This window comes from Panthera onca, chromosome C2, assembly GCF_046562875.1.
Source record: "Panthera onca isolate mPanOnc1 chromosome C2, mPanOnc1 haplotype 2, whole genome shotgun sequence".
Classification (NCBI taxonomy): domain Eukaryota; kingdom Metazoa; phylum Chordata; class Mammalia; order Carnivora; family Felidae; genus Panthera; species Panthera onca.
The window spans coordinates 40,532,229-41,495,366 of record NC_138347.1 but is presented as its reverse complement, the minus strand read 5'-3'; the positions used below and the strand labels follow the sequence as shown (position 1 = coordinate 41,495,366).

Here is a 963,138-nt window from a genome sequence, read left to right as displayed (position 1 = left end):
CTTTATCTTTCAATGTTGATAAATTCACTTATTAGTTCTAGCAGTGCTATATATTCCTTAAGATTTTCTATGAAACAATCTGAGCATGTCTGAACAGAGACAGTTTACCTTTTTCTCTTTAATCTTTATGTATTTATTTTTATTTTATTACAATGACTGGGACCTTCATAACAATGTTGAAAAAAAAGTGATGAGAGCATCCATTCTTGTCTTCCTTATCTTGTAGGGGAAGCATTTAGTATATCACTATATTGGTCAGAATAGTTCAGAGAAACGTAACTAATAGAGTGTGAATGTGTACACACACACACACACACACACATACACACACCAGAAATATATATATATATATATATATATATATATATATATATATATGGAACTTGCTGTGGAACAAGAAGAGCCAATGTTGCAGATAAGGTCTGAATCTGAAGGCAGTCTACTGGAGAATTGTCTCTTAATTAGAGGAGGCTGGTCTTTTTTGTTCTATTCAGGCCTTCAACTGTTTGGATGAGGCCCATCGTGTCATGGAGAGCAAAGTGTTTTACTCAAAATCCACGAATTTAAATGTTCATCTCATCCAAAAACATCTACCTAAACACCCAGAATAATATTTGACCAAATGTCTGGGTATCCTGTGGCTCAGCCAAGTTGACACATAAATTAGCCATCATAATCACATTAATTATGATGTTGGCTGAAGACTTTTTGGGAAGAGCTTTTTCATGAATGAATGCTGAATGTTGTCAAATCCTTTTTCTGCTTCCTTTCAAAGATTCATATGGTCTTCATCCTTCATTCTGATATGATGAATTACAGTGACTGTTTTTGAATGTTAAATTTGTATTCCTAGGATATACCCTACATAGTTTGAGTCCATTATCTTTTAACATATATTGTATTCAATTGCTAATATTTTGTTAATTATTTTTCCATGTATGTTCACAAAAGATATGAATCTGTAATTTTTAGACTTTGGCATTAGGACAATGCTAGCCTGATAAAATGAGTCAGAAATTCTTTCCTCCTCTTTTTGACAGTGTTTATGTGCAATTTTTTGAATGTTTAATAGAAATTGCCAATAAAATCATCTGGGCCTAGAGATATCTTCTCAGGAAAGCTTCAAAGAATAAATTCTATTTCTGTAATTTACTTAGGTTTTATTTAATTTATCTCAACAATGTTTTTATTTTTTATTTTTTTCTTACTTTGAAAAATTTTTTTAGAGAGTGAGAGAGAGAATAAATGGGGAAGAGGGGCAGAGAGAAAGAGAGAGATAATCTTAAGCAGGCTTCAGGCTCATTGCAGATAGTCCAATGTGGGGCTCAGTCCCATGACCTTGGGATCATGACCTGAGCTGAAATCAAGCCACTGAGCCACCCAATCACCCCTCAACAATGTTTTTAAATGTTCGTTGTATTTGTCTTATACATCTTTTGTTAATTATTTTATTAATTGTCAATTCAGATTTCCTAATTCATTTTGTGGTTATATCTCTTCAAGTAATTTGTCATTTTATTTAAGTTTTTTTTAGTTTCTTAGATTACGTTTATATATACAAATTATATATTTTATATGTATATATTAGTTTATACATTATTACCCTTCAAACCTATATTAATTTTCCCTGAATTCTTTCTTTTCATCCTTGGAAGAATTGTCACTATCCAACTTACATGCTTATCTGGGAAATGCCTAATGGCTGTTATTGGACATAGAAATCTCAGAAAGTTTTTCCTAGTGATACTTAACAATATTTTTATCATTCTTTTATATCCATTTCTAAGATTCTATAACTATTTGGAATCATAGAATCACAGAGGTACAGACAATTTAATCTATCTTATAGATAAGATCATCACAAGACATAGATAATTTAATATAAACTTGCTCTTTTGTTTTTCTAACCATGATAAAATTCTGTTTTTACCAAACATATTGTTCTGCTTAATTAATATGCCAATTCAATAGGCTTAAAAATATATTTGTCCATGATTGCTTAAAAGTAAATGACAGAGGTAGGGATAGGCAAAGGGTACATTACAATTCATAGCAAAAGCATAGTTTAATTAATTTTAATATAAATGATAAACTAACACTAAAATATAAGAATTCCTTTGCATGTGTCTACTTCCAGTTTTTGTTAAAGTAAAATACACAAGAATGACAATAGCTATAATTATTTTTAGTCTGTCACTGTACACTATGTTGTGGTTGAAGAAAGTTTAACCATTTTGTTTCAAATCTGTCCAACTAAAACATTATATTGGATTGTATACTTGAGTGTTTCTCAAAGTTTCATTTCTAAGAGGATAATATCAAACGTTTTTGAGAGAATATTACCCACATACACCTATATGTATATATGCAAAGACATTCATGTATATTTAGGAAAGATTTCAAGTAAAGTTTCTATAAACATCCTACACTTTGCAAAATAAATAAATTCCTCAGGTGGATATTCTGCCATTTGCAGAATCACATCAACACTGATGCTACTATGATAATTTTAAACATACAAAGCAAGCTCCCAGCTACAGATATTTTAATTTTCCTTCTCCTTGTCAAAACCAGCAAACACATGAAATCACTGATGGTTGTATCCCACTCTTCAAAAAAGTGTTTGTGCAGGAGACACTGAGATCCCTGAGGATTGTTCTACTGTCCCAAGAAAAATGTCTATAGCAAGAGTGATGACTCCTGACAACCTCAAAGAATCTAATCCTAGTATATAACAAGATAGGGGTTTCTATTTCCAATTCATCAGGGTGTTTGCTTATAGTCAAGCGAACAAAGTGGGAACTTAACTCCATCTGTAACTCATTAGGTCCCGTGGGATCCAAAGTAGATTTTTTGTGTGTGTCTTGAATCTAGAAATCTGTTAAAAGGGTTGCATCAGTTCCTGCCCTGTCATTTAATCAAGAATTTTATATGAATTTTCTCTTAGAACCCTTATTTTGAGATTCTGACACTTATTTTTAAAAATACCTGTATTGAGACATAAAATTCCCATATTATAAAATTTACCAATTTAAAGCATGTAATTCAATTTTTGTACACTCATAGAATTGTGTAACCATTACCACAATCTAAATTTAGGACATTTTGATCACCACAAAAGAAAACCCATACCTATTAGCAATCACTCCTTAATTAACACTACTCCTCCCTCCCCTCCCCTCTCCCAATGCCCAGCTCTAGGCAACCACTAATCTACTTTTCTGCCTCGATAGATGTGCCTATTCTGGAAATGGCATAAAATAAAATTATACAATGGATGGTCTTTGATGAGTGGCTTCTTTCACTTAGCATAATAATTTCAATGTTCATCTATGTTGTAGTGTGAATTAGTACTTCATTCCTTTTTTTAATTCGTAAAATGATATTCCATTGTATGGATATATCACATTTTATTTGTCCAGTCTTCTGTTGGTAAGCATTGGGTTTTATTCCACCTTTTGGCTATCATGAATAATGCTGCTAGAAGCATGCATAAGTTTTTGGTGACCGTTTGTTCTTATTTTCCTTGGGCACATACCTAGGAGAGAAATTGCTGAGTCATGCAGTAACTCTAAGCTTAACTTTCTGAGGAATTGAAAACTGTTTGCCAAAGAGGCTACACCTTTTTACATTCTCATCAGCAATTAACAAGAGGTCCAATTTTTCTACATCCTCCCTAGGACTTGTTATTATCTGTCTTTTTTAATTATAGCCATCCTAGTGGGTGTGAAGCGGTTTCTCACTGTGGTTTTAATTTACATTTATCTAATGGTTAATGATGTTGAGCATCATTTTATGTGCTCATCAGCCTTTTGTATATCTTCTTTGATGAAATATCTATTCAAATCTCTTGTCAATATTTTAATTATTTTCCTTTTTATTGTTAAGTTGTAATTGTTCTTTATGTATTTGGAATACCAGTCCCTTAGCAATAGCAATATTTTCTTCCATTCTGAGAGCTTTTTAGTTTCTTGATGTTTCTTAAAATTTTTGTTGCTTGTCTATTTGACATGATTCTCATATATAAGAAGTTCTAGAAACTATTGCCTAATTCAAGGACGTAAAGGTTTACTCTTGTGTTTTACTGAAGTCTTGTAGTTTTAGCCCTTATATTTAGGTTTATGATTATTTTATAATTAATTTTTTTGTGTATGGTGTAAGAAAGGGATCTAACTTCAGTTTTTTGCCTATGGATGTTCAGTTGTCCTAACATTATTTTAAAAAGACTGTTTTTCCACCCAGTGTATTGTCTTAGCACTCATTTTGGTATCATTTTGCTTCTTCTTCTTTTAAAATCATTTGATACCAGTCAAGGGGTTGGCTACCATGACATCTCCTCTATTATCTTTCTTTCCCTCAGGTCAAAGCCAAAAATAACTTTAGTCTCTTACAGAAAACCAGGTCTTCAAGGTCATAGAAGGCACAGCATCTACCATAGTTAAATATTTCCTGTAAATAAAAATTACTTCTTAGAAGGTTAAAACAGACAAACAAACAAATATCCTGTAAGTCCAACTCAATTTTCTGGTTTTTACAAAGTTAACAAATTTGCAATTTTAATTTAGTTCTAAACTGCACACAGTACACATCACGGTACTTTAGATTACATTCTTCTTGAAACACTACTCAAGTGACTTTCTACTTGTGCTCTCTTCACCTTCTACCCCTCAGATCTCTGCAAAAATCAAGTTAGTATTATATCACTGAAATGCTTTTTGCCTATGGGAGGTTTGGGCTGGATAGAGAGATAGATTCCCTAGAAGAAAATTATAGTATTTAGAAAACTTTGTAAACTTCATGGGCCGTTAGCTAGAAGGTAAGTAATCCACGTGAAAGGATCATATTCTTTAAAGGCTTTTTTGCCTTCACACTACAATGCTCTACAAAGAGCTTTTTAAATTCCAATAAGAAATGCACATGTACCAAATGAAACTAAACACTACCTGTATGCTAGCAAATGTCCTATAATCTGGCAACAGAAATGATCAAAACGGTGGTCAGTCTTCCTTTCTTTCTTACTATTATATCCAAAAAAGAGTCCATTTTATTTTAAATAGATCTTCATCATAGAAATACAGTTGCCATGTTAGTTGAAATGGTCTGTCCCTAAAAGCCTGCCATTTATCACCTAAGGAATGTTAGAAGATTTACAGTAAAGTCAGCCTTTTAAGTATGAAAGATGTGTGATATCGATTGTGGTGGGAACAGCAAAAAGTCTGCATTTTAAGCAACTTTGTCTGCCTTGAACATCAGCAGATGCCATTGATGAATTCCAAATAGAAACATTTGGGATTCTATTTGAGATTTATCCTCCTTTATGCTTTTTTTCTCAACCAGCATTATCCATTCACTCAGGAGCACTTATGTTCCTGGAACAAGAACAACAAAAAGAAATAGCTATTGAAATGCAACAGGGCAGGATAGTTCTATCCAGGGAAAAGAAATCTTTCACATAAATGTATTTCATTTATAAGGTATATTCTGAAAGACTTATAAAGTCTGCTTTAATACTATCAAGGAATATTTTGATGTAAAAAAATCCACTTACATTTAAATAAAACTAGTGTCCAAATATTGATCTTGATGACAATATTATCCACTATTTGCAACAAAATTTATGATATAGTTCTCCATGATGATTATAAAATATATGATCCAAATACAGAATTTAGTGCTATTTCTAACTTAGTGTAACCAAGAACACATATGGCACAACATTTATTTATTTTAGCTTTACTAAGTTTAACAGATGCATAATACAAAACAGGACACAAGTTCATGAAAACTCACAACTACAAATACTTGGGTAAGATAATGTAACATCCCCAAATGTAACATCTTAGACACTATCAGCATCAATATATAAATGTGAAAGTCTGTATTATTATCCCATGTTCTGCTTGATATATTGGTTTAAAAACAAAACTCGAGTAGCAGTTATAATGATAATCTTTCACAGAAACGATGATAATGTTTCAAAATTTTTTTAAAACTCATGCCCTTAAATAAAGAATTTATGTGGAAAAAAATTGTAATAATACTATAACAAAAAGAAAAAAAAAAAACAAAGGGTGCTGAGCTTGGGTGGCTCAGTCAGTTAAGGACCCAACTTCGGCTGAGATCATGATCTTACAATTTGTGGGTTTGAGCCCTGTGTCGGGCTCTGTGCTGACAGGTCAGAGCCTGCAGCCTGCTTCGGATTCTGTGTCTCCCTCTCTCTCTACCTCTCCCCTGCTCATGCTCTATCTCTCTCTCTCTCCCTCAGAAATAAAATATACATTAAAAAAAGAAAAAAAAAACAAATAGAACAGTTAAATAAATGCCGTATGATAGAATATTATGCAGCTATAAAAAACTACTCTTTCCAAGAGTGTTGAATTACCTGACAAAATGCTAATGACAGAAAATATGAAAAATAATCAGACTGTAGAAAGGTGTACATTATTAGTTGGAACATTTAAAAATTGTACATATATATAGAGAAATAGTTTAGAAAGAAAACACCATTACAAATTATCAAACAATAATACTGGGTAGTAAAATCAGGGATAATTTTGATATTCTTCGTTGTATTCTCCCTTTTCTTTAATATGCATATACTACTTTGTAGATATTAAAAAAAACATTGTTGACATTTGCTTTCTAATGCCAGAACAGTTAAAAAACTGACAACATCTAGTAAAGTAGCAGGATCATCAGAGGGGGATAAATATTCTGTGGTCTCTTCCATCAAAGCTTAAACAACAGCTATCGTTCCAAACAGATGATGATGGCTGCTGCCAAGAATCAACTGGAAAATTCAGTTTCAAGATAGAAAGATACTAAATTCTTGCAAGTCAACTAGATGAATCTAAAAAAACCAAAACCAGTTAACTTGACCTACTATACTAAAGACATACACACACATATACACACACATACACACACATATTTACCAATATGCATGCATGCATTTGCATATTTACACATATATACATATCCAAAAATATATACAATGTATAGCTATATACATACATGTATACATACATACATATATGCATATAAGATATATGCAAAAATCAAGTTATATATATCATACGCATATATTTATTTCAATGAGTAAAATATACTGACATCCTATACTAGCCTATCTCAAAAAATAATAGACTATATCGGAAGAACTTAGTAGAATAAAAATTTTAAAGTAGAAGGAAAGGGAAGAATTCTACCCTGGACTGACCTCCAGGAAATCTACATGTCTTCTATTTTCACTCCAAGCAGCATGGCTAAACTTCTCTTCCTCTGGCTCTCCTCAAGCTTCTCCCTTCCCTCTAGCCTGTCTAAGAATTCTTGAATTCTTCTTCACAGTTTAAGAAACAGCGATTCCAATTTCCTTTCTCAGATTTTATTTTCATTACTATCCATCCTTTCCTTTCCCTTAAATTTCAGATGTAGGAATGCTCCCTTCCTTTCTGAGATGTATCCCTGACGTGTTGCCTTGATACAATCCTCTTCTGCACACCCCCTTACAGATTATTACTCCATTGCTTGTTTCTACCCTATGCCCTTTCAAGGTCTCATCCATTTCTTCCTCCAGATTGATACAAATAGTCCCCTACACAAATAGTCTCAAGATTGCCTCCTGCTGAGGGGCGCCTGGGTGGCTCAGTCGGTTGAGCGTCCGACTTCGGCTCAGGTCACGATCTCACGGTCGTGAGTTCGAGCCCCGCGTCGGGCTCTGGGCTGATGATGGCCCAGAGCCTGGAGCCTGCTTCGGATTCTGTGTCTCCCTCTCTCTCTGACCCTCCCCCGTTCATGCTCTGCCTCTCTCTGTCTCAAAAATAAATAAACGTTAAAAAAAAAATTAAAAAAAAAAAGATTGCCTCCTGCTGAAGAAATCCTTTACTTAACCCAATTCCTCCTTCTAAGTAGAGCCCTACACTGTCACACTTTTATTCATGCACTTAACCAATATGTACTGAACACCTAATTTGTGCCAAGTGCTATGCTAGGTACTAAGAATATAGCACTGGACAAAACAGAGGAAGTTCCTGCTGTACTGTAGCTTATATTCTGGGGGTGATGGGAGGGAGGACATTTTTTAATATGTCAGGTTGTAATACGTACCCAAAAGAAAGAACAGGGTGGGATAGTAAGTCATGGAAGAGAGAGTAGGATCTTTTAAATCAGGTGGCCACGGAAAGTCTACTTGTGAAGGTGATGTTTATAAGAAAGATCATGAAGAAAGTGGGGAAGATGAGTTCAGAAAATTAGCAGAAGATCAAATGAGGTAGAGGCATCTAGTCTATGTTACGAACTTGGTATTTCATTTGGAGTGAAATGGAAGTAACTGGAGGGCTTAGAGTAGTGGAGAAATGTGATAACTTCTCTTTCTGCCAAACTTCTTGAATTCATAATCCACTTTCATCATCCTTAATTTATCTCATGTTTTCACTGCATGTGGCTTCTACTGTCACTATTCAACTAAGACTAAACTAAAACATGGCCAATAATTTTCTAATTGTCATTTGCCTAGAGTTTCATAAACTTATCTTGCACATGACATGGCTGCAGGTTTTGACCTAATTTTCATCCATTTTCCAAACATATACAATCTCTCTTGGCTTGCCTTTTCTGTTTTTTTTTTTTTTTTTCATTCTTCTGTAGTGTGTGTGTGTGTGTGTGTGTGTGTGTGTGTGGTCTTTTTATGTGAGGACCACTAGATAATTTAGAAAAACCTCCATGTAAAATTCCTACAAGCACCTTTAATTCATATTTTTCAAGGTGAACCCATTTCTTCATTACAACTTCCTTCTTTCAAGTGACCCTCAATTCATGGTACCACCAGTTACCTCTTCTGTATGAAGACTCTGACTGCCATATCTGATTTGTTTACTTCTTCTCAACAATTACATTCAACTGGTCACCACTACTATGGGCTCTACTATACTGACTTTTTACATTTTTTGAAATATTTTCCATTTCTAATGTGTTTCTTATATTTTTGGAGAAAATTCATGTCTGTGTTCCTACATCCAGAAACTTAACATGGTATCCATAGTTCTCAACAAGGCCCAGCTCCATTTTCCAAAGCTTCTGCACTCTGACATGTGCTGATCTATGGTCATGAGGCACTTTCACACTGCTCTATCTTTGTTCTTTTTGTCTCCTTACCCTGGTGAGCATTCCCCATTTTCTCTGCCTTTTTCTAATGGATGGTAGTCATCTGTTATAATTTACTTATGCTGTCATTTGTGTAGACTTTTTTGGTTTGTTTGTTTTTCAGTTAGAATTTACTAGTGCATTTTCTGTGACCCAAGTTTATTTTATTTCTAAAAGCATCCCACCAATTTGTTGTACCACCAATATTAAATCTATTTATCATCTATGTATTATCTATCTATCTATCTATCATCTATCATCTATCATCTATCATCTATCATCTATCTATGTATATCAGTCTCCATCATTACAATATAAGTTTGTACATGGGAATGATTCAAAACCTATTTTCTAAATTTAACTGAAATAGGTATACTTTCCCAACAAATGCAGTTATATAGGAACTTTTTATTTTTTTTTGAGCTTGTTTTTTTTTCATTTATTTTGAGAGAGGGTGGGAGAGGTAGAGGGCAGTGCAGAGCCCGATGCAGGGCTCAATCTCATGAACCACAAGATCATGAACTGAGCCAAAATCACCTGTCAGATCCTCACCTGACTGAGCCACTCAGGTGCCCCAAGACATTTTTAAATAATAGTCCTGTCAACAATAAAAATAAGAAATTTATACTGACTACTGAGATAAATATTACAACAGTTCACTAATATTTCTTATTTTCATCTTCCAAGCACATGTAGGATTGAAACTTACCCAACCTCTTCATGATAGTTGAAGCTACATGATGAACTTTAACTCACATATGTAAATATGGTGATGTATTCCCAGGGAGTAAACACTTAAAAACTGGTTCATAGTTCCTTCTCTTCTCTTTTTCCTCTCTTGATGACTTATCACATTCCAGTTTGTAGATCCCTTATCTGCCTGGCTCCCATGATGGACACGGACCATGAGCAGGAAATAAACTTTTTAGTTTAAGCAACCGAGATATTAGTGGTTTTGATTAATACAGAATAGGCAAGCTTATACAAAATAATGTAGCATATTTATTATACCTCTATTAACCACCTACTATGTGCCACTGAGTCTGCTGTGATACAGCTTCGTGTAAGTTATGTCATTTAATCCCCAAAACAGGATATACTATTTATCTACAATAAGCAATGAAGACAAAGAGTCCCAGAAAAGTGTGGCAATTTATTCATGTCTATACAGCTAGTCTTAGGTTGGAAAGCTAAAGTCTGTCTATATTATAGTCAGTTCTAAGCATTGGCTAATTTGGCCTGGCAAGGAAGTGTCACGAGGTTGCAAATCAGCTAAACGTATGAATTTCTTGTAAGAATGAGCATGAGAAATAGAAAATCATCCCAAGCAAATTAAAGAAGCAATTAGATTGAATGAGGCACTACCACAAAGGAATAAAACTAGGACTTCTTAATGCCATTAGGATATCTATATTGTGTCTGCAATGCTCCTGTAGCATTTTTTTCTTGTTGGAACAAGAAGGAATTTCAGAAGTTGTCCAGAAAAAGTTTGATATTTTATAGACTCAGATGGTTTGGGGACAGAATGTAGGTAAAAAAGTGAGGTTTCCTGATTTCCTACTATGTGTCCACTCTATACCAATATATATACATATAATAACAAAAATATAAACTATAAATACTTGTAAAAATAGTTTGTAAGGTATTTCCATTGTTACTGCAGCAGTGGGAAGATCTGTGATAAAAGCAGGTGAGAACAGGAGAAACATTCTCTCTGGAGAGCGCTGGTCTAGTCCCAGAGCAGCGAAGTTTTCTCAACAGTGAGCAGAGAAAGGTGAGAATGAAGGTTACAAACAATGAGACATATAACTGTTTTGAAAAACTGTTATTTGCTCCATGATGATAAATATAAGAAGATAATTAAGTGTAAAGAATTCCTCAATGAGCAAATATTTAGCAAGCATTTACTCTGTGCACTCCTCCAGGTGCTGCAAAGTGATGATCAGGAGATTAGATTTCAACTCTCATGGAGCTCTGATTCTAGTGGGAGAAAAAGACGTCACAAGGAAATAAAGAAAATCAAGTCAATAATGTTTTGTAGTATTTGAAGTGCCATGGAGACAAAACGGTATTTTCTAAGAGAGTGGCTGGTGGACTGTTTTGATGAATGAACCTGCCTTAAGAAGTTAAAATTAACCAGGGCGCCTGGGATGGCTCAGATGGTTAAGCATCAGACTTCGGTTCAGGTTATGATCTCACGGTTTGTAAGTTTGGGCCCCACGTCGGGCTCTGTGCTGACAGCTCAGAGCCTGGACCCTGCTTCGGATTCTGTATCTCCCTCTCTCTCTGGCCCTCCCCAACTCATGCTCTGTCTCTCTGTCTCTCTCTTAAAAATGAATAAACATTAAAAAATTTAAAAAAAAAATGAAGTTAAAATTAACCTGAGACCTGAAGGGCTAGGAGGATGTAGACACCTTGAAACCTGGGGGAAGGGTCTCTCAGGTGTAGGTAAAGGTGTGATGCGAATATTATAAGAGGACAAACTCAGACTATGAGAAGCACTAAAGAAGGCCAACATGGCTAAAGAAAGTGGACCTTTGGGAGAGTTGCAAGAGGTAAGATCAGGATGGTATACAAGGTTGTGGCCTCACAAGGAGGGATTCCTAGGGTTTTAATAATGGATTAACATGGGGGTGCCTGGGTGACTGAGTCGGTTGAGCGTCTGACTCTAGGTTTTGGGTCAGGTCAAGATCTTGCAGATTCATGAGTTGGAGCACCACATCAGACTGTGTTGATTGTGTGGACCCTGCTTGGGATCCTCTCTCTACCCCCACCTCTCTCTCTGCCCCTCCCCCACTCACTCTGTCTCCCTCAAAATAAATAAATAAACTTAAAAAAAAACAATGGATTAACATGATCTGATGGGAATTTTTAAAACAGCTTTACCAAGATATAATTTACATACTGGACAGTTCCCCCATTTAAAATGTATACTTCAATGGTTTCCAATATATTTACTGACTTTTGAAACCATCACTCTAATCTAATTTTAGAACATTTTCATCATGCCCAAAAGAAACCTAATACTCATCAGCACTTTTTGCCTCTTCCCACTTAACACCCACCCATCCTCTTCCACCAGCCCGCGCGCGCGCGCGCACACACACACACACACACACACACACACACACACACCACAACTTGCCTTATGCAGCCGTTACTCTATATTCTGTCTTTATAGCTCTGCTTATTCTGGACATTCCGTAGAAATGAGGTCATACAATATGTGGTCTTTCATGGCTGGATTCTTTCATTTAGCATAAAATGTTCAAGTTTCATCCGTATTATATTATGTCTCAGTACTCTGTTCATTTTTATTGCTGAATAATATCCCATTGTGTATGTATGGATATATCATATTATGTTTATCCATCCCTTAGTCATGAACATTTGTTTTTTTTTTCCATTTTTGCCTATTATAAATAATGCTACTGTAAATAGTCATGTACAAGTTTTTGTGTGGATTTTTTTTTTTTCATTTCTCTTGGGTAGATATCTAGAAGTGGAATTGCTGAGTTCCAGAGTAACTCAATTCATAGCATTCTGAGAAAATTATTTGGGCAACTAGGGCTTCAAGATAGGATACAATAAGTGCAAGACAAGTCCTTCACTCATACACAGGGCACCAGGAGTGTTTCTTCACCTCTTTCTCTTCACAGGTGGTCTCATTCTGCAGGATCTCTACACATGGTGGAGGCATCTCAAAGCTTTGTAGTTTCTGGTAGTTAAATATCTTACATGGCTTCTGGCTTCAAGAGGCAGGCCAATTTTGAAAGATACAATCTATCATAGTGGGACAATTAGGAGATGTTGCAGAAATTCAAGGTAAATATAATAGTGATTTACACTAGAGTGTTAGCTGTGGGAATGCAGAGAAGTAGACAGACACAGAATGTTTCAGAGATAGGACTTGCATATGAAATGAATAGAGTCAGGAGAAAAGGAGAAAAGCATGATTGATACACCCCATGACTGATGATACACCCTGCATGATTGATGTTGTGGTGATCAAAGTTTGATGTTTTTCATATTTATTATAATGTGTCTTTCACATATCCAAGGGAAACCTCATAGAGACATTTGAACACAAGTCTGAGGAAAATAACCACAGAAGATGTAAGTTCAGTAGATGTGCCTGCCTCGTCCTGTTTGTTCTCAGGGACACCCGTCATCTCTCCTTTATTCCACTCTGCATCCCAAGTGGGCTAATCACTGCTGGCTGTGTCCAACACTGGGTTTGGCTGATCCAGACACTGACAAGAAACAGGAAGGTGAGAGAGTGTTGAGAAGCAAGGGTGTTTCTTTCCCCCTCGTTTTGCCTTGAAGAACGTCTCTAACAGTGGCTGAATATCCCTTAGAGCTCATGCTTCGACCCCACAGGCTGGTGTGATTCCAGTTTCCATCTGGTGAGTCCCCCTGTCTGATACCCGGTAATTCTTTCTCTATTCTCTGATCCTCTAATCTAAGAGTGTAGCTGTTGGTAACATGCTGGTTACCCCATTGATCCTTCTTTTTCTTTTCAGCTCTTTTATCACCTATGTACCAACTGACTTTATTAAAGTCCTTTCTAAAAATCCTTACAGTGGTTTCTGTTTTCTGGATTAGACTCTCACTGGTAGTAGTTATCAGCATATAGATGATCCTGAAAGCCATGGGAAAGAATAAGATTAACAGCTGTGCTGTTCACAAGAAAATAGCTCAAATAGGGCATGAGTTTTGTCTGTTTTATTCAGCTGACGTATTTTCAGGGCATAGAACACTATCCAGAATATATGAAGACTCAATAAAATGTTGGATAAACAAATCCATTAATTAAAGGAACCATTATTAACATTCAAGTATATTTTAATTAGTTTTTTAACCCAAACTTGCTTCACTTCAAAAAAAGGTTTTGAAAATACATTAAATGTGTTATTTCCCTTCTGTACTTTGATCGATATCACCTTGTTTCTTACTAATCTTAAGGTGGTAGATTAGGTGAAGGATGATTAAGGTGACTGCAAAAGGTATGTAGAACAAGAATTAAATTGTATTCAGCAGTGGCATCCAAAATACGATTTTGCAAATTCAGGCTTTGAGAAAACAGGAATTTTAAACTTTCTTTGACAGATTAAGAAACAAATCTGGAGGAATCAGATTAAAGGGCTTCTTCGACAGCGTAAAGAGGAAACCATTTCCTCTATGATTGCTTGGTCATGAGCCTTTGTGCCTGTGGTTGATAATTGCATATGATGTGAAAGAAAGATCCCTCTGGGTAAGTTTGACCAGGTGGGTCTCTGTAGCCGCTCAAAGAAAAGACCAGGAGGACCCAGAGGATGCTACATTCAAGGGCCACTGCTGCCTTGTTGCTTACCACCTTCTCCTTTCCCAAGCACACCCACATCATGTTGAGTGTAGGACAGGAAAGAGAATAAAATCTGAAAGAGCGTTTATCTGAAGAAAGTTAGCAAAATCAACCCTATAGAAAAGGAACTTTGACTAAATTCAGTTTTTATTTTTTTATTTTTTTAATGTTTGTTCATTTTTGAGAGGCAGAGAGAGACAGAGCATGAGCGGGGAAGGGGCGGAGAGAGAGGGAGACACAGAATCCCAAGCAGGCTCCAGGCTCCGAGGTGTCAGCACAGAGCCCTACGCGGGGCTCAAACTCAGGAACCGTGAGATCATGACCTGCACCGAAGTCGGACTCTCAACCAACTAAGCCACCCAGGCGCCCCAACTAAGTTTGGTTTTAAACCAAAGATACTTAAACTAGCAAATATTTTTGATTGCTAAGTCACCTCTCTTGTTTAGTGGAGTCTGGCTTTATGAAAAATGAGAGCGAATAAGCTACTTTTTTTTTTTTCACCTACATGTTAACAGGAATAAATCTGATACCTTGCTGCATTTTGGATATAGACTATTTCATATTGTATTAATCCTACTCTATTGTTCCTATTTTTTTATGTTTATCTATTTATTTTAAGAGAAAGAGAGTGAGCAGGGGAGTGGCAGAGAGAGAAAGACAGAGAATCCCAAGCAGGCCCCATGCTGTCAGCACAGAGCCCAATACAGGTCCCAGACTCACAAACTATGAGATCATGACTGAGCCCAAATCAAGAATCCAACACTTAAACACCAAGGCACCCCATACTCTTTAATGCTATATCACACTTACCCTACGTTGTCTCTATGACAAAGTGAATGACTATTCTCCTACAAAGATTATTTTACTTTTTAAAATTATTATTTTTTTAATTTTAGAGAGAGTGAGAGAGAGCATCTGGGGGGGGGGGGAGAGGGGCAGAGGGAGAAAGAGAGAATCTGAAGCAGATTCCATGCTGAGCATGAAGCCCAAAGTGGGGCTTGATCACCCAACCCCCTCAGATCATGACCTGAGCTGAAATCAAGAGTTGCACACTAGACCGAATGAGCCACCCAAGTGCCACCAAAGATTATTGTAAAGGGAAGCTTGTGAACATTATCCGGCAACTAGCATCCTCCCCAAAATATGCATATTTAGAGTTCAAAATAATTGAACTCTGGGACAGAATATTGGCAAGGCAATGTTGACATTTTGATGTGCAAAATGATTTAAAAATGATATAATTTCACCTATAAACGTGTCTTTGGATAGTTATACTCAGTATAAACTTTTCTCAAGTTCTTACTTTTATTCAAAATGAAAATAATTGTTATTGCTGATATCACAGTCATGGCAGAGAGAATAAAACATTATAAATCCCTTTATAAGGATACAGCTAGGGGGCTTCTGGGTGGCTCATTCAGGTAAGCCTTGGGCTCTTGATTTCACTCAGGTGATGATCTTACAGTTTGTGAGTTTGAGCCCCGCATTGGGCTCCCCACTGACTGAGAAACTTGTTTGGGATTCTCTTTATCCCTCTCTCTCTGCCCCTCTTCTCTCTCTCTCTCTCTCTCTCTCTCTGGCTCTGTTCTCTCTCTCTCTTTCTCTCAAAACCAATAAAAACTTTAAAAAATATGTTTAAAGAATTTGGCTATGTATTTCAATAAAAATTTCATTTAATTAACAACAAGCTATTGTAAGGTAAAATTTAACTTTGTTAAGATCTGGAGACATCTTTAGCATGAAAGACCTGTAATATTCAAGTCACACGCTAGTACATTTTGAGACATTAATGGAAATTTAGAAACACAGGATCTAGCTATTCCGGAGCTGAAAGAAGTGTTCGTGCAGGGGTAAACTTCCACACTTGTACTTGATAATGCTGTTCTTCCTTCTTATCCAGAGAAATAATACGGCCTTTACCTTTTTCCCTGATCAAAATACACCCTTGTTTCATGATACAGTGCAATCATAGTTGTGTTGCAGGAAAAACCTAATTATATCAAGTTTTCTTAAGAACCTTTTGCTTAAATCATAGGACACATGAATATGTCCTATTAAAAGTTTATTCTCAAAACTCATGGTTTTCTACAGCCTATTGTCATACTTGAAACATTATATTTTTAAATGTTTATCTATTTAGAAAGAGAGAGAGAGAGCACAAGCAGGGGAGGGGCAGAGAGAGAGAGGGAGAGAGAAGCCCAAGCAGGCTTGAGCTCATGAACTCACGAATGGTGAGATCACGATCTGAGCAGAAATCCAGAGCTGGATGCTTAACCAACTGAGCCACCCAGGCCCCTCTGAAACATTATTTTTTGTATAAAGAGAAGGGTTGCACAGATTCTAAGAGCCATTTGAAAGAGAGAATGTACAATCTGGCTTAAGATATTATTTTCAGAGCAATTCCTACCTTATAAATGCACATTGAAAAGGAAAGAGTTAAATGGATTGTGTATTGCAGGGGCTTTAATTGTAGATTTTTCCCACAACAAGTGGGTACAAAGAGCCTCTTAAGTGTTTAGGCTTTGAATAAAATAACAGAATTCCATTAACATGTTTCTTTTGTTAGCAAGTTTTCACTTAAGAGGAGTTTTCATTGAATCGCCATAAATTAGTGCATCACAGACTTTAGTTTAATACCTCTCTATACTTACTATGGCTAATCATGTGTTTCACAGATTTTTATTCACTTTGCTATTCTCTTCAAATATTAATTTAAATAGTATTTACTATTCTGATGGATGCTAATTTTTTTTTCTATTTTCTTCTTATATACAGCTGCTCAGCAAACCAGAATCATAATGAAAATAAAAAGAGTAAAATAAGAAATTTATCACATACTAAGTTCAGGTAACCCTGTGGGCACAGAACATCGTACACCAAATATGTCTGTATTGTAGTATTGAGGCAGTTTGAGTACGCAACTAAAAGTATTTCTAAAGCTCTTCATGCCATTGTACCTAAAAATTAAAATCAATTCTAATAGAAGGAGTGTTTGAATAAAAAGTAAGTTTAGCTACAGTGTTCATTTGTGCCACTATATTTGGAGAGATCACTATTAATGTTGAAAGGATATAAGCCATGTGTCTGTAGTTTAATATATTTTTGTTTATTTTTAATCAAAGGAAAAATAGGAAAAAATAATGAATGGTAACATGCACATATTCTAAAAAGGCCAATTTTTATAGATGAATTCAAGGCTCTCAACTGTGAATGCGGCCTCAACACCAGAAAAGACTTAATTTCAATCACTATCAATTATATAAGACAAAAAAAATTGTATTATCGATGTAATCTATTTTGGTTAATCAGAGTGGGATTCCTTTCAGAGAGTAAACTTTATGAAAACAACATGTCACTATTAGCAGAGGGGGGAAGTTATTAATATTCTGACAAACATTTTCTAATTTTTATATAGACTTTTCTTTTTTGAAAGCTTTTATAAAATTATACAGTTCATATTTTAAGCACATATTTTTTATTATTACCCAGGTAACATGCTCGTGTTAGAAAAAGTTTAAACTATTGAAAATATGTACTTTTCCTCCAAAAGAGGAGTTTGGGTTGCGGAAAATTTGTGAGAATAATCTGGAAAGTAATTGGTCTTGGATTAATTCCAAGTGGTAAAACATAGAACAGATTGACTCTTCATTCATTATGGAAAACATCAAACCTTTTTTAAACTAAATATGGACGGTAAAGAACGTATGTACATATCATATGGTACCCTTAGATTTTTTTGCAGAGGGATATTTTATTATTTTATGTCTGAAGATTTAAAAAACTGGGAAACAAACTGTTTCTTTTTATTTTTCACAAACTTGTGCAAAGTTCATACCTTTAATTCCTTATTCACACATTGTCGGAGCAGTTGACCCCTGAGTTTGGTAGATTAATGGCACAGCACCAAGTGGATATCGGACAAAGGTGGCACTTCTAAGCTGCAGCACCAAACTGCAAATTGGAAATACACCCCGGTTATACTATCAACAAAGGAGACCCTTGATGTGTGATTCCACTCATCATTCCTCTTAAGCCATTATCAGACAGCTGAGATCAGACAACAATAAAAAAACATGTGCTCGATTGTTAGCATGTCAGACGTACATTATTAAAAACAGTAGGGACATGGGGAGAGATGAGAGGAAAGGCATTGGCTTCTTTGTTCCACGCATGAGGGTTTGTTTGAGAAGAAAAGAATTCTAAGAAGCACTGCCCTGTAACTCCCTATCGGGAAGCCCTTGCTTTCCCCTCTGATCATTTGATGATGATGTTTATGTCTTTCTTTCTTATTATTATTTTGTAATGAAAAGGATTAAGAGCTTGTTTTAATTGCACACCTATTCTTATCAATTTCAACTGAAAACCCATTTGTATCTGATTGAATTTCTGATCTTGAAAGATCTGCATGCAAATTACCTGGTTTGGGTAAGACCTTTGTCCAATCCACCCCCTCTGAAGTATATTAGAGGATAAGCAGAGTTAGGAATCCTTGGGTCATTCAGATCTTGCAACTAAAAGTCAAAATCACTGATGGTCAATTTTATTACATATCATATTAAAAGTGGTTTAACTAAAGTAAGGGCTTAAAGTTCAGAAGAAATAAGTGAGAATCAGCCATTATTTTATAGTTCCACGTGAGACATTTCCTACAGAGAATTTAGAATTTTCCCACCTAAAAATCTACCACCATAGTATCAAAGACAACCAAGTTATAGCCACAAAATAGAATTTATAAAATAAATTTATAAAACATAATAGAATTTATTAAAGAAGATTTTCTTCACAGTCTGCCTGTAACTGCAGGGAAAAATCAAAATTATATATATATATATTATAATTAATATACAGATCTGCTTTTTTTTCCCATTTCTCCAAATTTATTGTTTTGGGCTATGCTTTACTTTAGTATTCTTTCTTCTTTCTTCCTTTCTTCCTTTCTTTCTTTCTTTCTTTCCTTTTTAAGTAGACTTCATGCCCAGTGCAGAGCCCAAAGCGGGGTTCACAATCACAACCCTGAGATCAAGACTTGAGCTGAAATCACCAGACTGAGTCACCCAGGCATCCCTTAAGTACTCTTAATCCTTCTTTGAAGTAATATATTCTTCACAATGACAATGTAAATCTATTCAATAATGCATATAATAGTTATTTTAAATTTATACAAATACTTGTCTCATCCTTTTTTGAAGAAACAAATTCATAGTTTCATTATCTTTCTTTTTTTAAATTTTTTAATGTTTACTTATTTTTGAGAGAGAGAGAGAAAGACAGAGCATGAGTGGGGGAGGGGGAGAGAGAGAGGGAGATGCAGAATCTGAAGCAAGCTCCAGGCTCTGAGCTGTCAGCACAGAGCCCGAAGTGGGGCTCGAACTCACAGACTGCGAGATCATGACCTGAGCTGAAGTCAGACGCTTAACTGACTGAGCCACCCAGGCGCCCCTAGTTTCATTTTCTTTTATTAAGAGTTATCATACTACTCAACCACTGTTAAAAAAAAAATAGTGGTCTGTGAAAACCAGAGATCATTACCTTTAACTTATTTCTTTTGCTTCTACTTGCCCAAAAAATGAATAATTGAGGCTTGAATATCACAATACTTGTATTAAAATTTATAAAATTGTTACACTTCAGAGTTCTTATAACTTTACCGGAATGCAATTTATTTACATAATAAAAGCTTAAAATAAACATTTCTGCGTCATATTCAAATAGATGTACAAACTAACAAGAATAAAAATTATGAATTTTTATAATGATTTTCTTCATTTAAAAGGGAAATATAGGGGCCCCTGGGTGGCTTGGTCAGTTGAGCATCTGACTCTTGATCTTGGATCAGGTAATGATCTCACCGTTTGTGAGTCCGAGCCTTGCATCAGGCTCTGTGGTGACAGCACAGAGCCTGTTTGCGATTCTGTCTCTACCTCTCTCTGCCCCTCTACCACTTGCTTCTCTCTGTCTCTCTGTCTCTCTGTCTCTCTGTCTCTCAAAACAGATAAATAAACTTAAAAAAAGCAAAATATAACTTCTTTAAAATATTTCTAGCCAAATTTCAAGAATAACGACCAACTGGAAACTCTAACTTTTCTCATTAACTACAATCTCAAATATTTATCTGAAAAGACTAGATTCAGAATACATGGATTGAAATTTTGATAAATCCTAAATATTATTCCCATATTTCCAAAGTCATTTTCATAATAAAAATTTCTTTTCCAAAATCTAAAAATTAATCAGGTGAATTGTGTCTACAGTCACTTAAATATCATAATATCAACTGTATTCTAGTGTGCATTGGGAATAAATATAAATGTGTGCAGATATTTATATATAAATGTGGAAATATTTGCTTTTGTTATACATATGTTGGGGGATAAGGGACAAATACAAATATTTCCACGTTTTTTCAGCATCTATTGTAAAGACATACTGAAATATGAACATATTATTTACTTTTTGAGTAGCAATGACTTTTTATATGTTGTTGACTTGGAAATCTTTCTCTCGGTATGAAAACCATTTATAGTTGTTGAAAGGACATTAATTGTTTTCAAAAAGTCAGTAACATTTTCACCAATCATAATAATTACAAATATTTTTCATCTAGAAACATTATCTAATGAAGGATATGTTCCTGAACATGTTCTGTTTGTCTTTCAATATTTTTTATGTAACCAAGTGATTGCTACGTATAAATATAGAACATTTGCAATTATTCAAATAAATACCTCAGAAATTTAAAGTGTACTTGGTAAAAGATAAACAGGAAGAGCACATGATCTCATCTTTTAAAATACTTTCATATCATTAAGAAATTGTAAGATAACCTTTGAAAGGTGGAAAAATAAATGGCACTTGCTTTCCTGATTTAAGATTATTGATAGATTGACATGTGGGTCACGCATCCTCTCCCTGTTACTGACAGGTAGGTACTTTGAAAACTCATTTGGGAATCACCACTGAGCAATGTATCCAGCTGCAAGTAACTGAACATGTATGTAAAGTATCTTCAATCATAAAGACATTCATCATTTTCCTAACCAGGAGTCTAAGAAATAAGTAGTTCAAAACCTTTATATTATCATCAAAACTCTTTCTTCATTCTGTGCTTTGCAGAGCTTTTTTCCTTATACATTTTTGCCTCATGGTCAAAAGATGGCTGCTTCAACTCTAGGTGTATGATATCCATGTTTAAGGCAAAAGGCATGAGAAAGAGGCAATGGTAACTCTTGAGAAAATCTCAGAGTGATTTTCTTGTATCTCAGTGTAGCCACTCCTGGCTACAAAGAAGCCTAGAAAAGTAAATATCTGGCAGAAAAGAAATACACATGTTTGGACATGTTGTTTCCCCACACAAAATTATGACTCAGTTCATAAAAATAAATAAATAAACAGTAAATAGGGAAAAGACTATTGTTACCGAGCATTATTTTTATTTAATTTTAAAATATCTTTTCATTTTATTAGATTGAGAAGCTAGAATGTAAGATGTTTAAATATTTTTCTGTGATCTTTTTATCCTATCAATAGTAATCTCTATCGTCTCTACTGACAGAGAAAAACAGGCTACTGAAGAGTACTTTGGGACAAAATTAAATTTTAAAAAGGTAAGTTGCAAGATACTATATCAATGAAAAGTTAATTATTATCTTTTACATACAGTAGCTATTTCAGACAGAGAAAAGTTATTCTAATAACTAGCTAATATCCAAGATGCCTTTAAGTTTTTAATAGCACCTTCTCTTTGTACCTTACATTGTGTTGTACAGAATAAGCAATTAAAGAATACAGTCTGGCATTCCTTAAATCAGTCAAGTTCTGCTTCTTTTTGAAATGAACAATTTATAATCTCCCATTATAATTAAAGTGCATTTTAAATTAATAAGCTAACTTTTTAGTATTTCTTCTGCTATTGATTTTTTTTTCTTCAGGAAACTAATCTCAATAAGGTTTCTATTTAAGATCTCAGAAAATTGTAGCATAAACTTTTCCAAATGCTGCTTTTTTAACTCAAGCAGGAAGGATTACTTCTAAAACATTCTTCGCGTGTCCCACCCTTTTAAACTTCCACTATCATGAGAAAGAAAATAATTGGGAATGAATGAGACGAAGAGGAAAAGAGGATCATGGGAAAGATCTCTATGTTTAATTCAGGGAAAACTCCCTAATGACATCTCATCAGTTAGTTTAAAACTATCTGCAGAAAAGAAAATATCCATTTGGATTTTTGATTTAAGGAATGGCAGGTATAGGACGCATTCTAAGAGGCCACTTGCACTAGTCTTTCTCTATTCAGGAACATAAATAAGCCAACTTAGACCAAGCAGTTCCAATTGGAAAATCTTACTGTAATATGGTTATAAAGCGCCTTTAAATCATAAACACAGTCATACACACAACAAAAACAAAATTACGATGGTTGTTGGTCTGCAGTATTGGGAATTTGTTTCTTATTTCAAAGTAAATAATCCATCTTCAACCATTTCCTCTCATTCTGCCCTTAACGGAGATAAAGAACACCTGGACAAGTGCTCTGTGTAATTACCCTTGATATTGCTCAAAGAGCTGTAGTACCTTTTACTCATGTCTTCCAAAGCAAAAGTAACTTCTTTTTTTCTATTACCATTCTGCATACATCCTAATTCCTAAGGCTTTACTATTTATTTTCAACTTTGGAGTTACTCAACTCTATCCTGTTGAGTAATGACTCTCAGAACCCAAGAGAATAGCCAAGAAAATACCCAGAGGAAAATAAAATCCCGTCAAATGTTTCTGAGCCTTTTAAAATGTAGAAAGAGAAAAGGAAGTTCTTGACATGTCTCAGACAATTGGAAGCCTTAATCAAAACCATTCTTTTCGTCTCCTCCCTTATATTAGTAATTTTAAAAGAAATATGCTTTCCCATGCTTTCTTTGAATTATCCATCCTCCAAAGAAACAATAGCATGTTTAAAATAAAACAAAACAAAATACAAAACCTAATCAGATTATTTTATTATCTTGTGGTATTAAATACGTGTATGTTCTGCATGCAAGTGTGTATGTGTGCGTGTGCACACATGTGCACACACACACATTTTCTTTCCCCCCTCCTCCCTTCTTATACACAAGAATTCAAACACACAGACCTTTTACTGGGAGTTCCTAAGTCACGATACACTCTTCCAAGATCTTGAGCTTGCTTTATTCAGTATAGTTTTCCTTGTTTCTTCTCATAATAATATTTATTTTACTTTTTCCTTTCCCTTTGTTTCTCTCCAAGATTTCTATTTTGACAAACATTCTTTAGGTTGTTGTAGGAAATATGTTCTATTTTTAGGTAAAAGCCAAAAAAATGACTATTTCTCCTTACTTTTCTGCTTTCTTTAGATAGTGAGAAAAAACTCAAGCAGAACACAAAGAATGAACTGGGGTAGAAAAACCACATACTTAAAATGGTACCTGAGGAGCATTTACATGGGTCTTGTTTCCTATCACAACTAGCTGTTTATAATTTATTTTACAAAAATACCTAAATCATGATTTTATATAGAAAATTATTTGCACACTTTAAAAATGAGATTATTTCCAGGGTTGTCCATTATCCTTAGATTAATTTTTTTTTCCTCAAAGTGTATTATAAAGGTCAACCGAGTTAAAATAGTGAGGTAGGTAGGTACTATTTAATATGCAGATTCTGGGACACATGCCAAATTCACTCAGTCAGAATATTTGTGCCAGGGCCCAGGGACGCCAATGTTCCAAGATCAACATTTGACTTTAAACTCAAGTTAATATGAAAACCACCAATGTAGAAGGGTAGACCCAAGAAAAAATACTCCCTACAGTCCTCATTCTAACTCCAGACCCAATGCCAAAATTTTTAAAGCAGATGCAGTCAATTTAAAATGAACATCAAGAGAAAATTTTAATAAACAGTAAAAATGAATGTAAATTGTAAAAGAGGAGCCATCCCTCTCCTTTAGCTTGTTGGGAAGTCATCAGGGACTTTTTAGCATAGGTGAGGAATGTGATCTCTTTATCCCACAGACAGTTCTTCAAATCCATATTGCATTACCACTTGCCATGTAGCGAAATGGTACCCTTAAAACATTAAACCGGGCGAGTGGGGAGGCCCCAGTAAATTACATTCTAGAGGTGGATCTGACGGGGTAGAATTTAGTATGGACACATCCTAAATTTTCGCAATCTTCATCCTGCAACTCATACAAAGTTTTGTCAATTTGCTAGCCAATTTCTAGCATTTGCTAAGATCTAGCAATACCCATGGATTTTGTCTGCTACATGTTAGTTTACTTCCTTCCTCACACCAAAGTACCCAAATAATGACACTACTTTATATTTATGTCATGCTTCATACCATTTTACAAAATGCTACAATATTCTTTGATCACTTATGCGATTCAGAAAAATATTGTGAGAAATAGTGGGTGAATTTTCAGTTTTTTAACTGAAGGATAAACTGAAGATCAAAAAGGTAAATAACCTGGGTGCCTGGGTGGCTCAGTCAACCGGTTAGGCCTCCCCCTTGACTCAGGTTATGATCTCGCAGTTCATGAGTTCAAGACCCGTATCTGGCTCTGCACTGACAGTGCAGAGCCTGCTTGGGATTTTCTCTCTCCCTCTCTCTGCCCCTTCCCTGCTGGCCCTCTCTCTCTCAAAACATAAATAAACTAAAAAACAAAAGAAAAAAAAAAACCCATAACCTATGAAGGTGTCTTGTGTAGTCCAGACTTCAGATTAATGCTCAGGGCTTTTGGTTCTAACCGGGATGCTTTCTCTATCACTCTATATAGAGAACATACTATAGATTAACCTGATATTTGCCTATAGTTTACATATTTTTACACAAAAGAGACATCATTTTGTTCTTTTACTTCACTTCTTTCGCTAAAATATGAGCTCCAAGGTAACAGATTTCCCCCCTGCTTTATTAGTCTCTGTTTACTAACTAGACTAGTGAATGGCAAATAGCGGATGTACAATAAATAAAGTTGGGATATTGGTGACTTCCCCAAATAATCGTCTGTATCTTTAATTTGTCTTAATCTAAGAAACTTTGATATTTTTTCCTAAAACATACCTAAATTAATTTGAAGACAACTGGAATAGCTCCATTTGTTTTGTTTTGTTTTTGAGAGATGGAGGGGGAGGGGCATAAGTAGGCTCCCACACAACCAGCACGGGGCTCAATTGCAGGACCATGAGATCACGACCTGAGCCGAAATCAAGAGTCAGGTGCTTCACTGACTAAGCCACCCAGGTGCCCCAGAAAACTTCCTAATGTAAGTTCATAAAATACTATTTATTTAGAGGTTTCAGTTCAATTGTTTTTTTTTTTTTAATTTTTTTAACGTTTACTTATTTTTGAGACAGAGAGAGACAGAGCATGAGCGGGAGAGGGTCTGAGAGAGAGGGAGACACAGAATCTGAAACAGGCTCCAGGCTCTGAGCTGTCAACCCAGAGCCCGACGCGGGGCTCACGGACTGCGAGATCGTGACCTGAGCCGAAGTCGGATGCCCAACTGACTGAGCCACCTAGGCGCCCTTCAGTTCAATTGTTTTTTTGCTGTTTTTCTCCTCAGCTTCAACATGAGTTGTCTATGGAAAATGAAACAGATCATCTTCTAGGTATGTCGCAAGCACTAACATTCTAAATCTTTGTGATTTAAGGATTAACGGGTGTCATAAAATTAAGATATAAAAGATGACTTTCAACAGAATTTCCAAATACCACAGTTACAGAAGCCAGAGAAATGCATGCCTTAGTGCAGAACATCTAATGTAAGGTTGATATGCAAGGGAAATGGTTTCGTTTATTGGAAGATATTTTATTTTTCTCATGCCAAAGTAAAGCCCAATGATCTCTAATGACTCTCCATGTTTTCCTGTTATTGTTGTTGTTTTTGGTCTCTTGCATTTCATACTATGTTTGCAAACAATTACATCAGCCCATGGGGAAATAGTTTAGAGACCTAACGGCCTTCTCTGAGCCAAAACCATTTGTGCACAGAACAAGTAAACAACAATCAAATGAATATCAACATGTAGGAATATCGTATATATGGCAGATAAATCTAAAATCACTAGTCCACACTGCCACCCCGGTCAATACATATCTCAAGCATATACATCAAACATGCTATCTATCGTGCACATGCATTGCATTAGCAATTTTTATTTCCACTTTTACTGTGAAAAGTATATATTTCTGTGACTAGAAACTCCTGCTTGAGGAACACAATGGTTTCCAAGTCAATGAAAATGTGCTTTGGAATTATCAATCCACCAAGTAAGGGGAATAACTTACCTCTTGTTTGACCTTTATCAGTTCAGGTGAATTGATATATTAAAACTGTATATGGGGGGGGGGGGGAGACATAGTAGTGAAAAAAGTACATCCGTGAAACACTGTGGTCAGTTAACAACAGCATTTCTAAGATGTTCATTTGACACGGTGTGTACATTGTGTTTACGTATGTGTGGTATGGTCTTTCAAGAAATGGTTTGCTTTTTCTACCAAAGCGCCAGTCTCCATTTACATAACACAGAGCAAATAAACTTCAAGCTTAAATACATTGAGGAACAGTGTCATTAAAGCCAAAAAGAAGGTTTCTAAAGATTCACTTACAGGTTTCTGTTCGTAAATTGTAACAGAACACCTTTTTAAATAAGATTTTCAGAAAACGACAAAGGCTCAATCCACTGTCGAGTATTTCCTATGCTTCCTTGACTCCATGCTTCAGTTAGAGCTGAATGTGTGTATGTGAAAAAAGTCTTCAGCTTACCCCAAGCATGTAAAGACCTTTAGCTGCGAAACAAGAGCTTTCAACCACGATGCATTTCTCTGGATAAAGGATGGAAACTCATATACCTACAGGAACCAGGCATTTTTCATAAATATATGAGGTAATATAGGATAGCATGAAGAATGGGGTTTTGTGCTAGGCTGTTTATATCTATGCATCTATATATCTCTATACCGAGTCCATATCTATATCTACACCTACATCTATATCTACAACTACGTGTATATCTATACCTATACAAACATTTATAGCTATATGTCTACTTATTTGTCTATCTATCATCTATCTATCTATCTATCTATCTATCATCAAGACTCTTCAGCCTGTGGATCAGACACAAGCCACTCAGACCTAGAGTCACTATTTTGCTGTAGAGTTGGCTAGAGAATTATTCTCTACTTCTTGGGGGGTACTTTTTCCGATGTGACACAGTATACCAGGAAAGATGTAAATCAGGCTTTTAAAACACTTGAAGTAGACTCAGTTCCACTGTATTGAAGAACACTGAAGCAAAACTTACACTGATTTTTATTGTTGCTAATTCTCTTACTGGATTACTAAATAAGTGTCGTGCAATTTATTTGATATTAGTAATGTGTCAATCTACATTACACAGTACTGTAAATTAAATAATTTTGCTGACAACACAGAGAGCAAAGAGTAGTATAAGCAACACTTGATTGAACAACTTCAAGATAATCAACCATTTTAGCTAAGTTTTCTGTTAAATGATTGTTTCTTCTAAATAGAACAGCACTGTTGAACGAGGAATTGGAGGCCATGTGCTCCCAAGGGGAGGTGCTTTGGGGAAATATGGCATGTTTCCTAAGGAGGAACCAATTTATATTAGTCACTGGGCCCAGCCAGTGGTTTACAGAGGTACAGTAGCACATATATTTCAGGCAGTAAAATTTGACATTTTAAAGAGGAAAGATGCTTTTACAGAAATCCCTAAAATAATGTGAAAGAAATAGTATTGCGGGACAAAGAGAGTGTTGATGGAGTATTTTGACTGAAGTTCCTTCAAAGTATAAGAGGAAGCTGCCATATTGTAGATAAAGAAGAGAAGATTACAGTGTGTCTGACCATGACAGAACAGTGCATTTGGACGGAAAGGTCTTCAGTGTTTAAAATGGATGTGTGCCACTGACGAAGTTGATGGATTCTCTTCTGATTTCCCTCAATGTGATCTTAAGCCAAAGTTTTCAAGCGAGCACCAGGAAATTAGTTTGGGGAACAAGCGAGGCACAATATTAATCTTTTTTCAAATTTTCTCTTCCGGCGGTGAAAATTAAATATTTTTCCTATAGAGTTTGAACGCCTGATTTAAAAAATCAATTATTCACCACATGTTTTATTTGTAGAGTTATTTAAACAACAGAATAGTTAAAGTCAAAGTAAGTTTGTTCTGATAATCTATCCAACCTAATTCAGATGACAGATATAACCACTGGAAACTTGCAACCGTGTTATGCAGGCAGAGAAGAATTCAGTGCGAAATGGACTCCATCAAAGGGATTTAGACCCTAAAATGCCTAAGGACTTGCTTTTAGTACACCCAGAGAATGACATACTATGAGACAGTACCTTGGATATTTTTATCATATGTGGTATTTTAAAATTCTTGGCTTTTGGGGAGACAAAATGATGGAATTTGAGAATTTCAAGTATATAAACATTCCATTCCAGTGTCCCCAGTATTTTCACAATTTATTTTTTTCTTTCAATAGTCTAATCTACACAGCTAGAAATGATCCATGGTTTATTCATGTATATGATAAAGTCATATATTTCCCTACCCAAAATTATTCATTGTTATTGGTAGAATATAGGGTAATGCATTTGAACACTATAAAGTACTATATAAATAAAGATGTGGTAAATTTCAGGGGAACCAAGGAAAGGGGAAATAAATTCCAGAGTGAATTCATAAAGATGATATATGATTTGAATTAATACCTTTTATAAAGAATTTGAATACATTTTTAAAATCCTGTGCGTCTATATTCAGACAATATATTCTCTCTTCTGATCCACTGATTTTTTCAATAAGAAGGCATTTCCCCTCAGGGGACAATATAGACATTTATCCTCTGAATAAAACTATTAGGAATTAATATAATACAGAGGGAGAGACCAGCCACTTGTGGAAACCTTCCAGAAATTAGCCTAGCATTTAAAGTGATTGATAAATATTTCTGCAAAAACCTCATGTGAAACATTCCGATATATGAGCAACTAAAGTGAGATCATTTCATCATCTATAAAGTGAGTGAGGCGGTGGGATTAGAAGGGTGATCCCTAAGAATTATATTACACTTAGGCCAAGTACAAAGAGAAAGGTAGACGCAAGACAGGGTTCAGAAATGATCTTCAGGAGGCCGAGGCACATCAGAGGTAAACGCTAAAGGGCAATCTGGTTGCAGTGTGCCTACTTTTCAACCCAATTTGTATCGCGTCAGCTGTGTGGCGAAGAGTGTGTGCACCGGGGCTTAACAGGAACTGCATGAAGTGAACAGGCCAGCATGAAGCAAGACAAACGAGCGATGACTGAGTGGTCCCAAAGAGGAAGGAGCAAGATTACTAGAGCTACAAAGCAAGTTATGTAATTGTTGGCACACACATTGTTTGTGACTTGTGTAAGAGTGCATGGAAGTGGGGAAGCCCTGGATTTATCCAACAGGGCATACTTTGTGGCTTCTGGGTTGGGGTTTGGCTGAGAGAAGTGTTACAGGCGCCTGTGGTACAGGGTTACACATACTTATCCTTTTTCATTTCCAATTATAACAAAGTATACTAGAATAACAGGAGGTATTGAACCATGTGCTCTGTGTCTGATACGTTTTAGCTATTAAATTCTGTAACTATTTTTCCTCCAATTTAAACTTTTGTAAGCTACTTAACCTTGTTTTGCGACTACATTAACTCTTTCAATCCACCATGGCATGTGCAAATACTTTATAGAAAGATAATGCATTATTTCTTGCTTATAAATGTGTGCGGATTTTCTTTAAAAATAAACCACAGATCCATCTCTGAAAACTTCTTTGAAAATTTGTTGACACTCTTTAGGAAGCCACAGTCAGATTTTGATGTGGTGACCAGATTTCAGGGTTTTTGTTTTTTTTGTTTGTTTTGTTTTGTTTTGTTTTGTTTTTGAGAGAGAGAAAGAGACAGGGCACAAGTGGGGGAGAGGCAAAGAGAGAGGGAGATACAGAATCCAAAGCAGGCTCCAGGCTCTGAGCTGTCAGCACAGAGCCCAACACGGGGCTCGAACTCACAAACCATGAGATCATGACTTGAGCTGGTCAGACACTTAACTGACTGAGCCATGCAGGCGTCCCCAGATTTCAGTTCTGATAAGAATGTGACAACTTGTAAACATTATGACTATCTCCCAATTGCAAAACTCTTTGTAAATACCTTAATCATAGCCAAAGAAGCCCAGTGAATTGATTTTATATGTGTGTTCTACTGGATACTGCCACCTTCCAAGCATCTGTGATAATAATATGAACCTAAGGTTTATAACTACTTGTATTGGATGATAATATGTGCCAGGCTCCCTCCGTGTACTTAATGTTCATTACTTCATTCAATCATCTGAATATTTTGCATGAGGACAGTAACATTATAAATCCCATTTTATAGAAATGGAAACTGAGTCTTTAAGATGTTATGTAACTTGTCCAAGCCCACATAGCTAAGAAGTTTCACCTGTGGGACTGAAGACTTAAGAGTTTGATTTCAGAGACTGATATTTTGGCTTCTGCAAATGCCGTATTTCCATGGATTCTCTTGTTCACTGAGCTCTACTGCTGAAATAGAAAAAAAAAATGTTTAAAGCAGTCAAATGTTTGACTGCAATGATGTATATGGTATCTCAACAGAGGGCTTTACCTGATACAGTAGAATCTTCTGAATAGCAGAGAAGGGGCTGCTAACTTTAGTTAAGCTATTCTGAGGCAGTGGCCCTGCCACCTTAGTTAGATATTTGAGGAGGGGAGTGAAGTAGGAAGAATAGCGAATGAAAACCCTGAGAGAGTAGCTTATATTATTGGAGCAGCATAGAGTAGAAGGGCAATTAACATTTGTTAAATACACATTAAATGGCTTCAAGACCCCTCATAATCGGGTGATCACTGTTTTGCTAACCTCACTTTAACAATTTCTTACCTGGGGGCCCCTGCATGCCTCAGTTGGTTAAGCGTCCGACTTCGGTTCAGGTCATGACCTCACGGTTCGTGAGTTTGAGCCCTGCTTTTGGCTCTGTGCTGACAGTATGGAGCCTGCTTGGGATTCTCTCTCCCCTCCTGCTCTGTCCCTCCCCCACCTGCCCTCTTTGTCTCTCAAAATAAAAAAATAAATAAGTAAACGTAAACAAAAAGAACTTCTTACCTTCACTCATGCTTCATACAGCCCTACTTGCCATCACTGGACACACCATGATGCTTCCACGTCTCAGTGCCTTTCATCGGTAGTGTCCCCTCTATTTGTGACCCATCTTCTCTTCCACTGTAAAGTTCATCCTTTGTTACGATAGCTCAAATGGCATTTTCTTGTGAGAATTGAGAAATTTCCCCGAATCTCAATTGCTGGTTTTTACATGATTCTGTTATTCTTTTTTTATACTTCTTTTCTTGGGATTACTATATTGCAATCTCTCCACTGACCACTAGTGCCCTCAAGTTAGGGAAAGTCTTACAGCACCTAGCACTTGGTGTTCCGATGTGAGCTAGGCCAGAGTATAATGACATGCCCTGTGTTAGAAGTGAAAATGACATCCCAGGCCTCTCTTCAGTTTACTGGTCAATGGCCATACAAGAAGTAAGAGAATATAAACCAGGACGCTGTTGGGAGAGGAGATTTGCCATGGGCTGCCTGTCCAGTGGGTCCTTACTGGGTATACCAAGAGTATAAGACTATGACCTCTCTTTGCTAGGGCCATTTTTCAAGAATGCATTTGCAGTGAGGGAGAAGGAATAAAAACAGGTGCGCCTGCCACTCATGATAAAATAATGAAGTCCCCAAGTTTACTAACCTCAATCATGACACAATCTATTATATACCTAGCATTCATACGGGTGCCTCTGCATCACCTTTCTGTAGCCTGGGGGAGGGGGTGGTAAAGAGAACTGACATGAACGCGAAGCCCACGTCGCATGTTGCACTATGAGCAATGATGTTCTTTGTCTCTGACCTAGGAGTCTCATGTCTTGTGTCAATAACCATGACACAGAAATAGTTTAACTTGTTAGATCACAAGCAAGTAAAATCCAAGAATTTTCATAGCTCTTGATAGATGCAAGTTACTGTACATAATGCTTTGATTCTTTCCTAATTCCTCGACAAAATAAACCTAACTTATCTTAATTTGGCTTCCCCTGCAAGCAGACCCTAAATCAAAGATGTGAGTGCCAATAGCTTATTTGCAATGAGCAGAAAAGACTGTTAAGTGAATAAGAAATGAGACAAAGAAGAGATACTCAACAGAAGGTAGTTGTATAAAGCCAGTGGTCACTGTGGATGATGGTGCCTAATCCCCCACTGGAAAAACTCTGGAAGTCAATGTAAATCACATGCTTCAGGGTTTTCCCATCTAGGATACAGGATGATGGCTATTTATATACCATTTCCCAACAGTCCCTGCTTGGGAGCTACTCTGAAGGGGGCATTAAGTACTTAGCCCTTCCATGATGTCAGGAATGTGGGTAGAGTGGTCTCTGAATTTGGAGAAAGGCATCAGGCACAGAAAAATGCAGATACTGGAGTTGGAATCAACTTGCGTCCACTGAAACGGTACGGCTAAAGGGATGTGGTTGGGGCAGCAAAATGTGAATCAAGTGCTAAAAATAGCCCTCATGGCATGAAGAAACCGCAAGTCAGAGAAGCTCCTGGTCATGAGTTTTTGGCCATCAGGTAAAAGGACAGGCATGGCAGCACATGTTCTGTCTACTCACAAACAGCATTTGCTGCTTTGTTTCATATATGTATTCTGAATTCTTTGCATTTTTCTTACTGTCCTCTTATCCTTACATAATATCCTAATAATGAGGTCTACTGTGTCATTGTGACCCACAACAATATGCTCAATACATGTTTATTGAAAGAAAAAATAGAGTGGTGAATGTGTACATGGTAAGCATCCTGAAATGCAGAGCTAGAAAGACCGTTGATTTGCAAAGATTAAATAGAAAGGTTCAAATATACTTTTTATGGTGTAAAGGTACATAATAGAGAGAACAACCTTGCATAATCCAATTTAATATGCAGTTAAATTAGCTGGTTTGGCTAATACCTTTCCCCACGATGAAAAATGCTGGCAAGCTGAAATGGATGCTGGGAAACTCCTGCGGCATCACGTTATTCCCCAAGGAGGACAACTCACTTGTGAATAATCGGGAATTGGCTGTACAGGAAAACCTTACTGCTTCCAGGGTTTCCATTCAGAAATAAACAGAAGTTACTGAGTGTCTGAAGGAAAAGAGGTAAAACTAGCATGAACAATACCTACCATATGCCAAGAACCATGCCACACAACTCACATGAATTTGCACATTGACCTCTTCCCCTCAACAGTTCCTTGAGGTTTCTATTTTACATGATGGAGAAAACTGGGAAGTTTAAGTATACCTACTCAAAGCATAGAGTAAATAGTAGCAGATTAGTGGTGTAAATTCAGGACTGTCTGACTGTAACATTCATACTGTCTTGACGGTAACGTCTGTCCTATTTTTACGGCACCCTTGATTCCCTGTGAATCCCCATGTGATGCTGAATAGAGGTGAAAATGTAGTAATATTCCAAATCATATCTTTTCTTCTAATATGTGTATAGCACACACACATACACATATATACATGTGCAATAAAATATCAGCCTCCATTTTTTTTGATGCTTGACTGCTGACAACTTTCAAGCCTCAGCATTTCCTTTTCTGCTGATTCACATATGGGCAAACTGTAAGCGAGCCTAAGTGCTCCCCTCTTTGGTATAGGTAGAAAGTTCAAACCTTGCAAATTCCAGCCTTCATGGAACGACTCTCATTCTGGCCCCACTCCAAACTCCCTTAAAAATCTCTAAGCTAGTCTCTCCTCTTCCCACTCCCCTGACCTGTTTGGACTTGTTAGGTCCAATCCTGCTCTCTCTGGAAAGTTCTATTGTATAGCAACAAATCTTTTCAAACCCTCTTGGTACACGAGTGGCATCCTCAGTCTTGACATCCCAACCAAATACTGGGGAGAAGGCCCATTTCTTTATTATGAGTGATGATAACATTTGGCATAGGAAACAGAGTGGCTAGATAACGGCCACCACCACCAGGGAGCCTTCTTCTCTTACATTGTCTTTATAACCAGATGTGCTTGCTGACAATCTTGTGCTTTGACTGTGTTGCTTTGTGCTGCAATTGCTCAGTCCTACTGAGACACAGATTTAACCAACCTTAGTTTCAGGTTTCAGTAATCAGTATTTAGGGACAGAAGTATGTGACTGGGACCCTCTTCATACAATAAAAAAAAAAAAAGAGGGCTGATTGGCTTTTGTGCCTCTACAACATAGGTCCCGAAATAACTTAAATAATCTGCTGAAATGCACCAACTGGCAAACCTTCATGACCATAATCAATACTGGGATTCAAATTACAATTCAACCTGGAATCCCACTACATTTAATCGTGGTGGTCTCCATAACCTTAAAGAACTTCCTGAATATAAAATAGAGGCCAAAAAGACATGTCTTAACCATTGCCAAAATTCCCCCATAGCCATAGTGACCATTGCCCCAAAATAGCCCATAGAGGGTATAAAGGATCTTTCTCGATGAATAATAAATTAAAATTATTTTTTGAAATTTATATATGGCCTAAAAAAATTGGACTCCATGGTCTTTTTCCTCCCTAGTTAAAATAGTTAATACAGACCAATGAAATTAAAACAGGGCCTTCAAAGACTGAAAACCATAATGGAAGACCTGTTAGGGAAGAGATGATTATTACCACTCCTTCTCCATTTAACAGCCCAATTTGACCTATTCTTAAACTTGGAAAGAATGAATGGCACCTAATGGTGCGTTCCCCCAATCTTAATGTCCCGGTCCCACATACTAAGAGGACCCATACCCAATATTATAAAATATTATTAAAATTAATGTCTCCATCCAAGCAGCATCTGGTAAATACTTAGTCATAGATTTGGCTAATATTTTCTGGTCAGCACCTATTGCAACAGCCCCTCAACTGCAGTTGGCCTTTACCTCTGAAGAAACCAATACACCTTTTTCTGGCTGCATACAGAGTACTGCAATAGCCTCATCATTACACACAATCCTTGCAGGCAAGTTCTTAAGCACATCCAACTCTCTCCAGGAGCACAGATATGATATTATTTTGATGACATCGCCTTCCAAGGAGGTTTGCTTGACATACTCATTCAGGCCATACACATACTTGACAAAAGAGCTCACAAGAAAAGAGCTTTTTGTGGGCTACTGTATCACAAATAGTATAAGGCCCCACAACCTCAGTTAAATTCCTGAAAATGATTGGGTAAACTAAGACCACTCTGGCACCATTGAGAAGCAATTGTTGGTGTACTCATCACCCATAATTTAAAACAAGCGTAACATCCTTTAGGCCTTTTTGGGTTCTGAAGGCAACATATTCTTAAGTTACAATTTTACTTAAGCCCCTTATACTATTACTTGGAAATTAGCCCACTTTGGATGGGGCATCCAAGTGGCCATAAGTTTCCCATGGACTTCTGGTATAAGAAATTGCCCCTTGACTCCACAGTTCACATAATTAGGGTGGCTAATGCTGGCTACATACTGGTTGTCCCCCAAACAGAGGTTCTCACAGGCCCTAAGCCCACAACTCTCCATACCCAACTGCCCTTATGTCTTGGGTTATATAAGCAGCACTCCACATGTTCAGCACAACCATGGAGACCTCCTTCCAGAGAACAGAGTCAAATGTGGGTGCTAGCATATCTCATCAATAGGAAGAGTGCCCCCTCCATCCTCAATGTGTTGCCAAGTTCCATGGTTCTAGAGGAGGACTCCTCTGTTTTGAATGCCATGATCACCTGGGTAATCCCTTGGGTACATGTATGTAAAGGTAGTTCACGTAGTTTTTGGACAACAGCACCACTGTTATATATGATGGAGCTCACTGACAGAGTGTACTTTTTTCCTTCCTTTACCAGGATGTCCCTGATCAAAGATTAGCATAATTGGCTGTATGTTAGGCAGCCATCTTAGCATTGGATACCTTGGCTGACAATTGGCCCCATCTGCTATTTATATGCTCTTGGTCATTGCCAATGGTTTGACCATTTGGTCTGGCAATGGCAACAATAACAATTGTTTAGTCAAAGTTGCCTCCTTTGATGTAAAGAAATCTGGTGATCTTGCTTCACGGATATGCAAAACTTAGATCAAGATCACACAAGCTCCTGCACATGCTAAAGCTGTAATACAAGACACCAGCAAAATACTCCTTACCCCTTTCAGAGCTCCAGACTCTATTACTGATAGTGACCAAGGCACTTATTTCACTTCCAAAAGCTGCAGAATCCTGGAACATTCACTTCCCTTGCGAGTCTTATCCTAAAAGAGCCTCAGACCTTGTAGAGCATGGTGATGGTTTATTTAAACAAATTCAAACTCCGTTAACTGAAATATTGTACCCTTCAACCATCAGTCAAATATCAGAGGTGAATTCTAATAAAGACAGGTGCAGTTTTCAATGTTTGTTTGACTGCTGACAGATTTCAATCCCCACCGCTCTCTTTCTCTCTCTGTTCTATATCTGGGCAAGCTGATTTAAAGCCACTTTCTTTGGTGTTTGTGGGAATTCCAAACCACAAAAGCCACATTTCATGTGAAAGAATGCTCACCCTACCCCCACCTCTCTTATCGACCATAAAACCCTGAAGACAATCTCTGTTCTATGCTTTTTCAAGCTATTCTTGGACCTGCTAGGGAGCTCATTCTGTTTTGCCCCAAGAAAGATTCATTATGGCGGTAATGAACCTTTTCAGACTCTCCTGGTGAATTTGTGGCATCGTCAATCTTGATATCTAAACCAAACTTTGAGTTTGGGGGGATTTATTTCACCTCTTTGGCGTGACCACAGCAAAATGCATTTCAGGTATCTTAGTGTAGGAAACCTGTAGAATAGTGACTCTTGGCATTATGATGTAGTTGAATTGTATTATCATTACTAAAGAACTTTAAATCTTTTCTGAAAGTGTACCTTTCCATATAGAGTATTGAAACTGTAAAATTCTAACTAAAACGCTTAGAGTAAACTTTTCTTGCAACTAATATATGATCTCTCTGATATGTCTGGCTAAGTCTTATAAAAAAAGAAAAACAAAGTTTTTCTTTTTTTTTTCAATTATTTTCTGTATGTATTATACAAAATTTAAGTCCCCAAACACTTAAAAAAATGTCCATCTGAGTCAAAACAGCAATGTTCTAAATGGTTCTGCATTTAGTTTAAAACCGAAATCTTCAATGGTTTATTTTGCCAAGGTTAAATTGCAAATCCATGCTATATTTAGTATGCATTTCATGGAAAATTTATTTTCCAGGACTTTTACCTCCTGAGTATTTACATTTAACTAACTTGAATATACTTTAGAAAAGTTATCCAGTACTCAAAAAAATTAAATTTTCTCTTCATTTTTTTGGTTAACCTTTGTAGATTTTGTTGAGCAACGAACCCTATTCTATTGACATTGTGAACAGTGTGACATTTGTGAAGAGCTCTGAGACATCACCATTTTGGCCAAGGAGTGTCAGATATGCTAAGATACCCATAGGGGTGATATTCGGGTTGTGAGTATTAAAGGTTAATAGAATCTGGAGCTATCTAATAGGAGCTATGTTTAGACACAATTGCCCTAAGTCAGAGTAGCCTATGTTTTTTGTTTTTTGTTTTTGTTTTTGTTTTAAATACAATTTGAGAGGGGTTGGGATTGTTTTTCAGAAAAGAGTTTCAAACATCAAAAAGAAACTTGAAGTTAAGGAGAAATTACAATGGGAGGAAGAGGAGTAGGGTTAGCAGGTGAGATCATCCTTGGATTCTATGTCCAGGGAAACTCTTACAGACCACTAGCCCTGCACCAGCCAAGTGTATGCTGATGGTTTTCTTTCAGACAGTGCCTCGGGGTTGTTTTGTTGTGTCACGCTTGGGACCCACGAAGCCCACTTTGTGTGGCCATTGAGGACAGGCAGAGTGAGAAGAAACCCTTCAAGATAAATCGATCTCCTTGGTTTCCTGAGACCGACTTTTGGGTTTAGATTCCCTTTGGTTTGGGGTAAAAAGAAGTTCGTACCATAGCAGGTTGTCTGCTTTTCTAAAATCATTATTGATTTTCTCTTTTTGCATCTCCTGACTTCCCTCAACAGAGTTGGGCACTTTCTACGAACCTCAATTTCGGAAACGTGCGCATACACACATGCATACGCACATTCAGACACGCTCCATTAGAATAATTTCCAGAAACATCTATTGCTTCCATTGAGTCATAACCCTTTTGAGGTTAGGAAATAGATTATATTCATCTTGGGATTCTTTACCTCTGGCATATAATTTGATGTATGAGGGTCTCAATGTGGTGTTATTTTATTCAAAAGGCAAGCAGATTTATATGAGACGATTCAACAGTTGTTACTAAGACCTCACTTATAACCCATTCCAGAACTTCTGCCTCTGAGGGTAGCACTGTCTCACTGGAACTGAACACTCATAGCTTTCATTTGTCACATTTGACTTCATATGATGCTATAGCATACTTAATCACTGAACAATGAGCTCCTCTTATTCTGGAAAAGATTACATAGATTTCCTGCTTGTGTCTCGTACAGTGTATTATACAGAGATACATTCAATAAGTGTTTCACTAGGTATGTCTTTAGAATGTATTTTTTTTTTTTAATTTTTTTTTTTCAACGTTTTTTTTTTTATTTATTTTTGGGACAGAGAGAGACAGCATGAACGGGGAAGGGGCAGAGAGAGAGGGAGACACAGAATCGGAAACAGGCTCCAGGCTCCGAGCCATCAGCCCAGAGCCTGACGCGGGGCTCGAACTCACGGACCGCGAGATCGTGACCTGGCTGAAGTCGGACGCTTAACCGACTGAGCCACCCAGGCGCCCCTAGAATGTATTTTTAATGCTATGAACTTCCCAGTGACTATCTGAGATAAAATTACTAAACACTGTTCACTCGAGGGATGCAATATTCTCTTGCACATAATAGACATTCCACAAGTATTTGCTGAATAACAGAATAAATAAATTTGTTGATCTAACAGAGCATTAGGGTGCTTATAGTTTAAAGTACAGCATGTTGACCATGAAAGCATATGTTAATTACACAGCTCACACCCTATAAGCTTTCTCCTTGTATAGTCAGGAAGGGTCAGTTCTAGGCACACTCCCTGACTTTAAACTGGTCTTGTCAAGAGTCACACACTAACTCCCCAAACTCCAGGAAAATAGAGAAAGCTTTCTCAGGGATTGCCTTAGACGCCTTCTTCCCTGTTCACAAGGAGGCGGAAGGAAGCTGCTCCCCGCTGTGTGCACCCCCGTCACTCTTGAGAAGAATCCTCTTACCTGTTCAACTTCATTCTGGATGTGAAGCAGCTCTAGTATAGTTGTTACAGTGCCTTGCAAAGGTGGGCTTGCACCTCATTCTACACTACTTTTCATAATTGTGGCATTTTGGGAAGCCTGTGAAACTGGAAATTGAAGAAAACATGAACCATAGCGAACACCGTTTAACCCCCTTGTATAAGGCTCTATGGCACTTAATGGCTCTTCTCTTGGCCTAGTTTACATAGGCCCATGAGCTACTAATGTCTTTATTTCTACCTTCTCATAAACTCTGATATGAATCTTACCACTAATCAAAGAAGGCCTGCCTTTGAAATGTGACAGGTGACTACAGGACAGACAAATGTCTTGTACACGTAGTATTTAGTACTGAAGTCAGTCTGGCAGAGAGTTTCTCCTTTCCTCCCAGACCAAAGTGTTTCCTCATGGAGGTTAAAAATCCCTCTCATTATACATTTGAAGATAAAGATTTAATAACTGTAATATATAAACCAAAGGACAGGCAGATGGGAAGTCTTATTGCACTGGGTGGTCTGAGATCTTATTTATTTATTTTTTTTAAACAGGAACGTGTGTCAACACAATCTCCCATTCAAGCTTATAAGGAAGGAATTTAGGACACATGGAATAGCAAAGAAAATGATATAAAAGGAAATATAAACTGAGATGGTTTCCAGAAACGTGTGAACAGCCAAGAAAGGACACAACCGCAGCAGGAAAAAAAAACAAAAAACAAAAAACAAAAAAAACCCTAATGTAATAGTTAAAACCCAATGTAAACCACAATAAATACACTGCTATCCAGATTTCAGTTAAGCAACACTGCCCTTTGATATTTATATAAAATTAGCTCAAGCCTTTATCCCAAATCCTGTGGGAAGTCCTGTCCCAGGACATCCAGAGATTAAAATTCCCGTGGTCATTTTTGACAGACGTTTTTACATCTGTGAAACTCAGCTTCTCCCACAAGACTTTGTTTTTGAAGCAATATTTATTAAAAATTTAAGAAAATCAAGAGAGTTTTATCTCAGCAAGACATACCACTTAAAATCGATCTTAGATATTCCCACTATAGCCAATGGCTCTTCAATGATCACTTTCTGTACCTGCTTCAGCCTATAAGTTCTCTTTTTCCTTTAAAGCTTAAAAATGACTCCCACCTCCAAGATGTCCACATTTTAATCCCTGGAACCTGGGAATGGTACCTTACATATGGTCAAAAAAGGACAGATGTGATTAAGTTAAGGGTCTCGAAGAAAGGAGAGTATTCTGTCTGGTGAGTCACATGTACCCTTGAAAGAGGGAGGCAGAGAGATTCTACAGACACACAGAGGAGGAGATGCGTGGATGGAGTAGAGAGAGATTTGAAGATGCTGAACTCAAAGATGGCAGTGATGCGGCCACAAACCAAGGGATGCTGGAAGCCATCAGAAGCTGGAAGAGGCAAGGCATGGATTCACCTCTATGGCAAGGAGTACAGCACTGCCCACGCTGTGATTTCAGCACAGTGACAACCAATTTTGGATTTCTGGCTTCTAGAATTGTGAGGGACTCAGTTTCTGTTGCTTTAGGACACGAAATTTGTTGCAGCTGCTACAGGAAATGCCAACTGCTCACACTTCTCTTCCCTCTGTCACACTTCTGTTCTTCTCTGCTCTTTTACTTGTAGTGTCTTTACCCCCACAGAGTGGTCATCTGTGCCCTGGAAAACCCTGGTTTTCATGATATCCACCTTGGCCAAACTAGCAATGCAGAACTGACCAAACGCAACAAGCAGGGGGCAACGCAGGATGGTCTGCCCACTGACAGTTGTATAAGGGGCGCCTGAGTGGCTCAGTCAGTTGAGCATCCGACTTCAGCTCAGATCATGATCTCACAGCTCATGGGTTCAAGCCCCACGTCAGGCTCTGTGCTGACAGCTCGGAGCCTGGAGCCTGCTTCAGATTCTGTGTGTGTGTGTGTCTCTCTGCCCCTTCCCCACTCATGCTCTCTCTCTCTGTCTCTCAAGAAATAAATGTTAACGAAATTTTTAAATGTGGCCAGTGCTTCCAGCAACCATTTTCTGGATCTTCAGCTAGCTTACACTCCTAAATTAGAGTTTTCCTGCATAATCAGCCTCACCCTCACCTTGAATCATGGTAAAGTGGTAGTGGAGGGAGCCTGAGGAAAATGCAGTTTCATTTTAGCTACAGCATATATAGGGATTGGAATCGGGGTAACGACTCCCCACAAACATGTAAATAAACTTTGAAAAACACTTCGAAGGAATGGGCGAGACAACTATACATAAGACATTGAAAGCAAAAGTCAGAAGCAGAGGAGACAAACATTCGTTTAACAGAGACACAAAGCTGATTCTGTGAACTTCACAATCCCTCCATCAGAGGAGAGATCAGATGAAAACTACACTAATGCCATATCAGAGCTTGAGATTCGGTATAATGTCCAGTAATTGGTTGAATTCTTTGTACATTTTGGTAATATTTAACATACAGGGGCATTTCTCAGAGCTTGATTATCAGAGGCATCAGAGACACTTGGTCCACATTCAGAGAGATTCCTGGCCATCACTTCAACCTGAGTCAGACTCTGACAGAGAGAACTGACAATTTGTATTTTTAACATACTAAATTTGAGAAATGCTAATCTTCAGAGGGTTGCTGAAATATTCCCATTTTGTTCCATATCTCAGTTTAATTTTCCGAATGTCTACCCCAGGGTAGACCTAATTGAAACGGACTGATGTTTCTCTCTCTGTGGAACATATACCCAGTTAAAGATAGATATCTCTGATTCCTATCTGGATTCCTACCCATATAGTAGAGAAAAAGAAGTTTGAGATTATTTTTAAGCCATCATAAGAGACAACAAAAATCATTTTTCTAGAGCTGAAAGGTCTAAGCTGCTGAGTGTACAAGTAGGATCAGATCTACAAGAATTGAGAAGGTATAGATTCCAGAAGGCTTCTGCTCTTGATTTGTTTTTTTCCTTTCAAAAGGCTCAGACTGAAGGCCATTGCTTTTAGCTCCCTGGATGATTCTGAAACTCCCGAGGTCTAAAGTAAAACAGGTAACTAGATTTGGAACCTCACAGGGGCAAAGGAGCACAGCCTTTTACTTCTGAGTTGGTAGATTATTTTGCAGGCCAAAACTGCAGAACATAACCCAATATTTCCAACTCAAGAATTTAAAAAAAGGTATTTTGTATCATTCGCCATAATTATTTTTCTCTGACTCAAGTAAGTTTAAAAAGACAAATTGTCAGGGGCACCCGGGTGACTCAGTCTGACTCCTGACTCTTGGTTTCAGCTCAGGTCATGATCTCAGTGTTTCCTGGGTTGAAGCCCCTTGTAGGGCTCTGCAATGACAGAGAGTGCAGAACCTGCTTGGGATTCTCTCTCTCCCTCTCTCTCTGCCCCTCCCCCACTCGCACTGTCTCTGTCTCTCTCAAAATAGATAAACTTAAAAAAAAAGACAAATTGTCAGTTCATTTCATTTTCCCAAATAGAGTATTTGCTTTAAAGATAATCTGTTAAATGCTGGTAAAAACAAAAGTACCAAGGGTTTATTGTCAGGCTCATCATATTAAAACAGATTTGTTTTTATTTTTAAGTCCAAAAATTATTACGTGGCATATGTACTTGGAATTTTAATGTGTTTACTACTTTTCACAGTTATCTGAAACCAATGCACAAGCAAATAATATTTATTATCTGGTAAATGCTACTTCTGTAACTGTGGGTATTTTATAAACTGCTCTATTTGCAGGAGAATGGACTTTCACATCACCAGGAATCATCATGAAAATTACCTTTTTCATCGCTACTCCCATGAGGTAAGAAATATTTTAAGTTGAGGGGATTCATTAACTTTCACAATATAAACAAACTGTCTTTTTCCCTCCGTGGTAGGAGGACACCAATACTTTGTAAAAGCTTGAACGCTTCCTTACCTAAGAGAACGAACTCTTATTTCACTGGGGTTTTTATTACACTGGAGAATAAATCATGCACCAATGGCATGTTTTTATGGCAACCTTCTTGTCAGAGAAGGCTTGTTTCGCTTATCATGAGATGTTCAGGAAATTAACACTCCGCCGCTCTGAAAAGATCCTCAGACAGCCCAGATTGAAGAACAGATTGCTTCTGCAATTCCTTCATTCATTTGTCACACCTTAATAATTATGCACAATAAGTACCAAAATGCCTCCTATTGTGCACTGCTTATGATCACAGCACCACAGAAGAAGCCGATGCGAACACAATGGATCAGGAGTATTAACTAGATCCCATCTTTTATCAGGTCCCGTGTGTGAGTAGATGAATTGAAACGAAAGAGCGGCACTTGAAAGGAGTACTTGAAAAAAACGTTCCCAACTTGATTATTGGAAAGAAGAAAACTGTGATGCATCATAACTGGAGACATTTATATACATTTCCGTAGTATAAATATAAACAAATGACCTGCAATAATATCTAAGTTGAAGGCACCGAAAATGCGTTTTCCTCCTTTACCTTAAAAATCATAACAAAGCATTTAAAAAAAAAAAATTTACTGGCACCAAAATAAAAAAAAAATAAGGAAAAATTAAGAATCAAAGGTAGTAAGTTGATACTTCAGTAAGAGTTTCCTGTGAATAAATTCGTGTGAACCCATCAAGAAACAATAAGATAAATTAATTCGTTTAAAAATATCAGAATTTTTTCATACAATGTATGTTTAATTTTAGAAAAGCAAAGTAAATAATCTTGGATTTTATTAATAATTATTCGGATAACATTTATTTATCAGAGTGTCCCATGGCATTTATATGCCCACTTTGTAGCCATTTCTTGCTGGCTATACCGTGGGTTCCAGCAGGAAATACTGATTCAAATGGTGTGTATGATACTGGATTTCTCACCATCATAGTAGGAACGCAAAACTGCACACTGCTGAGATCATTATGCAGAGTATTTGGTATGCCAAGTCTCCCTTTTAAAAAACTAAAATCATTTTGAGTTTGACAATGTATTCGTTTAGCACTTTTTTTTTTTTTTTTTTTTTTTTTGCTTCAAATGAATTCATTGCCTCATAAAAGTGCTGGATTGACAGACTTTTGGAGAGGAGGCTTTTGTTTATCCCTCAAATGAGGACAGCATGGGCAGCAGCAGGGGAAGCTTCCACTTTTAGGCAGGTGGAACTCTCAAAAAAGAAAATTCACACTCCTGTCAATACCATTTAAAGTTCTCACTTACACCAGGTTTCACATGAGATAAAGCATTTTGTGGTTGTGACTCACACTGCACTCCCCTTCCCATGCTTAACGGAAGTTTTCCAGCCAATTCTGGAATTAATATAAATCTGCCCATGTCACTGGCTCAGGGTGAGTGCCTGCGAAACTAATACCACCGTTTCTAAACTCCAAGAACCCATCAGTTTTTTTTTGTTTTTTGTTTTTTTTTTTATTTGTGACATTCATCCTTGGTCTGACTAAAAGTGGATTAAAATAAACTGGACCGAGAAGGTGGTCAATAGGAATCTGGCTTATTTCACATGTATGGAAATAATAAATATTTGTGTAATTCAATGACAGTATTCAGCTTTAAACTTAAAGACTCTTTTCAGTTGAATTTCCCCTGTTTGAGGCGGGGAACACTTCCTTCAAACATTAGTTTTGACCTTGCTAGGGCAAAACCACAGGGCTACATCTCCCTGGGACTCAGATGTTGAGAGTTTTTTTAAATCAAAATACTAATCAGTGCTAAGTGTTTTGTCATAGCATCTGCCTATGAATTATTCCTGGTAAAAATGCTGGAGTATATTAATTGAATGATTCTTTGGTAACAGATTTTGGGGTATTTCAGATGCTTAAGCTCTGAAAATATGCCATGTCACCATCAGGGCTCCTGGGTGGCTGGGTGCATTGTCATTAAGCAGTAATATTTTAAAAGGAATCCTTTTTTTCTGAGCAGTAGATCTCAAGAGTGGGCTTAAAATATTCAGTTAACCACGCTCTAGGAAGAAGTGCCATCGTCCAGGCTTTGTTGTTTCATTTACAGAGCACAGGCAAAGTAGACATAGCATATTTTGGGGAGGCCTTAAAACTTTGGGAATGCTGAATGAACATTGGCTTCAGTTGAAAGTCACCAGCTGCATTAGCCCCAACGAAGAGTCAGCCTGTCTTTTGAAGCTTAAAGCCAGGCATTGACTTCTCTCTAGCTATGAAAGTCCTACGTGGTATCTTCTTTCAGTAGAAGGCAGTGTCATCTGCACTGAAAATCTGTTGTTTAGTGTAACCACCTTCATTAATTATCTTAGCTAGATCTTCTGGAAAGTTTGCTGCAGCTAGTAGGTCAGCATTTTCTGCTCCACCTTGTACCTTTGTTATGGAGATGTCTTATTTCCTTAAACCTCATGAACCAACCTCTGCTGGCTTTAAACTTTTCTTCTGCAGCCTCCTTGCCTCTCTCAGCCTTCCCAGAATTACAGAGAGTTAGGGCCTTGCTCTGGATTAGGCTTTAGCTTAAGGGAATGTTGTGGCTGGTTTGATTTTCAATCCAGACCACTAAAACTTTCTCCATCTCAGCAATAAGGCTGTTTCACTTTCTTATCATTTGTGTGTGTTCACTGGAGTAGCACTTTTAATTTCCTTCAAAACCTTTTTCTTTTGAATTCACAACTTCACTAAATGTTTGGCACAAAAGGCCTAGTTTTTGGCCTATTGCAGCTTTCAACATGCCTTCCTCACTAGGCTTAACCATCTCTAGCTTTGGATTTAAAAGCAAGAGATGTGAGATTCTTCCTTTTACTTCAACACTCAGAGGTCATCGTTAAGTCACCTAATTTTCATAGAGTTGTGACCCAAGGAATAGGGAGGCCTGGGGAGAGGGGAAGAGATAAGGGAATAGCCAGTTAGTAGAACAGTCAGAACATACTCAGCATCTATCAGTTAAGTTCGCTGTCTTATATGGACTCAGTTCGGGGTGACCCAAAACAATTACAATGGTAACATCAGAGATCACTAATCACAGATCACCATAACAGATATAATAATAATACAGAAACTTGAAATATTGCTAGAATTACCAGAATGTGATACAGAGTGAGCAAATGTGTTGGGAAAAAAATGGCTCCAGTAGACTTGTTTGGTTAAGGGTTGCCACAAACCTTTAATTTGTAAAAAAACATGAAACCAGCAAAGTACAATAAAGCAAAGTGCAATTAAACAATGAAAGCCTGTACTCTTCAGAATTTGAGAGTAATCAGCCATAACCTCTCTAATTATATAAGTCATAGATATTGATTTGGATGGCCTAATTTATTATTATTGAGCCATTCTTTCTTCCATCATTGATATGTATTGCCTACTCAAATACTGTAGACTTACAGGTAAATGAGGCCCTTTTTTTTGACTCTAACCATTATAATAACCATGCACACTGAGTCTGCAACAAGAAGTATTCACTAAATGAAGAACCTTGGTCTTGAAAGTTGACTTGTTATTCTATATGCATAAAAATGTAAGAAGCATTACTTTGGTTTATTTAAGTGGCCCATCAAGACCATGATTATTTATGAAAATGGTACCAAGACATATTTTATAAAAAAAAAAATTCTTTGTTTCCTAAGGGTGACGGGTGCCTGCCATTTTTTTTTTTTTAATGTTTATTCAGTTTTGGGAGAGAGGGAGACAGAGAGACAGAGTGCGAGCAGGGGAGGGGCAGAGAGAGAGGGAAACACAGAATCCAAAGCAGGATCCAGGCTTGGAGCTTTCAGCACAGAACGAGATGCAGGTCTGGAATCTATGAACCACAAGATCATGACCTGAGCCAAAGTTGGACACTTAACTGACTGAGCCACCCAGACGCCCCCCATTTTTAATTTTCAGTCACAACACCAAGTATTATATCTATGCCTGAGGAATTCTTCCTTAAGGAGACGTCACTTATCTCCCATTTGAGATACTGAAAGTGACTTGTGTGCACTCTCCAATCCTCACTTGGAGCTACAGCACTGGCAGACTTTCTCACTTACACTCAGGCTCTGTCAATATGAAGCTGCCACAACTTTGGAAGTTAGTGGGACATAGAAGCAGGAACCAGAGTAAGCTTTTTTTTTTCCGGCGAGACTAGTGTCAGAAGTGGCACGTATGGCAAGGGTTCAGAATCAGCACCATCAGTGGTTATAGTATTGCTATTCAGTGGCCAACAGAGGTGGAAAGAGTGGTCCGTGCTGTGGTGTCTGTGCCTAGAGACAGCAGCATGATGAAACGTATTTTTACATTTTACATGGTGAAATGCATATGGACTGATTTAAAGGGCTTCACTGTTGTAAGTAGCACTTCTTTCTTAAAGAAAAAAAAGAAACACATCTTTTACTATGTGAAAGATTCTCTGTCACCAAAAAGAATAATTAGCAAAGGGAAAGGGTGATCTATAGGAGAGAAAATATATGTAAATCACATATCTACTAAGGGGTTAATATCAAGAATATATAAGGAACTTCTATAACCACCAACAACAAAAGAGATAAGCCAATTTTTTCACAGGGCAAATAACTTGAATAGACAGTTCTCTGAAGAAGACATACAAATGGCCAAGAAGCATGTGAAAAAATGCTCCCCATCACTAATCATTAGGGAAAGGCGACGCGAACCCACAGCGAGATACCACCTCATGCTCATTGGGATGGCCACTTCCAAAAGAACATAAAACAAGTCCTGGCAAAGATGTGGAGAAACTGGACTACTTGGGCTCTGTAAAGTGGTGCAGTTGCTATGGAAAAAAGTATGCACGTTTTTTTCTTTTAATCAAAAATAGAATTACCATATGATCTAGCAACCCCCCTTCTAGGTATGTATCCAAAATAATTCAAAGAAGGATCTTGAAGAGATTCTCGTATAACCCTGTTCATTGGAGCATTTTCCTCAATAGCTAAGGGGTGGAAGTAACCCACATATCCATCAATGATGAAAAGATAATGAAAACATAACATATTCATACAACAGATACTATTCAGCCTTTAAAAAAAGGAGATTCTGTGGCATACTACAATGTGAATAAATCTCAAGGACATTATGCAAAGTAAAATAAGCCAGTCACAAAAGGACAATATGTCTAATGAGTATAAAGTTTCAGCTCTGCAGGATGAAAAGAATTTCAGGTCTGTTACACACAATGTGAGTATACTTAGTGATACGGAACTGTGCACTTAAAAATTCTTAAAATGGCCAATTTAAGGTTAGGGGTTTGTAGTCAAAATTTAAATTTAAATTTAAATAATTTTTAAAAGTTTGTACATTCCAGGATTCATCCTCAGATGTAGATCTTGACCCTGCATCTCATCTAGTTTATCTGGTCAACTCTGATTATGACTGGTTGTCCGCCCTTGAAACTCCTCTCTTCCTAGATGTGGCCACTTCATAAACACTAACATGCTCATTCTTTTCTAGATCTTGAAAAATCAAATTTTTGCAGGAAAACTTCTGTAATAATTTCCACTACTTATTCCTCTTGAATATTAAAATTTTTAGAAGGCTAGCCTCTGAATTTTGTCTGCTCCTAGACTCCTGGGCACAACTCTACTCACATGACGATACATGTTATCTCTTTCTTCAGTGTTATCTCTTTATTTCAGTGATATCCATATGCTGTCTGAATTTTTCCCCACCTAAATTCCTACTAAGTGTGGCTGCATTTCCTGTGTACAGTTCTGAATGTCTTTCTTGAGATATAATTCATAAATTATTCAATTCGCCTGCTTAAATTATATAATCTAATGGCTTGCTTTCAGTTTACTCATAGAGGTGTGTCGCCATTGTCACAATTTAATTTTGGAACGTTGTCATTTTCCTGCAAAGAAATCTGGTGCATATTAGCAGTTACCCCCAACCCGGGCCCTACCGCTCACACCCCCGCCGCAGGTACCACCAACACCACTAACTGACTCTCCATCTCCACAGGTTTGCCTATTCTAGACATTTCATGTAAATAGCATCATATTTAGGATTGTTTGTGACAGACTTATTTTAGTTAGCAAAACATGCGTAAGTTTCGTGGACGTGTTTTAGCTAAGAGTGGAATTGCTGAGTCATGTGATGACTCCATGTTTAACATTTCAGAAACTCTCACATTGTTTTTCAACACAGCTGCACCACTTTACATTCTCACCAGCGATGTATGAGGGTTCCAGTTTCTCCACTTCCTTGCCAACACTGATGATTTATATATTTTCTTTGGAGAAATGTCTACTCAGATTCTTTGCCCATTTTTAAATTTATCTTTTTTAAGTTGTAAGAGTCGTTGTATATTCTGGACACAAAGCCCCTTTACCAGCTTTATGATTCGCAAATATATTTCCCATTCTGTGGACTTGTGGGAGAAAAGTTTTTAATTTTGATGAAGTCCATTATTTATTCTTTTCTTTCATTGTTTGTGCTTTTGTTAGCTTATCTAAAATGGCTTTCCCTAATCCAAGGTAACGAAGACTTACTCTGTATTTTGTTTTAAGACTTATAGTTCTAGCTAATATATTTTGGTCTTGAATTAATTCTTTCTTATGGTATAAGGAAGGAATTCAACTGCATTCTTTTGCATGTGGACATCCAGCTTTCACTGCACAATTATTTGAAAAGATTATTCTTTCTCCATTGAATTTTCTTAGCAAGTCTATCAACAATCAGTTAACCATAAATGTAAAGGGTTGTTTTGGAATTCCCAATACTATTCCATTTATCTTTGAGTCTATCTTAAGGCCAGTATCAATCTGTTTTGTTCACAGTAGCTTTGAAGTAAGTTTAGAAATCAGAAACTGTGAGTCCTCCAAACTTGTTATTTTTTTATTTTTTTCAAGATTATATTGACTGTCTTGTGTCTCTTGAATTTCCATAGGTGTTTTAGGATGAACTTGTCAACTTCCCTTTTAAAAATGTAGTTGGAATTTTGACCAGCTTGCTTTGAATCTAGATCAGTTTGGGAGCATTGAAATTTTAACTATAAGTGTTCCAATCTATGAATGTGGAAAGACATTACAAAGGAAGGTCTTCGTAGTTATTAGGTCTTCTTTAGCATCTTTGAAATGTTTTGTATTTTCCTGAGTGCCAGTATTAGATTTATTTTGTTAAAATAATTCCTTTTTATTTTATTCTTTTTTAACACGATTGTAAGTAGAATTGTTTTTAAAATTTTATTTGATGATTGTTTATTTCTTGTCTATAGAAATGCAATTGACTTTTGAATATTGATATTGAATCCTGCAACTTTGCCAAAGTAGTCTATTATTTGTAATATTTTTTTGTCAGATTCCTTCAGATTTTCTACATACAAGATTATATCATTTTCAAAAAGAGGTATTTTAAAATTTCTTCTTTCCAAAATTCTTCTTTCCTCTATGTATGTCTTTCTTTTTTCTTCTATGCATTTAGTGCCTGACTGTCCTTTCCATTGAAAAGCAGTGCTCAGAGTGGACTTACTTGTCTCGTTCCTTGTCTTAGAGGGAAATCTTTCAGTCTCTCCCTACTAATATGATGTTACCTGGGCGTTTTTTATAGATTCTCTTTCTCAGATTGATTAATTTCCCTTTTATTTCTAGTTTTTCAGGTAATTTTATCATGAAAGAGTGCTGGATTTTAAAAATAATTTGTGTCAATTGAGATGATTGCTTTTTTTTATCCTTTAGTTTATTAATTGGTTAATTGCATTTAGTGACTATTGTAAGTCTAAAGCAATCTTGCATTTTTGGATAAATCCCATCTGGTCCTGGGATTTATAATTTATGTATAATTATTTATATGTTCCCAGATATGGTTTATTGGTATTTTGTTGAAGATTTTTGCATCTATAGTCATAAGAGATATTGCCTTGTTCTTTTTTTTAACTTTATTTATGTATTTTTGAGAGAGAAAGGGAGAGAGAGAGAGAAAGAATGAGTGGGGGAGGGACAGAAAGAGAGGGAAAGAGAGAGTTCTGTACTTTTCTATTTTCTTTTTTGTGATGATTTTGTTTGGCATTGGTTTCAGGGTGATACTGACCTCATAGTATGAATTGGGAAAGAAAAATAATATGCAATTATACTGTATTTTGTGATTGCCTACATAATTATCTTTACCAGGACTCTCTTTTTAAGTGTGTGTGGTTTCAAATTACTACTGATGTTACTTGTTTTTAGCCTAAAATACTTCATTGGTATTTCTTGTGTGGGGTGTCTGCTAGTAAGAAATTTTTATTTGTTAAATTATTTTTAATGTGCTTTAATTATTTTAGGGAAAGAGAGAGTGAGCAGGGGAGAGGAGCAGAGGGAAAGAGAGAGAATCTTAAGGGGACTCCACACTCAGCAGGGATCCCGATGCAGGGCTTGATCTCGTGACCCTGGGATCATGACCTGAGCTGAAATCAAGAGTCAGATGCTCAACTGACTGAGCCACCCAGGCATCTCAGAAATTCTCATTTAAAAAAACAACAACTGGAAACGTATTTTCTCCTCCATTTTTAAGTGATTTTTTTGGGGAAAGTTTTCTGATTATAAGATTCTAAGTTGACAATTTTATTTTTTTCTTTCAGGGATTTAAATATGTCAAACCACTGTCTACTAACATCCATTGATTCTGATGAGAAGTCAAATTTATTCTTATTGAAGCTCCCTTTATGACAAGTTAGTTCTGTTTGCTACTTTAAGGATTTTTGTCTTTGTCCTTGACTTTCATCACTTTGATCATGATGTGTCTGGTGTTGATCTATTCATGCTTACCCTACTAGATTTCATTAAGCTTCTTGGATGTGTACAAGCTGTATTTGATGAAATCTGGGGAGTTTTTTAGCCATTATTTTTTACAGTATTTTTTGTCTTATTCTTTCTTCATTTTCATGTCCTTCCATTATGTGTTTGCTGCTTCACTTAATGGTATCCCACGTTTCTCTAAAGCTATGTTTATTTTTGTTTATTCTTCTTTCTCTCTGTTCTTCACATTACGTTATAATTCTCAATCCATATTCATATTTACTAGTTTTTATTTCTACCAGTTCAAAACTCCTGCTGATCCTCTTTATTTCTTCATTTTGGTTACAGAAGTTTTAAACCCCAGAATTTTATTTGAGTCTTTTTTTAACATGATTTCCATCTCTTTATTGATATTCACTATTGGATGAGATATTGTTATCATGCCTTCTTTAATTCATTAATCATGGTTATTTGTATTTCTTTGAAAATACTTCTAAGAGCTGCTTTGAAGTTTTTGTCTTCTATGTGCATCACTTGTGCATTCTCAGAGAAATCTTTATTGCCTTTTTTTTAAAATTTTGTACATACCACACTTTTCTGTTTCTTTGCATGACTCAACTTCTTTGTTGAACATTTTAGATAATATATTGTAGCACTACTAGATCCTGACCTCTCATCTCCCATGGTTGTTGTTTACTTGTTTGTTTGTTTAATAAGTTGGCTGGACTAGTTCCATAAAATCTATTTCTCTTTCAGTGTGCAGCCTCTGATGTTGCTCTTCAGAGGGTAGAGTCTTTTTTTTTCCCAGAGGGTAGAGTCTTAAGTCTCCCCCTTACCTACACAGAAATGACTGTGGTTTTACTTGGACTCTTTGACTGTCTCTTTACCTGATTTCTCTACTGAGCTTTGGATGGTCTGTCTCTAGTGGTATCATATTCAGTTAACCTCCAGTAATTGCAAGCTGATTATTGTTTTCCACCACTCTCTGGGGCATAGATGTTCCCACAGTCTTATGCAAATAAAGCGTGGCCACCCCATTTGCAGGGGTACATTCAAAACTTCTTTCAGGTCAGTCTTTGAAACTCACTTTAACCCCAGAATGTCTCCTTTATTTAATTATTTCCATGGCTCTTTCTGTTAAACTTCTATCTGGTCTACTTGTTGCTACTGTGAAGTTCATTACTATCATGGCAATCTCCCCTTAGTTGCTCGGCACCAAGATCTTAATTGGTTTTGACTCTGCCCATGGGCGTGAATGTTCCTCCTGTATTTCAAATAAAAGCAATCCCTTTATGGAGAGCCATAGCACCTTGTATTCTTGTAGACTGTATCTCCCCCTGTGCAGAAGCTCTGTGCCACTGTTCCAGAGCTGAAGGCAGGGACAGTGGTCTGCTTCTTTGGGAGTGAAACTCTACCTTAGGACTGGGCACTGAGGTGATGACAGTGCATGGTAAACTTGTCATCTTGTTTGCTTCTACTGGCACATAACTTCCACCCTCTGAGCAAGCTGAAGTTGGGAGGGAAATGGGTCCCAATATTCTTGGCCAGACACCTCTGAGTTAGAGTTTCCATTACACAGCAGGAGCTGGATAGAGATAGGGGACTCCAGACCTGTTGGCTATGTTTTCCTGGAATATAACTTCTGCCACATGGAGGTGGAGGAAAGACATAAATAATGGGCACAGCCTGTCTTAAGGAGACATCATCACCTTAGACTGGGAGCTGGCAGAAGAGTGAGTTTCATCTCCTCCGTGGCACCTGCCTAGAGTAGAGCTTTTGCCACACTGAGCTAAGGGAGGAAGAGGAGCAGGGTGTGGATGCAATGGTTCAGACTAAGATTGCACAGATATTCTTGAATAAATATTTCTCCATTTGCTGCTTGCAAATTCCTGAAGTACAATTTCCAGAGATGTAAAAGATTTTTTTTATTACTTTCATGAACTATGGTTGTTTTGCTGGGAAGAAGTTCCAAAGAGACCTTCACAGCACCATTTCACAAGTGTTTCTTGCCTTTTGTACATTTTTACAGCCTGGTAAGTTTGTCTAAAAGTATTTATGTTTGTCAGTTCCACCACTTGCACCTTTGTTTGGGGAAGGCAGATCCTACATTTATGAACTTTTCACACAGTTCTTAGTGGTTGTTTGTTAAATAAGCATGTCATACCCTCCACATCCAATAGTCTGGCTAACCTTCCTTCCATTCAATACATGATATTTTTCTCCAACCATCATCTTTCCTGCCTATAAACTGTGTCTACTTTGCGCATTTCTTTCTTATCTCTTCTACCATATTTCAAAATCCACGTTGCTTCATGAATCAAGGCAATTCTTAAAATCACTCTGTCTCCTCAATTTGTTCTGTTGCCCTACCTTGTATTATCTACAAGTTGTTTCATTATGTGGATGTATAGTGACGTGAACTTCCAAATTATAGGTCTAAGTCACATCATTGTATAAGGACAGGAATAGACTTATTGGATGTTTCCAACAGTATTCCCAATGATAAATATAGCTATCTTTTATTGAGCACATACTATGTGTTAAGCACTCTGCTAAATTTTTCACACCCATTTTTTTCCACTTAATTCACAAAAATCTTTGCCAGTGAGATATTGGAAACACAGTTTTACAAATAAGAAAAAAGAAGGTAAGTAACTTTCCCAGTATCACACAGCTAGATTATATATTCCCAAACAAGAACTTTTATTTCAAAACCCATGAGATTTTGTTCCACATTTAGTTGACACGTTTAGTGTCAGCAGCATATTAATCTATTTTTAGGGGCCAGGTAACAACAAAGCTGATGCAATATTAAGCTAGGCAACTCAAGCTTTTGCCAATGTCCTGATTAAGTGACTTAGCCTGAATGCTTAACTTTCTGTGAGCTCACAGAAGTAAATGTAAAATTGTTTACTTGGAAAAAATCAAAATTAACAGATAATAGGTCTTTCTTTATTCATGGTATTCTGCACTAAATATGGTAAAAGGTAAAGTTGCCTTTTTTTTCTATTTTTCCCCCAAATCTGCCATGTTCATGGTCTCAACTGATATTTTCTCTTTCATTATGTACACAGGGACCATTCTACATGGTTTACAGTAAAGAAACATTTTGATCTGAAATGCCAAACCCAACATCATATTTCTTGCTTCTAATATCATTAGACAGTCATATTTTATGGCTGTGACAGCAAGGCTATGACAGATGACACTTTGAGAGTGTTGGAGGAGAAAGCTCATATAGCACTTAATCAAATGGTTGCAATGTCTAAAAGGATTAAAGTCAAGCAGGCTATGACTCATAAAATTATGTTTCCTATTATTATCTTAAAACTGACAATGAAATACTGTCTATCTTAAGTGTGCATATATTTCCTATTCTGTTTTGAAAAAATAATTCCACAGGACAAAACCAACGTATTTTCCCAAAGAGCTTTACATATCTAATTTTTCAAAATATATGTGTGTGAACTTTTGTACTTTTTGTACTTTATGAACACTTTAAATAATGACATTGGTGAAATAGATAACACCGTTTCCTAACTAATAAGTATTAGACTGTTGCATGACTTTACAAACACCACAAACACAAGAATTAGAACAAGAAAAAAATTTTTGTTAGTGTTAAGATTCAAAGATATTTATGAATAAATGTTGAGTGTTGTCTTTTTCAAAGCAGATATGAGCCGTTACAGTCCTAATTCATTGCCTATGGTAAGAAGAGTATTACCTCTTTTTTGTCATTAAAAAATATGATGTGACTTACAATAGCAAACTTAGTGGAAGGAGTATATGACAACTGAAAAGTCTTCCAACAATGGAGCTTAAAGTGTATTTTCCTTTCAAAATAAAATTTCCAAAACTCTGGGATGCCAGGGTGGCTCAGTCAGTTAAGCGTCTGACTATTGATTTCATCTCAGGTCATGATCTTGCTGTACACGAGATCGACCCCCATGTTGGGCTCTGCGTTGTCAGCTTGGGATTTTCTCTCTCTCCCTCTCTCCCTCTCCCCTCCCCTAATTGCACTCCTTCTTTCAAAATAAATAAAATAAACATTTAAATAATTTCCCAGACCTTACATGGCTACTCTATCGGTGTTTTCTCCCCAAATGTTTTCCCAAAATATATGTTACCAGATTTTGGCTTCGTGTAACCCTGAATTTTCCGGTATAAAACTAGATGCATAAAAAATAAATAAATAAACTACAGGCATGATTGAGTATGGTAGCTCCAAAATCTCTCTTTTATTGTCCCTTTGTCTTTTACAATCCTCATAGTTTGTTGCAATGAAGACCCATATATCACCTCTGATGAATTTATCCAGCAATTTCATCTATTAGAAACAAGTTACTGAAACAAACAAAAAATCATTTATAAACAGTGAAAATATATGTCAGAAACCTTGCATAACGATTCATACAACTGTTGAGACATCTTGGGTCTTATGATTTCTCATATTTCCGATGAGATTACATGGGCTCCAGGTTAGCGCATTCATGAAGGATGTGTGATTTTCAGGAAGAGCTTCTGACTTTGCGTAAAAATGTTGGAATTTTGTACAACCATCACTAAAATTTCAGTGTATCTTGCTAGCCTTTGACCCTGTATATATTCAACTATTTCATATATTTTCTCTTCACGGTATTTTTGGGGAGCTGATAGTGTATATATCAAAAAAGACAAGAAGTCTTAAGTTGGTCCAAAATCTGGTTTAAACTCAAATGTTTATAGGTCTCAAATAAATGTCAAGGAGTACAAAAAAAGAAGCCTATTTCCAGCTCCATATCACTTGGCTTTGAAAAAGAAGGTAACACCTGCATTGTTACATGAAAATTTATAATTTTTAGTATTGGTTCAAAAATTTAAAACTCTGTGATTAGAAAACATACACACACATCATCATCATCATCATCATCATCATCATCCAGGTCCTACCCAGACCTGCTCTCAAGTCTATAGAACTTTAGTTACTTGATCAATCCTCAAACATTTCCATCTATATACTGGGAAACTTAATTTTCAAGAGTGAACGTCTGCATTTTGACATCTATATTTCATTACACCACCATTGACTATCCTTGATTTAGCTGTCCTTCATACATTCTTATTCAAAGCAAACAATGACAATTAGAATGCTTGATTGGAAAGACAGAGGAAATATTTATTAAAGTGGGGAAAACTTGGTGAGCACAGTTGTAGTTTAAAAAATGGTATACAAAGCCAAAATGCTCATATTTTGTGATAAGACATGACCTTTTCCAAAACATATTTATATTCTTCAAATCCACATTAATCCTTGGCTCTAGGGATCACAAGAAATGTTTAATTTATCTTAGCTGTGATCCTAGCCGTCATGGACTCTCAAAGGCTTTATTCCAGTGATAGTGAAACATGCAAATTGCTCAGCTACTGGGAATACTCTTATATACTAGACAGAATCTATGCATACAGCTTGAAATGACATGGGATATAAGTAGAATAAATTTAATATAAAACTCTGATATTTTACAAGCCTGTGGCTACTAGCGAGTCTTATGGCATTTTTCCTTACTAAATAGTATATATATTTTTAAATGTATACATGATTAAAATCCAAAAACTCATTGTACTCCATAACTGAAAATAATTTTAAGTATCATCTAGTTTATCCTATCTGAAGTCCCCCCAAACTGAGCATATTATGATAAGCTATCAGCAAAATAAACTAGAATTCCAACCCACATATTTTGATTTTAAGTCTACGCTCTTTTATTAATATGGCCCACCGATAATATAAAATTTAAAATCATTGATTTTAGTATAAGACAGACTCACAGAAGGCAGAATTTCAGTTACTCTCCAGGAGTAACATTTTGCTTTCTTATTAACACCATGCTAGATTTTTGTTCCTTTTGATGGTCTATAAATGTCCATTTCAATGCCTTTTTTCATTTCTTAAAATGACTTTATTTCTGTATATAAAGGTTCTACTGCAGAAAGTCTATTAAAGGTAGATGTAGAAACAACAAAAGTTGAGCTTTTTAGTAATATACTATTTTTGTATAAGTGGTCAAATCACCCACACAATTGAAAAGCAATCCACAAAAGCATGAGTCCTTCCCTATGCTTGGTAAGTAAGCACCGGTTTAGAAGGAAAATTTCTTACAAAAATCTCACTTTGAAATTAATTCCAAAAAGGTTTTTTAGAATATGACACTCCTTTTTTTCAGTTGCCTGTTTACTCAATATGTAAACCTATTTTGTGAAGATAACTTCTCTTGATTAAGGTTATCCATATCTGACAGAGTCCATTACAGACTTTGTCCGGAAATCGTGAGTTAATTTAAAGCAAAAAAGGAGAAATCACATTAAGTTTAAAAGGGAACGGTCAAGCTTATAAGGTAACGAGCATGATATTTAAACAAACATGAGAAATTATGGAATTAAATATAATCTACGTGATCTCCACTTTAAAAAGATGTAAATCCTTGCCGTTTCTCCTGAACACAGCACCTGTCCAGCTGGTTTCCCTGCCTCTGATCTTGCTCTTCTCCAGCAATTTTCTTCACTCTGCCCCCAGAACAATCTTCTTAAAAGGCGCATCTGAAGGTGTTCCCTCTCTACTTGAAACTCTTGAATGGCTCTCTATTAGCTAGAGGATAATCTTCAAGTTTATGTTGAGGACCTGAAGTACCCCCTGGGGTCTGACAGCTGCAGCTCTCTTGCACACTCCGATTCCAAAATCTCAGACCCCCCACTTTTGATGTCTAAGGCCTTGCAGGTTCTGCTTTCTGGAGAATTCTGGTCTCTCTTCATCTTACTGTTCCTTGTCTTTCATTACTTCTGAGGAGCCCCTGCTTCCTGAAATCTCATCGATCCCCTTAGTCTAGGTTACATGGACCTTCCTTATTTTCCCAAAGCCCTTCATGGTATACTGTTCAGGCACCCATTTCTCTATTTAGGTAGAATCTAACATCCTCTTAGGTAGCAAGATTCACATCTTGCAATATGTGACATGTGACAATTATCCAATAATTAAGTTTAGGGCAGATGCATGTAGGAATGGATATATGAACCTGAAAATCATCCCCCTTAAAAGAGTCACATGAGAGACTGTGCACGAAATCTCAGTGGTGTTTCCACTGGAGGCCAAGGAAGACGTGCGCTGAAAGAATGCAGAGGTCGGGGCCACCGGGCAGAATGACTGTGCTCTGATGTTGCCTTTGCTGTCTTCTTCTGCCCTCAGCTTTTTGACCAAACCTCAGCCCGCAAGCCTGGACATCCTGCGGATCGCTTTTCATGACCACTCCTTGCAACCGTCCCATCCCATTCTTCAACTAATACTTTGGAAATGTTTTTGAGCAACAAAACCAATCAGTTCCACTCTGCCAATGCTTTATCCAATGCAGATTTTAGTTTTTAATCCCTGTTCTCTTTTACAACCCACTTGTGTCACTCTCTAACTTGATCATGGGATAGTTAATTATATCTTCCACTTTATTCTTCAGTGACTCAGATTACTCCAGCCTTATTTAAACCAAATTAGATGATGGTCTGAGTAATATCAACCCTGAAGCCAGATGTTGCCTTTCCCTTGCTTATATCAAGTAAGTGGCTCATATGTGCCAAAGGAAAAATCTGTGTCCAAACATTCTCCAACAAGAACACTCAAAGCCTGAAAGGTCTCACATTTTTGAGAGCTCTCTACGTTATAAGGCAGAATGCCTTTCTTCTGATCCCTGAAGAGGCAATTTACTAATCTACAGGTATTCACCAATGCATTAACAGATAAATTCCATGGAGGCAATATGGATAGCAAAACACTGAGCAATTTACTATGAAGAAATAGTATCATTCAAGGAAGAGCAAACAGGATTTTAATGTCCTAAGGAAAAACTAAGGATGATACATCCAGTGAGAGGTAGATACAGTATGATCATAGGTAATTTGAAAACAAAAAGTTCAAAACCAAACTGTGCTTACAGTGCTTTCTTATTTCTCCCCTTTTCTTCTAGCAGCCTCATGGGTATCTGCTCCCTATACCAGATTCAAATTTTATAAAATGCTTTAGTGGTTATAAGAGTAACTCAAGTAACCACACTCCATTGCTATCAACCAGAAAATACTTAGGATCCTCCATCAAAGGGAAAACAAATGCCTACTCAAAAATTATACCAGAAATACTAATTATAGCATACTTCCAGAATTCTCTAGATATTTATACGTTTATATATCTGATTTGGGGCAAGTCTATATGTGCTAGTTATTATAATGAACACTTGACAGGAAAAATATCAAAGGAGAATTTCTGGGTAACTTACAAGCAATAAGGCTATAGTACACTTGTCTTGTTTACATAAAAGCCTTGAGACACTATGTCAATATCAACAAGTGCAGTCACTGAAATATCCAATATTATCACAACTTTATGGCACCTACTTAAATGTGTGATTCTACACTTTACTTTTTTATCTGAGTTTATAGGTGCTCCAACTGGAACCTATTAATGTGAAATAATCAATAATGTGATCAGAAGGCAAGGGATAATTAGAAATATATATTTTTAAGTTTAACTATTTTGAAAAAGAGAGAGATCATGCGAGTGAAGAGCAGAGAGAAAAGGAGAGGGAGAGAACCCTGATGCGGACTCGAACCCATGAACTGCGAGACACGACCTGAGCTGAAATCAAGAGCCTGACGTTAAACCAACTGAGCCACCCAGCCACCCAGAAACTGACCTTGTATTGCTTCCTCTTCAATATTTTTACTCCCATATCTTACTTTGAAAAATAAAAGTTTCAAAACCAAACTATATCTACTAATAGTTACCTTGTTCCTTCCAGGACATTTCCAGCGACTTACTGGCTCTCCATTATATTTTTTAAATCTAGATATGTGTCTGATCATCGACTTGAAATTGAATTTTGCATCATAAGTTAGAACAGTTCTAGAACATTCCTAAATAAATCACCACTAAGTAAAATTAATATTGTTAAAAAATTGAAAGTGTTACTTATAATTTAAAGAAATATTAAGCTATATTTAACTATTGCATATTATATTTTGTTGCACTTATTACATTATGCATTATATTAAAATAACAGAATATTATTAAAGTATTCTATGTTTTATAAATGTAGATTTTATGTTCTAGGACTTTTTTCCCAGGGTTTGAAAAAAATCTCTAAATTATTGTATCTTGTCAGCAATATTTTGAAGTGAAACAATGAAAAAAACTACACAAAAATGAATATAGAAGAAGCAAGAATATCATCTGACATAAATTCTTTTCAGTGTTGGAAGGAGAATTTATTTTGAATTTTTGTCGTGACACCAAAAATGCAGGCAGATCCCTTCAATCCTACAATTTAGGAAAGTCTTATTGGAATGAGTGCTGTTTGGTTATGCTGTTCATTCCTTCAGTGCTGGAATCTGAAGCCAGTGGTTTAATTGTGTCGATGACTAACTTCCATTGTGCAAAGAACTTAATTACATACTGTGGTTCAGTTTCTATTTTGCCAGGCAGTCGTTCATCCATAAAAGAATGCTGTAGAAAGTAAGTGGTAAAATGCAAAAGAAATTGAAAGCACATGATTGTAGTCAAGAAGCAAATAAGTAGTCTTCAAAGAAAAGCCAGCACACTTTAACGGGGAACTGGATTGTACTCCTGAAATGAAGAAAAAGTTGGCAGCCAAAGAGAACTATTTTGTAATGTCACATATTGTTCAACATTGTAAAATTATTTGAACCTACTTTGCACTTTCATTTACTGGTCAGCTAGTGAAATTCATCAAATGAAACTAAACTATTTTTTAAAGCCATACCATTTTTAGAAGAATAATATTTCCCTTCAGCAATATAGCAATTATTCTCCATCTTCTCTCTTGTAAGATGATTCTTTTGATTTTAAATTTCTGATAGTGGCTCCTTTGAAATTAACAGTACAGCTTTGCAGTAGCCTTCGGGGCATTGAGTCAGGCAGGGTGGAGAGATCAGGAGAGTTGCTACAATTCATATTGCTTTACTGCTGCTTTGGGTCTAGTTTATTGTATCAAGATACAATCTTGAACGTATTAGAGGTTTTGTCTATGACAGTATTGGCTTCAAATCATTAACCTTGAAAGAAATTTCTAAGTAAAAATGTTTACTTAAAGCCGAATATTTTAATCTGAGCATGATCTACTTTTCCTAGTTAAAGTAGACCTCCTGAGGGCAGGAGATACAATGTATCCTCCAATCGATAATTACTTTGTGTTTCTCATTATTTTTTGTTCTAGTAAAGAGACTACAGCTTAGCATAATTGCATTTCAGGTGTTTTATTTCAGTATTTGATATTTGCCATTGAAATTTGTGTTCATTTATAGTTTGGGGGATTTAAAAAAATCATTTAGTTCATTTTTACACAAAGTCCTCTGCCTTCAGTTTAAAACACATTGAACTTTAGAAAATAGACAGGCTTAATAATAAATTCCCAGGAATTGTCACTTGGTCTGAGTGGGAGGAGGACATCATTAAAGGTACAAATTTGGCATGACATTGGAATTGTGCATAAAGCACTGACAGTAGAGCATAAAAGGTAAAGGCATTGGCTTTGCAGTCAAACAGGCTTGAGTCTGAATTCTGACTCTGCCATGAGCTTGCTGTGTGACTTTGAATAATGCAATGCCTCTAAACTTTTATTTCCAAATGTGCAAATTTAGGATTACCAGGATACGTTGTTCAGGGCTAATGTGGGATTGATGTGAGATGAGGTTTACAAATGTTCGACACATAGGAAAAACTCAATAAGCATGGGCTAACTTGGTTCCAGCAATGGGCCTGAGTAAGAAGGGGTCAATTCTAGAAGCTTCCTCTTGCTGCAGTGTTACCAGTGACCCTCCTCATGAAGGTTCTTGGGAAGGAAAACCTTGCTAAGGACTATGGAAACATGGCAACAGCACCCTGCATTCAGACAACTTCCAGCATCAAGGAACTTCCTACATCTGAACTCACTTCTTCTGTTATTAAGGATCCACACATTTACCTGTGGAGTACAAGATTTTTGTGAGAACATAGCCTTGATATATAATCTCGAGGATCAATTTTACTATATGTTTTCTCCATAATATTAAGAAAGCTTTATAAGTGAGCAAAATATGGCTTGTTCTTTTGGTAGATTTTCCCTGGAGGTGAAATGGCAGGGGAAGATAATATTTAAAAACTAGTGAACTAAAGGTCATGTAGAAGAGACTAACATGCATAAATTGGAGTGTTAGAATACTGCAGCCAAGTACTTACTGTGACATCATAGGACTGAAACCCACAAGTTAGGAAGAAATCAGAAAAATGGAAAATGACACAAAAAAGCATTTTGCTGACTATCTAAATAATGAAAATTAAAAAATTATAATTATTTTGCTTAGAGATGAGAAAAAAGTTTTAATCTAATACGGAGGCGAAGGATTCTAAAATGTATTTATTAGTATTTGGTCAAATGGTGCAAAAATAATGGTGTATTGGAATTTGAGAAATTTAGATCATTAATGAGGAATCCCCTTCTTAAAAATAAAGAAGATCTACAGCCAAGAAAGTTCCCTAAGGATGATTAAAAGAATTATCCTAAACAGTTTTAAAAATCACAGAATATAAAATGTAAGAGTCTGGGGACAGGAAAAGTAATTTCAACTAAACCCTTGATTTTATCTATGAAATATTATATTTTAAGAAATTAACACATCTCTCCACTATACCTAAATTATAATCCAGCCTAGAGATAAATAGATGAATTTCATATTTACCAGATATAAAAAAAAAACAAACAGATCCAAATTTCACAATAAGCTTAAGGATATTTAAAAGAACACACTGATTTATTTAAAAATCTATCTTAGACATACATATGACAGGGTAACCTTATAAAATGGCTCATTATATATTGATTTAACCTCTAGAAGATTTTATTGAAGAATGTGAAACTTGCCTCTGAAATAAAAAAGAACAGAAGTGGACCAGGTTTGTTTGCTCTAATACAGACCTAAATTGCTATGAAAGACGCAGATCAGAAGGAAACTCTCCAGGGAAAATTTGCTGAAGTCATCATCGAATCATGTAATCAGTATAAGTAGGTCATGACAATACTCAAGATACTTGCCCTCTAGAAAGTTTGACCTAGAAGAATCTCTTTCTTTCTTTCTTTTCTTTTTTTTTTTTCCTTGGGTGATAATTACTTAGAGCTGGAAACATACTATCACTGATCGTATTAAAAGGAATTTTGGGAATGAATGAATAAATTAATGTTGTAGACCTAATATCACCAGATGAAAGCCTTCAAGATACACGAGTGTGATTTGTTTAACTCACTATGAATAATTCCAGTTGAGATCTTAGTTTTGCCCTTAAAGATTTTGTAGCATTGACAGCAAATGAATATAAAATAAGCTTGATAATAACAAAAAATTTCAGGTATTTTTATCTACTGTGCTCCAAAAATCCTCTTTATGTTCCTATTTAATCAATCTTAAACTGTCAAAAAAAACCACAATAAGTCATTGAAGAAGTGCTTTAAGTGCTTATAGCATAGGAAAAAATTGGTCTCCCTTTCTCCCCAAGAATGCATTATTAAAAAATCTGTAAGATGTGTTTTAAATGTACACCCACACAGCCAGACAACCACTGCCACCACAAAGAAGGAAAATGGTCCAAAAGTGACTTGAACAGAGATCTTTGTACATCCTGCAGAAAGCGAAGGCCTTTCAACATATTTGTGGCTTCATTGCAGGAAACAGACTCTTATTTGTTGATGAAGCTATTATGCAGTTATGAAGCATTGCTCTTTCACCAAGGCTATGCAATATTTTTTAACTGTTAGTTAAAATATAGGAAATTTAAATTCTTCATAAAAAAAAAAAAAAAAACCCGGAAAACCAAAGAATGAGATCAATCTCCTACCCAGTTAGGTAGCAAAAGTTGCCACCTCCAAGATCAGAGGACACAATATGTTTTCATTTAGCAATTTCCTCATCCTAAAACTTGGCTGTGAAAAGCCAAGTCCCTTTAAACTGATGGAATTTGGCATAGAAACCAATAAATTGTTTATATTTAAATATGTATACATATCTACTAATTTAAATACTTCACTTGCTTCTGTAGAAGAGGAATGCCAAAATTCCAAGTTTTCTTGCAATCATATTTCCTCTATTCTAACTTAACTTCTAGATTCCAAAAAATATGATTATGATCTGGAAGATGATTATGTTTTTACATAATGCCAAATAGACTAGAGAGGAATATTTTTATCAGCTTTCTATTAAAAGATTTGATATGTTACATGAAAACATGATTTTCAAATAAAAAGAAATATAAGCTAGCGTGAATATAGGCTACTCTAAGTTATAGGCTATAACTTTATAATATGGTATATTAATTAAAATATTGGCACACTAATTTTCACTATAATAATAAATATGTATTTCTATGATCAGCATTGGTAAATGCGTGCATGTATGTATACTTTTCTTACACTCCAAACTATTGTCTGTCTGTCCTTGATTGCCTGTACCACACTTTGGTGATCACTGATCCAGAATTTAGTAAGACCAATGAAACTGATATAAAGATAATCATGAGAAAAAGTAACTACCAAACATAAACAGACACTATAATTTTACGTTCTAATCATTGTCTCTCTCTATAGAACAACGTGTCTATATTATGGCTCAGAATCATTAGTGCCTTCCTCTGCACTAGAGATCACAGTCTTTGGAAACCAAAGAATCTCTATTATACTAGGTCCACTACATGATTCCTATATGTTTTCAGGTGTGAAAAATTTTTCCTTAAACTGTTGTTAAATAAAACATTCAGGTTTTTACTTTCTGTGACAAGTACCTGAAGATAATACAATTACCATCAGGATTTTTGTGTGTTCAATGTCCACACTTGTCAGTAGCTAATTTAAAGCTGAAGTTCAAAGACAGCATTCATGTAACCATACATTCTTTCAGAAACAATCTTAATTAAAATATCATTGAGAGAGGAAGACGAAAGACATCTGAAATCCAAGCTAATGGAATCCTTTTATAAAGTGACAGCGTAACATAAAGCTCTATGAAATTTGAAACATAGAAATATTTGTCACCTATGCAATAAATGAGGAAGAACAAAGAAAGTCACTATCAGAATACATAGGTTTAAAAAGTTGTAATTGATCATTTCAAAAAGACTTAATTGCTAGCCATTCTTCACTGATCCCATATTTTATTGGCTTGAAGAAATGGCATCATAAATATTGTGGCCACCATATTTTTGGTTATCCGACAGAGTTCAGATGGAATGAAAAGTCCACTGTCTTGTAAGATGATTTGTCAACACTCAAATGTTTCAGACTATTCAAGAGTTTATACACTCAATACAATTACTTTTTCACCTTATATCAACTCATTTCATAACTCACATCATGTCACTCACATGCGTGATGATTTTCAAACACTCAGATCTCATTTAGTAAGCTACACAAAGTAGACTAATGGCTCCCCAAATCTGTGATAATATTAATTAACCTCTTGTAATTGTGGTGTTAAGTTTAGGGGATATTTTTACAGATGCTGAATAAAATGTTGGCAATAAGAAGAAGAAGAAACAATTTCCCCCATTTTCAGAGTGCATTATCTCAGGTGACAAACAAGATACATTATGGGGAATTACATATTAGTATAATGAATTACTCCTTCTCATGATGAGATGAGGGTTGTACACAGGCCAACAGCTCAGAATTCAAGTAGAAGGACAATCCACTTTAGCATTCAATGAAGAAGCTTGTTATTAAATATGATAACAAAACTTACATGCATGGAGGGTAACTTAACTAGATTCTCATCATTAAGATTTTTTTCAGCTTTTAAAACTTTGCCCAGAAACTTTTCAGTCAAATGGGGATCAATTCCTTATGAACTTTCTGTGTGTGGGCTGTAATTAGAGAGAGTGTGACCCAAGGAAAGGCTCTCAATAAGTGATCTTTCTCCAGAAACGGCTGGAGATAAATTCTGATTTTTAAAAAACGTCAGAAACATCACATTGTCCTTTCATTTATTCAACAATCCTTACAAAAATTATTGCTCTCATCTTTAACAGATGAAGAAGATATGCCGGAGGAAGACCACAGCCTAAGTCCGGTTCATTTATTATTCAACTTGTTTCAGCTTGTAACTGTGTATCATTCGTGCTGTTCTTTGACAATTATCTCCATCTTCAGTGACTGGTATAATATCTGGCACAGTGTAAGCACACAGAAAAAATATTTACCACTTGAATGAATGAATACTTACTTAAAAACATATTCTGGTTTGATTTAAATGTAAGGCTGGGCAGAATTAGCTGCTTATTATTTTATGTTCCCATAATGATTCATGTTTTATACTATTATAGAATTTACCACGGTAGCTTTTATTCATTTGTCTTATGTGTGCATCTCACAAACCGTGATTTCCTTAAGAGTAGGGGTCTTGAATTACTTGAGCCTCATGTTCACAAACCTTGCATTATTTCTGGAACCTAGTAGCCACTCAATAAAAATTTGTTTAACTGAATTATACAGAAATCATAGGAGTCTTCATCCATCACCCGGCATGGCTTAAGACGGACCTAGGAGTCAGGAGTGACCACATCGGTCAGAGATAAGAAAGGATATCATTCAGAATGGCCCACTGGCATGATGGTGCAATAGGTGGCTATCTGTGAAGGACTTCTGACCCATAGCACAAAATGAGTGCAGGAGATGGGCAAACATCTTCGGATTTAAGCTGTGAACACTATACAGGGTGCCTCCCACCAACCCTGCCACACTCGGGTGCTTCAGAGCAGAGGGGGCACTACTGTGGAGATCAGAACATAGATAAGCAAGAGCCAATGGAAGGGCAAGAGCTGACACATAGGTCTATGCGTGGTTTAAGTCCAAGTGCCAGGGCTGTAGGCAGCTTGGAGGTCTGACCTTGGTAGTGTGTCCAATGCCAAGAGGCATCTTAAGTCAGAGTGCCAGCTCTCTGGTAGCAGCCCAATCTGAAGTGATTGCATGGAAGAAATACTGGGACCATAAGACAACCCCATAGGTACAAGCCCTTGAACTCCTTGGGGTATGTGTGGAACCCATGACCGACCGTGGTAGGGACTAAAGAGGATCCTGAAAGGGAGAGAGTGGGACCAGAGCCCATGTGGGTCCCAGTGCTGTGCCCTACTGCTAGCCCAGATGATCTCAGGCACCGCAGGGGAGTTTGGAAAGTTTGAGAAAGACACTCCAAGGCTTGGGAGGCCCTTGGGTGAGTCTGCACTTGGGACCCCGCTTGACTGGATCTAAATGTGTTATTCTGAATCTAAATCTCCTGAGGTGCTTGTTAAAAATGCATAGTTCTTAGTCTATCTCAAACATACTGTATCAAAACCTCCTTGGACAGACATGAAAATCTACATTTAACAAGCTTCCTGGTATTTCTAAGGGACATCAATGTTCAAGGGCCACTGGTCCCAGATATCTGGTTTGTTAGTATGCACATTGATAGCCAGACTCATTTATGACTCAAAATCTTTGAATAATGACTGCTGACCAACCAGACCAGTTGGGCCATTTTCTGTTCCCCAAACATTCCATGTGCTTCATTATAGTCACACATTTTTTCACTCTCTTCCCACTGAATGGATTACTTATTTAATTTTATATGATTGTTGTATTCCTGCTCGTGCTTGATGGCATATCCTTTGTAATGTCTGTTTATGTTTGCCTATGTGTCTTTTGTATATTGTCTTGTAATTTATCGCTTTTGTGTCTATCTTTCCTTTCAGTTGTGAACCTTGAATGCAGGGAAGACATGATTTATTTTGTAGCTCAATCACGTTGTCACTTTGTCAGTGCTCAACTAATGTACTTAATAAAATCCCAAATATAATGTCAAGGCATTATATTATAAAGGCTTAGTTTTGCATTGTTCTTTCAGATCAAGTCTTACAGAAAGAGCTCGGTACTACGTTAGCAGAGTCATTTACTTCCAAGCCCATTCCTAGAACAGTTTAGACAGACAGAGAATCTGCAGGCTAACCATTAAAATTAACATAATGGGTCCAGTTTTAGAGTCAGAGACTATTGACTTTGCAGAGCGATTTAGTTTAAGAAAAAAAAGCAGATCTGCATGTCCCATTAGTGTTACTAAATAAACTGTGTTCTGATAGTAGGGATTGATCTAAGACAGGAGAAAGTGGCTAATGTACAGCTAGTCCCAGTCTGGAGTGAAGAAATAGGCGTCTTTTGGTTCTGAATGCATTTTTCGGATGCATTTATCATACCATATAAATAAAGAGCAAAGCATGGAACTGACACTGTAGTTTCTATTTTCACAACTTGGGGATAAGAAAAGTCAGTTCACATGGGAGAAACCCGGAGCTAAAACACAGATCAAACATCACTTACAAAGTTGGCCAGAATTTTCTAAATCGCACAAAGGGAAAACCGGCTGTTTGGAGTATGATAATTGGTCATAGAAAATTATTTTGAAAACCCTAAATCCCTAAAGAATTGAGAATGTGATGAAAAGCTGCACTGAAAGAACACTGGAAGTGGTTGGCATGCGTTTAAGGAGTGAGAAAACTAAGCCTGATTGGAATACGGGTTTGTATATCATGTAGTTTACAGTCAGGCATGAATTGAGTCAAATGGGTGAGTAGTCATTGACATGTATTCTTGTGATTAGAACTGTATTTTTAAATTGAAAGAAAAAAATCCCTTCAAGACTGCCTCAACTGTATCCATTTATCAGAAGCAGAACATTAAAGCTTCAGAAAAACAAGATTTCTTTTTCTTTGACCCATGAAGGTTATTAGAGTCCTGGACAAATTCAAAAGTAAAATGGAAATTTTTTTAATTCTGTACTTAGAAGGGCAATTCTGAATTAGAAGCTCACGTGTATTTTTGTCTTGAGTTTATTATCCTTTTCAGTAAAGAATTTCACCCATAGCTTCTGAAAATTGAGCAGCTGCTTTCGCTTGATTGATGGGTATGTTTTATGAAAACAACGAAGTGCAAATGAGCTAGCTTACTGCACTTGGTCCTGTTTCATTCACTGTCTTACGCAAAGGCTCCATCTGCAACTTTGTCAGTCACTGAAACTGCAACCCTAACTTCAATTTGGAGATATTACACATTTCTAAAAGAACATCCTTTCACCTGAATCTTTCTCCTATTGAATATATATTCACGATGTCTTGTGTTTACAAAAGAAAAGCCCTACTAGTCAGAAATGGCCCCTTCCTTTGAAATATTAACAGCTGGTAGAGAGAGCCTCCTACCACTGAAGTGTATTCTGTAATTCATCCATTTATTTAATAAATCATCACAAGCCCCTGTTCCTCTCTCTGCACGAGATACGGGGACACACGGAGAGTTGTTCCTGCCCTCAAGGTGCTATGAATAGTCTACTTGGGAGATAGACAATAAAGAGTAAACAGATTAATATGTTGTCACTTAGAATATTTTTAACTAAGAAAAAAAAATCAAGGAGGTTACAGAACTGGTGAATGATCAGGTAGAAGAGAAGTCTTTTTTATAAGTTGGTCAGGAAAGGGCTCTCTGGAGAGATGATCTTTAAGCAAAGATTCATAAAAGGAAGAGTGACCCGGTCCAGACCTAAGGGTAGGATGTTCTAGGCAGAAGAAAAACAAGATTAATAGCCCAGGAGTAACCACACAACACTGTTTTTTGTTTGTTTCTTTGCTTCTTTGTTTTCAAGAAATCTAAAATCACCAGTGTGGCTGGAATGGGATGAACACAGGAAACCTGACTTCTTAGCCAGTTAGGCAAGGGGTGAATTTGCAACATTCATGATACATTTATCGTTGTTAAAATCTGTAAAATCTTTTTAAAATAAATGGAAATAAGATGTATTAAGGGTATTAACTGAGATAATATATGTACATAGAACCTGAACGTATTACATAAATGTTGGTGTTATTCATTTATTATACAAGTTCCCCTTATCTTTGTCACTTGTCTTTTGATTTTTTTTTACTATAGATGAGGTATCTGATGTTATTATACAATAATCACATATGCAACTCTGATGTCTGATTCCAGTATTAAGTTACATATAACTCCTGAGGCAACCTCAATGTAAAACCTTGAGAAAATGTTGTGTTTATATTAATATGTTAATGATATTTGAAGTATAGAGGGATGTAGGGCATATTTTATACAAAAATATCATATAAACAGTGTAACAGTACCTCAAGCTTATGTGAAACATCAACATAAGTATCCCAAGGACATTAATGTAAAACTTTTGATCACACCTTAGAACATAAGGAGGTAAAAGTGATATTTGTTTTCCTCTGGTACTTCTTTTTTTTTTTCAATTTTTTATTGTGATGAGAGTCTCATTACATAAAATTTATCATATTAAGTATTTTCAATCTACTATTCAGTGTTATTAAGTACTTTTATATTATTGTGAAACTGCCACCACCATCCATCTCCAGAACTCTTGCAATCTGGTAAACTGAAACTCTATCCCCAGTAAACAGTAACTCCCCAAATCCTCCTTTCCCCAGTCCCTGACAGCCACCATTCTTCTTTCTGCCTCTATGATTTTGACCAGTCTAAATACTTCTTACAAGTGGAACCATACAGTATTTGTCTTCTTGTGACTGGTTTATTTCACTTAGCATAATGCCCTCAAGGTTCATTCATGTTGAAAGCATAGGTAAGAATTTCCTCCCTTTTTAAGGACCGAATGATATTCCATTGTCCATTCATCTGCTGATGTACACAGTGTTGCTTCCACATTTTAGCTATTGTAAATAAGGCCGCCATGAACACGGTGGTACAAATATCTCCTCAAGACCCCACTTTAAGTCCTTGTGGTTATATACCCAGAATTAGAATTACTGTATCATATGGTAGTTTTATTTTTAACTTTTTGAGGACTCACTATACTGTTTTCCACAGTGGTTGCACCGTGTTACACACCAATGGTGCACAAGGATTCCATCCTTGCCAACACTTATAATTTTCTGTTTTTGAAGAGTAAGCTATCCTAACAGGTATGGAATGATATCTCTATTAATAGTGTCTTCTGATGCATAATTTTTTTTCAATGTTTGTGAAATCCAAACTGTCTGTTTATTCTTGTGATACCTGTGTTTTCTGGGTCATATCTAAGAAATCATTACCAGATCCAATGTTGTAAAGGTTTTTCACTATATTTTCTTCTAAGAGTTTTAGAGTTTTAGGTCTTACAGTTAGGTCTTTGATCCATTTTAAGTTAATTTCTGTATATGGTGTTAGGTCTAATGTCATTCTTTTATATGTGGATATCTAGTTTCCTTAACACCAATTGTTGAAGAGAAACCCCTTTCCTCAGTGATTAGTTTGGGCCCTTATCAAAAATCATTTGACCCTATATGCAAGGGTTTATTTATGGGCTATTCTATTCTATTCTATTCATTTATCTATTCCATTCCATTCCATTCCATCCCATCCCATCCCATCACATTTTTCAATATGTCTGCATTTGTTCCAGTACCACACTGTCTTGATTACTGTAGCTTTGTAGTAAATTTTGACATAAGGAAGTATGATGCCTCCTTCTCTGTTTTTCCTTTTCAAAATTGTTCCTTAGTTTGTTGGGTATTTTTATCATGAAAGAGTTTTGAATTTTGTCAAGTACTAAAAGTGCTGACATGATTCATTAGAGGTCTTCTCCCTTCACTGTGTTAATGTGATGTATTGCATTGATCAATGTTTGTACATTTAACCATCCTTGCATTCCAGCAATAAATTCCACTTGGATGCAGTATATTATCTTTCAATATGCTGATGAATTCCATTTGCTAGTGTTCCATTGAGCATTTTTACATCAATGTTCATAAGGGTATTGGTCTGTAAGTTTCTTATAGTGTCTCTGACTTTGATATTAAAATGGTGCATGCCTCATAGAATGAGTTAAGATATATTTCCTGCTCTTCAATTATTTTTGGAAGAGTTTAAGAATTGGTGTCAGTCCTTTTTAAAATGTTTAGTACAACTCACCAGTGAAGCCATCAGATCTAGGGCTCTATTGCTTGATGGGATATTATTGATTACTGATTCAATTTCTTTACCAATGGTAGGTCTGTTCAGATTTTCTGTTTCTTCATGGTTTACTTCTAGTAAGTATTTCGTTTTCAGGCATTTTTGCATTTCAACTAAATTATCGATTTGTTGGTATAGAATTATTCATAGTACTATCTTATTCTTGTTATTTCTATAGAATTGGTAATAATGCCACAAATTTCATTTCTTGCTTTACAAATTTGAGTCTTATGAATTTTGTTGATATTTTAGGAATCAACTTTTGGTTTCATTGATTTTCTCTATTGTTTTTTTGTTCTTTATTTCATTTATCTTTCTGTAATCTTTATTATTTTCTTCCTTCTGTCAAATTTGGGCTTAGTTTTTCTGTCTTTTTTAGATCCTTACACTTAAAGACAAGTTGCTGACTTGAGATCTTTCTTCTTTTTTAATGTAAGCATTTAAAACTATAATTTTCCCCTGCAAATTCCACTGTATTCTGTGAGTTTTAGTATGTTTTATTTTTGTTTTTATTTGCCCTGACGTATTTCCTGCCTTCTCTCACGGTTTCTTCTTTGATCCATTGGTTGTTCAAGAGTGTTTTGTTTAATTTCCCCAAATGTATGTACTCTCCAGTTTTCTTTCTGTTACTAATTTCTAACTTCATCCCCTTGTGGTCAGCTAGGATACTTTGTATGACAATTATCTTTTTAAATCTACTGAGACTTAAGTTGTGGCCAAGAATATGATTTATCCCAGAGAATGTCCCATGTACACTGCAGAAGAATGTAATTCTGTTGGTGTTGGGTAGTGTGTTCTGGATATATCTGCTAGATCTACTTGGTTTATTGTGTTGTTCAAGTCCTCTACTTTGTTACTTATCCCTAGTGGTATTCTCCCCATTATTGACAGTCAGGTATTGAACTCTTCAATTCTTCTTGTAAAATAGTCTATTCTTCAAATCTGTTTATTTTGCTCCATGTATGATGATGGCATGCTGTTAGAAGTGTGGATGTTTATAATTGTTACAATCAACCTTTCATTAATATTTATTAATATCTTTCTCTGTCTTTTTCACCTTTTTTGATTTAAAGTCTATTTTTCTATGATATTAGTATAGCTACCTCTGCTCTTTTTTGGTTACTATTTGCATGAAACATTTTTTTTTTCTTTAACTTTCAACTCATTTGGTTTTTGGATCTAAAGTGAGTCTCATGTAACTAATATGCAGCTGAATGTATTTTAAAATCCATTCTGCCAATTTCTGCCTTTTAATTTGAGACTTTAATTTTTATTTCCATTTAAAGTAATTACTGATAAGGAAGAACTTTAGTCATTTTGCTATTTTTTTTCCATATGCTATATGCTTTCCACTTGAGATTTTCTCATGTCCTCCATAAACATCTTGTGTGTTTAATTTTTTTTATCATGAAATGTTTCCTTCTCTTCTCATTTTATTTTTTAAAATATCCTGTAGTTATTTTATTTGTGGTTATCATGGAGGTTACATTTAAGATCTTAAAGTTATGACACACTAATTTTAATTTATACCATCTTAATTTTAATAACATACAAAAACTCCTTTATAGCTCCATCACTACCTTTTTCAATAATTGGTGTCACAAAATTACATTTTTATGAATTATGTGTCCAAAAACATAAGATAATAAAATTTTAATACATTAGTGTCTTAAATTATGTAAAAAAACAAAATGTGGAGTTACTAACCAAAGTTAAAAAAAAATACTGAGTTTTGTATGCTCATGTATTTACCTTGTCAGTGTTCTTTATTTATGCATTCAGCTTTAAGGTATTGTCTAAAGTTCATTCATTTCAAATTGCAAGACTCCCTTTAGCAGTTCTTATAGGGTAGATCTAGTGATAATTAACTCCTCAGCTCTTGTGTATCTAAGAATGTCTTAATTTCTCCCTCAACTTTGGAGGACAGTTTTGCTAGATGTAGGTTTTTTGATTGATTGTTTTTTTTTTCCTTTTAGCACATGAATATATTGACCCACTGGCTTCTGGCCTTCAAAGTTCCTTAAGGGAAATCTGTAAAAATCTTTTTAATTTTTTTAACGTTTATTCATTTTTTAAGAGACAGAGACAGAGCATGAGTGGGGAAGGGGCAGAGAAAGAGGGAGACACAGAATCTGAAGCAGGCTCCAGGCGCTGAGCTGTCAGCACAGAGCCCCATGCGGGGCTCAAACTCACAACTGCAAGATCATGACCTGGGCGGAAGTCAGATGCTCAACTGACTGAGCCACCCAGGTGCCCCCGCTAAAAATCTTATCACAGATCTCTTGCTTGTGGAGTCACTTCTCTCTTGCTGCTTTCAAGATTCTCTACCTCTGGCTTTTTGCTTTTTGATTATAGCATGTCAGTGTGGGTCTCATGAGTTCATTCTAGTTGAAGTTTGCCAATCTTCTTGCATATTTATATTCATGTTTTTCATCAAATTTGGGGGAGTTTCAGTCATTACTTCTTCACATATTGTCTCTGCCTCTTTCTCTCACTCTTCTCTTTCTGAGACTCTCACATTGTGCATGTTGGTGTACTTAATGGTGTCTTACAGGCCCCTTAGGTTCTCTTCATTTTTCTTCAATCTTTTTTGTTTTTGTTCCTCAGACTTAATAATTTAAGTTGTTCTATATTCAAATTTGCTAACTGTTTCTTCTGTCTGCTCAAATCTGTCTCTGTGTCCCTCTAGTGAATGTTTTATTTCAGTTATTGTACTTTGGTGCTTCAGAATTTCTTCTTTTTTAAAAGGTTTTCTGTATCTGTATTGATGTTACAATTTTATTTATACATACTTTTTCTGGCTTTTCCCATGTATTTCTTTAGCTTGTTGGACATTTTTAGGACAGTTGTTTTTACAGTCTTTGTCTAGTAGGTATGTGTCAGTTCTCTTTAAGGGGTAGTTTCTCTTGATTTTTCTCCTTTGAATTGGCCATACATTCTTGTTTCATTGTATGTCTTGTAATTTTTTGTTGTTCTTGAATACTGGACATTTAAATTTAATAATGTGGTAATGGTGGAAGTGAAATTCTTCCAGGTTTTACCGTCTTTCATTTGTTTTGTTTTGTTTATTGCTGTAAGCTGTTTCTGTGCTGAAAATCAATCTGAAGTGTAAGTTTAAGGTCTTTCCAGGTCTTTCCTGGGCCTGTGATTTTCCCTGAGTATATGTGGCAACTTTTTAATTTTTCTCATATATGAACTTGCCTTTTAATATCCTGGTATTGAGTGTTAGACTCCCCGAAGTGGAAATAACAAAAATGTGAAACATTTTAGTTCTTTGAATTCCCAGGAAGTTACTTCTGCTGGGGCGGGGGGAAGGGGACCTACAACAAGATAAGGAGGTGCAGTGGTTTCATGCTTCTGCGTCTGCACCTCTGTGATCAGAAGCAGCAATTGGCAATCAGAATACAGATATCTGATGTTTGGAGAGCAGAGTCCTTATTGCCCATCCAGGCTTCCACAAGCTTCATGAAAACTGCTGAAGGAAAATGTGCCCATAGCTGGAGGGTGTGGAGTAGGGAACCATTACCTAACTAAAAGCTAAAATTGACCAAAATTAATTACAGTTTCACATTTAAACCTTCCCTGGAATTTATAAGCCTTTAATAGACTCCTGAGTTCCAAAACAGTTATATCAGACAAACCCTGTGTAATTATTGTCTGGGTAGGGATACTGATTCCTAGTGAGTGCTTCTTACTCTAAAATCTTTCCAGAACTCCATTTCTCTGGTACTTAACTTGTTTTTGGATTTATTTCCCTAACCCCATAAAACCTGTGAAGAATATCATATTAAGGAGACTGTTCCTTTCAGAACATCAAAAACAAACAATCAAAAAACAAAACAAAACAAAACAAAACAAAACAAAACAAACAAACAAAAACCAACAATAGAAATCATTCTCAATTGTTGTGTCCCACTTACTAGAACATGGCAAATTGCAAGGCTCTTTTCAGTTCACAGACCATGCAGTTTGGGCTCAGTTTTAACTCTGCAAAGACTTCAATGCATATTTGCTTCCCCTAGAAGTTGTGTTGAAAAGACTAAGAAAAGTACAACCCAATGCTTTATTATAGGCTCTGTAATGATTTAATAAGTGAAAAATGAATCAGAAACATATGCAGTGCATTTCATTAAAACTCCCACAGGATTGAAATTTCAGGGAGGAAAGGTTTTGGCAAAATTCATTTGCATTTTTTTCTGAATATAATTATTTAAAACTTTGAGAGTTACAAGGCAAACCAAAGTTAGTTTCACACACACTTAGAAATTACTATGGGCATATTTTTAAGAACTTCTTCATGAAGCTGTGGCACAGGTATATCCTTCTCCCCATCTGGTATTTACCACCTTAGAAGTCTTTGCTTCAGTCACTTACTGTTACTGTAGCATCCGTCTGATTCTAAAAAGCTTCTTATTCTGATCTTTGTAATGGATAAACTCCTGAAGGTAGAAATTATAAGTTCTGCAAAATTTTAAAGTTAAGCATATAGTGCCAAGCTCTCAGGATAACTACTAACCATGAATCAATGGTGATGACAAATCACTTTTATTAAATTCATCCTGGGAATCCACTGCCTTAAAATGAAGCAAATAATCCCTTCCAAAATATTTTATAGACTGTGTTCATACACCAAAGGGAAATGGAGATTTTGGGCAATTATCTGGATGAGTTTGGTTTAAAATTTCTCTTGCTTGAATCACGACGGATAACTGAGCCAAAGTGTATTTCAAATTTCACTTATTCTAGAAACAAAGTAAGTGAGTAAGCCTTTCTTGACTAGATGTTGGCAAATAGTTTTACTCTAGCCCATAGAAGAAAGTGGAGGTTTGAAGAAAAGGAAACGCACATCCTACTTTGCTTTCAAATGCAACTTGGATAAATGCAACATGTTATGTAGCCCAGTTCTGTCTTAAACCACCTGCATTCTCAGTATACTGCTAATGCTAATGCTATTGCCCCTGAGTGTCACAATATTTTGTTAACAAAATTTGCATTGGTATTTCTAGCAGTAAGGTAGAAAACTTCCTCAAAACTATTTGGAAAATATACTTAAGTGTTAAAGAATAAAAAGAGAATGAGAGGTTCCTAATTTATTTTGCTTATTTATTTTTGGGAGAGAGAAAGAGAAAGAACATGAGAAGGGGAGGGACAGAGAGAGAGAGAGAGAGAGAGAGAGAGAGAGAGAATTCCAAGCAGGCTCTGGGTCATCAGCGCAGAGCCTGATGTGGGCTCAACCCACAAACGTGAGATCATGACCTGAGTTGAAACCAAGAGTTGGTTGCTTAACTCACTGAACCACCCAGGATCCCTTAGAGTTTCCTAATTTTTCAATGAATAAATTTGCCCTAAGTATGTTTATAAATGTGTTAGTTTTTAATTGATAAGACATATCTCAAAGTTATTTTTAAAACGTCAGGCTTTGTTGATGCTAACTTTATGAGAAATGCAGGGCCTGGATGAAGAATATTTGAAGAAGACTGAGACCCAGATCTTACTATTGGAGAAGACATAAAGCATGAAAGAAGCAGACTTATAAGCATGAAATAAGTCTGTAAGAGCATAAATGTGGCTCTTACAGACTTGCAAAGCAGAACAGGTCTACAGAAAGAAAAAGGAACGAAGTCAAGTAGAGAAATGGAGAAGAGTAGCAAAGAAAAGTAAGTAAGTCTGTGCACGTAAGGATGTATAAAAAGAAGTTCCAAGACCCTGAGTGTTATCCATCATGTGAAGCAACCAATTTAGCAGAGTCATCTGCAGCTTTAACCCAGGAGTTGTATTTGGAGCTCTGCCAAGGATAACAGCTAAGAAAGATTGCCTAACCTGCTTTGGCTGGGGCTGAAGCAGGCGAAAGCTGTAAAGTCACCCTCTGTTAAATTAGAAGTCTCGACTCTAATGAAGGTAACTTCATATACTTGGGTTTCTGAAAAGTTTGTATTCTATGAATCTTCATAATTTACGTATTTACTCCATGCCAAATGAATAGTTGGCCAAATGTATAATATTCCTTGGGGAGCAGCTTTGGGGAAATGGTTAAGGAGGCAGAGTCACAGAGACATTGGAAAGACTGGCTCTGGCCCTGATCTCTGCCCGAATCAAGAAGCCAACTATAATTGATATATAAGTACCAGTAATAAAACAGCACTTCTCTATCTCATCACAACCAGTAAAGTGTTGGATGCAAAACCATAGCCAGGTTGTTTTCTTCTTTCATTCATTTATTTCCTCATATTCACTTGTTCATTTACTTATTCCATAAATACATGTTGAGTATTTACCATGCGGTAGCCACGTGTTAGCTAATAGCCCCTGAAAATGGAGTGGTGAACAAAACATGGAACATGTTCCCTGATGTCCTAGACATTAAATTTCAAAGAAAGAGAGTGAGAAATAACAAAGAAGTAGATTATTGTTTTAACTGTGATAAGTGCTTTGTTGGGTGAGGGGTGGGGAAGAAGGAAGGAGCGACACTAATAGGAAGGGCCAGTTTTAAGCAGCATGGTCATGGGAATGACACGTTCAGTTTGGAATATCTGACACTTGTAGTCTGTAAGGAGCAATAAAGCTCAGAAGGCATGCTGGGTTTTAGAAATGCACAGTTTGGGTCACAAACAGTGTTATATCTTCTGTGATACATTTTCTTTGAAAATACTTCAGCGTAAATCATCAGATATAATCCTAACTCCACTTAAATCCAACTGTGCCTACTTCACATCCTTAACCAAGCAGCTGAATGTGTTGGGGGAAAAATACCACTAAGATGATCACCTTGAAATTATGAACAAGAATTGCAAATCGTCCCCTAATGTTGCACAGCAATAAAACTTCATTTCCCAAACTTTCCATTTTCCTATGACCTTAGAAGATTCCATATCCCTCTTCTTTCCTCAACCTCAAATGCTTCTTCCCTATCTTCATTCTCTAGTGATGACCTCATTTCTTTCAACATTGAGAAAACTAAAAGAATCAGAACAGAACTTCCCAAAGCTCCAAAAACATTAACTCAGAGTCTGTTTCTCCAAGGTGTGTTAGAAATAATTGTTCACTGGTGGAAATGACAGTATTCTAGACAGGTATTTGGAGAAGTGGCTGGGCCTTACTCTGCATGAATGGCCTACATTTTTTTTTCATGCAGGTGCCAAGGTCTAGATCTCTCTTGTTCTTCCAAATCATTTGATTCCTGGCAGATTCTCTCACCTAACCAAATAACAAGGCTGGCTCTCCAAACCCTCAGAATAGAGTGATCCATTTTGGAACTCTGGAGGGCAGCGAGAGGATGTTTTCCCATGCTACAAGCAGAGACTGAGTCACTTTATGTACCCAAGTGCTGATAGATTGAGTCCAACCCTTGCTTTCATTGTCTAATACCACCTGGTGGCCAGATTGTGGAAGAAGAACCATAAAGCCACAACTTGTTCAAACTTCCAGAGGCTATTTGTTCAAAGTATCAAATAATTGCTGTAATGCCAAATAGGCTGACAATAATTTACAAAAGTAGATTTTTTTTTTTTAAATCATAGCTACTCATATGGAGCAAGTGCATGGAGGGATTGGAGGCTCCTAGGCAACAAACAAACAAACAATGATTTTAATATTGGGGGGCTGCCGAAGGAACTGGATCTCTGAAAACAGCGCCCTACTTAACTCTAGTGTGAAGATCATGGAAAGGAACCCAAAGAGCTGCTACAAAGGCACCTGGAGGCAACAGTATCTGGTGCCAGAGTCAGCTTTTTGGTTTTTTTTTTTATTTTATTTTAAATTTTTTAACGTTTATTTTTGAGACAGAGAGAGACAGAGCATGAACGGGGGAGGGTCAGAGAGAGAGGGAGACACAGAATCCAAAAGAGGCTCCAGGCTCTGAGCGGTCAGCACAGAGCCCGACGCGGGGCTCGAACTCACGGACCACGAGATCATGACCTGAGCCGAAGTCGGACGCTCAACCGACTGAGCCACCCAGGCGCCCCCAGAGTCAGCTTTTTAGAGAAGATATGTGGAAAGTTTCCTCTGTGTATCAGGTGGGTCACAAAATACTGTGTTCTTTTAGTTTCCAACAAAACTTCTAGTGATATAGCTCGTACTATATTGTCCCATGCCCCCCCCCTGCACCCCCAACACACTTTAAAACAAATGGAATTGTATTATTAGCTGGTCTGGTGTTTTCCTCATAATATGCACAGATAGTTCTTAGTTAACAGACTATTTTCCCATAAGGCTGCTGCTCACATCTGCATGAGAATATTTCTCAACCAGCACAAACACTGAAGGGGTGATTTGTGTCCTCAAACCACATAGCTGGCAATTTAGTTATTTTTCTTTCTGTTTAAGCTTTTGATTCTTGAAGAAGTCCGGCCCACCCTGAATCTGGAATTCTAGCTCTAACAACATGCTTAGTAGACAGGTCTGAGCTGGCTGATGTTTTAGGCTGGACAAGCTTTCAGGGCATCTCGTTATATTAAGGGACAGAGTGAGGATGAGATGGGGCACTGGGCAGATCCAGCAGAGATCAAGGGGTGTTCCCCTGTTGAGGGTATTATTGGGTCAAAGGTATCCCTATGTGAACAGGAATTATATGCCTTTTGAAGACAAAAAAAGCTTCGATTCCCATAAGACAATTCCTCTGGGCAATACAGGCAAATGAAAATTTTTGTACAACTGTCAATTTAACCTTTGTCTATTATCTTTTCTATGGAAAAGCACATTCTATGTAACACGTCTTCCGTGACATTTGTAGGTCAGGTTTTTTTCTATGTTTGCACAGCTAATCCACCTGCATTTATCTGGCAGTTCTGGTGTTTGTTTAATCATGATACTCCAACAAGGAAAACTAAAAACTGGTGGAGAAAATTGCAAAGTGACAGAGAATGAGGGTAAAGAGATGCTTGGATTGACCTGTAATAACCCATGAAGGAGCATTTAACATGGCACTGTCATTGATTTCCCAAGAATGCCAGGGACTCTTTCTTTCTCGACACTGACAAACTGGGGAGCTCGGGGTTCATGGGAGTGAGTTACTACTTGCATACTAAGTTTATTGCCTGTCTCTGGTGCAGCTTTTATCAAAGATGTTAGACCGAAAGAATGCTCTGTCTCTGTCTCTCTCTCATTGTGTTTATCTCTATTGTATTCCCACATGCGCTATTAGTAGAGAAAATATAATTATTTATCACTGTAATTTTGCTTCCAGCAAGTTCTAATTATAGCACTTCAGCAGAGTGAATACTGACAGGATTTTGTTGTTGAACAGTCCAAGGAAGGGGCTGAGTTATTCTTATTTTATCAACTATTGTATAAAAGTTCAGAAGAGGGAGGACTGAAATTTCTCCCAGGAAGTACGAGCAATTAGTTGAAACAAGGTCATATGAGTCACTTTTCTTGTTTTTCTATTGTGCGTAGAATAAATTGCATCCATTGCTTCATTCCAGGCTTTGGTATGATTATGACTTTTTAATAAATTCATAAATTCTGGATGTTATTGTTTGCTTATCCTTTGAAATGAAAGGTTAAAACAATTTAGTTTAAAACACAGAAATTTTTATTTTGTGGATTAAATGTCTTGGAAAGAAAATCAACTTGACATTTTGCTGATGATGTTTAATTGTCCTCTCCCTGTTGCTATCTTTAATTTATAAAATCATTGTGTATGCTGCAGTAATCTCTGCTAAAGGATAGAGAAGGTGGCAGAACATTCCATTCTTTCTTGAGAGTATTCTACCAAATCACTTACCATATATGAGAGGGACTGATATGAAAAGATCTTAAATACAAAAATAATAAGTGAGAAGTGAATTGAACCTGTATTTAGAATAGTGAATGTAAAACCTCACCTAACTGAGCAAACCAGAGTTTTCAATGAGAAATGTCACTTAAAATGGGTACTGTGGGGTTTTATATATGTGTTTATATTTCTCTTTCTAAGTGTTTATTGAATTCTAACTTTTAATGCACTAATAGATAACTTTGTCTATTTTTGTTTTGTTTTGTTTTGTTTGTTTTTTGGACAAGAGAGAAATGATAAAGTTATTTTGGGTTTCAGTTGAATGCATTTCCCTCCTAGAATGGAGTGGCCAAGTTTGGGCTCTGTAGAGAAGAAATTATAGATAGCCAAGGTGTGTGAGAATTAAGGTTTTGATAAGTAAAAATTTATCAATAGCCTTTTAGTAGAGAATTTGAGATATACAACCATCACGAATTTCAGTTACCTGCTCTCACTAAGGGTTTTATCTGGGAACCAGAATTAATTACCCACTGAATTTACTGAGATTTGTTTTTAATGTAAAGGAGTACATTTTCTTTGGTTATATTTGATTTTATTGCAAACTGTTAGATCAAGATACAGCTTTATTCATGCCTCTGTTTTCCTGATATTAGTCAACTTTTCCTAGCTCTGTGAAATTCAGCAATTGATGCTTTTACCACAAACTCCAGATTATCATACTCCAAACTAAATTCTCATTAAGTTACATTTTCTTTTATTATTTCACATAAAAATCGAAGATTGCACGTTGCTAAATTTTTTCAAACTTTACTCATGAAACCAGTTCCTATCATTTGTATATAAATTTTAAGAATATTTTTGGTTCATTCAATGTGCAATATTTTTTAAATGTCAGGAAATTATATAAAAATACAAAAGCACATAAATTATTTATTATATATATTATTTGTTAATTGTTAATTTCTATAAAAGCATTTAGAATACATGAAGAAGATAAAGAAGTCACGTTTTATTTGTGATACACTGTTAGGAATCTGGGAAGCCCTCATGAACAAAGGGACATTTCAATTATGCCTCGAAGCATGAGTAGAATTTCAGGACATTAAAAGAGATGGAGGTTCTAGGGAATGAAGAGCAGTTAGGTGGAAACGTATTCCATTCAGAGTGAAAAGTGTGAGAAACAGTGTGATACTGGAGAGATGAAGCCACGTGTACCCAATGGGAGCAGTCTAGTTTGGCTAGAGCCTTCCATATGTGCATCGGCTAGCCAAAGAGAACTTCAAAAGATGCCAGAAGATCATGAAAGGCAAACTATCAGGTTTGTAATCGATTTAGGAGGTCGTGGGAGAGATCCAAATGTTCCCAATAGGGGTGGTGTGAGCAGAGGCATGCTATCAGAGCACATCCCAGAAGATTTATGAAGAGAGCATTAGAGGGCAAGTCTTTGCATTTGAGAACAAAGTGTTCTTCCTCTTGCTCAAAGTGGCCACAACGTCTATATATCACTGTTCCTCCAAAGGCACAGTCACCATTAGTCAAGAGCATGAAACAGTATCTCTTTCATATACTTCTACTTCTGTTCATTGTGGCCCTGTTGTTTTTACTCAGAAATTCTTCTTCCTTCCTTCCATTCCCAGCAACAAACTTCCAAGTTCTTCATGTGACACCCATACTTCCAGATTCTTCGTCCTCCTACTCCTCAGTTCATTCCCATTTAGAAATCTCATTGCTGTGGCACAGTAACCTTATTCCAAAGAAGGATTGAAAGGTTCATTTCATTGTCCTAGATATGCTCCATGGGACAAAGGTGATAGAAACAAAAATCTTACGTATTAGGCTAATTTAATCTAATCTGGGAGTAAAGGCACATGGAGAAATAAACTGGAACTAAGACATAATACGATAGTTACCATACGATGTTTGCATGTGTGCATGTGTGTGAGTGGGTATGTCATCTTACATGGAAATTCAGAGATAAAAGAATCCTTTTTGTGAGGATCATGAGGGAAATTATTCTCTACATTTGACCTGGAATATGAAGGATGGATAGAATTCTAACAAACAGATGACAATTAGTGAGGCAGGTTGTTTCGAGTGGGGGTGTGTATTTTATACAGAAAGTTTGGCTTAAACTAAGGAAGGTAAGGACATTCAAGCCATGTTTAGAGGGGGAAATCAGCTTAATTTGGCTGAAATACAAGGTATGCATATAGGAATATCTGGAAATAAGGGTTATGAGTTTTGGAGCCAGATGGTGAAAGGGAAAAGACACTCAGATATATCAATGGAATTTGAGGAGCCTTTAAAGATATTTGAACACAGAATTCCAAGTTCACTCTTGAACTTTATAATATTACTAATATTAATATAAGATGAATTGCAGAGGACCAACGATATTTAGGTAAAAAGACTTGAGAATCCGAAATCGTTGGCAATAGGAATACAAAAAATGTTAATGCAAGAGATATAAAGCTTCCAACACAACACTATGAATTTATGTGCTGTTACATAGAAAATGTATTTCATAGCTATCAAAGTACATTTTGCATACTTCAAAAGATTGCTGATAATTAACAGATACAAAAATAACATACTTTCACAACTACTTGAAAACCAATGTACTGGGCATTTTAAATGCCCAGTTAATTTTTGCTATACTTCGAAGGGATATTTGCTTTTTAAGTGACAAAGAATTCGTATTTATAGGGTACCACCAGACATTTTGCTTTCACATATATTATTGCATTTGATTCTTAAAATATCTTGGTGAGAAACCTATTAATCTAATTGCTAGATGTGAAAACAGAAACTCCAGGAAATGAAATGAATAGCCAAGGTAACACAGCTATTAGGTGGCCTGGATGGGATTTAAAACCATATAAAATGCCTCTCCCAGGAGGTTGGTGACAGTATTACTTAATGGAGAGAAAAAAGTATCTAAGTATGGAAATATTTGTCCTCAGAAAAAATATAGTATAAAATGTGAGGTCCCTTGGAATTGGTTTCTGTGTTTCTATTAAATCAATGGTCAAATGTAAATATTGGAAATTGAATAAATTCAAATCCAGTTCAATGTTTCTATCATATAATAACAAAAAGTCTTTGGGGTTATAGCTATCTCCCATTTTTTTTCATAAAATTTCCCTTTACCTGTGGTATAACTTTTGCCTCCCCTCTGGGACTCTCCCAGAATTTCTGAGTGCCTCTTGGCCCTGTTCCTGTATAACTGGACAAAAATCTTGGCCTTGTTTTGATAACATGAATCCCAGAAAACATGTTTTACCGTTGTCAGGGTACCACAAAACCCTTCTGTGGCACCCTATTGACAATTTCTGTTCTTTTTTTTTAATATATGAAATGTATTGTCAAATTGGTTTCCATACAACACCCAGCGCTCATCCCAAAAGATGCCCTCTTCAATACCCATCGAGAATTTCTGTTCTAATTTCAAAACTTTCATGATAAGATGATGACTCCATCTCCCATCATAGTCAATGCAAGGATTTCTTACAATAACATGAAATAAAACAATAGAATCTCCCATGTCAGCATTTGTGCTGTTTGCAAGAAAGGGGAGAACATACCTGGTAGTGTGGATTGAAATAGCTAAAGGCAGCACATAAATGCAAACCCAGTTTCTAAGGTAAGCGATGAACTACTTGATCCTTTCCAGGCATATGGCAGACATTCAGCTTTCTTCACCTCATATAATAAGAGTTAAATAGCTACAATAGTTGGCTGCTTCCAGAAGATGATACAAAAAAAAAAAAAAGGAAAGCATAAGCTAACCTTTTAACAGGATGCTTTTCAACTAATCATTTCAGTATGCTCTTTGCAGGGAGAGCTAATATTGTTAACACTAAACTAAAAAAGAACTTGACGATTTACTGCTCACAATTAAAAGATTTATCAAATTATCGAGCTTTCAAGCATAATTCCAGTTTGGAGGAAAGCACAAAGAGTGTCAATATCCCAGAGGAATGCAGAGCAACTGCCTGAGGCAGGTCACTAACAGTGTGTGCTTCCATTTAGAGTGAATCACAGAACCGGTGTGTGCACCTATGGTTTGCACACACTGGGTTCTAACAAGGAGACTGGGCAAGGGTGGGGAGCCTGTGGTTGAGAAAGTGATACCTCCCAGTAGACAGACTCCAAATTATTATGCATTTTTGAATAGCTGTGAAAAATTGATTTTTATTTTTTAAAGAGATTTGCTTTAGGGATTTCATTGTTACTCAATCTGACAGTACCTCCTGAGGTTTGAGGATGGTGGTAACTTGGAAAAAGCAAGAATGTGTGTGACCTGGGAGGGTGGGGGGAGGAGGGAGGCGGCGTTTTCTTGCAATGGAATAAGCCTACAAGTCAAAACTAAATTCAAAATTTACCCAGAACCTTTACAAAAAAGAGCTAGTCAAGAGCAGACGTTGGCACCATCACAGACTGTAAAACCTTAATCAGTGTGACTTAAAGAAATTTTGAGGAGACTTATGCCAATCTAGAGCTAACGCCAAGACCTACATCAGGAATGTCTGTATCTCGCTGGCATCCCTCTGTGGAAAAGTGGCAGCTCATCCATTTTACCTCTTGTCTTATCCTATGGGGAAAATGTAAGAAAAATGATGGGATGACTAGACAGATTCATTCTATGCTCCAAACATGTAATAGTATAGCTGCACCAAAGCATAATTGAGGGCTGGCGGATAAGATTTTATGGATTAATACATAATCCATTTTCTACTTGAAACTGAAAACTTTTTCCTCTCAAAGCCACATAATTTGATTCCTTGAAAATATCTATGGGAATACGTTCTAGGCCATATAGCTAGCCATCTATATACACGCAAAATAAAAAGTAACAACCACAATATACAAAGACCAGAAAAGAATCAGCTGGCAGCTGTTGGGTAATACAGCTTCATCGTCACTTTTGAATCGCACTGAGCATCATGAAACGTTTGTGGTTTGGTTCTTGAATTCCATAAAACTCCCTCCTGATACAACGCAATGGCCAGTTGTTATCGTCACCTAGATGCTACCATTCTGAAGATGACTAACGAGATGAAGTTGAAACTTTCTCAGAATTATTTGTGCTGAAACCGGTAATTTTCCAAATAACACCTAGTCATACTCCAGAATTATCATCTCTTGAAGTAAGGACACCACGATAGGTACAAATGATAGCTAACTAATTATGTCAATTAGACCATATTATCAATCAAGGCCAACCTTCTAAACCCAATTAATATATGTGCAGCTTACTCTACACAGCGATTTTAATTTGTATTTTGATTGTATTGGCTGTTTCTAAAACCTACTGCAAATGTTAATTGGCTTAGACTAAGTAAGAACTATTTTGAATAACCTGTATTACAGAGAAAAAAGTAAGCCAAATATTTCCCAATGATCCTGGATAATTGCTATTATTTTGGTAGTAGTTGTACTTTTAAAAACATACAGTGCAAATGAGCAGGTTGATTGTCACCATGTTTTCAAATGACAATTTTTACCCACAGTTGGAAAAATATTTATGAATGATATAATGTTACATATTAGTTCATTAACATACATTATTTGATTTGATATCATTGGCTTAAGAGTTAAAAATAAAACAAAAATAAAAACACCATACAAAAATAAAGCCAAAATTTAAACAGACTTAGTTTTGTGTTTTAGACAATTCAAAACCTAAACAGGCTCAGTTTGGTTAATTTGGAACAGGTTTGGATCCATGTGAGAAACGTTTTAAAATGGAAAAAATAAACATGGAAATGATAGCCTTTTAAAAATTAAATTATTAGTCTTTAATTGTATCTTTAACTGTTTTGCAGTTTAAGGAATCTTAGCCAGCAGTCTAGCTTACGAAGTTTGGGTGTTTTTTCTTACCATTATTGCTTTATTTTCTCTTTCATTTCTCTCAAAAATGATCTTCAGTGGAATTAATGAAGGAGGGGAAACACTATTTTTTAGATCTAATGTGTCTATGAAAGAAAAGGCTTCCAAGAATGTTTATACTGATGAAGTTAAAGGTTTTTTTTTTTTTAATTTTTAAATGTTTATTTATTTTTGAGAGAGAGAGAAAGGCAGAGGATCTGAAGCAGGCTCCGTGCTGACATCAGACAGCAGGATGCAGGGCTCAAACTCACAAACCATGAGATCATGGCCTGAGCTAAAGTCAGACACTTAACCAACTGAAGTACCCAGGCACTCCAAAGTGAAATCTTTTAATGGAACCCTCTGTGAGTTACTATGTTGGGCATATGAGAATCAAAATTAATATTGAAACTGGTTCAAACTGGACTTAGTGTGGGTGATGTCTCTTAAAATTTTCTACTTTACATTAAGAAGGAATACAGACTACTCACTGGTATTACACTATTTATAGTGACATAGGAGGTTACAGTGCCTAATGTATAATGCTTATTATTTAGGGTATAAAAATAATGCTCAGAGAGCTCTGAATAGTTCTAGTCTCATCAAAGTTACTTTCTAAATAAATTTTTTGAATGTGCAGACATATGTACAGTCAGATTTGTCAATTACTTGTGTCATGCTTAATTATATAGTTATAATTTAATAGAATGAAATTTTTGGACAAAACATTGGCCTCCGTGATGTGACCTTTATTATTTGGGAAACACAAAGACAATTAAAAAGTCTAGGATAAAAAAAAAAGTCTAGGATAATAAAAACTAAAAAAAAAAAAGTAGGCTAAACAAAGACTATGGAAAGAAGATTGAGTGAAAATATAAAGCAAACTAAAATGTGGCATGACTCTAAGAGTAGAGTAAGAACAGAAAATCCATTTGACTTTAAAACTAGGAATGTACTTTTACTGGCTCAAGTGGCATGGCATTATCATTACAGCACATTATTTGACATGGCAGTAAACACTTAAATAAACATAATAATATTGTATGTGCATGTTAAATTATAGCTCTAAGAGTAAACATGTTGCTTGTTGCTTAACAGGTATTATTAGTACTCAGATAGATATTTATATTTCTATATATATTTCTATTAATTTATATCAATCAACTGAGAAACAGTTATATGTATACAGTTAAAAGTAATCAATAGATATATTAAAATAATACACTTTATTGTATAAATTAAGTATTAAATTAGATAACAAAATTGTGGAGTAAGAAGGACACAGTGGAAGTGAGTGAAATGTCCCAATTTTATATCAAATAATCAAATGGTATTGTGTTTAGGAAGTTTTCAAATCTGTACAAAATGTACAAAACTGTATTTAATTTTTTTCCTTCATCTTGTTTCTCATTCTCTTACTTAAAAGTTTTCCCCTTTAAAATAGTTGTTTTGTGTTCAACTAAAAGTTGCTTAAATTGGACAAAATTCAAAAATTTAGTATGAATCCTTGGAAAAGTTTTTCTTTTTAAATTAAGATGTGTTATGTTAATGCACCTTAATTTATTGAGTTATATTGCTTGTTTCATTTTTGCCTTTATTTTATTTGTTTTTAATTTTTTTTTAACGTTTATTTATTTTTGAGCCAGAGAGACAGAGCATGAACAGGGGAGGGGCAGAGAGAGAGGGAGACACAGAATCGGAAACAGGCTCCAGGCTCTGAGCTGTCAGCACAGAGCCGACGCGGGGCTCGAACTCACGGACCGTGAGATCATGACCTGAGCTGAAGTCGGACGCTTAACCGACCAAGCCACCCAGGCGCCCCCATTTTTGCCTTTATTTTATTCAATGTTATGTTTTCAAAAATATATCCATGCTGCTGTGAGTATATTTATTAACTTTTCTCAAAGTTGACTTTTGTTAACGTTTGTAAGCCTTACTTAGATAAATATTGAAATTAAATAAATCAATGAAATTCAAAAAGAAATCTTTTGCTTTGTGCGTGGAGAAAGATGCACCTTTAGGCAGTACTGATTTAATGTTTCAACCAACAGCTTACCCATTAGCCAAAGTTGTTAGCTGGATGAGATACTTTTAGAATTGGAATAGCCATAGTACAGTATCTGCTAAGTATTAGGCTGTGTCATGTTTCTATCATTTACACAAATAAGATTTTATTAAAATAAAATTAAAGAGGGGCACTGGGTGGCTCAGTTGGTTAAGCATCCGACTTTGGCTCAGGTCATGATCCCATGACTTATGAGTTCAAACCCCCCTTCGGGCTCTGTGCTCACAGCTCAGAGCCTGGAGCCTGCTTCGGATACTGTGTCTCCCTCTCTCTCTGCCCCTCCCCTGCTCGCTCTCTCTTTCTCTCTCTCTCTCAAATATAAATAAACATTTAAAAAATTAAATTAAAGAGAGATATTTACATTCTTTAATTTTAAATAAAGTTGATTTTATACAGTATTTATGCCTGAAAACAGTGACCCCATATCTCGGACTTTGATAAGCTTTAATTATACAAAATAGTTCATGGTTATAACATTTGCTACAGTGGGATTCTACTTGTAATAACAACTACACTCTTATAAATTTTACATTATATAGTTTCATGAACTAAACACAAATTTTTTTTTTCTAAGTACAACTACAGATACAGAGTATACTAATAAAATCTCTGTCCATGGCTTATTCTTAAAGATTTTCTACATCTTTTGTATTGTTTTCCAGGGTACCCATAGGAACATTCCTGGGTGGCTGAGCCAACCCTACTTAATTCCAAGCCAAGGAAGATGACATCTTGGTGGTTATGAGATGATTTATCAGAGTTTCAGTGTTTCCTTCTTCACCTCCTCCCTAACTTGGGGGGCAGTGGGGCTATAAGAAAGTTGTCTGGAAATGATGAGCTGATTTAATTTTGGAAAGCTTTTCTTCCCACCCATTCTGTTTGTGTAGGACATGGTACAAAACTTGTTGATGTTAGCTATTCATTCAGTGTGGGTTTCAGCCATGTTTATCTTCCAAAGACCTCACAGCAACAACTAATGTCTCCTGACCACAAGATTTGATTATTGTAATTCCCAGTCTTTAGATCCTCCCACTTAAACCATCTCCCTCTTTGAAGTATCTTTAAGGTTTATTGCATGCCAATTGCTCAATAATTAGCCCTAGGGATTTAGTAAAACGTTTTAAACACTGGAGCTGACTTACATAAAAATGTTAAGCACTTATACTGAGTAATAACGTGCTATATAAAATAGACAATGCCTTTGGTAACAATTCCTTACGATTGAAATTATGGATTTGTGGGTGGGAAAAGATGCCAAAAAGTCATTTTGACAAGCATTCTGGCTTCAGCTGAGCCATCCCAGACAGATGTGATTAATTGCATTGAAAGATAGCTTTGCTTTTATAACTGGTAAGCCAAAGGCTTTATCATTCTAAGCATCCAAAATTTGAACAAATTTGTTTTTAATTCCCAATTATGGTGACTGACATCCCAGTAGCTTGACTAAAAGAAACCTTCACCCTCCAAAACACACCAAAGAGATGACTCACATATTTTAACAAATCAATCTATCTGTTAATGTCTCAAGCAGGGTGTACCATGTTCTTCCTTGCTAGATAGCTTTCCATAGAAGATGTCTTCTGACTTTGAAGCTGCCTGAAGGAGCTTCTCTGTTGCTGATGGTTTTGTGCCCTGGATGGGTTTGCCGAATCTATCTTCAGATATGGTCTACTGATGCATTCAGAATTTCCAGTTTCTGAGAAGCTAGAATAGGGTTGGTTTTCTAGGGGCATTAATTTTAGGCTTTAAAAATCTCTCAAGAAAATCATCCATATCTGTTGACTATTGCTATGTAACAAGTCACTCTAAAACCTCATGGTTTAAGATAATAAGTGTTTTTGATGCTCAGGAGTCTGTGGGTCAGCTAAGAAGTTATTTTGGTGTCATCTGGACTCACTCATATATCATGGCTACACACAGCTGAAGGAGGGAGTAGGTGGCTTTGCTGAACTGGTCTGGTCCATTACATATGTTTGGGGCCCTGCTGCTATAGAGTGTTCCAGGATGGCCGTGATTAAGATAAGTGGGCTCTGTACCACATGGTGTTTCATTATCTAGCAGCTAGTCCAGACTCATTCTCATGGGGGTATCTAAAGAAGAAACACAAAAGGTAAGGAAGGTGCACCATGACTCCTGCAGCATTCTATTGGCCAAAGCAAATCACAAGGCCAGCTCAGAGTAGGCTCAAGAAGGGACTGTAAATTTACAAAACCAATAGCTGGGCTACAAGGCCATTAATTGAGGCCAACAATGTGTTTAATTAATCTATCACACCATGACATCACCTTTACCTTTTACTCTAGCACACTGGTCTTCTGGATCCTCTGAAACAATAATAAAATAACACTTCACACATATGTATTAATGCTATTAAAAATAACAATATTATTGACCCCCAATTTCTTTACAAAAGCAAGGCCTGAGACCCTGAACCAATAAGTTTGGGTCGAGATTATTTACATTCATCCATAGTATTTGCAAGTTCATACAAATAAGTTGATTACATCGGATGCTGGAGCAGTTCTTTGATGTCTTTCCATCTAGGGGAAAGGATGTGAACATTGAAGTTCAATATAACTGTGTTTGAACCCTGGATACGGCATTCACTAATATGTTGCATTTGTATGAATTATTTAACCTCTCTGAGCTTTAATGGTAAAAATGAGACTTGCTGTGCTATATTTAAAAGTATAAAAAGGCTACCTACGTTTCTATTTGTAATACAACAGGCAATTTCCCCATGTTGCCCTTCTTCCCTTCCACTTCCCCTAAGGTAGTCAGCATACATTCTTGCCTCCATCATATATATTCAGTAGTGTTGACTGTAGAATATTCTTGTTTACATCCTCCACTGCCCCTACCAATTTATGTCTTCCAGTGTATCTCTACAGGGGTGTTATTAGTATTTTGAGTAGAATATTTTTTCATAGTGCAACATTTCCCTAACATCTAAGGAATACCCAGCATGGCTAGATATCTCATCCATTCATGCCAGCACTCAAAGTACGTGTTCTTTCTAAAATATCCCCCACATTTCCAAACATCCCTTTACTCCTAGTTGAGAATAATACTCTTCACAATCTAACTTCCACACTACTGATCCACTAAAACTGTTGTAAAAATTACCCCAACTTATTAGAATTTTTTTTTTACTCGACTACATTATACTTCAGTTCAAATTCTCAGGAATGGGAGATAGAAAAAAAAAAAAAAAAAAAAGGAAGAGAGAAATATAAAGCCTATCTACCCTAAGATCTATCTACAAGGGCGGGAGGTGAAAAAGAGATTTAAACGTTCAAAGCCTGAGGCAATTTGGGAAGGGGAACTGACCTTCATGGGAGACCCAGGGAACACATGCATTAGGTATTCAGAGATTGTAAAAAAAGACAAAGCCATTAAAAGGTATAAAAAATAAACATTGATTAAATTAAAATTGCACCTAATGGTGGCACTTTCTGTTTTACACCAAATAAATCAGTAGTCATTCTAGAAGACCAGCTGGTTGCCAAGGCAATTTCTATACTTTTGATCACCAGTATTGATTATTGGGTACTTTCATTGGTAATTGGGGTAAAGCCTCCCCTCTCTATCCCTCAGAAGCCCCACGTTCTCCCCAAGTCTACCTTCTCTTTAGTACCAGATATCCTTCCCAGCAAAAAAAAAAGAAAAAAGAAAGAGTTTGTATTTTAGCCAAGGGGAAAACTAAATCTTTTGAGAACAGAATTGATTGCACAGGACTCAGAAGAAGGCAAAATAGCTTGAATAAATGTAGAACTAGTCATAATTTAAGGGAAAAAAATCAGTTTGTATGGTGATTTTTGATACATAGCAGGAACTGAAAGCTACCATTAGAAATATTTTTTAAACATAAGATAGTCTAACATAATTTAACAAAAACGTCATTTTTATAAAATATTTAATAAATATATTTTAATATTTTATGAGGTGCATTTAATAACTCAAAAACTTTCACACTTGCATTACAACTTAACATTAAGAGACGGGTAACTTGAACAGCAGAAAGTCTTTGCTTAAATATCACTTCAGTGAAATATACTTTAAATACACGATTTACAGTTGTACCCTACCTGCACTCCTGATCTCCACTGACCGGCCTGACATGTGTCTTTCTCTTTATTTTTCCCCCATAAGATTTGTCAACTTTTAAGAGACTATCATTTACTTTATTTATTGTTTACTGTTTGTCTCCCTTTATACTGTTTGCACTCCTAATACTGTTTGTCTATTACATATATCGTTTACTGTTCAAATTCCTTAAGGGCAGTGATCTTTGCTAAATACAGACTTCTGCCCATTTCATTCACTGCTACATTCCCATCACCTAGAACACCTGTTAAATGCATAACAGAATGAAGACAGGGGAATATAGAAAGAACAGTGCCTGGAATCTGTAAAAGCTGAGCAAATATCTTTTGAATTTTTCTTTTTTGTCCTGGTTTAAATTAAAAACAAAAAATGAGATTAATTTGTTCCTTTTTAACACTATGGTGTCAATGATCTCCTTTCTCTCTCTTTTCTTTATCTCCCTAAGTAGAATCTTCCTAATCCCTTTTGCCACTTCTTACTAACATAAACATCTGTCAGAAATGTCAGTGATCTTCACTTGAGGGATATTTTCCTGGTCTGACTAGATTATTTGCCTCAGGTATATAGGCTTTGTCTTATTGGTGGTCCAAATTCCACTAAAGACCATCTACCTGTCTTGAGTTTCATTCTCATAAGAAACAAGATATGAATTATTTAATTCAGCAAACTCCCCAGTTACTGTCAGTTGCCTCCCCAACTCCCTTTTTATCTTGGTGGTGAAATCCCCATTGTGACCCTGGGAGATGACACCACCCTGAGGTCCAAAGGTAATTACTGATCTGCCTAAGCCGATCATGGTGGCCTTATTCTCCTTGTCAGTAACTGGTTTAATCTTAGTGATGTGATACAGTACTGGCCAATGAAATATGTGAAGGTGTCTCTGGATTGTCCTGCAAAAGGTTTAATTTTTTTTTTCCTTTTACTGGGTAAGAAAATGATCCCATGTAATGACCGAAATTGCAGCAACCATCTTTCCATTATGACAGGAGCTAAGCTGACATACTGAGAATGACAAGGTGCTTCATCATGTCTTTAGACTATTCAATCAAGCAGCCATGAAGCTGCCTCAGCCGACGACTTTGTTAGAAAAGATAACATGTACTTTTTGTTGCTGAGTCAGAATTCTTTGTGACTTACAGTTTAAAACTTCTTAATGAACAATTACCAATATTATGATACTGTACTTTTCAAAATTTTTCAAAAGCACACAATCTGGAAGGCTCTCTGGTTTTATGGGATTAGTTTGACTCTGGGCCACAAAATTAAACACTCTCTGTCTGTATTGCTGCAGGGATGTAGACAAGTTTTAAGAAAGGATAAAGTTCTGGACCAGACATATAAGATTATAAAATAAGCAATAAAATGCTTTAAGATGCTCAACAGCGGCTTTTAAATAAATGTTGCCATAGCGTTCATCTAAGGCCATTATGTAACTTATTGGATAATTATCCTTCCATGTTACTTAATTAAATGCACTTTCATGAACTAGATCATCTCCCTTTCAGGGGCTCCCAACTCAGGATAAACAGTGATATATATCTGACTTCGTGTAGGAAGCCAGAACAAAATACTTCCCAAACACTTAAACCCAAGAGGAGAGATCTCGGCAGAAAGGAGGATATGATAGGTAGACGGAGAGTCCAGCAAAGAGAATAAAACAAACCTATCGTAGAGAGAAGAAAGAGAACTGAGCCCCATTTGCAATTTTCAAACTAGGGATAGTCCCTTAACGTGTGCATTACTTGTGCTGAGCAGGGAAGGTGGATACAAAGGGAGGGTATGTAATTTAGAGTCCTTGCAGTTCTACAGCACTGACTTTTCTGTGTAAGAGGAATACTAGTTGAAACACAAGCAAGGAGATCATATATTGTTTCTACATACTGCTGTGCTAGTGAATTCATCCCTGATCTGAATGGTAAGAGCACATTCATGGGGAATGAATAATAGTGTGACATAGCTAATTAACGCCAGTTCAATCCAGGACTCTTAGGCAATCGTGCCAAACTGTACAGTGCAATGGGGTGTTTTTTATGTGACGGTGGGGTGTGGGGGATTGATCTGCGGATGTAAAGATGGCGTCAAACCACGGGGCCAGCACTAACTGCTCAGCATTATTGTCGTCGCTGAATTACAGCTTTTTGATCTGGCAAAACTGCCACAAGACTTAACATTTCTGAAATACTACCATAAAATGGAATTCTGAAATAACTAGCTCATCAATCACCGGCATTCCATGCTGCTTCCCAGAATTTGAAGCACATATGCAAGTATTTTGAATCTCCTTTGCAGAAAAAAAAAAAAAACCCTTTTTAAATGCCTCATTTTATACAATCACACACACCAGGTCTAAAAAGGCCAGGTATGAACGTCCTATTTTTAAGGCACTAATATGATAATTGAGTGACATAATTATGAATATGAAGGAGACAAAAGAGGGCTTTCTTTTAGAGTAGTTGTTTAGGTAACATACAGGCATGGCATCTTAGTTATAGATTTATTAACGATTTCTGAATAGCAGATTTTATTTCTAACCTGCCAATTTCAAGCTAAACCAATTTAATATATGTTTCACAGATTCCTGAGAGGTATATGCTCTGCCATTTGCAAATAGTTATATTTCTTTTTAATTTAACCATATTAATTACAGCTATTCAAATCCTCATTTATTTTTGTGTTTGTCCCGAGAACTGATAGAAATGCATAGATACATCTACTCTTATATATCTGACAAATTTTCCTCATAGTTCCAAAATTTAATGTTCATTTATTTTTAAGAGAGAGAGATGGAGCACGAGCCGGGGAGGGGCAGAGAGAGAGGAAGACACAGAATCTGAAACAGGCTCCAGGCTCGAAGCTGTCAGCACAGAGCTCCGTGCGGGGCTCGAACTCACAGACTGTGAAATCATGACCTGGGCTGAAGTTGGATGCGTAACCGACAGAGCCACTCAGCCACCCCCATATTTCCAAAATTAAAAACAAATAAAAAACTTGATACTATATATTTGGGAACATATTCATGACAGCGTTATATATCTTTTTATTAAAGGTATATCTATCTTTATATTATATAGAGGGAAGTTCAACAGATGTGATAAGGCAATGAGTAACATGCAAAGCCAGAAGTCATGAAGTTCCCAGAACATGTTAAAGTAGGTCATTATAATTTCATAGGTATTTAATAACAGTGATGTGTTCTTTTTGGACATTATCTCTCATCGAATCACTCCTTTTTGGTCCAATTAATACATTTTTTTGAATACCGCTTTTTCATCTTAACTTTATCACCTGATTTATCTTCGTATGCATTATATTTATTTGCTGTAAATCTTGCCTGATCATTTACTTTGTTCCTTTTGAGTCGCTTTACTTTAAACATGTCACTTATATACAGCTTACTTTAGGTTTATTTAAGGAAAAACAGACAAAAATAAACTTTTCCTTTTAACTGGTAAGGCTACCCCACTTCTATATATCTATTTTGTTTAGTTACATTAGTTGGTTGCCACATCAAAACTTCGTTGTTTTGACTAGTATCTTAGTTGTATAAATTATACACAGATTTGCTTACAGGTAATATGGCTCCCACATCCCAGACGATCCGACTATGTCTTTTTGGCTTTTTTACACATTAATGGTGACTTGCCTAGGAATGGAACTTCAATTCATTGTGCTTTCCTTAGAAACATCATAGACTTGAATTTAATCCACAATGATTGCCTTAAAGAAGTCTAAGGCTCCCCTGATTTTTTTTTTTTTCCTTTATAGGTGAGTTGTTTCTTTTGCCCAAATGCCTTTGGCATTACTTTTTTTATCCCCATAATTCAATAATTTCAACAGGATATGTTTTGGTTTTGAATGTGCTCCATTAACTTTTCTGGGAACAAAGTGAACCTTGTCAATGTGTAAATTTAGCTATTTCCTCATTTCAGGAAAGTATTTATCTTTAATTTTTCCCCTATTCTATTTGTTCTGCTTTCTGCACCAGGGAGGCTCCAATTTTCCATATGTTTCTGTTCTTGAAACATAGCATTTATCTACAACCTTTTTCCCTGCTTTGTCTTTCCTTTCTTCACTCTCATGTAATAATTTCCACTCAGATACCCTATTGTTAGAAATCCCTACTTCCGGTCTCTAAAGTGTCCATTATTATGGCAATGGCACCATCTGCTCACTTTTTCTAACTACTACTAGGTCTCCTTCAACCTCACCTTTTTACTGATTGTCTCATCACTAATCTCTTTTGTTCATAGATCCAATGCTCGACTTGACTTTGTACTTGATACAATTGTTTTCTTCATGCCCCCCCGCCCCCCCCCCCCCCATTTCTGTTCACTCATTGTGTTCTTTTATCTTTTACTTGCTGCATTCCTTTCTTTGGTTCATTTCTCTGTAGGATGACTATTTGAAACCCATGTGAATTCTCTTTTTGCATTTCCTTCAAACTGGGGACAGTTTTATCTAAAACCAGTTTTTAGAAATAGAGCGAGCAGATTCTTTGGGTGCCCCTCTCTATTTACATGGATGACCAGATATGGATAGTTTGCATTATTTTTTTTTTCTACATTTCAGGCACCTGAATGGAGTATGGTATGAACTTGGAACTGTCTTTAAGAGACTTCTTCAATACTTTCTAGGTCTTTTTGCTATCAGAGAACAAACTCCTCATTCAGCTCAAACATAACCCATAAGAAGGCCTTAGGGTGTCACTGTATACACCCAATGCAGGAAGAACCATACCAGCCTGGTAAAAGTCTTCTGGTTTCAGGTTCTTTGATTTAGCATGACTGGGGTCTTTCTTCCTTTTTTGCTCCTCCTTTTCTTTGGTTCTTCTCTCTGCCCTAGTCAACCAAAATTTTCTGCCAAAAAAAAAAAAAAAAAAAAAAAAAAAAAAAAAAAGCCCTCATTAAAATGAAGACAGTTTAGGTAGTACAGACTTTAACACTTCATGAACTAGGCAATTCTTTGATCTGGAAATGGCTCCTTCAAGAAGGGTTAAATAAAGTTTGTTTTGAAATGTCAGTTGTTGTCATACTGACCTTGGCTTGGTAGGCTGACACCACTGACCCTGGGAAACCACCTCAGCAAAAGAAAACTTAACTCTTAGACTCCATGTTCTTATAAACGGTCTATCTGCTGAGAAACCAGACCATCTAGGTAACCAATCTGTGGTCATCAAAGAACATAGTGATCCTCCTATTCCAATGATACCTCGGATAAGGCCAGATACACAACCCAACCAACTAGAAATTTTTATTCCTTCTCTTCCTTGTTTCCTATTCTTTATCCTATAAAGGCATCCTGCCTTCTCTCCTCATCACCCACCTTTCAGTTCTTTTGATGGTGGGGAATGCCTGCTTCACCAAGTGTTAAATAAAGTCTGTCTGTATCACCTAAACAATCTTCTTTAGTCATTTCAACACCCTAGATTATCTTTGAGATCCTCACTACTTTTTCTGTCCAGAAGAGAAAATCAACAATCATAAAAATAGAGTGAACCTAAGCTTATCCTCTAATACTTGGGGAATATCAGCAAGATAGTTCATAATTATGTTACTTTTGAGAGAAAGAAGTCTGCAAGTGTCTGTCTGGTAGGGAGTATTTGTAGCATATAACAGCATGATTAAGAATGATATTTCCTCCTTGTCCTACTCAGTTCAAATCCTAGGTGAATTCCTTGCTGTTTGTGGGAAAATGAGAAGCTATTCAACCATTTACTTTACTTTCATGGGGAAAAATCTGAGAAATCATGTACCCTACTTTCTAGGGTTTTCATTAGGCCAAGCTTTTTAGAAAAACTTACTTTGTTAGGCCCATAAAGTGATTGGTACTTGTTAAGCATTTTGGTGTAATAACTCACAAAAGGTAGAATTTTCTTTGCAATATCTGTTTATATATTTAATAGAGAGCTAGAGAATTATTCTACCAGGTGACATTCTTAAAATACTCTTTATATCCACATGCATATTCAATGATAGACCATATTATAAAGGCTAGAAATGACATACTATTTAACTTGAAAAGACATAAGAGCACGTGAAATAGTGAAACATTTCAGAAAAGAGTAGTGGAATCTCGCTGCATACAATCTGTAGTGATTGGATTTCTTTGGGTTATTCTTATCCAAGCTGAGAATACCCAGGTGCATCTAATAGAAATGTTCATTTTTCTGCTTATTATTCAGCACCTGCTAAGTTGTATCTATTTTTTTGAATAGCATAAAATGAATTAAAATAAACATGAATACAATGTTATTCTACCATATAATTCCACTTTCAGTGTATTTGAAATGACTATGTATCATTTGTGTTTCTTTTGTTTATGGATGATTGTTGTAATGACACCATTGTTTAAGATGTGGTTTTCATAAATTGTTCCTTGGATACATGATTACTATTTTCCAACAGCAGTTTTTCATGGTGATAAACTATAACATACATATTTCCCTGTGCCAGAATTGATTTGTACAAATGGGTTTGGTCTAAAGACCCAATCAGCTTTGTGAATATTTCACTTTGTAACTGTTCAATGGGCAATCTATTTAGCTGAACTGCCACAATCAAGCATGTTAAAAAGACTTTCACTTTAGTAAATGAAATGGGAAAAAAAATGTTACAATCTTTTAACAAGGATGTCAATCCTTTTATAATTCTCTTAGGAAACGTGGTCTTTCTGGGGTAAGTTTACCACCATCTCATCTGTTTGTCAGTGATCATGGTTGGAATGACAATTATATGGCAAAATATTTTAACATTCTTGTACTTTTTAAACATGGTGTGGACAATTTATAATTATGCAGAATGCACTGTTCTTACATGTAGAAAAACAGAACATGAACTTCAATGTAATTTTATTAATCAATAACTGAATCATGGGTAAAAACCTGCCATTATGCCTTTCACTTTTTATTCTCCCTTGAGATTCCCACAAACTTCTAATATGTTTTTCTTGATTTGATTCTCTAATGCCATCTTGCCACATTAGACTGGTTTAAATGATAAAAGAAAAATAACTATTTATTTTGAACTGTGTTTATAAAAAATGAAGCACTTTTCTGAAATGTTAATTATCAAACTGAGAAAGTTATTATTATATATTTCCTATCCAGAACATTTTAAAGTGCCTTCCAGAGGATAGAATAATAGTTTGAGAATAATAAATACTTTTATCCTTTAAAAAATCCAAATAAATTATTTGAATAGCTGCCGATTTAGTTAAACCAAATGGTCAGCTTAATTTTTTTAAGAACCTATCTTGGAAACTATATAATTCATATGTAGAAGCCAAAAGTTATAAAAATAACATATTAGCATAAATTAGAATATAGATATATGTTATAAATTAGAATATAAGCACATATGTTTATATTAGAATATGTTATAATTAGAATATATTTAGAATATAATTAGAATATAATATATTTAGAATATAATTAGAATATATAATTAGAATATATTACATATATATTATATTATAATTAGAATATATCTAATATATAATTAGAATATGTTATAAATTAGACTATAAACACATCTATTAGTTGGTAAGTCAGTTTGGGGTTTAAATTAAGTATCATGGAGACTATAGACAGAATAATTTGTTTCTATCACCATAAACCTGCAGCCTGTATGTCATTAAACACAAGCCCACTTACAACTCACTCCCACACATATATAAACGTTTAAATGCAAATTTAGAAGCATGAAAACATACAGGAGAAAGACACACCATATATGTTTCTTTATTTTTTATTAGTTAATGGCATATTATGGTTAAAAATATTGTTTTAAGCTTTCTGGTGTAATGTACTTTAAAAATACTTACTGTTGCTGTCTTTTTAATAGAATGACTCAAATAAAAGGAAAGAGAGAAAGAAACATCTGGGACACGTTTGAGATTTTTGTCTTACATTTCTGAGATGCTGATTGGAATACCACCAACTTCAAAGGAAATCTTAGGCTCGGTCCAAATAGCTGAAAGAGAAAATAGAAACTGACCTCTTCCTAAAATGCCTCTCACGTAATCACTTACATTCTTGCAGATTGCTGTCAAAATTTTGTAGAACACAGGATAAAAAACAAATAAGTAAGAACTACTTTAATTCACTTTATGAATATGGACATATATAAAATTTTCTAAAGCTTGCCAAAGCTAAAAAAAAACCAAACAAACAACTCCCCCTTTTTATGCCTCTTCCCTTTTCTACACTGTTTTAGGTTTATTTGGACTACTATTTGGCATTTTAATTAAGACTATTTTAGTTCATTGTTTCTGCATTAATCTTTCCCATGCAGATGGTGAACAACTTGAGGATAGGGACTCTACCTAACTCATATTTGAATCATCGCACAGGGAGCTTTGCAAGTATTACAGACGATGTCTGTTGAGAAAAAAAAAAAGGTGCAAAAAAATTTTTTTTTAATTTTGCCTTTTCATGTTGTATCCTCTTTAGTCTTAGCTGATTATGGATAGTCCTGGATAGGAGTTGCCTCCATTTGTAAAATAGTTTGAGCGAGTAGACAAGTCTCAGTGGTGTTTCTAGGCAGAGCTTAGTCGCCTTCTGCTTTCATCCTAGAAAATAGGAAAAAATGATTCCTAACTTACAGTCTCCTGGGCAGTTGTTCTCTTGACTTTTAGCTGATCCTAAGACCCATGTTAGTTTTGGTTGACATAAGTGATTCTCTTTATCAGCCCTGGTTTACATTTAAGCATTCAAACTTCACTATACATTTTAGTGATATGTTGAAAAACTTTGCTTGGGATTTTAATAATGTTTGTTGCTCAGCAAGAGGTAAGATTGCATTGTCCCAAAAGTGCTTTTTAAAACCACGTAGGTAGTTTACATTCAAGTTAAAGATAATTAAACTTTGTATAAAGTACACATCTCTACATCTCAGAGAGCATTCATGTTCAGTATTTGATCTGAGTATTCAGTTGCTACTGCTAATGTGAATTTCTAAGCTAAAAATAACTGCCACTCTCCTAGACTGCTCACGGTGCCATTGAAAACTCAGGACTGCTGTTGAGTTACTCTGATGATTCCTCACAATGGGAATCTGCTATGGGTCTCATTCACTTCTACTGGAAAATTGCATGTTTGCGGTTTTCTTGGACGTGTCCCCAAATGTTTTAATTAACATTGCTCACCAGATAACAAGTACCAATTCACTTTAACTCTCACAACGGAGAATCGTGTGTTCTACAAGATTTTTATTTTGAAGACTTCATGAAGCCTGGTCTCGTTCCAGTACATTTTTGTCAATTGCATTTCAGGCATGACTTTTGTATAAAATCCCTTCCTATCTACTTGGTATGTGACAGCAACCTTGGGACAGTGTTATGTTTCCCAGCTGGAGTTCCCCTTCTAATTTCTTTCAGTTTCAGGGAGATGCCACTGCATTTTCACATTTCATTTGGGGTTTGAACATGCAGCAGGAGCCAAAATCTAGCAAACCTGCCTTGGGACCTCAGGCGAGTTAGCCGCCATGAGAGAATGGTGCTACAGAGTCTTAGAGCCAAATGTTCTTTCGTGGCAATACAGACGTACATGTGGCAGTTTGTATAAAATCTGAATTCAAAGATCTGGAAGATCCTCTCAATGGATTTTTTTTTTTTTTAAAGGATGATGGATGTTCTGGAAGAAATACCAATTTTCATCTTTGAATTTAACTCTTGTGTTATTCTGCACCAGGATATCAAAGTTTGGACCACATTTTTTTTTCTATTTTTTTTTTTTAACCATTCTAATCCTATTGTCATCTTGGTCCCCTTCTTATCACTTCTTGCTGACGTTTCCAGGTTCCCCATTTTCCTTCAGCCAAAGCTGCAAGAAGTAGCTTAATCAGCTAATAGCAAATCCATTCTCACGTACATTATTAATGAATTTTTACTGAATTAAACATTTTGAAAAACCTAGGGAGCTAAAAACAATGCCTTCCACATACCTCAATGGTAACATTTATTGGTCTTTCTTTTTTTCTTTTCTTTTTTTTTAACAGATTGTAAGATTTTGGGGAGCAGAGCACATTGTTCCATTCATTTTTGGAACTCCCAGGCTCACTGCTTGGCAACAAAACACAGTTTAAAATATTTATTAATTGAATCAGTAGTTTCTTACCTGTGGTGATTTTGCCCCTGAGGGGATATTTCATGGCATTTTTGGTCATCACAACTGAGGAAGGTTGCTAAGAGAGCATCTGGTGGATAAAAACCAGTGATGCTGCTAAATATTCTAAAATGCACAGGACAACCTTCCTGCAACAATAAATTACTTGGGCCACATGTCATTAGTGCTTAGACTGAGGAAGTATCATTTAAATTTTGTGTTCCTTTCTCCAAAAATTCAAGGAATTCAAGTTTTATTCATTGATAGTTACCAATTTTCATTAATTACCATCATCAGTTCAATGAGAATATCCAAAACAGCATAAGGTGAGATTTGTGATATCATTGTGATATAAAAAGTTTTTAAATGTTAAATTTATTTATTTTGAGATAGAGAGAGAGAGAGATTGGGTGGGGAGAGTGTGAACAGGGGAGGAGCAGAGAGAAAGGGAGAGACAGAATCCTAAGCAGGTTCTGCACTGTCAGCAAAGAGCCCAACGCGGGGCTTGAACCCAAGAAATGTGAGATGATGACCTGAGCCAAAACTAAGAGTTGGATGCTTAACCAACTGAGCCACTCAGGTGCCCCTGGGGGCGGGGGGAAAAATTATCTTCTAGGCTGGAATTTTTAAATAATTTTTAATTTCCAGAGAGAGTGGATTCTTGTTTAAGCAGTTGAGAACCAATAGAAAATGTCATCCTGAACTTGTCTGCAGTCTAGGGCGTTGTCTATGTGTGGCTAGTTCAGAATACAGATGATGTTAATAATGCTTTGTAGCAACTTGGCCTCAATTTGTTCGACAGCCACAGAAATGTCTGTTCCTAATCTTGACCAGGCTTGAGTGTCATTGATCACAAGAGGCAGGGATCAAAAGAAGGTGAATAGATTCTTTTAAAACTGTCATCACTATTGTATCTACAGTTTCAATGGCAACTTCTTTTGCCATCAGGTCAGTGTCAGTGTCTTTATTCTGGAAGGACAGCTCATAAATTAAGCAGTTGACCTTTATGTCAGTCAATCAACATTGGGCCATCCAGGGCTGCCAAAACCATTAGCTTTGAGCAATGGCCATTTCACCAAAGTACAAAATGCAGTATTTATAAACCTTATGTTGTTGTCTTTGCCAAAATCTCAATGACATTGTCCATTTCTCAGTTTCCTCCCATCCATTAAAAGGTAGGAAATGATAATCAATAGCCTAGAACATTATCTGTAAAAAAAAAAATTCAATAACTCAGGAGTTAAAAAGCATACAAAATAAAAATTCTGAGCAATATGCTCATCTTACAACTTTCTTCATTTAGAGAACTAAAAAAGACTAGAACTGCAAAGCATTTAGTGATATTTTATCTCATTTGCTTATTACATCGATGAAGAAACAAGACCCTGAGAAACCAAGCAACTTCTACCAGATCATACAAATAGTGGACCATCTTGAGTAGCTTCTCACAATCCAGTTAAGGGTCTCTGCATTCTCTAATAAGGCCCAAGCAACTGAGAACCCAATATTTTATTTATAACTAAAATATGTAGGAAATGTTGCCTCGTTTAAGATTTTCTTTCCAAACTTGACAAACAGGAAGTTACCAGAACCTCAAATGATATGAGTATTGCTATAAATAAAAATCCTATGCATATTTTTGAAATAACACAATTACTGCATGCCTATAGAACACTTGGAGTACCTTAGAGACACAAAGATAAATCAGGCACAGACATAGCCCTAAGGGAGTTTACAGACCACTGATAATATTAGGAAAGATGTTTGTGTAAGTCAGGGTCCCAATAAGAAGGATGGACTCAAGATGGAATGACTTGAGAGAAATGATTTGCAGCTGGACCTATGACTAAGGCGGGGACAGTTGAGAAGGAAATACAAGGAGAGGGCAAGAAACAGCAGCATAGGAGCAGGTGCCAACACTGTTTGGAATGTGTGTGTGGTGGGGAGGTCACTTCAACCAAGAAAGAGAAAGCATCACTAGAGTTGGTTGCCTTGCAAAGATCAGTGATTTGCTTTTAAAGGAGGACCTAAGAGAATTAATAGAATGTATTGTTTGCTCTCTTTTCTACTTCTACCTGAGTTCTCCTTTGGCTAACTACAACCAGGAACCAAATGACTTCACATGGACAGAAAGAGAATATTTGGCATGGATTTCTTATTTTTAATAGACCGTTGAGGATTTTCCGAGGTTTTCTTGCCTTAAAACTGAGTAACAACATAATCTACCAGTTTGGTTAACATCGTGGTAACACCACCCAGATTTTCTTGCAAGAATGAATAATTCATTCTGTACCTCCTATCTATAGACCTCAGCTCTCAACCTCCTCTGAGGATTGCTATAACTGAAGACAACCATCTTGCCCAAATGTATGCTGCCTATGCAGGGTGCTACATATTGATCAATGATAGATGATGATCAATGATTGATAAAGACCTGATTCATTTTCCCCAAATTTAGGATAATTCTGAAAAGCCACGCCAGTTTAGTTTTCCACGTATGGTCAACTGAAGTATCTACTAAAATTATATCAGATCTCAACTTTTTGCTCTTACTAACTCTGCTTTCTTTGCTTCTCTTCCCTCAGAGTTAATCTCAAGAGCAGTTGCTAGAAAATCTCCTGTGTGGGGATTTCCATCTCAGAATCTGCTTCCTGGAGAGCCCAAACAGAGATAGCGCTGGTAGTCATCTGAGGAAACAGACCAGAGATGAGCTTTTGAAACCAGATTGCCTGCTTCTTGTCTGGCAATGACCCCAAATGGTTTGGTGGCCACCACCATGGAGACTGCATTCCATTTCTTCTCCTTCTACGGAGTCTGCTTCATTTATTTCCAAAGGAGTTATTAGAAAGAGTTCTTTCTAATAAAACTCTTACATTCTGATCTCTATCTCAGCATCTTTTTTCATGAAACAACTCATGAGATGTACAGAGGAGATGGTAGTAGGTGGAGGACAGACAGTCCCTGGCACAAAGTAACATTGCAATTGTTACAACTTTCACCCATGGTGGTGTACTGGTAGAAAGGATGACACTAGCTGGTTGCACATGTTAGATATGTGAGAGATAAAAAGGTGGCTGTAAAGTACTTGTAACTGGGTGGGGTGCTAAGCGTTATTACCTTAGTAAGAGAAATGGAAAGGTTCAGAGTAGTAATTAATTGACATTTGAAAGCCAAGTGTGAAAACTAGAACATTTTTTTTAACAGATAAAAAGGCTTTCACTTCTTGCAGCTGTCATCAGAGAAAGCTGGAGATTAGCTCCAGAACTTATTCAAAGGAATAACAGAGCTCCAAAGGCAGTTTAACTCTCAACCTAATCAGATCAGTTATGCTAAATCCAAGGTCCTGATTAGGAAAGGAGTCCATCTTGACACATGGGAGGGGGACATCTGGGTGGATTTGACCCATAAACTTGGAGTCCCCCAAATCCCCAGAACCCTTAAAACTGAAGCAATGGCTCACTTCCTAATTTAGGGCCATCAGCCCCTTCCTTGTTTTAAGACAGTGGGGAGTTTTCCCTCGTACACATTAACATGCACCCCATCCTCAGGATCTGTCCCCAGTCCTCCTCTTAGCCACAGGGGTTGAGTCAGGAAATAACACAACTGGAGACCTGTAGGGCCTGATAAGGAAGGAAAGGGATAATACCCCAAGGGAACTATAGGGCTTACTCAACATGAATGTGCATGGGATGGTAATCTAAGAGTGCACAGTCAAGGTGCAGGGTCAGGGGAAAAAAGGAGGCAAGAGAGAGAGTCACCATATTGTCAGAGTTCATTGAATCTGATCACCAGGAGTATACAGTGGATCTGCTGTTATGTTGTGGGAAGGAATCAACTTAATATCCAGGTGTTATACTTGGATTTTCTTGATACCACCTTGATCAATTGTCAAATGCAATGCAACCATCTCTGCTACAGAAGGACATGAGGACTAAAGGCTCCACGCTTCTCAGGGGTGAGGCTATGCATCATGTCCCTGAGACTAGCAAACATGTTGCTCGATGTTGAAGCGAATGTATGATGGATATTAGAGGGGGAAAGAAAAAGTGACATTTGTGGTTCCGATACCAAAGGAAACAGCAGTATTTATAGTTTTTCTCACCAATCCTCTTCATCTTTCTCCAGGGAGAGAGGTTCACCAGAGCCCTGAACGAATGGCTCCCTGAATTTATATATAAAATAGTTCCTAGTGATGTGAGGAACATGCACCTCCCAGGTTCCTCTTCATGATGAACCTGCTGTAACTGCCAATATATTACTAGTTGTCACCCATAAGCCATGTTTTGTCGTTGCCTCAGCTGAAGTCAGGTGTATTGCCCAAAGTTGTGCCTTCTTTCTGAGGTAGCCCACATCCTATGACCACTCGGGGCTGTAAAGATACAACTCTCTCCCTAGTTCAGCATCTGTACGAAGGGTTATCCCAGCTTCAGATGGTTTGGTGGCCACCTCCATGGAGACTGTATTAAACCTCTTCTCCCTCCATTGTCCACTTCATTTTTCCCAAAGGAGTGGAGCCCAAGAGTGCTCCCTAGTAAAACCTCTGCTCTCTAATCTCCATCTCAGAATCTTTCCATGCAACAGCTTGTGGGATATTTGTGCCATTAGGTGGAAATGTCAGAGATACGGTAAATATTATTAAAACGTATATCGAGTAGCTTTTACAAAGCTGTTCTACCAATGATTGCTATTCTGCATTGTTTTCAGGCACTGTATGATTTTCACTTTTCATTTTCTCATAACAAATACTTCATACTTAATTCTATTTTATTTTGCAGTTTTTTTGTGGTTCACTTAATGGAATATATTTGCATTCATAACTTTCATGTTGTGAAATAGAATTTTTTATTCATATTGCCTAACAATGACAAATGTTATTTTATTTTAAATAAAATGATATTTTATTTTAAATTAAATTAAATTTTATTTTTAATAAAATTATATTTTAAATAATTTTAAATATATTTTAAATAATTTTAAATATTTTATTTAAAAATATCATACCTGAATTTCAAACGGATGAACCAGAGTTTAACAGAAATGCTGTGGTAGACCTGAACAGGAAATAATAAAAGAAGTTAACTGAGTCCCAGTTGGACTCTTATTTAATGCTTATTTGGTGGGGGGCCTGGGTGGCTCAGTTGGTTAAGTGTCCAACTTCAGCTCAGGTCAGATCTCATAGTTCGTGTTCAAGCCCGGCACCGCATCAGGCTCTGTGCCTAGAGCCTGGAGCCTGCTCCGGATTCTGTGTCCTTCTTTCGCTCTGCCCCTCCCCTGCTCATGCTCTGTCTGTCTCTCCCTCTCTCTCAAGAATAAATAAACATTAAAAAAATGCTTATTTGGACAGGAGTAAACTAAGTTAGTGAAGAGTTAGACAAATATTTACCATGTACTTCTTCATAAGTCTGTCTGAACTCTTTGCTTTATTCCATTGCACACTATTTTCTCACTAATTTTTATTTTATATTCTCATATATTCCACCTCTGTCTCTCTCTCTTTTACTCTATTTGCATTTGATATTCTGGTCATTTTCAAAGTGAGTTTATCATGTTTGTTATCAGTATATTACACATAAGTGCAATAGCTTTGTTAGTAAAGTGTTTCGAGACTAAAAACTTGATCAGCTCTAGCCATTAACTAACTGTGATCATCTAAAATGATTGCCCTTCTAGACACAGTTCTTCTGCCCAATTTCTTAAAATTTGGCACACTTATTTCATGAAAACATATAAGTAAGTTTTTATGAGACCATATGCCCCAGGACAGCAGCTTTTTATAACCTAAGGGTCATAATGAAAATATTCACTTTATTGTTTACAAAGCATTTTTACAAATAGCAAATCACACAGTTAAAACTGGTGACATATCTTAATAAACAACTACTATATTTTGAACATTCTTATACTAAAAATGTTATTCTAGTTTACCTTTAAAAACATATGAGACTAACAACATTTCCTGTAATTTTCTACATTAGGTGGTTATTTTTATTTGCAAGTTTCTTTTATCTTTTGTAGTTTTTTTTTTTAATTGAAATCTGGATCGTCAAAGTTGTTTTTCATATAATTTTCCTTTTCTATTAATTTTCTGTTTGAAATTTTGTTGACTTCTTGCTTATTTATTATTATTATTATTTTTACCTTACATTGGACTAAATTTGCTTTCCCTTTTCTGATGTCCTAAAGTGGAAACCTAGGTGATTGATTTTAGATATTTCTTCCTGTCTAATATATGCACTCAGTGCTATACATTTCTCTCCAATTACTGATCCTACAAGTTTTAAGTTGTATTTTCTTTTTTCTTTTATTTATTTATTTTGAGAGAGAGTGCAAAGCAGGGTAGGGGCAGGGAGAAGAGGAGCAAGAGAATCCAAAGCAGGCTCCCTGCTGTCAGCACAGAGCCCAACATAGGGCTCCATCTCACGAACTGCGAGGTAATGACATGAACTGAAATCAAAAGTCAGATGCTTAGCTGAGCCACCCATGTGCTCCTTTAAGCTATATTTTCATTTTAATTTAATTAGAGATATTTTAAGATTTCTCTTGAAAGTTTTTGACCCCATGTTATGTAAAACATGTTGTTTGTAAGTATTTTGGATTTTTTTCAACTACCTTTCTATTATTGATTTCTAGTTTCATTACGGCCTGTGACCACAGTTTGTATGATTTCTGTTCTTTTATATTTGTTCAGATGTGATATATGGCCCAGGATATGGTCTATCGCAATGAATATTCTATATGACCTTGAGAAGAATGTGTATTCTGCTGTTATTGGATAAAATGTTCTAAAAATGTCAAGTAGATCCAGGTGATTCATGGTAGTGTTGAGTTCAACTGTGTCTTCACTGATTATTTGCCTGCTGGATCTGCCCATGACAGTACATGAGGAACATGTGACACAGAGAGAATAAGTAACTTGCTCATGATCCCTAGTTACAAGTTTCTATTTTAAAATGGGGGATCGAGGGGCACCTGGGTGGTTCAGTGGATTAGGCGTCGAACTCTTGATTCTAGCTCAGATCATGCTCTCATGAGTCATGAAATCGAGCCCCACATGGAGCTCTGTGCTGACAGTGTAGATCCAGCTTGGGATTCTCTCTCTCCCCCTTCCCCACTCTCTCTCTCTCTCTCTCTCAAAATAAAAATATATTAGAATTTTTTAAAAATAGGGAAAGGAGAAGTGATTTATTAACCTAATGATACTTGTTTACATGCTCAAGAATGAATAAAATTTTGATTTATAAGAGCACGGGATTGAATGGTGTACTCCTCAAAATATGTCCACTTGGAACCTCAGAATTTGACCTAATTTAACCTTTGTGTATGCAGTTACAGGATTAATCAAGAGATCGTTTTGAATTAAGATAGATCCATAAGCCCAATGACTGTAGTTTTTATAAGAGAAACTAAAGAGAGATTTGAAATACAGAGACACAGAGGTGGAGGACAAGTGAAGACATCTGGGAGCAGAGATTAGAGTGATGCATCCACCAGCCAGGAAACACCAATGATTGCCCACAGTCACCAGACAGGCATGGAGCTGATTCTCCCCGAGAGCCTGCAGAACCTTGGTTTTGGACTTTTGGCCTCCAGAAATGCAAAAGAATACATTTCAGTTGTTCTAAGCCACCTAGTGTGTGGAAATTTGTTAGGGTGGCCCTGGGAAACAAAAACAAGCCTGAAGTATTTCACAAGTTGCATTGCCCAATGGAAGCTAAATTCACTCAACATTTCCTATTAAAATGGTGACCTGAAAAACCACAGAGAAAAACAAAACAAACTAAAATGGATATATATATATGTGAAATAAAACATAACCAAGATAATTAATCACTGATTTTTTAAAAGTTGTCCATCTCATCTCATCTCATTATCTTATCTTATCTTCTATTTTATCTTATCTTAGGCTTTAGAAAGCAACTAGATTTCAATTACAATAACAGAAATAACTTTATAGCATTATTAATATTTATAATCTATAATTATCCCATTTATGTTGGTTTATAGCTGTGATACAGCTATCTGTGAAAACAAGAGCTCTTTTATGCTACCCCAGCAATAGGCACAGGAAAGCAATCTATGCATTAAAATATATTATAGGTTACCAGGTAATCCTTTATACACGGTTATCATGGTTATTTTATCATCACCTCACCACTGCAATTCATGTATTTTTTGCAATTAAAATAACTTAGCAATTTTTATCTTGTGCTACTTTTTGTGGTAATACCATTACTTCTAATAAAACTTTCCTCAACCTTATGGATTTAGGAAAGAAACATAAACTAAGAGCAGCTGAGTATTTGGTAAAGTACCTTCTATGGCTGTGTGAGGAGAATGTAACACTGATTGTTAATATTCATGAAAAATGAATCATTTGTTTGCCTTCATTTCATGCACAGAATTCACCATGACATCAGTGGGAGCTTTTTACAACGATAAATCTGTGCCAAATAATAAATTACATTCTCCTGTATTAAATTAAATTGTGCACATTGAAGAGGTTTAATTTTACATTTTCATGACAAATGGAAATTTGGACACTAAAAAACAGAAAGTTCAACTACAAAGAAGGAACCTCTGCTGTGACTTTCCTAGGATTCCCTTCCTCTTTTCTCACTTTGTCAGGTAGCAACTTGTTCAAACTTTTAACATCAGGTGTTGCTCTCAGAGTGCCATTTTATGCTTTCTAAAAAGAGTTTTATCTTGGCAATGGGTATTTATATTATTTTTGGTACCTGAATATATACATAGTGTTTCCCACATTCAAAAGATCTGTTAGAAAAATGATCACATAAAACAAATGAAATTAAACATTCTTCCCACAACATGTGAACGTAACTCAGAATTTCAGAACTATTAGATTTTCTAGTGAATGCTATGCTGTTATCTAAACTGAGTTAATATAGCTGTTTCTTAGGTTCTAGAATACTAATTCATGTTCCTACCCACAGAAGTCTTGTAAGCTCAATAGTTCCTAAAAGGGTCAGAGAAAACATTTGGATATTTGTTTATCACCTTCATAAGACATCAGCTAAAGGCACAAAACAGTGTGTATCTATTCTTCTCTTATCAGTATGAGATTCTCCAAATAATCTCCCCAGCACAGGAAGCATCATGAAAATAGCATGGTCTTATTTCACTCCCACTAAGAATGGAAAACGTCAGGTGTTCCGCACATCCTATGCCGAGCCACTGCTGTAGGCATCATAGTGATTGATTTCATCCTGCAGTCTTCAGTTTACAGGAAATCCATATAAATCAACCAGAATATGGAAATTCATACCTCTCTGGAGTAACAGATTAACTGATTCTAAATTGGAAGAAAAAAGAAAGGTCAATAAGAAAGCATCAATGAGGAACACAGGAAAAATATGCCAGATATTGAGTACTTTGGAGGGCTACACTGTGGGTTTGTTTGTTTGTTTGTTTTTTTATGACTCAAAGAAGTGCATTTGGGAGCTTGTAGCCACAAATCTGAATATTTAGGATCCCATTAGTTTATTGCTGTGGGGCAGTCTTTAACTTTTTTTGATTTAGATATGAAGAAAAAAAAGAGGGACACTCTCCCTCAGAAATCTTTGTATTCAGACAGTTTTTCATATAACTTTAGAGAGAATTCTTCTCCCGAAACTGTAGTCACTGCAATATTAGAATGGCTTCCCATCAGAGAGAGAACTTACAGAGGGGGTCCGAGAAGTCAGACGGAAGCCAACCAGAAACATCTAGAACAGAGTTCTTATTTGCACTTCCGTGAGGTCAAAGCTTTTCACTCTTTTAAGATATTCCCTAAAAATGTCTCCAAATGATCCCTTTTACCCTAAGGTCAACCTGAGAATCTGGAGTAATGCCTCATGACAACTGTGACTCCAACAAGAATCAGAAACATATAATACTCTTGAAATAATCCCCTCTTTGATCTCTGGAGTTGGAGTTAGTGCAACCAGAGATGAAAGGTAGAAAAGAATATATGCATGAAAACCAATTTATAATTTTGCAATATACAAAAAAGCAGTCACTTTGTTGGCAAACCAGCATGGACGCTGGCAAAGTAGCCTTGGTTTGTTTAAAGTAAGTCATCCGAAGGAATAGGAGGAACTTTCAGGAAGCTGTTTTCTTAACTAGATACCACTGAAACTACAGATCATACTTTGTGAAAAGGAAACCAGTTGTAAGCTACATCACTGACCAGTGTATATATGTCAGAATTGATCATAGATCCTACTGGGTGATGATACCGGATTAACGGATTTTCTAGGGCTAAAAAGTAGCAACATCAGCTCTGGCTTATTTTGGGGTTGGGGTTAAAGGTAGGCTCTCCAGTGGAGGACAGACAAAAGAGATGAAGAAGATGCCACTGTCAACGAGTCCAAACGAGACCTGATAAAATTTCTGATGAAGAAAAAAAAAAAGTAATTAATAGGCCAATATACTTGGTATAAGGTATGCATATACTTCACCTTTCTCCACAAACCATATCTTTGTGCATCTCTTCTTTAATTAAAGGATGCCCTAGATGTTCATTTATCTCCTAACTTTTTTTTTTATTCTAATGATAGGGGCCTCCCTGTAAGTGAGAGTGCTGGAAAGTTCATGAATAAGAGGTAGAGTTAATACATGGTGGGGCTTGACGATATATAAGGCCCTAGTCTAGGTACTTTATAAATAAAATAATGTCTTTGCCTCTCACAAAACCTTGCAAGATTAAGTTATTATTACTTTCTTTTTTGAGATGAGTGAACTAAGGGACACAGAGTTTAAATATCTTTACAAAAATCACAGAGCTATGAAGTGTTAGAGGGAGGGTTGGAACTCAAGTCAGTTTGAGTTCAAAGTCATATGAAGTCCATTCTATTTAGCCACTTCTCCTAGCATGGTTATGCATAAACAGTTTGAGGAATCTCAGAATATTAGGGTTTTAGTCATAAAGCTACAATATAAAGCTGTTTGACATCAAGACAAAGTAAAGTTGAAGAGCAAGTTTCACAATGATGAATTTCCAAGTCCAAAAAATTGTTCGGGTAATAACATCAGCCAATGGCCTCAAACTAGTTTGAAGTGATGACTATAAAATATTTGCTTTTAAACAGTTTGTTTCTTATATTTCTTCTTAAAGATAGGGGGCCCTCCTGGAAGAATGCTTGTTTGGGCACCTGCGTTGTGAGTGAACAAAGAACTCTTATCTCAATGGCTTTCAGAACAAATTATTTTATCTGAAGTTAAAAAGAACAGCCAAGAGTATTAATAAAAAATGTTGAGAACGAGAAAATGAATATCTGTGTCTATTCATTCTGAGAATGAAAAGATTGAAAATAATGTGAAGCCTTGAAGCTCAACATTCACTGTTTGGAAAAGATATATATATTTTTCCCTAGAGCAGTAGCCCAAGATTATTGAACATGACATCAACACTGGTAGTATGCTTTGCTGAAAGAAATGAACCATCATGGCCCATCAAGGGGGCAATGGTGGATTTAATGGGGCCATTTGAGCAGAGAACTCTCAGTCTTATGACTGTTCCTATCACTTTCTGCAGAGGCTTTCCCTTTATATTCAGGCTGTTAAGTAAAGTAGAAGAATTCAAAGGGAAAAGAAGCCACCTGGAGGAACCTAGAAAATCTTAATAAATTGTTCAATAGCCTGTTTAACACACACACACACACACACACACACACACACACACACACACAGCTCTTTAGTAGAGATATGTTTTCAACTTTGCGCAACACCTGTCTAACATGGTTTAAATAATGTTGGGAGAAAAGAAGATCCACTGATGGTAAAGACAGAAAGGGCATCCCAGGTTCACATTTGTATTACTGACTTCTTTCCATCCAGGCCAAGATATAAACCAAGGTGCTGAGAACGGTGTTGATCATGACAAGATTAGTGACCAGTGCTTTTCTTCTCCTCTGACAGCTTGTGGATGCAGGATGGATTTACAAGTCCCTGGAGGACAGCAAGGCATAAACAACACTTGGCATCCATGCCATGAAGTGCTGACATCACCAGAGCAAATCAACTGAGTGAGCCAGAAAATTAGAATCCAAAACTTGATTTTAAAGCACGTGAGGAAATATGACAGATCTCAGAAGTGCTGCTGAAAGATGGTCCCTTATCCATTGTATTTTGTATTATTACTGAGTATATTCAAAGGGAGATAATATTGTAAACACATCCTTCACATTTGGGAAACTGAGGGTTTGTATATTGGCCTTGAAGTTGTAGATTAAGTGGCAACCAATAATAATAATAACTACATTATTATTAACCAATTATCATAATAACAACCTGCAATCACATAAAGGCAAAAGCCAATTCTTCTAATTTCAAGATAACAGGCATATTTTTATGGTGGAATCCTGCCATATCGGGCTTGGTGGCATCAGGCTGATGAGTAAACTGTGTTTGAGCTGTCAGATGCTACACCGTCACTGTCAGCCCCACTCTTGACACATCAGTTATGTCTGTATTTTGAGAAAGAGCAAAAGACCGATGCTTCCCAAATCTATTTTCTGGCCCATATTTTTATTTTGTTATCAGCGATTTCATGTGTCAATATCTAGGAGAGCTATTGCTTTGTGTTGAGGGAAGGAAAAGAATTCTGAGATATAATCAGTTTATTTCAACATTCATTCTGTTTTTATCTGGTGATCATTACAATCTCTAAGAGGTTTTTTTTTTTCCCCAAAGAATAGGTGATTCAATTCATAAAGTTAATTTATGGTGCCATTTTCACCATTATTGCTGTGCATTTTAGTATTTCAGGCTCAGCAAGTTTTTTTTTTTTTTTTTAGTGTGTTCATGTAGATACTCCATAGAAGCAGCATATTTCTATAACACCTATATTTTATATTTGATTTTTTTGTAGCCAATATCAAATACCTGCAAAATTAGTAAAATCTGTATTTGTACATAAATATAATATCTTCCTCCAGAGAAGCTTTTTTTAAAATAAAATCAAATCAACTAAAATATGTAAAATAGTTATAAATACACTTAGTATTTAGTTTCTGAGTAATATTAATAATAATGTTGTAACCAATAACAATTAACAATTTACTGAGAGCCTACTATGTGTCAGACATGGGATCAGGCAAATTATATGCATAACATGGAGGTGTTTTCCCCTACACTCTTTTCCCTCTGAGTTGGTCTCTCAATCCCTGGGACTTCTGGAGTAGTGTCATGTTATAAGGAAGGAGTGGAACTGAGAAGGTCTGGTCAGTGCCTATGAACATCAATATCCCTGGGATACACAGATTTATTCTATCATCCAGGAAGGCCAACCCCTTATACTGGCATCTGCTGGCATTTCTGTTCTCATCAGATAGCCAGTCAAAGATACTCAAATATATTCAAACAATATTCTTTATCAAATACCTAGATCCCACTTGCAAAATTTGTTCATACCAACGAAAGTTCATTAACTTCCTGCCTAGGGTTGGGTAGGGGAAATCTCATGTCCGTCCACAAGGTATGGTGAGAAAAATTCAGATGCCCTCCTAGTTAATTCAGGAATCATGGAATGGTTGCCTAAGACCTCCCAGCCCTTGGTCACCAATACAGCTATTATTCCGTTACTGCTCCTCTGTCTAGGCGATGTGGAAACTTCAGCCAGGCTGCTCTGCTCTCAGGTACCAAAGGGTCAAGTTTAATAGAAGTCTCCACATGCTTGAATTGCCCAAAACGTATGTAGGGTTCTCTAGGCAATTGAGGGATGTGGTTGGACCAGAGAACTTTGGCATCTAACTGTCTTGCTTTTCCTTGCTCTAGAAACACAGGATGTTGGTATTTCTTCTGAGATGCAAAATACATGCATACATAGATAAGTGCATACACATGTAAATGTGTAAATAAATTTTAAAAAGTGCTTTTCAAATATTCTTTGAAGTGTTATACTTTGACCCAGTCTATCAGATTTCTCTGGCTGTCATCAAAATGTCCCCTTGTGACTATAGTAAACAGATTAGCTCTCCAGGGCTGCAAGGAGTCAGTAAAAATGGGAGAGGATGAGCAGTGTCGTGGGGTGGAAAGCATGTTGATTATTATTTCGCAACATTGCCTTATCACAAAAGACTGAGAAACAGGGAAAGAAGAAATATTTAAATGGAAATTGTCTTTTAGGGTATGTTTCTTGTGCTACATCCTCCAAACTGGGTACTATAATAAAGTCTATCAAAGCACTTTACTTGTCATGTCATCCAACACCCAAAACTTTTTGGATAAGGAGGAAAAAGCCCAGAGATATTCAGTAACTTTTCAAAGGTCACACACCTCTTCCTGTGAAAGCTCAGTTTAGAAGGTAGCTCTCCATTTCCCAGTCTAACGCTTTGTCAAGCTTTTACCAGTGCACAGTTTGAGGTATTCCTGTGTGTTCCTGGACAAATCCTGGCCAGATTTTCCCAGCTCTGCCTGCAGTTACTTTGTAGTTTATTCTCTGCACCTACTTAAGAAATATAACTCGGTGGTAATGTCTACACAGGCAAGTGTTCCCTTTTTCTCTCATGGAATTAAACCCTGAGGGATTGAAACCTTCTTTCTTATGCACTGGTAATAGTAATAAATACTAGGTAGAAGCGTTCAAGAAGGGAAAATGACCCCCTAAGTCTTTTAGAGGTTGATTTAATGTAGCAAATACAGTATGTTTCATCATAATGGTGGTTGAATTGACTATTAAAAGATTTTATAGAGGTATAAAAATTGTGATATGATGTAATAGCCTTTGAAACAATCACATAATTTCAAGCTGTTAATAAAAACATTATATTCATTCTATGAAAGCAATCATTAACATCTGAAATATGAAAGTAAAATATTTAATATTTAAGGCCCTAGATCCAACAGGCTTACAGAAGTTTTCACTTCTACAACGAAGAATTAGAGAATTGAAGATTATTCATCCTCAGAAGAATGTGGTATAATGAAATGAGCATTTTCAATATATCCAGATAAAATGAAGAAATCCAGAATGTTGAATTCAAAAAGATTTTTAAGTTCCCTTTAAAAATTATAACAGAGGCATCTGGGTGGCGTCTGACTTTAGTTTAGGGCATGATCTCACAGTTCATGAGTTCGAGCCCCACATTGAGCCCTGCATGGGGTCCCATGGTGACAGAGCAGAGCCTACTTGGGATTCTCTCTCTCTCTCTCTCTGTCTCTCTCTCTCTTTCTCTCTCAAAATAAATAAATAAACACTTAAAAAAACTATAGCAGGTAACATATTATTTGCTACATCAAAAATGTTTGAAAATTTCTAATCATAGATTTTAGAAAGTTTCTTTTCTGGGGTGGTGGTGTGGTACTCTATGTAATATCTAAGAAAAATATTAGCATTATTTATTTTGACAATAAGTTCTTAAACACTTACATCTTCTTTGTGATGATATCATAACATACTAATTCTATGCATGGTATAAAGGAGACTCCTAGATGTCAGTATGGTTTAAAGTTTTTGTTTCTTGATATATTTTCCCCTTTGGATACAATTCTTATTGATATTGAAGAGCTTCAAATAAAAATTCATTGAGTGAGGTTCTTTGGCTGTCTATGGGAACCTGTTATAAAACCATTGATCTTTTCTTTTGCAATGCACAGCCCTATTTGATTCATTGTTTTTTAAATATCTAGGGAGGGAGTATTGTAGCACACAGAGTGCAGAAGTGTACATGAAAGGTTAGCAATTTGCTTTTACAAGGCATGGCCTGCTTAATCTGTTACACTAAAGCCTTTCATTGCCTCACACTGTAAGATAAGAAACTTAAAGCCACACTCTAATAATACGATGTCATTGAAAATTCTAAAGGAAAACCCAAGTTGGAATTATGGAAATAAAATTGGATAATATCTGCAGTCAATAAAACCTGATAGTTTGAGCCACTAGATTTGTGTCTTACATGTATCTTGTTTCCTACCTGAAGAATAGGGAAGGCCTTTTTGTATTCAGGTCAGGTAAATACGAAGTTATATACATTCATGGGTACAAAAGTAATTATCACGGGTTGCACTGGCAGTATCCTTTGCCACTAGGAGCTGTTGTCATAAGTCATTTATATTTGGACCACAATTAAAATAGTTTCATGCCAGCCTTTTTGTGATCTAAAAACATTGACCCAGTGAGTCATTTTAGAAGTAATATTATTTATAAGCATCCTATTTTGCATACTATTTCCAATGGCGTATGGCAAGTGATGATTTAAAGCAGTGTAGGATTTTATTATTACAATTACCTTTTAATAGTAAACTTTGGCTCATAGGAGTAATGCAGAACAGCTACTGCTTAGCATTATTGCATTTTAGAACTGTAAATGACCCTACTGAATGACAAGAGCTGCCTACAGATTGCCTATACTCATACAGCTTCAGAGTGCAGCCTTGGGATTAATTCCAGGTTTCCTATGTGGCGAAAACCTTTGCTGTAGGTATATCTGTGCACACGTGTGCGTGTGTGTGTGTGTGTGTGTGTGTGCACGTGCATCTGAAAGGAGAAAGAGAGAAGCAAAAATAAAACAAACAAACATAATGAGAAAGAGGAATGAGGAATGAGGAGAGATATACATTTTGGGTTTACTTACTGCAAATACCTTGCTCTCCACAGAGCAATTTAGCCTACCAGGCACAGTACACTACCTTCTTTCAGGAAACGCTGCTGGTTCATTATCAGAAGCCCCGTCTCTTACAGATGTCTTTCAGGGAATTCAGATACATGTATTTCCATCTGTCCTATTTACCCAAGCTCCTTTATGAGTAAAGGCATTTACTTATTTCCAAATGACCAGTTGGGGTCACGGGTGCAATGAATACACATTACAGAGGTAATAGTGATAGAATGGTAAGATAGGGTTTGGCACATAGTTAGGGCTTGACAAAAGTTAATTACTATTATTCACCCTTCTGACTTCCTATCATGTTCAAGAAAAAGCATTATTTTATAATAATAACAACAACCACAGCAACCATACCATTCACCATCAGTATTTATTTAGCCTGACACTATATTACAAATATATGTGTATAAATGATATAGATACAAATATGTATATAACTAACAAGAAGAACAAGGCAGGGACTATTGCTGGTAAGGAAGCACAGAGATTAGATATTTTGCCTAAAGCCAAATAAGTTATGGGAATGTTCATCTAAATGTCAAACCCTGCCCCCTTTTTTTTTTTGCTTCTGTGTCTTTAACCCATATTCAATTAATTTTGATGCACTATAATTTATTTTAATTTTATAGGGATGCTCCTATCAATCTCTGCCTGAGAGTTCTTTCATTTCTATTCTCAGTCCTGCCTACATCCCTCCAGTGAATTATTTCCACACCCTCATATTTCTATAGGGACTAACTAACTAGTTCTGTTACTCCAATAATCTCTCTCACCATTTATGGATTTCCTTTCCTAAACTCACTCCTGTTAACTGACCTCTTTAAACCAACCAAAAGGAGTAGAACTTGTAATTTACATAATTCACATGCTTGCTGGTGCACTGAAAACCCAATAGGCATAGCCTTCTAGAGTCTCATTTAGGAAATATACATCAATGTTCTTAACTTGTTTCTGTATGTCAAAGAGAAATTCAACATCTGGGAATCTACCATGATGAAATTTTCCTAAATACACAGTAAAGCTTTTTGCATGACTATGATTATCACATTATCAATGGGACTCAAGTGACTGTTTTTGAAGGTCCTCAGGACTTGAATGTGTCTTTAACATAATGTCCCCCACTACATGCACTATGAGGAACTCAATCTGCTCCCTAGTATTGATGATACTGAGAAAGCTTCTGTTTCTTTTGAGCACAGATTGTTCCAATGACCTGTTTCTTTTGCATTCTTACTTTCCACTCTGCATCTTTTCTCATAAAACTTTTTTTTTATCCTGTTCCACTTTTCCTCATTTTGAACCCAATCCCATTTCTTCTTAAAATACCACTTCTTTAAAGTTTATCACTAAATCCTAAAGAACTATTGTTGGGATAAGCCTTTTAAACTAATACTTAGATACAGTGAAGGGGAATATACACTAAAGTCAGTATGGTATTCAATAATTGTGAAATTAAATTTTTTTTTTTCAACATTTTTTTATTTATTTTTGGGACAGAGAGAGACAGAGCATGAACGGGGTCGGGGCAGAGAGAGAGGGAGACACAGAATCAGAAACAGGCTCCAGGCTCCGAGCCATCAGCCCAGAGCCTGACGCGGGGCTCGAACTCACGGACCGCGAGATCGTGACCTGGCTGAAGTCGGACGCTTAACCGACTGCGCCACCCAGGCGCCCCAATAATTGTGAAATTAGACACGACTGAACAAAAAATGTTAGGCTTTTTCCACCATCTGGGGTCTCCTTATAGCCCCTGGATCCTTGTTATAATTTTGAAATTTCCTTTCAAATAATTTCTTCTTTTTTCCCGACTTTCTCCCCTATTCCAAAAGTTCCTGAAAATCATCAAATTCTTTCCACATATTTAAGCAAAGCATTGTCGTGATTCTAATTCCACTAAATCTGGACTCGCAACCAGCAATCTACATTTTTACTAAGGTGACAATAAGGTAAGTATTCCTGGCTTAAGCCTGCTCTCCTGGTGTCACAGTGTCCTATTCCTCTCTCAGAAGGGCCCGGGTTTGGAAATGCATTGTATGGCCATCCTACATTGACAAATATCCTTGCTTATTCTGAACTAGTTGGTCCATGAACCATGGTCTAATGCTTGCCCTCCCCAAGGAAGAAGAAGGGATCATAGCCTTTCCTCCTCAAATGAGGCAGTGTGTGGCTATGGTACAAAATAGTAAAGCAGATGGCAAAAAGGAAAATATGTGTCAAGTTGAAAGATGCAAAAATGTCCTCTTTCTCACGAGCGTTTTTCTTATTTCCATGCATTTCACTCTTTTCTTTCTTCTGTAAGCCCTTATGTCTACAAAGGGCTTTACAGATTGGGAGCCATTACTATTATCTTAGGCCATGAGATCAGATGGCAGCTGACAACACGTAAACCTCAGTCAGGTGAAGTTGTAAAGTTCATTGTCTGCAGGTATGTGAAACATAGGTGTCCACAGATAATTTCTGTGTCATGAGTGGACACTTAAATCTCAAATTACTTCTAAATATGTGTTGTCTGCATAATATAACACATGTGTTAACTCATGTGTTAGCAAGGAACCTCTGTCTATTACCACCTTTCTCCTCCATTTTGTTAATTGATTGCAAAAACTGAAAATTCAGAAACTAAAAATAATTTGAAAGTTTCTAAGATTAATGCCCCTTCAAGGGTTTCAAGCAAAAGACTTATACAGATACGGGAAGTGTAAGACACTTTTTTTTTTTTTAATCAAATGTCTTGCTATGGATTTTCATATCAATTGAATGATGTAGTTAATATATTTCCAGTAAATTTAACTTGACCTACTCAAGTGGTAATGAACCTTGGGGGATAATGCTGGTATTGGTAAGATTGTCTCAGCGATGAGTGGAGTGAGAAAAAAAAAAAAAAAAACGTTATTATTAACTGTTGTTTTCCTGAGTCTATATAGCATCTGAACATTATCTAAAAAAAAAAAAAAAAAAAAAATTGCTTCTGTGATTTGTCTCAATAATAAACTCCAATAAATATCTCTTCATTTATAAGCTTAGATAAAATTTTAACTGTGAAGAATGAGGACAGTGTTGATTGGAAAAGTATTTCATGGCACTCCTAAATACCAATTCACCATACATGATTTCGCAAGCATAGGGCGTGATATAGTTACAGAACATGTAGTTGCATAAATACTGAATACCCAGGAGGGAATGTCACAATTTACTGCCTTGCTTTTCCTTTAGAGTTCATTTCAGTGCTTGGAGTGACACTGATTTGCTGCCTTGTGCCTGCTCTGTATCTATCTTAGCTGCTGATCTATGGGTTAATAACACCCAGGGGAAATCTGGCCCACTGCTGAATGTATTTAGTTCTTTATATTCTTACATTCACTGAAAATCATTATTGGCATTTTCAATTTATTTATTATGCAAACCTTTAATGTCAACCCACAAGTTTAGGTAGGACATCTTATGTAAATCATCTCTACAGCCGTCCCTTATAGCATATGACCACAAAAGGACATATTATTTGTACACAACAGAGCAGAGATATTTACCATATTGATAGTTTCTATAATGGCTATGACATAAATATCCATACCCTGTTGTATTTAAGTAAGAAATAAATATTCCCCCAGAAGTCATGCTAGGACTGATTTTGTCATGGATTTGTGAGACAGTGAAGTGTTACGAAAGAGGTTAGATTTTGAACCAAATCCTGAATTCTCTGTTTAGCTGTATAATTTTCTCAAGGTGTAAATGTTTTCTGGTCTCTAAAATGAAGAGTATTACACCTGCTACAAGATATTGGAGCAATTCTCTACTCCATCAAAAAACACAAGGAGTCTGAATATTCTGGAAGTAGATCTAGCTTCTCAGATGTCAACAGAGTCTAGCGAGAATAGCAGGAATTAATTAGGTTTAGGACTGTGCTTCACCACTGGCCATCAGCAGAGATCAAAACGGAACCCCACATGATTTAGACTGTCCCTTCTTAGCTACCCAACTACTGTTTGCAGCAATTAAAAAGATTCCTATACGTGTAATCCCCCGTTCAACCCTTTAATATTCATTATATACCTTAAATTCATCAGAACTTATGTTTTTGTGCCTTTTATCCCCATTTGTACCAATTACCAAATGAGATTCTAGATTCCCAAATAACCCCTTACCTCCATATTACACCCTCCGTATAATTAGACACACCTGTTCTATTATTCCTATCTCCTGAAAATCTTCTACTGTATCCTCTGGGACTCTTAGTCCCTCATCAGCAAAAACCCTTCTATCACTCAATATCTTCTCTGAAAGTTCCCTTTACCTCCACTCTCTAACTGAAATGTGGACAATGATTTTCTTGCCTTTTTTACAAAGATGGTTGTGTTGTTTTGTACCACAGCTCTCACAACTCTGGGATTGGAGTCAAATTGACTCCACTTCTCTGTTCCTTAAAATCGTACCTTGAATGTCATCTCATTACCTGGTATCTCTCACAGCCTCACATCTCTGCAGTCATCTACCAACTCCCCTTTTCTCCCCATCATCTCTTGATTATATCCTCTCCTCAAGCTTTCACTGTTCTTAATTATTGATGATTCCAATAAACGGATCAATCATCTTTGTGATCTATTATGCTTTTCAACTCCTTGAATTTTATTATTCCAATAATACTGTCTTTCAACTTATTTCATCTCGTACAGTCACACTGGTCATTTTCTTGTCACTGACAGTAACTGCTAATTGGAATAGATCTCTCAGGATTGAGAAGGTTGGGTGCAGTAACAGATGATCCCTAAAGTTCATGCTAGTAAAACAATAAATGTTTATTTATTGCTCATGCAAATCCTGTTGTGTTTCCAGGCAACTCTCCAAGGCACTCCTCTACATGTGCTTGCTCCATGTTGTGCTTCTGTTAACTTGTGCATCCACGATTGCTACATCATGGGAGACAGATGCTCACACTGAAAATTAAACCTTTCCCGTCTGTATCGTGTGCCCATCCAGGATCACAGTGTCATGTATCCAACTCTGTAACCATCCCCTCCAATGTTCACAGCTTACTCCTTTTAAGATCCAAACCTCACCATTCCTTCAAATACAGTGAGACTAAAATTCACTGATGTCACAACATTGTCACTGTATCTCTCCCTTTCAAGATACCCCTTCTTCCGCACTCAAACCCAGCTTAAATTCCATGGGAAATCGTTAACACTTCCCTCTATCGAGCACTTCCCTCATACCCTTTTCTTTATTTTATTTTATTTTTTTAACGTTTATTTATTTTTTTAACGTTTATTTATTTTTGAGACAGAGAGAGACAGAGCATGAACAGGGGAGGGTCAGAGTGAGAGGGAGACACAGAATCCGAAGCAGGCTCCAGGCTCTGAGCCATCAGTCCAGAGCCCAACGCGGGGCTCGAACTCACGGACCGCAAGATCGTGACCTGACCTGAAATCGGATGCTTAATCGACTGAGCCACCCAGGCGCCCCACCTCATCCCCTTTTCTACTGCTTCCAATATTCACAGTTGTTTGTACTTTCAGTCCCGCTGAACTATGTCTCTTTATGTACTTCGTGCTTTTTTCTGGGTGTAGAGAATACAAACAGCCATTCAGATCGGCTTAACTTTGAGTTTATCCCCAGAAAAATCAAGCGGATTTACGATGCTGCCTGGCGGTAAAACTGCGTTTCCTTAACCGGTGAACTCTTCTGTTTATCTAAAATACTATTTGTTTTTACTCCTTTTCTCTTTGTGCCTCAAGACAGGAAACATTATGCCCCACCCTCATCCTCATGTAATAACTGCTCTTATTTCACGGAGGGAGGTGGCAGGGTCAAAAGAGAACTTCCTCAAGGTCACACCATGTCACCTGTCCACCTACCATCATCAGTATCCGTTTTCCTGCCTTCTAATCTGTTTCTCAAGATGACAATTTTCTGCCTGCATCTGATACAAAGCTCTATTCCTGTGCACTAGACTCTCTTACCTACTGGAGGACCGTTTTTTTCAGGTCCCCTCCCTTTGTCCTATACCTTCAAATTGAGTTTTCCACGGCATCTTCCCATCAGTGTACAAAATTTACCGGACTTCCTCTCTAACTGCAAACCTTGTTGGCTCAACATCCGGTACACTATTATTGTATTTTTTAATGTATTTTTAAAGTGTATTTATTTATTTTGAGAGGCAGAGAGAGAAAGACAGAGATTCCCAAGCAGGCTCCGCCCTGTCAGTGCAGAGTCGGAGGCAGAGCTCCAACTTAGGAAGCGTGACATTGTGATTTGAGCCGAAATCGAGTCGGACGCTTAACCGACTGAGCCACCCGGGTTCCCCTCGAATACAATTTTCAAACACCTTTATTTTTAGCACCTTATCTTAACATACACAATTTGCTTCTTCAGTCCTTGTAATTTTCTGCTAACGTTGCGTCCCGTCCTCCGGTAGGATCTGTCAGAATACTCACAAATCTCACCACGTTCACTACGACCCACATATCCAAGCCACAATCACTTTGTGCCTGGAAATGTTCTTTTGCCTCTACGAAACAGCACAGTAGGATGTTCATTGGGCTTGTTCTTGGTATGTTTGCCTTTCTTAGTTTATTTATGACAGAATCGACATCACGTTCTTTTTAAAATTTAAGTACAGTTAGGTTACTCTTTGGCACAAATCCTCCCTATGTGAAAACAATCTAAACTTTTCACCATGGCCTTGAATTTCCTACTTCATCCAGTTTCCACCTGCCACTCTACCTTACCTCATCCTGCTCTGCTCCTCTGTCCCCCATTCCTGTCGACACTGCCCTACAGCTGCTACTTGAACATGTCAGACATGTGCTGTGCCTCAATTATTTGCCTAATTTCCTCTTTCTGCCTGATATCCCTTTGGGAATGCTTTTGGCTCCCTTCCTCATCTGCCTCAAGTCTTTGCTCAACCGTTACCCTCACAGTAAGACCCATCTGACCACACTGTTCTGCCTCCCGTTGCCACTAGCAGCCCTCTTGCCCTGCTCTCGATTCTATAATACTCATAATCTTCTCATTACATAATTTACTTACCTATCTTGTGTACACTTACCTTCCGCTAAACCTGATGTAAGTGCCACGAAGGCTGAAAGTTTTGTCTCTTTTGTTTATTGGAGTATCATCTTTACGGTATTGCATTAACTCATGAAGGAGATATCGAAGAGACAATCGTGTGAAGGAAGCCTGCTACCCATGTCAGAATCTCCCCTCACATCTTACAGACAATACATAAAAAACTCCTCTAGATTCTTCTTCCTTAAGATAATTTTGTTCTCAGTACTTTACCTTAACATACACAATTTTCTTCTTGAAGTCTTGTGGTTGTCTCCTAGCATGTTTCTACTCCTCCCAGATCTCCTTTCAATCCCTTTTTGTCATGGCTACAGAGTGGTCTCCTAAAGATATTTTATTAGATTGTTCCTCCACTTAAAAGCAATTATCGCCTGTTATTATTGTCCAGTGGGTGGAGTTTAAATCCCCCAGCACAGCAGAGGAGGCTCGTACACTCTCTCCTCTGCGACCACTTCAGCTTCATCTCCTCCCAGGCTCCAGTCTTCACAACGATCCCCTACTGTATTCGCTGGAAACTCCATCTGCATTTCCTGTGCACTGACCTGCACCTTCTGTGGTGGCAGAGACCATTTTGAAGTAGAAGTGATTGCCTTGGTTCATGTGAACTGCAGTAACAGAACACTACAGACTGGGTGGCTTACACACCATAGACATTCACTTCTCATTGTTCTCGAGGCTGGAAGTCCAAGATCAGGAAGCCATCATGGTGGGATGAGGGCCCTCTACCAGGTCAAAAGCTTCTAGTTGTATGCTCACACGGCAAAAGGAGCTAGGAAGCTTTGTGGGCTTCCTTTTATAAGAGCGCTAATTTCATTCATGAGGGTGCCACTCACATGACCTACTCACCTCCCTAATCACCTCCCTCGCCACTTATTATGATCACCTTTGGGAGTTAGGATTTCAGATACGAACACAAACATTTAGACTACAGAAGTAGTCAATAAATATCTGTTGGAAAACAAAGAATGAATGTACTACTTTTCTGCATGTGTCCTGTCCCCTTATGATTTAGCATGTTCTTTTCTCTTTGCCTGGGATTCCATCCTCTGCTTTCTTCATCTGGATAGTGACTTGTGCCTTTCAAATTTCAGCTCATACGCCAAACTCCCTCCAAGGGTTTTCCAATCCTAAAGCTGCTGCCTACTCCCCCTATGTCTTTCCATGTCATCTACTATGTCCTTCTATGTACTAACGGTAAATATTCTCATTTATATAATAATTCCTATCATAATCTCTGTGTTATTAATAATTGGTTGCCATCTGTGTTCTCCATTGAGCGCAGAGTTCCTTGAAGGTACCAATCGTGTTCTTTTTTTTTTTTTTTACTTTTTCTTTTTCTTTTTCTTTTTTCAGGTTATTCCATCCAGCACAGTGGAGCACAGTGCTTGGTACATCATATAATCAGTTCATGCTTTTAGGATGAATGAAATAAAATCAAATTATATGTCACATGCAAACAATGCAATAGTGATGAAGAGTGTTGGTTCTATTCTTGAACCCAACCACCTGTAGAAACTGTGGACAAGAGATAGCAATGACTTTCCCAAGTCACAAGATAAGTCAGCAGCACAGAAGAAAATTGGTCCCAGATTATTTGACTCCAAGGCCAGTGATGGCAAGTGGGATGTTTCCCTGTCTCTTGCACACCAAGAGGGTCACTGCATAGCTAGCATGTTAAGGAGCATGCCATACAGTAAAAGTCAAATAAAGACTATCCTCTGCATAGGTGAAGATTGGTACACAGCCTCTTCTAGCCTCAGCACATCCAGCCAATTGCAACAGGTAGAAATATGGTTTTTGTGTGTTTCTGTTAAAAAAATGTTGCTTAGTTACCTTACATGGCAATCAATTAGAATATAACTAATTGACTAACTACAAATATATATATATATATATATATATATATAACTACAAATATAACTAACTACAAAGATATATGAACATGGTATATTAAACTGATTTCACTAGAGAACATACCCATTCCGTCTCATTTATCTAAATGTTTGCAAGAATATGCAGAAAGCATGAAGACAACATTAAGAATTTAATTCTTTTCTAATTCAGAACCCTTTATAGTCCTCAGAATAAAAGCCTCAGAACAGTGTTCCGCAGAGAAATGCTTAGGGCTCTTACAGACTTAGACACAGCACTGGAAATTGACAGGTCAGAAAGTCCACCATAAACATGATACAAGGAATCACCCCCAAAACCAAGAATGAGGAGGAATCAGTCTAATATAGAATCTAGTAATTATGAGTAAAAGTCAAAGATAGGGAGTGGTTTGGATAAAGGGCTGAAGAACGGAAATGTATTTTCAAGAGGAAACTGACACTTTCAAGTCATTCTTTGATTTACATAACAGGGGCACCTGTTGGGTGGCTCAGTCAGCTTAAGCATCTGACTGGACTTCACCTCATGTCATGATCTCACAGTTCCTGATTTTGAGGCTCTGCACTACCAGCACAGAGCCTGCTTGGGATTCTCTCTCTCTCTCTCTCTCTCTCTCTCTCTCTCTCTCCCCCCTCCCCCAATATTTCCTCCACCCAACCCTTCCCCTCCCCCGCCCCCGCTCTCTCTCAAAAAAAATAAAGTTAAAAAACATTTACATGACAGTATGTAAAAGGAATATTGGTGCCAGGGGAAGTGTCCAATACAATTTATTTCCTAAATTAATTTACAGTCTAGTTAGATTTGATTGAACAACTGGCATTTTAACAGATCACGAAAGTTAATTGGAAGTGAACATGAAATGATGGAAAGAAGCGCATCATGAGCTAAATGAACAGTTTTAAAAGAATGAGACAGCAGAAATGCATGGCTTATGTAAGCAATGTCAGGTGGTTCATTGTAATAATCCAAGGATGTGTGAAAGGGAATAGACAGGTGAAATCCGTTTTGAAGACAGCTTGTGTTAACTGACACATCTCTCTTCACATTTACTAATTTTTTTTCTATAAACCCAACAAGGTATGGGAGCTCAAGTGCTTTCTGTCTCACTAACAAGGAATTGGGGCTACAGAAACTATCCTCAGGCTTTTGAGCCTATTAACCAACATGTAGTGGGCTGAATGGTCACTCCTCCCAGAAAAGATATATCCATGTCCTAATCCCCAAAACCTTTGAATATTACCTTATAAGGAGAAGAGTAAATACTACCTTGTATAGCAAAATAGGTGATTAAGTTAATGATTTTGAGATTATCTTGGATATTATCCTTGTCGGCAGTAAGACTAATTACAAGTGTCCTTAGAAGGAGTAGGCAGTAGGAAATGAGACAAACACATAGAGGAGGGTACAGACACACAGAGGAGAAGGTGATAGGAAACAGAGTAGAAAGACGTGCATCCGTAAACCAAGGGATGTTGACATCCACAAGAAACTGGAAGAGGTAAGGGACAAAATCTTCCCCAGAGCCTCCAGGGAGAGATCTGCAGCCCTGCTGACATTTTAATTTAAGATATCTACCTTGCAGAAGTGTAAGGAAAAAAGTTCTGTTGTTTTAAGCCACCAAATATGTGGCAACTTGCTACAGAAATCTTAGGAAACTAACATATAAGAGGAATGCCCATTTTTTTCTTCCCTCAGGTGAGAAGTTTTAGAGCACAAGAAAATATGCCATTTTGCTAAATTCTAACTGCATGTTATTGTGACATAGCATTAATATTTATCAGGATATCTACTGAGCAAGAATATTACAATTTCAAAGGTAAATGAAAATGACTACTTTGACTGCAAGGGCTAATAGTCTATGATCTTACCATTTAGACATCATCCATAATCTTAAATTATTAAAAATGTCTACCTACTTCTGGTCATGTGCATTTTCCTTACAAGTTTTGTCTCTGTTGTAGCCACAGTGTAGAATTAGACTGCAACTTCTTCATAGTGTAGTTTAGATATTCAGACTGTGGTTGCTACATACACACCAAGAATGTATGAACAAGTTCATTACTTCCATAACAAGGCTTTGTAGGGAAGACAGGGCAGGCCCCCAAGCTGATCCAAAATTGCCTGAGAGATCAAACAGAGGGTACTGGTTTCAGGGTTTTTATGGGTTCATGATGAGGATTCTGTGTGGGGCAGGGATTTGTGTTATTTAAATCTGTCGTCATCAAAAGAGGAAACCAGGATTTCTCATCAGTTTTTCTGGATGCAGAGCAGCAGATCTCGAGGAAGGAGTAAGGCTTAAAAATTGTCGGCCATCAAATATTTAAAAAAATGGAGTCAGGTTATAAGAAGGAGTGAGACTTAAAAATTGCCAGCCATCAAATATTTAAAAAAATGGAGTCAGATGACAAGTGTCCATAAAATTAATTATTACATGTAGTAAATATTGTTTGTTACTTTTTTTTGTATTCCTTTTTCCATAGTGGTTGACTGTTTTTCCTGCTCCACCTTATCCTCCTCAGTATATTTTCTATTTTCCTGTGACTATGGATTAAGCCACAACAACTGGCATTTAATTAAGTAACCAAAGTAAGGAGATCTGGATTTCGTTTATAAATGATGAGCACTGCTTCCCCTAGAATCCAGTAGTCTTTGACTTTCTCATGTTTGCACATGAATGTTAATACTCAGACTCATGCGTTCATCAAAAACTCAAGTAATCTGGTAATCTGTAATTATCTAGAAGACTAAGCCTTTCTGTCCTATCTAGAAAGTAGGTATTGCAAGGTGGCATAAATATGTACCTGATCAAGTGAGAGGTCTCTGGGGTGTAGGATTCCAATTTTATATAATGATGTTCAGTCACTATCTGATGCCACCTTATATTTTATCAGCCTCAAAAGATACCCAAGGCACTTCGCTATCTGCTCTAATAGCTGTCCCATCAGACAAGTGATTGTATCTCATTGGGAAAGTAAGAATGAAGGAACTGACTCAGTATTCCTCAAAGATGCTGAACTTGTCTGATTTAAAATAAAATACATGGTTAGGCTATCTTCCTCTCGATAATGATGCTGTAGTAGAACTTTTCAAGAGAAAGGAGTTAAATAGATTGCTCATGGAGTAGTTCTATAATTACATGATATGCATATCAAAATGGTTTTATACATTGCACTTCATATCACCATTCTGCATTTTATTAACCTAAAAGCAAATAACTGACATTTTAATGTCCAACATCATGGTCAAATGACATTTATAACAATACACAGTAAATCTATAAAACTCTTTGCTACACTAACATAATTAAATTGGAAGGTAACAGCAACAATGTACAGGACGCCTATTAATTTCATCCATTTACAGGCAAGCACACAGTCCAGTTTTAGAACTGAAACCGAAAAAATAAATGAAATATATAGGTAAGCAAACATAGTTCATTTTACATGTTTTTATCCTTTAAAACATTTACTTTAATAGTAAAAAAGTCATATTTAAACACTATTCACTATTCGGAAAAAGAGGGAAGGACATCAATAACACATTTTTTAAATTCTGTATCTTAGTAAAATGTTAATCTGCCCTTTTTTTGGTCATTTTGTAATCTTTATATAGGTGAAAACTTCATTTTGCTTTTTCTTTTAATCTTTTATATTTTTTGTTGTTTTATTTTGTAACATTCATATTCTCAAGTTAGTGATTCTTAATGCTTACCCTTAGATATGTCTTTTTTCCCCCAGGAAGAATGTTATGAAAGATAAATAACAGGAATCCACAGTCAACATTCAGAGAGCTTAATAATTACACATGACTGAGAGAAAAGCCATAGAAATTTCATAAGTAAAACTGAAGATGCTGGTCATTGAATGCATAGGCATTAATAGAGAAAAAATATGACAATTCACTGTAGGTGCAACCACTTAGAAAGTCATACATAATTTGGGAGAGTCTGTGGTATAGATAGAGTATCCTCATTCTCTTACTTCTTCTCGATTGTATCTGAAATGATCACGTAAAATAAGTATTGTACTCTTTGACTCTATTTTGTTTAAGTCAGATACTTTATGTAAGAAGGAAAAATATAGTTAATAATATATTAAACATTCTAGACTTACATACTCATAAAATTTTAGAAACAGAAAGGAAATGGCATTTATGTAGTTTAGGAGAACAATTCACAAGAAGGTATAGTGACTTAGTGAATGGCACATATTGATTAGGTGACACAGCCAGCGTTTAAAATCTTGTGCTTTAACTTTATTGATTCTTCAATAATTTAAAGCTATCTATTTAAACATGCTTAAATTCTGTGCTATTACATTTCACTTATCAAAAAATAAATCAAGGCCAAAATAATATTTATACATAAACTAACATCTGAAGAAGATGACTAAAATATACTCGAAGATAAAATGCCTTATTGGAGATTAATATACAATATAGACAATTATATACAGAAATTAGTTCAAAGGGCTAAATATTATTCAAATTATTTCATTTGACTTTTTCTACATATGTGCTATATATCCATTTTCTTCCTGATCTTGTCTAAATCAAGCAGGAATATGGTTTACAAAGTGGATTAAAAAGGGGTGCTTGAGTGGCTCAGTTGATTAAACATCCAACTTCGGCTCAGGGCAATCCCACAGTTCGTGGGTTTGAGCCCTACACGGGGCTCTGTGCTGACAGCTCAGAGCCAGGAGCCTGCTTCTGATTGTGTCTTCCTCTCTCTCTGCCCCTCCCCACTCGTGCTCTGTCTCTCTGTCTCTTCAAGGGTGAATAAATGTTAAAAAATTAAAAAAAAAAAAGAAAAAGGATTAAAAAAATAAAGGATGGGAAAAAGGAAGGAACGAAAGAAGAAAGCAAGAAAAGGAGGGGAGTGAGGGAGGAAGAGGGATGGGAAAATATATGAAAATCTTTGACCCTTATCTCCAGAAAACGCTCACGTGATGCAGGCACATCATACATACACATTTGAATAAAATTAAGGCAGTTCATATAAACCCATAAATCACAGATTAAGAGATTCCTTTATCATACTCTTTGCTCAAAAACTCCCAATGATTCAAACTTCTAGCAACTATATGATAATTTAGAGTGCATGAGACATTTCTCATATTTAAGTCTGAATTCCTCATTTCAACATTCAAGATTCTGTGCATTTATTCTGAGTTTTTTCTGCCTAGTCCTATGTATGATTGCATGAGCTTTTATATTAATTAAAAAGTGGGATTCTGAAAAGTGTTCCTCTTTTTCACTTTTTACTATTACTCATTATATTACTATTTTTAAAATTTTTTTAACATTTATTTATTTTTGAGAGACAGAGTTCAAGCAGGGGAAGGGCAAAGGGAGAGGAAGACACAGAATCTAAAGCAGGTTCCCTGCTCCAAGCTGTCAGTAAAGAGCCTGACTGGGGTCTTAAACTCATGAACCGTGAGATAATGACCTGAGCCAAAGTCAGATGCTTAACCGACTGAGCCACCCTGGCACCTCTATATTACTATTTTTTTAAGTTTATTTATTTTGAGAAAGACGGTGACAGCGTGAGTGGGGAAGGGACAGAGAGAAGGAGACAGAAAATCCCAAGCAAGCTTTGCGCTGCCAGCGCAGAACCTGACACGGGGCTTGAACCCATGAAACTGCAAGATCATGACTTGAGTCCAAACCCAGAATTGGACGCTTAACAGGTTGAGCCACCCAGGCGCCCCTATATTACTATTTTTAACCTCAACATTTCTTAGTGTTTAGAGGACCTGACACACAGTAGTTACCCAGCAAAGATTTGCTGGATAATCAGATAAATGGATAAATGTATAAATAATAAAGCTATATCAGGGACTACTTTAAATTGCATTTCAAAATCTATTTCAAGTTATTTTGGGTTAGAATATTTGAACTTTAGTTTAAACTCTGCAATCTTCAACTATATTACCAAATGATTCACTTAACTTCTCTGGGCTTCTGTTTTCCCTGTAAACTGGAGATATATGTAGTGGATTATTTTAATAATTAAACAAGACAGATAAGGGGCACCTGGGTGGCTCAGTCGGTTAAGTGGCCGCCTTCGGCTCAGGTCATGATCTCCCGGTCTGTGAGTTCGAGCCCCGCGTCGGGCTCTGTGCTGACAGCTCAGAGCCTGGAGCCTGTTTCAGATTCTGTGTCTCCCTCTCTCTGACCCTCCCCCGTTCATGCTCTGTCTCTCTCTGTCTCAAAAATAAATAAAAGTTAAAAAAATAAAATAAACAAGACAGATAAATATTAAAAGATACATTTCAAATTGCAAATTTCTAATTGACAGTGTTAATCATGTCTGTATCCTTTACTACAGAGGTCACAGTGTTAATCATGTCTGTATCCCTTACTGCAGAGGTCATAATAGACAACCTGTGTGCCAGACACGATAGGTTTGTGGGGTTTTTTGGTTTTGTTTTGTTTTGCACCCTCATCTTCAATAGCTCAATAAATTGAGCAGGCATTTAAGTATTGAAATATTTTACAAAAAAAAATCCCTATTCTAGTTCCCTTTAAAAAAAAAAAAGACTAATGTTTGAAAACATTTCAGGAAGGAAGTTGGAAAACATATTCCTTACTCCACTGTAGTCCTCACAGTATGTTGCATATTTTGAATTTGCAAACTTTAGCACATTTGCTGGTAGGAACTCAAAACTACCATGGAAACCTTGTCTCTCTCAATCTCTTAGCTAAACCCTCAAAATCTGGTCTAATTCACTCATATGCACACCAGCACGACCCCGGTAGATTTTTGGGTTTGCAACCTCTCTATTCTATAGAATTTTCCTCTAATAGGTGCCAAACTACATGTTTGTTCGATATAAATCTGTTATGTTTGAAGGCCTTAGGAAGACATCGTCCTTCCCATAAAATTCAGTACAAGCTGGGAAACCTGCTAGCTCTAGGTTCGTTCTGTTAATTTAACATTTGGATTCCCATTGTATTGCAAATATCCCTGGGAAAAACAGTGTTGAGTCTTCAATAACTCGTTAGTGATGCTAATAATAAGTATTGGGTTTCACATTCATTGTAGCATTTTATAGACAAAATTATTCTGTGTAATACCTAAGCTATTGCTTTTGAATTGGCTGACTTCTGTCACATTTGAATCTAGGAGATCAATTATCACCAAAACATGATCTCCTTTCTTGTTCATGTCAGATTTTTACAGTGTAGGTATCATTCTCAGCCATACAGTTTTCCTGTGGATTCCAGGAAGCATCACACTTTTAACTTCCAATGGGAGGAACTGCCATTTTTCTGGTATCTCATAAGGATTCCAGTTGTTATAAGGAGTAAAAAGTCCAATGCATGGAAAACCCTTAGAGCAGAGCCTGGCATATTGTTTCTTACTATAATGACTCTGGCAAAAATTCTGGCCCTCAGTGGTCCTGGGTTAGCTGGGATTATATGTATTATATGTATACATCTATGTACCTATGTTTCTATTGGTCAGATTTCATGTCAATTGCTAAGGAGTGGAATCCAACACTCCAAGACCTTGTGAGATAGGAGAAAGAGAGGATTGGAAATCAGAGTTATATTATTTATTATTTTTTATAGTTATATTATTTAAAAAGAGGAGGAAAGTAAGTTATGCAGAGAAAAAAGTAAGTGTGTGTGCGTGTGTGTGTATGTGCGTGTATATATATATATATATATATATATATATATAATCTCCAACATGGAGAGAATGACCGCAGCCATTTGTGCAATTCTAAAAAACAGGTCCCAAATACAAGAGAAACTTATTCTCTTTATGAAACATTGACATAAATAGTAATGTGCATAGAAATGTACCAGTTTTTGAGCAACACTGCACTTCCGTTTCTGCTATTCCACTTTAAGAAGACTACATTACATTTTCAGGTAATGAGATTTCAGGGGATTCCATTATCTTTTGGCAGCCAAAATGAAATACACATTTCATCACCATGTTAAATCTGGACGAAGATAATGGCTGGATCCTGACCTTTTGTGCTTGATGTGGAGATATGCAACGTCCTTTACACATATGGATGAGTATTTGGGGAATATAGTATATGTAATGGTAGCAAGAGTCAGAACACACACTTTATAGATCTGTTAGGTGCAGAGTTACCTTATGATTCAATAGTGATTTATGAAACAGAAGCAAAAATTTCCCTAATATCCTTCACAGGCATAACTGTCTTATTCTTCTCCAGTTACTGGAAAAAGTTACTTTTATTTCTATAAAGCAAATAAATGGCAGCAGTGTGATCATATTGATTCTGAATCCAACATTAGTGTGGCCAGAAAAAGAAATATAAGTGTATCTTGTAACTATTTGGAGTGTGGTTTAAACTGTTAAGTGACTTTCTGTGTGTCATCATGGGAAATGACTGGCTATTTATGGATCTTGAAAAATATCAACAGAGTTTTACTTGAATTGACTTTTACATTGTAATGCTTATATTTATATCTCACTTTTTTATTGTTCAAGGCTGATACCAAATTTGAGCTTAGCTGTTTCCATTTTATTAAAATAAAAATACCACTAAGTACAACACTTGATAAAACATGCATTTAATGGGCTGAGAAGATAGTCAACATTGATGTTAAGATGTAAGTTGTAAAAAATTAAAGGCTTTTGTGAAAACTGAAATAGCATGCTGTCATAACTACTGATTATTATTTCAAGCAGCATTAAGAAAACAAAAGATTTATTGTTTTATCCTTTCCTATAAACACAAATTGCAGTGAAGGTATACTTACATTTTAAGGAAATGGATTGTTACAAATTCCCTTTGATTAGGAGTTATTTTATTAAAAATACGATTCCCCTTTTCCCCTGTCTGAATTATTTTCAAGTATGCAACTTACTACTCTAAACACACATTAATCCTCCCCAAAGGTAAGTCACAACTAACTTTTAAATCATTGAAATAAAATAAAATTTTCACCATTAACCCCCATCAAGTCTAGCATATGGACACTCAGCATAAAACATTTTTATTAACAATTTGCAAAGCCCTTATATCTGCTGGTTTTTGGCTGAATAACGGCTTTTATGTCTATAGTTCCTATAGATTATAAAACACTTTTGTATGTGTTATTTTCCCCAGCACCTGTGTCACTTCTGTGAAATTAAGTAAGTAGTTGAGGGGGTACATTGCAGGCTCATATTCCACATTACAGATTTCTGCCAGTCACGCACTCACGGTTAAAAGAATCCATGTGTCTGCCTAAACATCTACCACAGAGTGACAGAAGATGGGACTCGAGCCTTGATTAATATACCCATAAGATACCCTATTATATCAGTCATTTAACTTAGTCTTCAGTGTTTCATATTGAAACCTTACACTTTGTTTCCCACTTAGGGTGACTGAGTGAAGACAGTAAAATTTATGTAGAAATTATTCATGAGAGAACATTGCTTTTCAAGACTTACTCATATGTCTGTTACACATTAATTGATGTGACTGCAATCTTCATATCACTCTACTAAGTGACTAGTGCTGTTTATGAGTAAACTATCATCTTCACATACTTACTGTAAATATTTTCAAAGATTTTGATTCTTTGATTCTTCTTGGATGCTTAAGGAAATTTGTGTCCATTTTCTTTCAGGCACAGAGGATAAAGAGCTTCCTTATATCTGGCATCACAAACATTATCAGTTTTCTCTTTTCTCTCTCAATAGGATAAAAGCTATCTATAGATAAATATAGAGTAATAATGTATATGTCTTATCTGAGCTTCCATATTAAAATGATCAAATAGAGAAAAGAGAAAATCTTGCAAACTAATCTCATCTGCCATTAATAAACCCCATCTGCCATTTTATGGCACATATACAAACTGCTATAGGAAGATGCCAAGACAATTTAGAATTTCCTTCTACAAGAGCCTGAGCCAGAACTAATTTCATTCAAAGGATAAATGAGCAAAGTATTCCTTTGCCAACTGACAAAACGTAATGATTCATGATTAATGGAGCCTTGTTTTTTTTTCTTCGAAGACCTCTTCTTTCAGCATGGCGATACTGTAATCAGTGCAGGAGAACCTGAAACTTTAAATGTGAGGGCAGCAAATCTGATCTATATTTTATGGTTAGGACTGGCTCATTATTAGCAATGAGAATGATTGATGATAGAAAATGTTGTCTTTTGAACCTTATAGGGCATATGCTAAAAATATTCTAAAACATTCATCCGCCCTATATGAGACAATATTAACTTTCTTAGGAAACAAGTTTTTGCTGTTAAAATGTTTCTTCTCTGATGATCAAATCTAATTACTTACGATACCATTAAGAGTTGTTGACTCAATCACTTATGATTTGTTTTTTTAATTATAAAATTGGAATCACTCTGAAAGAATTAGCGGTCTTCCTAGTGTTAGCAGTAGAATAAAACAGTAGCTTATATATTGTTAAATAATTTAAAACAAAAGCACTCCTGATAGAAAACAATAAAGTGTACTATTTTTACCCCTAATAATGAAGGTAGACTAAATGATTGAGAAAAAAGAAATTAATCAGCACTCAGTGCTTTAACATTTCTTTACTCATTTCCTCATTGTCCATGATATTAGCGCCCATAATGTGTGAGACTGTTTCTCAAAACTATACCAGAGTAACAAGGTAATTCTCATTGGTAATCTATCCGGATTTCTCCTTTGACCCTGGGCAGCTATTTAATGACACAGTATACTACTGTCAGATGATAGCCAGCATAATTTATAAATATCTTTCTGCTAAGTAATAGGGAGATTTTGTAAACATGAGATCAATAAAAATGTGAAAATGTGTTGATCACATTGCGAAAGGGTGTGAAAAGATGATTAGCAGCTTGAATAAAGTTATATTAATAAGCAGTATATACAATCTGATTAAAGCCAATAAAATGGCCATATTTAAAAATCTCTCATGAAGCAAAAATTACAAGATACATGCAAGAATTTTATTGGTCAATAAAACTCTTGCCTAAATTATTTTTATGGTTATAAAATGTATATTGATATGCATTTGTCTATTATGTACTTAATTATCATATTAAAAATCAAATAAAACTAAAATATATTGCATTTTAGAATAGACCATATGAAATTTAGTATTTCCAATGTTTTTCACTACAAAAATGACAAGGTTATTCAAAATATAGAAGGAACGGTACTATTTCCAGTTGTCTCTTCCAGTTCTGTTAAGGGAAAAGGGAGAAGACTCAAGTTATCAAATATATGTAAAGTTTTTGGAATAGTAACTGGCAAGAACTCTACACTCAGTATGTCAGTCCTTATGATTTTGTTACCATCATCATCATCATCATCATCATCATCAGTATCAAAGAGTTAACAGGAACAAGTGGCAGGATTTGCAATATAAACAGCAATGGAATGGATGGAAAATCTCACAGAGTTTTCAGGGGCAATAAAGAAATGGATATCCACACCTACCATATCTAGAGAGAAACACTGGGAGGAAGGCTAATTTACTTCTCAGTGATACAGGACAATAGTGTCTTCTTTTGAGGTTTTTGCATCCATAAAATGAGATCACGGATACAAAGCTACCAGGACAGTGCCCGGAACATAGGAAACTCTAAGAAAGAAAGATGACCTGTTCTTTCATTTTGTTTATTTTTAATTTTTTTCATGTTTATTTATTGAGAGAGAGAGAGAAAAAAAAGCACAAGTCGGTGGGGGGGGGCAGAGAGAGAGGGGAGAAAGGATCTCAAACAAGCTCTCTGCACTGTCAGCACGGACCTGCAATGGGGTTCAACCTCACCAACTGTGAGATCATAACCAGAGATGAAATCAAGAGCCAGATGTTCAATGACTGAACCACCCAGAAGCCCCTATTCTTTCATCTTTAATTATATTCATTAAAAGTTTCTTTTTCTCGGGACAGAGACATGTTAATAAGCTACATGCTAACTTTAAAATTTAGTGTGTATTGAAAATTGAAGACAGTCTCATTAAAAAAAAACATAGACAAATTCATATTAAAATTCCTATTGAATTTGTAAGTTAAAATGGACACTACGGGGAAGTCAACAGGCTAATTCAAATACAAATAGTTCTCTTGTCTCAATAGTTACTATGTTTTAATTTGAGACAGAAAGTGGATAGTCTCTGGACACTTTCAGAATGGTGATATAACTCAAAAAATTAAACGCTAATGTTAAATCGTGTTAAATCCTAATGTTCCCTAAAAGGTTATCATTTTTGTGGGTTTTTAAATGTTTTTTTATTAATGTTTAAAACGAGAAGTTATTATTTTGCAATATGGCAGTGTCTTTAAAGTGCTTCATGGAGCAAAGCATGTGAATATAAAGAACACTTTGTGCCTGTGTGGATGTTCGAATAAAACAGTAAAGGATATTTCCTTTCCCTTTCTCTTTTTATTCTTTCACTTCCATTCCTTAACATACACAAAAGGAATTTAATTTTGGATTAGAGTTCCCAAACTTATTGTCATTCATCCAACACATTACATATATAAGCTGTTATTAGGAACTCTAAATTTGTTGTTGGGTTAAATGACTTAATTATTCTATTTCAATTTTTTTACTTTTCCAACTACTTACCTAAGGTAATGACTATGATGACAGGGAACGTGGTCATTGTGAATATAACAGAAAGAGGAAAGAAGGAATAACTTTAATCTGATCATGACATTTTAAATATAAAGATTCTCAAGACCTATGCAATTCCATTTAATTCATGATGCAAATGAGTAAAGTCAGTGCTTCAGTACTGAGTGTATGTGTTGAGTGAGAATCTTTTGAGAAACGTTATGTGTCATATTAACTCACAAAATTTCAGAGAGCTAGCTCTGTTTTTCCAACTGTGAGTAGGATAAACATTGACTTTGGTGCCCAGTAAACAAAATTTCCCCTTTCTGGGTGGGCTGTGCTATTTTATTTTTCCACATTTTTTTTTGTTTTAAGTTTTTTCACAGTAAACATAAATTGAACATGCTGGTGTAATATTGTGGATTCAATTTAATATTGACTCATATTTTTCATTGCTTTCCATATTTGTACTGGTGAATAGATTGCCCTAATTCCTTCACAAAAGTAACTAAAGTCAAAAAAGACCAATCTGATACCATTCATGCCCAAAATGTTTCCTCTGAAGATGCCATGTCCTTTGACCAGCTGGAGAGGTGGATAGCTGATTTGTGTAGAGATACACTATACTGTGATAGATGAGAAAAAAACATCCAATAGGTAACCTCAGAATTTCAGGCAAACTAATTATTAACAAAGTATTCTCCTTAAAACCTTTTCACCTCAGAAAATGCTTCCAAAATCTATTCCTAAATACAGCCTCCCCAGGGACACTTCTTTCCCACACACTTCAAAAATACACAAAACTTTCCTTTATAACAGATTCGTGGATTGGGCCTAATGCATTCTGAAAAAGAAGGATGGAGATTAAGAAGAAAAGAATCACTGCAAAGAGCATGTGGGCGTCTCCCCATTTAGCAAAACCCACAAGGCCCTGACACCTATCTTCTTGCTTTTTTTTCCAACCTATATTCTTTTTTCTTTTTCCTTGTGATTTCCATCAGAAACCCCTCCTCTCTTCAGAGGATGTCTCTTTTGTTCACATGCGTGGTTGATCACATAACCGAGATTTAGACTGAAGCTAAGTGACAGTGCAACCAAGTCTGGGTTTTCAGTCTTCCATTTTCTACCCTCTGTTACCAGGTCTTTGATATGTTGGGGACCTGGTCAGAGAAATGAGTTACTTTTCAATATTTATTTTATTTTATTCTACAGCCTGTCAGACCAGAGGGAAAAATTTAAGCATGGGGGAGAAATAACAAATTGTGAATATAAAATAAAACAGCAGTAAATGAAGAAAAATTTCATTTGTATAAAACTTCATAAAGATTTTATGTTACTTCTTCATCCTTCGGCAGCTGCTGAGCTAAGTACTCATTTGTTCTGAATGTATTACATGCCAAGATACTTATGCTAACTCTAAAATATACAAATTAAGCCTCTTTGCAGAACTAACAGTACTCAAGGAGCACCTGATGGAACCATTATAATTTAATAAGCAATATGCTCGTTATCATTAATACACAAGGCTTTTGTTTGTTTCTTTCAACAAAATTCCTTCATTAAAAGCACGTAAATGAATTTAGATTCTGTGAAAAAATGCTCTCTGTGCCACCCTGGAGGGAGAAAGTGACTTTATTTTTATCACTAAAAAGCTTGAATTGACAGACCATTCACAAAACAGATGATCAAAGAATGATATAAATCATGTGAACATTTGCTTTTCTTCGCTCACTTATTTATTCTTTCAGTAGTTATTAGCAGACTATCCACTGAATGGCAGAAATTGTGTTAAGGTAATTGTATGAGGTACAGAGTTCTTTATCCTTTTAAAAGTACTTCCTTGGACAGTCTATCATTTGATGCTAACTACTTTCTAGCAGTGGGACACAATCCGCATTTACTTTTTCAGTGCGTTTGGGGGACACAAGTGTCTATGTAGGGGTTCAGACGGCTGATAGCTAAGATTGGGCCAGAAGCTAGAGCTTTTTGCCTTGGGGTAGTGTCAGTTTTTATTTACTTGGTAACCTTGAGGCGTTATGAACTTGGCCTGGTTACTTAGGTGTTTAAAGCCATGAAAAAAAAAAGTATTTTGTTAAAAAAAAAATAGAAGATTTGTTAAAGGGCAGACCTATGAATAAATTACCAAAAAGCATTCAAGTATCCTGTTTTTCCAGCTCTTGGCTGTTATTAATCACAATTTTAATATATATTATAATTTGTGTCTCCTCCTATACCCAGAATATAAGTTCCAGGATGTGAAGGTTATTTGTATATTGTTCAATGATGTATCCCAATTTCTTAGAACAACATCTGGGACTTAGCACTGAATAAATACCTACAGAATAAAAATTAAATGCAATCCGTTTGTGAGATTTGGTGCCTGTAGTAGGACATGTTGGGTGTTAACAGTTTTATTCTCTCAAAGGATCCCAAATAAGAACCCAGACCACCATTTTTTTCTTTTCAAACCAGTTAACAGTAGTTTAAAAAATACCATTATGCCTTACAATGCCAATTTAATAAAATCAAACTGGTTCATCACTAACTCATAACTATTTCCTTTAATAATAGAACAGAGAAAGAAAGCATGACTCATTCAAAAAAGAAAGAAAGTCCAACTCATATACTAGGACAATTTCAAAGCCTTATTTAAAGCTATGTTGTTAAAGCCCTCCCAACCTGTTCTTTTGCTGTTTATACAAAAAAACACTAACTCTGGGCTGCCTCTATAATCTTTTGCCCGTTCTCTGGTTCTCTGGGATGGCTGATTAATAGAGAAATGGATACAGATCAAGTCAGGAAGGTAGAAGCAAAGAATGAAAAGAAATCTACAATTTTATTATTTGCCTTTGAAAAAGGTTTATACCAAACTCTAGAAAAAGAGGCTATGGAGATCAATGGGATTTTTACACTGACATTGTGTATGTGTATGTGTATATAGACATTCTTTATATATTTGACCTATCCTTTTTGGAATGATGTCTATGCCTTAAGCTATCAAAGGGGGGTATTTTTGTTTGCTTTGTTTCCTAAAAAACGTACATTCCATCTGGTAAACAAAAAGTGAAAATTCAAAGCAAATGTAACTAGGAGAAGGGCTTAGCCAGGAAACTTTTAAAACACACAGACAAGGCTATCACTTACTTCTCACTCTCTTCTCCAAACTCCTTTCTCATGACCATTTATTTTCCCTTGCATAATGCTTCATACAGCATGGTAGGGTATGTTCTTGTGGAGTACCCCCCCTTCAACCCCTAGGCTTAGAAACTTAGCTTACTCTTCAAACAAGGGCATCTACATTTGAAAAAAAAAGGTTTCTAGATTGCTCCTTCTTGGAAATATACAAGAGAGACATGTTTCATCCCTGTTTTGTGTGTGTGTTTAAGTAAATCCACCATATCTATAAAACATCCTTGCTAATACATTTCAGAAGAATTAATGATACTCTAGTATCTTTTCCCAAATGTTATTGATGTAATGCTGTGAGGAATCCGTTAATCAAGTTTTCAAAGCAAACACAAAAATAAAGGAAATGATATTTTTACATGGAAATTACTTTTCAAGTAATTCTTTGTGAGTGTACAAGATAATCATAAGGATCCTTATCTCCAGAGCATTAGGATATAAGATGTTCCATTATTTATTTTATTTTTCATGTTTATTTGTGTTTGTTAATTTTTTCTTTACTTTTGGTAACGTATAATGATAGTGGGCCCTGTTTTTGCAGGACTTTTTCATTTGCAGTATTCATATCTTTGAACACTTTATACTGTGGCAGTGGTTTTGAGTGTGCACACTGGCATTTTCAAGTCATGACTTGATGAACAGAGGGCACTTGATAACTTTCTCATCTAAAGGATACCTCAACTTCAGAACTTGAATGGAAATATGTACTCACTGTATGGCTAAAACAATTAACCTGTGTCTTTAAATATGGGGGGGGGGAGACAATTATCTAGGGGACCAAAAAGGTGCAATATCTGTGAAGGAGATTTAAATAGATGCTTCGCACCTCACATTCAAACAACCAAACAACCATCTCAGAAAATTTTAAGGTTGGTGTTTAGTCAAGTGGAAAAAACCAGAGTACTTAGAGATGCATGCCCACACTTCAAATCCTAAATTCAATGTATTAATTTAGGTTTGTCCTTTCTTCTTTCCTTCCTTTTTTTCCCTCCTCCCTCCCTCCATCTCCATTACTGTCACATTTCCATCTACCTACAGACGTTGATTGAGCTAGATATTCTTCTACTCTAGCAGCTGAAGAATATGCAACTGAATAAGTCAACCATACTCACTGCTGTAATGAAGTGTGGTAATTTTTTCGGCCAAATGTGAGAGGAAATGTGTACTTGATGTAGTTATTTTTCATGATAAAATAAGCATGATGTTTGAAAGGACCTAGCTAAATATTTACCATCTAGAATAAGATCTGAAGGAGTAGTAGTTCCTTCTTAATAAATTGGTTTTCTATTTTCCATTTGATCTGCTGTGGAAGTGACTAATATCCCCATTCCTACTTTACTTTCAAGTCCTGGAGACTAGATGGACCCTTGACTACTCTCTGCTCTAGCCCAATGGGCCAGCTGAAACAAGGCTCTTTATAATCCTCAGTCCTTAGGTCTGCTGAGAATGGCTGACTTACTATATGAATGAAATATGACTGGATCCCCTTCCTGTTCAGTTCTCAGGCTCCACAATGCTCAGCAGGCAGTAGTCAATTTAGCAAGGTCTTATCCATCACAACTGAAAAGATACCAGGCATTGACTTGATGAATGGAAGATAAATCATGAGAGGGTTATCCATTCAGGCAAAGCTGAATGACACTGACAGAGCCCTGCGTGAGAGCTCATTTTGTGTGTGCCCGTATAATATCTCATTTGTCGTGAGCTTCACTTGCCCATGATATCGGTGGCTTCCCCTGTATGAAGCCTTCTCTCTTTATTCCCTTCAACAAGTCATCCAGTTGGTAAAAGGAAAGAAAAAAGAAACACCAAGGAGACAAAATGCTATTATGATCTGAAAATTCAAGTTCAAAACTGTGTGTTGTCTTTGTCCTTAGCTACAACAAAACTAAATGCACAAATTTTTCTTGTTATTGTGTGGAAGCAGATGAAATAGCTCCAATAGGTGGGACTTAATGTTAAGGGGGCCTTAAGACATTACTCCGTATTTAGTCTTAAAATTCTCACTAAAATACATTTGATCACCATGCTATTCTGCCTGGAATGTAAGAAAGAATCTCTTCTATTTTTTGGAGCTCTCTGAAACCTAAGACTAATATTGGGAAATAAAATATCTTGAGCATTTCATTAAATGGTACCACAATCCTCATGTAAAATGTTAAAATGAAATGAGAACATTTATTGTGTTTCTCTCACATTTTCATAGCGGTCTGTTACATAGTGACAACTGGTGGAAGATTCCATAATAATGTGAAAGTCATGTGAAAAATTAAGTTAGTTTTGCATAGCGCCGCATTACCTGATACAAAAATATTTTCACATCATAATGTAGGAATCTGTAGAGACCACACAAAAGACACCTCAGGTATTGAAGCCAAACACGATGTTAGTGTTTTATTTTGCACTATGGATAATATTCAAAGGGCTTGACATGGTTCAAAATGGTGAATTATTAATGACTCTTCCACACTTGATAATGCAAATGGGAAACCTAAGCCATACGATTGTCGCCAGTTTTACCAAGATGGGGGTAAATCAGCAAAATACTCTTTGAAGTGTCAAAGAATAAGAGAAACTAAGTGGCCCATTATTGCTGCCTTTATATTGAACACGTGTTACAGTGCCAGAAACACTAAAAAAAATGTAAGAGTATACCATTCTAGCATAAGTTTGGATGGGATTAAGTTTTGAGATGAACTTTAAGGTTTCTGTAGTATTCATCAGAAAGAAAGAAAATTTTTAAGAGTAAAAAAAAATCAAATTTGCAACTTGACACTACTTTTTTTATAACTCACTTTTATCTTCAAAATAAGACACTCAGCTGCTATCAAGTTATGTTTACTAAATTCATAGTTAACTCTAAGAAACTTTTAATGCATACTCCAGTTTACAAATCGTAGCAAATATGATAAAAGCCACTTTATTTGTGTGTTTGTTTATAACTGCCACTTTAAATGATCATTCTGTGAATTTGGAAAAGAAAGGGAAGATTAAAAAATTCTGTAACTTCATTCTAAAAGGCATCAACAATTGCTTAATTTCAGTATAGAAAAAATGAAGGAAATTCCATTAAGAATGGCCTTATATCAATTCTGAGGAATTTTATTTATATGCTAATATCTTGAATAAAAGAACTAAAAAGTGGTAGTCTTTCATTTGGATGAAATAACAAGAAAGAACATGAAATAAAGTATCCATTAAAAAATAAACCTTTATTTCTTTCTGTTCCGAGATGCCTGAGGTATTTTCTCTATGGAAAGTTTGAGGATAATCAATCTATCCATCTCATACCAAGCTGCATTCTGTAGTGTCAGAAATTAGAGATTTTATGAATTTCATTATAAAGTTATATGTTATATTGATCTAAAATACTATTGTAATAAATGTCGTACCCTGTAACATATCAAAATAGAAGCACTATTTCTTTATGGAAGGACCATATGAAGATAATGTGTTTTCAAAGTCATATTCCAAAGGCTGGTGTATGGCACACCACATTTATTTATTTATTTATCCAGTATTTATCCACATTTATATTTTTAGTGCAGGCATAATTAAAATCTAGGGATTTTATCTGAGGAATATTTTCCATTTTCTGATTTTTAAAATATTAACTTGGAAATACATCCCCCGATGTAATAAATTGCATCCATTATTGAAAACGACCAGTTGATTTAAAGGATATATTGATTTTTGCCACTAAAAGGCAATATAACTATTTTTAATTTAAGAAAAGGAAAACAATTTTTCACCAGATAACTGTTGACAGTATATCTTTTTTTACTGTTAAGTTAAAAACACTTGGTATCTCTCTATTCTCATGTATCAATGTATTCAATGTTAATTTCATGTTAGTATGGGAAGGGAATGTACTATGTATTCTTGGGAATGACAAGACACGGTTTGACTATGCAAGTATTATAATAAGGTACTGTCCCGTTTAGCATTAGGGACAAAGAAGTTTCAAAGGCGCTGCTTGTAGGTGAGGTCTGCGCAGATGTCATAGTAAAAGTCACACTTCAAAGTTAGTAAATAGAGATGCAGAGAGGTAGAGGAAGCAGGTTCCAGTAGAACCAAATGGTCTAAATAGTGGAACATAGTCATGGTATGGCAAAACCATGGAATAGCAGCTCTCTTTTGTAAGGGTATCCGTATGTGCAGAATAATAGAGTGAGGATACGTTTGGAAAGGATGCTTGGTATAGATTTGGAGAGTTTGGACTACTTGCTGGAGAAATGCAAACCCTTTTCAGAAGGCAGTAGGGAGACGGGAAAGTTTCTGAGCACAAGTGAGACACAATTGAATCTGAACATTAGGATAATTAATGTGACAGCTCTATACAGAGTGAGCTGTTCAGGTAAACAGTGGAGAAAGGGGGGAGGGATTTAGAGGCTGCTGCAATGTCAGAGAAAAGGGAATGAGCTGGAACTGAAGCAGCAGACATGAGAGATACAAGAGGGAGGATCTACAGGGATTAACATTTTGTAGTGGAGAGAGGAAGGGAAATGCATGTGTCAAAGGGAACAGCACTTTCGAAACTGGATGAAATGATAGCACATAGTATATGGAATTAATTGAGAATTCCATTTAAGCATCAGTGTGACCGAAGATCTCAACAAGCTCCCATTTTCAGTGACCAGTCTCATCTGGTGATCCTTTCCAGTTTTCAAATTGTCTGTAAAAAATTATTTTAAAAATAGATATTGTATGAGACATGTTTATTATTATGTATTATCTTGGACACATACTTTTGCAAAGTATTTGAAATCAGTTTCCACATTCTCCTTTACGAACTAATACTTCCCTTAATTTTCTCCACCCTGTGCAGTAAAACCTTAGATTGTGAGTAACCTGTTATGTGAGCGTTCCACCAGATGACCAAACATTTCTAATAAATGTTAACTTGATAAACAAGCAATGTCTTGTAATACAAGTAGTATGAAATGCTGAATGTCACAGGATCACAACTGAGACAATGGTTCTTGAAATTCCCTCTGACAGATGAGTGCTTTGGATTATAAGCGTGTTTGCAACCAAGGTTTTACTCTACCTAAAACATATAATATATGGCTTAACGACTACGATGATCCATCAAGTTTGTTTGCATGGCTTTTTCAAACTCATTAGTATTATCATTAACTCTTGTCATTTTTTTCTCCATAGAAATGTATTAATAGAGCTTTGAAAAGCTCATTGTCTCATAAAGTCTGTTTCAACTACAGGTTTCCCTGTGATGAAACAAAACACCTCAGAATAGGTTTTAGGTAAAGCTTAGATGGAATTAGGAAGAAGACGAAATGCATCACTGGCAAAGCTTGGAATTTTTCTGGAAGTGAATACAGGGTTATGAAAATCATGAATTTCAGTGTTCATATTAGGGAGGCATGAGTTTCCTTTCTCTCCCTCCCCTTTTGTTTCTGCCATCCTGCCCTCTCTCCTCCCCTCTCCTCACTTGGGCTTCTCCAATTCTCTCAGCCTCTCTACCCACTTCCTTCTTACCCTCTCTCTCTGTGACCTTTTTTCGCCCTGGTCTGCATTACTTCATTCCTTTCCTTTATATTTTTATTTTTATTTTTTGCCTTGAAGTATCACTAAAAACATATACTTCCTCTTATTGCAACATCAATATCCTATGCAGTTCACATTAGGACAGCAATTGTACAAATTCATTATAGTGTTCATTATCACTCGGAAACTTTTTTTATTTTAAATGTACACATTTTGCTTCAAGGGGAAGATAATATCTTAAAACACATATACACAGAGGCATACGTGAAAACTTCTTTATGAAAAAACTTACATTGTTTAAAAAAGAAACTGAGGAAAGGCTATATTCTTTATTCATTTATTTAGTTTCTTTAAAATTCCCAGTGATGTCTTTTTTTTTTTTTTCACTGATTGTTGGGTTACACAGAAAAGAGAATTATTTATTATAGTATATTATCAAATGATTATCATTTGGTAAAGTTTGAAAATTAAATTGATTTTTTTTTTAAATCACAGATTACTTAGGGAACCTGGGTGCCTCAGTCAGTTAAGCTTCCAACTCTTGATTTCAGTCCAGGTCATGATCTCACAGTTAATGAGTTCAAGCCCTGCACTGGGCTCCCTGTGCTGACAGTGCAAAGCTTGTTTGGGATTCTCTCTCTCCCTCTCACTCTTCTCCTCCCCTGCTCATCCTTTCTCCCTCTCTCTCTCTCTCTCTCTCTCTCTCTCTCTCTCAATAAATAAATAAATAAACATTAAATTTTCTTAAGAAAATAAAATAAAATCACAGATTATCATCTTTTGTGAAATGTACTTCATTGATTATAAGCAACGTTCTTCTGAACAATTCTATTTCCCTTTAAAAGACTTCAAATCACATTTGGTCTAGATCAAAAGTGCACAGCCTTTATAAGTAGTAGGCTATTATGTATATACTATATTTAGTAAACGATGAAATAATTTCATTAGATTTATTACCATCTTACTAGAAAAGTGTAGGAGATAAGCCATATGCAGTTATTTAAAAATAAATTTATATTATAATAACATAGCTTAAGCAAATATCTTAATAAACAAATAATAAAATCTTTACAATTTTGCAACAGCACAGGCATATTAAAATAAATAATTCTATATAGCAATTAATTGAATATAAGAATAGCATAAGTTTAGTTAGTAACTTGTGGTAATAGTCTTTTAAATATCTTGAGTTAGTGTCATAAATTTAATGTGCAAAATTTTAGTAATCTTCACCTTTAACTTTTTATCATTTACTTTTCATCTAAGGAAATATTAAAAATTCACTCTGTTCCTTTGGTATAAATTGTCAAAATCTTTTTTCACTATCCTGATCACTGAGTGAATAGTTTAACTGCAACACATGGCAGTAATCCTACAAATATAAACAATCAACACTTTGCTGAATGAAGGACATTGGAGGTTTAAAGGCAACGTGATCATAAAACACAATAGAGCCTTAAACCTAAATATGTATTTTTAAAAATGAATAATTAGATGAATGTGTGACTTCTTGGCTCTATTATGTTGCACAACATTTAAAAAATGTGTTTTAAGCTACTTGTAAAAACAGTCATATTGTAAAAATTCAGATTAAATATCTGTACTAATTCTTAAGTGATACAGTGTGCATCCCTTAATATTGCCACATTCCCAATGTAATTAGGCTATAGAAAAACAAATTATTGGAAATATTCAACTGGTATGTTCAAGCAATGAACTAATGGATTATTAAGAAGTCAAAACTACATTGAAAAGTTTAAAATTCAGTTGTAATTGAACGCTTTCAGGTCCACAGTAGCATATGATTTTGTTTCACTGAATTAAGTGAGCTTACCCTTAAAATTTCTGTAGTTTGCTAGATACCCAAGGTGCCATTTATATCATAGAGTCAATGGTAATATTTTTAAAAATCTGTGACAACTTGAGTGTGGAAAGAGTATGAATATGCCAGATAATTCTAATGAAATTTAAGTCAAAATGCTCAATTAAATATTTATCTTTCATGTGATTATTGCTACATATAAGAAGCATCCCTCTTTAACAAATGCTTGTGTCCTAAATAAGGAAGAATATGATCTTTTCCTGTATGTAGTAAATACAGGAGCAAATAAAATACATTTCTGAGACATCTTTTATTTTCATACTCATTTTTACATATGAAATTTGAGTTTACTCTCAAGGCACAATATTTCACTAATATAATAATTAATAGATGCTATCACTTCATGTGATCATTTCTCATGCTAATTAAAACAATTTTAAGGTTGATGGAGAAGTTGACATTACTATGTCAGAGAACACAAAATTAAATTTAAAATCAAGATCATGAATAAGTCATGAACATGTTCGAACAAGATTCTATTGCCTCGTTTCAGATTATGACTGTTTCCTTTTATTTCTTTCGTGATCTCTCAAAGAAATGTTTTGCCATGTTATCTGCTGGACATCAAGTATGAAAGGTTTTCCCAGTGGTCCCTAACATGAAGTAGAAGATTAAGTACCCACAATATTTTGTTTGGAACCAGGAGTGCATGTTTAGGAAACCAATGATGTTCATGATTACAGCTGCTTGGGATTAGGGCACCATACTGAATTAAATCCAAGAAGCATTTTAAATATTGCAGCACCATTTTTCTGTTTTACTGAATAATTGGTAACACTAGATTACAAGATTTGCAGGCTCCTGAGCTGCTATATTTTCATAGGGAAAAGGTTCCCTTTCATTGAAGCTAATAAGCTTGGCCTATATCAGCTTTTCTCACATCAGCCCAAGTGTCACATTTGGGCTAGGGGAAGCTTGTTAGCAGTAATTACCAGCAGTAGGTTCTATTATTTGCCAAAGTAATTTTCACCGCTAAGTACCACCAAAACTGCCTCGAGCCTTTCATTTTTTTTCCCTTCCTCTTGCCTTCCTTTGCTTTCTTTTAAGTTAGTGCATTTTCCCATGATACTGCTCTCTGTGGTGTGGGACAAGGCAGAGGCAAGGCGCTGGGTATCAGTGCGCTCTTGAGACGAGGGGTCAGGCCTCGCGAAAGCCTTTCACAAACAGAGCCTGAACTCTATTAGAGATGCAAATCCACTCTCTGAGTAAGGATTGTTTCAGCCACATAATGGAGGCCAAGAAATTCCACTGCAGCTCCCCTTTCAGCATGGGCCCTTTGTCTGCGTCTTAGCAAATTTCAGCAGCCTGTTTAAACTCCAGCTATTGTCCCCTAGGCTTCATTGATTTCTCTGCCTGCCACCAACTCACAATGGGCTGATATGAACATCTTTGTTACTGCTTTTGTACTGTATATCAGAGTAATGTTTCAGCAGATTGAGGCCTAGGAGGAAGAATTAAACCTGTACTACACAGGGCATGATGAATTGCAGGATTTACATATCATTTTGAGACTTTGGGGGGCGGGGGGCGAGAGGGAAAGGTCGTTGCTGAATGCTGTTGTGTCTCAAAGGATGTTGTCCAAAGACAGAGTGACAGAAAAGGAAGTGATTTAGATAGTCCCTGACAGCTTAATACACAGAATACGGACAAATTGTGGAAATTCACAGGCATTCTATCCTTTTCCTACAGAGACTATATTTGATTATGAATCTCAGTGTAGTTCACATGAAGGAACTTTATATGATAGTTCTATAAAGTTATCTGTTTCAGAACTTAGATGGTAGAAATACTGATATTTTAGATCCCATTAGTCTTGGTTGACATAAAAACTTCCATGATTTTGAGACTTGCTCTCATGTTGGAAGCAAATTTTTCATTGTTAACAGCAACGATGCTTTCCAAAACGTTATTATCGCTTCATATATACAATCAAGCTATCTGTACCTATTTTTAAGGTTTTTCTGTGTATAGGTTTTTTAAGGACATATTCAAGAGATCTATAAACTCTGAAATAATTGTCCTTCCAATATTGAAAGAAATTATAAAGAAATATTCAGTTATACATACTTCCACTTGGCCAATTTCAACTTGCTATTGAGAGGTCAATTGAATGTGGAATTGACAAAGGAATATACCCTATTGGCTTCTGTGAACTTTACAACCCAGCTCCAGCTCAAAACCGGAAGTATTTGATTGCTTTTTTGTTGTTGTTACTATTTTGTTATAAAACATTAGCCTTCTTAATGATCTTACAAACTTGGGTGAATGATGCTATAGAAATGTATAGATGGGTAGATAATGGTGCTTAAAATACTGTAATTATAGTGGGTTATCATCTAAGAGTTGTCATTTGTATGGTTGGCATAATTTATGGGTACATTATTTTTTTTTCCTTTCTTTTTTTTAACCAGTATCTTTGGGCTGTATTATGGTATGTGACTAGAATCAAAATGGATGGGTAGAAATGAATCCGAATAGACTCATTCTATATGCTTCACATTTTCGAGAGGTAGACAGGACAGAAGAATTTTTTCATTTCTCGGTTAAAAGAGAAGAATCATTTATTTGATGAGTTCTAGTAAACATACTTAAAGGCAAAGTGTTATAACTTCTATTCATATGCATATTAAGACCATCTTATCCCATTTGGATATCTACTTATAAAAGAATAGGAGATTAAGAAAAATGTTTTTTTTAATTGCTTATGTTTTATATTCCCAAATTACTGAATTGTTTATAAATCCCAGAATATACAATGCAGTTTCATATTTCTGTACTATTTCATCTGTTATTCTTTCTTTTCCTTTAATTTCTTTTAATGTTTATTTTTGAGAGAGAGAGAGAGAGACAGAGCACGAGCAAGACAGAGAGAGAGAGGGAGACACAGAATCAGAAACAGGCTCCAGGCTCTGAGCTGTCAGCACAGAGCCTGTTGCGGGGCTCGAACTCACAAACCTTGAGATCATGATCTGAGCCAACGCCAGATGCTCGACTGAGCCACCCAAGCACCCCTTCTGATATTCTTTCTACTTGGAGTGCACTACCACCACATATATAAATGCTCTAGTGAGCGCTCACCTATTTTGTACCTAGATCTATTTTGATATACCTTTTACATTATTTGAACACACGCCTTTCTCCCTGTTAGGTGGGGGGCTCACTTAAGAGAAGCCTAATGTGTTATTGAGCTTTCTCTATCACCCAACGACATGGCACAGTGTCTTCACAAATTGTAGTTGAACCAAAACTAATTGAATCATAAAGTACTGGCCTCTTTTTCCCATTTCTATGCCTTCATACTTTTTGTATTGATTCCTGGTTTATTTTTCCTTTGCAATGTAGTATTTTAAATATTTCTATCAATGCCCTGCCAAAGTGATATTGTCTGAATAAATTTTAACAGGGTTCAGCCAGGCTCTTTTTATCATTCGTGTTTCCAATTTTCTCAATTTGTGTTTTCTTATGATATGGTATATTGACTGCACCCAGAGCCTATAAAAGCAGTTGTCTTAACTTCCTCACGTTCATACCTTTAACCATGTCATTGATTGAGCAGCAAGATGTGTGTCCTTTTGGTAATCAGCATTATATACCAATTAGCACAGTTTAAAAAGATATAGAACATCTAATCATATTTTTGTCACTGCTTGGCTTGTTTCATGAGTTTTTTAAAGTATACCAAATCATTTGTAACATCAGATGTACAAGACTCACAAATTTTATTATCTCACATGCCATCTACAGCTAGTCCTTGAAAGGAACACAGATACAGGCCTTATATATTACACAAAAGTTAACTCAAAATGGATTATAGGTGTCAATGTAAAATGCATAGCTTTAAAACATCTAGAAGAAAACATGTGAGAAAATCTACACGAAACTGGGCTTGGAGATTAGTTTTTAGATATGATACCAAAAGGATGATCCTTGTAAAAAAAAAATTAGATAAGTTGGATTTTATCAGAACTAAAACTTCCACTAAGAAAAGATACTGATGAAAAAATGAAAAGGCAAGCCACAGACTAGGAGAAAATATTTAGAAAAAAAAAATCTGAAACAGGATTTATATGCAAAATAGACCAAAATCCCATAAAACTGAACAACAGGGAAATAAACAAAGTAAAAAATGGGCAAAAGTTCTGGACATGTATCTCACCATGGAAGATATATACATGGCATAATAGAAGATATATATATATATATATACATATATATATATATATATATAGATATAGATATAGATATATATATATGATGCCTGACATTACTTGTCCTTAGGAAAAGGCAAATGAAAAGAACAACAAGATTACACTATAGACCTATTCAAATATTTAACACCCCCCCAAAAAAAACCCTGACAATATTTTGCTGGCAAAGGTTCAGAGCAATAGGAACTCCCATTTATTGCTGGTGGAAATGGCAAATGATAGTCACTGTGGAAGACATTGAGGTAGTTTCTTATAAGCTAAACATACTCTCACCATGCAATCCAGAAATTGTGCTACTAAGTATTTACCCACCTGATTTGAAAACTATGTACACACACACACACACACACATACACACACACCCCAGTGGAACATAAAATTTATAAAAGATTTATTTATAATAGTCCAAAAATGGAAGCAGCAAAGATATCCTTCAATAGTGCGTGGATAAATAAATTGTGGTGCATCCACGTAATGGGATGTTCTTCAGTAGTAAAAGGAATAAGCTATCAAGTCATGAAAAAATATATATATACATATATATATATGGATGAATCTTAAGATTCATCCTTGCTAAGTGAAGGAAGCTACTTTGAAAAGACTGCATGCTCTATGATTCAAATTACATGGCATTCTGGAAAAAGCAAAACTCTACAGAAGTTCAAAAGATCAGGGTTGCCTGAGTGGCTCAGTCAGTTAAGCACTTGACTTTGGCTCTGGTCGTCACCTCATCATTGTTCTTGAGTTCAAGTCCCTCATCGGTGTCTGCATCGACAGTGCAGACACTGCTTGGGATTCTCTCTCTCTCTCTCTCTCTCTCTCTCTTGCTGCCCCTCTGCATCCTCTCTCTTCTCAAATAAAAATTAAAAAATAAATAAATTTGAAAAAAAAAAAGAAGTTCAAAAGATCAGTGGTTTCCAGTAGTTTAGGGAGTGGGAAGAATTGAATAGATGAAGCACAGGAAATTTGTAGGGTAGTGAGATTATTCTGTATGATATAACACGATATAAACATGACAATGCATTTGTCCAAACCCACAGAACTTTACAGTACAAATCTTGAATCTTAATGTATGCAGGGTTTTTTTTTTTTTTTTAATCATGGGGAAGTTGAGGGATTCCAGGACAGAAATCAGATAGAGACAAGAAATAGAACTGTACTAAAAATGTATGTAAGTAACCTCACTGTGTTAGTGGGGGAAAGGGTGCTGACCTAAGTAACACTGGAAATGAATGGAGAGTATAATACTAAAGGCAAAAGTAGATGTACATAAGAACTATGCCTTAGTTGATAAAACTGTTTTCCATGGAGGACAGGTTAATAATTCTGACACCACTATACATACTATACATGTGCATTAAACAATTAAGTAAAACAAAAGAAAACAAAACAAACAATTAAGTAAATGTGTAACAAATGACAATGGCAGGGTTTCTTACAGTCAGAGCAAAAGGTTTTACTTTAAGTTTAAACGGGGTAACTGCAATCATTAGATTCCCAGATCTTTTGTCTCCTAGAAAAGAAACACCTTGGTCCTTGACCTATGTTTTAATAGCTCCAATTTAACCTTATTTTCCTGTATTTTCTCTAGAATTAAAAGTTTCTTGGTAATCAGATCACCAATTTCAAAGTACCTGTAACTAAGGATCTCGAGGAGAGATCTGGCACCTTAAAGAAAGCAATCCAACTCCGAAACAGCAGTTCTATTTGTTCCTGAAAATGAAAGTTCATAGAAGAAAATAGGAAAATGTTGCATTTCAAAAATATTTTCTTACATGCTTGCAATGACCTTGGCATTAGTTCAGTTATAGCTCAAAAATACTATGGATGGTACACTGTATTGAAGGTTTAGCCTAGCTACCCCGTGGTACTGATACCTTGCCTTCCATTTTGTTCAGCCAATCAGCCTACAGAGACCTTGAACGGACACTAGCACCTCCCATGATAACAGCCTGCAGAGTCACAAGCAAATGTTAAGTTTCTGTTATGAGCCACCAACAGCCTTTGTGATCAACACTCTCCCCTGCCTTTCAGAGCCTTCCCCTCATATGCTCCTTAGATAAGAGTCCTATGGGGCTTATTAAAACTCTGCTCTTTAGGTTTGAATTGACCAATCTGGCTTTAGTTCAGGAAACCCAAAATACTCTTCTTACAGACCCTAATAAAGGCATTTGTCTCAAGTCTTGCCTCTCTATCTGCACTCTGCCTTGACCTCCCTATGTGACCCCTCAAGACATGCCATATACTTCCTCTAAGGCTTGTAATAAGCTTCTCTATTTCAATGTCTCTTATGGCTCACAACCTGGCCACCCCGGTTCCACTTAACAAGTGTTAATTGACAGATTCATAATATATCAAAAATATATTATAGCTATATTATGTTATAGATATAATCAAGTACAAGATAGAAATACATGTCATTATAATTACTCCTGCTATGGTTTTTTAAATCATGTTAACCTTTTTTAAAAATCCTATAAATGCTTAACAATAGGAATTACTTCTTATACAGGTATTTACTCTTCCATCCTGCACCCCACCTCACAGCCCCTGCCCACAGCACACATTACTATGTGAAGCATATTTTTAAAAAATATTTTTAATGTATACACGATTATTTTCATTTCATCAAGAGAGGTAAGTCGTGCACATTTGGAAGAGCCCATTAGTAGAGAAGGAAGTTACTGATCACCTTTTGCTTTAGAGAGTTTTAAGGTATTTGAGCAACCTGTAGAACTTAATTCTACAGGCACTGCTAATATTTGCATTACTTGACATCTTAATGGAAATCTCTTCACTCTTTGTCTTTTGAGTTCATTCTCCTCATTGTTAGCATTTCTTAATGCTTCCTTTTTAGCAGTATTTTATGCGGTTGTCTTGGCACCTGATCAGAAGAGGAAGGCATAAAATTCATACAATTCTCTAACCTTGTTCTCATTCCAGAGACAGATCTCTCCTTAAGGACCAATTTCTGAGAAGTCAGACACCTGGTTTCTTGAAGAGAACCCTAGAGGACAGCTCCTAATCATCTTTCAGTGTTCACATACAAATGGAATATGATTTTAAACTTTTAAAAATATATTAGTATTCATTCTCATAGTTGAATCTTTATATAATATTCTGAAGAAAACTAGACTCTTTGAGGAGAATATGCAGTAGAATCCTGAAACTGTAAAATACTGCCTCTCTAATGAAAGAATTTCAATGTCCTTCCTACTTTGGGACCAAATAGGCCATGTATTACCTAGGTTCATACAAAATAGTTTTGTAAAATACAGCAATACCACATAATCATAATCCCATAGCATTTATAGAGTGGCTTCTATAGGTGAGGTACTATGGATACCACATTGAATATCAGAAATTAATATAATTAGTAAAAATATCTAGAAAGTTATTTCATCTTGTGTTAATGACAATATCTATAAAAATAATTTTGGAGTCTCTTTTTCTGGTTGAAAATAAATTGCACTTTGAGACCGGTTAAAATGAGAAGCCTGTTTTTTTTTTTTTTTTGCTTTTGATGCGAAAGAAATGAAGGGTCAACCATACCTTCCACAGCCTCTCAGCAAATAATTATCATGCATTTGAATATTTCCCTTCTCTTCTGACCAACAATCATACTTAGACTGCCATATCCTTCTTAGCAGAATCCTAAATCCTGACATTCTTCCATTTACTATAAATCGTCTTCTTGTTTATAATGGTCTCCAACTTCCCTAGTAACCCTTACAGGTGATGTATTAGCATGAATGTGTCTCCTAAGTTGGATTACTCAGTTTCATATAAAAAGAAATTCAGTCCTATGCATTGACAGAGCTTTACCCATTTGTCTTTCTGTGTGAGGTTGTAAAAATAGGGAAGGGTCTGAGGAAATTTAATTCTTAGGCTTTGGTCTCCACAGCTGGATACATCATTGAGCTCTCCAGGGTTATCAGGCATCTCTGCTCTGTGGCAGAAAACTCAAAAGCCAACTTTAAGGAAAATAATCTTGCTTTCCTTTTGATGTGACTACATTTTCTGCTCTGCTGTCCAATGGACAAATGTATTTCCTATGATGCTTGCCACAGTGAATTATTTAGGTGAAAGTTTCTAAATTTCTTTGAGCTCTTCAGAATAAACGGCACTGAATAAGGACACTGTGGTAGTAATTAGCCCCATCTTCATCATCTAGTAATTATACAAATGATAATAAGGAGCCAAACCTCTTAAATGCAAGGCATTTAAGTTCGCCCAAATTCTTTGTAAATATATTCAAGCACTATAGCAGTTTTCCTTGGAAAGACTCAGTTTCAATTACAGGAATGAATATATTTATTCATCGGTTCACATAAAACTACCAGATAGGTTAACCAGTAAATGACATTTCCTTTCTTGGAATATGTAATCAGCTTCTCACGAAAAGACCTGTGCAGCCCTTCATGATGGATTTCCTTGTCATTTTGTAGCTGTATCATCGTCTTTTCGTGAATTTGATATATCTACATTACACGACTATTGAAGACGCATGCTTTGCTGTGGCGACTGGCACGTACTTGATCTCATCATTTTACATCCACAGAACTCTAACTTTGAAAATTCCCAAGTTAAGATAAGTTTATGCCCTACTAAGCATATATCTACAGGGAAATAATAAGAATTTTTCTTGAGATACAGACAACAATTAATTATCAGGCTTTCTCTTAGAACAGATTTTAGGAAAACTCCACATTTAGTGTCACAAACTTAGTAATGTATTTGAGGCTGTACCAATAAAATCCTCTTCTTTCATGTCTTCTATTTGGTAACTAATATGAAAATACACCATAAATATTATATATTTATAATTATCAAATTTTATGTGGATTATCTTCTCCAGCACATTTATTATTTGATTTTACCCATGCCAAAATAATGCATTGATGTAATCTGTTCATAATCAAATACTAAAGTAACTGAAATAATCACTTGATAAAGTGCTCTGCTTTTTTTTAAAAATTTTTAATGTTTATTTATTTTTGAAAGAGAGAGAGAGTGTGTGACTGGGCAAGGTGCAGAGAAAGAGGGAGACACAGAATCCGAATCAGGCTCCAGGCTCCAAGCTGTCAGCACAAAGCCCGATGCTGGGCTTGAACTCATGAACCGCGAGATCATGACCTGAGCCAAAGTCAAACGCCAAACTGAGCCACCCAGGCGCCCCAAAAGTACTCTGCTTTTTACACTCTACTTAGACAACAGCCTCAGATCTTAAGTCCTAACTATATAAAGCTACTTTCTCTTGCCGAAAATTTGCTCTCTAGTTTCCTATTCAATCCCTTGTTACTTAATATGGATGTTTTCCTGTCTTTTAAACTCCTTGTCACAGAGCAGTGCTGTTTTCTCATTTTGTCTCTAAACTCTTTCCTGTGTATTTTATGAAGTTTGCAATTAGATTTAGATGAGAAGTTTCTCATTTTGGAGGGGATGGAAGAGTGAAATGATGGGTCAAGGAAAAATTATTTTATCATTTTATTATATAGTAATTTTATTATTTCCCTTAGTATGTCTTAAAAGTCACTTATAATCATAAATTTAGTCCTGCAAATGCAGACATAATCTACTCACACTTCATGATGTCCAAAACTTAATATTTTAAAAGCAGTTCCAGAAAATTACACAGCTATATATTGGTTTTTATGCAAAGTGTAATATGTTTTCGGAGTAGCAAAGATTTTAATCAGTGGGTTTAAAAAATAAAAAGCAGGCACAACTATTCTGTAATGAGATAAGAATATTTTAATACCAGCCATACATACATTAATATTTCATCAATAATTAAAACATCAAAGGCCTTAGAAACAAGTGCAACAGCTTAAATAGAAATCCTTGTAACAGATGCTTCTTTTTACAGGGTACAATATCGGGTGCCTCAGTAATTAAGAGAAGCTATTGTTTGAGCTGAGAGGTGATCCTGACTGTGGCCCTGACACATTGCTGTGACATGCTAGTATGGGGACCACTTGGGTTTGCAGAGGGAAACAATGCTAAGAGCACAGGAGATATCTCAGATAGCGTCTTGCCCAACCTTCTTACTTTATGGATGAGGAAGCCAAGGATTCTGAAGGCTAAGTCTCTTATTAGACATGTTCTTTATCAATGACAAAGACTATATGACTAAGAGGGTCGTGGGGTAGAGAGAAACTATCTTCTATTGACCACCTACATTTGTTGGGCGTTGTGCCAAGTACTACATGTGCTTTATTTCATGTAACTTTACAACTCAATGAGGTAGGGCTTTTCTTCTGATTTTACAGAATAGGAAAACCTGTAAACATGGTCAGCTGTATAATTTGTGGGCCCTTACACAAAATAAAAATTGTAGGTCCATTGTTCCAAAGGGAAGAAGTTTTCTTTTCTCTTGCAGTTTCTCTGTTGACGTGCCATGGTGTTTTTTTTTAATTTGCTGTTTAGTGTCACATTCCTTAGGGTTTCCTTTGTTTGATTGTTTAATGTCTGACTTACCTCTCTAGAATAAATTCCAAGAGATCAATCATAGGTCAAGTAAAATTTTTATTTTTATAAACATTCCTGGGACAGATTCAGAGCAAATCAATTTAAGTGAGGTTCCAGGTCCTGATATATTTTCACTTGACTTAAGCACTGCCTCCCTGGCAGCTAATGCCAGTACTTATCTCGTAAGACAAGTTTCTCAAATGTGTTATATCATAAGATTCATTTGATTCATTTGTAAAACCCATTCTTATTTTCCACTTCCCAGATCCATGAGATTTTAATAAATTTGGTCAACCAGAGGGTCATTTTCAAACAGAAATCATATCAGAACACTCTCTGAATAAGCCACTCTGATGACTTCCTATTCGACACAAAACAAAATGTAAATCCCTTGCTCTGGCCTACAAACCCCATATGTCAGTTCTTTTTAACTTTCTCTCCCACCACCTGCTCCCCTGCTTGTATGCTCCATCTACAGGACTTTTAAATGTCCTGTTCTTTATAAATGCCAAGCTTGTTTCTGCCTTTGTATTTGCAAATCTGTGTGGCTGGAAATATCTTTCCTCTGATCCCTTCATGGAACCCACTTTCTAATCAGTTAGGTCCCCTTCCATTATTATCTCTTATAGAAACCCTCCCTGAACACACAAATTGAAACCATCCCTTTCCTGGACATCTTTGTCATACCACTCTCTTTCATTTTGTCCTGATAACATGTTAACATATAACCATCTGAATATATCTTGCTTGTTTATTGCTTACTTAATATCTTACTCTAGAATATAAGCTCTAGGATATCACGGAGCTTTGATTAACCTCTGTCGATCAATAAATACAAATGCGGACTTTACCCCATTCCTGGCTTCCATGCCACCCTTTACACTCACTCACCTTAATATTTCTGGGTTTATATAGAGAACAAACAGAGGGCTGTTGGAGGGGAGATTAGTGAGGAATGGGCTAGATGGGTGAGAGGTGTTAAGAAGGGCACTTGTGACGAGCACTGGGTGTTGTATGAAAGTGATGAATCATTAAATTCTACACCTGAAACCAATATTACACTATATATATATATATATAAACTAACTGTAATTTAAATAAAAATTTCAAACAATAAAGATACTTCTGAGTTTAAAAGAAAGAAAGAAAGAAAGAAAGATCATCACATTTTCTGATCAACATCTCATCCCCACATGGTTCTGATTAGAATGTTTAAATACTGAATGGTCAGGGCGCCTGTGTGGCTCAGTCAGTTGAGTGTCCAATTTTGGCTCAGGTCATGATCTCACAGTTGGTGAGTTCGAGCCTCGCATGGAGCTCTGTGCTGACGGCTCAGAGCCTGGATCCTGCTTCAGATTCTCTGTCTCCCTCTCTCTCTGCCCCTCCCCTGCTCCCATTCAGTCTCTCTCTCTCTCTCAAAAATGAATAAACATTAAAAAAATTTTAAATATTGAATGGTCTAAACTATTGATCAATTTTGCTCCTAACCGTATCACACTCACGGTAAAATATTCAGTGTTCTTTATTATCATGATCAATTTCAAAGAGCCAGGATTAAAGAGTAAAGATGGAGTGAAGATCAGATATTCGATCAGATTATCCACTGCATAAATTGCTTGCTAATAACTGCCCACGTAGCTTGCTGGTACTTAGGAGGTGGTTGGATTCATTTCGCTATTGTCTAATTTATATCTTTTACATATTAAATATCAGAAGTTTCAAAATTATGTAGATAGACATAGAGAGAGATGAGATATAGAGACAGAGATAGAGATAGAGATAAAACACCCTATATAAACTATGCTTCATACAGAGAGAGAAAGATTCTCAAAATCTAAGTGTGTTCCTGGCATTGTCATTTGAGAAGCTCAACTCTGCAATATATGTAAAAATTTCTAAAACTTGGGGTGTGTCATCCGTGCATAATGTTCATGTTATCATTTATTTCTTTGAGGTGCTAACTTGTAATATTTTAAAATTTGGGCAAACTGCATTTAAAAACTGAGTTGACTGACCTTCTATATTATATAATTAATACAGGTTTATCTGAAGCAGTTAACAGTGAAGCCAAAAAAGGAAGAAATTTTAAATGCCTCATGTTCTCACCCAATAAATATAACCACCACCAACATTTTCATGTATAATATATACACACAAAGATAAAGTAAATGCCCATGCTGGGGAAGTTTTATAACTTTCAGCTTTCACTTAATATACAGTTTTTTTTAAATATATAGATTTTCTCTCCATGTAAGTAATTCTATTTTATACTAATATTTGCATAGAAACCTACCATATTATAATGTAATTATAAGAAGTGTGCTTCCAATTGATTTCTTTACTTCAATTTATTTGACTCAGAATGAATATTTATTACTCCCTTGGGTCCTCTTTATTAGTCTACCTGGACTGTCATATAATAAAATACCATAGACCAAGTAACTTAAGCAAAGAAATTGATCTTCTCGCAGTTCTGGTAGCTGGAAGTCTGAGATCAGCATGGTTGGGGTCTGCTGAGACTCTTCCTAACTTGCAGGTGGCTGTCTTCTCATTATGTTTTTACATGGCAGATAGAGAGAGAGAGACAGAGACAGAGACAGAGACAGAGGAAGAGGGAGGTAGATAGAGAAGGAGAGAGAAAGAGCATGAACATAAACTGTCTGGTGTCTCATTTAAAAGTACACTAATCCTATCGGACCAGAGCCACAGCCTTATGACCTCATTTAATCTTATTTACCTATAAAGGTCATATCTGCAAATCAATATAATCACATTTGGAGTTAAGGCTTCAACATATGAATCTGGGGAGTTAATTCAGTCATTAACATTTTCATAACAAACAAAATTAAACTAATGCCTCTCTGTACTGGTTTTGAAATCTCATAAAGTGAGATTTACATTTTTTCTAATAGTTTGAAGAGCATGGGAGAGTAGATTAATAAGACTTCTCTAATACGAAGCAAGTAATATTTATAGGAGGTTTTGTGGGGAAAACAGAGGTGCAGGGAGTCATAGAGGTTTGCCAAACTCACAAACTATTAGCGAGGAAACACAGAAAACCAAGGTCTGTACAATGATATCTAGTTTTCCCACTTGTAGAGTGGATCCACAACAACAAATGCATGAGATGAGGTCAAATAAATAAAATACTATTACATGCCTTTATGGAGCAGTAAATTGGTTTGAAATACAATTGTCTATTGGCACCAGGGTATCTCATCATTTCCAGAGGTTATTATTCAAATATTCAAGGGCCTTTTTTTGTTACTGCACTGTCCAATGTATTCAGTTGAACTTGATAATTATTTCAAACCTTACTGCCATAAACCGTTCTTTGAGCATCTGTATGTTGTGCCTGACTTAAATTGATACAGAGACTGACTCTTTCTCAAAACAATTAGCCAGGACAAAGTACTGTGCTAGTTTCAGAAAATAAACTGCAAACTCTGTCCTGTATCCTCTTGTATCCATATCTCCCTAAGCTAGAGGTCAGCATGGGCTAAGATTCAAATCACCACTCTCATCATTCTTGGCAAATGTCGGACTATTGAATTGAAGAAAGTTTCTGGACACATCATCTGAGTACCAAATATCAGTGTCAAGGTTTTACTTAATGTTGCAAGTGTGCTTGTACTAAAGTGTGGTCTAATATGTGGCTTATGTGCTTCATGGTTTTCTTAAAAAAAAAAAAAAGAGAGAGAGAGGCTTCTGTTTCTATTGGTCTGCAGTGATATTCTTGATGCTATAATTCTCAAATGACACACAAAATGGAATATGTGATTTCTTCCCAGAAAATAAATCTTCAAAACAATTAAATGAAACTTCTGAAAGGCTCTACATTTAGTAAGCTCAGATATGATGGTGGTTGATTATTGGCTCTGCCCTAAAGAAGATGAGCTTATTTTGAAGGAAGACATAATCCTCTTAATATGGTTGCTAGTTGGAATTCTAAGTATATTTAAATGATATGATTTTAAACTAGATAGCAACTGAGAATTTTAATGGATTTTGTTCTACTATCTTCCTCCTAAAGAATAAGACTCAGTTGAAAAAAAAAAGTAAACTCTTTCTAAGCGTGAATATTAAAAGAAATAGAAATGAATACAATCTTACAGTTCTTTGAGGATTGCATTCCTTGTAATTGTATATTTTCTCATAAAAATGTTACTATAATTTTATTTATATTTCTTAAGTAAAGAGCCTAATTATACTAATGAACATTCATAACAAGCAGTACTAAGTTGGTATAGCAGCATTTATACACATATTTAAAATGATTAAAGGATGAGCTTTTCTATTATTCATTTGTCTTGCTGTAATAAAAATGCTTGGCTGTAATTCTTCCATATAAATCACTGAGTGTAAAATACAGTAGGAGAACACAAATAAAACCAATACAAACTCCCTATCTGTGGATAATCTAGGACAGTGGGAGACCTGTAACATGCTTGTAAACTATACTAAATGGAAAGCAATGCCTATCACAGGAAGTTTAAGAATTAAGGGAAGTGGTGATGGGGAAAAAGGAGAGAGAACATCTAGCTTGAAAATAGGACAGTCTATAGAGTGAGTGGCATTCATATTTGGTCTTAAAAATGGAGAAAATGTGGACATTCAGAAATTATGGAAGATATAGGACATAAATGTGAAGAATGGAAGTGGAAAAATGATAATTATTTTCTCTGCTTGAAGTATAACTATAAAGTTTCATAGTTCCACATTCTTGAATTTAGCATATAGATACAGAGAAATAAAGTGAACTATGTGGATAGAAAGTATAATCCTTGGCCTGGGTTAAAGAGGAACTTGAATCCAAATATTGGTTGTTCTGGGATTTGTGATCAGAGAAACAGCATGATCTCATGTGCGTGTTAGGAAAATTAAACAGTAAACACAGTGCTGATCTTATTTATTTTTTAAAAATTTTTAATGTTTATTTATTTTTGAGACAGAGAGAGAGAGAGAAAGAGAGAGAGAGAGTGTGAGTGAGGGAGAGGCAGAGAGAGAGAGAAGGAGACACAGAATCCGAAGCAGGCTCCACGCTCTGAGCGGTCAGCACAGAGCCTGACACAAAGCTCGAACCCACGAACTGTAAGATCATGACCTGAGCCGAAGTCGGATGCTCAACTGACTGAGCCACCCAGATGCCCCAATGCTGCACTTATTTGATAAAAAGAGGCAGAGCAGACAACGTGGAAAAATATGGAGTCATCCAGGGGAAGATAATGGCAATGTGACCTCTTGTGGAAGCAATAAAACTCAGATGGGATGTATGGCTCTAACAGATAGCTCACTGCCAAACATCATGGTACCTACCCATCCACTGGATATGAGGGATAATAACAAAAAAAGCTAAGGTTAATGTCAAGGTTCAAGAAGGATTCTAATCTCTTTCACAATGAGTAAATAAAGAAGAACAAACTTGGGAGAAGGATGATAGATCCTTTTTAGAGAATAACACCTGATATGCCTTTGTTCTACCAAACAGCAGCCACCATATATGAATAGGATTGAACAATATTATATTGATGAATGTCATCTTTTTAAAAAGACGTGAAAGAACAAAAGGATAACTATATTCACAGCTGTTAATGATACATGGGGAAATTATATTATAAGCAGTCTTCACTTTCAGTTAACTGTGTTAACTGAAATTTTGTATGGATAGGAACAGTGTCTTTGCTTTGCCTGGCTACCATATATGTGAGTTGCTCTTAACACAGCTCTGTGCAAAGCCATGACTATCTATTTATGGGTGAATTACACACAGTTGTTACAGACATTTATTTGCTTATTCTGACCAAGTATATATATACTGCCCTGCTATCAATTAATACCATAACTTGCCAAAGGGCAATTAACTAGTGAACACAAAGTATGTATTGCTTTGTCCAAATCAAGTGGGAAAGAAATGAAGACGAGATAAGGTTAAGCTTATTTAATGCTTTTTGTTTCTTTTCTGAATTTCCACACATTTGTAATTTTTAATTACTATTTATTGGGTGTTTACTATGTGTCACAGAACCTCATATATATTCTGTGTCATGTGTTTTTCGAAGCAATTTTGTATAGAAGATATTGCAATCTCTATCTTACAAACATAAATGCTGTGGTTCAGAGAGCTGCGGTTAAGTATCACACAGCTATACAGTAGAGGGGCATGACTGGATTTACACGGGTATTCACTTATAACCCACAATTAAATATCAATTGCCTTGAATTGCTTCTTGTTCCTAGAGGGACAAAGTTAGTTCACTGCTGAGGGGAAAAACTGATCTATCTTGGAGACAAACCAGCTACCATCTAATTGGGCATCCAGTTTTACTGTTTTTCTCCTAATGTACTAGCAATGTCCAGATTTTGCCACAGAAAACAATATTTAGTAGGCTGACTTCAAAGAACTGTCAAGGTGGCATTGTATTACTTCCGTGAATTTATCAGATGCAGGATCTGCCTTTAAGCCTTGGATGCTCTGAAGCTGGATTTTGTTAATATAATGTGACCTGGCTTAATACCTCTCTTAGGAATGACAGAGGGGCACACATTAACTGAGCCCTAGAGATTTTTACATGAAGTCAGGATTTCAACTCACTAATTCATAATGAGAAATTATTACATGACCTTACTTTTCTGGTAGACAAGACAATTGTGGGGAAAAAAATCAGTCATAAGAAGTTCAATTTTATGTGCATGGAATCAGAGTTAAGGGATTTTGATTATTCAAAGATTTTATAATTGACTACATAACTTTGTCTATCTAATTCACAAAAAAGGAAGGTTCTGCCAAGGGAACTCAATTTTAAAGACCCAGTGTCCTCCCTATACGTGTCCAACTGGAAACTTCTATTTCTGTGATTTTTTTCCCCCCTTGTCTCTGTTTTCATGACTGACCAATCTCCCTTTAAATATTACCTTTATCTGTTAGTCCCTTCAATCATTTCTCTTTTTTTAATGTTTATTTATTTTTGAGAAAAAGAGACAGAGTGTGAGTGGGGGGAAGGAGCAGAGAGAGAGAGGGAGACACAGAATGTACAGCAGGCTTCAGGCTCTGAGCTGTCAGCACAGAGCCCAGACGCAAGGCTCAAACTCGGGACCAGCAAGATCGTGACCTAGGCTGAAGTCCGACGCTTAACCAACGAGCTACCCAGGCACGCCTTCAATCATTTCTTAATGGCATTTTGATGGATATTATGTGTTGATTCTACAGGGTAATTTTCAGATTTCAACTCTTCAGTATGTTATAAAATCGCCAGCACACTGATTTAACTCATACTTAAACTTGCAACTTTCTATTACTTGCATTAAATTTTATACTATAATACTTTTTTATTAAGAAAAGGGAAGACATTAAGAGACACTGTGTCTCTCTCTCTCTCAAAAATAAATAAAACATTAAAAAAAACTTTTTAAAAAGAGGAAAGGGTAAAAGCTCTATTGGTATGTCTCAAAAGACTTTCAAACTCAAGTACAAAAAAAAAAAAAAAGTTACTTTCTGACCCACCTGCTCAAGACTTCCAGTGTGTACTTCATCAGCGAATGAACCAGTTGCACATACCGTAAAACTGGGACAAGTCCTCTTTGACAATTTCTCTTCTTTCATCAGGAAACCAACCCCCCTTCACTTATCCGACAAATATATCTTAAATGGCCATACCGTTTCAGTTGCTAGAAAAACAGCCAAAACGCAAGGATGCCCCTTGCAATCATTAAGTTTAGCTTGTAGAGGGGGAAGAGTGTAGACAGACCGTAAAGAATTACATAAATTAAAAATGTAATATGTCAGCATTTGGTAGATGCTAGATCCCCAAATAAAACTATGAGAGAACAGAATGATGTGTGAGAAGAGGTGCTTTCACAGGATGGTCAGGGAAGACAGCTGTGGTAAATTGGCCTTTAAACCTTTCTAAACTCTTATGAAGTGATATTGACTTTTTCAATCTGATAGTATCCGTCTTCTAACTTCCATGCGTACTGTCAGTGTGGCACCGCCTCCATGAAACCCCACCCACTTGATTACACAAACCCCACCCACCTGATACATAAACCCCACCCACTTGATACATAAACCCCACCCACTTGATACATCTACTCTGCTGAGTGTGTTTGACCAAAGTGCGTGGTTGACAGCTGACAGCAGCCCCAGCTGCGCGCTCTGAAATCATCACCCGCTATGATTAGGCCCCACTTTCCGGAGAATGCCCCCAGCCAGCAACTGAGCATGGCAGGAGTGCCAAGGTAGGCCCATTCCCAGGAGACTCAGGACTCGGCTGAGAGAAGACTTTAGCCTAAGAGCGTCCCATCAGTGGTGTGAACCGTGGGCTAAACTTCCCCACTCAAATGTCCTCTTGCACTCCCTCCCTCACAAAGGAGGGTGGTCTCATGACTCCCACTACCTCTCCCAGCTCTCTTCCCATTTTCTTGTACATCTGATCTCTGCTTCTCGTAGGGCCTGGACTCTGAGGGCCGTGTCCCAGCCATGGCTCCACCTGCATCTCAGACTTCTCTCCCTCCCCCTCTCGGTGCTCCCACTAACCTGTCCTGCTCTGTTGGAGGTGCCCCGCTTTCTTCCATTGGACACAAGCCTCTATACAGTCTGTTCCTTTGGCCAGGAATGCCGACGCCCCATTTCTCCCACCAGTTTTGAGCAGGTAACTTTTATCTATCCCATGTGTTTTCTTGCCAACCTTAAGCTGACCACCCTTCTCCTTCATCTAAATCAGATTCCTTTATCTTATCCTTTCAACTTCCCTGAAGAACATTTACACATTCATTAGCTTGATTGCCTTCAGAGACTGTCTCAGCTTGCAATTATGCTTTTATTAACATGATTATTTGATTAATGCCCGCTTCCCCTACTGGGTTATAAGTTCATTGTTTTATCACTATTGCATCCCAGCATTTAGCTTGGCATATAACCTAAAGTAGGCATATACTAAAGAATCCATTAAATCAAAGAATGAATAGACAATCTTTCTTCCTAGGAAGTCTGATCCAACGGCCTATCTTCTTAAAGCTTGATTTTTCTCAATTCTAAGTAATTGGAAACATTCTATATTAAAATAAACATCTACATCATGGAGAATATAAAAATACAAAATTGATGTAAATTTTAAAATGGTATCTCAAACTGCAAAGACATAAAATTGGTTTACTATGTATTGAGTACTTTGTTGTAGGCACTGCTGGGGACTCCATAAGCATGAACTTACTTAATTCTCAGAAGAGCACCCAAAGGAGTGTAGTTTTCCTATGATTTCCCGCTTCTTGATGCGGATTCTGAGGCTGAGAGATGCTGAGCACCGACATTTACCAGTGGTTACCATGCAACAGATCCAGGTTCGATGGAGGGAAAGCATCCGACTCCAGAGCACCTTCTCCTCCTTGCTAGATGTGGACACTTTGAAAGAAATTTTGTGTCTTCCAGTTATGCTCCCAGACTTTTAGGGGAAATAAAATAACCTTCTGCTTCAGGAAGAACTTTGAAAAGCACAGTATGCTTTAAAATGCTTGTGAACTCTGGCAACATGGCATGAGGTGTTCCACACTGCTTCTCTGTAAAAATCAGCTTAGATGCAGTCGTCCTGCAAGCCTCGCCTGAACCTGTGTGTGGCTGAGACCCCACTCTCTGCTTTGCACAGCATGCTGGGCATAAGTCTATATTCGCTTGTGACACATTTATCATTTATTAGTATTTTCTCTTCCCTGGTCTGTTTTTCCTTAGACTGTAAATTCCCAAGGGAAGTAGCATTGTCTTAATGAGGGCAAATATTTATTAGGGCTTTTGTAGGACTAAATACCATATTAAATACTTTAATAAACCATATTACACCCAAGACAGCTAGTGAGTTTGATTTCAAATTTGTTCAGTTTGAAGTTCATTCCCTCATCCATTCAATAACGTAGACCAGATTTGGGATTTTCAAAAATAATGACATAAACAGATAGTCTCTCACTTTCCCTTTTTCTCTCTCTCTCCTCTTTCTGCCTCCAACCTTCCCTTTCCTTCTTACTCCCTACTGTATTGGGTGGGGGGTTGGGGGAGGAAGGAGAGAGCGGTATTTTTAATTAAAATTTTTCTTTCTCAGATAGCCTTGCAATTTTCTACCAAGAGAATTAATCTGAAAATTTTCTAGCACAGGAGATCTACAGAAAAAAAAAAAATGCTCATATGTAGAAAGAAAAGTAACAGGAGATACTAACCTGAAGGATGGAATATATTGTTAGAATTTTTAAAAAGTACAGGTTGATCAGAAAAATATAAGGGCATTTGAAATTATGAAGCACTGGTAAGATTGCCTCTTCATGAATGAAAAACCTAGAAAACCACTGGTTTACTTTTGTTTTTACTTTTAAGACCAACTTTAGATTAGAAATTTGTTTTAAATGCTTGTTGAAATGCGTGGCTTCTCATAGCGTGTCACTGTTTTCAACACTCTTAGAATGTTTCTGATTTTCATTATATTTATCCTATCTTATACCAAAGTAAATATTACATGGACATGAAGACCACAGGAAAGTTTAGGGTGATGTCCTGTTTTTTCCTCCTAGAAACAAATGTAATTTTGATGTAGTAGTAGAAAAAAAAAAAAAACAAAACAGGCACTTAAATGTTCTTATGCTAACATATCATGTTCTTTATATCATTGTGACTGGAGGAATCAATAGTTTATTGCAGGAAGAATTTCTCATCAATATCATTTACAATATCATTTACATGTCATTTACATGACATGTAAAGCATGGAGATGTTTCCTGTGTCTTTCATTTATTGGTGAGCTGATTTCAAAATGAACAATTTCAGTAAGAGATAGATTTTTCCTCATAAATTTTATATTACTTTTTTCTTTGTGCTGAACAGCCTCCAGTATTTGCCAAGTAAATGGAAACTTACAAAAAAAAAAGAAAAAAGCTAGTTGCTTTTCAGTTTAAATAAGCATTGCCTTATTATGCATCTAATTATGAGGTGTATGTGTGTACATCTCTCTGAAAACTAACGTCTGGTGAAGCTGCTCTAGATGGCTGAAATAAAAAAGAACAAAAATGTTTCTGTGAGGGAACTTGTATCAAAAAGATTAGGATATAATTCAGTCAGAATAAGAACACACAGCACACTGGACTGGCTTGTCATGTCACATAGTAATGGCATTTGAACACCTATGTAGCGGTCTGGGTATAAACCCCCACAGAGATAGGAATTGTGAACCTCTAGGACCTGTTTCACAGGATGAGAGATGCTGAATTGGACTATTCCACATTTTAAAAGTATATGTCTAGGATGATGCATTTCTAGTAAAATTAACGGGTACAAAGAAACAGGAAGCGGTGACTTATTTGAGAGGCAAAGCTACTACAAGGTAGTAATGTTGCCTTTAGTGTATTTATTTTATTTTATTTTATTTTATTTTATTTTATTTTATTTATTTTATTTTATTTTATTTTATTTTATTTTATTTTATTTTATTTTATTTTTATACTTTGTTTTTTTTTTCTTGAAAGTAAATGCATTTTTTAAATGCCAGTAATATGAGTCTCAGAGGAGCGTCTATATACATGTGGAATCAGGAGCAATAGATGATCCTGGAGTATTTAGGGTGCTTACCTGCAATGCCATGACTTTGAAAACTTTAGGAGGTAGGCAGCATTTCTAACTAACTTGTGTGGAAAACTTTCCAGAGAATTAGCAACAAGGAAAATCCTTATCTTTCGTGGAGGTCAGATGATCCCAGCTACTAAGGTTAAGGAGACACAATATGAAAAACAGGAATAGATGTGTCAAGTAAACACCACAAGGAAATATAGATATTTTTTATGTATCAAGTGTGTATTCAAATGCCAAGAAACTTCATCGTTCCTCCTGTTGAACTGTCAAATCATTCTAGAAAGAGAGCTTCCAAAGACAAAATGTCAAGAGATGATGGTATAATACTAGCAATGGTATTCATCCAGAAAAAAACCACATATGTTGTCAGTACCTTCTGGGTGCTTCTATAAGCAAGTCAAAAATTTACTTCCAATATTGTCATGAAAATTAGACAGCATAACCTCTCCTTTCACTCTCTATGACTGGCAAATAAATATTTATAGCTCTATAGTGATGTATCATAGATAATAGGAGTTTTTCATTATAAATGACCTTAGGAATGACTGGATCCTTCCTTGTGAGTTGGGAAAAAGTGAAAGTCAGACAGATCAAGTGACTCACTCAAGGTCACCACACAGATTTTTAGAGATGGGAGCAAAAATAAATTGTATTTTTTTCTCCTTCAAGTTCAGTGCTTCTTTTTGTACTGTAAGATGCAAAGTTAATTTTCCAAATGGAAAAGTGATTTTGGTCATGTAAATGTAAAGAATGCTGAGATGAACACAAAACTACCTACTTATTTAAATTGTTTACAATTCTAAAAACAAATGAAATAGATAAATTTAGGAGAATTATATATAATTAATTTAATTACATTATATATACTTCTCTCAAATTATAGATAATATATAATCTATGGACAGATTATATCATCTATATCTATATCTATATCTATATCTATATCTATATATAGAGAGAGACGTATAATCATTACATATATGTAATGTAGCCTGTTCCACTGATGTGCAGATAAAAAGCTATCCTTTGTTTTTATTTAAAGAATGCACAGAGAAGTATAGGGGTAGAACTTTGGTTAGGCAGGTGCACCAGCCACCAATGTGGCAGTTTGAAACTAGTCATTATTTGGAATCCTAAAAGACTATTTCAAGGTCAAAATTGGGTACTCTAAGCTATATTTATTTCTGCCTATGATAATTACAGTAGACTAGACAACGTCAGGGTCTTTAATTCCTCAAATACATATGAAATATCTACAGTATTTCTCATTTTTATTCTAAGATATATGCTCAAATTTCTCTTTCATTTATTTGGTTTCTGATTGGGTCCATACAGTAGTGAGTTAATGTTTTGTTCTTTCTTATGTTCTCATGACCAATGTTAAACATACTTTAAGAAAAACATGCGAACCAGGATATTGATATCAGGTGAGAAAAATATGCTATTATTTATAGAGGAGCAGAAAATAGATAAATTAATAATATAGTTTTTCTCTCAAAAGATTCTATATTTCTCTCTGAAGGATGGTACTCTTGGGGTCAAGGTCATGGGCAAAGCACTATGGGAGAAATTCCTTTGCAGCTGCTTGTTCTGGGCAGGCATGTGGAAAATAAGCAGATGACTTCAATTTGCAGTGTCATTACTCACCCCATTCCTGACATTGTCCTAGCACAGACATACATACCATGAACAGCACAAGAGCTATATTCCCACATGCCTGAACTACAATATGTCAAAATAGATTTGGAGAAGAAGGTGTTTGCTGATAGATGGCATATATTCATTTTAAGTAAAGATGGGTAGGTCTTCACCTCAGTTTTCCTAAGGTAGCTGATCTCTGCCTGGCTGCTTCTTTCTCTTCTTCTTTTTAAAAGATACACCCTCCAAACTGTATGATGTTAGCTGATATTAAAAATGGGACTTGGACAATTATATTGATCATATTGGCCATCTGGCAGTGAAAAGTCATTATAATTTGTAGTAGATTTTTGAGAAAATTTGTCTACACGTGAAAAGACAAGGCATTGGAAATTTAGGGTAATTCTCCATGAAAATATAGCAGGAAAGATTTAGACCTGAGATGTCAAGGTTTTGTTTTTGTTTTTGTTTTTGTTTTCATATAACTCTGGTTATAGAGTGCAAACAATTCTATGACCCTCTACTTTTTCCTCTGGTTATAAAAAGATTATTTTTTGGCACCTTTAAATGTTTCTTTATTTACTTTGAGAGAGAGAGTTGCGCACTCGAATCTGCATGCATACAGGGGAGGGGCAGAGAGAAAGAGAATCTTAAGCAGACTCTGTGCTATCAGCACAGAGCCCCAGGTGAAGTTCGATCTCGTGACCACGAAATTAGGACCTGAGCTGATATAAAGAGCCAGATGTTTAACCTACTGAGCTACCCTGGTGCCCCGAAAAGGTTTCTTGCTCTATAGAATGGTCTTCAACTCTCAGTTCAGACCATGGTCCTCTAGATGCCTTCATTATAACCTGCACCAGTTTTTTTTATTAATATAAATTAAAAGTTGTCCATGATCACACAACATAGTCAAGATAATATTTTTACGAGAGTAGTTTTTCTGCTACATATTTATGGAGTTTTACAGAACTATTTAGTTCCTTTTAAACAAACTTTATTAATGCAACTTTTATAATAAAAGTCACTCCTTTGAGTATATAACTTTAAGAGATTTGACAAATATATATGCCCATATTACCACCAGAATTAAGATGCAGATTATTGTTTATTTCACAATTGTTTACAATAGGGAAATCTACTTATTATTAATGACTAAAATACATTCATATCTGGGGATGTTTAAAAACATCAGTCAAAGCATCAGGATTTCTTCACCTAGGGCCTATGTATCCAGAAATGTATCCATGGGAGGAATTAAGAATATCTGAAGACTCCCTGAAATGATATGCAAAAATATGTGAATGTGTAAATGTGTACTTTTCAGGCAAACGTGTTCATACATTCCATCACAATCTCAATGACGGCTCTGACCCTCTAAAATGCACACTTTGCTGAAATTGGCTGAAGGCCATCATGAAAATAAATAATTCTTGACTTTTAAAATTTCTCTTTCATCCTCTGGCTATGGCAGTATCTCTTTCCTTGGAACTTCTTTTCTTTCTTTTTTTTTAAATGTTCATTTATTTTTGAGAGAGAGGGTGCAAGCAGGGGAGGGGCAAAGAGCGAGCAGGACAGAGGATCTGAAGCAGGCTCTGCACTGACAGCAGAAAGCCCGATGCTGGCTCAAACTCAGGAACCGTGAGATCGTGACCTAAGGCAAAGTCAGAAGCTCAACCAGTTCAATCACCCAGGTAGCCCTGGAATTTATTTTTAGTATTACTCATATGATAATCATTTACCCATGAAACGCATATTAAATTTCTATTATATGCAAAACACAAGGGGCTAAGGTCTGAAAATAAGAATATAAGCAAGAAATATCTGCATCTGTAAAAAATCTCATGGTCTAGTAAACCTTATAACATCTTCGCTATTGTATTATGACAAATTTATTAACTGGAGGAACTTTGCATGTATGTTGTAGTCACAACAGAAAGGAAAGCTAATTGAAATCAAGGACTAAAGCAGACATTTATTTTATACTTGGTTATAACAGAGAAATCTATTTTACTCTAAGGACTAGGATGTATATTCATATCTCTCTGAAGATTCCTCCATGTCTAAAACACTTCATTGCATAGTGATTGCTGAATTAAAGTAAGTATAGATTAATTCCTGACACTTGACATTCGGTGTTCATTGTGGATCAAAATTTTTGAAGTATGAAATAAGTATAATTTGATAATAGGAGTTGCATTGCCTCAAAGGGGACAGTATCTTTGGTCTGGTGATACTTGTGTGGTAATCTACAAATGTCCAATAAATGAATTAAAGAAGAGGGGGAAAACTGAGGAAGAATGGCCTTCCACCTAAGAAATTTTGTCTTGTGGCTTTACATTTTTTTCTTTTAAGTGTTTTTCCTTAATAGTAAACCAATTTTAAAGGACCTTGTGCAGCTTTAACCAATGATCTTATAAAAAGAAAGAAGAGGTTGTATATTTATAAAGATATGCTTTCCCTCTGATCTTCCATAAAAGCGTGGGCATTGAATCCACAGAGAGATGCATATATATAATCGCAGGCCTATATAAAAATACCTTGTTTTGTCCTCAACTTTATGTAACTTGCTGTCTACTTCTGGAGTCATTTGGCCCTGACAGAAGACTCAGCTCTGCTTATAGTCTAAGTCCAAGTAGGACTTTAATTAGAAGAAATTTCAAACTCTATTCCCCCCAAAATGGAATCAACATCCCATCACTTACTATAAGATATATTCAGGCTCTTAACCCAATTACATAACTTAACCATGGCTACCTTTTAAAAAATCTGATCTCACTTGCAGTTACAAATTCCAAAACATTTCATTTTGAGACACTATATTCCATTTCGGGGTTCAAAATGGAGGTGACTTCAATTTTTAAAAAATAATTGGTGGTATCCATAAATGAAGGGGATGCCTAGTAACTCAGTGTAGTTCAGTCTCTGCTAGAAAGGGAAATCTAGGGAAAAAGATCAGCTGTTCAAGGTTTGGCCTGAGTGACTTTCAATGAGTTTAAGGCAAAGAGAAGTTGTGTCTACACAAAAAACGGATACAAATTTTTCCTAGGGTGGAAATCAACTAAGGTGGTCATTAAGATTCTGAAAATACAAAAAAAAAAATAAATAAATAAATAAATAAATAAAAAAAAGATTCTGAAAATACTTTTAGATATTTATCTTAAACTTTTTACATATCTGGAAAACAACACATATTTTTTCCTTTCATATGAGTAACAATAATATAGAGCAGTACCACAGTGCTTTTAGAAAAATGAATTATGAGGAAAATACCCCAGTTTTTAAGTTGTTGAATTAGCAACCAGAAACAGAAAAATTACATATGCAACATATTGTATTCATCCCAAAACACTGAGATCAATGGGGATGACTATGCTAAAAAATATTGGCTTGCATAAGTCTGGTTTTTTTAATCTGCTGAAGAGAAGCTCTCTTCTCTTTGAGAAAGATCTTGCCCTTAAAATTATTTTCAGACACTCTTCCGACTCTTTCTTTTTTCAAGACAAGAAAGATTCTGATACCAGTCATTCAGAGCAGTTGTTTAATTGATGCAATTGCATTTAGAATGATTTTCTGTCTTATGCTGCTTCATTAAAGTTTTCATTTTAAACCAATAATTATTGTTTTTATTTCTGTAACAGAAAAGTTTCAGACACAGCAGGCAGGATAATACAAAAATATGAAGAAGAAAATTAAGCAAAAAAGAAGGCATTTTGACAAATGCTTAAAGACAAAACACTCTTTCTCACTACTATGTGTTTCTGTATCATTCTCCACATTGCTCTGTATAGAGCAGATACAGAAAACATAGCACTGGTTTGGTCTGGCTTAGCCCACATTAAAAGATAGAAAGTCTCAATCTACTGATTCCATTATTCTGGACCTAGTGAATCAGAATTTTCAGATATGAAACCGGGCACATGTATTTTTATAGAGATCTACTGATAGCCCTAATTTATTCTTCTGAGTAAGAAATACAGAGTGCTTTGTGGACTACATAATATTCAGTTAATCTGTATTGGGGATGAAAGTAGGACATATAACATAATTTGCTAAATTAATGCTGGAAAGTTCAGTTATTTTCAATTCTGAGTACATTGTAGAAACTTTTTTTTTTTTTTTTTCAGGTAGGCTTCACGCTGAGCATGGAGCCCAGTGTAGGACTTGAGCTCACAATCCTGAGATCAAAACCTGAGCTGAGATAAAGAATCAAATGCTTAACTGACTTAGCCACCTAGGCACCTTTGGCTACATAGTAGAATCTTTTTAGGTGCTTTTAAAATATTTTAGTAATTAGATACTAAGATTCAGTGTTTTATAAAAGCCCCCAAGTGGTTCTAAAGTAAAACTGAGATTGAGAGCTACTGACATAGACAAACTATTCACCATGTAATGGAGAACATAGCACTTTTGATTTGTCTTCATTCTTCTTATACACTTCTGGTTGTTCATGAGTGTAAAATTTATTTCTGTACTCCTATTTAAAGTAAATGGATGATGTGTATAATATTTAGTCATCTTTACTTCACCACAGAGATTAATAGGAGCTTATTATTATTAATATATTACAACAATTTTTAGGAATTTAAAGATGTCTTTAGTATATACTATTCATCAAATTACTTGGATTTTATATCTCATTTTTAGTAATTAGATAGTGATGATAATGCTAGCCACTACTAAGAATAGGCCAAAGATATATAAAGGTTCGAACACAATAGAATTTTATTTCTTCTGTTAAAATACTTGGTGAGTTTACAAGTCAGCCAGATTATGCCATGTATGCATTGATCCAGGAAGTCAGGAAGATAAAGACTCTATTGTTTTCAACATGTGATTTCTAAGATGGTTTTGGATGTTTCAACTCTCTATAATAGAAAAGTGCTTAGGTAGACTTTATGTCTCAGGCTTGGTAAAGGTATATGTTAACTTCATTTACATTTCATTAACTAGAATCAGTGACCATGTCTAGCTAAAATGGAGGCCTAGGACTTCCTGGGTGGCTCATTCAATTAAGCATCCTACTCTTGATTTCAGCTGAGGTCATGATCTCACACTTCATGAGACTGAGCCCCATGTCAGGCTCGCTCTCTCTCTCTCTCTCTCAAAATAAATAAACATCTAAAAAAAAATAAAGTGCAGGTCAAGATCTATAATCTTTCTGCACAACAAAGAATAATATGAAATAACTAACATTTTCTGCCATAGTCTACACTTGTGCCTTCTGAAAAATTATTTGCATCTTATTTCTCATAAAAATAATATATCCTCGTCTGTCCCTATGGTAGATAACCCACAGCCCCATCCAGATGCTGTGTTCAACTCAGTGCACAGGATCTCTGTTCAGCCTTTTCCATAAAGTCCAGAAGTGCTTCACCAGGGGCTAAAAGACAAGCTCTTTTCCTACCCTCGGTGACACATCTAATAAACATAGATGGAATAGGGGCAATGGAAGCACAATAAAAACTTTCCATTCAGAAAGGGAAGAAGGGAAGACACACAACAGTCATTGGTCAATAGCAAGGATGAGTTAATAAATGTATGTGTGTGTGTGTGTGTGTGTGTACGTGTGTGTGTGTGTACACATGCTACAGGACCTTTAATTGCTATTCTCCCTGCAGCATTGCACCCATCCTTGTTCAACTCATGGATGAGTTCAATTCATGGATGTGATCCCACAATTTGGTCTGATTCGAGACCCTGAAACTGGGCACAGGCCATGACCTCAGGAAATATTATAAATAACAAAAACCGTAAGTCTGACCCAGAGAAGTGACTTGGTAGTTGTTGGGTGGTAGTGTAATGTTTTATAGTATAACCTCTATGTATTACATTTTAATCCACAAGAGAAGAAAATCGTACTATGTGGTAAAAAACTCATTATATAGCTCATTTGTATCTATACATTTATAATGCCTTGCCTATTTATTTTCTAAAGCTTCTGCGATGACCAGATTATGTGTATCTCTGATAGCATTTTCATTGACAGCCAAAAATTATGTTCTCACATCCAACTCATGTTCAGAACAAGGAATCTTAAAATAATACCAAAACATGAGCCAAAAGTGTGTTCTTATTTCAAATACCACTCCACTTGATGGATGACAGCTATAATAGAGCTCCTTAGTGTTAACTGAATATCTCATATCTGATTCTGAGTTCTACAGAAATTTCCCAAAATCTTTCAGAGATATTATTTTGATTTCCTTATATTAAGAACTAATAATGCTTGATGGTCTTGCACATAATTGGTATAAAATTTAAACTAAAATTTGTATTCAAAGACATAAATGAGTTTAGGTAACAAAAAGAGTTGCCCTTTCCCCAAACATTAAAAATAAGAATTTACATTCCCTTATTTAGACAAAATATTCCCCTAATAAATTTGTGGTCTCTATATTAACACCTCTAATTAACACCTCTAATTAACACCTATATTTTACTTTAATTTGAACTTCAATAACTTAATAGAAATTAGTACAAGAGCATTTTTGAAATTCATATAATATGTTAGAGTTACTATATTTCAAAATAATTGTTTACTTTGAGGGTTTGTTTAAAAAGAAAGAAATATGGGGGCGCCTCAGTGGCTCAGTCGGTTAAATGGCCAACTTGGGCTCAGATCATGATCTCAGTGGTTCATGAGTTCAAGCCCCATGTCAGGCTCTGTGCTGCTAGCTTGGAACCTGGAGCCTGCTTCAAATTCTGCATCTCCCTCTCTCTCGGCCCCTCCCCGACTCACACTCTGTCTCTCTCAAAAATAAATAAACGTTAAAAAAAAATTTTTTTTTTAAAAGAAACAAAATGAAGCTTCAAAAATAGAACTATCTCCTAACTGGTCTTATTTACTCTGTATGTATTATGATTTATTTTATCTAGGATTCCTTCTGATTCTCTGGTCAACCATGTTTACAATGTTATTTCATCTTCATATACTGAGTAATAAAAGTTGAATGTGGCTTGATTAGACTGAACTCTGAATAGACAGAATTCACAGTATTATATAACTTGCTCAGTAATCAACTTGAAACATGTCGACACAGTAAAATCAATTCTGGTAACATTCTAATATTTCAGATAACCAAATTGGGTAACCTCAACAAAATTATATTACCTTTAAAGAGTATTCAGTGAATGCTGGCATAGATGACAAAATTTGTACAGAGTTATTCAAAATCCTATAATAAAAAATGGGAAATCTGAATTTTAATAAAATAGTGACAAAATATAGTAAGTTTCTATATGAGAAACACATTTTCTTTTGCACTTAGTGTTTTCCATTGATTTTTAAAAAATATACTAAGTATCTCATATTCCAAGCATTCTTCTAAATTCTAGAATGTTACAGTGGACAAAAATGAATGGCTCTGCTTTGAAGTTTGAGTTATGTAGGTCAGATAGGTAATAAACAAACAGAAATACAGTGTAATTGCAAAGTATGCGACATAGTATGAAATAAGTTAAAATTAATATGCTGTTACTGAAATTTAACTGAGATCTTAAGAATGAGGAATAATAATGATAAGGCTATGGACATTTCAAATAGTGGGAATATACAAAGGTAAAACGCTTTCTGGAAGAAAAGGGTTTGGTGATATCAAAAAGCTTAAGCAAACTATTGTCACTGGCTGAGGAGAAAGAAATGATGGAGCCACATGAAGGTAGAGAGATATGCAGATGTCAGACAATACCAGGGTCCTATAAGTCATTGTAATAATTTGCAATCCTGTCCTAAGTGTAATAGGTGGTTATTAAAGCTTTTTCTTTCTTTACCTATTTAAGAAGGCAAATCACATGACTTGATTTCTGTGATTTAAAGATCATGGTGGGAAGGGAGCACCTGGGTGGCTCAGTCAGTTAAGCATTGGGCTCTTGGTTTCGGCTCTGGTCATGATTTCACGGTTTGTGAGTTCGAGCCCTACATGGGGCTCTGTGCTGACAGTGAGAGTCTGCTTAATTCTCTCTCTCCCTTTCTCTCTGCCCTTCCTCTGCTCACTCTCTTTGTCTCTCTCTCTCAATAAATAAATAAATAAATAAACTTAAAGAAAAATTTTTCAAAGATCATTGTGGGGATGCCTGTGTGGCTCAGTCAGTTAAGCATCTGACTTCAACTCAGGTCATGATCTTGCAGTTCGTGGGTTTGAGCCTCACATTGGGTTGTGTGCTGACAGCTCAGAACCTGGAGCCTGCTTCAGATTATGTGTCCCCCTCTTTCTCTGCCCCTAGTCTGCTCACCCTTTGTGTCTCTCCCTCCCAAAAATAAATAAACATTAAAAAAATTAAAAAAATTAAAATCATTGTGGTATTTGAAAGACTGGAGGAATGATGGCTAGAAGAAGAGAGAAAGCCAATTCATAGGCAGACAATAGTTAACGAGTTCAGCAGACAAAAATATAGTGTCATAGTCTAAGGTGGTGAAATAAAGAGACATAGTAGTAGACAGGGTATTAATATACTTTTCAGATAACAATGATGGCACTTTGCAATGCGTTGCATAAGGGTAGGCAAAGGGAGGTAAAAAAGCAAAACCCCAAACATCTGAGTTGAGCAACGGGGTCAATGTTATCTACTAAAATGTGAAAAACAGTGGTGGGATGGTTATGATGCAGTGGTTGACTAGGTCATGTTAATTTTGTGATGCATGTGAGAAGTCCATGTGAGGAAATGTGTAAAATACCAGTGTGGATTTCAAGGAAGACATTAAGATTCCTCAACATAAAAATATTAATTAGAGCTATGTAATCTGGGTGAGAAAAGAAAGGACCTGAGGGCTAAATTCTAAAAATTGTGACATGTGGAGTACCTCCTTAGTGGAAAACCTAGTGATGATGCCTCCAAATGAGTACCGACAGTGACACAGGGAAACCAGGAAAGTGTGACATCGTGAAAGCAAAGAAATACATTTTACAGAGGGACTTTTAAAAACTATATTCAGTGTTAAAAGGGAATTGAGGAATATAAGGCTGAAAGGTTTGCATCATATTTAAACAATATGAAGTCCTTGGTGATCTTCACAGGATGTTTCCTGAGAGCAAGTGTGATTAGAAGTTAGACGGTTGTGAATAGAAAATTGCACTGAAGTTGAGAAGTGGATACAGAGAAAGTTTATCTTTGACAAGAACTTGAGTTTGGGAAACAGCTGGAAGAAGATTTGGTGTCAAGAGAGATTTTAGGTTTGCTTGAATTGTTTTAAAGATGATTCTAGATCATGCTGAATGCTTGTGGGAATGATCTCAGAGAAGAAAGTTAAGATTTACAAGAGTGTGACAAAAAGTATAGCAAAGACTTATCAAGAACAGTGAAGGGCTGAGATTTCTATCTTGGTTGCAAGCCAATGTTATAACCCACCACCATTTTACTAATGCTGGAGAAGAGATAGACTACTGGGCCAGAAAACACACACACGTACACACACCCTACAGAAAACCTTTATGACTCATGGAACAGCTACCTTAAGTTTCAGGCTTCTGCCAACTTTTTCTTGCCTCCCGAGTTTTATGAGGGTAAAGCAAACTGGCCCAGACTGATGCTGAAGGCAAAGGTGTTCTTTACAACCGAGAAAAACTTAGGCTTGGAAATCTAAATCCTTTACATAATAGATAGAAAACAAGTCTTCCCAATCTTTGCAGTGGTGGAAAACATTGTCTTTATTTTACAGGATGGCAAACACATCTGCCCTCTGCCCAAGAAGGAAACGCTATTTTATCCTCAAAGGATGTTCACTATACAAATGATCTTGAAAAGATAGCCCAGAACAAATAATGCCAATGTCTCTATTTGCATTGTGCAGAAACATGAGAAACCCCTGGTGAATTATCTTCCAACTGGGTTCTAAGATGGCAAGAAGGCATTTGAGGGATTATGTTTTGCAAGAAGAAAATATATTTATTCTATTTCAACAAAAGTAATAAAGAGAAGATCTGGGTAAATGGAAGTAATTTTATGGATTGATTGTTTGAATGTAAGTGTCCTGTTTTCTCAGTGAAATATAGGCTAAGGCATAGCCAAGATTGAAGTGTGGAGCCTTAAACAGCGGAAACATATGAGTTCACATTGTAGAAAGTAAGAAAGTAAATTAGTAGGCAAAAGACATGCTGGAAGGATCATTGCTTTATGAGTCATGAATTCATAGCGATAAAGTCCACCTGGTTATATGATTTTCTTCAGAAATCTGCTGTACCCCAAAGTAGTTATTTCTCAGGTTGGAGAAATAGAAATCAAGGAGTCAGAAAAATGTAAAATATTGTAGGGGAACAATTACATTGATAAATTATAGCATCTAATCTGGAAAAGGAGAAAGGTGTTGAGAGGAGGTGACAAATGGGTTGAAAGGATGTGAAAAGGTCAATGAATGGAGTCTTAATAAGTTTCAAGAACCATTTTTCTGGAATACTGTAGCAAACAAATCTTAGAGAGCTTTCAGCAGAGAGTGGAATGTTTGAATTAATTATTTCAGGGGTAGTGGAGTGTCTAGTAATGTAAAGTGTGATTGAGGAAGTGGGTGAATTAGAAAGAGTGAAGTAAGCCATCATTAGAATAAGAGGGTCAAGTAACAGAAAGGCAAAGATAACAGATGGATTTTCATGATAGTTGTTGAAATTATCTAGAATGTTGGAAGAGGTAGGTATGGACAAGGAGTATGATCAAAGAGTCAAAGCCTTCACTGGTTTTAGTAGGATGAAGAAGACATTGATATATGAGATAAATGAAGAGAAGAGAGGGTGATATGGCATCATGGTATGAGTTCAATGGACCAGGGGGGTATTAAAAAAAGAACACAATAAGTTCTTTATTCCATTTTTACTATTAGTTAGTAATATATTATAATATCACAGATTAATATTTAAACTGTTTAATATATTTAAATATAATCTGTACATAAAATCATTTTATTTTTATAGTAAAATATTTATAAGAGTTCCTCATTTCCATTCATAATATTTTAATTACTCTATAAATGTTTTTACTTTAAACAGGGATTTGCTATTTCTAGGTATCTAGAAAATGGCAACAAACAAGTCAGAGTAAAAATATCTTCAATGTACTTATTTTAAAATGCGAGTGACTACAGTCATCCTATCAGTAGTTAATTTTGCAATAAGAACACATTCTGACTACTGTCTTTAATTCTTGTTGCTGTATTTATAGGAAGGACACGACTAAGATTGAAAAGGTCAAGCAAAATGACAGTAACTAATTCAGAAGTGAGATGTCAAGAATTGAAGTTATAAAGCAGGGATTAACCTATAAGCAATTCAAGTGCATTTATATATAGAGAAACACACACACACACACACACACACAGAGGCACACACAAAAGCTAGTTAAAACAGTATTTGAAAATAAATTGACAAGGTCAACAAAAGCAGCAAATTATGGGAGCTGAAAAGTGAACTTCCATAAAAAAGGGAAATTGAAGATAAACTGTGAAGTCTAGGAAGTACCCATCTATTTTAGAAATAAAACAGTTATACTACACGTACTACTCTTGAGCTGTAGTTATACTTAAGGGAAACACACACTTATATTATTGATACAAATTAAGAAACGAATCATGCAGCTAATTTTTTATTTTGTTATTCTGTGTTTATGATAATTATTGTTTTGATTTCTGGATTGTGTGGCAGTTTGGGATTTAAAAAAGAGATCTTTCTAAATTGAAAAGCGTTATTAAGAATGGATCTAGACACAGACCTTATACCTTTCACAAAAATTAACTCAAAATGGACCACCGACCTAAATTTAAAATGCAAAACTATAAAACACCTAGGAAATAGCACAGGAGAAAAATCTAGATGACCTTGGGTTTGGTGATGACATTTTTAGATACAAGTCCAAAGTAATGATTAATGGAAGCAAGTACAGGAAGCTGGACTTCATTAATTAAAACCTTCTGGTTCTATAAAAGACGACATTATCAACATAACAAAAAGACAAGCCACAGACTTGGAAAATATTTACAAAAGACATATCTGATAAAAGACTGTTATCCAAAATATACAAAGAACTCTTAAAATCAATAGTAAGAAAACAAAATAACCCTCTTAAAAAATGGGCCACTATTTGAGAACTCTCTGTGCCTCTGCTCAATGTTGCTGTGAACCTGAAACTGCTTTAAAAAATAAGGTCTATTTTAAAAAATACAAAGGATCTGAATAGGTATTTTTCCAAAGAAGATATGCTAATGGTCACTAAGCACATGAAAAAATGCCCTATATCTTTTTCATAGGCAGTAGGGCAACGCAAATAAAAATCACAGTGAGATCCCACTTCACCCACTTAGTATGGCTGTAATCAGAAAGATTCTAGCAAGTATTGATGAGTTGTGGAGAAATGGAACCCTCATACACTGCCAGTGAGCATGTGAAATGGTTCGGTCGCTTTGGAAAACTTTTAGGCAGTTCCTCAAAATATTAAACAGAGTTTCCACGTAACTCAGCAATTTCACCCCTAGGTAAATGCCTCCAAATAATAAAAATATGTCTATGCAAAAAATTCATACATGAGTGCTCACAATATCATTATTAATGATAGCCAAAGAATGTAAACAAACCAAATATCCATCAAATTATAAGTGAATAAACAAAATACGGTATATCCATATACTGGAGCATTATTTGTACATAAAAAAAATGGAGTACTGATGCATGCGGTAACACGAATGGATTTTGAAAATATTATGCTAAGTGAAACAAGGCAGTCATGACAGACTACATATTGTATGATTCCATTTATATGAAATGTCCAAAATAAGCAAATCTATAAGGGGAGAAAGTAGATTAGTGGTTGCCGTGGGCTAGAGTTAGGAATTGGAATGCCTACTTATAGATACAGGATTGGTTTTTGTTTTTGTCTTGTTTTTTGGCTCTTTCTTTCTTTCTTTTTCTTGAGCAATGAAAATATTCTGAATTAGATTGTGGTAATCATTGCACAACTCTGTGAACATATTAAAAACCGTTTAACTTTAAATGAGTGATTTCATGGTATGCAAATTATATCTCAATAAAGGTGTTCATTTTTAAGAAAATGGTCTAAAGGCCTTAACAGATATCTCATCAAGAAGACATACAACTTGGCAAATAAGCATATGAAAAGATGCTCCGCGTTAAATATCATCAGGGAAATACAAATTAAGACAATGGGATACCACTATGCACCTATTAGAATGGCCAAGATCTAACACACTGTCAACACCAAATGCTGGTAAAGATGTGGAGCAGGAGCTCTCATTTATTGCTAGTGGAAGACCATTTGGCAGTTTCTTACAAAATGAAATAAACTTTTACTATGTAATCCAGCAATTGTTCTCTTCAGTATTTAACCAAAGAACTGAAAACGTATGTTCACACACACACACACACAAAACAACAACAACAAAAAAAAAACCTGCATACCCATGTTTACAGCAGTTTTATTCATAATTGCCAAAACTTGGAAGTAACCAAGATGATCTTCAGTAGGTGAATGGATAAATTCTGGTACACCCAGATATTGGAATATTATTCAGCACTAAAAAGAAATGAGCTAGCAAACCATGACAAGACAGGGAGAAACTCCAATATATATTACTAAGTGAAAGAAACAATCCGAAAAGGTTACATGATGTATGATTCCAACTATATGACATTATGGGAAAGCAAAAACTATGGAGACAGTAAAAAGATCAGTGGTTGTCAGGGGCCGGGGGAGAGGAAGGGATGGATAGGTGGAGCCCAGAGGATTTTTAGGGTAGTAAAACACCACCATATGATATTACAGTGGTGGATACACGTCATTTTACATATGTCCAAACCTACGAAATGTATACCAAGAGTGAATTTTTTTGGTGATAACAATGAACTTTGGGTGATAAGGATGTGCCAATGTAGATCCCTCAATTGTAACAAAATTATACACTGGTGGAAGATGTTGATAATGGAGGAAGCTGTGGATTGTGGTAGGCAAGGTATATATGGGAAATCTCTGTACCTTATCCTCAATTTTACCGTAAACCTGAAACTTATCTTAAAAAAAAAAAAAAGTTTCAGCGCACACCACACACACACACACAATCAGAGTAACTGCCACAGTTCTGTGCAAATGTCTCAGCATTGTGCTGAATGCCAAGCCATGGAGAGATCTTTCTAAATTTGAGGTATAGGGATTAGTGATGAAAAACCTGATGTCTGAGGCTCTTGGTTCTTTGGCTCTGAAATACAGGTTCTTGCTTGGGTCATGAGAATCTTGGGTGAGATTGAGATAGTCTGGGCTTAGGATCTAGCCTTGCTAGGTCTTGGTTATCTCCTTTCAAGTCTTTCCAACTTGCTGGGATTTCCAAAGCAGACCTTTCACCTTCAAGTTTTTCACTCCTTTCCTAGCACACCCAGTACATTGCTGTTGCAATGTCACCCTCCCAGTCTGAGCTGTCCAGCACAAAGTCTTCAGTGAGCTCAAACATTTCTAAATGACAAATGAATCTGATTTTAACAGTCATTTTTTATTTCTTCTTCTAAACTTCCTAAGGAAAGAAATGAATTTGTCTCCTTATCTGTTTGAGTTTCTTTTCTTAGCAGGTCTTTGATAAAGCAACCACAACAACAGAACTCAAGATACTTAATGAAGATGTCATTTATCTTGACAATTATTCAAAGAGGTAAAGAATTCTGAATGTTTGAACATTTATGTTCTATCACTGCTATTGACTATCACTGCTAATTGAACCTGAGTAAATTAAACCCTATACTTTTCCAAGTCCCTTTGGGGTGGTCTCATACTAACTCTCAAAAAAAAAAAAAAAAAAAGGTGGGGAATGGCTGTATTTTGCAGCTTAAAGGGATTGCTGAGATTCAGTTTCCGAAGTTTGAAACTGGGTCTTCTACTTCTGCTAAAGTAGTTCTTTATACTAACTCCCACTGCCTTTGAGTCACAAATAGAATCCACTTTTTAGAAAGAAACCAAAGAAGTGTTTAAGTACTTCTTTGCTGTTCCCCTTAGGTGTTTGTTAAGCAACCCAATCCGTCTTTCAGCATATCAAGAATTCAGATTTAAATCAGTTAATTCCAAAATCTCTCCAATCAGTCAACAAGCTTGTATTAGGAGAAGTCTTTCTTCTCATTAAGAATTTCAGATTCTGGGTGGGAAACATTTCCACTGTGATCTCTATTTTACAGCTATGAAAGAAGGTCAATTCCCACACTATCTCGTATGGAAGATAAGTGGACACTCCTTGTATTGTAAGCAACATCTGGAAATCATTGTATGACTATTATTAGCTAATCATTTGAAGATCTCTGGTAGGAAAAAGGGAGAATGCTTTCTATTATCAAACTAAGCACACTGTCCAAACCTATGGGACCAATGGATGAAATTCTTAATAATGAGAAACAGGTTGTGTTATTACTAAAGGGTTATATAAGTATTCAGCTGAGCATACTTATAAATAAGGAAGCAGGTCCTCTTTCTTGCTCTTTCTCTCTCTGCTTTGCTTTTTGTCTCAGGTCGACTTACCTAAAGTGAATATAAGTATTAATAATAATTAAGGGTACTCAAAATTTGCATGTTACAATATCTTTTATTCATGCGTTCAGTACAGTGTTCCATAAAGACTGTGCTGATGTTAAGGTTGAATTCAATTATCAGAATAGCAACGCTTAGAAATTCAATTGGTAACGGTAAGCATAAAAACAATATGTTTGAGAGTTTTCTTCAACCATAAATTCTAGAGGATAACTGTGTATTTATTTACACACTCTATTTAGTCTATTAAATCTCTTGATTTTATTCATGTTTACAGTTACTAAGACACTGCCAGAAATACATGATTATTGAGGTTTTGTAGTTTTGCCAGTGACTCGTAAATCGTAACCATCAATCTTTTGACAATGAGTGCCTTCATTTCTTCACATTTAATGTTGTGTTAAACTTTAAAACTTAATATTGGAGTTGTAACTATAGGATCTAAGTATGTCAAAGAAAAACTGTATAAGTAAAGTAAGTAAATGTGATAAGTGGAAAAATGCTTTTGATTTCTAAGTGATGTTTTTAGTAAAACAATGAAATCCTCAATTCCGGACATTGTGAGCATTTTAAATCATTGACATCAGACCAAAGTCTACTCTATTTTATAGATTTTAAAATAAAAACATTTCATCATAGTAGTTTATATCTGGTAGAATAGTTTTTGGGTTCTTTAACATATACTATCCACACTGATACACATTTCTAATATATCTAGAACATATATGACCACTAGAAAATGACAAATAAATAAAAAATCAGCCAAGAATTTATTAAACTATGATGTAAAGAGTAAAATGTTCAGCATAATAATTATGTTTATGGTCTTCAAAAAATTATTTTGGGGCCAAATAAATTTTACAAAGCCTAATTATTATAATTATAATTTATTTGATGTTACCAGAAATACATTCAGTGTCAAGAGTATCAGAGTAATTGGTTTGGGAGATGTGTTTCTGCTGAGCAATGATTTACAGGGCAACCAATGAGGGAGGAGATTCTCCTGCCTACTGTTTCTATAACTAATGGAAGATACATATGCATGTAATATATAAACACGCATATATGAATGTATGTATATGCATGTGTGCATATATGTGTGTGTGCATGTGTGTACACATGTACACATACAAACACAAACTTCTCACCTTTAGCAATGCAGGTGGAAATGAAAAGGGTTTGTCTTCCCTCATTGAATCATCAAACTTTACGTTCAGTTATGTTCTTTTCCCTTTAAATCCATCTTTGACATAATTTTGCCTTCTTCAAATGTCAGGATAAGTGAACAAATTTCAACGCACCCCAGTTTCTTTCTGAAGCACTGTCCTGAATGTAATATTCTCTTAGATGCTGGAGTGCTTTGCTTTAGCCAAAGGTTTTCCTTGCTCTCCTTCAACTATGTTAAGCGTAATTAAAGTTGTAGAACTCCTCACTCTGTAAGTGTGCAATTCCATTATTATATAATTAGCTGACTGTCAGTGTTCTTCTATTTCTTTGAAAGTAAATGATATAATAATATCCAGGGACTTTGCTTCAACTATCCATATGACCAGGTGGTTTTCAGCTCTTTATATCCAGAACCTCAGTCTTGAGTTCCTGTCTCTTATTTCTAATAACTTTTAGAATTTATTTAACTGGTTATCATAGGCACTTGAAACTCAAATCTTCACAGTCTGCCTCCTTTTACGTTCCTGGACCCAATTCCAATGTGGGGGCAGAGGGTTCCCCTATAGCACCAAGCAATTATTTGACATCAGCTCAGTGTCTGAGAATTTAACTCAATTCTGACACACTATCTACCCAGAGATAGCATCAGATTCCATAGGTTAAGAGTTCAGTCCTATAGGACTCCTTCTTGCCCCATTTCAGATATCAGTTACAAGCCCAGGTTGTTACCTGTGCTTCTGACTGTCTACAGATTGGAGATACCAAAGACCCCCTCCAAATGAAGATGCCAGTCACCAAGTCTAGGTTGTTACCTCTTCTTTTGACTGATGGGCTATAAATTAGAGGTTCCCAGGATCTCTTCCTTCAGTTCGATGAATTCGCTGGAGCAGCTTAGACCTCAGAAAAACATTTCACTTACTACATCACATGTTTATTACAAAAGGAAATAAATCAGGAACAAGATGGAAAAGATGCATAGGGCAAGATCTGGGGAAAGGGCATGGAGCTTGATGCCCTCTCCAGGAACGCCATCCTCGCTACGTCTCCAGGTGTTCACAACACAGAAGTTCTCTGAACCCCATCCTTTTGGGTTTTTAAGCAGATTTCACTATATAGGCATGATTGATTAAATCACTGGCCATTGGTAATTGAATACCATCTCCAACCCGCCTCCCTTCCCAAGAGGGCAGGGGATGGGACTGAAAGTCTTAATCCTGTAATCACAAGGTTGGTTCTCCTAGCAAGCAGTCACCACCCTTAGGTTACCCGAAGGCTTTCCAAAGGCACAATTAACATAACAAAAGTCACCTTTGTTGCTTCCATCATTTAGGAAAGTCCAAGTGTTTGGGAAGTTCTGTGCCAGAAATGGGACAAAGACTTAATATATACTTCTTAATATAATCACAATATTACACTGCCCATGCCTCTTTCCCTTCCTTTTATTTTTTTTAAATTATTTCTAAATCAGTAAACAAAGCCACTTACCACCCAGTTGCCCAAATAGGAAGGGTAAGGTTTATCCTTTACTTGTTTTTGTCCTTCATTGTTCACATATCTTCAGTTTTTCAATGTCTTTTAATTTAGATTGGAATAGCATTTTAAAAACCCATCCATTCTTTTCCATTCCCATTATCACTATCACTGGATGAAGTATAGAAATAACCTTATAGTTTTCTCTTTGACAGTGGTTTCTCTTTCTACACTATGATCAGAATGGTATTTTTAAAATATAAAACTGTTCATTGACATTCTTAAAATATTTCATTTTTTTCTTTGTATATAGGACACATTCCAGATTTCTTAACATATGAAGTGGTTCTGAGTGTTCTAAATCCTGAATTAAGCATTCAAATACGTGATTTATAAAATTCCCTATAATAACTTTATCTTTTATTGGAAGCACTATCACTTTCTGACTTAGTTTGGTGACTACTTAAACTCAGGTAAACTTAGCCACCTTAAGATTTAAACTTGGTCAACCAATTATTTACACTGTGAATTTTGGATACATATTTCTGGAAAAAAAAAATTTGCAGCACAAAAAAAGCTACCTTTAATATAAATTGACTTTTCATTTGCAATAGACATGCAAATGGAATTTCTTTGAGATATTATAATTCAGATTATGGTTTCTATTGTTTCTATAAGAAAGTTGAAAACTCTTCTGATAGCAGATGTATTAACTGTGTGTGGAAATAAATACATGTATAAAATGTTTGTGAGTCTACTTTTATTAAGTAAATTTGTAGCCAGTATATAAAGTTCCATCTTTACTTTAGAACAAATATTTGCTTTAATATTCACACAGTAAATATTTATCTGTGTCTGTTTTAATTGTAAATAAGTAGATGGCATATTTTATAAAGTTGAAATAAACTTGTACTTAGAGAAAGATCAGTTCCAACTGGGATGATCAGTGAAAATTTTACTGGAAATGCATTTGAGCTGGTCTTGGGAATCTAAGTGGGAATTGGACAAATAGGTACGGGGAAAAGGCATTTTGTATTTTTGTGAACATGGAAAAAAAGACAAGTTATGAAACATCTAGAGTGAAGGTCAGTTTGTTAATGAGTTTTAAAAATGGTTGGCAAGAGAAAAGAAAGAATAAGTATAGACCGGTAAGTATAGACTGATAAGTATAGACTCTTTAACTTGCTACTGAGAAAACTTCAAAACGTGGCTGCCTTCTATCTTTCACTCTTCTAGATACTGTATGAACCTATCCAGAGCCCTACTGCCTCTGAACTTTTGTGATTTCATTTCTTTCAATGCTTTCTCTCTTGTTTGACTTTTAATACCAACTGTACTACAAGCCCTGTATTCCTTTATCATTAAGTAAACACTGAGTTTTGAGGCAGTCTCTGTTCTGGACAGGGGCATAATAAGTTAAGAAGAGGTAAGTGCTAGGCAGACTCCTTGGAATCTATTATGTACTCAAAAACATATTATAAGGATGATAATGAGAGAGTTATAGTCTCAAGGAATTTGTCTCATATGGAAAAAACAATAAGGAAATACGTGAAATTGCTATGTAAGTTGATATTGTTATTATTACAAATAATGCATCTTCTATGACATCTTCTTGGTATCCACAAGCAGATGTGATGCACGTAGTAGCATCCGTATCCCTTTACACCATAAATTTTACCAGTGGTAGACCTGGTCAAGCCCTTGCCATATCCCCATCTATCGGACAGCATATGCTCATTTATCTTTATATCCTCTGTGAATTAAGGAACACCTGTACACATAATAAATATATTTAGTAATACGTTAACTTGAAAAAATCTGGGGGATGTGCTCAACAACATCAAATAAATGTTAAGGGTTATGGAGACTGAGAACGTAGGCAAGACCATTGGTATTAGAATGGCCATTGGTGACCTTAGAGATACCAGTTTCAAAAAAATCGTGGGCACCAATATCGGATCAAAAAGAGCTAAAGACACAGCAGAACCCATTCTGCTATAACCCAAGTCTTTCACTCCTAAACATCACCATGTTATGTACAGCAGAGCAGTCAATTCTATAGCACTTAAAGAGAAAATGGGGTTAGGATTGTAGCACTCAAAAACTCTGGCAGTGACACATTAAAGCAACAAAATGAAATAGAAAACTTCGGGAAACGAATAAAAACTATAGCACAGTTTTAAACCTATTAAATGGTCTAGAAATATATAAAATATAATGTATAAATATAACAATAAATGTATAAAACAGTTAAGAAACATGTGTAATAATAAATATGGCACTTAACCTTGAAAAAATCCTGGGATTTACCGATGGAAATGGACATGGAAAAGGTTGTAACAGTCTGAGAGTTATGGTGAAGTGATAGAAGGAAGGTTATCTGAAATCAGACAGAAAGTCCTAACATCATATGGGGCTGGGTGTGTGCTCATAACACATACAACTAACACACACAAGGGACAGCAGTCCCCGCAGAAGTTTGAGGTCCTGGCGGCTGTGCGTGTTGTGTATTGTTATGTGGCTAGTCTCAGGTAGGTGCAATTTTCCACATTCATCTGGTGCTTCTCACGGATGAAATCATGTGTAAGTAAACACAAAATCTGCATTTTGTTTAAATTGTTCCTTAATATATCGCTCTCATTGGAAAACATTCTCATTTTCAAAACAGAAAAGAACAGAAGTGACTGTAGGTGGTGAGAAAGTGTGATGACTTTGGCAGTACAAGAAAAGAACGAGAGCGAATGTTGCAAACGTGTCAAGAGAAGGAGAAAGTATTTACAACCAGATGAGACCACATTAAGAACTATACGATTGATAAAGTGTTAAAATAACCTATCCAGGAGAATTTGTGTTCTATCAAAAATCAAAACTTAGATTGTAGAAACCAGGTTCTAGGGATTGCATGCAAAACAGAGGGAAGAATATGCTCAGAGACTATATCAGGATTCTTTCTGAGGGGCCCTGCAGGGCCATTCTAACTTGGCACGCTCTATACCAACAGGTAAAACCATTCCTATAATAGAAAGGTGCTTATATTAAAAATATTAGAACTTTTCCAAAACTTTCTTTTAATTCTCTTTATGAGACTGATGATTCCTTCTTCTTTCCCTTCCCCTTCCCCTAGCCCTTCCCTTCCCCCTCCGCTCCTTCTCCTCCTTCTCCTTCTTTTTCTTCCTCCTTCAACTTCTCCTTCTCCTTTTTTTCTCAGGCTGTGTCAAAGGTGCTAAAATATTGACAAGTTTAGAATGTCTTATTTGGCAGGAAAAACTATATTCAGTTTTCCTCTGTCTGCTTCCAGATCCGTTTGGGCAGGAAAATAATGTGTTACCTTTCCCACATCTAGGGCTCTGTTGATTTCTATTTTAACAAGGATAAAATATTTAACCTAAATGGAATTCCAGACATTGCTTTTTGAAAGAATCAGAAACCACTGAGTCTTCTGGAATAAAGAGTTCCCTTCTTACCAAAGCCAATGTAGGAACATCCCTTTTTAGGTCCCCATAGGAGCTCATTTATCTGTAACTAAATAGCATAGAAGAGAGAAGGAGAGTGTGATGGACAAATGTTTTTTTTGACAAATTTGACTGAATCATTTCTCAAGAACATATTCGAGTTTTAAAGAAGACAAAGATCTCTAGCTAATGGGTCATTTGTTCCTCTTGCTAAAATATCTCACTTAACAGAAGTTACTTGGACATAGCTACATCATAGTATTCTCAGAGCAAAGAAATATTTTTATGTAGGAAAAGTATGAAAGTCAGCAGATTTAATTCAAGTAAATAAAGAAAGACACAGGGATCAAATAAATTTTGATTTCTTATAACAAGAGACTCCCAAACATGCATATGTATCCTCAGGTTCCATACAAATTGCATATTTCTGTTGTACATAAATTCCAACACCATATCCCCAGTGCCTTCATAATCAAATAGGCAAATTCTCCAACTCAGTCTTATTTTCCATATTTTGCTTGAGAGATTTTTCCAGGAAAGCTAGTGAAATTCACCTCTAGTTAGGTTTTTAATGTGTCACTAAGAGGCCCTAAATAATTAATTCACTAACTCATCCATCCACTCATTCATTCCTGAAAGCTGTGGGCCTTGTTCCTTTCAAAGCAATAATCAGACATTTATTCTCTGTTCTAATATCTTATTCACTTGAATGTATTAATTGCCAGAATTGGTTTGGAAATATATATACATATATATATATATATATATATATATGTATATATATTCCAGAAGATCTAGTGGCATGTATATATTATGTATATATAGAGAATTTTAGTATATTACACACATAGAATTTCTTAAAAATCCTATCCCTAGTAAAATATGAAAAAGAGGTCACAAAAATCCAGTGACTATAATGCATAGGTATACAAAGGCAAATTTCTGCTCTTATAAAATTTTGCAAGGCTTTAGGCAGGCACATTTACATATCTAAATCCCTTGGCAATATAATTCAACCACCACTAGAGTTATTAGAAATGAACTAGGGCATATGCTTATCAGAATATGTTAAATTCTTTTTTACTGATAGTCTGTTTCAGCAAAAGCTTAATTTCAGATTACTGTAAATGGCACATGGAATGTATCTGGTGATGTATTACAGTAATGACAGAATAAGAGAAATATGCAAAGAAACATTTCTCACAAACTGAAAGACACTATGGGCGATAGGTCTTCTTTTCAACTGAAATGTATTTTTACTAAAACCGCAAGTTTGTTTTCATTAGTTCTTTAAAATCTGATGCTATTTTACAGAAAAAAAACAAAAACAAAAACAAAAACAAAAACAAAAACAAAAACAAAAACAAAACTAAAATTTCCGGTGCTGAGTAACTGGGACTAATGAAAGTAATGACATCATTTTCAAATGATTTTTTAAATATAGAGTTGGACTTGCAATTTATTATAAATCTCTAAAAGAGAGAAGGGAACTCATCCTAGATATCAGAGGTACAGCACAAAAATGTTGTGGATACTTTCAATCTGAGAAATGGTGCATAACATTCAACACTCTGTTCCATATAGTGAAAGTTAGCGAATCAGATTATGAAAATAGCTGCTGATGGTTACCTCAAAATGGCTGTTTCTTTTCTCTCAAACAGTTAAGATCAACTCCGTGTCACATAATAACCCTCTCTTAGAAATCTTTTCTCTAATACTCCTATATGAATAGGAAACATTAGGTCAAGTTATGTCATTTTCTATATTACATTTATACTGGATTTCTAATGAATCCAGTTTTGTTCTGTGGTATACTAAGCATTTTTATGAACTCCCAAGTAGGAATGAAAAAAGCTGGAGTTCTTCGAGCCTGGAAAAATGTTTGAATTGAGTGGAACCTGAAACATAATCTGCAAACCACGGTTCCTCTTCATTTTATGTATATTTCAAGGGAAATTTAATTCAGATGTTTCTGATTAATGCGCACTTAGCTCATCAGACTTGTTGTGCAAGAGTTATTTGATTTCCAGGAAGCCTTTTTCTTTGCAAGGCATTTCCCTCTGTACAAGGAAGTCTAGTTTTGCCTGCATTAGATGGTATGCAAAACTGGAAACACTTCTGGTGCTTTTTTTTTTAATGTGTCTGAGTTCATACTTTTACTTGACGAGAACTTTTAAAGCAACCATGTCCCTTGTCTTTTTATAAAAGCAGAAAAGGAAAATAACTGATATACTAGAAGTGACTTAATCAAACTCCCCAAATTAGAAAAATAATTTGTGAATTTATTTTACACTGAACCATACAATCTTTGACTGCAAAATGGCTAACATATGTTAGAAGCAGTAATGGAAAGAAATTGAACCAAAAGTCAAGGGATCTGGTTTCTAACCTCAATTCTGCCACACACTTTCTAGGTGATTTTAGAAAAACCATATTGTTTTTCTTTATCTTTATCTGTAAAATGAGGGGGTTGAATATGATGATTTCCCTGGAAGCAATTCTTAAAGTTCTGTCTAATTTCTGAATTCAGTATACATGTTATCAAAGGTAGCATATATTATATAATATAATATATATTATATTATATTATATAATATAGATATATAACATATATATTATATATATATATATTATATATATATATATAACATATATATTATATATATATAATATATATTATATATATATATTATATATTATATATTATATATATATGAGATAGATTATGTCTTTAAAAATCACCACAAAAACTTCCTTACCCCAATAAATTATCTTAATTCACTTATATAAGTTTATGGCAAAATATATCTTGGTCAAAATTTAACAGACTAAAGTCTTACAAAAACCTTTTCTATGATTTTTCTGTTATTGACTTTTATGTAAAAGAAGCAAAAGATATGACAGGGACTGAATTATTGGTTGTTATGAATATTCTTTGCAGATTAAATTATGGTGTCTACATGTGTAGGTATACAGCTATTACATCAATGTTTTTTACATGAGAAGTAATATAGTAGTGATATTCCTAAAACAATGAAAATTTGAGATCATTTTTTTTCACTAGGATAGTGTTTTATATTCCAATAACAATCAGTCCCCACATCTCAGTAGTTTAAAACCATAGGTATTTCACAATTACATTACATGTCCTTTGTGAGTTATCTGGGGCTGTGTTCCATGTCCTCACTCAGGGATCCAAGTGGATGGATGCTTCATTTCACAATTATGACATGAGTGAGAAGGGCATGAGAAGTCACTAATCGTTCTGCTGTATATTAGTGACCAATACAAGTTACCTAGCTACATTCGAATTTCAAACAGGTGAGAAAGCACAAGTCTAGCATGTAACTACAGAGCAAATGAGAAATCAATGGTAGACAATCTCAATGACTTCCAGTTACACACAGAGAAACATGTAACTTTTAGTCTAGCAAGCTAATTAAGAGAAGAAAGTTGATTGACTAATCTTAGATTTTTGAACTCAAGATTTTTGTTTATTTAAAATAATTTTTAAAAACCATGTAATTAGATACTCAACCCTTACTTATTTAAAATGTTGATTTTAATTAGTACATTTGAGAATATAAAATTTGGGGGCGACTGGGTGCCTCAGTCAGGTAGGCATCCAATTCTTGATTTTGGTTCAGGTCATGATCTTATGGTCATGAGTTTGAGTCCCTCATCGGACTCTATGCTGGGAATGGAGTTGGCTTGGGATTCTCTTTCTTTCTCTCTCTCTGTCCCTCCTTCCTGGCTCTCTCTCTCTCTCTCTCTCTCTCTCTCTCTGTCTCTCTCAGAATAGTAAATACATATTTTTAAAAGAATATAAAATTTTATTATTATCCTTAAAACTAAAATTAATTTTTCATATCTATATAACATCCTGGTTTAACTTAATAGTGACATATATGGGGTTAGACAAATTTATAGTTTTAAATAATAAATAATATTCCATTTCCTTTTTACATATCATCTATACCTTTGTTCATATATATCTTCTGTGCCAACAATTACTAAAATTATTCTAAATGTTCCAAAAAAGAAACAACTTATTTGTATCGTCTTTACTCACATATCTTAAAAGTGTTGGTTTGCTACCATTGTAATTAAGACATGACCTCTCAGAGTCTTCATTTAATAGATGAAGAATTGCTAACTCAAGTCATTACCCATCCTTCAATTCTTACCACTATACTTAGAGCTCAATTTTCGGTCTCTTTTTCATAAGGGCAGATAAAAACAGAGAGGGAGGCAAACCATTGAGAGACTCTTAACTACAGGGCAAACTGAGGGTTGCTGGAGAGGAAGCAAGTGGGGAGGGTGGGCTAAATGGGTGATGGGCATTAAGGAGGGCACTTGTTCCACTCAGCACTGGGTGCTACATGTAAGTGATGAATCACAATTTTACTCCTGAAACCCATACTACATTTTATGAAAGCTAATTTGAATTTAAATTAAGAAAAAGAAAAAGAAAACCATCATCACCAAAAAAAAAGAAAGAAAAGAAAAGAAAGCAAAATAAAGAAAAGAAAGGAAAAGAAAAGAAAAGAAAAGAAAAGAAAGGAAAGGAAAGGAAAAGAAAAGAAAAGAAAAGAAAAGAAAAAAGAAAAGAAAAAAAAGAAAAGAAAAGAAAAGAAAAGAAACTGATTTTATTTCCTTCAGATATATAACCAGAAGTGGAATGACTGGATTATTTTTATTATTTTATTTTATTTGTTTTTTTAATGTTTTATTTATATTTTGAGAGAGAGAGAGAGAGAGCGAGCAAGGGAGGGGCAGAGAGAGACACAGAGGATCTGAAGCGGGCTCTGGGCAGAGTCTGATGCAGGGCTGGAATTCACAAGCAGTGAGATCATGGCCTGAGCTGAAGTAGGATGCTTGGCCAACTGAGCCACCCAAGTGCCCCCTGGATTATTTTTAATATTTTGTTATCACTTTTAGTGCATTTCCATAATGGTTGTACCAATTTACATTCACATCAAGAGTGTACAAGGGTTCCTTTTTCTCCGTATTATTGCCAACCTTTGTTATCTTTTGAATTGCATAGTAATTCCCTATTACATTAAAAATAGACATAGTCTTGATTGAATCATATAATGCAGTTTTAGTATACCTGAACTTTTTTCATTGCTCTTTCCTCACTTCTTGCACCTTGGAATTCATCTTACATACTTGTATTCTTTTTTCCCTTTGTAAGAAGAAGACACTAATATTTTGTTTTGATCAGAAATAAGACTTCAGTGATTGTCTTGTTTGATTATTGTGTCTAAAAAAATCAATAATGTTTATTTACATCACTTGGATTGTTTTAAATATTGTTTACTATAAAGGCAATTTTATTATATTTTTCTTTTTATACAGTTAATTAAGTTTCAGTTTGGGTGGTTTTAGTGAAATATCCATAGGTTATCTGATTCTTAGAACATTGTGAGGATTCTTTTTTTTTTTAATGTTTATTTTTGAGAGAGAGAGAGAGCGCGCGCTGGGGCAGGGGAGAGAAAGAGGGGAAAAGAGGATCCAAAGCAGGTTCCATGCTGACAGCAGAGACTCTGATGCGAGGCTCAAACTCAAACCATGAGATCATGATCTGAGCTGAAGTCAGATGCTTAACCGACTGAGCCACCCAGGCACCCCAGAACATTGAACATTCCAAAGGAGCTCCTGAAGTCTGCTGAACACTGGGGCAATACCTAAGCGTTACCTCCAAATTTTATTTTTTTTCTCAGTTGGTTTGTTGGTTTGTTTGCAGGGGAGAGGAAGATCCTGCTTCAATGCCATATGGACCAATGGCATAAAAAAGATATAATAGCTCAAAGACATTCTCTCATGCATATGGTATCATACACCATTTACTGAGTTGAAATTAGAGCTTCTGTACTAAATTGCAAATTCCTTGAAGTCAAATGGCATGCCTTATATATCTCAATAACTCTAGAACTCAACTCCAAATTGGGTGACATTTAATCTATGTTGAGCATAAGTATGTGTCAAGCACTTCATAAAGTACTTTCATATGTTTCATCTCACTTAACCCCCTCAAACACTCAGAAATGGTGATAGTACCCCCATTGTACATGTAAGAATATTAAAACTCAGATAACGTAACTGAAAACACCCAGTGCCCTAACAAGGGTCATGACAGTATTTAGATGTGGCTATTCTGATTCCATGTCTGATATTTTCTCTATATTTTACTGTTTCATAGATGAGGAGTCAGGTACAAAATACACAGCAAATAAGTGTTAAATGATGTGCTCATATTTTATTGTAGAGTTTTTAGATGAAAAAGTCATGACAAGTAGTAAGTAGTATAGGACATTGCTGGCGGGATCCAAGGCACAAAGACCACAGAACATGACTATTTCTTCTAGTCAGCCATAGGAATGAAAGGAAGGAATGAAATCTACCCAGAATAAGGATCATTAAAAAGGCAGAGGAGCTGCATGCCACTGGATAATTTATTACGAAACGAAAGACACAGTGATAGTAACAATGGAATGACTAATGACCCCAAATTGTTTAATGGTAACTGACTCCTGCTAATGATAGTTTGCTATAGCTGTGTATAAAAATACTGATGTGGGGCGCCTGGGTGGCGCAGTCGGTTAAGCGTCCGACTTCAGCCAGGTCACGATCTCACGGTCCGTGAGTTCGAGCCCCGCGTCAGGCTCTGAGCCCCGCGTCAGGCGCTGGGCTGATGGCTCGGAGCCTGGAGCCTGTTTCCGATTCTGTGTCTCCCTCTCTCTCTCTGCCCCTCCCCCGTTCATGCTCTGTCTCTCTCTGTCCCAAAAATAAATAAAAAACGTTGGAAAAAAAAAATTTAAAAAAAAAAAAAAAATACTGATGTGATTCCTATCACCTTTCTAATTTAGTCATCAAAATAAGTATACATTTTCCCTTAAAGATAATCAGAGTGTATCTAATAGAAATGAGATACCACATCTATTAAAAAATGCATTGCACAGAATTCAATTTTTCTTTCTCTTATTTCTGATTCCCCCCCCCCCCCCCCCACAGGAGTCAGCTTTGTGGAGGCAAACAATGGCCTCGGGCTAATATTTACATTCTTTTACTTTAGTAAACCAAGAGTTTAGCATGGAGATAAAAAGAAGCAAGAGAAGCACATAGAGTGATGGATGTAGCTCTAATCTATTTTGATCCTGTGTATCTTACTATTAAATTTTGCAATGCTAATATATTTTGATCTTTATTTTCTTTTGGTTAAGATATTTTGATACTTCCTATAGTAGGGGCTATGACAACATGTCTTTCCTCTACATATACATCCATACTGTTCTCATCTATTCTTACTTACTTACTTACTTACTAAAGTAAGTTCTAATACAATCTATTTTGTTTTTCTATATATCTAACACTTGGATACATTTTGTTGTATTTTTCTATATAGGCTTTTAATACGTTCTGCCCCCTAAGATTCTTGTGTATATTCTCCTGTATTTAAAATATGCTTCTGCTCACTTCAAGCTCATTTCGAATTCTGGACTTACTTTCCAGGGGGAGAATAAACACCTCCTTTCTGAAACATCTTCTCCAGCTTCTGTCAACAGCAAACGTAATAAGCTTTGCTTCTAAGACATCACTTTCATGATCACTGATGAAAATGCTAAATAGCTTGTATTGTTGATGCTGGAAGCATTATAGAATCAATTCTGCAAGGTGGTATTTCTGTCATTTTAGAGCTCATCATTGTGATCATGACTCTCAGATGACACTTGACTTTACAAGGTAGAGGCAGGTACATGTTTATTACATAATGCAAATGTAGTCTTACCTTAGATCACTGTAACTGTTCCTAGAATGATACAATGGATACCAATATTCCTCAAGCCATTCTTTTTAAGAATCCCAAAATATGACTAAATGAGAGGAAAAAAATTATGTATATAAATACAATATTTTTCGATCAAACCTGAAACATATTTTGATAATCCTTAAAGGAAACAAAGAAACCTAGGAGACTTAAATCATAAATGAGCTAAGGGGAGTGTATCTTGATCGAGTCAACATAATTGTTCAGAATTCTCTAGTTGGTGTTATGAATTGAATATTTGCGTGCCCCCACCAACCACCAAAAAAACTCATATGTTGCAGGTCTAACCCCCAGTGTGATGGTATTAAGAGGTGGGTACATTGGGAGGCGATTAGTTTTAGATGAGGTCATGAGAATGGAGCCCCCCTGGTAGATTAGTGTCCTTCTAAAAGGAAGAGACACTAGACCTTCCTCTCTTCACCATATGAAGATACAGGAAGAAGATGACGTCTGCAAGCCAGGAAAAGGGCTCAGACTGGAGAACCGACTTGACCAGCACGTGGTCTTGGACTTCCTGGCCCCCAGAAATGTGAAAAAGAAATTTCTGTTTTTCTAAGTCATCCAGTCGACGGTATTCTGTCATGGCAGCCCAAGTAGACTAATACGGTTGGCATTGTACTTTATGATTCAGTCACAGGCTGAAAGGAATACTAGGAAAAATGCAGGGTTTTCATGAATGAAACCATTACAAGTATCTCCGGTTTGAATAAAAACTCAAGTAATATGGCATGGTGAAAGGGACCCTGACTAAAGAGATCACGGATTTGATTCCTGCTATTTTTCTCTGCCACTAACAATCCAAGTGGTCTTGCACGGAACACTTTACTTACCCCACCTCAATTTCCTTATTTTTAATATCAAGTGGCTGGAGGAAATAATTTTTAAGACTTTTTTAGTACAAAAATCTTATATTTCAAAATATTAAAATGAAAGTAGAGCACTTAATTGTATACACCTATGTACATATGCACTCATACGGACACATCTGCATATATTTTCATGTGTATGTCTTTTATGGTAGTGAAGTACAATACACAGTATCTTGCTTTTTCTCCTTTCAATAAAAATACAAAGATCAATAGCAAGAGGAGATATTTTTGTCATAAGGGTATGAAATGCATTTCTTAATGTATCCAAGAATCGAGAATGTGTGTGAAGAGCAAAGGGCATAAGTCCAACTAAAGAAATTAGGTCAGGGCCACCTGGGTGACTCAGTCAGTTAAGCGTCTGGCTTCAGTTTAGGTCATGATCTTGTGGTTGATGAGTTCAAGCCCTGCGTCAGGCTCTGTGCTGACAGCTCAGAGCCTGGAGCCTGCTTCAGATTCTGTGTCTCCCTCTGTCTCTGCCCCACCCATGCTCATGCTCTGTTTCTCTCTGTCTCTCAATAATAAAAATAAAAACATTAAAAAAAAAAAAAAAAAGAAACTAGGTCAGTCTTTAGACATACTAGAATGGACATATGAAGGTGGCAGATTTTTGGAGAGATGCACAGGAGAAGGAAGACACTATACTACTGGATCAAATTTTGCAAAACGGACTGCTTCCTATAATCTCACTCTAGATTTAATATATTTTGTTACCCGACTTAAAGATCTCTTGTTATAGGACTGCACAGCTATCTTTGCCTCACAAAAATATGTACAGATTTCTTAAGTCTGTGAACTGGAAGATAATTTTTAATAAATATGTATCTATCCTCCCAACTTCAGGGTGTAGCTGCAGCATTTTGAGGCACATTGCTTGCTAAAATGACATATGCATCACACATCTGGTTCTCTGCTTTGGCATCGTTGAAGGCATGGCTAAAAGTAGTTTCCTCACTCGTGTCTCTCTGTGTGGTCATCACAACAGTTACTTTATTGTATTTTTAAAGCTGTACTTTAAAAAAATGTTTATTTATTTTGAGAGAGAGTACTCATGCACAGGTGCAGGGGGGCGGGGGGCACAGAGAGAGAGAGAAGAATCCCAAGCAGGTTCCATACTGTCAGCGCAAAGCCTCACATGGGGCTCCATCTAACAAACTGTGAGATCATGACCTGAGCGGAAATCAAGAGTCAGACGGTTAATCAAGTGAGCCACCCAGGCACCCCTAATGCTGTACTTTTTAAGCCGTTCTTTTAAATATACATCATTTACATTTTCAGGACCCTAGCCTCTCCACCCACCCCCAGTCTGAGGTCACATCTTTGAATGGCAGAAAAAATAGGCTTTTTAATTTTTCAAAATTATCTTAAATCCATTTGCCAGTTTTGAAGGGGGGAAGGGAGAGTGAAAAAAGAAACAAAAGGAAAGAAGGAAATCAAGGAAAAGAAATAAAAGGAAAAAAAGGAGTAAAAGGAAAGAAGAAGGAAGGAAGGAAGAAAGGGGGGAGGGAGGGAGGAATCAGGGAGAGAGGGAGGGAAAAGGAAGAAAGAAAGGTCAAGTACTTGAAATAGAGCATTGAATAGAGATGAAGGGTGAATATTACTGACCAGAATAGACTAGGGCAAGATTGGTTCTTCAAACCAAAAACATCCTGTTACCAGTTTATTCACCAAACTGGTCGTAATTTTGAGTTTAATGAAGAAACATCATCTGAAAACTCATGCCATGTAAATCTGGTTTTTATTTCGATTTTTATCTATGACCATGTGTTTGTGTGTGAAATGTATTCCCCCACTGAGTGATTTTCCACATTTACCACACATAGTGTCCCCCACTCCTGCCTTGAAACCTGTGTGTATTTGTCTTTTATAAACTTTGACAGAAAGATTGGAAACTTTTTACCAACTAGATACTAAAAATAACTTCCCCTATTTCTGTCTATTAATCAGGGAAATCTCGGTTGTGCTGTTTTCTTATTTCCTCAAGTTATATATGATCTTAATATATGCTCATTAATTCAGACACACTGAACATTTATTTTGTTTGTAATTTTTGCTCCTTGGTATTCTCTGGAGATGCACATCTCAATTTTATGAGTGACTTGGGGGTAAGCCGTTATGCAGTCACGCTCAGCCTGCCTCAGTGCCACACATTCATAATGTTGAACACTCAATCTACAACCCCCAGCCACACATCACAGTTGCAATTCCAATCACACAATGTCCTCTTGCAGTATTTCATGTCGTACCTCTGAGACTGGCGATCCCTGATTAGACCCTGGATTTCCCCTGCTTTTAATGTCTGGGCGCATTTGGCCGCTGACCTAGTATAAATGGGGATGGTGAGTATGTCTTTGGTCTCCTGTAGCTGCAGAGGGCTCAGAGCAGACATAAAACAGGCCTACAGCCCTACAACATCTGAACAGTGTTTCCTGTCTGTAGTTCTCATTTTTACACTTGGCATGAGCTGCAGTGACCTTTACCCTATTCTTTAAAGAGATGCCTTTTATGGAGGTTAAGAGTGACTTGGCCCCCAAACTAACAAAATCCTAGGCTCCCACTGAACTCCAACTGTGCCATATGTGCATGGTGCTGCGAATGCTGATTTAGTGGTATGGGCAACGGTCCACCAGAACTGAGCCCACTGAGATCACCACAATTATGTGACTCGAAGATATTTGTGTACCCCACTGATCATTACCAGAGTTATGAAAGTTAGGCTTTGGGTTGCACTCATCTGCCGACTCGGCAGCATTTTGACCACATGAATTAATGATAGCACAGAAAGAACATTCTACGGCTACTTGTAAGTATTCTTATTAAAGTCAAACATGGGAATTATCCTGAAAATAGTGTCTCAACAACTTGCCTCTGGAGAGAGCCATACGCATTTGCTGTATCTTGTTCTATACATAATTTTGACTCCACATGTATCACCATGCATGGACACCATTTGACCTAAAAATAATAAATGAAATGTATGGTTTTTTTTGCATAAAATTCCATCTATAAGTGATAGTGAGAAAAACAAGTATTTCCTTTTGCTTTCCATTAATGTGATAGTTCAGGCATTCCTGAAAACTTTCGCAGGACCAAATTCCTGGGAAGTAAATGTAATGTTTATGAAGTGAACAAGTCTCACCTTTGCAAGGCCGTAGTATAATGTTTTACCATGCAAAATCTTTATTGAGGTTGTAAGGGTATTCAGTTATTATAAACTTCCTTGATACTATGTTTAATAAACGACAGTGGAATAGATATAAAACTCTATTTACCTTACAAATTTCTCTTAATTTTTGGTCAATTTGGAAATACTATTTTAATCATGCCATCTTAGAAATAGAGATCTTGTTACTTACTATGATAACCGTAAATGTATCATAGATCATTTAAAAATACATTATTTTTGTGTGCTTTATCATTCCCCTATCCTTCAAAGTCCTTAAAAAAACAATAGAAGTGACTCTTGTGCTAATTAGTCCACTATGGCCAAATGCATCTATCTGTAGTAAATGAGTGAGCATAGCACAATACTATTTCTCTTCCATTTATGCCTTCCATTGATACTTTTTGGGCTCATTTAATTAGCAGCCTGGTTCAATTGTGGACACTGGAAGTAATAAAGTTGAGGATGCAGCTTCATTGTTTTTTGATATACTGTGTCAAAAAACAAAATCTCAACATCTAAATGTCATTGAATCATGAAATGAAGAACTGACAAGTCATTTTTATTCCTGAACTTACATTACTGAAATTTACTTAAGTGAATGTATGGGATAAGAAATAAATACAAAATCCAGAGACGGCACTTCTTGGCGTTTACCCAAAGAATTTGCAAACATGTCCACACACAAAAACCTGTAGACACATGTCTACAGCAGTTTTACTCATATTGCCAAAACTTGGAAGAGACCAAGATATCCTTCAGCAGGTAAATAAACTTGATTGGTAACAAGTGGATTTATAATAAATGGCTAAATAAACTGTGGTATATCTAGACAATGGAATATTATTCAGTGCCAAAATGAAATGAGCTAGCAAACCATAAAAAGATGTGAAAGAAATTTTAATGCATATTACTAAATTTAAAAGGCTGATTTGGAAAGGCTGCATACTATGTGATTCTAACTAGATGACATTCTTGATAAGGCAACGCTATGGACACAGCAAAATGATCAGTGGTTGCCAGGGATTGACGAGGGTGGAGAGGTGGAAAGATGAATGGGAGGAGCACAGAGGATTTTTAGGGCTGTGAAAATACTCTGCATAATATTATAATGATGGGTATATGTCATTATTCATTTGTCCAAATTCATAAAAATGACAACATGAGGAGAGAACTTTAATGTAAACTATGCACATTGGGCGATATGGTGGGTCAATGTAGGTTCATCAGTTGCAACAAATGTACCAAACTGGTGGAGGATGTTTATAGCAGGGGAGGACGTGCATGTGTGGGGGCAGGGGGACTATGGGAAATCTCTGTACCTTTCTCTCAATTTTACTGTGGATCTAAAACTGCTCTAAAAAATATTTAATTAACAATAAACAAGTACAAAAGAGTAAAAATTGGTAACTTGACATTAAATTACCACAGTATTTAAATTTGTTTTTGACCTAGACCATGAGCAAATGGAGAGCAAGCCTCTTTCATTTGTTCCTCTGCTTCAAGTATCTACCTAATAAAGTGTCTGACACGAAGCCATTCAGTGCATATTTGTAAAATTGAATTGAATAAAATAAAAATATTAATTGCTGCTAACTCCTTGAAAGGAAAAAAAATAAACTGTATATGCTTTTTGGATAAGCTTTTGTCTTGAAAATCTCTCTCAAATAATTTTATCTTTCTTTTCACATTTATGCTTTTTGCTTACAGTTTTTCCTTTAAAAATATATTTCATATAAATCAGTATCTGCATTCTTCGTAACTTACCCAGAATATATTAGCAATGTCCAAAATTAAAGGAAATCCTTAAGTCCAGCTATATTTTCAGAAAGAAAATTTAAAAACCTAATTTTTAACATTTAATCTACTACATAATTATTAATCTTTCCTAAACAATATATTTTCTCTACATAGAAAATATGTGTCTGTGTATGTCTGTGTCTGTGGGGCCTGTGAAGTGTAATGACCTAAAAAGGAGATTTAACTAGTACTTTAATTTGTCACATTATGTCATAAAACATGAGAGATTTTATAGTATAATACAAAAGAATGAAAAATGTTCTGCCTGCCTTTGATTTGCTTAAAATCAAATGGCAGATAAATTCAAATTAAAAATGACTAAGAATCCATATGTAGCAATGTGTTTAAAAGCTTATACTAATTGCATAAATTCAGAGAAGCATTAAAGAGATTCTGGCAATGTGAGTCCAAAATTGCATTGCTCTGCATTATTTGAAAAACTAATTCCCTCCAACTATCAACTTCAACATTTGAAGTTTTAACATATAGATTCTGTAGGCACTTTGCTACCTGCAGAAAACCTGGAGAAAATAGAAAACAGTTCAATCAATATGTTCGATAAACTGTTTGCTCACCTAATAGAGGGAAGGGCAAAAATAACTTAGAGCATTTCATTTCATTGATAGCAAGCCTTGGATACATAGTCTCCTTGCTTTTTTAAGTAGAGTATCCTACACTGTCTCCTCTGGATGATCTTTTTGGAGGCTGTGTAAATAGGCTTCTGTATTGATTCTTAACCCCAGCTCAACTGAGAATAAATGAGAAAACATGCATTGCTTTCTGAATTATTGTAGAGAATAGTAATGTATAAATTCACGACTTTGTAATTAGAAGCCCTAAGTATCACTTCCCATTATAGAGCATACCTCTTCCAAGTTATATAATTTTAATTTCCTCATGAGCATATCTTGTTGGATAAGCAGGGCAGGAGAAAGGCTTCCCATGACACTATTTCACTGAGATTATGCTTGATTAATGAGCAGATATTTTTATATCTACCATAGCTTATTGTAGGAATAAGTGTGTTGGGCTATTGAACGTCCTTGGATAATAACTACTACCTCAGTTATTCACTGCCTTAAGGCATGAAAAAGGTAATCACATATTTTTCATAGATATAAAATGATGGGATATAGAAAGCCTTACTTGGGGGTTATTACTAATACTGTAGTAAACCTTCATTACTAGTTTTATTCTTACTTCATTTGACCATTAAAAATGTAAAACCAGTGTATTTAATACATTTATATTCAGGAACCTCATCTGAATTGGCACCATTTTATGTTAGTATCTTCAAACCAAAAACAGGATGCAGTTCCCAGAATATGTACCAAAGTGGTTTAGTGAAGAAGTTTGGGCAACAAAGCTTCTTTGCTTTCTTTCTTACTCCTCAGCACTTGTCTGACTTTTGGCAAATAAGCCCTCCTTTGGCAATTAAATGTCACTGTGAACTTAAAGGGTATTACTTGTATCCTGCTTTAGATTTTTACTTTCTAGTTTTCCTTTTACTTCATTTTAACAAATTGAATCAGCCTTTACAATTAGTAATAGAGAAACACTTCAGCACTGCCTATCAAATACAGCCAAAGATCTGGGGCAGCTTCGCTTCTATGTAATCTTGGTTTAGACCCAATATAAGTTAGTCTTTGATAATAATCATAGTGCTCAATCAAATCCTTGGGTGTAGATGGTGGTGAAAGATGGGGGAACCCTGTGAAATTGCGATATTTGTGATGCCAACAAATCAGGAAAGGCATGCTTCATAGCTTGGCCTGACATTGTAAAACGTTTTGAATACTCTTCTTATAGCCTGTTGGCTTGTTGGTTTCAGTTGTACCTTGTAATATTCAATAAGAGTTGTAAAACACAAGTGGTAACTGTTTTCTTTTTATTAGTCATCAAATCTACTGAAATAGTCTTACTTTCTCTTATGAACCAAAAGATATTTTATAACTGATATGTCTGGGTTCTGAGAAATGGGGGAATAGCAACACATAATTAGCTATAATTAGACATGACTCAGATAATTACTTAGGAATTATTTTAACTGTTTTATGTAATCCAGCTAATGTGCCAGGACAGAATTCTCAGAATTTGACTCAATGCCATCCCACCAAGAGTTTTTTCTACCTTGTGATAAGGAATGGAAGCTTCTCCATGAAAAGAATCTCCATGAGGCCTGTTTGCAAGGCAGATTTCAGTTTGTGCACAAGATCAATTTTGTGCTTGTTGTAGGCTTTAAGAACACATAAGGACTTCATTAATTAGTTAATTGAAAAAAAATAATGTGGATAATAACTTCATTGACCATTGACATAATACAACCATACTTGGCACTTTTCATTGACGTATATTAATGCAACTGGTGCTTATACAATAAGGTATTGAATACAGAGATTTGTGTATATGATCTCCTTTGGCTTGTACACAGTCAAGACCAACTGATTAGTGTAAACAAACAATTAGCAAAATGAGAAATGCAATCACAATACACAAATTATGCATTTTTATAAATAATTAATAAATGCCAATGCAAACAGAAATATAATTGTTAACTTCTATAATTGATACAGATTTTTTAGTAAAGGAGAAAATCTGGTTCAAAGTATATCAAAAAGATTACTTCAGTACTGTACTAGTAAATTGTTGGAAGTACTTTTGAGAGAAATTTGGACTAGTTTTAATAATCTGAAATGTAGTCTGACCCTTAACTCAGGATTCACCTTTAAAAATTTATTCAAAGGAAATGAATTGCTTGCTCTAGAAGCAATCTATAAGTGCAAGGACATAAAAACAAACAATATAACCAATAATAGAAAAGTGGCTGATTGAATTTTGCATTACCTGTATGATACAGTATTATTTAGCAATAAAAATTCATGTTTTCAAAAGTATTAAGATGTGAAAATGCTCCTAAGTTAAAAATTAAAATATAAAGCTACGTGCAGAGTCAGTTTCATAGTATATAAAATAGATCTCTATCAATATCATCTAATAACAGCTGAGGTGACCCTGTCCTTAATACATAAAGGTGTTTGAGTTTCTTAAACACAAAGTCTAATTTAATTCAAGATATGTTTTTAGCTCCCCAGGAATTTGAGTCTCAATGTTCCTCTAGCTGTTTCTCCTCTTAATGTATGGTTCTAAAATAATTAATAATATTCTTCTATTTTATTTTAATATTTCCCTTTTATTTACTAATATTTTAGTTGTATTTATTTTGTTTCTGGTATTGGTAATTTGTATTTTCTCTTTTTTTCTTAATTACAGTTTCTTGGTGTTTATCAAGTCTATAAATCTTTTCAACGAACCAACATTTGTCTGTTTTCTATTTCATTGATTTATGCTGTTATTTAACTACTTGCCTTCTACTTACTGCATTTTTGTTATTTGCTTTTCTGTTTTAGAATTTTCCAACTATAAATTTAAATTAGTGATGTTAAGTTTTTATTCCTTTTAGATATAAACAAATTATAAATTTATCACTATGCACTGCTTTAAAAGCACCACAAATACACTCTATTTTATTACCATTCAATTTGACACATTTTCTAATTTCCATTGTATAATTTTCTTTGACCCATTGGTAATTTAGGATTATTTTATTTAATTTCCAAATACTTAGGTATTTTATAGATATAATTTTGTTCTAAATTTTTTATTTAATTTAATTAGAGTCATAGAATCTATTTTGTAAAGTTTTAATCTTTTGAAACTTATGGAGACTTACTTCATGGTCCACTGTATGTTCTATCTTCTACCTGTTGAAATGCTTGTATTTAAATCTATCATCTTGCTACTTGTTTTATTTTTTTTTTATGGGCAGTTGAAAGGAATATATTTTTCCACTAGTGATAGGCGTGATGTTCTGTCATTAATTAGGTCAAATTCGGTGGTGGTGTTTGGGGCACACGTGGACAGGGGCTGTCCAGTTTTCCTTTCCAGGATTAACTTGCTATGTGAAATTTTAGATGTCAGCCCCTTTAGATTCTGCCTCACCCCAAAAAGTCACCTCACAGGAGGTCACATCATTCCTTGGAAGTTCACATGTAGTAACTAAGAAAGGTGGGGGAATAGATAAAGGTATTGCTGAATCAGCCAAATGTTGGCAACTCTGACAGGACATATTTTCTCCTTAAATTCTCTCTGAGTTACACGTGAGAATTTCTCAGACCTGTATAAGAGTTTGACTTCTATTCTTAATTCTGCTTTCCTCTTCCTTTCACAGGTGCTGATCTTGAAATAGCATATTGCCACAAAATCTTGCTTAAGGCTTGCTTTGGGAGATCCAACCTGAGGGTGTTGTTTATATACTTTTTGATCTTTTGCTAAATCAATTATTGAAAGGGGGACTATTAAAAAAAATCTTCTGCTATGTTCATAGATTTCTCTATCGCTCACTTTTATTCTATCAGCATTTATTTGTGAATTTTGAAACTATTAAGTCATACATAGTTAGGATTTTTATGTCCTCCTGATGAATTGCCCCTTAAAGCATTATTAAATGCCCTCTTTATCTCATATAACATTCTTTGGCTTGGAGTCTAATTTATCTGATATAAATATAGACACAGCATCTTTCTCATGTGTATAGTTTGTATGATAGATCTTTTTCCATATCTTTAAATTTAACTTGTTCTTTTGTTTAACATATTTCTTTTAAAATCCACAGAGTTCTTGTTAACTTTATCCACTCAATATATTATTTTCTTTTTTATTGGAGTGTTGAATTCAACTACATTTACTATAATTATTGATACATTAAATCTATCACCCTATTTATTTTATATTTTTTCTTCTATATTTGACTTCTGTCATTCTTTTTTCTGAATTCCCTTTGGACGATGGAATAATTTTTACCTTTCCATTAATTAACTTTATTATATTATTACTTAAAATCTAAAAATTATTTTCTCAGAAGTTGGAAGATCTCAGGAATGCTGATGGAAACAGAATAAACCATGTTGTAAATGTATGACATACCTCCACTGAGGAGGGTAGGTAAAAATACTGACCTAAATAATTTTGGAAATGAGTGAAAATTTTAAGATGAACGACAAAATAAACTATACATAAACACTATGCTTTAACTGATAAGCTGTTTCTTACTGGGGTATAGATTAACAATTCTGAAATCACTTGACATTATTCTAGGATTGAGTAAATAAATAAATGGATGACCGGTGGTAAGAGCTAGGTTTTTTATCATTGGAGAGGAAGGTAACAGATAAATAAAAAGGAGAGGATAGAATAAGCATTCAATATGAGATTAGAGTCAGAGACATAAACATGAGCTACATTTAGCTTAATATAAATGTACGTGGATAGATAGACAAAAAATTATAGATGCATGTGTAGTCATGTGTTAATAGACACACATACACTTCCCAGCTGTATCTGTTGAGAGGGTGTAGAACAGTTATATTGGAGTAGCATCCAGTGCCCAGATATGAATTTCTAATAATCTGTCCTCCTTGGAGAAATAAATGATACTAGGCATAAGGCAGAAATATACAACATAAGCCTGGAACATCTTACCATGCCAGAAAGAGAAAACTCTTAAAAAAGAAAATGGTGGGATATGCCAAAATGTCACAAGAGTCAAGTTAAAACGTTCCCAGTGGATAAAATGTGAGTAGAAACATAAATAATGTAGTAATAGGTTATAATCCCAGATATAAAATAAATATCCATGAGCCCATACAGATACAAATAAAATATTGAATAAATGAATAAATAAGGTGAAGAGGCATATCATCCATAGAGAAGACTCTCATCCCTCAAGGAGGAACAGTTGAACTCACTGCCTTTTAAGCATGGGAAGCACAGAGTGAATTCCTTCTAAAGAGTGCAGTACGAAAAGCAGGGTCAAGGGAGGTATTTTACAGTAGAGAAGATTGGCAAACATTACTTCCGTCAGCTGAATGACAATCATTGGTAATAAGTGTATGTCAATAGTGTGTCTTTTTGATATTATGTAATGAGAATGGCACTTCCCCTCTTTGGTCTTTCTTCCCAAAATCCATAACCTGCCTAATCTTAAAAAACAAACAAACAAACAAAAAAACGGGATGGATGGAGGGCTCAGTTAGTTAAGTGCCTGACTTCAGCTCAGATCATGATCTTGACAGTGAGTTTGAGCCCTGCATCCAGCTCTCTGCTGTCAGCAGAGAGCTTGTTTCAGATCCTTATCTCCCTCTCTCTCTGCCTCATCCCCACTTGCATGTTCTCTCTCTCTCTCTCTCAAAAATAAATAAACATTTTAAATAAAATCATATTTACCCCAATTGAGGGATATTCTACAAAATTCCTGATCAGTTCTCCTCAAAACTATTGAGCTCATCTGAAATAATCAGAGTCTGAGAAATTGTCATAGACCAGAGGAAACTGAGGAGGCATACTGAATACATGTAATGTGATATTCTGGATAGAATCCTGGAATGGAAAAAGGATATGGGTGGGAAAAAAAAAAAACTAACATAATCCAAATAAAGCATAGAGCTTAGTTCATAACAACCTACCGATGTCGGTTCATTAGTTGTGACAAATGAAGCATATGAGTGTAAGATGTTAGTAATAGGGGAAACAGTGTGGACTATGCAGGAAATCTCTGTAGTGTATATAATCGAAAATTGTAAAAAGTTTATTGTAAAAATCTATTCAGAGTTAACAGTCTCCCACTTCATAGTTAACACACCACCCTGACACTTCAAAATTCACATGACCCACATGACCCATGTAAAATAACCTTACAATAGTATATTTTAATTAATTATATAATGTATGCTATTTTATCATATTTTCTTCTTTTATATATGTTATTAATTCATTTTATAAAGTTTACTTGTGTTTAAAGACAGAGCTGTCTTTTAGGAAATTACAGGGAAAAAATTACAATATTTTATATGATAATTCCAGTGCTCTTTAATAACTCCTCTATATCTAAGATACATCTTATGCCATTTCTTTTCAATCTAAAGACCTTTTTTTTTTAACATTTTGCATACTACATGTCAATTGGTAACAAATTTTCATGGTTTCTGTTTAATTTAAAATATCTTTGCAGGAGAGTTAAGATGGCAGAATAGTTGGAAGACCCCAAGCTTGCCTCATCCCTCAAACACAGGTAGATCAGTATCAAATCATTCTGAACACCCAGGAAACTGATCTAAGGAATTCGGAGAACAATCTGCTTAAGTAGAGGGAGAGAATGAGGCAAGTACAAGATGTAGAGATGTGAATTGGGGGAAAGAAAAGCCATGGTGCCGCAGAGGGGAAGGAACCATTTTCACAGAGAAAGGACAGAGAGAAACAGGGGTGGGAGAGAGAAAGCAGCATGTAGGTTTCACTCAAGAAAAACACTCCCCCAAAACCATTCAATGGGGAATTCAGAGGAACTGACTATCACAAGTTTTTACAAGATTCTGAACACTAAACCATCTCTGAAAGAAATATTAAAGGGGACCCTGTGAGCAGGAAAGAGAGACAAAAAGCAACAAATAATAGAGAGGAACAGAGATAATCTACAGGAACAGCAACTTTACCAGTAATAAAATGACACTAAATTCATATCTAGCAATAATTACTCTAAGTGTAAATGGACTAAATATTTCATTAAAAAGTCATGGGGTGTCAGAATGGATAAATAAATAAGAACCATCAATATGCTGCTTAAAAGAGACTCATTTTGACCCAAAGACACCTTCATATTGAAAGTGAGGGGATGGAGAAAAATGTATTATGCTAATGGAGATTTTTAAAAAGCTGGAGTAGCCATACTTATATCAGACAAACTGTATTGTAAACCAAAGACTCTAAAAAGAGATGAAGAAGGGCACTATATCATAATAAAGGGGTCTATACGACAAGATGATCTAAAAACTATAAATCTTTATGACACATATATAAATCAATTAATAACAGTTAAACTCATTGATAATAATACAATAGTAGGAGACTATAATATCTCACTTACAGTAATGGAAAGATCATCTAAGCCAAAAATCAACAAGGAAACAATGGTTTTGAATGACACACTGGACTGGATGGGCTTAACAGATATATTCAGAGCATTTTATCCTAAAGCAGAAGAATACACGTTCTTTTCGAGTGCACATGGAACATTCTCCAGAATAGATCACATACTAGGTCACAAATCAAACCTCAACCACTACAAAAAAATTGAGATCATACCATGCATATTTCCAGACCACAATGCTATGAAACTTGAAGTGAACCACAAGTAAAATGTGGAAAGACCACAAATACATAGAGGTTAAAGAACATCCGACTAAAGAATGAATGGGTGAAGCAGGAAATGAAAGAAGAAATAAAAATACATTGAAGCAAATGAAAATGAAAACATGAAAGTCCAAAAAACCTTTGGGATGCATCAAAGGCAGTCTTAAGAGGGAGGTATATTGCAATACAGGCTCACCTCAAAAAGCAAGCAAACTCTCAAATAGAGCAAACAGAGCCCAAAACCAGCAGAATATGGGAAATAATAAAGATTAGAGCAGAAATAAATGATAGGGAAAAAACAGTAGAACAGATAAACAAAACTAGGAGCTGGTTCTTTGGAAGAATTAACAAAACTTAATAACCCCTTAGCCAAACTTATCAAAAAGAAAAGAGAAATGGCCTAAATAAATAAAATCAAGAATGAAAGAGGAGAGATCACACACCACAGAAATATAGCAATTAGAATGTTATGAAAAACTTATATGCTAAAAAAATGGGTAATCTGGAAAAAAAGGGACAAATTCCTAGAAACATACAAACTACATAAAGTGAAACCGGAAGAAATAGAAAATTTGAACAGTCCCATAACCAGCAAAGACATTGAATTATAAATCAAAAATCTCTCAACAAACAAAAGTCAAGAGCCAGGTGGCTTCCGAGGGGAATTCTACCAAACATTTAAAGAAGAGTTAATATCTATTCTTCTCAAACTGTTCCAGAAAATAGAAATGGAAGGAGAACTTCAAAAATCAAGCCAGCATTACCTGGATTCCAAAACCAGAAAAATCCCACGAAAAAGGAGAAAAATAGACCAATATCCCTAATGAAGATGGATGCAAAAATTCCCACCAAGATAGTAGTAAATTGAATCCAACAGTACATTAAAAGAATTTTTCACCACTATCAAGTGCGATTTATTGCTGGAATTCAGGGGAGGTTCAGTATCTACAAATGAACCAATGTGATACACTACATTAAAAAAAGAAAGGATAAGAACCGTATGATCCTCTCAATAGATGCAGAAAAAGCATTTGATAAAATGCAGCATACTTTCTTGATAAAAACCCTCAAGAAAGTAGGGGTAGGAGGAACATCATGAAGGCCATATACGAAAGAACCACAGCTAATATCATCCTCAATGGGAAAAAACTGAGAGCTTTTCCTCTCAGGGCAGGAACAAGACAAGGATGTCCATTCTCACCACTGTTGTTCAACATAGTACTGGAAGTCCTAACATCAGCAATCAGACAACAAAAAGAAATAAAAGGCATCCCAATCAGCAAAGGCAAAATCGTATGTTCACTCTTCACTGACAACATGATTCTTGATGTAGAAAACCCAAAAGACTCCACCCAAAAATTACTAGCACTGATACATGAATTCAGCAGACACAGGATATAAAATCAATGTACAGAAATCTATGGCATTTCTATACAACAATAATGAAGCAGCTAAGAGAGAAATCAAAGAATCAATCCCATTTACAACTACACCAAAAACCATAAAATACCTAGGAATAAACCTATCCAAAGAGGTAAAAAGATCTGTACTCTGAAAACTATAGAAATCTTAGGAAAGAAATCTAAGAAGTCACAAAAAATTGAAAAATATTCCACGCTCATGGATTGGAAGAGGAAGTATTGTCTAAATGTCCATACTACCCAAAGCAATCTACCCATTAAATGTGATCCCTATCAAAATAACACCAGCATTCTTCACAGAGGTAGAACAAATCATTCTAAAATTTGTATGGAATCAGAAAAGCTTAATAACCAAAGTAATATTGAAAAAGAAAACCAAAGCTGGAGGTATCATGATTCCAGACTTCAAAATGCATTACAAAGTTGTAATCATCAAAACAGTACAGTACTGACACAAAAACAGACACATAGATCAATGGAACAGAATAAAGAACCCAGAAATGGACTCACAACTATGTGGTCAACTAACCTTTGACAAAGCAGGAAAATATATCCAATGAAATAAAGACAATTTCTTCAACAAATCATGTTGGGAAAACTGGATAGTGACATGCAGAATGAAACTGGGCCACTTTCTTACACCATACAGAAAAATAAATTTAAAATGGATGAAAGACCTAAATGTGAGACAGGAAACCATCAAAACCCTACAGGAGAACACAAGTAGCAACCTCTTTGACCTCAGCCATAGAAACTTTTTACTACCATCTCTTCTTCAAACTATAGAAAACATCTCCAGAGGCAAGGGAAACAAAAGCAAAAATGAACTATTGGGATCTCATTAAGATAAAAACCTTCTGCACTGTGAAGGAAACAATCAACAAAACTAAAAGGCAACGTACATAATGGCAGAAGATATTTTCAAATGACATATTGGCTAAAGGGATAGTATCTAAAATCTATAAAGAACTTATCAAACTCAACACCCAAAAACAAATTAAAAATGGGCAGAAAACATAAAGATGCTAATTAAAAATGGGAAGAAAACATAAAGATTCTCAACATCATTCATAATCAGGGAAATACAAATCAAAACCACAATGAGATACCACCTCACACCTGTCAGAATGGCTAAAATTAACAACGCAGAAAATAACAGATGTTGGTGAATATGCAAAGAAAAGGCAACCCTCTTACACTGTTGGTGGGAATGCAAATGGGTGCAGCTACACATGAAAACAGTATGGAGTTCCTCAAAAAATTGAAAATAGAACCATTTACCACCCAGCAATAGTACTACTAGGTATTTACCCAAATAATACAAAAATGCTGATTTGCAAGGGCACATGAACGCTGATGTTTATAGCAGCACTATCAACAGTAGCCAAATTATGGAAAGAGCCCATATGTCCATTGACTGATGAATGGATAAAGAAGATGTGGTGAATTTATATATATATATATATATATATATATATATATATATATATATATACACATACACATATATATAATGGAATATTACTCAGCCATCAAAAAGAATGAAATCTTGCCAATTGCAACTATGTGGATGGAACTAGAGTATTATGGTAAGTAAAATATGTTAGTCAGAGAAAGACAAATACCATAGGACTTCACTCATATGAGGAATTTAAGAAACAAAACAGATGAACATAAAGGAAGGGAAGTAAAAATAAAATAAAACCAGTGAGGGAGGCAAGCCATAAAAGCCTCAAACTACAGAAAACAAACTAAGGGTTGCTGGAGGTGAGTTGGGTGGGGAGATAGGCTAAATGGGTGATGGGTATAAAGAGGGTACTTGTTGGGATGAGCCCTGGGTGTTATATGTAAGTGATAAATCACTAAATCTACCCCTGAAACCAATATTAAACTATATGTTAACTAACTTGAATTTACATAAAATCTTGGAAGAAAAAATATATATATATAAAGTTAAATAAATTAAGAATAAATAAATAAAATATCTGTTGCTTATTTTTCTGTTTCTTTTTTAAATATTTTTAATGTTTATTTATTTTTTTGAGACAGATACAGAGCATGAGCAAGAGAGGGCAGAAAGAGAGGGAGATACAGAACTCGAAGCAGGCTCCAGGCTCTGAGCTGTCAGCATAGAGCCATATGCAGAGCTTGAACTCAAGGACCACGAGATCATGACCTGAGCTGAAGTCAGACTCTCAACTGACAGAGCCTACCAGGTGCCCCCATTTTCATTTTTTCAATGATATTTTCATTTGATATAAAATTCTGGGTGGGTAATTATCTTTTATTTTTTCCACAATTTAAAGATGGCATTCCATTTTCTTTTGCTTTCCATTGTTTCCAAAGACAAGTCAGTCATAACTTCCATCATTGTTTTTTTTCCACATGTGAAGTGTCTATTTTCTGTGCTTTCTTAGTGGTTTTAGGCTTGTTTTTTAGCAGTTGGGCTATGATAAATCTATGTGTTGTTTTCTTTATGCTGCTTGAGACCTGCTGAAGTTCTTTGATCTGAGAAGTAGCATTTTTTAATTATATTTTACAAATTGTCAGATTTTATTTTGTGTGATATTTCTTTCTATTCTTATCTCAAGATTCCAGTTACAGTGTATGTTAAATCATTGATGTTGCCCTTAGCCTTTGTTCATTTTTTCCTTCATTTTTTTCTCTGTTCCTCAGACTGAATTATTTCTATTAATCTTTCTTCAAATCCTCAGACACTTTCTTCTACCATCTCTAATATGCTGTTAAACACATCTAGTGACGTTTTAATTCCAGTGTCTTTCACTTCACAATTTTGATTTGAGTCTTTTTAATAGTTCCTAATTTTCTCCTGAGATATCTGTTTACTCAATAAGACCAAACATTACATTAATTTGTTGACTCTATTTTAATTCTTTAAACGTATTAGCTTCTTTAAAGTTTTTGTCTGTTAAATCCAGCATCTGCATCATCACAGTGTTAGTATCCCTTGAATGTTCTTTTTTCTGAGTATGTGTTATATTTCTGATCGTGTACTAGCTATTGTGGATGATATATTATAGAGACTCTAGATTCTATCATCTCTCTGAAGAATGTTGAGTTTCCTAATAGACAGTACAATTTTTGGATGATCATTAACATTATGTAGTCTTGTTTTTATGTTTTGTGAAGGGCAATCTATAGAAATTTCAGTATTCCTCAAACCCTTCAAATTTGGTAGGTCTCAAACTCTGAAGGGTGGATTTCTTCGAGTCTTGATTTTAGGCTTTGTTAAGGTAGACATAGAGAATGATTTACTCTATAGTGTGGTCCGTAGTTGAACGGTTACATCTATTTGTGTCTCTGTCCAATGCCTTTGGTCTTAATGAGGTGTTAATGATGTCTCTCCATTTGGGCTGGGCCATACCCCCAAATCTGCCTGTTCTGATTAAATTCTAGGAACTCAGTTCCATTCTCAACCCAGAAGAAACTGTTTTCTGATAAGCCAGTCTGCATATGTGTAGTCAGTCCAATTCATAAAGGACCTCGGACTGTCCCTGCACAATTTTCTTTTCCAGCCACATCAGTTGTCCCAAGCTCCAATCTTATCTCAGCAGGGTGAATCTGCCCTTCTTGGTTTCTAGGTTCATGCACTACAGATACAAAAATTGGTCAGGGAACATATGGAACCTCTCTGTGAGTTTCATTCTGCCAGAGGTCACAGAATTGTGCCTCTGTTGTCAACACTTGCACAGTGACTAGCTCAGAGAGAGTGCTAAATGTTTATATTTTGAGTGTGTAAGAAAAAAGTTTATCTTATATATTTTGCCCAGCTTTATGATTATTTGCTGTAAGATAGTTAGTCCAGTACCAATAACTCTATAATATCCAGGATTTGAAGTCTTTTTATTGAGCTCTTACTCTCAATTGCATTTCATCCCACGTGGATGTTTTCTTTTCTCTCTTCTCCACTGACATGTAAATGAAATTCAGACACTTCTACTTGAGTTTTCCAAAAATAAGACATGATATTTGTATTTGTTATAGAATTTACTGAATTTGGGAGAAGAAAGAAGAATTTACATCACATAAATGCAAGTGACTTTAAATTACTTATTAGGCATTCCTGTGATTTAATTCATTTTTGGTCACTGCAAAATTTTGCCTAATCATCTTTCTGTCTAGTTTTCGGGCTATTTATACATGGCTGACCTGTTTCCTTCTACCTTCATTCCCTCTTCTTCCTCTACTCTCCCACTTCCAAAAGCCTCATCATCCTTTTTTTTTATGCATAGACGTTTATCTTTTAGTTTTATTTTGATATTTATTTTCAAAGTAAACCTCAGGGTCTCATTTTCCACATCAAAGGAGCTTAATTTCCTAAATAACATTCCTTCCCTAAGAAGAATTTTGGTGCTGGTTGATAAAATAATTATATCTATAAATGCATATTTGCAGAGATTAAAAATATGAATATTCAAAAATATTATGTAGGTATCAACTTAACTCATTCATTTATCTGACAGGCATTTATTGAGGGCTTTCCATATTTCATGTGCTGAGATTAAAAACACTGAAAATGTGGGATGCCTGGGTGGCTCAGTTAAGCATCTGACTTCAGCCCACATCATGATCTTGCTGTTCATGAGTTCAAGCCCCGTGTCAGGCTCTGTGCTGACAGTTCAAAGCCTGGAGCCGGCTTCAGGTTCTGTGTTTTCCTCTTTCTCTCTGCCCCTCCCCTGCTTGTGCTCTGTCTCTCTGTCTCACAAAAATAAATAAGCATTAAAATAAAATTAAATAAATTAAATTAAATTAAATCAAAGGACTGAAAATGTGGGGCACCTGGGTGCTCAGTCGGTTAAGGGTCTGACTCTTGATTTCAGCTCAGGTCATGATTTCATGGACAAGAGATCGAGTCCCATGTCAGGTTCTGCACTGACTGCGGAGCCTACTAGGGATTCTCTCTTTCAGCCCCTCCCTCCCCTCTTTCTCTCTCTCTCAAAATAGATAAACATTTTTTAAAAAGACTGAAATGCACGGTATATCTTCCCCATGAACTTCCCATTCAAATCTGGATGTTAAATCAACAGAAAACAATTTATCAGGTTCTATGCCTGACTTATACAATATGGTTTGCTATGGAAACATAGAGAAGATAGTAACTCAGACAATAAGAAACCTGGTGATCGATTTTCTAGAGGGCAAAATGATCTAAGCTCAAATATCTCTCTCTCTGAAGCTTTCCTTGAGTCTGATTACATAGCTATGGTATTGACTATCCTTCCTCTCTCTGTTTTTCTTTGTAATTTCAATCACATTAATATATAAGCCTCTACCACTAGAGAGCAAGCTCTGGATGTTAGTCCTGTGTCTCAGCATTTACATAGTATCTAGCACGCAGTAAGTGCTCAAAAAGCATACTTGGAATGAATAAACAAATTAATGTGTGTCTTGCAATGTGTGTCCTTTGATGCTTAAAATGCAGATTTATTTGGCTGTTGATTTTTGGTAAATGATTCATGTCCTCAAAACATAACCTTTTATTAATTTTTTATGTGATTCTCCCAAGAATCAAACATATTTTCTTTGCTTTTCTTAATATTTGTATAGATAAAATTGTGGTCTTAATTTCTATGCATTCTTTTATATAGAAATATGCACGTTTTGTTTTCAATTCTGTTATGGAGATGATTTGAGGAAAATGCTTTCTTTTTTGTACTGTTGTTTGCTTTCCCTCAATAAAGCCAGTGTTGTTAGGTCTTTGAGGATTCCTCTCATTGATATATTCAGAAGATAGATTATATGTCTCCTTGATTGACTTCATACTTATAATTGCAGCAGCAGGAGAAAAAAAAAGATATTTTTAGGTGTGTTAGAAAGAAGTTTCAAAGCACCTCAGGCTGAGCAGACAGGCCAAGATAACACGCTTTCCTGATGTTCAAGACAATCTGTTCTTGCCTTCTCCCCACTCTGCTTAGAGCTCATGCACCCCTACATTTCAAGAAGAAACCTCAACCCTGATGCACTCATACTTAGATAAGTAAGTAAGGTGACAAGAAAGCTTTTAATTTTGGAAGTTATGATAGTGAGGGTGCACTGTCTCCTTCTGCAACAACAAATTAATGTTTAATTGTTCAGAATCTGTTGGGGGAACTGGATATCTTGAAAGATTTATAATGATATAGAATTGTCAGCAGGAGGAAACACCAGGACTCATTAGTTAGTTCCCCAACTTCTAGGCAGGACTGGATCCAAGCCTACCCCAACATATGGATAGCCTTAGGAAAGAAGACTTCTCAGATCATTTTCATACCTAGTCTAGTGCCTTGAAATGTTGTGTTGTTAAAAGAATGTTCTATAGGAAGGCATAAGATCTGACTTCTATTTTTTAAAACAGTTATTTGCTCTATGACGTTATGCTTATAAAATCTACCTGATTTGCTTTTTATCTGTAAGATAACACTGATGAGATACAAGTATGTGAAAAATTCCCTTGAAAGAAAGTGAGTCAGGAAGAATGATGTCGCTTTCTAGTTTTGTAAAAAAATAACTCTGGAAATTATAAACTACAAATAGCATATTCTTTTAATATTAGGATATCATGGTAATTCATTGATTTCATTTTCATATTCCTTCTTGGGGTTGATATTCAAAGTTTTTTATGTAAAAAATGAATTTTGAAATTAAAAACAAATTTTGAATTGTAAATAATATTCTCTTTCCTTTGCTAACAGGAGCCATTACACATCTGGGCATCTAGAAGGAGGAGGAATGCCTTGAAACTTTTAGATTAAAGAAAACAATTAAATAATTCTTATTGGTATCTGATCCAGGAATAGAAGGAAATATTTTTTTCAAGGAAACAAAATTAACTCTTCTAATTATTAAGGTAATATTTGATATACTGTAACTCTCAGTGCTGACCTTGGGTTTTGAGAGTTCAGGATGACTGCTATATATCCTTGCTCTATGGACCTGTGTTTCTTCGTCATAGAATAGCATGGGATGCTTGCTACGGATCATATAACTCACTACCATCCCAGTCTTTCAGGGTCAAAAATCTCTAAGAATGGGACTTGGGAAGCTGCATTTGTCACAAACACCTCAGGTAGTACTCTTACTAACAATCTCGGGTGGTACCCTTGCAGTATCATTACAGCTCGTTCAGAGACCACATTTGGAAAATACTGTATTTAGATGGTGTGAGTAAGAAAGAGATGTTAATCTTTTGCAGCTATAGTATGAATTACGTACAATATAACGAATACATTCAAGGGATCCAGGCACCCTGTGATGCCTCACACTGTTTTGCTCTTCTATGACATCTCGTCCCTGACATTTCTATTTACTAATTACATTTCTTGACATTTATATTTTGGTTGTATCTATCAAGCTGCCATTTATGCTCATTTTTCTTCCCTTCAAAACAAGGGAGGCCCCTTCAGAAGGATGTAAATCTTTAGGAATGATCTTTGTGGTACAGTGCAATAAAGACCACAAATTTTTCTCTTTCTCCTGTACCCATGGCCATCGTAGGGCTCTTCCACACCGAGTCTGCGCTTGGCTATTTCACTTGCTTTAGCCAGTGGGACAGTGACAAACGTGACTCAAGCAAGGACTTGAAAAGTGCTTATATTCTTGCCGCTATTGGAATCCCATGAGCACCATGTGAAATGTCTGAGATAGTCAACTGTGGAATGAGAACCATGTGGCCCTGTGACCCCTGTTACTCTTTACCTATAGCTTCCAAATACGACACATGTGAATAAGGCCATGTAGATCACCTAGCTGCTAGGAGATCCATAAACAAAGTTGTTTTGTATATTTAGGGTAAAACTGCATTACTGTGGCATTATATTCATTCATTAATTGATTTAAATAATTAAGAGGTTAAAATAATGAAAGTTGCAAGACATGAGTTATTAAGGTGTTTTCAAAAACCAGAAACCTTGGCTTCTTTTGGCTTCTGGTTGTGTAATATTTTGAAAACCTGCTGTGATTGTATTCATAATTAAATAATTTATATATTTAAATTAAATAATTGATCATTCCATTGCAAAATTTCTAAACCTCCAACCAGGGAATACGGATGCTTGCAAAACAAATGAAGTGTATGACAAAGACACCTACTCGTGAATATTTCCTTAAATATCTATGTAACAAGTTTATGCATACTTTATATGAGATGAACACATTGGAAAATGAGCACATACATGGTTAAAATGCACATATATGGTTCTAAATGTGTTAAAGGATACAATTACTAGGACAATTCAAGATAGGAAGTTTTCTATAGTGCATAAATATTATATATCTCAAAACTTTAAAAATTGTACAGTAGATATTACACCATTGCCAACACCTAAATTTAATCGTAAAAACAATGTAACCTCCCTGAACATACCTCTCAATGCTGAAATTATTGTGCTGTTGCAAATTAGACCCTTGACATTTAGTTTGGTGAAGCAGTTATAAATGCAGGTACCTAAAATGCCTAACGTTTGAATAGGGAATTCTTAGGTATTTTGGAACATTAGTTAACTTTGCATAAATGTTTGTGCATGTATATGTGTGCATTGATATATCAGACATTATTAATAATTGGGAATATTTATTTTACTTACTGATTATGCAGCAGCAGGAGAAAAAATGCAGTTTTAGGTATTGAGAAAAAAAGTGGCAAAGCACTCTGACTGAGCATACCTGAGTTTACATATCTATTTCAGTGTATAGATCTCATACCATAAATGAAACCATACATATGGGAGTTGGCCTCTCTTTAGTACTTACTGAAAAACTTAACAGTCTATAAACATTTCTTACATTGACTAGAGTTTGTCTAGCTTCTAAGATATATGTCGAACCCACACCCTTTTATGTAACACTTCTACCCTAAATCCCATGGAAATAGTGAGTATGGATAGTAATAAATTACTATGGAAATGTATGGAAACAAACTGTAGAACAACTATTACCTCTAGTTACCAAAGAAAAGTACTACAATAACTTTTCTTTTAAAAATAAATCAACTCCCTCTCTGGCTCCATAAAATGTTAGTTCACACTGGGACATGTGGACACCTGTTTATTTACAAAGCCTTCAGTCATGGAGACATAGATTTAGAGAGTTGAGACGAGAATAAAATAAACTGGATGGCCTCCTTTTAAATCCAACTGTGACTTTCATCTCTGTCACAAAATAAGCACAACATTTGGCAAGATTGGAAACCTCAACTCCAGGCAGGTCCAAGTTGGCATGGAATCACCTTGACAGGCTCCCAGATCAGCAAGAACTCTCAGCTCTGAAAAGGCTCTTTTTGCTAAATTTAACTTTGCCTGTGTAAAATGAATTAGCCGTTCCTAAGGAGAAGAAATAGCTTTAAGACTGAGGAGAGGGGGCATCAGGCTCAGTCAGCCCATCAGGTACCTAAGATATCCAAGATTGGTAATAACAACCTGCACAAGAGAAATACAGAGTGTATACAAATTAGGATATGCCTGCAAATTTGGAAAGATAAATGATTTATTCTGCTTTGCTTTCCCTGTAAGACTGTATCATTTCCATTTTCTTTGGAGGCAGCTGGGCCCAACAGAAAGAGTAAGAAAGATGGATAATTATGTTGTGTCTTGATGTTAGCAATACAATAATGGGTCTGAAGGCTATTTGCAGTGTTAGGTTTTATGATTGGAGAGAACTCCAACTTTCTTCTGCTTAAATTAAATGTTTTTCATAAAATAGAACCCAAAGAAATACAAGTAATAAAACAGTTGTAGTGCTGGCAGGGCTGAGTCATGCACACAGCATGAACTTTGAAGTCAAGGATTTTTCGTCTTTATTTAGGTTCACGATTTGCACTTAGGGCTGTATCTTTTCCCATGTCACACAAAACATGTTGGCAAAACCTTGATGAGATGCTATAGCATAAGCGTAGTTATTTTCGGAATCGCTTTGGCTCATGTCACTGTAGAGTCAACCAGCTGTCAAGCATCCTAAGAAAGTTACTTAAACTAAAGAGTGCCTTAGTAAATTAAATATTGATGAAAAAGAATTCTTAATCTCCTTCTGCCTCTGGACATACATTTGCTTAATTTTGGCTTAATTTACTTAAATTCTCAGTCCCCCTTTCTTTATTAGATAGTAGAAACTGAGAAGTTTATTATCCTGCCGGAGACAGAATTCTGTGCCACATGATGTAACTAGTTCCCCTTTTCTGGACAAGGATGGCTCATTATACGCTCCTTGCTTTAATATCTTTAATCAGTCTGTATTGATGGAAATTTTCCGAGGCTTCATTTCTGTGTCAAGGCAGCATAAAATACTGTTTTGCTCAGTTGAAAATGCTGTGGCATTCTACAGTGAGTCTTATGTGTTTTGCTGGCTGGCATTTTCCTCTTGTTCATTTTACTCTTCAGAATGCAACAGACAGAACCTTAGGGAGCATCTGTTCAAAGTTGTTCATTTTGCAATTGAGAGATTTAAGCCCCTACACAGCAGAGAAACTTAACCCTACTCACACAGCTAAAAATCAAACCAGCAATTGGGGTTACTGGTTCCTGTTTTTTGTTTTTGTTTTTTTCCCCCCTCTGATAAATATGTTCCCTGGAAACTCCGGGGCTTTTTGGAGTCCTTTTCTATTCCCACATCAAAAAGTAGAGGCCTGTCCTATTTATCATCCCTTGACCATACATGAAACTTTCTGCTAAAAAGATTAAGCGTTAAAGAATGCTAAATACCTAATACAGGCATCTCCAGGCTTATCACTTCTCAGAAGGTGACTTAGACCCTGAATGCTTATATTTTTACATTTCTTTTCATTTTATATTTTTCATCTTTTTTATTTGAGAGGACTACCCCAAAAGAAGAAAAGTAGAGGAAAAACAGGAAGCATGAATATTCAATGTTGTAATTTTTAAAGAAACATTTAAATTCGTCTTAAAAGTTCATTTTTAATTTTCTTTTTTTTAGAAAAAATCATTTTTCAAAAATTCAATTCATTTTAAAATCAAGGAAAACAACTGTTCAAAATATGTAATAAAATATATATCCTACTGGAAGTTTCCGTTCTATAAGGATATAGCTCTCCCAAAAGACTGGAAGTTCCCTTGAAACTATAAAATAGTCTAGTAATTATTCCCATTATCTCCAGTTTTTATATTCCTATGAATAAGAAAGCCTCAAAATCAATTTTTCCTGCACTATTAAATTCTAACTTTGTTAGCCTTCACGTCATAAAATCATTAGCTAGCAAAAGCCTCTCTACTTTGAATATTCGAGCCCCCAAAAGATCGGAAATGCCAATGAAGTATGGGCTCCGGGATGTGCTATTTCTAATGTATGCTTACTAATCAGCACAGACTTCCAAAAGACTCTGGACTTTTGTCAAGAATGAATACAGCTGGTGGACTGCGGAGGTGGCTCAGCCGCTTAAGCGGCGGACTTCAGCTTGGGGCATGATTTCGTGGTTTGTGGGTTCGTGAGTTCGAGCCTCCGCCTAGGGCTCTCTGCTGTCAGCGTAGAGCCCATTTTTGGTAACTCTGTCTCCCTCTCTTTCTGCCCTCCCCCACTCACTCTTTCTCTCTCTCTCTCAAAAATATATAAACAGATAAAAATATGTACTAAAAAAATAATGAGCATAAGTGGTACTTGTGGGCATGGGTGATACTTGCACCGTGGGCCAGATCCCACTGCAGGATCTGATCCAGACATGGATTTCTTATGGATTTTAAGTCACATGAATGATTTGTGTCAAGTATTTCAGGGTACGGAGGAATTTCTTTCATTCCTCAAAACGGTATTTATGTGTGATGTCAAACATCATGATTTTGACAGCCAGTGAGGCCCGAGTTTCAATCCTTAACTTTAGTCTTTATTAAAAGTGAGGTTTTGAAAAAGTTACTTTATCTGAAAAACTTTCATGTTCCTTCCCTGTCAAAAAAGGCATAATAATAGGTTGGCTAGCGGAATGGTCGTGAGCGATGACCCAACACAGGCAAATGGCTCATCCTGACACCTGCTTCAGAGAATGTAATTCACAAAATCAGGCAACTGTCACTCTGCTTCTAGGAAAATTCATGTGTGTAGATTTGGAAGGTATTTCCCTGATCACAGTTCTTTTGGTTTACACAAATTTAAACTGCCAGGCCCTAGTCTCTTTTTTTTTTTTTTGTATATATGTTTTGGGGTTTCCAATCCCGATATGCCTTTCTCCCCCTTCTCTTTTCACACGCTCTAGTCTTCAGAACCAATTCTCAATCCACCTGGAAGAAACTTTGCTTCTCAGCTTTGCCTTCTTATCGGGCCTTTGCTTGGATTGGAATTGGGAATTTTCAGAAGGCTTGCACATTGTACTTGCTCTTAAGATCAGCCATGGCACATTTTCCCTGGACAAGGCTAGATTGTCACTCTCAGGACCATAAACGGTAGACTCAGTGATAAGCAACAAGCTAAGCTTAAAGAGGAAACACTAACACATGTGATAGAAAGAGTCAGATTTACTGGAAGTATTACGCCTGCATTTTAGGTGAGCACTGAACAATCAATAACTGAGGGAAATGTTCTTTTTCTGTGCTGTTCAATATGATAGCTTTGGCTATTAAGTCCTTGGCTATAAACGTACTTATTACACACTGGAAATGTAGCTAGTGCAACTGAAAACTAAATTCTAGATGTGATTGTAGTTTATAATTTATTAATGTTTAAATTCAGAGAGCTCTATGTGGCTAATATTGAACTGAACTAAACATTGCAATTCTAGACTGTATAGTTTTACAATAACTATATTGTTTTTTAAAACTTTAAAAGACTTGTAATTTAAAATGTTATGTTCTGGTCCAGAGCTAAGAATTAAGACAAAATTCAATATAAGATCTAGCAATAAGAATATAAGTATTATTTTAAGGTTGTTTTTTTTTATAATTCATATCTCTTTTTCTTTCTTCATCTGAACTCTTCTTTGTTTGAAAATAAAACTATCTCTTGCCTCTTGCTTTTTTCTTCTCTTCTGCTTCCCGTCCAGGATGCTACTTTCTGCAGTAGTGAAGGAAGTGAGAACCTCTAATTCAGGCATTTCAAGTAGCATCCGTAAGAAAAAAAAAAGTACATAATAACCAGGCCACATGAATTATGTAGTCCATAAGCCAAATTAAACTGGATAATTGTCTAAGTGTAAAGGGTCAGAGCTAATAAACTGAACATAATCTCCTGTGTTCTATCCCTAAAGAAAATTAAATTTTGATGATCCCAAGAGCTCACCATTCAGGAATGTCAGTCTAACTAATCACATAAATGACAGTTGAATCCCAGAATTGAGTTAAAAGTTAAATGTCCTTTGCAATCGCTGCTCAAGTCCAGAGTGTGCTAGTTGCTTCAGGCAAGCTGTTAGGAATATCAGAATATTGACAGGTTAGCACAAGATGCAAGGGGAAGCTTTGAGATTTGCAAAATTAGTCCCCGCTGAATGCTTTCGCGAGTCATGTCTTTGCAGAACATTACACAGTAAGTATGTTAGACACTTCAGAATTTATATTTTCAGTCTCTAATACAAGTTTCAGGGAACATCCTTCTCCCCTGGGGAAACTGTCAAAGACTTCAGACACTCGTTCAGAGATAGACTCGTAAAGCTCCCATTTTCTCTGCGCATAGGTGAGAGAGCATTCAGATGAGAGAAGACAGACAGACAGACAGACAGACAGAGACAGAGAGAGAAAAAGGCATCACAGGGTTATTTCTAGGTAGTCTGGACATTGCTGCGGGGTGCCTCTGCCTCCCATACTTCAGTACATCAGAGGGCTTTGGATTGTTCAGGTTGGGAGGAAGGACATTCATAATAATAATAATAATAATAATAAAAGTTCCAAGAATTGGTTATTGCTGTTTTTCAATAAATCTCTGACTAACTTGGATAATGTTTTCTGGTGCTGTGGGTTTATGTGTTTAAGAGCAGATGCCTGGGGCGCCTGGGTGGCTCAGTCGGTTGGGCATCTAACTTCAGCTCAGGTCATGATCTCACGGTTTGTGGGCATGGTTCGTGGGTTCGAGTCCTGCATCGGGCTCTGTGCTGACAGCTCAGAGCCTGGAGCCTGTTTAGGATTCTGTTTCCCCCTCTCTCTCTGTCCCTCCCCTGCTCCCGCTCTGTCTCTGTCTCAAAAATAAATAAACATTAAAAAAAATTTAAAAAAGAAGAAGAAGAAGAGCAGAGACCAGATAGTATATCATCACTGGGTTCTATCAGGAGAGTTAATTGAAAAGGAGAAAAGTAATTGGTTGATAGATTATAGAAAGAAAGGTGTTTATAGCAAGAATACATAAAAGAGGGGCATCTGGGTGGCTCAGTCAGTTAAGTGTCTGACTCTTGGTTTCAGCTCAAGCCATGATCTCTGGGTTCATGAGTTGGAGCCCCGTGTTGGGCTCTGTGCTGACAGCACAAGGCCGGCCTGGGATTTTCTCTCTCTGTCTCTGTCTCTGTCTCTCTCTCTCTCACTCTGCCCCTCCCTTGCTTGTGCTCTCTCTCTCTCTTTCTCTCGCTCTCAAAAATAAAATAAATAAACTTGAAAAAAGAATACATAAAAAAGAGAGACTGAGATGACAACAAATCCAAAATAATCCTTTCATAAATGATGTAAATTGTACAAATTTAGACTGATACAGCTATCTAAATGTAGTCTCATAAAGTTACGAATCAAAAGCACAAACAGCAAAAGTTACAGATAAGGAAGCACAATGAGAGAAAAGAGTTGAAAATGTAATTAGTGAAGCAGACACTCTGCTTTGCCTTGGAATTGGTGACTGTTTCGGATTTGAGTGCTAATCGAGAAAAATATTTTTAAAATATAAAAATATACTGCATGATAAACAGGTACCTACTTGTTGTTAGCAGGTGATTGGAGGCATTGGCTTGGGAGAAGGAAAAGCCTCTGCAGGGCAAGATAAGCAAAGGGGTGTCTTGTAAGCCCCCAGGCCCATCAGAGCACCGGACGAGTAGATGTGCTCTGCACAATGTCCCTCTGTTAGCTGTAGTTGGAGAGTGGCTGTTAGCAAACAAAAAACTTGAGAGAAAAGGAACTAAACAATCAAATAACACATCATAGTGTCTCAAATAATTAGGGCAATCTAAAAAAATATATATGTAAAATGGCTATGGGAAAGAAATAGGAGCCTCATATACTCTTCAACTCAATGTACATATTGTTTGATGAAGACTGTATTGTTCCACAGCAAAACATATTTGGTAGGAAAGAATGTTTTAAAAGTCAATTATAGTTATCATGGAGAGTTTTTTTTTCATATTTCTAGGAGAGTTGGGTTTTTTTTCTGAATTCTTCCTTTCCTTTCATTTGAATATGTATGAACTGTTTACCCTCTGCATCAAGAACTCTCTAATGTTTGATTAAACATATTTTATAGAAATCAGTTCACCATCCTACTTTAAGCAATGAGAAAGCTTTTCTAAGTTTCTTGCTTTAAATAGAGAAAAGCCCACAACAGAGGATGTCCTCACTGTAATTTCCTACGAATCTTTTCTAGAAGAACATAACTGTATTCCTTCTAGTAATTTAGTAATTCCTTACTTCTTTTAGTAATTTCTACTTGGGTTTGTGAGCTGGAGTAGAAATGGGCAAAAAATATTCACATTTTGGTTCAAGAGAACAAAACTTGCCTTTCAAAGCATAGTGGTCAGAGAGCTGAACTCCGTATTGGAGTAAATACAGACTTCCCTGGGTCCAAACTGGCTCGTCCAGGTCTGCACTTGGGAGCATAAGCAGGTTATTTAAACTGTGCCACAGATGCCTCATTTTCATTTGGGGGAGGGATGAGATGAGCACCCATTAACTAAAATTACAATGCACATTCAATGAATTAATATTTCTAAAGTCTTTTGCTAAGTTTCTGGCACATAGTATCTGATATGTAACTATTTGTTATTTTTTTAACCTATTCTTTTCTTTCTTTCTTTTTAAATAAGATATTTACCTAGATAAAATATCTGGCTAGGAAAGCACATTTGAACTTGACTTTTATAATATGTAGCTCCCAACTATACCTTCTATGTGCCTAGAACAATAATCTAAATCATTTAACCAAAGTAGAAAATTAAGTACAATACCTACTTGCAACCTTCCCAGCCTTTATAGGTCTGAGCCTACTGAAGTAGACTGGCCTGAACCAGATGCTTTAGAACATTTACTTGTTTTCTTTTTCTCTTTAAAACCACTGACATTTGTAACATTGAGACTCACTACTGATCACTAAAGTAAATGTAATTAATGATTACAATGATATTCCCTGTTAAAAATGTACTCTTTTATCCAGGTCCCAAATTTATCCACTGTTTTCTTTTAGTAGCTTCCTGAAACAAGTGATATCATGTGCATGAAAAACAAAAATACCTGGAGCTGGAATATTTCTTCTAAAGTCAGACTTTGATTTAATATACTGCTTTTGTCAAACAGTACTAAATGTATAGTGTCTATCATTACAATTTACCTTACCTCAAGCTTTTGCCCTGAAGCAGTGATCAACTGATCACAGACAATGTGAAATTAAGTCTGGCTTTTAAAAGCCATCGTAGAGGAAGTGTTATATTTGCTCATGTAGTTTTCTTGCCCTGTATACTTATAAGCAATTTTACTAATTGAGATCTAAACTCATTTAACTTACAAAGCATGGCACACAGTAGAGACACAGTTCTAAATATCAAGTCACATCATTCTTCTTTCTGAGATGCACTATATTTAGAGCAATTTCTTTTTCTTTTTTAAAGTAATACTTGGACACCCAAAGCATTTGAGTTTTCATTGAGACCTGAAGACACAGCACTGTTTAGTACATGAATGGGGAAACATTGTCATTATTCTCAAAAAAAATCACTGCCTTGTCCTAAAGTCACTCAGTTTTCAGGAAGTTTATTGTCCATCTTTATTCCCTCTCATTAAGAGCAATATATTTAACAATGCCCATCTATGAAAGACAGAATTTAGTTTTACAACCTTGCTCAGGCCATTAACTATTATAATCTATGAGTAACTCTTTTTCACAAGATTTCAAAGAACACGCTTTCTGATATTCCTCTTCAGCTTAGTTTCATTCAGGATATTCCTATTCTATAATGTAAAGTATGAGTATAATAAAATGAAAGAGAAAAAACCTTGAGAAAGAGAAGATGATATGAAAGAATGATGTCTCCATTGATGACAAAAAAAAAAAAAATCACTGGAAAAAAACCACACAAACGAGCAAACAAAAAAATAGATAGGATATTTTCAAGTTGATAATATGAAAAAGTCTAAAGGTAAGTAATTCAGGAGTGGCTAGAGCCAGGAGCACAAATACAGTGTCTAGTGCTCACTTTTAGTCTCTCAGCTATGTTTCTCTGTGAAACTTTGATCCCTGTTGAAAACAGAGAAAGCATGAAAAACCTGTTGCATTAGATTATCTTTTCAAGTTTGATATATTTATTCCTCCTTTGATCATGGCAACTGAGTCCCTTTCCAGGAGTTGAGCACATCTGAGGAGATCTACCTTCCCAAGCACATTGCCTTTCCCTGGAGGCCACCTGCATCCAATAACTTCTCCACAAGGAATATAAAGGCCCTAGCTTCTTGCCTGAAGTGGCCTTTTAGAAAGTTCTAGAGCTCTGGAGGGTCAATTGAGGCATTTGTGGCTCATCTCAACCCAATCTTCCCTCTGCCCAATTCTACTTCCCTCACTCCCTGGTATGGTCTGAATGTTTATGTCCCCCATGCATTTACATGTCGAAATCCTAACTGCCAAGGTGATGGTATTAGGAAGTAAAGCCTTTTGGAAGTAATTAGGTGATGAAAATGGAGCCCTCATCAATGGGATTAGTGCCCTAATGAAAGAGGCCAGAAAAAGCTCTCTTGCCCCCCTTCACCATGTGAAAGTACAGCAAAACGATGCTATCTGTGAGCTAGAAGCTAGCTCTAGCACAATACCAAATATGCAAGCACTTTGATCATGGACTTTCCAGTCTTTAGAACTATGAGATATTAATTTCCGTTGTTTATAAGTTACCTGACTATGATTATATTGTTATACTTAGCCTGAACAAACTAAAACACTCCCTTTATTTTATTGACCCTGAGAGTATTTTACAATAAACTTCCTGAACATATCCCCGCTCAAAATCTGTTTCCCAGGTACCCAAACCTGGGACACAGTTCTAGATTTTTGTCTTCCTGACTTGAATTTCAACAGAAGATAGCTTCCCTTTCATATTTATTTTCAAATGCAGCCCAGGAAGCTATGCTCATTATCCTGGCCTGAGACACATGCCCATTGGAAAGCTAATCATTTTGGACAGTGGAATGACAGGATTCATCAAACCATGCATTCTCTTCTCAAGCTCCTGGAGGATGGGGGATGATTAGATGGCCCTTCCAAAGGCATGAACGGAGAGTAAAGGAGGGATTCTTTCCCCGGGAAAATTGAGGTCACTTACCAGAAGAAGATGAAATGAGAGGTGTGGAGGAAACAAACACAACACATATACACTACTAAAAAGGTATATATTTATTTTTAATAATTCTAATTTAAGTATATTTTGTTATTATGCTCTTACATTAAAATAGTAAATAGTGAAGTAAAAGTAAATAATAGTGAAGTAAAAGTAAAGATAATAATAGCTAACATTTGAGTCTTAACAAAGCTCTAGTTACTATGTAACTAGCTAAAGTATACTTCTGTATACTTTAGTTTTATTAACACATTTTATTTTAACATGATTCTAGGAGCTGGAGACTAAAATTCCCATTTTACAGGTAAGTAAACTGAGGGTCAGTGAGGTTAAATTGCCAGAATTACATAATTAGTATTTAATATTCCTTCACTACTCCTTCCTTGTCTCTATTACTAAATTAAATTTAGTTCCACAACTAAATTAAATTTCTTCATTAACATACATGAGTTTCTGTGGTGGATTATATTACCTTGCCCTGAATCATCAAGTCTCCTAGTATGATATACTTCTTATAGAAGTTTTATGTGCATAATTGCATCCCAGAAGTGTATATGTAATTTGGCCAGTGAAATTCGTATGTCACTTCTGGGAAGGAACTTTGTCATCTAGCACATGGCTTCCTAAGTATTTTTTTTATCTATCTGCCATAATACCACCAATATCCCAGATAAACACTACTCCATCCGCCTGTGTTCCAGAATGAAGACAACAATTAGCAGAGCCAGAAATAGATATTTGGTATTGTTAAGAAACAAAGATTTACTGATAGAGTTTTAGAATCAAAGACACGATAATAAACATCGTGCATTTTCTGGAGAGACTCCTCTGTATAACTTCTCGTGAACTTCTGGCAATAAGTGATATTGGTGAGATGTTGGAAAACATGGCGCAAAACAAGTAAATGTCACAATTTTTTAAAAAGTAAATTCATATAACTGATAATAAACTTGACATGATAAAAATATTTTATTAACACTTAGAAAAGTAAGACATGAGCATTACGAACGAGTATACACTCCGAGAACATGTGATTCTAAAGTAATTTTTTCTTTTTTATTCATGTTATTAGACTGATTGATCAAGGTAACACAATATGCATAATATATTCGAATTTTGCATCAATATTATACAAAAACACGGACTCCCTTTTTCTAAGTGTAAATAATTCTTTTTTTGAGAGAGAGAGAGAGAAACCACAAGTGGGGGAGGGGGAGAGAGAACGGAGTACAGAAGATCTGAAGTGAGCTCTGCACAGAAAGCAGAGTCCCACTGGGGCTTAAACTCACAACTGGGAAATGACCGGAGCTGAAGGCAGATACTTAACTAATTGAGCCACCTAGGCAGCCCCCTAAGTGTAGATAATTCTCATATCTGTTCTCATCCTGTAAAACAGAGAACTATCCTTGTTACAGACGAGTTCACTGAAGCTCAGAGAAATCAAATAAATTTACCAATTTCACACCGTGGATGATTTCGTTTGAAACAAAGACACACAAGATGGAAAATAAATGCTGGCTTAACGTAGTATAGTTAAGTAAATTCATAGATGACATAAATTTTCACCCTTAGAGTACTGAGTCAGCTGAACTCAGATTTATTTAGTCTGAGAACATCGTCTCTTTAGCAAAGCAAAAAATTACCAAATTTCTTCTCAATGTGTGTTCTGTTTTGTGGTTTATGATTTAGAAATAGAAATTATATATTCTCTACATGTATTACTATATTTTAGTTACGTAGAAAATAGAAATGATCCCTCCCTCCAGACACATAGAATATCCTTTTTTTAAAGCTATATACACCAGAATTAATCAAGTCTTTTTGCACTAATTATCGAGGTCACATAGATCATTTGTCACCACAGAGACGGGAATTTCTGATTCTGGAACTTAGTCCCTTTCAGGTGACAAAAAGTGACATACTTTTTTTAAATTATTTTTTTAATGTTTATTTTTGAGAGAGAGAGAGAGAGAGCATGCGAGCAGGGGAGGGACAGAGAGAGAGGGAGACACAGAATCCAAAGCAGGCTCCAGGCTCTGAGCTGTCAGTACAGAGCCCAATGTGGGGCTTGAGCTCATAAGCTGTGAGATCATGACCTGAGCCAAAGTCAGATGCTTAACCAACTGAGCCACCCAGGCACCCCAAAGTAACATATTTTTAAGCAGTCTTTCTTCACAAACTTTCCATGTCTGTAGGAGAATCTGTTATCCTGATATTTTAGAAGTTGAAGCTGTCTGATTTCTCCTTTTTCTTCACTTCTTTTCACTCCACCAGATGAAATATCCTTTATCTTGTCAATACTTCTTTGACAATAACTCTTCAATTTGACCATTCCTCCCTACACATATTATAGAAACTCTACTTATACTAGGATAAGCAAACTAGTTGTTTGGGGAAAAAAAAAACATCTCTGTAGCTTAACAAAATAAAAGTTTATTTTCTGGCCATAGTCTAATGAAGATGGGTGGCTCTTCTGGAAATTTCTCTTTCAGGGGTAAATATAAGGAATGAAGTTTATATAATTTTATGTCTCTATCTAGAGGTCTTCAAAAACTGCTACATTGATGGGAGAGAGGAACAGTGTATGACCAAATGAAACATTTTATGATCAAGGCTAAAAATTATGTCTTTACTTATGCCAAATATTCCACTGCCCAGATATCTGCCACAAAGTCCAAGAATAATTGATATCTGGCCTGAGAAATTATAGTTGATTTTTTTTTCCATGGGGCACAGAAAAAGAAAACAAGTTTGCTGAGCACATGACATTACCATGGCCTCACTATCCCTTAGAAATATTTACTACTTCCTGTATTCCTATGGTGCTATTATTGCCAGTTTTATTTTTTAATTGACCACCTTTTTTACAGAGATATTCCGTAATAATTTATTTCCTCATTCAAACATACTGTCTGGTAACCTATTATCCGTTTATGGAGTATATGAAATAAAGCATATTATGTTGACTTACTTTAACTGTTATACCTAATTATAGACAACTGAACTTAATGCATAAGCACATTACTTAACTACCATTATAATTATAATTATGGCAATGTATAGGGGACAGCAATTGAAAATATATATAATTTGTTAAAAATTAAAAAAAAATAAAAAGTATTAAATTAAAAATAAAAACTTTGTTACAGAGGTGGTAATGATCCTTAGAATTATTTAAGCAATAAGTATGTCCATACTTAAGTTAGTATTCGGAGACAGATCAATATTAAAATTATCCAAAGTATCACAAATGCTCGTTTTGGATTTTCTGAATATTTTCATACCAAGGGAAGACTATATACAAATAGACCAAGTAGAATGTTGCCTACATAGTGTGACTTAAGATGTAAATAACTCATCTATCTACTAAATTATCCTTCTACCTAAACTAACTGCTATTAGCAGTAAAGTCTTTGTATTGAAATAAGATATTGTTTCCCAAAATCAGCTTTTTTCTTCGGAAAGTTTCGTGCATGAATTCATGACCATTCATGTTTCAATTAGCCTGTTACATAAGAATATCATGCAGAGGTGTGAGGTAAGGAAATGTGAAAAGTACAGAGAACTGAAGGGAAATCCCAAGAGCATGTGACCATCCTGTGAGACTCTGGACATCCAGGCTTGAGAGTAGTGCACTTGGTTTAGGGAAATAAAAAGTGAAGATGTAAATGCAAAGAGACATTTCGCCTAATTCAGAGCTTTTTGGTATGACTGAGATTGATAATGTGTGTGTTAAGTGAATGGCTGCATTAGCATTTCGCTTTATTTTGTTCTATAGATTTTCATTTTCCTATAAAAAGATGTATACATCACATGCACACAGCCAAAACTCCACTATGTTAACATGCTAGCCTGGCTTGCTGAAAAAAGCAAGTCCATGGCAAAGGTCATACATTAATGGTTTATTGTGGGGAGGGAGCAGGGGAAGAGAGAATGAAAAGGGCAGCAATGGAAGTGAGACAGGGAAGAAGGAAAATGCAAATACTGGGAATTGTCATTGCTGAGAAATCACAGCTGGCTTCTCAGTCACTAGGAGATTCCTGAGAGGCCATAGACAACCACCTATTCCAGAAAGAGTCTATCCATGAAGCGAAAGGGTCAAAAATTGATTGGCTGACTTCTCTCTCTCTCTCTCTCTCTCTTTGAGGTAGAGCACACAAGAGCAGGGGAGGGGTGGAGAGGGAGAGAATCCCAAGCAGGCTCTGCACTCTCAGTGCAAGGCCCACCATGGGGCTTGATCTCCCAAGAACCTTGAGATCATGACCTGAGCCAAGAGCTTAACCGACTGAGTCTGCCAGGTGCTCTATGACTTTTTCTCTTTTAAGTCTTTCGTTGGGTCGAAGTTGGCCACTTTTCTGAGTTGTGTTATTTCTAAGATGACCAGAACCTGTAATGTGTCCAGTATCTCAACCACAGACACTGCAGCTGCCATCAACCCACCTCAGAGTGAGCAGAGGAGGAAATGCTACCCTCCTAGTTTTGGAAGGTAAGCAAAAAGGGTGAGCTGGAAAATAAGGTGACTGTGATGGCAGCCATGGCTTTCCAACCACTGGAAGAGTGGGCTTGGTACCTGGGGCCTCTCAGGGAAAAACAAAAAAAAATCTGTTGGACAACAATCCTCTATGGATTTCTTCGATTTCTCCCTCATTTTGGTCTTTGGATCAAAGACATGTTTGAGTAATATACATGCTTTGGAAACTAATGTCTCCCTAGAGATACAGACTCCAGGGTATTCGAGGGTAGTAAGTTGCTTTTTCCACTCTGGGAACATTTCGTTACATTCCAAGGTAAGAAATAATCTGTTTTTTTTCTTTTCTTTTTGTTTTGAAGAGGAAGATGAGCAGATATGCCAGTAGCCATATAAAATCTTCCCATCTTCTAACCATAACATTTTTCATCTGTGGTGCAACGTGTTGCATGTGCCCCTAAAACATCTGGCCCTCCTGGAATTGCCCTGTGGGAACGTGGCCATGAAGAACTAATGCAAGGTATTACTCTGGCTGAACCTTTTCTTCAGTAAGTAATAAGTTGTCTGTGACTTTGACCCAGGGTGTTTGTGTTCTTTTGTCGGTATGTGCATATGAATCCATAGCAGGATTGCTTACTAGTTTGCAGTCAGGGTAAAATCTTAGACCCTTAATAGCTCCTAACTCGACAAGAACCAGAGAAGCAACAAAGACCTTGGGGAAATCAGGCTGATGTATAAACTTAGACCAATACAGTTAAACTATGGGTCCTACTGTATTAATATATGGCACATTATAATTAAGATTAAAAGAAAAATCTTGAGTTCATACACTCATTTTACAATTTTTGTAATCACTTTGTGTTCACTTGGGTCTTTTTTTTCATGATTCCATCTTCTGTTACTTCATTAGGGGTCTCACTTATTCAATACTTATTTATCAAATATTTACTTTACTTTTGAAATTTGTTTTAAATGTTTACTTAAATTCCAGTTAGTTAACATATAGTGTAGGGGCGTCTGGATGGCTCAGTTGACTGAGTGTTCAACTCCTGATTTCAGCTCAGGCCAAGATCCCAGGTTTGTGGGATCAAGTCCCTCATTGGGCTCCTCGCTGAGGAGCTCCTCCTAGAGCCTGCTTAAGATTCCCATTCTGTCCTTCTACCTCTCTCTCCTGCTTGTGCTCTCTCTCTAAAACAAATAATCAAAAAGCATATAGTAAAACATTAATTTCAGGTGTAAAGTCTAATGATTCATCACTTACATATAATACCCAGCGCTCATCACAGCAAGTGCCCTCTTTAATGCCCATCACCCGTTTAGCCCATCCCCCTGCCCACCCTCCCTCCAGAAACCCTCAGTTTGTTCTTTATAGTTGAGAGTTGGATTTACGGTTTGCCTCTTCCCCCATCCATGTTCATCTGTTTTGTTCCTTACATTTAAGAAACAAATATTTTCTTTAAAGATCCATGCTCTGCCTTGTGTTTTTAAAAATTGGAACACAAAAGAAACTAACAGGTATCAGTGTATAGACTGTGCATGGCATTATTCTCTTTGTTCCATATAAGAATCATTTGATTCTTAAGACTCCCATAGTAGAATTATTATTAGCTGCATTTTAAGGAGGAAAAAAAGAGAAAAATAGGAATTAAGCAGATTGTCCAAGGTCACACAGCCAGCAAAGGAAAATGTCTTACTGTGAACACAAGACTGCTTAGATTTAAATCTTTACACTTTTAAAAATTTTAATTCTGTCTCATTATCTTAAAATTAACAGGAGCTAATGAGATGTTTCTACAAATATCTACAATACATTTAAATGTACATTTATTTTGGGAGATTCTGAAGTCTCAAAATTGACACCTCTTCTCACTCTTAACACTCTCCATGGGCTTCTCATCAACATGGACAACTGCATTTGTCATCCATCAGCCAATGACCTCCTCATGTGCACATTCAGTCCAAAACTCGTTTTCTAAACCTATGTATTTGATCTGTTTAAAACCCTGTGAAAAGCTCATAAGGTAAAAACCAAACCCTTAAAAAGAGTCTCTAATATTGTAAAAGGTCTTGTACTTGTCTACCTCTTTCTAGTTTCTTTCTAGCTATCCTTACAATTTTCTCACCCTTACTTTTCAAAATCTTGTGAATTTCTTTAATTGTTAGGTTTATTTTTTATTATTTGAGAAAGCCAGAGACAGCACAAGTGGGGGAGGGGCAGAGAGAGAGAGGGAGAGAGAGAACATCCCAAGCAGGCTCCACACCATAAGCACAGAGCCCGACATGAGCCTCAAACCCGTGAACTGTGAGGTCGTGACCTGAGCCGAAACCACAAGTCAGACACTCAACCAAGTGAGCCACTCAGGCACCTCAAAATCTTGTGGATTTCTAAACTGTGTTGTGTTGCCTTCTGATACAATCACTCTGATCAATTCACTCTGCCTACACTATCCACCACTATCAACCGCACATGCTCTCTCTCTCTCTCTCTCTCTCTCTCACACACACACACACACACACACAGACACACACACCTTCAGATGCTTAAATCTTATCTTCAGACTTGAATTTCAAGATCATATTGTCGTAGGATCTCCCCCAGATCCACCCAAGACTAGACCAGATCTTATTGTTGTGCAGCATAGTAGTATCAGTAGTTTTCTTTTTTTCAGAGTACTAGCTGTTTGTAACTGAGCATGGTTGTTTCATGATTGCCATACTACAATGTAAGCTCAGGAGAGTGAGACTTTATCTTTTCTGTTAATTCTTATATCCCTTACACTTATCACAGTCTAGACACATGAAATAGTGCTTGAATGAATGAATGAATGAGCGAGCAAATGGTTAAAATAGGGAAAGAATGATATAACATGCAATAAGATTTCAAAGGTGAGAGATTCACTCACTCCTCACTTCACTACTTAGAGAATGTTTTATCGAAAATGTGACAATTGAAATGTATCTTTAAAAGATATGGGGAATTTTGAAGACAGAGATGGGTGAAGTACATTGCAGTTTGATCAAAGTGGTTTAGCAAGGACTAAAAGTATTGCATCAAAGTAGTGAATGATAAGTTTAGGAGTTATTACCGGATGCACACCATTTATTCTCCTCCCTTTAGAGTAATATTGAAAAGCTAATCTTAGGAAGAGAAGAAATAATAACTCTGTTGTTTAGCAACTGAGTTGAAGATGACAGTCACTAAATTAAGATTAATGCATCTGCTACTAATTTAGAAATAGTTCTTTATTAAAATGATATTCAGGGGCGCCTGGGTGGCGCAGTCGGTTAAGCGTCCGACTTCAGCCAGGTCACGATCTCGCGGTCCGTGAGTTCGAGCCCCAGGTCCGGCTCTGTGCTGACAGCTCAGAGCCTGGAGCCTGTTTCACATTCTGTGTCTCCCTCTCTCTCTGCCCCTCCCCCGTTCATGCTCTGTCTCTCTCTGTCCCAAAAATAAATAAAAAACGTCGAAAAAAAAATGATATTCAGCTATTAAAAACCATGAACAAGAAAACATAGAATATATGAATTGAAATAGATTCAGAGATCATTTAGCACTACTCTTTAAATGAACAGATGAGGATGTGGTCTAGCTTGATGAACGGACATGCATGAATTAGCAAAATGGGTGAGTAATAAAGACAGGATTAGAACTCAGGTCTCCCCATTGTCAGCCTAATACATTGGGGATAAAAAGCCCTGCAAGAAAAACACTTGCCAGTGGTAAGTTCATATCATACTTAGCAATAGTCATCAATAAAAATAACTGCCTACTATAACAAAAAAGTAATTAATAAGTCTCAAAACATTATGTTGAACAATAGAGTCCAAACACAAAAGTATATAGACTGTATTATTCCCTTTATGAGAAGTTCTAAAACAACAAAAACAAATCTATAATGATGAAAATGAAAGTAGTTGTGTATAGAGTTAGGCAAGGGGGATTTAATTGAGAGAGAAAGTAAAGAAATATCTGGGGTATTGACATGTTATATAGTTTGATTGAGGTTGGTGTTATGTGGGTTTATATATTTATCAAAATGTGTCATACAGAAGCATCTGTGCTTTTAAAGGAAAGTAAATCATACCTCAATAAAAACCCCCTATTGCCATAATCATATTATACACAATTCCATTTAAATAAAGGCTAAAAGTCGGGGCACCTGGGTGGCTCAGTGGGTTAAGCATCTGACTCTTGATTTCAGCTCAGGTCATGATCTCACGCTTTGTGGGTTGGAGCCCCACGTTGGGCTCTGCACTGACAGTGCGGAGCCTGCTTGGGATTTTCTCTCTCTCCCTCTCTCTGCTCCTCTCCCACTCGGTCTCTCTCTCTCTCTCTCTCTCTCTCTCTCAAAAATAACTAAACATTTAAAAAATTTTTAAAATAGGGGCGCCTGGGTGGCTCAGTTGGTTGAGCGTCCGACTTCGGCTCAGGTCATGATCTTGTGGTCTGTGAGTTCAAGCCCCCCATCGGGTTCTGTGCTGACAGCTCAGAACCTGGAGCCTGCTTCGGATTCTGTGTCTCCCTCTCTCTGCCCCACCCCCGCTCATGTTCTGTCTCTCTCTCTCTCTGTCAAAAATAAATAAACATTAAAACAAAATTGTTTTTAAATACAGGCTAAAAGAAAAACTGATTGCCTGATTGTGCTAGCTGGGCAAATATTTAGATAGATAGATAGATAGATAGATAGATAATAGATAGATAATTGATATATGTGTAGTTAAGATATATGCATAGATACAATAATCATCTCTGTACTTCCAGTTTGTATTGTAGCCTAATACAAGCAATGACCCATTTTGAGAAATAGGTTATTAACTACTAAAATTATAAAAAAGGATAAGAAACCTAAGATTTACTTTATAATCCTGTTTGGACCTACTTTTTTGTTTTGATAGGTTTTCACATGTGTGATAAAGGATAGGCAAATGAAACAGAATTTTCCTTTGTACTACCATGGGTGCACTACCATATATATATATTTTATTCCATTGAAAAAAATCTCATCAAAATGCCAGTGTAGATTTCTAGACTTCTCTGAAAATCTCCTTTCGCTCCAAATATGTTGTTGGGCGTACTTCTTCCCTGATTCTATCAACTGTATTCACCAGCTCCCAAGTGCATAATCGAGATAGAGGAGATATAACAAGAAAAGAGACAGGCATCTCTTCACCATTTGTGAGCGTAATGAACCCCTTCATCTGATCTTATTATAATTGCGCCACCTCTGGCACTGGTCTTTGGATCTGCCCCCAGTTATGCCAACATCAATTTCTGGGCATATTGATGCATAATCTTAGCTGGCAAATCTCTACTCTTCAGGCCTTCTGTTTATTATAATATCGATGAGGTTTTCCTTTTATAGCTCCCTCTCTCTAGAGGTAAACAGATTTGGTTAAAAACAAAAGAGACTATTAATTAGCATCTTTCTAAAAAGAAGACTATTTTGTGCTGGTTTTTAATTCTCTGACGTAGATCGTTTTGTCTTCGTCTCACTGCTTCTGTTTCGTTTCTATGGCTGTTTTTATAAAACTCATGCCTGTTTACTCAGATTGTGACAAAAGATAAGCCTATTCTGTTTGTATTTTTCAAGCTCATTTTGACATTTAAGAACACGTTCTACCAGTTGAGCACGGTTCTGTCCTTTATCACACTCAGTATTAGAAATGGTATTTATCAGTTAGTAAATCACAGATGTTCAGTATGTGCATTTAACCACAAAAATGGGTGCGTCGAGATAGAATGATCGCAAAGACATCTCCAACTCAGTAAAATGATAGGTCACTCTTGCCTGAAAGAAAGAACATTTTCCTCTCTTGTGTGTGGGAGAAAAGATAATTTGTCTTTCTTACTTTGTTTAAATGAAATAGCTAGGTTAGTCTGTAGGGTTTTCTCTCTGGATCTGTAAAAGAATTTCCCAAAGGCAACAATTAAAGAACAAATTTATGTACATAAAATGACTATGTGACAGAGAATTCTGTTTATTTTAGTTATCCTTGATTTGGTTTGCCACTCTATAGATCTAATCATTTGGAGAGAGTTTAGTTATGCAGATCGATAATTGAATTTTAGAGTAGCCCAAAAGCATGTTATTGCTTTCCAAATTGCAGAAGAAAATGTACCTGATTTGCTTCTCCCAGGTAAATTTAATCAATATTCCTTTGGTCCAGCTTCAGATACTCCATCTAAAAGTAAAGAGGAAAATTCCAAAGTTCAGTAAGGAGTTTGTTCCTTGACATCAGTAAAGTAACTGCTTACTAACTTTTTCTTTCCCATTTTGAGCTTATATATGGAGAATTTACCTGCAATTTCATAAGGAAGCACATGTTTCTAACTTAATACACAACTAGAATCTGTATTTTTCAATGACAAGTACTGGACAATTAATTTGGGTGGGCTTAAATGTGCATTAATTCATTGCTCATTTTGATCCACCTTGGGGGCCAATTTGGAAAATATACCACATTAACCTACCACTCAGAGATAATTGCTGAATATATTTCAAGAGTTTGAAATCATCCCATTATGTACATTTCTACCTTCTTATTTCCATTTGGGCCAATGAAAGGTAAAATGCTAAGTAGGGTGAACTAATTATTCCAGGAGAACATTTAAAAAGATGTTTCTCTGCATTTAGTCAAGGGTTCTGCACAATGTAATAATAGATTGCTACTGATGATTTTGATTATTATAATCATGTTGAATGGCAAGGTATTTCAAAAACATTTCTGGAAAAGATTGGCTTAAAGAAAGATACAGGTAAAAATAAATCATGATTCAAAAGGTTATCCTACTAGTAAACTACTATGTGATACCTGTTTATTCAAAGGTACAAATTGTTTCTAAACCTTCAGTGATTCCTGTGATGATAAAATATGTTTGTCAGTCTTTGCCTTCTCTAGTTAATATTTTTTTTTTTTTTTTTTTTTTTTTGGGACAGAGAGAGACAGAGCATGAACGGGGGAGGGGCAGAGAGAGAGGGAGACACAGAATCGGAAACAGGCTCCAGGCTCCGAGCCATCAGCCCAGAGCCCGACGCGGGGCTCGAACTCACGGACCGCGAGATCGTGATCTGGCTGAAGTCGGACGCTTAACCGACTGCGCCACCCAGGCGCCCCAATATTTTGTTTTTATCATATTGCAATACTTAAAGCTTACACAGCATTCAATATAGATTGAAATAAGAAGTTTTTCATGGATACCTATAACTTTGCAATAGTTTCTTAGTTTTTCTTTTTAAAACAAACCAGTTCACAAACATTAAAAGGACCACAGACCCCAGGGAACTAACCAATCAAACAATTAACTTTCTCATTAACAAGTTTCACAAGGCATGTAAGTTAAAAAAACAACAGTAATAACAAATCTTTATTTCTGAAATGTTAAATCATACTGTGTTGCCTGTCATTTCAAGTTACAACCTGTCCCAAATTCACAGAATCTCAGACATGCCCTGCAAACTGAAAATAAAAATGGCCTTGAGAAAGGAAATCAGATTTCAAATGTCTGAACAATTAACATGAAACCTGAAATATAAGAATAATGCCTTATATTATTTAGAAATTTCTCTCAATCCAGTTATTTTTAAGATCTCTGAATTTAAGAAGAATGCTATAGCAATAAACACTTGTCTCTAACCTTCGCTATAAGTGCATTTTAGGGTAGTTTTCAGATTTAAAAAATAGGTGTCAAGTAGGAAGGAGACTAGTCTAAGCAGTTGGCTGCTGAGCAGATGGGCAAAAGGAGGGTAGGGGTAGCTGGAAACAAGAACCTGAAATCCAGGATAAATTTGGCTAGCAAGTGATGACATAATTGCAGGAAAAATCTAGATGGAGTAAATAGGCAGCAAAAAAAAAAAAATGCAAGTTATCTTATATGATTGCAAGTCAAAAAGAAGAATCATGTAAGCAGAAGTATCTAGGGAAAAACCCTCAAATTTCTTATTAAATGAAGGTAGTTGAAATTAAGAGAACAGCTAATGTTCAATTTTAAATATTTATTGATTGTTTTCTATGTAACAAATTGGTAATGACGGTGAATATATTAGAGTTTCTGTCCTAAAAATATCTCACAATCTAGCTGATACTCACATCTGTATGTTTCTTTAAAATTCAGCATAGGGGTTTAGTTCTGCTGGTTCTTGATGGCTGACCAGGTTAATTAGAAACAATCACCTTATTGAAGAGAGTGAGAAAACTTGACATTACTATATATATATATATACACACACACACACACACACACACACACACACACATATATATATATATATACATATATATACACTTGAATAAAAATACATATTATAAATATAAATATATATATATATATATATATATATATATATACTTGAAAAAAATGTACTTGGAGAATTTAAAAGGCAAGGGAAAATAATAAGGCCAAGATTCAGAGGAACACAGAAAATCAGAGATGTGAATCCAGCATTTGTGGCTAATTTTCCCTTAAAATGTCTTTGAATTTCAGAAAAAAAGGTATTTGGGAGGGTGGTGAGTTCAGAGCTCACCAAGTAGAGAGTAATAACTACCTGCTCTGGGATGGGACTGTTAAGACCTATATTCTAAAAATGAACTGAGGAAGAAAGGTCCTTGCGGAAATGTATCTCAGCTTCAAGTGATTATTTCAGATCTCAAATTCTTTCTCCATTAAAAATGGCTAAGATAAATACTAGATGTAAAATAGTTACAAACAATAGAGTTATCAGACACAATCTTTGGCTACTCCTGAGATATTCAAGGAAATGAGAAGATTGGAAATTTTAGCAGCAAATTGGAAATTACAAAATGAAAGAAATGGAAATCAGAACTGAAAAATATAATAGACAGAGCTGAAGAGAAAATTAATAAACTGACATAAGCAAAGAGAGAAAAGATCCAGAATGAAGCAAGGAAAAATAAAAGAGAAAATACAAAACAGAAAGCTGGAGACATAGAGAATAGAGAAGAAGAAATCTATATAAAAACGGAATCTCGAAAGGAACTAGGAGACAGTGGAATACAAATATTATTCAAACAAATAATGGCTAAGCATTTTCCAAACTGATGAAAGACATCAAACCCTGGATTTAAAAAATGAGACAAGTTTCAAGCAGGATAAACAAAAAGAAAGCTTCATTCATGCATATCATAGTAAAATTGCTGAGAACTGAGGCACCTGGATGGCTCAGTTGGTTAAGCGTCCAACTCTTGATTTCAACTCAGGTCATGATCTCGCAGTTCATGAGTTCAAGCCCCACGATGGCCTCAGTGCTGACAGTGCAGAACCTGCTTGGGATTCTCTCTCTTCCTCTCTCTCGGCCCCTCCCCTGCTGTCTCTCTCTCTCTCGCTAGCTCGCTCGCTCCTCTCTCTGTCTCTCTTTCTTTCAAAATAAATAAACTTTTAAAAAATTGCTGAGAACCACAATTAATTTTGCTGAGGAAAAAATATGTTTATGCCCCAATAGAATAAACTCAAATTACATGAGAAAAATTCAAAAAATAATAAAAATAATTTCAAAATTATAGTCAGAAATGTTCACACACCTTTCACAGTTACTGATAGAGCAAAATAGTTAAAGAAGGGCTATATTATAATGTGTTCATATGACTAGCACTCATGCCAACAATTATTTAGTGAAGGGAATATCCTAGATAAATGTTTGATAGCTATCAGGGACTGATTAAAACTTGGACAAGGACCATTAAGGACTATATGTGTGTGTGTGTTTCATTTTTATTTCACTATTACATCAGTTTCTATCATCTACTTTTCTATATATCACAATTTCTATTTCTATTTTTGTTCATTTTCCTTGCCAATGTAATACTACACTCATCTATGGTAGCTGTCATCTAAAAACCTCTCACTTTCTCCATAGTCCTCATCTTCAAAAAATTGTAATCAAGGACTACAATTAACTTCTTCACTATGAGTGCACTTGTTAACCCTTTGTTTTTTGGTATAGGTCCTTCCCACTCTACTAGAAATCTTTCCTCAAAAATTCCCATTGACCTAAAACACTAAATATTTTCCTTCAGTTGCCTCCTGCTGAATAAATCCACAGCATTTGTCATGATAGGTCATTCCAAAGATATCTGTTGGCTGTCCTAACATCGAACTATCCCATTTATCTTGCAATCCTCTTAGTCTCTCTTCCCTTACTCATATGTATGCATCTTTTCCCTCCATCTTTCTATTATGCTAATTCCTAAGAATCTGCCCACAGCCATTTTTATGTTCACTTTCTTGCTTTGGAATCTTGGCTAAGTCCACAGCTTCAGCTACCATCTCCAAATCAGTCACTTCCAAATCTTTCCTAAGAAACAGCTGAATTTCTAACTGTATGTTATTTCTACACTGAATTCAGTAAGTCTAAAATTAAATGATCTGTCCCTGGAGTACCTGGACAGCTCAGTTGATTAAGTGTCCAACTCTTGAGCTCTGTTCAGGCCATGATCCCAGGGTCATGGGATGGAGCCTGGAGTGGAGCCCTTAGTGAGTTTAGTGTTTAGCATGAAGCTAAGATCCTCTCTCTCTCCCCCTTTGCCCCTCTGTCCCTATCCCCCACTTGCACACTCTCTCTCCAAAACAAATTATCTATTACCATCTTTTACATAATTCTCAGGGGTCTTATATTCCTCTTAATGTACTTTTTTTTGCAGTCACTGTAACTAAAAATCCCTGAATTACTCTTGTTTTTCCTCTTCCTTGTCTTTAATTATACATAAATCATTATATATATTGAAGCTACATATGTATGTGTATATATGAATGTATATATATAATATTATATATGGTTTTTTGCATGCATTTCTTCTTCCTTAACCCCCTTTTTACCATTTTAGTGAAAATAATCATTACCACTTGAGGCCATCATTAGTATTTTTGAAATATTTTCAGTCTTCCTTGCTTCCAGTTACATGGTAGGAATGCCTTTCCCTGCATTCCCGGAAAGTAGGCCATGCAATGTGATTTCCCTTGGTCAGTTAAGTATGGAGAGAAGTGTTATGTGAAAATTCTGGATGGAAGCTCTTCAGGCATTGCATGTTTTACCCTGCTGCTACTCTTTCCCTACTGCAATGATAATGGAGAGCAACAGTGATAAGAAGAACCTGCTGATATGTGCTGGTTAAGTTGTATAAGTGAGAAACTTTTAAAGACCCTGAGATCTGGGACTATATATATATGCAACATATATATATATATATATATATATATATATATATATATATATGTGTGTGTGTGTGTGTGTGTGTGTGTGTGTATACTTTTGACCAAAGTATACTTTTGACCAAAAACTTTTCATCTAAACTTTGTCTTTTAAATGAAATTTTTCACATTATGAAAAATACATTCTTCTTACAGAGTATTAAAGAAAAAGAGAATACTACAATTAGCATGGTGAACATAGTGCATTGTACACAATTGTCCAATCACTATGTAGTATACCTGAAACTAACATCGTATGTCAACTATACTTCAAGAAAATTTCAATGTGCATATGGCAATACTTTTTTTATTAATTTGCTCTTCCTCAGTCAAATAAATGGTTTGAGCTTTCCCCCAAGAATATAAAAATGCAAAAATGGTTTAAATACAGAATTCAATCAAATTATGTATAAAGAATAACTGAACAAATTACCTAATTTATATATTCCAAAAGACGAAAATAGTTCAATTGCTCAAAATTTACCTTTGAGTTTATAGAACAGATTAATTCTTTCCCCATTGTTCAAGGAGATGCTTCTGTTAATGGGATCCCTGTAACTCCAGGGGAATTTACTGATTTGTTAGCAGCAGATATGTAAACCACAGGCCTTTTACTGGGGAACGTGAGCATGGGGGTGTACAATCTATGGTTAAGTCTTCTGTGGGTTCCTTTATTGACTTTTAGTTTTGAATGGAGTAACCTATCTGTTGAATAATGGTATAGTCAAGAGGGAGTAATGTCAGTTAGGGAAGGCAGGGGGATGAGTTGGCACACTTTGATTTTGGTATGGGATTGTTGCTTGTAGGCTTTCACTAAATATGCCTTTTTCTCTATCCCAAAGCACATCTTCACTCAATTTTCAGCAGTCACTATGTATGTCAAATTCCAATTTCTTGATTATTGTATCCTCATTCATCACCCCCTTTCTTTGTGTTACCTTCAGAAGTTTCCCTCAGCTAGTGCTTTAGTTTGTAAACAATTAATAATGATATGCCAATGTTATTTATCTTTTAGTTCTCCCTCACCACCTTTCAGTGATATGACTTGGTTTTCCAAACATATCTCTGGCTTTATTTTTGGCTTAAAACTTAGCTAGATCCCTTTGCTCTTGTCCTATCTTTGACAGAAACTTTCGTTAATTTTTTTTTTCTCCACTCAAGGTCTGGGCAAATATGAATCATTTTTCAATTTCTAACATTCTAGATCACAAGACACACTTTGTGACTTATAATTTTGAATTGTAGCTGATTCCTTATGAAGTGAGCACAACTTTTGCAAGTAACAAAATTCAGATGTTCAATAAAAACAGCTTTATTTTCTATAACAATCTATATTTCAAGTCCAAAGTTGGTTATAAAAATTAATCTAGTTACTTTTAGATGTATTCATTATTTCGGGATTCAACCAATATTTTTCACTGATCCCCCTCCTTCTTTTCCCCAGAGTGCCATTCAAATTCCTCCTGGCTTATGTATCAAGCATGAATCTGGAAAAGGTAAAACCACATGATTTAGAGTTTGTTCATTCTGGTATCTGTTGAGGTTAACAATCCCATCACTGTCTTGAATGTGTCATCGGGGTGACTTAACGATAGTACCACATTGATATCTTCTAGAACCTGACAACCAAACAAGTTTTGAAACAGCTTCTGCCCTTCATGATCTCTGGAAGTTTATCCTCAAACTTCTATGCCTTTCTCAAGGCAAGAGAAAATAGGACTGCTTTCTCACAATACTCCGGCGGCATGTGACTCTTTGTAGGAACATCTCTCCCATATGTCTCCGGAGGTTTTTATATGTATAATTTATCCTATCACCAGACTGCTGGTGTAGAGGAAAATCTAACAGTCTGATGTCACAAGGGCTCAAATGAAAACTGTTTATGAGTTTCTTCCTCCTTCAGATTTACCCCAAGACATCTGCCTTCTTCACATCCTTTCTCTGGAACTAGTTCCTTCTCAAAACCTGCCTCTCTAAGCCTTTCTCTTCTGATCATGGGATCTTTATGAAATTCATGGGAAAACTGGCACCTACATCTGTATTCATTATTCCCAAATCTGTATTTAATCTATACATATTCTGTCCTTCTTACTTCAAAATATTTTGTAACTAAAAAAAAATCTCTGACAAATCAAATATTTTCAAATTATTATCTGAGTTTCAGGTGACAATTTTTTGAGCTCAAAAATCAAGAACTTTTTCTCCGTTGTGCCACTGTTCAACTTCTGTTTTTTGGACCCATGTTCCTAGACTCACATAACTGCATCCTGAAATGGGAAGACAAGATGGGAGCAAAACAGAATTCCAGTAATAAAAACACATTGATGAATATGAAAATATCACACCAATGTGCTCGTTTCATTAAGGATACACTTGTTCTGTACTTGTTCTTGAAAAAATTGTCTTTTTGTTTTTGGTGGGTGTGAAAATAGACAGTAAAATTTTAAGATACTTTTCTTTCGTTATCTTTCGCCACAAATCCCATCATTGGCTTGTAAGTATCCTGATGTCTCTGCCAATTGAAAATACCTCTCATCACACTGACAGTACCTTCCAGCTACTGCCCTGGTTCCTTCCTTTCATTGCCAGACTTCTCTAAGGAATCTTCAACACTTGGAGTTCATGTCTTTACTGCCTTTACTTTTTTAAACAAAATATTCAACCTAAAAGCAATGTGAAATAACCAAAATGTTTACCAATGCAAAATTTAAAACTCCAAAATGGCCTATGAAGTCCTGTGTGGCCTGCTTACTATCTATCTCTCTAGTTATATCTCATCACCTTTCCTCTTGTGTTAAATGTCGAGTCACATACCCTTTTTCACTTTGTAAAGTTCCTTCTACCCTGGCCTTTGCACATCCAATTTTCTCAGCCCCCAATGCTCTTCTTTCCACTTCTCTGATGTAAAAACTTGATGAATTAGCACTCACTAACTGAAGCTTTTCTGATATATGATCTCTTACACTTGATCTTAGCCAAAAGATGGAGAAGCAATCTAATGTATGATCTCTGAAAACCTCATGCTGTCTTTAATAGCACTATCATAGTGTTGATTTTACAGGCATTAGTAATTATTTGATTAACATCTAGGTCTCTTACTATACCAAAACCATGCATGTTAGGTTCCCTATTCCTAGAAATTGGTCTGTTCGTTGGTTTATAATAGACACTCAATAAATATGTGTTGAAAGAAAGAATAAATCTTTCTTTTTTAGGAACTTCTTTGAGGAGCATTCCCTGACAGAGAAGAGACTATTCAGTGAATCACAGACATTGTTCCTCTTTCATATTATAAGACTGTATTTTTTTATGTCAACTAGATACTAAGTATCTAAAAATTGCAGGATCACAATCACTACTATTTTATTATCCTTTGTAATATTCTGAGTAAATTCTCAGTGATTGCCCTGACGAAATTCATAGGGCAGTAATAGGATAGTTGTCATTTGAATTTGTATATTTCTATGTCCTTCCCTCCTCAAAATATTATATATTTAAGGCAAAAATTTAAGCCTTAAGCCTAATGGGCAGTATCAGTTCTCTTCAATTTAGCCCAAATTGACACACCCTCCAGAACAATGGAAAATATTATTACAGTCCTCTCTGATAAATAATTTATGTTAATTTTATATTAAAATAAACAGATACATTGTGCAACAGTTGCCCAAGATCTTATGATAAAATAATAGTCTTTAAGAACCATGTAAAGTTCTATATATGATTATCTCATCATTTATTTGACCTCCCTTGTTGAATATTTAGATTATTTACCAGTTTGTATTAATATTAATGATGGTTTGAGTCAATTTACACGTATGTGTAGTAAGTGCATTGAATAACCAGTATTCACAGAGTGTAATAAAAAGCAGCTGCATTGTGTTTTCTCCCACTCTCCCTCTAAAACCCCATTTAAGGTTTTTTAAATCATTTTTAAGTAAGAGAAAGTCTTATTACAACTTTAAATCACTGAATGCAATCTCAATTCAGCAATTAAATGAATTTAGCCTCAGGTAATAATAGAAACTTTGAACTTCTTTCAAAGACGAATATTCTCAACTTTTTCAGATCTTGTTCGACAGATGGAACACCAGACTTCAGGAATGAAAGATGATTGGCGTTTTTGTTTCTTCTGAAAGTCCTCCTTCTCTGAGCTACTGAATGTTTTCCATTGTTTGCTTATTTGTTTGTTTTGTTTTGTTCTGTTTGTTTCTTTTCTGGGGTTGCAGTAGAAAAAGAAAAAAAAAGAGGTAAGGAAATCAAGACATTTTAACTTGCTTGGAATTTTTATAAGCTAGCTTGGTACTCTCAAGACCTGACAGATGTTTAAAGTCTATGCTTTTGTGAATATGTTTCTAAATTTACCAGAGGCCACCACTGAGCAAGTTCTACTGCATTTTGCATAATGTGCCTCTCTGTTGTCTCTAATTTCTTATTAACCCCTGTGAATATGGCCAGCTCCCCTCCAGCTTCCAAAAGGTGAGGTCTCATTACCCATTAAAGAGACATTACTCACTATTTTGGCCCTTAATAGTTCTTTCTTTCTCTTGGCCCATTTATGGATCATAGCAAAAACTCAAGCATTTCTTATTTAAACAAATTCTAATACTGTAGGCCTATTATAAGGCAGTAGCACCTCTCTCTATTTCGCCAAAATAGCCACTACACCCCTCATCCTCTAAATCTCCTGGACCATAGTCATTCATCGTATTCCACTAATGACAGAGATACAATATTAAGCTCTCTCTGTGGTGCCACTGGTGTTCCTCTTCCAGTTGAAGTAAAAGGTCGGTCCAACTGTCCCGTGGGTTCAAGGTGGGGAACACAGGGGAGTCTCTCTAGGAAATCTTATTTATCTTCTCTCTGTCTCCAACAAATTGCCTCCTTTATGGTCCCAATATGTGTGAATATCTTACTGACTATTAGAACCTGCTTTGACATTTGCACATGGTGGTCTGTTGTAAAATCCACATTGGAATTTAATGTTTATTGTGTTCTTGCTCTAGCAAAAAAAGAACTAAGAGTAAGCACATTTTTTGCATAAAAATGTTTTCAACACCAGAGTGTCCACAGTTATTGGCCAGACTGTGACTATTTTAAAGCTCTTGGTACACATCTGTTAAGTGTTCCGTAAGGTTGTAGCTGTCAGTTTGCCCTCCAAACTCATCTACAAATGCTCCTAAACAATGAGCATTACCTTAAAAAACCCCTGTCAATTAACCATTTTATTGTTTTGTTTTTACTTGTTTTCTATTGATTTAGAATATACACCTTCAACATTTGTTGTTAACCAGTGATCCTTTCTTACAGAATTTTTGTCACATTCTTCCCCAGATTTCTATCGGAATAATATCATTTCCTATTAACTTTCAGGGCCTCCAAAAATCCTAAGTATTCCACACCTATCACATACATTGCAAATATCTGTAGTTTGTCCTATAGTCCACTTGAATATTGATACTAGTCCCCCTTCCCTGAGAGCCCCCTATGTCTTCAATCTCCCTACACAAACTTTATGACAGTCAACATTATGACGTATCAAATTCTGATAGCATAATCCTTGTTCCTAAAAGGGTCAGATTTATGTTGCCAGATAAAGTGGGTAAAACTCAACCCGGCATTCAGAGCCCTCAAAATGACAACACCATTAACAGCAATGACAATGGTTATTATGATTTTTATTGAATACTATGGTGACTGTTTTATATTATTTTTCTCATTTGAGCCCCAGAGCAACCATGTAAGATAGTACTATTATTACCCCTATTTTACAAATGAGAAAAAGTTAGTCTGGGAATTAGATAATGTTCCCACAGTACGGGAGGTTGAATAATAGTCCCCCAAAGATGTCCACATCTTAATCCCCAGTAAATATAAATATATTCCATCACATGGCAAAAAGGTTTTGCAGGCGTGATTAAGTTAAGGATTTTGATATGGGGAGATGATTCTGAATTATCTGAGTAGACCTAATGTAATCACAAGGGTCCTTATAAGAAACAGACAAAAAGGACAGAGACAGAGATGGGATGACAGAAGTGGTCAGAGAGGAGAGAGATTTGAAAATGCAGTATTATTGGATTTGAAGATGGAAGAAAGTGCTACTAGCCAAAGAATATAGGTGGCTTCTCTCAGCTAAAACTGGCAAAAAAAAAAAAAAAAAAATTTCCCCCAGCACCTCTAGAAGAAATATATTGATCCATTTTGGACTTCTGATCTCCAGAACTGTCAGATAATTGATTTGCACTATTTTATGCCATTGCTTGTGGCAGTTTGTTACAGCAGCAATAAGAAACTATATACAGGATCACAGGACTGGTAAGTAGTGAAACAACAACTAACCATTCTCTGTTTGATTTCCAAATTTCTCATCTTTCTTCTTATATGGCCAACCTGCCTTTCCAACTACAGCTGAATCGTTGACAATGACATGAAAGTCTTAATTTCAAATATACTATTGTTAAACCATGTGTCAAATAATTTACCCTGATATTTTCCTTTAAAAATATGTATTTACTTTTGTATTAAATATGTATTCTGGATGGTTCAATGGAGCATCATCCAATTAAGGCTGAGGTCATGATCTCACTGGTTCCTGATTTGGAGCCTGAGCCGGCATCAGGCTGCCTGCTATCAATAGGGAGGCTGTTTTGGATCCTTTGTCCTCTCTCTCTGCCCCTCCCTTACTCACACTCTCAAAAATAAAACATTTAAAAATATATGTATCTTATAATCCAGCCAAAATGTTGCTTCCTGAAATACTAACTTTAATTCCTGGACAATATTCTGAATTTACTAATTTTTTTTAGCTGTAATCCTGCCCCCCATTCTCTCATCTCCCAACACACACACACTGAACATGCATCATTTCCTCAGCACCCAGCTGAAATGCTACGTTTCCATGATTGTAGTCCTGATTTTTTTTCAGTATATGACTGTCAGTTGTGTTGTGTTTCCTCTTGTACAATCTTTTATCATACTGAGCTATAGTTAGTTATATCTGCCTTCTTTACTAGGTTTTGAGTTGTCTGAGTCTATGGATGATATTTGCTTTTTTTTTTCTTTTTTTATAGCTGTGAGTTCCTAGCCTAGGATATGGCTCCAGGTAGGTGATCAGTAAAAGTATGTCGAATTGAACTATGCCTGCTAAGAACTGTGTCTTTATAAGCCAGCTCTCAGCCATTCAATAACTTCTACTTCTGCCGCAAGGCTTTAATAAATATGGTGCAAGCCCCAAAAATGCACTTTTGGGTCAAATATATTGAGTTCAATCCTCTTCTCCACAAATATTGCTGAAATGAGCCTGGATTCCATCCCAGTTTCTGTCAAAGAGAACTTTATAGGCAACTCCTGGCTTTAGCTGAGTCCTTTATCCCAGGGACTCAAAGGCCATTACAGCTGCAAACGCTTCAAATCATAACAGAAAAGGAGGTTATATTACTAAATTATGTGATCTTTTTCAAATTCAACACATCAATCATTCTTCTTAAAACTGTAAATTCTCTGTACAGTACAACACATTTCTGAAGTAAAGAAAAAATGATTTTATATCTAGCTGGTTAGTACTAGAAAACAACTATTTCTAAAACTTTCTATCTAGTATTCTTACATTACTCAGTTACAATTGGAAATGGCTCATTAGCAGATAATATTTTTCTTAGTTGTTGTAGGGGATCCTTTGCCTCCTCTCAGTGTAGACATCCACACTGAGTTATTTTCAATGTTATTTGAATTCTTCCCTCAGGGAATATCATGACACTCTGTATCCATCATGCTACCTGTTTCATTTGTCTTATGCTTTAACCTGTAGTTTCCTGATGCCGTTTTAGTGGTGGTTGAAAAAGTCTTAAACATCATGGGATGTTTGAAAGTTTACATCTATATACAATAGATAAAATTTTCCATCTGTACCTTTCTGATCAATGTCTGTGTCAACCAACAAACTCCGAAGGTGTAGTTAGATCAGCACAGAAATTTTATAATTGTGGAAGGGTACCATCATATTAAAATTTTATATTTTAGTGCCCTAGCTAATTTTTAAGTGCTTAACATTAGTTATTTTTTTGTGCTTCAAATAACCTCTATCAATACTTACCATCCCTGGTCACTGATGGACTCATTCCTCAAGTACTTTGCTTTGAGTATCTATGGTAGATCATTCATGGAATGGCATTTTAAGAAATCAGATCTTCAAAGCTTACTTTTCCCTAAAAGGTTAGTTTAAGAAAGATTTCTGTTCCTTCACAACCAGAGAGTTTCCAAACAAAAGCCATGGTGCTGCCTTGGACTTGATGACATTCAGCAATTGGAGAATATTCCTGAATTGACTATTTTCAGCATGCAGATAAGTATATCCATTTTTATGGGCGAGAGAGGGGATGAAGAGGTCAAAGATAATTGGGAGCCTTAGGAAGTTTGTTGTTGATATTTTTGTTAGCCAATTTATTTTCGAGTGCCTGTGCTCACATATTTAGAATATGTTGTCATTAGTGCTTGGTGTAAAATCATCCTAGTATAGAGGGAACAGTGAGGATGCTAGAGACAGACAAACTTGATCTAAGTTCTTGTCTATGTTCTCAATGGAATTGTGTCAGCTTTCTCATCTGCTAAAATAAGGGAAAACTTATCCATTCTAGCATCATTGTGAGATTCACAAATGATATTTTATCTGCAGTTCCTGATATGTAATGAGCATTGCAAAAATGTAATTATTATCATTCCCTGCTGACATTTATAAAAAGGAAAATTAGGCTGACTGTTTTCTATTATCATTTGGAAATTACACATGTGATGTGGTCCCCACATCATGCTTGACTAACAAAAAGAAGTCTAAATTTTAATTAAGGGCAAGGTTTGAATATTGTCAAACACTCTTTCACTAATTTTTAAATTGTGGTCTTGGATGTATTCCAAGATTTTAGAAAGGGATTGTTATTTAGGTTTATTTTGAGACAGAGAGAGAAAGAGAGAGAGAGAGAGAGAGAGAGAGAGAGAGAGAGAGGATCCCAAGCAGGCTCCACACGGTCAGCACAGAGCCTGATGGTGGGGGTCAACTCAAGAACCCTAAGATCATGACCTGAGCCACAACCAAGAGTCAGACACTTCACCATCTGAGCCCCCCAGATGCCCCCAAACTGTACACTTTTAAAAGGATGGGAATTTTGGCATGTGAATTGTATCTCCACTTTAAATATGTGTGCCAAAAAAAAATATAGTAGATGTAGGTAGGTAGGTAGGTAGGCAGGCAAGCAGTGGACTTTCCTTTCTTCCTTTCTTTCTTCCTTCCTTCCTTCCTTCCCCTCTCCTTCCCTCCCCTCCCCCTCTCCCCTCCTGACAATGGAAACAAACGTTAAGGGTATAAGCACAGAGGACAAGATGTGAGATTTGAGAAGCATTAGGGACAAGAGCAAATTTAGAAGGAAACACTAAAAATATGTGCAGTGTACATATTTATTTTACCTCCTCCAAACAAAAGTTCAAGAAAATCTGTATCAGTTTTTAATATTTTTTCATTGAATTTGTACGTGCATATATGTGTGTACATGCACATGCAATTGTGTCTATTTTATTGACTGCAATAAAATACTAAGGTAAAATCTAGAATGGTTCAAACACACCCAATTCTATGTAGGTCATACTTCTTGGGCCCATCTAAAATTATTTGATTATACACCTATATTTTAATAATGTTCAACAAACAGCATTATCGTTAAAAAGCATAAAGAGAAGTAAAGAGAGACAGGCAATTTATTCAATGATCTCCTTCTTATGAAATTTAACTCAATCAATTTATGCTAACTCATGAAGAAAAACTATCCATTGAAATTGAAATATCACCTCAAGTAGGAAGCCATCAGTGGACAAACCCAGACAGGATCAATATTCTCTAGTGTCTGCATTTAAACCATCAGGACATCAACAAGTTTGGACTAGTAGTGTTGGATATGTGCCTTCTAGTCTATCCTTTCATATTGTGAATTTCCTCAGTATAGAGACTATGTCTCATATTTATTTGCCTAGATCAACAAATATTTGTTGAATTGTATGCTTTAACAAAAGTTTAGTTTATGAAATAGAACACCAATTTTTCACATAGAATACAATTTTTTAACATTCTTTTCTGGTTCCTGGAAATATTTATATTTGCAAACTGTGGCATCTTTTTCTTACTATAAAAATATATGCTGAGCATGCAATCCAAGCAAAGGCGTCTGTGTGGTCTTGAGGGATATTTCATTTAGGCTGTGGTAGAGCTTGGAAAATTATCTTTGCTTTTCTATAAAATACAACTTTCTAATGGCTCAAGTGCTGATACCTCTCAAATAATGTCTTGTTCTCATTTCAATAATACTAGAAAAATACTTATTTTTTTAACTTTATTTTCTCACAATTCCTTACAGAATGCCATGTTCCTGAGAGGGTGTATTCCTTTAAATAAAATGAATTAAATCGCAAACCTCTCAATTTATGACAAAGTTACAAACCATCTCTTTAGGGGAGGTTAATTCTATAAATTAATAATCTCTTCACCATGAACTTATTCTTGTGCTAGGAAAGTGACATTTTTTGATCTGGTCCTCAGATTCCTGGAGTATATACTTCTTAGGGTCTACAGATGCTCTCCTACTCATGAAGACAGCAATAAATGAAATGCAAAGTTTTAGGACTTTTGCTGTCTTCCAGATTTGGGAAAGAAATTGTTAAGAAATCAATCTCTTCTCTTTCTTTCTTGCTGTGTGTGTGTGGGGGGGGGGGGGGGGTCTTTTACCTAAAAATTGGGCAATGAAACAATTATTTCATGCATTAAAAAGACTAAATTGAATGAGTCCACTGGTTATATTAGTTTTATGTAAGTTTAACATGAAGGTTGAGAGGAAATAAAATTTGGGATACCTACTGAGTTAATTTCCATATTCCTGTTAGATCTTGGTCTTATGCCTTCCAGCACTTTTAGAAACATCTGTAACTAGTGAATTGGGACAAAATAGTGAAATGCAGCATCCAAATGGAGCTACGGAGGTTTGGATTTCCTCATGGAAAACTGGAAAATATATTTTTTCATACTTAGTGAACTCTTTTTCAATTGGCAGAATATTATACTTTAGGCCATAAATGAAAGAAATTAAATACTGCATCAGCAAATGGTGACAGGGAAAATACATACAGTTATAAACATATTCTTACAAGGAAGCTTTTGGGTGGCCTGAGGGTGGTTGGCGGGGGGGAGCCTCAATTAAAACCAAATGTCTAATGTGTATCCAAACTATAAAACTTACCTGTCAAAATTAACCCATTGCTTAGCCATTTGAAAAACCCAGGTCTGACAAATAAGAAAACAATTAATTTCAACTTCAAACCTTGTAATAGTAGACTATTAAGCTGCTCCATGTTTCTACCATCTTATTGATCCTCTAATATGTCTGAAGAGCAGCAATATTTATGTCTGTAGTTTATTACAGCAACCATTTGTTGCATTTCTATTGTATGTGTGTGTCATTACTGTGAGAAGCACAAGAGGAACAAAGATTCTTAAATGCAGTTCTTTCATTTAAAAGACTCAATCTGGAAGGGTAGGAGGGAGTGGGGTTGCAATTTACTTTTTGAATCAATGAGATTGATTGTAGTTTCTAATAGAACCATTGGTGTTTTTTCTTTCTTTTTCTTATGCTCATTGGGTCTTCATAAGATGTGGAAGATAGCGTTTAATGAATAAATTATTTGAAAATGAAATTACCCTCACAGCTAGCCTTAGATTGTGCTTACATGCATGACAGAACAGAACAGATTTGTCACCTGAGCAAAGTCCCACTTACCTCTCTTCCAGAAGCACACTCATTCCTGAAGCAGGAATACACTACACTGGGAGCGACCTATGTCATTTTTTTGTCAGGTTTCCATGCTTTATCTTTAACTCACACCAGAATGATGACTGTCCCCAAATTAAAGATGCAAATCAAACTGCCTGAACTAAGTCTCCATTTGGTGTCAGTGCCTAGATACTTTGTTTTCAAAATCTTTATCACTTAGAGAGGCATTATATTCCTTTTTTTGGTTTTTTGTTTTGTTTTGTTTTGTTTTTTGTTTTTTTTTTAAACCACCTTAACAGCAGCTACATTCCAATTGATTTGGTGAGATGAATGCCATTTACACTTCAGTTTGCACCTTTTTGAAAATGCTCAGAAGGGAATAAATCTACACTTTCCAGAATGATTGTGCATAAGGAAGTCTGGGGTTGCTAAGAAGAGGTGTTAGACACGTATGGGAATGTATTAGTTACAATCACACCTAAATCTCAATGATTTCCAAAGTGATAGAACTAAAGTATACAGGAGAGCTGAGAGAGTTGGCAAAGATTAATTATACTTGACTTTTCTCTTGTTAATTATAAATGGCTAAAACTTCATAACTTCTACTGATGGAGCATTTGGTTGTGAATCTTTGTGGAAACAAATGTAAGAGATATCATGTAATTATTAAGCACATTTAAGTTTCTCCTTTGTACAGGAGAACAAATAGATTACAGTGTCTTGGCATTAAAATATGATCACTAATTTAGAAGTAAGCAGGTTATATGGATTTATGAAGAACTTGGTATGGTTATTCAGCCTTTGTAACAATCCCACCGTTATGCCTTTTACTTTCTTATTGTGATTTGCAGCAAGGTCTTCAAACAGCAAGAAAAAAAAAAGTGGTAAACTTGAACTTGAACTTGTGCTACTCAAAACCAGGCATATAGGGGGATGAAATATAAGAGACTGAATGACTAGAGTTGAGATAGGCAAGGAGAGAAGTAGCCTCAAAGACAGAAAGAAAGCTAACAGTAGTGCCATGATATCTTCAGCAGAGATAAAACAAGGCAAGCCCTGGAGCCAGCCCGACCATGCTCCAGGAAGGCAAAGTGTCTATTGGAAAATTTTGGCTTTGGAGGCATATAGACTTGGATTCAGATCATAGCTTTGCAATTCATTATTTGTGTAATCTGAAAGCATCTTGAAATCCATCACTTCTAAACTAATGAAACTAATGCCTGCTTGATTAGGTTGTCATAAAGAACTAATGAAACTTAGGTATTGGAGGAGCCAAATTAAGAGACTGAGAAGAGGTGGACAGTCATACAGGGGGACAACCTGGATGGACTGTTGCTACAGAAAGAAAAAGAGTGCCTCAGGATGGAGTGGAATGCTGAGGAATGTTACAGAAACTGAAAAGTCTTGGTAGGATTTTGTAGAAGATGAGTGAAAAATGCAAATGTATTGTAATGTAAATGTTTCCATGTAAACAAAGGCTAACGGAGCAGGAACAATTAGACCCAGCCTTATGTGGGGAGGCCAGAGAAATGGGGATGAAAGAAACAATGCGGATCAGAGCTGAGGAGTGGCTAAGGGGCTAGAAGAAGATAAGGCTGTATGATCAGCAGGAATGATACATGACCCCAACATTTATTTGTCACTGTAGACTGAAAGTTTAATGAAACTGTATTAACTGTTCATGAGACATAAACCCTCTTAAACAATCTACAAATACAGTATCAGTAATAATTATATGACACGCTATGGATTTCCTTTGAATAAGCATTAAACATTTGGAACCCATGTTAGCACGGCACACTTGGACAATTAAGCTGAGCATTGCATGTTAATTTCTTTTATCCTATTCATCTTAGTTTTCACCATAGAAACTAAATTACTTTTGAACATTAAGGCAAGCCAATTTTTCAGCGAATAAATGGAATTAGGGATAGGTAATCATGCAATTCATCTGAGGTAATGTTGATATAAATAATTAACCTTCTATTTTTACTTGTGAATAATACCAATAAACTAAGAAATTATGTAACATCAAATAAAATAACTCAATTATAATTAATGTAGCATGTGTATGGTGATTGGGTAAGTTTTCTAGGTTTCTGTAAGAAAAATACATAAAATGGAGATTCAAAAAGGGTTGTCTTAAAATGGGATTGATTCTGATAGCAAACAGGAGGAAAATACAATGAAATTCAGAATTCTTGTGGCAGGAAGTGATTTTTGAACACAACCTTGCTTCAAGAAGTACATAAGATTATCTTGAATTGAAAATTGCAAATATCTGTCCCAGACTGTTTTTCTGTGAAGCCATCATGACATTTCACCTGTGTAGCTTCCTTTGAATTCAGGAAAGATTCCAAATGGGAAAACTGTGGCTTGGTGGAAAGGAAGGAACTCAGCCTTACATGAATGAACTCCAAGGAATGTTCTAAAAACATATTCAAAAAGAAACTTCCAAAGCACCTACTAGATGCCTTAGGGATAACAGAATAGAGACTGCCAAGTTTTAAAATCCCGTTCTCAGGGGTTTCTAGCTTTGCGACCCACTTGAAGTTTAACAAATTAGACATCTTCATTTGGAAAAAAAAATGAGGAAACTCTCTCACAAGGATTTTGGATAGCTCTTAACAAAACTATATTTTGATGATCTAATTTTAAATGGATTAGAAACATGCAGATTAAGTTTCTCTAGAAAGAAGCTACTTAAGAATCAAGGGTAAGTTGCTAGGCCAAGGATAGCTTGGCACTGGACAGCCTGGAGTCTTTGAAAATAACCCTCAAATATTTGACAAACCCAAATGACAGCCAAGTTCCCAGAAAATATTGAGCGGATAGTGGTTACTCACATGTAAGCTAAGTCTCCTAGAGGATTTACAATTACTGGGACATTAACTATGGAATATGTAAGGGAAGTAAGTGATCAGAAGAAAGACAAGAAGGGCTAAATGTTCCTTTTCTTTATATTCAATTCCTAATTGATTTGGTCCCCATGTAATAGATTGTGTGTGTGTGTGTGTGTGTGCGCTTCAATCTGTTCCTTTGAGTGCAGCACGGTGAAGCTTATTGTACCATTTATATTATAGCACCCTACATGCTATGTTGACTCTCGTTATTGTTGTTTTGCCATATAACTTTTAAAGGAACAAAAAGTAATTTATAATTCTCCAAAAGCTCATAAGACTTGTAATCTATTTTGTTTTTGTTTTGTCTGTATTATGAAACACGCAAAAAAGGGCAGAAATCACTTGCAAAAAGGATTTTTTAAATTCTTTAAATTTCCTGCATAATCTACCATCTCCATCCGCCTCCACTTATGTTTCTTCATCTGTCAACTAGCTTCAGAGCCTCTAACACCTTCAAATATATTATACTCTGTTTTCAGGGTAAATTTTTTAAATTAGTTTATGTCCTCTACAAAGCATTACTCAATTAACATATTCCTCATCTCTCAGTCAGCTATCCACACGTGTGCGCCAGTCTTTTGGAGTTACTTGGTTCACTACCTCTGCAAATCATAGTTTCTATTTTTCTAATGCGATACCCTTCCTTTTGTGCTGGTGAACTCTGCTCATTCACCATGCAGTCGTGCTGCCCACTTCCTCTCTAGAGCATTGCTTGACCTCCCAGGCATAATGAGGGTCTGCATCTCTTGGTTTCCAGCCTGTGTCCCCACTATTCCCTTGATAAATAAGAACAAGTCTTAGATTTATCCCTGTATCCTTGTACGGAAGAAATGGATAACCATACAATAAAAATTGTTCTCCCTCTCGCTGTGTAAGAGAGGTGTGTTTGTTTGAAAAGGAGCTACCCAAGCAGAGTCCTTATTTCCCATGTCCTCTTGGAGCCTTGTCAAGTAGAAGGGGTATTTGGCCTTTCCAGAACAAAGCAATTAATCAACAGTGCTACCTTATATCTCCTTTTCTCCTCCATCTTATGGTGAGAAGTACAGCGCTCTGAGGCTCTGGGGGATAGTGGATCCACAAGATGGAAAGGAGCTGGGTCTCTCAACCACCAGCTAGAGGAAAGCTGCATGCCATACAGGAATACAGGAGCATCCACACTTAATACCAAAATTAAACTTGTATTCTGTTAAGCCACTGAAATTCTGAACTTTGTTACAGCAACAGGAGTTACCCTACCCTAGCGCACACAGGAACATCAGGTCACTCAACAATTGCCGAAAGAATAAATGAATAATTGAGTGGGTTACTGAGTACAAGTACCCAGCTGTCCAAGAATTCTCTTTAACTAAATGCAAGAAGCAGCAGCCTGAGAGTTTGTTTGTCTTTAGTTTTTGATCTCCATGAAAACACAAATGACACTGGAGAGGAAGGCAGGCCTATTATCAAATGCTGTCAATTAAAAGTTTTAATTATGCTGCATAAGGCTTCTCAGAATTTCCCATTTTCTTCACTTTCCAATGCCTGACATGCTATTGGAATTTACTACTCTTACCACTGTTACTACTACGACTGTTACTGCTTATGCTGCCGCTGCTATTACTACTACCAGCAGCAAATATTTACGGAACATTCCCAACGTACCAGGCACTGTTATAAGCATTTTGTATGTATTCATTCATTGAATCTCACAACAATCCTATGAAGAATAAAGTGCATAATGAAACTGAGGCACGAAAAGTTTAAGTGATTCCAGCAATCAGGCTCCAGAGATTATACTGCATAGTTAAGTCTTAATTAAATTGAATTTGCACTATAATGTAATAAGGGTTAGGACTGGAGAAGGGCATGGCACTAAAAGGCTAGTGACAAGGAAGACAGATGTAGTGTATGACACAGCCCTGTCTCGTACATAAATTGAGCTAGGTAGTTAAAAATAAACTTCTGCTGAATAATATCCTAGACGTTTAATTTACTAGCGAATAGTACAATGATTTTAAAACATGTTAACTCTCTTTTCGAGCAGTATACAGTCCATCACCCCAGCTGGTGGGGCCCAGCGGATTCCATGCATTTAAAGGGTTTTCTGAGAAGGTATGTGCATCACTGTGCCCTCCAGAACTCCTGAAAAGAGAAGCACGCCCTGGCTCCATGCACCTATGCAGAGATTCCTTTTAAATGTTTGCAATTAAGACAATGATTTTAAAAAGAAAAGAACAGGAGTGGTGGGAACAAAACTGTTTCTACTTCCTTAGGGTTCAATACTTTGATCCCTTATTTTAAATTAAGCAAAAACTATTAGTCAGGAGGCTTAGTTCTCAAGAGCTCTAACCATACACAAATGTGACTCAGGTGGTTTCCTCTCCAGGGGTTCAAAATCAAGTAGAGGAGAGAGGAGCCAGGCCAGCAGGTCTTGTGGTTTCCATTGTTTCATTTGGCTACAGTTGCAGCCTTTGGCTTGCTCCATACACTTATGGAAAGGCAAACCTCAAAGGTTTGGCTAGAACTTTACAAGTTGTTTGTGAAATTCCCAAAGACAGAAAAATAAACCACAGAGCTTTGGGTGAAAAATGTAGCACAGTGTTTTTAATGGAAATTCTCATAATAACCATCCTCCTTCAAGTGTACAATTTCCACTCTCAAAACTCGTTTCTTCGTAGTATGCATTTTCATATATATCCTTATTTTTCCCCCTGAAGGAGGCTCTCAAAAAGTATAGAATAAAAATTAAAACATGGAAGCAAGCATAGCATAGTAGCAAGAGTCCTTGAAATAGCTTAAGAGTCAAGAGATCAGAGTTTTAGCTCTAATTTGCCACTAAAAATGGGTCACAGAAACTTAGTTTTGTGTACATTGCTTTTTTTTGTCATTTAAGATGATCAGAGTCATACTCTTTCTTTTATAACACACTCTCTTCAAGCTCTTTCTTCTGTACTGTTTTATAGTTTCCTCTTCTACTCTGATACTGTCTTTAATTTTTATCTGCCATAGAAACTCACTACTTTGTAAGGATTATGTCTTTGGGTCTGTATTGTCCAAGGCAATGGCTACTCAAGAATATAGAAGCCATCTTGTGTTTCAGAGGGAGTTTCATATGAGAGAATTGCTTTATGGGGGACGAACAACAGATACTGAAGCAAACAGAATTAGGACACAAAAGAAAGCCTTCACATTATTCAGTAAATTCTTTGAAACAACACACTAAATATGGCAAGTTTTGCACCCAAATCTAAAGTGATCTTTCCCTTTAGAGGAAATAACTCAATATGCCCCAGTCTAGGAGACCCGTGGACATGACATCTCAGTGGCAATGACCTGAATGTCCGTGGTGTTTATCTCCCAGTATCTGACACCACGTAGTATCTCATTAAAGCATTTGGGTGCTTGCTTCTTGCTGCTCCCCAGGAACAAACTGAATATCATCAATATAACTGACCTGTGTGATGGTCTCTGGAATGTGCTAATAATTCAAATCTCTGAATACCATAGTGTGACCAAGAGCAAGAAAGATATCTAGCCTTGAGCTTCTTTTCTTTCTGTAAACTCTCCATCACTGTTAGAAACTGCTGTAGTCCGAGGTTCCTGCATGGCTCAGTTGGTTAGCATCCACCTTCACTCAGCTCAGATCAGGATTTCCTGGTTCGGGAGTTCAAGACCCCCTTCCCCGGCCGGGCTCTGTGCTGACAGCTCAGAGCCTGGAGTCTGCTTCAGATTCTGTGTCTCATTCTCTGTCTGCCCCTCCCTTGCTCTCTCTCTCTCTCTCTCAGAAATAAATAAACAGAAAGAAAGAAAGAAAGAAAGAAAGAAAAGAAAGAAAGAAAGAGAGAGAAAGGAAACAGCTGCACCCTTGTAGCCAGAACCGTTTCCATGATGGTTACATGAAGCCATTACTCAATCTTCCAAATACTTGCTTTCAACCAGTGTTTTTCACCTCAAGCCCCTGTAGCCTTAATGCTCCTTTCTGCCTCTCATGGATTACTATAATTTCAATTTCCATTCGCAAGGAAGTTATCACCGTGTTAAAGGTGCGGCAGATGGGTCTCTCAGTCTCAGTATTACTTGCAGGGTCCGTATCCTGGGATCCGCCCAAATACCTTATCAGTCAGATTCCAATCAGAAAACCAGTCTAGTACTTCAGGTAAGAAATTCAGCATAAAGAATTAGACGAATGATAGAAAAGCTGAGAAGGAAAATGAGGACAGTGAAACAAAGCAGGGATTAGCCGGAGGAGAGCACTAGCAAAAAGACAGCTGGAGATCGCTACGCCCCTCCTGGGCCTGGAATAAGACTGGGAAAGGGGTGGTATTTATCAGAATCCAGACATCAGGGAAATCTGGCAGGTTCCAGGACCGTGTCAAGAACCTCTCTGTCGGAATTAGGGCCACAGAAATAAGCCCTGTCTAGCGAAGAGCAAGAACTGGGAAAAAGCTATGCCTACTGATGAAAAATGCCTACACAACTATTTACATATTAATTTTCAGAGTGATGAACACCTAAATCGTCTTCAGATCCCTAATACTACAATCTGTGCTGCCGAGAATGTCCTGAAAGAGTCCCCCTTATGCATTCTGTGACCGTTAATTTGTGAAGAACAGAATGCTTGAGTGTTGGCTACATGAATATTAATCTCATTAATAATTGTACATTTCTGTAGAAGGACCATTCCAGTTCCTACAGCACCAACACTGAATATTTTGTACCACATTCTCACCAATAATTGGTACTGATCAACATGAAGGTTTTTGCTAATCTTAGCTAGAGAGCATGTACACTTCATTGTTTTAATTGCACAGCCCCATTTATTCACAGAATTTCTCTATTCGTTAACCATTCAGAACTTCCCCCTGTGTGTCACTTAGTCATTTAACTTTTTGCCAATTTTAACTATTAACTATTAATGTTAGCTACTTTCCTAATGTGTTTCCTGTATTTTGGTTTTGTTTCGTTTGGTTTTATTTGGTTTATTTTACAAATTCCTTTAGTATTCTAGATAGTATGTATATGTACCTAGTACATCTAGATATTTAATACCTACTTGGTTCCATTCATGCAAAAATCTGTGGTGATATTTATTTAAAAATGCTACTTGATGACCTTTATTGTAAAATTATTTTTATGTAACAAAATCCAACTTTTTATTATTTGTTTTTGGGTCTCGTTAAGAAAAACTTCCTGTAACACAAATGGACGGAATTATTCTCCTGTGTGCCCATCTTTTAGTTGTATAACTTTATTTTCTCTTAATCCATCTTAGTTGAGATTCTTTGTTTTTGTTTTGTTTTGTTTTAAAGAGCTTCCTTTTGCTCCAATTAGTGTACCAGCATTGGCCCATATACAAAACACTCCATCTAGTCCCAATGAATGGTGCTTGTACCGCATATCTCTCTTCTCACACAGCACTCTGATCCTGACCTCTCTGTTTTGTTCTACGTGTATTTGTCTATAACCAGGACAGTATTACATTGTTTTAAAATGATAGATGTGTAGTGAGTTTTATAAATGTCTGATATGATGGATAATCACTCTATGGTTTCTTCACTTTCTCTTATTTTTGAAAATTGACTCAACTCTTTATGGATCTTTGTCCCTATACATAAATTTTAATATAATATTTTCAAAAATTCTTTGAAAACCATAGTGGAATATTTATAAATACTTTATATATTTTTTGATCATTTCTTCTTTAACCTAAGTGTTTACTAACATGTTTGTTTGGGGTTTCAGACATATGACTTTATACAGATGTAATGCATATAAATATATATATATATATATATACATATATATATGTACGTATATATACGTATATATATATATATATATATACGTATATATATATATACGTATATATATATATTTATAATAGTCTATGTTTAGGGGCACCTGGGTGGCTCAGTTGGTTGAGCATCGGACTTAAGCTCAGGCCATGATCTCGTGGTTTGTGGGTTCCAGCCCCACATTGGGCTCCGTGCTGACAGCTCGGAGCCTGGAGCCTGCTTTGCATTCTCTCTCTCCCTCTCTCTCTCTTTCTCCCTCCCTTTGTCTCTCCCTCTCTCTCTCTCTCTCCCTCCCTTTGTCTTTCCCTCTCTCTCTCTCTCTTTCAGAAGTAAACATTAAAAAAAAATTTTAAATAGTCTGTTTAACTATATAATATAAACATATATATACACATAGCATCTATAAATTATTTCTAAGTCAGCATTACAGTCAGAAAATATAGCTTTGTTTTGTTAAGTTTTTTAAATCTGTTACAGTTTTTTTTTTTTTAATTTTAACATTTATTTATTTTCGAGAGACAGAGCACAAGCGGGGGAGGGGCAGAGAGAGAGCGGGAGACAGAGAATCCGAACGAAGCAGGCTCCAGACTCTGAGCTGTCAGCACAGAATCCTGCGTGGGGTTTGAACTCACAAACTGAGAAATCATGACCTGAGCCGATGTCAGATGCTTAACTGACTGAGCCACCCAGGCGCCCCTAAATCTGTTACAGGTTTTGGTCAGTTTGGGGTCATATTCTATACAGATTCTGTCCCATGCCCAAGCAAAGGAGGACAAAATTCCAACACTGCCCATTCTGTCTGTAGATGTGCAGCAGGAGGGTCTTCACTGGCTACCCCCTGCCCACCTTATATACTTGTTCAGCACTGCCAACCAACTTAGCAAACACTGAGACCCAGAGACTCATGGGTCAGGTGCCTAACCTCAGAAACCAGAGAAAAGGGGGACACCCTGGTCCTTCGATTTCAGACATGGTGCTGAGCATGATCAGTCTTCAGCATCAGTGGAACATTGACTACGTGCCAGAACTACACTCATTACTTGATAGGCAACAGTTCATTAAGCCTCACAACATCATACGCAAACCATTCCATCAATTTCCAAATGAGTGGTATTTGTGAGAGGGGTGCCATCATCATTCCCGTTTCATAGACCAGGTTACTGAGGCACAGAGAGGTGAAGTAAACTGAATTTTCAAAACAAAACAAAACAAAACAAAACAAAACAAAAAAACGCCTTATGGGGCACATGGGTGGCTCAGTCAGTAAAATGTCTGACTTGGGCTCAGGTCATGCTCTCACCATTGGTGGGTTCAAGCCTGAAGTTGGGCTCTGTGCTGACAGCTCAGAGCCTGAAGCCTTCTTGGGGTTCTGTGTCTCCCTCTCTCTCTGCCCCTCCCCCACTCACACTCTGTCTCTCTCAAAAATAAATAAACATTAAAAAAAAATTTTTAAAGCCTGGAATCTGGAATGTTATATGAAAACTCCCAATTTGGAAGTGTTGGCAACTAATTCAAATATTTCAACACACCACCACGAACAAAAAAAACAAAAATTAATATCCTCATTTTACAAGATGCCAAATGAACGTCGAATTGAGGCAGATTTAGAATCCAGCACTTTTTCTTTTTTTTTTTTTTTTAATTTTTTTAAGGTTTTTTAAGGAGAGAGAGACAGAGCATGAGCATGGAGGGGCAGAGAGAGAGGGAGACACAGAATCAGAAGCAGGCTCCAGGCTCTAAGCTGTCAGCACAGAGCCCCAGGTGGGGCTCGTACTCACGAACTGTGAGATCATGACCTGAGCCGAAGTCAGACGCCCAACGGCCTGAGCCACCCAGGAGCCCCATAGAAGCCAGAACTTTTTCAAATGAATGTTTGCTCACAGGTGTTCATCTATGGAATAATTTCCTAAAGCATAAAATATATGTTTATAACACAGCAACTTCTCGGGTGAGCGTGGAAGCAGCACTTTATTTACGTTCAACTGTCATGGAAACTGGTTAAAAGACCAACCACATAGTCAGATGACCAGTGGATTGGAAAACAGAGTTATAGGCTTAAGAGATAAAAGGGGGACTTACTGTAACATTTCTTTCCCATTCTTAAACACACACAGAACTTCAAAAATTTTTAAGTGCTACAGGGGCGCCTGGGTGGCTCAGTCGGTTGGGCGGCCGACTTCGGCTCAGGTCACGATCTCACGGTCCGTGAGTTCGAGCCCCGCGTCGGGCTCTGTGCTGACAGCTCAGAGCCTGGAGCCTGCTTCAGATTCTATGTCTCCCTCTCTCTGACCCTACCCTGTTCATGCTCTGTCTCTCCCTGTCTCAAAAATAAATAAAACATTTAAAAAAAAAAATTAAAAAAAAAAAAAAATTTTGAAGTGCTACATATTAATGCTCAGTGTCAAAGAAAAACAAAACAAATAAAACACACTAGAATAATAACTTGAAAGGATTCAGCGGAGAAGCTAGAAGATGTCAGGTATCAAAAGTTTAACAGTGGTAAAGAGAGTTAAATGAAATAATAACATGAGAACACCCCTTGTCTCCAAAGAAGACTATAAAAATCCTATTAAAGCTAATCTGTCAAGTTAGTTCTACGGCTTAGGCAGTTCTCTGCCCTTGTTTCGATAGTCCTCAAAATTAAAGTAATGGCAGTGTACTATGGATGCACCTCGTGTGTGTGTGTGTGTGTGTGTGTGTGTGTGTGTGTGAATGTACATGTAAGATTGCCAGCTAGTTCACTATTTTTTCCTCAATAGTCTGTTTTTTTAGGTTGCTTCTTCCTTATATTTTGTTTTTAAAAAAATGTCCTTATTTTTTTCTGAAATAAATTACGGTTGAAAATATTTTAGTGTCTTTTATTTTTTAAAAAATGATTTTCCTTCTTTGACAAAATAAACATATATCAGTCTAAAAACTTCTTTATGATTTTATTGGTATATGAAAAATACAAAATTCTGAAACTGCTACTATTGGGCTTATTCGCCATGCCTTTGCGTACAACTGACCACCCCTTTCTTCTGGGCTATTACACTAAACCTTCAGCAACTTGAGGCCGGGTAGAACTGTGTGGTCACATCTAGGGTGACTGGCCTAATTTGATCAATCCCAATGATCACTTGACTTAATACGCATTGTCTATCAGGAAAGGTGAACTTTTGACCTGTATCTGCGTTGCTTTTCTTCTCTGTGGCTTTTAGTTTCCTCAAATCTATTAAATTAATGTTTGGATTTATATTTAGTTCATATTCTTTCCAAAGAAAATAGAGACTATAATGATTAAATTGTTCAATTCTTAAATGGAATTTTGAGAGCAATCTATTAATTTTACACATTTCTTGACTAGAGCGAATTGTTCCGGTGACAAACCTATCAGCTAATCTCTTTCAAGGCAATGAGTTTCTCATTGATCTGCTAGGCTGCAAGCCCTGGAAAGGTGGAGTGATAAGTAATCAGCTACACTGAAATACATCTACAGCACTGTATTTTGGGAATTCACAATGAGAGAGAGCAAATGAAGAGATGATTACCAGTTATGATAGAATTCTATAAATGGTGACTTTATTAAATATAAATAAATATAATAATACTCATGTGACAACAAAACATTAGTAATATTATTTGAATGACACGGCAGCCAACACTACAAATGCACTTAAAATATACTTGTATTTTCACAAAATTTAGTTTACATCATTTCACCTATTTTGTGTAGATCTTAGCACACAGAAATGTATTGCATATCTCTTTCTCTTTACCAATCATTGAATACCTGAATAAAATAAAGTTAGGTCATTTTATTATGTTTTCTCTTATGTACTTGTTCTGGTTTTATTTAATGTTAAGTTATATTATTCTAAGTAGCTCATAGTGAAAACAACATAATATAAATTCATAAAAAATTTAATGTTTGAGACAGTACCTGTTATGCAGATGAAATGTATTTTCTTGGAATATATCCATGCATGTTATACTTTCTGCATATTTATTTCTTCTCTGTCATCATCCAAAACTTATTACATATATCATGGAAATGTCACTAGCCTGATAAATATGGATCAATGAACAGTCAAAAATATGACCTTTGAATAAAACAGCAGAAGAAAAGGAGAGAACCAACATTTCTTGCTTCATTATTACATACCAAGTGCTTTGCTATGTGTGTGTGTGTGTGTGTGTGTGTGTGTGTGTATGCATGTGTGTGTGTTTAAATCATCACAACAATCTCATAAACTATCATTATCCCCATTCAAGGAAAGAAAACCTATATTGAGGTATTTTTTAAATGCCGAGGTAAACACATTTATTACTGTAGACAGGAAATTCAAACCCAGGGTGACCTTTCTGTCTTCTGCTGCTGCCTATGATTAACTTGTATTAGACTCTTCTGTCAAGAAGCCATTAAAGCTGGCTAAAATTAAAACAAACAAGCAAATAGCAGTTTGAAGGAGTCTTGGAGTAGACAAGGAGGCCAGGATTTGAGGGGCCATGATTCTGAAGATAATGGAAATGCAATGAAAAAAGCTTTCCATTTACCACTGATTTTTTTCCACTTTGGATATTTTCAAATATCCAGGATCAGAACATAGAGGCTGGACAAAAAACACCATCATAAAGTGTGTGGCCCACTCACTGAGGTAGAAAGGGCAGACTATTAGAGGTTATGATCACCATGGCAGCAGGGATTTGAAAGGCTAAACTGGGAGAAAAAGGAGTCATGAAGAAATGTCATTTGATATATGTTTTCCCTTAAGTCTGTGACAAACTCTTAATCTTTGCATGAATGGGCAAAAAGACAAGAAACTAGAAGAAAAATGGTTGATACAGGCTAAAGTACTATAAGAATGTTTAACAATCTGACACTACTAGGCTGTCCACCAAAAAGGAGGAGCCCTTAAGGGCCCAGTTGAGAACACTGAGATATAAATCCATTAGGACTAAAAGCCAAGCAGAAGTAGACCAGCCCTGGGAAAGCCTGACACCTGAGTTTAGAAAAATCTCAGTCTGAAATTAGATCAGGGTGTTCCACTCATGTGCTACTTGCCTAATAGTTGAATATTAAATCTTCTCTGAAGAAAAGTAACGTCATTCAGAGTCTCTACAATTCTTACACAATGGTTGACATTCAGTGAAAAATTACTAGGCATGACAAGACAGAAATAAATTATCAAAAACAAGGAGAAAAAATAGACAATAGAAATAAACCACCAGTGTTCAAAATTTGGGGGTTATCAGAAAAAAACTTTATTGCAACTTGGATTAAAATGTTCTAAGCCAAAACAGATGAAGCGATGAAGAATTTTACCATATATGTGACATCTATAAATGAGACAGATGACTATTTTAGTACTAAAAAAGTACAATTTCTAGAAGTAAAAACTTAATGGATATGCTTAATAGAAGAAAAGAAACTATAATAGTGTTCATTAGAATGCAAAACACAACTTATTTTTTTTAAAGGTCATTCCACTTGGTATGACTTCTGTTGTGAAAGAACTTATTGAGTTTCTTATGGCTGACTGCTCACTTTAGGTCTCAAGATAAATATCACTTTTCAGAGAGGCTCTCTACAGCCACCCAATTTGATAGGTTTCCTCCTATTTTACCTGCCTATCCATCTCACTTTCCTCTGTGTCTTTCAAAACACTTGTTAGTGCAAACAAAACAAAACAAGACAAAAACAAAACAAAACAAAAAACTATAGCCAGCAAAAGTGATAGACATAAGGACCTTTTTTCCTCTATGTATGCTTAAACAAGTTACTTATCTTCTTCAAGTCCACTTTTTCTTCAGATAATAATGATACTAATGCACAAGTCAAATATTGTGAAAAAGTAAATGAGATAATACATGGAAAGCTCCTAGCTCAGTGTGAAGGCAGAATTTTCATTTCATCAAAGAGTAGAACAACATGTTGAAAAATTGTAACTATTTGGGAAATTAACTAAAAACCCACGACTAGTTAATTTAAAAATAGCTGCATCACAGGGGTGCCTGAGTGGCTCAGTCGGTTAAGTGTCCAACTTCAGCTGAGGTCATAATCTCAGGGTTCCTGGGTTCGAGCCCCGCGTTGGGCTCTGTGCCAAAGATCAGAGCCTGGAGCCTGCTTCGGATTCTGTGTCTCCCTCTCTCTCTGCCCCTCCCCCACTCATGCTCTGTCTCTGTCTCTCAAAAAATAAGTAAATATTGGAAAAAAATTAAAAAAAAAAAAGCTGCCTCACAGTGGAAACCACAATGAATCCAATGTCAGATGCCTTGTTTCTAGTTCTCATTCAAACCAGCTTACCTATGCAGTGGCATTGGTCTGCCAATTTTTAGAATTATATATTAGGGATGATGTATACACATCATAATCATGAAAATTAAGGGAAAACAAGTTTCAATGCAAACCGAGTATTATCATTAAATCTGCTCACAAGATAAACTCCTAATTCACAGACCATTCCTGATATATCAAACAATCCAGAATTTTCATTGTCCAAAAATTAATCATCATTTCTCTTTTGAGGTTTGGTAATGCTTATTTTGCTAATATCTTTCTGTTTTATTGCATCTTAATCAAATGAAGAAAGATATAGAAATGAAGTTCCTGTCTGGGATTTTGCCAAAATCACATTGATTTTATAATTAAATGTTATTTCCTACATGAAACATCTAATTTGCCAATGCTTAAGAATTGAAAATGGTGTTGTCAAGTTAAAAAGAAACTAAATCATCATTTGGTTCCTTAAACAAAATATTACTGAGGTTGGCTTGAGATCAATGAAAAGATCATCTATGGAAAAAAACAACATTTTTCATTCACTGTCCTCAGCAGATATATGCAAAGCTAATTTTGTATTTTCTAAATCAGGGATCCATAAGCTTTTCTTAAAGTAAATATTTTAGCCTTGTGGACCACAAGGTCTCCATGTTGGAACTACTCAATGTTGTCATTGTAGATTGAAAGTGGTCATAGACAATATGTGAACAAAAGGGAATGGCTCTGATCTAATGAAACTTTATTTACAAAAATAAGCAGTCAAACCCTGGTGTGTAATTTGTTGACCTCTTTGTTTTAAGTGATTAAGAAATTCCTATGATGAAAGTGAATGTATCGACAATACTTTGCCTTTTTAAGAAAAAGATAATTTGTCGCAAATCTATGACTTAGAAGTTTTTTAGATAATGCAAACTCCAATAAAGAAAAATAAAGCTTAATTCATACTTGCAGTAGACACTAACTTCTTAGACCATCCATTCATTTTTCTTCCCCTGGATATACAGATTTCCTTTCAGAAGAGGAGATGTGGTCTGCATTTTGACCAAAAGAAATGGGCAAACATTTCTCAATATGTGTCATTTCTAGTCTTGGGTCATAAAAAGCCCCCATGAGTTGTCATTACCTACTTTTCCATCTGTCAGCCAGATGCAGAAGATCCAGCAAAACACTGAGACTCCAGGAGCTGAAGGAGCCTAAGTCACTGAGTGACCGTGTGAAACAAAATCCCCACCCCTTTCCTGTCATCAACTGAACACGATATGCACGGCAATTAACTTCCATTTTACCAGTTCACTAAAATAACAGAGCTGACATTTACCAACTAGCATTAACTACAACAAAACATAAATTGGTACAAGAAAATCTAAATGTGTAAAATTGACTTAATGGGTTGGTGGCAGGTGGTGAGGACACAGATATATGTAGGCCTTATGACTGGAGCCCCCTGTTCTGCCATGTTAAACATTTATAAAATGGAGGCCCAAGATACCTTAGGAGTAAGACCATGTGACAACTAGACAAGTGATTTTAGAGGAAATGACTGGAAAGAGTCACGGTGTACTTTGGTTATTCGTTGCCTCCAAAAACATATTAGGAGACAGAAATGAACTCTGGACAGTGATTGACTATCCAGATTGACTGGCTTTCATGATGAGATCGAGGGCTCTACAGTTTGGAAAAGAAGATTGTTAGAGGTCAAGTGTTAGATAAAACTGAAAAAAAAAAATAATTTGAGTGACAAAGGCCCGTTAATATTTCTCAATTGATTCAAGTACTGAATCTGGTAGCAATGATCAGATGATCAGATTAAGGGTGTTACGTGCCCACACAAGACTACCTTTTCTTTTTTTTTTAATAGCCTTAAATTGTCTTCTATTAAGAAGGAGAAGAAAAGAGAATAGGGGATGAGGAGGGAAGAGAGAAAGAGAGAAATGAGGATGAGAACAAAAGGAAGAAATCATGCTTGAGAATTATGTGTAGAAAAAACTTGGATGTGGTTACTGGCACATGAGGCTGGATGGCAGGAAATAACTTCAAAGTGTCCTAGTTTTGAAAGGGTTTTATTTCCAAAGAAACCACAAACCTGGACCGAAAACTGTTTTAGTGTCCAAAACTTAAAACAACCTTTGGGCCCAAGAGCAGGAAGGAGACTGCAAAAGCTCTCCAGTCCCCAAAGGTGATAGGGATGAACAAAGAGAACAACGCTGACAGTGGAGCTAGAAGCCTTGGAGAACACCTTCTAGAAATCAGAATCTAGGGTTGGGCTTCTTTATCTCCCACTCTTCTTTTCCAAGTGGGAAGCCACCACAAATCCACAAAATGAGAAGGCTCAAATAGTTCCAATTCAAACAAAGGAAAAAAAAAATCAACCATGACTACATATCGCAGAGATATAACTCACAAAATTGCACATCTGTGTATGTGGGCATGCACAGGTATGTGTAGGCATGTGTGTGCACATACATGTATACGTATACATATATATAGCTTTTTGTTTTTAAAACTATTATTTGTTTATACTTTCTATAGTTCACAGTAAATAATTCTAATCTCGATAGGTGCAGCAAAGGCACTGGGTGTGTGTGCTTGCCTTTGGGACATCCCAGGTGAAATCCCTCAGGCCAGGCACCTCCTCTAAAAGTCCTCTCCATTGGACTTGTGCAAATCCTCCCCTTCTGTCCATGCTCTGGGAGGTGAAGAGAGCAAACCCTCAAAATGTGTTCATCAAATCACGTAAGCTTTGGTATCAGTTCTGCTTTGTCATTCCTCACACAGAACTACTTTCTGAGTGATTGATTAGCTATTTCAGTTATAGATTGCAAAACTCGAGATCTACTCTTCATAAAAATCAACTGTATCAATCTAATACGTTTGCAAACAGGAGCAAAAGAGTAATTTCAATATTTTCTTTCATCACGTATAATGGGAAAAAATGTCCCATCTTAGTGTGTAAAAGGGAATATATCTCATCTCACCTACTGAATTTTAGTGCAGAAAAGCACTTTTGATATTACCAATTACCCAGATATAAAATATATTTTTAATTCCTTTATAGTGACTGAACATCTTAGATAATTAAAAATTAATGACCTGAAAAAAATAGCAGAAGCTTAAGTAGGTGTATTATTTATTTCTATCCCTCTTTGGATTGTATAATCAAAGTGACTTATACATTTTACTATCATTTAATGTAAATAAGTGATTTTCATTTCAGAATTCTTATGTTCGAATCCCAGAATACTAGAAAGCCAGGAATGCCATTTCATATATTATACTTTATAATGGTGTGGGTGCAGAAAATAATTGGAAAAAGCTGATGTATTTCTACAAAATGTTAGTATAAAATGTATTTATACTTTCATTACATTTGCAAATATAAATTTAAATGAAGCCCTTTTAAATCTGACACTAGAAAAGAAAAGCACGACTGATTCTGAGGTTTTTATCCTTGCATATAGTGCTGTGTTTTATTTAGATGTTTTCCCAAACAAGCCAATCCAAATGATTATTAAGTAATGCTGGAACAAGAGCTAAGATTTAATCCACAAAAGCATATACTTAATATTTACCAGTTGCACCGAATCAATACTTCCAGGATGTGAATCACAGTAGTGTCCAACATTGTCTCTTGGAGCCTTGGGCAGAAAACCCTCTGGATCTTGTCCAGAATTCAGATTCAGTTTCTCTCTTTTTTTTTTTTTTTTTTTTTTTTGCTTTGGTTGTAGTTTGATGTGCTTGAAAAGCAAAAGATGGCTAAGTGGCAGTGAAAATAGACTGCTTTTCTGGTTTCTAATTCTTAGGTGGCTTTAAGAATTCACATTTGAAAACGCAAATGAGAACAAAATAGAAACATCACATGGACTTAAAGCTCATCTCATACAACAGATGACAAAGGCCAATGAAATAAGCTTCATGAGCCCAGTGCAGTGAGAAAAGGAAAGTCAACAGTAAATGCGCGCTTACCTTAGATGCCACATGACAGTGCACTGAGATCTTTGACAGGTGATAAAGACACAACTTGGCAAAATCAGCAATTATTTTTGGCACCAGCAAAAGAGGTAGTGAAGCAGAAAAATCTGTCCAAGAATTAATCTGTAGCTGCACAACAACACAGTGTTTCATCATCTTGGGGCTCTGATTCGGAGCATAGTCAGGTATGTGGGAGTTTTTTAAATATCACACCATCAAAATAAATTTTTAACAATTAGCCAAGAACAGATCTCAATGAATAGCTGTTGCATGTAAACAGAGACACAGATTTTTTTATATGTATTTTATTCTTCCCTTTAATAACCTCAAGAATATCATTGTTGCACTATATGCTAATTTGGATGTAGATTTTAAAAAATAAAAAATAAAATTAAAAAAAATAACCTCAAGAATAAAATTGAATTTACTAGCAAAATACCTTCAAGAAATCTTATTGCATGCAACTCAAAACAATTTCAGTTTTCGGTAGCACAGCTTTTGTTCCAACAGGATTCTTCACTGCCATTAAGTGATTCTGTGCACCAGTTCAAGTGTTTAGTGAAGTCCCTGCTTGGCCTGGATACCAGGCCATATGTATCAGTCACTCTTGTCATGACTAATTAGATATTGCCTCAATTTCCAGTTTCCACAAAAGCAAATACTTATATACATGTACGGGGTATCCTGTCCATAATGTTGCCCTGCATACATTAAAATCTGCCATCATTTCAGGAGGAATAATCAAATGACTTCCCTTTACAGCAGCCCTTGGTCTAGTTTTAATCAAGTCATTGATGCTTCAGCTTGATGTCCAGTAACACTTTCAACAATAACAAAAAAATTGGAAGACTGAGAATTACTTTTAGTAAGAATTTATAGAATCACAAATATACAGCAAATCAATCTTTTTAAGTGAAAAGAGCATGTCTTGGAATGATTTTTTTCTGTATTATTGTTTAATTGTGTTTCACTAAAAGTAATTTCCTTTGCCGAACTAATCAAGTGTTCTACCCCCTTTGCTTTATTTTTCTCCTAGTAAATCATTATTGTTTGGGGTCCCCAACAATATCCACTTCTCTGGATTAAATGCAACAACTAATTAATACAAATTGCCAAGTCATGCTTTTCAGTGCACTGATAAATCCTGTGAGTGCTGCTGCACTTGATTTATCTTCAGATCATATAAAGAGTTCCAAGGGCTTAACAACTGATATTCAAGAGATTAAATGTCTAAAAATATTTCTTCATCTATTATTTTTTAAGTTAGCACATTTCTGTTATATCTCCAAATTAATTTTTCTTTGTTTTTCTCACCAAATCATCGAGAATATTTTTATGAACATAAAGAAACCAACAACTCAAAAACTATCTCATGCATTGTTATCTAGTCCTTTGGACTCACACTTTGGTGTCTCCGTGAGGACTCTAAATTGAGCCAAAAATGCAGGATAAAATCTCAGATTTCCTCATCTGTGGGTCTTACCCAAATCAATTGAAACTGCTCAAGGGTAATCAAGTGTACAACTGGAGTTAATAATTTTCATTTAGCTGTAATATCATTGCTTTTTGAATGCTGGCCTCTTGCCTTGCGTATTATATATTTTTGTTATGCTTAGCTTGCTTAAAATCATAAATTTGAGTCATTTGTAACTGAATATCGTAACTAGAAAATATTCACTCTTCACTCTCGTCTTGACCTCAATCTGTGACTTCTTATATTTAGGCTTCATTTGTCTTTCCAAGTAACTAGGTCTGTGTGTTAAATAAAACTGACAACCATCCTAAAATGCCTCATCTCTGAACAGTTTCTTCACCAAATCCTTAGGATAAACGAATGGCCTTTTCTTCCCCAATAGCCAGCTGCTGAGCACTGTTGAAGCAAATTATAATCTCAGCCATTTGGGCCTTCCAGAAATTCATGCTATCAAACCAATACTACTGTTTGATAATCTTAATGATGCTCCATAAGGGGAGGGTCCAAGGTTGACTTGCCTGTTCCCTTCACTGTGGTGGCCTCCATAGCCTGGAACAGAATGTCCCGCTTGGTAGATGCTCAGTAAATATTTGGTACGTGTCATCTCTGATTTTTGTTCTATCTCCACTACTTTTCACTCTCAAGACTATTCGGTATGGGTTGCCATTTCATCCTCTTTCTTCTTTAAATCACAAACATTTTGTGATGGGAGAAGTTAGGATTCCTCCTGTTGGATAGCTTCCACTTTTTTCAACGTAGCCTCACTGCTTGTACATACTTTTACCTCTTCTCTTCTCTGTCCCCAGTCTCTTAAGAAAGTCCAAAGTCTGAAACTGCTTTGCTACCCTATTCCATGTTGTCTTCAGTTTCATTTCCTCCCCCTCCTCACTCTTAACTCCATTGAAGCAAACAGTCATAAGAATTAGAAAGCAATTTACAGGTCATCGGGTCCATCTTTCTCATTTACTCAATGATGTAACCAAAAGAGAGAAGATGAAGTGGCATTTTTAAGATCAAAGACAAAATAGTTGCAAAACCAGGATCATCAGGAGCATTCCAGACACCTGTCATGGGTTCTTTTCCCTATGCCACCGCAATTGTCCCTTCTCCCTCTTCCCCTGCTTCTCTTCTAAAAGAGCATCTAATGAAGTCTACAACAGCCCAGGCAAGGCTTTTCCAAAGACGTAACATTTATGCACAGGCTCAAAGAATGAAAATGAATCTAGTGGTGAAGGCACAAAGCAACTTATATGAAAGCAAGCGGTCCAGAGAGCCTGGAAGCTATAAACAACTGATGGTGGAGGAGACAGTGGCAAATGCAGCAGCCAAATTCTAAAGTTCTTCTATGCCATACTAAATAACTGACAATTGTGCTGAATACCCTAGACAGCCAGTGACATATTTATATTAAGATAGTAGCAAGATCATATTTTTGTTCAGATAGATGTTCCTTTGAGATGTATGAAAGAAGAATTGAAGTAGAGGTTGGTAAAATGCAAATTATGCTACTTATCTGTGTATGTACAAGTTACTTGGACATAACAACAGATTATTACAATTTTATTATCTTCGAGTAACTTTAAAAGCTTAAGAAATTGTTTTCTCTATCAAAAACATTTGGACATTTTAAAGTATTATCCCTTTTCATATTTTAAAACTGGTTAATTGTCTACAGATAATGATGCTGAAATGATTGTGACAAAAGTGTGTGAAAAATGTCAGTGTTTTGCTTCGTTGGTTACTTTGGAAATAATCTGGTTTCATATGGATGTGATGATGTGTACATTTACTTTTGTACCGTTCAAGTGAGCAGGCCCATCTGCTTCCTCCATAAGTTTGCTAATATTTCTTGCTTCTTGTGAGATTACTTTGCTTCTAAGGAACTTTTATGTGAATTCATCTTTAAGGTACTTCTCTGACAACAAATTCTAAATATTCTCTTACTCCCTCTTTCCAATTCTTTGTCTTTTACAAGAAATAAAGTGTGAAGTTTTTTTTTTTTACGTTTTTAAAATGGCTGAATTCAGCTGAATTCTGCTCCCAAATAAAGATTCAGAAAAATACTCTCACCTCAGATGCCAACTTAATGTAATCAGACCTTCTCCAAACTCACCCTTGTAGCAGCCTCTCCTCAAATTCACACGTGTAATATCTTACGCCCAGATGTGGCTGCACATCAAAATAATTTGCACAGCTTCTTAAACATGCAGATTTCTCAGCCCCAGTCAAGACACTTAGTGAACAAGAAGTTTCATGAGTGAAGCAGGGAATCTGTGTGTTTAACATCACAGGAGTCTATACAGTGTAAGGTGGGATCTCTCCCAGGTGGGCACAGCAGTGGCCATCTCCATCCATGGTTACCGGAACCATGGCATGTTAGGCAGGTGACTCTTGCCCATTTCCAAACCAGGGACCAGGGTGTTCTGTGTTGCAATCCCTCCAGGATTGCCCAACCTCTGGGGACTGGGGTGGCCAGCCATGGAAAAGAGAAACCAATTCCCTTGTTGCATGAACATGCCTATGTGGGGTCTGGAGTCAGAGTTCAGAGACATGTATGAGGATCTACATTCACCAGGAGGGTATCCTGTGCAAAAGGAAAGGACGTTAAATAGCAAGTAAAAAACACTGAAGAAAGTGAAAAAGAGAGACTGTGGAAAAAGGGGAAGAGTTTTTTCTTGTAGTACTTTTGAGGACAGCTTTTTCTTTCCTGCTTGTCGAACAACACCTCCATGTTTTCATTTTTCACAGTAGACCCTGCACTTTATGTAGCCAGCCCTGCCTGGCATTGACCATTTGTTATTTCCACCTGGGGCTTTCTTAGCACAACTTCCTGAGATACAGCTACAGGTTTGGGGGACAAACCATTTTCATACAGCTATCATAATGTTAACAATGAGAGAATACATTTCTACTGGTCAATTCTCCCAACTCAACCACCCATTTGACAAGGGGAGGAGCCTATATTGCTTTTCTTCACTGACAATGTATATAAATAATTGCATTTATCTAACATGGCTTATTTGAAAATCTCAGACATATACAGCAATAAATTCTTCAAAGTTTCAAAACTGGTAGGTCATCTTTTTCAGTGTGTGATCCATGAAAAGGTATTGCCTTTAAAAGTGTACACATGCCAGGGTACATGGGTGGCTCAGTCGGTTAAGCTTCCAACTTTGGCTCAGGTCATGATCTCATGGTTTGTGGGTTCAAGCCCTGTGTTGGGCTGTATGCTGACAGCTCAGAGCCTGGAGCCTGCTTCGGATTCTGTGTCTCCCTCTCTCTCTGCCCCTCCCCTGCTCATGCTTTATCTCTCTCTCAAAAATTAAATTAACATAAAAAATTATTTAAAAAAAAGTGCACACAGGCCAAAAAATTCTCTAGTTTTTCTTTGTACAGTCATTAACATGCTAATTGCACTTTGTGATTCTTGAAAATAGATACCACCTCATGCATCCTCTTTTCTAAGAATTATCTTTTATTCCCCACATACTGACATTTTGAAATAAAGATCTATCTCAAAATTATATGTACATTTACTGTAATACTTATATTTTTTAAAAACAAAGTCTGTTCTTAAGCCTATGATGTATTTTATGATCACTTACACTTCTTTTTAGAGTACAATTTTCAAACAGTAAAATTTGCACTTTTTAGTGTGCAATCTTGCAAGTTTTGGCAAATATATACAGTTGTAAAAACAACAATGTAATCAAGATATAGAACAAATTAGCCCATATCCCCTCCCCAGGCTCCAGGTCCCGGCAACTATCGATTTATTCTCTTTCTCTGTAGTTTTTCCATTTCTAGACATGATACAAATGGAATTATACAACTCCGAGTCTGTTAGGTCTAGCTTCTTTCACTTAGCGAAAGCATTTGAGATCCATCCATGTTGTTGTGTAAGACAGTAGACACTGATGTAAAGAGATTTATGCCTGGAAACGGGCATACATATTCTTCTGACAGGACTTTAGTACAGGGTTTGTGTTAATCTAGTCAGGAATTGAACTGAGTTTGAGTCGCATTATTATTATTATGTTTGCCTTCAGTGTACCACAGTTTTCAAATTTCTCTAATTTAACTTATATTTTGGGTGGAAACTGTGTTACTAAAGAATTGTCAATGTTGCGTCTCGCTCAGTGTCAGATTCTTATTTAGCAGTGTGCCTCCTGTCTGTCCCTCTCCCCGAACTAGATGATTGTTACTATTAGTCAGCATTTATTGACCTCGTGATAGGGTGAGGGGGGGGGGGGGGGGAGAGGAAATTCTCTGTTGATCTGATTTAACCTCAGCCTGAAGCAGGCACTGTGTCTGTGGGTTTTAGGGGTGAAGATTCTTAGTGATTTTTCGTCTCCAAACCTTTATCTTTTAATTCATACCCCTGCCCCCAGAGAGGATGTTTTGTGTTTCTTCCCCCAGCTGCATTGGTCTTATACTGCTACCATGCAGATGGCAATGTTTGCTGCCTTCCCTGAAGTATTGTAGGGCTTTTTTTCCCGAGGGGGAGATGGATTCAGGTGGGCTTTGTGCCTTTCCAGCAACAGCTCCTATTCCTGTCCCCCAGGCTCACGCTTTCTCAGGACTCTTGCTTTGCTCAAAGTTTTCTCATGAGCACCTGGTGAGGTCCATGCAGAAGAACACTTGAGTGGTAGTTGATTCACTGTATGGTTAACTCCTCTGAGTTCCACATTTTTTTTGGTGGGGAGACGGAAAATTGCATTCAGTCATTCAATCATTCATTTTGCTTTTTTAAAGTTAAAGGATAGTTGGCATTTATTAGTTTCAGTTGTACAACACGGTGATTCGACAACTCTCTCCATTACGAAATGTTCACCATGATAAGTACCGTTATCATCTGTCACCATACAAAGTTAGTACAATATTATTGACTTTGTTCCCTATGCTGTCCCTTTCACCTCTGTGACTTATTCATTTTATAACTAGAAGTTTGTACTGCTTTTTAAAAATGTTTTAATGTTGATTTATTTTTGAGAGAGAGAGAGAAAGAGACAGACAGAGCATGAGCAGGGAAGGGGCAGAAAGAGAAGCAGACACAGAATCCGAAGCAGGCCCCAGGCTCTGAGCTGTCAGCACAGAGCCCGACGTGGAGTCCAAACCCACAGACTGTGAGATCATAACCTGAACCGAACTCAGGCACTCAACTGACTGAGCCACCCGGGCGTCCCTGGAAGTTTGTACTTCCTAATCGACAGAGTTTGAAACTTTCATTTAGTCCACACTCACCCTTTAGCAATCTGTAAATATTTTAGCTGAATTCTTCTCACCAGTTTGTTGGGTGCTTGGCAGAATCTGCCTCAGGTAAATGGCACTGTGTTCCTTTTCTCTTTGGAGCAACCGTGTTTTCATGGACTTGGGGTCATTTGGTTATTTCGTATGCTCAGCTCTTTGTTGGAAGGGTGGGAGCAATGTTCTTTTTAGCTTTCTAACTCCTCTGAAGAAACCAGAAGTCTTGATTTAGTTTAAAACCTATAACATATATAACAGTATTTTGTATTTCCTTCTTATTTCTACCACTGAAATAATTTTGAAATACTAATCTGTTAAAGAATATATTTTAGAATCTGTTTTACTCTCTATAACTACTTTCTATTACAAAAAACTTTTAGTGGCAATTTATTGTAATAATAATTCAGATAAATTTTATATTTGGGTAAAAGATAAAGTCTTGTAAAACATCTGACATATCTCCAAACAGAAGGAGGGCACAAATTTGTAGGAGAGAGTAATCAAAGACAAATACGATATTCAGTGAGGAGGTAGCCTCGTGCTTGCTTGTCCCTGGTAATAAGCCGTGCCCAGGCCAGCTGACTGAAGCCTGTAGTCGGGCAGGTTTCAATGTGGGAAACAAAAAGTGGCATCGCATAACTGTAGCACAGCAACAATTGCCCTCTGTCGTGGTAAGGTGAACTTCTGGTTTGGGATTTCTCAGTCCTGACGTATTCCTCACTATGCGCCCAGCACCGCGCCTCCAGAATAACCGGTGCATCCCCAGGATGAACAAGGGAGGCATGACTGATTCTGTTCCCTGTACTCTTGACCTTGTGTTTGTCCTCTGCACAGCTTGTTACGGGTTTGACAGTAAACTAAGGTGAAAGCTACTTTAACAAATCATCAGTTAATGCTCATCCCCAGTATTGAACCAAACTAGCTCACATGTACATACATTTTGAGATACTTTTGAGGGGAGGGGAGGTGATGGGTATTGAAGAGGGCATCTTTTGGGATGAGCACTGGGTGTTGTATGGAAACCAATTTGACAATAAATTTCATATATTAAAAAAATAAAAAATTAAAAAATTTAAAAAATTTAAAAAAAAGAAATACTTTTGTCACTGAATTTTAGTAAACTTTTGGGGCACATTATCAGTAAAGGAAATTACAAATAGAATACTGTAAGTGGCCTAATATTTTTAAATTCTAAATACATCTCCTCTAATTTCCTTGCCATGGTTAGGCTGGTACTTAAATTTTAAATTCCTTTTCTACCTTTCTCAATACTCGAGCTTAAATATGCTTTCAAACAGCCTGTCTTCTCTTATAGCTGACAGGAACATGAAAGAAAAAAGACAAAGGAAAAATAACAACATATGTTAAATATATAAAAATATGAATATATGCAATATGTATTAATATATAAACATTTTATATTTTATGTGATAAACTATATTTAATATTTTAATATATTTATAAAATAAATATATTTAGCAAATATATTAACTAAAATATAATTATTTTAAATATTTAATACAATAAATATACACAAGTATAAAAGTATAAATGTATAAAAAACAAAAATAGGTAGAGGAGCATCTGGGTGGCTCAATTGGTTAACTGTCCAACTTCAGCTCAGGTCATGATCTCACGGTTCATGGGTTCAAGCCCGCATCCGGGTCTGTGCTGAACGCTTGCTCAGAGCCTGGAGCCTGCTTCAGGTTCTGTGTCTCCTTCTCTCTTTTCCCCTCCCCCACTCGCGCTCTGTCTCACTCTGTCTCTCAAAAATAAATAAATGAAAAAAAAAATTTTTAACGACAAAAATATGTAGTCATACCATTATCCTCAACTTTTCAAAAGTTTACATTACTCAACTTTGCGTTTACAGAGGCCTACATTAGTATCCGTTTTTGCTAACCAAAAGAAATCCAAAGAGGATTTTTGCTTTTGTGGAAAAAAAGGCAAAAAGTGCAAATAGCATTCAGCATTTGTTTTGCCTCAGGTCCTTACAGAGGCAGCACACACCCCTAACAACAAGAGGGGCACCACCAGGCTCCATCCCAGAAACTATGCTCAGCATCTCAGCATCAAGCTGCCATAGCTGTGAGCATCTGTGCTTTACCTCAATTTATTGTGTGCATCTGTTAGCAAGATGTATCCTATGGTATCAGGGAAATCTAAGAGAGCTTATTTTTTGGGCCAAAAAGATTTCCATATAAAATAACAGTAACTGCTTCTTCGCTCTACACCATTTTGGCTACGAAAAGTTTCATAGGAATGCTCTCTACTTTCGGACAGTGGGGGAAACCTGTATGTTGACATACACTCTATGTAATTCCTGCATCTTTTGTTTTTTTCTTTTGTTTTAAATGTATTTATTTATTTTGAGAGGAAGAGAGAGAGAGAGACAGAGACCGGGAAAGAGGGAGAGACAGAGAGAGCACAAGCAGGGGAGGAGCAGAGAGAGAGGGAGAGAAAATCCCAAGGAGGCCCATCACTGTCAGCATGGAACCGGATGTGGGGCTCTGTCTCAGGAACCCAAGAGGTCCTGAGCTGAAACTAACAGTTGAAAGTGAAACTAAGAGTTGGATGCTTACCATATTGAGTCACCCAGGCGCCCATGCATCTTTTGTTTCTTACAGAAAGACTACTTGCAGTGAAAACTCTTTCATTTATTCCAATCCATTTATGATGACCTCAAATCATATTCCAGCAAAGGCTTAATAGCAGAAATCTTGTGGGGTCGGGGGGTCGGGGGGCCGGGGGGGGGGGGGCGGTCAGGAGTTCCTGGTGCAGTTTTGCTTGCTGCCAGCATCCAAAGCAATATTTCAGTACAAGTAAATCAGAGAAATGGCCACTTTCAAGATGAGTTCATACACTCTACTAAGTTATTTGTCATTTTCAAATAGTTTGCAAATATCGCTTCTTTTTGTACATTTATTTTTCCCCTTGGAGCTTTCAGATTTTCAAGGAATGATTAATCCACACTCATTGTGTGCTTCTTCTTGCAGAGCACAGTTGTAAACACTAAATCCCAAGGTGACGTTTGCGTTTTTAACAGTGAAATTGAATCACAGACATAATTAACTCCAAGTTCCATATAAACAACAGCAACTTCTCTCCAAATTTGGTAAGTAGAGGCATTTTTACACTTATAACTCTGTTTATGCATCTAACTCTGTTTATACACACTTATAACTCTGTGTTATACACTTATAACACAGTGGTTTGTTTGGGCTTTGCAAATTAATATGATAACTTATGGACACAGAGATCTTGAGGCATTTGTTTCTTGTTGTAATTAAGTCACAGTCAGCTTTCCTGGGGTGGTATTCAAACAAATTGTTTCTGTTGACTACACCTTCAGTGCAAGATGGCAGAGTGACCATTTACTCTCCAGAAAAAGTCATTCAAGTAGATGTCAGTTACAGCAATGAGTGCTAGGAAGAAAGTTGTGAAAGATTACATTAGAAATAGTACCATCTATTATGTACAATTTTTCATATTTAGCTATCTGAGTGGCTGATATGTGCCAGGCATTGATTTAGATGTAATAATGTCCATAGTGGCCTTTTATCTTCATAAAATTCCTTTGAGTAACAATTGTTTCCGTTTTATGGTGAGCCATGTGAAGTCTGGAGAAATTGCTTAAGTTCGCACAACTATTAATTGACAGTGCTGTAAGTTTTATTTGGCTTCCGTAATCTGAATCACAATCTTACCTGAGGTCCTATGAGGAAAGCTAGAATACCAGTCAGGACAACAAGTGTGCTTACAGTCAAATTGGGCACGTGGTGTTGTTTCTCTAGTTTTATTTTCATATAACCAAAATATTTTTGTAATATCTGCCCCATCCAGATAGCCATACAGAACAGTACAGATAGGATTCTTTAACTATGAATACAATAAAAACTTTGTAAAACCTCTTGTGACCCAAGTTGTGTAATGAGAATCTAAATGGCGTATTATATTCATTTGCGTAAAATGAATTATATAATAGATTTTATCATCTGTCTTTGCATCCTACACACAGGCCTTGATGATAACCCCTTACTCAATGTGAATCAGAAAATAATTTGTTTCCAATTGTATCCTCTTCTGACTGGTCTGTTCAGGGCTGTCCCATTTTTGCTTTAAGGCCTATGGAACTTATCACCAGTAGGTCTTACTCTTTGCTTATTAATCTTGGCTTTGATTTTTTTGAACTTCTAAGTGGAGCATGCTGAGCACATTATCCTTCTGGGGCAGTAGTTCTTCGTCCTTTTTTGACTTCTGGATCTGAGCTTCATCAAAGACTCTCTGTGGACTGCTACAGAGAAGAGAGAGGTTTTACATCTTTGGGGAAAGGGGTCTCTTTCTTTCTGAAAGTAAATTTCCAATTGTTGAGCACCATGTCATGCCATAAGCAGCCCTCTGTACAGCCTGGAAATGGTTGCTAAAGAAGTCGTCACTCATGCCCTAGCATATGTGGGTTGCAAATTCCACATAGTTTTCTTCTTAAAAAAATCAGTGTCAAGGGAACAATCTTAATTCCGATAATATTTTCATGTCGAGCAAGTATTTTCTTTCTCTAGTCTTAAGATTAAAAAAGACCACAGAAAATGTATACTATCTTTACTATTAATTCGCATGTCTTGCAAGAATATAAGATGGTGTCTTTTCACAGTATCTGGCAGATTTGAGTCTTTTGTTTGTTTTTCACATCTTCTGAATTTTTGCTGATGTCTAAAAGTTAACTGTGAAATCCTTAGGGCTAGAACTTGAGGGGCTTTTATATTTCATGATTAAAATGCGAAGTAGATTTTTTTGGAGACCTATAAATGAATATATTTTAACAAGCAAACAAAAAGACTGACATTATTGTTCATCAAAGCTGTCTTGTAAAAGAACTTTCTGATGACAAAGAGTATGATGCTACAAAGAGAGATCACGTAGTCTCTAATTACAAACAGGCAGTGTCTCTGACTTCTAGTGTTCTTTACTTGTAAGCAAGTCGGTGGCTTGATTTTGTAATTGCTTTAGATCCTTACAAGTATATATGCTATGAATTGGTTTACATCACCGTCTCTGTGATTTTGAGCTTTTTAAAAGCATGTCCTACGAATTCTGCTTCTTTCCATTTGCCTTCATTTTTATATTGCGTTTACAGCAGCACCAGCAACACTAATCTTTAATAATGCAAAAAGATACATGAGTAATGTATTATGTCAAATTAACACAAAAACCCTAACACTATTTATTCCTCCCCATAGTTCATTTTAATTAAAAATGTATTCCTAAATACTTCCTTGATTAGGGACTAATGCTCTATTAATTTGAAACACATCTACTGAGAACAGAGTAAATTCAGAGAGAGGAACCGACATTACATGAAACATAACTTATCACCCTGAAGAATACATTATGCCACTGTTCACAATGCATGCAGGCTTTCCATTATGCATTAAAATGCACAATGCAAGCATAATGACAGATTTGGGGAAAAGACTGTAGCAAAGGAAACTCATGAGGGATACTGTGCAGGTATGTATGCTAATAGTAGAAAAACATTTACAATTTGCACTACCAAGAGAAAAATAAGCATGATGGATGAATAGATGTTCCACAGAAATGTTTTCTAAAATGTAGTCATTGATTTCTTAGTGACTGAAAGCTTACATCAATTTATCAGTGACTCTCTTAAGATTTATTGAACACAAATTGTATGTTAAATAGTTTAAACTTTGGGAAAGTAAACAAAACAAAACAAAAAACAAACAAGAAAACAGCTAGAAAACCCAATTTCATCCATCAGGGTGTTTACAGTCAAACCAAAGAGGCAAACAGCAACTTTTCACAACCTTAAAATATTTACAAAATAAGCTTTTTCAAGCAAGAAAGTAAACAAAAAAAAAAAAAGTTGTTTATTGAGAACTTGAAGAGGTAGGTTTCAAGCTAGAATATGAAATTCAATGATAGCTTTCTATTAAGTGAGAAGAGGAACAAAGCTTTGTAAAGTGAAAAAAAAATGTGAGTGTCAGTGAAACAGGCTAGATTATGTGGGGAATGAGTAATGGAGGAATCAGAGCATTAACCGGTGATATGTGGATTTTAATATCAGACTAAATATCATGGTAATCATACTAAAACTGGCATACTTCTACAATACTAAGGAAATTGTACAAGAGAAATGTGTGGCTTGTGTGAATGCAACCGATGAATAATTTTAGAACCACTAGCCAAAGAATCTTTGAAGAACATCTTGAAATATGTAAATATGCAGCAGTAATGTTATTTTTCCTCAGCTTACTTATTAGAGAAAAAAATAAGAGAACAGGTATTGTGGGGACGTCTCAGCTAAAGCCCACCCATTGCAAAAATATGTCTCTACATATACATATACATATGTATACGTATACATATACATATACATATACACTCTGCTATGGTGAGGAATTATAGCTTCATTGAAAAACTCTACCAATCAGGGAAAAACATCATTGGCAGGATGGGATGGAGAGCAGAAGTTATTTCTGACCTTAAATTGGAGATTCAAATATTTTTACTTACTATGCAAGTAGCCTCAGCCTTACTTGCGTGTATTTTGTTTTGTTTAGGTTTTTATTGTAAACTGAATTGTATAAACATATTTTATGATGATCAAAATAAATTATCATTTTAATAAAAACAAAAAATTCTAATCATTTCTCCATATGCATACACAAAACTCATAGGGCCGATGTTGATACTTACAGTTCAGAATTGAAAGACAATAAAGTTTGAAATGTTTAAGTAACCTGCAAAGAAAAACAGCCAGGGTGAAGAAATCGGGCATCAATCCCATGTTTTTCTAATTCCAAACCATGGTCTGGAATAATTCAAAAACTCATTTTGATTAAATATAAATTATAAAAAAGAGTCAAGGGAGGAAAGGAAAGAAGAAAGGAAAGAGAAAGGGAGGAAGATGGAAGGAGGGAAAGAAGGAAGCAAGGAAGGAATGAAGGAAGGAAAGAAAAGAGAAAAGACAAATAAATTAGTATAGCCCTTGATTTTTGGTTGGAATCTATTCTAGCTGATATGTTTGGTAAGTAATTTCATCAACAAGTTATACTATGTAATATATCCAATGTGTCTCACCACAGACTTCACTGTTGAAGCTTTATAGTGATTTTTGAAAATAGGTATTGAGAATCCTTTTTTTTTTAATTTTTGACTTTTCTAATTCATTTGTTTTTCCAGAATATTTTAGAATCAGTTTACCTATAAATATGTATATACATAAATACATGCATACATATATACATGCATATGTACATAGACATATACATATATCTTTCTAGGATTAATTTGGGAGTAATTGACATTAATAATATTGAGTCCTCCAATCCATAAATGTGGCATTATTTCTTCATTTATTTAGATCTTCTTTAATTGCTTTCATCAGAGTTTTCTAGTTTCCAGCCTATTGGGCACATGTCTTTAGACTTCTACTTTAGTATCTCTCCTTTTCTATGCTATTTCTAACATTATATTTTTTACAATTTAATTTCTAACTATTCATTCTAAAAATACCCAAAATTAATTTCTACGTTGGGTTTTTTATAGAAATTTTGGGATTTACTTTGTAAAGATTCATGACATTAATGAACAGTTTTTATTTCTCCTTTTCTAATCTGTGTGCCTCTTCCTTTCTTCCTCCCTCCCTCCCTTCCTTCCTTCCTTCTTTCCTTCCTTCCTTTTTTTTTTTTTTTTTTTATTTTAGGGAGAAAGAGCATGAGCAAGGAAGAGGGGCAGAGGGAGAGAGAGTGAGAATCTTAAGCAGGTTCCATGCTCAGCAAAAAGCCCAAAGGGGGCTTGATCCCATGAGCCTGGGATCAAGACTTGAGCTAAAATCAAGAGTCAGATGCTCAACTGACTGAGTCATGCAGGTGCCTATTTCTTTCTTTTTCTTAACGTACCATGAAGCCTAAGATCCCTATTACGGTGTTGAATAAGTAATGCGAGATCAGTGTAAGTCTTCTATTCCAATCTACCACAATGACCTATGAGGTCAGCTGTAGTCTTCTGTTTTTATTATTTTGTTTTGAAAGGTTGGAGAAACTGTTTTCTCTTCCTAGTTTGCTAATAATGTTAATAATGAATGGATATTGAATTTTTCCAATTTTTGTTTACATCTATTAAGTTGATCCTCTTTTTTTCTTATTTCATTTGTTGAAATGGTGAATTATATTACTTACCTATGCTTCTATGTCTTTGACTTCTGAATAGTAAGTTAAACTTACAGTCCTAAGATCACCACTTAGTGCTAATGTATTATCCATTTCATTTATTGCTGCTTTAAAGTTGTGAATATCTTGTTGGGAAAATTTGCTTCTATGTTCACAAGGGATATTACTCTGTAGATTTATTTTCTTGTTATTCCTTTGTACGATTTTGGTATAAGAGCAATAATGACCACATAAAGTAAGTTAGGAAGTGCTTCAACTTATGATATTTTCTGGAAGACTTTGTGTAGAACTAGTATAATCTGTTCCTTGAATATTTGCAAGAACATCACTGAAGCTATCTGGGCCTGATTTTTGTTTGGTTTTGATTTTAGGTTTTGGGGGCTTTGTGTTTTGTGATTGTTTTTAGTAAACTGTTTAAAAAATTCAATTATTTAATAGATATAGATTATTCTAGATGAACTTCAATAATTAATTTTTTCCAATAAATTTATCAGTTATGTGTAAGATATTGAATTTTTTGATTTGGAATTATTTATAATATTGCCAAATTAACCCTTTAATATCATAAGTGTTGATAATGATATATATACTCTTTATTCTGTATGTTGGAAATGTGTGTCTCTGTTTCTTTATAAGTCTGGCTTGGGGTTACATATTTGTTTGATATTTTTAAAGAATCAACTTTGATTACTTTGTCTTGCTCTATTTTTTTTGTACTCATTTTCATTGATCTCTGCTCTTAGTTCTTATCATTATTATTACCTTATTTATGCTTTATTTGGGTTTAAGTTCCTTTTCTATTTTTATTTCTTAAAATTGTAAATTTATTTAAGATATCTTCCTTTGTCATATAAGCATTTAATGCTGTAAAAATCCTCTAAATATTGCTTTATCTTTATGCCATAAATTTTTATATGTTTTGTCTTCTTTTAATTCAACATGCTTTCTCATTTCTAATGTGACTTTTGCTTTGACCCATGGGTCACTTATAAGTGTCAGACATAATTTCAAAATATTTGTGTACTTTCTGGCTGTCTTTCTGTTATTGACGTCTAGTTAAATTTATATGAGGTCATAAAACATGCTCTATAATTTCAATTCTTTTAACTATGTTAAGTTTTGGTCTCGGTGAATGAATGTTCCATGTGTACTTAAAAATACAGTGTATTCTGTTGATGGTTGAATTGTTTTATAAGTTGCAGTTAAGTCAATTTGATAGTTTGCATTGTCTTTATAGATCTTGTACATTTTCTGTTTTCATATTCTATCATTACAAAAAAGGAAGTGTTAAAACATTCAACTAAAATTGTGGATATGTCTATTTCTTCTTTTAGTTCTACCACTTTTTGCTTAAGGAATTTTGAAACTCTACAGTTAGAGACATACATATTTAGAATTGTTGTATCTTCTTGAAAGAGTGAACTTTTCATTCTGTGTAATCTCTGTCTTTTTTAATTCCTGATAATATTGTTTCTTCTGAAGTCTATTTTGACTAATAATAAATTTAGAATAAATAACTAATATAGTTATTATAATTTTCTGTTAATTAGTGCTTCAAGATATACCTTTTTCCAATCTTTTAGTTTATGTGTATTTATAGCTTTATATTTAAAGTTGCTTTTGTGGTGGTTGGGGTGGGGAGTATAACTTGAATCTTGTTTTTTCAATCCATTCTGGCAATCTCTATTGTTTAACTGTTATGTTTATGTCATTTATATTTAATGCAACTTTTGATGTAACATGATATAAATCTATAATCACAGTATTTGTTTTCTACACAGTTTATTTTTTCTTTATTCTTTTTGTCCACTTATATACCTGCTTTGGGATTAACTTAGTTTATTTTATGATTTCATGCTATCTCTAGTAATGGCCAATTTTTATAACTATTCTATTTATTTTCAATTACCCTTGTATTTACAGTATTTATATTTAATTAGTCTAACTTCAAATGACATTATATCACATCATATAAATATATGATGTGATTTATATATTTATATATAAATTTATACATAAATAGATTTATATATAAGTATAAAATGAAGAAACATGCTTAAAATGGTGTACTTCTAATTCTTCTCTTATTTTACGCTATTGCTGTCAGACATTTTAGTTTTATGTATTCTATAAGCCCACATTATTACCATTTTTGCTTTAGACATTCAATATTTTTTTAAGTTATTTAAAACTCTGTGTCTGTTTTTCCCAGCATTTCTATATTCTAACTACCACTTCCACTCAGTCTTGAACACTTCACCAATAATTTTACCTGAATTCTTACATTCCTGTGTGACACCCAGAATCTCTTCCTAAACTCTACCAAAAGTGAGTCAGAGCTGACTCTCCATCCCCTCTTGGAGAAGTCTGTCTTTCTTTAGATTTAAGACTGCTTGTTTACTCTGCAACCCATCTCTCATGAGTTTATGAAAAATTATGGTTTTGTAGTTTCTCCTTTTTCTCTTGTTAGATTCATAGCAATGTTCTTTTCTTTTCTCTACATACTATATGAAAGCAGACTACACACAACTGAAATTTTAAAAACAGATGTTACCAACATAAAAAGTATAATTTTGCATTTATTACTTAGTGCATTATGTATACACTGTAGAGGAAATGAGTTAGTTACTTTAAGTTATAATTATATTTCGTGGAATATTTTATTTTGAACTGACTGTTTTATAGTTTGTCATTTAATTATCTATGTTCTATAACTTGAATAAGTCATTCAATTGATGAAGATTATGGAAGTGAATTGTCAGTATGCTTCTAAACATATAGCAACAAATCTATTTCAAATATTTATTCAACAAATAATTATTCAAGCTCACTATTGAAAGTTAGGGTGCTAATGTGATAAAGACTTTAGTTTAAATACCTTCTCTGGATGTACTTGGAATTTCTGCCTGAGGGTTTTATTAACAGTAAAGAAATGAGCGACTAGCAATTCTTTTTAAGTTGTGTATTCAAATACAAAATAGATTTGCTGATATTTATGACATACTGTAAAGAAAAAAATTAAGACACTTGAATAAAGTATCATTAATAAAATAAAAAGAAAATAAACTAAACCATATACCTTAGAAAGTGAATGTTGGAGACCAAACAATAATACATAATAAACATAATAAATACTTTCAAAAAAAAAAGAATTAAAACTAGTACTCAAGAGCCAACAGGAAGACATTGTGTGTCAATTTTAGAGCTATAGTTGAAAGGAATTTTATGCAATTCATTAGCAGGTGGGTGTAAGGGTTCTAGTTAGGTCTAAAGAGACTAGAGCAGGCTCTTAGCATAAACTTTTGACACAGACCAGCAAAAATTTCTGTCCAGAACATGGCTCCACATTTAGAAGAATTTAATGAGAATAAAAATGTTTAAATAAGTACAACAGGGGCACCTGAGTGGCTCAGTTGGTTAAGTGTCTGACTCTTGATTCTGGCTCAGGTCATGATCTTACAGTTCATGAGATTGCACTGACAACATGGAGCCTACTTGGAATTCTCTCTCTCCTTCTCTCTCTTCCCCTCCCCAGCTCTTGTTCTCTTTCTCTCTCCTTCTCCCTCTCTCTCTCTCTCTCAAAATAAATAAACTTAAATAAATAGGTACATCAGATAATATAGAAGGAAAGAAAAGAGACTTTAAAGAGGAAAGTGAAGGAGCAGACCAGAGCTAGGGAATCTCAGAAATCAAATCACCATATTTTTGAAAACTACATAAAAACAACGCAAGAAAAAGCTCTGTTAAGTTAGAAAAGCTACCCTGAAGTGGCTTCCTTTTAAACATCCATAAAAATTGATTTCACATAACAATGAGCAATGGGAAAGGATTATGGCTCAAAACCCATAAAATGTTAGTATAAGGAGAAAGAGAATAAGTAGCAAAATAGCATACCTACAGAAAGCAAAAGCATATCAGAAAGATAATAATACAAAACTGATCAACTGTGTTTAAACCAATGACTTTATCATGATACTATAGGGGAGTGGGAAATATAATTGTTCATTTTTGTGGTGAACAATTTATTGTTTTTAGGACTTATAATTAAAGGGAAAATATGTTGTCTTTACTAGATCAACTGTACCACTGGAAAATGAACTATTGGAAAAAGAAAAATATCTCTTTCTAGAACCAGTCCATCTAATAATTGAAAATAAATTATAAACTTAAAATATTGCCATTTTTCCAGCTCACTCTAAATACACGATCTAGATATTAAGCAGCAACAGATGCTAACATCATAAAGAGTGAGACAACCAGACAGGATGTGCCTCCTGGTGAAAGAACACAACATCATCTAGATTTGCCAGTGATCAGATCCAAGAGACTTTGATTCTGAATTCATCTTCCCATTGGCAGGAAACACAGAGGAAAGGAGAACATGCAATCATCAAAATCTAGACTTTGAAAAACTCTAAAAAAGTCAAATAGCTTGGATTCTTCAACAAACTAATTGTAAAGAAAAGAAAGGAATAGAAGAGGACTTGTAGAATAATGAAGACTCAAAAGTAAATCATCAAAAGAAGTGAACTAAGGGCCGCCTGGTTTGAGCGTCCGACTTCGGCTCAGGTCATGATCTCGCAGTTTGTGAGTTCGAGCCCCGCGTTGGGCTCGTGCTGACAGCTCAGAGCCTGGAGCCTGCTTCAGGTTCTGTCTCCCTCTCTCTCTGCCCCTTCCGCACTCATGCTCTGTCTCTCTCTGTCTCTCAAAAATGAATAAAACGTTAAAAAAATTTTTTAAAGAAGTGAACTAAAAACTAGTGTCCAAGGCACATTTGGGTCATTAAACTATGAAGAAATATAAGAAGTGATTAATAGGAACTTCAAAATATTGAATAATTTGGAGGAGGAAAATGTAGTGGTGATTAGATCTATACTAAGCAAATAGCTAACATTGCACACACACCACTACTCAAATTTTGGAGGGATGTCTAAGAGAAGAGATTCTAGTATATTACAAGTAACTCAAGTCCATAGTAGCTTTATCATGAGGTAGCTGAGTGATGGGGATGGTGGAGCCAACTGCTGCCTGGGTTCAAATCCCATCGTATTCTGGCAGCAGGACTGTGGACAAGTTTCTTCATCTGTGTAATGGAGATAGCTTCCCTCACAGGTTTGTCATGACAACAAAAATAAATGTTATAAAAAATTTTAGGTGTACATTTTATAAGTGAGAAAACCTTAGAATATTTGCAATATTATTCAGAAGTAAACATATATATTTTTATTGTTATTCCAACAAGTCTCAATATTTCATCTAGGTAAAACTCCAGAAGTAAGATTTAAGCCATATGAGTTGATATTTGACTTCAACTGAAGTGCAAATACTCATTGATTGAACTGAATTTGTAAGCACAACGTGTCTTCCAGGTGAAGTGGCAAATATTTCTCAAATACTATTGAGTTTTTTATATCAGTTTCATTACTAATCTTTGTTCAATATCCTTATTGTCGGATCTTTTTATCTGTGTCTCTCTCTGTTTCTCTCTCTCTCTCTCTCTCTCTGTCCATATGACACTTATTTGAAAAGTTTTTGAGAAACATTTTAGGAAAGGCAAGCTTTTGTGCTGACTGCTATGATTAGTTGGGCCAAACAAGTATGCAATATTGTGGAATTTCATGGAACATTACTGTGAAGGCCATGCTGAATAAACAAAGGGCCAAGCTTGATTAAACTGACTCTCATATAGGTGAAATTAAATTTTGCATAGTTCTTCTCAGATTAAATTTGGGGATCATTTTTGCATCAGGTTTGTAAAAAACTGGCACATGTTTGGCTACAGTTTCATTAAATAGTTCATTCTTTTCAAATAGTAGCTCCGAAATAGGTTTCATATTTATGGTAATTACTCTTTGAGATTCGAAAGTTTAAAGTTAGCATGTTTTACCTTACTATCTTTGGAAATATTAATTACATCCTGGCCTCCTGAAAGATGAGGGCTTTGCTATTATTTTCATATGTTTTAAGGGATTTTTCAAAGGTAAAATTTTAATGTCAAAAAATTTGGGATTTTTGTGTTTTGGCACAATTCCTTTACTCTGTCACAAATGATTAAAATATGCATCCTCATAAAGAACTATTGCCTAAAAATTTTATCCTCTTTAAAATATTTTTTTCTGGTTACAAGTCATAGAAAGTTCTTAAAGTTCACTGAAATGTATAATGTTCAGAGGTAATGTCTCCTATAAGTTCAACCTCCAGAGATAATCACTGTCAACATTTTGCTCAAAAATGTCTCTTGTAGGGGCACCTGGGTGGCTCAGTTGGTTAGGCATCCGACTTCAGCTCAGATCATGATCTCATGGTTTGTGAGTTCAAGCCCCGAATCAGGTTCTGTGCTGACAGCTCAGAGCCTGGATCCTGCTTCAGATTCTGTGTCTGCCTCTCTCTCTGCCCTTCCCCTGCTCGTGAGCATTCTCTCTCTCCCCTCTCTCTCTCTCAAAAAATAAATAAACATTAAAAAACTTTCAAAAAAATGCTTCTTGTATATCATGTCATATATGGGTATGTACATATGGCTTAAGTATAATCTTACTATCCATAGTTCATCTACCTTTGTAGACTAAGGAAAGATTGTCTCAATTGGAAGCTATATATTAATTAATTCAGTCTGTAAAATTTGACAAAGAAATTTGAAACAAAAGTTAAGTAAAAACTTTCGAAGAGGCCAGTACCCATAAAGCACTCATTCATACTGGCTAATAGCATATTTAAAGAACCATTTGATGGAATGTCTGATGTTTTATATTTTTGAAAAGTTATCAAGTAGAGATATTAATAAGATCCAGTCCCTAAGTGACACCATAGAGAAGAGCAAACCTTGTCACCACAGATCATATCCATATTGACAGGTAAATGGAAAATAAACATTGTCTTATAAAGTCACTGTTTCCAGATCTCTTTTCATAGAAGCTTAGCATGTAGTTTAACTAACACTAGAACCATTAAATGCTAAAAGTTGCTCTATAATTATACCAAAACATTTTTATGCCATTTCTTTTTAGACAGACAGTTACGAAGAAAAGGAGATATGGGAATATATTTATTCATTCAAACTATTCATTTGTTCAGTAACTATTAACAATTGTGTGATGAGAACCATGCTAGGCACAAGAAACATAGCACTGAGCAAAAACACTACATTCTGATCTCAGATACATTATTTTTGAGAGAAATAGTTACGTATCAAAAAAATCACAAATAGAAGTCAAAGAATTACTGATGTGGTAATAGTTTCAATGCTAGGTACTTGCTATTACACAGAAAATAAAAAGATGAGTCTTAATCCACAAATATTTATTACCTTATAGCTGCATAAAGAGAATAGTGATAATGCAAGTTTCCATTACCCCAGGATGTGTGACAGGAAATAAATAGTAAAAAAATATAATCATTAGGTAAAGGCAATATGTTGGTATCACATAAGCATTAAGAGAAGAATGGGTGTATTATAGGCATGGTTTTCTAATGCATGCAAACAATACACTGCCTTACAATGTGTGTACCTCCTAATACAAAACATCTACATCTGAGCTATGAGGAAACTACACTGAAGTTGTGTCAAGATACACATACTCATTTTTTCACATAAGCATTGATTATGAGTCTTCCTGACTAGTGGTTTCCATCATGATTTGAAATGACTTGATTTAAATTACATCTTTCCTAGAGGAGATTTGTCCAAACACAGAGAGAAAATTTTCTCCTAAAGTATTCCAGGTTTTAAATCAATCAGTACATGGAATTTTAACAGAGGTAACCACATAACTTACATTTCCAAGTTCCAACCTATTATTGTAAAGAAATTGCTGAATCCTCAGGATGAGTACAACCAAAGCTTGTCTGAGTTCACTCCCAGGTTTGTTAACCTTTGGGGGAAAATCTTATGTGAATACAGAATGCACCGGAAAACAAAGAAAGACCTGTCCAAGCCTCATGATTCAATGGTTTAGGTTGGAACTTTAGGATGTGGTAAATTTGAATTAGTGGCATTTAAAAACATTTGTGACTTCCAGAGATCTTGATAGCGGGTATGTACCAAATTTCTGGAAAATAAATGTTATATATACGTATATATAAATAATTTAGCGGTTTTAAGAGTGGTTTTGCAGATACGCAGTGTTGAAAAGTTGGTTAAAGTAAGACTTCTCAATTTGGGGGGCTATTTGTGTACCCCAAAATTCGTGTGTTAAATCCAAATCCCCAGTGGGATGGTATTAGGAGGCAAGACCTCTAGGACTTGATTAGGTCATGAGAGTGGAGTCCTCATGAATGAGATTAGTGCTTTTATAAAAGAGAACCCAGAAAGCTCCCTTGCTCCATCCACCATGAGAGGACACAGCAAAAAGACAATAATTTATGAGCCAGGAATTCATCTCCTCAGACATGGAATCTGCCAGAGCCTTGATCTTGGACTTCCTGGCCTCCCCAACTGTGGGAAATAAATGTTTGCTGTTTAAACCACCCAGTGTACAGCAAACTGAACAAAACCAAGCTTCACGAAAAGAGGGAAAATGACATTTTTTTTCTCAGCCTCTGAATCTCAAAGTTTTTGTGGCATACCTGTTTATGGAAATTTCATTCATCCACGTAAGGTATCATTGAAGAATGTGCATTTCCAAGCAGTCTTGGGAAGTTCTAAAATACAGCAGGCATACTTACCACAAAGTTACACTGGTAAGTTTAATTTAAAAGAGAAAATATTATATATCACCTATGCCAAGACTGCCTAAATTATAGATAATGTTAAATTGTAGGGAACGTTAGGTTGGATTTTATTCCCTTTTTTGGACCTATGAGATCTTGGTTGCGTATCTAGCAGTCCATGTTTCCTATCTGCATTGATTGTTAGAAATGGCAGAGAATTTCTAACCACATCTGACTTGGTCAGGTCGCCATGTCTTATGGCCACCAGTTGACCCTTCACGCACATTACCAAGACCTCCCTTTTATGCTAAGAGGGAGAGAAACTTAATTTTGCTGGTAGTTGCTATATTGTCTCTCTTCTTGTTTCCTCACATTTTCAATTTTTGAAGAGTAACTTCCTCAGGGGCTCCTATAACCACTAAACCACTCCCCACAGTAAATCCCTTTATTACTGTCTAGCTATATATTATTGGCTCACTTAATTCTATTATTAAATAAGTTCATTTTGTTGGATCAAACCTAATTCCTTGTTCATTTGCTTATCTTTGGAAATGTGAAATCTCTCTATGATTAAAAAAGAAAGAAAAAAAGGGGCTATCTGATTTCTAATTTGGAACAGATAAACAGTTCTTCCAGACTGCTGTATGAAATAAGACAAAACGCCAACACAGAAACCTCTCTCCGTGTGTTGTGGTTTATTCCAAAAAGACATGGAACCCAATGCTATTCCTCATCAATTAAGATTTAGTGTTTGAATATGCCATGATTTGTTCTCTAACCTTGATGGATTAACTTGAGAGATGTCAAAAGTAGCTGCCAAGTTTAGGGAGGAAAACAAGATAAGATTTATCCATACCAATAGATCTCTCAATATGTCTGGTTTTTATCACTTGTGTTGCCAAACAATTGTATATTCTAGAATGATCTCAGTGAATAAAGGAAGGAAAAGAGGCACTCTATCTTTTTTTGCCAACACTGTTATATATCGGATTATCTGAGCTTTAAAGTTGTGGCAGGACGTGAATAATGACAGGTATGACTACAATGTCAGAAACCCGTATTTTATAGTCCAGGTGGATTATCATAGAACTATGGAATTTTTGTGCTCCAAAGAACGTTAGAGACAATAAAACTGTTCACCTTTTAACATTTTTCCTAAATTTATGTTAGCCCACCAATCAACTGAAATACATCTCTCATGTATACAATATTAAGTATAAGACATTTCTTATGTGCCATTTCTTTAAAGTTAACAATTGCTACCTATCACTTGAAGAGGATGACTGAAATGCCTCAAGCAGAGCATATATTCTATAGATACAAATGCCAAATGACTCGGATTTGACTCCCAGAACACCCTATGTTCCTGTTAGAGTACCTGCCTTTTTTCTTTTTTTTTCTTTTAAGTAGGCTTCACGTTTAGTGTGGAGCCCAGCACAGGGCTTGAACTCACAACCCTGAGATCAAGACCTGAGCTGATATCAGGAATCCAGCTTTTAACCTACTGAACCACCCAGACGCCCTAGAGTACATAACTTTAAGGAAATAAGATGTTTTTTGTCCCTTAACATCATTTCAAAATTCATTAGTGCTAAACATTCTAATTATATTGGAAATTAAAAAAAAACCCCTCTGTTTACATTTAAATATGATGCCAAAATATCAGCTGTCCATCATTCAAACATGTTGGGTTGCGGCACATTTTTCTGGCCCTGAGTGAGAATAGAGTAACAGATTACTCACTTGTTCCTCTTTAGACTTTTTGGATTCAGATTTTTACTCCATTAATATCACCATTTTTATTCCTTTGCTCTCTTTCATTTTATCAATAGGCGTGTGTGTTGGAAAGAATACTTATAGGTGATTAATAGGCTTTTTGAGCACAATTAATTAGTCTGCACAAATCAACAATTTAAATATTATCAGTTTTCACATAATTTTAACGAAAACTATTTTGTAGGGTGTTCCTCATCCACTTCTGAAGCCACTTTCATTGAATCACAGTCTTTGCCTTACCAAAACATTTTGTCTAATCAAACTAGCTGCTATAAATCTAGCTACCTTCACTGCAAGATACCAAAGGCACAGCTGTATTTAAATAATAAAAAAAAAAAGTTCAGGGGCGCCTGGGTGGCTCAGTCGGTTAAGTGCCAGACTTCAGCTCAGGTCATGACCTCACAGCTTGTGGGTTCGAGCCCAGTGTAGGGCTCTGTGCTGACAGTTCAGAACCTGGAGCCTGCTTTGGAGTCTGTGTCTCCCACTCTCTCTGCCCTCCCCCTGCGCGCTGTCTCTCGCTCAAAAATAAATACACATTAAAAAAAATTAAAGAAGATTTCAGCTTCACAACTACCAACTTTGGCAGAATGAAACATGTACTTTTTTCATGGAAATGGACACTCATCTGAATGACCAGTGGAAATTTAAATTCAAAGTGTTTCCAAAATCTGAAAAACATTTCCAATTTAAGATGTATTCCATTGATGCTATACTTTCAAGAATATATGGAAACTGATATGAATCTAAAGTGCCTCTAAAAAAGTCCTTTTTAGCAAAATATATTTTCATTTTAAAATTGACAAGTTTGTCATCTAATTATAAGTTTAATGGTTAAAAATATTTGTTGTTTTAGGAAATGCTGTTTTATAATACATAAAATTGAAAAACATAAGCAGAATATTTGATGTGTCATTATTATGGAATATTACAAATAATGACAACTGTAACTACATTGCCAGGAAACTTTGATCCTGTAGTTTACTTATTTGTCAGAAGTCAAACTTGAACAATTGCAAACTAAGCAAGACAATATTACTTATGACTCTAAAAAATGTCCATGATTTAGTATTGATGACGCCTTTTAAAATGAGAGTACTCAAATATGAAATAACCAGGGTTCTCCGTTCTAGCGAAATGAATAAACTAGTGTATTGTGGGCAGATACTATGAAAGTTGTTTCAGACCATCTCTTCATTATATCTGCCCCCAACCCTTTCCTTAAAAGGACAGAAGAGAAAACAAAAAGCTATAGTAAAAAACAAGCAATCCGAGGCAAGTGTAACTCTCCTTTTACGTGAAAAGCATAATACTAGAGGAGTTAAAGTTTAAGTTCAAGGACCTGTTAACATACTGGCATGAACACCCAGTTCATTCTGACTTTCAGACTCTGTTTACCAAGCGGGACTCCTGGCTCTAATCATTTTTCCTTCTTCTCTTTATAGTGAAAACTGTATCTCTTACTTTAACTAGGCTCTGATCACTAGTTTCTTTTCAGCAACCTGTCCTCCCTTGATTTCTGCCTTCTCCCAGTCCTTGGATAAGCTTCTTTCTGCAAGGATCTTTATTGTGGCTGTAGTTTAAGGCATTCCTCTCCTGAGTGTCTCGGGCCCCACAGAAAGCATGGTTTCAACTAATTACTTGGAAAAAGTGGTGTTACCAATTTCCACACCAGTCTAAACAGACATTATATCTTGTCTAACTAGGATCCCTACTATAATTATACTTACTTTAAATATTCAGATACATACATTTGTAAATAAATGGAATATACGTTATAAATTAAAATAAATATGAATATATTTATTTTATAAACATATGTAAAATTTATAAAATAACTTCAAGGCAATTTCATTTTCACCAAATTAAATATTCTGAAGATCAAGAGACATTAAGTATTAGGCTTTGGTTATTTATGCAGTTTTCTTGCTCGGCTGATCATGACTGAATTTTCTAGAAGTGAGTAGCTGTCTAGATACATAAAATATTCATTATTCTTTTAAGAACTCATGTTTATATCATCATTCCCACCCCCATCTCTTTTAGGAAGTAGTTTTTAGATGAAGCTGCACTTGAAGAATGTTTTAGTATTTTGTTTTCTACACTGTTTGTGGGAAAGTCAAAGAAAATTAAGGCTACGCTGTTTCTTCCTCAGCTGCTAACAGAAGTTTTGAGAGTTTCAAGTGTACTTATATTCTACTCATTAAACAAAAGTTAAAAAAAAAAACTTCCATGGATATCAAACACTTCTTTTTCTCTTATATATCTGTTTATGTGGAAAACAAACCTTTTGGCAATCTGTACATATTTAGGTGTGTTTTTTTTCCTTTTCCTTGAAGTTGAAAAACACATGATAAACATTTGTCATAAATTGTCAGCTTACCTTTCATTCTTGGGTTTGATCCAGCAAGCGCTCTCCATCACAAACTCTTCATCTGGCATATTTAACTGATGACTCTGCAGATAAAGCTGAAAGAAGATGATTTAATAATTCCCTTCATGTTCTAGTCTCAGGTTAAGTTGCCCTTACTTTACATTTATTTCAAATCTTTTTCTTTTCTGTGTAAGAGCCTCTAAGTTTTCCTTCTTTTTCATATGAAAAAAAAAAAGATCCTTTACAAACAATTATCTCCTCTTGATTTCTATTTTTCAGTGTACTCTTCAATGTCTTTAAGAGCTTTTGCTTCCTTTTTTTAAAACAATTTTAAAGGGGCTCCAGTTAGCACTTATTTAGCAAACAAACTCTATTAAATGCTTAGTAGGTGCTAAGCACTAGACATAAAAGTATGGCTGAAACAGATGCTTATGTGAAGAACGCGTGGTAGATTAGCAATGAAATGAAAAGTGATTTCATTCAAGGAAGACTATACAGTGGAGGAAAACAAAAGAAAAACAAAAACAAAACTGTTTCCGAATTTCAGAGGCCTGGTTAAAAATTAAGGATCAGTCACTTTAAATGTACATGATACTGGCCATGTCCCTTATTCTCTCTGAATCATTACAGTGTAATCTGTAAAACTGCCCCCTACAGAAGAAAAGAGAGTAAGGATCTTTCACTATAGGTAGTGCTTTGTCCATTATCCATGATTCTTAGGTACGTATTCAGAAGACATTACAACACAAATGGAAAAGCAGTTTAAAAATATGCATTTCTAAAAGAGCTTGTGAGAAGAATAGAAAAAATTCCTGCACTAAGATGAATATAACAAAAAAGAACAATGTGCAGTTCCACTATAACCCCAGTGGAGTGGCCCCTTTTCTCCAGGGTTATACCCACTGCAATTAAAATCCCCTGGATGTACCGCAACAAGCAAGTATAAGACTCTGAAAGGCAGAAACAAGAATGTGGATTGTCTAGGGACCGTGGAACTTGAGGAGTAACACGGCGGTGGGTCCCTTGGGTTTCCTGATCGTCTCCAGAGTGCTGGAGAGGATTCCAACCCAGAACCTCCAACAGGCAAGGACAAAAACAAACAAGCAAAAAACCAACAAGCAAAGATTGTTTCCTGAAGAGACCTAACAGAACAGAAAACCACTTTTGGAAATACCCACCGTACTATAGCCAAATACCAACAGAACCCTTTCCTTCATGGTTGCCGTGGGGCTGAACATGTACTTTTTTCATGGAGATGGACACTCATCTGAATGACCAGTAGAAATTTACATTCAAAGTGTTGATCTTCCAACACTTCCACACCAAATTCGTTGGTCTTCCACCCTACACCCCCTTCATCCAAACAGAAGATTAGCTCCCCGTTTGTTCCAGCCAACACCACTGGTCTCTCTGACTGACCAGTGGTGTTGGCTGGAACAAACGGGGAGCTAATCTTCCGCCCCCCACATGGTGGAAGGAGGTACTGCTCCAATTCTCCTGCTGCCTGTGTTGGCAAACCAAGTAGGAAGTTGATTTTCCACCCATTCTTTTTTTTTCCCCCTGTAAAACTAAAATAATAGACCAAAGGCTGAATAGTGTTTTCATACACTATACTGCCTGCCACCGGCTTAACTTTTTAAAATCCATTTCTTCTGATTTCACCACTTAAGGCTTTTTTATACTACGCTCTAACATTAGCAATAACCTTGCTATATTTTCTAAAACGCTACTTTATTTCCTTCTGCAACACCTTTCTCATTCTTTCTATTAAAACAAGCAAACAACAACAAAAAAAATCAAACTTCCCTAACTAAAAGTGAAGTGCTATAAGAGTTTCCACTAAAACAATCTGTCCAAAATGCTGATTTTAAATTATTTATAGATTTATAGTAATTTTTGCTTCAAGCTTACTATATTTTAGAAATGGATGTATATCTGTATTTGCTTTTATGTCTATAAATGTTATTAACAGCAGATTTAAGTTTAGAAGCATAAGTAATATATCAGAGCAACACTGGGAACTTAGAATTAATATTTGGTGCTATCAAGATTAACAAGTACATTTCTATTATTACATTTTTGAGGAACCTCCATACTGTTTTCCATAGCAGCTACGCCATTTTACATTCCCACCAACAGTGTACAAAAGTTCCCTTTCTTCACATTCTCACCAACACTTGTTATTTATTTTATTTTATTTTTTAAATAACAGGCATCCTAACAGATCTGAGGTGGTAACGGATTGTGGTTGTGATTTGGCATTTTCCTAATGATTACTAATTCTGAGCATCTTTTCATATATTTCAGTCTGTTTTTATGCCAATATTGTACTGTTTTAATAATTTAAAATAATTCCATATGATCCAGCAATTCCACTTCTGGATATATATCCAAGAGAATTGAAATCAGGATCTCAAAGAGGTAGCCACATTTCAATGTTTACTGCAATATCATTCATAGCAACCAATCTAGAAAAACAACATAAATGTCCATCAATGAATAAAAGAACCTCAAAATGTGGTATATATGTACAAGCGAGTATTATTCAGTGATAAACAGAAGAAAATTCTGTGATATGCCACAATATGGATGAGCCTAGAGGATTGTATGCAAAGTGAAATAGGCCAATCATACAAGGACAAATACTATATGATCCTACTGATAAGGTTTCTAAAATAATCAACCTCATCAAAACAGTGCAATGGTGGTTGCCCAGGGCTGGGGGCAACTGAGGAGCTGGTATTTTACACATATGAAGTTTCAGTTATGCAACGTAAGTTCTAGAGATTTGCTGTATGACATCGTGCCTGCAGTTAACAATACTGTATTATGTACTCAAAAGTTTATTAAGAGGGTAGATCTCATGTTCTTGCCACAATTAAACATAAATAAATAAGTGAAAGTGGTGTGGTTTTTTTTGTTTTTTTTTAAAGACCAAATAAGTAGAGTATACTAGGCGTGCCTCAATGGCTCAGTTGGTTAAGCCTCCGACTTCGGCTGAGGTCATGATCTCAGTTCTGGGTTCGAGTCCCACATCAGGCTCAGGCCTGGAGCCTGCTTCAGATTCTATGTCTCCTTCTCCCTCTCTGCCCCTTTCCCACTCATGCTCTGTCTCTCTCTCTTTCTCTCTGAGAGATGAACAAACATTTAAAAAATCTTTAGAATGTACTAAAAAAATGCCTTAAATTGTAATTCTAGGACTGTGGCCACACCATTTTCGCAATGTCATTTTAACTTAAACTCAGAAATGCTGGAGAAAGGTGTTGCTGATAATTTTCATCTCAGTTTTTAACTTCATGATACAGTTAATAAACATCAATAGATACTAAAAATGTCATCTCCTTCATACAGATTTGGTCTTTTTTTTTTAAGAAATATTATTTTTAAAATATTTTGTTTAATTTTTTTAAACTATATGATTTTTGTACAAAGTGCGTTTCATCTATACATTATGGAATTTCACTGAAGATTTAAAAAGATTCTGTTCAACTTATAAGAATTCTTCATATAAACAAATTACTGTGGAAATTTAAACATATACATCATTTATAATGTGATTAGCTGTTTGCAAGCTGATAGGTTTGCAAGTACCCCAGATTGGATTTCCTTGGCTTCCCTCAGTTGACTTTACTGTGTCTCATATCAAAGCACATAGCTTTTTATCTCACCCCTATTTCACAGGGTCAAGAATTGATATTAACCCTTTTCCAAATGAACAACTACAACTAAAAAGTCACATAGCAAAAATATGTCCACAGGATATAAAGAAAGGTAGAAGGGTAAAAGGGTAGAAGGGTGGCTTTTTTGAGAAATAACCAAGTGGGAAAAAAAATGATATTTTTAGATTCCTAAGTATCTTGAAAGAGAAAAAAAAAAACAAAAAAAAACAAAGCAAGAACAAATGATAGGCTCTTGCCTGGAACTGACACTTGCACCAAAAGGAAAATGCAATGAAGAAAATGAAAAGCTGCTCAGTGACCTTTCCTTTAATGCACCAAAGATAAGGTTTGCTTGTTCTTTCTAATAATGTGGCTGGTAAAATAAGAATTCTTATACTTGACACTCTTCAGTTTCTCCTATTGTACAGAGAATTGCATATTACCTTTCAGTGTTTTAAATATAAAATATAAAAAAATCTTTGTGGCAATCATAGTTTTAGCTACTTAAATCCCATTCACTTATAAAGCTGATGACACACAAACTGTTATCCTACTAAAGTGAAATGAAGGATCGGAGAGAGAGAGAGATGATGGAGCTCCCCAAGAAAAACACATGGATCGGTACCTGGGTTCCCGGAGCTCCAAGGATAGTGCAGAATGTGGCAGAGAAGGAAGAGAATTCAGAGAGAAAGAGGATTCTTTAATTACATTTGATGCAAGATGTTCACCAATGCTCCAGGGAAAAAAAGAATAAAAGTAGTGGTAATAATAATAAGAGCTATGGTACAATAAAAATGACTGCTAACAAATACTAAGCACTCCCTTTCTCTTAGGCACTGTATTCTAAACAATTTATTTCATTTAATTCTTTCAATAACTCTAGTTCTAGGGTTTCGAATAATGAAATTAAGGCATAGGAAGGTTGAAAAGTTTATTTAAGATTACACAATTATCAGGTAGCAGCAATGGGCTCCAAACTAAGGCAATCTGGTGTTTGAATCGATGCTTTTTACCAGTATATTATACTGTGTTTACTGAGATCTAAATATCAAAACACTTAATTTTTTCCCTCAGTAAGTGCTACATAATTAAATCCATAGGATGGGTACATTCTTTACATTTGTTTAAAATATTGATATATAAGTTACAAGTAAAATAAGGCCTTTAGTTTACACAGGGACTATTTATCTAGAGTTTCTTCCATAAAGTCAACTGCGGTTAAAATATTCTGGTCCTATATTGAACACCAGGCTGATTAAATTGTCCTGCACAGAATGCCTGAATGAAATACCTTCCTTCAAGACAATGCCACATGCACAGATTTGTGCTCCTTGGAAATTGTAAGTGACTCAGTGATAACTGCTAAATTATACAGTGAATTTTTCGGAAATGTTCCATTTTCATATAGTCAATCTCCAATGGGTTGCAACAGGATTACCAGTAGTAGATTATGTAAACTTGTTAATATCTCTCATTCTTACACTCAGAGGAATGCATTTCTCAATGCTTATTGTTTAAAACATAAAATCAATAATACATTGCTGAAACCATCTGATATGTATTCCCTGTAGTGCTTTATTAATGCTACTTTTATTCATCCTGTATGCAAAATAGAAGTGATTGCTTGTTATACAGTTATTCTTTGTTGCTTATCATACTTCTTAAAAGCTTGCTCATGCTGTGCGAATCAATAAAAAATAGTTTATCACAAATACCACATTAAAATAATTGCTGTTTTTCATAGAAAAAATTAATTATCTGAAATATTTGGATTTTATTTCTTTATTTCTTTCATTTCCTCTTCTTCAAAAGAAAAATTAAAAAATAATCAAAGCATTCCTTGCCAGGACTCAGGGATTCTGAAGGCTCTCATATTTCATGAACACTATTATATTGATCTTTTCCAAGACACATTCACATTATGACTTATTTTTCACTATCAACTATTCTACCTGATAGATTAAAATTATCCATACCACCACATTCCATATGTTTTGTATGGTTAAAAGACCCGAGGGGTGCCTGGGTGGCTCAATTGGTTAAGTGTCTGACTCTTGATTTCAGCTCGCGTTATGACCTCATGGTTTGTGAGATTGAGGCCCACATCAGTCTCTGTACCGACAGCATGGAGCCTGCTTGGGATTCTCTCTCTCTCTCTCTCTCTCTCTCTCTCTCTCCCTCAATAAAAAAACATTTTAAAAAAATCTTTTTAGAAAGCCAATAATAATAAAATTTGCATGACATTTTACACTTTACACAGCTTTTTTACAACCTATTCACAACACTTCTAGATAGATCCAGTATGATTTTCAGGTTTCCACAAATGTGTCCTCATTACATCCACAAACCGGCTTCCATCTATTCTTACTCCAGTTAAATTAGCCTGCAGAATACTTTTTCTAGTGGCACCTGGGTGGCTTAGATGGTTAAGCTCCAGATTCTTTCTCCCTCTCTGCCCCTCCCCCACGTCCATGCACCCCGAGCTAACTCACACTCTCTCTCACTCAAAATAAACACATAAAATTTAAGAAAAAAGAAAAAAAAAAACTCTTTCTATAGAGCTACTAACTTCCCTTTGCATATGCCATGCCTTATGCCTACTATTTTTACCTTTATACCAAATATTTCCTGTCACTTAAGACCCAGTTATCTCCTCTTCTACAAGAATTTGCCTATTTCCTCCATTTGTTAGTGATATATTTCCCTCTTCTGGAATGCTAGAGCATATTATCTCTTACGGTGTGTTCCCTGCTCTCTTATTTAAAATTAATGAGATAGATGTATTATCTCACCTTTACATGGTAGACTTATTAAGCACAGCATTCTGTTCTTTTTCTTTCCTCCTCTAGAAGCATCTAGCATAGTACACATTGTAGGAATTCCAAATATTTATGTGGAAAGATAAACTTTCAGAAAAAAATACATAGACAAAAATGCATCTCACAGCTGTGGGAGAACTCAACCTAGAAATTCGGACTCTTAAAACTTTTATGTGGAAAATAATGCTAGATGACCACTAAAAGCCAAAGTATTACCATGTTCTAAAATCAAGCCACTCTGGGGCGCCTGGGTGGCTCAGTCGGTTAAGGGTCCGACTTCAGCTCAGGTCACGATCTCGCGGTTCGTGAGTTCAAGCCCCGCCTGAGGCTCTAGGCTGATGGCTCAGAGCCTGGAGCCTGCTTCCGATTCTGTGTCACCCTCTCTCTCTGCCCCTCCCCTGTTCATGCTCTGTCTCTGTCCCAAAAATAAATAAACGTTAAAAAAAAATTAAAAAAATAAAATAAAATCAAGCCACTCTACCCTCAAGCTTAGTGCAATCATTTTATCTGGAACATATCTGGATCTCACGATTTGTAGCTGCAAATTCATGCTTTGAATTCCCTTCTTCGTTGTGCTTTCATTGTTTGTCATGTACTTTCTTAGATTTCTTTGGGGTACGGTATTTTTAACATTATTTCACCTTAAAATTTGCATGTCAATCTAAAACCCTCCTTGATGGCTGAATCAAATACATGCAAATGAACAAAAGTATAAACAAAACAACTATTTCCGAAGTAGTCATTGGAGATATTGTTAATAGAAAATAGAGGAATTGATGTAATTATCCTGACCTTAATTTTGGTTTTCAACATAGTCCATTTGAGTGTAGCATGTATTTCTTTTAACGTTGACCAGAAATTTGAAATACCATAAAATATTTAAGCTCGGACAAAACTGTAAAGAAATGGTGTTATAATTAGAACAAAACATATTTTGAACTAGAAATCTACTGGGCTTTTGGGCTTGAGTTGGAAGTCCATATTTTCTGCTTCATATCATTATTACAGCATGCATTAGCTGCACCCTTTTATAGGCCGTCCTTTTTTTTTTCTAGGAACCACTGGTGCTTTTAAATCATTCTTTTCAAGGAACTCATGCAATTGCCACACTTTGTAGGCAACAACTGTAATTCTAAAACATGTCCAAATCTGTCACAGATCTGCTTTATTATTTAGTTAAACTTGAAAATAAAAGATATTTTCTCTCTATCCAAAGGCATTTTTGTAGAAGAAATTACATACAAACACACAACACAAAAGAAACTGAACGAGAAAAGAAAATTGACATTTTGATTTGTGGACTCTCCAGTAGGTCTATCATTCATCCAGAAAAATATCACTATTGTCACTCTTCTCAGGCAGGGAGACTAATTGGTGCAGCTGTGGCAGAACACTGTCTGCAGGGAAAGCTGCCTTGCAAAGAAATGGAACACGCTAAAGGACTTGCAGGTGTTACGAATTGAGTCTCAAAGATGAGACTCTGTCTGATTAAAAGGAGCTAAAGATGTATAGACCTGTCTTTCTAAACACGGAGTTACTAATATGCTTTTTTGTCTGGATGACAGTTCATTTGTGGAGCAAATATTTTTGAATTTGTGCTCTGTACAAAGCAGTGTGCTACTTCCTTCCTTTAGCTTAACAAGCAAACCAAATTTGACATGTTGGAAAAGATGGTGGAGAATCAACATGGAAATGAACTCACTCCCTGAGTCATGCAGGGCCTTGTTTTGGTTTTCTTTTTTGTGATCTGGCTCCCATCGAAGTCATTCTAGAATCCATAAAGGTGATAGTGACAGCTAACATTTACCAAGGTGCAGAAAGGCGAAATCATTTGCCCAAGGTCAAATGCAGGCTTCCAGATCTCCAGTTCGGTGGAACATTGACTTTACCCGAATCTGTGAACCAGTCAGATAAGAGTGCATGGCCACAGCATCCTCTTACACTACTTTGGTGCTTTAATAAGAATTATGATGTATGCTTTCAGGATAGTGGGATCTTGTCCACCAGCCTGGAGGCCAGGTGAGAGAAGGAGGAGTAAGATCAGTCCTTCACTGCAATGCAAGAGGTTGGGAATTTTCCTAGAAGCAAGAAAAAGTCTTAGAACCCGTATTTTCCACCTAAAAGATTGATTTATCCACCATTCCTCCTGGCGTTTGAAAGGAAAACATTGCATATAAAATAAGAAAGCTTATCATTTGGGCAATCTTGAGGTTTTTTTGTTTTGTTTTGTTTTTTAAGCTCTGGAAGTTTCAGTTTTTATCAGTATCCTCGGACTACCTTTATCAATGCATGTCTTACGCTGTACTTATTTTCTTAGCTAGGTGTTCTTAAGGACAGGAAGCATGTTTTATTTATCCGTGTAAGTCTGAAGCCTGCACCAGGACATCTCAAACATTAGATGATAAATGACCATCAAATCAAAGAATAACACAAGGATAAAATATTCTCCTTATCTACCTCATGGAATTACTATAAATATTAAACGGAAACATTGTGAAAACACTGTAAAACTTTTAAAAGCTATGTAATATAAGTGAGCATAACACATGCTTATAAAATCATTATGTTAAATGTTATTTATCTGTTCACATCATTCTTATAAAAAAACTGATAAGGGAGGTATTATTGTTATCCCCTTTTTAAGGATGTGAGAGCTGAGCCACAGAGAGATGGACAAAAATGCCCAACGCAACTTAACCAGTACTTGCTAAAGCTGGGATGTGAGCCCCTCCAGTCCAAAACCAGGACCTGTGCTCTTAACCAATGCCTATTATTGCAATCAGGTTGATTTATATATTGCTTATCAATGTCTCTATGTTTCTCAATTAAAATATCAAATGGTAAAAAAGAATGTAGTTGATGAAGGCTTATGTTGAGATGACCACTGAGATGTGAGTCAGGCAGACCCACCAAACGCTCATTACCCTACTCTTGCTGCATAATCTTAAACTTCTCACTGAATATACCACAGACTTGGTTTCCTCATCTGTGAAATGGATGTAAGATTTATGTATGAGATTAATCTACAGGTTTTATTATATGGCACCTGGTAGGACTTCAGTAATACATAGGTGCCATTATTATTATCATTTTTGTTATTATCTTTCTTTTTTCTTTCTTCCTTTCTTTCATGCTTTATGTACTAATTCTTTCAACACTTATGGATTGTGCACCTACTGTGTGTCAAGTACTAGGGATGCATAGGAGAATAAAACAGATCAACACATTTTTGCACATAGAGCTTACCAGCTAGTAGAAAGAGATATGGAGAAAAATATAAAGCAGGCAAGTTGCATAGGGTGTCCCAGGAGAGAGGGGGTATTAATTTTAGTAAGGTGGTAAGAAAAGATTGCACTAAAAAAGGGACCTTTCAAAGAACACTTGAAAGAGATAAGAGAGGGAAATCATGTGAAGATTCTAAGGAACAGCATTTTGGGCAGAGGGTAGAGCAGGTATAAGAGGGCTGGGGTGGGATCTTGGCTTGTTTGAAGAACAGCAAGAAAGCCACTGTGGATGGAATCATCTGAGGGAAGGGGATGGAAATAGGACTGAAGTCAGGGAATTAGAGTCCATTGTAAGCATTTCGAGTTTTATCCCAAGTCAAGTAGGGCACTTCTGAAGTATTTTGAGAACAGAGCCATAAGCTGATAACTTGGGCTGGCATATTAAGTAGGCAGAGATGGTGGAGAAGGAGGGTGATGGCAAGAAGCCAATTTGGAAGCTTTTGCAATAACCCTGCTGAGAGATAATAATTTCTTGGGCCAGACTTTGTGGCAATGGGGAAGTTGAGGACAACCACTTAGGTCATGCTGACATTTGACTCCTTCCATTGGCCCCAAAGCAACGAGACAACGTGAAGGCAGATTTTGAGAAGGGTAAGAGGCATCTGGCATCACCTCAGATGAATTAGTTACACAGTGTACAAGCAAGAGAAGTGGTTACCTTCTAGCTAAGGGGATTAGGTCGCTTATACTGTCCAGAAGGTTCAGAGAAATTTGGAGGTTCTGGGTTCTCAAACACATCAAACTGCTCCCAACCTGGGTCTCTTTCTCTGTCAGAGTCCTGAATGTAGCATGGAAGACTTGCCAGGATTATAAATTCAGTTTACTTGGAAACTTTGTTATTCTCAAAATTTGATCCGGGGCCTCATTTTTAGCACAACCTGCTCTCTGGCTACAGGAGATGAGGGTGTTTTACATACTGCTGTCAAAGTCTTTTGATTCCCACACTGTGCCCTGAGCTGATAGCTGGCTGATTTGGTTATATTAGTTCCTTCCTTCGGTGAATCAAAGGCACTTAAGAACAGCCAATCACCTCCATAGTCCTTATAACTACCACTACCCTCGCAAAAGTAGCTTATTTCGGAGCAATAATAATTATAAGGACTGGAGTGATAGCAGGAGACTCTAGATGGAAAAGGAGGAAGTGAAGCAGTTCTGACTTATCATCAAGCAAGCTATCCCTACAACTAACTAGACCTTAATCCCACTGGAAAACTCTGGAAGCTGATGTAGAATTCATCTCCCAGAGTTAACCCAGCAGGAGAACAACAAACTGAGGTATTTACACATAGACTCCCAATAGTCACTGGTTCCAGGCTGCTCCCTGAGATGTTCATTCTCTGGCACTTACTTCCTGATATGCCCATGGTACAATGAAAGGAAGCCACTTGAGAAAGGCTTCAGGCAATGAGTTACAGATGCTGGTAACTGGAAGTCAGTCTGTTGTGCACTACAACAGTAAGGTCCCAGGTATGTGGGCAGGGCAGGGCACTGACAGTGTCTAGCATAGCATTCTACTTTTGATGAACATCTGGGTAGCTTCTAGGTTTTTGCTTTTCTGATTCATGCTGCTGGGAACATTCTTGTACATGCCTTTTACTGAGCACATGTGTGTGATTATATCGGGCATCTATCTGGAACAGCAATTACTGGTCGTGGAGTATACATTATGTTCAGCATCTTAGATACTATCAAACGTTTCTCTGAAAGTGTTATACCAATTCACACTCTCAGGACAGTATGGGAGAATTGCCCTTCTTCCATGTTGTTGGTAACAATTGATACTTTCTGTCTTTTCTCATTTTAGCCATTTTTTTGGAATGTGTTATTGCACATGTAGGGTTCTTATTTGCTTTTCACTATTAATGAAATTGTGTGTCTTTTCACATTTGAAAATGGCACACCTCTATTGCAAAGTGCCTATTCAAATAAGTATCTTTAATTGAACAATGGTGTGCTATAATTTTGATTTTCTTCTTTTTTAATTCATATTTCTATATTCTTTATGTCTATCAGTGTTTTACCTATAGATATAATGTATTCATTTTATCCATTCAATATCATGCTGTACCACATAGTGTTCATCCAGTCCCATAGAGGTGGGCACAAATTTAGCTTCCTTTGTTTCCCTCATTCTCTCTCTCTCTCTGACGAAAATGATGTGAAAAACCATCCTCATTCACGATTTCTTTTGACCAGTGTGAGCGTTCCTTTGGGCTACATCCCAAGAACAGGAATGCCTGTTTTGTGAGCTATATGCCAACTAACATTCAAAGAATACTGTGAATTTGAGAGTAGCAATTTCACTTTCCCCACGAAGCACCTGAGTGTTCATCTTTTCTCATATCCTTGGCCAGGCCCTTCTAGTTTTCAATTTTCTCATTGTTGCTTCAAATTTCTATTGTTTGCTTTCAATTTCCTCATTGTTGCTTTTTTTCTGATTACTGGTAAACTTGAGCATCTCTCCCTCTGTGTATTGATAGAATAGCCTCATAACAGGTAATGTAATACAAGTATGAAGCAGGTTTATTGGAGAAGTTCTTATGCAGAAGTTGATTATGTGTAGTCTCCTGAGTCCTCACTAGCCCACTAGCCTAGTACAGCTGGGCATTATGTAGCTAGCACATTGTAGCTTGTGCTCCAAGAAATTCCATTAACCTTCTTCTTCACATGTTTACTGGGAAATTGGGAGGAGACAGAAAGCACCTGATTAATTATGTAATGTTGAGAATCATAAGATCTTGACCTTCCCATTCTTGGAGGTGTCCTTACTGGTGAAAGGAAGAGCTTGACTTCCTGAGTCTATAGGAATTTGATTCCCAGTGCTGGTATTAGAAGGAGACCTTGTGGACTCTTGTACTGAACCAGTTGATTACTATGGTAGCTGAGTGGGAAGCTTCTTGGGTCATCCATCCATCCATCCATCTACCCATCTATCCAACTAATGGCCCTGCATCTTCTTATTCACCAACTGGTCCCTAGGAGAAGAATGGGTTAAACAAAAACTTGCCCATCAGGAAATTAGTTGAACTTCCAGTGAAGCTTCTAGCTTCTCTTGAAAATCATGGAGATGATATTCTATAATCATGGAGGCAACAAAATTATTAAAATTCTCAGAAGGATATGTGAAGCTTATCTAAACCACTTGGCTATGAAGCCCAAGCTGGAGAAACAAGAAAAACTACTAGGATCAAATTAGGAATGGCTCAGTGTTATTTTTTTTAATATCCTTTAAATGAAAGCCCATATATTCTTTATTAACCTAAGAATGCTGCTGACAGTGCAAGAAATCTGTGTGGACACTGTCATCTTGTACCTCCTCACCCCTTGTTCTTGAGTCATCATGAAGGATCAGACAGCTCCCTCCAGAGAGCAAACAATATTATATCTCAGTGAAAGGCAAGAGAGAGTCTGCCTACTCCAGACAAAACAAGTCCTAGGGGACAAAAAGTGTTGTTTTGAGATTAAATCATGTTTTCAACCAGTATTGATTATCTCCTGCTGTGGGCATATAGCTTTTCTGCTATTTAAGATGGAGGTAATGTTTTTAGTTGCATTAAGGAGGGTAGAGAAAATTGTAGCCATGGCTTTTGCAGTAAGCTCTGCTATTTGGAGTAGTTGCCAAGACATTAGCAGAAGTATATCATTCTTCTAATGAGGAAAGGCTGATGTAATTTGTGTGGCTGATGAAACATGAAGGTGAAAGGCAAAGGCAAATGGGCTAACAAGGCTGTAACAGCTCTCAGGAAGGTGTGCTTGTCTAGGAATCACTAGGAATTGTGTAGGAAAGAGAATGGGATCTGACATGGTCCCCCACGTCTTGGTCAGTATTTAGGAACTCTTTGCAACATCACTATAAGCCACCTACTGAGACATTCATAGGTAGGTGTTTAGGCTGGTCATATTTGTAATGGGAAATGAGAAACATCATTGATGACCACCTTTTCCCCAAGATCGCAAGGTCAGATGTGTTCATGTATTAATTGTTCTTTGGGAAACACCTTGAGTGCTTGTCCTTCCTCGCAGCCATACACTCTGCAGAAAACTGATAGGCACCATTCTGCCTACCATGATGAGCTGTGTGAAGAAAAATGAGGACTGCAGGGGGAAGGGAATGTGTAGTGAAAGCATGAAAATGATAGTGATATCTGTCATCCCAGAGAGATGGATTCACACATCTCACAGGGGATGATATGCTACTATCCTGGAAGCAAGAGGACCCAAAAATCACTTCTAGCATCTTCATCCAGTCATCCTCAGTCCATGCAATCCAAATTCCCATCTCTTCACTGGGAGTCAAGGTGCCTATGAATAAAGGGGAAGGAAGAATGAATGCTGAGATACAAAATTGTTAAATTTCCTACAACTCAGACAAAAATATGGTATTGTGTAACATTAAAAGGAAAAGAAAATAGAAGAAAAGGGGAGACTCTTCATAGACTAAAATGGAATGATCTCCAAGATGTGCTAGGTTAAAAGGGCAAAATGCAGAAATATGTTATACTTGTGTTAAATATATAAAAATATATAAAACTCCTCATAATGTTGTATAGAGATACAAGGATACTGATTTATCAGATGGACTTTCATTTCTTTGTTCCTATGTCTGATGGCCAGAGGCCTAGGAGCTTCATCCGGGTAGAAAATCCTCACAGTGTATGCCAATTCTCAACTGTTTTTAATTCAATCACCCATTGGCAGCAGAAGTCATTGCAGGAGAGGCTGGTGTAGATAACCTTTGAAAGTCATCCCATTACTCAATGGTATTTGCTTCCCATGTATAATGGTGACAAGAACCACCAAATGCCATGCTTGGAGGCCTAAGGTGGGGACAGACATAAATAGAATCCCACTGATGAATTTTATTAAATGGGGAAATTTCAGTGCCTGGCAAATATTGTCGATCAGATGCTTGCTAATATGTGTTCTATCTGGTCCAGGGAGATATTTGTATGGACCAGCTCCATATTTTACAAATGTGTCTATAGAAATCGGTTCCAACTTTTGTCTCCTTAATGAGATCAAATGCATCTTCCAGCTACAAGTTGGTCCAGATGCATATAATGTTTGCCTGGTTTGTTTTAACTTATGCCTCTTGTAGAAGGCAAATTAGAGCATTAGCTGCAGAGAGTGGGATTTAGTAGGTCTTGCTTTCAAATTGGAGGGATAGCCTCATCAATGAGAGAAACGTCCTGACCTTAGAAGTCAGATAACTTGTAGAGTTTGTATACCTCAGGCTCTATCACTGGGAGAACTTGCAGTCCTTTCATTGGATCTAGCGGATTGCTAGGTTACTTGAAAGAGCCATGGAGATTCTGGGTAGTAAATAGGTCTGTCTCTCCTCAGTTATTAGGTGCCCTCTTCTCTAAGTTCTTATTTATATCCTCTGCTCATTTTCCTATTTGTTTTCCTATTGATTAGTAGGGTACCAATTTTAGAATTGATTATCTGGTTTCAAATCCCAGATCTACCAGTTAAAAAACAGTGGGATTTTGGACAAGTTATGTAAATTCTTTGTGTATTAATTTCCTTTCATTTAAAAGGGACCAAATAATATTTTCTACCTCATAATTTTGTGCTGATTAAATGAATTAATATTTTTACTCACTTTCAAAGATTATGGAATAAAGTAAAGTACATTGAGCTCTCTTGTCTCTTTCTTACCATTCCATAGAAATGTATTCTACATACCAGATATTAATTCTTTATAGATTATAGAATGGCATATATCTTCCATTCTATTACCTATTTATTAACACCCTTTAGTATAGGGAAGTCTTACATGTTATCTAGTCAAATATCTTCATTTTTTCTTTATGATTTTGGAGTCCAGCTTAAGAAATTTTCTCTACTCCAAATTCAAAAGGATATAATTCTACAATTCTATTTGCCTTGTAATTTCACCTTTGATATTTTAGCATTTAACTTACTTAATCTAGTACATAGCATTTGTTAGAGATATAAGTGCATTTTTTAACAAAGCTGTCTAAAAATGGATCCTTTGTACACAGATTTATCTTACTACCGCTATCATATGTCAACCTCAAATTTAAAATAGGATCTATTTCTGAACTATTCTGTCACATAGGTCTACTGATACTTCTCTTTATACCAATGCCATCATGTTTTCATCATTGTAGCCTTATAATGTACACATTTGAATGTGCTTTGGTAAGAGTTTCTCAGTAATTTAGATTTTCACATTGTGAACTCTGTAGTCCACATTCAAGTCTAAAAGGAAGATTGTTGTGACATGGGTCAATGTCATTGCAAAATTTTACTAATATGCAGAGCATTTTACCTTTCCAAACAATATTTATGGTCACCACACACATTAACTTACAACCACTTTGCAACACTTACATAGAGTTGACTGAGAAGTTTAGTAATCCAAGACTCTCTTGGGACTTTATTTCCATGCACAATGATATATTACCCATGCAATAACTTCAATAAAAGTTTGAATAAGAAAGTTCCATTTGGCCTCTTGAGAAAATGTTGTTGCAACCAATTGCATGCTATTTTGAACTAACAGATACTAGTTTTATATGACCTTGCTATAAACAGTCATTTAGTGGTCCAATAGTGATAAAATCCTTTCAATTGTGCCTTGTAAAGTGAGCGAGTAGCAAAGTCACTGCAATGCTTTATCAGAAAAAATCCATTATTAAAGGTTGATACGCACTGGTTAGGATTGGAGAAAAGACAATTATGGGAAATATTCAGAGAAATGGCATTTAAAATTTAGGTTTTGTAAAACATTTAGTAAAGTTTCTGTTATTTTCAGAAACTTAAACTTTCTTTCAAAGTTTGGTGTCTCAACAAGAAGGATTGACTTACAACACTAGAAAATCTCTATGTGGAAGTTACATGATCATATAAAGTATAATCATAATTATCTGACAGGCCACAGATGATTTTTAACATACTAAAAAGTAATCCAAATCGTTTCAAGTTTGGGGAACAGGGACTTGAATATAAACACAATGTCATTAATGCTGTATCATTATTCAGCTGATGATTTGCTTTTCTCTGACAATAGCCTTGTTTCAACACTTCATGCAAAGTGCCCTACAAGGAAGGATGGAGACAATAATTACAAATAAAACATATTCCATGAATTAATGGGGTTTGCAGGATAGAGGGGCAGGTATATAAACCAACAACTATAATTAAGTATGTTAAGTTTATTTATTATATTAGTTTGGTAAGAATCTAGGAGACCACAGAAAAAGAAACACCCAATTTAATCAAAAAGGAGGGTGAGAAAGCAGGGAATAAATACTTCACAGAGATGACAACACTAGAACTGAATCTTTTTTTAATGTTTATTTATTTATTTTTGCTAGAGAGAGAGAGAGAGAGAGAGCGAGAGAGCTCACATGTATGTAGCAGTGGAGGAAGGGAAGAGAAGGAGAAAACCAAGCAGGTTCCCCAGGTTCCCTGGGCACAGGTTCCCTGGGCACAGACCCCCAGGTGAAGCTTGATCTCATGAACTGTGAGATTATGACCTGAGCCAAAATCAAGAGTCAGAGGTTTAACTGCTTAATGGACTAAGCCACCCAGGCACCCTTAGAATTGAATCTTGAGAGAATAAGAGTTCAGAAACCAGAAGATGATGAAAAGAAGTTTTATTTTATTCATTTTGCTTTCAAAAATTACTTTTAGTTCTTAAAGAAAAATAACATGCCTATGGTAGAAAATCTAATATTTGAGAGAATAAATGATAAGCAAAAATAATGTATATGTTTTATTTTGTTTACATCTAGTCATAGAGTTGTATGTTTACTGTGTAAAGATGCAATCGATACAATGACATCGATTAGGCTTTCAATTTGCCAACCACTGGTCTGCACATAAAACTTCAGGTGATCATAACATAGCCTAGAGAACTTGGGCAATATTTTTACCTCTATCTAACTGCAGAAAGTCTTTCTACCATAGGGAGAACAAAAGAGCCTTTCATGTGTCTTGTTTTTGACAAGGGTTTTTCTCTCACTTCTGTGCCCCATTCAGAAATTGTACAATATTGATTATATAGGTCTTATGTGATCCTTAGGATTGCTTTATTCCATTGAAAAACCATCTTTTGGTTTGTATAGTTATTACAGCACTGCAGGAGTCTTCATGGATGCAATTATCCGTGCATTGTTATAGAGCAAATGCCGAGGGGGGAAAATAGCTACATAAAACAACGGAACCAGATGGATACTTGAAAATAAAACACTTAAGATATATGTAGTTTTTTGTGGTTAACAACTGTCCAGCAGCAGAAAAAAAAAAAACACAACATAAATAAAACTTCGCAATTCTTATAGCCTAAGGTGGTTTGGTTGTTGGTGGTATTGTTTTTAATTCTCATTTGCATTTCTTTAGTTACTTTCAAAGGAAGGAGCCAACAAATATTTTCCTGTTGCCTTAGTGGTTAAGGGGAAAAATAGTTTATCATTTCCTAGGCAGTGCCAGATGACAGGATAGAGTCAATCCCCAGGAGTCTATGGGAAAATTACCAGTTACAGAAAGCATAGTGAATACCACATTTGAGACACTATGACCTCCAAGGTTTAAAATTAGAGCTTAAATTGGGCATGACCTTACAGGATATATTACTATCTTTAAAATAATGAGGAGAAAAAGTAAAGCAGACTCCAGGTGGAGAGAACAAGAACAGGGTTTCATTTCCTCAATGCCAGGAAAAAGTTGAGTTACAGCACCCCAAAGGGCCAACCAATGTTCGGGTAATATCAAGACTGCACAAATAGCAAAGACCTCTTCCATTCCTATGCTTTCCCCAACACTCAGTGTCCCATCATATATATAACCTCACTGGTTACAAACAGAAATGAGTTGACACTGTTTTGTCCAATGTTGACTTTGTGGCTGCTATTTCTGGTAATGGCATCATAGTGTTGTGCTGTTGTATTATTATTATTTGAAGTGACTGATGTAAGTGCAAATGTTGAGGTAAATGTGTGAGCTCTCAGAACAGCTTGCCAACATTCATTCATTGTTTCTCAGACTACCTAATGTCCCTGTGTATCACTTTTCTTCACTGAAAAGGGAAGGTAAAAATAGCACCTTCCTCAGAGTGAAGTGAGCATAAAGGTATTAATCCAGTGTCTAGTCCATAGAAAGAATGAAACAATGCTTAATTCTATGAGTGTTAATAGTCTTATGATAAAAAACCAAATCACTTTGCCAAATTCTACATGTTAAGGTATAAAGAGATCAGGAAGAAAGATGTTTAGCAACAGAAATAATCACTTTGACCTTAAATACAATTCCTTTCCTCTCCTTTTGATCTTTGAAGATAAAAGAATTTGATCTTTTATTATATGATATGCTTTTAAAAATATGCTTTCATAATTTACTAATTCTGAGAGCGAGGCTGTTTTAGTCTTTTTGCGGCTTCCAGATGTTTCTGGCTTATTTCTCACAACCGATGCTTACCTTCAGAGAGGTACACAGACTAGTAGCAACTTAACATCAGACATCGGATGTGAGGGTTCTTCACAGAGTGCCTAATACAGATTGCTTGGTGAAAAAATGCTTGTCTTGGGTTAATGGATAAATGGGTGGTTAATCAAAAACATCATCCTCTTGCGTTATGGTATGTAAAATAGAAGAAACACGTCATCTGTTTCTAGGCATTTTAGGTTTTGTTCACTTATAATTTGACTTCTGAAAGCTAACAATGATCATCAGACTTTTTTGTGTTGATGAAACTTTTTTACTGAGCTGTCATCTAACTATATATTCAAACCTGAACAAATGTCATGATGCTGAAGATGTTCTCCACCACCTGGTTCAATAGAATCGACATAATTCACCAAATATGACATTTCCTTCAGAATTTAGTGTTAAGATAAACTTTGTTTACCCAGAACTCATTCCCTCTCTTTACAAGAAATAAGAATTGAATGTAACATGGCTGATTTTGTCTTAGCTGTCAGGAAGCTTAGACAAAAGTTTTATACAGAATCATAGCAACAATTTAACAATTTTGTTTTGCTTCCCTCCAGCTCTTATTTTTTTCTTCTAGTCCTGTATCAGTGTTCTCAAACTGTTTGTTGGAACACAAACACCTAGTGTTCTTTAAGTGTTCTTTAGGGAGAAAGGATGTTAGTTTTCAGGAAATACTTACTAGACAAAGTTCAAAATATTATTTGGCTGTGTAGGACCTCCCATCTCTAATGTGCTAATGTATATTTTAAATATTAGGAATTAATTTGGATTAATTTTCAGCCTTATGTAATTGAAGAACCTCTTTTTAAGAATATGAAGAATGAGATTTAGGATAGCACATTTGGTATTACCTGAAGAAAGATTTAAGAAACAGATCTTTTTTAGTTATACAAACATATAGATGAATACATGCATGTAAGCTACAATAAGGTACACTAGAAATTTACAGTTAAGTCCTTGTGACCTTTTGTATGTAACTACTGATATCAAGTTGAGTATTCATTCATACTGCTGCTATACATCTATATATGTATATACGATAATAGTTTTTGCTTATATTGGTTGTTTTAACATAATTGGTGTCATACTGTATGGTGAGTGGCTTCTTTTGCAAGTAATGATATGTTAATTGATATATCATGTCACCCACTCATGGGTTAACTTTATTTTTTTATTGTCACATAATACTATACAGTCTATATGTATCTCAATTTATTTAATGACATATGAATTTGTGAATATTTGGTTATATTTCATTTTTTATCCTTTGTAAACCAGCTATAATATACACTTGTTCAATGCCTGTGTTAAGGGTGGGTACTTAGAAGAGTTGAATGGTTTATTGCTTAGCTTTTGGTGTGGTAAAAAGCAAGTATCCAAAACATATATTTTCAATATTTCAAGATAATGCAAGCTCTTGAAAAATGCTGTATCAATATCCATTCCAACCATCACTGCTTATAAGTGATAATTTCCTCATACCTCCTTAAGTCCTAGACGTTATCTAACTCTTTTCTTAATTTGGGTTATTCTGATAGATGAATAATTATGTGTCATTTAGTAAATATTTATTATTAGTTTGTTTTGGCGAGATCTCAGTTTCAACGAGTTGAGTTAGTCAAGTTGTTTGTTCCATGGTATATCACAAATTCATATAAGCCCCTTTTCTTTTTTCCGTTTATTTCACTATTATTTTCCATAATCCTCCATCATCATTCTCTTTTTGCTTCTATCTATAGTCTCTACACCAAAAAAATAAAATTATATATATATATATATATATATATATATATATATATACACATACATATATATGTGTGCATGTATATATATATATTCTAATATGTGTCTTGGATTTGTAAATATCTATGAAAAGCATGCTATTGTTTTAATATGTAAGTAATTTATATCTAAATAGTATATTACAGAATACATCCCTTTCCTACTTTACTATGCATAAAATTTTAAGATCTGTCATTGTTGCCATATGTACACCTACTTGACTGCTTCTAACTGCTGCATGGTGTGTAAGGTTAAGCAGCCATCACAGTTTGCTTACCCATTAGCCACCTAGGCTAGCTCTAGCGCTGTGTGTTCACAAGCACAATGATGAATAGCCTTGTGCATATCCCCTTGTGGACCGCGTGTGAGCTTCTCAGGGGTGTAGCCACAGGCGCAGAATTGCTGCGTCACAGTATACACACATAATTAATTTTGCTAAGCTCTGCCAAACTGCTCTCCAGAAAGCCATAATAGTTTACACTGCAGCAGCAATTCTCAAAGATTCTCATCTTCCCACATTCTTGTTAATGTTACTTTTTATCTGGCATCTTATATATTTTTTAACTTGTTAAAATTCTTAAAATTTATTTATTTTTTACTGTCTGGCATTTCAAATTTCTGCTTATCTGGTAGGTAAAAGATCCAGCTCATTGTTTTAATCTGATTTTCTGTGATTACCAGTGAATGCGAGCATTTAATTAGTTAGCCATTTAAATTTCTTCTATAAAGAATTATATAAAGTCTTTATAATTTTCAAAATTGGGTTTATAATTATTTACTAGTTTCAAAGCAGCAATTTCTTATGTTTCCTTCATAAGATTTCTTTATATTATAAATATATTGCAAGTATATTTATATATTTATTTATATATATTTACTTATATATTTATTTATATATTGTAAATATGTTGTAAATATATTTGTAATATGTCACTTGTTAGTTTTTGTTGGTATCATTCAATGAAACTTGAAAGAAAAATTACAATTTTAATTTGTCATATGCATCACTTTTTACAATTATATGTTCTATATTTGAGTTTTTGTGTATGAACAATTCCCCCATTCCCTTGAGGGAGTGACAAGAATACTCTTCTATCTGCCTTCTTTTTGTATTATTCAATATAAAGTCTTTCATATTTGCATTTTTAATTATTTTATTTAGGTAAGATATAAGGAGGCAGGTTCATTTTTTTTCCCTCCAATAAGCTGGTTTCCCCATATCATATACTGAGTGATTCATTTTTATTCATAGCTTTGTGGGGCACCTCTGTTGTATACCAACTTGTCATACGTGCATAGATCTATTCCTAAACTCATTATTCTCCTCCATAGTTTATTTTTTGTTCCTTCACCAATACTCCAGTTTTAATTACTTGGCTTTCAGTGTTCTTGCTATCACTATAACCTGTTTGATACATACTGAAAAAAAAAATCTATAGAATTATTCTATTGGACACTAAAATTTAGGGAAAAAGTTCAGTTCAATGTATGGCAATAAACATTGCTTTAAATAATCCTAAAAGTTCAGCAATGTGTAAAAGAATAGAATATTTCATGACCAAGTTGGGTTTATTCTAGAAATGCAAGGTTGCTTTCACATAAAATAAACTGCTACAATTCACTAGATGAACAGTTGAAGTAGAAACAGAAAGCATAATCTCAAAAACGGAAGACACCATACATATGATTTCCTTTTCCCCCTCCCTCACTGGTCACTCTGCCTCAGTATAACTCCAACTGTATGACATTGGGGTGTTCTGGGGTTCAATACTTAGAATGTTTTTCTAACTACAGTCAACCCTTTAATAATGGCATTGAGTGTCATAGTATTAAATGTCATTTATACATTATGCTGTGCTCACCATAAGTGTAGCTGCCATCTGTCACCATACAATGCTATTTCAGTACCATCAGCTATGTCCCCTATACTGTAAATTTATCCCTGATATTTGTTCATTCCATAATTGGAAGCCTGTATCTCCCTCTCCCTTTCACCCATATTACCCAACCCACTACCCCCTTCCCTCTGGCAACCACCAGTTTGTTCTTATGGGTCTGTTTATGGTTTTTCTTCGGTCATTTGTTTTGTTTTTTAGATTTCCCATGTAAGTGAAATCATATGGCATTTGTCTTTCTTTGTCTTTCTTATAGGATAAACTGTGGAATCACCATGTTCCACAACTGAAACAATGTCGCATCCTGTGTCAACTATACTTCAATTTAAAAAATAAGTTACTTGCTCTTTTTATTAAAACCTTAGTTATTTATTTTGAGAGAAAGAGAGAGGGAGAGAGAGAGAGAGAGAGAGAGAAAGGGAGGGGCAGAGAGAGGGAAAGAGAGAGAATCCTAAGCAGGCTCTGTGCTATCAGGGCAGAGACAGACAAGGGGCTCGAACTCACGAACCATGAGATCATGACCTGAGCCAAAACCAAGAGTCAGACGCTTTATGGACTGAGCTACCCAGGTGCCCCAATAAGTTACTTACTCTTAAAAAAAAGCACTAAGAGGGGCACCTAGGTGGCTCAGCTGGTTAAGCCTCTCTCAGGTCATAATCTCGCAGTCTGTGAGTTCAAGCCCCAAGTCGGGTTCTGTGCTGTCAGCTCAGAGCCTGAAACCTGATCCGGATCTGTGTCTCCCTTTCTCTCTGCCCCTCCCCCATTCACGCTCTCTCTCTGTCTCTCAAAAATGAAAACACTTTAAAAAAAAAATTTCAAAAGCACAAAGAGTTAGATCCTAGACTGCCTAATTGATGTATGTCTTCATCACAAGCCATGCACATGCTATATAATTACATAATTAGTTTTAGAAATAAATGTTTCAGGTTGCCAAACACAAGATTAAATATAGACACAGGACATAGGGAATTCAAAAAGCAATCAAAATAAAATACAATGAAAAAAATATGTCATTTATAAGCCCAAGACTCCCAAATGTGTATCTCCAGTCCGGACCACTACCCTGAACTCTACACTCTATTCAACTACTGATATAACATTTCCACTGGGCTGTAAGATAGTTAATTCAAATTTAACTTTAGCTAAATCTCTGGTACTCCATCCACCAAAGCCTGTACTTCTATAGCTTTTTCCACCTCAGTAATCATCATCTCCCTCCAAATATCTATTTGTTATGAATAAATTCACAAGATTACAATGGCTAGGTCACATGCTTACATGGGTGACTTTTTTAAATTGTATCCTGGACATTTTTTATTGTTGCTATCTTAAGAGACTCTTGGTTCTATTTGAATCTTTTATTTTAGGAGACAGGCACCTTGTTTAAGGTGAGCAGCTTGATCTTGCCTATTTTCATGAGTTGTGGTTCCAATGGTAGCTTAACTTCCAGCGCTTTGCAGTGTTATTTCGTTCTGCTTAGTTTAGCCGGTGCCATCTGGGACTCCCATTGGTCCATACTGGTGCTGCTTGAGTGGCAAAGGCATCTCCCTAAGGCAGGATGCCAGGTGTCTCTTAGTGGAGAAGAACAGTGAGTGCTGTCCAGGCTTCTCCAGTGTCTCTTAAGATTCCCAGACCAATGGGAACAATCTTGGATTGGCCAGCACACTATGACCAGTTTCCTTTCTCTGGTTTCACACACAGGCCCGGTGTCTCTTGTTGGGAGAAAAGAGTCTCAGGGACAAAGAGGCTTCTTGAACTGGATCACTTGCTGGAACTGGATTACTTTTAACTGTGTGGTTCTGCCCCCTTCCTTGTCTCTGGGCAGTATTGAAACATCTCAGGTCTGTAAACTGTGAGTTCTTTTTCCCATTTGCCTACCTCCCCTGATGTCTCTGGGCAGAGGAGGAGAGTATCAGATGCCTCTGAACAAAGAGGCCCCACAGAGCAAGCTGCTTACTGCAGGTGGATCTCATTATAGGTTCTGCCTGGAACCTATAGATTCTTCCATGGAAGATTTTTCCATGGAAAAACAAAGTCCCAAGCTTGGTGGGGAAGGAGAGTGTTCTCCCAATGGATTATCCTTGCGGTGGGGTTGGGCTTACCTGATGTTGGGAGAGAGACTCCTGTTCTATGAAGAGATGAGGCTTCCAGAGATGCCTTCTTGTTCTAAGTCAGAGATCGGGAAACACAGGGTCTGGCTCGCCTTCTTCTGTTCAGTACAGGGAAGCAAGACACAGGCTGCTGTGTTGTTCCTCCAGTCCTGGGGTCCTGAACCAACTCGCCTTCTTCTTCTTCTTAAAATGTTTCTAAGTTTTTATTTGGTTCTCTTATACCCTTTCCTGGGTTTATAGCTGTGCTTGGTGGGGGGGGGGGGGGGGGGGAATGGAACCAAGGAAAGATTGCTCTATATCATCTTGTCTGAATAAGAAACAATGAATCAAGTGTTTCTTTTTAAATCTAATATTGACTGTGTTATTCATCTCTTTAAAATCTTCCAATGGTTTTCTGTATCATTCAGACACAAACACAATACAGTCACAATGGCCTATTAGTCTCTATAGTATGACCTGGTTTGACCTTGAATTCATTCTCTCCTGTCTCCATCTGGCTCACTCTCCTCCCACCTTACCCCTTTAAGCAGGATAAGCATGCTTTGGTACTTGCTGTTGCCTCTGCCTGAAATTCTCTTTTCTCAGTACCCACGTGACCAATTCACTCATTTATTCTCTTCAATTCTCTGTGCCAATGTAATCCTACCAGAGGACCTCCCCTCAACTTAATTTTGTAATAGTATTTATCACTACTTGACCCAGTATTACTATATATTCATTTACTTATATTTACCTGTCTCTTAGCTTTATGGATCAGAGATTATTTTGCTTACTGTTTCATATCTAGCTATTCAACTAGTGCCTGGGGTATAGTAAGTATACACAAATAATGGCTTTTAAAATTATGATTGAACTTATTAAGACCAATACCTTGTTTGCTTCCTTATAAACTTCTTAACTTCTCAATTACCTGTCTTGTCCCCATTGTCTGCCCTGCTCGCTCTACCTTCTTTGTGATATTCTGGTGGAATTGCCATTGTTCTGGGGAGCCTGGGTGGCTCAGTTGGTTAAGCATTTGACTTCGGCTCAGTTTGTGGGTTCGAACCCCCGTGTTGGGCTCTGTGTTGACAGCTCAGAGCCTGGAGCCTGTTTCAGATTCTCTGTCTCCCTCTCTCTCTGTCCCTCCCTGCTCAAGCTCGCTTGCTCTCTCTCTCTCTCTCAAAAAATAAATACAACATTAAAAAATTTAAAAAAAGAATTGTAATTGTTCTAAAAAAGGAAATATATAAAAAACATGTTTGTGCAGGAGCATGTGGCATATTAATACAATTTTTAAAGTTGTTTAATCATCCTTACTTTCTTTATGTTTTAGTATTTTTCTGTTTCTTCTTTTAACTGATATACTTCCTGTAATAGTGATGTATAGAAGGATATTTATATGGTAACACTTCTGAGCCCTTGCAAGACAGAGAATTTTACTTATTTTACCTTCACATTTTAATGAACAATATAAATACTGAGGTGTGAAGGCTTTCCCTCCTCACAATTTTTAAAATATTACTCTATTACTTTTTCCATGAAATTTTAACATTGAGAAGTCCAACAGCTTTTTTCTGTTGTTAATTTCCCTAAATATATTATAATGTCATCAGAAAACATAGCCTGAAATTCATGAGCATTTTCTAATTTATTGATATTTCCTTTGGACAATGCTGTTGTGTAAGATTTCAAATGTTTCATGTGTTTTTAAAAATAAAGCTCATTTCCTAGCTATTGACTATAAAGCTCACAGATATTAACTGTGATATTTAAATGTGTTATGCTTTAACTGTTTTAATTACAGATTTCATTTTATCTTTTTTTACATTTATTTATTTATTTTTGAGAGAGAGAGAGAGAGAGAGAGAGAGAGCATAAGTGGGGGAGGGAGGGACAGAAAGAAGGAGACACAGAATCTGAAGCACGCTCCAGACTCCAAGCTGTCAGCACAGAGCTTGAACTCACAAACTGTAAGATCATGACCTGAGATGAAATCGGACTCTCAGTAGACTGAGCCACCCAGGCACCCCTCCATTTCATTTTGAAAAGTACTTACTGTCAACCGGTGATTATAAAATATCCCATTACCCCTTGAAGCTCTATCAGTTTTTTTCTGCACACATTTAAATTTACTATGGTATACCTATATAGATTCATGAATGATGGGTATTTCCATGGACTTTGATTCTTAGCGAAATGAAAGCTACCTTGTTTCATATTAAGGCCTTCTGGGCTGAATTCTCTAACGTGATAATAAAATTGCTATATAATATTTATTAGAATATCTTCTCTACATGTCTTTTCAACTCTATTTTCAACCTTATTTTATCAACCTTATTTTACCTTATCTGTTTAGGTAAGACTATCAGCATACGGCAAATTTTTTGTAAAATCAGAAAGTGTTTTTAAATAGAAAAATGTAGGGGCTCCTGGGTGGCTCAGTCGGTTAAGCGGCCGACTTGGGCTCAGGTCATGATCTCGCGGTCCGTGAGTTCAAGCCCCGCGTCGGGCTCTGTGCTGACAGCTCAGAGCCCAGAGCCTGTTTCGGATTCTGTGTCTCCCTCTCTCTCTGCCCCTCCCCCGTTCATGCTCTGTCTCTCTCTGTCTCAAAAATAAATAAAAGAAAAAAGAAAAATGTACACCATTAACATTCACTGAGAATTTTGTTATGCTTGCCTTTGTCCCTACCTGTTTGTTTCATGAATGCATTATTTTTTTATCTCTTTGCATATATGTATTATATTTCTTTCAAAATGTTCACTTTTTTGTGTTATGATAGCTGAAATGTTTTATATTATAATTCGTGGGGTTTTTCTCATTCATTGTGTTGGTTTTCTTTGAATGTTTAAGATGATGTAATAAAAAAAGAGTACTCAAATAAACAAAATCATTAATGAAACAAGAAAAATAACAACAATGCCACATAAATACAAACAATTATAACAGAATAAAATTAAAGCCTACACACACACACACACACACACACACATATATATATATATATAAACATTTATTTATTTTTGAGAGAGAGAGGGAGACAGAGCATGAGCATGGGAAGGACTGAGAGAGGGAAACACAGAATCCAAAGCAGGCTCCAGGCTCTGAGCTGTCAGCACAGACCCTGACTTGGGGCTGGAAGTCACAAACCGCGAAATCATGACCTGAGCCAATGTCAGACGCTTAACTGACTGAGCCACCCAGGTGCCCCTAAAACCTATATGCCAAAAACTTGCACAACTTAGAAGAAATGGACAAAATTCCTAGAAACATATAACCTGCTAAAACTAAAGCAGGAAGAAATGGAAAGTTTGAACAGACCAAACGCCAGCAATGAAATTGAATCAGTAATTTAAAGAAATCCCAAAAAACAAAAGTTCAGGACCAGACAGCTTCACAGACAAATTATACCAAATGTTTAAAAAAGAATAACTATTCTTCTCAAACTATTCTAAATAAAATGCAAGAGGAAGGAAAACCCAAATTCATTATATAAGGCCAGTATCACCCTGATACCAAAACCAGATAAGGGCACCACAAATAATAATAATAATAATAATAATAATAATAATAATAAATTTAAAAAAGAGAGAGAGAATTACAGGTCAATATCTCTCATGACTGTAGATGCAGAAATCCTTAACAAAATATTAGCAAACTGAATCCAACAATACATTAAAAAATTATATACCATGATCAAGTGGGATTTATTCTTAGGATGCAACGGTGGTCCAATACTTGCAAAACAATCAATGTGATACATAATTTCAATAAGAGAAAGGATAAAAACCGTATGATCATTTCAATAGGTACAGAAAAAGCATTTGACAAAGTACAGCATCCATTCATGATAAAAACCCTCTGCAAAGAAGGTTTACAGGGAACATCCCTAACCATAATAAAGGCTTTATATGAAAAATCCAGAGCTAAGATCATACTCAATGGTGAAAAGCCAAGAACAAGGTAAGGATGTCCACTCTCATCACTTTTATTCAACATAGTACTGGAAGTCATAGCCACAGCAATTAGATGACACAGAGAAATAAAAGGCATCCAAATAGGAAGAAGTAAAACTCTCATTATTTGCAGGCGACATGATACTATATAGAAAAAACCCAAAGACTCTGCCAAAAAACTACTAGAACTGATAAATTAATTCAGTAAAGTCACATGGAACCACGAAAGACCCTGAATAGCAAAAACAATCTTAAAAAAGAAAAACAAGGGGCACCTGGGTGGCTCAGTCGGTTAAGCGTCCAATTTCGGCCTATGTCATGATCTTGCAATTCGTGAGTTTGAGCCCCGCATTGGGCTCTGTGCTGACGGCTTGGAGCCTGTAGCCTGCTTCAGATTCTGCATCTCCCTCTCTCTCTGTCCCTTCCCTGCTCATGCTCTGTCTTTCTCTGTCTCTCAAAAATAAATAAATGTTAAAAAAATTATAAAAAGAAAAACAAAACTGTAGGTACCACGATTCCAGATCTCAAGTTATGTTACAAAGCAATAATAAATAAAACACTATGGTACTGACATAAAAATAGACACATAGATCAATAGAATAGAACAAAAACAACAACAAAAACAGAAATAAACCCACAATGATATTGTCAATTCATCTTTGACAAAGGAGGAATGAATATACAATGGGAAAAAGACACTCTTTAACAAATGATGTTAGGAACACCTGTGATATGCAAAAGAAAGAACAAATGATGTTAGGAACTGGACAGTGATATGCAAAAGAATGAAACTGGACAACTTCTTCCATCATATGCAAAATTAATTCAAATGGGGTGCCTCGGTGTCTCAGTTGGTTAAGCAGCCAACTCTTGGTTTCAGCTCAGGTCATGATCTCTTGGTTCATGAATTCAAGCCCCACGTCGGGTTCTTCACACTGATGGTTCAAAGCCTGCTTGGAATTCTCTTTCTCTCCTTTTCTCTCTGTCCCTCCCCTACTGGTGCTGTCTGTCTCTAAAATTAATTAATTAATTTAAAAAATACATTCAAAATGGATTAAAGACCGAAATGTGATACCTGAAACCATAAAAATTCTAGAAGAGAGCACAAGCAGTAATCTCTCTGACATTGCCTATAGCAACATTTTTCTAGATATGTCTCCTGAGGCAAGGGAAATAAAGCAAAATTAACTAGTGGGATTACATCAAAATAAAAAGCTTCTACACAGCAAAAAAAAAAAAAAAAATCAACAAAACAAAAAGGCAATCTACAGAATGGGACAAGATATTTGCTTTTGACATATCCAGTAAAGGGTTAGTATCCAAAATATATAAAGAACTCATGTAACTGTAAAAACATGTAAAAAACATGTAAAAAACAAATAATCCAATTAAAAAATGGGCAGAGGAGATAAAGACATTTCTGCAAAGACATACAGATAGCCAATGAACACATGAAAAGATATTCAATATTACTTATCATCAGGGAAACTCACATCAAAACTACAATGAGATGTGACCTCACACCTGTCAGAATGGCTAAAGTCAAAAACACAAGAAACAAGTGTTGACAAGGATGTGGAGAAAAAGGAACCCTCTTGCACTGCTGGTGGAAATTGAAAACTGGTGCAGCCATGGTAGAAAACAGTATGGAGGTTCCTCAAAACATTAAAATTAGAACTACCTTATGATCCAGTAATCACACTTCCGGGTATTTATCCAAAAAATACAAAAACACTAATTTGAAGGGATACATGCACACCTATGTTTATTGCAGCATTATTTATAATAGCCAAACTATGGAAGCAACTCAACTGTTGTCAATAGATGAATGGATAAAGATGATGTGGTATGTGTATATACATATATGTATATATCCACATATATATATAGACACATATATATATCATAAAGATGATGTGGTATGTGTATACACACACACACACACACATATATATACATATATGACGTTATATTCTCTCTCTCCCTCTGCCCCTCCTCTGCTCATGTTTCTCTCCCTTTCTCTTTCTAATAAATAAACTTAAAAATAAAAGAGTACACCTGTCACAAATAAAATAAAATAAAATAATAAAAAATATTTTGTTTTAAAAATAACAGAAGAATATGTTTTTGCTATAATGACAAATGAAAAGAGCTGGTAAAAAATTTGCATGTACTCTATAACCTTGACCCTGGAAAACAAACTATGTTCATTTCAGTCTCTTTGGTAATTCAACTTTTAATTTGTAAGAATAAATGAGAAACTGATTAAATGTATGTCCTAGGGAGAATAAATAATAATAATAATAATAGTAATAATGTTTGATATGATGTTTGGGTTTATCATGCATTCTTCCTGTAATTTGGGGAAGTAAGGTGTACCTGAGAGAAATTTACCAGTATATTATGTTCCAGATATTGGAGAAATTCATTTCTCCCATCAGTCACCACCATAAAGCAGGAGGACACTCTCTTTCCTTCTCCATCCAAAGTTCCACTCAAAACCTCGGACTGAAAACAATACCTAGTGCTGGGCACAAATGGATTTAATGGAGGGAAATAAATGAAAAGATTTCCAAGGATGATTATTCTGAATTTAGTTTCTGAAACAATCCCTTTGTGGCATTGTCTCTGACTAGTAAGCACTCACAAAATTGCTCCCACCTTCATAAAAGTTTTCTTTATTACGTATTTTAGATGATCTTTTCCTACTTCAAATCAGGCACATGTACTTTCAGTTTGTTTAGACATGTCTCAAAATTTCTGGTTTATCAATTGATATCTTTCTGATTTTCCAATATTTTTAAGCATTAATTTTTTTCCTATCATACAATAAACAAGAAAATACTTTTAGAAAAGACAGATAGGCAACTGTCTATTGTTCTCTGTTTGATCCAATCTTTCTTAGATGCTTACTTGTATAAAAATAGATAATTTACATGTGGTTGTTCAATGTCCCTACTTAGAAAGCTGGAAGATTGTAGAGGCAAGAAGCCAAAGAGATTGTGTGTGTGTGTGTGTGTGTGTGTGTGTGCGCGCGCGCGCGCGCGCCTGCACGTGCGCGCATGCCCCACTAGGGCTGACTGTGCTTGGCTCTCATTCTGCTAATGTGTAGACTAGAAGGCCTGTTTAATTACTCTTTGCCTCTAAAAATCTGTCACTACAAACAATACTAAGCATTCTACTGCTCTTTATGAGGCTATACATCTCTATAGAGGAATATGCCAGTTTTTTGCTAGCATTGGGAATTGAATGTTAGCTCTATAAGGAAAATTTACTAATTATATAGTTAAATATTTAATTTTCTAAAAAGGAAAATTACTTTCAGCTATGATTTGTGGTTTACTTATGGCCAAATGAGTGAGGAAGAACCAAGGTTTCTTCTCCTTCAGATGGTTTCTTTTTCTATTACACCATGCCTGTCCCTGGTAATTGGCACTTCTTTTTATGAATAAAGGAACTCAAGACTTGTAGTTGAGTGATACGACCTATGGATTTATCAGCTATCTATTTCTAAAACTACAATTCCTAGATTAGGTTTCTTTCTTTTTCCTTATTTCTCCTCCCTTCCTTCCTCTTCCTTCCTTCCTTCCTCCCTTCCCTTCCCTTCCCTTCCCTTCCCTTCCCTTCCCTTCCCTTTCTCTCTTTCTCTCCATAGAATTTTTAAGTTGATTGCTGGTTTTGTTTTACACTTATTTATTTATTTATTTATTTACCAGATATATTTTGACTTCTTATATGCCAAGTGTCTTGGTAGGAATTTAGGAATGAAATGTGTAGAGAGGGATATAAAGATGAATATGACCTAGTCATTTCTTAGGTGTGCTTATACTTTTATTTTTATTTAGACTTATATATCCCATATATGAACTATAAATGAATATAACATGCAGTTTGTTATTTTGTGATATAAATAGTGAACTCTTTCTCCCCTGCTAAAGAGGCTTCTCTCTTTATTCTTGGTTTCTGCTCATAATCAGTGAAAGAACTAGTGAAGATTTCTTTCCCCCGGTGTAAGAACTCTACTTCAAATCTGAAATGCTTTTTGCTCTATTGCTTATGTTTTCAATTAAGGATGACAAGAATATGCATAAATTAGTTTGATAGATTTTATGGACTTTCTTTTTTAAAAAAATAAGGAAACCTGAAAAAGGAAGTTGGCTAAATCTCCTTTTCTGGAAGAAAAAAAAAAAAAAAAGAGGAAAATCAGGTAAGAGCAAGTAAGAGGAAGGTTAATAAACATAATGAATGACAATAGGGTAAAAGTCATTCTGAACCAAAGCAAAATTACGTATTTTTTTTCGTTTTGTCCCATGTATATTTAAGGTTTATTTTTTCAACTCTCCCGTAAGCCTTCAAAGGCACTGATACTCTACAAATTTACTGGAAAAAATTTGCAGTAAAAATGTATATATAAAAATACTGTCTGAAAATCCTACTCTCATTTATTTTGCTCCAGTCCCTTTCATTCCCTTGACTCTCTTATCCTGTTCTACTCAACACTGTGGATCTTTATTTAAGGCACGGGGATACTAGAACAATAAAGTGAGGTCTTGGAAATGATATGCATGAAAATTATTCCTAATGAAGCCCTGCGATAGAATAGAACACATAGGTATAAATGAATGAAATGTACTCAGAGCTGCAGTTCTGCCTATCCTTGGAGGACATAGTATTGTCATACCATTATCTGAGAAGAGTTTAATTATATTCACATTATATCCATCCCCCTTAAAACCCTTATCATGCCAGAACATGCTGAGAAATCTACTTTCTAAACACTCACCCTGCAGAATCCCCTGTGTGAATCTGCACCTTTCAATGGCTTTATGAAACCCAACAGTGCCTCTAGAGGTTTTCCTTTGATTTTCCTGGGCCCTGCCTACATTGAGTAAACACAGAGGCCATTAACTCTCAGTTATCTGGAAACCCATTTTACACTTTATGATTTTCTGCAGAAAGGTTTTTTAATCCCTAGTGACACTCCATCTGCCTCTGGGCTATTGCTTCTCACTTAGATATGTTAACGTTGGTACAATCTAAACATCTTTTTTTTTTTTTTAAGGGAAAACCAGCTTCTTTCCAAATCATGATAAGAAATCCAAAACACAGAATATTCCAAAATAAAGCAGCATTGGTTTTAGATGATATGTCTTTACAGAGAGTGTGTGGCTGATAACGGCAGAATTTATTTAACTAAAATAAAATGGTACAGGGCTTTTTTTTTTTTTTTTTTTAACAAGGAAGATGATGAACATTGATGCCATCTGTACAAGATGACTATTTTTTTTTTACTTAAGGTGGGCATTATGAATGGAATGAAAAGTGTACTCCACATTACAACATTCTTAAAATACACATTTTAAACATATGAATTAATATATTTTAAATCTTTTTTAAAGCTTTCTCTCAGTATCAAGAGAGATATTTTTTTTCTCAAACACATCTTTTTATAAATGAAATGTTTTTGGAGATTAATAAAAAATGATGCACATTAAACATTTCAAGAATATCTATTGTTAGACATACATATGTATGTCCTAAATTTCCAAATAGAAAAATGTTTTCAATCAATTTTCTTTACTATACTCAACCAGTTTGTTTTCTTCCCCGTCTTCTCATTCTTTTTATTTTATATACTACATGTAATATATAACATTTGGCTTTACTATAGGCTCTCAAGTATCAAGTAGTAAGAAATGCTAAAAAAAAAAAAAAAAAAAAAAAAAAACAATATCAGGTTTTTCTTATTTTCATCTACCGTTTGTTCTATACTATTCTGATTTCCTGATTCTTATCTGGCCATACAAGTGGTTTAAAGTTTTATTTTTTTAAAAAGGTTTTCTGGATATATTGTTTTTTCCTTAAAATCCATTCCTAATCATTCTCCACCCTGTTCTTCATCCCAGGAGGTTGACTTTGTTAAAGTACATCAATGAGCTACTAAACCTTGCTGGCTTCCTATTGATTTAGGTCAAGAGGAGATGCTCCAGGTGATCAAAGCAAGCAAGAAGGATGAGGGCCTGGAGTTTACTCCCCTAGGTGCATCTCTTCAGGGTCACGATCTCCTGGGGCTGACCCTCAACCTTCTCTAAGGAAGTCCTAAGTATTCTCTTTCTAGGTTCCTGTAACAGGTAACTCCCCACACCCTCCTTTCCTGGCTTAGAAGTGGTACTGATCTGCTGATAATAGCCCACTGGGTATGGCCTTACCCTTTGTGGTTTCCTTGCATCCTGCCCATATCTTTGTAAATAATTTCTTTAGAAGCCCTCCTTAAAAAGAATACACAATTTTGTGTGTGCCATTTATTTTCTGCTTGGAACCTGACTTACCCAAGGTTTTGGGTGTTTTTTTGGTTTTGTTTTTGTTTTTAATCTTGGCTCTCTTGATTACAGATTGTCTAACCCCACTCCCGACCCCAATTCTTGCTAATAAATTTAGGTTACTCATGTGCATTTGCTTTTTGTTTTCAGATATGCTTCAGCAATTCGTACTATCTATAACTTTCATCTTTTTCCACAAATTTCCTATTTTACTATCCAAAAATAAATTTATGCAGCAGTAAAATAAATTGAAATTCAAGTGTTGTTTTGAAGTGTATTAAGAAAAGATCAGTGAATGAAACCTTCACAAAGTGAGCAATTTGTAGCTGAAAAGCAATTCCAATTACCAGTAGCCAAGTTCGAAGTCTTCTGTGAGGCAGTATCTGTAGCCGATTATTTGTATATAATTATAGGTATAATTATGTGCATAAGCATGCAACATGAAAATTAAATGAAATATATTACCTCTTTGGGAAAAGAAAAACAATGTATTCCTGAAATACATTCTGAATATTACATTCTCCTCCAAATAAATAAAATCACAGTTAGCATTTTGTGTTTAAATAAATGAATTCCTATTGGGTTTATATAAAACAATACATGGAAAATTAATTGTAATATAGTAGGGTAATTCCATTTAGCTATCCATAAGAAAGCTAGAATAAAATATCTAACTCTCTTAACATCATCCACTTCCCTTAGTTTTCTTCAATTGGCTAAAAAATAAAAACCAATTTTAAAAGAACATTTTCCTATGGTAGAATGTTAGACATAGATACTTCAAAGGCATTTCAAAAAAAAAATCAGAAAATCTTTCTTGTCAGGCTTATATTAGAAAATAATGTAGTTGAGGCAAATGAAGAAAATGTACATGATGTCTATGCAATTGTTTTTTAATAGACTATTCTTAGAGCATTTTTAGATTCACAGCAATATTGTATAAAAAGTACAGAGATTTCCCACGTACCTCACATACATAGCCTACCTCATTATCAACATCCCTACTGAGGGGCACATTTGTTAAAAGTAATGAACACATTATTATCATCCAGTATCTATAGCTCACATTATGGTTCACTCTTGGTATTGTACATTCTATACACTTTGGACAAATGTATAATGACGTGTGCATTAAAGTAGTATCATACAGAGTAGTCTCACTAAAAATCCTTTGGACTCTACCTATTCTGTCCTCCCTCTTCCCTAGCCCCCTGGCAACCACTGATCTTTTTACTGCCTCCATAGTTTTTGCTTTTTCCAGAATGTCACATAATTGGAATCACATAGCATGTAGCCTTTTCAGATTGGCTTCTTTTAGTAATTGTCATTTAAGTTTACTATATGTTTTGTCATGGCTTGATTCCTCCCATCTTTTTAGTACTGAATGATATTCCATTTTCTGCATGTACCAGTTTATCCATTCACCTACTGAAGGACAGATACCTTGGCTGCTTTCAAGTTTTCAGTTATAAATAAGGTTGCTATAAACACAGGCATGCCAGGTTTTGTGTAGATATAAATTTTCAGTTCCTCTGTGAAAACCATTAGAAGGTGTCCCTCTCCGGTCTTTTGGACTGTTTTCTGCCACTGGACATAAATGCCCATGGATGAAATTCTAATGTTGGTAACCAGAACTTCCAAATGCCAATTATTCAGGTTTTCCCTAATTAACTCTACTGGGACTTCTATTAGGTCTGTGCCTTACTTCTATTTGGTTAGACACTGAATTTACAATCCATTCTTGCCTACATCATTAGTGTATTTTGATACATTTTAATTTAATACTTTTAAAAATTTGCCTGTTGTTTAAAATAATATTTGTTCAATGTAGTCATTTTAAATATGCAGGAAAATATAAGTTAAAAATAATGGACTCCTTCCACTTTTATTTACTAGATGTAAACTGTCTATGATGTAAATACTAGAGTTGCCATATCTGGCTTAAAATTCAGTCAGTATAGATGATGGTACATCAAAGAGAGAGCATGTGGTGGTTAATTTTATGTGTTATCCTGACTGGGCCAAGGGATGCCCAGATGGCCAGTAAAGTATTATTTTTGGGTGCACCTGTGAGGGCGTTTCCAAAAGCGATTAGCATTTGAATCCATACACTGAGCAAATAAGATCACCCTAACTAATGTGAGTAGACACTGCTAAATCTGTTGAAACCCAAATACAATATATATAGAACAATATATATCTAGATATAGATATATATATAAATATAGATATAGATATCAAATATAGGTAGATACATATATATTTAACTGTGCAGTCGCATGAAGCTAGAAGTAACCACAGACAACAAAGATCACACACACACACACACACACACACACACACACACACACACACATTCCTATTGACATTTATATCTGGATCACACTGTACCTAAAACCCTCCACATTTCAGATTCATAAGTTTCTTTTTGGAATTTAGCCAGCTTGAAATAAGTTGCCTGTCCCTTGCTGTCATATAAATCCTAAGTAAGTAAAAAGATGGATCTATCATACATTCTTCTCATTTCTTCCTCATGATATGCATCATTCAAGAGTTTTTCTTTTGTTTAATATAAAGTTTAATACATGTATAAAGGCCTTCTATATTTTTATTTCTGTTGGGAAAACTAGATCAAATTCTCAATGTGATATGTATTTTACTTTTTCTCACTTAATATTTCTTGGGAAGACTTTCACATGTTATTAAATGGTTGTATCATATTCTCTAGTATTTATGCACCCAAATGCAGTGAACCATATTTTTCTGAATGCTTTTTTTCTTTTGTTATTTTTTATTTGTTTCTTTGTTTATTATTTTTGTATTTTAAGTAAAATTGTAACAAATGTATTTGTTCTTCCATTTTGAACTATTGATATCTAGGCACTGGCAAATAGTCTGAATGTCTAGTTGTATACACAAGAGAAGGGTATGGAGATATATCTTTTTCAGAAAATTATCATTTATCCTTTTGATAATGTATCTTAGTTTCTTTCTGAGGAACCATTTATTGATGACTTTATATGATTCTAGTGGAGTTGATTCTACTCAGATTTAATATACCATGTATTCAAAGCTCTTTGATCAGATGTTATTCTCATCCTAGTCACAGAAGATAGTTAAAATATGAACATGGAAACATCAAAGTAATGAAATCTTATGAGACTTTTACTTAGATCTCTGGAACCAGATACTGGAAGTCTTTCTTCTACATTATGAAGCTTGCACCTTATAAATTCCAGAGATGCTACACCATTTGAGAATTGAATTAGCATAGAAGATAGAGATAAAAGTAAAAGAAAGAGGAGGAGAGAGATCATTATTGGGTTCTGGATCAAGCTGAATCTGAAATCCTTGACTTTTCATCTCATGCACCAACAAATTTCCTTTAGGAGTTCAGCCAATTTGAATTAATTTTTCTTATTCACTGTCAAAGAAACCCTATGTGCTAAAGTGAGTGCAACTATTTTTTAAAATAAAAAGTAACAGATTAACTTACCAAAAAGCTTAGTAATTTATAGATCCATAAATTAAGTAGTGTTCATTTCTTCACACAGCTGCTAACCCAAAATGCTATTAGTCATTTCAATTTTTGTCAGTACTCTGGGCAGAAAATGATATTTAATTGCTTTTTTTCAATTTGTGTTTTCTCTTTTGTTAATGACTTTGAGCATTTTTCCCTATACTGATCATTATGATTTCATATTCTTTGAATTGCCTGTTCATGCACATTTCTCTCTTGTTGCTTCTAAATCACCCTGAGTGATACATTCAGGACTTTATATATAATTCAATCTATTCAGCAAGCCAGTCAGTTACCTTTCCCATGAATTTTTCTCAGGAATACCTTCACATTCAGTGTCTTAGACCTATATATCTACTTTCATCTTTCTGTTTCTTTTCCTATGAAATAATTTATAAAATGCTTGCTGTGCAATGCCTAATTGGGCTCTGTCCAACATCCTATGAAAAAAACATATAAATGATATATATCATATATAAATTTATATATAATATGTAAATGAGAGAAGTATGCAACTTCTTTTCACGTTTTAATAACCTGGGGATCTTAGATATTGCTCTAAAAGTAACAAATAACAAATGACTAAAAGGCATGTTTTGTAGGACTAAAGAAATCATATATTTATTTAAAACAATATCTATTATATCATTTTCCAAAAAGTCATTTGGAAACTTTCGAAGATTTATGAGTATACCAAAGGAAATGTATTCTTGTAAAATCCATTTTATTTTTTAACTTGAAATCAGTAAACAAAAAAATATTGGTTATTTTCTATGAAATAGAAATACTAGTCTGAGTCTCATTATATATTATAAATTTTTCAGCAGAAATATAATATTGTATAATAGGTTCACAGCATATTATAATACTTCAACAATGTTAGTACAGTGCGATAAGCATTCTTCAGAATCAACAACTCAGTGTATTTGTCCCCCAGCTGAACATCAGTAATCACAATTCAATTTCACCATTTCACATGTTTAACATTTCTCTGTTACATTTAGTCACATGCTATTTAGTTCCACAGTTTCATAATATGAGTCACTTCCATACCTCCATACTGCTTTTGTGGCTCTTGCCTGAAGCTGAGAAGAAAGCCAGTATGAACATAAGGAGACAGAGCTGGAAACATTGGGGTAGACAGAAGCACTGAGGCTGTATCAGGAAACCCTAGGACCTCCGGATGGACTGGAGAAGACAGCAAGAGATACATGTCCTCTCTGCACACGGCTGCACAGTTTTCCTGAGACTATATGGTAAGCAATTATTCTTACTAATAACTAAAATATTATGTGTCATCAGAGACCATATGTGTTCTAAATATACCAGATTTGGCCCATCACCTATTTTATAGCTAAGAATGCTTTTTATATTTATAGTTACCTTATAAAAGAATGTAAAAGTACCAATATTTTACTCTCTATTCTATTTCTTGCCCCCCTAAAAAGATTTATTTTTTGGCCCTTTATGAAAAAAGTTTTTTAACCACTAGAGTGAAGCATGGATGCCCCAAAACATTTCTATAATTGTACTCAAGGTGCAATTAAAATGGTTTTTCTATGCTATTGTGTTGTAGTCACATATTCAAGATAATCCAGGAAGATCTAAACACTATAAAAATGCCATTTATTTTGCTAAAAAAAAATCATGTGATTTCCAATATCAGGGAGTATTTAATGGACGTGATCATTAGTACTGAAAATATTCACACAAATGGGGTTTTGTGCCCTTGTTCTGTGAAGCACGAGTGCTTTTTCTTAAGTTTTGTGTTCAACACACACACACACACACAATGGTTTCATTGATTCCCTTGCTTGGACCATAAGAGTAGGGAAGGGCATTTTATCATAATAACAATACCAAGTTGCAAAAGAGAAAGTCAGGTTTAGGGAATATAACAAACGCTTATGAAAGCAGGTTATAAGTCAGTTAATAAATTAGAGGTGGCAGACATCTATAGGTGCTGTCCTCTGGAGACTCTTGGAAGAATAAGTTCCCACCATGGTTGTCAAAGATTATGCATCACTAGAAGAAGTTCATGCTAATCAGTCTATGACTGACATTCTCCTTGGACCTCTTTAAGTCCTTCAAGTGGGGCTAAGTCATCACTGAAGAAACATAAATGGAAATAAATTAAATTGATTCTTTCAGCAAATTACTTTGCAAAGAACACATCAGCAAAGCGTCCTTTAGAAAAGTGAACAAAAAGGGAAACCTTTTGAGCATATTTGAATTAATTCACAAAAATACAAAAATAGAAACATTAGAAAAGTAAACAAAAATGCAGAAAAATCTCTCAAACTGTGTTTTATTGTTAGTGATGAGTGGACCACAATTTCACCAACTGTTGTCTCAACAAAATACACATGCTTTGAATTTTATGGTAAAATATTTCAGACACACAAAGAGTGATATAAGAATAATAAAGCAAACACTCATGTGCCCAGAAATTAGCTTAACAAAAGCATTACAAAAAAATGTGTAGATCTCCGTTGATGATTACCTTAACCACTCTCAGTTGAAACTACATCCTGAAAGTTTATTTTTGGTCCATTCTTAAGCATGTCTTCATATTAAATTTATCTCTGCTCCAAATATTATATGTTTTATGTTATTATAGTAATGTAATATATGGTATAGTTTAACCTACTTTAAATTTTAAATTAATGACATCATATGGACATTTTCTTCTGCAACTTATTTTTTTCATTTACTGTTATATTTGGGGGATATTAACACAAATAGCTCCAGTTCATTAACTTTTACTGCTAAATAGTGTATATAATGGCATAAATAAAAAATTGTTTCTATTAACTTCTGGGTACGTATCTCCCTATGCCCATGTATAAGAGATTCTCTGGGGTTTTTTACAGGGATTTAAATTTCAGAATCTATGTTTATGAAAATCTCATTTAAAATATTTCCTGTTAAATTCTCTCCAATATAGTTGTTCTAATTAACTTTTTCCCCACCGCTCTTCAACAAAAGAGTTCTCATTTTTCCACATCACAGCTAGCATGTGATATTATTAGGCTTTTTAATATTTGCCAGCCTTTCTGTGATTAGAATTCTCTGTGAGTGCATGTGCATGTGCATGTGTGTGTTAGTATGTGTGTGTGGTGTTTATCAGCCATTGGTATGTTTCCTCTTCTTTAAATTCCTGGTTCATATATATTTTTTGTCAGTTGTGCTTTGAATTAATTACCTTTTTCTTACTAATATGGTCAATAACTTATTTGTACTAAATACTAAATTTTGAGTTCTATGACTAACCATATCTCTTCACAGGCTTTGCATATTATTTCTCCATTTAAACATGTCTTTTTTTAGAGCTAGAAAGTTGTAATTTTAGTGTACTCAAATTTATCTTAATTTTCCTTCTCATCCATGTGTTTTGGAGTTAAGAAATCTTTTCCTACCCTGAGTACAAAAATATCCTTCAATATGTTCTTGTAAAAGTTTTAAAAGTTGTGCTTTTCACATTTAGATCTATATTCTACTTAGATAGCTTTTCTGTATATAGGATGAGCTACAAATTTTATTTCATTTTTTTTCCACCAAGATATCCATGTTGCTAATGGATGCACAAAAGATGACTTTTCAAAACATTTTATCTAGCATGTGTTAGTGATTACATTAGTCCAGGTATACAGGATACCTTACACCCAGAAATGACAGCTAGCTAAAAATTATTTGTCAAATCCTAAAACAGTAGTACTCTTATACTTTCAACTATTTATTCTATGTAAACTATGTTTCTTTCTCTAGTGTCAGAATGGTTTCTTAAAAACTATTGCCAATACTTTGTAATTTTCTGTCACTATTACATCTCAAAATATCTATGATGTTTATACAGTAAAACCTTGGATTATGAGTAACTTGTTCAGCGAGTGTTCTGCAAAATGAGCAAACATTTCTAATAGATTTGAACTTGATAAACAAGTGATGTCTTGTACAATACGATGTCTTGTATTGATAAACAAGTGATGTCTTGTACAATACGAGTAGTATGTGATGCCAAGTGTCACATGATCACAACTGAGCCAATGGTTCCTGATACTCACTTTGATATACAAGTGCTTTGGAGGACCTAAACGTGAGACAGGAAACCATCAAAACCCTAGAGGAGAAAGCAAGAGAAAAACCTCTCTGACCTCAGCCACAGCAATTTCTTACTTGACACATCCCCAAAGGCAAGGGAATTAAAAGCAAAAATGAACTATTGGGACTTCATGAAGATAAAAAGTTTCTGCACAGCAAAGGAACCAATCAACAAAACTAAAAGGCAACCAACGGAATGGAAAAGATATTTGCAAATGACATATCGGACAAAGGGCTAGTATCCAAAATCTATAAAGAGCTCACCAAACTCTACACCTGAAAAACAAATAATCTAGTGAAGAAATGGGCAGAAAACATGAATAGATACTTCTCTAAAGAAGACATCCAGATGGCCAACAGGCACATGAAAAGATGCCCAACATCACTCCTCATGAGGGAAATACAAGTCAAAACCACACTCAGATACCACCTCACACTGGTCAGAGTGGCTAAAATGAACAAATCAGGAGACTATAGATGCTGGAGAGGATGTGGAGAAACAGGAACCCTCTTGCACTGTTGGTGGGAATGCAAACTGGTGCAGCCGCTCTGGAGAAAAGTGTGGAGGTTCCTCAAAAATTTAAAAATAGATCTACCCTAGGACCCAGCAATAGCACTGCTAGGAATTTACCCAAGGGATACAAGAGTGCTGATGCATAGGGGCACTTGTATCCCAATGTTTATACAGCACTTTCAACAATAGCCAAATTATGGAAAGAGCCTAAATGTCCATCCACTGATGAATGGATAAAGAAATTGCAGTTTATATACACAACGGAATACTATGTGGTAATGAGAAAGAATGAAATATGGCCTTTTGTAGCAACATGGATGGAACTGGAGAGTGTTATGCTAAGTGAAAATAAGTCATACAGCGAAAGACAGATACCGTATGTTTTCACTCTTATGTGGATCCTGAGAAACTTAACAGAAGACCATGGGGGAGGGGAAGGAAAAACAAAAGGTTAGGGAGGGAGCCAAAACATAAAAGACTCTTAAAAACTGAGAACAAACTGAGGGTTGATGGGGGGTGGAAGGGAGGGGAGGGTGTGTGATGGGCATTGAGGAGGGCACCTGTTGGGATGAGCACTGGGTGTTGTATGGAAACCAATTTGACAATAAATTTCATATTAAAAAGAGAAAAGAAAAGAAAGAAATAAAAGAATTTTCCCAGCAGGTCTTTTTGACTCCATTGTCTCTGTTTTGTATGAAATAAAAGCTACTCATTGTTTCCATAAAAATAAATCAATAAATAAATAAACAAACAAACAAGTGCTTTGGATTACAAGCATGTTTCTGGAACAAACTGTGCTCACAAACCAAGGTTTTCTGATGATGAGGGTAATAGTTTTGGGTAAGATGGTTGATTAAGTAGATCTTATAAAATTAAGGAGGTTTGGCACCAAGGTAACACCTAAGTTGGGTTTTGAAACATGAGTGGACTCAGAGTGAAGGACAATCACAGACAGAAGGAACAACAGTAGAGGAAGCACAGAGGCATACAGCTATAAGCAGCTCTAAGTGAAGAGGGGAGGAGGCAGAAAGCAAGACTGGGCCAGATCCATCTTGTTGAGAAACCTGGATGTTGGGTTAATGACAACACAGAGAACTGTAGATGTGGCTTAAGAAGAAACTTATACTTTAAGTTTTGTGTATTAAAAAGAAAATTTTGGTAGTTGTGTGTGTGTGTGTGTGTGTGTGTGTGTGTGTTTGAGCGTGCCGCCTGGGGAGTGGGGAGGTTGGGGAAGGCTGAAGGATTAAAGCCTAGAGATAGGAAAAGCATTTGTTTTACTATATAGCAATTCCAGGTAAGGGTCTCCAAGGCCAGTACTAAGGTAGTGCTATATTCAAGTACTTTTTGGAGGAGGGAAACACCTGCATCCGGTGAAAATTAAATGCAATGAGTGAAGAAGAAAGAATATTTTAGGAAATCACTCTGGTTCTTGTTTGAATAGATGGTTGACAGTTGATAGTTATTGAGTGGCAAACACCAGGCCTTGTAGCATTAATAAAAGGTAAGATCTGATAAATCAGTTCAGTAATTAATTACTGAGTGCCTGTCATTTTTCCGTCTCTAAGAACTGACAGAATTTACCTCAGAGAATACAAAGTGAAAATATACATAAACACTGTTGCTCGCATGCATGGAATAATATTGCTCTCAGATTGTTGGATTGCTCTTATTCTTTGCTACCCAAGATCAGAAAAGCGAAAGTGGACTTTCAATACAACTTACACACAGTATTAAATTCTGGTATAGTGCTACAAATGTTTTGAGTTATTTTCATTCATAAAGTTATGGATTCACATAAAATCAGTATAGACTAATTGATGTCAAAAAATTAAATCTGAAGGGAATTTACAAAGGGCAGTCACATGTGAATGATTTGATTAGGGTGATATTTAATTTTCCAGTATATTTTACTCATCTTTCCAAATGTTCCATTGTTAATATACACAAATTTTATATTCACATAAAAGTTAATAAATTTCTTTAAAAATATGACTATCCTGAGGGGTCTGGTCCCTCTTAAATTTTCATTCCAGGCCTCTGTGTTTGAATTTAAATTGGTTTAACTGCGTAATACATGTCTGACTTTCTGTGAAGATATACTTATTTTTCTTTAGGTTAAATCCAAAGAACAATACTTCTCTTTAATTTGCCTCTATGTATCTTGACCTGGACTTTTTATTGTAAACTTTCTGCTATTATTTTTAGCAGCCATTGTTGTAAGGAATACCTACAGAAGAGACATTCTTTGGGCCAACAGTTGGCTTGCCATTCATCTATCTCTTTATGAAGATATATTAAACAATTCTCTTTGAATTTTTTACAAATCCTCATTCATAAAATGTTACAGACTTGAATATCTTGAAACAACCTGTTAATCTCCATTTATGAAAAATGCCTAGCACTATCCTGGGAGACTGCCATCTGTCAACACCTGAACTCAAATTGGTCCTACTGAGAAATAGATGACACCGCATTGTTGTCCAGTAGTGTTCATCCCTTCTTCACCTTGCTAGTGCCTGAAACCGACAGACATGACTGGACTTTGCTCATGTTAACATCCCATTAGTCATTCACTGCCCCCTTTAATTTGCTCTGCTTGGTGGACAAGTGGCCACTTAAAAGCCCCTCAACACAAGCTTTATAGCTACAGGCACAGAGCCAAAAATAACCCTCATTCCTACCTACTGTGCAAGTAATATTAAAGGTATACTCTCTTGTGACTTTATTGAAGACGGTCCTGCTGGAGCTGGGAGCTGCATACTCTCCTTAATCAAGAGCCCACTGGGAGCTGGGTTATAAAGTCATTGGGCAGCCCCTGCCAGCAATTAACACACGGCATGTTGACCATTCTTGGCAAACCTGAAGTAGGAGCCTGGTGCCAAAAAAGCAAGATCAATCTTGAAAAACATGTGGCCATCTGTTGGCACTGCCCATTCTCCTTCCCACAGGGCTCAGAGATGGCACTAACACCCAAGGTGCCTGCTTGAATGGATAGAGTTATATTTCAATTCTTAATCATAAAGAAAAGTTTTCTCTATCTTGAGGTTTTGCTCCTCCCCAGTTCTACAAGATGAAAAGTCTAGAATTAATGAATTAACCTCCACAAAAGGAAAGTCTCCTTCCTGCTTACGATTGGCAAGAAATTTTTTATGTGGCTCGTGAAAAATCTGTCCATCAGGATTTATCTGGCAATGGCAGTGGAAGCCAAAGCAATGCATAGCCAGTGCAGTATTTCTTGACCCTACGCTTCATCTCAGGTCAAAGTTACCAGACTTAGCAAATAAAAATATAGGGTGCCCGGTTAAATTTGAATTTCAGATAAACAACGAAGGTAAGGTGGGGGGTTACTCATACTAAATTTTTTCTTACCGGAACTTGAAAGTCAATTAAGAATCCTGTATTGTAACTACAACTCTATTCTATGCTGACCTCCTAAGTTCTATTTGATGGTCCTTGGTACCATACCATTGTCCTGTCTCACTGTACTTGAAAACTATTCAGGGGACACCTGGGTGGCTCAGTCAGTTAAGCATCCCACCCTTGGTTTCAGCTCAGGTCATGATCTCGCAGTTGGCTCTATGCTGACAGTGCTGAGCTTGGAGCCTGCTTTGGATTCTGTGTCTCCCTCTCTCCCTGCCCCTCCCCCTGCTCATTCTCTCTCTCTCTCTCTCTCTCTCTCTCTCTCTCTCTCTCTCTTTTTCTGGCAAAAATAAATAAACATTAAACAAAATTAAAAATAACTTCAGAAAAATTCTTCAAATTGTACACATACACACATATACACACATACCATGTAGTAAAGTGCATAAATGGCATTAATTTTACATATACAGCCTGATGATTTTTTTTGTTTGCACCTATGTAACCACCATGCAGATTAACATAAGGAAGAGCTCTATCATTTCCTGAGGTTCCCCAGTGTTCCTTCCTAGTCTATAGCCACTGTCCTTTCCTGCTGAGCTCTCATGTTCATGCTCATGCTCTCTCTCTCTCAAAAATAAATAAACATTAAAATTTTTTTTTAAAAAGAAGTATCAAGGGATAGTCTTAGTTCTCTGTCTAGCGTTTCTTCCAAATAAAGATTTTATTTCAGAAGGTGAACTTTTTAAAAAAATTTTTAATGTTCATTTATTTTGGGGAGAGATAGAGAGACAGAGACAGAAAAGGAGAGACACAGAGCATGAGCAGGGATGGGGCAGAGAGAAGGGGAGACACAGAATCCGAAGCAGGCTCCAGGCTCCGAGCTGTCAGCACAGAGCCCTATGTGGGGCTGGAACTCACGGACTGCGAGATCATGACCTGAGCTGAAGCCGAAGGCTTAACCCGTTGAGCCACCCAGGTGCCCCCAGAAGGGAACTGCTTTAATGGAAAACCTCAACTGTTTTACTTTTATCATTCTAAAATTGCACTAATGACAGCAGTGCTCAAAATATTAGAGCTTCAGAGATGAAGCATTACTACCACCTTGGCCCCGACCACCCAACATTTGAGAGTACTGCTCTTGGGTTCTGAGTCACCTGAGAAAGAAAAAATTCAAGTCACTGCCTAAGGGTGACCAAGAAATGGCCACAAGCTCTGCCCCTGGAGCGCTGCCAGGATTCCAACCTAGCCCTAAGCAACCTCACTGCTGCCGTCGCCATTGCCCCTCCAAGGCCACTGTCTCTAGTTCCTTCCTCCACAATCTCCCTCGTGGATTTTCAGTCACCTGTGCTAAAGAACATCCTCTTTCTCCCAGCCCAAAGTTCAAAAGTAGTTTCCTCATATGTTAACAATGAAATAACTTACTGCAAAATAGAAAACATTTTTCACCTCCCTTTCACACAAATGAATTTTTATATTTCATATTTCTTTGTTTATGCTTTGGTATTTCCTATATATTTTGTTGCAGTGACAATTTTAAAAAGAAAGGTATTTTTGTAATTCTCAAATAATTATAATTGAATAACAACCACTACTGTAACTATTATGCTATTCCAGAAGTTAATTCTAATATGTTGAATCATGTTATGAGAATTACAAACCAAAAATAGTTGGTTTCTACTGCTGTTGTTGTTATTACTATTATTATTATTCACCCTATTCTGATAAGGAAACTAAGGCAGAAGTAGTTAACTTGGCCAAGGTCATTTAACTAGTCAGTGGCAGATTCAGGTTTATGAACCCCATAAATATTTAATACTATATTTCCTGCTCTTATGGTGAATTTTGTTCTGGGTGGCATTAAAAATTATATAAAGAAGACAGACTTTCATCACAAAGGCAAATTTTATAGGTATAACCTAGACATTACAAATAAGGGCGTTTCCTTCAGTCACTGCAGGTGTAATATAAGAGCGAATCAATTTCTCTTAAGTTTTATATCTCATTCCCAAGATATTAACTAAATTGAAAATTATAATAATGTATATGGAATCACAACTATCTTTTCCTACTGATTTGACTGAAATGGCCAATTATTTCTCACTAATCAACCTAATATTAATTGTACTGACAGAGCTTTTCCCGTCCTTGAGTTTTAATGTACATTTTAATGTATTTTTTAAGATAATAGGTTTTCCAAGAAAGGCTATGATTCATGCACTTTTCTAGAGGGCAGAATGAAACACTAGAACAATGCACTAATGTGCCCAGATAAACACAGTCAGCATGCCCTCCAATGTTGAGGAGTTTTCAGAACACTGTAAACTAAACATTTACACACACACACACACACACACACACACACACATAACACACAAATGAACTCAAAAGAAGATTGGCAGATGTCATTCATTTTACTATTTATCTGAAGGCCTATGTTGATAAAACACCATTTTAATATCCTTTCTCTGATTATTTACATTACCTAGCTTATCATCAGCGTGAGTCATAAATAATGCAGCTGTGTCTCCAGCAAAGATTTACACACCTACCGTATCACCTAGACCGATGGACTAATGGTCAACAGGACCATAACTTTGCTTTATCTTTCCATTACTCAGGGATAATAAGAAATATTCTGAGGATAAAAAAAATACTTCAAAAATTTTTCCACAGTGAGAATATTTGACATTTACATTGTGCAAATGTAGGTTTTGTAATGTTATGACATAATGCCCAGAAACCGTATGTCATTTGGTTCTTGCTAACATAGATTTTGTTTTTTTTTCTTATGTGAGTTGGGCAGCAGTGGTCTAAGGAAGGTGACTCCCTCCCTGAACTCCAAGAAATAAATCATGATGGGTTTCTAAACGCGTAGTGTCAATCCCATCCCCCTTTGCCACTGATGGTTTTTGGGTTAGTGAACGCTATTCTGCCCGGTGAGACATAAGGAGAAGTCTCTCAGTGACTTCTGGAAAAGATTCTACTTCCTGATAAAAGGCAAAAAATGCCCAAGGAGAAATATATCTTTCTTCATGCTTTTAGATATAGTTATTTGAGGATATGTGGTTTGGATCTGCATCAGACATTTTGCAACCATGAAGGGCAGCCAAGAGATTTACAATGAAGCCAACCAGAACCTTCATGTCGCCCAGCTGCCAAAATTAACCAGTCCTCTACTACTCATAGTACAAGATAGTAACACTATAATTTTATTCAGTAAATCTGTTACTTGAAGTTGGAAGCACCCAAACTGTTAAAATATCACTTCCCACTAATGTTTTATCATTATAAACTCATGATTTTTCTATATTATGAGAGATAAAAATATGGATTTTCAGTGATTTTAAGGCAATATGCCTCTGTTTCCAGTTACTCATTGTGATTTGAGGCAAATAGAAGGAGAAAAACTTAGAATAGGTAATTTTTCTTTCACCATAGCAATAAAGTTAGTGCTAATAGCATTTATTGAAAGAGAAATGGGTTTAACTACAAAAAAAAAATCATGATCCACCCAGCATCCAAATCTGGATTTTTAAATATCATTTTCCAGTATAAGTTATCAGGGCTTCTTAAGGAAATAGCTAATTCTAGGGTGGAGTCAGGGAAAATACAAATATTGAGGCATTTGGCAGTGCTAGAAAGCAAAGGAAGTACTCAAAAATCAAAAGGATAAGGTCATGCCAGACACTCTAGAATCAACCTGAAAGAGCTCCCCAATGGCCAAAGTGGGAACAATTTGAACAACAAAATAAATAATGTGGTGTTGGCTTCCAATACGCATGAATCTATGCTGATACCTACAAATGACTGAATAAATAAATATGTAAATAGGAGAGAAAGGATTTCCACATAATAAAGATATCTATTTAAGATATTTTTCCTTCTTCTCGCAGTAGCTTTGAACTCCACTCATTTGGGTTGTATGGGCTGGGCTTTGTGATTTGCATCCAAAGAACAAATTATAGAAAGCACAGAATAGTGACCTTACAGAAGAGAAACCTGACACCCACTACCTTCATTAAATGACCAAGTTAACATCAACAGTGCTCTGTCATGCTGATACCATCCGCCACCTGATATGGTGTGGTAAAAAGAACACTGTTTCTGTGCTATTCATCCCCAAATGCATAACCCCATCCTGAGAAAGGTTCAGCCACTGCCAGACTGAGAAACATTCTCTGCAATCATCCTTAAGACTAAAACTCAAGAAAATACATAAATTGTCACAGACTCAAAGAGACAAGAGAGACAGGAAAAAATATCCCCGATTAGATACTGGAACATAAAAAGTAGAATAACTGGTGAACTCCAGATAAAATCCGGACTCATTACTAACAACCAAAGTTTACTCAGTTTTGACAAATATGTGTAATATTACAATGTAGGATGAAAACATTAAAGGAAACTGAAACTGAGTAAGAGGTATATAAAAATTACCTGTTTTACCTTTGTAACTTTTATTTATATTTGAAATTACTCCAAAATATTTTTTATTAGAAAAGAAAAGGAAGAAAAAAAAAAAAAAAAAAAAAAGCAGGCCATGACCTGGAACTGGAAGAGAGAAACTAGGGAAGGCGCTCCTGACAGATTTTGGTTTCAGATAATCAGAGTACAATATTCTAACACTGCTGGGGGAGAGTGGACCTGGAGACCCAAAGACCTGCTGCTCTTCCATAGAAGATAACCCAAGTCACCAATTCTTCAAAAGTGAAGACTCCATCCACAAAACCAGACCATCTATGATCTTATCCGTGAGTCTGAAATAACCCTCATTGATTTTGAATATATTAAACAATTTTCACTTTAATTTTAATAATGTTTACCCAAGCAAAATGATTGCAAACACATCATCAAAAATGAAGATATTTGTGAAACAGAGACAACTTCTTTAGTGTACTTTAATAGCATTTTTCCCATTTTCACATTCTAGACATAGAAGGCATATAGTAATAACTATTTCTGTGACTTAAGTTGGTTGCTATGGTTACTCTGCAGCTGTGATGTAACAAAGGAAATTATTAAGACTTTTTATGAAGAGGCAAATAAAGCTTAGCTTTGCAAAGTGTCCTTAATAATTTCAGGGGGGAAGAGATGAACGTATTTATATTGGAAATTCAAAACCACATATGAAGGGGCAAAACTGTGCCCTTAAGAAATAGGATTTCCTTTCTGAAATGAACACTTTCAGAATCATTATGGTAATCATCCTTTTGCATGCAGTGGGTGAATATATTTGCATAGGATGCCACTTATTAATATACATACAAAAAGAATAAGGCAGAAGCAGCAGATGTATTAAATGTGATGAACGAAAAAAGATTACCGAAACATTGTCTCCAAAGTTGATGAACAAACGAAATCCTTCTATGTATTTGCAAGTATATAATCAGACACTTCATTCCAGGACCAAAAAATGTGATGTTTTGAGCCACCATTCTTGCTCCCCTCGGGGTTCTTGGGTAAATTCCCTCAGGAAGGGCAGGTAACAACATCTGAAAAGTTTGAGTCTTAATAAGCCTTTCCTTTTGCCCTCTTCAAACTTGAACGAAGAGCCCTTTGACATGTGATATGCTGGTATATTAATCGCAATAAAGCTACTGCACACTAGATGCCAAGTGTCAGGACCTTAGTATGCAAAATATATTCTTCCTGCTTAAATGGGAACTTGATTCTGTTTGTCTTTAAGTTCCTCTTTGTCTCAAGTTCCTTGAGAGGGCTGATGTCATAACTTGACCATAAAGAAAAATAGTGCAAATGCAGCTATTTATTTAATTAGTAACAAGGGTAAAATCCTTCTGATACAACTTGATCAGAGGTCAGTTTGGGGTCCCTCTCATAGAGCAAGCAGATTTTGGAGAATGGCTTAATAATGATCTCAGGACTTGAATTTCTCACTAATAAAGGATAATATAATGTAGTGCAAGACTCTGTATTTGTTCAGATCCTTTAACTCCTGAAGAACTAATATGCAACAACTGAATAAATAAATTCACATTCTGTGTTAGCAGCACAAATGACCTCTGATGGAGAAAAGGATCAATCATGTTCAGAATGAAAGGTAGAAATGGGCCATTACCATCCAGAGAAGTAAAAGTAGAAGCTGCTTTCTACTTGATTATTGAGTAATTTACATATGTGTCAAATACATAAGCATCATGTGTGATGAATTTTTCATCTTAACCTTGAAGGAATATATTCTATGTAAAAATAAGTAAATAAATAAAGATAATGAACAGTGTGTGAAAGGAAGTCAAGTACTTGAAAGTTCTATCTTTCAAAAATTTTTTTTGAGTCACAAATTCTATTTTCTGAAGTGAATGTACATTCTGCTACATTTCTACAATTTTCTTTTGGTGTCAGTACAGGTCAGTTTTTATTTTCAGTTTCCCTTGTGCTTATATAGCTAGACTGAAAACCCTTGCAATCAGAATCGGTCTTGTCCGCCCCCGTGCCCCCATGCTGAGCAAATTATCAGGTGTTAAGAGGACACTTGAGTTTATGACTTATAAAATGCAGCCATGTTGAGCTCATATAAATCGTTTCAGCGTCTGTGTAATGGTCAGCAAGTTGGAGACCTAACTGTTTTACCATTAGTGTTTTTTTCTTCATTCCAAGGAGCCAAGGAGGTGTTGCTACACATGATATGTCCTGGCCTTTAGAACTTTTTCATCTCCTTTCTCTAATGTTACTTGAAGATCTGCATTCATATCCTGGAAAGTTTGGCCTCTGACTTCTCATTTCCCTGAATAAACATCATAATGACAACTTCCTTTTTCAAATTTAAACCCTCCCTGACAGAATTTTAATCCAGTTAGTCCTTTCCTTGCAGTGCGTAATCAATACTCAGGGCTTATTCTGTCTTTTTTGCAGGCTTTTCATTATAAAAGTTAGTAGCTTTGTAGTCTCCCCTCCAAGCTCTACAATCAGGACAACAGATGAAAAAACTTCTTTGGTTATTGCCCAATTAATTGGCATTTCCTCCTGGGCTTTGATTGATTTCAGTTGATGATTAATACCAAGCCAATTAGCTTTAAGCAACACAAAATGTGTCAAAGTTAGAAATTAGGTAAAAGAATCTAACTTTTAATTTTTGGAGGAGGAACTGAATTGTGCAAATATACAGTTGGTGAGGGGAGGGAATATCATTACATGCTGGAGAAGTAATATTGGAAAGTTTATTATGCAACTTATACCAAGATAGTTTTGTGTATCTATTACTCACATATGCAAGACTTTTCCTGTACAACCAGTCAGTCTTTTTTAGGACTTTTCAACTCTACACTATCACAGTAAAAACCTCATTTGCAATAGGTGAAACTTGAAGATTCTTGTATGACATTGACTCAATGGACGTCAGATGCATGGTGTTATTGACTGGTGGCTTGACTTTCTCAGAGTTCACTTACAAGTTCTGATATCCTTTTGCTGTCATAAATTGATGCAGTCATTATGATGTATTAATGTCAGCATTCAGCAGCACAACAGATCATCTTTTGTGGAGCACCCATTGCTGGGTTATGAACAATTTTGGTCATGTTTGAGCTTCAGTTAAAATGCCCTCTAAATGCCATGTACCTTCTCCAGTTTGATCAGTTAGGCGAAAAAAAAATGAATCAAAAGTATTGACTGTACATTAATGTCCCATGGGAAATCTGAGAACTCTCTTTTAGGTCTTCCACGGGGGAATCATCTTTTTTTCACTGACCTCTTATTACTTAAATAGGCAATTGATTTAATTAATATTTTACAATTTCTTGTGGCAAACAGGTATTTATAAAACTATCATGAACATGGTTCATTATTTACTTAAGTTGAGATTTATATACAGAAATCTTTGTCTAGCTGAGCACACTTATATAAAAAAAGTTTGATGTGAGAAAAACTAATGAAGAAAACAGGTTTTCATTGAAAAAATGTGGATTTTTGTTGTAGAACAAACATTTTCATTAACTTTACCTTATCATAGTTAACAAAACCTACATGCAACTTGAAATAAAAATAGGTCAGAAAGAGAAGGAAAAGGTAGTTTATACATAAGCCTGGTCTCTTCAACTCACTTGTTAAGAAAAAAAATCTCTTTGAACATAAAAGTCTATCGAATAATCCATTCAAAATTTTTAATAAGAACACATTTTTAAATTTATAACAGGAAATAGAATTGCTTGAGGAAGTCAAGGAATTCCCGACAGTGCCCCTTTCACACCAACCAGAAGAAGCACCGTCAGCAGCCCAATATTTAAAAATTAAAATCTGCACTGGAGCCAGGGGCTATGCTCACCAAATAACCAATAAAAGGCAGTTGTAACTGCTGAGAAAATAAATTGCTTAGGGAAGCATGTGACAAAGGCAATTAAAAACATTTCTTTTTCTAACCATGAAATGCCCTGCCCCAGAAAAACGTGGAACCTGATTTCCTTAACTTTTAGAGAACGCAGTAGAAAAAGATTGTGCTAGAAAAGATTGTGTCTTCCTCAGACATCAGCCTTAAAATGTTTTCTCTTTTTCCTACGGATGCATTTTTGTGATGTTTTCTTCTGCTCTAAAGCTTGACTCAAATGTAGCTGCTAACCAAGCACATCTTTGCCTCTTGAAGCTCTCGTGGACTCTATCCTCTTCTAATTGCCCAGTAAAGTGCAGCATCAAGATCCTTGGTCAACAGCTAATCGCTCATAAGTGCTGGAAGCAGGAGAGCTCTTACAGAATAAATAGCAATCAGATATGGTGAGCAGATGGCTGTTTCACATTGTAAGGGCTACTACCAAAGACATCCTTCATTTAAGATGTGCCAAAAAGCCAAGGATGGCTCTATTAACACAGTGTGGGGTTTTTTTGTTAGTTAAATGGCTTTTGATATTTAACTGAAATTTTAGAGACCTTGCATGGGCATATTTGGTCCCGTTAGCAATCAGTCTTCTCAATATAAGATCCTTAATCCTGACTGCATCTCAAATTCCTTTTGCATCTTCAGCAACTTACCGTAGAGTTTTAGCTGATTATTAGGTGTAAATGAGTGCGTGCAATCCGGGAGAGTCTCGCTCAGTGAAGTTATTGCTGTTTTGAAAGTATTTCATATTGTAAGGACTTGAATTTTCCTATAAAGTCAAAAAGCCACATAGGTATGCTGCACAAGAGGTGGGGGGAGCATTGTTTAATTGTTTTAGTTTTAATAAAGTAAGCTTTTTAAATTTCAGTGTTATTTATTTAAGTCGTAAGGCTTTCATTTTTCTCCACTTCGTTTCATATCAATTTACATATACTTTGTAATTGAAGGTAATCCGATGTTAGGTAGCCTGATACCTGAAGCAAAGTAGCTGTTGGATAATTTTGATTGAGGGGTAAGGAAGTAGAACCTCTGAGTGGAGTACTCTACTGTAGTCTGATGGGCTCTCATGAAGAGTGGAGGCAGAAACTTGGATAAGATTAGCCTCGGGTAAATCATTCTTGTGACCTAGGATTTATCTTTATAAAAATATATTTGATATTTCTGGTAAAAGCCTTTTGGATTATTAGATTCACAGTGCCATTTGTTTTGCTTTTACGATAATTCGTAAGAAGAATCATCTGGCTGTGTGACTGACTTCCTCCCAAGACTCTTAAAGAAAAAGAGAGACCTCATGAACTGAATGCATGCCTTTGTTGCTAGAGCTTCTGGGCTCCTACAAGTTTAAGGAAATAGACTGCTAAAAAATTAAATGTGTGGTATCAGCACTAGGCATTCTTTTGCATTTGTCTTTTCTCTCTAAAGAAGAAATTCAATAATTTACAGAATAAAGAGAAATCTTGCATCTTGGGGAGATGCACATTTATTCAGCCTTCCTATTATGAATCCTAGAGTTTGAACATAAATCTTAACACAAACCTATTCTTTTCAGGTAGACATTTGCATAACACCTCTCTTTGAACTTCCCAATCCCAGTCTTCAAGAGGGTCATCAGTTTGCTAATTGCTCAGCCACAACCTAGGTTTTAATCACCTGATCCATCAACAGGCCTCTTCACACTTTCTTTATTTATCTTGTCAGTAAGTGACATTCGAGGTAATGAAAACAACAAATCTATTGATAGCATCCCTCAATGGAGTGGAAGGCATCCTACATTAGCTCTGTCTGGGAAACCAGTCTATTCTATTACAATTGACCTTCTCTTGCTGATTACCACACAAATCATAGTCCTTTACCTACCTCCCCATCTATTAGAGTATTTCTCCTAAAGCCTTTCAATTGCCTGACTGCAGTTGGTAATTGGATTCATGTTTGAAGCACAGTACTATAAGGAAAAGCCTGGAATAATTCAAATGGAACACCCTGGCCTAAGGCAGAGACCATATGTTACACTCAGATTTGTATCAGTGAAGCTTATTGCTTTAGCAACAAGGAAACCCATTCAAATGTCATAAAATTGTTTTATTTTAGAAGTTAATTTATCTAGAGCTGTCAATATTATGTCCACAAAATTGTAATATTAAAGGGATGGGGAAATTACTTGACTTTGTAAAATACTTAAAGAAAACAAATACATTTGGTAAATTGTCCTGTCTCTCCTCCTGAATCTCATATTCTGCACAAGTAGCTTTGAATTATGTAATATAAAGATTAGAGACCACCGAAAAGCCAATGATTTGGCAGCTATCCTTTCTTCAGCACTTAACTGCTCAGTATATGCCTACAAGCATTCCAATTTTGCATTAATCTCCACCTGATGAGTTATTTCTGTTTTATTATTAAAAGAGACAAATACTTCCTTAATAAATTTATAGTTAGTGACAGAATAGGACATATACATTTCGAAACATGTATAAAAGTGATTAAATACTTCTTTAAACTAGTGTGTCATTGATAGGTTTGTAGTGTCTTGCCAACCCTCATGGCCTGCCCCCTGCCTTATGTTCCTTATTGTGGATCTTAAAAAACATTTTATAAATTCTGAACTGCTAGAGAAAGTTTTATCTCCCTAGAAAGAAGACTGCTCTTTGGAGAAAAATCAGTTTCTTCAGATCACTAAATTATCATTTCACATAATTAGTCTTTATTGTTAACATAAACCCTGGTGGTGAACATAAAATCATAAGAATTGCTCCAATAATTGAGAGGGTAATGGGTTATCCAAATATCCAGCTTGTAACATCTTGGGGTGAAATAGATATGAAAAACTTTATGTGTACCACTTTGCAGATAAATAAGCTGAATGATGCCAAGCAAAAGCTTGAAAAAATTCACAAAAATGTTACAGAATCCTAACTCTTCTGACACAATTATAAATTATAAGTACAGCTCTTGGCAATAGTTATCACCTACCTTGAAGATGGAGATGATTAATGTGCCATTTCTATTTATATGTGACTTTGAAATAATTTTTTATTTATATTTGAATATGTATATAATTGATTATTAATAGTTCAAAATATTTCAAACAAATGATACAAGTATGTACAACTTTACAAAATTTCTAGTGCATATGTTTAGGTGCTATAAATATGTATAATTTTATAAATATGCTCAAGAATTCAGCTACTACCTGTGATCCACTTCATTCTGGGAACTGAGAAGCATCAATTTCAAAGTGGAAAAGAGTTCACTTTTTTTTTCCTAAGAATTGTTTTTCTGGCTTATAAGAATAACTTTTCATTCACAGCTTTTAAATGTCAGAGCTTAAAAGTCTTCTGTTTTGGGGGTGCCTGGGTGGCTCAGTCAGTTAAGCGTCGGACTTCAGCTCTGGTCATGATCTCACGGTTCGTGGGTTCAAGCCCCGCATCAGGCTCTGTGCTGACAACTCAGAGACTGGAGCCTGTTTCAGGTTCTGTGTCTCCCTCTCTCTCTGCCCCTCCCCCACTCAGGCTCTGTCTCAAAAATAAACATTAATTTTTTTTTTAATTAAATTAAGAAAAGTCTTCTGTTTCTGGGGCATGGTACTCAGAGAGCAAAACAAGTTTAAATTAATGAAATTAATACAAATGATTACAAATAACAAATGGTTACAAATAACCAAGGCTAGTTAAAAAGGACTTTTGAAGTGAGAATTGTCAGATAATTATAATAAAAAACTCCTCAGAAAACAGAGATGCTAAGTGTTGCAATATATGTTCTAAACTGATTATCGAGAGGAGGGTGGCTTAAAAAACAGATAAGAAAAGAAAGAAGAAGATGGCTATACTTAGCTACTTTGAAATTAATAACATTTTTTCTGGTTAATTTTTTTCCTGAGGCCAAAATATTTAGACAAATGATTTGTATCGGTAAAGCTTTGTCACCACTTAGATGTATTAGATGATAGATATATAGATGATAGATGGATAGATGGATGGATAGATGATAATTTTTCTTCCAAAATAACTAACATAACACAATCAAGATGCAAAGCAACCCTGAATTGGTCAGCTATGTGCTCTTCAGTCTTGTGTATAACATTATGATGAGATAACCAGATCATCAGAAAATGATTACTTTCTAAGTCCATTCCATAGCCTATATCCCCACTTACTACTCCATTATGATGTTGGGTATTACAAATTTGCATTGAATATAAAAAGCTCAATTCCCTATAAACATATTCAGTTAAATGTTACCTGAAATGTGTATTTAATGAGCACACTTATCCTCTGTTTTGTACCCCTAGGTATTTTAAACTACTAAAATTTTATATTTAATTTCATATATCTAGTCCAGACTTGATGTTTTGTAGAATACAATGGAAAAGTAACATCCTTTTCATTTCTCTCTTTTAAAGTTAAGTGGGACTCATTCAAAAAGTGTAAAACAATATGTAAGTTTCAAATAGGTGCTTCTCAGGACTTAAAACTCATAAAGTTAGAATAAATCCTTAAGTTTCCAAAAATACATCTGTTATCTGTGGCTGAATTTTTAACAAGTTAAAAACAATTTAGGGGGAAAAAAAACCTTGTAACTGAAATCTGAGTTTTCCTCAATACTGTAAGCTTTGAGGAGTATTTAAAGCTTTTGCTTCAAATATCCAATAGTTCCAAACTATTCTAAATAATGTTGAAGAAATGTTGGATATTCAGTGTCAATAGTTTCTACTAATATATAAAGCTTACAATTTACCACTGATTCTTTTCTGGGCATCATACTTTACAAATGGAACTAATTTCCTTTTCTAGAATATTCTATTTATCAAATTTGGGATTATTGTTTTCATTTTCTCTTTTGTCTGCAAATTCTTTTGTTCAGAAATTTATAAAAATTTGAAGTCATTTCTGAGAGATGAAATTTACAATTTTCAATAATTTAAAAATAATGACAGAGAAAAGGTGAGTTGGAACTGTAAAAAAAGTCACTACAAGATTTAACTAAAATAGACCCAGCTTGAGAATTTGGAGCTTTGATATCCTACTACTGATCAAATGTGCCCTCCCTGGACATGCTATTTGACACATTTCTGTTCTCCAAAATCCTCATCTGTGAAATGTCCAAGAGAGGGAGAGGTATTATTTCACTGGAACATTGTAAGAATAAGATATATGTAACATGGAGATTTTTGTCTGTCTTAAATGGTGTGAGGTTATTCTTCCTGATAAGCAGTAAAACAAAAACACTATCGTTAGCATAGTGGAAAAATAGGAAGTGGCATTCACATACCAATTGATGCTTTCAAACTTCATTTGGAGACAGCACTAATTAGGAGATGCTTTGGAGATTTAATGAAGTGAGAAACTACCAGAGAATATACAGATAAAAAAATATTCCTTATTGGGACGCCTGGGTGGCTCAGGTGGTTGGGTGTCTGACTTCCGCTCAGGTCATGATCTCACAGTTCGTGGGTTTGAGCCCCGCGTTGGGCTCTGTGCTAACAGCTCAGAGCCTGAAGCCTGCTTCAGATTCTGTGTCTCCCTCTCTCTCTTCCCCTCCCCTTCTTGTGCTCTCTCTCTCTCTCTCTTTCACTCTCTCAAAAATAAATAAAAAAATATTTAAAAATATATATTCTTTACTTAGAGGAAGTCAAGAATGCAAAGATAAGCTATGGTTGGCTTTGTGCAATAAGTGATTGCATTAAGAAAAATGAGTAAAGCATAAAAGTAATAAAAAAATTGCCTACAAATACATATTTGGTTTGAATTCTTCATTATAATTGACTGAATATACATAAAATGTGATCATTATAGCTCACAAGTCTAAGTTTATACCACTGCTCAATTAGTGGCAGATTACTTACTAGGAAAGAGAATACTCAGGAAGTAGTAAACCACAACTGGAAAGCTAGTCCTAAAAACGACAACCTATAGGGGCTTCTGGCTGACTCAGTCGGCTAACTATCTGACTCTTAATTTCAGCTAAGGTGATGATCTCCTGGTTCATGGGATCAAGCCCCACATCCAGGCCCCTTGCTCATCATGGAACCTGCTTGGGATTCTCTCTCTCTCTCCCTCTGACCCTTTCCCTCATCGTGAGCATGCTCTCTCTCTCTCTCACACTCACTCTCTCTCAAAATAAATAAATAAACTTAAAAAAAGTGATAACTTATAAAATGATGGTAGATGTCACACATGTATTGTGTTACTTGGCCACAGATTAATTCTTCAAACGGTGTCAAATCTACCCTAAATATGGTAAACATATTTATTTATTCAATACATTAATTTACATAATATATATTTGCCTTCAAGCAGCAAAGTCATGTGTAATATAAACCACTTAAGGACAAAGTTATGACAGCAATCTTTTATAAGTATTCAATATTTACTGATGCTGTATTATAAAACTTCAAAAAATGCCTTCTTATACAAAAACACTAATTCAAAGAGATAATATATCGCTACACTTATAGCAACTTTATTTACAATAGTCAAATATGGAACCAGCACAAGTGTCCATTGACAGATGAATGGATAAAGAAGATGTATATATATATACAATGGATTATTACTCAGCCATAAAAAAGAATGAAATCTTGCCATTTGCAACTACATGGATGAGTCTAGAGAGTATTATGCTAAGTGAAATAAGTCAGTTAGAGAAAGACAAATACCATATGATTTCAGTCATATGTGGAATTTAAGAAAAAACAAACAAGCAAATGAGAGAGAGAGAGAGAGAGAGAGAGAGAGAGAGAAGTCAAGATATGTACTCTTAACTATTGAGAACAAACTGATGGTTACCAGAAGGGAGGCTGATAGAGAGAGAGGTGAAATAGGTGATGGGGATTAAGGAGTGCACTTGTCATGATGAGCACTGGGTGTTGTATAGGAAGTGTTGAATCACTGTATTGTACACCTGAAACTAATATTACACTGTATGTTAACTATATTGGAATTGAAATAAAATTAAAAAAAAAAAAAGAAATGCCTTCTTATTCTGAGAAATGTGCCAGTTCTTGAACTCAATAAAAGAGTATTTTGCAATAAATTAACATTTCAATTAAAGAAAATTTCCCCGTTTTCAAAACTCTGTAATAATTTAAGGTGAATTTTGTAAGTGTATAAAGCCAGAGATAATAATTATAGCAATTTTAATTGAATATTTATAATTAAGAATCTAAATGCTCAAGCCAGGAGAAAATTTTTACAAGTACATAACTTTGAAAAGAGACAGATGCCAGTTAGAAATGTAGAATAGAATTACTAACAGAATTCCAGAAATGTGAGACATTATTTTTGGTTCATAATTGGTGACATTTTCAGATTTTGATGCAGATATATTTTCACAGACATTTAAGAGAGCAATGTAAATAGTTTTAGAATAAAATCACAAAACATAGTGATTTATAAATCTCCAATGTATTGTCTAGATTAGTCTAGTGTCCCCTTCAGAGAAATACACACACAGACACACACACACACACACACACACACACACTCCTGGGATGATTCCATAACCTCACTTAATAGGACATCCCAGTGTATATATTCCCCTGCAATAAGTAAATAAATGAATCAATATGACAAAGAGGTCAAGCAGTATTATTAAATTACCTGCCAGTTTGATGGTATCTCTCCAAAGACTCACTTGAGTAACTCATACTCTTTATCTTCTGGCAAAAATCCAAAAATAAAGGAGAAGTACAGAGAGTTCTCTGAAGGAATAGAAGACTTACCAGTGCATTTTGGAGGTTGTCTAAAGACAATGTTTCTTTCTAACATTTGTGATGACACTAATATTTATTAAAATATTTCTGTGGCTCTTCCAGCTCATGAGGGTGTCTAGCCCATAGTTCTATGTTCTCGACATATAAAAGATGGTAAAGAATATATTTTTTTATTTCTGTAGAAATATAAACTTCTACCAATTACGCTAATTAAGACTCACGTGGTCCCTGTGTAGCCTGAATGAGCATGAGAATTTATTTTTTTTTTAATTTTTTTAACGTTTATTTATTTTTGAGACAGAGAGAGACAGAGCATGAACAGGGGAGGAGCAGAGAGAGAGGGAGAGGGAGACACAGAATCCGAAACAGGCTCCAGGCTCTGAGCTGTCAGCACAGAGCCTGACACGGGGCTCAAACTCATGGACCGTGAGATCATGACCTGAGCCGAAGTCGGATGCTTAACCGACCAAGCCACCCAGGCGCCCTGAGAATTTATTTTAAAGTTCAAACTGACAAAACTTAAAAAAACAGGCTATTTTTTTAAATTTATTTATTTTTGAGAGAGACAGAGACAGCATGAGCGGTGGGGGGGGAGGGGGGGGGAGAGAGAGAGAGAGAGAGAGAGAGAGAGAGAATCCCAAGCAGGCTCTGCACCATCATGCACCATTGGCATCTGCACCATTGGGCACAGAGCCCAATGTGGGGCTCAAATTCAGGAAACTGTGAGATCATGACCTGAGCCGAAACCAAGAGTTGGTGCTTAACTGACTGAACTACCCAGGTGCCCCCAAAACCAGGCTGTTTTTAATCATTAGCTATGAAATTTTTAAGGAGATACCACAGTGTATCCAATATCAAGTAGAGTGTTGAAGTTGTAAATAGGCTATGAATGTATGTTACAAATAAATGAAGCCATGAGAATAATATATGGAGAGAGAGAGAGAGAGTTATCAATAGAGAAGCTTAAAAATTGATTTTAAGTATGATCTTGGCAAAGTCAGCTAGCTGCTGGCATTGGCTTCCTCATGCTTTTAGGCACAAAGCTGGACTATATTTCCTGGATTCCCTGTAGTTAAATAAAATCACAAAATTATGGTGGCCAAAAGAGTGGTAGCTAAAGAAATGTTATTCTCCCATTTCAAGTGACTGCAGGAGAAATGACTCCTAAGATATGTGAAAGATCAGTGGTGTCAGCAATATGGCAAAATAGGTCATCCTTGACTTTACTCCCCCTCACAAGAAGAACAGCTAACAACTATTCAAGGACAAGCCACCACTGAGAATCCTAGAACACAGGAGTAAGGCTAAAGCACCCTCCTGCACCACAGAGGCCAAGACAGACTGCATTACTGCATTAAAAGGAGAAAAAAAGCGGCTACACACTGACCACGTTGCCCATCCTCCAAGCTACGGCAGCACTATATGGTATTACTCGGATCTGTCACCACGGGGATTACAGGGGAATCTTCAGGGCTCAGCCATTGAACATCTGATTGTGATGGAGAAAGGGGAAACTTGCAGCAACCAGCATATAGATCTCGGTGGGCTGAGTTCATACCTGCAGGACCCAAGTGGTAATCCCAACTAGCAGCTTTGCTCATCTGCAGAACAAAGTCAGGGATGTACTCTGACCAGGGAACTCAGCTGGGTATAGATCTGTCTGATTTAGATCCTCAAATAAGATATTCTGACCGAAGAGCCAGTTTTGCCCATGCCCAAGCAAAGAGCAGAGTCATAACTCTACCCGCTATGGAGAGTATCTTCTGTCCCCATCTAACCAGAAGGGCTGGTGACAATTCCTGGAAGAGTAGAGAAGGGTAGAGAGTTAATCACTTACAAAGCAAAGGTCGCCCAGTTCAGTCAGGGAACTTGGGGTGCAGGTCAGCCAAGCAGGGAATCTAATGATAAGTTAGCCCCACTCATCACTGAATTCAGCCCTCCACTTGTCCAACCAGGAAACCTAGCCAAAGCACACAGGAAACTACATAGCCCATTCAACAAGCCTATGTACAGTGGCACTTGAACAAAAAATGCAGTCTGTGGCTTTCCTCATTCATGGAGCAAAACTGGTAGCCTCTCCTGACCAAGAAATTCAGTGCACACCCTGGCCTAAATTGGGTCCCCAAAAGTGACCTGTACAGGCTCTTGGTCCCATCCTGCTGCCCTGGAAGGGCAAAGAAGCTAATTCATAGTCCCATCTATAGTAGATATAGTACCCAGTCCAACCATCTAGTAAGCCTGATCAGAAGATACAGGCAACCATGGAACTCATCCTATAATCTTACTCAAAAGTAAACCAAGCCAGCAGTCCTATCCAATTGTTCTTAGCCAGAGGCATACCACTCTGCATCCCTATTCTTAGTGCGCAAATAGTTGACTCGCCCAGAAGTAGACCATACTTGTAGGTCCCATTTGCCCAAGGACAGTACCAGTAGACACACCCAGAAACCCAAACTGGGCTGACTGGTAAAGAACAGTCTCTGCCACAGCAAACCTGTAAAGTCTGGAAAAGGAGCCCAATTACTCAAATGTGCAGATACCAATGTAAAGAATCGGGGATCACAAAAATCAGGTAATATGATGCCACCAAAAGAAACAAATAAAACTCTAGTAACTGAGCCTAAAGAAATAGAAATCTATGAACTGTCAGATAAAGCATTCAGAATAATCCTCTTAAGGAAGTTTAGTGAAGTATAACATAGACAGACAAGTAAACAAAATTAAGAATATGATGAATATGTGAACAAAATGAGAAATTTGACAAAGAAATAGCAACCATAAAAAAATTAAAAATATAAATAAGCTAGAAAAAAAAACAGAAATCCTAGAATTCAGAAACAAAATAACTGAAGAATTCAATAGATAGTTTCAAAAGTGGACCTAACCAAGCAGAAAGAAGAGTCAGTAACCTGGAGTTTAAGATATTAGAAATTACCCAGTCTGTTGAAGAAAAAAGTAAAAAAAAAATTAAAACGAGTAAGAAAGCCTACAGGAATTATGGGATATGGGATGCAATGAAAGGAAATAATATTCTCATTATAGGAATTCCAGAGGATAAGAGAAAGAGAATGGGACAGAAAATATATTTAAAGCAATAATGGCCTAAAATTCCTGAACCGGGGGAGAGAAATGGACATTCATATCCATGAGGCCCAAAGGATCCCAAATAGATTAAACCCAACTGGGCTACACTGGAACACATCATAATCAAATTGTAAAAGTTAATGCCAAAAAAAAAAAAAAAAATTAAAAACAGTAAGAGAAGAAAGAGAAGTTACATACAAGGGGACCCTTCCCCATAAGACTGTTGGTAGATTTCTCAACAGAAACTATGCAGACCAGGAGATAATGGAATGACATATTCAAAATACTGAAAGAATGTAACTGTCAGCTAAGAATCCCATACTTGGCAAAGCTGTCCTTCAGGAACAAAGGAGGGATAGACTTTCTTGAACAAACAAAAGCTGAGGAGATTCATCACCACCGAACCCGATTTATAGGAAATACTAAAGGAAGTTCTTTGAGTGGAAATAAAACTACACTAATTCACATCATAAAAACATTAAAAGGTAGTTGGGACACTCAGGTGGCTCAGTCAGTTAAACGTCCGACTCTTGATTTTGGCTCAGCTCATGATCTCACAGTCATGAGATCAAGTTCACATCAGGTTCCACACTGGGCATGGAGCCTGCTTAAGATCCTCTATCTCCCTCTCCCTCTGCCCCTCCCCCACTCCTGTATGCTCTCACTAGTTCTCTCTCTCTCTCACTTTCTCTCTCTCTGCCAAAAAAAGTTTTTTTAAGTAGCATAAATCTCACTGGTAATGGTAAATACATAGTCATAGTTGGATTCTGCAATATGGTAATAGTGGTGCACAACTCACTTAAAACTCTAGTTTAAAAATTAAAGAAATGAATATAGTAAAAATAACCATAATAACAATAATCTGTTATTAATCACACAATATAAAAAACATGTACATTGTAATAGCAATAACCTAAAATGTCAGGAGGAAGAGAGGTAAAAGTTTAAAGTTTACAAATTCTATGGGAGTTGTTATCAGTTTAAAATAAGGTATTACAAGTTTATGATATTTTATGTAAGCTTCCTGGTAACCACAAGGGAAAATTTTTAGTAATTACACAAAAATAACACAATAAAGTCAAGCATACTGATATCAAAATACATCAAACCATATACACACACACACACACACACACACACCTCAGCAGGTTGGAAACAATGGATCTAAAAAACAACCAGAAAATAATTAATAAAATGGCATTAATAAGTCGTTACATATCAATTATCACCTTAAACATAAATGGATTAAATTCTTCAACTTAAAGAAGACTCCTAATAGTTAAAGAAATTCTGAGAAAGAAGAACAAAGCAAGAGGCACAACACTTCCTGATTTTAACCTATTGTTAAGCTACAGTCATCAAAACAGCATGGTACTGGCATAAAAACAGACAGGTAGACCAATAGAACAGAATTGATAGCCCAGATATATGCCCACGCATACACACTCAACCAATATTCGAGAAGGCTGCCAAGAATACTCAATGGAGAAAAGACTGCCTCTTTAATAAACAATACTGGAATAACTGGATATTTACATGTAAAAGAATGAAACTTAACCCATATCTTATGCCACTCACAAAAATTAACTTGAACTTGATTAAATACTTAAATGTCAGAGATAAAACTTTGAAACTTCCAAGAGAAAACATAAAAACAAAGTTCCTTGACATGGGTCAGGATATTTTACCCAAAATACCTAAAGCACAAGCAACAAAATCAAAAATAAACAAGTAGGATTACACGAAACTAAAAAGATTCTGCACAGAAAAAAAGTGAACCATCAACAAAGTGAAAGGACAGTTTATGGAATGAGAAAAGACATTTGCAAACTGTATATCTGATAAAGGGTTAATATCTGGGGTGCCTGGGTGGCTCAGTTGGTTAAGCGTCGACTTCGGCTCAGGTCATAATCTCACAGTTTGTGGGTTCAAGCCCTGCATCGGGCTCTGTGCTGACAGCTCAGAGCCTGGAGCCTGCTTCAGATTCTGTATCTCCCACTCTTTCTGACCCTCCCCCATTCATGCTCTGTCTCTCTCTGTCTCAAAAATAAATAAACATTTTTTAAAAAGGGTTAATATCCAAAATACATAAAGAATTCATACACCCCAATAGCAAAAAGTCAACCCAATTTAAAAATTGGGCAAAGGACCTGAATAGACATTTCTCCAAAGAAGATATATGAAAGGCCAACAGGTAAATGGAAAGATGCTCAACATCACTAGTCGTTCAGGAAATGCAAATTAAAACTACTTCACACTTGTTAAAATCGCCCTATCTTAAAAGACAAGACAAATGTTGGCATGGATGTGGTTTTATCCTCATGCACTTTTGGTGGGAAAGCAAACTGGTGCAGCCACTATAGGAAACCGTATGAAGACTCCTCGCAAAAATAAATAAAACTACCATATGATCCAGCAATTCCACTTCTGCAAATATATCCAAAGGAAATGAAAACATTAACTTAAGATATCTGCACTCCTATGTTCATAGCAGCATTATTTACAATAGCCGAGATATCAAAACAATAAGTGTCCATTGATGAATGAATGCATAAAGAACTTATGGCATGCTCATACAATAGAATATTAGTCAGCCATAAAAAATGAGGAATTCATATCATTTGTGACATGAACGGACCTTGAAGGCATTATGCTAAGTGAAATAAGTCAGACCAAGAAAGACAAATACTATATGTTCTCACTTGTATGTGCAATCTAAAGCAAACAAACAAACAAAATCATAGAAAAAGAGATATTTATGGTTACCAGAGGTGAAAGTTGAGGGTAGGAATTAGAGAAGTGGTCAAAAGGTACAAACTTCCAATTATAAGATAAATAAGTACTAGGGATATAATATATAACATGGTGACTATAGCTAACAGTGCTGTATAAAAATAGGAAATTTGTTAAAAGAAAAATCCTAAGAGTCCTCATCATCAGGAGAAAAAAAATAATTTTATTTATTTCTTTTCTTTTTATTGTATCTACATGAGAGGATGGATGTTAGCAAAACCTATTATGGTAATCATTTCACAAAATACGTAAATCAAACAATCGTGTACTCCTTAAACTTGTACTGTGATATAGTCATTTATTTTTCAATAAAACTGGGAAAAAATCGAAAGATACGTGGTCCCATGTGGTAAATGTGAAGAGGCATAAGGACTGCCTTCAAAGGACAGTCTCTCAAGGAGTCACACTAACTTTGAGCTCTTAGCTAAGCAGAAATTAATTCTCATTGTCTTAGGCTATTAAGATCAGGGGTTTGTCTGCTACAGCACTTAGTGTTACCTTACTTCTGAGTTAAGGGGATTCTCAAACTTCAGCGTACATCAAAATCACCTGGGCAGCTTATTAAAACACATCAAAGGGCCCCACCCCAGAGTTTGTGATTCAGGGAATCAAGGGTGACACCCAAACATCTGTATTTCTAACCAATTCTCATATGGTGCCCTTGGTACCACACTTTAAGAATTGCTTCTTTAACTAGTACAATATGCTAAAGGTAAATATAAATTATTTTTTATTAGCTACTGGAACTTTCAAGTATAAAAGAGCTTTCTCTCTTTATTTTTCTGACTTTCTCATAATTATTTTGGTAAGAATTTGAACTAGTGTCTAAAATCGGTCAAATCTAGAATCAATCTTAATTTTTTTAATTTCTACTCTGTCTTCCATAAACAATTCTTTCTTTATTAAGCTAAATGACAGATTTTCAGAGCATATTAATGAGAAGTTATCACTATAAAATCATTGTGAATTCCTAATTAGACTGAATTTATCAGCTTTTTGTTCTGTTTTCTTCGATAAGCTACACCCTAGTTATATGCTGCTTCCTGCAACTCACCGTAAACTTAAGTGAGCTTTTTTCAACACCCACTTCCCTTCTTCCCTTTTATTGCCATCTCTTTTAACTTCAAGTTCCTTTAAGTCCTTTCTAGGCTCTCCTGGGCATTTATAAATGACAGGGAACCCAGTTACTGCCTTCGGAATCTTCAAATCCTTCAGAAACTGAAATATCCAATTATTGCTTGAGTTCTTGTTTTTTGCTTTCTTAGAACTTTCTCGGCCATTCCATAAATATTTGAACACAATGCAGTCATTTAAAAATTCACAGCATTTGGTTTGCCAGTTTCTTTAGGAGGCTTCAAAAGGACATATGTTTTTAAATTAAACTATAGAAACAGCAAGAAAAGTATATTTTTTCTCAAAGATGCTCTGCTGCAGGTGATGGAACCAAATTGTAAGGACATAAACAAAGACTTCAGTTAAAAATGTGTAAGTATGAGTCTATCTATTTACCTATACATATGTATTTATAGAGAGAGGAGGGATGTAAATATAGATGTAATATAAAGCATCAAATCTCCTTAAAGAAAATTATTCAAAATCACCTATCTCCTCTGTGAATCAGGGACAATAAAATACTCATAGTATTTTGTAATAAACGAGAAAGACATATAAATATTATTGGACACATAGCAGTCAGGAGTGTTAGCTACTACTCTTACTACTGCTATTATCACTTGGATTCCTAAGCGGGCATTATAAGGACCAGTGACCTCTATGGACGACTAGCAATGTCCCTGGATTCTAGACATGAGCTGTCTTTTGGGATTATTGATACTCTAACATTGGGTATTGGGGGCTACCTCTTTGGTACAGGATGCTGAGGCTCTAAAAATTTAGGGACTAATGAATTGAGAGGTTGCCAGATGAAAAATGACACAAATAAAATAATTTCAGAGATACCAGAAAAAGCCTTTTGTCTGAAAATATAAAAGCCCACTGGTATGTAGAATTATTTAAGTAATTTTTTTTTGAGGGAGGGAGCAAGTGAGCAAGAGGCAGAAAGAGTGAGAGAGGGAGAGAGAGGGAAGTGGGGCCCACCCAAAGTGGGGTTCATGTTTTACCCAAGTGGGGCTCATGGTCACCCAAAGTGAAGTGGGGCTCCTGCTCCCCAGAAATGGGGCTTGAGCTCATCTGATGTGGGACGCAAACTCCCAAACTGTGAAAGCAACACCTGAGCCGAAGTCAGATGCTTAACAACTGAGCCAACCAGGTGCCCTAAGTAAATAAATTTTAAAAAGTGTCTTTATTCTAGGGCACCTGGGTGGCTCAGCCTGCTAAGCATCCGACTCTTGACTGTAGCTCAGATCATGCTTTCCCAGTTTGTGACTGTGAGCCCCACATTGGGCTCTGCACTGACAGTGTGGAGCCTGCTTGGGATTCTTTCTCTGTTGCTCTCTCTCTCCCTGCCCCCCCCCTTTCCCTCCCTCTCTCTCTTTCAAAATAAATAAATGAACCTTAAAAAAATGTGTCACAATTCCTATCAAAATAACACCACCGTTCTTCATGGAACTAGAACAAACAATCCTAAAATTTGTATGAACCAGGAAAGGCCCTGAATAGCCAAAGCAGTGCTGAAAAAGAAAACCAAAGCTGGAGGCAACACAATTCCAGACTTCAAGATGTTTACAAGTTGTAATCACCGAGAAAGTATGGTATTGGCACAAGAGCAGACACATAGATCAATGGGACAGAATGGAGAACCCAGAAATCATCCCACAAATGTATGGCCAACTAATCTTTGACAAAGCAGGAAAGAATATCCAATGAAAACAGAGAGTTTCTCCAGCAAATGATATGGGAAAACTGGACAGCGACAGCGACATGCAGAATGAACTTGGACCACTTTCTTACACCATACACAAAAATAAACTCCATGTGGATGAAAGACCTAAACGTAAGACAGGAAACCACCAAAATCCTAGAGGAGAAAACAGGCAATAACCTCTTTGACCTTAGCTTCAGCAACTTCTTACTTGACATATCTCCAGAGGCAAGGAAAACAAAAGCAAAAATTAACTATTGGGACTTCATTAAAATAAAAATCTTCCACACAGCAAAGGAAATAATCAGCAAAGCTAAAAGGCAACCGATGGAATGGGAGAAGATATTTGCTAATGACATATCAGATAAAGGGTTATTATTTAAAATCTATAAAGAACTTATCAAACTCAACACCCAAAGAACAAATTGAAGAAATGGGCAAACAAGTGAAGAAATGGGCAAAAGACATGAATACACACTCTTCCAAAAAAGACATCCAGATGGCTAACAGACACATGAAAAGATGCTCAACATCACTCATCATCAAATCAAAACCACAATGAGATACCACTTCACACCTGTCAGAATGGCTAAAATTAACAACCCAGGCAACAACAGATGTTGGCAAAGATGCAGAGAAAGAGGAACCCTTTTGCACAGCTGGTGAGAATGCAAACTGGTGCAGTCAACTCTGGAAAACAGTATGGAGTTTCCTCAAAGAATTAAAAATAGAGCTACCTTAAAGTCCAGCAATTTCACTACTAGGTATTTATCCAAAGGATACAAAAATTCTGATTCAAAGGTGCACATGCACCCCAATGTTTATAGCAGCAGTATCAAAAATAACCAAAGTATGGAAAAGGCCCAAATATCCATTGACTAATGAATGGATAAAGAAGATGTGACATACACACACACACACACACACACACACACACACACACACACACTGGAATATTACTCAGTGATCAAAAAGAATGAAGTCTTGCCATTTGCAACAATATGGATGGAACTAGAGTGTATTATGCTAAGCAAAATAAGTCAGAGAAATACAGATATCATATGAGATCACTCATATCTGGAATTTAAGATACAAAACAGATAAACATAAGAGAAGGGAAGCAAAAATAATATAAAAGCAGAGGGGGAGACCAACCATAAGAGACTCTTAAATACTGAGAACAAACTGAGGGTTGCTGGTGGTGTGTTGGGTGGGAGGAAGGGCTAACGGGGTGAGGGGCATTAAGGAGGACACTCGTTGGGATGAGCACTGGGTGTTATATGCAAGTGATGAATCACTAAATTCTACTCCTGAAATTTAAAAGAAATAATAATAAAAATAAAAGTGTCTTCATTCCCAGACATACAGACGGCTTACAGACACACAAAAAGATGCTCAATATCACTCCTCAGGGAAATACAAATCAAAACTACAATCTGATATCACCTCACACCATTAGAATGGCTAAAATTAACAACACGGAAACAGCAGGTGTTGGAGAAGATGTGGAGAAAGGGGACCCTCTTATACTGTTGGTGGGAATTCAGATGGGTACAGCATCTCTGGAAAACAGTATGGAGGCTCCTCAAAAAGTTAAAAATAGAACTACCCTACAATCCAGCAATTACACTAATAGGTATTTACCCACAGGATACAAAAATACTGATTTGAAGGGATACATGAACACCGATGCTTATAGCAGTATTATCAACATGGTCCAATCATGTAAAAAGCCCAGTGTTTATTGACTAAAGAATGGGTAAAGAAGAGGTGGTATATATATATACAATGGAGTATTAGTCATAAAAAAGATTGAAATCTTACCATTTGCAATGATGTGGATAGAGCTAGAGAATATTATATTAAGCGAAATAAGTCAGAGAAACACAAGTATCATAATTTCACAAATATGTGGAATTTAAGAAAAAAGACAAGCAGCGGGAAAAAATAAAGAGAGAAAGAGACAAACCAAGAAACACACTCTTGACCATAGAGAACAAACTGAGGATTACTGTAGGTGACATGGGCAAGGAAAGGGTTAAATAGGTGATGGGTATTAAGGAGGTCACTCATTGTGATGAGTGCTGGATGTTGTATGTAAGTGATGAATCACTAACTTCTACACCTGAAACTAGTATCACACTATGTGTTAACTGAAATTTAAATAAAAACTATTTTTTAAAAAAGCATGTTCATTTCTATTTTTCTTAAGGTTTAACAGATGATGCTTGAATGGTGGCACAGCCTTTTTTTGGAATTGGGTATAGGGAGAGAACAGACAGAGATGGGGGTGAGTTATCCCTGGGAGTGTAGAAACTTGGAACCCCTAAACAGAAAAAGTGAGCCCAGGGGAGACTGGAAGTCGGGTTTTGCTGTGGTGGTGGTTGTCATTATATTCAGATTGGCTTTTCCTTCATGGCCATGAACTTGGAGCTCTGTAGTGGTAAAAGCCTATGAGACATGGGCTTCTTAAAACCCACTGACATTATTATTAAAAGTTTCTTGCAGCCATTTCCACTCTCTAAACTAGCTTTAAAGTATACATTAATGTGGGCATAGGATGATGAAGATAACCACAGAGAACAAAGAGCTGTAGCAGAATTATAGGGGGAAAAACTCTTTGTCTAATATGAGACCTCATTCTTATTACCACAAGGGCAAGTAGACTGAGTCATATTAAACCTCAGTGGGATTTTGTTGTTGTTGTTGTTGTTTTTACTATAAAATGACATTATTGCTTTCATTTTAATTTTTTTTAAGTAATTGAAACTCACTTTGCTCAGGAAAATATTAACAAAACTTCTAAGAATACATAATTGGGGGGTCCCTGGGTAGCTTAGCCAATTAAGCATCGACTCTTGATTTCAGCTCAAGTCATGATCTCACAGATTCATGGGATGGAGCCCCACGTCAGGCTCTGTGCTGACAGCATGGAGCCTGCTTCGAATTCTCTCACTCCCTTTCTCCCTGCCCCTCCCCTGCTCGTGCTCATTCTCTCTTTCAAAATAAATACTAAAAAAATAATACATAATTAGGGGAGATACAATTTTTTATAGGGAGAAAAGAAAGAGCAATATATCAACTAATATATAAAAGGAAGCCAGGAAAGAAGTCAAATAACATACATCAAAAATAGGTTTATGTACTAGTTTTACCCAGGGCACAAGTTTGGGGAGAATTAATGCTGATTTTCATGAGAATTCAAATGCAATAATGTGTATAAAAGTGCTTTACATTCCGTATGGCACTATGAAAGTGCTCCTTAGTTTTTGATAAAATAGTATAGGATACCTCAATAAATCCATTATTTCATTCTCTTCCCCAACCCATCTGGGATCAGTATTCTGATACCATGGGACTTTCCTGGTGCCTATTCCTCAAAGCAGATAAGAAATTATTTCTGGGGGGCACCTGGATGGCTCAATCAGTTAAGCATCTGACTTCAGCTCAGGTCATGATCTCACAGCTTGTGAGTTCAAGCCCCGTGTCAGGCTCTGTGCTGACAGCTCAGAGCCTGGAGCCTGCTTCGGATTCTGTGTCTCCCTCTCTCTCTCTGCCCCTCCCCCACTCGTGCTCTGTCTCTCTCTCAAAAATAAATAAACATTAACAAAAAATGTTTTAAAGAAATAATTTCTGCAAGTCTGGATGCTATACTTGCAAAGAGAACTTGTGCTTGCATGAATTTGAATCACTTAGAAAAAGGATCCTTAAGCTCCTTACTTTTTATTTACTTCACTTTCTTAAAGAAGTTCCAAAAGCTTTTCAACTCTGAAAGAGCTCTAATTATATCTATGTATTTCATATAATAAATTATAGTACTATAAATCTAATTATTTGCCATAACATATCCACATGGGCATAAAAATGCAAAAGTATTTTTAAAAATCATATTTTACATTCTTCCTAATACAAAACATTTGAAGACATAATCAAGGCAATAATTCAAAAACTATTTCCATCCTAATATATGCCTGGGTTCACTGACCCCTTATATGTGTGCACAGGCTTGCAAGAGAAACACCTGGGCCATGCTAGAATTGAAATAAAACTGTACCACCTGGGACAAAAATGCACATATCTCTAATACCTCAACATACCAGGAAACCTAACAGAATTCATATGTGTAACAAAATTATTCTCGCAAGCATTGGCTTTTTCCTCCCAGCAGTCTAGAACATAGAAAACGTTCTGGGTGCCAGCGGGCAGAGGCTGTCCTTTTTTGTGTCTGGCACGTGGGCAAAACGCAAACCTACATCTGTGTCATGAGTCGGTGTGATGCTATTGTCAAAGCGGCTCAGTCAAATTCCTTATCATTCTTTCAATATTAAGTCCTCCTGAATATATGGTTTGAAACTTTTCAGTAGCGCCAGGGAACTATATGTATCCCCAACATAATTCACATTTAAATTAGAATCCATTTTCTAGAGAAAACAAAAAGTTTAAAAGTCACACCCATATTCAACATTATTTGCCATGCTGTCACTCAGACTAATTGTGAAATTATACAGTGATTTGAAATCATTTCATTATAATGCATGTTTTCTCCTATCTTCAAGGATCAGAAGAGTCAGTGCATTTGACTGAAGTTTGAAGACCAGTTAAGTTTCATTAAACCCTATTGTTCTCAATTGATGTATTCACCCCAGAATGTTTATCCACCTCTGAACTTCCCCAACTGATTTACCTAAGGGTGTTTGGGGCTCTCTCATCACTAACTTGATAAAACCCAAACTTCTTTTTTTCTTCTCCTACTTTTCTTAAAGTTCTTATTCCAGTGGCCCATAACTTCTCAGCAAATCATACTGATGTGTTTTTAATCCTGCCCTGGCTGTGAAGACAGACACAAACTGGTAGATTTTCCATGTAGCTCCTAGTCTGTCTCCAACCTGTCCTCTACTTCTTCCCCTACAGTGACCCTGGGCTGCTGCAGCCTCCTCCAGATCAATTTTCTGCTTCAGCATGATTCCCTTTCTCTGAAGCCACATGTTCCCCTTACAGGGATCTTTCATATCACTGCCAACATTGTTTTCATACAACTTGGACCATAGCTCACTCTGTACATACCCAGGTTGATTCATCTCTGCTGTACCCTCAGTTTTGCAGGATTCAGTATCCTTTCTTTGCTGAAAAATGTATTTCTCTAAGCCTATTTAACACTAGTTTGCTCAAGCAACTGTTTTAATCTTGCTCTATTCCTGAATTTTCTAAGAGGGAGATAGAAAGTTATTTCACTTTTGTCTGACCTCTTGCATGGCTGAATCCACTCTGTTCTTCAAATTAGTTTAAAATTTTTAATTTCATTTATATACCCACACATTACACACATCTTTTTGTACATGCATTTTTATAGCTTGCTATGGTATTATCACAAACACAAATATGAGAAAGATTGTGTCTGTATAAATCTTCATAGGACATGTGAAATCTCATGTTCAGACAGGCATTGGGTACTGATTTAATAGCTGCGAAGATGTTGTAAGAAATACTGAAACAAAAACGTATGTAAAGTTCAAGAATCAAGCTGACACTTCTCAAGTTACACAGTGATAAACTACCTTGTATAAACATCCTGCATAACTACAGTTCACATAATACTACGTAAGTAATCTTAATAAACTACTGAACATTGGAATTTAGAAAACATGTTCAACATTAACTATAATCAAAATATTACTGTAAAGAAATATAGGATGTCTAAAGAAATATGCAATAAAGTAATGGGAGAAAATCAAACCAAATATTTGCATAAAAAAGTACATGGAAAATTTGATTTCTGCTTTTCCTTAATGTTAATAGCTATCCAAAATTCATAATCTGAATTATACACACGTAAATGGTTTGGAATTGGATCAGTAAAAATTATGCTAATTCTTGAGCAGTAGAAACTCAAACAGTCATAACAGTGACTTAAACAAGAGATAAGTTTGTATCTTTTATATAATCCAAAGCAGTTTAAGGCTAATATAAAAGTTTCATAATCATTATGTTTTCAGATTCCTTTGATAACATTGTCCTGTGATCCTCCACACATTGTTACACCTCATGGTCAAAAGAGGCTGCTTAAACTCAGCCTTCATATATGCATTTCAGCATATATGTTTCAGCCTAAAAAAAAAAAAAAAACAAGGATAGTCATTCCTGTTAAGAATACTTGTCAGAAGTCACAACCTCCCATTGGCTAGAAATAACCATCTGTACTTACCTACCTACAAATGTTTCTGAGAAATATGTTTATTGTGTCTAGTAAAAATCAGTCCCATTACCAAAAAAGCAGCAGAGTAGATATTGGGGATCAACTAGCAATATCTACCACAAGGCCATTGTTGTAAGTTTTACATTTGAACACAAAATTGATCTTCCACTTTTCTCCACAGAAGGTGTAGTGACCCAATCCAAGCTAACATCAGAGAATGACTCCCAGGACTTCAGTGGGATCTACCAGCTGAGGACAGTCAAGCGCTGGACTCAAGCATCATGCTCTGACCTGAAGCCAGTGGGGCTGTTGATAAGAACCTGAGAACAGGGTCAACCAAGGGCCAAGATACTGAGCTGGTGATATCATTTGAACTTTGAATCGAACTATGTCTAGAACCAGTCCTACCTATGTGTGTCAGTAAAGTAGTTTCCATGATGACAAGTCAATTTTTGCCCAGATTTTCAAATTTCTGCTATGTCCTCTATGTAAGATAGACTATATTCACAAAGTCAGTGTGTGTCTGTTTATTTTAAATTCTTACCAGGGTTTATATATCAAGGTGATTCTACACTTGCAAAATTACAATCAAAACATTGATATAAAGAAAAATGTCCTACATATTAGGTTTTAAGATTTTCCTTTTTTATACATTCAAGAAAAATACTGTCCAGTGTAAATATAATGCAAGCCACAGATGTGAACTATCTATATGCTTTTAAATGTTCTCAGTAGTTATATTTAAAAGGTAAAAAGAAACACATAAGATTAATTTATTTTATTTAACCCAAAACGTCAAAATATTAACATTTCAACATATGATCAATATAACAATTATTTTTAAACGTTACATTTCTTTTCTTTCTATGTCTGAGAAATCTTGTGTGTTTTATACTTAGAGTCCATCTCAGTTGAACCTAGACACATTCCAAGTGCTAAGTAAACAGACGTGGCCAGTGGCTACCATATTATGGCATCTCTCTAGTGATTCATAGGAATGATTGATCCATACCCTAAACAGTGAAAAAAAGTTATTGTAAACCAATTGAGTTTCATAAGTCTGATGGTAAGGGATGAGTACCTGTGGGAAGCGTGATTATTTTTTTACACTGCTGGGTTTTTTTGGTCATTTTTTCCCCCATGTATTGGCATAAACTTGCCAATAGGCTAAAAGATCAACAGAGTTGCTTTGGTTGAAGGTAACTGAAAACTCAGTTCCAACTGTCCTGAACGGGGGTAAAAAATGCATTGAGTTATATAATTACAAAGACCAAGGGTAGTATTAGATGCATAAAACTTAAGGTTCAGGGGCTCAGCTACATTCTAATTTGTGTTGGTGTCACTTTCAGTAAGGTGGACAATTCTAGATTTATGTCTAGTTGAGTCAAATTCAGCAAAAAAGAGCACTATTTCCTAACTGTCCATAAAAAACCCAGCCTGATTCCCATTGGCCTAAATTGATTCACATGCCTGATTCCTGAAGTAATTTGGGGGGCTGGGGTGGAAATTCTGGCAGATTGAAATGTTTTATTGCCAAAAGCTGGAGCTGGTGTGAGAAACTCTTTCTTTGAATGAAATGTGAACAATCAGTATTTTGTCAAAGAAAAATTGAAATAGGTACCAAGTGGAAAAAAAGCAAATTTCTACTCCATTTTATTTAATTGTTTCTGATGCCCTTTATATCTGTGGTTACATTAATTTTCTCAAACACAGATTGTACATTTGTAATTCTATCCATTTTTTCTTACCTAAAATTACCAAATTATAAGTATTTTTATAAATACTTTATAAGTATCACAGTTTTTAAAGAATTAAGATGAATCTACCAATTTTATTTGTCTTCTTTTGTATTTAGTATTTTTGACTTGGTTTTTATTAATCCCTTCTTTGTTGTGTTCATTTGTTTTCTAGTTACTTCTGTAGTTGCCTGAATTTGTAGAAGCATTTAGGAAAGAATTTGACAGGTTTTACACCTGTGCTGAGTCACATAATTATTTTCCACGTGTTTACCGTGTCATCCCAAAGTTTTGTGAGTCCCTTCTGCCTCACTGCCTCTGTTCTGAACAATTCACAGTATCAATATTAGGAGACTGCCATGGCAAAATACTGGTTTTGGTTCTAAATTAGTTATCTTCATGCAAAACTAAATGATCACATGTGGCTTTTATTTCTTTTGTCCTCTTGGTTTTACTAACTTTTACAATAACTGTATATAATGCTGTAACCAAATAACAATAAATGCTATTTTTAAAAAGGAAAACGTTTAAGTGTGTCCTAAACAATATTTTTAATCATTCAGTAATACAATCTTATTTTGTACATAGGCTCTTCTACTAAGTCTAGAGTAAGTAGTTGTAAAAAAGGTCTTTTCTCTGAAACTTCCTTCCGAAAAAAAATTAAAATTAAAAAATATTAAAAATTTTGGTTTTTTCCTGTTCTTTTGTGTCTGGTTAGGTTCTTGGGAAGGGAAGTTTTCTACAGATGCTTTTCATTTTTTTTTCTGTTATCTCTTGCCCAAAGTTGAGAATCAGTGTATTCAATCATCTGAGGTCCCATCTAGGTTTTATTTTCTTGAATTCTCATGTTTATTTATTTTTGCTCTGTAACTGCAGTTTTCACATTTTGCTTGTCTTGCTGATTTGAAAAAAAAAATCAGCCTTAACTGTGCTGAAACTAGTTCTCTAATATACAAGTCTCCTACAGTGTTTTCTCCATTAGTAAGCCAAACTGTCCATTTCCCAACTGACTTTTTTTCTCTAAAGCTTTTTAACTAGAAGAAAAATAGCCATACACTCCATCAATTAGTGGGCTTTATTAAAATAATTCTGACTTATATAAGCATAACATTTTATAGATTTTTTTACATGACTTCTCATATTTAGATATGGGAACTACATCATTTATTGATTTATCAAGGAGAAACTTTCTAAGACATATTTAATTGCATTTAAACAATAGTTCTGCTGCTGCTGCTGAGAACTAGATGCCATGCACAGCTCCTCTGGAATAGTCTATCAAGTGGTCTTCAACCCTCCACCCCTTGGGAAGTACCACTGTTTCTACACAGTTGAATAAAACCCCATAGGGGTAAGGTTATACTGATATATGTTTCTTCTATTATATAATATGCAGACACAAACTGTAGTTTCACAGAGAAGTTATTTCTTTCTATACAATGAGAATAGTAATTCTGGTTCCCTTACTGTGACCAAATAGTAAACTAACTTAATTTGAGTGAGGAAACATTGTTTAATGTGAAATAATATTTCGTGTCTTAGCATCTTTTTAGTTAACAAAAACTTTTGTATAGTAACAAACAATTTATAGTGTATTTACATGAGGTTGTCATACTGGTGATTTTCCATTATTACACAATTAAAAAGCTTGGTATTTTTGTGCTGATTCATTCAGTCACCATCAGAGCACCTGCATTGTGCCAGGTGCTTGCGCTCTCAGGTTCTAGAAATTTTACAGTGGGAAAAACCTTTCATATTTCCTGCCCTTGAAGGGCTTAGAGAATAATGAATGAGGATAGTTAATGTATGATTAAGGTAAATAATGGTTTAATTAAATGTTCTGTAAAGAAAAGGTACACGGTGCTATGAGAAAAAGTAATAGGGTTGCTAACATGAAAATGATCCTTTAGCTGAAACGACTAGCAGTTGTCCAAGACAATGAGAAGCAAGAGTGTTCCTACCAAAAGGAATAACATGTGCAAAGGGCTTGCAGCAAGAAGGAACATGGCTTGACTGAGAAATTGAAAGATGGACCATGTTATTGAAATATTAAGAATCAAGTAATAGAAGTGGTGTGAGGTAAAGTAAAATCAAAACTTCTGAAGCTAGGTGTCTTGGTCCAAAATCATCTTCCACATTTGTGCTTCTTAGTGCCTCCTGATATCACAGACTCTAAGAAATCACTAATCAGTATCCATATATATAACACTCATCTTCCCAAAACACCTACTATTGTTTAGCGAAGCATTCTCAAGTATTTCCTCCCCCTTGCCTCTGACCCCAAGTGCTGTCCATCTCCAAGGGGCCAAAATCCTTTACAAAATTCAGGCCAGACCCAGAGCCAAACACAGAAGCCTTCTGATGCCTTATCCCTCTCCCCATTTCTTCATTTTTTTTTTTTTATCACTCTCAACATATTTTATCCTACCTAGAATGCTTAAGTCCAAGTGGCTGACTCTCCCTTTAGCTACAGAAAAAATGATGTAATTCTTAACAGGAAAGATAATTAACACATTTATCAGAAATAATTGATCCCTAGAAGCCAGGAGTCAATCCAGAAGTCTCTTCATCCAGAGATTAGGATGTCACCAACAAATATAAGCAACTATGTAATTAATGTAAACTTATGCCTCAAAACCCTCTACCCACAAAATCCCCGGATGCCACAAGGCCTCATTCTTTGGCAACATTTTGTCTGCTTAATCTCCATGTAGTGCATGTTCACCCCTCAGAATTAAGCTTCCCTAGTAACCTGTTCTCAACTCTGTTCTTACTCTCTGCTCTTTCTTTCAAACTGACTGTACCATCTGATTTTACTCTACCACGTCTTAAACTTCGCATTCCCGGTCAACAAATGATCTACTTCTTCACCCTCTATCTACTGTGTCTACTGGCTTTAAGTAAAACCTGGCTCTCACTGAGGATATTCTTCACATTCTCAAGTCCAAACTGTTCTCTAGATGTCTCTCCCCTCAGAGTGAGAATGATGTCAACCTACTCCTCTATTTGTACTAAGAGGGAGAGATCTATATTCCTCCAACTTCCTGGATGTAAACCTTTGCATCCTCCTGGCTGACCCAACCTCTACTGATGCACCATTAGGTATCAACTTCTCTGTACTTTTCTCAAAAAGTTCCTCACCCCAAACCCTGCAGTCATTGTGGATTATTTGTTGTCCAGAGGGTGCTGGATTTGACATTCTAACTTCTAACTCTTCTCCTTGCTCAGACCTACTGGCTTGCACCCCTTCTCTTATGTATCAATCTCTTTGTGAGCCACTTCTTTTTTTTTAACGTTTTTTTTTTTTTTAATGTTTATTTTTGAGAGAGAGCGAGTGTAAGTGGGGAGGGGCAAAGAGAGAGAGAGGGACAGAGGATCCAAAGCAGACTCTGTGCAGACAGCAGGAAGCCTGATACGGGGCTCGTACTCACAAACCATGAGATCATGATCTGAATTGAAGTCAGACGTTCAATCGATCTAGCCACCCAGGTGCCCCTGAGCCACATCTTTTTTCATTTAGCTTGAGTCCCATGACGCACAGCTTCAACTACTCTTTTTTCAATGTCCACAACTTCCTTCATTGTCTTTCTGTAGACCCTGCCTAGAAAACCCCAACTCTTGATACAGTCAACCTCACCTAGCTTGCTGGATAGAGATGGAGAACTTTACAGCTGTTCAGATGAGGGTTGTTACAGCTTCATGGTTTCCAAAGTCAATACTGCCTGGCTATTCTATGATCTTTCTCTGATCTGCTTACATCTTCATTTTCCAGTGTGATTATTCCAAGTCCCCTGTTTTCTCAAAACCCCAACTGCATCAACTTCTCTCTTTCTGCTTGAGAACAAAACTTAAGCCATCACAAAAGAACTGACGAATCTCCAGCTTTACCTGAATAAGTGCCTGGCATTTGCCCTTTGTTCCAGTTGCAATGGAGTCTTTAGGGCTCATTCTCCTTTCCTCTCCTACACTCTCCACAGTCTTCTTCTTGCATCTTCAAACCTCACTGGTGACATGTGAAAAAGCTGCCTTCTATCCGTGTTTCCCACTAGCCTTCCACTCTATTTCTCCCTTCCACTTACACAAAAGTATCGAATACTCTTATCTTTGCTGTCTTCAATTCTTAACCTATTATTTATTCCTAAATCACGGCATCCTTATTCTTACCTGCACCACCCCAACTCCTTAAAACTGCTGTTTCAATATTCACCTGATTCTCTTGTCCCACAATCGCTTGGAAACTTCTTAGGCCTCAATTTACTTCTCTTTGGGAGGCACTGGACTATCCTCTGTTATCACTCTCATTTTCTTTGCCTTCTATGATCTCTAATTTTTTTCTTTTTAAATAACTAATCTTGCAAAAATTTTTCCTCATTTACAATGCCTTGTAAATCAAATAAATATCAATATTCGGTATATCAACATTTGATGAATATCTATATAATTATTTATATTTTTTAATATCAATTTCATTCTTATTTTTTCTTTAAGTTTAATTTGGTATACTTACTTCAAGCCTCATGTATCTAACACTTATGATGTGTATTTTTCAGTCATCTTTTATGCTCTTTAAGGCTATGTTTACCTTCTGACTCAACCTATAGGCTGTGATAACCAGAATAGTAATTGACATTTGTAGTAAATATTCATTATTTTCAATCGTATTTTCTCTTTGGCTCAAGGGTTCATTATAAAGATACTTTTCATGTTTCCCAGATGATATAAGGGGTAACTATTTTTATTTTTGTGCCTGAAATCTAATTTAATTCCAGATATGTTCTCTTGTTTCCTTCCCACTTCTTTAATCACCTCTTTTCAAGTTGACTTGTACCTTCTTCTTCATCTCCTGATGTTTGTGTATTTCTTCCTTGCAAACTTTAGTACTTGGTATGCTTTTGTCTATCTGTAGACTTCCCCTGAGCAATATGTTCATTTTTGTAGCTCCAATAAATATTTTCAAATGACAAGTCTTTAAAATGTTCAACATTGGGATGACTTAAAAAAAATTCCTGACCACTCTCACCACTGTTATTCAACATAGTTTTGGAAGTCCTAGTCTAAGCAATCAGACAACACAAAGGTATAAAAGGCATCCAAATTGGCAAGGAGGAAGTCAAACTATCACTGTTTGCAGACGACATGATACTCTATGTGGAAAACCCAAAAGACTCCATCAAAAATCTGCTAGAACTGATACATGGATTCAGCAAAGTCACAGGATATAAAATCAATATAGAGAAATCGGTTGCATTTCTTTACACTAATAATGAAGCAGCAGAAAGAGAAATCAAGGAATCAATCCCATTTATAACTGCACCAAAAACCATAAAATACCTAGGAATAAACCTAACCAAAGAGGTAAGAGATCTGTACTCTGAAAACTACAGAAAGCTTATGAAAGAAATTGAAGAAGACACAAAGAAATGGAAAAACATTCAATGCTCATGGATTAGAAGAACAATATTGTTAAATGTCAATACTCCCCAAATCAATCTACACATTCAATGCAGTCCCTTTCAAAATAACACCAGCATTCTTTGTAGAGCTAGAACAAACAATTATAAAATTTGGGAGGAACCAGGAAAGATCCTGAATAGCCAAAGTAATGTTGAAAAAGAAACCCAAAGCTAGAGGCATCACATTTCTGATTTTAAGGTGTATTAAAAAGCTGTCATCATTAAGACAGTTAGGTACTGGCACAAAAACAGATACATAGGTCGATAGAACAAGATAGGGAACCCGAAATGGACCACAAATGTATGGCCAACTAATCTTTGACAAAGCAGGAAAGAATATCCAATGAAAAAAGTCTCTTCAGAAAATCGTATTGGGAAAACTGGACAGCGACATGCAGAAGAATGAACCTGGACCACTTTCTTACACCATACACAAAAATAAACTCAAAATGGATAAAAGGCAGGAAGCTGTCAAAATCCTAGAGGAGAAAACAAGCAACAACCTCTTTGACCTCAGCTGCAGAAACTTCTTACTGGAAATGTCTCTGGAGGCAAGGGAAGCAAAAGCAAAAATGAACTACTGAGACTTCATCAAGATCAAAAGCTTCTGCACAGCGAAGGAAACTATCAACAAAACTAAAAGGCAATTGACAGAATGGGAGAAGATATTTGCAAATGACATATCAGATATAGGGTTAGTATCCAAAATCTATAAAGAACTTATCAAACTCAACACCCAAAAAACAAATAACCCTGTAGAAATGGGCAAAAACATGAACAGACACTTTCCCCAAAACATCCAAATTGCTAACAGACACATGAAAGATGCTCAACATCACTCATCAACAGGGAAATACAAATAAAAACCACAAGAGATATTACCTCATACCCATCAGAATGGCTAAAATTAACACCTCAGAAAACAACAGATATTGGTGAGAATGCAGAGAAAGGGGAACACTTTTGCACTACTGGTGGTAATGCAGCCACTCTGGAAAAAGTATGGAGGTTCCTCAAAAAATTAAAAATAGAGCTACCCTATGACCCAGAAATTCCACTACTAGGTATTTATCCAAAGAATACTAAACGTCTGATTCCAAGGGGCACATGTGCCCCAATGTGCATATCAGCATTATCAACAATAACCAAATTATGGAAAGAACCCAAATGCCAACAACTGACAAATGGATAAAGAAGATGTGGGGTATGTGTGTGTGTGTGTGTGTGTGTGTGTATATATAAAATGGCATATATATGTGTGTGTGTGTATATATATGTATATATGTGTGTATATATACATATATGTATGCATGTATATATGTATATATATGTATGTGTGTGTACATGTATGTATGTATATATGTGTGTGTGTATATGTGTGTATATATACATATATGTATATATATGTGTGTGTGTGTGTGTGTGTGTATATATATATATATATATATATATATATATATATATATAATGGCATATTATTTCGTGATGAAAAAGAATGAAATTTTGCCATTTGCAACAACGTGGATGGACCTAAAGTGTATTATGCTAAGCGAAAGCAGTCAGTCAGAGAAAGACAAATATATGACTTCACTCATATTTCAAATTTAAGAAACAAAACAGATGAACATAGGGGAAGGAAAGGGAAAATAAGATAAAAACAGAGAGGGAGGCAAACCATAAGAGACTCTTAAATATAGAGAACAAAATGAGTGTTGCTAGAGGGGTCTTGGGTGGGGGGGATGGGCTAGATAGGTATTGGGTATTAAGGAGGGCACTTTTGTTTTGAGCACCAGGTGTTATATGCAAGTGATGAATTACTAAATTCTACTCCTGAAACCATTATTACACTATATGTTAACTAACTCGAATTTAAATAAATTTTTAAAAATCCCTGGGTGAAAACAAGTTGACAACATAACATTTTAGTTGTGAACTATTATTTATTCAAGAGTTCGAATATTGAAATATAATATTAATTTTAATCCTTACTTTGATGGCACACATCTTTAAAAAGCTAATAATTTCCTTAAACATTCAAAATACGCCACCCTAAGTAAAATGGCAAAGTTAATATCTACGTTTAACAATATGCTATTGCTGATAAGAACAATTTGGCTATAACTTTTGAAATAGTACTGCACCATTACTCCTAGTCACGTAAATGAGGATTTTGATATATTAATCAGCAGGCAATTCAAAATTTTCAAGACCCAGTGATATTTTTTCTTTTCCCACATTTTTTTGCCTAACTTACAAAATGCAAAATCCTCGTAACCTTGAACTATGCCACACAGAGCAGGAGTGAAAAGAATAAACACGGCATATAAGCTAGGTATTAGAAATGTTGTCTCCAAATGTTGTCCAGGGAAACCTCACATCATCAAGGGTAATTTAAAAGATACATAGTCCTGGATGCCAATCTGGACAAATACAACGGAAATATCTCGGGATGGGGCCCACGATTCTACATTTTATAAACACTACAGTTATTCTTATGCATTTTTGAGAAGCACTATGATAAATAATTATCTGGAGGACAACTGTACTTGTTTACAATGTTTCAGAAAATGCAAAGTTCAAGTCCTCAATTGCTTTGTAGGAGCTCTTTTTATGTTGTAAGGATAAAATGCGTACATTTATCACTAAAAGTAGACTTCTGTGGCTTAAGAAGCAGTGACAGCTTTCCACATAAGATGGAATATTAGAGGAAAATCCTGGCATTACAAGTGGCTTAATTCTGAGTGTGGCAGAGTTTGTTTGGATGTTATATACCAGTGCCTCTCAAACTCTGTGTGCATAAAAATTAGCTGTGGAACAGGGCAATCTGCAGATTTAGAAGGAGCAAAACAGGGATTTTGCACTTGAAAAATAAGATTTTCAAATGCATTGAAAAAAAAATGAGATTTTGCATTTCCAACAAGCTCCCAGTGACATCACATTTGAATAACAAGGTTCTAAAGAAAAATCAGCTAATGGTAAAAAAAAAAATTTAAAACCCACCTCTTCTAATATTATTGGCCTTTCTTTTAAAATTTTTTAAAAAATTCTTTCCATTCCATAAGATCAAAAAATAGGATCTTTGATTAAAGAAAAAAATAAAAATTAGGTGTTTTTAAAGTTCTTGTTGATTTTGAATATCTTGGTTACAGTGTCTTCTTACTTCTACCAAAAGATGCCCTTTCTCTATTTATGATACAAAGTACTTTAAGCACCAAGAAATGACTATTAGTAAATATATTACTAGGAGCAAATACTTCAGGAATGAGAACATACAACACAGAATTGTTTTAGGTAACTTTGCCTGGACAGAATAATACTTTCTGATAGTGTAATTAGAAAAAAAAAAAAAAATGCATAGAAGTAGTTAATAAATTTCTTAGGACTCAAATAAAGATTAATACTTTTTAAACAGATCCCAAAATACTATCTCAATGCCTAATGAGTATTATCCTTTTAATATAAAAAGTAAGGCAAAAACATAAATAATGAGCAGTTTGGGAGTTTGAATTTTATCCCAAAGCACCAAAAGTGGACAACATATGGGAATGTTCAGATTTGAAGCGAGTGCAGGCTATTTGTGAGAGATGAAATCCCAGAGTTTCCAACTACAGTAGCTGGGGCTTGGTTTGGAGTAACCAGAGGGATTGGCTATTATTCAGACTAATGACACTTTTAAAGGGTAAAGACCCAGAAAACCCAGTAATGCTGACTCATAAGCATACATTTGTTCTGGGCTTCTAAGGGAATTAGGCATGCAACTCCCATTAACATTAACAGAAGACAGAAGTTCTATATCTAATTTCCCTCTCAGCAGGCTGGAAACAAACCCCATAATTTGGAGGATTTGCAGCTTTAAGCAAGCTACATTGTGATCAAGAATTGCATATGATGAAATGGAAATGATGAAAAAAAAATGCCTTATCCTTAATTTTAAATGACCTTGTGTTTCACAAAGCATCTCGGGCACAAATTAAAATAAAGAACAGTTGTACAGCATGGGAGTCTTTATTCTTAAACATGAGAGTTATAGCCCCAGTGCCCTGATCTATTAAAAGTGGTGAGTTCAGCTTCTTGAAATGCCACTTTGAAAATCCGTTTTGTCTGAATTGTATAATTTTGTCAGTAAAACAGCTCAATCTGGATTTACAGGGTAGAGTGGAATATAATGATTAAAAGAATTGTAATGCTTCTCCTTGAAAAGGAAAAGCACATGTATATAAAAATACTAATGATTTAGTTCTAGTGTTGTTATTTTAAACCTCTGTGGGCCTATTTTTGTAGAGTTGCATCATGGTAAAGATTTTTTCTTTCTTTTTGACATAAATAACAATCATTAGGGATGCACAGGAGTTGATGAAAAAATAGTGCTAAGGCAAAAGGCAATATTATTCTATACAATTACAGGATTCAGGAAACAAACAAAAATGCCACTGCAAAAAAAAAAAAAAATTAAGATACTGATTTCCTTAACTCCCTTTTTCAAAAACAAACAGAAAACTCACTAGTTTGAAGAACAGTTTGTAAATCGAAGTTCAGTGTCAACTACTTAAGGTTGAGGGACCACGTGGCACAACTTTTTGCAATTTACTAAAATGCTTTTCTGAGCACAAAAGAAGTTTCAACATAAAATATTAAAATACAAAAAAGGACTACTGAGCTTTTTGCCAAATTCAGGAGCCTTTCCCCACTCATCATCTTCACAGATTTCTCATCTCCTTTTCCACTCATTCACCACTCTTACAAGTAGAGGTTCTTTATGTCTCTGCATATAGACCCTCCCTTTTTTTCGTGTTGCTTTTGCTCCCTGAGGAAGTGATGTTACCTTTGAGAAAGATCGTCAATGCTGTGTGTGGCTACCCTTACTGGGCGCAGATCAGGAGTGCTGCACATGTTAATATCATTCCCCCCACAATTTAATCTGGCAAATATTCTGACATATGGTGTTTTGGATTAAAATTACAAGAACTTCTCAAGTTGTTATTCTTCCTTCGTTTTCTTTGTGCCTCCATATTGTAACCCACCAAAAAAATAGACTTACTTTTTATTTATTTTTTTCATGTTTTATTTATTTTTTAGAAAGAGAGCACAAGCGAGGGAGGGGCAGAGAGAAGGGGACAGAGGATCTGAAGCTGGCTTTCAGGTGACAGCAGCAAACCCAATGTGGGGCTCAAACTCAGGAACCATGACCTGAGCCGATGTCAGAAGCTCAACCAACTAAGCCACACAGGCACCCCTGACTTACTTTTTAGAACAGGACTTTGATCAAGACACTGCCTTTCTCAGAAAGCTTCTATGACTGACCACCTGCTGACAGCATAACATATACTAATTAACCTGGCTCTTGTGTCATTTCGTAATGAGACCCGCTCCACACATCCCTGCTTCGGACAAAGCAGACTCTTCCTACAAAAAATGATTTTTTTTATGATTTTCCTTCGCCAGTGCTCTCCCTTCCCACCTGCATTGTCCAAAGCCTTCCTGTGTCTTGTTCTTGAGCATGGCAAGACCTCTCTCGAATCTCTTAGCACTCAATTGTGACTTTCACTTCAAAGCATTTTTCTCTTGTATTATGAGTATTGGTTAATGGCTTTATTCTTCCTGTGAGAGTCTATGTTTGTGGAAGGTAGAGTCATATGCTAAGTATCAACATTCCCTGAAATTTCTAGCCCAAAGCCTGGCAAATAGTACATGCTCAATAAAGATATGATGTGAGGTGATCCACAACTTCATTGTGGGAATCCTTCTACAATATAAACACATGTCAAATCATCCCACTGTACTCTTTAAATACAGGCATTAAAATTTTATCTGTCAATTATACCTCAATAAAGCAGACAAACAGATGTTGTCTTTTAACTGTGCTTCTTAATTTTTAAATAAGTCTAAATTTTTCAAAGTCATTTATTAGCAAGTTTTATGTAAAAATCTAAATGATTCATTTGGAAAATCATCACTGCACTCAGTGTCTAGAAGAATGCTAGGCATATAGTAGTCATACAGTTAAAATGTATTAAATGAATGAATGAACATATGACTAAATCCACTTAGTTCCCATTATTCTTTTTTTAATCTCACAATTTGTACCTTTTGTTTCTAAATATACAATTCTGTCCAATCTGATTGAAAATCTAAGCACCTTCTTTTCCAGATAGATAAAATCCAAAATAGTATGGAAAAAAAGACATGAGAAAACTCAGATGAAAAGTATTTTCATTACTACATGGATGATTTGTTAGTATTATTCATAATATTGATGATGATTTTCATAACTACAGATCACCATTCCTAAATTTAATTTTTAATTGAAATAGATTTATCAGAGTGCTTGGTAAGGAATGTCAATTTTAAAGAACATGTGAAGAGTTTTGTTTTTTTTTTTAATCTTCTTAGATGCAGTAAGAACCCTAAATAATAAAATCTATAACTTTTTAGGGAAAAGGAGCCTATTGTGTGAAATGTTTCATGCAATACATCTGGAGATAGATGCCTGTTAGGTGGGGTGAAGTTCCCTACAGCTCCTAGCAGTAAATGCAAGCAGCACTTGCTACTGAGACCCTGAAGATGTTCCTAAGAAGACCCATGGCTAGAAGCAGAAATTTTGTATCACCCCTTTCATGCTTTGAAATGCAGCAGATTTATCAAAACCTTTAGATAGAGCCACAAAAGAACCTCATGTTATTTTACTAGAGTCACAGAAAAAGAATCTAAAAATAAAATTTCCTTGCTATTCCTGGGGTGTGAACACTTCATGTAGCTTTGTGATTTGACATCACAAGAAATTCCAGAGAAGGCTGTGCAAGCAGGGAGGAAGCCGAGGTCAAAGAGCAGTGGGTTCCGAACCTGTGCTTGACTTACTTTGATGATCTTATTTGTTATATCAAATGGAGCAGAAAAAAGGCTCTCCAAATGAGCATAAGAAGCTACTCTTGGTTTTAATTCACTCCCTTTGATTTCCCTCAGCCGCTCAGATTAAAGATGGGTCTTTCTTTTCGCCTGGTGTGCCTCACTGTGTACTCACTAGGAGAAAGAAAGAGCCAGCTTTAAAGGATTCTTTGTCCAACACGGTCTCTTTAACTACTGAAACATCTTCCAGGATGAAGTGCCAAGGTGTTTGATGGCGGCTGAACTAGAAATCGCTTTCTGTCAATCAAATGCAAACCCAGTAACTGGCAGCACATTATGAAAACCAGAAAAAATGATACAGAAGGGGGAAAAAAAGGTCCACGTTAAAAATTCAGTTTTGAGCTACCTCACTCCATTCTTTTACATAAATATGAAATGAAGTACCAAATGGAAGAAATCATTAAAACAGCTCAACTGAAAGGATGGGATCAGGATTGTTATGAGAGGATGGGCTCCAGCTCCCCGGGGACACACATCTTTCCAAATGGCTCACCACAGTGGTGAAGTCATGGCCCATCCACCTATCAGTTGATAGTGGCAAGACTGATGTTTCCATTGTCAGCCCACAAGAGCAAATGTGTTCTAAACATATGTTTTACATGGTACAATCACTCTATGTACAACTAGCGCACCTAACACCGTGTATATGGCACTAATACACCCTGCAAGCTGTGCTACAGACAGATAACACATTTCCCAGATCATTGGAGGCTCTAATTCGCCCCTTATGCCTCACAGCGCTTTCCAAGAAGTGTGTTATCTTGAAGTAACACACCCTTGGCTTGTGCCTTATTGCTTAATTATAATCCCAAAAACGTCAGATCAGAATAATTGCCATCCCAATTTGCCATCACCCATTGTAGGCTCTCTGATTTAACCTAAGTGAGCATTTTAAAAATATGTTCAAAGTTTTATTGACCTTGGAGGGAGAGATTCCTTCACTCTTTCCTATAATTACATTGTGAGCAGGAAATGCCTGGGGAAAGAAGCAGAGAATCAAGGAGTTGGATATTTTTATGCTTTGTTTTTAACATAGTTCAGCCTCATAACTTTACCTGCATTCCAGGGTGCATGCTTTCTGCTCTATCAACATGAAGCCATGAATGTATACTATTAGCAATAACTTAGCAAAAGCAGACTTCGCTTGTCTTTCACTGGCAGATCACAAGGCTCTGAGTTAACTCGACAGATTACATCTCTGAGACACACTTTTATCTTCATCATACATACCATTTATTTGTACTAACATGGGTTGGGTACACCCTACAATAAGTGTAAGAGCCTTCCCCCACCAACCACCAAAATGAGTCAAATGTCTTTTAATGCCTTGGCTCAGTAGTCTTAAAGATCCATTTTGCCCAATGCAAGAGTTTCCCAACTAGATTCCCTACCACATAAAATCATCTCTGCAACCCTTCCTATCATCATTATCAGAATAATTTTTAGAAGCAGCTCTGTGTCATTTACATTCTGTGGGCATGGGAGAATCTTCTTAGGCTGTCTATTCCTTTTAGAATAAATATCTAAATTCTGAATCTAGAATTAAAAGTTCTAAACTATAGGACCTCAATCTATTTCCTCAAATGGATTTCCAGCTTATCCCCTCACTCACATCATGATTAAGCTAAACTCAAAAACTTACTACACTCACCCTGTGCTTTCCAACATCCATACTTTCCTTTTATGCTGTTTCCATGTGCATGAATTTCTTCTTTTCCCTGCACTGAATCCACATTCTTCTCTTTTTTGGGTTTTTTTCATGTTTTAATCCAGTTTCACTTATTCCTAAGATCTCTGTCTGATTCAGTCTCTACTTCCACTTTGTCAGACACTGTATTGGATGTTCAAATGAAAAAACAAGCTAAAAAAATCTGACATTTACCATGTAGTGGGAGAAGTGCTGTGACAGAGTCAGCCCTGGGGACAATAGGTGGCCAGATGAGGGTTACCTAACTCAGTCTGTGTGGTCAAGGAAGCCTTCCTGAAGTAGGTGGCCCTTGAGCAATAATGGGAAGAAGAGTATAGGCTTGGTCGGGGGAGGGGGAGGGAAGGGATTTCCAGGTAGGGAATAATAGTGCGTACCACTGGACCCAGATTCTCTCCATAGCCAGTGACCTTGGTCCTGCTCAGGTACTATCTGCTTCTTACTTGGGCTCCTTCCACAGTCTTCCTGCTTCTGCTCCAATGGTTACATGACTATTAGAGAGCTGTTCATAGAAATTCAGTGTAATTACTTCCTGCTCTGGTCTCATGATCTTTTCAATCTTCCCTTGTCCCATTGGGCAATATTTCCATGTTGCTCCATGTGAATGGCTTGCCTTTGCCTTCATTTCTGTGTTAATTGTACGTAGTTCCTTTCTTGTACTTCATGAAGGAGAATTAGTTGATCCTTCCTCTGTGATCTATGCAAGTTGTATATCCTTTTATCATAACTCTTGCTATTTTTTGTAGCCAAATGGGAACATTTCCTTCAAGTATTCCAGGGAACATCAGGTTGTCCTTTCATATGCGACCTGGCTCACAAACACTAACAGCCACATTTCAAACTCTGCTAAGAAAATTCATTTCGATGATTTTTATTTTATTTATTAAATTTTTATTGTGATATAGTAGCTAAAGAGATATAGGTATCACTTAAAATCTTCATGAATTTAGGGGGAAAATCACCTGACTTGTAGGCTACTATATTCCTGGCATTGTATCAACACATGACAATGATATCTCCAATGTGCCCTCTCTCTCTCTCTCTCTCTCTCTCTCTCTCACACACACACACACACACACACACAATCACCACCACTCAAACAACAACAACAACAAAGACAAAAGCTATATAGGCATTTTTTTTTTTTTTTAACAGATAAGAGCCTGGGTGGCTCAGTTGGTTGAGTATCTGACTCTTGATTTTGGCTCAGGTCATGATCTCACAGTCCACAAGATTGAGCCCTGCATCAGGCTCTGTGCTGATAGTGAAGAGCTTGCTTGGCATTCTCTCTCTCCCGCTCTGTCTGCCCTTCCCCTGCTTGTGCTCACTCTCTCTCTCTCTCTACCTCTGAAAATAATAAATAAACTTTAAAAGAATTATCCAATCTCCTAACCACAGACAGCATTTCTCCCATGCCATCCATATTATAAAAAGGAAAATGAAGACTATCCTTTGAGTTCTTCAGCTGTATCATGAAATCCATCATCTTGTGATTAAGTCTGATTTCTTGTAAAACTTCTGAATAGTTGAGATATCCTGTTTTATATTATAATGGAAAGTAGATTTTAATCCTAATTTGACTTTGAATGGCAATTTTGGCCCCAACTCAAACAATCATGGACTCTATTAGACTGGGTTACACTAGCTCTTACAGGAAGTAAACTTTAAATTTCAAAGGCTTAAAAGAATAGAAATTTGTCTCTTGCTCACATAGCAGTCTAACATGAGAATTCCTACTGTGAGGGAGGTGAATGTCTGCACCATAGAATCATTTAGGTTGAAAGATGATTAGAGTGACCTAAATAATTTCCTATAAGATATTCAAGATTTTTATGCATATATGTAATTTATTTTCCTAATGTTTCATATTTCATTTTTATTATAAGCCAATTCCTTACTAACCAAAAAATATGTTATAGATTATATTAATCAAGTCACCTTTATATAACATTTATTTAAAATGCCCAAATGCATATTATATGCATAACACTATTTTTATTTTTATGTTTCCTGATTGTTCCATTTATTAGATTTGAAATTTGGGGCACATCCATGGATCTATCTGAAGATCCATTTCCTCATCTGCAAAATTGTGAGAACAATACCTCCTTTTCAGTATGGTGGTAAGTATTACTTGACATAACTCTCTGCTTAGGGGCTGGAAGAGTCAGTGTTCCATAACCACTATTTTTTATTTTCATAATTATCAATGTCATTATAATTTTAAAACCTTAAGTTGAGACAAGTATTGTAGGAATTTCAAGATGTAGATGCAAGAGACCTTAACTTGGCTGAGTTGTTTTCTGTGTTCTACAATAACAAGTACCAATCCTTGATGTCATACTACTCACCGGGAGCTCTGCTCAGCTCTTTCCTACCTTAGTTCATTTAACCTTTTGGAGAGCATTGTGAGGAGTTATTATGCTCATCATATAGCTATGAAACACAAACCCTGGCCTAATTTGTGTTAGTCAGTAATAATCTTTATTACTAGAATAACCAAATTATTTATAATAATTATATACACTTACCAAATGGTAAGTCATGACTCTATAACCATGTGCACCTTATTTTGATGTTCTCCATACTTCCTCCTATTTGACTGTATTCTAATTCCTATTTCTTATATTCCTTTCATGTATAATTCTGTATTTAGAAATGCCAATTCACAAAAAATTTCTTCAAGGGAAATTTTTATATCTACAACATTCATAAATTATAAAATCTTGGGGGAGCAGGTTCTATTTCATATATTTTCATATACTACAAACAACACATATACTACAAAATGACTCATAAATGTATTTACAGAAGGAATATCTAAATGAAGATTGGATGAATGGGAATATCCTAAATTAGTTATGGGTCAAGAGGTAGAATTAAAATGTTACATCTTTGTCCCTAGTGCCTAATTATTTTCCTAATAATTATAAGTGGTAGGGACAAATCCTTGATAGCCTAATTTAAATAAAGACCACACACATGATTAAGCCTTGCTAAGATGTAAATATATAAAGGTAATCTATATACAGTAAAACCTTGGATTGTGAGTGACTTGTTCTGTGAGTGTTCCACAAGATGAGCAACCATTTGTAATAAATTTTGGCTTGATAAATGAGTGATGTCTTGCAATACGAGTAGTATGTGATCCCAAATGTCACATGATCACAACTGAGCCAATGGTTCTTAAAATTTGCTGATATACAAGTGCTTTGGATTACAAGCATGTTTCTGGAATGAATGTTCACAAACCAAGGTTTTACTGTATATACTTACCCTCTTCAAGAGCCAGAGAAATGATTGTGGGTCCACATCGCCCAAATCTCTATGATGTTACTTAAAATAGGGCTTTTACTAAGGATGCTATCAAGTTTCCTAAATAAGAAACATAAGAAAAAAGAAACAACAAATACTACAGTTAAGTATACAAAATAGTTTCTGATGTCAACTTCTGGTTTCTCCTAAAGATATAGTTACTACACTTGGTTTACTAAGACCCAATCAGGCATTTTCCTCTGGTTTGGGCTGATTTTCCAATCAGACCCATGCTGTTGTGTCCCTTCACTTCTGCTAAAATTGAGCAATTTCTTAATCAGGGACCTGCTTACTCCTTATACACTAATTTGTTTGCACAAGGTTTGTTTCAAGTATCAAGTCTTGAGCAATATTTTGAGGTTTGCTTCTGTTGCTAAATTGCAAAATACCTGCTACTATTACCCCAAAGGACCTGTCATTCTAACCCAAGTACTTGGAGTTGAATCCGTGTGCTTTCCCTCTGTATGTTTGCATGTGATGGAGATACTCTACTTCCATGGGTGGAAACATCACTCTAATTTAGAGCAGAACAGTAAATGAATTTCCATTTATTGGGCAGAACATGAGTCTTTATTGGGAAGAACATGAGTCTTCATTAACATACTCCTTCCTTTCTATTGGAGAGAGGTTTGGAGTCCATTTTTATGTAATGATACAGTGCCCAAGCTTATACTGGCTCTCCTAGGAACATTAAATTGCATAAAGTTTCCTGGACTGGAACATCTCAGACCTTATGAAGGTCCAGTTTTTTTTCTGCTATTTAGCTCTGCTGGTATTCTGCTGAGTATTAGACTTCTACTAGGAAACTTAGGAACAACTATCAAGAAATGATAGTGAACTTCGTGGAAAGATTCCAGACTATACCCAAATTGAAAACGTCTTCTTAAATATTCATGATAACCCATAAAAATGAGCTTTTAGGTTTTGGCAAAACAAGACTTCAAAGACATGGCAAATTTATCATTTCAAACTTTTACTGTAGTGTACTTATCCTAACTGAGCACTGATCACTCATTTCCCATGTTTTGTTCATAAGCAAGGTACAAAGGCTTTGGTGATGCCAAATACACATACACAATACACATACTTTGGATTTGGCCTGCTTTGACAAACATTCGAAATGATGGCATGCTTGTAAAAATTTCTTACTCTTCTTTACAAGGAAGTAAAAACTAGACAAACGTACAGTATTTTTTGCCAATTATGGGGCTGTAGCCATTTTTTTTCTATTTGAAAGCATTTTTAGGGGCACCTGGGTGGCTCAGTCAGTTGAGTGTGGGACTTCAGCTCAGGTCATGATCTCATGGTTCGTGAGTTTGAGCCCCACACAGGGCTTGCTGCTATCAGTGCAGAGCCTGATTTGGTACCTCTGTCCCCCCTCTGTCTGCTCTTCCCCCACTCACACTCTCTCTCAAAAATGAATAAATTTTTTTAAAGAAAGCATTTCTATCATTTTGTTTCTTTTCATATAAACTTTTAAAATAACACCATGTGGAGAGTTAACTGAAATAGAACTGAAATGCTGAGTGTATGAAATTATATGACTATGGGCAATATCATCCTAAATAATTTATGATCAAATACAGCAAAAAAAAATAATAACAATAAATTAATGTATCTCTGTGCTCTAACACAAAGTTCTATTTCATTTTCAGTACTGTTATAAAACTATTATTCTATGGAAAAACAAAAGTTTCCCTTTTCCTTAAAACTTAGATATTTCTATTGTTCTTACTACATCATGCTGCTTCTTAAATAAAAAACTGTAGAGGGGAGCCTGGGTGGCTCAGTCAGTTGAGCATCCAACCAGTTCAGGTCATGATCTCAATATTCCGGAGCTCAAGTCCTGCATCAGGCTCTGTGCTGACAGCTCAGAGCCTGGAGCTTGTTTCAGATTCTGTGCCTACCTCTTTCTCTCTGCCCCTCCTTTGCTTGTGCTCTGTTTCTGTCTCTGTCTCTGTCTCTGTCTCTCTCTCTCTCTCAAAATTAAAAAAACATCAAAAAAAAAGAAAACCTTTAGAAAGTGAACACTATTCTGTAGACTCTAGAGATTATGTGAAGGTACATCTTCATTTGATGAGAAAACTTTAAAAGGTGATTGGTGTTTCCTGCCTTTCAACTTTGGCGCTTACTGTTTTCTCTGCCTGGAACATTCCCCTTTCTTCTGTGTAGATCTTGACCTTGTCACTTTTGGATCTTGGCTCAAACGTCATCGTTAGAGAGGTCTGCTATGACCATGGTATAAAATAGTATCATTCTCTATCCATGTCCTCAATCTCTCTATCCTGTGATCTTGCCTTTTTGCCTTCTTTGCAGGTGACATGTATGTACCTTTTTATTCATTCATTTTCTGACTCCCTCTACTTAAATGGTTAACTCCATAAAAAACAAGATTATTTTTTTTCACTGCTGCATCCCCAGTGCCTAACACACAGCCTGACCACCAAATGTTTGTTAAAAACAATGACTAGATAAATAAATTAGTAAGTTCAAAAGTAATAACTGTATATATCATGTTTAATAAGAATCTCTCAGAGTATAAGCTATTGGTTCTATTTTATTTACTAACCCTTTTGCATGGTCATTTTCCCCCTTACACTGTACACACATGTAGCCATGAATTGCTTTTTTTTTTAAACTTTTTTTAATGTTTATTTATTGTTGGGCTCAAACTCACAAACTGCAAGATCATGACGTGAGCTGAAGTCGGACGCTCAACCGTCTGTGGCACCCAGGCGCCCCTGCCATGAATTGCTTCTAATTTCTCTAACTAACCAAGTATATAACCTCAGTGTCTCAATATGGTACGCTTTATCTACCATCCCCATTCCCAATGCCAACTTCAGGCACTGTGATCATCTTTCAAAGCTCGGTTTAAAAGAGATTTCTTTGGGGCGCCTGGATGGTTCAGTCAGTTGAGCATCCAACTTCGGCTCAGGTCATGATCACACAGTTCGTGGGTTCTAACCCTGCGTCCGGCTCTGTGCTGACAGCTCAGAGCCTGGAGCCTGCTTCAGATCCTGTGTCTCCCTCTCTGTCTGCCTTTCCCCTGCTCATGCCTCTTTCTCTCTCGCTCAAAAATAAATGAGCATTAAAAAAAATTTAAAAAAAAAAAGATTTCCTTCACACAGCTCTCTATTTTCCCATTCAGAATTAATCAATTGTTTGTTCTCCATTGTTATTGCTATATTCCTGTTGGAATTCTTAAGTTTTTGTGACCCTCTGTCCCTAGCTAGATATTAGAATTTAAACTCTTGGTTACTAAAGAAGTTCATTTATTTCTTGGTACTACAAGGTGCTCAGCACAATGCACTGTGTGTTTAAGGTATTTCAAATATTTGTGGTTGAAAAATATAATAACTCTACTTTTTTTAACATTTATTTATTTTTGAGAGAAAGACAGCATGAGCAGGGGAGGAGCAAATAGAGAGGGAGACAGAATTTGAAGCAGGTTCCAGGCTCTGAGCTCTCAGGACAGAGCCTGATGCAGGGCTCGAACTCACAAACCACAAGATCATGACACCTAACTGACTGAGCCACCCAGGAGCCCCATAAATAAATCTAATTTTTAATGTTTTCAGTCAATGTTCACAGTAATATTTAGGCTCAGAGAGGCTTTTGCTAAAATCATCCCAAATTCTATTTTATTAATTTGATCTACCTTCTGAAAATATGAGGCCAGTTGAAATTGGCCAACTTATGTATAATAAAAAATAAACTTGCAAAATTGTATCTTTCCTCCCCCCAAAAATTCTATCCATGCATGAATTTGGGAGAAGCTTGTTTATAGACAGAATGGTGCCTACTTTAAACAGGAAATATATATCATCTGCAGAAACTGACAGCCTGATGTTTTTGTCTCTGTAATAACTCACGTGTGTTTTAAAATGTTGAAGCTATTATGTGCAGTCCTTGGTTTGCTATCACATGTGTTCAATAATATGGACACTCAATATGTAGGCCAATGAATACATTGTGAGTATATATATATATATATATATATATATATATATATCCTGGTAATAATGAGAAAACTTCAAGAAACTGGCTGAAATGGTTTCCTTTTCATCCAAGCCTTCTCAAGCTTCTAAAGATGCTTCCTGATGGGTGGACAGCCAATAAGTATCAGCACTGCCAACGTCCTGACACAGCATCAGATCCTGCTCTTTGTGGCCATTTCTTAACGTTAGTGGGAAACAGCACATATTGACACTGAAATCCATTTAAAAGCGAGGTTCCTGACAACTAAACTTCAAGAAGGCAGAGCCTTTAAAACTGCACACAGGCACATTTTGTTGACAGCAGGCACTATTGACTTTTTCCGCTGAACAATCCCATGTCGAGGGCTCAGTAAAGGCATGAAGAGCCTCAGGGGAGAAAAGTCACTGATTTTTCTTAGAAACTACCTGCTGTCAGTCAGTTTGGCATCATTTGGGGCAGCAGGTGCTCCACAAGATAAAAAGAAAGATTAGAGAAGTTTTTTACTTTTTTTTGACAATTCATTGATGGTGGCACCTAGTTGCGATGAAAGTTCAGTTTACCTCGACAAGGTAGTTTTTCTCCAGGCTATTAACCCAATCATTGGCCTGTGATATATTAGGGAAAGGGAAAACATAGAAATTTGACTTTCCCTATCTTGACTCTTTTTCTTTCTTTCTTTTTTTTTTTAATACACATCAAGCTATAGCTGGGTAGATAAAACCATGACTGCATTTCAATACAACTTTCCAAAACCAATTACCATGCAAGTGTTTTATTTCTGTGGTGCTATCAAAATCTGTCCATTTTGACATCTCTGATCTCCAGGAAGATTATACTTTGTATGATGCTACTATACTGTATTGCCTGAGGTGAATGATCTGATCGTATGGAAGATTGGTAGATAAAAGGCATGTAACTCTTTGTTATGGCATTGGTCATGATCTATCAAAAAGAAAAAAAGTGCTAATGTGCTATGTCACAATTTCACAACTTGAATTCCCATTCTGTGGTGACAATACAAGGCTGCTTTGTGTTTGGATTAGCAACAAAAATGTGTGCCTGTCTGCAGAGAAGTCAAAGAAAAATTCATGAAAGATGCTAAAAGTGATAGAAGGTCAAATGTTATTGCTACAGGAAACAGTGGTGAACCATGGGGGCATTTGGTAAATGCACATGAATATTATATGCAAAAAAATAAAACAGATGATGGGGGCATTTGGTTTAAGCAATGAATTAATTTTAAGTCAAAGCTGTCACTATCACAACTGAAGAAAAGAAAGAAAGACTATAAAATGTTCTTGTTAAAAGTGGATTAACAAGGGAAAAAAAGGCGAAGAGCCATATGTAACAAGCAAAATGAAGACAGATTACATTTAAAGCCAAACTTGTATTCCTTTAATTATAATAATATGTGTATAATTGTGAATATGTAATTAGAATAAAATAATTCACTACAAATTGCTAAATTTAAGACGCTGATAAATACTACAAACAACACAAAATCAAACATAGAATGATATTCTGAATAATTAATTTCCTAATACTTTTTTCTACATTTTGGGCTTCATAGTCCTCGGTTATCTCTTCACATGACAGTAATTTTGTAATGTCTGTTTCTATAGAGAGAATGGAAAAATAGCTGTGTTTCCTTTTGCAGAATTGATCAAAATTTGTTCTTTAGACTTGATAATTTGGAAAGGATTCCTCTGGCTTCATAGCCCGTTGGTAATGACCTGCCCAGACGTGATCTGGCCTGGTGGGATACATAAAACATAGAGCTTCTCACGCAGTCCTTACTGTTTGTCACACTGCTGCAAGGTTGTGCTTAAAGCACCGGAACCCTGAATAATCCCCATCCTAAAAGGAAACAATGCATGGTGTATTTTTAATTATTTATACTGCTTTGTCAGGAATATTCTTCACAGGAAGTACCTTTGACTGGGCAGCCAGAGGTACAAAATTCTCCCTGAATTGTCTGATGGATTAGATGAATTTTTAACAGACTGGTCTTGGTTTCTGTGTCTGTGCTGAGAATGTTGAAGAAGTGGAAGAATGTTTGATTTCCTGGGACTCTGAACTAGGAAACCCAAATGTGATCTTGAAAGTTGGGCTTATTACGGTGACAGTGGACTAGTCAGGAAGTTGTTTTGTTTTCTTAAACAGCTTTATTGAAATATAATTCACAGAGCACACCCATTTAAAGTGTACATTTTTTTAAGTATATTCAGCATTGTGAATCATCACAGAGCTTAATTTTAGCACATTTCTATCACCCCAAAAAGAAAACTCATACCATTTAGCACTCACGCTCACCTTCCCTACCTCCAGCCCATAACAATCACTAATCTACTTTCTGTGTTTGGGGATTTGTTTATTTTATATTAATGGAATTAAATAATCCTGTTCTGTTGTATCTGGTTTCTTTCAATTAGCATAATGTTTTCAAGGTTCATCCAGGTTGTAACATGTATTAATACTTTGTTCCTTTTTAATGCTGAATAATATTTCATTGTATGGATATACTATGACTCACTTATCCATTCAGGGTTATGGGCATTTGGGTGCTACTTAGGAAAAATTCTGTAGTTTTTTTTTTTTTTTTTCCTTTACTCTATTCTTAATACTCAGAATACCTCATCTCTAGTCACCAAATGTGTGGTCTTTCCCACAGCAAGCAATTCTGTGTGACACCAGCTGGATATTATGCAATTCAACTCAATTCTGACACTAACCAGAGTTAGTGTAAATTCCAGAGGTTAAGGGTTCTACCCCCATCACCACTTCAGATGACAATTGCAAATTCAGGTTGCCACTTGTGCTTCTGACCATTTGGCTATAAGTTGAGGGTTCCCAAGATCCCTCCTTAGGTTCAATAAATTTGCTAGAGCAGGTCACAAAGCTCAAGAAAACTTACTATGTCCACTGGCATATCCTGTGATAAAGGATATGATAAAGGTACAGATGAACAGCCAGATGAAGGGATACATATGGAGAGGCCTGAAGTGTCCCAAACACAAGAGCTTATGTCCCCATGAAAGTGAAGGTGAGCCTCTACTGCCCACCCCAGCACCTTGATGCATTCACTAACCCAGAAGCTCTCCAAACCCCATACTTTGGGGACTTTTATGGAGCTTTCAGCATGTAGATGTGATCAGTCATTAGCTCAATCTCCATCTCCTCTCCTTTTCCCAGAGGATGGGGGTTTGAGCTGAAATTTCCAAGTCTTTAATCATGGTTTGGTCTTCCTGGGGAGTGGTCCCCTTCAAGGAGCTAGCCAGGAGCCCACCTAGAGTCACTTTATTAGAACAAAAGACACTCTTTTATTTTTTTTTTTAATTTTTTAACATTTATTTATTTTTTGAGAGACAGAGTGTGGACAGGGGAGGGGCAGAGAGAGAGAGACACACACACACAGAATCCAAAGCAGGCTCCAGGCTCTGAGCTGTCAGCACCGAGCCCAATGCAGGGCTTGAACCCACGAACTGTGAGATCATGCCCTGAACTGAAGTCAGACACTCAACCGACTGAGCCACCCAGGTGCCCCAAGAACAAAAGACATTCCTATCACCCAGGAAATACCAAGGGATTTAGGGGACCTGTATCAAGAACCAGGGTCAAAAACCAAATATTAGAGCAAAAGACGCTCCTACTGCTCTTACCACATAGAAAATTTAAGAGTTTGAGAAACTCTATGCCAGGAACCAGAGGCCAAGACCAATATATGTATTTTCTATTTCACAGATGGTTTCTGCTGTTTGGCTATTATGACTTTACGTAGATGTGTGTTTTCATTTCTCTTATTTATGTATTGAGGAGTAGAATTGTTATTTCATATGGAAACTCTATATTTAACATTTTGAGGCACCACCAGACCCTTTTCCAAAGTAGCCTCAGCATTTTACATTCCCACCAGCCGTGTATGAGGATTGTGATTTTCCCACATCCTCACTAACATTTATTATCACCTGTCATTTTTTTGTAGTCATCCTAGTGGGTGATTTTATATATAATATACATAATTTTTTCCTAATCTGTCACTCACCTACTAATTTTCCCAATGGTGTCTTTTGATGAGCATGAATTAACATTTGGATAGTCAATTTATCAATTTTTTTCTTAAATGATTATTACTTTTGGTGACCTAATAAATTATTTCAATTATGAATGGCACTTTTAGAACTTTGTTTTTATTTTATTTACCAGGAAAACTTTTTGCAACTTTTCTAAATTCATTAGAAGTTATATTTCTGTAGATTCCCAAGATTATCTGAGTAAAGAATCATACTTGACTGACCAAAATGGATGATTTTACATTTTTGCTCAAATTTATGTTTCATGATATATTTTCTCCCATATATGCTTATATATTGTGGAACCCACAATATTTTTATTATTTTTTAGATAATAAATTATTTATATAAAATACATAATACATGTACACACATGCATATATGCACATTATACATTATAAAAGTTGTACATGTGATATATACATATTAAATATTATATATATGAATGCATTTTGTATTTATCCTTTTTGGTGTGCCACATTCATTTCTAGAGATGTGGGCACTCATCTAGTATCATTCCCTGTCACCCTTAAGAACTTTATGTATAATTTATTTTAGTGAAGAGACTAAATGATTTACTTTCTAGTCCTTTACAGGAAACATTTGTCACCCCTGCTCTAGCGCTCAGTGTCCAGCTTTCCCAATGCATCACTGTTTTCCACTATGCTTCTTAGGTGGCTGAAACTTCTTTATACTTTTCATCTTCCATTTAACCCAGCCTTCAGTGGGCTAGTGCATTGCATATGATGTAACTCATTGCATATGATGTAACCCTGTGTAACTCAGAATGTGAAATGAATTTCTCTTGATTCCCCAGTACTGCCCCAACCTCGGTGCACTAGAGATGGCCCATGAGAAAGTGTAGAGTTGGAGGCAAAGTTGTTTTAGGGTTGGAGGCCCTTGGGGTTCCAATCTAATCTTTTAACACCTCATATCAATGTTGAGTTTTTAAATGTTTTGCCAGATTCACTTTTCCTTCTGACATTCTGCCAGAGATGATAACAGCCATGATTTTCTTCTCCCATTGGAAAGATTCATCTTTTTCAAGAATTTAGTGCATTTTGGCCCCTTTGTATACTCAGATATTTTAAGGCTTAAAAAATACTATAATTATAATTTTATGGCTCATCTAGTCTGTTCTTATTGTCAATGTGTGAGCAGTAGTCTCTTGTGACTTGCTGTATCCTAATCAAAAGCAGAAGTCCCCAAAGTTTTATTTTTGAAAGTGTTGAATTACCATTTATTTAAAATGAATAGCATTGGGTTTTACTATCCTTTAAATTCTTCTTAAGACTAGAAACGTAATTTTCACTTCTGCTCAATTGTTTTAGTCAAATTCTTATGCTAAAAATGATACATTACTGTTCTAATTATATGAGGGTCATTTTTTCCTTTGGTGCTTATTTTTCCTGCTCTGCAACACAAAGGCCCAATTATAGTTCTCAACCCATTCATTTCACTGACATGTATGTAAGCATAAACATGCATATACACATTTTTGTTTGTGTGAGGGATATGTGTTCAACTTTATTAAGGAGAAGTGGAATCTTTATTTTGTAGTAATGTTGACCCTTACTAGTTAAATATTAGATATTTATAATGAGCATTTAACAAGTCACTAGTTCTGGCCAAAAAAAAAAAAAAAAAAAAAAAAAAATCTACTTTAGCTACCTGTTAAGCTGATTAAAAAATCTTCAGTAGACTGTGAATTCCTGATGGATGCTCGCTGATTCAGAGCTTTCTTGTTTAGAGCATGGATGTTGACTTCAACATGAATACATAATTATCTTACTGTATATAAATGTGGTGGCAGAATAATGGCTCCCCAAAGATGTTCAAGTCTTAATCCAAGAACCTATGAATACACTATCTTATTAGGCAAAAGGGACTTTGTAGAGAGGGTGAAGGTTAAGGAACTTGAGATGAGGAGAATATCCTGCATCATCCAGGTGGATCTAATCTAATCGCATGGATCCTTAAAATTGGAAAAACCTATCATGGGTGGTCTGAGAGAGGGAGAACTACAGAAAGATGGTCAAAAGGATGGAGAGAGATGGTTGATTATAAAGAATGGTCAGAGAAGAAGCAATGTTTCTGACTTTGAAGATAGAAGAAGGATGCCATAAGCCAAGGAAGGTGGATGGCCTCTAGCTGAAAAACAAATCAAGGAAACAGATTCTCTCCAAGAGACCCCAGAAGAGAACACAGCCCTGCAAATGCCTTGATTTCAGATCATTGAGACTTGTCAAGCTTTTAACCTACAGAAGTAATACGTATGTTTTAAGTCATTAAAGTCATAATAATTTGTTACATCAGCAATAGGAAACTAACACAATAAAGAAGTGTTTTAAAATAAATTACAAGCATTGTAAAAATACAGGCTGCTCATAGTAGGATTACTTCTCTAGCTGAAAAATCAGGCAACATAAATAACCAATAATAAGGGATTACTTAAATGTAATGCAATAACCAAATTATTGAATAATAAAATCATTAAACATGGTTATACAATTATATATTTAAAAAACTAGGAGAATAGTTATATTGTGAAGTAAAAAAGTGAGTTCAGCTCATTATGCTTAGATCGACCATTTTGGGATTTTTTTTTCCTTCCAACACACTCTGTATATTTTTATGATTGTTATTGTTTCCCTGATGATTACAGAGGTAATACTGAAATTAAAGTGAAAAATGAGAAAGTTGTATAATTGATATTTATTTAAGAGAAATTAACAAAAATAATCCAGATGTGTGCACCACATTTTAATCTATTTATCACATGCCAAATAAAATAATTAAGCAGTTCTAATGGTGGTATTTTCATGGAAAGATGGGTTAGGTTGTTTCCTAATTTAATTCTGTGCTAATGGAATCAAATAGCCTGAAAATATAGAATTTGATATTGGTTTATAGGATGGGCAGGATTTAGATACACTGAAGGATTGCTCTCAGGATTTTCTTTCATTTTTTCTGCTCTCATAACCCTTTGCTATATTACTAAATCCAAATTCACACATCCTGTGAATTTAGTGTATTTCTTGGAGACAAATGTAGAACTTGCAATATAGTTGTTCAACAAAAATGAAAGGGTCAAATTTATCTTGCCTGCTCTAGAAATGTTAAATAGAATGTCTACAGCTTTCTCTACCATAATGCTTCAGTTGTTAGAGGGATAAAAATATGTCAAATAATGAGAAAAATTATGTAGAGCTTTTTAGCATATAACTTAAAACACATCTCAAAAACAAATATTTCTGAGAGCGAGGATTATGGAGTTTTAATCTCCATACTAACTCAGTTTTGAAGTTCAGGCTTCAAACTAGACTGCAGTCCACTTGTGGCCAAAGAAAAATGCTTCATGTTTCCTTTTAATACTGGCATTACAAAATAGCATAATGAGAGAAAAATTAAGTAGGTGTTTACTTGACATAACTTTAATGTTTGACTTGCGTTTTCTACCCTGATCTCTCTAATAAACCAGCCCCAAAGAGCTATAACTAGTCTGATTATCTTAGACAAAATTCTGATAATTATTTTCTTGTTACATTGTAGATTTTAGCATATAGTATACCCTGTATCTAATACCAATGGGGATCTAAGTATTATTAAAGACTTTTTATTTAAAAAATTTTTTTTCAATGTTTTATTTATTTTTAAGACAGAGGGAGACAGAGCATGAGTGGGGATGGGGCAGAGAGAGAGAGACACAGAATCTGAAGCAGGCTCCAGGCTCTGAGCTGTCAGCACAGAGCCCAATGCGGGGCTCAAACTCACAAACTGTGAGATCATGACCTGGGCCAAAGTCAGATGTTCAACCAACTGAGCCACCCAGGCACCCCTTAAAGACTTTTTAAAATGGTCATTGTTATTTAAGAACCAACAACAGCCTAGATCAGGGGTCGGCAAACCATGGCCTGCGTGACAAATCTAGCCATAAATAATTTTATTGGAAAACAGCGATCCTCAATCATTTAGTTATTGTTTATGGCTGTTTTTGCACTATGATGATAGAGTTAAGAGTTGTGACAGAGAATCTGTGGCCTGCAAAGACTTTAAAATACTATTTGATCTTTTATAGAAGAAAGTTTACGAATCCCTGGCTTAGGTGCAAAATAAACATAAATGTTGTAAAAGCCCCTTCCCAGTACACTTTCATCAATTTAAACAAATGAAGAGAGCTAAGTGAATAATGAGTGGAAAGTTTTCATTAGGAAAAGTCATTAAGTAATTTGATAGCAAATTGTACTTTAGGAAATCATTGGGTGATTGACTATTAATAGATTTTGCTGGAATAAACTTTTCTAAATACTTAAATTATATATTTAAAAATAAAAGTTAAATAGTATAATAGTTCATCAAAATCATGCTACAATAAGAATTAAAATCTGTCACTTGATAAATACTTAGTATCATGGTGATTATTTTTCTCTGTTACGACAGTTGTTTTCAAAAGCATGTACGACCATTTTCTACCCTAGCTAAATAAGTGTGTGGTTAGCTTAATGCATATTGACTTATTTAAGAAGAAATCAAATATCCAAAGTCATTTGCCTACATAAATGTATTATTTTAGTTACGTCTCTTCGGACCATATCCTTTTTGTCCCCCAGTATTAGAATAGGATATGTTTTCAGGCTTAGTCTCAAAATAATAAAACATAATGAACTCATCAAAATTAATAGATGTCTATTTACATAAAGATTATGGATATGACAAACACATTAGTTCTAGTTTCCGTGTATTACAAACACATATTTATATTGCTTTACATTTAAAAACTAGTCCACTAAATATTTGTTTGGCCTTAATTTCATTTTATTTTCCAGACACACTAATGCATATTTGGTTACAAATAGAATTTAATTTCACTGCTTCCCTACATTAAGTTCCTATCTATCTATATTTCTTTAGAACTTGACTAGATTTAGCACCATCTTCCAGCTAATAAATATGTACTGATTATATTAGTTTTTTCACTTATGAAGATATTAAGAAAAATCACATTTAACTTTGATCCCCATGAAAATATGCTTGACAAGTATGAATACACATTCATCTATTATTACAATTCAACTAATTTTTCATTCATTCAGCAGCCTATGTGCAAATAATTTGAAATACCAGTGACACAGTATGAAACACTGTTAAATCATGATTTACACCTGAAAATTCTTTTAAAAACAAAATTTGACCAAGCTAAAGTAAAAATCAGAAGAATTTAGGTTTCTAATTTTAGGTGTAGTATTTTTTACCTTCTCTCATTTTGAAAGTACATAATACATATATTTTCTGCTGTGTGATGATTAATATAATAAATATATATTTTTCTATTTCTTTAAATTGTTTTCCATATCTTTTCCTTTTCATTATAATTCTGAGACTCATCTATAAAATGTAGAATGTAATACTCAACCCAAAGTTGTTGAAAATGTTAAAAGACAGTGTATATAAAAAGCAAATTTTTGGGGCACCTGGGTGGCTCAGTGGGTTAAACACCCCACTCTTGGTTTGGGCTTAGGTCATGATCTCATGGTTTTGTGAGTTCAAGTCCCCAGTCATGCTCTGAGCATGTAGTATGGAGCCGGCTTGGGATTCTCTCTCTCTCTCCCTCTCTGTCTGTGCCTTCCCCACTCGAGCTGTCTTTGTCTCTCTCAAAATAAAAAAATAACTTTTAAAAAAGCAATTTATTAACTACAAACCAAGAAATTATTATCTGGAATTTTTATGATCATCATAGTCACATTTTGCCCAGCATGGAAACTAGAATTTACAGCACAGTGGTTGTTAGATTCTAATACTAGAATTTATTATGATTAAGTTTATTATATGTAGTATAATTGCTTTAATTGAAGAAGGTTTTGCTCTTAATGATATTATAAAGATAAAATATCAACATGAAGAGGATAAACCAGCTTACTAAATATCTACCATGCTAGGCATTATGTTTGGTGCATTATTCAAGAAATATAAGTACCCTCATTTCTTACTAGCTTATAAGCATACAATTAGTGCCATAGTAACCATTAAATCTAATGCCACAAATTCCTTGTCATGCAGGAACTCAAGCCCCATGAAAAATGCCCCTTTGAGTTTCCAATAAATATTATGGAAATATCCAAAGACTGTCTTTGTTATGTTTATAAATTAGCCTTGGTCCTACCTATTATGGGAAAAATCTTGCCATCTCTACTGAGCTAAGATTCTGCTGAGCAAAGGTTCTGCACACCTGGAAATCCACAACCATAACTGTAATTTAAGCTACAGATTTGCCAATGCTAGGGGGGTGGAACGCCCTGTCAGTAGCTTTCCCTTACCATTAATGCACTTGACCTTTATAGCACACAAGATAAAAAAAATCAAAAGAGGTGTCTTATACAAAAAATTCTTGAACCTGAGAAATTTTCTGGTTTACACATAAGCCATGTTAAACCAGATGACACAGAGTGGCACCAAGATGGGTCAGACCAGATTCAAGTGTGAGCCCTTTAACTGGAACCTCTACATCCTTCTGACCTATTGGCCTTCTGGCTTAGTATAGCTCATTATAAGAGAATTATTTCTTGTGACTGTATAGGTCTGTGGCATTCCATATCATATGAAAGCTTACTTCTTTGCCGATATCTTAGCGCCCCATCAGTCCACCAACCATGTGTTTGTATATTTTAATCAATCCTATGAGTGAACGTCTTTTTTGTTCCTTTACAAACATAAAGATATTCCAAGCCACCATATAAATCAAGAGAAAGAAAGAAAGAATTGATCTGTGCTTAAGAGGTTTAGGGAGAGCATTGGCAAAGAATATCACCTAAGCAAACACACCAAATGTATCTGTATCTCAAATCTCACTTAAGTGTGCTTTTTTCCAATTTTATTAGCATAATAGACTTGATAGGTCTACTATAATTAATATGATAAAGGAAATGAAATTGAAGCACAAAAAGCTGTAAATCAGGGCGCCTGGGTGGCGCAGTCGGTTAAGCGTCCGACTTCAGCCAGGTCACGATCTCACGGTCCATGAGTTCGAGCCCCGCGTCAGGCTCTGGGCTGATGGCTCAGAGCCTGGAGCCTGTTTCTGATTCTGTGTCTCCCTCTCTCTCTGCCCCTCCCCCGTTCATGCTATGTCTCTCTCTGTCCCAAAAATAAATAAAAAAAAAACGTTGAAAAAAAAAAAATTAAAAAAAAAAAAAAAAAAAAAAAAAGCTGTAAATCATATGTTCATAGTTACATCTTATAAGAGTTAAGATTCTAACTCAGGCCAATGTAAGTTCAATGCCTGTGTTTATTACATTAGAAAATTAGAACGTTATATGTACCATTTACACGTTACATACAGATGTACATATAACATTAGGCATATATCAATTTTATTACTAGATAATTTAGGGAGCTCTAAGATTGTCTGCTCCCACTCCCCTGATTTCCCTGAGTGTTTTGAAGAGAGCGAGAGACAGAAAGAGAGAGCATGTGTGTATCTCCTTGGCTGTGTGTGCTCATTTGCAGCAAGGTGAGATGAGAGAGGGACGGTACCAAGGAATAGATGCTAACTCTTCAGGGAAGAGGAGAGAACATAGAGAACAACATGGAGTGGCTCACTGCTATTCTTAGTATCTCTGACCCTCTCCTCCCACAGCCTAACTACATTAGGCAGGAGTTCAACTTAAAGCTTCTTCTCTGAAAGCTTTAACCTGAAAGCATGTTACCATTTGATTTTTAAAAGGTACCTGGCCTATTTTTAAACGCACAATGTGTACTATAATAAAATTTCTTCTAAAATATGAATTTTCCCTAAAATAAAATTATTTAAAGAGAAAATAAAAAATAAAGTGTTTGAGACATCTTCAAATTCAAGGGAGGCGTCAGATTATCAGTGAGGCCTGTACAAATGTCTTCACTGAATCCTAAGCAGCAGAATGCAAAATTGCACAGGGTTGACGTGATGTCATGATGTGCGGGACCCACATCATAATAGCTGCTAAGGAGGTTTGTTACATGTGGGTCAGGGGCAGTATTTGTCATAATGTTATGCCACATGTTTTTAAATAGTCAAGTGCTATACTGACTCCACATATCTAGGCTTTGACAGGCTCAGAATCCAAGCATTCCAGTGGATAATCTGATTCCCGTGGACAAATAACATAAACCCTTCTTCCTTTCAAATCTTAAGCAAGTAGACTCCATCACTCAGAGAACCAGTGACCTCTGGTTCAAAATTGGCAAGAGTGCTGTCAAACCTATTAACATATTACCATATTTTTTTCCTTTCAAGAGGCTCTGTTGTAAAGAACACTCATTCACTTTTGGACAGCTCTTTCTCCCAGCGGTCTTCAATCTTACAATTTCTACAATTACACACAACCTCAGAAATATGAAAGTAAATTTATCTGCCCAAAAGATATTTTCCCTATGTATGCTTCTTCATTAAAAATAAAATAGAACGCAAAAACAATTTTAAAAAACCTAAAAATGGCTCCTGGTAATTATAAACAATATTGATTTTGTTATACTAATCAGAAAAAAAACTGAAAAAAAATTATGTCGATAGTCAAAAGACTGTTGTTCAAACAGAAATGTCCTTCCAAAGAAAAATAAATGCCACTCTCTTACGGGTCTTTCTAATTTTATATTCCTTTGTTTTTTCAAAAGTAGGATATTGGTGACATGGTACACTTTAGATTAGCAAATTCAAATCACCTGGGAACCTGTTGAAATGCTGTCCTGGTGTGAGACGTGATAATTTACATGATGTCACGCTCTTGGCCCCAGGATCGTACTTTAAGTAGTGAAATACTAATCAAGAGTATAGAAATTGCACCTGCTCCAGACAAACAGTATCTGTCAGATCATAAATCCATGCAATTGAGATGTCTGGAAAACAGAGTTATTCTTAATCAAGAAATACAAAATATAAAATCTTAGATTGAGGAGCAGTTTCATTACATCATGGATTTATGAAAAAAGTAGTGAAATCTCTACCCTATTCATTCTACTCCATTCATTTAATAACTCCTTATATGTGTATAATTACATAATGCTTATTTATAATATAGTCCTTATATAAACTTATATAATTATTTATGCATATGTCAGGCCCTATTCCATATACTTTATGGTTATAAGCCTCTTTTCTTCCTTATAATAACCCTATAAGGTAGGCACTATTTTTTTCATTTTTTTTTTTAACATTTATTTGTTTTTGAGAGACAAAAAGAGCATGAGTGGGGAGAGGAAGAGAGAGAGGGAGACACAGAATCCGAAGCAGGCTCCAGCCTCTGAGCTGTCAGCACAGAGTTTGATGTGGGGCTTGAACTCATGAACTGCGAGATCATGACCTGAGCTGAAGTAGGACGCTTAACCAACTGAGCCACTCAGGCGCCCCTAGGCACTATTTTTATCCTCACTTTCCTTTAGAAGAAACTGAGTGGTCAGGTGACTTATTTAATGTCACAGCCTATGAACTGTAGCATCTCGGTGGCTAAAATATTTTTAGATTTTCTTTATAAGAATGAAAATTCCACTATGCTGAAGTTTTCTTACATCATTTGCTAAAAAGTCATATTCAACTATTTTTTATTTAGTACCTACTATGTGCCTAGTGCTATGCTAGGTTTTTTCCCCTATTAACTTTCTTCATAACCCTATGAAATATATACTGTCATCACCAGTTTGCAGGTAAAGCCAAAAGACAAAAATGAGTAAAGTAACAACAGTAGCTATAAGTCATTGAAAGCACTGCATTCATGTCTGTAGAATTCAAGCAGGCTTCTTTTTTAATGTATGTTATGTTGCCCCTTAAGTAAAAATCACCCAAGAATTCTACCAAATAATGTAAAAAATAATAGAATTCCTCCCAGGAACAGTGAAAATTTATTTGAATACATGCAATGTATGATTTAACATTTTGTATCTTACAGAAGATAATTAATTTGATATTTTAACTTACACTAGTTAAATACTACATACTTCAAAGCCCAATAATTAATCTACTGATGTTTTTTTAAAAGATAACAATTATTTTCTATGAATTATAAAGGATTTTAAAAATAATTTGAAAATAAAGATATTTCAAATTATTAATACAGTGGTTTGTAATACCTAAACTAATTTTAAGTTTAACAAAATTAGGCCATTGGGAGTTAAATGGATGTTTGCTGTTTTAGGGCTCTATTCTGAATGCACTTGATATTTAGTTAATTAAATCCAGTAATATATAGCTGTATTCCTTATTACTTATTTAATTTATCAAAGCTTTCTGGGAATTTTGAGGGGCAAGAGACACCAGGAAAAAGCAACTAAAGAAAACATGACTGGTTTGTTCTAAAAATGTAATAGAAATAAAACTGTATTCATAAACACACAAGGTAAGAGGGGACAAAATCCTGGGGAGGTCAGTGACATTAATGGATTAGCCAGAATGAGGAAGTACAGCTGCTAGATGTCTTTTACTCTGGGATAGTATTACTGGAGACAAACCAATCTGCAACTGTCAGTCAAAGACATAACCTTCACACTCACCTTTTGCAAGTTATCAGGGCCACATCTTCCTAATAACGGGCACTCATGCCCATGGATAGGTGCCAGGAGTGACACCTGACTTAAAAGGTTAATCCACATTCTAAAATAAATGTCTCATACTGACATTATAAACAATGAATTGTTTTGGCTGTTACTTTTCCCTTTTTTATCTTTTTCCTAACATAGATATTGGAATTTTATCTCATTCCTTCATTTCCTTTCCTCCTCTCTCCTCCTTGTCTTTGCCACTTCTTTTTCTTTTCCCTTTTCTTTTCTTTTACCTTCCCCCAGGGCCTCGAGGCAGGAGGCAGGATTAGACCAAGACAGGAGGACACCCAAGCAAACCCATAATGTTAGAGCTTCTGCGAACAGATGAACTATCTATATTTTCCCACATTTCTGGAAATGTTGGACTTAGGAACAATTGATATTTTCTATATAAAAATTAAAAACTTTTTATTTGGTGTAGCCCATATACAGCTTGCTTCCTTATGTCCTGGATCCACCCTCCCCACCACCACCACCACCACCACCACCAAAATTCTTTTAGAGAACTCAAAGAGGGAGTTTACTGAGGCTCAGTTGGTTAAGCATCCGACTTAAGCCCAGGTCATGATCTCACAGTTTGTGGGTTCAAGCCCCATTGGGCTCTGTGCTGACAGCTCAGAGCCTGAAACCTGGAGCCTGCTTCGGATTCTGTGTCTCCTCTCTCTGCTCCTTCCCTGCTCATGCTCTGTCTCTATTGAAAATAAATAAACATTAAAAAAAATTTTAACTGGGTGTGTACACCCACCACTTAATATTGTTTTTAGGTATATATGCAAGCCAGTAGAGAAGAATGAAGATAAACACTGATGTAAATTCTATCAAACCATCCGGAGTATGTGCTTAAGAGCGGGTAATGAGGAAGATGGAGACATTCTGGCTCCCCAAGTCTTCAAGTTTTAGAAGTGGTGGAATATTCTAGGTCAAATGATTTCTTTTGCAATACTCATGTTTCTGAGTACCGCATACAAGACTGTTTCTGTAATTACTGCACCTATTGGATTAAACGTCTATGTATGTATATAAATGTATATATCAATCTAAGTAAATGGCAAGGCTAATCTCATATTGAGTAATAAATACTGCATTTCTTTAACTGCTTTGAAGTTAGCAAGATGCACTCCCTTCTAGTGGCATCAGTGAGTCCTATTCTTATGCCAAATGTACTTGGATATCTCCTACTTTTTGAGGGAGGACTACTAGAAAAAAGAAAAGCACTCTATCACCTTTCAGTGTTTGCTCTTTTTTTTTTGGTTGTTTGTTTACAACAGGAAGGACTCTGGTTTGCAAATCTTAGTAAGGACTTTAAGCAATTTTTGTTGGTTATAGTCTCCAGTTTGTTGATGTGTGGGAGGGGTAGGGTGCAATGAAGGGACAGAGTGACCAATTAGTCTAATTATATAGGCAAAATATGGCTCTATTGTTTAAATTAATATTTTTAAATTTTTATTTAAAAAAAGAGAGAGTGTGTGTGTGCAAGTGTGAGTGGGGGATGGGTCAGAGAGAGAGGGAGAGAGAGAATCCCAAGCAGACTGTGCTATCAGTACAGAGCCCTACTCGGAGCTGGAACCACAAATTGCAAGATCATGACCTAAGCCAAAATCAAGAGTTGGACACTTAACCAACTGTGCCACCCAGGCACCCTTAATGTTTTTAACTATAGATTATTACCAATTTTATTTTCAGTTGTGAATTTTCTCGTCATGAATTTTGCTCATCTACATATTGAGGCATTAATAATTTTCTTATCTGAGTGAATAAAATATTATATTCAGTGCATAAATTTAACCTCTCTTTTGTAGTACTTGCTACTGATCTATGTTCCCATGCATTGATGGTCTTTGTTTTGATTTTTTTCCCAATATATAGGCTTTTACAATTTTATAGAATCAACTCATGCCTTTACTTTGTGAAAAATTCTATCATTTGTAAATTAACATAGAAAGGCAATTTAGGCTTGAGGAGAGGAGCCAAGATGGCGGAACAGCATGGAAGCTTTTTGTGTGTCTCGTGTCCATGAAATACAGCCAGACCAACACTAAACCATCTTACACACCTAGAAAACCGATTGGAAGATTAACACAACAATCTGCACAACCTGAACCACAGAATTCAGCAGGTACGTGACACGAAGAGCTGAACTTGGGGAGCAAGACGGGAGCATACGGGAGCATACAGGAAAAGCACCCCTCCCAAAAGCAGCTGGAGAGAAGGTGGAAAATTGGAAACAGCCGCAGGGACTAAAATAAAAAAGGGAGAAAGGAGAAAGGAGAGGGTTTGAGTTCCATTAAGACTGTAAACAAGGGGAGTGCAAAGGCTGCAACTCTGCAGCTCCATACCTGGCGGTGCTCTGGTGGGAAGGGTGAATCCCCAGGAGCAGAGTGGGGTCCGGAAGGTTCTCAGGCCACACGGGAAAAGCGGTTCCACTGCTGGAAGGACATTTGGTAGAGACTGTTGAAGCCACCTGGTCCCAGCAGACCCCAGAGAAGGGCCACATTCGCTGGTGCTGGAACAAGGTCATTAACTGTGAAGCCTGGTGCCAGGCGGGTGTTGTGATTTTTCCATAATCCCTGAAACGCTGCTGCTACACTATCTCGTGAACTTTTTCTGGTGCGGGCTGGCACCTGGCCGCAGTCTCGGCACCGGCAGCAGCAGGGTCCAGCAAGCGTTCCTGGGTGCAGCCAACATTCAGCCATTGCTCGTTCAGACATTGCTGGTTGGGACCATCCCGCAGAGGGGCGGAGCAGGTCAAAGCTGCAGTCCTTTGGAAGTAAGGGGCTGTGGAAAACAGCCGCATCTGAGTCAAAACTTGGGAGAGAGGTACTGCCTGGGGCCTGGTCACAGAGAGTGGAAAAGCTGGGAGTGAGTGAGAGCTGAAGACAGAGGACTGGTGTGCAATTGATGATCCGGGAGAACAGACTGGGTGGCTGAATGGCGCCATTTTTTCACCGCTCCCGCGCATGCGCATGGCACCGACAAGAACTGCAACAATCCACCCCAGTAGGCTAGCAGCGCCATCTAGGGGAGAGCGGTGCTATTACACCGAGTCCTGCACAACTGGGCCAACTTCGCTCTTAAAGAACACAAACCTCACCGCCGGCTTAATTTATGGACTACAAAGAGCTACATGGACTGACCTCTAGGGGGAAAACGAAGCAATTTCAGTCCTACTTCAATCTATTGAAGGTTCATTTATTCAATTTTTTTCTCTCTCTTTTTCATTTTCTCTTTTACAATTCTTTTCTTTTTCTTGAATACAGAAAGAGAAAAAACTCATTTTTATTTTCAATTTTTATTAAAAATATCTGTCTTTAATTTTTATTACTATATTTTTTACTTTTGTGTAAATTTTTTGAAATTCTACCTTACTTCCATCATTTTATTTTAGCCTACTTCAGTGTACTCACCTTTTCAAATTTTCAAGCAATTTCCTTTTTTTCTTTCTTTTTCGTTTTTCTTTTTCATTTCTTTTCTTTTTCTTGAATGCAGGAAGAGAAAAACTTCAGTTTTAATTTCAATTTCTTTTAAAAATATTTTTAATTTTATTACTATATTTTTCTTTTATGTAAATCTTTCAAATTCTTTTACTCCCATAATTTTATTTCAGTCTACTACAGTGTATTCACTTTTTCAAATTTTCAAATGATTTCTCTTTTTTTTTGTCTTTTCTTTTTTCTTTTTTTTAAATCTTTTTTCTCTTTTTTGTTTCTTTTCTTTTTTCTTAAATACAGAAAATGAGGGGCGCCTGGGTGGCTCAGTCGGTTAAGAGGCTGACTTCGGCTCAGGTCATGCTCTCACGGTCCGTGAGTTCGAGCCCCACATTGGGCTCTGTGCTGACAGCTCAGAGCCTGGAGCCTGTTTCAGATTCTGTGTCTCCCTCTCTCTGACCCTCCCCCATTCATGGTCTGTCTCTCTCTGTCTCAAAAATAAATAAACGTTAAAAAAAAAATTTAAATACAGAAAATGAAAAAATTCATATTTTTTTAAAATTTTTATTAAATATTTTTCTATAATTTTTTTCTACTATATTCTCTACTTTTGTGTATTTTAGTCTATTTTAGTGTATTCATTTTTTCAAATTCTCAAACGATTTCCTTTTTTTCCTCTCCCCCCTTTTTTTTTTGTTGTTTTGTTTTGTTTTTGTTTGTTTGTTTCTCTAATCTGTCAGACCACTTTTTACACCCAGACCAAAACACACCTAGGATCTAGCATCACCTATTTGATTTTTTTGTGTGTATGTTTTTAATTTTTAATTTTAATATTTTTTTAATTTTAATTTTTTTAATTTCAATTTTTATACCTCATTAATTCCTTCCTCCCTTCAAAATGACACAACGAAGGAATTCACCCCAAAAAAAGAGCATGAAGAAATGAAAGCCAGGCATTTAACCAACACAGACACAACAAGATGTCTGAACCAGAATTTAGAATCACGATAATAAGAATACTAGCTGGAGTTGAAAATAGATTAGAATCCCTTTCTGCAGAGATAAAATAAGTAAAAAATAGCCAGAATGAAATTAAAAATGCTATAACTGAGCTGCAATCACAGATGGATGCAGTGGCGGCAAGGATTATTTTCAATTTTCCTTGAAAATTGAGGCAGAACAGAGAATCAGCGATATAGAGGACAAACTTATAGAGAATACGAAGTAGAAAAAAAGAGGGAGATTAAGGCAAAATAGCATGATTTAAGAATTAGAGAAATCAGTGACTCATTAAAAAGGAACAACATCAGAATCATAGGGGTTCCAGAAAAGGAAGAGAGAGAAATAGGGGTAGAAGGGTTATGTGAGCATATCATAGCAAAAAAAAATTCCTAACCTGGGGAAAGACACAGACATCAAAATCCAGGAAGCATAGAGGACTCCCATTAGATTCAACAAAAACCAGCCATCAACAAGGCATATCATAGTCAAATTCACAAAATACTCAGGCAAGGAGAGAATCATGAAAGCAGCAAGGGATTAAGTCCCTAACCTACAAGTGAAGACAGATCAGATTTGCAACAGACCTATCCACAGAAACTTGGTAGGCCAGAAAGGAGTGGTAGGATATATTCAGTGTGCTGAATCAGAAAAATATGCAGCCAGGAATTCTTTATCCTGCAAGGCTGTCATTCAAAATAGAAGGAGAGATCAAAAGTTTCCCAGACAAACAAAAATTAAAGGAGTTTGTGACCACAAAACCAGCCCTGCAAGAAATTTTAAGGGGGACTCTCTGAGGGGACAAAAAATGAATATATATATATATATATATATATATATATATATATATATATATACCAAAAGCAACAAAAAATTAGAAAGGACCAGAGAACACCACCAGAAACTCCAACTGTACAAGCATCATAATGGCAATAAATTCATATCTTTCAGTACTCACTCTAAATGTCAATGGACTCAATGCTCCAATCAAAAGACATAGGGTAACAGAATGGATAAGAAAACAAGATCCATCTATATGCTGTTTACAAAAGACCCACTTTAGACCTAAAGACACCTACAGATTGAAAATAAGGGGATGGAGAACCATCTATCATGCTAATGGTCAACAAAAGAAAGCTAGAGTAGCCATACTCTTATCAGACAATCTAGACTTTAAAATAAAGACTGTATCAAGAGATGCAGAAGGGCATTATATCATAATCAACGGGTCTATAAAGCAAGACCTAACAATTGTAAACATTTATGGGCCAAATGTGGAAGAACCCAAATATATAAATCAATTAATCGCAAACATCAAGAAACTCATTGATAGTAATACCATAATAGTAGGAGACTTCAACACTCCACTCACAGCAATGGACAGATCATCTAATCAAAAAATCAACAAGGAAACAATGGCTTTGAATGACACATTGGACCAGATGGACTTAATAGATATATTCAGAACATATCATCCTAATGCAGAATATACATTCTTCTCCAGTGCACATGGAATGTTCTCCAGAATAGAACTGTCCCATATACTGGGACACAAATCAGCCCTAAGTAAGTACAAAAAGATCGAGATCATACCGTGCATATTTTCAGACCACAATGCTATGAAACTCGAAATCAACCACAAGAATAAATTTGGAAAGGTAGCAAATACTTGGAGACTGAAGAACATCCTACTAAAGAATGAATGGGCTAACCAAGCAGTTAAAGAAGAAATTAAAAATATATGGAAGTAAATGAAAATGATAGCACCACAACCCAAAACCTCTGGGATGCAGCAAAGGCAGTCATAAGAGGAAAGTATGTAGCAATCCAGGCCTTCCTAAAGAAGGAAGAAAGATCTCAGATAGACAACCTAACCTTACACTTTAAGGAGCTGGAAAAAGAACAACAAATAAAACCCAAAACCAGCAGAATACAGGAAATAACAAAGATTAGCACAGAAATTAATGCTATCGAAACCAAAAAAATAGTAGAACAGAACAATGAAATCAGAAGCTGGTTCTTTGAAATAATTAACAAAATTGATAAACCACTAGACAGTTTGAACAAGAAGGAAAAGGAAAGGACCCAAATAAGTAAAATCAAGAATGAAAGAGGAGAAATCACAACCAACACAACAGAAATAAAAACAATAATAAAAGAATACTATGAGCAATTACATGCCAACGAAATGGGCAATCTGGAAGAAATGGACAAATTCCTAGAAACATATACACTACCAAAACTGAAACAGGAAGAAATAGAAAATTTGAACAGACCCATAACCAGTAAGGAAATCGAATTAGTAATAAAAAATCTGCCAATAAACAAGAGTCCAGGGCCAGATGGCTCTCCAGGGAAATTCTACCAAACATTTAAGGAAGAGTTAACACCTATTCTCTTGAAACTGTTCCAAAAAATAGAACTCTTTCTATGAAGCCAGCATTACCCTGATTCCAAAACCAGACAGAGACCCCACTAAAAAGGCGAACTATAGACCAATTTCCCTAATGAACATGGATGCAAAAATCCTCAACAAGATATTAGCCAACCGGATCCAACAATACATTAAAAAAATTATTCACCACGACCAAGTGGGATTTATACCTGGGATGCAGGGCTGGTTCAATATCTGCAAAAAAAAAAAAAAAAAAAAAAAAAAAAAAATGATGTGATTCATCACATCAATAAAAGAAAGGACAAGAACCATATGATCCTCTCAATAGATGCAGAGAAAGCATTTGACAAAATACAGCATCCTTTCTTGATAAAAACCCTCAAGAAAGTAGGAATAGAAGGATCATACCTCGAGATGATAAAAGCCACATACAAGTGACCCAATGCTAATATCATCCTCAATGGGGAAAAATCTGAGAGCTTTCCCTCTAAGGTCAGGAACAAGACAGGGATGTCCACTCTCACCACTGTTATTCAACATAGTATTGGAAGTCTTAGCCTCTGCAATCAGACAACACAAAGAAAGAAAAGACATCCAAATCAGCCAGGAGGAGGTCAAACTTTCACTTTTCGCAGATGACATGATACTCTATATGGAAAACCCAAAAGATTCCACCAAAAAACTGCTAGAATGGATTCATGAATTCAGCAAAGTTGCAGGATATAGAATCAATGCACAGAAATCGGGTGCATTCCTATACACCAACAATGAAGTGACAGAAAGAGAAATCAAGGAATCGATCCCATTTACAGTTGCACCAAAAACCATAAAATACCTAGGAAAAAAATCTAACCAAAGAGCTGAAAAATCTATACACTGGAAACTATAGAAAGCTTATGAAAGAAGTTGAAGAAGACACAAAAAAATGGAAAAAGATTCCATGCTCCTGGATATGAAGAACAAATATTGTTAATATGTCAATACCACCCAAAGCAATCTACATATTCAACGCAATCCCTATCAAAGTAACACCAGCATTCTTCAAAGAGGTAGAACAAATAATCCTAAAATTTGTATGAAACCAGAAAAGACACCAAATAGCCAAAGAAATCTTGAAAAAGAAAACCAGAGCAGGAGGCATCACAATCCCAGACTTCAAGCTATATTAGAAAGCTGTAATCATCAAGACAGTATGGTACTGGCACAAAAACAGACACTCAGATCAATGGAACAGAATAGAGAACCCAGAAATGGACCCACAAATGTATGGCCAACTAATCTTTGACAAAGCAGGAAAGAATATCCAATGGAATAAAGACAGTGTCTTCAGCAAGTGGTGCTGGGAAAACTGGACAGCAACATGCAGAAGAATGAACCTGGACCACTTTCTTACACCATACACAAAAATAAACTCAAAGTGGATGAAAGACCTCAATGTAAGACAGGAAACCATCAAAATCCTCGAGGAGAAAGCAGGCAAAAACCTCTTTGATCCTGTCCGCAGCAATTTCTTAGTCAACACATCTCCGAAGGCAAGGGAAACAAAAGCAAAAAGGAACTACTGAGACCTCATCAAAATAAAAACTTCTGCACAGTGAAGGAAACAATCAGTAAAACTAAAAGGCAACCGACAGAATGGGAGAAGATATTTGCAAATGACATATCAGATAAAGGGTTAGTATCCAAAATCTATAAAGAACTTATCAAACAACACCCAAAAAACAAATACTGCAGTGAAGAAATGGGCAAAAGACATGAAAAGACACTTCCCCAAAGAAGACATCCAGATGGCCAACCGGCACATGAAAAAAATGCTCAACATCACTCATCATCAGGGAAATACAAATCAAAACCACATTGAGATACCACCTTATACCTGTCAGAATGGCTAACATTAATAACTCAGGCAACAACAGATGTTGATAAGGATGCAGAGAAAGAGGATCTCTTTTGCATTGTTGGTGGGAATGCAAGCAGGTGCAGCCACTCTGGAAAACGGTATGAAGGTTTCTCAAAAAACTAAAAATAGAACTACCCTACGACCCAGCAATTGCACTACTAGGCATTTATCCAAGGGATACAGGTGTGCTGTTTCGAAGGGACACCCCCATGTTTATAGCAGCACTATCAACAATAGCCAAAGTATGGAAAGGCCCAAATGTCATCAGTGGATGAATGGATAAAGAAAATGTGTTATATATATACAATGGTGTATTACTCAGCAATAAAAAGAATGAAATCTTGCCATTTGCAACTACGTGGATGGAACTGGAGGGTATTATGCTAAGTGAAATTAGTCAGTCAGAGAAAGACAAAAATCATATGACTTCACTCATATGAGGACTTTAAGAGACAAAACAGATGAATATAAGGGAAGGCAAACAAAAATAATAGAAAAACAGGGAGGGGGACAAAACAAAAGAGACCCATAAATATGGAGAACAAACAGGGTTGCTGGAGGGGTTGTGGGAGGGGAGATGGGCTAAATGGGTAAGCGACACTAAGGAATCTACTGAAATCATTGCTTCACTATATACTAATTTGGATGTAAACTTTAAAAAATAAAAAAAATTAAAGAAAAAAGAACGGCAATTTAGGCTTGAAAAAATTATATTGCCAGATATTCACTTGTATTATGAGGAATTAGTGGGATTATGTACATGTCAGGTATCAGTGTATTGCTTCTCACTCTATATACACACTTCATTTTCTGCTTTGAGAAACTTTTATGAGACTCTGAAAACATTTCTTCTTTACAAGCTGACACAGTGCTAAGTGTCATCAGTGGAAAGGAGTGGAGGGAACCTACAGGGGAGTCTTCTCTTTCTGTTTCTGATGTGCTTTCTTTCCTTGATCTTATGTCATAGATGCAAACAATAAGTATACCAGAAACCCCGAGGTTATAACTCTCCAGCAGGTTTTTTACCAGTTCTCATCCCTGGTTCCTGGTCCAAACAAGTGTTTTGTTGACAACATTTTGTTGTCCGTTTTGTCTGCAGTTAGAGATGGTCAGAAGTAAAGCTCTGCATTGATTCATTGGCAGTTATTAACTGGTTGGCTGGATGATCTGAGACTTAGAAGAAACAGAAGTAGAATATTGGTAACAAGAAAGTTAAGAAAACATATACGGATAAGAAATCTCTGATTGGATATTATCTATAAAGATATATGTGGTCATGCTGTAAATGTCTACCAAAGGACCTCTACTTCAGAGGGAGCTCCTAGTAATCAGGTAGAAAAACAAGAAGTTCCAGGGATATCCATCAGCCTCTTTCTCCAGCCATCTCAGCACTTGCCCAGTGAACACATGAAGAAAAGTGACTTCAGGGCCATGGGCTCAACAACATGGATTTACCATTACCAAAACTAACACTAATGCTCAGTGCTTAATCTCTACAGGACAGACCAACTAAACCCCAATATGGCACCAGTGAGGCAATGAGATACTCCTTTTTAATTACCAAATTGTTAAAGATTTAAATCTATGAATGTAAGCAGGTTGGCAAATCTGGAGAAATAGGCTCTCATACTCTCTGCCAGTGGTTGTGTAGGTTGGTATAAACTTCTGGTGGCCAATTAGAAAAAGGCTCCCCTTTTCTAACGATCTAAGGTTCTTCTTTCTAACAACAGGCAGATTTACTGTGAAGCTAAAACGATATTAAAGCTTCACAGCTTCCATACTGTCCTAAATCCTTTTCAAGATTGGGAGGGTCCTAGCAAGGTAATAACATGGCCAAATGGTTTTGGGAATTTGAGAAAGAGATATTTTATATTCTTACCCATTAAAAATGCCCACCACACAAAACTATATCAGCTGAGGACTCACAAAACTGGATCTGACCCAAAAGTATATACTTATTAAAAGAAGAATTAGAGGAAGGAAAGGAAAGGAAAGGAAGGGAAGGGAAGGGAAAGGAAAGGAAAGGAAAGGAAAGGAAAGGAAAGGAAAGGAAAAAGAAGGAAGGAAGAAAGGAAGGGAGGGAAGAGAGGGAGGGAGAGAGGAAGGAAGAAAGGAAGGAAGAAAAAGAAAAGAGAAAAGAAAGATAAAGATTCAGTCAGAAATTCCTCAATGCAATTATGTTTAGTAGAACATTTTAATGTACATTTGAGAATGCTTCGGATTCTGTGTCTCCCTCTCTCTTTGCCCCTCCCATGCTCATGCTGTCTCTCTCTCTGTCTCTCAATAATAAACAAACGTTAAAAAAATTTTTTTTTAAAGCATGGTGGGGTGGCTCGGTCGGCATCCAGCTTCAGCTCAGGTCATGATCTCGCGGTTTGTGAGTTTGAGTCCCGTGTCCAGCTCTGTGCTGACAGCTCAGAGCCTGGAGCCTGCTTCAGATTCTGTGTCTCCCTCTCTCTTTGCCCCTCCCTTGCTCATGCTGTGTCTCTCAATAATAAATAAATGTTAAAAAATTTTAATGTACATTTGAAGTTGTAGGGTTCTTTGGAAATATTAAATGTAGTTTTCTTTTATTTAGCTTATATTTTTTATATTTCTTTTACAAATGTGCATTCATTCTTTGATTCATGTGATTCCTTTCTTAAAATTCACTGAGACTGATCTTACACGGGGTAAGTTAAAAAAAATCAATATGAAAGGGATAACCAGATATCCTGAATATATATGAAGATTCATACTTTTCTATGAAGAAATAGATATAGGATTTCTCTAAAAATCCAAATGTTAACAGCATCAGCATTCACAGAGGGACATATGATGAGAGCATAAGGATGTTTTGACTTCTGCCGAAAAATGACATTAACTACATCCATAAAAACAGAATTAATTTACCACAAATGAGTTTATGAATAGCATGGAAAATCAATCTTGCTGTTCCAAATGCCTACACAATCTGAAAATCTCTTGAAATATTGGGCACTACAATAATATTGTAAAATAATTTTTAATCCTAGCATACAATTTTATAAAATGTTTGATCACAGTCTTATAAATAGTCATAAAAGTCTCTCTTGAGCTTGCCAAAATACCAGTGACTTGTTTCTTACAGCAGGTAACACGGAGCTAAGTTGGAAGTGTCAATGCAGTTGGAACCACCCTTTGGGGACAGCAGGTGAAGATGGCCTCCTGTGGAGGAGGGCTCATCCATGTCCCTGGGTCTAGAACACAGAAGAGTACTCTTCCCTTATTTTATGAGGACTTCTCAGGCTGCAGGCTGGCTTTGTGGACTTTTTTTTTCCTTTTTCCCTCGAGATGGCACTGGATATTTTTAAATTAATTGTACTGGTATAATAATAATAATAAGAGTGTATGTATCTTTTTGAGTCAGCGTTTTGATTTTCTTTGGGTAAATACCCAGAAGTGGGATTACTGAATCATATGGTATTTCTACTTTTAGTTTTCTGAGGAACTGGCATGGAGAGGGCATGGGCAAAATGGAGAAAGGGGAGTAAGAGAGACCTTCAGTTGTGGAACGAATAAGTCATGTAATAAAAAGCACAGCATAGGGAAGGTAGTCAGTGGTATTGTAATGGTGTCCTGCAGTGGCTGATAGTAGCTATACTTGTAACGAGCATAGTATAACATATAAACTTGTAGAATCACTATGTTGTACACCTGAAACTAATGTAACATTGGGTGTCAACTATAATCAAAATAATAATAGTAATAATGATAATTATTAATGATAATAATAAGGGTCAGAAGGAAAGAATGTGATTTATACTAGAACCTATAGCTTTTCAGAAATAGCTATAATTACAACTATAATCTCAAACAAATAGCAGGCAATGATTCCATTTTTTAGAAAGTGCAGATTGTATCCCATAATCCAAGTGGGTGGAAAAATCTTAAAAAATTGAGAGACACGTCCATGAAAGTTAATATTTTTAAATCAAACTCCTATATTGAATATATATTTTTCTCTATACAGCCCAGTTGTGTCCAGTATTTTTTAAAGTCTATTTATTTATTTTGATAGAGAGAGAGAAAGAGACAGCGTGAGTGGGGGAGGGGCAGAGAGAGAGGGAAAGAAAGAATTCTCATCAGGCTCACACTACCAGTGCTGAGGTCGATGCAGGGCTGGAACTTAGGAACCAAGAGGTCATGACCTGAGCTGAAGTCAGACACCTAACCAACTGAGACAGTCAGGTACCCCCAGTTGTGTCCAGTATTACTTTGTTTCCTGTTATTTGCAATATTCAGGTAGATTTTGTCAACTACCTCAAAATTATCATTTTTACACATTAAATCTATAAATGAATGATGTGAAGAGATTAAACAATCCATAGAGAAAAAACCTTGTATTTTCTTGTACATGTCTTTAATACATGAAACAAATTATCATATTTTGGAAAATATTATGCATTATAACATATTATGCAAAATATATTATGCAATATTTCTAAATATTTCTAAATATATTTTATGCAAAAATATTAGCCAATATTTCTAAATATTTCTAAAAGTTCAGTGGAAGCATTTGGTTCTTACCATTCCTGTTTGGTCAAATATTATAGCTTTTGAATAGAAAAACTTAAGAGCAAAAAAAAATGAATACATATTAAGCCAGTGCCTTTGCTAGATATGAAATCTGAAGTTTTGGGAATCTCCCCAGACTAAAACCTAGTAACAACTTATATTAAATTACCACAAAATAAATAATAGAAAATCACAGCATATTATAGGATAAGAACAGTTATATTGAAAAGGATCAGATGAAAATATAATTATCTCCCAGTGAACACACACATACACAAAAGAAATATAAGTCCATATCACCTGCCAGATCATTTTTCCTTTTTATGAAACAGGAAATTTAAAACACACAATTTATTCTACCTGTGGAAGTAATGTAAATGAAGGTGGGTTTAGCCCTATGATAACTGCATTCCTCTTTAGATGTACCCAGTGGAAGGTAGGCAACTATTGGGTTTATACTATCAAATAAAGTTGACATTCAATCAAAATCTTGTAAAATATCATGTGTCATAGGAAGAAAAACATAATGCAACAACTGTAACAGCTAAATAATGAATTATGAGAGTTGGAATGTTTTAGCTTTCCTGAAGTAGGAAGGAAATATATATGTAGTTTCAGTATTTGTGGCAAGGTATATGACTTAATCACTCTAAGAGTTAGTTTCTATATCTGTAAGATGGATTTATTAATATCATCTACATCGTAGGTCTATTGTAAAGAAACAAAATAAAACTTATAAAGAACTTGGCTTAGTTACTAGAACTTAATATACATTTGCAAATGTTAATTGCTATTGTTTGATAAATTAGTTTGCTCAGGAACAAGGCCTGTTCTTTCTGCCCCACATCCAAGATCTTTTGTGGCTGCTATTGGTCAGAATAAAAATATATTAAAGATATATCTGATTCTGTTTTCTTTAAAATAAGTTAATAAAAAAGTAAGCCTGAGTCTAATTAGGGTATTTCCATTATCAGATCCATCTGGAATCGAAATAATCTGTCTTCTTCATTAATCCACACATTTTTTTGTTGTTATATTCACTCCCTATGCACTCTCCACTTATTGAAATATATAGAAGAGATTTAGAGTTAATAATCCAGTAGGACTTTGTCCTGTCTGAAGCAAATTTTAACAGGTATATTTGTCAGTTTAGTCCAAACAGCACTATTGAAAACCTACTGTCCACAAGCACTCTGTGAGGCATCACATGGCAACATTCCAAAGATCTGATAACACAGTCTGTTGGTGAGTGTGTGGGAAATAGGCCACCCTTATTCATTACTAAGGATAAATCTACATAAGCCCATGGAGGCCAATTTGACCAGATTCATGGAAATTTAAATGAAAATACCCTTTGAAAGAAAAATCAGGATTTTTTTAATGCTATAGATACTGCAGGATTGTGACATTATTTGTACTAGCAGACATGGAACATACTAAACATATATCAGTAAGGAAGAAGATATCTAAATTATATTACAACCGTGTAATTGAATATAAGGCAGCTATAAAAAAAAGAAAGGTACACTGTAAGTAGTAATAGGAAAATCTCTCTAAGGAACAGACTCGTCACTAACTATTGTGAAAATAAATAAATAAAAACATATAAAAAGTCCACATTTGCATTTTCCAATAAATTCAAAAACTAAATTTTGAATAATATGCAAGATGTAAGAAGGAGGATATCAAATGAGAAGGGGAGTAGGAACTAGATTAATGAAAGATAGGCTTCTCACTGTAACTGGAATAGGGTCAATATTTTACCTTTTCAAAATAAATCTAAACAGCAACTGCTCAGGCTCCTTCTGGCTGCTGCTGGAGAATAAACTGTGAGAGAATAAAGCAGGAAGCACAGAGAGCAATTAGGATACTATTGCAATAGTCCAGACAACAGATGGTAGGGTTGATTCTGAATATATTGCAAAGAAAAAGCAGAAAGGGTTTGGTGATTACTGGATGTGAGTTTAAAAAGAGAAGAGGTAAGTAAGACATAATGGATGAGGGGCGCCTGGGTGGCTCAGCTGGTTAAGCATCCGACTCTCGACTCTCAATTTCAGCTCAGGTCATGATCTCACTCCCATGACTTTGAGCCCCGCATTGGGCTCTGTGCTGACAGCCCAGAACCTGCTTGGGATTCTTTCTCACCCTTTCTCTCTATCCCTCCCCCACTTGCTCTCTCGCTCTCAAAATAAATAAATAAAACCTAAAAAAAATAGACATAATTGATGATATCACCAAAGACCACTGGAGAAACAAAATTGTAAGAAAAATTCCAAGACGTTTGTATTTTGCACATGTGATGCTAAGAATTAAAAAAAAAAAAAAAATGAATTGAAGATAACACCAGTGTGTAGAAAGAATTATTTCAGAGACTAAACATAGAACAATTGAAGATTATTTTATTCAATGATTTATAATTATTGTACCCTTAATTAGACTGGCAGAAGTTGCAATGGAAAGGAAATAATTAAATGAAAGGAAAATACATTTCAAGATATTATAGAATTAACTGTTTGCTTAACTATCCATTTATATATTTATTTATTGTAGTTTTTTGCTTACTTGTTGTCACATACTTTGAGGAAAGTATTAAATGCTTCCACAGTTTGAATTTGTCTCAGGGATGTTGTTTGTTGGCTGATTTGGAGTTTTAATATAGTAGAATGATTTGTAATAATTTTGATTCCCTTTGGGTAGGGAAGCACCCTTGAGTCCCCGGGGCCTTCCTTTTTTCATTTTCTTAGACAGCTTATGTTTGTACACAGATGTCCTCTCCATCTGTGAGGAATTTGCACTCTGCCTTTCCCCAAGGATTAGGAGATAGATAGATATAGATATAGATATAGATATAGATATAGATATAGATATAGATATAGATATATAGATATATAGATATATAGATATATAGATATATAGATATATAGATATATAGATATAGAGAGAGAGAGATTTTTTGAGAAAGAGAGCGAAAGAGAGAGAGAGAGAGAGCATGAGTGGAGGAGAGGGGCAGAGGGACAGAGACATTGAGAGGGAGAAAGAGAGGGAGAATCCCAAGCAGGCTCCATGCAGAGCCAGACATGGGGCTAGATCCCACAACCCTGGGATCATGACCTGAGCTGAAAACAACAGTCTTACACTCAACTGTCTGAACCACCCAGGTGCCCCAAGGATTAGGACATCTTAGAAAGATAATACATACATACATACATACATACATACATACATACATACATACATTCTGTAATTTTAAAAAGATTAAGGAAAGTTAAAAGGGAAGAGTGGACATTTCTATGAGGTTTCATTCTGAGAATACATTCCATATGGCAGAATACAAATTTGGCTTTGAGCTTGCCAGTTACCAGTGTAGGAAAGAAATACATGATTCACAGTGCCCAGAGGATAAAACACTGCTATGGAAAAATTAATTAAGAAAAATAACCCAAGATATAAGGAAAGCAGCAGAAAAAAAAAAAACAAAAAAAAAAAACAGTTTTTCTGAAATTAAGATAAATACCTAAATAGGTATTTCTCCAATGAGTCTTTATAAATATCATCAATAACATCTCTTCCATGAATGCAATAAAACATTTGGATGAGCATAGTTCTTAAGATATCTTTTAATTTAGAGATGCTAAAATTCAATTTTCCAAATGAAATTATGTAAAGGCTCAGAATAATAGGTCATAATAAGCAGGTTTTGGTGTTTTAAATAAAACTGTGGACTAGAAAGTCTTCAGATATTCATCAATAGAAATTATTTATTAAAATTGCACTTCTATAACGTTTTAGAATGCGAAATCTTTGAAAGGTGTCTGAAAATATTTATCTTCAGATTAAGGGCAGATTTAAGTTGATAGATTCCATGATAGATGAAAATTAAGTGCTGGAGATAAGAGAGAAACCTGTTCATAAAAGTACCAAAGTCCATGTCACCTCTGCAGGAAATGACTGGGGAAAATAATTAGAGTTTGCTTCAATTTACTGAAAAATCTAATGGGTAATTAAGGTTCCCAAACTCCAACTAATATAGCTGCATTACTCAAAATGTTGGCATGATATGATGCATTCCTATTAATTTTAAGGTATAATATAAGTAATTTGTTAAAATATAAAGTGCAAAAGCTTGTGAATACTTGATGAAAAGAGTGAATTTTTACATAATTTATGGATAAATTTAAGCTAACACTTCGGTAGAGTTTCCTAGCTCAAGTTTTCAAATGGCATATTTCCAATTCCCCATTCTACCCACAAATCCTATTGTTTCACTTGAAGCCAAGTCACTTGCCTTTTATTATAGTGGTTTAATTATTTTTTCTCTTAAAACAAGGAACTCTTGAGGTGCCTGGGTGGCTCAGCCAGTTAAGGGTTCAACTCCTTTTATAAAAATTTTTTTTGTTTAATGTTTATTTATTTTTGAGAGAGAGACAGAGACAGAGACAGAGAGACAGAGCGTGAGTGGGGAGTGGGGGAAGGGCAGAGAGAGGGGGAAACACAGAATTCAAAGCAGGCTCCAGGCTCTGGGTTCAGCACAGAGCCTGACACAGGGCCTGAACTCATAAGCCATGAGATCACGACTGGAGTCAAAGTCAGACACTTAACCAACTGATCCACCCAGGTGCCCCAAGCCTCTGGCTCTTGATTTCAACTCAGGATATGACCTTATGGTTTCATTTGTGAGTTCAAGCCCCATGTCAGGTTCTGCACAGTGCAGAGCTTCCTTGGGATTCTTTCTTTCTCCCTCTCTCTCTGCCCATCTCCTGCTCACATGCACACATGCATGTTCTGTCTCTCAAAACAAATAAACATTAAAAAATAGGGAACTCTGATCAATACTTAGGTTTCTATTAAAAGAGGGAAAACAAGATGGCAGTAGAAATTCAATAAGAATGAACTCAGCATACTTTTTTTTAGTTTCAGTTTCATGTATATGTACTGAAGGATCTTCACTCATTTGTATTGCCTACTTGGTTCCTACCAGCAACCGGTTACCCCCTTCCAGATAAGGGATAGAAGCAGCCAGAAAGAATGCCATGTGGCTAGACATTAAAGGTTAAGGGTGAGAGGTATCGAGAAGGCAAAAAGAAATGTAATCTCTGGCTTTTGAACCATAGTATTTGTTTACCAAAATATGCAACACAAATTAACTGTGACTGAAGATTACACAGGACTTCCAGAAAGGACTTCAGAAAGAAGGTACCCTGGATACTCCTTATAGAGCCTAAAGCTTTTGGTACATCCAAAATCAAAATGACCTCCAGGTGCTGAAGATTGGAGTAGCCAGTTAGCAGCTTGTATTAGTCACGGTCCTCTGGAGAAACAGAACCAATGGGATGCATAGTTATATACAGAAAAATATGTGTTTTAAGGCATTGACTCATAGGGTTATGGAGGCTGGCAAGTCCAAAATCTGCAGGGTGAGCCAACAAGCTGGAAACCTAGGATGAGCTGATGTTGCAATTGAAATCTGAAGCCTGGCTGCCAGGAGAATTTCCTTTTGCTTAGGGCAGGTCAGTCTGTTCTAGTTAGGCCTTCAATTGACTGGATGACACCTACCCACATTATGAAGCACAATCTGCTTTAAATGTCCAAAGTCCACTGATTTAAATGTTAATCTCATTCAAAAACATCTTCACAAAAAAATCCAGAGTAATGTTTGACCACATATCTGGGCACCATAGTCCAGCCAAGTTGGCATATAAATTTAGGCATCACATCTTAGTGAATTCTCTATCAGCCAATAGTTATACTCTAATAAAAATTCCCACATTTTCTTTATGTAGAATTCAGTTAATTTTTTTTTCTTTTATTCTGTGTTTTTTTTTTTCTTCAGGAAATGTGAACAAAAACATTCAGCATAGAAAATTGTCAACCATCCAGAAATAGTTAATTTGGATCTCCCCTGAAAACTTGAAGAAATACAGACATTTGTTAATTTATTTAGCTGTTTCTGATTTGCAACGTTAAGAGCTTAGTGAACTTCAAAATAACAGTAACTTATGAATTTATTATTGCCAGTAATATTTACCTTTGTGAGAATGTCCAAGAGAATTAGTTATAAATTGTATCTGCATATCTAATTATAACAATAGTTATAGTATGTTTTCCTGGTCCCGCTACTAACGTGAAAGATTTTCCAGTGGTTTGAAATCAGCATCTATACAAACCAAATCAATTTTAATGTGTGTTTTTGTTTTGGAGATGTTAGCATTTCCATCAGTAGCAATTGTGTTTTAAAGCTTAATCATGCTTACAAATATCTACCTTATACAGTGTGGCAATCATTAGTTGTGATAACTTTAGACTATGTCACTTGAGCAAAACGGTTACTCTTTTATGTAGATCCAATTTTATTTGGATCTAGTGGACGACTTGCCTCCAATTTTCAGAAGTTTGGGATGTGCTGGCAAGAGTGAGTCTGTCTAGTTACTTTGGAATATAGTATGAAATGCTTCGAAACAACAATATTATTTAGAATGGCAATATTACTAAAAAGAATGCTATCATTCTTTTCATTTTTAGAGATGACTGAGATTTCTTAAAGAATATTATATGTTAGATCTTATGGCAGATTCAGTTAATTTTGCATATAGAAAAAACACATTTTAAAAAATATTCAGTGAAGAAAGGATATTAAGTGAGTAAATTTTACAACACACTAGTATAAAGGGGATCTCCAAAAGTACTTTAAAGGGTTATTTAATATGCCCACCAGGATGTATAATTATTAGTAGTAGTTTCTACAAAGAGAAAGAGAGAGAGAGAGAAAGGGAAACTGCTATTGCCAATTGCTATTTTTGTATGGATGTATTCACATAAAAGGATTTTAAGACAGTAAATCACTTAACTATTTTCTAATATATTTTTCCATATGTTTGCCTCCTTTTAAGGTTGTCCTGCTATGAGCAATTTAATAGGATATTATGGATTTATGAGCATCACATAAAAATCTTTGGGAGCATGCTAATACAAGGTTTGAGTCTCCTGTGTATAACCTTTCTCACAAAGAGCTGCTGTCTTTAATATAATAATAAACTTTTCCCTCTAGTTTTTTATTTTAAAAATTAGATTTCTAATTAAATTAAAACAGTCCCTCTTTTATCTATTTAGCCCCCCATGTTAGAATACTTATGGAAATATTTTTATTAGCCAAGTTATCAATTCAGATTTTCATAATTATATAAATATTATGTGGTCTGAGCAAATACAGGAGAAGTTAGAAGTATGTACTTATCCAATTTAGTTGGCTCTATTATATCCAAAAGGAATAAAAATGATACTTCACTAGAGAAATCTTATTTCTCTTGCTGGTGTGTGATTGATGTTTCATCCTATTATTCCTTTCAATCAATCAGTCATTCATAATTCAAACAATCACCATCCAAAGGCTGAATATCCAAAAATAAGACAAGAGGTTGGCTAGGTAAAAATGTCCTAAATATTTTCAAAGCTGAAGAAAAAATAACTGCTGTCTGTGAAAGTAATATTAAAACTCAACATATTGCAAAACAGGAATACTAACCAAATACTAACCAAGTGAACTTCAAATAAAAGTCATTTTCATATTTCATTGCTCAGCCCAGTGGGTATTTTAAACTGATTTTCAAAGTGCATATGTATTTGCCTATTTCTCTCTTAGTATTAAGACTTCTTTTCAGGTAAATTTTTCTTTGACTTAATTATTTAGCGCATAATTTAATTTTTGCATGTAACTATTTAAAGCAGTGATTTGATTAACATAGTTGGATAGCTTTAATACCTGTCATCTTTTGTATCAATGAGCAGCCCAGTTTGTTCAGATTAATTAGTATGTAATTTTTCTCATAAAAACTGTATATAATAATTTTGTTTTTTAAGTTTACCAAGAATTTACTAGAAGCTTGCATTACAGAGACTCCAAATTTCTTTTAAAAAGTGACACTCCTGATGTCAAAATGGTCATTGCTTATAATACCTGAGCTCTGTCTAATTAAAGATTCCCCATGTGAATCATTCATGTTGTTGGTCTGATGAAGCCAGTGAGAACCAAATAATGACATGGAGATTAACAGTCTAGTGTATTTTGTCAGATGCACAGTTTTAATTGAATGTTCAAGGTCATATGAGTTACCAATTTGACTAATTTCTTTTATACAAGTATGGGGAAAATTAAATATGCATCAAATGTATATGGATGAAGTAACAATGCTCATTATAAAGCATGTTAAAATTCTTAAGTCATGACTTTTCCCATGAAAATGTACTTCCAAACATATGGAGAAGCCATTAGAAAATAGGAGTCAATATCTCAAATATTTTAAAGTATCTTTCATACAAAGTATCTTTATATGAAGCATAACATATATTTTAAGTAAAGTAAAAATGTATTTATAGTGAAAAACATAATTTCACTTGATTCAAATTACATTTGATGTTTTCAAAAACCAAAAAATATGTTAATTAAAGAAAATAATAAAAGGTATGTGTGTGGGGGGACGGTGCATGATGAGCAAGTAAACAAGTAAAAAGATACATGGAGCAATATATGTTTCAGAAATATAATAAAAATACTCTAAAAATTGAAATTGAGATAAAGATGAATATTTCTGTATATTGACACAACTAAAACATTAACATTTAAAGACTGAAATGCTAAATAATACTTCATCATACCACCTCCTGACAAACAAAATAATAATAACACAATTTTATCAGAAAGTTTTACCAAACTTTAAATCAACAAATAATTCTTACTTTTATAATATTTTCACAGACAATAGCATTCATTGATGACAGGCTATTACAGACTTGGTACTGAAGTTTGATAAAGAAATTAAACAAATGAAAAATAATTTCATTTATAAACAAGGTCGCAAAATTTAAATATAGTCAAACAGATATTTTAATGTATTAAACTATAATTAATCATGTCAAATAGAATTTATGTCAGAAATGAAAGAATGGTTTAAGATAATCAAAATAAATTAAAAATATTTATCTTATTTTGGGAAAAAAAAGAAAATTTGTATATAGAAATTAAATATGGAGACATTAGCTTTTTTGACTGTCTACACCTATGGATGATAAAATATTATAAAACATCAAAATGATACAGAACTCTCTTAGCCTGTAAATTCAATTTCATAAAAATGTACAGCAAATATACACTTAATATAATTCTTAATTTTAAAAGCATTTCTTTAAGATTGGGACTATAACAAAAATATCTACCATATGTATGAGTATTTAACTTAGAACTAAAGGGCTGGCCAAGGTAATAACACATTAAGAAACAGGTAACAAAAATACTGGAAGAGAGAAGCAAAATCTTCATTATCATCTTATATACAATATTTTACAAGAATACACAAAGAAATGGTCAACTAGAAATAGTCAATTAGAAAATATAATAGACAAGAAGATATCATTGGGTACAATTTATAATCACCACAGAAAATAAAATATACATAGGATCGACATAACCACACAAGCATGAAACTTATGTAGAACACTTTAAAATATTTTTATAAGGCACAAAAAAGATTTGCATAAATGACATATAACATTATTAGTTGATTGAAAACTGGAAGATTATAAATATATAATTAGGAAATCAATTAATAAATTATATTTATTCAAATAAAAAGTTCCACACTATTTTTGGGTATTTGGATGGCATAGTTATAAAATATATACGAAAATCCTTAATAGCTAAGATAATTTTTGAAATATTAAAAAAATGTTGATTTGTGTGTCACTTTATCAATTTGAAAAGAAAATCAGCTTAATAGTAATAGATATAAGCAGAAAAACAGATAAACAGAGTCTTCAAACAGGCAATAGAACCTGTGATAATAGGATATGTGTGGATGGTATATGAAAGAAATAGTATCAAAAATCAGAATGAAATTTACTAAATGGGAGAAGCTATTTGCAAATGACATATCCAAAATATATAAAGACCTTATACAACTCAACACCCCAAAATGAATAATCCAATTAAAAAATAGGCAGAAAACACGAACAGACATTTTTCTAAAGAAGACATTCAGATGGACAACAGACACATGAAAAGAAGCTCACCATCACTCATCATCAGAGAAATGCATATCAAAACCAAAATAAGATTTCACCTCACACCTGTCAGAATGGCTAAAATCCAAAACACGACAAACAAGTATTGGCTAGGATGTGGAGAAAAAGGTAAACTTGTGCACTGTTGGTGGGAATGCAACTGGTAAAGCCACTGTACAAAACGGTTTTTCTGATTTGTAAGTTCCTTAAAAACTTAAAAATTGAACTACCTTATGATCCAGTAACCACACTACTGGGTATTTACCCTCAAAATACAGAAACACTGATTCAAAAGGATACATGCAGCCCTATGTTTATTGCAGCATTTTTTTACAAAATACTGTAATTTACATTATTTATAATAATAAAATTATTATATTTACAAAATACATTATTAACAGTAAGAAAATTATTATTTACAAAATACTGTAAAATACATTATTTACAATAGCCAAAGTGTCCATCAATAGATGAAAGGATAAAGAAGATATGGTATGTGTGTGTGTGTGTGTGTGTGTGTGTGTGTGTGTAATGGAATATTATTTATCCATAAAGAAGAATGAAATCTTGCCATTTGCAACAACATGGATAGAGCTAGAGAATAAAATGCTAAGCAAAGTAAGTTAATCAAAGAAAACAAACACCAAATGAGTTCACTCATATGTAGAATTTAAGAAAGAAAACAAATGAACAAAGGAGAAAAAAGAGAGGCAGACCAAAAAACAGACTCTTAACTATAGAGAACGAATCGATGGTTACCAGAGGGGAGGTGAGTGTCTAAATTGGTTAAATAGGTGATAGAGATTAAAGAGTACACTTATTATAATGAGCACTGAGTAATGTGTAGAATTTTTGAATCACTATATTGCATACCTGAAATTAATGTAATGGTATGTTAACTATACTAGAATTAAAATATAAACTTAAAAAAATCAGAATAGAAACAATAAATTATCTAATATAAAGTTGTAGAAAACTGGCTTGTTTTATGGGGAAAAAATAAAAGTATACCTAACATACAAAAAAAACTCTAGGTGGCTTAAACATCTACTTATAAAAGGCTATTTTTAAAAATTATTTGAGAAAATATGTGAACAAGTATTTATGGCATTTGTATAAAAACATTGTTCTTTAAAAAGAAGAAAAAATGAAATGGTAGGAAGAGACAGAGGGAGGGAGAGAAAAGAAGGGACAGAAGAAGAAGAAGAAGAAGAAGAGGAAGATGGAGAAGGAGAAGGAGATGAAGGAGAAGAAAAGAAGGAGAGGGAGGAGGAGGAAAGAGGGGGAGAGAAGGAAGTAGTAAACAGAAGAGGAGGAGAAAAGATGGGAAGGTAGGAAGGAAGGAAGGAAGGAAGGAAGGAAGGAAGGATGGATGAGCTAAGCCCAAAGTTAGTAGAAGGAAAAAAATAACAAAGATCAGAGTAGAAATATATGAAATAGAAAATAGAAAAATAGTAGAAAGGAACAACAAAACTAAGAGCTGACTTTTTTGAGATTAACAAAATTGACAAAGCTTTAACTAGACTAAGAAAAAAAAACTCAAGTAAAATCAGAAATGAACTAGAAGATATTACAACTGATACCACAGAAAAACAAAGAATCATATGAGAATACTATGAACAATTATATACCAAAAAATGTGGTAACCTAGAAGAAATAAAGAAATTCCTAGAAACATATAACCCACAAAACTGAATCATGGAGAACTAGAAAATCTGAACAGACAAATAACTAGTAAGGAGAATGAATTAGTAATGAAAAATCTCTCAACAAGGAAAAGTCCAGGACCAGATGGCTCCACTGGTGAAGTCACCCAAACATTTAAAGAATTAATACCAATCCTTCTCAAATGCTTCCAAAACAAACTGAGGAGGAAGAAACACTTCTAATCTAATTTTATGAGGTCTGCATTATTCTGATACCAAAGCCAGACACAGAAACTACAAGAAAAGAAAATCACAGGCCAATATCCTTGATGAACAGAGATGCAAAAATATTTAACAAAATAGCAAATGAAATTCAAATGCACATTAGAAAAAATCACATGCCATTATTAAGTAGGATTTATCACTGGAATGCAAGGATAGTTGAACATATGCAAATCAATAAACAGGATTCATTCACCACATTAACAAAATGAAGGATAAAATCATTATCACATCAATAGATGCAGAAAAATCATTTGACAAAATTGACAATCTTTTCATGATAAAAACTCAACAAACTGGGTATAAAGGGAACATAACTCTACTTAAAAAGGCCATATGTGACCAACCCACAGCTGACAGCATATTCAATGATTAAAAGCTGAAAGCTATTCCTCTAAGATCAAAAACAAAACAAGGATGTCCATTCACCATTTTTATCCAACATAGCACTGGAAGTCCTAAGCAGAAAACAGTTAATCAAGAAAAATAAAATAAAAGGCATTCCAACTGAAAAGGAAGAAGTAGAATCATTTCTGTTTGCTAATGACATGATCTTGTATATATAAAATCCTAAGGACTCCACCAAAAACTATCAGACCTAATAAACAAATTAAAGAAAGTTTCCAGTTACAAAACCAATATACAAATATGGGTTGCATTTCTATACCCTAACAATGAATTACTGGAAAGAGAAATTAAGAAAAAAACAATCCCATTTACAATAGCATCAAAAAGAATAAAATACCAAGGAATAAATTTAACCATGGAGATAAAATACATGTATACTGAAAACCATAGACATTGATTAAGGAAACTGAAGAAAACACAAATGAATTAAAAAATGTTCTGTTCACACATTGAGAAGAATTCCTGTTGTTAAAATGTTCATACTACCCAAAATAATCTACAGATTCACTGTAAAATAAACACTACAGCCCACTAATTCTGCTCCCACATTATACTTTAACATTTTTTTGACTGCCTTGTTGAGTAGACAGAGAAAGAATGAGCTTTGCTGCATTATTTGAGTAGTGAAGAGCTGGGATTAGAACAGAGAAGTGTTTATATAAATGTGGGACTTGCATATATAAAAACTTGTAAGACAATAAAATAAGAATATATAAGAATAACTATTCATCAGTCTGGAGGAATTTGAAAAACCTAATAATGAAGGAAGAAGATACAGAATATTTAGAATTTATGTAAATTTTATTAGGGAAAGAGAAAAATGAGTCCAAAAGTAAAACAAAATAAAAACACAAAGGAGTAATGTATAGTTAACAGTGTTTCATATGCTAACCTTTTTCTCATTAATCCTTCTAGAAATATATTGCTCATTAATCCTTCTAGAAATATATGGCTCAATATATCATCAGATGATATTTCATATAATGTTTTGTGACCTTTTTTTTTTAGACATCTTATGGATAGCTTCCTCTAACTGAACATAGAGTACCATAGCATTTTTGGTGGGGAGGTATATTGTAATCAATTATATAGATGAATCAAAACTTATTTAATAAATCACCATAATGGTAGAAATTTAAATTATTTCAAATTTGTTCCTATTTAAAATAATTGTACTATGACTATTTTATATTTTTGCAAAATTATAAAACATAGTTATAATTTCCCTACTTACATAATTTTAACTGTAGAATCAATGCCTAAACACTGAATTACTGAGTTGAGGATTATGTGAATTTTAATTTTGGAAGACATTACCAAATTCTTCCTTTGGTTTTACATTAAACTCAGAAAGACCTTTCCATTTCAAATTTTTAAACAAAACACTCTATTTTTAACACATTTATGGTTTCTTTTTTATATTTAAATCTCTAAACCATCTGGAATTTATCCTAGCATAAAAAGAAAAGTAGGGATATAGTTTTACTTGGTTAACCAGTGGCTCCAATCCTAGGTACTAAAAGAAAAAAAAAAAATCAACATTTTCCCACATTTACTATTAGCCATATCTTTCTTTTTTTAAGTTTATTTATTCATTTTGAGAGGGAGAGGCAGGGAGTCACGAGTGGGGGAGGGGCAGAGAAACAGGGGGAGGGAGAAAATCCCAAGCAGCGGGCTCTGCACTGAGCCCCATGCAGGGCTCAATCCCATGAATATGAGATCATGACCTAAGCCGAAATCAAGAGTTGGACGCTCAACTGACTGAGCCACCCAGGTGCACCCCACATCTTTCTCTGGATTTAAGTCTCTCATTGAACATCCTTTCTTTTCCCCTGACAACACAAAATTTACTACAGCTTTAAGCTGTGTTTTTAAATGTGATTGTTCTACTTCCCTCTCAAATATTATTTTGAGTAGTTTACCTTGATATTTTCTTATAGTGGTTTTTCTAGATGAATATAATGTAATTTTATCACATTTGAAAAAAAAATGTGTTATATTTTTCTGTGGATTACGTTCCACTAATCCATTACTATATGAAAAATTGAAACTCTAAAGATACTGAGTATTTTTATATAAGAACAATACATATCCTAAATATAATAAGTCTTCTTTTACATCCAGGAACAGTTATAAAATTTCTTCATATAAATGTTTTAAATTTCTCATCAAGTTTATTATTATATCTTTTATCTATAAACTACTTCAGTATATGACATTGTTCTAAAATATTACTGATTTTTTTTCATTGCAAAGCATAACCCCTTTGACATCAGCTGTAGCAACTTCTTCCTAGATTTGTCTCCTGAGGGAAGAGACACAAAAGCAAAAATAAACTACTGGGACTTCATCAAAATTAAAAGCTTCTGCACAGCAAAGGAAACTATCATCAAAACTAACAGGCAACCAATGGAATGGGAGAAGATATTTGCAAATGACATATCCAAAAAGGGGTTAGTATCCAAAATATATAAAGGACTTATAACACTCAACACCCAAAACACAAATAATCCAGTTAAGAAATGAGCAGAAGACATGAATAGGCATTTTTCCAAAAAAGACATACAGATGGCTAGTAGACACATGAAAAGATGCTCAACATCACTCATCATCAGGGAAATACAAATCAAAAGTCCAACAAGATATCACCTCACACCAGTCAGAATGGCTAAAATCAACATGGCAGGAAACAGCAGGTGTTGTTGAGGATGCAGAAAAAGAAGAACTCTCTTAAACTGTTGATGGGAATGCAAACTGGTGAAGCCACTCTGGAAAACAGTATGGAGGTTCCTCAAAAAGTTAAAAATCCAATTACTGGATCATACCCTATGATCCAGTAATTGCACTACTAGGTATTTACCCAAAATATACAAAAATATTAATCTGAAGGGATACATGCACCCCAATGTTTATAGAAGCATTATCAATAATAGCCAAATTATGAAAAGAGCCCAAATGCCCATTGATTGATGAATAGGTAAAGAAGTGGTATATAGAAGATGGCGGCTTAGGAGGAAGCTGGGCTCACTGCATCCTGCTGATTGCTTAGATTCCACCCACATCTGCCTAAATAACCCAGAAAACTGCCAGAAGACTAGCAGAATGGACTCTCCAGAGCCAAGTGTAGACAAGAGGTCCAGGGAAGAAGGTAAAAAGGGCAGAGAGGCAGTGCGCACTACACGGACTGGAGGGAGGGAGCCGGGGAGGTGGAGAAGAAGCACATCAGGCAAGGCAGAACCCCCGAATCTGGCTTGCAAAAGTGGAGGGGCCAGACTGCATGAGTTCTGCCAGCCAGCAGGACTTACATCTGGAATGTTAAAAGTCAACAGCTTTGCTCTCGGAGAACGGGGAGGGCGAGAGGACACAGGGAGGGAGAGTTGTTGAGCCCCGGGAGACAGAGCTCAGCTTGGCAGGGGAACAAAGGCACTGGCAAGTGCCATCTCCCTCTCCCATCCCCCAGCTGAAATTCCAAAGAGAACCAGTTCCCCTCACTGAACGTGCTTGCACCAGGCAAACACCCAACACTGTGCTTCTGTGGATCCATCCCTCTGATGTGTCTGCCTCCCTCCCAGTGCTGCAGGCCCCTCATACAGGGGACCACTGCCAGCAAAGCGAGCTGAGCCTGCCCCTCCCCCCTTCCCCCCACCCCCCACCCCCCATGCACCTTGTGGATCCACCCTGGCTAATAGGCCAGATCCCATTGAAGCAGCACCACAAGCCTAGCAGTGTGCAAATAGCCCAGACAGGGGCGACTCCACTCCACAGTGTGTCCTGCCCCAGGGAGAGGGGAAGATAAGGTACACAACAGTCTGACTATGGCCCCAGCGGTGGGCTGGGGCAGACATCTGGTCTGACCGCAGCCCCACCCACCAACACAACTTACTCCTGACAGTACAGGGGAAGTGTCCTGCAGTTTGGAGCCACCCCAGGGAATACCCAAAATGACAAAACGGAAGAATTCTCTTCAAAAGAAACTCCAGGAAGTAGCAACAGCTAACGAATTGATCTAAAACGATTTAAGTAATATAACGGAACAAGAATTTAGAATAATAGTCATAAAATTAATCGCTGGGCTTGAAAAAAGTATAGAGGACAGCAGAGAATCTATTGCTACAGAGATCAAGGGACTAAGAAATAGTCATGAGGAGCTAAAAATGCTATAAATGAGGTGCAAAATAAAATGGAGGCAACCATAGCACGGATTGAAGATGCAGAGGAGAGAATAGGTGAGTTAGAAGATAAAATTTTGGAAAAAGAAGAAGCTGAGAAAAAGAGAGATAAAAAAATTCAGGAGTATGAAGGGAGAATTAGAGAACTAAGTGATGCAACCAAACGGAACAATATCCGTATAATAGGAATTCCAGGAGAGGAAGACAGAGAGAAAGGGGCTGAAGGTGTCTTGAACAAATCATAGCTGAGAACTTCCCCGATCTGGGGAAGGAAACAGGCATAGAAATCCAAGAGGCACAGAGAACTCCCTTCATGCATGACATATCATAGTGAAACTGGCAAAATACAAGATAAAGAGAAAATTCTGAAAGCAGCGAGGGATAAACAGGTTCTAACCTACAAAGGGAGACCCATTAGACTAGTGGCAGACCTATCTACTGAAACTTGGCAGGCCAGAAAGGGATGGCAGGAAATCTTCAATGTGATGAACAGGAAAAATATGCAGCTGAGAATCCTTTATCCAGCAAGTCCGTCATTCAGAATAGAAGGAGAAATAAAGGTCTTCCCAAACAAACAAAAACTGAAGGAATTCATCACCACTAAACCAGCCCTACAAGAGATCGTAAAGGGGGTTTTGTGAGTGAAATGTTGCAAGGACCACAAAGTACCAGAGACATCACTACAAGCATGAAACCTAAAGACATCACAATGACTCTAAACCCATATCTTTCAATAATAACACTAAATGTAAATGGACTAAGTGCTCCAACCAAAAGACATAGGGTATCAGAATGGATAAAAAAAAACAAGACCCATCTATTTGCTGTCTACAAGAGACTCATTTTAGACCTGAGGACACCTTCAGATTGAAAGTGAGGGGATGGAGAACTATCTATCATGCTACTGGAAGCCAAAAGAAAGCTGGAGTAGCCATAATTATATCAGACAAACTAGACTTTAAATTAAAGGTTGTAACAAGAGATGAAGAAGGGCATTATATAATAATGACAGGGACTATCCATCAGGAAGAGCTAACAATTATAAATGTCTATGCGCCGAATACGGGAGCCCCCAAATATATGAAACAATTAATCACAAAAATAAGCAACCTTATTGATAAGAATGTGGTAATTGCAGGGGACTTTAATACCCCACTTACAATGGATAGATCATCTAGACACAGGATCAATAAAGAAACAAAGGCCCCGAATGATACATTGGATCAGATGGACTTGACAGATATATTTAGAACTCTGCATCCCAAAGCAACAGAATATAATTTCTTCTCGAGTGCACATGGAACATTCTCCAACATAGATCACATACTGGGTCACAAAACAGCCCTTCATAAGTATAAAAGAATTGAGATCATACCATGCACACTTTCAGACCACAATGCTATGAAACTTGAAATCAACCACAGGAAAAAGTCTGGAAAACCTCCAAAAGCATGGAGATTAAAGAACACCCGACTAAAGAATGAATGGGACAATCAGGCAATTAGAGAAGAAATTTGAAAATATACGGAAACAAATGAAGATGAAAGAACAACAATCCAAACGCTTTGGGACGCAGCGAAGGCAGTCCTGACTGGAAAATACACTGCAATCCAGGCCTATCTCAAGAAACAAGAAAGATCCCAAATACAAAATCTAACAGCACACCTAAAGGAAATAGAAGCAGAAGAGCAAAGACACCCCAAACCCATCAGAAGAGAAATAATAAAGATCAGAGCAGAAATAAACAATATAGAACCTAAAAAAAACTGTAGAGCAGATCAATGAAACCAAGAGTTGTTTTTTTGAAAAAAATAAACAAAATTGATAAACCTCTAGCCAGGCTTCTCAAAAAGAAAAGGGAGATGACCCAAACAGATAAAATCATGACTGAAAATGGAATTATTACAACCAATCCCTCATAAATATAAACAATTATCATGAAATACTATAAAAAATTATATGCCAAAAAACTGGACAACCTGGAAGGAATGGACAAATTCCTAAGCACCCATACACTTCCAAAACTCAAACAAGAAGAAATAGAAAACTTGAACAGACCCATAACCCAAGAGAAATTGAATCAGTTATCAAAAATCTCCCAACAAATAAGAGTCCAGGACCAGATGGCTTCCCTGGGGAATTCTACCAGACATTTAAAGCAGAGATAATATCTATCCTTCTCAAGCTGTTCCAAAAAATAGAAAGGGAAGGAAAACTTCCAGACTCATTCTATGAAGACAGCACTACTTTGATTCCTAAACCAGACAGAGACCCAGCAAAAAAAGAGAACTACAGGTCAATATCCCTGATGAATATGGATGCAAAAATTCTCAACAAGATACTAGCAAATCGAATTCAACAGCATATAAAAAGAATTATTCACCATGATCAAGTGGGATTCATTCCTGGGCTGCAGGGTTGGTTCAATATTGACAAATCAATCAATGTGATACATCACATTAATAATAGAAAAGATAAGAACCATATGATCCTGTCAATTGATGCAGAAAAAGCATTTGACAAAATTCAGCATCCTTTCTTAATAAAAATCCTCAAGAAGGTCAGGATAGAAGGAACATACTTAAACATCATAAAAGCCATTTATGAAAAGCCCATAGCTAATATCATCCTGAATGGGGAAACTGAAAGCTTTCCCCCTGAGGTTAGGAACACAACAGGGATGTCCACTCTCACTGCTGTTGTTTAACATAGTGTTGGAAGTTCTAGCATCAGCAATCAGACAGCAAAAGGAAATCAAAGGCATCAAAATTGGCAAAGATGAAGTCAAGCTTTCACTTTTTGCTGATGACATGATATTATACATGGAAAACCTGATAGACTCCACCAAAAGTCTACTAGAACTTACACATGAATTCAGCAATGTCGCAGGATACAAAAATCAATGTACAGAAATCAGTTGCATTCTTATACACTAATAATGAAGCAACAGAAAGACAAATAAAGAAACTGATCCCATTCACAATTACACCAAGAATCATAAAATACCTAGGAATAAACCTAACCAAAGATGTAAAAGATCTGTATGGTGATAACTATAGAAAGCATATGAAGGAAATTGAAGAAGACACAAAGCAATGGAAAAACATTCCATGCTCATGGATTGGAAGAATAAATATTGTTAAAATGTCAATACTACCCAATGCTATCTACACATTCAATGCAATCCCAATCAAAATTGCACCAGCATTCTTCTCGAATCTAGAACAAGCAATGCCAGAATTTGTATAGAACCACAAAAGACTCTGAATAGCCAAAGCAATATTGAAGAAGACCAAAGTGGCAGGCATCACAATCCCAGACTTTAGCCTCTACTACAGGGCTGTAATCATCAAGACAGCATGGTATTGGCACAAAAACAGACACATAAACCAATGGAATAGAGTAGAGACTCCAGAATTGGACCCACAAAAGTATGGTCAACTAGTCTTAGACAAAGCAGGAAAGAATATCCAATGGAAAAAAAGACAGTCTCTTTAACAAATGGTGCCAGGAGAACTGGACAGCAACATGAAGAAGAATGAAACTAGACCACTTTTTCACACCATTTACAAAAATAAACTCAAAATGGATAAAGGACCTGAATGTGAGACAGGAAACCATCAAAACCTTAGAGGAGAAAGCAGGAAAAGACCTCTCTGACCTGAGCTGCAGCAATTTCTTACTTGACACATCTCCAAAGCCAAGGGAATTAAAAGCAAAAATGAACTATTGGGACCTCATGAAGATAAAAAGCTTCTGCACTGAAAATGAAACAATCAACAAAACTAAAAGGCAACCGACGGAATGGGAAAAGATATTTGCAAATGACATATTGGACAAAGGGCTAATATCCAAAATCTATAAAGAACTCACCAAACTCCACACCCAAAAAACAAACAATCCAGTGAGGAAATGGGCAGAAAACATGAATAGACACTTCTCTAAAGAAGACATCTGGATGGCCAACAGGCACATGAAAAGATGCTCAACGTCACTCCTTATCAGGAAAATACAAATCAAAACCACACTCAGATACCACCTCATGCCTGTCAGAGTGGCCAAAATGAAAAAATCAGGAGACTATAGATGCTGGAGAGGATGTGGAGAAATTGGAACCCTCTTGCACTGTTGGTGGGAATGCAAACTGGTGCAGCCACTCTGGAAAACAGTGTGGAGGTTCCTCAGAAAATTAAAAATAGACCTACCCTATGACCCAGCAGCAGCACTGCTAGGAATTGACCCAAGGGATACAGGAGTACTGATGCATAGGGGCACTTGTACCCCAATGTTTATAGCAGCACTCTCAACAATAGCCAAATTATGGAAAGAGCCGAAATGTCCATCAACTGATGAATGGATAAAGAAATTGTGGTTTATATACACAATGGAATACCAGGTGACAATGAGAAAGAATGAAACATGGCCTTTTGTAGCAACATGGATGGAACTGGAGAGTGTGATGCTAAGTGAAATAAGTCATACAGAGAAAGACAGACACCATATGGTTTCACTCTTATGTGGACCTGAGAAACTTAACAGAAGACCATGGGGGAGGGGAAGGAAAAAAAAAAGTTAGAGAGTGAGGGAGCCAAACCATAAAAGACTCTTAAAAACAGAACAATCTGAGGGTTGGTGGGGGGGTGGGAGAGAGGGGTGGGTGAGTGATGGGTATTGAGGAGGGCACCTTTTGGGATGAGCACTGGGTGTTATATGGAAATCAATTTGACAATAAATTCCTTAAAAATAAATAAATAAAATATAAAACCTAAAAAAAAAAAAAAGTGTGGTGTGGTACACACACAGAATGGAATATTACTTAGCCATAAAAAATGAAATCTTGCCATTTGCAATGACGTAGATCTAGAGAGTATTATGCTAAGTAAAATAAGTCAGTCAAAGAAAGAGAAATACCATATGATTTCACTCATATGTGGAATTTAAGAAACAAAGCAAGTGAACATGAGAGGGGGGGGGGAAAGGAAGGCAAATCAAGAAACAGACTCTTAACCAAAGAGAACAATCTGAGGGTTACTGGAGGGGAGATGGGAGGGGGAGATGGGTTCAGTGGGTGATGGATATTAAGGAGGGCACTTGCTGTGATAGTACCAGGTGTTGTGTGTAACTGATGAATCACTAAATCTACACCTGAAACTAATATCACACTGTATTTTAAGTATCTCCAATTTAAATAAAAACCCGGAGAAGAAAAATGAAATAAAGCTAACACAAAGCTAACAAATTTTGTATCTTAATTTTGAGAACAAGTAGCTTAGCAAATACTTATCATTTCTCTTGAGTTTCCCAATCACAAATTATACCATATTTAATAAGAATGATAATTGCACATGCCCCTTCCCATTCTAATATGTATTCTTTCTGTTGACAATTTTTATTGGCAAGAATTTTTAAAACAATATTAAGTAATAATGCTGACCTGACGGTATTCCAGTTATTTGTTGCTATGTAACAGACCACCCCACACTTTAGTGACTTAAAAAAAAACACCATTTATTTTCTCTTACAGTTCTTCAGGTTTTCTGAACTTCCCTGGGAAGTTCTTCTGCTGGTCTTATTTGATGTTTCTCAGGCAGTAGCCCTCAGACACCAGCTGGAGTAAGAGTCATCTGTAAACCTGATTGGGACACTGTAACAGTGTGGCTTGTCTTGTTTTCATGTATTCTCAGATCTTCCAACATATTCTCTTCTGCATTATAATTATGCTTCTTAAATGCAAGTTCAGAGCTCCCCAAAAGTGCAGAAGTGAAAGAAATAAAGATCTGCTTAAGTCTTAAACCTGCAACTAGCTCAGAATTACTTGCCACCTGCTATTGCTTAAGCAGTCACAGAGACAACCCAGATTCAAGGGATAATGAAAATACTTCACTTCTCAATGGAGAAGTGAAGAATATGCTGCCATCTTTAATTTCTCACAGCCTTCCTTTGGCCCTCAAACTATTTATACTCCTCTTCCATTTAAAGTACCCTAACACCCTTCCAGGACTCAAACAAATTTCATCCTAAGTTTTAAATTCAAGGAATCATCTAAATCAGGTCCAAATATGGTTCAATTTCCTTAGGAGTAATACTTTTTAACTAAAAATCTTAGAATTAAGAAACAAGTTTTACTTGCACATACTCAGCATACAATGATAAGATAAGGTAACCTAAACCTATGCTTTCATTCATAAGATTGGGCAAAACAAAAGGCACATAATAGTCACTGATCCATAGTAATTCTGAAATGTAAGTAGGTGCATGTAACCAATCCCTTGATTACAGCCTAATCTTACTCCTTAGGTAGGAGTGGTTCTCTGTTACTAATAGTTCTAATATCAGGACTCTTGGCTTTATTCTAGAGTTTTCCTTTATTTTTACAAGAAATGGCCCAGGGTGTCGGTGGCTCAGTTGGTTAAGCATCTGACTTTGGCCCAGGTCATAATCTCACAGTTCGAGTTTGAATCCCACATCAGGGCTGTGCCTCTGACAGGACAGAGCTGGCTTGGGATTCTCTCCCTCTCTTTGCCACTCCTCTGTGCTCTCTCTTTCAAAATAAATAAGTAATCACTAAAAAAAAAAAAAAAAAAAAAAGAAAGAAAGAAAGAAAGAAAGAAGTGGCTCATGTAAGCAACTGGCTAGCTTAGTTTTTCAGTCTGCTTCCTGGTTGTAAGAAATTTTTGGTCCAAATGCCTCTTTTGTTTTTGTCCCCTTCAGAGCATACAATTAAAATTCCCTTAAAAACTATGCAGGTTTCCTGTGTATCAGTTAAAATCTACTCCAATAGATTAAAGTGACACCCACATATCTTTTCAATTCAGGCCCCTCTCTAACCTTGGACTGAGAACCAAAGGACTATGCAACAATACATTTAAGAACCTTAGAATCCTATAGTCTAGCAAAGAGGGTCTAGGAGGCAACATCTTAAATCCATCTGACATCTTAACGGAGAATCTTATAGCTGTAAGTTTCGATATCTTGATCCTGAAGTCATATATACATGTTTTGCAGCATTGTGGATTCAATCTTTATCCTGAGACTATTCCTTACATCAAGAATCTTTTTGTGCCTAGAGAATCTGGGAATAAGAAACAGTATTATTTTCCAAAAAGCAAACCCTAGGTTTAAAATATTTCTTTTAGGTCTGCCTAAAAACTATTTTTCTTTATTATACCTAGGTAAATGAATTAGTCACTACTGACATTCTATCTGGAAATCTCCTTATTCCAGCCCACAGATAGGTATGTACATATAAATCAATTTTCATTATTTGCAGTACTTATGTTCAATAAAGTGCCCATGAATACTGAATTAGCAAATACTGAATCATTGCCTCTAAAGGAAATACACAGTAGATTTCTATGAGCCTCTGGTCACATTTCCATCAGCAGATCAGTCCATAATTTTGATGTATGTATGTTTCTATTTAAGTACAATTTACTATACATTATAATGCATTAACGTTGAACTTGCAGCCAACAGTCCTATAACTCATGTCTGAACTAAGTTTATCTAATATACATTTTCCCCATAAAGCATACTGCACGCTTCTTCCACTTAAGGACACTAGGCAACGTGGGGATATAATGCTTCTGACCATTTTAAAATGGTAAAATCACCAACAAACAAGCAAAAAAATGTGAAAATAGTGGTACTAAATAGATGGCAAAAAGGACACCTGTTTACAATACGAGAGCTGAAACAAAAAGGCAGAATGTTGCTGTGTTCTAACTTCAGTTGGGACCATGTCTGTCCTGGGTGATTCAAAATTTGCACTACTCCGGGTAGGTTCACAAATGACTGCAAAACTGTCATGCTATTTTATATGTAATATATTAAAATACATGCCTAATTTTTCACATTACATTGGGAGATCCCAATGCCAAACTTTCCAGAACTCATATCACAGGTTGCCTTTTCCCAGTTTCCAATGACAATTGTTTCTTTGTCCTTTCCAGCCTTTACTAACAGTCTCCTTGAGACCCTTCTGATTTCTGCTCATGACCAGGGCCCAAAGCCAATGCAACATGTGTTTTTTGTTACAAGAGCAACTTCTAAGTACCAATTGTTTGTCAGCTGTTTTTTGCTGAAAACAGTAGAAGCAGATTCTAACAATCTACTTCAAATCATAAAGGCTTAAAACAAAGACCATCTTCTATATCTTACATATCTGTCAGTTGCCATGGATCAACTCAGCAGTTCATCTACTAGTTTTGCCAAGGGTCTCTCCTGTAATTGCAGTTAAGATGGCAACAGTGGAGACTGTAGTCATTTGGAGTCTTGCCTGGGATGCTAGGATAGTGCCTCCATGCAGTCTCAAAGCCTTTCCTCCAAGTTTCTCCACTTAATCTCTTTATGTGATTTCTTCAGCAGGTTAGTCATATTCTCACAGGACTGCACTTCGCAGCCCAAAAAAGTACAAAACAGAAATTGCCAGACCTTTTTGAAGCCTTATAGTGGAACTAGCATACTGTCACCTCACAGTCTTCTATTAACTAAACAGTCACAGAGCTGGTCCAGAAAAAAAAGAAATAAGCTTTACCTCTTAATGGTGGACTGAAGAAGAAAAAAAAATGCAACAATCTTTAATCCAACAAAGAGCATATCCCTGCTTTATTTCTCACTTCAGTAGAAATCTGTTTTTTCAGTATTAAGCAGAATGTTTTCTTTGTTTTGAGTTAAAGAGGTTTTTTTTTCTTTTAATCGTGTTAAGAATTATCCAAAGGGAATTATCACATTTTAAAAATAATATATATTTAAATAATATCTTTTCTCTTTTGATGTATTAGAATGGTAAATTTATAAATGGATGCCCTTAATCTGAACCATCCTTGCATTTCTAGAGTAAAACTCTTATGATTAATAAATAAAATTATTTGGGGTATTATGGATTTTAAAATTGCTTACTTAAGATTTCTAATCAATAATGAACATGAGGTCACTCTGTAGGTGTGCTGTGGACATGAGTGATCTTTCTCAAGTTTTGGTAGAACTGTTATTCTAGCTTTGTGCAAAGTATTTTGGAAAACTTCCTTATTTTTTCCCTCTGATCTCAAAGAATTTAAATTACATTCTGATTATTCCTTGGAATTGTGAAAGAGATCGTCTGTGAACCCATCTGGTCCTGCCTAGTATTTTTTACATACTTAACTGTCAAAAATTTCTCGTTTCATCCCATAGTTCTCTCTCTGACTGGTTTTTTTAATTTGCACTGGATCGATTTGCTCATTTTTATGAAAATATACATATAAACATTAAAAAGTTTATTAAAATGTTTATAGGACTGAGCAAAATTCTTCTAATCTCTCTGCCTTAATAAATTTACCCATTCTAAACTATAATTTTGTGTATTTTGGCAGTCTCCCAATTTTTATTAGATTAGGAAACAATTTATAGGAGAATCTCATCATTTGTGATTTTATAAGGTAAAAATCTGGAATAGGAAATTTTACCCTGGAAAAAGCTTTTGGGAATGTTTCACTGGAAGCCCAATATATCATTTCCCAATAAATACAAGAGATCAAATTTTCCTCAAGCATTGGAAGAAATTTCTTTTCTTTTTTTTTTTTTTTAGTACAAGATGAAATATTGGCTTATATTTAGAGGTCACGCAGTATGGAAAGTGCGTATGTTTAAATCCTAGAATCATAATTACATGCAGTGGACCAAGATGCTCACATTATAAAAGGTAGAAGAGAGGTGTGATTAAGTGAACAAAATTCTTCTAACCCATCCCATGCTCACATCAAGGCATATTCGTGGGCCAGAGTGAAGAAATGGAAACTGTAAACCTTCAAGGTTTTGGACTTACAAAAAAGTTTTAGCCTAAGATCCAAAGAGAAGACTGTTTATTCTGGATATTTTTTCTCATTTTGGCTCAAATTTCATGTACTTGGCACATACCCTTCATAGTTTAGGATCAGAGGTTATAGATACTTCTTTGTTTCATTGAAGACTACTCTGTTACTTTTATTTGTTTTCTACTGTTTTTTATGAGTTTTGGAAGACAAAAAATCAAGTTAAAATGCTTTATTCCTTCACATTCAGTCAAGTTTATCATTCAATTTTATTTTTGTTTTAAGATTATCTAACATCTTATCATAAAGTATATTGTATTAGTAAATTCAACCTATTGAGTTATAACTCTAGCTCTCTACTGTTCTAATATTAATTTTCCAACTGTTCTTTTACATTTGAGTTTTAAAGTTTAATTTATATCAACTTTAGAATATCTGCAATTTAATGAAATTTTGGCTTTTAAAATGTTGGTATACCAAAATAATGAACAAAGTAAATTTCAACTTTACTGTTTTATTTCAAAAATATTAACAATATTTAAAGCATTTAATGCAATACTTGCTAAAACAAGCATGATGATTTAACTACGTTAATTAAATTAGAAAAATATGAGAAACCCAGAGTTCAAATACATACATCTGTTCTCAAGTCTATAATCATGCCAAAATCTATTGCTGGTTTTATTTAAATTACTATGGTAGAAACTCTTCCTTCTGTCATATGCAGTCACCCTAACTTAGTTTTCCAATTAATTTCTATATTTACTCATGTTTGTAATGAGGACAAGGATTTGAATATAAAAGAGGAGGACTTATAAAAATACTTCCTTAAAGGTATGTTTATTTGTCATTTAACATTTTCCCTTAGTTTCTTAGAATACTTTTCATTTCTTTATTCATTCAGCTCTTTATGTGTAAATGAGAACTTAGCTTGCGCTAAAATCTGTGCTCATTTGCTGTAAATACAATGTAGAGCAAAATGAATACAGTCTGTCCCTGTAAGGAAATTAAAATATAGTAAGAAAGTTATAATAAGCTAAACTTAAAATTATAATGTAGTTTGATAAAGGGTGTAATACAGGAAGTACAGTTTCTAAGACATATAGAAAGAGCCTCTACCCAGAGTTGGGGAGTCAGAGACAATAAAAAATAAGGAATAGTTTATGAACAAATTATTTTTGCGTAAGGAATTATTTTAGGTTTTTCTTTTCCATATAGTTCTAAGAATTTAGTGCAATTTCTGTCCTGCCTGGGCAAAGCTTATGCTTTAATTGTGAACCCTGATGAATTGCGAATTTACTGAGTAGTAAACTATTACTTTTATTCCCATTATTTTTGTACGTTAAAACAATTGTTTCCTCATAAAACAAAGTTAATGTAAGAGATAAAGCATTAGAATCAGCCAAAGTTGAATGAAGAAACCACAACATTATTAAATATGAAATCACTGTTTCTCCAAATGGGATCCCAGTTTTAAGGTCCATGTCTGTACTCATGGGAATCCACTAGTTTTTTATTTTTTTAATATTGAAAAAAAACCAATGCATGTTTTATTAATAAGACTTTATAGACTAACTCCAACATCAAATTTCTGGCTTTCCATTTCTGGACCTTTTGCAAAATTAGTGCTGGTGTTTTGTTTAATGGAAAAGGAGAACAGTAATTCAATTTAAAAAATCTAGGGAGAGGTAGTTTCAAAACACAAGGTTCTATGGTAAATAATAAATGGAATAATAAATAATAAAATAATAACTCTTAATTCATATTCTAATTCAGTTTAGCAATCAGATTAATATTCTTAGACTTGCCTAAATTTGAAAAAACAATAATCTCTATAGACATAGATATTAGAAATAAATGTAACATATTATTTTCTTTAAATCATACATTCTTTGTAAAAACAACTGTTTTCTAGTTCTCCATGAAGATGAACTTTTTTTTTTTTTTGAGAGACAGAGAGGAGCAGAGGGAGAGAGAGAAATAATCTTTTTTTTAAATTTTTTTAACATTTATTTATTTTTGAGAGACAGAGACAGAGCATGAACGGGGAGGGGCAGAGAGAGAAAAAGAGAGAGAAGGAGACACAAAATCTGAAGCAGGCTGCAGGCTCTGAGCAAGATGTCAGCACAGAGCCTGATACGGGGCTTGAACCCATAAACTGTGAGATCATGACCTGAGCCAAAGTCAGATGCTCAACCGACTGAGCCACCCAGGCACCTCATGTAGAGAGAGAGAATCTTAAGCAGGCTCCATGCTCAGCACGTTGCCCAATGTGGGGCACGATTCCACGACCCTGAAATCATGACCTGAGCTAAAATCAAGAGGTAGGCACTCAGCCAACTGAGCTACCCACGCATCCTGAGGATGAACAATTTAAAGTCAAGTTGCTTATCTCATATATGTGCAATAGGCTAGTTCAATTATTTGTGTCTTTTACATTTTCTAGATAACGTTTCTAGGTAAATAGTTTGTGCTACTAACATAATGTTGCTACTAAGTAAACAATTATGATTCTAAATGTCAGAAATCAAGTAGAATAGCATATATTCACCAACATGCTCACCATATCTCAAATATATCTCAAAAGGCTATGATAACAGTCTATGATAAAAACATGTTTTCTCGGGAAGAATTTGACATTTCACAACAGCATCACCAGCACAAAACTCTACTTAGTGCAGATAACTGGCCCAAAGACATCAAAACTAACCTTATTTTTTATTCTATATACCAACCTACTTTACTAGATTGTTTTGAAGATCAAATGAGAAGACATGTGTAACAGTATTTTTCAAAGCAAAAGTACATGGCAAGATAACTGGTTTATTAAAAAGTTTAAACTCATGGGGCGCCTGGGTGGCTCAGTCGGTTAAGCGTCCGACTTCGGCTCAGGTCACGATCTCGCAGTCCCGTGAGTTTGAGCCCCGCGTCGGTCTCTGTGCTGACTGCTCAGAGCCTGGAGCCTGTTTCAGATTCTGTGTCTCCCTCTCTCTCTGACCCTCCCCCGTTCATGCTCTGTCTCTCTCTGTCTCAAAAATAAATAAACGTTAAAAAAAAAAATTAAAAAAAAAAGTTTAAACTCATAATAATATACTAAATATTTTTCTAATTATTGATTTTCTTTTTTTAGCAGAGATACTCTCTTTTGTTTTTTGGGTTTTGTTTGTTTGTTTGTGTTGTTTTGTTTCAGGAGTAGAATTTAGTGATTCATCACTTACATATAACACCCAAGGCTTATCACAAGTGCCCTCCTTAGAGCCTTAGAGCCATCACCCATAGAACCTATGTCCCTACACCCCTCTCCTCCAGCAACCCTCACTTTGTTCTCCATAGTTAGGAGTCTTAAGGTTTGCCTCCCTCTCTGTTTTTGTTTTATTTTTCCTTCCCTTCCCCTATGTTCATCTGTTTTGTTTCTTAAATTCCACACATGAGTGAAATCATATGGTATTTATCTTTCTCTGACTTATTTTGCTTAGCATAATACAGTCTAGTTCCATCCATGTCATTACAAATGGCAAGATTTCATTCTTTTTTGTGGCTGAGTAATATTATATTCTCTCTCTCTCCTCTCTCTCTCTCTCTCTCTCCCTTCCTCTCTCTCTCTCCTCTCTCTTTCTCTCTCTCTCTCTCCATATATATATATATATATATATATATATATATATATATATACCACCACTTCTTTATCTATTCTTCAGTTGATGAACATTTGGGCTCTTTCCATAATTTAGCTATTGTTGATAGCATTATCAACAAACATTGGGGTGCATGTGCCCCTTTGAGTCAGTATTTGTATATCCTTTAGATAAATGCCCACTAGTGTAATGGCTGGGTTGGTTGTAGGGTACTCCTATTTTTAACTTTCTTAGGAAACTTCACATTGTTTTCTAAAGTGGCTTCACAAGTTTGCATTCCCACCAACAGTGTAAGAGGGTTCACCTTTTTTCTGCATCCTCACCAACATTTGTTGTTTCCTGCATTGTTAACTTAAGCCATTCTGACAAGTGTGAGGTGGTATCTTGTTATGGTTTTGATTTGTATTTCCCTGATGATGAAGGATGTTGAGCATGTTTTCATGTGTCTGCTAGCCATTTGGAGGTCTTCTTTGGAGTAATGGATTATTTATTTTTTGGTTGTTGAGTCTCATAAGTTCTTTACAGATTTTGAATACTAGTCTTTTATCCAATGTGTCATTTGCAAATAAAAACTTCTCCCATTCCATAGGTTGCCTTTAGGTTTTGTTGATTGTTTCTTTCACTGTGCAGAAGCTGTTTATCTTGATGAAGTCCCAATAGTCCACTTTTGCTTTTGTTTACCTTACCTCTGGAGAAGTGTCTAGTAAGAAGTTGCTACAGCTGAGGTCAAAGAGATTGCTGACTGTGTTCTCCTCTAGAATTTTAATGGTTTCCTCTTCACATTTAGGTCTTTCGTTCATTTTGAATTTATTTCTTGTATGGTGTAAGAAAGTGGCTCAGTTTCTTTTTTCTGCATGACACTGTCCAGTTTTCCTAATACCATTTGTTGAAGACTATCTTTTTTCCATTGGATATTCTTTTCTGCTTTGTCAAAGATTAGTTGACCATATAGTTGTGAGTCCATTTTGGGGTTCTCTATCCTGTTCTATGGATCTATGTGTCTGTTTTTGTGCCAGTACCATACTGTCTTGATGATTACAACATTCTAATACAGCTTGAAGTCTGGAATTGTGATGCCTCCAGCTTTGGCTTTCTTTTTCAACATTACTTTGGGTATTTGAGGCCTTTTCTAGTTTCATACACATTTTAGAATCATTTGTTCTAGCTCTGTGGAGAATGTTGGTGTTATTTTGATAGGGATTGCTATGAATATGTAGATTGATTTGGGTAGTAGTGACATTTTAACAATATTTGCTCTTCCAATCCATGAGCATGGAATGTTTTTCCAATTCTTTGTATATTCTTCAATTTCATTCATAAGTGTTTTATAGTTTTCAGAGTATAGATCTTTTACCTCTTTGACTAGGTTTAGTCCTAGTTATCTCATCGTTTTTAGTGTAATGGTAAATGGAATTGATTCCTTGATTTCTCTTTCAGCTGCTTCATTATTGATGTATAGAAATGCCATAGATTTCTTTACATTGATTTCATATCTGTGACTTTGCTGAATTCATGAATCAGTTCTAGCAGTTTTTTGGTGGACTCTTAGGTTTTCCACATACAGTATCATATCGTTTGTGAAGAGTGAAAGTTTGATCTCTTTCTTGCCAATTTGTATGCTTTTATTTCTTTTTGTTGTCTGATTGCTAAGGCTAGGACTTCAAGTATTATGTTGAACAACAGTTGTGACAGTGGACATCCTTGTCTTGTTCCTGACCTTAGGGGAAAAGCTCCAAGACTCTTCCCATTGAGGATGATATTTGCTGTGGGTCTTTCATATATGTCCATTATGATGTTGAGTCATGTTCCTTCTGTCCCTACTTTCTTGAGGGTTTTTTTTTTCATCAAGAAAAGATGCTGTATTTTGTCAAATTCTTCTCTGCATCTATTGAGAAGATCATATGGCTCTTGCCCTTTCTATTATTAATGCAGTGTATCACATTGGTTGATTTGCAGATACTGAACTACCCCTGCATCCCAAGAATAAATCCCACTTGATCGTGGTGAATAATTCTTTTAATGTACTGTTGGATTCAGTTTGCTAGTATGTTGTTGAGAATTTGTGTATCCATGTTCATTAGGGATGTTAGTCTGTAATTCTCCTTTTTAGTGGGATCTTTGGAATCTTTAGTGGGACCTTGGAATCAAGGTCATGCTGGCCTCATAGAATGAGTTTGGAAGTTTTCTTTACATTTCCATTTCCTCTGGAGCATGATTGGGATAAAAAACTCCAAATCTTAAAGGATCCAGCTAGGCATGGACCCACTCCTCTCCTCCAGAGGAGAGCCTTGTAGCACTGAGCCGGGCTCCATTCTGTCCCAGAAAAGGGATGGTCATGCAGGTGCCTAGAGTTTATGGTGAAGCATAGCAAAAAGCTCCACCCAAGTTATCCGCCCTCTGCATACACCTCTGTCCCCTGCTGTTGAGAGGCTGCTCAGAGGCACCAGCCAGGTCTTTTGTCCTTGGATAGGCAATATACCCTCTTCCAAATGCAGTCCAGGAAGGGGAATGTTCTTTCCCAGTGCAACCCAGGGGATCCCCAAGTCACACTCTCCACGGTGTGCTCCCAGGGTCTCAGCCTCCTTCTCCCCAGGAACATTACTGCCTGTCTGGATTGACTCCTGCAAATGGCACTAACTTCCAAAACTTCAGAATTTGAGCTCCACTGTTTGCAAAAACTTGCAATAGTCCATTCCTCCCAATTCCTCAGTCAGTGATTTTGGGGAATGCTTTTTTGTGCAAACCTGACACAATGCTCTCTCTCCCCATCTCTCCTCCTCTCCATGAAAGGGCTTTCTACCCTCCATAGCACTGCAGCTTTTCTGTCTCCCAATTCTCATCCCTGCATCTATCTGATATCTGCCAGATTCTCTCTCTCAAATTATGCAGGTTGCTCTCTTAATCCTGAGATTGATTTCCTAGGTGTTCAAAATGCTTTGACGTTGATCTAGCTGTATTCAAGAGATGAGACAAGCCCAGGGTCCCCTTACTACTCTGCCATCTTAACTCCTCCTTCCAATTACTGATTTTCAACTATGATTGATATTTTTTTCCTCATTTTTGTCATCTTGAAAATTGTCTACAATATTTTGAGTTCTTAAAGTTATTTAAATTTTAGTCCAGTTTAAAATTTCAATTTCAAACTCAGCTTAAGGCTTGCAATGACTCATAACTGCTTTGATATGGATAGGGTTATCATGATATCACTTGATTCTACCTTCTCCCTTTAAGACTATACTTCCATAATAACAGGATTATTTTTACCTTCTGTGCTGGTCATTGCTGCTTCTTGAACTCTGACCTGCCCTCTAATACCCTTTGTGGATGTCAGACAACCAAAACAAGGTGGTTGTCCCATTTGTGAGTTATCTGTGAGCAACCCGAATGAGACTCAACCTCTTTGACTCCACTCAGTTGTATATTATCTGCTGGGTTCCCTTTACCCAAGAAGTAGTACTATATTGTGGGGTATAGTTATGGGGAGTCAAGTTGGATATCTTGGTTGTTGTTCCTTGATCCTGAGGGAAGTCTCACATGCTGGCCTCAACAAATGGTGAGGATGTGGGCTGCTCACATGTTTGTCTCTCAGCCCTGCCACCCCTCTCTAATTCTTTTCTCTCCTACTCACATAGCATAATATGATCTTCAGGCCTTTGCCTAAGCAGGCATCCAACTGGAACATGGATGCAAGTCTATAGTTTTGAAAGACATCCTCACCGCTTCTAGTAATTCTCTTGGAGTTTTCCTTTCATTTGGCAAGAGGAAGATTCTGAGTAGATGGGGAACAAATATGGATCTGATCACTGAAGCTACAGACATGGATTGCATTTCTCAAAGACAGCTAATTGATTTTTCATTTACCGAGTAACTCATCAAGGGTCAACTCTGGGTCAATAAAAATACCAGGATCTAAGGGCAAAATAAGTAAAATTAGACATGGTTGCTATCATAAACTCAATAGTATATGGGTGAGTGGATTGCAGATATTGACCAAATCATACAATAAAAGCAAAATTACACCTAGGTCATTTTATTTCTTCTAATGGTGAATTAAATGGCATCATTAAATAAAATAATTTTGTTATATCAACAAAAAGGATAAATGTAATAAACATAATTTTGAGAAAAAATAAAGCCAGACAGAAAAAAATATGAACATAGGGAAAACTACCTAAAGCATGAGAAGTAAGATGGTAATTTCCTTTGGGAGGAGAATAGATGGATTGAGAAGAAGCTAAGGGGGCATCTGAGATTCAGGGTAATGTTCTAATTTTCGGCAGGCTTTTGGTTTTCTGGATATACTTCTTTTATCATAGCATGTCAAATTGCCCTCTGCTTCATGCATTATTTAATATGTATGTTTGCATATGGAGAAGTGCTATGGACTAAACTCTGTCCCCTCCCCCCCAAATTCACATATTAAAACTCTAACTCCAATGGGACTATATTTGGAGGTAGGGCCTATAAGGAGGTAATTAAGGTTAAATGAGGCCATAAGGGTAGGGTCCTAACCTAATAGGATTAGTGGTATTATAAAAAGAGGAATAGGGAAAAAATTCTCTTTCTATGAGCACACAGTGAGATGGCAACCACCTATAAGGCAAAAAGAAAAGACCTCAGCATGAAATTTACCTTGATGGCACCTTGATCTTGGGCTTTCCAGCCTATAAAACTGTGAAAAATAAATTTCTGTTGTTTAAGCCACCCGATCTCTAGTATTTCAGTATAGCAAACAAAGCTGACTAAGATAGATGGTGATCATGAGTTTGGTTTTGCACATATTAAGTTTAGGCTGGCTTTAAACTAAGAAAAGTTGTCTAGTAGGAAGTTGAAGGTAGAACTCAGAGATGTTGATGTCTACAAATCTATTTAAAAATATATGTTTTTGAGTTAACTTTGACAAGGGAAGTAGTAGAAAGTGAGAAATTTACTAAGAAACAAGCCTCCTCAAGAAATGATAACATTTAAAGTTTCATAGAGGCTGAGACTAGAAAAGAGATGAAGAAGCACTTGCCAGAAAGTTCAGTAGACCAAGAAGCGCTAGTTATGTCAAGAAAGAGAAGATACATATGACCTAGTCAAAAGCTAATTTTTGTGCAGAGCAATAGCAAGGTGTCAGATTAGAACGGGCCAAGAAGTGGCTTGGAAGCAAGGAAATGGAGACACCACATAGAGACAAATATTTCTAGAAAAAAAAATTTAATATTTAGGAGATTAGCAAGAAAGAGCTGAAGGGAAGAGCCCAATGTATTCTATACAATAAAAAGTGTAATCTTTTGTGTGAATTTCCTGCCTCAAAGTTAAGATGCCAAACACCAGTGGAAGCATCACTCTTAGATAAAAGGGGGACATTGCCTTGTCAGTAGCAGGAGGAAGCATAGGATACGGACAGACAAAAGTCATTTTTTAATGTTTATTATCATGACCTCTTTACAAATTCTCTTTTTTGCTGACTCATAAGGGAATCGTAACCACTGGGCACGGAAGATGGAAGGTCAGAAATTTGGGTAGAGTGGAAATGGTTTGAAAAGGGCATTGCTCAAATAGACAAATGTATGTTTTTCAAAGACATACAGCAAGATTTCTGAGCAGTGTTGAAGGACCCGCTAAAGGGCAGTGCCCATGAATTTACAGTGAAACCAGAAGACCCATTTGGATTAATTTCTTGCCATAGTGCATGACTAGCTGGCTTTAGGTGCAGAGATATTGGGTGTTTGGTTTCTTCCAGAACTGGGATTTTGCCAAATGAATGCAAGTAAAACAGACCAAGAAAGGTGATGGTTCTGGAAAAATTATTTTTTGAATAATAACTAATTAATCTAAGCTAAATAACAATAAAATGAAAAAAGAGAAGGCCAATGTACTAGGGTAAAGAAGAAAAGTCAATGGACTAGCGTTTGACTGCAATAAAAGTTAATTAAATAATTTATTAAATAAATATTTAGATAAACTAAGTATGAGAGAACTTTGTGACCAGAGTGAAATGCTGAAGAAACTTGGAGAGGTAGATGGAGTAGGAGGTTGTAAGGGAATAAATGTGGATGACTCTGGAGATAAGAATGTCAAGAACTACGTATGATGATGGATAAATCACTTGAGTGCTGAAGTGACCTAGAAAGATGACAACTTCTGTTCTTTAGGAGGTCTGTTACATATATGTCAAATTCTTTGAAAGATCAGAAATAATGGTCTGGAAGCCATCAAATGACAACAGGAAGGGATTAAGTGATTTATACGAAAGACTTAAACAATTTTTTATATTTAGTTTTACAAAAAAGTTAATGATTATCTGGGTGGATGGAACAACAAGGAGTAGGAGTAACTCCAATCTTACCTAATGTACGTGACATTTGAAAAAGTTGTTACTTCTTGAAAATATCCTTCTAGACAAATGTTTTCATGAGAGAGGGAGCTTCACTTAAAACAAGGAAATTAAGAAAACACTCATAGAAGGGTTTGCAAAGTGAAGGGAGTTTACTAATTATGAAGCTTGATTCTAGTGGGTACAATAAAAGGATTTGAAGAGAGGGGCAGTAGGTTGGGTGTGGAGCTGTGTCAGATATGATAAAGATTTTAGGTTATGGTTTTTAAAGAATCTATGATGGAAGGATTAAATGTTTTTGCTGACTGATGAAGACAGAGATAGAGAAAATATATGAATTTAGTCTGGAAAGTTGCTTGAAGGAGAGTGGACACTGAACCTAGAAGCTGGTGAACATGTCATCTGAAATGATTAGGAACACAGGAGCCACATTCCTTCAACCAGCACCCTTGCTGTTAGACCCAGAATTCAGATTCACATTCTAAGTGGACTGGATTGTCAATGGTGAATTCAAACACTATCAATGGCATCAGTATCCATAATATAGCAATCATAAAAAAAGAATGAGATCTTGCTATTAGCAACAGCATGTATGGATTTAGAGGGTATTAGGCTAAGTGAAATAAATCAGACTGAGAAAGACAAATACCATATTGATACATGTGGAATCTAAAAAATATGGGGCACCTGGATGGCTCAGGCCGTTAAGCATAAGAATTCACCACAGGTCATGATCCTTCATGAGCCTGAATATGCGAGACTTGAACCCACAAACCTGGAAGAGTATTTTTGTCCTCCCATCTGGCTCTTGCTACCAGCCTTCAATGCAGCCTAATGGCTAGAACTCTAGTGGCCACTTTAGATCAGAAGGTGGTCTTGAGGAACAACATGGAAAAATAGGATTCTAGATCCTCAATGGTATCCTGGAACTGCCATTATTTTAGTATTTTTCTATTAAATGCAGTTGATCATCACTTAAAGCCAAGAAAGCACACTGTCCAGGGGCGCCTGGGTGGCTCAGTTGGTTAAGCATCCGACTTCCGCTCAGGTCATGATCTCAGGGGTTCATGAGTTTGGGCTCCGCATCGGGCTCTGCATTGGGCTCCGTGCTGACAGCTCAGAGCCTGGAGCCTGCTTCCAATTCTGTGTCTCCCTCTCTCTCTGCCCCTCCCCCACACATGCTCTGTCTTTCTCTGCCTCTCAAAAATAAAGAAAACCAATAAAAAAAATTTAAGAAAGCATGCTGTCCAGAACCCAGTGAAAGAAACTATTTCACAAGTGAGGGAAATGTTAAGTACTTTCTTAGAGATGAAGTCAGTTGATAACTGAAATGTGTTTATTGCTTAAGCAAAGCAGGCCATTGATGAACTTAACAAAAGAAATTTCATGACCAATGGCACCTAAAGTAAAGATAATAGAAAATTGAAAAGAAATAGGAAATGAGAAAATGCAGACAATCTGAGTATATAATGTAGTAGAAGCTTGTCTCTGGAGAGGAGTATAACGTCAAGGACAACAACTGGAGGGAGCATAGCACTCAAATGTGTCGATGTTTTTTGGTTTGTTGGTTTTGTTTTGTTGTAAGAGGGAAATAATTAGAAATGCTTGGTTTACTTTATTCATTAAAATCTTGTGTATTTTCCAGAGAACAAACTGAGGGTTGCTGGAGGGGTGTTGGGTGGGGGGGATGGGCTAAACAGGTGATGAGCATTAAGGAGGGCACTTGTTGGGATGAGCACTGGTTGTTCTGTGTAAGTGATCAAACACTGAATCCTACTCTTGAAACCATTATTACACTATGTGTTAACTACCTTGGATTTAAATAAAGTTTTAAAACAAGAGATGAAAAAAAAATCTTAGTATTTTCTTTTGGCATTGGGGAATTTTATCTGTCGATATCTATCTATCTATCTATCTATCATCTATCCATCCAGAGATAGAAGCATTTTTTAAATGGTGTGAATTTTTACTTATGTGTGATGCCATAAGTGAAATTTCTAAATAAAGTAAATCAATTTAAGGCAGTTATAAAATAAATAGTCATGGGGATTTAATGTACAGCATGGGGAATATAATTAATAATATTGTAATAACATTGTGTGGTGACAGCTGGTAACTAGACTTACCGTGGGGATCATCTTGTAATGTATAAAAATATCGAATCACTATGATGTACACCTGAAACTAATAGGAAATTTTATGTCATTATCCTTCAATAAAACATTTAAGGATCTCTCAAATGAAATAAATAAACATAACAATTAAACAGAGACAAGTGCCACACTTTATGGCACAGAATATAAAATAAATTTACACCTGTATAGCCTTACTTTATAAACTCTCAGTAGTTATTGCTAATTGTATCAGAATATTTTTAACAATAAATATATTTAGCCTTATGATCAGACTCACTTTAAAGTTTCACTTGGAGTCCAGCTTTGAAATGAGAGTTATCCTAAGAGAATATTTTAGTAGTGAAATATCTGAAATTAAAACCGAGACCTTCATGGTGAATTTGAGAAGGAAGATTTCAGGAAGACTTCTATGGCAAATTGTTTATATGCCAATAAATTCTATAATAGACATTTTCACCAGTCTGCTAAAATTTCATCCAAGAAAAATAGTATAAGGAATGAATTTATCTCATGTTCTGTTCCCTCTCAAAACAGTAATTATACATACATATATATATATATATATTTAAAAACCTACAATTTATACCATATGCTTCCCAGAACATCTTTCTACCTAAGACTCTGGATAAGTATAAAACCTTCATTGAGGACAGACAAACAATCTACACATTAAGGTCTCTGCAGAATTAAATGTATGTATTTGTATTTTGAAATCATGTGAAAAACACATAAACCATTACATATTTACACCTTAATGGGTATATCCAGAGGATGATAATAACCAGAGACATGATTTTCTATACTTGAAGATTATGACTAAAATGCTTTAAAGTATGAAATAGTTTGGGAGGAAACAAATCACTCTTCCTTATCACTGATTCTATCAACTTGCAAACAACAAAACCCTTCAAAAAAATTGCTGGAGGCCCCTCTAACACTGTAGTATTGTGCATGCGCATGAAGAGAGAATGTGAGACATCAGGCCTATTCTCTGTTATGGCCTTGTTAATGCTCATCCATCTATCCCATTAAACTCACTAAATAAAATAAAAATGGACGAAGAATACACCACAAACAGTGATTTCCAAATTTAGATACAATTTCAATTTTTCTGATATCCACGTACATTTCCACTTTCAAAAAAGATAACTCCAAAAATAATGTTTCAGTATAAAGAAACATTTTATGTGAAATTTTGTGTCATGGATTTTTCCAAAAGGCATTTTCACCCACTCTAAAACTGTTCCATGAACGCAGATACTTCTCTTTTTTGTACATTATTAAAATTGTTAATATCTTAAAATTACACCCAATTATCACCAACACATAAGAGCTGAAGTCACATTAGATTTCTAACTAGATATGTGTTTATATATTTATTTCAATAGATAATATATGTAATATGATTTCAAGGTAATAGAAATGTTGCAAATGAGACTGTAAGGAAAAGTCTATTTCTCATACCCCAGTCCTTGATTTTCTGAAAAAACAATCACTGTTACTCGTTGATTATCTTTCTATAGGTAATTTGTGAAAATATATATTAATCAAGATGGATATAGAACCTGATTTTTAATAAATGCAAGTAGCATATTTCTATGCAAGTTTCTAAAGATATAAATCTAAGACATATATTCTAGAATATCTTCTAGAATATTTAATTTAATATTTAAGTCTAAATATTAAGTTTAAATACTCTAGAATATTTAGAATATATAGTCATCTTACTGTACTTAATCCAAATGTTATTCCAAAACTTTAGATAAAACATTTATGCCCACCCCACCTCCCCACTGTACCCTTCCACTCCCTGTCCCCTATCAAAGCAGCACCCATACCCATTTCTGGTCACTCTTTACCGAATTTTTCTGTTCTATCTTTTCTACAGAAATTCTCATTATTTGAGATTATCTTCTAAATTAATTGATTTATTTACATTTTTATTGCTTATCTTCCACTATTAGAATGAAAGCTACTTGAAGGCAGGAACTCTTGCTTTTCAATATTTAAAATCCCTAGTACTGGGAACAGTGCACACCAGATAATAAGGTCTAATGCTTTTCTACCTTGTGCCCCTCACTAAACAATATCTCAAACATCATTCAGTCCCATAAAAAATACTTTTACTTTTACCACATGACATGTCATTGCGCATATATACCACAGTTTACTTGACTAGCTACCTAATAATGGACACCTAGGTTGCTCACATTATTTTGATAAGACAAACAATTCTGCAGTGAATATACTGACTATATGTATATATTCATTTTTTTGTTCACATATGCAAGTATAACTGTTGGATCAATTTCTAGAGTAGATTTGCTAAATTGAAGGGCACACATATTTTTACGTTGATGCATTTTGCCAAATTATACTCTCAAGAGATTGTTCCAATTTAAATTCTCTACAACAATGTATGAGAATGAGTGCTTTCAAAAATTCTCATCAATACGGTGTGGTGTTATTTTAATTTTTTTTTCTTATTATGACTGCGTTTGAGCATATTTTTGAGTATATTTTTACATATATAAAAATCAATGTATTTTCTATTGCTAAATTGTCCTCTACACATAATTTTTTCAGGAGTTTGTTGATTTATGGACTTTCATTAATATAAAAGTGAATAAAATAGCTCATTTTTTTTATATGGACAGGATTTTAGTCTTTTTCTAGACATCCACAATTTTAATTTTTGCACACTCCCATCAGTCACTTTTTTCTTTTGACTGTTAACTTTACTTCTATGTTTAGAGAACCACTTTAAGACCATAAAAAGTATCATATGTTTTCCATTATGTATTTTGTGGCTTCATATTTTTTTTTACTATAATTGTGGGTCATCTGAAATTTATCTCCCTGTAAGAGAAGATGTTAGAATTCAAGTTTTTTTCCCTTACAGGTAGCCCATTATCCCAGTTCTATTTATTACATGATACTTCTTTTCCAATCAATGTGGAATACCATTTTAATTCTGAACTGAACAATTAAGTTCAATACCTAAATTCTCTATTTTGTTCTATTTTTTTGTGTGTCTACATATGATAAGATGACCATGGTTACATAATATTTTTCAGTTTCTCATAAAGTTGATCCCCTCTATACTTTTTTAATATTTTCCTAATGATTTTTGTGATTTTGAAAGTAAGAGACAACTTGTCTGTATCCAAGAATATCTTATTGCTATTTAATTTGGATATATTTAAATATACAGATTAATTTCCATAATAAAGCAAATATTACAATAAAGCAAATGTCACAATAAGGGGAGTCAAATGAATTTCTTGGTTTCCCAGTGTATATAAAAGTTTTGTATATACTACAAAACTTTGTATATACTACAGTATATGTAGTATATTAAGTGTGCAATATTATGTCTAAAAAAACAATGTAGATAATTTAATGTAAAAATACGTTATTGCTAAAAAATGCTAATCATCATCTGAGCTTTCAGTAAGTAAATCTTTTTGCTGGAGGAGGGTCTCGTGTCTGTGTTGATGGCTACTAACTGATCTGAGTGGTGGTTGCTGAAGGCCGCAGTGGCTGTGGCAATTTTTTAAGACAACAACGAAGTTTGCTGCATTGATTGATTTCCTTTCACCAACAATTTCTCTGTAGCATGCCATGCAGTTTGACAGCACTTTACTTACAGTAGAACTTCTTGCATAATCGGAGTCAATCCTCTCAAACTCTGCCACTGCTTTATCAACTAAGTTTACATAATATTTTAAGTCCCCTGTTGTTATTTCAACAATCTTCGCAGCATCTTCACCAGGAGTAGATTCCATCTTAAGAAACCACTTTTCTTTGCTCATCCAAAAGAAGCAACTCCTCATCTGTTCCAGTTTATTGCAGAAATTCAGTCACCTCTTCAGGCTCCTCTTCTAATTCTCGTTCTCTTGTTGTTTCCACCACATCTGCAGTTACTTCTTCCACTAAAGCTGAAATCCTTCAAAGTCATCCGTGAGGATTAGAATCAACTGTTTCCAACTGCTATTAAATTAGATGTTTTTACATCTTCCCATGAATTATGAATGTTCTTTCTGGCATCTAGGATGATGAACCATTTAAGGAGGGTGTTCAATTGACTTTGCCCAGATATCTGGGAGGAATCGCTATCTATGGTAGCCAAAGCCTTACAAAACATATTTCTTAACACAATAAAACTTGAAAGTCAAAATTACCCCTTGATCTATGGGCTGTGGAATGTATGTTGTGTCAATAAGCATGAAAACAACATTCATCTTGTATATTTCCATCAGAGCTCTTGGGTAACTGGGTGCATTGTCATTAAGCAGTAATGTTTTGAAAGGAATCTTTTTTTTCTGAGCAGTAGGTCTCAAGAGTGGGCTTAAAATATTCAGTAAACCATGTTGCAAACAGATGCACTGTCATCTAGGATTGTAGAGCACAGAGTAGATTTAGCATAATTCTTAAAGACCCTAGGATTTTTTAAATGGTAAATGAACATTGGCTTCAAATGAAAGTCACCGACAGCATTAATCCCAAGAAGAAAGTGAACTTGTCCTTTGAATATTTGAAGCCAGCCATTGACTTCTCCCCACTAGCTATGAAAGTCCTAGATAGTACCTCCTTCCAATATAAGGCTATTTTGTGTACACTTGAAATCTGTTTTTTAGCATAGCTGCCTTCATTAATGGTCTTAACTACATCTTCTGGATAACCTGCTGCAGCTTCTACATAAGCATTTGCTGCCTCACTTTGCACTTTTACGTTATAGAGAAGGCTTCTTTCCTCAAACTTTAAGAGTCAACCTCTCCTAGCTTCAAACTTTTCTCCTGCAGCTTTTTCACTTCTCTCACCTTTCATAGCCTTAAAGAGAGTTAGGGCCTTGCTCTAAACTAGGCTTTAGTTTAAGAGAATGTTGTGGTTGGTCTGATCTTCTATCCAGACTATTTAATTTTTCTCCATCTCAGCAATAAGACTGTTTCACTTTCTTATTTTTTTTAAATGTTTATTTATTTTTGAGAGACAGAGAGACACAGAGTGTGAGCAGGGGAGGGGCAGAGAGAGAGTGAGACACAGAATCCGAAGCAGGCTCCAGGTCCTGAGCTGTCAGCAGAGAGCCCAACATGGGGCTTGAACCCACGAGCTGTGAGATCATGACCTGAGCCGAAGTCGGACACCCAACGACTAAGCCACCCAGGCGCCCTGAGACTGTTTCACATTCTTATCATTTATGTGTTCACTGGAGTACCACTTCTAATTTCCTTCAACAACTTTTCCTTTGTATTCATAAGTTAGTTTAACTGTTTGACACAAAAAACATAGCTTTCAGCCTATCTCAGATTTCAACATGCCTTCCTCCCTTAGGTTTACTCATTTCTAGCCTTTGATTTCAAGTGAGAGACATGAAACTTTTTGAGTTTCATTTGAATGCTTCGATGCCATTGTAGTGTTATTAACTGGCCTAATTTCAATATTACTGTTAAGTTCACTGTCTTATTCGGGTGCAGTTCATTGTGCCCCAAAACAATTACAATAGTAACATCAAAAAGCACCGATCACAGATCATCATAACAAATATGATAATGATGAAAAAGTTTCAGACGTTGTGAGAATTACCAAAATGTGACACAGAGACATTAAATGAGCAAATGTGTGGTTGGAAAAATGGCATCAAATGACTTGCTTGATGCAGGATTGCCATAAACTTTTCAATTTGTAAAAAAAAAAAACAAAAAAACAAAAAAACAAAAAAACCCAATTATTTGCAAAGCACAAAAAAAGAGGTATGCTTGTATTTAACCAAATCCCTATTGAACACCGCGAGAGTTAATAGATTAATTCAATTAATACTTGACTCAATGTATGAATGCAGAAGTTTTTATCTACTATTCTCCTGTTGTATATTTAGCTTTTTCTGATATTTTTCTGTTGCTTAAAAAATGTGTTAAATTCTTTTAAAAACTAGAATGGATTTTCAAAAATTAGATATGCCCCCATATTTTACTTTCTGTTTTCTTAAATTTTTCTTATATTCTTCACCTGTAATATCTGCAAAGCACAAGAAAGAACAGTAAAGAAAAAAAAAAAAGGTATGCCTGTACATAACCAAAGATACAATATATGTTTATGATTATCATGATTCCATCCTAGTCCAGTATCCACTTGGACAGCCATTTTGGTAGAGTAAGGTAGACAAGAACTGCCTAAATATTTGCATTTATTAACCAAATATATATGCATTTTTGTGATTTTGTTCTTATTATCTCTGCCTGGGGTTTGATCTGTAGCAGTTGAATACAAACTTTTATCAATTCCTTTTACCAAAGCTATATTTTTGCTCTCTGCTCAACCAATGACCTTTGATATTGACACACGGTTTTGTTTCGGAAACTTGTTCAGGAAACACTTCATTATTCTGAAACTATAAAAATATTAGGTGGTAATTTCTTTAAAATTCAATGCTAACACCTTTCTTTTTATATTTTAGTATTTAATGACACTAGAATTATTTTGCATATTTATGACATAAGGCAGGAATCTAATTTTATTTTATTTTTCCCATCTGGAGAGCCAACTACATAGCAACATTTATTAACATGTTCATTACTTAAAAACTAATCTGTTTTGGCATCTCTATCATTTGCTAAGTTTTCATAAATATATGTATCTGTTCTTGTCTATAACCCAGCAACAATACTAAACAATATTACGAAATTAATAAACAGTAAATTAAACACAAATACTAAACCCAGCTAAGGTACTGTTCTTTAGAATTAACTTTAAATAAATATTGATACTTCATAAGTGATGCTGCTACAATTTCTTATTTTTCTTCAAAATTTTCATTTATTGTTGACCCTAATTCTTTGATATAAATTTATTAAGTTGATTGCTCCTATAAGTCCTCAAATTAAATTGAATTTCTAGATCCATGTCCTCAAAACTAATATCTGTATGAAGTGCTTCATTTTGTTTGATGTTTTCTTAGGTATCTTTTATGATATTAATGTCCCTTTAATTCTAGTTTGCTAAGGATACGTATAAATTTCTGCATGATTTAAAAATTTTTTTCACTAACCCTACTGGTTCTTATTTTAGTTCTGTATTTATTTATTCATTTATTTATTTATTAAATTCAAGTTAGTTAACATACAGTGTAGTATTGGTTTCAGGAGTAGAACCCAGTGATTTATCACTCACATCTAACACCCAGTGCTCATCCCAACAACTGCCCTCTTTAATGCCAATCACCCATTTAGCCCAACCCCCCCTCACCTCTCCTCCAGCAACCCTGTTTGTTCTCTTTATTTAAAAGTCTCTACGGTTTTTTATCCTATTTTTCCTTCCCTTATGTTCATCTGTTTTGTTTCTTAAATTTCACATATGAGTGAAATCATATGATATTTGTCTCTGATGGACTTATTTCACTTAGCATAATACTCTCTAGTTCCATCCATAATTCTGTATCTTTTCTTTCATGAATTCTTGTTCTATTTCATGGATGTTATTCCTTCAGTCACCACTTCAAACTCTAAACATTCTTATTCTAAAGATATTTTCAAGTTGCTCATTTTTTAATCCTTTTTAGGGTGAAGTCATATTTTTATGATATGTTTTTACTCATTTTTAAATGATTCATTCTATTCCCATGCTTTAAAATTATACTGACATACTCAACTTGAATATCATAATTTTAGCTTTTCTCTGACATGGTTAAAATTGCATTTTTCTGTGAGGGACACCTGGGTGGCTCAGTCAGTTGAGTGTCTAACTCTTAATTTCAGCTCAGGTCACGATCTCAGTGTCATAGGATCAAACCCCACATCAGGCTCCGAGAATGAAACCTGCTTAAGATTCTTCCTCTCTCTCTCTCTCTCTCTCTCTCTCTCTCTCTCTCTCTCTCTCCCCCCCCCACCCTGCTCCCTCCCCTGCTCACTCTTTTTCTCTCTAAAAAAGAAAAAAAAAGTAAAATAAATTGCATTTTGCTGTGAATGAAGAAGAAAACAACTGAAGGGTTTGTTTTTCTCACATAACAAGATGTATGGAGGCAACCACCTCTGGTTTTTAAACCACCACTGGTATAAAGCCCACGATGTCATCTAGAAAGCTGGTTCTATCCATCTTCATGCTCTGTCATCCATGATGTGTGGTTTCATCCTTATGGTTCCTAGACAACAACTGCACCTCCAGATAGCATGTTACTTTTTCAGGGAGAAATAATAGAATTGTCCCAACGATTTTCCTTTAACAAGATTGTTTGGGCCAAAAAGCATTCAGCCATAACTAACACTTCCACATCAATGACTAGAAAGGCATCATAATCTAGCTTTAAAGGAGTCTGAAAATTCAAATATTCTTATATAAAATTATATAACTAGTAGAAAAGAAAGTTAAGGAGAAAAGGTTTAGAGTGGCTGTTGAAGAATTCAGCCTAGGGACGCCTGGATGGCACAGTTATTTAAGCATCTGACTCTTGATTTCAGCTCATTATCTCATGGTTCATGAGATCAAGCACAACATGGGGCTCCATGCTGACAGCATGGAGCCTGCTTGGAATTCAATCTCTCTCACTTTCTCTCTCTCTCTCTCTCTAATAAGTAAAATTTTTAAAAATAATCTTTTTATCTCTTTTCTCTGCTTCCTTATTTCACTGACTGGATTCATTGCCTTACTCATATGAAGCATTACTCTTTTCCATGACCCTGTGTTAGCCACCTAGACCTATTTCTAGACTCAGAGCTCAGTAGGCCTGTGGTTCAGCCCTCTTAACCACTTCTCTTTTCTAGCTTTGATCCAGGAGGAGATTTTTATATTTTGGGAGGTTGATGTTACAATTTGTGTAATTTTTATATTTTACCTCTCATTTCAATAGGCTTAGAGTGATGAGAACGGTTGTTGAATGTTCTTATTGTACCAGCTTAACTAGAAGCACACTGTGTTTTTTTGAGATAATTTAGTCATATATAATACATCCAAAAACAGTATGCCTTTTATCCAGCTTTTCCTTATGTTAATATTGTACAGAATCATAATTATCATCAATAATAAATTAGCCTTGAAGAAACACCATTAAACCATAGAATTTCTTTGAATTTCATCTTTTTCTCACTAATGTCCCTCTTCTGTTCCAAGATTCAAGATTTCACATTGCCTTCTTGTATCTCTTCAGTCTCTTTAAACTTTAAGAGTTCTTCAGTCTTTCCCTGTCTTTGACAAGGATATTTGTCAGTTATTTTGTAGAATGGCTCTCAAATTGGGCTTGTCTGGTGTTTTCTTATTTTTAGACTGAAGTCATGTATTATCAGGAAAAATACCACAGAGGTGACGTGCTGTCTTTGGTGCACGATTTCTAGACATACAATGTCCATGGGCATTAGTGGTATTAGTGGTCATGTTAACCTTAATCACATGGTTAAAGTGGTATCTGCCAGAATTATTCCCTGTAAAGTAACTATTTTCCCCATACTGATTACTGAAGATTTAGGGAGAACTACTTCTAGACTATACAAATATCCTTTTTCTGTTTAACTCCTGCCCCCTAATTTTAACATCGGTCAATGGATCTCGTCTGCAGCTACTATGGTGTCTTAGTGGTGATTTTCTATTTCCCTCATTCTATCAACATTTTTGAATTGAAATTCTCTACCAGGAAGAGCTATCTCTACTCCCCACCTGTTTATTCAGTTATTTATAAGTGTATGGAAACCAATTTGACAGTAAATTTCATATATTAAAAAAAAAAAAAAAAAAAAGAAATACCTGATAGTAGAATATCTGAAAATAAAGGATCTGAATAAAATATCTGAAAGTAAAAAAAAAAAAAAAAAAAAAAATAAGTGTATTGATTCTTCTTCTTTTTTTTTTTTTTAACTTGAGGTTTAATTCAGGACAATAGTTATTCTGTTGCTCAAGTTGTTTCAGTTTTGGCCATTGAGAGCTCTTCCATATGGGATCCTGAACTCCCTTCTCTCTCTCTCTCTCTCTCTCACACACACACACACACACACACACACACACACACTATCTCTCTCTGCCCACCCCCCCCCCACCACTTCTTTATTTTCTGGAGCCACGAAAAGCTCCAGTTACATCTTGCACTTTTCCTGTCTCAGTCCTGGGGTCCTTCTAGATCCCTAAGAAGCCTTGTGTACTCGCACTGGAGAAAGGTATTCAGAAACCAGGTTCTAGGTGCTAGAAATGCTAATCATTACTTGGGTGTCACTGCGTCTACTTCTTGTTAGTGGATAGAGCTAGAAAATATGTTTCTGTAGATTAATCCATCCACATGCTCACTCACACACACATGCACACATCTGCAGTTATCTCTGTATCTATTTGTATGTATAATTTTTAAAACAGTCTGTATTAATAGTTCTGACTCTAATCCAGCACCATAGAGTTTTTAAATAGTCTTTCCCCTTATTTGAAATTTCTTCCTCAGACCATGAAAAACCTGGCTCTCATTATCTATTTGTTGGTTTAACCTTAGGATACAGTCAAAGCAGTTTCAGATTTGCCAACACATATCCCTGTGAGAAACACATTTACCAATTAGAGTACATTATTTGTGTATAATGTCCAGTAGCCTTAGAGAATTCACTGAAAACAATTACAAAGTCACTTAAGTCAGCTTCTTTCTTTCCCATTCCTTTCAGTGTGATTATGTAGTTCATTTCTAATACAGTTAGATTCATTTGGGGCAGTTAGTATTTTACCACTCCTGTATTATCCTAGTTTGTCTCTTTTGAAATTTATTCAGCACAATCCACTCTTTATGATGTGAAGTTCTATAGAGTTTTGACAAATGCATAGAATTAAATATCTAAAACCACAGTTTCATACAGAACATTTCCAAACCTCCCCCAAACTCTTTTCCTTCATAGGAAATCACTGCCCCAACCCTCATCCCCTGGCAACCTTTTTCCTGTTTTCCAAGTCTACATTTCTGCCTCTTCCAGAGTGTCAGCTAAATGAAATCATAAAATATGTAGCCTGTGGGTTTGGCAAAATGCATTTAAGATTTATTCCCATTGCCGTATAAATCAGTGTTTTATTTCTTTATACTCTGAGTAGTATTCCATTCTATAGATGGAGCACAATTTCTTTACCCATACATCGATTGAATGACATCTGGATTATACCCAATTTAGGGAGTATGTAAATAAAGGCATTATATTCATACATAGACTTCTGTGTGAACATAGCTTCTTATGTATCTTATGTATATATCCAGAAGTGGGATGGCTAGATATATGATAGATGTAGGTTTATATAAGAAACTGCCAAGCTATTTTTGCAAATAGCTATACCATTAGCTTCCCCTCCAACATAGCAGAGCGTTTTAGATTCTCCATGTCTATCTTCTCCATATCTTAGCCAGTAATGAGTATTAAAAAAATTAATTAATTTATTTTCATTTAAATTAATTTAGTTTTCATTTTTGTTGTTTTTAGTTTTAGCGATGTCAAAAAATGTGCAGTCATATATGTATACCATGAGCTTGGACTTTGGTCTACTATTCCCTGGTGTTATGACCTTGAGCAGTTCATGTAGTCTATTTCAGTATCCTGTCAAGAAGGATTAATAATAGCTCATCCCTCATAGATTTTTGCAAATTAAACGAGATAATGAACATAAAGTCCTTAATATTGTCTGATACCTATGTCACAAAAAATTAATTCTTCCCCTTCCTTTCTCTTCTTAATGTCTTTACATTTACTCTCTAAGTCATCAAGTTTGCCAAACATTTAACATTGGACAAAAATAGCATTTTCAAGTAAATGAAATGATTTTTGTCTGTACTCATAGGTTTTTTAGGCTTTGTACACTTGAAATTGTTGGTTCCTTCTTGCTTACCATCACTATATTTGATATCACTAGATTTGATAGAATCTCTTGTCTTTTTCTAAAATATCTTTTTTTTTTTGCCTTTCACTCTAATTATAAGTTCCAAGTCCAACTCTACCTCTCCTATTCTGATATATTCCAAGCTTAGATTGTGCCTTTCTCTAAAATATTCTTATTTAGGATCAAAATTGATGGAAATCCTTTCAGAATCATCTTGAGAACCTTTTCAAAATAGATATGCTTACTCCTGATTTCTATTGTAGCCTCTGGTGATCAGTATAGAGATTTTTTTCAATTAATTAATTTTTTTAATGTTTATTTATCTATTTTTGAAGGGGGGGTGGGAAGAGAGAGAGAAAGACAGAGAATCCCAAGCAGGTTCAGAGCCCAGAGTCTAACACGGGGCTTGAACTCCTGAACCACAAGATCATGACCTGAGCCAAAATCAAGAATCAGATGCTTAACCTACTGAGCCACACAGGCACTCCAAGATTTTTTTTTAATTTTTGTTTTTGAGAGAGAAAGAGAGTGAGAGAAGGGGAGGGGCAGAGAGGGTGAGAGAGAATCCCAAGCAGGCTCCATGTTGTCAGCATAGAACCCAATGCAAGACTCAATTTCATAAACCACAAGATCATGACCTGAGCTGAAATCAAGAGTCAGACACTTAACCAACCAAGCCACCCAGACACCCCTAGAGATTTGTTTTTAAAATAACCAATTGACACAATGTCCCTTCCCTTACTTCCCTTTCAACCAACTCACAAACCATGATTTAGGATGTGAATGTCTTAATAAACACTATTGCATTCTAGTTCTTTTCATATCTAAACATAAAATGCAGTGACCTTTTTTCCTCAAGACTATTTTATGCTAGCTTTAGCAATTCTGGAAGATATATTTTCAAGCTGCTTTTTAAAATTCCTAAGTGATCTGGAAATTATGACTTTCCATGTGAGTTTGAAATGTATTACTAGAGAGTTTGAAATATATTTCTGGTGGCCTCTAATTTATCTGACCCTGATAAAATTAAGGGGAAGGAAATGTTTACTATCCTATGTAATCTCTTGGAGCAACCCACAAAGCAACAAGATAATTTAAATTTTTTACTTTTTCTTTAAGAAAGATGTATTTAAGGACAAACAGGAGAGTAGGTCCCTTGATTGGATAGTTTTTCTAAGAAACTTGATTCACGTAATTAAATCAACAGAAGTGCTTCTAAATTGTCAGCATGGGGCAACTGGGTGGCTCAGTCAGCTAAGCAGTTAAGCGTCTAACTTCAGCTCAGATCATGATCTCGTGGTTCATGAGTTTGAACCCCTTGTCGGGCTCTGTGCTGACATGACAGCTCAGAGCCTGGAGCCTGCTTCTAATTCTGTGTCTCCCTCTCTCTCTCTGCCCCTCCCCCATTCATGCTCTGTCTCACTCTCTCTCTCTCTCTCTGTCTGTCTCAAAAATAAATAAAATAAACATTAAAAAATTAAAATAAATAGTCAACAAACAAAATTAGTCTTGACTAAAATTGTTTAAATAATCTTAAGAATAACCTTACACATCATGATTTGAATATAAAATTGGGAAGTTGCTAGCACTCCACAAATAATCTGGAAGAAGAGAGTTGCTCTTTACTGATATGGGGAAGATTTCTGAAGGAACAAGTTTGGGATTACAGCAGAGATGTAAGAACAGAGATAAGGAGTTTGGTTTGCAATCCATTAAGTTTTAAATGACTATTACCATTGAGTAAGTAGTTTGGAATTATGATATCTGGAATGGAGTTTCAAGTTCAGAATTATCACCTAATATGTAGTAATGAAAGCCTCTCTGTGAAAATGAGTGGAGAAAGAAAACAGATCCAAGGACTGAATTTGGGGGCCACTATAGTATTTAGATCTAGGGTACTGATGTGGAAAGTAACAACTGCAATGAGAAGGAAAGGAAGAAAACCAGGAGCATTTGGTACTGTGAATTCAAATAAGAACATGTTTTAGGAGAGGCACCTGGGTGGTTCAGTCAGTTAAGTGTCCAACTCTTGATCTCAGCTTAGATCTTGCTCTCAGGGTCATGAGTTCAAGCCCCATGTTGGGTGTGAAGCCTACTTTAAAAACGAGTTTGAGGGAATATAGGTTAATAAATTTATTAATGAAGTGCTATGGAAAATTCCACTTAAATGAAGATCAGGAATTGTATTTAGCAATATAAAGGGTTATAATTACCTAGACAGTAGTGATTCTCATATAGCAGGGTAAGTGAAACCATTAGAGTTGGTAAATTAAAAAAAAAAAAAAAACTTAAAAGAAGTATTTAGAGCAATCATAACTTTAAAAAATTTTTTTTAAATTTATTTATTTTTGAGACAGAGAGAGAGCATGAACAGGGGAGGGTCAGAGAAAGAGGGAGACACAGAATCTGAAACAGGCTCCAGGCTCTGAGCTGTCAGCACAGAGCCTGTTGGGGGCTCGAACCCACGGACCACGAGATTATAACCTGAGCCGAAGTCGGACGCTTAACCCTCTGAGCCACCCAGGCACCCCAATCATAACTTTTTTTAAATGTGTGAATGGGTAAGTAAAATGGGCTGGAAATGGAGAAAAAAAAATTGTTTCCTTTTTTATGATAATAGAAAATACATTAGTTTGTTTGCTAATAGGACAAAAATTGAAAGTGGGAAGAATTGGTCATAGAAGGGACAATTGGTAGATAATTATCCCTTTGCAGCTAAAAGAAGGTAAAATTAAATGTATAAAGGGAAGAGGCCTTAGATCATGACACAGAAACCTGAGACAGAATGCAGTGCATTTGTTGAGAGTGAGAATGTCCAAGGAGAAGAAAAGGTATCAGTTATCCAGGAGAGGAGAAAAAAATGATGGACTTTGGACAGCATTAAAGGCTCCTGTGGTGTTTAAAGTGAGACATATCAGCACATTCTCTAACCACATTCACCTGCAGAGATGCAAGTTTAGAGTAGGTAGAAAATTTAATTTAACAAGGATTGGAGTTTTGTCGGATAATTACAAGAAAATGAAGATGTGGCGAGAGATGAGGGTATATGTAATGATTTTTATAATGATAGATTATGAAATTTAAGCCAGCTTAGGAAGGCATCAAGGACAAAAAGACAATGAAATGTGTTTAAGAACATTTGATTGTGGTTCCAAAATACAGTTGGAGTGAAAGCACTAAATAATTAGTGGGGTGCTGGAACCTGAGATTTTATGGAATGTAGTAACAGAAAGATCTAGATCCTGGACGTGCTTTTGAGAGGAAAAGGAGCAGGCACTATGGAGAAATCACAGAGATGAGAACCTCAGGATATTACAAGAGTTGTAACAGGAGTATTGAAGAAGATAAAAGTAAGCCAGAATCCAAAAGACACTGATGCCACATTCAGAAAATGACTAGAAAAAAAAAAATGAGATATTGAGGATACAGCCATATGACATGGCATTTACACCTGGGATGAGGGGATGGGAATTAAAGAGAGAAAATGGTTGGAAATACCAATGGATATCAAAAGTGAAATTCCCCTATTTCAAAAGGAGTGATATAAAACATATTAAAGAACTTACTCAAGGGATGCAGCATCCTCAGAGGAACCTAGATTTCAACCATTTAGATTACTCGGAAGGAACTGATCAGACAAGAGCTAAATGTGGGTCTAGGAAATTGTTCTGAAGACTGACCATACTGTGGGGCTCAGAGGAAGGATTTTGATATTTGGGTAGGGGTGAGAAAGAGGGCTAAAACAGGAGGAGAGTGTTGGCCAAGGGTGATTATGACCAAAGTTATGGATTTTTCTCAATGACTGGCTGAAAAAGCAATTGAGATGAATCCTTACAGCATCAAGGCAATAGCAGTGAGGTAATATGCCCATTATATGTACACTATAATCCCAAATATTTTTAAAACAAATACAACATGTCTGCATTTGCAAAGGCAAAATATGGAACAATATATTATAATCTTCTGTGAATTGTTTTTAAGAGGGAAACATAATGTTGGATTTCTACAGTATATGTTTGGTTATTTTCTAAATTTTTATAAGCATTCACTACTTCTACAATCAAAATTTATAAAACTATAATAGGAGCACATAACATCAAAGTATGTATATAGTGATGCCAGTTATGTTTTTAAAAATGTGGGAGAATTGGGGCACTTGGGTGGCTCAGTCGGTTAAGCATCTGTCACTTGATTTCTGCTCAGGTCGTGATCTCACAGTTGGTGGGTCTGAGACCCACGTTGGGCTCTGTGCTGACAGCTCAGAGTCTGGAGCCTGCTTCAGATTCTCAACCTCTCTGACTTATTTATATTCTAGACTATCACTGTCCAATAGAGATAAAAGTGAACCACATAGGTAATTTTAAATTTTCTAGTAGTAGTATTAAAAAGAGACTAGTAAAATTAGTATTAATAATGTTTTTATTATTTTAATAATATTTTTAACATCATCGATCCAAAATATTATAGTTTCAACATGTCATCAATATAGATACTATTGGAGTGCCTGGGTGGCTCAGTTGATTAACCATCCGACTCTTGATTTCAGTTCAGATCATAATCTCATGATTAGTGAGGTCAACCCTGCCTCGAGCTCTATGATGACAGTGTGGATGTCAATTTTAAAAAAATCCTACCCATACTGCTTTAAATTTGACAAATTTTCTGTACTCTCAATTTATCTTTTTAATTATTTGAAAGAAGTATCCTCAGTTCTATCCTTATTGTAGTTGTCCATAAAACTTTAATGTCATATATCTCCAAGGATATATCACAACATCTTTACTTTCCTTCTAAAAATTACAAAAATGTTAAAATACTTAAAGGGTATTAATTCCACTTTCCAGTCTTGATATTAATGGCCAATATTTTAAATTCACCTTACGTTAGTGCCTCCCAAGGTAGTCATCAGGATGTTTTTATTTGTTTTTTTTAATAAATTCTACACTGCTTTAGAAAGCAACTATTAAAAATAGTTTTTAAATGTTTCCTAGACATTCAACTCCACGTTCTGACAACTAATAGTGTTGACACTTTTTTGACTGTTGATAGAAAATGTACTTGCTGAAAACGTTTTCTAAAATTGTCCATTATATTCTATATTATTTTTAACACAATTAACAAATAAATTGTTGTGCTGCTCTCATGAAGCATACCTCAATTGCTGTTCATCATAAATTTTTGACAAGCCTGCAACTCTTTTTCCCATTATTTTAGACATAGTGCAAACTTCCACAACTCCATTTCATTCTGGACACTAGTACGTTTTCATTTTAAATTTAAAATAGACCCATACTTATTTGTAAACTAAAAATGTTTTTTTTTAGTTTTTTTAATGTTTTATTTTTGAGAGAGAGAGAGAGAAACAGAGTGTGAGTGGGGGTGGTACATACAGAGAGAGAGAGAGAGAGAGACTGAGAGAGAGACACAGAATCTGAAGCCGGCTCCAGGCTCCGAGCTGTCAGCACTGAGCCCGATGCTGGGCTCGTACTCACAGACCATGAGATCATGACCTTAGCCCAAGTTGGACACTTAGCCGACTGAGCCACCCAGGTGCCCCTGTAAACTAAAAATGTTTTAATTGTACTGTAATCAAAACTTTCACAAGAATTCAATTATAAGTTACATATGCATTACTGTACCTCATGCTGCCCATATAAAATATTCAAGTAAACTCATTACAATATTACACCAGTATAAAGGAAATGTAGTCTTACCAAAACTATAACATTGTGTGTATTTTTAAAAACATTTTATACTGCTTCAGTGTCTAAATTTTAAAGTATGGTACAAACCTCATTTCAAGTGTTCATAGCTACATGTGGCTTAATGGGCACTAAGAGTGCATGCAGTTCTAGGCAGATGAAAAAACATTTCCTTGACCATTGTGTAAACTTTATTATTAAACTAAGCCCTTCTCTGGATTCCATTTCTCTTTCAGTACATTTGGGGTCATAATATGCTTCAAATTTCACAAGAATATTACAGAGCTCTAGGGAAGATGGCACATTGGGAGTGCTAATCAATAATAATGTTAGTTATCTTTTTAAATCTCCAAAGAATTAGAAATTCTTTAGATGATTTTTCATGTCCATGATAGTGATATGATCTACTCAGAATTATAAAATTTATAGTAAATATATCTAAGTATTTTACATGGGATCAATTTGAAAATACAAAATATAATCCCTCAAACAAGTAGGTTCTATTATTATAATTATTAATATTATTGAAAAGTTAAATACAATATTTTTTTCTCTAATGGACATTCAAAGAAATTGCAACTGCTAAGAGAGATGAAGGCTGATTTAAATTTTAGTAATTAATAAGAACATCAAGTACCATATACTATGATTCCACTTATATTACAGATTTCAATAGCCTTCTTTCTATTATGAATAATATGGTATGGTCTCAATCTTTAAAAAAATCATTTCCAATGTATTACATATATCTATTACATGTTATACTTTTTGTTTGACTAAGGAGTAGTTATACTTTAATTCATTTTCATACTCTAAAGTACTGCAATTAACACTTCTTTACTGAAAGATTCTAACACTTCTGTGTTACCTTTTCAAACACTTCTCACTTTGTAGTTCAAGCCTGGCACAAATCCCAGAATGGGATTCTGACACACCATTTCCTCACCGTGGGAACAAGGTTTAGGCAACTCATTTTCTATAAGCCACAAAAATAGCTCTATGCCCATCCCTCTATACCTCCTATCTAGAACCAAATAGTTATTCAAATATTTATTATCAAGGCATTTACTAGGGGCAAGATACTACACAATGTAAAGAAAAGAATGAAGAAAATATGCTGAAAGGGTTTAGACTTTCAGGCATTTGGCATCTCAAGGATGAATTGGAAATTGGAAATAAACTGAAAGGATCTATGTATCAATGTAATCAAAGAACATATGCCAGAGGCATAGGAAAGCAAAGAAAGAAAAAGTGGTTCACAGAGCAAGCAGGGGTGTTGATATATCGTTAACAGAGATGAGCTTACCTAGTGGATAGGATATTAAAATAGATGAGTGTGGATTTTGGATGTTCTAAATGACCCAAGGAGCATTGAGCAAGGTCTAAGAGACAGAACATATTGGGTATATTTGAGAAATTGTAAGAGAAAAAGATTACATGGAGTTGAAATGCATTATGGTTGTAATATGTTGTGAAAATAGTAGGTGATGAAATAGAGATTCATACAGACAAAATAGTGGAAGGCTGAAGAGTGACAGGCTGAAGAGTTTGGATTTTGCTCAAGGAACAACAAGCAGCCTTGACCTGAGTGGAAATGGTTATAATGAAATACAGATTTAATTGACAAAAAAAGGAACTGTTAAGGAGTACTGTAACTGATATTTTGAATATGGTTCTCAGGCCATTATTATCCTAAAGCATCAAAAATGCTTAAGTTCTGTTACCAACTATAATTATTAAAGTACAAAGTGGATGCATAAATGTGAAGGAGAAGGAGGAGGAGGAAAAGGAACAGAAGGAGGAGGAGGAGGAGAGGGGGAAGGGGAAGAGGAGGAAGGAGAAGAGAAGGAAAAGAAAAAGGAAGAGGAGGAAGAGGAAGGGGAGGAGGAGAAAGGAGGAGGAGGAGGGGGAAGAGGGGGAGGAAGAAAGGAAGAAGGAGAAGAAGAAAGAGGAGGAGAATTATTTCAAGATAATAAGAATAAAAGTAGGAATGATACTGTTCATTCAGGGTTACTGTGTGCCAGATGCTCACCATATATCGTCCCTCTTTGATGACGGAACGTTTTCACAGTGATTGACTAACTTGCCAAAGCTGTGCAGTTAGTGACAGAGCCTGGATCTGGAAGTGTCTGGGACCAAGAGTGTGGAATACATGATCTTTATCCCTGAGTGTTAAAGTGGTATTTTAGTTTTTCAATGTGGAGAGAAACACATACTTAGACCACAGACATAATACAGTTCTATTTCTTTTTCTGGAAAGAATTTACAGCACAGAGAGTTTAGATGATGTTCCAGACGTTGTCATTTCCTTAGGAAATGACTTCTATAAAATGGACACTCGATGTTGTGCAAACGAATGAAAGAATGAGCCTAGTTCCACCTTCATTCTAATTTTTTCAGCATCTCACATTTCATGATTTTAAATAATATAAAAAAATAAATGGTGGCTTACATGGCTCTTATTATACATACACAGGATCAATTAATGTGATGTGACAATCAATTAATTGCATATTAATGTTACTATATAATTATTACAGGTGTTTGGAATCCTGTGAACAAAAACGTGATGAAAGGAAGTCTGGTACTAAGTGGTTAAGTGAGGAACAGTTTAGATTAGATTTACCTATAATTTTGTATTGAAGATTATTATATGCAAGAATTTAGAGGAATTCTAGGAAACAGAAACTTTAACTCTTTTGCTTTATAGATGCATGAGAGGGGATTAATAGAGGCTAAATTACTTGCTGATGATCCTATAGTATGTTAATGTGAGAACCACATCCAGTCTCTTGCACAAGAAATTCAACAATTCACTAGTTCTTTCTGTGGCGTTGGAGGATAGGCAGAGGAAGAGGCAGTGGTAGGTGGGAAGGGACTGGAGAAGTCAATGCAATTTGACATTAAACTATAACAGAAAACAAATTGAGGAAAACAGAAGAAGACAATGAAAGAGCTTTAAAGAACTTTGTTTTTTCGTTTCTTTTTTTTTTAACGTTTATCTATTTTTGAGACAGAGAGAGACAGAGCATGAATGGGGGAGGGTCAGAGAGAGAGGGAGACACAGAATCTGAAACAGGCTCCAGGCTCTGAGTGGTCAGCACAGAGCCCGACGCGGGGCTCAAACTCACGGACCGCGAGATCATGACCTGAGCCAAAGTCGGACGCTTAACCGACCCAGGCACCCCCTTTTTTTTTAAGACTCTATTTGACAAAATATTTACATGGTTTGTTTCAGATTAGGAGAAAAAGAATGAGGGAGAGGAAAAGGAAGAGAGAGGATGTAAGAGGAGAAGGTGAAGGGGAGGATACTAAAAAGAAGACAGGAAAGAGAAAAACAGGAAAGAGGAAAAAATAATTTTATTATTTCAATAAAATTCAGTAACTTGAATATTGATTTTTGAAGAAGGATCGTCAACCCAGCTGGCATAGACTCAAAACTTAGCAGGCAGCACACGAAGGAGGAAAAGACAGGGAAAGGGAGAATCTGGTCCCAGCTCCATTCCACTCTCATGAAATGTTCTCCCTTCTTCCTTTCTTGAACCCCCCAGGCACCCAACTCTCCATCTTTTCCCTTAGTGATTAATTTTCTTCATCCATGTTAAGCTAAAAATAGGCAAAATGTCATTTTAAAAGTTAATAAAATGAATTTTATAACCATTTATAAATTAAAGAGTAGCATACTTAAGAAAAAAATTCCTTCTTTAACCTATTGGTTTATCCTTTCAAATCTTCTTTAAAGCGACTGAAGATCAAATAACACTCAAAACTAAGGCTGAAAAACTATTACTACTGCACATATTGTAAATGGACGGGGAAAATCTATCAACGGTTTTCTTTATGATGTATCCTGTCTTTACTTAAGAGACAAATGTCTCTTGTCAGAAAAGCTTTCTCAAACCACCCTATCAAGAACAGAAGGCAGCAAACGATGCACCAGGGGCCAAATCTGGTCTGCTACACGTTTTAAATTTTTTTTTTTTTAACGTTTATTTATTTTTGAGACAGAGAGAGACAGAGCATGAATGGGGGAGGGGCAGAGAGAGAGGGAGGCACAGAATGGGAAGCAGGCTCCAGGCTCTGAGGCATCAGCCCAGGGCCCCACTCGGGGCTCGAACTCACAGACCGTGAGATCGTGACCTGAGCTGAAGTCGGATGCTTAACCGACTGAGCCACCCAGGCGCCCCAAGATCTGCTACACGTTTTAATAAAGTTTTATTGGAACACAGATGAACCCATTTATTTACATATTGTCTATGGCTACTTTCATGCTACTGTGCATTGGAAGGCTATAGGGAAAAATGGTTATTAAAGTTTTAATATTATTGTGAAATTAATCTCAAGATATGTCATACCACTTTACATCAACTGATTTGCTGCATCAGCTCCTTTACCAGCCCCAACTCAGAGCTTAGTAATAAGCATTTGAGCTCACACAAAGGACAGATTGTTAGGTCAGCTTCAAATTATCAGAGACCTTGCCTAGTACCAAAGTTTACCCAAATATTTACAAACTACACTTTGTCAAGGGCATAAACAAAGTAGAAAGAAAATTTGGACATTCTAGAATGTACCTACGCTCTTCTTTTCTGCACCCCAATATATTATCTCTGCTATAGAATAACCTAGGAGGTTTGCAAGAGACATTTTTTAAGGTACCATATCTACATGTCAGACTTGTAGGAAGTCAAACCACTGTCTCTAGCAACAATCCGTACACAGTGAGGAGCATTTTAAGTTACAAAATATCACTGTCTTATATCCAGGAAATTGTATAGCTTATTTGGCATTCTCTAGTGAGTCTTGCATTATAATTTCATAGATTATTTGCAGTAAGTAGTGATTAAACACAGATAGTTTTGCTAAAGACATTCCACAAACGAGGACTATTCTTCATATCAAATGCCATTTATCTACTTAAAGGAAATTCCATTACATAAGGAGATAGGATTGAGTCACCTGACTTACTTTCTCCCCAGGCTTGGAAGGAGGTCTCCTTCCCCAAGAAGGAAAAATGGGTCACGAATCTCAGGCAAGCTACTTTACATTCTTTTTCCCAGGCACTTAAAAGGAATACTTGGTGAATGAATGTATAAAAGGATGATAAGCAGAGTCTTTATAAATCCCCTCTAAGTTTGTCCCAGTTCTGAGACCCAAAGTATATATCAACTAGAAAAACAAACAGATGTTGCATTAATGTATTTTGATATAATTTTATATGGCTAGAGCATATCTACTACCACATATATACCTACAGAAAGCTACCGTTGGAGGAGGAATGATAAGAACAGAAGCATGCAAGAAGAAAGCTTCTCTTATTAAAGAAAAATAGAAAAATAAAAAGTGTGGAGTCAGAAATGTGCCGGATCCTGGGCAGCTAAGTTCTCCAACACAGTGTGCAGAGAAAGGAAGAGATGTTCTAGAAATGCCTGTAATAGTGGTTTTCATGTATTTCAATTTTGAGACATGTCAAATAACTATAAATCTTGATATAAATATTTCATGTTCAAAAGTATTAAAAAAGATTTCTAGATGGTTCTGTAAATACCCTGTAAAACATATGAAAGAAAAAAACATCAATCTAAAAACTGAGTGCCACTGAGAAATATATCTTGGTGATGCTGATTTTTTTTCTTTTAATTAATGGGAGGAAACTAAAAAAATACAAAAGTAGAATTAAAATTCCAGAGACAGCAGTCAGGAACACAAATGATAAGAGAGAATAACAGATGTGAAAACTACTCAAAATAATATCCCAGAACTCAGAGAAGAAAAAAATAATGGTGCAATGAAATAAAAGATACTAAAAACAGAGAATAAAAATCCAACATATAATTAATGAGTGGTCACACACACACACAAAAAAGATAACACAACAGATTACATAAAGCAATTTTCAAAGTTAGAGAAGACAGATTTAAAGAGTTTATGTGTACATATTGAAAAAGCATATCTAAAAGCACTTGCTGGCAACATTTTAAAATTAAAATGACGAACAAAAATTCCTTAAGAATCCAAGCAGAGAAAAACTGATCCAAAAAATGTCAAATATCAGTAATCTATTTTTTAAATTTTTTTTAACATTTATTTATTTTAGAGAGAGACAGAGGGTGAGTGGGGGGAGCAGCAGAGAGAGAGGGAGACAGAGATCTGAAGCAGGCTCCAAGCTCTGAGCTGTCAGCACAGAGCCCAACATGAGGTTTGAACTCATGAGCCCTGAGATCATGACATGAGCTGAAGTGGAAGGTTTAACCAGCTGAGCCATCCAGGTGCCCCTAAATATCAGAGTAATCTAAATTACGAATTACCGAGAAATGTATCCAGAAATTTCTAAGAGTAGTGGAAGGACCAAACAAAAAATTATTGCCTTAAAAATATGGGATAAAAATTGTTTAAAACAGTGAAACTATAGGAAAATCTATTCAATTAATTTATAATTCTATAAAAAAACTATCAAGACTGTATAAGAAAAGGTTAGACAGATCACGCTGATAGACTGAATATACAATGATCATGTGTAAACATGAACTCTAACCTATAACCTGCAACTAGCAGCCCAAGAATCAACTCATGATCTGTAGTAACCATCCAAGGAAGCACACCTTCTATTACTATGTTAGGTTTGTAGAAAGTCAGACCATCATCTCTAGTAATGGTGCAGGAAGTCAAACAATAATACCTGAAACCATTCACCCAAAATGGCCAGGACATGATGAAATAAGTAACAGCTTCACTAAATTTTGTCCCTGCTTCCACTTCCAACTTAGAACCTCTCAGAGAAAGCCAAATGTGCACTATACCAACCAAGTAGGATGACCCTCTTCTAGTAAGTTTGCCCACAGCTTTGCTATGCCAACTGTTTCCATTTAGGGCATACCTGAATCCTCTTGTTTTCTCCTATAAAACTTTCCTATTATCCTGCCTGCTTTTAAATTTCTGCCAAATACAAGTAATGGTGGCTGACTCCCTCGCTATAACAAGCTTTGAATAAATAGCCTTTACTTGTTCTCATTTGGTTGGTCCTCATTTATTTCTACTTTTGAATATAGATGTATAATGATAGTCAGTTTTAGAAAACTGAATGTGGTAGGGTATAATCACAACATATGATGACCAAGTAGCATTTATTGATAGCACAAGGGTCATTTAGTATCAAGCTAAACCAAAGAGCATATGTGTGGAATACACATATACAGAATTGCTACAAAGGGGCACCTGGGTGGCATCATCAGTTAAGCATCCAACTTCGGCTCAGGTCATAATCTCACAGTTTGTGAGTTCGAGCCCCACATCTGACAGTGCAGAGCCTGCCTAGGATTCTCTCTCTCGCTCTTTTTGCCCTCCCTCACTCTCTCTCAAATTAAATAAATAAACTTAAAAAAAAATAGACATGTGTTCTCATGTCTATCCCTCTCAATTTAAGGAGAAAAGCATTAATGAGAGCAAACTTTTTCTATTACTTTTCAGATGATCTTTTTTTTTTAATGTGGTGATTTTTGAGTCCTTCTGGCTTTTGAAAATCTGGTCTCATCTATATAATATTTGGCAAAAATTTTTTGGCCCTTCTGGAATGACACATGTTTTTCCTCATTTTAAAATTCTATTGGTATCTCAATACAATCTGGGAGAGAGATACGGTTGTATAACCATTGCTTATGCATTTTCCCCATAAGTTTGATGCAATTTTATTTTCAAAGTACAAAACACTGGCTAAAGACTTCTTTTGAAAAAATTTTGAAAGTAGGCACTGTCATAATTAAGAAAATATAAATAACTGCCAATACACTGAAAAGTTAAGAACAACTAAATCAAAGTCCAAAAAAAAAAAAAAAAGGAAAGAGTGAAAAGAAACTACAATGAGGTATAAAGTTTAGAAAACAAGCTAAGAGACAGAAAATTAAACATGTAAATTCTATCAATAAATAAAAATCAGTTGAGCTCCTTAGTTTGACTTAATTCCATAAATATTTATTGAGTATTTAATACGTGCCAGGTACCACTAAGCCCTGAAGAGTTAGTGGTAAACAAGATTAACGCGGGACCTCTACTCCTGAAGTTTAGTATACTGGAGAGAGTATTAAACAAGAAATGACAAAAGTGATATGTGTCATCAAAAGAGAAGTTCAGGATGAATAAAACACCTGTCAAGTGTTTTCTAAAGTACTATCATGGTGAAGGCCATGAACACATTATCACATACATTAACTTTTTCTTCATCATCACTGATAAGCTATACATCAGCCAGCATCACATTTCATACTGAAATACTAGAAAGAAGCACTGTTAACATAAGAAATAAGACAAGGATGACTGCTGTCATCAATAACAGTTTTATACATGTTCTCACCAAGATAAAAGGTACAAAGAACAATTCAAACTTATGGGAAAGAAGCAAACTGATGAAATGTTACTTATTTCAAAGAACTAAAAGAAGATGAAGACTTTCAAAAGCATTAATTCAATATCAACACTATTTTAGGGCATGCACTCTATGCCAAGGACTAGGTTAAAAAAATAATAGCACAAGAAGTTTTCAGTATAGTAAGTGAAAACAGATACGAAACAATTACTTTACAATGTGGTTAAGAGCAGTACAAAGAACTAACACAGTTTTATGATAATAGGGAAGCCAACTAACCCTTATGTAAGTGCATCAGGAAAAGGCTTTCCAGAAGACGTCAAGACAAAACAGAGCTCTGTAGGATAAAACTGCATGTATGGGAAGATCTTTCTGAACAGCAGAATTTTCTCTTTAAAAGTGTAGGATGTGAGGCCAGGGAAATAAAAGCAAAATAAACTGTTGGGACTATATCAAAATAAAAAGTTTATGCACAGCAAAAAAACAATCAACAAAACTAAAAGGCAACCTCCTGAATGGGAAAAGATATTTGCAAATGACATTTCTGATAAAGGGTTGATATCCACAATACATAAAGAACTGATACAACTCAAAACCCAAAAAGCAAATAATTCAATTGAAAACTCAGCAGAAAACACGAATAGAAATTTCTCCAAAGAAGGCATGTAAATGGCCAACAGACACATGAAAATGTTACTCATCAGCAGAGAATTTCAAATCAAAACTACAATGAGATATCACCTTATCTGTCAGAATGACTAAAATAGAAAACACAAGAAACAACAATTGTTGGCAAGGATGTGGAGAAAAAGGAATCCTCCTGCACTGTTGGTAGGAATGTAAACTGGCACAACCATTGTAGAAAACAGTATGTACATTTCTCAAAAAATTAAAAATAGAACTACCCTGTGATCTAGTAATCTCACTACTGGGTATTTACCCAAAAAATACAAAAACACTGATTCAAAGGAATATATGCACATCTATGTTTATTAGAGCATTATTTGCAATAGCAAAATTATGGAAGCAGCCAAGGTGTCCATCAATGGATGAATGAATAAAGAAGAGTTGATATATATAATGAAATATTATTCAGCTATGAAAAGAAAGATTGAAATCTTGCCATTTGCAACAACATGTATGGAGCTAGACAGTATAATGCTAAGCAAAATAAGTCAGAGAGAGTCAAATATCATATGATCTCACTCATATGTGGAATTTAAGAGACAAAAAAAAAAAAAAAAAGAACAAAAGAAAAAAAAAAGAGACAGAGACAAACCAAGAAAAAGACTCTTAAATATAGAGAACAAACTGATGGTTACCAGAGGGGAGGGGAGTGGGGCAATGAAGGAAATAGGGGATGAAGAACTTAACATAATGAAAAATAAATTAAATGATTTAAAAAAATCAGTTTAAAAACAGAGGCCTTGGTACATTCTGTGCATTTTAAAGCAATTAGTATGGCTGAATCATACTAGTTCAATCATAAAAGAAATTTAGACTTTCCCCAGAAAATACTGGCCAATGATGAAAGGACCCTAAGCAGTGGAGTGGCATTATCACATCTGTGTCTTACAACTGTGTTCAAAAGTTAGAAGTGCATATTTAGGAGTTATTGCAGTAATCCTGGTGACAAATGGCTGTGACCACCACTAGGATAGTGGCAATGCTGGAATGTAGGAATAATAAGGCCATAGAACTTATAGACGTAGAGAGGAGCAGGCAATGAGAAAAAGAGTTAAACATAATTCTGCGATGAATGGTGGTTTATCCCATTGAAATAGGAACACTGGGGGCAAAGGATTATAAATGTAATGACCTGAACTGTAAATGTAAAGATAATAAATTCTGGTGGGTCATGTTGAGTTTGGGATGCCTGTGCAAAGTTCCAATTGGAAATTTCCAGTATACAGTCAGAAAGATGTTTGTGGATCAGCATTGTGAGTCATTAGTGCATGCAAATGATACTAAATTTAGACCCTGGGGATTGAGATGATTACTTAAGGTGAGTAGGTTAAGACACCTCCTTTTTCTCCCCACTACCAGTAGACCCAGTGGCACAAAACCATTTTTAAAACATTTTTATTAACCCATTTTGGATGTATAGATAGAAGTGATGAACAGGCTTTAGAACCTATAATTTAAATATTGGCCCAGACAATAGGTAAAGTTGTTTGTACCAGTTAGTTATTCTCTCCTGAGATTTGTTAACTAAGGTTGAACAGATCGCTGGATTTCAGAGTGTAGGATCTTAGCATAGAAGAATTTTCCCTAGGAACACATAACTAGAAAGAGATTATCATAACTAGAGAAAACATTCCTCTCCATATACATTCTTATCTATTGAACATGATCTGAATTTTCTTTAGAGATAGGGAAACAGATTAGCATGAATTGGCTCACGGATACTGTCATTAGCATATTCTATGAGGAAGGAGAATAAGCTACATACTGTTCAGGGCAAGACAAATGAGGTCTTTCTGGTTTATGGCCAATTATGATTAATTCGTGTAACAATGATTATACAGTGGCTACTATAAGCCGGGCATTTGGTTAAAAACCTGGGATTCAGTTTTGTCTCCTAGGAGATCACAGTCTATTATTTAACTAGAAAATAGACTTAAGAGTATTAGTTCCCCTTAACTAGGTGCTTCGTCAGCTAAAATATACAATCACACTTAATTATTACTAAGAATTTTAATAAGCATGATAAGAAATCAATCTCTAGTTTCAAAGAACTAAGAGGTCAATTGCTTTCAAAGAAACAAAAGTTAATTTAATCAATATTTCTCTCATTTTGAAACTTTGTCTGAAAAAATTTGAACAGCATCTTTGGTCCCTTTGGCCCTTTTACTGTGGTGCTATTCCACATAGGCCTTGTTCTGGGAGATGGTGATTGGTTTTGCTGTGGTTTCCCAGTAAGTGGCTGATGATTTTTACTACATATAAACTCAAGCCAGGAGACCCCTGGAGGCAATCGGTGGTAACTAAGCACCTTAGTGAACACACAACCTGAGAGAGTAGATGTGGTAGACTCTTTGGAAGGAGGGGGTAAAGAGGGCACAGTTGAAGAGGAAGAGGAGGAGGAAGATGATGAAGAGGAGGAGGAGGATGTAGAGGATGAAGAGGATGTAGGCAGGGACTGCGGCTCAAAATTATTACTTTTCTTCACATAAAGTAGCCAGTCAATAGCCTGGGGTTGTTGGCTTACAACTCTGTCTTCGGAGGCTGCTGTCAGCCCTTTGTCCTTCCTATTTAGCTCCTGGGTGATATCAGGTTCAGATGTAGAGAGAATTTGTATCTTTTCCATTCCTTCAGATTTGTCTTCAGGGATTTCATCAGGCTGATTTTCTTTCACTGAGGATGGAAGACCAGATGAGGGAGAAGTCTCTGGTATGGAGAGGAGAAAAACTAATTTCACTTCTATTCCCCTCTCAGAACTGAGCTCAGGTGTTGGGATGACAAATAGCGTTGCGCCATGAGGATCTTTCCTTCCCGTAAGATGGTTACATTGAGATTTTATGCAGGAAGCACAAGCTAAACATACCATATAATTTGATGAAAGTCGGGGACCAGGATGAGGATTTGGCCTTCCCCTCATTCTTCGAAAGAGAATCTGCCTACAGAGATCCCTCTGGATTCTGGTCTTGGAGAGAGAATTGACAATTTTATTTACAACATCATCAGGGACACTTCCACCTTTAACAATGCAGGGATGAATATAATCTAAACTCCATGAAATTTCTTTATTTGATGCTGTCTTTGCACAAAGATCAAAGCTGCCTTTATTCTGGAATCGGGAGCCCAATGTTGAAGCAGCTATGCTCCTGATAAAGTGTTTAGAGCTTGATAATGATTGACCTGAGACATTTGGTTTATACTGGGGTGAAGATAAATCTGTGGCCCTGTATTTGTCATTTGGTGAAGAGGTATTCTGAAACTTGGAGTGACAAACCGGTGAGCTGAGGGTCCTGAAGTCCCGATTAAGTGTAAGCACTGTCTGAGATTTAGGTGGGAACAATGGCAAACTCTTAGTCTGGTGGACAGAATGTGCTAAAGGTGATTTCCTTGGTTTTGAATGGGACAATGGTAAGCTCAGAACAATGGAATTAGAGCTCAATGCAGCTGTTGTCTGAGGTCTGGAGTCAGATAATGGTGAGCTCAGAGCCATTTGATTGGATTCCAATGAACATGATGACTGAAGCAAGTCATGTATTTGAGATGTAGAGTTGAGTGTTGGTGAGCTCAAAGATCTTCGATTGTGCTCTAATAAAGATGTCCAAAGGCCATCCAATGAAGATGTTTTCTGAGGCTTGGACTGTGGTAATGCTGCACCAAGCACTCTTTGATTAGGTCCCAAAGAAGATGATTTCCAGAGGACATCTAGGGAAGGTGTTTCTTGATGTTTGGGGGGAAATAATGATGAACTTGAGACTCTTTGATTAGACTTCTGTGAAGGTGATGTCCAGCAAAAGTCTCGGGAAGATGTAGTCTGAGGTTTGGGGAGGGGTAATCGTGAGCTCAAGTTTGTTTGACTGGACTCCAGTGATGAAGATGTCTTATTAAGGTCAAGTGAAGGTGTTGCCTGGGATTTATGGTGGATCAAAGGTGAGCTCAAGGCTCTCTGATTAGGCCACAGTGAAGTTCTCTGGTGGGGGTCTAGTGCAGGTGTGTCCTGACGTTTGGATTGGGATAATGGTGCTTTTGGAGCCTTGTTATAGAAACCCTGTGAAATTGTGTCCTGAGACTTGGCAGAGGGCAATACTGAGCAGCTCTGCACCAACTTCTTAGAGTCAACTGGAGGTGCTGCAAGGTGATTACTATGGGATTGCACTCTGACTACAGGCAGCTTATTGGGTTGATTTAGTTTTTCACCTGTGTATTGATGTGTCAATGAATTGGTTGTGGCTGGTTGGTAAGAGTATTCTAATGGCACAAATTGTTGATCATAATATGCCAAAGGCTCCATCTTGTGCTAGTGGTAGAGGTCTTTTTGAAAGCAGCTGGCTTGTGGGATATTTTAGTAACTGAGTCTTTTAGCTGGATTCCATGGACAAAGAATATTTTTAAACAAATAGTCTTTGGTAGTTTCCTACTTCTATCTTGTTTCCTCTCTGTTAATTCTCAAATATTACAGAGTGTCTCAAAATTGAGGTATAGATGAGGTTGAAAAAATTATCACCATTTGAGATTCTCCTCTATCTTCTCTTTCATTCCCTAGAGCTTTCTCTCTCTCTCTCTCTCTCTTTTGAGGAAATAATGCCTGTTAATAAAATAGTGAAGAGAGTTAAGAAGAGATCCTGATAGGGATATTAGTTTTCTCAAACAATTTGTTGTAGTGACTAGAGCTTGGGCTTTATGTTAAATCCAAGTCAGCTACTCTATGTGTAACTTTTGAATTAAACTTTCTAAACCCCATTCGTATATCCATAAAATAAATGTGATATTTAATTTACTGAGCTAAAGACTAAATAAGATACAAAATGAATAGCATTGTCCAGGATATAATAGATGCTCAAATAAAAGGTAATAGCCATTTCTGGTACTCTTTTATTGATGGCTTAAGTAAAAAAAAAAAATCCATGATAAGTTTGTTGCATGAAATAAGAAAATCTTAGAGAAAAGTGAAATCGAAGTGCTGAAATGTTGGTTTTCAATTTAGATTCAATTACCTGTTGTTATCACCTTTTAGCTTATTTCCAAAAGTCCATAATTCTAGTTGAAAATTTACCTTTCATACTGTTCTTATTTTTCACCAATGTATCTTTTGAAACCATTGACCATTGACTACTACCTTTTAAAACGAATGTCTTTGTTCATGTTTATTATTTTTTTTACTCTGGTGATCTCCATTCATTCTCTCATTTCTCTCCAGGCCTTCACTAAATTATTTTCTTTTCCTCTCACCTCAATATAGTGCTCAGTGTTTCATCACCAGGTCTCTTCCCTTTTTGTTTTATTCCTATGCAATCACACTAGTTGTTTTTATTTAAAAATGAACTACAAAACTTCACAAAAAACCAGAAATATATAGCTAGCCGAAAGTGATGCAAGCTCAGAAAAGATAGATGTGTTGCTTTTTAAAAGATGACACATAATAGAACATGACACTATTTTAGTGCATTTTCATGGCCAAGGGTTTGTTCTTCAGGTTTTAAGGCTAAGACACATGATATGACAAAAAACTGACAGTGATTGCAACAGACCTTAGGATCATCCAATAAAGTCATTAGCCCTAAGGCCCTTGAAGATGGGAACTGTTCAACTTTGGTTTCATGATCCTTTCTTATGCTTCCATGACTTACCAACCCAATTTCTGATGGACAAATTTATTCTTCATATATGCCACCTTATCCAATTAATTAACTATCAATTCTATTACTGCTAGAAGGTTTTCCCCTACATCAAGGTGTCTTTTCACTTAATTTTATGTACATCTATTTTAATATACTCTTATCTTATGTACTCTAATCTTATGTACATCTATTTTAAAATATGTCTTGTTGATATCATAATTCACTTGTTTTCAAGTCATGAGTCATTCCTTGTGGAATTCTCCAAGTACCAACAATGTTATTTACATGCCATTGACTTCCTAATCTTTTGTCTCTAGTGCTGGTTTCCTCTTTAGCTTCAAAACTATATTTTCAACTAATAATCAGACTTCTCTACCCCAAATTCCCAAAGACAGTTCAAACACAAAACACACAAAACTCAATAAAGTTACTTCTTCTTCTGGAGAAATCTTTTTCTATGTCTTCTATCTCAGTGTCTAAAGACTAGTTTTCTAATTTAGAATCCTTGAAATTATCCTGGACAGCTTCACATTCCAGAACAATTTACATACTAATATTGGCTGATCTTACCTCTTCCACATCTTAATTTACCTTTTCCTATCCAAAGCCACTATTTCAGTTTATACAATAGGCATATCTTGTGTAGACAAATTTATTACTAAATTAACTTCTATATATCTTTTCTCCATGACCTCACTCACTCTCTTCCATCTCTTCTTCCGGACACTCAAGAGGAAGTTTTTGGTATTGAAATACAGCTCTTGCTCATCTGAGGATTTCCTTTGCTTTGCTTATATCTGTAGGAGTAATAAGCATTGAATTGAAGTTATTTGTGGTTGCTGGATTTTGTGTGGTGTGATTTGACACCCAGTTTTTTAAAGACAGCGAAAATGGTACATTCCACTATGTGCTGTTTGGCACCCTAACATGCTTCTAATTGTTAATACAGAAAAACTTCATGACCTTGAGGTATGCAAAGATTTCTTAAACAGAACACAAAAAGCAGTAACTATTAAAAATTGATAAATTAAAACTAAGAGCTCCCAATTATCAAAATATACCATATTTAGAAAGAGTAAATGCAAATCAAAGAATGTGGAAAATATTTACGATACATAATATCTGAAAAATAAGGATATGGATATTATCATAGAATATTACATACACGATAACCTCTGCATGTTGCTAAGAAAAAAATACAGTTTGAATCATGTCAAAAACATGGCCAACCACTTCACAAATGAGGATATCCAAACGCTAGTGCTAAAGCTCAGCCTCATTGGAGACCAGTGAAGTGCATACTTAAAACACAGAGAGGTACTACAACACATTATCAGACTAGGACTAAAGTAAAATAAAATGAAATAAAAACAGACAAAGTCAAGAATTGGTAACTATGTATATTAATTAGTATTTACACACACACACACACACACACACACACACACACACACAATTATATTTCATACCTAGGTATAATCCAATAAGCATATCATGAGTGAATATTTGCACCAAAATACATGCCATAGGATGTTCAGTGAACATTATTCATAGTAGCTCAAAACTAGAATTAACTGTCAATCAGTAGCAGAATATATAAATAAGATATGATATATTCATTCAATGAAATACCAAACAACAATGAAAATTAGCAGAAAGTCTAGCACCATGCAACTACATGGATGAATTTCACTTACAAAATGTTGAATGAAAAGAATAATATGCACAAAAAATACCTTAAAATTTTACATATGAAAGTAAAAAATAAGGTCATACTAACTATGATCTTAAAAGCCAAGCTAATACATTTGGAGAGGTACAGATTAGGAGAGAACAAAACTTCTAGGGTGGTGGTAATATTCTGTTTCTTGACCTGGATGATGGTTGTATGGGTGAACTCATTTTGTGATAATTGAGCTCTAACACTTACACTATGTGTATTTTTGTATGTTTCTTAACTTCAATAAAAAGTTAAAAAATACATAAGTTGATGCTAATTTGAAAAGACACATCTGAAACAAAATTGCACTGAAAGGTGAAACATTAAAGGATGAACCAAGATCTGGCACCCAGATGTAATGAGAACTTGAAAAAAAAAAGAAGTAGAAGAATGTGATGTGGAAATCCTGCTATCATATGTAGAGGAATAAAGAAATTCAAAACAAATGGAACTAACAAAAATCTATTTGAGACAAAAACCAGAGAAAAATAGCATTTCTGAATGTTTTCCACTTCACAGCACTAACACAGCAAATGGCACTCTCATTTTAAAGAATGTGTTTTTCTGTAACTATGGAAGAAAATGAATACCACTTAAGAAAAAATTAACCCACAAATAGTCTTTGTGCCCAAATTGTCTTTACAGTTGGGTTCTTTCAAACTTTCAGTGAAATGATTCACATAGTGTTATATAACCCTTTTCAGAATATAATAAATACTGAAATAGTCTAAGTTTGTTCTGTGAAACTGCTGTACATAATTCTAATATTAAACTGTGACAAAAAATTTCAAAGAGAAAAATAAAATGTCACTAATTTCATATGTAAAATTCCTAAATAGAATAAAAAATTTAATTTAACATTACAATAAAGTAACAATAAACTATCACCAACTGGATCTTATTCATACAGTGTAATGATTTATTAGTAAACATTATAATTCATCATGTTCATAATTCAAAATAAATACTAATAGATGCTCAAAAAGTCACTTTATAAAATCCAACCTCCCCTCCTCATAAAACCCAGTAAAGCTATTAAGAAAAAACTAGTTATTTAATGAAGACAAACTTCAATCTGAAAGCACAATTAAATCATTCAGTTGATATTGAACTATGAGCTAATCCCACTATAGGCTGATAATAGACAAGCATATTAATCATGAAGTCACTATTACACTTTAACATTATTTGGGAAGATCTAGCCAATGTAATAAAGAAAAAAAATAGGAAAAAATCTAACTATTGAAAAGGTGAAAATTATATTATCTATGTATATTATATGATTAAAAATTCTATTTAGAATAAAGAAAACCTGACTGAATCGATAATATATTAAAATTCAGAAAGTTCAATGAAATCAGTTTACTAAATCTGTATATATGAATCAAGAATTTTTCTAAATGTCAACACTTAACAGGATATATGATGACCATAGACACTTTATATATAATTTGTTCTAATAATTCAATAAAAATACAAATATCCTATTGCAAAAATGAGCAATTACTTGAAAATTTTATAGAGAAGAAATACAAATGCCTAGTAATCAAAGAAAGCCAACAGTTTACTGCATCTGCTTCTTTTGTATCTTTCAATTCTTTTTCCAATGCACAGATGCTCCGTGCTCCTTCATTCTACTTCCTTTTTCAAAACATGTTTCGAATAAATAGAAAAATTATCATTGGAAATTTCAGTAACCTTTTCATTAATGGATAGAAACAAGCAGAAAATCAGTAAGATTTTGTATTTCAAGATTTGAAAAGACACTATCAATTAACTAGACCTAATTGATATTCATAGAACATTTCACTCCAAAACATTCTTCTCAAGTGCACATGGAATATGCACCAAAACTTTGTAGACCATACAACAAATTTCAATAAATTCAAATGGGTTTAATCATACATAATATGTTCTTGAATTTGGCAATGAACGTAATTATAATCAATAACAAAGAATATATGAAAAAATAACCAGACATTTAGTATAAAAGAATATATTTCTAAATAACCCATGGGATAAAGAATTCAAAAAGGAAGTTAAGAATTATTTTGCAATAAATTAAAATAAAAATAGGCTATATAAAAATGTGTAGGATGCTGCTAAAGCAGAACTTATGAGGGGGATATATCTGTAGCATTAAATAACCATATTAGAAAAGAAGAAAGTTTTCAAACCAAGGACATTAGCTTGCTTGTTAAGCAAAGAGAAAAAAAGAATATTAAGCCAAAATTAAGTAGAAAAAAAATATTAGAAGATAAATTAATAATATAGAAACCAGGGGCGCCTGGGTGGCTCAGTCGGTTAAGCGGCCGACTTCAGCTCAGGTCACGATCTCACGGTCTGTGAGTCCATGAGTTCGAGCCCCGCGTCGGGCTCTGGGCTGATGGCTCAGACCCTGGAGCCTGCTTCCGATTCTGTGTCTCCCTCTCTCACTGCCCCTCCCCCGTTCGTGCTCTGTCTCTCTCTCTCTGTCTCAAAAATAAATAAACGTTAAAAAAAAAAAATTAAAAAAAAAATAATAATAATATAGAAACCGGAAAATCAAGGGTACCAAAAGCTGGTTGATTTCAATAAAACTGAAAACATTTAGTCAGATGTGTCAGGAAGGAAAAAGGAGAGAGAAATAAGTTATAAATACCAGGAATGAGAGGTGATATTACTACCAACTGTACAATATTGAAAAGAATAATAATGTAATACTATGAATATTATGCCAATATATTAGACAAGTCAGATGAAAGAAACATACTCTTGAAAGACACAAACTGCCAACACTCACTCAAAAATAAATTCTAAAACTAAGGATCCCTATATTTATTAAAGACATTGAATTTCAGTTTAAAACCTTCCCACAAAGAAAACTTCAGACTCTGATGGCTTCATTGGTGCACTATAACAAACATTTAAGGAAGAAATAATTCCAATTCTGTACATACTCTTCTAGAAAATTAAAATGGAAAATTTTCTTCATAACTCATCCTATGAGTCAAGTACTACCCTGACACCAAAACCAAACAAAAGCATTACTAGACTAAAAAAAAAAACAAAAACAAAAACAAAAAAAAACAAAAAAACACTGTATACGTATGTTATTGAGATAAATGCATAAATCCCAAACTTTTACCAAGTCAAATCCAACAACATAAAAAAGATAATCCACTTTCCCCAAATCCATGGTCCCAATCTTATCACAAGAAAACACCAAACAAGCCCAAATTAAGAAAAATTCTATAAGATATTTCACCAATACCCCTTAAAACTGTCAAAGTCATGAAAAAAAAGGGGGGTAAGATAGAGAAATTATTACATACTAAAAAAAAATCTAAACATAATAACTAAATGCAATGTGGTATCTTGGATTGGATCCTGGATCAGTAAAAAGACATTAATGGAAAAAATGGTGAAATTCTATTAAAATCTATAGTTCAATTAATAATATTGTACAAATGTTAATGTCTTTGTTTTGATAAATGTGCAATGGTGATGTAAGATGTTAACATTAGGAAAATCTGAGTGAAGAGTTAGAATGCAAAACAGCTAGAATGGACAAAACAGCTTTGAAAAAGAAGAAAATTGGAAGGCCAACATTACCTGACTTCAAAACTTATTCAAAAGCAACAACAGTTGGGGCGCCTGGGTGGCTCAGTCAGTGGGGTATCTGGCTTCCACTCAGGTCATGATCTCACGGTTTGTGGGTTTGAGCCCCACATCGGGCTCTGTGCTGACAGCTCAGAGCCTGGACCCTGCTTCGGATTCTGTGTCCCCTTCACTGTCTGCCCCTCCCACTCACACTCTGTTTCTCTCTCTCTCTCTCCCTCTTCCTCAAAAATAAATTTAAAAATTTTTTTTTAAAAAAGCAACAACAGTCAAAATGGTCTCTATGGGCATAAAGGTAGACCAGATCAATGGAACATGAATAGGAAGTTCAGAAATACACCCACATATATATGGATAGATGATTTTTTTAGAAGGTGTAAAAGCAATTCAGTGGAAAAGTATCCTTCCAAATGATGCTGTAATCATTGGATTTATATCTGCAAAATGTGTGTATGTGTGTGTATATATACATATATACACACACATACACACACACACACATATATATATATATGAAATTCGACCCATACCTCAAATTATACATGAAAATCAATTCATAATGGGATTACAGATCTAACATAAAACCTCAATTTACAAACATTCTAGAAGAAAAGATAGGAGAAAACCTTTGTGACTTTGAATTGGGTACAGATTTTTAGATGTGACACCAAAAACAATGAATAAAAGAACAAATGAATAAATTGAACTCCACCAAAAATTAAAAACTTCTGCTCTTCATAAGGCCCCTTTGGGAAAATGAACAGGTAAGCTAAAAATGCAGGGAAACATGTGCAAAAATATCTGACAAAGCACATGTTATCAAGAGTATACAGAGAAATCTCAAAACACAAAAAGAAAGCAAGTGATCCAATTAAAAAAAAAATGGGCAAGATATTTGGACAGCTCTCCAAAGATGATATGTGAATGGGAAATAAACACATGAAAAGATACTCAACATCATTAGTCATTAGGAAATGCAAATTTAAACCACATGAGATACAACTAAATACCTATTAGAGCTGCTAATTTTTTTTTAAGTTCACCTACTAAGTGTTGACAAGAATATGGAAGAAATGGAACTCTGATACACTGCTGGTGGGAATTTAAAATAGCCCAAGAGGTACCTGGGTGGCTCAGTCGGTTAAGTGTTTGACTTCAGCTCAGGTCATGATCTCACCATTCATGGGTTCGAGCCCTGCATCAGGCTCTGTGCTGACATCCTAGATTCTCTGTCTCCCCCTCTCTCTGCCCCTCTCCAGCTTGTGTCCACTCTCTCAAAAATAAATAAACATTAAATAAATAAATAAGTAAATACATACATACACACATACATACATATATACATAAAACAGCCCAAGAAGTTTAGAAAATAGTTTAACCATTTCTTAGAAAGCTAAGTATTGCATGTATCATACCATCCAGCCATTCCACTCCTAGTATTTATCCAAGAGAAAAGAAAGTACACATCCATAAAAAGACCTGTAGAAATATGTTCACTGAGCTTTAGTTTAAAAGTCCAAAACTGAAAATTATCCAATGTCCTTCAGCAGGTGAATTAATCAACAATTTACAGTAGCCTCATATAATGGAACACCACTACTTCTAATCTCAGGAATCCCATCTTCAGCTGAGAATTTAGGAGCAAAATTATTGCAAATTGATAGGCAAAAAAAAGTATATGAAACAAAAAGAGTACGACAAACCAACCTCATTTAATATCTCAAATGTAAGACCTCTGAACAAAGACAATTCAATGAGGTAAATGCTTTGTGTTCTCAATAAACCATCAAAATAGAAATATGTGTATGCTCCAAGTTTAAAAAAAATCAAAAAGTCCTCCAGAAAACCCATACAATAAAAATATAAATGCATAGATGCCTTAAAAATTGGTAAAGATTGGTTTGGCATTTATAAATAGTATTCTTGGTGTACATATAGATTAATATTCCAGCAATTTCAAATTGAGTTAATAAAGCATGCAATAATTGTTTATTTTTTTTAAATTTTACTCTAGAGTAACCTAGCATTATTTGTTTTCATCTGTTTAATTGTTTGGTGTCTCCTGTCTGCCAAACTCTCAACATCTAAAATATCCTTAGGCCTATATCATTTTTATAACTCAGAAGATTTGAATTTAGAGAATTTCTTGGAAGTCAAGTCTTCAGCACTAGAGTCAAAGATTGATCGCTCAAAGAGGATAATCCTCTTTTGGGAGCCCACTGCATAAGATGCACTGGTTCAGGTATACAGAAGACTTCAGAAGAAATCTCTGTAATCCAAGGCTTATCTCTAGCCTGACATGTGTATTTGACATTAGTACCTGACATTTCTACTTTGAGCTCAGACATTCTGTTCTCATCTTTTTCCAAATATAAACCCACAAGAAATCTCTCAGATTCATACTCCAGGGCTATGTTCTCTGAACTCTGTTATACCTGCATATACATGCACAGTCATCTAGACATATTCCTGATTGTAAACAAGTCTCTCCCCCAAGAGAAGTTTCATGAAAACTAAAAATACGACTGTTTCAATGATTCTTAGAAAAGAAACTTGAGCTACTTTCATGCTAGACAATCTTGTAGGCTCTATACTATTTACATTCCCTGTGAGGAGAAGTAATACTGAAAGACTATGTTCTAATGCACAGAAAAATAAATATAATTCCTGGGCTACCATTTCCACAAAGAGCTCTACAACTCTCTATTCAAAGTAAGAGCTTTGAGAAAATTCTGCCATGTTTTACCTGAAATCAAGGTACTTTTTAGGATGAGCATTATACATAAGTGATGAATCACTGGGTTCTACTCCTGAAACCAATACTACGCTGTATGTTAACTGACTTGAATTTAAATAAATACATTTTTTTAAAAAGCTGTCACCCAAATACATGGAACTGTTAGTGGAGTGGACAGTAAGCCACTCTACCACGAGTTCTACAGAAATCTATCCATCACCATGCAGCTGTATTCAACATTGTCTATCCTCTCTGTCGTCATGTTCTGGAAAACTTCAAGAATTATGGGCTTGGTATGCAGAGTTGAGTCAGCCCAGTCTAGATATGTTTTAGATACTATGCTTTGTAAAAATCCATTAATTCTTATGCTTGTGATTTTTTTTTTTTTGGTTTCAATTTCAGGAAAACTATTTAAATATTCTGAGGATAAAGGTAATACATATTTATTATAGAAAACTTAGAAAAGAATATGATCAAGAAAATAAAAATCATCCATAATCCCACCATCCAGAGTTATTGTGTGTATATCATTCCAATGTTTCTATGTATCTTCATTTTTACACAAATATAAGGTATTTATTTTCTTTTTTGTTTGGTTAGTGAAATACCACAGATATTTGTATATATTTAACTATTCTTCTCAAATATAATTTTAACTGATGTCCAAAAGTGCATCATTGTATTTCTACTATTTAAAAGCAAGGCTTTGAAGATCATTATTCCAGCCAGTATTTTTGTACATCTCTGCTTCTTTTAGATTACTTTTTTAATGATAAAATTTTATATGTTAAGACTTTAAAATATTTTGATAAATTTTCCTCCAGTGAATTTGTAAAAAGTAAAAACAAAAATACATTCCCATCAGTAAGAGATAAGTGACATTTACTTACTTTGCAAATTCTGGATCTAGAATATTTCAGACATTTTTCTCTTTGCTGGCCTCTACCCCATGACCACTTATTTAAATATCCATATTTTAAATATCAGCTAAATTTTGACTACCTATATTTCTCTATTTGTTAAGTCCTTGGTCCTTTTATTTACCCATGGTTCAATAAGTGTGTTCATATGTTTGTTATTGAATGTAAGGATTGTTTATATATTATGTCTACCTTTTGTCACAAATATTGCAAATACTTCCCCTACATAGTTTGCCTTAAAAAATTAATCATACCTGGGAGATAGGCTCTGATCCACCCAATATGATCATTTCATTCAAGATTTATATTTTTAGGAGTCTTTACTTGTGACGTATGTGAGAATTTAAACAAGAGCTCCAACAAGTTAGTATGTACAACAAATCCACAAGATGCCAAAGAAAGTGATGTCTTATAATGTCAAATTGATTAATTATAATAATCATCAAGCTGTTCAACATAAAGGCACAATTTAAAAGTTTTGAGGTTCTTTCCATGTTACCTTCAAGTAACAAAAGCCTGTGTGTGTGTGTATGTGGATGTGTGTATTGTCAAATCAAGAATGTTTTACACTTTCATAGTCATGGTTTTATGAAATGTGTGAACTTCTCTGTCCAGATGAGAAGTCCAGTAAAGCTTCAAAGAAGAAGAGAGAAATGAACTGGATTTTTGAATAATCATTTCACCATTGAAAATCAGGGGAAAAGCATCTTAAGAAAAGGCACAAAAGGATGAAAGAAACTAAAACATTCAGGGACAATGAGAAATTCACTATGGCAGTAACACGGGTTACTGGAAGAGGGCAAGTGATGAATCTTGGAAAGATGAGGATGGAAGCAGACGAAGAAGGGCTCTGTATGTAGTCCTAAAAACTACAGATCTTATCCTGGAGGTAACTGTTGAGTAGAGGAAACAATCAACTAGAGAAGTGAGACCATTAAGATGAACGTGAATAATCAGACTGTAGACCCCCTAGGTAGGAACCAAGTAGCACAGTGTCTTGCTAATTGGCTTCTTGTTGCTAATACAAAGTTTATTTACGTCAGCGTGTTTTATCAGAAGTGTATATACTTTAAAAGTCAGTTGTGTAATTTGGTATCAAGGTCACAACATTATTGGCCTATCAGTTTTATTTTAAAATCAACATAGCCTTTGAGATTGAGGTTTAAGATATCTCTTCAAAGCCAATAAATCATCTGTAAGTCAATTGCCCTGTAACAATATTTCTAACAAATGATTGAATGGAACTAGATGCTGGACTATGCTATGCTATACTCTCTGGGCTAAATTTACATAAACATCTCTTCTTTTTTAATGAAGTCACACTTTAACAGTATATTGGACAATCCAAATATCTTGACTACAGAAAAATTAAAACTATCAATGATAACGAAACAATGGATCGAGTTTTCATAAGATCAAACATTTGTACCAGCAACTTTCTTCTTGGAAATAGTCACTAGGTTTAAAATAGCAGTGACAATAATATAAGGGAAATGTGATATACAGGTCTCTAGAAAGCAGCTGTGCAAACAAAGAGAAGGACCTTATGGAAAACCATGACACATTAAGAGACCTGTTGATTACACTGCATGTCTAATTCAAGATATTTTGCTTATACAAAACCAAGAACATAGCCTCCAATGGATAATTTGGTAGGTTACACATTGCCTTCATATTGCTTGATTTGTGTTTTTCACTTAACAGAACACCCCTTGCTGTCTGAATCTAAAATGATTAGATTTCAGTAATGCAGATTTTGTTCCAAATGCATTAAACTAGTTAATGCATATACATAACATTTCTATATGTTCATGTATTTGACAATAGCCTACTGCTAACCATTTTAAGATAAGAATGAAATAGGATATTTTAAAATACCATATTTGTCAAATAGCTAGCAATATTAATCTTTTCCAAGTTCAAGAGATTAGTTTTCTCATCATGACAACAAACCAAAATATTGTCATGATGGCAGGTAACATTTCTGAAATTTACTGCATATAAGCACTGCATAACCTTTTCCTTATTTTCATAAGCATAGAGGACTTTTGAAATAAGCTGCTATTAATGTCTTCACCTAAATTTTCACTAGTTTAGATCATTTTTTAAAAAGGCTTCCATGTAAAAGATGAATCTAATTCTTCTATGCCCTTGATTTTATGATGAAAAGATTTTCATCTGAGCTCCAGTGCTACTCTTTGTTCAGAATTTCTTCAGATAAGCTTATTATAAACAAATATAAATCAACTTTTGGTTTGTTCATTTACTTAGTTAATATCTTGTTTTAAGATGTACAAATTTTAAAATTCTTCCTATGAGTCTATCCTGCAATATTGTCTCTTTGAAGCATTATCTATAATATACTACAAAAGGAATTTTGTTATATATATATATATATATATATATATATATATATATTTTAAACAGAACATCAAAAGTATGAACAAAAAAATGAAAATTTCTATTTAGACCTTTGATATCACAAATAAATCAAGATGATTCCATTACTCTGTTACTATTTTCTATCCCTCTACTTCCCAAATATTTCTATTCATTGAAAACTGGAGAGTGGCAAATGAAGTCATATAGAAACTATTGTGGTGAAATTAATAATAGACAGCATTTCCCCATTTCTTGCTGTATGCATGAACTCTTTTACTCCTCTTTAACAACCCTTTTCAGTAGGTATTGATAGTAACTCCTTTTTTATGAAGAACAGTGGCCTGGCCCTGTGGGCCACACACACTAGGTTTGACTTCATGATTTTTCTCTTCAAAGGTGGATAAGAAACATTCTTTCAGGTTCTCTCTGGATATAGAAGGACATTTGATTTCTGTTTCTCTATCTTTAAAAGATAAATAACCTTCAGAATCATGATCTCCTCTCTGCTTCTCCCTCGACTGCTGCCAGCATCTGTTTTTAGTCATGCTCTACATACCTTCCAAGGCTTTTCTCTTCATCTTCCTGACCTTTTCTCTCTGACCCGCATCTATGCACCTCTTTTCTCAATTTGCACAACTCCTACTCCTAAACCCTTCTTCTATTTCCTATCAAGCTCATTGTTTTTATATGCTTCCTCACTTATAATACTATCAAAAATTGCTATGTCAACAATTTTAAACATTTGAGGTAAAATCCAGATTTTATATTGAACAGCAGTGCCAAACACCAGAGATTTAACATAAACAATATGTTTACAAACCCACTTGTACTGAATAGAATATTTTTTAACTTATACAGCTAGCCAGAGTATTGAATGTGTATGAGGCAACAATCATTAAAATCATTAAATCTGAAAAATAATTCACTATATTATTTTCACAACTTCTTTAGGATGGATTTACCTGAGTCTGGAATTTGTATATTAGAATTATTTTTTGAAAAAGCAAACATATATATGTAGTTCTCGTTTTACGCAAGTTGAAAGATGTATTATGAAAGCAATTAGGTAGAAAAAAGTTTGTTTATAGTATAAAAAATTACAGTGAAAACATCTCAATTTTTAATTAATTAATCATAACATATGATTACTGATTGAATCCAGGTTTCAGTGTATTAAGAAATATAACAAGACTTTTTAAGAACTCATTGTAATCAGGAAAAAATATGCAACAGGGTTAAATAATTTTCATATTTTTCCTTTTTTAATGTTTGTTTATTTTGAGAGAGAGTGCATGCACCTGTGTGCTCACGCCATGAGCGGTTGGAGGGGCAGAGAGAAAGGGAGAGAGAATCCCAAGCAAAAGTTGCTAGGTCGACGATTTTAAGCATTTGAGGCAAAATCCAGATGTTTATATTCCACAGTAGTGCCAAACACCCGACATTTAACATAAACAGTATGTTTACAAACCCTGTGCTGATGGCACAATACAGGGCTTGAACTCACAAATCATGAGATCATGAGCTGAGCTAAAATCAAGAGCTGGACGCTTAACCGACTAAGCCACCCAGGTGCTCCAATAATTTTCATATTTGTGATAAGACAGTTTAAAGAAAATCTTGGTCACTTAGCATAATCTAGGTCCATCCATGTTGTCACATACAAATACTATATGATTTCACTGATATGTGGAATCTAAAAACAAAACAGAAACCAAACACTCTTAAATCCAGAGAACAAACTGGTGGTTGCCAGAGGAGGTGGCCAGAGAAATAGGCAGAATAGGTGAAGGGGTTGAGGTACTAACTTTCAATTATAAAATAAATAAGCCACAGAGATGAAAAGTACAACATAGGGAATAAGGTCAATAATATCGTAATAACATATGGTGATAGATGGTGACTACACCTACCATGGTGAAGACTGAATAATGTATAGAATTGTTGTATAAATATGATGTACACCTAAAACTAATATAATATTGTGTGTCAATTATACTTCAATAAAATTTTTTTTAAGCCTAGGTCAAGTATATCAAAATTATAGCTCCAATTATGTTGTTTTATAGTTCTATGATCTTGGATAAATTATCTAAATTCTAGAAACCTTAGTCTTCTCATCTGTAAAATAAAAATAGTAGTGGTTATTTCATATTTGCTGTGAGGAATAAATGAGAAGATGTAGTTAAAATATCTGGTAGAATGTCTAGGAAAGCATATATGATTAATAAATTGTCATTTTATTATTACAAAATAATTACCACTGTCTCATTATATGGTGGAAACTTAAATTATGTAGATACCTCTCCCATACCCATTACGGTTGATTTGTATTTGAGTGTTCTTGCCTATGGGAACCCATGATGTTTCCATTAGCTCTGTAATTATAAGGAAATGAAATGCAGTATTTTGAGATATATGTATGAATACTCAATAAAGATCTCAGAGGCCAAATGCAAATTAACAGGACCTGATTTGTGTGTATGGGTGTGTGCAATGTGTGTATCCTATATAGAGGAAATTTGTATATCCGAATATAGCATGCCAAGTGTACAAGAGATATATGGGTTTCAGCCGTCCGATTCTGGTGTTAGCTTTACTGTCTAGCTATTTTATTTTTAAATCTTCCCAAGAACTATGGAATTTTTTAAAAACTCACAAACTATTAAAAAAAAAAAAAAGGTTTGCCTAACCCTTGTTTTCGGCTTTTAAGTAAGATGGTCTTTTTAAAACTGAGCTCACTACATTTTATAAAGATGATAAACAAGTAGCTAAACTCGGGTTGTAGAAAACTCCTGTAAAAACATAGCTACATCCCAGCATTTCACTCTGATCAGTGTACTTGAAGCATGCATTTGGATAAAAATATAAAGTCCACTTATACACAATCAGTTCACAATAAATGCGAAAGGAGGAAGCTATAACAAAATCAAAACTATTTTATGTAGATGTAGCATGAAAACTTCACACTAAGGATAAGACCATTCTTCTTAACTAAAGAGAAAAACTGTGTTCTCCATCTAAAGATTGCCTTCCAATTTATATCAGACTTTTAAAATGTATAGCAATGTTCAGCAAAATATCACACTATTGAAACTGAAGAATTTGACAAGAAACACTTCTACTGTTTAAGGATTTGACCCAGCTGATAATTAATCATGGAAATATACCATATAACTTTTTTACTGCTTTTTTTCTTCCTGGTACAACAGCTGAAGGAAGAAATAACCTCAAAATCAGTTAATGTAGGAAACCAAGAAACATATTCCATTTAATCCGTAAGTTTCTTTATATTTCTTCCCACAGTAATAAAATATCCCACTCTGCAGAAGTTAAATTATTTAAGTGGAAATGTGGACTAGGCAAGTTTCAGACACACCTAAGTCTTCCAAACCCAAACCATGAATAACAACAAACTTTAATCAGTTTCTTGGCAATAGATAAAAAATTAAGCAGGGATACTTTAAAAAAGAAAAATGGGTTTACATCTTTCTGATGCTGTGTGATTAGTTAATACATGTTATTTTTGCTAATAGAATGTACTGTTCTTTCCCTGAAGGGCTCATAAACTTCTCCAGGCAACACCTAGTTAAATTGGACATTTATTAAATTGTACTATCCTCTTAATTCACCTTTGAACTCTTGGAACAAGTTATTAAATGAAGCAGCCAAAGTTCCCTTTTGCACCTGCAAATAACAACTGAATCTACAATTAAGGATCATTTCCTCTTTTTTGAAATTCAAATAGTGGCATTAAAACAGAATGTAATATTTTTATCTGCATCTGGTCAGGCTATTTCCTGGCATTTGCGATGAGGTAACAGGATGACTATATAAAAATGCTACATAAAGATACGGAGATAATCTCTAGGTGACTTCAGAAAAGCAGGCAACTTCTAGACGTTAGAGTTTACAATATAAAAACAGACCACACACCTCTAAGGTCACTTTCGACATGAAAGACATAGTCTCTACATGAAAACAAAACAAAAATAAAAATTAAATCAATACTAATATTTAAATTGGATCAAACACATTTTAAAAATATATTTTACTAGAACCCTTGGAATTGCTTACCCGGAAATATCTAAAATATTTATTTTTTACTTTATTTATTTTGAGAGTGTGTGCGCGCACACACACACACACACACACACACACACACACACACGCAGGGGAGGGGCAAAGCGAGGGGTAGAGAGAGAGTCCCAGGCAGGCTCCATGCAGTCAGCGCAGAGGCATGGTTTGGTCTCACCCAATGAAGCATGAGATCATGACCTGAGCCAAAATCAGGAGTCTGATGCTTACCGGACTGAGCCACCCAGGTGTCCCAAAGATCTAAAATATTTAATGCAAACAGACGTATACCCTTTTGTCATGCCCACGGCCTACACACATATTTCTGTAGCAGTTCCTATGTCTTATCTACCAGAGTTATAGACATTTCAAAATCTTCTCCCATACAACTCCTCTTTGAAACCTGAAGATTATGCTTAATATCTGTATTAATCTATAACAGGCTATTTTGTGTTACTAACTATTCTTTCTTTATTGATACTGAACTCTTTTTGAGTTAATCTGAAAAGCATATCATCCTTAACTCTAACTAATCATTTTCTAAATTTGACCTTTTTATCAGAAGGGTTCTTTCCCTATCATTTCCTGTATTCACATTTTGCTGAATTTCAAATCCAAAATGCAAAACACATGGTAAAGTATTAATAATATAACAGATTTGCAATGCTGCTATAGATTCTATAGCATAATACACATTTTACAGCTTTCATAAATTTTAGAGATAAAAGAAATCTCAAATGTTTAGTTCAAACTTGTCATCCACAGATGAGGAAACTGAATCCAAATATATTAAGTGGCTTTCCTAAGATCATCTAGCTACTTAATGAAACCAGGATTTCCCAAGACTGTCCTAAATAATAGTTATCTCATTATCTCCCCAAACTGTCCCAGTTTGGAAGACAAATCATAAGGCCACGTTAGCAAATGTAAACTGGAGGTCAGCTTTTGGTTTAGAACTTTTTCTCCCCATCCCAAAGCAAAAAATTTTTAAAGCACTGAATCCTGGTGCACATGCAGTTATTGGTAGTGGCTAATTCTGATTTGTAAAAGCAACTAAACTAAAATGAAATTGACTTGTTATAATATAAAAACTATTACAGAGCAATGTGTATATCAAATTATTTTTTTTAATTTAACTCTAACTTTATACTGTAGGCCTCAAAAAAAAGTTCTATAAAAAATAAACCAGCATAGAAACATATGGAGCACTGTTCCGAAGTGTCTGCATTCAACTTATTGATAAGACATTATTCAACAGGTATACAGTAACAGTGGTTTCAAAGGGCAGTGGATAGAAAGTCAAAGACAACTGGGACATGTAAGATACTTAGGCACTGGAGGAGGTTGAAAGATAGAATGGATGGCTATTAGAAAAGATTTCACGGAGAGGACCCTGGGTGGCTCAGTCAGTTAAGCATTCAATTCTTGATCTCAGCTCAGGTCACCATCTTGCAGTTGCGAGATCAAGCCCCTCTTCTGGCTCTGCACAGACAGTGCAGTATGGAGCCTGTTTGGAATTCTCTCCCTCCCTCTCTCTCTGTGCCCCTCCCCTTCTCATGCACACACATGCACACAATCTCTCATCTCTCTCTCTCTCTCTCTCTCAAAACTAAATAAATAAACTAAAAAAAATTTTTTTTTCATGGGATGATGCCATATTTGTACAAGGCCCTTAAGGGAACACAATTTCAATGACCAGAATGCTGGAGAGGGAGGCAGAGCATGGGGAAAGCATGAATATGCTTAGGGAATGTGAAGTAACTGAGGCAGATGGAGGAAGATATCAGGGGTATGGGCATGGTAAGACAGAAGTTTGGGGGCAATACAAAGGAATGTGGATGTACAAACAATCATTTTATGTAAACCAGTAGCTAGCCGGAAGCTGGTAAAAGTTTCAGAGAAGTTGATGATAAATACATCTTTGTGATCATCTGATAGCAGTTTAAACATTTAGAGTAGAAATTACTTTAGAAAGTTGTTGCTGAACGATCTAGCTGTGAAGTAGAGAGAGAAATGCTATGCCGGAATCAGTAAGAACATGAATTTGGAAATTGGGTCTGGGTTTGAAATAGTTTCTGCCATTCATTGAGTGTTTTGAATAATTTTCTTAGCCTTTATAAATTTCTTTCCAGAAACCACCTTTGTAATCTAAGAAAGATTAACAGGGAAGTTGCTTTTATTACAATGATAAATAAAATGTAACATATTTAGTTCAGGACCTAGAAAATAATAAGAACTTAATAACTTCTCAATGTTATTAAAATTGATATTAAAGAAGCAAATAATGATGGTACCCCATTTTTAACACTGGTCTGAGATACATGAGTAATAAGTCAATCCTTTATAACAGTAATTGAACTTGATTTTGTTTTTATGTTAAGATTCTTAAAACATTGTAGCATTTCTGATATTGGCAATTTTTTTGACTTAGAAAAAATCACAAACTTATCATGTTTTCTAATACAATATATAGCCTATATACAATACGAAATAAGATTGATGGTGTTTAAGAAAAATTTTATAATAATATTATGATTGAAGAACTCCTTCTTGGCCCATAATGAAGGTATTGCACAATTTTCTAGTTCCTGGTAAACTCCAGTTGAACTTGAAATATAGTAGCTTCCATTTAACTGAGGGCAGAATGCCATGAATTCTGAAACATCTGCCACTAATTGAGCAAGACCATTAATGGGATTTGAATTTGTTCTGTTAATGGCCCTCCAATAAGATAAATTCTCAGGTACCCTCAAAGCAGGCTGTGATCTTAGAAGCGACAGACAGATAGCAGGCAGAGACTGGTACCATTAGCATTATATTACTTAGACACCATATAGAAAAATGGAAAATTAAACTAGTATGAAAAAACTAAACTTGGCCTTTACTTACAATTTTGAAAGAGAATAGTTATAGCTTGATGATATAAAGGCACCAATCATTTTTGGATCTAATTAATAGTACATTTATTGAATCAAGCGGCAAATTTCAAATAAATAAAGACTACTTAGTTTTACTTTCAAGCATATTGGACTTCATTCCAACCTGAAGTAAATTTTTCCTGATCATAAACAGTAAGAACTTTGCCTGGGAGACAGTGTTGCTCATGCTTTTCTATTAAAAATTCTGCACACACACACACAATTACAAACAGATTTGCTCCCAGATTTTAAATACTGACCATTTTATGAAGTCAAGATATTCCGTATAACAGCAGAATACCATGAACTCTAGTTTGTTTGTTTTCTTGCTGCTGCAATGTAGTATGTAACTACCCGGCAAACTGACACATCAAAATCCCATGTGCTGTCACCACCATAGAGGATTTTCCTTCTTCCTGAATGATCAGATAGCATTTGCAGTAGATATAGTTCATCAGCTTCAAACAGCCCAATGTTGCTTTAATTATTTTAATTGTGAACTTATGTAGTATTTCTTTCCTTGAAAAGTTTGTACATTTTTGTATTTTATAATTAAATTTAGATTTTGTTTAAATTTCATGAAAGGATTATGTTTAATGAAAAAGCCATCCTGTTACCATGATATAACTCAACCATCAGTTCGACAATGAAATGTGGCCAGAATTGCCTTTTAGAATCAAAGGAGGTTTTTTAAGGGGGGTGGGGGGGGTGGGCTCATTTATAACCTTTTTCCAGTCATATCAGCCTCTCTGAATCCTTAAATGATCCTGGTGGTATGTCACTCGCCCTCTCTATTTTGTAATCTCCCTTAATGATCTTGACTTTTTAAATTCCATTTAATCTAGTATTTCAGTGCAGAATAACCGATTAACCTTTCATTCTCGCAAATGTTACCACTTAAAATTCACAAGATATTTGGCATCTGGTAATGCATATTATATAAAGCGATAAAGTGTTTACAAGGTTTAAATATAACATGTTCCACCTTGCTCTTTTTGGGTAAAGTGATTCAGATTTTAAGGAACATTGTGCTGTAAACATGATTGTCTTTCTTCTTTTCTCTTTAATTTCCTTCTTTTGATTCTCCCTCCTTCTCTCTTTCTCTTCACCCTTTCCTTGAGGTATACATAATATGGATACTAAAAATTTATCTTAGAAAATCTTCCATATTATAAGTTTGAAGATGTTCTCCTGATTTTGACCTACAATCTTTACGAACCAGATTTTTTTCATTTAGCAATTTGGGCAAGAGAATATCCACAATAAATTACTTTGAACCTTTGCCATATGACAATGAAATTTGAGCCATGTCTATATAATACTGTATGTGTTTGAGAATGCTCAGTTAGGATATTTCTTAAAGCTACAAGCAACAGAAAATCCCACTTGCCTCATTAACAAATGATGGAATATTTCACAGAGCATTAAATCCAGAGGGGTAATGGATTCTGAGTGAGGATAGCATCCATTTCTCCGTAAACCTATGAACTGGCTCTGCTTTCTCGCTGTTTTTGGCTTATTCTCAGTTTAGTGGCCAGATGATTTTATAGTAGATATTCTTAGCATCTCATCTTGGCACACATGAAAACAGTCAGAGACAGTCAAGAGAGTTTTTCTCCTCTGTCGCTTTCTTAGGAAACTTTAAGTCCCTCCAAAAGCACACCAGTGAACTTCGCATCTCATCTCACCAGCCAGAATCAAATCACTTGTCCATTCCTAAGTGAATTTCTGGCAAGAAAACTGGGATTATCAAAATAGAATTACATATTCAACTTCTAGCTCCTGAAGTTGAGAAAAAAGGTTGTAGCACTCGGCTGGAAAGAACAGGGATGGATACCTCACAATATTGGGAATGTTCAACAATATTCATTAAGAAGTAGGAAGTGAAGCAGAATGGATGCTACAGGCAAACAAAAGAACCTGCTTAGAATTCTGCTTTCTGAACCCTCCTCCCCATTAACCTCTATGGGCCTTGATCTCTGCTACGGCCACATCTAAGATGAGACTCAAGAGCTCTAACAGCCCTTTTCCTCTTAGGTGGAATTTGTTAACATAGAATTTGCCTTGAGGATTGAACTTTTGAGACTACCATCAGCCTTGGAGTTTCTTTGGCGATACAGAAATCCATAAATATCTTAGCAGTTTTTGGTCTTCCCCTAATTTCACGACCTGGTATCCGTGTTCAAAGTGATTGTTATCTAAATTTCTGTGCGTTGCCAGACCCAACTTTGCACGAGGGCCCCTCTCCCTGAATCTCTGCTTTGTAGGAATTGTAAAAATAACTCTGGGGAGGGATCCATCACCTGCCACCTGCTTTTACCTTACAACTGTTGTTTTGTTTTGTTTTTTCACAACAACCCTGACTGCTCTTTTGTCAAGAAAGAGAATGATTAAGAGAAGATGCTTGATAGAAATTTGAGAATTTAGGATTGTTTTTCCTTCAGCTAATGCTATCTCCTTGTCTTTACCTGCCCTAACTTTAGCTTGGAGAATTCAGCTTTCCTTCTGATAGATTAAGCTGTACTACAAAGAAAAAATTAAATTTAATTAAAAATTAAATCATAATTACTTTTATTAGTAAGATTTCAAGATAGTTTGTTTTACTTTACTGGTTATTGACCCAAATGAGTTTGTAGGTATTGTGAAAATTTTTATTCAGTTCTTTATCTATTAAATTTCATAGAGATGATAGATAGGTTTCATATTTTCTATTTCCTCCTATATGTATTCTATATGTAATTTAATTAATTTGAGTTAAACAGAAATCAACTGACATATGAAATTAGATAAATTACTAAACCTTAGGTAAATATTTTTCTTGGTAATAAAAATCCTTTCCTAAAGCCTTCTTCTAAATTTGAAAATTGAAAAAATATTAAGTGGTTGGGGTCACTAGTGTGTAATTTCTTTAAGGCATATGTTTTGTAAATGAGCATAGTTTTGTTTTTTGGCAAAAACAAGATAAAGTATACCATTAAAAATTATAAGGCATCTCAATTGTGTAAAAGCATAATCTATTTTTAATAAAATACAAAAATTTTAGAGAAACTGTAAGATAAATGTTACAATTAAAATATCCTATAAAATAGCATGTTTTTAGAGGAAAATACAACACCACATCATGGAGAACAAATTAGAACCTTTATCTATTAAAACTATAAAGATATGTTACATGAATTATAGCATGTATTGTCTCTCCTGAATCATCTAATCAATACATAATTGCTTTATTTTTCTAAAAGCATGCCACATACTTGTTTGTTTTGCTTTGGGAATGTTTTCTAGAGCCTTTTATTTCCCAGAATGCCAATTAATTTTCATTTTTCTTATTAGAAGATACACACCTACAATCATCAAGAATTTCTAGAATATATCCTGAAAATTGGTTTAAAGTGTCCTAACTTTACTCAAAAACTTCTAACTTCATATTATGAGTTGGACCAATTCATTATATATTTGCTGAATTTGCTGTTATCTTGGAATGTTATGAATCATATTCCTGAATAACTTCCACTAATTCCTTAAGCCCAATCATTTATTTTTCTCAACATTTTTTGGTAGAGTGCATCTCCAAATAATTTTTCTAAAATGTTGGAATCTTAGCTTTATTATCTCTTATTCAATATTGCTGAAATGAGGTCCAAACAGACTTCTAAATAAAGTCACTCCTCTATTTAGAAATAAAGATATTTTTTTCTGAAATCATTTAAACTTCCAAAAGTTTAAATGCTTTCTTGAATTTCTTGGAAGTCTGAACATCACTGTTATATAGGTAAGGTGTGTGTATCGGGGGTAGGAGTATGATGTGTATGTGGGTGAGGTTTTTTTCCCACGTACTTTCGAATCATTGCTATTTAATTTGATCCTTTCCATTAGATTGGCTCTTCTAAAACTTGGAATATTTCTCTTATAATCAGTTTCCTCAATGGCTTTATTCTCTCCTTCTGAAATTCTTACTAGCCAGTATTGGGTCCTAATACTGGAGGCTCTGTATTTGTGTCTCTTGCCTATTCTCATTTTCTATATCTTTGTCTCTCCTCTGTATGCTGGTATATTTTCTCAAATTTATCAAGTTCTCTTCCTGATAACTAATAGATTTTTTTGGCTTTCTACTGAATGTGACTCTTCAGGAATTTCCTTTTTTTTTTTTTTTTTTACTTAATTTTTAGGAGCACACTCTTGTTATATGAGAGATTTTTTGTATACATGTATATGGCAGCCCTCTCTTGTTTGTAGATGCAATATCCTCTCAAATTTCTCTTACAGGAAGAGTTAACACTAGTTAGAGCATTCCTTGCTGAGCAATAAAGAGTCCCCCTAATCCTTCATTGCAAAATTAGCCTGGCATGTAAAATAGAATATCAAGATGTCAAACTGCCACCTGAAAATTTTTAGAAAATGCACCTACAAAGGCAAGAGTTTAGAGGATTAATTAAAAGATTGTCAAGTTCTATAGAATTTGGTGAATTGAAAAACCTTCAGTAAAGACCTACTAGAAAACGATAAGCTTTAGCCCAGCTATTCCATCTGAAACCAAAAGGGAAAGACAGAATCGTCTTGTTCAGAGAGCCAGATATTCAGCTAGACTGAATATCAGATAATTTGGAGGTTTGCAAATGATGAATTATCCGCCCTAGATTAAAGTTAGTGTAAGCCAAGTCATAGTAATAAAAAGCACAGCAGGAAATAAGATTAGGAAAGGGAAAAGTCAGTAAAGTAGAGAAAGGAACCCTCACCTGGCATTTCCCAGCTACTTCCTATTGGATTCCTCAAACATGTCCTGCAGGGCACTGCCTGCCTAAGAAAGTAAATAACATCAATATGAAGACTCCCCTTCAAGGGCAGAGCTGAGAGGTATATCTCCCTGTCTCATTGTCCAGGCTTACTGTATAAAAAGGCCAAAGCTAAGAGACATGACAATAAGCAAAGTCAGCTCTGGTATCGGTTTTTAACCATCGGCCCATGGAAACAAAGAATGCAAATAAAGCATGAGCCTCCTGAGATTGTTAAAAGAAATGTGTAACCAATGGAACTCTAAATCTAAAATTCAGGGCCAGTATCTGCAAACCCTTAACAGGGGTACTGACCTAAGGGGAAGTAAGCTGTCCCACAGTTCCGACTTCAGAAGAGCTAATTATTTTATAAATTGCTTAGATACACACAAATATTATAGCAGTCCTCCCATTTTCTTATTTGTAGTTTTGCTTTCCACAATTTCAGTTACCTTCGGTCAACCATCATCTAGAAGCAGATGATCCTCCTTCTGTCATATCCTTAGAAGGTCAACAGTAGCCTAATGTTATGTCACAACATTGGTGTTAATATCATTCACCTCACTCCATTTCATTGAGTAGGCATTTTATCGTCTCATATCGCCACAAAAAGGAGAGTAAGTACAACACAATAAGACATTTTGAGGGAGAGAAGACATTTATATACCTTTTATTACAGTATATTATTATAATTATTCTATTGTATTATTAGCTATTATTTTTAAACTCTTATTGTGACTAAGTTATAAATTAAGCTTTATCATAGGTATGTATATATAGGAAAAATCATAGTATGTATGTATGTATGTGTATGTATATATATATGTATATATGTATGTGTGTGTATATTATATATATATTATATATATATATATAATATATATATAGTATATATTATATATACACACACATACATATATACATATACATGTGTATGTGTGTAGATAAATATATATATACATATATATATACACACATATATATATATACATATATATACACGTATATATATATGTGTATACATATACGTATATACGTATATACGTATATATATATACATATATACATATACATATATATGTATATATATATAGGGTTTGGTACTATCTGTGGTTTCAGGCATCCAGTGGGGGTCTTGAAAGGTATTCCCCACAGATAAGGGGGAGTACTATATGCTTCTCTGAAGATGTTGTTAGTCAATTATTATGTACCAATTAACTTAGAAAAATAAATGCAGATAGAGAAATGTAAATAAGCTAGGAACATCTAGTCTAATCATCTTGTCTTAGAGGTGAGGTTGCTAAGTCTCATCTAATTGCATTCTTTGCTATACATCACATAGCATTTTACTTGCATATGCAGCCTTCAAAACCTGCTTTTTAAAATTTTCAGTGTGGTTTTATACCATGCTATTTCCAATAAATCCTTGATCCTCCTTACCTATATGGACTAGTACATAGTGAACATAATAATGACATTGGGGTCTTACTACAATACAAATTCTGACTCACTAAGTCTGGAGTAGGGTCTGAGAATCTGCATTTTTATGTAGCCCTCATTTACTGTTGATGCTGTTGTCCATGGACCACTAATTAAGTAGCAAGACTATGGAGTATTCATTCTTCCTAGTACTTACACAGACACTTGACATATACACTTAGAAAGTTATTTTAACTCTGCTCACTAGGGCAACATTTAGTACATTTATGATATCTAACAAATATATGGTGATCTTAATTCAAACAAGGCATAAGCAAGTTTTTAAATATTCATTATTTTCTTAGTTCTGTAAAATATCAAGAAACATCTTAGAAATCCTTTTGTGTTTTGTTTGTTTTTTAGGAAAGGACTACTTTCCCTTCAAAATAGGTGTCTGTTATGTGAAAATATTTTAGAATGTCTGTTTTGAAACGTCAGATCATATATTCCTGGTCCCTTTGCAACTAGCAAGTTGCCCGCACAGTATTTGTGCAGAATAAATGAATATTTAATGAATGCATCACTTACTTCTCAAGATTTCAGCTTCTTTATGGGGTAAAATCAAGACTGTTAAACTTGCCTACTACCCTATAACACGTAGCGTAACAAGGGGAATGCAAGTCTCAAAGTTGGAAACTTTGGCTGGAGTTCTACCAAGTAATCTTGGTGGAAAAGCAAACTCTTTGCATCTCTAAACAATCCTCTGTCAAATGAAACTAATAATAATGATTTGAATATTAAATTTCCAAAAGAATATGTCAATGTATTATACAACTGAGAGTGTTATACAAATGCTTATTACATTACATTACTACTACTGCTTTTACTGTTAGTACTATTATTGGTACTAGTATTACCAGCATTTTGTAGCAATGAAGTAACTTTATGTCTGTCACCTAAAACACTCAACATAGGTAGCATTATTGTGGGAAGAATATATTTTCCACCGTCAAATTTGTATATTACTATACAAAGAATGAGAAAACTGAGTCCATGGAATACAGTCAGTTTCAGTTATTTAGGATATGATTAGCAGTGATATAAATGGACAAATCTAACTCCAAAAATAAAAATTTAAAAGTTCGAAGTATAACACATGAATTATATCTATTTATGTTTATTGCTTATTTAGATTTGGTACCATCTTAACATTTGGAAAGAAAGAAGAGCGTTTCTTGGTTTACCTTTAATCCATCTTGATGCAAAAAAAAGAGAGAGAAGCAGAGATTAGTTGGAATATTAAATGCCACAGAGAGCTAGTTACATTTGATTTAAATGGCACTTGCAGAGTATTTTTAAAAGTAAATCAGCATTATCACATATGTTTTTTTAAGTTTTATTTATTTATTTATTTTGACAGAGACAGAGATAGTGTTAGCGGGGGAGGGGCAGAGAGCTAGGGAGATAGAGACACCCCTGTCATGTATGTTTTAATACAGTTATTGCTAGTCTCCAGAAAATGTGACTTTTTTATTATGTTTATGTAGTATCTAATTTTTGTCAGTTAATTACATACTACTTAAAACTATTCAGGTGAATAATTCTGTTACTAGAGTAACATCTCTGAAGTGAAATGTTAACGATGCGTCTTTGTGTATACAGATCTTCATAAAAAGTTTCTGCTGTAGTTTTAGATTGATTCTAAAAAGAAATTAAAACTATAACATGCATTTGAAACTCAACCATCTTCATTTATGTCTGCCTCTTTAGGTTCATTCCTTAAGCTGGAAACATTTTCAATTCTCCATCTCTTATATAAGAGCATATAAGAAACTTACATAAACTGTTCCATAAAAGTTACACAGTTACACGTCTTTAGGTTTATGTTATAGGATTTTCACATGCAGAAAAAAAAATTTTTGTTAAAGATTGTGGCTGGAAATAAGTAATTCATGAAGGTATCACTTCTTGATACACTAAATCCAGGAAGACCTGGTCCAATAATTGCATGTTCCTTAACTAATAAGAGTTAAAATATAGATATCAACACTTGATGAGTGACTTTTAAAGATGTAGGCATCTACCCATGTAAAAGCCAATGACAGAAATTTGCATACTTTGGGACAATGATATGAAATAAATAATAAAGTTCTTCCACAGATGTTCTAATACAACATTATATTTTTATTCTTTAAAACACTTATCACTAGTTAAAGTTGAAAGTTTTAGTCCTTTTTTAAAACTGTGTCCCTCAAGTACAATGCCCCTTTTGAGTTGCCCTCAGACACCTTTAGGAGGAGTAAAATAGTAACTTTGTACGAGATCATACTATACCACACAGTGAAGACACCTCCATTACAGCAGCTTTTGACTCCGGTTCATCAACACTCTACAGAAAGCTCACCAAGTCTATTCCTATGGAATTTGCCACATGAACTCAGTCCAAAATGTTATGGCAATTTAAGATAGAAAAAAAAATATTTCAGAGTACAACCTTCTTTCAAGAATTATGAACTCAGCAAACAGACATTCATTTAACTAAATATAATAGCCATTCCATAGGAAATGTTAGGCCTGGAACGAGGTTTGAAAGTAGGGATAAGTAAGAGCTGAAATTCTCTGCATAACAGACGAGTAAGAATTTAAAGGAAGAGTTAAGTGAATACAACAGAGTTGAAATGAGAGAGGGACCATCACAGTGGTGACAGTAGCCAGGCCCATGTATCTTAACAAAGGCAATAAGAAGTCCCCTATATTAAATAGTCAAAAGGATGTCAACAACAAACATTCTAGTATATAATTTTAAGTTTCCTTATTTGTTTTTCACTTGAGAATTATGTGTATCATAATTTTCCCTGAGAAAGAATAAAATTTTTTACAATAAATAAAGTTCTATTACATGCGAAGATTCATTTTATAGTTAATTTGACCAAAGGAACAGTGGATAGACAGAATATAAACCATAAAGTAAAAATTCCAAGATAGTAGAAAAACCAAGAATTTAGTGGGGGTGGAAAATAAAAACCAATGACAAAGAGAACCCTTAAAAAGATCATGAGATGTTCCGCAGGGAATTGAAAATTCCTGGTAAGTTTATGTGTAACATAAGTGGTTTGCTTACCTAACTGAATTTTGAGTCCAACCCCCACTTCAAATTTTGACAAATAGCAAGTCCCTCCCAGAATTAATTTAATACTTTATTATGACAGAAAAAGTAAGAATCCACAAAAATAAATTGTCTCCAACACTGTCCATGTTGTAAATAAACAAAGAACTAAATAGCATCCATATTGCAAGGGAAAAGGAAAAACTGTCCTTATACCAAAGGACCTTATACCAAAGGACCTTATACCAAAGGTATAATCCTGTATATAGAAATCCCAAGGTGGCTCAGTATGTTAAACGTCTGACTTCAGCTCCGGTCATGATCTCAGGGTTCGTGAATTCGAGGCCCTCATCAGGCTCTGTGCTGACAGCTCAGAGCCTGGAGCTTGCTTTGGATTCTGTGTCTCCCTCTCTCTCTCTGCTCCTTCCCTGATTACACTCCATGTCTCTCTCTCTCAAAAAAATATAAATATTAAAAACTAAATAAATAAATAAGAAATCCCAAGGGATTAACAACAAACTACCAGAACTACTAAGTTTAGTGAGTGCACAGGAAAAAAGATCAACATAAAAATCAAATGTGTTTCTATATTCTAGCAATGAACATCAGAAAATGAAATTAAGAAACAATCCCATTGGCAATAGCATCAAAAAAAATAAAACATGTAGAGATCAACAGGAAATGGTTAAGAATTGTACACTGAGAAGTACAAAACGTTGGAAAATTAAAGACCAAAATAAATCAAGACACGTTTTATGTTCATGGATTGAAAGATTCCATATCTGTTATTTTTAATTGGCAATTCCCTTCAATTGATCTATCAGTTCAGTGCAGTCCCTATAAAAAACAAAAAACAAAAAACAAAAACAAAACAAAACAAAACCCTCTTCCTTATTTCCCACACTGAAAATTAACATCAACACCTATAGAGTTTTTCTCCCCCATGTTTTTTTCTTCCCAGTTCTAGAGTCTCTCTCAATGGTGAAATCTGGGCTCCTCCTTTTGCGGCCTCATCTCCTCAAAGGTAGATTATTCCAACAAAATTTTCTCATTTAACATGTCCAGAATATAAGGGGTCAAGTGGAAATATAAAAGTATTTTATTACTAGCTTCAAGAGCAGTTTCTCACAAAACTGAGAAAACATAAATACTCTAGAATAACACACCTCTCCTACGCGTGCTTAGGCACCCCTTTTGCACTATGATTTCTGAAGACAAGACAGCCTTCCCAGCACTGTTACCTATTACAATCTACAAGTATATCACCATGACTAGTCAGATAATAGAGCAGTTTAAAGTTCTCCAAGAGGAAGAGTGAGGGACAAAGATAGGAAGGAAGCAAGATTAACAGGAAAAAAAAAAAAAAAAAGGAGAGAAAATTGTAAAACAATCTACTACAGTTTGACCAAGATGCTGGTAAGGTTAAAACTCACTTGAGAGAAATATCCCAGTAAGAGGTTAATAGTGACACTACCTTTCTACATTCTGGGGAAAACATTCACCCTCTATGCAAGTAAACTGCCTCTTTTCTAAGAGTGACATGTAAAATATAATGTCTTTAGGGGACAGCCAACAAAGAGTAGCAGGTACAGGAGAGCACAGACACTGGCCAGGTTTTCTTCATAGCGTAGGTGCCTCAGAGCCTTACCTATAAAATGAGATTCTCCTGTGCTGTAAGGGCCCATTCTGCTGCTGAGGCCCATTTCATCTACTCCTTGCTGCTGAACATAGTTTCCTGATCTGCCACATAACTTCTAGTCTGTGCCATGAGATGAAAGAATCTTCTAATTTCCTGAAACCTAAATATCCCTATGTTACAACTTATAAGAGGCCAAAACAACAGGGAGTAGACAAAAGGGTACCTGTCAGTCTCTGTTTCTCCTGATCCTTAACATAGAGAGGCACTTTCTATATCCTGCCCATACAAACATCAATCGTTGTTTTTATGCTTATATTTTCTGTGAACATTACAGTATGTACTGCATAGGGACAATGAACGAAAAAAATAAATTAATGAAGGTGTTCATCAATCTATTAATCCATCAACTGTTTTGTTAAAATTGTTCAGCTTGTGGCACAAAACCAGAAATCTAAACAGAACACATTAAAAAAAAAACACCAAAAAAACACTAATCGCTGGGATTTTTAAAACCTGTGAGTTGAAACCCCTACATGTATTCAATGTTAGAGAAGATCCCAGATACTCATCGAGACTCTTCACATGTTGGAAGAATGAGAAGTTAAATAGATTAGTTCACAATAAATATTTTCTTGTTTAATGGCTATTTTTTCAGAAAAGTAAAATGTTAGGGTGAAATCTCATCCTAATTTCTAGCACAAAAGAAATCAAGAGGGAAAATTTGATCTTAAAAGGAAAATATAAGAAATAAATCAATGTTTTTTAAAGGCAATAGAATTTATTTCTATAAAGGAGAAACTAAAGGAGGTGAGACAAGGAACCGCCACTCACCAGGGCTTCTTGTAATTTGATAAAGCATTTTGTTTTCCATATTATCTGAGACTTTTTCAAATTAATCAGACTATTCTGTCAGTAAAAGTGAGAACATAATTATATGTGCCTCCTCTTATCCCATATCATTTGTAATAAACTATATAAGACCCCAAAATAGAAAACTAAGATCTTACCCACAATTATTTTAGACCACAAGGATTAGACTTGAGGTTAATTATCCAATTTCTAAGACTCTTCTGTGGTTGAGATCTTGATGATTAAACAGAAAATTGCTTTTTAAATGTTTGAATTTGTCCAACCACTAATTACTAAGTATCTACTTGAGTATGAGGCAATAAGTGCTAGACACAAATAGTAAGCGGTAAACCAGACAGACAAGGTCCCCTGCCCTCGTGGAGTTTACTGTCTAAACTGATTATCTGGTTCTACTATTCATAACTAAATCCAAAAATGTACATTTCTGTCCAAGTGGTTCAAAGATAGATGAAACTCGAGTTATATTATTTTTTATTGTTTTGCTGTTTTCGAATTTACTTTCAAATGGCTATGTCATTATAAATGCTACTTATAAAGAAAAAGGCCTAATAAAAGTTGTTTGTCAAAGCTTGCACAGATTATCCGTGGCTTAAAATGGTTCAACTTACAACTTTGGACTTTGCAATGGCGCAAAAATGATATGCATACAATAGAATACTGAAAATACTTCAGATTTTGAATTTCGGTGTTTTCCCAGGCTAGTGATACGCAGTAAGATACTCCTCACCATGATCTGGGTGCCCCACAGCTCCCAGTCAGCCACTCCATCGCAAGGGAGAACAACTGATACACTTAAAACCACTCTGCACCGAGACAACCATTCTGTTTTTCACTCTCTGGACAGTATTCAATAAGTTACATGAAATATTCAACATTTTATTATAAAATAGGCTTTGTGTTAATGGTTTTGCCCAAGTGAAGGCTAATATAATTGTTCTGAGCACCTTCAAAGCAGGCTAGACTAAGATGTTCAATAGGTTAGGTTTATTAAATACATTTTCAACTTACAATATTTTCACCGTACAATGGGTTTATTGGGACATAATGCCATCATAAGTTGGGGAAGATTTTGAATTTGAAAGGAACATAGGTCAGAAATGCTAACTTTTCTAATGTGTGTCTTATAAGACCGTCCAGGGGCTGCTAGCCTGCCAAGATGCCTTTCCTGCCTGCATTCATTCAACAACAATGGGAGAAGAAGAAAATAAAGGAGCAACAGTAGACCAAATATTTGTTGTGTCTTAGATATGTAAAAAAAAATTAATCTAAAATTTTTCCACATCAGAGTAACAATTGCTTTTTCTGGAAAGATATTTACTTTGTTCTTACTGATATAGTTGTTAAGCTAATACTATTTTTAGATGTTTCATTCCAGGGCTGTATTCATGTTTTGGTTTCGGTTTGATTTGTTTTATTTTGTTTTGTTTTTGTAGGATGGCTATTAGGTCATGGATGTGGAAAAATCTTTATTTTTCTCTCTCAGTAAAAAACAAAACAACAACAACAACAAAAACACCTCATTAAAGCCATAAAAGAAAAAGGCAACTAACTAAATTGACATTGTGTTGTAGGAGAGGAACAGAGAACTGGCTCTGTGTTTGTTTGTTTGCTTGTTTGTTTGTTTGTTTGTAGATAGATATAACCACCCAAAACACTCACATTTAGGTCTAAGAACAAAAATTTAAAGCTATTCAATTAGACAAATAAAGACACACAATAAGTAAAAAAGGAGGGGGAAAAGAATGAAATGAGGAAAGTGAAATAAAGGAAAAGTTAAACAGATGAACATACAGGAGGATAAAGAGAAAAACGAGTGCTCTGCCCATTGTAGACTACCCAGGTAGTCAAATGTGCAGACACACATAGATGACATAAAGTTCCTTATAAATATTTCACAGGCTCACCTAGGGAGAGCCATGTAGAAACAAAATAAACAGACAAAGACACGTACTCAAACATACAGAGAAATATTAACAAAAAACTCTAAGAAATACTAAGAGACACACATATTGTCAGATACAGCAAAAGACAGACCAATTTTCTAATTAAGGAATTAAATAGCTCATGAATTCTTGCTACTGCTATGCTATTACGTCTATGCTTTAAATTTTGTTGAAATAATTATTAAATTTTTTTCTAAGAAAAATATACAGATCCTTGGAGTAAATTTGTTTCTAAGATAGTTTCTTTTTTTTTTTTATTTTTTTTTAACGTTTATTTTTGAGACAGAGAGAGACAGAGCATGAACAGGGGAGGGGCAGAGAGAGAGGGAGACACAGAATCTGAAACAGGCTCCAGGCTCTAAGCTGTCAGCACAGAGCCTGACGCGGGGCTCGAACTCACGGACCGTAAGATCGTGACCTGAGCCGAAGTCGGACGCTTAACCGACCAAGCCACCCAGGCGCCCCTAAGATAGTTTCTATTAAAAGTTGTCCTTATAAGCAAGCTCACAACATTGATAGGGGCAAATCCAGATGGCTTTTGGGGGTCATATATGCTGGTGGAGTTGTTTCTCGACAGGAGGAAAAGTGCTGTGTTTCTGTAAAATAAAAATAATTTTAAAGTACTGAAAATATAAAATAAAGTCACATTAATTCAAGAGAAGCTTTAATTGTAGCAAGACAGCTGTTGCTATATATGGAGGCCGTGCTGCCTTGTGAGCTGATAATATTAGACAAACTTACAGTGAGGCTCCCTACATACATGGTATCTTCAAGGTTGAAAGAAGAAACCAGGATATGGACACAATGACTTTGAGTACAATCATAAAAAGGGGGTTTTCTCACTTATTAAGGATATAAGTTATGCAGAAGTAAAGTATACAAACCAGGTGGATCCAATCCTCAGAAAGAAATTTAAAAAGGAGCTAAAACATCTCTCTTCCAAGATAAGAGGAGTAAAAAAGGATATGATGAATAAGTTCTACATGTACCCTGCACAAATGTCCCCTACATATACTTTCTTTAAATATATTCCCTAATGTTTAAATTTTAGTTTTAATAACAGTTAAAAAAATTTTTTTTAGTGTTTATTTATTTTTGAGACAGAGCACAAGCAGGGAAGGGGCAGAGAGAGAGGGAGACACAGAATCTGAAGCAGGCTCCAGGCTCTGAGCTGTCAGCACAGAGCCCCAGACGGGGCTCGAACTCACAAACCCGTGAGATCAAGACCTGAGCTGAAGTTGGACACTTAACCGACTGAGCCACCCAGACGCCCCAATAACAATTTTTATTTAAAATATTTTAACTTAGTGTCAGATGTTTTGCTTATGACTTTAGTGCTTTCCCCAGTTCCTATTATTATAAGATGGATCCTATACAAATAAACAAGAGACCATTTCAGATTGGACCTACATTTGTTTCACTGACGCCTACCAAGTCATTTTGTATTCTTGTTAACTCACCCTTTCCTATCTGTCATCAACATGTCATAACCCAAGTATATACATTTCTATACGTAGCCCTTAGTTGGGCACCAAATGCAACTTAAATATCCAATTTTGTTTCTCCAGAATTTTGCACTTGACTCTCCCTCTAAATTCCCTTATGTCACCCTCATGAAAGAATCTACTCATGATTAAACATTTTTTACTGTAGAATTTTTTTAATGTTTACTTATTTATTTTTGAGAGAAAGAGCACAAGCAGGGGAGGGACAGAGAAGGAGACGAAGACAGAGAATCTGAAGCAGGCTCCAGGCTCTGAGCTGTCAGCACAGAGCCCAATGCAGGGCTCGAACCCACAATCTGTGAGATCATGACCTGAGTGGAAGTTTGACGCTCAGTCGACTGAGCTACCCTTGGCTGTAGAATTTTATGACTGTTTATCCCCATTTGTTCATAACAAATAACAAAAATATAGCTTATTATTATACATACTGCAATCAGTGAACACTTAACTTTTATAAATCTCATTTCAAATATCTTTCCAAAGAAATGCCTGGTGCTCTAACTTTAGTGCAGAAGTGGTATATAGATAATACTACATAATAACTTTGACTTATCAGTCATGGCTGCCTTAAATGCAACATGGAGAAAGATTATGATGCTTTATGTAGGCTAAAGGGCGAGTGAGGACAATTAAAAATGCCCACCTTCGATGCAGGAATGGCAGAGTTGTAGCATAGGAAAGGCAGATTAGCCATTCAGTCTTACTCATAAGTGATAGCCAGACATAAGATAATGGGTACAGTATTAAGTTAGTCATTTATTAACCAACAACCATATTTCTTGGATATAAATAAAGCATCACAACTAGTTAGAGACAGTGAGACGTATCTTCATGAAAGTGCCTAATTCAAGTGTGAACTTTGCAGGTAAAAATTTTTACGTTTATGATGTTCTAAAATAGACTAGTTGTTCCATTCCCTAGCTACACATTAGCATCACCTAGGGAGATATTAAAAAATACCAGTACCCAAGCCCCATCTCAGACTAAAATAGAAATTTTCTGAGAGGGTCCTGAGCATGATCAGTATTTTTTAATATCTTCCCAAGTGATTCTGGTGAGGTGTGAGTGTAAGAGATAATGCATGATTTTTCTCCTTTGCCTTCATTCTGCATACTGCCTATAGAGCCTTCTGGACCTCAGAACATCCTTTCAACTGCTCTAAAAGGAACATCAAAGACTTAGCACTTAAAGCAAAAAACTTCTTGTTGGTGTTTGTTTTACTAAAGAGATTTATAAAAGTTCTCTTTGTCATTAAGTCTTCTTCATATTCAAGAGAAGAAATTTTAAAGCACAAAGAAACCATAATAATGAACCAAATGCCTAATTTCAAATAACACTAATCTTAGAATTCTCCCTTCCTTTCCCCTCACTTTCCCCTCGTTGACTATAGCAGGGTGTAACTAGTGAAATATGATTTTATGCCATACTAAATGCTGCTAAAAACTACAGGATAAAGATACACAAACGGGTACATGCACACACACACACACACACACGCACACACACACACAGACCTTTAGCTCCCTGTAGACATTTGGAAGTTGTCAGCAGTAGCATAATGACAATCCTAATTATTAAAATTACTCTTGTGTGGAGAGTGGTTTAGAATAAGACACCGACAGGCATGCAATATGTTAACTGCACCATGGTCTTTTTCCTTTCTTTTAAAATGAAATTCTTAGGAATATTCCACTGGCTTTCATCAAAGCACCTCTCATCATCCCAGTGACATGCACCCTCTCACACATTCCAAAGGAATCACCGATGAATTCTGATTTCATAAGAATTCTAATGCTCTAAAAAATATATGCTTTATTATTCAGTTTGGTCAAGAGATTTCCTCACAAATGCATCTACAAAACCTACTATAGTCTCAATTTCTCACATTTTAAAAATATATAATCATATTTTTACTGATTCTCAAATTCTTTATGGTACCACAAAGATGCTGTGATAAAATATTGTAAATTTGAAAACTTTGCACGTATTTTCTTTCAGATCTCAAATAGAGCTAGTCCTTAACCTTTAAGAAAGAATTTCCTATCTTCTATTGTAATGCAAATGGGTAAATACATGATTGTTTTATTCAGTACAAGTCAAAATGTCACAGGGTCTAACATGGACCTTTGTGGATCATAGAAAGTGTCTAGTAGACAAGAGCTAGGGTATAGAAAATAACAAGGGCTCTTGTATGTTGCTTCAGGAAGAACCAGGACCAACGTGTAGCAGTTACATGGAAGCAAATTTGAGATCAATATAAAATGGAATGAACAATCAGATCTAACTGAAAAATGTGCCCCCTTGCCTATTGTAGTTGGTTCTTGGTATGTCCAATGTGGGAATTTCTCCATTAAAAAAAAGTTGTATTTATTTTTGAGAGAGAGAGAGAGAGAGATCATGAAGGGGGGAGGGGGGTGGGCAGAGAGGGAGAGGGAGAGAGAATCCTAAGCAAGCTTTGCAGTGTCAGCACAGAGCCTGATGTGGGACTTGATCTCACCAACCATGAGATCATGACCTGAGCCAAAATCAAGAGTCAGACACTTAACTGACTGAACCACCCAGGGACCCCAGGAACTGCCCATTTTTTAAAATAATAGGGCTACAATGGCTACAAATGGGAGGCAATGCAAAGCTGATAAGTTCTCGACTTTTTCTCTATCCCATGGAGGGAATGTCAAACATTCATTCTCAGACACAACCAAGCACCAGCCCAAGCAAAAGCACTCTTATTTCTCTGCACAACAGATTGTATTCTGAACAGGCCAGGAGAGGTAATTAAATATTTGGGTTTTTAAATGCCTACCCTTCCAGCTCCCAGGCAACCTTCTGTTGGGGCCAGATAACCAAGAATAAAGTACATGCTCAAATCTTTATCTCAGAGCACAGAGACAGTAAGAAAACAAACATTAAATACCAACAAATGCAGCTATTTATTGTGTAAATAAACTAAATTGCATCCCTATTTTTCTGTCATCCCATTTTCCCTGTGCTTCAATCAGTGAAGTATGTAAATTAAGGGCAGGTCTTTGTTAGTTTAAAAAACAAACAAAAAAGGTATTGTATAATCTGTGTCTAGTAATCTTAAATAATACCACTCAGTTTTGATCCAATTTGCAAGAAAAAAAAATATTTGTTTGATATAAAGGACATTGAATAATTTATGTAATATTTAATAATGTAGTAAACTAGGGAGAATTCAGAAAGACACTCGTGGTGCTCTACATTATTTTCATGCCATACTGTTTCATATGAGCCCATACACTAAAGACTATTAGCATGGGCAATTAAAAAGGAGAAATCTTACCTAATTTGGTAATTAAGCCAACAAAAAAAATCTGCTTTTATTTTGAATGATAATATAACAGCTTTTTAATCAAGCAATTTGAATTGCCAAGAACTTCTCTTGAAAATAAATAAATTAATGCGTTAGGATTTACAGTTATGTTGTCTTAAGCTCACCATCGTTCCTTCTATACCCAGAAGCTGCCTATGAGAAGTAAATGTGTTAAGGGTGATAAATGTCTATGATTTAGTGATATGGAATAGTAAGAGTCTGGAGCTGCAAAGAAGGATAATAATTTCCATCCACCCTCGAAGCTATAACAGTGTATTACTGATCTCTCTCTGTCTTAATTGTAAAGCTATCTTGATCTATTTATCTGAGGTTTCAGAATGCTACTGGGTTTTCTTATCTCAGCTATGCACTGAACTTAAGCCTGTGAATCTATAGGGAACAATCTGATTCACTAGAAAGATGCAAAACCTGTAAACAAAGTGCAAATGCAAGTGGCATTTTCTTGAATGCCTGAGTTCCAATCCTCTGTGGCTGGCTCAAGCCTCTGTTACCCTATTTCATCCAAGCCTCTGAAGAGCAACAAGGCTCAACTTGGCTTCTGTATTTCTGAATTTTGGCATAGATTCACATTAAGGCATCTCAATGAAACTTAAGGTCTAATGGGAAAATGTTACACTCCCAGGTCATCACACCTGCCAAGGCGGTTCACTTCAGGCTATAAGATAAAAGAAACATTATTCATTCAGGATCTGCAGTTAGGGCTTGTAAAGCAAGCTGTATACATTAGTGTGTCTCTTGAAGTCAGATGAATTTTGCAAGGAACTATGTCCAGAGCACCTCACTGGTTTGTGAAGATTAAGTGAGATTACGCATGTCAAGTGAATAGCTTAAAGTCTGGAATAGTTGACATTGGATACATGTTGGTTTCTTGCTACCCTTTCCATTCCTTCCCCACTTTAATTATTTCCTTTAAAGATCATACTACTCTTATTTAGGGAATATTGCTTTCAGTTTACAAATGGAAAAATGGAAATTCAGAGGCGTTAAAATTTTCCCAAACTATACCATGAATGATGGACATCAGAATCAGTTTTTACCCAAGTCCATCTGATTCCACCACACCACTATTTTTCTAGGAAAATATAACACCATCCTAATTGTTTACTCTGTAGAATACCTCAAAAGAATAGGAAGACACCTCCCGTGACGCTAAACTCCTACTTTGTTGGTATCTTGAGCTAATCTTTCTTATTAGTTTTATCTTTTGAATCTAGACTAGGAAATAGAAATCATATTCCATTTTCAGAGATGAATGTTGTAATGCTGTTGCTGGGTTTGTCTACATCAGTAAATGAAATGATTGTGAAAAATTTAGAAAAAAAAAAAACCACCACTGTTCATAATGCTATGAATAACAGCATTAAATAACTACTGTTAGTAATATTTTGTTATATATACTGCCTTTTATGCTTTTACATGGGTATAAATTCAAGGATTTATATACTTTTTAATAAAATTAAGATCATACTAAATACTTTTTTGGAGGCTACACATGCTTTTTCTTTTGAAAACTCAACTAAAAATCTTTGAACACAATCTTAATAAATCCATTGTTTCCAGTTGTATAGAAATTACATAATTTATTTTCATAATCCCCTAATTGGGTATGTATTAGTTATTTCTATTTGAATACTGTACTAAGTACCATTTACTATGCATTTATCATCTTGTTTAATCCTCTTAATTTTACAGTTATAACTTCACCAAGAGGTAGGCATTTTAAATATTTTCCATTATAAAAATGAGGAAATAAAACACAGAATCTTTAATACTCTGCCTTTAAAAAATCCTGCTTTTAGGGGCATCTGGGTAGCTCAATTGGTTAAGTGTCTGACTTTGGCTCACGTTATGATCTCACGGTTTGTGAGTTCAGGCCACATGTCGGGCTCTGTGCTGACAGCTCAGAGTCTGGAGCCTGCTTCAGATTTTGTGTCTACCTCTCTCTCTGCCCCTCCCCTGCTCACAGTCTGTCTCTCCATCTCTCAAAAATAAACAAACATTTAAAAAATCCTGCTTTTAAAAATCTTTGTAGATATTTTATGGATATTTCTGATTTTCTTAGGCTATGTTACTCAAATTTACAAATAGTTTTCTCAATATATTGTACCTTTTTTTTAAGTTTATTTTGAGAGGGACAGAGACAATATGAATGGGGTATGGGCAGAGAGAGGAGGAAAGAGAGAATCCCAAACACGCTCCATGCTGTCAGAGCTGAGTCTGACATGGGGCTTGAACCCACGAAACTATGAAATCATGACCTGAGCTAAAACCAAGAGTCGGATGCTTAAGCAACTGAGCCACCCAGGTGTCCCAATATATTTTACTTTTACCAGCAGTTGAGAGTACCTGTTGCCTTGGACTATCTCATTATTTATAATCTTAAAATATTTTATTAAATGAGAGACAAAATTTCTACTTTGGTATTATATTTAAGTTCCTGACTTTGATTATTAGTGATAAATATTTCATAAGGTACTGGCCATTTGTCTTTATTCCTCTGTTGATAACCTATTTATGCTAACCATTTTTCTATTAAAGAGGCTATCTTTTCATATTGATCATAAAATTTTCTTACAAATTAGTTCTATTAACCATTTGTCATATATTTGCAAATATTTGTCACTCCTGTGTGGGGAAGGGGGTTAGGATTATCAATTCATCGCATTTATTACCCTCTATGCCACATCCACATAAAAATCTTATGTATCAATTTTTATTTTGAAAAATGTTATATCCACTGAAAGTATGTTTAAAAAGTTTGAAAATACAGTACCACCTGTTAACATTCTGCTAGACCTGTTTTATTTCGATCTATCTACATACACGAACACACACAGACACACACACACACACACACACACACACACACACTTACACTTGCAAACCTTCCAAAACAGGTTGCAGATATCATTTAAGTTTCAGCACTAAATACCTCACCATGCATCTTCCAAAGAGTGGAATACTATTTCCTATGAAACCACATGATTGCCACACCAAAAAAGTCAACAATAGTGTTATCCAATATCCATATACAAATAAATAGTCTCCATTTCCTTAGATATCTTTTCAAAACCCAGTGGTTCATAGCATTCAACTATTATGTCTCTTTAGTTCCCTCAATCCAGTAGAGCCAAATGCTCCTTCCTTGGTCATTTGTGATATTAACTACTTGAATAGTCCAGGTCAGGCAACTTATAGAACATCCCACTTTCTAGACATAGCTGTTTTCTCATCATTAAGTTTAGGTCAAACATATCTGACAAGAGCATGTATAGGAGTTTATTTTCCAGTGCATTATATCATTAGTTACTGCTTGCTAAATCAAAGTAAATTAAAGTCACACAGGCAAATTGGGATTAATGCACTAGCAGCTTTATTACTCAAAGGATTCCCCAGGAGAACTAGATTAAGAAATATATACCTGAAAGTTTTTTTTTTTAATTTTTTTTAACGTTTATTTATTTTTGAGACAGAGAGAGACAGAGCATGAGCGGGGGAGGGTCAGAGAGAGGGAGACACAGAATCTGAAACAGGCTCCAGGCTCTGAGCTGTCAGCACAGAGCCCGATGCGGGGCTCGAACTCACGGACCGCGAGATCATGACCTGAGCCGAAGTCGGCCGCTTAACTGACTGAGCCACCCAGGCACCCCTACCTGAAAGTTTTTAAGAGACTAGATCTTGAAGGTTCTCATCACAAAAAGGAAGTGGTAACTATTCAACATGTTGGAGGTGTTAGCTAACACTACAACGGTATTCATATTGTAATATAGAAGTTTATCAAATCAATATGCTACATCTTAAACTTATACAATCATATGTTAATTATATTACAATAAGAAATAAATTTTAAAAATTTAAATTTTATTTTTTAAAAAGTATAGCTTGGAATTATGGTGGGGCCTCTCTGCAAGACTAGATATCAGTATCCCTAATCCTTCACCATCCGAACCGAGAGGGAATCAAATGGCAGGCAAAAAAGCTGAGAAGCCAGATGCTAAGGAGAAGAAACCTGAAGCCAAGAAGGCTGATGCTGGTGGCAAGGTTAAGAAGGGCAACCTCAAGGCTAAAACACCAAAGAAGGGGAAGCCCCACTGCAGCCGAAACCCTGTCCTAGTCAGAGGAATTGGCAGATATTCCCGATCAGCTATGTATTCGAGAAAGGCCATGCACAAGAGGAAGTATTCAGCAGCCAAATCCAGGATTGAAAAGAAAAAGAAGGAGAAGTTTCTTGCTATTGTCACAAAACCAGTTGGTGGCGACAAAAATGGTGGTACCCGAGTGGTTAAACTTTGCAAAATGCTTAGGAAGGTGTTTGAAGATGAACCTCGGAAGCTGTTTGAGCCACGGCAAAAAAACCTTTCAGTCAGCATGTGAGGAAACTGCGAGCTAGCATCACTCCTGGGACCATTTTGGTCATACTCACTGGGAGCCACAGAGGCAAGGGAGTGGTTTTCCTGAAGCAACTAAGCAGTGGCTTGCTACTTGTGACTGGACCTCTGTCCCTTAAAATCGAGTTCCTCTGTGGAGAACACACCAGAAATTTGTCATTGCCACCTCCACCAAAATTGCTATCAGCAGTGTGAAAATCCCCAAACACCTCATTGATGCTTACTTTAAGAAGAAAAAGCTGCGTAAACCCAGACACCAGGAAGGTGAGATCTTCAACACGGAGAAAGAGAAATACGAGATTACAGAGCAGCGCAAGGTTGATCAGAAAGCTGTGGACTCGCAAATTCTGCCAAAAATCAAAGCCGTTCCTCAGCTTCAGGGCTACCTCCGCTCTGTGTTTGCTCTCACCAATGGAGTTTACCCTCACAAATTGGTGTTCTAAATTTCTTATAAAGAACCTAATTAAATAACGGATCCATCAAAAAAAAAAAAAAGTATAGCTTGAACCAAAAGTCAAAATAGGGATATCTACTTCTACCCATTGAAAATTACCACTTTACTTCATCCATCTTACCATGGGTGGCTGACAAATGAAAAACCATGTATTCCCATCCCTGCTCTCAGCCATATAAATTTCACAAATTTACAATTGAAAAAGCAGATTTGCATGATGAAACTGTACTAAGCATACTTAAATAAAGCTTACCACAAAACAGAAATAAAGACAATATGCTCCTCCAAGTAGAGAAAGATAAAGACCGTGTCATAAGATGAGCAAACATTCTTCCTCCAATATTCAAATATTCTTCCTCCAATCATAAACATAAGGTGAGTCATTCCTCTAGGAGAAAAATAACGGTCCAGAAGGATAATCCAAATGCCATCCAATTCTAGGGAATGAGCAGGAAGCTTTCCCCCCTAAGGAAGGTAAAAACTGAGGTGCCTGGGTGGCTCAGTCGGTTAAGCATCCGACTTCGGCTCAGGTCACGATCTCATGGTCCCTGAGTTCGAGCCCCGCGTCGGGCTCTGTGCTGACAGCTCAGAGCCTGGAGCCTGCTTCGGATTCTGTCTCTCTCTCTCTCTCTCTCTCTCTCTCTCTCTGCTCTTCCCCCATTCATGCTCTCTCTCTGTCTCAAAAATAAATAAACATTTAAAAAAAAGAAGGTAAAAACTGACTCCTCTAGTGAACTTTTTAATTTCATTCACAATGGATTCTTAAAATAGACACACACAGAAATCCAGACTATTTATTCTATATAGTCAAAATGATCAATACATTATTTATGATTTCTTCATTTTTCTTAATTCTGATAAAACCATTACTTATCCAAAAATAAAATGAGTATTTACCTAATTGTTTATGACTAATTTCTTTTTCATACCAAACTTTTTACTTCAAGTTTATTTTTTATATACAGAACACATTATGCTACCCTTTCTCTTGGGGTATTCTTCTAACAGTGTTGTCAAATAGAAATTTGTGCAAGCCATACATGTAAGTTCAAATTTTATAATCACCACATTAAAAAGCTTAACAGAAACATGTAAAAATGAGTTTAAAATTTTATTTAACCCAATCTTTCTAAAATATTGTCATTTCAACATTTAACCAATATGAAATTAATATTTAACAAAATATTTCATTCTTTTTTCACACTGTTGAAGTGTCCAGACTAGGTCTAAGATGGAGGTACTCATGCCAAGCTGCACATCAGCAAACTAAAACTAAATGTCTGTGATCAGCTCTCTCATGAAAGGATGGCCTATGTCTACCGATCAGCACTGGCTCGCTCAGCACAAATCACCTGACCAGCTTCAAAATTCCCTTTGCTCTATATAAGCACATGCCCAGTGTAACTTTCTTGTTTCTGCTCACTTTGCTCTATAAAACCCTCTCAGTTTGTACAACTCTCTGAAGCTCCTCTCTGTTTTCTAGACTGCCTGCTTCCCAATTCATGCATCACTAAATAAAAGTCAACTAGATCTGAAATTTTCTTTTAACAATACCCAGTCTTTGAAATCTGGAATGTATTATATACTCACAAAACATCTCATTACAGACTCTATAGATTCATCTGCAATACTTAGCATGTAGTTAATTTTTTTTTAATGTTTAATTTTTTTAAAACAGAGTGCAAGACGCAGAGGGGCAGAGGGAGAGGGATACACAAAATCTGAAGCAGGCTCCAGGCTCTGAGCTGGATGAGGGACTCAAATCCACGAACTGTGAAATTATGCCATAGATAATTTAAGGTAACAAAAACCTGTTTTCCAATACTATACCACAAACACTTCTGGGTTTTTTTATTTGTTGTTTTGTTTTGTTTTTTCCCTCCCCTCTACCACAAACATTTGTAATTTTGTAACATTAAATATGTCTTGCTTCATCAGCAGTGAAAATGGGAAATAGCTTCATTTTTGAAGACAACATGAACATTTTATTCCATTGTTATTTGTTTTGCTCCATCTCTCTGAACACAACAAAAGTATTTTATAGATGAGTAATCTTAGGCACCAAAGTCAAGCGTTTATCGCCACAGTTCATACAACAAGCCACCACTGTGCTAACTCATTGTGAAGTTGACTTCTTGTCCATAAAGCCAGGAAATAATCAACGGCAGCATTTGCCAATAATTAAATTCATACTTAGGTTTCACATGTTTCAATAATGAGATGGGAGACTAGGCATAACAATAAAATGAGTAAACTTATAGGAAACAATTTATATTGAACCTGAAAAGACAAGTTTAGAGGTAGTAAACAATATCTATAATCTCATGAACAGTCTTTCTGAAGATTTATTGAACAGGTTCTTTTTTCTTTCTGAGAATTTATTGTCAATCAGATAGCCACAAAAGACAAGTTCTTTAAAGGGCTTCAGTGGCAGGAGAGTTTCATGAATGGACCAATGGTTCATACTGCAACAAATCAAAGGGAAGGCCTGGGCTTCTGTAACTAGAGATCTTTATAAATGTCAGACTCCTTGTGATCTCAAGTATGGGTCTGATTTTCACACACCTCCATTGATTTCTACATGTGCTACAAAGGAACAGACCCTTTTCATTTATAGGAATAATTTGCTATATAAAAGAAAACCCTCCCAATTTAGAAATATGTAGGGGTGGGTCATCTTCAGGATATTCTAAACATTGAAATTTGATTAAAGTTACTGCCCAAATGCAGTTTTCATGATTTCCATTTACAGAGCTTATTTTTTTTTAGATCAGTGAACCACATTTTCCCATGAAATAAAATGAACACCCATATGTTTTTAGTCATTTTGTGACAAAATTTGGATTCTTTCTCTTAAAGACTTTGGAGTTTGATTTATTGACCTAGGCTAGATAGGATTTCTTAACTACTGTTGGGTAAAAGGCTTCTTGTGACACACAATGGTCCTAATTCAGGCTCAGATAATGGCCCTAGGACAGCTAAAAATACATCACCCTGATGCATTTGTTACGGAAGTTGGATATTATCAATGCTTGTATAACTGTTCCTGTAGTAAAGGAAGATTTAAATTTTTATTGTTTCATGTTATAAGTGACCAATAAAATGAATAACATACATCCCATTATACAATTGGAGACAAGACCACTGACTTTTCTAGAAAATAGAACAAAAATACAAATATGAAAAAAGAACCTAAAGGAAACAAAACAAAATGATCTTGTAACCAAGTAACTTGCTCCTTCAATTATATTCAACTTCTATGTAGCTTTGCACGTGTGTGCTACAATTTGCCCTAGGAATAATTTTTATCACTCACATTCTGCTAAATAAGCTAGTTTTTTTTTTGTTTTTTGGGGGTTTTTTGGTTGTCGTTTTTTCTATTTGCCTCACTGTAGTGTAAATGCCTAACAATTAGTTTTGATTGTAATGTAAGGACATTAAACTGTTGATGCCCAGGCATTGACTTCAAAGCCATCCATCTCAAATAAACATATTGTCAGCTACTATGCAGTGAGAAAAAGAGGCAGGCAGTCCCACTTAGGAGGTTCCCCTTTTAGAAAGCTTTGGGTGACCTAGATAACTGACTGCCAGAGTGACCCTGCTTCTCCCTTCCCATGCTTTAATTCTTGCTCTTATGTTTTAAATTCACCAACAGCAAACCCAAAAAAACCCTAGGAATCCCGCCTTTGATCCCAATAAAGGCAGAATTCTAGATCCTTGAATGAGCACCCTGTCTCTACCTGAGGCCTTGCTGTGTGGCCATGAGCACATGGTGTACCCTGCAGGATTTTTGAGTAATAATCCTCGTTTCATCAAAGTTCTCTGCCGATGGCTGCTGAGCTGCGTCTCACAGTTAGGAGAATCACAAGAGCCAGTCCAGCCACAGCACTGGCGCCGGTCAGAGAAACATCTGTGGGGCTCACCACAAACTGTACGGGCCAAATGAGTGCTCCAGGCATTGCTAGCCAATAGCATCACTATTGATAGACTGAGACCGACACAAAACACTCACTTTTCTGTAATTTGGTGTTGAGAGCACTTAGAAAATACATTTTAATGTTTAGAGCAAAGTTTTCATTTGTACCTGGCTACCTAGACATTTTTTTGCCCCAATTCCTGAAATGACAGAAAGAAATCATTTTAGGATATAACAGAGACAACCTACTTAGCAGAGAACAACATGCTGTTGCCTTAGCCAATCCTCATTCTGGGCAACTAATTTGAATAGCTAGTTCATTTCTGCAAGCAGCATCTTCTATTTTCTCAGAAAATGAGGGGAAGCCTGGGTTGGAAGAGGAGGAACGGGAGGGAAAGACAGGCAAATACAGAAATAGAGTGGATAACTGCTGAGGCATGGCTAATCAGAAAGGACACTCCATGCATATTATGGACCCATTGTGATAATAAAATTGGAATAAAATTGCCTACCCAAACCACTTGAGACACTCTGCATCTTTAATTTTTAAAGTTATGAAGACACTTGACACAGAAGGGGATCAATTATCATGAGTTTGCGTGCAAATACTTACTTAAGCAAGGCAGTGGGTCAGAGTCAGTAGGAAAATTGCAGGCTTGCAGCCACGTAATGGCAACTAATTACACTATTCCAGGGCCCCTTTCCAATGGTCTCAGTTGGCATTAATGGTTATGGCTGATTTATTCTGAATCACTTTCAGGGGTCTGAAGTTATGATAAATCTATGTATTTGCTAAAGAAAACTGCTTCTGATAATGAATCCACCAAAATAAAACAAAAAGGAGTCCTCCAGTTAACTTGTTAGGTGCTCAAATCTTTGAGATGAATAGTTTGGCACATTTTAATCATGGAATGGGGCGTCTGGCTTAGTATATAGGCAGCTCCCAGATCACAATAACCCCTCTTACAATGGGCAACCTTGAACATACACATTTTGGGAAATAAAAATTTAGACTGTCTCCCTGTATGGAACATTAATAGAGTGCTTTATTTCATGTAAAATAAAGTAAATAAGGAGCTTCTCTTTGTGGTAATAGTTTTAAGGGTCCGTTCAGACACTGACTTGGTTTCAGATTATCAAGACAAATTCAATTTTTTGTTGTTGTTATACTATGAGATTAATCAGCTGATTTAATAGAAAAGTCTTTACACTTCTTCTTTGTTCCATTGCCACAAAATCTGGAGAGATTACCATTTCTGTAAGGTCAAGTCTGAGAAAAAAACAACAACAAATTGGTCTGGTAGACAAGAAAGCTGAATTTCATTCCCAAGTCCATTAAATGAGCAGTCAGACATGCAGTGAACAGTAAAAATAAGCAATCTCCATTTACTGTCTTTATTCCTTTAAGGAAAAACTCACATCCCTCTAACCCTGTTGCCTATGCAAAAACTACCTAGCTAGATGCAACGTATTTTTCTCTTTCGATCTGTTAGTAATATGCCCATTAAGAAGTGGATTTAGTACTGGTAAATAAATTGCTTTTTCTTTCTGTTCTATTGAATGTAATGTTTTAATGTGTATTTAAAATTAATCATTACATATAAAAGTAATTCCATTCCACGGTATTTCCCTGAATCTCTTCCAAAGTATATCACCTTTACAGTAAATAAGCTTTGCTTGTGGGGAAAAAAATCCTCTTAACCATTAAAAAGAAAAAAGTATATGTTCTCAGCCTGCATGGCCACCTGTGTCACCACCTACACTGTGGGTGGACATGATATGCTGACCTCAATCAGATGCAGTAACCATGTCACCAAAAACAAGAAGAGATTACAGTGAATACTACACATGCCACCAAGAAGCTAATCAAATTTTAATGTCAGCTCCTCATTTTGCTAGCTTGAATTCTTAAAAACATAAAATATATATATTCCCATGTTTAGCATAATTAACATTACATGAAATGCATAAATGTGCATTCAGAGCCTCCCTTCCTTTTCCTACCTTTGCTGAAATGTCCACTTTATTTCTTCCTGAAATTTACAATCTATTTGAATTAGAAGAAGAGTGTTGGCACAATGCTGGGTAATACCTGGCTCGATGTTGAGTAAATGGGTCCACACTGGCATCCTTGAATGCACACACTTTGAAGAGGCAGGACTGAAAACTACCCCCCTCTATTGATACGTGGATCGATATGGTTAGTAGATGTAGTAGTTTTTCCTTCTTCCATCCTCTTTGTGGTCTGCTTGGGGGTAGGAGGCTATTAGCAGTGGAGTAGGAACTAACAGCATTACATGCTACAAAGAGCAATTGCCTGAGCAATTTTCCTAAGCCAGAGCCAAAGGAAAGCAATGTAATGCTCCCCCTCGCCTCTCTGTCAGCCACATGAGAGTGGAGCTGCACGGTGATCTCCACAGGGCAAATTCCGTGACAGAAACTGACTTCTGTGGCCAATTGCATGGCGGCATGGGTCTGTCTCAAGTAGGAATTTAAATATTGAATACTATGTACAGTTTTTTCTTTTCTTTTCTGGGGCTATCAAAAATAAAAACTTTAATAACACAGGTGTGTTTCCTTGACTTCTTTGGAAGAAAATACCTTCTAGCTAAAAAAAGATGCACAGTGTTATTTGAAAATATTAGTATTATCATTATCATTTGGTATTTTAATATCATTTGGTATTTTAATATCAAGTCCAGTGAGACAGTGGCCAAAAGTTCCATTTTAAGATTGTTCAAACTTATATCTTTCAGCTAATATATGTACAAAATATTCCTTGAGATCTGACCATTCAATGTAGAGTGTCTCTTTCCCCCTTTTAGAATGTCACATATTTCAAAACACTGTCTCTTCACATCTAAAGAGATAAGAGGCAAATAAAATGGAAAAGTTCAACTGCCAGATAAACCTTCTGTAGGCAACATTTAAAGAATCTGTTCTTCCCATATCCCAGGCCTGAAAATATAAGTAGATTGTATTCATTCAATCTAAATGTTCAAAGCGCATGTAATCAATGTTCATTAAACAAGTAACTACCTGTACTTAACTTTCTTCTTCCAGTTCTAGCTTTGGATAGAATTTTACTGTTTCAATTTCAAATTCAAAGCTATGCAATTGTGATAGCCATTTATTTTGTACTTTTATATTGGTATTTTAATACCTTATTTAGGCTTATTTTCTTCTATTTAAATTTTTACATGTAATATAAAAAGTGATGATTTTTTCAAAAAGAAACAGTCTTCAAATAAAGTCACAATAAGGCAAAGGCTACAGTTGAGCAATCAATGAGATTGAAACACTATTTATTGCTCATTTTATGAAATCATAGAATCATCAATTGAGGAGATAATCTTAGAGATCATCTAATATAGCTCTCCTCATTTTCTAGAAGAAAAAGAAAAAATAATAAAAAAGTAAGGTTCAGAGGAAATAGGTGATTTGCTTATGACCGCATGACTAGTAGATGGCCAAGATGACACCAGACTGCTTCATTCCTGAAATATTGTTACTCTACAAGCTCCCTGAGAGAATAAAGATTAAAATAGAGTAGTAATTACAAGATAAAGAGATAAATAGGTATCTAGGACCAACTAAACCAGGAAGGTGTCAAATAAAGGAAAAGTGCCTGAAAATGGTTAACTTGGTAAGAATCCCAACAGGAAACAGATGACACACTCAAATTGGGATAATTGGATAATAAATGAAGTATTTACCAAGCTGTGGGCCAGATACAAAAAAGTCATAAAAGCTAGGCCAGAGTCCAGGCTAGAAAATCTGAGCTATTCCTATTCCTAGACCAAAACTGAGGAAGAAAGTGTGGCTCCAGGAAGCCAAAGCAAGGGTCCTCTAAGGAGGGCTACAAGGACAGGAGCTCTGACCTGTGGTCAAAGGACAGAGCTAAGGAGAAGTGATCCTGCAGGGAGGGAAGCAGGGGATTGAACTCACTGATGTCTCTCCCCACCGTCTGATCTCTTGCAGCAGACTACTTGCAGTAAGTTACCAGAGGGGAAGAGGACCTCTTGATATATGGTCTATGTAGATCAGTCTCCCCGGACAGAGAGAAGAGTAGGAAGGGCAAAGTGAGGATCCAAAAAGGTACATTAAGGCATGCAGGTAAAATGTGAGCAAAGAAAGAAATGACAGATAAAGAGCTTAAAAAAATCAATTGTAAAATTAGGAGCAAAAAAGTATTTACTCAAGCAAGGGGAGAATAGTGTAGAATGAGAAAGTTGTATGGGAGAATTAATAGACAGTAAGTTCAGGTTTTGGGAAAGAGGAAAAGAAGAGTTAATGGAGAGGAAGAGGGAAAGTTGAGGGCAAGAGAGAGAAGGTTGATGATGCGATGGGTATAAACATATTAAAGTGTAAAGAAAAAAATCATTTTTTCGTGTAAACCTGTTCTAGCCTGGGCTAGAGAGAAGTTTCTTTTTTTAAGTTTATTTATTTATTTTGAGAGAGAGACAGCAAGCAGAGGAGGACAGAGAGAGAGGGAGAAAGAGAATCCCATGTAGGCTCTATGCTGTCAGCAGGGAGCCCGACACAGGACTTGATCCCATCAACTGTGAGATCATGACCGAAGTCAAAACCAAGAGTCGGACACTTAACTGACTGAGCAACCTGGGTGCCCCAGAGAGAAGTTTCTATCAGACTGTTCTGCTCTAACAATTATACAGTATTAAATATACAGGCTTTATGTGAATATTGAGAATTTCCAAATGACCTTACCTGATGAAATATGTTCACTCCACCTAAAATCCTTTTCCTTTCCTTGCTTGGCATAAAAGACTCTTGCAGCATGTTGTTTGGTGTTAACTTTGCTCCCTTTCTAAGCATTCTCATTTGCCTGTGCTGCTTCTATCTACTACCAGCCCCCCATCCTTCCTGAACAGTCATCTGTGTACATCTTCATCAAGACTGTCCCTTACAGATGCCGTCAACGTACTAAACCTATCCCTGGTCTACCATTTTCCTTCTGATACTGCTCTGTCTTGCTTCTGGTTATTTAGGATTTGATTTCTTCCACAGGAACCCTCAAGCTATACAGAAAACAAGAAAAATACACCAAGTATATGGGACTTATCTCCCAATATAATCAGGAAATAAAAGAATTTGCTTCCCTTTGCTGGGAGTGTCCTTATGTTTCTTGGCCCCTACCACATATCCATAGCTTTTCTTTTTCTTTCACCCACAAGCATTATTTCCAACTTTTCTCCAGAATTCTTTGCCAATCAAAAGATAGACTTTCTTTGCTAAGACGTTTACCAACTTGGAATGAAATATTTTGTGCTTATAATTTAATTTAGGATTATGCTATCATTGACCTAGAGTTTTTATTTTCTTTTGAGATTTCATTGGCCTCTGGAAGTCTCAATCCCTGCATCTATAAAAGATAAATAATAATAGCTTCTTCCTCATAAGTTGTTAAAATGATATGAGATAATCCATGTAAAGTGCTGATTACAGCACAGCAAATAATAAAAGCTCTTTAAATGTTAACTGTTATTATTATTACTCCGTAAATGGCTGTCCATGACGGGCAAATGATTTACTGCAAAGAATGGTAATGTAGCAGCTAAGGGGTCAAAGCTCCTCTCCCAAGGATAAAGATGAAAGAAAAATGCCACCCCCATTAGAATCCCTTGGTATCAATGATTAAGATCATCTCTAATGACAAGCTAGTCTTTTTCTCAGAAATGGCACATATTTATCCCCATCAATCAGATTAGCCAGTCTAGAATAAAGTTACATTTTTTTCATGGTGACCTTATTTTTCCATAGCTTGTGTTTAATGAATCATATTTGGGGCATTCAACTTAATCTTGAAAAAACTAATAGAAATATTGCAGAGCATAGTTGTATAGACATTTTGAAAATCTTTGATAAATAGCTTTGTAAATGGATCCTCACATGCATGATAGTACTAGAAAGACCTCTGTGCTAGAAGAACACAATCTAAGGAAGAATATAGGCCAGCTGACTGAAATGAAAAATATGATCTGAGGCTGAAATAGAATTAATGGAACCATACAAAACCACCCAAATTAAAACCACCACCAGATTATTCCTGAGATGGTTAGTATATATGGTGAAATAATTAAATATGATCCTTTAGTTTTTAATTGGTTTATAATTGAAAAAAAGAAAAGTAACCTAACAAATACCTTGTACCCACTCTCAGATTTAATAAACATGTTTTCACATTTTCTTTAGGTAATTGTGGAAAGACATAAAACAGTAAAGGTTTGATCCAAGTTCTTCTTGTGTGTGCAGCCTAATTCATTCTATTCCATGCCATCCCCATTACATTCTAGACAAACTGAAATGTATACTTTCCAACAATGTTTTTACACTTTTTACACACAAACGTATGATATGTTGTGCGTGTCTATGTACAACATATATTATTCTTAATATTCAAATTTTTGAATAACAGGCCTTGTATTGTATGAGTTCTTAAGAGTTTGTCTTTTTCTCTCAACATTTTCCTGCTTATTTTCTTTATTCATTGTGACTGCTGAATATAAAATTATCCACTTCATGATGGATTTTTTTTTAATTTTTTTATATAAACAATGTCGCATTGAATGCCCTTGTACATATTTTCTTGTGCACATATGCAACAGTTTTTCTGAAGTAAATACAGCACTTAGAAGTGGAACGCTGGATCCTGATCAACTTAACCAGATATTGCCAAATCATTCTGAAGACTTGCTGTATCAATTTATACAACCACTACCGAAATACAAGGGTCCCCTTTATTCCATATCCTCACCAGCGCGTGGTATGGCCAAAATTTCTTAAATGTTTATTGTTCTGGTGAATGCAAAATCAATTTTTTGTTTAGATTTTATATAAAAGCCAAAATTAAAACAAATTTTAAAGTGAATGCCTTTTAAGCAGTAAATTCCAGGATTATGAATTTGAAGTATCTTACTAAATTTCCATGTAACCCATTTCGTATCTGTGTAGACTGTTACCATGTGTGACATCCACAGTGAATTGCGCAAAGAGTAAGTGAAACGGCAGATTCCCTTTCTTTCCAAAGCAAAGAACAAGGTTTATTCCATCTCATTTTCCTCAGACTCAAAATTACCTAAACCCTTGAAAAAAAAGCTCACTTAACTATAAATGAGCCTTGAAAGTTAATTTACACTTTCTAGATAGGAACATTCTTAGAAATCCTGTTTTCTTCTCCTTCTTCTCCCCTTCTGTCCCACACCTTCTTCTTTTCCTTTTCCTTCTGTTTGACACTTTTTTCTTCCCTTAAGAAAAGCCTATTTAAATACACTCAGTTGTAAAGTTGGACTGGTTAGCCACTTCTTAAACGTGGCAAAGATTACAACTTCCCACAGAGGTTTTGCATTTGAGTCTTTTCATTAATACAGCCAGCAGGATTTGAGGATTTCATTAACTCTTCATTAGGAGTTAGACAATTCTAATAAACCTATCTTTCTTCTATAAGGCTAACTTACCCAGTTGTTTTATTTCCATTACAGTAATGTTAAAATCTGTTCTCAATAAAATTTTCTGCAAAAAGTACCTTTGTTCCTAAAGTTAGTCTCTAGAAGATATTTATTTTTTTCTTAATGAAATGAAACTTTCTGCAAGATCCCACATACCAGCAAGAACTGTATAAACTAAGGGTTATTAACTAAGGGGTTACTACTTCATTGTTATTATTGATATTCAAGTATGTATATGGTCATATTTTTATTTAAATAATGACAGTTTGCTGGAGTCAGTCTTATTTTCAAAATTATAAAAAGAATTTAAGCTCTTGTGAAATAATCAAAATATAGCTTTTTAAATATACAGTCTATGTTACTTTATAAGACTCTATATCTGACTTTTATGACTGATATTTTAATGATTTGTTAAAAAGCAAATAGTATACTTGCACCTGGGTGGCTCAGTCGGTTAAGCGTCCAACTTCAGCTCAGGTCATGATCTCGTGGTCTATGAGTTTGAGCCCCGCGTCAGGCTCTGTGCTGACAGCTCAGAGCCTGGAGCCTGCTTCAGATTCTGTGTCTCCTCTCTCTCTGCCCCTCCCCAACTCGTGTGTGTGTGTGAGTGTGTGTGTGTGTGTGTGTGTGTGTGTGTCTGTCTGTCTCTTTCTCTCAAAGATAAACATTAAAAAAAAAACCTAAATAAATAAATAAATAAATAAATAAAACTGTTTTGCCTAAATTTCAAGGCCATCAATAATTTAACCCAATCCATTTGTACTGATTGATCTTGTTATTTCTGTATCCACACTCTACACCTCCACCAAATTTCTTATCAATTTCTTATCTTTGTTCATCAAAAACGTTTGATATGTTTTCCCTCTGCATCATGGACCTACTATAACTTTTACATCAACACTTTTACATTCATTTCCTATTGCTGATACAACAAAGTACCACAAATTTAGCGGCTTAGAACAATACAAATGTCTTATCTTACAGTGTCATAGGTTAGAAGTCCAATACAGGTCTCACGGGGCTAAAATCAAGGTGTCATGGGGCCTGTGTTCATTTTCCAGGTTTTAGAGGTCACCCTCATTCGCTGGCTTATGGCCTGCTTCTGTCATCTTCAAAGCCAGCAATGTTACATTTTTCTCACCATTCTTCCATAGTCATATCTCCCCATCTCCTACCAATGCTATGGTGGCATCTCCAATTTTAATGACTCATGTAATCAGTTTGACTTTACCCAGGGCAATCACCTCATCTCAAGGTCCTTAACTTATGCACAACTGCAAAGTCCCTTTTGCCATGTACGGTGATACATTCATTGGTTCCGGGGATTAGCACACAGAAATCTTTGGGAACCATCATTCTGCCTGCCACAATTTTCATCTTTTCCTGCCACCTAACAAAGTTTACTTCTTTCCACAGAGAATAAGAGCATGCACTGAGTTGTTCAGACTGAAAAATTTCACTCAATTCAACTTCCTATTTTACAAGTAAGTCCAAGAGTCTCATTGCTGCCAAATGACAGATTATTAGCAAATATTTGTTAAATGCTAAATGAAGTAGGGGTGCCTGGGTGGCTTAGTGGGTTAAGCATCCAATTTCAGCTCAAGTCATGATTTCACGGTTTGTGGGTTCGAACCCTGCGTCGCAGGGCAGAGCCTGGAGACTGCTTCAGATTCTGTGTCTCCCTCTCTCTCTGCTCCTCCCCCACTTTTGCTCTGTCTGTCTCTCAAAAATAAATAAACATAAAAAAAAAATTTTTAGGGGCAACTGGGTGGCTCAGTCAAGCCTCCGACTACTGCGCTCAGGTCATGATCTCATGGTCAGTGAGTTCGAGTATCATGTTGGGCTCTGTGCTGACGATCAGGGCCTAGAGCCTGCTTTGGATTCTGTGTCTCCCTCTCTCTCTTCCCATCCCCTGCTCACACCCTGTCTGTCTCTCAAAAATAAATAAACATTAAAAAAAATTTTTTTTAATGTTTCAGGCTAAATGAAGCTACTTGCCTTTCTAGGCCCAGTTCAGATAATAACACTGTTATGAAGCATCACGTAATTATGTCAGCTTAAATTAATTTCTCAACCAAACTTTCTCTAGCATTTATTATCTGACCACTAATTTGTATTCTATCATTTATTTTATACAAGGACAAAAAACAAATATTACTTTTCTACTCTTAGAACTATATTTATTATATGTTTCATTTTTAATTTCTATTATATGATCATGTTTTAGACTTTTCCCTTTATTTCATTTTTCAATTATTCATTCCATTGTGCATTCTCCATATTTTATGTGCCACATTTCATTAGCCTGGGTCAGTTCTGTGCCTAAAGGCAAGATCTGTTCCTTAGTTTATTTTCCTTCTCAACTCACCTTGGTAATTCTCCTTGCCAAAAAACGCACTAAGGCAGGGGGAAAGCATAGAGACAGATTTTCCATGCTTTCTCTACTTTTCCAGCATTTCTGACTGTAGCTGGTGTGGCAACTCAGCTTGGATTAGCACCCTGGGCCTAACTGTCTTGAATTTATGAAGAAGTATGAAGCCCCACATAAGTCTCAGGACTATGTGTCACTTTATTTTTTCTACCAGGAAGAATAAGTTTCACTCTTCACTGCCAGGCCAGTGTCCAGAGCATTCCCTACATATAGTAAGCACTTCATAAACATTTATCAAATGAATAATTGAAAGGATGAATGAAAGACTGACATAAAAATTAGACTCTGAGTTAGTGTGTCTAATTTTTCAATGCAGGAGTGGAGTAGGTAGGTAAATTTGGTTACCCTATTTTTCTCAACCCACTTTGGATACTATTTCCTGGAAATCCCATGCATTAGGGATAATATATTTTTTTAGGATATACATGTGATTTTTTCAAATGTCAAAAGCCAATACATTGTCTTCTAAAAATGTTAAGGAAAAACCCAAGACAACCATTTTGGCTCAAGAATTAAGTAGTAAAGTCTTGTGTAACAGAATTCAAAGTAACAGAATTATTCCAGAAGTATTTCAAAAATGCTTTTAGTCCTTATGCTATTTTTAAAGAATGCCTCCCTCTAAAACGACTTTATTGAAAAACACCACATCTTATGAAGTTAGTATTTCATTACACTTTTTTGTATGTCTTTCTTCTCTCCCAGATCTTGAACTCCTTGGTGTGTTTGACACATCTTTGTATCCTTAGAACCTAGGACAGTTTCCATTTCTTTTTTAAAAAATGTAAATAAATGGATGAGTATGCATCCTACTTGGTATCCTTTTTTCCTCAGATATCTGTCAAACATTAATGTGTGCAGGAGGAGGAGCCAAGATGGTGGAACAGCATGGAAGTTTCTTTTGTGTCTCGTGTGCATGCAATACAGCCAGAACAACACTAAACCATCCTGCACACCTAGAAAACTGATCTGAGGATTAACACAACAATCTGCACAACCTGAACCACAGAACTCAGCAGGTACACAGCGCTAGAGGTGAACTTGGGGAGCGAGTAGCTGCAGAGGGCAGGGAGGGCAGAGAGAGGATGGAGATGGGGAGTGTGGGATACAGAAAAAGCATCCCCCCGAAAGAGCTGGAGAGAAAGTGGAAAAGTATAAACAGTCGCAGGGACTGAACTAAAAGGGGAGAAAGGAGAAAAGAGAAAAGAGAGGGTTTAAATTCCATTAAGACTGTAAACAAGGGCAGCGCAAAGGCTGTAACTCCGTAGCTTGATACCTGGTGGTGCTCTGGTGGGAAGGACAAATCCCCAGAAGCAGAGTAAAGTCCGGAGGTCTTTGGGCCACACAGGGAGAGCCGGTTCCCCTGCTGGGAGGACACCTGGTAGACGCTGTGTGACTCCCCCAAAGGCAAAGGCGCCAGTGGACCTGGGAGAACAACCACATTCACTGGTGCTAGAACAAGGTCACTGGGGGTGAAGCCTGGTGCCAGATGTATGTTGAGATTTACCATAATCCCTGAAATGCTGCTGCTACATGATCGCGTGAACTTTTTCTGGGGCGGGCTGGCATCCAGCCACAGTCTCCGAGCGTCGGAAGCAGCACGGTCCAGCGAACATTCCTGGGTGTGGCCGGCACCCGGCCATTGTTCAGTGAGACCCTCCCGCAGAGGGGCAGAATGGGTCAAAGCCACAGCCCCTCAGAAATAAAGGGTCAGGAAAAGAAACCGCATGTGAGATAAAACTCAGGAGGGTGGTTCTGCCTAGAGCTTGGTCACAGACAGTGTAAAAGCAGTGAGTGGACGGAAGCCGAAGACAAAGTGAGGGTGCAGGATTGCTGATCGGAGAGAGCAGAGTTCTGATACTAGAGACTGGTAGCTGGGTGACGCCATTTTTACCGCTCCTGCGTGTGTGTGCACACACCTACAAGCACCAGAACAATCCACCCCAGTAGGCTAGAAGCGCCATCTAGTGGAGAAAGGAGCTGTTACGCTAAGCCCCACCCAACTGGGCCAACCTCAGTCTTCAAGAACACAGGTCTCTCTGCCTGCTTAGTTTATGGACTATAAAGCACTTCATAGTTTGACTTCTAGGGGAAAACGAAGTGGTATCAGTCATACTTCAGTCTGTTCACTAGTCCATCTATTCAATTTCCTTTCTTTTTTTTTCTTTTTTCTCTTTTCTTTTCTTTTTCTTGAATACAGAAAGAGAAAAAAAATTCATTTTTATTTTCAATTTTTAATAAAAATATTTTTCTTTAATTTTTTTCTACTATATTTTTTACTTTGGTGTAAATTTTTTCAAATTCTATTTTACTTCCATCATTTCACTTTATTCTACTTCAGTGTTCCCATTTTTTCAAACTTTCAAACAATTTCCCTTTTTTTATCTTTCCCCCTTTTTCTCTAATCTATCAAGCCCCTTTCAACACCCAGACCAAAACACACCTAGGATTTAGCATCATTTGATTTTGTGTGTGTTTGTGTTTTTAATTTTTTAATTTTAATATTTTTCAATTTTAATTTTTTTTACCTCATTAATTCCTTTTCTCCCTTCAAAATGATGAAATGAAGGAATTCACCCCAAAAGAAAGAGCAGAAAGATATGACAGCCAGGGAATTAACCAACACAGATACAAGCAAGATGTCTGAACCAGAATTTAGAATCACGATAATAAAAATACTAGCTGGAGTCAAAAATAGATTAGAATCCCTATCTGCAGAGATAAAAGATGTAAAAGCTAGTCAGGATGAAATACCAAATGCTATAACTGAGCTGCAATCTCAAATGAATGACATGGCAGCAAGGATGAGGCAGAACAGAGAATCAGTGAAATAGAGGACAAACTTATGGAGAATAATGAAGCAGAAAAAAAGAGGGAGATTAAGGCAAAAGGGCATGATTTAAGAATTAGAGACATCAGTGACTCATTAAAAAGGAACAACATCAGAATCATAGGGGTCCCAGAGGAGGAAGAGAGAGAAATAGGAGTAGAAGGGTTATATGAGCAACTCATAGCATAAAACTTTTCTAACCTGGGAAAAGACACAGACATCAAAATCCAGGAAGCATAGAGGACTCCCATTAGATTCAACAAAAACCAACCATCAACAAGGCATGTCACAGTCAAATTCACAAAATACTCAAGCAAGGAATGAATCATGAAAGCAGCAAGGGAAAAAAAGTCCTTAACCTACAAGGGAAGGCAGATCAGGTTTGCAGTAGACCTATCCACAGAAACTTGGCAGGCCAGAAAGGAGTGGCAGGATGTATTCAGTGTGCTGAATCAGAAAAATATGCGGCCAAGAATTCTTTATCCTGCAAGGCTGTCATTCAAAATAGAAGGAGAGATAAAAAGTTTCCCAAACAAACAAAAATTAAAGGAGTTTGTGACCACTAAACCAGCCCTACAGGAAATTTTAAGGGCAAAAGATGAAAAAGCAAACAAACAAACAAATAAATAAATAAATAAATAAATACCAAAAGCAACAAAGACTAGAAAGGACCAGAGAACACCACCAGAAACTCCAACTCTACAAGCAACATAATGGCAATAAATTCATATCTTTTAGTACTCACCCTAAACGTCAATGCACTAAATGCTTCAATCAAAAGACACAGGGTAACAGAACGGATAAGAAAACAAGATCCATCTATATACTGTTTACAAGAGACCCACTTTAGACCTAAAGACACCTTCAGATTGAAAGTAAGGGGATGGAGAACCATCTATCATGCTAACGGTCAACAAAAGAAAGCCAGAGTAGCCATACTTATATCAGACAATCTAGACTTTAAAATAAAGACTGTATGAAGAAATGAAGAAGGACATTATATCATAATTAAGGAGTCTATCCACCACGTAGACCTAACAATTGTAAACATTTATGTGCCAAATGTGAGAGCACCTAAATATATAAATCAATTAATCACAAGCATAAAGAAACTGATTGATAATAATACCTAATAGTAGGGGACTTCAACCCCCACTTACAACAATGGATAGATCATCTAATCAAAAAATCAACAAGGAAACAATGGCTTTGAATGACACACTAGACCAGACGGACTTAACAGATATATTCAGAACATTTCATCCTAAAGTAGCAAAATATACATTCTTCTCCAGTGCACATGGAACATTCTCCAGAATACTGGGACACATACTAGGACACAAATCAGCCCTCAACAAGTACAAAAAGATTGAGATCATACCATGCATATTTTCAGACCACAACACTATGAAACTCGAAATCAACCACAAGAAAAAATGTGGAAAGGTAACAAATACTTGGAGACTAAAGAACATCCTACTAAAGAATGAGTGGGCTAACCAAGAGTTTAAAGAGGAAATTAAAAAGTTCATGGGAGCTGGGGTGCCTGGGTGGCTCAGTCAGTAAAGCGTCTGACTTCGGCTCAGGTCATGATCTTGCGGTATGTGAGTTCAAGTCCCGCGTCGGGCTCTGTGCTGACAGCTCAGCCTGGAGCCTGCTTCAGATTCTGTGTCCCACCCCCTCTCTGCCCCTCCCATGCTCATGCTCTATCTGTCTCTGTCTATCAATAATAAATGTTGAAAAAAATTTTATAAAAAAAATAAAAAATAAAATAAAATAAAAAAGTTCATGGAAGCCAATGAATATGATAACACCACAACCCGAAACCTCTGGGACACAGGAAAGGCAGTCATAAGAGGAGAGTATATAGCAATCCAGGCCTTTCTAAAGAAGGAAGAAAGATCTCAGACTCACAACCTAAACTTACACCTTAAAGAGCTGGAAAAAGAACAGCAAATAAAACCCAAAACCAGAAGAAGGCAGGAAATAATAAATATTAGAGCAGAAATTAATGCTATTGAAACCAAGAAAACAGTAGAACAGACCAATGAAACCAGAAGCTGGTTCTTTGAAAGAATTAACAAAATTGATAAACCACTAGCCAGTTTGATCAAAAAGAAAAAGGAAAGGACCCAAATAAATAAAATCAAAATGAAAGAGGAGAGATCACAACCAACAGAGCAGAAATAAAAACAATAATAAGAGAATATTATGAACAATTATATGCCAATAAAATGGGCAATCTGGAAGAAATGGACAAATTCCTAGAAACATATACACTACCAAAACTGAAACAGGAAGAAATACAACATTTGAACAGACCCATAACCAGTAAAGAAATCAAATTAGTAATCAAAAATCTCCCAAAAAACAAGAGTCCAGGGCCAGAGGGTTTTCCAGGGAAATTCTACCAAACATTTAAGAAAGAGTTAACACCTATGCTCTTGAAGCTGTTCCAAAAAATAGAAATGGAAGGAAAACTTCCAAACTCTTTCCATGAAGTCAGCATTACCCTGATTCCAAAACCTGACAGAGACCCCACTAAAAAGGAGAAATATAAACCAATTTCCCTGATGAACACGGATGCAAAAATCCTCAACAAGATATTAGCCAACCGGATCCAACAATACATTAAAAAAATTACTCACCACGACCAAGTGGGATTTATACCTGGGATGCAGGGCTGGTTCAATATCTGCAAAAAAAAAAAAAAATGATGTGATTCATCACATCAATAAAAGAAAGGATAAGAACCATATGATCCTCTCAATAGATGCAGGGAAAGCATTTGACAAAATACAGCATCCTTCCTTGATAAAAACCCTCAAGAAAGTAGGGATAGAAGGGTCATACCTCAAGATCATAAAAGGCATATACAAAAGACCCAACTCTAATATCATCCTCGATGGGGAAAAACTGAGAGCTTCCCCACAAAGGTCAGGAACACAACAGGGATGTCCATTCTTGCCACTGTTATTCAACATAAGTATTGGAAGTCTTAGTCTCAGCAATCAGACAACACAAAGAAATAAAAGACATCCAAATCAGCCAGGAGGAGGTCAAACTTTCACTCTTTGCAGATGACATGATACTCTGTATGAAAAGCCCAAAAGGTTCCACCAAAAAACTGCTAGAACGGATTCATGAATTCAGCAAAGTTGCAGGATATAAAATCAATGCACAGAAATTGGTTGCATTCCTATACACTAACAATGAAGCAACAGAAAGAGAAATCAAGGAATCAATCCCATTTACAATTGCACCAAAACCCATAAAATACCTAGGAATAAATCTAACCAAAGAGCTGAAAAATCTATACACTGAAAACTATAGAAAGCTTATGAAAGAAGTTGAAGAAGACACAAAAAAATGGAAAAAGATCCCATGCTCCTGAATAGGAAGAACATATATTGTTAAAATGTCAATACCACCCAAAGGAATCTACATATTCAATGCAATCCCTATCAAAGTAACACCAGCATTCTTCACAGAGCTAGAACAAACAATCCTAAAATTTGTATGGAACCAGAAAAGACCCCAAATAGTCAAAGCAATCTTGAAAAAGAAAATCAAAGCAGGAGGCATCACAATCCCAAACTGCAAGCTATACTACAAAGCTGTAATCATCAAGACAGTATGGTACTGGTACAAGAACAGACACTCAGATCAATGGAACAGAATAGAGAACCCAGAAATGGACCCACAAATGTATGGCCAACTAATCTTTGACAAAACAGGAAAGAATATCCAATGGAATAAAGGCAGTCTCTTCAGCAAGTGGTGCTGGGAAAACTGGACAATGACATTCAGAAGAATGAACCTGGACCACTTTCTTATACCATACACAAAAATAAACTCAAAATGGATGAAAGACCTAAATATAAGGAAGCCATCAAAATCCTCCAGGAGAAAGCAGGCAAAAACCTCTTTGATCTTGGCTGCAGCAACTTCTTACTCAACACCTCTCCAGAGGCAAGGGAAACAAACACAAAAATGAACTACTGAGACCTCATCAAAATAAAAAGCTTCTGCACAGTGAAGGAAACAATCAGCAAAACTAAAAGGCAACTGATGGAATGGGAGAAGATATTTGCAAATGACATATCAGATAAAGGGTTTGTATCCAAAATCTACAAAGAACTTATCAAACTCAACACCCAAAAAAACAAATAATCCAGTGAAGAAATGGGCAAAAGACATGAATAGACACTTCTCCAAAGAAGACATCCAGATGGCCAACCGACACATGAAAAAATGCTCAACATCACTCATCATCAGGGAAATACAAATCAAAATTACAATGAGTTACCACCTCACACCTGTCAGAATGACTAACATTAACAACTCAGGCAACAACAGATGTTGGCGAGGATGCGGAGAAAGAGGTTCTCTTTTGCACTGCTGGTGAGAATGCAAACTGGTGCAGCCACTCTGGAAAACAGTATGGAGGTTCCTCAAAAAATTAAAAATAGAACTACCCTACGACCCAGCAATTGCATTACTAGTTATTTATCCAAGGGATAGAGGTATGCTGTTCGAAGGGACACATGGACCCCAATGTTCATAGCAGCACTATCAACAATAGCCAAAGTATGGAAAGAGCCCAAATGTCCACTGATGGATGAATGGATAAAGAAGATGTGGTACATATATATACAATGGAATATTAGTCGGCAATCAAAAAGAATGAAATCTTGCTATTTGCAACTACATGGATGGAACTAGGGGGTATTATGCTAAGCGAAATGAGTCAGAGAAAGACAAATATCATATGACTTCACTCATATGAGGACTTGAACACACAGAACAGATGAACATAAGGGAAGGGAAGCAAAAATAATAGAAAAACAGGGAGGGGGACGAAACATAAGAGACTCTTAAATATGGAGAACAAACAGGATGTTACTGGAGAGGTTGTGGGAGGGGAGATGGGCTAAATGGTTAAGGGGCATTAAGGAATCTACTCCTGAAATCATTGTTGCACTATATGCTAACTAATTTGGATGTAAATAAAAAATAAAATTTAAAATCAAACAAACAAAAAAACATTAATATGTGCAAAGGACTGAGAAAATGCATGTTTCCTGCCATCATGGAATAATAATGATAGCTCCAAATAAAGAATTATCTGTCTCCATATATAAGGCTCTTAGTTATAGACAAATCAAGATGTCCTTCCTAGTATCTCAAGACCTCATAATCAGATTAGCTTTCAATTTGCAATAATTAAATAAAGCCTCCTAGCCCTTGGATATGATATCTATGGTTTCTCTTCATATTCAAAATGCTGCATTCCTCTATTCTTAACAGTAAGCCTAGCTAGGTGGAAAGTGTTGCATAAGGAAAAAAGAAACATATATTTTGGCATATATAGCATTTAAAAATGTTTATTCCCGTATACACCTAGTTTATTTTGGAAAAAATTATCTAATTGATGCTTGGATTTAAATAATTTTTTATGTCATTATATTTTTGCATTTATATCGGTAGGGTACACTAGCATTATTATTCTTTACAACTTTAAGAGTTCAAGAACAGAGAAAAAGTATACTTTTCATCCTAGTTCACTGATGATGAAACAGGAGCATGAGCCATTTAAGTACCTTATTCTAAGTCATATAATTAGTCCTGATTAAAATCACTGTTGGAAATCAAAGCTGTTTGTTCAATGGGTTCAACAATGAGCCATTCATTTTCCTTGGACTTTTGCATAAGTAATAGCAACTCAAGTTTAAGAACAATCCCAGTGGCCATAATATCTATATTCATTCTACATTAGAGGATTTAATTTTCTGTTTATGAATTCAGCATACTTCTCTGAATTGGATGAAGTTCAGTGTTTTATTATAGGAAATTGTATTTTTTCCTGTACATTGTCAGGAAACAGTTACCCAATTTTACTAAGTTATAACAATGGTTCTTATCCAAAAAACTGTTAGAAGTCATGAAAATGAAATCAATTTACTGGCTCCATTCCCAGATTAAGGATTGCTTTATGAATAAATAATAGATGGCATCTAAAAGGGGAATGGAAAGTTTATATATTATCATACTACTTCTTACTTTTCATATTTAGTAATGAAATGGTTATTATTTGGAATTGAGATGCCTCAAGTTGTGGTGATACTTTACTAACAACAACAACAACAACGACAAAAACCTAGGTATCATCACCATCATTTTAAATAATTAGAAAGCTAATTTTGTAAAATATAGATCTTCCTCAACCTATGATGAGGTTATAGCCCAATAAACCTTTCATAAATTAAAAATATCAGAAGTTGAAAATGCATTTAATACACTGAATCTATCAAACATCATAGTTTAGCCTAGCTACCTTAAAGGGGCTCAGAACACTTACATTAGCCTACTGTTGGCCAAAATTAACTAACACAAAGACTATTTTATCATAGTGTTGACTACCTCATGGAATTGACTGAATACTATGCTGAGAGTGAAAACAAAATGGCGCTCTGGGTACAGAACTGTTCTAAATATATTGGTTGTTTACCCTCATGATCCCATGGCTGAGAAAGCTGCAGCTCGCTGCCTCATCCAGCATCACCAGAGAGCAGGGTACCCATATCACCAGCCTGGGAAAAAGTCCAAATGCAAAATTCAAAGTGTGGTTTCTACTAAATGTGTGTCACTTTCATACCAGCAGAAATTAAAAAAATCACAAGTCAAACACTGTCATAAGAAGGAAACATCTGTACTCATATCCACTGGCAATTTCAATATTTCATGAATATAGATACTATGACACATGTCTTTTACTTCATTCTCAATTTTTCTTCCCCAGCCTATTCACATTTTATCTTTCTATTGATCACCTACAAAGTAAATATGCCCACTCAGAGGTTTGCTTGACAAACCCCCATCATATGTGAATTTTGTAGCATTACATGAGGAATTAGCATTTTGGCCAAGTATTTTCTATCCTTATTATTCTGTAGAACTGGATAAAATTAACAAAAGATTAATAATGGTACAAATATAACGTCATAAGTAGACTGTTACAAATGCAAGACAAAACATAAGAAATCAAAGGAGAAAAACTGACAAAATTAGAGATTTTGATTGAAAAAAAGGAACAAAATGAACAGGATTATCTTGACACACTTATAGCTAAAACATATTGCATTAGAAAGAAGAATAGGAACTGAGTGTAGCCCTCCTCTCTTTTCATCCCATAATCCTTAGCTAAATAATTTTATCTTCACGTGAGACTTCAATTCAAAACTATACTCCTTTAGGCAATGAATATTTCTCTACTACAAAGACCTCTTTTCTAGTTCCAAACACACTTATCAATGATCTATTTCATGCCTCCTCTTGCTTGTCTTAAAAATGTCACTGCCATGCATTTGATACATTGATAACATCCCTAACCCTTCCCTCTCCTTTACCTGCCACATCCAATCCATCACTAACTTATTACTTGTTTTCTCTGAATTATTTCCTAAATTTATTCATTTCTCTCCATTTACAATTCACCACCTTATTCCAAGCCACCATCTCTGACAATATCCACCTAACTTTTCTAATTCTACTACTTCTCTCCTCTAACCCATTATCCACATGGCAGCCACACTGACCTTTTAAAGTGTAGTAATAATAATAATAATAATAATAATAATAATAATAATAATGATGATGTTATGTTCCTGCCTAAAATCTTTCAGGAAAAAGACAAACATGATTTCCAGATCATGATCAAGCCACTAAGATAGCTCTCAAACCAAATCTAACATCATGCTTCTCCTTGCTCTCTCCTATCATAATCATCTCTCAGTACACATCCTCACTTATACTTCCTCCCACCACAGAATCTCTTTGTTCATGCTCTTTCTTCTAGTTAGACTGTTCTTCACTCCCTTCTTCACCTCATCAGTTCTTGTTCATCCTTCAGAACTCAACCCTCTGCACTTTTATAGGTCAAATTACCCTCTTGGCAAGGTCAAATTGTCTGATCATATGTCCTAAAGATCTAGGCATGTCTCTTTTATTACACTTATTGTGTCACTGTTTTACCAATGTCTGTCTCCTTCAGTAGGCTGTGAACTTGAAAAGAACAAGAGGGCCTATGATTTTACTCATCATGATAATCCCAAGGTAAAGCGAGTGAATGCATATAGTAGATGTTCAAAAAATATTAGTTTAATATGACTACCAATTAAAAGTAATTAACTGCAATAAACAATTACAAAGGAAATTTTAAAGATAACACTACCTAAACAAAAACATGAAACACTTAGGGGTAAATTTAGCAAAGTAAGTGAAGAACCTATACACTAAAAACTAAAAAAAAAAAAAAAAATTATGAGGCAAAGTAAAAATGAAAAAAAGAAATGGAGACATGCCATTTTAATGGATTGGAAGATTCAGTATTGTTGAGGTGTTAATTCTCAAATTTATTTGTAGATTCAACTCAACCCCAATCAAAATTCCAATATACTTTTTTTTAAAGAAATTGGCAAGCTGATTTTAACAGTATAGAAATATAAAAGATTTAGAATAGCTAAAACAATTTTGAAAGAGAAAAAGTTGGGGGGTGGCTGGGTAGCTCAGTCAGTTAAGTGGCCAACTTCAGCTTAGGTCATGATCTTGGGGCTCATTAGTTCAAGCCCCGCATTGGACTCTCTACTGTCAATGCAGAGCCTACTTCATATCCTCTGTCTCCTCTCTCTGCTACTCCCCGGCTTGTGCTCTCTCTCAAAAATAAACAATAAAAAAATAAGAAAAAAAGAAAAAGTTGGAAGACTTACATTACCTATAAGTGTATCTAGACTAACGGAAAAGAAGAGATAAATTTTTACAAAGATGCCAAAGTATTAAATGAGGAAAGATAGTATTTTTCAACAAATGTTGTTAAACAACTAGAAATCCATGGTGGAAAGGGAAGGAGGGTGGACTTTGACATTTCACATACTTCTCAAAAATCAACTTAAAATAGATAATAGACTTAAATATAAATGCTAATATTATAAACTTTTAAAAGAAAAATAGAAGAAATTTTTCATTATATTAGGATAAGCAAAGATGTCTCAGATATGAAACAAAAGGCAAACCATAAAAAGCTGATAAATTAGAATTTACAAAAATTTAAAACCTACTCTGCAGAAGATACCATTAAGAAAATGAAAAGACAACTAAGAGAAAATTGTGTGTGTGTGTGTGTGTGTGTGTGTGTGTGTGTGTTTTAGTATGTGCGTGTGTGAGCATAAGCATGTATGGCAAAGGACTCTTGTATCCATAACACATAAAGAACCATTACAACTCAATAATAAAAAAAAAATGGGGGGCACCTGGATGGCTCAATCGGTTAAGTGCCCAACTTCACTCAGGTCATGATCTCCCAGTTCATGTGTTTGAGCCCCGTGTCAGGCTCTGTGTTGAAAGCTCAGAGCCTGGAGCCTGCTTCAGATTCTGTGTCTCCCTCTCTTTGCCCTTATTCACTCATGTTCTGTCTCTCTCTCTCAAAAATAAACATTAAAAAAAATTATTTTTTAATTTTAATCACTATATTGTACATGTGAAACTAACATAACACTGTATTGTTAACTAACTGGAATTAAAATAAAAAGTTTTAAAAACCTTTTTTTAATTTTAAAAAATAAAAACTAAACAATAAAAAACTGGGCAAAAGACTTAAACAGAGCTTTCATAAAAGAAGGTATATGAATAGCCAGTAAATACATAAGAAGATACTCAATATCATTAGCCAACACCACCAGCTACTAGTATGGCTAAAAGTTTTAAAATACTAAATATTACTGAGGATATGGATAAAATTAAACTTTTATAAATTTTTGGTAGTAATGTAAAATGGTACGTCCACTTTGGAACATAGTTTGGCAGTGTTTCTTATAAAGTAAACATACATATAAACATACAATACCCAAGATAAATAAATGCCCACACAAGTACTTACACTCAAATGTGCTACAGCACCTTTATTCATGGTAGCTCCAAATTGAACAAAACCGAAACTTACATCATGAGTGAATAGGTAAACAGATTTTGGTATATCCATACAAAAGAGTACTACTAATCTATAAAAAGGAATGAACTACCAATACATTAAAGGACGTGGATAAATCTCAAATGTTATATTGAATAAAAGAATTCGAATACAAACAGAGCACATATTCCAGGCTTTCTTTTTTAGGAAGTTCTAAAAAAGGCAAAAGTCATGTATAGTGACAAATCTAGATTAGTTGTTGACTAGGGGAGTGAGTGGGTACATTGATAGCAAAGGGACACAGAACTTGTCTGGGTGAAGGACATATTCAATAACTTGAGTGTAGTGGTGGTAACATGGATGGGTACGTTTTTCAAACTCATCAAATTATACTTAACGAGGGTGAATTTCATGGATATGTAAATTATACTTCAACAAAATTAGTTGAAAAACTAAGTACTATGGGCTAAAAAATAAGTAAAAGATTACAAAGAAAAAATAATGCCTTAGCCAACACAACTGATACCACGTCTTATTTCAAAGTGAGTGAGAGTCCCACCTTCCTCAAGGAAATGAGAGGATTAGCAGTAATCATCTTATGTCCCTATTTTCTTTGGTAAACACCAAAAAAGAAGCCCCCCACAGTGTTTTATTCTCTCTCATATTTTTTTCCTTGATGATATTCTGTACTTCTTCCCCACCTAAAAATATTTGACCATTATTCCATGCAAAAACTTCAAGAGTAGTTCAGCTCACACATTCCTTGATTACCAATCTCCTATATATTGTTAAATTTTTCACTGAGTGTCCTCTACATCTCCTGACCTGACATGCCAGGACAATAACAGTAACTTTGTTATTCTCTGAGAACACCATATCCCTCATAATTTTGTCAAGTAAAGACCATACATTATCCCACACACCATATGCAATTAGACAGAGTTGTGTCAATGTGTCAGTGTCTTCCCTCCCCGTTCCCTCATACTACTTTCAGACTATTACCCTTGCTCGTTTGTGGCTTACATCATTTCAGTTCTTCAATCCTCAACCCTCTGTAGTAGCTAGCAATTTCTTGGTCATTTTTACTTCTGTTTTAATAACTTTGGCACCCGGCTCAACATTGTTACTCTCTGGCCAAACTGTACTACTATTTTTGAATTCCACATTTTCAATATTACATCTGAAATTCTATTACATCTGAAATTACATCTGAATATTACTTCTGAAATAGCATTTTCCTCCATTTCATGTCAACCACACATTTCTATTACCACGGAATAAACCAAACAATCACATTAAACTACTTCAGAAATCTGTCTGACCACAATCTGCTAAAATTCTGTATATGTCACTGTGCTACTATAATTACACTTAAAAAAAAATATTGCTGAGTCTCAAACCACTGTCTTTTCTATTATTGTATCTACTCCTGTCTATCTATGTCTATCAAAATATTTATACTCCTCTCATCTATTTTGATTTTATCCTTGTTACCCACTATACTCTTACCTAAAATGTCTTTATCCATACATAAATGCCAAATACCTAACTCCAGATGAATCCACTATGCACGTTCTCCATGCTATAATCTAGGTGGAAAAACATCCATTACACAGGTTGATAGAAAAAAATTTAATATTCCTCAGTTGGGCTTTCAAAATTTCCCATGACTGTTAGTAATAGTGTTTACTTAAATTTCTTTCTTCCCCATGTCCCTTAATGACTTTAAACCTTCTCCAGTATGCTTAAAGATAAAACCCTTTATCTTTTCTCATATCCTCTACAGATATGTGAGAGATTTCTTCCAACTTCTACCACCAAAGATGTAATCCAATGTACAACAGACACATACTCCCCTTCTCCTAATTCAAAGGAAAAAAGCCCCTTCATCCTTTTCAAGGCCAATCCTCTTATTTATTCTCTAGATTCCAGTTTGTTCTTCTTTCTCTGAACCTTGTATGGTTAATCTGTCTCTCCACTCTCATTTGTTTTTAACCTCCATCTCATCTGCTTTTAAGAATGCTCATATTGCCCCATCTTGAAAAATGTATAAGATAAAACAAAAGCATCTTTCCTTTGACCCACTAATCCAGCTAATATTCTATCTGCATTCCATCCAAACTGATAGGTATTGCCTGCACTTTTCTCCATTTCCACATTCCATTTTTAGCTTCTGGTTCATTCTAATCTGGTTTCAACATCCACAAATCCACTGAAACTGCTTTCATAAAAGTCACTGATGTCTTCTTTGCTCCAAAATAAAATCTATAGTGTTTGTTCTAACCTTGCTTAACTTTTTGGAAGAATTTGAACTGTTGGTTGATTCTTCTTTTTTGAACTCTCTCTCCTGAATTTTTCTGTCCCTGTAAGTCTCCTATTCTTTTTCTACTATTTCTCTGACTATTCCTCATTTTCCATTGTTTATTGTTCCTCTTCTGCCATTAAATTCCTCAAGATTTATCCTAAGCCTTCTCACTCAATACTCTAGCCCTGGGGCTATCTTATTCCTTCCATTGGGCTTTAATTACTATTTTGGGGTATAGCAACAGCTATCTTGAGTCCAAAATTCTCTCCTGAATTCTGAACCACATATCCATCTGCCTACTTGACATTAACACATTCACAATTCACGATGGGAAGCAACATCTTCTACTGTTCCAGGCTGCCCTGCACCACCTTCTCCTTTCTTAGTGTTTTAAATGGCACCCCAATCTTCTCAGGCAATCCACCCAGCAATCTGGAACTTGTTCTTGGCTATTCTTTCTCTGTCACTTCTTCCCATATCCAAATAACTACAAATTCCTTTGATCACACATATTAAAAGATTTTTCAGTTTTATTCATTTTTCTCCATTTAAACTATCATGAAGCCACCATCATCTCTTGAATGAACTGCTACAATGGTCTCCTTGTTGATCCCACTGTAACCACCCTCAGTTCCCTTCCTCACCCTCACTACGTGATTCTAGAGTAACCTTTTTTTAAATGTGTATATGATCATGTTACTCTTGTTGTAAATCATCACAGTGTCTTCTCCTGGCTCTTATGGTACAACTGTAGGCCTCTAGCATGGCTTACAGAACTATACACAATTTCATCTTTTCTACTTCTACAACCTGATCTATGGAAGTCCCCCCTTACTGTTTATGCTCCAATGATGACGGATTTATTAGTTTCTTGAAAAACATCTTGCCTCTGACTCTTGGCCCCTGCTATTCCCTGTGCCTAGGATACTCTTCTTCCCCATTCTTCACCTGGATATCTCCCACATAACCATATGGTCTTGTCAAATATAATTTTAATAACAACAACAACAAAACTATTCTAGCTTACATTTGACCTGCTATATAAGCCTTTATTTTTTAATGTTTATCTATTTTATTTTATTATTTGTTATTTATTTATTATTATTATTTATTTAATGTTTATTTATTGAGCAGGGAGGATCACAGAGAGGGAAAGAGAGAATCCCAAGCAGGCTCCACGCTGTCAGCCCAGAGCCCAATGCTTGGCTTGATCCCACAAACTGTGAGATCACGATCTAACCAGCTCATGATCTAGTCCCCCGTGATCTGGCATGTCCCTCCCTCCACCCTCATCTTTCCCTTCTCTGCTCCACCCATGCCAGCTTTCAAGCTGCTCCTCTAGACAGCCTGACAAGTTCCAGTCTTAAGGCCTTCACACTGCTGTTCCCACACCTTCCTCCCAATAAGCACTGCCCTCATTTTCTCATGTACATGCAGTTTTTAATCAAATGTTCCCTTTTTAGTACCAGAGGCCTTTCCTGAGCACCGTGTTTGAAATGGTGTCTTTACCCTGGTACTGCCAATTGCCACTTGTTCCTTTCCTTCTTTTTTTTTCCTGCCTCTGTGGAACACAAGTTACCATCTAATACGCTCATACGATGTTTTTATTATATAACTTCCCACTAGAATGTAAGATGATGAGGGCAGAGTGTTTCAGTTTGTTTTTTGTTTATTTGTTTCACTGATGTATGCTCAGCTCCTAAAACACCGTAAGGGACACTAGAGATAATTAATAAATATCTGTTAAATGAATGAATCCTTCAATACTATTATTTGGTATTGAATTGGGCAGAAGGGAAAATAATCTTATATATACCCTGCATGGAAGACTCCTTCTATCACTAAACAAAACAACCTTAATTTGTCAGACATTCAGCTAACCAAAAATTAATAATGAAGACAACTTGACCAAATAGAAAATGTGTTTTGTCTCTATGAGGACGTAAAGGTTTTCCAGAACAATAAAGGGCAATAAATAAGATAGCAACAAACTGAACAGCAAATCTTATATCTGGTTACTATTAATAAACCAACTTTTTCCGCTTCCTGATTTGGATGCATTTATATTCTCTATCGTAGTACTGAATTACAGACTTGCATTTATTAGATAATAAATTCTGTACATTTACACTTCCTGTAAAATAAAGGACCATTATTTTGACCTTTTTAATTGACTTAATCTGCCAAGATTCTGACCAAAGCCTGTAACATTTTGACACTACATTTTGCAAAAAGCTTTTATATATTGAAGCTTGATCAAATTGAATAATATATGTGCAGAGACTGGAAATATGTACTTTGCTCAATATACTCTAATTAACATAATTGGCCTAGCACCAAAATGACTAGAAGAGTTACATTTTTAAAAACAGATATTAAACAGACCACTCTTTCATGTAAGATACTAATAGTATGTGTGAGTTTGTGTGTGTGATTTAATCAGGAATTTATATGGGGAAAAAAAGTAATCAGCAGAGAAATAATGGGAATTGTTGGAGCCTAAAATAGGAATGGCAAAAGAGGAAGTCTAATAATAAAACTGCCTTCAGGGGAGAAAAAAGGATAAGTACTGTGCTGAAATAAATAGGAAAGAGTTAATTAACCCAATCTTGAAAGGAGGATTTTAATAAGGTTTCTAGATTATCTCAAGGCTGTGCTATAGGTGGGAGAAAATGAAAAGAAATAAAATTTACATAGCAATATCATCCTATAGATGAAGTGTAGCAACAATGAGTTACACACAAAACTTCAATGAACTCTCATGAAAAATAAAAATGGTTTAAGAGATAATGGGAGTCAAGGGGGCTACCACCAGTACTTACAGTGGGATGCAAACAGGTTAGCCTATAAATAGAAGTTTAGTAAAAAGCATGTGTATTCAGCCAATTATATTTAAAGGACAATAGTTGTTACAATGCTGACTTTTTTTTAAAAAAATTATGAAATTACTAGATTAAGAATAGAGTTTCCAATTTTCTTGCTCATTTTCATCTCCAAGTGACTTCTCACCTCTATTTATTGGTAGACAATTTTAGCCTCTGTTTCACTGTATTTCCATCCCAGATGTTCCATCCATCTCAGTGCTTGGCTTTATTATTGGTGCTGTCATTATCCATGTGGATGACCAACCTAAGAACTGATGTCTATTCCTCATGTTTGACCCTTTTCTTTCCCCCCATATCAGCCACATAGTCACACAGCCAAACCCTGGACTTCATCATCACCAAAAACTACACCACATTAAACATCTTGTTCACTGACTCCATTCCATTTACAATTGTACCCGCACTGCAACATCCAATAACTGACTATGCTCAAGACAGCTTGAGCTACAGATTCCAACTACTCTTATTTTCTCAAGGATTTTACTCTATTAGTTGCATTCCCTTGTCTGCTGTACAAATTACTCTCCCTTTTTAACTATTCTCAGTCAACCCACCAATATGTTCTAGTAGCATTCATATTTTAGAAACCAACTTTCTTGATCCCACATTCCCTTCCAGGTACCATACCATTTTCAACCATTTAATAAGAAAATAATGAAATTTTAACAGCTTATTTAATGTGTTGTTCACTACTGCTATCTCCAGTTTCTTGTATTCTAATTACCCCTCAACCTCCTTCAATACGATTTGTAACTGTCCAACATGATACATAATCTTCCTCTTAAGTCACGGAAGACCTGTACATACCCAAAATCAGTGCAATCTCTTTATTATATTCTAATTATGGCTCACAACACTGAAGATTGTTTCTCACTGCCTCTTTCTTAAACACCCCTCTCGTCTTGGCTTCTGTATCACTACACATTCTGGGTTTTCCTTCAGCCTCACCAATGCTGCTTTTTTCCTTTGATAACTATTCCTCCTGTGTCCAGCATGAAATTATTGGATTGCCTTGGGATACCACCTCGAATCACCTTTTCTCTTTCTCTTTTACTTTCTCCCAAGATAATGTTATAGCATGAAATAACCTTATGCTATTTCCAAATATGCATTTCCATCTAACACTCTCTCCAGTTCCAAACCTCTGTTGCTAACTGCCTAAATTCTAAATTCTTATACGTAACTGTCCATTTTGTATCTCCAACTCAGATGGCTTATGCTAGGCTTCTCCAATTTATCTCATCTCAAAAAAAAAGAAGTTTTACTTTTTCTCAAAAACTCTTCCCCAATCTTTCGCATCTCAGAAATCAACATAGCATCTTATTTCCTTAGAAGCCTGGCTCCATTCTTTCATTTTCCCCACTGCCTTCATCCAATCTACCACAATGTCACTTTGATTCTACCTAATAAATATATCTCAATCTGTCCGTTTCTCTCCACTTCTATTGTCTCCATCCTAGTTAAGTCATCAGTATCTCCTCCACCTGAACAATTACTGTCTCACTATGATCTCCCTGCTTCCATTCTTATCCCACTATAGGCTACAAAATGATTTACTTTTAAAATGTAAATTGGATCATCTCATTTCCTTGTATGAAATGGTTCCAGGAGTTCCTATTGCTCTTTGAGGGGGAAAAATGACTCTTGTCATATTAGCTTTATCTCATAATATATCACCCTATCCCTCTATGACATCTCAGTATGCAATAGCCACGCAGGCTTTCTCTGCTTTCCTCATTCTTGCCAAGTTATTTCCAGCCTCTGAGTGTTTTACTTACTAATCCCATGGCTTGCAATTCTCTTCCCCTGGCTCTTGACCTAGCTATTCTTTTTTTTTAAACTTCAGGTCTCAGTGAAAGATTGAGAGAGAAAGAGAGAGAGAGAGGCAGAAAGAAGAAAGAAATAAAGAAAGAAAGAAAGAAAGAAAGACAGAAAGAAAGAAAGAAAGAAAGAAAGAAAGAAAGAAAGAAAGAAAGAAAGGGAGGGAGGGAGGAGGAAGGGAATGAAAAAGAAAAAAATTCCCTCAACACCCAATCAAAAATGGACCCTATTTCCAGTGACTTTAATTAAATATACTATTTCCATCTTACTATTTTTTTCACAATCTGTAATTACTTATTCTATGTATTTGTTTCCTGTTTTGTTGTCCATCTCAGGTTACTAGAATGTAATTTTTGTAAGGATGGGATTTTAACTATCTTACCCATTGTAGTATTCCCAGTCTGGAAAAGAGCACAAAATACCTCTTTGGTAAGTATTTCTGAACAAAATCAAGTAATGAATGAATATGAGCTATTACATAAAGGCTAATTTGGGAACGTTTTTTTTTCTATTTCTGCACCAATACCTACAGTGTAAAAAACAAAGTTGTAGCATGAAAAGAAACATGTTTCCATGGTCTGTTCAAAATGATGAATAACTCCCAGGATAAAGCCTATGACTAAGAAAGCACAAGAAATACCAGTTAGGCCATATGCTGGTGAGTAAACAGTAAAGTGGCTCCCTGAATGTCCATCTGGAAAGGGAGCAAACAATAATGGAGAATTAACTGTGTACCAAACATTGTGCTGAGTAGCTTTTCTATATCACCCCCTTTAGTACAACACTCTGAAGTATACATTGTCATCACCACTTTACAGATAAAAATTCTGACCTCAGAAAGATAAGAATTTATCTAACATTTCATAAATAGTGAATGATGGAATGATGGATCTCAGATTAGAGATTATGTCTGCCCAGTTCCAAAGCCTATATTCCTTCTACAATAACACATAACCTCTTTTGCTCTCTATTTTGATAAATTTAGAAGTTAGTATCCTCTGGGGGCACTGGAGTGGCTCAGTCAGTTAGGCATCCAACTCTTGATTTCAGCTCAGGTCATGATCTAACAGTCTTGAGATCAAGCCCCATGTCAGTCTCCATGCTGGGCATAGAGTCTGCTTAAGATTTTCTCTTTCCCTCTGCCCCTCCCCCACCTGTCTATGCATGTGCTGTCACCCTTTCACGCGCGCTTTCTCTCAAATAAATAAACAAATAAATAAATAAATAAATAAATAAACAAACAAGTGTCCTCTGAATCTAAGAATAAAGGTATAGGCCCAAAAGAGACTTATAGGAACCCTCTTTTTAATCTCCTGAGAGGAGCAAAGGGGGGCGAAGAAACACTTGAGACTAATTTTTGGTCCACAAAGGTAAGCTGTCTTGCAGTGGCACTAAGTTATTTAATGGGAAGTGTCAGAGTCGAAACTGGTTTCTAGACCTAATCCGGTGCTCTCAGGCAAATAACTCAGTAATATAAACTAGAAATACATAGCTAAAGAATAATGTAAAAATGCAAGATTAGGTTTTATTGGGCACAAATGAACCAAATCAGCCATAGAATCTATTAGTGAAAAAATAAATAAATAACTGATATCAGACCTCTTGGCTATGAGCCTTCAAAAGCCAGAATTGCTTTAATCTTGGGGACGAAGATGCTCAGAACATTGATGAATCCATGATCTGTTTCTCCCGAGTCTTCCATCTCTGGGTCTTCACAGCTGAGCCCAATACCTCTCCTAACCAACTATGCATTCAGACTCATTCAGGAGTATTTTATCCATGAACAGCCTAAGAAGTTTCTAAAGGTTTCTGCAAGATAGAAGTCACAACGGCAGAAAGGGCAGTAAAAATAAATAAATACATTTTTAAAAAGAATCTTGATAGGAAATACGAGAACTGTTTTAGACATATATTTTTGTAAATGTATTTTTCAGAGTAACATATTTTTTTACTGTTTTTAAATGTTTATTTAGTTTTGAAAGAGAGCGAGAGAACACAAGCATGGGAGGAGCAGAGAGAGGGAGACCCAGAATCCGAAGCCGGCTCCAGGCTCTGAGCTGTCACCACAGAGGCCAACGCGGGGCTCAAACTCACAAACCGTGAGAACATGACCTGAGCTGAAGTCGGACGCTTAACTGACTGAGCCACCCAGGCGCCCCAGAGTGATATGTTTTGATTACACATTCAGAAGTGCCATAATATTCTCAGTGCTCAGGGTCTCTAGGAGACTTATTGAAGCCCAATATATTGGCAGCTTCTGACTAGCCATCCCCAATCTGGTAGGGCTATAATAGTACCATCCTTCTGTATTTCTCTATTGCGAATTCATGGGAATCAAGTTACCCTTCAATTTTCCCTGACTACAAAGGATTGTACCAAGGATCGGTTCCAATCTCAAAGGCAACCATCTTTCATGTAAGAAGCTAACTCTGATATTGCTTAGCACAAGAACTGTATTCAGTAGAAATGTGTAATACTGAATAGTGACTGACTAAACAATTTAGATCGTCTCTCCTGAATGTTTGAATGAAAGGGATACAAACCGAGTCCCCATTTGGTAGGAAAACTGGGGGAAGAAGCAGATGGAAGGAAAAACAAAGAGGACAAGAATAAAGGACCTGTGACCACTTTTCTCAGAATGGGTGGAACAGGCATTCACAGTTCATCCTTGGCTAGTACATGTTATCTTTTTATTTCTAATTAATTGAATAATATTACTTCTATCATTATATCTGAGCTGTTATAGAGTACCATGTATAATTGAATCTCCTTTTACTTTTATAACTCGTTTGAGTCCCTATATACCTTATCAGAAGGAAGTCTGATTTCTTCCAACTATGACCCACTCTTGCCCAGGAACGCTAAGGGCTAAACCCAAAGAATGAAAGTCAGCCCTCCACTGCAGTCAGGTTTATAGGGAGATCACATTTGATCCTTCCATTACTGCCATGGCCACTCATTTTTTAAATTGTGCTACTGCTCAAGTTTTCTTTTTCATCTTATGGATGCTTATTCTCTGCCAATACAGCCACAGAGGGTCTCTGTGCCAGAGTCTGCCAGAGTCTGCCAGACTCTGAAGATACACCTCTCTTAAGAACAACTCACATATTCTAGCAATTGTTCCACACAGCCTAGGCTGAGCTTGTGAGACACTTCCTGCCCCAGCTCCATGTTGTATCCTAACCAGGGAAACCTCACCTCTCCGAAAACAACAAAAATGTTAGTTCATCGTATACCATCTAAAGAACCAGCTCATACTACTCTTTTCCTATAGGAAATTTTATTTCAGGGATCCCCTTGTCCCTCCCCCTTCCCCCCACCACTAGATCTTGGCCAGGGCCATTCTGATCCATTCAATGTGGTGTCCTATACTAGGAGTTCCAAATAAGATTATTTAGAATATTAGTCAACTTCTTCCTTACCAGAAGGCCTCACGTCTTCATTTACAAACAGGTATGCCTTTCCTTCAAGGAACATCCTTCCTGACCAAGGAAATTTGAGAGCGGTAGCCTTGATAAACAACATTTCTGCCACACCCTAACTTGGTAGTGGCTGGATCCTAGCCTTACCTTGGCACACTTGCAGCACCACTGAGGTGTCTTTCTGTTTTTAAGGCTTTTTGTCTCCACCTGAACAAGCAAGAGCCTGTCATTTTAAGTATCTTCTTCCATGGGGAACCTATTTAATCTCTACTTTGACTGACACCCTGTTTACACATCTATAAAGGAGATACTTTAAGCCCAAACTTTCTAATATCTAAGCTCCTTGGCAGGAATAAATTAAACACTACCAGGAAGACATTAATTCTTAATAGCTCAACATGTGAGAGGAATAAAAATAAATCCGTGAATTCTTTGCCTTCTAAAAACTTTAGATAGTGAGTCTATACCATTCATTTTCTTTTCGTAGCATAGCTCTTATTTATTTTTCTTCTATTTCTTATAGTTATTATGCTCCTTTCTTGCCTTAATTCTGAATCTATTTTAGAAGTATTAACCTCTTCGCTCCCTTTTACATGAGCATTGCGTCAACAAAAATATAACTTGATAGCCTTATTTTTTAAGCAATGCTATTAAGAAATAGTCAATATTCTTCTAAAGTGGGTTTAGAATTTTTACTAGTGCTATTTAGTTTTCTAAATAGTGCTATTGTCCCTAATGATCTTAATAAGTGATATACAAATCAAATGCAATACTTAAGAAAGACTTAACATGTAGTTTGATGCCCTTGCTATCAGACTCTGTTTGTAAGCTACTAGTATCACTGACATAATAGAATATTCTTTTTGGCTAGTTCTTTTGTCTCTTACAACATTGCAAACATTTTCTTTTTAGCATTACTAATTTAGTTGCCTTAACCTACTGTTTAATCTAAATACAATTGTTTACATTTTTTAAGTTGAAAATTATTTTTGCTTTCCTTTTTAAATACATTTTTCTAATCTCCCATTTATTTGTACTGTTTTCTCCCAATAAATATTAACATCACCTATAACATTTTTAATAATTTCAGTAGCAGTTTCAAAAGCATATGTTTTTAAAATCCCTTTCACAAATTTATATCCTAAAAATATACTAATACATTTTAGTTTCATTTAAATGCTTTACAGACTAAAAGGAAATACTACAAATTTAATGTCTAAATAGTAGCTATAATAGCTGAGTACCTAACATTAGGTTGGATAATAAGAATCACTACTGAATATTAGATACCTACATGAGATAGCCTTGGCATGCTAAAATAAAAAATAAAAATTAATAAGCCTCCCTAGAAAATAAAAAATCATAGTCTACATTTCTATCAATAACAACAAATACAACTAGATGCTGAGGAACTTTTTAATATGTACACACACACACACACACACACTTTCAAATGTTATTACTGTCAGCCTAACAATGCCAGGGACTGCCCTTATAAATTTAGGGACAATAATGAAGGTAATCTCAAATCTAACCCTTTTTCCCTATTCTCTTTGAACTGAGTTTACACACTATCATTTGTATGTTTCAATCACTATTAATTTACAGGACTGAAGGGGTGGGGGAAGACCTGACGGTGAACTTGAAGATGATCCAAATAATGCAAACACTACAAAGAAAAGTTTATCTGTCAATTTGAAAGAACTTTAAAGACATTGTGATATGAAGTCGAATTATCACTACTATTAATTGCACAGGCATATTAAAAGGACCCCAGCAAGTGACCTCCTCTAAAGCAGAGAATGTATGTAGAAAATATGTCTTAATCTTCTATTCTACACTTAGATAAATGTCAAGTATATCTACCACCTCAATTAACCATCAGAAAAGAGCTGTCAAAATCTAATTCTTTTTTTGACAAGGCGTTTATTCTGAAACCGGCAGAGGGAGAAGCAGGCACTTGCATTAGAAAGAGATGAGTGTCACAGGGGTCTGAGCCACATGGGGAGCTTTCCATGTGCAAAAGGCTGATTAGAACCATGGTGAATCTAGGCGGACATGTTCCAGGGTTTGTTGACTGAGCTATAGTAAATCTGGGGCTTTGCAGTCTAGTTGACCTTGAAATTGAGCTTGTTAACAAAATAGATGTTTTCATTTCTAGCAATGTCAGGCAAAAATAAGGATGAACTGATTAAATGAAAGCACTTTACATTAAAGAATCAAATAAGCAGTTGCAAAGATGAAGGCCAGTTGTTTATTATAAGCATTTATTTTACCTCTGTTATCTTGAAAAACTTAAATTATGAAACAGCTTTTGATAATCACTAATACTAACACAATTAAACAAAGTTAACAGATGGTCATCCATTCATTTAGTGACATAACAGCTATTTATTGTGTTCTTTTACATACAAAGAAATGTGCTAGATGCATTAGAATACACACACAAAAATAAAATGCAGATTCTTCCTTCCAGGAAACTATAAACAATAAGATAATACAGTTACATGCTACAGTAACATAAATTTTTTAAATATGTTGGTCATTCAGCAATACCAATGTATTGAATTGGCAATTTAGAGCTGTACTATCTACTACAGAAGCCATTAGCCATCTGTGGCTTTTTAAATTTAAATTTAAATTACTTAAAATTAAATAAAACTAAAAACTTAATTCCTCAGTCTCACTAGCCATATTTCAAGTGCTCAATAACCATATGTGGTTATGGTTACTGTATTGAAAGTATATTTCCATCATTGTGAAGAGGCTGATTGGAGAGCACTGGTTTAGAATACAGAAATATCCTATCCAGCTTCAGGAATCTGTTTAAACCATTTGAGTCTTCACAAGTGGAAAGAATGGACAAAATTTTGACATTCAGGGGAGCCTGCTTGACAGAAGAACATGCAACTCTTGATCTTGAGGTCTTGAGTTTGAGTCCCATATTAGATGTAGAGATTACTAAAAAAATATTAATAAGCTTTAAAAAACATTCAAAATTTCGCTTAATAGAGAATTAAAGATAAGGAAATAGCATGAACACAAGTCAAGAAACCAGAAGTAGTGGATATATATAGGGAGGAAGAATTGCATTTATTCATGTACTTATTTTTACCTGTGGAAGAATAAAGGGTAGAAATGGGAAAATTATATGCTTAAAGTAGAATTGTCATCATTAAGTAATCTGAGTGGCAGGGGTGCCTGGATGGCTCAGTCCAGGTGAGCGTCTGACTTCAGCTCAGATCAAGATCTCACAGTTCACGTGTTCAAGCCCCATGTCAGGCCCTGCCTGCTTCAGATTCTGTGTGTCTCTCTCTCTCTCTGCCCTTCCCCACTCACACTCTGTCTCTATCTCTCAAAAATAAAATAAAAACATAAAAAAATATTTTTTTAATCTGAGTGGCAAAAAATTTGCATAATAGCATAATGATTTCAACTTTGCTTTACAGATAGATATGTTCTAAAGTATGGCATGCAATATGATTTTAAGTGGTACCATTGATGGCATTTTTTATTTTAACAACTTTATATGTATTTTATGAGTATGTGAAAAAATTTATTAGCACATTAAATATGTTATATCACTCATAATATTAAGACAAGAGTGAAGTCTTTTCAATTAAAATACTAAATTGAATCAAATTCACAGATGGTCACTGTGTAGATAATGAAGAATCTTCAAGTTTTATTGCATACTGTGCTAGCTAAAACCATTGGATTCTGCTTTAACACTCTGTGACCATGGGCATATTACTTTTTCCTGTGCTTCATGAAGTCTTCTCTTCTGAAGAAAGATATTATTAAGAGTGGAGATATTAAGAGTATCTGTGTTACAATATTTGTGTAAGGGCTAACTGAAAAGCATTTAAAGGAGTGCCTAGAAAGTAGTAAGCACTTAATAAGTGTTTGCTAATATTACTATTAATAGTGAAATTTCAACATTATTAGATCTGTGTTTTAAGAAAGTTAATCCATCAGCAAACTACAACATGGATGAGAGGAGACAATCTGGAGATAACAAAATACAGATTCGATCATTCAAAGGTCAAAGGAAGTGCTGTGCCTGAACAGAGTAGCAGCAATGAAAAGGTACAGGAGAGAAATTTATAGATATAACAGAGCTAGAATAAACAGGACTTGATAAGTAATTTAATAGGAAGATGAAGGAAAGAGAGAGGTCAAAGGAAATGCCAAAATTCCAAAGTCTAGGTAAAGGGGCACCAGTATATAGTGAGAAGCAGATGTTTGGGAAGAATGATGATAGGTTTCATTTCAGAAATATTGACTTTGAGGTTATGGCAAGAACTTCAGGTTGAAGTATCCAAAAAATCAGTGCAAATAAGGATCTGGATCTCCACAAAAACTCAAACTGCAGGTTTATAACCATCAGCACACTGTTAATTATTAAAACCATGACACAAAATGAGGTTGCCAGTGGAAAGAGGGTGGAGGAAAGGATCTCTAAAGAACATCTTTTCTTTTCAGGTTAAATGAGGAAACTAAGACAATGACTGAGATGGAGATAGAGAATTCAGAGATGTGGATGAAAACCAAAGTACAAAGAGTTACATAAAGGAAAGGAGAAATAAAAGTATTAAGTGCTGTATACTGGTTGAGGATGGGGAATTGAGAGAGCTTATTGACTAGGAATTATTGATAAACTTAGAATAAAAACCTTGGTATAGGTCAGAATCAGTACTTGACCTTGATGTTAGGGTCAAATATTTGATAGTCTTTCAATAAGTTTAGCCACAAAAGCAATAAGGGAAAGTATGTTAGCTTGAGAAAATGTAAGAACAAGGTAAAGTCCTTGCTTTTGTTTTGAGTATATCAGTATGCTGAAAAAAGTCATGAACATAAAGGGTGACTGAAAATGAAAACAGAGAATGCAATTCAAAGAGCTAGCACCTGGAGATAGTGAGATAGTGGATCAAGAAAACATCAAAAAAGCTCAGTCTTGGAGAAGGTGAAGAAACTTCTCATTGGGAAAAACAAAATAGATGAAGATAGGTAAGAATCTATGCAAAGTCAAACTGAATAAGATCAAAAGTCCTCAATATTCACTCACGTATTCAAAAACATGTGTACTGAGCACCTATCATGTGCCAGATAGATGCTGTTCTTGAAACTGGTGATACAGAAATCAACAACACAGGTAGTAACCTAAACTTATTGAATTAATATATTCTAGAGTGAGAAGAAATACAATGTAAAATAAAAGAAGGCTGAAGTCACATCCTGGAGAACACAAATATTTAGAAATGGAGGAAAATAAGAAAAAAAAGGAAATAAAATGCCAATCAATAATAAAAAATTTTAAATAGTGAAATAGTTGTGAAGAAAATTAAATGAGACAATGGGATATAGAGTAATAGAGTAGCTTTTTGGTCAGCAAGGGAAGACAGGGAGGCCCCTCTGAGGATAACATGGCTAAATTCTGAATGCGATCAAACCTACCACATGAGGAGACCAGTAGAAGGAATGCTCCAGGAAGAGGAAATAGCTAATATAAAGACCCACAATGGGAATGATTTTAGCCTAGAGAGACAGGAAGAGCAAAGGGTGGCCATTGCATAGTCAAAGTGAAGAAAAAGGCATGGTGTCTTGAGTGAATATGGCTGTCAAGAGTAATTTTTGAGTGTGAAATAGAATTTGGGAAGAAATATAAATAAATGAAGAACACTGGATAGAGTCACACTATTTGCTGTCTTCTTTTGCTCACATCTGCTTCTAAAAGACTAGTGAACCTTAGCAATCTGTTCATAGGAATCTCTACACTTCCATCTACACTCATTGTCTAGATGATCTCATCCAGTTCCTTAACGAAATTTTCTAACGGCTGATGATTCCCAAATCTATGCCTTCATCCAGGATCTCTCCACTGAACACAAGATGGTTCTATCAATTGTTCACTTGAGAACTCAGAAGCATCTCTAACGCAACACATACAAACAAGAATTCTTTGTTATACCCTCACCCTCAAATACACTTCTTTCGCCTATCCCCTATTATAGTTAATAGCTCTCTCGTCCACTTAATTGCTTGGGACAAAGACTAAGAGGGCACATTGATTGTTCTTTCATATCCCACATCTGTCAAAACTCAGTAAGTTCTACCTTGTACCTCTCTGTTACAAAATATAAACCACTCTCACCAGGGCTACTGCTACAAGTCAAATTTAATTCATCATCAATTGTGCACTATTTAAACAAACTCTTACCAGTCTCCCTGTTTTAACTCTTGCTCCTCATTCTCCAGCAAGCAACGTATAAGGTAGTCATTTTCTAAAAGAATCTGTATAAGACTGGTATTATGTATGTCTCTAAATACTTGATAGAATTTGCCAGAGAAGCCATAAGGGCTTAAAATTCCTTAATGGAAAGATTTTAAATCACAAATTTCAGTGATCTATATTTATTGATATGAGGCTATTCAGGTTTCCTATTTTATCTTGAATCTTTTTTGGAATTTTTGGAATTTTTGTCTTTCAAGAATTTGTCCATTTCATTACATTTGTGAAATTCATTTGCATTAAGTTGTTTATAATAGTCTCATCTTTTTTTTTTTTAAGTATGTTTCACACCCAGTGCAGAGCCCAACACAGAGCTTGAACTCATGACTCTGAGATCAAGACCTAAGCTGAGATCAAGAGTCAAATGCCAAACTGACTGAGACACCCAGGCACCCTCATTTTTTATTCTTGATATCAGCAATCTGTGTTTTCTAATTTTTGCTTGATTAGCTGAACTAGATATCAAATTTTCTCTCGTTTCAAAAATTTAACTTTTGGATTCATCACATTTCTCTATTTCATTCATTTTATCTCTATTTCACTCATTTTATTTCTATTTTCTATTTCCATTTTACTTTTTATTTTGATTTCTAAGTGTAATTTCCACTCTTACATTTACTACTTCCTTCGTTTTACTTACATTAGATGTAATTTCCTCTTCTGTTTTTGAGCCTCTTAAGGTGGAAACTCAATTAACTCTCATCCTGTCTTCTTTTGTAAGAAAAACATTTACTATAACATTTCCCTTCAAGCACCACTTTAGCTGCATCCCACAAATTCTGATATGTTGTATTTTAAATTTTATGCAGTTCAAGATATTTTCTCATTTCCTTTTATTTCTTTTTTAACTCATGGGTTCTTTAGAGATATATTATTTAATTTCCAAATATACGAGGATTTTCCAGACACCTTTAATATTGATTTCTAATTTAGTTATATTATGGTCAAAGAATGTACTTTCTGTGACTTTTAAATGTCCTTTGAAATGTATTGATACTGTATTTTATTGCCCAGAATATGGTCTACATGCTAAATGTTCCATTTAATTTCGAAAAGAAATATTCTTCTGTTGTTGGGTAGACTATTTCATAAATATCAATCAGGTCAAATTAAATGAGGGTATTTTTAATTCTTTCACACCCATTCTGAATTCCTGTCAACTTATTCTATCAATTACTGAGTGGTAGTATAATCTTCAACTGTAATTGTTAATTTGCCTATTATTCTTTGCAGTTCTATAAAGTTTTTTTTTTTGTTTTGGAATTCTGTTATTAAATGTATTCACGTTTATAATTCTTATATCTTCCGATTTTACTGACCCTTTTATCATTATGAAATCGCTACCTCTGTCTTTAATAATAATTTTTGTGTTAAGTTTATTTCATCTTCTATTAACATAGCCACTTCAGCTTTCATATGTTTACTCTTTGCATGTTACATTTTTTCTATTATTTTATTTTCAAACACACTTATATAAAAATATGAGGGTTCCTTCTTTATTTTTTTTCAATATATGAAATTTATTGTCAAATTGGTTTCCATACAACACCCAGTGCTCATCCCAAAAAGTACCCTCCTCAATACCCATCACCCACTCTCCCCTCCCTCCCACCCCCCATCAACCCTCAGTTTGTGCTCAGTTTTTAAGTCTCTTATGAGGATTCCTTCTTTATTTGGTGTGATAATATTTATTGATCAAAATCCACTTACATTGAATGTAATTATCAATATGGTTGTATCTATTTCTGACATTTTGCTATTCTTCTTTTGTTTATCTCATTTCCTCAGTTCCTCCCTCCCACTTTCTTTTCTTCATTTTAATGTTTTTTCCTTAATTTAAATTTACTTTTATCTCTTTAGCTATAATTCTTTATATTTTTAAATGGATGCTATAGGAGTTAAAACATTAAACTTTAAATTATTTCAAACTACTTAAATATTGATGTTCTTTGATGATATATGGGAAATTTGCAACAGTGCAGTTTTCATTTAACACCCCTCAATCCTTTGTGCTATCATTGTTATGCAAAATACATCATCTAGGTTACAAGCCAAATAATACAGTGTTAAAAATTTCCTTTACATAGTCATAGGTATCTTAGAGAAATTAGGATATAAAACTATAAATATATATTTACATTATTTCTAATAAGAAGCCAGCTGGTAATTGTAAGATAACTGTGGATAATGAGCCATTTCTCTCTTGATGCCTTCAAGATTTTCTCTTTTATCTTTGATTTTCAACATCTTAAACATGAGGTGTGTAGGTACAGGTTTTCTTTTCCAGTTTAGGGTACTCAAATTTCAGATGCATTCTACTCATTTCTAAAAATATTTGTCCCTTTCTCTTTCTTTTTGACTGTTGATTCCAATTACACATATGTTGGACCACATGACACTCTCCACTGTTCTCTGCAGAAGCTTTGTTCATTTCTCTCTGATCTATTTTTATTTCTGCCCTTTGTAACGTATAGTTTCTAGTGAACTATATTCAAGTTAACTGAGTCTTTCTTATGTATTTTGGTCTGCTTTTGAGCTCACCTAGGGAATTTTTATTTTTAGTTATTGTAATTTTCAGCTTCAGATTTTCCATTGGCTTCTTTTATAGTTTCCATTTGTCTGTTAAAAAACAATAATTCAATGTGTAATAACACCTTTTCTTATCTTACAACATATTTTTCTCTAATTCAAGAATAGAACAATTACTTTGAAGTTTGTGCTAATTTAACATCCTGACCCACTGACAATCAGTTTGTATTGATGGATTTTTTTTCCTGCATTTGAGTTATACGTTCTAATTTATTTCCATGGCTAGCATTTTTTTCTTTTTTTGCAAACTTGTAATGATAGATAATGCCATAACAAACTGCCATAACAAAATACTATAACTGGGTGCCTTAAACAACAGAAAATTATTTTCCAGTTCTCATAGGTCTGGAGGCTAGAAGTCCAAGATCAAGGTTCAGCTGATGAGGTTTCTCTTCCTGGCTTGCAGACAGCCATCTTCTCACTATGTCATCATATGGTCTTTCCTCAGTGTGTATGTCGAGAGAGAGAGAGAAACAGGCAGACAGAAAAAGAGAGAGTGTGTGCTGGTTCTCTAGTCTCTCTTAAAAGAGCACCAAGCCTTTTGGATCAGTTCCCCACCCTTAAGACCACATTTAACCTTAATTTCATCCTCAGAGACCCTATCTCCAAATACAGCTACACTGGCAGATGAGGTGTTAACATATGAATTTGGGAAAGAACATTCAGTCCATAACAGATAATATTTTGTAGAGACTCTGAAATCTCTTTTCTTCTTAGGATTATTGGCTTTTGGTTCCAGTAAACCACTAGCTTGCCTGGATCCAAACTAAAATTTGTCTTCCCCATGGTGTGGAGAAGATGATACTGCTGGCCAAGTTTTCTTGGCTTCCAGCTGCTGCTTTTTAGCCTAGCCTCCATGTTGCTCTCCTCTGTTCCTATTTAGTTTAGATGTCTGCCAAGAAATTTAGCTGAGTCAATTCTTAGATTTTGGGGGTTCACTCTTTTGGTGGTTTCTTGCCTCCAGGCCCCTCTAGTAAATTTCCAGTTGCTTTTCCATCACAGAATTCTGTCTTCTGACATATCAATCATACGATTTCTTTTCTCTGCCACCCAAGCTCTCCGTGGACTAGGAAATATACTCAAAAAAAGGCCTAACAAACTACAATATTTCACCAGAGGCAAATTTGTCATTCAAGAGCAAACCCATATCTCTTTTCTCCCTGCTTTTTCACCAGCCTGTCTGGGGTCATATTTTATTGATCATCCAGGAATTTTCAAAATATTCTACTCAGAGTTTTGGATTTCAGACCTTTTCTGGTGCTTCTGCTTCTAGAATTTTCCCTTAAATATCCAGTGATTTGGCTGTCTTGCAACTGAGTCATTTAGGCTGAGGTTTTCTTAAAAAGCCACAACACTGTACTTTCTATAAGACGCAGTAGCAGTCTTTCAGTAGTAAACTCTTCTCAAGTTTCTACTTGCCTCTGGTCATTTTCCAGTATCTTCAAATTATTGTTGTTTTTTTTTTTTATTATTTTCCAGTTACTGTAATTGTTTTCTGTGGGAAGAATTGCCTGAACTTGTCACACTCCCTATTATCAATGATCATTTTAACATACAAATCAGATCATATATATCACACACACACACACACACACACACACACACACACACGTTTAAAAATCTAGGAATTGTCCTTCCCATTAACTGGAATAGAATACAAACTCAATATCCTGTAAGTCTCTGCAGCATCTACCCTCTGCTTAAATTCCTGGCCTCATTCTTTTCCATCCTCCTTGCTCACTATAGCCATAATACCTGTATCAGATAATCTACAGTTTACCTAACCAACAGTTTGGCCCATCCATCCTCCTGGATTTTTTTTTCATATTCTTCTTTCTTCTATGTAAGCTACCTATCTCGGAAATGTAAAGAGTACAGTGTTTCCCAGATTCCCAGACATATGCAGAGCTGGGTCTGATTTACCTAAGGGCAATTCTATTCCCCTCGCCAATGATTAATTCAGGATTGATCATTTGGAAGATTTGGGTAGCATTTGAGAAGAGGTTGACAGAGATTCTGAGAAAGTTTCTCTCCTCTCTTCTAAGAAATTTTCTTGTTCCCTGAACTTGAATGTGGAAGCTCTGATAGCTACTGACATCCATCCTCTAGTCACAAAGTGAACTGGCCTTCAAGGGGTACAGATCGAAGGTTAATGCAAACATATTGGGGAGGAAAACAAATTAAGGAAAAAACTAGGTTCTTGATGATGGGATCTATTGGGAAAAGCAGTCTCATGCTTGCAGTCTTTCCACCCCATCAGCTGCTTAAGGATGGGCCTTGGGCCTGAAATACTTCTCCACCAAGAGATCGAGTCCTCAGATCGAGTCTCTGCTGGGCTTATTTATTACCTTGTGTGGGAGTATCTTTCCCTGTCCTGCTTATCATAAAGCACCTGCATCATATGCATCATATGCATCATAGAGCACCTGAACAAACCCAGTGTTGTATCTGCCTCTTGCAGACTGCAGCACGAGAGGGTGTATGCACTCTCTGTCAGCTGCCAAAAGGGACCAATGAGGACCAATGTCACTAGAGAAACTGTCTTGCACTGTCTCTTCTCTAATAGTTAGTCCAGTACTTGACTGCATGATTTTCCCTGATGACTCCAATACCAAGATACGGTGCACGGAAATGTTTGAACTTCCATTCCTGATAAAATAGGCAACAGATGCTATATGGTTGACAGGATCAAACAATCTTGAAAACCACCTGACCTTTGCACTTCTGGTTATTTGAGACAAAAAGTGTCCTAATCATTTTTAACCATTGGATTTTTTTTCTCTTTCTTGTTAAAGCATACTGGCCTTTTTTCCACTCCACAAAAATGCCAAGCATGTTCCTCGCTTCACGTTACTTTAATTATTATTATTTCTTTTTAAGACCTTCCCCTAGATCTTAATTTACCTGTATCCTTTTCATCATTCAGATTCCAATTCAAGTTCAAACTTTTCAGATAGTCTTTCCCCAACCAGTCTAGCTAAAGTAGCCTCTCAACTTTGCCAATGTCCCTATTTAATTTCTCCTTTAAACTTATCATGATTTGATATCATACCATTCATACTTTTCTTTTCATTACCTATTTTTCTCAGTAAGTATATCAGTCTAGAAAAGCAAACATTTTCTTGTTCACTACTGCCTGTTTGGTGCCTAGAAGAGGATTTGGCAGCTATTGGACCCTCAACAAATGGTTATTAACCAAAAAAAAAAAAAAAATAGCAGAAATGAGTGAATTTAGTTGGAAATAGTTTTAACAATGAAACTCATTCATTAGAATAGAAATCTTTCAAATGTATATTGTAAAATTGGTTTACTCATAAGAGAAAAATGTCAGTAATATCAGCTTAAGCCCATATGGTTTATCTCATAATTTTTTGCTTCCCATAATTCCTTAGAGATTTGTATTCTCCAAAATATTTGTATACTAATTTTCACAATGGAACAGTCTCTTCCACTTGAAAAATAGGCTTAAAGGTCATTTTTCCATTATTCAAATTCCTGGAAACAAATCTGTTTACTTGGGAGAAGAATCAAATACTATAATCTTACTATTAGTCAAAAGACTTGCATTGTTTTTATTAAATGTTATCCAAATGAGTTTTTTTTCAACCAGCCTTTGCAAATTAGCATTAGTTCACATGCCCAGAGATCAAAACAAATAATGTAGCTAACACTGAAATTCATTACTTTAATATTCAACAGCATCAAAAGAACTATGCATGGGTGTTAGAAAGGAAAGTGTGCATTTTGTTGGTGTGAAGGGTTTGCATTGACCTTTCCAGACTTAGGGATCTGTTCTCCAAAGCACTTATATGCAACAAAGTTAAGGTTTTAAAAACACAGAATATAACTGATAAGGAAATGTAAGTATTAAATGTGGAGTTCTCTTTGGAATTTTTTTTATCTTTATTAAAAATACTACGGGGTAACAATACATGAAAAATAAAGCTTAGCATGTCCTAAGCCATTACCTGGCATTTTCTCTGCCTCGGTCTTAAATATCTAGTGTCCCATCACCGATTAAGACTAAACTCTGAGCACCACTTTCATAAATGAAGCCTCAGTGTACTCAGCAACTGTTTGGTTCTTATTTTTTCACTTTGGTTTCCTTTTTTATTCCCTCCCGTGAATTAGAAAGTTCCTCTTGAGGATAGCAAGAGGTCAGGCTGAGACACAAACTGTTTTTTGTTTTGTTTTGTTTTTTAAAGAACACTTTAACTTACAGTATTAATTGTGCCTGTTTAAGAAACATTCCCTTGTTCCTTGCATTGGCTCCAATTACACATTTCACTCTGACTTAGCCCCTCATGTTCCCTCTTCAATATAGCTACTACCTATTTCTCTTTTTTAATCCTAGAAAATAATGATCACTTTAACACTCTAATTAAAATTATCCTGTATGTGCCCATTCTCTATTAAAATATAAATGTGTTGCGGGACATAGAATTATTGCTTGAGGAAATCAAGTATTTTGTTTTCAACTTCCAGACTCATTTATAAACCAAACTTTAAGACTCGCTGACATGAAAACTTCAAATCTCTTTTAGCAAAACACATTTCTCTTTCCTAATTTGCCTTATAGTTTCATTTTATGTCTTCCCCGCCTCATTTGGTTTTTGGTCAACTCACTCTAGAACATGATGACAATGTGATACCCACATACATCTGTGGTTTAACCATTACACAAACTGCCTGCACTAGAATGCCAAAACTGCCTTGTCGCTGAGATGCTTTGAAGCATTTTCATCATCAAACTGGCCACAAATGGAAACCCATGACCCAGAACAGGTCTGTGGGTCCGTGGGACCTCAAAGTGCTAGAGTTTAAAATCCTCCACTGAGGACCAAATGCTGCATAGCAGGAAACCCACACTAAACAAAATCAGAAGAAGGAAAGTATTGCCAAAACGCAGTTACTTTTGGACTAATTTTCACATTATAGTCCTGTTAAGTACAGTATAGAATCCATGATGGTCTCCTTTCATAGGCCGAAATTGGCACCACCTTTTCCTTCAATCCCCACAGAGAATTTATAGAAACAATAAGTCTCATAAAACAGTCTGTTGTAAAAATAACAGCAAAAATAATGTTATCTTAAAATAATACCATGAGTTAAGATGACATTGGAGAGCTGATATTCCATGAGATTACCTGACAAATATTAAATAAGCAGCCGCGAAAGTTAGAGATTCTTTAAGTTTTGGCCCTTTAATATGTACTTATTCTGGTGAATTCCCCTATTACAGCTGGAAACTTCAGATGACCTTACTCCTAGTATGTGTTAGAATTCCTCTTTGGCAGTGATGAAGTACCTGACCAAGGAGCCCAAAAGGACCACAGCATAGAGATTAAGTCCCAAACAATGACATTAAGGCCCTTCCTTGGCAAAGGGCCACATGATTGAGACCCAGATAACTTCAGAAGTCATGATAAGTAGTGGACACCAAAAAAAACAAATATTCCTATTTATTAGATTGTCTGCTGGCAGGTTGAGGACCTGGGAACCTTTCCTGATTGATTAAATAAGGTCTGATGCTAGGGTTTCTCAACTTCCTGAATTTTTCCTAAAGGCCTAGAGAAAGCCAGTCAGTATGACAAAATAGGAAAATAAAATTTCATTAGTCTTACTTTCTACCTAAATTCAGCCAGTATCAAGGGTGATTTTAATATCCATGAACATGAATTCCCAAAACCCTGCCTAAACATTCTTAAATTACCTTAACTCTAATTACATTAACTTCAACTCTACTCCAGCCACCCACCTTAGATCCAACACCATCCAAAGTAACTCTGTGTTTGACATCTTTAATGTTAATATCCTGCTTTCTTACCACAACTCTCAATCCTTCCAGGTCTCCTGTGTATTTTAATCCATTTCCATTTTAACCTCATTGGCAATATAGTCAGTGGTTAAGTGTGTGGGCTCTTAAATCAGTCTACTTGGATCCACATCCTGGATCAGTTGCTTCCTAGCTATGCACACTTAGACAGGCTTCAATTTCCTCATCTAAAGAAAATGGAATTATGTTTAATCTAGCAGATACTCATGCCCATCTAATATAGTTTTTATGAAGATAAAATGAGAAAATCTGGAACATTAGCATAATGTAGGTAAGGAACATAGTAGATGATAAATAAATACTAGTTTCTTTTTAACCCATTTACTCCTAAGATCGTTAATTTTCATCTAACTTTTTCATATACAGTCAAAAATCTGTGCTTCATCATTTTCTTTTCCCCAAATAAGGAACAGGAAAATTTAGTCTACCAGATGTTCTACTCCACACCAAGACTGCTAAAACTTGATGGGAAGATACATAACTTGGATTGAACCATCAAAACTGTAAGACCTCCAAAAGGAATCAGGCTATTGCTATGGTTCAGTAAGCCTTTTACATGTCAACAAACAACAATATTTCTAAATACTGACAGCATGTTTTAAAAAACACAGTCTTCAAATATCCTAGATTATTTATTTTCTACAAAAATTTTAGGAATATGGGAGCCTGTGTGGATCAGTCGGTTGAGTGGCGGACTTCAGCACAGGTCATGATTCTGCAGTTCATGAGTCTGAGCCCCACACTGGGCTCTGTGCTGACAGCTCAGAGCCTGGAGCCTGCTTCAGATTCTGTGTCTCCCTCTCTCTGCCCCTCCGCTGTTCACACTCTGTCTCTCTCTCTCTCAAAAATAAATAAACATTAAAAAAATTTTTTTTTAATTAAACAAAAAAATTTTAGGAATAGGAGTGCCTGGGTGTCTCAGTTGGTTAAGTGCCTGACGCTGGATCTCTGCTCAGGTCATGATCTCACAGTTCATGGAATCGAGCCCTATGTCAGGCTCTGCACTAACAGCATGGAGCTGGCTTGGGATTCTCTCTCCATCACTATATGCCCCTCCCCCTTCTCAAAATAAATAAACAATAAAAAAATATTTTAGGAATAATTCCTTTCCTTTTCAGACCTTGTTATTACATCAATTATCTCTCTTTTTTTCTGTTTTAATATTTTAATTCCTCTTTTTTCCATTTTTTTTTCCTATTTTAATTCCTTTCTTTTTCCCAGATCCACCATTATATTTGCTGAGGCCAGGGCAACAGTACAATTGGAGGCCCACATACAATATTTTTAAATATTTCAAAATTATGAGTCAAGCTAAAAGAACCTTCTACTTCTACCCAAGATGAAGTAACAGCAACCAGATTTACTACCCCACCTAAAACAATCTCCCCTACAACAACCAAAAAAACCAGACAAAACATATAAAATGATTTTTTAATCTACAAAACAGTTTTTTAAGACTTTGGACACCAGTCAAAAAATTATAGTGATCATGAAGAGACAGGGAACAAATCAGGTGAGCCCTACAATTTTTTTTTTTTAGTTTACTGTCTTGAGAGAGTTCTGAAGCCACAATATGGGGAGGGAGAAGCCAGCAGGACCCAAATGGACCCCTCGAATTGAGGAGACAGACAGGTGAGTACAGAAATAATAATGCTCTTATAGTTCACTGGACAGAGTACCAGAGAGGACAGAATTTTCACTGAGACAGAACCCTGGATGGCTATAGAGGATCCCCTCAACTATTCAGCAGAGAAATTATCAATGCATGCACATGAGGAAATTACTCAAAACTAGGGAGAAAAAAATATCAAGAACAATGCTTGGAACTAACACAGGGTCAGAAAGAGTCCTTTTCACATCACTGAGACTAAGAAACCTCATCATTTAGAGATAATGAGGTGGACCACTCAGGAAGGTCTTGCCTCAATGATAAGGAAAAATAATAACCCTAAATTAGCTCTAGCAAACAAATATAAAAAGGAAAACCAGAAAGCATCAAACTGTTCCAAAGTAACTTAACTGTATCCTGGAATGAAATTCAAGAATATTTACAGAAATACAAAAGATATCCAGCACTCAGAAAGTAACATTCACAATGTATGGCCTTCAGTCAAAGATTACCAAGCTTGCAAACAAGCAGGAAGGCAGGACCCATAATGAGAAGTAGAATCAATAAAATGAATTGACCCAGAACTAATCCAGGTGTTAGAATTAGTAGAGAAGGATGATAAAATGACTTTAATAACTATGTTCAATATGTAAAAATTAAATAGAAACATGAAAGATCTAAAAAGATCCATATCTACTTTCTAGAGATAAAAACTACAGCAAAAGTAGTTTGCTGAGATGAAAAATATACAGGATAGAATTAAGTAGAATAGGCAATAAAAAAAAACAGACTAGTAAACTAGAGGACATAATAGAACTATTAAAAACAAAACAGAGGAAAAAATAACATTAAAAAATAAAGAGAATCAATTAACTGTGGAACAAGTTCAAGCAACCTAATATACAAACTTAAAAGATACAAACACTCCATTTAACATCAAAATCCAAATTCTTTTCAAGATCAAACAGACCATTTGCCAATAAAGACCATAGTTTAAGTCATAAAACAAGTCTCAATAAATTCAAAAGCATTCAATCCATAAAAATCTTCTCTGACCACAGTGGAATTAAAATCTGGAGTGCCTGGGTGGCTCAGTTGGTTAAGTGTCTGACTTTGGCTCAGGTCATGATCTCATGGTCTGTGAGTTCCAGCCCTGTGTTGGGCTCATTGCTGACAACTCAGAGCCTGGAGCCTGCTTCAGATCCTGTGTCTCCCTCTCTCTGTCTGCCCCTCCCCCACTCATGCTCTGTCTCTATCTCTCAAAAATAAATAAACATTAAAATAAATTTGTAAAGTAATCAATAATAGAACAATCTCTAGAAATCATCACATATTTAAAAAATAAAAATACACTTCCAAATAACCCATGCATCAAAGAAGAAACTTGAAGAAAAATTAGAAAGTATTTTAAATTAATTTTTTGAAAAAATACCAGAAAGCAATACTAATGGGGAAATTTATAGCACTAAATGCTTATATTAGAAGTCATATCAATGACCTCAGTTTCCACCTTTAGAAACTAGAAAAAGAAAAGCAAATAAAGCCCAAAGCAAGTGGAAGGAATAATAAAGACCAATATTCCTCATTATAGGTACAAAAATTGTAAACAAAGTTTTAGAAAATAGAATCTTACATATGGATACAGATATATAGATATATGTAAAGATTCATGTATCTGACCAAATAGGGATTAATCCTAAAAAGGCAGATTGTTATAACATTTGAAAATCAATGTAATTCACCATATTAACAGAATTAAAAAAAATTATAATGTCAGTAGTAGTAAAAACTTTTGACAAAATCCAATATTCATCTTATTCCTGATTTTTAAAAAATACAGCTAATATAAATCCTGCACAAAAACTAAATACTTTCTTTTTAAGTTCAGTAACAAAACAAGCATATTCACTCTTGCCACATCTATTCAACATTGTACTGACATTTCTAGCTACTGTAATTATTCACCTGAGAAAGGCATTTTTATGTAAATAAAGAAATAAACCTGTCTATTTGCAGTTGATATTGTTGTCTGGAAGAGATTCTGATGGAATTTACCAAGAGCTGCTAGTCATGATAAATTACTTCTCAAAATTGCCAGATACAAGATCAATCTATAAAAATCAATTGTACTCCTAATTAGTAGTAATGAATAATAGAAAACTAATTTAAAAAAACTATTTACAATATTATCAAATGAAATTCTTAGGTATAAATTTGACAAAAGATGTGAAATGTACAATGAAAAAGCAAAATGATGGGGCGCCTGGGGGGCTCAGTCAGTTAAGCCTCTGACTTTGGCGGTTTGTGGTTCAAGCCCAGCGTCAGGCTTTGTGCTGACAGCTCAGAGCCTGGAGCCTGCTTCAGATTCTGCGTCTCCCTCTCTCTCTCTGCCCCTCCCTCGCTCACGCTATGTCTCTCTCTCTCTGTCAAAAATGAATAAACGTTAAAGAAAAAATTTTTAAATAAAAAAAAGAAAACAAAAAATGTTGCTGAGTAAATTATTAAAAGATCTAAAGAAATGGAAAGATAAAAGTTGTTCATGGATCAGAAGATTGAATATTGTTAAGATACTAATTCTCCCCAAATTGATTTATAGATTCAACGCAATCACAATCAAAATTCCATCAGGCATTTTAATAGAAATTAAAAGGCCAATTCTAAAATCTATATACAAATACAAAGGACCTAGAACATCCAAAACAATTTTGAAATGTAAAAATTAATTTGGAGAGCTAACACCACATGATCTCAAGACTTACAAAGATACAGTGTTCAAGATAAGGTAGTGCTGGCTTTAAGATAGCCTCACAGAACAATGAAATAGAATAGATCTCTACCAAAAAATAAAAGCAAACAAGCAAACAAACAAACAAACAAAAACACCTGATCTTCTTTGAGAAAAGTATAATAGCAATTCAATGGAAAAGGGCTGTCTTTTCAACCAGAGACCAAAAATTTGATCCATTCCTTATACTGTATACATATTTATACTCATGTTTATATATAAACAAAACCTGAAAATGGGTCATAAACCTAAATGTGAAACATAAACTATAAAATTTCTAAAAATTTCTATAAAATGTATGACTTTGGGTTAGGTCAACATTTCTTAGACAAGGACATCAAAATCACCATTTCTAAAAGAAAAAATTAGGTTGAACTTTACTGAAATTAAAAAAACAAAAACAAAAACAAAACCCTTCTGCTCTTCAAATGACTGTTAGGAAGGTGAAAAGACATACCACAGACTAGGACATGGGGCTCAAATTCACAAACTGAGAAATCATGCATGACCTGAGCCAAAATCAAGAGAGTTGGATGCTCAACCGACTGAGCCACCCAGGCACTCCCTTCCTCATTATTTACAGCCAAACCTCTTGAATTATGGTCTACACTCACCCACTCTACTTTTATACCACCATCACCCAGCACTGTTGGATCAGTATCACCCATTCTATACCAAATACAGACTTAGAAAATGATGATGATATTAATTAATGATTATAGGAGCTACCTTTTACTGAGTTTTATACAAAAGTCTACATTTCAATACGGTATTGACTAAAAAGCAATACACTGTCTGAAGACCTGCCTAATTTTTAAAAAAAATTTTTTAAATGTTTATTTCTTTTTGAGAGAGAGATAGAGTGCAAGCGGGGGAGGGGCAGAGAGAGAGGGAGACACAATCTGAAGTGGGTTCCAGTCTCTGAGTTGTTAACACAGAGCCCAAAGCAGGGCTCAAACCCACAAACCCTGAGATCATGACCTGAGCCAAAGTCAGACACTGAACTGACTGAGCCATCCAGGAGCCCCCAAGACCTGCCTAATTTAAAGGCTCCCTGTAAATGACTATGGAACTCGAAAGGTCATGTATCCTCTTAGTCCTATTTCTTTATTTACTAAATAGAAGTATTAAGTCAGATAATCTATAAAATCACCTTCAGTCAATGTCTTAAAAAAAAAAAAAGTTTTGATTGTCTACTTGTAGAGCATAAGTTTTTATCAAGTGTTAAACACAAAAACCCTCAAACACATATTTTCTATATTTTCCCCTACCATCCCCTTTCCCATAACCTACATGCTCAAATATAAGGTAAATTTCTTTTCCTCAAAATGATCCCTCAAAAAAAAATGAGTTAGCTTAAAATCAATATTTCCAAATGGTGCTTTCTTAATTTCTTTGTCTTGAATGGCATTTCAGGGCCCAGGAGAAGATATGAGCCCAAAATTGCCTTCATCAGTGTTAGTTTTATATGTGTATATATTTAGATATGTGATGATAGATGGACAGATGCATAGATAGATAGATAGATAGATATAAATAGAGAGATAGATATAGACAGGTAGTTAATAAGACTGAAATTTAAAATAATGGAATTGTAGAAAATTAACACATTACCGGATTCTGACCACACAATTCCAAGTGTTGGTATTGTAGTAAAGAAGATCACTTTTAAAAGCGAAATGATAAATGATTATATTGTGGAGATTAACAAAAATACTATAAATCTTAATGTTATGTAAATGAATACTTATATCATGAGATAAAATTTCCAGTAAGCATCATAAACAGATACCAAGTATAGATGATGGGTTCTAAAAAGCTGGTGACTCAAAAGAAAGTCTCCAATGATGAAAAATTAATGGCATTTCATGAAATATGAAATTTTTAAAAATTAGCAGTTTAAAATTAACTCAGTGTTTGCTAAAATATATGATTTTAAATGTCTTTGTAACTCAATAAATTGACCTTCTAATAAGGCAAATGGGAGCTACCTTACATTCAATGTTGCTTTAAATTAGGCATAAAAGCTCTAGTATAATATTATTCTGACATGAAAAAAGACTATATATTGTTAAGTATAAAGTTTTTTTAAACAGCATAAATGAGGTATCATTTTGTAATAAAAAAATGTCTATCTATACAAAACTACCTCTTGGTAAGATGTTATCACTTGGTGGTAGATGAGTAAAGGTAAGCTTTTTATCTTCTGTTTTTCTCTCTGTACAAATTTTCTATAAGCATTGTAATCATTTTGATATTAGAAAAATGAAAGACAAGACATCCACATCTTTGAAGCCCTGTCCGCTTTGCCCCATTTATTTCATGCCATAAGATGTTATTCATTTGTAGCATCTCACTTTGGTATATTACTTTTAATTTACTCCATACTTTTTAATATAACTGATACCTATGTTGCTTTAAATTGGTAATTGAAGGATAAGAAAAATCCTATACTGCATATGTTCAAGTCATAAAAATACTCTGAGTGAACCAGAAGAAGCCAATGATCAACATTTCTTTGATTTCTAATATTAGATCATTAACTCAGTTTTAGTTCTTGTCTTATTTTTAATTCAACAGAGTTAAAGAGGTTCTGGGTCAATGTTCTGGGTGAATCAGAGAATCAAGCTTTGTTCCCTTCCTTGGATCCTGAAAATGTGAGTGTGCACATCTATTGCAGGAAGGGAGGGGAAAGCGAAGGACAGAGACCAGCAGATCCCTATGGAGGCAGAAGGACATAGAGCAGCAGCCTTGGATAATGAAGGGACAAACTGAGTGGCTCCCTGGGTGGGTCTTCTGTTTTGAAATCTATAGCTCTGCATTCTCACTTAATGTCCTCTATGGTTTCTTAATGTTTACTCTGGTTCTCTGTTGTAATTTGTCTCCTAGAGATGAAAGATGAAGATGGCTAGTCTGGTAAGATCCTCTTTCAACATCTGGTGTTTACTACAGCTCTGTGAAGTTTACTTTTTTTCCCTCATCATTGCATTTAGTCTATGTGTTTCCTTAAGTCCAACAATTTTACAGACATTGTAAAAAATAAAATATTAGTGTCCCCAATTTTTTCTCTTACCCATCTCCTGTTTTTGCCCTCTGCCCACCCCAGTAAACACAAAGACAGTGTTAGCAATGAATCCCTCAAAGAAGGCATGTCAATTGATCAACCAATGTATACTTTTCACTGAGTCACTCTGTGAATTAGACCTTGGTTCACAAGACTAAGATATTTATGAAAACTCAAAGCTAGTTCAGAAAATAACTAAAGTATGAATCAAAACTGAACTGACAACTCAGGGACAGGGAAAAGTGCAAAAAAGAAAAAAACACATCATGATGAATCTGACCTTTCAAGAAAGGGAAAGTTTAATGAGGAAGCCAGCAGGGCATCGTAGGTTGGAGAAAGAGCGCAGAGGTGAAGATAAAGGTGTATATTTTGGTATGCAGTGAACAACCGTGCCTGGAATAGGCTGGGTTTTGTTACTGAAAAATGTGATGAAAGGAAGATTGTATCACCAGCTTTATTGAGGAGTAGTGAGAAGAAGGTGATTAGAGATTATGTATGATCCGGAAGACTAGACTTAAAAGTATGGCCTTGTACAATAGACAATTTATATCTACCACAATATTTTAGAAAACAATGCATCATAATAAAATTATTATTTTATACTAGATTGGCAATGAATTGAAGAAGAGAATGAAAAGGGGAGAGAAGGGTCAAGAAAATGTGTTAGAAAACTTTTGGAATAATTGGCATATGAGGTAATGGAACCTGGATTCCAGTGGTGGTTGATAATGAAGCAGAGGGAGTATGTAAAGAAAGAAAATAAAAAATAAAATTAATAATTGGTGACAGATTGGGTTATGGGAATGGAAAAAGTATAAGGGGTTGGAGATGTCCTGAAGCATTAAAGGATTATGGTACTAAAGACAGAAATGGAAACCTTGGAATGGGACTCATGTCACAGGAATTGTGCTATCCATATTCTTCTTGCTAATTTTTGGTTAAGTAGCTGCCAGCTAGTTCCAAAAAGGACTTCATGGTACTGACTTAGAAGTGATCCCCCCTCCAAAAAAAAAAAAGTCCTGGACACACATTTATAAGAGAGTATCTGCACAAAAGAATACAAAAGAGTTTTCAGAAAGCCTAAAAATTGCATTTTCCAATACAGAGTTGAATATTCCCATTATCTTTTAGATATACCTGTCATGCCAAATGTTACCTTGTTTGTCTTACTTACATGACACTAAAATTCATATGTTCCTAACAATTGTTTTCACTTAACTTGAAATAAAAAAAAATTAATGCACATTTTCTATAGTTTCTTCTGGTTCTACATGCAGAGCCTCTGAATTTTAACAGTCCTTTTGAAGTCTAACTGAAATAGGCAATACACTGTGTTCACCGATATCATTTTGAAACTGTCTGACCCATTATTACATAAAGATGAGCGTTTCGCTTAATAAAGCCTTAGAGTAACACAATTTGTTACACCATAATTAAAGATGGACACATCTGTTCCATTTTAATTCAAACCCCTTTGAACATAATTACATAAAGCTGCAAGAAGAGAAATTCTCAGTCTTAGAAATTTACTATAAAAAAAAAAAAATCATTCCTTCTACAGAAACTACATGGTCAAAGGACAATTTGTAAAATGAAGTCAAATAGATGTCTCTCACTCTGTATCAAAGCATGAAATAAAGCTAAGACCCCAGATTAAAGTACTGTCCCCATATGAAAGCCATAATTAGTTAAGGAAACCCAGGTGAAGGACAATGTTTATAGTAAGTCCTAGCATTCCATCCCCGTGGAGGGGTACTATCTTTTATTTTCTGAGCCCACAGATACATAACAAAGGAAGAAACAAATATGAAGGATAGTTAAATGGGGGAAAACAGGAGATATTGAACATTTATGTGTCATCTTTAAGCCGCCTACTAAATTCTAAATTTTTAGTCATATTAGTCTCATAGACCTTTCTTAAAAAATAGTACATCCTTTTGATAAAGTCCTAGTCATTATATCCAAAATAGTTCTTAGGTTAATAATAATCAGATGTATAAATAAAGAAAGCAGAGGTAAAGGAAACCCTGTAATTTCAGAATGAATTCTGAGAATTTAATAACATGAGTTAAATGGTAAGCCATGCACACAAATATCCCTGAAATGTGGGCTGTTAGTCTGTTTTATTTATGTTTCTATATCCTGAAGATGGCTTAATGAGGAGATGCAATCAGGATTAGCTAAGCAGTGAGAACTTGGAGGGAACAGGGTGGCAGTAAGATTTATATAAATATTTGCAGAGACGAGCAGATGCTCACATAATCCAGACAATGTGTGTGCACTTCATTTTAAAATAAAATAAAACAGTTGAAAGCCAAAATATAATTAATCAGAGGAAGTGCTTTAATCAACATCTTCCAATCCTTAAGCACTGCTAAAAAGATTAAAGAAACATAGAAGAAATTAAAATATGATATTCAAAAGGAAACCAGAATTAATCTATTCCTGACATTCTCCTTTTATTTCAGATGTGGGATGGAGAATGCAATTAATATGCATTTCCAATTGCTGCCAACTAGGGAAATTTCCTAGGTGTTTAAGCTACTAAATAAATCACCTAAGACTTACTGTATAATTTACAATGTAGTAATGATAGCTCTCTCTTCATTATTAATTTATTAGGAGTAATGTGTATGCTTGCCCTTATATCCTGTAGTTCTAAACAGGGATCTTTCCAGTGGAATACAAGAGAGCAAATTTAAATGGGTGTCAGTTTGATATTCATAGGTAACCTACAAAGATAAAAAGAAGTTGCATATCAAGAAAGGAATTAGTATATCAAATCCATGTAGATACCCAAATTTGACATTTATCTAACTTTAAACTCAGTTTGGGGCTCAGTTCTTCCAAACTCAGAATCTCTCTTGCAAGTATTTCTGTTGTTTTCTGCCCAAGATTTGACAAGCTGCTCAATATGAACCTATGATTATTACTAAAGTTTGGAGAACATCTTTAAACAGAGAATTTTCAAACAATGTCTCAAGGAAATAAAAAGCACATGCCTTCATGGCAAGTTAAATATATATAAACATTTTAAGCTCAGAGCCTTTGCCCTTTCCACAAACAAAATTTTATTGGTGAGAGTAAATTATTTCATATGGACCTCCAGAATATTATAAACAGTTTTGAACACAAGATGGACCCCTACAGACAGTCAACAGTTTACTACTGTTAATTTCAAGAATATCTTTTCACTAGAACTTGAGCCTAGTTCCAGTTTCTAGCAGAAATATTATTAATATCTACTAAAATTCTACCAAAAAGTCTCTAGCATTTGGGCCTACAAGTCATGAAATCTTAAAAATGTAATCCTGCGAAACACTGCCAAAATTATTCTTATTAAAATGTCAGAGATTGGAATTTCGTATTATGCGTCCTCCTATAAATAAATCTTAAAAATAATAGAGAAGAATGATTGACCTGAGAGATCCATTGTGAAATCTAGACTGGGAAAATGAAAACAACTATGTGACAATTTCTTCTGTGTTCCATCACAGTTAAGGTAACTTTAAAGTTCACACTGTAGTTATTTGCTTCTTAGATGGTAGCTGTTTGATATTCTATTCTAGCAAACGAACAACATACCAAACAGCTAGTATATAACTGAAAAGAAGAAAAAGATTCTTGTCTCTGTCTCTAGATGGCTTTGGACATTTATTTAGTAATTTATGTGCAATGGCCTTTTGACCCCCAAATTACTGACCCTGTGTACTTCATTGTAACATGAATTTGCTATTATTAAAATAGTCAATATTTTATTATCAGAAAATTCTGAAAAGTTGCCCTCTTTGATTTATATATCGATGTCATTCTTTATCAAATAGCATTATGTTATACTCAAATTAATGACTTTCACATAATGAATTCAACTAATGATTTCTAACCAAGTCCAGGGATAATGCTTATTAGGAATATGGCCATTTCTGTCAACGGACTCACTGGAAAGATAAGAAGCAGAGTCTAGTTATACAAATGTCCCCTTTATTCTGTCTCTTTTTTCTCATTTCTTATCAGTGCACCACAGGAAGGGAAATAGAGTTTAATTATTGTGGTTGTTGAAAATCATTATCATCATCTACCAAGTTTATCAATTGTCATAAGGAAGTCAGAAATTAAGTTCTGTTGGGGATTCTGAGACTGGGACACAATATCTGGAGATCTGAGTCTCATCTCTGCCATTATTTGCTTTGTAATCTTCTGCATGGGCCATGTCTTTAAGATGACAAGATTGGTTTAAGGGTAAGCCACCCCAAGGCACTTGTACTCTGGGCATTGTCAGCAGCAAGCCATGGCATAAACATAACCATATATGAAAATTCCTCATGAATCTGGAATTGTGCTGTCTGATAAGGCATCCCCTAGCCACACGTGGCTGTTTAAATGTACATATAAATAAACTAATACTAAATAAAATTTATAATTCTATTTCTCAGTCACACAAGCCAAACTTCAAATGTTCATAGTCCCATGTGGCTAACGGCTACCAGTAGAAAAGAAAATTTCACATAAATGGCTATCCCATATCCATCAATTCCTGAAACTGGGAATAATACACACCAAAATTATCAACCTGCAAAATTACCAACCTGTATCCAAGAATTAATGGATGTAACAGAGTCATTTATATACAGTTTTGTTTTGTTTTGTTTTAATCATGACTTACTCTTTTTTTCTAACAATGGGGAAAGATGTATGCAAATGACTCAATTTCCTTTTTAATAAAATAAATTCTGAATATAATATAGTTTCTCCATACTAAAGGATTTCTTAGTAATCATGCAAAACCCTCAAATCATATATCTATAGAACACTGAAGCAAAGATTTATCCCAAAGATTTTTTACTATGGTATATTAGTTGCTGATGATCCCACAAAAAGACACACACATAAACACACACACACCCCACATCTTTTTAAATAAAAACTATCAAACAAAACCAACACCAAAAATAACACATCTATGATAATACATAAGCAAACAATCTGAGAGTAATCTAAGTTTGGTGATTTAGATTTAATAGTACCTATTTAATGACTTATATGATTTTATATAACCTATTTATTAAGGGGCAGAATAGAGTGAATAAAAATATGCAATATATAACTAATTATAGAACACCACCATTGTTTTCAAACATACAAAAATGTATACCTTCAAATAAGTAGTATTCGCCTCAAGTAGTTACTTTTCAGAAAAATGAATTGCCTTTAGATTTTCTGAAACATTCTTATAAATAACATAAATGGTATCATATCTTAATACTTTGGGGACTTACTTTGTTTTTGAAAATAATTTAAGGTCATCTTAAGCCAAATCTGGATCATAACTTCTTGTTATAATCAAGGTGAAATTAAAAAGTAATAAGGCATTTCTTATGATAATGACAATAACAGTAAGAAGGATAATGATAAGGTAGCATTTATTGACTGTCCATAAATATCAAGAGGTGTTGAGTATTGGTAGTCTGCATAATTTTTTTTCCCCATCTTACAGATGAACAAACAGCTGTTCATAAAATGTCAAAGTTTGCCAAGTGTCACATGTCAGTCACAGCTAAGGTTAATTCTTAATGAGAAATTCCAAAAAATGTTTGTTTGTTTGTTTTTTTATAATTCCTTTTTTCATTCCACATTTATGTTATAACAATTTACATTATATCCTGATTCTGGTCAATATATACTGTACACTTTATGATATGATTTTCTTAAAGGAAGACAAGATATGAACCCAGTTATTCCTTGATATACATCTTGATGATTTTTAATGTAGAAAATCAATAAAACCCTTCAATGAAAATTAAAAGTCTTCAAATTATTGTTCATTATAATTAGATATTAGATCATTTGGTGTGGTTTTCGTAAATTTAACATGGTTATTTTTTATCTTAACTGAAATGTAAATATGCGACCAGAAAAATTTGCAATGTGAAAAAAAATAGGAAAAATCATTTGGGTGTATAAGTCTTAGTATATTTACAAAAGACTGACAAAATTTGATATGAACTACTAAATTTGCTTATCTAGCATACAAACTTTGATTCCAGTGTATTAATTTGTGAAGTTGGTGCATAGCTTTAAAATATAACTTAGAATGATTATCTCACGTACAATTCAATAAGACAAGGGCTCATATAAATATCATGTACCATTGAACACTATCAATTAAGTATATAAACCTAGGATAAAGCTGCTCATGTGGCATACTAGACAAAGTGGAATTATTACAGACAGTTTGTATCAATTAAGAAAGTTCAAGCAGTTATTTAAATACTTGAGGCTATCCATTAGCCTTCAAAGCTCAAAGAAATCACTAAAACGTAATTATATCCAGCCTGGTGATTTGGCACTTAAGTTTATAAGAGGTTATGAAAGCCTCACAGGTCATGATTGAACAAATAGCTCCTGATCACCGCACTAGTGATATCTTAGAAGAACAAGATTATAGAGAAGACATCCTGGCATTTAAAAATGTCTGTGCTGTTTTTCAAAAGGAAGATTTGAAACGGCAACCATTATGCTAGAAACAATGCCAATGAATCAGCATAAAATATATCATTTGTAAACAATTCAGTTTCTAACAATGTGTGCATAAACCATATGTAACTTTTCTTTTTTAAACGGGGGTATGCTATAAATCTCAAATTCAATCTCAGAAGCAGCATTAACCAGTACCTCCTCTCTTAGAAGTTTCCTTTCTAGATGTGTCTTAACCCATTTAATCATGCTCCTAAATACTACCTCCTGACAGGCAATTAAGACTCTGTAAGTATTCAGAATATACATCTGTGTACCCATTTCTTTTGAACCAAGAAAAGAAAATTACTTAGCTATAATTCTTACTCTCAGTGAGTCGTAATTACCATGACTTGAAACCTTTTGAGCTCAAGTGCTCTAGTGCATTTGAGATATATATATGTATATGTATATACACTCCATCCAGCAAATTTCAAGTTATTTGGTGTCCTCACAAATAGGCAAATGCACCTCCAATTCTTAAAGTCCAAAGTATATCTAAAATTATCAGCTTTACATTTCAAGATAGGCATAAAACAGCTAATGGAGACAGTTATAATGATGACCCAGAGAAGATCAAGAAGAAAAGTGAAAAAACAAAAACAAAAACAAAAACAAAACAAACAAAAAACCTTCAATAGTTCTCAAATAAAGTGTCTCTCCACTTAAGGACACAACCTTAAGTTTTCACCCCCATAATTGGGAACTGTTCTGAATAACAGTTCTTTTACCCAAGAATTATATGGTTTGTCAATGTTCAAAGATTTACAAAGAGTACTGAATCTATGCTGAAAATAATTTAACTGTGGGTGATTCAGAATTCCTTCAGGATTTTTTCTCTGCCTTTAGCATCATCATTGAACACATACATCATAATCATTGCACAATCTTGTAGGTGCAGAATACATAGGAAATGCAGTTTTCCCGTACATACATACATACATACATACTTTTCTGTACATATATGGGAATAAATCTGCTTTTAATTTACTTACTGAACATTTATCTCTTAATCATAAAATCAAAGATTGGTACAAAAGTTTATTCATTGGCACGTTTTACATGTTGGGTTTTCAGGTCAACAGGACTTCAGTATACACAGAAATAACAACACATGCATGTGTGCATACACACACACACACACACACACACACACACACACACAAAGACTTTAACACACCCTTATATGTATATCATATAAACAGCCATGTAACCAAGAACTCACCAACACACTCTAGCTGCTGAAACTTCCTTCTCATCACTAATGTTGTAGTAACTCCTGAGTCTTCATTAATTTTCACTGGTGGGAAAATAAATGTCCAGGATCTCCATTACCCCATTGCTTCAATCCTTGGTGCCATGAGAACTTTGATGGCCTACCCTCATTGCTGGAAGATGAGGGTGGGGAGTATGACCAGGAGGCTGTGTTTCCACTCCCACCTGTAAGCCCACTTCACAATGGAAGATGTGTTCCAGAATCTTGGGTTAGAAATTAGAATAAATTTTTCCATAGAAATAAAAGTCTGAATAGCTGAGACTTCTCAGATAATGAGTGTTACAGTTCAGTTACTTTACAGGATTTTGTGGACTGGTCAGGATAAACTACCTCATACAATATCAATGTTATTAGAAAAATGCTTTTGGACTGTTGACATCACTTAAAAAGCAATTTTTAAAACATGTATTGTTCATAATTTGGGACTGTCCATAATTAAAAACACAAAGAAATCAAAGTTACTATTCTATAAAATCATAGAATTTTAGTGGACATATTTTTCAAATATTTGCACTGACAAATGATTAAATTGCAAACAGTAAAGCCTTGGGAATAACCAGCTTTGTCCAAGATAGAGGAGATAAGAGAATAAAGCCATATATTCATGTGCATGATTTTTATTCTAACTCAATTGGCTGTATTGTTTTTTTCTTCTACAGACCTGATAACACTGCACAATTCTTTCCCTTCTTATCCAAATTATCACTTTTTTTTTGTTTATGCTAACTAGCATGTAATGAAATAAAGCAAAACCTTCTCTCGACCCCAGTTTCCACATTAACGACTACTCCATTTCTTTTTTACTCAGCAAAACTCTTTGAAAGTTGCCTTTATTTGTAATTTTCAATTTCTTTCCTCTCATTCTCTTCAACCCACTCCAATCAGGCCTAAAGCCCACTATTCTACCAAAACTACGCCTGCAAAGATTATTATTGACATCCTTGTTGTTCAATTCAATGGTTGGTCTCTGCCCTTGACATAATAGTAGCATTTGACACAGTTGACCATAGCGTATTTCTCAAAACATTTTCCAGGATACTTACTGTTCAGTTTTCCTTCTTTCTTATCACTTCATCTAATTTCTGGGTTCCTCTTCTCTGTCTACTTCCTTAGTGATCCTATGTAGTTCCAGGACTTTATGTTAGTACTTAAAAGACATTGTTCCATCATCTTATGGTGTCTATGGTTTCTGATTAGAAGTTTGTGATTTTACAAATCATTACTAGCCTGTAGGTAATGAGTCATTTTTCTACTGCTGTTTTCAAGATAGGTTTTCAAAAGTTTGACAATGATGATCACAGTTTGATTTATATTTACCTTGACCTGGATTGCTTAGCTTCTTGAATCTGAAGTATTGTGTATTTCACCAAATTGGAGAAACTTTCAGCCATTTTTTTTTTCAAATACTTTTTCTGGCCCTTTCTCTTTCCTCTCTTCTGGGCTCCAGTTACAATTGTGTTAGACTTTTTGATACTGCTCACAGATATTTAAGTCCCTCTTCAAATTTATGATCTTTATTTTCTACTTTTTCAGATTGAATAATTTCTACTGATCTTTCTTCAAGTTCATGGACTCTTTCTTTCTTTTGTCATCTCCATTCTTCTGTTAAGCCCATCCAGGGAATTCTTTAATTCAGATGCACTATTTTTCAGTTCTAGAATTTTCAGTGCATTCTTTTTTTATTTTTATTTTTTTTGTTTTTCTGCTAAGATTTTCCTTTCATCCAGTACAAGCATCTTTACTTTACCTCTCTGAGCAGTTAAAATTGCTACTTTAAAATCCTTGCCTGCTAATTCTAGCATCTGCATTATCTCAGGGTTGGCTTCCACTGGTTGTTATTTCTCTTTAGAATAGTCACATTTTCCTGATTTTTCTTAAGTTGAATAATTTCAGATTGCATTCAGGACATTATAAATGCCAAGTCGTGGAAGCTGTTTATTTTTTTCCTCCAAAAAGTAGAAAAATGTTTTCATCAGAGAGTTAATTTAATTTGACTCAAACTACAAACTGTCTCAGCAGAGGTAGCTCAAATATCAGTTCATTTCTTTTGTCTTTAGCTGAAATTTTTTTCAATCAAGTATGGCTCAAGTGTCAGCCAGAGATATCTTAGAGTTCATACATAAGGAGTAGGGATCCCCTCTTCCAGCTCTGTTTCCTCATTCACTTCTTATTCTTCTGTGGTTGCCCCAAACTCTTGTCTTATGATTCTTCAGGCCAGAAAAACTTAACCTTATTGCAACTGAAAACGGTCCTTGCAGAAACCACTGAAGATGGTACTCAAGCTAAAAGCCTTTGTAAAGATGAGGAAACTCACCCCATACCAGTTACTTCTAACAAGTTTCAATTTTCCTTTATAACCCATCTGGTTTGTTAACTGCTCAGAGCCTTTGTAGTAGCTGATTTTGGTGTTCGGTTTAGAATTCATAGTTCTTATTTGTAAGATGTAGATCTGTTAGACGACTACTCCAACATATTACTGGGAGCAAGCCTTCAATTCAACCTCATGACTTTAAACATTATATGCTGAAATCTCCTTAATTAATATCTCTACAAAGGTCCTTCCCAGACTCATAAATATGGAGTACAAACTGAGGGTTACTGGAGGGGTTGTGGGAGGGGGGTATGGGCTAAATGGGTAAGAGGCACTAAGGAATCTACTCCTGAAATCATTGTTGCACTACAGGCTAACTAATTTGGATGTAAATTTGAAAAAATAAAAAATAAAATTAAAAAAAAAGGTCCTTCCAGACTCATGTAGCTAACTGCCCACTCAAATTCCAATTGGCGCTCTGATAAAACACCTCAAACTTAATATATCATGTGTCAAAGATCAATCTCCTGATCTTTCATCCAACCCCGTCTGAGGAGGCTGCAACTACATCCTTCCAGTATCTCAAGACAGACAACTTTGTAGTTCCCTTGATTCCTCCCTTTCTCTCATATCCTTCATCCAGTCCAGTAGGAAATCCTGTTGGCTCCACCTTTAAAATATATTCAGAATCTAATCACTTGTGCTCATCTTCACAATGGCCACTATCGTTCCCTGCCTGGATTACAGTAATAGCTTCATTGTGACTATCCTTGCCCCCTCCATCTATATTTACCACAGTTGGCAGAATGATCCTTTGAAACAGCGAAGGATCACTTTACTCCTCAGCACTTTAATATAGTCTTGTTTTACTCAAAGTAAAAGATAAATTCTATAAAAATGAGTTGCAAGCCCTAGTGATCTGCACTTAACTACCTCTCTGACCTCCATCTCTTACTGCTCCAACTCTTTTTACTTTTTCTAGGACTTTTGTCCTGGCTGCTGCCTCTCTCAGGAATACTCTGGCCCAGAATACCAGGTTTGCTAACCTCCTAATGTCTATCACATGTCCGCTCAAATTTCACCTTAACACTGCAACGTACTCACCCCCAAACCAGTCTCCTAATCACTCTTATCGCGTGCTAGAATGTAAGCTCCATGAGGGCATCAATCCCTTCCCCCAGTGTCTCAAGTACATAGAACAGTGGCTGGCACATAATAACTGTTCTATAAACGTATGTTGAATAAATGAATGTCAAGCCCCATCCTGCCTAAATGGTAGGAAATAGAAAATCTTAGTCATTTCCAGCTCTTTTTGGTCATTTCAGGTTAAATGTAGTTCATTCAAAATTTCCCTCCCTCTTCTTTCTTCTCAACCCGGCATCTAATTTTAAACAGCTTACACAGAAGGGAAGGAGGCCAGAAGGGGATGTCTGGCCTGTAGCTGTTGACTGTACTACATTGTTTTATGCCAAGATGACCTCTGCCTCACCTGGCATCTGTTCCTGCACCTATTATCACTGCCATTCTCTAAGGTTCTGTCACTGCTCCATGGTCTGAGGTAGCATCAAACAACCAAAACTGAGAAGTCATTTTGGACTGCTGGTTCTTTCTGTCAGCAAATCTTGTACCCTCTTTGAAGGTAGTGGGGGAAAAAAATGAGCTCTTTTCCCATGCTTCTCTGAAGTTCCAAACTCCCTAAATCTTTATCAAGATTTTATTGTCTTAGATAACTCAAAAAGCCATCAGGACTCCCCTTGTCCATATAGGAAGTATTAAAAGAGTGATGCCTGCTGATACTCCAGAACTACCCCCCTCTACTTTTGGATATCCACACTTATCAATACCCCCTCCCCCTGTTTTAAAATAACCCTGAATAGAGAACAGAAGCAGAGCCTGGGCCCAGCCCTAAGCTATCTTGCTTTCTTGTCTGTTCTATTCTCTTCTACAGTTCAGAGGAGCTCCTGGCAGGAGTGAAGGGACTTCTGAACTGGATAACAAATATTCTTCCTACATACTTCCTTCTTGCATAGGAAGTCAACTTTGAGTTTAAAAGCCAAGGATTTTCTGCCTTTCTTTTTTCTTCCAATCCTCCAATGATAACATTCAATGACTAATTTCTGGGTGCCTGCACTGGAATGAAGAGTCTCAAGGCCCAAGAAAAGAAAATCAAAGAAGTTTAAATGTAAGAGAATGAGGTCAGGCAGAGAAGGAAGTAAGTAATGTTAAGGAGGATATTTCAAGCAACACTTTAAAATATTCACAAATATTAGCTCTAATCTTTATCACTTGGAGAACTTATTATACCTGACTTAGCCTATTGTTAAAAAAATAATCATGTAGCGAAACAAGGGAAGATGAGAAAAATGCAATTAATCTTTCTCACAAGGTAGATTTCCACAGTAATGCTGAACTTACCCAGTGTTTTCATGAAACTAAGGATCATATATTAGCTCTGAGGTTTGATGAATTTAGAAAAAATTCAAATTGGATAAGAGTGTGAATGCTTGTCTGCCTGAGCCTAAATACGTTTAGAGATTCAGGACTCATAAGTAAAGAAAGAAAAAGAATGATCCTCCTTTGACATGAAGTATTGAGAAACAACCCGACAAAACATATTAGCATCAAATAAAGCCAAATCTAAATGAAGAAATTCTTAGCCTTAATGAAGGTCATATGTAAACATACAGAGAATTCCACACTAGCTTTAAAAGGAAACTTGGGAAATTAACTTCCACACCTGATTAACTTTGAGGTTTTTAGAGGAAAGTAACTGCCTATATCCCAAGTAATATTATTTAAAATTTAGTTTCTTTTATAATTAATGAAGCAATTGAAAGTGATTACCTTTTTCTTGAGAGGGAATAAAAATTTTTTTTAAGTTAAGTCCTCAGGATATTTGTACAGTCTTTTCCCCTTGCCAGGCACAATCTTCCCAGCCCAGGCTTTGCCTCAGCCAAAATAGCACTTCTACAGAGACCTTCCTGAATGTCCCATTTAACAAGGTCAATTCCTCTCATCTCTATTATTCACTAATTCTATAGTCTGTTCATATAATTTTGTAATTATATGTTTGTTTATGTATTTACTCCTTTATCACCTGCATTCTACGTCAGATTATAAATGCCACAAAACAATCTGTGTCTTAATTCCTGAAAGTATATCACTTAGCATACACTTAGTACAAAGCAGGTAATCAATTAAATATTTGCTAAATGCATAAAAGAAAAAAAAGCAATAAAGTTTGCAGTTAACTAAGGATTTTTTTAAGTGATTCATAATTTTCTGGATGACAAATATGCTCTATGTCATTCAGTACTTATTAAAGGTAACGATCTTTCTGTTTTTATCTTCCCCCAAAACTCCATTGCTTCCCAAACTGTTATACAGTGCTGTTCTGGGAAATCCTTAACAACCTGCTCTCTGCATGAAAAGTAAGGCATATGTTTATACACATAACTGTATTTTAAACTTTACTAACATAAAAGATACATAGGATACAATTTACAAATAATAATAAAACATATAATATTCTTCATTGAAAATTCCATTTAGCCAATTGATTCTCATGGAAGGATTTTGTTGATATTTGCCAAACTCTAGTATCCACAGCCAATCTATATTTGAGATGGACAAATGAGTGCAATCCCAATGTGGATGTTGGTTGACATTTTGGTTAATGTTATTGAGCACAACAAAAATGAAAAAACAGAGACATGTCCAAGCTTCACACATTTGTCAATGGTGTAAGCACTATTGCTGACTCAGACAACCATTTTCAAATACTAGAAGGATATCCTCTCAAATTCTTGTGGTCTTCATAATGTAACACCTGTACACACAACACAATTTTAAACGTAATCTGCATTATACAGATATTCTCCATCACTTTCTCATGAGTAGACCAGGAATAGAAAACATTCTCTGTAAGGGTCAGATACTAACTATTTTAGACTATTTGGGCTTTATATTCTCTATGATAATTACTCCTATTTGCTATTGGAACACAGTCATAGACACTATGTAAACAAAAGGGTATGCCTGTATTCCAATAAAACAGACTATGTATACTAGTCCAACTATATACAAATAGTCTAGCTATGTATAAAAACCAGCAAAGGGCTGAATATGGCTTGAGGCACTTAAGTTGCCAATCCTTTGCCTACAGAATCAACAGACTATAAACTGGGCCTAAATTTTAGCACTTGCCATTTTCATGGTTAACATACTCCCTCATTGCTGATTTCAAGCTACTAATGTGGTATCAATGCACGCTGAGTTGGGAACAGTTGAACAATAGAATATAACACAATTACACAGTATTTCCACCATGCAACTACATATTATATAGACAGATAACCTAAGAAGGAGAAAGTGATAAATTGCATTTCTTAACTTTGCTCTTAACATATTTTGTTTAAATTGAGCTTATGTAATTTAATTTTTTTAATGTCTCTGTTTAAAAGTTATCCCATAAAATTCCCCTCCAAATTTCACAATCTATTCTCCTGCACTGATAGGAATAGGCTTTTGCACACCACACCTCTATCTCCTTCCTTGAAATTCTCTTTACTCTCTACATCTCCTACTTTAAGCTGGTTCTTGTTTTCTTCTTCGACTTTCTCTATTTATTCTCAGGTAGCTCCTTCTCCTACTCTCATTTCTAATTTATAGGGTTCAATATGACTCTGTTCCTCCATCTCAGCATGCTATCTTACCATAACTTCAACTACTCCTTCACTGCTGACTATGCTCAAAAGTATATTTTTTTGTTCTGCATTGTCATTCACATTTCTAAATAGACTGCTAAGTATTAAATATATTTAGATTTAATATAGATATTAAATTATATATATAATTCTATATGATATAGAATATAGATATATTATTATATAGAATTATATATGATATATGATAGGTATTAAATATATATATATGTGTATATGTGTATACATACAATTATGTATGTGTATACATACATATTAAATATATATATGTGTATATGTGTATAAATGCATATATATATATATATATATATATATAGAGAGAGAGAGAGAGAGAGAGAGAGAGAGAGAGAGATTTCCATGTGGATGTTTTGGTTCCCTACAGTCACTTCAAATTTAATGAGCCTAAAACCAGTCATCAAATTTTCCAGTCCCTTCCCCCTCATGCCTTAGGTGTTCAATGTATTTTTGTCATACCAGCCTGAAATTTCTAATTCAACTTCTCCTTGGCCTATATCCTTTCTTATCAATATTTCCTGCTAGATATATTCTAGCACATCTCTCTCAATTCACATTTCCACCACACAGCTCACACAAGAATTATATTCTCTCAACTGACATCCCTGTCTTCAACCTTATCGTCCTTTTAGGGTTTCTTATAGTGCAATGAGGCTCATTTATTCTAAATCCTGAGTTTATCACACTTAAACCCTTGATTAAGACCTAAAATGTATTCAACTGCCTACCTCAATGATTTAAGCTTAAATTTCATACTTCTCAATTTCAAGGGCTTCATTATCTTCAAGCAAATTTATCTTTACTAAGCAATGCCATTATTCAGTATCTCCCCAAATAGACAAAATTCTTAGATACTGTAACTTGTATTTCATTTTCATATGGGTAGGCAATAAACAACTTGTTGATTTATTTGTTATCTGTTAATGCAATTTGAAATGAGTGGAGTTGTATTAGGAAACTCAAAAGATATGCTTCATTGGAACAATAAAAACAATATATTAAAGATATAGATATTCTAAAGATATTTCATAAAGAAAAACTTACCATTCATCTATATTCAATAGACTAAATAAATAGGCCAAGTCCTATGAACTGTGCTAAGTGCTAAGGACACTAGGATAAATAAGACACATTTTCTGACTTCAAAAAGCTACAATCTATTCAAATAACATTGTAATCACCATACTCTTAAAATAAAACATTGCCTCAGGAAGTTTGCAAGTCTTGGTGAAAAGCTAAAAATCCATGTGTCATTTCAAGGACTAATTAAAGGGCTTATTGAAGAATATTCCTTTATTAGGTAAATGAGATAAACATTGAACAAGACATTTTTAAATTAACTTTTAAAATATATATATTGAATTCCAGGCAATATTAAATACTATGTGGATATTTGAAAATACTTTCTCATTTTACATTTTAATAGAGATTTTATGGCCCAAACATTTAATTCATACTTTTATGAGAATTTTTACATTTTTGTAAATTTTTTGCTGCTTTGGAGAGCATGAGCAATTTTTGGTTATAATGTGTTCTACCTAGCAAATTAATAATGCTCTGTCCACAATAACATAGATGCTTATATGTGGCAAAAAAGAATCTTTTGTTAATGACCACATACTCCAGAGAAGGAAACTGAACATGTTTAAAAGCACTTCTTGGGGCACCTGGTTGGTTCAGACAGTAGAGCAGGCAACTCTTGATTTCAGCTCAGTCATGATTCCAGGGTCCTGAGATCGAGCCCCACATTGGACTCCTCACTGAGTGTAGAGATTGCTTGGGATTCTCTCTCTCTCTCTCTCTCTCTCTCTCTCTCTCTCTCTCTCCCCCTCCCCTACTTGTTCTCTCTCTTTGACAAAAAAACAAAAAACAAAAACAAAAAACAAATAAAGAAAAAAAAATTTTAAAGCACTTAAGTACCTTTTTTAAAATATTGATTTTAAACCATCTGTAATCTCTTTTTTTAAAAGTTTATTTATTTTGAGAGAGAGAGAGAGTGTGTGTGTGTATGTGTGTGTGTGAGAGCAGAAGCAGGGAAGGAGCAGAGAGAGAGAGGGAGAGAGAAAATCTCAAGCAGGCTCCATGCTGTCAGCACAGAGCCTGACTTGGGACTCGACCCCACAAACTGAGGCCATGACCTGAGCCAAAATCAAAAGTCAGGGGGACATCTAACCAACTGAGCCACCAAGGCACCCCTCCATCTGTCACCTCTTGAGAAATTATTAATATTACTTGGAATACTACAGATATAAAAAATATTATAACATTTAAAAATTATTATTTAGTTAGCATCTCAATAAAAGTACATGCTACTTGCTTCCTCATTAATAAAATAAGACAACTGTACAGTATAGAGGTTTTTTCCTAATGTAAATTCAGTAAAGAGTTCTTAGTCATAAGAAAATTAGAATTCCATTATAAACAACTTTCAAAATTTTAGAAGTGACTGTCCATTATAAAGATATGAAACAATACAAACATATTTAACTCCGCTATCAAGAAGCATAAAACATGCAATATTTCTGCATCATAAAAATAATAGTAATGAATAATGATTAAAATCCAGAGTATTTAAATCCTTGCTTATATTTTAAAGTGAAATTAAAACACACTAAAGAAAAGGTATAAATTTTTAAAGACATAATATAGATATTGTTTGTCCATCTGGATTTCATGAAATTCTTAATCTTCATTGTTATATGAAGCTTATAAATTAGCTTTCCTTGGTTCAGGGGGATTAAGTAGAAATCTGTCTTCACTGTTCCATTAGCTCTAGTGGTGGACATTAAATCTCCTTCTTGGAATTAAATGTCTTAAGAATGTGTAAAGATGGAAAATGAATCTTTGTGGTGAACATTTGCTTGAATAACTTTGTGTTCCTAATGTGATAATCTGTATGTTATCTTTAAACCACACTTAAACCACTTTAAAAGTAACTTTGACCTGAGTAAGGAAGTTGGACAAAGATCTGTTTCAGCTATGATCTCACACTATAAGCCTTTTTTTAATTGCCTCAAGAGCTTATAACATTTTTTTTCTGAAGTCAATGTAGATGTCATATCTTTTTATACATTAAGAATTTTTTAAATTACCCACTGGGGATCCAGTAGCAAGTGTCATGATAATTGTCAGTGACCAATCCAGTGTCCCATGTTAGACATGAATGATATGACAAGACATGAAATAAACCTCTTTTTCTCACATGGCACACGAACTGATTTTGAAAGAAAATGCCAAAAGGTGCTCTGAGTCTGTTTTTTGTAAAAAGTAATACTATTGGAATATCTGCACAAAGCTACTACTTTAGAAACAAAAGATACTAGTTTAAATCTGTAAATCACGTAAATCTGTCAAAAATCAATACTCCCTACTGGGGAAAGAAGGTAGAAAGAGAAGGATACAGGGAGAGAGAAAAGAGAGAAACCTGCATTCAAAAAGCAACTCTGGAACCCAATTGCCTTACCTTCAAAAATTATATACCTTTAAAAAAAATTACTCACCTTTCAAGCATCATTGTTCTCCTCTGATTGCAATAAGAATGAGAAAGGACATGTAAAACAGTTATTGTATACTGAGTTCTTTTACCTTGAAACCAAAATGAAAGGTAATTTTCTACCAGTCCCCCTTTTTAATTGAAGTTTACTATATCCAGGTACCCTAAGTTTTTAAATTCTTTATAAGGAAGCTATACGACTCACTTGTTCAGAAGCAGGAACCCAGAAATGTGGTCATATACCCAGAGTGCAGGATACTTTCTGTGCTAGTTAATCACAAATCTATATTAAAGTGAGTCCAAAGGGGGGAAAAAAAAAAACTTCAGTATGAATACACTGGTTAAAAAGATACACAAAGTTTTTAGAAAAGCAGCAACTCTACAGCTTTGATTCTCTGCTTCGTGCTGTCTACGTCTCCCTGTGGGGCTTGCCCTTCCTGTCCTTCAAAATTCACCAAAGTGAGAATAAATGCCCCTTCTGGAGCAGTAAGATCACAGCACACAGAATTCTTCTAGTGACTTTGAAATAGATCAGTACTGAGGCATCTCAGGCCACACGGGCAACTGATCTGGTTTTCAGTCACCACAAATTTCTGCTAATCTATCCACTGCTCCTGCTGTATGGCCCAGCCAGATCTGATGCCCCTGCTGCTTCTAAGTCATGCTTAGGGGCCACAGGAAACTTTGTTGAAGCTGTCCATGCCCATGATCCCTACTGCCAAGACACCAACAAGTGAGATTATACCCTAGATCTCACAGTCTTACCAGCAATGCTGTTGGATATAAGGGGTGGCTGTTACTAATCTTAGGACCCAGACCTTGCCTTCTCAGCTTCTTCCCTAAACTCATAAAGCATGGAGAAATCTTGCTAGTCTAGAGAGGAAATATCACTCTCCAATACAATATGTTAGACAAAACATTTGTCTATGCCCATGGTAACTCTTCCTTTTAACTCCTCCATTATCCCTCCAAATTTTTCTAAGGACTACAGTTTTCAGAAAACTAAACCCAGACAGACTTGTAATCTCCTTTCCATTCTACCCATACCTGCTTTGATGACCATGATAGAGAAATAATAATACCTCCTTAATGGACAAAAGAGGGAAAAAACAGAATGAAGAAAAAATATACAGATTAACATCCCAAAATTTTATCAGTCTACAAGGGTATTAGTTTACTTTTTTTCATTGAAATAATTTGAAGTATATATTGAAGGCTCTTAGGAAAACTCTATTGTCTTATCCAGATTTATTGCTTTTAAGGTTTTTTTTGTAAGTAATTCATTTAGAACTAACCATGGTATCTTTTATGGGGCAGTGAAAGGGAGGCAGAGTCTGATAAAAATGGTCCTTTTTTCAGTTATTTTTATTTCCCCACCTTTCACATTATAGAAATCTTGGAAGAGAAGCAAGGAAGGTGGTAGATAAGGCCTACCACCTGCCTCAACTAGTCTTACCTGAAAACTGAATCCCAAAAGATGCTCAGACTATTCCCTACCTCAGAAATGGTACATCATCCTTACCCTTACTAGCCCATGGGTTTCATTGTTCATTTCCACACATCAGTGTGTCATTGGGTATTGTGACTGTCCAGTATCTTCAACCTCTCCCTGTCATCTAATTCCCTCTGGTTAGCATTTGAACAAGCTTAACTTTTTCAATCTTGAATATATAAGGCTTCCCTCCATTGATAAGCTCTCAATGAACTACCACCCCCAAATCCTTCTTCAACCATCAGAGCCAAATTTGATTACAATTATCTATAGTCAGTCTCCAACATCTCTCTGTCTATCTTTCCTCAAACCACACAATGACTAACATTTTATTGAAGCAGCTTTCAGCAAGGCTTTCTCCTCATTGCTATATCCAATAAGAACTTCTCAGTTCTTATTTCATTTCTGGTTTACTGTTTTCTGGTCTGTGTCCCCCATTCAACTGTCATCTCTATGAGGGTACCTATGTATAATGACTCGCACATAGTACCCACCCAAAAATCCATTGTCTAATGAATGAATAACAGAAAAGTACAGAAAGAGGCAGTTCTACCTAACTTATAATTTCCAGCAAGGAAAATATGTTCTCTTGAAGAATAAAGATTTAGGGGCACCTGGATGGTTCAGTCGGTTAAGAGTCCATCTCTTGATTTCAGCTCAGGTCATGATCTCAAGTTCATGAGAATGAGCCCCACATCCGGTTCTGAACTGACAGCACAGAACCTACTTGGGATTCTCTCTCTCTCCCCCTCTCTCTCCTCAGCTCATGCTCTCTCAATAAATAAACAAACAAACAAACAAACAAACTTTAAAAAAAAGAAAAAGAAAAAGAAAGATTTAGACTTCAGTCTGAAATAAATTCATATATGCCTTGGAATTTAGTTTTGTGTTGTCTTTGTTGCTCTGCTATTGCTATTGCTACTTGATTTTGCACTGGATCTTAGGGAGGATAATTTTTTAAAAGGTTCATTTATCTTTGAGAGAGAGAGAGAGAGACTGCGAGTGGGAGAGGGGTGGGGATGGGGGGAGGACAGAGGATCTGAAACAGGCTCTGTGCTGACAGCAGACAGCCTGATTTGGGACTCGAACCCACAACCACAAGACCATGACCTGAGCCAAAGTCAGACACTCAACTGACTGAGCTACCCAGGCACCCCAGGATATTTTTTTTAATATTCTCTTCAAACTGATTTTCCATCCACAATATTCTTAGGAATCAGTTCTAAACTAAGAACAGAAGACCCTATCAAATACTTTAAAATATTTAGTTCTAATTAGTCTCTCGCAAGCCCGTCATAAAACAAGTCTTCATATTATAAGATTTCAAGCTATTTTTACTTTGGTGATTATATTACTTTTACATTTACAGTACAGAATTTTCATGGTAAGGAAACTGTTGTATCTTATATTACATTTTATAATACAAGTGTCTTATTTTTCCAATAATTCAATAGATACTATACAATTAATGGAACCAAACTAGCCTATTTAAAGATAAACTTAAGAAAGTAATCTAAGAAGACAAAAATTAATTTTTTCTATTATGTATAAAATATTCCTCATGTATTTCTTTTGTGGTTGCCCTTTCGATAAATTAAACTTTTACCGTAGCATCATTAATTTGATAGTATTTCAAAAATCACTGAAAATAAAAATAATAGTGCATAGAATATTCAGAAAGAAGGAAGATAGTAAGTGGGGGAATTTAAAATTCGGAAGAAAATAATGCATTTTTACTTTCTTCTGGTTTGGTTTACTTCTGGTTTACTTTCTTTCTATCTTCCTAGATAGAAAGGTCTACAAAAATGTATTTTAAAAAATAACACAGTAATATTAAATAAACTTTTACAAACAAATCCACTGCTCGGTTTTACTTTTCTAACTCCCATTAAACCACAATCACCTATTATCTCACAGGTGAGGGATAGAATGGACAGGGAGTGAAAAGGTGTGGGAATTATCTACATCTGAATAATCACAACAGACCTTACAAAACGTGTTGGTAGAAAAAGAAAAAAAGTGGAGGAAGAAGGTCTGCCTAATTCATGAAACTGATACCATTTAAAATTGTACTTGAACAATTCCTTTTGACAGTTTTCATCTACAAAAAAAAAATACAATTTTGATCATCCTACTTCTATCAAGAATATCTCCAACGTCTGTAAGAATATCACTAACGTCTCCATTGTCTTTTGGGACACTCAGCAGGGAGCACACAGCACAACGGGGTCTGGCTTCTAACTGCCTCTCCTGACATATCTCAGACTTTCACCAACCATATCCACTACAATAGCAGTAGTAAAACATTTGCCTACTTGCTTCGTGCTCTTTCACATTCCCCTGCTTTTCCAGGAGCTAGAAGCTATTCACGACCATTTAACATGCTAACGTGGCCAGATTAGAGCCAAAATGGAGTCACTCATGCTCAGCCCTTACATCAGCAAACCAAAATTTAACTGCTGGGCTCTCCCAGAAAAGGAAGGCCTAGGTCAACCACTTGCCCACTGAGAACAAGTTACCTGACCAGCTCCAAGACAGTCCTTTGCTCCATAAATGGAAAGTAACCCCGCTTTACCCAATCAACAAATGTCCAGTAGAACTTCCTTGTGCCTGCTCACTTCATTCTGTAAAAATCTGTCTCCTTGGACAACTCCTTGGAGCACCATTCTATGTACTAGATTGGATATTGCTTGACTTGCAAATTGCTGAATAAAGCCAATAGAACCTTAAAATTTACACAGGTGAATTTTTCTCTAATGAATGTTCACCTGTCCTAGGACGACTTCTCTTGCCCCCACAAGAACTCCTTCTCTGCACCCTTTCCATACCTTTATTATCCTACTATCATGTCAGAAGGCAAATGTCTATTTCCTTCCCTTTTATTTCAGACTTCAGGAAAGTTTATTTTAATCATCTGTGTTTCCTTGTGATCAACTGCAGCATCCTATATATACCTCATAATACAAAGGGATGAAGATAGCAAATTTATGATCCACCTCACTTCACAATTATACTGATATGATCTAAACATTTATTAATAATTGAACTGTCAGTATTTGATGACATAAATAACACCCAAATGTGAAGTGCAAATTATTAAAGGAGGCAGGTCAATGGCAGGGAGGGAAGTATGTTTCTCCTGACCTTGAGTCCTCTATCCACTGTGCTCTCCCATTTTTTTGTCTTCTCAGTTACCTCCCAGAACACTGGCAAACTATTTTCAAAAGTCCCTGAGCCCCCACTGGGCTGTCACTGGGCACTCTGTTAGAAGACTCTTCTTACACTGTCATTGCACTGCTCTGAATTCAACAGAGAAACAAAACCCTTGGCACCAAAGACATGAGAAATAAGCCATAATACAACCTTTTGGCTGTATTCTGATATTGAAGAAACCAAAAAACCTAGAGTCTAGGAAAGTGGACCCAGGACTTGGAGACTTTCATCTCTAGACTTAGAGAAAACTATACTATCCCTGAGCTTGCACAGTATAGAATCTGATGAGCAGACTCATAATCTGGTTTTCCATGCAGTAGAAGGACACAGCAGGGAGCCTCTATCTGGGAGCTTGATACCCTTTGGTTAACTCTGTCCTTTAAATCTTAACTGTAGGTGTAAAGCCAAAGGCCTTATATTGTACTCAGATATATATGTATCTACATGTTCTCTGACTGAATAAATTCTCTCAGTCTGGCCCCAAATACCCACCTCTCATTCTACCTACTCTTTACTATGTGATAGAAAAGATACAGCTTTACATGAAGTGCCGTGACAGCCTAGCCCTGAAAACCCCATGCACATATGCTTCTCTGAGAGTGTGGTCAAAGAGAATTTTAAAAGTTTGAATATCTCTGGGCTTCCACACCCCCCACGCATCAGTGACCAATCAAGGCCCTGCCATGTATATTCTATACAACACACTCTGTAGCTCTCTCTTACCTTCTCTCATATGATCTCCGTAAAGTCTACACTGTCTTGGACTGTCATCTTTTCCTTTCTGTGTCTTCGCTGTCTTTTTCTACTGCATTTGGTTTTATCATTTCCATGTGCATTTAAGCAACTCCCAGGCTTCTCAATTCTCTGGAGGTGGAGGAGCATGGCCAATGTCTTCCATCACCACCAAAAGCATTCACATCACACCTTAAGGACTCAATCACCCTCAATTGTCTGAGCTTAAGAAAAGTATAGGAGTGAAAGGAGGGTTTTCCTTTACATAGTTCTTTCTTTGTCCATTGTTTTCTGTTTGTTCTTATTTTATTTTATTTTTCTACTGTGGTAAATGTACATAACATAAAATTTACCATTTTAATTATTTTAAGTGTACGGTTCAGTGACATTAAGTACATTCACATTGTCATGCAATCATCACTATCACCCATTTCTAGAATTCTTAGCATCTTCCCCAACTAAAACCCCATAACTATGAAACAGTAATTCCCCATTCCCCTTCTTCCCAGCCCCTGACAGCCATCATTATACTTTATGTCTCTATGAATTTGACTACTCTAGGTACAACATGTAAATGGAGTCATACAGTATTTGTGTGATTATTTCACTTAGTCCAATATCTTCGTTTTATCAATGTTGTAGCATATGTCAGAATTTTCTTCCTTTTTAAGGCTGAATAATATTCCTTTGTGTGTGTGTATGTGTGTGTGTGTGTGTGTTTGTGTGTGTGTGTGTGTATACACCACATTTTTTTATCCATTCATCTGTCAATGGGCATATGGGTTATTTCTACCTTTTGACTATTGTGAATATGCTTCTATGAGTGACAAATATCTGTTTGAGTCCCTGTTTTCAATTCTTTTGAGGATATACCCAAAAGTGGAATTGTTGAGTCTTGCGGTGATTCTGTGTTTAATTTTTCGAGGACTCCCATAGTGTTCACATTAGTTCTTATATCCACCATACCCTAAAATGTTTTCTCCTTAGGTCAGATATATACATTTGAATGTAAACAATGAAGGAAGATGCATTAGTTAACCATTGCTGTTTATCTATTTACCCCTAAAGCTTAGCAACACAAAACAAAATATTTATTATCTTACCATTTCTGTAGGTCAGAAATCTGGGCACAGCTTAGCTGGATACCTTTGATTCGAGGTATCCTACAAGGCTACAACCAAGGTATTGGCAGGGACTGCAGTCAACTCGAGGCTCAACTGGAGAAGAATCTATTTCCAAGCTCAGTCTGTTTGGGAAGTCTCAACAATGCACTTCCAGCTTCACTCAGATGGCTGCTGTCATACCCCAGGTCCTCACTGGCTATCAGACAGAATTATCAGTTCTTTGTCCCATGGGTCTCTCCATAGTGTAACTCACAATCTGGAAGACTGTTTTTCCTAGATGAGGTCCTGGAGAGAAAGACACAGAGAACACGAAAGTTTGAGCAAGACAGAGATCATAGCCTTTTGTAACCTAATCCTGGGAATGACATCCCATTACTTTTGCCATATTTTGTTCACTACAAATGAATCATTAAATCTAGCAAACACTCAAGGAGGGAGTTATACAAGACTGTGAATACCAAGAGACTGAGATCGTTGGGGGCCATTTAGAGGCTGCTTACCAACAGAGATTTGGTGTGGTTTGGTTTTCATTGCTATCACACAGAACAACTAGCATCAAGAAGATACTCAAAACATTTGTTCAATGAATGAGTAGATATTAGTGGAAATGGAACATCTGCCTTTTCACATGTTTATATGGTATTTGAAATCTGAGAAAATTTAACATAGTCTACCCTAAATTATGATTATTTTAACAAGTAAAATATATTTTTCCTTCTATTTTATCATGTTACACTAAAAAATCAGAATCAAATTTAGCATCTCTCTCAAAGGCATCAGGAAAATGATACCACTTACTGACTCCTTTTGTATATTTCCTGGTATTCTGGTAGAAACTTAGTCATTTTATGACATATGGAAATAGATAATATGGTTCAAGATACATAATGTAGTCTATTTTAAGAATTTAACATCAGCTACTGAAAGGCTTTTATGCTTCAAGTTAAGGAAAGCAAATAATATTAAAATGAAGATACGCATACTATTTATTCTTGGATTGTTTTTTTAATAGCATATTGATCTTCTAGAGGACTCTTGTTTAAATTACAACAGTAATAATAAGGAAAATATATATATATATATATATATATATATATTTATATATATTTATATATATCTTTATTAATAATGGACCGGCTGCTACACTGGATACTAAAGATATATCTAAACATGCCCTCATCTTTTAATATCTTTAAATAAAGTTAATTGGTGTTATTTCTAGAAGTAGGTAAAGTATACTCAGAATTTCAGGATTGTTGATAATTTTTAGGCTTCCTGAAAATTATTAGATATACCACCTTCAAAGGTAAAAGATAAATTCTTGGATTTATTCAAAAGACATAGGCCAATTTAAGGAGAAAGCTGGAATATCTGGCACCAATATACTGGGCAATCCCAAAGAAAAAGTTATACAATAAATACATTGATAAATCTTTCCAACAACAACAAGAAGACGTAACTCTTAGCCAGACAAGACCATAAGCTATCTGGAGGCAGTTGTACTATAGGGATAAAATGGTAAGTAATTTTCACCTATTAGCCAACTAAGATAAATAGGAAGTGACTATTTAATGAATGTGTTGTAAAGTATTTTGAGGCCTCTCTCAGGTTTTAATAGATGTATGCAGTTTTCAGTTAGTAATGACTGCCAGTGGTGAGGGAGAAGAGAGCAGTAGCGAAGTATTTATGTATCATGTTCTTTGTTGTGATTATAACAAAATGGTGTCATGTATTTCTTTTTTACTACATGGTGCCTAGCACAGGTACAATGAAAAGTATTTTTGAATTTTTTATGTCAATATTGAGAACTCTTAAACATTTGTTTATTGCACCTAACTTAACATGAAATAAATTCTAAAGTTCCTTCTATCTCCAGAAGTTTATGATTCTATAGTGGCCACCTACACTAATGTTATTTTAAGTATGTAGAAACATTTCTTTGATTTTGAACAATACAATGAGCTTATTGTATTTATTTTATAAATTCAAATTCTGAATTTGAATTTATTGAATCTTTGCTGCTTATGTTTCAAAATGATTTTGTGAACATATAAATGTTGTTTATCTTCTTACAAATTCCAAACTCAATAGGACTTTTTAAAAATTGATTAATTTCTTAAACCATTCACTCTTCCAAATTAGAATTCCAAGTACATTATATTACAAAACTATGTTAATTATTACTAGAATGTCTTTAGAACTTCCAGACTTTGTCATAAAAATGCATAAGTACACCTAGAAGAATCTAAATTCAGTTTGTTCTGTTCATAGCAAGTAAATTTTACCCCTGTTGTCTTAGAGGGTTAACAGCCAATATTTCAGTTGAAATGTTTCAATTTTTGCTTTAAATTTAGGATCATTAATTTAAAAGTGGAATTTTTTTTCACTTATAAGTGATTGAAGCTTAAAGGCTTCAAATAAAAACAGAAGTTTGTTAGAAATAGAATATTATAAAAGGAATAGAAAAGATATATATATATATATATATATATATATATATATATATATATATCTCCAAGTAAAAGCCACACTCTTCATTATTGTTTAAAATTTAAAATGATAAGCAGACTCATAGAGCAATGGATAGACCTTGTTATAATTCTTTTTAAAAAAATTTTTTTAATGTTTATTCATTTTTGAGAGACAGAGCATGAGCAGGGGAGGGGCAGTGAGAGAGAGAGAGAGAGAGAGGGAGACACAGAATCTAAAGCAGGCTCCAGGCTCTGAGCTGTCAGCACAGAGCCTGACGCGGGGCTCGAACCCACAAACTGCGAGATCATGACCCAAGCTGAAGTCGGACATTCAACCGACTGAGCCACCCAGGCACCCCACCTTGTTATAATTTCAAGGTCAAGAACTTCTTATTCTCACGCAGGGATTTTTCACATTCAACAAATTGTATGATAACACTGCAATTTCTAATTGTATAATGAAAATTCACTTGATCACTATTGGTTAACTTGCCAAAGAATAAGATTCCCCGTGAGTCTTCAAGACAAAAAAAAAAAAAAAAAAAAAAAAAAAAAAAAAATCCAAGTTTCTATCTCTCTTGCTTGTATACATGATAGGTGGCATTCTTTTAATACTGCAATTTTAAGTTAATGTTTAAAGCTCAATGAGGCACAGAAACCCTGGTTTTGGTCATGTTATGAATATCTACTAAGTTCTCTAGAATCTGGTAAGGTAGACCTGAAGTCCTTTTTCTGATCCTTAAGCTCCTTCATGACACATTTTCCATGTAAGACTTTCTTATTACCAATACTTGAAGGGAAAATAAGAAGTCCAAATTAAGATATTATTTTTCTATTCATTGAAAGAAACAACTATTAAAGTATCATCTATTTGTTGGAAAATGAATCGTATTTTATTTTGTATCATTTTACAATAAAAGCTATCATTATAAAGCATAATGTGATTATAAACCTGGAAGAGGCATTATATTGGGCTTCTACACCTAATGTCCATGAAGTGTCTAAGCTTCAGCGCATCTGTGAAACTCCTGAAACTATGACACATTTTATGTTGATGAACACATTTTGCACTAGATGATCCAGGCAGAGAGAGGTGGGAAGACAAGAGTGAAGGATGACTCAAAAGTCTGAGGTCCAAGAAACAGAAGGAATGGAACCATGTCATCAACCAGGAAAGGATGATTTCAAATGGACCTGGGAATTTGAAGCGGAGCTGAGACTGTGGGGGTCAAGTTTTCAGTTCTGTATGGGTTAACTCTGGGATGTCTATTAGGTATATTAAGCCAACCTGAACTAACTGGACACAGGATGGTAAGAAAAGTAAAACAAGCAAACAGAAAATGCAGCATTTAGGTAAGTAACACTGCTATAAGGATATACTACAAAAATCCTAGGACACATTTCTTTCTCCTGAGGGGCCATTTCCAGTTTTATGCACAAATCTAGTTTTCTTCCCAAGTGCATTTGAAGGCAAAGATATTAGTTTTGCCTTTAAGAAAGAAACCATTTTCTTCCCATATGTATTTTTTGTTGTTGTACCAGTGATATATAGCTATTAAGTATGGTTATAAATATTCAAACTATTAATGGTTGTGTTACACATTATAAATAGCTTTATGAGCTCACCAAGCACTGTAAGTGATATACTCTAGTTCCCCAAGGAACCGTGGATAAAGTCACTGTCACGCTGGGGGACATAATATGCATTTACCAGTGACAAATGGGAGCCATGTCAGTAACAGATACTACACTGAATTTATTTTAGTCAGAAAAATTGGTGGCAAAGAAAGGATATTATGTAAACTGACCTCATCTAACTGATAGTACACTAAAACTGAAAGAAAAGTTCAAATTCTAATGGAATTAACTTTACACCAGAGTAACAAAATACCAGAGTTTTTCAAATCCTATAATTAATGTAAAGAATATATCAATGGCATTGGTTATTCAAGAACCCTACATACTGCATTTTGAATTTTTCTACTCTTATCTATTCCTTTCTCTTTTTTCTGCCCTCATTTTCCCATTCTCTTCTCTCTAGGGGCATTTCTCCTGCTTATATTTAGAATCATTGCTACAGGGTAAAATTAATGAGTCATCTAGGTAGACAGCTATAGCATAAGGTACAGAAGGGCAGATGGGCCAACTTGACAGAGGTCCAGCTCCCTGGGCACAAGCTGTGTGGCCTTTCCTGGGTTGATTGCTTAATTTCTAGGAGTCTTGATTGTGTTACACGTATCCATTACTCTCTCTAAGCCTTAGCTTTCTCATATGTAAAACAGAAATAAAACACAACCTATCAGTTGTGGTGAAATTCAGTAAATAACTGTAGAGAGTTGCTGTGTGTAAGATGCTACATTAATATAATTATCGTAATAACCGAGATTTTCTAATGGACTATAAGCCAATTATATTATTTGACCCACAATTGCTGAGCTCCTGACTATAGGTCAGCGTCCTCACTGGGTACTTATGATGCATTATCTGTAATCTTATAGCAACCCTGAAAAGCAGCATCATTTCTCCATTTTATAAGGAACCGAAACTGATACTCAGAGAAGTGATGTGCTCCAAGTCACACGCATGGAAAGTGACAAAGCCACATGTTGGTCCCAGGCCTACTCTGCCTAATTCCAAAACCTGTACCCATTCCCTCACCCACAAAGACAGTGGAGAGGTGATGAGGCTGAGGGCGCATGCAAATCCAGGGAATGTGTTTAAGCTCAGTGTTCTCATCCATAAAATGACCCCCCACACAAAAATAATAATTTCCCAGAAGGAGTCAAGATTCTGGGATCTGTATGTTTTTTAAAGTGTGGTTTGTTTTTGCAAAGTCAGCTACCTAATTAAACCTTTTGCTGTTCTCAGATTATTCTCACGCAAGTACTGACGTCAACACAGAAAAAGAATTTCCTTAGGTCTACAAAGGCAAGAGAAAGCTGTCTAAGATACACAAACTCTGGGTTTGCGCTTTCATTTTGTTCACTGCGTGCCTTAAACCTCCACCCAAAAGAGTGAAATTATATACTTCAACAAAGAGTGCAATAGATTTTCAGGTACTTATATTATCTATTTCAGGTATTTTTAAAGAATAGTTCATTAACTATTTTGAATAACAAGAAATTATTTTCAACTGATCATTTGCTTATTTCTATATTCAATGTGGATAAATACACTTAGTTTAACTCCTCATTCCTGCACAAAGAACATGAATGTCCTCTGGGATTTAAGGAAATTGAAGAAAAAAATTACGTTTCTTACCTCTTTAATTATTCTGTATATCTGAGCTTGGGTCAATATATCTGGACGGAGTCAATATATCTGGACTATATCAAGCCTCTTTCAGCCAGTCTTAGACTATCCCTATTAGATAAAAAAGTTGTCTTATATTACTTCAAAGCCATATTACAAAATTATTGCCATCTTTTTAAATGCAAAGCCACTTATTTGATTTTATGAAGAAATAAGGATAAATTCATTAAAACTCCAGTTCTCAGATATTCTTAAAAAGAGATCAATAATACTTTTGGAAATGAAATACTGTATTCAGAATTGAGGATGGCTAAGAAGACTCCAGCATAGATTATTTTATGAGTATTTTTAATATATAAAATTAAAATGGAAAGTTGAGATGAAAAATTTTAATTCTTTTTGATTAAAAATGAAAATTAATAATGGATACAAATTAAAACACTAAATAAATACAGCAATAAAATTCCCTGATCCCTGCTGTATCTTTATAATTTATAAAATTTCTGCCAATTTTTTGATATAGTTCTAATTTCATAAGAACTCTCACATTAACTAAATTAGTATTTGAAGTAACACATGAGATTCTGTACAATAAAACATTATACTGATTGATTGTGATACTTAACAGGGCTTAACACTTATTTAGCACTTTACATCCTCAAAGCACTTTACAAACATTAACTAATTAATCATCATGTCACTGTGATGTCAGGAAGGTGGTAGAATTCTCATTTCTGAGATGAAGAAATTAAACAAAGTGGCTTATGGCAATGAAAGACTTTAGAAAGTCTAAATATCAATACCTCAGGAAGGTTTCAACTAAATGACTAGAGCAGTGAATTGACTATGTGCATATGATATAAAGAAAGCTATGCAAGTTAATTTCATGTTACAATCCTAGCCACTTTGCAACTATGGGGCTTAGAAGACTAGATAGCCTTTGCCAACAATTTGTATTTCCTTACTAACATTTGATATCCCCAAAGAGCTATTATGTAATGAATTCTGCCTAGCATTTTACAATTTGAAAATATATTTTTTCATAATTAAAAATCCCTGTGAGCTAAATAAATAAATAAATAAATAAATAAATAAATAAATAAATAAATAAATGTTTGGGGCGCCTGGGTGGCTCAGTCGGTTGAGTGTCTGACTTCGGCTCAGGTCATGATCTCGCTGGGTTTGTGAGTTCGAGCCCCGTGTCGGGCTCTGTGCTAACAGCTCAGAGCCTGGAGCCTCCTTCAGATTCTGTGTCTCCTCCTCTCTCTGCCCCTCCTATGCTCATGATCTGTCTCTCTTTAACGTCTATAAATAAACGTTAAAAGAAATTTTTTTTAAATGTTCAAGATTTTCAGTTTTTCATCATTATTCTTCTTTGAGAAAAAACATCAACTACTGGAATTTTTTTTTAATCACTTAAAGTCAACAATATTAACTAAGAAGTGTAAGTTATCCCCAAATCAGAATGATTCTTTTTTAAAATACTGATTTTCAAAAATACTATCAATAAAGGTTTTGCAGATTCTTGGAGAAATGTTATTCAGAAAGTGTCACTATTTCAAAACTTTACTGAAGATTTTTGTCACATGATACAGTACTATTGATCCTACTTTTACATTAAAACTCATGCCATACAGACTCCAAAAGTATACAGATGTTTGGTTGAAGTATACCATAAATACAGAAAGGAATACAACTCATACAGTTCAACAAATTTTTACAAAGCGGCGACAACGGGGTAACCACCATGACTACCAAAGAACAGAGCTCCAGACATCCCTCCGTGTCCCCGCCCCAGTCACTGCCTTCCAAAAGTAATTTCTACCATGACTCCTATCACCATCAATATTTTGACTGCTTTTAATGTGTTAAATGCAATTATGCAGTATGTGCTATTTTTTACTATTTTGTACTGTTTTTTTTTCCCAATATTTTTGCGAGAATCATCCATGGCAGCAGGATTAATTCATTTTCATTGCCTTATAGTATTACATGAATGTGTATGCATGCGTGTCTGTATGTCTATACACACACCACAATTTATTGATTGATTCTGCAATACACATACCACACACAATTTACTGATTGCTAAATTTTGTTCCAGTTTACAGCTATTACATATAGTGCTACTACAAACATTTTTGTATGTGTGTTTTGGTGCATATATTTATAAATTTCTACTTAAATCTAGGAGCAGAATTTTTGGATTATAGACAATGCCAAATAAATTTTCAAAATTCTCATTCCATTTTATACTCCCACCAGTAGTATATGAGAATTCCCTTTCTCCACAGTCTCTCCAAACTTTTATGAATAAAACTTTATTAGAACATAAGAATAGACATTAGTTTACTATTATCTATGGCTGACTGCTGCAAACACAGAGTTAAATAGTTATGACAGAGATCATATGGCCCATTTCGTGGCTGCCATGACAAACTACCACAAACTGAATCACTTGAAAGAGCATAAATTTATTCTGCCATAGTTCTGGAAGCCAGAAGTCTGAAATCAAAATGTTGACAGAGCTGTACTCCCTCTGGAGGCTCTAGGGGAGAATTTTTGGCATTCCTTAACTTCCTTGGCTTGTGGGTACACATTTCAATCTCTGTGTCCTTCTCCTTTGTATGTGCATTCTCTGCTATGTTTCTCTTATAATACTTACTGTATTTAGATCACCTGGAGAATGCAGAGTGATCTCATTTTAAGATCCTTAATTATATCTGAAAAACATTATTTTTTGAGTGAGGTAATATTCACAAGTTTCAGAAATTTTATATGGCTACCTTTTGAGGGCACATTTTTCTGTTACCACAGCCTATAATATTTACTATCTGGCCTTTTACAGCAGAAATTTATGAATCCCTGTATTAATGTATCTTTTTTTAATGTTTATTGGCCATTTGGATGGTCTGTTTTGTGAAGGTCCTGTTCAAGTCTTTTGCACATTTTTCTACACACACACACGCACCACAAAATTTTCTCTCATTTTGTGCCCAAGGCTTGCCTTTTTAATCTCTAATTCATGTATTTGGATAAACAGAAGTTATTTATTTTAATGTAGTCCAATTTATTGTCATTTATTTTATGGTTAGCATTTTTTATGTTTTGTCTAAGAAATATTTATCTACCTTGAAGTCAAGAAAGTGCTATTTTAGGGGTGCCTGGGTGTTTCAGCCGATTAAGTGGCTGACTCTTGACTTTGGTTCAGATCATGACCTCATGGTTCCTAAGATGCAGCTCTGTGTCTGGCTCTGTGCTGTGAGGAGCCTGCTTGAGATTCTCTCCACCCTCTCTCTCCACCCCTCCCTAGCTCTCTCTCTCTCTCTCTTTCCCTCTCTCTCTCTCTCTCAAAATAAATAAATAAACTTTTTTTGAGTGTTATTTTATGTGTTGTGGTTTTTTTTTTCCAGAAAGCTTATTGGCTTACCTTTCATATTTAAAGTCAAAAAATATTTTTTGCGTGTGATGTGACTTAAGAATCATGTTCAATTTTTCATATATATATTCAATTAACCTAGCACTATTTATTTAAAAGAACACCTTTTCTCATATCACTGGAATAAACTTCATCAAATCAAGTGACCATGTGGTAAATGTTTGTTATGGACTCTGTTCTCTGCATCATTTATGTATTTGTCTTTGTGCAATGTCAGACTTCCGAAATTACTGAAGCTCTGTAATGTATAACATATACTATATGACATACAATATAATTCTGGCAGTGAGTACAAATCTCCCAGGTTTATTCTTTATAATTCAAGATTGCTTTGGTAATTCTTGGCACTTTGAATTTTCCATGAAACTTTTAGAATTAGTATGTCAATTTACACACACACGTACACACATGCACACAAACTTCTAGCTATTTTTAAATTAAAATTGTGTTGAACATATACATCAGCTTAAGAGTTGAAATTTTTGTTGTATAAAGTTTTTCAATTCATGACTATATCTCCATTTTGTATATTTATGTAGGTATTCTTTAATTTCTCTCAATAATATTTATAGTTTTCTATGTAAAGGTCTTGCCCATTTCTTGTTAGATTTAGTCCCAGAAATTTTTTTTTTTTTGTTTTGGTGTTTTGAAAATGGTGTATTTATACTTCATTTTCTAATTGTTGCCAGTCTATAAAAATAAAATTTACTTTTGCATATTGACCTTGAAATCTGTCAACGTGCTTAAACAGATTCTCTCCTGAAATTACCACACATTTTGGGGGAAAAAAATCTACCTATAAATAGAGATATATACACATGCATCAATATACACACGTACATGCATATATACTGGTCCCCATCTAGATAACTACAATCCAAATAAGAACATTTCCAAGGGTAAGTTAAGATTTGAGTGACTGCTTTCTTGTGCAAACATTAAATAGTCCTAGCTTCTGGTCTTTCAATGAACTGTTAACTCAAGGTATCAGCTGGATGAACCCTAAGAGAGGTATTTAACCACCAGTACCACAGCATATTATATGTTGTCATCAACTCAGATGCAAGATTTTCTCAAATACCTTCTTATGTAGATTCATGGGTCATACTACTAGTCAGCAGAACAAGAAGATAAAAGCAGTGTTAACAGAATTTGATTATTTTATGATACAACTAGAGAAACTGTCTGGACTCAAACATTCTAAATTGGGGAGGGGGTTCATAGTGACTACAAATTGGTTGCTTTTTTTAGGCTTGTATATGTTTGACACCTTAAGAAATAGGGAATTCAAGGAAGAGGAAATGCAAATGGAGCACATGCAAACATTTCAGAGTTGTTCTACCTTATTAGTATTTAAGGAAATTAAAAAATCACATTATCATAAGATTGACAGAAATTAAGAACGAGAATCAGGGATGATGAGAAAGTGGTCCCTATCACAAACTCTTTATGGAACTGAAAGAACTCCAACAATTTTGGAAGTGATATAAACAAATAAGCAAACAAAAACAAAAAAGCAACAACCAGCACAGAAGCATCTGTCTTAGGATTCTCACTGAAGCATTGTGATGGGAAAAACAATAAACAAACAAAAGCCTCTGATTTATATATCAATAAGGGAATAGTTGAATAAATTATGGTACCTTATTTTCTGATATGACTCCATTTTTTTAAACTGTATGTATACTTGTATATATGTATGTGTGTGAAGAAAAAAATTTTAAATAGGCACCAAAATAATATTAACTGTAGTTACCTCTAGGGATTAGGATTTTAAGAATAATAGTGAATAGATGAGGCTATTCTCTTACTATTTTATTTAGTTTTCAGTTTTAGAATTTATGGATAATTTTTATTTTTTTATTAAGTAATATTTTTTTATAAAGGAAAACATTTTAGGATAATCAGACATATTCCTCTATTCTACACCATTATCTTTGTAAGCTTGTTATTTGGTTAAAAAATTTCTAAATAATCAAACTGATTAATATTATCTTTTATAAATGATAAAGAAAAAACAATCTGATGGTTAACCAAAAAAGTATAATTTGGGGAGCACCTGTGTCGCTCAATGAGTTAAGCATCCAACGTCAGCTTAGGTCATGATCTCGAGGTCTGTGAGTTCAAGCCCCACATCGGGCTCTGTGCAGAGGCTGGAGTCTGCTTTGGATTCTGTGTCTCCCTCTCTCTCTGCCCCATCTCTGCTTGCATTCTCTCTCTCTCTCCTTCTCTCTCTCTCCCTCTCTCTCTCTCTCTCTCAAAAATAAATAAACATTAAAAAAAATTTTTTTAAGTATAATTTGGGAACCTAGAAGCTATCAGATACTTAGAAGCACCTAAAACTAAAATTTGTAGTGGGATGGGAAAACAGACCACTAGTCTACTCTTCTTACTATCGTATTTCCCACATAAACCACATTTTAAAGACCCATCCTGCTTTAATCTTAATTCCTAGCTTCCCACAATAATAATTTTTAATTGAATTTTAAGAGTATATCAATATGATGGTAAAGTGACAGGTTGCCATGGAGCAAATATAAGCCAGAAGACTAACTCTGAAAGGCAGAAACTGTTGACATAGCCTTGTGTCTGTGAATATATGTCTGTGTCAGCCCTAAATTTTGCACCATTAAGCTACAAAAGTCCTGTAAAAGCACTTTTTAAAAATCATTCATTTATTTAGTAGTTACATTAAAATTTGCCCCTTTGATTTTCCAAATACCAAATACCTTTTTCAGTACCAAGAATTTTGAGTGATTTTTGAAACTCTAATATTTGTTTTACTTTTTTAATTTTTTAAAAGTTTATTTATTTATTTAAAGTAATCTCTACATCCCAACATAGGGCGTGAACTCACAGCCCCAAGATCAAGAATTGCATGCTCTTCCAGCTGAGCCAGCCAGTCCCCCATCTCTTATTTGTTTTAAATGTAAATATGTTAAACATATATACTTGGGCATGTTTCTTAACTGGGGAGGGGGGAAAATGGGGAGGGAGGGAGGAAGGGAGAGAAAATAGATAAATTCACTGGAGCATAGCTTATCTGAAAATTTTCAGCTTCTTCCTTTGTTTTCCTCCATCTTCAGATATAAAAGTGAGTTCTGAGATTTGAAATTTTTTTAATAAAAAAATAATTAATCTTTTCAAACCAGTGTTATGTTTTCTTTGCACCCCTAAAGAAAACATGTTTATTGTAGCAGTGTTTACAATTGCCAAGATATAGAAACAACCCAAGTGTTCATCAATAGGAAAATGGATATGGACACCTGCCTGGCTCTGTTGGTTGGGTGTCTGATTTCAGATCAGGTCATGATCTCTCAGTTCCTGAGTTTAAGCTCCACATCGGGCTTGCTGCTGTCAGCACAGAGCCCGCTTCAGACCTCTGTCCCCCTCTCTCTGCCCCTCCTCCATGTGCACTCTCTCAAAAAATAAATAAAACATTTAAAAAATAGGGAAATGGATAAAGAATATGTGATATGGATATATAGAGAGATATAGATGCAATGGAATATTACTAGCTATAAAAAAGAATGAGATCTTCTCATTTGCAACACTATAGATGGACCTAGAAAGTATTATGTTTGTTAAGTAAAATAAGTTAGAGAAAGACAAAAACCGTATGATTTTATTTATACACAGAATCTAAAAAAATAAATAGTAATAATAAACAAACAAACAAAAAGCAGAAAAAGACCCATAAATATAGAGAACAAACTGATGGTGGCCAGAGGGGAGTGGGGTAAGGGGGATGGGCAAAATGTGTGAAGGAGAGTGGGAGATAGAGGCTGCCAGTTATGGAATGAATAAGTCACGAAGATAAAAAAAAAAAATGCAGCTAGGGAATATAGTCAATAGCATTATAATAAAGTTCTTTGGTGACAGATGGTAGCTACATTTGTGGTGAGCAGAGCATAATGTATAGACCTTGTCAAATCACTATGCTGTACACCTAAAACTAATGTAACGTTGTGCATCTACTATAATTAATATAACTAATGTATACTCTGAATTCTGCTCAATAGCTATTCTTTATTATTAAATTCTAAGAGAAATTCTGAAAAAATTCTTATAAATGTATTGGTATGAACAAATTCCATAACTATAGAAAAATCAATAGATATTTTGAAGAAGAAAAATGGAAAGATTTTTTTTTTATGAAATGTCAGGAGGTTGTGTTTGTGTTAATGAGAAACATTATCTTACCAAAGAATCCCCGTATCCTCATTTCCATTTATATAGGAAATTGATTAATACTTAACTAATTGGCACATGCAAATGGGGATTAACTGAATTCACTTTTCTTCACAACTCAACGACTGTAATTTAGATCCTTACTTAGATTTAAATCTTTTATTATTTTTGAAGGTAATCATCTTCTTGTTGTTAGAAATAAAATATCAAAGCACCATGCTAATTATAGCTTATTTGTGTCTCACAAATTAGCTAATTAACATTACTGGAAAGTAAATGTACAGTGAGCAAAGTTTAAATTCCTGAATTGGAGTCAAGCCTTTTATACACTATAGTGATGAGATATATGCTATTGAATGCCATTGGGTCAGATATACTTTGGAACTAATAACTATAGCTATTCAGTTTTACTTCAAAAGAATAGCTTATTCTGATGTTTCAATGCAATTACATCTGTGAACTTTTTGCAGTTAGCTCTCCGAGATAGATAAGAGATGTGAGGAGGTGGGAAACAGAAAGATGTGTATGGCTAGAAAAGCAATTTTTTAAGTAAAATCTCAGAAGGTTTATGGCGTGCATGATTTGCTTGGGGGAAATGCTATAAAATCTGTATTCATAGTTTTGGCTTAACTGACTAGTCCATTTTGAAAGCTAAGTTTTCTGACAATGATAATTTCTTAGGTTCAGGGCAAAAATTTAGTTTCACAGTTTATCTAGACAGAAATGGCTAAAAACCTATTACTTTCTGAAAGGCCTAACCCCAATTCATTCAGAAGCAAATTTAATGTAAGGTGGGATAGTCCCTAAAACCAGAGGCATGTTTTGAGGAACAACCCTTAGTCAGCAGTGATATAGGCCTTATCGGAAGTATTAGGAACAGGACTTGCCCTTGGCTGTTTGCATATCAAATATTTGTTGAGAAGCTACTCTGTGTCAGGAACTGTCCTACAATCTTAATACAGACTAGTGAAAAAGAATGGCAAGACTATCATCTCAAAAAGAGCATACAGGTACAGGGGACAGAACAAATATATAAACAGAAGAAGAAGTTAATTGCATGTTGTGACAACTACCATAAACAAACAAACAAAAACCCTGAGAGCTGGGATAGCACTAAAGTCAAAAGCTTGATAAGTAAAAAGATCTGGGCATGGAAGAAATATTGAAAAGGTCATTTCTGGCACATGTCCCAAGATGCAGAAGAGCCTCATGTGACCAAGGAGCTGAAAGAAGATGGCTATACCTGGAGCATAGTGAATAGTGAGCATGAGAGAGAATGTTAAAACGAAGTTCTGGAAACAGAGGCTGGGCCAGGTTACACCAGGCCTTGTAGAACTGGGTAAGAAGCTGGTTTTGTTTTATTGTATTGTATTGTATTGTATTGTATTGTATTGTATTGTATTGTATTGTTTTGTTTTGTTTTAAAGCTGATTTTATTTTAGGGGCACCTGGGTGGCTCAGTCAGTTAAGCGTCCAACTTCGACTCAGGTCATGATCTCATGGTTTGTGAATTGAGCCCCACATCGGGCTCTTGGCTGTCAGCACAGAGCTCGCTTCAGATCCTCTATCTCCCTCTCTCTTTTTGCTCCTCCTCCACTTGTTCTCTCTCTCCCTCTATCTCTTTCTCTCTCTCAAAAATAAAAACATTTTTAAAAAGCTGATTTAATGTTCAACTCAACAGGAAGACATTAAAAACCTTTAATCTAAGGAATGATATGAACCTCAATCATTTTTAGGAAGGCCATTCTTGACTAGGTGAGAAATAAATTGTGGAAAAGTAAGAGTGGAAGTTGGCAGACATACAGAGTATTCTACAATGTAGGTAAAAGATGTCGATGTCCTGATCTCATGGCCATTGTGAAGACAGAGGAAAGAATGTATTCAAGAGGTAGAGGCAGTAGAAATTCCTAATGGAGTGGAAATACGGATGAGCTATAGGAAGTCTCATACATAAGTAGCATGAAAGCCTGGGTAAATCAGAGTGCTACCTGATAAGAAAGGAAAATCTGGGTCCTAGTCAGGGACACCAAAAAGCCTTCAGAGTGAAAGGTCAAGGTAGTCTTGGCTAACCCATGAATATTACTTAATCCTAATTCCCACAGGCAGAAAGCTCAAGCTAATGTGGGGGGTACCAGAATACACCACACGATAATATGCCTCTTCGGCATATGGGTTATTTTAAGCGAAAGGGCATTGAGAACCAGCAGAGGCTGGAAAAGCTCTAAAAATAGGGCACACGTTCTCCCTAGGTAAAGGAGATTTCCTTTTGTAAAGGTGTCTCTCTCCAGCACCTGAAAGAGATAGACTTTTTTTCATGCTATTTAATTAGGTTCATATCATTTTTTAAAATTATTATTTAAATCCAAGTTAGTTAGCATATAGTGTAATAATGGCTTCAGGAGTAGAATTTAGTGATTCTTCACTTACACGTTAACACCCAGTGTTTATCCTAACAAGTGCCCTCCTTGATGTCCATCACCCATTTAGCCCATCTTCCCATCCAACACCCAACCAGCAATCCTCAATTTCTCTTCTGTCTTTAAGAGTCTCTTATGGTTTGTCTCCCTCTCTGTTTTTATCTTATTTTTCCTTCCCTTGCCCTGTGTTCATCTGCTGTGTTTCTTAAATTCCTCATATGAGTGAAATTATATAATATTTGTCTTTCTCTGACTGACCTAATGCAGTTTAGTTCCATCCACGCTGTTGCAAATGGCAAGATTTCATTCTTTTTGATCGCTGAATAATATTCCATTATGTATCTCTACCACATCTTCCTTATCCATTTGTCAGTCGATGGACATTTGGGCTCTATCCATAATTTGGCTATTGTTGATAGTGCTGCTATAAACATTGGGGTGCATGTGCCCCTTGGAATCAGCAATTTTGTATCCTTTGGGTAAAAACCTAGTAGTGCAATTGCTGGGTGGTAGGGCAGCTCTATTTTCAATTTTTTGAGAAACCTTCCTACTGTTTTCCAGAGTGGCTGCACCAGTTTGCATTCCTACCAGCAGTGCAAAAATGCTCCCCTTTCTCTTCATCTTCACCAACATCTGTTGTTTCCTGAGTTATTAATTTTAGCCATTCTGACAGGTGTGAGGTGGTATCTCATTGTGGTTTTGATTTCTATTTCAAGAGGTAGACTTTTAATAACTCGTATCAATGAAGAAGGCACTGACTTAAATCTACATACCGAACCTTGTTTTAAAAATCCTTGTTTACTATACTTTCCCTGGATGTGTTCTCAAAACTTGTCTCCCTATGCCAGAAGCTCCAAACCCCTTTTCTTTTAGCCTAAAATGATATATAGGACTAAATCTAACCACCCCTTTGAGTTACTCATCACTAGGTACTCCCAAGTGTATGAACACACACATGTTAACAAACTTGTGTTTATTTTTCTCTTGTTAATCTGTCTTTGGCCAGTCTAAATTTTTTTAATGTTTATTTACTTTTGAAAGAGAGAGAGAGAGACAGAGACAGAGACAGAGAAAGAGAAAGAGATGAGCAGCGGAGGGGCAGAGCAAGAGGGAGACACAGAATCTGAAGGAGGCTCCAGGCTCTGAGCTGTCAGCACAGAGCCTGATGCAGGGCTTAAACCCAGGAACCTCAAGATCATGACCTGAGCTGAAGTCGGAAGCACAACTGACTGAGCCACCCAGGCGCCCCTTCCTTTGGCCAGTCTAATTTACAAGGACCCCATTGGAGAACCTAAGACTGGTGGAGGAAGAGATTTTTCCCTCCAGTTACTTTGCTCAGAAATAGAAGGAGATAGAGCAAGAAATGAGGGCAGAGGTAAGGAGAGGTGGGGGACCTTCATGGAGGCACATGTGACAAGTGTTTGGAAAGGGGGAAAGCCGGCCATGCAAGGCAAAGGGCATATGAAACCATAAGTTCAGGACTATCCCCTAGCTCTACCATACTCCATCAGGAAGACAAAAGTCTGATATCTATCTTAGTGTACCATAGTCCAGGCTGTACCTAAAGGGTTCACACTTCGAAGATCCAGTCCTCCTGAAATTCTAAAGGGTGTTCTAGATTTCCTTTCGTGGGAATATGAAGGTCTTGAACTATTTAGGTTACTCCAACCTTGCGTGATGTAGCCCTATGCCACATCTGAACCCTCGGAATCCCTGAAGTAGCTCTCTCATACGCCAGATGTCTTGACAGGTCAGACACAGCCTCGCTGTATGCGCCCCAGACAGAGTCTCGATCTAGTCAGAGAACAGCACAGACAAAGTGGTCATGTGCGCAGTCTGTTTGGGGAGACCTCGTCTTTCACATCTGTCTTTCCTCACTCTCACAGGGCATGCACCCCGCTGCCTCCAGGAAATATCGTCTCCCTATTTTTTTATCATCCAACTGGATAATGCACCAAACTCTTCATTTAGCCTTGCTTTTTCCCCTATAAAAATGTACGCATCCACCGTCCATCCCTTCATGGCCTTTCTAGATATAATAATCTGTGTATAAGCTCATCACAGCTTAAATCAGAGACCACGGTAGTCACAACATTCTACACAAGCCTGGTCTATCCAAAATGTTCAAAGCTAATGCTGGGAACAACAGCTCCTTGTAGTGGAAAGCAAGCCCTCTACAGCCTTAAAATTAGATCAAATAGAGGATTGCCTCACCCTGCTCTACAATGAAATTCAGGCCTTAGAAGTTGGCTTTCCAAATTATGGCATGCTTATTCTAAGAACGAAGAATTGCCTCAAATAAAGAGAAGTATGTTAAATCATCATGTGAATAAGGAGGGGAAAAAATTGTTACTGGAAAGGGAGCAAAACCTTTCGTCTTTGACCCAGTGTCCCATAGAGTGGAAAACATTTACTTTGAGATTCCATACACAGGTCAATGTACCACAGAAGCCAAGAGTGGTTTTTAAAAACAATAACACTAACCATAAGCCACCCAAGAATCAGAGACACTTTTATATAGACCAGTTTCTTCCTTCACATACTCATTTTCAAGGCCACATGGGTTGAGGAAAAATTGTGCATCCTGCTTAAGTGGTTTTCAGTGTGTATGTGAATGTGTTTTAGTCCTGACATATTTTCCTATCAGCAAGGGTAAAAAAAAAAAAAAAAAAGAAAGAAAAGAAAAAAAGAAAAAGAAAAAAAGAATGTTAAGGAAAAGAAAAGGTTTTTCTACTGCAATTTAAATGTATAAAGAAAAATTTCCACCACATTCAAAACTTTAGATAGAATGCTTACAGAAAAGTTTTATTTTATTTGGGCTATTTGCACTTTAAATCCTACTAACTAACTGAAGGGTATATTGTTCAAAAACAAACAAACAAACAAACAAACAAACATAAAAGCAGTCTTTCTATAAAACATCCCAACATAAAAGATTAATTATGTACCCTACCTTTAATACTTGACTGCTTCTTGGCCAATGCATGCATTCATTTTTCTCAGACTTTTGACTCCAGTAAGACTTCCCTCAACCACCATAAGTCATTTGTTCTTGTTGCATTGCTCCAATTCTGCAGTCTTATTTTCTAGGTGTTTGATTCTTTAAAAAAAAAAATTATGTTTACTTATTTTTGAGAGAGAGAGAGAGAGAGAGACAGAGAGAGAGAGAGAGAGAGAGAGAGAGAGCGCGAGCATGAGTGGGGGGAGGGGCAGAAAGAGAGGGAGACACAGAACTTGAAGCAGGCTCCAGGCTCTGAGCTGTCAGCACAGAGTCCAATGCAGGGCTCAGACTCACAAACCATGAGGTCATGACCCGAGCTGAAGTCAGATGCTTAACTGCCTGAGCCACCCAGACATCTCTCTAGTAGTTTGATTCTTTACATGCCCCACATTAACCTCTCATTCAATCTTTTACTTCTTTAACATATTTTAATATGTAACATGAAAAAACCTAATGAATGAATGAGCACATGTATGAGTAAAAAATAGAATGAATAAGTAAATAAGTAAATGAACCAAGTCTGTTTACTTCCATAGATTCAGATAAATAGTTGTTTAGATAAATGTTATCCTTTGATTTAAGAACCACCTCAGTATGAAGATAGAAATAAAAAATCATAAGAAGAGTTAAGTGACAAAGTCAGTTTTTGATGGGATCATTAGTCAAATAACTCTCTTCTAGGTACATATTAAACCATTTGGAAAGGTTCTGGAGAGCAGTAAGGTACCATTTGGTACAATGACCTAGTCATTTACTAAATAATACCCTGTATGTGTGAAAAAGTAATGTAATTTGACTCTTTTATGATCAGAAGGCAATTAAGGCTTTGGAGAGTAAAAACTGCCTTTGAAAACTATGGTAATCAGCAAAGAGCTTCTTTTCCAATTTGCAGATTTGTGAAAGGATTGTCTTTTGTAAAAATACCAATAATGCCAAATGAACCTGTGTGGTTGGTACATTCAAGGAAGCCTCCTTATTCATTTTCATTTTAATAAAATGCTATCTTTGAAGGAGATTGTATCAACAATTCTATAATATTTTAAGTGATAGAAACTGCACTTAATAAATTCTATGCTGTCTCTCCCTCTCCCTCAAAAATAAATAAACATTAAAAAAAACTTTTTTTTAAAAGAGATGCCTGGGTAGCTCAGTCAATTGAACATCTGACTTCGACTCAGGTCATGATCTCACGGCTCGTGAGTTTGAGCCCCGCACCAGGCTCTGTGCTGACAGCTCAGAGCCTGGAGCCTGCTTCGGATTCTGTGTCTCCCTCTTTCTCTGCCCTTCCCCTGCACACACTGTCTCTCTCTCTCTCCCTCAAAAATAAATAAATGTTAAAAATTTTTTAATAAATAAAAATAAGAAATGAATTCCAGAATATTATTAGTATCATTCTCTTCAAAAAAGCATTATCTAATTTAATTCCCACATAAACCTAATATGAAGGTATTATAATTATCCTTAATTTACACATGGGGAAAGTGAAGCATAGAGAGGAATAGTAACTTACCCAACATAAGTGAGGTTAGAGCTGAAATGTGAGCCCAATTCTGCCCTACTTTTGAACTCAAGCTTTTAGTGATTACAATATGTTCTTCTTCCTCATGTATAACCAAAGAATGTAAGCTCCAACAGGGCAGGTTTGCTTATCTGTTTGGTGCACTGATATATCATAAGTGTTTAGTTCAATGCCTATCTCACAGAGCAGGATGAGACAATGGATGATTGATGATATAAATGATACATAGATAGATACACAGATAGATAACAGATTGATAATCACACACACACATAGATAAATAGATCTATAATATATAGATATATATAAATATCACAAATATATATAAATATATACATATATATTTATACATGTATGTATATATACACAATATATATGTATATATTTATATTATATATATAATATATATATATCATATATATATATATTATATATATAATTAAAAACATTTAAAGTAAGAGAGGTACAAAAGATCCTTCTTGACCAGTTCAGCTATGACAGGAGGTCTGTTTTCACAAGCCTTGAAGAATGTGCTAGGTTTGAATGGACAGCAAACAGAAGAGAATTTTTATACAGGAGGAAAATTATTTTAAAATTTCAGAAGAAGAAAACAGATGAAATTGAGTAAGTACTGCTAAGAATATCGATAACTAATAGCAGGAGAAAAATAATATTAGGGTCCTAAGGTACTGCTGATGAAAGAACCCCAAGGCCAAAGAGATGACTTAGCACTCTTTGAAATAAGCTTTAAGACACGTTAGGTGCTTAATTATGGGAACAGCAGGGTGAAAGGGATATTCATTTGTCAGCAGTATTCACTTCCATCTTTCCTCTCCATCTAATTTGTACCTTCTTTTCAAGGCAAAAACAAGACTACTTAGAGGTTATTTGCAAGAGTCCTTTTGAAGACAAAAATTTCCAAGAAACCAACTCCAGCCAATAAAAATCTGAATTTAATTATATGAGGAAAAATCAAAACTTGTGTAAAACAAAAATAAATGTTACAACTGGCACACAGTAATATAGAAAAACTCACTAATAAAAAAGCACATTTTTTTGAGGCAATAAAACTTAGCCAATACTTATGTGGTGGAAAATCCCAACCTACATCCACTTTGCCAGTATTATTGGATAGTTTTAATTATCAAGACTCCAGAGACTTCCCTCATGTAAGGAAAATATTACTTAGAGATATAGGATATCAACTTTCACCTTATATATTATAATATATAGATGTTATTTTCATGGGTTTTCACCATGGGAGAAAATCCTTTCAAACAAATTACTTTCCAGTTTAGAATATTTTCCTGTACATCGGGGGCCAACTCAATAATTCTGAATGCTTTGAGAAGTAAAGCACAGGAAATTCTTTCATCTTTGAGTTGGCATGCTTCCTCTTCTACACCATAATATTGCACTTAGTATTGGTTGGATAAGCGCAAGCTGGCTGTCCCTCTGCCCTCCACAAACCACAACCATGATCATATTTATCTTATTTGAAGGGCCAAGTTCAAGTAAAAGGTTCTCAGATCAGGGTTAAAGGCACTAGCAGTTTGGCAAGATTGATTATGGTAAAACAGAAATGCCCTTTGTAAAATAACAAAGAAGCAAAAATGTCCATGTACTTTGTGTTTTGGTTTAAAAATAATTTCCTATGGTATACCAGTTCCTTATTAAATACCAATAGCACATTGTCACTAAATTCACCAAATCAAACATAATTTGAATCCCTTAACTGTTTTCCATATTTTATTTCATCACCAACTCAATAACCATTGCTTTATTGCATAGTCTCAGAATTTGAAAATCATATATTCTAAAAGTCTTTATGGACCTGAAGATGATTCTTGTCATAACTACTATTGAGCTGGGGTTATCCCTAGATGAAACATTTTTGTTCTACTGATTAGTAAAATATTAAAATCGATTTAGAGTTGCATGAGAGTACATAGCAGCTTGTACAAAAGCTTAGTAATTAAAGTACCAGAATGATACCATTAAAAAGCAAAAAGTTTTATATTACATCATAGAGAACTGTGCCTTCCTTCGTAGGATATAATTATTTATATATTTTTATATATTATTTATTTTCAGGAATACTTATCTTTATTTCAGAAACATGAATAGAAATAGAAATTTCACTGTCCATGTTAAATGGATCAGTTATAAGTTCAGGATATATTAGAAACAAAAACATACAGACAAGTAAACAAGTTTGACCTATAATCTGTTGAACATTTTGGATTTTTTCTTACTCTAATGGAAATTTATAGTTAACAATCAAAGATTATTATAGAATGTATTCTAAAAATAGACTTCCCAACTCAAAAATAATAATCTAGAAACACAAGTCCTCCTCACTTTGACAAAAGTGATTACATACATAACCCCATTTCACGTCCAAGTTAGCTACATATTTTATAGAAAGATTAACAAGTCTCCCTAGTATTTTGTGGGAGAATCATTAATAAATAAATCTCAGGTGCAGTTGCTAAATCACCCTGGCTACATTGGAGTTGCCCATTTGAAAAGCAGTTCATTTGCAAATTATTATCTGCAAATCAGGGCATCTGATTTTTTTCATTTTTCATTTAAGGCTCTGTTTATGCTGTGTCCATCATACCTCAGCATAAGCCAGTCCCTTAAGATTTTTTGTAGTACTTCAGTTTTAGCTGCCTTTATAGATTATAAGTAACACACAAACTTCACAGACATATGCACATGAATCTTCTATTTTGTGCCCTTGAAGAAATCCTGAGAAAATTGTAGTGAAAACCACTGGTTTAGCATCTTCAGTCATAACCATTTGAACTAACAGTACATTGAAAGCTGTGAAAGAATATTATTTTTACAAAAAGACCTCTAAACAGTGTAATATTGGCAAAGGAAATAGAAACATAATTTGTAGTTATTAAGAAACATCTAATACATTTAAAAATAAATAGGAGGACAAGGTTTTCCAGAGGATGGGGGTCTATAAACTTTTTCAACTGACAAGAATGGTTGAGTTAGATAAAGACATTTGGCGGGGGGGGGGGGGGGGGGGGGTGGTTTAAATTTGCCACTGGGGACAGCATTAATGACTTGAAAGAAAAACATCAGTAAAGATTTTTAAAAGATAAAAATCATCAGATCTTTCCTCCTGTATATACACCAGCTACCAGTGAATCTATCTGCTAAGGAACCATTAGAAATTTGTAAGACAATATGAGTAAAAAATGTTTGGTGATAGAATCAATAGATCATCCCCTTACATTCCTTCTGAAACCATTAGATACCCAGTTATTGAAGCCAGATCCCCAGAATACATCCTAGAATCTTTCTCTCTCTCATCCTGTATATTTAAAAAATCATCATTTTTTTTTCTAAATCTCTTGCATCTATCTCATATCCCATACCCTCAAAGAATTCTCTGTTGCCAATTGCCTATATCACTAGTATTTCTTATTACCCCTTCTCCTTTTTCTCAATACATCTCATTTTTTCTCTAGAATTTAATATTTTTTAAATTTCATATAAGATCCTGTCTCTCAGAAATCCATATCCTGAGGTGCCTGGCTGGCTCTGTTGGAAGAACATGCGACTCTTGATCTTGGGGTCATGAGTTTGAGCCCCAATTTGGGTGCAGAGATTACTTAAATGAATAAACAAAAACTTTAAACAAAAAGAAATCCATATCCTATAGGATAAAGTCTTATCTCTTTACATTGGTGCCCTATGTAGTCTGTCCCTTTGCCTAAATCAATTTCATCCTCCATATCTCTGCTAAACACATTAAGCCTGCAGTGGACTCTCAAAGACAATATTCTTTTGTGACTTTGAAAAAAAAAAAAAAACTAAAAAAAGCTTTTTCTTCTTTCTTTTCTAATTGTCTAGTAAGTCCCTCCTAGTAAGTATGTAGCTCAATTGTCACCTCCTTTTTGAAGACTTCTGACCTCACACCAGACTTCTTGCTCTTTCCTCTATCATAGCACATATCACGTTGTAATGGCCTGTCATGTGGTTCTTCCCTCACCAGAACCAGAATGCCGCAAGAGCAGAAATTATTTCTTACTCGGTTTTGTACATGAATCCACAATATCTGCAATAAGCATTCTAGAATTGAAGGAGTGAAATTAATGTTGTCCTAGATCCAGTTGCCTCAAGGCAGAGCCTGGAATTGGTTTCCATGCAAGGGATTCACTGGGGCAGTGCTCTTGGAGAAACCTGATGGACACTGAAGAAACAGGCCAAGAAAGAAGCTGAGCAAAGGTGTGATTTTAATGGAGCCTGAGCCTCAGCCTGATCCCAGCAGGAGCTTTGGAGCACTGGCGGCATATCAGAGTTGTATCCCTTTGAGACAAGGGGGCAAAACTTTGGGACTTCTGTGTTAGCAATCGGTTGCACTCTGCCAAAGATTGGAGGGCAGTGATGGTGGGCATTATAAACTCCCTCTCCGTCTCCAGGCAGCAACTAATGGCAGCCCAGGAGGTAAAAGGAAATAATGGTGAGCCTCTAGCAGCCAACACTTACTGCCTCTGAACCATGGGTACTTACACCTGGGAGGAATCTGGGTAAAACACCACCAGCTTCTACTACAAACATACCACAACTACACACATCAGCACTATCACCTTTTCAGAAATTAGCTATCTAGAGATTTCCTTTTTATTTCATACCTGATTGCTCTCCTATTCCAGTGAATTCATAGCTCCACATCCTGAGGAAGTGGCTTCTTAACCAGACATATTGGGTTGCCTTCCACTACCTGAAATATACATAACTTTTAACTGTGCAAACACACCAAGGACATTAGTGAGCTATAGTGCAGTTATATAGTAGCAGTGGTGTGGTAGTTCTTCCAAAGGAGATTTCTAAGCAAATCAAATAGGAGAAAGCTGTGTTTCAACATCTAGGGCTAACTACAGATTAATATAATTAAAAAGGACACCAGATCCCCAGCAAACACTAAGAATATTTCTTTAGAACATTTACTCTTTCCACTTACCATAGTTACCCTCTCTTTTATTCCCTTTTATTGGCGTGTGGAAATCTATGTGTTATATCTGAGATTTTTTTTCTCAATAACTTCACCATACATTAGAGTAAATAAATGATTGGCCATAGTACATACTGAAGCCCTTCTTATAGGGCTGAGTCTGTGTGAGGCTTTATAATCTTTCCTAGACACTGGAAACTAAATAAATGGTATATCATTCATCATATGCTGAGCATGTATCTCAGGATAGAAGCATTTTAAAGGTTTGTAGCCCACAAAAACATTAATGTGAATAGACATTTATTAATATTCATGCAACATTTATACACACCAGCCCACACAGACAAAGAAAACAAATGGAAATGATCTTTCCACTACATTTTAATATCTTTTCAGAATCACTGTATTATAGTAAACAACTATTCCAAATATTTTCTAAAATCAATGGTGTGGGGTATCAAAGAGCACTGGAGATAAAAGTAAGTCCCCAAAGGAAGTATTTCTTCTAGATTATAAATAAACAGAGGAATTAAAAATGAGACAGAAAATTCCTGCTAATACACATGCCAGTTTTAATCACGAGTAATGCAAAGATATGTGTAGCAGTAAGAAGCTGCTGACCTTTTAAATGTTGATTTTGCAAATTTTTTGTTTACTGTACTGGATTCTGACAACACATTCCTATTAAGACCATCACATATTGATGAAAGAGAATTCTACTCACTTAAAGCTAATTTGAAGAAATATCTGTAAAAGTACAAGGGCATCTTGTGGCACATTAGCAATGGGTACAAAAGGTACCCGGCAAATGTCAATAGCAGTCATGTGTAACTGAGGGCAGAGAAGAGTGTGTGTTAATTCAGGAAAATCTGGCCCACTCCAAGGATTTTTACAATCCCTAGACTATTTTTAAGAAATTCTCAAAATTGAATCACACATTTAAAATGGAAAAAACAACTAGCTGCATCCAATTCAGGTATGAAACTAAAGATAAGGAAATTCAGGCAGCCCTTGGCAGTGTGGTTGCAGCAGATAAAAATGGAAAATGTCCAAACCCTCTGACTGTAGAAAAGTCTCAACATTTGCATTTTGTTTCATTTTATTCTTCAGGCAGTATATTAACGCACAGGGATTACTGTTATAATTCCCTCTGACGCTGAATGCTCCAGATTCCAGTTGAACACACAATGTATTATTGAAACCTTGATTTCTAATTTTTAACAATTGAGAAAGCAAGTGATTATATCCTTCTCCAGAACAATTTTTAAATGACCTTCTATGAAACCAGCTAGACAGAAAAGAAGTACTTTAGTAATAAGAACCAAAATCAGGGTGTTTCTACCCAGACGAAATAAAATTAGTTGGCTAATTCAGACAAATAAATTTTAATATGAAGACAAATACAGTAGTGAGGTGGATAGAGCTTAGAAAAGCATTATTTGAATAAATTAAGTTTCAGACAAGTGAAGCTTTGATACTTTAAGTTCCGGAACTTTCACTTTAATCAGCTCATAAAAATATTTCTAAACTATATTACATTATTCCTCATTATTGTATTTAAAGAAATCGAGTGTACTGATCTTTCCTAAGTAGGTTAGGATTATTTTACAGATGCCAAATATTTTCATGAATTAAGGGAATTTCTAAATTTGTCTCTAGACTGATCAAATACTGCTGTAGCATTTAAAAGTGGCAAAGAAACGTGCTTAAAATTACTGAAGTTAAGTATGAGATTTCTCTTTGGCGACATGTTCCCAGACCTTGAATTTTTTCTGGTTGATGTTCCTTCCTCCTTCAGACATGGGCCACTTTTGCATTCTTTGATACTTTTCACAGTGGCTCTCCTTGCTTCTTATCTCAGCTGCCATTCCTCTTGTCTGTCAGTTTCTTCCCTACTTTTACCCACATTTTTTTCTTTCTTATTTTCCTTTGTATTTCTTCAAAGTTCTCAGGTCTTCACTTTTGTCTCATAAAACTGATTTTGAAAGCCAGCACCATACATGTGGATGCTGGTTATTTTTTCTCCTGTAGTTTTTGCATTGGTAACTTTTTTGGCAACTTTTGTTGATGTTACACGCAGTAGCCTTACTTTCAATTTTTTTCTGAGTTTTGATTAAAACAGTTAAGAATGCCAAGCACCAGAGGGGCTCTGTCTGCAATGACTGATTCCCTACCTTTTATAATACCGTTAATATGTGCTTCCCTCCAAGGGCTTTAAAGGATTCCCAACTTTTCCCCTAGATATTTAAGTTCCCTTTTTTTTTTTTTTATAAATGTTTCCATGACACTGATGTTCCGTATCAAAATATAAAAATACTTATAGAAAATTCCTTTCCCTTAATTATATTGCTTGTGGTAGGAGAAAGTTATCCTTAAAAGACTTTTGCAGGGGTGTGAATAGATCAGAAATATCATTTAAATTAACAGGAATTTATTACACATCAGTCACATCCTCAGAACTAAACTGAATGTTGTTTAAAAGCAGGGAAACAAGGGCACCTCGGTGGCTCAATCAGTTAAGCGTCCGACTTCGGCTCAGATCATGAGCTCACAGTTTGTGAGTTGGAGCCCCATGTCAGGCTCTGGGCTGACAGCTCAGAGCAAGGAGCCTGCTTCAGATTCTGTGTCTCCCTCTCTCACTTGGTCCCTCCCCTGTTTATGCTCTTTTTCTCTCTCTCAAGAATAAATAAAACATTAAGAAAATTAAAAAACAAAAACAAAAACAAACACAAGGAAACGATCTAGAGCCATGTTAAAGATTTTAAAAAATACCAAAATAAGATAATTTTCTTAGAAGCAGTTTTTTGCTCTAAAACAGTTATATTCCGGGGCACCTGGGTGGCTCATCAGTTGAGCGTTCAACTCTTGATTTTGGTTCAGGTCAGTCTCATCGGTTCATGGGATGGAGCCCTGAGTCGGGCTCTGTGCTGAGAGCGCAAAGCCTGCTTGGGATTCTCTCTTCCTCTCTCTGCCCCTCCCCTACTCATGCTGTCTCTGTCTCTCTCAAAACTAAATAAAATTTACAAAAATAAATAAATAAAAATGAAAATTAAAAAGTTATATTCCATTGATTGATTTGGCTGATTAACTTATTGATTGAACTTCCAAAATGTTGTTAAAGACAGTCATTTCCCCTTAAAAGAATATATAGCACTATACTCATATCATTGAGGCTAAAATAATTTAGAACCTATTTAGGAAGTATGAAAAGATAAACTGAGGCATATTAAAAATTGTAAGAGTTTATTTGAGCAAAAATTGATGGACATTGGGCAGCACCAAACCAGAAGTGGTTAGGAACATTCTGCCAACAGGCTCCAGGGAAAAGACTTACACAGAGAGAAGAGTAGAAGCAAAGAAAAAAAAAAGAAAAAAAAATTGGATTGGCTACAGCTTAAAGTCTGGCTGGCTGTTTGTGACTGGTAGTCCTTGGTGTTTTGATTTTGTAACCTTGAGGCATTTACAGGCTTTGATTTTGGTTTGCTTATTTAGGCCAACACAGCACTACGGCCACCTCAGTCTACTGGCCTCCCTGTTCAATTAATGTAACAACACTTAAATATGTTGGTGGATTGTTTCATTTCAGCGGTTCATGCCGTAAAATCCAACCCTATTAGCTAATTTAAAAGGCCATTTGCAGCTGGTTTCTGCTTACCTGTCCTGGCTGACCTCTATCCCTATGCCCAGGATCACTTTCAGTTACCTCACTCCGACATACTTATTATCACTTGATTTCTCTCTACGATCTTTTCCTTTATTTATGACCATTCTCCCACCTCCCACTCTCTTCTGCTAACTTTGGCTCTTTGGGTCAATTTAGATGTTAATTCTCCAAGAAACCTTCCAGAGGCCCTCATCCCTGCAAGCCCAGGCCAGAGAATGCAGCATAGCCAGCTTTAGGACGGCATTATCTTGACTTTCTGTACAGTTTCTGCATTTCATAGCCTGCAAAACCAATCAAAATTGAGACCTTTCCTGAAAGGCACACTAATGACAATTCATTTAGGATGAGATTTGGTTTCCTTAAAGAAAAAGCCAGACTAATATTTATATAAACTTCTATTTTACTGTAAACATTAATGAAAAAAATAGATATGATTTTGAGCATAGGGCAGAAGCTAACATTTTTCAGTGAGGATCTTGCATGAATAGGTAATCAGCAAAAAAGAGGGTAGGGATGTTAAATGGGGAGGGGCAAGAGAGATACGAGGGAAATATTACTAACAAGGTGGCTTTTGCCACATTCTGACTAAATGTAGTGGGAATACATTTCATTTTCAACTGGATCATTTATATGTTAATAAGGTATCTAGAGCAGTGATGTGGCTACCAATGGAATTAATCACATGTTTTCTATTTAATCCAAAGACACTATGGGATATGCAAATATTCAAATGTAATATTAATTGAAGCAAAATAATATGACCTTGGAAAAGTGGTCAACCAGAAATTAATGTTTATATATCCTAAAACTCCATTGTCTGGAAAGAATATAGCAATGAGGGGAAAGGCAGAGACTTGATTCTATGATGCATTTGTGGATTACAATCTGAGATCTTCTGAAGAAATACCCTGAAAAATACAATAGTGTCAAAAATAAATGAAAAGTTGGAGCCTGTAAAAGAGAAGAGTAAATATGGACTACGATTTCCTACTAATGACTTATGAAATACGTAAATGAGGCTGACATGTATTGTGCATTCCACGGAAATAAATTACATGAATAAAGAATGAAATCTTCAGTGAGAAGGAGTCGTCACTTGTGTCTAGTGGACACCAATCTGAAAAATGAAAATTAATAGATAGATTTCTTTTGGAAATATCCTAGGATATTTTTATTTTTATCTTAAAGTTTATTTTTTTATTTGAGAGAGAGAGACAGAGCAAGCAGGGGAGGAACAGAGAGAGGGAGACAGAATCCTAAGCAGGCTCCGTGCTGCCAGCACAGAGCCCAATGTAGGGCTCAAACTCACAAATTGTGAGATCATGACCTGAGCTGAAGTCAAGAATCGGATGTTTAACTGACTGAGCCCCATCCAAGAGCCCCTAGGATATTTTTAAACTTTGGATTAGGATCAGTGTGGCTATTTAATGGGGTGCATATATGTGTATTTGCCTATGTGTGAGTGTAGATAGATTGATAAAGACGGATAGATAGATAGATGAATACATAGATATTTTCATACATGGCATGCCTCTTATACTTCCACAGATAACTTTTATTAGATATGGAGCAAACATCTCAAATCTCAACGAGATAGCAAATCTACTTCATGAGTACTCATGAAGTACTCATAAATTAACGTCTGTTCTGTGAACTCTTCATCCCAGTCATCTGTCTCGTTTGACTTCCAGAACTCACTAGTAGCCAGCAGTGTATCTCAGATTCCTTGCTCTATATCCCTCTTGTCAATGAACTAAACTAATAGGAAGAGCTCTTAGCCACAGTTCGGTTTTTTTAACCTCAATCTTTCTTCTAAACTGTTTATAACATCTGTCACTATTAGTCCTTTGAAGGTAAAGTAATGGCTGAGAGTATACTGCATGCCTGCCAATCTAAGGACAGTTTTGAAACGATAACAAGTGATTTATAACTACTTACTGACAGATGCAGTTTGGAATTCTTCCTTAAGAATCCAGTCCCAACAAATAAAAATGATGATGATAAAATTCAGCTATGACTTTTGATTTAATGATAAAACTCATAATCTCTAGCCTTAATATTTTCAGAATTTTATGTTAAATGTGAAGCCAATAAAACCTGAGCAGCACGCAGGAGTACTGGGGGTTGGAGGAAAAGGAAGGCAAGGCAGTGTGGGGAGGGGGGGGAGGGGAGGAGGAAACTGCATAATAATGCATTTTGGGGAGTCTAAATTGAACTGTATCTTTGTGACAGTTATTTAGGAAATTCCAAGTTTTTCATGGTTTCCTTAAGTATGGGGTCTGGCAATAAAAAAATAATCTGGCATTTATCTTGTGGAATTCAGGCAGCCACAGAAGTCCAAATAAATCTAATTTCCATGATTCCCGTGATTTTAATAGCCATTTGCAGCATGGAAACAGTGTGTTTGCTATTAAATTAAAACTATAAATATCAAACAATCTGTACACCATAAATATGTAATAATTCTGGAATGATCATGTGACTTCAATTGTTCCAAATATAATCAAGGCTATGCATTCTCACTAGATGGAGGAATCTAATTTCAGAGGCTTAAGGTCAAACGGGGCAAAAGGTAGTGATTTCCTTACACCCTTCTCTCAGCCCTCATCCACATGCTCTTTCAAGTCAGGTTAAAAAATATACGAATGTAACAAAATGTCACTTTCGTTAACAACTTTAGGTTATGTTCCTATCTACATCTAATTTTTTAAAAGTTAGTGGACAGAAAAGTCTTCCTGAGGTGGAAACATAGAGCACAAATCCTGAGATTCCCTCCACATGTAAAGCTCTAGAACTAACTTGTTACTTAGTATCATTTAAAACTTGCCTCCCAAATTCCTTACACATAAACCAAACACTGAATTCCTATGTCAGCAGGCATCATGTCCAGAGAAGAATCAGTACTTTCTATAGCAGTGCTGACAATATCCCTGAAGGGAAGAGAGAGGATGAGAAACCCTGCCCTGACTCACAAATTTTGGGATGCATACAGAGCTCTGTGCTGACAGGAGAAAACACAGGGACAGAAACAAGAGTCATCGATGTTTAGCATCATCAAGCAAAGAGAACTTCAACTTTCCTTATAAAAGGAACTATGTACCCTGTCCCCCTTACTTTATGTTCGATTCTAGCTCAGAAATTTATACATTGTTTTGAATCTTAATATTGAATTTTAATGTTTTAATGCTAGAAGAGATCTTGGGCATTGACTAGCCTAGAGCAACAGATTGTGAGTACATAGGTTTCCATCCTTTACACTGACTCCAAGCTCCTTTCTCTTCCCAGAATGCTACCTGCCACTTTAGTGTGATAAGACTCTGAGGAAGAGAAATGATATCACAGAAGGACCTTCATTCTTTCACTGATAGAAATTCAGGAGGATTAACAAACGGCATTACCCAGAGGCCGCAAAGTCAAATCTGAGTTAGGGAGGTTAAAAAAAAGAGAGGGAGGGGGTGACTGACTGGCTCAGTTGGTGGAGTGTGCAATTCTTGATCTCCAGGTTGTGAGCTCGAGTCCTAAATTGGGTGTAGAGATTACTTAAAAATAAAAAATCTAGGAGCCCCTGGTTGGCTTAGGACTCTTGATTAAGCACCCAACTCCTGATTTTGGTTCAGGTCATGATCTCACAATTCACGAGTCCAAGCATCAGGCTTCGGCTGACAGTACAGAGTATACTTGGGATTCTCTGTCTCTCTTTCTCTCTCTCTCTGCCCCTCCACTCATGCTCTCTCTGTCTCTCTCTCTCAAAAATAAATAAATATTAAAAAAAATAAATAATAATGGGGCGCCTGGGTGGCTCAGTGGGTTGAGTGTCCAACTTCGGCTCAGCCATAATCTCAGTTTGTGAGTTCGAGCCCCCCATCAGGCTCTGTGCTGGCAGTTCAGAGCCTGGAGCCTGCTTTGGATTCTGTGTCTCTTTCTCTCTCTGCCCTTCCCTTGCTCGTGCTCTGTCTCTCTCTCTCTCAAAAATAAAATGAAAACATTAAAAACATTTTAAATAAATAATAATAAATTTAAAAATCTATTTAAAAAAAACGTTCTTAATACTCCTAAAACACTTCTGCTATGGTTTGAATGTTTGTGTCTTCCCCAAACTCTTTGTTAAATCCTAATGCTAGAGACCTTGACATAGATGTAAGGATTAGAGTTGTACACTACAAGTTGCATTAAACTATAAAATGAAGTTAATAACAGTTCTTTGTTCACCATCTTCAAAATCAAAATAGCATTTAGAGTTGTTTTTTTTTTTTTTTTTTTAAACAGGCCACAAGATTTTAGAGGGGAAAAGAAAAGTAGATCCTACACAGAGAAATATCAGAAAGTCCTGACATAACCTAACTCTCCAAATGAGGAAATACAGAAAGAGATTAAGTATTTTGCCCAAGGTCACAGTGTTAGTAACAGAGCAAGACCTAGAAGCCAGTCTTTCAGAAGTGAAAGCCTCATTTCCTAATCAAGTCTTCTAAATCTTATTTTATCTATAGTTCAGTGATCAATTTCCCAGTTGAAGTCCTACAGAAATAAATAAATAAATAAATAAATAAATAAATAAATAAATACACACACACACACACACACACACACACATATATGTATGTGTGTATATGTGTGTGTGTGTGTGTGTGTATATATACATATACATATATATATATATGTATATATATATATATTAATGATGCAACTTAATCAGATGATTTTCTTACCTTGACCACTGCACATAAAGCTATGAAAGGCAAGGTCAGAGTTGTCCTGGCTACAGGCTAAAGCATAGTAATTTGCTGCCTGCTAATATTTATCTCCTATCTGACAACTCATATAAGGAGATATTAAAGCGATGATTCATACAGGTTTTCAGATTTCCTAAAAATCAGTTTCTGTAGAACATTCCATGTATCTTCATTGAATCCACCATCCACCTACTTTACAGTGGTAACTTTGAAAGTAACTTGCCTGCCTTCCTCCTTCCCACGGCCATGCCTGAGGATCTGAAATGTGCAAAGCGACCTCAGAGGACTGCTTCTAGCACACGCTGTTTTGTGAGCCCAGTGTAGAAACAAATACGTATAGATAAGGCCGCTCATCCCTAAGCACATTTCTCTGGAGTTCTTGCCCAGATTTCAAGATCTAATTCACATGAAAACTATTTCATGAAATCTTTCCCAGCAAGCCTGACCACAGCGATTTTTCCCTACCAGGATGTTCTACAGGGTTCAGCTTAAGAACTACATGTTCAGCATTTTGTGTGCCCTGTCTTTAGTACAGAAACACCTCAAGAGTGTTCAGAGCCCCACCACTTCTTCCTACCACTGGTCTGCTGGGCAACTGGGACCCAATTTTAAGCAGGGAGAAGAGGGAGAAATCTTTTTATCCCATAATTCAGTTGGTATAATACTGAAATTTTCAAAATTCCAAAAGGGGCTCTCACAAAATGCCAGAGAAAAAACAAAACTGGAATAACAACAATATAGTAACAAAATTGAAGAAACAGTCCTTTTCATGGTGCACATTCTGTAACCATCAAACAAATTTAGTCCAACCACAGGCTGGCTTGGCTGGTTTAATTTCTGGGCATTTAGGCCCTAGGTTCTTGTCCTCACAACTCTGTCCACCCTAGATGCCATAAACCTAATTTGAGCAGTATTCACACTAGAGCCCTTGTGCTGGTCACCTCTCTGGGTAATGGGCCGCCAGTAAGCTCCCTTTGAGTTCAGACTGCCCTTTCATCTGGGCAACTACTCCCTCATAAAAACCCAAGTTCTGACTTTCTATGCCTTGAGAAAAACCCTTTTACAAACTTTCGCCAAGGTATCATGACTCTGACAACCTCCTACCAACCTCCATCCCCGAAGTCAAACATATTCACTTACCAGATTCTAAGAGAAACCGAACACCTACACAGAGAATATTGCAAGCTCTATCCAGGCACTCACAGACCGTTGAAGGTCATGTTGAGAACCTATATTTTAGAGTCTAGTGATTTCATGGCCTCAGACAGGGACCACCATTCCCCAGAAGCCTCTTTCCTTATGTGATTCCCCTGCCTCCCCTGTTCTGCACCCAACACCAACAGCAGCAGATTTCTTAAACTACCCACCCTCATCTGGCACTCTCACTGACTTCCCCTGTGGAAAGAATACTTTTAATTTTCTGTTAATTTGTAAAGCAGAGAAGATGGACACTCTCTAGCCCTTCTTTGATGAGGTTGACAATTTTTCCCCCTTCTCAGATCCTCCCAAAAGGCCTCCTCCAGGAGCCTTACAAAAATCTACACTTTACAATTAGACAGTGTTAAAATGCACTTACAAACACACACATGCACGCGCGTGCGCACACACACACACACACACACACACAGAGAAAGAAAAGGTCATTCTCTTATGCTTTCCATTGTTTTTTAGTTATTAACCAGATAAAGTTACTTAATATATTGACTTTTTTTCCTCAATATATTTCTCCTCTCTCTTCCCTCCATTTAAAGACAATGCAACCTCTGTGACTTGTTGCTTCAGGGGAGGCAGACTAAGAAGTATTTTGAATGTCTTCCTTACTTTGGAATTTCAGACCAAAACCCAATGGACAACTTAGAGAATTCAAGAACATAAACAGAATAGCTTTGAAGAAGCATGAAGGAAAAATGATTCACCCCAGACTGAGGATATATCCTGAATAAGGAGATCAAGGCAACATCCACAATTCTTCAGAGTACAGAGGTCCCTCAAGGCACCTGGCAAAAACTCTAGAACCTAGATAGTGTTTCCCATGTGGTAGAGGTCACAGATGGGCACGCAGCCTTGAAGAAGTTCCTCATGTCCCAAATATGACAAGGAAGCAGTGGACTGGCACAGGATGTGAGGAAGCCATGCAGGGTGGAACCCTGAATTTCCTGACATTAACGTATGACCTGATAACTGAATACCAGAGTCCACCCCAGATGAATATATACAGGCCCCCACAACTATGTGTGGCACAACTCTGGAGAAGGATAGGAAAACTCTAAAGTAACTGAGATAAAATTTTTCATATTAAATTGCTTTAAGAAAACAAATCCTTATTTTTTGTACAGTTGAGTTGGTGGCATGGGATTTATACTTTTTACTTTACTCCTATACCTTGTTTTTCCAATTACTTTTATGGTACTTGAAGACAAAGATCCGTCTTAAACTCCGGTATCACTTGAATTTGTCAAGCGCCTTGAATTTGATTAGCACTCACTGTTAATAAATTCTGTTTGATTAACATTATCAAATCATAAAATCTTTTAACTGGATGCATTAGAAAATCTTTTATTCCAATCTCTTTATTTCACTGATAAGGAAACTAACCCTGAGGATTAAATTTTCCAGGTCATAAAGCTTCATGTTTGTTTTCCTTCTAGAATAACTTTTATCTTCTAAAGTTTGAGGGCTGTATTGTTGGCTATCTTCTCGAAGACTGGGCCTCATTAACTGATACCGCAATAAAGCTAATGGATAGTGCACATTTGTCTACTCAAACCCTACCCTAGTGTTCAAACTCCTTTTAGAAATACGAAGGACATTGGTCCAGGCTCTCTTCTACACTTCCTATTGCTGTAAGAATGTCTTCCTTCTCTGGAATGCTGGCTGATGAGCCACTGTGTGTGACTGCCTCTCCAAGCCTCCCCTCTATCTTCAGAAAAACATCAGGAGCCTCATTTTTGTCAGGGTGTATTCCACTCAGAGATGTCCTTAGGGGACGGTAAAACTAGAGGATTGAGAAAGGTCCCAGGCCTTGAGGGAGAAGATGTAGCTTTGCCAGATGGTGCTAAATAAAAGCCTGAATTGTTATACAACCCCTTTGACAGAGATCAAGTGCATAGACTCATTCCATTTTTAACCAACATCACTTTGTCTTCTGAATGCTTGCTGTTTTTTTACATTTTCTTCTCTCAAGGCTGTGTCTGGCTTCATTTTAATTTCATTTAACCTATATGAAATATCTGCAGAGGTGAAAAACTAAAATGCCATAAACTGGGGACTCTATTCTCTCACCTTTTCCCTTCTCCCCTTTCCTCTTGGGCTTATTCCTACTATAAAAGCAAGTTTCCCCAAATCTTCGGTCTTCAACTATCTCCTTCTCCCTCTCCCTCTCCCTCTCCCTCTTCCTCTCCCTCTCCCCCTCCCTCTCCCCCTCCCCCTCCCCCTCCTTCTTCTTCTTCTTCTTCTTCTTCTTCTTCTTCTTCTTCCTCTTCCTCTTCCTCTTCTTTTTAATATCTGTATGAACTACCAAGAGCCCAGCACAGGGAGAAGGGGAAGAATGGATAGGTTGAGCACAGAGGACTTTCAGGACAGTGCATGTCCCTGTAGGATATTATAATGATGGATACATGCCATTATAATTTTGTCCAAACCCACCGAATGTACAACACTAAGAGTGAACCCTAAGATACACTGTGGACTTTGGGTGACTGTGATCTGTCGGCATAGGTTCATCCTTGGTAACAAATGCTCCACTGTGGTGGGGAATGCTGATCATGGGGAAGGGCCAGGCATGTACATAGGGTAGAGGGTGTATGAGAAATCTCTGTACCTGTCTCTCGATTTTGTTACAAACCTGAAACTGCTATCAAAAAAGTCTTTAAAAATATTAAAAATTACAATTGTAAGACCCTGAGCCCCATGACCCTACTACAGTAGAATACTCAGCATCTCTACAATATTCCTTAGACTACTGACTCCAGCTTCAAATTTTTAGGCCAGATTTAGGTCTTACCTCCTACCCCACTGTCGTGCACACTGTAGCTGCTGTCCTTGGTTCACGGCCCAAACAAAGATAGAGCTTCTGCTCATGCATTTCCATGAGCACTGTTAAGTCAAGGTTATTGTATCCACTTGACTAAAGGTATGGGAATAACTGAGGGAGATTATGGCCTGGGCCAAATAAGGAATTAAGATGAATATTTAGACAGCATTTTTCTTTCAAAATGCCTTAATTTTCACCACCATGGGGAATTGCTCCAGTCACTTGTGTTTTCACCTTTGTCCAGCAAAATTTGCTGGGTCCCATTCCTATCTTCTATCCCAAAACCCGTCTCCTCTCTGCTATCTGCTTCTAGACCCCTTCAATCTATCAACCCTTCCAGAGACCATATTAGAATCCCCATCTTCCTCTTACTTAATCATGCAGCACAATTTATCTCACATTTGTTTTATTCTCTACTCCAGACCAAGTTTAAGCCTACTTTCACATAACAAAAAGTCCTTGTCATGAAATTTCCTAAAGAAAAAAGCCACATAACCCACTCCCAGGTTAATTATCATATCCCAATGTGATGGAGAAGCAGCAGCACTCATTTCTAACAGCAACTGCTGTTTCCAAATGTGAACACTTTGAGCCTCTGTGTGTCTGAGAAACAGTCATTCTAGGAGGATTTGCAAGTGGAAGTACCTTCCTCTGAGCCTTATATTTCTGCTTAGGAATGATCAAACCATTCTGAAGAATCTCCACTGTGGTCTACTTACAACTGTGCCTCCTACATCAAGTCTCGCACGGTAGGCATAGTTCAAAACAGATGCCTCAGATAACTTTAAAAGCCTTTAGTTTGAGGGGCGCCTGGGTGGCTCAGTCAGCTAAGTGTCTGATTCTTGATTTCGACTCAGATCATAATCTCACAGTTCCAAAAATCAAGCCCCACATCAAGAGGGTTAGACTCTGCACTGACAGCACAGAGCCTGCTTGGGATTCTCTCTCTCCCTCTCTCTCTCTGCCCCTCCCCTGCTTGCTTAGGCATTCTCTCTCTCTCTCTCTCTCTCTCTCTCTCAAAATAAATAAACATTTAAAAAATAAGTAAAAGCCATTATTTTGCATTAAAATTCTTTTCCATCTTAGAAGTTCTCAGATAAGTCTGAGGCAGCTTATCAAAACTCTACAAGATAACCTTTAAAAAAGGTGGCATCATGCCAAAGTCTACAGTGGCAGGACAGTAGACAGTGATTAGCATGAGCCAGGCAACACCAGCTGCCCCTGGGTAGCAAGCTCCTGACCTTACTGCATGGGAGGCAGGAAGAAGTTGCCCTAAAAAGTGGTTTTGTGTGATCAAAGGTGATGGTATCATTATACCCAAGGGCAGCCCCAGGCCTCACTAGTTCCCTGCAGCAATAATCCAAGGAAATCTTTGCATCAATGACACACAGCCAACTCCCAGGCAATTTTAACACTGTTCTGAGTGATCACAGACAGGTGCATTCCCAGTCTGTTCTCACTTCCAGTACTTCTTGTTGCAAAGGAAATAATTTTCCCATTAAGTTCACCTCTTTTATGAAGTACCTTAGAGCACCGTATGCACCTGGAAACCAAATAAGAGAGAGTGGGATCGTCAAATGAGCTAGATCTAAGGGTGATGCTTCAATGTACATAGGCACTGACACTTGTGTCTCCTCCCTTATCTTTCCTCGGGTAGTTGGTGAAAGATTCTCTTCTTATTCCCTGGCACAATGTCTATCGCAGAGGAAGACTGGGTTTTCATCAACAGAATGACCTACTGGATTGGATTTTCTTACCAGTAGAACAATCACCAGGCAGCAGTTGTACTTGAGCTAGTTTACAGACCAAGTACCAGGTTAGTTATATAAAAGTTACATAACTTTTCTATGAAGAAAAGTTCTTTCGTAGTTTATTTAACTGTCTAAAAGGTGTATCCATCATGAAAGAAAATTTCAATTCAAAAGACTTAGTTATTTTCAATTTTCTTCTGTGATTTAAACTTACATCTCAATCAGAAAGGGGAACCCTTTTTGTTGATTGTTGTTGGGAATGCAAACTGGTGTAGCTACTCTGGAAAACAGTATAGAGTTTCCTCAAAAAGTTAAAAATAGAACTACCCTATGACCCAGCAATTATACTACCAGGTATTTACCCAAAAGATACAAAAATACTGATTTGAAGGGGCACATGCACCCCAATGTTTATAGCAGCACTATCAACAATAGCTAAAGTATGGAAAGAGCCCAAATATCCGTTGACTGATGAATGGATAAAGAAGATGTGGGGTATATATATATATATATATATATATATATACACACACACACACACAATAGAATATTGCTTAGCCATCAAAAAGAATGAAATCTTGCCATTTGCAACAATATGGATGGAGCTAGAGTATATTATGCTAAGTGAAATAAGTCAGAGAAAGACAAATACTATATCATTTCATTCATATGTGGAATTTAAGAAACAAAACAGATGAACATAGGGGAAAGAAAAAAAAAGAGAGGGAGGCAAACCATAAAAGATACTCTTAACTACAGAGAACAAACTGAGGGCTGCTGGAAGGGTGTTGGGTGGGGGGACGGGCTAAATGTGTAATGGGCATTAGGGAGGGCATTTGTTGTGATGAGCCCTAAGTGATGAATCCATGAGTTCTATTCCTGAAACTAATATTACACTATATGTTAACTAACTAGAATCTAAATAAAAATGTGAAACATTTATTTTATTTTTTAATGCTTATTTATTTTTGAGAGAAAGGGAGACAGAGTGCAAGTGGGGAAGGGACCAAGAGACGGGAGACACAACATCTGAAGCAGGCTCCAGGCTCTGAGCTGTCAGCACAGAGCCCAATGTGGGGCTTGTACTCACAAGCTGTGAGATCATGACCTGAGACGCAGTTGGATGCCTAACCGACTGAACCACCCATGCGCCCCAAAACTTGAAACATTAAAAAAAAACAAACATATCTAAATCAGTCATGAGTATCACTAAAACAGTGTTTGAAAGCAGATGATTTTTCTAAATCATAATTTACTAGAAGTTCCTTTATAATAGAAAGAAGGTGAAGAAGAAGAAAGAGGAGGAGGAGGAGAAGGAGGAGTTTTTCTTTTGATGTTAAAAAATCCTAACAGCTAACGGGTAACAAAGGCAGAAATCAATTCCAGGATCTCTGCTATGGTCTGTTGGGTACCTTTCATCCATTCATCTGTTCCTTCACACCTTTGATACTTACTGAGGTCCTGCTACAAATAGTGTATATAACAAAGTGATTATGACAACTGAGTAGAACAATGTACTTCTTCAGTGATTGGTCATAAGACTGCTCCTTCCAGGCTCCAAAAAAACAATTTTCTTTCCCAAATCTAAGTTTGAATGCATTAATTACACTGATGTAACTAGGGTCAGTTATTGAATCAGAGCAGTGGGAAACCAAAGAGAGAAGGGGAAAAATTTGTTGCTTGTACTGACCTTATTGATACAAAGTTAATAATGAAACTTATAAACATTGAGAGATTTCCTAATATTTTCATCTCACCTCCCAGTGAAAGCCTGAGGGACAATCTTTTTGCTAGTTGTTTATTTTTTGCCTAAGCAAGTGGAAACCAACTTGGTGGCAAACTTACAAAACAATGTATCTTAGTTCACTGATTTACAGAAACCAGAGTTTAGAGAACATTATTCTAGAAGGGACACAGGGACTCAGGACAGAAAGGACCCAACATTAAAGTGATAAAAGCTAAAGTTTTCAAAGGAGAGTTTTCGCTGCTTCAGTTTGTGAGATAAAATCGCAATTTTTTTGAACACACTGGATATAAACACATGAGCAAAATTGCATAGTGAAGAAAGCTCACATCACTTACAAACCAGAACCGACTGTTTATACATTTGTGTGAAAACATGATTTGGCACTACTACCACTGAATGGCTTTACCCTAATCTGTAATTGAATTTAGACTGGGACATGTGGTATAAGCATCATGGTTAAATCAAGTTCTGCTTGAATTAATACTCAATACCTCAAGCCTGGATTGTCATGACCACCTGATCGACTTTCAGCCTCTCCACGACAATAGATGCTCAGACCACTGCCAGACCCATCTAACAAAAACAATGCTTACTCCAAAGTATGCCCAATGAATGGCTCCCCATTGTCTAATAAATAAAACAGGAAGTTTTCATCCTGGCATTTGAGGTTCTCCACAAAATGACACCGATCTAACTGCTTATCTGATATGTGAGCCTCCTGCTCCAGCGGCACTGGGTTTTTCACTGTTCCCCAAATAAACAATGCTGATTCCCTTCTCCATGACCTTGTTCTGCTGTGTTTCTCCAGATGTGACCACGTCAGGAGTTCATGGAAGACCGCAGTTCCTTGATGAAACTTTTCTATCTTTCCTTCCCACAGTGGTTTTCCCTCTGAATTTCTAGAACCGCTTCTCAACCTCAACACTACTAATGTTTTGGTCCATGTAAGTTTCGCGTGGGAGGCTGTCTTGTGCACAGCAGGTGGTATAGCAGAATTCTTGGCCTCCACTCTATTATTGGTGACTCTATCAATAGGAGGCACCACCCACCCCACCCCACCCCCCTCCCCCCCATAGGGACAAGTAAAAGCATCTCCAGACATGTCAAATGTCCCCGAGAGACAAAATCATTCCCAATTGTTCCAGATATTGTCCAGATATCATTCATATTGGCATATTTAAATATTTCATATGTTTCTTGCCTTCTAAACTAGATTGTTTTTGTATAAGGATTGTGTATTACCTTATTTAGAATTCCTAATAGAGCACTGTAGTGAATACTCAATAGATATTTAAAATTTGAATGTAGTACCTAAAAGTTAGAAGCAATATGAAAGATCATTTGACCTAACTATGGGTTTTTAAATGAGGAAAATGAAAACCAGAAAATAAATTTATTTTCTCAAAATGAATGTGTGTTGGTAGAACAGTGCTCCTCTTCCCATCAGTAGTACTAACACTATAGTATATCTTTTTTCTTTGAATCTGTAATGAAAGACTTAGGTAATTTCCTATCAGCGTGAGCAAACTATTAGCTTTATTGAGGGTTCTTTATTTGACTCAGCTTTAATAATGTGCATATGTTGTATTGATACCTTAATACTTTTGTATTTAATGAAAAAATTTCTGAGGTGTTAATGCTGTAAGAAGAGACCATAAATTGTGGCTGAAAGATTAGAGTTTAGCCTTTGCAGGTGTGTGATCTTCAGTGGAGTTTAGCCTCTGCAGGTGTGTGATCTTCAGTGAACCACTTAACTTCATTTTGTCTGCACATCTCATACTTTTTTAAAATGTTTATTCATTTTTGAGAGACAGAGACAGAGTATGAGCTGTGGGAGGGGCAGAGAGAGAGGGAGACACAGAATCCGAAGCAGGCTGCAGGCTCCATGCTCTGAACTGTCAGCACAGAGCCCGACACGGGTCTCAAACCTGAGCTGACCTGAGCTGAGATCATGACCTGAGCTGATGTCGGATGCTCAACTAACTGAGCCACTCAGGCACCTCTCCGCATCTCATCTTTAAAATTCTTACTCCACTAAAAATAAAACAAAATAAACTCTTTGACAGTGGGATTATTGTTTCTTTGTTAGCATATCCCCAGTACCCGGCATAAATTATAGCATTCACCAAATATTTGCTAAATGACTAACTGCTCAACTGGGGATATATTAAAGGTTTGTTTCAACTTAACCTGAGAATAAAATGAGGCAAAAAAAAAAAAATTTTAATCATAAAAAATGTAAAGTGTTAAACAAATTCAGTATATTACAGATTATGTGTCTCCCTTTCTCTCTGTACCTCCCCCATTCTCTCTCTCTCTCAAAAATAAATAAACATTAAAAAAAATTTTTTTAAAGAAATCCCTCAAAAAATGTAGGGGGTGTGAAAATGATGGAAATTAGGAAAAAGAGATACAAATAATAGAACAGGAATATGGGGATTCAACAAAGAGTAAAGGTTACAGAAAAAAGAAAAAAAAAAAACCTGACGAAATGAGATTTAAAAAAATGATTCAGCAAATTTCCCAAACTGGCGGATGTGAGGTGGAAATTGAAAGGGCTACCTAGTGATCAAACCAATGGGTGAAATAAAAGGCCAACACTTACAATTGTGGACTTTCATAATAGAAGGAGACAGTAATGGAAAGAATACATTTAACGTACTCGACCAAGTATTTATAACACAAGGTATCACACTAGGTACTTTCAGACACGCAAAAGCAAGCTAAAGGTCATCCCTATCTCCAAAGGTCAAAAAGAATTTGAATAATACAGGTGGGTGAAAATCTCATTATAATCATAGGACATCAACCACTACATTTTCCTCTTAATTTGGTTCCTATCTTCAGATTTTTTTTTTGTTTTTAAACAAGAGCCACTTTGTTTCTTGGCTACATATTCAGCACGTGCACTGGGTGAGGAAAGCCAGCCCTTTTTTCTTCTGAGTCGTCTTCACTGGTACATACACACTTACACACAGACTCATGTACACGCATACCTGCTCACACTCATACACGCACATGCATACAGAGACATAGCACACATACTTCCACACCCTCATACTTTTGTGTACACACACACACACACACACACACACACACACACACACGGATGGCTTGGGTCCTGGCAAACAATGCCTTCAGGCAGTCAGAGACAAGGACATAGTTCACTGGCTTTCAGAGTAGAAGATGATCTGGCCACCTGAGATTAGAAATGAGGTATGCAATTCATACTCTTACTTCCTATCTCCTCCTATATTTTGCTAGAATTTCAAACGTTCACTGGATATTCTAATTGTTTTCACAAGCCGCCTCTTTGACAGTTTGCATCTTTTCCCCAGGGCTCCCACTGGTAGCTTTTCAGAAACCAGCCTGTCAGTGTTTATTGAGAAGGCAGCTGGGCTTTGTAGACAGAGGCCCCAATTTGGGTGTAAACAAGACTGGGTTCCAGGCCTGTCTTAGCTACTCGGCTGCTGATTATAAGCCTCAGTTTCCCCAGATGCATTTCCCTATCAACAAGAAACTGTATTATTCACTGATCTCTAAGATTCTGTCCCATCATGAAATTCAATAATTCTATATTCTGAACATAATATATATGTTATGACACCTCATATGTCTGACACCTCAGCCACAAAGAACAAGAATAAATATTGTATATTAAATGTCCACACAACATATCCACATACATAATTTCAAAAAAATGCAAATAATTTCAGCCAGTTAAATTTAGAAAGCTTCTATTAAAACCAAGTCAACAATACGCTCTGGCATTATTCCCAGAACATTTTCATTTGATTGGGAATTGTTTAAATTTTAATCTGTTTTAAACCCTTCTCTCTCCCAATTGTGCTCCTCTTAGAATGTCACATTTGAGATACTGACTGCAATTGCACCAACTCTCTTATTAAATCATGTATCTCCGCAGTGTTAGTGCTACCCATTTGGATGTTTTTCAGGCCACATGAAGAACGGGTGGCCGGGTGGTGAGGATGCACTTATGTGATTATGTGTATGTTTCTGTGGATGTCCTTTTCCTTCCAAGAGCACCTGCCAGAGGCCCCATTCCCTCCCGTATCAGTAATGATACCATCTACTACTGTGCTCTTATTTCTCTCATCTTTCCCCTTTCCTTGTAAAACATTTAAGATCACAGCAAAACTGTTCTCTTATAACACTTCTGCCAGCACAAACTCTAGAAAAACAGACCCAGAGCCAAATCAAATTGTGAAGAGTCCCTAGTCAAACAAGTTCATCTCCCATGAATTCATAACTGCACTGCTTTTCCTCTCCTCACTAGTGCTTCATTGCTATCTCCAAATTTTATTCAGGCTGAATTGAAATCCTCATTGGCCTTTGGGAGAGAAAATGGAAATGAGGCAGTAGAGGGTAAGAGAAGGGGTTCAGGCAGGACCCTCGATGGATGACCAAGCCTCATCTTGAGTACAGAAACCTCCCGGGTCTTTACGTGGGGCTTTTACACTCTATACAACTCATCCTCTCCTTCCACCAAAACCAACCACTGCTGGAGACTGAGCCCCACCCTTTCATAAGAAGAGCTATCCTACTTTAAGAAACAACTAGGTATTAGACACAGAGTTCCCATTTCATATAAATTGTATCACTTAATCCTTATACAATCAGGAATTAGCTTGTTTTAAAAACTAAGGAATCAGAGGCTCAGAGAGGTTAAATAACTTGCACAGTATCCATAGACAGTAAGGAGGTGAACCTAGATATGTACCCAGCTCTGCCTCACTGCTTAAAATAGGTATTTGTTTAAAAAGAATCATAACCAGAAGGTAGTGTTGGATGAGCACAAACGTGATAAAGCTTATACAGGTATCCCCACTTTTCTGAAGTTGGCATTAGATCACTTTGCTTAATAGACGTACTAGTATCTATTTTTGCTAACCACTAATTGGAAGAAATCTAGAGAAGATTTTCACTTTTATGAAAAAAGCAAAAGCGTTTGTTTTGCAACAAGCAGCCAGAGCGGCCCCACCAGGCTCCTTCCTTGGGAACCACACTCAGCATCTCAGCTGCCATAGCTTTGAACTGTGTCTGTGAACATCTGTGCTTTATCTCAGTTTATTTTGTGTACCCTCTAGCAAGACGTTCCTAAGGTATTTATTTTGGGTCTGGGAATGCTCAAAAATGTTCTATAAACATAAATTAATGGTAGTTGCTTCTTTGCTTCATGCCATTTTTGTCTTACAAAAGGTTTCACAGGTTTTGCTCTATTTTCAGAAACTAGAGGAAACCTGTACTGTGGTTTGATCAAAACTATAACATCTGTAAATGTGTAGGAAAGAATCAACCAATGACTTCCACGATCCCTTTATTCAGTGATTGGTAATGGCATTTAGTAGCATTAAGAAAAGCTTTTAGCCATAAGTAACAGTCAGCCCAACTTCTACTGGCCTAAACATCATTTTCTCACACACAAAAAAGTCTAGAGCAGTGCTGTCCAATAGAAATATAATGCAAAAGGGAGTGGCTCAGTCAGTTAGGCGTCCAATTTCGGCTCAGGTCATGATCTCATGGTTCGTGGGTTTGAGCCCCGCGTCGGGCTCTGGGCTGACAGCTCAGAGCCTGGAGCCTGCTTTGGATTCTGTGTGTTCCTCTCTCTCTGTCTCTCCCCCACTCACACTCTATCTCTCTCAAAAATAAACATTAATTTTTTTTTTTTTTTAAAGGACTATAATGCAAGAAACAAATTCAGGCCACATATGTAATAGCACAAGTTCTAGTAGCCACATTAAAAAAGTAAAAAGAAACAGGTAAAGTTCACTTTAATAACATGTTTTTTTTTAACCCAATATATTCAACACATCTCATCATGCAATAAATATTAAAAATATTAACTTAATTTTCTGGGGCACCTGCTGGCTCAATTGGTGTAGCATGAGATTTTTGATCTCAGGGCTGTAAACTCTAGCCTCACAATGAGTGCACAGATTACTTAAAAATAAAATCTTCAGCAAAAAAATATATATACATATACATTGACTTAATTTCCTTTTTTCTTAATACTGTCTTTGAAATCCAATGTGCATTTTACACTAATAGTATATCTCAGTTTAGACTAGCCACATTTCAAGTGCTCATTACCCAGACACAGCTACTGTTAAACCACACAGGTAAGAAGAGTGGCTGCTGGGATTAGATTCCTAGTTCACAGGGCTTTTCTCTCGTATTTAACACCAGACATTATATCAATACTGACAGCAAGAACAGGAAAAAGGCACCATCAGTAAAATCTTTCTCAGAATACCTCTACTTACATCTGTGAATTGAGTCCCAAAATGACCCTTTGTCACAAGAGGGGCTGGGAAAGAGAGAAATTAGGTTCTGATTTCCAGGGGAAATATAAGGAGGGGATTGGATATAGAAATCTATTTGCTGACTGGCTAGGTCAGCCACAGGTATTGATTTAAAAAAAAACAGGAAAAACAAATTTAATTCAAAACTCAGGAAAGAATATATTATAAACCAATGAAAATTCCAGGAATCACAGGCACATGCCTTACTTAATTTTATAATATTTATATAATTTTAACTAAATGATAAATAGATTTTTCTTTCAGAATATTTATTTAGCTCACTCATGTCATTTGCCAGAAAACATATTTGGAAGGACAGAGGGCAACAGAACATCAGGAATGAAGATTCTGAGGAGAAACATGGTCCTAAGGCAAGGATCTCAACCTCACTTTCTCCCCAGATCTTTCCATGGTGAGCTCTCCATGATTATGTGAGTAAAATATACTGAAAACCAAAGATAACACTATTTTCTCAAATTCCTATTAAGCTAATATCAATGTTCATTTTTAATATATCACAAGGTCCATATATGCTTTATTTTGACCGTTTATAATTCTTCCTATCTCTTCCCAAAACTAAATTATAGCAATAAATAGATCTAAAATAATGCAACCTTATCAACAAAATTCTGTAGTTACCTTAATGGAAAGGGAAAACATTTTTAGCTTCAGATAAATGAGTAATAGGTAACTTTGACATAATAAACACTGAAATTCAATTAGCAAAATGGAAATAAATTATCTAATAATTTATACTGTAGATAGTTTGAATCCCTCTGTATGTACCCACACTAAATGTTATGGTGAACTTAAGTGTTATATTCTCAGGTATTTTTGTATCCTATCTTCGCTCACAAAAATCCTACAACTATTTTCAATTATCTTAAACTATGATATAACATGGCATATTTTATTTAATAGCAGAAAATTAATCTATAATGCAGTCATTCTGTACAATGTAAAGTAAAGCTGGCATTTTGTTAACTCAGTTTTAAATAAGTGTACATACATGTATAGGCAGGCATTCATTTTTTTTTCTTTAATCTTTATTTTTGAGAGATTGAGAGACAGACTGTGAGCAGGGGAGGAACAGAGAGAGGGAGACACAGAATCTGAAGCAGGCTCCAGGCTCTGAGTTGCCAGAACAGGGCCTGACGCGGGGCTGGAACTCACCAACTGTGAGATCATAACCGGAGTCGAAGCCGGACGCTTAACCAACTAAGCCACCCAGGCGCCCCTTGGCAGGCATTCATATAACTCTTGCTGTAATTATTCAAACTGTCCCACAGGTCATTTACTGGGATTGTGTGAAGCAAAGTTGCCATGAACTAGAATACAGGGCACAGACAGTGCATGAACTACAACTACAAGCATAAAATTCGTCAGATGAAAACATGAATGAATTTAAACTATCAGAGAAATTAGGTCAATAACAAAGTCTTTAACTATAATCTCCTGTGATTTGCATTTTGAAAAGGAGTAAAAATCCTTAGATTCTGCATGAGAAAGAGTAATCCCATTATAACTTCACTACACTGTAGTGATTGAGATGAACTTTGTACCACGTTCTATGAAGGCTACTTGTTAACCTCACCACAACTAAGCCCCAGTTTCAAGAGATTTTTTGATTGTTGCTTAATACATTAAAAACCAAATAAAAGAAGAGTGTGTGTGACTAATATTACCACTAATGCTGTTAATATAATTTGAAATTCTCTTTTCTTTTTAAATGCTTGATGGCATGTCAAATGGCCACATAGTCCCTATACGAATACGGATGCCTAACTTCTATATTCTATGACACAGAATAGGAATAGTGCACGCTATAAATCAGTTGATGACTCATTAGTGACATAAACTCAGTGCATGAATTGCCAATGGATCATACTTTCCTGTCAGTATAGCACAAGGTAAATATGCACTCAGGGCTGTTAATACCACTCTGGGTTCTGACACACACACCAACCACCAGGTGGGGTGTTAATGACCAGCTACATGAACACTATGTACAGATCTGCTATATTGCCACTGCCATGCATTTCTTAGAGACCTTAAAATGGAGCTTGGGTCACTTGAAAATGACATAAGATCGCAGTGTTCTGTTTGGGAATACTGTCAAACTGATGATTATTTCAAAACTTAAGAGGTAAAAAATGAGAATACTTTAACTTGAATTAATTAAAAAGAATGAGGGAACCAAATTAAATTCAAACAATAACTATGATTTCACCTCCAGCACCTCTCCTTGATTTATACACACAAGCAAAAGATCATGGGTGCTTCAGACTTTGACAAAAGCTTGGAGGAGAGCGAGAAGTTATACTCTGAGGCATCAAAAATTTTAAATTTGATATTAGATCTTTATTACTCAGTGCCCTTCATGTACCCCATCATGTGACTCAAACATATTCTCTATTGTCTGTTCTTTCCCCTTACCCTCTCTGCTCTTCCCTTCGCCCACCCTTTCAGAAGAATTCTATCTTCTTACAGAGTAATTCAGCCATTACCAACCCTGGATCCAAACTCAACAAAGCAATACCTTTTGCATATCCAAAGTCATACAAATGAGCTATGCTAACTTTCACTTTCTATGAATATTTGTTGTAATAAAAGTATAGTGATTTTATATCCTCACTGATACGATTTACAACATCATCTCTTGGAAAGCAGATGTTGATGGGGATTTTTTGTTTCAATGTATTTTTCTATTATAAATGGATCTAATTGTTAAACAATCTAAAATATGACTTTTTGTAATTTAGAGTTGTATTCATTAAAGTATATACTGGTTTAAGTGTCAATCAAATATTGTGTCACTTAAAAACAAATCTAGGGGCTCCTGGGTGGCTCAGTCAGGTAAGCGTCCAACTTCGGCTCAGGCAGGTCATGATCTCAATCAAGGTTTGTGGGTTTGAGCCCCGCATGGGGCTTGGTGCTGACAGCTCAGAGCCTGGAGCCTGCTTCAGATTCTGTGTCTCCCTCTCTCTCTGCCACTCCCCCGCTGACACTGTCTCTGTTTCTCAAAATAAACGTTAATTTCTTTTTTAAATCTAAACAAGTATGAAGAATAAATATAAAGTCTATAATTTGAGATATTTTTACAAGTCAGAATTATTAGAGGAAAGCAACTGATTTCTATACGTCAATCTTCAGAAAACAATTTACTCAGTTCTTCTCCCACAATTGGGATGTCAAACAGGAATAATACTTAGGAACCTATGAGGATCCTGGAGATCTATGGAAACTTCAAAACCTAAACTATGTATGACACTTTCATAGTCTACATTGAGTTTATTATATAGAAGTAGATAATTTTATAACTAGCCCCACAGTCCAGACCACGAGAGAATTTAAAAGTTATTAGCCAAATGAATGCTTCAACACACATGTATTCCTATTGACTTCTAGCTTCTGTCTGTAAATGCCTTGTACTTTTGGATCCAAGAAATGTCCACAGGTTTAATATTTGCTTTATGAGAGAAATAAAAATAAATCACATAATAGAATTTCACTTCCTCGGATTCCTAAAGTACTGAGAACTAAATTAATCACATGAGAAATAAGTCATTTTGGGGTAGGTGGTACTTACGGCAACCATTTGTGAATTAGTCAGTTTTCTGTAAAGATCTAGAAGGTATAAATAATATTATTTCATTTAAAATACACATTTATGTGACAAACAGAAGGAAATGTTGAAATCAAAAGAAGATGCAATATGGGTAAATTTGATAATCTACAACAGATAAAATCCATTTACAAACAAAAAACTTCTATTCATAAAAGTGGCTAAATCTTATTGTTAAAAATTATGAGTAAACATTATACGCATCAGGAGACAATAAGTTATCTTGGGATTTAGAAATTATAGGGTCATTATCAATTAATACTTCAAACCGAGTTTAGCAAGCTACCTAAAATGGAGATTATTCTAGCAATCTAATAATGATATTGATTTCTTTTCAGAGTTTTAGAAACGTCAAATCACATAACTGCATCAAACTCTAATGTGTTCTACATAGTTTTAAAGACCTAACTAGCAACCCGTAAAGACAATTATGCATATGTTACAAGCAATTGAACAATCCTATGAATCGAATTTTTCATATACCTTTACATTGGAGTGCCTATTTTGAAAGTGGAAAGAAATTTACATTTACTTTTGTGACTTAAATGAAGGTAGGTTAAAATACATCTACCAACTAATGAAACTACAACAACAAAGTCAAGCATTAAAAGAGAGCCATTGAGGATAAATTCATAAATAGTGAAGTAAAAGTGTGTTCTTTATATATTACTAATTTTAGTTAAGAAATTTAGCAACTACTCTGTTATAGGCAACTACATACCATTTTATTTAATTATTAACATAGCCCCATATGTTAATTATCTTTATCTCCATGAGGTTACTGAAATTCAGAAAGTTTAGGCAAGTTTCCCACATTCATGTAGCAAGCCACAGTGGGAAGTCAGGAGATTGATTCCAATACTGATGTTCTTAGTCACCCTTCTAGAATCCTTCCCATAAGATTTTCAGAAATAGAATCTTAAAATAGTTGCTCTAAAGTAACAATTTCTGAATATATATATGCCACAATAGCAGTCCACACTCCCAGTAACTTCCTGTCACCCAAAGAAATGCATGCTATAATTTATGAATTGATAAACTAGATCAATCAGATATCTTTCACTCTACAACATAGGCTTTTAAGTTCCAGCATTTCCTGAATTTTCTCTTGTGATCAAAGTCAAGGAAAACTTCCAATTTCTAGGCAGAGTATTTCAAGAGTTTTTGAGAACTTATCCAGTAAAAGAGGCATCTATGCATCTGATTATTGTCTTGATCGCACAACTTGTGGTTCCATTTTAACTAAAATTTGCATTACTAATTCTGAGGTCCAATATCCCAAGAATATTTCATTTACATTAAAATGCAGCATTGAAATAAGAATTATCTCAGGTTCCTCACCTGTAAAAAGGTTATAAGGCAGTTTTAATCAGATTGCTGTAAAGATTAAGTGTGAAGTCTCAGGTGCTGAGCCTGTAATAGGTACCCAATAAATGTTTGCCATCAACAATGTTAATTATGAAGAAAAAGAGGAGGATGCCGAAGAGCATGGAAAACAGCTGCAGGATGTAAACTTATGACAGAAGAGAAAGTATATTTCAACAGAGAAATAACCTATTTAATTTCTTGCATGACAATAACCGAGAGTTTTACAGGGCCTAGAAATGGGTGCTATTTCCACGGAAATAAAGTTGTTTCATACTGTCATTGCAACCTATCCAAAGATGTCACTTCAAACACATGTAGTTTAAAGTACAACTCACATCTTCTCCCCCTGAAGATCTCCCACTTGTTCCCTTTTTCTCAAAGAGCATGGTACCTACACATTCCCTGTGCTGTTACCACTCACAGTATATATCCACCTGAGAGTGTGACCTCATTGGAAAGAGAGACTTTGCAGATGTAACAAGTTAAGATGAGGCCATACTGGATTTGCAGGGGCCCTAAATCCAGTGAATGGTGCCTTTACAAGAGGAAAGGACACACAGAGGGACAGCAAAGAAGGTCATGTGAAGATGGACACAGAGGTTTGAGAGATGCAGCTACAAGCCGAGGAACACCAAAAAATGCCCGGAAAAGGCCACCAGAAGCTAGCAAAAGGCAAGGAAGGATTTCCCTACAGGCTTCAGAGGGAACATGACCCTGCCCACACCTTGATTTCAGACATCCGGCCTCCTTCACTGTGAAAGAATAAATTTCTGTTATTTTAAGCCACCAAGTTTGTGGCATTTTGTTATAGCATCGCTAGAAAACTAATATACCACCGCTGCATATTCACTCTCATTAGTAACCTGCCTGAATATTCACTCTCTTTTGTCCCAGCTGATCTATCCAATTCCTCTTGGAATCACAGTGCAGACTTCATTGACTCCCCCTGATCTCATCAGTCCTGTCTCTTCTCAGCAGTTCAAAATCTATGAATCCACACCTCACAGCTTAGCAACAAGCCATCAGATCTTTAAAGGTAGAACCATGGCTTTCATTTGTTTAGCCCCAGAGTGTCCAGCACTTAGTGAGATGCTCAACAGAAGTGCCTAAGTGACTAAGCCCAGGACACAGGCTCTCAATAATCTCTGGAACCAGTGAGAGTTCCGATCTCAGCTTTGCTGATTACAAGTCTAGAATGTTGAGCTACATTGTAGAGGCCCCTTTAAGAAAATAGGCTTGAGGGATTGAATGTGGAAAGGGCCCAAAGCGACCACCTGGGTGAATACATGCAGGTCCATCAGGCAACCCACCTCAAAATACCCATAGGCCCTAACTAACCAATGGGCTACTTACAACCAGGCACAGTTACCAAAAAAGGGGAATTTCATATGTCGTCATACCTCCTCACCTTCCTTTTAAAAACAGCCCCCACCCACTGTCTGGTGGCAGACAGCCTCTCCTCTGCTGTCTTGCCCAGCACTCCCTAGCAGTGTATGCAATAAACTTCTGTCTTCTTTGTTCTGCCTCAGGTGAATCCTTTAACTGCCCCACATTTGGGGGCCCCCATCCCATCAGACAGACACCCCATTTAGACACCGCAAACATCTCATGTATCTCTCTGTATAAAATGTACTTAGGTTGTAAGGTTGTTCTAAGAGAGTAAGTTAACAACTATAAAACATTTAGAACAGCTCCCAGCACCTAATGAGTACTTGAAGCTGTTGTCACTTTTATTTTAATTATTACTATATCCAGAGAAAATACATATTAAAATACATCTGTTTAAGACTGAATACGGACAGATGGCTAGAAAGGAGCCCAAAATGAATAAAGAATTAGTCAAGTGTTTTCCTCTCCCAAACTCCCAATTATTTCCTGTGTAATAATCAGAAAAGGCATTGTTTTTGGAAGAATCAACTAAATATTTCTTTATCTAGCAGTTTGATTGTTAAATGCGGGTGTCAACTTGACAAGGTTAATTGGTTGCCCACATATCTGGTAAAACATTATTTTGGGGTGTGGCTGTAAGGGTGTTTTTGGAAAAGATTCGCATTTGAATTGGTAGACTGAGTAAAGATCTGCTCACTAATGAGGCTAAGTTTCATCCAGTTGAACGGCATTTGCTCTCTACCCTTGAGCCAGGAGATCTGTCTTCCTCTGCCCACATCGGCGCTCCTGCTTCTTGGGCCTTGAGTTTGGGACCAGGATTTACGCCACGGGCACCCTGGTTCTTAGGGCTTTCAACTCAAACTGAATTACACCACCACTGTTTCTGGTTTGTCAGCTTGCATACAGCAGATGGTGGTACTTCTCAGCCTCCATAATCACATGAAATAATCCCTAGAATAAATGTTCTGAAAGATAGATATATGGATAGATAATATGTAGATAGATAGATAGATAGACAGATAGATGCATGCTATTTGTTCTGTTCCTCTGGAGAACCCTGATTAATGTAAGGAATAAGCTTGCCTTTCTCAGAAGATAGCAGCCAAAATTCCAACTACCCTCAGATGGTTTATTAATCCCAAGGTCCCTTGTCTCCATCCAGAAATTTCCCTTTTCTACAGTATCTTCTCTTTTCCCCAGTGCAAATCCTACTCATTCTTTTCATCCCAAACTCCCACCTGGGGCATGCTTACTGTGTCAGTTACTGAAGCCCATCCTAATCCTTTCTTCCTGCAAAGACCTTAATGCATCATAACACATAATTCAGCACACAAAGACTGATAACCTATTATTGTTCATACATTATCTTCCCACTAGACTGTAACTTTAACAGGAAAATCAGCAATTTTAGCAACATATTGACTCCAAAGTCCATTCTCTTGATTATACTAATATGTTTAAATCTGTATTTCTTACATAATTGTAAACGCTTTAACACAGTCAGAACATCCTAGATATTTTAATACCCCTCTTAGGCCATTTAAGTAAAACTTTACCAAAAAAAAAAAAAAAAAAAAAAAAAAAGTGGAGGTATAATTTATCTGCTGTTTTGGGCCCAAATAAAATCGTTTTATAATTACACAGGGTGATATTTTGCTATTAGATTGTTACATTTATAGAAAAGCAATGAGAGAGAGAGAAAATTGAGAGGAAAAGCCCAAAAGGAAAGTTTCAGAGAAATAAAATTAAATTATTTAGACTAAAAAAAGGAAGTCAGATGGATGAAATAAATGTTACAGTTGATGAAAACTTGAGCTTAGATTTCTGCAGAAAAGAGCCAGATGATACATAAGAAAAAAATTTTACAAAGGTGTAAATTTTAAAACATAAAACCAACAGCAAAAGAAGCAAAGATTTTAAAACTGCTGAAGAGAATAACTATCTATCTGAACAAGATTGTTTCCTGTTCCGCCTAAAAGCCTGGCGATGGGTAAGAAGGTCTATTTCATAAATCATGAATCTGCTTAAAAGAAATATATATTAAACATGTTTGGTTTAAAAAAAAAAAAAGCTATCATCTGTAATTTTATTCCTGCTGCTTTTCCTCAGAGAGTGATGATTACAATCAGTTCTCTAGCCTTTTTAATTATAGGAAAATGGGCAGCTTACTTACACATCATGGGGTAAGTATAGTGGGAAAGCCGCTGCAGTGGTTGGAATTCAGGTAAAAGAGCAATAAAGACATTGTAAAAAAAACCAATATTCATCAAACCAAATAAATAAGCCAAAAGACATCAGACAAGTGGAAAAGGATAATATCATCTGTATTTGTCTAATTTGATAGTTTAATCAATTAACAAACTTAGGGACAGACTCAACATAATCTCAAAACCTGTCAACTAAATTTTGAATAGAATAATGCTTCATTTCACTAGAATGTAAACTTTGGGACAGCAGAGATATTGCCAGGTTACCTGTTCTATCTTCATCCCTGGCACAGCCCTTGGAACTTTTGTTAAAACTAGAGTTGAGAAGAAAAGCCAATGAAAACAAGATAAAAGGGGCCAGCCAGATGTCTGAGGTTGGACACTCCCCTTGCATGCTTTTGGCTTCTGTGATCTTGCTTACCTCCTGTCCACCAACTGCCCACATCGCACCACTGATAAGTGCTCCCTCCCCTTTTTTCTTTTGTCTCTTAACCCCCTACCATCCCAGCCATAAAAGGAGGCTGAGGCCAAGGTTCAGGGCTCAGCCTGTAGAGGTGACTCTGCTGGGCGAGCACCAATGCGCAATAAACAGCCTTTTCCTGATTTCCCGAGTGTGTGTGGCTTGTGTCTTCCTGGGCTCTGAGTATTTGCTGTAATAAAGTGAATTCACATATATGGCAGCCACATCTAGCCTGAACCCAGAGAAGATGCATGGAAGCCTCAGTGCAGTGATATAGAGGTCAAGGAAACCACACTCTCAAATTCAGCCTTTTACTCATGGGACAGCTCTTAAATCCATATCAACCAAGGAAAGAGTGGCATTCATTTATACCTGTTTATTGCAAACCCGTTATACACGAAGCACAGCACTAAGTACTAGGGATACAACGGTGCACAAGGGGAAGAGCTGGCCTTAAGTAGGAGCACAAAGCATTCATCCATATTAACACCAGGGACAGCAGATTTTATGGGCACAGACGTAAGAGGGCTGGTTGATTCGGTGGTGTAGAGATGAGGAATATCTCTTTAACTTGCCTCTATTTTCCCAGTGAAAGAGAAGGCAGACTCATCAGCTGGGAGAATGAGAGACACAATGTATGGAAAGTTTGAGGAAAGAGGAGAAAGTGTGAAATAGGCATCTCAGAGTGGGAGAGTCAATGCCAAGGGAAGGAAGTCTAGCTGCAGGCAGAGCGGAAGGCCTGCGTGGTTGGGAATTAATGAGAAATCACTGAGCATGGTTGGGTACTTTCCTCCAGACACATTCAGTTGTTCAGGGCAGGCACAGAGAGCCAAACAGTCAGATTTCACCAGAATTTTGGTTTTATCAGGCAAGTACCACAGTTGGAGAGATGAGTAAGCAGTCTGTATAACAAAAGTGCCCCTGACATAGAAAGGGATAACTCTCAATTGTGTAAATCCACTCAACAAATATTTAAAAATCAATTTATTTCTACTTTTATTTATGTTTATTGGCTTATATTAATTTAGTATTATATATAGTTGGCAGTTGCCACCTGCTAGCATAGGAGGGAACTGTCTATACAAAAAGGGGGAAAAAGCCATTTGAGGAGGAAGGCAAGAACAGAAAAAATAAAGTACTCAGCTTGAAAATCAAATAGGAATTTGGAGACAAAGAAAAGAGCAGGGCTGAACTGAATGGCTGGAGGTTAAAGAAGCTACTGTTTCGCAGAGATACTAAGAAAAATTTAAGCCCTGTGTGATCAAGGGGCACACATGTGGGAGGGCAAGTTGACCTCTCCTCAAAGTTAGCACAGGCAGGAAGTCAGGGCCAGAAGTGAATATGATAATTTACACAAACCTTGGGCTCACCAATGGTCTTTCTACAAAGAGTCAAATAGCAGTTTATGTTAATCTTATAGAAATCCTAACACCCGAGATGATACTCTTTTTCCCTGGAGTTACATGCTGAGCATTTATGAAACTGTTTTTTTTTTTTTTTTTTGTTACCTCAAAATGGTTATTAAATGAGATATCTAGGTCCACATTCAGTTCTAACATTCTGTGAAACTAAGGTTATCCAGGAAAAAGCACATAAATTAACCCTTGCCCCCTTACCCTCAATGTAAAAGCAACAAACTGAATATAACCCAACTTGAGTTTATTGCTACATCCTTAACTGCTCCCTGTTCCCACTGGGATATAGGTCCTAATGGAGAAAGGGCAAGCCCCCATCTGTCCTCATAAGCTTGTTTAAAGTGATTATCACTGAGTGAAAGGGGCATCAGGAGGCAATCGCATGGATGGTGGCTCTCCAAATGACAGGGCTCACTACATAGTCACATGCCCATGTGAACACTACTCCCTGCTGGCCCTAACCAGTTATTTCTGCCTTATAAATATAATTTTCATGACTTGAGTAATTAAATGAATATGAACACTACATTCTAAAAGGTTAATTATATGGTACAGGAGTAAACATTATATCCCTGGGTCTTTGTTTATCTTGGAATTTTAACACCATTTCTTAAAAATGTAACGCTACATATTTTCCATTACTAATTAACAAAGAAGTTGATTAAGAGTTATGCTTTTCATCTACTAGATGCAGCATCTGGGTGAAGGATTTAAGAATTAAAATAGTTTCCAGGTGAAATAAAACAGATTCTTTAAGGGAAGGAATCTTATACAGCTACAATATTTACAACACTTTTATCAAGACATTAAAACAGAAGCAGATGCTTCTCTATAATTCTAAAATATTAGTTACACATGGGATAATGCATTGCAGAAAACATAATAATAACGGATGATAGTAGAAGGACAGAGCAGTTTTCTTTTGGAGTTGGATACAGAACAGATCCCAAATATTTTTGAAGTTAAACTTAATACAGATGGGACAGTCCTAAATGTATTGCAAAGTAAATATCACACTAGAGAGATAAGAGAAAGTATCCATTCTTTTATAAATATCAATATTGAGGGTGATGGTATAACACATATTACTCATTCTTAATAAGTATGAATTATTTAAAGCATCAATCACATAACTCTGCTTAAAATATTCTTGGTGATATAATTATCGTGCTTACGCTTAAAAGCCTATCCTAAATCTGTTTTGTGGGTTCATGTAATGGAATAGCTTTATAGCTATGATCGGATTGAGTAAGAGTGAGCTCCATATTCTAAGCACTTGCCCCCAGTGCTTATTATCTGTGCAACACAAATTGAAAAGCTATTCTGTGCTGGGCACTGTGCTAAGTAAAAGGAATACAAACACACAATAAACTTTTGTCCTATACCTCTGGGTAACTCGGGAGAGAACATATGAGAGGGCAAGGTGATCTCTCATCAAGCTGAGAAATTGGGGCCAGAAATGAACTTGAGAATTTATAGAAATCTTGGCCACACCAACAGTCTTTCCACGAAAAATGAAATGGCAATTTGTGATATTAATTGTCTAGTGGAGAAAATAGCTGCAGATAAGAATAAGCACACAGTAATGTGATAAGGACCTTGTTTTAGGTAAGTGTAAGGCAGTGTGGGGGCAGAGACAAAGAAATTAAGCGCTACAGGAGCTAGATACAGCTTTACCAGGAAGGGAGTGACATTCAAAGTGTATCTGGAAGGTTGTAGAAGGAGGACATCCTAGAAAAAGGGGACAGCATCATAAGTGAAAGCACAGACTAAAAGAGTAGGACATCGTCTACGTCATAATACCTTCCAAAGCTATAACTACCCATCTAAAGCAAAGCAGCAAGAGAAAAAGGAAAAAACAGGCTTGGCATGCACATAGCATTTATAATACATATCAAATATCATGCAGAATTAACAAGAATATGTAAGATCGTTTCTTGATATTGCTATATTCTTGGAAAAAATCTGCCAATCTCAGCTTCTGCATGATTAAGTTTTATTCTAGAAAATGTAAATATCTTTGTTTTCTGACTCAGAAGACAAGAAACGGGGCTCCTGGGTGGCTCAGTTGGTTAAGCATCCGACTTTGGCTCAGGTCATGATCTCGCAGTGGTTCCTGGGATCGAGCTTTGTGTTGGGCCCTGAGCTGAAGCGTGGAGCTGCTTTGGATTCTCTGTCTCCTTCTCTGTCTGCCCCTCCCCTGCTTGCATGTGTGCATGCCCTCCCTCTCTCAAAAGTAAATAAATAAACATTAAAAAAAAAACGAGAAACATTTTTGTAAAAAATATTCACGAGACACAGGAAAATATAAAGAAAATTAAATCTGACCTCCCAGAAACAAACACTATTTACATATTGGTATATAATGTTTTAATATTCTTGAGTATATGTGTGAATACATGAGCATGCTTGAGTATAGCCTCAAACTTGCACACAAAAATACTATTTAATCTATATTTGGGAAAAGGCAATCTCTTGAGTATAGTCTTTGACCCCACTGGTCCTCGTTAAGAATGGACGTTGGGCCTGGAACACTTCCTTGCCAAGAAAGAGATAAAGAGCCCTCACAGCCTGTGCTGTGCTGATCACCTTGTGTGGACATAGCCTTCCCTACTGTGAGCTGGATGGATATATGCCCCTTTGTTCTGCTTCAGTGTCACATCATATTGCACGTGGCTAACCCCACTGGGAGGAGACAGGTCAAGAAGGGTGCGTGTAGGTAAACTGCCCACATCAGCTTCCTGGAGAGACCCACTGGCCTTGGGGGACTGATGTTCACCACTGAAGCTGATCTTGCTTCCTCTCTTCTCTCTGTAATTAAAGCGTTGTTCTAGCCAGTGCTCCACAGCATTGTATTTTCCATCAACTCCAATAGCAAGACGTAATGGGCAAAAGTGTTTGAACTTCTATTCCTGGTGGCTGGCACAGTGATTATCTTTGCTATCTTCTCTGTAGTTAGGAGTCCGCCCCTGGCAATGAAAACTGGTGCAGACAGCATTGTATGCTCAACACTATATACCACAGGTAGTGGTAGCTAATGCTTCCTTGCCCCCATAAGATCTAAACAACATTGCCTCAAACCTTAAATCCACACCCTGTAGATGAGCCTTTTATAGAACCCTCCCTGGAGTTCCCAGTTGTTCTCCTGAGTCCCTCTGCCTCCAGCCCCCAGCATTTATACATTCTTTTCCAGGACTCGTATTAAACTCAGACCATTCTTTGATTTCCACAAAATCAAAGGCCCACTTTACACAAGCATCTGGGAGTAGAGTAGACATTACTGAAGATTTAGCAAAAAGGCAAAAAAGAAAAAAAAAGTTTACATCATAGTAATACCAACATTTAAATCACACATCAGACATCTAAGTTCCCAAATGGACCTTTGGTAAACCCGCTGCTGGGGAATTTGCACCAGCCCTGAATTGTGAGCAATCCCTTTCCCGCAACTCTCTGGACCCTGCGTCTTCCTCACTCCCTTCACTTTATCTACTCCTATGATGCCATGCAGGGCACATGAAATAGGTCTTGATTCCTCAGTTCTCTGCATTCATACCACCAGTTCTCATTTTCTAACCTAAATGTTCTCACACTTTCCAAACACGACAACTGATACGAATTATGAGTACATGTTAATTTCATATATAGGTTAGATTAATATCACATCATGTCATAATTAGAGACCCACATATCATTTTCAATGACTGTAGTATTCCACAATTATTTATTTAACCAGTCACTTATAATAGCTGTATAATTTGTTTTCATAAATCCGTCCCTACTTCAATGAATGCCTTTGCAAAAATACTGCATGTATTCTCTTAGGTTATTTGGAAAGTAGATGAAAATTCTTACTTGGTAAATCCTTGTCCTAAAATAGAGTAGACAGAACTTTATTCCTCGAAGTAAAATTATCCAGTCACTTCTGCACACTGATTTTAAAATGAACACCTTCCTCCTCCCTCTCCCCAATTTAAGTCTGTTTATTGAATCCCAAGGTCAGACCAACCAGCTGTGAAGTTATGACCAGACATCAAGTTTTTACCTGATGTAACAATACTACCTAAGACTACCAATATTTTCCTTGAAACATTGGTGATACATATTTCTACAACTCTTCAATTTATTTTTTTCTTTGAAAATGTGAAACTTTAATAATACAAACATTTAAATATCAACCATTAAATTTGTTCAAATGACATGGAACTGCTTCTACTCAGAATGACAATTAATCTTTAAATTCCAACTATTGTCAATCACTGTGTAATCTAGGCTTGGGTTTTCCAAGGTCTAAGCTGTAAACTTGTCTTTACCCTTTTTCAAAAACAGAACTTTCAGGGCCAAGCTTAGCATTTTTATTAAATAACCTGAATTAGTCAGAGTTCTCCAGAAAAGTGGAACCAATAGGAAATGGATGGATAAAAGAAAGAAAGAAAGAAAGAAAGAAAGAAAGAAAGAAAGAAAACATAGATAGATAGATAGATAGATAGATAGATAGATAGATAGATAAAATATATACAGGACCCTATGTGTATATGATAGATAGATAGATAGATAGATAGATAGATAGATAGATAGATAGATAATACATAGATACATAGAATATATTAGTATATATATAGGACCCTATGTGTATATGATCTTAACTTCTTCAGAACTTATTATAGATCCCATGTCCACTTCTCCATATCCATTTTTGTTATTTGATACGAGTGTTCACTTTTCACATTCCTCTTTAAATACAGAGTACAAATTTAAATTTAGTGAAAACTCATTATGGTTAATAAATACTGATTGTATGTTTCTTTAATTCCAATACAAAAACTTTAGAGAAAGCTAAAGTTTAGCAGGTTTAACAAAAGTTTGTTCCTTTCTTCTTCTACATTTTAGGTATCAGTTGAATTTGACATTAATATTATCCCAGCCAGCCACCCAATTCTTTCTGATTTTGAAACATGCCAATTTCACAAAGATGCTTTGCAGGAAAGCATTGAATCTGTTTTAAATCTTTGCAATATTTGTAAACCAAATGTCTCAAAGAAGTTTGCTCAAAACTGTTTATGTAAATATGATTTTCCGAGTTACCACACCCCAAAAGTCAAAAGAAGCATCCTTTTGCCAATTACTCATAATTAGTTCCAGGATCCACAATAATCTCAAACCTAACATTGCTGAAATTGAATCAATCTCTCCCCTCCTCATCCCATGTTCCTTTGTCTATGAAATTTACCAGTACTTATGTTTGACCAAGACAGAAAACTAGAAATTTCCCTGGATTCTGCCTCTTCCTTATCACCATATTCAATCACACACCAATAAAATACTGATTACAAAAAGCTGGGGTCTGCATTATCTTTTGCCTGTTTTTTAACACTAGCCTCCATGCCTTTAATACTGAAGCACTTTACCCATCCCATTTCTTAACCAATCTCCACCCAGTAGCAAGGGGTATTTTTCAAAAAAAAAAAAAAAAAAAAAAATCAGAAAAAAAGAACAAATGATGCAGTCAGATCATGCAATTTTATTTAAAATTCTTGAATTGTTCTCCATTTTCCACAGAATCAAGTCCAAGTTCCTCAGTACAGTAACTCCCTTATAACTTAGCCACTATGACATCTTCAGTCACAACATTATAGGGAAATCTGTAATCAAAGATCAGAAATGACTCCTTTATCCTTTCAGACTCTAATATAGTCAACTGAGGGGCACCTAGGTGGGTCGATTAAGCAGCCAACTTCAGCTCAGGTCATGAGTTCCAGCCCAGCATCTGTTGTCAGGGCAGAGCCTACTTCAAATCCCTTCTCTCTCTCTCTGTCCCTCCCCCGCTCTCAAAAATAAAGAAACTTTTAGGGGCGTCTGGGTGGCTCAGTCAGTTAAACTTCCAATTCTTGGTTCAGCTCGGTCATGATCTTGTGAGTTGGAGTCTCACATCAGGCTGTGCTGACAGTGTGGAGCCTACATGGATTCTCCCTCTCCCACTCTCTCTCTGCCCCTCCCCTGCTCATGCTCTCTCCCTCTCCCTCTCTCTCAAAATAAATAAATAAATTTTAAAAATAAGCAAATAAACACTTAAAAAAAATAAGTCAATTGATCCCATTTATTTATAAAACCTTTAAATGTGTGTATCAGTATAACAATTTGCCAAGCAAGCCCCTTTTATTTTACATGCAAGATAGCCTTAAGCCATGGGTTTCATGTTACTGCTTTCTCAGCCTATTTACTCAGTAATGTGTCTTTCCTTAAATTATTTCAAAAATCAAAAGTGAAATTATTATCCCCTCTTGCATCATCTTCAAAGAGATGGACCAAGAATGTAGGTTCACAACTGCCGAGTTTCCCCGTGTGGGATCTGAAACTGGCCCTGCACAGAGAGGGCAAAGAGAGAATGAGGAAAGAGACAGGCTACTCCATTCTGGGAGGGGGTAGTTTAACAAGCAAGGAAACTTACTTTCTAGGCTTCTCTTCAACAGCTACAGGACAAGTAGATATTCACACCTGCCCACCAGAATCTTAAAAGTTAACACACAGGCCTTAACTGGATTCAGTCCTGTCTACACGATGCAGATGTTCTCAACAGCATATGGCTCTCTGAAGCCTGAGTCCTTGCAAAGGGCACACACTACTGAAGTGGTAGGCAGACACAGAGTCCACAGACAGGGAGTGGGGAGCAGCCTCAGATTGTCTGGATCCAGCTCCAATGGCTGCACTAATGCTTCCCTGAAACTCGATTTTAAACTAAGTAACCTTTTTCCTTGCCGCTTCTGCAAGTTCCCCTCCTTTCTTAGCCTTTTGTTTCAGGAACCTGTACCACCCTGAAGACACGACAAAGGAGGCTGGCAGCGTGTCCACAATTCCTGTCAAAACCAGCTAGGTCTTGTATTTCCCTATAAACCACCCCCCCACACCCCTTCCTCCGGGTGGGCTTGCAGTTTTGAAGGCCATAGCCTGCTGGGAGCTCCTCTGCCCAGCAAAGCAGTCAAGCTATTAATCTTCATTTTCCCAAGCTCTGTCTTTGTGTTATGTTTTGGCTCCGAAGCATGGAGGTCAGTTTTCAACAACAATTCTTCACCTGGGTATTGCCCTCCAAAACGTCTTAAATGATCTTCTCCCTGTGATTTTCCAATTCTCTTGAGCAGGTAGGTCTCCAATGAGAGAGTGTTGTGTGAATGGAGGTCTCCGTCCATGGATTCCCGAGAGATTTATGTGGGGATCCACACTCAGAATAAAGACACCCAGAAGGAAAGTAGCAAGCACAACGCAGTTTATTAAAGCCAAAATACATCCTCCAGGTGGGAGAGCAGGCAGGTTCCCCCAGGGAAGCAGCCCCTAGGTTGTTTTGCGGATTGGATATGATTGGGTCTCTCCAGGCTGGGAGGAGCAGTGACATACAGTGGCGTGGTCTCCAGTGGAGGCTGCTTTCAGTCACTTGGGTGACTCCCCCCTCACTTTGGGAGGGACACTTTTTGACTCTGCAAGATTTATACCTACCCTTCAGGCAGGCTTTCTCTATGGCGGGGCTATCCCTACAATGCAAATGTATTATAATGAGTCTAGGGGTTACCCTGGAGGGAAGAGGTGGAGGAGGGAAGGGAGCCCAGGCTTCCCACTTGTGGCTCTTGGTCTGTCAGCCCCAGAGTCTTGGAAGGCACAAGGTCAGGATGTTGAACTCCTGACCAGGAATAGCTTGGTCAGAAGGCTTAAAATGTAGCTTTTTTTTTTTTTTTTTTTTTTATTACCTTCTCACCTCCAGCTCAGGTTTTTATCATTCCCCTTCAAGGACTCTGGGCTCTGCCTCAGGGTGTTCCTTCCACTGCTTTGGTCTAGCTTCTACCTACCAGGCATGTGGCCCCAGAACTTGGGTGTAAAAAAACAATTTCTTTGAGGTTCTCTCAGGGAAGAATTATTAAATTAGAATTATTAAATCCTGTTTATAAAAACATTGAATTTACACTTGAGAATTAGAGAGAGAGAGAGAGAAATTGTTGATAATTGAGAAACTTTTATAGCAAGTTGATAGAGTATTTTATGCCTGTTGAACAAAATTTTTTAAGTGGAGGACTATATTTAAATTTTCTTCTAATTAATTTATATTGTATTTTACAAAAGTATCAGCCCATGACATTTTTTTTTAAAGGCCGGGGGAGTGTGTGGAGGGATGGGGGTAAAAGATCTGGACTTCACCAAAGACAGTTTGAGAAGCTCAGTTCTAGCATACTTTTTACCCTCCCCAACTCACCAAACACCTAGTCTGGCTTTATGTCTACCCAATTATCATTAGCATTTGTTTAAATCTACTGATAAACTTCTGCAGGTGAATGCAATCCCATTATACATCTTAGTAGGTGCTATGAATTGTAAATGGAATCCAATCCTGATCTCCAGGTATATAGCCCATCTCACAAGGGCTAATCAGTGTTGTTCAATTTGTAACTCTAGCCCTGAGAAGCAATAGTCATCACAAATAACGGGAGTAGGGGATCTATTCTTGAAAAGAAAAAAAAAAAGTTAAAGTTCTTTTCATTCTAAATGACTGCTGAGCGATGTCAATCTCACCCACTCAACTATTTTTCCATGCTGCTACCGCCTTTTGTCTCTACTGCTCCCTTTTCTGGCTTTATTCTCAGGTAGCTAAACCTCTCAATTAGGGTAAAGACAATTTTTATTCTTACTAAATCTTTCAGGGGAGGCTTCCAAGATGGCAACATAGGAGGCCTCTGAATGTCCCTCCTTTCAGGGATACACCAGATACATTGCTACACAGGGATCAATTCCCTCCAGAGAAATCCAGAAACTAGTTGAGGGCTCGTACACATCAGGGACTGGGAAAATACATCAAAATGGGTAGGAAAGACTGAAATCCACATTCACCACAAGCCCCTGACACAGTGCCTTACAGTCAGAAGAGAACCCCAACTCCCAGCTTGTCCCTAAGGAGCAAAGGGTTTGCACTCCACATACAGTGCCCTCAACTTTTAAGGTTATCTCTAAGACACAGGCTCCAAATCTTCTGACAGTATTCGCAAGTTTCACGGGACCGGGACCGGGGACCGTAGTAACAAAGTAGCATTTGTGCAACAGGCCTGTGAGCAGTCACCCTGCTATCCCCCCAGACACAGGGAGGAGGGAGCAGACAAAACCTTCCTCTGCCACTTGTTCCCTGAAGGGAGTTTGACCGAAGCATACCGAAGCAGCAGCTGCTGCAGGGCTGACTGCTGATTAGCCTGCACCTACGTGTGGACTAGGGATCCTCTCTGAGGCCCAGAAGAGCAGGTGAGCACTTCCCCCATCTTCTTTCTGGCTCACTCCAAGGATAAAACCAAGTCACCAGCTTCATCCTAGAAGGAAAGAGCTTGCCCACACATCTAGAGCCCCAGCTTTGATAGCTGCCACCCTAGGGATGGGCCCCAACTGTGACAGCCAACAGGGCTTGCATTCATGAGTCCCACAGGACTACAGGACACAAAGAAGCAGTTGTTAGATATATGAGCATTCCTCCCAGCTACCTCTTCCAGCACAAAGAGAGCGGGCAAAAACACCCATCTCCCAGTTTTTCCCTGGAAAGGGTTTGACTACATATTCTCCCAGCGGCTGCCTGAGGGCCAGTGGGCACTAAGCTGCTTTCTCCCTCTGCTCACTCCAACAGTAAAACCCAGTCTCCTGCTTCTCCCTGGAAGAAGATGGATGGAACGAACATTTATAAATGGAAAGAATCGGCGTGCCTGGGTGGCTCAGTTGGTCAAACATCTGACTTCAGCTCAGGTAATGATCTCCTGGTTCGTGAGTTTGAGTCCCACATGGGGTGAGCACCAGCCCTGCTTTGGGTGAGCACAAGCCCCACTTCAGGTAAAAACACTTCTCTCTCTCTCTCAGTCTGTCTCTCTCTGGCTCTCGCTCTCGCTCTTGCTCTCGCTCTCTCTCTGCCCCTTGCTCACTTGCGCCCTCTCTCTCAAAAAAACAAAAAAAAAATAAATGAAAATCATTACAAAATACATATTGGCTGTACAACGTAACAGAATAATGAAATAATGTAGTTATAACAAATACATTGCTTTTGACTAAAAAAATAAAACTGTCTTTTTAAATGAATAGTATCAACATCTTGAAGTTCTATAGCGATCTGTTGCATGCCTTAATTTTAATTTAAAAAATGAATAGAATAATCGAAACAAAGAATCAACATTAATCTTTAAATCAAAAGGATTTACAATGAGATTATAATTAATTACATGCCAAAAAATATCTTATTGAATAGGGTGGTGACCTCAGTTACTTTGTTTAATCACTAGAACAATTCAATCTCCAAATAAGAATTTGGATTGATTCCAAATATATCCAATTAAGATTATCAATTCACTAAGAACAGTGACAATAAACCTCAAAAATAAACTCTTTAAAAACTTTTCTTTTTGATTAATGTATCTGCTCCAATTTTTATTAGTACTTAGGTCCTTGAGGAAAACCATCTTGGCAAGAGGACTCTGCTGTCCCCAGAATGCCTGGGGGCAAACATTTACATAAATAATTGTGTTGATTTTCTATTCTATTACTGAGTACATCAGTTGTCACCCATTAGACCCATTTACAACAGACCAAAGTCAAAAAATGCTGTTCTTGTTATATTGAATACATTCTGGAAAGTGACAGATTTTAACAGATTTTTCTCCTATGGATTTAGAAAAAGGATTTAGAACTTTTATATTTACCAACATGCATGGTTACATGTTTCTAATTCAGACAGTGTTTATCTCTCAGGTTCCACAACAAAACCGTGAGTGGTCTAGACAATACTTGTATTGCCAACTGATTATAATTCCTTTCTCTGAATACCTACAGGACAATTACATAGAGATGATTCAGAACGTGAAATCGTTCCTGGTATCTTATATATGAAAATGTGTTTTCATTTACCACATTTAGCAACTTTCCACTTAACATTTTAGTGACCTTGAAACTATGCAAAGACATTTTATTTTCTCAAATGTCTATCTTTTTTCACATGAAATGACAAGTGCTTCCTTAGTATTCTAATTGCTACAAAATGCTGAATCCACTAAGAACGTTTCCAAGGAACTCCTTTCAATGAACTTCAGGAGGAAAACTAAAACAAGCCTTCTCTAAACAAGACTGGGGGGAAGGAAGCCAGTTTATTCTCCTTACCTTTTGTACCTGTGGATACATATTGTATACCTTTGGATATGCACCTGCTTTTTGTAAATCATAATGTCCATAACTAGTCAGAAAGTGAATATTTCTTGAGATCCCCCAATGCACAGCACCGTCTCAAGATGCACTGACATTCAGCTTCTCCCCAGAATTCTGCCAAAATCTTCTCTTTGACTTTAGCTTCAGCCTTGATCTTTGGACCATCATAGAGCTAAAGAACTACTGGCCTTCCTGAAGTTGTGCATAATCAATGACAGGTACTTGATAAGTTACCAACATATCTAATCAGTATAACGATGTCAGTAATATAAATAAGACGTGCCATTCAGATTTATCGTCATGCTCTGAAAATTTACATTCAAATATAGATAAAAGCATATTAGGTATAACCTGAACAAAAAAATTTTATGTGCCCTATGTGTTGAAATTCTGCCACTCAGCTGAACTACAATCCATTATTATTACCAAAATTAATTGCAGAAATAATAAGCAGTGTTAACAGATGATAAATTTGTTTTAAAGGGGTTAAGAAATATCCGATGGTTGAATAAAAATAAACTGAGAGGTACATCAGTATTAGGAGAGAGTCCCTTAATGAGATACATTTAGGAAAAATGCATTCTTTTAGAGACAAGATATGCTTATAATATATAAATAATAATACAAAGATCATTAGTAAAGATTAGAATAACATTGCGTTAGTCTGACTTTGATCATATAAAGGGAGTCACTATAAGAATATGAAAATAACGAGTGTGATACAGGAGCGATGGTTTATATGAATCAAGTAGGAGCTGGGAAATAAAGGTCTACCAACATGAAGCCAAGAGATCAAGAGCAGTTACTAACGAGGTCAGCTTGGAGCACGGGTGTATGGAGAAGCTGCAGCTTGCAGGGAATTTTGAGAAACCACTGTCACTGGGACCACAAGTGATAGCTCCTAACTCAGTCTACAGAGTCACCATGGCTTAACACCACGATTTCTCAAGAACGGGGCTCCCCCTCACCTTCATCTTCCACACAAATTACTCTCAACAGGAAACTCTAACCAGAACCTTACAACAAAGAAGATTCGGAAAAGTTTGGTTCTCAGACTAAGGTGGGAGGGTCTTGGTTCCAGGGGAAGAACGGACAACCCACCACTATCACACTCCAATCATAGTAGAATCGGTTATAGTGTAAGCAGTTAAAACATGAAAGAAAATAACCTATAAGTTATATTTAGTTACCAGTTACCTAATCCCATAGAAGTTGTAAAACTTTCAAGACAAAGATTCTGCCAAGGAATTTTCATAGTTTATGAGGATAAATTAAAATCAATTTTGCCACACGGACATTTTACAAAGAGGAAAGTATCCCAAATCCTACATAACAACTCTCAGAATACATCATCTACCAACTAGACATAACGAAGAATATAAGCATAAACAAAAGGAGAAAGGGTTAAAGAAAAATAGTTTTCCCAGGGCACATAGGTGGCTCAGTCAGTTGAGTGTCTGACTTTTGATTTCGGCTCAGGTCATGATCTCATGGGTTCATGAGATGGAGCCCTGCATCATGGAGCCTGCTTGGGATTCTCTCTCTCTGTCTCTTTCTGCCCCACCCCTGCTGGCTTTCTCTCTCTCTCTCAAAAATAAATAAATAAACATTAAAAAAAGAAAAATAGGTTTCCCAAATTACATTTTGTTCTCACTAATCAAAACTCAAAATCATAATTTTATAAGAATGCTTTAAGATTTGTCTATGAGGTTAAAAATTAACCCAAAACTAATTCCAATGATTGTTATACACTTATTGAAGGAAAAGGCTATTTTAAGATTTGTCCCAAGTTCATTTTAAAAAATGTAACTAAAAACATTTTCCTGAGTTATATTCTGCTGAATATAAAATTACTAATGATATTACTAAATATGTCAGTTGAAAGCAACTATGCATTAAGTACCTCAAACATGTGGCCAGAGTGACTAAATGGGCATCCAGTAGCTGAGGAGTTAGAGAAATTACCATTCCAGATCCACAGTGTCAACCTTTTTTTTTTTTTTTTTTAAGATTCTATTCTTTAAGTAATCTCTACACCCAATGTGGGGCTTCAACTTAACAACTCTGAGATCAAAACTCTCATGCTCTACCCACTAAGTCAGCCAGGGACCCCCCACAATGTCAAATGTTTAATATTTGACTCCACAAAGTTCTAATAATCCTGATATAAAATAATTTTTAGATAAAATTTTAGATCTAGTCTTATATTTCATAAGTTCATTCTATTGTGGTGATATTTGCATTTGGCCTTGGCTTTCGGTAATTATTGATGTAATCACTCCATCATTGAGCATGTGACAAAAAAAATTGCCTTTTACATTATATCTCTAAAATCATATCAACACAGCTCAATTAGATTCTTTTGGTGTTTTATGTAGATATAAATGTCCTACACTCTTTTTGAAACAGAATTATTTCTTTAAGGCCACTACCTTCATAACACCTTGCCCTTGATCACACAGCCAGAACTTCCTACTTTCTGAATTCTCTTTTGTTGTAATTATTTATGCCTATCATCTCATCTCTCCTACTAATCTGATGGTGATTCAATGGCAAGAACATCTGCTTTTTTTCTTTTTTTCATCCCCAACAGGAGTCATGAATCAGCAACTTCCATGGCAAATTCACTCTGCAAATACATTTGGTGTGGTTGACACAATGCATTTGCGTGCATGCACACATATGTGTATGTGTGTTCGTGTTCCCCACAGAGTTGTTCTTTATGTATATTCAAGGAATTGTGTAACCATCATCATGATCTAATTTTAGAAAAATTTCATCACACCAAAAAACAAAAAAACAAAACCCCACAAAAAACAAAAACAAAAAACTGCACCCATCAACAGATACTCTCCACCTCTGCTGTTTGCCGTAGGCAAACATCAATCTGTTTTCAATCTCTGTAGATTTGACTATGCTGGCTATTTCATAAAATGGAATTCTACCATACGGGTTTATCTGTTACTGACTTCTTTCATTGAGCATAATGTTTTCAAGATCCACCCATGTTGTATCATACTTCAGTACTTTACTATTTTATATTGCAAAATAATATTCTGCGTATTGATAGACCACATTTTATTTATCTATTCATCAGTTAATGGACATTTGGGCTATTTCTACCTTTTGGCTATTATCAATAATGTTGCTATGAACATCTGTATACAAATTCTTGTCTGGACGTAAGTTTTCATTTCTCTTGGATATGTACCTAAGAGTGAAACAGCTGAGTCATATGGTAAGTCTATCTTAACCTTTCGAGAAACTGCCAGACTGTTTTACAAAGTGATTGCACCATTTTACATTCCCACTACCAGTGTATGAGGTGTCCAATTTCTCCAAGTCTTCACCAACTTTTGCTATGTCTGACTTTTTTTTTTTTTTGATTCTAGCTATCCTAGTATGTGTGAAATGGTATCTCACTGTAATTTTGATTTTCGTCTCTCTAGTGATTAATAATGTTAAGCATGTTTGTGCTTATTAGTCATTTATGTATTTTCTTTGGAAAAAATGTCTATTCCAGTTCTTTGTCTGATTTTTAATTGGATTTTCTTTTTTTTTTTTTTTTTTTATTAACGTTTATTTATTTTTGAGACAGAGAATAGGGGGAGGGGCAGAGAGAGAGGGAGACACAGAATCGGAAGCAGGCTCGAGGCTCTGAGCCATCAGCCCAGAGCCCGATGCGGGGCTCGAACTCACAGACCGCGAGATCGTGACCTGAGCTGAAGTTGGATGCTTAACGGAGCCACCCAGGCGCCCCGGATTTTCTATCTTTTTTAATGCTAAGTTGTAACAATTCTGCATATATTTTGGATACATGGTCCTTACTAGATACATGATTTGAAACTATTTTCTCCTATTCTGTGGGTTGTCCTTTAATTTTCTTGGTATTGTTGGCAACACATTTTTTTTTTTTTTTTTAATTTTGATGAGGTTCAATGTATCTATGTTTTTCTTTTGTCATTTATGCTTTTGGTGTCATGCCTAAGAAAATATTGCCTAACCCAAGGCCACAAAGATTTACTCCCATATTTCCTCCTAAGGGTTTTAAAAGTTTTAACTCTTTCATTTAGGTCTATGATCCATTTAGAGTTAATTTTTGTATATTATGTGAGACAGGAGTTTAATGCCCTTCTTTTGCATGTAAATATCCAGTTAGTTGTCCCCAGCTTCATTTGTTGAAAGATTACTCTTTCCCTATTGAATCGTCTTGGCACCTTTGTCAAAAATCAATTGACCAAAACGTGAGGGTTTATTTCTGTACTTATGCCAGAACGACACTGTCCTGAGTACATACCTTTGTAGTAGGTTTTGAAATCAGAAATGGGTGTCCTCAAACTTTGTCATACTTTTTCAAGATTGTTTGGGTTATTCTGGATACTTTGTATTAACACAGGAATTTTAAGATTAACTTGTCATGTCTGCAGAGAAGTCAGCTGGAATCTGGGGAGGATTACCGTCTTAGAATATTAAATCTTCCAGTACATTAGCATGTGGTATCTTTGCATTCTTTAGGACTTCTTTTCTTCCTTTCAATGATGTTTTTTAGTTCTCCTGTGTAAGTCTTGAATTTCTTTTGTTAAATTTATTTATACACATTTATCCTTTCAGATGGTATTGTAAACAGAATCATTTTCTTAATTTCATTTTCAGATTGTCCATTACGAATGTATATAAATACAATTGATTTTTGTGTATTGATTTGGCATTCTGTAACTTTGCTGGAGACTCATTTATTAGTCTTAATAGTTTTATTTTTAGTAGATTCCTTAGGACTTTCGATATAAAAGATTAGGGTAACATTTGCAAACAGAGATAGCTTTACTTCTTTCCAATCTGGCTGAATTTTATTTCTTTTCCTTGCCTACTTACCCTGGCTCAAACCACCAATATAATGTTACCCCTCCCCAGTGCTCTTGTGTGCTTACACTCTCTCTCTCTCTCTCTCTCAAAATAAGTAACAGTTGTACCTGTTAGAATAGTGCATTACCTCAAACGAGTGAAGAAAATTCCCAATAAGTGAAACGTATTTACAGGAGGGAAAAAAGAGAAATTTTCAGAAAGTAAAACAAGGGGTCCCTGGGTAGCTCAACTTGATTTTGGCTCAGGTCATGATCTCACAGTTCATGAGTTCAAGCCCCACATCCGGCTCTGCGTTGCTGGTGCAAAGCCTACTTGGGATTCTCTCTCCTTCTCTCTCTGTCCCTCCCTCATGCACTTGCTCTTTCTCTCTCTCTCAAAAATAAATAAACTTAAAAAAAAAAAAGTAAAACAATCTAGCAGTCACTGAAAATTTTCTCCCTTCTTTAAAAAAAAGGAAAAATCCAAAACTTTGAAGGTAATTTTTTTTCCCCCTTTGGAAAAAGAAATTAGTTCCTAGCCCCCACCCCCGGCCTAAGGAAGTGAAGCTGCCACTACCTATTGCCACTACCATTTCTATTGTTTCACTAAAAGGTAGATAAAAGTGTAATAAGGCTTCTATAAGAAGGTGGATTAGAGGTTGGGGAGAGGCAGAGCTCACCCAGCTAATTCCCCAAGGACAAACATGGCCTGAGGGAGTCCAGAGGACCTGGCCCTTAGACTCTCAGGCAGAGTCCTGCTCCATCTCTTCTATATAGCCACTGTCCCCTTGAAAACTGAGAAGGGGATACAGTGGAGGTGGGACATTTCAAAGACGGTCTTAGCTCTGCCCCCACCCCCACCCACCCCCACCCACCCCCACCCCGGGCTACCTGACTTTGTAGTTGAGTAGTGAGTTCTAGGCCAAACTCCAGATTTCACCTCCAGCCAACACCCTCTGGTAAAAGAAAAGAGGAAATTCCTTTCCTCACCCTTTGGTCCAACAAAGCCATAGTAGAAGAGAGAGGGCCAAGCCAGCGCGAAAGAAGGAAAGCGTGGAACCCTAGGGCAAGGAAGCCAGAAAGGGAGGACCTGAGGCCCACCCAGCCCAACTAATATGAGTGGGGGATCCTGTCAGGACTGCCTAATCCCTACAGACAAACTTTTAGTGGCACAAGCCTTAATCATGTCTCCTCCAGGCTGGAATTCACACCTCCATGCAGGAGTTCCTGCCCTTGGTTCTAATCTTACTGTAAGGACTGAGGGAGTTAATCCATTTACACCAGGACCATCCATCCCCTGTGGTGATTCAAAACACAAGGCCCTGAAGGAGCTTCTAGCTATTTCATTAAAGGAGAGGAAAAAAAAAAAATCTTTCTTTTCTTTTTTCCTGTGAGTCCAGATTCAACCGTATTAGGGTGCCAGAAATGGCTCCATCACCCTGTGCACCAAGTAGGTACAGAAGCTCAAGGACAACTGGGGCATTTGCCCTCGGTCTCTAAGTCTGTATTTAGCCATTACCCACTCCCTCTCCTGCACCTGGTCAGAGAAGCCTTATGCAACCAGAGGAAAGAAACTGAAGTCTTCAACTGATGTTCCTCTAAGTCTAAATATAAGAGGAATCTTTTGTATCTAAACCATCAAGATATTTGAAAGGGAAATTGCTTTTATGTCCCCTGGCATTGGTACAGATTTTATTTTTTTTTCAATCCTCCTATAATTACTGTGTCAGGCTGTGCTGTTTTCCTTCTACTAGTTTTCAACAAATAGGCAAACAGTTGCATAGTTTCAATGTCAAAGCTACTAGGATTTCCTCATAAACACTTCATGGGAAAGAAGTGTTTCTTCAGGGGAAAGGAGATCCCCCACCCCTAGATGAGAGGTGGGAGGAGGAGACAGTTGACTCCAGGCCCCAGCTTCTTTTGTCAATCAGGAGGCTCAAGCTGTCCCTTTGGGGCTCTGTGAGGTGGTCAGAGAGCACTGCTGGATCCTACTCTTGGCAGGGGGTAATCTGGGGTGGGAGGAAGGGAAGGCACCCTTGAGAAGTATCCGATGCCTCTCCTCACCATTTTACCATTTGAGTAGACCCTTGCTGGTAAGATTTCAAGTGAATACAGTTTTCTTAAACAAGCTACTAGGACAATTCTCATATTGCCTTTACTGTCCAGTTTCCCAAACATGTGTTTGAAATTATCGTTTCATTCCTCAGGGACAGGACAAATTGTTCACTGTAGATTAGATACTTGAAACACATTTGTTTTACCTGAGTCACATCTTTATGGAAATTTTCCCAGGACTGAATTTGCAAGAAACCATGACTGGCATTTATCATAGTTATTAAGCATAATGAAATCCAAACCGATATGAATTCATCTCCTACATCAGCCTCTGAAGGTCCAGGTTGTGAATACTGCTTAGAGCTGCAACCCAATTACTATCCAAGATTCCAGTTGAGGGAAGTCAGTTAAGTTTATCTCAAAGTCTTATAAGTTCAATTGGTCAGTTTCTGCTTCATTTAAAATATCTCCAAAACCATTTAATTTTAAGTCCTTAAAGATTTTACTTTCAAGAAAAGAAAATGATCGGTGCTATATTTAATGAAAAATATTGTCATTCCAAAACATGTTACAGAATTATATTTCAGATGGAGAACTGGATGAAAACGGTCAAAAGGTACAAACTTCCAGTTTTGTTTTTTTTTAATGTGTATTTATTTTTGAGAGACAGAGCATGAGTTGGGAAGAGGCAGAGAGAGGGAGACACAGAATCCGAAGCAGGCTCCAGGCTCTGAGCTGTCAGCACAGAACCCAACGTGGGGCTCAAACTCACAAACCGCAAGATCATGACCTGAGCTGAAGTCAGACACTTAACTGAGCCACCCAGACGCCCCCAAACTTCCAGTTGTAAGACAAAGTACTAGATGTAATGTACGTGACGACTAGAATTACCACTACTTTATGATATATTTAAAAGTTGTTAGGAAGAGTACATCCTAAAAGTTCTCATCACAAGAGAAAAACCTCTTCTGTTTTGTAACTATAATGAAACAATGGATATTAACTGAACTTATTGTGGTAACCATTTCATAACATATGTAAGTGAAATCATTATGCTGTATACCTTAAACATATACAGTTCTGTATATCAAGTATATGTCAATAAAAATGGGGGATGTGGGGGAAGAATTATATTTCACTATTTAAGCAAAACCCTATAAAGGAATGGAAACCCCAAATTCTGAGCCTAGCCAAAACTAGATACACTCTAAAGCAGGGTTTCTTCTTGACATTGCATTATTGACATTTGGGGCCAAATGATTCTGTGTTGTGAGGGGCTGCCTGTGCACCATAGATGGTTAGCAGCATCATGGCCTCTACCTAGGGATGCTAATTACATCCCCTGTCCAGTGTGACAATAAGAAATACCTCCAAACATTGGCAAATGCCCATGAAGGGTCAGAATCACCCACAATGGAGACCTCTGTCTAAAGAAAGAATAATACCAAGATTATCTCCGGGTAGAAGTCAGATCATATGTATGAATGATATTCCAGTTAAAAGGCCTAACCTGCAATAAATCCTACAGCAGGCACATCCAACAGAGATGGGTCATTTGTGGAGTCTGGACTGTCCCTCCCAAGTCTAACTACATCTTCCATGTACCCCAGGGTGGTACAAACTTAGGAAGAGGATGTCATTCCAGATCCTCTCCTCCAAGGGAATCAACAGACCTCAGGAAAGGTAGGGAATATTGACCAAGATAAGTACACTTGTTTCATCTGATGGATAAAAGCTCTTCTCCAGACCAGAGGTTGTTCTCACCCTTAGTGTTCGTGGGCAAAAAAAGTGCATATTCATTATGTGACCTAAAACTGGATACCCACACTTTGAATCTTTTTCATTCATCCTACAGATATAGTTATTCACAGTGGTTTTTTTTGTTTGTTTTTGTTTTTTTTAGGTATCCTACACTGTACAACGTGCTCACAGCCACAAGGTAAAACATCAAAAAATTGTCACTACCTGGAAGGAGCTAATGATCAACAGATGAACTAGTCTGGTTTCCTTTCAGCACCACAGAAGCTAACTTCCATCTTCCATGGCCCTTCTGTGGCAGATCCTGGCCTCACCCAGGGGAGCATATATATTCCCATGGCAGTTGTCTGTTTACTTGGAAAGGCGAAGTTTGTTTTTCCAACATCTAAGTCTTGCTTGAATTGACCCCACAGGTCCCTTAATCCCACTAAGCTATTCTGATCATGTGCTTATTTCAACTCTTGTCACCACTAATGAGTGATTCCCTCCCTTCGCACCAATTTTTTGGTTCATGTTCTTGTGTAACAGTGAGCGTAGAGAGCTTAAGAAAAGTTATAAAAGGAAATGTTCACAATATTCAGAATTGAGTCTTAGATTGCAAATTCCCATTTTGAACAGTTAAATATTAGAAGTACTGTGTTGAAAAGGATTCTCTGATGGAATGAAACACGGGTTAGGTTTCTGACATGTACAGAACGCTATGGGAGCTCAGATGAAGGAGTTCTTATCTCTGCAGAAGCCGTAAGGGACGGTCTTCTAAAAATACAACATTTCATAAAGTTCCAGTTCCCTATTTGTGACCGGAGAACATTCCAGGCAGGAGGAAATACATTTGCAAAAAGTTCCAGCAAGTTCCAGCAGTAATTCAAGGCATGTGGGTTGGGTTTAGGGGCAGGCTGAAAATATTGTGGAAAATAGGGCTGGAAAGTTAGAAGTTAAAACAGAGATAATCCAGACTTTTTGTATGTGTCACTCTGGCAGCAAGCAGTGTCAAGAATAAACTGGAGAGATTTGTTTGTTTGTTTGTTTGTTTGTTTGTTTTCCTGTAATGACCATGTCACTCACCTTAAAGAGAGTAATGCCTTGGGAGAACATTGCAACAGACTCAGAAGCTAATCAGATTTCAACCCCATCTAAATTGATATAATTTCTCATTTACATAGAAAAGAGATAACTAAACAAAACCAGCTCTAATGGCAAGAACTGAGTGTGAGGGTGGTGCTAATTACGAACATGATGGAGATCACGGATAAGATTTATTAGGACTCTCACTAGATGCCATCGCTGACTCTCAGCACCTGACCTGGGCACTAGTGTCATCTCATCCTTATGTGGCATACTGCAAAAAGACCACAAATTCCGCCCATCCTTGAACTGTGTTCCTCTGTGATATGAATTTCCGCTCTTCCTATCAAGGGGTGGAGCCTATATCTCTACCCCTTCAATCTGGGCTTGACCGTGTGATTTGCTTTGGTCCAGAGCATTAGCAAACATGATGTGAGCGCAGCCTTGAAAACAGACCTGCTCTTTTTTGCTGCCCTGACAGCACCACGTGAGGAAGCACGAGTTAGCCTGTTGGACGGTGAGCCACACATTGCCCATCTGGCAGATGGTATCCACCCATCTGGCCAACCTGAGGTGAGGCCTCCCCAGACCAACTAGCCTGCCAACCACTGACGTGTAAATAAAACCATCCTAAACAACCCTTCGCTAGCCAGTCTCTCCAGATCAGAAAGATCTCTGAAGCCAATCCACAGGGTTATAGAAATAATAACTGTTTATTGTATTGAGTCACTATGTTTGGGTGGTTTGTTACATACCAAAAGCTTACTAACAGACTTCAGTGCGATCTTAGGAGATGGATACTAATATTATTTCCAAAATGGGAGGGGGGGGGGAAATGAGACATTTAAGACTTGTCCATAGTTACAGAGCTAACTGATAAAGATCAGGATTTGAACCCAGCTTCTAGATTGGTGCTTCTTTTTGGAGGGGCCGGGGTGTGTTTTGGTGTTTTGTCTGCTTAGCTAGAAGAATCTGCATAGTGTTTTTTTGATTAAGGAAACTAAGATTTTGCTAATACTTTAAAAGAAAATGAGGGTGGGGAAGACTTATGAGAACAAGAAATCCTGGGGAAAAAATAGTTTACCAGGTTTGTTATCAACGAATACACAGGTTAAAGAGAAGAATGATAATTGTATTTTGCAGTGATTGTCAAAAACAGTAACTCACAGCCTATCAGTCAGCTAGGAGACCTGTAGTCCACAGGGGCTTGTAGGTGGTCTACCTGCTGGCCCATAGACCTACTACTAACATGTATGATATTACAATCAGACATGGATGTACTTATTATATACCTCCATGAAATGTTATCAAAATGCCTCATGGTTTTTATTTCATTCATTCTTTCTCATTTGGTCGTGGCAGGTGAGAGGGATTTATTACCATGCTGCGGTCCCTAGACCCAAAATGTTTGAGACCCACTGCAATCAAGCACATGAAAAGCTCCCCCCAAAAAATCCCAACCTGGTGGAACAGGAAGGTAGAAGTTCGATGATAATTAAAAAGATAGCAGCAGGAATACTGTAACACATAGGCACCACATAGAATGCAGAGTTATACTGTAAAGGTAAAAGGGAGCAAATTTTGATTTATTGAGCTGTAATTCCATTGAGGGTTTCTGGTGACTCCGGCTTCACACTTGTGGTTGTAATATTCCCAGAACCCCTCAATGGAGTGATTTCCTGAAATGCACAGCTGCCTCTTATTTATTTTATTAACTTTACATAAAAACCATGGGAGCACAGCTTTTACGGTATTTGACTATGATTGGCCTTGTCTTTTCAAGTTTGGGATGGAAGGGGGAAAAAACATAAAATGAAATGAGAACACCATTTAAAAACTAAAACTTTCAAAGGAGTGATAACTAGAAAGACTTTTTGCTTGGGGTTATAATTTAACAATGAAATTTCCTCAGACTAATATATGATAATTGATTATATTTCAAAACATCAAAATCCAGATTTGATACCATGAAGGATGGTTGTATAATATGCAAACGCCAGTCCAAAAGACAGGAAAATTGCTAAACTTCTTGGTTATAACTTTTTTATTAATAAGACGTAAGGCAATGTAATTTGTTGTAGGATCCATTATGATCCATTCTTAAGTTTCTTCAAGTGTCTAGATCTAAAAAGTGTCTAGATCAAAAAAGATCCTTTGAAGGAATCACCGTTATTCAAAACTGTCCTTGCAAAAACTATTATCTTTAAAACATTAGCTATTAGAGTCTGATCCAAGACTCTAGAGCCAAAATAAGACATGAGAATGGAAAAATCAGTTCACTGAGAAAAAAATGTTTTTTTTTTTAATGTAAAAATATATAAGTTCACTAAACTAATGACACTTTTTTTTATGATTTGGGGATAGGTTTTTATTTTTTTAATACATTTCTAACAAAACTTTTTTGGATGAGTTATTTAGCCATCCAATATAACTTTAAAATATTAAGTGCAAATAAAGCACGACATAGTGTTAATGCCAAAGCATTTTCTTACTTAACTGAACAAGGGAATGATCAGAAATTCTTCAGAAAGTCCAACATATGGAGCTTATAGCTCTTCAATTATGTCAACATTTATTAGTTAAATAGAAATCACGAATCTTCTTTAAGGAAGTGAGCCCATATGCCTGCAATTAATATTTTTCAGCCCCATAAAAGATACCATAACTTAATTCCCAGTGTCTTTACTTTCAAGGGCTAAAGGCTCACAAATTATGTCACAAGAAACAGCAATGGCTAACCAGAGTTTTGTTGTAATGTATTTTTGTTAGCTGAAGCTAATTGGAGCCAAATGAGTAGAGCAATGTTGTAAAAGCATGTAGAGAAATCCTGAGTCTTTAGGAACTGAAATAAATGAGGATAATCACCAGTGTATGCAGAATACACTGCGTTCAATTAATATAAATAGGATAGCAGTCAGCTGGGAAGTGCCACAGATCATGATGGGTTCTGGTGGGCAGCATATGTCTTATTACACTGTATAAACACAAGCAACATGCCAGAGTGAACCAGATCAAATAACAGGGAATCAGGGAACCAGGGAACCAATTGGAGACCTTCGCAAATTTCTGTGGTGCAATTTTCCGGAGCACGGTCTGGTCTAGATTGTCAATTTGTGTGTGTTGGGTGGAAGGATGTAGGTATGATGCAGAGAAGTTCTCTTTGCAAAGACAAAAAATGTAGTTCAAGCAAGATAAAGCTACTACTGTATTTCAGCCAGGGCAACAATTATTTTTACCCACACTTTGGTTATAATAACCATAAAAATTATTTTAAGTTTGTATCCGATTTTTATAATAAATTTTGATCTAAAATGTAACAATTGCTAAGAAGAATCTCTTGAAATATTGACATTCCATTCTTACAGGATAAAGGTTACAGCTTGAGTGGTGTTAGCATAGTACCTTCTGTCAGATTCTCTTTTCATAATAGACAGTTTTGATAAATTCCCCTTTCAAAATGAAATAACATTAAACTCACAATCTGAAGCTATTTTGAGTATAGCATGTTTCAATTTGTCACACATATCAGAATTATGACTTTTTCTTTCATTTTAAATATTCTAATTTAGAGATGGTAACTCTGTCATCATACTTATGCATGTGTGTTTTAGGTATGGATGTTTTCCAACAGCCACTAAAGTAAAACAAACAAATTTCAAACAAATTCATTTTGTCATCATAAAAGCCATTGTACAGTGAGAATCTTGGATTTACCACCAATTCTGTTACTTATTTTTTTTAAACTTTTTTTCATGTTTATTTTTGAGAGAGAGAGAGAGCAAGAATGGGGAAGGGGCAGAGAGAGAGGGAGACAAAGAATCTGAAGCAGGCTCCATGCTGTCAGAGCAGAGCCCGATGTGGGGCTTGACCTCACAAACCGCGAGATCATGACCTGAGCCAAAATCAAGAGTCTGAGACTTAACAGACTGAGCTACCCAGGTGCCCTTGTGACTTCTTATGTTGCCTTGATTGTCAGCCTCTCTGGGTTTCAGTTTACTCCCCTTAAGATGAGGGACTGGTTTAGATACCGTTTTCTCTGGCTCTAAGAGCCTGTGTAAACTGAGAACCAGTCAAACTGTATGAAACCACTAATAATCCAGACAGACTGACCTTTTGTATTATAATATTTACAGCTAAGAACATTTCTGAGGCTTTTGAAGTTCTAATCATGAGTCATTACAGGAAATTGTGTAGGAATAATAGAACAAGCCAAATTACATACAAATATAGAAAAAATACAAAATACAGGGAAGAAGAAAGAAGAAAATATAAACCAGCCATAATCACAACTCCAAGATAGTAACATCATTAAGATTTTAATGACTAGCAGAGGGAGGAAGTTAAAAGAGGGGTGCAGGCAATAGTGGGGGGAAGAATAGGCAGAGGATGAGGATGATAAAGGTCATAAACGATGTAGCTGATATAGATCTGGATATATCTGGCACACGTAGACACAAATGACATAAGATGATACATATATAGCATAGCACTCTCATTTAGAACTTGACTGGACACTAAAGATATTTTTTTAAATGATCAAATATTTTTCAAAAGCAAAATGATTAAGGACCGGTAAATATATGTATGCTATATATAGTTTTATATACATACTTTTTTAAAGTTTATTTTTGAGAGAGAGAGAGAGAGTGTGAGCATGGGAGGGGCAGAGACAGAGGGAGAGAGGGAATCCCAAGCAGGCTCCACTCAGCGAATCATGAAATCGTGACCTGAACTGAAACTAAGAGTCAGAAGCTCAACTGACTGACCCATCCAGGCACCCCTTGAATTGTAATTTTAAAATATATACCCTATAGCTAAAATTTTATATACATCCATAATCCTTAGGCTACATTCCTAGACATAAAAAAAATAGCATGGGAACACTATGCAAAAAATGTTAAGACTTGACAACAGTAAGTCAAGCATTAATTAATTAATACTTTATTAAGAACCTACGGCACAATTAGAATACGGGTATGCTGTCCCTAGCACAAAGGGAAGTGGGAAGTGAGGAAGCCTCTATGTTCTTGTTCTATCTTGACCTTGATTTTAAGACCAGAGGTCTGTCTGCTAAAAAGAGATTCGGGATTGGCCATGCTGACCTGCGAGAAGCGAAGATCTATCATGTGTCCTGATGCCGGGCAACAGGAGCTGTCATTTAATTCATCACCATTCAGTTACAGATACAAGTGAGACAGGTCAAGTAGAACAGGGCCAGAGACCAATCGTCAATGTTATTTTAGGTGTCTTCATTTCCCTCGAAAAAGGGAGCAACAAAGATAACCGAATCTAGGACTCTACAGGAAGGTAGACCAGCTTTCAATAAATGCACAAAAGGAAGCCACACTCTTCATTTTTAATTTTCAGGTCCCTCGCCCCCATTGTAAAATTAGTAGCTTCTCAAATCCAGCTCTTGAGTTTTGTGTTTCAGCTTTGGAAGTTTCTACGACTTTTCAAAAACAGACATTCACATGTATTTTTCTGATTTTTTTTTTAAATAAAATAGAATATCAAGACATTTTCTGATCAGAAGGTCATCAGTTATGATAATATTGCATCGCAGGGTCAAGAATGGAAATGTCAAGGACACCATTCACGTGGGGGTGGCTTGTTGAGGGTTCTACTTTCTGGGGTTCACAACCTTATGCTGAGGGGCTCCCCCACTCACAACCCACCTTCATTTTCTCAGACTAACAGATATCCTTGAGGATTGCAAAGGAATGGCATTGAAGGTGAGTAGTAAGAGGAAGTCCAGTTGTTTCCTCCTACTCTTCTTCTGCCCCCAAACCTTATCTCAGTCCTGAATCCTATTTCTTTTGGAATGAACACCAGCGGTTAATTTCAGTCTGAGCCTTCCTTTCTTGTGATTAAGGCAGTGATGAACTTTAATAGTAGCCAGAGTGCCTAGGTAACTCCATGAGAAAGCATGTATGTTATTACTCACTAGGAGAGGTGTGCAAGTTGGAAGTATGTTCGTGAGGGCCACCAGGTCTGTCTGGGAAGGATTCACGAGTGCTGGGTCTCCCAAAGCCTAGAATAGAAGCAGCACTGTAAAGAAATGCCGGTGCACCACTTGGTGAAGAAAAGGAAGAGAGGAGCACTTGGGTGGCTCATTTGGTTAAACATCTGACTCTGGATTTCAGCTCAGGTCACTATCTCCCAGCTCGTGAGTTCGAGCCCCATGCTGGACTCGGCACTGACACACAGAGCCTGCTTGGGGTTCTCTCTCTCCTTCTGTGTCTCTGCCCCTCCCCTGCTCATGTGCGCTCTCTCTCTCTCTCTCTCTCTCTCTCTCTCTCAAAATAAATAAATAAATTAATTAAAAAAAAAAGGCAAAAAAGAAAAGGAAGAGAAAAAAAAGAACCAGCTCCTGGAGAAGATCTTGACATGAAAAGACAGCAGAGAAGCAATCCGATGCATTGTTGTATGCATAGGAGGGCGGGTGAGGAAGCAGACAGGTAGGGCGGGATGTGTGAATTATTTTAAGACCCTTTTACTTCCACAGAAAGAATTATAATCACTGGCTCCAACTGGGGGTGGGGGGAACTCGTGATACCTGGAGTGCTGGACATATTTCTGGCAGAAACCTCTGAGAAGTCACAGTAGGCAAAGGAAACTCCAGTAGCCACACGTTGAAAAAAAAAAAAAAAAAAAAGAGTAAAGTGGTAATACAAGGACTGGGTGATAAGCAAAGCACACTTACAGAGAGCCATGTGGTCAATTTCTTCCCTGAAGCCCACCCCACACTGAAAAGATTTCCTTTTTAAATGTTTATTTATTTTTTAAAAAGAGAATGAGTGGCAGAGGAGCAGACAGAGAGGGGACAGAGGATTGGAAGCAGGCTCTGCACTGACAGCAGAGAGCCTGATGCAGGGACAGGAACTCAGGAACTCATGACCTGAGCCAAAGTTGGACACTTAGCCGACTGAGCCACCCAGGGGCCCCTTCTAATCAAGGATGAAATTTGTATTACTCGCTGTGAGACCCAGGCAGTGTGAAAAGGAAGACTTCAGGGCTCTATTTTTTTCTTCTTCTACATGATTATTATCATTTCCAAATACAGGCTTATGTCAAAGCATTGCACCCAGTTGCATGTCTGTGGAGAAATTGGAAATCTGCTGAAGAGTCTCTTCTCCAGGAAAAGACCATTCTGGGTTTCTGACATTTAGGAGATGTTTCAGCCTCCAATAAAATAACACACAGGGCCTCCATGCCAATGGCCTTTTTTTGCCATAAAAACTGATGGAAATTTAATGTAATCAGAAAGGAAAACTAAATTTTTCTAAATGCTGATATAATTTAATGTTATAAGGGACCTGACTATGTGTAGCAATGAAAAGGAAATCGCGGATGCTATGGATTATAACAGCGAGTTTGTTCCGCGAGACGGGTGACCCAGCCTCATGACCCAAGCAGCCCGTGTCAACCACCTAGGATTACTAAGAGACAGTGTGACTGCTTTAAAATACACACACAACACAAATCTTTAGAATAATGATGACTTTAAACTTTATACGTCTTTGTGCTGCAAGTAATTGAAATCTCAACCAAAAGTAGCTTAAATGTGAGGGCATTTTTTTCTTTAACCTCACTTTATATAAGTCAGCAAGTCAGACCATACGAGGGTGCGTTAGCTCAATAGCACAGCTGATTTCATCAAAAATTCAGGATCTTGCCATTTGTCACTTTCCATTGGCCAAAAATGACCACTGAAGTTCCAGAGGTTACATGTATCAACATTCTGGGACAGAAAAATGCAGTGTAAACTCATTCATTGATTTTTATGATTTTTCTATCCCGGAATCCCCCCTCTAGCAGTCCGGATCTGATCAGGAAATAGAAATCCCACAGTAGTTTAAACAAGGGAGCGTCAATCAAAGAATTATTAGCCACAATAAAAAGAATTATTAGCTATAAGATATAAGGAAACTCTGTCTGCTATGCTAGGGCTAATGGAGAGCATATAAGGAAAGACAAACTTGGAAGCATTTCAGGCCTTGGAGAAGATGTGGTTCAGCCACCTGATAGCAAGGGGGTTGGCTTATTTAGCCAGAACTGTGGGGAGTCTGTAGTTGCTGGGCAAACCATAGGCAGCCCCCTACCCAGGGGAGGTGGGGGAGCAGAGGGTCAGCTACCTTGGCGTGGGCGTCCAGTGGGAGTCTAGGCTCACTTTGGGATACGAGGCGGCAGTTGGGGGTGTGGGGGGTGTGGGGGCTGTGTGGCGGGTGGGTGGCGGGTGGGTGGGGGGTGGGGGGTGGGGCTTCCGACCGGGAAGGTTGGCAGGGAGTGGCTTAGAGAAGGAGCTCTCTCTCCCTGCAGATCTCCCCCTCCCATGCCCTCACCCTTTTGGGTCTCAGCTGCATGCAGGCGGTCCAGGTTATCTCTAGGCTGAGGCTACAAGGTTACAAAGAGATCGCTTTCCGGCCCGGCCCGAGGCAAGTTCCACCTGGTGTCCCCACACCCACAGCTCAGGCTGCAAATTGCCGGAAGCCTCTCCCTCTTGCAGTGTCTCTCTAGCGCCCTCTACTGAAAATCTTAACATCATACGTACTTACTTTAAAGGGAAATTAGGTTAAAGAAATTCCGTTGTTAGATACATCAGAGAGCATATGTGGAAAGGTGTGTTCAGAGCTCAGAGGTAATAAATTAAGAACCGACACAGCCCCGGATGACTTTCCTTCATCTCTCCTTGACCAGAAGTGCGTGACATCCACACGCCTAAATCAGTAACTGGATGGAATTAATCACCATATTTGGTTTAAACTAATCAAGATTTACCCCAGGGCTGAAATGGAGCTCTTTCCAGGAAACACAGCCCACAAGGCTAACCAGGACTCTGCCATCAGGCAGAAGCCTGCGAACTAAGTGTGTGCTGTCCCATGTCTTCTGTTTCAATGATATGGGATATCCCATAGTCAAAAAAGTAATGGCAAACACGTACAGGCCGTTTTCTCCTAAAAAAAAAAAATTTTAATGGTTTCTGAAACAATCACTGCAGCAAAAGCATCTGAAAGCAGATAATACCAGAGACTAATTTACAGAAGACTGTAAATTTTTAATGCTATGAAACTTACTGTCTAGAAACTGCAGGCTTCTTTTAAGAAGTGAAAAGTTTAGGGGCGCCTGGGTGGCTTAGTCGGTTAAGCGGCCGACTTCAGCTCAGGTCATGATCTCACGGTCCGTGGGTTCGAGCCCCGTGTTGGGCTCTGTGCTGACCGCTCAGAGCCTGGAGCCTGTTTCAGATTCTGTGTCTCCCTCTCTCTGACCCTCCCCCGTTCATGCTCTGTCTCTCTCTGTCTCAAAAATAAATAAATGTTAAAAAAAAAAAAATTAAAAAAAAAAAAAAGAAGTGAAAAGTTTAATCTTTGCTTAGTATGAAAAGAGAGTGGGAGAAAACTTTAAATAACCACCAATAAAAATTTCTCTAATACTTAAAGAAGTTTCCAGATATGATTTCCTTACCTAACTGCCCTCATCCTAGCTCTCTGATAGAACCTGGCTTTTCCTCTTACAACTTGCTCAGTTCCCTGCTCTGTTGCACACTTGCCTACATGTCCGTATTGGGTGGCCTCATCTTCCTCTCCATCGCCCTGCTCCCTCTCCATATGATAAACTCACATTTGCCACCATATACTTTTATAGCAATACTTTCTGTCCCCACAGAGAGTTACAAGACAGGTATACTTGATGATGAAGGGCTGTTGATCACAAACATTATTATTCAAGAAATTACATGTTTAATCTGAAATGTTATTTGGTGAAGGAGTGCCCTCATCTGCAAAAATAAATAAATGTACGAAAGAACAGACATTATATCCTGCATACAATTTTATTTTTAAAAAGATATTTTAATTTCATATACTATCACTTTCAGTGGGATAAAGTCAACCTAAAATTAAAAATTGCAAGTTGCTTTTCCTGCTAAAGAATTATCACCTGCCAACTCAATCAGTAGTCACCTCTAACACACACTGCTTCTCCTGATGGGAATAATCCATTTAAAGAAAGTCACAAGAATTCACCACTGAGAGTCATATTTCTGGGTAACACATAACAAAGCTTTGGTAACACTCCAGTGTCATTTCCTTGAAGGTTGGTGTCGGATATTGTTGCTGAGGAAGGTCAAAAGCTGCTAAGACCTTCCTAAAGAACATGATAGCACCTGTATGTCAGTGATTATGCCTACTTTGAAAGAAAAGGGGTTGCAATTATTAATTTGACTGTGAATATTGAGTATATGCAACGCTGCAAAACTTAACAATTAATTTCTATTTGGCTGTGTGATTTAACATTTAGACTTCATATAGCATAGCTAAAATGTATAGGAAACTAAGTGAAATTGGTCTCAGAGATTTTATATTGGAGCAGATGTGATATCTTATATTCGAACTGACTCAGGCTAAGAACATCAATCTTCCAGGGAACAGGATGAGGTGGGGTTGGACTAGGCTAAGATATAAAAGGGGAAGTTTCCTCGGTTCATCCGTCTGAGCAACAATGTCCTTCCCCTTAGGAGCTCATTATCATAACAGGTCTGGGAAGGGCTCCTAATTCTAGAATTTTCCTTCACTTTCTCCCATCTTGACAGTCACGCATTCCATTCAAGGTATTCTTTCTCAACCAGATGTCCAGAGGAAAGGACCCAAACAAAATGTGTTGGGTGGAGGAAGGGGAAGAGAGCAGGACTATAACCACCTTAAGGTCATCAGACAGTCTTTGTCATATATAGCTAAGTAGTTTAAAATACAAGCTCTGGAACCTGTGACTGCCTGGACCCCAATCTGTGTTTGGTCAGGAATTAGCTGTACAACCTTGACAATATTACTGAACTTCTTTGTGCTTCAGATCACTCTTCTGTAAAATACAGATAAACATCATAAAAAATCATGGTTCTTAGGCTAAGTGGTTGGATACACAGAAAGCACTTAGAATAATGCCTGGGAGTAAGTGTGTATCAAGTCAGTGCAGAACCTTTCTCAAAATTTGGGAATAAAAAAAACTCCTTGAAATATGCATGAAGTTTAGATAATTTGAGTATAAATCATTTATGAATATAAAAGTTTTCCCGAATGTTGACTAGTAGGGTGAATGCTCAATTAAATGACTGAAATGCCAAATTGTATATTGTATTAAGAAATTTTTAATTTGCACACAATTTTAATTAAACATGTCCTTCTGTAACCTTTTTAATACATTGAATTTCTGTGAATTGTACTATTAAATTAAATGAATATTTACTGAAGAAATGACTATGTGTTAGGTTATTCCAGTTATCTATTATGGTAGAAAAAGGGGAAAAAAAGCCTCCCCAACACTTAGTGACATAAAACAGTAGATATTTTATTATGCTCATTATATTGTGGATCAGGAATTTGGACAGAGCACAGTGGTAATGGCTGCCTCTGCTCCATAGTAACTGAGGTCTCAGCTGGGTTGAAATGGTTTGAGACAGCTTAACTGAGGCCATCTGCCTGGAGCCCCATTTAAGGATGTTGGAGGGGCTTCTTGATTCTTCTCTCCATTCCATCTTCTGGGGCGGCAATGTTCAAGATGGCTTCTTCACTCATGGCCTGTCGCCTGCAATGGGTGGCTGGAACAGATGGGGCCATCCAAGTAACTCTCTCTTCATGTACTCTCTCCGTGTGACTAGCTTAGGCTTCTTTAAAGCATGGCCTTCCCAGTTCTCAGACTTTTCATATGATGGTGCATGACTCCAAGAGCAAGTATCCCAAGAAACCCACTAGAAGGTGCAAAGTCTTTAGTAACTTATCCTCAGAAGCCCCAGAATATCACTTTTGCCATGTTCCATTGGTCAGAGGATCATTAACGTCAGCCCAAAATCAAGGGAAGGAAAATTAGAAACCAATTCTCAACTGGAGAAGTAGCAAATAATTTGTGTCCTTCCATCTACTTTTTAAGTCCGTTAAGTCATTGGCTTTATATCCCTTTCTAGCTACTGCCCTGGACAGTCAACCTTCTCAAAACAATGGCCCACTCAGGCTGTGTTCACTGACTGCCTAACTGTCTCTCTAATCTGGCATTAGCTCTCCTTACTCCACTAAACTCCTCTTGCAAAAGCCATTAATGACTTCCACCTTGGCAAATATAATGGACAATTATTTATTTCTAAGTGATTTTTGACACCATTGAAAATTGTCCTTAAACACTCTCTCTCCCAGGCTTTTTTACACCGCACTCTAGTTTTTTCTTCTCTCTGCTTTTTTCTTCTTGGTCTTCTTTACTTCCTCCCATTTTCCCACCCATGTTCCTCTTCCTCATCGCCACCACCATCCTCACACACCCGTATCAGTTGCCACCTCTGTTTGAACTAGTACTCGGTTTCATTCCCTTATCTTTATTTCTACTACTACTAACCTAGTCAAAGTCAAAACTCTCTTGTACCAGATTTCCCTCAGTAGCATCCTGATTGGTCTCCCTGCAAAGCCCTCTTTCCCCTTCTAATCTGTTTTTCAAATTATGCCCTGAAAATGATTTAAAGATTGAAAATCCTTGAATTCTCTTCCAATGAATATCAAATAAAACTTAAAATCTTACAAAGTCCTGCCTTACCCTATTTCATGCCAGACTTTCTTTCAGTTCCTCAATGTACCATGTTCCTTCCACCTGAAGACCTTTCTCCATAGTCATCTCTCCAGATGGAAAGTGCCATCCCTCCTTTCTTTCCATTTGTGTCCTACTTAACTCCCACTCACCCAAGTCAAAGTCTCAGCTCAAATGCCATTGTCTCAGAGACAACCTCTCTCACCTCTCTACCTAAATTAGGCCTTCCCATAATTTTTTTTTAATCTATTTATTTTGAGAGAGAGAAACAGCATATGAGTGGGGTAGGGGCAGAGAGAGAAGAAGAAGAAGAGAGAGAAAATGCCAAGCAGACTTCACGCTGTCAGCATAGAGCCCTATGTGGGGCTTGAACTCACCAATCATGAGACCCTGACCCAAGTGGAAGTCAGACACTTAACCAACTGAGCCACACAGGTGCCCCACTCCCATAATTCTTTATATCATTTTTCTTCATAAAAATATATTACTAATTTTAATTGTATGTTTCCTTGTTATTTATTTAATGTCATCTCTAGTAAGTAAGATGTACATGTATTGAGGGTAGGGATATAATTTTTTGTTTCACTGTTGTTAGTATATGGGTGATAATTTTTCCCTCTGGGGTCAAACTATCTGATGCATATTTTAGATCTAGAACTAGCTGTGAATTTGAACAAGTTATTTAACCACATATGCTTTAGTCCTCTTATCACAAATATGTAGGTAATAATAGTACCTATCTAATAGGGTTGTGGGAAGGACTTCATGTAATAATGCATATTAAGAACTCAGCAAATGGCCCGGCAAACAGCAGCTACTCAATAAGAATTTTCTTTTCTTTTCTTTTTTTTTTTAATGTTTACTTATTTTGAGAGAGAGAAACAACACAAGTAGGGGAGGGGCAAAGAGAGAGAGGGAGAAAGAGAATCCCAAGCAGTTTCTGCAATGTCAGCACAGAGCCTGACAAAGGGCTCCATCTCACAAACACAAGATCATGACCTGAGCAGAAATCAAAAGTTAGACACTCAACCGACTGAGCCACCCAGGCACCCTTCAATAAGTATATTCTATTGGTATTTCTATTATTATTACCTCCTACACAGTGCCTGGAATATAGTTGGTGCTCAATAAATATTTCATATAGGATGAATGAATGATGAAAGTTAAACACTGCTTTAGCAAAAGGTTCTATATACCTATGTGCTGTTTTTTTTAATACATTTTATACATTTAATTTTTTTAATGTTTATTTATTTATTTTGAGAGAGAGAGAGAGAGCACAAGCAGGGGAGGGGCAGAGAGAGAAAGAGAGAGAGAGAGAGAGAGAGAGAGAGAGAAAGAATCCCAAGCAGGCTCCATGATGTCAGCGCAGAGCCCAATGTGGGGCTCAATCCTATGAACCATGATATCATGACCTAAGTCGAAATCAAGAGTCGGACGCTTAACTGACTGAGCCACCCAGGCGCCCCTACATTTTGTATATTTTAAAAGATATATTTTGAAAGATAAGATACAGTATATGAAAAAAAACTAAGGAAAAATTCTTCTTTTTATATCAGGCTAAACATTTCCCTTGCTTCAATGCTTGTTCCATATAAAAATAAAATATGTCTTAATTACCTCTTTACAGATCATACAAAGGTTAATTCCAATTAGTCCAAGTTGAATATTTACACATTTTGAGTTAATGACATTCTGACTAATGAGTTTTTCTGTACTTAAGATTTTTTCTAAACTAGAAGTAAATTCTACATGCTGATAAATCATTAAATTTGATTCATAGAAGCATTTCTTAAATGAGGTAATTGAATAAAATTTCTCATGAATAAGAACGTATTCATGGTATTATATACTATGATAAGAAAAAAAATGTGAAATTAAAAGAAAAAAGTTATCTAAGAATGAAAAGGAGAAAGAAGGAAAAGGATTCTATTTCTCCTTGGCCTCATTAATGTTACCAATTTATAACATAATCTGGCTCTGGCTTTACTATTCTAGGAAAAGATTAATAGATAGTAAACTAGAATTGTTCGGACCAATATAATAACAATATTAAATTTCAAAAATAGAAAGCACTAATCCTTTTATAATACTCCTTAAAATTAACAAATTGAATCTCATTAAACTTAACTTATTTTATATTACGGTCACATGTAATATCATTCAGATTATGATCTGAGCCGAAATCAAGAGTTGGTCACTTAACCAAATCACTCAGGTGCCCCCCGCCCCGCAACTATGAGTTTTAATAGCACTCATGAGAACACAAAGTATGGTGATGAGGAGGCAGTAATGTGTGTATATGTTGCTAAGAAAATCTTAGAAAAAACCCCACTAATTTTATTACGAGAAAGACAGATACCATATGTTTTCACTCATATGTGGATCCTGAGAAACTTAACAGAAGACCAGGGGAGAGTGGAAGGGGGGAAAAGAAAAGTTACAGAGATGGAGGGAGCCAAACCATAAGAGACTCTTAAATACTGAGAACAAACTGAGGGTTGATTGGGGGGGGGGGGGGTGAGAGGGGAAAGTGGGTGATGGGCATTGAGGAGGGCCCCTGTTGGGATGAGCACTGAGTGTTGTATGGAAACCACTTTGACAATAAATCATAAAGAAGTGTTTTCTTAACAAAGCAATATTTTCTAGCTCACAATTTCTTTTAACCCACAAAATATGGCAATCCAGGATTTCATTCTTATGCTTCTCCTTGAAAGTAGCTAAGAACAGTAAATTATTTTATCTCACTATAGTTCTTTGGCCATTATGTGTACAATTTATTAGCATCCATGAGAATAGTTGCATAAAATGTTGGTGACTTCACTGTCTTCAAATTTGCCAAAAATGTGTCCATATTCACTTTGTTAAATGTCATCCTATATGAATTTTACATTAGTTCTTTGAAAATTATTAATTCCTATATTAACAACTCTCATTTAATCAGGGCATTCTGGTCTTAGAGTTTATTTTGCTTTTCTGCCGCAATTTGTTTTTTACTTAAATCAATGTAAAATTAAAAAAAAATTTTTTTAATGTTTATTTGAGAGAGACAGAGCGCGTGTGGGCGAGGCACAGAGAGAGAGGGAGACACAGAATCTGAAGCAGGCTCCAGGCTCTGAGCTGTCAGCCCAGATACTGATGTGGGGCTCAAATTCACAAACTATGAGATCATGACCTCAGCCAAAGTTAGATGCTGAGCCAACTGAGCCACCCAGGTTTAAATCAATTTAAAACAAAACAAGGGTGCCTGGCTTGCTCAGTTGGAAGAACATGCAACACTTGATCTTGGGGTCATGAGTTCAAGCCCCACATTGGGTGTAGAGATTACTTAAATAAAAAAATAAAACAAAATGAGACAAGAGAGAATATACAGACCCAATAGGAAGAACAATTCCATCATTCTGTCTGCTGTTCGTACTGGACAGCATTGTGACCCACACCCTCACTATTCCATTGCTGACATCACTCAGGTATGAAAGGCAATTTCTAAAATCCACCCCCCTGCATAAAGAAGTCTCCCTCAACCACCAGAGTCTGTGAGTATCATCTCTGTGATTATGTTATGCTCTGTGGCATGGTGGACTTCAAGATGGGGGAGATTTTCCAGGTGGGCTTGGTTCTGATCACGTGAGCCTTTAAAAGCAGAGACCTTTCTCCAGTTGATGACAGAAGAGGGAGTCAGAGCAACCTGAAGCATGAGAAGGACTCACTGCTAGGAGCATGGAAGGAGCCACTTAGGGTGGAACGCAGATGGGAAGACCAGCCACCTACTGATGCCAGTAAGGAAATGGGGACCTCTCTACTACAACTGCAAAGAACTGAATTTTGCCAATAACAGGAATGATGAGGATTCCTGTTCTCATCTTGGCATCCAGGTAACAAAGCCAGCCAATACCCTGCATGCAGCCTTGTGAGACCCTGAGCAGAGAACCCAGCCATGTCATCCCAGACTTCTAATTTATGGAATTAATGAGTAATAAGTGGGATTTTTAAAGCTGCTAAGTTTGTGACAGTTTGTTATACAGCAATAAAAACAAACACAATGGGATGATCCTAGTATCCTCTGAGCGACTCGCTGAACTTACATTATGGTGTAGATTTCACACAAAGTACTTAAATTTGTCCTAAGTTGATAACCAAGCCACTGAGCCACCATGCGTATTAATACAACTATAGATTGCAATAGTCTCTTAAGCTTCCTTTTCAGTAACAATAAAAACTTTACCGTTATTTGAAAAAAAATTGAACAAATCCCCAACATTATATCCCCAAACTAAACAACTTACTAACAATACGTCTAAAGGTTACCAAAACATTGACTGAAGCTACTTTCTCAATTCATTTCCACCCCAGATAGATACATCTTTGGCATCATTTTTTACAGCTTGATAATTCTGCTTGTCAGCAGCAGTATACATTCTTGTTCTAAAATGCACCCCTATCATCCAAAATATTATTCATGATCACCCACATATGCCTGCAACACATCTGTTTTTAGCTTTTCTATCCCTACTCCTGGATCTCACTCTAGTTTTCCAATGCATTGATTTCTTAAAATTTCATCAACCACAAATTAACTTCTCTGTCACCCCCACCTCCCGTTTCCAAATGATTATCCACACCTGAAGACGTTACAACTTCACAATATTCCTCCGCTTGCCTGGCATTTTTTAAAGACTATGTTCAATAATCCCAACATCTTAAAACAATTTTTAAAATGGATATGAATGTGAATGACCTATTAGCAGGAGAGTTGAAAGAAATTAACAGTTGATTTAATAAAGAAGATGAATAGCGGGGAAATTTTTTAAAAAACACCAAAATGTCAAGATTAGATGACTTGAGGAATATCAAGCCAGTAACAATAACAAAAAGAGAAATAAGGAGAAGGAAATCAGGATAGAAACGATGAGCTGATTTTAGACATATTGGGATATTCAAATACTAAAAAGAGAGATTTTTACCACAACATTCAAAATATAATCTTATTTTACAGCTTTATAGGAAATCCTAATCTCCTCTCCTGAATTTTGGACTCTTCAACCCTTCATTATTAAATAAATCTGCATTTTTTCTTTACACCTTGGAACTTATTTTCATTTGTACATAATAAACCATTCTTAAATTATTTTTAATGTGAGTGTAAGTCCCTACTCTCATTTCTAAAAATCTTCTATTATTTTTCTCTTTGTAATTCCGGGAGTAACAATCTTCTTCAGAAGATATTCTTCCAAACTTTATAGCTAGTTTGCTATTATAACCAAGCAAGGAAATTTCACTTCCAAAGGTAACCACAAACCCAGCTACTTTCCTCTGTAAACTATTGTTCCAACATACTTCAGCCTGAAATTTTCCAGCTGTGCCCAAGGGCTTCTTGCAACCACATGGAAACTATTTCTTGGGGCTTATTTTTAATTATAGCCTTTACTCTCCTTTGGTTCTTCAGATATTTCTGCTCCCAAGGTTACATGATGCTCCAGAGACATAACATTTGTGACACCACCACTGTATGATATCCTACAATAATGAATATCATAGGACAGATGGAAGCATTACCACAGAATTTGGATTTGTTTTTGTAGTTTATTCAGAAAGATGTCCATACTACCATTAATGTGTGTGCTTTGAACTCATCAGATGTTATTCATCCAGTTAGATGCCTATAAATATACCACACAACTAGGATCCCACAAGATGTCATGCTAAGCAAGATCCATACCCTTAATGACAGAAGTGGTAACATACATTACACATCCTTCCAGCAGGAAAATGCAGTAAAGAACGTTGTGTAACACGTCTATCTTGAGAAACAACCTCCTAATGACTGATGCATCTTACTGGCAAAAGCTTTCAAGCAAACTCCTAAGTGAAGTCATGTTCATTTCTCATAAATGATCAGAAGAAAACCAGATAGTCCAATAAGGTAGATCTAAATGTTTTCAGTTTAGTCTGAAATAATCATGATGGATATATTCATAATTCTGCATCAGAGTATTAAAATCTCAAAATGCTGGTTAATTCTAAAGTAAATCCAGATTTCATGTCTTCTAAGAAGGGGTTAAAGAGGTACAAGATGTAATCTATATGGCCAGAACTCAGGGCCTACTGTACTTTTTAGGGACTATTCCAAAATTGACCAAGAAGATTAAAAAGATTATTATGCTTCAGTTTTCCTGATAAAGAGTCCTCCATGGACTATTGCCTTAATTGTTGAGAGTCATTTTAGAGTCCATACGCTATTGTCTTGTTTCCCGTGAAGTGTGCATGGGGAAAGAAGTGGAGTAAAAGTGGTGTTTATTATAGAAAATTAATTAACTGCAGTGTGTTACTTATGTAAAGCAGCTAATCATATATTATAATTCCCTTTCTACAGATGATGAATCAGAGATTCAGAGATACAAAATGGCTTTGTAGTAAGGGTCAGGCAAGAGCTGAACCAATGTTTTTGTTTTTTTTTGTTTGTTTTGTTTCATTTTTTTAATGTTTATTTTTGAGACACAGAGAAACAGAGACAGAGAGCGAGCAGGGGAGGGGCAGAGAGAGAGGGAGACACAGAATGTGGAGCAGGTGTCAGGCTCTGAGCTGTCAGCACAGAGCCCGACGTGAGGCTAGAACCCACAAACCGTGAGATCATGACCTGAACCGAAGTTGGACGCTTAACCGACTGAGCCAACCAGGTGCCTCTGTTTTGTTTTCATGTTAATTCCAGTTCCCACACTTCCTTCACTACACCACATGGTCATCTCAATTGTATTTGAGATATATATTTATCATATTATATATAAATGAAAGTAGTTGCTTTAAAAATTACTACTGCCATAGTTAAATGACGCAACTATGTCATAGACAGTGATTCTCAAGGCATGGTTCAGGGACTAACAGCAACTGTGTCAGCTGGGAAAGTGTAGGAAATGCACATTCTTAGGTCCTTGGCAGGCCTACCGAATCAAAGTCCCAGGGAGGGAGCTTTGGCCATCTGTTTCAGCAGGGCCACCAGTCAATTCTGCCGCACGCTCACGTTTGAGCTCTAGAATAGCCGTTCCCGATATGTTGTGTGTATCATCGTCACCTGCACAACTTTGTGAACTCAGGGGTACTCCCTACACTTACATCTGTGTGACTTGCACTTGGCCAAAAAGTTGAATGACAACTGCTAAAAAAATGTTCACAAGATCACTGACATTTCAACTGCTGAAGAACTTCATTATTTTTACATATTTGGTCAGTCTAAGGGTGTATTATAGCAGTGGTTCTCAACTGGGGGCAAACTGTCCACAATATATGTCACAATATTTTCAGTGTGTGAGATTGAATTTTATTTGATAAGGATTTCATGTAGGATTCTAACTGAATATAATTTGCAGGTTTTGGGAGGCTGTGATTGGAATCACAGTATGACCTAATATATCTAGATTGACAAGGTAGGTAATATTCTACCTTCCAGATATATCTAGACTTCTTTCCTTCCTTCCTTCCTTCCTTCCTTCCTTCCTTCCTTCCTTCCTCTTTCTATCTTTCTTCCTTTCTATCATCTATCTATCCATCATCATCCTTCTATCTATCTTCTAGATAGATCTAGAAAGTAAGTCTGTTAATATTATAAATAATTTGTGAAAAAACTTACTCAAAAGTCTTTAATTTTATAAATGTCAATTAGAAGGACTTTCTGCTTCAGCTCACGAAGGAACAGCTTCTGTGAGATGTGACCTCCTGCCAGAAACAGGGAGAAAATTGTAAAAATATATAACTCTTTCCAGACATTGAACAATCGGCAGAAGAGAATTGTAAATCCTGAGAGAAGGGGAGCCAATGTGAGTCCTAGATCTATATAAGCTTTCTGCCTTCAGGCAATCTCCAGGTGCAGCACAGGGAGGGGAAGCATGTAAGGTGTTAGTCTCACTGAGGTGAGAAAATACAGACTAGTGTTCAAATAAAATAAGAAAGCTAGAATTTATAGGGAAGAGGATGAAACAGAAGAAGGAGCTCCAGAAATCTGCATAGGGGTTTCCTAAGGTCTTTGAATAAAGAGCAATACAACCATTGAAAGGTGAAACCCCACAAAGCTACCCCCCTGGAAAAAAAAAAAACTGAAGGAAAAAAATAATTACTGGGTATCCATAAGACAAAGAAGTTTTGACAACTCATACAAGGCTAAGTATTATTCATTCAAGTTCCCACCAGACAGAGTAGAGAAACCTTATTGAAGAGGCTGGGCATTATGGACTGGATTGTTTCCCCCTAACATTAATATGTTCAAGCCCTAAACCACAGTGTGACTGCATGTGGAGATATGACATTTAAGGAGGTAATTAAGATTAAATAAGACCATAATGGCGGGGCTCTAATCCAATAGGCCTGGTGTCCTTCCATATAAGAAGAGGAAGAGACACCAACGACTTAATGTCTCTCAGCTCAACTATAGAGAAAAGGCCACATGAGGACACAGTGAAGAGTGTTCATCTGTAAACCAAGAAGAGAGGTCTCTCCAGAAACCAACTCTGCCAGCACCTTGATCTTAAACTTCTAAGCTCTAGAACTGTGAGAAAATAAATCTCTGGTATTTAAGCCACGTAGTTTGTGGTATTCTGTTATGACAGCCCAGCAGGTTAATATACTTGGTGTCTGCAGAGTCCCCAGAAAAGACTACCCTATACAGGATGAACTAGTCTTAGAGAATGGGTACACTTACCCAGCCAAAAATGGCTTAAAAGCAAGCCTTGAATGGACCACCCTTATTTGCAAGTAACGTAAATGCCTTCTAGACAAACTGTAGAACGTATTAAAGGAATGCAACAAAATCCAGACCCAACAATGAGAAATTTACAATGTCTGGCACCCAATCCAAACTTACCAGATGTGCCAAGAAGCAGGAAAATATAAACCTTAACATGGAAAAATATCAATTAATATAAACGGACCAAGGAATGACAAAGATAATGGAATTAGTGAACAAAGACTATAAAATAGCTACAATAAATATTGAAAATATGCTCAGATTTTAAAGGAAATGATAACTATAATGAAGATATAAAACAGGGTGCCTGGGTGGCTCAATCAGTTAAGCGTCCTGCTTCAACTCAGGTCATGATCTCAAGGTTCATGAGTTCAAACCCTGCATCGGGCTCTCTGCTGTCAGCACAGAGCCTGTTTCAGGTCCTCTGTCCCCCTTCTCTGTCCCTCCACCGCTTGCTCTCACTCTCTCAAAAATAAATGAACATTTAAATAAATAAATAATAATCCAATGAAAGTTCCACAAATGAAAAAAATCATTACCTGTCGTGAAAATTTCACTGGGTGCGGTTGGTAGCAAATTAAACACTTGAGAAGTGAGAAAAGATATAAACTGGAAGACACAAAAATAGAAACTGTAAACTGTCCAATATCATAGAAAAATTAAATTAAACTAAATTAACAGAGCCTCATTGTCCTGTAGGACAATATCAAGCAGCCTAACATATATGTCTTGTGGAGTCTTGAGTAGGAAAAAAAAGGTGGGAGGGAAAGGTAGAATAGAAAAAAAATCTTTGAAGAAATGACAAGAGAAATTTTTCAGATTTGATAAAAAATATAAACTCACAGACTCCAAAACCCTAACGAATCCTAAGCAAGATAAAAAGAAAATTTTTAAAAAGCTACCCTGAGAATGTCATAATTAAATTGCTGCAAACAAGTGATAAAGAGAAAGTTTTAAAAACGGCCAGAGAGGGGAGAAGGGGTAAAGATACATTCTGTATGGAGGGCAAAGATAAGAATGACTTCAGGCTTCTCATTGTCAGAAATAAGGGAACAGGACCATATCTTTAAAATGCAGACAGAAAACAAAAGGTCAGCCTAGAATTCTGTACTCAGAAGAATTCTAGGTTGAAGAAATTCTCAAAAAAAGCTGAGAAAATTCATAGCAGACCTGGACTAGGAAAGAAGAAAAGAAAAAAAAAAAAAAAAAAAAAAGATAAAGGAAGTTCTACAGGCCAAAGAAAAATGACACCAGATGAAACCTTGAATCTACACAAGAGAAAGAACATCAACAATGGTATGTGGGCAAATATAAAAGAACTTCATTTCCAGTTTAAGTTCTTTGAAATGTCACTTTAAAAAGCATTAAGCAGATGAATTCCACCAAACCTGTGTATTCTTCACACATGTATCTATTTCTGTAAATATTCCTTCTATCCTGAGTGTGGATTACAAGTGGATTTCAACTTGAGCAAACACCGTATCTTAATTTCATCCTTATAATTAATATTCACTCCTTATCATTCTATTGCTTTTTCCATTATGTTGCAGCTTTGCAGCTGGTGGGTGTGGACAATATTTAACTAATTAAAGAACTTTTTGGGGTGCCTGGGTAGCTCAGCCAATTAAATGTCTGACTCTTGGTTTCTGTTCGGGTCATGATGTCACAGTTCATGAGATGGAGCCCCAAGTTGTACTCTGTGCAGACAGCGCAGAGCCTGCTTGTGAATCTCTCTCCCTCTTTCTCTGCCTCTCCCTTGCTCAGGCTTTCTCAAAATAAATAAATAAACTTAAAAAAAAAAAAAAAAAACTCGTAGCCAATTCTGATACACCTTCAGTCACTTCAGCATGTAACAATCACTCTCCGAGACACATTGTGTGGAAATTCTCAGAGAGTGCAAAAGAATGCTTAATAATTTGCACAGAGTGACAAAGCAAATTCATTTAATAGAGATGAACATGGCTTCGTTACTGCCTGCCGAAAGATACTCAGCTCAACTTAAAGGATCTACATTCCTTCAAATTATGTATTGTACTCAATCTTTGGAATTATTCTTCTACTTCTTCCTTTTTTTTTCCTTTGGCTCTTTTTTCCCGTGAATAATAAATACATTGCTAAAATATAGTTTAGTAATTTAATGATCCAGTTTCTTTTCAAGGTAAACTCCTTTACTCCTTTCAGCTATCAAATTACCCAAACCCATTGCAGCCTGGAGAATTATGTTGCAATGGAAAAGTAGGATATTGTCAGCAAAATCAAAAGATATTTTCAAAGGAATATATATTTTTTTTACGCAAAAAACTTAGATTTTAAACTTCAAGCATCTCCTGTCTAAAGTATTTTCTGGAAAAAGAAATATAAAATTGAAGAAAAAAGAAAGCTAGTAAAATATCCTTAAAATTCTTAATATTTAGTGTTGGAATTTACATTGCATGGCAGGAAGCAAAAAGCAAAATTTTATTACTCTCTTACAATTCCTCCAAAGACTTCCCACAGAGCTTGAAATAAAATGTAACAGTCCTTGTCATTTCACTCACCTTAATGTTCTGGCCCCTGACTTGGCAGGTCACCTCCTGCCATTCTAGTCCCACCGTCCTCAACAAGCTCAAGCCCTAGTAACCTGGTAACATTCTTCTAGTTTGTTAACCTTGCCAAACTACAGCCCCCCCACCCCCCCACCCCCAACCATGACCTCACCAAAAGCTGTTCCCTCTTCCTGGGAACACTTTCACCTGCCTACCCATCACCTCCCTCCTTCCTTTCTTCCATCTGAATTAGCTTATAATACTTCATTATATTCTTTATTTTCCCTTCAGTACATTTATCTTGCACGATAATATGTACTTGCATATCCTTTTAATGTCACTCTATTCCAGTAAGTGGGTATCAAGTCATTTTGTCTCTCTCCTTATCCAGGAAAGGTGCCTGGTACAGAGTGGGCACTCCGTGTTTATGGAATGAAGGAATAGCTAGATTCGCACATGAATCCATGAATGCTTTTTACAACAAATTCCATTCTTAGATGAAACCTACAAACTGTGGTGGTATTTGCTATTATTTCACATGCGCTAGTGGGTTTTTCAAGAGCACTACATACATTGAAATTGGTTCGCTTAGCATTATGTGGATTCCTAAGTGGTAGTATGGGGGACCAGTTAAAAGCATCTTATTGCATGTGAACACTTAAGGGTACCAGATGCTCAGAAATTCTAATGTTCCCTCCAAAAAAGTGTGCCACACATACTTACGAACTTATACTGGAAAATGGAAGCACTTGTATAAGATGTTATAAAATGAAAAGGAAAATTCATTCAGGCAGTGGAAATCCAAGTTCCAATACGAGAACTCAGCATTTCTCTGTAATGGCAAGGTGATTCTGTGTTGCAACATCTCCACACCGTGGCCAGATCTAGAATAGCTTACTACTCTGTGGGAATGCATACTTTTCAGGTCTTAAGTAAGGGTAATGTACCCAAGCATGTATTCAACGCTAAATGGAACTAATTTGAATAGTTTCCTGAAAATTAATCTTAGTCCAAAATTTTATTAGTATCCCTTAGTCATTATGGCTTAATGTCACGTTGGCACAGTTTACTGTGGTTACTTTTCTAATGGTTCACTCTTCCCTTTCCTGCTACACATGTCTCAAATCAATTAAAAAAAAAAAAAAAAAACTCAAATATATGATTTAGAAGGAAAAACTAGAGAGAACTACACTATAAATTTCTCTATTTTAGCAGTAACTTCTTTTATTAACCATTACCTCCTTCCCCAAAATGTATCTAATCTATGACAACCTGAAGTGCTAACCTGAGTTAAGCTTAAATTTTATAATTTTTTCAAAAGTTTGTACCACTGGATTATTTAAGATCTACTGTTTTCATATCTACTCTTCAAAGGGCCTTGGTGCACCACCCCCTTTCTAGTATTGAATGAGGAGTACAAATACTTCCTAAATGAAGGAAAAAGGGAGAAAAATCTAGCTAAATTTCCCAATCCTCCTTGGTCAAGCCTTTTTGACAACAATTTTTTTTTTTTTTTTTGGTTGAGTGAACCCTCAAAGCATCTGGCCCATGATAATGGGTCTGACAGCTTTGTTAAAAAAATATTAATCTAGGGCCACCTGGGTAGCTCAGTCGGTTAAGTGTTCGACTTTGGCTCAGGTCATGATCCCACGGTTTGTGGATTCAAGCCCCGTGTCCGTCTCTGTGCTGACAGCTCAGAGCCTAGAGCCTGTTTCGGATTCTGCGTCTCCCTCTCTCTCTGCCCCTCCCCCACTCGCTTTCACTCTCTCTCTCAAAAATAAACATTAAAATTTTTTTTTAATATAGTAAAAAATATTAATCTATAAAATGCCTTGATTGGCTTGACAGTAATTTTACCATGGAATGGAGAAAAAGCATTTTGTTAACTAAAATCATTCATTTGTTTTTCCTTCATCCAACACTGACAACTTTCTGTATTAAATCTGCAGATCACACAGCAAAGATTTTTACCAAGTATGTACCTCCTAGAAGAAAGGAACAATGTTACCACCTCCTTTTGTTTTCTCATCAGCTCTTAATACAGTTTGACGTCCATGGGGGATGGCTAGTAATATTTAGAATGTCCAACATATGCAAGTCATTTTTTAATCATTTTATTATATGCTGGTCCTTGTAACTATGTAATTCTGAATCGCATATGATGTGTTAACACACCATGTGACTTTTATGTTGTCCTCTAATCTTTCTGGGCTTTTCATTCCTCAAGTGTCAAATGATGCAGGTTAATTTTCTATAAGGCCTCTTCCAGATTTAAGAATCTATGATCATTTTGCATTTGGAAATAATAGTTGAACAAATACAAATTTTTTAAACCACATGCCAAATACTTAGGATTTATAATGACTTTTTTTAGAGAAATACCTTAAGGAGAAAACAATTGTTGCATCTGTAAAGATATGAATTAGATCATGCAAATATTCTAGATAACAGACAAGTACATGGAATGTCAAAATTACATTGTCACATCTAAGGTTACGGGGTATGTCATGTACTGCCAGATTGATGACCACAGTTAAAAAGAAAACTAATTCCATTGATTCAATGGATGTAGCTAAAATAGGTGAACATAAGAGCATTATTGCTAAAATCACTACAGGGAGGTCATTTTTAAAACTTCAGGGCTTTGGAAGGTGCCTCCGTCAATGGGAAAAATGAACTGAGACTGTTTCACTACACTTCATTTGTCCTGTAACTATTTCTGGAAACTATTGTTTTGGTAAATGCTCTGAAGATGAGAAAATCCCTGTAAGAGTGATAAATAGGAAGGGAAGTAAGAAATCATCGGTCAAATAATTGGAACCAAATGTCAAAATCAATTAAAATAGCATTAGAAATATTATGTGCTTAAAAACCGAGTTACAATGAGAACTTTATTAAAGTTTTCTTCAGTACATAAATTTCCTTTTGTATTGAAGTACAGTTGACATACCAGGTTGTATTAGTTCCAAGTGTACAACATAGTGATTTTGACATTTGACATTATACAATGCTCACCATGATAAGTGTAGTTACCATCTGTCACCATACAAAGTTATTACAATATTACTGACTACATTCCTTATGCTGTGCTTGTAATCCCTGTGACTTGTTCATTTTATAACTGGAAATTTGTACCTCTTAATCTTTTTCACCTATTTTAGGTATCCCCCACCACTCCTCCCCTCTGGCAACTACTGGTTTGTTCTCTATATTTATGAGTATGTTTCTGTTTTTGTTTGGTTTCTTTTAGATTCCACATGTAAGTGAAATCATATGGTGTATCTGTGACTTATTTCACTTAGCATAATATCTTATATGTCCAACCATGGTGTTGTTAATGGCAAGATTTCATTGCTTTTTAATGGCTGGGTAATATTCCATTATATATATATGGTATATGCATGTATGTATGTATATGTATGTGTGTGTGTATATATATATATATTTTTCCCCATACATATATATCTTCTTTATTCATTCACTTATCATTGGACACTTAGGTTGCCTCAATATCTTGGCTATTGCAAATAATGCTGCAACAAACACAGGGGTGCCTGTATCTTTTTGAATTAATGTTTTCATTTTCTTTGGGTAAATAGTCAGCAGTGGATTTACTGGATCATATAGTATTTCTATTTTTAATTTTTTGAGGAAATTCCATATTGCTTTGGCTACACCAATTTGCATTCCTACCAAAAGTTCACGAGGTTTCCCTTTTCTTTGCATCCTCACCAATACTTGTTATTTCTTGTCTTTTTGATACAAGCCATTCTGACAGGTGTGAGGTGATATCTCATTGCAGTTTTGATTTGCACTGACAATTAGTCATGTTGAATACCTTTTCATGTGTCTATCGGCCATCTTCATGTCTTCTTCAGACAAATGGCTATTCAGTTCCTCTGCCTATTTTTAATCAGATTATTTGGGGATTTTATCATGTGGAGTTGCATGAGTTCTTTACATATTTTGGATGTTAACTGCTTATCACATATATCATTCCCAATATCATCTCCCATTCAGTAGGTTGCCTTTTCACTTTGTTGCTGGTTTCCTTCACTGTGCAAAAGCTTTATAGTTTGATGTGGTCCTAACAGTTTATTTTTCCTTTGTGTTTCCCTTGTCTGAGTAAACATATGTAGAAAAAAAGGTCAATTTCCAAGAGATCACTGCCTATATTTTCTTTTAGGAGCTTTATGGTTTCAGATCTTATATTTAGATCTTTAAGCCATTTTATTTTTGTATGGGCTCTAAGAAAATAGTCCAGTTTAATTTCATTTGCACATAGCTGTCCATTATTCCCAACATCATTTATGAAAGAAAACTGTCTTTCCTCCATTGTATATTCTTACCTCCTTTGTCATAGATTAATTGGTCATATAAGCATGGGTTTATCTGGACTCTCGAGTCTGTTTCATTGATCTATGTGTCTATTTTTGTGCCAGTACTGTACTGTTTTGATTATTATAGCTTTGTAGCGTAGCTTGAAATCTGGGATTGCGAGACCTCCAGCTTTGTTATTCTTTTCTCAAGACTGCTTTAGCCATTTGGTGTCTTTTGTGGTTCTATACAAATTTTAGGACTATTTGTTTTAGTTCTGTTAAAAATACTATTGGTATTTTGATAGAATTTGAACTGAATATGTAGATTTCTTTGGGTGGTATGAACACTTTAACAACATTAATTCTTCCTATCCATGAACATGGTATATCTTACTATTTCTTTTTGTTTTCAATTTCTTCAATGTCTTACAGGTTTTAGAGTACATATCTTTCACCTTGGTTAAACTTATTTTTGAGTATTTTATTATTTTTCTTTTTGGTACTTTACTCTTTTTAATGAAATTATAGATGGGATTGCTTTCTTAATTTCTCCTTCTGCTACTTTGTCATTAGTGTATAAAAACAGGACAGATTACTATATATTAATTTTGTATCCTGTAACCTCACTGAGTTCATTTGTTAGTTCTTTTTTGGTGGAATCCTTAGGGTTTTCTATATAAGTTATCATTTCATCTGCAAATAGTGACAGTTTTACCTCTTCCTTACCAATTTGGATGCTTTTTATTTTATTTTTCTTGTCTGACTGCTGTGACAAGGACTGCCAGTACTATACTGAATAAAGGTGGTGAGAGTGGACATCATTGTCTTGTTCCTGATCTTAGAGGAAAAGCTTTCAGGTTTTCACCATTTATTTCTAAGCAATGTTTAAGCAAATTGTTTTTAAACAATACACAACATTTTTAGTCATTATTTTTAAGGTATTTTCTCAATAGACACAGGCAACCTATGAATCATCTAATTCAGTTCTAGTTCTCGCCCCTTAGTTCAGCATGATGCTATGACAATGGACTTAGTTCCTTTTTAGCTACTGATTACACAACTCTTTCTGGTTCTCTTCTAGCATCCTAAAAATAGTCATTCCAGAACTCATTCCAGAAATATTGTTTCTACCAATATTTTCTTTGTTGTCTTTGGGTGGAATCATAATTACCTGTCTTCTAATATCACCATGGAACAGATACAAGGTACTTAGCTGCCTTCTCAGTATCTCTATAAAGAATATGTAAAATTCAATGTATTTAAAACTGAACTTTATTTTCAAAACCAGTACATTCTACTATTTTTCTATTTCTATTAATGGCATAACAATAATTTCACCTAGCCTCAAAAGGTTGCAGTTATCTGTGAATCATCCATGTCATCCCCACACCCAATGCTCCATCAGACTCTGAATCTTTTAATTCTCATCTCCGTGTTCTTTATCCTGCCCATCTTTTCTTTCCCACTTCAAGTGCCACTGTCATAGCTACAGGTACTTCATCATCTCTTGCCTGGAATATTGCAGTGGTCTCTCAAGTATGCTTCACATATCAGATTCATCATTTTTACACTCTCAGTCTTGATTTATTCTGTGCCATTTTAGTCTTTCTAAAGCACACACAAAATCTTATAATTCTTTGTTAAAAATCCCTAAATATCTTCTCATTGTATATGAAAAAACAGAAACCCTAATAAACAAAGATTTTTCGTGAAGCATTCTATATTATATTTCCTTCTGGTCTCTATCTCCATGTTCAACTGTAACCAAGCCATCCTCAGTTCTCTGAGTTTGCTCCCAGTTTCAGGGCAGTAGCTCTTGGTGTTATCCCTCCTTGTGGTGCCCTCTTCACTTCATCTCTACCTTTCATCCCTTTGCTTCTTTGGCTAGTTTGTTACTTCCCTTGATTGCTTCCGAAATTGATCTCTCTACTTTCTCCCAATTCTTACAGTCCTTTAAAAACCACATATTTTTAAAATATTTCAAATACAAAAGAAGGTATAGGCAGGAATGTAAGTAACAAATAAAAAATTAAAAACATAGTTGAAGATCTCGGTTTACCCTTCCCCAAAGGAGTTTTCCCTCTTTCATAGAGGTAATCATGACCATAATTTTGGTATTTTTCACTCACACGCAATCTTTATAATTTTGCTATATGTGTATGTAAAAAACTTTTTTTTAACATTCATTTTTGAGAGACAGAGAGAGACAGAATGTAAGTGGGGGAAGGGCAGAGAGAGAGAGGGAGACACAGGATCCAAAGTAGGCTCCAGGCTCTGAGATGTCAGCACAGAGCCCAACATGGGGCTTGAACCCACCAACTGCGAGATCATGACCTGAGCTGAAGTCAGACGCTTAACCGACTGAGCTACCCAGGCACTCCTGTAAGTATGTATTTATAAATAATATACAGTTTTCATTTTACAAAATGTACTAAAATAATGTCATGCTGTATATCTTATCCTATGACTTAGGAGATTTTGGATGGGGCATTTATAACAACGTAGATGGAGCTAAAGAGTATAATGCCAAGTGAAATAAGTCATAGAAAGACAAATACCATAGGAGTTCACTCAAATGTGGAATTTAAGAAACAAAACAAACAAGCAAAAGGAAAAAGAGAGAGAGAGAGAGAGAGAGAGAGAGAGAGAGAGATCAAGAAACAGACTCTTAATTATAGAGAACTGATAGTTACCAGAGGGGAGGGGAATGAGATATGGGTTAAATAGGTGATGAGGATTAAAGAGTACACTTGTATAAGCACAGAGTGATGTATGGAATTGATGAATCACCATAATGGACACCTGAAACTAGTATAACACTTGGAATTAAAATAAAAACTTTTTAAAAAAATAGAGTATTTGGATGAGGGTGCTCAATATTTAGCTTTGCTGATACACGTAATCCAAATTTATGTCTACTCATTAGAATATTCCATTATAATACACAATTTTTAATCTAATCTCTATGTTGACAGACATTTAAATTGCTTCTCCTTCTTTATACTATTACAAATAATGTTGCTAAAACCACTTCCTTACCCATATATTCCAGAGTTTTTTCTGAGTTTATATATCTAGAAGTTAAATTACCAAGTTGTAGAATCTGTTCCAATATTTACTTTCAGCACTGTTCTCATTGCTCCACATTCTCACCGAAATTTGGTATTTTCAGGGCTTTTTCATTTTTGGTTAATGTGAGAGATATGACTTGTTTCTCATTGTAGTTTTAATTTATACTCTCCAGATTATATATGAACTTAAACAAGCTTATTAGTCACTTATCTTTCTTCTCCTAAAAATTGCCTATTCATCTATTTTACCAACTTTTCAATTAAGTTGTCTTTTCCTCACATATATATTAGTACTTTTTAAAAATTCTATATGCTAGGGACGCCTGGGTGGCTCAATCAGTTAAGCATCCGACTTCGTCTCAGGTCATGATCTCGTGGCTCATGAGTTTGAGCCCTGCATCAGGCTCTATGCTGACAGCTCAGAGCCCGGAACCTGCTTCACATTCTGTGTCTCCCTCTCTCTCTGCCCCTCCCCCACTCATGCTCTGTCTTTCTGTTTCTCTCTCTCTCTCAAAAATAAATAAACATTAAAAATTCTGTATGCCAAAAACATTCCGTGCTCATGGATTGGAAGAATAAATATTGTTAAAATGTCAATACTACCCGAAGCAATCTACACATTCAATGCAATCCCAATCAAAATTGCACTGGCATTCTTCTCAAAGCTAGAACAAACAATCCTAAAATTTGTATGGAACCACAAAAGACCCCGATTAGCCAAAGTAATATTGAAGAAGAAAACCAAAGTGGGAGGCATCACAATCCCAGACTTTAGTCTCTACTACAAAGCTCTAATCATCAAGACAGTATGGTATTGGCACAAAAACAGACACATAGACCAATGGAATAGACTAGAGAACCCAAATGTATGTCCAACTAATCTTTGACAAAGCAGGAAAGAGCATCCAATGGAAAAAAGACAGTCTCTTTAGCAAATGGTGCTAGGAGAACTGGACAGCAACATGCAGAAGAATGAAACCAGACCACTTTATTACACCATACACAAAAATAAACTCAAAATGGCTGAAAGACCTAAATGTGAAACATGAAACCATCAAAACCCTAGAAAAGAAAGCAGGCAACAACCTCTTTGACCTCAGCCTCAGCAATTTCTTGCTCAACACAAGAAATCAACAAAACTAACAATCAACAAAACTAAAAGGCAACCGACGGAAGGGAAAAGATATTTGCAAATGACATATCAGATAAAGGGTTAGTATCCAAAATCTATAAAGAATTTACCAAACTCAACACCTGAAAAAAAAATAATCCAGTGAAGAAATGGGCAGAAGACATGAATAGCTACTTTTCAAAACAAGACATCCAGATGGGCAACAGACACATGAAAAGATGTTCAACATCACTCATCATCAGGGAAATACAAATCAAAACCACACTGAGATACCACCTCACATTGGTCAGAGTGGCTAAAATGAACATATCAGGAAACTACAGATGCTGGCGAGGATGTGGAGAAACAGGAACCCTCTTGCACTGTTGGTGGGAATGTAAACTGGTACAGCCACTCTGGAAAACAGGGTGGAAGTTCCTCAAAAAATTAAAAATAGAACTACCCTACGACCCAGCAATAGCACTACTGGGAATTTATCCAAGGGATACAGGAGTGCTGATGCATAGGGGCACATGTACCCCAATGTTTATAGCAGCACTTTCAACAATAGTCAAATTATGGAAAGAGCCTAAATGTCCATCAACTGATGAATGGATAAAGAAGATGTGGTTTATATATACAATGGAATACTACTTGGCAATGAGAAAGAATGAAATCATGCCATTTGCAGCAACATGGATGGAACTGGAAGGTATTAGGCTGAGTGAAATAAGTCAGTCAGAGAAGGACAGATATATGTTTTCAATCATATGTGGATCTTGAGAAACTTAACAGAAGATGATGGGGGAAGAGAATGGGAAAAAAATAGTTACAGAGAGGGAGTGAGGCAAACCATAAGAGACCCTTAAATACAGAGAACTGAGGGTTGATGGGGGTGTGGGAGAGAGGGGAAAATGGGTGATGGGCATTGAGGAAGGCACTTGTTGGGATGAGCACTGGGTGTTGTATGTAAGCGATGAACCACAGGATTCTACCTCATAAACCAAGAGCACACTTTATACACTGTATGTTAGCCAATTTGACAATAAATTATATTTTAAAAAATTCTGTATGCTATATTGTATCACTCATATTTTCAAATATCTTTGCTCAATTTTGGCTTATCTTTCAAGTTTTTTTTATGTTTTCATTAGATAAATAGAATTTTAAAAATAATGCTACTATAGCTTACAATGAGTGTCCAATAATGCTTCACACAAATGAAATAATTTTATGCATATGAAGTCGACTTAACCATCTTCCTCACATATTTTGTACTATGATGCCTCGTCTAAGAAATATTTCTTTATCTTTCAGTCATTACATGTTCTCCTTTATTTTTTTCTGAGACTGAAAATTTTGCTTTTCTCATTTTGTATATTAAACCATATTAAAGTGACTTCTGCAGGAGGTAGAATGATGATTTGTTTCCATATGGATCGTTAGTAGTACTAAGAATTAAAAAAATTTTATCAAGTTTCACCATCTTTTTCTTTTAACTGGCAATTTAATCCATTTACATTTATTATGGCTACTAATATATTTGAACTTATTCCTAACATTTTAATTTTCTAATTGTCCTGCTTTTAAAATGAATTTTAACTTCATTTTCTGTTAACTTCATATTTCCCCTTCATTTTACTTCCTAAAAATTGTTAACACTGATTTTAGTGGTCACCTTTAAACTTCTAACATACATGATTCCATAAATTCTAAAGTTAATGTTTCTACCATCCTCCTAAATAATTATTATTTTTTTAGTGTTTGTTTATTTTTGAGAGACAGCGAGCAAACAGAGGAGAGGCAGAGAGAGAGGGAGACAGAATCCCAACCAGGCTCCATGCTGTCAGCACAGAGCCCAATGTGGGGCTCAAACTCACAGAACTGTGAGATCATGACCTGGTTGAAATCAAGAGTCAGACGCTTAACCAACAGAGCTACCCAGGTGCCCCACTAAATAATTATTTTAAATGTCTTGTTGGCCATATTTCCAGAAAAGACTCTCCAAATAGTGCTTACTACTTCTTTTATAGCTTGTACCTTAACCTTCTTAATAGTATATTAATTTGATTATATTGTACCCAGTAGATTGTAAATTCCTTCAGAATATACATACATCTTCCTCATTTTCCCCCCACAGTGCCTTTGAAGAATGCTTGCATAAAGAAAACGTCCATAATACACTGCTATTGAAGATTTATGGCTGACTGGCCTAACTTCTCCTGGAGGACACCAAATCTGTGAAGTTCCAAGCTTTGGGCAAGATGAAATAAAAAGGGATTAAACACATTAGGTTTCTGTCACTTACTTACTTTAGTTACCTAGAGTAAAAGAAGCAGAAAACTAGGATGTCATGGATTTCAAGGGAATAAAAAGTTTCAAGGAAATGTACCAACTCTATTAAGTTAGCAAAAAGATCTAGTAAAAACCTCTAAACTTTTTTTTTAATCTCCAGTTAAAATGGTCACTGATGACCTTGTGAGAGGAATTTTTGGTGGAAGAGTTGAGCAGAAGACAATTTGCAGTAGGTTGTGAAGTAGAAAAGAAGAGGAGAAAAGGGAGAAAAGGAAACAGATACAGAGTAGTTTCTAGAAGCTTAGAAATAGGAGGTAGAATTGACAATATCAAATAGCTTTACTTTCAGATGTTGAACACATTAAGTAATCAGCATATTTTGTAGAATTCTCTGATCACAAGATAATTTGAAGTTAATTATATATGTATTATATCTGGCTTACTGTTACCATGAAAGCAAGATTCATGTCTTTTCATCTTTGTGGATTCCATAGATCTAACATCAATAATACTCAGTATGTATTTGATGAGGTAACTTATCTAGAAAGACAGTGACCTCCCTCTTACCAAACATATTTTGAGAAATTTGAGTAACTACCTGTAATGAAATACTGTAGAAGTTAATTTCTGCATTACTTTTTAGGGTGGAATAGATAATCTCTAAGGTCTCTCTAAACTCTAAACCATGTAATTATATGATGAAAGGCATTATTTATATTCAATGGAATTTTAATTAAAGATATTTTAGTTACCAAGATAAATTTCTCACTGAAATCACAAGTAATAGAAAAATATAAACAAATATGTATTCATATGTAAATGCTAGACATAAAATAATGTCATTAACTAAAGTCTATTTATAAATTAGTATATTAGAAATAGTTTTCAAATTATTAAACCAAATCTTATATATAATCACTATTATCACCACAAAGAATTTACTGCACAAATAATCATCTCTCAATATCAAAAGCATTATATAAATATACCTGCATTACAAACTATTGAAAAATATATCCCACATTCATGGAACACAATAAAATTCATAGTCAAAACGTAAAATAAATGTTACTGAATAAATCGGCAATATTTACAAATGTCCACAAATGTGATTCTCTTTAAAGAACATAACAAGGATACTGTATTTCCTACGAAACACAGAAAACATCTAGACCTGAGATGATGGTTGGATTTTACCTGTTTTTCTTATGCCAATTGATTAGGAATGGTGCCTGGAAAAATGTATTCAAGAATGTGTGACCTCCTTTGAGCTCAGTGGGAAAGAATGAGAAGATTGATTACTGGTGTCTGCTATGGTTTGGTGGGTGAAGGACGGAGGAGGAGCTTGGAACCAAGCATTTGCCAATCCTTTTTAGACCATTAAACATTTACATTCTGCAAACTTTCTCCCTCCACTTCCACCACCTTGACAAGCTATAAAAATCTCTCCTCATTCATATTTAAATTGTTAGCCATTCTTCCAGAATACATCCTCTTCCAGCAAAGTAATGCTTATTTTTGGTGAACAAAATCACTTTTGTTTAGATTTGCGAAAGACAGAGTGGCATTCCAGAATTTCCTTTCACAGATAGCCATTATCCATCATCAGTATAATATTAATGAAGAGGGAATGCAAGGTCAACCCAGAAGACATTAATTTGGAAACGAGAAACCAGAATGATGTGGGTAACAACAGTACCAAAAGAGAGAGAAAGAGTGAGAAAGAAAGAAAGAAAAAGAAAGAAAGAAAGAAAGAAAAAGGGAAGGGAAGGGAAGGGAAGGGAAGGAAAGGAAAGGAAAGGAAAGGAAAGGAAAGGAAAGGAAAGGAAAGGAAAGGAAAGGAAAGGAAAAAAGAAAAAAGAAATGCTGATTCAGTATCCGTTCCCCGTCTGGGTCCAATGCTGCCCTCCTGAGTAGTGGTTAAAATTCTCCTTGCTGCAGCCATCAGCACAGCTGCTAACTACCACTGCTGGCACCTGCCCCCATACCCACTAGTCCTTGAACACCCTCCCCCCCCCCCCCCCTGCTGGCATAGATAATCTCCTCATCACCATCATAGTTGTTCCTTGTGGTGGTTCTATCAGTCAAAAGAGAACATGAGAAATCTGATTCAGAAAGACATGGTACTTTATGGAAAGATTTACCACTGTGCTTCTTTAAATAAATAGATTCCTCTAGTGCACTAGACATCTTATTTACTAGTTATACACAATTACCAGGAACTCACATTGATAAATGAGAAATCAGACTATAAGGCGATTCTTATATAATTGTAAAAGCAAGGCCAAAGCTCTCCAAATTAAGGTGACTGATCCCTCAAGGCCAGTGAAGCTTTTTGCACTTAGGTAAACAGAATATCTTTTTCTGTAAATGTCTCATTGGGTCTCTGCTATGAATGTTCTATCCTAACCTTCTTGTTCATTGTCTAACTTGAGGATTTTGCTTTCTCTGCAGCTTCCTCAAATAGAAGCTACTTCCTCTCACACTTCTCTTATCAGTGGACATGAAGGTGATCATCTTCCTCACTCCTTCCTAAAAACACTCGGCTCTGAATTTCATGTCATCAGACTATACCAAACAACACCTTCCTTGTTGCAATTATCGACAGATCCTAGGTCACCCCCTTTCTTTAAGGATTTTAAATCCTAGGTCACAGTTACTTTCACTAACACCGCTCCTATGATTTCATAGATGATCACTCCAATAACCAATAGCCACTCAGTTCCTTTTTCTCCTCTACTCCAATGATTGGATCCCACTCTCTGTCTTCATCTTCTATGGGCTGAAGTGTGTCCCCTCACAAATTTATATGCTGAAGCACTACTCCCAATGTGATGATACTTGGAGATGAGGCCTTTAGGTTATAAGGTTGAGATGAGGTCATGAGGGTACAGACCTCATGATGGGATTAGTACTTTTATAAGAAGACACCAGAAATCTTGCTTCCTCTCTTTCTCCACCCACATGCACCAAGAAAAGGCCGTGTGAGGACACATGAAGAAGGTTACCATCTGCCCTGCCTCTGCTAGTGCTTGGGTCTTGGATGTCCAGTTTCCAGAACTATGAGAAATAAACTCCTGTAGTTGAAGCACCCCCCCCCCCCCCCAGTCTGTAGTATTTTGTTAAGGCAGCCCAAGCTAAGACTTCATCCACTCCCATTGGCATACCTTACACCTTATTACCTAGGACTACATCCCCTGCTTGATAACAATTTCAGTATCGCATTTTCCAACTACTGTGTCTTATATTTCCAACTCACTCCCTTCAATGCTGTGATTCCAGAAATCCTTAGGCCTACAGTTATTAATCCTATGATCTTTTCACTGTCAAGTTTGGTTTTTAGTCCCTTCTTTAGTTTAGTTTTTATCTCCTTCTTTGCAACCAGCAAAGGTCCATTGTCAATTGCTATATAATCACTCTCTTGAGTACATCAAGTCTCTTACCTTTCCTTAATTTTACTCTTCTGGCAAAACCCCAACCCCAGTTAAATTCAACTTTATGCACACTCCTCACCTGGACTCAAGAAGAAGAACATAGAAGGAGTAAAGTTTAACCATCTCTAACTTTGAATTTATCTTCACAAAACTTCAAGTGGGCATAAAATGTTACCAAGAAATTCTACTACATTTTCCTAACCCAGGTACATTTCTGCTCTCCCACACAACTATTTCACACCTCTCCTTCCCTCTTTTCAAAGATCTAACACTTATTTCTCTCCTCGGTCCCAACAAATGACCTATTTTGCTTCCTATTTTAGTAAAAGATAAGTAAATGAATAAAAGCAATCAGAAGAGAGTACCTTCATTCTCCCACCACATCCCCCTTGCTGTCTGCACCTGCGCACCTGTACCTTTCTTCCTCTTGCTATGATAACAATAACCGGCATCTACAGAGCCCTGACTGTTCACTAGAAATCATTCTAAGCACTTTTCATAAGCCAGCTAACTTAATCTCCATGACAGCCCTATAAGCCAGGGACCATTTTTATTGTCGTTTCACAAATGAGACCAGAGGCATAGAGAGGTAAAGTAACTTGGCTCCTGGACACACAACTGTGTCGGGGAAAGCTTGTTCACTATGTTGACTCCTGCTGTGCTGCATTTATATGAATGAACTGTCTGTGCACCTAAGACCAATCCTGCTACTGTGCCTTAGATACCATCCACACCTGCCTATTCTGGGATATCACACCAGTAGTTAACCCCAATCTCCTGATCTCTCCTGGGTCATTACCATAAGGATAGCATTTTCTCTCATCCTTAAAAACCCTCCCATGACTCCACATCACTCTCCAACTACCACTTCATTTCTCTGCTCCCTTTTAGATCATAACTCTTGTAAAAGAGTGCTCATTACCCCAGTATCTTCCATTCTGTCTTGAACTCCTATAATTCAGTCTCCTATCCTCTGTCACTTAAGTGGCCCTTGTCAATGACTTACCATTTAAACATTTGCTCACTTCTTCCTCCTGGAAATATTTTCTCCAGGGGCTTTTAGAACACCACCCTCCTTTGGTTTTCCTTGGCTTTAACTAGCCACTGTTTATCTATTTCTCTTACCAACTCCTCATTTCCCTGACGTCTTAACTTTGGAGGCATCCAGAAGTCAATCCTCAGACTTCCTCAGTACCTAAATTCATACCTTGCTGGTCTCAGCCATTATCATGGTACTAGATAACATCTTTATGCTAATGATTTCCAAATTTATACCTTTGGTTGGAGTCTGCTCTCCAAACACACACTTTAGGCCTTCTTGACAGGTTTCAGACACTGCTTGAGAAAATCAAGGGGTATCATTATTTCACTGTCAACTGCAAACTTGATTATCTCCACTTAGCCGTGTAGTAAACGTCTCAAATTAGCACAAACAAAAACAAACTCCTAGTCTTTCTCCACATCTCTCCTACCCCAGCTGGTCTCTCCTGCAGATGCTTGCATCTTCATTCATTGCAACTGCATCCTTCCAGATGCTCAGGCCAGAAACTCTGGAGTCCTCATTCTCTCTTCTCTTTGTCTTGCCAGCAGAAGATTCTGTCAGCTCTCCCAACAATATCTTGAGTCTGACTAATTCTCACAACCTTCACTGCCACTGCCATGGTCTAAGCTATCCATCTCTCACCTGATTTACTGCAAATAGTTTCTTAATTGGCCTCACTGCTTCCACCCAGCCTTGTGTCCTCACTCTTTCTTATTTCAAGGATCCTTTCAAAAAATCAGATCATACTACTCTGTTCAGAATCATCCAGTGGCTTCACATTGTGATTAGGGTGTGAACCACAATTCTCATCATAAACTTTAGGCGCTGGCTTTGTGCCCCCTCGGTACCTCTAATTTCCCACTACTCTGCCTCTTGCTCGCTGATTCACTCTAGCTATACTGGTCTTCCTGATGTTCCTCAAATCTGCTCAAGAGTTTCCTACTTGCTGTTCTACTTGGATAGCCACATCGGTCGCTCCTGTACCACTTTGTACTCTGCTTAAATGTTGCCTTCTTAGAGAAGTTTTCCCCACCATTCCATATAAAAAATAACTTACTTTTTAATAAGCTCTCCCCTTTATAACTTAACTCTCTTGCCTATTTTTTACCAGTAGGACATGTCACCATCTAACCTTGTTATATTTTACATGTTTCTTTACTTTCCTACTAGAATGTAAGCTCTATGAGGACTGAAATGTTTTTCTCTTTTGTTCACTGTTCTTTCATTCACCAAGAACAGTGCATAGAGGGGTGCCTGGGTGGCTCAGTTAGTTAAGCGTCTGACTCATGGTTTCGGCTCAGGTCATGATGTCATGGATTCGTGAGTTCGAGCCCCTTACTGGGCTCTGTGAAGCTGGCAGCTCACAGCCTGCTTGGGATTCTTTCTCTCTCCCCCTTTCTCTGCCTTGCTACTCGTGCTGTCTCTGTCTCTCTCAAAATAAATAAACTTAAAAAAAAAATTAGTGCTTAGAAAATAGTAGGCACAGGATAAATTTTTAATGAATAAATGACTTAATAGAGGAGTGAGTTAACATCACATTCAAGAGGGGATTTTGTGATTGGTTGCTATTAGGCACACGGTTCTGTATAACATTTTCAGGTCAAATCATGTTTACTAATCCTGGAATAAAGCTCAGATTAAGAGATCTTTTAAAGTCCTATTGGTATTAATTATTAATAAATATTAGAGTCGGTGTTTTTTCTTTTCATTTCTAAATCATTGCTGAACTAGATGCATGTTGCGTCGTATATTTACCATTACTATCATCTTCTAACTTGCTTCTCTACCTGAGTTATGGATATTGTATTCTAATCTATTTTACTAATGGCTCCCAAATTAACCTTTCTAGAGAGCACTCTAACAATTACTCCCTGGCTCAGAAGACGGCTGTGGCATCTCAGTGTCTAATGTAAAATCTCTCAAACTGGCCCTATCCCACCTCTCCTTACTTTTCTACTACTTCTACTTCATCACCCTGCACTCCCACCACTGAACCTTTGTGGACATCAGCAGTCCTGCCTGTAAAGCTGCTCCTTTACCTCAGAGACAGGCACACATTTTGTGTTAAAGATCGGGTAACAAATATTTTAGGCTTTGCAAGTATAGAGGAGGAAAACTCTTCCCTTCTTTCTTTCTGGGTACTTTTGGCTGGTCTATTAATCAAATGAAATAGATAAACAGGAGAAAAGCAAATTGGATTATGTATATATGAGAGTGCCATAAGAGTAGGAGGCCCACGGGCAGTCAGCCAATTGAGGCTTATATGCCATCCTGAGCTTAGGAGCAGTAGGTAGATGTCCCTAAAACTTCAAAGGGTAAGAGCAAATGTTTGTTAACCGTCTTCCCTGCTAGACAGAGACAATGGGACACAGAGAGGAAGCTGATCGCCAGACCCTGCAGAGCTTCCCCCCCACTCCCCCCAACACCCCCAGCTTACCACACCTAGCCCAGATTCTTTGTAGTTATCTCTAGTGATAGTTCTCTTCCAGGACCAGGACTCATGAGGTAGGGAGGGCTTCTGAGATTTGAAGGACTCCATACAAATCTGTTTTTTGCTCCTTTTCCTGCTTCTTTTCTCCTTGGACCTGCACTCCCATCTTACACACGCCTTGTAGTTATGTCTTACTTGTGAGAGTCAAGGGGTTCATGATTTCTTTAGAGGCTTCCAGCATACTAGATAACATCTAAGGAAGAACCGGGCAAGAACGACCAGAGGAGGCCACCCTGTGGGTATGCCAGACCAGCAGTGCTAGACATCTCAACACCAAGACCCCTGGCTCCAAGGAACTGGTGACTTACGAAGGACACGTGGACACTTGTCCTTGTTCTGCCTGATTTCTGGATACCTGACAGGACATGCACACCAGACCATTATCCTCAGTGAAAAACCCAGGCTCCAAGCAAAGACCAGACTCTCTCTCCTTTCCTTTCTGATTCTCCCAGACACTCTATCTGTATCTGCACTCTCTCTATACCTTAAATAAACTCTGGTCTCACTTCCTGCTAGCTTGCATTTGATTTCTATCTTGCATATAGCCCAGGGCCCTCTTGGCTGGTCTCGTGGGGCCCCCTTTGGGTCCCCAGACCTGGCATGCCTACATCACTTCTAAGTTCCTTCAGGTGTTAAGAGGAACTTAAAATCTCTTCCTGAGTCTTTTGGGCCTTGGTTCACTTCAGCTCAATGGAATCTACATGCTAACGTGGCACATTCCAGGGTGGCTTGTTCTGAACCCCTTCACAAACCATATGGTCTCTGTCACAACTACTCAACTCTGCCTTATAGAGCAAAACCAGCTCTCTGTTTTACATGGGTCTAAGTCCTGCTCTTCGTTTACAGTTCAATCTGTTCTGTGATCCATGAATGTTTCCATATTGTTAGAATAAACTGTGCTGTCTTCTCTTAAATTTTCTTCACATAAAAAAAAAAATTGGCCATATTCTATACTTCTGTGTAACCTCAGTGCCCAGCATGACATCATGCCAATAATACTCAGCAATTGTTGTGTGCTTTCACTAATCATATTAACATTGACGAAGGTTATTCACATCACGTTAAACATTGCCACATAAAAATAAAACATTTAAACCTGCTATTTGACAACCTGTTGTGTGTATGCAGCTTATTTCTTTAATCTTGAAACACTTCCTCTTCCTCTTCCGCCACCCACCCACACACACACACACACACACTCTTATTTTAACATTTCTGACATTGGTTTTCTTACCTCTCTACATCCATTGAGAGTGATGCTAATTTTTAGCACCAAAAAGGTAATTGAATCAATGGTGCAGCCTATAACCAATGGAATTTTACAATGAGATAAACACAGAACATTTCAATTCTAATCAGAAAAAGAAAAAATTTCTCCTAGGAGTTTTGTTTTGATTTTTTGTATATGGTTTTGCTTTGAAATACTTTTTTTTTTTAATGTTTATTTATTGAGAGACAGAGAGACAGAGAGAGAAAGAATGCGTGCAGGCAAGTAAGTATAGGAGGGGCAGAGAGGGAGGGAGAGAGGGAGAATCCCAAGCAAGCTCCTTGTTGACATCAGGGCTCGATCCCACAAACTGTGAGATCATGACCTGAGCCAAAATCAAGAGTCGACGCTTAACCAACTGAGCCACCCAGGGACCCCTTGATTTTAAATATTCTATACAGTACTCAGACTTTGTCCTAATATTTATTGTAGAAAATGTTAGCACATATCTAAAGCACAAATAAAAAGTGATTTTCCTCCCAAACATCTATCTGGGTCATGGAACTGAAGCCCAAGTTAGATGATATAAAGTCCTGCTTTTTAAACGTATTTGCTTGCATATTCCCTAAAAGAATGTTCACAAACATTAACCCTTCACAAATGCTGAGTCAGCAACTGAAATATTTTACTATGTTATTAAATAGTTGAAATGAAGCAATCGCCATTATTTAAAATAAAATGTTAAATAATTCTTTAAAATGTATCCAACTTCATAGAATTCTATACCCACCAATATCTATTTACATATTTACAAACAAGCTCCTGTTTATAGTTAGAGGTTTTACTTGGACTCCTCTAGTTTGTACTTTTTTTTTTAGTTTGTACTTTTATTCCAGTTGTCTCACAAAAATTTATCCCAATGGGATGTACTGCTTAAAAGGCTTTTTGATCACTGTACACTTCTAGGCAACAAAAATATGATCATAAATGTTTTAAAATTTCCCTACGATGTTTTAAGTGCTAACATTTCTATTAGATTGAATTGTCACAATTTTTAGTATTATGAAATTGATCAAACAACACAACTAGTTCACACATTTTACTGGAGACACATAACTTAATGAGATAGGTTTACTGCTTGTAGAAGTCAGCGTCTGCGCTCAATTCTATTTTTTTATTTTTTATTTTTGCATATAAGCATGAGAAATCATGAATATATTAAGTAGTGAGAAATGAAATTATATCAGCCAATATTTTGAACATATTCCTATGTAAGATTTGTACATTTTAATGCATGTAAATTTTACATCAGAAGGAAAAAAAATCAGATAGTCATTTATTGCCAACATGATTTTTACTGAATGACCAGATAAAAACTTAATTCAGTTTTTCTTTAATTTTATTGAAACCAAATAATTTTAAAGAAAGCTTAGCAGGGGCACTTGCGTGGTTCCATCGGTTGTGTTGGACCCTTGATTTCAGCTCAGGTAACGATCTCACAGTTGTGAGATGGAGCCCCATGTCGGGCTCTATGCTGACAGCACGGAGCCTGCTTGGGATTCTCTCTCTCCCTCTCTCTCTCTCTGCCCCTCCCCTGCTTGCGCTCTGTCTCTCTCTCTCAAAATAAACAAACATAAAAAAAAGTTTTAGTGAAAAAAAGAAAATGAAACTGTAATTCATAGAATATGAACAAAAGAAAGTTTCAAGTTTTTTCACTCGAGTACCAAAAAAGTTTCAAACTCAGTCTTATTTGGGTAGAAGGTAAAAGGAAATAATGAAATGATCTCTAACAAATTACCAGAATACAGGGACTACGAAAGGACAGAAAATAAGGGCATTGAATGGTTGATAAAAAAAAGTAAGGTGATGATTTCAGTTAAATTGCTGGGTGAAAAGGTGATTACTGCTTTACAAAAGAAAAAAAACCAAAAAACAAAAAACAAAAATCAACCACTGAGGAGCCTGGGTGGCTCAGTCCGTTAAGCATGGGACTCTAAGGTCATGATCTCATGATTTGTGAGTTGAAGCCCCACATCCAGCTCTGTGCTGACAGTGCACAGACTGCTTGAGGCTCTCACTCTCCTTTCTCTCTGCCCCTACCCCACTTGCATGCTCACTCTCTCTCAAATTTAAAGATAAATAAAAAAAAAAAAACACACACAAAAAAAAAACAGAATAAAGTCCAATCAGCACAAACTTTTAGTGTACAAATTGTTAAACCTCTGTTAAGAATGATCTATATTCTAGCAGTTTTATTTTTTTCCCACAATTCTGTTCTACATTCTTATGGTCACAGAGAAAGAGGAAGCTTGTCACTATTCTAGTATTCTAAAAATAGGTATGTAATTTACAAAACTTCTGGTTTTTCTTCTTGATCCACACATAAAATTTTTTTTTAGTCATATACTTTCTATCACAATAATCTTCTTACCTAGAGTCACCAGAAGAAAAATCTACCTCAGACAATGTTAAAGGGGTTTCCAACCTGTCCTTTGCATTCAGCTCCAGAAAGTATCCTTTCATGTTATGGTGCAGTATTTGGATGTGGTTTTAAGTATGCCTCCGAACATATTATGTTTCTGTAGTAAGCCAAGAAAATAATATTGGGGTGGGGATGGAGATTAAGCTCCGAAGAACTGAGCCATTTGCACAAATTGTGCAATCCTAACACAACCTGATCTTGCCATTACAATTCATATTATTAATCTACAGAGATGTCTCTTCAAGACAATGGATATAGACTGGCTGATATGCCACTTAAGCAAGGTACCTAAAGTCTAAGAAATGCCCTTTATGACGTTAACAATGTCTCAGAGAAATGTTTTTAGTTTTTTTTTAAATATTTTTAAAAAAAATGTTTGTTTATTTTTGAGAAAGACAGAGGGAGACCCAGAATTGGAAGCAGGCTCCAGGCTCACAGCTGTCAGCACAGAGCTGAGAAGGGGCTTAAACTCACCAACTGTGAGATCATGACCTGAGCAGAAGTTGGACTTAAGGGACTGAGCCACCCAGGCACCCCTAGTTTCTCTTCTTATCTCAAAACCTCAGAATACCTTTCCTCCAAGTAGGAAGTATCAGAGGAAAAAAGTTTTGCAACTTTCTGCTCAGTTTTTCATACAGCATTATCAAAACCAGTATAGTCTCGTGATAAAATCCGACTGTATTTTATACTCCCTTCAACACTTAACTAACATATTGATGGTTTATTATTGATAACTGCTCTGTTAAGAAAAGGATGAGCTAATTGGCTTTTTAAATAACCCTTTTATTTACCTAACAACCACCTTCCCTGCTGTCCAAATAGCTGGTATACACTCCGTCGTTAAAGATTGTGAGGCATCCTTGTCTAGTCCTCACCAAAACTTATTTCCCAGTGTAATCTTGTTTTCTATATTCATGGGTTTTCAGGGATGAATAGAATAACCAGTTGCTAGGGACTTCTCACTCATATATAATACACATAATGCCAAATGATTCAGACACTGCACATCAGTGGTTCTGTCTGCAAAATATCCTCTGGAATACATGACAGTAATTGTTCTTCCATGTCGTTGGTCACTGAATGCTAGTTTTCTTTCTAACAGAACTTTTCCACTAGCTTGTTTTGTAATCTCTGATGATATCTATTAAATGTTGAAGCTGTTTTTACGGGCTACTCAGCAATGATGCCTGTTTTTAAATTATTACTTTCTGTTACAGATTTGATATTTGAACTGAGTCTTTTAAGTTTAGACCCACATGTAAGGTTTGCTTTATGGTTTTCAGAGGGTAGTGTGCATTATTCCTGAGGATAATATCCGACAACATGATTCAGAAAACAAATTTAAAAACGGACATAATCATTAAGGCAAGAGATGTTAGGGGTGCCTGAGTGGCTCAGTCGGTTAAGCCTCTGACTTCAGCTCAGGTCATGATCTCGCAATCTGTGAGTTCCAGCCCCGCACAGGGCTCCGTGCTGACAGCTCAGAGCCTGGAGCCTGTTTCAGATTCTGTGTCTCCCTCTCTCTCTGCCCCTCCCCTGCTCGTGCTCAATTTCTCTCTCTCTCTCTCAAAACAAACAAACAAACAAACAAAAAGATGAGATGTTAAAACATGGTTTAGTGTCTAAGTGACAGATCTAAGGCAAGGCCCTACTAAGGGAGGAACTCTGGTGACAACCCAAAGTGAGGTGGCTTCCTGCCATCAAGCACTGAGTGGGTTGTGCCAGGTGTCTGAGAAAGAAACTTGGTTTCATTTTAAGAGATGCAACTCTGAATGATACTTCTGTAATTCTGAATTCTTCATCTTGCATGATAAATTTTAAACTGGGATGTATTATTTTACACTTGTTCAGGAAAAATAGAATTACCCAAATTCATTTACCAGAGAAACCAATGTGCTTTAAAAATGAGGTGCAGCCGTTGATGGCGACATGTGAATATCTGACAGGCCATGTGCTCTTAACCAGTGGTGAATGGATTACCAGTCAAAAGTTCAGATATTCATCACCATCCTTCCTTATATGATTCAGCTGAAGTTTTAAAAACATCATACTCACAGAATCTCTTGCACAGCACATAGATTCTAATTCTGCATTCACATGATGACATGATAGTATTTGTTATGATTTTGATCACTTTTCAATGAGTCATTTTGTGAACTGGGGATAAGAGTATAAACCATAAAATGTAAATTTAGCCAGCATTAAAATTAATAGGGAAGTACATCAGGGAAAATAAACACGGTTGACTTCATGCTGGTTGTGATAAACTGACCAACACAGTTCTTGTCATCATATAGGCATCTAATGTTTGCACGCTAATATAACACTATTAAAACTAAGATTTTAATTTACCTAGAAAACTTGGTAAATATGTGAGTTATGTGCATAAAATTTCCAAAATCAGTGTTATATGGAAAAAAAAATGTCTCAGTGCTTTTTTGTCTCTCTGAAACTGCCAACTAGTCACTGAGGATCACCATCGTTTTAGCGGCATTGCTCTAATCCAAAGGTCAGGGCTTCACCTACAATTCAGAGTAAGCACCAAAAGATGACAATGGTTACAGTAATAAGAAGGGATCAATGAGAGAGCAGAGAAAGCAATTTTCAGTAAAATAAATTCTTTTATTAAACACTAAACGTTACTCAATGTGAGTTAAACAAAGTAATAAAAGTGTAAGAAACTAGAACAAATACTTAAGTACCAAGTGTCTTCTGTTAAGATACCTGGTACATAGTAAGTGCTTGATAAATGGTTTACCAAATTGAAAGAAGACTGTTTAAGAGAAAAAAAAAAAAACAACACTGATACATTATTTAAAATCAACTTTTTTCTCAGTCCTAAACTCTTGCTCTAGCTGAAGGCTGCTTGTAGAATTCAAATTATGACTTACTCTGCAATTCTCTTAGTTCCTATGAGTTCAATTTTATGATTGTTCTACTACGAGTTCCAGAATTAAAGTTCCTGACATGCTTACCTTTTCTATTGCTATCTTGTTTCTGTACTCTAAGCTCATTCTATTGTAACCCTATACTAACTACTCCAATCAGCACAGTCCATACAGTAAAACCTCCTGTCTTTGCTCAACAATATTTTCCATTAAACTTCCTAGAATAACTTTTAATAACATTCTGAGCAGCACCCCTCCAGGGCCATGCTTCCTACAGAAAAACCCTATCCCAAATCTGCCACTCCTCTCCAATGTCATTCTTACATGTTTGCCAATTCCTATTACTCAGTCTCTTTGAAGGAATCATCTATATAGTATTTGATTATTTTATCAACATCCACATTTCTACTAGAGGTTATTGGGAGTCTATAATTTGGTCTTCTGTCAACCACTTTGCACTTTTCAACTAAAACATGGAAATATATTTCGAACATATGTAACAGCAAAAAAGATTCACACAACAGTAGTTCAAACAACCTCAGCATTTCTAGTGATTAGAAAATAGGAAACTATTTTAAAGGCTTCATACTTTTTTCCTTTTCTATTCTAGATATGATGTGTAATACTTTCATCCTTTTGTTTTTCCCTCTGTAAATAGAAATACACCCACAATACACATATACTTATAAATGCGTATTTGTTAGGAAAAAATAGAAAGTGTTTTCTCAGTAAGATTTATGAGCAAGAAAAATAAAGAATTTCTCCAACTTCAATGAACTACAAATTCCTTTAAAAGCAATATTATTTAGTTGCTAGGAAGGCATACATTCACAAAACCATGTAACTTCAAAATAGCAGTTTAGATACGTCTAATCTAACTGTTCATTTTTACATGTGAAGAAATTGAGATTTAGAGTTTAAATTCTTTCAAAATAAGGTAGTAGCAATAGTCAGACTAGAAATAAAGTGCAAGAAAAAGCACAGACTTTTTAGTTTAAAAATTAAACATACACACACACACACACACACCGGGGGGAGGGGGGTGGGGAACCCACAACAGAACTATGGACATTACTTAACTTTTGGGGACTCCGTTTCATCTTTTACAAAAGCACATAGAACTTTAATAATCCTATCTAACAGAGTATTATTGATTGTATTAGAGTTCACATATCATTATTCAGAAAGATAACCTAGTAAACAAATATTTACTGAGCACCTACTACATATGTTAGGCATTGTCGTCAGCAGACAGGCAAAGGACCAGGAATACATGAGGCTCTGAGAAAGTATCACTTTTTCCTTTATATCTTTAATAAATATCAATTGAATACCCCATCTCTGTGCAAAGCAATGGAAATAAAATGAAAGTCAAACAGCTACAGTCCCTGCTCTCAGTTTAAAACCCAGCTGGGGAGATTAACAAGTTAGTAAATTAATATTTAAAGTGCTAAGACTGAAATAAACAAGGTGCTCTGATAAATATTAACAACAGGGCCCACTTAGAAGAAAACATTTAAGACAAATCCTCAAAGATAAAAATTAGGCAATCATGCAAAAAGCTAGAGAAAAATTGTTCTAGATAATGTATACAAAACACCTAAAGAGAAAAAATGCTTAAGAAATTTCCAGTTTTTAAATTATTCCAATCATAGCCCTTTTAATTCTATATTATCAGACTGCAACAACAAAAAAATTAAACTCCCAAGTATTTTGTATACAGACCTACCTCGACTTACGATGAGGTTATGGCCCAAGAAACATAAGTTGAATATACCATTAAGTTCAAATGTATTTAATAGGTTAGGAACTACTAAACATCTTATCTTTGCCTAGCCTAACTTAAACGGGCTCAGAATGCTTATATTAGCCTACAGTAGGGCAAAATCATCTAACACAAAGCCTATTTTATGATAAGGTGTTGAATATCTCATGTAATTTATTGGATACTCTATGAACATAAAAAACAATGACCATATGGATACAGAATGATTTGAAGTATATTGGTTGCTTACCCTTGTGATTGCATGGCTAACTGGAGGTGCAGTTCCCTGCTGCCACCCAGCACCTATTGTCCCCCATATCTCCAGCCTGTGAGAAGAACAAAATTCAAACTTCAAAGTACGGTTTCTACTGGGGTGGTTGGCTGGCTCAATCAAAGGAGCATGCGACTCTTGATCTTTGGATTGTGAGTTCAAGCCCCACATGGGATGAAGAGATTAAATAAAACTTAAAAAAAAAAGTATCATTTTTACTGAATACATTTTAATTTCATGCCTTCGTGCAGATGAAAAATCCTACATCAAACTACTGTAAGTACTGTCTACTTGCCAATAAAAGCAAAGGGCTAAGTAAATACAGGACAAATACTAAGACTACTTAATAGCATCTGTTGGCTGGACCAAACAATCCATGAAAAATGAGTGAAACCAAACGTAGATGGTGATAAGAACCAAATTATAAAATCTGGACTTTATTTTGAAGGTAATGCAACACTACTGAAAATCTGAGCATGGAAGAGAGGACAAAAGCTGCACTTTAAGGAAATTTTAATGTTATAAATATGTAAAAAATATTAAAGCAAAGAAATAAATTAAGTCAATATCTATGTAAAGAAACTCTACAGCAGCAGCTGAAATAGATCATTTCATGACTAACATGACTCTGGAGTTTATGGTATAGTGTTTGGGGGTACATTGTATCTCACAGTAAACATAATACTTCATTTTATTAACTTTACTTTTGAAAGCGAGTGGGATAGGGGCAGAGAGGGAGAGAGAGAATCCCAAACAAGTTCCACGCCATCAGCGGAGAGCCTGACACGGGGCTTGATTTCATGAACTGTGAGATGATGATGTGAGCTGAGATCAAGAGTCGGACACTCAACAGACTGAGCCACCCAGGTGCCCCTAATACTCCATTTTAATATTGTTTTACTGAAGGACTACTGGAAAGGTTCAAACTAGAAAAAAATAAAGCTAAAAAGATTCAGCGCATTTTAAATATTTTTCTTCCAACCCTAAGTGGTCTGTCAAAATATCCTATATTCTGCGTTGATATAATCAATATGATATAGCTAGGACCATAGAGCTATCTAAAATTTAAGCTGAGTGTTTTTTCCTGAACCATACAAGAGGATATAACCACACCCTTCTGAAAAGGGCCTCAAGTAGTTCTCACCTTAAGATATTTAAACCCAGAGGGGCGCATGGGTGGCTCAATGGGTTAAGCGTCCAACTCTTGGTTTCAGTTTAGGTCATGATCTCACCGTTTGTGAGTTTGAGCCCCATGCCAGGCTCTGCATTGGCAGCACAGAGCCTGCTTGGGATTCTCTCCCTCTCTCTCTGCCCCTCCCCTGTTCACACACTCTGTCTCTCTCAAAATAAATAAACTTAAAAAATGGGGGAAAAAACGATATTTAAACCAAGAAACTGAAATTTAACGTGCAAAGTTTAAATAAATAATCTATTATTATTTTATCTTCTGCTTGATTCAGGGATTTATAAATTGTAGATGCTCCATAAATATATGCCAAATAAACTTGAAGAGAACCCAAAGGCAGAAAGTCTTATTTCCCAGCACTTGCAGTTGTGCTATCTGCATTCAAAGTGAGTATATACGAAGATTATAAATAGGGTGGGGTGAGGGGAGGCGAGAGGGAATGGTGTAAGGTGAGACCACATATACAAGCCCTTTGGAGGAAATGATCCTATTTTTGAAATCCTTCATCAAAATTGGCAGTATACAATCATTACTAAATAAACATCTTAGGACAACTTTTTGTAAAGATCTAGAGAATTTTTTTAATACCTTTCACATTTTTCTCTCACAATTTCTCTGATGTTCATTAAATTTATCTTGCCAAAATAAAATGAATTCTGAATATTTTTGTTTCAATTGACAGTAATTCAGTGGGTTTTGTCTTAATATCTGACATTTTTTGAAAAACAAAATCCACAAATTAACAATTATCATATACTAACAGATTTCCTAGAGATTATCCTTTCATTCAAAAAGAAGATTTAGTCCTCCAGCTTAGGGACTCTGGCAAAGGGCACAAAATTTTCTAAAAATAATTTTAGTATCCAAGAATAACCTGAGAGAATATAACTATTATTAGCAGGATTTCAACTTGAAGTTATAAGGATCCCTATAGGATTCACAGATGTGCTTTGGGGAAACCCAAAAACTCACTGAAATAATGCAAAAATTGTGATATATAGGCAAACACATCTTTTTCTGGGGAGAAAGAACATACAGTTCTCATTTTTCAAAACTTGATGGCCACTAGCCACAGCCCAAATTAAGAACTAGTGAAGAAAATGGCACCTAAATTTGTGATTAGAGATGCTAATAAAAATGTTAAAGTATAGTTTTCATTCACTTTTATCATCTAGCCATAAAAGCTGTTTTGTTAAAACACAATATTGCTGATTATGTTTTTAATTAAGCCATTTCTTTAAAAACTTTTAAATGTTTCTTTGAGAAAGAGAGAGCAAGAGCAAACAGAGAGGGGCAGAGAAAGAGGGAGACAGAGAATCTGAAGCAGACTCTGAGGCACAGAGCAGGCACAGAGCCCTATGTGGGGCTCAAACCTATGAATTGTGATATCATGACCTAAGCCAAAGTCAGATGCTTAACTGAGCCACCCAGGCGCCCCCAAGCCACTATTCTTTAAATCTTTTTCTGGTGCTATTACAATTTCTTACAGGCACTGGGTAACTAGCCTTTCTTTAGCATAAGAATACTACCTTTCCGAAAATATAGGAACATTTCTTACGTTGGCCATTTGAAGTTAATTTCATAAAACAGAGATGGCTTCTATTATTTGGTATTTTAGTTAATAAGACTCATGTAATTTTTTTTTTTTTTTTTTTTGGCATTCTAGATACTAATAAAAGATCCCAACGTAAATTACTTTAAGCTATATTAACAAGAACAGGTACTTGATGTATGCCCTATTATTAGGCTATGGCAAATCAGTCTACAGTAAATAAAGCCCAGCGGCCCCCCTGGCTTGACTATTCAATTACTATGAAATATGTGTAGAGTGTTGTATTCTTTACTACTTCACTCCAACAACTTTCACACTCCAGCTGAGGGTGAAATGAAGCAAAAAAGACCAAAAGCTGGGGTCTCTGCCATTCCCTAACATAAACAAAACAAATGGATGGTAGCAAAAGTAGAGTTCAATCTGCACTGTGCTTTGGGACTTTCTCCAAGACCTGACCAAACTTTAAACTTCATGAATAAATTTCAAGAATCTCCAGGTCTTCTTTCTCTGAACAGAAAAGTATACACTTCACCTATAATGGTTAGGGCCTTTCAGTTTATCCCATTCTGACCCCTGGGCTTTTAAATTGAGTGAATTTTAAAAGGTTAAAATTTCCCCCAAATCTGAGTTAGCTTGGATCCTCAAAGTTTCAGTGTATCCATGTATGAAATTCAAACAGATGAAATGATCAAAACACCACCAGTGATAAGAACCAAAGACAAAATTAGATGCAGAAAAGTCTTCTACACAGTATGTAAGCTTGGCTTGCTCATTCCTTTACCCATTCAGTTAAACATTAGGTCCTACTGTGTTGCCCAGCTGTGGGGATTCACAGAAAATAAATCATAATTCCAATCCTCAAGTGAGAGAGTCTGTCAGGAAGATTTCAAATTTCCAAGATTGATTAAAAGAACATACAGGAAAAAAAAAAAAAAAAAAAAGAACATACAGAGACTGCAACCTTACTTGAGCATTACACGAATTCAAAAAAGTAAATACTGAAGGTAGCTAGAGGCAACTTCTATAGTAGTATTTCTGCAGTACTCGACATTACGCCACAAAGAAAACAGATGGGAATATTTTTTAATTTTATCCTTTACTTAGGAAATTTATTGAGTACATGTTATAACGATACTCTATACTTAAAGGAGAAAACCATAACCTGTCTTTAAACAATACACTATTCTTAGAGCAGACCAGGGATTTGCCTCCTTTATTAAGTTCTTATTTTAAGACATATCAATTTGTACTCCTCATAAAGGCATGGCATTTAAAAAAAAAAAAAAAAAAAAAAAAAAAAGAGTTTGTTCCTCTTGCTTCCAAAATTTATTACCCTAGGTGATCATCAGAAGAGTTAAAGGTAAAAATTTACCATGTACAGCACATCATCACAAAAATGCCCAGCTCAATTTTTTCCATATGGAAATTTAGTAAATTAAAATTACTAACTAAATCCAAGATCAGCAAATAGTTGCCAGGTGATGAAGAATTTAAGCCCTAAAGCAACTAAGTAATTAATCTGGCAACTTAATCTTGTAATTCAAACCTTGTATTAACAATTTGTGGGTGAAAAATCCTAATAATTTTAATTTATGATGTGGGAGTCTATATATGTATATAATAGATATCCCACATTATAAATTTATGTATGTGTGTTTTGTGTTTTATGTTTTTGTCACCTCTTCCAAGATCAAACAAGAGGAAAACAGTAAAGGAATTGGGCACACCTCTTTAAAAATTTCAACAGTATGTTTCCTCTATACGGTACTACAATAAATGCTGTATAAAACTGTTAGCTGAAGGCTTAGATCAGCTTGGACTACTATAGGTAACTTTTGAAAAATGTTCCTCAAACTTTAAAAAGGGAAAGTAATTTTTTATCTACCTGCTAAATTATTGGACTTTTTCGTGAGAATGTTATTCAAGTTTCCTAAAGTGATAACTTTTGAGTTTACATTAAATCTCTCTCATATGAAAAGTACAGATATTAGAATACTCACTAAGTAAAATGAAAGTATTACCTGGTTTCTAAGGCACACCGTTAGTTATACCATCTAAAGTGGGATTTATTTGATGAACTGCATTAAGCTTTCAGAACATTGGCTGCAACTCAGGTAGAAAGAGGCAAGTATTCACATAATATATTAGTCTGTAGTCAAGAAAGATATTTCAACTAAAATATGTCAATCCTCCCATCTGAAATCACTTAAACATTACTGATGTGGTATTTGGAAGAGTTTCTGTATTTTTTAGACTGACATACAGTCCTCAATGCTTTAGAGGGTTGGGTAAACTCAGTTCTCTTTTGTTCAACAATGCCTCATCTCCACTGCATAAAGCTTGGTCTCCAGTTCCACTATCCAATGCCTGCCTTACATCAACTTGTATTTCATTGGTACCACATGAAGTAATTACGTTATAAAAGCTCTCTAGATCACCATGTTCGAATGTAATAGCTGGTTTCATTAATGTTCCAGGAGCAAGAGAACCCTCTCCAATAATTCTCAGGTTGATAAATTTGATTTTCCAAGTATTTTCCACAAAAGGGCAGCGTATGAGTCCAAATATTTGTTCAAAAATGCCCAAACAAGTGTTCCCTCGGTGGACCGTCCCAGCAACTCCAACCATAACTAGACCATGGGGAGAAGAAGCACATTTCAGTCCACTGGCATCTAGATTGGGACTGAGAAAAAGATACTCTTCTTTCACTAGTGACAGCAGACGAAGGCTTACAATTTCTGCTCCACAGTAGTCTATCACATTTTGTTCAGAGGTGTTGTAATAAAACCTAAGCTTGACATCGTGCCAGAAGTGCTGTGGCCCCCATTCATCTTGAGGCGGTCCCAGGAAAGGATTCTGAGAATTAAGAAGTTCAAAGAACCAGTGACAGAATTCTTCTCCTAATCGACGAAAATCAACTTTTTCAGCTTTCTTATCTTCTTTTTCCGGCTGATTAAGATAAATAAAATATAAAATAAAACAAAGGTTAGTTCTCATGTTTTTTTCTATCTGGCCCATTTTAGAGGTAAGTTTGAGTATACGGAGTACAGCAGAAGCTAAACGAACTACAGGTGAACACACTGAAACCATCACGCAAAAAGTCAAGTGTTTTTCCAAAAAGGGGAAAAATCATTTTACAATTTCCCAGCTTAAACATATGAAAATTCAATTAAGAAATTAAGGTTAATAAAGACTCAAAATATCAGCATGAACAGTCAATAATGATTTATGTAAGCATTTTCTCTTATATGTGGCAGCGGTTTCACAAATGTCTGTCAAAACCTTCAAACTGTATGCTTTAAATGCATACACTGTTGCATTTAAACTGTACTACAATATCGTAGATAATAAATGAGCATTTTCACTATCTTTAAACAGACAAATCTAATATGATTGAAATACATTACTTTTTAGGATTGGGATTAATTTTATATTTTTATTTCTCTTTTTTTCAAATAAAATGTTATTGCAAAAAACATACCTGAAAGGCTAGATTTTATTCATCTATGTGTTCCAGAGTATAGTAACTCATTTTGATGGTAAGAGATCTTGTATTGACAGAGCATCTTTGATTGAATATATTAGGCTCTGTGCTTGGCACTTATATTCTATTTCCTTCTATCTTCATGAACCTTGTGACATAGAAACTATCATATGTGGGCTTTATAGATAAAGTAAACAGGGCTCAGAAAGGTCAAGTTACTTGCTGAAGTTCACACCTAGCATATGGCACACCCTATTTTTAAGTCACATCCGTATGATTTCAGAGTTGGCATCCTTTCTAAGCACATTAAAAAAGCTTAGATTCTTTCCTAATATGAAAGCAAATACCTCTCACTGTAAAACTTCACTGATTCAAAGTTTGTAGTTTAAACTTTATAAATTACCTAGCATTCATACAATCACCATTTAAATATTCACACAGTATCTAAAACATACAGTGGAGATACAAAGAAATAGAAACAGCCAATGTGAGCTGAAGGAAATTATTACAAGAGGATTTTTCCTAGCTAAAAAAAAAAAAAGAAAAAAAAAAAATCAAATTTAAAAAATATTTAAGTTTTTCTCATGGAATTTACAATCTAATATCAATTTAATATCAAAGAAAGTCTTCAAAATGAGAAAGGGCTATAATAGCATTCTTTTAAAGTGAACAAAAACATTAGAGAATCAGAAGCTAAATTAAAATTAAATGGAAACTGCAGTTTATCCACTCTCTTTACAAATCCAATAATCTTCATTTGATAAAGTGATAAAAGCATTTTTCCCTCATAAATCAATACAATCTTTTATGTATATTACTAAATGTCAAAAATATTTCCTTTTTTAGGTGCTTTACTTATCTTCCTCTAGGATGCAAAGGATATGGAGTAAAGCTAAAATTATAAAAAACAAAATAGTATTAGCCATGTTCCCAGTGATCTAGGATTATCTACAGAGTTTAGACAGAACTATGACTTAGGGTATAACTGTAAGATCTATTTTACCTGTTGAAAGAGTCTCATGTCCTCTGTCTTAACTGGCTCTGGTGTTTCCTTCAATTTTGGCTGTAACTGCCTTTTCCAGTAATCCTTTGCATGCTGAATAAGATTGTGTTTTTCAGTAGCTGGAGGTATAATAACCCCCTGTGTTGCCAAGTACTTAAATATGACTTCCCGGTGGACTTTCTTACGCCTCAAAAGCTCTTCTACACTTTGACTGTACACTAATATTGCACGAATGGCATCTGGAAGGAAATAATAAAAATTAGTAGAAAACCCTAAGTCATGTAAATCGGTCCAAGGTCAGCAGACACCCTATCAAATAATATTTATAAATTCTTGTCACGGCATTGCTTTGGCATGAGATGGTTATTTTAACAAAACCAAGAAGTGGGGGGGCGCCTGGGTCAGTCAGTTAAGCATCTAACTCTTGGGTTTCAGCTCAGGTCATGATCTCAAGGTTCATGGGTTCAAGACCCATGTCTGGCTCTAAGCTGACAGCACAGAGCCTGTTGGATTCTCTCCTCTCTCCCTGCCCCTCCTCTGCTCACACTCTCTCTCTCAAAATAAATAAATAAACTTAAAAAAAAAACAACAGGAAGTGGGTTATCAAGTTTGGGGTTTTAAAAATAATTTTCTTGGGGCGCCTGGGTGGCTCAGTCAGTTAAGCGTCTGACTTCAGCTCAGGTCATGATCTCGTGGTTCGTGGGTTTGAGCCCCGCCTTGGGCTCTGTGCTGACAGCTCAGAGCCTGAAGCCTGCTTCAGATTCTGTGTCTCCCTCTCTTTCTTCCCTTCCCCTGCTGGTTCTGTCTCTCAACAATAAATAAATGTTGAAAATAAATAAATTTAAAAAATTTCTTTATGCTTTAAACTTCCCTACCTTATTTACCTCTTCCTTTCACTTCTCGTAAGATAGTAAAATTTTTGCATTTTCTTTTAAGTGACATGGTTTAAGAAAAAAATGGAGCCAGAGAAAATGTTTTTTTCTAAGAAGGCCAATGGACCTAAATTCATTTATAATCTCTAACATAGGTAAAATTACTGTATTTTAGATATGCAATGACTTTTAATCTCCTCACTCTACAAATAATGAAAGCTGAGGATATATGAGGTATCAACAATCATGCTTCCAAGAAGTGGCAGAACTAAGACTTGGGGCAAGCAGCATGAGCATCATCTGGGAGCTTGTCAGAAATGCTGAATTTCTGGAGCCATCCCGAAACTACTGAATCAGAGTTTGCATTTTCACAAGATCCCTGAGGGACTGAGTCACAGGCACAGTAGTTTGAGAAGCTCAGGTGCAGAATATGAGCCCAGAATTAAGCAAATCTTCCATTTTTGGAGATACTGTTAAACCTGTTTTCCAAACTTCTATTTTCTTCCTAACAAGTATCTTTTCAAATCATTTAACATCTCTTTTCCTTATTTACTTTTAGACCCACCATCAATTAAATCCAGCATTTTTATCTATCAATTTTAAATTCACACTCACCCTGTTTAGGTGTGAGTAGCATGTGAAATATTTAAATGCTGAAGAACTACATATAAGTCTAAAACTATGTGCAGTCTAAAGTCTTAGGAATTTCTTCTTTTAATGTTCATGGTTCGAAGTTTCAAGTGAATGATTTCTTTAAATGGAAATGTAAATCCGACTTAAAAGCAGAGCAACACAGTTTTAAAAAGCATAACCTTTTGTAAATATTGAAGTCATACTAACATAGTAGTCTGGAATTTTCACATTTTAAAGTAAAATTCAGCAAATTTAAAATAAAGCTCTCCAGATGATATACCAAGCGAAATAAACACTTAAGCTTCTTGATTACATTTTTATGTGGAGTAGTTACAAATCAGGCTTAATATTAATAACGCTTAAATCTACCGAAATGTTTGTTTGGCTCTGAAAATAATGTATTCCTATTGCTCAAAATCATCTCAGAAAAAAAACAAAAAAAACAAAACTGGATCCAAAAAGAGACACGGATTCAAACGATCTGCTCTTTTATTACAGCAGCTGTTTTACCTAGGAAACTGAAAGTGTTTAAGATCTCCTCCCGCAAGCTCGGAGAGACAAACACGAGCAGCAGCTGACTCCTCGGCTCACCAGCTAACACTCCCCAGCTGAATCGAGACGCAAAATGGAAAACACGCTGGCTCCCCGGAAATTTTGAAAAAAAAAACGACAATTCACGTACACTTCAATTCTCGAAAAAAATAAGCATATGCCCCTAACACCCAACACATAAAACCTTCTGAAAGCTGCGCCGTTTCCAGTGCCATCACCTCCCCCAGGGAGCTGGCGGGTCAGTGCCACCTGAAGGTGCGCGGAGGTTCCCCGGCCGCGGAGCAGCGGCGGTGGCTGAGACTCTCGAGAGTTCCGCCTCAGCCCGGTCCGGGCCCCGTCGCGGGGCAAGGTCTCGCACCTTCTCTATTCTCAGGCTCCCGCCACCTGGGGTCTGGACGAGGCCTCGGGAGGGGCGTCCGCTCTCGCGGAGAAGTCAGCACTTACCTTGGCGGTCCTCAGGCTGCACCAGGCGGTTGGTGATGGTGTCGCACAGGGCCATGATATCATCGTTGTCTAGTAGGCCGAGCAGGTTACGACAGCCCTCCATCTCTGGGTAGCTGAGCCCCGACATCTCGGCCCCCAAAAATGGGGGGGGGGGGGAGGGGACGACCCAGCAACTTCGTCCCTTCAGGCCCAGCAGGCCGGCGCCTAGGCAACATACACCGGAAGTGCCTTGCCTGTTGTTCGCCGCCAAAGGGCCTCGGGTGTTCCAAACGCCTGGGCGGAAGTGATTGCCAACAAGGTCAGTTCAGGAAATGTGGTGTTCCGACTTGTCGTTCCGGGCTGGACAGGACGGAGGGGACTTCAACGGATCTCACTTTAGGGAAGTACTGCGTTTGCACGGAGAACAGCGATCTTCCCTGAGGGATCTGGTTGCACAAAGAGAAGCCCTGAGCTCTTCAGGAGTCCATCCTCCAAAAAAGCGGCTGGGAGGGCTGCGCAGGTGCAGGTGCGTGGAAAGCGGGTGGCGGTCCCCGCGCACGGCGAGCTCCCGTGATGCCGCGGGGCCGGCCAATGGAGGAGCCTGCTGCCCGCCCCTGGGCCTGACCCCCGGGAGCGCTTGAACGTCTTCTGCGGCCAATTCTGAGTTGGGTGCACCTGTAGTTGATATTCTTAACTTACATAGTACAGTGTTAAAATAATTCGCTTTTGTTTCGCATTATACTGTGAATAGTTAAAATCACCTATCCTATGTCAAGCCCTCTTGATTTCCTAACAATCTGCGATCGGCTCTTGCTTCCGTTCCGGTCCTCGCCGGCTTGGTTTTAGGCGATGCTGTATCGCGAGCAGTTTTAAGGTTGAGGATTCTGGAAGTCAGGTTACCAGGGTTTTACTCCGCCATTCACTAACTGTGACCTCGGACGCGCTTCTTGGCTTCTTCGTCCCTCAGTTTCCTATCTCGAAACGGACCTAGTAGAGTTAGCTACCTCGAAGGTTTGGGGGAGGGGGGAGGGGTGAAGGACGGTGCCTGGCACCTAGAAAGAACTCAGTATATAGTAGCTGTTTATTACTGTTTGGCAGCAACTCGCATTCACTCGAGGGAAACATGTTCTGCTAGACCGAGCCCGATGAGGAATCAGACTTAACACCTTGGCTCTATCTCCTTCCATATTTTAGGCATATTTTAGATTTGTTAATATTTCATTAGAGTATTGCCATTTAGTAGATGAAATACACATATCTTCAGATACACGTGAGCAAATTTAACCTTTTAAAAAATATCAGTTATATATCACTTGTAAAATATACCGTAAATGTAGTGTAGGCATTCAGAGCATGGCTAATTTGCTAGTGGGTGTTATTTGGGGTATCATTTACTCAACAGATAAAAATTCTTCATTTTTCATTAAGTATTAAAGAGTGCCTACTATGCTACTATTTGAAGATTCAGAGAAATGTCAGAGTCCCTTCTTTTAAGGAGGTTTTGGGAGTGTTGCAAGTAGATGACATTCTAGCTGGAGGAAGTAGACAGTAAACATGTAAGAAACTATATTCTGTGCCAGGACCTGCTATGGAGAAAAATATGTCTAAAGGAGGGGGATGGAGAGAATGTTGCTATTTTATACAGGCTGTCAAGAAAGGCTTCTCTAAGTAGTATTGAAAGAAAGATCTGAGGAACTTGAGTGGACCACAGAAGAGTGTTGTAGGAGGAAACAACATTAGAGGTTCCAAGGAAGAAGCAGAATGCTTGGCGTGTAGGAAGGAGGCCAGAGCGGCTTATACAAGGAGGAGGTGGTGAGGTTAGAGTTGCAGACGAGATTGATCTAGAGCAAGGTTTCTCAATCAAGGCACTAGTACCATTTTGGGCAGGTTAATTCTTTGTTGTGGGGGCTGTTCTATGCATTGTAGAACGCTTAACAGCGTCCCTTGCCTCCACCCACTAGATGCCAGTGGCATCTCCTCCCCTCAGCTGTGGCTACCAAAAATATCTCCAATTTGCCAAATGTACCCTGGAGTACAAATCACCACCCCCAGTTGAGAACCACTGATAGAGACCACCTGTCCAAAAATACTTTGAGATAATGATGAGATAACATCCAGAATGAGATGTTCTGGATCTGTGTTGTTCAGTACACTACCCATCAGCCACGTGTGGCTGTTGAGTGGTTGTAATGTGGCTAGTACAACTGAGGCACTGAATTTTCAGTTTTATTTGAATTTTGATAGCCACATGTGGCTAGTGGATACTGTATTGGGATACTGCAGATCGAGAGCCTTGCAGGCCATTGTGAAGACTTTGGCTCTTATCTTTTACCTCTGTCTTCATTTTCTGTTATTCTCTCAATCTCTCACTCCACACTAGTCACAGTGGTCCCCTTGCTGTTTGTTCCTTAAACTTGCCTTATAGGGACTTGCCTCAGAGCCTTTGCTCTTGCTGTTCTTCCTGGCAGATTTTTCCCTGAGATACCTGAATGGCTTTCTTTCTCTTAACTTCATTCAGGTCCCTGCTCCAAAGTTGCCTTATCAAAATAAGATAAAAACAGAGAGGGAGGCAAACCATAAGAGACTCTTATATACAGAGAACAAGCTGAGGGTAGCTGGAAGGGTGTTTGGTGGGGCGATGGGCATAAAGATGGCACTTGCTGGGATGAGCACTGGGTGTTCTATGTAAGTGATCAATCACTAAATAATACTCCTAAAATCATTACTACACTATATGTTAACTAACTTGGATTTAGATAAAATTTAAACGTTAAAAAAAATTTAATAAAAAAATAAAATAAAAATTAAAAATAGCAATAAGAAAATCAGCTTATTAAATAAGCCTTCCTTTATCATCCTGTTTAAAATCATCATCAACAATGTTATGCTTACTTCTATTTTCCCTATCCACTTAAGTTTTCTCCATAGCACTTATAACACACTATATGTTGCCCTCCAGTAGAATGTGAGTCCTGTGAGCCAGGGATTTTTATTTATTTATTTTTTTATTGCCTATTACAGAACCTGGCACATAGTAGGTATGCAATAAATATTTGTTGAATAAATGAATGAGTTGTAAAGGCTTTGGAGAATTTTAAACTGACGAATGGCATCATCTGACTTGCTTTGACAGGATCTTTTTGGCTACTGGTGTGAAGAACAGACTGAAGAAAGGCAAAGGTAGAGGCAGGGAGCCCAATTAGGAGACAGTAGTCCAGGTGAGAGATGCTGGTGGCTGGAGGTAGAGTGGAAAACTTGATAATGGGTTTGGGATAACTGCAAGATTTGGTTTGGGTAATGAGCTGCCATTTGCTGAGAGGAGGAAGTCTGGGAGAAGGAGGTTTTAATTGGGAAATGAGTTACCAAGAGAGATCCGGCTTTCTGGAGAAAGTGGTGATGCCTAAGAAGATAACGCAAAGAATGAGGGGTGGGACAGAAGGAGGGTGAAGGATTACAGGTGAGGGGAGCAGTAGTGAAAAATGCACGAATAAAACAGCACGGCTATTTTTGTCTAGAGCCAAAGCCAGTACAAGAACCATGACCTGAAGAGAAATTTAGTAAAACTGTTAACAGTTAAGGGCTCAGCACTGGGCCCTTCACCTACTTAATTCTTACAACCTTGCAAGAATAGCTCTCCTCTTTTGGCATATGTGGGAGTCTGAGCTCAGTGGGATGCACTTAATTGCTTAAGGCTCCACAACCAGAAACTATCATGCTGGAATTTGAATACAGTTGGTCCCCACATCTCTTTGAGCTGCTTCCAATAAATCACATTCTGGTAGTTTTCACTTACTGAATACTTTTTGAGAAAAAAAATAAGAAGGTTTTCTAGATTAGAGTGGCTTGGGGGGGTGAGATCTTAGTATTACAATATCTATTTCACCCAACAGTAGTTAAAGTACCTATTAATAGGGGACCTTCTTTAAATGTCCTGGACATCAAGAGTTTCTAAGAATGCTCTATGAATTTAAGGGGGAATAGTTTACCTTCTGGGGAAATATGAAGCAGCTTGATGCCTTAGATCTGTGGTTTTTAAACCTTAGCATCATTAGAGTCACCCAGAGGACTTGTTAAACGACAGACTGGTCCCTCAACTGACCAAAATTTAGCATTTGTAACAAGTTCTTAGATGATGCTGATTTTGGTGCTCCCAGGACCAAACTGTAAGAATAAGAATCACTGCTAGTAGAAGAAAATGAAACCTCGGCCACCTGCCCCTACCAGATTTCATCCTTTGTCTCTGAAATCACTGATCCTGAGGAAAGTCTAATCCTCTCTTTGGATATATTAGATCCACCCATATTTGTGGAGAAAACTGCATGGCATTATGGTTTTAGGAGGACACCTGATTTTTCAATCCCACCTGTCCTGTGGCTTCAGTCAAGTTAGTTAATATATCTGAGGTTTGGTTTCTAAAATGCAGAGTTCATATCTATGAGTTGTTTTAACAATTAGAGATAACATATAAAATAGCTAGTATAATTTGGTAACATAGAAGACATTTCTTCTTCTTTGTGTAGCACTCATAAGTTAAGGCATGGACCTCCCTCTCATTTTTAGTTTTTACTCCATGTAATATTGGATTGCCTCCATTTGACGTCTTGATATGTAGCCCAAACTTCTGACTCTTTTAGCAGTTCGCTCTTGAAATTGGTATGGAATTTATATTATGCACTGAAAGGCAACCTCATTTGTTTATCGTGGAAGCACACTTAGTAATATTTGACTGCTTCCCAAAATTCCTCAAGTCTCAAAAAAGAAAAATTAGATAACCCCAATATTTTTTATCTAAATACTTCCTCAATGCATTTAGTAGTCTAAAATCATGATCGTAAAGCATAGGCTGAGAATTCTAGATCTCAGGTCTAGAGTGCTTCCATAGCTTTGTCAGTGTTTTTCCAAGCATGTTTGTAATATGTACAAACCACTGTATTTGACACTGTCCTTTCATTTGCATTGGTATCTCATCGCATCAAACAGGTGCTTTTTCTACTTCAGCTCTCATTCTTTTCCTGTTGCAAGTTATAGCTGAGTGTAGGGGGTTTTGCTTTGTTAGTCAACCAGAAAAGTAGGAGCCCTCACACTCACAGACCTCACTTTTAGATACAGATTAATTGGTTTACACATTGTCCCACTGAAATGCTTTTTAGGAAGTAATTTTCATCATATTTACATCTTATTTCAAAGTGACTTCCCAGTGTTTGGTTTTTTGTTTGGAATTCCACCAGAGGCTCTTCATCTTTGAAGATTTACCAACATAGATAAATCCATCCACTGTCTTTCATTTGAAGAGTTCTGATAATTTGTCCACCTACTAAGTTTGCAAAGGGTACCTGAAATAACTTGAGGAACCAGCATTCTATCAACTTGTAATTCCTGCATGTAGACATTAGTTAAAATAATATCTAAAAAGGTTTTATGTAAACTTTTAGACTTTTCTATTTTAATTTTTTTTTAATTAATCATCTGAATATGGTAATATTAACTAAGTTACTCTCTTAGGAGACCTAATAGAAATTTCTTACTGAATATATACCTTAAGCCTAATTCCTTTTGAAGTAATGTGCTACATAAAACTGAACACTTCATTACCAACAAGGACAATGTTTTATTGAACAAGTCTATGTACAGTACAAAAAATTTCTTGAAATGAGACGCTATTGTTGAATTATTGCAGTTCAATGGCTCAGTTTTAATTTGTACTCTTATAAAATGCAAAGTAAAATAATTTAATGTTCAACAAGGAAGCACAAATTTCCTTTCTTGCTGAATCTGTAATATCTTTCACATATTAACAATTCCAAAATGCATATGCAGCATTTAGGCATTCTGAAAAGGTGTTTTACAGTACCAAATAAATTAAAAGATAAACACTATCATCCCTTTTAGGTTTTTCATCCATACAACAGTTTAAACCAAACATGAAAGGAGTACGGCTGAACCTTCAAGTGTGATTTGAAAAGAATCACAAGTTCAGTGTTATAAGTTATCTACTCATATAATCGGTGGTTTAAAAAGATGGATATGGCTAGAGCCCAAAGTACCAGTGTCCTTGTCCACGGAGATCCCTCTTTTCTGTAATATCTGAGCAGCAAAAATTCAGATTTGCTATTTTCTTGACCTTACTGAAACAGCAGAAAGTTAATGTTTAATGTTTTGAAGGAAATTTTTATTAAAAAAAAAAAAGATTGAAACTTGGTCCATGTAAGATAAACACATCCTCAAAATAGAAGAAGTAGAAAAGTAAAAGAGAAGAACTGAGGAATAAGAAAGCTTCCTTTTCTTCCAAATCCCCAATGAGAACTGTTGGAAGTTTATGCACCCCACAAAAGCAAAATGATGTAAGTTTATGCTTTATAAGACATACATGATGAAATGTACACATTCTTTCAATAGCAATTATTTGAGATTATATAAAGAGGTTTAGAACAGCATAGCCAAACAGATTTTTATAAAACATTCCTTGATTTAATTATTTATAGGCCAATTTGATCTCAATGTTTCAGAAATAGTTTTCCCTTAGCAACACAAAAGTAGAAATAAAACCTCAAATTAAAGATAAAATTAACAAGTGGAATATGTTTAAAACCTCTTGATATGAACTGCATAATGAATAAAAATAACAATTTTCAGACATGGATTTATGTCAATAGTCACAACTTATAAAAAGTGAAAGTTAAAAGATGTGATAAAATGCTAAATTGTAATTTTAAACTTCTGGAAAATATACAAAGCAGAAATTATATTTAAAAAAAAAAACCTCACTGTCCAAATAGTGTCCAAACAGACTTTTTATTACATGATGTACTTTATATTGAACTGAAATAGAACTCAAGTATATTTTTAGCTTCAGGAAATATGGAAAACATTTTTTTTTTTAGTTGACCTTAACGGATTTAAAAATCTGATTGAGTTGCGTTTACTTATGTGTCATTTAAATGTAAATCCCACAGCCTAATGTAGGCTACACAACAAAACAAAAACTTAAATTTGATTGGAATGGATTTGTGACTATCACTTGCATAGTAGTGAATGAATAAATAATAAAATTGGGAATTTTTTTAAATCCTCATGGCCTGGAAATCCCAACTTGATAAAGTCTGGATGCTACCTTGAAGAAATGCCCCTTCCTTAGTGACTTCATTGAAGAAGCTATAATACTAAGGTCTGACAAGATTATCTGCTTTGAACAAAAACGTGTCTGTTTGAATAACTGGAATATTTGGTTGACGATGGCACATTAGTAGCTCCATTTTTTAAGAATTTGCCTTTGTATTTTTGTTCATTTTATCCCTGCTATAGATTAACACACTACTAGGTAAAAGATCACTAAATTTCCTCTTTTAGAGAATGTACAAGTGGAACATATCTGAGAGGGTATTTTAAAAAACATTTTGTGTTTGAACAATTCATTGACTAGTAAGTTAAAATCTTCCTTAGGAAAATTACTGGTCATCAAGGAAAATAAAAGCATCAATATATCTTAACTGTGTTCTTGCTGTGCAAATTTTTGTGTACATATTTCCTTTTATATATAAAAATTACTATTCAGACCAAATTCATCACTAATAAATAACAAAGCATGAGTAGTATGGCTTATTTTAGAATTAACTCTCCTAACTGAATAAAACCAATGAATTCTTGACCTGATTTTAGCTGACATTTTTTTTTACAGCCAGTTATTTTTATAGGACTGTACTTAGATAACTCACATTAATGTCTAAAAGGACCTTACTATGAATCATCAAGCAATGTCCTAACACTACTCTATATACAAATAGAAATATCCCAGTGTGCTTATACCATTATTCACATTGAGTTATTTGCAATTCAGTGTTTTCCTTCAATTAGATAGCCTTTAATGGTCTTAGATTCCTCCCATCTCTCCTCAAAGTTACTGATGGTTCTTTTTCTATTTAAGATTGACACTGCTGCCTTTAAATACAACTCATTGGTATTACCAAAATGGAAAGTGGAGCTTATTAGCAAAGTGTTTTGTTTTCTTTTGTTTAATTTTCAGTGCTGGCATGCCATTCATTGAACTCTATCCTGTCTAATCAATCATCTGGAAACAAGTTACAATCTTTTATGGATAGCATGGTGATAAATCAAATTTTATTTTCATGTATCAGTTTTTAAATTATAATAAACCAAATACCAATAGTTCTTTAAACCGTGTTTGACGAGAAGGGGAGGACATAATCTGATTATGCATGACAAGAAAACAAATTTCTTTTGTAGAATACTTTAAGCTGTTTATTGTAAACCACCCCCACTTCCCCCCCCCCCATTTTTTTAATAACTGGTTAACTTTTCCCTTTCTGTAAGGCCATAGCTGGTTTTCCTTTCTGACTAGTTGCCCAAACATGTTTCTCACATAGGTAAAACTGAACATGCTGCATTAATAGTCATCAACTTTTTAAAAAATGTGGTTTTCTGGATAACTGGTACTTTGGGAGTTTTTTAATAACCCTTTTGGAGTCTAAACCAGCACATCTCCTCTCTGAGTTCATTCTAGAAAATGTGCTTTGTCTTTATCTTTAGTAAATCCAAGACCGCTTGAAAATTAAGGCCATCAGGAAAATAGCAAACTGATGATGCAATTTCTTGCAGTGCTTTTTTCACACTACTGCTTGATCGACAGATCATTCTGAAACATTTTTATCAGGCACCTGTAAAACAGAACATGTCTGTTAATTCAAATTTTATAGTTCAACTGGAATTCTAAGTTAGATTCCTATTTTACCCCTTACTCATTCAAAAAATATTGTTATTAGTAGAAAAGCAAGCTTTTCTTTTGCTCAATTTTTTTCAGTTATTTTCTGGTTCTTTTTCACTTCTGTTTCTATAATAGAAGCTCAGCTTCACTTGGTTTATATTCTGGCATGCAGATGAAAAACATTTCCATCATAATTACTTCATTTCTAAAATTTTTATTACATGAAATCTGCAATGAAGAAAATGTCTTGGACACACAGTGAAGAGTATGATCAAAGAACATGAAAAACCATGTACAAGTTCTGGCTTCCACAAGTTCATAGGCTGTACCTATGCAAATTACTCACTTGTGAACTTCAGTTGCTTGATCTATGAAACAGGAATAGTAATATCACCTTCATAGTAGTGGAATGGATTGAAAGAAATAACATATGGGGTGGTGCTTTATAATCTGCACTATGCAAATGTTAACTTTCTTAACCTCATAAAGATCTATGGCATTTTCTGTTTCTACAGATAACACCTACTAAGAAGATAGAAGACTTACTTTCATCATCTGAATCAAATCCAAAGAGTGTCTGACATTTCTTTTGTGCAAGGTGAGCCTCAAGTGCTTCTGCATTACAGTAGGTGGTCAGGCATTTGCCACATCTTAATCTTTTCACGGATTTTTTACAAACGTTATCTTGATCAGAACAGGCATCTACTCTATCAGTCAGAAATTTTCTGCGTTTTGGCATACTAAGGTACCGTTCATCAAGGTAACTGGGAGGCAGTGGTCTGACATACGGCTTTGTTAAAATTAAGCCATATGAAGTATGTTCACTCGTCAGATTTGGTTTGGAAGGTGCCTGAGATACTGGCAGGGTATTATGTTCTTGTGGTACAACACTGGGTAAAATGGAACCATTTTCTGTCCTGATTCTGTTTGTATCAGTTTTCAAAGCAGGCTCTGACGAAACTAAAGGTGTCTGCTCTGTTCCACTGTGTCCATTGACTAAATCACTAATACTATAATTACTTTCAGAATTTGGCTCTATGTCAGGCATCTTTTGGTCTATCAAGCTTATATCAGAAACAGTGTCGTCAGAATGTTCATTTCCATTCTGAACTAAACCATCTGTTTTCTTCTCCATACTTTCTGTACACGTCTTTGGTTCTGTGGAATCTTTCCTTGATTTGCTAGTAGAAACTGGCAGAGTGAGAGTTTGTTTCTCATTACTAGATGAGTCTTTTTCCTGATGATTAGGATTTGAGTCTGTAAGAACATCCCAAAGAATTGTTTCACTTGGTTGTGCGGAGGATTCTGGTGTTTTACTCAAATAGTGCTGAGCTTCATGTTCATAGAGCAGAGGAAGATCTTCAAAAAGCTCGTGACATTCTGGAAAACTACACTGAGCTTGAAATATCCTGTGACTTTTTGTGTGCTGAGCAAGCTGGAATGGCAACTTAAATGACTCGTTGCAATTAAAATGCAAACAGAAGTACACATTTGGGTAGCTGTGTCTATTAAGGTGATCTATAAAATGTTGAGAATCTTCAAATTGTCTTTGACAGAATTTGCATTTTCCTTTGCTCCACTTCATTACCGTTTGCCGCACATTTAAATCAGTTGGATGTACAGTCCTTGCATGTTTATTTAGAAATCCGATTCTTTTAAATATCCTGACACAACCAAGAGCAGGGCACTTAAAGTTCCCTTCTTGATCTGTAGCATATATCTCTTTTGGATGGCACACAGTTCCATTGATTTTATGAAGTACGGAAGTTTCTTGATTCAGGTCATAATCGTCTTCTTCATAATCACCTTCTTCATCCTCTTCCTCCTCATAGTCATCCTCACATACAGGCAAAGGTTCTGAGACATTATTTAAAGAAGTATCAGGATTCCCATTTTCAATCATGTTCTCAATTACATCTTCGGATACACTTATGGGAATTTCAATGAATTCAGCCACATGTGCAGGGATGACCTCTTTGTTTCCATCACTGGAAGCAGTAATTGTGTCTGCTTCCAAATCCTTATTATCAGAATTCCCATTCTCAAATGAAATGAAAGCATCGGAACAATTTATTTCTTCCACAGTGGGGATTTCTTGATCCTCCTGTTGAGCTGCAGCAATTTGCTGTCTTTGTATTTTCTTAACATGATTCTTTAAATGCTTCTGCATAAGTCCTTTGTTTCTAAATTTCCTACCACATATCACACATGAAAAACTGCCCTTTTTCTGATGAGCCTGGGCATGCCTTACAATGTGACCGCCTAGAAATTCCTTGTTACATAACATACACCGATGCCTTGGGACATTGTGATCTACTTTGGAAACATTAAGAGCCATAAGATTTTTCTTTGTATTAATGTGACCCTTAGGTTGCACTCTAGACAAATCATCAGGATCAGGCTCTCCAGTGCTCTGATCGGTAAGAGAGTCAAGCCCTTCATCTAAACCTTGCTGTTCCACTGCCTTTTTCAGATTACCTGTAGAATTTTCCAGTGTACTTTCATTTAGAAATCTAACTGCTGATTTATCACTCAATAATGCTACACAGTTTTTCTTAATCATTACGAAGTTCCAGAATTCAGGATCAAAAAACAATCCCTTTTTCAAAATCGGAAGTAATTCAAAACGAACTCGATTTTGAACACTACTTGTGCCTTCGTTATATTCCTCATCTGGACGTTTGTAAAGCTCTTCAACAGTATGGTAAGCTTCCAGGGAGCGCTCAAGAAAAAATATTGAGAGTGCACAAATCCTGAGGATCTCCAAATCATTTGGCAAAAAATGTGCAATTGTTTTATATATTAAACATTTAGTTTTGGGATCATCATGAAGATCTAGTTGCAGGGCACAACCACATATTTCAACACAGATTTGTAAGCCATCTTCTTCAACCTGTAAGAGGAAAAATATTACTAAATACCTTTGTAAAAAACATTTTTACATTGTTTTATTTTTTTAAATATAACTCTGAAATGAGAGCTAAATAAACACATTATGCTACATGTGCAGTTTTCCTCATCAGGTAGCCTTATTTTAATTCTTCTTTAATATAGAAGTAAATCTTTCTTCTTTAACTTGACAATAATCTGGAGGAGATAGCATTTTAGCTTCCAATATAATTAGTTTTTAAGTTTGACAAACCCTACTAATCGATAAAAAATGCTTCATAACCTTATGGTGATTAAGGTTTCTTACAAATCTAGCCCCCCATTTATTTTAGGTACCAATCTTACATTCTAAGGTAGAAGGGTTAAATTGAATAATGCTTAAATTAAATAAATGTTTAAAGCATTTATCAATTTTGATGTTTAAAAAGAGCTAGATTTAAAAAAAAAAAGACTGCTTACAGACATTCATAAACCTGCACTAAAAACATTACTTATCTTATTAAATAATATTATTTATCCAAGTAAGAGGAAAAGTGGGGCCCACATGAACAGGGCAATTACAGTCTTTCCAAATCTAATAAAAATCAAAATAATGAACCTACTTGGAAGTTATCTGAAAATTATCAAGCTTTGAAACTTACTGATGACTCAAAGGTAACTGAACTTGGGAATTTGTTATGTGTCCACCTTAACTCAAATTATAAATGATGCCTCTAGTGATCAGAAATGATCTAAATGCTTGTTTGAATAGAAAAAAGATACAATGATAATATGTCTTTAAGATTGTGCGTGTGTGTGTGTGTGTGTGTGTGTGTGCTCACATGCACATGCGCTGCCTGCATATGTAGATGACAGGGAGGAACACTACCTTGCCAGCCTCATGTCTTCTTAGTCCTTTATGTGCTTTGTAGTCCTGCTTGACTACTTACTTACATTTCCACAGGCAGACCTTAACTTTGCATGTTATAATCCCATGTTATCTAGGTAGTAAATTTCTACCCGTTTCCTGTTCATTTTTTGAGAGTCAGTTTTACTCTGGAAGTTTTTCTCCCCATTCATATTCTGGCCCCAGCCCTGGAGTAGAGTTAAACATCCCTCTTCTTTCCACTGAGAATAGTTTATACTGATTTATAAAAAGTACATATATATTGTTTTGTAACTGTATATGCCCCTACGCCCTGACTTTGGATTCTTAAATCACAGGGACAGTATCTCATTTTTTATATCCTCCTGTTGTTAACATAGAAGTTGGCATAATACATTGACCTTTAAATAAATGTTTGCAAATATGAATGGGATTGGATCTATTCTACTGACGTTAGCTTTCTCCTATGTAAATCCATCATTTCAGCTTGGAATCTTTTTCTGAACTCAATTTTTTTATTTCTTCGTATCTATCACAATTAGATATTTCCACCTAGATTTTCCAGATATAGTAAATTAAAAATTCACTGCTTCAAAACAGAATTCCTTCTCTCTCTCCTAAGTTCTATCTAAATCCTCTGTCTTAACTCATGAAATTATCATGTATCCAGGTGCCCAATTCTAAAATTTTTAAAATCATAGGGCACCTGAGTGGCTTAGTTGAGTATCCAACTTCAGCTCAGGTAATGATCTCATGTTCATAAGTTCGAGTCCCATATCAGGCTTGCTGCTGTCAGCGCAGAACCCTCTTCGGATCCTCTGTCCCCCTCTTTCTTTGTCCCTCCCCAGTTTGTGCTCACTCACTCTCTTAAAAATAAACATTTAAAAAAATTAAAAAGAATAAAACTTTAAAAAAAAAATTCAAAATCATCACAAAATGCAACAGGATACTTCCTTACCTGAAATCCTTCAACAATCGCAATATATTTATGGACTGAGTTCCAACTTTCAGTGCGGCATGCAAGTCCCTTAAGTATTTCCAACAACCACCACCCACCTGCCCTACAACTTCAGGCAGTCTCTGACTAGTTTCATCTCCCACACACTTCCTCACGTTTTTCTCCTACCATATTAATGCTAATGGACACTTGTGAGAAAAACAATTGATGTAGTGAGGCAAAAGTGCTCTGTAAACTGCAAAATCCTATACATGTTAGTATTCTCCTCCTCTGTCGTTTAAAACCCAGCTTAAAGCATCTTCCTCTGTGAGCCTTTTCAGATAAGCCATTTGTAAGGTCTCATTCTTCTGAATTCACACGGCATTCTTTTTGCTTCTTCTCAGAGCGCTAAAGCACGTATGTGATTTATTCCATCATTAAAGATGTTTTTAGTAGAGTATACACAGTTAAGCACATTTTCAATATGTATTTCATCTTTGAATTTTTCCTCTTATATTCTCATGTTGAGTAGACATGTGAAAATAAGAAAACTTTATGACAACTGGCTGAACATCACCTATATTGTAAACTTTGCATAACAAAACTCAACTTTTGGTGCAAATAAGAATCCTATGTATATATATGGATACATTTTTATTTTTTAAAAAGTTTTACTGGGGCGCCTGGGTGGCTCAGTCGGTTGAGCATCCAACTTTGGCTCAGGTCATGATCTCACGGTTTGTGAGTTCGAGCCCCGCGTCAGGCTCTGTGCTGACAGCTCAGAGCCTGGAGCCTGCTTCGGATTCTGTGTCTCCCTCTCTCTCTGCCCCTAACCCACTCACATTCTGTCGCTCTCTCAAAAATAAATAAACATTAAAAAAAAAATTAACAAAAAAAGTTTTACTGGTGATTCTGGTGCAATTTAAATATTGAGAAGGAGGGTGCCTGGGTGGCTCAGTCAGTTAAGTGTCCAACTTCAGCTCAGGTCATGATCTCACAGTTCGTGGGTCAAGGCCCGCATTGGGCTCTGTGCTGACAGCTCAGAGCCTGGAGCCTGCTTCAGACTCTGTTGTCTACCTCTCTCTCTGCCCCTCCTGTGTTCACACTCTGTCTCTCTCTCTCAAAAAAAATTTTTTTAAATAAATAAAAATAAAAATAAAAAAATATTGGAAGGATTCTAAAACATAGCTTGTTTGGTTTTCTTTCCCTTTTTGATGGGGGTAGAGATTAACTTTGACAATGCATTTTTTTTTAAATGTTTATTTTTGAGAGAGGGAGAGAGAGAGGGCGAGTGGGGGAGGGGCAGAGAGCGAGGGTGACACAGAATCTGAAGCAGGCTCCAGGCTCTGAGCTCTGAACTGTCAGCACAGAACCTGATATGGGGCTTAAATTCATGAACAGCGAAATCAGGACCTGAGCCAAAGCTGGATGCCTAACAGACTGAGCCACCCAGGTGCCCCAACAATGCATTTGAATGACATTTCACTGTTTAATAATGAAGCTATGAATGCAGTTAGTAAAATAAAATCGGAAATTTACAAAGCTCTCTGAATATAATTCTGCTAACTTTATATCATGGGAATATAATCACTACACGGTCATACATCTAATGAATGACATGATAATTAGTGTGAAAAATGGATAAATTTATAAGAAATATTAAAATACATTATTTATTGGATGTTCCTTATATATTTAAAAATAACCCACATATAGATTCAGCCAAATGGAGCTACCTAAAATGTAGGGTAGCTTTATCTTTCCTATCTTGGTATTCAAGGTTCTGTTAATATTTGAGGGGAAAAAGTTAAAGCGTTTGCAGGATCCAGTTTCATGCCTATGTAAGAGTCTTACACAGAACTGTATTCACTTTTAAGTGACCATGAAAAACTTACTTCAGAACTATTTTTAAAAACAGGTAATGAATTTTACTGTTACTTCAAATAAATACTTTAAAAATTTGTCAGATTTCAAAAATGCTTCAGAATTCATTGTTCCTTTTCACCTTAACACCAGACTTAAAATTATGAACTATATTTTTCTGTGAAAGTGACCTATGTATACACAAAGTTCATTTGCAAATAAGTTAAGATTCTACAAACAGGATTTAGGATAATGTTAAAAGTGACACTTTTAATTTTAAAGAAAAGAGATAATTACTTCTTATCGAAGCAGTTGTTCCCATATTAAATTTTAAGTAACAGTAAATTGGCAGTTTTTCGGTCTTTTTTCAGTTATTTTCACTTATGTAAATGCTTAGTACCAAGTTGGGAGATTGCAGTTGGGGAAAGGGAAGGATATGATATGTGGCCTTTGAATCCTCCTTCTTTTCAGAAACATTTTATCATAAAAGATTCAAGTTTCGGTGAACTGTCATTTACATTTCATTTAAAATTAAGGGATAAATATATCCTATTTACCTCATCTTTAATGATTTTCATGAAAGGAAATATGACTCTCACATTAGTTGCTGTTCTTAAAAGCTGGTAGCATTGATCTACAAAAACTTGCTTTGAAGGATTAGACTTAAGCTGAAGTTTACTCCATATGAAAATCAACTCCCTGTAAATGAGAAAAAAAAGAGAAATATTAAAAATAGAGTTTACTCAAATACAGGCATTAGCTATCTTTTGCTGATTCTATAGTACCCTGGCTGCGATGGATACAAAATGGGCATAAATGGATGTTATGTTAACCTCCAGCTACTTCTGCTACCTGTATGGGACAAAAAGAGAGATCAGAAATTGTAATCTTCAGTGATAAGGAATGAATTCCAATCATATGCTGACAAACCCAAGGCACCTCTAGTACATGATAACAAATTCTAATCCTGGTGTACCTATATCAATGATATTACTTTAAAAAAATAACCTTTAATTAATACTTTACTTGTAAATTTAGAAATCAATTTTGTATACTTTCTATAAAGATATGTCCATGTTTTTCATTTTCAATCTATTAAGATACCTGTTGTGGTATAGGTTTAAAGTGTAAGACACTGTAGTACTGATTCTGAAATTTTATGTTTAAGATCATCTATTCTTCCTTAAGATGTAGTATTTTTAAACAGAAAAGCTATGGGCCATTTAAAGCATTTCACAGGTAGATTGGTTTCTAAGATGTGACCAAGGTTATTAGATGGACAAAGGAGGAGCAGCAGTGGGTCTTGAGGCAAAGGAAATCAACATATAATTGATATGTTTAGGTATCCCATTCTAGTAAATTAGAATTCTTTAAAGTGTGTCAAGTTACATAAAGCATCATAATCTAAAAAGTATTAAGATAATTGATGAAAATGGTTTTGTTTGTTTGTTTGTTTTTTAAGTGATTTACTGAGCATGTACTTTGAGCCCAGCACATGCAGCTATTAAGTCTAAGGATAGCTTGACTACTATCGTGAAGGTGTACATAGTCTACTTAGAGAGACAATACAGAAAGCACAAAACAGAAAATAATGGCAAGCAACACAGAAGTAGTAAAACCAAAATTCTGATTCCATCTTCTTCTAGCTGTATGGGTGTTAATAAGTTTCAGTTCACAACCCCACTTTTTTTGCATATAAAAGCTCACCAGGTTTCACACTTTGCTCCCAAATCTGTAGCTCTGACTTCTTTCCCAATTTCCATTTGTGGATATTTCAATTTAGATTGCTTTCTATCACCATAACCCACTTAGAATGAATAATACTCCTACAAAATTGATTATCTTTTGCTAGGTCAGTCAATGACACTAAACATTCCTCGAACCTGTTTGGTTCTCATCTGTTTATTTTCCACAGCCTTTGTATTCTAATTATATTTTTGCCCATAGCCATACCATTCTTTCTCAGTGCTACCACCTTAGGCCCTCTAATTTTACATATGCACTTCTACAGCTGCTAAACTGCTCTGTTTCCAGACTTTCAAATAATTTCATCCAGTGCTTATTCCGTATGTCACATAGTATTAACAGCAACAGAAACGTGGGTTTTGGAGTCGGGATAGGATTATAGTCCTGGGCACTCTTCAAGGTTAGTTAATGTGCTTTGTTTATTCTCATTTTTTTTTTATGCTAATTGCTGTACTCAGAAAGTACCTCATTTCTAAGATGAGCTTATCTTTCAGAGTCCATTATCAAATACCCCTTCTTCGTGAATGCCTTCACGAATACCCCAATCTAAAGTGATAACTACCTCAGAATAGATCTATCCCTCTTGTTGGTTTCATGCCTTTCATGTATTTCCTTGTTGACATTTTATGGGGCCTGTTCCCCCAACTGTTGTTAATTCCCGTTGTTAATCTCAGTGACACATTGTATAGTGGAGGTAGTAGCAAAAACATGAGACTGGGAATAAGAGATTTCTCATTAGGGCATTCTATACCAAACGGTGTGATATTACCGAGTTCACAGTGAGCCATCTTTTTCTGGAAATAACCTACTACACAAGGTTGGAACCCCAGTAACCATTTGAACTATGTGACCGTCCTCACCCTCCTTACGATATTAATTATAGGAAACTGACCCCAGTCAGGCCCGTCAGAGTCCCTGGAATGTTCTCAACTCTAAACTATGAAGGCTGGAGACTGTTGACATTCCTTCCGGTCTGCAACAGGAGAGAATGAAGTCAACTGGCAGAAAAATCAGTGTCCCTGGAAGCAGTTATCTTTGGGGACCTATTCTATCCTTCCCCTTTTTTTGTCATGACCCAGTATTTTTTCCATGTGCACTAACTTTTTCCTAAACTAATTAGACATAGGATGCTATCACTTGCAAATTGACTAGTATAAATTCTAACTCCATTTTATTACCAGCTAGGTGGCTTCTATCCCTTTTATCCAGTTTTCTTAGACATAAAAATAATGGACAGTTAAGTGAAAACACCTAGGTGAAATGTCTGGTATGTACTGATGTTTCATAAATCACTAACTTCCTTTATTCTTTCCTTATCTTTATAATCTTAATAGTACCAACCAGTGAGATTTATTCAACAAATATTTGCTAGTTAATAAAGTGGTAAAAAAAAAAAAAAAAAAAAAATGTCTTCCTAAATGCTAAGAGCATTTAGAGGGAGCCTCTTGAGGAAATCTATTAAGGGAAATTGCAGACCCAGAATGATGTATAAGATGATGGTGGACATTCTAAATAGGGGTATTTTATAAACAAAGGGATGAGATAAAAGGCAAGCAGATTACTGTGTTTAAGAAGACCTGGCAGATCTCTGCAACAGATTTAAAGACAAAAAATAAAAAATGATAGTTGGAAATTAGGGGAGAGTATTCATTGCACTCATTATTACACAGATCAATGTTTAACATAATAGAAATGTATATATTCTCCAACTTGCTCCAAAAAATAAATTGAGACTCCTAATAGACATCCTTAGGGTACACTATTATTATTTTTCTTTTTTGAAGAGAGAGATCTCATTTCCCTTTGTTTCTATTAATTCAGGATGAAACTTGAACAAAATGTAATCCCAAGATTCTAATAAATTTGCCAGGAAAGGGCTGCCAGAATGGATTTTAGCTTTCTAAAAGTAGGCAAAGCAGAAATCTCAGGATATGATTATGAAGCTCCATTTTGACTGAATTTATAAAAGGGGTATCAGGTTTTACTTGTACTTTAGATTTTGAAGGAAAACAAAATGCTCTGAAAACCCACAATAGTCTTCTTTGCTCATGAGCAAACAGTGTTGATGAAGCTTACATTTTCTTCTCAAATAAAAGTCCTTTAGAAAACATAGCTCCTATATGGTACACAAACACATTTCCCGGGTAGCTAGCTACTAATAAAATCATCAAGTAACAGGCTGCAGAGAATGTAGGCTATAACAGGGTCTACAGCCACCTTTACAACATACATTTTTTTTATGTTTGATCTATTTATAGTAAGTAATATTTAATAGAGGCTGTGAGTCAGGCTGCCTGGGTTTGAATCTTAGCTTCATTATTTACTTCATTACTTCATTATTTACATGGCATTATTTACATGGGAATGTATATATGAAATACAGACTATAGGAAGCACTCAGAAGATATTAGTAGCTGCTGTTATTATTACTACTACTTGTTATTGTTAGCAATGGCAGAGAAATGGGGTTGGTTGCTTGCTCTACTGGCTTCAGATAGACCAAAACTGGACTATGGATCAGGTTCTGTCCGCAGAGACGGGGGAGATGAGGTAAGCTGGTTCATAGGGAAAGCCAAAATGAGACAGACAACACAGACCTTGGAGGCATGAAAGAATCCTGCTCTTCAAGTTATGGTGAAAATCAACTTTTAGAAGTAAGAGAAAAGGACCCCAGCATTCAGAAATATTGAGGAGAGGTAGAAGAAATAAGAGAGCAGGTAATCAGTACCCCGCCCACTCAGAAGGACGGACAAAGGAACAGGCTGAAGATTCCTTTCCAGTTAGGCAGCTGGGAGTCACACACCCAGCTTCTATTCTTAGAAGGTGCCAGTGGGTGGGGGCAGGAAAGATAGGCACTCTTCTATTTTTAAGATCCCTCCCTAAATAGTAAAATGGTTAGCCAAAAGAAGAAAGCATTTTTTTGTTTGTTTGTTTGTTTGTTTGTACTTGGGATTTCAGTTTACTTATGAGTATATTAAAATGAAGAGGCTAAAGATATTCTGTTGGTTTAATATAGTCAAAGTCAGAACATTCCTTTACGCATAGGAAAAGATCTACTTTAACAGTCATGATTATATTTCAGAATAACTACATATCAAGAAATGATAACTCTTTAAAAACTATTTAAAATTGTCTTACCACTGCCTCCTGATCCCCTCCTCTCTTTGAAATTCCAATTTACATGGTAAACTTTTTAATACGAATTTGCATCATCTAAATAAAAATATACTTCCCTGGAAGATAAGTCCACTAATTTCTAGACCCAGCTCTGCTACTAATTAGCTATTTGACTCTATCTCTGAGTCTGAAGATTTTAATCTATAAAATAATAATATTAAATGAGTTTATCATTAAATTCATCTTCTAGGTATTCTTTTAAATATTTTTAAGAATTTAGGTCCAAGATGGCGACGTAGGCAGACCCTGAACTCACCTCCTCCAGGGACACAACAAATCTGCACCTACACAGAGAGCAATCCCTCCTGAAGAACTGAGGACTGACTGAACAGCTGAACAACAAAAGTAAGAGCGACCACATAGAGAATGGCAAGAAAGACGGAGACATGGTAATAGGGAATCCCCACTCTCACCCCTGTAAACTGCAGTGGGGAGGGACAGTAATAAGGGACTATGAGCAGATTCATCTGCTCTGAGGTACAGAAAAAAAAGTTGCAGTTTAAAAGGGCAACTAGAATATAAAGGATCTAGCCCTAGAACTCTGCCAAATGGCAGGGAGACTGCTGGAACTTTCTCTAGGTCAGTGGGGCTGTCAAGCACCACAGTTTACACATTCCCCATCCACCTTGACAGCATGGACAGGAGCATGGTCCAGACACCCTACCGCCTCAATGAGCCCTGGTCCTCTACCCATACCAGCCCCAACTGTCTCACTAAGGAGGCCCAGTACAGTGCATACCGGGTCACCCTTGTCAGTGTACACTGTAGCTCAAGACTACTTGACAAGGTAACACAGGCACAAAGCACCCTGGAACGCTCCAGACCCATACCACTTCAGCTCCAGACAACTTGCCAGGACACTGTGGTCCACACCTGCTTCTGCTCCAGCTGCCCGAAAAGGGCACCCCACACAGAATGCCCCAGGATGCCTCAGCCTGCACCCACTTTAGCTTCTGCTATCACCCACAACACAAGAGAGCCCTGAGACCACCCTGTACCCACTTCAGCTTCAGCTGTCCTGCCGGTGTGCCCTCTGTACAGAAAACCCCAGGAGCAGCCCAGCCTACACCTACTTCAGCCCCGGGCGTCCCACCAGCATGGCCCCAGCACAGGGAGTCCCAGGACATTCAGCCTATGACAGCTACAGCTCTAGCCAGCTAGCCAAAGTCATCAGGCACACACAATCCACACAGGGGATAACCCATACACAGGATCATTCCTTCAAGTTTAGGAGAAGTAGCTGTTCCACCTAATTCACAGAAATAAACACAGAAAGTCAAGCAAATGGGGACAGAGGAATATGCTCCAAATGAAAGAACAAGACAAAGCCTCAGAAAAAGAACTAAATAGAACAGGGATAAGCGATCTACCTGATAAAGAGTTCAAAGTAACGGTCATAAACTCAGGACTTCAACAAAGAAAGAGAAAAAATAAAAATAAATAAATAAATAAATAAATAAATAAATAAATAAAATTTTTAAAAAATGAGTATGGCTTAAGGGCTATCTTGGATAACACTGAGTAAACAAACATTTACATTACAGGGGTCCCAAAAGAATGAAGAAATAATACCTTAAAACTTTCCCAACCTGGGGAAGGAAAGAGACATCCAGGCTCAGGAGCACAGAGAATTTGGATCAAGATGAACCCAAGGAGATCCATACCACTACACATAATAATTAAAATGTCAAAGAGGAAAGATTTTAAAAAGTATAGTTCCTTACCCAGCACTATGAAATTAAAAGCTCTGAGAATAGGCATGAAAACCTGCATTAAATAACAAGCTTTCTGTGTGACCTTATGCTTACTAAAGTTTTTAAAGAATTACTTGATATCAGAATGACAGATTTTAAATTCCTTAAGATTGCTTAATGCGTGTACCAGTTTATAATTATGTGTGTATATGGTGGGGTTAGGGGGTGATGCATGGGACAGAAGAGTGCTAAAGTCTGACAGACCTGATAGTCTGGGAACTGGTTATGAAAATGACAGTTTTCTTGAGAGTGGAGAGTGTGGCAATCGGGACAACAGAGAGAAAGTATATGAATACACAGTGATGACTGAAATGTCTTACGTTTATGGTGCCTGATAGCTGTGGTCCGTGCTGTAAATCGCTCTGTGAAATCGTGTTATGGTGATAGTTTTCAAAAACTGTTATGAGAAATAAACTAGATAGACGGAAACATATCATGTAAAACATGTATTTAAATTTGACCGATTCCAGGGAGTGTGGGTGTGACTCAGTCAGTTAAGCATCTGACTCTTGTTTTCGGCTCAGGTCATGATCCTGCAGTTTGTGAGATTGAGCCCCATGTCAGGCTCTGCACTGACAGCTCAGAGCCTGCTTGGGATTCTCTCCTCCCCTGCCCCACCGTCCCCTGCTGTGCGGGTGCACACATGCACACTTTCTCTCTCAAAATAAACATAAGATTTTTTTTCACTGATTCCTAAGAGATAAATATTGGTGTTCTTAGGAATGTGGTATCCTTTTAAAGCCCAAATATCTCATGACTCACTATTTTGGATAATTTTTCTCACTACCACTCTCAAACCAATATATAACTTTAATTTAACATGCTGTAACCACCAGGATGAACAATTCAAATAACCTAGCAGTTTATCTTATTTCTTAACTTTCTTATCTTCAGTGACATCAGTCCTGGAACTTCTTTCTTAAGAAAAATAAACAAACTTTAAATAGAGACAATATATACTGAAGGCTTTCTACTCTATTAAAATTTGCCACTAATGTTAAGCTGATCTATTAAAGAGAATGTTTGTGAAAAATAAATATGTATTTTAGAATTTAAAATTCAAAAGTATTGGTTTAAAAATGTCTTATATAAGCCCATATCATTTTAGATTATTATGTTGGGCAAATGAAACCTAGTTATCCTTTAAGAATTAGTGAATGTTGGGGTGCCTGGGTGGCTCAGTTGGTTAAGTGTCCAATTCTTGATTTCTTGAGATCATCTGTCACATGATCTCATGGTTCATGAGATTAATCCCCACATCTGGCTCTGCACTGATAGGGCAGAGCCTGCTTGGGATTCTCTCTCTCCCTCTCTCTGCCCTTCCCTCCCTTACATGTGTGCACATGCTCTAAGTAAATAAATAAACTTAAAAAAAAAAAATTAGTAAAATGTCCAAGTGGTAGGATGTGTGTGTCTGTGTGTGTGTGTGTGTGTGTGCACGCACGCATGAGAACTGGGAAAAGGAAGGCAGAAGTTATTAGAATCTTTTAGAATTATTCATGATTTCACCTAAAAGGATTTGAAGATATGTACTAAAAACATTCTAATACCGCATTCTAAATTACATTATTTCTTGGTAAACCTGATGTTTCATATATCCTACTAATCATTTTTAAGTAGCTTTAAAAATGTTTTCACAAACTGGGGCGCCTGGGTGGCTCAGTCAGTTAAGCATCTGACTTCAGCTCAGGTCATGATCTCTCGGTTCATGAGTTCAAGCCCCATGTCGGGCTCTGTGCTGACACCCGAATCCTGGAGCCTGCTTCAGATTCTGTGTCTCCCCCTCTCTCTGCTCCTCTCATGCTCTGCCTCTCAATAATAAATAAACATTAACATTTTTTTTAAATGTGTTCACAAACTAATATACAATACCATTTATATTAGCATCCCAAGAATGAAATACTTAGGCATAAATCTAACCAAATAATTATAAGGTCTACATGAGGAAAATTATAAAACTAATGAATGAATCAAAAAACTAAAATGGGAGAGATATTCCATATTCATGAATAGGAAAACTCAATATTGTCATGATGTCAATATCTTGATCTACAAATTGAATTAAATCCCAATCAAAACCCGAGCAGGTTATTTTACGGGTATCAACAAATTGATACTAAAGTTTATATGCAGAGGAAAAGACCCAGAATAGCCAATACAATATTGAAGAAAAAAGTTGGAAGACTAACGCTAATAAGGACATTGTTGTATTGGTGAAAGAAAAGACAAATACATCAAGAGAACAGAACAGAAAAGAGCCCAGAAACAGACCCCCATAAATATAGTCAACTGGTCTTTGATAAAGGAGCAAAGGCAATAATACAGTCGAGTGGAGATAGTCTCATCAACAAATGGTGCTGGAATAACTGGACATCCACATGCAAAAAAAAAAAAAAAAATCTAGACACATGCTTTATACCTTTCACAAAGATTAACTCAAAGTGGATCACAGACATAAACAGAAAATGCAGAACTATAAAACTCCTAGTAAATAAGCTTCTGGGTATGGTGATGCCTTTTTACAATACTATAGTCATGAGCCATGAAAGAAATAATTGATAAGCTCGTCTTTGTTAAAATTAAAAACTGTGCTCTGTGAAAGACAATATCAAGAAAATTAAAAGATAAGCCACAGATTGGAAGAAAATATTTGTAAAAGACACATCTGATAAAGGACTATTACCCAAAATCTACAAAGACCTTTTAAAATTCAACAAAAAGAAAACTAATAATCTAATTTAAAAATGGGCCAAAAATCTTAACAGACACCTCACCAAAGAAGATATACAGATAAAAAAACAAGCATATGAAAAGATGGTCCCCACCATAACGTCATCAGGGAAATACAAATTAAAACAAGATACCACTATACTCCTATTAGAATGGCCCAATTTTGTAACACTGACAACAGCAAATGCTGGTGAGGATGAGCAACAGGAACTCTTATACATTGCTGGTGGGAATACAAAACAGTACACCCACTTTGGAAGACATTTGGGTAGTTTCCTTCAAAACTAAACACTCTTATCATACATTTCAGCAGGTGTGCTCCTCAGTATTTACCCAAAGGAGTTGAAATTTATGTCCACACGGAAACCTGCACACGGATATTTACAGCAGCTTTATTCATGATTGCCAAAACTTGAAACCAACCAAGATGTCCTTCATTAGGTGAATGGATAAATAAACTGGTAATCCAGGCAATGGAATATTATTCAGCACTAAAACGAAATGAGCTATAAAGCTATGAAAAGACATGGTGGAACCTTAAATGTACATTACTGAGTGAAAAAAGCCAATCTGAAAAGGCCACACACTGTATAATTCCAACTATACAATATGGTGGAGAAGGTAAAACTATGACAATAGTAAAAACATCAGTGGTTTCCAGAGGTGAGGGTTGGGAGACGGAGAGAAGAAATGAACAAGTGGGGAGCACAGAGGACTTTTAGGGCAGTGAAAATACCCTGTGTGATACTATATTTATCCAAACCCATAGATTATATATAACACCAGTAGTGAACCCTAAGAGAAACTGGACTTTGGGTGGTTATGATGTGCCACTATGGGTTCATCCTTGGTTAAAAAAAAAAAAAGTACTCTTTTGGTGAGTAATTTTTTTTTGTTTTTTTTGTTTTTTTTTTCTGAGAATGTTGATAATGGAGAAGGTTATGTATATATGGGGATCGGGATATAATGGGAAATGTCTGTACCTCCCTCTCAATTTTACTGTAAACCTAAAACTGCTCTAAAAAATAAAGTCTTAAAAAACTAAGTTCCACATTTAATTTAAAATATAATTGTTTCATTATAATACATACTTTAAACATTTATACTGTCAGTTACTGGCACATGGTCATTGTCTTTTAATTTTTAGATCTTACAACTTACTGTTGTTTCTTGCACAGTAAATTTTTAAAATGTGGCTTAACATTTTCACAGAACTTTTTTTAAAACATAAAGTCCAGATTCTGCCAACCAGTTCTCCTTTTGTTCCCCATCTTACCATTTCAATTTCCATATTAGGAACACTTACCAGATACAGTACATATCCCCATTCTGGAGCTGCGGAATAAGAAAGGATTCACAGAGTTGCAAAGCTAACATAGTCTTGCCTTCTTTTTCAGTGTTACAGATGATATCAATTCCACTCTTACAATCAGTTTTCAATAAATGCTATAAGAGGAAAAGAAAAATCAGTTCATATCATTAAAAATACCTAAAAAGCTAGTTGCATTAAATGTCTAGATTAAACATTCAGGAAAAAATTTAAATTTCTGGTTTTCTTCTACAAAAACAATGATGAATTATACAGAAATATTCATGGTTTCATAGTTTTACTATCTAGCACCTGCAATTTATAACTACTTTTAATCTCATTAATGTCCACAACTTGTAAGTGAATAGGTTCTATGTTAGGAAAAGATTCTTTCATCTTAAAAAAAAAAAACAAACAAAAAAACGAAAACAAACATGAGCATTTAATTTCTTAGTATTTTATTAAAAGGCAAAATACTTTATAAAAGTATTTACAAAACAAGTGCTGAATAATTAATTTAAATTTTTATTTAAAATGCTTCCTATTTTTATTTAACCTCTTCTGTCACACAATAAGCTCAACATGTATAATGCTTATTGATGAATGCTTTGTTAATTTCATCAGTTGTCAATCTCAGATTGTCTAATTCAATGCGAGCTTAAAGAATAGTGTCAAAGAGAATACATCTAAATAATGTAATCCTAAAAGCTTTGGTGTTACTGTAAAAGGAATTTTACAAGAATGGGCTACTTTTTTTTTATTTTTGATAAGGTTAAAATAGTAAAAGGCAAACATAATCTCAAACAATACCTCCCGGAATAGTTGATCTTCTACAGGTGACATAAACAGACATGTGAAGAGTGCTTGATGGAAGTACAAGTCTTTGCTGATTTCTGGGTGATTTATACAAGATTTGATAAGAGCCATTGCTTCAGGTATGCGTTCACAAGCAATTAGGTATCTGGCACGTAGTTCAAAGAACAGTGGATTTTCAGAACTTAAATATTTGTTCACTATATTAAAAAGAAAACAAACTCTTATTACTCTCAAGAAAAGATTCTCAAACTTTGTTGTTTGAAACTCTACCACTAACATGTGGCATCTGGTTAGATTAAGTGGTTATTTAACTAAATAGCATATTCCTTAGTAGGAGTTTATTTATGAAAATAATATTCAGTCATATGATTGGAAAAATGGAAATAAGAGTAACACCAAAACTGCTCAAGAAGTATCTTTTGATTTCTTTTCAGTCTAAAAATTGAAAAAAATTTAACAAAAAATGAAATACTCTCTTTTCAGTTCACTAATATGTTAAAATATGTTTCAGATAACATGGGGTCTGGAATTTCTAGTCTATTTATGTACTTTATATTTTGTTGCCTAATATTGTCATTCACATAAGGTTAAAAGGCTGAATCCTATTTTGTCATTAAAACCACATTGATTTAGATTTATAGAAAAAAGTAACATGAATTAATGAAAATGTTTTATTACTTCTTATCAAAAATTAAGCCAAAAGTAGTACCAAAAAGGATTGCTTATTAATATATGTATCACTAAGAATAATTACTAATTAATATACTTTACACAACTTAAAAACATATAAACACCTTTATCTACCTAAGTTTATTTAGACCTAACAACAACCTATGACAGGTATCATAATACTTCTTTCACAGATCACAAAACTGAGACTCAGAGAGGTCAAATGACTTGCCCAAGGACAAAGAATAAGTGGCAGAGCAGGAACAGGGATCCACATTTCATGATTTCAGATCAAAATGTTTTCATTACTTGTGTATGTTTAATCAGTAGCTTCTAAAATGCCTATGAGTGATGTTTTATTTGGGCTTCAACATGTGCCTTGCAATTCCGTTTACAGCATGTGATAAGCAGACAATGATTTATAGAGTTAATGCAAAGATAAACTTCAGACTGGTCTTTATCTTAATGGTCACCAACTAGAGGAGAGTCATCCATATTAATGAGGCTCTAGAGCAGCTTTTCCCAAAGTGAGGTATGCTAGTGGAAGTATGAAAGGAATATATACGTAAGGAGGAGAGAGATGGAGAGTGAGAGAGAGAGAGAGACATACCGTCAGCCCTTACACCAACCAACAGATTTGTTCTAGCTCCTAGTCAGAGAAGCCTAAAAGCCCCCCGAAAAGCCCAAGTTTTCTTCTCTATTCTCACTCCTTTTGAAGCTCCTCATCTAGCTTCTGTGCCATCTGACCACATTCCCCAGGCTCCTCATAGTTTTCTTCAGTCTGTCACCCTTGCCTTCCCTATATTGACTCTATATACTTTTCCTCGATGGTACAACTCTTCCTCCTCAGTTCCAACTGCCTCCCTCTTCAGTTTTTTACTCCTTTCTGAAACCCTCACATCAAGTTCCAGTCTCCTTTGTATGCCCTGGGTATTTACCACTATAACACTATGATATATATTGTAGCTCTTTCCTCTAGTCTTATTCTACCTCCTATCTCAGCCCACCACTTTTAACTACTTCTCCTGATCTTCTCTCTTTCGTCATCTTCTCTCCTATCTCTGTCACAGTCCTCCACACTTGTATCTGGAGTTGACTTGCTCTTAAGCTGGAGAAGCATAGCCCCTTCTCCACTCAACTCTACTCAAAACCTACCCCCAACCCTTATGAACCTGAGGCAAATGGAAAGATCCTAACCTGCTCAGCACAATATGTGGTGTGAAGTATCCTCACCAGAACAAGGGTGGGAAGTCTTGTCTTTTCTTTCTGGCCATCTTATAATTGCACTCCATGGGCTCTCTCCATGCTTTCAAATGTTTTCCATGCTTTTTCTGCTTACACTACTGCTGAGTTTACATTCTAAGTTCTGATGATCCAAAATGTTCTGGGGCTCAGGAACAATATGGCAAACAGTTTTTAAAAAGAATTACCTAGAAGTAATTGACAGAGCCTCTTGCCTCAAAAGGAAATTTTGGCCCACAGGAAACACAGTGGATCTATGCTGGAAAGGAGGTGATATCAAAGCATGCAGGTCGTTCAGGGATGAGATAAAACTCAACTTCTACTAATGGATGAAGTTTGGGAAATACTGCTCCAGAGTACTTGGAATTCATTCAACTCGTCACTGATTCACTTACACATTCCTCAGATGGTCACTTGGTTCAGTTAACAAATACTTATATTGAGTACCTACTCTGTACCAGGCACTGGGCTGGGTATAGGATATGCAGTAGTGGTGACAAAAACTGACAAAGAGTTCCAACCCTCAGAGTTTCCTGTATAAGGGAGATTCCATGTGCTTAAGCAGGGTGTTGTTGTTGTTTTTAAGGGTGTTTGTTCCTACTTAACTAGATTTTTAAAATATAACAAATGATGAAAACAAACTCTCTGTAAGTAACATCTGGACAGTAAGTGTATTACACTAAATTCCCATTAGAATAAATTGAAAATTACTATACATAAAGGTACCTAGTCTGGTGTCAAAAATCATTCTTGGGCCAGGTTAGTATAACAATTTAAACACACTTCATGTGAAAATACATTACTCTTATTCAGTATTAGAAGATAAAGAAAAATCACTATTACTGCTCTAGTTAGAAATAAAAATTGCGCTTGCTTCTCACAAATGTTGGTTTTGATTTTGAGTCTCCTGAAGTACCTATCTCCTGAGATGCTGGCTGGGCTTTAAGAACAGCTTGCAACACTGGATCTTCCCATGGGCCACCATCTCTAATGATTCGAGTCACCAGTTCCAGATTCACATTTCCATATCTGCGGAGGTGATTCTGGCATTCCTAGGAGAGAAAAATCATTTTGGCTTTGTGAATTTAAAGGGGTTAAAAACTAAACTTGATCATCCTTGTCAATAAAATGACTGATGGTCAATGAGTCAGCTATTAAATTATAAAAGAGAAAGGGTTGCTATAGTAACCTAAGTAGGGTGTCAAAACCCCATCAGTACACAAATAGGCTTTAATGCCAAAGGTTACAGAGTTTCTACATAATTGGACTTAGAAAATCCAATTATAATAGGGATTAAGTGTAACCCAAGGGAAAAACTTAAGGGATGCATCATTTCTAGGAAAAGAACCAGGTTTTAAAACCTAAGGGAAAAACTTACAGGATGCATCATTTCTAGGAAAAGAACCAGGTTGCAAAAATGTAAAACTTAAATGTTCAGTTTATGTGAGGGCTCATAAAGCTTCTGTTAACAATGGCAAGCAAGAACCTGACTATAAGAAAGAGGTAGAAGGGTCCCTGTCCAATGCAGACTGTGGTTGGCAGACACACAGGTCCCCTGCCCTGATCCCAAATGTATACGCCTAGTTGTGATGGAAGGCTAGAAGATGGAAATTCTATTGCATTATTATTCTATTAGCAGATTTGTAGTCTTGGGATAAAGAAATGGCAGGCTGAAGGAATGAATCCAACCTATAATACGAAGACTTTACATTAGTTTTAAGATAAAGATGTACTGATAGGTTGGGCATTAACTGATAATTTGTCTATGTATTTTCTGGGATTTTTTTTAAAGATGTTTGAAATATTTTTAGAGAATCTTTTATCTTAGACTTGTGATTATAATATGAATTATGTAACAAGTTTGTAAACAAAGCTTAATATTTAGGAGAACTTGATTGACTGAATTTATAAATTTGATTTCTTAGATTTAGGTTTACGAGATTTAATTATTTGATTATGCTTTTTTGATTCATTACATACCTTGGTATTGTTTCTAAAATGTTTCAGGGAATTTAATTTGATAATTAAAAGATTAACTGAAGGCCTAGTGAGGGTATAAATAGATACATATTTTTTAATGCATACATCGAGCTTACAGCCTTAAGGAAAAAACTAGGCATTGAAATTGGCAATGTTAAAAATTTGAATAAATGGCACATCAATTAAAACACAAATAATTGCCAAAATTTCTTTCTGTGCTCAAAATATCCTTCAGACATTAAAAACTTAGTAAGTTATAAGCAAAGCTTAAACAATACACCATTACAAATTTTACTTATGATATAAATCATCAGGCTACATGTTCAAAGTGGCAGTAAACACTTTGCTTTTATTTGTCATGTTCTTTCATCATTTGAATGTTCCAAAGTAGTATCTATATGCCACTTTTTATTCCTTGTTAAGATACACAAAAAGAGGTTTTATTTGTTTCATGAAAGAACAAGGCAGTAGAAGAATCAAGTTTCAAGATAATCATTTAGTCAAAGAAATCAACAGATAATTAAGTCATAACATGAAAATAGGTGTCTTCTAGAAGTTATTTAGAATATTCCCAAATTAAAATGAGCAAGCAAGCAAGCAAGCAAGCAAACAAAACTGTATAAATAATGGGCAAGTTACTTAACCTCTCTGTGCTCCTTCAGTTAACTCATCTGCAGAATGGTTACTAAAAACACCTACTTCATAGGATTGTTGTGAGGTTTAAATATACAGTATTGAAAGTGCTTACTTAGTACAGTGCCTGGCACATAGTAAGCACTTAATAAATGTTAGCTATTATATCTTCTAGTATTTTTTAACATTTTGGATAACTATTTTATCTTTGCACACCCAAATGCCTTAGCAGAAAATTAATTTCTACATTTCCATGTGTCAGCATGTTTATATAGCATTCATAAAAACAAGATATAAAGTTTTTTGATCAGCCATGATTTGTTTTAAACACATGGAACATAGTAAAAATCTGTGATAACAGCTTTAAAACAATCATTGACTTCAAACCTAAAGGTGAATCAACTCCTATATTACTCTAGACACACATACTGCTACCCCTAAAATTCAACTACTGTAAGCTGGCTTTGGTTCAATAAAAGTACAAGACATAAGGTGAGCTGGATGCTAGTCCCTGAATCACTGATGAGCTTTAGCCCTGCTGCTGAGCTCTTGGACAACCCATCTTTCTAGCTGTCTCACAACAGGTGAGGTACCAATCACACAGCCCTTAGCATTGTGAGACCCAGAATTGGACTTCATGAAATCGGTCTATTGCTAATCTCCTAAACATGGCTGAAAAATAAATACTTGGAGGTCTTGTTAAAAAACAGATTCCCAAGCACCAGTTCAAATATACTAAATCAAAATTTCTAGAGGAAAGCGCTGATAAACTGTATATTTAACAACCCCCACCCCAGAGTCAACTCTGACATACTTTCTGATTATACTTTCTACATTGAGTGTGTACTTTCATAAATGTTTATGCTAGAAAGTATATACTTGTACTCCTATCAATCCTTCTATTAAAAATTAGTCAATTAGCTTAAGTTCATTTTTCTAAGATAAAAATTGTATGGGAGAGTTTTGTTTTGTGTGTGTGTGTGTGCACTTATTGAGGCAAATGCACCTTATTTTAGAGACCATTTTCTATGGGAAATGGCTCTGGACAGGAAATAGAGATGTAATGAAGATTTCATTTGGTTTATTTAAAAAGACATGGGATGGAAAAAAAAAAGACATGGGATGAGAGAACAAGTGAGTTTGTAAGTATATTTTGGCTCCTCCTTCCTTAGATAGTATGGTGGCTTTTGTGGATGATACGCAATTCAAAAGCCTCCAAAGCGAAAAAGGAAGCACTTAAGTCACTATAGAATTCACAACTATCTTTCCTATATATGCATATTATATATATTTTTACAATGTTTACTTAAAAATTTGGACCTGTACATTAACCTAATCCTTTATTAAGTCATCTGTCTACTATCATTGATACCCATCACACTGTGCTAAATGTTCCCTCAGAAACTTCCATTCAACCTTGTGTTTTTGCCAAAGGTAGAAAACAAAACCCTCTCCTTCACTTTTCTTTCAGAATCTATTGTGGTACAAACTTAATGTTTTGTTCCAGAAGAATTTTCTTCCCTGAACTTGTTACCTCATTAGAATTGCCCCCCCCCCCCCAACATGTCTGCAAAGCTGTATATTCAGTGTTCTTGATCTGAACTCCTTAGCAGCTCATCATAAAATGAAATTCTTTTTTTTTTTCCAGAGGATGAAATTCTTAATGACTGAACTTCATATTTAAGGATCTCTGCACTTACCTACCTAACTCATTCAGCTATTCAACATCATGAATCCTCTAGCCTGGTCTCCTCCATGTCTCAAATTCATCATGTACTTTCTTGCTTATGCTTTTCTCATATCACTCACTCTTTTTCTCCTACAACTTCCTACAAACCTATTGAAACCTTCCAGTAAACCAATCTAAATACTTTCCTATCTTTCCATAATCCTGCTTTTCCCTGAGAAGCCTGTACTAGCTACCTCAATCCATAATAAAGTTAATTCCTTCTCCTGCAGTACTGAAAATCAGTACCAGTCAACTCTTCTGATATTTATCATGTAAGAGGGAGCCTTGTGTTATTAAGGGTTGACATCTTACTTCTTAGGTAGTTAAAAGCATGTTCAAACAGAGCCAAGAAAGGAAAGGTATACCAGAAAAGATAAATTCTCAATAATAACTTTTTAATCAGAATCGAGTTTTATGGAAATCCATGTAATCAGAAACATTATGCACTATTTGTCTTATTTTGAATGCAGCTTCCAGAGCAAAACTGTAGAATACCATATCAAATTCACTCATAAAGCAAGCTATTGTAGCAAATCAAAGCAAAAAATTTTTAAAAGGTCTTCAATGTGGTTAATGTTATAAAAACAGAGCCTTTAAAATACAGTAAAATATTTACAATACTTTATAGTAAGAGAATGATCATAACTTTTATTATTACACTTCCATTGGTTATCTCATGGCAAAGCATTTCAAAAAGTTGTAAAATTTAAAGTTGTTATGTAGTTTTCTTTTTCAAAAAGATAACATTACACATTTGCTGTTCTTTTCTGTGGTAAGTTCCTAAGGAATATTTACCTAATGTTTTTAAAAAACAAAATTCTGAGTTTGCCCATATAAAGAGGACAGTATAACAATGAAAAAGTTACTGCTTTTCAAAAGAAAGTTATCGAGAAAATCATTTAAAATGAATATTTGGAAGTGTTTACATTCTTGCAGGTTTGCTGTTGCCAAAATCAGTATGTCACTTATAATAATGTTTGTATTAAAAAACTTAAACTAGAATTTTTTTGTTGAAAAACCTTTCAACTGGAGCATTTTAATGGGCTTTCAGAGTCATATGTTAAAAATGGTTAGTATCAAAACATTGATGTCAGTAACAATAGAAATTTAGTAGTCAAGTTTCAACAACTCTATGTAATTTGGGTGGAAGGAATTTAAACTCAGTATCACAGCTGAGAAAATTTTTCACCTATGACAACTATTAAAACCGAGTATCAAAGTAAACACCTTAAAATCAGACTATATGACCAAGTGTTAGAATTTTTCAAAAATAAAGCATATTAACTCATACTGCTATCCTTAGTTTTTTACACTGTTAAAACATTGTTTTACTTTCATTTTTTTTAAATGTTTTTTATGTTTCATAATGTATATAGTATTAGCACATATCCATAAATAATACATATATATGTACTGAGAATATTCTTTTTTTTAAAAAAACCTAGATGGTTGTGCTATCAGAAGTCTGGACATTCCTGATTTTAGGTATTATTTGTTTTTACATTTGTGTTTGGAATCAAATATAAAACTGTCTCCTTTTTTTTTTTTTTTTTTAACTCACTGGCTTCTACTGATCCTAATATCATGTCAGTTTTCTTTCTTATGTGAAGTGTTTCTTCCTGTTATTTTTACTGTTTACACTCTAGTCTAGGCCTTCATCTGCTATCACTTAGATAACCACATTAGTTTCTTCTTTCTGTCTCTGCTATGCAAGTCTTTAGGAGGTCTCAGAATGTTAGATAACAAAGCATTTAGATAGTAGTATAAGGGCTCCTAGTTGGCTCAGTTGGTGGAGCATGCAGCTCTTGTATCTCAGGGTTGTGAGTTTGAGCCCCATGTTGGGTGTAAAGATTACTTAAAAATAAAATGTTTAAAAAAAAAAAAACAGGAAGTTTATACATAAACATTTCTTTAGGGGCTCCTGGCTCTCAGTTGGTGGACCATATAACTCTGGATCTTGGGGTCGTGAGGTCAGGACCCACAATGGGTAGAAAGATTACTTTAATAAATAAAACCTAAAAAAAAAAAAATTTAGGGGCACCTGGGTGGCTCAGTCAGTTAAGCAGACGACTTCAGCTCAGGTCATATCTCACGGCTGGTGAGTTCGAGCTCCACATCAGGCTCTGTGCTGACGGCTCAGGGCCTGGTGCCTGGTTCTGATTCTGTGTCTCCCTCTCTCTGCCCCTCCCCCATTCTCTCTCTCTCTCTCTCTCTCTCTCTGTCTCTCTCTCTCTCCTTCAAAAATAAATAAACATTAAAAAAAAATATTAGGGGCACCTGGGTGGCTCAATTGGTTAAGCGTCTGACTTCAGCTCAGGTCATGATCTCACCATTTGTTGAGTTCAAGCCCCATCGGGCTCTGTGCTATCAGTACAGAGCCCACTTCAGATCCCCTGCCCCCATTCTCTACTTCTTCCCCACTCACATTCTATCTCTTGAAAATAAACATTAAAAATTTTTTTTAACTTCAGACTATTGTTTTGACATATACATTACTGCAAACACATGATTATATCTATTCATACTGGTTGAGAGTAATACTTAGGCCCTTGTTCTACTTCTATAAACCTCGACTCCACAGGAGCTTAATTTTCTGACCTGTAAAATAAGGGATTATTGGATCAACAATTTCCAGGGTGACTCCCAATCTCAAAATTATAAAAATGCATTAATGCCTATAAATTACATATATTTGATTTTTAAAAATAACTACAATCATGTACTTAGTGAACTATTTAAGATATCCCATTTGGGACTTTGGAAAAAAAATGAATATTTAAGTGTAAGTAATTGTTCCCTGTTTAACAGACATGATTACATTTTTATACATTTAAAAAATCTTAAGTAAAGAATATAAATGTGACTTAAATTAGCAATCAAAGTTTTAGCCGAAGTGGAAGCCAATCATAAGTACAGAAAACCATCAACTGCGGCATAACCAAATTTCAGAATTGGTAATTGCCAAGTTAATGAAAGCATGACCCTATTATTAACATTTTTAAATCATAAATGAAATAATATGGCCAACAGAGAAGTACTATTGTTACTGTTTTACCCTGTAAGACAGAGACCCTGAAGCAGAATTAAGGTGTATGCAAGGTTTACTGGAGTATAGGTTCCCACATAAAGAAATAAATATAAAATCTGATATAGCAGAGAGAACAAAGAGTTAGTCAAGAGAACAGTCACAGTACCAGCAATACTACAAATTGAGCGACTTAATCTCCAATAAATATTATTGAATAGATGAATGAATGTATCTCTCTGGTTCTCTCTGGTCCTTAATGACCTTCATAGTTTTTCTTTACAACTAAATTTTCTATGATCTAATATTTTATCTGGGAAAACAAACTACTTCAAGCATTAAGATGCTGATAATTCTAGTTATTATGTATTAAGACACTACAGAATCATCTTTCAGTGATAAGTGAATGCCTCAATGACCCTGATGTGCTTTTAGAGCTACTTTCAAAGTGTCAATCTTACTGATTTTGAAGGCACTTACATGCCTGGTCCTGAAAACACAAAATTGCAAAGATGCTCGAATAGAAGATCTTTGTTAGAGCTGGATACTATGGTGTGAACAACTATCACTGAACAATGTTTAGTACCCACTTTTTGAGATGACTGTTGGTTCAATGTGTCAGGGTAAACTGGCCTTTCCTGACATATGATGCTGACAGCCCTATCTTTTGGAGGCTTGCTTTTGGTCCCCTGAGCTTAACTGTCTCATTTATTTATTATATATTTTATGCCTGAAATAACTCTGGGTCTTGTATCTATGCAAAGTGATTATAGAACTTCAACAGTTGAGGTAAAGTGTTTCCTTCTCAGATTATTAAAAACAAAAAATACACAGAGAAAGTGAAATATTTCTGAGGTGGTAATATACAAGATTTATTAATCTTAGTAGTAACAATTTCAAAAATATAATGAAAAACTATCAAAGCTTTACCCATTTCAACACAAGGTTAATCTAAGGAATATAATTTTTAAAAATTATTTCAAAATCTGAAACTTTAATTTTAATATCAATCTCTTTCATTCCAGTGCTAAATATGTGGCATACTTGTCAAGTATGTTTCTTTCATAGACAGTGAAATCTTCCCCCCATCCCTTTCAATTCTCTTTTTTCTACACATTGTCAAAACAGAATCAACAAGTAAATATTTGATGGTTTCATCCCATGAATGCATTTGTTGATCTGTTCCCCGTATCACTGTATATTAGTAACCAATGGACCAGGAGGTAAATTTCAGAAAATATACTTCATTGTTCCTTGTTTTTAGAGTTCAGCAATGATGATACATCTCTAAGAGGGATTCTTTTTTTTTTTTTTTAATTTTTTTTTAACGTTTATTTTTGAGACAAAGAGAGACAGAGCATGAATCGGGGAGGGTCAGAGAGAGGGAGACACAGAACCTGAAACAGGCTCCAGGCTCTGAGCTGTCAGCACAGCTGACAGCTCGAACTCATGGACCGTGAGATCATGACCTGAGCCGAAGTCGGCTGCTTAACCGACTGAGCCACCCAGGCACCCCTCTAAGAGGGATTCTTTAAAAAAAAAAAAAAGGAAAAAAGAAAAAAAAAATTGTCTATGGACTTATTTAGCCTTCATTTGTGTTGGCACACATATCAGTACTAGGGTCTAGTAACTACTAAGTGTTGGAGACACAAGGCTGAAAGTAGTCTCTGCCTACGAGATCTAACAGCCTAGCTGGAGAGGCAGATAGAATTCAGAGGTTGAATTCAGAATTCGGTACACAGTGAAAAAGCTGGTGGGGGGTGGGGGGTGGGCAGGGAGTCCTATGTAGTCAAAATGTAGTTGAACAGAGACAGGAGAGGAATTCTATTAGAAAAGAAAAAAATAAGGACACACAATTTTGAAACTGCCCCTCAAAATGTCTTGCTCTTAAGTTGACATGATCATAGTCTTTAAAGCCTCTTAACCAGCACTACAAAGGTGGTTTTGAATACTAAGATTAGGACTTTGCCAAATTAAGTCTTTGGGCAACTTATTCCAAGTAGTCTAGGAAGGGAATATAGTCCAAAAGGTTTTAGGACAAAGTCAGTGGTTGGTTCTAAACTTCATAGTAGCTAAAAATAAAACCTGGGAGCTATGCTGGTTTATAATGCCAACGAATATACACACTCTGACTTCTTAGGAGAGATCAACACTTGCCCCAATGAAACAGGATAGACATAACTCCTCTCTAGTGGCTGGTGCTTTTACTTTTGATTCTTATTGTTCTTCTCTTTCAACACTATTGCAGTAAGATAGCTTTGGGCCTCTTCTTGTTTGGGCGGTTGTATCCCCTACCTCCTCCCATCTGCTTCCCCCAGTTACCCAAAGAAGGACAAGTAAATTAAAAATGGGTAGAGTCTCAGGAAAGAAAGCTTAACTAAGGGTCACTTCTATTCTGAACAAAAAAAGATCTTTGTGACTTATACATTGACCCCAAGGGATGAGGACAGTTTTCACTGAGGTCAGGTCAGCCTTACTAAAACACATGCCGAGCTCTAGAAGTAGGGCTTTTATTGGTCGACATTTGCTGATTACTCCAGGGTCTTATTTTTTTTTTTTTTTTCCCCTAAATTGGGGCGGGGGGAGCTTTATAACATCTATTTTTCTCTTGATTTATAAAAGTAATACATACTTTTTAAAATATTTTTTTAAGTTTATTTTTATTTGAGAGAGAGATAGAGAACAAGCAGGGGTGGGGCAGAGAGACAGAATCCCAAGCAGGCTCTGCACTGCCAGCACAGAGCCTGATGTGGGGCTCGAACCGACAAACAAACTGCAAGATCGTAACATGAGCAGAAGTCAACTGTCAGATGCTTAATGTAGTGAGCCACCCAGGCACCCCAAAGTAATACATATTCTTGGTTAAAAAAAATATATGTAGACCCACCAATCTAACCATCATTGGGCATTAGTACTTGGATGTTCCAAAGATATTTGAAACTCTGTCTAGAATGGAACTTATCTTGTTTCTATATCCTGTTCTTCTGCCTATAACCACTGCCCACTTAGTGAATGGCACTACTCTATGTGGTTAGTTCAGCTTAGATGCCCAAGAATATACCTGATTCTTCTCTAGCTTCTTTACCTCCATCCAATCAATACCATAATCCGAGATTTTTGTTCCAGATCATTGTATCTGTGCTTTTATTTTCTTTTTCCAGAATCATTTCTAACATTAATAGAATTTTCATTATAGCCATATTAGCAAGTCTACTAATTTTTACTTGTTTCCTCACGTCAGTCCTATTTTTTAATTTTATAACAACTCTATTTGTAAGTTCTTTATTTTGACCATTTCTAAATCAGTGGCATACTTTTTTTTTTTTTTTTTAAGACTTGTATTTGTTTTGTTCTGCAAGCATTTGGACTATTTCTTTCTGTTGCTCTCTCTCATAAACTATAGAGCTTGGCAGGTGTATTATTAAATAGTATTTTTTACCTTGAAAAACTCCAGAGACATTATTTATTCTGGTATTTGTTACAGTGGAGAAATTCATTGCTAGCCTGTTTTTTGGGTTTTTTTTTTTTTCCTTTGTGGGAATCCTATTTTACATGAGTCCTGCATTTGTAGGAACTTCCCTTTATCCTAAAAATTGAAGACTATAATAAGATATGGCTGCATGTAACTATGAATTGGAAATACATTTTTAGAGATCTGTTTCTTTCACTGATTTGTTTTTTTTCTGGGGCTAATCTGTTGCTGATCACCTTCACTATACTTTTAATTTAGTAGTTTCATCTCCATACAATATCTTACCTCCATACATTCTCTAGGATGGTCCCTTCTTTACAATTTCACTTCCAGTTTCATGGATGATACCCTGAACTTAACCAAAGAAAGAACAAAACTGATCTCTTCTTTTTTTTAAACTGTCTTATCTTAACCATGTAATTGACGGTAACTGGTATAACCTCTTTATTCATCTTTACCTAGAATATCTAGAACAAAGAGCTGCTTTACTAATGGGTAAATAGGTCTCTGTTGAATCCTTCAAGTTGAACCAAGAGAGAAGTTTAATTTGTTAGATCAATGACCCATGAAGCAGTAAAGAGAAGCTACAGGTACCACACCCCTTTTCAAAAATTTCTAACTTCTGGATATTGGGGCAGGTTCCATTTAGTTTGGGTCGTCTCTTCATTTTTTCAGTGGAAGGAATGCTTTCATGAAGAGCCATACATCCCATTTTTAATATTGGTAGCATAGTCACATCAGTATTCCTGTTTTGTGGGCTCTGCTGCACATGTGGTACACTTTCCAGAAGCACCATCAAAAATGAGATCGGCCCCACACCTAAGCCCCACCATCTGGTATTTCTTACAGTCCTCACTGTTATAAGCTGATGGAGGCAGGGGACAGATAACATTTGGAAGGTCTCCCCCTTTCCAGGTCTCTCTCCCCTATTTAATCACATTCAGGTAACCAGGCATTGTTTGGTTCATTGCTCCAGATGGATTCATCCCTGAGTACTTGATATAGAGCCTCATCCTAGTTTCCAACATTCACAAGGAATTTTGTTCTCATATTATTTTTGTCATTTCACTGGGAATCTAATTTTAATTACATTAATGGGTTTTGGAGATCTAGTAGATGAATTCAATTACTAGGCTATGGAAAGCTCATCAGCGAACAGATTCAAAATAATAATGATGAAGTAGGAGCATCATATAAGAAATGTGTCACCTTTTTGTTTTGAGGTAAAGAAGAATTATTGGAAGCCAAAAGTTAAGAAAGCAAACTTTTAGAAGCAGGCAAATGGAACATCTGGCTCTAAGAATGAATTTCCTCTTGGAATAAGGTAGAAAGAAAATTATAGTCAGTCGATAAGAAGATTTACAATTTCTACTTGAGCAGCTCAGGTTTTACGAGATCAGAAATTCATGGAAGAACAGAATAAATTTAAGGGCCAGGTTTTGGTCTTACTGTGAGAACAGAAATCCAGGTAGTATGACTTCAGAGCCCACACCCTGACAGAAAGGATAATTAACTCAAATCCAGCAAAGAATGTTAATCTCTTGCTAATTCAGAGTGTGGTCCAGGGACCAGCTCCTTGGCATCACTTCTGAGCTTGACAGAAATACAGACTCTCAGGCCCCACCCCAGAACTATTGAATCAATATCTGCATTTTAACAAGATTCTCAGGTATCTTAAAAGTATGAGCAGCATTATGTTTGCCATACTTATGGTAGAGGAGAATGAACAAGAACTTAAGCTGGTATGAATCTTTATGAAAGGTGGACAGTAATGAACCACTTGGGGAAATAGAGTTTGCATTAGCAGAAAATCTAAAAACATTTCAAAAGCTGACACTGGGATTATCACTAGACTGTGAGATATGTCGAAGCCTGGGAAATTTACAAAGCTTAGCAAACACAAGGGTTTTGGGGAGTACACATGATGGACTACATGTCAGCCCTTCTTGGGTCCTAAGGGCACAAGGGCACAGGCATGGAAGCACCAAACAGCAGCAGCTCAGTTCAGAAAATGGAGGACAAAATGGGAACAAAAGGTGAAATCTCCTGGGAGGCAGGAGTTACAGGCTCAAGAAAATTCAGAGTAGGAAGGAAGAAAGAAGTAGGAAGAAGCAACAGCAACAGAAGTAGCAGAACGGGCCTAGAGGTTTTAAAACCAAAAGGGAACAAAAGGAGGGGTAGCCTTTAGAATTTAAGCAGGAGCTAGAAAAGGATATAAAACCAAGAACTCTTGGAAACCCTGCTCAAAAGAAAAAAAAAATTTATCCCTTCAGAGATGTTATGATTTCACACATTTAAAGCATAATTCAAACACTGTGACTCATTTACTCTATAAACACTTCAGCAGTTTCCATTATCAGTGCTCATTTAATACCTCCTTGAGGCATTTCCTAACTACCTGATTTACAACTGAAATCTTCTTCCCCAATAACACCATGCCAGCGCTCCATCTCCCTGGTCTGTTTCATTTTTCTTTTAGTCATTTGTTGCTTTCTAAAATAATCTGAAATGGGGACGCCTGGGTGGCTCATTCCGTTAAGCATCTGACTTCGGCCATCAGGTCATGATCTCATGGTTCGTGAGTCTGAGGCCCGCATCGGGCTCTGTGTTACAAATTCTGTGTCTCCTTCTCTCTCTGCCCCTCCCCTGCTCACGTTCTATCCCACCCCCACCTCTCTCTCTCTCTCTCAAAAATAGACAAACATTAAAAAAATTTTTTAATAAAATAAAATACTCTGAAATTTACAAAGATTTGATTTATTGTCTTTCTGTCTCTATACCAAAATTAAACTTCACAATAGGACAGTTTTTCTGGTTTTGCTTACTGCTGTTTTTCCCAGAGCCTAGTGCCTAACATATACAGAAGACTCAACACATATCTGCGTAGTAAAAAATTCAAAAATGGATTGCCAAAAACACAGGTATCAAAGGAAAAATGGACTAGAAAATTACAAAGTTTTAAATACTGAATACAAACTTTAATTAAAGTGTAAGCTCCACGATGGGACACCTGGCTGGCTCAGTTGGAAAAGCATGAGGCTCTTTTTTTCTTTTTTTAAGTTTATTTATTTTAGTAATCTCTGCACCCAACATGGGGCTCAAACTCATGACCCCGAGATCAAAATAATATAAGCTCCATGGAAATAGGTAGTTTTACTTCTTTTGCTGATTGTTAAGAATGAATAAAGTAGAATATGTAATATACCTAGTTTCATTGATTCTAAGATGCATTTTTTTTCTTTTTTTGTATTTCTACAACTGTAAAATCAGAATATGTTTTATAGCCAATGCTATCTTAGAATCCAAGTCAGCCTGGTGATGGTCATGCTGTGGTTGTCATTCTGCATCCATGGACATTTAAAGAGCATGAAAACTTATGACTGAGAATAAAATCCACGAGACTAGCAGAGCACTCTTTTTACTTGTGAAGCAAATGGTATGGGGAGGGTGTAGAGCAGTCAATGTAATTTAACAACACTCTGAAGCAGGAGTCAAAGCTGGCTGGTTAAACAGAACCATAAAACCAACTTAAGCTTTTAAAACCCCAGTGCCCATGGCTCTTAGTTCTTTTATCAATTATTTTAGGAAATGCTACTTCATCAACACTTTTGATGCCACTGAAGACAAAAGGGTGTAGAAAAACAGACAGTGAAGACTTGGTGGAAAGACAAATCTAGAGTCAGATTCTGAATGTGAGGAAGTTTTAGATATATGTTAGCCAACTAAGTCTGCTCCTAATTTTCCTATTTTTATGTATGCATTGGAGTGAGAAATCATAAAAATCTATTTTAATTCAGCCTACAAGATCTCTTTCAATAAATATAAAATAAAAATTCTAGGTGAGAGAAAGTATTGCACGACTTTTCTGTTATTAAGCTGACCTCCTTCCCAAAGATGGACAGCCTTTCTTATTAACACACAATAGAAATAAATGTGAGATATGACATCTGAACACCTTACCCCTAGAGGGAGCTCAAAGTACATCTTCCTTTATTCTACCCAGAGAATAATGATGAGATAATGCCAAGGACACATTAGTGAGCCACAATACTAGGAACTGCTTCTTAAGTAAATGGTAAAAAGATCAAATGTTCTTGTGTCTACAGTTGAGGTCTTGGATCTTTGGCATTCCCTTCTGGATTTACTCCCTCCTCTCTTGTAGCATGTGCCAAAAACAAACAAACAAATGAATAAACAAACAAACAAATTACATATCTTGCGAAGGCTATTAAGAAAATAAATGAGAAAATTAGGGTATAGCCAAGGGGAAAAAGTGACATGAGACAGCCTGCTTTTAGGCTAGGCAAGAAGAGTCATTTTTTTTTTTTTTTACTAGGGCTGAGTTCTAGATTGGATATGAAACCAAAGTCTTTATCAATAAAAAGTGTGAGTGTATGTGCAGGATGTGCTTAGGAACCCACAAGGGTGGTAGCAGCAGGCTCTGGTCTAGCAAATATAGAATTGGAAACTTAATTTGAACTGTTTTTAGAAATAGAGCTAAAAGTTAATTTTAAGAACCTTCTTTTTCTGCTGGTATAAGAGGATCCTAAGCATTGCCATCTTAGTAAATATAAAAACTTACAAGCAACAAATAACCAATATACCATTTTTAGGGGGAGAATCAGGCATGTGTTAAATGTAGACAAAATGTGAAGGAGTAAACTGTTTTACCTGGAATGATCCAAGAATATCCTTTAGTGGCTCTTCATAAAACTCATCTCTTCCAAAGAACAGCAGCAACTCAAAGAAGCTCCTAGAAAGATTAAGTAAATGATAATGTTCATTGCTTCTTTAACTGTTTTGCCCCAATTTAAAAGATAAAAGCTATGTAATATCAGTTAGTTTTAAAATAACCAGTTTTGAAAAATTATATTGATATTTAAAACTCATGTTGGGTTTTCAATAAAATTTTAATAGAAGTGTCTTCAAAGAAAATATAAAGAAATATACTTAAGTTCTAGAATTATAGAATGAACAATTTACTCGTGCCCACAGAGTTCACAATGCCAAAAAAAGAGAAAAATAAATGCAATGATATATAACTACCAGGTGGCAAAAATGCTGCTACACCTGCCAAGATGATTTAAACTGGGGACATAGTCCAGCTTCATCCTAGTACAATGAGCCCCAGAGAAAATTCAAAATCTAATTTTTTTCAGATGGATATAAGGGATGGATAAAATTGACACAAAAATATAAGAAAATTAGAAGGTCACTGTGAATACTCTCAGCCAACATTTATATTATAGCAATGCCACCAATTAGGTATCTAATAAATGACACGTGGGTTCTCAAACTCTGGGCTTACCTTGACTATCCCACTCCTGACAGACTGCCCCAAATCTGTGGTTCATCTTTTTTAAATAATTGTCTTTGGAAAATACTGTGTCTTTAACAATTCATAATTTCATACAGGAGGAAATATGACTTATTTCCTAATCAATGAGCTGAAAAACTATAAAAATTATTTAGTATTACTTAGCAGTCCTAAAGTAGTACAAATGACAAGCATGTCAAAATCTTTAGATTTTAATTCACCTAGAAGATCCTCAACTAGGAATACCTATAGTTGCATTTTTTAAACACTTTTTGCCTTTAATCCAAATTAATCACTAATAAAGAATGAAGTTTTTAAGATGCAAACTATGAGATAATACACTTTTAAAAATTATATAAAACACTCAAGTATTACACAATATTACAAAGACTCTTCTAAATAACATAACCATGCCCCATAAAATTATATTTTATAAAAATTTGATTACTTAAAATTTTTAAATGTCAGCAGACCAAAAACATAAAAACAATCAAAGCAAAATGATACACTGAGAAAGATTCTTTGCTGATTTCCCTTAATTAAAAAGCTTAAACAAGTAATTTTTAAAAAGTTAACAACTGGGTAAGAGAGGGCTACCTCACAGGAAAGAAACACAAGTGGATTTTGTTTTCAAATATGAAAAGATACTCTACTTAATTAAGTAAAAATTTATAAAGATGAAATACCTTTTCTATCATATTTACAAAAGTGAAAATGTTGGTATATTCTATGATAGTTCTGATGTAGAGAAATCGGTTCTGATATCTTGGAGGGATGGTAGGAGGTACTACCTCTTTTAAGGGCAACAGTTATAATCATCAGAAAAATTACAATGTACACATTATCATTTGACTTAGCCAATTCCACCTAGAGGAACTAAATCTGGCAAACATACACACATTAGCTTAAAGACATATATAAGGATATGCATCCGTAGATTATTTGTAACAGCATAAGAAGAGAAACATTATGTCTACCACAGGGGGCTGGGTAAATGAATTCTAATACACCCATACAATGAAATATAATGCAAATTTTAATGAGAATTTTAGTGAGAATACACTTATATCTGTATGAATAGATAAGAAAAAAATTCCAAGATATATTGTTAAGGAAAGATGCAGAAATATATTAATTATATTATCATTTGTGTGTGTGGGGGGGGGGTAGAGGGCACATGAATACCAATGCATATTGTCAAAAGTATCTAGAAGGATATGCAACAAACTGGTAAAATCAAATGAGTCCACATAAGTAAAACAGAATTTAGGTGTCAGGAATAAAAATAATTATGTGTCATTATTAACTCTTTTGTAATTCTTAATTTACTATCAATGAATATGGAAAAAGCTCCAACAGTCTACATTTGGACTCCTCTCTATCCCTATTAACAAAGCATTAATTCACATCTATCTCATCTTTAAACTTCTAACAGGTCCTTCCTATCTTCAGTCTTGCTATTATTCCACACTTACTTAAAATCCATGTTCAATATAGCTGCCATTGTTATCGTCCTAAAACACAGAATGATTTGACTACTTTAACAGACTTTACAAATTGCTGTTTGGACTGTACCATTTAAGCAAAGACCTTCAGCTGACACATTTGTTTTGTATGAGTAATTTTTTTTTTTTTTATTTAGTCAGTTGCTAATATTTAAAAACTGTGCTACTTCAGATTAAATCTAAATTTCTGTGAGCTCTTAAAAAACTAAGAGCCCCAATAACACAGGGTTTGCATCCTTCTATGAGATGGGCATCTACTCTACTGCCTTTAGACAAACCATGAACCTCCTTTCCAACTGGCCAGTCTCCATTCACCTCTCTTATTTCTCCAACATACTAGCTGCTTGACTTACTTATTACTATCATTCCCTTCCTATTCTATATAGGTATTTGAGATCATTAACCTAGAGCAGGAAATACAAATTCCTTACCACAGTGTAAGAACTTTTATGTCTGACTCAAAACTACACTTAACACACATAGTTTTTATCACAAATGTCATGCTCTCCAATCACAGCAAACTTCTCCCCATTCCCTTAACTCCTAGCTTTTAAGGTCTTTGGATTTGTTGCCTCCTCAAGACCTATTTACACAATTTCACCTAGGAATTTGGTCTAAACCACCCTTCCTTCTCTGTAGCTGATTCTGTGCTATTGTAGTATTGTACCTTACACATGTCTCTATTATAACATGTTGAAAGATGGAGGAGGCGTTAGATTTACACTAGGTAGAAGGGGGAGGGACTGCATCATTATGTTGGGTAGATAGTATTGACTGTTAGGGCAATTAATTGTATTGAAAGAGGGAGAGATAACAAAGATTCTTAGTGGAAATAAAATGTGCTCTAGATAGGAATATACAGATGCACATGACCTTGTAGAGAATTCAACAAAATATGCAGAATTATATAATGTCTGAATTATGTGAACAAGAAAGAGGAGCCACCATGACAAAAGAGAGATCTACGCATGCCTCACTATCAGCTACCTCAATAACAAGGCCCAACTCCTTGATAATGATATTAAAATGATAAAAACTACATGCAAAGTAATTAAAGAGTAAAAAAAGACAGAACAACATGATCTACCTAGCTCTGCCTTAGATTAAGATTCAGGGAAGTCAACAAGTATTTATGCACTTGCGCAATCACCAGGGGAAAAAATATCTAGATTATATGTGGAAGGAGAAACTTCAGGTTTCAATCCTGTTGTACTTCCTGCTGATCAGTGTAAAGGATCAACAAAAGGTGTAGAGATCAAGTTGTCTAGCCCTCATGGAAGACAACTCTATATGGTAGAGGGTAAATGAGTCCAAAATAAGAACAAAGTAGAACCCCAAAATATATGTAGCAGTCTAGAGCAGGGCTGGCAAACTACTGTCCACAGGCTAAATCTGGCTCAATGATGGCCTGTTGAATAATGCACGATAAGAATAGTTAGCCATATTTAAATTGTTAAAAAAAAAAAAAAAGCTGCAATAACATTTTGTGACAGTTTAAAATTACATGAAATTCAAATATCCTGTCAATAAAAGATATTATTATAAAACAGTCATACTCATCTATTTACATATTGGCTATGGCTGCTTTCACACTACAATGACAGAATTGAGTAGTGGCAACGGAGACCTTATGAGCTAAGCCTGAAATATTTACTATCTGGCCCTTTACTCACCCATGGTCTAGAACCACAGTGTTTCGGTTTCAATCTCAGCTACACTATTTTCTTTTCTTTTCTTTTTTTAAGTTTATTTATTTATTTTGAGAAAGAGCGTGAGTGGGGGAGAGGCAGAAAGAGAGGGAGACAGAATCCCAAGCAGACTCCACATTCAGTGCAGAACCCAACACAGGGCTCAAACTCACGAAACTGTGAAATCGTGACCTGAGCTGAAACCAAGAATCGGACGCATAACCGATGGAGCCACCCAGGCGCCCCTACACTATTTTCTTAATATGTAACCCTGGGGAAGTCACTTAATATCTCTATGCCTCCGTTTATTTAAAATAGAACAGTAATAATAACTACCTCTTGTAAAGCACTTAGAACAATCCCTGGTAGTGCTATAGATGCTTGCTAAAAATACAGTACTATTAATTTTTATTATTAACATTGCCATCAAAATTCCTTCAATAATCTAAAAGGAAACACAAGATCTTCATAGATTTGTTTTTCTCTGCTGTGTACTATGGCAATTGTGTTGAAATATGAGACATCAACTTTTCTTCACTTAAATTATGAAGATTTTTAAGATTTTCTTCACTTAAATTATGAAGATTTTTTTCTTCACTTAAATTATGAAGATTTTCAAAACATTTCTTTCTTGGGGCACCTGAGTGGCTCAGTTGGTTAAGCATCTAACTCTTGGTTTCAGCTCAGGTCGTGATCTCATGGTTTGTGAATTTGAGCCCTGCATCAGGCTCCACGCTGACAATGCAGAGCCTGCTTGGGATTCCTTCTCTAAATAAACAAATAAATAAGCAAACTTTAAAAAAAAAGGAAAAAAAGAGGTTTCTTTCTAAAAATTTATTATTGTATAATGTTTATACTAATTTTGAGTATGTTTAATATCATGTTTAATGTATGTATAATACATATTTAATATTAACAGTCTATATACTAATCGATGTATAATTAACCCTAGTCCAAGTTATGAGTTACCTAAAGTTCATTTATGTAAATTAAGTTATTCAAAATAGAATTACTTGAACAAAATGATTTATATAAAATATAAATTATTTATAGTGAAACAAATACATGATAAATAACATGCCTTTGAAGTAAAAAAAATTATGCCATATATAATGATACTTATGGGACTTCCACCATTCATCATAGCTTATGAGCTACACAAGCTTGCATAACAAGAGTACTGCTGCAGTCCCTATTTATGAAACAAACTATATTATGTCATCGGGATGCTTGTAAATGAGACCATAATTTCTGATCTATTACAAATGGAAATAAGGTACCACACTTCCTTAAAATAAGACACACATAGTAGATTGTTTGGTAGTTATAACTAGAATCACTATTCTTTTTTGGGTCTCTGTAGCATATAAGTAATTTTCATACTAAAATATAAGAATGTGGATTTTTGTATTTATCCACCATAAGAAAATTCCAATCAAGTATGATGCTTAACCAACCAAATGCAAGAAATCCACTTACTAAATTAGAGTACAATGTAGAGAGAGAAATGAAAAACACAAGCAAGAACTGGAGATACAGGTAATGGAGTATACCTGTCTAACATGTCTAACTGTATTTGCACAAAAAGAGAGAGAAAGGGGGAGGGAGGGAGGGAGGGAGAGAGAAATGAGGCAAAGACAAAAACAAGGAAGAATTTTTCATAATTGATGAAAAAATACCAACCTCAGATCCAGTAAGCCCAAGAAATCCCATAAGGATTAATAAAAATTAAGTCTACACCTAGCTAATCACAGTAAACTATAAAATATCAAATACCAAAAGCAAGGTATAAACAACCACAGAAAAATAAAAGCTGTTTTCAAACACATAGGAGATCACATTAGCAAGAAGGATCTACGATGAGAATTAGTGAATATACAGGCTACAAATTTTGACAGCATGAAGAAATAATCTCATTTGGGCTTTATTATTATTATTTAAAAAAAAAAAATATATATATATATATATATATATATTTTAGTTTTATTTTTTAAATAGTTTTAAAACAAACTATATATTTGTTTTATTTATTTAAGTAATCTCTACACCCAACATGGGGCTCAAACTTATGACCCCAAGATGAAGAGGTGCTCACTCTTCTGACTGAGCCAGCCAGGTGCCCCTCATCTGGGCTTTAAAATATAGCAAAAATACATGACATAAATAGCATTTAAGTTGGAAGGAGAAATTTTAGCATTATTGAAGCACCTGGGTGGCTCAGTCAGTTGAGTGTCTGACTCAATTTCAGCTCAGGTCATGATCCCAGGGTTGTGGATCAAGCCCCACGCAGACTCTGAGATTTTCTTTCCCTCTTTCTCTCCCCCCCTACCCCACTCCCCTACTCTCTCTCTCTCTCTCTCTCTAATTAACAACAACAAAAAAATAGCATTATTATTCCAGTGTCCTTGGATTAGAAGAATGTAAAGAACATATAAAGTACATACTTCAATAAGTTAAGCACTCAATTCTCCTTAAGTAATTAAAAATTTTACATACAGTAAAAGCACTTTCAAGTTTTTCTGGAGGTAGACAAGTTGATTTACAAAGTCGAATATCTAAGAAAAACCATGAAACAGCAAGAGCAATGAAAAGGAACTAGCCAACATTAAAACATTTTGAACCTACATTGAACCAACATTCTATATTGAACCAATATATTCTATATTGAACCAGCATTATACTGGCAGATGAGCAAATAGCCTAATGAAAGGAAAAATCCAAAAATAGACCAACTGCATGTGAAAAGTGTGTATACAACAAAAGCAACATCTCAAATCAGTAGGGGCAAAGTTGACTTCTTCATATTGCATAGCCAAATGTTATATAAAGACAAAATTGATTCACTCCAGCTTCCAAACAAGAAAAAATTCAAAATAGATAAAAAACTTAAATGTAAAAAATTAAGCATTACAAATATCAGGAAAAAAATCCCATATAACTTGGCTATAGATAAATCATTTTTCTTTAGATCATTCTTAACTATAATTCAAGATTCCAAAGCAATAGGGGCACCTGGGTGGCTCATTTGGTTAAGCTTCTGACTTCGGTCAGGTCATGATCTCATGGTTCACAAGTTCGAGCCCTGCATTCGGGTCTGTGCTGACAGCTGAGCCTGGAACCTGCTTCCAATTCTGTGTCCCCCTCTCTCTCTGCCCCTACCCGCTCATTCTCTCTCTCTCTCTCTCTCAAAGATAAACATTAAAAAAAAGTTTAAAAAAAGGTTCTGAAGCAAGAGAGAAATACTGACAAATTTTAATTACATTTTTAAAATGTCTAAAAAACATAAGCAAAATCAAAAGATAAATGAAAAAATAATGGTTTGTAATGATATGCAGAAAAATGTTAAACTTCATTCACAATAAAAAAAAATACATATTAAAACTACACTGAAATGCCATTTCTCTTTAGCAGAAAAATCAAGTTTGATTATACTCAGTTGGTGAGGTCGAAGGTAAACAAGGCCTAATTTTGTGGGTGACAGTGTAAAAGGTGACAAGCTATTATAGAGAGAACTGTGGACTACTTAGCAAATTACATATCTATCCATTCTTTGATAGACTCTAGGAAAGCACCCCAAAATCTACTGGTAAAAATGTAAACAAAAAAATTGTATGCAAAAGGATATTAATTATAGTACTATTTAGAATATGAAAATAATGTAAGCAATCCAAATATCTATCATTAGAAGATATAACTGAATAAATTATGGTACATCTGCACAATAGAATACTATGAGATATAAACAGGAGCTTAAACTAAATCTGTATCACTATGGAGGAATCTCTAAGATATAATACTAAGTTTAAAAAAAAAGTAAAGTATGTATCTGTTCACATAAAAAAGGACATAGGGGTATGGATATATATACCTGTTAGCGGATCTTGTTTTTTCTATCCAACCAACCATTGTTTTTAATAGGCTTAGATTATTTACATGTAATATAATTTTTGATGTGCTTAGATTAGGACCTACTCTCTTAATAGTTGTGTTTTTTTGGGTGTTTTTTAGTTTCTTTTTTTTTCTTTTTTTTTTCTTTTTTTTTTTTTTTGAGAGAGAGACAAAGAGACAAAATCCCAAACGGGCTCTGTGCTGTCAGCTCAGAGTCTGACACGGGGCTCAATCTCACAATCCACGGATCGTGACCTGAGCTGAAATCAAGAGTGGGATGCTTAAACAACTGAGCCACCCAGGTGCCCCTTAATAAACTGTTTTCTATTGTTCTCTCTGGTTCATTGTTGCCCTTGACCTCTTCTTCTACCTGTTTTTGGACTAAATAATTTTATGATTCTATTTTATCTCTACTTAGGCTTAATATGGCCAGCTCTGTATTCAATGTTTTTGGTGGTTACCCTAGGATTTACAATATATATCTTTAAGAAGTCCCAGCATACCTTCAAATATTATGCTGCTTTAGGTTTACTATAATAATCTTTGTGGTATTCTTGTCATTCATTTTCACTTTAAACCAACATTTCACTACAATATAGTAAAAGCTTGGATTGCAAGTAACTTGTTCTGTGAGTGTTCTACATGACAAGCAAACATTTCTAATAAATTTTAACTTGATAAATGAGCGATGTCTTGCAATACGAGTAGTACGAGTAGTACATGACGCTGAATGTCACACAATAAGCCAACGATTCTCTCTCTCGCTGTGGGATTGTGGGTGATTGTCTCCCATGCTCAGATGCTTAGTTTCAGGCTGTGGTGTCTGGCAGAAATCTGATTTTTCAGAGCACTGGAAGGTGCCCACAACTGGCACTAGTGTATTTTTTGTCACTTTGAAGTACCTATGGACAGTCCTTTGCTTTTCCATACATGAGTAAGCTTAGGAATGCTTTGCTTCATTCTAGGTCAGGCTGCCTGCAGATATAGACCCTTTCCTCTGCTGCCTTATTGCCAGTTACATTAAATACAGTATATGACAAGAGTTTATTAATACTGTACCATAGTCAACATCCATGTGAGTGTACCCAATGGCCCCCAGGCAGAAAAAGATTCCACTGAGCCAATAAATAGCAGTGATTCCATTAGTGATAGTGAAAGTCGTCCTACACAATAAGCCTCCTCTCTGTCTCCCTCACACCAGCCACGAAGGCTTTCGAAGGTAAATACAGGTTAATTTATTTTTCTTTATATTTTGTATTTTCTTTATTGTTTTATATTACAGTATTATAATCATTTTTATATGAATATATTGGGGTTGTGGAATGAATCATCTGAGTTTCCATTATTATGGGGAAATTTGCTTTGATATACAAGTGCTTTGGATTACAAGCATGTTTCCAGAACAAATTATGCCCACAAGCTAAGGTTTTACTGTACTTGCTTTAGTCTCGGCATTTGGAAAATACGGCCCAAAGGCTGGCTGCCAGTTTTTGTAAAAGTTTTATTGAGACACAGCCACATGCAGTTATTTATGTATTGTCTATGGCTACCTCAGTGCTACAAGAGCACAGTTGCATAGTTAAACCACTCTATAGCCTGTAGGTCTAAAAATACCTGGCCCTTTAGAACAGTGTTTGCCAACCTCTGCTTTAGACAGTTATGTTTCACAGTGGTTAAAAATAAGAAAAATTCAATTTTATATTTATCTTCAGTTTTTATCATTTCCAGCTCTCTTCGTTTCTTTGGGTAGATTTTCTGTCTGGCATCCTATTTGTACTATACCTTTTGTAGTTCAGGTCTTCTGAGAATGAATTCTTTCAGCTTTTGTTTCCCTGAAAACATCTTTATTTTTTAATGTTTATTTGTAGAGAAAGAGAGAGTGAGCACAAGCAGGGGAGGGGCAGAAAGGGAGAGACAGAATCCCTAGCAGGCTCTGAGCTGTCAGCACATAGCTCGATGCAGAACTCCATCTCAAGAACCGTGAGATCATGACCTGAGCTGAAATCAAGAGTCAGATGCTTAACAGACTGAGCCATCCAGGAGCCCCCCTGAAAACATTTTTAATTTTCCTTCTTGATTAGAGAGGGTTTATTTTGTTTTGTTTTCTTTAAGCACTTTAAAAATGTCACTTCACTGTGTTCTGACAGGCTTAGTTTCTGAGATTTCTGCTCTATTTCTTATCTTTAGTCTTCTAATTTAGGTTAATGCCTTTTGACTCTGGTAGCCTTCAAAATTTCCTCTCTGATTTTCAGAGTTTGAATGTGATACATCTAGGTGATCTAGATGGCAGGTCAGTGTGTAAGTGTTTGAAATTATCCTACTTGTTGTTCTCTGAGTTTCCTGGATCTCTGGTTGGATATCTTTCATTAGATTTGAAAATTCATGGCTGTCACTTTATCAGTATTTCTTCAGCCTCAGTTTTCTTCTCCTGGGATTCTAGTAGACATATATTATACAGTTTCACATTTCCCCAAAGGTCTTAAATGCTCTGTTTTCGTGTATTTTTCTCTTTTACTTTTAGTCTGGGTAACTTCTACTGACTTACATTCAAGTTCATTCATTCTTTCCTCAACTGTGTCAACTCTACTTATGTGCCCAACAAAGGCATTCTTCATCTAGTACTATGTTTTTTTTAATTTCCAACATTTCCATTCAATCTTCTTAAAGTGTCCCATCTCTCTGCTGAAATTCTCAATATGTTTAACCATGTTACCCACCTTTTCCACTACAACTTTTATATATGAATTTAGTTCTTCTAATTGATTTGTCTTTTGATAGTACATTTTTTTCCTTGCTTTTTTTTTTAACGTGTCTATAATTTTCAGCTAAAAGCTAGACTTCATGATATACAACAGCAAAGACTGATGTTAATAGTATTTATGCCTGGGATAGCCATGCCTTTTCTTCTGTTACGCCTTTACTAGGGAAATTTAAGTAAATCTAGTCATCAATTAAGTGGGTTTGTGTTATGTTGTTGCTATCATGACCTTCAGTGCACCACCAGCTTTAAATTCCTCTACTGTTAGATTATGATTAGGTTGGAGGCTGGGTTACCAGATACTATTTTAGGTTTGGGAGGCCACATAAGATCTCTGTCACATTTTTAACACCACTATTTAAAAATGCATACTATTCTTAGCTTGGAAGCCATATTTAAAAGGGGGGTGGGGAGGAGCAGCATTTGACCCATAGGCCATAGTTTGCCAACTTCTAAGGTAAAGAATAACCATATCAGGTTAAAAAAGTATATAAAAGACCCAAATTGGGGTTCCTGGGTGACTCGGTTGGTTAGGCGCCTGACTCTTGATCTCAACTCAGGTCTTCATTTCAGGATTGTGAGTTCACTGGGCTCTGTGCTGGGCATGTAGTCTACTTAAAAAAAAAAAAAAAAAAAAAAAAAAAGACCCAAATAAAACTTTTATAGATCAAAAACTACAGTATGTAAGATGAAAAAATGAACCATCAGTAAACAGTGGGTCCGCTGTGGATTCTCTTCAAATGTCATCCCTTAAGAAAACATAATGGTGGTTTCTGAAATAATTTTTGAGGGGCACCTGGCTGGCTAAGTTAGTAAAGCATGCAACTTTTGATCTTGGGGTTGTGAGTTCAAGCCTCATATTGGGTATAGAGATTACTTAAAAATAAAAATCTTTGAAAACATAAAATAATTTTTTAAGGAATTTCCCAATTTTGGTTAAAATTATAAACCCAGGGGTGCCTGAGTGGCTCAGTTGGATAAGCGTCCAACTTTGGCTCAGGTCATGATCTCCCAGTTCGTGGGTTGGAGCCCTGCATCAGGCTCTGTGCTGACAGCTCAGAGCCTGGAGCCTGCTTTGGATTCTTTGTCTCCCTCTCTCTCTCTGCCCCTCCCCCGCTCATGCTCTGTCTCTCTTTGTGAAAAATAAACATTAAAAAATTTTTAAAAAATTATAAACCCAAAGATCCAAGAAGCATAAGATCAAGAAACATGAGGGGCTTCTGGGTGGCTCAGTCAGTTGAGTGTCCGACTTCCACTCAGGTCATGATCTCCTGGTTTATGGGTTTGAGCCCCATGTCAGGCTCTGTGCTGACAACTGAGAGCCTGGAGCCTGATTCAGTTTCTATATCTTCCTCGCTCTCTCTGCCCCTCCCCTGCTTATGTGTGTGTGTGCATGTTCTCTCTCTCTCTCTCAAAAATAAATTAAAAAACATTAAAAAAAAAAAAAAAAAGAAACATGAGGGAAACTACACAAAGCAAATTACAATCAAATTTCTTAAAACCAGGAATAGACTTCAAAAGATACCAATAAGAAAATGGAAAGACAGGCCACAGAATGGGAGGAAGTATTTACTAATCACTTATCTGATAAAGAATGTATAAACAGAATATATAAAAAAGTCTTACAACTGAATAAGGCAAACAAACCAACTAACAAGTGGGCAGAAGATTTAAAGACTAGACACTTTGCCAAAGAAGATATCCAATAGCAAGTAAGTACACAAAAAGATGGCTGCCATCAACAGCACTGAGGAAATGCAAATTAAAACCAAACTGAGATACCACCATACAGTTACTAGAATGGTTATTATGAAAAATAAAATAGTAATGAAAACAAATACTAAATAATAATCTTAATGAAGATGTGGAGCAGCGGAAAGCCCCTTAGACAGCTTGTTAGAATTTCAAATGGTAGAGTCACTTTGGACACAGTTCAGCAGTTCTAGGTTAAAAAATGTTAACTATAACTTATAACATCTAGCAATTCCATTCCTAGGTAGCTACTCAAGAGAAATAAAAACATCTGTCCACACAAGATTTATACACAAATATTCATGGCCCAAAACTGGAAACAGTCTAAATATCCATCAATTGCCGAACACATAAACAAAATGTACTATATACCCATACAATGGAATACTATTCAGGATAAAAAGGAATGATCTACTCATAAGTGCCACAACATGGATGAACCCCAAAAACATTACTCTACATGAAAGAAATCATATGTAAAAGTTTACACATTGTGTCATATTGTTTGTATGAAATGTCCAGAAATAACAACTCTATTGAGATACAAAATAGATCAGGGGTTGCCTTGGGCTGAGGAGGGACTGGGAATTGACCGAAAATGAACACGGGGGGGGGGGGGGGGGGGGGAAGCTTTCTGGTACGATGATAATGTAAAACTAGGCTGTGATGACAGATGCACAACTCTAAATTTACTAAACGTTATCAATTAAACACTTACAAAGCATGAATTTAATAATATGAAAATTATACCCCAATAAAGCTATTAATTAAAAAAAAGAGAACTAGGGCACCTGGGTGTCTCAATCAGTTAAGCACCCAACTCTGGATTTTGGCTCAGGTCATGATCTCACGGTTTGTGAGATCGAGCCCTATGTTAGGCTCTGCATTGACAGCACAGATCCTGTTTGAGATTGTGTCTCTCCCTCTCTCTCTGCCCCACCCCTGCTCATGCTCTCTCTCTCAAAATAAATGAACATTTAAATGCCCCTCCCCCACTCGTACAGGGTGCTCTCTCTCAAAAAACTAAACAATAATAAATTTCTAAAAAGAGAACTAGAAATGGATAAGGAGTGAGGATGTATAGACAAAACAAGATTGATGATATGTTGATAATTATTGGAGCTGATGATAGGTAAGGGCAGTTCATTATAATATTCCTTCTACTTTTGAATAGGTTTGAAAATTGTCATAAATTTTTTTAAAAAACACAAGTATTGACAAAGGTGTAGGCAAACAGGTACTCTTACACTGCTGGCAGTAATGTAAATTGGATCAACCTTTACAGAAGAAACTTATCTACCAAAATAACAAATGTCAAATTCATTTATCTAGCAATTCTCCTAAGATACATCTACAGTATACAAATATCCTTGTACAAGGTTGCTGGGTGGCTCGGTTTGTTAAGTGTCTGTTGATTTTAGCTCAGATCATGATCTCATGGTTCCTGAGTTCAAGCCCTGAGTTGAGCTCTGCACTGACAAGTGTGGAGCCTGCTTGGGAGTTGCTCTCTGCCCCTCCCCCACTTGTTCTCTCTAAATAAATAAATAAATAAATAAATAAGCCAACAAACCTACATTAAAAATATGTATGTATATCCTTGTACATATTCCAAGGACCACTCTTACATGGCGTTTCATTAAAGTGTTGTTGATAACGGTAATAGATTGGAACAAAAAGTAAATACCCATTGTAGAGTATTGGTTAATTAAATTAAATTTTTATATATCCGTAAGACTGAAATGCTCTGCAGCCACTTTAATGGCTGATGAAGCCCTTTCTATGTTAATGGGGAAAGATATCCAAGTGAAAAAAGGAAGTACAGAACAGTGTATGTACTATACTAAAATTTTTGTAAAATGGAGGAAAAGGTAATCAATTTTTTTCTTGTATATGCATAAAATATCTTTTGTAAGGCAACCCAAAAAAATAATTACATTGATTGCCTATAGAAATGGAAACACAAATTGCAAAATATATCACCATACTTTTTGTATATCCACCATACTTTTTGAATTTTGAACCATAAACATGTATTACCTAGTCAAAACTTAAATTACAAAAAAAGGGGGCAAAAAGGTGATAAAAGGAAATTCTTTTTTTTTTTTTTTAACTGTTGATTCATTTTTTGGGAGAGAGAGCATAGGCAGGGGAGGGGCAGAAAGAGATGGGGACAGAGGATCCGAAGCGGGCCCAAACCAGGGTTTGAACTCACAAACCATGAGATCATGGCCTGAGCCGAAGTGGGATGCCTAACCTACTGAGCCACTCAGGTACCCCAATAAAAGGAAATTCTTAAAGGCAGCCTCCCAAAAGGGCACATTAGATACAGGGCCACAAAAATAAGATCAGGGGTGGGGAGGGAGCAAACCAGAAAACAGGGGATGGACATCTTTAAAGTACTGAGGAAGGGGGAAAAAACCCTGTTAACCTACAATTCAATAATCAGGTGTTTTTGTTTTTGATTTTTTTTTTTTTTCTTCAAAAACAGGTCTCTGTCACTTACACAGAAGCTAATTAGCTTCTAATTAGCTAATTGGCTTCTAGTTAGGTTTGGCCAAAGAGGGGAAATGGTGGCAAAATGAAAGACAGGTGAAAGGCAACATTGAGAAGTCTTTATCCCCTGCCCTTCTTCTTCTGGGTCATTTTCAGCAGTAATTACATCTCTTCCAAGGTCCCCTCTCATACAGGTCAGTGGTTCTTCCCCTTATCAACCATCTTTAGTCTCTGGACTCTAATAATACCTCCTTCTTCCCTTGTCCTTCCATTTCTAGGGCTAATAGCAACCTGGGTTGCTATAACCAAGTTTGGGTTCACCATCCTCTCCTCATCTATTCCTCAGATCTTCTAAAAACATTTTAAGTGGTACTAGAAGTTACATTCCTTCTACTAAATTATCTAGCATGACTTACATTTCCCTAACTCGATCTTGATTGAAACGACCTTTATTATACTAATCAAAAAGAAGGTAAAAAAAAAAAAAAAGTAAAAAAAGGAAACAAATATGCATTTGAGGACTATTCCCTACAAGATGAGCAAGAAATTATTTTCTATCCCCCTAACCCTGTTACAGAATTACAATGGAAAACTTATTCAGTATATCATAGCTTGAGAAAACTATAATAGCCTAGAGCCAATAGAAGTCACATATTTACAATATTATTAAATATTAAAAAATATATATTTGTCTTGGTAACTGGATCCTGGGGAAAGTTTTGCTACTGAGATATAATTGACATATAACATTGCCTTAGTTTCAGGTATACAATATAATATGATATTTGTATATATTACAAAATGACCACCACCACAAGTCTAATTAACATTCATAACCACACATGGTCACAATTTTTTTTCTTGTGAACATTCAAGGTGTACACTCTTAGTAACTTTCAAATATACATTATTAATTACAGTCACCATGCTGTACATTACATTCCAATGATCTATTTATATAAAAAAAATTTTTTTAGTGTTTTATTTTGGAGACAGAGAGAGACAGAGCATGAGTGGGGGGAGGGGCAGAGAGAGAAAGGGAGATACAGAATCCAAAGCAGGCTCCAGGCTCTGAGCTGTCAGCACAGTTTGTACCTTTTGACCATCTTCATCAACTTGGCCCAACCCCCAATGCCCACCTATGACAACCACCAACCTGTTCTCTGTATCTATGGGTTAGGATTTGTTTTGTTTTAAATTCCACATATAAATGAGATCATATGATATTTGTCTTTTTCTAACTTCTTTCACTTAAACATAATGCCTTCAAGGTCCATCCATGTTGTCACAAATAACACGACACCTTCTGTTTTGTGGTACATTTTTATATATATATATCTCACATTTTCTTTACCCATCCATCCATTAATGGGCACTGAGGTTCCTTCTTGGCTACTGTAAATATACTACAATGAATATAGGGGTACCGATCGTTTCAAGTTAGTAGGTTTGTTTTCTTTGGATAAATACTCAGAATTATTGAATCATACAGTAGTTCTACTTTTAATTCTTTGAGAGTGATCCACACTGTTTTGCATTGTGGCTGTAACAATTTACATTCCCACCAACAGAGCACCAGGGTTTTCTCACATCCTTGCCAACACTTTATCTCTTGTATTTTTGATAATAGCCACTCTGACAGGTGTGAGGTGATAACTCACGGTCATTTGATTTGCATTTCCCTGAGGATTAGTGATGTTGAGCATCTTTTCAAGTACCTGTTAGCCAACTGTAGGTCTTCTTTGGGAAAATGTCTATGCAGATCCTCTGCCCATTTTTTAATTAGACTGTTTTTTTCCTGTTGAGTTATAGGAGTTCTTTTTATATTTGGGATATTAACCCTCTCATCAGCTACATGATTTGCAAATATTTTCTCCTATCTGGTAGGCTGCTTTTCATCTTGTTGATGGCTTCTTTTGCTGTGCAGAAGCTTTTTAGTCTGATGTAGTGCCCCTTGTTTATTGTGCTTTTGTTGCCTTTGCTTTTGGTGTCAAAGACTGATGTCATGGAGCTTATCATCTAGGTTTTCTTCTAGGAGTTTTTGGTTTTAGGTCTTATTGTTCAAGTTTTCATCTGTTTTGAGTTGATTTTTGTGTACGGTGTAAGACAGTGGTCCAGTTCCATTCCTTTGCATGTGGCTGTCCAGTTTTCCCAGCACCATTTATTGAAGAGACTGTCCATTCCCCAATATATATTCTTGGCTCCAGTAAATTAACTGACCATATATGTATGGATTTATTTCTGGGCTCTCTATTCTCTATTAATCTATGCATCTGTTTTTATGCCAATGCCATATTGTTTTGATTACTATAGCTTTGTAATATAGTTTGAAATCAGGTCACATGATGCCTCCAGCTTTGTTCTTCCTTGTCAAGATTGCCTTAGCTATTTGGAATCTTTCATGGTTCCACTGAAATCTTATGAATTATTTTGTTCTATTTCTGGGAAAAATGCTATTGGATTTTTGATAGAGATTGCACTGAATCTGCAGATTGCTTTGGGTGGTATAGGTATTTTAACATTAATTCTTCTAAACCATGAGCATTGAATATCTTTCCATTTATTTGTGTCTTCTTCAATTTCTTTCAATAATGCCATATAGTTTTCAGAGTACAGGTCTTTCACCTCCTTGGTGAAATTTATTTCTAGATATTTTATTCTTTTTGATACAGTTGTAAATAGAACTGCTTTCTTAATTTCTCTGACAGTTCATTATTAGCATAAAGAAATGCAACATTTTTGTACATTGATTTTGTATCTGGCAACTTTATTGACTTTTTAAGTTAGTTCTAATAGCTTCTTGGTGGAATCTTTATAGTTTCCTATACGTAATATCATGTCATCTGCCAGTAGAGAGAGTTTTACTTCTTTTCTGATTGGGAGGACTTTTCTTTTCTTCTCTTCTTTTCCTTTTTTTCTCCCCATGATTGCTCTAGCTAGGACTTCCACTACTATGTGAATAAAAGTGGCAAGAATGGGAATCCTTGTCTTATTCCTGCTCTTAGAGGGAAAGCTTTCAGCTTTTCACCACTGAGTATGAGTTAGCTATGGGTTTGTCATATATGGCCTTTATGATGTTGATATACATTCCCTCTATATCTACTTTGTTGAGAGGGTTTTTTTTTTATCGTAAATGGATGTTAAATTTTCTTAAATGATTTTCTCCATCTATTGAGAGAATCATATGATTTTTATCCTTTGTTAATGCAGTGTATCACATTGATTGATTTGTGAATGCTGAACCATCCTTGCATCCCTGGAAAAATATCCCACTTGATTAGTGTATGATCCTTTCAATATGCTGTTGTATTTAGTTTGCTAATATTTTGTTGAGTATTTTTGCATCTATGCTCCTCAGAGATACTGACCTTTAGTTTTTCTTTTGTTCTTCTTGTAATTGATTTCTATTTTCATACCACTGTGGTCAGAAAAGATGCTTAATATTATTTCAATCTTCTTAAATTTATTAACATTTTTTTGTGGCATAATAAATGATCTATCCTGTGCACTTGACAAGAATGTACTTTTGGATGGAATACTCTATATCTCTGGTTAGTCCATCAGGTCTAATGTGTTGTTTAAGGCCAGTGTTTCCTTATTTTTTTGTCTGCATGATCTAACCATTGATGAAAATGGGGTATTAAATTCCCTACTATTCCTATATTGCTGTCTATTTATCTCTTTAGGCTTCTTAACATTTGCTTTATGTAAGTTAGGTCCATGTAAGGGAATATTTTTTAAGATTTCTGTATAAGGAGCAATGAGCAAAATTTTGTCACCTTTTTAACAATTTCAGAAGCATTTCGTTTTGTTTTTGTTTTTTTCTTTTTCTTGTTTTATTCCACAATGAAAGCTGACAGTATGGCATTGTGGTCCAGTTTTATGAACCAAAGCTACTGGGAGGAAGGAAGGAGAAGTTACGAGGTTCAGATCTGTAGTTTTCAGGAATCTGGCTTAGCACAAAATTATGACATTAAAATTCAGAAAAATTCAAACATGTATTTACACCATAATGACTATACACATCTTCTTCTAAAGAATAATCTTCCTAATAGCAGTGGAAATAATAACAGCTTTTAGTCTACTGTTTTTTCTCTAGTTTCTGTATATCTACACTGACCAAGAGAATTATCAAGCTTTCCTTCATTTATAATATAAAAGCAAGGAAATACTATTTTATAAAACTATGCATGTATATATGTCTAGATTCTGATAGTTACTAACATGGATGGGCATAGAGTATGTCATCACCTGATCACATTTCATCTCTGCCAACACAAATGTATCAGTTAATAATCTCTATCTCTTTGCCAATAAAATGACTATTTAATGCCAATAAAATGCAGTCTCAACTGCTTCACCTCGAAATTAACAAATGGAGCAATAAAGACCAAATTTATAAGAAAAAAGATTCGAGTCACTACGAGCATAAGCACCCAATCAAATGCTGAGTTTCTAAACATGGCCAATATAAACAAATGCATGCAGGTCTGTCTAATGTTGACAACAAATCCTGAAAATAAAATATTCCAATGTAATGGTAAAGAAAAACAAAGCAGTGTTCAGGGAATTTGGCATGGGATTTATTTTAAGACCACCAATTTCCTTGAAAAGGAAGCCATTTCCTTTTTTTTTTTTTTTTTTTTAATTAACTTTTTTAAGCAGGCTCCATGCCCAATGTGGGACTTGAACTCACAACCTTGAGATCAAGGGTCACATACTCTACCAACTGGGCCAGTCAGGAGCCCTGGGAATCATTTTTTTTTTTTTTTTTTTTTACAGAGAGGAAACAAAGAAATAGCAGGCTAGACAGCCTAGATTTCTCTATAAAATAAATGAAATTAACTGCCACAAGTGATTAAGGTTTTGAATAAGTAATGATCAAAATAATTAAAAAGCCAAGAAGCAATGAAAGTACTATATGCTGCAGAGAAAGGATACATGGATTGGGGCCTTTAAGACAAACACCTTTTGTGGGACCTGGCCCTGCCCAAAAAATGGCCCTTTATAATTATCCTTTCTTCCTTTAATTTCTAGGCTATTTCCTAAGTTAGTTGAAGCCTAGACCTAAGTTATAAATACAATCAAATAAAACTTGGCTGAATAGAGACCGAAATTAGGCACAAATTCTGTGATTGAAAGACAGTCCATTATGGCAACATAAACAAAAAGGGTTACTGGTCTATCATCACATGTGTGGCCTAACACATGAATGTCTAGCCACTCTAAATAAAATGCTGATTATACCCACTTAATTCCATCAAAGAAAAGGCCTTTTGGTCTTCTCTCCCAGGCAACTTGGCGTATTAGGGTATACATTTGTAGTGTTTGCCACTACACATAATAAATGCTACCAGCTGAACTACTTCCCTCTCCAGAGAACCATACGGATCTTTGTGGACCTAATGGCTGCCGGGCAAATACATACTGTCCATCACTGAACCCTGCATGGAATGCTAAAGTCTATGAACATTTACTTTCTGTTGGGGTAAAAGGAGGCTGGGAAGGCAGCATTAAAGTCTGCTTTTATTTTATATGAAACGAGTAAAGTGTTCTCTGCCTGAAGATCCACTTAGTTTCAGTGTGTTGGGCTTTGTTCTACCTGTAAAACAGGAATGAGTGTTTAATCAATCTAAAACAGTAAAACAAGAGGAAAAAATAGCAAGTCACCTCGGCTTCTCAGGCCTCAATTTTCTTATCTATAAAAGAGATTTTATCTGAGGTCCTTTTTAGTGCAAACATATACATATACATGCAGCAAAACCATTTCTTTAGAAAATGCAGCTTACAAAAAGAATCAACCTAGGTAAAATCATAGTCAGTCAATTTAAGACAATTCTCTATAGGACTATATTCATTTCCACAAAATTAAAAAAAAAAAAAAAACAACAACAACAACAACAAAAAACCTCAGGTATGAATAAAAACAGAATCCACTTTCCTTCCTGTAAAGAACACCTTCACAAAACTAGTTTTTAGAGTCTCCCAGTCTATAGAAGGCACATCTTCACAAAGTGGAACAGATTTTTATGAGGGTGGACATATAGACCAGAGAGCACGGACACGGAATATAGTAATTTATATGTTTAACATTTATTTCATATATATGTATGTGTGTGTGCCTCACACACACATAAAATAAAATCTTGTAGATATTACTTGTTAATTCTTTAGCTTGTCTATAATTTTTTAGTGTGTCTAGTGAATACAAAATTTTAAATACATGATATATATCATAAATAAGAATTCAACAAACAGATATGAATTATAATGAAATCCATTAAACATCCTGATATCCTGTCCAGTCACCTTGAACATTCTATTTGCCATCCCTGGGAGGCTCTTCTGCTCCATTGTCTAATTTATTACTATCATTTGTTCAGAGCTCAGCTCAAGTATTAGTTCACCCAGCAAACTTTCCCTGGCTTCTCAGACCAAGTCAAGTCCCCTGTTATAATCTCTCATTGTACCCTGTAATTCTTTCATAATTATTGTATAATAATATTATGACTGCTTGTTTAAGATTTTTTTAGTTCCAGGGGTGCCTGGGTGGCTCAGTCGGTTAAGCATCCGACTTCGTCTCAGGTCATGATCTCACGGTTTGTGAGTTCGAGTCCCACATTGGGCTCTGTGCTGACAGCTTGGAGCCTGGAGCCTGCTTCAGATTCTCTGTCTCCCTCTCTCTGGCCTTCCCCTGCTCGCACTCTGTCTCCATATCAAAAATAAATAAACGTTAAAAAAACTTAAAAAGTATATATTTTTTTCTTTTTTTTTTTCAGTTCTGTAAGGTCTTTGAGATCAAGGACTTATCTTATTTTCTATTTTAGCCTAGAACCAAGCACAGAGATTTACAGAAAGAATAAATGAATAATTATGGAATAATTATTAGAAGAATTTTCTGGTTTACATATTTCTTTAAATAAAATAGAGGGGCACCTGGGTGGCTCAGTTGGTTAAGCATCCAACTTCGGCTCAGGCCATGATCTCTCAGCGTGCGAGCTGGAGCCCCACGTCAGACTCTGTGCTGACAGCTCAGAGCCTGGAACCTGATTCAGATTCTGTCTCCCTCTCTCTCTGCCCCTCCCCACTCATGCTCTGTCTCTCTCTCTCAAAAATAAATAAAACATTAAAAAAAAAAAAAGAACACTGTTACAGACTTGCTATTCTTTTAATAGTCACCATGTTGTTATTTCCTCATTTTTCTTCTGTTATTAAAAATACAATTAACTTTTCTGTTAAATTCAAATAATGCAGAAAGTTTTCCTTATAAGGAACATTACTCTTTGACAATTTGTTAAGATAGTTTGCTTTCTTTTATCTAGCACTGTCCATCTAAGATTTGCTTCTGCTTATTAATATTTTTTTTCATTAGCAGTAATAAAAAAGCTAGAAAGCAATGAAACAGAAGCTAACAAATGAGTTAAATTTTAAAAAATAATAATGTACTTCTGAAAACCTTAAAAGCATTTCCCATTACAACACTAATGTTAACACACATTATATAGGTAAAGGAGGGGAAAAATCCAAATAGGCACTGAAACAAGAAAAACACCTCTTACAAATAATGTATTTCTTTTAATACTTATTTTATTTTCCTCAGAAATCATTACAGAATAACTAAAACCGTTTTGGTAGTTTTTAAAACGACACTCTTTGTAGCAGACATCTGTTATGTTTGTTTACCTAGCCAGCTCTCCTTCACACTGCCTCGATTCACTTCTTGCTCATCCCTCCAACATTTCTATGGTTCTGATCAGGTTGTCAATGTAGCATTCTCACTCCTCACTGTCCTAAACACAGCAATTAGTCCAAGCAGTGGGCACATCACCTTGGCTGAGCTCAAGCTCCCAAAAATTATTCTGAGAATTACAAACAGGGGGAGGGGGTTTCTTCTCTCTTGCTTAATCAACTATGCCTAATCCCAGAACTGTCAGCAGCCCAAGTGAATGAGAACAAAAGAGGGAAGACAGAAAGGAAAAGAATAGTTCTAGATGACATTTTACCCTCTGGATTCAGAAAATCCTGAGACTAGTTCTAGTCCTTGCTTTTCCATGGTTTTGTCATCTACTAAATCCCTCCACGACCTTCTTTTTTTTGCTTAAACTAGCTTAAGTTTGTCAACTATAATCAAAAAGTCCTAATACATCTCCCATATTCATTTGGGCATCATAAAATAAATATAAAAATAATATATTTTCTTAAGTGTTTGTTTATTTTGAGAGAGAGAGAAAGAGCAAGCACACGAGCAGGGTAGGGGCAGAGAGAGAGAGAGGGAGAGAGAGAATCCTAAGCAGGCTCTGCGCTGTCAGCACAGAGACTGACATAGGGCTCAATCTCACAAAACTGTGAGATCATGACCTGAGCGGAAATCAAGAGTCTTGACACTTTACCAATTGAGCCACCCAGGTGCCCCTATATTTTTTAATAATATAATTTTCTTGACACTGCATTGCTCTTAAAATCTATACAAGGTTATCTATATAAATCTAACTCTTTCTCCCCAAAATTTTTTCAGCTTTACTGGGGTGTAATTGACAAACAGAAATTGTATGTATTTAAGTGTGCAACTTGATGTTTTGATATACATATAGACAGTGAATTATCACTGTAATCAAGCTGGTTAACATATTCATCACCTCACATCATTCCCACCTCCAAATTTAAATATATACAAATAAACTTTTAAAGAAACACAATGTACATGCATTCTTTTAAATTTTATATATACATATATAAAGCAAAAAAAACCCCATATAGTTAATATATATAAAATTAGTACACCTACAAGATTTAAAAATGTTAAGTGTACAGAAAGAGTTAAGTCCTCTCACTAGTCCAATGCTCCAGAACAACAACTTGCAAAATTTTTAATTGCTGTTGATAATAAGATAATAACAATGATGATAATAAGATTTGTCAGTATTTCCTACTAGTTGTAAATATTATTTCTTGACTTCCTGCTGTGGAAGAAAATTTAACTCCTTACACAACCAATTCTACATTCCCATTAGTTATTATTATTATTTCCTCTATTATTGATCTTTGTAACTACTTAACATTTATTTATGGTTTCATGTAGTACTGACACTCTGTTTTGTAAAATGAGAATTAAAGGAAGGGTATTTTTTAGTGCTCTTATTCTTCACTTCAACTCACAACTTGCATCAAATATTCTTATATTGAAAGCTGAATAATTTCCTTCTGTTCTGCAACTGTAATTATTTTTGTACTTTATCTAAAAGTTCAAAGTCAGTAAGCATTACTTACAATAAGGAAACTAAATAACACTCGGTACATTATCTAAGTAGTTTGCTATGATTCTGTATTCTTTCTGTTCAGATTATTTTTAATTTTCCTGGAGTGTCTAATTCCCTTTTTATGTTCTTTGCCTTTTGCCACTACCTTAAATGGTACTAAATTCTCAAAGTTATTCTCAAATCTCCATTTTTACTGAAGGTCTTACATCTATAAGACCTACTACTCAATAGTGATCCTATACCCCTCTATCTCAAGTAAAAACCATTATTTTTTAGATCCACTGTCATTTTTCTGGAGCACATCTTCTAATAACTTCTTAATAAAGGATATGTAGACAAGTCAATCTTCTACATCCTTACAAGCCTGGAAATGTTGTCTCTAACTCTCACACTTCACTGACAGTTTGGATGAGTACAAAATTCTACATTGAAAATAATTTCTCCTCAAATCTTTCAAGACACTGATTCATTATATTCTACCACCCACTGTTAGTTAATGAAGACCAATACCAAGTTGATGTTTGTTCCTTTGCATGTGACCTAGTTTTTCCTCTACAAGGTGTTCAAATCTGTTTTTTCATTCTTGGTATTCTGAAATCACAAAATGATGTAGTTGGTGGAGAATTTTTTATATTCACTGTGTGAGCACTTCTTGAGTTCTTTCAGTCTAGAAGTTCATGACTTTCAGTTCTGGGAAATTCTTTTAGTTTGTCTTTAAATTTTTCCTCCAATGTATCTTCTGTAAGTTCTTTTTCTCAAACTCCAACTAGTTAGGATAATAAACCTCCAACATAAAGGTACCATATCATTTTTTTTTTCTCTGACACATTCCTTCTCTTTGACTCTATTTTACATTCTGGATTATTTCTTCCAACATTACTTTCCAAATTTCCTACAGAACTTTACATTTTAGCCATCATCATATTTTCTTAATTTCCAAAAACTCATTTTTGGTTTCTCATTATTCCATTCTCACAGCATGATGTGTTGATGTTTTAACGTTACACATATCATCTCAACTCTCTCTGAAAATACACATTACAGATTTTATATTTCTCTTAATTTTTTGTTTTTACATTAACACTATTTCTTCCAAATTTTTTTAAAGTTTTTCATTGTATTTTTTTCATGTTAAAGGCATTCCTCAACTGTCTGATGACTCCTGAATACCCATCAATTTTTAAGAATAAGGCCATATGCAGATTAATTGGGAGCTCTATAAGCATGTCTAGACTTTGATGACTGATGAGTTTTTCTTTAGGGTAATTAAGTGACTAGCTAGCTGTCTCAAAGAGGAAACTTTAGCTGCCAGAATGCAAAGATCATTGGTCCAAAGTCATTTAATTTCTTTAGAGAAAAGAAAAAAAATAGCAACTCTTTCCCCACCCCAACTTGGCCCTAAGGCCTGGTGATTGGCCTAAATGGAAAAACTTCAATTAACTCCTTTATCTACACTCTCCCCAAGTATCCCATTCCCTACTCTCTATTTCATGCCTGGCATATTCAAATTCTACACCTCTCTAGGATTCAGGGAGGAGGCAGGCAGGACAAACTAGACCTCCTATCTTATAAAGCAGAGTATAATTCTGTGTCAACTGCTACCCACAGTTTTTAAAAATGTTTTACAAATAATCAAGTATACATAGATTAAAATATATAAAACAACAAGAATTCCACTAAATGATACTTATCCTACAAGACATCTGATATTTTCTACTTTATTTATAATGTTGATAAATGATTTCATAACACATTGTGATGTGTGATTTGAGGCGCACGTACACATGCGCAAAACAAAAAGCAAGTTACGTTGTGACTTGCTCTGTCATGTTTCAATGACCATTCACTCTTCTGTTTTCTCTCCCCAAGAAAATTTTTGAAATCTTTCATTCACTGATGGCTCTTCTCTACTTTCTTTTCACTGTATTTCTCTCTTTTACATCTTTACTATAATTTTAGTAGGATCTAGAAGGGCAAAAAGAATAAATGTAAGTGCTCAGTTTGTGATCTTTAACTTGAATTCCTCTACAAGTATTTTTAAAAACCAGAAGCTTCCTAACCTCCTTCTGACCTGATTTAAGGTCCCTCTGCTAAGTATGATGGCCTCAATTGCTGTATTCTGGGACTTACCATTAGAGCTAGGGAATTAAAAAGGAAAGAGATGGTAGCGACCATAAGAATGTATGAAACAATTCCAACTAGCTCTAAAACTAAAAGTAAAATTGTGGTTAAATGTTCAATATTAAACCTAAGTACTTAAATGAAGAAATAGAATTTTTTGTTGTTGTTGTTATAGTCCAAGATTTTAGAAATTTCTTTTTGAGGGAAGACTTTAGGAAAGGCTCCTTCCACAGAGAAAATAATCAAAACCCAATTCCCAAATATGTCAAGAAAAATAATACTTCCATAAGATGCAAAGAGTACTTACAAAGCAAGGCTACTCAAAACATACTGTACGTGCTCACATTCATCTGGGAATGATGCACTGGCTGATGTGAAACAGCAAAGTGCAGTCTGAAGAACCTGAAGCTGTGGCAAAGGGACCTGCCATCTTCCAGCATAATCTTCAACCACCTGACAGGGAAGCAATCCAAAAAGTACATTATTATAGAAAATGCTCGCAACATCTCGAGTTTAAAAATTTTGATACTACTAGATAAATTAAAAGTTTAGTTCAGCATTAATACAAGTGACTTAAGGACAAAACATTATTTTCATAATGTATATCTGAAAATGAAATAACTATTATCTTTGAAAATGTGGAAAAGAAATATAGAATATGAATAATTACAGTCTAACTGCCACATCTTTAACAAATTGTAACAAACATAACAAAGACCTTCACCTCCCATATCCAGCCTTTATCAAAACATCAATTATCAAATATTAAAGTAGCTAGACAATACAATACGGTAATAAAAAATTAGAAATGAGCATAATTATTATCATTACGATTTATTAAAGACTAAACTCTAGGGGTGTCTGGGTGGCTCTGTCAGTTGAGTCTAACTCTTGATTCTGGCTCAGGTCAAAATCTCAAGAGTCATGGGATCAAGCCATGAGTCGGGCTCCATGTGGAGTATTGAGCCTGCTTAAGATTCTCTCTCTCTCTCCCTCTGCCCCTCTGCCCTGCTCATGCTCTCTCTCTAAAATAAAAAATTAATCAATTAATTAAAATTAAATAAAAAAAATAATAAAGACTAAACTCTAAACATTCTGGCACTAATGAGTATTAAAGACATAGTGGCATGACACTCTGATTCTGAAAGTTTAAGGTGTACGTCCAAGAGCTTTATGAATTTAGACAGGTCATTTCCTTCTCTATGCATTAGTTTCCTCACCATAAAATAGAGATAATAATGCTTATCTTGCAGATTAGAATAATTTATGAGAAAGCATTTTAGAACTATCAATTGCTATGAAATGTTAATTATGATTTCTCATATGCAAGACTGCTATATTAAAACAATATATTATATTTTAAAAATTCATCATATAAACCAGGTTGGCAAACTATGGCCTACAGGCCAAATATGACCTGCCACCTATTTTTGTATGACCCACAGCTAAGAATGAGATGTTACATTTTCAAATGGTTGAAAAAATATTTTGTGATTTCTGAAAATCAAATGAAATTCAAATTTTAATGTCCACAGAGCTTTACTGGAACATAACCAGATTCATCCATTTACATACTATCTATGGCTGCTTTCCTGCTATAACAACCAGTTACGTAGTTATGACAGAAATCATATGGTTCACAAAGCCTAAAATATTTAATTTCTGCCCCACTACAGAGAAAGTTTGCCAACTCCTGGTTTAAAAGCTGGAAAAAATAGAACAGAGTACAAAAGCCAAGAGAACACTCAGAGCTCAAAGACTTTTCACACTCATCACTTCCTGTTGGGAGATAATTTTCCATGGGTCTTTTGTATTTCCACAGTTTTTTTGTTTTTTTTGTTTTAAAAAAAAACTGGGGTGCCTGGGTGGCTCAGTCGGTTAAACGTTGAACTTCAGCTCAGGTCATGATCTCATAGTCCATGAGTTTGAGCCCTGCATCAGGCTCTGTGCTGACAGCTCAGAGCCTGGAGCCTGCTTCCAATTCTGTGTCTCCCTCTCTCTGCCCCTTCCCCGCTCACACTCTGTCTCTGTCTCTCTCTCAAAAATAAATAAACATTAAAAAGACTTTTTTAAAAAATTTAAAAAGGCTCAACTGCCTTCATCTTTTCAAAGATATTCATAGGCAATAGCCTTGAAAAACAGAGATGATGTCTCCCTCCAGAGCCTGTTTACTATTTAGCATAATCATGATGTTCTCTCCCTCTGGAGCAAGGGCCAGGCAGATACACTTGTAGACCACTATAAAAGATTAGGGTTCCCTAAGCTTGGGTTTCCTCAACTATGATGAAAACCCACTGTGAGTGCAGGATCCACCTTTGTCACTTACCTTTATGAGACTTGAGGGGCAAGGGGAACCAACCTGAGCATGAAGCTCATGCAGCTTGCTGTACCATGAATAATCAAGTCCATTATCTCTGACCCAGGCTTTTCATGTTTTCTGCCAGCATCTGTGAAACTGCGACACACTAAACCTAGATAAAATTTTAGACCCTTCGTGGTTGACTGACAATTCCAAATTGCAATACCAGAAAGTTAGCTGGGAAGTAAAAACTATTACTAACTATGATGACCCCAAATAGGACACTTTTCTAAACCACTACAGGCCAAAAAAAAAAAAAAAAAAAAAAGGTGGATAGACTGTCATTCCCTGCCTCCAAAATTTCTCTTCACTAGCATATTTGACCAGCTTTATAAACTCTTTTTGGCCACCATAACACCATTCTTTTTTTTTTTTAATGTTTATTTTCGAGTGATAGAGTGTAAGCAGGGGAGGGGCAGAGAGAGAGGGAAACAGAATCCGAAGCAGGCTTCAGGCTCTGAGCTGTCTGCACAGAGCCTGATGTGGGGTTCGAATTCACAAGCCATGAGATCATGACCTGAGCTGAAGTCGGAAACTCAACCGACTGAGCCACCCAGTTGCCTCTGACCAGCATAACACCATTCTGATACCACGTAAAATATAGGCACCTGACAGTCTCATGTTTTCCTGTCCTCCATCCCAAACAGTTTGCCCTAATCCATATCTACTTATAACCATATGAGGTAAGTTTATCTCCTTAGAAGATTTCTATTTTGTCAGCTTCTATTCTTATTATACCTTCCCTTGTTTACCAATATTCAGCTACTGATATCTAATATACTGCCTGATCTAGCTGAGCCCAAACCTAACACAATAAAAAAGCCCAAACGTAACACATCAAACCTACTAGAAGTGTTGCCATAATATGTTTGAAGGGATATAAACAAAATAACTGAAATCTACATATCTTCTTACACTGTTTAATATCATGCCAGATGCTACTAATACAGTATAACATTAACATAACACTTTAAGACACACTATCACACTATTTCTCTTTTAAATATTTCCTTAAAATATGTGAAACCATACATTACATAGCCCTTTTATTTGAAATTTTTCTCCTGTGCTATCATAAGCACTCAACTAATGAGACCAGATACCATGACATCATAATCTGAATGTTTTCTACCAGGTTGAAATGTAGCAAGCAACACATCTTCCATTTTTCTTTTTCTTTTGCATTCTAATAAGCAACACTCTTAACATAACGGCCACAATTATGTTGCAGTTGCTGCAAACAAAGTAAAATTTACCTGAATTACTAACATCAACATCTGCTATAGTTCTAAATTCTTCAAGAAAATGGTCTAAGGATCGAGATCAATAGTCCATTAGGGATTGGTAAACCCTCCCCCTTTTTTTTCTTTCATTTTGAAGGGCATAACAAACTTACTGCAATGCAATTTACTATAATTTATAGAAACTATATGAACATTGCTGAAAGAAGTTACAGCGAAGGCCAAAAGCATGCCGTGATATAAGGGGAGTTGAAGAGAAGGGCAGAACTACTGCCAAAGAAAGATGCTGGAATAGTGCAATGATCCCACAGCACTTTGTCAGCATTCCCATTTACAGGAGCATATACCCTGATCTAAAAGGGATATAGTATATATTATCATTAATTAATAATATTATAATAATTAACCAAGGCAAATTATTGTGAGAATGAGCACAGAGAGCACAGATTCTTTCTCTAGCAAAACTGTCAAAACACAGATTTATTGTAAACCTATTAAGTTAAATTACATTAATTATTTAAGAACATTAAGATACAGCATCCAAATTGCTACAGACTGACATATGTCCCCCTAAAATTCATATGCAATATATGCATTGAATAAATTTGCTAATTTTATAAATACCTAAACATTATAATAGACATTAAGTTAGTCTTTTCTCCACCCCTTTCAATATAATTATGTTGTTCATGTTATAATAATAACTACTACATATGTATAAATATCTTCTAGCTCTCTCTGCCCACTGAGAGAGCATAGGAGAAGTAACACCCCAGGAGCAATATATATATACTTAAGGCACAAATCTTGGTTTCTAAACACTATTCTCCAATAAAAGAAACTTGGACTTCTCGAGGCCTCCTCCAGTAGGCCTGGAGCAGAGAAAACACAAGATGAGACTAGAACATTTTGTGGTGCCAGAAAGTAAGGGAAGGCTGCAAAAATGATGGGGTATAAGAACACAGGAGCCAACCTGAAGGAGCTCTTAACCGCTAAAGCTGGAACAACTTAAGCAACAAAATAAATGATAGTACTGACTTTAGTCCAGGGAACAAGATAAATATCCAGGAGTCCACAGTGATACAAATAACCAAATAAATAAATGTTAGAGATGAGACAGCTCTTCCTCGCCATAAAATCCCAATTACTAAACACAGAAGAAAAGAGAGACATAGAGAATCAGCATTAGGCAAATACACAGTAATGGATGCTACAGACAAGATCCATGGATCAATGCTAATATTCGTGAGTAAAAGTTTAAGGAGATGCAGGATTTGCAGTCTCAAATTATCTCCCCCAAGATATTTACAAACTAAAAATAGAAAGACTGTAACTTAAGGGTACAGAAACCTCACACACACTTAACCAAATCATCAAAGTAAATATCATCAGTAACTAATACAACATATCATTATCATAAATCTCTTGATATGGCACATCAAGAAAGACACAATGGCATTTTTGTAGTACTTTTGCCAAAAATGCCTAACCTCGTTCCAGTCATGAAAAATCATCAGACAAACCCAAATTGAGGGATGCTTTACATAAAACTAATCAGTACCCTTCAAAAGTGTTAAGGTCATGAAAGACAAGGGAAAGCTGAAGAACTAGTTATTATTCACTGGAAGAGATTAAGGTAAATAACAACTAAATACAACGTGAGATCCAGAAATAACATTCTGGAACAGAAAAATCATTAGTGGAAAAACTGGTAAATTTCTAAAAAGGTCTGTAATTTAGTGATTATTACACTAGTGTTGCTTTCCTGTTCTTGATAATTGTACCATGTTTTCAATAAGTACAAAAGTAGTTCAATTTTTAAAACTTGAAAAAGGTTTTTTTGTTCTCACCTCTTCCTTCAAATTTTGGTGTTTTCATTTATTTTCTGGGGGCTATTTTATAACATAAGCACAATTCTACATTTACTTTCCCTACTTTGTTACCTAGCTACACATCAAGATTTACCCTTGCCTATGGGTATTTTTTTAGGGTCAGATGGAAAAATAAATCAAGTAGATTAGCAGCAGTGTGGAAAGAGTATAGGTTTTAGAATTAGACAGACCTGGCTTTGTCACTTAGTAGTTATATAAACTTAGCAAAGTTATTATACTTCTCTAAGTTTCCTATAAAATGAATTTAATATCACCTAAATCACAGAGTGATTGGAGAAGAGAATATATTAAAATCTAGGATAATTCCTGGCACATACCAGTCCACTTTAAGAAAATGGCAATGGTATACTTTTTGACTGTTTCATTGCATCAGCATGAGCTGGTTAATTATTTGTTTCCCAGTATAATTAATTAAAACAAACTTTATGCACTTTTAGCAAGCAGATAGGCCACTTCCAAATATCTATTCAAAAGCTACTGCTGAGTTTCAACTATTTAGTTCAATACCCCTTGACAAATGAAGCATATCCTAGATACAGCAATACAAATAAAATGCTTCATCATGCCTGAACAGATACCTGAGGATTCTTCTTCTTCTTCTTCTTCTTCTTCTTCTTCTTCTTTTTTTTTTTTTAACAGTTTTCCAGTGAGAATAAAGAAGATAAAGAAAAGCTCTGTTCAAAACAAGAGTCACTGTCATTTGACTTTTTCTGTCAGGATAATCATGTCAAGAAAATCTAAAATTAAAGTCATATTTTAAAAACCCACCAAAATGGTTTAGAAATAGATCCTAATAAGCTAAAAGTTGTTTGGAATCTACAAAGGACATAATCTTCAGTAATAGACAACCTAAGACCCAGTTCTTTCGGGGGCTCAATTAAGCATATCGTTTGTTCAGCTCACTACTCCTTAAACAGATATTTCTGCAACATTAAAGTCTATAATAGGTTCTGTGAATGTAATAAGACTCAACCTTTTACAAAATGGAAAATGGAGTAAACATCTCTAAATCTTAATATTCCATACAATCTTACTATTAAAAGGAATCTTCATGATTATCTAGTCAAAGCTACAAACCAAAGCAGGAATATCCATTACAATATCACTCCCAGAAGGCTCTCTTCTCCTTGAGTTTTCTTCATCCATATGATGTGAGACAAGCCAGGGCCCTCCATGTGGTTGCCAAAGTATCTACTTAAAGACCCGCCTTTCTTCTTAAGTTAACCCAAAGAAGATAAGAAGTAGGCTCATTTTAAATGTTTTAGACAAATTTTGATCCCTGTCAATTTTTCATTTGATCGCAAACTCACTATGGAGAATGATATATTACATGGTTCCCTGATTAATATTAAAATTGGCACATAAAACAAGGGACCCCCAAAATACAAGCAAAAGGAAACGTATTTGAACGTCAAATCAGAATGTAGGGTGAACAAACCTCTGTGTGTGCCAGCAGGAAGTGGTATACATAGATGTGTGTGCCCATGATAATGACTTAACTAGCTTGGGCTAAGCAGAATTCTGCATCTGATTTCAATTTAGCATGGCCTCGCAAGAAATAGTATTGCAGGTATGGCTGAGGCACTGATTTTATTAAATTTTTTAATGTTTATTTATTTATTTTGAGAGAGTGTGCACACGTGAGCAGGAGAAAGACAGTGAGGAGACAGAGAATCCCAAATAGGCTCTATGCTCTTGAGGAGCCCAACACAGGGCTCGATCCCATGGCCCTGGGATCATGACCTGAGCCAAAACCAAGAGTCATATGCTCAAACGACTGAGCTATCCCTTTGTTATTGATTTTTTTTTAAATTTCCTTTAGTCATATAGGGGTTTTAGATACTAATAAAATTTATGTTCTTTTCTTATGGAAAAATTTTTGTTTTTTCTGTCTGGTTTCTCAATCATACCTACAAGCCAGAGGATTAAACTGAAAAGTTGGCTGAATTCCACACATGTCTTAATACACTAGTGTGTGAATGCCTAGACTTTAAATTGTTAGTGCTATGGAGTATTATTCAGACATAAAGGGGGAATTTTGGAGGGATGGGTTAAATAGGGGGTAGGGATTAAGGCATGCACTTTTTATGATAGTATGGAATTGTCAATTCACCTGTATTGTACAACTGAAACTAATACAACACCGTATGTTAAAAAAATAATAAAATTTCTAAATATGATATAAACTAGAATATAAAGATAAATAAATAGTCCTAGATCAGTTGACCTAACTCTGTCCCTCTCCCTCTTAATTTTGTTCTCAAAGAGAAGTTCTTAGATTCATGCAACTTACCCAAAGTCTTTTCTTTTTTAAATGTTTCTTTTTTTTTGAGAGAGAGAGAGAGAGAGAGAGAGAGAGAGAAAGAGAGAGAGAGAGAAAGAGAGAGAGAGAGAGAGAGCACGCAGGGGCAGAGGAGGGGCAAAGAGAGGGAGACACAGAACTCGAAGAGCTCGCATGAACTCTCTCGCTCCCTCTCCCTCTCTCTCTCAAAATAAATAAATAAACACTTAGAAAAAAAGATACACTTACAATTAAAATAACAGTGAGAGGGTTAAAAAATAAATAAAAGGAGGTCATATTGATAAAGATGGGAGAGAGGTACTACCTTAATAATAAGGTCACTATCAGAATCAAGACTAGATATATATACAGCAAAAAGCAACAGAAAGAGAGATCAAGGAATCAACCCCATTTACAATTCCACCAAAAACCATAAAATACCTAGGAATAAACCTAACCAAAGAGGTGAAAAATCTATACACTGAAAACTATAGAAAGCTTATGAAAGAAATTGAAGACAACACACACACACACACACACACACACACACACACACAAGTGGAAAAATATTCCATGCTCCTGGATTGGAAGAACAAATATTGTTAAAGTGTCAATACTACCCAAAGCAATCTGCATATTCAATGCAATCCCTATCAAAATAACACCAGCATTCTCCACAGAGCTAGAACAATCCTAAAATTTGTATGGAACCACAAAAGACCCAGAATAGACAAAGCAATCTTGAAAAAGAAAACCAAAGCTCGAGGCATCACAATCCTGGAATTCAAGATGTATTGCAAAGCTGTAATCATCAAGACAGTATGGTACTGGCACAAAAACAGACACTCAAATCAATGGAACAGAACAGAGAACCCAGAAATGAACCCACAAACGTATGGCCAACTAATCTTTAACAAAGCAGAAAAGAATATCCAATAGAATAAAAACAGTCTCTTCAGTAAGTGGTGCCTGGAAAACTGGACAACAACATGCAGAAAAATAAACCTGGACCACTTTCTTATACCATACACAAAAATAAACTCAAAATGGATAAAAGACCTAAATGTCAGATAGGAAGCCATCAAAATCCTCGAGGAGAAAGCAGGCAAAAACCTCTTTGACTTTGGCCGCAGCAAGTTCTTCTTACTCAACATGTCTCTGGAGGCAGGGGAAACAAAAACAAAAATGAACTATTGGGACCTCATCAAGATAGAAAGCTTCTGCAGAGAAGGAAACAATCAACAAAATGCAACCAGATGGGAGAAGATATTTGCAAATGGCATATCAGATAAGGGGTTACAGCTATAAAGAACTGATCAAACTCAATACCCCAAAAAACAAATAATCCAGTGAAGAAATGGGCACAAGATGTGAATAGACACTTCTCCAAAGAAGACATCCAGATGGCCAACTGGCATATGAAAAAAAGGCTCAACATCACTTATCATCAGGGAAGTACACATTAAAAACACAATGAAATACCACCTCACACCAGTCAGAATGGCCAAAGTTAACAACTCAGGCAAGAACAGATGTTGGTGAGGATGTGGAGAAAGAGGATCTCTTGCACTGCTGGTGGGAATGCAAATTGGTGCAGCCACTCTGGAAAACAGTATGGAAGTTCCTCAAAAAATTAAAAATAGAACCACCCTGCGACGCAGCAATTGCACTACTAGATATTTATCTAAGGGATACAGGTATGCTGTTTTGAAGGGGCACATGCACACCAATGCTTATAGTAGCACTACCTTCAATAGCCAAAGTATAGAAAGAGCCCAAATGTCCATCGATGGATGAATGGATAAAGAAAATGTGGTATATATATACAATGGAGTAATACTCGGCGATCAAAAAGAATGAAATCTTTCCATTTGCAACAATGTGGATGGAACTGGAGGGTATTATGCTAAGCGAAATTAGTCAGAGAAAGACAAATATCATATGACTTCACTCATATGTAGAATTTAAGATACAAAATAGATGAACATAAGGGAAGGGAAGAAAAATAATATAAAAACAGGGAGGGGGACAAAACATAAGAGACTTTTATTAATTTTTTTTTTTTTTAACATTTATTTATTTTTGAGAGAGAGAGAGACAGAGCATGAACGGGGGAGGGGCAGAGAGAGAGGGAGACACAGAATTGGAAGTAGGCTCCAGGCTCTGGGCCATCCCAGAGCCTGACGCGGGGCTCAAACTCACGGACCGCAAGATCGTGACCTAAGCTGAAGTCGGACGCTCAACCGACTGAGCCACCCAGGCGCCCCATATAAGAGACTTTTAAATACAGAGAACAAACTGAGGGTTGTTGGAGGGGTTGTGGGTGGGGGATGGGCTACATGGGTAAGGGGGCATTAAAAAGACACTTTGTTGGGATGAGCCCTGGGTGTTATACATGACTCACTGGAATCTCTACCCCTGAAATCATTATTGCACTATATGCTAACGAACCTGGATGTAAATAAATAAATAAACAAACAAACAAACAACAACAAAAAAGAATCAAGATTAGGTAGGAAAAAATAAAAAGGAAATACATATTTACCAGAACTATGTACTCTTAAAGGTGGAATTAAGGGGGGAAAGGATATTTTAGTTGTTCCTCATTAGAAAGAAAGGGTGACTAGTTCCAAAGGTATGCAACAGAGGGATAGAAGGTAACTTTGGATGGAAATCTCACAGTGGACCAGACTGGAAATCCAACCAGGGCAAGATACTCTTTTAAAGAAATTGAAAGTCCATAATAAGAGCAAGTGGAAAACACACCTTGAAAATTATTATATAAGTAACATAAAATCTGTACAGATTTGAAGATTAAAAAAAAAAAAAAAAAAAGCTGGGAGATTACCTGAAAATACCTGAAGCATTTAATGGGCATTTCGATTTTTTTTTTTTTTTTAACATTTATTTATTTTTAAGACAGAGAGAGGCAGAGCATGAACGGGGGAGGGTCAGAGAGAGAGGGAGACACAGAATCCGAAACAGGCTCCAGGCTCTGAGCGGTCAGCACAGAGCCTGATGCGGGGCTTGAACCCACGGACCACGAGATCATGACCTGAGCTGAAGTCGGCCGCTTAACCGACTGAGCCACCCAGGCGCCCCTTAATGGGCATTTCAAATTACTAGTTATGATGAAAGGTAATATATAGTATGACATGGTGGCACAAAACAAAGTGCCCCAGGAACTTAAAGTTAGGCATGAGGAAGTAAATAAGGAAAAGCAACACTGAAGAAAAACAAAGAGGTCAGTCCTAGGTCTGAGGTTGAGCTGATACAATTTTCTTAAGTCAGGGAGATGAGAGGGGGCAAAATCTGTTTGATAATGAATGCTTTTTAATGAACTCAGAATTCCTTGACTTTTCATCTGTTACATTATGGGAGACCTTACAAGAGGTAACTGCAGAATATTAACACCTGGGCCCAAAGGCAAAGAGAAAGGAAAAGGAAGACAAGAGAGGCTAACATAAGAATAGGCTAAAATGTAAACAAAAACAAAAACAAAAAACAGCTGTTTATCTAAAATGGTGTAACATACTATTGCTGAAAGGAATGTGACAAAAGAGGATGTTTACACTGCCAGTGAAGTAGAACAAATTATACAAGGCCCAGAACAGTTAAAAAGCAGAGTAAAGAAAAGGTCTAGAGGAGCAAGTGGCAAAAAAGAGATACTGTCTTCACTGGGCTCCTATGAGCACAGCCATCAGAAACATCAAAGCAGCTTCATTTCAGGTACCTGTTTATGATTATCATCCAAATAATACAAATATGGGGCACAACAGGAATGCTTTTACGGTTTTAGCTCAAGAAGCCTAAGAATTTCAGGGAAAAAGCAACAGCCAAGGTAGCATAGGACTAAAAATGTCTTGGCACAAGGTTGGGGACAAAGAAATCCAGACACAAGGATAGAACTCTGGGGCTCTGGAGATTGCAGGGCTGGGGCTTTGTGGAGATGGTGCTTTGAACTTTGCACACAAGTAAGTGACACACTATTTACAAGACAGTATAGAAGCTGTGCCACCCAACAGAACGCACACTGATTACAGCACAGGAGTACCACGACTACACAGAAGTAATGGAAATTAAAAGCTTTTAATATGAAAAAAATCTAAAGGAGGAAACTTTAAGTACAACCTAGTGCCCAATGCTGCTATCCACAGAATTTGCAAACTTTGCAAGGCAGGAAGTAGAAATGTTTAGATTAAGTCTCTCACTGCCACCCAAAATATGGTAAACGTACAGCGGCACTATTACCACTTGATGAATTTTCCTAGTAAAACTTAGGTACAAATAGACTCTGGCAGTTGGCAGAACTAACTGGCACCCTAGTGATTTGAAACCAAAATTGACTTGATACCCTGTTTTCTGTGTACCCATCTTCCCTGTGATAGCACCAAAGCCTACTGGCAAAAGTAACGTGAGTCAACTGGACTATGTTCTAAGTTAAAAGAATAACTGTTGTAAATGTAATGGGTGTTAGATTGGATAGAGTAATAAATTTTTGCCCTACTGACCTTCTGGATTCTTTAAAAAGTTAATACACAAGAGAAATTGGGAGGTGTGAAAAAAGCTACTCACAAAGGAAGACAATCCAAGCTGTAGCTCCTGAAAACCGCCCCAGTTCTAACCATAGAGACCCACTTGCTCTAATTAAGCAATACTCTGGGAAAGGAAGATTTTGGGATCCTACCCTCTTTGGACTCTAGAATTTAATTTCTCTTTGTGAACTTGATAATCGGAGACAATTCATTTGATCAATTTGATACATTATTTTTGTTGACATTAAAACCTGAAATTTTAAACTTAAAAACATACATAGGTAAGTTAACTCTCAAATACAGAAGTCTCCTCTATTAAAAAACCTTTATTCCAAGTACTGAAGTATTGCTAAAAAGAGAAAAGAAATTATGAGTTCTGTATCATCTGTATCATTGGTTACCTAAAAATGCATTGTTTTTAAATGGGAATGTGTATCCTGAACATTAATAAAAATGTCCATTGTGACTAGTGATTAACAATTTCTGTTCCTTTTTTTTAGAATGCACTATCTCTTCAAACCCAAAACTCAAACTTCACTGTTCATTTAGATCCCTTAATTGCTCCTCTACCATTTACTGTTAGTATTACCATCATATTCCTTTCATTCCTTTCATTCATCATATTCCAGACGTTTCAACTAGAAACCCAATGCAAATTCATAAAATTCTTTGTTCCTGTCTCCACATTTAACCACATGCTAAATTCTTTATTTCCGTATTTTCTGAAACTGTTCTGTCTCTCCATTTTCATTGCCACTATCCAGTCGGGCACTTAATTACTCCTTTTCCGAAATACTCCACTAGCTTCCTTTTGTCTAGGCTTTGATTCATTACCTTTGCGAGTGTTTTAAAACAGTATTTTAAGGTTAATAATGTACTGTTTTGCCCTTAAACCTACAGATCTTCCCACAAAATTCAAATTCCTAAACCAAGATCTAGACCAATCCATTTTTCCAATATTAATATGTATCAATACTTTTCTGAATGTCATGTTCTGGTCCAGTGGTTCTCAAACTTTAGTATGCATCAGAATCATCTGGAAGGCTTGTGAAAAACACAGACTGCTGCACCCCAGCCCAAATTTCAAGATTCTGTAGGTCTGGGTGGGGCCGAGAATTTGCATTGCTAATAGTGTTCACATTCCTGTTGGTCTGAGAAATCACACTTTTAAGAACCACAGCTCTACACAGAATTAACTACCCCATTCATAAATCTACTTTTCACAAATTATCTGCTCTACTTATAATTTCTCCTACTCATACCACTTCCTTTTTCATGTCTACATTTAATACTAACAATTCTTTTTATTTATTTTTATTTTTTATTCTTTCTTTTTTTTTTTTTATTTTGGAAAGAGAGAGAGTGCACCAGCAGGGGAAAGGGGAAGAGGATGGGAGACAATCTTTTTTTTTTTTTTTTTTTTTTAATGTTTATTTTTGACAGAGAGAGAGAGAGACAGAGACAGAGAGAGAGTGCAAGCGGGGGGAAGAGCAGAGAGAGAGGGTGCTAGTCAATTTGAAGCAGGCCCCAGGCTCTGAGCTGTCAGCATAGAGCTGACACAGGGCTCGAACTGTCAGACAGTAAGATCATGACCTGAGTCAAAGTCAGGCGCTAAACCAACTGAGCCACCCAGGTGCCTAGGGAGAGACAGAGACTCTTAAGCAGACTCACGTTCGGCTCGCAGCCCAATTTGGGGCTCGATCACATGACCCTGGGATCATGACCTGAGCCAAAACCAAGAGTCAGACGCTCAACCGAGCCACCCAGGCACCCCAATACTAACAATTTTCAGTACTGAGACTCAGTTCAAATGTTACTCACTAAAACTTTCCCAAAGGATGACTATTAGAAGTCATTTCTCCACATGAACTTGTAGAGGACTTAACATACATAGTGTTTATTGCACTAACCACCATTTCCCTGTTTCAGGTTTATTTTTATTTACTCATTCATTTATTCTAAACTTACTGAATGCCTACTGTGTACCACGTATCCTAATACTCTCATTTTTAGTGGAAGGAAAATTGGTAAACAAATGTATGTTAGATAGTGTTAAATTCCCTGGAAAATAAAACACAAAGTAAAGGAAAAAGAACGCCAGAAGTGGGATGCTACTTTACACTTTATCTGGGGTGTTCAGGGAAGGCCTCCATCTCTCTTATAAAGGACACTGAACAGGGTCTTAGAGAAAACCATATTCATATCCAAATAAAAAGTGTCTCTGGCCAATGAAACAAAAGCTAAATGCAAAGGCCAAGGGCAGGAGCATACTTATTCAAGCTGAAGGAAGGGCAAAAATGCTAGTGTAGCTGAAGGTAACTAGTGGAGGCAAAGAGTCTTAGGAGACTAGTCAAAGAGCTAGACAAGGGCCTGATCATGAAGCACTATAGTCCACGGTAAGAATTTGGGGTTTGATTCTGAGATAGAAAAGCACGGAAAGTTTAGAAGAGATCTCACTCTCACATCTTGAAAAGGATCACTTTGGCTGTGTGGAGAACAAACAGAAAAAGTAGAAGCAGGGAGATAAAATAATCCAGGGAAAAGATGACTGTGGTTTGAATCAAGGTCATAACAGTACATGCAGTAGTCAGATACGTCTTTTCTCCCTTACCAGATGATTCAGTTCCTTGAAGGCAGGGGTTATGACCTTTTCCTCCCTAAATCCCCTAAAATCAGTAGGATGAAGCTTTTCACAGTCACAGCCAATTTTTTCTTTTAGGAATACTTTCTACAACACTTTCATGGCACTTTACATATCTAGATCTATGCCTAAAATAAAGAGAATTCAATTAACTGATATAAAGAAAAAGTTACATACTATTGGACAGACACGTTACGCATTTTATAAGCACCTATTAAGTTATAAGTACTCAGCAGTTGAAGGTAACTTCAGAATATAAGAGAGAACAAAGTATATCAAGACTTTAAGAACAAAATAACTTTAGTTAATACAGAAAATTAAGAAACTAAAACCAAGAATTTATTTTTTTTCATAAAATCAAGAAGAATTAAGAAGGGGCTGCATAGTAAGAGTTAAGTGCCTAGAAGGGAAGCAAAAATTGCATATCCACTCTAAGTATACAAACACTGGATGACACATAGGAAATCAAAGTAATGAAAAAGAATGAGTTTTAAGATTCTTATAACTTAGTTCTACCTAATTTCTTTTTTAGAACTTTCTCCCCTCTTGATTATAAGTTATGTATGCTCACTATAGTAAATTTGGATAATATACGAAAACATCATCCATCATTGTACTGCCCACATATAACCACTGTTAACATCTTGGTATATTTCCCTTCAAGCTGTGTGACTTGGGGTTAGTTGCTTAACCTCTCTGAGTCTCAGCTGCACTATTCATAAAATGAAGACAAAAATAGTACCTATCTCACAGGGTTGTTGCAAAGAATAAATGAGAATCTAGGACAGGGGCTGACATAGTTTTTCTTAAAGAGCCAAAAAGCAGCTTATGGACCATATACATTCTCTAATCCCAACCAGTCAATCCTACTGTTGTATCATAAAAGTAGTCACAGAAAATGTAGAAATGAAGGCACATACTCCAATAAAGTTTTATTTATAAAAACAGGCAACACTGCATGTGTCACAATGGCTTACAGCAAAAGTTCATAACCTTTCAGCATGTTTGGATTGTTGTTGGGTTTTTTGCTTTTTTTAGCAAGTTTTTGAAATTCTTAAGAGAATCTGGATAAAAAAGAAATTTAGACCTGCTACCAAAGAAATGGCAAATACAACTTTTTGCAAATAATTTCAGAGTTCATAGACATTCTGAAGTATATGAATGGCTCATATATATGATCATCAAAAAAAATTCTATTTCTAATGAAGCAGCTCATGTGATTTATCTTCACCACACTTTCCTTCTCTACAATCCACATGTGAGCACAGTGAAGACTGCACCAGCCTACATTCAAACTGTGTAATCCTGATGGCAATTTTTCCACCTAGTTTTTATTATATCTTCCTAAGTCATTACATAATCATCAAACACATCATTTATTAATCCTGAATAATATTTTAGTTTACAAAGGTTTGAAAAGTTTTCAATGATTTTAAATGTTCTGCTTACTTTTCCATTTTCAATTCATTCCTTTCTTTAATTATAATTAATGCTATGATGAATAGCTTTACATCCAAATTTATATTTCCTCAAAAATGAATGCATTAAGGAAAATTACTAAGCCAAAAAGTAAAAGTTATTTTTAATGTTTGTAATATATTTTGATGAGAATGGTTGTGATGATATTTACTCCCACCAGCTGAAAATGTTATCTGTTCCACTACTCCTTCATGAGCATGGAATCTAAATTTCAGACTTTACTTTTACCTGAGAAACCTTTGGGCAAGTTTCAAGTCATGGTAAAAGGATAGATAACAAAATCTGAAAACGAATATCCACTGTACCCTGGATTAGTAAGATTTTCACATACTTAAGGTTCTATGTAAGTAATATGGAGAGTAAGAAACCTTAAAATTTAATCATTTATGGGGCACCTGGGTGGCTCAGTGGGTTGAGCGTCCGACTTTAGTTCAGGTCATGATCTCACAGTTGGGTTCGGGAGTTCGAGCCCTGCATGGGTTTGCTGCTGTCAGCCTATCAGCGTAGAGCCTGCTTCGGATCCTCTGTCCCCTTCTCTCTGCCCCTCCCCCCTAAATACATACTTTTTAAAAATTAATCATTTAAGATAAATATCTAAAACATATTCCATACTCTCCTGCCTTCAAAACACAGTAACACAAAATAACTTCTACTGGTTTGTAATCATCATAACTTGCATTTTAAGAATAAACACTATAATGAGCCACTGCTTCTAAGAGAGGTATATCCCATTTAGGTGGGCTGGGAGGAAAATCTAAAAAGGTTGAGAATCACTTTTATTTTTTTCAGTTTATTTATTTATTTTGAGAGAGACAGAGTGTGACCAGGGGAGGCACAGAGAAAAGAGGGAGAATCCCAAGAAGGCTCCATGCTGTCAGCACAGAGCCCCATGTGGGGCTGGATTTCATGAAAATGTAAGATCATAACCTGGGCTGAAGTCAAGAGCTTAACCAATTGAGCCTCCAAGAATCACTTCTTAAAGAAAGCTTCTGATAGCTTAAGTTTAATTTTTTTTTCCTCTCTTTTACATTCATGAACATCTTTACTTTCTGCTGCCTTGAGTCTTTTTGAATCACTATTTCTACTCAGTCCATAACTGCTTTACCAAATACATATGCTACAATAAATACCAAATGCATATTCCTAGGTACAATATAATGTATGTGTATACTGAAATAACAAAGTACACAGGCTCTTGACAGGCTGGCCAGATTCGAATCCAATGACCACATACTAGTTATACACAGTGACTTAGTCAAGCCATTTAATATCTCTTGGTCTTAGTTTCCTGATCTGTAAAAGGAACAATGGCAAATAATCTGTAGGGTAGTGGATTAAGTGATAAAAAAAAAAAAAGAAAAAAAAGTAAAATGACTTATCACAGTATCTAATACTTGGAAAACACTCAATATATGACTTATGTATACATATAGAGAGCATTCCAATAAAATAAATCATTCAGATATTAAAAATACACACACATCAGTGATGATAGTGATTAATGAGTATTTAGAACATTTCAACTTTAAAATAGACAATGGTTAATTTTAGTAAACTCTAGTTATAGAAATATATATTAATAAACCGTGTAAGGTAGTACCTGGGTGACTCAGTCAGTTAAGCCTCTGACTCTTGCTATCATTTCAGGTCCTGATCTCACAGGCATGAGATGGAACCCCACAATGGGCTCTGCGCTGACAACTTGGAGCCTGCTTGACATTCTCCTTCCCTCCCTCTCTCCTTCTCTCTCTTGCTCACTCACTCTGCCCCTCCCCTGCTCACTCTCACACTCTCACTCTCTCTCTCCCTAAACAAACAGACAAACAAATTATGTAGGGGCACCTGGTGACTCATTCAGTTGAGGTTCTGACTCTTGATTTCAGCTCAAGTCATGATCCCAGGGTCATGGGATGGAGCCCCATGCTGGGCTGTGCATTGAGCATGGAGCCTGCTTAAGATTCTCTTTCTCCCCACCTCTGCCCTCTCCCCTGCTCACACTCTCTCTCTAAAATAAAATATTTTTTTAAATATATTTTAAAAAATAAAAATAAGGGGCTCCTAGGTGGCTCAGTCAGCTAAGCGTCTGACTCTTGGCTTCAGCTCCAGTCATGATCTCATGGTTGCTGAGATTGTGCCCCATGTTGGACTCTGTGCTGTGAGAGGGGAGCCTGCTTGGGATTCTCTCTCTCCCTCTTTCTCTGTTCCTCCTTCATGCATGCACACACCCATCCTCTCTCTCAAACTAAATAAACTTAAAAATAATAATAAATTTTAAAAATAAATAAAAATTTAAAAACTGTGTACACATTTCATAGGGACATTATATATATATATATATATATATATATATATATATATATATATATATATATCTCCACACAAATTTTTGTGGTATATACAGCAACACTGTGCACCTATTCATATCTACAGTAGTCCCCCCACCTTATCCTTGGGAGATACATTCCAAGATCCCCAGTAGATACTTGAAACCACATATAGTACAACAAACCCTATAAATACTATGTTTCTTCCTATACATAAATATCTATGATAAAGTTTTTTTATTTTTAATGTTTATTTATTTTTGAAAAAGAGAGAGAGACAGAGCATGAGCCAGGGAGGGGCAGGAGAGGGAGGCACAGAATCAGAAGCAGGCTGCAGGCTCCAAGCTGTCAGCACAGAGCTCGATGCAGGGCTCCAACTCACAAACCGTGAGATCATGATCGGAGCTTAAGTCGGAGGCTTAACCAACTGGGCCACCCAGGCTCCCCTCTTAAGATAAAGTTTAATTCATAGTTAGGCACAGTAAGACATTAACAACAATAACTAATTATAATGTAGAACAATTATAACAATTCCCTCTAACATGAGAATGTGATCTCTCGTTCTCTCTCTCAAAAATATCTTATTGTAGTGTGCTCACCCTTCTAATGATGATGTGAAATGATAAAATGCCTACATCATGAGATGAAGTGAGGTAAATGACATAAGCAACGTGACATAGTGTTAGGCTACTCATGACCTTTTGACAGTATACCAAAAGAAGGAGCATCTGCTTCGGGACCACAGCTAACCTCAGGTAACTGAAATCGCAAAACAAAACTGCAGATAAAGGGGGCTACTGTACAGACATAACTACTTCTCTTCCCTCTCTCTCTCCTCTTTTCACGTCTCTGTACCATGTTTTACCACAAATGGAGCCAGAAAATGAGCCTGTCTCCCGCTTTCTCAAAGTTAATTAACTGATCAATTATAAAATATCACTTAACCCTGAATGAATATAACTAATCATGTTCTCCATGCCTTCACCTACACAGGTAAGCAATGCTGAACAAAAGTACAGACTAGTGGTTACTCTACATTCATAATCAGCAAACTCAAATGGTTCTGTAGGTCAGTAAATTCTACCCACATCTCTAAGAAGCTACCGCTTTAGAACTCCATTCACATTAAATCTCCAACCAGCGCCACGTACTCTAAACAGATGAACTCTCCTGCTACCCCAAAACTCCTATATAAAGCAACCCCTACATTTGTGTTTTGAATCTTATCTTTCCTTCTCTTTTTGGAATCTTATTTTATAGATTATCCCTTCTTTCTTTTGTAGATTTACCTCTTCCTTTCAAATTAATCATTTTTATCAGATTTTAAACATGCCAAATTCTCACCAGTTTATTTTTTTTAAATCCTCAGCTTTAATCTATAAGCTCTCCACCTTCTACCTATCTTTCCTTCTCCTTTAAAAGTTATCTATACTTACTGTCTCTCTTTCTTTGCCTCTCACTCCTCAAACTACTCCAGTCGGATTCCTACTTCCATCACTACATCAGAACAGCTCTGCTTAAAGTCACCAAAGACCTCCATGTTAACTGAATGGTTGGATCTCAATGGCTTTCAATGTCAAGCACCATTCACTCTATCCTGAAACATTCTCTACCCTTGATTTCTGTGATACCATAGTTACTTGGTTTTCTCCAACCTCTTTACTCTTCCTCAGACTTCATTTGAAGACTCAATCTTTTCTACCAGGCAACTGTACTGTGTAGTCACTGAAGATTCATTTCTAAGTCCCCTTCTTTTCCCACTCCATATTATCTCCTTATGTTAGCTTATACATACACATGGCTTCAAATGCCATCCATTCACACTGCTAAGATGATCAGACCTCATTTCTGCACTCTGGATTCTGTAAATCCAGGTATCTTTAAGATCTCTCATTGGATGAGAAAAGGCATTTTAAATTCAACACGTTCAAACTAAACAAAACAAAGAATCTCAGCGGACTTCAACTTGCCCAAGAATCCAAAAATAGGCAAGTCTCTTGTAGGCCTCTGCTTTATAGTATTGAATACCCGTACTTCATAGAACTTATCAAAGTGATAACTGTACACAAAAACATGGACAATGACTGTTTGCTTACTACTATATATCCAGTGCCTTCTATAACTGACAAGCTTCGACTATAATATCAATGACTCTTTTCCCTACAGCCTAAAAGGAAAGCCTTTTAGCTATTTTCATATTCACCACTGTTTGGAGAGTTGAGTGTCCTGAGTGCTTGCACAGAGTGTCACTGTGCTGGACTTTAAGGTCTTGTGTAACGAATTATACAGACTGACCTCCTCTCATGTTTAGTTTGCCACCAGTATTCCACCATGGCTCTAACCAGGTGACACTGATTGGGTCTCATACTAGGGAACAGATCCATACTGAATAGAGTACACTGGTGAAACAATGAACTGACCTGTCAGAGAAATAGGGAGCTCAGGAATCAATGTGATACATATTACATGAAAGCTAAAGGTTACCTATCTAGTACCAGATTTATTAGAAATTACGGAACTTAAAAATACTCTCCAGTGTAGAGCAGGTACTACCATAAATGATTTATAACATAAGTAGGATCTGTATTTAGTCAAATAAATTACCTCAGATTTCAAATGTCCTAATATCCTTACCATTACATATTAGTATACATTTAAAATGGTATACCAATTCACCATATTTTACTGATCACATTGGTTTTTTGAAATAACTTTCCAGACACAGATTTTGCCATAGCTTTATTAAATTTAATTTAAAATTCTTTTTGCTTTTGTTTGTAATTGCTAAGGTATAGTTTAACACTTTTTGGCAGGAAAACAAAGATTCAGTGCCAACAATAATAGTACAACTGGTACCTCACTTCTGTTTGGCAGAACTGCAAAACGATGGTATCATTAAAAAACTTAACAGCAATAAACTTCATTTAAAAATATTTTCTTCTACCATTTTATCTACAAAATTAAAATGGAGATCAATTTTTTGAAGCCAGTATGACTGATGATGGTTATTAGAAAGCAGTATGGACATACTTTTAGTGTAAGACTGTGTATAAAGAAGTTATTTAAATTTAGAGTCTCATTGGTTTACCTAAAATGACCTTCATAAGTTCACTTAACCAATTCATTTTTTTAAAAAATGCACATACTTTTAGGAACCAAGGAGTTGAATTTCATTATACTTAATTAATCTGGCATTTAGTGCATTTATTTACAGAAAATAAGATACAGAGGTAGAAAGAGAAAAAAATAAAATGTGGACTTTTTAATGTTCATTTATTTATTTCGGGAGAGAGCGAGAGCATGAGCAGAGGAGGGGCAGAGACAGAGGGAGAGAGAGAATCCCAAGCAGGCTCCACACTCAGCACAGCTCCCACTGTAAGGCTTGATCTCACAAACTGTGAGAACACGACCTAAACTGAAATCAAGAGTCGGGGAGTAACGGAGTCATCCAGGAGCCCCAAAATGTGTTTTTTATACTTTATTTTTCCTCTGATTATAAAGGTAGTTGGTTTAACTAAGAAAATATAAAAAATAAATAAGTGTAAAGAAAATAATCAAATTCAGCTATAAACTTATCACTAAGAAATTATCCACCATTAACAATTTGATATATTTCTTTTTCAGTCTTTTTTATATACAGAAGTGACATTACCTGCTTCCTGTGTTTTTTTCAGTAGTTATTATACAACAAACAGTTTTCATATGAATAAATATTCTTTAAAAACATGACTGTTGGGAGGACATAGGATTCTACTATATGTAACAACTCCCCTAACTGCTCATTAAGGTTATTTTCAATATTGTAATGTTAAGGAAAAATTAGTACCATTCAATTCTGAAAACCAACCTAAAACACATTAAACAACAACAGCAACAACAACTAACTGAGATCAACTAATCAACTAACTTATAACCCTAAGTTATAAATTATAATAAGTTATAATTATACTAATGTAATATAATGTATGTAATGTAATATATTAATATGATACTAATTATAATAAATTAATGTTTCTATGGAATTCACCCTTTATGAACACTGGAAATATCCCAAATGTGCCAAATTTTGAAAACTATCTTTGAAAAGCTAAAATTTTAATTTGCAATTTAGTAATAAAAAAATTATTTTGCCAAAAGGAACAAAGTAAATTTGTGTGATGAAATTTTTTCTAGCTCTGAATATTCACTACAGAGTATATCACGAAGTAGGATACTCTTTTTCAAAAGTAAATAAATCACTATGAATTAGTTTCAGTTCTTTTCCTTTTCATCATGTCTATTATTCTTTGCTGAGCTGAAAAACTAATTTGAGACTTCTAGTTAAATGTGGCAGATTGAACACACATTTATTTCTGCTCCCATTTGAAAACTCCACTGAAATAACAGTAAAAATATTTTTGTTTCAAAAGAGCTTAACTCACAAGGAAAAAAACAATGAAAAGGGAGAGATGACAAGATTTAGATAGCTATTATTTAGAAAGGGGGAAGGGAATTTGGGAACAAGCTAATTTGTACTGAAGAACACCAGAAAATCTCAGGAATGTCAAACACCACATATCTCTAAAAGTGGAGGTGAAAGTACAATGAAAAACAGACCCATGGAGTCTCCCCAAGATCCCTTCCTCTACTAAATCAATGTAAACTCCAGATTCTCTGGAAAGGCTAAACTATAGGAGACTTAGAAGTAATAGGGCAGAGGAGGAAGGGGTTAGAGGGTAGGGAAGTGGATATAGAAAAAAGGGGAGGAGTGGTAAATTCAAAGTGTACAAACTGAACAGTGAGATGGTAAGGTATTCCCCATCTCCTCCATCAAGTAGGCTGGCTAACTGATCATATCTACAACTAGGAAAAAAAAAAATATTTATAAACATGGAGGTAAAGATCATAAGAGCTATAAAAGAGTTGCAACTGATTGCCTTTGGGAAATGTGTGGGTTAAGAAAGGGACAGTATATGCTGCTTTTTATGATAAACCGGGGGGGCGGGGACTGGTTGCCTCTCTAATACCTATTCTTGTTTTCTTTCTTGCTAACAAAATCACAGACCTGTGTTTATCAGGAAAAATGATACAAAAAAAAAAAAAAAAAAAAAAAAGAAAAAAGAAAAGAAAATTCCTAGCATTTTTTCCAGATGGAGATACCTAACAAGATGAAAATGAAAGTCACTGAGTAGGATTTGGGCAATATATGTTTGGTTTACCCCTGTTCCTGCTACTTAGAACCCAGATGTGATGACTGGGACTCCAGCAACTATCTTGGGTCATGAAGCAAATGTGAGATAAGACAAGGACGACCGATAAGAAAGAGCAAATGATGGTACAATGATCATAAAGCTACTATATCATTCCTATACTACCCATTCAAGACTTTTCACATAAAAAAAAAAAGAAATGTATACAACTGTTTAAGGTATTCAAGTCAAGTCTCTATTATCAGCAAAATGCAATTCCTGATATTCAAGTCCTGTATGATGTTTTAAAATAAATACATATAAAACACTTATAAAAATTAAAAGTAAATTAAAAATAATTCCAATTAATAGCAAGAATTGTTAATAATGCATTCTTACACCCTAAGAAACTACTAAAGAACTATAAATACTATGTAAATTCTATATTAAGACTAAGAAATCAAGATTATGTTTTCCAAATACAATTAAATTTTTAATTTCTCTAAAGTAACAATGTTTAAACCATGAGGCAAATCCTTTTTATCTGTTACATTGTCTCTTGGGTACCTATTCAAGTGCCCAGTACACAGTAGTTGTTAAAATTTTCTTAAGGATCACTGAATACTTTTTTGCCATTTGTATCAGTAATACAGATGTAAAGTATCCAGTGAGTTCCAAAGTAAAGGTATAGTGGGGTTTCTCAATTTAGGCACTACTGATATTTTGAGCCAGATAATTCTTTGTTGCTGGGCTGCTCTGTGCATTTTAAGATGTTCAACACCCTCCCTGGCCTCTACCCACAATACACCAGTAGCAACCCCCCAATTAAGATAATCAAAAATATTGTCTTTGCCAAATGTCCGCTGAAGGAAACAAAATCTCTGAGAAAATGCTGTTGTTTTTGCACATCATTTAATATTTCATCAGGATCTTCTAGTTAAATAACAGAATTTTAGAACTGTAACATTCCCAAATTTTCTCTAAATTTTATTGTGGGATATAAACTATAAGTGACTTACAGATTAGATTATCTCTAATGTCCCTCTTAAACCTTCAGAGGATTTTGCAGGAGAGAAATATTAATAGCTTCTATCTATTTAATCTTAACTATGTGCTAGGTATAGTACTGAGGACTTCAGGTTCATTCACTCCTTTTATACTCATGACATCCTCATGGGATGGCTATTAACTCTACTGTAGTAAAAAACAATTTAAAAGTCTATGTTAGTCAACATATCAATGTGTTTCCAGAAAGACTTCTTTATCACTCACTATATTCATTCTGGCACTAAACTAAGAAAGTTCTTAACTTGTTAGTATACAGTTTTCGATGAAAACATTTCAATATATCTAGCCAACAAGGTAAGCTGAATTATTACAACCTTCAGGCATTGGAGAAATAGTTCACAATACCAAACAAGTCAGAGAAATAATTATCTGACTGTTTCTTCAAGTATTTTTTATACTGTGACACTAAAGAGGACTTTTACAACTTTTCACCCATGATTCCCAGAGTACTTCCGGTAACTACTTTTCCCCTTTGCGCCACTTGCCAAAAAAAAAAAAAAAAAAATCATTTTATAATTATTTGAAGATTTATTTGTGATTTCAAGAGAAATTGAAGGCTGGGTTCAAATCCCAATTCACCCTCCTACTAGAACTGAAAATAAGTTAACTTGTTCAAGCCTCAATTTCAACTATGTAACTTGTGTAATAAAACCAATATGAAGGCCTTAAGAGTTAGCAGGCCCTCAATAAAAATTATTCTCCCCCTCCTTTCATCCTAAAAGCAAATTAAATATCAGTTACAAGCCAATTCTATTTAAGCATTTGCTCAGGGTCTACTAATAAGAGCCAAGGGAGGATGTGATAGGGGCAGTTAGTCCAACACTACACCAGGTAACTATTTGGAAACCAACACTTTCAATCTCTCAAATCTATCACCTCAAAAACTAGCTGAAAGCTGAGGGGCTATTCCCTTAATCTGAGATTTTACAATTACTTGTATTGTTTCTCAAACAGAAAAGTATATCATCAACTGCACTGAGTGTAGGCATAATTATTACCACTTTATATCACCTCTGTCTTCTGTTTTACTTCTCCCTATGGTAAAAGATACAAGAACCTCTCTTGAAGTGTTCCTTCCTCTCTCCCTTCACCCACACAACTAACTGCCAAGAAATTTTGATTCATATTTCTCTCTAAAATGAGGAAGATAAGTCGAAGCCTTTCTTTTCAATGCCAGAACCGTCTGTGTATAATTCATGTATTTTTTAAATTATTTTTTAATGCTTATTTATTTTTGAGAGAGAGAGAGAGAGAGGGAGAGAGCACGTGCACAAGAGGAGGAGGGGCAGACACACACACACACACACACACACAAAATCCAAAGCAGGCTTCAGGCTTGAGTTGTCACTGCAGAGCCTGATATGGGGCTCGAACCCACAAACCATGAGATCATGACCTGAGCCAAAGCTGGACACCCAACCAACTGAACCACCCAGGTGTCCCTAATTCATGTATGTTAACCGACACCCACCCAAGTGCATATTATGCATTTTGCAGATTACCCATGATTAAGTAATCTAATGAATATAAATTACTTCATATTATCCTTAGTGACTATTAGAAAACCAAATGCTTAAAAAGAAAATCTTTGGGAATTAGATTATATGATCCACTGTTTCCTTTACTGGCAAATGAAACAGAACTACTATACTAGATTATATTAATCAATGGATAAAATTCAACTTAAGACAGATAATCTTTTATTCCATCTTAAAGTTTTAATGTAAAAAAGACTTTACAAAGCTCACCTGGAAGGTGGAAATAGGACAAGAACCCAGGAATAAATCTACTGGTAATCTAGAGTACTATAAAATATGTAATGAGGTTTCAGGTAAAAGTTGGTAACATGAAAGTATGTCAGTTTAACTTAACTCATAATTTAGCAATATAAAATAAAGGTTCGTTAAGTACTTCCTGTTTAATTTACTTTCCTGGATATTTAGAAGGCAGCGAACTTTTATAGAACCATCAACTTCATTTGTTCTTAAAATAATTTACTGTCACTGTTCGGATGCTGTATTTCCCAGGCCAAATTTATTCATTTGTTCTTAAAACCGATTTCAAGATACAGAAGAAGAATAGTTAAAAGTTCTACAAAAATGTTCTGGCCCTCAAAATTTTAAGTGCTACAGCAATTAACAATTATCTGATCAAGTAAATGCACAAAGCTAAATGTAACCAAAACCAAGTCGCTCATTAAAAATATAAAAAGCAAAACATAGAAAAAAAATGAAAAAAACCCTTTCTGCCCGTGAATGTATTTAAAAAATCAACTGTAACCTAATTTTTGGAAGTTTAAAATTCCCATAGATGCAAAGTATACTGATAACATGGTTTCTACACGTAAAATACACAATAAGAAGATATGTACTGTAAAGACACTGAGCCTCTAAATCCAGTGAATGCCAATACCAAAACATATGCAAACATATACTTCCAAGAAAGTCACCAAAGAGCAATGTCAAAGAAAACTGACACACTTCATCCCAAGACAATTTCCACCTTCAAACCAATTTATCTATAGAGGTGGGAGGTGGGAGTCGAAAACAACTTAAACCATTAAAAACTTAACTGAAAAGGTCAATCCATCCGTTTTCTTTCAATGCCTGGAAAGGCATAACATCAAATTTCAGCAAATACAATGCCCACCGCTGGTTAACTTCATTCCTACTTGTTACCAAGATGAAATTAATAGCTACCTTCAATTAACATGTAAAAGATGCAAACCCTTTACATATTCACCCATTTAATTACTCTTCCTATTTGACTGAAGAGGAAACTAAGGCACAGAGAGATTAAGTAACCAGTAGGTTACTTAGGTTACAAGGTAACAAGACTAGGAAGTGGTGGAGCCATGATTCAAACCCTATACTGTAAGATAATAAACAAATAAAACAAGGGAATGGAGTGTTAAAGGAATAAAAAAAAAAAATCCAATTCGCAAGAGTATGGTGAATGAGAACGAAATATTTAAAGTATAAATACACGTAGAAGTGAGTGTAAATTACACAAATTTTACCCCTAGACAAGTACTTTCTTGCTATAATATTTGATTACAGTCAAACACTTTCAACTACATCAAATCGTAGTGGCAGACGACCAAGTAAATAATTTACCGTCACTGTTTAGACACTGTATTTTACAGGCTACATAAAATACATTGTAATTTAAAACATGATGGGGGTGGTGAGGTAATCGGAGCAATAGTTTAAGGAAAACTACTTTCTCTATCAACAGCTCATTAAAAAACAAACTACGTGTGTCGCGGAACCGGGGTAAGAAAAGGAAAGATGACAATCACACTGCCTTAACCCCACCTCCCAAAAAAGTAACTAACAGTGGGTCAGCGCCTAAAACCAACTGGAGAAATGGCCCAGTGGGATCTCGTGAGGGGATGACAGGAGACCCTAGCAGAGGGGGAGGGGTGGCGATGACAGGAGAGGGGGCGGTAGAGAGATGGCACGCCTCCCATCTCCGAAAAAGGGGAGAATACGGGGGGCAAGGGGCGGAGAAGGGAAGGCAGGAAATGTTGCCAGAGATTCCAAATGAGGTGAGAAGGAACAGGGTAGGAAACCCAAGAAGGCGGGACCCTCGGGCAGAAAGGGGTCTGTTTGGAGCAGAGGAGGCATGTCAGTACACAGTTTTCCTGCCAGCTGACCCCCCTTCTCTCCAGCCCTTCCAACCCCTGACAAACTCACTTTCTCAGCAACCCTAAACCCGCGGGTCATCCCAGTCCCGCTCCCTGCCCCCCACCCCAAGCCGGATAGGTGGAGGAGGGAGCTTCACTCTCTCTCCTTGTTGGGCTGGTAGAGCGGACACCGGACATAGCCCTGATTCGAGAACGAAAAGGCCAGGAAAAGCAGGGAGGCCCAGGACCCGGGTGACAAGTCCGGGCGGCCGACGGGCGCCTCACCTGACAGAAGCGTCGGCAGTAATCCCGACTGCTGATCCCAAAGCCGCCGACACCGCAGCTGCCGCTGCCAGCGCCACCTCTGCCGTCACCCGCAGCTCTGAGCCCAACAGGGCCTGGCGGGGACTCCACAATGGCCACGAGCTCTTCTCCGAGGCGTTCGGCCTCTTGATCGCTCTCTTCCTCCGCCATGAGGCTCTCGCCGCCCAGCGCGTACCAGCCCCTACGCCGCCGCCGCTGTAGCTGCCTCGGCTAACCTCCTCCTCCTCTAGTTCCCTCCCCCTTCCCTCCGCCCGAGCCGGACAGGGGCCTCTCGGCTGGCTCTACTTCCGGCTCCGCCCACCCACGCCCCCAGTTTTCATTGGATATATCAAGTTGCCAATCACACACATGCCCACCCTTCCACTCCCATTGGCCGAATCAGCCGTCTGTTTGATAGACTTGCGGTCCGTTGGTCAATGCTGCTCGGCGGTTGCTGGGGACCGCCTACGAGCTTTGCCGTAGGCGGCGCAAGAGGACGGGGCGCGGCGGGGGACACGGCGGCCGCCGCGGGGCTCGATCGGGCAACGGCGGCGACGACGGCGGCGGCGGCGGCGGCGGGTTTTCCTCCTCCTTCACCCCCTGGCTCCTTTTTTTCTTCTTCCTCCTTTCCTTTCCGGCCGGGTCTCGTCCACTTCCCCTATCGGCGGCCCCGATCCTACGGTACCGAGGAACTAGGGAGGCCGAGGGTGGGCCCGGCCGTTGGTGCGGGCTTTGGGCCCGGGGCCTTCCGTCCTGAAGCGGGAGCCGGGGGCGGGGCCGGGGCGCCGTTGTCGGCGGGAGGAAGAGGGAGGAGACGGGAAGCCTGACAGCGGACGCCTCCGCCAGGCGCCTGCCGCCTCCTCCCCTGAGACTGCCGCCAACTCTGCTGTCGAGTTCCCGGGCCCACGGCCGGCGGCTGGGTCTCGGCCCTGCCCAGCTAGCGGGGCAAGGGTTGTGGGGCGCCAGCGTGCTGAGCTTGGCGCGGGAGGAGGGAGTCTAGACGCCGGGAACGTCCCGCGCCCCGCCTTTCCCTCCCCCTCCCGAACCCTCGGGCCTGGGGCGCGCGAGGAGGTGCAAAGCGGGGCAGACAACTGAGAAAGGACTGGGTTGAGGAGTGTGGAGGTGTTGAGGTAAACGTTTGGATCCGGATTTGGGTGAAGTTACCTAAAGGGAGCGATTTCAAAGACACCTGCGTGGTGGCTGTGTTGTTCGTCTTTTTATCTACCCTTCTTCCCTCCCCCTCCCCCATTTTTTCTTTCCATTTGTTTTTCATGTTTTACAGTAAAGGCATGACTTCCCGGCACCGCAGGGAAAATAGGGTGCAAGCCCAGAAACTATTTCCCCATCACCACTTGTTGAAAAACTGATTTGAAAGCATCTCCGGGTTTGAACAAACGAAAGTTCCAGGATTTCCATCGTCTCTGGTTTTGCTCTGGAGACCATTCACTGCTAAGTATCAAGACGAAAAAACTGGAAACTGACCGGGTAAACATTTAAACTTGAAAACTTACGAGTTTTATTTCGATCTAGTAAATAATTTGCTTCTCTTTTATTGGCTAACTTTTTAACTTCCTCGTTTAAAATATCGTTACCTTTTGTTGAAAACACTTGTTATTCAGGTCTGTAAAGTCGGGCATCCTCTACTGGGTGGATATTTGCCTCTGCAGTAACACAAACAGACTTTTTGAAAGTTACAAGTCTTTGGAATGTATAGGCCTTTAACATTAGCACAAATGATGGAGCATTTTATGCTTCAAAGAATAATGAACATGTTTATTGTTTTAAAGTTTGAAATCCAAATATTTAAAGACAGAGGACTTTTCTCATTGAAAAATTTAAGCATTCCTGGGCACAGATACTTAATGTTTTTCATTACTAGCCTAGAACCATTAATCATATTTGGGACTGATTTGCTGTAAGAGTAAAAACACTACCATTGGGGCGCCTGGTTGGCTCAGTCAGTTGAACATCGAACTCTTGATCTCAGGGTGGTGAGTTCAAGCGCTGTGTTGGGCTCCGAGCAGGATGTGAAGCCTACTTAAGAGGGGGGGAAAAAAAAACAAAAGAAAAAAGAAAGAAACTATTAAAGTACAAAAATGTGTAATAGTAATTCACTACTATTTTGTAGGGCAGGAATCATATCTGTCTTGTATGCCATTAAAAACCTGTAGTCTAACAAAATTTGACACATGAGAGTCCAGCATTAAACAATTTTTTTAATGGAAAGAAAACAATTAAATCTATTAAAATCTAAACTTTATCATATTTTCCAGAATTTCTGTGAAATGTTACCTTTCTGAATTTATGTCCACAGGTGTCATACATAACACATATATTAGCAATTTAGAGGTCTTTTGAGAGAGATTTCATATAACCCAGCTATGAATTCTCTAGTATGGGTTAAGGGAATAACTTCATTATTGCTGATTTTTTAATTTGTTATATATAGGTTAATGTAAGAGCTTAGTCCGAAGGAATAGCTCCAGAGAACAAATGGTTGTCACTGAAAATATTTGTTTGGTATCTCAATTTTTCAGTGTCCATAGAAGTAACGTCATGATTTTGGTAATAATCATAAAAATTTGTTATTAGGATAAATTAATAAATTATCATGCCACTCCTGAGTTAAAGATTCAGAAAAATAACAAAGATAATCATTTACTTTCCATCGAATTGTGATTGAGCACCTATCATATACTAGGCACTATGTTAACTTTTTAGATTTGTGCTAACTTACTAGTTAATAGGTAAAACAAATAATTAACAAAGGTATTTTTAATGGTAAAAAGAGGAAACAAGTATTAGAAAAAGCATTTGCATATCTTGATCATCACCTTTATAAAACTCAGTGGAGGTATATTTGCATTAAAATATGACTGGGGCACCTGGGTGGCTCAGTCAGTTGAGTGTCTGACTCTTGATTTCAACTCAGGTCATGATCTTGCCTTTCAAGGGGTTGAGCCCCATGTTGGGCTCTGTGCTGACAGCCCAGAGCCTGCTTGAGATTCTCGCTCTCCCACTCTCTCTGCCCCTCCCCCACTTGTGCTCGGTCTCTCTCAAATAAATAAACTTTTTAAAACATGACTTACTTTGAGCTCTGTATTTTGGCTTTAAAATTTAATGTCCTTGTTGCTGCTATTAATTGCAGCTGGTCTGTGTTCTTTCTTGGTTTTTACTTTTTGTTTTTTCCGAACAGTTTTGGACATTACATCCATCTTCATATAGAAATAAGCCAGTTTAGTGGCCCACCTGTTTGAACAGACTTTGTACATAATTCCCTACAATTGTGTTCCTAAAATCAGTTGCCCCAAAACTGTGATGGGAAAAGAAGCTCTTTTAAACTTCAATACACATCTAAGTTGAATGAGAGTAATATAATTGATACCCTAAATATTGGCATCAGATCAGGTTTTCCTAAAAGATAGTGACATCTGGAATAGTTGGAAGTTCTTTTTTCATAATTCTAATTTATTTGAATTTCATCAAATTCAAGGAATGGACCTGATTGTTACTAGTAATTTGCTCTGGTTTTGCCTTCCCTTACATATTTTCAGGTAAGTTAAGAGTTAATAGACACAGTCTATTAATTTGAATTAAGTTTTCTGAAATCTTTAAATCTTAAAATACTCATACCTGTCTTTTGTTTGTTAATTACTTCCTGAATGAATTGTTGTTATAACACTTATCTTTGTTTCTCTTGTCTCTGAAGAACCTTATTCAGAGTCAGAATGGAAAGATTTGTAGTGACAGCACCACCTGCCCGAAACCGTTCTAAGACTGCTTTGTATGTGACTCCCCTGGATCGAGTCACTGAGTTTGGAGGTGAGCTGCACGAAGATGGAGGAAAACTCTTCTGCACTTCTTGCAATGTGGTTCTGAATCATGTTCGCAAGTCTGCCATTAGTGACCACCTTAAGTCAAAGACTCATACCAAGAGGAAGGCCGAATTTGAAGAGCAGAACGTGAGAAAGAAGCAGAGGCCCCTAACTGCATCCCTTCAGTGCAACAGTACTGCGCAAACAGAGAAAGTCAGTGTTATCCAGGACTTTGTGAAAATGTGCCTGGAAGCCAACATCCCACTCGAGAAAGCTGATCACCCAGCAGTCCGTGCTTTCCTGTCTCGCCATGTGAAGAATGGAGGCTCCATACCTAAGTCAGACCAGCTGAGGAGAGCATACCTGCCTGATGGATATGAGAATGAGAATCAGCTCCTCAACTCCCAAGATTGTTGACAAGGAGGTTACCACCATTGTGATCAAGATAAATGTGGAGTATTAAAGTTATGTGTTGATTGTGTGGTTCATTTTTATATTTATTTCATTTAAAATCATGTGATGCAGAATAGTTTTGCAATGTGTATATAGTTGCAGGCAAAAAACAAAAAACAAAAAAAAAAAACCTCACTGCAAAACTTACTGTTAATTTTAGTCACCAATGGTGTAAAGCAAAACTTAGGGTTTAGAGTGTGCTAGGATACCTGAAACCTGATGGTTATCTTTAAAATTGATGGTTTTTCTCCTGAAATGTTTGTGCATGGAAGAACTGCCCTGCTTTTTTACCCTGTTGCCATATATGATTATTCCTTGTGAAATTACTTAATTACTTGGATTGAACACTAGCCTAGGAAATTGAAGCTGCTGCCAGGCAACACCACTCACAGTAACTTAAAGGAATTATTTCTGATTAGAGGATCCTCTTCAAAAAGGAAGGGATGGTGGGAAACTGTTCTATCTTCAGATCCCTTGCAGAAATGACTGTCTTTATTTCAAACTATGCTTGTATATGATGTAGTTACCTTATCTATCCTTCAGTTCCTCACTGTCTTTTTTTCACCCTTTTGAAAGGCTTATTGTATTAGTAGCAGCTTCAAGTGACCAAAAGACTAAAATCGTTCTTTTAATGTCAGTGCCAAAAGCCATGGGGAATTTTGCAGTGACATGATTTTAGTCTCTTACTATAAACAAATTTTTTTAACCATAGCTTTCATTTCAAGCATCATCTTGAACTTGCAAGCTTTTTTTTTTCCCAATGTCTTGATGTTAAAAGATTTAAAGATTGGCATTTTTATTTAAACATAGACATTTTATGATTGAGTTTCCTGTTTTTACAGAAGACTAGTAATTAGCTTTTGGCTGACAGATCAGATAATAAGGAAATTACTTTCTATACATTAATGTTTCCATATGATTTATAAGACTAGGTAAATAGAACCGAGTTAACTTACTTTCACTTTTATGCGCTTTTGCCTCTGGTGGTGCAAGGTTTTTAAACATGGATGGTAAACAATTGTCTAGAAAGACTGGCAAGATTTTTGTAGTGGGAGATCTGGCAGTATCCTGCATAACTGTTTGGGTGAGGAAATAATCAGTCCTATTAAAGGTCAACCATGTTCAGGAAATGATCTCTGCGAACCTCACTTATCCTGTAAGTTATATCCTCTCCATTGGAGACCCAAATTATATTTTTTAAAAACTAAACAGCTGAAGACTTGGACTAGAGCTTTAAAAAAAAAACAAATTTCTTGAAAACGTTTAAGTTTAAAATACTCATGAAATATTTCTATTACAAAGCACTAACATGAATGCCCTATGTGACTTGGAGTTATCTTTGAGGTCATTTTGCCACAAATCTTCATTTGAAAAAAAAAAAAAAACCAAAGTGAGTAAGAAGGTTATGTTTTTCAGAAACAGCTTTCCATGTCTTAAGTTTCTTTTACAGACTTAAGTTCCTAGTTCGGGTTGTCAAAGTGCCCATCTGATTTTTAGATTTTATGTTAGTTTTTGTGTTGTTTTCATTTTAAAATAAGCCTGCCACCAAGAAAAAAAAAAAATTGCTCGGCAAAATTTGAGTTTTTCTCACGTTTAGTTATGTAAAGTAGCACAATTAATGCCTGGAGTAGTGCTGTCATTGCTAAAGCACATACATGAGGAGACCAGCAGCAAAACATAACCAAAATATACTTTGCTTTTACTTCCCCTAGTAAAGAATTTGCAGGCAACCATGTTTCTTTTGAATTAACTAAGATGGTAGAATATCTAAGAAGCTAGGAAAATAATTGAGTTTTATAGCATTTTCAGAATACAAAAATAAGGTTAGATATACAATCATTCTAATTTTTCAAAATTCCATGTGATTCAGACTGCTCCCTATTTTAATATTAATTTGCACTAACAGCAAACACATAGTGGCAGAACAGTTTTGAGTAGTCCTAAGCAGTAAACTGGATGATGTTGCACAAGAAAAACCAATAATTCACATTTGAGTTTCTAGTAGTTATTATTGATTTGATGATCGTTTAGGTCCCATATGTGTTCATGTATTTCTCCAGGCTCCTAACTATTCCCACATATATATATCTAGGGGCATAATTCTTCCTCCTATTAGGATCATATCATGTCCTTAGAAGCATTTTCCATCCTGTTGTGGAGGTTTAAGATGTTTGTTTACTGATTATGAAACTTTTTGTTCCCTGAAACTGGTTAACTTTGTCTCATAGTTCAATAGGTAAGGCAGAATGATTGCTTTAGCCTGCTCAAACTGGTACAAATCCGTGAAGCCATGGTTGGCATATGTTGGATAACAAACGAAAATGTCTAAGGTGTATGCTGCCATGAAGGTGTAATGGACATGTGTACAGAAGCTTTCAATCTTAACTATATAGTGTTAGTGTGATGCTATACTATTGGAAAAATAGCAGTTTTTTTTCTATTTTATAAGTTGTATGCATAAACATAAGATTTGTAATGTTTCATTTATAAACTGCCTTCTTCAACACATGCTTACCTGTTAATAGTGTTTTCTTGAAGTATGGTAGTATGTCTTCCAGAATTTCACTATATGCTTACAGTAAATAGTTACTAGCTTGTTGAAATGTTAAATTCCTTGTTGTTGTTGTTTTGTTTTGTTTTGTTTTAATTCTGTGGGGCATATAGCAAGCCTGAAAGACATTGTAATTATTTCCTACAGGGTGAAAATTTAGAAAGATTGTGTATGAGAGCCTAAATAGTTATTTTATTCATTATCATCTTTAAAACTTTTTTTTTTTTTTTAAACAAATGCTACTTCCAGTTAATGCATTTGGCCCTACTGATTTTGGGGGACCAGAAAACTTTAAAGAAAAAGCTCTGCATCTTACAATTGTAACCAATTAAGTATCAGCTTGGGATTTTTCTGAAGTATTCATTGCTTAAAAACTGTTGTAAGTAAAAGTTGGCAAGATCTCCAAGCAGAAAGTTCCATGTTAAAACTTTTGCCTGAAAGAATTTGTATGTGAATGTTAATGGAAAACACATTTAAACAAAATAAAATTTAAAGTGGCCCAAAACGAAAGCCACAAACATTTCGTCATTTGGTGCTTAGTCTTTGTGAGGGCTCTCTGTGGTTTGACTTGCCCCAACTGACTTTAAATGAGTACAAATCACCTTAAAACATATTCATTAAATAGAAGATTCATCCTATAATTTGATTGAATATCTTAGCCTGAAATAAATTGCTTTAGTTTCTGGTCAGCACTGATTAACTTGTGAATAGTGAAGTGACTGTCCTAAACCTTCATTTATCTCAATCCATACTATCATAGACTTCTAAGGTAAATACAGTTCTTACCTAGTGGTATTCTACTTGTATCCAAGATACTGTATTCATTAAAAGTTTACTATGTTTATTTTTGTATTCCCATGCTTTTTTTTTTTTTTTTTTTTTTTTTTTTTGCTCACGCATGTATCCTTAGTATAATGTGTCACTTTTAAAGTTTTGTCTCTGTGACTTTTAGAAATAAATTTCAAAAAAATTGTTTCAGAAGTTTTTGAAAGTACATTTTGTGAGTCAGTAACATATATTTTTTTAATTAATTATTCATTTAGTCTCTACACCCAATGTGTGGCTGAAACTCAAGACCCCAACACCAAGAGTCACATGCTCTATCAACCGAGCCAGCCAAGCATCCTGTATTTCATTTTTTTAAGTAACATATTTTATTGTTCCAAAATAACAGAATTTTACTAATTGAGTTTTTTCTACTAGTTACATCTCTATAGGATTATTAGCCTGTGTCTAATGTAACAGCATATATTCTGTCAAATCAGATTCACATCATAGCTACAGATAGCTCTTTTCCTTAAAAATCACATAGGTAAGTTAAAATAACCTAATCAGTGCTTTTAATTGGAAACATTTTCATTTTCTACTTACAGAAATATTAATCATGAAAGACGAGGGCCTAATTTGCACTTTATACATTTTATTGGTTTTTCAAAGATTTGCTATATTCTTATTCACCACTGGGGGTTAAAAAATGCATAGAAGTTGCAAATTGTCTTGCCTTTTAGTAGTTTTATGTAGTTTTGAGGGCATATATTTCTCCTGTCTGACAAAAAAATTAATGAATTTATAAAGTAATTAACTATTTTTCCTGCAATCAAAATGGTAGAAAGGAACTTAAAAAAAAACAGTCAATACTTCTGCTTGCAGTTTAATATAAACCCATTAACCCATCAATGATCTTTTTAGGAAAAGTCTTTACTTTTCCTAAAGAATATCATCAAAACCTTTATTAAATGTAAACCAATTGAATATATGTGTCTCTAGGTCTCATTAACAGTTCCCGTTTTTTTCTATGTGTAAACTGAGTTGTATTATGTACCTGTAACACCGTATGTCATGATGCAAAGATGCTTCTGGGTTCAGGCTAGCTAACGTAGCCCTAAGAAAGCTAAAACTAGGTGGTAGAATAGAAGTACTTGTGATCTGATGTATTTGATAATGTATGGTATGATTTCCATCTGATTACTCTTCAATATGTTACTTAATTTTGGTTGTTTTATATGCATACTATGTGGAGTGAATATTTCTTAGATCTCTCTTGTTTAAGTGTTAGAATCAGATCATTTAAAAGCCCATGTCTTCAAGTTCTTAGTTAAATTGGAATAATACGCAATTAGTATTTGAGTCCCTATCCTGTACCTAATACTACTCTAGTCCCTGGGGACACATCAGAGAAAATAAAAAATTCCTGCCTTCAAGGAGTATACATTCTAGTGATAATATAATCATTGTCATAATACAGTGATGGGGGCTGAGGAGGACATATCATTTCTTGTCTTTTCTAGGCAGCTCCTTTAAGCACTCGTCATAAGACTACTTAGCCAAATACTTGTCACTGGTTTTGTTTTGATTCTCAAAGTCTTATTTTGTATAAGAAGAGCAGTAAAAATTGAAAATTTGTGGATTAAATGGTCTGCATATCCTTTGAAAATATGGTAGTTTTTATAATCCACAAAATATGTATTTTCACATTAAAATCTATTAAGCAATGGAATTGACCAATTTAAATACCTGTAAAGTACAAACCTGTCACACATTTCAATGCAATGCCCATGGTAAATCAAGAGCTCCATTGAATACTGGATATCAAGGTAGTCACAGGTGTACCACATTAACTAATGATTATACAGAAACCAATGCCCTGAGCTGATGTTTATTAGATGACAGATTCTACAAACTTTTCTTTTCAAGCATCAAATGAATCAATGTGTAATGGAAAACATTGTTTTTATATGCCTTTTTCCTATCTTGAATTTATTTCTTTAAAAAAAAAATTTTTTTTAATGTTATTTAGCGGGGGAGGGACAGAGAGAAAGGGAGACATAGAATCCGAAGCAGGTTTTGGGCTCTGTGCTGTCAGCACAGAGCCCAACGTGGAACTTGAACTCCCAAGCTGCGAGATCATGATCTGAGCCGAAGTCAGATGCTTAACTAACTGAGCCACCCAGGCACCCTTTTATGTATTCTTTTTCATCTAGCAAATTTGACTTTTATGAATATATCCTATGGAACAAAACAGTCATTATGTAAAGATATATGTAAAAGAAAGTTTATTTTAATATTGTAATAGTAAACAATTGCAAATTCTATAAATGTCCAGCAATAGGGGAATGGTCCAAAAATTATGACACATCCATATTACAGAGTATTCAAGTGATCTGAAAGTAAGAATCAGGGGCACCTGGGTGGCTCAGTCGGTTGAGCATCTGACTCTTGATTCTGGCTCAGGTCAAGATCCCAGGATTTGGAATGGAGTCCCAAGTTGGGCTCTGCGTTGAGCGTGGAGCCTGCTTAAGATTCTCTCTCTCTCTCTCTCTCTCTCTCTCTCTCTCTCGCTCTCACTCTCGCTCTCTCTTGCTCGCTCTCCCTTTGCCCCTCCCTCCCACTCATGCATGTTCTCTCTCTCTCAAAACAAAACAAATAAATAAATACAATTTGAAAATAAAAGTATGGATCAGAAAAGGTATCTACAATATTAACTAAGTTAAAAAATTACAAAATATTTTCTCACTTTTTGAGAAAACAATGCTATATAAATGTACTACACATAAGGTGGTCGATATATACCATATGTTAAGATTACTGACGTGATATTGAATGGGGTGGGAGGGAATACTTGCTTTTTTTACATCCCTGTGTATTGACATTTACAACAAGCACAGGTTATCTTTGTCACACAAAATATGAAGTAGACCTTTACTGATACCTGCTAACAATAGTTATATCCAACTGCAAAGAACAGCAATAGCACATGATTCACCTATACCATTAATGAGAATATTCAGAATTTGCTGAACAAATATTTAAAAACCTCTTTTTTTGAATACTTTGAAATTTACTTTTATAAAATCTAGTTGCATATCTACAAAGTTAAGTCTTCTTTCTTTTTCCCAAGTTATTCATTACTAAGTATGTAATGGGGAAGTAATTTCAAACTACAGCTTTAATATTCCTGTGTTTTCTTCTATAAGTAGCCTACACTTTCTAGTTGTTCACAGTAGTTGTACACATTACACCCTATGTTTCAAGAATGCTTATAATAAACACAAATTTAATCACTGCTAAAACCCCATCAACATGTTTCAAAATCTGTCAGTTAATGGGAATAAGAGGGATGTCATAATATATCATCAGGGAGTTCCTTATAACTTACAATGTCTATGAAACACTTCAATTTTCTATTTTAGAAAACCAGCATTAAATCAGGATTGAAACTCCTTTCTGGTAATTATTCATCATTTAACTCTATTCCTCTCCATGAAGATAGGTATTTTGGAATTCACAGTCTTTTGAAACTTTTTCTAGCGAGGATTGCCTAGCATCCTCACACTTATGGGCACAACAGTTATTTCTTTACAATTCAGTATCACAGTGACATAGAACAATCAAGATACAATGTTTCCCTATACCAATGGCCATTTGTTCTTCATCTTTCTTTTCCTGTCTGATTTCCTTTTTTCTCCTCTAATGCTTCATCTCTTCCTCTTATAGATTCTTTTTTTTTTTTTTTTTAAGTTTACTTATTTATTTTGAGAGAGACAGAGAAGGCCTGAGTGGGAGAAGGTCAGACAGAGAGGAGACAGAGAATCCCTAGCAGGGTCCCCGCTGCCAGCACCAAGCCCGCCGCGGGGCTGGAACCCACAAAACCATGAGATAATGATCTGAGGCAAAACCAAGAGTCAGATGCTTCACAGACCAAGCCACCCAAGCTCCCCTTCCTCTTGTAGATTCTTAAGGCTTCACCTTTAGCTGACACCAAATATTATCAACTCACTGACATCACAAGAGTTGTAAGTAGCAAATTCATGTCTACAATCCATATAGTTATTAATGCACATTTTTATGTATGCCCATAAAATGTGGCGGATTTTTGTAATTCAAATTGCAAATACTGCAAGAATGCTGCAACCAGTATCTTCACGCAGTTGTACATACACATGACCAGATTCTACATCTCTATAGGTTTTACAGTAAAACTCTGCCACTGCAATTAACCTTAAACTCATTAGGTGTATGTTAATGTGCCCATCACGTTGACTTTTGTGTTTGTTAACTTGTATCAACAATGAAGCTAATAATATAAACATCTGATCAGCTTAACTGTTTTCTTAAGGCTATAGGTAGAGTACCAATTGTCATACTACATCTAGGAAACAAATAACATTTATGAATGTTCTCAAATGATATGCAGCATATTTTGGTATTTTATTTGCTTCTGCATTTAAAAAAATTTATTATTTTTTTATTAAAAAAATGTTTTTTAACATTTATTTATTTATGAGAGACAGAAAGAGGCAGAGTAGGAGCAGAGGAGGGGCAGAGAGAGAGGGAGACACAGAATACAAAGCAGGCTGCAGGCTCTGAGCTGTCAGCACAGAGCCTGACGCAGGGCCCGAACTCACAAACTGCAAGATCATGACCAGAGCCGAAGTCGGGGAGGCTCAACCGACTGAGCCACCCAGGCATCCCCCCAAAATTTATTATTTTTAAACTAAATATAGGGGCACATCTGGTGGCTCAGTTGGTTAAGCCTCCGACTTTGGCTCAGGTAATGATCTCACCATCTGTGAGTTTGAGCCCTGTGTCAGGTTCTGTGCTGACAGCTTGGAGCCTGTTTCAGATTCTGTCTCCCTCTCTCTCTGTCCTTCCCCCACTCGTACTCTGTCTCTCTCTCAAAAATAAACAAACATTTAAAAGAAAAAGAAATTTAAAAAAATAAACTAAAAATAGAACAACGCTACCATCCAGGAATTGCACTACTAGGTATTTACCCAGTGGATACAAAAATACTGATTGAAAGGTGTACATGCACCCCAATGTTTATAGCACCATTATCAACAATAGCCAAACTAGGGAGAGAGCTCAAATGTCCATCGGCTGATGAATGGATAAAGAAGATGTGGGATACTTATAGAATGGAATATTACTCAGCCATCGACAAGAATGAAATCTTGCCATTTGCAATCATGTGTTTGGAGCTAGAATGTATTACATTAAATGAAATAAGTCAATCAGAGAAAGACAAATACCATATGATTTCATTCATGTGGAATTTAAGAAACAAAACAGATAAACATATGGGAAGAGGGGCACAAAAAGAGAAGAGAGGGAAACAAACCATAAGTGACTCTTAATGATAGAGAACAAACTGAGGGTTGATGGAGGGAGGTGGGAGGGGCATGGGCTAGACGGGTGATGGGTATTAAGGAGGGCACTTGTTGTGATGATCATCATGAATTCTACTCCTGAAACTAATATTGCATTGTATGTTAACTAAAATTTAGATTAAAATAAAAAGTAAAAATTAAGGGGCTCCTGAGTGGCTCAGTTGGTTAAGCATCTGACTTCAGCTCAGGTCATGATCTGACAGTGTGTGGGTTCCAGCCCCACGTCCAGCTCTGTACTGACAGTTCAGAGCCTGGAGCCTGCTTCAGATTCTGTCTCTGTCTTTCTCTGCCCCTCTCCTGCTCTTTCTTTCTCTTTCTCTTTCCCTCTCTCTCTCTCTCTCTAGTACAAATGACACTAAAAAAATAAAAAGTAAATAAATAAAATTACAAACATAAAAAATAAGGGGCGCCTGGGTGGCTCAGTCTTTTGAGTGGCCGACTTCGGCTCAGGTCATGATCTCGTGGTCCGTGGGTTCGAGCCCCACGTGGGGCTCTGTGCTGACAGCTCGGAGCCTGGAGCCTGCTTCAGATTCTGTGTCTCCCTCTCTCTCTGTCCCTGCCCCCATTTGTGCTCTGTCTCTCTCTGCCTTTCAAAAATGAATAAATGCTAAAAAAAAAAAAAGTTTATAAAAACAAAAATAAAAAATAAAAATAAAGAATAAAATAAAATTTGATATTTTTGTCAAAATAATGCATGCATATAGTTTTAAAAGTCTGATAATATAAATGATTTATAATCAGTAATTATCATGCCAGCAATCCCAGCCTCACCCTCTCACCCGTCCCTTTTCTTCAATTCCTTCATCTCCCACCTCAACTCTTTTACCTGTTTCTTCTTCTACTTTCATATTTTGGCATAACATGCTTATGCTACAATTTCGATTAATCAATTTTACTTTTTTTTTAATATTCATTTTTAAGAGTGAGTGAGAGAGCGTGAGCGGGGGAGGGGCAGAGAGAGAGGGAGAGAGAGGATACACGAAGGCTTCACACTGTCAGCCCAGAGCCCAATGTGGGGCTCGAATTCACAAACTGCTAGATCATGACTGGAGTCACAGTAGGTTGCTCAGCCGACTGAGTCACCCAGGTGCTCCTGATTCATCAGTTTTAGACATGATACTTCAAAATGAAGACTTTGTTGTTTTCCACTAACATCATCCCACACTTTACCTCACCATAGGATTTTTATGTAGTTAATTGTCTCCATTTTTATGGCCATGTAAATGATTGTTCACCCCTGAACAACGTAGTGTACAATGATTATTTCCTTTCTCAATTTTTTGATTTTTTAAAAAAGTCTTATCATTTTATATCATTTTTCTTTTGCTTATATTTCCTTTTTCCCAAATGCATCAAAAGATACAGCAAATACCCATACACCTATATATAGCAGATACCATTGTAATGCAAAAATATGCCAAATAGAGTATTAATTCTATTTTTTTTTCCCAGAGACCTTTCTTCTCAGCCTTGTGTCCTCCGGCTCAAATTTGAATGTGCTTTTCCTCAGGTACAAAACAGTGGTCATTCTGGGATGTCTCTTTGTTTTGCTGTGTTTTTGGCTAGATCCTTTCTTTCTTGTAGTCCACAACCTATGCTTTGCATAATCCATTGCTTGACTTAAGCATGTCATCCATAAACTTCCCAGGAAAGAATGTATGGAAGATTTCTTTCTTCCTTTTTTATTTTTATTTATTTTTTGAGAGAGAGACAGACAGAGCACAAACCAGGGAGGGTCAGAGAGGAAGACACAGAATCTGAAGCAAGCTCCAGGCTCTGACCTGTCAGCACAGAGCCCGATGCGGGGCTCAAACCCATGAACTGTGATATCATGACCCTGAGCTGAAGTCAGATGGTTAACGGACTGAGCCACCCAGAAGTCCCTGGAAGATTTATTTCTTGATATGTTGTGTGACTGAAAATAATTTCATCATACCCTCATAATTAATCAAAATTTTGGCTAAGAGGATTGAAAGTAATTTTCTTCAATAATATGAAGTCATTGCTCCATGGTCTTTTAGCATCTATTGTTAATATTAAGAAGTGTAGAGCTTTTCTCAATATTGTTTCTTAGTTTATAAGGTGGATTTATATTATTTTTAGATTGTATTTATAATATAAATATTTACTGCCAGAAAAGCAGCAAAGCAAAAATACATCTGGAGATTACTGAGTTGGACCTAGAGAAAAACAGGTTGAGAGTAGGGCAAGAGGAAAGATGGCTGGGAAGGAAGATCTCCACAGAAATAAGTGGAATATATATATGTATTATATATATGTGAAACATATGTTTCACATATAATTCATATATATTTTCATATATATTTCCTATTATATTTATATTATTTCTTTAATAATCTACTTTCCTTCATTTATTCTACCCTGGTTTTGATTTCTAAGACCTCTTTCTTTTTTTTGTAAACATTTTCTTTTCATAGCATCCTATTCATAAATTGATGATTGCAGGGCATAATCAGGTGGCTTGGTCAATTAAGCATCTGATTCGTGGTTTCAGCTCAGGTGATGACATTGTATTTCATGAGTTCAAGTCCCACGTCAGGCTCTTTACTAATGATGCTTAGCCTGCTTTGATTCTCTCTCCCTGTCTCTCCGCCCCTCCCCCAGGCATGCTCTCTCCCTCTCTCCCTCAAAAATAAATAAACACTAAAAAATAAAAATAAATTAAATTTATGATTGCAGGGGCTCCTGGCTGGTTCATTCAGTAGAGTATATGACTCTTGATCTCAGGGTCATGAGTTTGAGCTCCACATTGAGAGTAAAGTTTACTGAAAAAAAAAAAAAAAAGAAAAAAAGATAAATTTATGATTGCAATATTTTATCTTTCTGTGATTATTAATGATCATTTTTTAAAAAGCTGTATGCTCCTGCATTCTGTCTGTCTCCCCTAGGCCTATTTCTGACTGTTTCAGTCTGTCTCTTCATACTGGAAATATTATTTGGGTATCTAGTATTCATGGATGCTCATTCATATTTAAGAACTAAGAAACTGGGGACGCTTGGGTGGCTCAGTTGGTTAAATGTTAGAATTTTGATTTCCACTCAGGTCATGACCTCAGGGTGATGGGATAGAGCCTCGTGCTCAGAGTGGAGCCTGCCTAAGATTGATTCTGTCTCTCCCTCTCTTTCTGCCCTTCCACTGCTTGTGCATCTCTCTCTCTTGCTCTCTCTCTCAAATAATAAAATAAATAATGAATAAGTAAATAAATAAAACTAAGGAGCTGACTGGAACCTCTGTATGCATGGGTGAGACTTAACAACAGGTAGAATAATCAGAAGCAAACACGACCTTTGAAGAACTCCAAATGTCCATTTTTTAAAAATCTTTTATCTAAGTGGTTTCAATTTTTGCAAACACACAGGGAGAGGGATGACAAAGATGTGTATAGAACACCCAATTACTGGAATTCTGAGAATACAATGAGTAAGGAAACTATTATGGATTGAATTCTGTACCCCCAAATTCAAATGTTGAGACCTAACCCTAGTACCTCAGAACACAACCTTATTCAGAAGGATCATTGCAGATGTAACTAGTTAAGATAACGTCATACTGCAATATAATGAGCCCCCAATTCACTATAATGGTCCCTTGTAAAAGGGGGAAATTTGAACACAGACATGCACTCACAGGAAGAATGCCACTTAAAGAAAAAAGCAGAGACTGGAGTGATGCAGAAGAAGCCAAAGAACATCCAAAATTGCCAGCAAACCACCAGGGGATAGAAGAGAGACAACAGATTCTCCCTCACAGTGCTTGGAAGGAAAGAATCCTGCCTCCAGTTTGATCTTGGACTTTTAGAGCTATGAAACAATACATTTCTGTTATTGAAACCATTGAGTTGTGGTCTGTGGTATTTTGTTACAGCAACAGCAGGAAACTAGGAGTTTATGGTTCAATATACAATAATTCTCTCTCTTTTTTTAAGTTTATTTATTTTGGGGAGGGAGGGAGAGAGAGAATCCCAAGCAGGCTCTGCACTGCCAGTGCAGAGCCCGATACTGGGCTTGAACTCACAAACTGTAAGATCATGACCCAAGCCGAAATCAAGAGTCAGATGCTTAACCAACTGAGCTATCCAGGTGCCCCTAATTCACCATTTTTAACCAGAAGTTCTTTGTTTCTCATCTCAATAAGTTGCACTTGAACATCAAAGCCAGAGAGTGGATAGATATAACAAGCCAAACACATGTATTTGCTTCCCTTTATGCCTCAAATCCCTTAAAATCTGAGAAGAAATTCATATAGCATTATAAAATAAGAAAGGGTTCCATGAACAGATAAGACATCTTGAGGAATTTCTGAATAATTGGAAGACTGATTATATTGGACGATTCACTGTATGGATGATTAAAAGTGGACTGTATTAGATTGATTGAGAAGTGAGAAAGTGAGAAAAAACAAAGCCCAAATGCTTTGAAGAAAACCACATCTTAAAGAAAACCACTTCGGAATTCAGAACAGATCCAGAAAAATGGCAGGCTCAAAGTGAACAAACAGGAAGTGCAGGAGGTGTTGTCTCTGAGTAATCAGCAGAGTAAATGCTTAATAAGGCTAGCTAGATAACAATACCTTGCAGGGTTGGGGAAAGGTTCTCCAGAAGGCTGTACATACCCTGAATCAGCATCCAATACATGGTACTGTTTCTCCCACAGTCAGTGCAGGAATCAAGGGGTGGAAATGGGAGTGGCGCTACTCACTATTACCCCTGGTAACCCACTAGGAAAATATTCGCTTCCTGTTCTCACAACTTCATGCCCTGCTGGCCTTGAGGTCTTATTTCCAAAGGGAGGAATGCTTCCACCAGGAGACACAACTATGATGTAAGTTAAGACAACAGCCCAGCCACTTTGGTCTCCTTACGCCCCTGCATTTACAGGCAAAGAAGGAAGTTACAGTGCTGGTTGGGGTAACTGAGCCTGACTACCAAGGGGAGATTGGACCACTGCTCCACAATGGAGATAAGGAAGAATATGTGTGGAATATGGAGATCCTTTAGGGTGTATCTTAGTATTACCTTGCCCTGTGATTAAGGTCAATGGAAAACTTGACAACTTAATCCAGGCAGGGCTACTAATGGCCCAGACCCTTCATAAATGAAGGTTTAGGTCTCCCAATCAGGTAAAGAACCATGACCAGCTCAGATATTTACTGAAGGCAAAGAGAACACAGAGTGGGCAGAGTGGAAGAATATGTAAATACCCGCTGTGACCACATAACCAATTACAGAAATGAAGACTGTAATTGTCACTGAGTATTTCCACTTTATTTCACTACAAATACATTTGTGTGTTTATATATCTAGATCTATTTCTTTGTTTTCTTCTCCTATTCCCTTATCATGATACATAAATGTATTGACTTCATATCATAGTATTTATGTATTGTTAATTTTACATCATAGAATGTAAGTGAAAGGATATCAAAGCGAAGAGTAAACCTCACTCAAACACTTAAACTCTTTTTCTAAGGAAGGGTAGTATGTTTTCGGTTGTACACAAGATAGTTGTGTCATGTTAGGTGGAATTATAACCCTATTATTGTCTTTATTGGAAGATTAAGTATGGTTTAATGAGATGTGTATGGGTGCCAAGTTGACCAGGGGTGAATTTGTGAAGGTCAATTTAATGTGTCAACTGGACTGGGCCATGGAATGCCCAGATATTTAGTGAAACATTACTCTGGATGTGTCCGTGAGGGTGTTTTTGGAGGAGATTAACTTTTGAATCAGTAGACAGACTATAAGAGATTGTCCTTTCATCCAACCAGTTGAAGGCCTGAATAGAACAAAAGAGTTAACACTCCCACGAGTGAGGGGAAACTTCTTCTTGCCTGACTGCTTTGAACTAGGGCATCAGCTTTTCCTGGGTCTCAAGCCTGTGGGTATTCACACTGGAACTACAACATTGACACTCGGTCTATGAACTGCAGTTCTTGGGACTTGTCAGCCTCCGTAACCATATGAGCCAATTCCTTACAATAAATCTCTTCGTATATATGAAAACAGAAGTATATTCTCTCACAGTTTTGGAGGCTACACATTTGAAACCAAGTCTGTCAGCCAGGACATACTCCCTCTGAAACCTATAGGGGGGAATCCTTTCTTGCCTCTTCCTAACTTGCAGCGGCCACTTTTGACTTGCAGCTGCAGCATTTCAATCTCTGCCTCTGTTGTCACATTCTGGCATTCTCCCAGTGTGCCTGTACCTCAATTTCCCTCTTGTAAGGACACCACTCTTATTGGATTAGAGCCTATGCTAGTGAGCTCCTCTCAAACAGATTACATCTCCAAAGACCCTATTTCCAAATAAAGTCAGCATTCACAGGTGCTGGGATTAAGGCTTCAATGTGTCTTTTTGGAGGACACAATTCAAACCATAATACCAACTGAACTCATTAACTTAGTGCATCAGTCAAAAAGTTTACCAGGTATTTATTTGATAAAACCAAAGGCATTAAACACTGACTATGATGTCAAATGATTCAAAACACCAAAAGAGGACATTTAAAAATTGAACTATCTTCAGATAGGATATCATATAAGAGAACACTGTATCCACAAAACTAGAATAGGCTGCAACAAAAAGATTGCAATCAGAGGAAAACATAGTTCCTACAAATTGCAAAATAAAATTTAAATAAGTGGGCAATCAATACTAAATGATTGATTTGGGAGATAAATCACAATTGAAGAGCAAAGGCAAAGAGAGAAGTGCCGTGAGAAAGTAAAGTCAGAAACATGAAGAAGTAGGTGAGCATGTATGTTGTCTATCAAATAAAAGTTCTAGACAGACAGAAAAAGAGAAGATGACGGGGACAAATAATAAAATATGCAACTAAAGAAAATTTTCCATGATGCCCAAAACCACAAAACTTGAGATCTACAAGAGTTCTCCAAATATTTGTTTTCTTGTTTTCTCAAATGTTAACACAATAAAAATCTTTGCCGTAGACAATTACTTACGAAACTTCAGAACTCTTAGGATTCAGAAGAATTGCTAAAAGCTCTCCAAAAGAAAAAATAAACATTATCCAAACAGGAACTGATGCATTGCAAACTCTAGGGGAAACATGAGGTTCCCAGGATTGTGTCCCAAGGTCAGAAAATGCCTCCAGGAGCTGGACAGTACTTTAGTACTGAATAATATTAAATACTAGGTAAAAGAAGTCAATAGGTCAATACTGTGGTATAGTTAAGAAATATATTTGGTCTTTATCCCTGGTTCATAGCATGGAGCTCCTAATACTCCTATAATTTCCAAAAAGATAGGAGTGTCTTTCATTATTCATGGCTAATCCTTTTGAACACACCTGAGTTTATGCTAATGAGGTAACTTAGGGTGGGGCCAATAGTAGTCTTAGGGTGGGACTGGTCACCAGAAAGACCGAGTGATTAGAAGGCTGGAAAGGGGAAGAAGGGTGCTGCAAGTTAAGCTCCACAAGAGATTTGATGAGCTTCCATATTGGTGAAGGCACCCACAGGCTGGGAGGGTGTTGCATCCCAGTTCCTTGGGGCAGATGCTCCTGGCCCTTAAGACCTCTCTGGACCTCGCCTATGTCCCTCTTCATCAATCTCCTTTATAATATCCTTTATAATAAGCTGAGAAACCTAAGTAAATGTTTCTCTGAGTTTTGTGAGCTGTTCTAGTAAATTGACAGAACTGAGGAGAGGGTTGTGCAAACCTCCCATTTATAACGTCTGTCAGAAGCACAAGTGACAACTTGGACTTGTGAATCGCATCTGACGTGAGGTCAGTCTTGTAGGACTGAGTCCTGAACTGTTGGGATCTAATGCTATCCTCCAAATAGTGTCAGAACTGAGTTACATTGGTAGGACACTCCATCAGTGTCCACTGAGAATTGGAGAATTGCTTGGCGGTTGTTGGAAAATACTCCAGAAATACCTTCCAAATGCTGAGTATAAATTATTCTGAAAACACAAGCATATACCTATCCAAACTAGAATTGATGTATTTAAAGTAATCATGGGGCTTGAACTCACAACCTTGAGATCAAGAATCACATGCCCCACTGACTGAGCCAGCCAGGCACTCCTATCCAAACTAGAATTTAAACGCCAGATCAAAATGAACATTCTAACCTGCAAAGATTCCAAAAGTTAACACCCACAGAACTTCTCTGAAATAATTACATGATAATACATAATAAAAATTTTTAAATGACTATGACAGAAGGTATGATATACAAGAACAACACACAAATACACAATTAAATTTTAATATTGTTAATGTATAATGCTTAAAAACAGTAAAAAATATGGTCATAAAATTCTTGATGACAACATTTAGAGACTGGGATGAAGGAACAGAGTAAAAACCAAAGCAAATAGCAAATAAAACCTAAAACCATGCTAAGGTTAATCCTAGTTATTGCTAAAATTATAACTTTTAGATGTTGCTATAATTGACTACAGATACTGCTAAAAATCTAAATTTGTGTATGTGTGTGTATGTGTGTGTTTTAAGTGAGAGAGCATGAGTGGGGTGAGAAGGACAGAAAGGGAGGGAAACTCTCAGACTCCATGCTCATGACCTGACTGAAATCAAGAGTCAGATGCTCAACTGACTGAGCCACCCAGGCACCCCTAAATGTGTATATTAATGAAAAAAACAGTAACTGAATGTCTAACTCCTAGTACCATTAATGAAAATGAAATTTAGAAAAAGAAAACCATTCAAACAAACCATGAGAGGAATAAAACAAGAAAGCAGTACAAAAGACAAAGCACGAGGTAGCAGAAATGAGTACAAATGTATCTGCTGTTATCATATATAAAAGTTTGCTATGGAAAGAGTATTGAAGGGGTGCCTGGCTGGCTCAGTCAGAAAAGCATGTAACTCTTGATCTCAGGTTCGTGAGTTCAAAGTTGGGTAGAGATTACTTAAAAATAGAATCTTAAAAAAAAAAAAAAAAGAAAGAATATTGAATTTTTTTAAAACGTATGTATGAATGAAAAGAATTGTACTTAAGGGGCGCCTGGCTGGCTCAGTCAGTAGAGTATGCAACTCTTGATTTCAGCGTTGTGAGTTCAAGCCCCATGTTGGGTGTACAGATTACTTCAATCAATCAATCAATCAATCAACCTTTTTTTTTTTTTAAAGAATTGTACTTAAACTGCACCAAAGGTTTTAAAATGGTATATTAATGAGAGTCTAAAAAAACAAGAACATTTTTGACAATATTACAATTAAGAACAAATAGAATTCACAATATAAAATGGAAAAGAATACTTTTTCGATACTGATAAAATATACACTGTGCCTCTTTCTAGCCCTCAAATTGCCCTTTTCATCAAAGAAAGAGCCAGCCTCAGCTCAGAGCCTTGGAATTTATTTATTTTTTTCCACACTGTCAGCATGGAGTCCAAAGCAGGGCTCGTGCTCACCCGAAGCAAAACCCAAACTCACAAACCGTGAGACCATGACCTGAGCCGAAGTTGGATGCTTAACCAACAGAGCCACCCAGGCGCCCCAGAGACTTAGAACTTATAACATTGTTTTGTTTTTAGTACATTAGTTTCTATAGTTAAGTTCTATTTATGGATATTTCACTTTGGTTTTCTAATTGCAGTTTCGATAGTTTTATTCTACAATAAATCTTGAAGTATAAAAAGCGAGTGAATGTAAAACATACCAAATAAATAATAGCACGTATTAATACCATGTATGGTATTAGCATGGTAATAATACTATGTATGAGACTTGGGTAGAAATAGTCAAAGGCACCAGGTGATGCTACACAGATATGACAAAACACAAAAGGTCATGTGGCACAGAATGGGTTGTTGCTCCCCAAACTTGCACATAGCTAGACTGCATTTCCCAGCCTCCTTCTCCAGGTCATGGAGCGCTGGCCAGCAGAATGTGAGTGGAAGTCAAATTTTAACTATAGAGGTTGTTTTTAGGTAACAGGCTTGAGCAGTGGAATGTAGAAAGGGCCCACAGTGACCCCAACCCCCTGGCTGAATACAGACAGGCTATCAGGCAACCTACTTCAAAATGTCCATAAGCCCTAGCTGACCATTTTTTAAAAATAATTTATTTTTTTTAATTTACATCCAAGTTAGTTAGCATATAGTGCACCAATGATTTCAGGAGTAGATTCCTTAATGCCCCTTACCCATTTAGCCCATCCCCCCTCCCACTACCCCTTCAGTAACCCTCTGTTTGTTCTCCATATTTAAGAGTCTCTTATGTTTTGTCCCCCTCCCTGTATATTATTTTTGCTTCCCTTCCCTTATGTTCACCCGTTTTGTATCTTAAAGTCCTCATATGAGTGAAGTCATATATTTGTCTTTCTCTAATTTCGCTTAGCATAATACCCTCTAGTTCCATCCATGTAGTTGCAAATGGCAAGCTTTCATTCTTTTTGATTGCCGAGTAATACTCCATTATATATATATATATATATATATATATATATATATATATATATACACTACATCTTCTTTATCCATTCATCTATCGATGGACATTTGGGCTCTTTCCATACTTTGGCTATTGTCGATAGCACTGCTATAAACATTGGGGTGCATGTGCCCCTTCGAAACAGCATACCTGTATCGCTTAGATAAATACCTAGTAGTGCAATTGCTGGGTCATAAGGTAGTTCTATTTTTAATTTTTTAAGGAACCTCCATACTGTTTTCCAGAGTGGCTGCACCAGTTTGCATTTCCACCAGCAGTGCAAAAGAGATCCTCTTTCTCCGCATCCTCACCAACATCTGTTGTTGCCTGAGTTGTTAATGTTAGCCATTCTGACAGGGGTGAGGTGGTATCTCATTGTGGTTTTGATTTGTATTTCCCTGATGATGAGTGATGTTGAGCATTTTTTCATGTGTCGGTTGGCCATCTGGATGTCTACTTTGGAGAAGTGTCTATTCATGTCTTTTGCCCATTTCTTCACGGGATTATTTGTTTTTTGGGTGTTGAGTTTGATAAGTTCTTTATAGATTTTGGATACAAACCCTTTATCTGATATGTCATTTGCAAATATCTTCTCCCATTCCATCAGTTGCCTTTTAGTCATGCTGATTGTTTCCTTTGCTGTGCAGAAGATTTTAGTTTGATTATGACCAACGGGTTTCTTACACCCAGACACAGTTATCAAAAAAGGAAAATTCCATATGTTCCCATACTTCCTCACCTTCCCCCCTTTTAAATACAGCCCCCACCCACTGCCTTGTGGCAGACAATCTCTGCTTTGCTGTCCCGCCCGCCACTGTATTGTGGTGTAGCCAATACACTTCTATCTCCTTTGTTCTGCCTTGGGTGAATTCTTTCACTGCCAGAACCTCCGGCTTTCACCCCACATTTGGGGGCCCCTATCCATTCGGGAGAGATACCACATTAATCTCTTTCATTCTCCTTCCCCTCTGCTGACTGAACCCCAGGCTCTAATGGAAGAACTGACAAAACAAAAGGAGCCTGAGGTGATTGAACAGTGTTCCGATAGAGGTAACATCAAATGCTGACACTGCCTTGTCATCAAGGAAGATTACCCTCTAGAAGGTCGTCAGAACAGTGAACTTTTTCTTTCCTTCAACTGGGTTGCAGCATGGTGGAGACACACACACAGCTACACACCAACTCACCCCACACAGTCATACCTTGTGTGCTGCTGGTTTGCATTATATTTCTTCATCTAACTGAGGTTTTTAGTATTATATATGATTACTATGTTTTTTCTTTTATCAGCATTTTCAATAATCTACAGAACTCATCATATTACTTGAGAATACACTTTTTTTGAGGTTTTAGCAATGAATTTAATATACGCAAGGGAAAGCTCTAATTATATATGTATCTCATCTGTTCATTGCAGCAGGCCCATAAATAGGCTTAGACAGGAATTTAGAACCTCCGACTTCAAGTTTTGGGGTATATTCATATATTAGTAAAACCACATTTAAAAATTCTAGTTAAGGGTTTAAACTACATTAGAAGGATATTTTACCTATTAGTCTCATAGATAGTTCTTCTATTATACTTATGAGAGAATGAATTTCTTCTCAATATTGTATATTTATGTGTGAATTGTTCTGTTGTATATTTGTGTATGTGTGTGTGTAACCAATTCCTAATTATGAGTGACCCTTGCTCACTATCGAGTTTCTGATCTAATTTTTTATGATGTTACCTTCATTTATTCAACAAACATTATTGGATTGGGTACAAACTCTGGGCTGGGCGTTGTGACAGATGCTGTTTACTGTAGACCTGAGGAACACAAAATTAACTTGATAGAAAGCTCAAGAAGTTCTAATAGGGGAAAGAATTGAGGGTGAAAAAATCCTAGCATAGCATAATAATTTCACTTTACTCAAATAAATGAAAACTAAAATATCAGAGAGATCACTTTTTTTTTTTTTGGCTAGTAAATATGACCATTATTTTCTGTTATCAGTGTATAGGAAAGATGGATATCTCATATAATGCTAACAGGATAAAAATCGGTAGATTCTGGATACAACTGGAGAATATGCAGTAAAAGTCTTAAAATGTGCAAACCTTTTGGTCCAAAGATTCTGTATAAAGAAATAGCCAGGAATGTATGCAATGAATACGCTTCTAGGATATTCATGACAGCATTTTTTAATAGCAAAGAAGTGGAATTACTGTAAATGACCAATAATTACTACATTTTTACGAACCAGTAATAGGGTAGAAAGCCATAGTTCTCAGAACAAGATGCTGTGGAAGACAATTTATACATGAAAGAATTTTCACATAATAATAATAAATCCATCTTTAGATATTTATATTTATCTTTGGGTGTTAGAATCTCAGGAATTTTTATTTTCTTGTACATGCATATTCATGATTTCTAACCTGAAAAGGTGAGGCAGTTAATGTCCCTGGAGCAGTTGACCAGTGGGAAATGGGAGCCCATCAAATTTATTACAAAGATACTCAGTTATGTGCTTTTTTTTTTTTTAACTTTATTTATTTTGAGAGAGAGAGAGCACAAAGAGAGCAGAAGAGGAGCAGAGAGAGAGGGAGAGAGAGAGAGAGAGAGAGAGAGAGAGAGAGAGAATCCCAAGCAGGCTCCACACTATCAGCACAGAGCCTGACATGGGGCTGGAACTCACAAACTGAGAGATCATGACCTGAGCTGAAATCGAGTCAGAGGCTTAACCGATTGAGCCACCCAGGCACTCTGTAGGTGCTGTTTTAATGGCTGTGAGTGGGCCTCAAGATATGTTGGTTATATTAATTTAGAATTAAAGTCTCTAGGATCTGTATGGCAGGCAATGTAATTATAGGCCGGATACTCTAAAACTCAGGATATACAACATTCTGGTATCCTCCCTCTTAACCCAAATACTCCTACAAATGGTGCTTACTAGCCCCAGCAAGTAGAGTAGTGTGTCTATTGATTTATTTAAAGAATTGTGTCTATACTTTCAGCATTACAACAGCTAGAGCTTATCTTCAGAGTGATCCTATAAAGTAAGTGTTATTTCTTCAGTGGGGAGACTAGGCTATAGGAAGAGTACAGTACAAAAACTTTCAACTTAGCTTGTATGGTTTGAGAAAGTTGATTGTCATCTTGACTGAAGGAGATTTATAATTTCCTTGGAGTGAGATTTTATACAATGAATGAATTTATTCTAGTTATTTGTAAAATCAATAAATATATGCATTAATTACAAATGTTGGTATTATAATTTTATTACTTGTGTGTTATTTATCACCTATATTCTCAATACCAGGCAAGCAGTCTGAGAAAGTTCAAGAAAACTATGTTTGCCAATAGGTTAAGGTGGAATCTGAAGTTAATTTACCTTTTATAGGTTTTCTACTGGATATCTGAGATATGGACTAAATATGTAAGCACATTCCTGTGGAAGGAAAATACATTATGTTTTTTCTAAAAAATTTTTTAACGTTTATTTTTGAGACAGAGAGAAACAGAGCACGAGTGGGGGTGGGGGGGTGGGGAGAGAGAGGCAGACACAGAATCCAAAGCAGGCTCCAGGCTTTGAGCCGTCAGCACAGAGCCTACGTGGGGCTCGAACTCACAAACTACGAGATTATGACCTGAACCAAAGTCGGATGCCCAACTGACTGAGCCACCCAGGAATCCCCATTATGTTTTCTATAAGAAATTATCTTGAAAACAATGAAGAGCCAGTGTTCCCATTTGGCTAAAGTGACCAGAACTCTCTTGGAAACAGGAAAGACTTAAGAAGTAACCCGAAGAAGGACAAAGGGTTGGAAAGATGCCTTTGGAGGAGACAGGGGAAGTTAATTGAGAGACAGAGAGAGAGACATGAATACCATTTAGACTGAGCCCTGTGACACCTATTAACTAATAGTTTTAAGTGTGTCTGTCTTTTTAACCACAATCATTTTTTTAAAATTTATTTATTTATTTATTTATTTATTTATTTATTTATTTAGAGAGAGAACATGGCATGTGCACATGCACCAGCGTGGAAGCAGGGGAGGGGCAAAGAGAGAGGGAGAGAGAGAATCCCAAGCAGGCTCCACACTGTCAGTGCAGAGCCTTTGCGGGGCTTAATCTCACAAACTTCATAAACTGTGAGGTCATGACCTGAGCCGAAATCACGAGTCAGACACTTAACTGACTGAGCCACCCAGGCACCCCTTAAGTGTTTTATTTTGTTTTGCTTTGCTTTGTTTTTAAATCTGCCTTCAGGAAATTTACTAGTTTCTATGGTTTGGTATTCCATCTGATTAAATTGGCATTTAAAAAATTGTTTCTCCTTTTTAGTTTCCAAATGAAATTCCTTTTGAAAAAATACCAACACAATATACCTATACCATCAGTACAACTGAAGAGGGCCCATGTTAGTTCTAGCTGACCTATAGATTATGTGCATGATTTGGACAAGTTCCTATAAAGTTCTCTGAATCTTAGTTTTTACTTCTGTACAATGTTAAGTCTGGTCTATACAGTCCCCAAAATGCTTTTGGGCTTTACATTTTACTGTTCAATGATAATGAAAAAAATTCTGTGCACACTCAGATGTTGGCAATGACAGCACACTCAACCTACTCTTAGAAGAACAGAGTCTGGGGATGCCTGGCTGGCTCAGTAGGTTAAGCATCCAACTTTGGCTTAGGTTATGATCTTACGGTTCATGAGTTTGAGCCCACATCAGGCTCTGTGCTCCCAGTGCAGAGCCTGGTTTGGATCCTCTGCCTCCCCCTCTCTCTGCCCCTTCCCTGCTCATGCACTCTCCCTCTTTCTCTCTCAAAAGTAAACAAAAACATTAAAAAAGAAGAAGAAGAAGAAGAAGACGAAGACGAAGAAGAAGAAAAGCAGAGTCTGGAAATATTTAAACAGTTGGAGGCAAAGAAGAAAAGAGTGGGAATAATAAGCATTATGAAATTCTTGTCTGAACTGTCCAGTCATATTGGTATATAAACAACTTGGGGCCATAAATGTAAAAATATTTCAGTATCAACTTTAGAAGTGGTGATAACATATATATAACATAAGTTAGAATACGATATGGAAGTAGTAATCTGAGAACAGAAAGGAACAAAAAGGTTTCTTTCTTTCTGGATCTGAAAAAAAAAGTATTGAACAATTTTATTTACTTATCTATTTATTTAAGATTTTATTTTTAAGTAATCTCTACAGCCAATGTGGGGCACCCAATGTGGGGCTTGAACTCACAATCCTGAGATCAAGCATCACATGCTCTATGAACTGAGCCAGCCAGGTGCTCCCAAAGGATATAATTTATAAGCAAGAATTACTGAAAATTAATTGGGCTGTGTAGTGGATTAAAAATGGCCCCAAATTCTTTGACATTCTTGTCATCCAGAAGTGAGAGTCTATGTCCCCTTACCTTAAATCAGTGTAGGTTCTATGCTTGCTTTGACCAACAGATTACAGCAGAAACAACACTGTTCCAGTTAAGAAACTGGCAGCTTCCATTTCCTGTTTCTTGAAAAACTCTTTCTGGAAGCCCTGGGATGTCATGAAAGAAATCTGACTACCTTGCAACTGTCATGCTAGAAAGGCCATAAACAGGTGCTCTGGGCAACAGTTAACAGCTGAACTCAGCCTTCTAGATTTTCCCACCAAGGTATCAGTTATGCAGGGGAAATGTTTTGGACCTCCCAGACCATCCCATCCACCAATTTATATAATCCAGTGATCTCAATCAATTTCATGTGGAGCAGAAATGTCTCTCAGTTGAGACCTGCTCAACTTCCTTACCCACAAAACCATGAGATACAGCGAAATTACTGCTTGACGCTGCTAAATATTGGAGTAACTTGTTATGCAGCAATAGGTAACTGAAACAATCTCATAGACAATTGTTAGAAGTAGGTCTTTTTTTCCCCCTTAAGTTTTATTTGGTATACTAGGAAGACAGTTTACAAAATCAGACCTTCTAATCTTGGGTCTTTTTTTTTTTTTTTTAATGTTTATTTACTTTTTTTTTACTTTTTTTTTAATGTTTATTTATTTTTGATAGAGAGAGAGAGACAGAGCATGAGCAGGGGAGGGGCAAAGAGAGAGGGAGACACAGAATCTGAAGCAGGCTTGAGGCTCCAAGCTGTCAGCACAAAGCCCGACGTGGGGCTCAAACTCATGGACTGTGAGATCATGACCTGAGCCAAAGTCAGACACTCAACTGACTGAGCCACCCACGTGCCCCTCTTGGGTCTTTTTTGATGGCTTCTTGAATGCTACATCTAGGTAAAAAATTGCATTAATTCTATACTACTTTTGGTCCTCCTTTCTGTTTTTGGGTGATCACATGCCAATTAGAGAACCAGAATTCCCTTAGGTCTGTCAACTGGTAATCCAAACTCCATTTGTTAAGATCCTGCTTGTTTTAAACAGGCAATTTCCCCTCAAATATTCCTGCCTTCCATGGTTGGCACCATGTTGGGAATGGAAGAATTCCATATCTATTTTCTATCAGCTGGAATTAGATAAAAGAGCTGTAATTTTTGAAAGAGTTGTTTTTACTACTTATACGAATCCTGTTTCACCTTCGGCAAGTTACTCAAACTCTGAGTACTAGATTTGCTGTTTTCTGTTTTGTTATATATATATATAGCATCTACCATAAAGCAACTTGGTCATATATAGGACATATAGTATAGAACGAAGTTGATGTTTAAATAAGTTTCTTCCAGATTCAGGTCCCAAGTCTGCTTTCTGTTGATTTCAATAATTACTGAGTACCTGCCACAATTAGGGCTCTGATCTTGATACTGGATATACAAAGATGGGGAAGTCACAGCTTCTGCCCTTGAGGAGCTCAGAGATCAAGGAGGAATTTGGAAATTAAATCAGATATGTAAAACCTCATAGCTTACATCTGAAGAGTTGTAAGGGTTCACTTATATATCATAGCAGCTATAATAACAGAACACAAAATCCAGCAAAGTTATTAAGATACTGAGTGACTAATGTGAAACTCAGCAGGAGAGATTCTCTACAAGCACCAAGTGAGGCAAGGGACAACTCATGTTCTTAAAATCAGAGTACAAGTTGAGAACAAGAAAAACATTGTTAAACAAAGTCTGGGCAAGAAAAACCCAAGTGAATTAAATATGCAGATTAACATAAGTCTCTAAATGGCATTTTATAAAAAGTTTCATATAGGTTGCTATTTGTTACAGAGGTTTAAAGGAAGGTAAGGTTAAACCGTTGATGGTGCTGTAGTACAATACACATTGCCAAACTGAACCGTTACACTGTGAGAAATTGAAAGTGAAACTAATCAGAATAAATTCTCAGTAGCCTACTTACTAACATCAATGCATACATATGTATATTTGCATCTGATCTACAGCAGCACTGAAAGTCACAAAGTCTGTACTCTCAAGGACATCAGCACCTCCTGATACATATTCAGCCAGAGGCCTATTATAGGTAACATGAGAGCATTAGAAAACATTTTAGAAGTGCAGACAAAACTTTCACTCAGCCTCAACTGCACTACCCTCAAGGCCCTATGTCCTGCTTCCTGAACATTCCTATTAAAAGTGTTCAATGAAGGGTATTTAAAAAGAAACGATATGCTGTGATAATATGTGTTGGAACTTCATTCATTCAAAAGTATTAATTGAATACCAGCTATATTTCCAGTATCCTAAATAATGTAAATTTTATTTTTAACACAAGTGATTCTTTTATACATGGTTGTCATAAACTATATAAGGCCTCTTCCAGCCTTAACTGTGGAGCCAAGCTTTCTTTGGATTATTTTTGCCCAGAGGACAATTTTATTCTATCTCTATTCCAAAAATAATCATCAAACTTAAATATGTCCGTCTTTGTATAAAACCATATTTGGCATAGGGCAAAACTATTATCAGTATTAAAAACATTGGAAAATACATGAATTTGGTTATTATGTTCTAAAAGTGTCCAAAACATAGATAAATTGATATCTTTGTGAAAGATCTTATAGTTATAAAATGTATATTTTAAAATGTATAAAATGTATATTTTATAACACAAGTAAATTAATGACCTAAAAATGTCTTCAGGTAATCAACTTTAAAAATCATTAAAATATTTTAAGGTTAAAAAAAGAGAATTGAAATTTTAAAAATGTAGATCTGAAACTAAGATTTTAGAACCAGATAATGCAACTTATTACTTTTAGAATATTTTAAAATTTGATTAACTATATATTTTTCCACGATTTCCAACTTTCCTATTCATATATGAAAAAAAAATTTAAAGGATAAAATTGATTCTGATGCTATTTAGGGAATGTTTTATTCTTTTAAGTACCTATTTTTAGAGTTTTATTTTTATATTTACTAGAACAATGTTTTCTCTCAGATTATGTGAATAAATGTTGATATGAAATATAGAAAGTTCTGTCTAGAACATTTGATACATAGGAAGAAAGACATTTGTTTAGTTATTTTTAAGTAACATTTTCTGAGTTTTCGATTTATGAGTCATACTATTGACCTTTTTTCACTGAATATTATTTATTATTTTATTTTTTATTTATTTATTTATTTTTTTTTAATATATGAAATTTACTGTCAAATTGGTTTCCATATAACACCCAGTGCTCATCCCAAAAGGTGCCCTCCTCAATACCCATCACCCACCCTGCCCTCCCTCCCACCCTGCCCTCCCTCCCACCCCCCATCAACCCTCAGTTTGTTCTCAGTTTTTAACAGTCTCTAATGCTTTGGCTCTCTCCCACTCTAACCTCTTTTTTTTTTTTTTTTTTTTCCTTCCCCTCCCCCATGGGTTTCTGTTATGTTTCTCAGGATCCACATAAGAGTGAAACCATATGGTATCTGTCTTTCTCTGTATGGCTTATTTCACTTAGCATCACACTCTCCAGTTCCATCCATGTTGCTACAAAAGGCCATATTTCATTTTTTCTCATTGCCACGTAGTATTCCATTGTGTATATAAACCACAATTTCTTTATCCATTCATCAGTTGATGGACATTTCGGCTCTTTCCATAATTTGGCTATTGTTGAGAGTGCCGCTATAAACATTGGGGTACAGGTGCCCCTATGCATCAGTACTCCTGTATCCCTTGGATAAATTCCTAGCAGTGCTATTGCCGGGTCATAGGGTAGGTCTATTTTTAATTTTCTGAGGAACCTCCACACTGCTTTCCAGAGCGGCTGCACCAATTTGCATTCCCACCAACAGTGCAAGAGGGTTCCTGTTTCTCCACATCCTCTCCAGCATCTATAGTCTCCTGATTTCTTCATTTTGGCCACTCTGACTGGCGTGAGGTGGTATCTGAGTGTGGTTTTGATTTGTATTTCCCTGATAAGGAGCGACGTTGAACATCTTTTCATGTGCCTGTTGGCCATCCAGATGTCTTCTTTAGAGAAGTGTCTATTCATGTTTTCTGCCCATTTCTTCACTGGGTTATTTGTTTTTCAGGTGTGGAGTTTGATGAGCTCTTTATAGATTTTGGATACTAGCCCTTTGTCCGATGTGTCATTTGCAAATATCTTTTCCCATTCCGTTGGTTGCCTTTTAGTTTTGTTGGTTGTTTCCTTTGCTGTGCAGAAGCTTTTTATCTTCATAAGGTCCCAGTAATTCACTTTTGCTTTTAATTCCCTTGCCTTTGGGGATGTGCCGAGTAAGAGATTGCTACGGCTGAGGTCAGAGAGGTCTTTTCCTGCTTTCTCCTCTAAGGTTTTGATGGTTTCCTGTCTCACATTCAGGTCCTTTATCCACTTTGAGTTTATTTTTGTGAATGGTGTGAGAAAGTGGTCTAGTTTCAACCTTCTGCATGTTGCTGTCCAGTTCTCCCAGCACCATTTGTTAAAGAGACTGTCTTTTTTCCATTGGATGTTCTTTCCTGCTTTGTCAAAGATGAGTTGGCCATACGTTTGTGGGTCTAGTTCTGGGGTTTCTATTCTATTCCATTGGTCTATGTGTCTGTTTTTATGCCAATACCATGCTGTCTTGATGATGACAGCTTTGTAGTAGAGGCTAAAGTCTGGGATTGTGATGCCTCCTGCTTTGGTCTTCTTCTTCAAAATTACTTTGGCTATTCGGGGCCTTTTGTGGTTCCATATGAATTTTAGGATTGCTTGTTCTAGTTTCGAGAAGAATGCTGGTGCAATTTTGATTGGGATTGCATTGAATGTGTAGATAGCTTTGGGTAGTATTGACATTTTGACAATATTTATTCTTCCAATCCATGAGCAGGGAATGTCTTTCCATTTCTTTATATCTTCTTCAATTACCTGCATAAGCTTTCTATAGTTTTCAGCATACAGATCTTTTACATCTTTGGTTAGATTTATTCCTAGGTATTTTATGCTACTTGGTGCAATTGTGAATGGGATCAGTTTCTTCATTTGTCTTTCTGTTGCTTCATTGTTAGTGTCTAAGAATGCAACTGATTTCTGCACATTGATTTTGTATCCTGCAACTTTGCTGAATTCATGTATCAGTTCTAGCAGACTTTTGGTGGAGTCTATCGGATTTTCCATGTATAATATCATGTCATCTGCAAAAAGCGAAAGCTTGACTTCATCTTTGCCAATTTTGATGCCTTTGATTTCCTTTTGTTGTCTGATTGCTGATGCTAGAACTTCCAGCACTATATTAAACAGCAGCGGTGACAGTGGGCATCCCTGTCGTGTTCCTGATCTCAGGGAAAAAGCTCTCAGTTTTTCCCCGTTGAGGATGATGTTAGCTGTGGGCTTTTCATAAATGGCCTTTATGATCTTTAAGTATGTTCCTTCTATCCCGACTTTCTCAAGGGTTTTTATTAAGAAAGGGTGCTGGATTTTGTCAAAGGCCTTTTCTGCATCGATTGACAGGATCATATGGTTCTTCTCTTTTTTTTTGTTAATGTGATGTATCACGTTGATCGATTTGCGAATGTTGAACCAGCCCTGCATCCCAGGAATGAATCCCACTTGATCATGGTGAATAATTCTTTTTATATGCTGTTGAATTCGATTTGCTAGTATCTTATTAAGAATTTTTGCATCCATATTCATCAGGGATATTGGCCTGTAGTTCTCTTTTTTTACTGGGTCTCTGTCTGGTTTAGGAATCAAAGTAATACTGGCTTCATAGAATGAGTCTGGAAGTTTTCCTTCCCTTTCTATTTCTTGGAATAGCTTGAGAAGGATAGGTATTATCTCTGCTTTAAATGTCTGGTAGAACTCCCCTGGGAAGCCATCTGGTCCTGGACTCTTATTTGTTGGGAGATTTTTGATAACCGATTCAATTTCTTCGCTGGTTATGGGTCTGTTCAAGCTTTCTATTTCCTCCTGATTGAGTTTTGGAAGAGTGTGGGTGTTTAGAAATTTGTCCATTTCTTCCAGGTTGTCCAATTTGCTGGCATATAATTTTTCATAGTATTCCCTGATAATTGTTTGTATCTCTGAGGGATTGGTTGTAATCATTCCATTTTCATTCATGATTTTATCTATTTGGGTCATCTCCCTTTTCTTTTTGAGAAGTCTGGCTAGAGGTTTGTCAATTTTGTTTATTTTTTCAAAAAACCAACTCTTGGTTTCGTTGATCTGCTCTATAGTTTTTTTAGATTCTATATTGTTTATTTCTGCTCTGATCTTTATTATTTCTCTTCTTCTGCTGGGTTTAGGCTGCCTTTGCTGTTCTGCTTCGATTTCCTTTAGGTGTGCTGTTAGATTTTGTATTTGGGATTTTTCTTGTTTCTTGAGATAGGCCTGGATTGCAATGTATTTTCCTCTCAGGACTGCCTTCGCTGCATCCCAGAGCGTTTGGATTGTTGTATTTTCATTTTCGTTTGTTTCCATATATGTTTTAATTTCTTCTCTAATTGCCTGGTTGACCCACTCATTCGTTAGTAGGGTGTTCTTTAACCTCCATGCTTTTGGAGGTTTTCCAGACTTTTTCCTGTGGTTGATTTCAAGCTTCATAGCATTGTGGTCTGAAAGTATGCATGGTATAATTTCAATTCTTGTAAACTTATGAAGGGCTGTTTTGTGACCCAGTATATGATCTATCTTGGAGAATGTTCCATGTGCACTCGAGAAGAAAGTATATTCTGTTGCTTTGGGATGCAGAGTTCTAAATATATCTGTCAAGCCCATCTGATCCAATGTATCATTCAGGGCCCTTGTTTCTTTATTGACTGTGTGTCTAGATGATCTATCCATTTCTGTAAGTGGGGTGTTAAAGTCCCCTGCAATGACCACATTCTTATCAATAAGGTTGCTTATGTTTATGAGTAATTGTTTTATATATCTGGGGGCTCGGGTATTTGGCGCATAGACATTTATAATAGTTAGCTCTTCCTGGTGGATAGACCCTGTGATTATTATATAATGCCCTTCTTCATCTCTTGTTACAGCCTTTAATTTAAAGTCTAGTTTGTCTGATATAAGTATGGCTACTCCAGCTTTCTTTTGGCTTCCAGGAGCATGATAAATAGTTCTCCATCCCCTCACTCTCAATCTAAAGGTGTCCTCAGATCTAAAATGAGTCTCTTGTAGACAGCAAATAGATGGGTCTTGTTTTTTTATCCATTCTGATACCCTATGTCTTTTAGTTGGCGCATTTAATCCATTTACATTCAGTGTTATTATAGAAAGATAAGGGTTTAGAGTCATTGTGATGTCTGTATGTTTTATGCTTGTAGTGATGTCTCTGGTACTTTGTCTCACAGGATCCCCCTTAGGATCTCTTGTAGGGCTGGTTTCGTGGTGACAAATTCCTTCAGTTTTTGTTTGTTTGGGAAGACCTTTATCTCTCCTTCTATTCTAAATGACAGACTTGCTGGATAAAGGATTCTCGGCTGCATATTTTTTCTGTTTAGCACACTGTAGATATCGTGCCAAGCCTTTCTGGCCTGCCAAGTTTCAAAGGAGAGATCAGTCACGAGTCTTATAGGTCTCCCTTTATATGTGAGGGCACGTTTATCCCTTGCTGCTTTCAGAATTTTCTCTTTATCCTTGTATTTTGCCAGTTTCACTATGATATGTCGTGCAGAAGATCGATTCAAGTTACGTCTGAAGGGAGTTCTCTGTGCCTCTTGGATTTCAATGCCTTTTTCCTTCCCCAGTTCAGGGAAGTTCTCAGCTATAATTTGTTCAAGTACCCCTTCTGCACCCTTCCCTCTCTCTTCCTCCTCTGGGATACCAATTATGCGTATATTATTTTTTTTTAGTGTATCACTTAGTTCTCTAATTTTCCCCTCATACTCCTGGATTTTTTTATCTCTCTTTCTTTCAGCTTCCTCTTTCTCCATAACTTTATCTTCTAGTTCACCTATTCTCTCCTCTGCCTCTTCAAGCCGAGCCATCGTGGATTCCATTTTGTTTTGCAATTCGTTTAAAGCGTTTTTCAACTCCTCGTGACTGTTCCTTAGTCCCTCGATCTTTGTGGCAAGAGATTCTCTGCTGTCCTGTATACTGTTTTCAAGCCCAGCGATTAATTTTATGACTATTATTCTAAATTCACTTTCTGTTATATTATTTAAATCCTTTTTGATCAGTTCATTAGCTGTTGTTATTTCCTGGAGATTCTTCTGAGGGGAATTCTTCCGTTTGGTCATTTTGGAGAGTCCCTGGCGTGGTGAGGACCTGCAGTGCACTTCCCCTGTGCTGTGGTGTATAACTGGAGTTAGTGGGCGGGGCCGCAGTCCGACCCGATGTCTGCCCCCAGCCCACTGCTGGGGCCACAGTCAGACTGGTGTGTGCCTTCTCTTCCCCTCTCCTAGGGGCGGGATTCACTGTGGGGTGGCGTGTCCCGTCTGGGCTACTTGCACACTGCCAGGCTTGTGTTGCTGGGGATCTGGTGTATTAGCTGGGGTGGGTAGGCAAGGTGCACAGGGGCTGGAGGGGCAGGCTTAGCTCGCTTCTCCTTAGGTGATCCACTTCAGGAGGAGCCCTGTGGCAGCGGGAGGGAGTCAGATCCGCTGCCGGAGGTTTGGCTCCGCAGAAGCACCGAGTTGGGTGTTTGCGCGGAGCGAGCAAGTTCCCTGGCAGGAACTGGTTCCCTTTGGGATTTTGGCTGGGGGATGGGCGGGGGAGATGGCGCTGGCGCCTTTGTTCCCCGCCAAGCTGAGCTCTGCCGTCCGGGGGCTCAGCAGCTCTCCCTCCCTTTGTCCTCCAGCCTTCCCGCTTTCCGAGCAGAGCTGTTAACTTATGACCTCCCAGACGCTAAGTCGCGCTTGCTGTCGAAACACAGTCTGTCCGGCCCCTCGGCTTTTGCCAGCCAGACTCGGGGGCTCTGCTTGGCCGGCGAGCCGCCCCTCCGCCCCGGCTCCCTCCCGCCAGTCCGTGGAGCGCGCACCGCCTCGCCGCCCTTCCTACCCTCTTCCGTGGGCCTCTAGTCTGCGCTTGACTCCGGAGACTCCCTTCTGCTAATCCTCTGGCGGTTTTCTGGGTTCTTTAGGCAGGTGTAGGTGGAATCTAAGTGATCGGCAGGACGCGCTGTGAGCCCCGCGTCCTCCTACGCCGCCATCTTCCGGAACCCATTTATTATTTTAATTAACTCATCTTCAATGGTAAAATTCTATCAAGTTTTAAGTTGGATAAACACTCGCTTCCTTAGGGATTGAGAAAATTATAGCCAAAGTTTGCTCACAGAAAAAGCGTAATAAAACCCAGGGGAAACCTGAATCAGAAATCAAATCTGGTGGCTATTTATTTGGCTCGAAAGAATGTGATCTCTACATTATAAAATAAAATTTTTCATGATGTAATTAGTATAATAGTAGCATACAATTTCTTTTTTAACTTCAGGTGCAAATAGTTGCCAGTCTCACATTTTGGTTCATGGTACACTATCCTTATTAGCACAGCTTTCTCTTCTTTGATTTTGTCTTATTTAATTGTATTATATTTTCTCTTCAGATCTTATTCCAACTCATATCTGCTTCCCTAACCCCAGGGTTTATGCTAATGTGTTTTATGTCCTAGAAAATTTTTGTATCCTTAAAATATGTAGTGTTTCTTTTGTATTCATGTGTTTTTAATTTACACAAATGACATTATATTATGTATTTTTTTTTCATTTCTCATGTTTTCAAGATTATCCATGTGGCTTAGATTATTTCTAGTTCATTATTCCTGACTACTTCATAGCATTCTATAATATGCATCATCACATTTTATCTATCCATTGTCTCAGTGATGGATAACTAAGATTCCTTCAAATGCTCACTTTCACAAATAATGCTGAGATAAACTATCTTGTATCTGTTCTTTTAGGGATTAGTGCAAGATTGTCTCTGGGCACATTACCAGGACTGGGGTTTCTGAGTCATCGGTTATATTCATATTCATTTATCTATCTTATTTGATTTCCCGAAGTACAGCTCTTGGTTTCATTAATCTCTCCTTTTCACTTTATTATTTATTTATATTTTTGTCATTTTCTACTTTATTGATTCTTCCTCTCTTTATTGTGTTGTTCTTCCTTCTCCCCTCCCCCCTCGTTTTTAGTCGGTTGTTCCCTCTCTATTCTTTGGATCGAACTGCTAGTTCATTTGTTTTTAATTGTTCTAGTTTTCTGATAAATACATTCAAAATTATGTTTCCATTAAGCACTGCTTTAGTAATGTTCCTTAGACTTGATACAAAGTACATTGTTTTTTAGTTCTAAGTATTTCACAAGTTTCTCTTATTTTTCTCTCTTTAACCAGAGATCATTTAGTAGAGTGCTATTTAAAATCTTCAAATATTAATAATAATAATAATAATAATAATATAAAGAAATGAATAAAAAATAAAATAAAATAAAATCTCCAAACACAATTTTTGCATTTTTTTAAGGCATTCTTTTATGCCAGGGTCTATGTATGAGTTGGCTCAAATTGTTGGAATGAGCTAAAAACGAACCACTGCTACACTCTGGACCTATCAGATATGGCATTGAAAGACAATGATGAAGGGAAATCCTCCCAGAGGACAGAGCTTCAAGTAGCACACTAGGTCACCACCTTTGCCTGGACAGAAAAGTAGTCTGAAAGAAGACTATACATAAGATCTTGAGACATGCCAGGTAGGTTGGCTGGTGGGTCAGGAACCTAGAAAGAGCAAGATTGAAAGATCCAAATCAAGGAAGACTGAGCAAAAGACAAGTGGATAAATTTTTGGAATGAGCATAAAATGGAAGAGGAGGTAATGAATGACCAAGTGTACCGGATAATGAATCCATGGAATTAGCCTAGCTGCTGTTCTCGGCCAGTGCTCACGACATGCTTATTGAGGGTAGTGATGGTGGAAGAGATAGAGGTTGTACATGGGCTCATCAGCATAGCTTCCTCTTACCAATGCTAACTACTACTACTAGTTACTACTACTAGTAGTAACTACTACTACTATTGAATGTCAGATCTGCAGAGATTGATGCTGAGTCCCAAAAGAGTACTGTCATTCAAGGAGAGAAATCAACAACAACTGTCACTCAAGGAGGCAAAAATGACCAGGTGGCAGGTTGGTTGTTTTGGACCTCTTTACCAGCAAAGGAGGCATGACAATATGCATGAACCAGTCCTACTATATATTACACTACCCAAATTTGCCAGTGTGATAGAATGTTGAAATAACCTCATAATAGGTACAAACCTAGTCATTATCTTGTGGATGACATTGTGTGGTGCTGGAGTGCTGTCCTTCAGGGTGTGATATATACTTTGTACTTGATCTTAGCCAAAAGGCCAAGAAGCAATCATACTTTGAACCAATGGTTATTATATGTGCTATGACTGTAACAACCAGGCACATGAATCTGGGAATCAAAGGACAGAAGTAGGAGTGGCTCTTAACACTCACACTGGACCGCTTTGGATGTTTGTACTTTTATCTGCAAAACCTGGTTTATGCTGGATAATAACTATGTGTGATAACATTTCTAGATTATACTAGACTACAGGGGACTAGTAAAGTTCTACTAAATCTGAAGCTATGGCTGCCACCCAGTCTTTTTGGCTCCTCAAGCCAAGGAAAAATATGTCTGGAACTTAGGGGATTCACTAGGTTCTTCTTGGTGCTACTATGGCTAATGATAACAGTGAAAAGGCAATTGCAACAACCATGGACTGGTTAGAAAACAGTAAAAAGAGGATCAGAGTCCTCAAGAATGAGGGTCTGAGTTTCATTAAAATGAAGCCAGCTAGACTACCAGAAATGCCAGCCAAGGATGAGTGAAATATAAAATGGCTGCTAAAGAACTAAGACAATGAATAGCAAAGATTGCAGTTGGTCCCATTAGCTTCCTATTGTTAGTATTTCATCTTATTTTAAAATTGTGACTGCATTAAAAAAAATTAAAAGCAAAAGCGGTGGGGGGGTGGTGTGCCTGGGTGGCTGTCTGTTAAGCATCTGACTTTGGCTCAGGTCATGATCTCAAGGTGGGTTTGAGCCCCATGTGGGGTTCTCTGTTGACAGCTCAGAGCCTGGAGCCTGCTTTGGGTTCTGTGTCTCCCTTTCTCTCTCTCTGCCCTCCCCTGCTTGCACTCTGTCTCTCTCTCTCAAAAATGAATAAGCATTAAACATTTTTTAAAAATAATGACTGGCCACTGAATTGAAGAACAGTGGCAAGACAGAAGGAATTTAATGTGGGACATAAGTAGATCTGTGCAGGCAGTGGCAGACTGCAGAAGTTGCTGTTGGTGTCCATGCCATGTCCCCTATGCTATTATGTTTCCCATACATGCCAATAGCTTCTTACTTCAAGAACTGTGACCCATAGCCAGAAGTTTCCTGGGCTTCACCAGGGTGTTTGGCCATATAGGGGGCAGAATGGAATCTCCAGGGAGCTAATGCTCATGGGAACAGCCCTTAGCCAATGACAGATAGGAGCTGGTGGGTCAACACCCATTTTTTTTTTTTTTTTTTTTTTTTTTTTTTTTTTTTTTTTTGCTCTTTGAATGGGACAAATCTGAGGCCTGGTCTATATCTCCCAGAAGTCCCCAGTGAGATTTAGTTTCATTGTCCAAAGTGAAAACCTGCTCCCTAACAAGTCTTGTATTGGCTTTCTTCCCTTCCCTGTCTCCCCTCTGCATTTCCCTATTGGTGCTTTTTAGGGGTCACCACCAAAATAAAATATTTTCACTCAAATCTTTGGCTCAGGGTGTGATCCTGGGAAAATCCAGCCTAAAACAAGATTGATATGTTCCCTTCAAGGAAGATCAATATCTTAGCCCTATCTCCAATCCCACTATTCTTGATAGCACCCTTCAAGAGTGTTGACATTGTGATTAATTTATTGCAGAATCCTTATTGATGTATCTTTTTTCCTTTTTTCCCCTTTTTGTTATTTTCTTTTTTTAGTGGTGATCATATAAAAAACAGTAAATGTTATGGGGCGGCTGGATGGCTCATTTGGTTAAGCGTCCAACTTCAGCTCAGGTCATGATCTTACGGTTCGTGGGTTTGAGCCCCGCATCGGCTCTGTGCTGACAGCTCAGAGCCTGGAGCCTGCTTTCGATTCTGCATCTCCCTCTCACTCTCTGCCCCTCCCCCGCTCATACTCTATCTCTCAAAAAATAAACATTAAAAAAAATTTTAAAAACAGTAAATGTTATTGTTAATTTCTCCTATTTCTGGAATGCTTATTCTGTGGTTTTTTTTTTTTTTTAATTTTTTTGAGAGAGAGAGTAGGAGAGAGGGGAAGAGGGAGAGAGAGTGAGAGAGAGAGAAAGAGAATCTCAAGCAGGCTCCAGGCTCAGTGTAGAGTCCCATATGGAGCTTGATCCTACAACCCTGAGATCATGACCTGAGCCGAAATCAAGAGTCGGACGCTCAACTGACTGAGCCACCCAGGTACCCCTGTCCCTGCTTATTCTGTGTTTTTGATAATATGTATGTGTGATAAAGTTTCTGAGTCTTCTATGCTTGAGAACGTCTTCATCTTACCCTCACATTACCTGCTAAAAGTCTAATTCAAAATTGGTTCAGCACTTCCAAATGAGTACTCCTTGCTCCTATTTTTTTTTTTTAACAGATTTTCATTTTTAAGTAACCTCTACACCCAATGTGGGGCTCAAACTTAACAACCCTGAGATCAAGAGTCACATGTTCCACCGATTGAGCCAGCCAGGTGCCCCTCTATTGTTGCTCTTGAAAAGCCTGGTGTCATTTTATTTTTTACTTATTTTTTTAAATGTTTATTTTTGAGAGAGAACGAGAGGAAGCGAGTAGGGGAGGGGCAGGGAGAGAGGGAGACAGAGAATCCCAAGCAGGTTCCATGCCACCAGCGTAGAGCCAGACGCATGAGCCCAAATCAAGAGTCAACACTTATCCGACTGAGTCACCCATGTGCCCCAGCCTGATGTCATTTTAAATCTTGTTCCACTGTAGACTTCCTTGCATCTCTCTGAAACATTCTATTTTTCCCTGATACATATTTTATTTTCATAATAACTGAAAGAAGAGTCCATATGACATTGTTAATATAGTACACATTGTATCTGGCATTTAAAAACTATTTATCCTGTCATTAAAGAGAAAGGAAGCTTCATGGTTCACTATAATTTAAATGGGAAATGCAGTAGCTGTGAAGGTGTGCCACTTAGATCTCCCCTTAAGGGAGAAGCTGCAATGAGCTGACAGCCTCCAACTGCAGTGCCTTGAGAATCTGCCCCGTGTTCAAATCAAGGCCAAGCTCTCCCCAAACAGCTCCCTGGAGAGACTAAGCACAGCAGGGATACTAGAGCATGGCAATTTCCTCCCAATTTGAAACTCTACTATAGGAAATCTTTGCACCACTGCTCCCCATTGGGCTGCCTGAGACTTTCTCAGAACTACACCATGGTCTGAGGCTTTTTGCCAATCTTTCATTCTTCTCCTTTTATGTTCACAGGTGTCAGACTTGCATTGTGGACTGTAGGCTTTCTCTGCCCACTTTTCCTCCCTCTGCTCTTTGACTTTCACAGGTGTTACCTCCACCATAGCTCTTGTATTTCTAACTTCATTTTGGTGTCTGCTTCCGGGACACTCAGACTGAAAGGAAAAAATGACTGTGTGTGTTATTTATCTTAGAAAGTCCAGCCCAGAAGACTTGAAATTTGATTATTTTCTGTATGCTGCCATGGGAGTTGGATTTCTCTTACCCAGCATGTTCTGCTTTTCCTATTCCTCATCCCATCAAGTTCTGCAATGAAATGAATTTTGAGCTATCAAAAATAGATACACTTTTATTATAGATCAATAGACTCTTTTCATGATAGCCTTCTCTGGCTTGCCATGACATATTTTATATTTATAGTATAAACAGAATGCAAATGTTTACCATTATCTCTCTAACCCATTCATGGTTTACCAGAGTCATTTTGCAACAATAGATCACAACTTGGATACTGGTTTGGCAGTACTTGTTAGGTCATTCCTGTTTACTTTTCTGGCTGTAAGAAATCTGTGAGTGGTTTCTGACTTATTCAGAATTAATATCTTCCATCTTCAGTGTGTTGCTACTTTATAAAATGCTAAAACCTAAGAAATCAGACACCAAAAACTCAGAATATCGTTGTAGGCTGTAAGGCAAGTTCATAAAGACAAACGAATGCATATTTACAGTATAAAGATGAGAATTATTTTTAAAAACTTGATGTATTCTGGAAACACTTTTTACAAATATAATTTCAATATGATATTTTTATATTAAAGCACATTGATTTAATGAAAAGTAAAGGACCTCTCTAGCTACATTCTTAGTTTGGCTGTAGCAATTTGGATTTGTTAAAACTTCAAAAAATTTAGAGCTACTCCTCTATCTCAATCAATTCAAATCACTAAAGTTTATAGTGGAAAGATTATATTTCTTCAGCCTGAAGGCTTTCTTCAATTACAGGTACTCAGCCTGCCAATAAGAAAATTGGAAACATTTTATGAAAAACATGTGGTTTGTAGTGGTGTGATTATGATTACTTACATTTCAATTTTTACCATGTATTAGTCTGCATACTGACTTTTTCACTCTGTGGTTAGCATCAAATGTTTGGCACCAGCATATTTGTATAGAATAGACTATTGTGGTTATAGTTTTTTGAGTTCACTACTTATTTTTTGTGTCCACAAAAACCACAGAGCTACTAGATGTCACATAACAGCTGCATTGCAGCAAATTTTTGCTTAAAGCCACATTTACTTTTGCCCTAGTGTGATGGATCCTTACTATATGTATTCTAAGACTTGTCCCTGCAAGAAAAATGGCTGGCACCGTGGGCACTTTTCTGAACACATTTTTTAAAATTATAAACGTTGAATTTAATTTTAGTATAATAAAGACAAAAGAAACAACAACTAACTTGTCACCTCGCATAATAATTTTAACATAAAAGGTTTATACTTATTTATTTTATAAACGTTTTCTTCACTGCATATAGCCATAAGAAGAAAAAAGACAGAAATCTGTGGGCCATATTTTATAAATAAACAAAGGTAAGAACACAATGTTTTAAATTTCCATTGGAGGAATTCTGCATTAAAGTGGTTCAAGCTATTAGTGATAAAACAGAAATTATAAGAAATCCCTTGATGAGAGTAAGAAAACAAAATTATTTAGTAGCTGGAAATGTGCTAAGGATATGATGGTAAACGAAGCAAAGTCTGTTCTCATTAGATTTATCTTCTCAAGTAGGAGACAGACAATGAGCAAATTTAATGTCAGATAGTGATAGAAACTATTATTAATAAATTGTGTACTCAGGCAGAGAGGAACTAATCCAAGTGGCTTAAAACAAACAAACAAACAAACAAACAAACAAAGATATCCCTCAAGAAATGGCTGATTCTAAATCTTGAGCAGTAATAGTACAAAGTAAACTTCGAGTATCTTCTTATACCAGGAAGTAAGTGAATTATCAAAGACTACACAATGTTATGTCAAAAGGACTCAGGAACCAACCTGAAGAAACTCTTTACCAGCCCAGATTCAAACAAGAGAAGAGTCACCACAACTATTATGGGAATAAAAGGGATTACTATAAGAATTTGAATTTACAGGAGTGTAGAAAAGCTGGGAAAGAAACCACAAAATCACACCACTATTGTTTTCAGCCTGAAGCTTGGAGTTTGGTTTGAAAGGTAAGAATTCTAGAGAAGTTTGAGAAGCTGTCAGTTTACCTAGTATGTCTTGGAAGTAGGAGTTCATAGACAGGTCTGTGAAAAGATTGAATCTGGTCGCAGCAAACTCCTGAGAATACTGGCTTCCACTTTCAACTTTCAACTTTTTCCCAAGTTCCTGTCATTGACATGATTTTGTCACACAGGAAAGGTGATTCTGGGAAATGTGGTTTCCAGACTCAGAGGATGTGGCAAGCCGTTCCAAATATATGCTGGCTCTCAGTGCCAGTATTATCCTAATATGGAAAATTTGACTATCAATAAGGATAACTGTAATTGATTAAAATACATCAAATAGGACTGAATCCATAAGTCAATAATAATTCTTGGAGTGATTACAAAAACAACCTCAATTACTCCCTTTCTTGTATCTCTGTTCCTTATAACTGTGACTGCAGCTCTTCTCTTCAAGAGGTAGGATATTTTCCCCATCTCTTGAATCTGTTTTTTTCTTTTCTTCAAATTTTTAATTAAATTCTAGTTAGTTAACATACAGTGGAATACTAGTTTCAGAAGCAGTTCATTCAGTGGTTCATCACTTACATACTACATCAGTGCTCATCATAGCAAGCACCCTCCTTAATACCCATCACCCATCTGGCCAATCCCCCGCCCACCTTCATCCATCAACCCTCAGTTTGTTCTCTATCCTTAAGAGTCTCTAGGGGCACCTGGGTGGCTCAGTAGATTAAGTGTCCAACTTTTGATTTTGGCTCAGGTCAGGATCTCACCATTTGCGGTGTTGAGTCCTGTATTGGGCTGTGCCAATAGTGCAGAGCCTGCTTGGGATTCTCTCTCCCCCTCTCTCTCCCTCTCTCTCCCGCTCATGCATGTGCTCTCTCTCAAGATAAATAAATAAACCTAAAAAAAAAAAAGAGTCTCTTAGGTTTGTTTCCCTCTCTTTTTTCCCCCTTCCCTTTCCCTATGTTCATCTGTTTTGTTTCTTAAATTCCACATATGAGTGAAATCATTGGTATTTGTTTTTCTCTGACTTATTTCGCTTAGCATAATACACCCTAGCTCTATCCACCTTGTTGCAAATGGCAAGATTTCATTCTTTTTGATGGCTGAGTAATATTCCATTATATATATGTATAAACCACATCTTCTATATTCATTCATCAGTTGATGGACATTTAGATTCATTCCATAATTTGGCTATTGTTGATAATGCTGCTATAAACATTGGGGTGAATGTACCCCTTCAGATCAGTATTTTTGCATCCTTTGGATAAATACCTGGCAGTACAATTGCCAGATCGTAGGGTAGTTCTATTTTTAACTTTTTGAGGAACCTCTATACTGTTCTCCAGAGTGGCTGCACCAGTTTGCATTCCCACAAATAGTTTGAAGTGTAACAAACATGTAATAAACTGCACATACTTAACATGCATAACTTGATAAGTTTTGGCATATGTGTACACACATGAAACCATAATCATGATGATTTGACAGATATATCCATCATCCCCACTTAATTCTATTGTGACCAGAGAAGATACATTGTAGGACTTTAATCCTTTTGAATTAATAGAGACATATTTTATTGTCTCAGAATATGCCCTTCTTGTTAAGTGTTCCATATGCCCTTGAAAAGAATGTGTATTTTGCTTTGTTGAATAAAGTATTCTATAAATGTCTATTAGGTCAAAGTGGTTGTGCTTTTCTTGTATGTCATGTGTTAGCAAACTTTTCTTTAAAGGGAAAGGTAGTAAATATTTTAGGCTTTGCAGCCCATAGCATCTCTGTCACAATTATGCTGCTCTTCAGGTGGAAATTGAAGGCATTTATTTGAGATTGTTTTTTCTTTTCTTATATTGGCATTTAGTGCTATAAATTTCTAAGTAATGCTTTAGTGGTGCTTTACAGAGTTTGTTATGTTGGTTTTTATTTTCATTCTGTACAAAATATTGGCACCTAGTGCTATAAATTTCCCCCTAAATACTACTCTTCGGCTACACAATGTGAAAGCAGACATATATATCTTCTGTTGTAATGTGAAAGCAACCACAGACAATACATAAATGTATGAGCTTGTCTCTAGCCCAATAAAATATAATTTATAAAAACAGATGAGGCAGGGAGATGAATGGATTTAGGTGTCAGGCCATAGATTGCTGACTCTGGGAACAGAGGTCATTACTGATTTTCCATCTACTTGTTCCATCAATTATTGAGAAAATGATATTGAACTCTCTGAATGTACTTGTGATTTGCCTATTTCTCCTTACAGTTCTATAAATTTTTGCTTCATGTATTTTGAAGATGTGTTAGGCAAATATACATTTAGGAGTGTTTTGTCCTCTTGATAAATTGAGTTTTATCATTGTGAAATGACATTCCTTACTGTCATAAAATTCTTTCCTCTGAAATCTACTTTGTATGGTGTTGATACACCATTATAGCTTTCTTTGATAAGTAATAGCAGGATATATCTCTTTCCATTCTCTTACTTTCAGCCTATTTGTATCTTCATATTTGAAGTGTGTTTTTTGTAGGTACCACAGAGTTGAGCATTGATTTATTAATACAATATGACAATTTCCTCATTTATTTTTATTATTTTATTTTTTTAAATATTTATTTTGAGAGAGAGAGAGAGCAAGCATGCATGAGCGGAGGAGGGGCAGAGAGAGAGAAATTTAAACAGGCTCTGCACTGTCAGCACAGAGCCCAAAGACACACGGCTCGATCTCACTAGTGGTGAGATCATGACCTGAGCCAAAATCAAGAGTCCGATGCTTAACCCACTGAGCCATCCAGGCACCTCCCTCCCCAGACAATTTATATTTAATGTCATTATAAGTATGGATAGGCTTAAATATATCATTTTATTATTTGTTTTCTATTTTATTCATGTGATCTTTGCTTCCCTTTCCATCTGCTTCTTCATTTGGCTTAACTAAATATTTTGTGTGATTTCATTTTATTTCCATCGTTTCCTTATTGCCTACAACGTATTGTTTTATTTTAGTAGTTGCTTTAGGTTTTATAGTATACACCTTTACTTTATCAGAGTCTACCTTCAAATACAGCAGAAGAACTTTATAATAGTATACCCACCTTTCTCCCCTGCTGACCTTTGTGCTATTATGGTCACACGTGATACTTTTATATATGTCATAAACTCCACACTATCTTGTTACTATTTTTGTTTGAACAATCAATTATATTCTAAAGTATTTAAATAATAAAAACCTACTCATATAAATGAATTTACCATTCCTGGAGCTCTGCATTCCTTGATAGATCATGTTCTCATCATTGTTCTTCTAACTGAAGGATTTCCTTTTTTTTTTTTTTTTCTTTTTCTTTTAGAGAACGAGAGAGAGCATGTGAGTGGGGGAGAGGGGCAGAGGGAGGGAGAATTTTTTATCTTTATTTTAGAAAGTTCAGTGGGGGAGACTGGGAGAGGCGAAGATGGATAGCAGCACTCTCCACAATAGCCAAATTATGGAAAGAGCCTAAATGTCCATCAACTGATGAATGGATAAAGAAATTGTGGTTTATATACACAATGGAGAGAGAGAGAATCTTAAGCAGGCTCTACCCTCACCATGGAGCCCGATGTGGGGCTCCATCACACGACCGTGGGATCATGACCTGAGCTGGAATCAAGAGTTGGACACTCAACCAACTGAGCCACCCTTTGTGCTCCCCAAAGGATTTCTCCCCTGAAGGATTTCTTTTAATACCTCTTAAGGTGTGGTATGTTGGAGATCTTTCAGCTTTTGGACATCCGAAGATGTCTTTATTTCACCTTCATTTTTGAAACATTTTACAGGGTGTAGACCTGACAAATTTTTTTTCGTTCACAACTTTAAAATTGTTGCTCCACTGTCTTCTTGCTTGCATCGTTTCTGACAAGAAATCTGCTGATACCTGATTTTTTCTTTCTGTACATATTGTCTGCTTTTGTTGTTGTTGTCTTTTGTTTTGTTTTGTTTTCTGTTTTTTGTTTTGTTTTTGTTTTTTTTGATCTGGTTGCTTTTAAAATTATCCTGGTTTTGAGCAGTTTGATTATGATGTGTCTTGGTGTAGTTTTCTTCATCGTTTTTGTGCTTGAGGTTTGTTGAGCTTTCTGGATCTGTGGCTCTATTCTTTTCATCACATTTGGGAACATTTCAGCTGTATTTCTTCAGATAACTTTTCTGTCCCTTTCTCTCTACTCTCTTTTGGGAACTATAAGTATGTGTCGATTAGTCTGTTCCAATTGTGTCACAACTCAGGGTTTTATCATTTTACTAAAATTTCCTGTTCTCTGTGTTTTATTTTAGATGGTTCTGCTGTATCTTTCAGTTTACTTAATTTTCTAATCTATGTTTCTGAAATGTCTAATCTTCCATTAATCACATTTGATATTTATTTCACACATTGTAGTTTTGATCTCTAAAAGTTTGGTTTGGATCTTTTTAACATGTTTTATGTCTACTTTTATTGAATGAAATAGTTATAATAATTTTTTTTAACATTATGGCTTGCCAATTCTAACATATGTCAAATCTGAATGAGTTTTGATTAAGTGGTTTCTTTCCTTATTATAGGATTTATTTTCCTTCTTCTTCCATGCCTATTAATTTTTTATTGGATTCCAGAGAACGTGAATTTTACCTTTTTGGGTGTTATAATTTTTACATTCCTAAAAGGATTCTTGAGCTTTGTTTTGGGTTATAATTACATTACCTCAAAACAGTTTGATCTTTGACTCTTTAAGATTCTCTTTTTTTAATATTTTATTTTTGAGAGAGTGCAAATGTGGGAGGGGCTGAGACAGGGGGACAGAGGATCTGAAGTGAGCTCTTTGCTGACAGACTGATAGCAGTGAGCCCAATGTGGGACTTGAACTCAGGAACTGCGAGATCATGACCTGAGCCAAAGTTGGATGCTCAACTGACTGAGCCACCCAGGTGCCCTTAAATTTAAGATTCTTAGGTGAAACCAACTCAGTGCTTAGTCCAGTACTAATTAATCCCTACTGTGAAGATAAGACCCCTCCATGTACTATTCCCAATGCTTAATGAATCATAGGGTTTTCTAGACTGGTTGGTGGGGGCAAGCACTATTTCTGGCTCTATGTGAATGGCAGGCACTATTGTGTCTAATCCTTTCAGATGGTTCTTCCTCCAATCTTAGGTAGTTGTTGATCAGTACTCAGCTAATATTGAGGAAGTACCTCCACCTATCTCTAGAGCTCTAAGAACAATTCTCTCCATTTTTGGTACTCTGTCCTGTGAACTCTAATTTCTTTGTACCCCCTAGAATCTCCACTATATATGCTGAACTCAGGGAGTACTCTGGGATCTGCCTCAATTCTCTCTCCCTGTGTCATGGCTTATAAATTCCCTCAAGTCAGTATGGTAGGGCAGACAGTGAGCTTACCTTGTTTGTTTTCCACCTCTCAAGGATAACTGCCCTTTGTTGCCTAATGTCCACTGTCTTGCAAACAGTTGTTTCATATATTTTGTATATTAAAAAAAAATTTTTAGGCAGGAGGGTAATATGTGCCTTATTTCTCCATCTTGGCCAGAAGCAAAGTGCTTCATTGTTTTAAGCAATTGAGTTTGTAGGGGTGAGAGATGGAGAGGTTTTTTTTACCTAATGATAGCTAACTGACACAAATAACAACACTGATTGATAACTGTTGCAAAATGCTAGTGAATCCATTATTTTGCAATAACTTTTTAATAAAAGGAACCAATCAAGCATTTATCCTATCTTTCCTATATGAACCCTATTACTCAGTAAACAAGCCATTGATGAGGGGGTTTCTCTTTATAGAAATACTCCAGTTAATGAATTAAGATGGAACAATAGAATTGGAATTTATCATTTTGCAACTCCTAATGCATTAATGGATCTAGGCAATGCCCACCAATGTTTGTCTACATGACAAAAGCAGACAGTGTACTTTTTGTTAGAAGAACACCACACCCACTAGGAAGCAGTTTCACCAAGAAAATGTCATATGATCTAGCAACCACTGCACAGGAAATATGAAAGACAAGGGAACATAGTAATGAAACTCATCAGCAAAATCCAGACTTTAGGAAATGTTACAAGACAAATTATTAGTTTTTTTTTAAGTTTACTTATTTATTTTGAGATAGAGCATGAGTGAGGGAAGGGCAGAGAGAGAGGAAGAGAGAGAATCCCATGCAGGCTCTGCACTGTTAGCATAGAGCCTGATGTAGTATAGGGCTTGAACCCACAAACTGTGAGATCATGACCCGAGATGAAACCAAGAGTTGGACGCTTAACTGACTGAGCTACACAGGCCACTAGTTTTTTTTTTTTCAATAAAGAGATTGCAGGAGAAAAGCGGGGAGGGGGGGGAGACAGAGAGAAAGAACCTATAGAGTAAAAGAGACAAGAAACTTTACCAATCACAATTCTATATTTAATTTAAATATTGATTCAAATTAGGGAAAAATGGGTGTGCCTGGGTGGCTCAGTCAGCAATGCATCCGACTTTTGATTTCTGTTCAGGTAATGATCTTATGGTTCATGGGATTGAGCCCCATGTTGGGCTCTGCACAGACAGCATGGAGCCTGCTTGGGATTCTCTCTCCCCCTCTCTCTGCCCTTCCCCCATAGGCACACACACACATTCTATCTTTCTCAAAATAAATAAATGAATAAATATTAAAAAAATTAGCTGGGGTGTCTGGGTGGATCAGTTGGTTAAGTGTCAGACTTCAGCTCGGGTCATGATCTCGTGGTTTGTGGATTCGAGCCCCACATCAGGCTCTGTGCTGAAAGCTCAGAGCTTGGAGCCTGCTTCAGATTCTGTGACTCCCTCTCTCTCTGCCCCTCCCCCACTCATGCTCTGTCTCTCTGTCTCTCTCAAAAATAAACAAACATTAAAAAAATAAAAAAAAACAAATTAGGGAAAAATGACATTCATGAGTAATTTGATAATTTCAACACTGGATATTTGCTATATTACAGATTTTTTGTCTTGTTTTCAGTTGTGATATGGTATTGTGGTTGTTTAACAAAAAGATACATATGTAGAGACATGAAATATTTCTGGATAAAAAGACAGGATGTCTGGGAATTACTTCAAAACAGTATGTGAGGGGAAAGTGATTTGCATCTGTATAAAACAAGTTTGCCCATGAGTTTGGTAACTGTTGAAACTATTGTATCCACTTTCCTATATTTAAACTTTTCTGTAAGAAAAATAAAAAGGGGAAAACATGGGGGAAAGCAACTATGTGATATTAGGGAGATTAGGGGAGGAGTCTCTTAGGAAGAGACTTGAGAAATTTGTTGGAAATGAAGTAGCAAATGAGGATGAAAACAATTCTATAGGATTTTTTCAGTTACGAAGCCAGTGATGACCTTGACCAGTTTTAGCTAAGTGTGGAGAATGAGTATACTGGCTGAAAATGAGAGATGGCAGATAGCATTATTCTTTCCCATAGCTTACTGTAAAGGGAAGAGGAGAGGCAGTAGTTTCTCTCTTCCTGGAGAAGAGGACACTATGCTGATCAGAAACAATACACAATTTGCCATGTCTCTGCTTGGAATTACCACCTGTTAGCTCACTTTCTGGAGCCAATATTTCTGATCCTGTTTCCTTTTGTCTTCGGGTATTCCCCCCACTGTCTAGCTGTCCTCTTTGGCCTTGCACAATTCCTTTGGGAGCTGACAAGTCCCATGTCATATACCAGGTACCCCATAGAGAGGACTGCCAGAATTCTTGTGCTGTCGGAGGCTTTTGTTTCTTCACCTTTGGCTAAATTGATTCTTCAATTGCTTCCTCCTTCTGTCTGTCCCCCAATCCTGACTTCTGACTTCATTGCTCACTTTGCATTTTCAACTTTGCCTTGACTTTTAGACTAAATTTTCAGCATTGTTTCCTCATCCATAATCATGCCTCCTTGTTTACCAAGAATGAGGTCCTTTCTATACCCTTCCTTGGGGTGCTTATCTCACCCAGCCCCAGGGTCAGTGCTGTTTACCGAAGATATAGCAGTGAAACCACACATTAGGTTGTTAACCTACAGTTCTGGATCACCTCCTTGGTAAAGCCATGGTCATTTCATGACCAAATTAAAGTCCTCTATGGCTAGCCAACCTGGCACTAGAGAGTACGACATTACTCTAAGTAACTGGATTCTCTGGGCTCATTAACCATTAACAGAGACCAGGGCAGAAGTGCTGGTTCAGCATTCCGAGGTCCAGTCCCCCCCCCCCCCCCCCAGTTTCTCAAGCCCTCAGAATTCACTGGTTTACCCCAAAGCACTTGTTAAAGCATTTTCCCAGTGGTTTACACCTGTTCCTTTCTAATGTCCTGTGTGAGGACATGGGAAGTGTGCACAATGCAATTTGCTGAAATAATGAAGTATTATGATGGATATCTTAGGAAAGCCTTTGGGCTCTAGTTTTAACTGCAACCTGAATTAGCTGCTATTTTTCATGGAACACCATTTTTACTTGAAAGGGTGATTGGCAGACAAACCATGGTCATTCAGACGTGGGCATCTGGCAGATATTTTCTTAAAAATAAATGAAATGGGGGACACGTTCGTGGCTCAGTTGGTTGAGCATCTGACCTGTTGGTTTTGGCTCAGGTCATGATCTCACAGTTCATGGGTTCTAGACTCGAGTCAGGCTCGGTGCTGACTACATGGAGCCTGCTTGGGATTCTCTCTCCCTCTTTCTCTGCCCTTCTTCCACTCTATCTTTCTCTGTCTCAAAATAAATAAACTTGAAAAAGAAAGAAAGAAAGAAAGAAAGAAAGAAAGAAAGAAAGAAAGATTGTCACTTCAGAGAAATCAACTAAGAGTATTTGTTGCCAGTGATAACTTTTAAGTTTTCAAGCATGGGAGAACAATTTATACATACAGGGTTTGCCTTTAGTATTTTTCTTACTTTTCTCTACAGTTATCCATATTGAAGGCCAGAAAACTGCCTTTAGTGAAGTGACTTTCTCCATATGGGGTTAGTTTTTGAGATGATTCACTTATAAAATTTTTGTTGTAGTAAAGGAGCTATTTCCTGTAAAATAGGACTTCAGTGCCAAGAACTACACTTTTAAAATGTAATTTAGCAATTTTATTATCTTACCAGTAAGGGGCAGCAGACAACACTGTTTGAAATACCTTTAGTTATTGGACCTGTCCTCGCATTCTTTTGCTTCCTGAATGCATTTCTGACCCCTTCCCTCTCCTCCTAGTGATGCTGAGCCAGAGAGACTAAGAATGGCAGGGACATCCAAAAGGGAAAAGAAGTTACATTTAAAACACCATTCTAAGAAAAGGATAACATTCTGTCAGTCCTGGGTGTTGACAAATGGTGAATCGCTTATTATTTCTAAGTTGGGTTCTAAGTAACTGCCACATACCAAGTTAAGTATCCACAGAAATTATATATAGTCCATTAATGAGAAAGAAAGGGTGTAAGTAATATCTTGATTTTTTTTCTGCATACTTACAAAAGACTTGTTTCTCCTCTAAGCTTTAGTCATCTAGTTTTTTTTAATTATTTCATTTTAATAAGTATTTTTTAAATTTTTTTTATGTTTAGTTTTGAGAGAGAGAGCATGTGCATGCATGCATGAGGGGGGAGGGGGAGGGGCAGAAACAAGGGGAGAGAGAGGAGAGAAAGAGGAGAGAGAGAGGATGCCAAGCAGGCTCTTCACTGTCAGCACAAGCCCAATGCAGGGCTCGAACTCACGATCCATGAGATCATGACCTGAGCTGAAGTCAGATACTCAACTGACTGAGCCACCCAGGCGCCCCTTTAGCAAGTATTTGTTGAGCATGTACCATAAGCCAGAGCCATTTTAGGTACTGAAGACACATGAGACACATGATAAATAAACCCAACACCCCATCCGTTGTCCTGGTGCTTTCTTTTTAGTTAGGGACAGTGAACCAAACTATGAAAGGGACCAGTAGAACAGAAGAGGAGAAATTCTGAACACCAAGTGTGAACAGAGAGGAAGATGCTAGCAAAGGAGTGGACAAATGCCAAACTCTAGTACTGGTGAGATTTCTTCAGAAGCCTCCTGAATCCTTCACTGGTGTTTCTGTTTGGTTGGTTGGTTGGTTGATTGGTTTTTCCTATCTTAAGACCCTCATCTGTCTGAAGGATAAAGCCTAATTATTTGCAAGTAAATTCAATTGCTCTATGGGTATCTATTTCACACTTTGCTCAAATTCAGAATCTGCCCTCTGCCACATTCTTTCTTCCCAGGCTTGGGAAAGTACATCTACTTCTCTTGTTTGATCTGTCTCAATGCTGTGTTGTATAATCTCTGCAATGTAGAGGTACTCTACATTTTATATACATTTTATATGGTACTCACACATCCTCTCTCCATGCTGACACCATTTTCAAGATGTGACCTAAGTGCCCCTAAGTGGCCCTACAGGCCAGCTGGCTGGCTCCTTCTCTTCTGAGACCTAGCTCCTATCTTGGACCTTTGCAGAGTACTGTCATGTTACACTGGCAACAGGATGCTCACTGGGCCTGCATCAGTCTCTTTTCTACCCCTATACCCTATGCAACTATATCAAAGATATTCCCACTAGATCCTTCTAGAATGGAAAATTATCTGGAAGCTATTAGCTGCTGAGACTCTCATTCCAAAAGCTCAGAAATTCTTTACTTTCAGAATATCCGGAATAAATTCTGGGTTTTCTATTACCCATCTCCATACTTTGTAATTCAGTCACTGGTGGGACTGAATTAGACCAACATCTTTTTTTTTTTTTTAATGTTTTTATTTATTTTTGAGACAGAGAGAGAGAGACAGAGCATGAGCAGGGGAGGGGCAGAGACAGAGGGAGACACAGAATCTGAAGTGGGCTCCAGGCTCTGAGCTGTCAGCACAGAGCCCGACGTGGGGTCTGAACTCAAAGAATGTGAGATCATGACCTGAGCTGAAGTTGGACACTCAACCGACTGAGCCACCCAGGCGCCCTAGACTAACATCTTTTAAAATTTCTTCTATGTTATACTTGTATCAGGGCTTCTGAACTTGAAGGCCAGCATTTATTCCAGAGAAACTGCCTTGAATGAGAATCAACTAATGAAAGGAAAATTCAGGAGAAAATAATATAACAAGTAATGTTTTACATATTGATCCATATGTTCTACTACCTGTTATTTAAGAATCAAAACCAAGGGGCATCTGGGTGGCTCAGTCGGTTAAGTTTCTGACTCTTGATTTCTGCTCAGGTTATGATCTCATGGTTCATGAGGTTGAGCCCATGTTGGGCTCTGCACTCACATCACGGAGCCTGCTTGGGATTCTCTTCCTCCTCTCTCTCTGCCCATTCCTGCTTGTGCTCTCTCTGTCTCTGTGTGTGTCAAAATAAATAAATAAACTTAAAAAAAAGGAGTCAAAACCAAACAGATGCGTAACTTCTATCCCAAGCACATTTCTCTTTTCCTTTACTACTACACTCAAAAGAGAAGTCTCCATTTCTCAATCATGTAACAAGTAACAGTTCCCAGTCATCTGGCTTCCATGCAACAGAAATAAAATTTTGAGATTTTATGAGCATTCTTGTTTCAAGCTTACCAATGTACACCTACACTGGAATATGGGGGAGTGGATTTTTTTCCAGACTTCCAATATACCTGTGAGGCTAAAATTAGCCTGCAGAGGGCACCAGATAGTAGTGAAAAATGCCTGTGCTTTAAACCTCCTCCTTGTAGTAGCAGTTGAATTACGAATAAAGAATCAATGTTAGTTCACGTTATTTAAAATCAGTACATAAAAATTTTCTTGACATAAGGAAGGCTTTTGTGACTACTTAAAAAAAGATAGGTGACAGGCTGGTTGTTAGTGAAAACGAAGTAGTCAAACTTTTTTTAGTAGTTTTTTATTCCTATGGTACTTCTAGATCCTTTTTCCAGACAAGCAGTACCTATTCACTGCGCCTAGATACACTGGCTCTCCAAGTGGTCTATCATACAAGTCTAGCACCCAGAATTACACCGCCTCCAACAACAACAAAAAATTATCTTGTCATTCCTACTTGTGTTTTCTTCTATGGGTAGTGATAACGTATAAAGAATAACTACTCTTGTTATATGCACATTATCCTTCACAGATAAATATTACTGAAACCTAATTATCTAAAATTAAACTACTCATAAAAAGGAATGATTTTTTTATTTTAGGGTTTTTTTTTGTTTGTTTGTTTGTTTTTTAATTTTTATTTTGGAAAGAGACAGTGAGCAGGGGAGAGGGGCAGAGGGAGAGAGAGAATCCCAAGCAGGCTCCACGTTCAGCATGGAGCCTGACATGGGACTTGATCCCACAACGTTGGGATTATGACCTGAGCCAAAATCAAGAGTGGGACACTTATCTGACTGAGGTGCCCCATGCAGGTGCCCCAGGATGGAATTTTAAAGTAAGTTTTACTTGGTTTAAGGACAGTGGAAATGTAGCAAGATTCCCCAATACATGTCAATGGTCAAATGATTTCAAAATCTTACAAAAGGGGGTGGTGGTAAAATCTATCATCAGCAACAAAACAAATAATAGGTCACAACCTAGTACCATAAATGAAAATAAATGGGGTCAAAAGAAGAAACAGAAAATATTGTCATATTATGTTAGGTCTCCTAAACCTGCCATTCAACTTCTCAGAATTAGTGGGAAAATGACTCCAAGTATCCTGAAAATTCTCACTAACGTCACCTAATTTGGAAATATTCAGAGACGAGTTAAACTGCCCTAACAAAAATGAAGGCGAGATCTGCAAAAATTTAACTGGCACTACATCCTTGAGAATTCATCAGAGACTAGAAGGGCCGATAAACTTACACTTTTTAAAAATGCTTATTTATTTTTGGGAGAGAGAGACAGAGTGTGAGTGGGGGAGCTGTAGAGAGAGAGGGAGACACAGAGACCAAAGTAGGCTCCAGGCTCTGAGGTGTCAGCAAGAGCCCGACGCAGGGCTCGAACCCACGAACCAGGAGATCATGACCTGAGCCGAAGTCGGAAGCTTAACCGACTGAGCCACCCAGACGCCCCGAGGCCTACAATTTTTAATGAACTGTGTGACATTGTAATGGCAGCCAATCCACAAATCCACTCATGACTACATCTCAGAAAAGAACTCAGATGCCAGACATCTAGCAAGCATAACACTCCTCTACAACAGGGTTCCACCTGTCACCCTTGCACACTCAGCCCGCACCCTCCATCTCTGCATACTCAAAAAGCCTGAAGGATAGATCTAGCTGGTTTTAGAGTAGATGCCAAGTGATTCAAGGAAAATGATCTATTCTGTTTTGAACTGGGCAGTAGTACCTGTGATCAAGGTAAGAATAAATCACATGGCAATTATGAAACCACAGAATAAAGAAGAAAAAACTGGAAGGAAGGAAGGAAGGAAAGAAAAATAGAAGGAATGAAGAAAGGGAGGGAGGAAACAAGGAAGGAAAAGACTTATGGTTTATATTATGCAAATGTCGAGAAGTAAGCATAACTCAGACTACAGAGCAGAATCCCCAGAGTGTTTTATGTTATGCAATAGCATAATAAAATATAATCCAATAAAAGAAGAGCTAAAAACCAAGATGATTAGTTAATGGGTTAAACAGAGATTTCAGAGATAAGAAAACAATCTGAGAACTGACTCATAATTGTCGATCTTACAAATAAATCATAGTATCAGAAACAGCAAGGAAGAAAATGATAATAAAATGGAGTAAAGGCTTGAGATACTTTTAATGAATGCAGAAGAAAAACCATGTATAAAACAATTTTGCCTGCATGGTAACATGGTAAACTGAGTACCTGAACTGATCCTATTGTTGAAAACTACTAAAACTGTTCAGCAAAAATATTTCTTAAAATTTCACTGTGTGCAAATGCTGGCAAAATGGATAAATTCCACTCAGGCCCAAAACAAGTTTAAGGCAGGAACTCTGAGACATAAGTAAAGCACTAAGGTTGGCTTTTTCCCTTAACGGCATTTGCTGAGCTCAGAGGATCTCAAAAGTTCTCAAGGATGTGAGGCAAAGCCTATACCTCACCCAAGTTAGGGATTATATTAGGGGACCTCTTTTAAAATAAAACTGGAACCCCAAAGTGTTATTCCAGTTTAAAAATGAACTGAAACATACACTCTGACACCAGTATGGAATTGACTAAAAACAAAAACAAAAAACAAACAACCAAACACTGCTCATCTTGAAAGTTGAACACTGAACCTTGATTCTGATTGGAGGTAGAAAAGGATTTCTCCTAAAGATTCATAATCACCATCTGGCTTCCATTTAAGTTTGTATCCTGAACTCACACCATCTGGTGTTATGAAAAACACACACACAAGTAAAAACTTCAAGTCTATAATTTAGTATAACTGAAACAGCACTGATAATGCCTGTGAATGCCTAACAGAAGCAAATACTAATCCTCCCAGGAAGAAATCCACCTCTTCCCAGGCCGCACAGGATTTCCACTGAGAAAGTTCAACTGAAAATGAGGGCTCAAAGGGGAAAAAAACAAAAAAACAGTAAATATAGGAAAATAAGGCACCATGAATGAGAGCAAACATAAACAAGGTAAAGAAAGTTTCAGAAGTTTTCAGATACAGGAATTATCAGATGGAAAAAATAAATATAAATTTGTTTAAAATGTTTCAAAAACTAAAGTATGAAATCACAGTAGATGTGTAAAAAACCCAATGCTTCTAGAAATAAAAAAAAAAAAAAACATAGCAGAAATTTTAAACTCAATAGATGGTTTATACCAAAGTGTCTACGTACAATTGAAGCCCAGGGATACAGGGAAGTAGACCATATGATGAGACATTAAGGACAGAATAAGATGGTCTAACAAATATCTAATTGGAATTCTACAAGGAGAAGGGGGCTGCGCGATACAGTAGGGGGCTATATTTGAAAATAGTGATTGAGAAGTTTTCTCAAACTTCTGAAACAAAAGCATTAGAACCAATGCTAATGTATTCCAATGAAGCCCAAGGAGGAGAACTTAAAATACATCCAAATTTAAGATCCACCATAGTTAAATTGCAGGTCACTTAAAGAAAGGAAAGGGAAAAGAATCTTTAAAGTTCTATGGTAATTTCTTCAGAGGAAGAAATTTAATCAACTCTAATTTCCTTGCCATGTTTCCAAGTCTGCTAAATCTTACTCCTGTAGAGGTTTGGGTTTTTTTTGTGTGTGTGTGTGTGTGTGTGTGTGTGTGTGTGTGTGTGTGTTTGTTTTTGTTTTTTTCCCCCTGATTGGAAAGGTTCTATTTTAGTTGGCACATGATGTAAGATTCTTTTCGGACCAATGTCAAGGCGTGATATGAGGATCTGTATCTTCAAACAGGCAAATGTGGTATTTCAGTTGTGCTAGTATCACGAAGTTACCACGAAGTTAAATTCAGCTGAGTTAAACTGACAAACTACAAACATACGGTTTGCTCTTAAGACTCAACAAAGAAATCCACGGTGTGGTAAAACGGTTACCTCAAGCTGAGTGGTGGGAAATAATCACCCCGGTCACTGTACAGTCAGTCAAGTTAGTTCTGCACCAACACTGCCTTTCACGAATCGCTCAAGTCAGCGTACTCAGAGGCCCGGAGAAGCTGTGATTGCGCATGCGCGCCAAGCTCCAAGCCCGCGGTCTGTTCGAATCGCGCCAACCCCCAAAACGAACGCAAGGGGGCAGATGTGGTCGTGGCATGCATTTCTGCAGAGGAAGGAGAAACCTATGGCTTCAGATCCTGTTTAACACCTCAGCGATCAGATTGCAGAAACTCTCGAAACCTCCAGTATCTAAATCGCAGGTGTGTACACCAAATTTATACCGTAATAGAAAGAAGAAGGAAGGGAGGGGGAGAGGAGAGGAAAAAGAAACAAAGACCAAAGGAAAAAAAAAAAAAAAAAAAAAACAACCCCAACCAAGCAAACCCACACCTCTCTGGAACTACAATTACCCATTCACAAATATTTTGAAATGGGTGCAATTTTTTTTCCCTCTTGTTTCCTTCTGATATAGTTTCCTTAATAATTAATGGAGATATATCCTTCTCTGTGGAATATGTGCAAATATTTTTCTTTGACTGGCGGTATAACCTTTTCTTCTTTAAGTCCTCTGTAAGTGCCAACATTTCTTTCATTTCGTCTCCATCGAGATTTATTTTGAGAGGGAAAAGTTGAAAGAAGCTGTTTCTCAAAATATGATACATAATTCAACATGATTTCACTCAAAACTGTTCTTGAAATATTGGAACTCAAAATAAAATACAATGCAGAGATGAAAAAAATTCCCATCCTTTTCCATTTGGACTTGACTGTTATTTAGTAACAGTATTTCAATAACTACTTTTTACTGATTTTTTTTTAATTCAGGAAAGTAAAAGGAAGTGTCTTTGTTCTAAATGGAGTTTAAAAAATGAGAATGTTAATTCTTTGAGTGATGTGAAGTGAAGGACCAGAAGGGAAAAATTGTAGGTTATATGGTCAAATAAGAGAGATTCATTTTATAACTCAGACTTTCAAAAACACTATGAAAAAACATTTGGACATTTAAAAACTCCATGTCTTCTGCATAGTTTTTATTTTTCCTTTGTAGTTTTTAAAATAGAATGCTATTGCGTATTTGAAACGATAAAGTGAAAACCAACACTCATGATTTGAAGAATATGGTTTATTTCATATTTTACTATTTTTAGGCTAAGCAACATCAAATTCCAGCATACATTTATTTTTGTTACCCTCTTAACAGCAATAAACTGAGTAAACTTTGATATTTCATAGACTATTAAAATTCATGTTTGAACATTTCCTATAGTTTGGGTAATTGCTATTAAACCTTAAAATAAACAACTGATTTTTCATATCTTATTTTTCTTTTTTTACTAAAGATAACTACTATATATTATTTTTCATCAATGGGAAGATTTGGGGGAAAGAAAACACATTTAAAGTTTTGGCTCAGGTTTAATAGTGTACATATACAACTCTAGCTCAGCCATTACTCAATGGAAAATACAAACATAAGAAGTCAATTACCCAACTTGAGCCTCCAGATACTTTGTTTGTGACATACTGTGAGAACAGGAAAATGACAGAAAATTCCTAATGTACGCATGCATTTACAATTAGAGTTATTTTGGGATAAGTATGGCTAGTAAAGTAGATAGTATTTAAACTTTTAGATTGATTGGAAGATAAAAAAGAAAAGAAAATCAAGCCCCAAAGTCATCGCTGTATTCAGGTTTTGTATTTTGAGACATCTGCATAAATGAAAACACAGAGATACAAATATAAACTTGTAATTCACTTTTTATTCTCTTTTTTTTAGAAGTATGTAATTAAAACCAGAGTTTGTGAATGAAAGGACAACCGTGACAGATATAGGATGGTGAAGTAGGTGTGGGCCTCAATTACTCACTACCTCTTTTAAGATGCTCGAGCTAAGTGAAACTTAAGAAATGTTTCTCCAGGGGTGCCTGGGTGGCTCAGTTGTTTGAGTGCCTGACTCTTGATTTCAGCTCAGGTCATGATCTCAAGGTTTGTGAGATCAAGCCCCAAGTCAGGCTCTATGCTGGCAGTGCAGAGGCTGCTTGGGATTCTCTCTCCCTCTCTCTCTGCCCCTCCCCCACTCATGCTCGCTCATTCTCTCTCTCTCTCCCTGTCTCTCAAAATAGACAAACACTTAGAAATATTTTGTTTAAAAAAGAAATGTTTCTCCAGTTTTAAAAATATACAGAATGATTTCTGGAATTCTCCAGGAAGTAAGAACGGTTCTGTTTGAGCTGAAGAACATGTTGCATTTCCTACTTTACTACAGAGATATTTCCTCTTCTAAAATACTATCCTCTTTTCATCCACATTCAAATCGTGGAGCAGAGTGGAGCTGGGGCCAGGGAGGGTGTATGAAGAGGAGTGATTTCACGTCAGGTGCACTGGAAGCCAATAGCTGAACTTTAATATGACCAAGCATATTTATTTGTATGTGTTTTAGAATAGCTATGGAAATATTGTTTTGAAAAGAGGTAATTTAAAGCATTTTTATATACTGCGTATTTGATTTATAATATATCATTACCAAACAGCTTATTAAAATTTATTGTTATGCATATATAATTCAAAAAAAAATAGCGTCTATGCATTTCATGCATTTCATTATTTAACTGTTAGTTATATACTCCCAATAATCAAAAAATAAGGACTAGTTTTTTATTTTTAGCAAAACACATTACTTCTCTATTTCCTTTCTGATAAAAATCCATTCGGATTTCTTTTCATTAAATTTAGGAATAAAGATAAATTCACTGTTTAAATTTTAGTTACTGACACACGGTGAAATAGACCATATTTACTTAGAGAAGAAGATTGGCATTTAAAAATATTTGAAACAACTATAGAAGGAATATAAAGAATTACACATATGTCCTTTAAGTAACTTACTATGTTTAGTTGATGTAAAAACCAAGCAAACACTCATGAAGAAATTAGTGATATTAAGAACAAATAAGGAATATTGTGTCTTTATAGTATTGAAACTGAATCTAAATTCAGTGTAAAGAGGAAGTGGAATTAAACTGTCCTTTGAATGATAAGTTGCTTAAACATCAAGGAAGTAAAGGGCACTTCAGGTTTGAGGAGAAAAAAAAGCTGAAAGAGCAATGGAGGCAAGAATGAGTACACACATTGTGAGGATAGTGACGAGAGGGACAGGATTAAAGAAGAGAGCATTTGTTGGGGGTACGTAGGATGATGGGAAATAAGATTTTCTAGAGAGGATCTTTGTTATTAATATTAAGGCCTTAAAAGCAAACAAGGGAGTCTAGATACAGTGTAATAAACCATAGGAAGCCATTACTGAGTAGTTTCTTTAAATTTTAGTATTCTTCTATGAATTAGTAATTTTTTCTTACACCCAGTAGAACCCAAAATTAAGCCTCCAGTCTTGATTTCATCAACTTAGAATTCTTGATTCAAATTAAAGCTTCTCTTTCACTGTTTAAACGATTAAAATGAAACCTTAATCCTGAAACATATGGGAAATCACCTCTGAATCTATTGATAGAAGAAATTAATGCTGGAATCATTGTATCTGTGATTTTCATAGGGTAGAAGGATTGCATTGTATCCTTCTAGAAAGCTAAACACGTTTTGTGGATGCCCGAGTTTTGCTAAGAGGAATGCCTGGACAGAGCAGGGAAAGAGACTGTTGAGTACCCTGCAGGGGGACATCGCTATAGCTGCTGATGGGGCTATTAGGAATTATTGCTCTACCACGGTTTGAGCTTCCGGGGAGAGCCAAGAGCAGGAGACCCTCTAGTACTTGCTTCTCTCCAGATTCAGAAAAAGGCAGTGCACAATGTAGAACACCAGGTTCCACATCAAGCAGGCTCTGACTCATTCCAGACCTACCATAGCAAAGAAGAATGCTAATTTACATTAAAAAATTTTTTTTAATGTTTATTTATTTTTGAGAGAGAGAGAGAGAGAGAGCGCACTAGCAGGGGAGAGGCGCACAGAGAGGGAGGCACAAAATCCAAAGCAGGCTCCAGGCTCTGAGCTGTCAGCACAGAGCCTGATGTGAGCTTGAACTCAGGAACACTGAGATCATCACCTGAGCTGAAGTCAGACGTTTAACTGACTGAGACATCCAGGTGCCCCTCTAATTTACATTTTGTAGTCCCTTAGCATTTTTCAAGAATGTTAGCTTTATTTCACTCTATTTCCTTAGCCTTTAATTCCTGTGTGAGGCAAGAAGGATAGATGAAACTTGCTCAGCATCAAGATCATAATTAGCAAGATCAGAACTCCCATTGGAGCCTTTTCTTCTTTCAAATCTAGAGAGTTTTCTACTCTTCTAAATTGCTCCTTCATATATGATGAAAAGCTTGTATTCTTTGCCCTAGCAAGATTTAAGTAACTTACTGATTGAAAATAGATTTTAGGGGCACCTGCATGGCTCAGTTGCTTAAGCTTCTGACTCTTGGTTTCGGCTCAGGTCATGATCTCACGGCTTTGTGAGTTCAAGGCCTGCATTGGGCTCTGTGCTGGCAGCACGGAGCCTGCTTGGGATTCTCTCTCTGCCACTCCCCTACTTGCACTATCTCAGTCTCTCTCAAAATCAATAAATAAACTTAAAAAAAAAAAAACAAGAAAAGAAAATAGATTTTAATAGGGTTTTTTTTTCTAACTGAATGTTTCATAATACATTCAGCAATGTTGATGTGATTTTTACTTCTGTTCAGTTTTCTATTAGGCACTTCTCATGTAGTAGCAAAGTAGTTTTCTGGATTCTGATGGGTACTCTTCTAGTGAAATGGAGGTAAAATTTCATGGAAGGTTACTAACTCTGTCCCAGAAAGCACTTAACTAGTTGGGAGCTTTCAAGCAGTGGTCTCTAGGAGAGGTCCATGCACCACCTTTGTTAGACTAAGTGGAGAATCTCTCTTTTTTTTTTTTTTAGTGTTTATTTACTTTTAAGACAGAGAGAAAGAGCATCAATGAGGGAGGGGTAGAGAGAGAGGGAGACAGAATCTGAAGCAGAGACTAAGTGGAGAATCTTGCTGAAGACTCAGATTTTGGGGGCTCCACTCTGGACTCACATACTTAGAATCTTTGGTCTCTGCCACCAGCATCTCAAGTGATTGTTATGCACAGTGGTTTTAAAAATCTAATATTTTAAATTAGATTTAAATCTAATATTTTAAATTAGGCAACTGGGTGGCTCAGTCAGTTGAGCATCTGACTCTTGATTTTGACTCTTGATTTCGGCTCAGGTCATGATCCTACTGTTGGGAGATGAAGCCCTGAGCCTCCTGCTGAGCAGGGAGCCTGCTTAAGTTTCTCTCTCTCTCCCTCTTCCTCTCCCCCTGTCCCACTCACACTCTCTCCCTCTCTCAAAAAAAAAAAAAAATCTGATAGTAGATTTACTCTTCTGCCTTTCCGTTAAAAAAATCCCCCCCCCCCCTTCTTCTTCTTTCTCCTTTATCTTCAAGCTCAACATGTGTGTGCTAAGGAGAACATTTTTTTCTCCAGTTTAGTCCTTCTTAACACCTGCAAAATCTCTCTCTCTCTCTCTCTCACACACACATGCACACACACACACACTCTACTAGGATCACAGATCCGGTTGAATCCTGGCCAAGACATTGAACACAAGGAGGACATTGTTTCTGTTTTTGTTTTGTTTTGTTTTTTAAGTTTATTTATTTATTTTGAGAGAGAGACTGGTAGTGTGAGTGAGGGAAGGGTAGAGAGATAGGGAGAGAGAGAGAATCCCAAGCTGGCTCTGCATGGTCAGCACAGAGCCTGACTTGGGGCTCGAACTCATGAATCGTGAGATCATGACCTAAGCTGAAATCAAGAGTCAGGTGCTCAACCGACTGAGCCACCAAGGCACCTCAAAGAGGAAATTGTTGATATGTATGTGTGTGGAGGAAGAAGTGGGGATGAGTAAAATTTTTCTTTATTAAGTGGGTTGGGGTAGAGGAAATTCCAAGACAGCAGACCCAGCAATATAATATAGTTGTAATAATTAATGATGATTGAATATAAAAATATGATGATATAATAAGTACAACTTTTTAGGAGTGAATACCAATTACATATAATTTAGGAATATTAATAGAACATAATGAAAAGGATATTGGGGAGCATAGGAAGGAAGACATAGCAAGCTTTGCTGTGCAGACATAAATCAGTAAGGTCATTTTGTTGCCCTTGCGGAGGTGGAAACTTTCCAAGTAGAAATCAGACTCATGACAGAACACCAGCTTTACTGAAAGGCTGCTTTGACGAGCCCTTGTTGTTACCATTGTTGAAGACAATGTTATACTTTTTTTTTTCTCAGAATTTTTATGATTTCTGACCTAACCAGAGAGTATGAATTCTTTGAAAAATTTTTATCCTTCCCAGGTGGGTTTCAACTACTACTATCCTGTTTTATACAGAGAAGGCACTATATATCAATTACTACACATTCATTATAATGTTGGAAAATCTTTCTCTCAACAATAACTTCATTTTAAATAATGGAGAAAGCATATCGATTCATATGACCAAGAAAAATTACCACAATGTCAAAAGAAAATGTTTATTCATGACAGAAATATTAACTTGCCTTTAAAATATTTTCTGGCAAATAAAGGTCTGAATATAACCATCTGGGTTATTAGGAGGATATTAGAAACACATATTTTCTGAAACAAATTAATGTGGACACATTCTGAATTGAACAGGATTATTTTTGACGGTCTTTAGAATATAATAAGGAAAAATCCTTCAATCCTCTCTACTGCAATGCAGCAAACCTAATTCTCTGACTAGAAGTCAAAAAAGCTCTTGTCAAAATTCATGAGGAAGCCATTCATTCCTTGATGTAGAGCAAAGCATGTCAGCAAGAAGCATAGAAGCACCCCTACTTTCCTGATATTTCTTGGAGCAAGTCAACACATTTTCTAGTAATTGGCTTCCAATTAATTTTCCATTTTTGTTTTGTCTTTCTGACATAAAACTCTTGGGTACAGAGAGACAAGTTTAGGATTGAGCCAATGAATGTGAGGATTATGCTCTACTAAATTTTTAATTTTGGAACGAACATAACTGATATAGGCAAGAATTTGGAAGTGGGTTCCCAAGAAATTTGTCTTCACTTGCAAGCAGTGAACATGTAGGCTGTAGAGCACAGGAGTGGGGAGATGCAGGGAAATTGGGTTCTCCGGAGAAGGGCAAGGAAGATTGGTTTTAGAGATGCAAAATGGAAATTGGTCCCACATAAAGATTGACCCATCAACTGCCAGTAGCTGGATAAGCTGTTTATGCTGTGAATTTGACCCTGTGGGCCTATTGTGAGACAAAACAACCAAAAAACTATTAAGGTAGGCAATCCATATTCCTATACCAGTATGATAAAGACCGTATTTCATAAGCAGGAGTGGATTTTCAAACACGATTTGTACATAGCTATGTATTGAACTGAATTTAGTATACAGTAGTTTGACTTCCTATCTTCCTTTGCTGTTTTGTCCTTTGCCTTTTATATAGAATTCTTTATTTGAAAATATTTAGAAAAAGCCGAGGAAATATTAAATCTCCATTTACTTCTCTGGTGCTGGCGTATTTGAAATTGTAGCAGGATTTGAAATATTTGAAATATTTCTTACACAATTCTTACACAATTAAAATTGTACAATTTGAAATATTTCTTATCTAATATTTAACAACTTTCTATGATATTTATGTTTTCTTTCTGTACCTTATCAGTTAAGTATGTGCATTATTATATTGTTACATTTGCCATGGATGTGAAAAAATATTCTTTTTTTTTGTGAAAATCTTCAGCTTTTAGTTACTTGGGAAATTTTCATTGAGAGAATAAATCCTATATATTCAGGGAAGTATATCATGTTTTGTGTAATCTGTTCTTCATAAATTTTAGAGAAAGTGCTGTTAAAGAACAAAAATTCAGAGCGCCTGGGTGGGTTAGTCGGTTAAGCGTCTGGCTCCTGGTTTCAGCTCACACCATGATCTGATGGTTTGTGAGTTCGAGGCCTGCATTGGGTTCCATGCTGACAGCATGGAACCTGCTTGGGATTCTCTCTCTCCCTCTCTTTCTCTGCCCCTCCCCCACACTCTCTTTCTGTCTCTCAAAATAAATGAATAAACTTAAAAAAAAAAAAAAACAGAACAAAAATTTAACTGAGTATATCTGAAGATCCAATTGGCTTTACTAAGTGATTCATGATTCCAGAACTGTGATGATTTGTACAAATGGAAGTTTTCCATAGGAAGAAGGGTGGGGAAAGGAAGTTATTAGTAAAACAAAAGGATTGTTTCAGGCAAGGTCATTTTCCCTGAGGGGAAGAGCAGGGGGTCTCATCAAGCAGATGACCTCATCTTCCTTTGGAGGACAGAGAGGGCCCATGTGATAGATTACCTCATTGGTGTTTATCAGAAAATTCCTGACTGAACTGTTAAAACTGACATTTCTGATGGAGGCTTAAACTCCAAATAGGTTAGATATTACACCTCAGGTGACTTGGCCTAAGTGATACTATTTGGAGCCTTTGGTTTTCTTTTTTATGTAAAAATAGCAGATTATTAGCTGCAACATTACCTAACATTTAAAGATCAAAGAGAAGTCACTTGTTCATGAGGGATGGCATTATCTGTACCTTCAACATGTGAGGGAAATATAAAGATGAAGTGATAAGTGCTGTAATATGTTATGGTGCCTTTGGATTAAAGCCTATTTCATACTCATAGAAATAATAAACTTGGTTCTCCCTGAGCTCTGAAGGCAGATTTAACTTGTCTGTCATTTGATAGCATTATTTCCCTGGATTTGAGCTTAATCCCAACTCTGACTAGAGGGTGGTATGTGTATTTGGATGGGCCTCACCCTGCGTGAGATTTGTTCCTTTGGGTCGATGGGCTGTGTCTCTTAGAGGTCTCCAATATAACTAAATAAATTTCTGAGATGGGTGTAAATAAATTAATGCAACAGATTATTTCCACCTTAGCAAGATCTTTGAATAAATAAATCATAGAAATCAAATTTTAGTGAGAGAGAGAAAGAAGAACAAGCAGAGAATGATAGGGACTAGAGTAGGCTTTCGACTGTCAGCACAGCAATAGGGGTCCTGGGAGATAAAGAGAAGAGAGGAGGACAAAAGAGGCAGCCGGGAGTCTTATATAAACCTGTCATTTTCACTTGGGCCAGACCTGCTCAGCAGGGCCTATGAGGTCTCATGCATGTGTCTTTGAGTGTTTGACATGCCCCCAAACAGAAATCATCATTCCACTAACAGGCCCCTTCTCTTGAGTTCATTTCAGTTGAGAGCAGGTTGTCTCAGTGTCTCTCCATCTGTCTGCTTATTAACCTATTTGCTGTATCCTATAGCTTCTGTTTCCATACTATCTCTCTTCTGTTTTCTCCTTCACATTCCCATTGCCAAAATCAAGTTCAGAACTTCACCTCTTGCCTGGATTATTGATTTGCTTTCTAACAAGAAGTCAGTATCACCAGTACCCTCTCTGTTCAAATCCAGCCAGATACACACACACACACACACACACACACACACACACACACATATTAGAATTACTCTGAACTTGTAATATTTCTACTAAGAAGCATCAGTGACCACTCGTTGACAGACTACAACCAAATGGACTGTAAACTTCTTTTTCTGGCATTTAAAGTCAGCCACAATAATGGCCAAATTCTCTTGTAATTTTTTCTTCTATTGTCCTAATTAGCTGCCAAATTCATTGCTATTTCATGAACAAGACCCATGAAATACTGACAGAATTCACTCTGAATTCCTGATGTTGCCGCCACCTGGAGGATGCTTTTCTATTTCTCTTACCCAACGGTTGCTTATTTAATATCTATTTTAAATACATTCTTTATGAAATTTTGCTGATTTTTCTCAATCAGGTGTGATCAACCTTTCCTTTGAATCATCAAAATTATGCAAACAACTTCCATGCCAGATCTTTGTTTTTTCTTTTCAATTACAGTGTTCATTTGTTTCTTTGTTTCACCTTTTTTATTTTTTAAGTAAGCTCCATGCCCAGCGGTGGGGTTTGAACTCATGACCCCAAAATCAAGAGTCACATGCTCTACTGACTGAGCCACCCAAGTGCCCCATTTTGTTTCACCTTTTAAATTGTAAATGTGTTAAGAAGAGAAACTGTATGTCATTATTTCCTGTATCTTCCATATGGTATATCTCAGTGCCTTATACAGAATGAGAACTCTGTAAATATTTGTTAGATTGAGAGTAATCTGCCATAGATATGTAAAAAATCAATGTAATGTATTCTTCAGTACCTGAACAGGAAAAATATTGAAAATACACATAAAAGTGTGGCTTAAAAAAAAAGAATGTATTATTTTTCAAATGGTCTTGTTTGATGGTATGCTTTCCAAAAGGCAGTCTATCAACTTGCAGGTTCAAATGAAATGAAATCTTCTCAGAAGCATGGTTATTTTATTTTAAAATCCATCTATAAATCAGGAAGAGAAACTTAATGGAATTGCTTTGGCTTACTGAACTAGTGAAGTGACTGGGAGATATATAAAAAATATAATATATTTATAATTAGCATAATATGAATCTTTTTACCTGTTGATTTCTACCAGTTGAAAAACCAGAGATGTTTTTAAAGTCAGTGGAAAGTTCTAAGAATTCCTATCACATTCTCTCTAACAAAAGGGATATAATGTGTAAATTGAAGATATGGAACTGCTGAAGTGCAAAATACCACTGACATTTTAGTGAGCAAATGAGCTTGCTAACATTAACAGAAATGACGTTTAGTTTAGATTTCAAAAAAGGCATTAGGAATACAATAACTATGGTGAGTAACCTAGGGTACTTAGTGCCTTAAATTTGAGTCCTAAATCAACATGGGGGCAATTAGAACACCTCCCCTGAACCCTCTCCTGAGTTACTGTTACTAGGGTAAGGTTTTGATTTCAAATATTGAGAATACATGGTTAAGAAAATATCTTTCTAGGAATTCATATTGAACAAAAAGAAAATGTTAAATATGCACAAGTTCAGCATTCAGAATTATTTTACAATGCCTAACTTACTTTATGATTACTCTTTACTATCTAAATACAAAGATCATATCAATCTCCTGGCTGACATTTCCTCCAGTCATATTAGGAATCATTGTTGGCAGCTTCCTCCTCCCATTTTTCCCAGGATAAGGTGAAGGTGGCACAAGAGTCGTTAGGTAGGAGAAACGGGTGCATTGTGGTGAATTTTCTTTTCTCTAAAATGGCAGAATTTTATAACAAAACCATAGCATTATATAGAAATTACAGATGTGGTTAATTGAATACTCTTCTGTAATTGTCGTAAGCCATAAACCTGGAAAATCACTGTTATTAATAATAATTACTCTAATACGTATTTTCAGTTAGCCTGTTAGGGACATTGCATAGGCAAAATGTTGTTTATAAGTAGTAAATTTTCTTCGCGTTTTGAATACTCTAGAATGATGGTCAAAAGAAACATCTTTTACTCAAGAAGTTTATGTTCATGTTGCTATTCAAATATAAATTATATTCTTGTAAGTTTAGCAGTTTTAATGTATTTCCTCTAAAAGTTTAACTGTTTTGTTTTTCATCATTCATTTAGTTACTTCACCTCAAGAAATCCCCAACCTTCTAATGATAAACTTTCTTTAAACTAACATCGACATCGTACAAGTTTTTGGAAGGCTTTCTTGAAGTCTTCATTAAAGATTGTATAAATCAGTGGATTTATAAGGGAGTTGAGATATCCAAGCCATGTCAAAAAATTTGACATTTCTTCAGAAATTTTACACTTTTCACAGACATTAACAACCAATTCTTTTACAAAGAAAGGAAGCCAACATATTACAAATGCACCCAAGATTAACCCCAGCGTAGTGGCTGCTTTGCGTTCTCTTGTGCCTGAGATCTTTTGCCTTCTCCAAGATTTCTCATGCTTGAAATCAGACCTGGAGCTTTTCACTGTGCTGTGAATTTTATCAAAGTCTGTTGATGGATCAGATAAAGATTTTTCTAGCATGTAGGGTGTGGAGACTAGTCTGGTGCTTTTCTCACTACTCCCCAAAAGGACTTGGCCATTCACCTCCTCCTTGGCAATCCTACTTGCTTGTCTCTTGTGGTATAACATTTTTGCTGCTTTATATATTTTGTAGTAGAGGATCAAAATCAATGTTAATGGGATGTAAAAAGCTCCGAATGTTGAGTAAATAGTCGAGACGATGTGGTCGTGTTTGATGATGCACTCATCATCGCGGCTAGTTCCTTGGTGCCTCCAGAATAAAGGAGGCATAGAGATAAAAATAGATATAATCCAAACTATTGTAATCGTAATGCCAGCATGCTTGGGAGTTCTTTTCCTGGAGTACTCCACAGCATCTGTGATTGCCCGATACCGATCCAGAGCTATAGCAGAGAGATGCAAGATGGAGCACGTGCAGCACGTAATGTCAACGCTCAGCCAGATGTCACAGACCACCTGCCCCATAATCCAGCTCTCTCTCACAATGTACACGATGCTGAAAGGCATCACCAGGACAGCTACAAGAAAATCTGTGACGGCAAGGGAGCAAATTAAATAGTTGGCTGGGTGGTGCAGCTTCCGGGTGACAATAATTGCAGCAATCACAAGGGAGTTGATGGTTGTTGTCATCAGTGCCAGCCCGGAGAGAGTGAGGGACACCAGAATTTTAGATGGCATTCTGTTTAATAGTTCTTCTGAAGTCAAGTTTTGATCAGATGAGTTTAAGGAATCCATTTTGTTTGTTTTAAAAGATTAATATAGCTGCAAAAATGGATACCTGTAACAAAGGAGGAGAAAAACAGTTCAGAGAAGTCTTCAAACATTTTTCTCTCCCTTTCAGAATGAATTTTGAAAAAGTGTATGTGTGTGTTTTCCCAGAATATTCCATGGATTTTTAAAAAATGGGAATTTAGATTATAGATTTTCTTTTTCTTTTCATTTAATTTAAAAATTCCAACGAAAACAGTAACAAACAATAACTTTCAAAACATTTCTGAAAATACAGCTCACATAAAACAATTTTTATGAGTAAACTAACCTATTACTCGGTAAAATCTCTACCATCGTAGAATTGCATTTAAAAACTATATTAATCCGAGCTATGTTTTTCTCTTCATCTATGCAGTAAAAGTTTAATAGCACATGTCATTAATACATATTTATGCATTATATAACCCAATATAAGAAAATATCATATTACAGGCAATATTCAAAATCATAAACAATTTTGTACTTAATTCAAAGTTACATTGAGAACATCATCATTGAACTCCTGGAGTCTAAAGGAACTTCTAAGTATTTCATGTCAGGATATAAGTATTATAAAAAGGGAAATAAATAAAAATAAAATATTTTTAGTACATTCCTAGCATTCTATGATCATTTTATGAAATGAGGAAAATGTCAGAGTGTTTAGTAGTCTTTGTGGACATAAGTAGCGAATTTGGTTTAAAAAGATGAAATAGAATTAGTGGGAGTGAAACAGCCATAAAACACTGACCATTATTACAATGACATATATGACAAAATAACTCACTTAACAAGGTGAACTTGCCAGCAAGGAGAGCTCATAATGGCACTCACTCTGAAATGGAAATTATTCTTCTTTACAAGTCACCATTGTAAGGACCCTGTAACCTTACGTCTGAAAGAGGACACTCCAAACAGGGCTTATAATTTTTGCTTTAGTCAATGCTATTGTTTAATTGTAAGCCAAATAAGAGCAATTAGAGTCTAATGAAATAGGATTAATCTTTTTTATATGATAGTATTTTTTCTTTTTCTTTTTTTTTGCATCAGCCCTTCTCTCTTTTTTAATAATTCTATAGCAGCCACCTATATCTTAGGAAAAGACAGAAGATGGAAATCTGAAGCTTTATTCTTGGTTGTAACTATTATTGTACCTCCATAGTCCTTAAATTATTTTTACTTTAAAGTCATTATGTCTTGGGGCGCCTGGGTGGCCCAGTTGGTTAAGCCTCTGACTTCAGCTCAGGTCATGATCTCACAGTTCGTGTGTTCGAGCTCTGCGTGGGGCTCTGTGCAGACAGCTGGGAGCCTGAAGCCTGCTTCAGATTCTGTGTGTCTGTCTCTCTCTCTGCCCCTCCCCCACTTTTGCTCTCCCTCTTTCTCCCTCTCAAAAATAAATAAACATTAAAAAAATTTAAAGTGGTTATATCTTATTTGTTGGAACGATAAAACACTTTACTTAGTATTATTGTATCAAGTGTTGTGTGTGTGTATAATAAAACTTTGAGGTAAGCACATCTAGTATTTTACTTGTGTTTGGTTATCAGTAGTAAATTTAATTTTTATTTTCTGATATTCATTGAAGGCAGGTGCTGATGGCTTGCTCCTAAGCAAATTGAGGGGCACAAGAAATTTGAGGGTTAAATTTGAGTGGCTCAGTCGGTTAAGTATCTAACACTTGATTTCAGCTCAGGTCATGATCTCACGGTTCATGGGATGGAACCTAGTGTCAGGCTCCTCGTGTTCACAGCACAGAGCCTGCTTGCAATTCTCTCTCTCCCTCTCTCTGCCCCTCCCCCACTTGTGCTGTCTCTCTCTCTTTCTCAAAATATATAAATAAACATTAAAAAAAAATTTGAATACCTGTTACCCAGAAAATGAGTAGTTGTCCTGTGTATAATTGAGAAGCTATAAATCTACGTTATTTATATCAACACTTACCCCTTTTAAAGGGTAACTAGGATAGCACCAGATAAAGAATGGAAGCTAAAGTTTGCCTAGAAATTCTAAACCATTGGATGGGGCACCTGGGTGGCTCAGTTGGTTAAGCATCTGACTTCAGCTCAGGTCATGATCTCACAGTTGGTGAGTTTGAGCCCTGCATCGAGGTCTGTGCTGATATCTCAGAGCCTGTAGCCTGTTGCGAATCCTGTGTCTTCTCTCTCTGCCTCTCCCATGCTCATGTTCTGTCTCTCTCAAAAAAAATAAACGTTAAAAAAATGTGTTAATGTTTATTTATTTTTTTTTTTTGAGAGAGAGAGAGAGAGAGAGAGAGAGAGTGGGGGAGGGTCAGAAAGAGGGAGACACAGAATCAGAAGTAGGCTCCAGGCTCTGAGCTGTCAGCACAGAGCCTGACACAGGGCTCGAACTCACAGACCATGAGATCATGACCTGAGCTGAAGTCGGATGCCCAACCGACTGAGCCACCCAGGTGCCCCAACATTAAAAAAAATTTTAAGAAAAAGAAATCCTAAACCGTTGGAGTGCCTGGGTGGCTCAGTCGGGTAAGTATCTGACTTCGACTCAGGTCATGATCTCATGGTTCATGGGTTTGAGCACCAAGTAGGGCTCTGGGCTGACAGCTCAGCCTGGAGCTTGCTTTGGATTCTGTGTCTCCCTCTCTGTCTGCCCCTCCTCAGTTCCCACTCCATTTCTCTCTGTCTCTCAAAAAATAAAATGAAATGTTAAAAAACAAAAAAAGAAATTCTAAACCTGTGGTTTTCCAATTTAGCTTGCCTCAGAACCATCAGTAGGACTGTTAAAACACAAGTTATCGGGTCCCACCCTTTGGAGTTAGAGATTCAGTAACACTGGGGTGGGGCCCTCAAACTTGCATTTCTAACAAGTTCCCCGGTGTTGCTGCTGCTGTTGGCCCAGGGAGTTAGGGGTTTGGGGAGAACCCAACAGGGCTGTTACTCAGCTGTTTGTCTAAGCCTTTTGCTGCTACAGCATCAATGACTTCTTGGTTGAGAGCAGCTCTGACATTTCTGTTGTACAACTTTCTCAGCATCTCTCTTTCTCACATTCTTAAATTATTTCTTGGAATTTTCCAAATAAATAATCTTACTCTAGCTTTTCTTCTGCTGTTTCCCTGGCTATTTTTATTGCTGACTTTTTACAGTACGGCTTAGACCTCCTGCTCTAGGGCTATTATTTCCTTCTCCCACATCATTTCCACTCTTTCCAGCATGTGGTGAGAGTTATGTCATATGACCGACCATATTTTCTAAACCAAATACTGGATCGCAGGGCCTGAGGCTTAATGGCATGGTCATCTGCATCATCAGGATTATCATGAAAATCCTTGATATGTGCTTTCAAGATCAGTGGACCTCACAGTTTTTAGCTAATTTCCCTGGAAATATCTTTAGGCAGTTAATGGTCATAGGTGAAATGCTTACTCCAAGCCAATTAGACATATTAGAAACACAGTAGATTAATTAGTTTCTACCTTCCTCCTAATCCCCCCCCCCATTCTCTCATCATAAAACTTGTACCAAATATTCAATTAAAAAACTAAATATTTCTTGATTGGTTAATTATTTATTTATTTAGTGTTTAATTAATTATTATTGAGTGTTATGTGAATTTATCTACTGCTTATTTAGTGTTATAGGAGTTGATTTAATAGCGATGACATTTTCTGTATTATAAACAAAAATAACTTCCTACTTAAATTTGCCTGATAAACAGTTTTGACATAAGAGTCTCTTCAAGAGGCAATTCTGAAATTACATTTTGAATAGAATATTGAATAAGAGAAACTATTTGGAGATAGTTATGTGTGTTTTCATAATAAAAGTGAATTCTGTTGGTAAGTGGACCAGCTTAATATTAGTGGCTGAATTATTTGATAATTCAGCTGAATCCTCTAAGAATCACATTGTAGCATTTAAATTAGGCTCAATAAAATGGTAGTTAGTGCTAAGGAAAAAATCAAAATGAGTCATATAAATTTGATTGCAGTTTCTAAGAAATCGTCCCATTATTAAATTTAGAAAACTAATCTTCTGATAGTTGTATTTATTGAACAAAGAAAATGGAAAACAAATGTAACCAATCACAATTGAGTTTCGTTTCCTTTTTGTTTTATTTTCCTTGCCACTTCCAATTAGAATTTCAATAAATCGGGGTGCCTGGGTGGTTCAGTCAGTTGAGCGTCTGACTTCGGCTCAGGTAAATGATCTCGAGGTTTGCGGTTCATGGGTTTGAGCCCCACATTGGGCTCTGTGCTGACAGCTCAGAGCCCGGAGCCTGCTTCGGATTCTGTGTCTCCCTCTCTCTCTGCCCTTCCCTAGCTCATGCTGTGTCTCTTTTTCTCTCTGTCTCAAAAATGAATAAACATTACAAAAAAGAATTTCAATAAATCATCTACCTTCATTAATTCATGCATGGCCTCCAATCAGATTCTTTCCTGTTCCTTTACATCTTAAGGTCGCATTGTGAGTCCTCACAGTGCTAGGGACTGCTAGGGACCACCTCTAGGTTACTGGACATAGACTAGGTCACACGTCTCTCCTACTCTTAGAACATAGATGGCAGTCTATATTTTGAATGGGAAATAGCATTACTTGTTAAGCAGAGCTGGAAGTCTCATAAATTATATGTAGCCTTCTTGATAATAACAAAGAGAGAAAAATTTCCCCAGGCTTTCCTGAGAATTAATATTTGTCAATTTATTGATCTAGCCACCATATATTTACTCTACTTGCACAGTTGTTTTTATTATGTTCAGCTGTTGGTTTGATCTTAATGTCCAAGTATATTTCATTCATATTAAACTATAAGTTCATCGAGTCATAGTTTGGTTTACTTTATACTATAAATAATGAGGGGGAGGGGGAGGGGGAGGTCATACAAAAGCAGTTTTGTTTTTGTTTTTTTTAGAGAGAGAAAGAGAGAGAGAGAGAGAGAGAGAAGGAGAAGGAGAGAACATACACACATGTGTGCACAGGTGCATGAGCGAGGGAGGGGTAGAAGGAGAGGGAGAGAAGGAATACTAAGCAGGTTCTATGCCCAGTGCGGGCTTGATGTGGGGCTTGAATCTCACAAACTGTGAGATCATGACTTGAGCCAAAATCAAGAGTCGGATGCTTAGCGGACTGAGCTACCTAGGCGCCCCGAGGTAGGTACAGTTATTATCTCCCATTTCATAGACAAGAAAACTGACGTACTGAAGTTTAATAAACTTCTCTACAATGACAACATAACAAACAATTGGTAGAATAAACTCATTCTCTTAATCATCATGTTCCTGTCAGTGAAAAATTTAGTACTTTACATAATAACTCTCTTCTAGTCATGAGATCTACGAAGTAGCTATTTTGTAAAGTAACTATTTGTAAAGATTTTGTTATAGAGTAAGAAGTAGTTTCAAGGGGAGGCAAATACCCAGTAGAATGAACCACTGAAACACAAGACATATTTTTTTTTTTTTTTTTAATTTTTTTTTCAACGTTTTTTATTTATTTTTGGGACAGAGAGAGACACAGCATGAACGGGGGAGGGGCAGAGAGAGAGGGAGACACAGAATCGGAAACAGGCTCCAGGCTCCGGGCCATCAGCCCAGAGCCTGACGCGGGGCTCGAACTCACGGACCGCGAGATCGTGACCTGGCTGAAGTCGGACGCTTAACCGACTGCGCCACCCAGGCGCCCCACAAGACATATTTTATACAGCCATGACTTGGAGCTCTGCTTAAGCAGAAGCTGGTCTTCCAGGCTGCTGGTTATTAACTACAGGCTATTAACTACATTAGGAAGAAAAGCTTACTTTTAAACTTGGGTAAGATAGGCCGTAATTGACTGGACCATGTTTAGCTTAAATATACACTGGCTTTATGTAAATGTATAGTATAAAGTAGCCACAATGTTAAATAAGATGGGGATCTTTGTATTTTCATTTTATTCGGTTGGCTTTACAGAACGCTGTGGAATATAATATCTTGTATTTCTCCGTTTGACACAGTAAATTATCCTAACATGCCAAGATACAAATTGAAGCACAGGGTTAAGATAGTAACATCTTGAGACTCAATCCCAAGATAATTATGAGAAATCTGTCCATATCTGAATAACAAGAAAGGAGAACTCCTTTCATATATTTTCACTTAGCTTTTTTCCTATCTGAAAGCATTGAAATTGCTAGCAAGTAGTTTTTCTCTTCTTCAAGATTTTAAGGCTAGTTTTTTATAATTTAAAATACAGGTTCTCATTCAGTAACTTCAATTATTTCTACCCATTTTTTTACTTTGATTACTATGATAGTAGTGGCTATTATTGTCTGTAGATTAAAACTATTTTAATGAATGTACTTGGAATTGATATTAGTAGTCATGCATTGTAGAGAAAATTATAAACAAATTATAAAGAATTTGTTGGCTATTTCAGACATGACATGGTTAAATGATGATAATTTTATATTACCTAGCTATGACTTAGCATAGGACAAATCTGAACTGTCATTTGGACAGAATGACAAAATATCAGAGCACACAATGGTTGAACCTCCTGATTTGTCTCCTAAGTTTTGAGCACCAATCAATAAAATTTATTAAGCAATGCAGTGTGTGTTAGGTTCTACATGTGATGCATATGCATAAAAGATGCAGCCCATGCCATTAAGGAGTATATTGTTTGTTTATCAGTAGTTCAGGAAAAAAGGCATATACCTATTCATCAAACATTAATTTAGTTTCAGCTTTGTAGCTGGCACTCTGGATATAAACATGAATGTGTCACTAAACATTTTCTCAAAGAGTTCATTAGCAGGCTTTACAGATCACTGCACTATGACGAGGTAAGTGCATTATGGGAGTCATTTGAAAAAGTTTCCAGGCATCTACACCTTGCATTTCTTATAATAGTAGGGATGTTACCAGCCGTACTTATTGGGTATTCACTATTAAGAATGTTGATATTGAGGGGTGCCTGGGTGGCTCAGTTGGTTAAGTGTTCCACTTTGGCTCAGGTCAAGATCTCACGGTTGGTGAGTTTGAGTCCTGAGTGGGCTCTGCACTGACAGTGTGGGGTCTGCTTCAGATTCTCTGTCTCCCTCCTTCTTTGCCCCTCCCCCACTCTCTCTCTCTCTCTCAAAAATAAACATTAAAATAAATAAATAAAATTTAAAAAAGAATATTGATATTGAAATTGTTGTCTATCAGTTGGCAACTAAAGTGTTAAAAATTATAATAAGTGGTGTATCTAAAAATATACATTCTAAAATAAGTGTTTTAGTTCAAGTCAATCAAGGCAACTATTGAAAATTGTTCCCTGATCTTACTGAGAATTGATAATAGAAATACTGAATATGGAAAACTCTCAGGCAGGATTTTGAATATAATTGCTGTTAGTTTAGCAGAAGTTGAGGGAGGTTTCAGCATGATGAACAATATTGTTGCTATTAAAAAACCTTCCTAACTTCTTGAGACCACAAGTTCTGCGAAGATGTTGCCCACTGGGCCACTGAGGTGGGTAACAGGCCATGGATGTGGTTTCTACATGGCCGTGAACTTCCCTGGGAGGCTGCTGAGCAGACTGAAACGGTGGCTGGGGCAGGAATCATTGCTCCCTGCTGCTCTACAGCCATCCAGCATGCCAAGGTGACACTGGTGAGATTGTTGTCGTTGGGACGTGTTTCTGGACCCAGGTCATGTGGGAATCTGACATCGAGGTTCCTCACTGGCCATGGTGCACAGACAGGGTGCCTATCAGTATTGATTATGGTTCCAGGCCACACCACATCTTTGTAATTAGTCCCTTTGTATATAAATTCTTATTGAATTATCCTAATTTGAGTTTGTCATCTACTTCCTGTTGGGACCCTGACTGATAATAAAAATTGTAACTCCTTGGGAATGAGTGTAACTAACAGTGACTAGTTTGGTAGTGAGCATGTATCCAAAGACAAGTGAATCTTAGTAATTTTGTATGTTTCCCAGGAAAAGGGGAATTTTTTTCCCCCTCACTGGACATTCAGCCTTTATTTCAGTTTAGATTTCTTGAAATGCTTATACCACCACATGAAGCCTAAGAATGAAGCCAGTACTTATAACCTGAAATGTACCATGTGATACATGCATTGGTAAATATGTAAAACAGAAGCCATGATCATTCATAGGAGATTGTAGCCATCCTGCCTGGGAAGACCAGAAAAGATCTCACATTGGAATTTAACCTTAAACTAAGACTTGAATGAGTGTCAATAGATTTTGGGGTGTGTGTGTGGGGGGGGGGGAATAGGATGCAGTGAAGGCCTTTGAGAGAGGAAACAGTTTGCAAAGGTACAATATCAGGAGGAGTATGGTAGGAGAATAATTTGAATGGGTATGGCAGTTGAGGCTGAAAAATTGGACAGGAGGCAAGAGTTTTATATACTGCAAAGCTGGAGGCCATCCAGAGCCACTGGAAAACGTGAAGCAGAATTAGGTAAAGGTTAGAGGCTCTGATAGGAGATTATTAAGTAGGCTAGGTGAGAGTGAATCTCCAGCCAAGGAATGAAATAAGGGGATGAGGACAGAAAATAATTTTAAGCCCCTTTCTAGTGTATGACAGGATTTGACAGTTAATTTGGGAGATGATGAAGCTTGAGGTAAATGGAAGATCCTAGAACAACTCCTATGTTCCATTGTGGGCAATCAATTGGGAGATGATATCATATACATGAAGGGAACATAGGAAAAGGAGGTTTCATGGGGAGGGGAAAGGGTCATTTTATAAGTAATAGTTTCAAATACACTGAGACTATCATAGGAGACAGCCTGTATGGAATTATCTAGAAGGAAGATCTGGATTGGAAATTTAATTCATACATTATTAGCTGAATCCCTGCATATCTATAAAATCAATAGGGATTGGTGACAGCAGTGCCCTGAAGAATGAATGGGAGATGAAGAATTAGAGGAAGTATGAAGCATTTCTTTAAGAGGTTTGACTACTAATGAAAAACTTAAAATTTAGAAACTTCAAAAGCTAAAAACACAGAAACTCTGAGTTTAGAGATTTGAGTTTTTAAATTTTTTTTAATGTTTATTTTATTTTTGAGAGAGAGAGAGAGAGACAGAGTGCCTATGGGAGAAGGGCAGAGAGAGAGGGAGACACAGAATCTGAAGCAGGCTCCGGGCTCCGGGCTGTCAGAACAGAGCCAGACGTGGGGCTTGAACCCATGAACAGTGAGATCATGACCTGGACCCAAGTCGGTGCTCAACTAACTGAGCCACCCGGGTGCACCGAGATTTGATTTTTTTTTTTTTTAAACACAAACATAACTTGGTGTATTTATGCAGCATGGGAACCAAAGCTCTCAGGCAAAGTAAAAAGTTAAATTATAAACTTAACTGCCATTTCTTTATTTCTTTATTACATCTTCCCTCATTAGAATACAAGTTCTTTAAGAGCAGAAATTTTAATTCCTGGGCCTAGCACAAAATTTGGTTCATAACAGTCACTTAAAATATATTTGCTGAATGATAAATAATGAATGAAAAATACACTGTGTTGATTCAGAGTGAGGGAAGCATGTATTCTTACAACATGGCTGACATAAACTGGTACAATCCCACGGACACAATGTGGCAAAGACCTTTGATACAGTCATTCTATTTCTAAGAATCTATCCTATAAGTATATTTCCATGTATGAGAAATGAATATGTCCAGCAATATGTACAAATTATTGTGCTTACTTATAATGAACAAGAAAACTCTATATTTTGATATGAAAAGACTTCTAAAACACATTTTAAAGTGAAAAATCAGAGTGTAAAAAAGTATGTATAGCATGTTACTATTTGTGTAACATAAAGGATATGTATGAATATAGTTGCTTTGTTTATACATAGAATATCTCTGGAAAAATACACAAGAAACTGGTAACTGTGGTTGTCTCTGGGGGATAGAAATAGGGAAAAGTGTTTGGAAAGAGTATCTAAAATTTTATACTCATTATGCATTTATCTATTTCTTAAAAGTAATAAACTAACAAAGCAAAAAAGCCGCCACGAATAAATGTAAATGAGCCCAGTAGTTTGTGTCAAACACCTTCCTAAATGCTTTGTCTGTATGGTCTTATTTGAGACCAGGGGAAAAAAGATAAGTGGAGGAAGTAAATTTGTAGCTTGTAAACTCGTGTGCACATATGTATTGGGGGAGGGTGGAAAATGGAAGGAATGTGGAGGTTTTTATGTGTCGTAGACAGCGTTTTCTTTTTGAATAGGAGACGTTATCATATGTTGAGGGGGAGGAGGCAGGGATCAAGAAAGGTAAGAAGAACATTTGGCACCCTTGCTAGAGAGTAGGAAGGGAATGATCAAAGGCAGAAAAAAGAATGCTGTGTATTGCTTAATGCTGTTTGGGCATTGTTCTTTACTACAAGTGCAACTTTAGTTTGGAAATGCTCAGTAGCCCTAGCATAAGAGTGGAAAATAAATGTTGTCAGATCATATACCTTTCTGTGGGAGAAGCACAATGAGGACATTTGCAGAGAAGTAGCTGAAGTCAAATGATAAAGAT

At 36.1% G+C, this 963,138-nt stretch overlaps 5 protein-coding genes, 3 long non-coding RNA genes and 1 pseudogene across 38 annotated transcripts; 5 read left to right on the top strand and 4 right to left on the bottom strand.

The window, feature by feature from the left end:
* Nucleotides 1-251,932: 251,932 nt before the first annotated feature.
* On the bottom strand, nt 251,933-769,892 carry CSNK2A2IP (casein kinase 2 subunit alpha' interacting protein). Of its 18 annotated transcripts, XM_060640230.3 has the most exons (8): nt 769,815-769,892; nt 659,465-659,611; nt 646,474-646,575; nt 640,721-641,026; nt 639,609-639,817; nt 575,925-575,971; nt 515,536-515,631; nt 510,602-513,801 (listed from the first exon to the last, which is right to left on the bottom strand). In XM_060640230.3, exon 8 carries the CDS (start codon nt 513,505-513,507, stop codon nt 511,315-511,317), a length of 2,193 nt encoding a protein of 730 aa, XP_060496213.2. In that variant the 5' UTR covers nt 513,508-513,801; nt 515,536-515,631; nt 575,925-575,971; nt 639,609-639,817; nt 640,721-641,026; nt 646,474-646,575; nt 659,465-659,611; nt 769,815-769,892; the 3' UTR covers nt 510,602-511,314. The 18 variants fall into 18 exon arrangements, 13 of the variants coding, with proteins under 13 accessions (XP_060496213.2, XP_060496215.2, XP_078309039.2 ...); XR_013557872.2 differs by lacking the exons at nt 510,602-513,801; nt 515,536-515,631; nt 575,925-575,971; ... (3 more) ...; nt 659,465-659,611; nt 769,815-769,892 and adding exons at nt 260,889-261,350; nt 294,567-294,809; nt 295,830-295,884; ... (2 more) ...; nt 623,587-623,840; nt 624,681-625,344; XR_013557874.2 differs by lacking the exons at nt 510,602-513,801; nt 515,536-515,631; nt 575,925-575,971; ... (3 more) ...; nt 659,465-659,611; nt 769,815-769,892 and adding exons at nt 260,889-261,350; nt 301,287-301,330; nt 315,564-315,649; nt 623,587-623,840; nt 624,681-625,338.
* Nucleotides 555,707-556,650, top strand: LOC132683827 (large ribosomal subunit protein eL6 pseudogene; annotated as a pseudogene).
* LOC132683832 (uncharacterized) lies at nt 707,681-719,696 on the top strand. Its single transcript, XR_009612407.3, has 3 exons — nt 707,681-707,988; nt 708,362-708,477; nt 718,720-719,696. It is a non-coding gene; the product is annotated as an uncharacterized LOC132683832 (long non-coding RNA).
* LOC132683830 (uncharacterized) lies at nt 735,355-754,249 on the top strand. Of its 4 annotated transcripts, none has more exons than XR_013557870.1 (5): nt 735,355-735,736; nt 735,843-736,075; nt 739,565-739,621; nt 739,858-740,011; nt 754,101-754,249. It is a non-coding gene; the product is annotated as an uncharacterized LOC132683830 (long non-coding RNA). The 4 variants fall into 4 exon arrangements; XR_009612403.2 differs by having other exon boundaries at nt 735,359-735,736; nt 735,860-736,075; nt 739,876-740,011; XR_013557869.1 differs by having other exon boundaries at nt 735,359-735,736; nt 735,860-736,075.
* Nucleotides 767,513-779,825, bottom strand: CC2H3orf38 (chromosome C2 C3orf38 homolog). The gene is made up of 4 exons (XM_060640236.3): nt 779,562-779,825; nt 777,061-777,299; nt 774,595-775,522; nt 767,513-769,890 (listed from the first exon to the last, which is right to left on the bottom strand). The coding sequence occupies exons 1-3, from the start codon at nt 779,686-779,688 to the stop codon at nt 774,842-774,844; spliced, it is 1,047 nt and encodes a 348-aa protein (XP_060496219.1). The 5' UTR covers nt 779,689-779,825; the 3' UTR covers nt 767,513-769,890; nt 774,595-774,841.
* LOC132683829 (uncharacterized) lies at nt 779,819-802,970 on the top strand. Of its 5 annotated transcripts, none has more exons than XR_009612400.3 (5): nt 779,819-780,066; nt 782,674-782,758; nt 788,775-788,857; nt 799,927-800,081; nt 801,281-802,970. It is a non-coding gene; the product is annotated as an uncharacterized LOC132683829 (long non-coding RNA). The 5 variants fall into 5 exon arrangements; XR_009612402.3 differs by having other exon boundaries at nt 799,927-800,125; XR_013557878.2 differs by lacking the exon at nt 801,281-802,970 and having other exon boundaries at nt 799,950-800,229.
* On the bottom strand, nt 785,716-879,314 carry ZNF654 (zinc finger protein 654). 6 transcript variants are annotated; one of them, XM_060640222.3, is made up of 9 exons: nt 878,776-879,314; nt 850,182-850,327; nt 823,767-823,848; nt 809,173-809,308; nt 806,340-806,542; nt 805,527-805,666; nt 795,371-795,512; nt 788,806-791,152; nt 785,716-788,212 (listed from the first exon to the last, which is right to left on the bottom strand). In XM_060640222.3, exons 1-9 carry the CDS (start codon nt 878,962-878,964, stop codon nt 788,205-788,207), a joined length of 3,393 nt encoding a protein of 1,130 aa, XP_060496205.1. In that variant the 5' UTR covers nt 878,965-879,314; the 3' UTR covers nt 785,716-788,204. The 6 variants fall into 6 exon arrangements, with proteins under 6 accessions (XP_060496205.1, XP_060496206.1, XP_060496208.1 ...); XM_060640221.3 differs by lacking the exon at nt 785,716-788,212 and having other exon boundaries at nt 788,222-791,152; XM_060640223.2 differs by lacking the exons at nt 785,716-788,212; nt 878,776-879,314 and having other exon boundaries at nt 788,219-791,152; nt 850,219-850,287.
* A 3-nt stretch (nt 879,315-879,317) lies between these two features.
* On the top strand, nt 879,318-886,135 carry CGGBP1 (CGG triplet repeat binding protein 1). Of its 2 annotated transcripts, none has more exons than XM_060640237.3 (3): nt 879,318-879,474; nt 880,076-880,278; nt 882,503-886,135. In XM_060640237.3, the coding sequence occupies exon 3, from the start codon at nt 882,522-882,524 to the stop codon at nt 883,023-883,025; it is 504 nt and encodes a 167-aa protein (XP_060496220.1). In that variant the 5' UTR covers nt 879,318-879,474; nt 880,076-880,278; nt 882,503-882,521; the 3' UTR covers nt 883,026-886,135. The 2 variants fall into 2 exon arrangements, with proteins under 2 accessions (XP_060496220.1, XP_060496221.1); XM_060640238.3 differs by lacking the exon at nt 879,318-879,474 and adding an exon at nt 879,588-879,923.
* A 61,869-nt stretch (nt 886,136-948,004) lies between these two features.
* Nucleotides 948,005-952,654, bottom strand: HTR1F (5-hydroxytryptamine receptor 1F). Its single transcript, XM_060640239.2, has one exon. It carries the CDS (start codon nt 952,614-952,616, stop codon nt 951,516-951,518), a length of 1,101 nt encoding a protein of 366 aa, XP_060496222.1. The 5' UTR covers nt 952,617-952,654; the 3' UTR covers nt 948,005-951,515.
* Between the last annotated feature and the right edge of the window lie 10,484 nt (nt 952,655-963,138).

Coding starts and splice junctions, on each gene's coding strand:
- CSNK2A2IP (XM_060640230.3), bottom strand. CDS start 513,507: ATGGAGCCTTTGGCATATTATGATCAACAATTTGTGCCATTAGAATAC.
- CC2H3orf38 (XM_060640236.3), bottom strand. CDS start 779,688: ATGTCGGGGCTCAGCTACCCAGAGATGGAGGGCTGTCGTAACCTGCTC. Junction 777,300..779,561: donor GCAGCCTGAGGACCGCCAAG/GTAAGTGCTGAC, acceptor ATTTCCTTCCAG/ATGCCATTCGTGCAATATTA. Junction 775,523..777,060: donor ACATGAGACTCTTTCAACAG/GTAAAATAGATC, acceptor TATCTTAATCAG/CCGGAAAAAGAAGATAAGAA.
- ZNF654 (XM_060640221.3), bottom strand. CDS start 878,964: ATGGCGGAGGAAGAGAGCGATCAAGAGGCCGAACGCCTCGGAGAAGAG. Junction 806,543..809,172: donor GCCAGCATCTCAGGAGATAG/GTACTTCAGGAG, acceptor TTTTTAATATAG/TGAACAAATATTTAAGTTCT. Junction 795,513..805,526: donor GGGGATATGTACTGTATCTG/GTAAGTGTTCCT, acceptor TCTCATTTACAG/GGAGTTGATTTTCATATGGA.
- CGGBP1 (XM_060640237.3), top strand. CDS start 882,522: ATGGAAAGATTTGTAGTGACAGCACCACCTGCCCGAAACCGTTCTAAG.
- HTR1F (XM_060640239.2), bottom strand. CDS start 952,616: ATGGATTCCTTAAACTCATCTGATCAAAACTTGACTTCAGAAGAACTA.